Source organism: Podarcis liolepis (assembly GCF_965112155.1).
Source record: "Podarcis liolepis genome assembly, chromosome: 8".
Classification (NCBI taxonomy): domain Eukaryota; kingdom Metazoa; phylum Chordata; class Lepidosauria; order Squamata; family Lacertidae; genus Podarcis; species Podarcis liolepis.
Genome location: NC_139560.1, coordinates 48,190,002 through 49,343,434, shown reverse-complemented (window position 1 = coordinate 49,343,434; position 1,153,433 = coordinate 48,190,002). Strand labels below are relative to the sequence as shown.

General features: G+C 40.7%; 10 protein-coding genes and 10 long non-coding RNA genes across 77 annotated transcripts in view; 10 read left to right on the top strand and 10 right to left on the bottom strand.

The window, feature by feature from the left end:
- Positions 1-46,232: 46,232 nt before the first annotated feature.
- Positions 46,233-107,279, bottom strand: LOC310714030. Its single transcript, XR_014529535.1, has 3 exons — positions 107,166-107,279; positions 52,797-52,876; positions 46,233-47,339 (listed from the first exon to the last, which is right to left on the bottom strand). It is a non-coding gene; the product is annotated as an uncharacterized lncRNA (long non-coding RNA).
- Positions 107,280-133,318: 26,039 nt separating this feature from the next.
- On the top strand, positions 133,319-170,714 carry APCDD1 (APC down-regulated 1). Its single transcript, XM_083518720.1, has 5 exons — positions 133,319-134,199; positions 141,960-142,143; positions 144,546-145,077; positions 160,270-160,591; positions 164,831-170,714. The coding sequence occupies exons 1-5, from the start codon at positions 134,142-134,144 to the stop codon at positions 165,280-165,282; spliced, it is 1,548 nt and encodes a 515-aa protein (XP_083374846.1). The 5' UTR covers positions 133,319-134,141; the 3' UTR covers positions 165,283-170,714.
- A 4,915-nt stretch (positions 170,715-175,629) lies between these two features.
- VAPA (VAMP associated protein A) lies at positions 175,630-206,580 on the bottom strand. Of its 3 annotated transcripts, none has more exons than XM_083518801.1 (7): positions 205,656-206,580; positions 188,044-188,196; positions 186,629-186,732; positions 185,256-185,336; positions 182,488-182,727; positions 180,048-180,224; positions 175,630-177,254 (listed from the first exon to the last, which is right to left on the bottom strand). In XM_083518801.1, exons 1-7 carry the CDS (start codon positions 205,729-205,731, stop codon positions 177,099-177,101), a joined length of 987 nt encoding a protein of 328 aa, XP_083374927.1. In that variant the 5' UTR covers positions 205,732-206,580; the 3' UTR covers positions 175,630-177,098. The 3 variants fall into 3 exon arrangements, with proteins under 3 accessions (XP_083374927.1, XP_083374928.1, XP_083374929.1); XM_083518802.1 differs by lacking the exon at positions 205,656-206,580 and adding an exon at positions 190,021-190,155; XM_083518803.1 differs by lacking the exon at positions 182,488-182,727 and having other exon boundaries at positions 205,656-206,568.
- A 4,497-nt stretch (positions 206,581-211,077) lies between these two features.
- On the bottom strand, positions 211,078-253,690 carry RAB31 (RAB31, member RAS oncogene family). 2 transcript variants are annotated; one of them, XM_083518848.1, is made up of 7 exons: positions 252,522-253,690; positions 239,779-239,858; positions 236,509-236,590; positions 228,971-229,042; positions 224,434-224,540; positions 222,950-223,059; positions 211,078-217,195 (listed from the first exon to the last, which is right to left on the bottom strand). In XM_083518848.1, exons 1-7 carry the CDS (start codon positions 252,558-252,560, stop codon positions 217,098-217,100), a joined length of 588 nt encoding a protein of 195 aa, XP_083374974.1. In that variant the 5' UTR covers positions 252,561-253,690; the 3' UTR covers positions 211,078-217,097. The 2 variants fall into 2 exon arrangements, with proteins under 2 accessions (XP_083374974.1, XP_083374975.1); XM_083518849.1 differs by having other exon boundaries at positions 252,766-253,690.
- An 8,624-nt stretch (positions 253,691-262,314) lies between these two features.
- PPP4R1 (protein phosphatase 4 regulatory subunit 1) lies at positions 262,315-297,461 on the top strand. 9 transcript variants are annotated; one of them, XM_083518630.1, is made up of 21 exons: positions 262,315-262,406; positions 265,304-265,356; positions 267,967-268,011; positions 274,527-274,662; positions 275,480-275,586; positions 276,272-276,414; positions 277,506-277,652; positions 279,005-279,112; positions 280,870-280,935; positions 281,429-281,587; positions 282,713-282,843; positions 283,407-283,918; positions 289,092-289,267; positions 289,431-289,529; positions 290,360-290,545; positions 292,540-292,701; positions 293,019-293,119; positions 294,009-294,129; positions 294,224-294,358; positions 294,822-294,963; positions 296,364-297,461. In XM_083518630.1, exons 2-21 carry the CDS (start codon positions 265,347-265,349, stop codon positions 296,525-296,527), a joined length of 2,850 nt encoding a protein of 949 aa, XP_083374756.1. In that variant the 5' UTR covers positions 262,315-262,406; positions 265,304-265,346; the 3' UTR covers positions 296,528-297,461. The 9 variants fall into 9 exon arrangements, with proteins under 9 accessions (XP_083374756.1, XP_083374759.1, XP_083374764.1 ...); XM_083518633.1 differs by having other exon boundaries at positions 262,323-262,406; positions 274,578-274,662; XM_083518638.1 differs by lacking the exons at positions 262,315-262,406; positions 265,304-265,356 and adding an exon at positions 266,120-266,288 and having other exon boundaries at positions 274,578-274,662.
- Positions 297,462-299,327: 1,866 nt separating this feature from the next.
- Positions 299,328-327,950, bottom strand: RALBP1 (ralA binding protein 1). The gene is made up of 10 exons (XM_083518667.1): positions 327,622-327,950; positions 321,596-321,892; positions 316,297-316,755; positions 313,275-313,624; positions 309,617-309,778; positions 308,897-309,028; positions 307,910-308,017; positions 305,343-305,464; positions 304,415-304,535; positions 299,328-302,138 (listed from the first exon to the last, which is right to left on the bottom strand). Exons 2-10 carry the CDS (start codon positions 321,837-321,839, stop codon positions 301,848-301,850), a joined length of 1,989 nt encoding a protein of 662 aa, XP_083374793.1. The 5' UTR covers positions 321,840-321,892; positions 327,622-327,950; the 3' UTR covers positions 299,328-301,847.
- Positions 327,951-332,878: 4,928 nt separating this feature from the next.
- ANKRD12 (ankyrin repeat domain 12) lies at positions 332,879-381,862 on the bottom strand. Of its 7 annotated transcripts, XM_083518453.1 has the most exons (15): positions 381,016-381,781; positions 363,987-364,081; positions 362,264-362,439; positions 361,257-361,393; positions 356,513-356,660; positions 353,857-353,925; positions 351,324-351,470; positions 350,433-350,633; positions 349,235-349,377; positions 345,470-345,617; positions 339,673-344,273; positions 338,172-338,270; positions 336,927-337,070; positions 335,360-335,455; positions 332,879-334,231 (listed from the first exon to the last, which is right to left on the bottom strand). In XM_083518453.1, the coding sequence occupies exons 4-15, from the start codon at positions 361,341-361,343 to the stop codon at positions 334,046-334,048; spliced, it is 6,069 nt and encodes a 2,022-aa protein (XP_083374579.1). In that variant the 5' UTR covers positions 361,344-361,393; positions 362,264-362,439; positions 363,987-364,081; positions 381,016-381,781; the 3' UTR covers positions 332,879-334,045. The 7 variants fall into 7 exon arrangements, with proteins under 7 accessions (XP_083374579.1, XP_083374581.1, XP_083374578.1 ...); XM_083518455.1 differs by lacking the exon at positions 362,264-362,439 and having other exon boundaries at positions 381,428-381,862; XM_083518452.1 differs by lacking the exon at positions 362,264-362,439 and having other exon boundaries at positions 381,016-381,269.
- Positions 381,863-383,992: 2,130 nt separating this feature from the next.
- LOC310714005 lies at positions 383,993-590,981 on the top strand. The gene is made up of 2 exons (XR_014529503.1): positions 383,993-384,089; positions 589,591-590,981. It is a non-coding gene; the product is annotated as an uncharacterized lncRNA (long non-coding RNA).
- NDUFV2 (NADH:ubiquinone oxidoreductase core subunit V2) lies at positions 384,581-400,598 on the bottom strand. The gene is made up of 8 exons (XM_083518820.1): positions 400,395-400,598; positions 395,396-395,461; positions 391,547-391,609; positions 391,347-391,463; positions 389,028-389,196; positions 387,541-387,650; positions 385,959-386,035; positions 384,581-384,739 (listed from the first exon to the last, which is right to left on the bottom strand). The coding sequence occupies exons 1-8, from the start codon at positions 400,581-400,583 to the stop codon at positions 384,646-384,648; spliced, it is 885 nt and encodes a 294-aa protein (XP_083374946.1). The 5' UTR covers positions 400,584-400,598; the 3' UTR covers positions 384,581-384,645.
- MTCL1 (microtubule crosslinking factor 1) lies at positions 448,318-550,081 on the bottom strand. Of its 11 annotated transcripts, XM_083518468.1 has the most exons (17): positions 548,223-548,920; positions 531,455-531,679; positions 528,879-529,037; positions 495,125-495,184; positions 492,972-493,049; positions 488,173-489,498; positions 487,075-487,230; positions 475,796-475,918; positions 474,130-474,360; positions 468,805-468,987; positions 464,718-464,885; positions 462,905-463,153; positions 460,413-460,703; positions 459,139-459,170; positions 457,037-458,591; positions 453,731-453,788; positions 449,399-449,505 (listed from the first exon to the last, which is right to left on the bottom strand). In XM_083518468.1, exons 2-16 carry the CDS (start codon positions 531,650-531,652, stop codon positions 453,750-453,752), a joined length of 4,848 nt encoding a protein of 1,615 aa, XP_083374594.1. In that variant the 5' UTR covers positions 531,653-531,679; positions 548,223-548,920; the 3' UTR covers positions 449,399-449,505; positions 453,731-453,749. The 11 variants fall into 11 exon arrangements, with proteins under 11 accessions (XP_083374588.1, XP_083374587.1, XP_083374586.1 ...); XM_083518462.1 differs by lacking the exons at positions 453,731-453,788; positions 492,972-493,049 and adding an exon at positions 549,212-550,081 and having other exon boundaries at positions 448,318-449,505; positions 475,796-475,888; positions 548,223-548,933; XM_083518461.1 differs by lacking the exon at positions 492,972-493,049 and having other exon boundaries at positions 448,318-449,505; positions 475,796-475,888; positions 548,223-548,928.
- On the top strand, positions 450,444-456,628 carry LOC310714011. The gene is made up of 2 exons (XR_014529513.1): positions 450,444-453,165; positions 454,220-456,628. It is a non-coding gene; the product is annotated as an uncharacterized lncRNA (long non-coding RNA).
- On the bottom strand, positions 535,573-545,961 carry LOC310713744. The gene is made up of 2 exons (XR_014529447.1): positions 544,423-545,961; positions 535,573-538,399 (listed from the first exon to the last, which is right to left on the bottom strand). It is a non-coding gene; the product is annotated as an uncharacterized lncRNA (long non-coding RNA).
- Positions 569,110-586,925, bottom strand: RAB12 (RAB12, member RAS oncogene family). Its single transcript, XM_083518835.1, has 6 exons — positions 586,444-586,925; positions 582,372-582,432; positions 573,896-574,034; positions 572,866-572,955; positions 572,271-572,375; positions 569,110-571,608 (listed from the first exon to the last, which is right to left on the bottom strand). The coding sequence occupies exons 1-6, from the start codon at positions 586,682-586,684 to the stop codon at positions 571,495-571,497; spliced, it is 750 nt and encodes a 249-aa protein (XP_083374961.1). The 5' UTR covers positions 586,685-586,925; the 3' UTR covers positions 569,110-571,494.
- Positions 590,982-594,812: 3,831 nt separating the features above from the next.
- LOC310714002 lies at positions 594,813-649,550 on the top strand. The gene is made up of 3 exons (XR_014529492.1): positions 594,813-594,963; positions 634,836-635,001; positions 649,179-649,550. It is a non-coding gene; the product is annotated as an uncharacterized lncRNA (long non-coding RNA).
- PTPRM (protein tyrosine phosphatase receptor type M) lies at positions 636,122-1,031,718 on the bottom strand. Of its 28 annotated transcripts, none has more exons than XM_083518477.1 (34): positions 1,030,658-1,031,243; positions 919,296-919,418; positions 891,348-891,616; positions 882,288-882,366; positions 880,144-880,259; positions 865,944-866,118; positions 855,939-856,232; positions 814,192-814,500; positions 813,688-813,797; positions 810,142-810,343; positions 808,765-808,867; positions 787,229-787,502; positions 786,163-786,199; positions 776,778-776,852; positions 759,031-759,163; positions 752,210-752,239; positions 722,656-722,807; positions 720,002-720,076; positions 719,485-719,511; positions 711,065-711,252; positions 689,797-689,884; positions 684,031-684,107; positions 681,589-681,625; positions 668,738-668,835; positions 651,640-651,756; positions 651,160-651,314; positions 650,630-650,765; positions 649,602-649,751; positions 649,206-649,379; positions 647,361-647,492; positions 642,812-642,937; positions 641,581-641,759; positions 638,746-638,881; positions 636,122-636,921 (listed from the first exon to the last, which is right to left on the bottom strand). In XM_083518477.1, the coding sequence occupies exons 1-34, from the start codon at positions 1,030,728-1,030,730 to the stop codon at positions 636,868-636,870; spliced, it is 4,503 nt and encodes a 1,500-aa protein (XP_083374603.1). In that variant the 5' UTR covers positions 1,030,731-1,031,243; the 3' UTR covers positions 636,122-636,867. The 28 variants fall into 28 exon arrangements, with proteins under 28 accessions (XP_083374603.1, XP_083374614.1, XP_083374624.1 ...); XM_083518488.1 differs by having other exon boundaries at positions 641,581-641,744; XM_083518498.1 differs by lacking the exon at positions 719,485-719,511 and having other exon boundaries at positions 719,990-720,076.
- LOC310714015 lies at positions 901,970-914,223 on the top strand. Its single transcript, XR_014529517.1, has 3 exons — positions 901,970-902,354; positions 912,805-912,927; positions 913,867-914,223. It is a non-coding gene; the product is annotated as an uncharacterized lncRNA (long non-coding RNA).
- A 1,408-nt stretch (positions 1,031,719-1,033,126) lies between the features above and the next one.
- LOC310714016 lies at positions 1,033,127-1,033,994 on the top strand. The gene is made up of 2 exons (XR_014529518.1): positions 1,033,127-1,033,250; positions 1,033,588-1,033,994. It is a non-coding gene; the product is annotated as an uncharacterized lncRNA (long non-coding RNA).
- Positions 1,033,995-1,043,359: 9,365 nt separating this feature from the next.
- LOC310713738 lies at positions 1,043,360-1,054,336 on the top strand. Of its 3 annotated transcripts, XR_014529436.1 has the most exons (5): positions 1,043,360-1,045,776; positions 1,047,655-1,047,833; positions 1,049,248-1,049,406; positions 1,051,104-1,051,241; positions 1,052,061-1,054,336. It is a non-coding gene; the product is annotated as an uncharacterized lncRNA (long non-coding RNA). The 3 variants fall into 3 exon arrangements; XR_014529437.1 differs by having other exon boundaries at positions 1,043,360-1,047,833; positions 1,049,248-1,049,410; XR_014529438.1 differs by having other exon boundaries at positions 1,043,361-1,047,833.
- A 55,838-nt stretch (positions 1,054,337-1,110,174) lies between these two features.
- Positions 1,110,175-1,126,887, top strand: LOC310714029. 2 transcript variants are annotated; one of them, XR_014529533.1, is made up of 4 exons: positions 1,110,175-1,110,257; positions 1,114,035-1,114,506; positions 1,116,562-1,116,616; positions 1,125,723-1,126,887. It is a non-coding gene; the product is annotated as an uncharacterized lncRNA (long non-coding RNA). The 2 variants fall into 2 exon arrangements; XR_014529534.1 differs by having other exon boundaries at positions 1,114,035-1,114,621.
- A 26,267-nt stretch (positions 1,126,888-1,153,154) lies between these two features.
- The window catches only part of LOC310714049, a 4,990-nt gene continuing 4,711 nt past the window's right edge, over positions 1,153,155-1,153,433 (top strand). The window contains exon 1 of the long non-coding RNA XR_014529555.1: positions 1,153,155-1,153,433. This exon is cut by the window's right edge and continues 1,428 nt beyond it. This is a non-coding gene — a long non-coding RNA (uncharacterized lncRNA).

Genomic DNA, 1,153,433 nt, shown 5'->3' with positions numbered 1-1,153,433 from the left:
ATCTATCCTAAGCTGACATTAAGATCACACTGATGAATATATATTAGCAAAGTTGATAACAATCCTGCGTTTAAAAGGACAAATAAGTCTCCATAACTGTAATGTCTAAGGTTCATGATCTAATTTTAATATTAGACACACCCCACTGTTGGCAAAGCTCATAGCATTCCCATATTTGAAAAGACATATAAAAGTCTTCAAAGTTGCAATTTTTAAGGTTCTTGGTCTATTTGAATATTTGATGATACACTCTACTGAAACAATTTGAGATTCTCCCTCCCTTTAAGGGATTGCCGTTAAGCGATCACGACAGTGGGTCAAGTTAGTATGGCGCTGCAATGATATACATAGAGCATGACATCGTTCTAGTCTTATAGCAGCTGCTGTACACCAGATCCTTAACATTTACTTAGCTAGTGTAGCAGGTAATAGGATCAGGCCTTTAGAATGTACTAAGAAAACCATAGGGCTTGGGTTTGAATATGCCAGCTATTTTGGCAAGTCAGTTGTTCTCATGATACCCAAGGGATACATAAATTTAGTGGAATCAAACTTGTAAGCTGTGGAGTCTCATTACTTGGCTGCTGTTTCGTACATTGGGGTCTATGAAATGCAAGCTGTTTACCCCACACATCCATGCAAGGTTCTCACATTGAGGAAAGCCCAGATCACGTTCAGTGCTGAAAATCTGGCCCAAGACTCTGCTTTGCATATGCTTGAGCACAGCAGAGCCAAGGCAGGGAGCCTGTTCTGGCATTCTCATCTGGCGGTCGCAGTGACCTCATATATCAATGATGTATTTTCTTTTGAGCACTCATATGCACTTAGTCAGCTTCACCGACCTGACTCAAAATGTTGGCTTGCTTTGCTATGGTTTGGCTCCACCTTCAAACTGTCTGGCTTGCTCAGTTCTAGAATCACTCTGGTTATAAAAGGGCTATGGTTTCTTAACTGGACAACTACAATACATGTTGGGAAAAGCTGTGTTTCCCTTTAAATAAGCCACTGCTTTACAGAGTTTTTCTTCTGACAATCACTCAGTATGTGGATTATTAAAAAAACAAAAACAAAAAACAAATACACTGTAGATGGAGAGCCTGTCTTGAAAAAAAAGAATTGTAGAAATCATAGAGCTGTAGAGTTGGAAGGGACCCTGCGGATTGCCTAGTCCAAACCCCTGCAATGCAGGAATATGCAACTGTCCCATCTGTCCCATCCAGGGATCAAACCTGCAACCTTGGCATTATCAGCACCATGCTCTAACCATCTGAGCTATCCAGGCTTGGATAGTTTAAGGCATCTACTCCAAACTTATTCCCCAAATGCACATATTTACCTACTCTCCAAGGCATATATTAAAACTAACTCTTCCTTAAATAGTGGAAGTTTAATACAGTAATAGGGAGGCAGAAGTCAGTTGACCTTCCACTTTCAGACATGTTGGAATGATGAATGGATAAATGAGTGAATGATGAGTCAATGGTTGTTTCTATTTACAAACATTACTGACATGAGCCATGTTAGAAGCTACATCATAAATGTATCGAAAGAGGGTTGAAGCAAGAATTACCTGCAGTTCAACAAGTGAATGATTTTGTTACACGTTTTTTGCCCCTTCCAATTCTATATTAATGTCAAATATATATGACCCCCCCAAAAAAAAACCCCACCACTGCAGTTCTTAAAAGAAAAAAAGAAATGTAGATTTACAGGCCAATCCTTCCCACACCCCACTCAGCTTCCCAGGTAACAACTGGAAGAAACCCCAATGCAACACTGTATGAACATAATATACTTTGTAGTGTACAATGCCAGCATAATTGTGTTGCTACAGCTGCATGTCACAATGAAAAAAGTGGGTGCAGAAATCAGGAGGGGAGGGGAACACCAACCTGACATCATTAGTTGAAAGGTTAAAACACCATGGGTGGTCTTCAACTAAGTTGTACTCCGAGTAGACCTGCTGAAATTAATGGACCTAACTTAATTATGCTCATTAATTTCAGTGTGTCTATTCTGAGTAAAGATTTAGTTGAGTGCTACTTTTTGCATCAGCTAAGTGCGTATAAAATAAAGCTGTAACTCAAAACCCATCCATTATCCCCAATAAAAAGTCTCAAACATCAACCATTGATAATAATGCAAGAGCAGTTGCTGGATCAGACCGTCTAGTCCTACATCCTGTTCTCACAGGGGCCAACCAGAAACTTATGGGAACCCTGTAGGGAGGACCTGAATACAACAGGAGTGTCCATACCTGTGATTCTCAGAAACTAGTATACAGAAGCATACAGTCTTTGATAGTGGAATTAGAGCACAGTCATCATAGCTAGCAACCATTGGCAGTTGTATCTTCAACTGGTCTAATTAACATTTAAAACCATTGAAATTGGTGGACACCAGTACATCTTGTGAGAACAAATTCAGCAGTTTTAACTATTTATATTATTTCTAGTTTTAACTATGTGCTTTGTGGAAAATAAGTGTGTGTGGGGGGGGGAATAAACCAATTTAATATATTAAAATCAGTTTTAAGTTATCCATGTATATATGTCATAACATGCCCATGCAAACAATGTTGAAATGTGGTTGCTTAAGACTGAAATAGCTGACTGAGGATGGTTAAAAAGAATGGTATTATTCCCTAACCACAAGCTACATTTCTTGCTTTGTATGCAAAATTTCTACTGAGAAAAACAACAACCCAGAATTGGGCGATAGGATATGCTAGGCAAGTGTTGACAACTGGGAAAATAGAACAATCCAGGCTTTAGACCACCAGCATCTCTTTGATCATTGCTAAACTATGGTCGAATGCTGTAGCTAGAGGGGAAAGAGTCTTCTTTTAACTCCATGTTTAAATAAAACAAAGACGATTCTGTACTTTAATGTGCAAAAGATTGAGAATGGGGAAATGGGTTCAGAAACTATTTCTTGCAAACAGATCCAATTGGCCATGTTAATACATAGTCTTCAAAAATACAGGCTTTCAAAAACAGCTAGCAAAGAAACTAGCTAAGTGTTTGTATGAGGAAAACACTGATTTGATATTATTATTATTATTATTATTATTATTATTATTATTATTATTACAGTATTATTATTATTATTATCATCATCATCATCATCATCATCACCACCATTCATCTAATTATGCTCAAAGGACAGGTTCTAAAACAGCTAAATAAAACTGTACACATTTTGCAGCTAGTGAATTTTGTTGAAAATGTTGTTTTATGAAGTAGATGATTTTTTATGGAGTATCAGACAATATCACTCCAGTCTTATGGAACATGGGTACAAGGATGTGTTGAGTGATCCTGCCCCATAGCCTTCAAGCAAGGTGCTACCTGTACCGATAAAGCCTTTTTATGTACAACTAAATACCTAAAGCCATCACACAGACACGAAAAGGTATAGAGATGTGGGTGAAATTGGTTCAGTTCATATTTTAATGCAAAGCTACCTACAGTAATTTGCACTTCTTGAAATGATCCTTGAATTGAAGCTATCTTTGAAATTCACACTTCGCAATGCAGTTCTCCAGCCCAAAATAATGTGTACAAAAAGGCATATATTAGATAAAAGGGTGCATTAAAATACACGTGATAGTGAAAACGGCAACCAAAAATGCCTTCTGTTATTGGAAATTGCTTGCAAAAATGTGCATACTAGGCAAAACTGCATGTAAAAAATGGTACGTATTAAGAGAAATACACACTAAAATACTAGTGAATTTTAACAAAAACTAAAAAAAAATCATGAACTCCTCCAGCACAAGCAATCATGAGACATCAGAAGTAAAGGTGAGAGGTGACTTTTTTTTTGGTTGCTTGACTGGAAACAAGCTCCTTTCATCATTTCATTACCCATGCCCCATGCATGAATATATGGATCTTGTAATCACTTTTAACTCACTTAATATGTTTACCGGCACTTGTAAGTGTAACCTATGACCCCAAAAGCGGATAATGATGATCATTATTATTATCAAACCATCCTGATCCAACATCTCCCCACGCTCAATTTTTTATATTTTTTTTGTGGGGTAGGAAGTAATAGTAATGATTGCTATAGCTAAATAAGAGATATACTAACCTTGAGGCGATTCAGTTTCGTTGGACATTGAGCTAAAAGTGTGGCAGTCGAGAAAGATGGCAGAAGGCTTAATTCTGATCTCCCCTTTTCACACACTCATTGGTCTGGAAAGGATGCTAATTCTAGCATGTTACTATGCTTTGGTAAAAGCTGAAGCTTTGCTTTCTGTCTATGCCATAATTAGAGTCTTTCAAGGGTACTGGACACATGGTTTAGGCCACCAATGTGTTGCATCTGTATACTTGGGGCATCTTGGGCACAATAAACAGTCACACTGTTATTGTGTGTAACCTCTTGCTACTATATTGCTGCTACAAGAAATGTATGACTTCAGGCAGGATGCAGCTAATCACAAATAAAAGATGTTTTATTGCCTCCAGAAGGCCAACGGGCTATGCAGCTTCAAAGCCACCACAGCAATACAGCTGGATCAGATGTTATCTTAATGATTGTGCATACAGCAGCAGCTGTGTGATTATAGCTGGGATTTTCATAAATGTGTACCTGTAGAATCTACATGTTCATACACACACACACACACACACACACACACACACACACACACACACACAGTGGTACCTCGGGTTACAGACGCTTCAGGTTACATACGCTTCCGGTTACAGACTTCGCTAACCCAGAAATAGTACCTCGGGTTAAGAACTTTGCTTCAAGATGAGAACAGAAATTGTGCTCCGGCGGCACATCAGCAGCGGGAGGCCCCATTAGCTAAAGTGGTGCTTCAGGTTAAGAACAGTTTCAGGTTAAGAACAGACCTCTGGAACAAATTAAGTACTTAACCCGAGGTACCACTCTCTCTATATATGTGCTGTAGGTCAACAACCAGCCTGGGGCAGGAATCCAAATGGATGTATATGACACAGGAATATATAAGCTGGTGGTCAGGTTAGGCCAGCAATCAAAGGAAGTAGTAATTGGTAGAAAACTGATGCCCAGTGTATCTAGACAAATGACCATGGGAAGTGACAGAGAGAGTGGCTGTTGGTAAGGAAGGGTTCATCCATACTGTTGTTTAATGTGAACAGTATGCTTCCTATATATCAGTGGTCCATATTACATTCTGGTCCAACAACATTAGGAGGACCACAGGTTTTGGCTGCCCTGCACCAGACCATAGCTTATTCAACTAAAAGACAGTACTGACACAGATTTCAAAAGGAATTCACGCTGTACTCCAAATCCATAATTATTATGGTATGCATACCATCCTTCATCCGAAAATCCCAAAGCGCTTCACAACAGAAAAATATGAGTACAAAATACATAATAAAACAAAAACAAGCCAATAACCCTCCTTCCACAAACACATTTAAAAAGCCATAGAAAGTTAATCAGCTGAACGCCTGGTTGAAGAGAAACGTTTTCACCTGGCACCTAAATATATGTAATGAAGGTGCCAGACAAGCATCCCTGGGGAGAGCATTCTACAAATGGGGAGCCACCACAGAAAAGGCCCATTCTCGTGTTGCCACCCTCCAGACCTCTTGTAGAGGAGGCACACAAAGAAGAGCCTCAGATTATGATTGCAGGTTCCAGGTCAGTTCATATGGGGAGAGGCGGGAATAGGGTGTTTCTCTGTGTCCACAACCAGAGGCAATGTACACAAAAACTATATATGTAGTACTAGCACTGGATGCCCAAATGTGCAATTAGTAAAATAAATAAAATATATTAGCATCTGAAAGTTTTCTATTCCTACTTTAAGGCTTTCTTTTCAGACTTTCTGGCTAAATCTCAGTTTTCTGTCTAGTTGCTTAACTAGTGCCCAGATACACTTCTTTTGGTAAAGTTCCATGTGGCCCAATTTTGAACTATACATTTGCTAAAAGAGATTTTTGACATATTTCAGATGAATATTCTGTATGCCAATTCTTCAAAATAACTTTGTGTAAAACAATCCAACATTAATCTGGGCTCCCATATGGCCCTGATAAGGGAAGAATGCACATTTTGCTGAAGAAAAAGAAAATGTATTTTTGGCTAAGTAATATTAGAAAATAGTGGGTAAGTAATAAAACATGTTGTAAGCAAATAAGAAGGAAACTACTCATGCAACATACCTCAGCATCTTAACCTTCTGAGGGAACTTCTCAGGGCAGACATTAAGGCAGACATCTTATCAAATTTCATTTTACATAGCTATTTTTTACAACCATGTGAAACAGAATCTTAATACACCCACACCCAAAAAATGATGAATAACTGGACTCTGAAAAGAGGCTTCAGATAATCATACCATATTGCTTTGGAGGCTACAAGAGGTTTGTGAGACATTGCCCACCTACATACCTCTGTAAATACAGATTCCAATCTCAGGTGATTGTCACTATTTGGATTACCTAGAATAACTTAATTATCTAAACACTGGTGAAAATCTAAACTTCTTTATGACTCAGTGTCCCTTTTATACTTTATTGCCTCCCACTCCCCATGGCCCAAGTTACTTACTCTTCTTCATACCTACTTACAGAATTTGCTTTTCCAAAACTACCGTATTTTTCGCTCTATAAGATGCACATCTTCCCCTCCAAAAATTAAGGGGAAATGTGTGTGCGTCTTATGGAGTGAATGCAGGCTCCTTGGCTTCAGCGATAGCAACGTGAAGCCTCCGAAGCGCTCCCACCGCACTCCGGAGGCTTCATGTTGCTTTCGCTGAAGCCTGGAGAGCGAGAGGGGTCGGTGCACACCAACCCCTCTCGCTCTCCAGGCTTCAAAGGTAGCCTGGAAACCAAGGGTCTGGAAACCAAACCTTATGAAGAACAGTTGAGGGAGTTGGGTATGTTTAGCCTGGAAAAGAGGAAATAGAGACAAGACATGGTAGGTCATCTCCAAATATCTCAAGGGCTGTCACATGGAAGATGGAGCCAGCTTGTTTTCTCCTGCTCCAGAGACTAGGACTCAAACCAATGGCTTCAAGTTCCAAGAAAAGAGATTCCAACCAAACATCTGGAATAACTTTTGACAGTAAGAGCTGTACAAAAGTGGAACAGTCTCCTTGAGGAGGTGGTAGAATCTCCTTCCTTGGAGGTTTTTAAGCAGAGTTTGGATAGCCATCTGTTATATAAGCTTTAGTTGAGATTCCTGCATGGAAAGAGGTTTGACTAGATGACCCTCAGGGTCCCTTCCAACTCTACAATTCTGTGTTTCTATGATTTAGCACTCATAAGCACTCTGGTACAACTCATCTCAAAGTCCTAGCGCATTGAAGTAAAAATATCATGCTGCCTTAGTATGACCTACCTGCTTAAACGATTAATTCATTTACTTTCAGATTAATATCTCATGAAAAATTAGCAAGGAAAGAGGTTTGAAGAAGGAGGGGAGAGAAAGGGGTTACAGAGAAGAGCTACAAGTTAACAACCAATTTCTTTGCAATGGGAGGATGTAAAATCCAAAGGCAGAGATAATATTACCTCCCCAGGGCATTAGACGCTTGGTGGTTTAGAGCACATGCCTTTGATAATCAGCATCAGTATCTCTTTCATGTCACTGAACAGAAAGTGGGCCTCTTCAAAGAGCCTAATTCAGAAAAGGAATTGTTAAACAGGCCTGACTGGGTTGAGCAGTGCTGGAAATGAAGAACCCTGAAGGGCAGGATTAGATAGGAGGTCAGCACTCTCAGGCCACGCAAAGGAATAAATTAATAGGCGTCTGTGTTGCGTCTGAGGTTTTGGGAGGTTGTCATAAAATATTCACAGAATTTCTCTCTCCCCCACCCCCACCCCCGACCTCTCTCCCTGCCTTCCTCTCTCTTCATGTGTTTTCATAATTATTAAAAATTGTACCTTCTTGTCAGAAAATGGCATGAATTAGTTGGTGGCCAGGAGCTTATTGGCCTTAGCCTTTGAAGTGTCGCTACAGAGCTTCAGTTGTATAACCTTATTGATTTTTCTTTAATCTGGACTTTTTCCTAATGTTAATCCTCCAAAAGATATTTGTCCTTTATGTAAGACACTAGGCTATTTCAAAGAAGGGCAATATTTAGTTTGACATTATCGGACATAAGTGATGGCACTAGATGGAGAATATAATAAGAACCACCCCCCACCTGCTGTTGCTCACACACCCACTGGCAGAGGCGCCAGGTTGCGCCCAAGATTGAGAGGGCTCAGCGCACACTGCACGTGTGACACATTGTCTGGAGGAGCCAGCCGCTGAAGCTGCGATGTGCAACGTGCAATGCCCGTAACTGCACATGCCACGCCCCCTCAACACTGAGGGGGCCAGACCCCTTTCCAACAAATATTGAGAGGCCCAAAGACACCTCGGCCCCCTAGAGTTGGCGCGCCTGCCCACTGACAACTAATATTCTGCAGCGAACTACTTATAGGACATGCAAATTTCACAGGCGTAATAATCCTAAATACCAGCTGGGGAACAGTGGGGCAGAATAGAGCTACAGAACCAGAACTGCCTCCCAAGCCCCAGGGCTTGTGTTGCCAAGGGAGGAAATGAGGGGTGGGGGGAGCTTTTTTTGTTCCAACAGCTCCAGGCTAGCACATTCCCCAGAGCCCAAGGATTGGGTCTCTTAAGAGAATCCACACTTTGGATCCAGCAGGTCCCTAGCCTCAAACACCCCATTTCAGGGCTTTCTTGCAGGCTACTACTAAGCCTTAGAATTGCACTATTAGTCATCATGTTTAATTGCTACTGAAATACGGTACCTGTCTTCTATGAATTTCAGTAATTCCCTTCTAAGCTATCTAAATTAGCAGCTATACTTTCAATGCTGTTATAGAAATAAATAAACCTTTGGTAGGTCCAAAGGCAAGTTAGAAACAAACATTCATTCAGATGAATTTAGAGGTAGAGGGATTAATAGAAATTTGGTGAATGTTATAACCTATTGAGAAGTTTTGAATATTTTATTTATAAATTACTAGGCTAGAATAGATTACTTTTTGCTACAATAGAGAAAGAGACTTGTGCATGGCTAATGATTTCCTTCTGATCATGCCTCTGTGGGAGTGGTTCCTGCATTAGGGAATAAATATAAATCTAGTATCTGGAGAGAGGATCCTATATTGTTGGGAGACAGGCATGTTGTGGCTAAGAGATTATGAAGTTATGTTATTGAGATCTAACATAACTGAGAATGTGAGTCACAATATGCACTGGGAACTGGGAAATACTGCAGACCATAGTGAGCGGGAAATTTATTTCTGTAAAAGCTCATAAGAAAATGCTTAGAGGAGATTATATTTTTCAAAAGGGTATTAATTTATGACAAATGGAGGAAATTAGTGTGTTGTAGGAAACAATAGAGCATGTTGTGCAAGTTATTCCAGCTCTTAATATTGACATTTAATAGTTCATTAAAAATGGAAAAGAATATTGTGATTTGGGATACTGGGGGGAAAGTTCTGGGTAAACAACAAAGGAACTGAGCAGCTGGCCTGCTGTGGGAAATTCAGGGATTTCTATATCCAGAAGAAATCACGTATTTGAACTGTGTATAATTTAAGCATTTTGTGGGTCAGCCTATAAAATAGTTAAATCTTCTCAAACTCTAGCTAGAAAGATGCAAAACGAGAGCAGTTGCTTATCCTCACTTAAAAAAAATATAATCCTCAGGTGCTGCTTAAACATGTTTTTTAAAAATCCCTACAGAGAGGGCACTTGCATATATCCAAAAATGTGCATCACACATGTTCAGAATCTTATAATGATGACTGCATACATAGGCTTTTTCTTCGGGGGATACATCCTCTGAGAAGTGATCACTGGCCACAGCTTTCTCGGCATATGTACAGTGACTGGAAATATTACCACAACCCCAGACATGGGACTGGCAGACATGCTAAACTACACATGGGCTGCATCCTGCATATCAATCAATCATCTTATTTGTGTGCCACCTTTCCAAAGTTAAAACCATGCTCAAGGTGCCATGCAACATGAAAAATACATAATTACAAACATAATAAAAGTAGTCATAAACAATAAATTAAACATCAAAAAGTACACAACCAAACAGAACCACTGCCACATAAATCATAAAATATAAAATAAAGATACAAAAAAATAATATAAATAATAAGCCCCCCCCCACAAAACCCCATAAACAATGCCCCAAGCCCAAAGGTCTGTTCAGCAGCCTCAGCTTTTTGTAGCTAGAGTCACTCAGGGCCCCACCCTCCCAGGCCCACATCCCTCAAGTGTCCTGAAAACCTGGGACATCCCATTATTTTGTGTGTGAGTACAGTGCCCATTTGGCATTGATCTTGAGCTGCAATCTTGCCCTGAAAAAACAACTTTTTTCCCCCAGAGACACAATCTCACATGGGTCATGTGACATGGAAGATGCATCCCCAGGTTTTTCACCTCAGTGGGTTTGAGGATACACAGGCCAGGTGGGGAAAAGCCTGCAAGGCAGGGAGCAGTTCCAGGACTCACAGCCAAGATGGTTTGTGGAAATGCCTTCTTTGCTATATTGCACTGTGCAAAGTGAGCTCAAGAAAATATTTAGAATCTGGGGACTATTCTCAGAACTTTTGCAGCTGAATGGAACAATGGGAGGTGGTGTGCAAGAAAAAGAAAAAGCTTGTAAGATACTGAATGGGCCTAACTACCTCAGAAGACATTGTTGGCTCTCCTATCTATGTGCTTGTTCTCCCTTGCTTATCCTCCAAATATCCTGGATCTGTATTTAGTGTGGGTATTCTGCATAGAAAGAGTGTGATTCTTAAAGGGCCATCTATCCAGATCTGTCCTGACTTTACAGCCTTGTTTAGCAGCCCTGGTGCATTGCAAGCAGTGATGTTTTGCAAGCATAATTTGGTTCCTAAGCCTTATTATTCTTTACATGTCATTGCCTTTACAAGAAGGATGAGCTGCAGCTCAAGGGGTGCTGGCCTTGTAATGCACTGGGAATATTAATATTTTCCAGATTTAAACTGACTCATCTGTTGAACTTTATGTCTGGAAATTAATTTTTCATGTGTATATTGTGAGTTCCTAATTTTGTTTAATTTAAAACTCTTTATTGCCATCTGTTCCAAGTGGGCTGTTTCTTGGCATTTCTCATCAGAGCTGTTGCGTGCAGATTAGTCCTTGAAGTCTGTGGCACCATCCTTACCAAATGAAAGGGAGGAATTTCACCCCCTAGACAGAGGGTTCTTTTTCTACAGCAAGAAAAGCACAACTTTGGCAAGCAGCAACTTAAAAGGAAGAGACTTTTATGTTGTTGTTAGGTTTTTGTTTTGTTTTGGGGGGAGGGGAAAGGATACTCAGATGAATTACAGGGTGTTTTGTGTTATTTTCAGTGCATCTTCTCCCAACTTTATTTAGTTCAGTGACTCATGTTTCCTTACCAAGGTTAACCAGTGTGGGGAGAGGTATGTGTGTTATCTTAGCTTTTCCTCTACACCTTCCCATCCTTACTCAAAGTATCAGATAGCTACTGAGATACATCCACTGGCTTTCCTTGTTATCATCAGTGTCCTGGTTTACAATTCTGCTGTCATGATTTACTATTAATTTTGATTAAACCTTGACACTTTTCAGTTGCCTATACAACTCATATCTTCACAGCTTTGCATCTCTCTCTCTCTCTCTCTCTCTCTCTCTCCCTCTCCCCCTCTCTCCGTCCCCTTTCTCCTCATGTACCTTTTTAGTCCTCATCTTTGCATGTTTCCCATTCCTTAAAACTGGCTATGTCCTTTTGCATTTGTTAATAGCCATTCACGCCTGTTTCTTGGGAGAAAAGCAATGACAAACCTAGACAGCATTTTAAAAAGCAGAGACATCACCTTGCTGACAAAGGTCTGTATAGTTAAAGCTATGGTTTTCCCAGTAGTGATGTATGGAAGTGAGAGCTGGACCATAAAGAAGGCTGATCGCCGAAGAATTGATGCTTTTGAATTATGGTGCTGGAGGAGACTCTTGAGAGTCCCATGGACTGCAAGAAGATCAAACCTATCCATTCTTAAGGAAATCAGCCCTGAGTGCTCACTGGAAGGACAGATCCTGAAGCTGAGACTCCAATACTTTGGCCACCTCATGAGAAGAGAAGACTCCCTGGAAAAGACCCTGATGTTGGGAAAGATTGAGGGCACAAGGAGAAGGGGCCGACAGAGGACAAGATGGTTGGATAGTGTTCTTGAAGCTACCAGCATGAGTTTGACCAAACTGGGGGAGGCAGTGGAAGACAGGAGTGCCTGGCATGCTCTGGTTCATGGGGTCACAAAGAGTCGGACATGACTAAACGACTAAACAACAACAACATAGCAAGAATATTTTCCAGTATCTATCCCTTTGGTTTCCCTATATATATACTGGTTTCTGTTTTAAATTCTTTCTTAATACCTATCTCTAATGTCTAGCTTTGCTTTATCAGTCACTGGCAAATCACACACACTGTCTCTAGAAGCGAAAACACTTTTGTTTACTCTGTATCCAGTGTGGTTCCTACCACTGGTTTGGGAAGCAGTGAACACATGATGTTAGCCATCTATATTTATCCTGTATCTATCCTGGGTTTTTAAAATATGAAATACTGTATTTTGGTGCATCTTTTTCCTAAACCACCTTAGATCTGAGTTGAGAATAAGAACGGCTGCCTCTCTCTCTTGCCTCTAGCCTCTTCCTGAAGGAAGCCCTCCTGGGAAGCCCTTGCTTTGATCTCTTCTCTCTCTCCAGCCTTCCCTCTAGGGAAGACAGGTGATAAAGCAGAATGAGAAATGCTTCAGTTATGACAAATTGACGAGGCAAAAAATAAATTGCTGTGCTCAAAGCAACAGGCAATTGAGACATGGATTGTCACACATGGTGTTTGTGCATAGTATATCGCATGTGCACTTTGGAAAATTTATAGCTGTTGGAGGCTTTCCACTCTCAGTGGCGTCTAGTGACATATAAACACTACCATTCTCTGAGTATTCTTACATGAGATCTTTTTAAATAAATAAATAAAAATTGAATGCTCAAATGTAAAACCAGGTGGGCAATTGAACCAGAAGATACAATTCAAAATTTTAAGACGATACAATTCCACCATGAAGTTATTGGGACTTTGGCTTTTTGCTTAAATCCCACTTATTTCAAGAGATTGTCCAGGTGTGCATATCTCTAGATTGAGCTGATTCATATTTTGTAAGTTGTACAGTGACATTGCTATTTATTCCATTTTATTACAGCTTTTTCGTTTTTAAAGAGCTTTTGCATCTTATTTATGTTGTTGGGTGAAGCTTGCCCTAACAGCATTTTGGTTGATGGAAGTCTCTAAACCAAATACTTGTCAGTTGCTGTTTATGATGGCATTGCCAGAGTTGAGCCGTGCAGGATGCTGCTGCTTCCCTTCTTGCATGCTTAATATGCCACTGTTAGCACATAAGCAGAAGACCTTTATTCTTCTTCTTTTTAGATGAGCCTCTAATATGTTTTACCTAATATGTTTTTACAAAGATGTTGTATTATGATGCTTTTCTGTTGCTTATTTTGTGGTTAGATCTGTTTTTCCATTTTGTTGTGAGATATATATATATATATATATATATATATATATTGAACTGCCTTGAGCTTGATTTCATCATAAGAACAGTGGGATAGTAACATCCAAGTAAATAAACAAGCTCGGCACAACATCTTTCAAGGATAAGTGAGATGTTGAGTGAGAATAATTGAGAAATTCATTAGTTTTATGTCCAGTCACAACATACCCGGCTGATCCAATCAGATCAAAATTCTAGAGCTATTAGAAAAAAGTTACAATATATTAGGAAATTACTATTGTTTAAAGTAAAAAGTACTTTTTTAAAAAAAGGTAATAGTTTTGTCATATATGTATCTGAGCAACTTGATTTTAACATGAATGAACTCTTTAAGGCTAAAAGGCTGTGCCTTTAATGTTTTCCATAAAGATTGCTATTTCTTGTTTTTATCACTTGCTGGCATGCCATAAAGGCATTTTAGCACCTCTTGCTTCAGATTAATGCAGAAGATTACTTTAAACAACAGCTGATTTTAATCACGTTAATATCAACTCACCCTCTTCTTTTATAAATAACATTTTAAAACACATTTGTATTATTTTCAGCTCAGTATTTTCCAAACAGTTAAGCTCATCAGAGGCAGCATAGACAGAAAATACTTTGCTTTGTTTACTTGATGATTTTCACCTATGAGTGGTATCTGGCTAAGTCAAACCCATGCATGTCCAAGCAAGACCACAAAGCTGGATGGGATCCAAAAGGCCATGCAGTCCAACTCCACATGGTGAGGCAGGAGAGCTATCCACCAGGATACAACAGATAAAACAAACTATTATCAGATAATATTAGATAATGTATTTTTATGTTGTAAACTGACCTGAGATCTATGGATGAAAGGCGGTATATTAATTTAATGATCGCTTACCCATTTCTAAGGGACGTGGGTGGCGCTGCAGGTTAAACCACAGAGCCTAGGACTTGCGAATCAGAAGGTCGGCGGTTCGAATCTCTGCGACGGGGTGAGCTCCCGTTGTTCGGTCCCTGCTCCTACCAACCTAGCAGTTCGAAAGCACGTCAAAGTGCAAGTAAATAAATAGGTACCACTCCAGTGGAAGGTAAATGGCATTTCCGAGCGCTGCTCTCGTTTCGCCAGAAGCGGCTTAGTCATGCTGGCCACATGACCCAGAAAAACTGTCTGCAGACAAACGCCGGCTCCCTCGGCCAGTAAAGCAAGATAAGTGCGGAACTCCAGAGTTGTCCGCGACAGGACCTAACGGTCAGGACAGTGGCGTAGCGTGGGTTGTCAGCACCTGGGGCAAGGCAAGTAATTTGCGCCCCCTAACCCGTGGATTTGCGTCCCCTAACCCTAACCCCCAGATGTTGCACCCAGTGCAGCCGGGCCCCCCTGCACCCCCCACGCTACGCCACTGGGTCAGGAGTCCCTTTTCCTTTTACCCATTTCTGGTTGGTAGGCAGTTATGGTCCCTCACTGGTCAGCCACCATCTCTGGCAGACAGGATTTCAACGGGCAGGACTTCCGCCCAGACTGCAAAATTTAAATGGGCCAAACAGAGGCCCACTAGTGTGTGGAAGCATCCCTGGCAGACTGTGAGCCGGATGACTCCACTCCGGTCTGCCAGTGATGCTTAAAAGCCATCTGCACCAGGGTAGTATTTAATAAATAATAATAATAATAAGGATATTTTCAGCCACGTGATAATACAGTTCTACTACTATCCCCCATTTCTTGCAGTTTAGTATCTTAAATAAGAGTCAGACCACTGGTCCATCTAGCTTAGGGGATTTTTTTTCATCTCTAACCCTGGTCTATACAGCCTGGTAGCAGCTGTCCACACATGAATCTTCCTGAGCTCTACCTAAAGATACCAGAGATTGTATGCAAAGCATGTATGCTATCACTAAGCTATGTCTCTTCCCCCACGGATATGATCTAACAATGTTCTCACTATCAAGAGTTGTTTAGGGAAAGTGGTTGATTGATGGCACCACCAACTGTATCCAAGAAGCCTATTTTATTCAACTTCCATTCCCAGAAAACCAGACTATCAGTGATCTAAGGTCAGCTCATTCATCAGATCATAAGTTGCTTGTCATGTTCACATTTATAACCAACTACTAGTAACTCTATTAGGATGGAGGCTTTGCTCAGCACCAGCCAAGACTTTCAGTGCTTTCAGCCAATTTATGGATTATGCCTCTGGTGGAGAAGGACACACTATGTGGCAGGAAACCACAGTTCACGAATGAATTCATAGGGATTTAACTGTTGAAGGATCAGTGAAAGTGATGGATGTCCCCACATACACCGAGCCAATTATTCAAATTGCCAATATAGTCACATCATACATAGTTGCTAACTATGAAAAAAGTAGTTTAGCAGTAGTAGTAGCTGCAGTTCAGGCAAACATTTTTTGAGTGGTGGCAGGAAACAATGTTCATTACAAACCATGCATACAAGCTGTTAAACCTATTTACGAAGTGACTGGCACATTCATGATACACAGTGGAAAGTCTAAAACAAAAGTAAATTGTTGTGGAAATCACTTTAATAGCATGCAGATGAATATGATGGTCTGCTTTCAGACCATTCCAAAACAAAGGTGAAATAACAAATTACAAAATATGCTACAAGAAAAATCATTGAGCTTGTAATGCTTACCTATACTGTATAATCAAGTGCCATTTCCCCAAGAAGCTCTTCTCTAACTCAGAATGCATGAACAGTCAGCATTCTATAGGCTAGGACCCTCAAAGCCACATGCTTTTTGGGTAGTGTGTATTGACATTTGTAACATTAGCTAACACATAACTTTCAATAAAACTCATGACCCAGACCAATTAACCAAGCAGTCTTTTATTTGATGACTATTTTCTCTGCTGTCTTATTATTAACCTTTGTAAGCTCCTCTGGGAACTTTTTTAAAACTGAAGAGCAGGATACAAATGCTTTAAATAAGATTGGGGTCATTTCTTTTGTTTGTTTCTTGCAGTGTGTGTGTGTGTGTGTGTGTTGGTACCCAGCCATCTCTAAAGCACTCTTTATTTTGGAAGTGTATTTGTCTGGAGTTAGGGTGGCTGAGCTTCCAGGTAGCTCCCTGCTATGGCAAATGAGTGGGATGAGTGCAAGGCAAATGAAACCAAGGGAACAATACAATAATGTCCCTGTGTGCAATTCCGCATGTATGAGCCAACGTTACAAACTGAGAAAGAACTACAATCCATTTCTGAATGCTAACCAAAAAAACTTATAAAGACCAAATCAATACCTAATCAAGCGGAGGAGAGTTCACCCATCACTAGGCTGATGCTTAACAGCTTTTAAATCAGCTCTCAAACATCTTTAAACAAGCACCAGGAATGGACAACAAATGAGCCAAATGCAGCCAGAGAGGTACTTTCTCTACAGGCTGCAGGGTCTGTCATTTCAAAATAATACAAGCTTCTGCATGAGCAGAAATGCATTTGAAAACAATATGATTACAAAAATACCTGAAATATTAGAAACAAGTTGAATGAAAATGAAACCAAACTCGTGGTTTTCAATTCTCATGTGCTGTTAAATTTAATTATCTATTGTCTTTAAGGGTAGGCTTAAAGTAAAACATAATAATTACTTGAGATTCTAATCTAGAACATAATAGTAGCAGTAATGTTTTAGCATTACAGAAGCTTAATTGGAATAACGGCCAAAGTATAGCAAATTAATGTTGATTAACACTATGACAAATAAAACACTTCTCTCTCTCTTGTTCACTCTGGGATCCAGATGGATACTAGTTAGTATACTTTATTTGACAAAAGTCATATTTCATAACTGTGTTTTACTTTGGCTTGGTTAAAGTAGCTGTGACTTTTTCTTAGGGAAAATGGGTGTTGGAGCCATAAGGTCTGCTACAGTCGCCAGCAGACAGCATATAAAAGAGTACTAGAGATTATACCGAGTTCAACATTAACAGTATGTTAAAGAAATGACAGTAAATTGTTAATGGTGCCGTAAGAGGTAGAGTGGAATCATTTTGTACTGCAAACATGTCTTCCAGAGAAAATGTCCCAACATTAAGAAAAAAAAGATAGCTTTCAGCTGTTATTAAATAAGAAGCTAATGTTCCATTTCTTCTGGGAAATTGGTACTTTCTCTTTAATGGGAATGAAAAACAAAAAGAAAGCAGAATGTAAGTATATGCATGGGTATATGCATAACAAACCCTACAAGACCATTTCTTAGGTTTAGCATCCTGTTGGCTACCCACAACCACCGTAATTGAGTACTGCCTAAAGTAGCCATCATTAGTACCCAAGGTCACTCAAAGGTCTGCCCCAAAAACATGATTCACATGTGAGACAAACCTGTTTAAAAAAATAATTCCTGCCTCAAACTAACTAATGAAAGGCAAGAGCAAGGAATGTCATTTCCCCACTGGAATTCAGTATTGTGCTGAGGTAAGAGACAGAGGAGCTATTGAAGATATGAGATAGCTCTCCTCCTGCTCATCTTGGATTAACACAGGCATGATCCAAGTATTTCCCCTCTCTCCCCCCAAATCAGGAATAGCTCAGAAGGATGATCCTTCCATAGTGTGCTATTGCTTCTCACCCCTAGTTTTACCTTCAAAATAACCATCTTAACAAAGCAATGGAAAAACATCTGCCGATACCTGTATTTTACTATTAAAATAACTATTGAACTGGGAAAGCTGCCGAGCTATAGAAAATAAATCCTTAAACCTTAAAAATGGCACTGCTGGATCAGGCCAAAGGCCCATCTAATCCAACCAGGACATGGACGCAACAACACTCTCCTCACTTGGAATTTCCAGCAACATTGTGGCTAGTAGCCATTGATAACTTTATCATCCATTCATTCATCCAATCCTCTTTAAAGCCATTGAACTTGGCGGAGATTATATTTGTTGCATTTAGGGACACCCGCTGGGACGCGGGTGGCGCTGTGGGTTAAACCACAGAGCCTAGGACTTGCTGATCAGAAGGTTGGCGGTTCGAATCCCCGCAACGGGGTGAGCTCCTGTTGCTCGGCCCTGCTCCTGCCAACCTAGCAGTTTGAAATCACATCAAAGTGCAAGTAGATAAATAGGTACCGCTCCGGCAGGAAGGTAAACGGCGTTTCCGTGCGCTGCTCTGGTTTGCCAGAAGCGGCTTAGTCATGCTGGCCACATGACCCAAAAGCCATACACTGGCTCCCTTGGCCAATAAAGCGAGATGAGCGCCACAACCCCAGAGTCGGTCATGACTGGACCTAATGGTCAGGGGTCCCTTTACCTTTACTATTTAGGAACAATAGGAAAATCTTACATACAAAAATTGATGCTGGGTAATATGACTAAAGGTAACTAAGCTCAACTGCTATTTTTAAAACAATTCTAGCTCTACTGTAAAATATGGACATCTTCCTGAAGACATATCACAAATACTTCACTATTCAACAGACATTTTATATATACAGTATATAACTCTTCACTTACAGTTCTGAACAGCTGAACCAAGTTTCTTTTTTCAATCTCCAGAATCTGTTTGATGCAAAATCCTGCACAAGGGAAAGGGGGGGGGAGGAGTACAAACAGAATGTTCAAGTCTATTGAAGTATCTTTTAAAAAATAATCAAGTTGAGAAGTTCAGCTTTTTTAAGAGGCCACATTTAACAGTCAGTGTAATCAAACACAATCTTCCTTCTGTGTTTTGTGTTCATAAACCTTCATGTGGAGGCTCTGAAACGAAGCCAAGGGAGAAAATGTTAGTCCTAACTGCACTTTAAAGTTGACCATTTATACTGCTAAATCTGCACTTATGTGGAAGTTTTTATAGGTATCATGGCTTTATGTGACTGAACTGCATTTTCTCTTTAAAAAGGAAGGGGGTGGGGAGAGAGAGCTTTCCCACATGTTAAATGTTTTGGATCAGATATCCTATTATCTTACTTCTCTTTAAAATATCCTCAGGTTGCTCCATATTGAAAAGCTTTTGGAATATGTGGATGTCAGATAATATAAACAGCAAAGTCTACTCAGGATGCAAACTTTCAATAAAGTTTCTGAAAAGTGACTGTACATATGTGTTGGATATCCAAAAAGTTGCATTAAAGTCTTGCCCATATAGTTGCCAGCTGGCAAGGTGCTGCTCCTGTTATTAAATTTATCAGTCAATCCTCATGGAACTCTGGACAATTGAATGTTCAAGATCAAACTCTTCAAGCTTCTAAATATAGTCATTGAAAGGGGTCTGGGTCCAATAATACAGTGTCATTCCTGGATCACTTCTCAGTGCAATCCATTTTTACAGCAGGATCAATATGTTAATTTTTCCTAGACTGTGTCCTCAAGGAAAACATTGTGTGTTTGAATGTTGACTCACAAAGAAGAAGAAGAAGAAGAAGAAGAAGAAGAAGAAGAAGAAGAAGAAGAAGAAGAAGAAGAAGAACTAGTCCTTTGGCACAATTGTTTCCACCTGCAAGGAGTTTGTTATGGGGAAGCAATCCAATCTAGGTAGCACAGTTCAGGACAAAGCTTTAATATTTGGTTGTGCTGGTTCTGTAAACCAACTCAGGGCTTATTCACATTTCCTAGTGTCCTGCTGTTTCTCTCCAGGGAAAAGCACATTTTAGCTCTCAGTTGGAGCAAACAGCAATTTGAGTTTTCTCCAGATTGCCATTTGTTCTGCTCTATCGCTAAAGAACGGATTTTCCCTTGGAAGGGAGTGGCAAGGGGAAAACCACTCTGACCTGTGCAGCACAAGCTAAAGTGTGGAGGAGCCCCTACAATGGATGCTTCCAGACAGGAGGCTTAGAATCACAGAATTGTAGAGTTGGAAGGGACCCCGAGTGTCAACTCTTCAACCGTCTGCAATGCAGTAATCTTAAAATGTGGTTTCTCCATCCAATTTGAAACCATACCAGACGTCCCCTACTTAGCTTTGCAAATGTGCTGCAGGTAAAGCAGTGTCTAGGCCTTGTTCCCTTCCAGGTAAAATCCCCTAGAGTAATTTCTTTGCCCCTCATAGCCCTTCAGCCTGGATTGGATTATGCCCATGGTTCCTCATCTTCCATAAATTCTGCCAAATGTTACATCCTCACACATGTATCAATAGGTCTACTACTACATGACTAAAGGAAGATAAACAAGCAAAAAGGCACCATGATGGGCCCATGGTGGGGCATGCATGGGATTACAGCACAGATCAGGAGTCATAGCTATAATCTAACACAGTGGCAGGCATAATCTCAGGGGCCAAATAGAGAGGCCTAGAAAGTCACATTTGCACTATGAGTCTGAGATTCCCCATCCTTGAGGGTCCCCATCCCTGCTCTAGCATAAGGTTCCTTAAGATAAATCATATGTGTGAATGTATGTGCATTGGATCAAACTATTAGCCTGAAATAGAGCAATAGTTCACCCATAATTTAAATCTTACATGGAGCATTACATTAGTATTTGGTTCCTATTATATCTTAATATCTTGCAGCATTCCATATAAGCCACCTGTCCAGGCTAGAATAGATAGACCATTAGATGTCCTTTGTATATTGTCCCTGGGTTTCCTAGAATTCTTACCATCTCTTGGAACTGCTATTCAAACTGCTTCAAAGGTTATTGCTAATATCATTTGTTTTGTTTTCTGCTGTGTATAGTCGCACCATGCCTAGAAACTCAGCTATCGTGCAGTCCATTTGTTTTTAATGGCTTTTTAAAAAAACAACAACACTATGCCTATGCTTCTTCTGTGTGCAGTCTCTCATGGCAAGTATGACGACAAGCTTCCAGTCTTAATAGGTTATAGAGCAAAAATCCTCCAAATGCTACTTCTCCAAAAATATTGGGTCCCAGTCTGACTGAGAGAAAAAAGAAGATCCATCAGATGGTTTTTCTCAGGGGTTCCCAAACTTATTTGGCCTACTGCCCCTTTTCATAAAAAAGGTACTCAGCACCCCCTGGAAATCTACCTTCTTTAAGCTGTGATCCACTTCCCGATGAAGCTGAAAGGGGTTCACCCAAGCCCAGGAAAACCCCTCGCCTCCAGACCCAAGGGAGGCGTTGTCACCGTCCTGCAATGGCACTCAACCTGGTGATAAGTGTCATCACACAACAGATGAAACATGTATAAATGGTTTTTCAAAATTTTCTTCTCTTCACTTATTTCTTTATGCTTCCACTGTCCCCTTATTTTAATTCAATGCCCCCCAGTTGCACCCGAGGCTACTACCATCTCCATGGATCATTCCAGCACCCCTAGCGGGCCGTATCACCCACTTTGGGAAACAATGGTTTATTTATTTACTCCACTTATCTCTTTCCTTCCATCCATCAAGGAGCTCAAGGAGGCATACAAGGTTTTTACCCGGCTCCTGGTTTAATACTTACAACAACCCTGTGGTGGGGGTTTGTCTGAGACAGAGTCACTGGCCAAAGATCACTGGGTCTCGTCAGCCCTAGTTTGACACCTTAACCACTAACGTATATTGGCAACATTCAGATCCTAGACGGGGGGTTTGTTAGGGGGTTGTACTTGAAAAATATAGCAGAATTCTGAAGGGAAAGATGAGGAAGCTGATCAGTTGGGAAGACCCATTAGTCAGACACAGTCTGATGGCTATAGACATCATCAAGGCAGCCAACTTGCTCTTTCAACAGCCAAAGCCAAACTGAGCTCCTAGGTGCTGGAGTAAGCCCTGCTATCTCTGAACCAAGCGCTTCAATATACCTTAAAGGCACAATTATCTAATCAAGAGCTTAGGACTCCTTTGGAACTCCATGGTTTCCTCGTGGGCCATTTGCCATCTCATTCAAGGAAACCCATGTAAATGTGAAATCCAGGGGAAAGAATTAGGCATGACACTGATTTATTATTTTTTCAGTGCACTCCCCTATGTAAGATGTTGATATACATATGTGAAGATTGGTTTCTACAATTTATTGCTGTGCAGGACCCTCAACAGTTTGCACGACTGATGTTGATGGGCAGATCACATTAGGTCTTTCAATAATGATGTTTATTTATGGGTAAGAATTATATTAATACAAAAGTTAAAGATACTATACTGCAGTCTTGTATATAACTACTATTAAACACCATTATATATATTATTCCCCTATGTTATGTAAGAGAATATTAGACCTTTAAGGCAATATACTCAGAAAACACTCTATAGCACAATCTCCTTTAAAAACAAGCTGAGATATGCATGGCATCCATTGTTATCAGAGTTCTTGGCATACAGATTTAACAAATATTACACATGCCTAAAGTGTAGGCTTAACCAGCTGGTCCTTATCCTAATCTGACCCCAAGAACTGGGTGTGACTATTAAAAACCCTTTTCAAGGCAAAAATTTGTTTCTAGGATATTTATGAAGCATGTTTGCCATATTTGCTAATCCTAGAAAAGAATGAGACATTTCTAAAGTAAGCAGAGAATGCAAGATTTTGACTAACATGAGTAAATTTCCATGGTAGGCTTGTGTAGTAAAATATACTTATGGAAAATTTCTACCTTAAACTTTTAAGTAATTGAAAAGATTACATGAGAGAGAGATGAATATCTTTTAAGAAGACATTCAGTAGCTAATTAAAATCAGGTCCAGTGTATGTTGCATAGGCATAGAAAGTAAAAAGGTGATTGGAATGTCTTGGCTTCATTTTACCTTCTTGCACAGTAAGAAATTATATATTTATCATATTTGAAATATATGGCGGCTAACAGATTGAGGTTGAATCCTGACAAGACAGAAGTACTGTGGGGGGACAGGAGGCGGGCAGGTGTGGAGGACTCCCTGGTCCTGAATGGGGTAACTGTGCCCCTGAAGGACCAGGTGTGCAGCCTGGGAGTCATTTGGGACTCACAGCTGTCCATGGAGGCACAGGTCAATTCTGTGTCCAGGGCAGCTGTTTATCAGCTCCATCTGGTACGCAGGCTGAGACCCTACCTGCCCGTGGATTGTCTTGCCAGAGTGGTGCATGCTCTAATTATCTCTTGCTTGGACTTCTGAAATGCGCTCTATGTGGGACTACCTTTCAAGGTGACCCAGAAACTACAACTAATCAGACAAAACTTTTCCCATGGACCCCTTTAGCGAAGTAAAAAATTGGTTCTAGTTTTGACTAAGGATCCAACTGAATGCATTTCCTGTCAAAAGCTGTGACTGTTAATATGAGATAGGCAAAACCTCCAGACATGCCCCATTTGCCTGCAAGCAAAGTCCTCCCTGGCCTTGAATATGGCGACCAATTAATTCCACAGCAAGGTTGTGCTACAGAACTGTCTGCCTACTTTCAGGCACAGCCAAGAGATACGGGGGGTGGGGGGTGGCATCCATTTCCAACTGTGCCGTTCACTCACAGCGCAGCTGGAATTTATACTATAGAGATGTATCTGAGAGAAGTCTAGCTCCCCCAGTTCTGTCTCCCTAAACCACGTCCACTGAACCAGCCACAATTGGCCAATCTGAAGTTCATTTTTTGGCGATTTGACGCAGAAGACCCCCAAGTGGCCAATGCTGTTAGTGCCACTGGCAGTCATGTAGGTGAGGACCCTTGCCCTCCCCAATTCCCCCACAGCCATGCCAAGCTACAATCGCTGCCACTGGAAAAAACAGTAAGCCGTCTGTATCAAGGAATCTTGTTCAGTAATTAGTGTGGTTCTAGTGCATCTATCTGTAAAAATAAATAAATCTCTAGATGTGGGATTCTGGGGAATATTTAAAGAAATCCAATTACTGCCCCAGTGAAGTTCATAATGGATTCTTCTAAAAAGCAGGAATTGGAAGTCACTGAGCATACCAGAATGAGTTTGCACTATGTTTACCCCCTGTTTCCTGGAAGGTAGAGAGCAATCAGATGAATCAATATTTATAAAAACAAGACAAAAAAATCCTCAGGCTTTTAAAGTTTCTTGGTTGTTGTTTTTTCTGGGTAAAAGAGCATGGAAGGGACTCCTTTATTCTTTCCTTTGTAATGTAATTTAATGTGGCAGATGCTTTTACCCAGTGTTGGAGCCACAGCTGGGAATGGTCATGTATGCTTTCTGGACTATATAATGCAAGCCAGTAATCTGTATCTATCAGTCATCAGTCACCTTCTTCAAAATCAGTTTCATATGACCTATATAAATACATGGGGGAGCTTCGACTGTTCCAGTTCACAAAACTTTCCTGAATTCAAGGGAAGCAAATTCTGTGCCCTGTGAGTTGGTGGTACATTTTATTGGCTTCTAAAGCAATCATCCACAATGTGTGACCCAGCAAACCCAAAATTATCACCAGGATACATATGATGGCCTAGTAAATGTTTCACTTGCCTTCTAGTAATGGTGGAACAGTGAAATTGTCAGCACCAGGCAAGCCCACAAGACTGCTGGGCTCCATATGGCTTAGTGGGTCAGACATTGTGCAGGCATGTTCTAAATGCTACAGAAATGTGATTACCCTTTTTTTGGAAGGAGCTATAAAAGAATATTTGAATCAAAAGGTTTGAGATATAGCCTTGGTTGAAAAATTGACAAATAAAATTGGCTTGGGGGACTAAAAAGAGGGATAGTTTTGGATCAGAATGGTTGGATTTTGTACTGCATGTTAGTAAGAAAATGAATGTTGTAATGCCTCCATCTAATTATACTACTCTGTAGAACTCATAGCTGTTTATTTTTTTGGTGTCGTGACATTTCTGCTGTACTTTGAAGAGAGTAATTATTGTGTGATTCTTGCCATGCCTGTTAGTTTCTGCAACAGAGTTTAATTTACGTTTTAGGTTCAAATTTTATTTATGCCTTAAGGTATGTTTTTTGCCTCTGTTTGGCCCTCAGGACTCTGCCTGGACTACCTCTCCCTACCCTGCTCTGTGTCATCTTCTACTGACCTTACCTTGCTGTAATGTGACAATACCTCTTGCTAGGCTGCATAGAGGATGTAGTCCACAGTATATGGCTCACGGAAGGTTGCTTATGGTGGAATGTGGCTTTCAGGCTGAAATAGGTTCCCTGCTCCAATATAAATCTGTCGCAGGACAAAGACGTAAGCAATTCTTGTCCTCAATTTAACCACAAATATAGTAATACTTAAATGATCCCCTGGTGGAGGAAAATGGCTGATCATCGTGTTTCTAAGCAGATGTCCTTGAAAATAGTGTGCACATTAATACAGGATATTCGTGCAGTTTAAAACTCAGGATCAAAGCGGAAAACACTTCAAAGAAGCCACTAGATATATCCTTGCAGATACTGGGAGAACAACCTTTCCTAGCCTTATGGCTCACTCAAAGTCCAGGATGATCACTTAATGCTTCCTTAATTATAAGTAACCAATGGCAGATTTCTCCTGATAACTAGGCATCTCTGTCTAGCTGCTGGTATATGATTAACATCAGAGTTTGAAGAACATGACATCTCTCTAGCTAAGAAGAAGGCAAAGAAATAATACAGAGCCAGATTTCAGTTTCCATTTGGAGAACAGAGAGCTGTGATTTTCCTGTGAGTTCCTTAAAAAGCAGGATGAGTGGAAGGGCGGTTCTGGGAATATGATTCAAAATCAGCAGATGTGCTACTGCTGTATATTTGTAACTAAAACAATTGTTATGAAGACACTATAGGTACTTCCAGACAGCCACTATTTTCGTGCGAGGTTCAATCACACATTGACAAATTCAGGTTGTGCAACTGTAGTTCATTTGGTGCTCCAGCAAAAGAAATCTGCTTCCCCAAATTATTAGGCATTTTGCAATTAAAAAAAATGTTATGAGGGAAGTGTGGGGTAACACTTGCTTTGACACAACATCATCTAACGTCCCTGCAAACAAATGAGAATGAACACTCATTAAATAGCCAACGACTATTTCCCTGGAAACATATCAGGATGAATCCTCAATAAACAGGTCATCTGGAGGTGCCTTCCAGTGCACTTTCCCACCCCAAGAAAACTATGACTATATACACATAACTAGCTTAAAGCACAGCAAGATCTTGGGGGAGGGGTGCATTTCAAGTCATATTTGCATATTGTTATAAACATTGGTAAGGTCTGATGTGTTTCTACGTCACCCACTGTCTGTTCATGCCAATGGGTGGAGAGCAGGCAGGGATGCCACACTCCCTGGAACTCCTATTCATTAAGTTGTCATTTGTGCATGTGCAAGCACTGTGCCTTCAGCTTTCAGTTCAGATTAAAGCTGGTTTGAGGGATAATGCATCAAACGGCAATATTTCTGCAGAAACAACAGGATAGATATAGATTGTGGCTAACATGATGTTTGTACTTGGCTTCAAAAACCAGTGTTAGGAATGCACTGGGTGCAGAGTAAATGGTAATGACAAAAGCCAGTCATTCCCCGTTAGAAATCCTCACTGTTCTTAAGCAGGGAAACACACATCAATATAGATCATAGGATCATAGAGTTGGAAGGGATCCCATGGATCATCTAGTCCAACCCCCTGCAATGCAGGAATATGCACCCCTAGGGGATCAAACCCATGACCTTGGCATTATCAGCACCACACTCTAATCAACTGAGCTATGCAAATATAAACAGTTATCCAAACTCTTGGTGAGAACTGAGGAAACTAATGCCATTTGTAAACACTGATTACCCCATTATACTACCTCAAAACACCCCCCTAATTTACAGCAACTGTGATACTTATTGATGGCCTACTAAGTTTTGTTGCTTCTGCTTATAAGTCTTCCGGTATGCTTAGGTAATCCCTTTCAAAATAGATAAGAAATTGGTTCAGTTCAAAATGTGTGACACTGACACATACTGAGTGGGTACAGAGGCCAGGCGAACAAATCCAAACACCTTTTATCTTATTCTGTGGTAAGCTGAGGTAAAGTTTTATCTCATTTTAGCCAAGACAAATATTTCTATCCCTAGAGGATCTGAGTTTCATCAGTGGAGCAATGTAACATGACAAGCCATGCCTTTCTGGAAATTTGCTTTTTTGCCTAGGGTGCTTTGTGAGGCACACAGCCAAAAAAGACTTCAGCTACTCCAGGACTGCACTAATGTATCCAAATGTGCCTGGAGAGTTTTCAAACTCTCATGTCATAGATGTTCAAAACAAAAAACACCCCACACCCCCAAAATGAGGTGGGGTTTGGTAGGGGAAGGCTATGTAAAGAGAAGTAATCTGTGTGCCTTGTTTGTACTCAAGAAACACCAGTTGGGCATAATGGGGGCGGAACAGGGCAAAACAGGGGTGGGGCAGAACAAGGTAGGGCGGTCTTATGCACGTTCCGCCAGGAACGCGACCCCCATGCAAATCAGGGGTTGCCTCTCTCTCTCTCTCTCTCTCTCTCTCTCTCTCTCTCTCTGTGTGTGTGTGTGTGTAACATAATGGCCATTGCTAACGCAAAGGTGCAGTAGCAGGGTACCACATACAAAGTAAGGTAAGAAAGAAGCAAAAAATAATAAGAGGAACATGTGGTAACACACAAATATAAATCAAAACACCCATATTTCTCGAGTTGGTGTAGACGGTGAAAGTTGAACAGCTAAGTCTGAAGCATAATAAATAAAATCCCACCAGATAACGTAAAAGTACTCTGGGTTTTCCATCCTCTTGGAGACACAATTTGTCATTTTTTTCTGTAATAGCAAAAATCCGTAAATTTTTATACCACAAAGACAAATGTAGATTTTTCAATCTACCACTGTTGGGTGGTTGAAATCCTGGTTGCAGCTAGCCTTCATGTAAAAAGTTATTTAGAGTGATAGGCAATCATGTTATAAGTCCACATATTCAGTAATGACATCTGTTGGTAAAACAATTTTTATACCATGCGCAGGATGACAGAAACACTGCAGGAGTGGAGAGTCTACTTTAGAACTCCCTGAAAAGTTGTAGCAATGCTCAGTTTGCATGGCAAGTGGGCCATGCTGGAAGCAGCATAAGAGCCCAAACATCTACACATATTTATTCTAGATGAGGGATGTCTCTTTAACTGTCCTGGTTTAACTAGCTGCGTAGTCTTCTGGTATGGTAGAGCCAGCCTAGCTTATAAAGCATATCTCTGGCAAGATTTATGAGATATAGGGTCCATCTTGGGACTCAGCTGCTTACCATGACGAACCAGATATAGAAGTTCTACTTATCACATCATCACTTCAGCTGTAAGGGCAGCTGCTGAAAATGACTTCATTGTAACAACAGAAGAAGAGCCCTGCTGGATCAAACCAAAGGTCCATGCTCTTTCCCATAGTGGCCAGCTAGATGTCTCTGGGAAACTCACAAGCAGCACATGAGGGCAATAGCCTGCTCCCACTGCTGCTCTCCAGCAACTGGGACAGAGGGGCATCCTGACTGGAACATTTCCATACAGCCATCATGACTAGGAGTCAGTGATAGACTTTATCCTGTTATTGATTTATCTAATCCAGTTTTAAAGCCATCTGAGCTACTAGCCATTGTCACATTTTGTGGCAGCAAATTCCTTTAAGCTAACCATCTGTTGTGTAAAGATTTCCTGAATCTATGGCCAGGTACCTTATTTTTTACTCTATAAGACTCACTTTTTCCCTCCTAAAAAGTAAGGGGAAATGTGTGTGTTATAGAGTGAATGCAGGCTGCGCAGCTATCCCAGAAGCCAGAACAGCACGAGGGATCGCTGCTTTCACTGCGCAGCGATCCCTCGTGCTGTTCTGGCTTCTGAGATTCAGAATTTCCCCCCCCCTTATTTTCCTCCTCCAAAAACTAGGTGCGTCTTGTGGTCTGGTGCGTCTTATAGAGCGAAAAATACGGTAATTTCATTGGAAGAATCTGAGTTCTAGTAGGATGACAGATAGAAAAACTTCTCTGTCCACTTTCTTCACTCCGTGCATAATGTTATCACTTCATAAACATCCTTTCTCATGCTATGCTTCTCAGTGCCCAGACCCTAAGGATGAGGTCAAGAAAACCTCTCCTGTCTCCACAAAGTCCTCCCTGCCACCAGTCTCGCCACACCTCACAAGAGTAAAGTCATTTAGGAATCAACAGGAAAGGTTGTCTAGCAGCAGAAAATTCATTTATCAGCCAGATCTGAGGTGTGTGGGTATGTATTGGGGCTCATCTAATAAAGGAGCATCAATTTCTGGACTGAGGGAGACCACATTCTAAATCTCTATAACAAAAATGCAAATAAAAGAAAACATCTCTTTTTGTGTTTTTTACCCTTACTTGTATGTCACATGGAGCTGGGCCCTTAGCTGCTCACATGGCTGCAGATTTTTAGTTAGTTAGTTGTTTGGGTGGAAAGCCTGCCCTTCTGTTGTTACACAATACAAATGGCAGCAGAGATTTTACATAGATTCCTATCTGTTGTTGTTTAAAGCCCTTCTACTATGATTTGCTTTCTTTCCCTCTTTCCAGCAGATATCAATGACATTTTAATGTCAATTTCCAGAAGGGTAATAGTGTCAGGTTCTCTGTCTTTTGGAACTCAGAGATGATGTTGACATAGCTATGAGCAAAACACAGTTTTGAAGGTTCAAAGCAGATTCTGCAAAACGAAATCTGATGTAGCCAAATGCCACAAGAAGGAATTATTTTAGCACCTTTTTCTTTTTGTTGCTGTTGGCTTTGGGGAAACATTATTGTCCTGAGAGACATGGCATGTTACAGTTTGCCTGTAAGCTCTTCTCAAGTAAGGAATAAGAACTGAACATGCAAGTTCCAAACTAAACATGGATTGCTTTCAACATCCATTCTAATGAGTCCTCTTACTTAAAAGCAGACAGTTGATCACAAACAATTTAGACACCACAAGCCTGATTGCTTTTTAGATATAAGGGGGAAGGCAACAGGATTCTCTTCCCTACTGTTATCAAGAAATCAGCATAAGTCAGTCAATAGAGTTTACAGGGTTTACAGTATATAAAGGATGTGCCTTTGATGATGGCTGAGTGTGCATTCTCAGCATGTTAAAAGAGAAGAAAGATCAGTTCCCAGAACTGTAATCAGGAAAAAAATTTCCTGGAAAATAAGATCTGTAAATCATTGGGGTGTTTTTTTTGTGCTCACCTTTTGGTGAACAACAACATGGGGTGGAGTTGTCTCAGTGAATGTAACAATTATTGTGGATTTTTAAAAAATAAAAATAAAAATATTAATTACATTTATTTATTTCCCACCTTTCTCTAAGGAGTTCAGGGTAGCTTATGTAGTCTCCCCATTCATTCTCACAACAACCCTGTGAGCTGGGTTAGGTGCATAGGAAGCTGCCTTATCAGACAATTAGTCCACCTAGCTCAATATTGTCCACAATGACTGGCAGCAATTGTCCATTTTCACAGTTCTTGTGGTTGGAGAGTTCATGGCATCCTTGAAAAGGCCATGTCCAGGAGGAAGAGGGTAGAGACAGAGGGTGACCACAGAACCTGCTAAAACCTGCTTTCTGAGAAACTAAGCCCTCAAGTCTCACTGAAGACTGACCACACAGTCCCCCCCCCCTTTGAGGCCCATGTCTATGTTTAATGTTAATTAGTAATGGAGTAGTGCGCTGTGGGTTAAACCACAGAGCCTAGAGCTTGCCGATCAGAAGGTCGGCAGTTCAAATCCCCGCGACGGGGTGAGCTCCCGTTGCTCAGTCCCTGCTCCTGCCAACCTAGCAGTTCGAAAGCATGTCAAAGTGCAAGTAGATAAATAGGTACCGCTCTGGCGGGAAGGTAAACGTTTCCGTGTGCTGCTCTGGTTCGCCAGAAGCGGCTTAGTCATGCTGGCCACATGACCCAGAAGCTGTCTGCGGACAAACGCCGGCTCCCTCGGCCTATAGAGCGAGATGAGCACGCAACCCCAGAGTCGGTCACGACTGGACCTAATGGTCAGGGGTGCCTTTACCTTTACCTTTAGTACATGCTTGTGTGTGACCAATAGTAATTGTGATCACACATTTTTCACATGTAACGATGTATTAGAACCATATAAATATTTGTTGTGCACAAACCATATAAATATTTGTTGTCAACCTACTCTGTGCCATCTGCTATAGCTGAATAAACTGTTTGAGCTTTCATCCCTGCTGTGTTCATTGGCTACGTTCACCCCACTCAACTGAACACTTGTCCACTACAGTACTCTTGGAGCTGCTCTATGTGGAGAAATAAAGGAAAGCCACACTGTACACTGGAATCAGAGGCACGATAATGTGAAGAACACAAGATAGTCACGTGTGCTGGGCCTCAGAATAATTAAAAGAGGCTGGAACTTCAGACCTTTCCCATGCTCCTTCAAATTCTATGATTCTAAGATTCTAAATTGTGTCCTGAAACAACAATTGACAAACAATACCAATTACAAACACATGTCCTTGGACAGACCAAGCAAAAAGAAATCTGGGGATGACATTTGTTGAGTAATGAACACTGTCACTAATGAAAGGATTGCTGCATCTCCTGTTTTATGGTAATATATTTCCTAAGCAGAAGAAGCCAATTTTCTCATAGAAGTGGCAAATGGAACCTATTAGGCTCAATAACAGCAAGGAACATTGTGGAACCAAAAGACAGGACAGCTAGCGTGAGAACAATTTTTGGACCAAACAGATCAAGGCTTTCAAATGCATGCATAGAAAGTGCCTTACACAACAAGGTTTTCTTTCCAACGCAGCACTGCCTTAGGAGTGTACTAATTAATGCATGTCAGTTCAGAAAACAATGCCCAATAATTTTTCGAGATCTAGAAACGATCTAAGTATGCATTAAGAAATGCTTTGTCTAAGTTGCCAAAAACTGAATTAGGACAAATTAATGTTGATCACAGGCATTTAGACTTACAAGCTGTAGAACTGTCTAGTGAAGATTATGCGGGAGTTCCTGTACCTAACATATAGCAGGGAATAGCTCAAGAGCCAGGGCTAGACCTCTGTGATTTGGATTTTAAACAAAAAATAAAACCCTGTTCTATTTCAGAGAGGTAGCAGTGTTAGTTTGTTACAGTAAACACAGCAAAAGAGACTGGGGTGCCTTAATATTAACAGATTTATTGTGCAATGAGCTTTTGGAGGCTGGAGCCTTGATAAAGTAGACCTGGCAAAGCAATCTCCAGTCTCTTATGGCATAATGAATCTGTTGGCTTTTACGGTACCCCAAGCCTCTTTTGCTCTGTGTTTTCTGTTCTATACAGTTCTTTAGGGTACAAGAGTCATTTCAACCTGACAGCCATTAACAGCTTAGGTACTGCTCCGGCGGGAAGATAAACGGCATTTCCATGCACTGCTCTGATTTCACCAGAAGCAGTTTAGTCATGCTGGCCACATGACCCGGAAAAACTGTCTGCAGACAAACGTCAGCTCCCTCGGCCAGTAAAGCGAGATGAGCGCCACAACCCCAGAGTCATTCGCGACTGGACTTAACTGTCAGGGTCCTTTACCTTTACCTTTGCTGGTTTAGTAGCAATGCCATGAAGGGAGAAGCTTCACTCGTTGGAGTGTTTTCTATCTTGCACCTGTTAAAAGGCAGACGACTCCCTTAAGGAGGGAGGGAGTCTCACAGGGAGAAATGTATTGTGGTCACTGCAGCCTGTACATGCACATCAGTCTTTTGGCATGAATGCTCTTGCTTTGGGCTGATAGTTTGTAATAAAGCTATATAATACACACAAGTAATGCATTAGAGTTCCACAAACCATAAATCTTCAAAGCAAGTAATCCAGGGGGTAAAAGTCTGCCTGCCTCCTCTAAGATGCCTTTTGGCTGCTCAGAGACTGTTTACATTCCATTCACTGTGTCTGTATTTACTTTCCCATATTTTCAGTTCTCTTTTCTGCATCTTAGCTGAGAGCACTGACAATCCCACACTGCACACACACCCCTGATAAAAGGCAAATACTGTTGATTTCTATTCCTCAAAAGAGCAGCCGGTGTATGCTAAATCTGAAGTCTTCATTCTTGTTTGCATTCATGTTTACATTCCTTTTAGTGAGAAAGATCCCCCCCCCCCAAAAAAAAGAAAGACTGTAAAGGTCAACGAGTTCTTTGCATTTCAAGAACAATGTCATCATGCCAGGTGTGGTTGTCTATATTAGACAATGTGTGTGTGTGTGTGTGTGTGTGTGTGTGTGTGTGTGTGTTTCACATACACACTCTGTAATTGAAAAATTGGCCCTCTTGGGACAGTTCCCCATATATATCCGGTCCAGAACAGCTGCTTGTGCTCCTCTCCTAGCCCACCACATTGGACCCATTCACATAGTCATAAAGTCAACACTTTTCAATAGATGAAACCAGGCTCATTTAATGCATGTCTCAGATTACAACTCATCACATTCTTGCAGGGAGGATAAAACTTTGCAAAATATGCTGAATCCAGGATATACATTTATAATCTGAACACATCTTTCTGAACTTACATTACACACAACGTAGGAATGGCTGAGGGTAAGGAGTGCAGTAAAAACTATCACTTTTTCAAAGAGTGTGGTGGACAAAATGTTAAAACTAAGCTCAAGGGAACACAGGTTAAAGTCCTTTAGTAAGCCCATCTTAGCCGTAGTTCTATGTTTTAAAATGTGATCATAATATATATGTGAAGTAGACTCCACACATAAGAAATGGACATGGGCCCATATTGTGGCCCCTGTTGCTGTCCTGGGATGAAATTCAGTGTTGTGTATTTCTGTTAGCCAGACAGAATGATCCTCCCTCTCCTCACCCTCATGCACTATTATAGGGGTCTACCCTACAGAGTAGACTTGGGGGAGGTATTGTTAAAGGAAAATTCCAGGCTCACTTGGATTTGCCAAACAAAGACACCAGCCAAGAGTACTGGAGCAAAACAGCAGCCTGTAGGAACTGTTGCAATAGGACTTCCAACTACCACATGGAAGAAGCAGAAAGAGGCCCTGAACAGAGGATGGCTCCTTTTTTATATGTTTCCCTTTTTACCCACAATACCCTTAGTGAAACATCACACATACATCATATATACATCACAGCTATGTCATAATATAGGAGGGGTCTTCTGGCAGAAACCTGAGTATCAAGTTTGCCCCCATCCCTCCCTTGATCTCCACCTCACACACATTAAGTAGAACAAACGCGAGAATGTACATGTTCCTGTTCTCCCGGTCAAGTTAAGCACACCCCTTTGTCTTGACCAAGATCCTAATACTATTGTTTCTGGAATGGCTACCTGTCTGGCACTCAGGGTCCAGGATGCCAGCAATTATCATCTAGGCGAGAAGGCTGCTGAGTATGTGGTCTCAGGCTTGGGGGATGATGGCTGCCCCTGCCCACATCTCAGGCTCCCCCCTTGGTAGCCATTCCTTTCCTGAACAGAACAAAGTTAGAACGGCACAAATCCGATACTGGAGCGATTTTATATGACTTTCTAAAGTTTTCCCTGATGTTGGGAAAGACTGAGGGCACAAGAAGAAGGGGACGACAGAGGATGAGATGGTTGGACAGTGTTCTTGAAGCTACTAACATGAGTTTGACCAAACTGCGGGAGGCAGTCGAAGACAGGAATGCCTGTCGTGCTCTGGTCCATGGGGTCACAAAGAGTCAGACACGACTAAACAACAACAAAGTTTTCCCATTGAGCCAGCAGATAGATTCATTTATCAGTGAATTGTTACATTTGGTAATGTGCAGCGAAGGCCCTTTGAATAGAGATAGGAAAAAATGGTGTGATGGAAGTGTTTTGTGGGGACATTTTCAGGAATGATTGTGCTGATTTTGATAGTCAGGGGGGTGTATGATGTCTGCTGGAGGGGCAAAAGTCCCCCCTCTTTCCATAAATTCTGGTAACAGTATATGGGGGGGGGGAGCCCTGCTGCACTAGTTGGAGCCCTTGTGCACCAGGTTAGTTGAATCCAGGACCATGTATTGAGTGTGGATGGCTGAAGAAGGAAAGCCTACACATGCACAGCGCTCTACATGCATAGGCTATGATTTGGAATACCTGAGTGACTGGGGTTCCTGAGTACATGAAAGGTTATATGCATGACAGCTTTCCTTCTCAGAATTCCACATTCATCAGGGGGTGGGAACAGGGAGATATGAATGGCTCCCTCTGCAGGAATACAACATGCAGCTCCCTCTATGAATGGAGCCCTCTGCAGGCATACAACAAATGTAGGATGTCTTGATGGCCTTATTTATATTTTGATTATGTCAATCTTTTCTCTAATGTTTGCATTTTATCAATACGTATCAGTATTTTAGATGGTGCTTTGTAAACTGTTTAGAAATTTTCTGTTGAGTAACCAGTATACAAATGCTATTAAATTAAGACAAGTTAATACTGAAATTCCTGTAACGTGGCAGCCCCTCTCTATAGCACTACCAATACTTCTGAGGATGACTATGGATATACAGTAATGAGAAATACTGTGTTACTTTAATACATCAAAAACTTTTTGGGAGATATCTAGGCAAAGCCTGGCTGGAGCTGTGTTGTTGTCAGGAACAATAAGTGGTCCCTATGTATCAGGGGATGCAGTGACATAAATCCCTTTTACTATATCAGAATAGTGCCATAGTCTGGCCACAGCTTGTAATCATAATGGGAAAATCCTTCAGCTTTGGTTAGTTATGCCCCAGTCCTCTGATTCATTAGTTGTTTACGGCAGGTTGTTAACAGCCCTAAGGATTGGCTTTAATCCCCAGCCAGAGTGTTTAAATACAATACATCATCAACAGGTAATCATTCACTTTGAAGTCTTTTGCTCCTTCTCCCTCCTCCTCCCTCCTCGAGGTGAAACCCAGGACTTTAAAGCACTGCAACAGATTATTTCCATCAAAGCATAAAAATTAATAACGCAAATGTCAAGAAGTTAATTTGCTTCCCTTAAACACAAAAGATGGCAAAGCCTTTTTCTTCCTTTTGATTTCCACTGCAGCCTTTTAAAGTTTCTGATGTTGTTTGTAGTGACAGTGTGGGTGTTTCCCCCCCACTTTCTTACTCAAGATGCATGTGTTGAAATTCAGCAATACGTACCTTATGGCACTCATCCCAAGTTTTTTACTTCATGGAACCATCAATTATATTGTCTTTGATCAGTTCCCACCTTTTTATTCCAACGCTCAGACCATGGTGTCCCTTTTTATCTCATGAGCTATTTGTAGTACTGGTTATACCATAATCTTTTTCTTTTCTTTTTTTAAATGATGGTTCAACCATAGAAGAACAATACATATTTGGTTTTTAAAAGTTGGATTTTATTTTAACTCTGTTACAGATATATCAGATTTCATTAAAATTAATTATATTAATCACAAGCAGAAATAGTACAATACAGTACTTTAAATAACTAATGTCATATAACTTAAAGTATATGTTTAATAAAGCAAATCTAAAGTTAAAATTCTATACATTTTTCCCTTTGGAGTAAGCTGTATTGAACTCATTGGACTAATTTCTGAGTAATCATGCATAGGATTGTGTTGTTATGAAACAAGTAACTGAAACTACTATAAATACATAATAAAACTCTCCAAATTACCGTACATTTCTTTTCAGGTTTATGTAAGTAAATGGTGTAGAACTGATTGTTTTTGCAGTGTGGGGAGGGGGGGCAGGAATCTCTTCAGTGCATTAGGATGAACTAGATAATTTCCTCCAAAAGTGAGAATCATTTTTTCTCTCTTTAGCTCAATATAAAATTTATCAAAATGTTAAATATCCTCAACATGATCCATATTTTCAGGGACAAAAACAGTATTCCAAAACATATATGATTTTTTCTCAGAACTGGGTTTCCTTTGAAAACAGCTGATTTGTTACTGTGGCATACCCCATAACTTCTAGACCTGAGTAGTTAACCAGAACAACTCATCAAGCTTCACCACTAAATCTGCCATAAAATGCACTGGCATGAATCCAGTGATCTACTTTAGGCGGGTTCAATGGCCTGGGCATGTACAGTGGGACTTTCCACCCACCCACTTTGAACAATAAGCACAATTCCATTTGCTGCTGTTTCCTGGGGCTTACTTTGAAGTTGTTTTTTAATTAGCTTTTGTTGTATCTATTGTATGTGGTTTTTATGCTGCACGATTTCTCTGCTGCTTTGAAGACTTCAGTAGAGAAATGGCTAATAAATACCAAAAACTGTTTTTGCAAATCCCATCCGTTGCAGAAGTTTGCCATGTGGTATAAGGAGCTGCTTGGGCATGTACACCTAGGGCATGTTCACAGTACAGCTTGCTCCACATCCAGCGTGCTCCCACTGCTAACTGTTGAAGCCTCATCACACAACATTAGTCACAATCCATACGGATCCTGTATTTTCTCGACAAATACTGCTGTCTTTCAAACCAGTTTCAATCTAGTGAGAAAACTGAATGTGGAATAAGTGGTAATGTGAATGTGAGCATACCCTAACATTCATCAGGCATGCACAGATGAGCACAGATGACAACTTAGCGAATAGGAGTTCCTGGGAGGATGGGTTGCAGACGCAGGAAACCGAAAAGGTTACGCACATGGGGTGAAGACATCCCCATCCACACTCTGATGTTAATAACAATGTGGCATGAAACACGGGGGGGGGGGGGGGAATGACCTCATTGCATTTCAAGCCACTAATGTGAACATATCACATTATGATATGTGTGGTTCTTTGGCTCTAGTTCACTATAAACTGCTAACTGCAACAACTAATTGGGCTACTTATTTACCTCAGAGCAACAAGATTCTGAAATCACTAGTCAGAAACAATTACTTCTGACTACAGACCAGTTCACTAAGTATCATAGAATTGGAGGGAGTCTTGGTGACTATCTAGTCTGCTTATTGCTGGAAATCCAGGTGGTTGTCTTGTCTCTGCTTGAAGACCTCCACTGAAGGTCTTCCTGATAGTCTATAGCATCAAAGGGTTGCCATGTATCAACGAGCTATTATGTAATTATGACTACAGATAAAGCTTTTTCTCACATCCAATGTCAACTCAAACAAAATAGCGCCAGTGTGGTATAGTGGTGGCCGTTAGGGAGACCAAGCTTCAAATCCATCCTCAGCCTCAAAGCTCCTTACTCTGTCAGCCTAACTAGCTCACATAATTGTTTGGGGGTGAAAATTGGGAATAAGGGTCATTTACATTGCCCAAGGTCCTTACTATATATCTACATTATATCCCAAGGTGGGATATAAATACAACATTTAAAAAAAATATGAAAATGATTTACTCATTTGGCTGAGAGTCATTTGGCTCTGAATATATAAAATCAATGTACAAACAGTATAAGTGTAAACTAGCTTAAATTATCTTACATGCTTTCATTACTAAATTTTAATCCCTCACATTTTCCAATCTCTTGTCACACTCCTCTTAAGTGGATATAGAGCTGTTTCTCAGGAGCTTGGCCAAATGACAGACCCATTACTGAATTGCCTGAGGTGTGTCTGTGCATTTTCCTGGCAGAGGCCCTGTTCTTTTAACAGCTGTGTGGAAGTTAGACAACATTGCATATGCCACACTTTCCAGGGCATCTTCCAGTCACTTTCCTTATTCCTTATATCCCAGTTGTGGGGTGGGGGGAAGCATCTTGTGCAAGAGCTTCAAATCCACTTCAACTGTGAAACCTGAAGAAGAAGTGTGCATGCACACGAAAGCTCATACCAAGAACTAACTTAGTTGGTCTTTAAGGTGCTATTGGAAGGAATTTTTTTATTGTGAAACCTGAAACTGCTAGAATGTGATTGAATGCCACTCAAAGACAGCACTCCTAGTCCACCGTGGATCACCTTCTACAATCTGCATGGTATGTTTCTATTAAGCTGCTGTGCGAAGTTATGTGGGGTAAGAAGCCATTGCTATAGTGATGATACCCAATTCTAACTGTCCTTTTTATCTACGTAAGTAAATAAGAAGTACAAATTCAGCTGGTGTGCATTGGAAAGAGTATCACCTGCTGTTAAAGAAACAGGAATGTAGCCAGAAGTTAAAAGCTGCAACTCTCAAGCACATCTTCATGCTAATTTGAAAAGATGGAAACTATTTTGGAAGGTGAAAGTTAATTTGATAAGATAGAAACTACTTCAGCTCCTTTTAAAAAATACACAAAAGAAAGTGAAGAAAATAATTTGTATATTCTTAAACTCACACTTGAGTTAGGGCTCATTCTGGGCTTCCTGTTTCCAGTCAGTACTTTCCTTTTGGACCACTCTTGCCCCAATACACTTCCTTTTCCCCTTTGTGCCCTTTGCTATGACCCAGATTATCTGAATGCTTTGAGCTGAAATTCCATCCCTGCTCCATTTTCCCCACAGCTTTACTCTGCTGTTGCTCTTTTAACTTGGCATGTGAACTTAGTTCCAACTATATACCTTGCTTTGTTTATGGGTAATATCCAAGTAAATCACAGAATAGGTCTGTTGAAATCAATGGATGGAGAATGGATTAGCTCAAATTCATTGATTTCATTGGGTCTGAGTGAGTGAGCATGACTTTATTGGATACAATATCATGTCTGAATTTGACTACACTTTACAGCCACCTACACAATTGACACCCCACAGGGAAACCTCTCTCTGACCTCACTGCAGCCCTGCCCTGCCCTTGTGTTGTCCAAATAAGATAAAGGAGCAAAAGTGTCAGGAGGGCAACTCCATTGGGCTAGCCCACCACACTGGCTGCTACTGCATAAGACTATGCTACGAGTGTGCAGTAATTTCACTGCTTTTATTTTATGGAATTTCTTCCATGGTAACACAGAGATTTTAGCAGTCAAAAATCCACACCAGCACAAACTTCTCAGAAGTTCCAGAAGCAAAGAAAATGGCTTCATGAAAAGATTTAGGACAGAGCCTTTTAATAAAGTAATTGCCACGATTTTATTAAGAAGGAAAGAGGTAAAAGGGAAAGACAGGAGTGGAGACCAGAATGAGAACATTGAACATGCCCTCTTGCTGGGAAGATCTACACATCTTTAATAAATGAAAAGCACTTTACTAGAATCTTTATCTTTGGAAGCAATTATTTTTCAAAGTCACGGGCTTCAGACGCTGCAAAGATGCTGTCTTTTGCTCTCCACCTCTGCAAGTGCGTTAAGATTTAAGAAAGAAACCTGTTGGCTTGAGTTCTAATAAATCCAAATAAATGCTTTGATTTTTTTAATTAAATTTTTACTGCTATCTGCATTTGATATCTCAGCCAAATTGTATCCACTGCAAGAGCAACAAAAAAGTCACATCAAAGGGGAGCTGCACCTCATGACCTGTAATTATGGGATTTATTGCTCCATGACATACACTATAAGATGCACCTGCTGTCTGATAGTCTCTACTATATGACCCATGGCTGAAACAAAGGTACTTTTCTGAAGTGGGGTGAGCCGGTACATTTTAAGCAGGCCTTTTCATCCCAAGAAAGTACCGGTAGCTATGTCTGGGAGTCATCTACCAAAAACCATTGCTTGTGCTGAGCTAGAAAAAGCCTGTGAAAATGAAGTTGTGATTTGGTAACAAAAATGAAGTCCTGTATAACAGAATAGTGAATGTCTCAGGTTATGTACAAACTTCTGGCTCAAAACACAGCTAGGGTGTTTTTTCCTCCCATTTGGATCAAAGCTAGTTTGGGGGGGAAATGCATCAAAATGCAATATTTCATAAGAAATTACAGAACAGATACAGGATAGATATGGATTGTGTCTAACAACATGTATACAATATTAACCAAACCAGCAGTGGAAACACATTGGATGCAGAGTAAATGGGAGTATGTACACGGCCTCAATGTTCTGTCTTTTCAGTACATACGCTTCAGCTTACATATGCGTCAGGTTTCAGACTCCGCTAACCCAAAAATAGTGCTTCAGGTTAAGAACTCTACTTCAGGATGAGAACAGAATCGTGCTCCAGCGGCATGACAGCACCAGGAGGCCCCATTAGCTAAAGTGGTGCTTCAGGTTAAGAACAGTTTCAAGTTAAGTATGGACCTCTGGAACGAATTAAGTACTTAACCTGAGGTACCACTGTAGCTTTCTCTTAATTGATATTGTTGAAGTTACAGCACAGCAATTTAACAGCTACTGTTATAGTTATTCATACATTAGCAAGGGCAGCTGCTACCATTTGTGTAGTGCAAAAGTTGAAATACAGTGGTACCTCGGGTTACAGACGCTTCAGGTTACAGACTCCGCTAACCCAGAAATAGTACCTCGGGTTAAGAACTTTGCTTCAGGATGAGAACAGAAATCGTGCTCCAGCAGCGCAGCGGCAGCAAGAGGCCCCATTAGCTAAAGTGGTGCTTCAGGTTAAGAACAGTTTCAGGTTAAGAACAGACCTTCAGAATGAATTAAGTTCTTAACCCGAGGTACCACTGCACTTGTGCACAGCCATTGCAAATACAGGCCCCATTCACATCAAACAATGTGTTCTACACATTGTGGGGAATGCTGAACCAGGTTGGGGGTTGCTTTTGTGCCCTGCCATGAGCAGAATCTAGACACGGGGTCCTTGTGTGAACAGGTCCCATGATGCCAGTATGAGTAAGCAGCTGAGATTCCATTTGCAAGGCCTGTGGACATTTTACTCAAAAATAAACTGTTGCTATTAAAAGAGCCACTTGGCGCATGTACTTTGTTTCTTATCAGTTTGCTCTTTCTCTACAACAAAGACTAGGAAAATATTGGCAGGAGTCATTGCTCTTGTAAGATGATGCTCAAACCCTCCAAGCAGGATAGTCAATAGCCATATTAAGTGTGGCAATAGTGTGGGCAGTGCAATCTGTGACTGATCTATCAACAATAATCTATAATACTCACTCACTGTTTCTCTCTCTGTTTCTCTCCCCCCCCCTTTTTTTAATGGGGTGACTTAAATGTTCTAATAAAATGAAGCAGTGGAATGTTTCCAGATGTCCACAACACTAGCAGGAAGAAAGTGCTCTAAGCCTAATGTTCTACCAACCCAGCATCCTTTCCTTATTAAATCATCCTTCCACTTCAACTTCTGGGGCAGGAGGTTGAAAAGAAGGAAAAAAGAAAAAGCTCACAAAAGTGTTTTGACAAATCCTTCCAAACCACACCAGGAAAACAGTGACAGCAAAAGTCTGCTGACCAAGTTATTTAACTATGTGTTTACATCCCATTTATTTCAATGGGGTTTCTTAGTGCCAAGGCTTCTGAGGATGACAGTTGTTTAACCTAGCAAGGACTGAATTGCTGCACATGCAGCTTGCCCCATTTGTTTTAATAAAGGAGCAGCTATACATGCTCTGGTTCGCTAGAAGCAGCTTAGTCATGCTGGCCACATGTCCTGGAAGCTGTACGCCGGCTCCCTCGGCCAGTAAAGCAAGATGAGCGCCACAACCCCAGAGTCGTCCACGACTGGACGTAATGGTCAGGAGTCCCTTTACCTTTATACATGCAAAGGCGATGTATGCATGGAACTTTTCTCTCAGCTGAAGTGAATAACGGTCTATGTGGGTAGGAGTATATCACAAGCACCTCAAAATTCCCCCACCACCATGACCTAAGGGGATGAGAGCAACTTTCTTCAATTGCCTTGTCTTGGAGAAGGCAGAACCAACGGTCAGGGAGGCAGGAAGGGCTGTGGTTCAGTGGAACAGGATCTGCTTTGGATTTAGATAGTCCCAGGTTCAATCCCCGGCTGGGGAAGACTGGGGGGGGGTACTGCCAGTCAGTGTAGACAATGCTGAGCTACATGGACCTAATGGTCTGACTCAGCATAAGGCAGCTTTCTATGTTCCTATGATGTTCACTTAGCAAGTGATAAGTTAGAATCAGAATTGATGAGGCAGGGAATCCTGGCTGCCGTATGTTCTTGGGAGTTGTCTGTACCTATGCAGGCAATACTAAAGTGCTGGATCACAGAAGCTCTTCACCATCTGCATTTGAGCCCCGGCTGCTGCTTAAGGCTGTGGTTAGGCCATCGTTGTTTTGAAATATTTTTAATGGGCATCTCTACTGCACACGCAGAGCATTTCCCAAAGTTCAAGGTACCCTGGAAGTCATCCTTCCACATGTGCATCTCAGTTACTCACTAACAAGCTATGTTCAGTAGTATATTGGGTCTCTTTTTCTCATATTAAAAGCTATTAGGCCTATGCCTGAACTTTTCCATCAGCATATACAGCACTGTCCACATCTTGGAGTGTATTGAAACAACCTATCACAATTTGATAGGCAAGAGCAAATTTCAAATTGACATCAAAAGATATTTTGCACTAATTACTGCCTAAATAAAAAAGCTGTGTTTCTGGACACCAATGCATCACAACTATAGTGGATGATTGATTTTGTCTTGCTAGCTTAAGATCCGTTCAGTATATAAACATATAATTTGTCATTGCTTTATTCTCTGGAAAAAAGCATTTCAAATAAATCTTAGGTAAAGTCACCTTGATGCTTGACTCCAGCCTGTGCAAACAGCCCCTGCAGCTCTTTTAAAAGAAAATGGGTGGCGGGGGGGGGGGGAGACTCACTTAACTCTCTCAATTCTATAATTAGTTCTGCTGGCATTTGCTTTTCACATAAAGCAAGGACCAGGTTATATAGGGTAAAGATTAACTAGATATTGACCAAGGCGTCTCTGATAGAGGTAAAAGTAAAGCTCTAATGTCCAAGATTAGACATATGTAGGAATGAATGTCTATATTGACCTTTGAAATGCTTCAGTTCAGAAGCAAAAGTGTTCAAAGAAGAGATGGATGAACGGTGGCGGCCTCACGGGTTAAAATAACTTACTGGGAAGGTACATTTCTTTAAGGGTTACTTTGTTGTCACTGAATAATTTGCAAATGCAAATGCAACACTCACATTTATTGCAGAAACAGTAAAAATATGTTTCAGATTGGACTAATTTCAGATTGGACTAATTTCAGATTGGACTAATTTAGGTTATTTTCCATGATGGACTTGAACTACCGTAATAATAATTCTGTCTCATATTTGATTCATTAAAGCTATCTTACAAGTTTAAGTACCAGTTTTATTATTTTTTTCAGAACAATGATATCCTTTTAAGAAATATTTATTCAGAGCAAACATCCCAAGAGGTTCTCTTTGGAGAAAAAGAACATGGTTTTTCCTCAATACACTCTGAGATTCTTATGATTTTACTAAGAATAAACATTCCAATTCAGTATAAGTTGTAGACTCGCCATTTTTGCTGCTGCTTACCCCAGTTTGTAATCATTTGGAATGATTTTCAAAAAGCTGTTAATTGTGGAACCTTAAAGCCTTAACAAATTTATTATGGCATAAATGTTTGTGGGCTACAATCTACTTCATCAGATACACAAAAGCTTGTGCCATAATACGTTTGTTAGTATTTAAGGTGCTGTAAGACTCTTTATTAAAGCTTTCAGAAACTTCACATCTGGGTAATACTCTCACCCAGGGGAAGGATTTAAAATGGTAATTAAAATATGGTGTGCTTTTGAGTTAAATGCATCTTTGTTGCCAAGGTACAATAATAATAAGATAGGGCAAAATGGGGAAATGAACTATATGTTTAGAGCAAAACTTTCATGGTCTCTTCTGTCCAGAGGAAATTGGGTCAAAAAAAACAGAAACAACTGAATGTAGAAAGCTATACTAGAAAGCCAAACATTGATCAGTTTAGTATTTTGCTAAAATAATAATAATAATAATAATAATAATAATAATAATAATAATAATAATAATTCAGAGACCCTGTTTGACCAGTTTCCTCTTTTTCAATATGTGAAATAAATGTTTAAGGGAAGCACAATGAGTCTATTACAGCCTTTCTAATATAACAGTTTATAAAATCCTGTTTATGATTCTGCAGTTGGCTCCTGTATAAAATGCAAATTTGCTATCTATCAAATTACAAGTGCTGCTGTTTGAAGGAGTGAGGAAACTTATATTGGGTCATTGAGATTTCTCCCCCCTCCCCTTATACCAGGGGCAGGATATAAGAATCACAGAATCATAGAACTGTAGAGTTGGAAAGGACCCTGAGAATCAACTTGTGCAACCCCTGGAATGCAGGTACATGCAGCTGTCCCTCAAGGGGATCAAACCTGCAACCTTGGCGTTATCAGCACCATGCTCCAACCAACTGATCGATCCATTGAAGAACTGTGTCAAGCAGAAACTCCAGGATTTGGTTGTGAATATCACTGCATTCTCCTCTTAGTGGAAAGCTGAAATTCTATTTCTCAACATACTGTCATTCAGCTCAGATTTAAGAAAATAGGCTCACGGGTGTTCTATGATATAAGAGAGATCTGTGTGGATGAGAGGCAGGAAGAAACTAAAGAAAGCAGAAGAAAAATTAGGAGTGAGGGCATAGAAACCAAACTTTTAGAATACTTAATGATAATAATTACATTATTTATTTTACTTGTTGGTTAATGTGAAGAGACAAAAAGAGTGCGAAGAAAGAAAGAGCTTCATATGGAAGCAATCTGAATTTTCAGGGAATAAAAACAAGTAACATATTTATGTCAAGCATGATGCAGTGCATCATACTGTATTTAATTATAACTGGGATGGTCTGGTAGATTATTAGGCAAGTTTCAAGTTTCTGGCTTTGGCTGTTTAGGTAGATGCTTGTTTCCAAAGCTGCAGGCACAGTGTAAATCACATCAATGACAGATATCCTCCAATTTAGTATTTATATTTTTTCAGATTATAAAATTTAACACATCCATTATACTTTTCAGCCACTCTTTAGGCTAAAAGATTAATTATATTCTGCATCAATATAGACTGAGCAATGAATACCAAATCATTAAAATGTATATTCTTTCCCACTCAATCCTTATTCTAAATTCTTGTGTGCAGTGCAATAAACCCAGTGTAATAATCCTGGTAGGGAATAGTTTATCAGATGGGCACACAGGAAAGACAAGCACAGAGATTTGCTGGTTTCCTTGCACCGTACTAGCCAAAAACCTGTTACAATTTCTTGTGATGAAGTGTTTCAGGGCTTCATGTCTTTGATAGGTAAGTGTCTGTTTGTTGGTATGCCACTTATTATTCAGCAAAGACTGAAACATCAGGAATACTGAACAGGGACATTTGTGGATATATCACGAGTCAGTCACATTTCTTAGCCTCTTTGTCTTGCACTTCCAGCTACACAGTTTGTGTGGAGCATCTGCAAAAGAGCAGTGTGGATCAGCTTCGGAGCAGGTGGGTCCCCAAAAACTTCTGGCAAAAAAGGGTGGGATCTATTTGATGGGGACAACTGACCTGCACCCAGTTATAGGGATTTTTTTTTTTTTACAGTAAACCTTGAGATGAGTTTAAGAACACTTTCAGAAAAGTCCAAGCTAAACTTAAATATCATTGCATACAAAGAAACGCAGGTGATGAGTTTTCATGGGGCATCTTGAGTCATACCCACTAAGTTTCATGACATGGGGCTAAAGCAAAAGAGCAATGATGTTTCCACCAGTCCAATATTATTTTAATAAGCGGGTCACTTGCAAGGGATGGTTGATGGCCAAATGAGGAAAGGCTGTAGTTCAGTGGTAGAGCATCTACTTTGTATGCAGAAGGTCCCTGACAAATCTCTGGAATTTCCAGGCTCGGAGAGAAACTTGTCTGAAGTCCTGGAGAGCCAATCAGTGCAGACAGTGTAGAGAGTCAATGGTCTGATTCACTATAAGGCAGCTTCCTGTGTTCCTAAGTTATAGGTGTTGCTTGCATTGACTGTGGTGTTGAGTTCCAAGAAATGTAATTAAGCAGATGCAACCAATTGCTGTTCCGTTGTCACATACTGGGATCAAAGTTGGTTGCATCAAAAGGGGCTCCTTCTCTGCTTACCACAATGATGCAACCATTGCTCAGAGCAAATTCACATGTGCAGTCCTGAGACATGTACTGAGTTCCACCTGAAGCAAGCTGATGGGTAACACCTCCTGTGAGTGTAAATATAAGAACCTTAATGGTTTCTGCCATCATTAAGAAACCACTTAATCCAGTAGCATGACATGTGGCTAAATCTTAAGGGCTTAAAAATGTTAGTTTTATCTAATAATGCTCTGCAGCTCACCTATGTAACAAGCTCAGGGCAAAATATATCTTGGTGTGAATGACACTAGAAAAGAATTCACAAGGCAATCACAGATAGTAAAGATGTAGTCATTTTGCCAGGAAGTGATCTCACATTCCAAGAAAAGCAGAGGTTGTAATGCAAATGCAGACTATCTCTGAAATGAATAGAAGCTTTGACTGCCAAGCAAAAATGAAGTTCAAAGCTAGAAAATGGGATTGTCTTATCCTTCATAAGTTACTGCCAGAAAACAAAAAAGATACAGCAATTGCCTTCAACAGAATGAAACACACCTGTTGCTTATGAAAATGCAGCCCATATGTCGGCCACAATTTTTCTTTCTGTCTTGACTTACAAACAGCAATCAACCGAGCTTTCTTTAATCCTTCCAGTAATGTTGCTGTGTTAAAGTTGCTTCTGTATACTTCGCTTGCCAGTTGCTTATTTCAAGCAGAGGCAATAGGAGTGGGTTTAAGTCACAATCCAGGGAACGTTAAGCACAACTAAGGGCTTAACCACACTTAACTTTTGTCCCGCTCTTTGCAGGCGGGGTCTGCACTTTAACACTTCATGCCTGTGTTTTGTTTCATTGGGTTTTTTGCCTCAAGCTTGCTCTGTGAACACTCGCTCTTTAAAGCTGAATCGGAGCAAACATCAGTTTGGGTTTTCTGCATATTGATGTTTGCTCTGCTTGAACTCTAAAGAGTGGGTTTTCAGATAGAAAGCTCTGGAGCAAAAGGGGGGGCGGCACTTGGACATGGAGCTTTAAACTGTGGACCATGCCTGGAAAGAGCAGTGGAAGGATAAGTGTGGATAAGCCCTAAATCCCACTGAAGTCAATGGAACCCAATAATTGCATTGATGACAATGGCATTACTGCCTTCCTAACATTCTCTGGGACACTCTACACATAAATTCAGTGTTGTATTTTCTTCCCAAAACATTTTTTTTAATTACCGTAAAACATGAGAATGTTGATGGCTTAGCTATTTATATCTAGCAGATTTCTAGCTAGATGAAACAATATTTCCCCCCCATAGAATATGACAGAATTCCTTTAAAGCTTGTCAACACACATTGTGCCAGCTATTTTGGTTTAGACCATTTTCCAGCACAATGTTTGGATAGCCTTCAGAGATTAAAGTGAATTGCAGTTGTTTTTAGTTTAAAGAGATGGGTGGGGAAATCCTGAGCAAGACTGGTTTCCTGTGGCATATAGTGAGACACCTGAAAGATAGCACATGAAACTGAATTGTCTATCAAAAGAAAGAAGTGCTGGCAAAGTCAATCCAAATTAAATCCTACAATCCTCTTTTGCTTTTCATTTCTGATGGATTTTAAACATAAACTTTATTTCCTTAAGGAGTGGGGAATATTGGTGGCACGGCTGAACATAAAAATAAAATGATATTTGTTCATTTATTTGCAACATTTATATACTGCTTTTAATCACTGGTTTCAATGAGATATTGCATCTGACAGTGGAGCATGCCTCTCCCTTAAAAAGCAGTGGCAACCAGAGCTAAGCTGCCTTCATATGTCACCCCCAGCATATTCACATCCTCTATTATCTACACATAGGCTATAACTAGACTGGAGCAACTGCCTGGAAAACTTTTGATACATAAGAGATCAAACCCATGGTAGATTAAAAAGGAGACTCAGGAAATAACAGTGTGGTGAAGTCTCATAAAGAACACTGTAGCCCATTCAGTTCAAGAAACATGTTGACAAATAGACAATGATTCAGAAGAAAGTGACAAAGATACTAAAGACAAAGGAGACAAATATTTTTTTCATTTAATATGAAAGAAGAAAATCAAGGGGACAGTATGCTGACAGTACTAACGATGAGCAGCAGCCATTGTGTCACTCAAGCACCAGGTTTGGCTTATGTAATCCCAATCTTAACCTAGACAGCATCCTAAAAAGCAGAGACATCACCTTGCCAACAAAGGTCCATATAGTTAAAGCTATGGTTTTCCCAGTAGTGATGTATGGAAGTGAGAGCTGGACCATAAAGAAGGCTGATCGCCAAATAATTGATGCTTTCGAATTATGGTGCTGGAGGAGACTCCTGAGAGTCCCATGGACTGCAAGAAGATCAAACGCATCCATTCTTAAGGAAATCAGCCCTGAGTGCTCACTGGAAGGACAGATCCTGAAGCTGAGCCTCCAATACTTTGGCCACCTCATGAGAAGAGAAGACTCCCTGGAAAAGACCCTGATGTTGGTAAAGATGGAGGGCACAAGGAGAAGGGGACGACAAAGATCGAGATGGTTGGACAGTGTTCTCGAAGCTACCAGCATGAGTTTGACCAAACTGCGGGAGGCAGTGGAAGACAGAAATGCCTGGTGTGCTCTGGTCCATGGGGTCACGAAGAGTCGGACACGACTAAACAAGAACAACAATTCCAATCTCCCCCTTTGTTGGGAATTTACGTGTGGGCATACAAGCCGAGAGAATACCTCTGTTAGGGAGAAGCTCTGCAGAGGCTAGACTGCAGAAAGTGCTGCATCTCCATCTTCAGGAGTCATGCCCATGGCTGACTGGGTTATCGGCAATGAAAGACTGAAGGGGTGTAAGATCATGACAATGCTTTGTAGCTTTCTTTGGGCTATTTAATAAAACCTTTAGCCTTTAACCTTCACCCCATTTGGGTGTTCATTGTGTTCTGGATGTAAGAAAAACCACTGCACCTTTAACAATACAACTGTCATTATAATTAACTGTAGGTTGGGTTGCCCATTCTCTAGATCAGGTCCCAAGAGACTGCAATCTACTCCCAGTATTAAAAAAAACCTGGCAGTGATCTACCAATTGTTATTGAGGATTGACCAGAGTTGACTGAGCTTCTTTGAAGGGGGAATGACATAATTCGCTCACCTAAAACTCCACTGCTAAAAACTGCACGCAGCGCTAAAGCCAATCATCGTATTCCCAATCACCAACAGAAAATGCCAAACACTGCCCACTTGACGCAACAGAGGGACAGAGACAGGGGAGCGGGAGGACGGAGACATTAATTCCCCAGTTCTTTAAATTCTGTGATCGACCACGATCACCGGGGAGCTACCTGTCGATCGCAGTTGACCGGTTGAACATATCTGCTCTAGATGAATGGACAGACCAATAACCTGCATTAACATTTGTATGCATTTTCATGCATACTTCTCTTATGCATCTTATATGCAGTTTTGCCGCATAATCCATTTCCCCCCAAACAATATTCACTAATATAATGTATTCTGCTCATTAATTTCACATATGTACATATTTTTGCATGCATTTTTCCTGAACGCACAAATTGTTGTATGCATTTTTTGTTGGGGAACGGCAACATAAAACTCAGATTGCATTTTGGTTTGTATATTGGGTGTGAATTAGGTTCGTTTGCATTAAAATGAAAAACACATGAATTTCTCCCAATTCCTATTTAATACTGGCCACAACAATGGTGGTTTTGCTTCTCAGAATGGAATGGAATCAACGTCTCGTTGAAATAAATGGCAGATTTCCCAATACTTTTAATGGTTATGGATCACACCCAAGTTTTATTTGTTTGCTTGTTCATTTAAGCTCAGCATCCTTGTTAAACCCTTGAATTTTTGTTCTCCCTTTCATGGATTAGGGGGCAACCCCATGTAGATTCTTTCTCACGCTGACTGGGGAGCAAAGCACTTTTCTGTATAAAGATTGTATAGTGGCCCCCATTTTTGTTAAGAACCTTGCACATGACATACAAAGTAGCCTCTCTGTGATGAAAATAATTGTTCTTGGATAAACAAGGAGATTCTCAGAAAGTCCCAAGGCTATTGGCAGAAGATGTGTTGGCAGCTGTAAGAGAAAAATTTTATTGTGGTGCAAGGAACTGTAAGAGGAAATGAATCTGGGATTCTCTAAGTCCCAAACGTTATAAGCTTATGCTATATAAAATTGAGGTAAACATTCTTTATTGCCATGGCTATGTTATTACAAATCTCATTTGTTTGCATAGGGAGATATGCTGTATTTATTGTTTATTTATGTCCACTGTTTCTTACCATGCCTTTTCAAACAGGATATTCAAGGGGATTCCCCGCCCCCCAAAAAAGATGGAAGACAGAAATGTTTCACTAATTCTATGTGGGGTACAATAAACAGCTCTTCCCACAAAAGATAATCTAATTCTCAGTCTCAAAGAATACAGTCTTGAACACCTGGTTAAAGATGTGCTGACTTGGTTTTTTTTCAGTTCAATTTTACTCCTATTACTACAGATCGGGGTGGGGTAGGCTCTCATAATTGAGTTCACCAGTGACAAAGGCTGTGCATTGATTGTATACAGAGAAATGGAACTATAGAATATTATTAATATATCCCTAAACACCATACATTATTAAACAGTCGAAAAGAGCACAGAATACCTTTTGTTAGCTTAGCCACCATGCCATTATGCCATTGTGAAAGCCACCACTAAAATCAAATAGGCTGGTGGGGAAGCTTTCCAAACAACACAATATTCTGTGGGATAAAAATACCGTATTTTTCGCTCTATAACACGCACCCGACCATAACACACACGTAGTTTTTAGAGGAGGAAAATCCGTAGGCATGCCACCCGTAGGCATTCCCTCCATAACACGCACAGACATTTCCCCTTACTTTCTAGGAGGAAAAAAGTGAGTGTTATGGTGCAAAAAATACGGTAGTTTGGGGGCTGCTTCCCCTAAAATGCTTCTGTCTTGTAAGGCCATATTGCTATGTAAATGTGACTTTTAAGATTAAATCAAGTGTATTAGGCAGCTGAATCACTGCTTCATTCCATATTTGGGGTTATGTACCCAATTTCTTATGTACAATCTTGGGCTCCTTTCAGTTTTTGAGACCCCTAGCCATAATAAAAATTTAAAATGATGACAGTAACAGAAGGAAAATAGGGCATACACAAATCTTGCGCCACTAGAACCAACAAATTTTAATGAATATTTATTAATTTGCTATTATTTAGGTTAAAACTTCCCAAGGAAGCTTACATCAAAAAAGAAAATTAAATCAATACTACAATATTTCCAAACACACACACTCTCAATCAGAACCTCAAGAATACATCCAGCATTAAAGCATTAAAACAGCAGCAGTGAAAACAATGCAAAGCACCACACACAAAAAATTAAAACAGCCTGAAATAAAAAGGTATTTAAAGTATTGTCTGAAATCCCCCACTTTTGCTTACCCCTGCTGCCACCCCAGACTGTTGAGTGACCATAAAAAATGTGCAATTTGCTAAGCAACCTGTAAAAAATAACACTAACATCTATGTTTTAAGGAAATACTACGTACCTTTAGTTCAAGCTCAGGCTTGTCTGATGAAACAGCTCCAGCATGAAATCATCAGACTATGGAAATATAGTGTCTGCAACCTGAAATAAATGAGATCGAGAGGTAAGCACCTAACTGCTATCAATTATAGCAGCTAATAAAAATTAACCCAGTGAATTCCATTCCAAAGAGAAATAAACACATAAAGCAGTAGTTGACATTTTAAAAAAATGTATATTTATATTCAGGATCACCCATGGAAAAATATGATGCACATATGGTGACTTCGATTTCAACATCTTGCTTTCTTTGGCATTCCTCAGAGTTGTACTAGACTCATAGAAGGAATTGCCTTAATAAGTCCTATTTTCCCCAAACCCAAGCAAAGAATCAATTGGCCAATTTAAACCTTGACCTATTCCATTTCTATTCTCATCACTCCCTGCTTCTCAGTTATAAAGTACCCAATGGCTTTATAATAAATCTAATGTATGTGATGACAATGATATTGATTGATTGAATTTGTAACATATAAACCCATCAGGAATTTGCACAGGGTAGGCATAAATTACCTGTTCTCTTCTCCACTCCCCTGTCAGTAGTGAGCCAATATCATGCCATGTTGAATTAGGAAAAGGGATACCGTACTTATGTTGAAGTCCTCAGATTCAAGCCACAGAACACATTTATTTGTCTTGGGATGCTAAGGAAGAGCAAGAGAAAGAAACCATGTAGGCTGCCTTGAGCTTCTCAGAGAGAGGGTGGGATTAAAATGTATTAAACAGATGAGCAGAATTTCTCCAGATTAGCTACTATTCATCTGTCATGTTTCCTCTTCACACAATCATAATTTATGCATCTTGCGATGGGCAGTAATTTGCTACTAATTCTACCGTTATTGTTCCCTAAGAATAGTGATGAGGCTGAGGAGGAATCATTACTTTGCAATACTCCATGGTTTAGGGGAGTTTATCAGAACAATAAATATTAGAAGCTAGCCATCTTGCAAATTTGGCATCACTCAGAAATGGACATTTTATATTTTAGTTTTAGATTTCAGCAGCTTCATGTATAGAACTAATGCAGAGGGCAGAGATGAGTGCATCACATGCAGTTTGAATCACAGGAGGGGTGGCCAGATGCCAGCCTCTGCCCTCCCAATGTCTGAATTTTCAATCTAAGACAAATAATCCATCTGGACATCTTAAAGGGAAGGAAGGTGTATCCTAAGTGCTCTTCTCCAGCCAGTTGAAATTAACACTGAAATTGGATAGCTTTAAAGTCACCCGAATTATAAGGGAGGATGTTGAAAGGAATCAGCAAAATGCCTTCAAAACTATTTTTTCCTCTCTTGAACGTGGGTCTCAGTTGAGTATGTGAACCTTTCTTTATGCTGAGCTGACATTGGCTCCTCATGACCTCAGATCACAGTAGGTGTTAAGGAGCAGAGGTTTCTCCGGGAAGTTCAGGGGTGGTAGAAATATTTTGATTCTGCAGCTGAAGAAAGGCTGCCAGGATCTTGCAAGCAAGCAGCGGAATATTGTATTTGTTTTTATAGTGTGGTCATTATTTTTCTCACAATGTGGTTCCTGCAATCTTTGAAGTCTTTTGACTCCTTTAGTCTCTGGATAATGGCTGACATGGCTTGTTTGCTTATTCATGATGCTGTCTCTTTCGGGAGAGGGGTTTTTTTCTTTTGCTGCTGCTGGTGCTATATCCTGTTTTATACAATCCTTAGCCACAGCTAGCAAATAACAGCCAGGAAGCCATAAAACACTACTGAAGATCTTCCTTTCAGTTTCTGTAACTCAGTGATGGAAACCATCTGTGATAATTAAATAGAAGTGGACAAGGTTTGGAAGGTTTCTTGTGATTCGTTTCTGAGGGTCAATAGATACTGAATGTTTTTCCTTCACAGAGATGGCACCATAAAGGCAGGGAGGAGGATTGTATGTGTACTGTACTGCCACTTGTGAATTATTATTGTATGAGTCTTTATTTTACTATGAGTTTACAACCTGCATGTTGCTATCACTGGGGAAAGCCTGAGGAGAACTAACTCAACAGTGGGCCTTCTCAGTTATGGGCTGCATTCTCCTCAGAAATCCACTTGGCACCAACTTTTTGCTTACTTTTAGCAAACTGAAAACATGTATATTATCATCAGGCTTTTGATGAATAATATTTCTGGACCTTAAAATGTAGTTAATGGATGGTTTTTAACTGATTTAAATTTATTATTGTTTGTATTTATTCTTGTAACCTTCACCTGAGGTCAATGGAGAAAGGGTGAGATATAAATTATAAAAATAAATAAATACAACTCAGAAAAAAGCCTTTTTGTGGCATTCAGCAGCATCTCTGGTATCTAGTTGTGAAAAACAAACTTTTCAAACTACATTTCTCTAGAGAGCTATTATTTTATTGTTGGCATGCACGGTTGGCTTAAGAAGACTTGGCATCTCAACACAACATCATTGAAACAAAGAAAATGAAAGCTGCCAAGATGGAGCAGATCCTGTGGGGACCTAGAATGGCCCATTGCCTGCCTGGTGTGTCCTCGACTCCTGGATCTATGTCCAATTTCTCTTTACTTGTGGTAACAGTCACAAAATTCAATATACAATTATTCTATTGATTGCCAGCCGCTCAACTAAAGTCCTTAAGCAAAAACATCTTTAACAAATGTCTTAATAAAGCTAAAAGCATCTTTAATGATGTGAACCAACAGTTCCTGAAAAAATCCCTAGCATTACTCAGATGCAAGGATTAAGCATCAAACAAACAGAAACAGTTGCTATGTTGCTATTGTCTTTAATCCTTCTTGAAATGTTGGTGTTTGTTTTTCAGATGTTACATTATGACAATATTGCCTTCTTAGCAATAAATTACAAAGAAAAGCATTAATTCAATATAATGACTAATATAAGACCCCCAACCAGTGGTTTTTTTAAAATAAAAAAGCTTGTAATTCATGTTAAAATTTCATCTCAGCATGTGTAGACCACACAATGTGTCAGTGTTTGTTCTTTACATAAAATAAGGACCACCGGGGGATTTTAAATTGTGCACTAGTTGTAGAAAAATTACTTCTGCAGCAAATGTGAGGCAGACAGACAGACAGAGATTTTTGGCTGATCCAGTAGTCCATGGACAGGGACATCACTTAGGCTGCCAGAAAATGAATCTGCTAACTCAATTTTTATTCTTCAAATCATTCTATGTTTCTCAATATATTGCCCCTGCTGCACTGATTTCCCCACTCATTTTCCTCCATAATAGGCAGGCTGATCACTAATACATATATTCTGCTTCCAGACAAACCTAGAGACTCAAACAATTCTCAGGCAATGAATAAAAACATCTTAAATACAGTGTTCGGTTTAGCTCCAGAAAATGCACACCATGATATAACATAATAAATGGAGTTTTGGGACAATTTTAACATTATTTCCCCACCACCACCAGTTCCCAATATGAAGGCTGCCAAAAGGCACTCACTCATGTCAGCATTTCATGTCATGGGTTAAAACCTAAAAGCTTCTTAAGCCATGTGCCACCCATGTGCATGCATTGTCAGCATGCCAGTGTGGTTGCTGACACCACTGGAAACATACAGCATTGGTGCAAGGACCCTGCATACTATAAGCAATCATACGATATGAGAGCTTTTCAAAGTTTTATGCCCACTACATAGAGCCAACATGGATTGGTGCTTCTTGATCAGCCTCTACAAACCTCCACCCACAAAACTTTTTATTCTTGTCTTAATCATGGTTAAATGAAAAGAGGACATAAGACAACAGTATCCTTTGGGAGCAAAAGCACTTTATAATATGAAGAGGATCATCTGGGCTTCCTATTGTACTGCGTTTTTGCTCCCAATGCATCTTTTTACAAACATTAAAAGAATAATGGAAAGTTTTGTACAATGACTGTAGTAGTGGAACTCTATGTTGAAATCTTGGTAACAGTGGCTTCACATACAGGTTTTGTGCTCATTTAAATGGGCTCAACTTGTGGCTGATTTGGACAGTCATCAAATTATCTTATTGCTAAACTTGCTGGCCCTCTAGTACCCAAGTTCTTCTCTCGCCTCTCAAAAGTACCGTATTTTTCGCACCATAGGACGCACTTTTTCCCTCCTAAAAAGCAAGGGGAAATGTGTGTGCGTCCTATGGAGGAAATGCAGGGGGGAGGCAGGCGGGAAAAGCCCCCAAGAGCCGCACACAAGCTCCGTGCGCTCTTGCGGGCTTTTCCACAGGAGGTAGAAGGGACTGACTGGCCGCATCAGTCCCTTCTACCACCTCGTAGAAAAGCCCACAGGAGCCATGCACCCTTTAAAGAGCACACTGCTTCTGCCAGCTTTTGAGAGAGGTGAGGGAATTCCCCCACCTCCCAGGAAAGCCAGGAAAAGCCGCACACTCTTTAAAGGGGTTGCACGGATTCTGCGGGCTTTTGCGAGAGGTGAGGGAATTCCCCCACCTCCCAGAAAAGCCAGGGGAAGCCGCGCACTCTTTAAAGGGGTTGCGCGGCTTCTGCGGGAGGTGGGGGAATTCCCCCACCTCCCGCAAAAGCAGGACGAAGGTCTGGGAGAATCGCACAGGCTGCCTGCAGCCTGTCCGCTGCTCCCAGAGCTGGGGGGAGGGGAATCATATTTTTCCCCTTGATTTCCCCCTCTGAAAACTAGGTGCGCCCTATGGTCAGGTGCGCCCTATGGTGCAAAAAATACGGTAACTAAAATCTGATTTAAATTGTAATTTCCAGATCTTTCCAACAAGTAGACAGCATCATGAGTTTAACTATAGTAATGATTTATTCAGCACATCTCCAAACTTATCACAACCTTAAGGATGTGCTGAGCAAGGAAATAAAGAATTATGTGTTGGAAATACAATTTTGCTACCAGCTTGCAATTCAAGTTTTACTCCTCCTGATTTACAGAGGGTCAATCCTAGAAAAATATTGTGGAGTGGGCTCCCACAACTACCACTGATAATCACATAGGTCACAAAGGTATAAACACATGTATGACCCTCATTCAACTGGGCACTGACTAATCCAGTTTGTTTTCTCCAAAACCAGCTCTGATCTCATTCATTTAAATGGGAATTGCATATTAGGCAACATTTATAGGCAGTGTTCTTCCCCTGTCACTCAGTAAACAATCTTGTACTTGTATACAAATTAAAGAATGCATCCTCTGCCATGCAATGTGAATGAGCAAGAAAATCCAGTAAGATACCAAAATCATAGAAGAAGAAAAAGAATAAGCACTTATATTTTTGCTCTATTTCCTCTCTACCACCATGGCTCTGATTGAAAGACACATAGCCATTGTCCCCTGAAGTCCTTAGGGTTTCTTTTTCTTATATAAGCCTGACTTTTGATTGGCAGATGTGTTTGCATATATCACACACACACACACACACACACACACACGCTCACTTAATGTGAGGGATGGAGTTCATAGCACTGGCCTAGTAGTCTGTTATTTTTTCCTGTGGAGACTGCACATATCACTCCTCTAACATATGTAATGCCTTGTGGCATAGATATCTCCATACATTTTTGTGGGTGGAAAAAAAGCCACCAACTCATCCTACTTTTACTAACGTGAGCCCAATGGATGTCCTGGGCTGCCTCCCACAATTATCTAGTTCAAGTACCTAGTTCTGCAACAACACAATAGTTCTAGCTGCAGTCTCAGAAAGATTATTTGGAGGAGGGACAGAATCCAACTGAGGGAGACATGCTGAGAAAAAGACAGTGAAAGTCAGATGAGCTTCTAGCAGTACTCAGGGCCAAGGTTATGTCCTAAGATATGTGCCCTAACTCAGTATTTGCTAGTCCCATGCCTTCCAGATGTTGCGGAAGGGCACTGGGTTGGTGAAGGGTACCCTTACCCATTTCATCTTAAGCAGTAGCTATCACATAGGAATTCAGACACAGATGGATAGCTAAGTGCATCCCACACATTTACATGGCTGCTACTGAGTGGGAGATAATTTATGGTGATTAGTACAAACTGCGAATGGGAATTGTTCTGAGAAAAAATACTTGCTCTTCTTGTGGGCTCTTGCCACTTACGTCAGTGTGGAAAAGATAACATTAATCTGCAATGATTTTACTACATACTTTTGCACTTTAAGATTTTGCATTTATTCCCAGAGGGTGCAGAATGTTTGATCTGGGAAAAAACTGCAAATTAAAAGGATCACTTTTGAATGATTCAATTGGACTTCAAAATCAGATGTTCAATTCAAAGCATACATATTTTACTGCCATAACTTTTTAAAATGAAAGGGAAAAGAAACTGCTAGAATTCACTTCAGATTACAGTGGTACCTCGGGTTACATACGCTTCAGGTTACAGACTCTGCTAACCTAGAAATAGTACCTCGGATTAAGAACTTTGCTTCAGGGTGAGAACAGAAATCGTGCTCCAGCGGCGCAGCAGCAGCAGGAGGCCCCATTAGCTAAAGTGGTGCTTCAGGTTAAGAACAGTTTCAGGTTAAGAACGGACCTCCAGAACGAATTATGTACTTAACCCAAGGTACCACTGTACATGGGTATGGTAACTGTGAGCACTTGATAGTAGCAGATGCGGATGAACAGCAGGCCAGAACCAGAATCTATTACACAGGAACATAAATGAGCTCCAGCAACTCCTGTATAACTGGTGAATATGGGACTCTGGTTTGAAATTGTGGCATAACTAGTCAGAACAAAAGAATGCTAATACTGTATGCTGAATGCTGTCGGTCTTTGCCATCTAAGTCACCAGGAACTACATTGTGATAAATACCCTGAAATAAGGATAGAAAATGTAGTGTTCTGAATCTTAGATATGTAGGATGCAGTTTGCTCAAGCCCTGCATGCTTACAATGATGATATTGCCCATCAGTACTGTCAGGGCTGCTTCCAGGTCCCAGCTCACAGAGGACCACGCTAGCCGGCAGTAATGTACAAAAGTCTTTATTGAGTTACAGTTTCCATTTCCAAGCCGCAGCGCGCAGCTCTACGTCTTAGAAGCTAGACCGGCGAAGCTCCGTCTGAGTCTCCGCCTCCTGTACACCAACTTAATACTCTAGCCTTACTCCACCTCTTCCGTCTTTCCTTCCTCCTCTGGGTCCCTCTGCCCCCCGTGGTCTCTTCCTTCCTGGACTCTTCTGACGCTGACCCCCCGGACTCTTCTCCCTCCTTGCGGCGGGCTTTAGGACCTGGCTCCCTATCCGGGCTGCTTACTGTGCCGCCTTCCTGTGCATTTGAACTTGGCGCGCGCGCCCAGCCTTCAACCTTCCTCTTGACCGTTTCCTCGCTCCCCGATGGAGGTGTGGCCAATCCTGACTCATGCCCTCCCGCTTGCGGCGAGCCGCCTGATCCCGATACCTGGGACCCCTCCCCTCTACTGCGCTCTGGTGGGGAAGCTGGTCCCGATTTCCAACTGCTGCTCTCTGAGTCCCCTCTGGTCCCTTCTTCCTGGGGTGTCCCCCTAGGTGCCCCCCTTGCTCTGACCACTGGCGCCCCTTTCTGTGAATCTTCCGATTCACTGGAAAGACTCAGAGATCTCGGGCCGCTGTCATCGCTCATATTTCCTTCGGATTCCTCCCCCTCGCTCTCTGTTTCCTCCCTTTCCTGTGCCTCTGCTCCTGAACCCCTGACAAGTACTAAATACAAATTGCACACCAAGCAAAGCATTTTTCCTCAATTTAAGAAAACAAGGGAAAATGTGGGTGAAAATAGAATTGCTGTTGCAGTGTATGAGTCCCATTAATTACCCAAACCAACTGCTGTCAAAACGCGTTGGGTTCCTCCACACACACACACACACACACACACACACACACATTTGGAGCCTTCTTGGCCTTCATTCAGTCTGTCAACCTACTAGCAATAGAGACACATGAATCTGTCAAAACAGCTCAGAGAACTTCTGTATGGACTTTGCCCCCCTCAGCAGTCAGAAGGTTCCTGTGCCTAAAATAACTTGATCAAGTATGCCAAGTGTAAGCATTAGAATTGACTTTTAAAATGCATTCTATAATTTGTATATGATGGGAGCTTGTCTATCACTTTAGAAACATTCAGCTTTCAATAACAGAGTGGGGGTGGCAAAGGAAGAGCACAGTAATTCTATTAAGCTTTTAACTTGTCACAAACCCCTGCCAACATGCTCTGCAAAGTAATATAATTATATTTCATCCTATGGGCCAAAGTGTACTCCAGCTAACTGCACAATCCAAACCAAATCTACTCAGAAGTCAGATTGAATTCCCAGGTAAGTGTGGTTAGCATTGCAGCCTAAGCCAGACTGAACTAATTTAGAGTATTACGTAGAGTTTATTTCAGATTTCAATTCTTTGTACACAACCACCAACCCTTGAACAGAATCTGTCTTCTCTCATGGCACTCGTCAGTTACTATATTTGATGTTATAGGCCAGGCAGCAACACAATGTGAAGAGGCCAGTATTTTCAGAATAATCATGAGGCAGAATATCAATGCCTAAAATGAAGTTTATTTACCTGCTCACTGTTAACGTTACTTGATTAGATATTTATAGGGTCTGGCCTGGCAGTTCCCCCACCCCCCTTCACAGAGCTACAATTCCCAGCCTCCTTAACAAACAGCAGCTCCCAGGATTCTGCGGGATGTAAAACACAGGAGCAGTCAATTACAACGTTCCTAGAGTGTACATGTGTAGACATGAGGAGGGATGTTTGTCCAGCCAGCAGGTGAACTTCCTGGGACAGACTTCCTCCGCAGAGGATTTTGGATTTTGACCCAAATGCTCTCACTTTGGCTTTGAGGTTCTAAATCTTGGATCTCTTCACAGGTATACACATCCCTGACATATAACGCCACTCCTCCTCCTTTCTTGTCTGGCCTGTTTTTCTGAAATAGATTGTATCCCCCCATTATTACATTCCAATCGTGGGACTTATCCCACTAGGTTTCAGTGATGCCTATTATGTCATATTTAGTTTGCTGTACCAAGAGCTCAAGCTCATCTTGTTTATTTCCCATGCTTTGCGCATTAGTGTACAGACACTGAAGTCCATTAATCATTCCCCCATGTCTCTTATTTAAGGATTTTTTCCTCCCACCACTAGGTCTGCGTGCTGTTTGCTCCATTTGGTCTATGACATTTGGATGCTCATCTTCATCAATTGATAGACTCCTACCTTCAGGAGCACTGTCTCCCTCCCCCACATTAGTCAGTTTAAAGCCCTCCTGATGAGGTTTCTGAGATTTTTGGCAAAAACATTTCTTCCAACCATTGTGAGGTGCAGCCCATCACTTGCCAGAAGTCCATCTTCAAGAAACTGCAGTCCGTGATCTAAGAATCCAGACCGTTCCTGTTTACACCATTTGCGAAGCCAGCTGTTCACTTCCACTATTTTTCCCTCTTTCCCTGGGCCACGTCATTCAACTGGGAGAACAGATGAGATGACAATTTGTGCATTTAATTGCTTCAATTTCCTGCCAGAGCCTCGTAGTCTCTTTTGATCTTCTGGAGGCTATTGCTTGCAGTGCCATTGGTTCCCACATGAACCAAGAGGAAGGGGTATTTGTCAGTGGGTTTTATGATTCCTTGCAGTTGTTCAGTTACATCTTGGATCTTAGCCCCGGGGAGACAGCACACTTCCCGAGACATCTTGTCAGGCCCACAGATCACTGCTTCTGTTCCCCTCAGTAGGGAATCCCCTATCACCACTACATGCTTCCTCTTAGGTTTGGTCGGGGTTCTTCCGTAAGCTGTCCGTTCCAAGGTCGCCTGCACATTCCCCGAGGACTGACTTTGCTGCTCGTCTTCATATACCTGATCGACTGTAATGAGGGAGAGATCCTCAAATGGAGTCTGCTCTTCGTCTTCCATGCTAGGGGAGAGGACCTCAAAGCGATTGTGTATTTCTAAACAATCAGAGCGAACCCTGGACCTCCTACTTCTTTGAGTCACGTTTCTCCATATATCTGGCTCCTGTGTTGGTGAACTAGCCTCCTTCTCAGGGGAGTCCCCTGTCTCCTCCTTGGTGGAGACGGTGTGCTCTGTTGCTTCCAAGAAGAGCTCCAGCTCTCTAATTCTTTGGAGCATAGCTACACGTTCCTCCAGTTGCTGGACTTTGTCTTTTAAGAGGGCAATCAACATGCAATTGCTGCAGGTAAAGCTGCCTGCAACCTTTGGCAAGATGGCAAACATTGCGCAGGAACCGCAGGCGACTGCAGCTGTTCCCTCCCCCTCCATCTTGAGAACGTGTCGTTGGGGGTGGCTACAGCAGTCCTCCATCATAAAAAGCGTGAAGACAGGACAAATAACTCCCCCCACAAAAAAACCTAGGTCTCCCCCAACAAACGTTTGAGACTAGTTCCCCTAAATCTAAAAGATGGATCAAACTACGCGCGCCGCTGCCCTGCAAGCTCTGATAAGCTCCTCCCACAGCTAATCACCTGCCTCAACAGAAACCCTGCCCCCTCTGACCTTTGCACAGGGAGAGCAGCTAATCAGCCACAAAGAAACACACAGACACAAGAAAACTCTTTTTGCTCCTTCTTCAACTGCTGCCCTGCAAGCTCTGATAAGCTCCTCCCACAGCTAATCACCTGCCTCAACAGAAACCCTGCCCCCTCTGAACTTTGCACAGGGAGAGCAGCTAATCAGCCACAAAGAAACACACACACACACACACACACACACACACAAGAAAACCCTTTTTGCTCCTTCTTCAACTGCTGCCCTGCAAGCTCTGATGCAAGATGTGGATTATCCTTTAGGCTATCATCCAGAATGGTAACAGCAAAATCTGCATTGCCATAGCTCTTGGGATCACAGTAACATAACAAGCTGCCCAGCACTGATTCAGACCAGGGATCCATCTCATCCTCTACTGTTGACACAGACTGGCAGTAGTTCTCCAAGGTTTCAGGAAGGAGTCTTTCCTGAGTCAACCTGGAGATGCCATGGACTGAGCATGGAATCTGCCTTTGAAGAGTAAAGCAAGTGCTGTAACTCAGGGCTATAACCCTTCTTCATAAATATTGCAATGCTGCTTGCAGAAAAACTGAAGGGACAGAAAGAGTGATTTGCATATTTTAAATTTGGCCAAGATGGGTTTTTTAAATAGCTAACAGTTATTAATCATTTAGTAAATGGAAGTAGGTCTACACCACACGTATTACAAAGAACTCCTTGCTGCACAAACTGATCTCAGTTGTATATGCTCACTGCCCCTTGCGGCACAGCAAGTTTAAATGAGATGCATCCTGCCGCTGGTTTCAGAGCTTTGCATCAATTTTCAGCTTTTTGTTATACCAATCCCAGAGAGAAATATCACAAACCCACGGTAATTTAGGCCACTCCATGTGCAGTATGAACATAGTGCAAGCAAGTAGGAGCGAGAAACAAAAACGTATAGAAAAATATATCCTCTGCCGCAGGTATTGTGAGAAGCATGAAAATCTTATTACGTTTGGGTGTGAGGAATCAACAGGAAGGAGAATGCACCACCTTGCCATGAGTTTTTCCTTTAAAACAAAAATATGACTGTGTTGAGAGGGTTTTGTTCTTCCTGCTTATTAGAAGTAACCTACACTATGAGCAGAAAATCCACAACACGGGGTGGAGGAAGATCCTGTCTGAGCTGGGAAGAAATGAATAAGAAATATGCATTGCCAAGCCATTTAAAATAAAACTTCTAGAGCCTCTTTAAATTGTAACATCTTGAGTAAAGAAAAGTGCTGAATTATGTAAAAGCAGGCAGGGGGCCAACATCTGGCAACAGTAAAATTGTTTTGGAGGCGAGCAGTTTCCATCCAGCATGGAGACCCGGGTCCACGCAGCACAGGATAACGGATCTATGAAGATGTACAAGAGCTCTGGTTGCCAGAAGGATACCCTGGGCTTTGAGTGAAAATTTTTCTGTCATTTGATCTCCTAACACAGCCAGCTGAGATGAGTTATGCTTCCCCCCACCAGGAACCTCGAAAGAATTGTTCAAACCATACACTCATTCCTGCTGAATTGGAAACAAATGCCACAGCCGCACTGTTGGGCTTTGAAATCAAATTCACCCCAGCTCTTCCTAAACTTCTGTGAAGGAAACAAAGCTCTTTCCTGTGTCTGCCACTTTAGTCTCCATGGACAGGCCTCCTTTCTGCTGTGCCCCTCATCTCCTCCGCCACCACTAGCAGATTGCAATCTTTCATTCCAGAAGGCCACATCACAGACTTGCCCCATGTGTTAACTATACTCTGTTTGCCGCCATTAGGTCATGCCATTGGGAATGGAGTCTCCTAATTAAGCCCAGAGTATGGGGAACAAGTAGACTCCTCAAGACTGCACTGATCATGCTGCTGATTCTTATTCCGCTGCTTCTCTCCCCTGCAGGAAAGTAAACCTGATTTACTAGCTGCAGCGTTCATGCCAGGGGACTCATACACTCATTGAGCTGTACCTAAGCATTGGGTACATGAACCATATATGTAGTAGCTATGGGTAATAGCAATGCACCCTGCTCTGAGAGCCTGACTGCTAGAAACCACTGGCTTTCCCAGTATCCATGCAAATGGCGGCTGCTCCATTAGGATGAATGGGGCATTGCCTCACAAGCCTCAGCCTTCCCCTGCCGGCCTGCCTTCTTACAGCCAGTCTATGGAGTGTGGTGGCTGGGAGTTTCCTCCTTCTTAGTCTCAGTGTTGTCCTTGTAGAACTCAGCAGGGAGAAGGAGAAAATGCTAAAATTGGATTGCTTTCCTTGTCATTGGCTCTGGCTCCACCTGCTTTGGGGCTCCCCGCCTTCTTCCCCAGCAGTCCCTTTGGGCAGTAAGCCACCAACGAACCACACCAGCACTTGGCAATAGGCTGGCTACAATAACCTTTTATGTGGTGGAACCCCAACTTTGGAACACCCTTCCCAAGGAGATAGGGTGCTACTATTACACTCTTTCCGCTGCATGTTCTTATTTGTCCAGCCATTTAGGTGCTTTTTAATCTAGCCTGCTTTTTGTTTACTCCACCCTGGAGTAAGGGATAAAGGATGGCTACGAAATATTTGAAACACATAAAGCAATCTCTGTCCCAACAAGGGCCAGTCTTACATTAAGTAGGGGAAAAACACCTCAGGGAGTGATGGTAAGTTGTTGGGGGGGGGGGCAGAGCTGTACATCCCACACACCCTGTCCTGCAACTCCTATGCTAGCCTGGTGCCCTGAAAGGCAGTGGAGGGGGCTGCCCTGTCAGCAGTACTGAAGTAAGATTCAACTGCCATTACATCTGTGGAGTGGTGAGACAGGCATCATCTTGTCTACCTCGGGTAGAACAATATCTTGCACCAGCCACAGTCTCAGCTATGGGCTATCTCAAGAGTTTGCAAGCTTAATGCAATAGATAGTGTTGCATGCCAGCCCACTATCTGAGAGGTGCAAAATTCCAGGGGTTCCAGGCATTTACCCAGGGTTCAGGTTTCCTTCCGGAAATGAGACACAGCCGAGACTGTGGTGTCTTTATAATAATGGTTTATTTACCCAAATATACAGCCTGAGCCTATGATGGAGGGGTTCACAGCATTAACACCCCAAAGGGGTCTTGTTTCTTCCATAGCCGCAGACTTAGATTAAAGCAGAAATCAAACTTAGATTAAAGCATCTCAAATGTTACTCTGACTCTCTCCTGCTTGTTGCTTTACTTCTAGGTCACATCACTGCAACTCAGCTATAAACTCTGGCTTCGTTCTTCTAACTAATGGTGTGCTGGGGGAGGGGCCATACCCATTTGCCATCTCACAGAGCCCATTTCCTTTGTTTTCCTTAATGACCCATCACCCAGGCCTCAACACCTCGACACCGTAAACTAGCTTGGCTTATAGTCGAGCACTTGCTGGATCCAGGGGTTAGAACAGGGGTCTGCAACCTTTAAGACAAAAAGAGCCACTTGGACCCGTTTCCGAAGAAAAAAACAACCCGGGAGCCGCAAAACCATTGCGACATTTAAAGCATGCGCGCCGCTGCCCTCCGATCTGACAGCGGGCGGGAAGGTGACGTTGGGACGGTGTGTGACTAACGCACGCACCGCCCCCATGCGACGTCACAGCCAGTACAGCGCCCGCCACAGTGGGGAGTGTCGGGGCGCACAATGCGCCTCCTCCCCTCGCTAGTATCCACCCCGGAGCCACGGCAAAGGTGTAAAAGAGCCACATGCGGCTCCGGAGCCGCGGGTTGCAGACCCCTGGGTTAGAAGAATCTCACATTCAGCCAACTTCCTCCCCCATTCTCCCAAACCCCCTCCTAACAATACACACACACACACACAGAGAGAGAGAGAGAGAGAGAGAGAGAGAGAGAGAGAGAGAGAGAGAAATTGTCTGTTGTCTGGTTCCCGATGTAAAGGAACAGGTTTTTGTCTATGTTTGGATACAACTGGATGTGAATCAAGATTTTAACCACCGATTTCAAAACTGCACTGATTTTTTATTTTTTATTTATTAGAATTCTCAAGCAACGCCATGTACAAGGCTGCTTGTGTGTGTGCTGTGCAAAGCAGCAGTTGCATGATCTGTTGGGCATTATGGAACAATGGAAAGAAAGAACAATAAAATTTATGTAAGTGAGAATAGGGACATTGTTCCTAGCATGACCATAATACTCATGGTCTCCCATCAACCTAGAACTGCAGGAGAACAAAGATCTTAGAGGACCTCTTCTCAGAAATCAGCATGATGTCTGGCATTATTTACAATTTATTCCAGAGTTCATTTACAAAAAACACAGTTGGTTCCTGTTAAGTCAATAGTGGGATAGCTTCACAGACATTTAAATGTAGAAGAATCCTTGCTGGCATCTCTACATGAGTCCTTGACTTTCAGTGCTTTTTGGAAATAAGAAATGGCCAGGAAACATTCAAATGTAGAATATCAAAGCTACTCTATTGTAGGTTAAACATCTGCTGAAAAACTGACTTTGTTATTTAACTTTTATTAAGAAAAACACCCTACGTTAGTGAATACATTTGTCAATAGGTCTTCTTTCCCAACTGTGCTCTAAATTGTTAGACAGAATTCCACAGTGAATAGGAAGACACACAAGGCACAGTCTGTGCAACAACATAAGACTAACCACACAGGTTCTTTCAGAGTTAACAAGCACATAGAATTGCAGATGCTTATCTGAACCATATCCAAACTTTCCAAAGCCCTTAAGACTGGTAAATTGGGCATGAAATCTCATGAGGCTTTCAAGCAAGATTTCATGGACTTCCTGCTTGCAGCCAGAAGTACAACAATAATGAGAATGGGATACATCAGCAATTTGTTTTAATGATTCTAGTTAAAAAGCAAACAGGTGAGCAGCTGTATGTTCTTCTTTGCTTCAAAAAGTATTATATTAGCCATATTCCTGTGCATGTATTGCTGAGTCTGGCACAACTGCACTGGCTATCAGTTAGTTCCCAGGCTCAATTCAAAGTGCTGTTTTTGACCTATAAAGCCTTATACAGCTCAGAACCCCAGCAGCTCAGGAACCACCTCTCCCCACATAAATCAACTTGGACCCTGCAGTCATCATCTGAAGCCCTTTTGTGACAACATGAGAACCAGCTTTTTAAATCATGCCCCCCTCCCTCTGTTTGTGGAATGTTCTCCCCAGGGAGATATGGTTGGTGCCCCTCTCATCTATCCTTGGGCAAGACTTTTATCACAATGGGGTCATTCACGTCCGATTGGTCTGTGTGCTTGACACATTAACTTCTGCTCATTCCCAGTCATGGATATTCATTGTGATACCACTGTTTGGAAAATATATCAGTGGATTTTTATAGAAAGTGTCTAGAACATTAAAAAGGACTTTGATAAACTTGCTGCTCCATACCCAGACTTAACCCTAATTTGGTCTCAGCTGTTGGAAAGGCGTTGCTGGTGTGCTTGCCCTGACCTGGTAGCTATTAACAGATAGTGATATGGCACCCTGCCATCACCTTTGACCAGGAGGTCTTGTTCTGTAGCAACAGGGTACACCTTTCCAATGCTGGCATGATATCTGGTTGAATGGTATTACAGAGGGCATCAGGGATTGGTTGCAGGTGTGAGGGTGTTGGTGGTGAGCCGTTTGGGCTCAAGTGGCAGGCATTGGGTAAAGCAATTGGGTGTGGATCCTGTCCAATGCCCAGACGTGGGATTGGGCCATGCCACCACCCCAATGGGGACTCCTCGGGGTGCCCCTATTTGATGTAAGTTATAGGGCTCCCCTAGTGGTGGTTTACCCTTAGTTGGACTCCCTGCAGATGGCGGCAGTTGAGATAATAGCCTGGCTTCACCCAATGCCTAAGCCAAACAGCTCACATCTGTAACCCATAAAGTTGTAGCCTATTTGATCCCATAAACCTAAATACTCGTGTCCGTCTGTTTATTAATCTCTAGGGAACTGCGAGTCAAGGGCCTTGGCACGCAAGCCTGCTCACCTTTGACAGTGGGCAGTGTTGCAGCCAGGCATCCGGGTCCCTGCTGTGATCCGGCTTAGGGGCGGGGGCATGACGCCCACTTGTGCCAACCCCAGCTGTGTCACCGGCACTGGGCAGAGCCATGCCAAGAATGGCTCTGCTGGCCAATCATTGCCATCAAGAGGCGTGGCCATGGAAGATTTAACCGCGGTGCAGCCTGGCAGTCTCCTCTCTCGTACCTTTTCGCCAGATCTCCCAACCCACCTGCAGATATTCTACTAGCACTTGTGCAAGAGTTCACAAAAAAGCAGCACTAATACAGTTCTCCTTTCCCACATGGTTCTTTGGAGCCAAGCCATTATCTTATCACTTGCGAATTGAATAATGATAACATCCAGACAACCATTATCACAAGCTTGACAAATTTGGCATTTATTTGACTGTCATATATAATTTTGATGCCTGTTATTTTTCTAACATTAACCATGATGTCTTCCTTATGTAACTGAATTATTCTGTTTATTCCTATCGTCCTATACCATACATGCCTAAGACAATGTTTGCTTCTTCATGCCTTCTACATTTCCCTTACATTGTTTTTGCTGTTGCTCTCCTTGGTGTTGTTCCTACTTAAACATGTAATTAAAATGTGTTGTTGTTGTTTTTTTAAGAAAGAAAGAAAAAAGATACTATATTAAGGATTATATATTAACCTCAGTGTTTGTAGTACATGAATAACCAGAATTTATAAATTTATAAATTTATACTTAAGTAATCTGTGAAGACCTCTCAGCAAACACACACATAACTGTATTATTTTCTGCAAATAAAACGGCAAAGGAGCCCTTTTAAAAGCATTCATTTGGGATTATGTCCTTTGTTTAGGAAGCTTGTTGGAATAATGCTGCCAATTGCTTATAATTTTATATCAAATCTTCCTCTGAAAAACAGCTATGTGCATCTTTAGATTTGTCTATTCATGGTAAAAATTTGTATATGGCTCTTCCTTCTTAAAAAATCATGAAGCAGAGAATGAAACGGAAGCATACCTACCATATCCATGCATTTTTAGCTTACACAACAAAATTGATTAAATTGCCTATATTAGGGTCTATATTATGTCCCCACACCTAATCCAGGTGTGGCCTGGACAACACCCAACTTGGATATACCGTCAAATGCATCCCTCTCTGAATCTGGTGCACAGCCCTAATATATATGCCATGTCTAATAAATGAAATGTGGGTGTTTACCTTCTGAATTAGTTCAAATACATATAATTCTAATGGTCTAAACTGAACTGTGCCACTGAGATAAATTAATTTACCATATTTTTTGCTCTATAAGACTCACTTTTTCCCTCCTAAAAAGTAAGGGGAAATGTGTGTGCGTCTTATGGAGCGAATGCAGGCTGCGCAGCTATCACAGAAGCCAGAACAGTAAGAGGGATCGCTGCTTTCACTGCGCAGAGATCCCTCTTGCTGTTCTGGCTTCTGAGATTCATAATATTTTTTTTCTTGTTTTCCTCCTCCAAAAACTAGGTGTGTCTTGTGGTCTGGTGCATCTTATAGAGCGAAAAATACGGTAATAGTAAAACATCATCCAGTCTGAAAAACAAAAGGGAAATGCAGGCTCATACAATTCAACTTATTTATTCATTTATTCATTTAGCATTTTTATTTATTTTACTTTTCTGCCAGAAGGAGGCCTTCAAAGTAGCTTACAGACATGAAACCACAATAAAACATCACAAAAAATGTTTTAAAACATATGAAGGGGCAAGTTGTCAATAACTCTAATGCAGCAGTCTTTCTCAACCTGGTGTCCTCCAGACTGCCATGCTGGCTGGGGCACATGGGAGTTGTCGTGTGAGTTCTGAGGGACATCAAGTTGAGGAAGACCGTAATACAGTGGCAAAACCAATAATAAAGAGCTAAGCAGAAGAAATCACTCAGGGTAAGGGCTCAGCAAAATAATGCTGTCTGCACAGTGGAGTGCAAAGTCTGCAATGTGGAAGACATATGAGCCTCTAGGGGAAGGGAGTTCCACAGTCTGAGAGTAGTTGACTTGAGTCACTGCTAATTGCACCTCTGATGACAGCAGGCACCAAAACAGCTGACAGTTTCAACACAGAGGCAGGTTAGTATTGGAAAGCACAGTCCTTAAAATATTCTGGACTCAAACGACACAGGGCTTTAAAGGTCATAACCAGCACTTTGAATTGAGATTGAAAGCAAAATTCTCTCCGCTAAATTAGATCCCTCCCCCCTCAAAGCTTGACCTTTTGAAATAGGCCTACCTCCATAGCATCTGAGCAAAAGCTAAAAGCTGTTTTTAAAAAATAACCAGCAAGGGTGCAACACTTCTCTACATTAGTCATACGGCAAGGATATCAAGCATGCAGCTTGATACAACGGTAGTGTGTTAGAACATTTGGGGGGAATATCTACCAGCAAAAAGCTTAAGACAAGCAGCACTGTGTGCTTTCACGTTTATCTGCTTCATCTACTACTCCAGTTTCTCCCATATTTTCAGTTCAGTTCAATGTGTGTGGGAGCTTCAGTGTCATTCTCTAAGATTTCATTTCCATCCAATATAGTTGAGTGAGAAGTGAATGTTACCGTTGTCCTTTTCAGTAAATTATGCTCACAATATAGGAAGGCATGCTGGTTTCTGTCTTGACAAAACTAAACCAAAATCATTAGAAGCAGATGACTTCATTTCAATACTGGGGCACCAGCTATATTAGATGATGCCAAAGGTCTTAACCTTGTGACCTTCAACATAGTGCTGCAAAGCTAACTCAGTTGAACATCTGTGATACATTTCCAAAACCATTCAGTGTGGTTTTTTAAAAAATTATAACCCCTTGATTAAACAAGTGCCCTTACCAGTACAATGTATTGAAAATAACAGTGTCTTTTGAAAAGGAAATATTTACCTTAATTGTCTCAGAAAGTAATATGTCATGTTTGAATTTTTGCAGTAATTTGACATTTATTATCTTAGATCGATCTCACAAAAAACAATTAATGAAATGATAATCAGTTGGTATATTTACTAGGGGTTAGTGGGCTGTGCTCATGAGAAATAGAGAGTGCATTACCATTAGCTGGACCTATTTCGTACAGAAACTGGGACACTGAAAGATTTAATGTGAGCAGGGTGTTTTTACATGTGTGTCACCCAGTGAAGCTGAAGTAATGAAACCCAAGCATAGGTAAACTCCCACAGCAAAAACAATTAGCAATTTTAAAAATGTTGATACTGTAATGGGATTTACAAACCAGCATCTCTACCATTTCAAAATCTTAGCTACTATGGCCACTATCCAACAAGTTTTTAATGAATATTCTGGAAGAGTTTGCCTGCAAATTAAGCTCTATTTTATACAGTGTTTTAAGGGAAGTAGTATAAGGCAACAAATGGAACCTGTAATTAAACATTGCAGTGGAACATTATCTCCAGATGTGGTCCTGTTCAGAGCTCTGGCCAATTTCGAGCAGGAGCTTTGTAGAACTTCCCAGAACTCTCTGGAGGAGGGAGAGGTCAGAAGAAGGAAAGAAGAAAGACTCCCAAGGCCTTTCCTCCACTGTATTATATTGTGCTGGAGGACTTGTGCATGTCTGATGAGTCCTCCATGTATGTACAAAGTGCTAATTTGTTTTTGGGTGGCCCCATTTTGTTTCTAAACTGATGAGCACTCAATCACTTGAGTTTGCTATTAGAAAGAATTATATAAAAATGAACTCTGTATTAATTTGTAATGTTTTGTTGGGTCTCTGGACCGTAATAAAGATTGATGATGATGATGATATAAAAATGATTTAAATGGAACCAATAATGATTTGAATTTATACTTAATTACTGTATTACTACTGTGAAATGTGGTTCACATATGATTAGTGTACAACAGTGTGAAACAATCACCCAACTGACACAAGAACTATTCAGGTTCTTGCCTCTTTACTTACCCATGTAATATTTCTGCACTACTTAAAATGTGTCAGGGACGTGGCTGAATTGAACACCTGCAAAGAGCCAGACTCTGGAGATGAAGTACAGAGCCAGTACAGAGGCAGGCAGAGTCTGACTCTGGAGACAAGGAGGAGTGGGTTACCCCAGCCCACCTTCAGCAGGAGTTCCCAGACACAGAAAGCTCGCAGACAGAGGGAAGGGAGGATATAGATGGCATTGAGGGTGTTGCTATGTAACCAGGAGAAAGGCAGCATTTAGAGGCTGCTTCTTTTGATAGCGGGGCGGGGGGAGTTCAACCACCTTCTCCCCGAACTAGAAGGGCTGAAAGGGTTAAAATACAACAGAAGTGTAAGAAGGGAAGAATTGGGCTTTGATGCCCTTTGTGCTGTGACAGGGGCGGAGACTCTGAGTGACCAACTTGTAGCTAATGGTGGCAGGCTCGGAGCTTCTCTCTGAATTTAAATTGTAAATAAACATACATAAAACTGCCAGAGACTCATTAATTTCTTATTGGAGCTTGCTTGCCTGCCTGAGATCATTACAAAATGGCAGTTTGCTTTCACCCAAATACTATGGAATTTTCTAGTAAATAAATAGACACACACACACACACCACGTTTAGGATTGTATTCAGTGGTGTCCCTTGCACAGATGGAAGGGCTTTTGATCCAGTGGAAGCTTCTGTCAGCAGAACAGGGAGGAAGGCCATTTTTGCCCATTTCCTCTCTCTTCACGCCACCTCCCAACCCTCTGAAGCAACATTTGCTTCCCCTCATTTCTACTAATAGAAACCTCCTCTGAACTGAAGAGCCTTCTGTCCACATGAAAGACACCACTGGATACAAATCTTTCTATGGAAAGCCAAAAATATTTCTTAATTGTTGAATCATTTAGCAGCCTCCATAATTTCAAGGTGGAGGTGGATGAGCTAGATGCACTTCTAGAAGCATCTACATGGAATTTTTGCCCCAGAAGCTCCTGAAGAATGGTATGGTTTGTTGAAATATTTAATTTATTTAATATTTAGGAGAGCTGGATGCTTTGAAATTAGAAGCAAAACAGCACCAGCTGTAGTAATTTGTGTGGCACAGGGCTGTGTCTCAGCTGAACTGATATGTTAAGTACGGATTCTTTGTGGTAGAAAATTTGGCAAGAGAATGAACAACACTTACTGTGACTCCCTGCTGGTACTCTTAGACTGTAACAGTTTATTCCTGTTCTGGGTCACATTCATGAGGGGCAAAAAACTTTGACACAAACACCCCTCCAGATCACTGTGTTGTACATTGCTTGTCTGTCACTGGCTGAGAAATATTCACAAGATATACTTAGCCTGTCAAAATTCGGACACCATATATATGAAAAGCAAAATGAAATCACATTTAATTATAATTAACTCACAACATGCAAACAGTAAATGCTTCTGATTGCTTGGTGCCTTTTTAGTGAAACTGATACATATTAGATCATATCCAAAGGACTGATTTATATTCTGCTAATGTAGTTTATCCTTCACTTTCCAAGTGGGCAGTCACTTAAACAGTATGCTGGGGATAAACGGATCACTAACCGTACAAACTACCTGCACTTGAAGAGGTGCAATCTAGGTTCATGGTGAAGCTGTTAAATGCCCACTTGATCACAGTGTTGGCAAATTTTAAAATAAACAATAAATAATATACCATTCAACCTAAACCTAGTAAACTGCGTTTGGAGAAACTCAAAGGTTTAAGTGAGTCATTCCCAAATCAAATTTTAAGGTCATCTTCCCAAACTGTAGGCATCATTTTCCATACCCAACTTTCTTTGGTCAATCTTTATAGAGCACATACAGAGGCACACACCTCTGAAACATGTAGACTATGTAAAAAAAAGTTATGAGTAGGAATTTGCATTTGGGTAATCAATCAGCACATTCACTATTCATAACTTGTAATGCAAATAAAATGTTGGTACAAAAATGGTCCCATTGCTTAACTTTAAGAAGCATACAGGTGAGATGAGGCTGGTAAAATGAAAGGCCATATTCTGGGTAACCTGGTTTATATCACTATAAAAAATTACACACTGAGCCAGAGATGAGCCATTTCTTCATGTAAGTCAAAAGACAAACAACAGCCACTGTGTCAAACTTTACAAAACATACTGATATCTTTTTCTTTAAGATGACTATCCCAAGAAATTCTTCTTCTACTTTGGCGATCACTTGCACCGGAGTAAAATTGTCTTCCATGAACATGGTTCTAACAGTGAGTCCATAAGTGACTGTGGAGGCCCATTCTGGATCCACACGTACTGTACTTCCACAGTGGGGACATAGATTTTGGGGACAGGGTTGATCATGGTGAAGGTTTGCCAAACGTGCCATCCCTTTTGTCCTGAGTTTAAGCATCTTCAAAGACCATGACACCTTTGGTAAGGGCTGTTCTCCAGCTGGAGCACTCACAGGTCAATGTTTCTCAGTTGTCAGTGTTTATACTACATTTTATAGATTCGCCTTGAGAAAGTCTTTAAACCTCTTTTGTTGACCATCAGCATTACACTTTCCATTTTTAAGTTTGGAATAGAGTAGTTGCTTTGAAGGTCGATAATCAGGCATCCAGACAACATGACCAGTCCAAGGAAGAATCATTGCTTCGACACTGGTGATTTTTGCTTCTTCTAGTAACTGGCATTAGTTCGCCTGTCTTCCCAAGTGATATGTAACATTTTTGGGAGACTCCATTGATGGAATCTTTTGAGGAATTGGAGATGGCATTTATAAGTGGTCCATGTTTCACAAGCATACAGTAAGGTTGGTAGTACAATAGCTTTGTAAACAAACATTTTGGTTTTGTTTCCTTGCAAATGTCCCAAGAAATAATAAATAGTACAAGACCTGCTTTCAAAATCTGTGATTTTAACATTTGTTGGAGTCACTCCATGTCATAATGGAAGAAAGTGCATCTGTCTTGTTTCATTGAGATCATAGACTGATTTTTGTTGCACCATTAATAATTTTTAGTCCTTTGTAGCTTTTGGATTTCTAATCCCACCATTTGGCCTTTTCCATGACCCAGAAGGTATTGCAAGCCTTCTAAGTATCAGGGTGTTAATGAGTTAAATAGAACCCTTGAAGTCTTCAAACATATCAAGGTGGGATGAAACAGATTTCCCTATATGGATACAACTTTTATTTATATGTTACTTTTCCACACAAGTATTCTCAATGCTGTATGCCGAGGAAACGTTAGGACACAGAAAAATAAAAGGTAAAAACAGATCGTATTCCAGAACAAATAAGGAACAAGACCAACAACAATCAGCAGTCTAATGCCCTAGCTTTCAAAGACATGACTTAATAAAAAGCATTTATCTGTTTGAGAAAGGAAACAAGTGAGGTAGACAAGCAGACTTCCCAGGAGATAGCATTAATTCCCACAGATCCAGGGCCACCACAAAGAAAGCCTTGCTCCTAGAGCTAATCTGGCACATTTAGGGGGGGTATGACCATATCCAAGAAGAAGGTTTACTTTTCCTTCAGCTTGTCATTCCACTGAGTTCCCTGGCATCAGGATATTTTGTCTGCAAAAAAGGTTTGTTTCTCTTCCTCTCCTAGTGTCAATCATCCACCAAAACAACAAAGGCAGTTTCTGTACCCAAACCAAAATCCAATCTATGGACCTTTCGTACACTGTCAAACAGGTGAATATACTTCCAAATATTATCAGCCCTACAAACTCTGTTGTGGAAATGGATATAGGCTCTTTCTATTCATTTTTCCCTAACAAGCAACCAGTACTTTCAGAGAAAAGATAATCATGCATAGCAATGAAAATGCTGCTGCATGCAAGAAGTCCTGGATTGGGGCCAGTATGCGATAAACAACTGCGTTTCCCGGCTAAGGAATGGGTCTTCTCTTTCTCCTGCCGAGTAACAGGGCATAAAATATATTCATGTTGCTATGGGGCTAACAGACCCACCCTGTGCTGTAGGAATTCCAAAACATACTGTTATCTAACCTCAATATTTTTAATGTGATTAAAGTTCTCTACAAATGTCTTGTGAAATCCAAGCATAGAAGCAAGAAATATTGGTTGTTCCAACAAGCTATGGCTTATGAAGAACAAATAAGACAAATATTAACTTGGGGGTGGGGAGAATCCTCCCCATTTTAACAATTTTTATTAGCTTAACTTCAGCCTTTTCCTCCGTTACACAAGAGATACATGGAGATAAAACAAGCACACCTAAAAAGGCATTTTGGTTCCAGCTGGAACATCTTCCCTCCTGGAGGCTTACCAATGGGATATGCATTTGAACTAATGTTATAAGTTGTCATTGGACTGAGGACTTGATTGAGTGGACTAGAATTTTAGCATTTGTTATGTTTTTACTGTTTTAGAGTGTAGAGTGGCCATTTTTTTATCCTTTTAATGTACTGCTACATTACACCAAGCCTAGTCTATATCAAGAGAAGGCTTATAAATTTCACAATACAAATTGGTTCATTTGCACATTCCTCTTCTTCCATTGGAAGAATGCCTTGCAGAAAGCAGTGATTTTGGACAGGCAGGTCTCAGTTTAGTTCAGAGAAAAATCTGAATTGAAACATCATTAAAACATGCATGCCATATCCTCCAAGTGTCCTGATTTTCCTGGGACAATCCCGGAATTACAAAAACCATCCTGGCTTCTTATTTGATCCCGGAATGTCCCTATTTTCCCCATCTCTAAACTTTTCAGCTGCAAGTTTTTGCATGTGTTTAGGCGACCAATTTGTTGACAGAAAAGCCTGGTGCGTGAGAATCTTTTCAAGAGCAAAGCATTCGTGATTCCATATCAAGGCATCTGCAGGCATTTTGCAAAACATCTGGCAATGAGCTAACTCTTTGAAGGCCATGAGTAGGCTTGATTCTACAGTGCATGAAAATCAGATCTCTGGTTTCTGATAGATACCAATAAAGATTTTAAAAAGTTGAAAACTATTTATCTGATCATAATTACAAAGGGAGAAAGTACTGTGATGAGCTCAGGGGTGAGATTAAAAATCAGTCCCAAATACAGTGGTACCTCGGTTTTCGAGCATCTTGGAAGCTTGGGTTTTTGAATGCCAAAGACCCGGAAGTAATTGCTTCCATTTTCAAACGCGCCTCAGAAGTCAAACAGCTTCCGCTGCATGTTTTTCAGTTTTCTCAATGGAAATTGCAGACGGCCCTTTGCACCTTGGTTTTCAAATGTTTCAGAAGCCAAACAGGCTACCGGAATGGATTACGTTAGAAAACTGAGGTACCACTGTACCTGCATATTGTCAGTTGAGAAGTAAATCCCACTGAGTTCAATGGGATTTTATTTTCAAGCAAGAGTTCAAAAAATGGTTTTCTAAATTTGTATGATATACTGATGCATATGAATAGAGTTCAAATTGCAAACATAAGTGTATGAGCTGGGATAGGGATTGTATACCATGCATTTTGAAAGAGTTTTTAAAGCTGTTTTTCTTCTGGTCATCTTTTTTCACTACTTATTTTCTGAAGAACCACTATCATTTATATCAAGAAAGTGGTTTTTATTCCATTTCTGTTCCTTTAGGTCACGCATGGCCAAACTTGGCCCTCCAGATGTTTTGGGACTACAACTCCCATCATCCCTAGCTAACAGGACCAATGGTCAGGGATGATGGGAACTGTAGTTCCAAAACATCTGGAGGGCCGAGTTTGGCCATGTCTGCTTTAGGTAGATTTACCTTCTAGCCCCTTATGCTGCAGAACGGTAGATGATTTCTATGTAAATAAATTTAAAGTGCTGAATAATTTCCTAGTTAAATTGTCATTCAGTGTGTGCTTCCTTTTTTTTAAATTTAAAAAGCAATTCCAGCCAATTTTCTAACCAAGGCAATAGGTTTACTCTTAAAAGAGTCTGCGTTACAGAGATGCAAGATCGGTTTCATTATAGGCAGTTCATTAATTCTGAAGACCTATGTAATCATTGCCATGCATTAAATTCAATGCATGCTTTCACTTTAGCTGAAAGCTATTGACAGCGTCACTTTGTTGATTCATATACCACTGCTGAAGAAGTTTCAATAAATCATAACCAAAACAGAGCCTCTTGTAGGGGGTCACCGTAGTCAACTTAGCCATGGGTTAAAGAGCAAAGAGTTGTTGTTGTTGTTTCCACTAAAAAAGTTTCAGAGAACTGCAATTGTGTAGAAAGTCTTCCCAATTAAGTAGATAGAAAAAACACTGCTAGATATATTTTAAGGTTATACTGACAAGACAAACCCTGACAAATTACATTGGTTTTAATTGTTATTATATTTCTAACCCACCCTATATCAACTATTCTCAGGACAGGTTACAATCAATAAAATTACAACACAATATGAACCATAAAATCACTACAGAACACATATGTCTAAGAATTCTTAGGCTGGAATTAGATTTACAAGATCCAGAGCCGATGTAGCACTCTCATGGCTTGTTTTCATCTTTGCCTTGCAGTACTTGCAATTTCTGCTGTGAATGCACCTTCCAATTTTACTTCTGATATATCACATGATCACAGTTTATCAGACAGTTCATGACAGAGAGGTGGAAGGGAAACAGAGATGGAGGAGCTGCCTTTGACACCAGCCATACAATCCTCATCATGTCTTGTTCCAGACTTCTTACAGTCCTTTCAAAATGACAGAAATTCATGCTGATTCAGCACTTCCAAAGCGTGTGTGAGCTGAAACAAGTGATGCTCACACAAAGACTTGTGCAAGATGAAAGTGACCTTATTTTTTTCAGTAGTAGAGGAAGGTTTTGTGACATGTTATCCATACACACAAATGGAGGTTTTCCTAGGGTAGGGCATGACTGGGGAATCTGTTGTGTCCTTCAGATGTTGTTGGACTACACCTCCCATCTTCCCTCAACTTTGGCCATGCTAGGACTGATGAGAATTGGACTCCAACACCTGGAGGACTACATGTTACCTGTCAATGGTGCTTCCCAGCCAAAGGAATGCACACAGCAGATAGATAACTCTTTATTGTCAAAGATAACAACTCTGGATACCTACCCACACCAATCTAGCATCTAGGCAGCTATTCCCAGGTCCGCACTCTATTGAGCAGTTGTAGCAACAGGGGACAACCACCCTTCCACCAGTTTATGTACCTTCCATCCCCCCAACCGTCTGCAGGCACGCACCCAAAGACTGCACTGGCATGGCAACTTCCTCTGCTCATCCCTTTTCAATCGTGGCTCTTCACTTGTCTGACCTGCTTCTTTGTCCTCTTCTTCTGACCCATCTTGTGCTCCACCTCCAGCTCTGAAGCTTCCCCTGCCTCTGTCTCTTGCCTCCTGGCCAGTGCAGTTTCCCACAAATCAATGGCACACACACCCCAGTCATACTCCATCCTCCCTTTCTCCAGTGCACACTTGTCAGCATCCTGCCAGTCCCTGACATCATCCATCTTTGTTTTAGAATGGCATATTAAGCACTGAGCCTGGAAAAAACGTTATTCAAGCATTTCCCCACAAAATGTGTTATTTTAAAATTCATTTCTCATTACAAACGTCCATGGTACCATACTAGCTTTTATGTAAGTTCTATATATTTAGGCTCATCTCTTGTTTATTTTCTTCCTCATGGTTGGCTAAGTAAAATTCAGGTGTGTATTTACTATGATTATGTCAAGGAAAATATACATATACAAGTGTGACATCTTCTGGATCACTCTCAAAAATTCCTTTGGACCTTTGTCATCTTGGCAGAAGCACTTGAGACTGTCCATTTTACAGATGTATGTACAGAACTGAAATCTTTCCATCTGCTTTTCTGTGTGTTTGGCCATATAACTTCAGCCAGTGTTTGGATTTCATCACAGGGGGTGCCAATTCCCTGCAGAGTCAGGAGGGGAAAAGTGTGTGAATCATCCTGAAGGATTCCAGATGTGATGTTCCCATTACCTGTTTGAGTGTATGCATTCATGCGCATTGCTCACTCCAAAAACAGGGATTGAATCCAACACAGAATTAGGCATATTTAATTCTATGTTGTTGGATTGTAACCAGCATGTATGCTCTCCCCCCGCCCGCCCCCCGTGTGCCTTTTTTAATACATTCTATAGTTTCTTCTCATCCTGCTTGCTACTAGTTCTTTCCACAGAAACAAACTATGGGCTTCTCTAGGCAACCTGTGTACTGATCATTCATCATGATTTGCCTCCATAAATCTGTGTGTGACAGTGATGATCTTAGTAGGTGACCCAATCTATGGGTGTACATGATGAAATCATACCAATGTGTATCAAAATTGTACTGTTTGCCTTTTATGTCCTTTCACCTGTCCATTAGCTTTTCAGGTAAGGCTATTTGCTGCGTGTTTGTGTGCTATCTTGGTTAAACCTAGGCCAGTTTTCTAATGCCTATTGATTAGGTGACAAGCAGCTCCCGTATGGAATATTTTCAAGGTGCAGCAGAATTCTGGTCATCAAACCACAAAACAGATTTCCCCCTTTCTTTGGGGGTGATCTTAGGCTAAATCTCATTACAGAAAATGCCTTGCCTTTCAAGCACTCTTTGCTAAGAAGCCAGAATTGCTAATGAAACCTGTTTTGTTTCATTGTGCTGTTTTCAATTATAAGAAGATTTGTAGCTTGTGAGGTGGTTTTGGAGACATTGTAAGGATTCTTTGCCTGGCTATTGCCTCCCTCCCTCATCTTTTTATTTTCACCCTTTTATCTCTATTCTGTTGTACCCCATCCCATCACGTCATGCTGCAATGGTTAAATAAACCCCTAATTCTGCCTTTTGTGAAGCTCTAATCCTTTTATTTCATAAATCTTGTTTAATCCAAAAGGCTTCCTTTCATCTTCTCAGTCGTCAGTTGGGTCACTACTGTTGTTTCCTATAAACAGACCCTGCAAATCCTGCATTGACTTGGGAGTTTTAGAAAAGCTTTCAAGTGTTTCTATATTTGTCCTTAGATCCTACTCAAACTATCCCAAACCCACTAAATGACATATTGCTGCTCTCTTGGACTGTGTCCACATTACCAGCCAGGTTGTTCTTTTTCTCAATTCAGATTGAAACTAAATCAGTATTTCAGAAGAAATTCCAGGATAGATATGGATTGTGGCTAATGTGTGCACACCACGTCCCCAAACAGCAGTTTGGGAACTGGGTGCAGTTTAGGCACTGGATGCAGAGTAAATAGGAGTTTGTACAGAGCTTCACTCTCATGTTGGCTCTTCAATTACATTCACATTTCATCCCAGCTATACAGGAATCAGATACATACACCCACACAACTCTCTATTCAGACAAGCAAGAGGCAATATAACATTTCAAGGCCGTGCAAAACTACTTGCAGAGCAGGGCTAGTGAGAGGTTTAGCCTGGGAAGAGTCCTGGGAGCCAGAAAGAACACTGGAGGGACACATTCAACCCCAGAACTGTTGTCCCCCCACCCTTTCTCTACCATGTGATGTTAATAATACTATGCAGTGTCAACATTACAACACTTTTTATTCCCAGTCTAAAATATTTTGTTAAAGTTTTTAATGCATGGGAGAGTAAAGGGGGGGAAATTTTATGAAAATTGAGTAACCTATTGTTTCTTATTCTTTTAAATTATTGCTATTATGAAGGAGGAGACTCCTAAAAAAAGATTAGGGAGTCGACTGAACACCCTTAACAAATCAAACAGCCTCTACAGGAGTTTAGAATAATAGATTCCCAGGAGAAAAGCATTATGTTGCTTGTTCTGGATTAACTCTGTAATGCAAGATGATCCTTCAATATGATCCTTATTAATTATATTTTGTACTCCTCTTGTGGGCATCACTAGATAGGACTTCAAGGGTTGTTCTGACCTGCAAAGATAGCAAGGCTGATGGGAACTCAGCGTGACACGAGAAACACTAAAGCTTTCATTTCTGGCTTCCCAGGCCACCTGTTTGCCTGAAGCCTGTGTTGTGTGAAACAGCAAATATTTTTAATGGGTAATTGCCCCCTCCCCCTAAGGTCTGCAAGGGTACCAGTGTACCCCCATACACCATTATCTTTTACATTTTGACTACAGATGTTTCAGTGCTGACAAATAGAATAATAGGAACACAAGTGTCGCTGATGGGAGATCATAGGGCTGTTTACTCCAAATCTCTTTCCACACAAAATATTAAAGACAGTAGGTTTATTAATTAAATAATTAAATAATTAATAACTTTCCCCTTTGTATTATTCAGTGTGTGTGCGTGTGTGTGTGTGTCTGCATCTGGGTGTGGTACCTTCCTCATTAATTTGTGTTCCTTTTAGTATCAGATATATTCCCACCCTGGCTCTATGACAGGAGTGAGGAAGCTGTGGCTCTTCAGATCACATCAGTCTGCTGAAAGTTGGAATCCAACAACATATAGAAGACCACAGGTCCTCAGACTTTCTCTAGGAAATTGGAGGGATGCTGAAAAGTTGAACGAACGTTTTAAAAAATCACAAACGAAACAATGGCTGCAACCAAATATCAAATGACTTTATGATAAAATATTTAAGCTTTTTTCTGTTTTTCTGGAAAATGACACTTCAGGTATTACTTAATTAACATGGGCACTATCCCCTGGAAGTAGCTTTACTGAATGAAGGAGAGCTATGCAAAAGGTTCTGCTCATTGAAATAGGCCTTGTCTTGTATAGGAAGACTGCCTATTCCCATTACATTCTTATTAAAGAGAATCTCAAAAAGTATGAGCTTAGGCAGGCTTCCTCAACCTCGGTCCTCCAGATGTTTTTGGCCTACAACTCCCATGATCCCTAGCTAGCAGGACCAGTGGTCAGGAATGATGGGAACTGTAGTTTCAAAACACCTCGAGGGCCAAGGTTAAGGAAGCCTGAGCTTAGGCAACAGTAACCCGTCTCTTTTCCATAGTGCAAATTACTGGTTATCTTATAAAACATTTATTTTCACACACAGTTTGAGATTCAGCTTAGTACATGCATAGTTTTCCAGCTACTCTGGATGATATACAAAGAAGCACTTGAATATTTAACTTCTAGTCCAAACTAGATCCAAACATATCCCAGTGTTTGCTGTATTGTTACTAATTTACAGATGAAAATTCACTTGGTAAGTCTAAGTACATGCTGGAAGAACATCAAATATATTTGTTATCTTTATCAAAAGTGAGTCTAAGGGAGTAGATCAACAGGACCATGTAAATTTGATAAAGTTCTACATGACCAGCCTTTCAAAGTCCTGAAATCCCCTTTTTTATATCCTGTCTTCCAGTGGCAAAAAGCTTGAGCACCTCAACCTAACTAAACCTCTTACCTAGACAGGTTCAAACAAAACATGGAGTCACACATAGAGCCAAACTTTGTTTAAAAGAACTACATGGCACAGTACACCAGTCTCACAATTCCAGACTGCCCCCCCACCACCACACATACACAAATGCAAAATGTTTGTTATAAGGGAGCTTTCGATCTAGGAATCTCTCACATGTATTCTAAATCCCAAGAGGACTGTACCATTTGATTCTCCTGAACATAGAGTTCTCCCAGAAACATTGATTTAAAATTGAATTGAAAATTTGCAAAATCCATACAGTACTCTGGAGCAGGTCGGGCTTTTGTCTTTGTTCTCCCCCAGACAGCATACCCCACTCTGCATCACAAACTGCATTTTAACTCTCTTTCTCTGTCACTGTCTTTGTCTCTGGATCTTAGTCTCTCTCTCTCTCACACACACACACACACAAACAGAGAGAGAGAGAGAGAGAGAGAGAGAGAGAGTGTTTCATAAGCAGTTTGTGAAGCAAGACTGGGAGAGCATTTAAGGCAAATTAAAGCCAACCCCAGTTTGCTCCCTGAATCTTGCATTTCTTTGTATCCAGTCTTTTAATGTAAAGAGATACATTCACAAAGTAAGTCATCAGCACATTACATGCTTCTTCTACATACATACTGTGTAAGATATTAAAGGATCCTCTCAATCATTAAAAAGTCTGTAAGGCAATAACATAAAATAAAATAAAATAAAATGGGTGAAGAGAGGCAGTGACTGAAACTTAGGTCTACCACAGCAAAAAATAAATTCTTCTCCAGACTACATAAATTGCCAACTAGATGTTTGTCCAGATTTCTTTTGCCCACCACTGCCTGGCACTTGTATATCTGTACTTTTTACTATACTAAATGGTAGAGACAGCCACAGGAGGTTTCTCTGGACATTCTTGGCTGGATTCATCAAAGAAGCCGGATGTAGAGAGAGAACTGCAGGATTTTATTGTGAACAGAGTACCACTTCACAGCTAACTGTGAAAAGGCTCAATCACTGCACTGTCTGCTTTGATTCTCTCTCTCTCCCCGGATGCATCTGGATAGAGCTTCATACAAGAGAAGCTTAGAAGAGAAGTTGGCTGATAGCCCTAATGTGGCGAAAAGAATTTGAAGCAGAGGAGGCAGAGATGGTGTTGCTGGTTACGTCCAATGAAAGGGAAAGATGTGGCTAAATAATGTCCTGAACTTGAAGGGAACTGTGTGAAGGTGTATTAATATTACCATCTTGCAATTAATTTTGTTAAAGTTTTTTTTTAAAAAAAATGTCTGAGTCCAGGTTAGGCTAAGTTTAGAACTACAGTATATGTGTGGGAAGTATGAAGAAAAGATATCTCTGGAAATATGTTATCTCTGCTGCTGATTCACACATTCCTCCCAAATTTCTCTTTGTACTATGTTTTACTAACTATAATGCCTATGTATCTGGTGAATCTATCAGTACATTACAAGCACTAGTTATACATGATATCAGTATGACTTCGTAAATACATTGTAATCCCACAAAGAACTGTATATATTACTGCTGTGTAAACTGAATTCAAAAATGGGAGGGAGTGACTATACCTTCTGCATCCCTTGAGCATTCAGCATGTAACGCTGGCATAGAGCCCATTCAAATACGGTACTTTATGTTGAATATGCAAAATGATGACCTGGACAGTAAACATTATAGATCAGTCATAGGCAACCTCGGCCCTCCAGATGTTTTGGGACTACAACTCCCATGATCCCTAGCTAGGAGGACCAGTGGTCAGGGATGATGGGAATTGTATTCCCAAAACATCTGGAGGGCAGAGATTGCCTATGTCTGTTATAGATCTTCAAGTTTCCCAGGTGTGCAAGTTTGTGTTTATAAATATACGCCTCACTTCATTGATCCTAGTTCTCATTAACTATAAATATACGCCTCACTTCATTGATCCTAGTTCTCATGAACTACAAAACCTTCCATCATTGTAAATCAGTTTTCCCCTTTCTTAATATCTGATTCTAAGTTTAGAAACTGACAGATTTTCCAGAAACTGTTTTTATTTTTCACAAAGCATAGTCAAAGTGTAGAATGGGCATCACTAGGGAAAGGCAGTTTCAAGAATAGGTGTTTCAACACTTATGACGGTGTGGCAGTGTGCAGCGTTTGATCATACCATTGTATGAAACATTTAGCAGGATTATCTTAAAACATTTTACCAAAAATGTATTTTTTGCTTATTTTGGCAACTTCTCTACATGTAGTAACCACAACCACAAATGATTTCCTTAGTCTTCTGGTACTCTTGGGCCCTGATTTTCTGCCTCTGCATTATTGTTTTTAAAATCTTGTCATCATATTTATTGACGCTTACCTAAAGCCATGGCAGCACAGTACCTCTACTGTCTTCAGTGCTGCTGTTGTCATTACCTCTTAACCTCCCGTTGCACTGATTAACCAGTTTGGCCTGAAGCCACCCTTTTTCACATGCACAAACCTTTCACTTATGAAATTTACTTCTATAATAAATCCCAAACCACAGAAGTAATGGCATGTTTAGCTGAGCAAACTGTATTAGAGCCAAACAGGAGAATGGAGTGTCTTAATATTTTGGGATCTGAGTGAATGGTTTAGTCAGTTGCTTTAAAGGCAGGAGCCCTGCTTCTCCAAAGTTAAAGGAGAGAACCAGGTGAAGGGCCACCTGCAAAAAGTTTACACCAGCTAAATTCAGTGGCTTTGCATTTCATTAATGGCCGGTCAACACAATCCAGCTCACATTTACCACATTAATCACCACTCACTTTCTGTACAGTAGCTTTGTGGTGGCCTGACAAATGTGGGTGTGAGGAAAAACCAAATATGGGTATGATGGCAAGTTGTGCTCAACCTACATTTATTCAATCCACATTATCACAATCACAAAATGCTTGTATGACATATGTGTCATCCTGCTGCACTAAAGCAGCTAGCCATCTACCAGAGCCCAATCTTCTTTAAGCCATCAGCAGCTCTGCATAACTATCAATGTGCACGTGATGTCAGTGGCAGAGCCAGCAATGAGACGCTGCTGCCTATGCAATGTGTGACCAGGGCTTACACGTACTATATTGTACCCTATACTTATCAGGTCCTAAGTATTTTCACATTCTATTTCTGGAGGAGGAGGAGGAAGACGAAGACGAAGACGAAGACGAAGACGAAGACGAAGAAGAAGAAGAAGAAGAAGAAGAAGAAGAAGAAGAAAACTAGCTCACATTCAGTATTTACGCAACATCAGGGAATGTGAGATGAGTGCATCAAGTATGAAAGCATTGTGGGGGGAAATGGAAATTTATTTCACGGAGAGAAAACTATCGTTATTAAATGACTCAATTCAAGGCATTCCTTCGTATGTCTTAACTGCCATAATCAGTTACTTGTGACATGTTAGTGCAAGTGAAATAATCAAAAGTAGTTATTTTAGCTGAATCCTGGAAATGAGAGGGCTTTTTAAAATGTGTTTGTAATGATCTTTTGGATTCTGCTCAATTTGTTGATCTCAGACCTGGGAATGATGTATTGCATTTTTCCCCATACTAGAATGGAATGCAGTTTCATTCACAGTATTAAACTAAAAATGTCTTTTGTCTGTAGTTTTATATCATTTCTCTTCCACTTTATGTTTCACAATTTTTGTAAGAGGCTCCAGTGGTAACCCTTCCTAGCCACTGTAGCCTTTTAATACTATCCTTAACTTCAAAAGTCTTCTTTGTTTTGTTAGGGATAATGTCATGTTAAACTTTAGGCTTATGCTATGACCCTAGCTTTTGGAAATCCATAATCATAGGTGAATTCATAAGATCAACACAATAATCCATAATTTGAAGGTAAAAACATTAATGGTTGTATAGCCATCTTGCATAAAGGTAAAGGTAAAGGGACCCCTGACATTAGGTCTAGTCGTGACCGACTCTGGGGTTGCGGCGCTCATCTCGCTTTATTGGCCGAGGGAGCCGGCATACAGCTTCCGAGTCATGTGGCCAGCATGACTAAGCCGCTTCTGGTGAACCAGAGCAGTGCACAGAAACGCCGTTTACCTTCCCACTGGAGTAGTACCTATTTATCTACTTGCACTTTGATGTGCTTTCGAACTGCTAGGTTGGCAGGAGCAGGGACCGAGCAACGGGAGCTAACCCCGTCGCGGGGATTTGAACCACTGACCTTCTGATCCTAGGCTCTGTGGTTTAACCCACAGTGCCACCCACGTCCCCGCCATCTTGCATACTTCATGTCAAATAGTTGGAGAAAATGAAATGATTAGTAAAGTTTTACCATCGGTACAAATCCGAAATATAGTTTCAGATTCAGTGCAATAAAGCAAAAAATCCATCAACTGCTGGAAAAGTGCCAGATGGGCAGGGCATAAATTATAAATTATTAATATGAATCCTAGCTCAACCAAGGACATATTGGCAGCTTTTGATAATGTCAAGCATGGTCATAGCCAGGATTTTTGTTGGCCGGCAGGACTTTTGTTAGGTGGAGGGAAGAACTGATGAGATTGGTCAGTTAGTTAAGTATTTCTAGTATTTCTATTGTTTTACTTGATGGGGGAGCAGGTGCCCCCCATGATGTCAAGTCATTTCTCCATGGGAATTAAGATCTCTTATATTCTTGTGGCAAGGACTGTTACCCATTTTGAGTTACAAATGTTAGTTAATAAATATAGAGATGTTAAGATTTATGATGTGTGGTAATAAATAATAATAATAAATTTATTATTTATACCCCACCCATCTGGCTGGGTTTCCCCAGCCACTATGGGCAGCTTCCAACAAATATTAAAAATACATTAAAACATCAGTCATTAAAAACATCCCTAAACAGGGCTGCCTTCAGATGTCTTCTAAATGTCAGATAATTGTTTATTTCTTTGACATCTGATGGAAGGGCGTTCCACAGGGTGGGCGCCCCTACCGAGAAGGCCCTCTGCCTGGTTCCCTGTAACTTGGCTTCTCGCAGTGAGGGAACCGCCAGAAGGTCCTTGGTGCTGGATCTCAGTGTCCGGGCAGAACGATGGGGGAGGAGACACTCCTTCAGGTCTACTGGACCGAGGCCGTTTAGGGCTTTAAAGTTCAGCACTAACACTTTGAATTGTGCTCAGAAACATACTGGGTGCCAATGTAGGTCTTTCAAGACCGGTGTTATGTGGTCTCAGCAGCCGCTCCCAGTCACCAGTCTGGCTGCCACATTCTGGCTTAATAATTTCCAGGTTACCTTCAAAGGCTCCACATAGAGTGCATTGCAGTAGTCCATGCAGGAGATAACTAGAGCATGCACCACTCTGGCGAGACAGTCTGCAGGCAGGTAGGGCTCAGCCTGCGTACCAAATATAATATAATTATTCAGTAGAGTTAAGGATCTATAGTTGTATCAAGACTGAGTTAGCTCACTTTAGTGCCTTTGAGAAACATCCTTCATTACTAATTTATTTCACATTAGCCATTAATTTCAAATTAGCTACCCTTCTGCCTCTGTGTTGCAACTTGTCTCGTCTCGGCTGTTGTTTTTGGTACTGATAGCAAGGGGCAACAGTAAAGCTGAGAATGAGTGCAAAGAAAGAAATATTCTGATGAAAACTTTCATGCTGTACCCAACTTTTCCATCCAGAAAAAAGACTGAAGTTGAAACCTGCTATGTTATTATTGGTTAGCTCACAACTAAACTCTGCAAGTGTCAAAACTCCTATGAGAATTTTTCATACCATCATAGAATGCAGTTTTGTTCAGGAACCAGGTGAAATATCAGTAAGCAATTGTGTCCTTTTTAGACTGAAAAGTGATGTATTGCAGCCTTACCACCTAACCAAATAGGTGGAAACTATTTGAGGGACTCAAATTTAAGAAAATGGGGGGAGATGGCCCAGAGTATAAGACGCCCCCTAATTTTTGACATTATTTTTAAGGGGGAAAACCTAGTCTTATACATGGAAAAGTACTGTACTTCTTTTTGTTGGTCTGCTGCCAAGTTCTAATTCCCATGTTCTACTCCCAAGTTTTAGCTATATGAGCATGGGGGCAGGGGAGAAAATCTCTTTTCCCAGTTTCTCAACACCTGTAATGATTTCTATCAAGAAAGAGCTGTAGCTGACAAATGAGCCATAGGTGGAAATAGGCACTCTTGGCCTCCTAAGCTACCAGTGACAATGTTGGATCCAATAGTATTCCCAGGCTATAGACCTGCTCCTTTAAGAGGAATACAACCGTGTCCAGAACAGGCTGTTTCCCCAACTCCCGTACTTGAGAACTTGAAACAGGTAACACCTCTGCTCTTTTAGGATTCCATTTCAAATTATTTGCCCACTATCAGCCCCTTGTGCTTCCAAGTATTGGTCCAGCACATCAAGCACCTTTTGTGATTCAGATAGAACTTGGAACTGTGACCATAGGGACAGTAGAGAGATTACACCAACTTGCAAAAATCTTCTCTGTCATAAAGAAGCATAGATTTCTCTTTCTTTTTAAAATTGGCCCAGGTTTCTATGTTTATCTCACCATCCACCCCCAGTAAACAAACTTGCTCTCAGACTTGGGGGAGGTTGAAACACTGCTCCCCACAATGACTGAGCATCCTCTAACACAAATTGTCACTCATCCCTTCCTGTGTGCTGTGTGTGTTACTGTCATCCACATTGTCGCTCTTGTGGTGAGGTAGGGAGAAGAGTCAACACACACTGAGTGACCATTTTGAAGTTGAATGTGTTACATAGTTCTGGTTGGTAAAATTGTTGTTGTAAGAGCACATTGGGCTTTGATGGCTGCCATGGGATTTAGTCTCAGAAATAAAAGGACAAAAGATCTAAAGGATGCCTTTTTAATTTTTTTCATCCTAGAACAATACTTTGTGTCATCTTGGCCTAAGTAGATACATATGTCTGAAAACCCACAGGTTTTTACTGAATGCAAAATGTTACCATTTATAAAAATAATTGCATATTTTAAATAAAAAAATTACCAATATACTTAGACTCCTTCAGAAGCGGAAAGGAACACTGCTATTTCTTCAAGCTCTGATCAAAAAGAATTAAAATCCTTTGTCTTACAGACTTTTCCCCCCAAATGCAAATGATATTTTTTTGTTTTTAAAAGGAAGGAAATCAAAAGGTTGTTTTCTAAGTTTTCCATACTTTGCTTTACAAGAAATACCAAAGTCATAGTAGGCCTCCCCAAGTTTTCTGTATCAGATTACCCTTTCATTTTCAATTTAGTTAATTAAATTAACTAATTCACGTGACACAATAAGAGAAACCAGGCCCTCAGCCCAAATTATTACCAGTACTATGAAAGAAACCTGGCTACTTATCAGACGCTCATCCCATGTATGTAATGTTTAGGTTATTATTAGGGCTTCCCACATGATAGAAATTACATCCCTATCACATGATTCCCTCCCCCCACAATATTCCTGCAAGTCCCTATCTAGTACCAGCAGTGCAATATCCAGTCCCCACTGTGATGTACCCTATTCTGTGCTAGCTTCCATACACACATCTGCAGGGTGCCTCTGGTTCCACCCTCCTACATAAAACTCTGAGAGGGTTTATCTCCAAAACATAACAAGCCTCTTAAAGAGGTACACCCACACCCATCCCTAAGGCATGAATGGGGATACCCTTCTGGCAGGGTAAGGTGATTGCTTTGCTGTTATTTTGAACCATTTTTTAAAATGTTGCATACAAGTGCACAGAGTGACAGTAAAGGAAGAGGGCCATAAGACTTGTCATAAGAAGAGCAGCAGCAGCTTATAGCCTCTCTACAGTTCTGGCGCATATAGACATAGTCTGAATCTGGTAAGAAAACGAGGAACCTAGAAAACTAGAACAAAGAAAATGATAAAAAATAGCCATTTGTGCTGGGTGTTTTTTGGGGTGGTAGGGTCTATTTCTATTATGGTTGCATGATGACTTTGAATACTGTTTTGCTTAGGTTTAGCACAATCCAGGACTGTATTTAGGAGCAGGCAAGTGTCTGGCGTATCAGGCCTGTGGGGTACCAGGCTTGTGGAGGGCTATCTATTCAACTAACCACTTAACAGCTGAAACAAATAGCACAAACAGTTCACATGCCATTAATAAATACCATTAATAAATGCAGATTTACAATTCATAGCATGCAAATGTATCATCTTACACGACAGGGGTAAATCATGCACATGTCATGAAATGGGCTACAAACGCAAGGAAAAATAGGGTATTCAAAAGTGGAACAAATGGAGGATGATGCCAAAAAGCACCTTGTTCGGAGTGCAATTTGGTCTAGGAAGGCTGAGCCTTAAAACACAAATGGATATAGCTCATTTGCCTGAATCAACAAGCCTACATTTCTACAAGTTTAGCATTGCCCAGTGCCCAATATGAAAACAAATTTTGTTTTTAAAGAAAGTTCAGGTGAGAAAATAATAAAGACTGGTGCAGCTTAAGCTGTTTAAGTGTGAATCACATGCAGTCAGGCGCTAAAGACATTAAAGCAACTTTCCTAGCAAGCACTTTCTGGGCTAAATACAGATAATGATGCTCCCGAATACATAATTGGTTACGCCAGATCTGGAAAAAGAAAAACATGTATATCTGGGATTTAATCCTAGATGAGCAGACTGAACATAGACCAGGTTGAACAAAACAACTGGGGTTAACTGTTTCAGCTAGTGCTGTGCTGAAATCTGTCCTCCAATTTATTCACCTGCAAAAAGAGGCTTCCATTTTTTCTGTCTCATTTACAGAACACTTAAGCATTTCTTCATAGTTTTGTTGGATGTGCTTATTTATGTATTTTTTTCCATTAAACCTTTGTTCAACACTCTGCAGCCTAACCATCTGCCTGTGCTTCCTGATCTGAAAGAGCCCCGTGGGGAGTGTTACTTCATGACGCCCCCCATTGGGGTTTTAATTGCCACATGCGAAAGGGGATCATGGCTACCAAGCACCTAAGACTGGTGCACACAGCAATTTTGGGTTTTGCACAAGTCCTTCCTTTTTGAAAAATCATACCTTGTACTGGTTTATTTAAAAGTAAGTTTATTTAAAAGTTCCAAAATATATATTTTTTGCAATGGAACAGTTGTTATGGACACAGCAGACAACTTCCTTAACTTCCAGCACCTACAGAAAAGTCCAGCCTAGGCCATGCTCTCCCTTCTTCAAGGCTGATGTAGTTCTTTGTTTTGGCTTTCTGTCTTTAAAGCAGACTTGGACCAGGCAGTTCTTCAAGATGACACATTTTCTGTTTTAGATTAGAGGTCTGCCTTCCTTAAAGCAGGACACATGACAACTGGTACAGTCTACACAGCAAGTTGCTGCCCACAGATCTGTGGATGCAATCTCAATGGGCCTTTACATGGTGGCTGCTTCATGAGAAGTGGGCCTAAGTGTGCTTAGGATGACAGACAGGAGGCCAGTAAGCATTTTATCCAAATACCACAGGAATGTTTTTCCAGCAGGTATTTTTAGATGCTGCCTTTGGAAGCAGAGCCACTGCATAGAATTCAACTTTGGGCTAATACAATTGTTCTGCCTAGCAACAAACAAAAATGCTTTTGTTGATGGTACAATCTCCCATATCCTCCTCCATATACTGTTCTAGGGGGTTCTCCTGACCCTCCAGAAGATTTGGGGTGTGAGGGGTATGCAAGGAAGCAGAGGGGGGAGTCACCATGTGCTAGTGGGAGTCCTTGCTCTGACTTCCGCTGGTGCCCTGGGTCAGCTGAATCTGGCCCATACCTTTTCTTCTGCTTCAAATTATCCTGTAACTTAAGATTTACTGTACTTTTCAATCTTCAGTCTATTGTTGGGGGGGGTACGATAATTGTTAGCCACTTTGTTATAGAGGGACGCGGGTGGCGCTGTGGGTTAAACCACAGAGCCTAGGACTTGCCGATCAGAAGGTCAGCGGTTCGAATCCCCATGACGGGGTGAGCTCCTGTTGCTCGGTCCCTGCTCCTGCCAACCTAGCAGTTCGAAAGCATTTCAAAGTGCAAGTAGATAAATAGGCAGGAAGGTAAACAGTGTTTCCGTGCGCTGCTCTGGATCACCAGAAGTGGCTTAGTCATGCTGGCCACATGACCCAGAAGCTGTCTGTGGACAAACGCCAGCTCCCTCAGCCAGTAAGGCGAGATGAGCGCTGCAACCCCAGAGTCGGTCACGACTGGACCTAATGGTCAGGGGTCCCTTTACCTTTATCTATAGAGGTGAAGATAGGTTTAAAATACTGTAACTGTTATAAGTAACAAAAAATAAATAAATCTCTAACTCAACCATAAAGCTTAAAAGCATATATCAACATACTCAGAGGCTCTATAGCATGTGTGATACTGTGTGGGACCACTGGTGGAGGCATAGGGACTCTCAGTCTGATGACAATGATCCACATAGGTAGCCCTTTTCAGTGTTACTCATGGTGTCCCGATTATTCTTTATAAGGAGTCTTTTCTTTCAGCATCACGCTCTCAGAGTAATAATGTGCACACATGGCCATATTTATCACTCAGTGACTGCAACTATTAATATGCTTGTTTCTAAGCACTGACAGAGCAGGTTTTAGGAGAAGACTAAAAAAGTTGTTCCCTGCCACCAAAAGAGACGATCACACAACTGCTGCTGCCACTCACCCTTTCTGTCTCCCCAGGGACCGTGGAAATGTAGTGAGAGCAATCTATTACAGAATGTAAAAACAGGATCTGTAAAACTGATTTATCATCAGGGAAACTCTCTCAAAGTAACTAGCTATGCTTATTGAAGACCTATGAGGTTTGGCTGTGCAAGTATGAATCTCAACGAAGCCTAAAACAAAGAAACAAAAAAGCTGGCTTGGAATGCCCACCTGCTATAAGCCATAATACAAATAAAACCTATCGTTCTAAAAGTGATTCCAATATTTAAGCAGACAGAAACTATTCAAAGCCAAGCAGGTCAGGATTCTAATCTCAAAATGAACTACCGGTTCATTGTATGGTTTTAGGCTACATACTTGACGTTCTTGGGCCTTAGTCCACACAGCTGGAAAACTGTGTATGAAGAAGGGCTTCATTGAAAACCAGATGCTTCATCTGAGCTGATATGTACCAAAAAACAAAGCAGAAGGAACACGTGTTCCTTTTAAACATGTAGCCTTAAGTCAATAAAAGTGTACTGAGCTGGGAATGCAAAACTAATCTCTCACAGAACATAAACTGTAATTTATTACTAAAAAGGGAGCATAAAGAAAGCAGGTGAATTAGGGAATAGTTAAGACCAAAGTGAATTTGGTCACCACAAAGATTTGGATTTTGTAGACGTTTGTACATGCGGGTAGAAAACAACAACACCCTATATTATTTTATTTTTGAAGTTTCACTGAATCCCACAAGTTTATTCATCAGCATTTGGTTCTGCAGAATCAAGACAGAGGACTCTGATGATGAAAGTGGGAGGAACAAATAGGAATTAGGGCATGTACTTAAATATTTCACCCACATTCATTACTATTACTGGAATATTATTGTGGGCATTCTGTAAAAGCATGCGAGCTGCTCTCATCACCTCTTATTCAAAGCCTCTTAGATTAACTAATGGCGCTTACTTGATGCCCACAGGGCAAATGGGTCCACAAGTCCACATAGCTGATAGGTGGTCTTTAGGACCAATGAAGACAGGGTGCTGCCTTTGCAGACTACACAACAGGTGCAGGTATGTCTGGCTTATTCAGGACCACTCCCTTATCCAACTTGTTTGCTAAGGTGCCAAGCAGAGGGAAGAGAACTGTTGTGCAAAAACAGAATTGAAGGAGATGCATCTTACATAACATATAAGAGGAGCCAGCTGAGTCAGGCCAATGGCCCATCTAGTCTAGGCTTGCCATATTTCAAAAAGTAAAAACCTCGAAAATTGTTGAGCCTTTTTTAAGGAAATCCCCAAATTCCCATCAATAGCCTTCTAGGCACTCCCTTTCCAAAGCACTGGTAAGACTCATCTGCTTTTAAGATACGAGTCAGGACTAACCAACTCTATGTTGGTTTTACACTCACAAAATAAAACCACTGATTTCTGTCCATCACGACAGAATGCCCATTTCAAAAGGGAAAGCAGCTACTTTTCTTCTCAGCATGGTGATAAAGGGGAGGCAAGGATGAAAAGTAATTTAATCCCATGTGATAATGTAAACTGTATAGAAGCAAACTAGAATCTTTTGAGTAGGTGGGTGCAAAATGCACCAGATGTGCACAGCAGCTGAGGAAGGCCCTTAATTCAGGATTGTTTGGTCCCGTCCCCGTCCCCCCTGCTGCTCCAGAATGGGAAGGCATAACCATATTACTTGGGGCAAGAAAGACATGTCCGAGCAGCTCAAAGTAGAACCAGGATCCAAATGAATAATCAACCAACCAAACTGATTTAATTCAGGACTAAATGGTACAGCAGAGTTAGATCACAGCCAGATCAGTACACTGCTGTGTGAAAGCTCTGATGCTATAAGGTAAAAAAAACACATCGGTTTTCCCAATGCCCTGATTTGAGGAAGCTTCCTATGTCCCCCTCACAGGATTTCCAAGTGTTTCCCACCATTCTGATACAGTTAGAGAATAGGACCCCATGGGATCCTAGTGGCCCAGGGTCCCTCTTTCCCACATGCCACACCCCACTTCTTCTAGAGCCCACCAATTGGGAAGTGTGTGTGGTGGGGAAATAAAACCCTTGCTTCAAGTCAAACCAAGTACACTGAGCTACAGTATCATAGATTAGAACTAGCCCCATTGTTCCTTGCTCCATTCAGGAGCAGGCTACACTCCCTAGTCTATCTTCCCACCAGACCACCATCATGAGGTGTTGTTGGTAGGAGCCTAACACTCTCCACCAACTATTTTCTCTTTTCTGCCCTCCTCTCCTGCTCACCCACCCAAGACAACCTCTGCCTTCTCTCTTCTGCCACCTTACCATGCCTCCCTCTGAGGTTTATGAGCTATCAGGCAGTGCCTGGAGACTTGCATCCACTTGTAAGGCCCACCAGCAGCCCATCCTGGCTAATTACAGTGGTACCTCGGGTTAAGTACTTAATTCATTCTGGAGGTCCGTTCTTAACCTGAAACTGTTCTTAACCTAAAGCACCACTTTAGCTAATGGGGCCTCCTGCTGCTGCACCGCCGGAGCACGATTTCTGTTCTTATCTTGAAGCAAAGTTCTTAACCTGAAGCACTATTTCTGGGTTAGCGGAGTGTGTAACCTGAAGCGTATGAAACCCAAGGTACCACTATACTGGTCAGAGCAAGCAGCCAGTCTACAGTGTTACCTCGGTTTATGAACTTAATCCATTCTGGAAGTCCGTTCTTAAGCCAAACCGTTCTTAAACCAAGGCACACTTTCCCTAATGAGGCCTCTCACCACCGGTACCCTTCCACCATTCGGATTCCATTCTTAGACCGAGGTAAAGTTTGCAAACCGGGACACTACTTCCAGTTTTGCGGAGCTTGTAAACCAAATCGTTCATAAACAGGACTATTCTTAAACCGGGGTACCACTGTACTAGCTTTTTCCTCACACGCAGTAAAAGCTCAAAGGTTTACTTTGCTTGCATAGTTTGAGTCTTCATTGAATAGTTCCATATTAAAATATGTAATAAAATAAATAAATTATTTGATTGAAAACATCTAAATACATCTTCAGCTAGGGAAAAAATAAATTTGAAAAAGTCACTTGGGGATAATTTGGTATGGGGAAAACATGAAGTGAGAAAAGGGTAAAATACCACCTTCCTCCCTTGCCAGTTTCATTTCCCCTCCCTGAAGCTTTTCTGCTTTTAAAAGGGGGCACCAGGGTACTGTGTTCAAGTGTAACATGTCATTAGTCTCTCAGGTTTCTTGAAGTTTGAAGGCTATGTCAGTTGTATTTCCTTCCACTTAATGTTTAAACTTTGGGTTTGGACTTTCCGCTTGAGAACAATGGACTTGAGGGCTGCTTCAAAGCCAAACTGATAATGGCAAAAAACTGAAGTCTTTGATGTCTACACGGAACCACAATTTCTCAACAACTCCTTCTTTCATATGCCAGAGGTTTGCAAGAATGGCAACTGAATGGCAGGCTACCTCCGAGGTCCTTAATGGTATAGATTTGGTTTAAGCAAAGGCTTGCTAGTTCATAAGAAGGAAATCTAGACTAAAGATATCTGAATATGTAAAACAGTTTTTATAGAGGCAGTAATTCTTTTAGGACATGGTGTATATATATGTAAATATATTCCAAATAAGCTAGATAATAAATGACAATATTATTGGGCGACTATTTAAACACCAAAATCCATGTCTGGTCCTCACATTTCCTCTTCACTCAACACCACACTAGGACATTTCAGCTGTTTTGGAATTACATCTTAATAATAAGTTATAGACGCATGAACTCTCCTTAAGGCAATCTGCTGATTCATCCAAGAAAGAATCAGTACTCTTTTTTAAAACCAATCTCCAGTCATTTCCCTAGGCACAAGAATTTAATACAGAATTCAAAAAACAAAACTGCACTGTTACAATATATTCATAACATTGTTTCACATATCCACATCCCAAAAAACTTAGTAGTACTTAGGTCCTATTGGAATCAATGTGAAAAGTTAGCTATTGATCTGAAGGGGATCTAAGTTCAGCTAAATCTTCTTGAATAATTCTTCCTTTTGCACTAAAAATATTGTTGTCTACTCTGATATTATGGTGTACATCAGCCCCCTTCATAAAGTTCAGGAGGGTGCTGTAGCTAAGTAGAACAGTATCGGCTTTGCATACAGGAAGAGTCAGGCTCATTTTCTAGCACCTCTGAGAAGGAGCTAGGAGGGATGCCATTCTGAAACCCTGGAAACTTGCTGCTGCTATTCAGTGCATACACTCTTGCACTAATTGGACCAATGGTCTGAGGCAACTTACTATGTCCTACATTCCACTGAATGTTTATACAGTGGACAGCAGGCTTGTGTTGCCTTGTGGCCACTGGTCCACCGTGCTTGAAGTGTGAAAGAATCTATATGCATACAACCACAGTAACCTTACAACAACCCTTTGATGTGGCTTGAGTAGTATCACCCATAAGGGAAACTGAGGCTGGTGAAGAGTGGCTCCTCTAGGACCAAAAAGTGAATTTGTGTTGGTGAGCAAGCTTTGAACCAACAGCCTCCTAGTTTACAGCTCCATCATTTAGCCACTACAGCTACATTAGATCTAAATCACCACCTTGTGTTAAAAATTGATGTTGGGGAATCTCTGAACAACAACTGGAGGGCTGTTCATTTAATATTCTCCAGGTTCATTTTTGTTGTGCTGTCATAGCTCAGTTATGATACTTGGCTTTACCATGCACCATGAGAACACTATTTCGTGTTGTGGGACCTGCTAGAAGTAAATAATTTCCATGGTCTGTGCACTTCAAGTGCTGGTGCATATCAATCTTATTTCTGTGCTATCGGGCAAATATCAAGTGCCATTATCTGTCCTCTTTCAGAGGTATGTACATCCTTAGTTCTTACTGGAAGGGATACAGGACAGGTGTGATGTTGATTAGTTGTGTGCTGCTAATCGTGTTATAGTCTGCATCCAATGTTTCAGCTGCTCTTTTCTTCATATCCATTGTAATATTTGAACTATACAGATCTGTTGCAGTCACTAGCACTACAAGTCCAGGCTAAGTAAAAAGCTATTGTAGGGTTGCTATGGAATCTCTCCCCCCCCCCCACCTCAGCCTGTTTAAATAAAGTAGCTCAAGGGAGAGGGCTTATTCCTCATTTGTAGTGTGTTCAAGTGGGACAATAGATCTGTGTGGCAAAGGATTAACAGGAAATGGGGTGGGCCCATTGAGCTAGTATTGTGTTCTTTTAATCTGAAAATTAAAACTATGCATCCAGTGATCCCGTTGTACCACTGTTGCAATACACTAAGAATGAGGTTTCTTTTTTGAAGGAAAAAAAGAAGAGATCACATTCAGACTGAACCCCTAATTTTCATTTTAAGCTTCCTCCAGCATCCTTTCAAGCATCATTTTCTCTAAAGGAAATGGCAACATTTTCTCTGAAGTCATACAAAACGTGCAAATCCTATTAGAGAAATTCTATAATGGCTTTTTACAAAATGCACAAACAACCACCCTATATTTTGTTAGTGAAAAGAATGGGGCTTGGAATGCAACATGATATTTTGAGGGCACAATTCTCACACAATAGCTTCCAAAGTAGTTTAATTCAAAGCAAGGTTTGAGAATTGCAGCCAAAGTCAGTAACAAGAATTTAAGAAGCTATATGATGGCCATAGCTTTGTCATGTTAGTAGCTGACTGGATAGAAAATAATTTGTATTACAGTTTCACATTTTTTCAAAAATGGTTTTAATGCCACTTTTTCTTTTAAAAAATTATGATGGTTCAGGAGATCCAACAAAGGACAGGTCTAACTTTAGGACATTAAATGTGATGCAGAAAATTAAAGAGAAGGTTGAATATCTCTCTTAATGGAAAAATCTTAATAAGCATTTTATTTCTCAGTATTGGTAACTGAAAACTCCAAATCTCTATGGACTTCAGATTACAAATAGGTGAACATAAAAACCCCTTTGTACATTTTAATCTAGGCATCTCCTCCTTATCTTGCTTGCAAATGAATGGGAGGTTGCTTGCATAATCTTGGATTTGTATTTTAGCAAAAGTCCTTTCATATTCATTTGCAAAGGTGTTGATGTTTTGCACAGAGCTGTGCTTTGATCTGGCTGCTCACGTTTTTTTTGCCTGCCAAGGAAGAAAAAATGCTGTCTGCCTAGTCTCATGCTTACTATCATTACAGGTTCTGTGATACAGTACTTGTAGAATGTAAGTTGTTTAGCAGAATCACATGCTTAACTAAAAACACCGGGTAGCATTTTATTTAAATTACCGTAGCTAGACCATCTTGCTGAAGGAACATCTCATAAAAAGTAATAATGCCACTCATCCTAACTTCCAACTGTTTCTGTCTTTTGAACCTGATGTATAACTCCAAAATATTATACAATGGACATATAATTTTACTTCAGTTATTCCTTAAATCATGTATTGAATCAACTGAATACTTTTATTTTCTTCACTGCCTTTATGTGATATGATATTTTCCCCCAAGTAAACTTCTTTCCCACAGTTAAATTAAGGAGAGCAAGAGATGAAATCACAAGATGATCTACCAGCATATAAATGAAATTTCAGTCAAGCTGCACCTGTCAAAATTCCTACTTCAGCTTGCATATAAAGGAGCCCTTGACATTTCTGACCTCTGCCATGATATTTTCTAGTCTTAAAGAAAAGTTATTGGCCATCTCTATTGGTCATACATATATAAATGAAACTGTTCTTGATCCTTATTTAGAAGCAAGTTCTGCAAACACTAGTGTCACTGAAAATAAAGCCAGAATCTCAAATACATTTTTTTTAAATATTTTGTACTGTATCTAGAAATGTATGTATTAGCTTTGACATCAGTTGGTGTAAAAACTCATGGCTGATGTACTTTCATGATTTGTGTAGCATTAATATCAAATTCAACTGTTGTGGTATTATAGCTTTGAAATACGTACATTGGAAATTAATGGCTCAGTTTTACCCATGCAACATTTATTACACTGAAAGGGCTTTCCAGATAATTCTAGGAAAAATATTCATCTTTATATATCACTGGAGGATTTAAAGCATATGTGTAGAATAGAGAGGCTATGGAAGGATAATTAATGTGATCTTACACCAAAAGAAAGATACTTTTATATGTCATTGACCTTTGGAGGTCAAAGGGATTACTGGAGTGTTTGAAGTTCAGGAGGAGTGGAGGGAAGAAACAAGAGTGCTTTCATGGTGCGATGAGATGTTGTGGTTGAGATTTCAAGAGCAGCTAACATATTTTTCTCAACCCCTTTCTCAGGTGAAAAATGTCTCTTAAACAATAATCTTTTTTTAAAAAAAAAAAAATCATCTTCTCCAGTCAACTGAATATGGTTCTTGAAATTCACCAGAATAGGCTGCCCGAATTAGGAAGTGACATACAAGGAAGCTGTCACCAGAGGGCTAAATCTGCTCCACCACCAGGCTTGCTCCAAAAGGCTAAATTACAGGATCTTTTAGGTGAGGACTAACACAGAAGGAAGGTGAATGTTACCTACCTGACTGCCTGCTTTCCCCGAAGTAAAGTCAACTTGTTACCACCTTATTACTCTCAGCATCAATTAAAATGTTATTAAGGCATCCTCTTACATAAAAGCTACAAGAGAAGAAGGGGTCAGTAGGATCATGCTTATAAAGATTGTGTATGGCTATTGGCACAGTCTTGCTTCCCTCTTCTCCATGTGTAGCTTCTATATATGAATGCCAGAAGACTTCAGGGTCTGTTACCAAGGCGCTTAGCCTTGCCATCGTTCTGAATATGTCCCTGAGCACTTTGACTCAGAGCTTCACTCTGTGGGACACTGTGCAAAACAAGGCTGTATGCGTACAATAGAGACCTTCTGCTGTCCTCCCCATATCCTAGTTGTTCTTTTTATTGGCATTATGCTTACTGTCATTGGCTGTAACAGAGGTTATCAATGTGGTATCTACTGGCACACACGCACCCCCAAAGGCCTCCCTGGTGTCCCAAAGAACATGAGACATACTGTTTTGTGTGTGTGTGTGTTTTAATGATTTTCTAGCCTTCTTTTGTGCACATGCACTAATTATTGCCTTTTCCAAATCAAGTGTCTCATTTGCTTAAATTGGAGCCCTAAGTTGAGACAGTATGTAAATAGACCTGATTTAACAAAACTAAAGGAAGAAATTGTCTGTATTTGAGGCTTCCTTTGAGCTTGAGGCTTCGGGCGAATTTGCCCTTCTGCCCCATCATTGGCCCTGGGTCTTAGCCAGTACTCTTAAGGCGACACATAGCCTTATGTTTGCCGAACAGTATTTATTTACTTAGGTCACTAACCAGTTGAGTTTGCTATTTCAGCCATGGACCTATTTTTCATCCAACTGGAAGGGTGCAAAGTGAGCCCAAGTTGCTTGCTGTGGAAGTTGCACCACTCAAGGCACAGTTGCGCAAACACACCATATGGGGACTTCCTGCAAGGAAAAATTGTGGGCGCCACGACAGCGAGCAGCTCCTGAAGCCAGCCAGAGCTAACTGTACTACTAGGCTTGCTCCGGGCTGCTGACTGCTGTTGCCGCTGCTACTACCCAAAGGGGAACCGGGGATGCCCGGCAGGACAGATTCACCTGGTCCACACACCCTGCTCTCCTGGAGTAATATGCAGCTGGAGGGGTGGGAAGATAATTTTTGCGCAGGCAGAGGTGTGTCGAAGAGTGCAAAAGAAGGGCTTTGCACCTTGCCCGGCAGAGAAACCACGTGCCTTGCTCCCCTCCTGGGCAACGGCCACTCACCCGCGACTTCTGAGCCTCTACCGATCCCACTGCCTCCCCCCCAGCTGTAGGGCGGCTGAGTGGGAGGGGGTAGGCAGTACTTTTTATGAAACTGGCATCTTGATTTTTCTTAAAACATTCTGTTTTGTTATGTTTTTGTCAGAATGCCTTAACCACTTAACTTGACAAAATGATTTTTCCCCCCAGCATAAATACAAATGAAATAAAGAAAATGTGCTTGGGCCTCACTACTACTGACCCCCTGTTGCTATTCAGCTTTAAAAAAAGTAAAAAAGTGTCCCCGGATTCATTGAAAAAAATTAGGTAACCATAGCTCAAGGGAACCTATTAAACCAGGCATAGGCAAACTTAGCCCTCCGGATGTTTTGGGACTACAACTCCCATCATCCCTGACCACTGGTCCTGTTAGCTAGAGATGATGAGAGTTGTAGTCCCAAAACTACAACTCCGAGTTTGCCTATGCCTGTATTAAACCTTGCCTTACTGCCTTTTCTCTGGTTGTTTGCTGATAACTAGGAATGACTGGCATTGTGGTGCCAGTGTAGTGGACCCTGCAGCCAACCAGCAGGTCTTGGTCACAGCATAGTGAAAAGGTCGATTAAAAAATGGAAGAAAATTTGCATTTCACTCTTTACACTCACACATAAAGAGAACTGAAACCTTGTAACAGATCACTTCACTACTTTCACCCAGATTCAAATGTAATAATAATATGAAGACTTGTAAATGCTTAAGTTCCACAGTTTGTACACATAAAATGGAACACCTTTGAAGGGGGAAAATGTTTTCATAAAGGGCTAACATTTGTTACTGACACTCTCATACTGGTTTTGAGTGCACATTTAACAGGGGTTTGGATTGACTCATTTTATTTAATGACGTATGTTATGTGTGTGCTAGTAAATTAGGGTTGCCACAGCAAAAATCCGATCAGAAAAGTTGTTGAGCTTTGCCACTTTTGTGATATTTTTATGGAACACTGGCAAAAATGACACTGCTGACATGGGCCGTCATATGTTCGGATTTTCCCATTTCCGCCTGGACACTGCTGCTGACTGCAGTATTCTGGATATGTTCGAGAAATTCCGGACGTATGGCAACCCTATCATGCACCTTGTTTGCAACAAAATTAATGTATTTGATTGTTTCATATATAATTGAATGGTTAAAGCTGAAAGGGAAATTGAAAAGCAAACAAGTTCTACACAGAAGTAGAAATACTATTCTTTTAGAGCAGTGTTCCAAGATTGTCTCTCTTCCCTTGATGACTTTCAATAACTGGGGTGCTGGCAAAAGAGGGATGAGGAAAGGAGATGGTTACTGCCTTCTTAACTATTTGCCATGTCTAGCAAATGAGAAAATTGCAGGACAGTATCACTTGGTTACTGTGCTGCTCTTTCCAGCTGGTTCAGTTTTCCTTTATGCTGATTGATTTTGAAGATTAACTCTTGCTTACAGAGCACTTCATTCCTGTCGACAACCAGCAGGTTGCTGCGCAGGAGAGACCAGAAAGCGAGCTAAATTAAGATTGCATGAGCAACTGTAAAGCTATCATTTCCTGACTTTGAAGTACTCAATAATCTCTCCTCCTCCTCTTTTTTAAAAAGCTGGCAAGGCAAGCTCCACTGCAGAATAAAGTGCATGAAAGTGCTGGAAAACTCTTTTCCCATTTCTGAGGCTTTTTGCCAAATGGTTTCTCGGCACAACGTAGTCAAAATAATGTTAACAGCTTCTCCCTGTCACTGCCAAGCCAAGGAAAATAGACAGCTACAAACAAACATTTCTCCTCCTCCTTCTTTCTCAAAGATCACACTTTTTTATCTGCCTCCAAAAACACAAGTAAGGAAATCAGATGGGAACATATCTGTATCATTTGTATAACAAGGAAGAGTGTAAAGATCCACAATGAGCATCTAAGTCAGCAATGTATGAAGGCAGAGGATTACTTTGCAAACGACTCGACTCATGAACAACAGTACAGTATATGGGAAAATAGGCTAGCCTGCTTGATTTTATGCATGTTTACTCAGAAAAAAATCGCATTGTGTTTAATGGGGCTTGCTCTTAAGTAGATGGAAGTACAAATGCTGCATTAGTAGAACAGACAGTAGTTTGTTGCCCAGTCTTAAGATGAGACACCTGAGGGAATGGTGGTTACCGTATTTTTCGCCCTATAGGACGCACCGTCCCATAAGGCACACCTAGTTTTTGGGGGGGAAATAAAGGGGAATAAATTATTTTTCCCCCCCAGGCGTGGGGCTGGGGCGGGGGAAGCTCGAGCTTCCCCCGACCCCAGCCCCCAAACAGGCAGCTCTCCGCAAGCAGTGGGAACGCTCCCGCTGCTTGCAGAGAGGTCCGCGAAGCCTGGACGCGCTGAGCTCAGCGCGCGCAGGCTTCAGCATGCAGGCAACTCTCCGCAAGCAGCGGGAGCCCAGTGCTGGGCTCCCGCTGCTTGCGAAGAGGTGTGTGAAGCCTGGAGAGCGTGAGGGGTCGGTGCGCACCGACCCCTCTCGCTCTCCAGGCTTCAGCGAAAGCCTGCATTCGCCCCATAGGACGCACACACATTTCCCCTTCATTTTTGGAGGGGGAAAAGTGCGTCCTATAGGGCAAAAAATACAGTACTTAAAAACAAAAGCAGACACTTCTGATCACGAAAGAGGAGAGGGAGGGGATGACGATGCAAGCCCAAGGCTCACAGTAGCTCATTCACATAGAGGAAGCCATGGTTTCCAGTTACGTCTGAACTGGGCTAGTTTTACTTTGCCTATGTATGTTAGCCTATGTATGTGTGTTCCACAAATCACTTCTGTGATTCAAAGTGAAGAGCACTGAACTTAATTATGTCAATAAAAGAAATACTTCACAATCAGTAGCTTTCTGTGATACCATTGTTTCCCCAGCTAACATAAACTGGTGTTTTTAACCATTATAAACAAAGGCTCTTTCCATATCCGTTAGAATGAGTGTTATGCTAAGGATATCCTGCTTCGCACTTGCCTTTCCTCATGTTCTGGAAAGAATTTTAAAAGCATTTTTATCAGTGGTGGCAGACATATATTTACAGATTTGCTACTACCTGTCAGAAAAAATATTATCAAATATATTTTATATGAATGAATGAATAAAAATGAAGCATAGTCTAGGGGTCAATTTGTTAAATTATGTTTATAGGAAACAATCAAATGGAAGAGTCACATGGGCATGTCTTACCAAATGCAAGGTGGTTCTTTTGTTAAGGATTCAGAAGCAATATGAAACATGACTGAGAAGGTTTTATTCCTAAATAGCAAGCAATATATATACATACCAGGACATGCACTTGGGAGCCCTGAAGAAGTGGCAAAGTGACTCCCCCAGGTAGCCTAGATTGCACGGCCCTGCAGCCGATCAGTCTGTGCAGGAGCTTCTAAATCACCCTCTCCAAACCATTTGATTTTATAGATAACCACCTCCTTTCAATGCCCCACCCTCCAACAACAATTTCCAACATTAAAGAAGGTTCCCAGCACTAATCTCTCAGACTGATTAAGGCAGCTGTGTGTGGGGCTTCACTTTCTCCCAGCTGATTAGGTAGGAGAGAAGGTTCTCACACCTTCAGAAACTTAACAGCTGCCAGGGAGGGGGAAGGAACAGAGGCAAGAAGGGTAACCATGTTAGAATCACTGCCTCCTTGATATACAATTATTCTTCTGGTTGTTTTTCCCATACAGTGCAAGTGCCACTAAATTTTGAGGAACGCAGCACAAGAGCCTAATTCTGCTGTGCACATCTTCCATTCCTTTCAGGACCATTCAAACTGGCAAGTTGAAAGCAGAGAGCATTTTTTATTTGATATAATATTTCTATTTTGCTTTTCCAACTACAAATATTGAGATGCACAATTTTGTGCATCTGCCAAGTGGCTTTGGAATTCATTGCCTCTTGGACTCTGCCAGAGCACCAGAGCATAACATTGCAGATCTTTTGGAAAGATCTGAAGACTCACCTTTTTTAACATGGTCTTTCCCCTAAAGGGTTTCCCAAAATTATTACTGGTCTGCTTTTGCTGATGGCTTTGATCAAATTTTAGTAATTTTGGAATGCTTTCCTGTTTTGCAAGTTGCTGATCTTTTCGTCTTTTAGCTATGAGTGTGTGTGTGTAATTGTACAGTACTGCTCTATTTTAATTAAAAGCTACCTTGAAAGAGCATACCCTCAAAAGTGGTAAATACATATTTTAAATAAATAAGTAAAATCAGGCAAAAACTTTCTAACCCTTATTATTATGATAACCAGCCTGTCATCAAATTGCGCTCTCTCTCTCTCTCTCTCTCTCTCTCTCTCTCACACACACACACACACACACACACAAACTTTGGCTACTTGTAGCAATCAAGCTGTTCTCTTTCTTGCATTGATTTCAAATGTCCCTCTCAAGACTATGGATGAGGGAGAAATTCAATTTACTTCACGTTTTAATATAAATCTAGCTACTTCGCACTTCCTAAAACAATAGACAAGTGAAATAGTTGTCCTTTGAAATTTGCACAAATTTCCCCAATTTTCTGATGCAATTCTCCAAAAACAACAAAAATGCAAAAATATGTATAGTGGAAAGATGTATGCAAAAAGGAACATATTTGTGAAAATGAGGCACAAAAATGCCTTGTGTTAGGCAAAAACGCATGCAAGAAAATTTAGAGAAATGTGAACTAAAATGTTGAAACAAAATTTTAAAAAAAATCCTTCCAGTAGCACCTTAGAGACCAACTAAGTTTGTTATTGGTATGAGCTCATACCTAAGGTGCTACTGGAAGGAATTTTTTTATTTTGTTTCGATTACGGCAGACCAACACGGCTACCTACCTATAACTAAAATGTTGAGCAATTTTTGTGAGGACTTTTAAAAAAAGTGAACTGAAATGGGAGATCTGATCTTAAGCAGTGGCGTAGCGTGGGTTGTCAGCACCCGGGGCAAGGCAAGTAATTTGCGCCCCCTAAGCCTAACCCCCAGATGTTGCGCCCGGTGCGGCCGGGCCCCCCCTGCACCCCCCACACTACGCCACTGATCTTAAGACTAGAAAAATTAGAAACTGGATAATGACAGATTCATTATTGCTAGGCTCAGTTCTTTCCTGTTTGTTTCATTAGGTAGATGAATAGTTCATGCTTCAAAACATTCCATGTTTTTCATTGCCTGCAGCAAGACGTTTGGACTGTTCTTGGGAAATGGGATTTAGGTGAATATTTCTATAGCCTAACACCTTTATTGCTATGTATCTGTGAAAGCATTACAGTACAATTTTTTAAAATTCATACAGGCGTGGTTGTATGTTACATATTCATTTTTCAAGATGTCACACAATAAGATGAATCATCTTATTTTCACTAGAAAAGAATTATTCATAAATTATGATGAACCAGGGTGTGAGTTCTGGAGGGTGCACCAGCGGGCTGGATGGGGGGCTTTGCAAGGGGGCGAGCTGGCCTCCGCCGTCCTGTGAGCTCACCCTGGAACTTTCTTCAGTACGGGAGGGTGTGGGTGAGCGCCGGAATATAACATTATAAAATGTTGAAGGAAGAGGCCAGGATCATCCATGTGCAGGTGGCACTTAAGTGCCGCCCCCTTATTTCTAAATAACATTTTAAGAGTTGCCAGATGTGTTTGACTTTTGTCCCTGGGGAACAGCAGGTGGTTCTATGTGCTGACAAAGCATTCACATATGATGATGTCTTCGACCCATCTACTGATCAAGAGAACCTGTGTTTCTCCCCTTATAATGGACATCTTGGAAGGGTATAATGCCACAGTTTTTGCTTATGGTGAGACAGGATCTGGGAAAACATACTCCATGGGAGTGGCTTACACAGCTGACAAACAGAACGATCCCACTGTCAGAATCATCTCTCGGGCAATAAAGCTTCTCTTCCAAGAAATGAAAGGGTGGTCAGAGTGGCAGTCTTCCCTGAAAGTCTCTTATTTGGAGATCTACAAAGATGACATCGTAGATCTCTTGGCACCATTGAAAAGGAAGAAACCTTCAATCAGCATCCTTGAAGATCCCAGGGGAGGCATCAAGGCTGAGGGGATAACCGAACACGTGGTAAAGTCTGCTGAAGAGATCAGCCAGTGCCTGGAGCGGGGGAACAACTCCCAAACAGTGGCTGCCACGGCCATGAACACCCAGTCATCACGCTCTCACGCCATCTTCACCATGACCATTGGACAGAAAAGCAAGAGTGAGAAGAACACCATTTTGCATTCCAAGCTGCACTTCATAGACCTTACTGGTTCAGAAAGGCAAAGCAATACAAAAACAGAAGGTGTTAGACTGCGGGAAGGGATCAGCATCAACAGAACACTCCTCTGCCTGGGGAACGTCATCTGCGCTCTTAGGGAGAAGGGCAATTTTGTCCCTTATAGAGACTAGAAGTCAACACGCCTTTTGCAAGATTCCTTGGGAGGCAAATCATGTGTGAGCCCAACAGATTTGAACCTCGAATACATTTTGAATACTCTTCGCTATGCTGATAGGGTCAGAAAAATAAAGAACAAGCTGATAGTGAATATTGACCCTCAGGCAGCAGAGATTGCCAGGCTAAAGCAGCAGGTCCAACAGCTGCAGGTCTCACTGCTGCGGGCCTGCACAGAGACCCTTCCAGTGCCTATTGGTGGTGATCCCTCAGAAAACTTGCAATCTCTGATGGAGAAACCAAGCTGTAACGTCACTGAAACAGCAGGCCAGATGACCCAGATACAAGAAACAATTGTGGAAGAAGATAGGAACACCATAAGAGAGGTTTTGAAGGAGAACCAGGAGCTCTGAGAATAGCTCCAAGTCCTCAAACAGTGATTACCGTACCATCTGTTCAGACTGCCAGCGGCCAGAAGGCCCCTGCACCAGACAGCCTGGAGTCCCCCTATGACTCCAATCAATCTAAGATCACAGATGAGGAAGAATCATCATCTGAGTTGGTGTGGGAGATAATCCTCAGAAAATCTAGTCAAAGGGAAGTTGAGGAAGAACAAGTAGATCTGAAGGACCCTGAAGATCCTACTTCAATAATCAGAGAAGAGACTTCTTCCAGAACACCACCTACAAGAGAGTCCCGGGCGTTGGAGCAAGAGGTCAATACCCACAAGAGCACTTCAATTATACATGGGCTAAAGAAGACTGTTAAGAATCTCCTAAGTAGGCGTTGAAAAGGAAGCCTGGCCTTTTAGTCATCGATTGTTTATTTTATATAAAATTTTATTAAATGTATTTTTATAAATATTTTATTATTTTTATACCTTGTTGAAATAAATATTATTTAAAAAATTATGATGAACCTTAACTTCTTGGGGCGCCCTTGAGTGAGCCAACATCTCATTTTCTCATTTATAAAGTGGAAAGAATGCCAGTTGATGGAAAATATCTACCACTGCACTAAGAAGGTTTGCTCAGTTGCCACATGGGACAACAGCGGTATCAGAAAGTATAGATAACTTCACATATATCTCACACCATGGGTGCTGACTCCCTGGGGCCCTGGGTGCCTGAGCACCCACAAAATTCCCCATGAAGGGGCCAGGCACCCACAAATTTCAACACCAGGGCCATGTTTGCTACATGGCACCCACAGCTCTGGGCACCCATGGTTGCAGGGCCAAGCTGGCACTCCTGTCTCACATCTAATTCTATGCCATTATGATACTGATGGCGGAAACTGATAGTGAAGCATCATGTCACCTCTACTATTAAATCTATGATTCTTGCCATATGCAAATTCCTATCTGTAGATGCAAAGACCTCAGCAATCCACATGAGGACACACTTGAACTTATTTAAGCATTGTGTATTTGATATCTTTCTGTCCTGCCCTTCATCTAATGAGCATTGAGGAGGACTTATCTGCATAAGATGCTATAAGGTTCATTTTATGCAAACTGCTTCGAGATGTATTAATTTATTTTATTAAGTAATATATACATCTTGCTCAATAAATATATCAAAAGAACTTTATTTGACACTAGCCCTCCCACATCCAATCCAAAACTGTAATCACAATAGCACATTTCTCTTCGGGGTTTTTTAGCCTCTATAGGGGTGGACAGCAGCAAATGCATGCAAGCCAACTAGCTGGTCCTGAATACTCACGTGGTGTACAAACTATATCAAACAAACAAACAATGTCTACCCTACCTCCAGTTTTGAAAGTAATGACAATCTGAAGCAGTAGTGGTGCTTCTTTTCCGCCTCCACCCGAATATATAACTGCAAACATTGCTTACACACCAGCATCTTGCCCCCTGCTTCCTCCTGGCACCCCTTTTATGGTGTGATTCCTCCCCCCTTCACTTTCATCTCCCAAGCCCCTTGTTTTATTTGCCAGATGTCAGATGCCACCAAAGGCTGGTAGCAAAACTCAAAATATCTGCTTTCAACAAAGGCTTAAAATGCACACATAAACATGGTCAGCACTACAGTTTATGGTGGGTTTTGTTTTTTTTATTAAATACAAAGATTTAGATCTAGATCTGTCAGATCTAGGCAGCAAAGTAAAATAAAAATAAGGAATTTGACCAGTAAAATAAATGCTTTTGCCAGAATGAGAGAGCCTGCATGGCAAATATTTAATTCATGGGCATGACATTTTTCTTAACCAAAGAAGGAGTGAAGGCCCGAAATATGTATGAACTTCCAGCTATGTGCTTACAAGGAGGGTTTCTTCACATGTTGAGATACTCTCTCTTTAGGCAAAAATGTGTACATCCGCACCCACACTATTGTGTGAGAAATTGCAAATGTTTTAAGATAGGCATAGGCAAACTCGTCCCTCCAGATGTTTTTGGGACTACAACTCCCATCACCCCTAGCTAACAGGACCAGTGGTCAGGGATGATGGGAATGGTAGTCTCAAAACATCTGGAGGGCCGAGTTTGCCTATGCTTGTTTTAAGAGGTCAAACAAAAGAGGACCCCGGAGTTCTGTGACTGGAACTTCCAATTTATTTTTTATTTTGCAAAAGCAGGCCCCAGTTTGAACTGGGGCTGCAGCCAGGGGGGGGACCGTTCATCCCTTGCAATGTGTTTCCAATCTAAATCCCTCCCCTTAAAGCTGCTATTTGTTGCAATGGGTCAGAGAAACATACTTATGGGTATAGGCCCATAGCTTTTGGCTCTCATCTAGCTAATAGCAGCTTGGGGCAGAGGGAATTTAAATAGGGGAATCAGCACATAGGCAAAAGGTTAGAACCCCTTGCTCTGCAATGTAGCCCTGAAAGGGAGCGGGAGGCAGAGGACGAAAACATGGTTGGTATTTTGTGAAAGGAAAAGAACATCAGAACTCCTGCATCATGTGCAGTTTGACCTTGTTGCCTCAGTTACAGGGGTTAGAAAGTCATAGTACACGGTGGCTTCCAAAAAGGGCATCTTCACGTGTTTTCTACATGTACAAAAAGAACAGAGTTATGTATGAAGCAGCTCTAGTGTAATATAATTTGATAGTTGTTGTGAATAACATGAATCTAAAACACAGTCTTTCAGAAACTCAGCAACTTCCCCCACCCCACCCTGCATCTTTTAATGAATGCGCTTCAAAGAGTGCTGGATCAGGAAATACCAACGCTCATAGGTAGAAGAAACTATGTGGGTGGTTTGGGATTGATGCACCCATGCCTCTGGGGGAACAGATGTTGCCACTGATTCACTTTGCAAGCATGCAAGCTGAAGTCTACATCTGTGACAACTTACACAGAGCCAGTAAGAAACTGAGCAACTGCAAAAGAAAAGACACAAAAGAAAAAGTCTGTCAAAATTCAAAAGGCAAGATATAGTTCAAAGCCTGAGAACAAAAACATTTGATGTTCTGGAGTTCAAAAAAGAATAAGAGATTGGCAAGAAGGTGTAAAATCATTGCTAATGAAGTCTATAAATCATAATCTTGGTTATTAGAGTTTAGCAACTTGCCTTTTCACATATAGTGTGCAGTGGGGAAAGTACCTATCCCACAAGCAAGTCTTCCCTAGCTGTAGCCAGTCACTAAATTGCAAAGGGGGGTAAAAGAATGGACTTACCTATATCATATACAATGCATAGAAAATCAAAAGACTATCTTCTGTATATGGCGAATATTATTTCTTTCTTTTTCTTAGCAACATTCCCCCCCCCCCCAAGAAAAAGCCCTACACTCTGGGATAAAACATATCCAAGCACTGAATTGCTCAGAATAGGATGATTTGTTGTGCTGATAGAAGTGAAATTTGTTGTGTTGATAGAAGCAAAATTCAGTCATCAGATTATTCTCTGTATAGCACTGTCATAAGTTTGTGGGGTGCCTGGATTCCCCTTCTAATTCTGATCCCCCCTTCTAATTCTGGGGTACCAGACATTGTTAAAATGTAAGCCATTTTTTTTAAAAAAAAGCTAAGCTAGCCTCCTGATGAAGTAATCGCCTGGAGAGAATAAGAGAATTATAGAGTTGGAAGGGATTCCGTGGTCATGTAGTCCAACCGCCTGCAATGCAGGAATTTCAACTAGATCATCCATGAAAGGCGGCCATCTTACCCCTACTTAAAAACCCACAAGGAAGGAGAGTCCACCACCTCTTGTGGAAGTCTGTTCCACCGTCAAACAGCTCTTACTATCAGAAAAATGGGTCATTAAAAGAGCACAAAGAAATGGGTGTTGACCCATTAAGAAGGCCATTAACAGACACTTTGGGCCAGAAAGAAAATGGGGGAAACTCCTCTCTGAAGTGAGAGAGAGGCAGCAGATGCCAAATGCCATAGTTTCAGGTGGGAGGGGCAGAACTGCAGTGGGCAATAAGGTGGGTAGAAGGAAAAATAGCTGTGTTTTTGCAAGCAGTTTGGCAAGCGGGAAAGGAAGGGACAAACCAGAATGTAATGGCACTTTTGCCTCCAACCTGGAAGCCATGAGAAGAACAGGAAAGGTGTTGCTGTGCCTATGAGAGAAGCAAGAAACAAGAGTGTAATGCTGGACACTCTCTCTCCCATCTAGACTCAGGTTGTATGTGTAAATAGCCATATATCATACACTATTCTCCGCTGTGCCTCATTGTCCACAAGGCAACACAGACCCTGAAAAGTGCCCTGTGTACCCCTGAAATCTCACATTGCTTGGAGATTGGAGTGACGTGCAACAGTACTTAAAACAAGTTTTGATATACAGTGGTACCTCAGGTTAAGAACTTAATTCATTCTGGAGGTCCGTTCTTAACCTGAAACAGTTCTTAACCTGAGGTACCACTTTAGCTAATGGGGCCTCCCACTGCTGCTGCACCGTCGGAGCACGATTTCTGTTCTCATCCTGAAGCAAAGTTCTTAACCCTAGGTACTATTTCTGGGTTAGCAGAGTCTGTAACCTGAAGCGCCTGTAACCTGAAGCGTCTGTTACCCAAGGTACCACTGTATTAAAGATAGAAAGCCATCCACATTCTTCAAGCTATCCTACAACAGGCCTTGAAGCAACCTGGCCAGCAGTTTCCAAACCTGGGAAAAGGAAGTAATTAAGGGGGAGAGTTGTTTTCTGGGGTAATTACTGTATTTTTTGCTCTATAAGACTCACTTTTTCCCTCCTAAAAAGTAAGGGGAAATGTGTGTGCGTCTTATGGAGCGAATGCAGGCTGCACAGCTATCACAGAAGCCAGAACAGCAAGAGGGATTGCTGCTTTCACTGCGCGCGATCCCTCTTGCTGTTCTAGCTTCTGAGATTCAGAATATTTTTTTTCTTGTTTTCCTCCTCCAAAAACTTGTGCGTCTTGTGGTCTGGTGCGTCTTATAGAGCGAAAAATACGGTAATCTTCTCCCAAGTAAATCAGGGATAGACAGTGTAATGTCCTCTAGCTGTTGCTGAACTACAACTCCCATAATCTCTGACCACTGGCCATGCCCTCTGGGGCTGATGGCTCAACAACTTCTGGAGGGCACCATGTTGTCTAGCCTTGAGGTAAAGAGAGCCAATGTGATGTAGTGGTTAGAGTCAACTCAGAAGTAAATCCCACTGAGTTCAATTAGGGTTACTCTCAGGTAAAGGAATATAGAATCTCAGCTTTAAATAAAAGCATGGAGATGCTTACATCTCTAGAGTTAGCAGGACAAATATGTCAAGAACAAAAAAACTTGCAATATGTTACTGATTGAACTGCTAGATCAATAATTTATCAGTAGAGCTGGTGGAAACCAGACTTTTTCACACAACCAATGCAGTGTGCAAGACCATTCATGAATCCTTATAGTTGGTCAGAAAATGGGCTTTCAGAAGGCACTGTAAGGCCCTAGTGATTGTGTTAATAGAATAGCACCATGTTTTATCCACGTGACAGATTTTTAAGGATCATATACCAAAAGCAGCATCCATTAAGCATTACTTAAGGATTTTACTTGTGGGTGTCATAGCTTTTACTTGTGAATCATCTGACATTTGTAGAACATTTGTATTTAAATGTTTTCTTCAAATTTCTGTTTAATATTAATGAAGTAGCAGAGGAGAATCAATTCTAAGGCGTGGTTCAAGTAGGCCAGGAAATATTTAAAGAAGTCAGATTTAAAGAGATAAGCAACATCAGGGGAGGGGTGTTTCCAACCAGCCCACGCTTTGCCCTTGGAAACCTAAGTTGCTGAGGGGAGAGGGACTGCGAACAACATCATGGGCAGGCTGCTGCTAGGACTAAGGTGAAACCATGAACCTTCCTTGATATTTTTGCTATTGGGTGTTACGTACTGATGTTCTCACCCTGGGCCAGCAGGGGGATACTGTAGATAGTTATGCAAATGAAGGATCAAAAAGTGACGTTCTGTGATTGGATAGTTTTAGAAAGTTGCAAAAGTTACAATTGTTCTGGAGCTCTATATAAGCAGGCTGACTGAGCTCCTCAGTTAGTTCTGTTCCAGCTTACAAATAAAGAGCTGCTTTGGAAGAATCGCTGTGTCATCTGATATGTTCGCCCACAACTTAACATTGGATGCTGCATGTTTCTTGTTATATTTATAGTATTGAAATGTGGTTTTTTTGTATAATAGAGAGATAGAGGATAGATTAGACTAGATATAGTTGTATTATGAATTTTTTTTGTAGTGTTTGCTTGAAATGAATCCATTTCTTTGTTGTGAGCTGCTTTGAGCATTGATTTTTGTGTGTGGAAAAGTGGCGTACATATTAAGTGAATGGATGAATAAGATTTGTGGCAAACAGAACAGACAAGAAACATGTGATTGTCAGGAGGAGTTGATGCATAAAAAATCCAGTCACTTCATCCTGATGGATATGTATCAATGCAACAGAACATGCAGTGGCTCCCTTAAGTTACTTCAGGGTGCTATTTTGGATAAGTGTAGCCTGTTATGTTTTTTGCCAGCTGTGATACTATTATTACATTGCATTACAGCAGCTGTCCCCAGCCCTGTTCCAATTCAGTCAATCAATCAGTTTATTATTTGTACCCTGCTCATAGAACACTTACAGTAACTTCACAACAGTGCATATCAAAAAACAAACACAGTGAAAACATTATAAAAATTAAACTAAAAGCAGTCATCTCAAACATTGAACCGGGCAGCAATAAACTTGAACATTAGGTATTATCTGATGACATTGTATCACCATTGTCACCCCAAAGTTTCCAAAATACCAATAAAGGTTGCCAAAAGAATATCATGTACCCAGCCAGTTATACCATTTTAGGTGTTATAATTCCTGCACCAATTTGTTCTTCAGAGTCTGGGCAGGGTGTCTCAATAAATGGCAAACTACACTAGTTTGGGCCCAAGGGACATGAAAGTTTGCTGACCTCCTCCTTTCTTGCCAGGAACACAGGTTCCATTACAGGAGAAGATATGTGTGGAAGAAAAGATCTAGCTGATTTATTGAAGGACATTGTTGATACTACAGTATTGCAACTCACAGTAACACCTCTCTAGCCCTTTGCTCCATGATGGATAATATCTGCACTTCTCTGTCTCTCACTCCATTTCTGACCTTTCTTTCTCTCCTCTCTTATTTTGGAACAGCTACCCATGTCTCTGCAGGCCAATCTATTTACATTTTGGTCTCTATCTGAAGCTCAAGTAGGCCTATCAGTCACCTATCACCTTACCATCTCTTAAGTATCACCAGCCCTCCGCAGTGTCTCCAAAATACTTGCACATTGCTTCGTCTCATTTGGACATTTTGTCCATGCCAAACGCTCTCTATGGATTCAGCCAGGCAATTGCCTATCGCATTTGAACCCTGTTTATATAATCAGCCTTTCTATTTCTGTGATAAACCTTATAATCCAAGTTCCTAGGGTGCCCAAATTACCGCTGCAATGCACTGAAACTCTTGGTTGGACTTGAACACATATTCTTTCCGTACATATGGGTAGTAATTGACACATGTAGACTAGAGCCCCTAGTTCCACACAGTTTAGGTCCAGATGGCATGGTAACTGCTAAAAGAGAAGAAGCTTCAAATCTCCTCTTTACAGCTATACTAAAGGAGCATAGGGGAGGAGGAACATAAGACATGAGGCTCACTGCAGCTTGCTCTCGTAACACTACACCATGCTTCAGCATTACATCTAGACACATCCACTGCTAGGTATACTTAAACCACTGAAATTAGAAGTCTTAAAAAATTACTTTTTTATCACAACCTTCAATCCAAGGAGCTCAAGGTAGTAGACATGGTTTTCACAACCATCCATTTTATCCTCACAACAGCCCCAGGCAATCTAGCTAGGTTTGGACTAAGGTTTGTGTACCCAGTCTTGTCAATTTATTTGCTCTCGCAGCAAGCCATGGCCAGCCAATCTTATGGGCCAGGCTGGATTACATATGGATCTTGCCTAGGATAGGACTGCACAATGATTCCATGGTAAAAACATGCTATTCCTTATAGGCCACATTGGCTTTTAATAATAAAATAATAGAAATGATAGCAACTTTTAGTTCCCACAAAACAAACAGCTTCTTGGACAAATGCAGTCTGAAAATGTTTTTGCCCCTTCTCATTTCAGTTATTCTTTTTTAAATTAATTTCTGTGCAGAGAATTATGCTGGTGTATTTGCAGAATAATTGAGCTTCAGTGCTCCTGATTTCTAACCATTTCTTGCTGTTATTGTTCATATGCAGTCTTCTTACTTCTTTATATTGTTCTCTTTTTAAAAAATAAATATACTGAAGTATCACACTGCAATCTCCAGTATTACATCTGGCTTTTCGGAAAACAATTGCACTTTGTTTTATGGTCTCATTCCTCTCTTTTGTTTATTTTCATACTTTACCACTGTCTTTTAAAATGTCAAAATGCAAATATGAGTGAGGAAAAAAGACAGTTAAATTATATCCACATGGACACTAACAAGCTGCTTCTAAAGTCTTAAACAGTTGTTTAACCACAATACAAAACATATGAAAAATAAGCCTAGCTTGCATTCACTTTGATGATTCAGACTCCAGTCCTCAAAGTTCTCTGCCTGGGCAAGTCTCATTCACTTCAAGAATAATACTGGCAACAATTTTTGACAACTAGGCTTCTCCTTTATGGAGAGGAGATTTTACAGTAGAAAGTTTAGAAAAATATTTGTGCTTTTTATCCATATCCTATTTTAAATCCCCTGAAATCTCCTTCTACCCTATCTTAAAAAAAATTCAGAACAAATCACAGCATGTGTAGAGTTGCCCCTAAAAATAGTGTTATCATTTTGTCCCAAAAGCCAAAGGAACATTTTTTTTAACAGAGGACAGAGTCTGAAGGAGCTGACTGAGCCAGCCTTCCCCAACCGGGAGCCCTCCAGATACTTTGGAATACAACTTCCATAATCTCTGGCCATTGGCCATGCTGTCTGAAGGTGATGAGAGTTGTAGCCCAACAACATCTGGAAGACACCTGGCTAGGGAAGGCGGCAAAGCCTATCAGGAAAAGCTGCCAGAACTCTCCATTCTGCTGAAATAGTAAATGCAAGTCCAAAGCCATTTTTCATGTGGATATAAATGCAGCTCAATTCTGGGCATATGTACATAGAAATCAGTTGCATTCATGCCTACCTGAAGGATTTCCATTGAACTTATTTCTAAATTCTGTTGAGTTCATTGAACTTACTCTAGTAAGAATGCAAAGGGCTGCAACCCTTTCATGTTAAAAACAAAACACCTTTCTATGCTCATAAAAAAACTAGTATGACAAAGAGATGTTTTACATGATCAAGGAAGTTATTTTGCTTTTGGTTTTTTTTTGCAAGGCAGCATACAACATGATTCCCATATCTAGATGTTGAAGTGGTACACAATTCCAAGAGAGCTGAACTATACAATTTGTCTGAATGTGTTGCTATCATCTGAGAGCCAGTGGCGTGTAATGGTTAGAGTGTCAGACTAGGACCTGGGAGACCAGGGGTTACCGTATATCCCTGCTTGGCCATGAGGTTCACTGAGTGATCTTGGGCTAGTCACTCAGCCTAAACTACCTCACAGAGTTGTTGTGGGGATTAGCTGAGGAGAAGGAGAACCATTTACGCCAATTTATGCTCCTCAGAGAAAAAGATATAAATGCAATAAATAAATAAAATCAGGGAGATGGGCAAAATCCTTGAAGCTAGAGAACTAACATTTCATTGGAGTCATGGTAAAGCCATAGTTATCCTGCCTTCCAGATGAAGGCTAAGAAGATTGTGACCTGACATCTGGGTACCACTACGCTCCTTATCCCCTGTCTGCACTATAGCAGAGCAGAAAGCAGGAGTTTCTTGGAAACTAAGGTGCAGAGGTTTAAGTGGAATAAAATGAGCACTGGCACCCCCAGGGCCCAACATATTGCTCAGAAGATAATGAGACAATAAAAACTAATTACCTTTTGGAGGGATGTAGTAGGCTTCCTTGTGTGTCCATATGAGCACGCATACATGTATGTCCCTGGATGCCCATGAGCACGCTTAGAGTCCCTGACACATACGGTACACAAAGGCCCACTGATTTCCCCAGAAGTGTCAAAAACCTGGTGCTAAATCTACAAGTCGGTGAGCTTAGTATTTATTGTGAAATGTGAATACCTCTACTGAGCCATATGAAGTTATTCTGGAGTGTGGAAAACCACTGCTTCACTCCGAAGGATATTTATGTCTCGGAATGCACATTTTCAACCCTGAGCTAACAGTTGTAGGGCTGTTTGCAGAAAAGGGCACAAGGATTTATTTTATGATAAGGTTGTATGGCTTGGGGTTTTTTGCTCAACATTTGCAACTTTGCAAGCTTTACCCCCAGGTTTCATTTACAGGATCAAATACCACAGGTGTTAAGGGAATAGTACTGGTATTATTTCAGGAGGGAGGGAAGGTTGCTCAAGTAAGCACTTTCACATCATTATTGCAGGAATTTAATATCTTAAGCTGGGCAGACAGGAGTTAAATAGCACCAAAAGATTAAAAGTACTAATTGCAACCTATTGGTCAGATAACCAGCAATCTCTTATGCCATGCACATTGTGTTGCTCACAAAAATGGAACATGGATGCGACTTGTAGTTTAACAACATCTGGAGAGCCAAAACTTCCCCATGCCTGCTCTTCTGTTCCAGAATACATAGCTAGAAGAAAGAGTCTTTCCCTTCTTTTCTGCTGAAAAACAGAGGAAAAGCAGAAGGCTTCCCTGCAACTTGGGGAACACTTTACATAAAGGTCCCTACCAGTATGGTATCTACAGGACAGAGGGTTATATTCGACATAACACTCAGTGGTACTTTGCATGAGCAGAACTACTTCTCCTTGCATAACTGGACTTTCCCCCATTCTCCTCCGCCGCCCCCACCATGTGCAGCCTAAATCTGTTCTGGTGGTTTTTTCCACGCCTCTGGAGCAGATTTGGGATAACCAGGGGGCACCCAGTGAGGGTGAGAAGGGTGGAAAGCTCCATTGAGCAACTGGGAGTCATTTGACTTGTGCATGTGTTTAGTTGAATACTACCCAGAAGGTAGGTTGAAGGGAATCCCTCACCACTCAATGCAGGACAAGCCCAAGACATTTTGGTACCTGAGGCAAACCACAAAATGGCATGTGCCCCCCAACAGGGAAGAAGGGAGTCAGTAAACATCTACATCAGGAACAAGGGGGGGGGGGTCAAATCAACCTTACCCGATGGCTGAAGTGAGAATCAAAGGCAGTTGTGGGACCCACTCTGAATCATGCTGGACCAGTGCAGAGCTCAGGAGACCCCAGAGGGCACTCCTCACAATTTCCTCCCCTGAAGTAGGAGGAGACCAGATCCTCCTATTCACTGAGAGACCACCATGGAGGCAACACTGCACAGTGGTCTCTTGGCAAATAGAAGGCACTAAATGTCTCCTCCCACCTCTAGGGCATGGGGGGGGGCAGGCTGCCGAGGAGGTGGCAGATTCAGCCTCTGAGGAGTGTTCCACAGTTGTCGCTCCCACTACAGCAGCAGCAAGCAGTGGGTGATGAATTCCTCGGATCTGCCGACCCTGTGGATCCTGCTGCCCAAAGTGTTTACCTCACTTTGCCTCATGGGTGGCCCAGCTGTGCCCCAATGCATGCTAGAAACCCCAATTTTCTCACATGCACACCATACATTTAAAGCATTCCTTATCAATTTACATGGTCCCTGTCATCCCCCCCCAACAAATCCTGGGAATTGCAGTTTGTTAAAGTTGCTGACCTCACATATCTACAATTCCTAGCCCCCTTAACAAACTACAACTCCCAAGATTCTCCATGGCTGTTAATGTGACATAACCAAGTTTTAACTGCATGGTGTGGGTATAGGCAGGGGTGTTTTTCGCCCCTTTTCTTGCCAGCCCCATAGCTGTTTATGGTTCAAATCCAATTGCTGAATGGCCAAGGGTGTGTTCACATTAACTATGCGCTCTGGTTGATGCATAGGGTACCAACCATCTTGACAATATCTATTATAGCAAATATGTCATCATACATGTGAGGGTTTATATATGGAACAGTCATGGACATTTCAGTTCCAAACACTTCAGAAATAGACTGAAAATGGGTTTACATAGAAAAGTGTTAGGCGACCTTCATTTTGGCAGTTAAGACAAGCACTCATTCACGCCACATGCATTTCTTTAATTCTCCATTTTACTAATTCTTATAAGACCATCTTTGAATTAAAATAATGTCGAGAGACTGCAACTAATGTTCATTAAATCCAGAAAACTTTCTGAACGGGTCTTTCAAAACAGATGGTTTGTTTTAGTTTCATAAAAACCCTGCTGTCTAATCTTGTGACACAATCTATGGTTTATGCATAAAAGGGATTTGGCTCTTACACATATGGGGTGAGGGAGGGAAGGAAACACAGAAACGGTATATAGTTTAACTGTCTCTTCTCCTAAAACATGCAAAGGAAAATATAATTTAGATGGCACTGTAAATTACACCCAGTTTGTTATTTCTCCAGCTGAAACAATTTACCATCTGTCACACATCAGCAGATAAATATTTTTCTGTGCATATATATATATATATATATATATATATATATATATGCATATTAGCATAAATCCCGCGGGGGGACGGGACCCTTTAATTCTTAACATGTTTCGACAACTGTCCCTTTACTGTATCAAGAAGAAACATTTCTTAACACTATTTACTTTAAATTGTCTGTTTATTTCTTTTTCATTTGTCTGTTCTATCTAGCAAGTTCAAAATGCTAAATTTAGGCTGCAGTCTTATATGGATTAATTGGAGAATAAATTCCACTAAATTCAGGGTGATATTCCAACTTAATCCAGAAAATGTTCTGAAAGATGGAGGAACGAGAGACTAGAGTAAAATTTATGTCATACAGCATAGGGATTCTGTATCCATAGATCAGGACATGGAAGCCTATAGGCCTCCAGATGTAACTCGACTACAACTCCCATCATCCCTGAACTTTAGCCATGTTGGCTGGGGCTTATGGGAAATGTGAAGAACTGAAACTAAAAAAAACCAAACTTTGGTTTAAACTGTCCTTTTATATATGGTTGAGTTTGGGAAGCAAGAATCGGACTTTTAAACATCTGGACCAAACAATTAGCATGACAACTAGACTATTATGTATCCCAATCCAAAAGGCTGCATTAAAAACTTGGGTTTGAGCCACTGTGTAGATGGATATGATAGACCAACTTGCTGCACTGAGCTGAGTTCTGGCCTGTTGCAAGCAGTTGATATCTGACAAAACTAGGCAAAGCTTGGGTATTGCCCAACAGTTGTGTTATAGCCAGAATTGCTTAATTGACTGGAGCATTTGCTGTAGCTCTGTATCAAGAAATGCAAGCCCATTGCACCCCCATTTCTCCCATGACCCAGTGCAGCTATGGCCAGGAGATGCTGCTACTGTTCTGATTAATTGCAGCAACATTGAGGGTTATTGCAGGGCCAATTCACATGGCATTGTAAGCCAGACTATAGTTCACTGTGGTCTCACAAATGTGGTGCCTCCTGGAGAGATTAAAGCTACTTTGCTCCTCCCTGGGCCTTTTTACTGTCACGTCATGCTAATACAAAGTTTGTCTTAGCACAGCTGCAAGGTGTTTTCTTGTAGATGGGCAATATCATTTTGTCTCGATCACTGCAGATGGTGACAGCAGTCACAAAATTAAAAGACGCCTGCTCCTTGGGAGAAAGGCAATGGCAAACCTAGACAGCATCTTAAAAAGCAGAGACATCACCTTACCAACAAAGGTCCGTATAGTTAAAGCCATGGTCTTCCCAGTAGTGATGTATGGAAGTGAGAGCTGGACCATAAAGAAGGCTGGTCGCCGAAGAATTGATGCTTTTGAACTATGGTGCTGGAGGAGACTCTTGAGAGTCCCATGGACTGCTAGAAGATCAAACGTACCCATTCTTAAGGAAATCAGCCCTGAGTGCTCACTGGAAGGACAAATCGTGAAGCTGAGGCTCCAATACTTTGGCCATCTCATGAGAAGAGAAGACTCCCTGGAAAAGACCCTGATGCTGGGAAAGATGGAGGGCACAAGGAGAAGGGGACGACAGAGGACGAGATGGTTGGAAGCTACAAACATGAGTCTGACCAAACTGCGGGAGGCAGTGGAACACAGGAGTGCCTGGCGTGCTCTGGTCCATGGGGTCACGAAGAGTCAGACACGACTAAATGACTAAACAACAACAACATTTTGTCTTACCACGTCATACAAACCAGGTCAGAATTTCCTAACTCAGTTGTGCTTGGAGTTTGCTGAGTCTTGGCTCATATATATATATATATATATATATATATATATATATATATATACATACACATACACACACACACACATATATATATACACACACACACATACAATGTCCAGTAGCACCTTAGAGCTTGTATGGTATGATCTTTCGTGTGCATACACACTTCTTCAGATACACTGAAACAGAAGTCACCAGACCTTTATATATAGTGGGGAAGGGTATTACTCAGAAGGGCGATGGGAATGGGTGTGGTAAACCTGCTGACGACTGTTAACGACTGCAGTTGGTCTTACAGGAAAAAGCAAGGGATGAGATGGCCAAAACTACCTTTATCATGTATAATGAGATAAGAATCCAGTGTCTCTATTCAGATCAGGTCTCTCCATGGTTTTACTAAATGAAACAAGGTTGTGTTTCACACTCCAAGACCTTAAACTACTGCAAGCTTGCTGACCTTAAAATATACTCTCCCATTTCCAAATACTTATTGTTTTAGGGTTATAGCTTATTGGAATGTTGTGGGGGGGGGCTGCCTTTGAAAATGAGGTCACTTTGCAGATAACTTAATATTCTGATTCTGATTCATTTGCACTGGTTACCTATTCGCTTCAGACCCAATGTGATGTGCTAAATACCTGAGAGAACACTTTCTTCTACATCTTTATCCTAATGGACTTATGTCTGTTGGGATGGCTCAGCTATGTTTCACAGAACATTAGTGAGAGCATAGAAGATGTTCCTGGCAGGCTGATGTAATCATAAAATGATATATTCCAAGCATATTTAGCAATTTCATTTTGCTGCTGGGCTGTGTTTTGTTGTTATGTCAGATGTTTTAATTATGGCTGTTTTATTTGGACTGGTTTATAGAGATGTTTTATTTTGCATGTCACTTTGAGAGCTGCTTGTAGCAGAGATTTCTGGCTTAGAAATGTCACAGTAACAACAACAACAAAAGCACTTTAAAGAACAAGTAAAAATATGGAGAGACACATTGGTCCACTTTAGTATAAGAGAAACAACGTGTTAATTTTGCTTTTTGTTTCACGTGGAATAGTTCTATGTCTACTGAATTGTGGAAAATGTTCAATAATAGTACAATGGGTTGCAGTGGACACTTTTTGTAACATGATAGCTTTCTGATCACTCATTTATCCGCTAATAGTAAGCCACACACACAGAACGCTATAATTTTCTCTCTTTTTGAAAAAAATTATCTGACAGAGAAAATATGCTAACATTCCTTTGAGAGCCTGTATGTGATGTTTGTTCTTGAACTCTTTTCAACTTCAGAATAAAGTGTCTCACATACAAGAAAACCCACACAATGCAGTGCACTGTACTTGTCCTCTAAGGATTGACTGTGGCCAGTTGATTATTCTGTATTGCCATACATTACAACAACTGAAGCTATTTCTTATACTTTTGACCTCTTGTACAAAGTTAAATGTGTTTTTATCAATATATCCAGGAGAAAATATATCACAAAAAAACATATTTTACATGCATTTAGACAAAGTCACAAAAGATATTTAAATTTATTATGTGTTTGGGTAGATTTGATGCATTAGGGTCGAGATGCCCACAAAACAGTATATCAAGAATAGGCAGGTGAAATAACAAAGTATTCCTAAAAGTATCCATATTAGCCCACATCCCCCCAAACCCAGAAGGGTAATTTTCTTATTAAGACCCACAAAAATATCATGACTTTTTATAATATAATTTTTATCAAGAATAACATGAAACACTAATGGGTATCAGTTACCAGGTACAAAGCAAAATTCAATCAGGACACGTATAGTGAAGGAAATAATAGCAGCAAGTTAAATAACCCAGCCAAGAAGATGTATGAGTCACATGGGGTCTAGGTTCCTCTGTGAGAGATTTAATTAATTTAATTAATAAATGAAATCAGTATAAACTAATTTTTTCCTTTGCATCTCTCTACATAACTGTGTAAGTTTATCAAAGAAAGCCAAGTAATATCACAAAGTTTTGAGATGATTCTATTATGGCCAGATTTGTTCCCTTTCCTCTACTTTTTTGTTTAATACATGAAGCATAGAAATTCTTCCAACATGAAGAAAAGTTATTGGGAACTCAAAAGTTTGCTAACTGCTTTATAAATATTTTATACAGCAGCCCTCAATAAGGAAGTTTTCAATGTTTGATGTTTCATTATATTTTTTATATTCTGTTGAAAGCCACCCAGAGTGGCTGGGGCAACCCAGTCAGATAGACAGGGTATATTATTATTATTATTATTATTATTATTATTATTATTATTATTATTATTATTTACTATAGCTATCATCCTTATTTCCTTATTTGAATTCTTATTAACTAATGACACGCCACAGATACTTTGTACTTTCTATAACTCCTTTTTATAGCTAGGTTTTGATATATTTTGCCCCAGTTTAAACTAGAAATTATAGCTGTGATTTTCTCTTCCCAATCCTTATGACGATTTGTGGAAAAGCTAACAGTTAATATCTAGGGAGGTTTGTTGCATTCCCTGCCTCCCCAATTTCTCATAATAAAGTAATAAGCATATGGGACTATCATGTGAAGATTTCAAATCTACTATATATCAGTCAGCAAAGTTATATATCCTTAAGATAAAAAAACCAAAGAATATAAAAGGCAAGGCATAGTCTGTGTTGGTTTTGGAATGTTATATAAAGTTTAAGCTCATTCATTGGGTTGTGATTGCATTACCACATTTGAAATGGCACTGATAGGAAATCACAAACAGAGCCTCATTTACGCAGCTGGCCACAGCAGTAATGAAGTCATTGTTTTCCTTTCTACACATGACAATACAGTGAGCTATTGATAATTCCAATTTTGCAGGACATAGTCCCCCAAGAATGAGTGACAGGGATCCATGAAGCAGTACTGTAAAGTGAACTACTCAGATTTAAGACAAGAGTCACATTGAAGTTCAGAATATCTGGATTTAAATTAAAGGTAAAGGTAAAGGGACCCCTGACCATTAGGTCCAGTCGCGGACGACTCTGGGGTTGTGGTGCTCATCTCGCTTTATTGGCCGAGGGAGCCGGCGTACAGCTTCTGGGTCATGTGGCCAGCATGACTAAGCCGCTTCTGGCAAACCAAAGCAGCGCACGGAAACGCCATTTACTTTCCCGCCGGAGTGGTACCTATTTATCTACTTGCACTTTGATGTGCTTTCAAACTGCTAGGTTGGCAGGAGCAGGGACCAAGCAAACGGGAGCTCACTCCGTCGCAGGGATTCGAACCGCCGACCTTCTGATCGCCAAGCACCAGTTTCGTTCAAGTAAATCCAAGTAGTCCAACTTGCTTGTGGACCAGGCTGCTTGTGTCTTTGTGGAATGAAACAGATTTAGGCTGTTGATTTATCTGCTCAGTCTTGTTTTGCACAGTTATGTCATTTGGTTTTAATTAAAAAGATTCCTTAGTGAGACTTTTATTAAATTTAATGGTTATTTGTTCCCAAGTCTATACATTAAGTTTCCAGACTGAATGCGCTCTTGAACTCTAAGATACATTTCTATGCTGGGTGAAACAAAGAATGCAATGCTGAACTTCAAAGTGGTCAGCAGTTTGGACTGGTGGTGGCAGAGGCTTTCACTCACGTTGTGTTCCACTGCTTCCTATTTCTGTAGGAATTTTTCTCTAGACTGTGGAACCTGTTTGTTATCTATTATACATGGCTAAGTACTGAGGAGATAGATTCAGGCAAGTAGCTATGTTGATCTGATGCAGTCTAAAGAAATAAAATAATAATAAAAATAGTCCAGTAGCACCTTAGAGACCAACTAAGTTTGTTCTGGTTATAAACTTTCATGTGCATGCACATGAAGGGTAGAAAGAGATGGGTGATTGACTCAATGGGTATGGTAAACCTATTGACAGCTGTTAATGACTGCAATTACTCCTACAGGAAAAAGCAAGGGATAGTATGCAGATGACCAAAGATAGCTTTAGCATATGTAATCTCCCAGTACCCTTTTGAGAAAAAAACCCAACCCTGCCATTATATATAAGGGTCTGGTGACTTCTATTTCAGTGTATCTGAAGAAGTGTGCATGCACACAAAAGCTTATACCCAGAACAAACTTAGTTGGTCTCTAAGGTGCTACTGGACAATTTTTTAAAAAAAAATTCTACTGAGGAGATAGTTATTTTAACACAATTAAGTTCTGCTTCTTGATTATTTAGCAAAAAGGAATCTTGCCAGATGAGAAAAATGGTTCCTCAAGATCAGGGGCTCACAAACTTTGTAACACAGAGTTTCTTAACACACAGTATACCTGACTGGAAAACCATGTCCCACTTTTAGTTCTAAACTTCAGAAGAACATGCCATGCGGTGTAAAACAATTCTGTGCCCAACATTGCAACTTGTATCGTGCACAGTTATTCTGGTCTCATACCAGAACTATGTATTCTCATGTCTTATTATTTATTTATTTATTTAATTTCTATACCACCCTATACTTGAAGGTCTCAGGGCAGTTCACAGGGTAGTGTCTTAGAACACCAATACAATTGGGTGGACTACATTCTTTAGACTTCCTGTTTGTGACACAGGGGTAGTAGAGGAATTCCTCCACATAGGCGTGCAAAGGAAGATTTGTTGACTGCATTCTGAGGTATACTTAGAATCTCCTTTCTTATAACTTGACTCCATTGGTTCAGGTCCTACACTCTAGAGCAGAAGCAAGGAAGCTTGCTCCATCTTCCACGTGACAGCTTTTAAATATTTGAAGATGACTATCAGATCTCCTCTCAGTCTCCTCTTTACAAGGATAAACATACCCAACTCCCTCAACCATTCCTATCAAGACCCTTGATCATTTTGGTTGCCGTCCTCTGCAGATGTTCTACATGGTCAATAACATTCTTAAATTTTGGTTCCCAACCACTGAAACCAAATCACATGGGAAAACAGCCTTACTAGAAAAGCTAACCAATAAAATGAAACTGACATGGGGACAAACATCCCAGTATGGCTCCCCTTTGTCACAAACACAGCCCAAGAAGCCAACAACAAGAACCCGCCAACAGCATACAAATCAATCTGGCTTATGTGACTCAACAAGCCCTCCCCACCTCACACATGCTAACAAACCTCACTGCAGCCAACCACAGACAACCAACCTCAACCTGCGCCCCAATCCCTCTCACTACCAAGGAAATGTAGCAAGTGAATAGAAAGAGAACCTACCCAGCTGAAGTCAACACAAAACCCCACATGTACACTATGAAAAAGAATATAAATTTCACCACCCCACCCCTCCTCTCCCCCACTCTTTTTCTTCAACCTTACACTGTACTCAACACTAACATTTCATAACAAATGTAACTGATCTGTAGAAAAGACTTCACAACCTGAAAAGGAGACAATGCACATACTTTTGCACACCAAGAAAATCTTTAATAAACATTTTTTTTTAAAAAAAAAAACCAGCTGTGGTGCCCAGAACTGGACACAGCACTCTAGGTGCGGTCTGACCAAGGTAGACTAAAGCAGTACTATGACTTCCCTTCATCAGAACACTATACTTCTCTTCATGCAGTCAAGAATAGCTTTAGCTTTTTTCTGCTGCTGCATGACACTGTTGACTCATGTTAAGCTTTTAGTCTACCCTCAATCCTTTTCACATGTACTATTGACAAACCAGATGTCCCCCATCTTATAATTGGTTCTTCTTGCTTAACTTTAGAACCTTACGTTTGCTCCTATTGAAATTCAATTTTGTTTAGTTTGGCCCCAATTCTCCCATCTGTTAACGGCATCTTGAATTCCAATTTTGTCTTCTGCTGATTAGCTACCTCTCCCAGTTTGGTGTCATCTGAAAATTTGATGGACACCCCTTAATTCCTTCATCCAAATCATTTATAAAGACACTGAACAACAATGCGCCCAGCCCCCCACTTGTCACTTTTTTCCAACATGACAAGGAAGCACCCTTTGAGTTCAGTCAGTCAACCAGCTACAAATCCACCTAAGAGTTACCTTGTCCAGCCCAATTTTACCAGCTTCTCTGTAAGAATATAATGGTGGAGTTTGTCAAAAGCCTCACTAAAATCAAGATACATTATGTCTGCAGCATTTACATGTATAAATATTACTTGGGGGGATTTAAAATTGTCAGATGATAATATTATCCTACACCACATACCAACTATATGTGGTTTGATAGTGGGTCAACATAAATGGACAGTTTGCGCGCTTACTCCTGCTAAAAGACTGATATTGATACATCAATACCCTGCCCCCCTTTGAACAATGGATAGAAGACTACTCTTGCAACATACCAATGGATTGCTTTAAATTGTAGGTTGTGTATGGAAAAATATAATGATATTTAGAGTGCATTTATTAAAAGCATAATGACCTGTTGATAATTTTATACTCATTAGAATAATCATGCTGCCTATGTACCCACATATTGTACTGTACCAGTTTCATGCACTTTTGTTTTGTTTTGAATTCTCTCCACCTTTTCCAGTTTATTTTTCTACTGAAAACTTCCATATATATATATAAAATATACAGTGGTACCTCGGGTTACATACGCTTCAGGTTACAGACTCCGCTAACCCAGAAATAATACCTTGAGTTAAGAACTTTGCTTCAGGATGAGAACAGAAATCGTGCGGCAGCGGTGCAGCAGCAGAGGGAGGCCCCATTAGCCAAAGTAGTGCTTCAGGTTAAGAACAGTTTCAGGTTAAGAACGGACCTCCGGAACGAATTAAGTACGTAACCAGAGGTACCACTATATATGAATTCTCTAAGATTATAGTCAGAAGCTCTGAGATTACACCCGCAAGCTCCTTTACTACCCTTGGGTGCAGGCCTTGGAGATTAGAATTAATTTAAAGTAGCTAGGTGTTCCCTTACTATCTCTTTTCCTACCTTGGGTTGCAGCTCCCACCTTGCATCACTTATTCTGCTATCACCAGGTTGGGCACTGCTTCCTTTTGGGAGAAGACAGAGGCAAAGTAGGTGGTGAGCAGTTCCTCCTTCTGTCACTCAATAGCATTTCTGTCTTCTCCACACAGAGGGCTTACTACTTGCTTGTCCTCTTCTTGCTTCAAACATTGCTGAAGAAACCTTTTCATATTGTTACCTCCACACACTGCTGCCTCTGTTCCGCTCAGCAGAGAGTCACCTACCACAAACACATGTCTCTTCCTCCTCTGGGGAGTGGCAGAAATTGTTCTGTACACTGTACAATCCACTGCCAAATCAGAGTGTTCTGAGGTTTAGTTTACAACTACTGTCCTTACTCCTCTTGCTCCACCACCCTTCCCCATCACTGTTCCACCATTCCTCATCTTGTGGAGATGCACTGAGGGGAGCGGGTGGCACTGGGGTCTAAACCACTGACCCTCTTGGGCTTGCTGATCAGAAGGTTGGCGGTTCAAAACCCCTCGACGGGGATTGCTCTGTCCCAGCTTCTGCCAACCTAGCAGTTTGAAAACAACACCAGTGCAAGTAGATAAATAGTTACCACTGTGACTGGAAGGTAAACAGTAATTCCATGCGCTCTGGCTTCCATCATGGTGTTCAGTTGTGCCAGAAGTGGTTTAGTCATGCTGGCCACATGACTCAGAAAGCTGCCTGTGGACAAACACTGACTCCCTCGGCCTGTAGTGAGATGAGTGCAGCAACCCCATAGTCACCTTTGACTGAACTTAACCATCCAGGGGTCCGTCAGTTTTTTTAAAAAAACTCTACTCACCCATGGGCTGCCCTGTCCTTGCCTAATGAGCAGGCCGGCCCTTGCTGCCAGAAAAAGATTTTCAGATATAACCAACAGTTTGTATTCTGAAGTGTATCCAAAGTAGCAGGTGGGGATAGCTGCTGTCTTACAGAGTCAACACTGGAATGAACACTGCTTGTATTATACAAATAAAACCAAATAAATCCTTAATTGGTTGTGGTTACCTGTGGTAGGTACTGCATGCATCATTATGAGGGGAGCACACATGCACACACACACACGAGTTTTCCTTGGGTGAAGAGGCCTTAAGGATGCACCGTCCTTTAAGGAATAGCCCCTTAAACCACAAGTCATCTGTGCAACCCGAGTGGGAAATCTCTAGAACCCAGGGACTGATGTGCGTGGAGCACGGCAGGCTTCTCCACACTTAGGAGCAGCTCCTTCCCTGCCAAAAGAAGCCGACAACAGCGACTGACACAACCGCCGCTCTTTGGGATTTCCCGCTCTTTGATCTGCCCGGGCCGCCTCTGCTGAGGCGCCTGATAAACGAAGCTCTTTGATGAGTCCCGACATTTCCCCCCTCAGCCCGGGCCATCTGACTCGCTTGGTACCCATGACTGAGGGGAAGGGCAGAGGCGGGGACCGCGCCCTGGGCGGGGACGGCGCAATCCTCCCCCTCCGCATATCTCCCAGCCCTTTGTAGTCTCCTTTCAAGTCGAGGGTGTCCGATTTCGGGATCCGGAGGCGAGCAGCGCCCCTCCCCGACCCCTCCTCCTCCTCCTCTGCCCGCTGGAAGGGGAAATATGAAGGGGAGTTTCTGCAGCAGCAGCAGCAGCAGCTCAGTGAGGAGGAGAAAAAGCCGCGGAGGAGAAGCCGGCAGGGAAGCAGCGACGACCAGAGAGGTTGCAGAGGGCAGAGAAGGCGCCTAAGGAGCCCCAGACGCCTCTCTGCGCGCGCCCAGAGTCCTTCGGGGCGCCCGGCATGGGCGCCTTGTATTGAAAGCCCTCAGCGCAGGAGGGGGAGCGCGTGGAGTTCAGCCCCGGGCAGAAGCCGCCGCCGCCGCCGCCGCCGCCGCCGCGCGAGGAGCTGGGACTTGGCTGCCTCCTCCTGCTCGTGCCGCTGGCCCCGAAGAGAGAGCGGGGATTCTGATTCCGCCAGGTGGGTGCCCAGAAGAGGCTCTCCAGCCCGCCCTTCATCTTCTTCCCGCACAAGGATTTTGTGTGCGTGTGTGGCGGGGGTTGGGGGATTATTGGCATTGCAAGGGAGGCACAAAGCTTCCCGGAGAAGAAAGTGTTGAGGGAGAGGAAGAAAGCGCCGGAGGATAAAAGGAAGAAAGAGGCGGAAGGAAAAGTGAGAGGCTTGGACGGGGGAAGCCGCTGGAGAGCTGGAAATGTCCTGCTTCTGCTGCAGCCTGGTGAGATACCTGTTCCTAGCCCTGCTCTTGCATGGTGAGTACTGCAGATAAACGCATTTGCAATGTTTCTGTTATACTGTCGTTATATCTGCGAGAAATGTTTATTGTTTTCCCTCTCTTAGGCAAGTTTAAAAACTTGGGAAGTTTTTGACGTTTTATTTTGTTTTTATATTTTGCTGGAAGCTGCCCAGAGTGGCTGGGGGAAACCCAGTCAGATGGGTTGGATATAAATAATAAATTTATTAGTTATTATTGTTATTTAGGCAGATCTTTCTTCGAAGTGGCAACCTGAACGTTTTATCGTAGTAATGAGCAGCCTCACACGTTGGTAGTGCTGCACTTGTGGATAATAATAATTATTCTTTATGTATGGTTTCCCCTTTCTCGTGTCACTTTAAGCTAAGGGCTATCCGCAGTGAAAAGCTGTATTTTACCTGTTTTAGTTTTAGATATAAACGTTGCCACAAACATCAGTGCTTGGAAGCAAGAGCTCTCGTTTCTCCAGAAAAGCTAACTAGTTTGAATAGGCAAAATTTGTGTGGTGTGTTTTCTAGAGTCAGAAAGTGCCCCTTCCACATGCAGAAATGTATTGTATATTACTTGTGGTCGGCTGGGTAATTTTTGATGGGGGTTCTGAAAGACACAATATAAAAGCCGTCTGTAGTGAAAAAGTAGGTTTTTGCCTATAAAGCTTTGAACAGGATACATTTGATCTTTATTAGCTTGTCCCATTTGGGGGCTATATGGCGTGATTTTTCCTCTGTCTCTGTTTTCTTAATTGTATCCATGGGCAAAATGTTTAGAGCATAACTTGGATTCTGCATGCTTGATCACGTGGAAAGAGTTTCAGGCCACAGGCCCAAACTCTTTATTTCATTGACTTCAGTTACACTACTCGGACACAAGCGGATTCAGACCAAGCATCTAGCATCTTGTTTCCAACAGTAGTCAGCTGGAAAGTCCACAAGAAGGGTAGAGAGCAATAACCTCTGCCCAGCAACCGCTTTTCAAGAGTTATTTCTTAACATGCAAGGTCCCCTTAGTCATTTATAGACATAGCCTGCTTTAAAAGAGAATGAAACAGATTAAGGGAGGGTAAGCCAACTGGTCACCATCACATCTTATGGCAATGAGTTCCTTAAGTTTATTATGAGGAAGTATTTTCCTTGGTGTGTCCTGAATTTGCTGTGAATGAATTTCATCAGCTGACCCTGCGTTCTAGTATTGTGAAAGGAAGAAGAAAAAAACTCTTTCTGATTTCCTCACAGTGTCCATTATCTTAAAACTCTTTTATGCTCATTTTTAGTTGCCTTGTTATCTAAACTGAAAAGCTCCAGCGCCTCATACAGAAGGTGTCTCAACACCCTTGATCATTTGCTTACCCTTTTATGCACCTGGCAAACTTCTGCGTAAATCTGTATATTTTTTATCATATACAAGACTAGAGTTGTATAATAGATTTTAAATGCAACAACATCATACAATTATATAAGGTTATTATGACACTGGCAGTCTTGCTTTCTGTCCTTTCCTAATAATTCTGCCTATCTTCCGCTGATGTGGAATTTGTTGGTGCTTTCATTGAACTATCTACTACAACCACATCATATCTTGCATAATCACAATGTTTCAAATCATATAAAGGTATATATAGTTGGGTTGAAGTTAAGCGTGCACCACTCTACACTTATTCTGTTGAAACCTGTTTGCCATTTTGCTGCCCTAATCCAATATGTAGAGAGCTCTCTGAATAATCCTTAGTAATCTGCCTTTGCATTTCCACAATCTGAATAATTTGACATCATTTGCAAACTTAGAAAACTTGAAGCATATTCCTCCCTGATCATAATGAAATAGCCCCAATATAGATCTTTGGCATAGGGGGACTTCTTAGTTCCCTCCATTTTGAAAATTGCTCATTTATTGCTACCCTCTGCTTTTTGTTCTTCAGCCAGTTACTGATCTGTAAGAGGATAGCCCCCCCCCCCTTAGCCCAGGACTTCTAAGTTTACTCAAGAGATTCTGGTAAAGATTTTGTTGAAAGCTCAACTATATAATATCTTCCAGATTACCCTGATCCATGTTTGTTGACAGCCCCCACATCCAATGAATTATAAAACACTGATGAGGCAACACTTCCTTTTGTAGGAACCATGCTCTTTCCTAGAAAAACATTTTCTTCCATTGACACAATATTCAAGTTTTAATACCTAGTCCAGAGCTACTATAAAGTATGTAGCATTTCCTTCTAAGTGGTCTTTGAACACTTCAAAAATGTTTATTGGGAGACTTACTCTTCACTGCTGGATAACCATCCAGTAGGAGATGAAGTGACACTTAGGCAGATATGACCCCAACACTGAACTCCATTGCTGAATTTTCAAACATGCTGAGCAATCATCAGTGGCAGCTGTGGAGAGTAAGCATATCTGAAAAGCAAACTCTGCATTATTTAGATACCTTACTAAGTTACATGCCTAATTTTATGCACTATTGATGTCTAAAATCCCAAATGGTCATTGCTATAGTTTTGGGAACACAGGAATTACATCTTCCCCTTTATTCAGACAACGCAAAGTACATAAATGCCACATAGTAAATAATAAAGATCATGAGCATTCTGTGTATCTTTTGCTTTTATAGACAGAAGACTTGCTCATCAAAGGGTTTTTTATTCTTCCCCTTCAACTCAAACTACAAAATATATAGACTGTATAAATATGTCTGGTTGAGACAGACCTGCATGGACGCCAAGGTGCACTTTAAAATTCTGTGATCTGGGCGTCTAGAAGTCAAAACGGAAGGTTTGAAGTTAGAGGCTAAGTAAGGAGAGAAGGTATAATTATAGGGTTAGACTCTCAGGCTCATCTGCTTGGAATTACCCAGCTGTTTTAAACTTTGGCTGAAATGTGAAACAAATCAAGGCCAATAGTCAGATCAAACAAGCCGCTGCCAAGAGAAGTTGAAATGGGGAGTCTTGTCTGCATACACACACACACACACACACACACACACACACACACACACACACACTATAGTGTCATCAGATGGGAACATTAAAAAGAAAAAGGAGAGGAGAGAAAATTAACTTGTTCAGGCCATAGTCACTGATTAACAACACAGGGATAGAGAGCTGATGTGGAAAACCATATGAATAGACAGTTGGATTCAATACTTGGACTTGTAGCTTTTTTCAGTGCATCTTAACTCCTAAACATGCTTAATGAAAATGTTCTGTTCCTATCAGGAACTTGTTCATGAATAAGAATCTGTAGGATTCAGCAACAATTATGATTGTGGTGCAGATTTGTATAATACTTTATACTGGGGTTGTGTGTTTGATTTTTGTTTGTTTGTTTGTTTGTTTTTGACATTACGACTACTACAGACTTTGTTGGATAGATGGGCTATAAATTAAACAAGCACAAGCACAACTTTTTAAATTTTCCTGTGTAATTCTAGAACTCGTGGCTACCCAGTAAAATTTATTCAGGATAGTGAAGAGAAAGTACTTCACATGATGTATAAATTAACTTTTGGAATTCACTGCCATGGGGTATAGTGATGGCCACTGGCTTAAATGGCTTTCAAGACGATTAGATGAATTCAAGGAAGGTAGGTCTATCAATGGGCGTTAGATACCTTGCTACATGGAACGTTTGTGCCCAAAGGCAAATCATCTTTGAATAACAGCTGCTTGCCAGCAAAAACACCAGGAAGAGTTATTGCTCTTCTACTCTGCATGTGGGATTTTTGATAGCATTAAACTGGCTGCTATTAAAAATAAGTTAGTGGCCTAGATAGACCTATCTAGATAGTCTTATCTCAGTTCTAAGCATGTACCTCATTGTCCTTTCCTTTTATGACTTCTTTTGCATATTTCTTCCTCTGTTATCTTCTGAATCCTTGATGGCAGGGTAGGGAACCTGAAGCCCTCCAGGTGTTGCTGGATCACATCTCCCACCATACCTGTTTGTTTACCATGCTAGCTGGAGCTTGGGGGATTTGATGTCCAGTAACATCTGGAAGGCCACAGGTTTCCCACCCCTTTACAATTCATCACCATCCATGAAAACCAGTGCTCAAAAACTGAATAGAATGTCCCAGACAGATTTAATATATCACTGATGCATAACGCTAATGTTATTTTCCACTATTTGATATATTGCTTCTGTTAAAACAAGCTGAAATGGAATTGGCCTTTTGGGCCACACTGTTGTGTATTGACTCTTACTCAGTTTAACCACACTAACCCCTTAACCACCCCTTAACATTCATCAGCAGCTAGCCAAACAATAACTGAAAAGAAATGCTGCCAAAATATCACATAGCTGTATCTCAGCCAGCTGGACAGCATCTGGCAATCCAGAGGTATATTAAATGTGTTTACATAAATAGGCAATAAAATTCTAACACACCTTTTTGAAGTCAAGTTTGGTTGCTTATCAAATGGAAATATAAAAGTAAAATGCAATTCAGGATTCAGATCCATGCTAATATTGCTTCATAAATGTATCTCAACAACACAGGAATAGCCTTTTTAAAAATCCTCCTTGTGTTCATTAATCAAAATAAAACCTGTTGAATGTCAAAAGAGGTTTGCAGCTGGAACTTGTCCATTATCGTGGTTTGCTCTGCTTATACAAAAAGCCACAAATGTTTCAGATGTCAGATGCTAAAATCATTCTGCTCCAGCAACTCTGATTAACAAGATGGGCAGTAAAGGTGGATTCAAAACAATTTAGCTAATTCAGTTTTAAAATGTTATTTTTTCACCTCAGATATCACAAATTATTTGAAGAGACATACCTGCCCTGAAGTATTTATATTTTTGTTGTTATGATTTTTTTAAATATTTAGTTTACAGCATTTATAGGTTGCTCTATCACAAAAAGTTCTCTATGTGATTTAATTAGCAACAGGACTCCACTCCTTTCCCCAATAGATGAAAAATGTAGCCAATATTAAGAATTAGGACTTAGACCAATACTGTTCTACATTTATCACATGCATTTATTAAACTAGGGATCCCACTTGAACCGTGGTTTGATATTGTTTCTTTCCATCTGTTAATTTTGAAAATGGAAAGCTGTGGTAGATTAGATTAAAAGGCATAATTACAGGCTCAAAAACTATTCCCTTTGATGAGTTAAAATTCATTTTCTTTTTCACATTTATCTGTTATGAAATATTCTAATTTCTCCTTTGCAATATGTTACTTGGGTTATTATAAACCTGCCTCCTTATTAACTAAACAAATTTAACCCCCTCTTTCAGAATGTATGTTCTCATTAATTAAGTGCTGGGAGTGTAGGTCTTGAAAAAGTTTTGATACATACATTCATTTAAAATATTTCCATACACACTGTTTAAATCTTGGGAGGATATTTTTACTCAAACATTTACACCTAAGAATTTTTACGATCTACTTCTGATTGCAAATTGTTTTAACTGATTTTAATATTATATTTTTATATTATAACTTGCCCTGGGGCCTTTTGGTTAAGGACAGGTAAGAAATCCAATAAATAAAGTTGATTAATCCCCCCCCCCATAAATTCTGTCAATTACTTTTGTAGCCTAGGTAGATCTAAATATAATTCTCACATTAATATTGCATGTGTGTATGCAGTACTGAATGCTGTTGACCAGCTTGGGTCAAATCCAAAGTTGAGCACATCGCGATGCTGCATATCATTGGCAATGGATTCATGGGTAATAAAAATTGCTTGCAGTGCTTCAAATAATGGGTATGTTCTCACCAATATAAAAAGACCCAGTGATTTACAGCACCTTTGGGGAATCACATGCAAAAAACACACATCTGGATGTGCATTTGTATCTGATCTTTGCCAACAATGAAGTACATGCTGTGTGTGTGCCTGGCTGCCAGTCCACCATCAAGAACCAGAAGTGCAGACTTGAATGGGAGCCATCTTTCTTTCATAAAAGTGAATGGTTCCTGCTGAAAGACCCAGAAAAGTCAGAGACACAGTTAAAGGGACAAATCCTGCCATCTGATTCCTGGAGACCCCATTGTTAGGGGAAATGGCAAACTGTGCCCCAAGCTTAATTATCTTCTCTGTCACACTGAGTTTGCAGCAGTGTGCTACAGCACCCCAATGTGATCTATAGACACTGGTTGCACAAGCATATATAATCATTACCTTTTACAGTGCTGCCAGTATTCTGCTGAGGCCTAGACTTCCCTGCTTAATGAATTTGGCGATTTTTCAAGACTTTAATCCTTTTGATGTCCAGAGTGACTAAAGCAGAGCTACTAACAGAAACATCTGCTTGGCAGTGTTAGAAATAATAATCTCCAATGTAATCCTTTTTTTCTTTTCTTTTTTTTTTGCAGTGTATTAGGATCGGTAGTGGTGAGCTTATCTAGCTGTTTCCCACATCAATATATATCTATATATTTGTTTAGGGGAATTGATTAGATAAACAAAGGCTTCTCGTTTAAATAAATTGTGTTTTATTTGCTGGAAATTTTCAAAAGCTGATAAGTTTCACTTGAAACATTTGCTACACAAAATAAATTGTATTTATATTATAATAACAGAGTTAATGTTTACAGGTTTCACAAGAACTCAGTTTATTGAGCCATTGTACCAAATGGAGCAAGTCTTAATTCACCCTGGTGGAAATATTAACTAACAGTCTTACAGAGGCATCCTATGCATGGTTACTCAGAAGTAAGGTCTAGAGCCCAGTGCAGATGTTATAGTTTAGTGTGATGTAAACAAGCCACAGCAATCATTGTGCTCATGTGCTCTCTGCTATCCTTCTCTGACACAGCTGGAAGGAGAAGTAAGGAAGTATTTGCTTCTGGCTTTGAACTGATAAGCTGGTTAACATTAACATTGTTTTGAACAAATCGTAGTTAATGTTTATTAATGCTAATTTGGACAAAACAGCATATGGTTCCCTTGTGGTGCAGGAGAGCAAAGAAGCACGTGAACCCATGGCTCACTGATGTTATGCTAAGCTACGGTTTAGTGCAGTGTCTGAACATGACCAGTGTGTTGAGTGAGGCTTATTCACTAGTGGGTGCATTCAGGATTGCAGCCTCAGTATATTTAATGCAGAAATTCACCTATATGCAAATACCATGTCTTTGTCTGATTCTTTCATGTATTAAAAATAATATGTATACATTAAATCTGGCATATTAAATTAGATTTCCAACGATTTTAGAACATGAAACAAATTCTGAAACTAAAGAAATGGTATAGAAAGATGTAGGACCTGACTGTTTCAGTAAATTGATGGCCAATTGAGGTCAGTTGGGGACTTTGTTTAGTAAAGAAGTTTGAAGAGGAAGGGCGGGGGGAGTTTGACGCCTTCTGAAATGATAAACAGAATGCTGTTATTGGTAATCCTAGGGTGTGTTTGTTGTTGTTGTTTTTAAAAAAAACAACTGTTAAAAAAATTAAGTATCTGTGGCAACAAATAAAGCATTTTCGCTTGCATGAAGTTTTCTCTTAGCTATATGGTTGTATATATTTCACTGTCAGTAGGAAGCTATTCTACATGCTTTCAATTTCCATGTCTTTTTTATATAATAAAATACACTGATCCTCCTACTTGAGTGCTTATGCACAGGAACATAATGTGGGACTCTACCCTAAATACATCAAATGTACAAAACCCATTCATGAAAGGAGTCTTTCACATCTGAAGGTTACTAGCAAGCAAAGATATTTATTATAGTCATTATATGCAAACAGTTTTAGTTCTCCAAATTCACCAGAATTTATTTCATATGCCATCTCTGATTTCTCACAGGGCTGGGAGAAGGTTCTGCACTTCTTCATCCAGACAGCAGGTCACACCCTCGATCCTTGGAGAAGAGCGCGTGGAGAACTTTCAAGGAGTCACAGTGTCCTCACATGCTGAAACATCTTCATAATGGAGCCCGAATTACTGTGCAAATGCCTCCTACTATCGAGGGACACTGGGTCTCCACCGGGTAAGGCTGCCGACAAACACGATGATGATACTATATAGAAAACATGCTAAAATGCTTTGGTAGACATTAATGTCAGGAGGCAAGTACTTTAGCTACATAGAAAAGTAGGACACCATACTGTACAGCTTTGTTAATATTTTGGTAGGCTATAATCCACTTAAACTCACAGCTAGTTTAATGTACACAGTGAGCTTTTGTCTTTTCTTTCTCTTTCAATATAGCAGCCTCCCTAAACTAAAAAATGCTTCTAAAGCAGTTTATATTGTAGCGGGGGGTGGGGTGGGTCTGCTATTGAGAGGAAAGCTGAAAACTTCTCCTATGGACACAAGCTTTTCTGGCCACAAAAGTGAGCCTTCAGAATTTTGTGGCTATTGTCCGTATTTAAAACAGTAAGGCATTTCAGTCTTCCTTACTTTGGAAACCACAGTGTTGTTGAAAATTGCCAGCCTATTCATAGGATATTCATATGTCATCTGCTTATTCAGACCGCGTGCAAGGGCGAGTGAATAAATCCTTGCCTTTATTGCTGTATCATGTGACGTGTATAAAACAAAGTTCATTAACAAAATGAAATTATGAAGCTTTAGCTGACGAGCCCAAGCATGCACAAGTGCTTATCTGAGATCACAAACATTCAGTTAGGCAGAGGTATTTATTTTGTAGTCTCAGCTTGCAAATATACAGCTGTGTACTCGCAATTATTTTCTTAGGAAGGCTCCTTGGGATATAAGATTCCCTTCAAGCCCAGTCCTGCAGTCCTTATTCAGGCAAAGCCATCACTGAAGTTAATAAAAATAGTGTTTGAGTAAGCAGTAATCCTCACTCAAATCCACCACAGATATCACTGGAAAGTCAGGGAGAAGAAGTTGGGCTCTCATCACTTAGGAGGGGTCTGTTGTACTTGCAGAAAGCAAGCAGACTTGGGAAGAGCTCAGCTTAAAAACCTTTTTTTTAAAAAGCAACTATAAGCCTTACACAAATATTTCAGATGTTCTAGTTTGGGTTTATTTTATAAACACATTAAAGCCTGTTTATTACTTTGCTTGCCTGAAGCCAGGCAGGTGTGGTCATTCCTTTTCCTTGTTGATTTTATCACCATGGAAGTAGAAATATATTAAAAGTGTTGCCTATCTCTTAAGAAACATAACTTCATTGTCACACAGAAATAAAACAGGAAGGGGCTCATTGAAAAGCTATTGAGCTTATGAGAATATTTATCTTCAGGTCTAGAGGCTTTGACAGAAGCTTATTCATGTTAGATATACATATTTAAGAAAAACTGAAGAAGAAAAACACACACGTTAAGTTGGATCCAGACATGTTCACGCTTAGGGTAGAGTCACTGAAGTCACCTTAAGTGCCATTGATTTCAGTGGGTCTACTCTAAGCATGATAGGCAAAGCAATTCTAAACCCTGGCCAGGAGCATCAAAACAGCTGTCATATCTGAAGCACTGCCAGCTCATGCCAGCCGGGGGGACTGGTTCCATTATTTTCTGTTGTGCCAGCTGCAGGCTGGTGCATGTGGGGGGCCTGGAACAGCCTGGGTCTCAGCAGCTCCATGGCTAACCCTTCACTGCCTCACACCCATAATGCTCCATTTCAGGGCCTTACTCTGGCCAATGCCAGCAGTAGCATTTGATCCACCACTGCCTGCCTGGTGCCAAAAGTGAACAGATAATAGTATTGTAGGGGGAAATCTATGTCTTCCTTGACAGCACTTGGAATAGAGTTGCCTACAATTCTAAGTAGGGATGCAGGTGGCACTGTGGTCTAAACCACAGAGCCTAGGGCTTGCCAGTCAGAAGGTCGGTGGTTTGAATCCCCATGATGGAGTGAGCTGTTGCTCGGTCCCTGCTCCTGCCAACCTAGCAGTTTGAAAGCACGTCAAAGTGCAAGTAGATAAATAGGTACCGCTCTGGTGGGAAGGTAAACAGCATTTCCGTGCGATGCTCTGGTTCTCCAGAAGTGGCTTAGTCATGCTGGCCACATGACCCGGAAGCTGTATGCTGGCTCCCTCGGCCAGTAAAGCGAGATGAGCGTTGCAACCCCAAAGTCGTCCGCAACTGGACCTAATGGTCAGGGGTCACTTTACCTTTACAATTCTAAGTACTTGGTACACTAAATGTGGAGAAAAGAGGAAGTCAGCAATAAAATGAAAATAAAAATATCAAATGCAGCATAGAACTAATACACCTTTTAAAATGTCTTTTTAAAAATGAAACCAGAAACTTAATGTTAAATAAAGGAAGATGAGAAAAATTACTATTTTGGTTCACTATTGTGAATATTGTGGTGTTAATTAAATGTGTTATTAGTGCTGTCATCTTCTAATTGACTACTTTGATATACTTCATTTCACACCTCATTAAGCTTATGCTTTTATTTGCAATTTGGTTACAGTTGTGAAGTAAGGTCGGGCCCAGAATTCATCACTAGATCCTACAGATTCTACCACAATAATACATTCAAGGCCTATCAGTTTTACTACAGAGGTAACCGATGCACAAACCCAATCTATACCTTAGTTATCCGTGGCAAAATTCGCCTTCGCCAAGCATCCTGGATCATTCGAGGAGGGACTGAAGCAGATTACCAGCTGCACAACATACAGATAATCTGCCATAGTGAGGCAGTGGCTGAGAGACTAAGTCAGTTGGTGAACCGCACATGCCCTGGATTTGTACCAGAAGATAAAGCCTGGGAGCAGAATGTGAGCTACGATTTATGGAGAGAAGAGAATGGTTACGAATGCACCAGAGCACTGAATTTTGCTATGCATGAGCTTCAACTAATCCGTGTAGAGAAACAGTACCTTCACCATAATTTAGATCACCTGGTCGAGGAGCTATTTCTTGGAGACATACACACTGATCCTTCTCAGAGGATGTATTATCGTCCATCCAGTTACCAACCCCCTCTTCAAAACGCTAAGGTATGTGAACATTTCGGTTTTCAGTTCCAAGGCACATGCAAAGAGTATCCCTTTATTGCAGGAAATGCTCCAAATACCTAAGCCAAAAACTCTCATGCAAAGATCTTCATATGCCACAAGCATGAGTCTTATTTCCTTCACAGCTTTTGCCCAATGCCCTCTCACATCCCTTATTACTGCTGCTTCTTTATGACTTGCATCCCAATTTTTTTTGAGAGCCGCAGCTTTACATGACCTGCACCTGACATCATACAATGTCATGTGAGTGACAGGTGGGCATGGCAAAACTACCCAACAGGCTACAGTAGCTTGCCTAGGGCTCAAGGGCCAGAGCTTCCCAACCCCTGTATTACGTCTTTTGTCTTTCTAAGCCGTACTTCCTCCTTTAACCAAACTATAGTATCTTGTTGTTAACACTTCAATATGTTTCTAAGTATTGTTGTGGCAAACAGATTCTTAAGTAATAAAGTTCCCATCTTTTTCCTTAGCCTGTGCCCTTCCAAGCTTCCATGCACTTTGAAATGTTCCTGATAATAATAGAATATGTTCAATTTTTCTTGAATGTCTGGAAACTATTCCAGCCGACCAGCCAACCATCTCAGAGGCTACTTTGCTTTGCTTTTATGTTTTACTAGAAATCTTGTATATCTGCAGGTCAGGTAAAAGTAGCTTAAGGTCACAACACAGTTGTGTGGTCTACAGACGCTCATTAAAATCCTGATAAAAAGAAGCAAATAAAACTTTACCTAATTCATTGCTTTTGAGCACTTGCAGATTCAGTGTACATCCACTAAGATTTTTACTAATTTATTTTCTTCATATTTTAGGCTACCAAATTCATAGTGTATTATTTACCTGTTCATTTAAAATCCAGTCAGAACTCTGGCAGCTTGTGGACCATCTTTAAAGATAGCCCCACCTGGAATGCATTACAACAATCTAATCGAGGTTACCAGCACATGGATTATTGTGGCCAGTTTATTCCAATCTGGGAATGGTTCTACCTTACAAACAAGGGGGAACTGGAAAAAGGCACTCCATGCTACCTGAGCCTCAAATGACAAAATGGTATCCCTATGCTACATACCTTTCCTTCAGAGAGAGTGCAACCCTATCTAGAACACAATTCCTGGACACAATCACCCACCAACAGAATGTCCATCTTGCTGGGATTCATTCACCCCATTACAACCTTCAGGCATCTGTTAAACACCTGCCCAGATTTACCTGATTCAGATGGTAAGGAGAAATAGACCTGGGAATCATCTGCACAGGGATGACACCATGCCCCAAATTCCCCCAATGACCTCACCCATTAGCCTCATATGTTAAAAAGCATGAACGCTGTGAGACCCCACATTGATAAGGGCCTGAGTAGGAATCCCCCAAATGCATATCTCTCAGAATAACCCTGCAGCTAAGCGTGGAACCACCATACCGTTCAACTCCCAACCCATAGAGCTTTTCCACGATCAGTGGTATTCGAAGCTTCCAAGCGATCAAGGAGAAGCAACGGGGTCACATTCCCCTATTTCCCAATAAAGGTCAGCAACCAGGGCAACTAAAGGTGTTTTGGTGCCAAGGTGGGCCCGAAGCCAGAATGCATTGGGTCCAGATAATAAAATGAACTAGTGAGCAGTAGCTCTTTTTTTCATGGTTTTTGAGGTTGCAGCCATTGAGTGCATAATGGTTCACACTGAGATAAGCCTAACACTAGCACCTGGAACTTCCTTTTGTCATAAAGATGAAACTGGGTATAACAGAAGGACATAAGAATTGTCTTTGGAATTGCTGATATGATAGTTGTCCTGGAGTGAGAACCATGCCACTAGGGTCTAGCCTCCAATGTCCTGATCAAGATTGGAGGGAATAAAAATCAAGGAACACAGACACTAGATAATATTTCTATCTGTCCAAGTTTGCAAATGATCGTTTCATACTTCATGGTTTAGATACATCACCTCTCTGCTAGTTGAATTCAAATAAGTCATTCCTTTTTGTCTTCCTGTTGTTGTTTGTTGCCTGAGGTACCTCTGTACCTCTAGAAGTAACGGTTTTGATATGTGCCATGATATTTCTTGAAAATTGAAGCCAGAACAAAAGGTTAATAACAATAATAATAATAATTTATTTATTTATACCCCGCCCATCTGTCTGGGTTTCGCCAGCCACCCTTGGTAGCTTCCAACAGAATATAAAAAACACAATAAAACTTCAAACATTAAAAACTTCCCTAAACAGGGTTGGGGGATGCGGGTGGCGCTATGGGTTAAACCACAGAGCCTAGGACTTGCCAATCAGAAGGTCGGCGGTTCGAATCCCCGCGACGGGGTGAGCTTCCGTTGCTCGGTCCCTGCTCCTGCCAACCTAGCAGTTTGAAAGCACGTCCAAGTGCAAGTAGATAAATAGGTACCGCTCCGGCAGGAAGGTAAACGGTGTTTCCGTGTGCTGCTCTGGTACGCCAGAAGCGGCTTAGTCATGCTGGCCACATGACCCGGAAGCTGTCTGCGGACAAACGCCGGCTCCCTCGGCCAATAAAGCGAGATGAGCGCTGCAACCCCAGAGTCGGTCACGACTGGACCTAATGGTCAGGGGTCCCTTTACCTTTTCCTTTAAACAGGTTTGCCTTCAGATGCCTTCTAAAAGTCAGATACAGTAGTTGTTTATTTCCTTGACATCTGATGGGAGGGAATTCCACAGGGTGGGTACCACTACCGAGAAGGCCCTCTGCTTTGTTCCCTGTAACCTTGCAGTGAGGGAACTGCCAGAAGGTCCTCGGCGCTGAACAATGGGAGTGGAGACTTCTACTGAAGAAAGCAAATGTTGCTGAGAACGTAGGCAAAGAAAGCATTGCTGGGAAATAGAATGGGGGTGATATAGCCACAACAAAAGAGCAGGGGTTATAGTTTAGAGCATTAGGAGAGAAACAAGTCATTAGCAAATCATGTGTAAATCTGAGGAATGGAGAGAGGGAAAGAGGATTGAAGCAGAGTGCTGCAGTTTTGCAGTGGGGCTGTCTGCACATCTCTTCTGATGGCATCTCAAAGGAATGCCTATAGCAATTGGAACCACATTCGAGACTTTAAGTGTCATCAATTAGTTCCAGAAGAAAAGTTTTGGGTCAATTCTAGCTTAAGAATTCTTCTTTATTTTTCAATTATTTTTTGCAGCAGTGACCGTGCTTGTAACCAGTTTCGCATAATTACTTAATAAAGCACCATTGAATGGACATGCAAAATATTTACGTATCTGTGGTGAAATAGATTTCTTCTGTCAGTTAGGAAGGAATGTCAGCAAGAGAAATGCAATCTATTTTTCAACAGAATACTTTTAAATACTGTTTTACATTTTGTATTCTTCTATTCAAAGTCACAATGGCTATGTTTTCATGAAAAACAAGCAGAAGAACCTCCTGGCTGGTCAGACCAGGTCCATCTTGACAAGCATTCTGTTTCCAGTAGGGGCCCTATGCAGATACTGATTTTAATGCAGACATGAATATACATGACTATAATACTTTCTACATGACTGTGGGACTATAATACTTTGGTTTCCCCTGTGGGTTTTTTTTTGTGGGGGGAGCTTTATTTAACCCAAAACCAAGTGGGGAGCATATCACTTCCACAGCAGTCTAATCTTCTTCAGCTTCAGCTGGTCCATTATGTAGCACCCAGATTACTGGCTGGAGTTCTGTTTAGAACCGATATCATGTCTAAACTCATATATGTTTAAAACAGCTGCATTAGTCACCAGTTTGTTTTGGGGCCTAAATACATTGGTATTTAGAATGCTCAATGATGTAGGTTCTAAATATTTGAAAGACTGCTTCATTTCCTACAGAACATTTTGGATGTTCAGATCAGTGGATGTGGGCCACCCTCACTTGGCGATGGGGGTGACCCAGCAGAGGGCATTCTCTGTGGCAGGCCCTAAATTACATAATTTCATCCCTACAGAAGTGTGTCTGACACCTTCAATGTATAGTTTATGTTTTATGCTGAAGACATTGGGCTTTGCTGCCTGTGACATCTTTTTATTACCCACCCTAGTCATGTTACTGGAATTTATTTTTAAATTGTTGTAATAATAATAATTTGCCCCCAAGTGGGGTTTTTTTTGGGGGGGGGGATGCCACGGATGAGAAGATATTTGCATTTGTATATTCCCCTCTTGGGTGTCAAAGAGCTTGCAGAGAACAATTTGGAAAGGAAAAATATCTACTATGGAAAGAGATGTCCTCCAGTGCAAACTTCCACATCAGTTTACAGCTTCTCACAACTGCGTTGGGTAAAGCAACAACAACTCTCAAAGAAACATTTACACACCTGAACATCATGTGCAGTTTGACCCCTTGTGTAACTTAGCTACAGGTCGTAATGGCTTTCCTAAATATATGAAGGATGAAAGCATAGGATACATTTTGAGACCACACAAAATATAGAGCTATGAGGTTATAACCTTTCTCCTTTGAACTTCTTTCCTTTTCTAATTGTCAGTCCATGGGGACTCAGCTGAAAATGAGCTTAAATGCTTAATTGAGTTCAAAACCACTAGTCTCAGACTCTTCTGGAAACTGGACACCGTGCATAAACAGAAACATTAAATCAACTTGTTTTTTTTAAGGCTTTTATGGTCACATAGTGTGCTGGGTGAGGAAATCACCTCTGAAGTGAATCAGGTGTATTGTACAGAATCTGTCTGGCAAGGCTTGTTTCATTTCCTCTTTATTATTATTTTAAAATATAAAAACACAGCTAAAATAATTAAGGCATCTATGAAAAATAAGAGAACCTTGAAGATTTTTAAGCTGATAAAGCTGCAGAATTGGATGTGGAAGCCACATTTATACTACTAATATGGTTGAACTGAGTGGTAATTAAAAGCAAATGATTCCTGGATATGTTAGGAATGCTAAAGCTGAACAGAATTGATCTTATTCCAAATTCTTTACAGCAGTTTAGCAGCAGGATGATAAATCAAAGACCCAAAGTGAAAACCAGACAGATCTAAGCCAAGCTGCTAATTTGAGCACGTTTCCAAAGACTCAAAAGTTTGTTCAAGCACACAGAATATAGTAGACTTTCCCTGCTAAAATGTCTTCTTTGTGGTCCTTAAGTAAATAGCATTTATTCACAGTTAAATATAAATACTATCTTTATTCATAAATTCATATAAACTTCATACCCTTCAACAATATGATCCCAAATGCATGTGTGGCAGGGGAAACCCAGCCAGATGGGTGGGGTATAAATTATTATTATTATTGTTATTAAATAGTGTAGCTGCATTAGTTAAAGCAGCACTTCCTAGTGGGGTAATAGCAGCTGTTCAGTGCAGCATTTTGATTGCTCTCATGCAAAACATTTATTTCCAAGTATCAGGTGGTTTTGTGAAGAAAAGAAATGAGTAAAGGTAAAGGGACCCTGCTCTGACCATTAGGTCCAGTTGTGGCCGACTCTGGGGTTGTGGCGTACAGCTTCCGGGCCATGTGGCCAGCATGACTAAGCCTCTTCTGGCGAACCAGAGCAGCGCACGGAAACGCCGTTTACCTTCCCATCTAGTTATCGACTTGCACTTTGAAGTGCTTTCGAACTGCTAGGTTGGCAGGAGCAGGGACCGAGCAATGGGAGCTCACTCCGTCGCAGGGATTCGAACCGCCGACCTTCTCATTGGCTAGTCCTAGGCTCTGTGGTTTAAACCACAGCGCACCTGCTCTCATGCAAAACATTTACAGTATTTCCAAATATCAGGTGGTTTTGTGAAGAAAAGATATGAGTACGGTAGGGTAAATGAGTATGCCGCATAGGCCACGTGCAGTTGCAGCCTAGGTCATTTATTTACTTTGGGCATGCCAGGGGTGGGTGGAAACGCCCCACAAACAGATCAGTGGGCAGCGCCTTCTGGTTGCTGCACTCAGGCCCCTTCAGAAGTCTCTAGGGAGATCCAGACTAATTCTAGCTGTTAAAGAAACGCAAAAACAAAATGAGCCAAAAAAGAGTGGTATGTTTATATAATCAACTGATTTGAGGACACATTCATTATGTTCTACTCTTGTGTCACCAGAACCAATATACCTTATTAATATTTATGAATGTTAAGCTATTTAATATGACAATCTACAGCAATTAACAAACAAATTATGCCTTTACCAAATCATATATCTTATTTGCTTCTTATTTGTTGGAATCCACACAAATAACGGTAAATTAGATAGATCCTGGAGTGATTCAACAACAGGATACTTTGCTATTTGTGATTCAGTAACAGGACAGTAATTAAGAATATGCACTCTTAATACAATTTAATTGTGAAGAGGTTCTGCCTGTGGTCTTTTTCTAGATTTCCAATAGCCCATGGTTACAATTACAAAGCATTATTTTACACACACTGGGGAATGCTGCACAATATTCAGTGACTCACAGCTGGCACATACTTTTAGGGATCAAGGAGACTAATTTAGACAAATATAATTCAGAGTAGATATTACAAACTTGACCATGTTGACCAGGAAACTCCTAGATATATGAGAAACAGCTATGTCTTACCATTTTTGGGTGTGTGTGTGTGTGTGTGTGTGAGAGAGAGAGAGAGAGAGAGAGAGAGAGAGAGAGAGAACGAACTATGCTTTTGCATACTGAACTAGTGTTTTCAAAATCAATTTATCCAGATAGAAATGACAAAAGAAAGTAGAATTACACATTATGACAGATGGAGCTGCTGTGTTGAATTCTCCCCTTCTGCAACACACACGTTGCAGCTTGTGGCCAGCTACCTCCTGCAGTGACATCAGCTCTCTAATTCTACCCATCAAATGATAGTGAAAGAAATGGATCCTTACTGTTGGCAGTCAGTGAAAAGCCCTGGAATATGATGGCTTCAGGCCCAATCATTCCAGATCCAGGTTGTTGCTGCTGCTGCTGCAGCAGTCTGTCTGCCCCCCACTTTGCACCCTGCAGGTGTGGCAGGAGCTGCAGGAGCAGCAATGACCCAGCACTTTATAAAGTTCTGCAGGGCTGGAGTCTTGATTGCTCCTTCTGTTTCTGATCATTTAGAATAGTTCAAAGCAAGTTAAATGGTTGACTTGGAAAAGTGATCAATTAAATAATCCCTTTCAGAACCATAGGAGTAGGTAAGATGCAGTTGTTATCCTTCTCAGTACGGTAGTTGCTCCCAGACTTTGGAATTGCCTCCCTAGAGAAGTTAGGCTGGCTTCCTCATTGTGGTCCTCCTGCCAGCAGGTGGAGACTTCATTGTTTCAGCAGGCTTTTGGGAACCGGCTGCTTTAAATGAAAGGGCTGGTGCCATGCTGTTTTTATTGTAATTATTTGTATGGTTTTAATATACTTTACGTATATAGTTTTAATTCTATCAATTTTTATTTGTTTTTAATCCCCTCCCTGTTTTTAGCTGGGGGTTTTTGTGTTTTTTAATATCTCTAAGCAGCCTTGAGTCCCTCTCAGGGGAAAAGTTTGGGGTGGATGGGTAATAAATAAATAAATATAAACCTTTCTCAGAAATGTTTGCTGAAACTATGAGAATGTATTCGTTTTACAGGCGAATTAGAATATGTTTCTTAAATACTGGCCTGAACTTTTTTTAAAAAACCAACTCCCTTAAACTTGTAAAATGTACTCATGAATAAAAATGGCAAGTACTATATTGATGCATATATGCAGACACTAAATGGTAATATTTCCCTTTCCTTTTTGGTACCTGGCACTTGTGCGTAACAGAAACTCAGTGCCAGGATCTTGGAAATGTCTGCAGTCTGGGCCAGGAATTTCAAGCAGAGCTGATATGGAAGCTAGCGAAGACCAGGAAGTGTGAAATAGACTGAGGTTGAAACATGAATTCTAGATCATTTCTGGGTTATAACATCAGCTCATTATTTATGTTCAAATAATTTGTGTCCTACACAATTTGACAAATCAGAATGATAATTTGATCCAAGGAAGGAAGGAAAATATGGAAATAGAAGATTAAAAATAAAAGATTAAAGAAGAGAGAACCTGCTTGAACTATTCAAGGCACGATAAATGGCTTAAGAGAGAGGTGAGGGAGAACAGCCTCTTAAGAACTGATTTCAGAGAATGAAAGGGAAGCATTCAGTCTAGATAAATAAGATGCCACAGATAGCACCAGAAACCATTGATGAATCCTCTATCCACAGGAATGTGCGTTATATCCCACACACACATTCAAAGCCACTGCCAGTGGATGTTCTCAGATTGTTTTAGTGTGGTTTTATTTTTATTTTTGAAATAATGCTCCAATTTTGCAACTTGCCACATCCAGGCTCAATCCACATGTCAGTATTTTCTATGGGATGTCAAGTTGCTTTCTTAAAATATGTCAGAACATCCAGAAAATGAATGTCTTGCTCCTGTAACTTTGCAGCTGACTTCAGCCATTGGAAAATAAATTACAATCAAATGATAGCAAATGCACCACATAAAAAAAAAATTCATAGAGTGCAAAAAATTGTAGACTTGAGGTACAGATGAGCAGAAAACAAAGTCAAGTCCAGTTGACACAAGTATTTCAGAGAAGACCTAGAAGGCAATGGCACTTTTATATCATTTAGATCTGCTCCTTAAAAAAAATAAAATTTAAAGACCAAGTACAAGGTTTGGATCATTTATGAAAGTCTTTCAACTGCACAAAGCAGTCATTGAGAACATGAGTAACATACAGGCTTTATCAGAGTGGGAGAGGATTGCAACTATCTTTGATGTTAATGCCATTTCCTGAAACTGGCGTTTTCAGTTTCTATACAGTGACCAGAGAGAAATATAGGAACAGTACACAATTTCACATAACACCTCCCCAGTTTCTCTCACTCTGTCTGTCTTATTATGCCTTCCCCCCCTCTCTCACACACAAAATACTCAGGGATGCAAATGTGTGTTCAGGAGCCTGGGGCTCTTAGAAATAAGAATCTGGACTCAAACAATGCAAATTAGATAGGGCATGTTTATTTTATAGTTCCTTGCTTACAGTTCCTTCCAGAATTCCCTTTGCCCCATTTCCTAAGGTGGACTGTCTCATGCTTAGCTTAGAGCATTCTGAAATCCTGGTCTCGATCAAGGAATGGATTGGTCATAAACATTACATCCCTCCTTTCCCCCATCAAACCACAAATATAATTGAAAACACAGAACACTTGAAAACACTTCTACAACTGTGTTACAAAAACTACAACTATAACAATATTATACAACTAAAGCCATAGAACAAAACCAAATAATTGCTGTATGATTCACAATGGAACACAATGGTTGGCCCTTGCTGAGTACCTTTGACCACACGGAAAGGAGTTGCTGGACTTGGTATAGCAGGAGTACACTTTTTATGAAGTTGCCATCATGCCTATGAGTTCTGAGCAGTGCTGTGAAGTAGGTTAATGATAGAAACATTTCTTGTTAATTTTGGGGGGCCCCTTGTGCCGTGACCATTGTGCCACTTGCTGTGATTTGATATGGCACAGAATAGAAGAGCGCTGAGAGTATATCGCGTGGCTTGAGATTGTATTGAGTGTATATTGTGTGGACACAAAGTGCATCCCACTTTGAATGGTGTTTCTGTAGCTCTCTTACTCTGCTTCATTGCAATATATGCCGTATCTCATTGGTGCAAATTCTTGTTTTATATTGCTTCCATCTGCGGTAGCAATATATAGAACTTCTGAATGTCCCTATAAACCCCTCAACCTGCCCATTTGCTTGTGGCCAATAAGGTGCAACGTTTCAGTGTTTGAATCCAGTATAGTCTGAAAATTAAGCAAAATGATGGTCTATTTTTTACTTTGAGGATATGTTAGCTGCTTCTTGTTGGAATGTTTCTGGAGCACATGCACAGTTTCAGTTTCTTTAATGGGGCTCCCTTTCTCAATTTTCTGGACACATATTTCTGGCATTTCATTTGCCTGAGCAGTGTCTATAGTATTTTAGCAAGAGTCATCTGGGATTCTCATAAAATTTGCCTGAGCATTATGTTGGCAGTGCATATTCTAAAACAGCTGAATAGCAGAATAAATATCAGTTGTTATATTGAATTAATAAATGAATTAATTAAATGAGGTAGCTTTCAAAAATTGGCTCTTACAGTTTTTGAATTTTGTGTTTTGGGGGCAAAATAGACTCGTGCTGTTCAACAGTATGTATGTATGTATGTATGTATGTATGTATGAATGACTTCACATTTGTTAGCTTGGCAAAGATACACTTACTTTGGTATTGTGTTCCACATACCCCTCAACTAATTACAGCCTCTTCAGCAGCTTGGATAAGCATTGTCTGAAGAGAACTTATCAGTCAATCACTTTGATATTAAAATGTGTGTGGGGGGGTTTGATGGCCTTTCCTTCACATTCTATCCCCTGCATCTTCTAAGAATTTGCAAAACTCTTTTCCAAAATATAATTTGTCATTGCAAATTAGTATTGCTTCGGTAGAATAGGTGACAGATGTAGGCATGCATCTGAGAAAGACACTGTTTGCCTCATTTCTCATATTTCACAAAAATGCTAATGTTTAAATTCAAAGGAAAATGAGCTATGTTTTGCCTTCAAAGAGTTCTAAAATTGTATGGAAGCAGACAAGCCAGACGGCTTCGGCATTTTACATTTATTGGTACAGAATGGTTCCAAAGGGTCATAAAGTGAGATGTAGTTGATTTCTTCCTAGTCTAGATACCTGAACTCTTGAGTGCTTAAAAAAAAAAAGACTTTCCAGTATCATTCCCTTGTCATTATTTTGCAGTCTTAATAAACTCTGTGGACCATTTGTAAGCTTGAGTTATAATTGCATTTTTCAGGTCCCCGTCCCCCCCGTGAGTTGCCTTATCCGTGTTAGCCTCATCTATGAGGTCATGGAAAGCCTGCTACTTATCACTTTGTGGGGGAGAGATGCTAGCCATTCAGTAATGTGTTCTCTTGGGACTGAGATAGCAGAGTTGTGGAACACTAGTGGGAAATTGTGCTAAATATCTATGAAAGTATTTTTACATGGCATAAGCTCCACGGCAACAGAGGGCAAAAAATCCCAGACTTTTCCATTTGTTTTAAGTTACTTTCAGATCCATTTTGGAATCAAACACCTCAAGAGTTTTCCCTTGGGCTCATCATGGGAAATCTTACCCAGAAGACCTAGACACCGATTCAAGAGCCTTTAAAATACTGAGTATAATAATCCTGACCTAACATGCCCTTCTCTGCCATTAGTTGGCTGTGCCTGTAACTCAACAATTTTATGGGCTTAATGGCTTGCTGCTAAGTACATCTTTTAAGGCTAACCAAAGTCAGCTGAATGAAACAGTTCTCTTAGTCGACATGTCTAATAGGCTAAAACTGGTTGTTCTTAACTCTTTCCAATACTCTCAACTTTTAAAACAGTTCTTGGTCTACAAACATCATCTGGTATAAATCAACACAGTTCCTTTAAAGTTTTTGGATCGAAGGTTATTTACACCTGATGAGAATCTGGACATTTTAGTTTGAATTGTGCCAGGCTGAAAAGAAAAAGGCACCAGGAAGAGAAATCCTGAAATAATTTTTACTTTAAACTTACAAAGTTCGTATTAAAAAGTTACGATGCATTAACCAGGGAAAAAAGAATGGTCTCAGATAAGTTAAGGAAGAGAACAGAAATGTGTGTGGTGTTTATATAATACATCCAAAGCATGCTAAAATGAAAGCTAGAAGTATTGGTTCCCAGGCGCCAAGTGAGATATCACCCAAAAATGCAATCGTTCTGCATACCATTTGTGGGCTGATTTCTTTTTCTCTGTGGCATCACTAAAAGAGGAAGGAGTAGGATAAGGAAGGCTTCAAGGCCAGGATAAGAACAATCATTTGCTTTCCTTTTACTCCCATTATGAAAAGCTCAATTGTTTCATCTTACTGCTTTTATCATTTGGGAAAGGATACATTTAGCACATTGCAGCTCCAGATAAAGGAGGCATCAAAGGTACATGCAACATATAAGCAAGAGAGAGGAACGTTTTTTCCAAACGGTTCTCTATTTCCACTCATTAAGATTCAGTTTTTTAATGCTTGTTTTCACCTAGGGATTAATATGTCACTTTAAAATCTGTACACCTCATACATTTTTTGTATTTTTTATATTAAGTTATGTTGAATTTGGGCAGGAGATTCTGGGAGTTAACATGGTATTTCATTGAAATGCATACAAGGAAAAAGAATGTTTGAGCTTTGGGGTTGATTAAACACACAGAAAAGAAGATCAGTCACCTGAAGTGAGTGTAGCATGAAGAATTTTATTATTTGCATCTGTGGGATGAGAACATGAAAGTGATTAATAAATATGAGGTTCAGTGACTGGAAAGTAATGTAGAGTATTCCAAGACATTCAAGATAGTTTGTTGGCTTTCATCCAAGGAAATATATTGCATGTCTATTTTGCTTAATAGGACTTTATAGCAAGGCAAATTGTCTCATGCATTCCGGGATTCCATCTCTCCTTGCCTGAAGCAAGCCAATTATATTCACCTTAAAACTCAGGATATGGAACACACTGGCACTGGCTCTTACTGCCACAAGCTATATTGACTGGGCTACAAACTTTAAAGGGCACTATATCTAGGACAAAAACCTCTTGAGGAGTGGTGTCATTTTTCCTTGGTGGAAGGATGCATGTCTCATACAGTAGTCTTATTTCCTGTGTTTATTCTGGAGGTAGGGCTGTTTCACTTTTTTTTATACACAGAAATTACCATAGAAAATCCATATGCAATACAACACGAAACAAATGTGCACAGTGTCCATTCTGAGTATAGGAACCATTATTAATATATGGCTACCATGTATGGTGGCGCTGTGGGTTAAACCACAGAGCCTAGGACTTGCTGATCGGAAGGTCGGCGGTTCGAATCCCCACGACGGGGTGAGCTCCTGTTGCTTGGTCCCAGCTCCTGCCAACCTAGCCGTTTGAAAGCACGTCAAAGTGCAAGTAGATAAATAGGTACCGCTCCGGCGGGAAGGTAAACAGCATTTCCGTGCGCTTCTCTAGTTCGCCAGAAGCAGCTTAGTCATGCTGGCCACATGACCCGGAAGCTGTACGGCGGCTCCCTTGGCCAATAAAGCGAGATGAGTGCCGCAACCCCAGAGTCGGTCACGACTGGACCTAATGGTCAGGGGTCCCTTTACCTTTACCATGTATGGCTTGCCTATGATTTTTTGCTACTCTAAACAACTCCACTTATCTGAAATTCCACTACAGAGAATGCTGAGGTACAACTCTTGGGTCATGTGGTACAGCCAAACTTGCCACTTCAAGCAACTGCTTGGATTGGTTATGCTGTATTTCTAACCCTCTATAAGCCTTCTTAAACCACATATTCTGGAGGCAAGCCCATTCCCATAGAGCGATTGGAACTAGAATGGTCTTAACTCCCTCCAATAAAACGAAGCTTTTCCATCTACCAGCATTTTCCAGGATTAACCTGCAGTCTGGATTACAGTGCTTGATAGAGGATGCAGCATGCATTAACTCAGGAAAGAACAAGAAAACTAAAACTGACCGGAGTTACACAGGGGCTTCTTGTAATCATTTTTTTTTTGTTTTTTTGTTTAGTCTTCAATGTTTTCATTGTTGCAGAGCCACAGTGGAGATCCCCACGAAGGGCTGGAATGTACAAGATTTTAATCAATAGTGTCGTTTAAATGCTTTGTGCTAAGATACAGTTTTAGGCACACTTCAGTACTTCAAATTCTTCTATTCCCTTTTAAGAAAATTATTCTTCTAAAAATATAAATATTATGCAGATACTGTGCATAATGATCCACATTCTCAACTACTCAGTCTTGCATTTCCCTCTTTTGTTCATTTCGCAATTAACATTTGGTATCTGGGAGGTGGAGACAACACATGGCAACTGCTTCCTGTTAAAATACCCAGAGCTCTTCTAAAGACAAATAAAAAAATCAAAGGTATACTGAAATAGGCAGCTGCTTGCCTGGGACTGAACAACAAGGCTTGGGTCACAAAAGAACAAGTGTGTGTTCAAATAGAAATGGCACGACATATTATACTGTTTGTTTTTCCAAGAACGCTGTAGGATACTAAATCATTCACTGGAATAAATGAATATGGTTATACTGAAAAGCATTATTAGTGCAAAAGGTGAAAAGAGGTATGGAAATACATTACATATCTGGCCATGTATCAAGTGTGGTTGCAACTGTGTAGAACCTGCAACGAGAAGAAAAATACTTCCATTTTGCACAGAAGCCCCAGAGTCTGCCTTGGTTGCCTTAGCAAACCTTGGAAGTAAATATTACAGCACAAGTCAGGGATGCAGAACCTGTTGTGGGGGCTGATGAAAGTTGGAGCCCAACAGCCTCTGGAGGATCACAGACTCCTCATCAGTGGCATAAGGTCACACTTGCATCCCAAGGGCTATTACAATGGCTAAGGTTGTTTTCCAAATTTTGGTTCCGTAAAACTTTTATGCAGTGTAAGTGGCACACACAGAAATTCTGCCATTGTTGTTTTCCCGCATGCTATAGAACCAGTAAGAGAACATGCCTCTAGGAGCTTCTAGACTGGGGACTTTTTAGCACTACAGTGGTGCCTCTGGATGCGAACGGAATCCGAATTTTAGAATTCTACAAATGTTAGCATGCATAAAAGCAGAAGCTAAAAAAATGTGTTAATTTATGAAATGGCATGAAAGAGCCCAATATAACAAAAAGGGGGAACTTTAAATTCTGTGGCCATGATCAGTCAAGGGAAGGTGGTAACTCCTGCTGTTGACACATAAGGAAAAAAGTGTTTCACTTTCACCTACTCTGAAGTACTATCTGTAGGGTGGAATGCACCAAATTATTTATTTATTTATTTATTTATTTACAAATTGCTTCCCATAAAACATCCCGAAGTGATGTAAATATGGTCAAGTGTTTGAATATGCCCAGTGCAATTAAGTGTGTGGGGGGGAGCTTCCCCTTCCATTTCATATTACAAAATGATTATTTTTATTTATTTGTACCTTGCCCATTTCCTTGATTTTGAAAGTTTCCAGTTTGAAAAATACGCGTCTGACGGCCCACCCATCTCTTAGGCACTCTAAATGAGTACTGAACCTTTAAGGAAATTTGATTTGCTAGCAACTGACTATGTGTCTTACAAAGTTTCTATCAGTTTTACAAGGTTTCTGTTGGTTTTGTTTCAGAACCATGACCATTCATGTATAGCATGCAGGATCATCTATCGGTCAGATGAACACCACCCACCAATTTTACCTCCGAAGGCTGATTTGACTATTGGATTACATGGGGAATGGGCGAGCCAGCGCTGCGAAGTGCGTCCTGAAGTGCTCTTTCTCACCAGGCACTTCATCTTCCATGACAACAACAATACCTGGGAAGGTCATTACTATCATTATTCTGACCCAATCTGCAAGCACCCCACTTTCACCATCTATGCCAAGGGTCGTTACAGCCGGGGAGTACATTCATCCAGAGTGATGGGCGGAACAGAATTCGTGTTTAAAGGTAAGATCATTTGTTTTGAACCAAAGCTCTTTCCAAAGTACAGCAGAACTTTTATAGCATGTAGCAAAACACATATGTGGAGGGATTAATATCATACCAAATTGCCCCACATGTTCTTGGATATCCATCTCACAGTAGACCAGCTCAGTTTCTTGTATCCATGCAACATTTTATTTAAGCTTCCTGCTGCCTTCAAGTAGGACTGTATTCCTGTAGTTCTCATGATTCCTGCCTTGTGCTGCCACACTAAGTTGAATGGCCCAGACTGGCCAGGGAAGGAGAATCAGCAAGCATTATTGGGTATTTTGACAGACAGCAGCCAGACACTCAGATTTCTGTAATAGACCACCTCTTTCTGTGACGCTTGTATGATGCTTTTGGGTGGTCTTTGGAAGAGGGGTTGGGCAATTTCTAAAGCCTTTAAAAGCTGTTACACGTCTTTGTTCTGGGTCCTCACCTCCTTGCAGGGATGGAAGCTCTGTTGCAACTGAAAATAAAGATCTTCCTTCCTTCTAAAGAAAGAAAGAAACTTGCTGCAATGCAGCAAGGTCAAATACTGTCAAATAAAGGGCAGGTACTTAAAGCTTGGAAGTAGTGCAAGACAGACTTGAACTAATTACCAAAAAATCAAGTTAAGATACCTGTTATGAAACAATGGAATTAAATTCGAAAGTGTTGTAATCACAGCCAACAGTGTTAAATAAATATAAAACGTGTATCAGTCACCTTAAAGAGAGCAAGCAGTTCTCCTTGGCTTTTATATAGAACCCCAGGGATAGCCGAGCTACAAACAGTTCTTAAAAGAATCAAACGAAAAAGACACATGGCAACTATAAAATGAAATGTGGTTGTGCCTAAAGAGTAAAGCTGCAAGTTCTTTTTCCGAAATGGTGAGAGAACACACCAAACTCCTGCAGAGCTGAGGAACAAAAAGCCTTCACTCCTAACATCCATGACAGACTTGGAGACCTTGCCCATCACTTTTATAAAGGCATTCCTGGGTTTGTGATCAATTGGTGGGCATTCCAGTCTTAAGCATAGACCATAAAAGCTAACCTATGAAGTCAAAGGATGAAGTCAAACATAACAAATCTAAATAGGGCTGCTTCTGTGTTGAAATGACATGCAAGGGGGCCTGGATTTCTGTTAGGATTTGTTGAATTGTTCATATAAATTTATTAAAATATGCCACCCAAACTTGAAACTGGACCAACTTAAGTTTGTTTGGAATTCCCTTTTTTGAGGCCCTTTCAGTTCAGCTGGAACTCAAAACAAAATTGTTTAAATTACTTTTAAATTAAATCTAGTCAGTCTTTTCAGGATTAGGAGAACTTGGCTGATATAAATCAAGGTTGTTTTTTTAAAGCTCTGAAGTTTATAGATTATCCATTCCTCAAGATGTTGCACACATGAAGCTTTAAAAGTGTGGATAATATATGATGGTAATGGAGCTGACATTTTCTGAGGTTTTTGGTTTCCATTTGGAACTGGTTACTTCATTAGCTTTCTGAGCAAGTATATGTTAAAAGACATAGCTTTATATCCTGGCTACAGAACAATTTTTAAATGAAATTTGAGTGCAGTTTTATAGCGTCCTCTCTCATGAAAACCAACTTAGTTTTATTTGTAGGCTTGCCTGGGGCAGCAGGGTTGTGAAATAGAAACTGTTTAATCTCTTGCCTTTCCTATCTAGACATCAGTCTTTTTTCTTTTCTTTTTTGGTGGAACTTGCTTTCCCCCCTCCTTGAAGACTTAATTATGTGAACCAATGTTAGTTCATTTGCTTAGCATGCCCACTACACAGAAGCTAAAAATGTTTGTGAAGATTGAACAAGTAACTGACCCAATTTATTGTCCCCAGCTCATTATATAAATACATTTGAGTTTTACACTTTGAAAAATAGGCGTATTAAAATGTTTGATGACATTTAGAGGCTTAAAAAGAAATCAAGAGCATCAAACTGGAAAAATTATTTATAATTAATTTCAAATAAATTTGCACCTTATTTTAAAAAGTGTATTAATTTTTGTGCTTACTTTAATGAAGCTTTATTGAGCAACTGGATATCTGGGGGGGGTATATGTGTATGGAAACAAATTTCTATGAATGTATGTTTAAAGCTTGGATTGAGAGCAAAGTAATGGATCAGCACCCTGTGGCTGTTTTCCCTGTAAAATAAGTATCAGAATTAAGCGTGCTTTTTTTATTTTAAAGAATGTTAAATGTAGTTTTTTGTTATATTTAGATCAGAACCACTCTAAGTAATCACATGATCTAATCTAACGAGTAAATGTATAAAGTAATTGTTATTGTTCCTAAATCAAAGATTGCAGCATGTCCTCACCTTTGATGCTATTTTGTCTAGCATGTGCATAAGGAAGTTAGGGCAATAATAGATAACCCTCCAATCCAGAGGCTGCTTACGGGTGCAGGAACTCCATTTTAGCTCAGAACTCTCTTGCTTATAAACATGTGAATGCATAAGCTTTGATTCAAGTCCTCCATTGAAATGAATGTCAAAGAGATGTAAACACTGCTAATAAAATTAAATGCTTGCATTGGTCATGCTCATTAAAACAAGAAAAGATGAGGATATGTCCGTGCCTTGCTGAAATATTTGTTCATGACCAAGGGTCAGTGAATCAATCAAGATTGGCAGTTTGCAGTCTTCCTTGTAGCTTTTCCACGCACATACATGTTACACAGCAGTTGCATGATTTCATATTTTAAGGAAATTTAAACCTTTTCTTAACATTGTACAATAGATGTAAAGCAGTCATGTGATAGTCCAGTGAGAATGAGAAGTGAAGCGTGCCAAGGAGGAATACATATACCATACAGACCAATGGTTACTATAGAAGAGGAGGTGATGCAACCTGTTTATATCATAAGCTAGAGTAGCATATTAAGTCTAGGTCATGCCCAAGGACTAATTCCTTTGAACACTGTCAAGGCTGAGCTACAAGAAATGACACTTTTTGCAAGTCAACAGAAGTAAACCACCACCACACTGAGACAATTTTGTTACTCAGGGAGTGAGCAAAAAAGTGTTTGCTCATTGTGGGGCAGGGAGCATGGTTCTCTTGGCTGATGTCACCTATCTCAGCAGTTCAGGAAGCCCTGTTCTCACTCTCAGATCAGCTTTGTTTTCCATGATGTTACCACATTCACTACATTATCCCTGATTCAATAGGAAGAGAGGAGAAATGAACGGCAACGTACAGGCAAACAAAGTGACCATAAAGATAAAATGGGTGATTTGCAAAAACAAAATGGCTACCCTGAGAGCTTGTTTTCTGGTACCGCTCAAATTATTGAGCATTGTTACCACACTGAGAATTCAGCAGTGTCATTAAATCTCTGTACAGTCGTACCTCAAAAGTCAAACGCCTTGCGAGTCTAACGTTTTGGCTCCCGAATGTCACAAACCCAGAAGTGAATGTTCAGGTTTGTGGACGTTCTTTGGAACCTGAACGTCCCGACGCGGGTTCTGATTGGCTGCAGGAGCTTCCTGCAGCTGATCAGAAGCCGCACTTTGGTTTCTGAACATTTTGAAAGTCAAACAAACTTCCGGAACGGATTCTGTTCAACTTCTGAGGTACAACTGTATTTGATTTACATTTTGCTCACCCTTAAAATTGACTTCATTATTTTCATTTAGTCAAAACAGAGAGCACTGCTACAAGAAATTCCCACAATAAGCCAACCATTTATTCAACTCACTGACTTGTGGACATTGTTCTAAGAGCCACTAGCTTAGATAAATTTAAAAGGGGATTGAGACACACTCAGCAGAGGATAGATCTGTTAATAGTGATTAGTTATGATAGCTAAATGGTTTACAGGAAGCTTACCTGTGAAAAAGCAGTTGCTGTGGGCAAACAGCGGGAATGGCTGTTGCTTGGACTTTTCTTAACATATCTGGCTGGGCACTGCTGGAACAGGATGCTGAACTAGAAGGGCCCAGGAACTAATGAGCAGGGCTCTTCTTATGACTTCACTTGCAACTCTTACTGGTTTTGGTTTCAACCACTTTTTTCTTTCTTCCCATACACTTGAGTTACTCTTCACATTTATAAAGGCTCAGTGAAGGAGCAAATGCTGTGTCTTTCAAGGTCAACAGGTTTAGAAACTTCTACAGAAGAGAATCAAGCTCTTCCTGAAACAGAAATCTGGCTGTTGACAAAATCCTATTACCTCAAGGCACAATTAACAGTCCCTTCTTTGTTTTTTTGCAGTGAATCATATGAAGGTTACACCCATGGACATAGCTACTGCCTCTCTACTGAATGTCTTCAATGGAGATGAGTGTGGGGCAGAAGGATCCTGGCAAGTTGGGGTGCAGCAAGATGTTACTCACACCAACGGCTGCATTGCTTTGGGAATTCGCCTGCCACATACAGAGTACGAGATCTTCAAAATGGAGCAGGATGCCAGAGGGAGATACTTGTTGTATAATGGCCAGAGACCTAGTGATGGATCCAGTCCAGACAGACCAGAAAAGAGAGCCACCTCATACCAAATGCCCTTAATTCAATGTACTTCATCCGCACCAAGAGTAGATGAAACTTTAGAAGAAAACAAACTAGGATGGTACAGCAGTGGAGCACCAGCAAAAAATCCCTGTGCTTTTGTTTTGGTTATGATGCTGGCTGTTAGTACTGTGCCAACGTTGGGCATTTACAGCTAGAATTGCATTTTCAAATGACTCCTATCAGGGCAAGTGTAGGACTTAGGCTACATGGGGAGACAAAAAACAGACAAAAAAAGGACATTTTCTTGATGCCTGAAGAACTGTTGTTCCTTTTATCCTCCTTGAATCATGAATAGCACCAGTTTGCTTCTGCTTTGAACTTCATCCAATCTGATCCATGGCCTGACAAGACTGCACAACAGTAATTGCACTTTAAAACTGCAGTTCTTCACCCTTCACCCTGTCTTCAGTTTGTTCTTTGGAAGAAAAACTTATTGGGCTGAACTATCTTACACAACTTTTCATCTACCAACTGTGCTGTTGCAGTTGCTCCTACTCCCCAAATCAGTTTCATCTTTGAATTTGATTATCTAGAATTATGCTTTTATCGTATTGTGTCAATACTGATAAACTGCATTGTTCTTATGTTGCAGTGTATATATGTATATATGAAAAATCCAACTAAGGATGTATCTTAAATACACTTTTATAGAGTTTACATAAAATATTAAATGATCTTTAGGATCAAGAATGCTGAATGGAAAATCTCAAATTAAACCTGCACAGATAATTTAAATGATTGTATATATAGGTGGTGAATTTAAGAATAATCAGAGATTTAGAGTGACATATGGCACCAATGTTCTTTAATACGTTGTCCAACTTATCACAGTTCAAAGCAATTTCAGGGGTCCACCAACCACTTTCTACCAACTTTGAAAAGGCAAAGACAAAGGGAAGAAAGCAACAATATCTCTCAAATATAGAAACCAAGGTGAATTACACCATATCTTCATAAGAAATTCAGGATAGTGGACCGTTTGCCAAATGCAATGCACTTGACATTCATTTTATTAGACTGGGCAATTCAATAAAGTAAGCAAGGCTTAATCTTTATCTTTATATATTTATTTCTGCAAGACTTTTTTTTAAAGAATTCATAATAAGTTGCGGCAAAAAAATGGAGTTTAACTAGGAACAGGATGCTAGCCAAGTCTGTTTCCTTTTATTAGTGAAGTAGACAAACTGAATATTAAATGATTCCTTTTTTCACTGAGAATCATAGAATCATAGAGTTGGAATAGACCACAAGGGCCATCGAGTCCAACCCCCTGCCAAGCAGGAAACAAGAATGGGACAGGGGGACAGGTGGTCATGTAAATTCCATTGCTTTAAATCAGGGACAGGGAAACCTATCGCTTTCACATTATTGGACAGAACCCCAGCCAGCATGGTCATTGATGATGGGAGTTTAGTCCAGCTACATCTGGAGGGACAGATTCCCCACCCCTGCTTTAAATTCTCTGTAGCCTCTTTACATAATGCCACAATGACAAGGCCAGGAAACACAGAATCAAAAGATACTCTCCCTAAATATCATATTTAAAACCAGCAGTTTGAAGAACAAATTATCTCTTCTCTTTCATGCATGTGTATTCACATATAATTTATTGACATGTACAAGGGGGACAAGTTTCAAATCCACTGGTGAAAAATAGCAATGGGTAAACCAAGCCACGGTGTTGGGTCCCTTAGTATAATAGGAAGTGTTCTGTGATAAAATCCAAACTTACAAATTGGAACGCATGATAAGAAGTAAAGGAGCGATAAGAAGCTGCAGAGGGAAGGTGGCATAAAGAAACTTTTCTCCCTTCTGTACATAGAAGCCTCCATAAGATCAGTCTTCTATCGACAAAGGGATACAACTATATACAACCTGTGGTAAGGCACAACAAACAGAAAGTGAGGGATGCAACTGAGTCTACAAAATCTCGGAAAAGGGACCATTCTTACCAGCAGAATCACACTTCTAATGTATAAACATTCACTGGAAGCTGCTGCCATGGGCTTGCTTTCTCCGCTTGTTTTTTATCATCTGCAGAAGTGAAAGGGGAACTCATTTATGCTGAAGTAAGCAAAGATACAATTCAGATAGAGATCTTGGACTTTTGACAATGACAGTGAAAAGCACCATGTGCAACACCTGTATTTCCACATCTGTCATAATTAGATGTGAGAAACCTCTGCGTATATTTGGCTCTGGGCTGCAGATTCTTTGACTGTTCTGCTACAGGGTAGATTATGATTCCTGAATTGGGAATCTGCTACAAAGCTTCACCTGTCCATCAGCCCTCCCTGCTACTTAGAATAATAGAATCTCAGAATTGTAAAATTCGAAGGGACCCCAAGGGTCATCTAGTTCAGTAATATCAACTAAATCATACATGGCATATGGCTGCCCAACTTCTACTTTAAAACTTCCAATATCCTCCTTAAATTGTGGCCCTCAGAACTGGGCACAATACTCCAGGTGTGGCCTGACCAAGGCAGAATAGAGCAGGACTTACTTCCCTTGGTTTGCTCCTGCATAGTACTGTTGAGTCATGTTAAGCTTGGGGGATCCTTTCCACATGTACAACTGACAAACCAGATGTCCCCCACCTTATAATTGTGCAGTTATTCATGCCTAAGTGTAGAACCTTACAATTGTCCTTACTGAAATCCATTTTGTCAGTTTTGGCCGTTTTCCAATCTGTTAAGGTCATCTTGAATCCTGATTCTGATGCCCCTGAATACTTTCATCCAAGTCATTTATAAAGATGTTGAACAGGCCCAAGACAGAACCCTGTGGCATCCCATTTGTCACGTCTTTTCCAGGATGACAAGAAACCATTAGTGAGTACTCTTTTGGTTTGGGCAGTCAACCAGCTTGCAAATACACCTAACAGTTATCTCTTCCAGCCCACATTTTGCCAGCTTCTCTGCAAGAATATGAGGGACTTTGTCAAAAGCCTTACTGAAATCAAGATACACTATGTCCACAGCATTCCCCTGATCTACCATGCTTGCAACTATTTTTTTTAAAAAGGACTCTAATGGCATGACTTGCTTTTGAGATACACATGCTGGGTCTTGGTAATCAAAGCATCTTTTAATTATCTGTTCTAGGGCATTTCCTGGTAAAATGTTAAGCTGACTGGTCAATAGTAACCTGGCTCTTCTCCCCACCCTTTTGAAGATGGGGACATTTGCCTACCTGGAGAACAGGTGAAATACTTCTGCCTTCTACAAAGACTTCATCTGTTCTCCAAGAATTCTCAAAGATTATAGACACAGGCTCTGATATAAAATGTGCAAGCTCCTTTACTACTCTTGGGTGCAGCTCATCAGGCCCTGGAGATTTGAATTCCTTACCACCTGGTTTACTATATTGAGCTGCAGCTCCCTCCTTGCATTGTTTGTTATGCTTTCATCAGGTTAGGCACTGCTTTCCTTTTGGGTGAAGGCAGAGGAAAATAGGTGTTGATCAGTTCCGCCTTCTGTCACCCAATAGCATTTCTCCATCTTCTCCACGCAAGAGATCTACTACTTGCTTGTTCTTCCTCTTGCTTCAAACACAACCAAAGAAACTTAATATTATTTTAAACCTCTCTTGCAAGCCTGAGTTCATTCTGAGCTTTGGCCTGCCTGACCTTATCCCTGCAACTGTATACTCTTCCTTCCTGATTTCTCCTTCCTTCCATTTCTTATACATTCCCTTCTTATATCTCAGCTCATCTGCAAGCTCCTTATGCAGCCACACTCGTTTAGGTGCCTCCCACTTTTCTTGTTGCAAATTGTCTGCATTTGTGCCTTCGATATTTCACCTTTAAGAATCACATACTGGGCTCCCTTCTCTTCTGAGTATTTCTGACCACAGTAGTTCCTTAAGATTTTTGAAATCAGACATCTTAAAGTCCAGAATGCATGTTGGATTACACTCAATTTTCTCTTGCCTTTGAGGACATGATCAGTTCCTCCCAAGGTTCCCTGTACTTTCACTTCGTTGATCAGTTCCTCCCTGTTGGTTAGTCCCAGGTCCCCTTGCTGCTGCTTCCACTTTCTGGGAAGTGAAGGAATGTTGGATGTTACATTATTGGCAGAGTTTTAGTTCCAACAGATACTGAAATAGCTGGAAGTCTCCCACTTCTTTTCAATAGTTTGGTGAAGTGCTCTAGGAAGGCGCCGTCCAGGTTTGAAGGCATGTTGGATTGGGAAGTTGGAACAGAGTAGAGCTGGGGGCAGGTTTGAGATTTTAAGGTGGTTGTATATTTGCATAAAACCAAGGGTGCTTTTTTTAAAAAAAAGATATTTTATTTTTGTAACATTAAAAAAACTATTTTTTCTTCCCAGTTTTCTTCTCTAGTTTAAAGTGCCAGGGAAGTTTCAGTACTTGTTGAAAATGTTGATTAAATAAAGAGTAAATTAAACCAAAATTATTGGAAGTCTTCTCAGTAGTTTTTCTGTATTCAATAGTTGTATCCACCAAGCTGAAGAATTTTAACTATAAACTCTTGCTGTGTGCATGTGCACAAAGTTTATATTTTATATTGAGCAACTATTATCTACAGCTGTATATCAGGCCATATAAAGTTAAATATAAATCTTGTTTGATAGCAAGTAGCAATTTAATCTGAGTTAAATGGTTCATACACCATATGATAAACAGGGCACGCTCATATAGCTGGGGGGTAAGCATTCAAGCGCTTTTCTTTTTCTGAGAGATTTCCCCCCAAAAAAATCTCCAAACTGATCTTTAATTTCCCTTGGCATTAAAAACAACAACACAATCCTGCCATATAAGCTTTCATCCCTAACTAAATGGAGCCCAATAATTTTAAAAAGCTTCCCTTCAACATCAGTAATCACAAGTACTCCACTTGGCTTCTGAAAATCTTAGTTATGGGTCACACAGTGCAGCAAGTTGTAGGCACACAGAGAAAAAGTTTTCTTGCATTTACACCATTCAGCAACTACTGCGCAAACCCCTAAACTGTCCAGTGGTTTAATCAAGTAATGAACATACTGACCCATTACTTAATGCTTACACATTCATTTGCATTTATAAGTTAACCTTTCCCAAGTCATCAGGGCAGATAATAGAAGCAAATTTTAGAAATGCAAATATAGTATGCATTTGCCTAAAATAGTTGGGATGTGGGAGACAAGCACAAGTCCCTATTAAGAATCCAAAACCGCTCACAAAAATTAATTCAGATTGGAGGTGCTTAAAGGCCTGCAATAAACATGTATAATAAAACATTGCCATCTAGTGGTAACTTCTTGTCTCAACTCTGAAGAAGACTTCAAAAGTTAAGAGCTCTTCGCCCGCAAACACAAATGGAGAATTGTTATTTTTTGGGGATGGGGTATGAAACCCTGCTCCATGGAAAAAGTCAAACAGGTTTTATGAGACTAGGGAACTACTATTTCAATATTAAGTCTCTCAAACATTGTTATAAGCTAGCTAGTTCTGAGATGTTCTGTTTAAAACTGATTGCAAATAGAAAACTCTGCTGCTGTGGGGGGATCACATTTTGAAGAAATCAAGTGAATTAGGTATTCTCGTGTTCTTTTCAAAACCTCATAATAAAAGTACATCTATTGTTTACCTTTGTACATGTTCTCTTTCTCATAAAAACCTTTAATTCAGGAATGCAACGCAACACAAAGTGAGGTAAGAATGCTATGAACAATTAAATTACATCTGAAAATGTGGAAAATACTTTAACGTTTCATGTAATCTACATCCTAGTCAAGCAGTATTAACTTTTTAAACTAGCCATTCTGGTACAGTGTAAAAGAGAATTAAAGTAACTTCTATCAACTCTTTCAAGCTGGCATACATATATACAAACTTCAGCAATTAGGAAAATTTCCAGGTCTCGGAAAGAATAGCTAATCAACAGCACTTTCTGCTTTCCAACTTTCAATTAAGGGAACCCAAAACAGTTCTTGGCAGTGTAGATGACTAACACAGACATTCTGACGTCTTCTCATCTGCACTGAAACTACTTTCAAAGCCAACACTTTCAGTGATTTAAACCAAAACAGAACACACAATAAAAAGTTAAAGTAATTCAATTGCCTAGCATTAAAATGTAATTCAGCTCTTCAGTGTATCAACAAGTCTTGAAAGCCAGAATACAGTTTCATAATTGCTCCGTTGACTCCCATAAATGCTTTTCATAGCCACTTTGCTACCAACACTTGAAAGGTTTGGAGCTTAATGTCAAGGACAGCATGTTGATGGTGCCCTGAACTTTCAGACAAATGGTCTGCAAACCAGTAGAATGCTTAAATAAAGTACTTTTTTCCATTACAGAGTAGAAACAGTTTGTTATATTCAGAACTTAATTATGGTGATGGAAAGCCAAGTCAAGAAGCAGTTGATAATTTTATTGATAATTTCACTGCTTTGGGTTGGGTAATTCACACAGCCAAATTTATCATATAATCCAATTAATGAAGCTGAACTCTTATATTATGAAAAGAACTATAGTTGATAAGGATCCCTCCAACAGGGCCTCGATACCATGCAGAACTGCCTATATTAGTTCATTTCATTTAATCCAGTGATCCTAAGAGAGTACAGTAGAAAGAAGAGCCAATTTCAGCAGCTGTCAGATCAAATATAAAATATAAAAAGCACTTTTCAGTGGAATGTAGTGTTGGCATATTCGTGGCTCTACCACTCAGCTTCTGCATTATCTTGTACAATTTTCTAAGTCGAAGCCTGAAATGTCAATACCTTTCCTGTCGTTTTCCCTATGTTCAAGGTGCGTTACAACACTTAGAAGAGATAAAGCTCAAAATAATATGAGCCCATACTTTAAGAAAATGCTTAGTCTCAAGATTGTGTGGTCAAGGGAATGCGTGCACACAATTTGCAGTGCTGAAGTACCCAGCAGATAGCATTCCTGGGCAACTAGCAAACAGCAGGCAAAAGGAGCTGAATCTGGGATAACCACATTATGCTGGCTATTGAAGACCACTTTTATTTGAAGTATAACAATTTCCTCCCTCAGCAATTTCATGGGTCAACTTCAAACAACCTACTGAGATACGCTGCAGTAAAAATCAAAACTATTATGAACAAGGGGCCTAAGAATATATAGGGCCATGATGGGATCCAAAGTACAGTGGTACCTCGCAAGACGAATGCCTCGCAAGACGAAAAACGCGCAAGACGAAAGAGTTTTCCGTTTTTTGAGTCGTTCTGCAAGACGAATTTCCCTATGGGCTTGCTTTGCAAGACGAAACGTCTTGCGAGTTCTTGCGAGTTTGTTTCCTTTTTCTTAAACCCGCTAAGCCGCTAATAGCCACTAAGCCGCTAATAGCCGTGCTTCGCAAGACGAAAAAACCGCAAGACGAAGAGACTCGCGGAACGGATTAATTTCGTCTTGCGAGGCACCACTGTATATTTTAGTTTACAAATTGAAAGTTTAAAAATATGCAAATGAATATAAACAGAAAGTAAGCATTCTTCAGTTTACATTATTTGTCCTTATGGCAAGATTTCAATTTCCAGGCCCAACGAACAGCAGGTGGCAGCAAAGCAGACTATTAAGGTGGTAGAAGTGCAAGAGACAAAATCCCAACTCAGGTCTCATCCCAAACTGAAAATCCAAAATATCTATCAAGGCATTTGTGCCTATTAACCTGGTTATCCTAACCTCTCCCCTTCCCCCTCCTTTGTCCCCCCAACTGTAGCAGCTGTGACAAAATATTAAAATTCTCATTAATAACCACCTGGATTCAGTCTACAGAACCAAATCCACCATGAATATTTCATACTACCCAAGACACCTGATATATGTAACAATACTTGATGCATCTGAATTCCACCAAGTACAAAGAAATTATGTCCATTGTTTATGAACAAGTAGACATCCATATCTCAGGTAAGCAAACTGTTCAGTGTCCCAGTTTGATGCTTAAGACAAAAATCAACCACTAACGTCCGTTTTCTCCCAATCGCTAAGATTTCTGAAGTTCAGAATTTATGCTAATATAACCCTAAAGGCGAAATATTTTATGAGAATGTTTACCAGTACAAATACTTTTATGTGAGCATGTTGAATTTGTAATCATTATGTCCCTTCTAGAAAGTTTCACTGATTTGGGGATATTAACTCAATTGTCTGAAAACATTTTGTGATAACCATAAACTAAAATATAGTGATCAGGTTTTTCTCCTTTGGGAGGGGGGCAATCTATACACTATGATGGACGGCAACTTCCATCAAAGCCTTTCTTGTGTAAGAAATAAAACTATTAGAAAACAAACGTTCTTAAAAGACACCACCTATTCATCTTACACACTTACAATATTAGGTACCAGCCCAGAATTTTTGCAGCACGATATCATTTGATAACCACCTGAGAAATTGCTAATACAACCAGGGTCTCTTTATAATAATAATTTATTATTTATAGCCCGCCCATCTGGCTGGGTTTCCTCAGCCACTCTGGGCAGCTTCCAACAGAATAAAACTTCAAACATTAAAAACTTCCCTAAACAGAGCTGCCTTCAGATGTCTTCGAAAAGTCAGATAGTTGTTTATTTCCTTGACATCTGATGGGAGGGCGTCCCACAGGGTGGGTGCTACTACCAAGAAGGCCCTCTGCCTGGTTCCCTGTAACTTGGCTTCTTGCAGCAAGGGAACCGCCAGAAGGCCCTCGGCACTGGACCTCAGTGTCCAGGCTGAGCAATGGGGGTGGAGACGCTCCTTCAGGTATACTGGGCTGAGGCCGTTTAGGGCTTTAAAGGTCAGTAATTCACCCTACAGGCAACGCTGTAGGAACAGTATGCGTGCACATCCTCAACCACCCATTCAAAAATTACTTGAAACTTCTAGCCTTCCCCCAGCATGCTTAGAAACAAAATAAATAACACCAAAAGAAAATGTGCAATGATTTCTCCATGCACAAATATAAAAACATTTCTCCAAACTAGATGTATTTGCTGAACATGCTAACAGATTTTAAAGAGTTGGCCTGATTCTTCAGACCATGTATTAATAGTCCAAAGCAGCAACTACGAAGTTTTATCATAATCCTATTCTGCACAATACCACCAATCTTAAGGCTTAGTTGGAAAGACTTCAACACCTTTACAAATTTTCAAAATAATTCATTTTTTACAATTAAACTAATAGCACCCACTTAAAGTATTGGGCTGCGGTAGTATATCAGTCTACATGTAGACAACAAAGATATGTGCATAGGGATGTACACCTCAGAACTTCATTTAATATTATGTTATCAGAGGCTTCCTTTTTAAACTGATTAAACAGAGCTTCAACAATGCTTCTCTGCCACTTTATACTTACTGAGCAAAAGAAGGAATACATAGTTTATTCTCTGTTCATTCATCTGCTTCTTTTAGGCTGTCTATATAATTTGAAATACACAATGTTTTCTATCATAATTTGTATTCGGCTGTAATGTACACTAAGACATGTTACAAAGGCTTATGACTATCCAGGCTGCAGGATCAAGTAATTCACAACATACATGAAATCTAATGTTAAGGGGACAGAAGGTTCTCACACACACAGTTTTCTGACGCTTATTAGTAACAGGGACAGATTTTCCTCACATTTATGTACACAAGCAAGCAGGCAAAGTTCTAACCATTTCAGAAACAGACAATTTAATCCGTGTTACATAATTTCACTGAATACAGTTGATATCATCCAAAATCACTCCTGAGAGCAAAAAAATAGTTTAGCATTACATTTTATATACAATTATGAAAGGATTATTAGAAACCAGAAGGGCATCCATTTAAGGAGCACCGCACTTTACGTATACTGGACATGACGCCCAAATGCACCTTGACTTGTTCAATAATAGTTCTCTTTAAAACATATAATCCAACTACATGGCCCAACAGGCTCTCACTACTTAATTTATCACTTATTCAATATTTATGATAATCAGATGGCAGTCTCTGGATTGTCATTATTTTCTGACATCAGGATACTTCTCAATATCAAGCTTCTAAGTTCAGTTTGTCTTTGATGAATTATTCTCTAATCTCTAACCCTAAAATGTGTAGCCATTACTACAAACCTTTGTGTACACTCCTTTAACAGCAAATGTAACTTTTAAATTTTCTCCTTCCATATAGAAATATCCAAATGCATCCAGAAGTTACAGCCTGTACATTAGCCCCCCCCCCCCCGTAATCTTCCAATGGTCAAGTTCCTTTAAGGAATAAATGATTTCTTCTGACGTACCATTTATACACCACAGCATGGAGAGTCTTATGGTTTCAGAACTGATGAAATGAGAATTAGACTTGAGCATACTTTTTCCAGTCACCATGGTCAGAGAAGACTTGAATGCAGATACCAGAACACATAAAAAGGAAATGTTTGTATTTGCATGCTTTTAAAGTGAAACATCATGCAATGGATTGTTCATCTTCTTTGCAAATTGCATGTTATAAAAGTTTGCCAGAGACAGCAGTGACAGTACATGATGTATATTTTCCAATAAAAAAAGCACTAGAAATCAAAGGCAACCAATATGTATATTTTTGCTAGAACATTTCTCAGCTACATAAGATCGAACAGTTAGCTGCATCCATATCCAAGAATATACAAAATTCTGCCTACAGGAATAAGCCTTTCAAGAATGTCAGTTCTGAAATAACTCCCTATGGTGGCTAACAGTTAAAAATAGCTAAGTATTGTGCTTTCAAAATTATCTACTTAATGACATAGAGATCAGAAATGAAACAAGCCACGAGGTTAAGTGAGGAGAAGCAGTTCAGACCCAACAAAATAAACTTTCTAGAACATAGAAGGTATGCATAGCTAATGGGCAAGTGTGCCAAGACATATTTGCTGGACAAAACTTTATTTTCCTTTCATAAAACTAAACGATAAAAGATTGCTTAGCTGGAATCAACCTAAGGTACTTAAGGAAAAATTATTTGGAAAGGTCACACAGAATGTATTTCCAGAAAACATCTGGACTAGTCAGCCTGAATGCAAAATTATTGATCATTAAAGGACTACTGGGGACTCCAGATAAGGGAGCATCAATGAATCAACAGAAATATACCTATTTGATACCTGCAAAGTCCACCACTATTTTAAAAGACAAGTTTAAAATACCTGCCTCTTGTAATTAGTCCCATGTCCCAAAACAGAACTAATTCTAACCTTTCATTTTGCTTAAAAAGCCAGAAACCTTTTCAGCTGCTGTTAAATAGTATGGAAACAGCTATGTTTCTTCCAAAGCTTCACTGGCACCAGTTCAAGCCACAGCTAGTGAACTGAACATTCATCTGTGACAAGGTTATGTGTAAAACTTGAAGGAAAACTTTTCTCAAAGTGGAATTCACAGAAACAAGCTACCCAGCATAAAGTATGTTAACAGTTTTATTTTTTTGTATGTTAAATACCATGGGACAGGGCTGTAAGGATGAAAACTTTAACAACTGCCTCACAAGGGGTAAGAAATTCTGCCATGATATTAGCAAAGTAAGGTAAAGGATAAAATTTACACACTAAGAGGAATCATTTCCCCGCAGAATGCCTCATCATATTCCTGAACAAGTGGGATTAACATTCTAATAATCATTTTCCAAGAGGCAAGAGCAACAGATAATTTTTTTAAAGGATTATTAAAATAACATTTACAAGACTCTGAACAATTTTTGAACTCTTATTAAAACCACAGAAAGAAAGAACAATTCTTTATTTATGTATGACTTTTCATAAAGGACTGAATGTGCAACTGACACCTGCTATTGATGAATTAATATACAATTTGTCCAGCAGCCGGCCAGTTTGTCTTTTTATTGTGTTGTCTAACCGTGCAAGATCATTAGAGGCAAAGCCTGTATGATGCTGTACACAATAATGGTCACTTGGGGCCATACTACCAATGAAGTGGTAGGTAAATACATTTTTTTCTGGCCAAGAAAAAAAAGGAAGCTGCATTCTGCATGCTTCTCTCTCTTTTTCCCCTCTCTACAAGATGAATTTCCCTAAAAAGAATCCAATGAAAATGGCTGCAATTACAACAAGAAGTGAGGGAAGAGGATTGGAGACATTATCTCGGAGAGCCAAGCCTGATGTTCCAGGTTTATCCAAGTGTGCCACCTTTCTCAGCCTCAAACCTTCATCCTGAAAACACATGGGGGGAAATAATCAATCAAAAATCATCAAAGAGATTGTTACAGATCTGAATTAAACCATAACATTTTAAAACTTAAGACAGGTTAAGATGAGATACAAATTTATTTGTGTGTGCACAGTATCTGACTTTAAAAGATGTCAAAATGTAGCACAAAATAAAACGTAGCATGTTGTGTATAAATTAGCAACAACAGCAAAATATAGTAATCATTCTACTGTTATTTACCATCAATAATAGCCTGTTTACAAAACTGGGGAAACACAAGACCCAACTATTTAAACTGTTCCACTGATGATGGCAATTTATCCCAGAACACCACTATTAGCTCAGGATTGCAAATTAATCAAACAGCATAACACTGCACCTTCTAGATTTTCAGTGAACACAAGATTTGCATGGCTTTGTGTAATGCTCAGAAATGAAACGTAAAGACAAGCAAAAACAAACAAACAAACAAACAAACAAACAAAAAACACCAAGGGAAAGCTTACACTACCTTGGATGCAAGGAAGTGTAAAAGCTGAAAACTGGGGCAAATCCTATCTCTCCTTTACCCTCAACCCCCTGTTCAACAACTGACTTCATTTAGGACAGTCCCCTGATTCTCGGGAGAGGCCAAACCCCTTCTGTCAGTGGAAGCCACTGACTATGATTATTAGTCAGGCTGTTATAGTATTATTTCAAGGGTGGGTTGGTTTTAAATCAAGGAGATTTTAAAATCACCAAGAAAAAAGGATCAATTTAAGTAACTGAAAACTGATCCCCTTTAGGAATAATAAGAATACACTCAAATACCTTATAACAAATAAAATACATGTTCACAACCAATTATTATTCCTATATACTTGTATTGTGCCATCAGTACATGGTACTTTGCAGAATAGAATAAATCAGATAGGTCCCTGACCCCCAAGGGGCTTCCCATTTAAGATGGGCAGTGGGTGGGGGAAGCTACAGGGACAGGCAGAGAATGCCAAGGGTAGGGAAGAAAGAACGTGGGCAGATATTTTATAGGCCATGTTGGAAGTGATGCATGAGGCGCAACAAGGAACAGAGGAAGGGACCTTCAGTCAACTGTGATAAAAGCCAAGAGAACTGATGTCATGGGCAAGGACATAATGAGAAACAAGGACTAAAAGAGTGAGACAAGGCTGCAGACAAATTTTAAATCATGCATACCACATAGATTTTACACTGTGCATAATTATATATGCCTAAAGATAAGGGACAGATTTCTGTTTGGCTGTTTGGCTCTCTGTACACATGCAAGCATACTAATCAAGATCACTTACTTGAAGGCTAACAGCTGCACTACTACATATGTTTATCTAGAAATTAAGCACTACTGAATTTGGACTTACTTCTGATTAAAACTTCATATATCAGGCTGTAAATAAACTGAAACTTTCTAGGAGCAAAGCTAATAGTTACTAGGCAAAGAAGACTGTTTGGAATCCCAGAGCTTTGTGCATGAGCAGAAAGAACTTCTACTTGCACATGGTATATGAGGTTGGTGATTCCAGCTGCAGAACTGCAACTCTTGGACAGAAATCATACACTTTCAGGTATCATACTTGGACCCTCTACAGTACCTTGGGGTGGGAGTGGCTCTTTTGAGAAGGGGGAGTGAGAAATTTTCTACATGCACATGGAATACTGCAAATTGGATCCAAGTCAGTGTTGGTCCACGAGATGCAGAGTAAGTGTGATGTTGTTTTGTTTGTAGTCATAAATCTTCATGATTTAAAAGTGGGTGATCCTGCACTCCTATTTTATACCCTCCAGCTACCTCATCTCTGCAAAGTGTGTAGTTTTCACAGACACTAGAATACAGGACATACTCTTGATGACAATTACAGGATGACATCTCTTGGATTCAAACCAAGGGAACCTCACAGTAAACTCACATATAAAAGAAAATACTTTCATAGAAAAGAAAGTACTTTTTCACATAGCACAGTTAAACTATGGAACTTGCTCCCACACGATGGAATGCCAGTGATAGTCACAAACTTGGGTGGCTTTAAAAGAAGATTGAACAAATTCATGGGGCTATCAATGGCTGCTAGCTAAGACAGCTATATGCTGCCTCAGCAGTTGGAAGCAGTATGTTTTTGAATAAGAAGCTAGAAACTACAGGAGGGGAGAGTGCTCTTGTCCTTGAGTCCTGCTTGTCGGTTTCCCACAGGCACCTAGGTGACCCAGGCAGGATCTTAAGAGTCTAAATCCTAGTTTAAAATGTGAACTAAGTTTTAAGAATAATTTTATTTTCATCAACAAATCAGATTAGTCAGATTCTGGTTTGATATTCTGGTTTGGAGGTAGTGCTTAACAACAGGCACATGAACCGAACAGGCTTGGTGCTAACAGGACTATCAGTTAAGAAAAGTCGCTTAAGTTGAAGCCAGCGTCAAATTATTTTACTGTGTGTTATTAAAAAATTAAACTTTATCTCTGACATTAAAAATCTGAAGAATTAAACATACTCTGACTGGGAAATTTGCTGTAGGTTTGCTAAATCCTGTGGGTGACATCCCTTCCTCCCCTCCACAGTTCCTTACGCTCCTCCAAAATCTGCTCAGGTGTGAGGTGGGTGAGGAGGAGAGCCCTGTGAAATCCCATCATGTCTGCTACTGTGATGTTGCCTATTGCTTACCAATTCTTTGTTCTTGGAAGAAAATGATATGGGTTGTATAATAAGGGTACTATGATAAATACTTCCGTTTAAACAGGGTGGTTTTTTAAAAACAACTTTCATGAATCTGCTCTTACGAACTTACTCTCAGATGTCTGTTTTCCTCTGATAGTTTCACCACATCCGCCTGAAGTCTTTTGCATTCTTCCACTAGCTTCCTTGTTTCGGTGTCATTAAGCGAAACACTGTGTGGTTTTGGCATTGGACCATCCTGCTTAGCTGTATTCAGTATTGGAGCAGATTTGCTTGCATCTATGTCATTCTGCAAATATTAAAAATGGTTTCAGAACAGGTTTTTCTTTAATCAAAGCTAGCATTAAGCGTTTTTTAGTTTTAGCACCATTGGGGGGGGGGGATACCAAGTTAGTTACAAAGATGACAAAGCTGGAAAAACAACCAGAGAATAACCATTGTTAAAGATGATTGATAAAGATATGTTGCAGGACCATTTCCCCATTTTATTTCATCCCTGAATTCATTTTCCTCACTTAGAGCTTTGCAGTCTGAAATCTGCATATGAGCTTTACTAAATCTTTCCCAAAGAACAAATTGTTTTAAAATAGAAGTATACACAAGCCTGTGTTCTCTTTCAGTTCCTAGCACAACTGAAAGGAACAAAATGTAAACAGATGAGGTATGAACAAAACACTAGATGTATAGTATAGTTATTACACTAAATCCTGGGTCAAGAAGAGACCCAGCATAGATACCTGAAAGCAGACATTGGCAGACATCTAAATACAAAGAGCAATTAATCAGAAGACAATGAAGAAAGATGGTTATTATTTATAAAATTCACATACTGCCCCTTATCCAAAGATCACAGGACAGTTTACAGTATAAAAACAGAAAATAAGTAACATAATAACCAAAAAGTGGGGGGGGGGGGATACACAGGCACACAACCTGTGGCTATGTGTATGCACATGGGAAAGTTGGGGTGGGCTAGTCAGAAAAGCCAAAGGACCTCCAAGTGGTTTAAGAATAATGACAGTGTGCTGTAAGTGTGATTCTGTAACTGCTGTAATTGTCTGAAGTGGTAATTGCCTGTGTAGCTGAACGTGTATAAAAGATAATGCCCGAGAGGATCAAAGTTCAGCCAGCCTGATTTGCTGACTCTACATACATTTGTATTAATAAAGGCCTAATTTTTCACTTAAAGCTGTTGTCCACTGGCATATCTTAGGAAAACCCTAGATAGGGTGAACCCTTTACAAAATTTTCCAACATCAATTTTTTTAAAAAAAATTCAAGTGGATTAAAAATAGAGAAACTCAACAGAAATAAACATCTTAGCCCTGGGTGTAAGACAGAGAGTAATCGGGTCCACACAATGTTCCTGATGACCCAATCATGGTTGGGAGATTAGGAATGTCCCTGGGCTTGCACACTCCTTATGCTCCCCTTTCTTAATGTGTTTGCCAACTGTGATTTTGAGCTAACCAGGATTAGCATTAACATCACTGCAAAAGGTAATGCTGCCTTACGATTAGTTGATATAATGGAGAGGAATAAATTAGAGCATGGCAGAGAAAGAAGTTAGGACATCAAGAACTGAAAAACTATGTATTTCATGTGGCAGTCACTAAGAACAGTGGCCAATCTGCAATATGACTCAAGAAACTTCAAATATTTAGGAAACATTTTTACTGTATTTGATTATAATACAAACAGTATAGGCTTGAATAAATGATATGGCAATAGACACAGACTTGCAAAGTACAGTAAGACGTCATTGTGTATGCTGTATGCATTTGACACATACAAGGCTGAATCAAGCACAAAATTTGGCTTCCTAAAATTATCATTTTTTAAAAGAGTTTTAATAGGAAACATTTATTATGCATAGTACCTAGGCCAGTACAAGGTTTGGAATTAAAATAACTAACTTTTCAGATAAGTATATTTTGTAAACTAATAACCCCCTTAATATCAACTGTTATCTCTGTCAAATATTATTGACACATATTTCTTTCAACTACGGCAAATAATTCTACCCTATGCACATTCCTTTTTTGCAGGAAAAGTGCAAACCATGGTTTCCTGGTTCAGAAATAGTGACAAACTATGATTTGTGAAAACCAGAAAATAACCACATGTACAAGGGGAGGATGGAGTGAATGGGCTCTTTTGAGGCAGTTCTCAGAACCAAACCATGGCTTGGTGTAATATCAGAACAAATCCAAAGATTGCTTTCCAGTTGCCAAGGAGAATTTAGGCTCCTGCCCTAAGACTGTTTCAACTGCCTTACTAACCCTTTTTGGTCCCTTCCATCTGAGGCCTTTCACTTCTTCCCCTTGCCATATATCTCAATCCTAGCAACAAAAATTAATAAAGCAAAATTTGAGAGCAGGATACACTACAAAAGTAATGCTATTTTACCCATTTTCATAGTCGAGGTCTTTCTCAAATAATGCTCTCTTCCAATTTAAGCCTATTGATATTTTCTTAGCTAACTACAATAAATTCAATTAACCACTGAGGCACTAGAAGAGTTTGAGTGCTTTCGGCTCCCTAAAACAAACCTGATTCATCTTGTGTTTGACCTCACTGCCTTGCTCCATCATGTCAATCTTCTGGCTATAACTTGCAGGTATCTGAAGATTCTTGCTGTTGGATGGAGTTATGTGTACGGATCCTGATGAAGATAAAGTCTGAGGTGGAAGCTGAGACATGCCCTCAGCACTCAGCAGATCTCTCATTGCAAGACTTAGGGGAGTGACTAAACCAACGGCTAAAGGATTAGGCTCTGCAACCCCTCTCTGCTACTTAGAAAAACATAAATGTTATGCACAAGCAGTCAAGTAACAGCTTACAAGACAGGAATAGGCAAAAAAGCTAGCTTCTTTTGTTGATTTTATTGACTAAGGGTGCTAATCTAATCACTTAGTAGAGAGTAAGCCTCACTGAAAACAGCAGGACTTACTTCTGGCTAAATATGTATATGATTGTGCTATACACAATACAGTGGTACCTTGGTTCTCGAACTTAATCCATTCTGGGAGCCCATTCGAAAATCAAGGCACAGCTTCCTACAGTCAAGCGGAAGCTGCATCAGACGTTCAGCTTCTGAAAAATGTTCACAAACCAGAACACTTACTTCCAGGTTTGTGGCATTTGGGAGCCGATTTGTTCGGAAACTATGCTGTTCGGGAACCAAGGTTCCACTGTATACTGTAAACTATATACAGAACCACATATAGAAGCTAAGGCTACTTTTGTTGGGGTTTCCACAGCACTTCCAACTGCTGACAAGAAATTTTAAAAGCAGCTTGACAGCAGAACTTCAACGGCAAGACCATAGCAAACAGATTTCTGGCTGGATTATAGTGTATCCTCCAGCTCAGTTAAGTTCACTGTTTCCTCTCTCCCTATTTTCTGTAAAGCAGCACTTTCTATAAAAAATAGCAGCGCTACATAACTAATTGTATCAAGGAAACATGCTTGAAATACTAAAAAAATCTGCAAATAATCTTCTGGTTTAATAAATGGAAAACTAAGCTAGCAAATATCAAACATCAGTGCATGGTGAACAAAGTGAATAATACTTCTGAAAAGCTTAAAATTGTCTTTCTTCTTAAGGTGGATGATATAGTATGTAACTTTCTACCCCAACCCTAGAGATTAAAGCATAGTCTTCCCTGTCTCTATCAATTATGGACTGGTAAATTACCCCAACCTACTAGATTTAAAAGTTCCTACATCCTTGTCTGGATATAGGTTTCACTTTTCCCCACAACCCAACCATGTATAATCATGTGAGAGCTGGCCCTCAACTTTCCCACAGCAACCTCTTCCTTAGGTACACTGTTCAAAATATTGCAAATGGAATTCAAGGCCATACATTTATTTACCTTTGTGACAATGACCGCAGTAACTAAGTGGCAATAGCTTGGGCTATTGGTGCGGGGCAGGGGGAGAAGAGGAAAGCATAAAGGATATTGGAGGGCAACAGATTTGTAGAGGCAAAAGAACAAGGATTTAAGAATCACAGGCAGGAATTCTTAAGTTGTACCAAGGTTATATCATGCCATTACTGTGGCTATCTGAAGTTTTTAAATATTTTGCAAAACAATGGCCCATTTAAGTCTCTCAATAACGAAAATTAGAAGACAGTTTTAAGAACATTACAGATCTCAAGGCCTTAGGATTTAGCAGCTTTTTCATTAAATCTAAGAGTTCTGTGCTTCATAGCATGATCTTGGCCATATCAATTTCTAGATACCCTGACTACAGTTACACCAGTGGCAAGGCTAGCCCTGCTTTAGGAAACACTATGAGATGGCAGGCAGTAAGGGCAGGAATTGCTGTCTGAATGCTGCAAGCAAGCGTTTTGAAAACTGTTGTCCCTGAACGGGAGAGGGCACTGGAGCTCTATTTTAGGCAGCAAATGTCTTGGGTCAACACTGAGCAATGGTGCATCTTCATGCAAGAATCAACAAAAAGCACATCCTTGCAAATAGTATGACAACCATGTTCTGCTGCCCAGGACAATTTCCTACGTACCTATACAGCATGTGCAACTTAACACCAGGTACCAGGTAAGATGGGGCAGCCTAAATTGGCAAAGAAGGAATTGGATGCATACTGTCAGCTTCCTTTTCTCAGATCTCACACTTGTAGCTTTTAGCTACAGCACTGAAATAAAAAATATAGAAGTTCCTATGCTAATAACCCCTTTCACTCATGCTTCCAACTTGTTTCATCCTCCTTAACAGGAGAGTATTGTAGGATTGCCCGTAGCTCATTGTGTCATAAAAACATAGAGCTCTTAGAATATATTACCATACTGCTTTATCTTTTGAACTGCTACCCTTCTTCAAAGTTTTTTATGTGATCATACATGGAAGTCTTGAAGTTTTGTTGCTCAGTTCCCAGTGACAAGGTCATTGCACCTCTTTGAAACACACCCCATCTTCCCAACTGACTAGCTTGCACTCACTGTGTAAGCAACACAGTTTTCAAGAGGTGGAACCAAGGCAGCTTTCACTTTGACAAAATGAGCTAGGGATATGCATGCACAATTTCATATGGCACACACTGATGAAGAATAGACTGATAGGGAGGTTACAGAAAATAGTGCACTTATACTGTATGCTAAAAAGAAATGTAAAAATACAAAGCTTTTTGTGTGCTACTGAATCACTGGTTACACTGCCCCATATTTTAATTTATTTAATACAATTACATAAACTGTTCAGATACAAAACAACTACAAAGCACATTCTTAGCTTAAGATATGTTGTTATAAAATCACTACTTGAAGTTGTTTCATTTTTGTTTATTTACTTACCAGCTTATCATTTTCATTAGGCATTTCAAATACACATCTCAATTTGGAGTCCATTAAGTCATCAGACTTTGCATCCTTCCACTAGGACAATGAAAATAAATTAAATTTTAGCTGCTTTTTAGTAAGTCATAATATGCAAACTTTGCCAAATACACAGTATTTTAAGACTGAATAGGCTTAGAAGTGGGAAATCATGGTTTAAATAATTACTTAGACATGAAGCTCTTAGGCAAACCAAGTCTGGGAAGATATTAAGCAAAAATATGTACAAGTCTTGTGTCTGAGCACACTGGGGTATACCACTATAAGTTTTCCTGGTTTAATTAGCCATACATTCCCACTATATCCCACTACACTCCCACTATATCCCACCATACTCCCCAAATTGGGAGGCTATGGTTACCAGGATCTGAAACCATGGTTTGTTCCATTTCTGGCAAGCATAGGCTTCCAGTTTAGATGTAACAGAAAATATAACATACACAGGGATGGGGCTTGTGCACCTCTCTGCTTAATAAACAAAGAAACGATACTATCTCTCAGCCTAATCTTCAGTGTTTTGGTGGATATCAAATGGGGGGGGGGACTAAAACATGTCATGTTCAAAGATAGTGGGGGGGGGAATATTTTATTTTATTTTTTGTTTGGATCAGGCTATCAGGAAGGAAATTTGATTGGCATATTCCCTGAAAGAAGATTCCCCCTACTTTCTAAAATTAGAAACTCTGAAGTTGTATTTGCCACAAAATTGATAAACACAAGACTCTTCAGATTATAGATCTTATCAGGGGAAGTGAAACAGCAATCCAATAAATTACCAGTAACAAGGAAAGACGTGCACCACTTTGCAACAGCATTTATGAAATTTAAAGGCAGAAAACAAAGATAATCCTTGTAGATACTACTTCCTGCGCTTAGTACTGTACAACCATGTTATATTCTACTGAAATTTTGTCAGAAAAGAAGCAGGCCATTTTTTCTTCAAAATAGAAGTGGTAACATTAAGCACACTTTTTTAAAAAAGTGTGACCAACATTAATGTCTAATGCATTAAAATGGCTAGTTTATGCAACTAGTTCCAAGTACGTATTGGTGTAACAACGACTGATGGCAAATACACTTTTCCCCCTGAAGATGAAGAAAGCAGCTCAAGGCTTAGTTCCTAAGCGGAATGTACATTTTGAGGTCTCTCACAACAGTATTCTTTCTTCCAGCTTGTGCCAGCAAAGCAACAGAGGAGAAGTTGGACACTCAAAATATACCGGTATGTTGAACATAATACAAGAACCCTACTGGATAAAATATGGCAAAAGGCAAAAAGTAAGAATTCATCTTGTTAGTTTACAATACTGAAATTAAATATATTTACTTACCACTGCTTCCATATCTGTAATGTTTGAGGGAGCAAAGATTGTCTGTACCATAAACTTATGTTTACTCTTCTCATTTGGATCATAATCAAAAGGCTGTAACATCACTGTATAATAGACAAAATATGAATTACTAGAGGCATGCTACCTACTTTTCCTGTCAATTTCAAAATTTTAAACTCAGCATGAAAGAACTGTGCAGTCATTTGGAACAGATAATAAACAAGATCTCTTGCAAGAATCAAGTTCTATTATTTATTGCAAATTTGCCTTTTATAGTTATCTGTTATGCCCCAATATTATGAAAACAAGTTCACTTGCAAAATCAGGATTTCTATTTCCACATAACAACCTGAGCTTCCAAATTTGATGTAAGTATGTAATTAAGTTAAAGCAGACAGAAGTTTGAAACATCTGAAAATGGTGGGAAGAATTTATTAAAGGGCCACCCATTACCACTGTGATGTATACAAATATTGGGTAAGAGATGCCCAGGACCTTGAATGTTAGCAAAGTAGGACAGAAGAGATCTGCCACACTCCTTCAAACAGGAATGATATGATCACCAGAGAAAGAGAGTTTGCAGAGAATTCTTCTTGCCCTAATATTTTGCATATATAATTTGGATCCAAAGATACACTCCTTGGATCCAAGCTCTAAAAGAGAAGAGAGTTGAGAGAGTTGACTTCTTCCAGTCTCTCAGAGAGAAGGTAAGGATGGGAGAGAGACTGGAGGAAGTCATGCATGGGAGCTTGGGAAGCCTACCACGGATGGCACTTTGATCATTTATAGATGATCAATAGATGATCTAGCTTAGTGCTCTTTTTCATATGTGTGTCTGCCTCCCAGACAGTATCTCTGTCACTCTCACAGGAGACAGAGGGATGCTGACCAAGAGACAGGGGTGCTTAATGGAAGACAGGCAGGCACACATACAGTCAAGGAGCCCTGCTGCAAAGCTGTTCGTGGAGTAAGAGATTGTTCTCTGCATGGGCATTTTGCTGGGTTTCCATGATGCATGATGAGAAAGGGAGCTCCTTTCTTAGTATGCAAAATGGAAGTCAAGAAAACTTTATGTATTAGTGTGGATGGGTGACTGGAGTCAGTGTATGCATGCTTTGGCCCTGTCCATTTTGGAATTTGCCCTGCTCACTGCTCATATGTGGACCCAGACAACTTACATTAACAACAACAACAACAACAACAACAACTTTTATTTGTATCCTGCCCTCCCTGGCCAAGACCAGGCTCAGGGCAGCTAACATCAAATATAAACATTGATATAAAATCAAACAGTAATTAAATCACCTCTTAAAAAGAAGTCAGGATAAAATTAAAATCTGAAGGAATGTGGCCCTTGGAGAGGAAAAAGGTTCCCACTGCTAATAAAAGAAAGAAAAACAGCCAAACATTTTTACCTGATACAGTTACAGAAGAACCTGGGTCAATAATTCCACTGTTTGGCCTCACACAGTATCGACGAGGTGCTGTAGTCTTCACTTTAAAACATACTTTTCTGTCCGATGGATTTCGTAATTTAAGATTTGTAGTGACTACATCTGTGAAGGGACCTGAAATTGTTAAAGGTTTATGTTTAGTAATTAGTCTATTTGTTAGATGTGATCTCCAAAAACAGGCATCACAAGCAAACCAATGGTCCAAATCAAGACATATCCACAGACCATGTTTAAGAGGTAGTCAATGGTGACCAGCAAGTTATTATTGTCTTCCATCCTTTCTCCCAATATCTTGCAGTTTAGAAAAGCCTGCCAGCAAGTCCCTGCCTCAATTAATACTCTTTTTGTGCTCTGCTCTGCTCAGGCAATGCTTCTCTGTCTGGTTTTTGACAATTCCCTTCTCTTCCTATAGTCCCCACGACACAGCCCATACTATCCAAACCCTCTGGAGATACCCTTTCAGAGGGAAGAGCGGAAAATAAGTTGTAAGAGCAGCCTTCCATTCACGTAGCCATTGGTGCTATAGCAGTGAAAACACCCAAATAAAAATTGGGAATAATTAGAAAAAGGATCCTCTGTGCAATACTGTCCAAAACCTCTCCTGCCTTTGCCTAAACTACTCTACTATCACAGGAATATGATGTCCAAGCTGATAGGGAAGGGAAAATATTGTTTAGGGAATCTGCAACATTTATTCTGGAAAACAACCTGATGGAAGAGAAAGACTGGAAAAGGAACATGCATCACACACACATACCAGAATGGTAGCGGTTTCTGTTCTTCAGAGACCTACTTCTGAACTGCCGAGAATCGTCTCTGAAAAGACAGCATAATTTCCCCCCACTGCAACACTGGGCTGTGAGGTTCATCTACTTCTAGCTCAGAACTCCAATGTGGAGGAAGAAGCCTCGTAAACCAATTTACAGAGATTGGTGGGCCTCATCTGGCCCATGGCTCAGCACCCTGCACTATGCCAACCTATTTTCATGACTGTCAATAAAAACCAGCAAGGATCCATCCATTTGAATGATTTTATTATTATTATATTTTTTTGAGGCTGGCATCTCACTAATAGCCACAAGGATAAGCCACAGCTGAAAAAGAATGAAAAAGAGAAGGCACGTAAACAGCCAGAGGCAAGCATGCCAATGAGGCAGCAGATAGAGGCAGAGGTCTCAAAGGACAAAAAGAAGGGAACAGTGGCCAAGAAAAGAAACAATGGAGAAAAATCAGCTGTAAAAAGATGTGCCCTGCTATGACCATATTGCTACAAAAATTCCCATCATTTGGTGGGTATCCTATTAGCTGAAAACAGAACTATACATTTGTGTTATTATGTCATTACATAGATCTATGGTGCACGTGCATTTGAATACTCCCTGCAGCTGGATGATCACTGAGTAGCTAATTACCAAAATAAGCCAAGCATCTTGCATACAGGGAAAGGTGGAAGAAATTAGAATATTTTAGTTCAGAAAATGGAAGCCAAGATGGAACATAATAAAGCTTGTAAAATCATGATGTGCAAGGAATGAAGAAAAGTATTTCCTCTCTCTGAGCTCTTAGGTTCTTGGGTAGTACGGTGAAATTAACAACTGGTCCAGGACCAATAAAATGAGATATTTATTCAACATATAAATGCACTGGCCAGGAAATTTTAAAAATGAATGACCTGGCAATAGGTTTAACCATAAAAGCAAAAAATGGATCTTTCAACATGGAAGATCATGTTACCCTTGCACAAGCGTGTTGGAATTTCTCCTATGCAGCCCATTTGGAAAGAAATTATCATTTGACTTTAACCATTTTATGCCAAGAGCTCTCTAAATCCTCTTCAACTTAAAACAAATAAAAAAAACTAGATCCTCCATACTCAGAGACAACATCTATCTGATTACCTAATTCTAGGGACAAATAGGCCCTCTCTTCTATCACTACCTGTGTGTTTTCCAGGATCACCTTACTGGCTGCTGTTGGTGACAGAGCGCTGGACTACACTGAACCCAAGTCTGATGTAGCAAAACAATTACGTATGATGGAGAACAACTGTCAGATCAGGTGGCATCTTAGTAGCCCTTATGCTACATGCAACCATTATTCTCCTGTAAACAAAATACGAAAAGTAGAAAACAGCTCATGTTTATAACACATACATGCTAGACTGTCAACATGGTATCAAATTAATAGTATCAGTGAATTCCTGAACATATGTCAACTTATGCAAGAGAAATTCTTAGCACAGAAAGCTTTATAAAAGCTGTTTAGCTCTTAAATGACAGTGAAAGATATTACTTCTATGGAGAAATTAAACAGTGTGAATTTTAAGGGAGCAACTTATATTTCCCCCCCCCCTTGTCTTTTCCCCCCCTTGAATTTTAAAGGTGTGGCTTATATTCGGGTGTGGCTTATATTCGGGCCAATACGGTATATAAATAAAACACAGGTCTTACAGGTGCCACCTGACTAAAAGAAGCCACATCTGACCATACAACCAAAAATGATTGTTAACACCACTAGCCAAGATGGGTTTACATACAATCCCTTTCTAATGTTATTCATCTAGGAACCATTCAAAGCAATTAACAGGATTAGCACTGAACTTCCAGGGGTATCACCCAGAAGTGAATAAAAGCAAATCACATGCTGAAAAGGCTCTGCTCCAAAAAGAGAATTTGACTGTTATTAACTGTAGAACAAAAAAGAACTTAACTAAAACTGACAGATTTTTCCTTGATGCACAGTTATTTTCAAAGTCATTTTCTAAATTTCTATCACAGGGTAAAGTACAAAGAATTATTGTTAGCTGGCCATTGTTAATAATATAAACATTATGAAACTGAAGAAAATTATGCATGCAGCTAAATAATTAGGAGTCTTTTAAAAATAAAAGATTTTAGCTTCAACATAGCCAGAAACTGGTCAACGGACTTATTTCTGAATTACTTCAACAAAATCTCATTACCACCAAGGGCCTTGGTGAATGAATGCTTTTTAGAGCACTACTTGTTGGGCTATGTTTGACTATACTGTAGAGAAACTAGCCTTCACCAGACTGGCTAGAAAATGCATTCAGTGTGCTACACTTTTAAAATTAAAGACGGGTCCTCCTGGTATCGTGCTACATATTGCCAGAGCTAAGGATGAAAGTACAGCACTAAAATTTTCCTCTTAACATTTTCTCATAAAGCAATGAATATGTCACATTGCACTTAGTACTGAGACTGAGACCTGAAATTTTAGCTACCGTATTTTTCGCTCTATAGGACACACCGGACAATAGGACGCACCTTGTTTTAGAGGGGGGGAAACAAGAAAAAAAAATTCTCCCCCTCTCTGCCCAGCACCCCTTCAGCGAAGCGGCAGGAGGCACTGCGCAGAGAGGGGGAGAATTTCCCCCCTCTTGTTTTCCCCCTCTAAAACAAGGTGCCGTTTAAGGTGCGTTCAGTCGCCTTCAGGCGGCTACCTTGGAAGCCTGGAGAGCGCTCTCCAGGCTTCAGGTTCCTTTCGACCTGCTCTTTGGGGCTGGCAGGGGGAAGCCCACCACCAGTCCCAAAGAGCAGGTCGGGGAGCGGGGAAAGGCGCGCAGCAGAGAGGCTCCTGCCATAGCCCCCCGCGCGCTCTCCAGGCTGGAGAGGTGACACGCAGCTATAGAGGCTCCTGCCGTAGTCGCGTGTCACCTCTCCAGCTGGGAGAGGGTTGCGGGGGGCTGCTTTACATTTATGTATTACCATTCATTCATTCATCAGCTTTAAATTGAAGCAATATATGGATTTTGTACATTCTTTTCTTTCTTCTGTGCTTTTAATTGGTTTTTTTAAAAATAATATTTATTAAGTTTCCAACAAATTAAGCACAACACTACAAAAAAGCCAAAAAAGAAAAAAAACATACAATACAATACATAAAAAACAAACAAACATAATAAAAGAAACAAACAAGACAAAACAGAACAAAACAAAAACCATTTAAAATTTCAATTTCAACATCTTAGCTTTCTTTCCCTTATTTCCTCAACCTCCTCACACCTCCCTTTTTGTATTCCACTTCTGTTAATTGTTTCAGCAATTCCTTTCCATCTTCCTCCGTTTTCTATCCTATAATTGTCTTAACACATTCTAACCATATTTTCCCCTTTAAAGCTCAATTAATCTATTTATACTTAATTCCAATTCCTATCCATCTTCCCCTGTTTTCTATCCTATAATTATCTTAACACATTTTAACCTTATTTTCCTTTAATACTCTATTAATCTATTTATACTTAATTCCTTATAACATTTCTACTGAAGCCATATAACTTCATTCCAACGTTCTTCTAACATTCATTAATTTTACAATATTTCTATAAATAATCTTTAAACTTTTTCCAGTCTTCTTCCACCGACTCTTCTCCCTGGTCTCGGATCTTGCCAGTCTTTTCCACCAATTCTATCTAGTCCATCAACTTCATCTGCCATTATCCAACACTTCTGTACTTCCAGGAGACAACCATTCTCTCAGCCAGCAAAGAGCAGATGATTCACAACAAAGTTTAAGGGTCTGGCAGGGCAGGTCCACCTCCTTCTTTAGCATCCATCAATATCTTAAGTTTTACTCGAGGCTTCCTGCCCTGCCAAACAACTCCAAAAACATCCCTCTGCCACCTCCTGATACAATCCATCCCATCCAAAACTTGCACTGTTTGAAACGAAAGCAACATCCCCGGCATCCCAGCAACCCTTATCCCCACCACAACAACTCGGCCCAACAATAGCAACTTCAGATTTGTCCATATTTCCCAATCCCCCTTCTCTTCAATCCAACGTCCTTCACTGTTACCCTTAAATAAATTCACATTTTTGGCGGTCATACTAGCCCCCAAAAACCTCTCTTTCTCAACCGATGTTAGTCCAGTCTCCTCCTGAAGCTCTGTTAGGCTTTCCTTTCCCAATTCAGGTAGGGCTCTGGTCCTCAAATTCTTCTGTTTTCCTTTAAGTTCCATCATAACAGATGTCACATCGAATTGCCTTTGAATGGATGGGGCTCTTTCACACTCCAGTTGTATTATTTTACATTCAGCAGCAAGGGTTTTCTCCCTGACTTCATCCGCAGTTTGCCGTGTCGACGTAAATTCCTGTATCGATCTCTGAATGGTTTCTGTGTTAGTGCTCACCTTTTGTCCCAGATTGTCTATTTTCCTGTGAAGCTGTTCCAACGAATCGTTTATTTTCACTAAAGCGACCACTAAGGCCTCTTCTGTCGACATTTCACCTGTTTTTTTTCCTTTCCATTTACCATAACACTTGAGAAATTCAAGGTCAATCTCAGAGTCTCACAGTTCTTATCTTGCAGCTAGAAGTCCCCCTAGCCCAGCTCTTATAAAGTAACCAATTTCAGAGATTTCCACTAGAGGGAAACAATGTCCCCTTTAAACATAACTCATACAATCCAAAGTTAATTTCAGATTTCAGGTACTTCTTACTCCTTTTTAGAAGCAGCCGGAGACAATAGAAACAATGTATTTCTCTTCCTTTGCTAGCTGTCAAGGAACGTTCTAAATGCTGTCAATGAACATTCCAAAACGTCAATCCTACTGGCAGCCCGTTTCCAGGGTCAGAGCAGCTTTATTTTAACTCCTTTCACTCTCTCCTGCAGGCATACTCAGTCCACAACTCCCCCCCCCCCCTCTTCTCCTGCCTCCAAGCGGGGTTTTGTGCTCTTTACCGATGGAAATTTAGGCTTTTACAAAAGGCTTTCCAAGACTTCAGCCTACAGCCTCCTTGCCTCAGTCTGTTTACAAGTAGGGAAGGCGGACTTCCTGTTTTGAACCTCCCCGTTTCGATGCCAAATTAAACTTTTAAAACCCGATTCTCCCGTCTCAGCTCTACTCACGGGTAATTACTTTGGAGTCAAATTGTCCACAGGAAAAAGTCAATGCTCTCCGGCAACAGCTATGCGGCCTTCGCTCCATGGAAGAAGCAGACGATTCGAAGCACCGCGCCGCTCATCCCACGTCGCTCCGGATCCCCGAAACCGGGTTTCCCCGCGAGTAGGGGAGGCGCAAAAGGTGCCCGCCGAATCCCATGTTCACAGGCTTCTCCCGCCTGTGATTTTTACGGGTCTCCGCCTTCGCTGTGGCGGTACAGACCCAAATTCCCACGGGGCAAGTTCCTCCCGATCAGAGGAACTCCGCCATTACCAGAGGCACCAACCCGGAAGTCCCCTTTAATTGGTTTTAGTGTTGTTTTTAATAGGGTTACTTATTTAATTGTTAGTATTTATACTGATACTGTGTTTCTAGTTGCGTTTGTTGAAATTCAAGCTCTGAGCCGCCTTGGATCCTGTCCCAAAAGAAAGGCAGGATATAACTTAAATCAATAAAAAATGAATGAGGGATTGATGTTTTCTTAAACAAAAACAAAACAAACAAAAAACCACCTCATTGACTTCCCAAACTACATGATTATTTGAGACTAACAGCACAAGACTATGCATGTATATTCAGAAGTAAATACCTCAGGTACGTATGTATAGGATTCCACCCTGAGACTGCAATCAGACTAAGTCTGAGTGAACCTTACTTCTAAGTAAACATGTGCAAATTGGGTTGCAACTCAATTCTCCCGACCCCATATTTAATGGCCACAGTGCTTTACAACATGTAAGATTCTCATACCAAGGGCTTCCTTAAACCACCCCAGTTCACCCACCCATGGCAAAGCAAACTATGTCAGCTGTACAGCCTGTTTCCTGTTCTTGGCACAAATGTCTTCTAGGTAACTGAACTTTTCAATCATACTGTCAATGTTTCCGGTTGTACACTACAGTGCCAAACCAGGAGTGCCAGCAGCTGTTTATGAGGATATAAATGCAACGTGTGCCAATGATGTTCACTATGCTAGTATAAATGTTAAGCATATTTCTCCATTAAATGTAACAAAATAGCACAGAATATATTCCATTACCAACAGGGGCTGCATATTACACCATTTTAAATGGCTTCTAAATTTTATGATATTAGCTTGGATCAAATGTGCCTTTCTGCTACCAGAAATTGGTTGTTTCTGACCTACTGGGAGAGCACTGCATTAGAAAAGTGATTCCCTATCCAAAAAAGTTATTCTACTTGTGCAAGCTCCAGCCCAAGATTTGGCACATGCTCTTTCAAAGACTTTATGACCCATAAAAAGTAGTTCATGCACTACTTATTCAACATGCTTCTCAAACTGCAATGCAAACCCTGATATACCTTAGTACTGGGCTGCAAGTAACCTTCCGCTAGTACTTGCACAAGAGTATAAGGAATAGCATGTAAACATTTTCTTCTTTAGATAAATCCTAATAAAGTGATTTGGCATTCAGAACAACCCAAGCAATTTTTGCCTTACCTATAACTAGAGATATTCTGTGTGGAGCTCCATGTGGGGCTGCCCTTCGGCCTGGTCCAAAAGATCCAGCTAGTGTATAATACAGTGGTTTCTACTGCTTGTGTGAGGAGGGCTGACTGTATGTGACATCTCTGCTAAAGCATCTGCACTGGCTGCCCAAATGCTACTGGGCAGGTTCAAGGTTCATACAAAGCCCTGAACAACTAGGGTCCCGGATACCTTAAAGGCCACCTGAGTCCTTATACCCCAGTGAGAATATCCAGAGGAACACTGTTATTTGTTCCTGACAAGAAAATCTTTTCTCTGGCCTTCCCCTTTGAACACTTCGATCCTCTCACCTCTATCCAGAACTATCCTGTCAAAATCATGCAGCTCTTCCTTCCTTCATGCGATATCATTTCCTCCATAAATACCTCCATTGTCCATGACCTATAGTCATTCAACTACTATTATCCTCAGCCTGTCCAAAGGTCTTATACTCTTAGAGCAGGGGTAACCAACATAGTGCCCTCCAAATGCTGTTTGACTACAGCTTCCAATAGCCTTAACCAGCATTGCCAATGGGCAGGAATGGTTGAGCTGTAATCTTAACCAATGTTAGAAACTAAAATATGAAAGCTAGGAGCTAAATGGCACCTTAAACCTAGGTTATAGGCGCAACAACGGAATGTCTAGGCACACTTTTTAATAACAAGAATACAAAGCTGTAAGTGAATGAACTGCTGCTAGTCCTCATCTGAAGACTGCAAAAAACAAAGCCATGCTTCCCCTGCCCACCTCCCTAATACAGTGGTACCTCGAGATAAGAACTTACAGTGGTACCTCGGGTTACATACGCTTCAGGTTACAGACTCCGCTAACCCAGAAATAGTACCTTGGGTTAAGAACTTTGCTTCAGGATGAGAACAGAAATTGTGCAGTGGTGGCGCAGCAGCAGCAGCAGGCCCCATTAGCTAAAGTGATGCTTCTGGTTAAGAACAGTTTCAGGTTAAGAACGGACCTCCAGAACGAATTAAGTACTTAAACTGAGGTACCACTGTAATTTGTTCTGGAGGTCCGTTCTTAACCTGAAACTGTTCTTAACCTGAGGCACCACTTTAGCTAATGGGTCCTCCTGCTGCCGCCACGGCACAATTTCTGTTCTCATCCTGAAGCAAAGTTCTTAACCCGAGGTACTATTTCTGGGTTAGCGGAATCTGTAACCTGAAGCATCTGTAACCTGAAGCATCTGTAACCCGAGGTACCATTGTATTCTTAAGAGAATCTCTTCTCCAGTCTTCAGAGAATGGTTGGAAGCGGGAAAGCAGAAAAAGGTCCTTCTTTACTTCCACTCTGCAGACAAGCCCTGAATTTTCCCTACACATCCTTTCCTTCAGATAAATATATCTTTTTTGGCACCACAACTGACACATGTTAAAGGCATGTACAACTGATGGCAGAGACACCCACCTTGAGTGTCCAGTTTGCAAATCTAAGACTTGCCATATTTTTCCATAAGATGACCCCTAGATCTATTGGAAGTCTAGTGGGGAGGAATTTCTCTTCCCAGACCCGCAGTGCCAGTTTTAATCTGAAATCTTAGGAGCAGTACTGTACCCAAAGCTCAGAAACTGCTTACTTTTATGAAATTCCCTGTCACTAAATGTGCCTAGAAAGATGGTAGTTTCGAACGCTGATCTTAACATCTGGAAGGACCCTCATCTAAGAACGATCCCACTTGCTCTCCCTTGCTGCCCCATTTAAGCCAAGAACACCCAAGTGGTGGCACCATTTTCCTTCAAGTTCCTCATTAACGATCACCTATTCCATGAAGCATCTGGCTTAACTCTTTTGTTTGTCTCCCATCCCTCGGTAAGTACCCAAATTTAAGGTTCTTCAGGATTTATCTTGATTATATTACTTAGTAAAGAATCACATGCATTATACATAATAATAATCTGCCAATGTATTACCTCATACAAATAGAAATTGGATAACTAAATTTATTTTTGTTGTTACTTTGTATGTTACATAGAACAGTAACTCATATATTTAAAAGTCATACTTTCAAATAATACTACTACTACTTGTCCAGCTTTAAATCACTTTGTAAGCAAAGAAAAGATAAGAAGAGATAATAAACAGGGAAAATAAAATGTTTTCTCCTACATGAAGTTATTTAATCACACTGTTAACAGACTCTTTAAAATTAAAATGATTTTTTCAAAGGAATCTACAACATTCCTTTAAAGTCAACTTACCTTGTCTTCATTTTCAGCACACTAAAAATCACATTAATAATTTAGAGCAGTATACCAACTGAGATAAGCAACTACAGGAAATGCAACATACTGATACTCTTAGGATATGATGAACTAAGCAAATAATATTATGTAAGCCCCAGTTAATACACACCCAGCCAAGATCAAACCCATTATACACCTAATGTTTGCAACAAATATGTCAGGACTTACTTCAACAACCAGCTTATCATTTTAGCAGACCAACAAAAATGAAGGTTCCAAAGCAAACACAGCACAAAAAGCCAGCAAATGGATACTGCAATAAGTTGACTGACAGAAAAAGAACCCCATGCATTTTAAGTCAAAATTATTCCTTCATCAGGAGAAATTACTGATGAACACATTATTCTTTGCTGTTGTATAGTTAAAATATGGTATGCTGCTTCTAGATACACAGAATTCCCCTCATGAAAGGCTACCTTTGGTCTGAGAGAGGTTGGGCTCTTGTCTCTGTCCTATGGAGATTTTTATGCTGCATTCATTAATATTATCAAGGCTTTTGTCCAACAATATAATGGTATGATGTGCTGAGCCGCATTAGACAAATTATTCTGGAATGAAGTACCACATCATACCAGCATCATGAATCCTTTTATTAGCCTAGATTGACTAACATTTCACAATATGATCTAGTTGTTCATTAAAGGTAAAGGTAAAGGGACGCATGACCATTAGGTCCAGTCATCACCGACTCTGGGGTTGCGGTGCTCATCTCGCTTTATTGGCCGAGGGAGCTTCCGGGTACAGCTTCCGGGTCATGTGGCCAGCATGACTAAGCCGCTTCTGGCAAACCAGAGCAGCGCATGGAAACGCTGTTTACCTTCCCGCTGGAGCGGTACCTATTTTTCTGCTTGCACTTTGACATGCTTTCGAACTGCTAGGTTGGCAGGAGCTGGGACCGGGCCACGGCAGCTCACCCTGTTGCAGGGATTCGAACCGCCGACCTTCTGATCGGCAAGTCCTAGGCTCTGTGGTTTAACCCACAGCGTTGTTCCTTAATTATCAATACATGACATACATGACCCTATATAGTTCATCCAAAATAATTTCATCCAGTAGAAATCCTAATGACATTGCATTTATTAAACTGGAGTCTGGTGGACAAATATGAGCAACCATTATACAAAAATTAAGAGCATTAATTCCCACCTACCATTCCTTAACTATTCTAGACATTTACTGCTTTCTGGTTAGAAGTTACACACAATACTGGAGTGATATCATGCTCAACTGACTCAAATCTACTAAAGACATTTCTAACAAACTCCTCTGCTCCCCAGCTTTAAGTAGCCCAAACAATTTGCTTTAACTGGCTTTGTATTCAACCACTGCTGCACAGGTGGCCACGGAGCTATAACACGCACAATTTTTATTCCCAGTTTTATACTTCTGTAACCATACTTCATACTACAACCTCCCTAGAACTTTCTAGCAGTGTTATTAACTATATTGCCTATACTGTTGTGTTCTATATTGATTTGCAAAGATAAAATATAAATAAAGACTTCCAACTGCTATACAGGAAGCCATAAATTTGTTACGAAATTGTTTTAGTGCTATGATCATTCCATGAGCAGAAGGGTTCTTCCATGGGCAATATGATTCTGTCTGATATAATCCAGTGCATTTTATGTGAAATACTGGTAAGATTTAAGCAATAATTTCTGGAAATATTAGACAATCTTAGATTACTAAAACAGTAATTACAGAAATTAGACTCAACAATGAAATGCCACACATCTTTATTGAAAAGTCTCAGCAATTTCAATGGGACTTGTTTCCTATTAAGAGTGCATAGAATTATAGCCTAAATATCAGTAGCTTTGTTATGCAAGAAGGCAACCTGCGGAATTAAAGGTGAAATCAATACCCACCTGCCCAACTGCAACTTTAAGAACTGAGTAGAATTTATGTCAAGGTAAACATGCATTAAGACTGCAGAACTAAAAAGTGTTTTGGACTTAGAATGAATGAAACCAAGTTTGTTTTGGCCAGTGATGTGGGACAGAACATTTTCCAGCGCTTTATTTTTCCACTTCATAACTTAATTAACAACAATGCACAGATATAAATGGAAAATATATTAGGCGAACTTGGCAGTTTCAATGTTTTTAGCATTGCTTACTAAATACAAGTAAAATAAAGATGCTAAATTAGACCATTCTCTAGCACATAAAAAAAACTTCTAGTGCAAATTTCCATATGTAAACTAACTTGCATTGGATTTTTTTTTCTAAAAGACTCTCATCACTGTTTTCAGTCCTATAATTCTATTTCTGACCTAACATATTTTGCAGTATATTTCCACCTTAGAATAAGGTAGGTGCCATTCATCACAGCACCCCCCACAATTTGATGTTGCAAATAATTAAAATGTATCAACACAGAAGTTTTTGCACCCAGGAAACCAATTTACTATCTCACTTAATGGACTTCTGAAACAGCAATGCAAATGTCTAATCAATATGAGGGCTGTTTCATATTACATGTATGCAGATCTATTTTAATACTCCACATTAGACATGCAGAAGCCAAATACCAATTTGCCCCTAACAGGTATCTTAAAAATTAAATGAAAGATGTGTGTATATGAAACTGTGATGCAAGAAACAGCTATTACATTAGCCAGATCATGAAAATTCTCACTTATTTTCCTTCAGTGTCTTAAGTTTGAGAAAAACATAAACTAAGTTAAAAAAGACATACCGACATATGACAGATACATATTTAAAATGTTCCAACCCTGCCTACATGAAAGACATACCAATGACCAATTTTGGCAACTGATCTTAAAGGCAGAGGGATGGGTTTAATGGTGAGCTATTTTTACTCTTAAGTGCAAGCGTCTCAATTTGCAGTAAGTGTATATCCTTTGCAATACCAGCAGCTATGCAATGGTGAACTATACTTCTGTTATCAGACCAGTTTTAACAATTATCCACCAAGTCTCCAACATTCTGCAGTTTATAGTTAAGCCTAAAGTATTCTACAGCCTCTGTGCTCTATTTGCAGAGATTTCCAAAAATGCTTAAACCTTTTGATGCACCAATACAATATTACAAAATATGTCATCATGACTTCACCATGGTGAAATTCCATCAGTAACTAAACTACCTGTACTTGAAATGCAATAACTAAGCATGAAATGTTGTTCTTTAATATGGGCAGTGTTAACAATGGCTAGTGTAAACTTGTAACCAACAGAGAATAGTTATGTGTGGCAACTTAAATCCACTGGGTAAAATACAATTATTTAACCTGCTTGTGTAATGGAACTTCTGGTTTCTCTTTTCCAGTGTGAGAAACTCACAATATATAAGCTAATCGCCAAATGGCACCTTAAGCCAAGGTTGTGGTCACCACAACGGAATGTCTAGACACCATTTTTTAACACTGAAATTTATTTTTATTATGATGATTTTTCATTTCATTTCTATACTGCTTTATATTTTAAAGATATAATGTGTTTACAACACATTAAAACATCAAATAAAACAATCCAGAATAAAACAAATGCAAACTTCAAGGAAAATATTTCAGATTCTTCCGTGACATTTTGCTTTCCCCTGTTTATTTATTTACCTACTTAATTTATGTAGCTGCCCCACAGCTGAAGTAATCTAGGAAGCCAGTGTCGTGTAGTGGTTAAAGTATTAGACTAGGACCTGGGAGGCCAGGGTTCAAATCTCCACTCAGTCATGAAGCTCACTGGGTGACCTTGGGCCTGTCACTGCCTCTTAACCTACCTCACAGGGTCGCTGAGGTAGGGAGGGAGAAGGGAGGGAGGGAATGAACCATGTACTCCTTGGAGAAAAAGGTGGGATATAAATGCAGTAAACAAGCTCTTCTGCTTACCAGCTTAAGAAAGCTGGAGAAGCCAGCCAGATGGAGATCTGCATGTGGTCACAACTGGACTCAGGCCAGTAGCAAAACACAACTGACTAATTTCTAACACTGCTCTTCTCGAACCTCCATCTGCCCCCCAAATTTGTTTCAAGGGGTCCCCCGTAAGGGGAAGCCCCATTACATGAGTGGACACCCATTCAAGCTAGAATGGATCTCACCCTTAAGGATATAGCACATAGTTACAATAAGGTGTCTTCTATTGGGTCAAGCTATTGGCCACCTAGCCAAGTATTTCAGCTGGTAATTCCTTTCCAAGGCAGACATCTCTTTCAGCCCTACTATATGATAAAATTTAAATCAGATATCTGAGGGATTTAACATCGCTATTCATGATTGAGGCCCATCTATTTCAATTTTAACTTAACCACATGCAGTTATGCACTAAACATCATCCATTGTTATTAAGAATGTTTTATCATTACTGGATTTAAGAGACTTTTTATTAAGAAATATATATTTTTTTTTACAAAGGAAACATTTTAAAATAAATTTTATGGCAATACAATAAGCTATTAACTCAAAATCAATGTATCCTGACCAGAGAAAGACAGCCTGGCACTGACTGCTCAACTTAAGAACGTAAAATAATAATTTTGAACTTATATTTGAAATACTTTTGTCTTGTTTACCACTTAAGCACACTTGCATTATCAGCAACATACAAAGGCAATGAAAGTGACCCATTTGTTTGTACTACTCAAAGGGTGAACTGCAGCAAAATCTTTTATTTTGAATTATGATGTAAAGAGTTCTAGCCGGTTTCAGCATAATATTACAATTTTTAAAAAGTGTTAATAGTATAAGCTTTTCTCGGGTTTAAATATGGATACAGTGTAACTACTACCCTTATTCTAAATATGTTAATGCCAATGCATTGTCAGCAATGTCAAAACATCATTGGAACTGTGTCATAAACTTTAAATTATTTTGTATTATCACAATTCTTGCTCTAACTTTAAACAATTTTTTACAAGCTGCAGTATGTCTAAAAGTCAGGTTATCATAACTACTGAAATTATGCTGATTCCTGTAGCACTTACATCCTGATCTGAAACATTTGCACTGAATTGTCTGCCTGCAATATCAGAATAAGGTCATATTTGTGATATTGCACTGGCACAGCACTCCATATATTCTGTCCTAAGCCTTTATTTGCTAGGGAAACCTGTTTTAAGATTGTGGCAGAAATCCAGTTTATCAGAGCTCTGGATGAGAATGTGTCCAGATCCTTCTGTATTCTGAAACAAACTGAAATCCCATTACTTAATTGTTTCAATACATTTGGCAATGACAACCATTTTACTTATAAGGTAAAGGATCCCTGGATGGTTAAATCCAGTCAAAGGCAACTATGGGTTGCGGTGCTCATCTCACTTTCAGGCCAAGTGAGCTGGCGTTTGTAAATATTTGTATATTTACTTATACAAATGTCTATATATGCCAGTGAGACTCAAGGACAAGACTCAATAGGCCTACACTTGGTTTACATGCACTGTACATTACCACATTGTGGTTACTACTCTAAGCAAACTTGCTTAGAAGTTTTATCAGAGTAAACAAGTATACTTACAAGTATATGCATTTCAGATTTAAATTTAACTGAGGCAACAGTACTAAACACACTAACTTGAATTCAGGACAACTTACTTTTGAATAAACAGACTTAGGATAGTCCAACATACCAAGGGTAAGGTGCATCTATGTATTCTACCTAGCTAAGGACTGTACACCTTCAGCTTTGCCATCCAAGTTGTTGTTTTTTAAGCTGAAAATGCCATTGACTGGGCTTTATACAAAGAAAGCAAATGTTCTTCATTTAAGTTACTTTTGAGTTGTGTTCAGGTGCTATAATGAAACCACTATCTGGTTTTATGCTACAGATTATTCTAAAAATGCAAACATGATATCAGGAATTTTTAAAAAAAACTGATTTAAAAAGTAGCATGCCTCCCAACAGGTAGATGCTTCAAAAATTCCTCTGAAGTAAACCTTAACTGATTCAACTAGATGACTTCCCTAGGTAATGCAAGAACCAAAGCTGAAGGCCTGCTGCAGACCCACGTATACTTGCCTGGGAGTAAATCTAATAAAGCTTACTGGGAATTACTTCTGAGTAAACACACATCAGCTCAGGCTGTATGCCACACAAACTTTCAATGGCCAGAGTCTATAAGAATTCCACAGATGTTTCCACAACATTCTATCTTACCCTTCATCCCACCTTCACCACATAAAACCTCATAATGAGTAACTTTTATCAATTAAGTCTAAATTTTCATATCTTCCTCCTGAACACATTATCTGTAAATTTCACAAAAAAATAGTGAGATTCCCAAGCAATGAGTTTAGCTTGAGGTTTTAAACTAAAACTGATTTATGACTGTCAAGTTGCAACGGAGCTTGAGGATTCTGAAATGCTATTTAAAATATAAAAAATAAAATAAAATAATTAAATTATAAAATGCTACCTGAATTCACAACTTCCTTCTTTGAGCAACAAGATTACTTTATCACCCCAAGTGTCCAAAAAGCTAACACTAATATGTCATTTTAACTGCTTGCTCCCCTAAACTCCCATTAATCAACCTTTGAATATTACAAACTTGCTCAAAATGATATATTTTTCAGTTAGAGTTACAATCTAGCTCAAGGTAGGTTATAGTATTACTATAGTCCTCCCTATACCTAACTCAGTAACTTAAGTAATATTAATTCCTCTTATAAGCAGACAACTGAGACCTAGATTGTGATGTTTCTAAAGCCATCCATTCAACCTAGTGCTAATCAGAGACAGAGTATAATTTTATGACTAACAGAGTATGTTTACTGTGTTTTGGCAATTACCCTCCAAGAATCTTGGCTCTTTTCCGAATGGCATTACAATTTCATCACCATCTATATCACTGCTATATTGGGGGATAACTAAAAAAAAATTAACATTCTGTATATATTGCATTAGAAACATTCTGCAAATAAGAACACACCGAATACCGAAGCAACAAATACTCAAAGCACAGAAACTTATCCTGTACTTTGTACACGATTCTTATATTCGATGCACGGTCTCAGGAAACACACCTGCGGGGCGGGGGGAGGGGAAGCTTTTATTTCTGCCAACAACAACAACAAAAACGTGTCGTTCACTAAACCCAAGGTGTCCAATATCAAGAGTGTCGTTGCTATGGAAAACGCCCATTACCGAGCTCCTTACATGACACGTCAGAGGGCGTTGGTGCAAGATACCACCACTCGACTACAGGTATATCAGAATATAAGAATCGAGGTGGCAACGAAATCGGGGGAAGGGAAGGCGCCGCCTGGAAATGTAGGAAACGTGCAGAGTTTCCCCCTCCCCCATCTTATACAAGGGCTGCCCAGCCGCATCTTGAGCCTCTCGTGGAAACACGGGTGGCGCGAAAGCCGTCCCCGCACGCCTCTGACAGCGGCGAGCTGGTGGCCGGCCAAGAGCCGATTTGGCCCAAGCAGGGCCTGGTCCAGGCTGCGCTGCGGAAGAGGAGCCCGGGGAGGGGCGGAGGAGCTGGCAGCGCCTAAGGCCGGCTCCGCAGACTCGCCAGGCCAGCTTCCCTCTCTCGCCCTCCGCCGGCGGATGGAGCCGTAACTGGGGCCGGCCAAGCCCGCTGCTCAGGGTGACGCGAGGAGGTCGGGGAAGCGGGGGAGGTTAGAGAGGCTCCCGCCTCAGCACCGCACACCGACGGCGAACCGGGGCGGGAGAAGACAGGAGGAGAGAGCAAGATGGCGACGGCGACGCCTCGTCCCGTCCCTCCCGATTCAAACCTCCCACCCGAATCTCCCTGGAAGGAGGGCGGCTGGACCAGGCCTTCTTGCCGCCCGCTCCGCTCCCCGCCCCACATCTCTCCGCCCCACCGCTAAACACGGCGCCGGGCGGGGGAGGAAAGAGTTGCCTTTCCCCGTCCACCCTTTTGGGTATCGCCGCCGCCCTCCCCCACCCATTGGGAAGGATTCCTGCTCCTCCGCCCGCTCTCTCGCTCTCTCGTACCTTTGAATTTGAGGTCGGTGGGCGGATCGAGGACCAGGATCTGTTCGTGCTTGGAGAGAGCCCCGGCGGCCGCCATCGCTGCTCCCTCGCTCGCTCAGTCCGGGAGGAGGAGGCGGAGAGGGTGGGTGGGTAGGTAAAGGGAGGACACTCCGGTCGGGGAGGGAGGGAGGAAGGAGAGAAGGGAAGGGACGCCGACCGAGGAGTAGCAGTCGTAGCAGCAGCAGCAGCGCCCGCCGCCTCCTCCTCCTCCTTGCTCCCTCTAGAGGCGCGCGCGCACAGAAAGGCGCGCGCGCCGCCTTCCTTCCTCCTCTCTCTCTCTCACACACAAACTCTCTCTCTCTCTCTCCGCCGCCGCCTCAGCTTTCTTCTTGCCCGCTTTCCTTCCCTCCTTCTTCTCCCGTTAAGGACTTGGCTCGCTCTGTGAGGAACCCCCCGCGCGGCTGCCCAGCGCACTGCGTTCGACGCCGACGACGGCACGGGCGCGAGGGCAGCGGCCGCCTCAAGCTCTGGCACCCGCACGTCAGCCTATGGGGAGAAAGGCAGGCAGGCCCGTGCGTGCGTGCGCGCGCGCGCGCGCACGGCCACGCGCCAAGACACATAACACCAACGCCGCTTCGAGTCTCCGCCTGCTCGTCCCTCTTTCCCCCCACCCCGCCCCCTGGTCGGTTGACAGGTCTGGTCGCTAGACGCGGGCCTCCTCCTCCTCCTCCTCCTCTCACGTGGGCCGGGATGGGGAGGAGAGCTGTCACGCGCGCCCTGAAGGCGCCACAAGTTTGGGTTTTTGGCAGTCAAAAAGGAATTCTCCCCTCCGGAGGAGGTGGGTGGGGGGATACAGTGTGGTACTCGGGACAAACCGAAAGGAGAAAATGACACCAAAGGGTTAAAGCATCGGGAGTCTCCAACAGCGGAAAAGGAGGCGGCCTGGGAACTGTTGGTTCCCAGAATGCATCGCTCTCTAGTTCTCTGGACGTTGCATGCTGGGAGTTGTAGTCGCCAAACAAAGGAGAAACGGAGTTGACTTGGGTTAGAAAGGTAGCCCGTCCGGGTCTCTGTTCCCTCTGTACATTGAGTGCTGGGGATTGGGGACATTTAATTGCCCCCGTGTGGCAGGAGTGGCCGGGTTAAATGCTTAATGTGAAATTCGAAACAGATAACATGTTTTGCGCTGAGGATCAGAAAGAAAGGAAAACTGGATTTATTAATTTTTCACTTGAGTTCTTTGAATAACGCTTGCTTTGTTATTTTTACCACCGTAAATATTGCTGGGCTGGCTATAAATTTGCAAAGATCGCACAATCTGTTTAGCAGAATAAGCCTCCTCACTATCTTTGCCCATTTTCCTTTGGCAAAGTGTTTTTTGCACCATGAGACCTTGACCCTCTAATTGAGGTTGGCACAAGGGTGTGGGTGTGGAAATACTGATAACAGAATTATCTGAAAATATATAAAATTCCAAGCAATTCCACATACTTTTATTGATAAGCAGCTATCACTTGGAATATATGGTGGGGAACACATCAGAATTAAACTGCAGTGGTAATAAAAATATACTGTATGAGGAATAATAAAAGCATTGGCACGCCCACTGCAGACATAGTAGAATTACAATCAATGTATCACATTTAAAATGAATATATGTTGTCACAATGAGAACAAAATATAGATGTTGACGTACCCAATTGTACAGGGAACCCTGGAAAAGAAGAGAGAAAAGAACAGATCTTGGGGCAGCCACTAAAATGTAACTGACTAGAAATTGTTCAGTTACAAGCATCTGAACTCAAAAGACAATTGTGCCAATATTAGTTTAGGTACAGGAATTATGAGTCTTGCTCAGGATGCATGACATGTTAACCACAGTCCTATGCTTGTTTACTTAAAAGAAAGTCTTGCTGTAGTGCTCAGTGGAAAGCTCCACTAGAATGTATACAGCAGAACAGGAAACATATCACCAAATCATAGAGAATGCTGGTGTGGTTAAGTGCAAACACAAGGCAGCTACCAGAGGCAAGGGTGTTTTCTTCAGGGGGGAAAATAGAGCAAAAAGGAACACAAATTTGCCTTTAAAGTGCAAACAGGCAATAAGGGATGCAGAAAAGGCCTTGCAGTGGGATTGAGTGAGATTTGGTTGCCCTGATGGATATTTATCAAGAACGGGAGAGGGCTCTTACTTTATTGATTTGAAGGTAAGGCATTGGCTTGCAGCCCAAATCTCCAACATAGCTCCCCTGAGTTAAAAAATAATAATAACAGGACTTTTGTTAGGGTTATTTTTTCTGAAATGTCAGTATAACTTTCATTGTTTTCATAATCCAAAAATTGGGAGGATACAATTTTTTAAAATAATACTGAATTTTTAATATAATCAACCTACTTCTGTTCTTACTTTTAGTCAGCATTCAGTTTATTGCAAATATCTTATGTAATTACATGCAATTAGTTCCATATCATGAAGTACTATTCTTGCATTTTTATCTGAGGTGATTTATAAAACATTTATTCCTTTTCAGTCAGCTTGTATAGTTTTATAGACGGAATCTTTGACAGCCTCCTGTTGAATTATTCATAGGGCCACGGTATGGGTGATACTAATGAGAACTTGCTAGATTGGAGCTTGCAACCGATACAATGTACGTGTCTCTGCATTTTGTTTGTGAGAGGGAGAAAGAGGGGGAGAACCTTTTCCTACTCCTCCAGATCTTGTGTGACTTGTAATCATAGAATCATGATAAAGTAATATTAAGCTTTAATAGTAGACAAAGCTTACGAGTAGCTGTTTCTGCTGCTTTATGCATCTTGCCATGGTTAAATCCTTTGGGTTGCCATGTCCAGACACTGGTACCTTTAAGAGCTGCATAACATGAAACTTTCTGCCAGTTGCAGCACTTTTCCATTACAGTACTAATATTGTAATGAGGACAACAGTATTAGGCAAAACCTGCCATATTATGGAATTCTTAAAGCTACAGGACCCCTCTCAGAGCCTTGACTCAGTACATCTGTTTTCTCATCTTCTGCAATCTGCACTGGTCTTCTTTCCTGAAAGTGCTCAATGATTTGTGCTGCTTCCCTTCCCCCAGCACACCCCAAAGTCATAATTCATTGATGCATAGTAATAGATGTAGAGCTAACTTGAAAATATAAATGGCAAGTAAGTGGTTTATCTTTGGAACAGTCTAGTTTTTACATGCAGTGGGCACCATGCAACTACCTCAAGCCTACCCATAATTACATAGATAGAGTGACTGAGCGGATATGTGAATAAGGAAGAAAAAGCTCTTGAAGCTGAGCTTGCTGCTTAATTTCAGGGAATCTATTTCACAACTCTGGTAGGTAACCTAAGTGCTTTAACAGACTTGAATGAGCAAGTGGAGGTTTGAAGTACATACAGTATTTTATCAGATATATTACCAGGAGTTGTAACAGGTCTTTGAGAAATCACAGGTGTATTTAAAGTGACACTCCTTGATAAAGCTCCACTTCGCTTTGGTATTTATTTTTTGAAGTATGAAATATCTGTTTACACACACACACACACACACACACACACACACACACACACCTCTAAGACCTTTAGAACTGAGAAAGAAAATTGTACCTTTTAATATAAAGAAACAAAAATAAGTTATTCTGCACTACCTTATCTGGCAGTGATCTTGCATTGATAGCAAAGTGGTTAACTTTTCAATGGGCAGTTCTGTTTCTGTCGCTCCATAGGAGAGAGATCCACACATGATGTGTCGCCATAGTATTTTGCAATCATATTTACGGTAGTCTCTTTTACAAGCTTGTGTCTACTAAGTGATCTGAGATCAAACTACTGTTATTACATATCTGTTTCAAACTATATAATAGCAGAAGCCAACTCATTAAGGAAAAACATATCTGTGTACCAGCCCCAAAAGGGTGGACACTGCTTTTACAGATGAAAGCATTGGTTCAAAATGATATAAAATTATCTGTCCTTATCTTTTACATCTATCAAGCTTCCCTTATACTTCCTACCAGACCAAAAAGCCCTGAGCACTACAACACTCCCATTGTTGGTCATTCAGTTTTAGCATTAATAATTCTGTTGTAAGACGGACTGTTAAACATTTGATATTTAATGCATGTAAATAATTTTGTGTTTTCTTTCTATACGCATCTTTCTTTCTTCTATCTTTCTTGTATTATTTCTACTTATTGAGGCATTTTAATCAGTAATTAAAGTATCTCAGATCCATTCCTGCCTTGCAGCTGGGTTGGGAGTTATTATTCAGATTTGAAGATTCTGCATTCTTCAACTATTATTGGGTACCAAGAACAGTGGAGGGAGCGCTCTTGGTAGTTCCTGCACCTTCAGAAGTTTAGAGGTGGCAACCTGGGAGAGAGGCCCACCTTATTTTTGTGACTTACGTTGTTGTAAACTGGTATTGATATTGTGTTGTGATGTTGTAGCCCATCCAGGGAGTGTATGGTGAAGGGCAGTTAAGTGGTGGTGGTGGTGGTGGTGATGATGCCATAAACAACTTGAGACCCAGGACCCATACAAGAGCCTCATCTTCCCTCCTGCATGATGTGAGCCTTTCATTCATCTGATAAGGACCTCCTGGGGATGCTACAACTACTGGAGATTTGACTGGCAGCCACTGAGGGTAAGCCTTTTCTGTAGTGGCACTCTTTTTTGCAGACCCACATCTTCTAAACTTAGGCAAGCACCATCCATGATGGTATCTCTGCACCTCCTTAAAGTGTAGTTATTCGACCAAGCTTTTGCTGATGCATAATTCTGGTTCTAGCTGGCTTTTAAATTTCTGCCTGATTGCAGCTGCATTTTACGATGTACTTGTTTTTATTTTTTTCGCGTTCAACACCTCAAGACCTTGTTGGCAGGTAGTATAGAAATGTTCTTAAAAATATAATAAACAAACTACAGCAATGTCTTTCCAGGTGTATTTGTGATTTTATAACTCCCACCCAATACCAGAGCTCAATATAAGTTAAAGCCTCCAGAAAAAAATAGTTTCAAGGATGTGTGAATAGCCAGAGGCATCTTAAATATGGCACCTGCTTACATTTATTAGAAAGTAAATCCCACTGAGTACAATGAGACTTATTCCCAAATAAGTCTACATAAGACTGCAGCTTCATATCTCACAAATTGTATTGGATGTGCAGCTGTTTTATTTAAAAGGTGTAGAAGGAATGGTCACAAAAATGATTTGCATAGTTAATTCTTAAAGTTATATTGTCAGATTACTTACAGACTGCTTACAAAAGTTTTCAATTGATTTTATGCAAAATGGTGGAAGAACCAAACTTTTGCATAGGCTTCTAAATGCTTTTCTATAGAGAAAAGAATGTCCATCAGGAAATACAAGTGCTTTCTGTTCTGATCATCGTTCTCTTTTATTTTTGTCATCTAACAAAGGCAAAAAGGTGCAAAAATTAAGAATATTTATTAGTATCATTCATTATTGATTAAATAAAAAATGATTGTTTTAGACACAAATCTTGTTTCTGATCATACAATTACAATATAGACACAACAATATTAAAAGATTATAACATCTCATACATAACCACCAATGGGTCCAGCCCATTGAAAGCCCTTGCATAAACAACACAGAGTGATAGTACTGAGTACAAAGCATTACACTGGAATTGATTGCTTTTCTGGGTTTAAACAAATAAGATGGAATAAGAAAAAGCATGTCTACACAGAAATAGTGCCATGAGCACAGAAGCACAATCACAATTGTGTGGATGGAATCAACTATATAAAATATTATTCACTTGTATTATATTCAAGCACACTAGATAAATCTGTTGCCATTTGAAGATTCGTTTCTTGTTCTGCAGCTTGCTGCCATCGGTCAACAGATACATGTGCACTATTATGCTATTTTAACACTTTAGACTGGCAGATATCAATCAAAGATCCTGGGAGAAAATGGAGACTGGACTCAGGGAAGTGCATCATAAGAGCCCAATTCACCTCCCCTCACATTCCTTTTGCTGGAAATGGGGCAGCTCCTGTCATCTCTAAAATAATCCTAGTGGAGCGAGTTGGGCTTTTGGGATGCATGCCACATCTTCAGTGCCTAATTCGTTCTCCATTCATGATGTCTCTGAGGCAGTGGAATATAGGCCCCTGTGCCATTGAGATGATCTTTTCCAGAACATCATCAACCAGGATCAGCCAAAGTTGTTCCACCAAGCCAAGCAACTGTTTTCACTAAGAGGTAAATAAAATTTGCCAACTTCTTGGTCAGCTAACATAGCTCTCTTGCTCCAGATGGCATGAGGGATGCAGGAATGAAGTAAGTCCTACTGAGTTTAATGGGACCTTTTAAAAAATAAGTATGTTTCTGACTGTATACACTAGAAATGCAAACCAGAATTATCCAGTAGAAATAGCTACCAATATATATAGAATGATACATATGTTAATATACATATTGGCATTTTCTGCACAATGCTCTTGTCATAAGGAGACTTTTAAAAAGCGATCAAATGAGTACCGCTATACACAAATGCTATATGGAATATGTTATCTATACAACTGTTCTTGGCTTATATCTGCTAATAAGGACCAGATATAAATCATAGCTACATTAACAATATGCTGCTGCCCCCATATCTGTCTGGAGGTGTTGATGCAATTGCTTTAAGAAGTCATATGTATGAGTTCAAACCATTAAGTCCTAATCTTAATATCTGAGGGATTATGAAGCAAACAAACACAAAGTCAGCATATAAATAGACAATTCATGGTTTTCTTTTCCTTCAAAAAGCAGTTCATTCGTGTGATTCCAGAAACTTGTATTCATTCCAACTAAAGAATGACTCTCTTGAGCTGGAAACTCATGATATACTGGATTTGCAGATTATGCTAGAGCTATGTTAGCACTTGTTCCAGTTAAAGTATTCCATAGACACATGTCGGGCTAGCTGGTCAAGACGGGCATTTTGTACTGTAATCAGATGATGTTACCTACAGATACAGATATTTTCCAGCGTTGCTCTATGACCCAGCCAAGCACTTAGCCAAAGCTCTGGTCCACATCTGTATAACATTAACAGTGTGGCATGTGCTGGAGATTTTGCCTTGCTGTTGAGCAAGAGTAGGAAGCAATAGCCAGTATCTCTTTTAACCAGCAGTCGTGTAATGTGCCCTACTGCAGCCTGCATTGTGTCAACATTAGCAGTCATATTCCACCACCATCCTACATCCTAGAGGTTCTTACCTGCAGTTCAGCGGCATATTCCTTCCCAACATCAGTGGCAATATCATCATGACACCAAAATCACCATCACATTAGTCATGGGATCAAGTCACTTTTTGTCAGATGTTCTGTGACTCTATGGCCTTGCTGTAGGCCAGATATATTTGGAAATGCCTTCTAATCACCAGTAACCATAGAAACATCAGGACTGCAAAGCCCGAAGTTCAAAATGTGGGGGTGGGGGAAACCATGCCACTCCCAATGTAACACCAGCTCTACTCCTATACCTGCCAACTAATCACCATGCCAACTAAGAGTGGTAGCTCCTGTTAAATTGGGACCTAGCATAATATTGATTACAATGGTCTATTTCAAATCCAAAGGAGGAAGGGGAGAATCTAAATACCAGTCATTGTGCAAGCTGCATGCTATCTTATGAAGGGGAAATGGGAGAGGGAAACCTTTTCAAACAGCAGCTTATCAATAGTTGCAGTGTTGAATATACTTGAATGTAATTGCCACAAAATAAACACTACAGAAAACTGAAAATGTGGCTGAAGTTCTGCATTCTGCTTGGTATATAAGTCCCTTTTATATTAATGGACTTGAGCATAGAACCACTTTTCAGAATAGGAACAGATATTAGTTGTGAAAAGGTAAAAGTCACTCCTGTGCACAGCTAAAGCCACATCCTGTATAGCAGTACAAGTGATGCCCTACTTTTCTCTCATTTGTGATTTTGACCTTTCATTCTGAAACAAATGACATTTTACATTTTGTCCAAATGATCAAACCTAACAAAAGCCTGTTGAGACTGGTATTATGCCTCCATATACCTGCTTAATCTTGGAAGACCTTGTCAGTGTCTCCAGTTCTTCACACTTTCCTACGCCACTGAATTTGTTAAATACATAACCTATTTTCTCTGCTCTACAGACTGTTACTATACTCTGAAGCTCACATTTTATCAAATAGGTCTACAGGAGATAATAAAGCAATTTCATTCCACAGAAATGATATACTTGAGACCAGGTCATGAGACATGAGGGTTTTGTGTATCAGCTTCCAGGGCCTAAGTAGAGAATGCTCATGCAAAACCACCTAATTCCTCTTATTTAAGCTGTGCCTCTGGTTTGAGCTACTATATAGCTATTCTGGAGTATATCGCTTCTGACTATAGCATTTTTGCTGGGCTCTGAAAGTTAGACTACTATGAAACAAATAATGGTGAACTATGCGCTGACAAACACACATTTCTATAGTTCTGTAAAGTAATGGAGTTTCAGTTCAGTTGGCATGAAAAAACAGTTTTGCAATAAAAGTTTATACATAAAACACATAAATGCACCTACTCTATAACTTATGATGGGTTATACTTGCTTCTCCCAATCAACAATATTCTGCTCTCTTATTATAAATATATACACCATGCCATGTATATGCCATATACATTAATAGAAGACACGTAAAGCAACTTAAAGGTAAAGGACCCCTGGACAGTTAAAGTCCAGTCAAAGGCGATTATGGGGTGTGGCACTCTTCTTGCATTCAGGCCTAGGGAGCTGGCGTTTGTCCACAGACAGCTTTCCAGGTCATGTGGCCAGCATGACTAAATGACTTCTGGCTCAATGGAACACTGTGATGAAAGCCAGAGCGCACAAAAATGCCATTTACCTTCCCACCACAGCGGTACCTATTTATCTGCTTGCGCTGGGATGCTTTCAAACTGAACAGCCATATAAATTAATAGAAGACAGGTAAAACAGCTTGTAATAATTTGGAATCATATCTCGAATGCTTTGTAGCATTTTTTCCCCTACTCCATCTTTTATAATATTTCATGCAAAACTGGAAGACATAATTTCATTTAAACTGTCACCATTGTATACCATATTAAATTTTAAAAGTAATTAAATGTGAAGTCATTCACGGTCTGCACTGTATTAGTGATGGGTTTTGCTTTGTCTCCATTTGCAGTATCATGTATGGACCCATTCTATTGCTTGTAGAATTGATTTAACATTTTTACAGTATGAGATCTAAGCAATTTCATGTTCATTTTTGTTTTTGAAATACTATTCCCCTATGGAAAATGCTACTGTTTTCACAACTGATCTCTTCCGTCATCTTGCAAGCAGAAGCAGAACTGAGGTGGCAGAAACTATTCCAACTGCGGGGGTGGGGGTGGGAATGGGGATTATATAGCTAACTTTGCACACACAAAAGGTCATTCTGGTTTATCATAGGAAAAGGCACATTACCCAGAACTTTATGATTTTGTCATTTGACAGTTTTAGCTCCCAAAAGGGGCTTTCTTTAGCCACTGGTAATGTGGTTCACAACCTATTCAGGTAAGAATACCTATGTATGTGAGCAGAGAAGAAAAATATTACTTCTACTTATAAGCTGGGGATTTTCAGTTCCCCCATTTCTGTAAAAGCCCCAAAACATCACCAAAAAGCAAGAAGTACTCTGGAGTAGCATATCATGCAGCTCAATGGGCTTCTCGTGGACTGCAAAATTGACTGGCTCCTCCCATGCCCACATGGAAGCATTTTCTTTGTGACTGCAGTACATAAAATATGAACAAGCAACTTAATAGCAATGTATCAATTCAATAAACTTGCCCAAACATTGAATCAGTATTGTGCGTTATCTCTATATACAGTGTCTGAGGGCATGAAAATAACCTCTCCTGATGCTGTATTTGCAACCAAACTGCATTTATAAGCTGTTGTGGTACAATCTATATCAATTCACTGCACAGAAAGTTATTCTTCAGCCTTCAACAGCTTCAAGGTAAATGCTAGAATAATGCAACTACCCTTTCTCAATCAACCACGAAGGGTGCATGTTGCAAAACCTATAGATATTTAAAGACAATCAACTGCACACTTCTTTTTTCAAACAGCAAAACACTGGCTTTTGAGGCTTAGGTTGTGATGTAGCCATGCCACATTTCCCATGATTGTGATCAACAAGGCCATGCACAGATTTTACTAATGTATTTAGGTTGCTTTCTTCTCACAGATCAACATTATTTACGTCAGTGCTACTTACTCCACCGCTTTCAACAACTTGAAACAAAGACAGTGGCAAGACTGAAATGAATATGGCAACACACACATAAAATATGTGCTACTGTTCTTACTACTGTTTTTATGGACTGGAGTCCAGTGGTTGTTATTGATGCCACATAATTTGGCTACTTCCATCTGTTTATTTCCAGACATATCATTGGCATCAAATGCCAGTTCAGTATTTGTAAGGTGAAGTCCTTTAAAAGCTGATTTATACTTTGTGAAAAAGGGCAGATGTGAACAGAGCTGGGTTTGCTGCTGTCTTGTCTACCTTCAGTCCATTAATTGAAACTGAAGGAGACAGAAGAAGAATTTAGTTCATTGTATCAAACTACGGAGCAGGGAAAGACACAACTACTGACAGATCTTCATAGCACTGCATCGCCACCAGATGGGCTTTAAATGAATTCAAGTATCCGGAGTGGAAGGTATGTTATCCTATTCATTTTTGGCTTCTGGAACAGCTTCTGCTAATCATTTTTACTATGGTAATTGGATGTTAAATGCAAACGTTTTGAGTTTACAGTGCTACACCCGCTCTTGACTCCTTTAAGACTTCCTAATGTACTTAAAAGTGTCGAGTTTGCAATTACTGCTTTTACCTTTCAAGTATAGAAGAAACTACAGCTTTAAGCTAAAAATTACCAGAATTTTATTATTTTTAAAAAATTACTATTATTTTTATCTATTTATTGTTCAAAGATAGCTACCTAATTGGCACCCTTTTAAGTTATTGCTTTAGAAACAAAGTCACAGAAGCCAAATCTGGTTAGAAAAAAAGATTAAGAAGTACATATCCTTCACTTAGTTCAAATACCATAGTATGTTTTTCCATAAAGGTCAAATCAGAATATTGTACTGAAAATGTAACATTTGCTCTTATCAACAAAAGGCTTATTTAAAATACCCATTGGTTTAAACAGATTATTCCAATAATCTGAGTCAATATTTTAAACAGTTTATTGCTAAAATGAATTGTCCACTTTAATTGTGCAGATCCAAGACCTTTCTCCTACAATTCCAATGAAAGCACTGATATTATTGCTTTTAGACAAGATGTTCTGTCATTGAGTTTCTGAAGTCTGTAGCTCAATAAATAAGCAAATGATTTCTTTTCTTTTTTCAAGTAATGCAAACCAGGTTGAGTTGGTTTAACAACACCGCTTAGTTGTTTGTGCAGTCTGCTTTCCAAGTTTTATCGTCCCACTGTTGCCATTTTCATGAGTTTCCAAGGGTGGAATCTGTCGACCTAGACATGTTGAAAAACAAAACACATGCAAGTGTTCAAAGCCTGGTATGTTCTTTTAGGACCAAATTGCATTCAACACAAGGGATCTGTGAACAGGAAATTCCACGGCGCTTTGAAGCTGAGATAATCAGCTAATAGTAAGGGCACAAACAGAATTGCTGCTTTGAAGTCCCTACAATTAGTTGTTCATCGGGGCTTCAAAGCCCTGCACACGGCCCTCTGTAAGCAACAACAAACAGCTGATTATCAGTGCTTGCAAAGAGCCACTCAAGGTGCTATGCAAAGTGTTTTGCAATACTCCCACTCAGATGACTGGTGGTGCATAGCAACCCCTTTTTCGGGACAACTTAGTCTTTACCTGCTGACAGCATACAATATCACATTTAGGGCAGATACTGTAGGTGTGGCTTAGACAAAACAGGGAGGCCTGGTGGGCCTAATTAGGACCAAGGATGAGAGGTTCTCCATCATGGACAGAATGTTTTTACACAAAAATATGATTGAATATTACTTGTGGATTTCTAAAGAACTCAGGATCAATAATCTAAGTAACAATATATTGCCAGATTTTTTGCTTCATGTTCTAGGATTTTTTTAATGGTTTAATAGAAAAACTAAGGCAGTTGCCAATTCACTCATTCTCTGAAACATATGGCAATTTCAAGTTAAGGCACCCTTTGGAACGTCTGTATCATGTAAGATGCCCATCAAATTTGCAGATGACACCAAACTGGGAGGGGTAGCCCATGCTGCAGGAGACAGAATCAGGATTCAACATAACGTTAACAATTGGAGAACTGGGGGTCAAAACTAACAAAATAAACTTCAATATAGACAAATGTAAGATTCTACCCTTGCACAGGAAGGACCAGCTCCATGTGCAGAGGAGGGGGACCAAAATTATCAAGGGTCTAGAAGCCAAGCTTTATAAGGAATGGTTGAGTTTGGTATATTTAGCCTGGAAAAGATGAGACTCTGAGAGGAGCTATGATAGCCATCTTCAAATATCTAAAGGGCTGTCATGTGGAAGATGTAATCTTATTTTCTCCTTCTCTGGAGTCTAGGACCCAAAATAATGGAAGTTACAAGAAAGTAGAATCTGACTAATCAGGAAGAACTTTCTGACAGTAAGAGTGGAACTGTCTCCCTCAGGAGGTGATGGACTCTCCTTCTTTGGAGGCTTTTAAACAGAGGCTGGACAGCCATCTGTCATGTATGCTTTAGTTCAGATTCCTGCACTGCAGGAGGTTGGAATGGATGGTCCTTGGGGTCTCTTCCAACTCTACAATTCTGTGGTTCTATGTAAGCAGAAAAGATCTTAAACAATCTCTAATATTGTGCTTAATAATAATAATAATAATAATAATAATAATAATAATTTATTTATACCCCACCCATCTGAATGGGTTTCCCCAGCCACTCTGGGTGGTTTCCAACAAAGATTTTAATGTATTTTTAAACATCACTCATTAAAAATTTCCCTAAACAGGGCTGCCTTCAGATGTCTCCTTGCACCCCCACTTTTTCTTGGTCTTTCAGTGGGAGGCAATACTGTGGTATGTTATACAGAATGCCATGGTCATAATTAACAATGCAACCCTGGGGCAATTATCTCTGAATGCTCGTATATTTAGACTTGAACCATAATCTTTGACGGCCAGGCAATTTTATTTTACGTACATGCCACACTTCTTCTGAATTGCTCTGAGCAGGTTAGCATATGGTTCATAGGCGTTCTTTCATCCAAGAATCTTACAATACTAGACCTGCTTAGCTCTAGCAGTAGATCTGCATTATAGTCCTTGTTATACACTCTGAGTTCCAATTAAATTAAAGAGAACTGCATGCATTAACTGCATATGCCAGCCAAGGCTTTTAAATCAGCACCTATCCTAGACGCTAATAATTTAAGTGGCCTAAATTAAGAAGGGCCACAGCTCAATATCAATGTGCATGTTTTGCATGTACAGGTTCCCAGCTGCAATTTGGAGCACAGGGTGGGGAGCCTTTTTCAACCAGAGGGCAGCATTCCCTGCTGGGCAGCTTTCCAAAGGTCACATCCCATAAACTGGGATTTTGTCAGTTGCACTGTTCAATGTTCATCAAATTCAATTAGACTTACTTCTGAGTAGGCATGCTTAGGATTGCACTGTAAGTCACTAACAGAGATTTTGATGATAATGGGAGGCTCTTTCCCACTTAGAAATAAGTTCCTTTGGCAGTAGCTGAATTACATAAATTATTCTAATGTACCATTTATTGTACAGAAAGGATTTGTTCAACTTTGGTTCCTATTTTGTGGTACATTTGGTTGGTTTCAAAGAAGCATGCTGTTAACATAGACAATAGTTTTAGGCATACTGTATAATTTAGCAATTATATAATTTATGTAATTTAGCAATCCTATACATATCTACTTAGTAGTAAGATTTATTGAGTTTGATAGGGCTATATACTAGGCAAAAGTATATAGAACTGCAGCATTTATTTATGCTATAAAGTAGATATAAGTATTCTAACTAAATTAGCTAATTTGTATTCACTCCCTTTTTGTTGATGCATCAGCATACTATGAACCCATGAAATGAAATAAATGTAGTTATTGACAAGTATGGGTCTGCATTCTTATGATTTATTAGATTTACGCTGCTTTACTTAAGTATTTAGGCTGCTTAATGATTAAAGATTTGGAGAGGCTTATTTACTACCCAAACACAAGTTACACAGGCTGCTTGCTCCAAACCACTCATCTTCAAAAACCACTCAAATAGGTAATGTTCTGCACTATCAAGGAGATTTGGGGCTGAGTTTATCATAAGTGAAGTTCAGGTCTAATCTTTCCATAATAAAGTACACTTCAAGCTGACAGATCAAATGTACTATATTGCACTGAAATCATAGATGAAATCAGCTGTGGTAGCCTCTTGTTCGGGGAGGGGGGGGCGGAGAGCGGGCTTATATGTTCTTTTCATATATTATTGCCCTTAAAAATCTGAGAGCTTTGATAGTCACATAGTGCTAAATTATGGCATCTTCTCAGTTTTGCTTCTCTTTGTTTAAACTTCTATTGTTTGTGAAGTCCACTTTTTATATGTCACCCTTTGTTTGCTATGGAAGCATGAACATGCAGCATATTGTCACAAACTTCTAAAGGAATTCTTCATAATCTGGGCAGAGGAGGTGGGCACATAATGGAAGGTATGCGAAGCAGCTGCTCTAATCAGTGCCAGAATTACTTTAGGATAAAATCCAAACAAAAACCACCTTCCCCTTAAGGAATTCTATTTGAAACTATATTGAAATGTCTTTTATGGGAAGCTTTCCCAATGGGTAGCTGTTGCAGGGAGGGGAATACTGTACAGCAATGCTGCAGTCTTAAGACTGAAATTCCTATAATCAGGCCAAATTTAATGAATCACAGAGAGTTGTAATAGACAAGCAGATGAAATTATATTTTACTATGCAAGTCAGCAGACACTCTTTAGAGAAGATAAGATGGCTCTGTCAGCTTCTGAATGAGCTATACCCACTGACATATATTGATTGATAGTGTCTTCTTGTCAGACTTGTCCAATTTCAGACATCGGCATCTGCCACTGATTCTAGTGCCCCCTAGGAGACTAGCCATATCCCTTTTCACATTCTTTGCCAGTCAGTATAAGTCTCCTGGATGTCAGAGGTGTTTTCAATAGCAAAGATCAGGCTTCTAACATTTATGTTAGTGGCAGAGTATTCGTGTGACTCAGCCCTCAAAAACCCTACTCAAAGTTTTGAGTAGATTTACCTTTCTAAAACCTGAGTAGAAGGGTAAAAAAAGGCTATCCTTACAACTGCTCTCCTTTGAGAAGGAAACACCCATGTACCAGGAAACAATGTGCCATAGTGAGAGTAGTGGTGCACCACATGAGAGCACAAGGACAGCAAATAGCTACAGGTAAAGAGGTGAAACTATGCGTTATGGAAGTGGAGAGGAAGGCTTCATCCCCTTAATATAACCATCCCGGGTTCCTTTGGTGGAAGGGCACAATATAAATTCAATTAACAATAGCTAGCCCTGAGTTGCTCAGTCACACCACTGCTTGTATCTAACCTGCTAGAGCTTATGTCCTAAACTGGCCGAAGCTTCCAGAAGAATACGCTCCTTTTTGTCCTTCTTCCAAAGTATAAATGAATAGGAAAAAGGAGATAAAGGAGGATGAGAATTAGAAAAATCAATGTCATACCCACTTGTGTGAGGGGTTGCTTATGCCTGGGAAATCATGCTAGCTGGCTATCAAGTTCTACCTGTCAGAGCCTGCTGTGTTAAGACAGGCCAAGCTAGTCTATGCAAAATGGAGCAATCACCACAGCAACTATACAAATGTTTATGATAAATTAAAATAAATATAACTTCCTAAGAAACAGCTAGCATGTTGCAATGGATTAAGAGTAGATGGGGAATCCAGCTTCAAATCCCTGCTCAGCATTAAACTCACTGGGTGGCCTTGGCCAAGCAACTTTTTCTCAGCCTGTCCTATCTCCTAGGATTACTGTGAAGGTCCTTGAAGGAAATAGGAGATATAAATGTATCAAATATAATAATAAATAAGTAGCATATACTTCAGCTGAAGAAAAATGTAGGCAGCTATTTTTGGTTGCTATATCAGTGTCATTAAGGATTACAGCCATAAGGCTCCTCACACATATTGAATTATCTCTTCTCAGCAGCAGACTAAAAATAATGTAATATTGGTGGATTTATTTAGTTAGTGGTGGCACAGTTAGACATAAAACAGCAGCAGCTGCAAATCCTTCACAAGTCCCTTAGGTCTTTATCTGGAACGTCAGTTCTGTAATACTAAGGAAATATAGGGCTATAATATATACTCTCTTGACTATGCAGGTATAGTTTTAATCAGGCAAATACTTTCAAAAATATTTCAGATGTTACTAATGTCAATGGTAAATGTATATGATGCTCCTGTTATGAGTATTGTACATCCACTCATAAGTTCAAAGTTAAAGTTAACTCATAAGTTCTTAACTTAAAAATGGAAGGCATAATGCTGGTGGTCACCAAAAGAGGTTTAAAGACTCTCTCATGGCAAATGTTTTTTTAAAAAAGTAGTATAAACACTGACAACTGGGAAACACTGACCTGCAAGCACTCCAACTGGAGAACAGCCTTTACCAAAGGTGTCATGGGCTTTGAAGAACTCAGGATGAACGGGAGAAACAACTCCCGTCCAGAAACCAATGTCCCCACTGTGGATCCAGAATTGGCATCCACAGTCACTTACGGGCTCACTGTTAAAACCGTGTTTATGGAAGACAATCTTACTCGGCTACAAGTGATTGCCAAAGAAGAAGACATGCATTCATTTTTCCCAAAAGTTATCTAAACCTATATTCTCTGAAATGATTTTTATTTCTAAACAGCTGCTAACACCTTTATTGTTATTCCATAAAAACAGAAAAGAGAAATGCAATGTTTTTCACAAGGCCTCCAGCTACTCATGCTTACTTATGGATAGCCTATGTCATGGATAGCTGAAGTCTTGACAATGCATTGAATGATTCAGTTATTTGACAGTGTCCCCACTCAACTTTTATTTTTATATGTTAATGATATAAGTATGTAACATTATATAGGTTTTGTTGAAAATGATTGGTTATTTTACTACAAATCAATAAAATATTCTATATGTAAAAAAAATTAAAATACTAAGCAACTTGAAGTTTTTTTACACACACAAATATTCTGACTTTACTTACTGATTCCTTGAAAGAGTTCTTCAATGTTAATTGCATGCTTGGCACTCGTTTCAACAACAATTGCTCCTATAGACTCTCCATATTCTTTGGCATCTTTCATAGGTACCTCCCTAAAATTAAAAATTGAAATTAAACTGATGTGAATCCAAAAACATAGGAAGTAGCTGCTCGAGTTAAAGTGTTCCTTATCATAACCTGCATTACTCTAGGAAAGGAAAACAGTTTATACTCAATGGAAAACACTTCTCCCCTCCTTGTGCTGCTCGTTTCAAGCTTCCCCACATTCCTCCTTTAAGCCTCTGACTTCAGGAGTTTAAAGGAGCAGCATGAGGCAAAGAGAGCTCCCTTGCACTTGCCCAAGTCAGCTGCTTAAGGGATTTTGACAGATGGGTGGGGTAACCCACTTGGCAATCATGTGATAACATAATGACAGATGGGCAGTCCCACCTACCTGTCAGATCTGGTCCATGGTTCTAAGAAGGTTCCCCACCCCTAATTTACAGGGACGGGCATAGCTTCCACAGGACACTTGGGGTTCATCCACACTTTTGCTTGCCCTACCTCTCCCCCTGCTCTTGGCAAACCACATCTTTACAGCTGAATTGGAGCAAACATCAATTGGGTTTTCTCTGAATTGATTCATTCCATCCCATTTAGAGCACGTTTTCCAAGGGAATGGTGGGGCAAAGACAAAAGTGCTTAGACCCATGTCTGGAAAGCACAGCCACAGCTGGTTCTGGGGATGGCATCCACCATCTCCCTGTGGGCCAGGGGAAGGGATTGTCACTCAGGCACAGCCTCCTCTGGCATTGCCAGACCCACCATTTGGGGTAGGCCTTGTCCGCAAGGCCAATAGGGGCAGGGGCACTGGGCCCTACCCGTCCCGTCGTACAGTGGTACCTCAGGTTACAGACGCTTCAGGTTACAGACTTCACTAACACAGAAATAGTACCTCGGGTTAAGAACTTTGCTTCAGGATAAGAACAGAAATTGTGCAGCAGCAGCGCAAGGCCCCATTAGCTAAAGTGGTACCTCAGGTTAAGAACGGTTTCAGGTTAAGAACGGACCTCCAGAATTAAGTTCTTAACTCAAGGTGCCACTGTATTTAAGAGGACAACGATGTTTATTGAAAAGCAGAGCTGTTTTAAACCATTCCAATAAACTTTCCAATTAATTTTAAACCAATCCAATAAACTTGCACTATTTATATCAGCCTTAACAAAATGGTATTTTCATCAAGTGAATAAACTGTGAAGAGGAATTTCTCTATGATACTGAGAAAAACCATCTGATATCAAACACTTAGGATCTATGACCAAAAGGCTGATAAAAGGAAAACAGAAATCCAGATATGTTGTTTATTGGCTTGATATGACTTTGTGCCAGTGCAATCAAGCATATATGCCACTCAATATCACAGGGATATTGTAGGGGGGGAAAGAGGCAAGAACAAGCAATTTGAAGACAAAAGGTCAATACTTTACCTAATATCAGAAAGATCACATTTGTTTCCAGCGATGGCCATTACAATGTTTTCAGGACCATGTTCTTTTAGTTCTTTTACCCATTTTTTCAGTGTATGAAATGAATCCTAAATTAAATACAAGAGCCTATTAACAGGAAGTTGCTAAATGCATCAATATACTGAACCCTGTAATGACATAAGGATACCAAAGTACTAGATAAGATATTATCAGTGCCCTTAACAAATACAAACTTTAACTTGCATCTGATGTTAACCTATATCTAACTAAACCAGCTTTTGAGAGAACAGCATGTCCAATTGTGGCTTCTCAAACAATCTGCTCACACCTAATTACAGAAGTACGTATTTGTGGCAGCAGTTATAAAGGACACAAGCATGGTTAATTCAGTAATCTCCCTTTAAAGACACATGGAAACTGAATGCAGAGGGGGAAATCAAGTCTCTGCTTTGGTGAATTTTAAAGGACTGGGATTGCATAATTCAGAACTGTTGTGGCATTGGTATATTTGATACTTAAGTACCAAGTGTTGTCTGAGGGGGAACTATTTATGAAATACATTGGTACTTCGGGTTACAGATGCTTTAGGTTACAGATGCTTCAGGTTACAGACTCCGCTAACCCAGAAATAGTACCTCCGGTTAAGAACTTTGCTTCAGGATGAGAACAGAAATCGTGCGGCGGTAGCGCAGCAGCAGTGGGAGGCCCCATTAGCTAAAGTGGTGCTTCAGGTTAAGAACAGTTTCAGGTTAAGAACGGACCTTGGGAACGAATTAAGTTCTTAACCCGAGGTACCACTGTACAGTCTTTCTACCTCCTAATTCCACGTGCAAAATAAAATATAACCCACATCAGGCCAAATATGAATACATTAACAAGCAAATATAGGACATTTAAAATTAAATATACAATAATTTAAAATTTAATTAAAAAGTAAAAAAAAATATTGGGTGCTCTTATACTTCTGTGCTGCACACAAATACTTGCTTCTTTGGCAATAGCATGGTTTTCATTTTTTTCTCCTGAGAATTCCTTGCTATTAATACCATTTAATCCTTCTTTGTAAAACTATTCATTTTAATTTTCAAACATATTTTGATCATAGTCTACAGCTCTATGACTAATTCTGTTTGCCCAGGAGGCCTTTGGGAGCTTGGGAAGATGCAAAACCAGTCTGCGTCAAAATGACTCAAAACCATGTGAAATTGGGGTTATGTATTTTAGTGGACGCATAAAGTTCTTGGCCTTTTAAACAACCTGATAAAGGATCTGGCTATGCATGACTCTTCCCCCATGGAGAGAAATCAATTATCTACCATACCATTTATTTGAATGCAATATCTCTGGTGTCATGTTCTACCCTTTCCAAGGATGAAAAAGCCAATAGAGTCAATATAGGAAGACACCTAAACATATTCCAAGACAATAATGCCCACTCCTATCACAAAGAACTCGTAGCACATCTACTCTTAGCAACCAGAAACATCATAGCAAGACACTGGAGAGACCTGTCAAGAGTAAGCATGGACCAATGGTACCAAATAGTATGGGAAACAGCCCTACTAGAAAAAATAACAGATAAACTGAAACTGACACGGGGACAAATAGAAGACGATACCCTTCATCACATACACAGCCCAACAAGACAATGACAAGAATCCACCAACAGCATATGAATCAATATGGCTAATCTGATTTAAAAATTCCCACTGACCCCACTCACACACGAAAACAGAGTTCAACACAGCCAATCAAACACAAGCAACCGCACCCTAGGCCAACCACAATTTATCTCACCAAAGAACACAAGAGAATAGCAAAGAGAAGCTGCACAAATGACACTGACAAAAAACCCCACACATACATTAAGCAAAACAGAAATATCACCTCCCGACCCCATCCCCACCCACCATGGCCCCCTCCATCTCTTCCCCCGTTTTTTCTTCCTAATGTAACCCTAATGTCTCAACAAATGAAACTGACCTATGGAAAATGTAACTTGAAAAAAGAGACATTGTGCATACCTTTGTGAACAAAGAAAACTCTCTCTCTCTCTCTCTATATATATATATATGAATGAAGACACTGTTGTTGAAAATCATTGTACCACCTGGATTAGATGTTACTTACTCCTCAGAGTGAGAAAGTAGGAGAACAGCAAGACAAGAAGGCTTGGGATTTGTCGTTTCTGGTAATAAATGTCTGACAAGTCAATTTATGCACCCCTAAGGCACCATACTAGATTATGGGCTTTGTAATCACCGTTGTTTAGTTTAAAGGTAAATATCCATTTAGTATGAAATTAATGGGATTTGTTATTTGCATTGAGTGCATTATCTTTCCTCCATAGCTCCCCAACACTTAATTCAAGTTCACTACCACTACGCAGGAAGGTGTTAGCCCTTGATAAATAATTTTGCTAATATACCAATTAATTGTGCCAACACTTCTGAGCTAAAATCAAATATGTAATTCAATTTGCTAAATATGTAAACTGTAGGCAAGCTATTATATTCACTCATTAATGCCTTTCCTGTTACACAGCACTAGCAGATGGGTTTCTTACTAAAATACAAATACATAATTTGGCCTTGAAAATGTGCAGCTTTCCATTTGGATGTTGTAGCAGAGAACGTCCTGACCACACTGACTTCCCAATTTCAGTAATCTGTCAAAAACCAAAGACTTGTTGTTACGTAATTTTAATTTCAGCTATAAATATGGAGCCAATTTTGTTATTACTTCATTTACTTAGCTGAACTGTTTTGGAACAGTTTAAAAATATCCGAGCAAATACAAATTGCACAAAATAAAATGTATATATTTCTGTATTTTTAGAAAATATACCATATTTTTAGGTACTAATTTTCCTATACCAATGCAGGTATGGGAATGTCATGGTTGCTTAGTGTGAGGAGTAAGCACCACTGAATACACCAGCCTTCTCTAGCCTGATGCCCTCCAGCTGTTTAGAGCTACATGTCTGCTTACCTTACTTATGGATGTGGAGGTGTTGTGGACCGGCCACCACTTCCCCCTACACCAGTGTTCCCCAACCTTGGGCCTCCAGCTGTTTTTGGACTACAACTCCCATCATCCCTCGCTAGCAAGACCAGTGGTCAAGGATGATGGGAATTGTAGTCCAAAAACAGCTGGAGGCCCAAGGTTGGGGAACACTGCCCTACACAATACAATGTGGCAGCCTCTTAATGGAGGTTTTCTGACTGGGGTGGGGTTGGGGAGCCAAAATGGTCTTCCTCACCAGCTGGGAGGCTTGCCAGCCAAACTGGCCAATGGCTAGCAGGCCAAGAGACAGGCTTTCTCCAGAGGACGGGCTCAACTGAGCCAGCAGGCTTCACTTGGGTCTGCCTCTGACTATTTAAAGAGTCCCGCCACCTGATCCATACACAGTTCCTTGTCGGATCTCACGCCCACCCTTCCCTTGTTTTAGTCTACTGTTGTTTATCTACTTTACCTTGCTATGGACATCGTTGGTTGCCATATTCAAGGTTGGGTGGGGATTTTCCTTCAAACAAACTGGCTCAGTCTGAAGGTTATGCCTACCTCATAGCAATTGTCACAACTTTGGTGGTTTGACATTGGGTTGGCTTTAGTCTTGGTTGGAGGGAAGGTTGTAGGCCTTGGCCTGCCCTTCCAAGAAAAGTGGGTATCCTGGTAAAGAGTTCTGGTTCTGTCTAGACGCTCAGGCAGGGGCAATGGCGACAGCACCCCTTAAGATGGCGATCCCATGGAGACAATCCTATTTGATGTAAGTCATAGGTCCTCTCTGCCTCAGGACTGACCCCTTTGGTAATACTGCCAGCACATGGGCTGGTAGTTATACCCAATACCTATGTCAAACCTCTTACATCTGTAATCTATAAAGTTGTGGCCTTATTTCACCCAGAAGTATTGTGTCTTGTTTGGTTCTTAATTATAAATTTGGGATGTTGGAGGGCTATAGAGCCTGGGCACACAAGTACCATTCCCGACCACTGGCAATGCTGGCTGAGGCTGATGGAAACTGTAGTTGAAAACATCTGGAAGTCATATCCAGAATGCAGGAACACATTGACTAACTAAGGCAGTGATGGCCAAACTTGGCCCTCCAGCTGTTTTGGGACTACAATTCCCATCATGCCTGGTTCTGTTAGCTAGGCATGATGGGAGTTGTAGTCCCAAAACAGATGGAGGGCCAGGTTTGGCCATCAATGAATTAAGGAAAATACTACCAACTTGCAAGACTTAGCGAATACAGTATAATATTAGCAGAAGGCACAGGGAACACTCACACTATGACCACTGGAAAGTGAATTGCTGAGTAACCTACATACCAGTGATGGAACCAGAGGTGGGTTTAGGGCACCGCAACCAGTTCCGCCACATTGGGCGCTGAGCCCAGGAGGTGTCACAGGGTATCACAACTATGAGGTAGTGAATTGAGCAGAATGTAATGTGGGCGGGGGGTGCCTCACACCACTGAAATCTGAAGAACCAATGTCCATCCTGATGGAACAACTGAGATTTGAAAGCTTACCTGCTTGGTGATATCATATACTATAACAGCTGCTGCTGACCCACGGTAATACATTGGTGCCAATGAATGGAACTATTAAAAAATGAACACAGAAACAGAAGAAAAAAGTAGTTAAAGTTCTTGCATTTTTGTAAGTCAACAAAAGACACTATGATTGCTCTAGCTTCTTTAATCAGTATGCCTTGTGACTCACTGTTGCATTAATGTGTTGTTATTAAAATCACATAAAAATACAGTGTTTTAAATCTACTAAGCTAGAATAATGAATGCACATACTCTGGTACAGGCCAACCAAAGTTCTGTGAAATAGTTAAAAAAACTACAGGAACATTCTGTACCAGGTCAACTCCAGTTTGCTCAAGTGGCAAGAAACAATAAGCCAGTGACTTGTTCCAGAAGCTAGGGAAGAGCATTCATGTCTGGATCCTGACAAGAACCAGCATAAATCAGTCAAATGAGTGGCTAGGTGGCACACCATCTTCTCCAGTGCATAACTGCTGTCTATTAACCTGCAGCAGAGCCTGCTCCTGGTATCTTCAGGACTATGAGACTGGGATGGGAAGGGGGAAGTGTATCGACTCTCTGGCTTGCAGAGTGAGCTGCTTTATATTGAAGGACTTGTTTTACATCCTGTCTGTGTGGCCTCCTCTTCATAAAACATTTTGTCCCCTCCAGATTGTCTTCCTTCCTCTCCCATTAGCAGATACCTAGAACAGCAGCAGTAGAAGGGGCAACTGGATTCTTGCCCTGAAGCTCTAGCAGACACAGAATTAATTTTCAAGCTGTTTGGAGCAAGCTAAAGAATTCCATTCCAACATCATGGGCTCAGGTAGGCAAGGAACTGGAATGGGGCAGGAAGAATATTTGGAGCTTTGTTTCTTCATTCCTTTTCTTACTATGATGTCTGAGCAAACATTAAAATTAAGTCTTCCAACTTTGGGTGATTAGTTTCAAGTTTGCAAACGAAATGTAGCTAATTTTCTGGAATGCTAGGCATCTGAGATTTAATCCAGCGGGAATGCATATGATTTCATGTGACTTCTCATTAGAAACTCTCCTTTGAAAGAAAAAAAAATACTGTATTTCCTCACAATGGCTGTTTTATTAACACAGTAATATCTGGCACCCTGTGGATAATGAAAAACATGTATTAAGGCATGTGCTTTTCAAAAGCATGGCTGTTTTCACAGCATGCCTTTGAAGAACTATACACCCTATGAAAAAAGAATTCAGATTTTTGCTCTGTTGGCTTTACAATTATAAAAGAATATGGAAGATTGAATAAAAACGTTCCTCTTCTTTTTTAAATCCAAGAAAACTGTGTATTACTTTTCTCCGAAACCCTTAGTCCAGTAGCATATAGGTACTGGAAATCCATAATACTGCCCTGTGCCCAGGACAAGTCTTATTACAGGCCTATTACAAACTCTGAGGATACACTAGTTGAAACCGGGTCAAAAATCCTGTTTCTCTCAAACAAGACTAGAATAGCATTGGCTTCACTCAGGTATATCCCAAAGCAACCAAAAATATTAATTCTTCAGTTGTGCAACAATGATGATGCAGCAGATAATATCAAGTACAGGCCACTGAAATGGCCCATGACATCCAAATAATATCAGTCTCTCAGTTGACAAAGGTCAGCTGCTAGCCTTTCACAAGGTCTACTGGGCAGTGATTAAAGTTCCTTCTGTTGTGCTGATCTATTTCTTCTGCGGTAGTTACAGGGTAAGATTTGCTCAAACCATCTGGTTAGACCATAAGGTCTGGAATAAGTCTTCCAATTCACCCATTTGTTCATGGTCAGCAAAGTTCTTTCTAGTCATCTCCGAAGCAATGGAATGCTGATCCAGTATAGTATAAGGTTTCTCAAAGTTCTTGATCTCCATGATTAGCCATTTGGAATTAAATAAGGCATTTCTGGATGCCAGTGGTGAAGTGTGCATAGGATCTCTTTTTACTAGACCAGTCTTGAAACTTTCCTTCAGTTTCTCCCATGTTGTCAGTAGTACCATTCTGGCTACTACTCCATGACTGAGGCGATAATCCAAGTATAACGTAGCAAGGCATTCACCAGGGTGATTAACCTGTTGCTTTCCAGCTGTTGTTGGACTACAATGTCCATTGTATTGGCAATACTGGCTGGGTCTAATAGGAGCTGAGCATCTGAGGTGAAACAGGTTAGCCAGTCCTGAAAAGCACAGTGAACACAAACTGCTCCTCTTCGTAGCTTGTTTGTGTGGCACAACATTCAATGGAGTGGAGGAAAGCCTCTGGTCTATGTGAAATGGTTTCTGCCTTATGCAGGTTCAGATAGGGGACTGTTACAGGTCTCCTCTGAAAGAAGTGTGACATCGGCTCCTCAAACTACTTTAAAATTAATGTTGTCTCATAAATAGTTAAGTTTATTCTCCAGGGAAGATCATCGTCTTTACAAAATGGGCAGCCTAAGAAAAACTGGTCTGCTTCTTGTTTCATCTGGGTATAAAATATGATAGCAAAAATATACACTTCCAGCACTGTGCTCCTATAGCTGGATGAAATCCTTTAATGTCGTAAACTTTTCCACAGTCTGTAGTCTGAACTGGTAGGGCTTTTTGCTGCAGAATGCTTTTCAAATGACTTGGACTGCTTGTTTCTTTTGTACACTTTTAGAAAGCATTTTTTAAAATGGCTGCAGCTGCTGCTGGCATAGTAAAGGTTACCTTCTCCAAGTCACCCCAAAGTTTTCTTTGTTCCCTATTATGCATTTTGATCATCTTTGATTGCTTTGCCATCCCTTTTTATTTGAGAAGTAGAAAACCAGAGATTACTTGTCCAAATCTCTTACCATTCCATAAGCCTTACATCCCTATAGTCGCTCATGTGAAAAGCAGCTAGCTTTGATTGTTTTATAGTGTTGTTTTTATTAAATTATAATTTTACATGTTGTAAGCTGACTGGTGCTTTTACAGCAGAATAGCGGAATATAAATGTCTGGATAAATATAAAAAGAAATTAAACAAACAATTAGCCAAGGAGACAGGATCAGTAGCTAAAGCCAATCATAAAAACAAGATCTGCCACATACAACAAAGGCCTGCCAAAATAAAACAGTATTTAGTAACTGACAAAAAGATAGCAAGAAAAGAGACCAATCATACTTCATATACTTAGAATCCAGTTGTCTCTATCACACAACTATTCAAACAGGCATGGAAGGCTGGCTTGGCTTGAATGCCAACTTTTCCCTTCATCTTATTGTGCCCTCCCTCCCACAAAGCAGAGAGTATCAGGTAAATGAAGGGTGTAGCAATGTCTTCCAAGCTGGAGGAAGGAGCTGTGCCTACTTTTGTTATTGCAGTTAACTCTCATACTACTCAACTGATATGCTTTTAGTTTATTACTGGTTTTGATTTTTTGAATGTTTTCATTGTTTCTTCTACTGATATTATTGTTTTATCCCTTTTGTAAACAGCTTTGGGGTTTTTTTTACAATCAAGTAGTATATATGAAATAAGCAAACTTGCTCCATAAATAGTCCTGGGGTACCTTAAACACTAGTGAGTTGTGTAGGTTGAGTTGAGTTTGAGAACCTGCAAAGATGCATAAAATGGATAGAAAAGATGTTGGATTTATGTGGGTCCCAGGGAAGTAAGAGAATCTGTTTTACGAAGTGTGATTAAAAAGAAATGGATCCTGAAAGCAGTAATGAATTAATATACCAAAATGAACAAGCTTCAGTTGTTAGGAACCAACAAGCCCATAGCTGTAGATGGGCCCAGGCACAGTGACCATTTCATACATTTCCATCAACCTACATACTGCACAAAGCAGAACTTGCCTATGCAGCAGGGATGTTCATTGGTTGTCTATGATTTTTTTTCTCACAAGGACTCTACTACTGGATTTGTGCATCAGAGGGAAGAACAAATTCAATACAAGTTTTACCATAGCTTTCAAGAGGATGATTGCTCTTAAAGGGACACTGAATTATTTAAAAGCACTTTACTTTCCACTACTTACCAGTCACATTTCAAGAACAGACCTCTATGAATAAGCCTTGAAAGTATTTCTGTCAATGTTTGAAACTCCCATTGTTCCAGGTGAATTTTACGACAGGGAATTTCATTAGTGCGAGCAGTTTCTGAGCTCTGGGTGCAGTACTGTGCCTAAGATTTCAGATTAAAACTGCAGAGTGGAAGGAAAGGTGAACCTTTTTCTGCCTCCCCACTTCCAACTGCTCTCTGGAGAAGAGACCCTCTTAAGAATTAATAAAGGTCTATGGATGTAATCATGTAGATTCAGTGTTTATCAAGCATCAAAGAAAAACAAGAGACATGTAGTAGGAAAAGTGCACAAAGATTTATTCCAAGATAGAAAGGGACAAAATTACAAGTAAACAAAGGGTTACAATAGTCTGGGTATATAATACATTTGTTGTGCTCGAGTTTGTGTGGATGAACTTCAAAATATGAACTACAATTATTCTACTCTAAAGAGACATCAAAGAATTACTTGTGCAACTTTTTGTCTAGAGACCCCTCCTGTGGGCAATACTAGAATTTTTTTATAAGGCATGGACTATGCAGATCCAAAAAGCCATGAGCAAAAGGAAAACAGCTGCAAGCAGTATTTCACAAACCACCTTTTAGCAATTTTTACGCTTTTACTTGTGCAAATTGAAAAACATATTTGGAATCTGCAGCACAATTCCACACATGTCTACTCAGAAGTAAATCCACAGAGATTCAGTGGGAGTTGCACCTAGGACTGAAGACTTCCATTTTATCCACAACGCTCTAGCAGGAGATGTAAAGCATTCCTAGTGTCAGCAACAGACACCTTCCATGTACAGAAAGGCACACTTGAATCCACATCTCTATGTTGGGAAAGCTAGAGGTTAGAAATGTAATAGCAGCATGGAGAAGAATTGGTTTATGAATTTAAAGTCTGTTTTCAAAAAACTAAAAATGTCAAGCACATTATCATGAAAGAAAAGCTGCTTGGTTCATAAGAGAGGTGCAGGGGGGAGGGTAGGAAATAGCTAACATTCCCAGCTGGTGAAAACTGTGTGGAAAATATTAATCCACACTAAAAAAACCAACAGATTAAATACATTCTTTCTATAAAACAGTAACAGATAGGAACTTTAGTTCCAGAGAAACTTAGGAACTACAACTTTGTAGTCCTATAAATTCCACTGAATTCAGTGGGAGTTACTTCTGAGTAAAAAAGCAAATGGTTAAACTTATGAAACACTTACTTGGAAATAGGTTTTATTAAAATAAGTAAGAGAGAGAGAATGAATACTTGACAATATACACCAGTCTCTTCAATACTATTTGATTTATCCATTCAACTTCATTTACATCTCCAAAGGAAAAAAGTTTATAAAACATAAAGACTAAAATAAAGACTAAAGTAATGTCAGCGTGATCCTCAGTGTATTTACTGATTTAGTTCAACTGAGTAGCTTAATCACAATAATAGTAATATATTGGCCTAAGTAAGTTCTGTATTTACTTGTTTCTCCCCACAGGAACATTTAGTTATCGGTATCAAGGAGTACCGTAATACATTTTTTAGGTGAAGCCCTACATCAGGAGTAGCCAACATGTTGCCATCCAGATGTTGTGAACTGCAACAGATTATGTGGCCAGCACCACCTTGGCTACCCCTGCTATACAGCAAAATATACAAAAACTGAATGGTGTTCAGCTCTTATAAAAATCATTTTTCATTCTTTATCTGTGATTTAATTTGGGGAATGACAAAAACACCCCTGAAGAAATCCGTGAAGAAAAGAAAGGAAGACAAATCTCTATAGAGCGCTGGTGAACCCAATCTATACCAACCAGACATGGTCAGTCTGGGAAGAGAAGACTGGCTCCTCCCCCTGGAAAGGAGGTGAAAGACTGGACCCTGCCTATCACCACCAGTAGGAGGTGTCATCCCTGTCAAAGGAATGTCCTCCATCAGGATCCAGTGAATATCAGGTCTCATTTTTTAAAAAAGAAAATGAGCTACGCAGACCCTAACCCTTAGGGTGCAGTGATATTTACAATTGTAAGTCACCACATTTTATAGAGTAAGCAATAAAACTATAAATAATGATGATAATATGAGATCAACGCTTGATGAAGTCAGAGGATGGGGCTAAATAGTGTTTTCCAGTAGCAGCAGCACTCAAGCGGCCGCCATTTTAAGCAACCGCTCTCCGGAGCCCTTTCGCGCGCTGCTCATCATCCCTCCGCTGCCACCACCGCTAGCCCCTGCTGCTCGCAAGACACAGGTAAGTAGCCACCGGGGCTTGTGGTGCTCTTACATCATTTTTTTCCTCCAAATATAGTCCAGCCCCCCACAAGGTCTGAGAGATAGTGGACCGGCCACCTGCTGAAAAAGTTTGCTGACCCCTGGTCTATACGCATGGAAATGTATCTTACATGCATGTTAAAGAAATAATCACTCCAGTAATCTTTACTGGAGACAACCACATGCCACAGAATATTGCAAGGGACACAATTACTTTAGAAATGCAGTAATGTCCTCTTATGGGAATGAGCAAGAACCAACACAATTTACTGCAATTAAAGTCTTATTAACACAAAATGGCAGACAAGAGTGAACGGCTTTGCAACTTTAAGTGTTAGTACACAAATAAAAGTAACAAGACAGTCAGGTGTAACAACATAGAAAAACATATATTGTCTGGACCATAAACCTAAACTATTAGGCAAGCTGATTGCCTTTTATGGATTGAAGGTAGGAAAACCAGGAAAAATGCAGTGAAGGCCTAAACACACCAGGAGGAAAAGCTATTTAGAGAAAGAGAGATTTGGGGAAATGAGGGTGATGGAAGTAGGAAGTAAGAGTGAGGTGCTAATAATTATTAGACCTGGGTAAAGATAAGCTGTCTCCTGAGTTTCACCATGACTTGCAGGGGTACGGTAGCCCCTGGGTCCAGGACGTCTTGCAAAAACTAAGCACAAATTCTTTGATGGCTAGTCTAACCAGATGTCACTGACAGCAACGTGTGAGTTGTCAGTAAACAACCAGAAAAATAATTCAGGTGGCTGAAGGTAGGCTAACCTTTGTAGGCCACCCTTGAGCTAAGTCAATTCACCACTCTGGGTTCCTCATAATCCTTAATTATTTAAAAATAAAATGCTTTCTTTTCAGATAATACTGCCTTGTGCTTCTCATAAGGGTCCTGACTAATTGGATAGAAAAACAACAAGCACAAACAGGTAAATGGCCCATGAAACTGCTGCTTTTTTGGTCTCTTGTTCGTTGCAGTTATTGTGGCCCTGGCTCTTACAGGCCTTTCCTGTTAACAACTGGAAGTTGCAAGGAGGTTACCCCCACTTCCAGTCAGCCAATCACATTAAAAAAAAAATATTGACCCTGCCTCCATAGCACCTTAACTCTTTTGTGTGTGCTCCACTCCTCACTGACATTGTATTTCTCAATTATATCTACTTCCCAATATTTTAGTGAAAATAAAGAGGCACAGCATGTAAATGCCTTCAGTTAAAAGATACTGGAATCATACTCACCCGTTCTTGTCCTGCTGTATCCCAGATCAGAAATTTATGAAGTTCATTCCCACAAGGCACAGTTTTAGTCATGAAAGAAGCACTAAAAGGTTGTAAGAAAAAGCAGTACAATAAGATATAAGCTTCTTATATTAACAACAAATTATTTCTTAATACCTGGCCACTGTTAATACCTGGGCAGGTATGTACATATACTACAGATGAAAAACACTGCCGCTAGATAATAAAAGTACCAGTGATGTTCAATCAAAGATTTACAGAAGTTGCTATATGAATGTTGCTAGTTTGAACTATATCCATGTAGCTTTTTCTCTGAATAAATGAAATTATGAACATATGACTTTCCAGTTCAATGAGAAAAAATTGTATTGTTCCAGTAAAAGTTGGCAAATTATTTACAGTTAAGTATCTCGTATCTCTTTGAATTATGGTGCTGGAGGAGACTCTTGAGAGTCCCATGGACCTATCCATTCTTAAGGAAATCAGCCCTGAGTGCTCACTGGAACACAGATCCTGAAGCTGAGGCTCCAACTTTGGCCACCTCATGAGAAGAGAAGACTCCCTCGAAAAGACCCTGATGATGGGAAAGATTGAGGGCACAAGGAGAAGGGGACGACAGAGGACGAGATGGTTGGACAGTGTTCTCGAAGCTACTAACATGAGTTTGACCAAACTGCGGGAGGCAGTGGAAGACAGGAGTGCCTGGCGTGCTCTGGTCCATGGGGTCACGAAGAGTTGGACATGATGAAACAACAACAACATCTCTTATGCTGCTGCTCATCTGAGTAGTGCAAGGGGTATTACTATACCAATGTGATTTTTTTCTGCCAGCATAGCACTATGCTATGTTGGCACAGAGGGACTTGGGCAATGATAGAATAATTCCTGGCAGGCATGACACAAGGATAAAATCGTTCTTTAAGCCTCCAAAGTTTTCTTTTTAGCACAAGTTGGCAGATTTGTCTCTAGACATAAACATGCATGCATTAAATTCAAATCATATATTGCATAGTTGGTAATCTTTGAAGTTTTGGAAAAATTAATGAAGATGAATTACATGCACTTACACTGTGCTATCCTGTCTTGTTAAAAGCCAAGGCGATGTGATGAATTATAAAATCTTTGGAAGCAGATACACGCCTAGGAACTGTCAGCAAGTAAATTTTAAATATCATAATTTGGGTTCCGATGTTCCTCATGTAGATGCTATTAAAACCAAAGCTTAATATACAAACCTAAATAAAAGAGCTATTTAATAGCATGTTGTGAGAGAGGTCAAAAACAGCAATCACTTATACGGGCCTTAAGCACTAATTTTTTCAAAAAAGTTTTTGGGGAGTTTTTACATCTACCCAAATGGCTCAGAGCCATAGGCTTTCCACAAATCAGTTATATTCCAAGAGCTCTTATTACTTTATTTAATAAAATAGTTGCTGGGCCAAAGCCTGCCTGAAAACCATAGCTATATAAAAGAGAGCCAATGTGTCACAGTTGTTAAGAGTGCCAGACCAGGGTTCAAATCCCCACTCAGCCATGAAACTCACAGGGTCCCTCTGGCAAGTTACTCACTTTCAGCCTAATCTACTGTATCTCACAGGATTGTTGTGAGGATAAAATGGGAAGGAAGAGTACCATATATCCCTCCTGAGGATACAAGGAAATGCAGTCTTTATGCACACAGATGCTCTGGTTATTTCACATGTTCCCAGAACTGTAACTTGACTTATACTAAGTCCTGCCAAAGCATTTACTGACAATGGCTATGTTCCAACACAAATGAGCAGTAAATAACAAAATAAAGAGACAAAAATACACATCTATTCAGTAAAGTAATTGTAATAAAATAGAGGTTTGAGAGAAGCTAGAAACAATATATTAATACTTTGATCTAATTGACTGCTAATTAATGTTTATACATCAAAACTCAATATAAAATAACTAAAAAACCCATAATTCCATCCTCTAGAACAGTGTTTCCCAACCACTGTTCCGCGGCACACTAGTGTGCCGCGAGATGTTGCCTGGTGTGCCGCGGGAAAAATTAAAAAATTCGAAAGATAGCTTCATATCTGGAGAGGCGGCCTTCAGGCGAGTTTTAATTTTAATTTTCCTTCTCCCACTTAATGCCCCACGCTCACCCGAGCAGCTTGCAGTCCTCGGTAACCACGGCGACCCGAGGGAGGGGAGGGAACAGGGAAGTCGAGGGCGGCGGCGAGCCGCGATGACGTCAGTGGGCCGCGCCGCCTCGCCCTGGCACGGTGTGAGAGCCCCGGCTAGTGGCGCAAGCTTCGGAATAAGTGGGATCCGTGTGCGCGAGACCGAGATCGCAGGTAAGGAGCTCAGCCCTGGGCAGGAGGAAGCGGGGCCGCGCGTGCGGGCCACATCCCCACAGAGAGCGAGCCTCCCCCGGCCCACCACTCCGGGCAGGTCCACTCGCATGAGGGGGCGGCGATGGCGACGGCCGGCAGCTTGCCTGCAATGCCATCCCTCGAGCAGGCGAGGAGCCCGGAGGCTACCAGATGCGAGTCCTCTTTCCCACCCTGCTCGGGAGTCCAGAGCACTTGGTCGCATTCAGGATCTAGAGTGGGGAAGCGGGGCTTGTGTCTGGGCTGGACACATTGGGCTGCCTGTGCCGCTCGACCTGCGGGGAGAAATCAGGGTGGGAGTCACGACCGTGAGGCAGGGCTGCCAAGTGTGGCAGAAGAGGACACGGCTGTCGCACCTGTCCTTAGGTAGGAGCTTCTTCCGTGTCGACCTGCTGCCCTAAAGTCTTGGCTTTTTGGCGGTTGGCACAGAAGAAAGGCAAGGGGGAGGGGAAAAATTGAAACTTACACTTTCGTGTGTCCCTCCCGGCGTGACGCTGCGCGCTGACGTCACGGGGCTGTAATGGTGGTGTGCCTCGAGATTTTTTTCATGAAACAAGTGTGCCTTTGCCCAAAAAAGGTTGGGAAACACTGCTCTAGAAGCTAGACTAAAAAAAAACAACCACCTAGTTGCATAACAAATAACCGTTCAAGGTACATAATGGATAATAGTGTGGAACTGGCATTACCTAAAGAGAAAGTTAATAGGCTTACTCAATTAATAGCTCTCTACATTATACAACACTTTGAAAGAATGAACAAAACCACTATTGTGTTGAGTAGTGAGCTTTCCCATAAACTTGAAATATAAATGGATTATATCAATTCTGTTTATTTACTAAACTGAAACTGTAGTAACATATTATATATGTATGAATGAATGAATGAATGTATGTATAGTACTTACCCAATAGTGGGGCTAATATTGTGGTCAAAATGATCCTGAACAAATCGACAAACTATACTAGATTTGCCAACTCCAGTATCCTGAAAATTAAGAAAGGAAGAATCAATTCAACATTACACTGAAATAAGGTGTGGGTTAAAAAGAACAATTGTCTAGTCTGAGGAATGTTTACTTAACCACCTAATGGTCCATAATAAGTTTTTCCTCGGTACATGCCACTTATACTGCAGTGTAGAAATCAATAAAGTCCTGAGGCAGCTGTGATTTAAAACCATTCAGGCAGATTCTAGTCAGTAACTGTGTCAGAATAGCGATATTGCTATTACGAAAAATTTACCTCGCCTACTGATTTCATTTGAGATGTTGCAATTCCAGGATTAAAATAAAAAAATTCCTTCCAGTAGCACCTTAAAGACCAACTAAGTTAGTTCTTGGTATGAGCTTTCGTGTGCAAGCACACTTCTTCAGATACACTGCACACGAAAGCTCATACCAAGAACTAACTTAGTTGGTCTTTAAGGTGCTACTGGAAGGAATTTTTTTGTTTTGACTATGGCAGACCAACACGGCTACCTATCTGTAACTGAATTCCAGGATTGTGAAGTTTTTTTTAAGATTAGAAATTATTTGTAGTCAACTTCAGGCAATACCATTGTTATTCCTGATTTGAAGTGAATGTTTGAAAACATAAACTGCATTTCCCCTTCTGTGGTTAAATGGTTTCCTGTTCAGCTTTTAAAATCTAATTTGTTCCAAACACCCCAAACCACCTCCGGTTCATACACATCTTGGTAAATATCATGGTAGTTTAGCAGCTCACAAATTAAAAGACCCTGGTTTTGCAAATACCTACCATGTATAAGCTGATTTAATGTTCTCATAGTCTATTGTTCATTGATCCTATTGGAATTAATTGCGATAAAGTGTATGGAATGTGCCCTTAATTAATTTGACCCACTGTTTCTGTGATAAGACTTCTGCAGCTATGTTCTAATGCATGTTTTGTTTTTAGTTGGGGAAGCTTAATGATTCATTTTAACTTCCTTTCCCCCAACCACCTCAAGTAAGATAAAAATATTCAAGGAGGGTATGAAGCCTGGGTGGGGGAGGGTGTGGTTGGTGTCCTGACCCTCCTCAGCCAAGGAAGAAACATGCCTGATACAGTGGTACCTCAGGTTAAGTACTTAATTCGTTCCGGAGGTCCGTTCTTAACCTGAAACTGTTCTTAACCTGAAGCACCACTTTAGCTAATGGGGTCTCCTGCTGCTGCCGCGCTGCCGGAGCACAATTTCTGTTCTTATCCTGAAGCAAAGTTCTTAACCTGAAGTACTATTTCTGGGTTAGCGGAGTGTGTAACCTGAAGCGTATGTAACCCAAGGTACCACTGTAGTTAACTCTTTATGAATTCATCTATGTCTCCTGGTCCTCCTGATCCGCTCCAGCCTCTGAAGTTCCCTTGAGAATAGTGTGAGCAAGGGGGGAAAAACCTACCACTAATCATCATATCAGAAGTCAGGAAACAATATTGCCTAAAGCCAAGAAGGCAAGTGGCTTCCCGGCTCCCCCCCCCCCCCACTGCAGCAGCCGTAGCCCCTACTCCATATGCATATGTCCGACTTGCTTGCTCCTGGTGTTTTTATTTATTCAAAATCCTGGCCCCCGTTTCTTAAAAGATGTCCGGCTTTCAGTATGATTTTCCACTCATTTTGTACTCACTGTCTTGGCTACAGTAGCACATTGTGAACTGCACAGACTGATTTGTGGGTCTCAATGGACAGCTGGGGCTGGAGAAGGTGACTTTTGCTCATTCCCTGCTAATTACATGCTTGAATGGGGACACCACTCCTCACTTATGGGGATGGGGGAAGGAGGACAATACATTTTAAACAAGAACTTACGTTACTGAGTGGCCAGATCAATATAATAAAATAAATTTAAAACAGAGAAATTGCTAGAGGGAAAGCACAATTTGGATGTGCTCATTAGAAGTCATAATATAGGTTAATCTTTCCTCTAATAGTCCCCTTATCAAAATAGGTTTGTTTGCACGTGGCTTGGTTTGTGTAAGCATTTTCTTACTGCAAGGAGGTAAAATGTTTAATATCTAATCCTAAAAAACATTACTAAGAAGTAGGTCTAATAAAAACACACACATCCAAGTAAGCAAAGGGTGGAAAATGTAAGAGTAATTTGAGCTGTAAAGCTGTGGAAAACATAATTTGTGTATGCTTTTTTGACATGTTTCCATGCACATGAATGAACCGTGTTGCCTCAGTGCAGTCTCTCATCTTGCCACAAGAGGAAGACCTAGCCAGCATTTGTTACACCATATGTTCAGATAACACACGTGAGTTATTAAACAACACTAATAAGTACCTAAATCCTTTTCATTTAAGAGCAACATCATGTTAATATGCATATAAAGAAGTAGCCTTCAGTACAGTATTGAACTGCCATAATTTCACACATACACCCTACCTAAGGCTGCAGCATAAAGCTTGTAACCCTACTCTTAAAGTGCTCACACCATCCAACATCTATCTCTATTTCAGTACAAAATAAAACATATAATAATGTGTCCCTTTACACGATATAGTTTAAAGTAGGAGTTCTTAAACTGTGGTCTGTGGACTAATGTTGTCCCATGAAATCCACTCAAGTGATCTGTGGTAAAATTGCAAGGTGCCAACAATATCTTTACAGTGGTACCTCAGGTTAAGTACTTAATTCGTTCCGGAGGTCCGTACTTAACCTGAAACTGTTCTTAACCTGAAGCACCATTTTAGCTAATGGAGCCTCCCGCTGCTGCTGCGCCGCCGGAGCACGATTTCTGTTCTCATCCTGAAGCAAAGTTCTTAACCTAAAGCACTATTTCTGGGTTAGTGGAGTCTGTAACCTGAAGCGTATGTAACCTGAAGCATATGTAACCTGAGGTACCACTGTACACTCAGCCCTGCACTTTGCATGTTTTTCTTCTGACAGCAATGGAGACTGAGGCTGTGTCGATCAGGCCAGATTATCAAACAAGCTTAAAAGACCCTACTATGGGATCTATATTTTCATAATATGACACTGGTTTTGATAATGATGGAGAAGTAAAACCAATGCAAGTTTACCAAGATCCCCAGCGGTTTTCAAGTGGTCTGTGGGGGAAATGGTTTGAGAACTGCTGGTCTAAAGGACTATATTCAACCACTGCAACTCTCTGGCTAGCCTGATGGAAAGGAAACTATAAAAATATATCTATTTATAGTAAAGCAAACACAAAAGTCAGTTTTAAACGACTGCATGGAAAAAAATGGCATTTTCTTACTGTTATGCAATATTAAAATTGCTTGTGTGATTTAAAGATTTTGTAAGCATTCTGTTTCTTATTTACATAAAGATTGGCAACATAGACAGACAAAACAGTAGTAAGCAAGCATGGTATTTTAAGTTTCAGGGGTGTTTATTAAATACACTGTCAGATTTCCAATTCCATAACTTCAACCAGATGCTACTAAAGAACAAAGCTGTGTTACAACTTGGCATATTATCTTATATGTTAAATTTCCGTTTGCACAAACTATAACTACTATGATATTATTGTAGTAATTTTTATTGGGGATATCCTTTATTCAGCACTTTGAGATGTAAAATTGCTTCAAGATGCTTTATAGGAAGCAATTTATAAATGAAATACTTAAATCATATTTTTGCCTGTTATTTTTATTATTTGTTTAAATGTGGAAAAAATAATTTTCCATACACAAAGTTGGCTGAACTTAAGATTTTGATTTTAAACATATCCTATGGAGGATTACCTCCCTTTATCCTATCCCGCTTGCTAGGGTTGCCATGTGTCCTATTTTTCCAGGACACACCCTCTTTTTAAGGGGTAAAATCTGAGACAAATTGCATTTATTTGCTTTGAATAGCTGTCATAGCATCCAATTTTTTGCTCTTCAAAATATGGCAACCCTAACACCTCCACCAACCACACAGAATCTTACCAATCAGCCCTAAAAGAGGTCAGAGAAAGAGATGGCTGTGGGATGTGGTGAACATAGTTACTATCTGTGTGCAGATGGGTAAATGTGGATAAATATGATCAATTATTTGTAAATTTAGGGAGCAACTTCTGAGGTAGAGGAAAATGCCTGGGAGAAATTATTTCCTGAAATTCAGTACAAGAGGAAGTTTTCCTCCCTTACTGCTGTTTCCCCAGCTCATCAGACAGTGACAGCTTTGCAACTTTTTCCATGTCTTACTAGTGCAGTCATGTTTCTAAAACCACATTTCAAAGATCTGCTCTGCTGCTTGGAGAGTATTTGAACCTGGCTGTCAATGAATACAAGTTGTATAATACTTTTGGGAGTGTTCTGAAGATTCTGGCTACACTTTTTGGAATCTTTTTTTTTCCATTCAAGGGCTATTCCAAGGTGGCTCATATTGAAAAGAAAATCCAGTCCAGTTCCGTTCCGTTCAAAACAACTTGGTTTTATTTTCTTGTGCTAAATGTTGAATCTTTTTCACGCTTCCCACAGGACTCCACATATGACTTGAGGGTGATGTGGTCAACCCACAGCCTGTGTAGTCCATAATCAACCAAGTGCAGATAATGAAAATACAAACAGTTGGCAAAATATACATAGTGAAAAGCAAGCCTTGGTTTTTAAACTGTTGCCCATAGAGAAAAGTGCAAAACTATAGACTATCCATGTCTTAATGTCTCATCTGGAAAATAAGAACAGCCTATGTCTTTAGGGGCAGCAAGTGTATATCAGGAGTTCCAGCATGATTTCCAGTTCTTTGCTTCCACAACGATGCAAGTGAAAGTGTTTCTAAGTAATCCTCCCCACAACAACGATATTACTTGAATAAAGACACCACCTCTCTCTGGCACCCATAACACTTCCCCCTTCCCCAAATCCCTACATTTGGAGCTGAAAGCAATATATGTACCTCCATAACTGCATCTGGTTGAAGCTATTCATTAACACACTTCATTGAGCTAGATTCAACTAACTAATTCAACCAGATTCAATGAAACAATTGTGCTAGCAGAAGCCAGCACAAATCCCACTATTGCAACTGGGGCTTCCATCCTCCCCCCTGCTCCCCACTAAATCAGCTCTGGGAGTCAGGAGAACCCTAAGAAAAGCACACAGTGAGTGGGGAGGGGGCAGGTTATCGTACTCTGTTGGGCAAGCAGACGTTTGTGCTGACAGAACTATTCTAATAGTGCAATGTTTAATTCCACCCATTAATTTTATTGTCTATTTCGAAACAATAATCAACTCTGAAGAGTCTCTCTGCCACCGATTCTCAGTCCCTCGCTGCAGAAAAGTATGCCTCGCTGGCTGTGGAGAGAAGGAGGAAGAGGAGTGGCCGCCATTGGCCAATGTAATGCGGATGTGCGACGTCACATGCAGATGCTTGCACAGTGTGTGTGACATCACATTCACTACATGCAGGCATGTGTGTGTGACGTCACATGTCTGTGGGCAGAAACTCACAAGCCTGAGGGAAAGATGGCAATCCTGTGACATACAAAGAGTTCAGTGGATTTATCTAATGAATCTGAAGACCCTTTGCAATGGATGACAAAAGACCATGAAGTTGCTCCAAAGTCCCAAACTTTATATCAGAAAATATGCTATAATTTTAAAAATTTGCCATTGTAACATGACTAAAGCATGATTTTTCTTTATTACAAATTCATTACCACCCAGAGGTTATCCTGTACACAGGCATTTTTACAAAGGTGGTACCTACTGAACTGAAAAGAAATCCAAAGTATGTTCATGGACCACGAATTCCCCCTCTTGTAGTGGTTCTTGTTAGTGCTGAGTAACTCACTATTTCACACTCTTTCGGCCTGGCATACAGCCCTCCCCCACCATCACTTGCCAGTGCAGACTGACTAAACCAACCCATTAAAAAAAATTCCAACCTAAATAAGCCTATTATCAGGAAGTTGTAATATGGGTTACACTTGCATATGACAACATTCTCATGAACTTATGAGATGAGACAGTACAGGCTGTTTAATACATATTTTAATTATAACCTAGGTGTTATCAAATTCTTTACATTTTCTCTTGCCTGCTTAATCCCACACAGATAAGAGGCAGGAATTGTCTATTATATGCCTATACAATCTGTTTACATGATATATATTTTAAAGGTTCTACTTGTGTTGCAAATGTTCTTGTAAGAAAGAATGCCCAAGGTTACAAATATATTACACAAGCATAGTTGTATATTTGACTTCTGCAAATGAAAAAAAAATCTAACTTTGGTAGTTAGTACAAATTAAAAACTAAGGTCAGCCACAGACTCCCAATGACACCACAACATCCTGTTCTTTTGCTGAAGAGTTAAAAAAAAAAAAGGCTTGCAACAAATTTTTATTGTACCTACAATTTATGCCTTTAAAAAAACAAAACCAAACCACACATTCTGCTTGTGGCTATGTTCTTTTTGTTCTATGTTCCCTTCTAAGTGATTTCGGTGAAATGAGGCAACCAGGATGCTCCCACCTTTCAGTGATTTTAGCCAATGAGTGAATTGGGAGCTGTGGCTGACAAGTGAGTTGTGCGGACACCAAGCAAAAGGGATTCATGGGATCCCAGAAGAGCTGCTGCTTTCATTTTCCCTTTAGTGTACTTTTCCTGCTTCTTTCTCATTTTCTAGTCCTTGGAATCTCTGCAGTTTGCCTTTATCCCCCCCCCCCCAACAACTGTGGTTAGGTACTTTCTAGAAGTTGTTTTTTGCAAATATGATTACACAGTAAGTACAGTGGTACCTCGGGTTACAGACGCTTCAGGTTACAGACTCCACTAACCCAGAAATAGTACTTCGAGTTAAGAACTTTGCTTCAGGATGAGAACAGAAACTGTGTGGCTGTGGTGCAGCAGCACTGGGAGGCCCCATTAGCTAAAGTGGTGCTTCAGGTTAAGAACAGTTTCAGGTTAAGAACGGACCTCCGGAAAGAATTAAGTTCTTAACCTGAGGTACCACTGTATGTTTAAGCATCCCCCCTGCAACGGCCAAGGCAAATTATGAAAACTTTGCAGAGTCATGTCTGCTGCTGAAGAAGAGTCAAAGGCTAAACACTCATTAAGAATTCACCATTACATTATTATGCAGTACGATGGTACACATGTCTACTTAGAAGTTTGTCACTTTGTGCTTCATAGTGGTTACTCGCAGGAAAGTGGGTACAGGACTACATCCCAGGCCTTGGTATACAGTTGGCCTTAGGAGAAAGCACATTTCTTGTGCCTTTAACAGAGCTGTGGAAGGTAGAACTACAAGTTAAGCTTTTTTCTAATACAGAAATATAATTATGGGGAAAGCTTCACCTGCTCACATACTTTCTGTCAAATACTTTGTGTGTATGGCCATTAAATTATTTTTAGACCCTCTACTACATCTTCAGAAGAGGACACAAATTTGCGTGTTCAGAACCAGAGACCTCCCTCCTAAATAAAGACACATTTGACTCAAATTTTAGTTTTGGTTTTTGGCAGAATTTAGGCCACAACTTTATTCATTACAGAAAAGTGAGTGGTTGCAAAGGCTCTGGTTTGACTAGCTCACTACACCCTTGTAGGTAGCGCTGACCCAGAGCTCTATCATAGGTCAGCCAAGGGTGAACACCTGAGGAAGGTGAAAAGCCTGGGAGCAGACTCTATTCACTCCCCAGATGCTCCCCTGGACTCAGGCACGGGCTCAACCCCTTTTCGGGGGCTGGCCAAACCAAGTTGAGTCCCTGGATTCCTTTAACAGAATACTCTTCACATAGGGATGGCGGACCGTTCTCCCATCCCTATCATATGAACCAGTGCCTATGCACAACCTTACAAGTTGTGACGCATTGCTGCGCGGCAGGCGAAACCCAAATGACAATAGCCAATCAGCCAAGTGGGAAAATTCCTGCCGTACCTGTCCCAAAGACAGACGACACACGACGGCATAGCAAGGTCAATCGCAAAAGGCCCTAAAAATAGGGAGAGGTGGGCAGGAGGTCCCGCCGGGTGCGGGAGGCTTGGGGCGGCAGCGGACTGCTTGCCGGCATGCAGAAGCTTGGGGCGTGCTGAGCTCAGCACGCCCCAAGCTTCTAGGTGCGCGCAAGCAGTCCGCTGCCGCCCCAAGCCTTGCGCACCCGGCGGGACCTCCTGCCGGGTGCGGGAGGCTTGGGGCGGCAGCGGACTGCTTGCCGGCATGCAGAAGCTTGGGGCGTGCTGAGCTCAGCACGCCCCAAGCTTCTAGGTGCGCGCAAGCAGTCCGCTGCCGCCCCAAGCCTTGCGCACCCGGCGGGACCTCCTGCCGGGTGCGGGAGGCTTGGGGCGGCAGCGGACTGCTTGCCGGCATGCAGAAGCTTGGGGCGTGCTGAGCTCAGCACGCCCCAAGCTTCTAGGTGCGCGCAAGCAGTCCGCTGCCGCCCCAAGCCTTGCGCACCCAGCGGGACCTCCTGCCGGGTGCGGGAGGCTTGGGGCGGCAGCGGACTGCTTGCCGGCATGCAGAAGCTTGGGGCGTGCTGAGCTCAGCACGCCCCAAGCTTCTAGGTGCGCGCAAGCAGTCCGCTGCCGCCCCAAGCCTTGCGCACCCGGCGGGACCTCCTGCCGGGTGCGGGAGGCTTGGGGCGGCAGCGGACTGCTTGCCGGCATGCAGAAGCTTGGGGCGTGCTGAGCTCAGCACGCCCCAAGCTTCTAGGTGCGCGCAAGCAGTCCGCTGCCGCCCCAAGCCTTGCGCACCCGGCGGGACCTCCTGCCGGGTGCGGGAGGCTTGGGGCGGCAGCGGACTGCTTGCCGGCATGCAGAAGCTTGGGGCGTGCTGAGCTCAGCACGCCCCAAGCTTCTAGGTGCGCGCAAGCAGTCCGCTGCCGCCCCAAGCCTTGCGCACCCAGCGGGACCTCCTGCCGGGTGCGGGAGGCTTGGGGCGGCAGCGGACTGCTTGCCGGCACGCAGAAGCTTGGGGCGCGCTGACCTCAGCTTGCCCCAAGCTTCTGTATTAGCGCAGCGCACCTGGGGGGGAAATAATTTTTTTTTCCTTTATTTCCCCCCCTAAAATCTAGGTGCGTCTTATGGGCCGGTGCGTCTTATGGGGCGAAAAATACGGTATATCATCACTTGCATTTGCTCCTCTCCTCATCTAAATCCATATGTACTGTACTCCACCCAAAACAGAATACAGTCAGATTGGATTCCTTCAATTCCCTCTCAAGGTCCATGTTTTTTGGTGTACAGTATATGCATTTCCACATAACACATTTAAGTGCATACATAAACTACATCTTTTCAGTAACATGCTACTAAATAAACATGTTAATGGAAACAGGTCTTCTAATAGGGTTCCCATATTTGAAGCAGTGAAAATGTGAGACAGAAGCCTTTTTTGGCCAAAGTTTATGAGCTTTTTTAGGTTTGCCCAAAGCTGTTGAGCGTTTGGGGGCAACCCTCCCCCCAAAAAACCAATTTTTGTGCTATTTTTATGGGAATTCGTAAAAAATGACACTGTCAATATGGGCTGCCATACATCTGGATTTTCCTGGACATTTTGCCTATTTCCGCTGACTACTGACTGCAGCATTTTGGATATGTCCGGATATGTCCGGGAAATTCCATGAACACAGTCCAAGCCACAGACTTCAGCATGGTAAGTATGGTTGCCCAGATTTTATAAAGCCTTATGCATCTTTGATCACATTTTGCAGTCAAAGGGGAAGAAGGTCTGAACAGTGAAGATACTGTTATTTATACAGCAACACTTATAAAAATATAAATGAAATTTTACTGTTATAAGCACTGACCTGCCTTGTTCTAATAATCTGTATCTGACACAGGGCGGCTTGCTCTGCTACAGGAAGGATATTGCACTCTTGGAAAAACTGACCATCAAGCCTTTATGAAAGGTGATGTAAGTAAATCACGATCAAAGCTGATGCTTTTGTAAGATATTGCATTCAAGGTCACAAAGCCTCCTCCCAATGACTAGTAGTCTTGGCTGGTGTAACCGAAACTCTTCATGTCCTCTTTTTTCCTGTGTTTCTCTCTGACATTTGTTTACAAGCTGGAGAGTTGTGCAAGCCTAGTACATGCAGTACATCCACAGAGTCTTATTTAAAAGGCCTCTTGTAAATCTAACTTTAGCATTCACAGATTTCACAAGACAATGAGCTTTTCAAAATACTGACTCTAAAGGTACAATCCCATGCACTCGTGTGAGTTAGGCCCTATTGAATTAAGAGAGGCTAACAGCACAATCCTATACATGTCTACTCTACTGAAAGGTACAACTGAATTCAACGTTACTTATTCCCAAATAGGTGGGTATAGGACTGTAATTTAATTGGCTACGTGTTTTGCTTGCTCAAGAAAAAAACCATGCCACATTTTCTAGAATAAAAGTTCAGTAATCATGCTGGAGAGAGCTAACCTAAAAAAATGAAAGGTCATATACCATAAGATAAACCATGCAAAACTTTATATGAGCTATTAAATGTACAGAAGCATGTACAGATCATAAAGGTATGTTGCACTTTGACTTCCCTAGGAATACACAGCGGAAAATGCTCACAACAAACTTTTAAAAGTTTTTATTACTAAAACTGAGGTATATGCAGTTTTTAATAGTTTTGTTTAACATTTATAAAAAGTCTGTATATTGCAGTTTAATTTATGTTACTTATGACAAAAGGAAATGCAAAGAAGCTGCAAATATAAGTACTTCTCTTTTTCTTTAGATGCTGTAACACAGCTGGTTTGGATAGCAAATGGAAATAAGTTAAGCAGAATGAAACTTCTGCAATTAGTTCATTAGGTCACATACTGTACATCTTTTCCATCATTCCAGCGAAATCAGTGAAATAGGGTGGTACACAGAAAATACTTGTTTAAAGGTTTTAGAAAGAAGGACAAGAACATGTTGATTGAACTACGTAACGTCCTAGTAGAAAAGCACCTCTGCACTATAGCTGCCACCCATTCTGCTGCAGCATGGGTGATTATATCCTGCGTAGGTGGCCATTGTACTCAAGGTTTAAAGCAGGAGAAGGATTCTAGACCAAAACCTAGGCATAATATACAGCACAGCAAAATAAAGACTCCCCCGAGTGATTTGCACAACCTACTGTGGATCCATAGGACAATCATAGGCCAGCTTTCTGTAAAATAAGTTCTGTGGCGCTTACTCTCATGTACGTCTGCAAGAGAACAAGCCTTCGTGCTGGTAATGTCAACAGTTTATCTCCAAGAGTTTTGACCTAAATAATCTATGCAATGGGCTATGTAGCTGGCATTGTTTGGCACGTATTAATTTATTTACATTTATATCCCACTTTTCTTCCATCATGGAACACAATGTGGCATATGTAAGGTGGCTCCCAGGTGTTCTTTCATCCCAGAACTGACCAGACCCAGCCCAGGTTAGCTTCAGCAAAGTAATAGTCCTATGTGCCTTCAGATCATATCTCCACACACTGGAGTAGTTTTTTATTTAATCCATTCTAAGTGGCTCTTTACTTTTTTGGCAAATACTCTATTGCTGATTTTTAAACTTTCTTCTTCCTTATTTGTTGTACACACAATGCCATTCTCTTAAAACTAATACTAGGTTTATTTGTTTTGCCCAAATAAAAGGGAGGCAAGTCTATGTAGTTAGTATAAGCCAAACATGGCTGTGCAAAACAGTGTGTCATTCCAACAAAAGGTTTGTCAAGAACACTGAAAGCAAAAAGAGAAACAACTCCCTGGAAACCGGTCTGTGTTTGCCCGCCAAGTTTCAGCTGAGAGGAACTTAGCACAACTGATGCAAACTCTTCTAAAGACACAGTCAGGCACAGAAAGACAAAATTTTAGCTGAGCTGTGTCTGATGTTTAACTGCTTTGCATGCGGGCAGTTTACTGTCCAACTACTGCCAAAATCAGTTGAAGTATGTAGCAATCCCTTTCCTCTCTCCAGCACGAAACGTTACTTGCTAAAGATAAACCACAAAAGACCATGTTTGGATAAAACATATTTTAGCTTGTGGAAGAAAGTTTAAGAGAGGGAGGAGGGATGGGCAAAATCCTTCTGTAGTTCAGCATATGAGAAGCACCAGTATTTTTTTTAAGCCACCTTTCCCCCACCTCAAAAGAAACAATGGACTAATTCGTATGGAGATGGTGAATCTGGGCCTGGACCACTGCAGGTGGGGGCTGGTATGAGGGGGAGAGTAAAGCTCTCCAGTTAGAAAACTGGACGTCAGGGGAATGGATTCTAGGACGATCATTTTCTATCTGCATATATCTACAAACACAGGCTCGCCATCTCAGTGAGAACTATATCTCCCAGATGATATAAGACTCCATTTCCACCTGGTGGAACGAAGTGAGGTAGAGCAGGAATGGATTAAGCAGGGAAAGATCCCGGGCGCGATGGCGGAGGGTGAGGGGATGTCTGCCTAACATCCCTATCTAGCACAACTGCCAAACTTCCCAGAAAGCAACTCGAGGAAGCGAGAGCCAAACAAGCCTTCGCAGAGCAAATGAACATCTGGCCAAGTGGGGGCCGAAGGGAAGACAAAGGAAGCTCTTCTGCAAAGACCACGAAACTTTCCAAGGTGCCTCGGGGCAGGCATCCTTCTCGCTCTCGTTCCTCAGTTTGCGCGTTGTTGTTTTATCCCCACGACACGGCTTGAGAACCCAGCGCCTCCTCCCCGCCATCTCTCCTTCAGCCCACACCCCAGCCCACTCCGCCTCTTGGTCGCTACTCACTCCAAGCAGACACACTTTCAGCTCTCGTATCGCCATCATCTGCTTGGGGCTAGGCGGCTTCGCATCCTTCGGAGGAGCCAATCTCCCTCGCGCTACCCACTTGCACCGAGCAAGGAAAGCAGCTGCGGCTATTTCTGGGCAGCCCCAGCCCTCAGCCGCCACCGGTCACATGAGCGCAGCCCCGGAGGCTCCAGCTCCTCCTCGCGTCTTTTTGGTGCTTTCCTCACCCAAACCCAACACGTACAAAATATCTGCGCTTCAGCATATTTCAGGAGACGCGGTTTCCATTCTTGGGTCTGTGCTGCTGCTGTTGCTGCTGCTGCATTTCCAGACAGGCAAGTTAAAGAGACAAACTCTTCTGCGGCTCACAATAGCAATCTGGAGTTCCCGCCCATTTTTCTCCTCGCACATTCTTCTGGGGAAATTGTTCGATATCCAAAAGGAACAGCAAGAGGCAATGCTCCAAAGGAAGGGGAGGGGGAGGAGGAGGAGGAGGAGGTGAACATAATCTTTTGGGGGAAACGTTTCAAGTAAAAAAATAAAAAATAAAATCTTAATTCCAAAAAAGTACAACTAAAAGGGCTTGACACATTCAATAAATGCTCATTTATCAGAATTCCACTCAGTCGTGCGTGGGTTAACAAACTTGAAAAGTAATCTGTTTTTAAAAGCTTCGCTCCCCAAAAAAAGTGTAACCAGAAATGTCATTGATATATCACTCATGATATAACAGGATTTATTCACAGAAGAAACTGAAAATAATATCTTAGTTAGTCAGGACACTCTAACTGAGCAAGACCTGTCAAGCCCTACTGATTAACTGACATAATATTATAATCTGCGCCATAGCCAGGAATGATAATAATAATAATCAATTTCTGCACTGGTAAACTAAAAAGGGAAACTGGATTCTTTGATGTGTACAAGTACTTATTTGCATAATATAGTCTACCACCCCTAGAGATGTCATTAGAAACCTAGCCCTGCCTCAAAGGAATGAGCAATGATTATGGGAAAAAATTCTATGCATACCAGATCTTTCCAGAATCACAGAGCGCTTTCAGACTTGCTATTTTGCCTGTGGGATTTAATCACATATAGCAAATCCAGGTTGTGCAATTAAAATGGATTTGGCTCTTACACAACAAACTCACTTAAGAAAACAAAAACAAAATAGACTTTGCAGTAAGAAAAGTGACATAAAAATGCATCGTGACTTGTCATAATATAACTTCTACACAAACAGATTAATAAACAACATGCATCCTATAATCCATACACACACTGTGTGCAAACAAATCAAGATGAATGCGCAATAAAAAGGTTGTCAGGAAGTGTCTACAGACAGAAATTCAGCCTAAATACAGTTGTTGTTTTTCAGTCCATATTCAGGTAGGTATCTATTAGTACTGTATATATCACATAGTAATTTTAGTGTAGTAGCCTGGAGGGCGAGGAAGGCTTTAGATGGGCAAAGAGTCAGCCCTAGTATTTTACCACTGTAAAATTATGGTTATGTTGTCCAGAATTTCATACCAGAAAAAAACTTGCCAGCCCAAGTGAGGACTCCTTGCAATAAAATGCATTGATTGACATAGCCTGTAACTTTCTGTCACAGAAGTGAATTGGCTTAAAGTAAAGCCAAAATGGTAAAGACAGTGCTTTATATCATGGATTTCAATGGGATCCGCTGAGTTCCGTGCGATAAAGCAAACAGGCTGCAAATGGGACGAACAGAAAACACCCCATAATATGCATGCAATGACCTAAAAGGCCACAACAATAAATTTCAGTGGAGACATACATTTCTCCAGTGATGTGGTTCCTTTTCCTGCCAAGGTAAATATAATAATAATAAAATAGTTTAGTTAGTCTAAAGGGTTTCTTGTTGAAAGGGAGAAACTAACATTTATCTGCATGTATTAAGGAAGTGGACAGGAAAGAAAAATATATGGAGATGGCTAAATCTGTAGATCAACGTCTTACACACCCCTTCAATGTCCACAGACTTAAGGCAGATAATCAGTGAAAGTTGTTATAGATTTGTGGGGGAGGACCCAAAGCCTAGAAATTAATAAATGGTAATATTTTAACTAATTGGGATATGAAAGGAGAAATATCCGCTGCAGAGGAATTTCTGGGCTAGCCTATGCAAACCGACCTGGCCAAGCTAGGGCCTTTAAGAAGAAGAGTTTGAATTTGATATCCCACTTTATCACTACCCTAAGGAGCTAACATTCTCCTTTCCCTTCCTCCCCCACAATAAACACTGTGAGGTGAGTGAGGCTGACAGACCTCAAAGAAGTGTGACTAGCCCAAGGTCACCCAGAAGCTGCATGTGGAGGAGTGGGGAAGCGAACCCGGTTCACCAGATTACAACACTACTGCTCTGAACCGCTACACCAAACAATACAGGGCCATTGAGAGCCATTGGCAATGCAAGAGAACTATCCTTTTCCCCTACGCTGACATGTGATTTGGAAAGTTGTCAGGGTAACTGGACGTGATGTCACAGGAAGAGTTTGGGGCCATTGGCATAACTGAGAATAAGCTTTGGGATAGCTGAGGAAAAGGCCAGATCCATCTTGGGCAGGCTGGCTGAAGGCAGGCTGGGAGAAATGCCTCGGGCTCCACTGCTGCGGGGAATAGGCTCCTCTTGAGATGCCTGTTCTGTAAGATCTGTACACCCTCCATCTACATGCAGGTATAAATATATGAATCATAAATCTTAAAACTACAACAGCCTCCAATGTGCCTTCAATTCTCCAAAGGGGCAGAGACCCCAGTTGAGGGCCAAGACTCCTGGAATCCCATGCATGGCTCAGCAGGGATAGGGGTGGCCTCTAACACTACTTACATCTCACTATAGTAGAAATATAAAATGGTTGGCACGTTGTTTTTGTCCAAGGCCATCTCCATGAGCTGTGCCAACCAGGAGTAGAGTTTCTAACTTGAACTTCTAGGGCCTGTGTCAAGAAAGTATTGTCACAAGATGTATTATCGACTCAGCAAAATGTTCACGATTATACTGTATTAGGCAGGGATTCAGGCTCAATTAGTTGCACATCTCATCCTCACAACTCACACACCTCCACTCCTATCAAGCCCCAACAGATACAATACACATAAAAGTAGCCTATAGTAAGCCAGCATGGGTTGCAGTAAGGTATAGAAAAAGCAAAAAATATATGCCAGCACAACACTGCACCAGATCTCATTGTACTTTCTTATAAATACCTGACACAAAACAATAAATCTTCCTATACAGTCATGACCCAGAACTTGTTCCTGAGTACTTTTCAACTTATTTAATTATTACCCTAAAATAGCTAGTTTGTGAACTGTAGTCTCATTCATGTAAAAGTAATTAAGTTTACTAACCAGTTTTAAATAGGCTGAAATGTTTTAAGGACTAAAGCACTCATAAAGCACACTACAAATATTTTGTGCAAGATTCAATCTGTTAAACAAATGTGATTATCACGAAAGTCAAGGTCAAACAAGGTAAGGAGGAAATATAAGGACAATCTTCTCTGTTTATCTAACTCACACAAAGAAAAAGTTACAGACGTGTCCTTCAAGCTGCCTCTGACCCATTCTATTCCAGGAACCACCATAATTGTTTGTCTGCGTTCAAAGAGCTGTGGTCAGGGAAACATTTCTGGGGAATTTGTCATATTTTAGTATGTTTAAAACTGCAGAAAAACAACTCTGATGATACTTGCCTTCTCTCCCTCCCCCTTTTGTAGCAGCTTGGTTGATCAGCAACTTTTGTGTTGTTGTTTTCCTTTTGTGATGTTGTGATTTTTTCCTCTTCTATAAATAAATTAAGAGAAACTAAAAAAGAATAAGAATGGAGAAAGCACTGCTTAGTGGTAGAGTGCATGCCCTGCATGCGTGTAGAAGGTCCCAATTCAATCCATTGCACCTTCAGCCCAAAAGACCTGTGGTAGCAGTGGTCTGAAAGCAGGAGTCTGAGACACTCCAGTTACAGTGCACAATACTGGACTAAACAAACCAAAGTTATGAGTGGTATGAAGAAAGGTAACAAATTAATTTTGTGCGTTCAGGTCCTGCTTCTGGACTTCCCAGAGGCCTCTGGTTGTGATAACAAGATTTTGGACTAGATGGGACATTGGCTTAATCCAGCCGGCCAGTCTTATGTTCTCATTAATTCATTGAACAAAAATCAGTTGTGCAGAATGACCCATGTCTATTCTTGTGCTGACTTCCATTAAAATTACTCTGCTCTTTCATCTGATCTGCTTCTATTAACTACTGTAATCCCATTAGCTGTGCAACTGTTGCTAAGTATAATTACTAAATGACTGTACCACCTCAGAATGCATACAAGGGATGGCATATTTAAAAGCATTACATATAAACAGGGTTGTTGGTTAGGCTGTGGACCATGGGACCTAAGCACTCAGTAATTTGCATTGGGCCCCCAATCTCCTGTCCTGTCTTCTCCCCGTTGTCTTAAAAAACCCCAAAACTATGCTAACAGGGTGGCTGGTTGCAGTGTAAATGAGACCCCAGCCACCCATCATCTTAATCTGCCCAAAGACAAATTTCCTTGATGTTCCTTTCCCTCAAGTCTTTTAAGTACCTAGCAATGCCCCTGCACATAAAAATCTCCATCCATCAGTTGGCTCTACATACAGTTCAAGTGCAAGCATGTTTGAGCTTGGCTTCTGACTTAAGTCTAATCTTACTGTTGTGTTAAACAACACCCCAATTTCCACCAGTTGGAGATTGGCTGCACGAGATCCCAGGGGTTCCAGACGCTCTTCAAGAAATATGGTTCATTGCACACATATTTACACCTGGGTCTACTTTGGAGAGTGTTCAGAGCATTACATCTAAAGAGGGTATTTTTCTCTACAGCAGTGCAGCATTGGAGTTCAAGGCATCCTGCATACCATCTCCATGCCTCTGTCCCAGCCTGCCAGGATGGTTCTGGCCTTCAAGGCACCTTGTCAGAACCTTCTGCCTAGTTGATGGTTTCAACTGATGGGTTAATGACTTGCTTCTAGGAGCTTTTGCCATTCTTAATGACTTCTATTCCAGGTGAGCCCCTGGCCTGGAAAAGAAGCTTCACCTGTATTTTCCCCTAGTCTAACATCTGTCATTCAATAGTCCAAATATTATCTGAAGTCTATCATTTATTAATTTATAATATTCACTAATTCTAGCAGTTATGGCTGCCCTTGTAGCCCCATACTCTGTTACCCCAGATTTGTAACAGTAAGTTGCTGAAGGGTCAGAATAGTATTGTAACGAAATAACTGTGTAAATTGGATGGGATGATTGGTTTGGGCACTGTAGCTTTCCAATACATCTGTAGTTTAATTTGCCTTAATTGCTGATTTTACTCATTAGCCACTTTGTTTTCTTTTGAAGATCAAATCGAGTAGAGATTTGTAAAATAAATAAAAATAATATTTGGGGTATGAAGTAGACTTTCTTTACAGTGAAAGATGACATAGCTGTCAATTTTTCCCTTTTCTTATAAGGAATCCTATTCGGAATAAGGGAATTTCCCTTTAAAAAAGGGAAATGTTGACAGCTACGAAGAGGAATGGAAGAATACCTTTATGTGTTTGTATCAAAATTTAACAGCAAGTGTTATGCTATGTAGATTACTGTATTTTTTGCTCTATAAGACTCACTCTTCCCTCCTAAAAAGTAAGGGGAAATGTGTGTGCGTCTTATGGAGCGAATGCAGGCTGCGCAGCTATCCCAGAAGCCAGAACAGCAAGAGGGATTGCTGCTTTCACTGCGCAGAGATCCCTCTTGCTGTTCTGGCTTCTGAGATTCAGAATTTTTTTTTTCTTGTTTTCCTCCTCCAAAAACTAGGTGCGTCTTGTGGTCTGGTGCATCTTATAGAGCGAAAAATACGGTATACTAATACCAGTGTTTTTTTGGGTGTGTTTTATTGAAATACTGATGATTTAACTCAACAGCACCAGAAATCTCTTAAAATCATTTTGTCAGGAGAGTATTTTAATGTGGCTTCAACAGTTGTGCATCAACAGTCTTATTTCTTGCACAGGAGACAGCTGGGGGAAAAAGCAGCCACAAGTCTTCCTTTCAGTCCCTTTACTTTACATTGCAAAGTATGAAAAGGGAATTAAATTAACTCCAAAGACTTATTGTCATGTAAACAGACTTGTATTGTGCCCAATGCCAAAGAGAGATAACAAGTTTCTTTTATAGACAGCCAGTTCATATACTGCCAAATCGGCATGAGCATGATGAGTACCGCTTGCCAACTAGAAATTCAGATTCAAACTGGCTTTAAAATGCTCAGTTTGTAGAAGTGTTTCATAAGTGCATTCTGCAGAAGCAAATGGATGATAAATATTTCAATAATCATTATCTAAGAGCAATATTTCAAACAATTTTTAATGTACTTAAGTAAACCAAACTTCTTCCTTGGTCAATAAAATCATACTATTAATTACATTTGATCATTGTTGTCTGCCATATGTTGTCCCCCACAACAACAAAAAATACAATAACCAGAGGTTATCCATCAAAGTTCCATATTCACAGTGCAATTCTATGAAATGTAGTTCTGAGTATAAATCAGAAGTATAGCGTATAGATCAGAGTTCAGGAAGAACACCAGAGGTTTAGTACTGCAGACTCACAACATAATCCAGTACTACGCATTATGTTACAGAATTTAACAGACTATGTGCTTCAGTATATGCCTTTTATTGTGTGTCTAATATACAACTTCTATTCTAAAATACATTTTATTTCCAGATTATATTATAGCAGAGTATTATCACAGACTGTAAGCATGCAAGCTGGTATCAGCAGCAGTTTCATGAGCAAAATGAACACTGCAAAATGACCACAGAAATATCCACAAGTAATGATAATATTTCAGTCTCACTGATGCAGAGATAGAGAAATCTCCATGTTTGCAAAATATTGCCCCAGTGCAACATGTGAAATGGACTCTTAGTTTGCTCTTTCAGCCTAAGTATTCTATGCAGTACCTCCTGGCATCACCATCTGCTATCATTAAAATTTCTCAGAGGAATTAAAAGGCTAGTGATTGCTAAATAATTTATCAACCACGGGAACACACTTTTTATGTACTGAATGCCACTAACATTAAATGAAGCAAAATACTTTAGTCTTTCCTGGATCACTGTCTTGCAATTAATTTTGTGCAGTTTAATCAGTCATGGAAATGGAGTGATTTTTTTCCTCTTGTTTCAAACAAGGAGTTTAATTCAAAGAGACACACACATTTCCTTCCTCAAATATACTTTTTAATGAAGTTAGCAAAATATGGGACTATTAAATACCCACTAAAATCTTGGTAAAAATAATTTTGGATGTAATGTCGGAATGTAATGTTAGATCAATTCAAGCTGGATACATTTTGTACAGGTGATAGACGGGCTGAATTACTCAAGTTTCTTGATTTATATATGTTCTTGTGCATGGATTTGTTGCACTGCAACATCAGTTGGGAACCAGACTATTATGGATAAAACTGTCAGAAACTCCCATAGTGGCTGGATAAAGCAGCATTATAAACAATTTCTTTATAGGTTGCCCATGGTAAGAATCTTCTCCAGGCAAGCAGTCAGAAAGCTTTATCTAACTTTTGTGTGATGACAATGACACTTCCCTCATCTAACAGCAGTGGGCCCGTTTATATAGCCCAGTCTTGGAGACTAATAGAAAATGCGTTCCTCAATGCTCTATGTGTTTTCCAGTGGAGAAAACTGGTGATCCTGATGAAGCCCTGATCTCAATATGGAGTTGCAAGATGAAACAGTTGCTCCTGAGCATCCTCTCCAGTGTTTTGGAGCCTGAGCAACTCCTCCTTGATCGTAATGATGATTCTCATTATATAAATATGCAGGGCCCACTAATTATATAACCACATTTGCAGAACAGCCGGGGGTGGCAAATGCTAGGAAAATCAATACATATATATATATAATTAGAGAATTCACAACCTGCAGTGTATGTAGATTGTCTGTGAACCTTTTTGTTGTTGTTGCAGCATTTCACCAATTCCAACTTTGTATGGGACATTTTGACCGACCTGAAACTTGGCAAATCTTTATCATCTGTCCTCACAAGACACCTGTTGTAAGGAAAAAGAGACTCCATTTTGAGGTAATCATGCACGGAACTCAAGCTTATGACAAGAAGAAGGAGCAATTGGCACATGCTCTGCCTATCAGACCAATGGGAAGTATATGAGCTCAAGAAGGCAGTATAACAGCTTTTATTTAGATGAGTGGTCTTTTATCTATTTCCCCTTGAAAAAAGAGCATTTGGCATTGGGGATTGATGAGGAATTCCACACATCTGCCTCCCTGCTTGCAAGGCTAATTGCCCCATTGCACTATAAAGATCTCCCCTGATTAACATTAGGGTCCAGCCTTTTTAGTTTTAATAGCTTTCCAGGTTGCTAGATGCTGCACCTTTATGTACTTGAATGGGAAATAAAATTATGCTTTGATTGATCAATCCTGGTGTCTGTTTGGCCTCCCTTGTTGGTGCTATTGAGTAAAATGGGACTCTACTGACAGCGGACACTGGGTGGGTATTTTCCTCACAACATAGCCAACCCACAAAAGCTTCCTACCACTTGGTAAAGTGGTGAAGAAGGTAAAACAAAACTGTCAAACTAGTTTTTTCTCTCTACATAGAACTTGTGCAAACAACAATTCAACTGCATGAACGCATACATTTAGCAACTATACACTGCATGTTTACTGATTAGTCATTGTACATGTTTTGTATCAAAAGCCTCCCATAAATAGGGGCACATTCTTTTCTTGCTTGCTGAGACACACAGTATTAGAGATATCTAAAACAGCTGGCTACATGGTGAATTAAAAAATTGAGAATATTTTGGAAAATAAGATCATCTTAGTGTAATTTGCAGCTAGAGTTTGGAAAGAGTTGAAATTAAGCTTTTCACCTGATTAAGGAAACTAATCATAAGAGTTATGATTGCGATCAATCAAGTAAATCTGCACACATTTACATTTTGTTCACTAATTTTAAAAAGCAGTATAAAAATTAAAAAATAAGCAATACGGTATAATAAAATCATTAAAAACTGTTCTTAGTGCTTGCTATGACATGCATGCATAATCTATCTTTAAAAAAGGCATTCCATTCCATTTCCTATCCAAATTTTTAGTACCGGTAAATGTATTTTAAAAGGCTACATTTAAGAAACACTGCTGCTACATATGCAGGAGGACCTTTTTAAATCAATCAACCACTTTAAAAATCAATTAATATAGCTGAATAATTAGTTGGTCTAGAAAAAGAGAATGAAGACAAATGGACAGCAATAGCCATTTAGGATTTGGTGCAGTAGCTCAACCTGAAATTCTGCTGAAGGTAGCTGGTAATCCCTGTAAAATAATTCAGCAATTGATGGCTAGCATGAGCTGTTACATTTATGTTGCTTGGACATACCACTAAAGCCCATTTAGCCAGGGTCGGGGCCATCCCAAACAATTAGTGCTTTAGGTTCAGGTGTACAGTGTACCTAATGTTTTAACAGTACCTCTTACAGGTACACTCATCAGGGGGCATTACTGCAACTATTAGTGTGTGGGAAATCAATATTTGCCTCAGGGTAATATATAATGTGTGTTAAGTGAGAGAGGGAACCTAGGTATATCTATTGTGAGTGACTAGAGCCTTTGTTTTTAGTAATTCATTCTGCTTTTCTTATTGGTACCCAAGGAACAGCTCATTGTCATGGTGAGATTGTGACATTTCCTTGTACAGAGGCATATATAGCAGCCAATCATTTATCTTTGTCCTCCTACTCTACTCCAGCTACTTTCCTTAACCTTCAAGTAAACAGAGCTATGAAAGGTAGGACTTCTTTTTATTTTCAACAGTCATTCTTTACTCTCCTTTCCCCTTTTTTCCATTCCAAGTGTATAGAGCCCTCAAATGGCCGACATGCCTTAACATGCTTGAAATAAATATCCTAAAATGCAAGTCTTTCATCTGAGTTCTGATCATGCTTATGCCTTCAAAAATAATGGTTCAAGTTCAAGACAAAGTTAAGCTGAATAAAATATATTGCAATAAATGGGCTTAAGCATGCTTAACTGTGTTGGGTTGTGAGCAGCATATTTTCAAACTCACTCATTTCAGATGTTTCATTTTTAAAAATTGCTTGATACACACACATACTGTCCAACCAATTGCATAGTACGTCGTGAAAATTGTACAATAAAAATCTATTTCCCCTTTTGGGGGGAAAATCGGATTCCACAATGCAATTCCCAAAATTATTTCTGTCCCATTGAAGATGTTATAATTTATGAAAAGGCATTAAAAAAATTATAAATAGTAGTATCTATGAAAAAAGAGATAGGCGTTGCCAATAGACATATAGTTGAAAGTTTTAAAAAATTAATCTCAAAACATTGATGTAGGATTGATACTTTTCAATTAAATTTTCATCTCCTGTCTCATAGAAATGCATTACTATTATTAACACAATAAAACTTTCAGGTTACTTTCCCTAGGAAGCACATATCTCTTTATTTGCAGAGTTCTTCAATCATGCTAAAATCAAGCTGCAATCCATACCCCCAACAATGGGTGCAGGGTTGGGGGGACAGATTGAGCAGAGGTGTCTCTCCATCCAGCCCTGCTGGCTTTCTGCCCATGGAGTGACACTAGTATTACTTGGCTAAAATACAAAGGTCCCTGTTCTGTAACAGCAGTGGCAGACCTTGGGGTCTCAAGATGTCCGTGGTGCCCTGTGCAACATCAAAATTAAGCACTCTCTTGCCTTCCATTCTACGTAATAGTTGTGATGCTCCTAATGGTCTGCACCCCACCTGCCTCTGGCAACAGCACACACACACACCCAGTCTGAAAACCAGGTGTTCTGGATCTGCTGAGCCAGCCCACATGATGGCACTGGGGCCGATTGTTATTTCCCTGCCCTCTGTCTTCCACCCTGTGTGGGCAATAAGGCTAGAGATGCAACTGTTGCTCTATTGTTCTCTCACATTGCACTGCTGCCCAGCTAGTGTTTGGATTGTCCTGCAACCATGTTTTCAATACCTCAGTCCCTCCCCTGAAAATGTAACGTAAGGGAAATGTATGCTGCCAAGTAGTTATTTGTTTAGAACCTTTATAAACATTCCAATCAAAGTAACTTTGATTTTGTATGAACATAAAATAAAACCACACAGTTACTGCAACGCTGCATGTGTCTACTCAGAAGTCAACTCTACTGAATTTGATGGGACTTTCTCCCAGGTAAGCATGCACAGAACCGTGCGGCCTGAGTGCATTTATTTATTTTTCTAACATATGTCAGTTCAATTACATTTGGAAAAAGAGATACAGCATTTATACAACATGTGAAGAAGCTAATATGAGGTACATTTAGTAAAGAAAACTAAAAAAATAAGTCATATATGTGTGCTAAATCATATCTCCATTGATTTAGGACAGCAGAAATTTGTCCAGTAAAATGTTTATAGAAAACACTGTCATTGGTCACAAGAGAATGATTTGAATGTCATAAAGTTGGTGCTATCTTTGAAATCTTTATTAACAGCCTCTGCTACTGCACTGTATGCTTGACTATACATGTAATGGTTAAAGTTAATCCATACAGCTGCTAATCACATTTGACAAAAAATTTAATATACCACAGTGCTTCATTCCTTAACACATCAAGCTTGTACACTGTTTTGTATATGAACAGAAACATGAACTCTTCTAAACTAATAACTACTGAATCTTTGGCAGCTACGTAATCATCCATTTTTCTCCAGCATTCTCCATCAACAACAATATAGCATCCAGATAGAAAAATGCTGCTTATTATCAGTATTTTATATGGGCTCAACCTATACATGACATTCCTTCTAGTTCAACCACAAATGCCTGAGATCAGAAATTACTGCAGCTACAAAGGCCAACAAGTCACAATATTATGTGCCAGGCCTATGCAGGCCATTCAGATAACATATTTCCATAATAGCTAGTTGATTGTCTCTAATATTGAAATTTTAAATGTTTTTTCCTTATTTATTATTAAAAACTTATTTGACTTTTTATGATATAACAGTATATAAATATTTTTCATAAATTATGCTACATCGCACTACTGCTTGCATGGTACTGAGGTAGTGCAAGGGCTATGTCATCATTATGTCTCAATGTTTGACTCTTAATCGCTCACAATTGTAAGCAGATCTTAGGTTTACTTATTTAATAGTAAGGAAAACGGTGTGAAGTTTACCAAGAAATTTCATATAGAAGTTATCAAGCAGAAACAAAAAACACAACCCATAGGAGGCACAAAATTAAATTTTGGTTTTTGCAAGATTCTTACCTTTTATGCCAAGTAAAAAGCCGAATGGCCAAAGCTACTGCAACGGAAAAACAAAGAGTAATATAGGAGGCATCCCATGCTGTCTACTCTGACAGAAAGCAGTTCCCTGAAGCTTCAGGAAGATATATTTTGCCATCCTTGCCATCAAGAGATCCTTTAACTGGAAATGATGGGAACTGATCTTGGGGCCTTCTCTTAACAGCAGGCAGAAAGAAGATGAGGTTTGTCGGTGTACATGTTTGTCTGTTACAGAGATCTCTTGGGAGTTCTGTTGATTACCATATGGTTTTGTAAAGTTGGTGTTTACACTGTTCAGACTACAAAATGGTGCAGTAAGGATAGTGCAAGTACACTATTTAGTGATGCTTAATCTAATTTCTGGCTTCTCCCTTTTCTCCAGGAAAGGAATTGCAGATCACCAGTCACCCCAATCAACACTGCAAATGGCCCATGGTAAGCTTATAATGTAGAAAACCCAATGGTATAAGTATAGGTATCAGCTACTGAAATCACTGTGACAGTTGTATTCCTATTTCTTTGTACTAGAGAACCTTAACTAGTACAGCTGATATTGTAGAATTATGATCTTCATAATGACTGCAGGAAAGACTGAGCGCCTATCGAACCTTGTGGTTCTGCAATTAAACATATTTTTTAGTTTGTGTTTTATTGACAAATGAAAGGGAGTCTAGTGGCAAGGGGACACTATTACTAGCCTCAAGGGAAATATTATACTATATTTAGTATATTAAACAAGCAGAAATTTTAACTGATTTGGATATAAACATGGTTTATACCCTTTCAAGGCAATCCTGTGCATACCTACCCAGAAGTCCTATAGAATTAAATGAGACATTAAGTGTGTCTAGAACAGCAGCCTTATCTACTGTGCTATGCCAACTACCTTTCTGTCAAAATATTAGATTTTCATTAAACCTCAGTACAGTTATATAAGCAGCTAAATGCTGATTTCTTATTAGGGTTGCCTGGCTCTTATTAAATCAGTCCAAGACTTATTTTAATGAAAGTAGGCAATGACCCAAAAGCCCAGTTTCGGATAGCTGTCCCAAATGCTTTTGCAGAGAACATTTTAATTTTTGAATCCATATACTGTATACAAATGGCCACAAAACAAAGCATGTGTGCCTACAAATACGGTATAGGTTACATTGTGACACCAACCCTGGAATTATCACCTGAGGAAGGTGGTTCTTTATAGAATGACATCACAATGATTCAATCTACTTATTGCAGTGTGTCATATCTCAGAGCTCCATTTGGCATCCTCTAAACCAGTGTTCGGCCTCCATTAAAATAGTGTGTTCCGCTTCATTCTCTATAGGAAGGCAATAAAAAGGGATGAAAAGCAGCAGCAGTATTCCTAAGTAAGTTTAAGAGGAGCAAGGTTAAATAACAGAAAAATACAGCCAGGGATGGGTGGCAGTGATATCAAGCAAAGGAAAGAGAATGAGAGGCAGAGCTAGGCCGCTGTTTCAGGTAGCAGGTGAAGTGCAGCCAGGTGCTAGAGGACAGAGCTGTTAATCCCACACTGGCTGCCCCTGTGCTCCCTAAACCAGCCTAACTGCCCTCAGGTGTGGGTATTGCCCCCTTGTCCCATCACTGCTGTTGAAAGAGGAGTCAGCAGCTGGTCTAGGTGGCTTGTGTACACAGAATAGGAAGGGAGATGGAGCGTAATCTTCTTCGCCTCGGGCAGCGAAGTGTCCTGGGGCAGCAGCGCTGAAGGAGGGGCGGGAAGAATGCAATGGCCGAGCCCAGAGAGGGGAAACGAAAACCGGAGCCAAGTGGCACCGAAACAAGTGCAGTAGTAGAAAACCAGAGCCAAACCTAGATGTGGGGGGAGATAACAGCGTCACAGCCAAGTTACGTAGGTCTGAGTTGTCCCGAGTAGTCGCCGTGCCCTGCAGGCGTGCCAGTGCCTAGCAGGGCGCGGAGAACGGAAACTGCCGTACCCTCTTAAACCAACTTTGGGAACGGCCATGCCATGCGGGGAAGGCAGTGCAGGGTCAGGGTCAAGGGAAAGCACTGCTAGGCGAGTGGAGAGAGAGAGGGCGCTCACAGACACCGGGGCGTTTTTCCGAAGTGTCCCAAGTAGTTCACTCTGCCTCACCGGTTCCGGCTGGGCCAGACCTGCCGAGCGGCCCCACCTGGCTGCGCCCGACGGAGGCGGCTTTTGAGGCTGGAGTGAGTCAGCCGGTGGAAAAAGAGGGCAAAAGCGCGGCAGGTCTTGCCTCGCATGTCAGGCAGCTCTCTCTCTTTTTCCCTCCCTGGCGGAGGCGGGGGCAGCCGTTTCTCTCTCTGTGTGTGTGTCCGGCTCAGACCCCTCCCTCTCCGGACTGATCGCTCTGTGTGAGACTCTCCCGGGGACGCCCGGAAACGCCGCCTGGGCCCAAAGGCCGCAACCGCCATCCCAACCGAGCCCCCTTCCCTCAACCCTCGCCTCCTGCGGCTGCCACGGCGGGCTAAATGTAGCCCCTGCAAATCGGGCGGGGAGGTTTGCAGAAACATGGCGGGTAGGTAGCACCTCCCTCCCCAACCCCCCCTCCCACTCCCAGAAACTCCGTCCGGGCGCGAAAGAAACACCTCAGTCCGGACCCCCCCCCCCTTCAAGGAGAAAGCAAAGGGAAAGCGCCCTTTAGCGAGTCCTCCTCCACCTCACCTCATCGATTTGGGGGGTGGGGGGGTTGCCTCCTGCCTGCCTACCTACTTCTCTGTGTGTGTTGGGGAAACTATGGCAGGAGCTTGCGAGGGGATTTATCTGAGAAATTAACGACCTTGTGTGGCAAGAAGGGCTTGTGGGATTTGTTGCCAGATGTAGGCGTCCCCCTTCTTTCTCTCGGCCCCGTGAGTGTGAGGAGGGGGCGCTTAGGGCAGGGGTGTGTGTGTGTGTTTTAATAGCGTGGTAAAGAACCGCGAGGCGCTCTCGTGGGGTGTGTATTACGGGTGCTTTACAAAGGGGAGTCGGTCTGGGGTGGGGAGGAACCCCCTCGGCTGGAGTTCACTTTGTCTTGTCTCTCTCCGCCTCCCCCCCCCTCCCCCGTCTAGATCTGTCGCTGCTCCAGGAGGACCTGCAGGAGGAGATAGACGGATGTGAGTAGCCCCAGCTGCAACAGCTTCTTCTCCTCTTTCCCTCTTCCCCAGCGCGCTCGGCGGCGCTGCCCGGGCCGCCCCTTCTTCCCAAGTCCGTCTTGGGTGTGGGGGCTGGGTCGGGGCGGTCCCACTTCACTCGCACCCGGAAACTCAGGGGATCCTGGGTCTGGAATGAAATGGGGAGAGGGAGCCTGTTCCCGTCTAACGAGGGTTTGTTCCTTATCTCTCTCTATATATGTATATATTCATAAAATACAACCGGGAACGGGGAGGGAGAGGGATGGATTGCGCGTGTGTGTCAAGCTCTAGTTTGCTTTTGCTTCCGCGAATAAATGGTTTTGAAAGCGTGGAGGAGGCCCAAGTTGCATTGTGGGAGGAAGCAGCCATGCTCAGCTGTCCTTGCCCGTTTTCCCCCATACAGGCATTTATGTGTATGGCTTGCAAACTTGCTCGTGTTTGTGCCTGTCTTGATTTTGTTGTTGTTGTTGTTAGTTTGTTTTACTTTTCTGGAGACCACGAAGGGAAAATGGGGAAAGTTGTGAGTTGGATGGGTTGGTTGTGATTATAGCATTACTGCTGCTATTCTGATGAATGAGATTTAGGTCACGTTGTACTTGAAGCTTAACAGTGTCTTAATATTGAGATACAGTACTAATAGAATTCGTCTTCCCTTAATAACACCTTATTAATTGCCATCAGAACTCATTGAATGTTCTCATATAGGAATTATGCTTGTGTGCTTTTGTGTTCAGGTTTGATATATCCATTGAATATTTAAATTGTAAAAATTAAATTTACATTTTAAATGTCAAAATTTTTATAATACTAAAATTTAATACATTGATATTTAAAAGTTAGCATTTATGTTGAATTTTGGACAGCTAATGAGATTTTAAAATGCATTGTGATCCATAAAGGGTCAAGAAAGCAAAACCCAAGATTGGTAAAGTTTGATACGACAGTGACCTTGACTTTGTATGTTAGATAAATAGAATGATGCATATTCTTCTGAATTAATTTGTGGCTGGTTTGCAGGTCTGTTGTATGAGGTTCAGGTCTTCTAATTAGATTTTGACCTGCTTTCTTTAGTTTTTAATCTTTTAAAATGTATTGCGTACATATCAGACTTTAGAGAACTGATGCTACCACCTTTTTGAATCAATAGCATACACACGCACAGAGTAATGTGCATTTATGTTCTGAACAGAAGATAAACCTGGGTAACTCAAAATATTTTAGTAACACTTAATTTTTTTACAGCAGTAAATCGTGATAGGTGACCAGTGCAGGTATCAGTGATTGTGTAGAACAGCCTTCTCCACCTTGGTGCTTTCCAGATATTTTGGACTACAACTCCCATGGATGTTGTAGCCAAAATATGTGGAGGGCACCAGGCTGGTAAAGGCTGGTATAGAATATTGTGTGAACTAAATAATGGAGAAGGTACTGTGGAAAATAATAATGAAGTACCTGAATTAAATAAAATATAAGTATAGAAGAGAGTTTAGAAGATGTGTCCATATTAAAAATACATGCTCCAGAATAAGAATGTAAGAAGATTGAATAATAAAGTGTCCTTTCTAATATCTGCTACTTTTACTTACCATCTCTTTCTTGGAGGCAGATTCTTTGGTATACATTTTGATGGTTAACTCTTGGATAGGAGCACTTAGTAAAACATAATTTCTCTTCCAAGGCGATATTAGAGGGTGGCATTAGATGAAAGTGAAGTCAATTGCTGCTGTAAGTAGTGTTGTAGTATTCACCACAGTGCAGCTGTATACAAATTAATATTCATTACGTTGTCTCCTTTTTATTGTCCATAGTAAGTGATGCTTGCCATATGAGTTGTCATGCTTTTGAGTTCTTGATTATTAGGGTCTTAGTGTGAAGGTTTTATCTCAGTGGAGCACCTATCAATGAGTTCAGTGTTTGAATTCTGCATTAGCCTCCTTTTCTGTATTAGCATCATTTCCTGTAGAGGTCTGCTTGGTGCCAAAGTTCTTCAACTGAGAACACTTAATTTCTTCTTCTCACATGCTTCATCCTCAACTTTGTACGCTGTATGTTCTTGTAGCATTGCAGCTGTCTTGGCTCTTCATAGAGGGAAATGGGTCATCAAAAGACCTGATTTGTACTCATGCCTTTTCGGATTGAGATGGGACCTTAAGCAGCCCAGAACTGATGCCAGCAAATCTGATTCCTTTTAATAAGCTGATTTCTAAGGCGAGACTGGTGACTGCATATTTTATTTTTGTTCTCTGTTATTTTAGTGACAAACTACATATACAGTCAGTTATGGTAATCCACAAATCCTTGACAAAAAAAGGCCACAAGCTGCTGAAATGCCCCCAGTAGCATTTGTGTCTAACTAATGGTAGTGTTTCAGGGTTGCCTCTGGTGTACCTTCTTAGCTTGAAGACATCTTTCTTTTTTAAAAACTGTGTCTGTGCTTCTAGGTGGACAACTTGCTAATTTTAAGCTTTTGTGTGTAGAGCATAAACCAGGAACAGACAGAAGCAAATGAAAAATTGTGACTTCATTGTGTGATGAGAGGTAGAAAGGCATACATACACAGTAAAATCTGTTGGTGCAAGGACTTCCACTTGTGCAGAGAAACTTCCCCTCCCCCTGTGTACCTCTAAATCTATTCTGAGAGTTCTCCATACCCTCTGGAACAGATTTGGGGGGGGGGGCTCTGGAGAAGCAAGGGAGGGAAGTTCTATTTAGCAGAAGCCCTTGCACTAACAGGGTGACTTAGATGAATACAACACATTGCTGTTTAGCATGGTCACTTTGACCAGTAGTAACTAGGAGAATAGTAGAAAGATTTCTTGTTCTTTTGAAACCATCTGAGTATAGATGGAAAAACAGTATTTTTGTCTTGGATAGGTTTGTGAATTTCATTTACATAGGAGAATAAAATTGATGGTTGTCCACATTCCACAGTGAACATGAGTTTTGTTTGTATAATAAATGTCATTTCTGAATATAGACATGTAACTGAATTGCCTATAAACTACAGGCAGACAGGTGCCAAAGATCAGAAAAGGAGGTACTTTCAATAGACATTAGGAAAGCAATGTTGTGTGGTTAGTAGCATAGGAGATTCCATAAGGGATGACTACACTGTTGAAATATGTTTAAATGGAAGAGTTCAAAATTATGCTTACAAAATGGAATGGTATTTGGTAACAGTATGCAAATTTTCCTACCTTTTGTGGGCAAACATTGATTGCTGTATCCTTTAAAAAAATCCCAAAACTGTTGTACATTGTTAGGCAGTAGGTTTTTGAGTTTTAAGATTGATTTGAATTCAGTGCATTTATCTAGCCTTTTTGCTTCCTATTTAAGTTAATTCTTTTTTGGGGTTATTTTTTATGTTTACAATATTGTACAATTTTAAACAGTTTCCTATGTTTCCTTCATGTTAGAGCAGAGGGGATAGGAACCTGTAGCTCTCCAGATGATTCTGGACTACACCTCCATTCGTCCTTAATAGTTGGCCATGCTGGCTGAAGCTGATGAACACTGAAGTCAAACAACATCTGGAGGGTCACATGCTTCCCATCTCCATGATACAACCAGATCTTGTGTTTACACTGAGATCATGGTGGTGTTCCATAAACATTCCACCCCCCCCCCCGAATATTGGCATCTATTAAAAGTTATATGAGGTAGTAGAACTGTTCGTCTCCTGCAGGTATTGCTTATAAAGGGAAATATTTATGCATCGTCTTAGTACATTTTATTAAACTAATAAACAGTGATGTTTTGGATGAATGGACATACAGTGATACCTCTGGTTAAGTACTTAATTCGTTCCGGAGGTTTGTTCTTAACCTGAAACTGTTCTTAACCTGAAGCACCACTTTAACTAATGGGGCCTCCTGCTGCCGCTGCGCTGCCGGAGCACAATTTCTGTTCTTATCCTAAAGCAAAGTTCTTAACCCGAAGCACTATTTCTGGGTTAGCAGAGTCTGTAACCTGAAGTGTATGTAATCTGAAGTGTATGTAACCTGAGGTACCACTGTATGGTAATTTTTCTTACCATAATGGAAAATTACAATAATTCAGGTTCCTAAACTTAATTGATTCAGATATGAGAACATGGGTAGATTTGTACAGATAACGAGAACTTCATTGAAATGAAAATTGATGGTTAGGCTAACATAATCTGTATATTACCTGGGAAACCTGTTAGAAAAAACTAATGTAACAGGAATGAAAATCAAATTCTATGTCTTTCTAATCCCAGACGTTAGCGATTCACAGCCTGGAAACTAGCAATTAATTAAGCATTAAAGGCCACATTTGGGGGGGGGGAATGCTGAACTACTGCAGCTGCTTTGTATGCTTGAGTTGCACATGGTTTGACACCTTCCACATTCAAACTGTGAATTCTGTTAACTACTGTATGTTGTTTCACTTATTTGACAATATTCAGATGTGAAAAACTCAAGGTAGCCCATGCAGAACTTAAATTTGGAAATAGTAATAATAATGTAGAGAGGTGTGTCCATTAACATTAAGAAGCTGACTTAAAAACACATGCCAAAGTACTGATTGCTTGCTTTAGCATTATATTTTCAGCTACCTCTGCAACAATGAAACTTTCATTGCTGAAAACCTTTGTCAAATGAGATGGTTTCAATTCAGTTTTAGGTGAATAGTAATGGTACAGTATACAGCTGTGCTACATCATGTCTCTTAATACCAGTTGATGAGAAGTGAGAGTGGGGAAGAGCACAGTTGGTCCTACTCTGGTCCTACTTGCAGACTTCCCCATGGCATCTGGTTGACCACTATGATAATAGAATGCTAGACTAGATAGATCTTTGGCCTGATCCAGTATGTTATATATGGAGGTACAGCTCAGACACCTTTTGATTTCATAATTTTGTTTTATATAAATAAATACATTGGATTTTTTTCTTTTAGCCAAAGCCATTTATCTGAAATATTCCTACATGAAAAAATAAATAAATGAATCAGACTTTCTAGTTTAAATGTGATAGTCAAACAATTTCACAACTTTACTTGAAAAATATTTTTATTGGGATACAGTAAATGTAAATATTTTAAAACCTGACAACTCAATAGCAAACAATCCCTACATTGCTTAAATGTTTAGAAAATCATGTAAAGACACTTGGGACTTGGGAGACTGTTAGCAATTTGTGTTAGTGCCAGAGAGCCCTAATCATGCATCAAGGGTCCTATTGTTATGTGTATACCGTAGGTAACAAGAGACCGTTATCCTCTATGCTGTAGAATAAGTGTAAAATAAGAAAGCATGAGACAACTGGAATATTCATCTGTATGAAAATAGATGGGGAATGGCCAGTTCCTCTTCCCACTGTATTCCAAAAGGGTAGAACAATGGAAAGTGCTCCATCTGACTTATTAAAAGCATTACTCTTATAAAAAGACTGTTAATAAGCCAGCCAGCCAGTGAAAGCAAAATGGTAAATTGAGAGAGTAGTTAGAATGACAGCAGTGGATTCCATAGATGACCGATCCTTGAACAAGTGGGGATCATCCATGTTTTTTTGGAGATAACTAGTACTCACAAGATTTTTATGTCTGTTGCTTTGACAATATGTAAGTGTTGGTAATTAAACTTGATCAGATTGCTGCTGACATGAATAGTGTTGCAATAGGTTGGAAGACAACATCATGGATATAGGCTGACTTCTTCTCCCACCCCATCCTGAACTTAAAACTAACTAACAAATTTGAAGAAATACAAAGTACAGCCCAGCAGCGTCTAGATAATTGCACTAGATGCCACAATCACAGGTACTTCGCTCTGCTGCTTCCAGGAGCGAAGCCTTGGATTTGCTTCAGCATTATGCCTGAACCTAGACTTGTGGTTTGCTTCCCTCCAAGCAAATTAATTATAACCTAAGTTTGTTCTTGGCTTTACTGCCCATGGTTTCTATGTAATGCTAAGCAAAACTAGGGCAGCACAGTAGGAGCAGAGGAGAAGCAAAATTTTTAGCTCTGTGCACCAGCATGCTGAATGCTTATATTTAAACTATACTTAACCTTAACAGTGGTTTTAAGTCCTGATTTTGGTTTTAATGAAATTGCACTTCCTAACTAGTTTCTTGAGTCTTCATCAATTTTGAGGTTCATATTCATTTATGTATACAAATTTGGCTACTAGAGATCTTCATCTGGTATGACAGGAGAGGTTTTAGAAAACAGTTACTTTACTGAAGGACTAGTAGAAAAAGCAGTCAGCTGCAGATGGTGTGTGGTTTACAAAATATTTGAGACTGAAGGAAATTGGAGAACAATTTTGTACAAAAAGTGGATACAGTTCAAGAAGAATGGCTGAATTGTACAAAAAGCATGCTTTGAAAGGGAAGAATGGTAAAGGCACACAAAGTTTTAAGACTAATCTGTGTTGAAAGCAGACTGCTGCATAGCCTAGCTTCTCAGCATTAGGCATCTGTTTTAAAATATAGATTTGTGATTATAAGGAATGTTTCTGATGTCTCTGATAGTTGGTGTGGATGACTACAGCTCAGAGTCTGATGTGATTATTATACCTTCAGCCCTGGACTTTGTCTCACAAGATGAAATGTTGACTCCTCTGGGAAGATTGGACAAGTACGCTGCAAGCGAGAATATTTTTAACAGGTATGGTATTTTAGCCTAAATAATCTGTTTTATAAGGAGCTATCTTAAAATGTTTTGTGTGCAGGACAAAACTTAATCTCTTTTTACAAGGAAATTCTATGAATTAAATTCACACACCTGTCCACCTTTTTCATTTAATGGATTATCTGTCCTTATCAAGAGCTGTTTGATACATTACTTTGTAAGAAGATATGTATTTAAGATTTGTATTGTATTCACACTATAACACAGCTATAACACAGTAATGTTTGAAGAGACTACAGTTCATTTCCAAATGTAAGAATAACATTTGTACACATGATTAAAGATGGTGGCCTCCTCATATTTACATTTAATGTAACATGTCTTTGTTTACAAGGATCTGTCTGCCATCTGATATCGGAATATACAATGTTGTAAAATTCACCTTAGTTTTTGTTGAGTTCTAAGGAAATATTTTCCTCTTTTTGTACTCGGTATTCTTATACAGTGGTTTAATTTTAGTATTCTTTTCTGGGTAATAGTTCAAAATGGTTTGTTTTGATTTTTTAATGTTAAGTATTCTGTTCTGAACAGTTTTTTATCCTGTGGGCAGCGGGCCGTATTTGGTGTAGAAGACAGAAACTTGGACCAGGAAAGCTGGGTTCCTGTTGCCACACAGCCATGAAACTTTGGGCAAGACACACACACTAAGGGTTGTTGTGGGCAAAATAGGGTAGAAAGAAGGCTTGGATGCAAATGTGTTATATTAAAGTGGGATAGATAAATTATTTCTTGACATGTAAAAGCTATAAACTTATATTCCACAATATTGCAATTTTATTGTCTCATGTTCTAGGCAAATGGTGGCTCGAAGTTTGTTGGACACTTTGAAAGAAGTGAGTGATGATGAGAGAGATTGTATTGCTGTACTGGAAAGAGTCAGCAGGCTAGCTGATGATTCAGGTGTGTAGTATGAGCTATCTTAATGAGGTAATGAAGTAGATTAAATGCTGGGGTGGTTAATGTGAACAGTGGATAAACTAGATTATATTTCTTTCTTTATTCCATGCAATTAGTATCCTCAGTAGTTCATTCAAAAAAGCAATTGTTGCTTTGCAGCTGCTGAAGAATCATGATTATAAAACCAAATTCATGTTATTGCTGGCAGCACTGTAAAGAATATTTAGAAAAGGATCAAAATAATACCTATTTCAAAATGGCTCCTAATAGCAAGGAGGCTTTTCAGGAAAACGAAACCATAAAATGAGAGAAAAATGGAGACTGGCATAAGGTATTAAAGGCAGATTAAAGGCAGAAAGTGGTAGGGAAGTGCAGTGGGATGGGGAAATTGGCAAAAATTGCCACCCTTCCTATTCCACTTAGCAGATGCATCCTCTGGATTAAAAGGACTTTGGTGAGCACAGGGACATCAGTTGAATTCCACAATTAATACTACTTGCAAAACAAGAAGGATTAGTGACTCTCTTGAACTTTTAATTCATGAAGCAATAAATTTGAATCCAAAACGATTCCTTTATGACCAATTAGAGATAGTTTATTAGTACTGCATTATAGTAGGTATTTGACTTTCGATCAGGAGATCGATAACATATGATTTACTGGTTCATCTTGACATTTTTATCAATAGAGCCAACAGTACGAGCTGAATTGATGGAACAGGTGCCTCATATAGCTATGTTTTGTCAAGAAAACAGGCCTTCAATCCCTTACGCTTTTTCAAAATATTTATTGCCTATTGTGGTAAGATATCTTGCAGACCAGAACAACCAGGTGAGAATTCTTTGAAGTTATTGTATAATTACACAGTTGTGTACAGATTTTACCTGTTTGAAATAAACTACACGCAGATCCTGTGATCCTCCCACTTGTTATCCAAAAATTCACTTACCTGAACATGAACAATTATACGCAAACCTTACTACACGCACAGCTGATTCAGATATCTGAATAGCCACAATTTGCCCACATCCGTACTTGTTTATGTTTTGCTGGTTGGCGGCAGCCATTTTAGGGTGGGGGGAGATAATGGATTAGAAATGTTCCCGTAGGAAATAATGGAAATTGTCAGCTTGTTATGCAAATGCTCTTCTAATGAACAGTTTCCTGAGAATGCATTGTGTTCGGTAAGCTGGACCTGCGTTTAATAGTACCATGTTAATGCTCATCCAAATAAATTGTTTACCTAACAGCATCAGTATGTATGGGACTTTGAAGTAGCAACATGACAGGTCCCTTCCCATAGGGTCTGACACCTGAACATTCACTACAAGGGAGGGAAAAACAAGGCAGTTTCGTGGTTTTGAAATTTCACAATTATTTGGATCAGTGAATGTCCCAACAACTAAAATTAGATTAAAGAGTTTTGAAATAAATTTGTGTTACAGACTCAGTAATTAAATTAAACAATTTATATTAGTCTTCCACAAACCGATGTCCTTATAGTTCAAAACATCTGGAGGGCATCGTGTTAGGAAAGGCTAGTCTGTATGAATAACCTGTTTACTTCTGTGTTCTCTTTAGTGCCTTTTGCAGTGGTACTTGACCGGTGTTACATAGTAGCAGTAGTATAAATATTATCAAATTAAAGATTTACAATGGTATCATTCCATATGTTTAAGAATTCATGGAAATAAATACTAACAGTGTATGGCAATATCCCAGACAACATAATCCTGTGTAGATCCTATTCAGAAATAAGGCCCATTGAGTTCAGTGGGACATTCCTAGGTAAATATAGAGTGGAGCCTGAAAGCGATTCACAGGAGTTAGTTCTTGCTGTCTTATAAAATGTTTGTTCTAAAGCTTTGTGGCACAGCTGGAAACATAATTCAAGTCCCTTCCTCTCTTCTTTTTAAACATAGGTGAGAAAAACAAGCCAGGCAGCATTACTTGTTCTTTTAGAGCAAGAACTTATTGAACGATATGATGTGGAGGCCAAAGTATGCCCAGTTCTTGTAGAGCTGACGGCTCCAGACAGCAATGATGATGTGAAGACAGAGGCTGTGGCAGTAAGTTGGAGGATGACTTTGCATTGTCTATATTAATTAATTATCTGGATTTACTAAGCAGCAAACATGCTTGCTTTCCCATAGAGTATCCTTTGTCATGAATGAGATGTAAAATGGTGCTTTGCAGACTAAGATAATGGTGTAGTTATAGCGATAAGCATGTTTCAGAGTTCATAAAACATTTTTTTTGGACCAAGAACAGAGGAAATGGAAGAATGGTGATGCTTCAATCCTGCTCACAAGTTGTTAAACTCCTGGTTAACTTCCATGGAATAAAGCATCCAAACTATACAGGATTGCATCCACTGAACTTAATGTGGACCAAGAACTCAAATTAGAAAATAATTAGGAAAAAAATTTAATTGCCTTTGTTCTGTCTTACTGGGCCTTGCAAACAAGGAAAATTATTTCACCCATGATTTCTTTCTTTGTCAATGTCTGGTGGAGGGAGAAAAGGAGTGAAAGGGTTCACCTCATTCATTCAGCTGGCTGTAGCTCAACAACCATTGAACGCTAGCAGCAGGCACTTTCTTTGACACATACTTGGTCAGTGAAAGAGATGTGGTCTGTGTCTGAGAAAGAGTGGGGGGAGGTATGTGTGATCTGTGTGAGAGAAAGAGTGTTGCATTTATTAAAATTCTATCACATCCTTCCTCCCAAAGGAGTCTCAGGTACCAGTGTATGTATGGTTGGTGTGTGTGAGTAGGGAGGGGAGTTGCAGGTAGGTCTGAGAGAGAGAGAGAGAGAGAGAGAGAGAGAGAGAGAGAGAGAGAGAGAGATGCACTTGGGCAGGCAGATGCATATGTGTCTGTGGTCTGTATGTGTGTGGTGAACATGTGCATGTGTTATGCAAGACATAGTGAGTGTGGTGTGACCATTTTCTAGATTTTTCCCTGGTAGGAATTTGGGGGGGGGTCAACATTGTATGATCTCCACAATCAGGATTAAAAGGTCATAGCTGACTTCTCACATTACTCATAAGGGGTGGAGCATGAAGCAGCAATGAGTGTGCTCTTATGTTGTGTCATGCCACCACCAGCCCCACCAGCCATTTTTTGACTGGTGCCCATGGTGCTTTCCTAAAATTCAAAATACTACTACTAGTCCAAAAAGGTAGGCAACCCCTAGCTGAGACCAAGAGAAACATTTTTTCAATGTATCTGCCTTCTGTTAATTTTAATTAGCAAGAGCATTTTGTTTCAATGTACAGAGAGGATGCAAGAGAAAATACTAATTAAGCATTTTGTAATACACATTTTCATAAAAATGATATTGGATTACAAGTAGGAATTTTTGCATATCTAGGAATGCAGTGATACCAGATGCATAATCAATGTTTTTCTTGTAATTAGATAATGTGCAAAATGGCCTCTATGGTAGGAAAGGACATTACAGAGAGGCTCATTCTTCCCAGGTTTTGTGAGATGTGCTGTGACTGCAGAATGTTTCATGTTCGTAAGGTATGACCTTTTTCCTTTGTAAATCTCTTATTTCTTTACCTTGCCAGAATTTTAGCCATGCATTTTTTTGGAAATGGAAAGCATTTATTCTACGTAGGAATCAAAACCTCCTTTGTGAATGCACTGATCTCTTGGCAGCTTTGTACATGCAGGTCTTTCCTGTTTATTGGAATGAATGAGGAAACTATAGGCAACGAGTATGGTCATAAACAACCATTGTCTTAAGTTGTCAGTGTGGCATCTAAAAAATATGACTTGGGACTCTGGAGACATGACTTTTAAGTCCCTCCTCTGCCAGATAGCTCAGTGGGTAATTTTGAGTGAATCATTATCTCAGTAGCTAACCATCACTGATGGTAGCTAAGAGGCTAAAAATGTGATAACTCCTTGTATGCCATCTTGCATTTCTTGGAGGAAGGGCGGGATTCACTGGCTCCATTCACAGCAAGGCAGGGCAGAAATGAAGGATTTTCAGGACATCACTGCAAATGAAGAAGCAAGTAAACGTCAGCTGTTGCTGATACTCTCTAGGGTTTGGCATTTGACTCGCCAGAGCACATACTTTGAATATTGTCCAGTCAAACAGTTGTAAAAATTTAAAGCATTAGAATGATAACATTTGACTCCTATCCTATCCTCACTTTATTCTGCAAAAATTATGGAATCCCGAAATTAAAATGCTAGTATCATAAAGCTGGGAAGGATCGGGAAGAACATAAAGATCAGCCCAGCTACTTTAAGGCAAGATCTTGCATACATCAATATTTCCTCTTCAAGTCATAAAATTGTAGAGTTGGAAGGGAGCCCAAGGGTCATCTAGTCCAAACTCCCTGCTATGCAGGAATCTCAACTAAAGCATCCATGACAGATGACCAATACAACACAGTTTGTTGGCCAAAGCAGAACAAAGTCCATGGTACTGAGGTACATCAGTGCAAGACAAGAGCAGTTAACAAACAAATGAGCCATTGCTGCACTAGGGGAAGGGCAAATGTCTCCAAATGTGTTATTGGCATCATACCCACACCAAACATTTAAAGCACTCTTCCACCACTTTAAGAGTCATGGCTTTTCCCAGAGAGTAATGGAAACCATATTTTGTGAAAGGTGCAGAGACCCTTAGCAAACTACATTTCCCAGGATACTTTAGGAGAAGCCATTACTCCTAAGGTGGAAGAAGGGTCCTTTAAATGTACGGTGTGGATGCAAGTAAAGTCTGAACTTTAGGGGGAAATTCTTTCTTGACTCAAAATCTGGTGATTGGTTAACAGCTAAATGTGAAATGAGATCCACCTTCATTCTCCCCAAAGGAAAACATAATTGCATTGAATGTTCACCTCATTCAGCATCAGCTCTGTAGTAAGGGGATGAACCAGAGGGAGTTGGGTAAACTCAACAACTTAGGAAAGAAGACTCTTCTGATCGCCCACATTGGCTCATAAGTTTCCAGAACCTTTAAAAAAAATGTATATTTTATCCTACTTAATACTTAAACCAATTCTGCTCTTTACCAGTTTGTTCCTGCAACTTTTAGGGAAACAAGACTTCTTGTACATATCAAGTTGTATCTCCTATTTTAAAATTAGCTAACTTTCAAGATTAGAACTGCAGTGAGTAGTAAACCTGTGGCCCAGTGCAATAGATTTACAGTTGATTGCAAAGCATTACATGGAGTAGTTTGAGAACCGCAGTCTTGCTTTTTTGAATAGTTTTTGTCTGCTTGGTGCCATATTATAATAAATGTATTGTTTTTTCAGGTTTGTGCAGCCAACTTTGGTGACATCTGTAGTGTAGTTGGACAGCAAGCCACTGAAGAAATGCTGGTAAATTCTGGAATAGGTTTCGATAAGCTGCAGTTAGTTATAATTCTTCCTATTAAAATCACTGGAACCAAAGAACACTGATTTATGCTAGATTTCATTAATGCCTTTCATCAACTTTAGTGCATCAGCTACGGCCATTCCTGGACCTAGATATCCTGGCCACAGTTACACATGAATTCTGTGTAGGGCTGTTCCAAAAGCTACAAGTTGTGTAGAATGCTGCTGAGTGAAGTAGCTTACTGGAGTAGCTTAAGCTCTTTGTGAGACGATGGGATGGTTTTTTAATGCCAAAAGGAAGCAATATAGTAAAGCAATTCCAAACATAGGAAGCAAAAAAATGAATGCACCCTTGTCTTAATCTTGTCCATAGCACACTTAATAATTTTCCACTATAACATTTTACAAGTTTATGAGAAATTATTTCAAGATAAAAAGTCAAAACTGCATTTAAATTATTCATACAAAATTTGTGTTATGCTTTGTATTTTTTCAGCTTCCTAGATTTTTTCAGCTTTGTTCTGATAATGTTTGGGGTGTGCGGAAGGCTTGTGCTGAATGTTTTATGGCTGTTTCATGTGCCACATCACAGGAGGTCCGGCGAACAAAATTATCAACACTTTTTATTAACCTTATCAGTGACCCTTCACGATGGGTAAGTTTTCAGTTGTTAAGTTCCCCTTCTCCTCTTGCAAGATACTTGATAATTATTTTGAGAGAGTTTAATTAATGTTTAAAGTATTGATAATACCGTTGACGTGGAAGAGGGGTAATGTATTATGCAAGATATAGAAGCTCCATCCTCTGTAGTGTTTTGTAGACGTTGATTATGTTTTCAATAACTATTAGGGCTAGCATTTTAAGGCAACTCTATGTCCAGATACTTTTGTCGTTTTACTTATTTGTTAGATGCCACAACATATTTTACTATTTTGAAAAAGCATAAGGAACAGTGCTGTTATTTGCCAGAACCAAAAGTAAAAGTATATGCCCCAAAATGAAACCTTTTATTATAAAAGTAAATATAACCATGAACAGTGAAAGTGTACAGAGGTTCTTAAGATGGTTTGACAAAGGGATTGGGCAGGAAACAGGATGTGAAAATGTATATATATCTATTACAATCTGGTTTGTATTTGTTACTTGGTTCCTTCTCCAGCTTTTAAAATATGTATTTGAAAATATTTTTGGATTTCCTGCTCACCCATTCTAATATCTGCTTTGACAAATTGTGATTTCTTCTGTTAAAGAGATGTGTACTTCTGTAAGTTCTGAATATGGATGGAAGTGTAATGTAGGAACTTATAGTAAAATTGTGGTGAAATATATGTGACTAATGCAAGATTTCTCTGGATTAGAATAAGGGGTAGCTAACCTGTGGTCCTCCAGACAGGAGCTGTAGTCCAAGAACATCATCCCTGACCATTGGTCATATTGACTGAGGTTTTTTGGAAGCTGGAGTCTGACAACATCTGCAGGGTTTGCAGGTTCCCCACCCTTGCTCTAGAGTTTTTAAATATTCTCCTGCAGACAGATATGTACTTTAATATGCATATTCAGACACTGGTGTGACACTCAAGTATGTACCCGGTTGTAATGTAATATTCTTGAGGCAGCTAGCATAATGCATTCCCATGTCCCACTTGTTGGCCTTGTTTCAAGATGCAAGATTTCCTTGCAGCATACCTTGGGGAACTTATGATGTTTCCACTACTGACAGCTGGAGCACTCATTACAAGCAGCTATATTTAAAGGAACTCTCTGGAATCCATTACTCTAGGTCCGCCAAGCTGCCTTTCAATCCCTGGGGCCTTTTATATCAACGTTCGCTAATCCATCCAGCAGTGGTCAATTTTTTAAAGAAGAAGAATGTAAAAACACTGAGGATCGGAACCTTGCAGAGGAACATAGGTATGGACTGGTTATTAATTTCATTTAAATTCATTGGCTCTTAGCATTTTTTTTACTGATGCTTTGATTGTATGTTCTACCATTATGAAGGAAATTTCATGTCTCATGTTCTGAGGTAGGATGGGTTTTAAAAAATCTTTCTTTTAAACAACCCAACCATTCTGATTATTAGACATACACATTTTCTGGGTCTAGCAATGAAAAAATTGTGGATACAGAATATATGTGCCAAATGTTCATTTTTTTTGAAGTACCTTAATTTTGATGCTGCCTGTTTGTGAGCAATTAAGAAAGGCACAAGTGTCCTTATGTAGACCAGCGGTGACTAACTATGCCAGAAGTTGAGGCCAGTTTATTTTGCACTACAGTGCACATACAGCTCCTTGTGCTTTGGTGTAACACGTGTCTTTAATTTCGTGTTTGCTTGTTTGTCCCAGCATCCTACCACCCTCCATTTTTCCCTTTGTGACCTCCATATTGCAGATTGACCACCCATGTTGTAGCCAATTATGTCTTTATAACCACTATGGTAGATAACACACACATTTATTTTCTTTGTCCAGCAATGAAAGAATTGTAGATACAGAAGATATCCCAACACATGATGTACAAAGCCAGACAGAGTTGCCTTTAGATGCTGATGAGAGTGATTTTGCAGAGACCCTTGAAAATGACAAGGAAGAGAGTAACTCCATGTTGGTTCATTCCCTGCCTGAGACAATGTTTCATTGCACTTCGTCTTCAGAATCATGTCAAGAAGCAGCAAATAAGAACGAGCAAAGTTTTGATTGCTGTAGTATAGCAGTATTGCCAGCACCTGCACCGAGTTCCCAGGAAAAACCCCTTTCTGATCAGGAGCTATATAACTCATTCAATTTCTGGAGGACTCCACTTCCCAAGATAGATATTGATTTAGAACTTCAAGAAACTGCAGAAACACTTGATTCAGAAACTCAGGAAGGAGAGCAGGAAGTTGTTGCATCAGCTTCTTCAAACGTTACCATGGCTACAAGGAAGGAGTTGGAAGAAATGATAGAAAATTTGGAGCCTCATATAGATGATCCAGATGTTAAAGGTATTAATACATGTTAATACATTCCTAGTTCCAGGTGAGGTGTGAATTAGATGCCTAGAAAAGAAAGATTAAGGCCAATTGATTGAAACTGAAATGAATCTTAGAATCCTGTAGGTAAATAGCCTTGATTTATGCAAATACGCTATGCTTACTTATCAAGAAAATCAGGTCTCTGTTTTGCACAACTACTCCCCCCCCCCTTCTGTCCTTCCATTTCCTTTTCTTAATTTCAAACAAAGATCTAAATTACAGAGTGGATAAATTGTTACAAGTTAGTTGGGCTAGTTTTCCCTGGCCATTTTACTCCCTGGTTTAAATGTTAAGCTGCCCGTTAAAAAGTGATTTGGGTTATCAAATCCCAACTATATCAACATATTGCAGTACATTAGAAGTGAAGCTGCAAGCCCAAAGTCTCTACCATCCCTATGTAGATTAATTTCCAGGAACCTTCAGGGGCTGCAAACATTTTGCATTTCATTTAATATTTTGCTATCAGAAATGTCATGGAACATGCCTCTTGATCCCTGTTCCACTTCACTTTTAAATATGGTGTGGCATGTGAAGCTCTTTATGTGGTTGTAATTCATAATAATTTGCATAAATCTGTGTCTCCACCTGAATACAATTGCCCTTAGGACTGGTTTACAAACCCTCTTCTTGGCAATTTTTTCTGTAAAGTTACTGAATGTTCCTAGGTGCTGCTGAATCTACTATGTATTTTGGAAGATGGTCTCTTTAGCTCATCTCTCTGAATTTGGACACCTCTTAAGAAAGCTTGCATGATGGTTCCTGAGATCAAGGAGCAGGTTTTTGTCTATTGATATAATTGGACACCATTTTGAATCAAGATGGCGTACTGAACCTTTCAAAACTGTGCAAATTTTAATCACCAATTTCAAAATGGTACTCACTTTTTTGTTTCTTAGAATTCCCAAGCAGTGCTGGGTCTGAGACAGCTAGTGTAATGTAATTCAGCATCAGCTCTGGAAACCTCTATACTAGTTGCTGAGAATCATGAGTGGAAGGGTGCTCATGTGTCCAGTTTGTTGACTTTTCATAGGCATCTGGTTGGCCACTGTGAGAACAGAATGCAGGATTAGCTAGGCCTTTTCCAGCAGGGCTCTTCTTATGTTCATATGAAAGATAAAAGTTCTGGTAGCAGGATCCATTACCATATTAGGGGTGTTGGTTGCAGTACACCTCTTTATGAACTATGGAAGAAACAGGTCAGCTGCCTCTTACATCAAAAACAAAAACCAGTTTGTCCATTTCATTATTACTACTTAGCCCTTCCAAGTGTGTCTCTTGAATCTTGAATTACTCCCATTGGTCATTGTGCTAATTTACTAATTTAATCCATAAATGGTTAATTGCAGAAAATGGGCTAGAAAATGAACTACTTGATCCATTAATGATGTCAGATACCAAATAGTGACTCTGGACAGCTTATTATAGTCTCCACTCAGTTGGCTTGGGTTTGAATACAGAATCTCAAAATACACTTTATTAGGAAGCTTCCCACCCTTGTATTTTACAGCAGATTTGCTTAAATGAATTTTCACTTGCAGGCAGCTTGCCAACATGAGTACTACTGAGTAGCTTCTTAAGTATTGTATCTATTAGAGGACTTTCTGAAAGATGGGATTCAGTACTAGAAATGTTCCCTATGCGAATGCACCACAGGAAGCATTTTAAAATTATGCTCCTCCGTGAAGTAATCACATAGCAACTTACTGTGTTGTGAAGTAGAAAGGAAGTAAGAAAGAGCACTTCAGGAAACAGAAGCTGCAGATGATAAAAAAACAGGAGGATGTTGTATTGCTGTGCAAGCATTGTATGTTAGCAACTACACACACAACTAAAATAATAAATAGAATTTACTAAATGAAGGAAATGAGAGGTAGTATAAATTAAATCAGGGCTTCCCAAACTTGAGTCTCCAACTGCTTTGGTCTACAACTCCCATCATCCCTAGCTGGTAGGGTAGGACCAGTTGTCAGGGATGATGGGAATTGTCGTCCAGAAACAGCTGGAGACCTATGTTTAGGAAACCCTGAATTCGTCTAAACAGATCATTGCCCTGAAATTTCCCCAGATAACCTAATGTGATCTGACCAAAGCAAAATAGAGCGGTACTATGGCTTCCCTTGATCAGGACACTAGACTTCTGTTGATGCATAAGCTTTTTTTGCTGTTTACTCATGTTAAGTTAGGGTCTACTAAGACCCCTAAATCCTTTTCACAAGGTACTACTGGTAAGCCAGGTTTCCCCCATTTATGCAGCTGGCTCTTCCTGCCTAAGTATAAAACCTTACATTTGTCCCTATTAAAATTCATTTTGTTCATTTGGACCCAGTTCTCCAATCTATTAAGGCCAGTTTGAACTAGGTCTGAGCTCTAACTACCTACCTCATTTTATGCTTGTTTTAATAAGTAGATGAAAGTGCTTTCCATCGCATTCCCAGTTACTTGTACACATTTATATTGCTTTAAAGCCATAAATGTCTCTGCTGCTTTTCTTCCTTTGCCCTTACAGTCATCTGTCGTGTTCCCCGTGCTTCTAATCTTTAATCTTATTCCCTGTAGTGGCTAACATGTTGGTTTTTTAATGCCACAGTACTACATTGGATGTGATTACATAATAAATGTTCATAAAAATCACATGGGTTGTCACAGCCAATGTCATATAATGCACATGTTGCATTAGAGAGAACAGCATGACATGTCTCGTGTAATGGTTTGGTAGGCACCAGGTTTTAGGTAGTGTGAGAGAGATACATTTTGATTTGAACCGGGGGAGTTGGGGAAGTTTCAACTGAATGGGAAAGGAGCCAAAAGCAATGTGTTTTGGTATTGATGCTAACCAAGGTATGATTCACATGAAGTTGCAGAGTCAGACAAGGATAAAAGACAGTACCAATTAGTGGTGGTGCCCCCAAATTATTCTATACCTGAATGACATTTATTTCCTTAAAGTTTCACAATAAATTCTTCCACTTTCAGGACCTAAAAAAATGGTCCTGAAATTGCAGTATCTAGTTCCTTTGAATAATTGAACCCTACCTCACAACTCTCTCATCTACGCATCACACAGTATTACCAGTCATCTTTTAAAATCCTTTGCAAAAGCATTAGTCCCTTAATCAGAATCATACCTGAGAGGCTGCTTTCCAAACTGTCTTAAAATCAAATATCACCTCAACTGTGAGTTCACTACACCAGGGTAGACAGACTTAAGGCTTGCAAAATATACTGTATTTTTTACTAAACCCCAAGATCTACTCAAAGCTGCCTAGTGCAAGAGGCAGGCAAATAAAATAATTTGGGGCCTAGGAATCCTGAATGGAGCTCACAATCTTTCACACAAAACTCTAATTTGGGTTACCCCAAGCTTTCTACATTTCAGCAGTATAATTTAGGGTGGCAGGGAGAGGTATCAATTTGTTGCTATTATTCACACGCAATTGGGAATCAGAAGCCCATGCCAATCTACTGCTAGGCATGTACAAGTAGATCTAGATCTAACTTCTGCCCACTGTGACACTAGACAGCCTTTGGCAAGTTTCTCTATCTCTCCTTTCCTTCCCCATTCCCCTCAAATTGGAGATAATAAAATTGGCATCACTTTAAGGATGTCACAAGAATGAATAAAGTAGTGAATAGAAAAATAGTTAAGCATTCAGTGTATGTTATCATTACTATTATTATATGGATGTTTTATTATTCATTATATGGCTACATGCATTTCATGTCACCAAGCCTTGCTTAGTTGTGCCTAGCAAATCCTAATTCAATCACCAGTTAGTTCCCAGTGTCTCAGTTCTTATAGTTGCATATTTAACACTGAAGCTTTGTTTGGTTTCTTCAAAAGAAGATTCTGCCCCCCCCCCCCGAGTCTTTTGAAAAGCCTAAAAACCTAGGCAGAACATAACTAACACAGTGACCCCTGTCTCAAATGGCAAATGGCCAGAAACAATGGCTTCCCCAGGATGAATTGCTTCTTTCAGCTCTTTGCTGAATATAACAACCACTAATACAGCTGACTGTGTAGCAGGAGGAGAACCATACAGTCAACTTTGTCTGTTGGCCACTGCTGAGGCCTATAGTCTGTGGTGGTCAACTTGTGCAGTTACAAGAACAGAAGAAAATATATAATGAGATAAATCTCCATAACTACTTTAAATACTCTGGATGTATAAATTTGCAGAATTTGCATATCATGAACATTCAGGTCTTTGAATTAGCTGTGAGTAGATAATACTATATATAACCCTACATTGTTACTATCAAAATATGCAAGACTTTAGAAAGCAAATGAAAAATGCTGATGCAAGGGGTCAGAGTGAGCCTATTTAAAGGACCTAACTAAGTCAGGTTCATTAATTTCATTGGCTCTGCAGAAAGAAGTAAAGGGCTTCCTTGGTAGCCTCCAAATGTGTACTGCCTGTTCACCTATTTACTATTATCTTTGAGTATGCATGCTTGGAAATCCTAGTGGAACTGCATCTTGCACTGTCGTACAGCTTTCATTTAGAACAGGGGTCAGCAACCTAAGGCCCATGGGCCAGAAGCGGCCCGTGAAGGTCATTTGACCAGCCCACGAGCTGCCCCCAAACCGAGCTGCCCACTCGCATTTTGTGCTAAACCGGCGCAGCTCGGGGACTCACTTCTGCAGCTCCGGAAATTGCGCATGCGCAGACGCCAGAAATTACGGGCCCTCTGGCCCACGGAGGGCTGTCCATGGGACCATAAACGTTGCTGACCCCTGATTTAGAGCATTGATAGGATGTTTTTTCATAAGCTCGGAGCAGCTTACAAAGCAGATTACATGCCATCATCAGGGTAAAATACTAAAAGCAATAAAAATGCAGCATAAAACCAGAGCCTGCATATTCCCAAAGTTTACCTAACAGATTTATTCCATGCTTAACCAGAAGTGTGTTGTAATTCCTTCTGAAACCCTTTAAAGACTTTACACCTTAGCAGCAAGATCATTCCATAGCCACAGGGCATTTCTGTAAAGGCTCTGCTTCCATCAGTGGAGGTTCTCAACTGCTGTGTTAATGGAATATGAAGCAGGGTGTGGGGGAAGTACTACTACACCACTGAAATGTTTGTGTAATGGTTGTAGAACAAGTTTTTGACCTGCTTGCCCCCTTCCTTACATGCACAGCACAAGTGGAGGTGCTCTCTGCTGCCCTTCGAGCCTCAAGCCTGGACCCTCAGGAGGAAACGACAGCAGGCATTGGCAAGTCAGTGGATTCTCAGAATGAGCTGAGCATCAAAGATCACCTGAGCTTTACATCCATTCAGGATGACCCAGTGCCTTTAATCAATGATACTGCTGAGGTAAATATTTGGCTGCTATGAATTTTATCACTTGAGCTTAATGTCAGAAAACAAGTAACTTCATTTTCATATGCTTTGGATTTACTTTTGAGTAAATATGCATTGGATAGTGCTGCAGAGTATGCCTGCATTGTAAGTTGTTGTTTTTAACTTTCCACCACAGGACATTGTAGAATCTGCTCTGCGTTATATTCATAATGATTCCGACTTTAGCACTAATAGTAGTTTCAGCCCTGAAGAAGAAAAAAAATCTAAAATTCAGGTATTTTTAAAGAGTTTTATTCTTGTACATGAGAGAAACTGCAACTTAAAAGTAATTTTACATGTAATATATGATCCGACACCCGTAAGTATAATTTTTACTTTGCTTAAATTGTGCACTGTAACTTTCTCCGTCTTTTTTAAAGAATTCTGAACTTCGATATTTAAAATTGAAACCCGAGCCTCCTCACTCAGACTACTGTTGTCCCCTTGAGAGCATCATCAGTTGCAAATCTGACCTGTACATGCAGTCGGCAAGAATTTCTATTACAGTAACTGCACACCGGTCTAGTGAGTGTGTGAGAGAGATGGCTTGTACTATGCACAAGCTTTTCTGTTTCCCTTTTGCCTTAATGGCTTCAGGCACCTGTAGGCAAAACAGAAACATCATAGCCCATATAGTCAGCTAATCCTGTTGCCCTGAGTTACTGCTTCCCTTGTACTCTGTACTCTCAGGACCTAGGGCGCATGTGGCAACCTTCCACCCATGGGGGCTGCACATGACTCCCATCCTCATTTTGTGGCTTCTCCCTCAACTGTCATCAGCAGCTGTCCTATTGGACTGCAGGAGAGGGAGGGAGATGGGACTGCAAGGCCCCTCCATCAGCTCTATTGAAAGGTGAGCAACTTCGCTCCTGCTCTCCTTAAAAAGTTCCCATTTATACTCGTAACAAGTTGGTTATTAGACGAATAATGTAACCTAAGAAATAGTACTTGAATTTTCTTTTTCATTCTCTTTCCCTGCAGTCTTAACATTTTTAATTAATTATTTTTTATGGTGATGTAGTTTTCTCAGAACATATACTTAAATTCATATGCTTTGCGTTTTAGGACATTGTACCTCAGGCCTTGCTGGACCAGTATTTATCCATGACTGATCCCTCTCGAGCTCAGACTGTTGATACAGAGATTGCAAAGCACTGTGCCTACAGCCTTCCAGGTGTGGCACTTACCTTAGGGAGACAGAACTGGCACTGTCTGAAAGATACTTATGAGACGTTAGCCTCTGACATGCAGGTAATGTTATAGCTCTTTATAAGACCTGAAAGTACTTAGATACTATGTGCAATTTGAAATTGTATGCTTTGGCTTCTCTAGTCTTCCAGAAATGAGTCTAAGGTTCTTGATGTAATGGGAAAGCAGAAATGTTGGGCCGCTTCTCATTACTATAGCATTCTTGATGTTTTTCCTGAGAATAGGGATATCTGAGGGGAAGGGGTGGTAACTACTTGTGTCCTGGAAGGAGAATTTGCAAATGTCCTTATCATATTTTTCTTTCTAGGGGAGGAATCCTATACATAGTAGGCTAGTGTAAAGCAAACCAGTGTAAATTAAGATGGCATAAAATTACTCCAGATCCAGACTCCATTCAGCAGCAAGGCTGTTGCTGGCTGAGCCAGATTAAGGCTGACAAAAGGAAAGTAAGCCTTTAAAATAGTATTTGAATTACACCATCCTGTTTACTGGCTTAATTTACTGCCAGATTACATGACCAAGATGAACAGGCTTAGGATCCTGCCCCTGTCACACCCCTTTTCCAGGGCTTATGCTGGTTTAAGATCTACTAGGCTTGGCTCAGCCAATTGGGCTCCATCTGGGCTAGAATGGGGAATATAATCTGGTAGATCTCTGGCTGAGGTGAAGATGAAGGAGTTAAGCAGTGTAGCCTGGCTGTACTGGGAACCTCCCAGTTCAGCCAGAGATCTACTGAATCCTAACCTACTCATTCCGACAGATCTTGCTGTAAGATTGCTCTGTAAACCATAAATAACCTGTTGGATTTCTTTTTTCCATTTACACTGATCAACTAATAGATTTGCTGTAGGAACTGCTTGCTCTAATATAATTTCTGAACCCCCCCAGCATTCTTCCTTTTTGAATTCAGTGCAATGAATCTGCTAAACTCATAAAATAATTCAAAGGAAGGATTAGAAAAGAACTTTGCTCTGTGCCAACATTTATCCCAAGAGTTTGCGATAGCATTCATACAAGGCCAGAGTTTACCAGCTGTATGGGATTAATCTTATTATGTCTAAAATTCCGGACAAATCAGTAAAATAGAATTATGAGCACAATCGTGTGTTGTTTCACAGTGGTGAAGAGAGCCTAGGATTGTACTTCAGACACCTATGCAAGGGATGCCTGATCCTTTGGCTGTGGTGTTAGAATTTTGAAAAGGTTCCTCCTCTGCTGGGTTTGCAGGAACACAAAAGGTCCTCTGGGGAACAGGTGGAGGAAGTTAGGACATCTTTTGTTTTCTCCTGTTGCCCCCAAAAAGTTATAATAAGGGATTGAATGGAATGAGAACATGCTTAACATCTTTTTTGTTTAGGAAAGCTGATCCAAACAATTTCTATTTTGTATAAACTGCTTAGAGCTGTGGTTTTTTGATTAGGTGGTATATAAATCTCTATATATTATCACTCAAATAAAAAGTTCCCCTCCAGCCCCTTTCTCAGCAGTAAATAGTAACTGCATTAATATGTTAACTGATTGTAAGTTAACTGATTAATTGCAACATGGTAGAGGAACCAGATTTGAGAGATGCTTGGCTTTTTGCTGAAAACAGGCCCACATCTCGTTTGTTTCCAGTAATATCCAATAAATAAAAATGCATAATGTAATTTAATTGCACTGAAAATTTTGTTAGGCCGGGGTAGACTTGCCAGTGCACCATGATGTCCAACATGGGTTTTATGTTACTAGACTTCACCGGAGGAAAGAAGAGATGCATGGAAGCAACCACATTTCCTTTTTGTCTAGTTCCAGCCTTCAAACCAAGCTGTGAATGTGTAGATTGTTTTAATTACTTCTGTTCAGTTTCAAGGCAGGGTGGAGTGAGTGAAAAATAATATTTTTATTTTATCAGCTTTTTCTGGTTGCTGTTGTAAAATAATCTGCTGAACTAACTTACTTTCGGTTGCTGTACTCTTGGCTGTGCAACAAATCTAACCCTAACATTGAATAAGTTGTATGATTTGCTAACAAGTTGGCCTTGTGCATTGTTTTAGTGGAAAGTTCGAAGAACGTTGGCATTCTCTATACATGAACTTGCAGTCATTCTTGGAGACCAGCTTACTGCTGGTGATCTGGTTCCAGTCTTCAATGGCTTCTTAAAGGACCTTGATGAAGTCAGAATTGGTGTGCTTAAGCATCTGCATGATTTTCTGAAGGTACACCCTCCTTTTATGCATACAAAATAATCATCCTTTTTCCTCCTCCCTGTATGCATACTTCTGTGGTGACAGATAATTAAATTTATAAACTTTTAGTATTTAGTAAAACTTGGATATCATGTGATGAAACCGAAGATGTGTTTAATTTCTGTCATCATTCACATTGTATATTGCATCACTGTCTTGTTCCAGGATATTTCATAGAAATTCTGGAATAGCCTCATTTTTTGATAGACTATATTCAACTATAATTTGATAAACTACAATCAACTATAATTTGTATGGTTCTGAAAACATTCATCTTTATTTTCCAGCTTCTTCACCCTGATAAAAGGCGGGAATATCTTTACCAGCTTCAGGAATTCTTAGTCACCGATAACAGCAGGAACTGGCGTTTCCGGGCAGAACTTGCTGAGTAAGTTTTAGTAGTAAACTATGCTGTCTAAATGCTAGACCTGATTATTATTAATATAGAATTACAATACCACTTCTGTTTGGGCACAGTTAGGTTCTAAGAAGGTGGAAAGACCCACTAGCTGCTTGTTTTTTATTCCACTTGCCAGATTAGAGGCTGAAACTTAGGGTCTATGTATGCTTAAGTAAAAAGTAAGGTTTTTTGTGTTCAGTGGGACTTAGTCCCAAGAAAATTTAACTCATTGGAATTTATTGCTGAGTAAGCATGCTTGGAATTGTAGTGTGTGGATCTTTTAGATCTAAGAAAGAGCAGAACCAAACCTTTCCACACCATCAGCAGCACAAGGGCATGCTCCATTTCATCCCCATGAGGTGCCTTATAATGAATGAACACTCCAGCAGCAATTGGTGGCCATTAGAGCAGGTGGCAAGATACAGGGAGTTCCTCCTGCACTGTAGCTTTTTTTCAGAGAGACTACTCGATCCGGCTGGAACCCACGTCTCTGCTCTTCTATGCCAGTGTGGTGTGTAGAGCCAGTGTGGTGTAGTGGTTAAGAGCAGGGGACTAGTAATCCGGTGAACTGCGTTCGATTCCCCGCTCCTCCACATGCAGCTGCTGGGTGACCTTGGGCTAGTCACACTTCTCTCTGAAGTGTCTCAGCCTCACTCAGCTCACAGAGTGTGTGTTGTAGGGGAGGAGGGGAAGGGAGATTGTTAGCCACTTTAAGACCCTTCTTCTTCTTCTTCTTCTTCTTCTTCTTCTTCTTCTTCTTCTTCTTCTTCTTCTTCTTCTTCTTCTTCCTGGAATACTCACCTTTGCTTGCAGCACATAGCTTCATTTTCATGATTGGTTAGCAGTTTTAAGTCCTTTGTTTATTTTATTTTTGTAGGCAGCTGATCTTGCTTCTAGATCTGTATAGTGCCAGAGACATATACGATTACCTACGACCTATTGCTCTCAGTCTTTGTGCAGACAAGGTTTCCTCTGTTCGTTGGATTTCCTTCAAACTGGTATGAACTATAATGTAAACGTTAAAAATGGAATTTGACTTAGTAACCATTTTAGCAGGTAATCCATGTACTGAGTTCTTTGTATATTTTCTAGGTTAGTGAAATGGTAAAGAAGCTGTATAGTGCTCCACCGCCAACATTTGTGGTCGATCTCATGAATGAACTGGTTGAAACGTTCTGCAGGTGCCAAAAGTGGTCTGGCAGGCAAACGTTCGCCTTTATTTGCCAGGTAAGAGATTCATGAATTATTCTTATTTTCTTGACATGTAAGCCACTGCTACAAAGTTACAAGTTTTTCCATTTTCAACACTGAATTATTTCTGGATTCCAGAGTTTGATCATGGGTACAATAGGAAGTTAGTAAGAGTAGCTAACTGGATAGTATTTGTGAACTCCGCTCCTTACAAAAAGATAAAGAGCTTTTGGAGGTTGAGCCTAATGATGGTTATCATTCTCTTGTCCTAATTTAATGTGTGTTATCCAAAAATATGTCTCCTTGAAGCTTTCCATGTGGATGGCTAGCTGTATGTATCAGTGGAGAAGGGGGATGGGTGGGGAGCAATCCCAAATCCAAGAAAGCAAAAAGAAGAGATCTTCAAAATGACCCTATAGAATATATTTTATTGCTATTTTAGAGGCTTTGCTCCTGCTTTTCGGGGAAGTCTAAAACAGTAACTTTATCTTCTTTTCAGACTATCATAGAAGATGATTGCCTGCCAATGGATCAGTTTGCTGAGCATCTATTACCCCATTTACTGCTCTTGGCCTCAGATAGAGTTCCAAACGTTCGAGTCCTACTTGCAAAAACATTAAGGCAAACGCTTCTAGAGAAAGGTTTGTGGACTCAAGTACTCTTGCTGCATTTCCTGCTCTGTAGAAATCATACATTTCCTGTGTGCATCCTTACAGTGTAGTATTAGCTAGTAAATGTACTCTCATGCCATTGTGTTTTCCTCAAGCACATCTTTTGTTCTGGACTGGTTCCTGATGTTTGAAATACTTGCAACAAGGGATGAAAAAAAGTTAACATCTGGGAGGCTGTGGGAATTTCCTAGGTACCAGACTGGAAGCAGAAATGAAAATTCTAACACAGGAAGCCTCCAAGAAAGGTTCCTCCTCACATGGAAAAACTCTGTGATTCTGTGTATCTTCTAGAGCAGGAGTAGCTAACTTTTTTGGCCTAAGAGTTGCATTCAGCCTTGGCCAGTACTTCAGGGTCTACAACAGCTGAGAACGGGGTTATGGCCGCCTCTTTGCATGATTTGCATTCCTATCAGGGTGCTGGGCTTTGTTCACTTCAGCATAGTCTCTATTCCCCCCTTCCTTTTTGCCACTGACACCAAAACTGATGCAATCCTAGAGGACCAGAAAAGTTGCTGGGGCAGGCCAGGCCAGCTACCCATAAAGGAATCAGGAATCCAATTGGCAGGAGTTTTCACTTGAGACATGGCTGAAAAACGTAAAGAGGTGGTGGTGGTATTATTTATTCTGCTTGTATTCTACACCTTTGCAGCCATTTATGCACCATAGTTAAAACGTATAAAAACTGCAAAACCAAAACAACAGCACGAGACAACAAATGCATTAGTAACACTGCTAGGTCCAGGGTATTTAAGCTTGGGTGAAGAAGTATGTCGTTAGCAGCACAGGGGACAACTGCCATTCCCCAGGGAAAGAATTCCACCACTGGGGCATTGCCCTGTGTTGTGCCACATTATCACGGACCATGCCCATTGGTGGGATCAAGAGCAGGGTCTCCCCTCCTGATCTCAAAACATAGGTCAGTAGGTAAAGGAGAGGCATTCCTTTAAGTACTTAGGTCCTAAGCTGTACCCAGTAGGTCACAGGCATCCAGTACAGTGCTTTAAGGATCAGTGACTTTTCCCTGCTCAACCTTACGCAGCACAGATGACTTCTCAGTGAATGTTGATTATAACTAGCACCTTAAAATTGAGCCAGAAGAATGTGGGAGCCTGTGCTGTATACTTTCTGTAACCCAGTCATGATAAGCATGGTCCTTTGTTTGTTTGTTTGTTTGTTTATGCTAAATTATAATATATATAAATGATTTAAAATGTTAGTCTTTGTATGCATTTTGTATAAATGTTCTGTACTGGCAGCAAAAAAATTAGCATTGACTTTGCATCCTAATTTGGGGTTTTATAAGAAGCATATATTTTGTGATGCTACCTTTTCCTTTATAAAAAAGATTCTCTTGCTTTTTCTCCATACAGAATATTTTTTAACATGTGTCAGTGCTCACCAAGAAGCAGTGGAGCAGACAATTGTGGCCCTCCAAATGGATAATGATAATGACGTAAAATACTTTGCAAGCATCCACCCTGCCAGTACCAAAATTGCAGATGATGCCATGAGCACAGCCTCTTCAACTTACTAAAAGTAGTCCCTGAATGTTGCTATAATTTTAATTAAAAAACAAACAAACCAAAAACATTACAAAATCGCAGGGCAATCCTCAAGTGCTCCTAAAATGGATGACTGAAACCTCTTTTTTTCCCATGGAGGAAGGAATTTCTTGCCAGACTTTTAACTTCAGTTGGATGTTATCTAAACCTGAGACCAAGGATTTTAAGAGTCAAGGAAAAATAAAAATAAACATTACCTGTTGAATCTTGACTTTAGAACAACTTTGCTCAGAGGATTGTATTTGCCACCAGAGCCTTAAATCTTCTGTCTTCCTGAATATGTGAAACTTGAATTGGCTGAGCATTTTCAGTGTAGAAGGGATGTGATTTCCAGAGACCGGCATTTGTTTTCTCCTGAGGAGTTAATGTAACAAGCTTTCCCCCTCTTAGGAACTGAAAGCTGAAATTCTCATACCCTATAAAGGCAGATTTGTACCAAGAAGCAAGAGACACCTCCAGTATTAGCTATTAAAAGTTTTTATCCTTGAAAAGACTTAATTTGTATGCAGCTGGGCACTTCCTTAAGTGTGAATAGTTTTGATGTGTGTAAAAGAGGGAAAAGTAGAGATTTGGTGTTTGTTTTCTCCCCTTAAGGGCTCAGTGCTAACACTAACAAAAATTTGATTGTAAACCTTTAAACACAGCATATTGCTGTACTCATTAGCAGAAAACTCCACTGAGTACCTGTGTCCTAATGTGTTTTTCATGCTGGTCATGACCTGAAGGAAACCTGTTAGCACATATACTTCACATCAGGTATTTTTAACTAGATCATGATCGGCTCTTCATATACTGTACATATCTGTGACCACTCTTGGGAGGGCTGCAGTCTTTAATCATGCTATTTCAAACTGTTGTGATAAAATGTTCTCTCCTTGTCCAAATAAAAAGAAAATTTATTAATAAGAGTGAATGAAATCTCCTTCTCTTAATACTGTATAAAAGCTTGCAAACAGGGAATGCTTTTATCAAGTCTCTCCTTTTCCTGTTCTGATGGTGGCATGTGGGTCTAAAATTGTGTTTAACTTCTCATGGCGAGTGTGTGTGTGTGTGTGGTTACCCAAGGACAGGTGGATGTCCTACTCTGAAGAAATGTGTGTAACTGGTATTGTGTATGTATGTCCCCAGGCTGAAAGCTTGGTTCAAGAGTCATAATGGGGGGGGATGGGGGACTGACAAATGCTGCACATGTTCATGGTGGCTAGTTATCGATGTGCAAAGTGGCTGTTAAAATCATGAGGTTAGAAATGCATAACGAATGCTGGTTCTGCCTTATTTCTTTTCATATAGTAGTAGTAGCAGCTCCCTACTACGATTTACTATGTTTAGTGATATCGGTTATTTCACTTATGTATGTGTCTGTCTATGTATACATGAATTTATATGCATACGCTCCTACCTCAATTTGCGATGTTCAGATAAAACCATGGTGTTAGTTATTTGGAAGCTCTGAGAAGCTGAGCTTTCAAAGAAATGTGTTGAACTTGTTTGAACTAAAACATACTTCATAAATCTGTAGAGACCAAGTATTCATGGCCAGATCTTGGCCTGATAATCAGTATTAGAAAACTAGGCTGCCTGAAAGTACTATGGCACACTAATGCTCTGATGGAGTAGGAAGGCTGGGTTGTAACCATGTGGCATGGGGTGTTCCAGGTCAGACAGCGTCCTAAATCTCATTCAGTCTCCTTGAGAATGTCCACAGTGAGCCATGATGCTGGTTTGTTATTTGGATCCCACAAGTCTGTTGCAAAACAATACACAACAGAGTGCCATTGCCCCTACCACCTTCCGTTGACTTGTTTTTGTATTGTTTTTTCAGTGTATCTAATGGCTGGTATGTTTCTGTATTGAAGTGCTCTTTTTATCCTTTTTAGAACTATAGGCTCCTTTATTCCTTGAGCTACATATTGGGCTTTTTTTTTAAATGGTTGTATTCATGCCTTGCTTTTTACTTGAAGTTTCAGTGGTTTCTCATCCAAGGGTCTATAGCTGCTTAACAATGTTGCAGCATCTGACCACTTGGTGCACCCCATATTTTCTATTAGAAAGCACCACAATCTGGAAAAAAGCATACCCAATTCTAAGTTCATGCAGCCTTTTAAAAAAATGTTTAAACCTGCATTTGCTTTCATAAGTGTTAGAATAAATGTACAGTGATTAATTCAACCAGTTCTTCATATTCATGTGGTTGACTAATCTTTTTCTTTCAGCTTGTTCTTTCCCATCACCTGCCGTCTAGTGGAAAAACATACTCGTTTTGATCATAACATGTCAAACTTGCCAGATTTTTTTTGTACTGTGTTACCACACAGACAGCTGCTTAATATTTACTTTAGCTATCATGAAGCAGCAACAATGCAGACTGCAAATTAACGGTGCAAATGTATGCACATCTATTCAAAAGCAAGCCTTATTGAATATGTTCCTATCTCAAGAGACTGCAAATGCTGTCTGTGGGTGTTCCCAGTTGCAGAGTCTCTATTACACAACACTTCCCCATTTCCCCAGAAGCCTTACATGTGCCTGTACAAGTCACATTTGGACAGCAACAAGTGCTTGAGATAGTTACAGCTTGCAGTGGATATCGACCCAGAAGCTGCCTTGCACGGAATCAGATCACTGAACTGTTGAGCTCAGTACTGTCTACGCTACTTGGTAACACCACTCCAGGCTTTCAGATGGGACATTCCCAGCTCTTTCTGGAGATGGTAGGTATTGAACCTGTCCAAGTTATTTGTTGTTTCCTGTAGTTAAATAAAACCACATGCAGATGGCTGTAGAATTTATTTACTTGATTAACATGGTATTGACAAAATAGAAGTTAACCAGCAGCAAGATATTTGCTTGATGAACATTGATTATATAAAGGTTTGACAATTTAATAGAAATTAGTGAGAATTTAAACCAAAAAAAAGTTTAAATACTGCCAGAAAATATAAAATGTATGTAACAGGCAAAGGAAAATGCTTTATGCACACTGTCTACGCTAGAACCGTCATCTGACCAGTCCCCATAAATTCTTTTCTTCAAGGTTTAAAAAAATCTGTTCTCTGTAACATATATCAAAGCGTTATTTGTACAAAATAAAATCACGGCCAATGATTCATAAGCAGTGCAATAGGCAAAGAAAACCACACCAAACAAAATAAATAATGCAGACTAGAAACTATGGTAAATAAGCTATAAAGCACCCTGTGGAATCTGTTCTACATTACTGAGATGACCAATTCAATTAAACTGGGCTTTTAAAAATGGGTGCTGCTGAAATACAAACGTTACCAAAACAATTTGTTGCTGGCAACAGAAAATGATCAAGCAAAAGGAAGCAGCTCTCCATCAGGAATTGTTGGAGGACATCTGAATAGCTTGAACTTGTCTACAAAGAGAGGTGTATATTACCTGATTAAGTAAGCCACATTGTCCAACAGCTTTAATTACTCAGAAGTTCACAAATATGCTCACCATGGCTAGTGTCCCATTGTCCTTTGGAAAGAATGATGAGCCACAGTCCGCCTCCTGAGCTTGGAGTTAAGGATTTGTCTCAGTAGTCACACTATACTTCAGAGTAGCTTAGGGTGCCCCAAAATCACTGCATGACTCTCAAGGATGATCAACCATTCCCTTCCTAGCCTCAATCCTTAGAAGGGGGCAGTTGCTTCTCTGTGTCATACTGTCTCCTAGGCATTCCACATGCACCAGAAGCACAGTGCAACTTCTGTGACAATCCTGGAGACATTCCCATGCTTCTCAGGGGCACAGTACAATGGCACAGGTGATTTCCCACCACCTTTCTAGCTCCAGGAGGAGGTCAGAGTTTTGTGTTGCACTGTACTTAAAAGTATTCTGCATCTCAGAAGAACAGTACATCAAAAATAAACTCCAGCCCCTTTCCAAGTTTAGCAACCACCAATTGGGGGTTGGCTATTAAGTGAAAATGTGTGGGTCCCTGTTAAATTATCAAAGCATTATCCACAAACATATGAATAAACTTTAAAAAGATATGAACAGAGTCTGCATTACGAGGTGTTTACTATTTACTTATACGGTGCTTGTATTCTCACCTGTAAGAAACATACATTTCCTAGTTAATTAGTCCTATACTTAAGTGCATTGCCAAGGTTTAACAGATCTTTATGGGTAACTTTCATTTATGGGGCTGTGCTCATCAATCTTTGCATCGCAGCTTTACGTATAGTTCCATACAGCTTTAAAAATGTCAAATGAGAATGAGAACATGCTGAATAACACTATTGTTTTGCCCTTGGAGACCTTCCATCCACTCAGGACAAATCTACTTTGTAAAGCTCCACTGCTCATAATCTGTACCAAAAGCACAAGCAAGAGTGAATAAAAAGATAGAAATTACAATGGAGAGCAAAGAAATTCACAAAGCAAGTAAATGTATGGTTATGGGTTGGAACTGATTCTGACCCAAGAGCCACTTCACACATTTATCTTTCACCAGCACAGTGGAAAAAATGTGAACACTATTATGAATGATAGTTGCACTTATCTATTTTGTTGCTGTCAACTGTGGCTTCCCAACGTGTGTGTGTGTGTGTGTGTGTGTGTGTGTGTACAGCAAAATAGAAACGAGCATGATCTGCACATGACACATACATAGACATGTGCAGCCTTTTAAATAAGCCCATACAACTTATTAACAGGCTAGTTTTTTTAAAAAATCCAGGCTACGAGGCTAGTTGCTTACATTTTCAAGTTGGCTGCAGAGGAAAGGAAGATCCCTTCTCTAGAGTCAATACTAAGAAAAAGGCCTTCTGTCAAGTGGTATGGTGAAAAAGGAACAGAGCAATCCAACCCTCTCCCACCAGCCTATACAACTGGCAGGAAATTCTACTGCCTATGGCTACCAGGAAGAGTGGCCAATTACAAGGCTGGGTATGTAGGCTTTCCCCCTACACTAAGTGTAGTGAAATGAAACGCATGAAGTAGCCCTTAGGAAGAAAACACATGAGAGAATTTCCAAGACTGCTCCAGACCCAACTGTTTGAAAATAAAACTTCCCAGCAAGTCATTTATTGTCACCTGATGCCAGTATCTGACATCGCAAAGTAACAGCTGTGCTGCACCCTCTTCCCCATCTCAAATTGCTTTGTCCTTCCAAATAACCTGAGCCTGATAGGCAGAAGCCACAGGTAGGGAGGAGACAAAATGTCTCCAGGGTGTAAAAGACAACCTATTTACATAATATACATGCCTCAGATTTACAGTAAGTTGCACAGTCCTGGCTTTGCCCCAGGTGGTCTCCTGAATACCTTAGGAATCCAATTAAATTGGTGTTTCCTTTCGCTCCTTGCTTGGCGATGGCTTCACTGGCTCCTTGATTGCCTTTGGCTGCTCTTTCGCTGCTTTTGTCTCAGGGACAGTCTCTCTTGGCGGCTGGGGCTGCGGCTGGGGCTGCTGCTGGGATGCGCCTGCCCGTTTCTCAAGCTCCTCTTCTTCCTGCACCTGCTGCTCCGATTTTGCTCGCTGCATCTGCAAGAGCCGGAGCTGCACTCGCAATTCAATGATGGCCTCTCGCTCTTCATGAATCGCTTGGTTCAGATGGTTGTTCTTAATCTTTATCCAGCACAAGAGGGAGGGAGGGAGGGGGAAGGGTCACTTCAGCTACAAACAGCTACTTATGCGGCTAATGAATCGTTAATAGAGCATCACACAATGTAACTTTTCCTTGGAAGGGGCACAAGTATGTTCATGGGAGAAGGGTTAGAAATGAGGCGCGTGGAAAATCCAGCCCAGGAGGAACTGAGTTTTTATAACCACAGGAGATTAAACAGCGACACAAGATGCTGCTAACTCCCTCTCTACTAGAGAAGCTTCTTGCAGTAATCACAAGTTTAAAATTGTGGGTCTTTCCTCCCTAGCATTCACTGGGAAATTACATTTGTTTATACAGTTTGCATTTTCACTTTACTCTGAACTTCTGTGTGCCCACAAGTATTACAAAAATGAAGGTAACATGGTGGCTTTGAATGTGAGGTGCAAATCCCTAGTTCAGATAGTACTAGAAGTGAAATCCCAGGTTCAGTGGGACTTACTCTCAGGATAGTTAGTGCAGGGTTGACTTAGTTGAGTCACTGTCTCTTAGCCTCACTCTTCCACCTGCAATATGGAGGCAACAGTGACCTACCTTAGAGGTTGCTGAATGGATTACAGAGATAATACGGTGGAAACTTGGTTCTCGAACTTAATCCGTTCCAGGAGTCCATTCGACTCCTGAAACTGTTCGAAAACCAAGCAGAAGCTGTGTCAGATGTTTGGCTTCTGAAAAACGTTCACAAACCGGAACACTCACAATTTGGGAGCCGATTTGTTTAGAAGCCAAGCCATTTGAAAACCAAGGTATGACTGTATGTAGCAAGTAGTAGATAGGTAGCCGTGTTGGTCTGCCATAGTCAAAATAATAAAAAAAATAAATTCCTTCCAGTAGCACCTTAAAGACCAACTAAGTTAGTTCTTGGTATGAGCTTTCGTGTGCATGCACACTTGTATCTGAAGAAGTGTGCATGCACACGAAAGCTCATACCAAGAACTAACTTAGTTGGTCTTAAAGGTGCTACTGGAAGGAATTTTGTATGTAGCAAGGTATGAAGCACTCGGAGTACTCTAAATCATTTTTATTTTAAAACGTCAGTAGTTAATAACATTAAGACCTTTTATATTGTAACATGTAGGGAGCAAAAACCCTATTTAGGAAATTCTGCAGGTTAAGTTATTTTGGATGCTTTACATCAGGTAGTTGATTCATATTTGTAATTTTGTATTGTTCAACTAAGTTAATTGTTTAATTTGTTAGCATTCAAATTTTCCACAAGGAAGCATGCTTTGGAAGAAATGCATAGGAAGCCAGAGGATTATTTGCAGCTCCCAAGTTTGAAAAATTCCTAATTTCTGCATTGGTTTTGAGGTAGTAACAAAGCAAGATATAATCCAGAGACCTCATCAACAACTCGAAAAAATTCCCATCTAAGATTTAGCTTCAGAGAAGAATTTTGTATTTCCAGTTCATTCAGTGATTCTTTGGCAACAGTCTCTCTCATGTGTTTTTATGTAGTTTTTGTGATTTCACATATCTATGTATTATTGTTACTATATAAAGTAACTAAAATAAATGCATATAATACAATCGTTTCCATTAGTAATGGAGATTATGTAACTTGTGCAATTTCCTTGCCAGTGCTGGGAAGACCAGCAGGGAAGGTGTATTAAAGATTACAAAAGCAACACTAGGAAGGGCAAGAGTCATAATTTGCAATATAAATGTGGCAATAGTACAATATAATTTAATCTTTTAAGTGTCCACCCTTCCACATTTTTAATTATAATTTTAATATTTATTAAGTTACATAAGATAGTCAACTTATTGTAAAATATTATAAAGCAATTAAGAATGTTTTTAGATCTGAAGACACACCCAGTATTTGAAAATGTCTATTCTATACTTGTCAAACCAGTGAGGCAGCAATTCAGTTGAAATGTATCACTAGTCCTAAGAACATACTGTATATGTAGCTCCAATACTGTTTTTCTATTTCCCAAGCTAAAGCAATGGAAACTAGTAAAAAGGAGTTAACCACTATATCTGCCCACCCCCCTGAAAATTGCCACCACTGTAGCAGAACTACATATATTCAAGACATTTTCAATGAAAACAACCTCATGCCTGCCAAAAACAGGTTGTGATTCATTAGGTGACAGAATGAGGCGTATCAGAGGCTGTGTTTCCAGATGACATACACAGACCTGCCATAAATATTCTGATCCTTCTCCTGATTAAACCTCTCAGCTCTACAAAAAGTTCAATGAATAAATATTTTGCAGTAGTGCAGTCTCACCTCCAGTTCTTCATTCTGCCTCTGCAAGTCTTCCAAGATTATTTGTAGCTCTTCCTCATCTTCGCTCTCACTCTCACTTTCAGAAGAATATTCTTCGGTTTCGCTTCGACCATGCTGGCGACTAAAATAGATGAGCACGTTTGGGGTTTTTTAAGCATACTTCTCGGTTTGCCTAGATTGCTATACAGCATTAATCAATTGCCACATAATGGACATGAACTGGAGCACAAATACATGTTTACTGTATGGTATACTGAGGGACACGGGTGGCGCTGTAGGTAAAACCATAATGCCTAGGACTTGCCGATCGTATGGTCGGCGGTTCGAATCCCCACGGCGGGGTGAGCTCCCGTTGTTTGGTCCCAGCTCCTGCCCACATAGCAGTTTGAAAGCACCCTTAAAGTGCAAGAAGATAAATAGGTACCGCTTTATAGCGGGAAGGTAAACGGCGTTCCGTGTGCTGCGCTGGTGCTGGCTTGCCAGAGCAGCTTCGTCACGCTGGCCACGTGACCCGGAAGTGTCTGTGGACAGCGCTGGCTCCCGGCCTCTAGAGTGAGATGAGCGCACAACCCTAGAGTCTGTCAAGACTGGCCCGTACGGGCAGGGGTACCTTTACTTTTATACTGTATATGGAGAAGTGTAACTAAACATATACTTGCAAATATTACACTTAGAACACTTTTCAAGAAGCTACCTACAGAACCACTAAAACATAGAACCACTTCTGCTAATATGGTAAAATTCAACAGCCTGTTAAGTTTACTGGATTTTACTAAGATTCAAGCCAAAGTGTAGTGTTAGGATGATGTAGTCAAAAATAGCCAAAGGGTGCAATATAATTATCCTTCCATCACACTCCAGTACGAGCATATTGATTTAAAAATATTATTTTAGAATTCAGAAAGCTTGATTCCAGAGAGGTTGTTACCTTTGAATTTCTGCTATTTCTGCTTGGAGGCGATCTATTTCCTCTTTTTCGGTGGCAATTTGCCTGCGCAAAAACTGCTCCATTGCCAGCAGCTCTTCTTGTTCTGTCAAAATCTCGTTCTCCTGCAAAAGATTAGATTACTTAAGCCTTTGGTTTATGGATCAGGGATATTACACTGCAATAGCTACCCTTCCTTTCTTGACTAAACACATGAACTATAGCTTCTAAAGCTGCTGGGCAGGGGGTGGAAAAGGGAAGAGATGGTTAGGATGCTGACTGGGAAAGAAAGCATAAAACTCGCCGTGCCAAGACATCTCCCCATATAATTTTCCAGACCAAGGCATTTATCTCACCAACTGCACAACTTTATGGGAGGAAGTTCAATATACTGTTTGTTCTTTAGTGTACAAAACCACCATTTAGGAAGCTCTACTTCCTCTCCTGATTCCTAACCACTTGAATGCTCTCAGCTCCAGTGGAAAACTGAAGCACTACATCCCACAGAAATCCTGAATAAGCAAATGTGGGACGGCCTGGTGGAGTTTGGGCTGTACCGCATGATTTAAGCTTGACTTACCATAGTTACAGTATTTTGATAACCTTGCCCTGGACCACAATTTTCTCTTTTAATGAAGATAGGATTGGGACATAGGAAGAATAAATGGGGAGGTGGGTGTTACTTGGGCACCTAAGGGACTGTTTTGGGGTGCATGACCAGAAATTAAAAAAAACACCAAGGATGGTAAAGAATGGACATGGGATTCCTACAGGTAGCTGAGGAACAAGCAGCATTAGTAGGGATGGCCAGTGTAGTGCCAGAAATCGCAGGGGCTGCTGGAAGGCAGCAATTCATTAAATTAACCCATACAGCAACTACTGAAAGGGCATCCTGTTATCTTGAATTAACAACATTTCTGTAACAACTTCGTTAACTCAGAAGCCAGTGGTTGAAATCACTGTCTTCCCCCTCTACTCCCAAATAGTGAGGATCCCAGGGGTCTGAGCTAAGAAGGGTCCATTTTGGGATGAGCAAGCAGTTACACCAGCCTCATCAGGTGCTCATCAAGGTCACCACAAACAAAGTGAGCATCTGGGACTAAGCATGACATCTTTCTAGCCATCCCTGCCCCACCTTTCAGATGCTCAATAAGATTAATTAGAATGCACCTACAGTGAGGGGGGGGAAGAAGACAAAAGTCAGAGATTGATGTGCATTATAATGAGTGAAATAAGTATTTGATCTCCTATCAACCAGCCAGATGTCAGGCTACCTGGTATCTCACTGTATGTAACGAGCTGAGATTAGAAGCACCTGCTGTAAGGGAGAGGTTTTACCTGTAATCCCAGCTCGTTACAGTACCTGTACAAAAGACACCTGTCGACAGAAGCAATCAATCCAGCAGATTCCAAAGTAGCTACCATTACCAAGAGAGCTGTCCAAGGATGTCAGGGACAAGATTGTAGACTTACACAGGCTGGACTGGGATACAAGACCATTGCCAAGCAGCTTGGTGAGAAGGTGATAATTCACAAATGGAAGAAACACAAAATAACTGTCAACCTCCCTTGGTCTGGGGCTCCATGCAAGATTTCATCTCGTGAAGTTGCAATCATCATGAGAACGGGGATGAAGCAGCCCAGAACTACACGGGGGGAATTTGTCAATGATCTCAGGGGAGCTGGCACCATAGTCACCATGAAAACAGTGGGTAACACACTATGCCATGAAGGACTGAGGTTTTGCAGAGACCGCAAGGTCCCCTTGCTTAAGACAGCACATGTACAGGCCCGTCTGCAGTTTGTCAATGCACATCTGAATGACCCGGAGGAGAACTGGGTGAAAGTGTTGTGGTCAGATGAGACCAAAATCGAGCTCTTTGGCATCAACTCAACTCGCCGTGTTTGGAGGAGGAGGAATGCTGCCTACGACTCCAAGAACACCACCCCCACCATGCTTTGGGGGTGTTTTTCTGCCAAGGGGACAGGACACCTTCACCGCATTGAAGGGATGATGGACAGGACCATGTATTGTCAAATCTTGGGTGAGCACTTCCTTCCCTCAGCCAGGGCATTGAAAATGGGTCAAGGGTGGGTATTCCAGCATGACAATGACCCAAAACACACAGCCAAGGCAACAAAGGAGTGGCTCAAGAAGAAGCACATGAAGGTCCTGGAGTGGCCTAGCCAGTCTCCAGACCTTAATCCCATTGAAAATCTGTGGAGGGAGCTGAAGGTTCGAGTAGCTGACTTTTGTCTTCAGGGTTTCTGGGGGTTTTCCTGTTGTTATTCTGTCTCTCACAGCTACAATAAGCCTACCATTAAAATTATGGACTGGTCATTTCTTCATCAGAGGGCAAACGGGCAAATTTAGCAGAGGATCAAATACTTTCCCCCCTCACTGTATAAATTAAAGTTTCGTTAAAGTATCAAAGAATTCTTTAAATATGAATGTCCGTTTCTCTCCAAGTCAGTTTGGCAACAGTTAAATGTTACCTTAATGAATAGTGAAAAGGGGAAGAAGAAGAGGAAGAAAAATAAAAAATAGTGCATTCAACATCAGAAACTACCTGAGCGAGCAGAATATTAATAACTTCTTCATTCTCATTCATTTCCTCTTTGGAAACATCCTCCTTTGAAAGGCTGGCAATCTCTCGTGCAATCTTTGTTTCACACTCCTGCATTGAAAAAATCTTGATTAATGGCCACTGCCAAACATAGCCATATGGTTAAATGAAATTGTATCTAAACAGGAGCTCACAGAGGGTTTTGTGCTGTTATTATACTGAGAAAATATCTGAAGTTTTCAAACTTCCTAAAGTAGCATTAGTGGGTCAGGTTAATCACTTGCTTTCCCTTCTAGGACAGATGGCGGTTAAATCTGTGCAGCTGCTTTTGATTCTCTGTGAACAAGCAGACTGTGGGTTCCCCCAGCAGACAGATCAGTTGATTTATGCACTGTGGCAAGCAGACATTTTCACATACCTGAAGATATCGTGATTAACCACACAAAAGGCATTGGCCAATAAAGCCCAAGGCAATTACAACAAAAGACTGAAAGGTAACCTTGTCAGAAGCTCGAACACCAAACTGTGAAACTGAGAGCCAGAAACTGTAAGCGTCCCAAGAGAAGAGCAGTCATCTAGTGCAACATTTCTATTCCATGCCTTTGCAACAGAAACTCAGCACGCTTTAGAAGTGACATATCAGGAATACACACAATTTTATCATTATCAGATACCAGGCCATTCATTATTACAGGATAGGCTACCAAGGATCCCAATAATGAGATCCTGGAATTCAACCACTGTTGATGTGCAGCAGTGCCCAGTGTTTTAAGGAACTATAAACAATCCCGCACTAGACTAGTTAAAAGCCTCCATAGCAGAAAGGAAGAACAGCTCTGTCTCCCCTGTCAGGGATAGCATGGTATTTTGATTAAGACAATGTTAGCTACTATTTCTATCACCAAAGCAAAAAACCAAATGAGGCAGCTTAGAAATTATGAGAGTCCTCTTCCTGTCCAATTCGCGTGGGTTACATACAAAGAAACTCACTTGTCTTTTAGCTTCTCTTAGCTTCCTTTTGAGAGCAGTCAAAATTCTTTGCACCTCCCATAATCTCTCCTCTTTGGATAAATCTTTGATCCCCGCCTGTAGGTCTCGGTGTAAACAATTCAACAGGAATTCCTAGTAAAACACACACCATATTCAGCAATATTATTCACTTTCTAAGCTGAATTTTTTTTTAAGCACATAAGAAGAGCCTGTTGGATCAGGCCAGCAGCCCATCCAGCATCCTGATATCACAATGTCAAGCCAGATGTCTATGGGAAGCCCAAAACCAAGATCTGAATGCAATAGTAGTCTACTCACTTGTGAGTCCCAGAATAGCATTCAGAAGCATAGTGGAGGCAGAACATAGCCATTGTGAGTAGTAGCTGCTGATAGCTGGTGTAAACCTGCCCTGTTATTCCCCTGCCCCCCAACACACAATTGTCTACAACGGGAGGGGAAGCTTGAGGCTCCTTCATTTTTAGTTCTTACTTTCCAGTCAAAAAATTCTGGAGCCTTCTTCACCACCTCTTTTATTAAAGAAGTAGGAGAAGCAACTCTGTAGTTGAGATGTATCACATCCTATGTTAAAACCCAAACTTATTTCTTATAAAATGAAGATAATTTCTCCTGTATGATTATTTGTCGGGTCAGTATGAAATTTGCCCTGTTTCAATATAACAATTCAACTGAAAGAGCCAAGAAAAGTACAAGTGCACCAACCTGTCTTCTAATTTCTTCTTTGATGCTTTCCTGTGTTTCAGGCAATGCTGGCATTGTTGCCATGTTAGACCAGCGTAGAGGCTTTGTCACCCGTTTCAGAATCACATTTCCAAAGAACTCTTGAACATGTGTGAAAAACACATACAAGACACGGTTGCTGATCTGAAAAGACGTAACAGTCAAATTACTACTTTTGACCTTCCTCTCTAATCATTCGGTCTGCAAACATCCACAGCATAGATGCTAAATAATTCTTAACAGACCTAAGATATTCCTTCCTGTAACTTCTTGAACAGGCTAAAGACGCAGAGATCATGTTTAAAAACAATTAGCTGTTGAAATGTAATCATGTTAAAATCTAATGTAATCATGTTAAAACTGCGTTGTTTCCCCTAAAAAAAAAAAAATCACACAACTATCTGGGCGGAAATGTAATGGTCGACTCTTTGATCCTAAACAAGTTACTCATTTATGTCAATTGTAACCATCAGCAAATAAGAATTAAGTTCCAAATTGGCTTTAATAACAACTCCAGGCTGTTGCTACTGTTTGTTAACTTCATAACTTTAAAGGCTCCAAAGGAATCTAGTAAATGTGTTTTTTGTTTAAACGTTGGGGTCTGACCATTTGCCACCTTCACGCAAAGAGAAATTTTCATCCAGGAAAGGCTGAGTAAATGATCTTACAATTTTATTTTGTTTTACTTTTTACTTTAAACTTTTGGCTTGACCTGCCTTTAAGAGTAATGTGGAGTGTTCTGCTCTGCAATAGCAGTACATTTTCTTCCAGTGCAACATGATTGAAATCAATATTTGAGTTCATCTCCACTAGCCTGATATGGGAGGGGTTCTGAGAAGAGGCCAAGGATGGACTAAATGACAGGTAGTTGTAGAACAGTAGAAGAATCCACAAAGGGAAGTTGCAAAAACCTTTCTGACAATCTTTCCTTTGTTCTTTTCACCATGATTTGGCTTTACGATAAAACGGCACCATTGGACTTCTCTTATTTAGGCAATACCAACTGCATTGTAACACCAGTTGCTCTAGTACTACAAAACAAAAGGGAAGAAGACTCTGGACTCTACCAACGGGAGGCTGCACCCCCTGCCTCCCAGGAAGAACACCATGGCAAACAGAAGATTAATTCCTTGATCAGAGAAGGAACAGCTGCTCCAATGCTTGCTTACTTCTCCCTTTCCCATTCCTTTTATGAGATGTATATGAGATGTTGTGTCTGCCTTATCTTTAATACACATATAGGCTTAGAAAATCTTAGGAGCTTTGGAAGTGTAAAATAACAGCAATACTATTATTCAACACGTTAACATAAATGGATTATGAAGGTGACGTGTCAAACGTGCACTTCTGACCGCCTAATCCTAATGCCCCAGTTTGATGCTCTTACATAACAGAAAACCAGAGACATCCATCCAGTCTGTTCCTGCAAACTTCCTAAAATTGACTAGGCAAGAGCAGGGTTTTTTTAAATAAAGACCCTGTGCTGTTAGCCTTCTTTGTTACGTCTAAGCACTAGGAAATGGATCCCAGAGAAAGTGTTAACTTTATGTCTTGCAATCCCAAAAATGTCAGAACTCTTAGTAAGCAAAATATTTGCTAACATTTTATACTGTCAATTTCAGAATCTCCAGCTGGGTTAAAACATTGATTTATATCCTCTCTATGAAGTCTTAGTACTTTGTAGTACTTTGTATACCTGCAACATTTTAAAAAGTGCCTTTTTAACTCCCTACCTATAATAAGAATATTCAAAGCATAAAGTATTTTTTATCACTTGTCAGTCATTTTAAAAAACACAAGGAAGTATACACTGAGAAGAGATACTACTGTTCATGGCCTTGAAAACTGATTTGTTTTGGAATCTAGCTGTCACATTAGTTTCCATAAAAAATCTGGAGTCTAGAAATATATGACTTTAACTGAACTTAATCCTACATATATAACAAGATATGACAGGGTAATACCATGTTGCATTCATTTTATGTTGGCTGCTAAGAAGGGAGATGGAGCAAAGCAAAGACACCAAAGAACATTGCCTAATCCACATGCTCAAAAGGCTTCACTCTCTCATTGGATTACATAAAAATGGCAGTGATAAGAAAAAAACAAATATTACCTAGACTTCAATTCTCAACTGGGAATAATTGAAATTCAAAGATATAATGGAATAAATTTAAACAACAAAAAGTATAACACTATCAAATGATTTGATTTTTGTCTTGACTTTAGTTGATACATTGCACAAAAGGAGTTTCAACCGGAATATCTTGTTTAGCACTTGAACAACTGGTTTGACAGCATCATTATTCAGTAATAAAATTAAAATGAGATTACTGTAATTACTCATTCTGGAAGGAGATCAACATATGTGATCTAAATTTGGAGATGCGAAGGTAGCAGGTGGTTAAGCCCTCAGTACCTAGCAAAAGTCCAGGTTCTAGTGCTTTTATACTGATATATGTAAATTATCATATGACTAACAGTGTAGCCCTTGTGTACTCAAAAGTTAGTTCACTTTATTCAATGGGACTTAATACCTAGAAAGTATATTTTCTGCAACCCTTTCTCATGCCTGCATGGCCAAAGGTTAAAAATGCCAACCATTTGGGATGCCAAAGACAGTGGTCTCTGATTTCAAAAATATCCAAGATTGTAAAGACATTACTAAATATATCAAAGAAAGGATGGCTGTTTTAAGCTTCAAAATCTCAAAAGTTGCTGCTGCTTGGTAAAGCTGGGTTTCGTTTGCATAATTTTCTTTCCCTGCAATGCTAATTGAGAGAACAGAAGTAATGAATAGAGAGCCATTAAAACATTGCAGGAAGAATGGTAAATTATGTATAACTTTAGGGTATGTCAAATAAACCCTCAACCAAAACAAAGATCCATTCTGTTCTAGACCTTGGGAGGCTGGGGAGGAGGACACAAAGAGAACTAACACAGTCCCAGTTTAGGAGTGTCTAACGTGGCTCCCTTGCCTGAACACAATCTGGAACGATGGGCTCTGCAGTTACCATTTTACTGTACACCTGCTCTCTGATAGTTGCAGACTGGTCTGGATTATGTAAGAGGGTGACTGGGTACTACCAGAAGGTCATTAAGTTTGAATTGTTGGTCCCAACCAACTATAAATGATAGCTTGGTGCACAATTAATTACATTTACATCCCCTCTTCCTCTGAAGAGTCAAAATAGCTTCTACATTCGTCCTATGCAGATTCCAACTCTGCTTACCTTCAGCAACATATGGATGTAGGCAGGGATATAGAGAGCACAGTGGTTCTCAAAGAGTGTGGCATGCTACGTTGGTGCGTTGGTGTGGCAGGAAAGGATAGCAAGTGTGGCAGGAAGATTCAAGGACAATCAAATAAACACCTAAACATTCCAGTGTAGTATAGTATAGCACCAGAATATATATATTTATTTGCAGAATATGGATAGATCTTTTCAAAATGAAGCACAGCTAGTTGTTGCTTCTTTTTGTGTCCCAATGTATTTCTTATCAATTAAAAATTCAGTGTGGCAAGAGCAAATTATTATTCTGAAATTGGCCCAGAGAAATAAGTCTGAAAACCACTGATATATATATTTAGAGAGAGAGAGAGAGAGAAGTAGGGAAAGAGAGAGCCTATTATGCATACCTGAACAGTTGGGCTGAGTACTATGGAAATGTTCTGTATATTCATTTTTGTTTCTAGTTCCTTTGCAATTACATGGTCCATGTGCACAATCAGCCAAGAAATTAGGAGATAGTTACACTCGGGTAGTTCTTTCAGGAGACGCTGGCACTCCTGCAATTTCTCAACCTCCAGGCTCTTCCCACAAGCATCTTCAAAGCGAGGCATGAGCTCTTTGGTAAGCAAGTTCTCAGGGAGTTCACGCAGATACTGCTTCAACAAGCTGGCTACAGTGTTAGGCTCATACTCCTCCAGGTTGGGGGATTCTTCTCGGTCGTATGCGGCTTTTAGCTCATCCACCTTTGATTTAATTCCTTAAAAAAATATTAAAAAATTTGAATGATTTCACAAAATAATTCCAAAAACAAACAAAAATAGAGCAATCACACATGTAAAGCACTATGTTCATTTTGCAAAGTCACAAAACACTGGGGAAAGTTCTCAAGTAAGTTTTATTCAGAGCAGACCCATTGAAATGAATGGGCCTACATTAGTTGCGTTCATTAATTTCAATAGGTCTGCTCTCAGGAAAACTTTGTTGAATACCACCCTGGGCTCTTAACTCAAGAAATAACACTACAGCATGCTGACTGCAGATAAGGGTGTGTGCAATGGAGGAGGGAAGGAAGGAGCACTAGGCTGCAGCTGCATGGCTTAGCACTGCATGGATGAGCCAGAACAAGCCCAAGCAGAACAAGCCCACAGTCTGACACCAGCTTGTTATGAAACTTGCCAGTTTGTTTTAAATTAGAATCCATGTTTCAAATGTAGTAATGACCCAGGATTCTGTGAAACTAAACTCTGTCAAAATGCACCTCAAGACCATGACGGAAAAGTCACTCAGGCTCATCCTTGGGTGTTAAACCATAGTTTTGTGTATTTTGTGGGTGCATCCAGGGTCTCCAATTTACAGCAAAAGCAGGTAGAGGAGAAACAGCAGAGATAGTGGTTGGATGGTGACTTTTTGATTTTGGAATTCCGACCATCCCTTTAATTTGTTTAATAATAAAATACCACACCCATGTTCTGATGTGTCTGATGTGTTGTGCACTATCCACTTATAATCCTTATTTCTAAGAACACACCTGGTCAACACAGGCCACCAAAATTCCATGCAGGCAAATGCATGGAATTCTATGCTGGTGAATGAGCAAACTGGTGGAGGAGAGACAAACTGCTCTGCTGTCCTCTGCCTGCGTGTTCGGTTTCCATGCTAGTCATAGAGGAAGGAAAGGCACAGAAATGCAGAAGGCTTAAACACCCATTCACACCACCAGTTTGCTAAGAGGAGGGGCTTTCCCTCCTCCATGGCCAGCTTAGAAACTAGCAGGTTAGTAAAAAATAAAATAAATAATCAGAGTACTTTACTTCTCTGCATTGTTCAGACTTGCCCAAACACTTTCCAATGCTTGCACAAATTCCCTTTCAAGCTTAAATTCCAAGCAGTATCCATATCTACTACCCAGAGAAGGACACTTTACACTGTCATGATCATACTGTAGCATGGCCTGGCATAGTAAAAGATATAAACCTATGAACTACAAAGATCAGAAAATTATATTTCTGCAAGAAATAGTGACATAGTGTCAATAAAAGTGTGGCTATGCTTTCATATTTATGTATCACCAATGTGCAATGTTTGCACTAAACATCTCTTCAAAATATTTACTTCCTGTGCAGTTTTGTCTTTAAATTCTGCCTTGGAATTTGCATTTCAGTTCCTGTCAAAACAGCTCGTGCATTGCATTTCGATCACGGGCATGATGCCTCTCACAGGTGGCATTCACAATTCAAAATACAGCTGTATAATTAAATAAATGACTCGAACCATTGTTACTTTTATGTGGATCAAGGGTTACACAACTACTGTGGCTGCTAATTATCTTGGCATTACCACCGGGGTGTTTTCTTCAAATCCAAGCTAAACCCTCAACTGCTATTGCAACATTTCCCCTGTTTTTTCAAGATACCAGCTAATGAGGACTTTGTGTATAAATTCCATTTGGAAGAAAGTCAAAATGAAAGTCTAGGAGGGAAAAACAGCTGAAGAATATGTTCTCTCCCTACCATATGCCACTTGACAAATCACTATTTTATTTGCTAGCACTGAATCTTTTATACAAAATAATTAAAAATATATAGCAAACAACTGCAAGGTTCTTAGCATCTCTGATTAGGTTATATTCTCACACTCCTCAAGCTACTTACACCACTATATACCATTATACATACTGAAGTCACTACTCCAGAGCAAGCATTGTGAGGAATGCAGTTGGGAAGTGCCATGTGCCAATTTTCTCTTTCTATCACAAAGACTGAACCATGTTGTTGTTGTTTTTCAATTGCTCTACTCAGCAAGCAGGTTGTGGCAGATGGCTGAGGAAACCGCTTGGAAATCAGTGCCACTCTAGGGATGAATGATTTTAATGGATCTGATAAGACACTGTGCCCTCAAATGCAAAAGACTAGATTTGCTAACTTACGGAATAATCTTATATGTTCATTGAAAAGAAAATCCAGTCAAATTCAAAGGGCTTACTTCTAGGAAACTGGGCATAAAATTTGCAGTCTTAATTGCAGTGGTAATATATGTAACTTGTTAAAAAAAACCACCCACAATCAAGCAATTTATAAATTTTATGAACTAGATAAAAAAAAATGAACATTTACCCAGCAGCAAGCAACACTGAACACAAATGGCAGGTGTATATAGAATTGTGTCTTTAACCTCTTGAACTTTAATATGTATAAGCAGGATAAATCATTTTTCAATTATACCTGCTTATCAGCAATCCTTCCAGCCTTAAATTTAGAGCTAGCCTAAATTCAACAGCAGCTAAGCACATTTGGTTTTAGGAAGCTGCAGGCATTTACAAAGTCACATGAGGTTTTGGGCAATGTGAAGGTGGAGAGCCCCACCATGCCCTTTGGGTCAAAAGACAGGAGGCAAAGCAGAGGAAAGCTACCTTCATTTGGGCCACTATACCTGAAACTCTGTAGATGCCTTCGCATTTCATGCCATATTTCTCTACGTAATCTATACATTCCCGGAAAACTGCTGGCAGGCGGATGCCATCATACAGCATGGTCCTTTCTGCTGCATCTGCCAAAGGGATACCAAACACAGGGCGAGGCCTGGGAATATCCACCTGCGGTATCTCTGCCTCTTGAGCTGGTTTCTTCTTCTTCTTCTTCTCTTTCCATTGTTTCACAACATCCGCTGCTGTCAAGTCTTTAGATTTTTTCTCTTTATGTTTTTCCTCCTTGTGCTTGTCCTCTTTATGTTTTTCATCTTTGGGTTTTTCTTTTATCTTAAAATCTTTTTCCTTCTTTTTGGAGAAACTTGGCTTCTTGAAAACGTGGATCCCTTTGGAGCGCTTTAACTTGGAGGGGCTTTCAGCTTCATCCCCAGAGCTGTCTTCCTGGAAGGCTGCATAGCCTTCCGCTGTTAAAGAGAAAAAGGAAGACATGAAGGAGGGAAAATATCAAATGCATAATCTACCTAGAAAAGCCAAAAGGCAGAAAAATGCTCAGCAATAATGTGCTACGTACGCAGATTTGCAGAATTATGCAGGACTTGGATACAATTCTGATGTATTTTCTTCCCCTGAAGAATGTATATGAATTTTAAAAAAATATTACTCTGGTATGAAAGCTTCATACACATTTTTCAGGAGAGATACACAAGCAGAATCACATGATTACCTGCTGACAAAAATATGCAAAAATGTACAGTTTGAAGTTTAACTCCAACTTGCAATGCAAGCCTAAGCCAAGACTTGAATATCCCATTGTGTTCAGTGGAGTTATTCCCTGGTAAGTAAACTTAGCACTGGCACCTTAATGTTTTTCATCGTTTCCTCCTAAAGTAAAATGTAACATCAAAATCAATACAGAACTGATGCTGTAAAGTGATATGAAAGGCACATATCTGCTTATCTTAAACCTTTAGCAATATTCCAGGATCTGCTGTAGACTTGTAAAAAAACAGAATGTGCAGAGAATCTTGAAGTTTGTATATGATTCAGGCCTATGTGATTTTTCTTGGATAGACACTTGCATCCTGTTGCATGAATTTTCCAGTTTGGTTACCATTTTCTTAGATGGCCAACAGGCAAACAGGGATATGTGATAATTTATGAATGAGTGCATATATAAAGCTCATTATTGTGGCAAAAGAGTTTGTAGAAGATGAGTAGAAGAGCTATTGCTAGTCTCTATTACCACCAGGAGGGTCTCACGGATAAGAAGCAGAATATGAGCAGGAAGACTCAGATTCAAATCCATGCTAAGCTTTGGAAATTTAATGGATGCCATTTGGCTGGTAACCATATCTTAGCCTAACATACCTCAACAAAGTTATTATAAGGATTAGTGTGTGTCTGTGTGTAGGTGGGGCATGTACACTGTCCTGCCCTGGGTTCTTGGAAGAAGAGTTGTATGAAAGTGAAGTTAATAAAATTATTTAATAACCATTGCAATCAGAAACAATATTCAAACAGCACACATTTTCCATTAATAAATGGAAATAATTTTTGAACTTTCATTTGTTATTTAAGAAGCATTATAACACAGTTGTTCATACTTGCAAAAAGTATAGAAAATTAGTTAGAACTTCTTGAACTTGCACATTTGTTATTTTCATCATAAATATTAATTATAAGAATCATTATTAAAATTAGAATGTCAAAATATATGTATTTTTGCAGTGAATATAACACACTGTCATGGCATCAGTTCAACATCTTTACAAGCACATCTGAAAATCAACCTGCAAAAAATACAAATAATACAATCCTGCTGCATTAAAATGAGTGAGAGCTTTGCTACTGACTTCAATGAGAAGTGGATTGCATTGCAAAAACCACTAAGTGCTTGGAATAAAAAGGCTAGACCAGATATTCTAGGCAAACCAGATATTCTACAACGTAAAAAATTAATGTACAACCTCTAAAAAGAAATAACTTACTTTTCAGTTCCATGGGCAAAGTCGTCCCAATCATCCTGCCAAATCTCTAACTACATGTGCCCATTTGGATTATATAAACTGCACAAGAGAGTTCAATTCCACAGCCATAAGACAAACAAAGCTTTTGCTGCAAATTATCAGGTGCTTTACTTTGCTGCCTCTGAAATAAATGCACAGGAGTCCAATAAGCTACACCTCTTCTGCAACTAGCCCTGCCTACCCTGTAGGGAAGAACAAGAAAATAAATATCTAAAACACACCCATCACTTATTGCAGCACATATGCTAAGACAGAGGAGGAAATGGCTAAAAAAAACCCCTGAACTAAATTTGATGGAGAACCTGCTAGAGCATTGGTTCCCAATTAGCTAAGTACTGTGGACCCACTGTTTTTTCAAAAGCCAAGCCGTGAACCCTACTTTTGAAAATTTTGATATATTTATGGTAGTTTTTATGTGGATGGTGCCCTGGGTGAGTTACGCAGACCCACTGTGCTAGAGCGCTGAAGTGATATTCCAGCATGAATGTCAGGCCACCAAAGTGGGGGTAAGAGCTCTGTATCCACAGATGTAGACCAACTTGGAACCAAAATATATGGTCCATAAATAGACCACCAAGGTACAGCCTTTTAAAAACATGCTCAATGAAGAAGAAAATCATGTTTTTCCGGCCTTTGGTTTTTTAAAAAAAAATGTTTTAACAAACCCCAAATTCTGACTTTTAACTTCTGTTATGAGAAGACCCTACCATTGTCTCACTAAAGATGGGATTTGGGAAATGCCTCAGTACAGTAAAGACCGGACCCAACATCCCCAGATTAAAAGATCCCTGATTGGACCAATGGCCCTTGTTTCCAGCAAGTATTCCACTATATCACATCTCTATTTAACCCATTCCTTTAGCTCAACTGTATGTCCCAAATCCTTTATGCAAATTGGTTTTCTTTATCTCTTGCCTTCTGCTACGCCCTAGGACCGAGAGTAACCAAGCCTTGACCCAACAGTTTCAGTCCTGCACTAAAAATCAAATCCAAAATGACCTAGGTATGCACACTTACTTTGGATTAAGCGCCACTGAACATGGTGGGATTTATTTCCAAGCAAACATTCATAGCCTTCTGCTCTAAGAAACTCTAATTCTTCACATTACTTCAAAAACCAGCAGGCAAACAATGCTGCCACTTTTAAAAGAAGGAAAAACACACACTTGAAGTCTGAAATTCTGGGCTCTCATATTTGTTTAAAATATTTAATAAATAAACAGCTATTGAAATATTAGACCCATAATTTGAAGCTAAGCATCTTGAGTTTTTCTGAATGCCTACTAATACCTCTGTATACACAAAAATATAACAGCATCACAGTACAGAACAGAATGTTCACCACAGATCAAGGCACCAAGATAAAATGTAACTTGCAATCAAAGATACTCCAAAATACAAAAAATGGAGAACTAGCAATCCCTAAAAAAATGTATTATCAAGCAGCCATTTTGACAGCTATGGTACTTGTAGAAGGAGAACAGATGTAGTAGAATTAGCACTGAAACAGTGGATGTGGATAAAAATGCCAAAAGCCATAACTCCCAATACAATTAGAGAAGCAATTTCAGAACTTTTTGACAAGGCTTAGTTGTCTTGGGAAATTTTACAGCTAATGCCATTTTTTGCAATAAATTTATTTTCAGATAGCTCGACAATAAATGAATCTGTCACAACGGAAACCAAAGGGAGCAATTAATGTCAACAATTTTAAATGAACAGAAGATTGATTCATTAGCCTTTAGTTATCTACACATTAAACACAGGTTGGATGGTAGTAGTGGCCATAGTATGCACAGGGCTGGGAAAAGGCATTGCTGCTATCTCCCCCTTGAAATATTTAATTGTTTGCACCTGCAAATGCCAAGGAAAAATGTCCATTTGAAAGTAAGGTTTCATACCAAACTGCACCTGTAAATGAACAATTTCAAGGGGGCTTTTAGAACCAATAAGCTGATCTACCCCAACCACCTTAAAAAGAGGCCCATGGAGTGGTGGCCCAATTTCTGATCCAGCCCTTGGGCTGAAAATGGTTCCCCACCTGTTTTAAAGTGATGGCATTAGCTTTAGACTGTAATTTCTTTAGCTTAAGAAGCCAAGATATGAATGAGTATCGTACACTTGCAGAGAGCTGTTTCGCTCCTCCCTTTGCATGAGCAGGCAAGTAAGTCAACAAGTTTCAATTAACAAGGGTTTCCCATTGTTTCCAAACCAGGAAACTACACTTAATGCTTACAAACAAGCAAGGAATACTAAGGCATTGTTTAAAGTTGGTTTAATATCCTGGTTTGTTTGGAATTTGTTAACCATAGTTTCCCAGTACAAACCTATCAGGAAACTATACGTTAACTGAGAATTCCAGTCTTATTTCCTGAATCATAAGGAAGGACTGAGGTGGCTCCATGAGGCTTGTTCATACCTCAGTTAATTATGAGGTATGATAGTTGATCCATAGCCATGATGTCACTGCTGCAATTTGGAAATATTTTTATAGTCCTCATTTAGACATCATGAAAGCCTTAGCAGATTTACAAATAATCTTAAGACTCTGATGGATACGAAAGCATCACATACCAAAACATTTTATTAGAATTAGCACAGATTTTATAGCACCTTATTCCTTAGAAAACATTTACATACAAAAAACTGTAACACTTATGAAATACATTTACACTTGTGGTGCCACACACATTGATAACTAAATGAATAAATTATATAAAGGGCTACAGTATAATCACATCTTGCACAAGGTTACGCTCTGGAGATGGCGCATATACTCAGCCCACCCCCTTGAAACTGTCACTGTGTGACCATACTTACCTTCTTGAGCCATTGTGCCAAATGGACCTTATACCCAAGGAAGGCAGAGAGCTTTTGAGCTCTTTGCCTTGCTTAGCGAGCAAGTCATGCTCAGCTTGTGGTCTCTGGGATGCTTTTGCGAGATCTCGTGGGGGCATCCACATTCCCACAAGATCTTGCAAGAGCATCCCAGAGCAGGACTTGCCTGGTAAGCAAGATGGAGAGCTTAAAAGCTCTTTCCGCACTGGGAAACCCCAGCGCAAAAGGAGCTTTTAAGTGTGCAATTAATTTGCGCAATTTCAACTGGCCTGCTTTCAACTGCGCAAGACTGAAATCACACTCGTTAACTGTGCACAAGATGGGATCGTGTTGTACATTAAAACACATGCACACAAGTATTGAGTCATGAAAAGCAAACTGTAAATACTAAAAAGCACACTAGTAGCACACAGATTGGAAGAGGAGGAGGACTACCTACTTCTTTTCTCCTTCTTTTTAAATTTTCCTTTCTTCTTCCCATGTTCTTTCTCATCATCAGACACAATATCTGGAGGCTCATGCAGGCTGTCGTGAGGTGGTGATGGCTCGCCAGTTCGATATAAGCCAGGGAATTTTGTTGGGCTGATTTCTTCAGAGCTCGGGGTCCGAGCAAGACTCCCGCCATGCTCTACTCTGCGGTGCTCACTGGGGCTGCTGGTGGGAGGCAGGAAGCACTCCGTCATTCTTACTCTCTGGCACCACAGCAGAACAATATCCTGTTACCTATCCATTATGCCTGCAATAAAAAGAACACATAGTATTTTTGTCGCTGCAAAATACTATTATAGTGAAAGAAACTGCTTTCAATACAGCTTTATATGTATTACACTCAATATGTATTACACTCAATTTCACTCAAGAATTCATCACATGATATAAACAGGACTACTCATGATACCACATACATTGTGGTTCAAGTTTAAAAATCTGAAATTCAACTACAACCATGAAGTACAATTTCAATTTTCAGAATTTGTTAAGAATAGCTTCCTTTACACTCCACATTCTGGCTCATCACAAATCATATATTGATACATCCAGGACTGTGTCTTCTACGAGATTGTATCAAGTCAAGTTCAGTCCAGTATTTTGTTTATTTTGGATATGATTGGTATGTGGCACTATGTTGGTTACAACTTGTCCCCAAACAGATACAGAGAGAAATGCAATGCAATGCTACCTCAGTGGGAACTTTCTACTAGAAGAGTAGCCATATAATCTGTGGTGGCCCAAAGCTTATTTTGAAGTGTACATGCCAAAGTTTCTGATTCTCTTCTACATATTTTGGTTATTACTGGCATTGTATATGTTAAATAACAGAGCAGAAGCTATTGTGGAAACATTTTAAAGCTTACAGTTTGGCATAATTTTATGGATGTAGATGCCATGGTTCATGAGATAGGAGGAGGAGAATGACAATGGCTATTTTGGAAAATGACGTCTGCAACCTAGGGTTTTTCCATTCCAAATTATATCTTCTATGTCATCCAAGTAGAAACTTCAGTCAGTAATGGACTTTCCTGTAGAAGTCTATTACAGCAAAGGGACTATGGATCAGATGGAGAAATCTGACATCCACTTTCGACCTGAAGCAAACTGGGCTATTTTTAAGTTTGACTACTCTATCCTGTTAGCCCTGTTATGTATTTATTTTTTTAAATTATGTGCTGCCTTCCACAAGCCTGGAAGGGCAGAGTACAAGTACTTTAAATAAAGCAATACAAACAATGCAATACAATGTTATCCCAGCACAGAATGGTTAATGTGATATTGGAATGATGTACATCAGACAGAAAATTCATCAGTCATCTCAGCCTTGCAAGTGCACTTTTTTTTGCAAGCAGTGAAGTATTATAGGATTTCTAAAGTCAGAACTTTAAACAAAGGGACCTGAAGTTCCAAATTCAATGCAAAAGAGGGAACCCTTCAATATCCAGAGGTACCTTTCAATCTCAATAAATCTTAGCAATTTGAAGATCCCCCACCCCACCTACTCTTCATACATCCTTTTCTGGCTGGACCCTAGTTCTTGCCCTGCACTCCTCTTAGCTCATAATCTCTCCCCTTTTGTGTCAATTCTGAGAGAAGAATTCTCTATCTTGGAACAGGAGGTAAACCTAAAACAAGAAGTATAAGAGTACACTAGTTTAAAGTATGTCTATGCCAATTTCCTGCATGCACATTGTTTATTTCCATCACAGAACCTGGGGATTGTCTTAGGGCAAAACTATAAGCCTTGTTTGAATCTCTTGCCTTAGCTATCCTTGCTGTCAGACTGACTTGCATTTATGTAAAGAACACTCTGTTCTCTCTCAACGCTAAAGTTTATCACGTGTAGACTATACACTGGTAGAACATGTTGTTATTTCAAAACCAGAATCATAGAATAAAAATTATCAGGACAACTCGTAACTCCCATGTGAATCACTCTCTTGCCTACTATTGCTTATGAAAGTCTTACGAAGGTCCTCCAATTAAGTTGCACAGCCAAGAGCAAGTGCCAAACCACCAGTGAAACAACACCTTGGAGATTTAGATAAGGAGTATGAAGCCATGGAGTTTATCTCTCTCTCCTTCCACACAACTGTTCCAACAAAAATTGAATCCCCTTAAAATTACTTCAAAATAAAAAATAAAAATGGGAGCTCCCACCATAGATGCCATGTCTCTCATGCAGTTTTGGCCCTGAATCAAACAGCTACTGCTACCTAATCAGAAGATAACTCATTCTGAAAACATAGCCTTGCATTTCAGAATTGAAGTTTTCTCAGCTGAGCCTGCAATCCTAGCATAACTGAACAGACTTAGCCCTCACTAAATATGCACTGAATTGAGCTTCATGAGTCAAAACTTAAACCACTTTGCCCTGAGTAGCCCCACTGACCTTGAATGACTAAAAGCTAGAAAAGTGTCCATAAGGTGCCTTTAACTGTAAGTGGGTCAAAGGGAAGGAATACAAAGAATCTATGTATCATAAACAAACCTGATTTGACCCATGTCAGGTTCCTATTTTGTTAACAGCACAGCTGCAACTCTTCAAGTCCATACACAATTTGCTTTTTAAGCAGTTTATTAGCAAACATTCAGACACAGTATAACCTTTATCATAAGTTCATTTCAAAGTCATGGTACAACAAATAACAAACACTGAACAGTTCCGCTCTCTCTGGTGTTGAAATGTTCTGGGAAACATTTTCTTATTCCAGATTCCTCATTTGCTGAGCCACAGCTAATATCATGTGTCCACACATTCTCAAATCTGGCAGAATGTTTGCCTCAATAAAAAAAGAAAAAAATCTTATCTAGATGAACAATTCAATTAAATTCAGAGAGAGAACTAAGCACATACGTATCTCCCACTGAAGTCAGTGGGATCTAAAACTGAATTGTGGCTAAAATGGGCTGGGTTATACCAAAAAATATGAATGGGGAGAACACTGCTTTCCACAGCTTTGAGGAAGCATTTTACTTTGTGACATCTGTGCAGAGGTCCATATTTTTTGGCTGGCCTTGCCTGCAAAGCCAAAAATTATGGTCACAAAAGCTCATCAGATGAGCCCTATTATGGAGAAGCAGCCAGAGAAGCTTCCTGCCAACCTTTCCTAAAGGAAAGAGAGGAGGTGGGAAGAATGGTAGTTTTTGCCTGATGCTTAGCAAAAGTTCTCTGATCACAAGAAAAGATTAAAAATGATACTTCCCCATCTCTTTTCCTTGAAAGTCAGGGCATGAAATCTGTTTTGATCTCAGTGGTCGGTATACTAGCACAGCGCAAGCAATGTAGATATGGGATACAAAACAGAACATGGGGCTTCCAAATCAGTCACCGATTGGAGGAAGAAAAGCTTTCACTGTGAACCAGGAAGGCAAACTTGAAATTGCTTTAGTGTGCTTTAACAATCTTCAGGATGGGGTTACTTGCACTATGCAAGCTGCATTTACATATACACAGCTTGATTTAAACACTCCTGCTGCTGCACTGATCTTCCTCTGTTACTCAAATATTACCAGAGCTGTGGAAGATCCAGCCATGGAGCAGCTGCAACCATGTAGCTCGGGTAAATATATAACCAGCTACAGTTTGAAGCACTTCCAAAACCTTTAGGGAAACTGTAGCCACCTATACAGAAATCATTCTGTGTGGCTAAAACAATTCCTTGTGTTAACAAATGCACCCAACAGGACACATACAAAAAGAAACCTTTCTTAGAGAGAGTTATTTGTGGTGCTGAAGGATATAAGCAGCTGCCTTTTCCAAAGCCAGACCAACTGTGCCTGAATGAGGACAGTCCTGTCTGACAGTAGCTCTCCAGGATTTCAGAGAGAGGTATTTTTAAACTTTTTTTCTTTTACAAGGTGCACTGGTATCTTTAGTATTTGCTCTGTTGCTAATAACAAGCATTCTGTGTGACCAATACAATTACGAGCATAGACACAAATCTATAAATCTTTTAAAATATATCACAGTATTTGTTTCTTCAACTAATCCTGGTATGTTATGGTTTTCATTAAATACAGAAACTAAAGTATGTTATAAATGTACACAAAGGAGGCAGTAGTGCTCCTAAAGAAGCCTTCCTTGGATCTTGAGGTGTTTGACAACTACCACCCTATCACAAATATCCCCTTTTGGGGGTAAGGTGATTGAGAGGGGGCTGGCAGACACTCTTAGAGGAAGCTGATGATATTGATCCATTTCAGTCTGGGTTTGAGCCTTGTTTGGGAACAAAATCATCTTTGGATGTCCTGATACATGATGTCCTTCAGAAGCAGGACAGACCTTGTTGCTCTTGCTTGGTCCCTCAGCAGCTTTTGATACCTTTGACTATGGCCACTTCTGTGTTGTGAGTTGGTGGCACTGTGCTGAAGCGATTCCGCTCATACCTAAGGGGCTGGATTTAGTAAATAGCATTAGGGGATTAGGTTTTCCTCTTTGGCAGTTGCACCGTGGGGTGCCACGGGATGCTTTTTATCCCCAATTCTGTTTGATTTCTGTTTGGCTGCTGACACATACTGTATTTTTCGTCCCATAGGACGCTCCATCCCATAGGACGCACCTAGTTTTTTTTTGGGGGGGGGAATAAAGGAAAAAATGTTTTCCTTTATTTCTCCCCCAAAAACAAGTCGGGGAACAGCGGGATGGCGGCGTTGCGCCTCCCTGCTGTCCCCCGGGCTTGGGGGGCTGGCCGATGTCTGCCCGGCGTGAGTGGCGCTCTGCTTCAGGGCGCGCCGGGCGGCAGGCTGCTCCCCACGCTGCGGATGTCTGCCTGGCGAGAGGGGCGCTCTGCTTCAGGGCGGCCCACGCACCGGGCGACAGGCTGCTATCCACAGCCTGGGGAGCCCTGCGGGAACTCCCGCAGGGCTGCCTAGGCTGCAGGTGTGTTCCCGAAGCGCCAGACGCTCTGCTTTCAGCGCGCCCAGCGCTCCGGGAAGCAGGCTGCTATACGGTGCGCACCAACCCTCTCGCTCTCCAAGCTTCAGCGAAAGCCTGCAGTCGCTCCATAGGACGCACCCAGATTTCCCCTTCATTTTTGGAGGGGAAAAGGTGCGTCCTATGGGGCGAAAAATACGGTATATGAGCTTCTGTAATCCTTTTTTAAAAAAAATTAAATCCCTGTTTATTTTTGCACATCTAAGTAACTAAGAAAGGGTACATGGAAGACTGCAACAGTTACTCCCCCAAAAAGAAAAACCATTACATAAATGCATCCTGAATCACAATAGTTACCACTGTGTTCCCATTTCATAAGTTTATTTGATCCTACAAACAGGATGCTTGTGAATGGGGGCTGGCTGGTTGCAGTTTAACATCATTAATTAGTTATCTTTTAACCATCCTGCCATAGTCTCAAAGGGGCATGTTTATGCATTAAGAGAGTCCACATAAGTAGTCACCGGGAGCATTAAGCAGGCAAAAGTGGGTGGGGGGAATGATGGTGAGTGGAAGATACTCGGACAACACACATTTACTCAGAGGTTAACCCCACTACATGCAAAGGGCCTTTTAAACATGTTAAGCGTGCATAGGATTGCAACCTGAACCACTTGTTGCAGAGTATTTATTTATTTCATAAAATTTATACACCCTTGAGTGCAACCCCCCCCCCAAAAAAAAAAACACCTCAAAGCGGTTGATAATGTCGACGTTGCTTGCATCGTTTTCATCCCACCCGCAGGGTGTGCCAATATGCCAACACCCCATTCAGCAATCCTGAGGAGAAAAAGGGAGTGGCAGCCTGCGAACCAACCGGGCCTCAGTCACAAGGCGCCCCCAGGCGCTAGGGGGCGCTGCACAAGGATACTAGCGCATGCGCGCCGCAGAGAGCGCTTCAGTTAATGCCCTTCTCCCACAGGCTCGGCCACATTTCCCTCCCTCACCCCCTTCTCGGAGGCAACGGAGCTGATGTGAGGGAGAACCCGGGTCGGGTGGGGAGCCCTCACGCGCATGAGCATGGCCCCAGCACTGACCTGAGCGGGTGGGTGGGGAGCCCGTCGCTGGCAGGACGGCTGTGCTGAGCTTGGCTCCTCTTCGGCCTCATCCGGACCCCGCTCCGTGCCCCATCCCCTCGCCGCCCGCTTACAAGGTCGGGTATAGGGAACAGAAGGAGGCAGTTTGGAGGCGCATGCGCGAGCGCCCTTCTCTCCTCCTCCCCCCCCGCTTCTCCGGCCTGTTTCTTGCAGCCCTTTGGCTATCGAGGGCAGAGGCCGGAATTAGGCAGCGCACGCGCATGACGCACAGGGAGGGGCTGTCGTAGTAGCTGAGGGAGCGAGCTACCCAAGAGGAGCGGAGAAGGGAGCCTGCGCCTGCGCACTTGTTCTCCCTATTTTTACATAACGGGTAGAAAGTCCCGCCTGCCCCTTTTTTTTGTTTGATGCATTTTGGGAGATGTAGTCTTATGAGGGGGGGTGGAAGCGAAGGGATGGTTTGAGCCAGGAGCACGCATGCGCATTGCATAGGCGTCCGAATTAACGTTAAATTTACGCCCAAGCGGTGTCCGTTCCTCTGTGGTATAATTCGCTTTAACAAAATTAGAATTTGCTCTGCCTGTCACTGGATTTGGCTCTACCTATTGTTGGTCTCCCTTCCACCCTTCAAATTTCAATGGGCACCAGTAACTAGAGATTCCAAATGTAAAGTATTCCAGAATTCACCTTAAACAAAAGAACAAGGACAAGCAGGGTAGAGATGGACAAAGTAAGTGAAAAAATGTAATATGTCTAAGAAAGACTATAGCTCACAACTCATTTGGGCATTTACTAGCATTTCAAGGAGAAATAACTTCTCAGGATCCATCTGGGCATGAATGTAAATAATAGGCTGGTCCACAATAAGAAGTTTATGTGCAGTGCAGTCCTATTCATGCTTGCTCAAAAGTAATTTCCAGTTCTGTCAATGTGCCTTATTCCTAAGTAATTGTGCACAGAAAAGACAGTAGTCTCTTTGGCCAACAGGTACACAATAACGCACCTCTCATTTCCGATCTTAGCAAATGGACAAGAACATGTTAAGCTACATAGGTTTCTTATGTAATTCAGTATGGTGAGATCTCTGTCCCTTTCAGCTACACTGTAATCTGGATCTAGTTATTTCAGGAACAGCCTCCCTCCCTGTTTCTTATAATTAGTAAGCTCATACAACATTCAACCAGTCTCCTGTTGTACAGTACAGCTCCCAGCCAGTTTTATAAATTAATGAAGAGAATAAAGGTTGAAAGAAAGGGTATGAAAGTTGAAGAGACCTGCCATTTAATGGATTTGGTCATGATTCATTCATAGTCATAAGTATTTCAATCCTTTCTGTATAGGATTGTGGTTCCAAAATTACCATTGAGATGCAATCCTTATTCAGGACTCACCTTTGTTAATCCGATTATATGAAAGTCATTTAATTTCTGCCTCAATATTTACAATTAATTAATTAATTACAAATTAAATTTACAAATTACAGGTAGAAATTGTTTACCACCATAACTTTTATCTAACATAAAAGCTATTAATGGGGATTATCCATCAGTGTTAGCATGGACTAAAATTCCCACTTCACTCATAAGCCTATAATGGATGAGTGGAACAGAAATTTGCCGCCTTCTCATGGGTTTTCTACAAGAGAGTGGTTAAAACATGGTCAGTAAGTAGCCTGTAACATTAAGCGACATCAAGTGTGTGGATTTTTAGAAATAATACGGCACAGCATGAAGTGCCAACTGCAAGAGTAAGACCCAGGTGATTAGCCCCTGCAACACCATTAAACTCCAAGAAGTCCCATTTTATCCATAACCATACTTTTAAAGAGGGAGCAAAACCAGTGCTTTCTCACACATTATCTTACTTCATTTGTGGCTGGTTAAAGCATGTTAAGAGGCAATCAACCTTTGTAGTATTTCCTCATTTTCAGTGGGGCTTACTCCCAAATGTTCACAGGATTGAAGTCCTAGTGGGTCAAACAGATTCACTGGGAAAAAACATTTTGGCTTTCTATTTAAGAAAGACTACAAAAGGAAAATAAGAGGGGGGAAATTCTTCCCTCTGCAAATGAGAGGAAGAGCATTCCATGAGTCATACTGAGGGTGCATGAAAATAAATGTGCCCTGGGAGGTGGGTAGATTATTTAATCCCATCTGGGACAGGTAAGAAAGTGTCAGAAGTATGAAGGAAAAGGAACCCTAGAACACAACTTGAAATGAAGATGAGGTTACCACCATTTCCCCCCACCACAGTATATTTCCTATGTATATAGCAGCTGTAAAATTCTGTAGATGTTTCTTCCAACATGAAAATAAGTGAAAGCTTCATTTGTTGAATCATGACAAGAAATTGTGATAATCCAATTCACATTCCTATTAATATTTACACATACACAATGCAGCGTATGTACAGAGAAGTTTCATATATGTAAATGGGAACAGACCAACCCCCTCCCATCCAATGCTCAGGTTGCATATATGTGTAAATAAAACCATATCCTAAAGACAAAATAAAAATAAATGGGAACAGGCCGACAATATTTGCTCCCTAGATGTAAAATAATTGTCTCTTTTAGAGCTCAGTGCATCTAAAACCAGTGAGTAATTTGTACAATGATAAATAAGTGGGCGCTAGGCCTTTCTTTTAACATGGGAGGCAAAAATTCAGCAAGTGAAGCTGCTGAATTCTGCCTGCCATAAAGGTATTACACAGGTGTCTATGGGGAGAGATAAAAAGAAAAAGAATACCTGGTTTGCTAGCTTTGAACAAGTTTGCCACACAGTCCTTTGTAGCAGTATCCTTATCGTCTGCTGGCTAGGTTTTCTCCATTATTGAGACTGGGCAGCTTCTACTATAAGCTTTCACCAGCTGCTACTAAAGCCTTGTCCACCCAACCTCTTCTTATCAAATGCTGCTTTACTTGCTTGTGTGACTGAAGAGGAGAGGCGGGGCAGTGTCTATTATTTTCTTGTGGATTCCAAGCTCCACATGTGCATTTTAAGCATGGTGGCACAACTGCACTAAACTCCTTCCCTCCCAAGCTATGAGGGAAAGGGAGGGAAAAGGCATCCATTTCCTGCATACAGGGGCATATATATATATATATATATATATATATATATATATACACAAGAATGTGCATGATGGTGCCTCTTGAAATTTGATGTTGGATGCCCCAGGGAACTGTTTACATTCCTTACTTTAGAGCGATGTCCCAAGGAACTATATAGAATATTAAATGGTGCTTAACCAGAGAGCTAGCAGTGTGCAATTATTGGCCCATCATACTCTCTAAACAGCAACAACATCCTTTTCAAACCTGAACGTCAAGAACATCTGCATGGTGAATAAACATGTAGAGTTGTGTCCAATGTAGTAGTACTATGTGAACATCCTTTAAGTGCGAGGATTTCAGCTTGTGCCACAGAATGTTTTCTCCCTCTCCTACCTTCATTTCACTCCCAATTTGTTCTAGGAGTCCCCCAAACTCTATGGAGCAGATATAGGGAAGGTTCAGGGAAAGTGTGGGGAGAAGGTGGAAAGTCCTGTTGTGGAAGCAGGAATTCTTGTGCTGATAGGACATGATAGTTGAATACTGTCCATGGGAAACAGAAGTTCCTAGCGAAATTCCAGCTTAGTGTTCTGCCTGTGGCGTGTACACTCCAAACACCATTTCTCTGGGAGCAATGTGCCAAAACACAAAAACCCGCTGGGAAACTTTGTGCCACTTTGCTGCTTCTGTGCTTATCCATTTTAATCAGCAATAGGAAAATGAAGAATCTGTGTGCCTATTCTGCTGGGTTAGCTTCTGAATTAATACAAGCATCCTGTGTCTGAATTAATACAAGCATCACACACTTCCTGTGTGAATATTCCACATGCATGAATTTTGACATGTTTATACACTTGGATGCTACAACCAGATCCCCTCTACATGCAGCAAAAATGCACAATGACGCAAAAATGCACAATGACCACATTAATTTAGGTATGCTCCATCTACAATTTCTACACTGCTTAGAAAGTACTTTGATTAAATAGTTTAAAACAAAAATAGCAAGAAATAGTAGTTCATCACATAGCTATCAACAGCAATCAGCATAGCAGCCAAATTGAAGTCCTTGTTTGGAGTTATTCTATCCTTGGAATAGACAGTGCCAGAGACAAAGAATAAGGAAGGCTTCATAGAGGGATCTGGTTGGCCATACTTGAAAACAGGACGCTGTGTGAGATGGATCTCAATCTAGTTCAACAAGGCTCTTTTTATGTTCTTAATCCATCTATCTAACGATTTCCAACATTCTCTGTGTCACACTCTTGAAACATTAGTCACACTTTTGGCATGACTAAGGGACACATTTCTGTAGATGAAAGAGTCTATGCAGACAGGGATGGACTCAGTTTTCATGAGCTTCCCTTGAGTAGATGGCAAAGAGCCTCCAATTTGGGAGACATATCAGAGACAGCAAAAATTGACCCTCTTCACCTCCTCCCACCCAAAGGCACTAGGGTTTCTCAGTGTTCTTGTTAACCTTACAAAGGAAGGTTAATTTTGTGTTTGTTATTCATTCACACTAGGGAAAATAAAACACTAAACTTTTTGATAAATTTAGCATGAGCAAACTCCCTTATAGTGGAGTGGTCTGACCATCACCAACAGGGATAGGACACAGAGGGCAATGTATTTTAATACTCTTCTGGGTTAAAGCGTTAAAATCGAGATGTGGAAAATATGGAAACTAGGAGAAGCAGGATTGAGATTTGGAGATATGCTTCAAGGTCCAGGCTATGGGAAGTCCCGAAAAATTAATAATTATAATTTGGATGATAATTTGGTCTTTTTTAAAGTTTTTTTTAATTGGATTATAATTTGATATAATTGGATGTTTTTTTATTGGAAAATTAATTAAAATGATTTAACAAAAAATAATAATACTCTTCTGGGACAACTTAACAGAGTTCCCCCCAGGAGCTCAGATAGGCTTAAACTGAGACATAGTGACTGAGGATTTGGATCCACGTCTCCCTAGGCACATCCAGAATCCCTCCCTCCACATAACGTATACCCAATCATAATGGCAGTCATTCTAATAGTACAATAAGAACATTATATTATTAGTCAGTTCTTCACAAAAAATGGAGAATTGGTCAGAATATAAAACTACAAATCTTATCATGGAACTTTCAAAGATTTATTTTTGTCAAAGTGTATAAAACTTCAAGAATGAAAATTTCACCATCACAAGGATTCAACCATCTGTTAGCATGACCAATAGAATTTATTAAACATTGTATTTACAACTATTTACATATGCTTTAATAGGTAAATATTAAAATAGACAATGTACAATTTTTCATTGAGAGGCATTTGTAAGGGAGAAGCAGGACACTAAAAGACTTGTTTTGAGACCACAATGTAAGAGCAGATTTATAATCTTTTAAGATTTTAAACATAATACTCTTCATAGTAAGTCATAGGCATGGCATTACAGCAGCATAGCAAAAGACAAATGGCTCTAGGAAGTCAAAGTGTTAATCCATTAAGCACTGCTGCAACCACACTGAAAGGGACACTCATGCAAATTCCTCTGAATGAATGGATGCTGTACAGAAGCAGTGCTTGGTGGATTGGCACCGTATGTTGCAACCATTTAGGTACCACACAGTAGGAAAAAACCTGAACTGAGCTAGCATGCAATACCACTCAGTCTCAAATCTTAACAGTTATGGTGATGGAACAAGTAGCTAAATCAAATACATGCCTTTTAAAAGAAAATTGCCTATACACTACACATAAGAAACAACAACTTTGGTCCAATAAAACATTAGACAAAACAGTTTTACAATTAAAATATCTATTTTTATACAGGGTTGAACGTTAAATACAAGATTATTTACAATTGCGCAATATGTATAAAATAAGTTATTTTAAAAAATGAAAACAATATTACATCTTTTCCAAAAAGAAAACTGTACAGTTAACCTATAAATTATATAAGATGAATAGACCCTCACTCCCCACATTCCCACAAGCGTGTAATATTTCCCACAGCTTGATGTTTTGTTTTTTGTAGGAGTTTAAGTTTAATAAAAATCATTAAAGTGAACATAAAATAGCAAGTGCTTTTCAGCAGATTTTTTTGTAACAGCTGCCAGCGCTGTTAAAACTTCAGTGAAAGATTTTTGTGTGTGTACATAAATAGCTCTGTTGGGAAGATGCTTTTTGGACCTAGGATTTAAAATAAATACCATTTGTAATAAATGGTATGCACATTTACAACATTGAATGAGATTTTGTGAAGCATTTTGATGTTATATATGGAAGATTGAAAAAGGCTGTATTCCACATTAGTGCTATATTTTTAAACGAATTACATATATATTTCACAACGTTAAGCTGTAACAGACAGCAAAGAGATGCTAGCAGTCATATAGGCGTCAATTCAAAGTCATCATTAACATCCACAAGAGGAACATAGAATTCCTGAATTTCATAAATGCTGATGGATTTATAAGTTGCAGGATCAAGTTCTTGTAGTTTAAGCTGCCATTCCAGTCTCTGAACAGCGTTTAAAGCTGCTGCTTCATGTTGTTGCCTCATCAAGAGACATGTCTATTTCAAAATAAACAGATGAATAGTCAATTATTCCAAGTACACCTTAATGTGAACCACATACTGAATTCTCCAAGACAGGGATGGCCAATTTGACAGTCCACAGGCCAATCAAACCCCTGAGACGATTTGATCTTATACTTGTGAGCCTATTCATGTTTTGAATAGGGTTTTTATTTTTTGTAATTCTAGAGGCAATTAAATATTCCATAAAACAATGCTAGCACTTTTAATAAATCAACCCTAGAGCAATTAGATGCTAAAGCGTCAGCTCCTTTTACCTAAAGCTTTAAAATGCTGGCTATTCCTGCTTTAAGGGGGGTCTTTAGAAAAAGATATTCATTCTGCACCATTTTCTTTTCTCAACTCTGTACATATGCCGTTCACTCTGAATTAGATCCAGTACTAAGCATGTGTAATTAAAAAGGCAACTTCCATGAGCAGGACATCTGCTCATGAAAAGTATCCCCACCTAATTTTCAGGTATCCTCCCTTTACCCTCATCTCTCTGTGTCACAGCCCATCCCATTTAGCAGAGTCCCCTGAAAGATTTCTAGGTATTTTTGGAGAACTGCTGTGGAGAGGAGGTCGGGTGGGGAAGTCAGCTACTGCCAACCTTGTTACATGCACTTAATTCTGGGTCCAAGCCCTCTAGACATACACCATATATTCCATAGATGCCAATGGCATGATTTCAAAAGAATTCTTAAGGTGAATGGAAATGCTTCCATGTGCACTTCAGGGCTTCTCCATATTTTGTTCCCCACCCTTTTGGATGGATACACGGGATACACTAAGAATATCCTCCTGACGCCTTGATATACATGACGTCTACTCACTGAGTACTGGCTTCCTCATTCAGTGCAATATTAAGGCAGTTCCACAAATAAAATTGACACGTTTGTGATCCCTGCAAATTCCCTGAACTGAGAAACCCATGGAGGTAGGAACTCAGGTGTTGTTCTATTCCATACATGTGAGCAACTTAATGAATTAAGACATGTATTATCTATTTTCTCCTGAATTTGCTATGACACAAAGAATGTGAAGGAGACCACGTGCTAGATGGTTTATTGCAGCTTTCTACTGAAAGATCTTTTTTGGAAAAGGTCCAATAAAAGCACATACCTTTAATTTGTCGAATTTATCATCCACGTCCTGTAACCATGACATAAACTGTCGTGCATTAAATCGATCTCTAACTGATGCTTTGCTGTCATCGGTCTGGAAATCAAATGTATTAGAGATTATAGACAATGTTAATTATATAGTAATTTATTCCAATGCTAAAAATAGTAGACCCATATTTTTAAAATGTTAAGAGTGATGAAAAATAGTAGTTTGGATCCAAATGTGACCTTGTCTCCATTAGGTGCAGAGATGGGGAACCTGTGGCCCACCAGATGTTGGAACTACAACTCCCACCATCTCTGACCATTGGACATACTGGCTGAGGTTGATGGAAGTTAGCTACACCTGGAGGTCCACAGGTTTGCCGTTTCTGCACTAGCAGAAGGCCTCTTCCAGTCAGGCTGTTTCTGACCTGGTGTGGAGAGTGAAAAAAGTGATTCTCCCATGAGCCAGATTAAATCTGTTTACACAAGACTTTACACAAACTCTTTCAATATTTTTAAAAAGTTAAAAGTGAAAAACTTTCTTCTCTGCAGACCATGCAAATTTGTCTTCAGCATCCAGTTCTTCTATATAAGAATTCTAGCCTAATGTTTCCCACTAATTTAACTAGGACTGAGATTAGCCAAATAGAGTAATTTCTCCTCAACAGATTCCTTTTTAACAAATTGGTTTTACAATGGGTACCTTCCAAATGTCCAGGAAGGAAGATAATTTTAGGAACAAGTTGCTAGAAGTTTAGACAATTCAATGAACAATTTCATATGTGAATTCTTAAAGAACTCTAGCAGTATGCTGTCTGAATCAGCAACTTTTAAACTTAGAATTAAATTTAAATACCATATTGGCCCGAATATATGCTGCACCCACATATAAACCACACCCTTAAAATTCAAGGCTTATTTGCAGGTGTGGCCACCAAGCCGGTGCTGACACTCGGCGCCCCGCTCCCCAAGCCGGTGCTGGCCGCCCCCGTTCAGGGCGGTAATGCCAGGAGGCGGGCACACAGCGCACTCAAAAGCCAAGCGCCGGCACCGGCTTGGAGAGCTGGGTGCCCACCTACCAGCTGGTTGGTGGTGCGTGCACTTCCTAGCTGGGGGGGGGGTGCGCCTGCCTCCCAGCTTTTGGGCGGTACATGTGCTCCCTAGCTGGATGACCTGCGCATGCTCCCCCCCGCCAACCAGCTGGGAGGCAGGCGTGCCACTCCCCCCCCAAGCAGCTGGGAGGCGGTTGCGCTGCTTCCCCCCACCGCCAAGCAGCTAGGGAGCGAACACTGCCAACCAGCTGGGAGGCGGATGCTGCTCCCCCCACTCCCGCAATCAAGCAGCTAGGGAATGCGTGTGCTTCCCAGCCACTTTCAGCAGCATATGGTAAAAAGTCACGAATATAAGCCGCACTTTAACCTTTCAGGGTCTGAAATTGGGGAAACGTGCAGCTTATATTCGGGCCAATATGGTAAAACTTGTTTTCATGTTAACTTTATTAGACTTAGTTTGAAAAAGTAACTTCAGCTATGGGTTTATTTCCAAACCAAACCTTAAAAGCAGTCTTTTTAAAAATTTACCTGGCTGTCCATAGGCACATTATACACTTCAGCATCCAGCAGTACTGTGCATGCACTGAATGGTAAAGTCTGATTAGCTAAAGTTCTTGCTGCTCGATAATGGACACGCAATACTTCTTGCTCATTGGAAACAATAAGCTTTTCCTAGTTAAACAAAAAAATAATAATCAGAGTTTTAAAACACAAAATTTCATTAAAATACTATTTGATCATTGTTTTTCCTTTTCTGAAGTACACTTTCAAGATTTTTGAAATGTAATATTTCTATTAATTCTCTCTATTAATTCATACCAATAAACATGCACATTTACAGAGATTTCATACAGAAAATACTATGAGACTTGGCTTAGAAATCTAAGTAGAACTTTCAAAACTTCCTGGTAAGAATGGCTTCTTATATGAATTTCTTAGCACAGTGTAAACTCTCCTTTTCTTTAAAGGAATTCCCAGGTATATATAGGTTCTGATTGGAGATGCAAGTTTTTAACAACTTCTTAACAATCTACCGTATTTTTCGCACCATAGGGCGCACCGGACCATAGGGCGCACCTAGTTTTTAGATGGGGAAATCAATAAAAAAAATCTTCCCCCCCCAGCCCCAAAGAGCAGCGTACAGGCTGCGCACAACCTCTCCCTGCCGGAGGGGTTGTGCGCGGCTATGGCACAAGCCAAGGCAGCGAGCGGGATGGATCCGCGCTGGCTGTTTTGGCTTCCTCTTTAGCCCCGCGCAGTCCCTCCCTGCCGGGAGAGGCTGTGTGGAGCTAAAGAAGCCATAGCCCCGTGCAGCCTCTCCTTGCCGGAGGGGTTGCACGCAGATATGGAGCAAGCCAAGGCAGCGAGCGAGATCCATCCCACTCGCTGCCTTGGCTTCCTCTTTAGCCCCGCGCAATATCTCCCTGCCAGGAGAGGCTGCGCAAGGCTAAAGAAGCCATAGCCCCATGCAGCCTCTCCCTGCCGGAGGGGTTGCGCGCAGCTATGGCACAAGCCTGCATTCGCTCCATAGGACGCACACACATTTCCACTCAGTTTTTGGATGGGAAAAACTGCGTCCAATGGAGCGAAAAGTACGGTACATATTGTGCTTAAATCTTAACATGTAACAGTTTTTCTTCATTCTAATCCTTTCTCTTTAAAAGGATAAAACTTTTAAAAGACTTGCCCATCTTTATACAGTCATCAGTCTACTGGGTGAAAATAAATAAATGAATAAATAAACACTATCAGCCAAGATTTTATGGCACTTACCCTCTCAATACTGTGCTGCAAACGAAGTTTCATCCTTACAACTTCTTGTTGTCTAAACAGTTCTTTAAGTGGATCTGACAGTGAAGGAGGTGGTGTGATCTGTGAAAAAATTGTTCATGCAATATCATTTATATACAATACTGTATACATAAGCAAGAGCCATAACATAGTCAACTAGAGGAAAAAATTATGGTGCTTAAAATGTCACTGAATGCACATATTTGTATCACAAATAGGGAATTAAATATATGAAGTTTACTGTGTTAACATCAACATTGTTTGAAGAATCTTTATATATATATGAAAGCAGCACATCAAGCAGATGCAAGTCAATGGACTGCATTCATATGTAACGCTAAACCATGGCATAGGACAAGTCTGTGTGAGCCTTGTCTATTTTTCCCTGGCACAGCTTGCAAGGAATTTGAAAGCTTGTTTCTGTTTCAGATTGACTTCTGAACCAGACAAACTGCAGTTAGTTTTAACAACTGTTTACAAAAACAAAGCCAATTTCAAATTGTAGTTTAAGAAGATGGCTTACTTGAGTAAACCGTAGTTCATAATAACAGTTAATCTGCAGTTTAAGGTTCAGATGTAATGTTTAAACAGACGTGGAAGCTTCCAAACTCCTTCACCTTTTGACAGCATTATCTGTCTTCTCCAAAAATCTGGCTAACAAGTCCTCCTAGCAACTTTCCAGTTGCATAATCACTGGAGACAAAAGGGCAATGTAAAGTTATCTTGTAAAAAATGTGGAAAGCAAACTATGCTACTCATGATTATTTTCTTGGCCCTTTTGGCATCAGCTGGTTGCATCAAAAATACATTATTTGTTTTACATTTAATAAGAAAGTAGAAAACAGCAGCATAGCTATTCTCCTTACGCAAAAACACCCCCTTTCTCATTTAGTTTATGCAGAAAGTAAAATATATTATTGTTATTGTCAGGGAGAGGCAAACGGGAAAAGATGAAAGGACAGAAACCAGCAGTTATAGAGAGCCTAAAGAGATTATCAGCAGCTTGTCATCTGACAGTCAGTCTGACATAGAGGGGGTGGAGGATGAGCCTGGGACAAGTCATGCTGTACACAGAGGAAGTAAGGGGAGGAGTTTTCGCAGACTTGCATGCTGGGTGCGGAAAAGGAGGAAGTAAGATTAGAGGGAGCAACTGCGCACAAGGGGAAGGAGGCTAATGGAAACGCTGGAGATGTACGTTTGAACTTTGTCAAATAAATCAATTGTCTGGAACTGGCTGGAAGCCCGGAGTCTTATCTATGGCCAGCTGGACAGCACTAAGCCTCTGACAGTTATGGGATGGGGACAGGGGTGGCAAGGAGCATGCAGAACTATCAAGCAAAAAGTAACATGGTTGCAGCATGCTCCTACTATGCAGAATAGGAATCTGGTTCCATTAGCTTACACTGGAATGAACTGAACAGTTTAAGAGATTGCTGAGAGTATATAATTCACTCTATTAAAACTTAAATACCCAGTTACTTACAGTTGGAATGCATATCTTGCTCAAAGGGTTGCCATCTAAGAGGTATGATCCATTGAAGGTCACATATTCATCGTAATACTGAGGCGCTTGAGGAATAACACTACACAGTAATTTACGCTTTTCTTCTATTTTCTTTCTTATGTGCAAATATTCAAAGTATGGATTTGCTCTCTCCGAACTGTATGGCTGGATCTCTTCTAGTTTGAGAGCGTCTACAATAGCTGCCAGAGACTGGTGAATTTTTTCTTTAGCTTGCATTAATGAGGGATTCACTTGCACAGGCTGAGGAACACGTGACAGCTTTCTTTTACGAGGATGATGCGCCTGAGCATCATCTTCCTCAGTCAGTCTTATCCTTCCTTTTATAGAGGAAGATGATTCAGAATCTCTTTCTGATATCTGAGGACAACCAGTAAGATTTTGCTTACTTTGATTAGCAAGCATATTTGCTCTGTTCCTTGTGATTCTTTGAGGAACTTCATACTGTTCTCCTTTATGGTCTTCTATTGCTTCTTCCAATTCTGACTTAACACTCGCACTGTACTTATGCACTTCATGTCCAGTTAATTGTGAATGGCTTTCCAAACAAGGTGAAAGGCACTGTTGCAAGTTTTCTTCCATTGAACTGTTTTCCATGCTGTCTATATTAAAAAGTTTTCTGTTATATTCATTAGCAATTCCTTTCAGCGCTCTGCCATTTAGATCCTGTAGATCTATTTCATTTTTATTACTTGTCATATGGGATGAATACAGGTAATCAGAATGGTCTTTTTCACCTGCAATCTGAATATCAATCATGCTGCTATCTAGCTCATCCACTTGTGATGTCTTATAAATGAGCTTACTGACTACAGAACTTGCATTAGGGTGTAAACGAGGATCATTTGCAATAAAATCCTTTTCAAAATGTTGTGAAATATCTTTAGTGAAGCTTTCAGGATACACAGTGATTAGCACATCTGACTTTTTATTGTTTGATGGAAAGAAAGTTTTTTCTATCTTCTTTTTACTGTTTGTATCTACATCTAAGATTGAATTGGTAGCTTGAATGGCACTTTGTTGGTGTTTAACAACCAGAGACTCTTGGCTGCTAATATCTGGTATAGAACGCTTTGACATATAGACTGCATCTGTGATTGGCTGAATCCGAGACGAACAAGAAGACTGGAGAGAGAAAACAGCTGCAGATTCCGGCGATGTAAAATTTGCTGTGTTTTCAGCATGATGAAGAAAAGGTTCAGAATTTTTCTGTTCTTTCAAGATTTTATTTTCAGAATTGTGTATGGCTGGGACAGTTGCTGCATCTTGCTCAAAGCCAGGAAAATTTGAACAGATGCACTCACTGCTCAATGAGTTAAATCTATCCAAAGGTACATCCCATGGTTTACTTGATGGAGTCGTATTCTGGCTGCACTGCTCCAAAGGTGTATGACTTTCTCCTGATGGGTTTGTCAGAGTAGCATTTTTAACTGCATCTGATGTAATATGCTTGTTGCTAGCAGATCTAGTTGGAGATGATGCAGAACTGGAATGCATGCTTGACATACCATTTTGGGAATCCTTCTCCAGCAAATTACAGCATAGTGATTCATGTTTAGGAGAAGGGCAACTATGACTCTGAACTGAAAGCAACGCACTGTGATTATTTTCTTCTGACACTCGGGGCTGCTTTGCATTTTCACAAACAACAGATGGCATACTACACCTTCGAACTTCTACAACCGGCCTGCACTCGTTTATAATAAGTTTAACATCCTCAACAGATGCTGATCTCACATAAGCTGGTGGAAACCTGTTTGGAAAAGGTGCTTTATTGCGCTCCGGCAACTCTGATAAACTATCAGTCTCATGATGAGCAGGTGATTTGGCACTAGGTAAAAATGGTGAATGTGAAAAAGACATTTGAGAATCAGATCCTTCAAGCATGAAGTCTGAATCATATTCAGTTATTGGTCTTGGAGGAGTCACTGTTGTATGGCAAGAATCCTCCGAACTAGCCACTGAAAGCATGGACACTGATCTGGATGTTAGCCCTGTCTTTTCACTTTCTGATCTGGGAGATCTACTTAAGCTGTTGTCCTGTAGCAGTGACAGTTTCCCACCAGCTGCTAAATTCTTTATGTCAACAGACTGCGATCTACTACTTGTAGCATCTTTCAGCTGCTTATCCTTCACACAAGTATCTGACAACTCAGAGCTTTTTGAACGAATCAGCTCTTTAGTTTTTGATTCAGTAAGCGGATGTTTTGTTTTGTCCTTATCTTTTATTTTGTTAAGTTCTGAACAGGATCGATTCTTCAATCTTTCTTTTTCTTTCTGTTTTATTTTTTCTTTGTGTTTTCTATGCCATTGTTCAATTTCCAGATCTTTAAGACTAAGCATTCTTTCAAAGCTTGTCTGCATCAAATCATCATTCAATAATCTCTTTTCTTTAGGCCGACTGTCTTTAGGTGCTGATGCTGGTTTTGACTTAAGCTTTTCAGTTTCAGGTTTTAGCTTAAGTACGCTGTTTGGCTGTATTTTATCTTTATGTTTGTCACGCTCTTTATATCTATCTATATCTTTATCTTTTTTATCTTTCTCTCTTCCATCTGGAGTTTTCAGTAATTCATCTTTTGGTTTCTCTTTCAAGGACAAGGTTTTTTCAATGCTACATTTCTTCTCTTCTGGAACATGCTTTATAGTTGCAACTGTTGAACTATCCCGATCTCTCGGTTTTTCTTTTTTCTCAGCTTCCTTTTCTTTTTTACCCTTTTCAATTTTTGAATAGTCAGCTTCCTTTTCAGAAACCTTGGATTTTCTCTCAATTCCAGGCTTTTCTTTGCATTCTGACAAGTATCTATCACTTTTTTCTTTGTCATGCTTTTTATCAAGTTTTTCTTTAATTTTTTCTCTGTCATCAAGCTTTTTAATAGTATTTATGCTTTTTAATTTGTCATTTTCTTTATGAGATTTTTCTGTTTGCTGAAAATATGATTTTTCTTTTTCTTTTGTCTTTTCTACATTTTCAATGGGGTCTGATCTTTCTTTTTCTGACTTATGTTCACATTTTATTTTTTTCTCTCTGTCTAAATGTTTTCTTTCTACTTTTTCAGTAGCAGAATTCCGCTTCTCAAGCTTTTCTCTATGTTCCTTTGTGGGTTTTTCCTGTTTCTCAAAGTCTGTTTCTTTCTCTACCAAAGATACATTAGTAGCTAAATCCCTACCACCTAAACAAAACAATTCTGTTTCTTTATCAATGAACATGTCTTTTTCTTCCTTTGTATCTTTTGCTTTTTCCTCCTTGTCATTTTCTTTTTTATTTTTCTCTCTCTCCTTTTCCTCTCTAAAATTTCTATCTTTTTGAAAGTTTTTCTCTTTCACATATTTGTCTTCTTTCATCAGAACTTTTTCCAGCTTAGATTTTCTCTCAGAGGTTTGAGATTCATGGTCCAAACTTGATATATCCTCTGCTTCATCACTTTTAAAAAAGTTCTCTTTCCAAAACTCTCTATCAAACTCAATATTCCTTTGGGCCTCCTTAGAACTCTCTCGATGCTTGTTCTTTTCCTTTTCTCCATCCTGCTCCTTTTTGTGCTTATCCTTTTCTTTATGTTTCAGTTTATGCTTCTTAAGTGCTTTCCCCTCCTTATCTACTTTTTTCAAGGTACATTCAGAAATTTCAAAGGATGAGCTATTGTGTTGTTCCTCCTTAAGTTTAGGACTGGATTTTTCACCAAATTCAGAAATAAATTCTTTCTGATGTTTACTTTTGTCTTTGTGCTTGTAGGATTTGCCACTGGAGCTTTCCAGTACAAACTCAGAGTCTGTATTATGATCATACTGCACTAATTCAGATTGTGATGTTACTTCAGACCCTCCTGGAGATAAACATGTTTTAACATTTTCTTGTTTAAGTGGAGTTGACTGCTTTTCAATTAATCCACATGGGTGCTTAGGGGATCTGCCTGCAGTAATATGGAGTAAGGGCAAAGAAGAATCCTCTTTTGAGTTAAAAGATTTTCGAAAATTCTCTTCTTCTCTGCTTTTGTCTAAAGATTCTAATACAGAAGCACCCAGGTTTAGTACTCTGGAATTCTCTTTTTCAAGTTTTAATTGTTGGTTCTCTTTATTTTTGCTTTGATTTTTTAGTTTTCTTTTAACTTTTCCTTTCTGTTTATATTCACTAAAAGCATATTCTTTTTTAATCTTTGCATCAGAATTTGAAGTTTCTGTGACAGAACACGGAGAAGAGATTATCTTTTTGTCCTGAAGAATGTCTTCATCTGAACTTTCAGAACTTGAATATAAGACTCTGGAAGGCTTCTGTTTCTTATTTTTAAATGGTTTTGGAAATGTTACCTTTTCCTGTTTAAGAAATAGGTTACTCTGTTCTATTTCAGATTCATCCTCTTTTCTCAGATCTTTCCTAGGTATATGTCTGTCATCAATCATTTTCTTAACTTCATCTTCATCATCATCTTTAAACTCATATTCATCAAGAGCAGATGAAAATGATGCCTTATTGGGAATGTGCTTGCTGTCTAGAGATTCTTTCTCTGTCTCAGAATCCATAGTCCCATCTATACTGGAAGGATTTACAGACGGTGTCTCTTCAAGATCTAGAAAAGAAAATGAAAAGAGTCAACAAATATATTTATTTATTTACTATTCATGACAGTGAATATTACTTTTAAAATGATGTGTATGTTACATGTGTTTTATCTCTTTTTAACCATCTTTTAAATGTTTTCTGGCACTGGATCCCACAGTTTAACTACATACTGTGTGAAGAAGTGCAAAAAAGTTCATTACAAGTAAAGGCTTTGGGGTGGGTGTTTAGGTGTTGCTGTTGTCTCTTGGGGTTTCTTGTCAAGCTGTGTAGATAGCAGTTGAAATATATATAGGAAATCACACACTTTTACAGAGTGGACAGATCACCTCTACAATAGCTCATTTTATTTGATATGTAAAATAACTTTTCCAAAGAGCAGCGATTGAAACATGCTTATTAAATATATATATATAATTAGGCTTGTTAAATATATATATATATATATATATATATTTGTTTTCGTAGATTTTCACGGGTACAGGAATGCAGGTTTTGGTGTCTTCGGGTGTCTTCCCGTGTAAGAGTTGGGGTGTCTAGGCGACGTTTCGACGAGGTCTCATGAAGATGACGAGTGAGACCTCGTCGAAACGTCGCCTAGACACCCCAACTCTTACACGGGAAGACACCCGAAGACACCAAAACCTGCATATATATATATATATATATATATATATATATATATATAATTAGTCTTCTATGAAACTCTATTTTTAAAACCTGGAAAACTACAAAAAACTTGCTGGTTAAATCCCAAAGGGCTTGGCAAGTTTTTAGTTTGTGTCTACCTGGCCCATGTGAAGGACATCCAAATGTTAATTGGAAGTGTGCAGGGAAGGAATAAATATGCTTTATTCGAAAACATGCCCAGCTATTGTTATGGGGGGCCCATAAGAGATGAACAGTGTAATCCTGTGCATATCTAATCAGATGTAAGCCCCATTTAGTCCAATGTGAGGATCAATCAGCAAAATGATTCATCAAAACTAAGCTGAGGACAAAGTTGTAGGAGATAATTTCACAGAACCATGTCTCTGCAAATTACTTTGTTCCGTAAAACTCAGTGGGAGGTCACTGAGAGGTATAACTGTACTTATCTGCAAGGATCCTGTTTTCTGTATATGCACACCAATATGAAAGTCTGTGTATTATCTATACACACGTATGTATAACTGTAAAAGTACAATGAAAAGGGTTTTTTCTGACCTGAACAACCATCGTCATCATCAGAAATAGGAACTTCTCTTTTCAGTAACCGCCCTAGTTCTTCTGTATCTGCTACATCAACAGGCCTTTCTCCTTGTTTATTAGCCTGAAATGGATTTCCGCCATGTCGGAGCAGCAATTTCACAATCTGAAACATTAGGTATTTAAGTTTATTAGACATTAATTAACATTAAAAACAGGCCTTGGGAGGTGATTAGATTGTAAACAGACACCTTTTTTTTTAAAGTATCTCACTCTGTAAAATGCTATATACATGGATGACATTATATACCAGTAAGTAAATCAGGGTAGGACAGCAGTGCTGAAATCCATACATAACACACTCCAGAACAGTACACTGATTTATTTTGACTGCTCTGCTTTGGATTGGTGCCAAAGATAAAAAAATTAAGCAACACAGGAGATTAAACTCTTGTAACATATTTTACAAAGCAATCTTTTCCTTAAGTTCTGTTGACTGAGAGGCTATAGTATTTGGCAGAAATCAAGATATGACACTGGCATGCCAGTGCTGCTGGCAGAATACCCAAATATGCTGAATGAACAGCTCTGCCAACAAAGATATGCTGATGGAATGGCCAGAACAGGATGGAGTCATGAACAGGACAGAGGTGGATCAAGGGTAGAGGACATTTACACCATGTTCCTTACCATCCCTGTACCTATCTGCTTGGTAGCCATAGATCACCAGGAATTCTATGGAGAAAAGTTAATGGGCTGGTGGAGAAGGGATGGATTTCAACATTCTTCCTCTGCCAGTCTGCTTTGTTTCTGATTTTCAGTGCAGGGAAACCCATCCCTCAGCAATATCTCTTCTTTGTTAGATACTTAAAAAATAAAAACTGGCCTGCTGAGAAGCTGGTATCCTGAATTTTCATTATGGCCATAGAGATGGGAATTTCCCCATCTCTTGTGACCAGCATGGAAATGCAGACTACAACTGTCGTCACAGGCTGGTAAAAAATGGCAGGCTAAATAACTTGGGCATATTTACACATTGTTCTGTAGTCCTCCAGACTGCTGCCATGTTCATGTTGATACTGGAACTTTATACCAGCCCTAGACCTGGTGCAAAAAATTGCTGTCTCACTGAGGAGTTGTGTGTGTTGTTTAAGCCACCCTTTTATCAATGACTGCCTCTGCCAATCTCACCATGGCAGAACATTGTACTTCAGAACCCAATAACTGTACACCACTGCCAATATATAACACCCACAGAGAGTGGCTACAACTGAAACAGAGTGCATGATATGGGGCAGTATCTCAGAGCTCACACATAAGTCTTCTTTAAGTCTCTCTATAAGTAAGTAAGTAAGTAGTATGTAAGTATAAGTATGTAAGTAGATAAGTATGTAAGTAGATCCTGCTGGATTAGGCCAATGGCTCATCTAGTCTAGCATCCTGTTCTCACAGTGGCTGGCCAGCTGCCTGTGGGAAACCCTCATGCAGGATCTGAGCACAAGAGAACTCTCCCCTTCTGTGGTTCCCAGCAACTGGTACTCAGAAGTATTACTGGCTCCAGATATGAAAGCAGAGCATCATAGCATAGACAGGAGACTGGCTGGTCAAGAGGAGGAGGAGAGTAACTGTCAACAGCCTATGTTTCTCGGTTTGGGGCACAAGAGGGCAGCATAACCCACTATGCCATAGATCACCACTACTGGAAGAAAGAGAGAACATCATACCAAACTGCTTGTCTCCAGAACACCAATATGAACTTTAGAGGTGTGTTACCACTATGCAAACTATGCACACTGCACATTACAAGTGCTTCAGATTCCAGATACAAAACACCCAATACTCTACTCCAACAACTGGGTCTGCCAGGACAAAGCAGTCCATCCAGAAATGCAAGAGAAGGTGGCAGCCATGCTATGAAGTGTAACTGTTATAACTGTCACCCATGTCTTCCTCCCACTTTGTTATATGTGAATAGCATTTCTTGTCTGAATTGTTTTGCTTTAGTACCTCTTACACCTCCCTCCTCAACAGCAGGAAGCAGTGTCTTCCACACACAGAGAAAGCACTCATCCCTCCCACATGCAGATGATGATGAAGAAGAAGAGTTTGGATTTGATATCCTGCTTCATCACTACCCTAAGGAGTCTCAAAGCAGCTAACAATCTCCTTTCCCTTCCTCCCCCACAACAAACACTCTGTGAGGTGAGTGAGGCAGAGAGACTTCAAAGAAGTGTGACTAGCCCAAGGTCACCCAGCAGCTGCATGTGGAGGAGCAGGGAATCGAACCTGGTTCACCAGATTATGAGTCCACTGCTCTTAACCACCACACTACAGATGAGCTCTCTGTTGATGAAGGCCAGGCACTCTGCCCCAAACATTGCCATTACTGGCCAAACATTCATAAGCGTAACATCCCTTGCAAACAGAGTTCTAGTGAAACCCCCCAAAGGGCAAGTATATGCAGTCTCCCCCACTCCTGCTGAGGCATTTATGCTGGCAGAACACTCAAGTGGCATCATTTACTCTTCTCTGTCACTTACAAACACATATTATGCAACCAGGTTCAGGGTCTATGCTTTCCAGCAGCTACCCACTGCCTCTATGTCCCCACTCCCCAATTTTCTGCTGCTTGCTCCTCTACAGGTACAGGATCCACCCCACACTCTGTTCTATGGAAACCATGAAGGAGGCCCACCACCTAAGAATGCTCCCTGCTATTCCTCTACAGGGGTTGATAATCTACCAGTTCCAGGCAGGCTTCTGCACCTGGGCAAGCTTCATGATAGACAGTGATGCTACAGGTGCTCCTAACAAAAAGTTAATGCCACAGGAAACACTTCAACTGCTACCATGTTGTCAAGCAGTTGCTGTCAAGCAGAGGCCCCCTTTCTCTCTGCTCACTCAGGTTCCCTTGTTTGTCAGGCACAGGGATAACTGCTGACACCAGGATGAATGAAGCACTCAGTTGGAGAAATGGAGAGCGCGGTAATGAGGGCTGCTGGGATGCTAAATGAGGAAGAGAGTAGATTGATCATATGAGTTGCAGGGGGTGTGGTGAGCTGGTTGGCTCACCCATGCAGGAGCCAGGCTCTGGGTCCATGCAGCACTCTTCCCAATTGGCTTGGGTGTTCCCTACCTCTCTTATGGTCAGGATGAGTATTATCTACACTAGCCTGGCAGTGACTATCAAAGGCTTCAGACAGGGAGCATTCCCAGTTCCATCTGGAGACGCTGGACACTGAACCTGGGACATTCTGCATGCAAAACAGATGCTCTACTCTCCTTCCCTTGAACATAACTCATTTCAGCCAGTTAGGACTCCCCCTGTAGCACTGGTGCTACTGGAATCTATAAACTGGTGCTAAATTTGGGGGCAGCGAAGAGACAAATGCACCATGATGTGTCTGATTTCTGTCTGGTGCTGTACACATTGTGCTGTGATGCAAAGATATGTGCTCAGGGTGTGCCCACATTATTGTGAGTTCACTGGCTCCCTCAGCACATTTCTGGCATACTGGTGTTGTTGCCAGCATAACTTGTTTGAGGGTCTTTCTAGGGTCACTGGGGCACTACGTGTTTTTCCTGCTGTTTTTGAATGTTTTGAGGTCTCCCTTTTTCCTTTTGCTCCTAGGCTGAACCAGTATAGGATGCAGTGGCAGTTCCACTGGTGTGCTGGAAGTCCCCCAAGTTAGTGTCTAGAAATCCTCTGTAGATTTTGTTTAGTTAGTTTGGACCACTGTATCTATATGGGGATTGCTTATTTACTGCATGAATGGTACATACTTTTCTATGTCCGCTACTTGCAGAATCATGAAGTGGAGTATCATCATCTAGTCCTTGAGTATTCACATCTGCCCCTGCTGCTATTAAGACCTTAGCAACATCATAATAGCCAGCATTGCAAGCTTCATGGAGAGGTGTCCAACCTATTACAAAAGAAGTCCAAATATGAAGGATGTATGTGTGTATAATTCAAAGATAATGCAGTTTGATTTGTTTTGCAAAGACTGATACACACTTTTAAAATTTTAATAGGAAATCATTCTTTTATTCCTGCAGGTACAACCATTTAAAATGTAGTGTTTTGCTATGTGGTTTGTTAGGTTAATTAAAATTCAAACAGCAATGTTTTCAGTTTTGTGAAATATTGGAGTTGACATGTACTAGCTCCAGTCACTGCCCAGTCACTGGCTTTTTTCTTCTCCTCAAGTGAGCAGAATAAACTAGGAAAGTCTTGGTTTCCCTTGAAATCCCAATCAGGGATTTGGCTTTGTCACCTTCTAAGAAGCCAATCTTCAGTTGTGCCTTGTTATTCGTTTGCTGATCTTTTTTGTGAAGGTGCAACAAACCACAATTCCTTGTTTGGACATAAGGGGAAGCCAAGGATTCCAGGTTCAGTTATCCTGCTTGCACCAGGGTAAAAACAAAGCTGAGCGATCAGGAATTGTCTGCTAACACACTGCTCATTTACAGTAAACCATAATAAGCCAGAAAGTCTGTCTTATTACATGTTAACTTAGCCACTTCCTTTTAAAGTAGAAGTGCCATTTTTAGCTATTGTGGCAAACTGACATTGACAAACCTATCTTCTGAAGTACCAGCACACTAAAAAAAATAATATAGTTTACCATCATGAATCAGGAAAACTCACAAGCAAATTTGTAAAGAAGGTGTCCAGAAGCTATAGAAAAAAATCCTCAAATCTCACACTAGAGTAAACATTTCACACTTTGAAATTATACATGCTGCTCTTCAAAGGGAATATTAAAATTTGCATGCCACACTGATTACCATGTAAAGAAGCATGTGCCTGTCACTGAACATAAAACAGTAATGCCAAAACCTTCAACTCCTCAGTACAGGCTGTTTGTTCTATAGACCAATAACAAACAGCAAGTTATTCAAGAGTCATTATTTCATATATCCTAATTGTAAGAGAGACCAGAGAGTCTTATATAAACTGATTACTCGTCAAACTTACCTGCAAAATCTTTTACATTCACATTTGCACCTTGACTGATTAACTCTTTAACTTGTTTAATGTCGCCTCTAATGGCTGCAGTATGTAAGGGGGTTTCCCCTCGTTCATTTCTTTTGTTAACTTTGTCTTTTTGTCGTGATGAAGAGCTTGGTGTTTTCTTTTGTGTTGGTGTTGTCTGCAGAGGATGGTTTAGACTGGGATCTACAAATTAAAATTCAAGACAAAAAAACTTTAAAAATTTCTGCCATAGTGAATAAAATTTGCTTGACTGAAGTCCTCTTACAATCTCATTTTTTTTTCTTGTGGGTGGCAGGCTGTGTGTGTCATGTCATCTGTTAATAATCTATTCAAATGGTGAGGGAAAATCCATTGAAGAAAGGACTAACTGGATCCCAGCATTAGCTCCAAAAGACAGCTAGCAAACTGATTAATTTCCCAGTTAACAAAAACTCTGGACTAGGTGGTTCCCTAGGCCATGATATGTTGCAATAGCTTCATGAAACCTGGAGGTTTTGGTCTTTGATACAACACTTGCATCACAAAAGGGTCGTTCCCACCATCTCCTTATTATCTTGCAGCCGTAATAGGACCTGAAGCCATGTCAATCGGGCTATACATGTATACTGTATCCAGGGAATTATGTAATGTATGTCTACTTTCCCCTATGCCACTGAGCCAATAAACTCCTCCTCCCACACCAAGCTGCTATTAAGTCCTGGGAGAAAAGCTCTTATTGGTTTCCCCCCTGGGGCCAATGGCAACTTGGGGGTGGAGTTTTCACAGAGCCTGTGGCAGAGGAGGAAAATGTTAGACCCCCTTTCCCCATGGTCCTGATACAGGGCCCCTGCATCTGTATCTATACACACAGAGGAAGTGACTGCTTGGTAGTACCTGGACTGTTGTCTCTGGCAGTCATCTGCATAAGAAGGGCCATCTGCTTGCGTTCTGATAGTGGGTAACCAAACAGAATACTAACAGGTGCTGCTTTCTTATTTCCAGTTTCCTTTTTCATTTTCTTCTTCTCTGGGACTTCTTTCTCTGGAAATATCAGTAGATCTCAGTAAGAACAAAATACTGCCAATTACAGCACATTCAAGAGAAAGCACAGATATACAGACTGGAGAAGTATATCATTTTACACACTCCCTCTGAAGTTACTAAATTGCTTTCCTCTGCAAATGGAAAGAATATATTAGCAAATCTTCTCTTGAAAATATTTAGGTTACCTAAGTTGAGTCAGTGTGAGGTAGTGGCTAAGGTTGGCTTTGTGGAGGAGTTGGGTTGAGCAATTAAGTTCTCTGTGTGGCACTGGACAAGCCAATGACCCAATATGCATGTTAATGCTAAGCCAAACTGGCTAAATGTGATCATGTAGGTGTATAGGTACTCACGGTAGGGGGAAAAATATCACAGCTAACAGCACACATTGAACAAATCTTGGCTACAATTTGTGATTTGTCTAGAGTAGGATAAACCACAACCCTAAGTTTGGACATGATACTAAGCCAAGCCTTTGTTTAGCTTCAGATAGCATGTCAGCAGTAGGACTGGGAGAGGAGGGAGTCATGACTTTTACTATGAGTATCTACACACTGTGTTTGGCTTAGTGTTACATGAAAACTGAGCCAATACTTCACAGAACTGTTGTGAGGCCACTCTAACAAACAAACTAGATATGATTTTGGCATGACCTCTATGTCAGACTTAAGTCAACACTCAACTCGTACAAGTTGGGATAGGTAAAATAAAAGGGGGAAGATCCCTTGAATGGTAAAGTCCAGTTTAAAGGAGACCATGGGGATGCCGCGCCCATCTTGCTTTTAGGCGGCGTTTGTCCACAGGTAAGGCAATCTTATCTTAAGGAAACCATACTTGGGATAAGGCAATCTAAAGTGCACATGGTGCATGGAAGTTGCAGAACTGCTTTCAAGTATGTGCTTCTTTCTTAAAATCATTCCCCCCTAGCTTTTTCTTCAGGTAAGCCTCCAAAACTAGAAGTAACTTGATCAGGAAAGAAACAGCTGGGGAGAATTGTTTTCAGAAAAGACAGCAGTAAAGGGCTATCTCCTCCATTCCCCATGCAATAAAATAACACATTACTTGTGTCGAGTCAGCCATTGTTACATATAGTTTAACCCTAAGCTCCTTAAAGGAAGTGATATAAACCTAAAATCAAACAGAATACTTTAGAAAACACATGCAGTCTAAAACTCACCTTTATGTTCCTAATACTGAATAAGCATATACTTACAGTAACCTCAATTCACAACCACAGTAAACCATATCTTCTCTCTGCTAACACATAGGGAAAACAAACCACAATCCTTGGCTTGGTGTCATATGTGAACCAGGGACCATGGTTTGTTTCACTTCCAAACTATAATCTGTAGCAAAGTTTTCTTACTGGATTAACGATTGGGGTTTAAGAAAGGGATCATGGGTTTGTTTCCTCTGAGTACTAGCAAAGACACGTGGATTGGGCCATAGGATATTCAGATAAAAAAATCTCATATTAGCAGACATCCCTGTACTCTTACTGTGGGGGTGTCTTGATATATGAATAGAATTTAGAATTCAATGATCAAAAAATGGAACCCCTACTTTATTTTTACTTCTGAGGTAAGATTTGTTAGAATGACATAAGTATAAATGCTGCATATTAACATACTCTCCCATTTCAGAATGTCTACATATTTCAGACAAAGTATTTGATTATACTTGCTCATACTTGTTTGGCATGATTTGTTGATTTTTTTATAGGAAACAAAAATGTTTTTCCTATAAAACAACATTGTTTTATAGGAAAAACATTTGCCACACAGATTTAATTCTCAGTTTACAATGGATTCTAAATACCTATATCATCTGTTATAACAACTAAAAATATATCTATAAATAATTGCAAATATTTTGAAAATTATCTTAGGGTGACAATCAACTAAGTCATACTTAGAGTAGGCATAATAAAATCAATTTACTTAAGGGTTTACTCTGGATATGACTTGGCTGGATATCATTCATTCACATTCACACACACACACATTCACACACACACACACACACACACACACACACACACACTTGTTGTGCATTACTTTTTCCATTTGTCATTTAATATAATAATTATTCAGCATGAAACATTTTCTTCCTAAAGAAGTTACTGTGGTTACCACATGGTAGCTGCCATCTTCCAACACAGATGTGAAGGGATTTTATTAACAGGAAAAAATATTCCTGTACATGCTTAAGTTTGATGGTCATTTTAGATTCTCCACTGAAAAGTAACACAAGCTAAGCCTATATTAACACATACAAGTATTTGCAAGGAGATTTATAGGCACAAAAAACAACTAATGAAAACTACTGTAAATATGTGAATAGGGAAAAGTGCAGCTATTTTAAGTATACCTGATAATGCATTTACCTGAATATGTTCTGTAAGTAGATATTAATCTCTCCCCCCAGTTTTCATTTGTATGTCCTGGATCTGAATCTACAGAGTGAAGAAGACATGGGAGAAAAGGGGTGGAGGAGAGCAAGGAAGTGTGGCATACAATATAGATATATGGACATGCCACTTTTTTGTTATTCCTACAGAATCCTTATGCTAGCTTTACAGTGCTGTTAAATAAATGCCTAGAAAATTAAGAATTCACACCATTGCTAAACAGTCTAAAGCAGTAACAAATTGTGATTTTACAGGGAAATATTGCAGAACATCTGTAGAGAACATACTGTACTTCACCATAGAAGTTCTTCAGTACATGATGGACAAACATCAGAATGAAACAACTATGTAAGAGGAGTCTGAGATTCACAACATTTTAAGAATTCCAGAGCATATGCTTTACAGCATGTTTCAACAGAATATTTTTTGTTATTGTGGAATATAATCCAGAGATGGATGGAACTATTAAAGTTTGCCCGTCTCAGAGGAGGTAGACCTCAGGCTGTGTATGCACAACATTTTATTCTATAAAAGCAATGGAGACTATTTGTTTTTTTCTGTGTAGTCCATACAGAATCTAGATCTATTGCATATTTTTGGCCCCTGAAAAGTGCTTCTTGAGAAACTGGTTTCATTCAGAAAATAAAAGCTCATTGTGAATTGATTCTGCATTACCCTGTCGCTAGTGTATAAATAATAAAACAGATGAAAACAAATGCAGACAGTTCTGGCAACTGGAAGTGTTTCTACATCTGCACATTGTGGCTGGGCACATACAAATATCACAATAACCACTTCCTTTTTTTCATTTATATGGGGCATGTTTAGGGAGGAAAAGGTGTGGATAAGGTAATCAAGGAGAGGGTTTTCCAAAATTTTATCAAGAAATCAATCTAGATTGAAAGCAGCATGCTGAGGAAGAGCAACTCTTCTCCAAAATATTCCAGGGCATAAATTATGAGGTAGAAAACTTTAATTGGCTGTGGTATAAAGCTCTGTTGGCATTGCAATGCAAACAAGAGGGCATTATCCTGTCAGTTCAAAGGTTTCCATTTCTGTAATGAGACCTCCCCCTCTCTCCTCCCTCACTCTTCCCAAATCTGCTCCAGATATTGAGAAAACCCTTAGAACAGGTTTAGAGGGCACACAGGGGAAGGGTGGGAGTTCTGTTGCACATGCAGAAATCCTTGCATTGACAGAGCATTCATGCGGTCCTACACTGGACACAATCCAAAGCTTCCAACAATTCATAAGGCACTTCAAAAGCATGTGTTTAACAAATAGCAAATCATGCCAAACCTAACACTTAATTACTACTTTTGGAAGTATAAAAGAACCAAATCTAATAAACACCAGGTTTAAACATTAGGAAGAACTTTCTGACAGTAAGAGCTGTTCGACAGTGGAACGGACTCCCTCAAAATGTGGTGGACTCTCCATTGGAGGTTTTTAAGCAGAGGTTGGATGGCCATCTGTCATGGATGCTGTATCTGAGATTCCTGCATTGTAGGGGGTTGGACTAGATGACCCTTGGGGTCTCATCCAACTCTACCATTCTATGATAAAGTTGATACCAGCTAACAGAGCATTAAGTTATCTGTATTAATGTCTAAAATCATTAGTGAAATACATTGCTATAACTAAAACGGGGAAGTCCCAAACATTTTGCAGATCTCATTCCAAGAGCAAGCTGATATCAGTTTCTTTGGGAAGTTTTAGTTTAGACTCAGGTTTCGTTAAGATGGTTAAGGAGACAGTTCTGGTCACCTCACATCAAAATGGATATTGTAGAGGTGCAAAAGGTTTACAAAAGGGCAAGCCAAAAGGGGAGTAAGGGGGGCATAATAGAGATGAATAATATTATGCATGGTGTGGAGAAAGTTGATAGGAAACTGTTTTCCACCCTCTCTCATAATACTAGAATTTGGGGCCATCCAGTGAGGCTGAATGTCAAAAGATTCACAACACACACACACAAAACACTCTTCTTCACACAATGTATGATTAAATTATGGAATTCATTCCCATAAGATGCAGTGATGGCCACCAACGTTGGATGACTTAAAAAAAGGATTACTGTAGTTAAATTAATAGAAGAAAGAAGCTATAATTGGCTATGTGCCATGATAGCCACATTCTATTTCCACAGTATGCCTTTGAGTATGTTTCTGGGAAGCACAAATGGGGAAGAGTGCTGTTGCACTCTGGCCCTGCTTGTGCGATTTTCACAGACATCTGATTGGCCACTGTGAGAACAAAATGCTGGACTAGATGGGCCTTTCGTCTGATTCAGCAGGACTCATTTTATGTTCTTATCTATTCTGAATGAACTGAAGCTTCTAAACTGTCTTATGCACCATCCCAAGTAGAACACATTATGGTAAGGGAAGCTGAAAGCAGTAAAATTTGAATAATCAGGCCGGGCCTGGTTTTTCCAGGAACATCAACATATATTAACGGGCAGACTGCTCATTTAATAGGTGCACTAGGAAAAAAGGTAAGAAAAACTGTGCAGCTAGATTAATGATTGACAAGTGGGATATAAGCAAGCACTTTACTATTACTTTTTAATCTTTTGTGAAGGTTTATTATAGCAATTTTTTTCAAGAGGAAAAAATAAAACTGGCACTACCTGTGTCTGAATTTCGATCTTCATTTCTGGATGGACTAACATTAAACTGAAGTTTACGTTTCATGGAAGACTTTTCTTTCATCTCCTTTCCCACATCACTCCTATCCACTTTGGCAGTTTTGGTGTAGGAGGCAATCTTGTCCTTGCTCTGATATAAACAGAGTTACAAGTACAATGTTTACATAAAACTATTAACAGCGTATTTTAAAAAAAATAAAAATAAACACATTCTATGAAAAACCAGATAACCAATAGAAGAATTACACCTCTAATCTGTTCCTCAGATTACAACAATCTAGGATTATTAGACTTTACTACAGATTTACTACAGCAAATACAGAACAGAATAGTAACGGAATGCTAAAGAATCTTGCATCATCTTATGCTTTCTGTCATAAGTAATAAAGAAAATAAAGCATGTTAAAAATAAATAAAAAGTATAAACAAAAAACAAAATAAAGTTTAAAAAGGAGAGTAAAACTGTTATTGTGAAAAACTGAGACAGAATAAAGACTAGTGAAGCTGAAAGCTAAATGCCTTGTTATGTCACAGAAAAACACTAGGAACAAAACTGCTAATGCAGTCAACACATGTGTAAAAATATTTCACTGAACTCAGAAGTACAATTTGATAGACGTTTGTGATTCAGTTCCTACAACTATAATTGTAGCCAGTTGACTGTATAAAGTTTGCTTTCTTAACAATATAAATTACATAAATCGATGTACATAAATAATAATATAAATTACAAGTGTATCAACCTAAGAAGACAACATTAGTTTTCTAAATATACACTGAAAAAAATACAACAGCAGGTTGGATAAATGCTTAGCTCTTATTCTTTTCTCAGACTCAGTCCTTTTCTCAATAAAGGGTGGATTGGGCAAACAGTAGACAAACATACTTGACACAATAATCTATTTCAGGGATGGTTTAAGTTATGTAATCTGGCTGCTACTTGCTTTTCTGACTCCACCCCTGCCTCTTTTTCTGTATTTCCCACTGCACTCTGTTTTAGGGTGGAAATAACTGACCTAAAAGTTGGCACCTGGCATGGTGCTTAACAGTGCTAGTGGCATCACTTCCAACTGAGGGAGCTCCTGTGAAAAGTGAGACAGTTTGAGAAGTCTCTGCATTATCACAGAACTCTGGGGCACCCAGGCCTCACTTTTTGCTGGAGTTAAGTTCTGTTTAACAGCATGCCAGGTGTTGCTGCCCACCTGGCAGGCTTCACATGTCACTTCATGTGCAGCACCTGTCAGACACAGAAGTGCTTCCAATTTGGCAGGTGTTCCCTTTAGTAATAGAATATAATCTTCTTTACCCTGGGGATGCACATCCATTATGGATGGACTGGATCTACTAGGGATAGTCAAATCTGTTGCCATTGGTTTCCCATATTTTCCATTATTATGTTCCATTTGCCACATTTCCACATCAGTTTGATTTTTTTTTTTAAGTGAAAATCCAACATTTTAGTATGCAGTTCTCATAATATAAACAAGCAATTTCTGTACTCCTTTTTTGGTTGAAGAACTGTATCATAAAATTTGGAGCTATGTGAATATCAAAGCATAGCTATTGTTTTGGTTCACAGATTGTTTCCAGAAATGCAAATTAGGTAGATTAGCATTAAAATGTGAATGACATCCAATTTCTTCCCCATCCACGGAGTCCAGCTCTAGGGGATAATCTGGTTTCTCCATGTTGAAAAAAGTTGGCCAGCCCCCATCTATTAAAATGTTTACTATGCTGAATATTGAGGAACTAGTAGGTAGAAAACAGAGCAGATGTGAAACAGCATTTACTGTAAGCTTTTTTTTAAAAAAAAAAACCTTAGCTTTCTTATGTCATGAAAATTACTGCTATGAAGCAGACAATATTAATTAATGAAATCAAAATCCTTTAAAATGCTCACATAAAATATATGTAGTAAGTACAATTCTAAATTTCAATCCGACTTAGCATCTTAAACAGAGCAGTTAATATTTTTAATGGATTTTCAAAAGAGCAAACAAACCAATCATTTCCCATGGCTTGTTCATTCAGAATTTAAGTTATATTTTTCAAACTAAAGTTGTTTGCTCATCTAATAATACTGAACAAATGTAGGCAAGCAGATTACACTAAGTTCCGCTCAATGTAGCTATGATTATGTCTGTTAGACAAACTGCTTTTTCATGAATCGTCACTAATAGCCAGGCAGCAATACATGGAATATATTTTACTTGCCACAATCTTTCTATCTTAAATTTCCACCATATTTTCAGAGCAATACAACAATCCACTGTAATAATTCATAACTTATTTTCTTTTAAATATCTTGAATACCACCAATTATGAAACTATCCATTTCATTCAGTTAAAGGCAAATTACAAAGATGATACTTAAACTGTTAATTATCAATATTTCTCTGCAGCTCATTGGAGACATAGGCCTGGAGGTCACAGCAGGAGTTGCAACATCATTAGGCAATGCTATGTGACTGCTGTTGATCTCATTCCACAAGACAGCTAAGATTATAGCTGTAAAGGATGCTACAATCAAAGACCAGAGCCCCAAGGATATACGGACTGTAGTAGCTCTGGATATATAAAACTAACTTTAAAAGTACATGAATGATGGAGGAACCATTTTGTGCCCTAGCTCTTAGGATTGTGAACTGGAAATTAAAGGGCCGTTATACCATCCTGGCTAGTTACTGCCCACATTTTGGCTTAGCAAGGCAACAAGTTGCCTGTGTCAAATAAAAAAATTCCCCCAAGAAGCTTGATGTAACTAATATTGCCATCATTCTGGGCTGGCACTGCTAAAAGAACTCAAATATGCAGTTGATATAGTGCTGCTCTATATTTTTACAAGTTGATTTGATGACCTCTCAAGGTCATTTCCATCCTATTCTCAAGAATATCTATCAAAGGAGTGGAATGTACAAGGTGGCACCACTGTTTTCGCAAAAAAGGGATCAAAACCAGCTTACTCAAACACAAGTCAAAGACACAAAAAGACAGCTACACAGATTCACAGCACTCCTGACATGTTTCCAACAGCTTTGGTGTGTTAAAGCATAAATATTTTTCTCAGCAGTTGTTACTAGAAAGTATAAACACATTTTTTCTCCTTGCTAGAGAAACATTTTTCAATAATGGGCGCTGCCATCTTTTTGATTTTTAAGGATATGGAAAATCCCTAAGTGTATGGCCTTGATCATTGTATCCTCCTGAACTAGCTCTGTGGGATGGAAACTGGGGACACTGTTTTTGGTTGGTTTCAGAGAGCAGCATTTTGTGCTGCCTGGTGCTGCAGGGTACCATTACTTAACATCTATATGAATCTGTTGGGAGCAGTCATTAGGGGTACTTGGATGAGGTGCCATCAGGACACTGATTATACCCATCTCTGTTTTTCTGTAACATTTGAATTGGGAGAGGCCTTGCAAGCCCAGGACCAGAGCCTGGACTCAGTGCTGTGCCAATTAAGGACCAATAAATTGACTCCTGGCAAGACAAAGCTCTGCACTATGGGTGGGCTGTGCTTGAATTCCCATTATTTTTTATTGTGAATGTGCTTTGCAATAAGAGGAGGAACAAATAATTGAAGGAAGCAATTAATTTCATTCTCCCTGGAGAGAGAACAGGAAACAGATGCGAGACAATAATCTGTTCCCCAACCCCATCCCCACTGCTAATCTAAGCCGGAAGCAACAAAATAGGCTAAATTTGTGAACGGGAAGCTTTCAAGTAATTGCACAATAGCCCTAAAAACCTAAATGGCACATGTTCACAATGTCCAATTATTATCAAATGTTTACCAGAAATCAGGTTTGAAATAACATGGGATGACAACATAGAATACATTAATTTGGTACTGAAGTTGTATGGACTCTAAAAAATTGAGAGAGAAAACACCAGCAATTCCCTCTTCTCACCAGTGCGGAAGCAACCTTAATGACAACTATAATTAGCTGAGCCATAGATTCTAAAATTCTAAGTTACCGCACTTCCTTCAGCTTTTTTAACACTTCTCATATTGGTATTTTGGTAATATACATATTTATTTAAACTTAAAATAAAATTTATTGATTAAATGTAATGATTAAACCAGGCTTTCCAAACTTGGTGCCCTCCAGATAGTGACTGACTACAACTCTCATCATACCTGACCATTCACCATGCTAGATGAAATGGAGCACAGCTGGAGTTCTCCAATACCTGGATGTCACCAGGTTGGAAAAGGTTGGATTAAGTCAGATAAAATGATTAGCTAACAGGCCTACTTTAAGCCCTATTGAAAGAAGGAATTAATTTTGGAATACTATTAGGTAGGCAACAGTCTTTTCATAGTAATCTTAATATGATACATACTGAATTCTACTCAAAAGAAAATATCAAAAGTTCACAACATAACACCTCACAAATACTTTAAAATGAATGTTGTGAGTGTTTCTTTAAAAATCAGAGGGATACTTCAAGTTTGTGTTTTATCAACTTTAAAACACCTTAAATGTAAGTAATGTCATCAACTATGAAAGAATGCATGAAAAAGTTTCAGGGCACACAGTGAAAGAGGAGATTATGGTGGGTTTTAGCTCATTACACCACAGGCAGAGTTATTTTAGCAAGTACCTCCTACAACTTTGTTTAGTTGCACATAATGCTATCTCTTCTGACTCATACATGTTCTTTGCTTTCATGGATTTGCCTAGCTGCAATGTAATCTTCTTAATCAAGTTTCTTTTTATACCTTTCTTCCAGTTGGTTTCTCCACCATGGTGCTATCGCTGTCAGAATTTTGAATCTGAACTGCCTTTGCTGACCCAAATCTGGGCATTTTATAGTTGTTCACTGACTTTATCTTGCATCAGAGTGCTCATTATGCATCTGCCAGGGAAAAGACAAGAAAGACGGGGAAAGAAAGAAAAAATAAGTATCAGCATACTTGAAGTAATCTACAAGTATTGGGTAACATTTCAGTGTATCTAGAGTCATCAGTTTCAGGGTTTCACAAATATATTTATTTATTAAATTTGTATACCGCCGTTCATCTACAGATCTCAGGGCGATTTACAGCATAAAAATACAAGGTAAAAACAAAAACAAAACAAACAAACCAGCAACCACCCCCTCCCACAAACACATTAAAAAGAATATATGATGATACTCAGCCAAAGGCCTGGTTGACCTGGCGCCTAAAGGTGTATAATGAAGGTGCCGGGCAAACCTCCCTGTGGAGAGCATTTCACAAACGGGGAGACAATGCAAAAAAGGCCCGTTCTCATATTGCCACCCTCCAGACCTCTTGTGGAGGAGGCACACAAAGAAAGGCCTCACATGATGATCACAGAGTCTGGGTTGGTTTATATGGGGAGAGGCAGTCCTTGAGGTATTGAGCTGTTAAGGCTTTGCAGGTCAAAACCAGTACTTTGAATTGGGCCCGGAAACTAATTGGCAGCCAGGACAGAATCAATGTAATATTTTCAAATCATCTTGCGCTGGTGAGCAACTTGCTGCCGAATTCTGCACCAGCTGATGTTTCTGAACTGTCTTCAGGGGCAGTCCTATGTATAATGTGTTGCAGTAATCTAACCTAGAGGTTACCAGAGCATAGACAAAAGTAGTTAGGCTATCCCTATCCAGATAAAGGTGCAGCTGGGCCACCAGCCAAAGCTGATGGAAGGCACTCCATGCCACTGAGGACACCTGAGCCTCAAGCGACAGCAAAAGATCCAGAAGTACCCCCAAGCTACGTACCTGCTCCTTCAGAGGGAGTGTAACCCCATCAAGAGCAGGCAACCTCCCATCCATCTGGTCTAGAGAACTGCCCACTAACAGTGCCTCAGTCTTATCTGGATTGAGCTTCAGTTTGTTGGCTCTCATCCAGTCCATTACCGAGACAAGACAAGGGTCCAGCACATCCACTGCCACACCTGCAGATGTAAAGGAGAAGTAGAGCTGTGTGTCATCAGCATATTGCTGACAACGTACTCCAAAACTCCAGATTACCCCAGTCAGCAATTTCATGTAGATGTTAAACAGCATAGGGGATAAAATCAAAGCCTGAGGAAACCCACACTGAGGGCTCCACAGGGCTGAAGAACTCTGGAAGCATCAGCCTTTGGAAACATCCATCCAAGCAGGACCGGAACCACCGCAAAGCGGTGCCACCCAACCCTAACTCAGACAGCCACTCCAGAAGGATACCACAGCACACTTAGAATTGTGATGTGTCAGTTCATTTGATTAGATACTGTCATGAAGAAGAAGTATTCACTGATAGGAAGAAAATCAGTGACTGACAACAAATTTAGAAAACTCATATATACTTTCATCAAGATAAGTATTTCTATTCACATTGGCTTGAATCTAAAGTGGCTCCTCCATTCAAATTGGGAGGGGGCATTTTGACCACCTCTCCATTCTACAGCTTCCACACCATATCCCAATCCATTCTGTATGGTCCCAGAAAACCCAGAAGTAGATTTTCATGGAGCTGCAGAACAGAGGAGGAGGCAGGAAAGGCCTGCTCCACGAACTCTGCCCAGTTCAAAGGAGGTAAGTTAGGATCTTAGCCATTATCCCCAGATTACTACAGCTTCTGGAGAACCAAATGCATAGATAACTACAACCACATAGAAAGGCCTATGTATGCAGTAAGCCTAGCATTTCTGCAATTTACTGGATGAAGCAATTGATAATATTGGGCTTGCTACAGCCACTAGACAGTGCATGGTTAACAATTCTGTATATAGGCCAAGAAAAGTTGTCTTGTCCTCATGGTTGTAAACTCATCTTCCCCAAACCCTATCTTCTATAGCATATTTACTTTTGTCATTACTATTATTGTTGACAAAATATTACATAATTGTGAAAAACTAAATGTTTTGTTAGAAAAATACAACAATATGAAGGGGGGATGAAACGGTAATGAAATCCACTTTGGGGTTTTCCCTTTGTTTACAAACCTCCAGTAACAGACTGTGCATTATATACATCAGTTTAACCAAAGTTTAGGACCATACATCCAAGCAACAGTTTTATAGAGTATTCTGTCATATACACTGAAATTGATCTAAAAGGGTTCCCTGCCAAGTTGCATTCCAGCAGTGATCTTCCATTTCTCCTTTTAAGGTTTGCTCCCACAATTTTTGAGCCCCAAATTAGCACCTGTAGAACTTTCAATTAAAATGTAAATTTTGGAGACTAAGCTTCTGTAGACATCCTTAGCTTTTACCACTAGTTTTTTAAATGGCACCAAATTCTAAGAGGCTTTTACTTAATTGTGGGATTAGAAATAAAATATTGTATCTGATCTGATGGATTGTACCTCCAAATCCTGAAATGTTGCTTCAATCTGCACAAACATTCCTTTTTTAATTTCAGAAAGTAAAAGGTTCACAATAAGAAGTCATGGATTTCCATTTTCAACAAAAAAATCAAGCTGTGACAAGTGAGGTAACAAACAAAAGGAGATTACCTAAAGTGGAATCACAGTTGTTAGTTCCAGACTGCCAGTACTATTCAAACTTGAGGTCAGCTTATTGTAGCTAGTATGAAATATCCAAAGCAGATCTAAACAGAAATTATTACAATTACTAAAGTAAATAAGATAATTAAGAATTGTAGCCAACCATTTTCTCAAAATACAAATATGGTAAACAAATGCTTTAATAAATCTTAACTTTATTTCCTAAATACTTCTAGCTATATTACTGTGTAATTGAAAATAAAATATTGCTTAACACACACTCTCAGTGTGGTTCTACTCAGAAAGCAGCAATGATAATGTTAGTGCCATGTTATTTTTCAATTAACATTTTTCATATGTTACATATTCAATGACTGATGACTTGCATATGAATGTATAAAATACAGCATTGAAAAAAACTGTGGAGCAATGATGTGAGATAATATGAAACTTCTATTCATACTCTTTGATTTGTGATGGCTCATTCATACATATAGTCACCACTGCTTGCTGCAGTAATTAGATAAGGAATATGCATTTGTGAACCAGCCAATAAACCACGCAGAATCTCTGAGTATGCATATCATGCAGCCTGGTTCCATTATGCTACGGTCCTTGATATCAGTTACAGTAGGATTACATCAGCATAACTTGGCTGGAATCCTATGAACTCACAACAGAAGAGAAAAAAGCAAAGTAACAGCAGTACAAACAAGAAATAACAGCAATACCAACATTCTCACTGCATTCTTGCACCCACCCGCCTCATCAACGGTACATAGAGAATGAGCCCAAATTATTAACGCACAGGATGCCAACATACTCAACACATGGCAATGAAAGAACAAACCCATTATTTTATCTGCAGCAAGACACAAACAGGAAAAAGCTTAAAATAATGTGCTTTATAATTCAATTTTAACTTTAAAGGAAACATGTATTGAAAATGAACTTATGATTGCTTTATGAAAAGCAGCTTGTTTAGGGAAATAATTATGCAAATAACATATTCAGTGGTCATCATATAGCACAATGTGTATTGTCTTATTTTATGGCTTGATACCGAGCTCAGGGACTAGCAAGTAACCACAGGTATCATCTACTAATCCAGTCAACTCCAGCTTGGTATCCTCCAAGTTTTTGGACAACTCCTACCATCTCTGACTTTTGGCTATATTAGATGGGGTTTATGGAGGTTGTATTCTAAATATTTAGAAAGGACTGGATTGGCAAAACCCCAGAACAGATTTAGCGGGTGGGGAGAGGGAGGGGAATGTCCGCTGCACACATGAAAGTCCTTGTGTGGACAAAGCAACATCACTGGATATAACCCTGAGTTCTTATATTCATTCTCTACAGATGCACACCACTGCAACTTCAGCAGAAGAGTCAATAATAATTTCAAGCTGCCTACAGTGAAGGCTGGAGATAATTGCAATGATTCTGTGAACCCAATTACAATTTTGCAATAACTGAAAACTTTATGTCTGTGATGTGGTTCTAGTCAGAATTCTATTGAGACAGGGAAATTTGGCTTGGGATAAAGCTATTTTTTTTTTAAGTAGGCATGCTAGAGAACTATGTTCAAGTTAAATATCTACAAACACTTTCTCAGGTTCAAATTTTCTAAAAGCACTTGTATTATCTTACACTTAACATTCTAGCATATACCTATAATTCACATAGCATTCTTTATTGCAATGTAGTAATTAATAACCCCATCATTCTAGCACATCAAACACTCAGGTATGATTTGCTTAAGTGCAATGACAATACACCTTTTCCAACACCTGCCCATATATGCTGAATGTTCTGTAATTGAACACATTAACTCATACTTCACAACAAGGAGCCAGTACAGGGCGTACAGCATTGCTACTCAAAGTGGTAGTCAACAGACCGGGACCAGTCCCTGAGTCATCAGCCTAGGTTGGATGGCATGCTTCAGGGAATATGGTACCAGTTCCTAACACATTGCGGAGGAAATGCTAGCCCACCACTTTATATGAGAAACACTAGTCTGGAGTGCTTGTATGAACTGCAGCACCAGCCAGAACATAAAAAATAACTCTAGATAATCAAAGGCATCTAGGCACCCAAAAACACAATTGTTATGGGTTTCTTACTAATTTTGCAATGGCGTATATCTTTCTGCTATTTATTGAATTATACGAGGTCGTCTGGTGCTGCTGATTTGCAGCTAGTAAATAACTAAGTGTCTACTCAGAAGAAAGCAGCACTGAGTTCAGTGGGCCTTACTCCCAGGCAAGGGTGTGTGGGGCTATAGTGTTTTATCTAGGCAGCCAGGGCTCCTGCACATGACAAGATCTTTTTGCCCCAGGTCAGTGAGGACCAATTGCTTTTTTAAATTCTTCCATATATACAGAACATCCTGTGTGCCTTTTGGACTGTATCTGTAGTTCCCCCTTGTGTCCAATAACTGGGTCAAATAAGTATTGTTTACGTTTTCAAATACATGGAAGAAGGTTCTCGACTCTCCTTTCTTGGAGGTTTCTAAGCAGAGGTTGGATGGCCAACTGTCATGGATGCTTCAGCGGAGTTTCCTACATTGCAGGGGGTTGCACTAGAAAGATAACCCTTGGGGTTCCTTCCAGCTCCATGATTCTACGTTTATCTGCTTCAACAATATTTCATTATGTTCCTATCACTTTATGTAATGGTATTCTTTTATACATTATAAAACTATAAATAAAACGTGTTCTTACAAACAAAACATTTCTTTCTACAGGTAGGACGGGGAGGGCATGGGCGTAGCCAGAATTTTTGCTGGCTTTTGTTAGGGGGGCAGAACATCAGATATGTATTTATTTGTATTGATTTTTACTTATGAGGAGCAGCTACCCCCTGCCCCATGCCCATGGGGGGGGGGCACAGGGAGGAAACAAGGTCGAAAGGGGGCCACTGTTGGAAAACATTTGGGAAACCCTGGTCTATATGATTCCACCAAATTTGCTTTCCTTGCTTCAGAAGATATGTCACCATCGCAGTGGACAAATAACTTGAATATTTTATTGTAAATGCAGTGTACATGGGTTTTTAGGTTTTCATACACAGGTCCTGCAGGAAAATCACTTCTGTGTTATTAAATTTCTTTCCTTTTCTGTTCTATACTTATTGTTTCAAAGCATAACTTGTAAAGCATATTATCACATCATATCACGTCAGTGTTTGGTGCACTGTGTCAATGTCTGACTCTTTCAGCTGTGTGTGAAGCAAGTGTATTCTATCAGGTGACTAAACTTTAGTCATTTTATTCTCTTCCATGCCCTCCTTCAAGTCTTCAGGGTCCTGAAACTTGAAGTACAGTATATATCTCTTTCTGCTTTTTCATGTCTTTTATTTTCTCTTTCTTCTTAAAGCTCAAATTCAGTTCTTTGACTGTCTTTCCTGTCACTGACTCCACTTGTGCTGAAATAAATTCTACCTTTTCTCCCCAGGGTTGAATCACTGCTTTCCGACCCTCTATCAATGCACTCTTCATTCACCATGTATACTTATCTAATATTTGCTGTAGCTTGGCTTCAAATCTATCGCCTTCATGAGCTGTCACTTTCCTTCCTTCTGCCATGTCAGTTTCACTTACATGCAGATTTGCTGAGCATCCTGAAGCCCCACCGAGAGGTATCGCTTTGAAGCATTTTAAACCATATTTTTCTTTAGCAGTCAGAACCTTGAGACATCTTTCAAAGCTTCCTTCTATTTTTAGCTGTGTTTTATCACTTTTTATGCTTCATATTGGGTAATTTGAGCTACTAGAATAAGGAACTCTCAAATTAAGCAGCTACCTTGGTCCAGCAAGCCCTAGACTTTCCATGCTAATAACTTTCATGAGCTAAAATGTATTCACTGGTGGTCTGCTGATGCATTTAAAATAAGTATTTCCAAACAAATTTTAGCTTCTTGGGTCCTGAGATTCTTAATTTGCCCCAGTGGGTATCACCCATGGCTCTGCCTCATCTGGACAAGACTGTGAAGATTTGAAGCACCTTTGGGTACTATTTCTCATTTAATTAATGGCCCATTCTGCTGCTTACAATTGCAGAAGAATTACAGCTGAATGCAAGCACCACATAGGGGAACCCAGCACAACAAAAGTGGAAAACTGATGAGATATAGGTAACTAAAATGGCTCCACCAAAACAGAGGAAGATGAACGGTCACTACATGATTGGACAGCTGGGCCAACCAGACCCAGGGATTGGGGGAGGGAGATAGTAGAGGAAAGAAACTGACATTCTGAAGGGGTCACAGTTGGAAAGGTTTAGTTACTGCTATCAAAAGAAACTGATTCCTTGCTGCCATCTACAGGAGGAAGGGGAGACAGTGATTAAACTGCAGTTGCAGTTATGCCAAGTTTTCTATATAGTCCATGAACCAGGACTGAAATTCTTACCATACATGATGCAGCAGAGAAATTAGGCTTTATTTTACCCAGTTTGGCACCCCCTGCACACACATTTGCATACACATACACACAGCCCGGGAGCCTCAATGGCGCCCCTCTGGAGGCTTCACCTGGGGCAAAAAACCCAGCCAATCCCCCCGCACAGCTATGCCACCCAAGAGATGGAATATACGTGGTAGAGCTGCAGCAATCATGTACTTTTGTGTGCAACAATGACTTATATATATCTAACCCAGGGCCCCCTTAGCGGTTATACCCAATGTATGCACATATGAAAAAGAAATTGTGTGTTTATGTACCCAAACTAAGCTTCCGACAACCTCAAAACATACACCCTTACCTCAAGGAAGAGCATCCTGTATGAAACACTATAGCATCACATCTGATCCAATGCTTCATTTGGGTGCCACACTTGGCTAGTAATATTCAATGTACATGGAAATGAACAAGGAACTGGGAGTGTGCACCCAAAAATAAGCTTTGGGCCACCTGAAATAATATACCCATATACCTTATACTGGATGGTCTGCCAACACCCAAAGCCATGCTTTCCCTACAAGTGTACAATTGCACCAAGTCATCTGAACTGCCCAGACATGCTTGCTTGGCAAATAGGCTCACATGCACAAACATGTTCAAACTCCAACAGTGTTGAAACTGGGTATTAAGTCTAGAGAATGGTGAACGTATAGCTGAGGAAGAATTGGATGGTTATTCTAATGATTAATTTTCAGATGAGCACATCAGATCAGATAGCACAGGACAGGAAAAGTGAAACAAAATAAAGCCTGAAACGTAGGCTTCTGAAATTGCTATAATTGCCTTTAATATGTGCTGATAAGAGATACTGATTGGGATGCTAAGAACAAGTAGATTAAAGCATTCATAGATCATTTTATTGGTGTCTAATTCATATTTGATGAGCAGGACAATGTTGAACAGCATACACCCACATTTTGAAGAGATCAAGAGTTCAGGCAGTAACTGGGAATTCCTTAGTTCTTATTACACTTAGTAAGGATTAAAGGCATGTTTTATCCTGTCTATAAATAAGTGGGGTTTTTTTTAATGTAGTCAACACTGCACACCTGGTCACCTTTTGAAAAAAATTCACAATTACCAGGGTGGCCTAGCTATTCCAGCAATTGAATACCATCATTTTCCTTATATAAAAAAGTCCAATATTTTGGGGAAGTGAGTTTGCTGCACAAGAGCTCCAAATTAATTTAAAGTAGGTGATCTGAATTTGCTAGCATGCGATTGTTAATTATGTTGCTTTGAATGCATACGTGACTTTCTTCAGTAATGTTCTATTCTGGATTGTTTTATTTGACGTTTTAATATAGGTTGTAAACCGCTGCAATATTTTTAAATTAAAAATATAAAGCAGTATAAAAATGAAATTAATAATAAAGTATTTTTTAGGATTTCTCATACGGAAATTATGACAAAAATGAAGGGTGCTATTGTTAAAATTGTGATTACACACAAAGCAGTATCATTGCTGTAAGTCTGCCACCCATTTTCCAACTTTTGATTTACAGACTTTTCCAAAAACCATGTTCAGAATCATTTAGCACATATAGTAAGAATTCACCATCTGTGGCAGTATGGTTCTAAGAACCAGAAGAAAAAAAGCAAAACACACTAATTTGCCTAAAAGTGTGAGGTTTCTGTCTATAGCACCTTGCCTATGCTACTGCAATCATTCTTGCCACTTTGGGTTTAGTGCTCCAATGCTATTCTGGTGCTTGGGGGGAAACAACAGCATGGGTGCTTCAATATACTCCTCCTGCTGCCCTGTGTAAGACAGGGATGACCAACTTCTGAATCCTTGCAGGCCACTCTTTTCCAGACACTGCTCTGGGGCTCAGAACTAGACAACCCATGATGACTACATGATGATACAAAATTTTGCATCACTTAGCAACAAGGGCTTTCATACAGATATAGGCACAAATATTATCTTAGTACAAGATCATTTTATCAGGCCAGGGTAGGGGGAAGAGAATGACTGAACAATGAATGCATTCCTTAAAATATCTAAAGAGGCACATTAAGAACATAAGAAGAGCCTGCTGGATCAGGCCAATGGCCCTTCTAGTCTAACATCCTGTTCTTACAGTGCCTAACCAGATGTCTCTAGGAAGTCTGCAAGCAGAATCCAAGTACAAGAACACTATTCTCCTCTGGTTACCAGAAACTGGTAATAAATACCCATGGCATCTAGTCTGGTTTACAGAAATTGGGAAAGAATTGCCTTTCAAAGTATCTAGTTTATTATATTATACACATCTTTAAGTTTCCTAGGTGGGGAATCATGGTTTTTTCCAGCACTGAAGGTACCTTGCACATGAACTCAGTGTGTTTGATCTAGCCCTCACCACAAACTTGAGGCAGGGGAACATGAGACAGAACCATGCTGTAGCAAACTGATAGCAAATTGATAATGAATTTAAGATCACTCAGTTCAATTTTCTTCTTAAAATCCACATAAAATGGCAAGATACTAAGCACTATTGAAAATCCCTTCCACTTGTGAAAATGGGACTTCCTCTCCCCTCCTTCCCCAAAAATCTTTTATACTGGAGTGGGGAACACTCAGGAGCAGATTGGAGGCAGCAGGGGGAAGGGTTAAAGAGGAATCCCACTGCATACCCCCAAGACAAGTGGTAGTATAACCACTTTAAGGAATTTATGGGAGATCAGAGATCCTCATCAATTTGATACATTTGTCATGTACAGTTGAGATCTGTACCCTGTCAGTCCTACAAGTTATACACCATAGCTACATCCATGAAGTATTTTAAACACCAGCTGATAGAAAGTTTTCCAAATGTACAGTGAAACTTTTAATCAGTTAAAGATATTTATAATCAACTAAATGATACGCCTGATTAACTATGCAACACATTTTGATCAATGTTAAATATGTATAAAAACTGCAGATGGCAGACACCATTTTAGCAGAGATATATTCCCTTTACTCTCAAAAATCTTTTCTTATAAACTGGTGCATTTAACAATATATAGGCACGCTATCTAAAAGAAACAAATTATACTATTCCCTTGAAAATGAACTTTTACATGTAAGTTTATGTGTATTAATTAATTACCACATCAGATGATTAGCTAATATTTCTTAAGCAAGGTGAAAGATCTAATTTAAATAATTTAGGATGCAGCAGTTTGTAGCTCCATCTCTAATACTAGTTATACTTTTAAATTTTAATATACTAAAGAGTACAATGTGAAAAGTTAAGAATTTTATCTCTCACCTTTCTCCACTTAGTTTCTAAGGCAACTTACAAACAAAATTAAACATTACAAACAGAATAAAACAATTAACAGTTTTTAAAAATTACATCTAAAATTAAATTGAAAACCAACAGCAACAGAAGACTGAAATTAAATACTGCTAAAAGTTTAGTAATAGAAACATTTTCAACTGGTGTCCAGAAGATAACAGAATAGACACTAGATCTATGTCTAATCTGGGCTCCATAACAAACATAAGAGGAGCTTGCTGGGTCAGGCCCATGGCCCATCTCTAGTCCGGCATCATGTTCTCACAGTGGTCAATCAGATGCCTGTGGGAAACCTGAAAGCAGGTACCAAGCACAAGAGAACCCTCCCCTTCTGGGCAGTGGTGTGCAGTCAGTGGACTAGGGGGTCTAGGCTAATCCCCTAAATGTTCTCCTGGTGCCTCCTTCCCAAAGCCCAGGAAGCTTCTGTCTGGCTTAGGGGAGGAGGAACAATGCTCCAATGGGTCCAAGAGCCCTCCCACAATTTTGGGCTTTGGGAAGGAGGCAGGAGGGCTCCATCATCCTGTCGGAGGCCTGGCCTCCATCCCAAAGTGCAAGAGACTTCTGCCCAGCTTAGAGAGAGAAGTGCAATACTCACATGTGAAATGTTTGGATGTCTTGATGTCATGTGCACTTTATCAACCTTGCAAACTGGCACCTCTGGCCCCAACTGTTCCCCTATGAAAAAATTTACCATACTCCACTGTCCCTGGGATTGCCAGCAACCGATGAACAGAGAAGCAGCCTAACTTCAAAGGACATCCATAGCAGGACATCAGATGATCATATTCATGCATGAGCAGATTTATACAACAGAGAGCAACTTTTATTCCTTCAGATACCCTTGCATATGTTGGTAAGGACTTTATGGGTCAAAAATAACATAATGATTTGCATCCAGAAACATGAAACAAATTTTAAAGTGAAGGTTTATCAATATTGTTATGACGTTCCACATGACAAGTCCTGATTAATAATTCAGTCCCCATATTCTGTACCAGTTCTATTTTCTGAACATTTTTCACTCATAGCTCATAACTAACATGGACTAATGGGCAACCATGGCAAGCTTCTGGTTGTCCATTAAAGGCCACAAATAGTGTAATCAAACAAAGTGGTTATCAATCATACCACAGACTGCATTTGAGCAACAATAGCATTTGCAAGCTTCATTCTTCTCTCTGTGTGATTGGCACATAAGTACCTGCACATCCTCATTTTTAAGTCATTATATTCATTACTATTCTGCTGCTTGCTGTCCACACCAGTGGACAGAGCTTGATGAAGTACATCCAGTTAGTAGTGCTTCTTTGCTCCTTCCCCTAATCATTCCTCCCAAGCCCTCCTGTTACGGTACCTTTTCCTATGCATACTTGTCATATTTCACATTGGAGAAAAAGGAGCCATGGGAAACAACCAATAAAACAATACAAAAATGTTAAAAACAACTCTAACACCCTCATACTTAATAATTTCAAAGTTGCCAGAAACAATCTGTCAACAACCAAATGCCCGAGTAAACAGAAATGGCCTTAAATTCCACCTAAACATTCATAATAAGGGGAAAGATACACCTAATCAGGAAGAACAGTCTGTAAATGGGAGCCCACTAACCAAAAGGCCATGTCATAGATCAACACCAGTCAGGGAGCATCCAGCAGCTATACTATCAACAAATCCTCCCCTTCCAACTTTATGACCCAAGACAGTTGATGTCCTTATGGTAAACTGAGTCAGAAAACAGTAACGTGAATTTTGACTTGCAATCTTACACATACTTCCTTGGGAGTAGTCCCTATTGAACAAAGTGCTCCTTTTTTAAAGTTAACATGCTTAAAGATTGAACTGTACAACATACAGCAGCTAACTGGTCAGCTAACAGCCTGAGAGTTCACATTAGTATGAACCACTGATGAGGAAAGGTGCAGATTTTTTAAAATTGTAAGTCAGCATTCATATTTATATTCATTCTCGCCTTCCTTAATGGGAACTATTCAGTTGGGAGCCACCCAGAGTGGCTAGCGAAACCCAGCCAGATGGGTGGGGTATAAATAATAAATTATATTATTATTAAACATTATTTGACTGATATTTTTATTTTACCCTAAACATGGTCACAAAATTATATAGTTGTGCTTATGCTTCTTGGGTTTAAAACAAATGCTTTAAAATTTGTTCATGCATTTTAGATTATAAAATGTTTTTAAACATGATTTTAAATTATTTGGAAATAAAAAAAGCTTGATTTTATTATAACACTTGTTTCTATATACTATTAATTTAGGATTTTAGTTATATTTAATAATATTTTTGGCAGATGCATATCAATACTGCCACACTGAAAAATGCCAGAATGTTTTACAACAGATTGTTCATGCAGCAAATATGGGTGGTAACATAAGTGTTGTCTCTCTGAATACTAAACAAGGGAAAACAGTTTAGTGCAAAATTACCTGATTTTGGTCGCTGTTTATTAAACACTTGCAAAAGCTTAGTTACATAGTTCCCACCACCATTCCCAAAATCAGGCCAAATACTTCATACATCTGATTCTCAGTAAGTTTTTCATTCCAGTGCATTAAATTGTTTTGCGCCACTTCTTCCCTCACCCCACCAAAGTTAGGGCAATCTTTATAGCGTTATAAAGCTTAGTCTGGAACTGAGTACCAAATTTTTATACTACCTTCACAATCTGCATCTGTCACCGTTATCCAGACTGTAAAAGCATTCACACTGTAGTGCCTTTACATTTTAACCTGTGCTGGAACAGTTTTAATTGCTGCTCTTTATGCTGCTCTTTATTTACTATTGGGTTTTTTTAATTGAAATATTTTCCATTCATTGTCTCTGTTTTTAAGTCTTAGCAACATGTTAATTTAAACCAAAATAGAAAGTACATATAATTTAAATTATTTTTCTCATTTTAGAGGATGAAATGGTATTTTGCTTATTTAATAACTGCCTTTGCTCATTATACATGTAGAGCTGAAGTACAGTATATTATGAACAAAGAAAGGGGACTTTTACTGTACTGACACAGTGACTGTCATTCTGTATGCTACTTGTGGATAAGTCTCTACCTCCAGAAGCTGAATTCTAGTGCCTATGTCAACTTGTCAGACCCTGGCAAGTTGACATAATTTTTGACTTAGAAAAAGATATGCTTCTTTACTTATATTTGAATGCAACCTTCAACCTGACAGATTACCATCAGGTCACCCTGATGAATGTCATTAGGATTTGGGGGGGATGGTATCATTAGTACACCGATAACACTTGCCTCTCTTTCTCCATACAATCTGAATCAGGAGAGGCCATTTGTTTTAGTGCCTGGACACAGTAGTGGGATGAAAAAAAATGAGCTGAACATGAATCCTAGTAAGATGAAAGCACCATGGATGAGTTGTTCCTGTGTCTAAGAATTTGGTAAATTGCCTGTGCTAGATGGAGTTCTGCTCCTCCTGAAAGAGCGGGAATGCAGTCTGTGGATGCTACTGGATCCAGTTTTGTAAACAAAGGATCAGGTAGCCTTAGTGGCAAGAAATGCCTTTTACCACTTGATTGATTGGTTTCTATGCCGCTTAATATATTAAAAATATCTCTAAACAGTGTACAAAAAAAATAATGAAGCAACTACAGATAACTTTAACAAAATATTACAGAAATACAGTTACATATAAAAAGTTACATTAATACAAAAATATTCATTTTCCTTCTGGTACATCCTCCCTCCCAGCCTCTGGGTTCTCACCCAAGGTCCAACAAACTCTCAGCTCACCTACAAAAGTCTCACAGTGAGACAAGATCCTGGAAACAGTGGACATCACTCTAGACATCATCTCTAGACTTGCATTTTAAGGGCAGGCCCAAGGTGGATTGTACTTCCTCAAGCTGCCCACAGCTGTGTCCCATTCAACTGCACTCTCCACACCCAGGTGCAGCAGGTTTGCTGAGTTTCCCAAATAGGAAAAGGGCCCTCCTCCACTCGCAGCTCTTTCTTCACCCACTGTCCTCTCCTACTCCAGCTGCTTGTGGCTAGTAACATCCATTTCTGAGCAGGGAGAGCTTGACCATGGTAGTTCAGGCACTAGTGACTTCAAGACTGGATTACTGTACTGTAACACACTCTACATAAAGTTCCCCTTGTGCATGATTTGGAAACTGCAATTAGTGTTCAGAATGCTGTAGCAAGGTTGTTGACGGGAATGAGGCCTTGACAACTTACAACAGCTCTGAAGTCTGAAGTCTGCTGATTTGTCAGCTGGTCAAGTTCAAAGTGTTACTATTAGTAATTAAAGCTGTTAACAGCTTGAGACCAGTTTACTTGTGAAAGCGCCTTACCCCATATACAGTGGTACCTCGGGTTACATACGCTTCAGGTTACATACGCTTCAGGTTACAGACTCCGCTAACCCAGAAATAGTGTTTCAGATTAAGAACTTTGCTTCAGGATGAGAACAGAAATTGTGCTCCGGCGGCGTGGCAGCAGCGGGAGGCCCCATTAGCTAAAGTGGTGCTTCAGGTTAAGAACAGTTTCAGGTTAAGAACGGACCTCTGGAACGAATTAAGTACTTAACCTGAGGTACCACTGTATAGCCACTCAACCACTTTGATCTGTGGAACTGACAGTTACATAACACTCATTCTACACTTGTAAGAAATCAATATTTTAGGGTGGCGGAATATACATTCTGAAACTCCCTGTTTACTTGTACTTCTTTTTGGCGCCTGCTTAGTTTAGACAAACCTATCCAGACATATAGAAAGCTGATATGTGTTTTAATAGTTTTGTTCAATTATTTTTCTTCTGCCTGGCCTTTGGCTTGGAATCAATTTGATTCCCTTCCCCTCGTTCTTTTTTCCTTTCTCCTCCTGTGATGGAACTCCTATTTAGGGACTTCCCTGGCTTTTTTCTGGCCCATGTAGGACCAGTCTGGATAGTTAGCCTTGGTGAAGACTTGACGTTTTCATCCCCCCCCCAAAAAACATTTTTGATTTTTGTTTCCATTGAAATGAGGCTGCATTTTAATGTTTTAATGCTGTATTTTAATCTTGTTTTTTAAGTTGTATTTCAATCAATTTGTTTTTATATCGGTTGTTAACCACCCTGAGCCCGGTCTTGGCTGGGTATAAATTATTTATTATTATTATTATTATTATTATTATTATTATTGTTGTTGTTGTTGTTGTTTCTAAATAACCGTTTTAAAACTGTCATTTGTTGATAGTTTTGTTTATTTCTGTAAACCACTTAAAGGTTTAGCAATATAAAAAGTCTGTGAAATAAAACAAATAAAATTAACTCCATTTCTTAAAAGAGTCATATATTCAGGTTAAAGAAAATTATAAGAAGCACAGTGGGTGGGTGGTTTCAGTGTCTGGGAGAATGGTCATTTGCCTGCCCTGGATGGAGTAATTCTGTCTGGAAAAATGGGTGCACAGTCTGGGAGTTCTCCTAGATCCATCTTTGTCACTCAGGGCTCAGGCAGCACTGGCTGTTATGAGTGCCTTTCACCAGCTGCAGCTGGTACACCAACTATGGCCATTATTGGACAAGGATAGCCTGGCTGTAGTGATTCATGCATTGGCAAGCTTAAGACTAGACTACTGCAACGTGTTCAATGTGGGGCTAGACTTGCGCCTGGTATGGAAGCTTTTATTTGTGAGGCAATAAAAGAAAATTTGATAAAGATGTTTTACAGATGGTATCTAACACCAACCAAAATATGTTAAATGTATACATAATTTATTTTTATGTACACCACTTAGAAATATTAATGATTAAGCAGTATATAAATAACTTAAATAAATAAATAAATTTAGCAGTATCATTTTTAACAATAAGTTTTTTGTCCATCCTGAAAAAGTGAACAATCTTGCTTAATATCCTTGTAGGCATAAAGAGAGAACCACACAGGGATCTAAATATTTTCTTTACACAGTGCACATGAATTGCTTCGTCAGAAGTTCCAGATTATACCCCTAGAATGTCAGAGATCTGATTATCACAGCAGCGAGTTACAAGCATGGAGAAAATATCTAAATTTACAAAGGTTTTTTTTTATTTAAATGAAAGATTGAATAAGACTTTTTTCTTGATGATTTATATCACACTGGGGATGAGGTAATCACTAGGAAGCTGGTGTAGCTATACAGAATTCCAAGATAATGGAATTTCTAGATCCAGATATAGAAGTTCATTCCAAAAACTGGTCCAGTCTTTTGACTGATCCAGAAAATCATTAGGCACCAAAACAATGGAACTGGAAAAAGTGGGTGTGCAATCATTTCCATCTCTCTCTCTCTCTCTCTCTCTCTCTCTCTCTCTCTCACACACACACACACATGCCTTTAACTGAATATAAAATTACACAAATAATATTTAAATGTTACGACTATTCAAGATGATTTTTTTAAATGGCCAAGTTATTTTTTAAAAATACAAAAAAGTTTGTGTCACAGTATAATTCTCCTCAGACTTATTTTTTTATTTGCTTACTTTAAGAATTTATAAACCACTTCCCAACAAATGTTTCTTAAGCACTCTACAATAAAGGTATAAAAAGAACATATAGTACACACAGCAATGTAAAAACAAATCTTAAAAACATCAAATTGCACAAATTCAGTAAACATTATAAAATGGCTGAGTCACACTTTGGGGGGAATGCCCTATTAAATAGACATTTTCAGTAGCTGGCTAAAAGCAAGAAAATGAAACACTTGTCTAATTTTAATTGGAAGCCAATTCTAGAACTTAAATTTCTACTTTTCACATGCTAGCCTCTAAAGGTTTCTTCAATCATCCAGAATATGAAAATCTCAAAAGGTTCAAAGAAAAAAGTCAATAAGTGAACAAGGCTTCAGATGAGCAACAGATACAGTGCATCCATAAACAAAGGACATTAAATGACTGGACATATTACACGTGTAGGTCTTTGTTTTTAGGAAGAACTGCAGAGTATTAATGCCACATTATATGGTGTCAGGGAGCCATAATTTTGAACTATATTCAACTTTGGTCAGTCATTCAGGGGAAGGCTTATTTGAACAGGTTCAAATGAGAGCAAGAGCACAGCACATCACAGGACAGGCAAACATGTTAGAAAGGTTAAGAAAGCTGGGTCAGATAGAAACAAGGTGTCTTGAGAAGGAATTTGAATATTTTCTATAGCTAGATTCAATAAGGCTAGTAAAACACGCGGGGAAATTTAAGTAAATTCTAACTATGGACGCAACTAACATTTATAATGTTTTCAATGATGAGTTCAGAATGGTGACCAGAAGGTGAAGAAAGTAATGGTCTGTATATTTTTAAATAGACTTTGAGCCAAGACTTTATATCTGGGCAGCTCTGCCTCCTTTATGATCACCAGAGGTTACCATAATTGGTGGTTCTAAGTGACATAGATCTACATACAAGGAACCCCCCTTCTCTGTCCCCCAGAGAAGTGAGTGTATTTTGCTTCATGCTCAGGAACTACCTGCTTGCTGCATTTGACTACAGGAAAAAATATTGTCCAAGCTTGGAAAGCTAGGAAACATGGGAGGCTACCGAGGGTAGCTCTCCCCTTGTAGCATTTATCCTGGTTCACTTGCATGAGGCCTATGCTTTTTTAAAAAATACTAAATTGCCGTTTAAATTATGAAACATTTGCTGCACACACCTACACCTATTTTCTGCATGTGGCATCCAGTAATAATTGTATGTGCGGTATAAAGTAGCATGTGGACAGGAAGAAGCTGGACCAGACACTCATCCCTAGTACTGTACTGTACCTACCAGGGTAAGAGATTGTCCAAGGCCACACAGCACCCAAGTCAAACTCTTCAAGCTCTCAATACAATACTGTATACGCTTACTAATACTACTGTGGCTTTTATGCTCTTCACTTTCAAACACTGAAGCAGGAATAACAGTGTCAAAAGTTAACAAAGACACAGCACTAAAAATCTTCAGCACAGGAGGCTGTATCCTAAACTTAAAGCATAAAGTTCAATGATCCCAGCGAATTACACACGTGTTGCACTAGCCTAACCTTTTTTAAAAAAAGATCTGTCATCTGCTCTACTAATTTTAAACATGAGCCACCAGAATGATACTGGAAATAGCATTTCCTTTACGCTCCAGAAGCACCATTTTTTTGAAAAAGAAATTACTTACTGCACGTTCGTTGTTGCTTTCTCTCCCCCTAGCAGCCTGTCGAAACACACGCAAAGGCTGGCGCGCGCTAACACACACGCACACACACACACACACACGCTCACCACTGCCTCTTCCCTTTAGAAAGGGCTGACAATGCTGCAGACCAAAAGAACTCAGTCCTTTCAGCATTATTATTATTACTGAACGCGATTATCCTGCCTTCACTCACAAAAATATAAGCCTCAGCGCGGGGCGGGGAATACGAGAGAAACCACGTATCAGAGAAACAGCCCCACAAGGAGGGAGAAGCAGTGACAGCAGCGGCAGCCATGGCTCCAGCTGCAGCAACAACAGTGACAGGCTGGGATCGAGGGAGCCAAAGGGCTGCCGGATGGAAAGAGCCCCTTCTTCGGGCTGACAGTCCTCGTGCACAGTATTAGAAGCGGGTCGGGGGGGGGGAAGCGGCGAGGGAGGTAGGAAGGCACGACGACGCACCGAAGGAAGGTGTGTCAGGAGATCTCCTCAGAAAGGGCTCGTGCGTGTTCCATGTAGGCAAAGAGGTTGCAGTACCTCCATTACGAGGAAAGGCAGCGCAAGAAAGGGGGAGTGTTCTCGCTCTCTCTCTGCTTTTTAAATGTACACCCAAAGCAAGCAGGGCAGGAACAGGCAGCAGCAAAAAGAAGCCCACCTCACTTCTATACGAACCGCGGCTCCCTCCCGCCTCACAGGGGAGGTTCAGGGGGTGCTACAGACTAGGGTGGGCTGCCTCGCGCTCGTGCGCGCGCCTGCGCGCACACCCACCCACCCACACCCACTGAAAGGGGCACATATATATTCTATACACTCACCTCCGCCACAGAATAGGCTGCATAAAGAGAGCCCCATTTGCAGAAAGGAGGGAGTTTTGACAGACACGCACGTACATATGACACCAGGAAAGGAAGAGGGGGGATTTCAGAGCGGCGCCAAGCCGTTTCTAGAGCAGTTGTTTTCTTCTTTAGTGTCTCCTTGCCACCCTCACCTGTAAAGGGGGTGACCTACAAGGTGGGGGTGTCCTACAAAGGGGGTGTCACTCGCGTAACTGCCGTTGCTCCTTCCCTCCCCGCCTCCCCCCTCCCCGCGGAGTCTGCGGTGGAGATACTGGTGGTTTCCTCTCCTTACCTTCTCTCAGCGGAAGGGAGGCGGCTCTTTACAAGAAGCGCCGTCCTTTAAAGAAGATCCGAATTCCGCAGCCACCCCCTGCCGGTCAGCGGCGCCTGGAGTCTCAACCCCGCTCCGAAAGCCACGGCAAGAGTCAGGTTTTGACGACACCCCTTCTCTCCTCTCGCCCCCTCCCCTCAGCTCAGTCGCTCCCCTTTCCCTTGCCCCTCTCGCTCGCTCTCCCCCCACCCCCTCCGCTTTTCAAGCCCGTCAGAATGTCGGTTTGTGACTTTCCACGCGGATTGGCTGGAGCGCCGATCACGTGACCTGCAGGGCACCAGAAACGGGTAGGCACGCGCCGCCGCCGTGAGCGTTAAAGAGAAAGGGGGGGGGATTTAGAGGGCACGAGAGTAAGAGCCAACGTCATAATCACCCTCTTGTCAGAATTCCTCGGCATTCCACATAAGAAATGCTACTTCCTCCCTAGTGTACCACGCAGATGTAAGGGAGAAAATAAAAGGAATAACGGGCCCTGGCACGGTTAGAGGGCGGAGACAGAAAGCGAGTGCCTGGTGCGCATGCGCACCCGTCGTCTAGTTTTCCCTTCTCGGGTGGCGCTGCTGGAAATTTCTGGAAATACCAGCGGCGGTTGTCCGAAGAGGCAGGCTACGGGTAAGAGAAAGAACGCGCGGGCTAGGCTTCCTCGCTTGGGCCGAATGCGAATGGAGGCATCTTCGCCCCGGAGCCACTCCTACAGGTCACTCCCTTCCCCAGGGAAGGGCTTTCCGGCGGCGGTGGCGCAGTGAGTTTTCATAAACATCGAACGCGCATGCGCGGCTGGTGTGTGTGGCTCAACCGCATCCTAATAAAAGCGCGGAGGTTGGGGGGGGGGACAGCAGGACGCAGGGCTTTGCTCCCCTGTGAGGACTACAGTCTCACGGGGCTAACGCGTGGGGAACAAGGGCTTCTGCAAAGAGCACCGGTTCACGTTGCACGAGAACTGAATTAGCCTCCCCACCACTGCAGAGCGTGCAGCCGCTGTGACCGTTTTTTGTGGTGTGTGGTCTCAGTAAGCGATATGACGAGGGAGCTCCGCGTTGGAAACGAAAACCGGTTGAGAGTGGATAGTTGGCATTAGCTTAGTATAGCAGGGTAGCGCGTAGTACTTGTAGTACTATTCACATCACTGGTTCTGACTAGGAAAAATAGCTGGAAACGTGAACTAGTGGTACAATTATACCCATTTGAGGCACAAACTTGATAAAATACTAGATTAACTTTAAATATGATATATAGCGTTCTGGAGTAGTCCCTTTCACGTCCTATACGCAGACAAGACACCTAGAAACTCGTGTGACAAGAGCCTGATCTCGTCAAGATGTCTTCTCCTCAGAACTACTGCCAAGCAGCTGGACGAATGAGTTTTATTTCTTTAGGAAGTGGCTTTTCATAAGTTTGTAGCTCAAGGCTTGTTATAATGATGTAAGGTTATATGATTAACCATCAAAAGCTGTCACGCATAGTACTAGACTTTGTGTTCTATGTAGTAGACTCACACTGGGGTTTGTTAGCTTTAGCTCGGCACCCTGATGGGAGTTAACAGATCTGGATAAATTCATGGGTGATGAAGCTATCAAGGACTAGGTTCAATAGCTATGTACTACCTCCACTGTCAAAAGGCTGCATGCCTTTTAATAGGCATTTGCTGGGACTTGCAGGTGAGGAGAAAGCTGTAGCACTCAGGTTATGCTTGTGGGCTTCGTGAACATCTGGTCAACAATATGTGAACACAGAGCTGGACTACATGAGGCTTTAGTCTGATGCAAGTCTTATATCCTTATTTTTAAAAATAAATTTTGCAATATTTACAAAGCAGAGTGGGTGTGGTTAATTGACCATAAGAATTGGATTTCGTTTTTTGAGTCTCTATGCTTTGGTTTAACATTCATATATTCAAGTTCATTTTGAACCAGGCTAAGATATTTGCCATAAGAAGTTTTATAAAACAAACTGGATACTGTGTATTGTCATCAGGATACTAGAAGACTACTGTTCCCAAACATACAGATGTTGTCATAAGCACAGGCCCGGTTTCACAGACCTTTAATACTGCATAAACCCATAAAAGGCATCAACAATAAGGCACATGTCCAGATGCGTAAAATTCTGGGATTGACATTCTGCAGTTCATAGTAGGTGCAATTTACAATTTCCATTTGATTTGTGAAAATCAGAAATTAAAACATATTAAAGTTCTAAATTAAAAGTTTATTAAAGGTGATACTTTGTTGGAAAGGCAATTAACTGGTTATAGCTTTTCCATCCACGCATGCCAAATACGTATCAGAGTTTTAAGTCCTGGACTTTCCCCCCATCAAGTTAGTGACAGCCACTGCTAAAACATGATTAAATACAGTTGCTGTAAGGAATAGAAACATCTGTCTAACCTCACAAGACCAGCTTTTAGATGCTTTAAAAATAAATTTTGGGAGGATTGTGCAGAAGCAATCATGAATCTAAAGATAATCTCCTAACTTCTCTCCGTAGATTGCAATTCTAGTTCAAGAGTACACTGTGTATCTAGTAATTTAAGTAGGTTTAGCTGCATAACATACACATTTAAAGTTAAAACTTACTTTTTTTTGTTTTTTTCACTACATGTAAGTGAACTTCATGAATGAAGTTTGGAGAGGAAAGGCGGAATGGTAATGTAGTCATTTCAAAATATTTTACTTTGAGGAGTGTACATTAAAATCTGCTTCAGATTACACAGTATATTACCCTATCTGAGTTCTGGTTTCTTACATTAAGCATCCCCAGTTGACAGCCTGATAACTCACAGCTCACTGTTCTGAAGTATAGGTAAACGTACCCCTGACTGTAAGGTCCAGTTGCAGACGACTCGGGTTGCGCGCTCACCTCGCTCTGTAGGCCGACGGAGCCGGCATTTGTCCGTAGACAGCTTCCGGGTCATGTGGCTAGTATGACTAAGCCGCTTCTCGTGAACCAGAGCAGCACACAGAAACGCCGTTTACCTTCCCGCCGGAGCAGTACCTATTTATCTACTTGCACTTGACGTCCTTTCGAACTGCTAGGTTGTGTGGATGCTGCTGGGTTACAACTCGTATTATCCCTGAAACTGGCTTTTGCTGGCTATGGCTGATGAGGGTAGAAGTTCAACAATACCTGGAGGGCCACAGGTTAGCTATGTATATATTCCACTTGCACAGCAGTTTGGTCTCTGTTAATATCATATTTTTCCCACCCCCCTTTCTACTCAATTTTTTTTTGACTGCTTGTTAGATTTATATAATTTATGTACCTAAAAATATGTATATTAAATAAAAGCTTTTTAAAGAGACTTTATTTTGTTCTTATTTTAATTTCAAATTTATGTAAAATTGATATAAAGTGTTGTGTTATTTGGGTTAGAATAGCCCTGGTTTGGGGATGATTCTTGCATTTTCCATTCGCCTATAACAAAATTAATAAATATTAACAATAATAAAACTTGAATTTTAATCTCAGGTGAGTAACTATACTAAAGTAAAATTATTATACCAGACTGTAAGCAACTGAACTCATGTTTTCATCTGTATGCAGTTCAGATTTTATTTTCTGAAGTAGTTCCTTACAGCTAGAACAATAGTCTTAAAGGTCTGGCTGAACTCCAAAACCAGGTCCCTTGGGTGGTTCTGTCAGAGAAGTGAGACCACCAGCTGGCTCACAAGAGAAGCGCCCACTCCTGCAAAAAGAGAGAGCAATTAACTTATGCATTACTTCCATTGCACTACTCATCTTCAAGGGTAAACAGAAGTAGACTCATTTTCTTCAAACCTCTTTAGTTCTGGATATTTGTGAAAACATGAACCTAGTCGCAAGTTTAAAAACAAGTTCAAAAGCCAATGTATGCATGCTACTTTCTAAGCACAATTGTAGTTTTTGCATGCTCAACTTTATAGCTCCACTGAAGTAACGGGCTTACATCTGAGTATAGGATCAGGCTGTGTCTTGTAAACCAAAGACATAGGTTGAATTTTACAAGCTGAATGTTAGGAAAAAACCGTCAGTTGTTAAATTACTGTGTGTTTATTACATTTTTATATTGCCGTTTTTATAATAATAATAATAATAATAATAATAATAATAATAATAATAATAAAAAATTAATTTATACCCCACCCATCTGGCTGGGTTTCCCCAGCCACTCTGGGCGGCTTCCAAAAGAATATTAAAATACTGTGATACATCTGAGGACCCCCATATTATTCTCACAGCAACCCACTGAAATAGGTTAAGCATATATGGGACCAGCCCAGTCTTCCTGTGAGCGACATGGCTGAGCAGAGATTTGAATCTGGTTCTCTCTGGTCTTAGTCTAGCACTGTACCTCACTGGCATAACATTATTCCTCTGTAGCAAGCATACAATCAAATAACAAAAGAAAGTGATGTGGCAAATACTGTTTCTCAAAAATAAAAATAATTTCGTGTCTGAGAGCATCACAATTTGACCATAACTTGCAAAATGATTGCCACAAATCAGTGAATCTGATTTATTTAGAGTGCTGTATAGCCACTGAAGGCACTTGATCTGAAATCTATGCAGTGTAAAACTAGCTTGAGCCTCCTGACTGTAAAGAAGTGAAGATGTAAGCCTGTCAAATAAACACTTGAATAAACACACAATTAAATTTAGAAGCAATCCCATCTCTGAAGTTTGGTCAAGACTCAATACTGCTGTGAATTCAGCTATTTCAATTAAATGTTTTGGCAATTAGGACACAGACCCTTAAAGTGTATAAACTTGAAGCATCATTGGAATAAAGGTTTATATTTGGTTTCCCATATCTATAGATATGTTTGCAACTTGCTGTGGAAAGAATATGTAATGCTAATTACATACAATGTTACTGTTCCCAATTTTCCTTAGTATTTATTATATGGTACAAATGAATAAAATACCTTGGTCCAGGTTTTGGAACTTTTCCAGCTTTTAGTTCATCAATTATGTCTTCTATGTCTTTTGTTGTCAGATCTTCCTGAAATGTGAAATAAGGAAAATGTAAACATTTCCAGACATTTAAAAAAGTATGATAGCATTTTTTGGGGACTAAAAGTATCACTCTGTGGTAATTCTATTAACTCTTGAAAAAATGTAGGCATAATTACAGCTTTTAAGTGGGGCAGGTTTCCTGCTGTCTAGTAGATCCTACAATTTGTCAATATGGTTATGGGAACAAATGCTCACAGCAATACGCTACTGTCACACAGCAAACACGGAATACAAACTGGTTCAAATCTAGCTCATTTCCAATTAAAAAAGTTAACAATAAACTTAATTATTTATAGTTACAGATGGGTAGCCGTGTTGGTCTGCCATAGTCAAAATAAAAAAATTCCTTCCTGTAGCACCTTAAAGACCAACTAAGTTAGTTCTTGGTATAAGCTTTCGTGTGCATGCACACTTCTTCAGATACACTTCTTCAGATAATTATTTATGTGAGGAAACAACTTTTAGTACTATTAAAATAAAGAAAAAACAGGATAAGTTAAACTGGATAAACATAGTTTGATTACATTGGGTTATACTTGGTTACTCTGAATAGTAAACTCAGATGGTAAGCACCAAGAGGTATTGCAGAAGTACACTTTAAAGGGGTGGTACAGGACAACCCCTCTTCTAACAGCTCATTGAGGACTGAGCACACTCAGTATCTGGTGGGGAAACAAAAGTGTGTGTTTGGGGGAGGAAGGGGGAGTGAAATGAGTTAACCTGCTAGCACTGTCCTCTTCCAGGATATCAGAACAGGAGCTCCCTAGTTATTTTAATGCAAATATTTTGTTACAATTTTGGGGGCTATTTTGCCATGCAAATTCCAAAGCAAACCTACTTAAGTGTCCCAGTAGTACAGGACAGAATAAGTTGCGGCTAAGAGAGAGGGGCTTATGACAACCTTGCAATAAAGTCATACTGTATGCCGCAAATCAAGCTCAAGTGGTTATTACACTTCAGCGTTGTTCAGATGTATTACACTCTAGTGCAGGTTTGAGGATTGGGATGAAGCAAATAGCGTGTGCAAATCTGCAGTGATACCCATTTCTCTCATTGCAGATTGAGCTGATAAAAGATTTTACAACAACCCTGCAGGGTTGTTGCAGGCTGGGGGCTGTGCTGAGAGAGAGAGATAGAGAAGCTTATGACAGCTCTGCCATATGCAACTATTAATATTGCAGGTCAGAGGTGGAGCTAAAGTCGATTCATATTACCAGTCAAAAATTCTCCATACTTCTCAGGAGGAAGAAAAGGCCACTCTGCATGAACTGCTACTTCAGACCACCTTGCAGAGAGGAAGGTTTGTGTTCTATTAACTTGCATGTAGACCAGCTGCACTTTATATTAAGGTTGGAGTCAAGTCAAGGAAGAGACTACTTTTTTGATGCTAGTGTTTGTGTATTCATCTCCCCTAAAGCCACAGGATCAGACAACAAATGCACCCCATGGATACACTGCAACATTTTGATGGAGGGACTCACTTGTACTTACATAATAGTTATCATTTATTTGTACCATTGGTGCATTTACGCAAGCCCCCAAACATTCCACTTCAATCAGAGTGAAGAGTTTATCAGGTGTTGTTTCTCCAACTTTTATACCTAGGGACATAAGCAAAAACAAAGCATTAGAACCTTGCAGGCCTTTTCCCACTTGCCCTGGGAGACCGGGGCCCTGACTGACTCCAGCTACAAAAGCTGAGGCTGCTGAACACTCTTGGGCTGGGGTATTGTTTCGGGGGAGGTTATTGCTGTTATTTATATTTTTTAAAAAATATCTTTGTTTTAGATCTTATTAGGATTTATGTGGAAATTGTTTAATTTTGTTGTATGTTTATTGTTTATGACCACTTTTGTTGTTTGTAATTATGTATTTTTTCATGTTGTAAGCCACCTTGAGCATGGTTTGAACTATGGAAAGGAGGAATACAAATAAAATGATGTATGTATGTCTGTAATCTCAAACAGTAAATTTTCATAGTGATTTCCTTAAATATAAACAAGGACAAAATGCATAGATTGTGCCTGTTTAGTTGAGTTGGGAATCATGTGCAAACAGGTGCTCTCTGTGTGATTCCCAGCCTGATCTAGCAGCAGGGGTTGCATTCAAACTTGCAAGACTATAAAGATCTGGCTGTTAGAGCAGGCTGGAGAATCTAGTTTTATAGTGCATGCACTGTTGAATAAGGACTAATATTTAAAATTATAGCTGTTTTAGACCTTATAAAACTGAAAGCAGTTGGCTGCATTATATGAACGCCTGTGTGGCAGTGGCATCCTGCCAGGATGACAGCTACACCCCCACCACTGTAATATATTTAGCGAAGTGTCAGGATGTGAAAACTTAATGTTTCTCTCCATTGTTGAACAGATCCATAAAGGTTGTACTTGTCTCATAACATTCAAAAGGTTACTGACCAAGGTGTGGTAGAGTGAGAGATGATGTCTGGTTAGACCTGGACAAAGATCCAAGCTATAGAAACTATAGCATTAAAACAGCCACAGCCATTTTTAAGCAAATTAGGAGAGGGGATGTTGAAAACATTAGGCTCCCTTAATTTTTATGTTTACCTCCTTTTTCAGCATTTCCTGAAACTTCAAGTTGTATATACTGTATAACCTGTTATTCAGAACAGAATGAAGTCCCCAGAAGAGAAGGGCATACAATTTCTAGTTGTAATGTGGGCTTACGGTTATGCAGATAATTATCACTGCTGTTAAGCAGGCCTGCTCCTATGCTCTCATTTAAAGTGTTTTCAGTATCAGTTTAAAACACTATTATTTGAAGTGATGAGGTTTTCACATTTTAGATTGATTCCAAACACTTTCTTTACTTTCATTTCCAGGAAGAAAAAGGTGTAGTAGCAGAGAAAATGACTATACATTTAAAATGTTCTGGAGCCTTACCAAATCCTCTGTAAAAGGTAGTACAATGTAAATGAAGAACCCCACATAAGAGAAGTAAGCTATATATCTTACCAAGCTTCTTCTGAATGGCTTCTAATATGCTATCCGAGTCACACAGCATGCAAGGCGTAGTGGTGCAGATCTGAATATGGTATTTCCCAACGGGTTTACGATTATACATTGTATAAAAGGTTGCTACTTCATAAACTCTCATGGGAGGTATGTCTAGAATCTCAGCAACCTGTAACAACAAAAGACTGTTTTATTTTTTCAGGACATAAAATGAGCAGTTTCAACTAACACCAACATTTTGAAAAGCAATTATAATGCCAGCGATGATATGAATCCTTGTATTTCTTAACCAACATTTCCCCCCCACAAAATGTGGTAGTAAATGTGCATTTTTTTCAAGCGTTTGTTCTTCCAAGATTGATTATTAACAAGGTGTTATTGTTAATAATTATTAACAAGGTGTTATTGTTAATATAGTCCATGACCCGGACTACAGTTACCATCAGCCCCAGCTAGGAGAGCCTTTGGGATACGAATGATGGAATTTGAATCCAACAACAATAGTAGATCCACAGGCCATGATTTAATCCCATGAACTCACTGGTAGAAATTATCAATAAATATTTTAAAGTGCTAGATTTGAGACTATTCAAAACCATTTTACAGACTATCAAAACTATTTACAGACTAGAAAATGTTCTACCACATAATTCAAAGCAGCACCAAAAAAACCACATCCCTGTTGTCCTATTCTGTCTTTTAGTATACCTATGAGTGCACTACCCTTGACCTGCATATTGTACATCAGCAACGTAGTAGGATAGGAACAGTCAGTGCACTTTTATTCAGATACAGAAGTATTTTAGAAGATTTCTTCATGACACAACTTTATTAAAAATCCATAGTATAGACAGTAAAGCTTTTAATAACTACTACTACTTACACTGGTATAGCTTCTTTCACATAATGTGCTTTACATTTTGTACAAGACTAACCAACTATTATAAACAGCATTATCCATGATTCATATGCAAAAATATGCAATAATGATTACATACAAACAAATAAACATACATACAACTGATCAAATAAACAACAGGAACATTCCAAAGGGCCTTAAGAAATCATGTACAATATTCCTTAACTCAAGACCAATAATCACATAAGCAAATGATTAAACAGATCAATTCTCATGCTCAAACAACTGTAAACTCAAACTCAGGTCTCACACTCAAAACATTTTTAAACCCTTAACTAATATCCACAAAAAACCTGCCTTAGTGAAATATTGAATATAGGCAAGCTATATAAGCCAAAAGTTGGCCTGTCTGATATTCTGTTCTCTTAATCTACACATCAATCTCTGACTTTTGTCTTCTGGGTTTCTGGGGTTTTCCTGTTGTTATTCTGTCTTTCACAGCTACAATAAACCTACCACTAAAATTATGGACTGGTCCTTTCTTCGTCAGAGGGCAAACGGGCAAATTTAGCAGGGGATCAAATACTTTCCCCCCCCTCACTGTAAATACGATAGCTTAGCTACCAGGATATATTCCCCAACATCTGTTATACCACTCTGTGATGGACTGGATGTTGATGGAGCTCCAGTTCCCTTCGTATAGGATTCTGGATGCAGCTAATAAGCACCCATTTCCAAATGTCATGTTTTACTGACACATCCAAGTAATTCAACAACAACAACAACAACAACGTGTAGCAGAACTCTGTATACCAGAAACCTATTCTTTTGGTCTTTAATCATTCTCAAACATTTTTTGCCCAGTTGCATTTCCACCTAAGATGATAAAACCACCCTCCTCTTTTTGGTATTTGCAGAAGGTGTCTGGGTAATTACTATTTTATGTCGTTTCGCAAGAGTAATATACCACTGGGGCCATGCATATACAGTGGTACCTCGGGATGCGAACGGGATCCGTTCCAGAGCCCCGTTCGCGTCCCAAACTGAACGTAAGACATGACCGTCTGCGCATGCGTGAGCAGTGAAACCTGGAAGTAACACGCTCCTGTTAGTTCCAGGTTGCCGTGGAGCGCAACCCGAAGGCGCTCAACCTGAAGTGTATTTATCCCGAGGTATGACTGTAAAACGGTTCTTGCTTGTTCCCATATTTAACAGAAACTTACAAACCAATAGCCGAAGTTTTTCCTACACTTTCATCAGAACATTTTCACCAATATTCTGAGCCCACTTGAGAATGTATTCCTTGACTTGTTCTTCTGCATCATAATGTAACAATAATTGATGAACTTCAATATAAGCTTCTCAAACTCTGCCATATCTTTTTGTTGATCATTATATCTAAGAATGTGTTTGAAAATATCTTAACCATGGAGGGTTTGCCTCCTGAAATAATGAAGTACCTTATTCATCGCTGATATAGGTAGCCATCCATGCTGTCTTTGGGCTAGATCCAGGACTGACATCACTGCTCCAGATTTGTGTCCCTCTGGATAGTTGCTTACTATTGCCTCTATTCGCTGTTAAAGAAAATAAGCATTACAATAGCAAAAAAAAAATCAGTTTTCTGTAAAGATACAGCCTATCAAGTATCATGACATACCTTATAGTTTTCAGGTGTGAAATCAAATTGAGTATTTGGGTTGTTTTCAGGAGTATCTCTGTGCTGTACAAACAAAATAATGAAACAATTACACATATTTAGAACACATATGTCAGATGCAGCAAAAACAAGACTATTCTACCTTAATAGTTATGTAGAAGATGGTATTTTGTACAAACACAGCTTCTCGTGCAAGTATGAAAAGATGCATCTGCAAAAAAAATTCTTCTATTCAACAGATACAGGAGCTGCTTTCTCCTATACATCTGGTCAGCCTATTTCAAACAGACTGAAATAAAATATTGTTCCCTGCAGTTTAATCATAGACTCAACACAATATGAAAAAAGCTTTTTTAAAAGACTAACACTTTAGGGAATTAGAGCTTCAACCCTGTATAAGTATTATAGGTAAATTCCACTAGTATCAACATTGGTGTATTTGCTTTAAGGATTGCAAAAATAAAAACGCAATGCAAACTGTAGGGATTGTACAACAGTCAGCTGATTAGTCAAAATTTAACTATCACTTTACTATTTCATAGTCCCCAAGCCAAGTTAATACCAAACGGGACAGCCAGAATATCTCCTAGCATGAAACATAGTATGAAGTACAGGCAGGTTGAAACTGCTACAGTGCACCTTTTCTTGAAAAAACATCCCTTGATCCACTCTCCAACTACCTACTACCTTCCATCTTTGAACTCCTAGAGCATGCCGCTTATTCCTGTAATGTTGCCTTTTTCTTTCCTACTCAACTCCCTCCACAGCCCTTCTTCTTTGTCCCCTTGGCAAAGACTCTGGTTCATACCCTAATCATCTCTCATATAGAATAGCGCAATCTTCTCCTTGCTGGTCTTCTCAATTTTGCCTTCTCATTTCTTTTCCAGCACTCTCCTGCCAAAATTGTTCACTTCTGTTGCTGCTCTGATTGTGAGACACTCCTCCCTAAATCCCCTCACTGGTTTTTACTTAGTTCCCACATTCAGAACATACACCTTGCTCTTACCTTCAAATGTCTTTCCCCTTCTCATCTCTCCACTATATCCAATATATCCCTGCCCATGACGTTTGCCCCTCCAGCTTCACCATTCTGTGTGTTTACTGCTGCCTTCTTTTCCCTCCCCATCGTCTTTGTTTTCCCTGTACAGAAGTTTAGTTAAGCTCCTCAGAGACAGGGACCAGTACTTTTGTGCTCTGTAAAGTGTTATGCATATTGATGGCATTATATACATAAATAATAATTACATCTCAAGTAAAGAAAAAAAGCACTAAATACGTTCAAGTAGCTAAGTGCCTGATAAAAATTAAAAGCAATAATTTCTGCTTGAGAATACAAAAGAGCTACAGAGGGTATAATTATGTATTGCAATATAGGTAAACATAGAGGAGTCATGTATCATAAAGAATGGTTTATGTTATTTTTCTGAGCATATATATATATATAGGCACATTTAGACCCATGGCCTCATATTGTGTAGTTTTCCCCACTGCACATTTTGTCTTTATATCAGCAGGTCATCTATATTAGGGGAAGATGCCTTTTATTCAGTCAAACTGTCTCAGTATTGTATATGCTGAGTGGCAGTAGCTCTCAAAAGTTTCAGCAAGGAGTCTTTCCTGATCCTACCTGTAAATGTCAAGGGGGTTGAACCTGGGACATTTTTGCATACAAGGCATGTGCTCCACCATTAAGCTAGACAGCAGGACTTAACATCAGAAGTGTTGTAAAGTCATACAACATGGGCAAAATTTATCAAGCCTTACTGACATTTCATCATACCCTACCGAGTGGGGTTAATGTTGTGATAACTCTTTTGCTGCCTTCATGCCAAATTTCTCTTGCCTGTCTATTTACAGGTTCCAGTTACAGTGGTACCCCGCAAGACGAACGCCTCGCGAGACGAAAAACTCGCAAAACGAAAGGTTTTTTCGTTTTCGAGTTGCCTCGCAAGACGAATTTCCCTATGGGCTTGCTTCGCAAAACGAAGCTTGCCCCGGGGACAGCGGATCTTCTCTTTGAAGCAAGGGGCCGCGGGGAGATAGCGATCTCCCTGCAGCCCCTTGCTGCAAAAGACCGGGAGAAGCGGGGAAGCGAAGCGCTTCGCTTCCCGCTTCCCCCGCACCTCTTCTAAAGCAAGGGGCTGGGGGGAGATAGCGATCTCCCCGCAGCCCCTTGCAGCAAAAGATGTCGGGGGAAGCGGGAAGCGAAGCGCTTCGCTTCCCGCTTCCCCCGCACCTCTTCTAAAGCAAGGGGCTGGGGGGAGATAGCGATCTCCCCCCAGCCCCTTGCAGCAAAAGATGTCGGGGGAAGCGGGAAGCGAAGCGCTTCGCTTCCCGCTTCCCCCGCACCTCTTCTAAAGCAAGGGGCTGGGGGGAGATAGCGATCTCCCCCCAGCCCCTTGCAGCGAAAGATGTCGGGGGAAGCGGGAAGCGAAGCGCTTCGCTTCCCCGCTTCCCCCGACGTCTTTTGCTGCAAGGGGCTGCGGGGAGATCGCTATCTCCCCCCAGCCCCTTGCTTTAGAAGAGGTGCGGGGGAAGCGGGAAGCGAAGCGCTTCGCTTCCCGCTTCCCCCGACATCTTTTGCTGCAAGCGGCTGAAGGGAGATCGCTTCTCCCGGTGCTCCGAAGCCGGGCGGGGGGCATGGGACACCTCCCGCCGCAGCGGGGACACCTTTTGAAGGCAGGCGGGGGGGGGGGCAAAGACTTTGGCCCCCCGCCCGCCTTCAGAAGAGGTCCAGGACCTCTTCTGAAGGCTGGCGGGGGGCAAAAGTCTTTGTCCCCCCTGCCTGCCTTCCCAGGGGCTTTTAAATCGCCCCGGACAGCGGAGAAGTCCTCCGCTGTCCGGGGCGATTTTAAAATGCCGCCCGCCAGCATTTTAAGATCGCCCCGCACAGCGGAGAAGTCCTCCGCTGTCCCAGGGTTTTTTAAAATGCTGGGGGTGGGAAGAAAAGCCCTTGTCCCCCCCCCCCAGCCTTCAGACGAGGTCCGGGGACAGACTGTCCCCGGACCTGGTCTGAAGTCGGTTTCCCTAGGAACGCATTAATTGATTTTCAATGCATTCCTATGGGAAACCGTGCATCGCAAGACGAAAAAACCGCAAGACGAAGAGAATTGCGGAACGAATTAATTTCGTCTTGCGAGGCACCACTGTACAGTAGAACTTCTACTCACGACCACAATCCATTCCGGAGGCCCATCCTTATGGTGAAACGGGTCATTGGGAGAGGTGCCGTTGTGCGCAGGCAGCGATCACCCGCTTCTGCGCATGTGCAAATGGCGATTGCCGCTCCTTTGCGTCTGCGAATGGCAATAGCCCCTGCGCATGCGGAAACGGCAGCAAACCCACTGGTTATTTCCAGGTTTCCCGCCGTCGCAACTCGGAATGTCTGCGAGTGGAGGCGGTTTTAAGTAGAGGTTCTACTGTACAGTTAAGTGAAAATGTAGATACAAGTCTTTGAAATAAAGCCAAATAGAAGCACCAGTTTGTACAAAGCAACAACAGTATCAAAGTTACAATTATGACCCACGAAAACTTCCTGCTGAAACAGGTTAACTTCCAGGTTAACAGTACCACCATTACTGCAGAACAGATGCATTATTCCAACACCCAAATAAACAGAAATAATTAAAGCTTTTGAACTCATATGGAGTTACTCAAATACATTCTCTCTCCATAAAATCTCATCTTCATTAATATAAAAAGGAGAGATATTATCAATGTAGTCTTACATTTGCTGAGAAAAATGGATTGTGATATTACTGTGGAGGACAAGTGATAAAAAAGACAATAAAAACCACATTTCTCAATTTTCAGTTACATCTGCTTTAGTTGTACATACAAATTGCTTACCACAAACAAAGCTCCACCACCACCATTGCGTACAGCTGTTGCATGAAGAGAGCGAATCTGTGCCACCTACAAAGCACATTTTATAGAAGGTAAGCATCTGTTTTAAAGTTACATCTTACATATAGAGTACTGCATTTAAAAAAAAAGGAGGGAATACCAGAGAAACCAATATTTAACCCACCTGAAAAAAGTTTTGTGTCTGCCCATCCCTTCTGCTCCTAAACAACTTATATAATTCATGATGGCGCTACCAACTGGAAGCTCAGAGCAAAAGATGATGATGGGCATGATTTTAGCCTGCCTGTGACCCTCCTATGAGAACCGCCTCAAATACTTCTTTTCCACAGGAACTACTAAACCACAGTAAAGTTTGCTTGTGCATCAGTTTTCAAAGCTTTATCACCCTCAGCCATTATATCAATCCACTGTCTCACACCAATATGCTTGATTGGAACCCTCCAGTAATTTTGATCTAACAGCATGCTTATCTAACAACTAAGTGGTCTGCATCATAGAAGACTACCAAAGTGTGCTGCAGCACTAAAGAAGGCACATTACTTGAATCACTGAAATTGCTATGCAGTGGTGCCTCGCAAGACGAAATTAATTCGTTCCGCAATTCTCTTCGTCTTGCGGTTTTTTCGTCTTGCGATGCACGGTTTCCCATAGGAATGCATTGAAAATCAATTAATGCGTTCCTAGGGAAACCGACTTCAGACCAGGTCCGGGGACAGTCTGTCCCCGGACCTCGTCTGAAGGCTGGGGGGGGGGACACAAGGGCTTTTCTTCCCACCCCCAGCATTTTAAAAAACCCTGGGACAGCGGAGGACTTCTCCGCTGTGCGGGGCGATCTTAAAATGCTGGCGGGCGGCATTTTAAAATCGCCCCGGACAGCGGAGGACTTCTCCGCTGTCCGGGGCGATTTAAAAGCCCCTGGGAAGGCAGGCAGGGGGGACAAAGACTTTTGCCCCCCGCCAGCCTTCAGAAGAGGTCCTGGACCTCTTCTGAAGGCGGGCGGGGGGCCAAAGTCTTTGCCCCCCCCCCCCGCCTGCCTTCAAAAGGTGTCCCCGCTGCGGCGGGAGGTGTCCCATGCCCCCCGCCCGGCTTCGGAGCACCGGGAGAAGCGATCTCCCTTCAGCCGCTTGCAGCAAAAGATGTCGGGGGAAGCGGGAAGCGAAGCGCTTCGCTTCCCGCTTCCCCCGCACCTCTTCTAAAGCAAGGGGCTGGGGGGAGATAGCGATCTCCCCGCAGCCCCTTGCAGCAAAAGATGTCGGGGGAAGCGGGAAGCGAAGCGCTTCGCTTCCCGCTTCCCCCGCACCTCTTCTAAAGCAAGGGGCTGGGGGGAGATAGCGATCTCCCCCCAGCCCCTTGCAGCAAAAGATGTCGGGGGAAGCGGGAAGCGAAGCGCTTCGCTTCCCGCTTCCCCCGCACCTCTTCTACAGCAAGGGGCTGGGGGGAGATAGCGATCTCCCCCCAGCCCCTTGCAGCGAAAGATGTCGGGGGAAGCGGGAAGCGAAGCGCTTTTGCTGCAAGCGGCTGAAGGGAGATCGCTTCTCCCGGTGCTCCGAAGCCGGGCGGGGGGCTTCGCTTCCCGCTTCCCCCGACATCTTTCGCTGCAAGGGGCTGGGGGGAGATCGCTATCTCCCCCCAGCCCCTTGCTTTAGAAGAGGTGCGGGGGAAGCGGGAAGCGAAGCGCTTCGCTTCCCGCTTCCCCCGACATCTTTCGCTGCAAGGGGCTGGGGGGAGATCGCTATCTCCCCCCAGCCCCTTGCTTTAGAAGAGGTGCGGGGGAAGCGGGAAGCGAAGCGCTTCGCTTCCCGCTTCCCCCGACATCTTTCGCTGCAAGGGGCTGGGGGGAGATCGCTATCTCCCCCCAGCCCCTTGCTTTAGAAGAGGTGCGGGGGAAGCGGGAAGCGAAGCGCTTCGCTTCCCGCTTCCCCTGACATCTTTCGCTGCAAGGGGCTGGGGGGAGATCGCTATCTCCCCCCAGCCCCTTGCTTTAGAAGAGGTGCGGGGGAAGCGGGAAGCGAAGCGCTTCGCTTCCCGCTTCCCCCGACATCTTTTGCTGCAAGGGGCTGGGGGGGAGATCGCTATCTCCCCCCAGCCCCTTGCTTTAGAAGAGGTGCGGGGGAAGCGGGAAGCGAAGCGCTTCGCTTCCCGCTTCCCCCGACATCTTTCGCTGCAAGGGGCTGGGGGGAGATCGCTATCTCCCCTCAGCCCCTTGCTTTAGAAGAGGTGCGGGGGAAGCGGGAAGCGAAGCGCTTCGCTTCCCCGCTTCCCCCGGTCTTTTGCAGCAAGGGGCTGCAGGGAGATCGCTATCTCCCCGAGGCCCCTTGCTTCAAAGAGAAGATCCGCTGTCCCCGGGGCAAGCTTCGTTTTGCGAAGCAAGCCCATAGGGAAATTCGTCTTGTGAGGCAACTCGAAAACGAAAAAACCTTTCGTTTTGCGAGTTTTTCGTCTCGCGAGGCGTTCGTCTTGCGGGGTACCACTGTAAATAGTACCCAAATAAAGTGCAGTAGTAGGAAAACATTGCAAATCAATGTGCTAAGAGGTCATAGAGAAGGAAACGGGAAAAGAAGTACAGTATATGCTTGGGCAGGTCTTGGGCAAGAGGCAATTTTACCATGAAGCAAGTGTACAATAACTAATATGACCAAACAGATTATCAATGCCCATTACTGTATAGCTATTGCCAAAACATAGAACTTAATGAGAAGCTATCTACAGGCTTCTGGCTAAGCAACAAAAATGAACCTGAATTTATCTTGGAATACCTATTTGCCACTATATACTCTCTCCTAGTGGTTGTCTTGAGAAATAGTCTGGTAGCACACTGCTGCAAGAATTCAGGTGTGTGTTGATATACCTTTTCAAGTTTACAAAAGAGAAGGAACAGCAGTTGTATGCATTTGAACAGCATGGTGCATCACTGTGAGAGAACATCAGAACACTTTCCTAAACTGCTGCCTAACTTTAGAGAAGGGATGATAAACATGGACTAAAAATAGCCACATCCATATTCCAACCCTGCCTCCCACAAACTTTAGTTGTAGGAGGTAAAAAACCACAAGTGTTTAGAAACAAATAGTTAGGCAATCATTTTTTTTCCCCTGCAGGGGCACCAGAATCTGTTGCTCATCTAAAAGCTACTGTTTTTAGAAATTAATTATTCAAACAGCACATAGTTCAAACTATGGTATTCACTACCACATGATGTAGTGACATGTTAACTCCAATTTAATTACTTTAAAAGGGAATTAGACAAATGATTGAGATAAGACTATCAATGGCTACTAGTTATGATGGCTATATGCCATGTTCAGAGACAATATGCCTCTGAATACCACTTGTTAGCGAGGGCTATTGCCTTGGTGTCCTGCTTTCCATTGCTCTTTGGCTGTCCATTGTGGGGAAAAGGATGCTGAACTAGACAAGCCTTTGATCTGATACATCAGGATTCTTATGTGACCGGTGCCAAAAACAAATTTTAATTTTAAATTAAATGGAATGTTTTCTTATTAAAGTAGAATCCTAGAATTGTAGTGTTGGAAGGGGCCATAGGGATCATCTAGTGTCCAACCTGTAATGCAGGAATCTTTCGCCGAATGTGGGGCTCAAACTCACAACCCTGGGATTAAGAGTTTCCTGCTCTACTGACTGACCTATATTATTCATTTATATACAGAAATTTGTACGCACATACAACTATTAATATGCTTCATGAAAACAGCTCAATAAAGTATGCAAACTCTACTATTTAAAGTAACTCCTTAAAAAGGAATGAGACTGTTCCTTTAATAAAAAATATATTCAAAATGCACTAGAAATTCATCAATCTTGCAACTGTCTTAATGCTCTTGTGGTAATTTCTATAACTGTTTCCGATCCCTTTTTGCCTGCAATTAGGGAACTCCTTTTCCATGCTAAGAAATACACATTGTCCTCTTCTTTCACCACCCACCTGTCAAAAACATGTATTTACGGTACTTAAAAACCAAAGTGACACACAAAGTCCAAGTTATCTTAGATTTTATGCTGTTCATCTCAGCAGTAGCCCCTGCTATGGAATACCAATTCCAGTCACTGTGATTCCTATTCACTAGCTATCTCTTAGGTATAACACAGGACTCCTGCCATCATTGGGCTCACCCAGGGCTTGTGTCGCTGGTCTGTTGGGCAGCCTTTGTCTGTGGTCAGAGGGAAAAAGCAGCAACGATAAAGAAGCGCAGCACAAGGTCTGGGCAAGTAAACAGACAACAAGGAGGGTAGTGCCGGTGATGAAACAGGCATGACAGATACAGACCTACATGTTTAAATGGGGCCTGCCACGGAATCTATCTAAAGCCGGAATCGATTTAAAGTGATTCCTAGGACCCCACAGATAAAAGAGCTCATATGCTCACCCAACCTGCGCTTCCAATTCTCTATCCACAACTTTATCAAGATTTGACAGGATTAGGAGTTTGGTCTAACGCTGTCACTTGCAGTAGTTTGAACGTTCCCAAGACCTAACTTCACGTTACACGCGAAAAATGTGTAACGCAACCCTTACGGTCGCTCCTGCTGAAGAACAGCCATTCCAAAAAAAAAAAAGAGGGTGGCATTCAGGAGGTGAAGAAGACGACGGCGGCATTTGTCCTTTCCCATCTACCTGCCTCCCCCCGGTCCGCAGCCCATTCCCTCTCCTCGTATGGTTTATTTTTCTTTTATAAGGCTTATTCCCAGCAAAGCATGGACCGTAAAGCAACCCCGCTCCCGACCAAACCCTTCGCCCAGCCCTTGTCCACCCCTCCCGCCATCTCCGCCGCAGAGGCTGCTAGGCTCTTCGGGAGCGGGTCAGGAACCGAATCAAGCTCCTCCCTTTCCCCTTCCCCCCGAGGAAGGCGAGGGCCGCCTCCATGCCCTTGGCCGCTACTGCCCTCCGCCGACACTGCCGGGGACGCCCGACCAGCGCGCTGGACGAAGCAGCGTTTCCCTCAACCCCACCGGCCCTCCTTACCGAACGCGCGAAGGCGGCCCGAAAAGGAGCGGACAGCAACATGGCGGCGCTCAGCCGCGGCTCCTCGCCGCCGCCGCCGCTGCCGGCAGACAAATGGAAAACTTCTCCTTCTCGAGGAGACGCTGCTGCTGCTACGCGCTCGGCGCCGCGCACGCAGTCGCAGTGCGAGCCGCAGGCTGATCTGCGCATGCGCGCGCGACCTCGCCGCCTGCCGGAGATTGTGGACGCGCGCCCAGAAGAGGAGGAGGAGGAAAATAGTTAGGCGATGGGTTTCGAAAGGCAGCCCGATCGCGTTATGGAATGCTAATGGAAAAACGTGTTTTTTAAGCCAGAATGTGCCAAACTTCAAAACTAGCTATATTTAGACCACAGGTGTAAATGTATTTATTTGTCCAGGTCTTTCGAACCCGATGGTTCTTAGTTTTCATGATAGATGTCATCATGTCAGATTTTTTTCTGTTTTATTTTATTTTACTGTATATATTGTATGCTGTGCCTCCAAGGAGCGCATCACAGCTGTTGGTGTCACTGTGGCAGCAGCAGAAAGCAGGTGATGCATTCCTTGGAGGACAGATCTGCTGCTCCTGTGGATCTGATCCTGCCACCTGAGGCGGTCGTCTCACCTTGCTTCATGGGTGGGCCAGTCCTAAAATTAATAATGGCTTGCCTTCAAAGTAGTGCCCATTAAAAAGAGGGTGTACTGTACTATATTGCTGAAAAAGTCATTGTATCTCTGCCCTCTCCAGGTTAAGGTTGACTCAGTTCTAGGTCTCACCTAGAGCTGTTGGGAGTTTGGTTACATACTTAGGGTGTGGTAATGAACAGGTGTTCTGTCTTTCTTTTCATCTGGTCATCCAACATGCAGTTTATCTCCTGTCCCTATTCCATAATTCCCACACCATGCTCTGGCACCACCATTTTTTAATGGGTGCTACTATGCAGCATCTGGCTGTGGGTGGCTGTTACTTGTAGCAAAGAACCATCTCATCATATGCCATGTACAAAATGTGGTGCTTACCACCATTATCAGTTGTTACTGTTAAAAGCTGCTTGTATACATATCCCGTCTCTGGAATTTAAATCCGTTGCTATTCATCCTGTTTTTTCTCTGTCTCCTCTGAAAACCACATGAATTCCAAAAAACTTTACAGCAGTTACAGGGGCCTTGTCACTCAGCTGGCACCAGCAGGGTGTACTTTGACAGTTACTGGCATGGGTATATGCTTCTACTTTTTAATTTAGAAAAAGTTTAGCCTACTGAGACCAGAATTTAGATAACAACAACAACAACTTATTATTTATACCCCACCCATCTGGCTGGGTTTCCCCAGCCACTCTGAGCGGCTTCCAACAGAATATTAAAATACAATAACCTATTAAACATTAAAAGCTTCCCTAAACAAGGCTGCCTTCAGACATCTTCTAAAAGTCTGGTAGTTGTTTTTCTCTTTGACATCTGGTGGGAGGGCGTTCCACAGGGTGGGTGCCACTGCCAAAAAGGCCCTCTGCCTGGTTCCCTGTAACTTGGCTTCTTGCAGCAAGGGAGCCGCCAGAAGGCCCTCAGCACTGAACCTCAGGATCCAGGCAGAACGATGGGGGTGGAGACGCTCCTTCAGGTATACTGGACTGAGGCCATTTAGGGCTTTAAAGGTCAGCACCAACACTTTGAATTGTGCTCGGAAACGTACTGGGAGCCAGTGTAGGTCTTTCAAGACCGGTGTTATATGGTCTCGGCGGCCGCTCCCAGTCACCAGTCTAGCTGCCGCATTCTGGATTAGTTGTAGTTTCCGGATCACCTTCAAAGGTAGCCTCACATAGAGCTCATTGCAGTACTCCAAGCGAGAGATAACTAGAGCATGCACCACTCTGGCGAGACAGTCCGCGGGCAGGTAGGGTCTCACCCTGCGTACCAGATGGAGCTGATAAGCAGCTTTCCTGGACACAGAATGACCTGCACCTCCATGGACAGCTGTGAGTCCAGAATGACTCCCAGGCTGCGTACCTGGTCCTTCAGTTACCCCATTCAGGACCAGGGAATCCTCCACATCTGTCCGCCTCCTGTCCCCCCAAAACAGTACAGTGGTACCTCCGGTTTTTGACAGAGGCAAAGGCATAAAGAGGTGTGAAACACAGGTTGTCGATCTACTTACAAGAATAACAAGCAAAGCTCCTCTGTGACCCAAGTAACTGATCAACTAGATCAGCTTTTTTGTGGGAATTAACTAAAACTGAGTTTCCCACTGTCCCTTCATGAATAGATAAGAAAAATTCCAGCAGCATCATGTATCCTCTAATAGAAGATTAAAATGGTTTTCTATTTTCTGATGGAGGAGGAGTGCTTTGTTCTAGGTCCGGAAAACATCCAAAATAGTGCTGTTACTTGCTGCCACCTCCTGGATATATAAAATATTTCTCTTACTCTCTTACAGCATACATGAAGCTCAATTAATTCTCCATACAGTCCTGTGCATAGAATTCTGACAATAAACCCTTGAGCATCAAAGATTCAAATACTCAATCATATATTTGTATAGATATTAATCACATATTCAGATGTTTGTTTAAATTTGTTTGTTTAAATCAGTCCATGGAGGGTAGTATCCTAAAAACTAGATGGCAATCACAAATTAGGGAGAGATAAAATGCACAAATGTTTAATAAAAATCGTCCCCTAATAGTGTAACACCTAGCTGCCAAGTGATGTCCCATTACAGAAGAGACTCTCTGCAAATATTTTGGTACTGTCTAAGGGGGAAAGGATTATATTTTAGGGGCAGGCACAGGGAACGCCTTTCTACATTCAAAAAGACTATAGAGTCGCCGTTATTAAGAACTTTGAGAAGGTGCTCTTTAAGAGGCTTTAATCTATTTTTTAACATGCTAAATGCAAAGCATTCTTTTCCCTACTAATATGCCAATGAACTCATTGACATCCATAGGGAAGATCCAATACCTGGCAAGATAGTGGAGGACATTTTGAGTGACTTCTTAAAGACACGCGAAATATCTTTTCACTATCTTGCCAGGTATGAGCAAAATGGATCCGCAGTTGCTTTTACCTATGCCTGTGACCAACAGTATTAAACACTGCTCAAATGTCTAATAATAGTATCAAATGGGTGCAATTTTCTTTTCCATCTCCCTGCACAAGTCATCACCAGGGCTACAAGAAAAGCCTGTATATCACAAAGGAGTGTCGAGTTCTTTAAGATGTACTGGAAGAAAACACAGGTTGCACTTATAAAGGCCAACATTGTTCATCTGGAATAGCTATAGGAAGCAGAGTGAAGACATTTCAAATGATTGTATGGATCTTCCCAATGTTCATTGACCTTTAAATGCTTACAAGGCGGACATGACAGCCTAGCAGGAGGGATTTAGCAAGCTTATTTTTGATGTGTGCACGCTTTCATTATCAGTTAAAGTTCATTCTAGCTGTGTATTGTTAAGCCCTTTACCTACTGGTATATGTTGTATGTTGCAAAAAATCTGTTTTAAACCATTTTAGAATTTGGCTTAAGTTGGGAAGAAGAATCCTGTTAAGCTGAACATTAACACCCAACTACTGTATGTCTATTTTATATTTGTTATTATTAAGAAGCAATCATATTCCGTTTTTAAACATTTTGTTCCAACATCTCTCCCAAGTTAAAATAGCCATGCAACTAAATATTTTTGAAAGTAGATGACCAGTATGCTTCATCCCAAGTGAACAGGTTTTATCATCAGGTTTAAAACCCATGTGATACTAGGTTATTTCTTTTGAATCTTCCACTAAGGCATAACACTGGCATCTCTGAGTACAAAAAGGAGGTATACACTTTATTTCTGTTAACTTCATATATTGCTTGAAAATAATATGAACCAACCAGGACAAGGTGATCATGATGAGACCCTACTTTGTGTGCCTTCCCCTGGAGGAGGGTAGCACAAGAATGGGCCTTTTTTGCAGTGACTCCCCAGTTGTGGAATGCTCTCCCCTGGGAAGTTTGCCTGGTGCCTTCATTACGTATCTTTAAGTGCTAGGCAAAAACGTTTTTCTATAATCAGGCCTTTGATTGATTAACATTCTATGGCTTTCTAAATGTGTTTGTGAAGGGTGGGTATTGGTTTGTGGGGTTTTTTGTTTTGTTTGTTTATTGTGTATTTTGTATTCTTATTTTGTATTTTTGTGTTGTGAACTGCCCTGAGACCTTTATAGGTCAAAACCAGCACTTTGAATTGGGTCCAGAAGCATGCAGACAGCCAGTGTAGTTGTAACAGAATTGGTGTCCTAATCTGTTCACCTGAAACTTGCCAGTTTCACCTGAAACTGAAGCTTCTGAACCATTTTCAAGATGGGAGTAAGAAAATGGAAAGGAAAATTCTAGACATGACAATTCTAAATTAAATGTTTGAACTGCAAGATGGTTTATTGTCTATGATTGAGGAATATGCCACTAAAGGCTCAATAAATACTAAATGATGCTCAATAAACTAATAGAGCCCTGTAAATTTCTCTATGAAAAAAGTGGAGGAAAGCAAAACAGTCAGTGAGCCATGATTTCCCCCAGCACTTCTGAACTGGAACCCTTGCCTTCCCATCTGGTTATGTTCTTCCTAGAAAGGCAGTTGCTGTTGGGAAAGAGACTGCAATCATCATGGATAATGTTGAAGAAATGAAAACTGAACCTGCAGACTCTGCTGATTCACCGTCTTCTTTTGACTTGAGTTCATCTTGCCCTTCACTGCTTATTGCCTTCACCACAAAATTTACTTCCAAATCCCCCTCCTACTACTTCATCAATTCTTTGTCCTGCACAACCTGGCTTGACTTGTTTCTCATGCATCTTTGGTTGGTTTATTATGTAGTGTAATGATGTCAATCATTTTATTATTTCAAGCTAATGCAGTGGAATTTTCCCAGTAGAGATGGAAATTGTGTTACAAATACACACACACACACACACACACAGAGAGAGAGAGAGAGAGAGAGAGAGAGAGTCTTTCACACAACACAACATAATTTTTATGTTATTTGTCATCTTTTCTATATATATATTTAACTTCGGGAAATGTTTTTTTCGTGGTAAATATATTGCAAAGTAGCATTAGGATAATGTTTAGGGTTTTTTGAAAAAACAACAACAGTTGGGGTGACCATGTTCTGAGTCAGGAATACACTGGAAGTTTTCCCCACAATAATTGTTCAGATTGTTATATGAACACTTGCCTTACAAACTGTTTTTCAGTAAAGGATTAGGCTCATATAGCAGCACCTGGGTGCATAGGATTGTGCTATATATCATCTATACCAGGGGCACACATGGCTGTGTGCAGTGTATACACACAGTAAAAAAGGCAGGCATCTCACACCTTACATCACCATTCTTCAGAACTCTGTTCATGTTCCACTGCATCCTAGTCAGTACCAGTAGGTGGCAGTGTTGCAGCCACTTGCTAAATAAACCTACGTACTGTATAATCTTTACCCTTCAACCTTCCCTGGAGTCAGAAGAGGGTTTATGAAAGTTGCCTAATATGAAAGCAATATTTTCTTGAAACATGTACTAGGCAAACACATCCCTTGGTGATGGGGAATCACAACTGCTGTTAAGTGCATCAATAAATATGAATGTGCAGGCTTGTGGGCTGTGCCCTAAATCTGTGCTTGTAAATTTGCATTGGTTTACTTCAAAACTTTTTAAAGTGACTGGCGGAGCAGTCCTATATACATGTTCTCAGGAATACATCCTACTGAGTTCAGTCAGAACTTACTCCTAAGTGTGTATGAGGATAGCAGCCTGGGTCTCCTTTTATAGGACTTGTTTAGTCGTTTAGTCATATCCGACTCTTCGTGACCCCATGGACCAGAGCACGCCAGGCACTCCTATCTTCCACTGCCTCCTGCAGTTTGGTCAAACTCATGCTGGTAGCTTCAAGAACACTGTCGTCCCCTTCTCCTTGTGCCCTCCATCTTTCCCAACATCAGGGTCTTTTCCAGGGAGTCTTCTCTTCTCATGAGGTGGCCAAAGTATTGGAGCCTCAGCTTCAGGATCTGTCCTTCCAGTGAGCACTCAGGGCTGATTTCCTTCAGAATGGAGAGGTTTGATCTTCTTGCAGTCCATGGGACAGTAATGCACTAAACTACTTACTTCCATTTGCTAAGTGTAGTTAGCGGTTCTTTTTTCTACACAGATGCTACATACATGTGCGGCATCCATCTAGGGTGTGCATTCCTCAAGTCTTCCAGAGCAACTCCAGATGCACCACACGGATTTGCACAATTTTCATTTTTTCAAGGTAGTTCATAGGTTCATTCATTTGCCTCATTCCAAGGCATCACATGGAAATAACTGTCTCAGCAGTGGCTAGCTATGTGCAGCCATGCCTCAAGATCCATCTTTTGCCCCCTTCCTCACCCTTTAGCTCTGGGTAAAGACCAGTGCTACTGCTTCTCCATCTTTAGAGCAGTGCCTTCTTTTTGCAACAAAGGAACAAACAATTCTCTGCTCAGGGTTGAATGTGTGGTATTAATTCGGTGTTAAACTATCATGGAGAGCAGTAGAATGGTGAGCCTTTATTCATAATGTTCCAAATCTGGATTGGTGACCTACAGAAAGCCTGCGTTTCATATAGCTGCTTTTTTATGTGGCACGAGGCAGGGAAACAATAGAAACAGGGATGATTAGCAACGCCAAGGGATTGCAGACGGATTCCAGGTGCACAATCTGCTGAAACACCGGTCCACTAGCAAAATTAATTAGATCAGGGGTTAACCATTCAGCTGAGACATGATAATTTTTAATTTAATTGGTAAGTTCACTTGCACACGTGGCTAGGGAGATTCATTAGGCACTGGAGCATATGCAAAGCTGAGCAGTACAAATGAAGAGCCTGTCTGCTACATTTGCATAAATACACATCTTATTTTTTCCTGAATGGTTCAAAGGCGTTCGTACTCTTTGTAATTGTCAAGAAATCCTCCTCCGTACCCATTTGATTTTGTTGAGGTTTTATGTGCGTGACTTACAGATTGCTGGGTAGAGATGCTGGCTCAGGGGGAGAGCCCATGACACAGACATCACAGGATGAGCCCCCCTGGCATTTCCAGTTAAAAGGTTCAAGTAGCAGGTGATGTGGAAAACCTCTGCCTGTGACCCCAGAGAGAGGCTGCCACTGTCAAATTAGAGAGTACTGATCTAGATGGAGAAATTCAACCTGGTATAAGTCAGCATCATACGTTCCCTAATTGTTTAGTGTACCCATATCCAGTGTTTTTTTCTGGTGGTACTCACTGGATCACAGTACTGGCACTCACCCCCCAAATCCTGGCTTCTAAAGTGAGCATGTGGGGGTGGGGTGCGCCTTTTCTCCCACGTCCATGGCGGTGTGTCCCTTGGCACTGCCAGTCCCAGTGGCAGCGCTTCCTCCTTGTCCTGTGGCGACACAGCTGCAGGAAGCTGCCGGGCTGCTGCTGCAACTCCCGCCATTCGGTCAGCTCAGAGGCTGGCGGAAGATGCTTGGTGGGCAGCACCAAGAAAACTCTGGATTCCTCAAAGACCTCATGGTTGGCACACAGGTGGAAGGCCACATTTCCCGGCAGCAGTTAGCGCAGCTCCAGGCACTCAATGGGCATCCACCCCACACTGAACCCAGCCCACAGTGTGCCAGTCAGCCAAGAATTGTACTTCATGGTGAGTTCTGGCACCTTTTTTTCTAGACAAAAGGTGCTGCCCATATACAATGGTATAAGACAGTTTCCAATGTTCTCTAGGTTTTTTTTTAGTGTTGATTTTTCTCCCGCTTTTTGCCAAGTCTTTGAGATGGAGGTTAAATTCAAATGCCGGTGTTTGCCAAATGCCAACTCAGAATTAATAAAACCCCAAATCCTAAGCATGCTGCCGTTCTAGAAGAGAAAGAGGAGGAGGGGAAAGAACGTGAGGTGGACCAAAGTGAAATGAAATGTGACAAGACTGCATCTGAACTTCATCTGCTGACTCCAGTGGAGTAAAGAGAAGTGAAGGAAGAACTCCTGCTAATGAACTTCACATCTAAAAAATCAGGGACAGTGTGATAGAGGGACCTACTTCGCTATTCATGCAGATTCCAAGATACAGTACATGCTTAGATTAGATTGGGACTTGGTCACACTGCACAACCAACGTGGAGACTAAACTCTTGTACTACCTACACAATTGTTGTTGTTGTTGTTTGTATACCACCCTTTATCTGAGGATCCCAGAGAAGTTCACAACAGAAAAATACAAATGAGAATACAGTACATACATGCTAAACAACAACAACAACAACTCCTTAATAACCCCCTATCCTACAAACACATGTAAAAAGACATAGAAAGTTAATCAGCTGAATGCCTGGCGCAAGAGAAATGTTTTTGCCTGGTATGTAACGAAGTTTGTCAGCATTAAATAGTTCTCCAACTTCGCACCGATCAAAAACTACTTGTAAGGAATAAATTGGCAGTTTGCAGGTTAAAAACAATATGCTTACCAATCTGAACTGTATAAACATAAAGGAAAAAGTAGGTTGCAGCAAGGTCAGTTTTTAAATCACACTGCTATGAATAGTGCTGTAGCGAGAGAGAGAGCATTCATAGAAAAATCTCAGCTGCACTCACATTTCAGAAATACTCTGTTTAGGCTCTTAAATTAACAGTGCAATTGTTTTCTTCCTCAACCGTGTTTTGTTTTGTTTTTGTTTTACTGCAGTGGCTTTTCAAATTCAAACAATCCAAATCTTGTTGCTTTGGCAACATTAGAAATCCATAGTTAAAGTCCACTTAAAAGGGGTAAATGTTCTATTTATTTTGCTTCTGTTTCCCAAGCTAATATGTGACCAAAGTATATCTTGCAAGGTTATAGGTAATCACTTTTTAAAGAAAGAACACACACAGTCAAAAGGATTAGACTAAGGAAAAGGCCCATGATTCACAACATTCTAAGTATACAGAGTTGGTCTTCATCTTCAGGATGTCTCAGACAGGACCCCATCTCCTTGTCCTCTTCCCTCCATTCTCACTAAAAATGCTTTCCAATCCTGGAGTTTTCACACTGCCTCATGTTACCCAAGTTGTGGCTTCTATTACTTTCCCCAAGCACCAGGACAAGAAGGAGGGAAAATGTATGCTTAGAACATATATCATGTGAGCTGCAATTGTCTCCAGGTTAAATAAACAAAACAAAAAACCTGCACAGAAATGCAATTTCACACATACCTGTGAAAGTGCTTGTGAGCCTTTGAAAGGGTTTCTGCATAAGAGGTTCACTCAGGCTTCAAGTATATTTGCACCAACCAGCTAACACCTTTCTGTAAGAAAAAACAGGCCTTTCAGTTCTGCAAGTTGGGGGAAAGGGCCATGGGGGAAACAGCTTGTCCAATCCACTCCTAGGAGAGAGAGAGAGAGAGAGAGAGAGAGAGAGAGAGAGAACACACACACACACACACACACACACACACACACACACACACACACACAGGTTCTACCAGGCAAGAGAGAACCAAAGGGTAGTAATGATGTGGAGGAAAAGAGTAGATGATTGCCTAATGTTGGGAAGAAACTTCAGCCACTAGTTTCAGGCAATACAGGCATATGTTGTGCATGAAGTTATCATTCCTTCTGTCTGTGTGAGATCAGGACAGATCCTTATGAGCCCATTCTGTTAGCATTTGCTGCCTGAGGCTGCTGCCCAATGGCAGGTCAGCCTGGCATGTAAAATATGTTAATGTTGTCCTCCAATTAGAAGATTTCAAGTTGAAATTTAGATTTTAATTTGAGTTCGGTGTTATTTTGTATGCATTATTAAATTATGTTGTGAGCCACTTTGGGGGCTATGCAAAGCCCTATTAGATGGAACAGAAATTTTAAAAATAAACAAATAAATAAATAAAGGAGCAAAACATATTTAAATCAAATACCATGGTATTGCTCATGTTGTATTGGGATGTGCTCTGTGGAAAGCTATTGTGTTTGAAATTATGTCAGGTGATAGGAAGGCTCTGGCAGGGGCTTATCTGTGACTGTGCTTCACACATGCAAGTGACAACTTGATGTTGCACTCATCGGTGGCAAACATTCAAATGAACATCTCAAATGAAGGACAGCATTCAGTACACCAGCATAATAAGATAAGGGAAAGCTTATTCTGCCAAAAAAAAAAAAAAAAAGGAAAAGGAAAAGGAAAAGGAAAAAGGAAGAATATAACAAGCTGCCTTGTTATTCTTTCCTGGCTCACGGAACCTTTTTGCAGTTCCAAAAATCAACTCTGTTCCTTTACAGCAGTGGTGGCCAAACTCGGCCCTCCAGATGTTTTGGGACTACAACTCCCATCATCCCTAGCTACTAGAACCAGTGGTCAGGGATGATGGGAATTGTAGTTCCAAAACATCTGGAGGGCCGAGTTTGGCCACCACTGCTATACAGTATTGAATTTCTCACCTGGTATAAGACGAACTTGTATAGGTACGTATCTAATATATTCATAATATGGCAAACAGATAATTCTTATGTTATTGCAAGGATCCCCTGTGTACCATTATGCTATTCTCTATCCATGAAGTGCATCTATTTTAAATAAGCCATTTCTGCCTAGAAGGTGCATTAGTGGCACCAACTTCATTGATCTCAAGTGAGGAAATTCTTACTTTCCATTTCCTTTGTTTTGACCATGGGAAGATTGATAGAAACCCTGTTTATAGCCTGAATGAATTCTGAATTCATTCCTTATTAATAAGCACTAGATGAGCTTGGAAATGTTCCAACATCATCTGTGTCTGGCTTGCTGATATGTTGGAATCTGAAAACCCCCCTAAATGAGTGCTTTTGAAGTGGAACAGAGGCACTTTAAACTCACTATTGTTCATTATTAACATGCTGCCAACAGTGTTAAGGATGCACAACAGGCAGCTCTGAGAACAATATTCACAGAGAGAGGCTTGGAAATACAGCTTCTTAGAGTAATGGTGTTGCTCCGAGTAATCTCCACCCCCCTTCTCTCCTCATTTGTCAACAGCACCATCTACCTTACGGTGGCTGTTTAGAGCTATTTGTTTCTGAGCCCTTTGCTCTCCTACTTTCAATGCTCGCTGGGTTCTGGGAGAAGGGGGGCGGGTTCCGGAATGCTTTCTAGTGATAACATGTCAGCCAGCTGCTCTGGATCTGCCTCCTGCTCCTCCTCCTCCTCTCCCAATATTTCCCAACTTTGCCCCTCATCTGCCTCTGAGCTATGACCTCCCGCAAACCACTGCTGTAAATCTATACTATCTTCCTCTTCCCTGGAAGTAGGTGGTCTCCACCATTCCTTCTATGTCCAGTCCCTGACATTATCCTTTCAAGAAATGTTGTTTTCATTTAATCTGAGGTTTTGCTTAAGACAAAGTCCTGTTTACAGTGGTGCCTCGCAAGATGAAAAGAATCCGTTCTGTGATTCTCTTCGTCTAGCGGTTTTTTCGTCTTGCGAAGCAAGCCCATTGACGGATTAGCAGATTAGCGTTATTAGTGGCTTTTAGCGGCTTATCGGCTGATCGGATCAGCTGATAAGCGGCTTAGCGGCTTAGAAAAAGGGGGGGGAAGGAAAAAAACCCCGCAGGAACTTGCAAGACATTTTCGTCTTGCGAAGCAAGCCCATAGGAGATTCGTTTTGCAAAGCACCTCCAAAACGGAAAACTCTTTCGTCTAGCGAGTTTTCCGTCTTGCGAGGCATTCGTCTTGCGGGGCACCACTGTATTTGAGATTGCCAAAGAGAGAAAACAGGTTGCTGGTGGCTATCTTGTACTGCTTACCTTTCCAAATATTTACTCATTCTTCTTATTCATACTGTTTATAATTGATTGTATTAAAAATAGTAGTAAAGCTTCCCAAAGAAACATGATGACATCAGCATATTAAAAAACAACAACAGAGACTAGCACTGACCAGACATGCACCTGCGTAGTTTCAGCCAAGTAGCTGCGTCATGTGCTATCATCTGCCCACAACATAGGTGTATTGCCACTGCAGTGCTGGTGCAATTGCATGGTTTGGGGATGTTGCACAGGTGAGGTAGGAGATACTTTTTATCTGAAGCAAAGTCGTCACATGGTGGCAATTGAGGAGCAAGTTATTGGTATAGCACCTCTGAAATGACTTAACTGCAACAATAATGCAGAAAGTTTTCCTTTTGTCTATAAGGCTTGATGAAAAATAATGCTGACTAAACACCCAAATGAAGCCTCCTCTTTCACTTCATAGATCTGCTTTCAAGATCAAAGAGAAATCACTTGGAGGAGGCATATTTCCCTTTCTTCCCTGTAGACATTTAATGTGATGAGTGGTTTCAATCTACAGTTGCACTTTAATCTGTTTCACTAGGAATGTTGAAAAAACAACAACCAAATTATTTCTCTTTGTCAGATCCATCATTCATAGATGATGACATATTTTGTTGCATTAGCCAATGCCTTTGAGCCAGATTCTGTCCCTGTTTACATCTATTGCATTCTGGGAGAATAGAATGTGTATAATTGGAGGAAGACTTTTAAATATTTACATAGAGATGTCTGCACGATGCTAGAAATCTTCCAATAGCAAGTTATACAATCTTTTGAAATCATATCAGAAAATGATACTGCTTAAACATTCTATGAAAGCTAGGCCGAATACCACAAATTATCATTGAATTAGTTACTAAAGAGCTGATTCATCCTTCACAGAAGGATGATTTTCTATAGTATTATCAGCTACAAGCACCAGCTGTCTATGGGAAACCCACAAGCAATAGCCCTCTCCTGCTGTTGTCCCTCTCTAGAGAGCCACTGCTTGCTAGGCCACTTGCCTGTTTTATTTTCCTCTAAATATTTATATGTGTAGTCTTTCTGTTTATAATAGATAATAATAATATAATAATAATAATAATAATAATAATAATAATAATAATAATAATTTATTATTTATACCCTGCCGATCTGGCTGGGCTTTCCCAGCCACTCTGGGTGGCTTCCAACAAAATATTTGTTTGTTTGTTCCTTTATTGTCGGAAATGAAAATAATTAAAATGAACTTTAAAAAGAAACATCAATATTCAAAGCAGCTACATTTTTCATCAATGTTCTCATATTTCTTATATGACCCAAATACTTGGCAGTTCATTTATTTGCTGAAATAGCACAATGTAACCAGACTTACTCTCAGGTAACCTCACTGAGCTGCAATTAAGCCACGCTGAATTCAGTAGGCCTTACTTCTGAGTAGACACGATTAGGCTTGTACTGCAAGACTTACCTGGCAGAAGACTCATTTGCATGGTATTCAGCTACGTTTTACTCAGAGTAGATCCATAGAAATAAATGGCCATAACTAAGTGAGGCCAGTTATTTTAATTGGGTCTGCTCTGGGCAAAACATAACTGAATACTACTCACTGAACATACATCTGAATAGATATGCATAAGATTGCCCATTAGATGTTCTAAAACATTTTCAAGAACCCACCTACTTGCTTATCATATGCATTCTCTTTTCAGGGAGTGTATTAATCTTTTGAATTTTGCCAGCAATTTTGCATTCATATTTACAGTATTTTCTACATGTAGCCCAGGAGATGGGAAACACACCTGCTGCAGTTTGACGCAGGAGTGAAAAAGCATGTTGCCTGCTGAATAGCCAATTAAATCAAGCACTGCCTTAATATGCTGCAGTGAAGAGTTTATGGTACTGCAGTCTGAAACCCGCCCCCGATAATAAGACGTAAGTTAATATTGAGAAAAGCAAATGTGATGGTGAAAAATCTTTTCTTTTCCCTTCCTTTTATGAAACAGCAATAGAAGCATTCCCTTTTCCTCTAGAAGTGTGTGAAAAGTGAATATGCCTGAAATATAAGGACCAGCAAACAGAAAAGCTGTCCTATTAACATCCTGCCTTATACCTTATAAGCATAACTATGAAACTTATGGGGTTCAAAAGACGGTATATAAATGTTTCCATACATATTAAATGAATACATTTCTTCCCAAGTTGCCAAATAGTCCTATTTCCATCCAAGTGTTTGCTAGTTTTTTCGTGGAAATAACCAAACCTGCAAGTTCTTGATTTTATTTAAATGGTTCCACTGTGATGAGGTCAGAGACATACCTAGGGCCCCTTGTGTCCTTGGCAAGGAGCTGTATCGGCACCCACCCAGGAAAAAATCACTTTATGCCTTTGTGCCATGGTGCAAGAAGGATAGGAAGTTTCTCATGTGTTTGATCTCACCGCGACAGCAGTGGTGCATTGCCACACACATACATGTCATACACTCCATATTCTGACGGGTGATTTTTGTGTCCCTGGCAGGGGCTGGTTTCAACAACCCCAGATACATCTCTGGATGAAGCCATTTCATCCTCTTGAAATGTATGTATGAAATACATTTCCAGAAATAGGGCCCACTACTTAAAATGCAATAGTTCCTACTAGGCATTCATAAGGGGATAATTCCAGCTCCTGAAAATGAATTTAGCTACTTGAGAACACTGGAAATACTGCCTCATCTAAAAATGTCAAATATATAATTGCACACATTTTAAAAATTCCTTTTTTAATGACCGGTTTTAAAATCAGAAGCTGTGGCATGAGCAAGTTCCAAGTATAAAATACCAAATGGTGTAGTAAAAGTCAAGAGAAAAGGCTTTGAATGAAGGTCTGATATAGAACATCTACAGTTTCCAGTTTACAGATATGGACCTTGACTCTTTTGAGACCTAGTGCTGCTAGCTGCTCCCATATTAGCTCTTTTGTCTGGAATAGCTATCCTGTGCTGTCATCTCATGTTTTTCATGTGGCAATTTTAAAAACGGTTTAAAGCACATTGTGTCCGGTGGACTGCAATGTATTGTGGACCAATAGCAGAGATCTGTTGAGGATCTTCAAGAGACCTGCACCATTAATCAAAGCTTCTGGACTGCAAGTTCAACTCTTTTTTTTTTTTTTTTGGCTGTGTGTTCCACAACTTGTCCTCTCAACCCCTGCTCATTCTGGCTTGTTCATGTGACTCACACAGGGAATGGGCTGACTGGGTAACTAATGCATCCTTGCATGAGGGAGTGGTCTGCACCAACTTGAAGCAGACAGTGTACCTGCTCCTGGGGAAAAAAGACTCCCTGGGATCTCAGGAATTTGACAACTATTGCCCTGTTGCTGATACCTCTTTTTAAGCAAGGTTCTCAAGCAGGTGGTGATGATTCAGCTACAGGCACTTTTGGAGGAAACAGATTATCTTGACCTATTTCAGTCTGGGGTCAGGCTTGGTTTGGCACAGAATCAGCTCTGGTTGCCCTGATTGGTGACTTCAGCGGAAAGACAAGAGGAGTGCAACACTCTTGCTCCTGTTGCAGCTCTCAATGTTTTTGGTGCCATTCACCATGGACTATTTCCATATGTTGGGAATTTGAAGTACTATTTCATGGCGCTTCCGTTCTTACCTGCATGGCCAGTCTCAGAGAACACCATTGTGGGACTATGTGTCTACAATCTGGCAACTTAGTTGAAGTGTGTTACAAGGCACTATTTTGTTTCCAGTGCTGTTTAGCACCCACATGAAGACGTTGGCTCAGTCATCAGGAGGGCTGGGGCACCCAGTTCTATTTCTCCATTAAATTTGAGTCAGGTAAAGCTGTGCACAAGCTGAATCAATATCTGGATAGAGTGGTGGGCTGAATCCTGCTAAGACAAAGAGAATATGGGTGAGTGGCTCCGAAATCTTAGAATTGTGGACTTTGCCTGTTGTAGACATAGTTCCACTGAAAAAACAGGTACACAGTTTAGGGGTGTTAAAGGAATCATCTTTGTCCAAAATGGCCTCCATGGTGAAGAGCACCTATTACCAGATGTGGCTGGGGCATCATCTGCCCCCTTTTCTGGGCAGGAACCACTTGGCCACTTTAATTCATGAACTGGTAACCTCATGTCTGGAAAATTGTAATGTGCTCTATGTGAGGCTTCCCTCAAGGCTAGTTTGGAGGGGAAGCTGCAACAGATGCAGATTGCTGCAGCCCCAATGGTGAGTGGTGCTTCTCATTGGGCACATATTATGCCAGTGTGAAGGGATCTGCACTGGCTGCCTCCTAACCACTGAATCAGTTTTAAGGTCCTGCTACTTACATCCAAACCATAAACTCTGAACCAGCTGATCTGAAAGACTTCCCTCCACTATGCAATAAGGACATGAATGGAATCTGGATAGTTTTGCCATGGCCTGGTGATTTCCAACTTGTGGTGTATAGAGGCAGCTTTTTCCACTAGTGGAGCCCGTGTTGTGGAATGCCCTCCTTGCTGAAATAGGAGAGGCTCCATCAGCATAGGCATTCCACTGGCTCTTGAAGCACAGCTGTTCAGACAAGCATTCCTCTGATCTCCTGACCTGGACCTTCTGTTTTAATCATGTTTTTTAAACTGTCTTAATTGCTGTGCTGTTTTAATGGGCCTATTTTATTGCACATTTCAATTGTGGGTGCTTATTGCAATGTTTTGATGAAACTGTTTTATTGTGTATTTTAATTAAGTGTGTTTAAATTTGTTGTAATTGGTTCTTACTTGTAAACGTGTAAGAAGCCATTTTGTCAATGAAGCGGTATATAATTAATTAATTAATACATAATGCATGCTTTTCTAATTATTTCCCAGGTTCTCTTGCACTTGCCTACTTCCTTTGGCTCTCTAGATTGCTAGGAGATAGCCATGTCCAACAGATTCTATAGGAAGCATCACTTTCTCCCCAGGTTTTAAATGAATAAACTGACACAGTATACCAAGGAGATCTGTGAGTTTAAAAGACACTGTTTAAAACAAGTACTTATGGGTCTTTCCTCTGCTCCGCTGAAAGGTTATCTCCAAGATTAGGATGACTGCCAATTATCTTGTCTAAACTGCTGGCACAGCAGTTCAGATCCCTTCAAAGCTGGCTATTATGGCAGGTAGCGACATTTCCAATTCGATTGTCAGCACTTGGATGGTTTTCTCTGGACCATTAGACATGAAGCCTCTTAATGCTCAAGGACTCGGCAGGCTTGAGTTTTCATCAGTACTGACTTAGAAAAGGAGGGAGGCAAGAAGTAAATATGGTGAATGGTAACAATAACTTCAGATCTGCCTATCATATAGAGAGGGTGAACCCATGGGCTGGAGCAGGTCCCCCCAGCCCCCCATCTTCCTCTTTAATGTGGCGCTGGGCTTTGGGGAGGACAAACATTGCCTCTGCTTTCCAGAGACCAGAGTTTGAAGAATAAAGAGAGCTATTTTTCTCCCCATATTTTTCTCTCCTACAGAAAGTCTAATCTCCTGTATTCAGATGCACAGTTCATACTGCTGTGCTCATATGTGATTCTATCTTGCTTGTATATATCTTCATCCTTTTAATTCCTTTTCACTCTCTGCACAAGACTAATCCAGGGCACTAAGGTGCACAAGGATATCATAACAAGAAGACAAGAACACAGCATAGTGGTACATATTTTCAATCAGTCCTCCCGTTTTTCACAGCTTGTCAGATTTGGGGCACTGCTCTGATATTTTGCTTTGCCGTGAGCCTTTAAATCATAACTACATCTTTTCCGTCAGTTTAAAGTGATAGCCTGCGAAAGAGATATAATTTCTCCCTCTGTTCTGTGGCAGCTGTAAAGCTAAAAAGAGGCACATTTAAACAAATGCATATTTTGATTTTTTTTTTTTTTGCTTTGCCTGCTTGGCATGATGTAGCGCCTGTCACTGACGTTCCTGATATGCCTAACAGCACACACCACAATACGCTGCTCTCTTCAAGAAAACACCTCCTTGTTGATTCTGTGCCTGACTTAAAGGAGTACACTAGCAGGGTGACTCTTCCGCTGATGTGACATGTTTTTGGAAAATGATGCATGGAAATTCTACCATAAAAGATTCCTTCCTCTTATCCTTCAGAAGATGGAAAAGCTCTATTAAAGATACAGACTGTGTACACACCATACCTTTCAAGTACATCACCCACCCTGCCCTGTGTTTTACAAGTTACCAAATTCACCATTCCACAATCCAGTTTCAGACTGTGGACCAAGCAATGATCTACAAGAGTCAAGTGCAAGTGAATCCCAATATATAGCAGTGGTGGAAGAGAGTGAGCTTCAGATGAAATATCTCTCCTGCTTATTTCTAGACCTCTTCTGGCACTATTCCAATCCACCACAATTAGCACCATATCCTCTTCCCATGTAACCAATTGGCAGGCTGTCTTGCTAAAAGTGGGGAGATAGGGGAAGGGCACCCTCTTGAGGAGTGAATTGCAAAAAGAAACAAAAATATTTACAAAATGCTGGGGGATTTCTGCAAAGGATGATAAAGCCTAGGCAGTGCATGTCTGCCTATCATATGTCTATCTGAGAGTATGTGAGCACTTGTGCACTGGAATGTTACAGTATGAAGTGCACAGCCAATAAATCAAAAGATTAAAAATGTGTTTTTTTAAAGGAAAAAACAAAAACAAAATGTCACAAATAATGGGTGACATGGGCACTAGCCAACATGTTTCAATGACACAACATTCCAATAACAACACACATATTAACTGGGAGAAGGAGGTTATCACAGGAGCTAGTAAAATATAAATTCCTGCAACATTTGGCTATTCCACAGCAACAATGCCACACCTGTACACTCATTTATAATAAGAGAAAATCCCATTTTTCACTGATTGAAACATTGGGACGACTGCACACAAACAGCTCCTCACATAAAGAGGAGTTGGTCAGGCATTCTGCTCCATGCAGACTTTACCACTGCTGGTAAGAAAAGGTGTGAATCTCCTGACCTCGTAACAGCACTAACCTATAATCAGGGAGATCAAATGCTGACCTTCTGTGCCAAGGCAGCAGCTATTAACATCCTGTATTAATTCAGATGGATTAACTCCTACAAAGGTGATTTATTGCCAGCTGGCAAAGAGCTGATTTGAACTTCATTGGGCTAAAATAGTTCCTTTGTGTGTCTGTCTGGTGAAAAGCTTTCATCGGGGTCACAGTGTCATTGGAAAATACTTACCATTTTTTGGTTTTGCTCAGTGATTGGTCTGTGAAGACAGTTGTCATAGGAGCCTCTGGACCATAATGTTGGTTTGTCTCTGTAGTAGTGAGGTAAAAGACAGGAAGTAGATAAAAGCAGCTACAACTCTAAGACAGGTGCAAAAACTAGTGCATAAACTTGCAGATATGTTCTCAGTGATGCCATTTACTTTTTAACATAATACCAGTTTGGTTCCGTTGTCACCTTCATACAGTACCTTGGTTCACTCACATATGTCTGTCATACATATAATTTGGATATATATATATATCAATAACAATGAAGCCTATTTTTTTTGGGGGGGGGAGCAGTTGCAGGTGCCAGGAAAAGTCTCTTTGGGTACATATGTGCCTGTGAGCACCATATTGGCAATGCCTGCTCTACAGTATTCCACTTGAAGGAAGGAAAGGCAGAAAACAAAATATCTGGCTTATTTAGAATTACAAAAACCCTCATCTACTAGTAGTTATTAGTAATGTTAGTTACCTGCAACGACAAGCAAGTTGTGCAAAGGACTCTCGCCTTTAGAATGAAGAAGTTCGGGGTTAGAAAATATGAAGTTGAAGGTTTGAGAGACAGAGAAAGAGCTCATCTGTTCACCATTAAGAGCAATTTTTCTTCTGCCAAATGCTCCAATTAATGTCCCATCCCCCAATGGGCCAGGACTGGAGCTCTTTCTCCTGACAGACATTTAAAGTTATAATTAAGTAAGAGAAAACAGATGTTGGAATACACACCAGTAACAGATTTTTGTGTGCGTGTTTTTTAAATACTACTTAAATATTGCTTTGATGTGGATGTTGATGACAAAGAGCTTCAAGACTGTGGCATGGTAAAGGACAATTGATGAATGCATGGCTTGAGCTATAGCAGCCTAGTAAATAGCTGCTCTGGGAACTGAACACAGAAGACCCACCTCTTGTTTTCCTTGCCTGCTATGCCTCTCTCTCCCAGTCATCATGCTTCTTCTTTTTGTTCTCCTGCTGTGGAGCCATTGCTGCCTGGACCAGAAGCAGGTAGGTACAAATCCACAGATGCAGCCTTGACTAACCAAAGTTTTCCTTTTCTAGCTTGTTATTTCTGGGTGCTTCCAGATGAGAGTTTATTGTGGAATTGTGGACTGCTCATGCAAGCAATTTTTTTGTAGCATCCACGTAACATAGTTTTCGTCAAAATGTCGGACCATACTTCTTCTCTTTTTACATTTAATCTGGCTTTCCCCTTACAGCAGAATACTAAATAAGTAAAAACAACACATTATACACCCATAGTCTCCACTAGGGTGGGGCCTCTTTAGTGCATTTATTTAATTTTTTGTGGGTGGTTTGTCATTTCTGAGGTGACATTTTGGTGGATGACCTCTATTATCACAACCTATCTCAGTTTGCTCCACATCTGAGCGCAACCTATCCATTTTATTTCTGGCAGTGCCACAATACTAAACTAAAACCACCTATTTCCGCAAATTGCTGTATGCTGAAGGCACATCCAGATTTCAACAACCTGGTTCAGAGGACCTGTTCTCTCAAGATCTCCACATGATAATTGTGGGAAATTACCTCACAAATTGTTGCAGTTCAAACAAAAGTCTTATTATTATTCTTACTTTTGTCATGATTTCAGTATGGAAATCATGTGGTGTTGCTGTTTTGTAGGGGATGCTATTAACAATGATGCTCATTCCGGCCAAATGAAACAACAGGTTGATACAGTGGTACCTCGGGTTAAGTACTTAATTCGTTCCGGAGGTCTGTTCTTAACCTGAAACTGTTCTTAACCTGAAGCACCACTTTAGCTAATGGGGCCTCCTGCTGCTGCCGCGCCACCGGAGCACGATTTCTGTTCTCATCCTGAAGCAAAGTTCTTAACTTGAAGCACTATTTCTGGGTTAGCAGAGTGTGTAACCTGAAGCGTATGTAACCTGAAGCGTATGTAACCTGAAGCGTATGTAACCCGAGGTACCACTGTATAGCTAAATGTCAGTGTTGTGTCAGACCTCAATATTAAATGTTTTCTTTCAAACCAAATGCAAGGTGGTGATTGGGTCACCTTCCTGGTAAATCACACACTGAACTATAATTCTTTGAAAAGTCAGAAATGTGGTACTACAGTTGTCTACACTTGTGGAGATTTTTTCTTTTTTTTAAGTCAGACTTTCTGGAGTCTACAAAAGACACAGAATAAATGTAGGGAAAACATAGTGAGTCAATGATTTGATAACAACACCATGTGTTTACCCTTGAAAATGTGTGTGAACAAGGAATGGTAATCCCGGATCTCCCCTGGTAACACTGTTAATTTGCTTCTGCATTCTATAATATTGCAAGTTTCATTACCACCAGATGGCACTATTTCTTCCTAATGAGAAACTACCATGTTAGTTTGGTTTTACGAAAACCTATTAAAAGGATTCACATAAGAATGTGGGAACAACAGCAAGAGGTATTGGCTGATCTTATACCTGAAGACACATCTTGCAACTAAGTCTGCTGAAACTACACATCATGGAAATGATATATTTTCCTATTTGAACTTGTTTCTACATTTCTGCTTGCCCAGAAACTTACAGACCGTCTTTCAAAATGCTTGGAAACTATCTGTGTCATCTCCATAGAGGCAATGATGACAGGAAGCAATCAACTGAATTCTGGATGAACAGAGGCAGACAGCTCAGAATGATCTTTCAAACTCACTGGAGGTATTAATCATGGATATGTAATTCAGGCTGATGAGAGATGCCCCTTGCCTGAAGGAAATGCTTCAGTACAAAACCTTTGCCAGAGCAGACTTCTCTTCCTTCACCAGCCTTTAAAGACAGGGTAGTGCCAATGCATTTTTGTATGTTATTTTCACTAATATGTGCATTTTGAAGCATTTATATGCAAACTTTACCTCAGCACATACATTTTTGCGCACATTACTAGACTGTAAAACTGCACTGCAAAATTCAGAGAAGTATGAATTTCAAAGGATAGGTGTGTTTTGCTTAACATACTGTTTAGAAAAGTGAGAATTAGGTGAATTTGTCTTTAAACGCAATTCAAATAGAATTTCTCCCCTATCCCTGGCTTAGGAAAAAGGAAACAGTAGTCAGCCAGAAAGCCCCTTATGGTTTGGGAAGGGAGGTCATGTGTTTTGTTATGTGTGGGGACATGATGGAACAGAAGCACTGGAGATGGGGATGGAGCTTGTGATATTGACAGAACATAAATGTAGGCCTCATCCACACACTCCACATCTCAGAACTGTTCCCGTGTTTTTAGAGTAGTCTAAGGGAGGGCACTGTGTCTACTATGATAGAAAAAATAAAAAAATCCTTCCAGTAGCACCTTAAAGACCAACTAAGTTAGTTCTTGGTATGAGCTTTCGTGTGCATGCACACTTCTTCAGATACGATATGATAGAAAAGTTTGTTTTTGCTGGGGCAGGTTGGGTCCCCAAATATTTTCTTTTTCTTTTCCCCATGCCAGAAAAGGGTTAATGTACAGCAGCCTCTGATTGGCTCAGGTTCCAGGAGGGGGAGTTGAAAAGGAGAGGATTTGGAGAGACAGTGAGTTTTGGAGGATAGGTAGGAAGAGAGGGACTGGGAGTTGGCTCTGGGTAGAAGCATCCACTCTGAGGAAAGTACCTCAAGCTAGAGAAAGGAGTCTCTGAGCTTAGTGTGAAGGGTGGTGTATGGTGTCCTGTAAGAGTAATTAGGCCAGAATTAACTGGGAGGCTGAGACAGGAGAAGTAAAAGCTGTAAAGAGACAGTCTACTTAGGTCTCGTTCCAGTCAGGAGGTGAGAGATTCTTCTAGTAAGAGAAGACTCCCAAACCAGTGAAATCTTGGGCCTATTACTTGGAGCAGGGTTGTCTAAGGGGTGTGTAACTGACAGTACCACCTTGTTAAGAACCCAGGTATTAAGTGTGAAATAACTGAGAAAACCTTGAAGTGAAATAACATTGTAAACTGAAGTATCCTAAATTTTATCCACTCGTGTCATAAACTTCCTTGTTAAATAAAATTGTTATTGTTTATTTGAAGAAATCCTGCCTGAGACTCCTAATTATTAAGTTTTACCTCATGTCTGTTTGGTTTTCTTTTGTTTGCCCTAATTTGCATCTCTTGAACCAATACATGATTTAAAATGCAGCCATCATTCAAAAGATGTACTTATCTGAATTTTGCAATGCATTTCTCCAGTTTAAAAATGCATATAAAAATATGTATATTACAGGAAAATGCACACACAAATGCATATATTCATGAAAACAATGTGCAAAATGCCTTATATTAGGGACATTATTTGCGAAAATGCATATCTTTGGGAATGTTGTTTTAAAATGCATTTATTAGGGGAAATGTGTGCAAAAATGCACATGACTTTCCTTGTGGACTTTCAGTGTTTCCCCCTACAGACTAATGTGGAAAGTGGGCAAAGTGCACTTTAGACTAGAAATATGAAAAGCGAAGGTAAATCAAAATTGACAGATTTATCCATCACTACTTCTGAGTAAGCACTTATGTATATACAAATACCCCAAGTGGGAATAAAAAGGAAATAGGATGGATTCATTTCAAATTAAACCAGACTTTTATGACATCTGTTGAAAAGAAGTGAGATTGTATTTCACCCCATTTTGAACACGGGTGTACATGCAGGTGTGCATGCACACATGCGCGCATGCGCACACACACTCTTACCAGTCACAGCAGTTACATTGCCATAGTCACCACACAGCCAGAATGAGAGATGGCCACAAGAAAACAAGTGCTGCTTTCTTAGAAAGAGCGAGTAAATAACGTTGTTGCTAGAATATGAATTATTTGGCTCACTCAGTAGTTGTTAGATAACCAGCATGGTTCACTGCAGATCTGGGATGACGGCAACCACAACATATCTTTTCAATAAAAAACATGGATATTTCATGAAATGAGAAAAAAGGAAAGATTTTTAAATCATTGAAGCACATCAAATTAAACAGCATTTTCAGGTTGAAAATGACACAGTTCCCAACTCCCCATCTCCAACCTGTGCTTCACAAAAGAGACCTGCAAAAATATATCCGTGATGAATTAGGCAAGGCACAGACCAGTTATAATAGGATAAAATATGGGTAAACAGTGGTAACTGGCTAATAGGAAGCCAATGACTCAGACAGCTGAATATCTCCCTGGGATCACTAGGTTTGACTCACTGGAAATATTCCAGGGCTGTACTTTGCCAAATGTGTTTACGTGAATGCAGAGATTAATGTGAAGAAAATGCTACAGGAACTAAAGAAAACCCTCCCAGGATACTGGATTAATGATGCTGACTCAGTCTCAAAATAGAATGAAATTAAGCAGTAGGCAGTGAAATATATTGGCTCAGTTCATAAGTCCCCTAGATGCATTCAGAAGTGAAATGCCTCAAACAATAGTTCTAGAAATTTATTTGAGAAAATGATAGATCAGTTGGGAGGGAGTATCTTACTTTCTCAAGACCTTAACTTACCAGCATAAACAGGCATATACCTAATTACTTACTTGAAAGAAGCCGGCCTCTGGCAGGAGAAAACTTTTGAACTGAATATGAGGCTCATTTCTTCCACCATGCTGCTATTGATATTGAGTTTCCCATCTTCCCTTCTATTTATGACACTCAGGCCAAATAAAAAAAGAATTAAATCTGCTGCTTCCCAGAGTCCTACTTCATTGGGTCGTATTCAGGGCCAGATTTAGGTTTAATGAAGCCCTAAGCTATTGAAGGTAATGGGGCCCTTTATATGTCCAGCTGTCCTTTGTCAACAACAAATTGTTGCTGTTTTTTGTGTTGAATACATGCTATATGGTAATTTATGGACCTAATAGGTATCTAAAGCTATTTGCACATGCAGAATGTAGGCACACTATATATAGAAATGAGCAAACCAGTGATATTTTAGGGAGCAGGCTAGCAGGCCCGTTACTTACATCACAGGAGCCTACACAACACAAAACACTGTTGCTGTATGTAGGTTTTATTTCATTTGTTTTTTATCTTATATTTTGGAGGCCCTCAAGAGAGTGGGGCCCTAAGCTATAGCTTGTTTAGCTTATACGTAAACCTGGCACTGGTCGTATTGGTGCTGGAACAGGTTCTAAGGTGGTTCTTTTAATCCTACAGCTCTGTGCATGTTTTCTTGTAAGAAAGTCCCACTGTGTTCAGTGGAGCTTACTCTAAAATAAGTGTACATAGGGTTGTAGCCATAGTCAATTAGATCACTAATGCAAGTTCAATGTTTATCCAACTGCTTCTAAAGTACTTGCTTGAGCACAAAGGTTTCCAGGGAGGGTCTAACCATGTTCATCTAAACATAGTTAAAATCCCTCCTTAGATCAGGAATCTTAACTATGCAGAGTTACATATTGTGGGAAAGATTCTCCCCATTTCAAGAATCTCCCTGAGGATCTTCATATTCAACACATGAAAGTTTGGGAGAAGAGGGATATACGGTATGTGGTTTGGTATAACCTGTGCTCTATGTAAGCAAACAATGTGAAAATTACAGACTGAAACAAAATACAGCAGAACAATCACAGCAGAACGATATATATTATATAGTTTTGTCATGTATTATATTGTACTAAAATGAAGCAGGAAATGGTGTACCAAATACACAGACATCTAAGTTCTGAACAAGGATAGGTACATTGTTTCTTTTAAAGTACAAAGCAGATAACGTAGAATGAAACAATTCTAAAATGGATTCAATTGTATGAAAGAGAAACTAGCAGGGGGTCAGCAAACTTTTTCAGCAGGGGGCCGGTCCACTGTCCCTCAGACCTTGTGGGGACCTTGTGGGGGGCCAGACTATATTTTTTGGGGGAAATGAACGAATTCCTATGCCCCACAAATAACCCAGAGATGCATTTTAAATAAAAGCACACCTTCTACTCATGTAAAAACACCAGGAAGGCCCCACAAATAACCCAGAGATGCATTTTAAATGAAAGGACACATTCTATTCATGTAAAAGCACACTAATTCCTGGACCATCCTTGGGCCAGATTTATAAGGCGATTGGGCTGAATCCAGCCCCCAGGCCTTTGTTTGCCTACCCATGAACTAGAGCATACAGGAAAATTAAGTTGCAGATTGCAGGCCAGACTGCACCCGCTGATCTGTTAACTGTTAATAAACAAAACCCTCAAGCACTAACTGCCATTCTGTTAATTACATTCAAGAGATGGGAGTTACAAAGCTCTTTCAAAGTGATGGAGTTTAGTTGGAAAGGATGGACTTTCCAACTTTTTAAAAAACCAATAACTGCTGTGGTTTTTGTGGGATATGGGGTAGCAATATCTCCAGGATGGAAACTTTCTCAAAGAGGACAGAATGAACTTTAGTGAGATTATATTAGTTTTAAAGCACTGAACATCCAGGTCCTGAGAGAGAAAGACAGCAAACGCAGAAACACATACCGTAAATTTATTTCATATAGATCTGTAATAAGATTCTGTATATTGAGGGATAGTTAATATTATTGTATTATTGTGATCGGCAGTTTCTACATGCCATTTCTCCTTATTGTGGTGCCCATGTGAATCTTCTGGATTACACTGGTACCTTGGGTTCAGTGGCGTAGCGTGGGGGGTGCAAGGGGTGCCAGCCGCACCGGGCGCAACATTTTTGGGGGCGCACTCGGAGCTCTCTGCCCCTACCTGGTCCTGGTGGCTCACTCTCTCTCTCACAGTGCTGGCTGCAAAGGAAAGGACGAGGCTGCGCGCTCCCCAGCCCAGGCGCCGCCTTCTGCGCGCACACTCGCTTGCAGCTAGAAGCCCTGCAGAAAAGGCCGTCGGGTGCAGGAGCGGCGCCTACGTCGCGCTTCCCGGAGGGGGCGCGTCGCCCGGCATTGGCGCGCGTTTGGGCGGGCTGCGGAGGGCGCGAGCGCTGCGTGCGCCCCAGGAGGCCGGCGAGGGCGGGAAAGCGGGCGGCTCGCTCCTCCCGTGCGCCCGAAGGGGCTTTTTTGGCGGTTCCCCCGCTGCTACGAAGTCCTAAGCAACGAGAAGGAAAGCGCCTCATGAGCATAGCACTGGAGGGTGAGTCTCAACTTTTCTGGACGAGCACTCAATGTGTTGCAGATATTAAGCATAAGAAACGCTCCTCATTGTCCACACCCATTAAAATATTCATTTATTTTTTTATAAATATTTTATTAAATTTTCAAATACATAATACAAGATCCCTACACCAAAAAGCCAGAACCAAAATACCAAAGAGCCATATAGAAAGAAAGAAAGAAAAAAGAAAAAAGAAAAAAGAGAAAAGAGAAAAATATAACCAACCATTCAGTACAACTTTTCTTATATAACTGATTGGACTTCCTCACATCTCCTTACCCTGCATTATTTATAATAAGAATGTCAGCAAATTATTACCTTGTTTCATACCTTATTTTGTACTTTCCAAATATTATACTTTTAAATTTAAAACAATTTTTATCAATTGCTCATACCTTAAAATTAAACGTAGTGTTGCCTTAAATTTCGACCTTTTCTTACTTATAACTTAATTTTCTATTTTACAAAGTCTATTTGCTGGAACCAGTGGCGTAGCATGGGGGGTGCAGGGGGGGCCGGCCGCACTGGGCGCAACATCTGGGGTTAGGGCAAATCCATGGGTTAGGGGGCGCAAATCCACAGGTTAGGGGGCGCAAATCCATGGGTTAGGGGGCGCAAATCCATGGGTTAGGGGGCGCAAATTACTTGCCTTGCCCCGGGTGCTGACAACCCACGCTACGCCACTGCTTGGGTTACATACGCTTCAGGTTATATATGCTTCAGGTTACAGACTCCGCTAACCCAGAGATATTCCCTCGGGTTAAGAACTTTGCTTCAGGATGAGAACAGAAATCGTGCTCCGGCGGCGCGGCAGCAGCAGGAGGCCCCATTAGCTAAAGTGGTGCTTCAGGTTAAGAACAGTTTCAGGTTAAGTACGGACCTCCGGAACGAATTAAGTACTTAACCTGAGGTACCACTGTACACAGAAAATGTCTATGCCAACAACATAGATATTTTTGGAAGAGATCTAATACTAGATTAAGAAAAGCTCCATGTGATCAGCTGGAGTGATAAGAGCCACCACAGGGGCCTCTCCCACCAAGGGGACAACAGGTAGACTGGCTCTGATTAATCCCAAGAGGACAGTGGCATGGCTTAACACTGTTTACTGTACCATTCCCTCTGTTTCTAGTGTTTGGGCTGTGGGTACTGTTGCTTATGTCATCAAAAGTGCACACATACCCCACACGGAAGCAGTGGCGGAGCTACATGCTCTGGCACTGGGAGGCGGAGAGCAAGTGGGGGCAGGGCTGGCACGTATCCTGGGGGCGTGGCATGCCACCCATGTCCTGGGGGCATGGCGTGCTTCCTAAGCGTGTGGTGTGCCACCCTCAGGGGTGTGGCACCCAGCGTGGGTGGGAGGCAGCTGCGATGGCCCCCTACCGGGATCACGCTGCCAGGGGCAGTGCACTCCTCTTCCTCCGCCAGTGCACGCAAGAGGGAGGTATTATCATGCTTGGGGAGCCCACAATGTTTACAGAAGGACACCTAAAAAATAATTAAATTTCTATACAGCCATTCATCCGAGGATCACAGGGCTACTTACCATATAAAAGCACTAAGATGCATAACATAGTAATAAACTAAAACAATACCTTCCCAAATTAAAAAGTCATAGATTGTTTAAGTAGCCAAAGCCCAGGGAGAAGGCATGGCTGGCTACAGGGGTGCCAACTTGAATAAAATATGGGGGGAGGCAGGTTGATCACATGACACAGCACACATACACCATTTGAATGGCAATGCCCATCAACTTCGGGGGGACTCGGACCCCTCAAATATTTTGTTGGGGGGGGGTCGAAGGGACCTCGGCCCCAAGCATTTGGCTCTTATGGCTGGCTGGAGCAATGAAAAGCAGCACATCACAATGCAGCATATTGCTTCAGATGCCACTTGTTCTTTCTACTGTTTTGTTAAAAACGGAGAAGCAGAGTAACTATCCCACTTACTCCTTTTATCAACCTTATGCAACAAAGCTGAAAGTATACATATGGCTTTAAAGGGCTTACTGCCAATCCACTGGTGTTATCATTGACACCAGCAAATATTACTCACTTTAGTAAGGCAGCATGGTTTGTAATGTTAATCTTTTGATGGCTGTTTAATTAACAAGGGCCAACTGGATGAGTATGTTGGAGGAAACACCATGCCCCCATCAAATGTTGAAGGAGACAAGACCAACATACATCCAAATTGTGTATAATTCAGCAGAAGCACTTCATTTTAATGTAAACAAAATTAGCTCAAGTTGCAGGGCATATTTTAATAGCCCACAAAAGCATATATAAACATATGCTCTAATCAAGATTTACTCTACAAACAAAAGAGAGCAGTGAGCCCTTTTTGAAACTGGAACATGAATCAACTGACAAAGGATGGAGCAGCAAAGTAGAAACAGAGTTTGCTGAGCTCGTTTCCACATTAAACAAATCCCTGATTTGTTGTGGTCAGTTGTTCTCAGTTACCCCTAGGTCTTCAGTGCATATTTAGAGGTGGAACAGAAAACCTCAGTGGTCCCAAAGTAGACAAACATGTTTTCTAAATAAATCCTAGTTTAATTTAAAATCACCCCTGCATTTTGTTTTCACCAGACCTTTAACAGGCTTCTTTAGCACAATTATCTTAATGTAGCAAAAGTTGGCCACAAACAAACAGAATAAATGATAAAACTAAGATGCAAACAGCAACAATAGGTCCATTTGTTACATTGGTTGATGCTCCTTTTAATATATAATATAAGTTATTAATCCTATCATCTACTGCCCTTTTAGAAAGGAACAATAAGGTAGCATCTGCTAGACTGTCCATTGTCCTGGATATGCGCGTGGAAAATGCAAAAGGTACCATAATCATTTGTGCCACAATGGAACTAAATTGGAATGGGACTTGCTGTTGTTATGGTGATTCTTCCTGCAAACACTCCCTTCTTTTATACCAAAGATCCTGATTCTTTCGAGGATGTCCATCTGGCTATTATACTCCTATGTCTTTGAAATTAGCTTGACTGCTCATTTGTCACTTTGAGGTGCAGTAGCTCAAAACATGTGTGGGACGGACAGGGCAGTGCAGGCAGATGGTACTTAAGAATAAACATGGACAGATGCATTAAATAGGCATCAGATTGCTGGGATAAAATAGTGTCTGGGAGATGATGAATTAGATTTGCCAATTATATTGTGCAAAAAGGCCCGTATCTTGAAGAGCTGCATAGCTTTTTAATACCCTCTTTGCAAAACTCAAAAAAAGTTAATTACAAAAAGAGCAATCAATTATTTCAGAAAAGAATGTATATATTCCTGAAAACTATATATTTTCCCTTCAGGGATAGGCGTACTTTACAGAATACACTGCATGTGTATTGCACAGTCTTTCTTATCAGCTCTTGCAGTTTATTTGCTTTGAATACAATTTTAGATTTTGGCAATACATTAAAATGGAAGGAGCCCAACTTTGAGTTGTGAGAGAGAATACAAATACCATTAAAGGGCATTATTTCACTTACAGAGTTGTATATTTGCATTGCTATGATATTATTGACACATCCTGCTGTATCTAGATTTTCTAAAGATGCTCAGTGCCAGTTCTACTAAAAGCCAATTGACATTCTGAGAAGCACAGATTTAATGGGATGAGAATCTGATTTCCAGGATCTCCCTAATAAAGAGACACCTTTTAAAGAGAATTGAAATTTATGGCATATGATCTGCTTGCTGGAGAACACACAGAATCAATTATAAACAGCAATATAAGCAAGAGGCAAGTTGGATGAACTAGTGTGTACATTATGTTCTCAAGATCCTTTCTACAGATTAGTTTAAACCAGACATTCCCTCCCTTTTTTTAAAGAGTAAAGCGTTGTAAAAAAAAAGTGTTACAGAACAGATGCAGGGTGGATTTTATTTTCCATGTTTAGCAACTGCATTATTTGCAATTACTTATGTAATATAACATTATCCTGAGACTGATTAATGTTCAGCTGAATGCTAAGGTCACAGCAGCTGATCCCAAAAAGAACATTTCCTTGATGAAAGGTCCAGGGTTCTAAGTTTAAAAAACAAGAAGCAAAGTAGATTTTCCAGGATTTCATGGGGGGGGGGGAATCTAATGAGAAAGGATTCAAATATTAAGGACAATTCAAATAGATTACAGATATGCATAAGACCAGTTTAGCAAGTTGACAATGATCAATCATCATTAAGAGGGAAAGTCCTAGTTGGCTAGCTTCATAAAGATTTTGCTGGGATTGCCTTATGCCTGCCAATTTTTAGATCATTCTTTATGCCATTGGTCTCATGGCTTGGTTTATAAGAAAACCTCATGTTGCTCTTCTGAGTGCTATTGACCAAACTAGGTGACAGCACCCTTCACCATACTAAAAAGACTATTCTAGAGAACAGGTAGGATATGTGATTGTTTTACTGGTGGTGACACAACCATCATTCTTTATGATTATCTGAGATGATCAATAAATGAACAGTAAAACTATTCTGCAAGAGACTATTACGTTTCTTTTCTTTTTTTAAAAAAATGTTTCTGCCAGCAGAAAGTGGAGAATATTTCCAATTCTCCAGCTTATAGCTAAGATGGATTTATCAAGTAACCAAAATCATAATAATAATATGTGAGATCCATTGTGCACCCTTTATTCATATTGGGTTAGCTACTTATCGGGAGGAGTCTCATATAATTCAGTAGGATTTACATCTGGGCTGGGAGGCTGTACAACAATGCTGCCTGCACCTAGTCTGGAGTAAACCTCATGCAATTGGACTGCAAGGCTGTATTCCAGTGCTGGCCTTATCTACCTCAGAGTAAGCCCCATGCAACTTATTGGGAGCTACTTCCAAGCAAAAGTGACAAGGATCAGCTATTAAAGTTACGGTCTGATGCTGCCCTCTTTCCAGGGACCTCATCACAGATTAAAGGATCTCTGCTGCTTTGCTCACCCACTTCCATTTCTGTGAAAACAACAGAACATAAAATGGGCAAATGGGGGGGGGTAATTTTATTGTGAAGGATCCAGTTTTTGCAGAACAGCTGTATTAAAAATAAGAATAAAACAAACTGTCTGTTTCCTGGCCAAGGCAGCATGAGGCGAGATAGCAAATACCATTTCTATCTACACTCCTGCCTTTCCTTCCCAGCCTCTGCCACTTCCTGTTTATATCCTGATGGGGCAAATTCATTATTTATTTTTAATGTAGCAGATTTGTGCAAAGGAAACTGTTAAGTTGTGGGTGAACATATCAGACGACACAGCGATTCTTCAAACAGCTCTTGTTTATTCACAGGCCAGAACAGAATTGAACTGAAGGGTTCAGCCAGCCAGCTTATATAGAGCTCCACTAGAATGCAACAGTAACCATTTTCTGTAACTATCCAATCACTGAATGTCACTTTCAATCCCTTATTTGCATATGTGGGCCTGAGTGAAAACTATCTACAGTATCACCCTGCTGGCCCATGGTGAGAACTTCAGTACATAACAGAAATGTTGCAAACAACGCATGTATGTGTACCACGAATGCTCTTTCTGGGACAACTGGTGGAAAGAGGCATGCTGCATCCTTTGGACTGATGGGAACAAAATGAGGAGGTTGTGCTCAGGCAAGGGGCAAAGGGAAATGGTGGGTGGTGACATAATGCAACCCTCCCTAAGCTCACCACATGCATAAAGAGCTGGGCATAGAAATGTGAAGGCATAATGTGCTTCAGTGCATCCATAGTCAAGCAACATGCAATTTTCTATTGGATTTCCCCACTTTTCTCAGATTATATGTGATCCACATTAAACTGTCATGTGGATGTTCATGAAGTACTCAGCGACTAAACACCTCCCCTCAAAGTGTCCCCCAACAGCAGGGCTGGCCCACCTATGAGGCAAGGTAAGGCGACGGCCTCAGGCAGCAAGATCCACATAGGCAGCAGATCTGGCCTACAAGAAATGCATCACCCAATGCTGCCTCTACAGTTCATAGGAGCAAACACAGCAAACACTGCTGGTTTCTTTCCACCCTTAGGGAGGAAATGGCAGGGGCTGCCCTCTGGAGTCTCCTGGTCTCTGCACCCACCTGGCGTGATTCGGAGCAGGGCCCTTCCCCACCCCCCATGATGGCCTTTGATTTCCAGTTCAACCATTGGGAAAGGTTGATTTGACACTCCCCCTTGTTCCCAATGTCAATCCTTTTCTCCCCTTGATATCAGTGTATATCTTTATTTCTCCCCCCCCCTTGTTCCTGATAGAGATCTTCACTCACCCCTTCTTCGCTGATGGGAGAGGCACAATTTTGTGGTTTGCCTCAGGTGCCAAAATGTCTTGGGCTGGCCCTGCCCAACAGACATTGCAAACATTACTTGTATTTAAAAGCATAGCTACTCTCTTCTCTTCCAAGTAGGGATATCCCGCTGAGGGGATATCAGTTCAGTTGTATTGTATCAAGGCACAATTCATGACTGGCCATGCAGAAAACCCCTTTAAAAAAACCCCTTTCAACATTTGCCATTGTTAATATAATAATGGGATGAAATATCAGGCTGGAGTTGAATTTTCATGTTTCAAATCCAAGTGCAGCTCCTTTCTCTGGAACACACATGCTTACTTCTGCATTTTAAAACAACGCATTCATATATGAGGATGTTTCATGCACGACATATACATTTTCATTTCTCAATATGGGATTTTGATAAAGTGCTGCATACCAAAGGGATTTGAATAAATCAGAATGCCTAAAGTAGGTTTAACTGGATAAGACATGGCAAATAAGATCTGGGAGCACTCATACAATGAAAAGGAGTGCAATGAAACAGCAGTAATATAATCATGGTAATGCACTTTATCTTTAGCAGGGGAAATGTGGTCTGGTAGGTTCAAGGTCATCTTTAGCAACTAAGGAGCTGCCAAGGCCTATGCCTTACAGATCCTCCTACAGCTTAAGTGTCCTTCTCTTCCTGCTCACATATTCCTTGTCCTACAGCAGCACAGAGTTGCTCAGCTTTACACAAACACTTATTTGTACACAACTTTCTTATCAGCAATGCAACCTACAGTCTCTTGTGGACACACCAGCTTCTATGCTTCCACATCAGGAATTTCATTTTCCATAGTGATGATGATCCCAATTGGTCCAGTCTGGGGATGATCTCCACTTTGTCCACTTGGCCGTGTCAGCTGGGGCTGATGAGAATTGTGATCCAAAACATCTGGAGTGTATCAAGCTGGGGAAGGCTAGCTTAAAGTAATTGCTCAGGGCCATCAAAGGGGAGAGATGCTGGGGGTGCAGCTATAATGGGCCTCAGAGTCAGCTGGAAGCTCAGGCTATGAGCTTTTGCTTTAAAAAAGAGAGATCAGGACTCTTCTATCCCTTGTAAAACTACCCTCATGCTGCCTCCCAACTCCTCAGTTCTATGACTCGGTGATTCTAAGTTATGAAGCAGAATGTACAGGCATCATTTGAAGCAATTGCTTTGTGAACTGTGACCTTTCAGTTTTTTGAGCTGATGAGTGAGGCCAGTGTTGTGATGAATGAACACTGAACAGAAATATAGAGTCATAAGACAAGGGGAAGACCCCCAAATGTCTTCAAAATCAATCAATCAATGATGCTTATGTTGAAACACATTTACCAACAAACCATAACGTTAAATAACTCATGCTTATCTAACCCAATGGTGAAAATGGTAAGTGTCCACAAATTCCATGGATTCCGAGGCAATTCTGAGGTAATTTCTGAGGGGAAAGTGGCAGGATGCAAGTTGCTCTGGAAGAAAGCTTCATTTTCTTATCTTGCTCATAAATCCAAGGGTGGTGACTGACAGCAGCCACTCTCCTATAATATTCTACAGTGTCCCATTTGTTTTCCCCAGATTTTAATCAAAATGTATTAAGGTCTAATATAACATGGACTAAATTTTTGCTCATGGTCTGTGCCATCCCTTTGCAGGCATCGCTGTCCAAACATTTTCTACATGGGCTAGTAAAATAGATTCATTTGACATTATGCAGGCCCAGGCATTGAAAGATACTGAAGCATCACTGTGGCTTAAAACTAAACACTGCACACTGATAATAATGGCTACCAATCAGTTCAGTCTTCTGTGCCAGGTACAGAATGTCACATTGGCTGTGACAGAACAAGCAAACATACCAGTCTGGGCTACTTGTAAAAGTGATATACACTTATACATCATTTCTCTACCACCACTTTGTGCTATAAGCCTTTTCTTTCAGTGAGAACCTCATGCCAAGTTTAATTTCCTTTGTCTGTCTGAAACCTAAGATGAGATGATAGCCAAGTGATGTGGAGCACATCTCTGGGGTGGCTTCTACTTTAACATTAGCCTAATCATAACTGTCATACCAGAGGATTGCAGTCAGATCTTTTTTTTAATCGTACCAAGATGTACTGGCCATCTTTTTAAAAAAATGTAAGAGGATCTTACTGCCTGAGAGCTGGTGGATGTCACCCAAGTACATAGTTCTGCAAATCCATGCCCAGCCATACAAGGCAACCAAGCCTGGGAGACATTTCTTTGTTTTTCAAGCTCCATCTTCAACATTCATTCATTCATTCATTCATTCATTCATTCATTCATTCATTGATTTAAATGGCCCTCTGGCCCTTCACCATTGAACCCTATTGCAGGTTTCTGCAATAAAGCACATGAAACAATAAGCATTAAAAGACAACAATAGTTTTAACAGTTAAATTCAATACCTTAGACTAAACATCCACTGTCTGTTAGTATTGCTGCACAAGCTAGTCTCTTAAAATTCAAAAGCCAGAAGGAAAAGGCAGGTTTACAGCTGATGCCAGGTGGACCCTGGGTCTGGGTGGCTGTTCCATAACTAAGGTGGTCTTGGTAAGAAGGCTCTCTGTCAAGTCACAGACCTAAAGTGTAGTAATTGTTCAATGTATTAGTGTTAAAATTGTTTTGGAATATGAAGCCAGAAGCTTTAATGTCATGCACCAAATGCCAGCACTTCCCATATTGCTGAGGGGCATTGCAACCCAACCCCCTACCCTATGTGCTGGACTGGCAGGGGGTTAAAGTGGGTGGAGGTGTCTCTCTGCTTAGCACTGCCAGCTGCTGCCTGTAGACTGCTGAGAGAGTTACTCCACTGACATGAGAATCCCTGTTCTGCCTGCTGAATGGTTGGGAAAGCAGGGTTTGGATTTTACTGCAAGCCTTTGAACCTGTGTAGCAGTCACCTAGAGGAAGTGACAGCCATCACACAGCTACTGATAAAAGAAGTACTGGGTTGAGAAGCTTTCAATGCTGATTCAAAACATTTAGCACAGGTTCATGTCTTATTCCTTCATTGCCAACAAATTGTCAGTTGACAGTCTGGAGGAGACTGAGAATCTAATTCATTCAATGCATTAGTTTCAGGCACCACACCTCTTCCATGACTTGAGCTGCTAGAAATAAGAGAAATGCAGAGAAATGGATTAAACAGGACTAACAATTTGAAATTGATAATTCTTTATCTACATGCCTAGGTTAGTTGATGTGGTTTTCGCATGAAATTGGCATTCCAATGTAGTGCTTACTGTGATAACCATTTATCAAGATATTATCGTGCACTCCAGTGCTATCGGTTTCTATACATGTCCCAAACATTACCCCACCCAAGAAAAAAGTTATGAGCATGGTGTATGACTGTCTAGAAAATGTACATTAAATAAGCATACAGTGGTACATCAGGTTAAGTACTTAATTCGTTCCGGAGGTCTGTTCTTAACCTGAAACTGTTCTTAACCTGAAGCACCACTTTAGCTAATGGGGCCTCCTGCTGCTGCTGCGCCACCGGAGCACGATTTCTGTTCTCATCCTGAAGCAAAGTTCTTAACCCAAGGTACTGGGTTAGCGGAGTCTGTAACCTGATGCGTATGTAACCTGAAGCATATGTAACCTGAGGTACCACTGTACAAAAATGGAATGGATTCAGCAAAGGCTATACACTAAATGTGACTGATTTTGACATGGGCTCCAAATTCTACTGTGGAAAGAAGAGTTATCTAAAATTATGATAAGGGAAATGGAAGGCTTGTCTGAAATTGTAAACCAGTGTTTTGGGCACATTTCAGCTGAGAAATAGCACAGATTTTCACAGAAGGATATACATGCTTGTCCGTTTGAAGAAGATTAGTTCAGTTATTATAGTACCTCTACCTGGTCCTTTCTTTGTCAGAAGTAAAGAAATATAAAATATAGCAGTTAGATCCTGTGCGAGTTTTAAAGCAGAAGCAGCTGTCATTTCAGGATATACTGTGTAAATCAGTTCAGATTATATTGCCCAAACCATAGTAACCTTGAGCACAGCATAGGAGAAATATTGGCAGGAATATCTTGTGCCAATAAATAATAAATGGAATAGGAGGCTTCTGGGTGATTGAAAAACAGAGCAAAGAAAATCCTTTTATAGCATATTTTTAAAAGCTCTAACAAATGGATTCTTCCCTCACAACTTTGGCATCTCTGTGTATGTGAACCAAAAGATTTAAACTCACCACCCAGCTTGACTCTGTGCTTGAGGTGGGAAGAGAACAAGGAACTGAAATGGATGGCTTTGATAAATAAATGATACATGAGCAAGTTGGAATTGTAAGCAAGTAGGCTTCATTCCTGAATTGGCAGTGCAAATAAGAGAGGAATATCCTTTAGTTTTCTTCACTGATAACTATGCCACATACCCTGTGATTTTTCCATTACTTTACACTCTCTATGGAGAGCAATGATCACATCAGCAAATTCTCTTTCTCAGTAAGTGAGCAACGTGACTCATCGCATCCATGTTACTACCTGAGCAGGGGGAGAAGAATCAATACAGTGCTTTCTGTTGCCACAGAAGTGTGCATATGAGAGCTCAAACTTAATGGATGTGCTTACCCTGCCAGCAAAATGCATTCTGCATTATTTATTACTGATAGATAATTTGCTAGAACACTTCCTAATGTGCCAGAGATGCATTTATAGCGATGCCTTTGGAGTACAGTTTAAAATGGATTATTAATACATACATCATACACACTTGCTAACCTCTTCATGTAAGTTTGAAAAGAGAAAGAAAGGAAATCTAAATTTAAATTACATCAAACAATATTTGCTACCAGGGAACAACAGTGGGTTTTTTGTGTGTGTGATGGTAAATCTTCCATTCTTGCTGGCTATGGGAATGCACAGTGCTGTCTCCTAAGATAATTAAATTACATTATTTGCCGAAAGCAAATCTTGACATCCGAGCATATGAGGTAAGACTCCCTACGGAAGCGTGAGCTCAGGGAACCAGCCTTTCTTCAAGATTTTGTATCTCTCTTGACTGATCAGAAATCAGAATAGAGACCTTTTCTTCCCCATCACTAGTTATGTACTTCCCTACTTTGACTGAATAGTAGACCTGGGTGATAGCAGAACCATTCCTACTTTTGAAGAGGTATTAACTGGGAAGGGGCCATGTGTCTGAGGGAGATATGGTGTGGACAGGTGGATGAGCCAGACTCTAGTTCTAATATTATATGTATTTATTTCTTTATTTTAAAATTTTACATTTCGTCCTTCTTGTTAGATGGTGTTCAGAGCACTGTTTGGTCATGGAATCAGTTTAAATGTTTGCAGATGAAAGGCAGTGGAAGATTGGCAGGTTGGATCCTAGAGGTAGTTAATGAGTCATTGTGTCACCATCTTGAAAGAGATTAATTGGTAGCCCCTCTTTAAAAAGCCTTCTCTGGACCCACTGCTACATGATAACTATGGGCCAGCTGCAAAACTTCCCATTTGGGGCAAGGTGCTCAAGGGAGTGATGCCTGGTCAGCTTCAGGCATTCATGGCGGAGGCCCATTTCAGGCTCCAGGTTGGTACCAAAACAGACTTAGTCACATTGCTTTATGCACTCCTCTGGGCGACAGCAACTTTTGATACCACCAGCATGTTATTTTACCAGTTCTGTCAGTTGAGAATGGGTTGGGGGAGGGGGAAGGTACAATATTGCAGTGATTCTGCTCCTACCTACAAGGCCGGTTCAGAAGGATGGCATTAGAGGACTTCTGCTTGACTCCATGATCCATAGCATATTTCAGGATTCCATTCCTCTCCCCATGCTAGTCAACATCTATAAGGATCTACAGAGTGAGGTCCATCAGGCGATTTAGAGTTGACCACTGAATATAAAAATAACAATCTCTAAGTGGTTTAGAAAGTAAAGAAACACATATTATGAATAAAAATCCAGAATCAAAATACTGAACAGTGCAATCTTTAAAAAGGCCGGCTTTGACAGGCCATCATAATATGTTTTTTTTTTCAAACCACCAAATATTTACTGATGACTTACTGATGTTTTTAATTATGTTTTTATACATATTTATAGATTGATTATATTGTATTTAATATGTTGTAAGCCACCTTGTTATATTTTATGAAAGAGCAGATTATAAATGTTTAAATAAATAAATAAACACATACATAAATACATAAATAAATAAATGATATCTAAAACGCATCATAGTTGACACTTCTAGGATTGAATGGGGAGGGTGCTCCAGATGTTGGGTGCCACTGCAAAAAAGGTCCCTGTCTGCTTTGCTCATTATGTAGGTAGAGTTTCTGAAATAGGACCAGTTGTGTTAAAACCTGGTTTAGAAAGTGACAGAAATTCTGCTGGGTTTGTCTCCACACAGTTTACTGACTAGGGTAAATGCACTGAGCAAAAATTCAGTAGTCCTTTTTCACATTATCTTTGAAACATGTCAATGCCTCTAAAATGTTCTTCCTAAGGCAGCTTCAGAGCACTTATGTGTCTCCTCTCTGCCTGATGGGTTTATTTCCTTTACAATTCAACAAAGGCAAGGGCCTCAAGCTTTCTTACAATTCTTCGTTCACCAGAAAGAAAAGCATTGGCTTATAGCAACCACACAGTAATATCACTCAAATGGTAAGTGGTGATGGTTATTCTGTTTTGAAGTAATCCTAAAAACCATCTTTTCTTACTTATTTATTATCTCTTTAACCTTGACTATGATATGATAGCAGGAAAAGGAGAATGTTTGGAGTCTGGCCAGTGCAACAGATGCAGGATCCTATTAACCTACCTCCTCTAAAGATGGACAATCTGTCAATTCCATATTGGGTTCCTAAAAGAAAGTCTGGCCAAGAGGTGTTTTTTTACATGTTGATAATGGTTCATTCCTCTTCTTCCTCTTTCAGGGTGTGTGTGTGTGTGTGTGTGTGTGTGTGTGTGATCTGATACAAAAAATAGCATGATCCTATGCATTCCTATGTATATCCTACTTTGTTCAATGAGGCTTACTCCCAAGTATGTATTCATAGACTTTACACCCAAAATTCATAACAAAGAAAAAAAATATTACAATAGATATTGTCTAAATTATATCTTATATTCATGGGAAAGCCAATAACTAGCAACTATCATTTTTGAAACATTTCTGTTAATTGTGTAGCATCTTTTGAATGCATATTTTCAATCAGTTTGGCAATGCCAACCAACTCCCACTAAAGTTCAATTGAACTCCTTCAATGCAGGAGGTTTAAGATCACCACATTTGTTATTAGTATTCTGGTACCTACCAAAAGGTTTCAAATCAATTTGTAATGTTCAAGCTGTACTGCACCTTCCAGGTATTCAAGCAGAATGTTCAATGGGTTGAAAGATAAACTGTAATTAATTATCAATACAGTTCTCTCTCTCTCTCTCTCTCTCTCTCTCTCTCTCTCTGTGTGTGTGTGTGTGTGCGTAGTTTCAAAAATATTTTTATTTGAGACAATGCTAGTGGTGATGAGAGAGCAACCAATCATTATTTTATTTCTTAGAATATATTTAATTGATAAGGTCTTAAATGTCATTTAAAAATCTTATTTCTCATATGCTCAATAGGGAAATAGTGCTTTTTGTTAGCATCTTTTGCGAACTTCACAATGTGCTCCTACATAAGTCTACTCAGCATTCAGCCCCACTGAGTTCAATGAGACTTGATTCTTATGGCTTGCATGTTACACATGATATAAGCAAGGTCATGCATTCACATCCTTCAAACTCCCTCTTCTCAAATCAGTGTTATGTTGGACCTGGTCAGGATGCTGTCAGCAGCTCCTGGCTGGTTGCCCAGGAAAGTATAAAGACAAGGAAAGGTTTCTTACCGTCCTTTTTTATTCAATATTTACAGAGAGAGGCTATAGAACCCAGCCTCTTGGATAATGGTGTTGTCTTGAGTGGAATCTCCACCCTCCCTCTCTCCCACATCCTCATTCATCACTTCTACGGGTGCTGCTACGTGCCCTCTGTTTTTGAGCTCTTTGCTCTCCTACTTTCAAGGCTCACCGGGTTCTGGGAGATGGAGGGACTGGAATGCATTCCAATGGCACCATTTCAGTCAGCTGTCACTCCGCTGCCTCCTCCTGTCCCATTATTTCCCAGCTTTCCCCCTCATCTGCCTCTGAGCTGTGACGTCCCACAAACTCCTGTTGTAAATCTATACTGTCTTCCTCTTCCTCCTCCCTGGAAGGGTCAGGATGGGGAGGAGGTCTCCACCATTCCTTCTCTGCCCAGTCCCCGACAGACCTCTACATATAACAGGAGCACAGGAGGAAGTTACTCAAGGGGGAAAAGGAAAGTTTATGATTTTTTTTTGCCAGTCTTCAATATCTTTTTTTGCTGGTCTCTGGATGAAACTGCCATATAGGCACAATTACTTTGAGCTATCCTCAGAATGTCAGCTCTCTGTAACAACTGAACAAGACTGCATATTAAGCCAATTCTTGTAGTAAGTTTTGCAATGTAAAGAAACCTGTCCTAAGTCCTGGGTATCTGAACTGGTATAGGAGGAATAGGAGAGCATCTGCTTCTAACATAACAAGACGAACCCATTTATTGAACAAATGGGACAAAGTCCACTTCATCAGTCACCCCATTGTGATAGATAATTAAAATGAAACATTCAAAGCCATGACACAGTTTCCATGAACACCTCCATCTTCCACTATTCACCCAAACCCAGCTGAGTTCTGTAATGTTACCAATATATAGTAGTAGACTCCGTCTCACTAATCCATTCTAGCCCGAATGGCTTACTAATTCCCCAAATTATATTACTGCATCCCTGTATTATTATTGTTTAAGAATTTTTTGTCAGCAGAAGAAACACTGCATAAAGAGTGACTGCAATCACAGGGCATAGCTTGTTAAAAGGCATCAAAGCTTAGATTCTATCTATGGTTCTGCTGCTATATTAACATATTTTCCTAAGGCATCAGAGATACTGAAGGAACGAATTTCCAGGAATTGCTTTGAAGACCTCCTTGTTGCAACACCAGACATGAAAGACGAATAGCAGCCCCCACCCCCGGCTCCACTTTCTTTCACACTGTGATCACCATATGTCAGCATACAAAGGACGGTGTGGAAGACGTTCAATTCTGATTTTTACACAAAAAATGGAATAATAATCATGATGAATTATGATTGGCAATGACTCTTTCAAACCAGAGGCATAAGGAAACAGAAATCTATGATGCTTCTCTGGTGAAGTGGGGAGGGGAAAGCTGTTCACGAGTAGTATAGCTCCTGGTAGAATTGTTGAAAGTAACGAATAATATCCTTTGAACTTGTGGCTATTTTAACTTTAACTGCTTTATTATCAGTATCATTGTTGTTGTTGTTGTCATCGTCGTCGTCATCATCATCATCAGATTTCATTGGTCAACCAAATACAGGTTATAGCCAAAAACAAACAAACAAAAAACAGACAGCTCTCAAAAACCTATTATGGGAACATTATAATGCACATCACAGATATATCAAAATGGCAGGAAAGTGTGGAAGACTCAGGGCACAAGACAGGACTCTTGGGCTTTCCTGAGCTGAGAAGCTTTTATTGCAAATACCTTTTACCAGTTTCAAAGTTCTCACTTGTTTATCCTTCAAAAAAGCAAGTAGAAATCTAGAAGGTTTATTTATTGTCATATCCATACCATTTTGTTTCATACTATTTGTATATTTCTCTAGTTCCTCTTTGTATTTGTTGATGTAATGATCTTAGAGATTCAGAATTTCTGGATTATGGGTTAGTTTATGTCCTTTCCTTATGATATCCAATATACAGTAAGAGCTTTATTTTTCTGTTTAGATTTTCTTTGTTGTTTGATTGTATTCAGTAGGAGGACCCCTCTCATATATGCTTTAGCTGCATCCTGTATAGTTGGCCACTCTTCTTCTGAAGTAATGTTATGTTGAAAGTATATTTCCAGATGTTGTTTTCCAGTTTCTCTTATTTCTCCATCTCACAAAATTAGGTTATGCAATCTTTATAATTTATTAGTTTGATTCTCTTGTAATTGTAAAGTGATAGCTTTATTTGGTTGTATGGCCTCTTTTAATGTTAAGGTGTTCAAAGGATCTATTACATCTCAAGGTTTATTTAATATTTTAGCTGTTTTTTTGCCCCATTTCAATACCTTCTGTTGTAGGTATTCAAGGGTATACAGTACTGGTACCTTTTTTCTAAAAGCACAGAGTCTAGTATATGATTATAGTGTTGTACTGGGGTCTGGAAGACCACAGAACAAATCCCCATTCACTCATGAAACTTACCAGGTGACCTTGATCTACGTACTGCCTTTCATCTCATTCCAGAACAATTATTTTGTTTACCTCAGAAACTACACATGGGAATCATAAACAGTAAAGACAGGCCGAACAGTAAAGTTGAAGTCCCAATTTTAAGTGACACACATACCTCTTCCCCTTTTTGCTGCATATATTTCAGCTTCTGCTGTCTTCCAAGGATGGGAAACCTGAGATCTTGCTGTGGTGCCACCATCCCTGACCATTGGTCTTGCTGGCAACATTCGGAAGACCACAGGTTTCCCCATCCCTGTTTTAGTAGTTAGAATTTATATCATGTTGGAAAATCTTCTTAAAGATCCATTGTAATATTGGAATGGAAGAATATGAGACTAGGTTGGCCGCCTCATAGCTGCCTAAGGGGTACTTCTCACTCAGCCGTTGCCAAAGAAATTTCTGTGCATAATGCATTACTCTCCATTAAAATACCTGCTTCTAGGTTGTAATCACACCACCAGCATTTCTATATGCACTAAGTCTAATAACCTTCTCTGCTAGAATTCTCTGTCACTTCTATGAGGTAATAAACTCATTGGAAGTCTGAGGTAATGAATATCAATGTTAAAAAAATGTCACAGGACATTGTCAGATGTGTGCGCAGTTGACATTTTGTAAGCTTTTACAAAAGGATCTCACTGTGATGACAGCAGATGTTTAACAACTTAATTTACTATCACGGCTAGGTCAAAATGAATTTAGGCAACATTTAAAATAGCTCCCATAAGGTTTGGAGTTAAAGGAGTTTCCTTGGTATTACCTACTTTTATATCAGGATCTCTTCTCTCTTTTGTGGGAAATGAAAAGTGTTAAAAATCAGAGCTATGTAACACGTATCTTCCTACCACACTACTATAGTGAACAGTCTTTTTAATTCCTTAGGCTGCTGCTTAGGGAACCTGCTCATCATTTTCCTTGCTGCCCCTTTCTCAAGACTTTTCTGATTAGAAGAAATGATTCTACTAAATTATTTAGTTCAGCCTATGAAAGAAGCTCTAATTATTTGCTGCTTAAAAGATAAGCTACATAAGTGCCTGGGTGATTAATGCTGACATGCCATAGTGGAAAGCTGCAGTCTATGTGAATAAATAATGTGCGTTTTTGCTTCTTTGGCCTTAAGCTTAATAATTCAGGAATAATGTCACATTATTTTTTTCTATTACAAGCTAATAACTTTGACCTTTGAGATGGCAACAGCTGGTGGGTCAGTTGTTCACACCAAGAATTCAGAAAATCAGGCTGTACATGTGGCAAGTTGGCAATGATATCTGAGGTCACAACTGCATTTTCTTCAGCAGCTGTGATCAAAGAAAGGCCTGCCAGCTCTTGGCATTTTGAATCACACTGCACTATACATTTAAAGCAGTATCATACCACTTTTTTAATAATAATAATAATAATAATAATAATAATAATAATAATAATAATAATAGTAATAGTAATATAATATATTATAACAACATGAAACAAAAACCATTATATCCAGGCAACCTTGCTTCTCATGCAGAAAAAGTAAACATATGAAACAAAAACAAAAAAGACAAGAAGCTGACATATGAAGAGGGTGGAGTGACAACATAACAGAAACTCTATAGTACCATGAATAAATTAAAATGAAAAATAACATTATTTACACATTCATTCCAGAACTGTAAAAGCAAGGCCCACCTCTCAATGAATTTGTTTTCTTATTATGTATTCCATTGCTTTCATAGGTAAGCTTTCTCATTAAGATAGTTTGGCAAGTTTTCCATAACCAGCCAGTTATGGTAGGATCTTTATTTCTCCATTTTTGTGCAATACACTTGTCTCACTGTTGTTAGCAGTGTAGTAACCAGGCATAAATCAGTATTAATGACTTCTGAATGAACGATCAAAAGGAGAGTTATTTAGGGTTTGTTGGGAGATCATAGCCTGTACAAGAGATTTCCAGTTGGAGCAGCAGCCCAAAATGATTATCTGCAAAACTTCAGTTGTATGTGAAAATGCTCAATCTTCATACACATCACACACAGCCACAACAACCCAACAACATCTAACTATTATCTACATCAGGTTTGTAAAGAGAAAATAAAAATAAAACTTATTGGAGGTGAGAAATGATATAACAAAAAAGCAAAGGGAAGTATCATACTGAAAACCTACACCAGTCTATTTATTTGTTTCTATCTAAGCTTCTGCTCAGTCCTTCAGTTTGTAATTCGCCAGCACAATTGCACCCAGTGGACATCAAGCTTTCATAAAGCTGAGACAGAAGTTACCTTAAATCTTTTGCAGAACATATCAATGTTGCAGAACATATCAATCATATTAACAAAGAAAATATATTTGTTGAAACAGAAAAATAACGCTGTCATAATTAAAACGTGAAAGCCCACATGCTTTTAAAGATCTTGGGCGACATATTTGATACTGTTGTGCTCAAGGATTTGACCGCAGGGAACATAACGTTACATTAATGTGGGTTTCAGATCTTTTGAAGCACTTTCCTTATGCATTTGGCTCCTTCTCTTCTTTTCTTTTCTGGCTCCTTGGGTTCAGCCGGCCTCTTGTATCAGTCATTCCTGCAGTTATGTAAGCAGTTTACTTGACAACCCATGGCAAGCTGCTTATCCTGACACACCTTACTATTTCAGGATGGCTAAGGACTAATCCGATGGCTTGGCTGTGTGCACTGATTTCAGAGAGCAAACATCGCTTCTGGGAGTCATTAACTAGTTATGTGTGCCTAGTTATGTGTGACTCTTTCTCTCATTTTCTCTCTTTCTCTCTCTTAAGGAAGATTGATTATGAATATTCAAAGAAGCCCTAGGCTGCACTCCTTATAATCTGTTTTCCCATTTGTATCTTTCTATATAGGAAAAAGAGAGCTTATGTTTCTGGGATATCAGCTTCATCTTTTTTTAACCTGAGGAAATAAAGAAATGAAATTACATCTCCTGGCCCAATGCATTGGAGTTAATTGCAGAGGAGTGATTTCACCACTGCAACTAGTTCTTTCTCTTTATCTGATTGACTATTTATGTAACAAAATGTATACACCTCAATTGTATCAAAACCTCCAGCAGATAACAATATCTATCAAAAAGACTGCACTATCCAAGGTGCTTATTTCATAATTCTCATCTGAGTTAGAATTATCAAATTACTACTGAAATTCATCAGCTGAATCAACCCGTTTCTTTTGAGATTTGGGTTTGAAAAGACTGGAAATATCTAATGGAATCGATCCTTTCTCACTTATCAAACCATCTGAGACATCTCTGGCTGTAAGATTAACAAAGTTTTCCAGTACACATTGAGATACTACTGTATTGCTGATTGGGAACATAGTGTACAGCATCATCCCTTGAGCTCAAAAAATCAAAAGAAACGTTGGTATCACAATTAAAGAATTATATGTGTGCCTATTCACAAAAAAGACACAGAAACTGTAAGTTAGGGCACCTCTCTTAGCGTCTGCACCAACTTAGCGCTAAAGATGATCTACAGTCTTCTTGTGTTTCCTTGCAATGTAGCCTCTATACACCACATTTCCCCTTTCTCTTTCAGCCCTTATTGTCTTCCTCTTTATGTTGTCCCTAACAATTAAAAAATGTGGAATACTTGACTAGGGTGCCAAGAGGCACTGAAGGGCAAATACTCAGGAGCCCCCTTTTAAGTGTTCAGAAGTTCTGATGTGGCCTCTGGGAATGCAATAGGAGGCACAGTTGAAAAATGGCTCAAGATCACACAGCACTAGTCATCCTTGCGTTGTCCTAACTGCCCATAAATGCTTTCAGAGCAAAGATACTTGTAAGAAAAGCAAACGTCTGCCAATTCTTACCTGGTACGATACAAGAATGTGTTAAATCTGGCTTTTAAGTCTGGCTTTTAAATTTTGTCTGTTTTGATAGATGGTATCAGCATATGCTCATGATCAAACACTAAATATCAAAGGAAACATAAAAAAAGAAACTGCCACCCTAGTGAACTAGATTTTTTCTTTCTTTTGCAAACAGCAAAGAACACTCCCAACATAGTTCTTCATACTCTACAAGTTCAGCTTTTTTGGGGGAGGGGGATGTACATGTCCATTTGTTCATATTCAAATTTTTCTATCTTGTTAAGGATGTTTGCTAGCATTCATGTAATAGATGGGAAACAGGTTTAGGAATATCAAGCTTCAAACAAACACCAGCATTTTGTAAATACTGAGGAATTTATTTCCACACCACATGGTCTCAAACAGACTCTTAAAACAAGGCCAGTTACAATTTAGTATGCCCAGAGTTCTCAGTGCTTTCCCTCAAACAAGGGAAGTTTTCAATAAACACTGTACATAGTCAGTTGAACTGTTTGAACAATTATTTAAAAATCTTTTTTTGTACAATCAATGCAAGAATACCAACATTAAAAGTACAGTACAGATAAATTCACAACAATATAACAGGGAAAGAAATTGAGACACGGATGTGACAGTGAGAGTACAGTAGCAGTGTGTACATGCACTAAAGTGCTAGGAACCTAATGACATGCAAATCTTTTGTGTGTGTGTGTATCGTACAGCTCACTTCATTAAGACTGTCTGAGGTCCCCCCCGCCCTTTTCTAAACATTTCATTCCATATTCCCTGCATTCCCCTCTAGTTTATTTAAGACAACTCTAGTCAACTAGTTCAATGGCTTTTTCACTACTTAAAAGTTACGGCTTCAGACATGCTAAAGCACCTCTATGAATTTTCTTTTTCAAACTGATAACCAACATAATTAACTTAAAATTCTAATTTTAAAAACAAAAAAAGAGAACCAGAACAAAACCCAAACCTTAACGGTGCTAATATAACAGAAGGCAGTCAGTAGTCAGAGAGCGGGAAAGAGAGAACACATTCAGTTTCCCTTGAAACATAATTCATGTTTTATTTAAAACCTTATCTTTATCTGCATATCTTTTAGATCCTAATATACTGTGTGTAGAAAAGATGGAGGCAAAAATAGTTTTCTGAGCTATGAAAAAAATAAGTTATTACAGGCACATTAACTGTTTCATTCTAGAAACATCTGTTTCTCAGGTACACAAAGCAGCTGCATTCTAGAACATTCTTTAACCTCTGCAACTTGAGCTCTCCTCACTGACAGAGACTGGCCATGGTAATGGTGCTACTATGCAAAAGACAGTGAATTATTCTGTGATAATTCATGCAGGCTTGCATCACTGGTTTGGGTTCTCCAACGGCAGTTCCATGCTTCCATATTCCTCCCCAGTTAACTGAGATAGTGAGGCAGTAGGGGAATGTGAGGCCCATCGGGAAGGTGGGCGTCGATTCGCTGGTCTCTCTGGTCGGGAGAAGCAGGATTCTAAGGATGGAGCAAGTGCGGAACAAGGTAGTTCCTTTTTTGTGAAAAAATGGAGAGGAACAAAATTACCAATTTATATATCACACAATGAAAGAAAGCTAAATCCAAAATCTAAGCATATGTAATTTGGCAAGGAAACCAAAGCAGCAAAAAAACACATTTTTTGTACACAGCTCTTAAATTCTTGACTTTTGCCTGTAACCAATGAAGCAAAATATGAAAGGATGAGGCAAGCATTTAAGTGAACTGATGTCTCTGACCAACATTCACTGACTAGAATTTTGGAAGAAAATAACTGAGATGGCAACTAGAGGAGGCCCAAACAGAGTCCTGCCAGTCTCCTATAATACAAGGCTGGGGGGGGGGGACGAATTTCCAACCCACCCCATTTTTAATACCAGTTTTATCCCAGTGAGGTTTACTTCTGATATTGGAGTCACCTCAAAGGTTACTTAACAACAACAAAGTGCTCCCAGGAAGAAGGCTGGTTGAATAGGGGAGATTTTTAACACCTCATCTTGTCTACTCATGCTGCTATTCAAATTGTACCTTCCCAATGAGCTAGAGAGATTTGGACCTGATTCTACACAAAATTCTCTTGCTGTCACATGCAGTCTGGCTCAAAATGTTCACATTCAGAAGAAGTCTACTGTTTAAATATGTTCATAATTATAAACACTGGCTGTAGGCATAACTAAAATACTTGATGTGAGGCAGTTCCATCGTGTGACGTGCCCCCAAGTATCTTTAATACGTTTTCAGTGACGCTGGATGTTACATTTGCTAGTGAGAGGACAATTGGTCAGGTTTGTTCAAGTAATATTCTCTATAAAATTATGATATAATCATCAACTGAAGAACTCTCAGAATAGAAAGCATGATTTCCTCTCAGTGTACTTGGATTTAAAAATAATTTGGACCAAAAAGCAATGGTAGGCAATTGCTAAACAATATTACTGACTTAAAACTGACCTTTATAACTGAACTGAAAGTAGTAAAACAGACAAGCAGCTCCAGCTAACACCGGTCACTGATATCTATTTACTTGAAGTAAAAAAATGAAAATCACCCCCCAACCTCTGGCTCCACAGTTCTTAATTGGAGCACCCCTCCCCCTTTTGTAATTGCACAAAGAGATCGATCAATCCAAGTAGAAGGAAAGAGTGCCACTTTTAGAAATCAGTCACATGAGGTACTACTTCAGGATGCTTCAAGGCCTTGTCAGCCTTGTCCACAGCCCAAATCAATCTGCAACCCAGGACTACTGAAGGAGAAAAGTTAAAGACCGGAAAAGTAAACTTAATGCAAGGCCTGGTTGCATTTGGAGTACACAGCCTTTAACTGTGATGTTTCACACTGACAGTTTATTTATATTTTAGGACTGATGATGGCAGCTAGTAATTACAGACTTTCCTACAGAATGGAGAATTTTGCGTACAATTTGTACAGAGGTGTAAACTTGCCAAAGCACATAATCAGGTTTCCACTGTGTACCTTTAAGAATCTAAAAACAAAAAGTGCTAAGATTATCAACACATAGAAGAAAAAGGTCCACAATGAGGGTGTAAATCACTAAACAGGTGAGAGAGTGATATGTAAGCTATACAAAAATCCAAATCAAAATGTACCCTGGCAATATACAAAGCTGGAAGTTATATACCACATAGTAAGAGTTATGGAATAAGTTACTGAATAAGAGCCAAAGACACATGTTAAATGGAGTGAGAGATTTACCACACCATGCTATAAAAATGGAACAAAGGCAGTAAAAGACAGGAGGATGCTGAGCCTGGTAACATGATATAAAGCAGACATTGACAGTTAAGTATTTTGCTCCACAATCCCTAGTCATGTAACTCAGAAGTAAGTCCCACAGAATTCAGGGGGGACTTACTCTCAGGTAATTGTGTACAGGATGGTTGCTTCAGAAAAGCAAGGGCAGAAGAGACAGAAACAGACTGAAACAGGATGCACAAAACACAATGTCATGGAATGAAGAGAGGTTGCACTCGTGTTACTGTCTTCAAGCTACCCTTGAAAAAGCCCTTTCCCTATGGAAGGAAAGGACCACAACACTTTATGGGGGAGGGTGCCTTGAAACTGAATAAAGAGGTGGTATTCATTGGATACATATTCTGTATGTATCGGGCCTCTAGCAAGTGCCGAATCTCTTTAGCTCCAGCGCTAGAGACAAAATGTTACCCTTCAAGATCCCATTAAATTGAGAATTCCTAGCATTTTAAATCAGCAATAGAGCCTTTGTACTGGAAAGCTATCAAGAAACATCCAGTAATAAGGTGAAGAATACATTCATGCCAATTGGAAAGAAATTATAAGTCTCCATCTTGTTAAAATATGGTACAATACTAAAACCATGCCCAGCGTCTACCATAAGAAAAGATGGACTGAGACTATGTTTTTCTAGATGTAATTATATGCGCAGCTCAGTTGAATTTTGGTTACTCTGACTTATTCTTGCTAAATACATGGCCACATTTATTAATTTATTTCAATGATGTTACTCCTATTTCAGACAACTTTCTATTGCAGCTTTAAGAGAAAGGCAGAATTAGGCCCACATTTATTTCTGAACTCCAATATGTAGAACACGCCATTTATAGCTGCTTTCAGTGAATAAAGGACTGGCAGGTTTTGTTTTGCCATACATGGTTATGTTTAAGTCTACTGCTTAGAGTGTCTATAATATGAGATGGGATAAGTAAGATGCTTCAGTGCAACCACTTACTAGTAATGGACAGCACTGGCCTGGTTCACACATAATCCTAAATGCAAATATGCCTCAGTGTGAACAAGCAAATGGGCAGACCCTCAGAGTGGAGATCACAACTGCTTGGCTCCTCTCTAGCTGTTTTGTTGCTGTGCAAAGCTAATCTGTGGTTTGAATAAAACCAGACTTTCTGTTGTTGCTTGGTCAAAGCAATGCAATTTACGCAAGCAACAACATTTCAACATTTGTCCCGTTTCCATTTGCTTCTTTCACAACACATTTCATCCCACAGGGGAAGCCCACCTTTCTCCCACAGTTGCTATGCCTTTGGCAGGCATAATAGCAAGTGGCTTGAACTGACCCAGTAATCTATCTCGCTCTTCCTATATGCTTTGTTATTTTGAAGTGTTGCATGCTTATTTAGGTCGCAATGCTAAACGTCTTTACTAGGGTAAAACTCCCACTGAAGTTAATGAGATGATGAACTCAGTGAGATATAAAAATGCATAGGATTGTGCCGATACTCAATTTGTGTCTCTTTTTTCTTTTTCTTAAAGCAGGACACATTTTAAAACAGATGAAAAGCTGTGAGGGGGAAAACTCATGCCATCATCACTTCCAGCCAATCAGTGCTGTGCACAGCCAACTTTTGCTGCAAACACAGAGAATGGTTTTTCATGTGTTTGTGCCTGCAGAGAAGTTTGCATGTCTTGAACATGTAATGAATGTGCACTCCCAGGAGCCCTGCCTCTCAAACTATGTATGTTCAAATACATCTGTAGGACAGACTCGTTCAGTGAGGCAACCATCTCACCTTGCGAAGCTTTCTTCCCATTTCCTTTCCATCTGAGAGAAAAGGAATGACTCACCATGCAATGAAAACTTTTGCAATGACAACGCTATCATGCTGCAATGGCAAATTCTGTATTTATGAAAGTCTGAACGCAACATTAGTCTCGAAACTAGGTATGTAGAGATTCTTTCCATTTTACTCCCAGCCTTCTGTGGGGCTTTTACTGACCTTATCCTGTGGATTGGTCTTCAGCTGCCACAGTACAAGCAATGGAGCATGTTGCTGCATCTAAAGCATGACCCTAACAAGGCAGCTGCCTCTGCCCTATTTATCTGGAAACTGAAGAATTATATTAACAGGTGCAATAAATGGTGGAGAACGAAAGAACAACAAGTAAAAATACCTTCAAAACTGCACTGTGGGCAGAATCCTATATAGCTAGCAAAGCTGCGTTAAAACTAATTTGGTTCAACTTAGTTCCATGGAATGGACCTGGTTGAAGAGGAAACATGCTGGTTTGAGAGTGTTCATGACAGTGACTAATGAATAATATTTGGTGGGAAATGTTTTAGAGGACAGAGCTATATGACTCAAAAGCTTCATTCTCTATTTGGAATCCACTGTCAGCTCATGCCAGTGACAGGGAATGCTGCTGTTTCTTCGGTTTATACTTCTACACCAAGTAAAAGTTGTTGTTTTAAGTAAAGAATTTTGGAAACAAAGGTAGAAAGGACTTACAGCAGTGAGGCAGGCAGGGTTAGGGTCCCCAGGGGGCAGTTAGTAAGACAGTTTGGTTCTGGACATAGACAGACAGAGGGGAAAAAAGAGGAAGTAGGTTGGAAAGAATATTTAAACCAGAGAAATGTAGTCAGCATTGAAGAGCTCTCCATATTTCACTGCTAACATTTATTATGCCATAACTGGAGAGGCTATGTGAAAGATGCAAGTAAACTGCTAACATCACACTGAGAAAGCAAATGGGAGACACCCCCAATATTTGCATTGTCTTTACATGAGGGTATGGCATTAAAGACTATATCTGATTGGTAAGCATGTATTCCACTTGTTCCAAATGTATTCCAAAGTCCGAATAAGTTTTGAAATTAGAAAGTTTCTGTCTATTTTTTTTAAAGGCAAGGAATGGGTTCATATAGCAAGAATCGGAAAGACTGGGTGACAAATCACATCTAGTGGATATGAATTTGCTGTTTTGTCTTTGCCTTTAAGGAAGGGGAGAAAAAGCAGAAGCAAAAAAAGAGAAAGCATTCTGATACCATCTGTTCTAGCGCTGGAAACGGTTGTCAGCAGAGAGGGCAGTATGCAGCGAGGGCCACGCAATTAGGAACAGAATATGAAGCATGACACAGCACAGCAGCTACAGTAGCTCTCTTGCCAAACAATGTGGTCTGCCGGACTTTCTTCAGGAGCTCTTCTCTTTCCCAGCTTCTTGAATAACAGAACTATGGCGAATGTATGCAAAGTTCTTGGCAGCTCAAGGAAAAACCAGACATTTTGTTTTTATTGTGACCTGAAGAAGTTTCTTGTATATAGATGCCATGACTTCCTAATCAGATAGACGTTTGGCAGAGGTAGGGTCAGGGCAGATGTAGAGGGCATTTCGAAAACAACATTTTGAGGATACAAAACTTATCATATTGCCCTGGGACAGAGCAATATATATATATATATACATATATGAAAAACACCACCAGTGTGTATTTAACATGTGTATACATAATACACATATGCATGTGAATGCACACAAATATTCTATATTTTAGCAAGTATCACAGAAGGCATCCTAAATGGAAAATTTGAAGAAAACAATTGTAAGAAGCACAAATGAAATAGCAACAAGCTTCTAACTGGCATTCCATGCAGGTATTCAAAAATCAGTGTTGCATTATTCCTGCACAGCAGAAATAAATTATTCTTTCAGTATGAGCAGATTGGCTAATTTGGAACAGATATGTAAGGCACCCCCACTGCCAGAATCAAGAAAGGAGCAATACTGACAGGATGCTTTACTTCACATGGCATGCCATTTTAAGTTCAGCCCAGCCACCAAACGAGCAAAAATGCATTTGGTAATCTGAATAGAAGCCATTAGGAAGTAACTTCCTAAACTGACTTGCTCTAAGTGATTATTCCATAAACTTTTCATCGGGCTATCACATTTTAAACGCCCATCCTTTGGACTTGAGCCTTTCAAAGTTCACCATCCCACATATTTGTGGAGCATTACTCAGGGTGCTTCTAGAAAAGCATTTGCTGTGGGAGTGGTTCTCTTCCTGCATACATTTTTGCAGCGTCCCCACAATGTCACCGCCTTAAAAATGCCAGCCAGTATCCTCACTCCCCAAATTAATTTGGATTTACCGTTTTTGAGGAAAATTCAGTAAGTTTAAAAAATAATAATTGTTTACAACACATTTACAATATTAAGACCTGTCTGGAAGCACCCTCAACGAGACTTGTATCTTTTTGTGGAACTATGGAAGTGAGTTCAAAAAATATCAAAGCAACGGAAGTCCGTTCCTGTGAAGTAACTGCCATTGTGAAAAGATGATATAACAAGAGTAGTAACACACCACACAATGGCAATATTTCTTTTCCCCTGTATGTGACATTTGGTTATAAAAGTTGCCCACACAACATGTTTGCCTTTATGTAACACTTCTTAATTATTACTTTATGTTAAGAGATTATAAAATGTGTATATTTAAGGTTAACTTCAGTTACTAGTTTTGGAAATTGTAGTGCAATTCTATACATGTCTACTTAGAGTTCAGTGGAGCTTACTCCCAAGTAGGTACGTACAGGATTGCAAATGCAAATACTGCACTTATTCAAGAATAACAAGAGTTACCATAACATGCCCCTAAGTGAATTCATTGCTGAACTGGAATTTAAACCTTGACCCAAGACAACTTGTATCCATAAGACCATACTTGATCATCAATAAACCTTTCATAATCCTCTTTATACATAATTTTCACATAGGAGAAAAACCATACAACCTTGGGTGAAAATCACATCTATTGTGCTGCTCTGCTTTCAAATACATGTAATCCAAGGTGCAACCCTCACATAGTTTTCAAACATGATGGCACAGGTGAACTATCCAGAAAAATATTAACATCTGGAGCAGCTCAAGGAGCAATACAGCAATGTTGCAGGATACTTATGAAGATTATAGAATACCTAGGGGTTCAAAGATGTAGTAGGAAGATATTTGCTGGGATGCATTATGGACAGTGTATCCTTCCGTAAATCTTCTAAGACCAAAGAAAGAGGCCCTGCTGAAAGTTTCCTCCATCCCAAAAGTAAATTTGTGGGCAAATTTGTTGTAGTCAGTAGCTTCCAAAGCTGTGTCTGGAATTCATCACTAGCTGACCTCCAGAGTGCTACCACCTTCCAGACTTTCAGAAAGGCTCTGAAAACCTATTTGTCTCAGGAGGCTTTGGATCACAAAATTGGCTAGTTTCAAAGCAATTGTGCATGGATACTCGAGTGTGGCAAATAGTGCCTTTTGTGTATATGAAATCTCCAGTTCCTAAAACAAACTTTCTATGTTCTACTGCATTCAGCAGAACTTACTTTTGATAAATAAACTTGCTTAAAATTGTACTGACATCCATTAAAAATTGTCATGGTGTTACTGTATGAAATACAAGTTAATTAATATTTTAAATTATACCGCATATGAAAACTGCTGTGTTATCTTTCAGATATATTACAATGAAACACTCCTCGATATGATCATCTTATGGCTTGATCCATCATCATGGTGCATTCATTTAAAGACCCATTGCTACTTATATCTCTATTATATACAAATGCCATGTTCCCCCCCACAAATGTGTGTGAAGCATAGAAAAGTGTTGCATTAAAGTTCTTCCAAAATGCAGTCTCAAAGAAGCATACATTATACAGTCAATTCCCTTTTGCTTAAAAATGTTTACACATTTATATTTTAACCAACATTCACAAATAACATTCATCATCTAAAAAGGTTTACTATACAAGGATAAAACTCATTACCTCAATGGACCCTGGTTCAACTTTGTTTATTTCTCCTGTGCTGTTCTCATTGCTAAGACTGGGAGGGCTGTATGAAGCTAGCCTTTTCTCCTCCTTTAAGGCATGCTCCATAAGTTTCTTGTTGAGAATTCTGGCAGCATTTTCTGTAAGAGTATATCCCGGAGGAGCTGATAAGTCCTGCCTGATACTTGTCGTTTCAGCTCCTTCATCCTTTTGTAGCTCTGTGCCAAAACGGAGGGGACTGGGTGACCTACCACGGATACTTGTGCACATGTCTTGCATAGGACCCAGTTCTGACCTGGGTTCTGCTGACCTTGATCGGCTGCTGGACCTGGAGCATTTTTGGAGGGTGTCATGAACCACAGGGGTATGGTCAATGATATTGAATAAACTGGAGAGGCCATCATTGATAGTAGTATGAACTGGACTCTCCCTTGTGGTGGTTGATCTGGCCCAAGCAGATTCACTGAACCCTTTCTGAGGTGTGCTTGGTAATGTCCTGTTATTTGGCTGATCTGATTTGGAAAAGGCTTTCTTCTGTAATTTGGGGGAGCCATATTTGGGAGAACAACATGTGCGTTCAAATTTGGCCTGGACCTTTTCAATAGCAGGTGCCACCTGCCTGCTCCTTAAACTTCTTGATGGTGATGAGACAGGTGTAGTACCCCCTTTTGGTGTCAGACACCTGTGTGGACTGCTTGTGATGCTACGCAAAGTTTCTGTCTGTAAGCCCACACTGATAGTTTGAGTGGTCTGTGTGCCCGTAGTTCTCAACCCATTAGTCTGACAAGCTGTGTCTTTGAACTGAAGCTCTGTCGAATTTGAACGTATTGCATTTCTGACAGAATAAGCGACCTCTTTCATGTCATCACTCATGTTTTTGGACATCTCCAGGCTGTGCAAGGACGACGCAAAACCCAAAGTAGTGCAAATAGGACGCTCAATAGGATGAATACCACTCTCCAGGAAATCGTTGTGGTGTTTGGAGAGGTCAGAAGACCATCGCCCAAACACTTCTGAAGAAGCACCTTTTGTCTCACCCACATTTCCCTTAACTTTGGTCATAGGGAACAAAAAGTCTGGTTCTGACTGGCTTTTCCCTTCATTGCTAGCTACCACTGAGGTTTCAAACCTGCGAACAACTGGTGGACTATGAAAGACCTTAACTCCCATTTTTTCTGCAACAACATGACTCCTCAGTGGTTGTTTCTGGCAGTGCTCAGGGCTGGTCATGGTATTAGTTGTCATAGTAACACTGGTGGTGAGGTACCATGAAGGTGGTTGGAATGGATCTGGAACTGAATTATTGATTGCCTTCCCAATCTCTGTCCTCTCTGCCCAAGTATCTCCAGGTCTTTCGACAGCTCCACCATTTTTTCTGGTAGTGTTGTAATCCCAAGTTTTGTTGAATTCCTCAATGTATTTCAGATCATCAGGAGACAGAGGAGGTGTTATCTCCTCCTTGCTGCTGGAAGAAGGCAGAGTCTTTTCAGGAAGAAAAGGAGAAATGTCCATCAAACGCTTGAACTCTGACATAGAGGAGACAGACATTGCCCTGAAGAAGGAAGCACATAGCGTCAAATTAACAAAATTGACAGGAAGTCTGTATTGAATTTGTTGTATCATTTAGGGTAGTAGTAACCATATAGTGTAAACGTTCTTATTTAAAGCAACTTTAACAAAGTGAAGTTAACCGTCTAGTTTAAGTAACCATACACATAAGCGTCACCACCTGCCAATATCACTATTTTAAAGAAAATGCAATCTGCTTTGTTTTCACTTTATATTTGAATCTCTGTGCTGTTTTGTCCTACACTTAACCACGGCTATTGATGGGTAAACTGAGGAAGAAACTAAATGGCATGCAATATATTAACAAAGGGATTCAAAAAATAAGAAGTCATCATTAAGGGAGGAAATCACATGTGTGACAGCTCTCCATAATATTATGTTACAGAATAGTGGGGAGTTTTATTCACAGTAAAATTCTAGAACTGAACCTCTGGTATCTAGTTTTAAGATCTTGAAGCCAATTTAGGGTAAGTGTGTTAATATAATTCATGTAATTCATTTTGTGCTATGTTTCACCCCACTTTACTCACCTTTGAAGATTTCCCTTGTGCATTTCTTCTTCCTGAAAGCAAAAAAACTGTTAATTTTGAGCCTGCATATATGCCTATATTGGGCGCCTGTGGGCTGTATTTGCATTAACTTTATTCAATATATCAAATTCTTGAAAACTCTTTGAAGGCATATCTGACCCCCTCCATGCTTCCAATATTTGGATAATTAAGAAGGATTTTTTTCTTTATATGCATCTGTGTAAAGTATTCCCAGTTGAACTGACTAGTATAAACAAATAACCCTCACACTGCTAAGACCAGACACACAGATTAATTATCTCTCAATAGAGCACAACTTTTTTTTAGTTCTAATAATTATAAAGACAACTAGTACATATCTCGTATTATATTTGCATGTCTGAAGCTGCTTTTCTGTGCTGCTCTCTTTGATCTTAGTGACCTTGCAGTGCTGAGATCAGATAAAATCTACTTTTTGACATTATTTCATTATAAATTTACTAGATATCGATAATTAGCATCAACTGAAACTCATTATACCATTGCTGTTAAATGTGTAGGCAGACCATTACGTTAATCATACGGGGAATACCACAACAATTCCTCACAACATGCAGTGTAGGAACAACCTCCCCCTAGTCATAATTTTTATAACTAGGGGGAGGTTTTAAAAAGCCCAGCTTTTAAAAACTTCTATTTTATGGAAAGAGCTTGTTCTTTAAAAAGATAACTGTTTAGAGCCCTATTAAGAAGACGCAATCGATAAACAATGGCAAAAATGGAAGTTCTCCATAACCAATTCTAATTTTAATAGCCTAGATCAGGGAACACAGTCCCCCACCAAACCTCTCCTTATCCATGGTAGGGATGTGAGATTGTGGCATCTATATCACAATATATGTAGGGCTGGCCTAAGACATTCTGGCACCTGAGGTGGACCTCAAAATGGTGCCAGGGAAGAAGCAGGTGAGGGAAGAGATACATCAGAAACAAGGCGGGTGGGGGGGGGAAGATCAACATCAGCATCAGCTGCCCCAGTAGATCCTGCTTCCTGAGGTAGTCGCCTCAACTTGCCTCATGGGTGTGTTGGCCCTGGCTATATGCAGCATAATGTTTGAATAGAGTCACTGCAAGAAAGATCCAATATGCATCTGGCTAAATCGTACGGTCAACTCCCAGAATGAACTGATTCACCAGAAGGCCCTATATAAACAGCAGTGGAAAGCACCCTTTGACAAAATAGCAGGGATGTGGGATTACAATTGAGCTGACAATACAAAGAGCAATGGACGCACCTCATTTGCACAAGTTAAGAACCTTTCTCGTTCCAGTTTCTGAGGCTGCCGTTCATCAGAATCATCCGGAGAATCAAGGGACAGTGTTTCCAGAAAGAGGTTTTCTGTGGCAGTGCACCTGTCACTTTCCTTCAGTTTCGACAGTGATCGATCTTCAAATTGCATGGTGTCTGAATCAGAGTAGGATCTTGACCCCATTGGGTGAGGCACTTGATTTGAAAATGAATGAAGGCTAGTTTCTTTTGAGTCACAAAGAATGTTGTCTCCTCTTTGTGGATTTGCTTTCTGAAGCTGAGAAAGAAATTAATCATACATCAGCTGAATACAGAGTAGCTTTCACAGTAGTTGTCTGCTTATTTCATCTTATCCCACTTTAGATATAGATATATATGAAACTTAAATATCATATTGATGTTTTCAAATAAAAAGGTAGAAAGATTGATTATTTCCATAAAATCATTTCAACTCAGATGTTTCAGGAAAAGGTAGTTCCTAGTTTGTGTTTCTGATGGCAAGAGCACGCTTACATGGAAACTTCTTGTTCAATGCCTTAGGTTTCAATCCTAAATACATTTAATAGGACAAAACGGGATTTACTTTCATGTAAACATGCACAGGATTGCCCTGTTAGGCTGCATTCAAAGGCAGTATCCTCCAGCTGCTTTAGTGCTATACTTAGGAGGGGAAGGAAATATCAGAGAAGGTTCCAACTTGTCTGTACCATCTGTTCTCAACCCTAATATTTTTATTTGGACTAACACAGATCAGTGCAACGACTAGTGCAGTGCCTGTTTGGATTATAAGTGTCAGGCATAATTATTTTGTTCATGCTGGGAAGAGTAGAAAGCTGTTGGGGACACAGGCACCACATTAAGTGGGATTTTAGCATCTTTCCACCTGGTAGACCCTGCTATCAGCACTTAAAATTGTGAACTTCCCCTGTCTGCTGTGCATGGGGTGAATCTGTGGTCAACACAGACACAGGAAGACTTGCAGGGGTGGCATATGCTGAATCACATTTGAAGTCTATCACTAGTCTTCAATATATGCACATGTTCAAGGATTTGGCAATGAACTGTCTGTGTGTATATAAATATACTAGAACAGCAAAAGGTTCCTCTTCATAATTAAACAGCAAAAAAAAAAAGGAGCTGTGAAATAATTAATCTGAAAACCTAAAAGCGTGCAGTCACCATCAGTACAAAATTAGGCTTGATGTTGTGTCTCAAGAGATAACACTGTAGCAGTGAGCTTGAAAGAGAATATTTGGAAGCCTTGAGAAATGTAGGTCAGCATGCTTCTATTTCCACAATTATCCCAAATGATCTATTTCATGCTTCATAAATCTGGGGATGTTTTGCTTTCCTACATTATGGTTAAAGTAAACAGAAAGAAAAATGGTCAGTGATTATGGTGAATACATATTGATTATGCCACAATCCTCTATTTCTGTTTTTAAATGCTTCAGATTATTTGCCTTCTTGTTTTATGTATATATCGTTGTGATGTCTCCAAACATACAGAGTGCCATGCAAAATACCAGAGATAAGTTAATTGCTTCCACAGAAAGTACCATCTAGCTAACTGCTAAGAAGCTATATTGATCCAAAGATGTACAAATTTCTGAAAGTTTCCTAGGTTAAAGAGGAGTGCTGCTGCCTAGGAATTAACATTATGAAAATGAATTTAAACGCAAAAACGTTGTTCTGTTTATAAATTATTTGGTTTGTGAATAGTCATTTCCCCTTCCTCAGTGAACTGAAAGTTTGCTTTATTGAAGCTGGGAGATACAATGTACAGGGTTTCCCCCAAGTTGGTAGCCTGTCATGAAACAGCTACGCTGATATGGTTACTAAAGAGGTGACTCTCTGTCTTGTGAGGTTTTCTGTTATAACAGCTGACGATAGAATTCAGCTTTTATATGATTCAGTAGTATCCAAAATATCAACCTGAGGTAGGATATTTCATTTGGACTATAAGTAAGGTTCAATGAGACGTAGAGTTTTCAGAGACAGCCTTGCGATTGGTTAGAGGGTTATGGCTCACACATCACAACTACTCACACTAGGAAATCATTCTTGTGAGAGGAAACCACAGAATTAAAAATGATAAGTGGACTACAATGTGCAGATCTTGATTTTTTTAAGAAGGAAAAGGAATATAATTTTGTGTTCTGAGAACAAGAAAGCTTTGCATTGTAAAGGTCAGAGTGACTCTGCCTTTGTGGGAGAAGTGAAATGACAGGAAATAGCCTTTAACCTTTAACTAATTTCCTATACGCTAGTGAGGCTTCTAAAATTAGTTTTGGAAGCATTCTTCCTTAGGTCCCTTGGGCTTCTGTAATTATCTGTTATGAGAAACAATGAAACAGAGTGTTCACCCTGTTTGTACAGTTTTTTGTTTTTTATATAAAGAAAGCCGCATAGTTCCTTTTTAATTTTTGCAATATAGTTGTGCACACACATTCCATCATGACCTGACATCTGAATTACCTGCTCTAGCCTTCTCAGCAGTTCCTTCTTTTGCCTCTCCCACTCCTGCCGGTCCTTGCTGAGCTGCTCCAGAAGCTCTACCTTCTCTTTATTCCAGTTCTTCTCACTGTGCTGGATTTGCCACTGCAAGTCCATAACTAATCGGTGACTGTCAGCCAGGAGCTTCTTGTGCTCCTCCCTCTCTCTCTTGAAAGCTGCTTTTGCTTCAAGACCAGTCTCACTCTGTGCTTTTTCGCTCTTCCCTTCCAGCTATAAATGAAACAAAGGTTGTTAGTGTCAACATATCTTTTGATGGCAGATGTAAAGGCTGGGCTTTGCTACCCAGTTGACAAGGGGATTCTTACAAACATGCCTTAACATTCTGAAGCACAGCTTTGCTCTAAAAGAGGCAGCTATAGTATAATAGTCATACAAGGACTCCATACTTGCCTAATTGCTAGATTAAGGCTGCAAATCCAATTAGACATGTCACCAAAATTTGTAATTCTTTGGCTCTGAATACAACCTCAGCAACTCATTATATTTGTCTTCAGTCTAAGGCAAGTATTACAATCCACAGCTTTTCTTGCAGTTCAAGCTATTATCTGAGCTGGAGGATAGCTGTATTATGAATCAGAGTAAGCCTGTGAAGGGGGTGTGGGTGTTCTCCTATTTCTGTATCCAATGCCCTGTTCCTTGCAAAGATGTCATATTGAAATCACAGAATGTTATGCAGCTCTTCCCAGCCCTATAAACACATCCTGGGAGCTTCCTTGTTCATTATCAATAATTAGGATTACATTCAGCTAAAATATCTTCCAATTGAACCAATACCATGACTCTGGAGCAGTTTCAAAGAAGTGATCTGTCTGTATCTATGCAACAAAGCTGTGAAGCAGTCATCTCTGTCTGCTGTTCTAGGCATGTGTCATGAATAGCTTGATGGAGATCTTACATAGTCTCCCTATTCTTGGTGTCTATGGTGAAGAACTTGTGCAGGGAAAGAATGAAGAATCCCCATTCACTGGCAATCACCAGTTGCAGACACAACTGCATTTCTACCTAAGCTGCAAGATTGCTATTCATGCCCCCCCCAGCTACTTAATTTATCATTCATTACATCCAGTAGCTTTCTGACTTTTATCCTCACTGAAATTAGGTAATGCTACCAAACGAATTTTTTTTAGGGCTCTTGTCATTTTTGCTCTCACCACCTGTGCCTGATGTAAAATAATAGCATCAAATAATACATTTGTTATGGCTTAGAACATGCCTGCCACAAACCATCTGCTCTAATTTGCAATACTTTACTGAATAAATGCAATAAAGCACAATTAATAAATTACTCAAACATAATTTTTTTACATTAAATTAAAAATCAAAACCACTTACAACAGGGAGACACAAAACCACAATTTCTAGGACTTAATAAGATTCTACAATTTAATAAGATTAAATAAAAGCAAAATGTTAATACTGTCTACTCCCATTAAATAGCTATTCCAAACAGCATCACATCAGGGAAACCATCTAGAGAATGAGGCACTAGTTATTTGAGTAAGTGCACCTGAATCCATCCTACAATTTGATTAAACAATAATAAGAGCTGGTGGTTCATTCAAAGTTGTTGTTTCAGACATATTTGCAGCTACCTTATTTGTGTTGGACAGCTGGTCCATCTAGCTCAGTGGTCTACACCCACCGGCAGCAGGATTTGAAAACAGGGCCTTTCCCTGCCCTACCTGGAAATGCCAAATATTGGACCTAAGGCCTTCTGCATGCAGAGCAGATCCTGTGCTGCTGAGCTACTGCCCTTCCCCAATGGGGACTGTACCTGCTCCAGCTGACACTTCAGTTTAGTCCATTCCACTTCCCAAGCAGCTTTGTCAGTGGCATACTGCTGCTGGAGGCCATGACGTTCTCGTTCATCATCCCGGAGCTCAGATCGGAAGTCATCCAACAGTATTTTTAGGGCATGTAGAAGCCTGCGGTTTTCTCGTGCCTGCAGAAGCAAAAGCTATTTGTAATTTTAATACATTAAACTGTATTTTCAAACATCTCGGGATAAATAAGGGGTGGTTGGGTTTTTGTTGTTCTTGTTTTCTACGTTCTTGTCAAGGTGATTAGCTGCATGAAAAACACCCCGAATGCTAGCTTCCTACCAAAGAAATAGGAGGAAAAAAGCCTCAGAAGCCTGGCTTGTCTATAGTGCGATTTCCTGGTTTATAAAATAAACAAAACGATTCAGCCCACAACTTTAAGATACCAAGTCAAAGATGTCCATAATATCAAACTTGGCTGCATCCAAAGTGTATTGGTGCCTGGCACATCCAGAGTGGGAACCCACACCCTTATTACTATGTTTTCAAAACCTTTTCATCTCATCTTCTCTGGAATGCCTAACCCAGTGATTGCAAATCCAGCTGTACTTCTCTGGAATGCCTAACCCAGTGATTGCAAATCCAGCTGTACTGTTTAAGTGTTTTCGTTTGCCCCTCACTGACCACCCCCCAAATCCTGTAGATGCCCATGTCAGTGTGAGAAGGAGAGGCATACTTGGATAGAGAGAGTGTGTTCATGGGGAGAAATGTTTATATGAAGTGTGTGTGTGTGTAAAATCAATACTGTGATCTCCACCATCAGGACCTGCAAGATGTAGCTGACTTGAGGTTATCTGGGGCCGGGGGAGCAGCAATGACTCTAAAGCCTCTAATTTTGTATTATGTCGCCACCACTGCCCGCCATGGCAGTCATGCTGTGTTATGGCAAGTCTCCACGACATTTTGTGACTGAGGCCCACGGCACTCTCTCAAAATTCAAAATATGCCTGCTGGTTCAAACAGGTTGCTGACCCCTGGATTAAAGGAAGCCTGCACCATAGCTCAGAAGAGAGATGAAAAGAAAGCATAAAAGGATGCTGCTTAACTCCTATGCCTGTGAAAAAATGTTACGGAAGAAAGTACATTTCTATGAAAAGCCATGAAATAGAGTCTATCATTGTGTGTAACAGTACTATGATGACTGAGAGGCAATTCTCAGTGTGCTCAAAAATCTAGGTTCCTTGTTCAAAAGTCAAATAGGACCTTTGTTTCACTTCTCTCATGAAGCAGGGCTGTTGCTAGATCTTGCCTCTACAGAGTCACAGAATGATAGAATTGTAGAGTTAGAAGGGATCCTGAGGATTATTTGGCCCAACCCCCTACAATGCAGGAATATGCAGCTGTCCCATGTGGGGATTGAAGCTTGTATTTATCAACACCATGCTCTAAACAACTGAGCTATCCAGTAGTCACTGCAAGAATACATTCCTCTGAAGGTAAGGACAACTCTGAGGAAAAACAAGGATATGTGCCCTGGTGCTTTGCACTGCGGTGACGCCCTACAAGATAGGCAGAGTGAAAATACACCAAGGCTAGCACCCATGGACATGGGTGGCACTGTGGGTTAAACCACAGAGCCTAGGACTTGCTGATCAGAAGGTCGGCGGTTCGAATCCCCGTGACGGGGTGAGCTCCCGTTGCTCAGTCCCTGCTCCTGCCAACCTAGCAGTTCAAAAGCACGTCAAATTGCAAGTAGATAAATAGGTACCGCTTACCAGCAGGAAGGTAAACGGCGTTCCGTGCGCTGCGCTGGCTCGCCAGAAGCAGCTTAGTCATGCTGGTCACATGACCCGGAAGCTGTACGCTGGCTCCCTTGGCGAGTAAAGCGAGATGAGCGCCACAACTGGACCTAATGGACAGGGGTCCCTTTACCTTTACCTAGCATCCATGTTTACGTTTTTCTACTTTTGTTGTTTATCCTTTCCATTCACAATGAAACATTCAGCACTGTAGCGGTATGTGAATGAATAAAAAGCAAAAGTTCACATGGAAGCCAGGACTACCCTGCACTGTGCAGGACTATATAGCTTGATGTTTCTTCTGCTTATTAATTTGGACCAATAGGGGTGGTGGTAGGTTCTTCCTGAGGTCAAATGATATGGCTTATGTCAAGTCCTGATGAGTCAAAACTTAATGTGTCTGGGCAACCACTGTTGCTCCCCCATCCCTCCCTTCTCTCAAATTGATTCTAAAGAAAATGCCCTTTGTGGGCCAGAAGAAGAGAAGCTTCTGCAGATGTTGAAAGTGTCAGACAGCCTATAAAAAACAACACTAGAGTGGCAGTTACATCCTTTCTTGTTTTTGACCTACTTTCACAGAAATATCATATACTGTAGTCCATTTGTTCAGGAATGCTATTCTGTGTCTTAATAGTCGCTGGATTACTACTGTCAGGACATCCTTTCTATAGGCAGAGGTTCTAGAGACAATGAGTCAGGGAAGTATTGCCCAATTTTATTTCCATAATTAAAAATTGCATTAAAGGACCCCTGACCATTAGGTCCAGTTGTGACCGACTCTGAGGTTCCTGAGCTCATCTCGCTTTATTGGCCGAGGGAGCTGGTGTACAGCTTCCGCTCATGTGGCCAGCATGACTAAGCCGCTTCTGGCGAACCAGAGCAGCACACGGAAACGCTGTTTACCTTCCCACCGGAGCAGTACCTATTTATCTACTTGCACTTTGACGTGCTTTTGAACTGCTAGGTTGGCAAGAGCAGGGACCGAGCAACAGGAGCTCACTCCATCGCGGGGATTCAAACCGCCGACCTTCTGATTGGCAAGTCCTAGGCTCTGTGGTATAATGCAGTGCATTCTGAGTAAATATAGCAACAGCTGCCAATTTTACTAAAAATGATGTTAAACCTAAAGCAGTCCGAGAATGGGGAATGGTGACTACTCATTAGGATGCCTGAGAAGGCCTTTTTCATTACAGCCACAAAATTGCAGACCATCTCCCACAAGAAATCCACTAGTTCTGAAAGTATGATCTTTTTATTTTTAACTTTTTTCCAAATTAGCATTTGGTTGCTAAATATATCAGTGCTGTAATTGCTGATTGTCACTGCTGTTTAAAATAGTTATTTGATTGTCATTATTGTTTGTTTTTATTTGAGTGCTTTATTGAATTGTATTAGTGTCATTGTATTGATAGTAATTTTTTTTTACTGCCTTTGGAATATCTTATTAAACAGTGAGTTACTTCCCCTCTAAATACATAATTCTGACTCGTATATTCATCCTGAAATAGAGCCTTTTCAAAGACTTTATATCAAAGAGCACTGGATAAACAGCCAATGATTTTTAAAGGCTCTGCATTGCACCCCAAGTCACTGCTGCTATTTTGGAAACCACACTGCTGATTTAATGTATCTATTGGTATTTCCTGAGGCCCAAATGCTGCATATGAATCTAGGTCAAGCTCAAAATAGGTAAACCTCTCAATCCACTTGGGGTGCGGGAGAAGATATTAACATTAAGTAGCTTGTTTTAAAAGCACCCATTGCAGTAAAAGGGTTTTCTTGCACCATATCTATCTTTCATTAAATAAATTAAAGCATATGTCTCCTTCTTTAATTATTTATATGAAATAAAAAGCCCCCCACACAAATGGTTAGATGGTACATTGCTATGATGCTTAGGTGGTGAGCCTGTAGATATTGCAAACCATCAGACAAATATATATGTTTCTGAGCAATAAGCCATGATAGGAAATGGAATATTTCATTTAAAGTATCAGTCAGAAAGGCACCAGCAATCATATCATTCCTTTTTATCCTGATTCATATAAACATAATAAGTGAAACACATTAACATCACTAAGGAATTAGGATCACTGGCATGCTGTGATTAAATGAGTTTTACATATTGCAAAACATGAGGGATTATAACCAACCAAGTTCTACTCAGAGCAAACCCATTGAAATTAATGAACCTAAGTGAGCAGTGTCCATTAACCTGAGTGGGTCTACACTGAGTACGGTTAATGTTGAATACAATCCAAGGAAAGTAAGTATCAGACACAGTAAGCACCTGCCTTGGTACCTGCTTTTGATGCTGCAACAATTCTGCAGTCTGCAGTGGTGGTCCATGGTCCATTATCTCCACGGTGGAATGTTGGGAGTAGTCTGCCAGTCCAAACACTTCCTCCTCTTCCTCTTCGTCCCGTTCATCATGCTTTTGTTCAGGCTGAAAACTGAATTCTGGCAGGGACTCAAGGTGTTCCAACTAAAATAGCAAGTGAATAAGATCAAAGATAACATTGCTGTCTGAATGTTTGGATCCAGAAGTTCCGAACAAGCATGCGTTACACTGCATGTGCAGGGTTTCCTCATTCCCTTCCATGACTTTATTCCATAAGGAATTATTCATTCTTTAGAAGATAAAGTTGGGATGGGAAGAAGGCTTTGTGCACACATAGCTTTGGTTCAAGCTGTAAATGTGCAATGGCAAATGTATATTTCAGATTCAAGGAAGAAGATCATTACCTATTTTAAACATGCCATTTGTTTAATTTTAATAATATTAAACAGTGTCTAAAACCTTGAAGAGATTTTGCTTTGGCATGGTAATATTAAGTGCAGACTAACTCCATTATGGCCAATATGCATACAATAGGCATTATAAATCATCATTATTAGTGATATGGCCACTACAATAGTGATGGAAATTTTATAGCATATATGGAAGCTTAAAAAATGTAAAATTCCACAGCTCAAACCCTTGTCTCATTCAAAAGGTAACATATTCTTCTCACTTTTGGTAATGTAGATATCTAGTTTAGTACAAAGCCAACAAATGTGAACAAACATAGCAGACATGATAAACATGTTAGCTACGTGCGAGACTGAATGATTTGGATTCAAATGTAATTTCCCCCTCCTGAGGTGGTTTAGTAGAGTAGTCTCAAAGAGCAATATGCTTTTCTCTTCCTTCCTATTTTCTATAATGCATTATTTAGGAGCTGCATAAGAAAACAGTTCACTCATGATAGAGCCAAATATTTTGAGGGTGGAAAACAGAATGAATGACAACCACTTCTACTTCCTCACAAAATGCTGTTTTAGGGCTCTTCTGTTAGTTTTCAAACAAAGCGTATTTTCATTATTCAGAGCACGTTTTACCTAAAATGCACAATATTGCTATGACATCCAAACTGATCTGAAACTATTAATAGACTGATTATTGTAAATCTTTTCAGTTCAGTGCCAGGTTCTTGGGACCCTGGGTGTTGGGTGAGGAAGAACGGCCTATAAGGCTATTGATTTGCTTCACAGATTTGTGTCAGACAGGATTGATGTGGAGATAAGTAACAGGTAATTGAGAATAGCTGTACAGCTAGGCCCACACTGCAAATCTCTTTCAAAAAAAAAAAAAACAAACCAGAGACAGGTAGCTTCAGATTCCACTTCAGCATTTTTCTGCTCTATAATCAATGTGACACTGATTCCAATACTACAAAATAAAAAAAAATTCCTTCCAGTAGCACCTTAAAGACCAACTAAGTTAGTTCTTGGTATGAGCTTTCGTGTGCATGCACACTTCTTCAGATACACTGAAACAGAAGTTGCCAGATCCTTCTATATAGTGAGAAGGTGGGGAGGGGTGTTACTCAGAAGGGTGGTGGGAATGGGAGATAGGCAGATAGCTGGGAGAGCCTGTTGACGACTCTTAACGACTGTAATAGGTCTTACAGGAAAAGGCAAGGGGTGAGGAGGTGAGAAATGGTTTAGTCATGTATAGTGAGATAAGAATCCAATGTCTTTGTTAAGCCCAGGTTTTTCCATGGTTTTAAGTTTGGTAATGAGTTGTAATTCAGCAGCTTCTCTTTCCAGTCTGTTTCTGAAATTCCTTTGTAGTAAAACAGCTACTTTGAGATCTTGTATAGAATGTCCTGGGAGATTGAAGTGTTCTCCTACTGGTTTCTCTGTTTTGTGATTCTTGATGTCAGATTTATGTCCGTTTATTCTTTGGCGTAAGGTTTGGCCTGTTTGTCCAATATAGAGAGCTGAAGGACACTGTTGGCATTTGATGGCATACACAATGTTAGACGATGAGCAATTAAATAGTCCCGAGATGGTATGTGTGATGTTGTTGGGGCCAGTAATGGTGTTGTCCGGGTGTATGTGGCAGCAAAGTTGGCATCTGGGTTTATTGCAGGCTCTGGTGCCAGTGTCTGTGTTAAGTCTGGTTGTAGTATTATTGTGGGTTAGGAGTTGTTTAAGATTGGGTGGCTGTCTGTAGGCAATGAAAGGTCTTCCTCCCAGAGCTTGAGAAAGAGAACTGTCATTGTCCAGGAGAGGTTGTAGATCTCTGATGATGCGTTGTACTGTTTTAACTTGGGAGCTGTATGTGATGACTAGAGGTGTTCTGTTATTTTCTTTTTTGGGTCTGTCTTGCAGCAAGTTCTCTCTGGGTATCAGTCTGGCTCTGTTGATCTGTTGTCTAACTTCATCTGCTGGGTATTTTAGTTCTGAGAAGGTTTGCTGTAGATCTCTTAGGTGAGAGTCTCTGTCTGTAGAATTGGAACAGATGCGGCTGTAACGTAGTGCCTGGCTATATACAATGGACTGTTTGGTATGTTTGGGATGGTAGCTAGAGGCATGTAGATATGTTTGTCGGTCAGTTGGTTTGCGGTATAAGGTGGTGTCTATGCGCCCATCCTGTATTTTTATAGTAGTGTCCAAAAAATGTATTTCTTGCATAGATTGATTCATTGTAAGGTTGATTGTGGGGTGAAAATCATTAAATTTCTGGTGAAAGGTGTCCAGGGTCTGTTGACCATGTGTCCAGATGATAAAAATATCGTCAATGTATCGCAGGTACAAGAGAGGTTTGAGTGGGTAGGAGTCCAGGAAACGTTGTTCTAAATCTGCCATGAAGATGTTAGCATACTGTGGGGCCATGCGGGTGCCCATTGCTGTGCCACTGATCTGAAGGAACAGGTCATCACCGAATTTGAAGTTGTTGTGGGTAAGGACAAATTGGCAGAGTTTGGTGGCAAGGTCCGCTGTGGTTTTATCTGAAATGGTGTTCCTTATAGCTTGTAAACCATCGTTGTGTGGGATGTTGGTATACAGAGATTCCACATCCATAGTAGCTAGTATATCTCTGTATACCAACATCCCACACAACGATGGTTTACAAGCTATAAGGAACACCATTTCAGATAAAACCACAGCGGACCTTGCCACCAAACTCTGCCAATTTGTCCTTACCCACAACAACTTCAAATTCGGTGATGACCTGTTCCTTCAGATCAGTGGCACAGCAATGGGCACCCGCATGGCCCCACAGTATGCCAACATCTTCATGGCAGATTTAGAACAACGTTTCCTGGACTCCTACCCACTCAAACCTCTCTTGTACCTGCGATACATTGACGATATTTTTATCATCTGGACACATGGTCAACAGACCCTGGACACCTTTCACCAGAAATTTAATGATTTTCACCCCACAATCAACCTTACAATGAATCAATCTATGCAAGAAATACATTTTTTGGACACTACTATAAAAATACAGGATGGGCGCATAGACACCACCTTATACCGCAAACCAACTGACCGACAAACATATCTACATGCCTCTAGCTACCATCCCAAACATACCAAACAGTCCATTGTATATAGCCAGGCACTACGTTACAGCCGCATCTGTTCCAATTCTACAGACAGAGACTCTCACCTAAGAGATCTACAGCAAACCTTCTCAGAACTAAAATACCCAGCAGATGAAGTTAGACAACAGATCAACAGAGCCAGACTGATACCCAGAGAGAACTTGCTGCAAGACAGACCCAAAAAAGAAAATAACAGAACACCTCTAGTCATCACATACAGCTCCCAAGTTAAAGCAGTACAACGCATCATCAGAGATCTACAACCTCTCCTGGACAATGACAGTTCTCTTTCTCAAGCTCTGGGAGGAAGACCTTTCATTGCCTACAGACAGCCACCCAATCTTAAACAACTCCTAACCCACAATAATACTACAACCAGACTTAACACAGACACTGGCACCAGAGCCTGCAATAAACCCAGATGCCAACTTTGCTGCCACATACACCCGGACAACACCATTACTGGCCCCAACAACATCACACATACCATCTCGGGACTATTTAATTGCTCATCGTCTAACATTGTGTATGCCATCAAATGCCAACAGTGTCCTTCAGCTCTCTATATTGGACAAACAGGCCAAACCTTACGCCAAAGAATAAACGGACATAAATCTGACATCAAGAATCACAAAACAGAGAAACCAGTAGGAGAACACTTCAATCTCCCAGGACATTCTATACAAGATCTCAAAGTAGCTGTTTTACTACAAAGGAATTTCAGAAACAGACTGGAAAGAGAAGCTGCTGAATTACAACTCATTACCAAACTTAAAACCATGGAAAAACCTGGGCTTAACAAAGACATTGGATTCTTATCTCACTATACATGACTAAACCATTTCTCACCTCCTCACCCCTTGCCTTTTCCTGTAAGACCTATTACAGTCGTTAAGAGTCGTCAACAGGCTCTCCCAGCTATCTGCCTATCTCCCATTCCCACCACCCTTCTGAGTAACACCCCTCCCCACCTTCTCACTATATAGAAGGATCTGGCAACTTCTGTTTCAGTGTATCTGAAGAAGTGTGCATGCACACGAAAGCTCATACCAAGAACTAACTTAGTTGGTCTTTAAGGTGCTACTGGAAGGAATTTTTTTTTATTTTGTAGTATTGGAATCAGTGTCACATTGATTATAGAGCAGAAAAATGCTGAAGTGGAATCTGAAGCTACCTGTCTCTGGTTTGTTTGTTTTTTTGAAAGAGATTTGCAGTGTGGGCCTAGCTGTACAGCTATTCTCAATTACCTGTTACTTATCTCCACATCAATCCTGTCTGACACAAATCTGTGAAGCAAATCAATAGCCTTATAGGCCGTTCTTCCTCACCCAACACCCAGGGTCCCAAGAACCTGGCACTGAACTGAAAAGATTTACAATAATCAGTCTATTAATAGTTTCAGATCAGTTTGGATGTCATAGCAATATTGTGCATTTTAGGTAAAACGTGCTCTGAATAATGAAAATACGCTTTGTTTGAAAACTAACAGAAGAGCCCTAAAACAGCATTTTGTGAGGAAGTAGAAGTGGTTGTCATTCATTCTGTTTTCCACCCTCAAAATATTTTGACTATGGCAGACCAACACGGCTACCTATCTACTACTGGATCCAATACTACAGTTCAGGATGCTCTGACACCTGAACTTGAAGCAAGGTTATCTCTTAAAATCTATTTTGTTCCTAGCAGAACTATCCACATCACTTTTCCTTGTAGTTTCACTCCATTAAATGACACGGGACACTTACCTTAAGAACATCCTCTCCTTGCTCCTCCAATTTCTTGCCTTGTCGCCACTGTTTCAGCAACCCTTTCAGTTTGGCATAGAGGAGAAAGGTGTTCTGCTTGAAATGCCTGAGTTCTTGGTGCATCAGGTTTTTCTCCTGACTCCAGGTCTTCTCTTCCAATTTGTTCTGCAAAGTTAAGCTTTGCACCTCCAAGTCTTTCCTCCGTAGGCTCTGCAGATGGTCCTCTTCCAGCTTTGAACAGAACAACCATGCACAACATCAACAGGATATCGCCCTTGAGGGTTCATTCTTGTGTGTGTTTTTAAAATCTGGGCAAGATAAACCAAGGTTGCTCATTCTAATTATCATCAGCTAACTGTGTTTGGCAGCGGATCTGATTTTTGAGGAACCTGAAGAACACAGGCTGTAGCCTTAATTTAATTAAGCGTATGTGAATAATCTACTGAGGAAATACACAGCTCATTTACTTTAACAAGCTGCATCAGACTTGTGCAGCATAAACATTTTTATGCTCTATGTTCTCTTCATTGCATCCTTTCAATATGCTCACCATATGACGCTGACCCTGCTATTGCTGTATGTGAATTGCCTTTGCTAAATTTATTTTTGACTAGTCATTATAAGACACCCAGAACTTCAATAATTATAGCTCCTTCCTCTCCCTTTCTCCTTTCTGAAATATTACTTTCTCTGACTTAAGGAGAGAGAGCTACTTGCCTTTCAGGACCAATGATGCTAAAACAATAATGGAATCATCATAGGAAGCAGAAGATATCCTATTGAGGGAGAATATGGCTACTATTGTATGCTATCTGCATATATCCAAATAAATAGCCTGGGAAGACCCAGGCTATTTAACCAACAAATAAAGAAATAAAACAGTCCACAATCTCAGAGTTGCCATAGTTTTAGATTATTTATGCTTCAGTAGGAAAGCATACTTGCCACGCAGTCACGTCTACCACTTTCACATCTGTTTTATCTCTGCTAAATATTACCAATGAAACAATGAAAAGAACAAAAGAAAACTACTTTGTGGTAAGTTTCTGTTGGAAAAAAAAGTTATTTAAGTCCTATCCTGACTTCTGATCCTGAAAGATTTACTTTTAACATATATTGATTGAAATAATCATGTACATTTTAGTTGGCTGTAAGCAAGGGGGGGGGGGGATGTAACAGAGGCCAAATCTCCATGTCAATTGATTTAGACCCAATAACGAACCAGATAAATTTAATGCACAAAAATAGTTCTAGAACATACCCTACAAAAAACAATAATACTGTTTTCAGAGGCCATTCCTTTCATTAGATTCCTGGGCTATGTGAGTTTTACAACATTTTCAAGAGGTAGAATTGGGCTATAGAGAGTAGGAAAACTGCAGAACCTTACAGCATACGATATCTATGGATCTAGAAATATCCTTGTAACTTTGAGATTTATCATCTTGGCAATATGACTGAAAGCCAGAATTAGAGTTCCTGTTAACACCAATTAATTTTCTCTTAATTGTATTTCCACAAGTCTGCCAATCCACAACAAAACTATCTATGAAACAGTACTGAAACACATTTAAGCAACTTCTAAATTCTTACCACAAACTAAGGAGTTTCTGATAGTCAGAAAAACAGACAAAGGTCTCTTCCAACAACCGCATTATGCATTTACCTGAATTATCTTTTCTGTAAATGTTTCTTGCTCCTCTTGGCGAAGTTTCACCTCTTGCTCAAGTTGAGCCTGAAGCTCCTGAATCGATATATTCTGTACAGGTAAAACATGGCAGTTCCTGAGCTGATCAGCAGGACAAAGGAGTAAGGTTCTAACAGGTGTGACAGAACTACAGGACAGACATCACTGAGACACACAACTACACAGTGAAAAGACACTTCAAATATGCATTGTGTTCATATTCAGTGAGATCTAATTCCAAATGAATGAAAAATCTGCACACAGATTCCATTGCTGGATCAGGAACTGCACATGTAGACCTGTGCCCTGGGTCCATATTAGGATACACATTAAGACAGAGGGCTTTCAGGCCTTTTCTCATTTGCACTGTTGAGAATAACATGCACATCTCAGACTGTGTACATGTTGTGAAAAACTGTATCTGGATCAGAGACTAGGTATCTACTAGTCTGTGTGTCACTTGAAGGTTATGGAGGTCAACAAAAAGTTACTTACGTTCTTAGGGGCTCTATTTTATTTGATAGTAAAATGTCCAATTGATAAAAAAACAAGATTATCCCTACATCTAGATTTTAATTTGCAGAATTTCAAATACCAAATTTCTATGTGTCATCAATCACAGCCCAACATCACGTTTGAGCAACAAAGGTAAAAGTATAATTAAATTTAAAATGTTAAATCAAGTATATATTTAAAGGATCCTGGCAGCCTTGGGCAAAATCTGTTCTCAGCCTGGATCCTTGGCTGCTTCAGATGTGTCAATAATTGGGCAGGAGGAGATACAGAAAATGCAACCTCCTCCACATTTCTTGTTTTCCTGCATTTCTGTGTTGCTTGGGCAGACTGATTGTTGTATTCTGATTTTGGAAAATGCCAAAGGGGAAAAAGCTACATACAGCCAACTTGTAAAAATAATAATAATCAGATGATACTAGTGGGCCATATCCAGGGATGCTCTACTGGTGCAAAGGACTTCTGTGCATGCAACAGAACTTCTGCCTCCTCTCCTCTCCTCTCCATTGCATGCCCTCAAAATTGGCTTTGGATGGCGGGGGACCCTCTGCAGCAGATTTTGAGGGGGGAAGGAAAGGAAAAAGAAGTTTCACTGTGCCAGTGGAATCCTGTGGGGCACAATGACTTAAGATTGGAGAAATATTAAAAAAAAACAAATATCAGAGTTCTATTAAACTCATGTTAAAACTAGATTATTGTATTTTTTAGATAGCTGAATATGGTTTGAAAGTAGGATGTCTGCTAGTGGTGTGTACGCTCATTCTACATTGGCTTTGGTCTACAGGTTTTATATCCCCCCACCAAAAAAAAACCCCCAGGTGATGAGGACAAACATGTATGCACAACTGTGAGAAGTGAAACTACTTTTAAATCTCTTTAAAAGTATTGCCTATCTCCAGCTGAAGATCTGTCTTAAGCATGCTTACATGGAGGCAAGCTCCACTGAAAACAATGTCTTGCTTCCAAAGGATGTATCAAAAATATAGAAAGCACAAGTTAATCTACATGAATAAAGGAGCATGCTATACTCACAACACATGAACACTGCTCACCAAAAGTAACTGAAGTACATAAAGCTATGTTAGGGCAACATGTTATGACTATGATGGATATAACATAAGGTGTACTGTGCTTCCCTATGCAAATGACTCCTATCATGAGAGTTCCATGTCAGCAAAATGTAAAAGTTTCAAGTAATGAGGCTAATCTGTGAACTGCTTATGCATAAGTTTATTGAATTTTAAATGAAGTGTTGTTAGCTTCCTTGAATACAGCTTTAATAGACACAAAGTACATGACTAAAATCTTTTAATTAGTAATTCCCGTCTCTAAAGATTTCTAGAGAGCCTGATCCTCAAGCGCCCTTTAAGCAGAAGGGGAAACATGCATACCAGTCTCCCAGTCTAATAAATAAACAATGAAGAGCTAGTTAATTAGTTAATTAATTAATTAAAGTATTTTGCTGAATTTATATTGTTCTGCTCATTTGGAATGGTTTTTGCGTATTTTATAATTGTAATGATTTTATTTGTTTTATAATTGCATTTTCTGTTGTAGTAACCTGCCCTATAACTTTGTAGTGAAAGGCAGTTTCACTATAAAAAATTTAGAAGATTTTAAAATCTTCTAAATAAAGATATAACACATTATTATTTATTAGCAACAATAACTGGAGGAAACAATATTTCTACTGGCAAGTCTCGGCATCAGTGAGTCTAATATTTGTGGTGTTTACAGTGTATTGTATACACAACATGAACAGAATCTATACTTCCATGGGTGGAGTTTCATTTAGAGAAAGTTGGACTGGAAGAGAGTGTGAGTCACAGTAGGTGTGAGGTGGGAAATGATGGCTGAGTATGACAGATGAAGAGTTGGGATAGTTCTGTAGGGACAGAGAGGAGAGGGAATGAGATGGCAATAAAAATGAAAGTATAATTCTTTTAAAAAAGAAAAATACTATAGGAAGAATGGCGACATACCAGCAGCTCCTAAAGGAAGAACAGGGCCAATTAAAACTGAGACCATATGAAGATGTGACCCAATACTGTACTACATGGTTACAATATCACCAAATTGCACAAATCAGGATAAAGTAATAGGATTTGAAAAAGAAGAATCAAAATTACAAAAAGTATTATTACAAAACTCAAAAAAGAATATATCCAAAATGTATAATTTATTATTAGAATGGGAATTAAAGGATGAAGAAGTTATGATCAAATGGGCATGTGATATAGGATATGTAATTCTGCTGGACCAATGGGAGAAATTATGGAAATATGATATTAAATTCACGGCATGTTATACAATAAGAGAAAATTTTATGAAAATGGTGTACCAATGGTACTTAACTCCGGTAAAACTGGCTAAAATTTACAAATTAAAATCGAATACATGTTGGTGATGTAAAAAAGAAATAGGAACAATGTTTCACATGTGGTGGGAATGCCGACCTATCGAACAATTCTAGAACGAAATTTATGAAGAACTCAAAAAGATGTTTAAAATATCTTTCAGTAAAAAACCGGAGGCATTCCTGTTAGGTTTAATTACAAATGATATCCCCAACAATCAAAGGAAAGTATTCCTTTATGCAACAACAGCTGCCAGGATGCTTATAGCAAAAAACTGGAAAGGGAGAAAAATTCCATCAGTGAAAGATTGGCAAATTAAATTTTGTGAATACATAAATCTGGCAAGACTCACAGCATTCATAAGGGGACAATTGGACCAGAACTTATTAAAAGAATGGGGTTGTGCTAAAGAGTATATGAAAAAACATTGTTCTGGAGTAAGTATGTTGGTATGTAATGAATGATGCTTTACAGGGTTAAAGAAAAAAAATGGTGTAAAGAAAAAAAAGTACAAAGATGGATGTAATCTAACCAGACACAACAATATAGTAAGAGTAAATTTTTTGAGGTCTTAGAACAAAGGAAGGAAGTCAATATGTGTATATGTACGTAATGATATGGTTTTTTTCTGTAGATGTGTGCTTTTTCGTTTTTGTTTAGTTTAGTTTTGTTTCATTTGCTTTTTTTTGCTTTTTTCTGCTTTTTTGTATATTCTGTTCTTTTTTGTTTGTATAGTATTATTTTGGATTCAATGTTTGTAATTTTTGTTATGATTCTGCATTAAAAAAAGAAAAGAAAAAAAAGAAAAATGAAAGTATAGAGACCTAGGATAACTGTAACGGTATGTTAGTTTAGGCTATTAGCACTATTAATATTACTTGTTCCAGATATTATGTTTCCCAGTTAAATATATGTTTACATTTTAATTATCTGTGTTCTGGCCTGGGTGGATACTAAGGTTAGTATATCTCACCCCATATTGTATTGTGTGGATGTATTCACATAAATGGGAGAGGGCCTTCTGAGTGGCTGCTCTCAGACTTTGGAGCTCCCTTCCTGGATAATTTAGACTTGCTCCCTCTCCTTGTTGTCCTTTCACTGGCAGGTGAAGACTTTCTAAGCCACTTGACTCCAGACTTAACATAACAGCTGAGTGATTGACCCTCTAACCATCAGAGGACAGAGTCTTCTAAGGGATCCGAGGAATTTCACACAAATATAAGGTATGTTTCCTGGTTTGTCATGAAAGCTGAATTGCTGAAGCAACGATACATTCTTATAACTCTATTATTCCCTTTCTTTCTTTTGACTAATTATATATTTGATGCAGGTGAGGCGACATTCATCATTATGACCTGGTTACATCAGAGGGAAAAGGGGGGGTGGGGAGAGTCACAGCCCCAGAAAAATAAACTCATACAATGCAGACTATTGGATAGCAGAGTTTACCACAGCACTGTTGAACATAATGCAAATGCAGAACAACACAACTCACAGGCATCCCAATCCAGGGAAATGGCTGTTACTTTTACTGGAATCAATATTTTTACATCTCCTACCACATCCACAGCACCAATCCATTATTGGGAAGATATGGGCAGGGAGTAGGGGGATAAGAAAATAGGAAAAACCTGACCTGAGTCTGGCCACACTACACTACTCCCTGCTCTCAATCCAGTGGCGTAGCGTGGGGGGTGCAAGGGGGGCCGGCCGCACCGGGTGCAATATCTGGGGGTTAGGATTAGGGGGCGCAAATCCATGGGTTAGGGGGCGCAAATCCATGGGTTAGGGGGCGCAAATTACCTGCCTTGCCCCGGGTGCTGACAACCCACGCTACGCCACTGTCTCAATCCACCTAACAACATATCAGCACAGCAAGAGGTTTCTACTCTCGTCCCAATCAGCCAAATGGGAATGCTGTTGCATTTGTAGTTCCTAGATTAGGTTCTAATGCACTGAACTCTATAGATTCATTTTAGAAAACTCAACATTAATTTACAAATATTTATTTTTACATTTGTTGTTCAATTTCAAAGCTTGCTTACTAAAAAAAAAAGTCCTCCCACTCCTAAATCCATAACAATCTTAAGACAGTCCTTTAACTAGGGCAGTTAACTAGGAAGAGGGATTGGTTTCCATGTTTTCACTGCTGAAAAGTCTTTTCCCAATGCTTTCTGATTACAGAATAACAAGAAAACTTTGGTATGTTTCTTACTCTCCAAAAGCTATAGAATTTTGTAAGTTTGATGCACAGTGAAAATCAAAAGAGATATACATAAAATCAAGAGAGAGACACACAAGAAACTGGTGGAAGGTCACTTGGATTCACAAATTAATGTACATTCAAATAATGATGAAGAGTGTTGCCATTTTGGGTTTGGGGGGGATGGCATCCGTTTTTAGCCCATGTGCAACTATTTTGAAAATTGTATTTCATTGATTCAATTTCAAACATGCACCAAATAATTAAAAAGAAAAGCTAAGAAAGTATTGGGCAAAAGAAAAAGAGATGAGCAGTTCCAATCCCTGTTTGCAAATATAAACAAGCAATCATTTCCCCACAAATAAGTAAACATATTATGCTTTCACTGATATTGTACTGCATACCATGCTCTTATTTTATATTAACGTGATATAGTTTTAGCCTTAAAAAAAGTATCAAAATGAATTAAAATGCGCATTTTAAGATAAAGTATCTTCAGAAATGCACAAAATACATATCTGAGTTTAAATTTTCACACATCCTTTTAAAATAAAAAAACACAATATGAAAACAGGGCCGAACATACTTAAGAGTAATTACATCTAAAATTGATACGAATTTATCTTACCATTCAATATTACTTCATAAATCCAAGTATTATACATAAACTATATTTCATTTAGTTAAAAATAAAGTCCAGATTCTAACTCTAATTTAGAACATTCCACTTTATGAAATATAATAATATGATAAAAGGTAATTTGGTGCCAAGCAAGTCTATACCTGAAGCTTTTGCCAAAATGATGGCCGGGGATGTTGAACAATATTATGCACCATTTTCTGAATGTGTTTAGAGTTTGAGTATCAAAAATGGTTTTATAATGGGCATTCCAAGACTATTATTTTGTCAGCTTCATGCACACTCTGGCACATATGTAAAGTATTTGTTCTTGCTGTTAGGGTTTTTACTAATGATTGCATAAATGTTTCAAGCTTATCTTGAAAGTGAATTTACAAGATCCACATGCAACCATTTAATTGGTGAAAACATGCAAATACATACACACAATCTAACACAAGAAGGGAATGTCTACACAGATTAGCTGATGGTTGTGCAACAATGAAAAGGCTATGGAATGTCTAATGAAATATGCTATTGGAAATAAAACATATATTCATATAATACATTCTATGAAAGTTGAAACCATAAAAGAGGGAAATTCAAAATTTTTAGGTTTCAACTCAGTCCAATGTGATCTTTTATACAGAGAATTCCCTGCAGATACAAAATGAAAGTTAACAAAACAACAACTCTGATTTACAGATACTTGTGTTCTAGACTGTTACTTACAATACAAGCATATTAAATAACAAAACAATATATTCATCCATTTTGACTAAATGTCTTTACTGTTTCTTATTTAGATAAAAGGCATTTGTGCTTTTCTTTGCTACCACTAAGGTAGGGCAAGGGAAAGGAGTTTCTCATTTCACTATACTTTTCTTATGCTTGGTTCACAACATGCTACATGCTGTTTCAGCCCACCGGGCTGAATTGAATCTAATGTGTGAAGGCCAACCATTAAGCTTCAACAAAATTTATCCTTGCCCTGTCTAAGCTGCACTTGAGAGACAGAAATTGAAAGCACTTGTATAATGATGAAAGGTGGAACCATGAAAAGCAAGATATCCCCCTTGGTCACAATTCCATCAGATATTTATTGGCAAGACCATAAGAAGAAACAGGATACTAAATTAAAGTATTATAGTTTTGAACAGGAGGATTTCTGTTCAAAATCTGTAGGTACTCACTCAACAGTAGAGCAAAACTTTTACTCCATTTCTTATTTTAGAAAACTAAGGCTCAAACTGCATGCCATGAGGAGATTTGTGATATTCTTCTCTGCAGTTTTATTTTTTATTTTTAGAATCCCAAAGCCACCTGAGACAGGCTCTATCTAAGCAAAAGATGGACATGAGTAAAAAGGCTGCTTAACTCTGGCTTCTCTGGTCCCTTTTTCTAAAGCTAAAAACCACAACCTGCCCAATTTGCTTCCTGTGCAGTGTGAGGAAATTTCTGTTTGAGAAAATACCATCCCAAGCCACACAAACAGAACCAAGTAGCCCTGTTCTTTTCTTCTGTGCTATTTTTCTTCTTGTTGCCATTTCACAAAACTGTTTATGTGACACTCCCTTCAGTTTCAAAAGTAATTTGTCATGCAGAATGGCAGAGGGCTTGTTTAGGAATGCCAAACATCTTAGGGCTTGTGGAACAAGCAACATGCTTGCTCCACATTAATGAACAATGTTATAATAATACTTAGTTCTGTCCCACAAATTAAAGTATTTTCTGAGACAGCAGGTTCACAATTCAAAAGACACAAAGAGAGAGGAAAAAGCAAGGCAGTGAAAGGACAATTAATGAAGTGGGATGACTGGCTATGGATCCAAAAGTGGTTCCTGTGTTCATATTTGGTATCTGGAACCTTAAAGTACACTCCCAATTGTTGTCTGGGAGCAAGGATTGCTATTAGTGCCAATCAGCTGGCATAAAGCCCTGGTGGAATTGACAGGACTACGGAGTTCCCTGGCCAAAGTGGGGATTGCTGTGATTGGCAACTAGCTTATCAGCACTTGCTAGAAATGCCTCCTTTGCCCATATAGCTTGAAATCAAGCCACATGGGCAAGAAACATGTTTCCTAGGGAAACACTTGACCTTTGACATCAGGTAACTGACAGGTGGGTAGACTCACTGACCTGTGAAAGTGGCCTCTGGGGGTGGGGAGTTGGGACCTGGCCTGCCAGCTGAGTAGTTACCCTACTCCTGCACTAGAGTGTTGTAAATGAAACCCAAATGTAATCTTCTGCAAGGAGAAACATGAGAACTATTACAGAATCCACATCATACAGCACAGTGTATATAAATTCAATAAAGAAGAAGAACTCCTACTCCAGCACTTGCCCAAGGTTTTGTATTCAGTGCTACTAGCTATTTCCCTTCTGCTTACAGTTCCTCGGAGCCAATAGTTTGTTCATATTAAAGATTTAGAAATGTAGTTCTCTCTCGCACAATAGCAGGGCTCTATTCTATCTGTGAATAATGTTGAAATGTTTCAGTAGGCGTCTGTCTCCTCCCCTGTGCTGAACTAGTTGAATGACTAGCTTTAATGAAGAAAATAAGAAGTCTGCTCTTAAGACTTTTTTTTTAAAAGACAAGTTTCTTTCAAAGCATATACTTAACCCAAGAGTTTACCTACTAATAATACTGTATGCTAATAACTACTGGTGCAGCACAAATAATGGCAGCAATTTAAAGTAACTTAAGACTAGAGGGTGGTTCCAAATTAAAGACAACAGGCTTACATTGTCTGTCATCTAACAATTAATCTACCACAACACTATGTATAAAATAATCTGCAGTGGGAAAACAGACCTAGAAATTTTTTTGGGGGGGGGGGGCTTCTTTTTAATTTTTTTATCTTCCATCTATTTTTATTTTATTTGCAAAAAGAAATATGTATCATCAATAGCAAGAAAAAATAGCATCAAATCAATAATTTAATTATACTCAAAAAGCAAGTTTAAACCAAACTGAAGTTCACGTTCCCCTATCCGTTATTTATATGCCCTATCCAACAAGATGAAAAATCTACAGATTTCCTAAGTGGTCAATGCAAAGACATTTATTCAGAGCAAAGCAGCTAAAAAGTTCCCTTTTGCCATTTTGATCTGGGAGAGCATCAATGGCACATCTACTTGGGGAAGATAACAAAATAGTGCTATCTTCAACATCATTCTTTAACAGTTTACTTCCCATTTTCTATCTTCAATGTATATAATTTTGCTCAGTTAAAATATATTTTGTATCAACAGATTGGCAAATTACTGTGAACTGGGATATCTTCTATATCCCTGCCAATGAAGGAGAAGAGGCAGGATTAATGAATTTAGAATAAAGAAATTCATGGGTCTGTTCTCATAGTCACAAATGCAGACTGGAATAACTGATCCACCGTTCAGGGAAAGTTCTGAAGGAGCACTTAATGCAGATTAGTTAAACTTTAACATCTTGAAGCCACTCTTTTTCAGAGTCTTCTGTTAATCCACGTCTTTTATTCTTGTCAAATGCAAGTGGGCTATTTTTCCCACAGTCACAAATGATAATCACCATTCCATGCTTTAAAAACACTTTATATGGCTAGTAAAACTCCAGTGCTTTCCCTTCTGACTGAATAAACAATGGGCTTCGTCAAGTGTTAATGCCCTCATAGCTTATTGCCCATAGTTATGAACCAAACTATGTTAACACAAAATCTAAAATCAACACTCAAAAATAATTTCACCACATGCAAATAACCGTGGTTTCCCTGTTTTATAATGGCAAAAAATGGCAAATTAATGCTCTTCCTGGGATCTCTAAACTTTGTGCCATTGTATATAAATTTAATGTCAGCTTATTATAGTACAGTATAAAGTTTGATCAGTTGTTGACGTGGCCTTAGTTTGACAAAACATAGAACTGATTGCAAAACCCCCCAAAACTCTTATCTCAGGCAAACAGGTGTGTTTTGTACACTTTTGATCCCTGGATCAAAGTACAGGTTTTATTACCTGTAAAGGACTACCCTGTAACAAAAAATCTTATGTCATCTTGCAATATTGTGTCATATAAATGTCTGAAATAAATGGCTAACATTTACTTCATATTCGTATTCTCTGGGATAATATTTTTTTAATACACTGACCAAATTTATTTATAATATCTAATGTCTCTATGCCCATCTGCATGTTTGCTCATCCATTAAAGAAGGAATCTGGTACAGAGCTGGCAAGTCTGGGCCCTAAACAGACTGTAAAATAATATGTCTGTTCAACACAGGCCATTAGAACAAACTATTTAGCGTAATACCAACATGCTTCCAAACTCTGCTTATTTCTCATTGCCCTCTTTCATTTCCCTAATTCTGATTATGCCTATTCATTCTGTGCCTGGCTGAACCACAACAAAAGTTAATACATGTTGTGCACAAACATACATGCAAATTGAGGCTTGCTGCACTGTTCTCTCCTCTGCATTTCAAATCTTCCTCCCCACCTGCCAATCTAGGCAATGCATCTGACAGACTTGCTGGACTGTGAATCAAACGCTGATTTAATTGTCTTATCTTGCTACTTCCTCCATGCAATCAGCCTTTTGTAATTTTAAAATGCTGCATGTAAATTTAAGGAATCAAATATACATTCATACCCTCTTTAAAAGGTTTAAAACACTTTAAAACTGCTTTTGGAAGAAGGTGAAGAGAATTGGGTTAGTGGCATCACTGCTTTTCAGCCAGTAAGGACTGGGAACAGTTTCCTGTCAACTCAATCCAGGATGAAAGTCATACATCTAAACAAAATGTAGTGACTGCTATTCTACAGAGATCACCACTCAACATCTGTACATACCCATGATTAAGAATTCAAATTTGGCTGGTTCCAGAACACAGCCAGATGGACAGCTTTTGCAACCATTAGCAGTGACAGCTCACAATGTATCATCTATGGATAAATATACAAGTCATCATACTTATGATGCTTATGTATGCAAGCTGATTGTTGTTCTAGAGAATGAAAGTGGTTGATGTATACAACAAGAAATAGTTCTATACGTTTAGAGAGATGTTCTTCACAGAAGAAAAAAAAAAGGAAGCCCTTCTGTGTGGGGGATTTTGGAGCATGTCCATAAAATCACAACTATTTATATGCTATCAAGCATGGAAAAAATTACATGGGCTTTCTGAAAGTTTTGTTGGTGAGAAATACAAGGAACATACTACATTGCAACCTTGTAGTGACTATTGCTTGATATAGTGTTGAGGTATATAATTTAAATTCCAATGATTTTTCAAAGCCATCAAGGTGAGCAACACAACAACCACCCACATTTCACACATGGCATTCTGGCTATCTGTTTCTTTCCAGGTCAGTTACAGGTCTATCAGGGGTGGCCATTAGGCTCACAGAAGTCTAAGAGTGCAGAGGTTTTAAGCGAACATTGTGGGTTGTTGTGGTTGGTTTTAGCTCAAGTTCAAGTCATAACAGCCCATATGAATTATTTCCCACCACTTTGCCTTAGCTTCTGTGACAAATACTTATTGGTCCCTTTGAGGGCAGCAAGAGCTTTTTAATAGGCTGTGCTAACCTCTAGACTGAAACAACCCTTGTTTCCTGGCCTGTAGAGTTTAAATTCTCCATCAGCTCTGCAGTGTGGTTCGGTGGTGCCTCGTTGATGATGACTCTCTCTCTCGTCTCCATGGTCTTGGCTGCGCTGCCACTCCATCTGATCCCTCAGTTTGGACTGTTAGGTGCATGGGTGGGGTTGATAACACAAAAAAACAAAGGACAGGAGGAAATAAAAGAAACAAAAATGGGTAAGGTAGACGACTGAAAAAACTACAAGACAAAGAAAAGCATGAACAGAAAAACCAACTTAAATGCAGTGGCATAAGAAAGTGAAGAGAACAGAACTAAAATGAGGATGAGCAAAATAATGGGCTGAAATATCTGAAAAGCAAAAAAGAGAAAGAGAGGGGAAAGAATGCACACTGGTTATGAGGCGCATGCAATGAGGATGCATGAGTCAAACCAACAGCAAGCATACAAGTTATGGAGGATATGGGGATACAAGGCTCTTCCATCCTTACTTGTGCTGTGCAGAAAAGCCATATCCAGTGTGGCAGCTGTGGCAGTATAGACATGAGCCCAGGGGAAACGGGTTACGAAAGGCAGTCCTTCGCTGGCTACAGTGCTTCTTTGCTCACCCCTCGGTTATGTGAGAGAGCTGCAAGCAGGCTTTGCAAGAATATCTTATTTTATTTTGGATTTTTATGTTTAGCAAGACCTTTTGAGAACACATTTCATTTAAGGAATCAGAATAATAGGAGGGGAAAAGGTAATTTACACATTCATTAGCAAAGCTGCTAATGGCGTATGAAAAGAAAATGTTTTGTGATGGTGCCTCTCAGTAACTTTTTTAAAAAGTTTGACATCAGAACAAAACGGCCATGAATATAGCAGATCAAGGACGGAGAAAATGAAAAGATTCAGATGCCTTTAGCTTCTGTTAGCTTTTTTTGCCATGAGGAACAGCCTCTGTAGCAAAGTAGAAGATAAAAACCTAAAAAAAAGTTTTATCATTTATACTTCAAAATCATAACAAAGCAGCCATGTGTAAAAATAGCACCAGTGCAGCAGAAAAGAATTAAAACAAAGTGAGGTGACAAACAAGAAGTCCACCTACCTGAAAATCTGAAATTAGCTCCTTTCCCTGGTTACCAATGGGTGAGTCTCGGGATAAAGATGTCATTGTGGAGAGAAAACTTGAGGATTCTGTAAGGTGAGGGAGAGGGGAAAGGTCTTCCATTTGGTCTTTGAGGCCTTCCCCAATACTGTCAACCTTCTCTAGGAAAGTTTGCAGTTCTTTCTGGAAATTTTTCATTCTTGAATTAATATTATCCAAAAGTTCCGGCTCATTCTTACTCTCCGGTTTTCCTTCATCTTTTTCCAGACCTTGCTCAGAGGAAGTACTGCTGGTTATGTGCACTTTTGATTCATATATTAAACTATCCGTGTCAATGATGAGACGGTCAACAGCTCTTTCAAGCCTTTCAGCCTCGCGCCTGATGCTGATCAAAGACTCTGTATCCTCTTTGGCCCTTGTTAGTTCAGTGGAACAAAGATCACTAACTTCTGATGGCTTCCCACTCCCAAAACCTGATGTCTTTTCATATACATCTTCTGAGTCACTTTCACCCCCAATGGGTCCCTCTCTCTTTGGTTGAGGTAGATGGCCCTCTTCGTTGTCACACTCTTTCTTCCCTGCATCACTCTCAGCATCACTGTCCCTAGGGCTTGAAGTCCTCAGGCCTAGATGTGAGGCAAGATCATAGCGCTGTACATTGGATATCAATACACGATTCTCATACTGGAGTTTCATCACTTTCCCACTCAGTTCATTGATTTGAATTCGAGCAGATTTTAACTCTTCTTGTAAGGATCCACTGCACTTGGAAGCATTTTCATCAAGCCAGCCAGACTCTTGTCCAGGCTCAAATTTGAATTTATTTAATTCATTTGTTAACTGCTTATTATGATCTTCAATTTCAGAGATCGATCTCCTCAGCAGTTCTGCCTCTTCTTCTACAAACTGCAAATGACGGCGAAGCTCTGCTGCTGACTCCAGAGAGTCACCATAAGGTGAGGTAGGAATGCTTGAAACATGGTCCTGGCTTAAACATGCTCTCTCATACTGGCATCTCATATCCTCCATCTCAGCCTTAATACCTCTGTTTTCTACCTCCAGCTCCACTAATTTTCTCCCCAGAATGTTAGCTTCCTCTTCTACTAGTTTCAGACGAAGCTTCAGTTCAGCTTCTCTTGTGCTGGGTGGTCCTCCAGCTTCCCCAATAGGGAGTGGACTTTCCACATCTCCGTAGATAGACTTGTACTTTTGAAGTTCTTGTTCCAGTTCATCTTTCTCCCTGCCTAGTTTGGCCATCTTCTTACGCATCAATGCTGTTTCTTCTTTGGCAAACTGAAGCTGGCACTTTAAATCAGCGCTGTCTTCCTGCCAATAAAAATATCCCCAAAATGAAGAGAGAAAGAGGAAATTGTTTAAAATACAAACACAATGGCTGTAACTCCATAAAGCAGGTGTAGGGAAGATGAGTTGTAGCTCAACATCTCTCTCTCTCTCTCTCTCTCTCTCTCTCTCTCTCTCTCTCACACACACACACACACACACACACACATTCAATGAATACATAGCTGGTTAAGTGTGGAAAAATTGCCACCTTATAGATTCTCAGAAAAATAACAGCTACAAATACAAATGTTTCAGAGACTGCACGTTTTCAGCTACTGAAAAATGAATAAATTATTAGTTTCTAAGTTTAGAAGCTCTTCCATGAAAAATTATGCATGCCACCCAAAAGAAGGCCCAAAGTTTGCAAGCAACAGTGTAATTCTGCACACACTTTTTCTGTGAGCTGCATAACCCTCACTATGTGAGGCTTTAATCCGTCACACACACTGAAGTGTACATGGCTGTTTTCCAGTGTAGGAAATGGTACAATAAATCATTGTAGCACTGTGTGATACTTAATAAGTATAGAAGTTTTGTTGATTTTATAGGAGTCCAGTATTATTGCCACTTATAACTGAAAATCAGCTGCTACAAAATCCAGTATAAAGTATCTTATAGCAAATCCCAGTATGTCCCACATGCCAGAGGTTCCCCACACCTGCTTTAGAAGGTCTGCAGTGACATGTAAGATTGCAGCTTCTGTTTGATCAAAACTAATAAAATAAAATGAGAGATGTCACATCCCATGCATCTCCTAGTGATGTCTGCTCCATTAAAGAGTGTATTGGCAGAGGGAGTTCCAGATTTCTACAAGGATATAGTAATTTAAGGCAGACATATGAAAGGTACTTAGACCAGTGTTTCCCAAACGTTTTTGGGCAACGGCACACCTGCTTACCGGAAAAAAATCTCGCGGCACACCACCATTAAAGCCCCGCCCCGTGACGTCAGCGCGCAGCGTCACGCGGGGGGGGGGGACGCACAAAAGTGAACGTTTTTTCCCTTCCCCTTGCCGGGGTGGGAGGAGGCAGCAGAGCGAGGGCAGCTGAGGCGGCGGCGGCGATAGCGGGCGGAGGAGGAGCCGTCGCCGGGAGTTGCTGCTGCTGCTGTTGCTGCTGCTGCCCGGACATGCCGGCCTCCTCCTCCTCCGCTGTCTCGCGCTCCTCCCTTTTGCGCGAGCTGCCCCGCCGCTCGGCACCACCACCGCGGAGCCGCCCCCGGCTCGACGCGGATCCTCGCCGCCGCCGCCTCTCGCCGCCCGACTCGCCCGCCTCCCTCCCACGGCACACCAGCCGGTGTCTCACGGCACAGTAGTGTGCCGCGGCACACCGGTTGGGAAACACTGACTTAGACTCATAGTGATCAACTCCTGCCCAGAAACCTATGTCCCAACAGTGGAAGGACATGAGGATCCAGAATTGGCCTCCATAGTCACTTACAGACACACTGCTGAGACCGTATTCATGGAAGACAATCTTACTCAGCCACAAGTGATCTCCAAAGAACTTAGACTTAGACTCCCTATCCATGTTAAAAATTATTGTACCTTAATAGTATAAACCTACACATACATGTCTATTAAAAGGTAAGCCTCATTAAGTTCAGTGAGACTGACTTCTGGGTAAGTGTGTACAGAATTGAAGTCTGAGGTTAACTTCCTTAACTAAAACTTCTCAAATGGTATATCCCAATTAGTGCAAAAGTAACCAATTATGATAGATGTAAGTAAGTGTGTGTGTGTTATGTAATCATGTGTGCAGAGAAAAACATATGGCGACATCAGTTAACAAAATCAAAATGTTCGACAACATATATCTTATTTCAATTAGAATGATTAGGAATGTTTGTTGACATCTTATGTTAAATCTGGGTAAGGTTAATTTAGCATTTTCCACTTTCTTTTTTTTCATGCACAGAGCCTTAAATATTGTTAGAAATATATAAAGAAATATTAAGTAAGCATATGCTCATTACCAAACGGCATGCTAATTAAGGACCATCTCTGGTAGCAAGGCAGAACTCTTAAATGCTAAGCAGCAGGAAAATAACAGGATTATAGCACAGAATATGCAAATAAAAGTTCCATGCATTGGCTACATTAGAAATTGAAGTTAGCTCATTTGTTACCAGATAAATCTGTAATGTGAACCAATCTTAAAGTGACAGATTAGCTGCTCTGATCTATTAGACAGTCTCGTTTATCAGATATGAACTTCCACTGGTTGTGGGACTCAGTTTCTCTTAGAAATCATCTACAGCAGCCTTCTCCAACTTGATGACCTACAGATGTTTTGAACTACAACTCCCATCACCCCCCATCTAGCTATAAGTGCCATAAACTAGGAAAAGCTGTTCTATTGTCTTATCTGTGATCAACACCATCCCTTCCTTGCCATCAGAATGCCCTGCTTTGGAGTTTCATTGGCCCCTGCTGGTGGGAATACCACCAGAAGGAATACTGCTCACCCAGCTCCATTTGGTCTGCAGAAGGATGAACAGTGGCAGGCTGGTTGAGCTGGTGGGGGGGGCATCTACCTAATCCAACCCCATCCCCCAGGCATAAGGTGTGTTTGCATTGTTTTGCCCCTTATATTGGCCCCAACTCTAGAACTGTTCATGCAAAATTCAGTCAGTGCATCCACGAGAAGGTCATAACATGCCCATTACCACCTCCTCATCCAACCTCTGTATGTTGATGAGGTCTTCTTCACAGAATCTGGGCACATACAGGGTATAGGCATGTCAGCTAATTTTACACAATGTGTACTCTGCATTTTGAAGAGAGTTCTACATACAGATACATTAGCTGCCGAAGAGCTTGCAATAAACACCAGATGCAAAAATGAAGGGGGGGGCAGAAAGAGGAACATGAACAAATTAGGATTGCAGCGCAGAAGCTGTGATGAAATTGAGGGCTTGCTCATACTGCAAAATGTATATAAGTATATATATATGCAGGTTTTGGTGTCTTCGGGTGTCTTCCCGTGTAAGAGTTGGGGTGTCTAGGCGACGTTTCGACGAGGTCTCACTCGTCATCTTCAGGCTGGTGCTTTCGGCTTCTTGTTACTGGAACAGAGCAGGATCTCTGAGATCCTGCTCTGTTCCAGTAACAAGAAGCCGAAAGCACCAGCCTGAAGATGACGAGTGAGACCTCGTCGAAACGTCGCCTAGACACCCCAACTCTTACACGGGAAGACACCCGAAGACACCAAAACCTGCATTCCTGTACCCGTGAAAATCTACGAAAGCAAGTATATATATATATATATATCTGTATCTTTGACCAGTAGGTAGACCTGAAGAGAAAGGGATGAAAATCAAATCTTCCAACTCCTGTCACCTCCTCAATGGTCTTTGCCAGGCAGAATATGGCTATGCACTTACTGGGCTGTAAGCTGGATGAGATGGCAGCATAGCTGGTGCCCAGGAAATTGGGCAGGTGCCAACAATCCTACCTTGCGCTGAAGAAACAGTTTTCTTTGTGTCCTGACTGCTGCCTGGCACTTTCCAAGAAGCTCCATTCTGCAGCTCTGCTGAACAGAAACTTTTTTTTTCAATAAAACTAAATGCAGAGAAGTATAGCTAACACTCTCTTTGTTTTCACATCATTGGATTTTTTAAACCTAATATTTGATTCAAAAAATTTGAGTACCTTAATGTAAGTGACAACAAATACTTAGGAACTAAGATCCAGACAAGTATATGTATTTATAGAAGGAACAGAAATGCCACTTTCCCTCAGCTGATCATATAATGGGGAACACGTTGTCAATCTTTCAAGGAGGAAAGAAAACTTCATTGACACCACAAGCTTTGAGGCTCCAAGTTGAGACATCTTTATTCATCTAGGAATATTAAATTGGTTTTCTGGCCTCTGTTTGCTTAACAGCTCTGTTGTATGGCTGGCTCTCAGTTGTTTGAAAGTAACTTTATTGTATTTGGAAAAGGGCAAATGTAGGTGGAAAATATAGTCCAGATACAGTCTGCAGTGAGCGGTAACATGGAGACTCACAGCATCTTTATCTGCCTGTCATTGTCTTCAGCTTCCATTGGCAACAGTCAGATTAATCATACAGGTGCATGAAACTTGTGCATACAGAGGAGTATTAATTTGAGATTTGATAGCTGAAACACAACCACTGATTGGAAATCTAATGCATGTGCCCAATCTATATAACAACTAATTGTATAAAAACTGGGGGGTGGGGTTTCTTTACAGGATAGGAGTAGAATTCTAAACCAAGAGTACTGAGGAAATCCACACTTTAGGAATTTAATAAAAATTGAATGCAAGCGAGGCAAGTGGATGGCTTTAACTTTTCTATTTTAATCCGGTGGAAAGAAACGGGTATCTTGCTATCACATGCTGCTCAGCTCTCATGAAAAAACAATGCCTCAAACTCTGAGAGAATAACACACTATGTGTTGTTTCAATGTGTGAAGTGCCAAGATGCTCATTAGCACAAAAACCTTGGCACCAAGGATAAATTTAGTGAATGTCCCTGAGCTCTCTTTGCTCCAAATACTTTGAGACAAGGTGCTTTATTTTCCATAAGAAAAGTTTCAGCTTTTGTCTATAGAGATGATAGAAGTGGGGGTGGGAATCAAAGGTGTGTATTATATAAAAACTACAAGCAATTCTGAATTGTAAGTTGATTTTAAGGAGGTTCTGACAACTTTAGCATTTCAAAAAATTGTAAATCCTGCTTACCTTTCCCCTGTGAGGTGTCAGTTGTAGCATGGCATGACACCTCTTCTCTGGCTCCTTAACAACTGGCAGGAGAACTCTCATCCTTTCCCACTAATCGTGGGATTTAAATTTAGCCTACCTGTGAATCTGGCCATGTCCTTGGGAGGGGGGCAGACCCAACTGGGGTCTCCCTGGCGGGGGGGGGGGGGGTCTTCACTCAGGTCCATTCCTTGGACATAAAATAGGTTTGTCTCTTTTTCTGCGCGCAGCTCAATTGAATAATGATCTCCCACCCTCTCTCCCTTTTTCGGCAGAGTTTCAGGTGGGTCCGCGGGAACACTTTGCTATGCAAGGTGAGGGATTTTTCCTCCAGGCAAACTGGACCTGTCTGGGTTTTTTGATTACCTCATAGCAACCGTCACACCTTTTGGCAGATAAAGCATTGTGGGGGATCCTTAATCAAGCGGGGGGAGGGGGGAGTCAGAAGTCTTAGCCTCTCCCTACTCTAAGCTAACAGGGTGTCACACTGAATGGATCCTAGGGAGGTCTTTCTGTCCAAATGCCCGGATGGGGGCTGAGGGCCATAGCACTTCCTAGGGTGGCAATCCTGAGGGATTGTTCCTATTTGATGTATGACATAAGTCAATCCTAACTCAGTATCAACCCCAAATTGTAACCAGCCAGCAGATGTATTGGATGATTCAGTGTACTCAGTGCCAAAGCCTAAGCCTACGTACACCTGTAATCAATAAAAGTTGTGGCTTGTTTGATGCCAGATCGTTGTATTCTGCTTCTCATCCTCCACGCTTTAGGGGTAGCAGGCTCACTGCGCCTGGGCACACAGAGGAACAGCATCAATTTGCTCGGTCAATCTTCATGTGGACTTTATAAAACATATACTTGGTTGGAAACAGGTACCTGAGCAAATGCCTTCTTTTCTTTGTGAATATCCCTGCTGCCTCTTCTCTTCAGGGAGCTCTAAGAAACACACAATTGAGACCTAATTAATAACACAAAGTTTTAGGGAGAGGTCATCAAAGTGAATCAATGCAGTGGATCAGCATTAAGTTCTCTAGTACAGTCATGACATTTTATTTCAACCCCTGAAACCTGAAAAGCTTTTTCTCTCTCTTTCTCCCTCACAAGCCTTTGACATTAACAAGGAGTTTAAACATTGTACCAGGGATTGCCAACCCAGCACATGCGGGCACCATGGCACCTGTGAAGCCTTCTGTGCTGCCCCTGGAGTAAACCCCAACCCCCAGATACTCAGCTTTCATTTTTTGAAAAAAGTTGGTGTCGGATTCAGCTAAACAGTTGCACTAGCAGGAGCTTTCCCTGCTAGTCTGCTACAACCTTTCAACATTTCTCTCTCTCTCTCTCTCTCTCTCTCTCTCACACACACACACACACAATTTTTTTTATTGCAGACACCCATATATATGAGAGGGAGAGATGGACATGTGTTGTGTTTAAGGGGGGAATGTATGAATGTGTGGTCTATGAAAGAGAGGGAGAGATGCATGTGTGTCTGTGCTCTGTATCTTGTATGCAAAAAAGTGAGTGTGGTGTAGCCATTTTGAATATTTTTCCTGTTACTGGATAATGCTCCCTGTTGTTATAGGTGTGCATGTAGGAGAAATCAATTGTTTGAGCTCCCCAGTCAGGACCAGATTGAGGTAGCTAATGTCGCATGGCAAGCATTGTCCCACGGGATAGGGAAACAAGAATGACTATGACTCTAATTTTATGTTATGCTTTCAATTCAAACTCATAATGAGCAGAATACAACAGCTCTGCCTCCAATGGTAGCTATTTTGTTCACTTGTGCCCACAGCACTTTCTCAAAATTCAAAATTTTGCCCTCTGGTCCAAAACGATTGGTGACCTCTGTTGTAATTTAAGACCCGTAGCCAACGCTTCTCAGAGTAGCATCAAATTAAATTAATAAATATGATTAAATAAGTTCCATTAATTTCAATGGATCATCTATGTGTAGGAATTAATTGGATATAACACTGTGTTTTTGCTTAAATAAGTATTGTGAATGTGGTAATAATAAGCATGATTTGAGTTGAGAGGGGAGGTGACGGACAGAAGCCCACATGCTTCTGAATAAGTCTAACTGATATGTTGCACGGATTTTGCAATAACCCTAAACATAGTGTGTGCTTGTTTGTGTATGTAAATAAAAGCATCATACAGGTCCACTAAAGAATTCAGGAATTGTGACATTTGCTTGGTTCACACAACACGAGAAGCCAAACTCATGGTTAGTGAGAAGACAGCTTAACAAGGAGTCCACATATGGATGGTAAGCTAAACTAAACCTTTGCTCAGTGGAGCATGGCAACAAAAAGGACCAGGGAGGAACGAAGTGTTTGTGAGATCGTCTCCAGGAGCCTGCACATTTTTGCAGTGCCAGAAAGCCATAAATTGGCTTACCATGTTGTTCACACCAGGTCAATATATTGAACTATGGCTGCATTCCCAATTACCTGGGAATAAATTTCATTGAACTTAATGGGAATTACTTTTGAGTAGGTGGGCATAAGATTGCACTGCAAATAGGCCTGTTTTTGTAAATATATTCTTACTCAAATATGTAAAGATTAGTAGAAACATCTGTAATGTCTGGCCATTAGCTGTAAATAAGATTGTTGCAGTTTTCTTCCTGTCTGTCTGCTTTTTCTAAAGCAAAAATATATTCGAATTAGTTTTAAAATGATCAATTGACATCCCCCCCCCCAGCTATTGGATGATTTTAGCTGCTCAAATGCTGTGGGATTACAATTAATCCCATTTCCCCTGTGTTCTGACCATCATAGCTATTTACAGTTCACTCATATACAGCAGCATATGCTCAAAATACTCTACAATTTATTTTTATTCTTTGCATGTTCAAAATGTTAATCTGCTTTTAAGATTACTGTGATTTGTTATTGCTGTATGTTGCAAACCCTGTCCAAGAGAAGAAGTGTTTTTTGAACACCATACTGTTTAGAAACATAATACGTTTTGCAATATTGTGCTAGAAAATTCAGAGTAGGTCGCAAATGGGATTTATACTAGGATGACCATTACTTATTTCTCAGCTTCCATACATAAAAGACTCACAAATATATTTTACCCAGAAAATAAACTGCTTAATGCAATATGAAGCACAATCCAGAATCACATCCAAGACCTTTAAGCACACTGGTAAGGGAAGAGTAGCTGCTATAGGCCTTATTTTAACAGCAATTTTTTTTTGTAGTCCTTCATCTATTTTATTTTACTACTCTGCAGCTAGGCTCTTAAATGATTACATTGCTCTACACATTGTTAGACTTTAATACAGTACACCGTAATTAATAACTTTGCTAAATATATAATCAATACCTTAGGCTACATTTATAGTCAACAGTTTTGGCTAATGCTAAATACAATCTTCATACATGCTAGCGTTCTCATTTAGGCCTTAGGAAAATATTATTAGCAGCCAATTTAGTAACATGACTTCTCTGAAATCTAGTTCCCAATACCCAGTAATAACAGGAAGTATGGGGCTACATCTGCATTATATATTTTAAACACTATTATGCCACTTTAACAGTGGTATAATCCCCCAAAGAATCCTGGGAACTGTAGTTTTTTAGACAAATCCTATTGCCCTTGGAGAGCTATAATTTCCAAGAATCCCCGGGAAGATGGATTGATTGTTAAGCCACACTGAAAAAGTAGCCTCATAACCTCGTTTGTTCTAATTGCATCGTAAGTCCAGAGGGTGGCCAAAATCTCCATGGGCTAAGTAAAAGTGGTGGGAATTTCGTGGGAGTTTCCAGATCAAGCACCTGGTACCTAATTTAAAAACCTCCTACAGTTAAATCCTCATATATAAGAATCTTTTCCCTTATCTAACAATAAAATGTTAAACTTCAACCGTATGCATATCAAAAAGATGGACTGCCACATCATATTTTTCATTTATCACAGAGCCCATTGTCATGTGCTAGCAGCAAGGCCAACACAATGTGATGGTAACAAAGGGACCAAGTGCATCCCAATTTAGGGATTGTGGTTTTTTATAAGATATTTATTAAGATTTTCAAAGTATTACAAAATAAAAAAGTAAGAAAATACAAAATAAAAATGGTTAAAAACAACTCATTCTTTCCATTACTTATTTTTCATTAGCTTATTTCCCGGACCTCCTCACGCCTCCCTTTTTTGTATTCCAGTTCAGTTTGTTGGTTCAGCAAATCCTTACCCTCTTTGTTTATCCTAGTCTTTAATCTTAAGCTATTGTAACGTTAAATTTTTACCTATTAATAATCCATTTTTCATATTCCCTTATAGTATTACAGCTGAAAACCACTTAATTTCTATCCAACATCATTCTAACATTCATTAATTTTACAATATTTCTGTAGATAGTCTTTAAATTTCTTCCAATCTTCTTCCACCGACTCTTCTCCCTGGTCTCGGATTCTGCCAGTCATTTTCCCCAATTTAGGGATTGTTAACACTTGGTAGAGTAGTGCAGCCATAAGCACATTCACAGCTGCACCACTGGTACCAGCTAAGGAAAAGTGTGAGGGGTGCTCCTTCCCTATGTTAGCTCCCAGGCTGGTGAAGCAGAGAGGCCTGGGCCATTTAGGTAACAAAGAAGTGGCTCTATGCCAGCCAGCAAATGGGTAGGCCTCCTTCCCTCAACTCACTGGTAGTTAGAAAGACAAAGGAGTCTTCCTCTGATGGAAAACAACCACCCACTGAAGACTGAGTCTTCAATGGAGATTCAGTCCACTGTGCACAGTCAGTCTGTGAACATCTCCAGTCTGGATACCTCTCTATTTCATTCAGTGAAATTTCTGTAACATCTGACTCTCTTCAAATCATCACAGAAAACGTTAATTTGGCAAATGGTATGAGGTATATTCCGTTTTATTACATATCCTGTATTACATTGCAAACCACATTTTATACCCCTTTAATGTGTGAAGGAAACAAAATTACGGACATGGTATTTTCCTTCCTCCTCCATCCAGTTCGGTTAAAATCATGATCTCATATTGATGTGCAATGGGAAGTGTGTCATACTGAGTGCTGCTCCTCTCTTAAATGAAGCAGATGCAAAAAATGTGAATTCTCTATAGAGCGTCTGTTCTTTCAGTTCCAACTTTACAGGCATACTTGCTGTAGTTCTTCCTGTTCAGTGGCTTTGCTTCAAGTTCACACATCAAAAGAGGAAATCAAAACCCATGGGCTATTATGGAACTTTAAGTGGCTTTCAAAGAATTGCCTGATTCCAAGATGAGGTGTATGTTGCACTATCAAGTTAATGCAAATGCCATTGCTGTTGCCTACTTCCTTTCCTCCCCCACCACTCTGATATCTCCCTCAGCAGAGCTACCATTACATAAAGGACAATCGTTGGAGCCGGTGACCTTCAACAGATCCTTTATAGTCTGTCCACAGAAAGCTCATTGCAGGGGAAAACAAAGCAGCCTGAAATCCAGATCCTGTATACTCATGCTTACAATAGACAAGTGCCAGGCAAAAACTGATAATGGTTAAGGCTTTCTACATGTAGAATCCTTACATATGAAAAGTAAGTTCACATCAACCAGTCTGACCGCAGGATGTATTAATGCGAAAGGAGCAATGGCTAGCATTGTGATTTACCGTATATACTGCACAGGACCTTGCAAATCCAACTTTTCATCCCTCTTCTTAATAATCTTGTAAAATAGGCTGTAATTATTAGTATTCCCAATTGCTCTGATCTATTTATTTGCACTTACCCACTGTTTATTTTGATCTCCTCATTCTGTAATGTGGACTATAAACAATTATGCAAATTTGTTATAAAAATAAAATTCAGAAAAAACCAGGCAGTATTGTTTATTTAATATTTCTCCAAGAAATTCAGAGTGGCAGCTGTTTTTATTTCAGAACTGAGCATATTGTACCATCACTTTCATAAATCCTTTTAGGTGTAGTACCCTCTAAAAGTTTCTTGTAATAGGATATTCTAGATGCTAATGTGCTATGCCAAAAATCTTTGCCTATTCCTCTAATGATGTAATTTGCAGTCTCTTCCAAGTTCAGAGTTAGTAGATTCGAAAAACATTTCTTTAAAAAATGATACTCTTGATGTAATTTTCAAATTGTTCATATGATATTCAATATGACTTTCTGAGTTCAAGCTCCAGGATCAAAAGGACCTCTACTTTCTATGAAGTATTAGGTAAAATTTTAAGGAGCTGAGAGATTAAACAGGCAGCAACACAATCCCCTCTGCACTGGACATGCCCCAGATAACCTTTATAATCTACTCTTGCCCATCTATCTGCTTACAGTTGTAAAGCACTGTTTACTGCAATAGTGCTTCTGCTGTCTTTCCCATTCTCTCTCTCTCCTATTCCTCATTCTGCCCAAATCTCACAATACAAATGATCAGAATATAAACAGTCACAACTTTCTTACAATGGCATTATTAATAAATCTCAGAAAAGGGGTTTTGAATACTGGTGGGCAGTCTTCAATTATGTTTTACTCAGAGTAGACTTATTGAAATTAATGAACTTAACTTAGTAATGTTCATTCATATCAGTGGGTTTACTCTGAGTAAATCTTACTGAAACAAAAAAGAATATTGATCAACCTAATAATGTAAGATCTATTGGGTGTTATCTGAGGTGCATCCCATAGTCCATTTTCTTTTACTAAAATGGAACAACAATGTAAAGAAATGTGTTGAGTTATAGAAATATTCTGTAAAGCAGATATAAAACTGTTCCTATGTATTAATTTAATTGAAAGCGTAATAGAAAATAAAATAATAATACCAACAAATCACACAATAACATGTACCAGCAATTTGATACCTTTGGCCACAAGTAAACAGCACTGAAATGTGTGATCACTTCTTTAATTGTCAATAAGAGAAGCTATAACGTTACTCAGTTGCAGTCAGAAGTGGCAAAATAACAAGCAGTTAAAGAATTCAACAGTGCAAGCTTTGTCCCCTAAGGAGAGCTGCTGGATAGGATTATGATTAGCCAGGGGCGTCTCTCCACCAGGCTCTGATGCGTTCTCCCGGTGGGAGAGAGGAGCTCTGCTACTGGAGGGCCCTGCTGCACCCTCTGAAGGCATGGGAATTTGAGAAGTTACCACCTGCAGTCTTCTCACCAACAGTAAACAGAATAGTGTTCCAAAAGGGGCCATGACTGGAGCAGGCCATTCGATCCATTCTTGCTATGCTCCCCTTTGAGGGAGCTAGTACTGGACAAAAGAAGGCAAAGGAAACCTGCCCACAGGTTTCAGCTCTACGAATGCAAGCAGCCTGGTTTCAGATGTTTCCCAGCTCCATATAGGAATGCTCAGTAAATTTCCTACAATGGTGAAAAAGAAAGGTCTAGGCATCAGAAGCAGGTCTCAATGTGCCACAATGGCTTATACTTAGGTAAGTGCATCTAAGATTGCAGGCTTTATTTATTTATGTGACTTATTACCTGTTTTACATTAAAATCAATTCCAGGGTGGGGTTCAAGGTAAAAATATGTAAGACAATAAAGTAAAGCAACATGCAAAACAAAAAACAACAACAGTCTAGTTATGTTAAAAATAATGACGCAAATTTTCAGTCTTCCAGAGGCAAAGCATGAACTGGAATTTTTTTACCTAGGAATGCCCGGTCAGGCCAAAAAGACACCAGACGTAGAGTGCACTTTAAGTATGTCTACATATGAATTAGATTAGAGGTGGAAAAGACATGTAGTCATCTTTCCTTGGCACCATTATATTTTAATATTTTATTATATTCTTGAGTGCTTTGCCAGTCCATCTTTTAACTGCTTCAGGCAATCCAACTTTCATTACTTCCTTCCAAACTTGCTTCTAAAAAACGAGCCCATGGTTTTAAGTGTACAAATCTGTGCAGGTCTAACAATTGCATTTTCCCATCTCTCTTTTCCCAGCATACTCCAACACAGATAGATTACAGCCAAGTTTATAAATCCATATGTTAACATGATCACTGCTATGAAAGCAACAGAAATAGTCAAGGGTCCGATAGCAGACATACCACTAGAGTCAGCCTGTACTTTAAGAAATACTGTATTTTTTGCTCCATAAGACACACTTTTCTCCTCCTAAAAAGTAAGGGGAAATGTCTGTGCGTCTTATGGAGTGAATGTGTGGTCGATCGCTGGCTCCCTTTCTGGCCTCGCCCCCTTGCCCAGGCCTCCTTGTTGAATGTTCTGCAGACGGAGGCTGTTTGTTTCCCCAACGACATGTGACTGGCTGATTAGATTATCTGTCTGGAAACTGTAGAAAGGCTCCCTTTCCTTTCCTAAAGAAGCTGCAGAACTGCGAGTTGAACCCCATAAAAACAGGATTTTTTTCCCTTTGCAAAGTAAGCTCAACAACTTTAAGCTGATCCTCAAAAAAATGGGCTTTTCCCCTTTGCAAAAGGAGCTATACAACTGTGAGCTGACCCCCCCCCCAATGGGGCTTTCCCCCTTTCCTCCTCTAAAAACTAGGTGCGTCTTATGGTCAGGTGCGTCTTATGGAGCGAAAAAATACAGTAACCCCAACAAGTCAACCCCAGAGGACAGTGTACATTTGTCAATATCATAATGCTGTTATCCAAATATTTGGTGCAACCACATTTGGAATATTGTGCACAGTGCTGGTTACCTCACCTGAAAAGGGATATTGGATAGTTAGGAAAAGTTCAGAAAAGGGCAACGAAAATGAACAAGTGGGTGGAGTGAAGAAAGGTTGCAGCATTTGGGACTTTTCAGTTTAGAGAAGAGGTGACTAAGAAGCGACATGATAAAATAGTACAAACTTATGCATGGGGATAGACACAAAAGGCTTTCTCCCTCTCTCAGAGCACTAGAACACACGGACATCTAAATAAGCTGAAAGTTGGAAGGTTCAGGACAGATAAAAGAAAACACTTCTTCACACAGTGCAGAGTTAAACTATAGAACTCGCTATCACAGGAGGCAGTGATGACATCCAATGTGGATGGCTTGAAAATAGGGTTAACAGCTACTAGCCATCATGCCGATGCTTTACTTGCACTTGTCACAGAAATTGACAGAAGGTGGACGGTGATCCACTGACAGACGTTTGATCAATTTCCAGCAGACGAAGTGTGCAAGTGATACTTGCAAAGAACCCTAGACTTGGTGGCCCTTGGTCTTGACCTAGAAAGGCTCTTATGTTCTTAAACACTTTAAAACACATAGATTGTCCATGGAAATTCTAGCAAAAGAAAGACAGGCTCAGGGGTGGGAAAAGCTTAGTGCCAGAGAGTGCATTCTTTGCATGCAAAAAGGCCCTGGTTCACTCCCCAGCACTCCAGGCAAGGCTGGAAAAGACTGTCTGAAACTCAAGATGACAAAACATTTTGTGTGTGTGTGTGTGTGTGTGTGTGTGTGTGTGTGTACGTGTGTACCCACCCACCCACCCACCCACCCACCCACACCCCTTCCACTTAAACTCACAGCCTCCCCAAGCTGCTTTTGGTTAAAAAGAACAACAACCAGAAGTGATCACATGCTATGTCTAGTCTGCACTAAGTGATGAGGGAGGAAACCCCAGTTACAGATCTTGCTGTTGCTTCCTCCACTCTGGAGCTTGTGTCCAGAGAAAGTGCAGAGAGACAAGCGGCTCTTGCTTCAGTTTGCTTTGTGATGCAAATGCAAAACTTGTGTTGACAAGAATGGTCATTTGCATCACAAATGCCTCTGCTCCACATTCTCTTATGCTTTAACCTTCCATGAGCCATTAACATAAATAGTGGAAGAGATGCACAAAAACTATTCTACCCTCAAGTATGAAAGCACTCTAGGAGTTGCCCTGAGAACCAAATTAGGCAAGGCATGAGATATTTGTGACAGGATCTCCTGACATTTTTTTTCTAAAAACAGTGGGTCAAAGGAAAGCAGAGGAGCACATAAATAGCCCTCCAATATGCTAGCCATCTTAAGAAAAAGATATGAAGCAAAACACGCAGGTACCCAAGCAATTTCTGTGAAATGAGTCAGCCTGGCTGCCAATGTTTTTAGCCAATGGGTGAACTAAATGGGTGACTGAGACATAAGTTGTTGGACCCTGGCTACAAGAATCCCTAGCATCCTAAAGAGCTATTTCTACCTTCCTTTTAGTGCACCTTTCCTGCTTCTATCTTATTTTCTAATTCTTGGATAAATCTATTTGTTGCTCTGTTTGTTTTGTTTTGCTGCCTGCCAGCCACATGGAGCAGTCGGCAGCCAGCTACTTGAGAAGCTTTTTAAATATATGTGTCTTGCAGAAGGAGAATATTTTTGCTTGGTACCTAACGGTATGTCCCTTAGCATTCCACAAGCAGGGAGCCACCACAGAAAAGGTCTCTTCTCTTGTTGCCACCCTCTGTACCTCTGGTGGAGGAAGCTACATAACAAACATCTTAAAAGGGCTCTAAGCAACCCCAGAGCATAAATAATACCACTAAAATTTCTGTACTTTTCTTTTGTAAGCAATGGGGAGGAGTTAATGCTGAATATAAATCACTATTCATGACACACTACTTATCAGGAAACAATACACTTCCCAGCAAGGCAACAAATCACCATGCAGCATTTTCTTTAAACTGTACTGAAACAATAAACTGGAATGCATTTGTCATTATATTTCTTTTGTGCTGTGCTAGGTAATTCTTTCTATTGAAAGCCAATTGTTTTGTGAACTGTTGATTATTTCTACATTTAAAAAGAGGGGTACAGGGATCAGCCAACCTCTTTTCTGGAAATATATTTTGCCTGCACACGTGCAGTTTTGTGTACTCAGTTTTACTGCAGTACGTTTATCTGCAGTAAATTTATTTATATTTTTGTACTGTTATGAAATTAATGAAAAGTTGCTGCAGGTTAAAAATGTGAGTACATTCTGCTAGCTGGGTTCTTATGCTTATAGCACATGCTGATATTGCTAGGATTTCTGGCAACTTTCAGGCTTGAAGCATTATTTCTTTATGGTCTGTACTTGCGGTGTATGGGGTGTTAGGGGATGGGTAGTACCTCTGGTGGGGGACATGTCATGCTCCTTCTGGTTTAGTTTGTTCACTTTTGGTCCCTGCCCTGCACTTGACTCTCCCCTGTGGTTCCTAGAAGTTGTCAGTATGCAACTGCAGCCACACCCAGGAACAGCTTCAACTGGCCGGCTAAACCAGGTGAGGGTAGCCAATGGGTCTCAAGCTCTCAGTGAGTTAGGGACATCCCCTGCAGACTCTGGTGGATTGAGCCCAATGAGGCCAATAGTGGGTCCTACAGACAAGAAGGTGGTTTCTGTACGTGCTGTAGAGGGAAGTGAGGGGCAGATGGGGCTTGTCAGGCTGGGAAGGTAGTCTATCTGGGAGAAGGAAAACTCTGATCCTAAATCACTGCTGCCTTGAGAGATATCTTCAGAAAAAAAGGCTAAGGAGTAAACCCTACAGAAATCCAGAGTGGAGTTCCTGAGACAGTTGGATGATGCCTTGTATGCCTCCTTCCAGCAACTCCTGCAGCCAAATGTATTGCTCTGCTTTCCTTTGGACCACATCAGCAAGACTGAGAGGGGGGTATTGCCATCTGGGCAGCCCAGGACCTACACACACACACACACACACACACACACACACACACTGCTCAGGCTTGTTCCCCAAGGAGGTCACTCTGGTGATGCTAATGAAGGGGTTTGACTTCACCCCCAGAGGTGCACCCCATTGTTTCTCAAGACAGATGGGTGCCCCCTCCAAAAAAGTGTATTTGGTTCTCTTTGTCATTTTTTTTTTAAAACCCAAACAACTGACATTTCCTAGTCCTATTGATATGATACAAAGAGCCTACACATTGCATCTATCCCAGTTAGGACAACCTCTGTTTCCCAAAATGTTCATGGCACCAGAAAATTGATGGAAGCCCAATATGATCTAATGCAGCAGCCACTAACTCATAAAGAAAAGAGATATGCCATGCTGGGTTTGCTCTACAGTTCCTTACTCCTGTATATTTATGATGAAAAGAGTTCTAAAACTGCTGAGCAGCCTCAAACACATTGCATGTTCAGCAAAGTTACTGTACACAAGCCAGAAAATGCAGTTCCAGGTGCCTTGCAGCCAAATCCCTAATAAACAAAATAAAAACTGCAAACCAAAGTATTCATACATTAGGACAGGGGTCGCCAGTGTGGCACTAATAGCCACATAGGAGGTTTACCCTCAGGCTTGGAAGCATTTACATACTGAATTAGGTCAATAGGCACAAGGTCTCCAGACAAACTGGAATAAGGTCATTATGTTTCATACCCTGGAACCTGTTGTTGTTGTTGTTTAGTCGTTTAGTCGTGTCCTACTCTTCATGACCCCATGGACCAGAGCACGCCAGCCACTCCTGTCTTCCACTGCCTCCCGCAGTTTGGTCAAACTCATGCTGGTAGCTTCAAGAACACTGTCCAACCATCTCGTCCTCTGTCGTCCCCTTCTCCTTGTGCCCTCCATCTTTCCCAACATCAGGGTCTTTTCCAGGGAATCTTCTCTTCTCATGAGGTGGCCAAAGCATTGGAGCCTCAGCTTAAGAACCTGTCCTTCCAGTGAACACTCAGGGCTGATTTCCTTAAGAATGGATGCGTTTGATCTTCTTGCAGTCCATGGGACTCTCAAGAGTCTCCTCCAGCACCATAATTCAAAAGCATCAATTATTCGGCGATCAGCCTTCTTTATGGTCCAGCTCTCACTTCCATACATCACTACTGGGAAAACCATAGCTTTAACTATATGGACCTTTGTCGGCAAGGTGATGTCTCTGCTTTTTAAGATACTGTCTAGGTTTCTCATTGCTTTGCTCCCAAGAAGCAGGCGTCTTTTAATTTCGTGACTGCTGTCACCATCTGCAATGATCATGGAGCCCAAGAAAGTAAAATCTCACACTGCCTCCATTTCTTCCCCTTCTATTTGCCAGGAGGTGATGGGACCAGTGGCCATGATCTTAGTTTTTTTGATGTTGAGCTTCAGACCATATTTTGCGCTCTCCTCTTTCACCCTCATTAAAAGGTTCTTTAATTCCTCCTCACTTTCTGCCATCAAGATTGTGTCATCTGCATATCTGAGGTTGTTGATATTTCTTCCAGCAATCTTAATTCCGGCTTGGGATTCATCCAGTCCAGCCTTTCGCATGATGAATTCTGCATATAAGTTAAATAAGCAGGGAGACAATATACAGCCTTATCGTACTCCTTTCCCAATTTTGAACCAATCAGTTATTCCATATCCAGTTCTAACTGTAGCTTCTTGTCCCACATAGAGATTTCTCAGGAGACAGATGAGGTGATCAGGCACTCCCATTTTTTTAAGAACTTGCCATAGTTTGCTGTGGTCTACACAGTCAAAGGCTTTTGCATAGTCAATGAAGAAGAAGTAGATGTCTTTCTGGAACTCTCTAGCTTTCTCCATAATCCAGCGCATGTTTGCAATTTGGTCTCTGGTTCCTCTGCCCTTTCGAAATCCAGCTTGCACTTCTGGGAGTTCTCGATCAACATACCGCTTAAGCCTGCCTTGTAGAATTTTAAGTATAACCTTGATAGCATGTGAAATTAGCGTAATTGTATGGTAGTTGGAGCATTCTTTGGCACTGTCCTTCTTTGGGATTGGGATGTAGACTGATCTTCTCCGATCCTCTGGCCACTGCTGAGTTTTCCAAACTTGCTGGCATATTGAATATAGCACCTTAACAGCATCATCTTTTAAAATTTTAAATAGTTCAGCTGGAATATCATCACTTCCACTAGCCTTGTTATTAGCAGTGCTTTCTAAGGCCCATTTGACTTCACTCTCCAGGATGTCTGGCTCAAGGACAGCAACCACACTATCTGGGGTGTACGAGACCTCCATATCTTTCTGGTATAATTCCTCTGTGTATTCTTGCCACCTCTTCTTGATGTCTTCTGCTTCTGTTAGGTCCTTTCCACTTTTGTCCTTTATTATGGTAATCTTTGTACAAAATGTTCCTTTCTTATCTCCAATTTTCTTGAACAGATCTCTGGTTTTTCCCATTCTGTTGTTTTCCTCTATTTCTTTGCATTACTCCAGGTAAAATGGTGAATAATATACAAACTAAAATATGAAGTTTTTGAGCATCCGTTTTGTGAAGAGCTTTCATTAACCCCTAGTGTACCATAACAGTAAACAGAAACGATATATTTTTCAGGGACAATAACAATTTTTTCCACACAGAGCAAATACCAATCACTACAATTATAATTAGTTGTTATAATCAGATGGGAGTCTCAGTACCCAAACTTCAAATTAGGAAAGGCAGATAATCTCATCCCCAGATAATATGGGGAAAGCGTTCTCTTATTCCAGTTTTTTTTCCCAAGGCACCTTCATTTTTCTTGTTCTTTGTCTTTTTATTTCTTATTTTCCTAACCTTCCTGGCCTCTTGTTTCCCTCTTTATCTATTATTTTTCCCCTCCCCTCCTTTCCTTTCTCTTTCTTTGGCTTACTAAACGTTTGGGGGCTTGAGCAGTTGGGGGGGGGGGACTTAGAATAAACTCTGCACCTGCTACTGCTGATGTTTGGTCCCTGTCAATTACCCTGCATCCCCAGCTGTCATGTTAACATTATTCAGCCTCTGGTCACATTCATAGCAACAAATTTATCAGCCAGAGAGCTGGCAACTAACATATTAAGACTCCAGCACCTACAAATGATCAGCAGTGGCGTAGCGTGGGGGGTGCCAGGGGTGCCAGCCGCACCGGGCGCAACATTTTGGGGGGCGCGTTTGGCCGGCCCCCCTCAAGGAAGCGGGAACCTCTCCAAGGCACAGCGTGCCGTCGGTAGAGGAAAAAAGCCGAGCAGCAGCAGCAGCAAAGTCGGGAGGAGGAGGAGGTGGAGCGAGCCTGCTAATTCCTTGCAAAGTCGGGAGGAGGAGGAGGTGGAGCGAGCCTGCTAAGAATTCCTCGCAGCTGGCCATCCAACCTCCAGCGAAGGAGGGCCCCGCTCCACCTTCCGAGGGAGCCTGCTAGGACCCCCGGCTCCCTGCAGGTGGCTCACAACCCCCGCTAGCCCGGCCGGGGCTCGGGGAGGATGGGAGCCGCCTGCTGGGCTGGCACAGCTGCGTGTGAAGGCGCGGAGGGAGGCGCTCCCAGGGCTGCCGGCGGCCTTTCCCCGCACGCGAAGGAGCAAGGGCGGCGGCGGCGGCGAGGCTGCGCAACAGCCGCTGCGTGAGAACGAACCCTTGCCCAGCCCGGGGGACGATCCGGAGGCCCTCTCCGAGTGCGTCGCGTGTAGCCAGCCTGCCAGCCTGCCTGCCAGGGTGGAGCAAAGCGGCGGAGTGGGGAGAGGTTGCCCTTCTTCGCACGCAACCCCCCCCGTCACGCCTTAAATCCACCCTCCCACAAACTAGGAGCGAGCAGCTGAGAGGGAACAGCTGAGAGCCAGGAGCAGCTTTTTCTGAAAATGCCCTTTTAAAAAAAAAAATCCTAAAATTTATAAACCGCTTGACAGCTACAAAAGCGGTTTGCCAAGAGAATAAAACTGCCAGGAAACAGTGGTGTAGCGTGGGGGGTGCAGGGGGGCCCGGCCGCACCGGGAGCAACATCTGGGGGTTAGGGTTAGGGGGCGCAAATCCACGGGTTAGGGGGCGCAAATCCACGGGTTAGGGGGCGCAAATTACTTGCCTTGCCCCGGGTGCTGACAAGCCACTCTACGCCACTGATGATCAGTATAATAGTGGTAACAGAGAGTTCAAATCTTCTTCCTTGGTTGCCATTTTTGTTATACTGTACACACATGTGTATTCATTCCCCTTATTGAGCCTCCAATATTATTCACAAACGCCCTACCTGAAAACAACTACAGTATCTGAAATAAGCTAATGATCTCCTGTACGGCACTGATGAAAGCACATAATCTTGGCCTGACCTATAAAATGGACATCACAACAGACTTTCTATCTAATACTTAAAGGACATGGGTGAATAGCAAATGAATGCAAAGTGACCTGAAGATTAAATGTTCTATGTAATATATTGTAGATAGCACAGCTATAACTGCAGCTGCCTGAAAATTATTCAGTTAGCATTGAGGCTGCTACTTTATTTCTTGTAATTACATAAATCCATATTTGACAACATAAGATGTGGTTTTTAAAATTGAATCTAATAGTTAATAGCTCAGAATGACTTTGGTCCCCCGCCCTTTGACTATACAGAACTACTATGTAAAAAGCCACAATATATTAATATATTATCTCAAGATGTTGGAAAGAAGTAAATGGAACAAGTTCCTTAAGGAACAACCTTGGATCCTATTTAATGCCATATTTTCATTAGTGATACTGGAGAGAGAAATAAAAATGTACTGATGGGATTGTAAAAATAGAAATGGATTAAGAAATGATGAAGGTATAGCAGATGACCTCACCAACTGGAATTCAATATTTATATTCTTAAAAGCTGGGGGGGGTATTAAATGGAACCTTAGTCAACCACAATTACTATGAACCAATAAGTACTGTGACTGCAAATAATGCCTGTGCATTTCTTGGACTATTAAGAATGACATTTCTATGAAAGATAGGAAATAAAAAACCACTGTGAAAGACACCAGTAAGATTTCAGTTAGTACACTCAGTTCAGTTAGGTCTCTCAGGTTCAAAATGATGCTTGTGGATACAAGGATGCTTGTACACTCATATATTGGCTACTAAGCAAACTAGACAATTCCTTGCACCCAAGAGAATGCCACTCTGAAGGTTCACCATAACATCATGAGCAGAGGGTGGAAGAAAGTGGACTTCTTGTTTTCAAAAAGGATCTATTGCTAGAACATCTGGAAACCTTACTAATCTTATTTACTACTACATTTAATACCTGCAATTTACACCTACAATGAGGTGAGTGTGGGACAGGCAACAGATAATAGTCAATATAGCATTTCAAAATTTTCTGAGGACACCACGAGACCCTTAAAAGTAGAATCACACAATTGGAGTCCCACCCCCTGCAACGCAGGGCACTCAACTAAATAATACATGACAGATGGTCATCCATCGTCTGATTAAAAACCTCCAAGGAAGGAGACTCTACAACCTCTCGTGGGAGTCTGTTCCACTGTTGAACAGCTCTGTTAGAAAGTTCTTTCTGATGTTTGTCAGAATCCTCTTTCTTGTAACTTGAATCCATTGGTTCAGGTCTAACCTCCAGAACAGGAGAAAACAAGCTTTCTCCATCTTCCATGTCACAGCCCTTTAGAGAGTTGAAAATGGCAATAATATCTCCTCTCAGTCTCCTCTTACCCAGGATAAACATACCCAATTCCCCCAACCATTTATCATACTTGGTTTCCAAACCCTTTATCATCTTGGTCACCCTAATCTGCATACATTCCAACTTGTCAATATCTCTCCTAAATTGTGGTGCCCAGAACTGGACACAGTACTCCAGGTGTGGTCTGACTATGGCAGAATAGAGCAGGACTTTGACTTCCCTTGATTGGGACACTATACTTCTGTTGCTGCAGTCTAGAATAGCATTGGGGTTTTTTGCTGCTGCATCACACTGTTGACTCATATTAAGCTTGCAGTCTACTAATACCCCTGGATCTTTTTCACATGCACTTCTGGCAAATCAGTGTCCTCCACCTTATATTGATGCTGGACTGCCCAGTAACAGAGAGAATAGTTCACCATGACCAAAATTGTTACTCTAATTGTTTGATCAGAGAAATCAACATTTGTTTATATCTGTGAAAGTAACAATTTGAGGGCCGAGCCTTCCCCATTCCTAGAATGTGTTGCCAGCATCGAATACTAGAAGAGGTTTGGCTCCCGCTCTTTGTTTTTTTCCACATGAGTGAATGACTGATATTTTCTTGAATGGAAGGTCCATCTAGTTCAGCATTCTGTGAATGTGAGATTTCCTGTGCATGCCCATAACGCATTGCTGCAGGTGTTACTTTCTGCAGGAGTGATTGGGTTGTATCCAATTAGTGTGCCTTCACTGACAGAAGACTCTGATTCACCAGAGCCCTCTATCAATCCAATGGAACAGGTCTCCATGGTGATTTTTCCTTCCAGAATTTCCCACACATTCCCTCCTTAGTGGGATATACTTTAAGAACAAAGTAGGAAGAGTGGAGCTGCAGGGGGAACACTAAAAGACATCTCAGTGCCTGTTCTGCTTATGGATGGCTGCAGCAGTGGAAGAATATCAGATGGATTCAACTCAATATGGAACTAGAGATAGTAGTTATTTCAGATGAAAAAATTTGGGGCAGATTAGACTTTGTGCTAAATGGGCATTTCATGAAGATGATCTGAGGAAAGTGACTACTTTTAAAAAATAAGAAATTAAAAGCAACACTTACCACCTAAGGAAGCGCAAGCTTGAGTTAAAGAACATAAAATAATCTATATGCAAATTATCTAACGTTAAAGACTTTGTTGGAGGATTATATTGATTCATTGATAATTATAATGAAACAAAAAATTGGACAAATGGTGCAAATTAGAGATATCATGGATGGGTAAAAGTTGCTGCAGTAAAAGTAAGCCACTTGCCTAAATGTATATTTCTTTTCTTTTTTTAATAACTAGCAATGAAACTACTGAAGAAGCTTAATGCAATTCACTCCCTGATAAATAGTTTCAAATGGAATAAACCTCCAAGCTAAAAATAAGTATAACACAACAAAATGATAAGAAAGGGGAACTATCTTTTCCAAACATGACAAAATATTATCATGCAGCAACTCTAACTGCACTAGGTCATTGCTCTAGAGATAATAATCTCTGTTGGGACTTGGCAGTTCAATCCTATTAAGAGAATGGATTCTAGAAGATAAGATAGAATCTAGTGATAAAACCTATTTTGTTTGTGGCACTGTAGCGCAGGTCTAGGATTTTTCTAGACATTGCACCCATCACAGTTATATAGCCTCTGTTCCTTGGTCCATTTCACACAATAATACAAAATAAAATGAGATTGTCTATGGAATGTTCAGGATTGTGACTTCTGGTTCTACCTAAAAGCTTCTGATTGCTGAGCTCCAGAGCTGTAGCCAGGCCCCCAAACTCTTATCTACATGCTAAGATTAGGGTTGATGCTGAGACTAGGGCTACAGGCACCAAGCAGTGTATTCCATTTTCATGTTTCCCTGTTAATTTTAGCATTGTATTGATGTGAAAGCCATTCCCTGAATGACAGTGCAATACCGTACAGTGAAACTATAGTGGAACAGAGTACAATGGTACCTCAGGTTACGAACTTAATTCGTTCTGGAGGTCTGTTCTTAACCTGAAACCATTCTTAACCTGAGGCGTGCTTTCGCTAATGGGGCCTCCCGCTGCTGCTGGCTCGCGATTTCTGTTCTCATCCTGGGGCAAAGTCTGTAACCCGAGGTACTACTTCTGGGTTAGTGGTGTTTCTAACCCGAAGCATTTGTAATCCGAGGTGTTTGTAACCTGGGGTATCACTGTACAGGTTTAGCATTCATTTCCACATTTGCAAATGGATTGGGGGGGGGATTTGCTCATGGAAATGTGCACTAAAGTTGCACGACATTCCACTCTAGTTCCATAAGTGGCTTTTAAGCCATGTGAAAGCACAAATATAACATGGAACTTAGTTGTGGGTAAGTTGTGACCTGGGGGGGGGGAGTAGTATAGGGGAAATTCTAGGCCCTGATGCTTTTATTCCTGATGCTTTTATTTAATTTACGCCATGTGTTCACAGATTACGTCATACCATGCCTCTCCAACAGTACATTTTCTTGACACTTTTGCTTTCAGTGAAATAGGATTCTTTTTCAAAGTTCTCTAGCATACTTATATTCAGCTTGGCAGGACATAATTACTGCAGGCTTGATCTAATCACCATCTCTCTGTCTTCTATTCAGTAACATTTTCTACTTCAAGCCTACATCCTGTTGTTTAACTGGCTGCATTCTCGCACAACATCAAAATACAAGTGGTGCAGTGTGTGGATTTATAAAAGCAATGTCTAAAAATTGTCACAGTTTTTCACAGATATCTTATTTAGAAGAGCGAAAATGGGGAAATTAAAAAATGAAACTATTACAGGAAAAATATGTGCCAGTTAATAAACAGGGTGCCATGATTGTTCTAAGACTAAAAAAAACCCTGAATATTTGAGCGTAGAGTCAGTGCAGATAATATGTTGGCTCCATCCTTACTGTCCACACAGCTAGCTGGATGTGTGATTGGAGGGTTGTTGGTTTTTAGGAGGACTTGTGGGGAGTGTTGCTCACCTCATCAGTTTTTATTTATATGAAGCTAAAAAGAAAAAGAAGAAGCAAACATGCCATAAGGTATACCTCCCTCCCCACCTTATAACATGTTAATAAATATTAATATAGTTCTACAGTGGTACCTCGGGTTACATACACTTCAGGTTACAGACTCCCCTAACCCAGAAATAGTGCTTCAGGTTAAGAACTTTGCTTCAGGATGAGAACAGAAATCATGCTCCGGCGGCGCGGCAGCAGCAGGAGGCCCCATTAGCTAAAGTGGTCCTTCAGGTTAAGAACAGTTTCAGGTTAAGTACGGACCTCCGGAACGAATTAAGTACTTAACCCAAGGTACCACTGTACTTGCCTTTAACGTATTGCCATCTAAACAAGACCATAATGCATTATATTAATTACTGAATTGCTGTATAGACTATACAATATATAATGAAAACAGCAACTAGTAAAAAAAAAAAGGCTTCTGTGTGTGTCAGGGAGAATTCGGAGGAGCAAGTGATAGAAGAGGCGGAGCAGGGATGCTGTGGAGCCCTTCAACCGCCCAGAGACAGAGGAAGCGGAAGAGAGGACAGAGATTAGCCAGGAGGAGGAAGGGCTCAGGGATGCGCGGGAATCGAAGGAAGCCACTCCCCAAATCTGACTCAACGGGTTCGGACACGTAATCCTGAACTGTACCTGTTTCTTGTACATATGTAATAAAGACTGTAAATACTGAGCTGACTGTGCTGGGGTGTCAATGCGAAGGGGAGACACCACCTTTACAGTGTGGCATCACGATACCAATATTTGCTGATTCACCAGTGAACGCTTGTCTTTCAGTCTTCTTTCATTTGTGTATATGATAAAAGGCCGCCAAATGGCATAGAAAGTGGTTGGTTTCACAGATGCTTTTCAATACTTTAGCATCATGAGTTTTGAGCCAAGGAATTGTGAAGCTTGGCGACACTTATAGAAAAGAGAGAGCCAATTTTCTCAACTATCATTACATCTGCAATATATTGTTAAGTGATGTCTTCATATTGTAAAGTTCTAGGATTTTGTGTCTGATTGTGTGACACAAGTCAACATTTTTACACAGAGGCACTTGACAGAATAACCCAGAAGAAGATAAGCTCACATTTTGAGGAACTCATCTGTAATCTTAATCGAATTTTATGTATATATATTAAAAAAAGAATACTGCAGTTCTGTAAATGTCTTATTCTGTGAAGCTCAAACTGAGGTAACTGAGTACCGGATTGTAGCCTAAATCATTGAAAGAATGTGTCAATTTCCCCTTTTTATAATTACAGTATGCTAAAAAAAGGAAATTGTGTGTGACAGGGAACTGCAACATTGTGTGTTAATTGAATTCATGGATTTTGTATCTCAAACTCAATTTCATTTGCCTAAAGCAGAAAACAGTGTCTTAAGAATATGCTTCCTGAGGAGAAAGCAATTATTGAGGAATAGGTTCCCTTATCACATTCTTAATGTGCGTGCTAAAAGCAGAGAGAGAAATAACAGTTTCGACATACAATTTCATGTATGTACTGTCATACATAGAAAACAGGGATCACACTATATTTATTATGTGTATACATAATGACCACTGAAATAGTGCTTCTATTGACCCATCAGTTTTATCATGTCTGCAATAAGACGTCTCCTGTATGAAATCAGTAACAGAAAATGGATCGTGCTCATTTTTAAAAAATGTCAAAAGAATGGCACATTGCCCACATACACAAATCTGCAAATGTAGAATTAGGCCTGCTTGTGGGCTGACAATAAGCTACAGTTGTTCTCTGTAGGAGAGACCATTTCCTTTCCACCCCCCATAGAATGCCATGGTAGTTTGGAGTAAGGAACAAGTGGTTCAAGCAGTGCTTCCTTTCTGCAAGAACCAAAAGTACAGCATCCCAATCCCCACAGTAGTCAACTGGATGCCTCCATGACACCCACAAACAGGACACGGAAACAGGCCTTTCCTGCTGTTGTTCCCCCAGCATTTGGCACTTGGAGGTATACAGTCTGTGAATCTGGAGGCTACACACAGCCATCATGGCTAGCGGCCACTGAATATTAATTCAATTTTTAATTCAAAAAATTTAGACACGTCGGCAGTAAGATTGAACGCATTATCAACAAGAAAATGAAGGCCTTTCAGATCTGGCAAAGAGATAGAAACTGCACCACTAAGAAAAAAATTTACGTCAATGCTAAGGCTGAGGTTCAAGGAAGAACCAGAGAACTAAAGAACACCTGGTGGATAAAAAAAAGCTCAAGAGATCCAGCACTCTTTAAATCCAGCTTCTTTAAAGCCACAAAGACCTTCTATGGGTCTATGGGCCAGTAAACTATGATATAGTTTCTTCTAAAAAATAAGGAAACTACTGTATTGCATTGCGCTGGAAAGAACATTACCAGCATCTCCTTAACCACAGCTTCCCCATAGCTGCTGTCACAAATCCCACAAAAACAAATTAGAGATAAGTTTGCAGGATCTCCAAATCTAGGAGAGTTGTGTACAGCTATTAACCAAACCAAAGACAACACAGCCAGCAGACCTGATGGGTTACCTGCCGAAGTCTTCAAAGAGGGCGGAATTGAACTTACATGCTCATTAAAAAAAAATTGAGAGAGAGAGGAGATCCCAGCAGACTTCAAGGATGCTAAAATCCCCAGCAGACTTCAAGGATGCTAAAATCATCATTTATTTTTTTTAAAGGTGACAGAATGGACTGCGGAAATTATTAAGAGGTCTCTTTATTAGCTGCGGCTGGCAAAATCCTTGCAAGGATCTTAGCAACCCGTCTCCTAACTATATCCGAGGATATCCTTCCTGAATCCCAAAACGGTTTTTGACCTTCTAGGGGGATTTTCCCCTTCTAGGGGGATTTTCACTGCTTGACAGCTCCCTAGCCAGACACTTCAGCTCACCAGTGATTGGCTGGTGAGCCCTGCAAGTGAGTCTTCTGGCTGTTGGTGTGGTAAGAGGAGACAGATGTGCACCCTCCCACTGCACCAAAGGCTGAAGAAGAGAGGCCAGTCCAGGCATGGCCATGCTAGGGCCACAAATGCAGCTCCCAACGAATCTGATGAGAATGAGCATTAACACAAGGACATTTTAATGGCAGTTCTGAGCAGGCCCCACTCAAAGGAATGGAGTCTGTAGATGTCTTTTTTAGGTTATTTCCCACGATTTTGTAAAGTGAAAAATAAGCCATAAGGTTACAAACTTTCCCATGATGACACTTTTCAAGTCATTAACTTTGGAATACTGCCAAGGAAGCCATGGGACTCTTATTTTAGTGAGCCTATTGCAGGTTAAGTGCTTTAAGGGGTGACATGGGACAGGCAGGATGAGCCTACAAACAATGATGAATGTGTGAGGCTCTGCATGAGTACAGTTTTATGCACACTAATTTGTAAATAAAAATCACATTTCTCCTACGCAACACCAAGATTAGAAAAAAATATTTTCTCTCAAAGCCACATATGGTTGGTAACCCAGCTGCCTTATTATACTTCCTCCTTTTTGTATTATGTCTTTCTTCATAATTTTTTAATACTCCAAATACATTTACCTATTTACCTGGGCTGGTTTTTGATAGATACTTTTACCAGAAAAGCTAACCACAATATTTTTAAATTAATAATTTTTTCAGTATTTTCATATTTTAATTTGACTTCCTCAGAAAAGCACTTCAAAGCCACTCTTGTCAACCAATGTCATTATGATGTCAGGTGACTGACAGGTGGGTGACCTTATCCACCTGTCAAACGCGGCTCATGGAAGCTTGTGAAGATGAAGATATTTGTTTGCCAGTCTGAAAAGGGTCCTCAACCTTTATGGTAAAGCTGTAAAAGCATCATAACTGACAGTGTTCAAAGCATTGTCTCTGGGAAAGCTACATGAAACCAATCCTGGAATTGCTTTTTGACATGTGCATATAACATATAGAAAAATTACCATGTGACCTGCATGGAATTACCCTCAAAGGGAATGAACAACTCCATGAATCCTTTGTATACAAAAAAAATAAAAATAAAAATGGTTCTAACTTCATTAAAGACACTTTCCCCACCTGGTCTACCTCCAGATGTTTTGGACCACAACTGCCATCATCCCTGACCACTGGCAATGCTGACTGAGGCCGATGGAATTTTCAGTCCAAAGCATCTCCAAGGTTCTTGTTGAAGAAAACTGAATTAAAGTGATATTGAGGAGTCTATCTTTAAAACACATCCCTACTTTTTCAGGAAGAGGAGGACAACTTTTTAATTTGATTTTTCTTTTTGGCTGAGCAAAACAAACAGTGGTATATCTGAATATAAGAAGCTGCCTTCTAATAAGTCAGACCATTGTTCTATCAATCTCAGTATCAAGCACAGACTGGCAGTATCTCGCTAGCGTTTCATACAGGAATCTTCCCCAGCCCTACCTGGAGATCCCAGGGATTAGACAGGGCCTTTTGCACACAAAGTGAAGCATGTGCTCTACCTCAGATCTAAAGCCTTAACCTGCTCTCCCTTCCAATGGCCTCAAAGCTGTAGTTTAGCAACAAAACACCCCTGAAATGCAGCTGGTGAAGTTCATGACTGAGTGGAGATTTAAATCTGGATCATGTCCAAATCTAACACACTAGTCTAGGCTCCCTCAAACTCAGCCCTCCAGATGTTTTGAGACTACAATTCCCATCATCCCTGACCACTGGTCCTGCTAGCTAGGAATCATGGGAAGTGTAGGCCAAAAACATCAGGAGGGCCGAGATTGAGGAAGCCTGAGCTAGCCAACAGAAGGCATGCTGATCCACAATATAAACCAGGGAAACACTGGTTATCGTACTTTGTTTGGAACTGGTATGCCAGCCCCCCCCCCCCATTTATAAATGCCCACATGTCTCAGCTGTTCTACTGAGGCTTTCCTGACCTCCGCTTCATCTGTGTTGCAAGTTATTATCTACCTCTCTTCACCTTTGTCTTGTCTGTCTTCTATTGCAAAGGCTTTTCAACAGCAGTGACTGTCTCACTTCTGTGCTATGTAAAACGCCCAACACTAAACAATAAGTAGCAGGGAGAGCTTCATGAAGTTTAGGAATATAAAAAACACCATATTGGATAACCAGTCCACACCTCATATTTTTCAGATGAGGATGTCAGTATATTACAATATGCACAATGAGATAATGTTTGTCTGTAGGCAAACTCCCTCCTAAACTTGAGCGCTTAGATACTGACTTTAAAGTCTGAGTCATAAGGGCTTAGATCACTTCCAAAACATTTGCAATGTGGAAATTACAATCCAATGGAAGCAGAGAGGAAAAGTAGAGCTGCTATTTTTTTGAGAAATTGCCTTACTTTTTCAATTCTGGGTTGCTTTTTGAACAGCATGTGCTTAGTTTAGGGTTGCCATATGTGGAATTTCCAGGACATACCCAGAATACTGTGGTCGAAAGCAGTGTCTGGGTGGAAATAAGCGGAATCCGGACCTATGGCAAGCCACGTTGGCAGTGCTGTTTTTACTGATTTTCGTAAATTTGCAGTTTCCAGGGATACTTCCTGGAACCTCCAGTAAGTCCACAAATTGCTAAGAGGTCTTTGCTCTTATCAGCCATGACATACAGACCCAAGTGTATTTCCTATGTAAGGGTTTACAGATAAGTTATGGCAGTCATGCACAAGCGACTATTTTCTCAGAAGATTGGAAGTAAACAAAAAGCATCCTTCTTCATTTCCTGAATAAGGACAAGATAATGTTATTAGAACTGTTATTAGCAATGTGACAAGGAGTCACAAGAAAACTCTTCACATCTTTGAGACATAAGACATGGACAGGAAATGGAGAACACGGTCAAGCCACATTCAGAACTACAGGCTTCTCACTGCAGAAGTACTCCTGAGACTGCAGACATGGAGTTACAGCTAAAATAGAAAAATGTTTGAGGAAAGGAGGAGAGAGAAAATAATAGCCTTGCTAGATTTTTCTGCTTTCAAGCAGTTGCCTGCGATGTTCTCACCCCCCTCTGCAGAGTAGAACTTTTGTGGGTTCCTTTATGCTTGGCTGACATCTATTAATGTCCTCTCAGCCACCCCTCTCAATCGTGTCCCTTGCTTGCTCATCCACCATGCAAATCCTTTGTACTAAAGGCTACCTTACAGACATGCACCAAAGTTACAACCAGTAGAAAAAGCATCTGGTTCCTTCATTTAAAAGGGAAATGAAAATGAATGGAAGTGACAATAACAAATGGTACAAATGCAGTTCTAACAAGTGAACAATGAAGCAATTAATGAAAATGAATGGAGTAACAAAATGACTTTTTTATGCACACAACTAATTGAATTAAGCTTCGTGTTTATCATTCATTATGTAATATTGACACATAATTTCCATTTCATTAAAATAAAAGGAAATCTATCGGGCGTATACTGTTTAGAACCACAGACATTATGCCTTTAAACTCTTAGCATTTCTAGCAAGATACACGAATGGTTTTCCAAGACTGACTTACAAGTTTCACATGTGATACAAAAAGGAGAATGTCTGAAAGCAAATCCAAGTAGTTATTGCCTGTAAGTGACAACTGAATCAAATTTCTCCCCCGTCCCTACTCTTTCCATTGGTGGAAAGGACGGATATGCAGGGCAGGCTCTTACTGGAAAAGGGGGGCGGGGACAGCCAATGTCCACTGATTCACTGTAGCCCCCAATACCACCTCCCACAACGTTCTAGAGAGTCCCATAATGGAACATCTTTTCAAGAGGCTGCAGGATGACAGAGGGTTTAGTGAAGATTGGCTCCAACCTTTCCTCATATGGAAGCATTCCATGAGTGGAGCTCCACTCATGGGAACTCTAGATTTGTACCAGAACAAATATCAATATAGGTGCTAAAAGAATGACTTTGCATTTGCTTTCAACCATCTGGTATGGAAAACCCCCTAAGAAGTTTGATATGAGCACCTTTATCCATTCCATTATAAAGTATTCATTTCTTTATAAATCTGGCATCCAAACATATAATGTGGGAGTAGAAAATGCTTGAGAGACTCCAGCAGCTAAGAATGCCAAGTATTTGTTGCCAACTGTGCCTACCCCCCCCCCAAATAAAGGGCTCCAGCAGACACACTTTTATGTTTATAAAAACATACACTCTCCCCCTCATGTTATTATTTCAGTAACAGAAAAGCAGGTAATAGCTGGTACATACTTTTAAGGCTTTGTGCTGACCTACTGCTTTTCATTCAAGTAACAAGAAGAGGGAAACAATATTCTGCTGCATTTGAAAAACGTGCAAGAAAGCAGAATCAGGCATATACAGTTGATAATAATAATTTTTTTTAAATTATTGGAGAGGTAGCAGTTCCCACCACCTTTGACTCAAATCAAAATCATTTTCCCATGAAAAATCTTTTCCAGATGCTTCAGGGATGCAACTGTATAGAAATGTGAAATAAAAGCAATCGCCCCCTCACTTGCTAAAGTTCACTAACTATGAGAACAAGCCTTTAACAAAAAATGCTCTGCTAAAAACATTGTAAAGCAGATTCCTGAACTGTTGCCTCTGGGTCCTCCGTCCCGTCCCCGTCCCCCCTTTGGATCTTCAGTTTGAAATGTCCGTGTGGTCTTCAGGTTCCCAGGGCTGGTTTCAGCTAATTAGTCCTAATAACAGAAGCCCATGTAAGGGCTTCTGCTAGTGCAATGAGACTTCCTTATTCTCCCCCCACTGCCCCTCAAATTGGGAGGTTCAGGAGAACCCTAGAGCAACATACATAGAGGGAAAAGGGGAGCGTTTAATCTGGCAAGCTGAAGCAAAGCAACATAAAAATGTGATATATATACTTCAACACTCAGAAATAATTTTCAAAGACATATTATTAAAAATATTAAAACTAAGTTTGTGTTGCAAGATAAAAGTCATGTCGTATAGAAGACAGGGCAGCTGTATTTGTTTAGAATGACAGCTTACAAAAGCAACAAGTGGTGGTACCATGTTGCACACAGGCAACATCCATCTTCATTAAACTGATTAGTAAAGAGGTTTGTTCTATGGGAACAACACTCCTTCTGTCTGAAGCACTGCTGTTCTAAAAGGAAAAACCTCACACAGGGCTTAGTGCTGCAGCTGGAAAGAGGTGAAAACAAGAGTTTCTACTGTAGCCTCCGATTCCTCAAGACTCTTCACACCCCTTTCTTTTGGTTAATATGACCCGGAGAAAAGTCAACAATGTTCCATGATGGAAAGTTATTTACTGTGTGTGTGCATTAATGGTGAGATGAAGTGGAGTGGTGAGCTGCTCAATTTAGATTAAACTTCACTGCTTGTGTTCATATTTCACTTCTAAATTGATAATACATAAAAGCATTTACAACAGTTTCTAACCACATAGATTTTTATGCCGCTCTCCTGCTGACCCTTACACTTTCATATCCCCTCCCCCATAAAAGTGGGATCATCAGCTGCTCAATACGGCTGTTGCACATAAAATAAATCCTCCTTTCTTACTAGTTACACAATCTCATTCATTTCTTGCTAAACTGTTTTATAACATTCATGTCAAATCATTCTGCAGCTGCTACCCAATTCCTAATCCTCCCCATGCTTTGTCTCTTTCAACAGGGCTACCCTTTCCAAAGCAGCTTGAACTCTGCCATTGCACTGTTTGCCTTTTTCTCTTTGCTGGCTCAAAGTTTCCAGGCCAGACAAAGAATACACCAACACACACCCTAGGCAGCTGCAAAAAAATATAGCAGCTTTACTGAGGAAACAGAAACAAGCTCCAGATATTTTCAATACTTTTGTGGAATGCCGAGTAGGAATAGCCCACTTCCACTTTTCATTGGCTAGCAGTATTTGAAGAATGGATTATTGTCAACAATATTCTGTCTCCAACATTATCAGGTTTAACTTGCAACTGTTAGATCCAAATCCAGAATCCCTGAGCATAGATGAGGAGCTAAACTATACAATGGATATATCGTTCTGCCCGGACACTGAGGTCCAGCGCCGAGGGCCTTCTGGCGGTTCCCTCGCTGCGAGAAGCCAAGTTACAGGGAACCAGGCAGAGGGCCTTCTCGGTAGTGGCACCCGCCCTGTGGAATGCCCTCCCACCAGATGTCAAAGAGAAAAATAACTACCAAACTTTTAGAAGACATCTGAAGGCAGCCCTGTTTAGGGAAGCTTTTAATGTTTAATAGATTACTGTATTTTAATATTCTGTGGTAAGCCACCCAGAGTGGCTGGGGAAACCCAGCCAGATGGGCAGGGTATAAATAAATTGTTGTTGTTGTTGTTGTTATCCCATTCCTGACCACTGGCCATGCTGGTTGATGGACCCTCTGGAGCAGGCTTTGGGAGCACACAGGGAGAGGAGAGGAGAGTCCTGTTATAAGAGCACAATGCGGCTCATGTAGTATATACTGCACAATATTTTTTTTAGAAAAATGAACGAATTGCAAAATGTCGAGTAATTCTGATCACCAAATTCTCATCAGCAAACAGTTACTTGACATCTTGCTTGCCAATTTGTGTTCTCATAAACCTTCTGGTCACAGAATAGAATGCGTTCATCTGTTGGTGAGCTCTGGTATGCCAACAATATTCAACCATGCAGGCAGCAACTGAGAAATAGCCAGAAACAATATTCCAGAATTGAGATTATCTGCATGGGTAAAAATGCACCAAGAGGAGAGCTGTTTGAAACAAAGTTCAGAGATGGAATTCAGAGCAGCTTGTGTACAGAGCACACCCAAAAAGAGCTAGAGAGCCTGGAAATAGAGAAGACCTCAGATCACCTTGTAGTGTTAGTGGAATAAACCTTGGAAGGACCCCTTCTTCTTCCTTCCCTTACTACACAGTCAACTAATTCCACTGCATACTGAAAAGGAATTGTTGAATCCTGTGCAAGGTTTCTTGATATCCCATAGCAGGATGCACATTGAAGGGTCCAAATCTACACTGGCACAAATGAAAGAAGGGGTAGTTCAGAACAAAACAAATAAAACAAAAACCAACAAGTGTAAGTATCTCCAACTGACTTGGTAAAACTGCAGGAGAGGGAGCGGGGATAACTGTGGTGTGCTATTTGTTGTTACAATGTATTTTCTTTTCCTTCCTTTGTAAAATTATGTAAATCAAATAAAAATATTTTTTGGGGGGGAGGAAACAACTCACCCCCTTTTCAGAAGGCAGAAGAACAACCCTTCTTGTTGACACAACCCTACCTATCACAGGATTGCTGTAGGTATGCATTTTTTCTTTACTTAACAAACTTTGTATACTGTTTAATCATAAAAACTTCTAAACTGTTTTCATCAAAAATGTACATTATTGATTTTTATTACAATACTGATGTGTATCAGTGACTAAACACATAGTAACTTTAAGAGGAATGAATCACCTTTTTATTATAAAAGAAGTATTGGGGCAAATCTATCAAGAGCACCTCTGCATATACTATATACAGCAAAAGTTGAAGGGTTTATTAATTATTATTATAAAAACATTACTGAATAGTCCTTGAAAGGAATCTTTCTCTGATCCCTCTAAGGCTACAAAATATTAGCTTTCATCCCTGCATGCCTAACATGGTTATTTCACAGCTCTGCATCTCTGAAATAATCCTGGAGGGAAATAGCATCTTTCAATTACAGTGAGTTCCCGATTATCCGGAAACAGTTTATCTGATTTTCAGATTATCTGTGCCCGAAGGTCAGGAACTGGCTGCAAAAATGAGGGTGAAAAGCCCAGCCTCTCTAAAACCTGAGAGAAGTAGGTTGGCTAATGCCAAGTGATGGTTCAGGACTATTGTCATTTGCTGCTCTCCCCTTACAATTGTGGATGTGTTGGGCACTGGGTTAACTAGGCCATTCTTGTATGTAATCACACATTCTACATTATATGTTCTGCAGAACACGTGACTTTGAAAGAAAGAACAAATTTAGTCAAAGTTTTACAATCCCTCTCTCAATAATTCCAACAACAACCCAATGGTGGGAAGAAGTACAGTGGTACCTTGGGTTACATACGCTTCAGGTTACAGACTCCGCTAACCCAGAAATATTACCTCGGGTTAAGAACTTTGCTTCAGGATGAGAAGAGAAATCGTGCTCCGGCGGCGTGGGAGGCCCCATTAGCTAAAGTGGTGCTTCAGGTTAAGAACAGCTTCAGGTTAAGAACGGACCTCCAGAACGAATTAAATACTTAACCCGAGGTACCACTGTACAGTCATTTTTCTTATCCACAAGTTTACAGTACCATGCACAGGAACAGGTTCATGTGGCTACTTTCTGCTCCAGCACGTGGCAATGAATTGCTAATTACTATAGAACAAGAATGAGGGCTGGAAATGCCACGTAAATAGACTCTGCACAATAGGTTCACAACGTTAATTCTGTTCCTGATACCATATGTCAGGCACGTCCAACTCCCAAGAGACTGTGATCTACCCCCAGTATAAAAAAACTGGCAGTGATATACCCATTGTCATTGGAGGGAGGAGGAGCGTGCGTGGAGTGGGTGGGTGGGTGGATTGGCCAGAGTTGTTTAGCTTTTTGGGGGGCAGGATGGCCCAGAGGTCTTCAGTTTTTATTTGTTAAACTTTATTTAATCCCACAATCGGCAAGGGTCCCGCGCTCGACTAGGATCAGCTGGTCATCTACCAGTAGATCACGATCTACTGGCTGGACATGCCTGCCATATGTAATTAAAAGTGATTTTTATTATGAAAATATTTTGTAAGCCAATTGGAGAACCTCTCAGGACCATAAAGTGGTATATAAGAATTCTCAAGAAACATAAGATACAAATTCCTTGTTTACTGTATCTAAACCTAGCGGCTCTACAGCTCACTGCACATCACTCCCCACAGAGATTTCTCCATGTCAATAAGTCATTGTGCTGTCGGAAACCGACAGATTGTGCTTGAACAGTTTTCTGGATCCAACTCCAAGACTACCATCTGGAAACTAAGTAGAAGTACAGCCAGTCATGTCACAATGAACATATTGAATTAAGAAAGCTTCACTGTTTTCCAGTTTAACCATGGACATAATTCAACTCACTATTTTTTTTAAACATTTAAAGCCCCAAACAGTCCAGAGTAAATGTATTTGGAATACTGATTTCTTCCCATACAAACCAGCCTAGCAGCTGAGCTAATTATGGGAAGCCTGTCCTTACGTTTCACCACCTTCAGAGGATAAGTAGTGATCTATCAGGGCTACCTCAGCAGTTGGACTCCAACTGTGAAACTCCTTCCCTTGGTAGATGTGCCCAACACGTACTTTATTATTTTATGAGTTGCCAGATGAAGGCTCTCATCTTCACCTGAGCTTTCTCTTCATTGTATTAGTTACTAGGTAATAATGTAAATGTGATTGCTTATTCTGTTATTGTTCTGCTCAGTCAAGCTTTTATAGTTTCATCCATCTATATGTCTAGTTTTCATTTGCTCCTTATTGTTTTTATTGTTGCATTTTTTGCGCTAGATATTTTTACCTTTTGTGAGCAACCTTCAGTGTCACAGCAGGCACAAATGTGCCATGCCAATATAACAACTAAAATAAAGACTGAATAACACTGGTTTCTGTACTGTGTCACTCACCTTCTTTGAGAAATGCCTTTGGAAATCAAACATGTAAGTACTATATTTCAGTTCCTCCATTCGCTGGTTTTATATAAGTGCTTCATTTTACAGACTCACATATCTTGCTTTTTACTTTTTTTAAAACATTTTATTACTAAGTGAATACAACAATTCTTCTTGTTTTTTCTGTCATACAAGCTGCACAAAGTGTGGTTAATAATAAATATCTTGCTATGGTACAGTAGGCAAACAGTTGACAAAGACATAGAATCATAGAATTTTGGAGTTGGAAGAGACCACAAGGTTCATCTAGTCCAAACCCCTGCAATGCAGGAATCTTTTGCCCAATGTGGGGCTTGAACCCATGAACCAGAGATCAAGAGTCTCATGCTCTGCCAGCTGAGCTATCAATATGGATTTCATCTGAACCTGCCCTTTATCAAGATCTTCATCAGATGCCTTGTTAAGAATATCCCCACCTTTGAATGTGACATAGGAGGTGACATGATGCAGGGCCTTTTCAGTTGTGGTGCCTGAATTATTAAGGGGCTCCCTCTGTCCATAATCATTTTTAATGAATGTCAGCTGAGTTCAGTGCTGTTTATAGAAAATTTTAAGTGTATTTTTACTGGTGTTATAAATATTTGTTCTGCTGTTCTTATGTCTTTTTAAAAGCTTTATTGTGTTGACTGTTTTTAACTGCTGACTCTCCTGTTTTTGGTTTGTTTATTTGGCTTATTATATAGGTTTTAATTATGTTGTACATTCCCTGGAAGTTAAAGTTTAGAGGCAGGATTTTTTTTCAAACAAACTAAGTAAGCATATTCAGCTCTATTGATCAAGAGCTTCAGCAAAACCCAGCTTTTCTTTAACCATAATGCACAAAGAAATTAAGTATGTTTTGCCCAATTTATAGAATAGAAGACCTGAACATGCTACTTCTCTTAAGTATTGTTTGAAAGATTAAAATAAATAAGTCACGGCTAGTTTTTGAGTGTGTCTAAATGTCCCATGACAATCTGGTTTTAAAACAACCCAAGACTGTATTTGCCGAAACGATCTGTGCTGGCCCAAGAGGAAGGATGCTACACCATACAAGACCATGTAATGACAAGAAACTGTGCTTGGATTTCATTTTCTTTCATCCAGTCATGCAATCATCCCTTTGTACAATTTAATTTAATTTAATTATAATAGTTATTTAGATACCAAATAAAAGAACAAGTACTCTATGGCTGGATGTACAATGTAAATAATTTTCTAATACAAACTCTTACTTGTACATAAAGCCAGTTCTCTACTGCTTGGCAGCATCCCCCACCCCACCCCAGATTTCAATGAGGTATTAAACAGAAGCTTAGCCATACATGTCTCAATTAACATCTCTGATTTAAATCCTCCAGATGTATTCAGTCCTCCCACAGGAACATTAAATATGACAAATAACTTTCAAATGTGAGAAAAGCAAGCATTACAGAAACAAATTCCTACATAGTAAGGACAACCCATTCACACAACGCACTAACGGCACCAATAATCTGCTTGGTGGTTGGGAGAAATAAGATCTCACATGAAGCCAAGAAGCATGTAGCCCTCTGATACACCAGAGGATCTCTGAGTCAGAAACAATGGATTTCTAGAATATAGAGGCTATTGGACAAAGCAAAAAACCAAGTTGGGGGATGCTGTCACTCACAGGTATAAAGTGACAGGTATTTTGTTGGCTGGAATTATATTATCAGTGAGTTTTGTTTCAAATGCATTTCAGATTTCTTTTACTAGCAAGCCTCTCATTAGTTATCTCTCATCAGTTGCTACTTACCTCTTTCAATCTATCCAGCTCATTTTGCAGTGCCTGTTTCGATATTTCCATCTCAATGATTTGTTGACGAAGGATTTCATTCTCATCCTCTGCTTTAACTCGTTTCTCTTCCACATTCTCCAGTTCATGGTGCAGCCTAACGGATACGTCTTTGGCTACCTATTCAAAAAAGAGTACAGTATACAAACATATCTTGTAGTAGCAACAGCAGTAGCAGTCTTAAAAACATTTTCCATTAACAAAATTGAAAATATAAATGCATAATAACTTAAGGTGTAAAAGCTTTCCTGACACCAGCTCCCTCGGCTAGTAAAGCGAAATGAGCACCGCAACCCCAGAGTTGTCCACAACTGGACTTAACTGTCAGGGGTCCTTTACCTTTTTTATCATTAACTAAGTCTATGTTATAATACTAGCATACAATTTTAGGGTATTATAGCATTAAATAACAAATCATTTCATTAATTAGATTAAGCATACCTAAAACTCTATCTCCCCCCTTTTTATATGTATATAAATCTCTTTTTTACAGATCAAGTGTACATACTGAAGACAGAAAGTCTTCTGAAAACCAAGTTGCACACATGATTAGCACAATTTGGAGAATTAGGGAATTTTCAGTTTAGGCAGTGGGAAACATGGCTCAGTTTGGATGCATCTATTGTGTATACATCTTAAATCAGTCCCCTACTTCAGAATGTGAGTGAAGCCTGTTTGATTGCTCCTGAACAGCCAAGGCTCCTTTCAGGTGAAAAGTTAGTATTTCATCGGGAGGGTTTCATAGCCTACACCTCCTCATAAAATGCTAGGTTTCCAAATGCAGGGAATATTCAAAGCATATAATTTAGAGTTGGGAGGAATATAGAGTTGAATGTCATCTAGTCCAATTTCCTGCTTAACATAGAAATTTTGTAACTGACAGGTGGCCTCTACTTAAATACCTCTTGTGAAGAAGAACCCAACACCTCCCAAGGCAGTCTCTGTTCCACTGTCATACAACTATTACCATCAGGAAGTTTATCCTGACATTTTAGCCAAAATCTGCTTTCTAACAATTTCCACCTGTTAGTTATAGTCCTGCCCTTTGGATCAGAGGACATGTCTGTTCCATCTTCTGAGAGGCTTCCCTTCAAATATTTTACAGCTCTTTCTCCCCCTTAATGTTCTCTTCTCCAGCTGAACATACCCAGCGCTTTCAACCATTCAACATGGGGCTTGATTTCCAAAATCCCTCACCATCCCAGTCACCCTCCTATGGATGCGCCCTAGCTGGTTCCTGTATGTCTTCTTATAGCAAGTGTGATTCTCCTATGTGCACTCTGAAATGCCTTGGTCATTACTGCCTGACAGTGGGGTTTCTGAGAAGTGAGACAGATAGCTCTTCAGGACAAGGTCTGATATGCTTCACATAGGAGGTTGGAGGATGGATGGCGGCTAACAGATTGAGGTTGAATCCTGACAACACAGAAGTACTGTTTTGGGGGGACAGGGGGTGGGCGGGTGTGGAGGATTCCCTGGTCCTGAATGGGGTAACTGTGCCCCTGAAGGACCAGGTGCGCAGCCTGGGAGTCATTTTGGACCCACAGCTGTCCATGGAGGCACAGGTTAATTCTGTGACCAAGGCAGCTGTCTACCAGCTCCACCTGGTACGCAGGCTAAGATCCTACCTGCCAGCGGACTGTCTCGCCAGAGTGGTGCATGCTCTAGTTATCTCCCGCTTGGACTACTGCAACGGGCTCTATGTGGGGCTACCTTTGAAGGTGACCCGGAAACTGCAATTAATCCAGAATGCGGCAGCTAGACTGGTGACTGAAAGCAGCCGCCGAGACCACATAACACCGGTTCAGAGAGATCTGCATTGGCTCCCGGTACGTTTCTGAGCACAATTCAAAGTGTTGGTGCTGACCTTTAAAGCCCTAAACGGCCTCGGTCCTGTATACCTGAAGGAGCGTCTCCATCCCCATCATTCAGCCCGGACACAGAGATCCAGCACCGAGGGCCTTCTGGCAGTACCCTCATTGCGAGAAGTGAGGTTACAGGGAACCAGACAGAGGGCCTTCTCGGTAGTGGCGCCCACCCTGTGGAACACCCTCCCTTCAGATGTGAAGGAAATAAGCAGCAATCCTATCTTTAAAAGACATCTTAAGGCAGCCCTGTTTAGGGAAGTTTTTAATATTTAACGCTGTACTGTTTTTAACACTTGATTGGGAGCTGCCCAGAGTGGCTGGGGAAACTCAGTCAGATGGGCGAGGTATAAATAATAAATAATAATAATAATAATAATTATTATTATTATTATTATTATTATTATTATTATTATTATTATACCAGCAAAAACTTCCATTAGTCTTTAGATCTGCCTGTGCCAGATTGCTTTCACAGAAACCATTCCCCCCACCAAATACTCAGACACAGCTGTGAAAAGTGACAGGCTTTTACCAATTACTTATCAAGGATTTTATTGAAGGCAATGTAGCAGCCAATTGCACATGGGACTCTGACTTGCCTATAGCAGATAGCATGTGCAGAGCTCCATGACTAACTTGGATGTCTTTATGCATAAAGCCTTCACTCACCTTTAGATCTTGCTCTAAGCTTCTAATTAACTCCCCATCCACTTGACCCGTCTGTGCAACTTTCAAGCTTTTCTGTTCTGCTTTCCTGAGACGATACTGCAAAATGCGACAGTTCTTGTTTGCACGGTCCAGCTCTCGCCGAAGTTCCTGAAGTTGGTAAACATCTTCTTCAAGGTAGCTGTCACGCATCTCTTCCATTTCAGCCCGCAGTTCATCGAGCTCATCCTGCCATGACCCAAAACACTATCAGATATCAAAAAAGTGATTCTGCTCCCTCCCCATCAAAACACACATCAAGATATGATAGGAGTAATCCAGTACTCACAACTGCTGCACAGTGCCTATTTGCTGTGCAACAGACAAGGAGAATCCTGTTGAAATGATCTTACAAGCAACATCAAGCTCATGTTGATCTTGCAAACTAATACCAGTTGTAACTTACCTCTTCAGAAATAATAGGAACAGCAAAAGTTATATATCAAAGCTGTAAAATCAGTTCATATGAAGTTGAAACTCCTTGTTTATTGTGTTGCTATGTTTCCTTACGGGATGCGGGTGGCGCTGTGGGTTAAACCACAGAGCCTAGGACTTGCCGATCAGAAGGTCGGCGGTTCGAATCCCCGCGACGGGGTGAGCTCCTGTCACTCAGTCCCTGCTCCTGCCAACCTAGCAGTTCAAAAGCACATCAAAGTGCAAGTAGATAAATAGGTACCGCTCCAGCGGGAAAGTAAACGGCGTTTCCGTGTGCTGCTCTGGTTCGCCAGAAGCGGCTTAGTCATGCTGGCCACATGACCCGGAAGCTGTACGCCGGCTCCCTCGGCCAATAAAGCGAGATGAGCACTGCAACCCCAGAGTCGGCCACGACTGGACCTAATGGTCAGAGGTTCCTTTCCCTTTTTATGTTTCCTTACACCAGTGATGGCCAAACTTGGCCCTCCAGCTGTTTTGGGACTACAACTCCCACCATCCCTGACCACTGGTCCTGTTAGCTAGGGATTCTGGGAGTTGTAGTCCCAAAACAACTGGAGGGCCAGGTTTGGCCATCACTGCCTTACACAAACACACATACAAGCTTCCAAATTTGAAACTAAAATACTATGCTTTCTAAGAATTTTTTTTTTGCTAAAGTTTGCAATACAGTACATTTCTTCTAGAAAAGAATATCCTTTTTTAAAAAAAACTCATTCCTATTAATCTAATCTGTATATACCTGAATCTCTCAAGCTAAAACCTTTATAAGCAGGTCTTAAGGCTCAGTGGATAGGCCATAAACTTGCTGGAGGATGACTCCTGGGACACCAACTATTCTATTATTAACCTAGCTCTGTGTTTAAAAAGAAAACGGATGATGGAAAGCAGCAATAAGATTAGTTCTCACATAAAGGCTTCCAACAAAGATTTAGATACCTTCAATTTGCAGTTTATTGGCCTCTTTAAAGAGGAGCAAAACCAAGCAGTTCTGCCTACTGGATATTTTTCAAGTACACGTCTACACCTATAATTCTTTAAGGATAGCATAGGTGCCAACTATAGGGGGCCCTGGAGGCCTGGGCACCCCACAGCACAGGTTCTTACATGACTTCTGGTTTGTACCGGAAGTCACATCAGAAGCCAGACGCGACCCCCGAGGAAACATCAGGACGCAACTTCTGGTACAAACCGGAAGTTATGTCGGAGGTCTCGCGAGACCTCATACGTGATCTCCAAGGTGCCGCAAGACCTCAGAAATGCCGCTGCAGTGCGTTGATGTAATGTTATGTCATGATGTCATGACACTGTTACATCACGGGTGCAATTAGGGACCCATAATCTGTGGCCTAAATTGGCGCCCCTGCAGGATAGCATTGTGTGTGTGTGTGTGTGTGTGTGTGTGTGTGTGCATGCTATACACATACATAGGTTTTCACAGTGCTTTTTCCTGGGGGTGCTCAGGGGTACGCATACCGCTAAACATTTTGTGAATCTTTGTACTTTTGTCCATTTACTGTATTTATTTTTCTCAATTTGAACTATAAAACAGTAATTTTCTTGAATCAAAATGAGAGTACCCCTAAACATATTTTTTTTTGGGGGGGAAGCACTGGGTTTGCACAAGTGGGCTAAAGAACTCTGGCACAACAAATCCACTTTTTAAAAAACCACTGAGACAGAAGGGGGCAGGGAACTGTCCTTTCCATTAGCACAGTACTTTTAATGCGATAATCAAGAAAGTTATGCTTGGTGAATGCTGAAACACTCTCAGTAATATTTAAACACCTATCCTTCGAGTGGCTGCAAATTTATAGACTCCCATAGTAACTCAAATAAGGTCTGGTGTAAACCCTTAAATACAGGAGGAATAATTAGCTTTGGCACTGGGTTCATATGGTTGCTCAGCATCAGTGCAAATAAACAGAAAGTGAAATTAGGTCACTTTTATTTATGTTATTACAGTAGGTGTCAAACTTTGGGATCTATGTTTGGAAATGTCGTTAACAGTCATTTTCCACTCACAAGCATTCTTCACAGAGCGTGGTGTCTATGACATCAAGATCATCAAAAGATCCCCCTTCAGGATAGTAAATAAGATCCACATTATGTCTGAGATCCTGAACCCACTTGGCAAACACAGAGTGCAACACAACCCTATGCCTGTTACTCAATAATAAAGCCCAACAAGCTTAGTGAGGCTTAGTCCCTGGTGCTTAGGGATGGCAGCCCCAGTCCCTCTGAAGCCTAACTGAGCATAGGACTGCCATCTAAATGCTTAGTACTTTGCGACAATCAACCTGACCATAATGTGAGTGCACAGCTGCCATTCTATTTAATCAGGCTGGGGCTGGGCTGCCCTTCAAGCCCTATTGAACTGAATGGAAACTGCTGAGCAGCAATGCTTGGCAAATTCTTTGCTGTGTTTCCTTGATAAACCCACTGAACCAAGATCTGCTCAAAGATATTGTGGGAAGGGCAGAAAGAGTGAGGCAAAGTATCCTTACTATTTAATAACATTCAAACCAGATGGAAGCTTAAAATCGAAAAAACTAGAAGATCTGTCATGCCTAACACACACACTACTGTTGCAGTACCGCACACACAGTTATTTATGCTCTTTTGTTTTGCAGTGACCTTATTATTAACAAGATTCACCACACTTATGTCAACGTAAACAGAAAAAACAACATGTAAATCTACACTATGGTGAAAATAAACATGCGGTGGGGAAAGTGTGTTGAGATTGTGTCTGCTTTTGAAAAATGCAAAGCTTATAAAAATTCATGAGAGTGACTGTTGTAAAAAAAGAAAGAAGGGCACTGCTGTGATGCAGAAGATGCTATTCATCTCTGCTACTTAAGTGGCTTCAAAGGGTTTGAACCAGTGGCAGCTTCAGCCAGAGCTTATATATTTCTTTTCTTCTCTTTTTAAAGAAGACTTAGTACTATACATTTGCCCTAGGAAACTTTTGAATACTAATCTCTCCATTCTTTAAATTACTCTAATGTTTTTAATCTCGGGGGGGGGGGGGAATCCAAAATAACTATACACATCAATATTCTCATGCTCATGTCACCATTTGTACCAGTTACAACGTTTATGGTTAGAAGCATATTTATTTATTATGGATCTTCAGGCTTTTTGGTAATATTGTTTTTGTACAATGAAACCCTCTGAAAGGTCATGCATGTAAAGCCAATTAAAAAAAAAAACCAGAGCTCTTAAGAGTGTCAATGTGTTTTCAAATTGCTCCCAGTTTTAAACAGTTGGGGGTGTGTGTGTATGTATGTATATATATATATATATATATATATATATATATATATATATATATATATATATTCACTCTGCTTCCTCTGGACAATGCCATGTTTCAGCAGAGCCACAGCTGTGGCTAAGAAGATAGACCCACAGCCATTGTTTACCAGGCTGAATTCTCACTCTAGCAGCTGACTGCCCCAGCATTTGCAGATTGTCGATGTTATTCTGATGCCTAAGGTTAGATTTATCTCCTTTTCCTCATGACTAATACATTTAAGATGCAAGAGAATGGCAAACCCTTCCCAAAGAAGTAAGGCATAGCCTTAGATATATATGTTTTTAAATAATCACCATCAATTCTAGATATTCTTACTGTGGAAAAAACAAAAAAAGACTCTACAATACAGTATACACCAGGTAATATCCACCGTTAGCCACATTCATCAATAAATCCATTGAAATGAATGCATCTACTCTAACTTAGTTGGCTATCACTCAGGATCTTATCTACACTTTGGCAAAAAGGTATATAAATTCAACAAATAAATGTAATAAAATGTATTTGACATTTTATATGATATTTGGTGATTTCATGGGAAATTTCATATTCTTTATAGCAGAGGTGAGAAACCTCCCCTACTCAATCTGTCAGGGACCATGTGCAAGCAGTGTTATGCAGCCAAAACCAAAAGTGTGTGGGGCCAGAGCCACCCCACTCTCTCTCCCCTTCTCACCCACACATACCCACCCATTCAAATGCATGTCCATTCATGCAATTCTTCCTCCCCAGCTGCCTCTCTTCCTTGCCAACATGCAGAGCAGCTAGTCATAGTGGGTGGAAGAGGGAGTGGCACAAGAGGGAGCACAGTCTGAACAGTGAGGCCCCAGAGACTGTGTCACATCCATGGGCCAGAGGTTTCCCACCCTGCTTTACAGGATGTTAGGAAGCCTTGGATACCATTCATATGATATGCCTAAAACTTCTGCTGCATAAATAAAGTCTTGGGGAAAGTGACATAAGAGTTGAAGGAGACAGCTACTGTGTCATTTTGGACCAGATGAATAATGGTCCAACTAGATATGTCAGGTGCAGCCAATGCTGTTCTTCACAAGCATGAACTGGACTTTTTCCATGTCTTAACTGTTCTTGATTGGAGGGGCAGTGTCTAATTTCAATACAGAATATGAGGCTGAGGGGAGCTGAACTCTTTGCCCTCCCACCACCTTATTTCACTTGGCAGAAAAGTTTCTCAAAGTGATGGAATGCACTGATGCAAAATGAAGGACCACAGCTTAGGGAAAGGACTGTAGCTCAGTGGTACAGCATCTGCCTTGCATGCAGCAGGTCCTTGGCATGCCCAGGTAGGTCTGGGAATGTTCCTTGGCTGAAACCCTGGAAAGCCATTGCCAGCCAGAGTAGACAATATTGAGCCCCATGAACCAATGGTCTTCATAGCAGCTTCCTATTCTCCTATGAAGAAACGTTCATCTCTCATCCATTTGTATGTGTTACATTACAAATCAAACCCCTTACTTTAAATGCAAATGGGGCTGAGAAGGCTACCCTACCCTGTCTAGGCCTGCAGTAAACTAATCCAACCTTATAAAACAACCGCCAGACTGATGCCCAGCACTACTATACCATGTTGCTTCTATAAATAACAACTCCCTTTTTCAGCTTAATCTTTACCTACATTTAATCCACACTTTTAGGTCCAGTTCTAACATATTCCCTCTCCAGGCAAAATTCACATAGTCTCTGTAAATAAAAGGCTACAAACTGAAGCATTTGTTAATCTAAACCCCAAATACTATATTCACAAGAAGGGAAGACAAATGGTACAGTATTTGTGGTTACTCAATCATCTCAGTTTCTTTTATTTATAGATCTTTCTGAATGTAGCTTCAGTAGTGTGCCAAAAGATCATATTGTAAATACAAACCCTTGTAGAAGTTCCAGCACATAAAAATTCATGCAGCAGCATTTTGAACAGTGACTTCTATTTATGGATGGGAAGACTTAACATAAGAGAAATAATTTTAAGCAGCATCTTTATAAAAACATTTTTTAGGATGGCTGTTCTTTATCCTAGGGGCCTGCTTAATGTGTTAAGGGAACAATCCTAAATATGGGAAGCTGGCATAAAGTACACCAGATCCAAACTCTGTTCAGGAGTGTGGCCGCTGTCAGCCTAAGCCTGGAAAATAAGCCTTTAAAATTGAGTTTGACTTATTCCACCCTTTTTTGCCACCATGTTTTCTGCTGGGTTGCCAGGTCATGTGACCAAGCTAAATGGAGTTAGGATCCCCCTGCCCAGTCCTGCCACTCTTCCCTACTTGTTAAGATTCATGCCAGGGTAAGCTCCACTGGTCTCATTATAGTCCTTGCTGAGCCAGAATGAGGAAGTTATGCCCATGGATCTCTGGCTGAGTGAGGGTTGAGGACCTAGAGAGCCTGGCTGAGCTGGGAACTTGATGGCTGACCTGGAGATCTGCCACATCTTCACTCATTCTGGCAGATCTCAGCTTAGTCACTTACTAACAGGATTTGTTATGGAACAAATACATGAATAAGATAACAAATTCTCTGAACCCCAAATTAGGGAAGGGAGAGATCTCATTTTAACTGATAAAGGAAGTGGGGTGCTTTGTTTTTTTTCAGTTCAAACTTGGTGATGAAAAGAAGCTTGCTCTCCCCTGCAATATTTCCACCCTTACAAAGGCTAAATTAAACAAAAACTTACATACCATAGCATAGACCATACAGCTGGCTAAAATAGATGGGTCTGGCTATACTTTTCCCCAAAAGAAAAGTGAGGATGGGTGAAATGTCACCCACTTCCTTTTAGACAAATAGAGCCTGGCCTAACCATCCTACTTCCCTTTCCTACTTTGAAACCATCCAACCCCCTACAAAACCATTCCATTTTGTGCACTGCACCAAGTCACTAAAGTGGTACTCAAACTCAGAATACTGGGAGGGGGCATGGCTGCTTACTGTGGTATGGTATCACTTTAAATGCATAGTGTGGATGGGGTCTGTATTATAGCCCACAGCAGGCATAGACAACATGGTGCCCTGCAGATGTTAATGCACTACAATTCCCAACAACTCCTGCAGGCAGCCATGTTGGCTACCCCTGGTCTCTTGAACATTCCAGGTTTCTTTGAAAAATACAAGTTGTAGTCAGGTAACGATGGGAGCAAAAGTGCCTGATCTCTTCTGAGGACTTCCGGTCGGTGCCAGCGCTTAATGGCGGTCCTAGCTCCGAGCTCCGGAGAAGGACTGCTTCGCAAGTTCGGGTCTTACCCGCTACGGCAAGCGGGGGACCCCTAAAATCCCAGGCGCTGAAGCCTGAGAACAAGGAGACTCGGTGGGCACCTTTGCGCCCCCCGGTACCGTGAAAGAGCCTTTTTAAAGGCTACGGATCGACATCGGGAGTGAGCGCGGTGCTGAGAGTCGCTACCCAGCCTGCGAAGTGAAGCCGCGTCGCCATAAGCGGAGAGCGCCGATTCCTTCCTGAAAAGAAAATCTGGACTGAATCCCCGTGAGTAAGAGCTGAAATATAATCGGGACCTTTAAAATTTTAAAAATTGGGCTAAAAACGGGGGAGATCTAAACGAAGGAAGTCTGCCTCCCCCCGACTGCATGAAAGTGAAAGCAACGGAGCTCTAAACCTGCATCCGTTTAAACTTGCTCTTTGATCAGCTTAACCGGACATTCAGACCCTTTGATCTCCCCTCTAGCTAGCAGGGCAGAGGGGAGGTGAATTTGAGCAATAACTGCAAGATTTATTGGAAGTAAAAAACCTCTGCTGTCTCACTTATTTGAAAGCATGAAACGGTCTGCCTTCTTAGTGCACTGAACTGACTTTTCCCTGTGAAGTGATACTTTGATACAAAGTTTCCACAGTGCCTGGCTACTGTACAATACAACAAGAAGTAGCATAAATAGGGCAACTGTGGCAATTTGAAGTAACAAGCTTCTAGACTTCTGACTGTGTTAATCTCCCTTTCATATTTTGGACATTTGGGACAGTCTCCTTTGTCTTTATACCTGGAATCTTTGCTCTATGGCCATTTTGATTTGCTCCCTCTAGAGGACAAAGTGAAGTCCGGCACGGCCTAAGACAGTGGAATTTTCCAAGGGAGAATAAATCCCGTGGGAACTGACCTTGACATGAGTGGCGCACAAGAAGAGATAGTCACAAGGGCCAAGACCAAGCAACAATTACAACAACAGCTGCAACAGTCACAGGTAAAGAAAAGAGGCTCAATCTCAGGCGCAACAGTTGGATCAACAGGAACAACAGCATCAACAGGACAAGACAAAGGAGCAGCCGTCTCTATGGAAGCTGTGACAGATGCCTTGCTCAAGATAAATCAAACTCTGGAGTCTCTGACAAAACAGACTTCAGAGAATACACTAAAATTAACAGAAATTTCAGCAAGACTAAACCAGAATACAGAATCTATAAATAAATTGGTGGAGGAAAACGCCACTACGCGCCAAATTGCGGAAGACGCCAAAGCTACTGCGGGAGAGACACAGGAGAAATTAGAGCCGATCGCCAAGAAGGTCTATGAGCATGATGCAACTTTGGCCTTGTGGGAGTTACAGAGGAAAGAGAGAAATTTAAAAATAAGACTGATCCCGGAGAATGAAGGAGACAACCTTGTGGAATACTTGACACGGGAGTTTGTGGATTGTTGGGAACTCCAGGAAGACGAATTCAAAATTACGACTGCCTTTAGATTGGGTAAGAAGCATAACAGAAAGACTCCGAGAGACTGCTTGATTACACTTAGATCCAAGGAGGAAAGAGACAAAATATTGGGACTACACTTTGAAAAGGCCTTGCAGATTGGAAACTCAGCTGCACAGATCTTTAAAGACATCCCAAAATATTTTCTGGACTTAAGAAACTACTACAAGGACTTAGCTCTTTTATTAAAGAAAAACGCTATTCGTTTCAGGTGGGAATTCCCACAAGGGCTGTCATTTGACTATAAGGGAAACAAAGTGAAAATAAAGACAATTCAAGATAAAGACAAATTTTTGGCAAGACACCAGGAGGACTTACAGAAGGGGACTGTTGATGTACTTGCAGAACAGAGGAGAGCATTGGATATCCTGAATCTCCCGTTTGGACAAAAACCACTACCATCAGAAGAAGAGCAACAACTTGGAGCTGTTGGAGGAGCCTTAGAAAAATAACAAGATGGCTCTGCAATTCCTCAGTTGGAATTGTAATGGGCTCAATGGGCCTTTGAAGAGAAGACAAGTATTTCATATATTGAATAGAGAACAATTGGACTTGATATGCTTACAAGAAACTCACATAACCAGAGCCCACAGGAGATTACTTTCAAATAAAAGGCTAGGACAAGAATTTATTTCATCAGACAAAGTTAAGAAGAGAGGAGTTGTAATATATGTGAAGGAGAAATGGGCTCCAAAAATGATATTCAAAGATGAACAAGGGAGATATTTGGCTGTGGAGATACAAGTACAAGGAGAAAAATTCCTAGTTGTTGGAATTTATGCACCAAATGAAGGCAAATCAGACTTCTTTAAGAGACTTCATGAAACTCTGATGGACTATCTGGACTACAATATGATAATTATGGGAGACATGAATGGCGTGGTCTCCACTAATATGGACAAGGCACAAAGACTTACAGTCACCAAAGAAGGGAGACTCCCTAAGACTTTTTTCGAAATGACTGAAAATATGGACTTGATAGATATTTGGAGAACAAGGAACCCTCTGGAGAGAGAGGGAACCTTTTTCTCCCAAGCAATGATGACCTGGACCAGAATCGATCAAATCTGGGTTACTAGTGGAATGGCTCCGAAGATCAAGAAAGTGGAAATCTGCCCAAAAACTTGCTCCGACCATAACGCCGTGAAGATGGAGATGAAACTCACAATAACTGGCCAAATTAGATGGAGAATGAATGACACCCTCTTTCGAGATAAGGAGATTCTCACGAAGGCCCAAAAGACCCTAAAAGACTATTTTGAAATAAATTTGAGGACCGACGTGGAGAAAAGAGTGATCTGGGACGCAAGTAAAGCGGTGATGAGAGGATTTTTGATTCAACAAAACTCAATAAAGAGGAAAAAGCAAAATGAGAAAAAAGAGAAGATTCTGGAAATGATAAAGGAAGGAGAGAGGAAATTAAGAACAAAACCAAAGTCTCAGGACATTTTAAGAGAGATAAAATTATACCAAACACAATATATGGAATTGATGAACCAAGAGATTGAATGGAAGATAAGGCAAATGAAGCAAAAGACTTTTGAATCAGCAAATAAATGTGGCAAACTTTTGGCATGGCAATTGAAGAAAAGGCAGAAACTAAATACAGTTACAAGCCTGGAGGTGGATGGAAGGAACATATCCAAACCCAATGAAATTAGAAATTGCTTTCTAAGCTATTTTAAAAAACTCTACACCCAAGGCCCGCAAAATGAAGAAGATATAGACAAATTCCTCGGAAAATATGGACTACAAAACATCTCTCATCAAAGTAAGATGGACTTGAACCAGAGAATCTCAGAACAAGAGATAGAGGCTGCCATTCAGAATATGCAACTGGGCAAATCTCCAGGACCAGATGGACTGACTTCCAGATACTACAAATCGCTGAAGGAATGGTTGACTCAACCACTAAGAGAAGTTTGTAACGAGATCCTTGAGGGAAAAAAGGCACCTGAATCGTGGAAAGAGGCATATATTTCACTCATACCAAAGTCAGAGACTGAAAAGACCCAACTCAAGAACTACCGCCCAATATCCCTGCTTAATGTGGATTACAAAATCTTTGCAGACATTTTGGCAAAAAGATTTAAAAGAGTTTTGATGGAGAAGATTCATAAAGACCAAGCAGGCTTTCTCCCTAAAAGACATCTAGCAGACAATGTAAGGAATGTAATAGATATTTTGGAGAAGTTAGAGGTGAATATAAACACCAAGGCAGTATTGATCTTTGTGGATGCGGAGAAGGCCTTTGATAATATCTCTTGGAGTTTTATGAGGAAGAATCTTCATGGGATGGGGGTAGGTCAGGGCTTTGAGAATGGTATGGCTGCAATATACTCTGAACAAAAAGCTAAACTGATTGTAAACAATGTTGTGACTGAGGAGCTTAAGATAGAAAAAGGAACACGACAGGGGTGCCCGATTTCCCCATTACTTTTTATTTCAGTTCTGGAGGTGTTGCTGAATATGATAAGAAATGACCAGCAGGTCAAAGGTGTGCAGGTCGGAGCTAAACATTATAAGTTAAGAGCGTTCGCAGATGACCTAGTATTGACTTTGCAAGAGCCAAACACTAGTACGAAAAGGGTTTTAGAAATAATACAACAGTTTGGCCAGGTAGCTGGATTTAAGTTGAACAAGCAAAAAACCAAAGTTTTAGGGAAAAACCTAACAGATATGGAAAAGGAGAAATTTCAAGAGGAAACAGGTTTGACTGTGGTCAAGAAGGTTAAATACCTAGGGGTTTATTTAACATCTAAGAATCAGAATTTGTATAAGGACAACTATGAAAAATGCTGGTCAGAAATTAAAAAAGATTTAGAAATATGGTCAAATTTGAAACTGTCAATGTTAGGCCGAATTGCAGTAATTAAAATGAATGTATTGCCTAGAATGTTATTTTTGTTTCAGACCTTGCAGATTATTGATAAGATGGAATGTTTTAAGAGGTGGCACAAAGATATCTCGAAATTTGTCTGGCAGGGCAAAAAGCCCCGAATTAAATTTAAAATATTGACAGATGTTAAGGAAAGAGGGGGTTTTGCCCTGCCGGACCTAAAATTGTACTATGAGGCAGCAGCTTTTTGCTGGCTCAAAGAATGGATGCTCCTCGAGAACACGGACATCTTGGATCTGGAAGGTTTCAATAACGCTTTTGGTTGGCATGCATATCTTTGGTATGGTAAAGTTAACAGTGCCTTTAAAAATCACATTGTCAGAAAAGCATTGTTTAATGTTTGGATAAGATATAAAGATCTACTAGAAAACAAAACCCCTAGATGGGTGTCGCCAGTGGAGGCTAAAGCAGTGAAGAAACTCAATATGGAGGTCGGATGGCCGAAGTATTGGGAAATCTTAGAACAGGATGGAGATAAGTTCAAACTACAAAGTCAGGAGAAATTGAAGCATAAAGTAGAAAATTGGTTCCAATACCGCCAAATAATGGAATTTTTTAAACAGGACAGGAAAGTCGGTTTCCAGGTGGAAAAATCAAAATTAGAAACTGAACTGTTAGAACCCAATACTAAGAATTTATCTAGAATGTACAACTTGTTGTTGAAATGGAATACACAGGATGAAACAGTTAAATCGGCAATGATTAAGTGGGCTCAGGATGTTGGACATAATATTATGTCAGCTGACTGGGATTGGTTGTGGAACACCGGTATAAAATTTACGGCATGTAATGCCTTAAAGGAAAACATTATGAAAATGGTATACAGGTGGTACATGACCCCAGTCAAGCTGGCAAAAATTTATCATTTGCCTGATAACAAATGTTGGAAGTGTAAAGAGACTGAAGGTACCTTTTATCACCTTTGGTGGACATGCCCGAAGATTAAGGCCTTCTGGGAGATGATCTATAATGAAATGAAAAAGGTACTTAAATGTACCTTCCCTAAAAAACCAGAGGCCTTTCTCTTGGGCATTGTCGGCCAATTGGTGACAAAGAAAGATAGAGCTTTTTTCATGTATGCCACAACAGCAGCAAGAATACTCATCGCAAAATATTGGAAGACACAAGATTTACCCACTTTGGAAGAATGGCAGATGAAAGTGATGGACTATATGACACTGGCCGAGATGACAGGCAGAATCCGTGACCAACGAAAAGAGACGGTGGAAGAAGAATGGAGAAAATTTAAAAGTTATCTTAAGGACTACTATAAACTTAATGAATGCTAAAATGCCGTGGTTACCAGAAACAAAGGGGTACAGGGATATAAGGTTAGATTATAAAAGAGGACTAAGAGGATAGAGATTGGAAAGTAACAATTGGGAGTTGCTAGTTGAGCTACGGACATTGGGATGCAGAGAGGGGGGGTATGGGGAAGTCCAAGAAAAGAGGTTTATGAAAATATGTTTGAAACTATACGTGTATGTTTGTCTTTTTAATGTTTGTTTGTTTTTCTTAAAAATGCTGTAAAACCAATAAAAATTTTATAAAAAAAAAAAAAAAAAAAGTGCCTGATCTCTTCTTTAAGGCCATGCTAAAGAACAGAGCAAGGGGGGAGGAAGTGTGGTCAAGGCTCACACAAGCCTTTTGATTTAAAACCCCACACTTCATGTTCTCTCATCCCCTCCCCTGACAAAGTTATTCCCACATGTCTCCAAGGGACTCTCCCCACAATCAGTTTTGTGCCTTAAATACACTTTTGTTTCCTATACAGTGCACACAGCAAGGCTGACTATTGAACTTCCCTTACAGGGATATCACATTTCCCCTAACAAAGAAATCATTATATTTTGGAGCTGGGGAAATGCTATCTCTCCCCCGCCCCTGCCAGGTGGTATATTTGGTTCTTGTACAACTCTGGCACCTGTGGGATGATCTTTGTGTTCTGGTGGATATGCTTCTGATACAAACTGCCGTTCCACGTACCCACACTATTTTGTGATCTGTTTTAAAACACACAGTACTTCTGATTTTTATTTTTATTTTTTAAAGATCTCTGTAGGCTCCCCCACAATCCAATTTAACTCATCTAGCTTCTTCTTCTTCTAGCTGGCAAATCTGCTATGAAGTTGCATATATACATATACCTGTATAAGTACACATATACCTGTACAAGTTTTTCAAAATTCTTGGGAACATTTGCCTTTCCATGCTCCTGTTCTAGAGCACACATGTAATCTTTTTTTAAAAATGTAAATGTGAGAGAATGTCAATAAACTGCTGCATTTTCCCCACCCTATTTTGTGTGCATGTGATATCATACTGCTGTCATTGAGAAGACTTGCAGCTAAGTTGTAGTGTTGAAGCAATGGTTCTTCAACATCAACTTCGTTGGACTGGTCATGTTGTGCGGATGCCTGGTGATTGTCTTCCAAAGCAACTACCGTACTCTATTCTGAACTTAAAAATGAAAAGCGTAATGCTAGTGGTCAACAAAAGAGGTTTAAAGACTGTCTCAAGGCAAATCTATAAAAATGTAGTATAAACACTGACAACTGGGAAACACTGGCCTGCGAGCGCTCCAGTTGGAGAACAGCCTTTACCAAAGGTGTCATGGGCTTTGAAGACACTCGAACTCAGGACGCAAGGGAGAAACGTGCTAAGAAGAAGGCATGCTTGGCAAATCCACACCGTGATCAACTCCTGCCCGGAAACCAATGTCTCCCCTGTGGAAGGACATGTGGATCCAGAATTGGCCTCCACAGTCACTTACAGACTCATGTTAAAACTGTGTTTATGGAAGACAATCTTACTCGGCTACGAGTGAGTGATCACCAAAGAAGAAGAAGAAGACAGTTGAGGCACACTGCAACTGATTATGCAGACAGGATGGGCAGTTCCTTTCTACTAAAACCCCCTGTGTCTTTATCAGCTGCCCAGCAGACAGAAATCTAGCACAGAAAGACTGCCTATCAATTTCCATGGCAGGAAAAGCCTCTGGTAATTTCGCCCCCTGCCACAGCTGTTAAACACCTACCATAAAAAATGTTGACAACCCTGCATTCAGAGAGCTCTCCATGTGCTCTCTCACCTGTCATTTCTCTCACAAACAAACTGAATATCAAAAGAACTATTTAACTTCTATCTTCTTTCTATTTTTTACCATTTCATTTTGTTATGGGGGGGGGGGAATGTTATTGAAAGCAGGTATTTTATATATCAGTTATCAGAGAGATTAGAATACTGTAAGCCAGGGGTCAGCAAACTTTTTCAGACCTTGTGGGGGGCCGGACTATATTTTGGAAAAAAAATATGAACGAATTCCTACACCCCACAAATAACCCAGAAATGCATTTTAAATAAAAGGACACATTCTACTCATGTAAAAACTGCATTTAAAAAGCGATTGGGCCGGATCTGGCCCCAGGCCTTTGTTTGCCTACCCCTGCTCTAAGCCATAACCAGCTTTTAGAACACTAGCATTTTAACCAACCAGCTTGCCAGTCAGACTTCCACAGAGAAAAAATTACATATGTTACTGTGTTAGATCATCAAACTACTAGTGGAAGGTCAAATATCCACATGCTTCTACTATGCTGTCTTATGTCTTTAAGAATATTTTAACAATAAAATCAAAAACTATGAAGCTCAAAGGCAACTCAGTCCTCATTTTAAATTGGAAGCAAGTTCCACTTACATCAACTTTCCAAGTTGCATTACAGTTTTTGTAAAACCACCATGCCAAATGTAAGTTGAAAAAACAATTGTATGATTTGCAACTTATTTACATAACTGAAATCTAACAGAATGCAACATATAGTGGCTTGTAAACAAAGTAAAATATAAAAGTGGGAAACAATTGTTCACAGATTCCAAGAATAAAACATCTATTCTTCCTTATGGATTGTGATTGTGCTTCAGCAGGCTGAATGAGGCTACAGTCATAGACAAACTTCCTTGGAAGTAAATGCCACTGAACCTATTTGGATTTCCTTCCAGACAAACATGCATAGGAACAAACTGCATAAGATTCTTCTCAGAAACTTTCCTACTAAAATGATTTTTTCCCTACCGAATATTACATACTACACACAAACCTGCTTCATGAGTACCATACTTTCCCAAAGATTTAAATCCAAAGTCCTACACTACTTTAAAGTGGGCAGCATCCAACTACTATAAAGAAGAGCTGAAAGGAATTTGGAAAGGAAATTGATGTCAGTACTGTGGTACCTCGGGTTACATACGCTTCAGGTTACAGACTCTGCTAACCCAGAAATAGTGCTTCAGGTTAAGAACTTTGCTTCAGGACAAGAACAGAAATCGTGCTCCGGCGGCACGGCAGCAGCAGGAGGCCCCATTAGCTAAAGTGGTGCTTCAGGTTAAGAACAGTATCAGGTTGGGAACGGATCTCCGGAACGAATTAAGTACTTAACCCGAGGTACCACTGTAGTATCTAATTCACAAACATCTTGCACAATATCCAAGCATAAATAACTAACTGCTTCTCTCATACACATCCTGGAGGTGAAAAGACTGGCATCCTCCTTCTCCAAGAGCCACACTCCCTTCCAGCCACACAAACATTTTTGGAAACGTCTCTACAGAACTGGTGTCTCTCTTGTGGAATTAAAGTGCCCTGATAGAAGAAGGAATGTCCAGCCCCCTTCGAGGGAGCTGCAAGGTTCTAATCTGGAACCCAGCACAGCAGCACCATTCTGAAGAGCCCACATGCCTAAATGGAAAGAAGAACCAACATAGAGTCTCGCTTAAAAGGCTAACTTTAAGGGGTCACAAGACTCTTTGGGTTGTTTTTGCTGCAGGGGACTTATACACCGCCACCCCTCTGAACGTAAAGAAGTTTGACATTACTGTGCTTCAACTGCAGGACACAAAACGAGCGCATATTTCTGCAGCCATGAGACATGGCGTTTGTATGTCTTTTATAAGAACACCCGTTAGCAGAAAAACTTCAGGAACCACCAAGTTGAACCCCGTTTGCTCTGGAGAAGATGGGGTGAAAGAGGGCATCCATATCTCTCCTCCTTGCTAGAAACTACTGCCTCTAGACCAGCACACCACTATCATTACAGCCTATAATAGCTCAAACTGGGAAGGAAACTTCCCAGCCGTCCAGTCCGGCTTGTCAATGCTCCTTGGCCCAAGGAATCCCCTCCCTCATTGCCAAGAAACTGCCCTTGTTCCAGATGGACGACCCCACCCCCCACCCCAGTCGGTGTCTGGAGTATCTGCTACTTTTGCGAAGTTGCCCCCAGGTCAGCCAAGCGCTGCCTTTCCTCGGCGCCTCCCCGCCTCCCTGACCCTCCGGCTGCCCCCTCAGGCCCTCCTCCTCCCTCTTCCTGCCCTTTACCTTGAGGTAATCGTTCTCGGAGCGCAGCTCTTCGATCTCCCTCAGCAGCTCCTCCTCATCGACCACCAGCTGCCTCTCGCAGGAGGGAAGCACCACCAGCGGGGCTTTGCCGCCCAGCCTCAGGCTCCCCGCAGGCGGCGCGCTTTTGGCGGGCGGCGCTTTCTCCGGGGCTCTCCCCCAGTTCGCCTCGTCGCCCGGCGGCTGCTCCACGTTGGCGGCTCCCGAGGGAGCCGGGGAGGCAGGTGGCGCTGCTGACGGCCCTTTGCTGGCGGCGTCCGAAGAAGGCAAGGCAGGCTGAGGGGCGACGCCTGGCCCCGGGAGCAGAGCAGAGGGCGCTGGCTGCGGCTGCTCGCGTTCCCGGTCGCTGGAGCCGGTGCCGGACTCCGCGTCGCTGCTGGCGGCCTGAGCCAGCCTCTGCTCGTCGGAGAGCGGCTCGGACGGGCAGTCGGACAGGTCGGAGCTGCTGTCCGTGTGGCTGATCCTGGCGCCGGGTCCGCTGCCCAGCCCGGCGGCCGGGACCAGGGAGCCCGGCGGGGCCAAGGAGGCGCATCGCTTGCCCTTCCTGCCTTTGCTGGGGTCGCCCCCGGGCTGCCTCCCGCCGGCCTTGGCGCCCGCCTGATCCTGGGCCCGGGCTGCCTTCTTGCTCGAGAGGGCAGATTTGGCGCTGCCCGCCTTGCCAGGCGCGCCGGCAGCGAGGCAAGCCGCCGCCGCCTTGGCGCCCTGGGCGCAGCTCCTCCGGGAGAGGCGGCTCTGCGTGGCCAGCAGCCCCGGCGAGTGCGGGCGGGCTCCCACCTGCGGGGACTGCGGCTTGCCGGAGAGGCTGGGGGATTTGGGGGGCACCGGCGGGGGCTTGGCGGAAGCTGCCCGGGCGTGGAGGTCCTTGAGGAAAGGTCTGGCCGGGGAAGGCGCTCGGTGGAGCCTCTTCTTCTCGGCGAAGGAGTGGTGCGGGCTCTGCGGCGACGGCGGCGGCTTCAGAGCCTCGCCGAGGCTGGTGCCGTTCAAAGTCTCCATGGTCCCGGCCGCCCGAGAAGACGCCGGGGAGGGGCGGACACTTGCGGCTCCTCGAGCCCTTGCCGAGCGCAGGAGTGTGAGTGGCGGAGGCGACAGTCCTCCCGGCAGAGCCCCGCAGCAACAGCGCCTTCCTCTAGTTTTCGCCTTTGCTCTCTCATCACTCCTGCTTCCACCTCGCCCACCACAAAGCTCACACTTTTTCCTCGGTCTGATTCAGCGAGACGGGCTACTCTCCTCCACCCCTCGGTCAGAAAACACAAACACACACAAAGCACAATCGGTGGCAATCTTCCTCTCCCCCCCCCCCCAGCTCTTTCCAATCCGCTCGATGCAGCTCACGGTAACGTTGCAGCCTGCAACATCGACTCCTTTTTCATTATGTCCGACGCAGACAAGTGTTTTCCGGATTCCTTCTCCGCTTCGCCAGCTTCGCAAACCGAGACCGTCATTCATTCATCATTCCCGAGCCACCCTCTCCTCGCCGTCCCTCGCTTTCGTCGCCACTGCACCTCCCGGTCTCCCCAAGCCAGCTCTTTGCTCCTCGCCTTAGCTCCTGAAATAGAGAAAACTGCAAACGCTGCTGTCTCCCGTACTGACGCTGCCCCTCTGTGCGCATGATCCTCCCCTTCTGTCACCCAGCCAAGCTGCTCTCAGCGCGAGCCACTTTTTCCTAGAGCTCTCTCTTTCTGCATGCGTATTTATTGAGGCTCCTCGGCCAGTTTCAGCCTATGATAAACCTGGATTGCGCGGAGGAGGGGGGCAAGAGATGATGGAAACTTAATTCTGTAGCCATTGGGGTGTATTGTTGCAACCTATACACTTTCCTAATGTTTATTCCTTGGCAAAAACAAGCCCTTTGGTGCTGGGGCTGCAGCCGCAGCAGCAATAGCAATAAATCTGTTCTGCTACCTCTGCTTGCCTGTAGCACAGGCTGGCATCAGAACAGGTTTTATTGCCCGGAAGATAAGCAACTCTTGTCCAGAGGATGAGCACTAAGAAAATCTCCAGTAGACTGATGTTGACTGCAATCCCCAAACTGATATCCTTTGCACTTAAACTTGATAAAGCTGTTTCGGTGAGCCAGAATGCCTAGAATTGCAAGTCAAATAGGTTTGGGCCTATTCATCATCATTTTTAGAACCATTAAAATATGAGAAACAGAATGGTTAAAAGCAGAACACAATACAAGATAATCAAATAATTTTTTTAAAAAGCCACCCTGCTCCAAAAATATGTCTAACCCCAAAAGGAAGGGGGGAAAGAACATTTTGGAATCCTATCGCTGTGATCTGAGCTAGGTAAGTAGACAACTTCCCCATTCATTTCCGTGGGACCTTCTCAACATACAGAGTTCCATGATGCACCAGAGTGTTCATAAACTGTGGTTCAGGATAACTATATGAAAATGAAAGAAACAAAGGATTACAACTAAGCTTTACTCAAAGTAGACCCATTTATATTAATGGGCCAATTTTAGATACGTTGGTTAACTTCAATGGGTCTACTCTGAATAGGATTCGCATTGGATGCAAACCATGGGGTGGTATTCAACTACATTTTACCCAGTGTAAACCCATTGAAATGAATGAGCATATCTATGGTCCATTAATTTCAAAAGACCTATTATCAGTGAAACTTAACTGAATACCACCCACCATTTTAATTTTTTTAAAAAAGGTTACATTAAGTGAGCATTGAAAATATTCCGTTAGTCATTGAGAGTATTCTTCTACCACTCTTATCAGGAATTCAGAAGGGTAGTTCATGCAAAGGGCTTCAAGCAAGAGATCTTTTAATTAAAACTAGGCCAGCCAATGAAAAATTCAAAAAGTTCGGGGAGGAGGGCAGAATCTTGCTGAATGTTGTTTATTATGGTAGAAAAGCTTCTTGCAAGTAAATAGTGAAAGCATAGGAAATAAGGTAAAAATGAAGGACAATACACTTCAAGCAATATAGTTCAGTTGTGGGCCTTTAGACAAGTGCCATAGTGGTCACAGTTCTTAAATGACAATGATTCTCATCTCTAATCCTTCACCCCCAGAGGCACACTCCATTGTCCCTTGAGGCAGGCGGATGCCAACAGCAACAACAACTATTCAATGGCACTTAATCATGATCAATATTTCTAGAACTGCCGCAGTAATTTATGCAATGTGTAGAAATAGGAAAAACAGAAGATGAGAGTCTTAATAGCACCTGATTAAGCTGGGAGATAAAAAAACCTCTATTATTACAAAGTCAAGGTGGTCTCATGAAAGATGATCCCCATCACCATCGTTGAAATGTGGGAGAATCTGATAATCTCACACAATACAGAGTGGGCTTATCATTGGATAACACCTTACTGAGGTCAATAGCTAATATGCTAGTGTCACTCAAATGTCATAAGACATGTTTGCACTGGGTCTTATATTGATACACAAATAATTTCACCAGCCTTGTTCCTACCTTTGGAAGGAGTCTTGTGGCTTGGCAGTTTGCAAATACAGTGGTACCTCGGGTTAAGAACTTAATTCGTTCTGGATGTCCATTCTTAACCCGAGGTACCACTTTAGCTAATGGGGCCTCCCGCTGCTGCTGCCGCGCCACCGCACAATTTCTGTTCTCATCCTGAAGTAAAGTTCTTAACCTGAGGTACTATTTCTGGGTTAGCGGAGTCTGTAACCTGAAGCGTCTATAACCTGAAGTGTCTGTAACCCGAGGTACCACTGTAGTGAAGTAAGTGTGTGGTATGGTTATTTGAAAAGAAAGAAAGAAAGAAAGAAAGAAAGAAAGAAAGAAAGAAAGAAAGAAAATAAATAAATAAATAAATAAATGTAAGATGCTTTGCCTGCTAGAATAAGTAGTACAAATGTGTTTCTGTTTGATTTTGTAGCACACTAGCAGGATATTATAGCCTAGGTAAATTGGCAGGACCGTACTATAGGCAGGGTGTGGTAGAATGTCTCCAGCAGCAGATTTTGGGGTACAGATTGCAAACATTCAAAATATCTATTCCCCTGTCTATCCCAGGAATGAGATCTCTAGGACAGCTAATAATCACAATAAAGTGAATCACAATAGCACTGGGACTCTATTCCAGTATAGCTGTGGTCAGCGGCGACATATCAGGCTTTGGAGGAGACTTTAAAGACTCATTTGTTTCATTCCCCTTTCCTGTGTATTTTTTTTCTTTTTTGGACCCGCTTTTTTGAACCTGTAGGAGCCTGTTGTGTCAGGATTGAACTATTGTTATGTACTGTATGTGGGAAGATTGTTATGTGCTGAAGATGGTTCAGAAGCTGCAATGGTGCAAAATGCTGGTGGACACTACTGTCTGGGCCACGTATTGCATTAGTTCTTAAAAACCTACACAGGGATACCTGTTTGCTTCTGAGTCCAACTGAAGATGCCCAGATTGACATAAAGTGCCCTAAACAATTTGGGCCCCGAACTTCCTCCCATATCCAGGGCAGGCCTATTGGCAGGTCCAGTTTCCTGCAAAGTTTGTGGGGTGGCAGTGCATGAGAGGGCATTCACAGATGATGAAACCCTCTCCCACCCTCATCGCACCTGGCTTCCTCATTATATACATTTTGATTCCAGGTCAGACCATTTTGCACAAGACTTTGGTGGTGGAAGATGAGATCAGAATATCCCTCCCATTTAATATATTTGTATTATATGCTTTACTTGTGATGAAATGTATGCCACCCACACTGGGGCCAGAGGCATTTGCCTACCCTTCACCAAGCAAGTCTTAGGGTGCAAAAATGGATTTAGGGCAGCACAAACAGTGCAGGGGCACTGGGCGTGCAGCTGAGGAGGGTGCCTTCTCCAAGCCCAGTAAGTGCTTGCCCAGCTTCAGGAAGGAGGCATGAGAGCTCTAGGACTCTGCCAGAGCCTCACACCTCCTTCACCAAGCCCAGCACCTGGTTTGCCCAGCTTAAGCTGGCACCACAAGGGCTGGGGGGAGGGTGTTAAATGTTGGCCTCACACAGGGTGGCATATTACCAAGGTCTGCCCCTGCTAGGGAGGGATACAACAATTTAATTCAGAATTAGAAATGGTTAAAATAAAGTGCAGTCAGATAAATAGGGTGGGCTCTGAATAAGCAGTACAGACAGCAACACAATTATGTAATTAAAACTGTTGAAACAGTTTTTTACCGTCCTATCAAAGAAAAAGAGGGTCAGATTTCCCGGGACAAGATGTTTCAACACCCAGTTGCCCGTGCCACCACTAAGAAGGCCCCCTCTTGAGTGCTCACCTACCACTGCCACCTGCTGGGAACAGGACAGAAAACAAAGCTCTCTCTAATGACTACAGTGCACCAGCCAGTTCATACAGAAGTAGATGATCCTTCAGGTACCCTGGTCCCAAACCATTTAGGGCTTTAAAATATAGTGCCAATACTTTGAATTGGGCCTGGAAATATATCAGGAACCAGCAACGGTGATTCAGTAGTGTGCAGCCAAGGTCAGGCTTTTGCTCTAAGCCTGCCTGTTGCATTCTGAACTAAGAGAAATTCCAATATACTTTTCAGAGTCAGCCCCATACGAAGCAGGTTTCAGTACTCCGTTGCATGTTAGCAAGGTCTTTCTTCTTTAGGAAATGATGCAGCTGGTACACCAGCCTTAGCTTTCCAAAAGCATGCCTTGCCCCAGCCACCACCTGTTTGTCTACGAACTTCAGCGTGTTAGCCAACACCCAATCATTCATGGATACTCAGGACCTCAACAGCTTCCCTGTAGTGAAATGAAAGCGAGAAAGAGAGTTGAGTATCATCTGCATATTGGTAACACAAAACCCCGATTCTCCAACTGACCTCTCCACGGGCCAGTGTTAAACAACATGGGGAACAAGGTGGATTCATGTGAGGATCTCATTGTGAAGAGGAGCTGCCCCTCACAACCATCTTCTGAAATCTACCTTCAGGAACTAAAGTCAGTCATATTTTTTATTACTATAGTTTTGCCACCATCAATTCTATTTGTACTTTCTGCTTCAGGCACCAAAATGTCCTGAACATCTCTAGTATGCACTTACTACACCTTTTCCTCCAAGGTGCTCTGGGTGAATGCATGGTTCTTTCACCCATAGTTCTTTCACCCTCACAACAACCCTGTGGGGGTAGGTTGGGCTAAGATGCACCTCTCTCTCTCTCACTTTCTCAGATAAGTAAGTTAGGGTTTGTTTTCAGCAAGGATTGTGCTTTTTTAATGCACCAGGGGTAATTAGTAGCTTTCTCCTGCTCCTGCCCTCTCCCAAAGCTTTAGGATGTGGTACATCATATCTAACAAACAAAGAGTATAACCAGAGTTAGGCTGAGAAAGAATGACTCATTCAAGACGAGCCATTGGGCCTCGTGGCTGAGCAAGGGTTTCGACCAGAGGGACAAGGCTTGTGAAGGGGATGCTAATGAATTCATTATGATTGTTAGACTTGGTAGCATCTGCATTGTTCTGCTGGTGTATGATTATGTGCATGTGTTATTCTTTAAAGCCTGTAAGTGCTAAACCATTCTGCAAAACAAAGGTTGGTGTTATTTTGTATGCAATAAAATGGGTCTCTGCAGTGCTTTGCAGGAACCGCTTAATCAAATCCCCAAAACAACACTTTGCATTTATTTGTTTGTGGAACATCTAAGGCAGGGGGGAGGTTGCTTAGTGACAGTCTCAGCTGTTACAATACCATTCAGAAGGCTTCCTAAGCCCCCCCCCCCCATCCCAGCTCAGTTCCATTTTTGCTTTCTGTTCACCACTGAGGAAAATATCTTATGAGACTATTACATTTTAAAGGAACTTGAATGTCCAGTAGATACCTAAAAGAGCATGCATTACTTTCTGTCCTGCACTCTTAGTATACTGGTCCACAGTCTGTAGCTATTAATGGTTACCATGGCTCCCGCCAAACCATGGCTCTCAAAGGAAGCATTTCACAATTTTACCATCTTCCCAGTGAGATGAAAAAAAGGAAGAAGCTTGCAGCAGTTAGAAAATATCATTTTTTCAGTAGGGAACCAACCAACACACCATAAAAGTCTTCTGGATATGATCCCAGACTGATGACAGTGGATGCTGGACTAAACACAGGAGAAATAGTGAGGGAATGTTACTTCCAGGTCAGTCATTAAAACTGAAAGGATGTTGTAATTCTATCTTTATAAGCAAGCAGGGAAGGAATTGGCACAAACAGGGATCTTATATTGCCCAAAAGACTCTTGCAATGAGGTCAAAGTTGGAACCAGGGAAAGAACAGGGGGAGTAACTACATCATTTTTTCCTTCAGTGGTACATACTGTATATATATATTATTTATTAAATTTCTATACCATCCTTTATTCCGTAGATCTCAGGGCAGTTCACAACATTAAAACACAAGATAAAAAACCCAACTAGTAATGTGGCATCCCTAATTATGAAAAATTGTGACTACTGCGAGCATAGTGGGAATTAGGTCCGTTTCTGGTTTCTGTGTGCATTGAACATTAACATTGTTTTTTACTGCAGGATTCTTCTGTGGATGCTTTAGAGAAAATATGGGTTGGTTTGCCATTTTGGAGGTTTACTGATCTTGCAGTCAGCTGATGGGCAGGTGAGAAAGAAGTGCTTTGCCAGCCCTGTGTTTGGCACTTCCCAAAGCACTGAGCATAAGGTTGGCAAAACCCTTTGTGCTGAGGAAAGGAAGTTTTCTTGCACGGACAAAAGTGTTTGCAGAACTGTTTAGTTGGCTACCACCTACACTGTCCAGAAGTAACAACATCTAAAGCAATTCACCTATAACTCCAGTTGTTTTATCCTGGTCTACTTCTGCCTTGACTTAGGTAAAAAAGAGAAGAGTCAAATGTATAAATCAGCCTATAAGAAAATTGTAATTAGAGAATTAAATCTGATATATGGAAACATTACAGTTTTTTAATAGAAATCTTCCTGGTTAGTTCATGACATGTCTGCTACTTGGTTATATTTGGAGTTTGTTATGGCTTCCAGACATAGAACCTGACAGTAACAGTGATACTCAAGACATGTCTTATCCTGCTCACTATCTCAGTTTCTACCAATCTTATACAAACATGACATCAGTATGAAATATAACAATAGATATTTGAAGAAGCAATTGTACTGATGATGATATATCAGAAATAGATTTTACATGATTTTTACATCTTATGTACAATATTATTTACATCAGTTTACATAAAAGCTCCCAAGTCCAGCTTTGATATATGTCTAATTTAAATGTCATACATAGGGATGATTTTAGCTACTCTTCTCTCAGAAGAATTGGCTGGGTATACTCTCAGGGTCACAGGCTGTGTTATTATGCATTCATATAAATTTTAATGCAATTGAAGCTCTGTTTAATGGTCCTTGACTAAAGCCCCTAGGAATGGCTAAAATGTAAACAACCATAACTGTAATTTAATCAGAGGGCAAACCCACTACCACCGCCATACGATTTCTGTGACCTACAAAGCAGCTAGTACCTACTTTTTTTCACTTTTTTCACTTTGAAGAAAGCAAGCTAACTATATTCCTTTGTTAAGTTGCTACTATACGTGACTTCAGGTTGCTGCCAGTTGACTGAAGGTTTTGTACTTCTTGATTAGCTTGCTTTAAGAAATTAAAGCGTAGTAATTTGCTATCAAAGAGGATACAATACTTTGCATGAATAAAAGACAAACATGCATTACACAGAATAATTTTACATATATTGATTAAAATTTAAAACGAGGCATACATTCCAGAGAATGAATTTAGACAACCTAGTCATCTATGGGTGCTGGCACATTTGGCAGCCTGTGTACACATAACCCTAATTTTTAAAACATTTGGCTGCTGCTGATTACTTTATGAATCACCTTATGCCCAGAGATCTCAAAGTAAATTGATAGATATAGAACTAACAACAATATTAAATAAGGCCCCCCTGAACCATGCTTTTAAAGCAGTATATTAACATTTGAAACAGTCATGGGCCATGGCTTTCCCTAAAGAATCCTGGGGAACTGTACTTGGCTACAGGTGCTGAGTGATGTCTGGCAACCCCTGTTTCCCTATTCTCCTCACAGAGCTACTGGGAAGATACTTTCAGCCTTTATACATATACAATTCTTATTCAGCATGTTTTGCCTGAGAGCAATGGCTTCATATATTTATTTGCAAATAACATATCTGAAATAAAACACTTCCATTTATAACAGATTGTCGTTGACAAACCAACGGAGACATATTGTGATCAACCGATAGCTTTGGAAGCAAGAAGAGAGTGTGTTAAGTAATTAATAGAGATGTTAAAAACATTCCCACCCCCCCATGGCACTGTATTCATGCTAGCATCATATTGTACCAGATGTGTAACATCTCATCTGTCACTGGGTGCCTGTTCAAGAGAGGGACTCTGGCCAATGTTCTGTTTTCCTAGGAAAAAGCTCTTGAGTTTTAATGAAATTGGTTTTGCTGCTTTAAAGGAAAAAACAGTCCCCCAGTATCCAAATATTCTCTATCACGTACAGAGGTCTGCTCACCACTGCAGATTCTTCAGATTAAGCAGTTCTGGCCAAATGCTGTTGGGTCACTTCAGTAGCAGTGAAGGTTTATTGTCCTGGGCTGGAAACTAAATTGCCCTAAATTCCCCTTTTCTTTTAACAACAGATCCCTTCCCATGGCTTGTATTCAATTTAGTGTTATGGTAACTAACTATCCTTTAAATACAAGGATTTATGCTTGCGCAATGACACTTTCTCCTACATAGGACATATAAGCCCATATAACAAGCTACTTTTGAAACTTCCCATGATTTTGAAATCAGTTCACACTGCATGTACATGAGGCTCCTTTGTCAGGAAGACAAGCCTAAAGCCCCCACCCTGTGGTGCTTAGAGAGCTAGTTTCAGAGTTTTTTTTTGATTCAGGCTTTGCTTCAGGCATCTACTCTTTTCCTACCTCCTTTCAGGAGGATATGGTTTCTGCTAGTAACCTTGCATTTGACTGTTTGATGCAATGCGGTGATTGCTGTGGTCTCCACGTGGGGTGAAAGTTTCACATGTGGCACAGCCTTGTACCTGTAAATAAGGATATAATACAACACTGGTTACCCATGTAACACCATAACTGTTGACATGGCCTTGGTATGCTAAGCTAACCCAATATGTCACAATTACACAGCACTGTGGATCAGCAATGTCATAACTGTGTAGCCATCATCGCCAGATGTGGCACACTGTTGATGTGTAAAGGTGTTGTGAAACACAGACTTGCGTGGAAGGGTTGGTAGTTGTGATGAGACAGGACTGGAGACAATTTAGAAATTTATAGAGAGAGACCATTATATCAGCACATACTTAGAAGCTAGTTTTCATGTTAAGATTACAACTGATATGTAGTATTAGTAGGATAAACTTTGGCCACTTGCCAAGAACAGCAAGCGGCCATTGTCACATCAGCACTAGTCACTTGGTGGGTTGTTGTAGTTTTGTGTCTCTCTAGCATTAAACTAGGATTGCTATTGTTACATTGAGGTACATTAAAGAGATGGTGCTTTTGTGTTTTTGCATGTTAAAAAGTTTAATACATGCATTAAAAGGTGCTTTTATAAATGACTTTTTAAAAGAAAGACATAAAGATGCTTATTGCTTAACAGAAGACAGAAGCTGTGATGTTTCTGGCAGCTAAAGATTCACAAGAAGGTGCCAAGATATGCAGAGTGAACATGCCGTGTGGTGAGGTATACATTATGGGTTGACATAATTCCAGCCTTTAATTCCACATCTAGCACTTCTGTAGGATGTTTTCAAAGCTGGCCTGAAGCAATTTTCTGTCTGAGGCAAAGGACTAGTTTGGTGGCCCCTTCCAATTCCACAAACAAAAGCCAGCTGGACTGGCAGCTGAATCAGACTTTAATACTGGTGACAGGATAGACATCTGAGGGCAGCAAGCTATCTTAAGGGCACAGAAGGCAAGCTATGCATGGCACACACCTTGTCACCATTCTCCACTACCAGCACCTGACACCTGAAGCATCTGTGTCACTTTGTCTAATGGCAGGGTCAGCCTGAAGCTGAGAGGATTTTAATTGTGCTTTGTTGTTCCATTCTGCTTTTAGAAACTGACTTGCCTTTTGTTTCTTCATGTGCAAATCTCCTTTGACATTTGTGTAGTTCAAAGAGCAGCCCCCCCATCACAAACTATATAGTAAATTTGCTTTCTAGAAAGTTCAACTTCAATGCTCCTTTTTACCTCAGGCACCACCTGTGCCATCAACAAACTGTAGTTCTCATGTCTTCAATATTTGTATAATGGTGACCAGCTTAGCTGGTTTCATTGCTCTTGTCAGTGAAGCTTTGGGGTGGAAGCAGCCGCTCCTGTAGTACCCTTTTCTAATGATATAGTTATTAATGTGGCCAAATCTCCTTTAATTTAGCAGTTTGTATTTCCAGGTGATCTGTAGCATTTCTTCAGCAGCTGAAGTGTATTCTTCAGTAGCTAAGATTCATTTGTGAGGTAAACATATGTCTGAAATGCCACAGGAGAGGAAAAATCTTGAGGAGATTCCAGATTCTTCTCTCCCTCCTGACCTCATTGCAGTGGGTAGAAAATAAACCAGAGGCTGGCATTTTGTTGCAGACAAACCAGTGTTCATAGCTGGTTCCCCCCCAACAAACTACAAGTGTTAAGTCAAGAACAAAAGTATCCCTATTCATTTATTGCAGATCTTTAGGAAAATGTTTAGGAGCAGAACCTTTAGGAGCTTGTATAAAATGTGTTTCTTCTACTCTTCCGGTAAAAACTAAATGCATGCAGTCTTAAATTAGTCTCTCAGGAGCGTTAAATGGGTCTCTCAGGCAGTGGATGACTGGATTGAAACCCATAAGAAATTGTAGTTACTAGATGGTGGTAAACTTTAAATGAACATATAATTATGGGAAAGCGAATAACAGCCTATAGTCTGGCCACTGATCAACTGATAACACCTACCTATTTATTCAAACTTATTTCAAGGTTAAGTTGGAAAATTTTCTCCAGCTTACACATGCAAATTATGAGGTAGGTGGGATGTTATTCCCAATGATGTGAAAAAAGAAAAAAAGATGAAAGGGTGTTAGCCGCTTCTCTCTTTAATTATTCATTTTTAGCACAGTTACTAATTGGTAGCAACACCTTTCCTTGCCACCTGCCACTTGCTCACAGAAAACATTTCTTCCTGGTTTTGCTGAGATGTGAAGTGTATCCCATTTCAGTTCTTTCTTGAGAGAACAATATTTCTCAGATATCTATTTTAAAAATTACTATTATGAAATTTAACACAATTTACAGACGTGTGCAGACACCACAACTATATGTGTAATATACAAGCCCTGCAAGAAAATATTCTAAAAAATAATCAGAAATGTATATGGTCTTTTCTCACACACAGCTTCTGTGAATCTTGGCTCCTTTAGAATTGGCCATAAGATAAATATTATTGTTTTAAAAAAAGAATTGGCCATAAGTGACTCACTCCAGCATAGTAGCCCTAAGGGAACAAATTTGGACTCCTTTGTTTGCCCCCTGAAAATAATTTATTGCAGTGGGTTTGCTTGCTATGTGTTGGTACTGTATCTTTAGTTGAGGCAGCCTAACTTCTGTTCAGTTCAGTTTTGGAGCAGCCAGAACTCCAGTCTTGTATAAACTTGACTAATAATCCTTTTGGGGAGATAAACTTACCTGACTGTTCCTTGTTTTGTTCACAGATGGAACAACATTGTTCTTTGCATAACATGCATATACACATGGTAATGGCTCAGTTAAATAATAATAATCAGTGCTTTTTTCTAAAAAGAATGTTTAGGAGTACTCTCATTTTGACTCAAGAAAATCACCATTTTATAGTTCAAATTGGGAAAAATAAATAGATGGACAAAAGTAAAAAGATTCACAAAATGTTTAGTGGTATGCATACCCCTGCGTCCCCCCAGAAAAAAAAGCACTGATAATAATAATTTTATTATTTGTACCCCGCCCGTCTGACTGGTTTGCCCCAGCCACTCTGGGTGGCTTCCAGCATATACAAAAAACATTAAACATTAAAAATTTCCCTACACAGTCTTTTAAATTAAGATTGTTCACACGTTTTATTCAAATTATAATGTGTCCTGTGTTTTTTAAAAAAATCAAATATATATATATATATACAGTCAAATCCATTATTCCATATGATGCAAATGGATTTATTTAAAATTCATAAAGAAAACACCAGCTAATGTGTTTGAGAAACATACTTTGAAAGTTATTTGGAGACATGATGTTCAACTGTGTTTGTGTAAAACTGTAGCACTATTATATACTGATGGTAACATAATATGTTGATATATAAAATTATGTCAAAGCATTGCTTAGTGGAAACAAGCAAGTTAGGAAAGTTTTTTTAAAATAAATCAACAGATTTCTCAGGCATCCCCCCCTTCCTTATTTAATGAAACCATTGTGGTTAACTACAGCTGTGTCTTCCAGCTCTGCTCTTAATATGGGCATGCAGTAATAAATAGGGAAGGGGAGTGGAGGAGCACATCAAATATTTACTTACATATGCTATGCAGCATGCTAGGCATAGACAGTTGGTGACATAGAAATGCACAGGCTCAAATCACTTGCCACATTAGGCCCCAGCTGTCAGACCTGGGACACACAGTTAAAGGCATAAGATTGTGGTCAGGTTCTCAGCCTGGATCTGAACGTTGGCAATATGAAATAATTGTTGGAAGGATGCCCCCACCCCTGCCCTGATGTCTGGTTAAATCTAGTAAGAGAAGTGGGCAGCAGGGAGAATGTTATCTTGAGAAATGATGCAAATATCATTACAAATTTGCATTTGGTACTTGCAGAAAATGTACATGATAGAGGGGCTCAAATTGTGCCTGAAACAGCTAAAGGAATAACCATCTAAATGTGCCTCTGCTGGCTGAATTTTTTGTTATTCGTTTTCCACCTTCTGCTTGTGAGCAGTGATTTTGTGAGAGACCATTCAAAAGTGAACATTAAGCTTGAGTTTCTCCTTTCAGAAACCCCCCTCCTCCTCTTCGTCTTTAAACAGCTTTAGATTCTATAATGTGGAGCTTCCCCTACTTTCCTGTATAGCACACAATAGACAAAGTGTCCTACATAATCAGTTCCACCAGATAATTCAGTGCTCTGTCTTTGTGAGTCACACTGCATGAAGAAACTAGAGCTGTTGACTGGAACTTATGCCTTTCTGTTACACAAGAGCTGAGTGAGGCTCTTCTCACTCGCAAAGAGCTAAATTCATGCTATCAGGGAACTAATACATGTATATCCATACAACATGCCTGTAGGACTACATTTGTAAGTGCATCCTGCTGTAGAATGTGGCATGCAATGACTGAAGGTGTGGTATGTAATGATTGCTTATTTTGTCACAAATCTGTTTAAATTGCTACATTTCCAAAACAGAGATGTTTTCATTTTAATATTTTGCCAAATATAGTACAGAGGATGTCCAGAGCAATGCTATTATGAGTGGTCAAGCACATAGGAAATCCTGCAGAGTTGCTGACAATACTGAGGTAAAGGGACCAAACAATAGCAAGAAGAGGCTGGTGTCTCTCTGTTTCATTATTCTACATAACAAATGTGAAGTTCTACACAGTCAATTTGCCACAAAGCTTATCAGAGCCCAGAACCTTATCAGAGACCCTCTTGGCTGTGAGTCCTGGAAAACCTGCTCCCAGCCTTGCAGGACATTTCCCACCTGGTTTGGGAGACTGGGAGACTGACTCCAGCTACAAAAACTGAGGCTGCTGAACAGATTATTGGGCTAGGATATTTTCTAGGGGTTTTAGTTGAGAGTGGAGGTTATTGTTGGTTTTTTTATCTTAATTTTGGACTTAGTTATTTATGTGGAAATTGTTCAGTTTGGTTGTGTACTTTTTGACATTTTGTTTAGTATTTATGAGTACATTTGTTATGCTTGTAGTCATGTAATTTTTTATATGTTGGAAGCAACATTGAGCATGGTTTTAACTTTGGAAAGGTGGCATACAAATAAAATGATGGTTGGATAATGGACTGAGAACCTATTTTCATTGATAGGGTTCAGATCTGGAATATAAGAAAAAAATATCCTTGACCATGTGTAGAGTGCCTTAACCAGATATCAAACATCTGGGATTAAATGGAATGAATTCTAAAACATCCAGTGTACAGTGTTGGCTCTTCTGGCTCTGGAAGAGGAGGAACAGTAAGAAGGGTTTGGAGAACAGAGCTTAGTGTGTCGTGCAACTTGCTCTTTGTCCTTTGAACTAACCTGCTGCCATCGGGTGTGATGGAGGACACATTCCTCTCACCAGTGTTAAAGTAAGATTTGACTGTCTCTCTGGTTGACTTCTGTATATGGAAAGGGAGCGGTTGCTGTCTTGTCCTTCACCACAAGCCGCAAACTATTATGGGCCTGCCCTGAGAACGTAACTTCAAAGCAAATGTGAAACCCATCATCTCTCGCTTTAAAATGTTTGCACTGTTTAATAGATGTGAGGACAGAAAGGATGTACAAGCAGCAGCCAAGAAACAGGAAGCCTAAGAAAGGAGGGTGGCATGAAGCAAGTGCCCAAGAAGGAAGGATTTTTTAAAATGGAGTAGTGACAAAAGATAAAGAGACAGCAAAAGCAAGAGGTTCTGGTGTATCCACCAGATTTCAAAAGCAATCAATGCTCATTGTGTGATGCGGTGACACCCACTGCCTTTAAAGAGGCTGTGGTGTGTATGTTCCTTCAAAAGTCTACCCTTGACCCAAACACCAATAGTCCTTTTGGGTGGAAGGTGGTGGAGAGGATTGCGGTGGACCAACTTCATGAGTTCTGGGTGACAGATTGTCTGGATCAACTTCAATCTGTGTTCAAGACTGAATTTGCTTTGGTTACACTTATGGATAGCCTTTATCAAGAGGAATATGACCCTGTTACTCTTACGTGATCTCTCAACAGCCTTTGATACTATTGACCGTGGTATCCTCCTGGATTGACTGTATGGGATGAGTATTGGAAGCACTGTGTTGCAGTGGTTCAATTCCTACCTGTGCAGTCAAGCCCAGGGAGTAGCATTGGGGGAGTGTTCTTTGGCTGTCAATTGTGCCAAAGGGCGCCATTTTATCCTCAATGTAACTGAACAGTCATTATAAGTTTAAAGAATACAGCCATCACTACATTGATGCCACACAGCTCTATTTGTCCATAACATCTGAATCAGGATGCTGTGCAAGTCATCCAAGACATTTTGGCACCTGAGGCAGACCCAAAAAAATGGTGCCCTCCCCTCATTGCCAAAAAAAGGGGGAGTGAATATCAACATCAGGAACAAGGGGAGGGAGAATAAAGATTGGCATTGGGGTCTGCTGCCCTGTGGATCCTGCTGGCTGAAGTGGCTGAAGTGGTCATTTCACCTTGCCTCATGGACCAGTACATGAATGCAGTGGTGGAGTAGATGAGGCCTAATAAACAGCATTTGAACCCTGAGAAGACAGAGGCTTTGTGAGTAGATAGTTCCTTGGTTTGGAAGATAAGACTGGTGCCTGTTTTGGATGGAGTTGTACTCTCTCTGAAGGAAGCAAGTATTGTAGCTGTATCTGGATCAGAATAACCTAGCCACTGTAATCAATGCATTGGTAACCTTGAGACTGGATTACTGCAGTTCAGCGTCTGCAGCAGCTAGACTGCTGATTGGGGCCCATAACTGACAGTATGTAATACCTCTGTTAAAACACCTTCACTGGCTGCCCATATGCTTCCAGAATAGGATCAAGGTTCTCTTATTAATATACAAGGCCCAGAGAAAATTGGGCCCAGGACACCTTAACTGCCTGGGTCCTTATATCCTAGCTCAATCATTGACATCATGAAGAGGACACGTTAGTTGTACCTGTGTTGCAGAGGTCTAAGTGGCTTCAGCTAAAATATTCTTCCAGCAGAGATTCTGCAAGCATTTTATCTATTTTTATCTATTGAAGACTTTTTTATGCTGAGAGGCCTATGTAGCTATTTAAACTTCCTTGACTAGACAGTCCTTTTAATTATTATTTTGCATTCTTTCTATGGTGTTTCATGTTTTAATCTATAGATTCACAGAAGAGTTGGAAGGGACCTCAAGGGTCATCTAGTGCAACTCCCTGCAATGCAGGAATCTTTTGCCCAAAATAGGGCTCAAAGCCGAACCCTGGGATTGAGTCTTATGCTCTATCCCATTATATTATATTATATTATATTATATTATATTATATTATATTATATTATATTATATTATATTATATTATATTATATTATATTATATTATATTATATTATATTTATAATTATATTATTATTATAAGCTATCCCAGGTGCTGTTGTACACTGCCTTAATATTTTATATGAGTTGGTATATAAATATATTTATAAGTAAATAAATCAGGCTTCAATCCTAGGCACATTTACTTAGTAGCCCCATTGAACAGGGCTTACTTTTAAATAAGCATGCATGGAACTCAACTGCAAAGCGTTTTTTTAAGCAATTAATGCCCATTAAACCCTAACTGATAACAATAGGAACTAGTGAATCGTCTCTTCCCTTGAAGGTCACAAGTATATATGCCTATAGTTGCACACCGACAAATGCAATAGTAGGAATTTCCCCCCTTTAGCTTGTTAAATTTGGTGATAGATTGTTTTTACAAAGAATTGTTTAGTCTTGCAATGCTGACACAAACTTAGGTAATTTCTCTGCTGCTTTACAAGTTTCTTACTTTTATTAGACTTTTCTTTCTTGTTCTCTGTGTGTCATGGATCAGGATGTCTTTATATTTCACCAAGAATAGGTTTTTTTAACTTAGGAAAGAATTTGCCACAACCTGCTAAACTGTGCATATGTACAAAGCCACAGCATTAATATTTTTATGACAACCATGAAGCTGAAGCAGAGGACATGCTGCTCTTAGAGGATTTTCCTAATCAAATATGCTTGAAATGTTATCTACTTTTATCTTCCAAAAATAGCAGTCCATTTCAGAGATGGTTGACCACGCTAAAATATAGCAAACCAGCTCAAATGGTGTGGGTTCATCGTTAGTGAGCTTTCCAGTCAGAGTTATCGATCGCAATTTCTAAAGTGCTTCCTGTTCTGCTATTTCAGGACTTCTCTGAGGGTTTTTTCCTTTCTTTTACTTGAAGCTGGGCCTTTGCCAGTTCCTGTCTCTGGTTTATATTAGTAGGATGCTGCCACAGTAAGCACCAAATAGACAAGTCCCTTCCTCCCACTTTTTTTTTTTTTTAAATGAAGGACCATGTTGTAGTAGTATCAGGGGCAGACATTGGTAATCTTTCATCATACGGCGCCTTGTGCAAGGCCAAAATTTGGCGTGCCCCCGAATGGATCTTCTAAATTTTGCACCCCCTCAGCTCAGTGCTCTGTGAGGGGGAACTAAATCCAGTGCTGCTGAAGCCATCATGTCTGCAATGTGGTGTCTTCTGGAGCTTCTTCCAGGCACGGAATGGTTGGCAAATATTGTCCTCTACTGATAATGGCTTTTCACCAAGAACACATTAATCAAGTACTCCAGTGTCTGCATCATATCCTCCAGTGCCTTTGAGGCAAAATCCACAACACCAATTTCAACCTATAACACCCTAAACAGTTTTGAGTCCTACATATCTTCAAGTTCACCCTTCTGTTCACAACCTCTTAAGGCCAATCAGCTCCCTGTATGTAAATAACTTCTCTTCCCCCACGCCCTTGTAGAAATTTGCTTTTTGGAAACTCCATCAATGAAGAAGCCTGAACATATTTGAAAATCATTGCACCTATGGAGGCATAGCTTAGGGGAGGCATGTCTGGTCTGTTCCAGGCAGGCTCCAAGGACAGGTTTCCTGACATAGTGAGCAACTGTCCCAGTATCCTGCTATACTTTGCTTACTTACCTCCCAGTCCAGTGACATTCCATCTTCAAAGAGGTACAGCTTTCACCATGGGTGACGGAAGACAGGCAAGCTGAAGACAACACTTCACTTTGACCTTGACTTCATACACTTAACTTTGCTATTTTGCCCTGGTTTAGGGTTTGAAAAAGGTATTCTATATTGTTATGTATTGTTTTCTTATTGAAGATACTATATATTGCATATTTCCACAAAGTTTAATGTATGTGTTTGTGTGCCTCTGTTCTGAACCAACATCTCTCCCTTGTGGAGAAGCCAAAATGTGTTTAAGAAAGCTTGTATTTCACTTCTGATGAATATATATTTATATGAAGTACACCAGTGACACCTAATGGCACTTGCCTGTTACTGCACATTATATCCAAGGCTTTTCCTAAAACCTTATCATGATATATAGCAACTGAATCTAATAACCTACTACCAACTTTTCAGCACTTTTACGTATTTCACGATTACAGCTTTGATTTAAGAAATATCAGGTTTCAAAGTGACAAAAAATCCAGCAGAGAATAGCCATTCTTTTGTCAGATGTCCAGACACCGTTAGTTTTTTTGCAAGTGACTCACATCTGACTACCCACTATGCCGAACATAGCCATGTAGAGGTATGATAAGCCTCTTTTGTTTCCTGGAACTGCAAAAACAAGAATGTTTGCATACATCCAGCAGGCCACAATACATGGTTAATTTTTAGCATCCTCAAAAAGTATTGGAAATGAAATAGCAAACTTAGTATACAAATTAAGCTACCTCCCTCCATGTGTGTTCAATATTGTGAGAAGCAGCCAAAACTAAGCTGTAGCAGCATTGGGAGATCTAACACAAACTTTGAAGCATTTCACAGCAATGTATTTTGCGAAAAGATAGGTAATAATTTAGAAAAGAAATTGAAGTGCTGGAACTATTTTTATGTTTGTTATTGATAATAACTGTCCCACATGACCAGTTACTAGCAATCACACAAATCTCTTGAAATGGCAGGCTCCACCTCCTTTCTGTAGGTGGCACACCTAAATTCCCTCAGACATAACATTAGGTAATAATTATGTGTGCCCTACCAAACCCAGTGGCCAATCCCTTCCACATTGAAGTTCTCCTGCCAAATTAGGTTATTCCAAGGTACAATTAACACCTAGTTAAGGAAGGGAAAGCACTCAGCTACCACAAATGAAATTTGCTAGACAAGGAACACTTAAGATTGGGCTGCTTTTACAAAAACTGCAATACAAACAATTATATTAGTAGGATGCAACTTGGATAAAAGAAAGTTCTATTTGGAGTTGTATTGCCCACTACTTAGTAAGTATCTTGTGTTCCTAGTATTTCTGGAATGTGGAATAGATGCATTTTGGTATACAGTAATCTAGTGTAACACTATTTCTAATTCTGGGCAAGAATGACTGTGAAAGAAAGCATTGCTCTTCATACTGGAATCACCATGGTTGGTTTTTGAAGATTTTGTTTCAGCTATTGTAAATATAGGTCCTATAAGTTGCAATCTTATATGTACTTATCTAGGAGAAAATCCAATCAAACTCAGTTAGGCTTATTCCTAAGCAGACATGCATTATTAGTATTATTATGAGGATTGTGCTGTCACTTGGGAGGTGATATCCTTTTCCTCTTTAGGACAGGAAATTAACATAAACTGGAGAAAATGGCAATATTCATTGAGTATCTATAGCTATAGGGAAATTTCTATGTATAAACAAAGGGCTGTGTGATCAGGCTTGCACATAAGTCACTTTTTATAATGACTATGTCAGAAGACACAAACTGACATAAGTAGGAGAAAATGTAACTTCAGTGGAAATCAGGTCATTCCCCCCCTCAAGTTCTTTCAAAGTCATTTCAAGTAACCTAAAACCAATAATAATAGATCAACAAACTCCTTGCTTGGATGTACAAGTTCCTGATAAGATATAAGCATTTATCTACACTTGTTTTCTTACATTTTTATTCAAGAACTGAAAGCAAAAAACAGACTTTTAAATACAGGAAAATCACCTAAATATTTGTCAAGTTTAAACTTACTGTCCCATAGGTTCCTTTCCACTGTTATTGCCCACAGCATTATTACAAGCCCTACCAGTGCTACAAAAATGGCAAACTTCGCCTAGTCAGTACTCTATGATATTTTGTGTGAGAAGAATGACATTTGTATAGGCACGTTGTGGTAGCAGAAATAAGTATACATTTCAATTGTGCATCTTTTATTAGTTGGAACTAAAATGATCCAAAGAGGTATACCAAGATCAGTAGAAATATCATATATTTAACTGCAACCAATTATTTAACATTCTTAGTTCCTCCCTGAAACCTGAGGTCAAAATGCCAGGAAAGCCAGTGGAACACACTGCTGGTCAGACTAATTGCTTAGTATATACAGTGGTGCCTCGCAAGACGAAAATAATCCGTTCCGCGAGTCTCTTCGTCTAGCGGTTTTTTCGTCTTGCGAAGCAACCCTATTAGCGGCTTAGCGGTTTGGCGGCTATTAAAGGCTTAGCGGCTTAGAAAAAGGGGGGGGAGCGAAAAAAATCGCAAGACTCGCAAGTCGTATTCGTCTTGCGAAGCGCACCGAAAAACGGAAAACCCTTTCGTCTTGCGAGGCATTCGTCTTGCGGGGCACCACTGTAGAACAGAGGCTTAGGCACTGAAAAATAAAGAGGAGGCAATTTGGAGTTTGAGAGCCAGTAACTCTTATTTTATGTTCCATGAGTCATCACTAGTTTTGCTACAGCCTGCTGAGACACTTTCAATAAGCAAGTCTTACTGGCAATGTAGGATGCCCGTTTGACTGGGGCTACAGTCCTAATCATTTACTGGAAGCAACTTTTGCTTTCTAATAAACATGCTTAGGATTAAGCTAAAAGTCAACACATCCAGTCCTGTTTTTATAAACTAGAAAGTCACTTAAAAAATTTTTCTCCTAAAATGGTCCTTTTTGGCCAACATTTGATTTTTGGCATTCTAATAAGAGATGCAGTTCCATTGTCATTCATAAATACAAAATTTTATTGGCACATCATTAGTTTAGAACGACAATGCTTTTCAATACCACAACAACATTTAGGACACATCAAGTTATTCCAATATGTAGCTACTGGTTTACCACAGCTAATCTATACAGTGCAGTTTTAATAAAAGATATACCAGAAAGATATGGTTCACAAACTGATTCAGACTAAAAAAAATCCTTTAGTACAGCATATTTGATGGGAATAAGCTCACCTATTAGAAAAGAGTATATTGTAACAAAGATGTCTCCCCAATTTGTTCAGACAAATACATATATATGAGACAGGAAATGTCTTGTCCTAAAAATGATTTTAAAAAAGAATGTGTCTAGGACAGCAGCAATGCCTTATATATATATCTATTTTAGGTTTCAAATATATCTCTGTTTTTTGTATCTTACAGAATCCGATTGCTAGCTAATTTATATTTGAGGAAACTAACTGTGCAAGTTGGCAATTCATTCTTTATAAACTGCACAGAATATAGTGCCTCCGTGCGCACACACATACACACACACACACAAATGACCTAGCATTAAAAATAATAAATAATAAAGAATTGCCAGAAATGTCAATTGTGTGTTCGGGGCTCAATGCACTGAATCCTGCTGCTATACGATCCATTCATTTCAACGATGCTTGCATAGAACCACATATACAAGCCCCATTGAAATGAATGGTTTGTGTATAGCACCAATATTTGGCAAATTTCATTCTCTGGCTACAATCCTAGGCATACTTACCTGGGAGTGAGCCCTCTTAAACACAGTGGGTCTCACTTCTGAGCAATCATATACAGGATTGTGCTGTCAGTCATTTTAAGATGCTACAGTAAACACTTTTATTTTGAATTTGTAAGTGGGAAACAATGCCTTTTAAGAAAGCCTTAGAAAGTCAAAAATTTAAAAATTATCTTAGAAAAAGCTAGCAAAGCACCATATACTAGGAGAGATTCTGTTTATATCAAGGGACCATTACAACATTTATGTTCAGAATAAGTGAAGTATGGATTTAATTTCTTACATCCTAGGTTTGGGAGTGCTGCGTTTCCCAGCCAAATGTACAATATTTATAGCACTGGGAAAGAGGAGTGAAAAACCACTTGTGGGAAGGGCAATACTTAACCAGCTACAGCTGAATCCTACCCAGGCTTGCATATTTACAAATTAGTGTATAGCTCTGACTCTGAATCAAAGTGCAACAAGGAACTGCCACATGATTGTAAGTGCAGAGGCAGACAGGTGCTTCCTGCCCCCCCCACCTTTCCCTCCTCCCACTTATCATTTGAACACTGGATGAAGCAGCCGGTCAGCAACAACGGACATGAGGTCTTGGAGGCGGCAGTTCTGGTGGAATTTCTGGCTCTGGTTGTAGGGACAGGATACTGTTGGACAATTCGTTTCTTATAATATCCAAAGGCATCTTAAAATGGGGAAAAAATCCTGTTGTAAGCAATGTCCTGCACAGAATGTTATAGAGTCTAACACAGTCCAATGGTATAGCCTAGAAATATAAGCATTGCCACCTAATCTGAATTACGTGACCTAAATTCAGATCCTGGCATAATATTCATCGTTAATTACTTTAATAGGGTAAATAATACCCATAAAGCTCCATCATTCATTTTTAACACATATAGCTCTGCTAAATCAAGTATCAACTTTTCCTATTAACAAACTATCATTACTGATGGAACTTAAAGGCATCAGATTTTATCTGGTTTGTGCCTGCTACATTTTGGTGACCTTATTGGTCAGTAGCATGAAATTCTGTCCTTTACTCCTGGCCTCACAGCAACGAAACAAAACAGCCCATCAAGCTAAAATCAAACTATACAACCTCATTCCCTCATTGAAGCAAGAAGAATTACTGGAGCTGTTACACTGATACCAATTCCCATTTAAAGGAGTATTAAGTACCATACGTATGAAAGAAATGCAAAGTATTCTGCTGAAAAACTGGTTGTGGCAAATAGCCCAAAAGGTGCACTCTAGAAACATAATTTATTCAAAGAAACATTAACACAGTACTTTAAACAGTCAACATTTTAAGTCCCATTAACTTATAGTATGGAAGCATTTTACCTTTTTTAGAATGTCATCAACCAGTTTCAGAAATATTTCATCCACATTAAAATTATCCTTGGCACTAGCTTCACAAAACCGCATCCCAGTTATCTGCTGTGCAAACTGATGGGAAAAATTAAGAAATCATGACATTTTTAGTCTGGCTCAAGGAAATTTCATTTGATCAAAAGTATATTTAGTTCCATAATAATTTAAATGATCCAGTTTATTTACTAGTACATTAGGATGAAATTAAACAACAATGAACAAATGCAAAATAAGTTTGAGAATTTATTTAAATATTCTGACTTGGATCTTATGATAAATAGGAAGATAAGCCAGTTTAAAGATAAAGAAGTTAACAGAAGGCATTTTTCCCATGCTTTCCTCCTCACTGCAATCCCCAAAAAGTCAGGAGAGGTGGTGGTGCTTCTGAACTTTTAAAGAAAATGAATTAAGATTATAGTAAAACAGTTCCAAGGCATGAAGTTACCCAACACTAAAATTAAGATCAAAATGTATGTAATGTTAAGGTTCTGCACCGTTCACACTTCCACAGAAGCAATTTTCTATTTTCATCAATGTGTGTTAATTTTGTTTCACCTTCACCTACTTTTTCTCCCTGTTGCCGACTGATCTCTCTGTCCACTTCACAGTCTAACTTATTTCCAACCAGTAGTAGCTCAGCATCTTCTGAGGCATACTGGGGGGTGGGGGTGGAAAGAAGAAACACCAAAGCATAAAATGGCATGTTTCCACTAGCTTAGGCCTTTTGATTTTAAATTTCACATTGGTCAAATGAAGTTCTTCAGTCAATACATTCATAACAGTTCTAGGCTGTTAAGCTACTTGTTAAGGCAGTCTTGATCATTTCCCCCTTAGCTTAGGCTTCACTGTACCAGTACAATTTAGTAACTTCTTGATTATTTGAGAACTGTTGGACTGTGCAACCTCCTGTAACAAACACTGCATTACTGCTGAATAATGATAGAAATGAATATAATCCTTATGTTTCACTGTGACCATAATGGTTTACATTGTTTCTAGTATCTGAATACAGCAATTTCAACTCAAAAATTTGGCAGGATTCACCATAAAGTCTCAGGGTCAGTCACAGCAATTTAAAATAAAACAAAACAAAACACAGTTGACAACAATTTAGTCACAACAATAGGGTTGGTGCTAAAAATATAAACCTCAAGTGTCAAAAGGCCAGGTCATAAAGGTGTATATAGTATCCTATACGGCAAATGCACAGCTGAGGCAAACATTTTTGTTTCAATTCTCATATATTCTTAGGCAGAAAAAACAGCTGCTGATTTAGTGGTAACCCTTGTTCAAGAAGCCACCCCCTCTCTCACACCCACTGCTAACATTTTCAGTTTTGTGCTACCCATTGGTGTTTAGGTCTAGAGCTCTAAAGCACACAGAAACACAGAGGTGGTTTGATGAGCTATGTGGTGATGTAATGAATAAGAGACCACAAAGCTGCCTCTACACTGCAATTAACCAACACTCATGAGTTTAGAAAAGTGGCCATAGATCTACTATAATGAATTCTTTGGAGTGTACTGCCATCATGCAATTTGACTTTATTACTGTAAGTTTCAAAACCACTACTGCTTATTTTGAGAGAAGCTTACCTTGTCAATCATTTTCATCCATTTTGGCAAATCATCAAATGTCTCCTTCTTCGTGATATCATACACCAATATAATACCCTTGGCACTTCTGTAATAAGCTGAGGTAATGCTGTTGAATCTTTCCTGACCTGCTGTGTCCCTGAGAAGCAGTAGGAGCAAATATTGGTATAACAATTTTATAACTTCACAAACTGCAATTACAAACTCCGACATTGCAAATAAGGAAGTCCATATACTGAATCTATATCTTACTCCACCAAACAAATAAGAACCACCACCAGTTTTATGAGGTTTTGTCTAAGAAAAGTAGATGAACTCACAAGGAAGAAAAATAGCTCTTGGTAGGATTAAAGAACTCCAAATGAAACATGCAAAGAGTTATCAGCACTTCCACTTTTACCACATACAGTTTTAGGAAGTATATTCAACTGTAAGGGTGAAATAATTCATGCATGCAATGGCTCTGTTCACATGTCAAAGTAAACCATACTTAATGATTCCCCAAACAGGGGATCATGGCTTGCTTTGCTCAAACAAACTGTGATTGATAAGACAAGAACAAACCTTGGCTAAACATCATGGCTTGTATGGCGTGCAACAAACCACGATCCATATGTTGGACAGAAAGCTAAGCCATAGATTCTGGTTTGTTGTTCCTACTTGTGTTAGAGAAGGAGCAAAGTGGGAGCTACCTGTGTGTTCATGGTAAGCCATTAACTATGGTTTACTATGATGCATGAATGTGGACAATGTAATGATCACTGGGATGGGATCAAGTCATTTACTGCCATTTACTGTTTGTCTTAAAAACTAAACCCAATGCACATGGATATATCCATGATGTCTGTCAAGACTGCTCATAAATATACAGTGGTACCTTGGGTTACATACGCTTCAGGTTACATATGTTTCAGGTTACAGACTCCACTAACTCATAAATAGTACCTCGGGTTAAGAACTTTGCTTCAGGATGAGAACAGAAATCGTGCTCTGGTGGCGTGGCGGCAGCAGGAGGCCCCATTAGTTAAAGTGGTGCTTCAGGTTAAGAACAGTTTCAGGTTAAGAACGGACCTCCGAAACGAATTAAGTACTTAACCCGAGGTACCACTGTATGGCAAAACTAAGTTTCCAAGACAAGACCCCAACATCCTGCAGCCACACTTACTGTGAGCCTGCCAGACAAGTCACATACAACATAGTAATTTCAACAGTATGTGATCCTAAATCATTATTTATAAAACACATTGCTGTGTTAAAAGATATTAAACATTACAGGAACATAAGATGAGTAAAACTCTCTTAAGTTCTGATGGTGGGGGCAAGTTGTCTCATCTGAGAGGGGAGAAAGAAAGGGTGCTCCCAGCTGGGCAAATTAGCCAGTGTGACATCACTTCCACATCCCTTCATTTGGCAGTGTAAGGTAGTGAAGCAACCATACCAGCTGCATTTGCTCATAAGACCAATGATTAAGAAGAAAGATGCATTGAATTTAAGAAGGTTGTTGACAAGCTAGAACATCTGCAGAGGAAGGCAGCAAAGAGTCTGGAAACTAAGATCACTTGAAGGAGCTGGGTATGTTTAGCCTGGAGAAGAGGAGATTGAGAGGAGATATTATAGCCATCTTCAAATATCTTAAGAGCTGCCACATGGAAGAGGGAGCATGCTTGTTTTCTCCTGCTCTTGAAAGTAGGACTTGAGTCAATGGCTTCAAGTTACAAGAAAGAAGATGCTGACTAAACATTTGGAAAAAACTTTCTAACAGTAAGAGATGTTCAACAGTGGAACGGACTCCCACATGAGGTGGTGGACTCTCCTTCCTTGGAAGTATTTAAGCAGAGGTTGGATGGCCACCTCTTTAGCTGAGATTTCTGCATTGCAGGGGGTTGGACCAGATGACCCTTGTCTCCCTTCCAACTCTAAGATTCTATGATTCTAATAAATGTTTCTGTTCCACTGTACCTCAACCCCAAACATTTTTTCACAATTAAGTCTCACTGGGTTCATGGGTTTATAATTCAAACACTGCTCAAAATTTTTGAAATGTTTTCATTATTATTATTAGGGATGAGCTTCTAAAAGTTTATTTATATAAAAGTAGTACAACAGACTGCCTAGGGAGCAGAAAAATTTGATTATCAACAACATGCAGAGAAAGAAATAATAACTGCCTTTCTGTTCACCACACAATTTTAAGTTTGTCAGAAGCAGCTAGCTGAAAAAGACTCCATAGCCCTTCTGTCTGCAATGCTACAATGTACAAATTAATGATAAGTCTACCGCAGCGGCATTGGTCTGGTTTGTATGTCACACGAAGACAAACCATGGTTTAACATAAATGAACAGGTTCCTAGAGAAGAGATCCCCAGTTGTTCTGCTGCATAGATTAGCTTAGCATGTTGTCCGAATCCAGACTCATTGCTAAGATCTCTCCAGACTAACCCCAGGCTATAACCAAGATTTGACCTATGGTTTATGGCTGGGAGCTTGTCTGAGAGAGCCAAACCATGAGCCTGGATTTGGATCACACGCTAAGCCAAACTGGCTCAGTACAAAAGCAAAACAATCAGGAAGGAGCAAAGCAGCTGGGATCTCCTCTCTGGCAGATGGCACACATCCACACTAAGCATGGTTTGGTTTAACATGACGTGCAATCCTAGTCACTGACACTAAGAGGAAAGAATTAAAGTTGCTCCTAAAGTTCTTTATTTAAACAAATGCAGTTATGCCAGATCTTCATTTAAAAGAAAGAAACCTTGCATCTTCTTTCAAGTTTGTCAGTATTAACAGAACAATGTTGTATTTGCTCTCTATGCATTAAATTAAAAACACTAATAGACACCATAGCATTGTCTCTCTCACTGTCTGAGCAACTTTAAAATCAGTGCTTGCAATGTTACAGGTAAACACACAACTGTATGGAGCACATGGTTTCTCATATGTAAAGTATAATCTAAATGATTTACAGACCCAATCTTGCTAACCTCAGAAAAAATGCACTGTAAGGCACTTTTCAAAATGCACTTGGGATAACTGCATATTCAATCTTCAGCCCTACATGTGACAAGTTTCCTTTCTGCATTCTTAAATATGTTTTCTGGTTCTTTGAAGTTCTAAGAGTACCTGATGGTCACAAACTGAAAAAAACTGCACTAGGCAAAAAGCAAATACTATTCTTTCTTAGCAAAAGCTTATATTTAACAGACAGTTCTTCATTTTTTTCATGCAACAACATTTCCATTTCTGTCACACTCAGAACCAGAGAATGACTGGAATGAACTGACATGGAGAGGGTCAATGTGATGTAGCTTTGAGTACAAAGGGCTCAGAGGTACAGTGAGAAGAAATTAACATAGTGTGGAGAATTTTAAATATAAGAATGTTCTGTTAAAAAACTGTTCAGTTTGTAAGCAAACAGAATGAGGAGAAAAAGCTGGCAACTTCTAACTGGAGCTCAGGAGATGGGGAGGTGTATCTCAGATGGCAGCTTGCCAAGAAATAGCTAGGCTGGTATTCAAGAGGTGATGATGTGTCTTGTGAGGTTTTCTGTTATGACAACTAGCAGAACTCAGCTTTTATAAGGGTCATTAAAATTTAGAAAGTCAAGCTGTGGTAGGTCATTTAGAAGATATTCCAATTGAACACACTGGTTCAACGAGATGCAGAGACTTGTAACTGATTAGCAGTTTCTGACAGGACAGAACAGAATGGAAGGGCAAGCACAGCACCGTTTTGAGAGGGACTGAGGAAGAGTCTCAGAAGAGGTTGAAAGCAAGTATGAAGAGAGGATGGTGCTGAGCAATATCTGCCCTGCCAGAGGAAGCAGCCAGAGCTGTGCTGAAACTTGGGAGATCCTTATGGCATCACATGGCCATTTAAGAAGAAACCAAGACACAGAGCTGAAGGCTAAAGCTGAGAAGGTCTTAGGGAAAAGAAAGAGACATACTCCAGCATCACTCCTCCAGAGTAGCTGAAGCCACATTGTCCATTAGTAGGAGGCTGTCTAAAAGTAGCAAGGCCCTGGCCCTGGGTAAAGTCCTCAGTTAAGCCTGTAAGGTATCGGGGGGTAAAGAGACTCTTGACCAGAGGGAAGACTTTAGGTGAACATTAAAGGCAACTGCATATTTATTTAGATTAAGTAAGATAATTAAGGCAAGTTGATAAGCACTTCAAAGCACATAAAAGCTCTATTTTATATTAAACTGGCAAATAATCCTATTATATTAAAAAGTAAATTAGTATATATATGTTTGCTCTTTAAATATGTCTGTTGGTCTGTTCATCCCATGCCTAAACCCAGCTCTCTGTGTGTGTGTGTGCGTGCGTGCGCGTGCGTATAGAGGTATGTAAAATATGACTAAAGGAATTATTTGGTTCTAAAAGGGATAAGGAAAGCAGGCTATTTTTTATGAATTTGTTTTAATAGTTTATACACCACTTAATATCACAGTTTCTGTATCTTAGATTTCTGTGGCAGGGATCCTACAGGTGATAGATAATATATAGGTGGGCTCTTATACCTGGACGTAACATAAAAAATAAAATAGAAAGGTCAAGTGGGGCCAGAGTGATGGAATGAGATAAGCCAGGGTTGGTACAGCTTCCACACTTAACACTGCCTTTCCTTGGTTCCTTCTTCTCAGCATATCTGGGAAATAATTTTGCTACTGCAGCTTCAGAAAACTTTCAAGATGGGCATGACATGCCTATAACAATTGATTTATTCTCCACATCCTAAGAGGGGTTCAAAGTGCTGAAGGCTTCCCCCCTTGTGCCAAATATATCTCCTTAGAGTCAAAGCTCAGCAACACTGTGGGCAGGATTCACCTAACGAACCCTGTCAGCAGAATAATAGATTCCTGGCAATAGATTCCTGGCAATGCAGGAATCTTTGCCCAACATGGTGCTTGAACCCACGACCCCAAGTTTAAAAATAGACTTCTTAAATGCATTCACATGTTTATTGTTTTATCTAGTGTGGTCATTGGGCTACCAGTAAAGTTTCATGGACACTTTGCTTGTATTGTATGCCAAGTATCACTTCGGCTTGCAAACACAGCGAGTCTAAAAATTGCACGGTAACACTTTTCTAGCCCGCATCACAATAAGGAACATGGAAAGAAGGAGGCTGTTATATGCAACTAAGTCTTCTCCTCCTCAAGACCCAACCTTCTAACAAGGTGACAAAGCAAACCAACCCTTAAGTTCAGTTCCTAAGTATGGAGATTATTCATTCTTTGTATACACTGAGCCCTGTTCTGGAGGATTGTGCAACTTCAAGAGCACCTTTTCAGAGGGCAACCACTCTTATTTTAGACTTATCTTTGGAAATATTTTTTCACTTAAAACTTTCATATATATTTCACAATTTGCATGTACAAAAAGGAATAATCACTGAACTCCACTTGAGCACTTCAAATTGAAGGAAAAACATGAATGTAGGATGTCAACATGGGAAACATGCATGCCAACACTACCATTCCCAATGTAAATGACACATTGTCTTGATGTACACTTAGCAAAGAACATCTCACTCCTAGATATACCCTGAAGGAATGACATGGGAAATGAATATCTCACAAAAAGCTTTAAAAATATGTGGGCATGCTTAAAATGTAAATGAAAACACTTGAACACACACTTTAACTCTAGACTTTGTGGCATCAGTATTTTGTGACAAAGGGAAACAGGAAAGGAAACACCAAACTTTAGACATCCAGCTACAGACACAGGGCCACTTCAAATGGATTATTTTCCTACATGGATAATGCATGCACAAAAGCAAACTTGCACACAATAATTCATACTACATATACATTCCACAACATTTCCTATATAAGTTCCAATGGCATGGGGAAAGGTCATCTTTGAAGTGGACCTTATATTCAACATTTGTGAATTTCCCAAATGCTGAAGAGAAAAATACAAGTTCATTTTTTCAAGTAGTGTTCAATTAGTTAATCAAAACTGAAACAATTTGAGAAATATTCAAGATGTAGAAGTGCCACGTTTGTTTTTATAGCAACGAGAACATAAGCATGGCAGCATGGATTCTTTTAAAGCTTCTGCGTGATCCCAACAGCTGATTTAAGTTCGTAGAAAAGCTAGGCAATGCTAACAACTAATTTAAAATAGGTCAATGACTCCCTGGGGTTTTGGGGGGGGGGGCGATGAAGACAATGAGATTATTATAGTGGCAAATGTTTGTTGATGAAAGATGCTGAGATCAAACAAAAATTAAAATTAGAGTAAAATGAATAAACGTTATGCTACATTTGTATAGTAGCCAATAAAGCAACATTTTAATTGTCAATAATGTAATTTATAGGCATTTTACATCTGAAAGGGATTTCAAAAGTCATTCCCCTACTGAGGCGGGAAATTCATTACCATAGCACCCCAGAAATGTGGGTATTTAGCCTCTGTTGAAAAAGTCTAAGAAAGCAGAGTTTGCTATCTTCCAAGGCAGCCTGTTTCACTGTCAAACTGTTTGTATTGTCAGCAAGTACTTCCTAATATTTGAAAAAAAATCCATTTCTCCTAATCTGAACTAACTGGTTCAAGTCCTAGGGTCCTCCCCCCGGAGCAACAGAAAATAATTCTTCTCCATCATCTATGTAACAGCTCTTCAAATATTTGAAGAAGGCTAACATGTCACTTCTCAGCAATCTCTTCTTTGGGCTAAACATGCCCAACTCCTTTAACCTTTCATCAGGAACTGAACTCTAGATTTATCTTGACTCAAAAAATCTTACAAATAACCAATTCAATATATTTATATAGGTGTGAAACACTCTGACTCTAAGAGTTTCCCCATTCATTCCACTGGATGCAGCAGACCATTGCACAGACGTTCAACCTGTGTTCATTTGCTTTCTTCAACAAATATAGTGTGCAAAAGCTCTGGGTGCATAAGAGTGCACAAAGTACTCCTTGGTAGGAATAACATCTTTAATAAATATTTTTGCTTACTTAAAATGTAGGAAATCTTTGATGCAACACAATCTCCATGGAGTGATAATCTGTTAAGTAACATCCTTTTGACAGGTTTTTTTTAAAATTAATCTCAATTTATGGAGAATAATCAATGTCAGAACAACTGGCTCCTGTTAGGCATCTAAGTATATAGTTACATGTGACGAACACTCATTGAAATAAATAGGATGATCTTATTTTACTTAGGGCAGAATTTCAGATGTCTTTTCAGGATTTTAATTTTTTTAAAAAAACACTGAATCTAAGAAGGTTGCAGTAATGATTATTTTCACACCCAAAGATATTGGCACATTGAAATACTACATTACCTCGTATCGGCTTCAGTAGGCCCTGGCTAAACATCATGCTGGCTCAAATACCATTCTGTGGCCATAGGATTCCAGATGGGGACACAGATGAGGAATGAAGTCATGCCAGTAACTTTCAAATATTAGGTAACAGATGATACGAAAGATGCAACAGCAAATAACTCAGATGGAAGCAAGACAAACACATGGTGCGACAAACAGAGCTGATGGTGACCTGCCAAGAGGAGTTAGTAAACTGAATTTACTGCATCTATGCAAGAGTTAAATACTATCAGATTAGATCAGTGTTGCCATCTGAACAGCCACAGTCTAATTTTTCTACTACAAGTTATTAGCAAATCTAGTAAGTTATCTTTAATGCATGAAGTATTATTAATACACTAGGATAAAGCCATTAGCTATCTTACAGGATTAGGACTGTTAAGCATAGGTGGTTTATTTTATCACAACAGCAATTTGCAGCACACTACTATGTATACTTTTATAGCATGGATGAACAGCACAGAAACTACATCTGAACAATTATCCCTCATTCATTGGATCTTAAAGCAATATATAACCCTGTTTTCATACATATATTTTTCATTAGTATCACTAATGGTCTTTAGAGAAAGCCCAATTTTCCTCATTTCAATTTTGGTGATGTCTGGATCAAGTATTTAAGCACCACGATCTCCAAATGCCACGGACTTCCCCAGCCCTAAGCACTTTTAAAGTAACATGCCAGTTTTAAGATTGTATAATGATTTGACATGCCGAAAGACAAAAATTGGTGTATGTGAAGCTAATAAAAAGTATAGGAAATTATTTAATGAAACAGCCAAAAACGCACTGGTGATTCTTGTTGGAAATGCATACTGAAAATATTAAAATAGACTGTCTTCTTCTCATTGACCTTATATAAGCTGCTCTGGGAGCCTTATCAACTGAACAACAACATAAAGATGCTTAAATAAAAGTTGTAGGGTACATCACTTGATTCCACCCCAAAAAGATTACCTTATGAATTTGATACCTATTGCTATAGCTGTGTGAGGGAAAGGGAAAGGAGCAGTAGGTATATTAAAGCTAAGTCGTCTTATAACAGTTAATCATATTAGACAAGCATATTAAAACCATGCTAGAACACAAAACTTTAAAACATTCTGCTGGTTTTGGTTGTTATTTTTACTTACCAGATTTGTAATCTAATTTTCTTTCCTCTTAGCTCTACTGTTTTGATTTTAAAATCAACACCTATAAATAAAATACAGTAAACAAAAAAGGAGGAATAAGCAGTAAAAGCAACACAGGTATGATTTAGTTTAATTTAGTACCTGTTCATATTTAAGTAACATAAGAAGGTGGACTTGTACCACTTAAAGAGGTAAGGGGGAGACAAAGAACAGATATTTCTTATAAGCACTCCACATGAACTTATCTAGTATGCTACCACCAAAAATATTTTCAACAAGGGGAAAGGTTGGGTTGTTTTTTTTTGATTATTCAATTATTTTCTAGGAACCACCAGAAGTTCTATTTTTTTAAAAAAAGGATCCCCATCAGTTATTGCATCTTAATAGTTCTGTTTGCTTCAGCCTTGTTATCGAGTGTGGGGATATAGCTAGAGAAGTTAAACTTGTCCAACCTCTACTTAAAGGAATATTTAAAAAAGTTCCGCCCCGGTTGTCGGGAGGGGGTTGCTACGCCACTGACATTGGTGAAGTATGTATATAGGTATATCAGCTTCCATTATACACATTTCATTGCACGTAGCACAATGACTTTCCGTTTTTATACTGTAAACCACCATGTGACCCTCAGATAAAGGGTGGTATAGAAATTAAATAAATAAACAATAAATTTACTTCTGCATAACATTTTTATTTTAGAAACTACATTTGAAAATTAGGTTATTTAAAACTGATATCATTTGGGGGGGGATTCATTAAATTTTATGTCCCAAGCTAGTCAATTGGGAAGTGGTAAGGAAAGGAGAGAGAAAAGAGAAATATTTCAAATCCTCTAACTTTTTAACTTTCTCTCTTATATTTTTCACAACTCAAACACACTCACAATCTCAAATATAACACAGAGCAAAAGCTTATAGTCCAGAGTCAGAAGTAAAGTTCCAATCTTAAAATGACATCAAAAACGCCTACTTGTTTTGACTCTTCCGATCCTATTTCAGCTGTTTACAGCTTGACAGCTGATCTCTCTCATTACCAAACGAACACTCATCTACTAAACTTAGCTCTACCCATTAGTTCATTTTTCATTTTATTAAATCTCACAGATTGCTCCATTTTGAATAAAGGCTGTTCAGTCCTTTCCATGGTGCAATATGTATATAATACACTTAAAGCAAGGTGCCTTAAAGAATTGGTTGCCTGCTTATTCAGAAACAATTGTATGTTTCTTTTCTATCCAACCTAGATTTTGAACATGAACCCTTATCAGAAATAATTGTCAAGAGTCAGTGTGGCCCTGGGTTCTGACTTGGTAAACAGCTAATTTCTTAGTTATTAAAATTGCTGCATAGTCTTTGACCTCACCCAGAACTTCAAGGAAGAGGGAATGCTTCACCTGAAGATGTTAGGAGGCGCTCTTCTTTATAAGATCTTTTTGTTTCAGATAAATGTTTGGCTAGCTTTTTTGTGAGCCACTTGCTATTTTTAGTTGATTGAAATGGGAATGGAAAAAAGCCAGCAGAACAAGTGTATTTCTTGTCTATAAGCCATTTTGAGTGTTGTGGTAAGGTGACTCAGAAATGTCGTAAAATTAAGATATAGTGGTAGTTATCCCTGTTTTTAAGTATATGTTGTACTTTCAGAGTTTCTGTAAAATCATTATAAATGTTTTCTAAATTCTCTACATGGTATGGCTGCTTTGGAGAACACCTACACTGGTTTATCCTACAATACACACCCATGTACGTGTATCCGATAAGAAATTTACAGAAACATGGTTTATACCAGCAAGGAGCACAGGGGAAATGAGTGATTGCTGTACTCCAGATTCTGGGGGATATCTTACACATTTCTGCTTTAAGAAACAATTGGGTTAACAGCCCAAACCAGAAGTCCCATGTCCTGTTCTGTGATTATCAGTCACCATGCAGTGACTTCTGCAATCCTTGCTTCCAGTTTCTAAAATTAGCACACATGTTGTGGCTAGTAAGTTACTATTATATGTAACCAAGACTACAATCCTGTATTCACCTAGAAATTACTCCCATTGAACCTAATAGGGCTTACTAAGGAGTAAACATACATAGAACTGAATAGTAAGTAAACAGTAATTACAACATCTTATTGCAATTAAATGTTGTTTAAATTACAAACAAATCCTATATTAAACAGAGATATTCCTTTGGTTGACAACATGAACAGAGAAAACTCCCATAAAGGAATTTTAGAACCAGAGTGCCATACGTTAACTTTAATGTAATATGCACAGAACATGCAGGAGCTGGAAAATGAACTTAAAGCTCTGCTTATCCCTATTAAAACATTACACCACAATGATAAGGAGAATACCAATTAATGTCATAAGTTTAGTAGAATACCAGGGGTTCTTTAGAACTCAAGGCACTGGACAACCCTATAAACCAGGGATAGGGAACTTGTGGCCCTGAAGCTCTTGCTGGCTATGCTGGCTGGGACTGATAGGAGCTGGAGTCCAGCAAAAGTTAGGGACATAGGTTCCCTTCCCTGCTATTAGCATTCACACAATGAATAGCCTCACTAATCAAGGAGATTTAACTGCTGTAAGATTGTAGCACTGTAGGTCAATAAATCTTAATAAAGGATGCAGGTGGATTTAAGTAGCCTTGCAGATGATTTAATAAAGATTGTACCAGCCATCTTAACAGCCAAGAAACTACTTTTAAGTTGTTCCTTTGTAACTCTTAGATGTCCAGCTATAGCATATTAGACATTTTATGTTCCACAAGGAGAACAGCTCAAGTTCAATAGTAAAACATTTGCTTTTCACACAGGAGGTCCCAAGTTTAATCCCCGATATATCCAGATAGTGCTAGGAATGTCTGTTGTCTGAAACCCTGGAGAGTCACTGCTTGTTAGTGTAGACCAGGAAGCTGCCTTATACAAGGTTAGACCATTTCTCTATCTAGCTCAGTACTGTGTACAGCAGCCTCTGTCAGCCTTGGGTTCCTAGATGTTGTTGGGACTACCATTCCTATCATCCCTGACTGCTGCCCCCGGGGATACTACACTTTGGGAAACACTGCACTAGTTTATAGGTGTGTTCACACTGGGGCCAATTCTGTGAAATAATAACTATCAAGAGTTTCCATAAAAAGTAGCTGAACTAACTAACTGAAGGATTGTTTGTGGACTAATAGCAATGCAGTTACCACTGAAGGAGACCATCTTGCTATTACTGTCATATATTTAGCTTTTGTTTACCACACTAAGAAGGTGTTGGAGAGATGAGGTAACACTGTATAATCAGAGTTACTTTCATCTCAAATGAAAGGGAAGAGTCTCCCCTATCACCCTGGGTCAGGGGCAGATCCTGGGTAATAAACAAAGACTCTCACATCAGATCAACAAAACAGCAATGTCATGAGTGAAAACAGATAAACATTTTCTAATAATTAAGCACTCCCCAAACTGAGAAGCCACTAGCAATAAATTAATCCGATGATGGGATACTTCTTCCTCCCTCATCACTTTAGCATTCTAGCAAGATAACGGGCTCTTTACACCAGCAACGCAAGTAGAATGTGCCCAGTGCCTGAGTCTCTACACACAAGTACACTAAATTAATGTACCCCTTCTCAGGCAAATATAACTGGAGGTAGTTTTAATACAAGTTTATCTTTGTCATCCCAGTAATGGGCAGGAAAAGACTATTCACTCCCCGCCCCGAGAGGAAAGGAGAGAGCACTTCATCCCTAAAGGATAAGAGAAATAGAGAGAGCTTCACCTGAACAAACAATAGCAGCATTATATTTCCTAGCCCAACCTTACTACAGCGCTGCTTGCAGTTTCGAAGGAAACAGGTTTTTCAAACGGACCGCAAAGTTATGGATGCGGCCCGGGTGTTTTAAGAGGCGTCTTCACAACCAACGGGTGAGGAAATGGGGTGGGTCAAGGAACCCAAGCCCCAAGCTTAAAGAGCAACCCTAATTTTTAAAATAAGATTTGTAACGCCCCACTCCACCCTCCCCACGACGCCCCCCTGGAAGTCCCCTTCTCCTCGCCCTCCCCCCCCCGGCCCCGCCGACGGGCCTCACCGTACCTACGGTGGACTTGCAGGCCTCGCAGAAGGTGTCGTCCGTGAAGCGCTCCATCAGGCTGGTCTTGCCGACGCCCCGCGAGCCGATGATGATCACCTGCAGCTTGAAGTCGGCCGGGCGCGGCGGCTGCTTCCTGCGGCGGCCCTGAGGCCCCGAGAGCGCAGGGGAGCCGCCGGCCGAGCCCAGCCCGCCTCCGCCGCCGAGCCCCGGCCCCCGCCGCTGCAGCCCAGAGCCCGGCTCCATCCACTCATGCGGCTCGCGAGCCCCGCTGCCCACCGCCCGCTGCTTCAGTCAGGGCCCGGCCCAAGGCCCGGCTGCCCTCGCCCGCTACGTCTTGTCCCGGCCGGAGGAGGAGGAGAAGCGGGGCTCCAGTCGGTCTGTGCCGCGGCCACCCGGATGACGAGCAAGAAGCTGCGAGCCAGAGACGCCCCGAGTCACACGGAGGGAGGCAGCGCCCTCTGCGGCGCGGGAGGACTCGGCGCGGTCACCTTGAGGGGGAAAGCGGCCCGGCCACCGGCGTCGGAGGAGGAAGACCTTTGCCGCCGCCGCTGCCGCCGGGCCCTGAGGCTGGCGCGCTCTCCGCGACCGAGCGCCTCCCTCATCGCGCGAGGCCGCAGCAAGGAGGAGCTGCACCCGCAGCGGCGTCACGGGATGAAATTTAATGGGCGCAGCAGCAGCTATCGCAGGGATACAGCGAGGACACAGTTTTCGCCTGTTGAATTCCTGACCTTTCGGACATCTTTTCTGAGCCCTGTCAAAAACAAGAAGAACGACAACTAAGGCGGTCACTCCCCTTTTTAGATAAAGCATCCCCGGCCTCTCTCACACCAGGCGTTTCGCATTGTGTGGGAAAGAAGGGAGATTGCTATCATGGCACCTGCTCTCATGCTGCGCGTATGCAAGAGATCAGGTTAATTGAGTATATATATTAATCGGTGATGTCTTTTTCACTCATGAAAAGTTTTTTTTAGTCTTAAGAAAGAAGAGTGGCAACCCTAATAAATAACCTTCCCTTCTTTTCAAGCATCCCCTTACCTGTACTTCTAATAGCAACTTGAGCTTGGGCTGCATTAAGAGGCACAGCCAGGGCCAACCCACCCATTAGGCACACACACAGAGAGGCAGCAGCCTCAAGTGGCAGAGCCCACTGGAGTGGCCCCCCACGGGCACCCCACCTGATACCACCCACATCACAGGGGCAGCAGCGTGGCATTTTGCCTCAGGAGCCAAAATGCCTTGGGTGACCCGTGATCACACCTAAGATCCACTATAACCTATGCAGTGTGGGCCCATATATTGTTATGAAGTGAGGGGAGGGAGAGAGAGACCCCACCAAACCCAATAAATCAATGAATGTCAAACTCTAGCTAATAACACTGAAGGGGAAAATGCAGGCTGTAGCAGTTCTCCCGAAATGTGCCATAGGAAATCCCTAAGTTTAACCTGTGCAAACTAGCTTGGCTGGGCTGGGTGAATGTAGGCCATTACGAAACAAGGTGCTCAGGTCTGCAAAACAAAAGTTGCTCAGGTGACTTCGTGTGAGGTGACAGGAACAAAGTATTGTTTTACAGGAGGCTTGTGGTGTGGTGTGAAGAAGGAAGGAGAGAAAAAAGGGCAGACCTCCATGAGCTGCTGGGCAGTGGGGCAGGACCATCTTGGCTGCTGGCTGGAGGGGGCTGCACTAAGAGACCCAGAGCCATGGCTGCCTGCTGTTGTGGACCCAAGCTTGTTGAAGCCATGAGAGGGACATAATGTTCTGCACCCTTCCATTGCAGACCTCCAGGTATTAATATACAGTGGTACCTCTGGATGAGAACGGATCCGTTCTGGAACCCCATTCACATCCTGAAGCGAATGTAATACGCAACTGTGCGTGCACGGGTTGCGTTTCGCCACTTCCGCACATGCATGTGATGTCATTTTGCACGTGACGTCATTTTGAGTGCGCTTGCGCGAGCGGTGAAACCCGGAAGTAACACGCTCTGTTACTTCCAGGTCGCTGCGGAGCACAACTCGAAAATGCTTAACCTGAAGCGTATTCATCCCAAGGAATGACTGTGTAATATTACACTAGCTTCCACGGTGCCTCGGTCTTCTCAATGAAAATACAACGCTAGGTAAGCACCTGGAACCCCTGGAATTTTGCACTGCTTGTGGCGTGTAACAATATGTTTACTCAGAAGCAAGTCATATTCCCAGGAACTGCATGGAATTGCAGCCTTAAGCTAATATTGGAATAAGTGGGACCTGCAACCAAACCTTGCTATGTATCCTTACTGCCTACCAGATGTGCTCCTCTTAAGTGCTCCTGCCAGCTAGTCATGCCCCTTCCAGGACACAATCAGGATTTCAGGCTGGAAGTTCCCCATCTATGCTATAAGTTGTTAGAGCAGAGGTTCTTAACCCTTATGGGTCCATGGATAGGCTTCAAGGGGTCTGTAACCAGGCAGAAAATAGATAAATTTCAATGCAACTAAATGAGTTGTCTGCAAAATCTTGTATGTGTTTATGTGCAGTTGTCTGGGGAGGGGCTCCGTGGTTTTCATCAAATTCTCAACAGGGTCTGTGACCCAAAACAAAGTTAGGAACCATTGTGTTAAGTAGCAAGTGCCTTCCCCACTTCCAGGGCTGCTAAACATGCTCATACCTCAGTGGACTGTTATGCAATTATTATCATTTCCTCCTCCCAGAATTTTTTTTTAAAAAACATTTTCTAAATCTCAGCATTCTGTCAATATTTCCATCTTATTTCTTAGTGGCCATGTTTTGTATATAATCATGCAGGCACTCACCTTCTGATCTTGTTGGAAGCCACCCAGAGTGGCTGGGGCAACCGAGTCAAATGGGTGGGGGAAGAAGAAGAAGAAGATACATTAAGGTATCTTACGGTATATATTTCTCCATTGCTCAATTTAGGTAAAGGTAAAGGGACCCCTGACCATTAGGTCCAGTCATGACCGACTCTGGGGTTGCGGCGCTCATCTCGCTTTATTGGCCGAGGGAGCCGGTGTACAGCTTCCGGGTCATGTGGCCAGCATGACTAAGCCACTTCAGGCGAACCAGAGCAGCGCACGGAAACGCTGTTTACCTTCCCGCCGGAGTGGTACCTATTTATCTACTTGCACTTTGATGTGCTTTCGAACTACTAGGTTGGCAGGAGCAGGGACCGAGCAACGGGCGCTCACCCCATCGCGGGGATTCGAACTGCCAACCTTCTCATCGGCAAGCCCTAGGCTCTGTGGTTTTAGGTTGATTTATCTGCCTTTTCATAAATATTGCTTAGATGGGAGAAATTAAAAGGTAGAAGATGCAACAACTAAAGTAAGGGCTGGTTGTAATCTATGCCTCCCCTTCCTCATTGGCTTAATGCCACTGTAACATTCCCTTTAAGGGCAGTTTGCTATGCAGACATTAGTTGATGGTGAAAATGTAATTCCAGTTGGGTAATTTATTCACCTCATTGTTTTCTCCCATTGAAGCTGCTGTGAAATGTACAAGAGCAGGCTGGACAATTTTTGTGTGTCAGTTTTCACCTGTGCTTCCAGCCTTTACCCCCACCCGCCACCCCCCAGCTTCTCCTTTGCTCTTCCATGGAATTTCACATGGAAGGCCACAGAATTAACCTGCAAGACAGATAGTTCAGATTATATTTGTAATTATTTTTCTGGAGAAACAATCAATATGTCAACAGGTTATAAAATATGAATGCTGCTGTTTTCATGACAAATTAAGTCAGTATTTGACAGCAGTTGAGGACCTGGGGACAAAAGCTGACAGCATGTCTGCAGCTATAAGCGAAAAGAACAAAAACATTTGAACTTTTCAAATGCCAAGCCAATAAACAGGATTCAAAAATGACAGCGGAGTAGAGCTCCTCTATTTTTCTGCAATAGAAGCCATCTCTTTTAAATTCTCTCAGACAGTTATAAATCAAGCATCTGAGGGAACAATATAAATAGTGTGATAATATTAACTATACCCGTCATAAATTTGAGTTTATATCCTCTGAAAAAAGTACATTATGTTTCATCAATGTAGTGTAGTCAAAGAGCATATGGATCTCACTCTTCATTTGCTTGCTTCCATATCCATCTGTCCTTAGAAAATTACCTTCTTGTTGCTGAGTTAACATCCCAAAAATAAATTATTTCGGAGCCTCTGTGGAACTTCTATGGAAATAGCTTTTATATCAACAAAACTGCTTGCTGCAGCATTCCTAGCTTACTTATCAGATGGCCTGCATCCAGTACAACAACAGGAGGGGATATTGCAGTTAAAATACTTTACCTCTCTGTCACTCAAAAGGATTTATATTCAGAATCTTTCCTGGGTAATTAGCAAGATGACTGAAGGAGAGCAAGGTAGTGGAAGGCAAATGTCATTTTCAATAACTTTGTTTTTCTCTTCTCTACTCAGAGCCTGCCCTGTAAAACAAGAGGAGGCAGAAAGTTGATTGCTGTGGATCTCCAACCCATTTCTGTTAGAGTGTCCAGTGCCTACTGCTCGCTGGGATTCTTGCAAAAATAAAAATGCCAGACTAGCTGAGTCTTGATTGGATCTATTCTAGCTAGACCTTGCTTATGTTATTAAGCATGCATGTCCAGGATGTATGCGTGTGTGAGAGAATTACAAACGTTCACAATTCTATGTGCAACATGACTGGGGTTTTTTGCCCTGTGGAAAACATCAAGAAATAGTTGGCCACTAGAGGGAGTATAGCTGCTGTCCAATGTAAAATCTGTGAGGTGAAAACTGTGGCAAGGATAAAGTTGTTCAAATTATAATATCAGTAGTCTTAACAACTTTATCCTTCACACAGTTTTACAGGAAGTTGAGAAATCTGAGGATTATTGGAAACAATGTATTCTGGGCCCTTCTACACTTAATTGCCCCAGCTCAGATCACATATAAGGTACACACATGGCATCTTTTGCAAAAATGCACATACCTGAACTACCCCCTTGAAACTGCCCCTGCACAACCATCCTTACCTTCCAAGCAAGGCGCAGAGTTGTTAAGGTTGAAATCACACAATTTTATTGTGCACAAGATGCAATCATACTGTACAAAACATAAAATATATTCAAATTATAAATAAAATGTAAAAACACCCAAAATTGTACAATGTGCTGATATTAATGGCTTATACATCTAGTTTTTCAAGACTGATTTAAAACCAGTTTTCCTCAAAGAGCCTTGAATCAGGCTTTACATTTGCCATTCATTTGTGCTGTGCAGTGCAATTATATTCAAGTTTACTCAGATATAAACCCCACTGTGGTCACTGGGGCTTCATCACCAGGTAACTGCATTGCAGCCTTAAGGCTATCAATGTCTAACAAGGTTTTCAAATGTAATGTACCATATTTTCTTTTCTAAAGAATTATGTACATAATTGATACACATGTACATCAGTAATACACTTTTCCAGATTTAGTTGTACCAGTTAACTGGAACTTTTGACAATCTAGAAGTAAAAACAAAACTTTTCCTGCCCCTTAAGACCTATCCAGCTCCTGAAAATGCCAAAAGAGTATTTGACTGTGAGGAACATGGAAGCAATGCTTTACTTTCTTGGAAAATGACAATAATACAGGAGGAAGGAATGACCTTTATTATGAGTTGTATTGTCAACTTCACTTTTGTAAAGCAAAGTTTTCTGTTTTCGTCTCTTGCTGGGCTTATTGCGTTTCAGTTTGATGCAACTCTGTTTTATTGTTATTGTTGTTATTAGTAATCACCTTTAACATCAGCTCTTACCTGTGCCTCCTAGAAGCTGTCAGCATGCTACAGTGGGCAAACCATGGGAAATGGCTTTGACTGGCTGACTAAACCAGGTGAGGGTAGCCAATGGGTCTCAAACTCTCGGTGAGTTAGGGACTTCCCTTGCATGTGAAGACAGGCTTTGGCGGACTGAGTGGGTGGGTCTAACGGTCAAGATTTATTATTAATGCTGGAGATGGAAGAGTATCACCATAGTAGGCTAATGCATTAAGATATTAAGATGTAGCACAACATTCTGCAGATTGCTCTTCCCAGTATCACTGGCACAGCTGCCATTTCTCCTTGGAAGGAGAACGTAACACATGAAACCATGATTGTCCCTCCTGCCAACTCTGAAATAATCACATTTCCAAGTTATGTGTTGAGGTGCATCATACATATTTTCCACATTCAGAGAAATCTGGAATGACATTCTTATCTGTACCTCAACACTACCTGTTGACTGAAATTTCATCTACTCATGGCAGGCAGTTTAATAGCAGGATAGGGAGCCCAAATGTCAGACACCTGTTACAGAAAACAGCATAAATGTTGTGCTTGTTGCTACTGATTTCAGCTGGGCAGAACCCACTTTGTACTGTACTCTGATGAAATTTACTAGTCTATAAAGCTTGCAGTGCAATTACTATGCTGAATTCAAACTGCGTAAAATTGTTCTTAGGGTGAGTTACTATTGTATTTTTTTAAAATAAACAGTTTTAGCTATTGGTTTATGTTGAGTGTAGTTCCTTCTAATCCTTCTTATTTTTGTTTATTGGTTTCCAAGAAACTAGAAATAATATGGTTGGTTAATGGTGCTTAAAGCTAATTTAGATGAAAGAGAAAATTGTTATACATGCAGCTAGCAACCCTCACTGTAGTGTGTTAAAAGGCAACCAATCCTATTCAATGTATCAAATTTCTCTATGGACTAGTTAATTGGCTCTGCTAAACATGGTCGCTTCTATTTTATACTTCTATTCAAATTTTAGTTTTCCACCAAGTTGCCCAAGCTTCATTAATTCATGAACATTGGCCTTGTGTGCCATAATTGTATGCCTCTCATGCAGAAATTCACTGCTCGTACTACATTACTTCAAGGATGCCTAGTCCTTGTTCAACTGAAAGCTGTTTTAGCAATTTTTAGTACATTTATTAGCAACACTTAATCTACATCAAGTAAAACAAATTGCAGGTTCTCTCCTCTTTAATATAGGGCACAGGCACATATTGTACTTTGCGGATGGATTCATTTGGTAGATGCAGACTGATTTGATATCATTACAGTGCTCAAATGTTACAGACACCAGCAGTTGTTTTTTTTCCTTCAGGATGATCTAAACTGGGTAACCATTAATGCAAAATGTGAATATCCCACAAAATTAAATTTTGGGATTATTATAGTCCTTAGTAGCAATAAGCAGTAGTAGCAATTCTGCAGCAATGTTAAAACGATCCAGTCTTTTGGGTGGGCAGACTAATTGTATGGGACTTTCCTATTCTCACAGCCACCAAGTTGGGTCATTTATATTTTAACCAGCTGCACAGAGCCACTCGCAGACAAGCAGTTCCCACACAATGGGAGCAATGTTCACAGGGCCTTGTGTTGACTGGAAATATTACAGAGCTATGCATAATTCTGAGGTATTAATATTGTTGCAAAAGTTGAGTGCCTCCCTCTCTCAGCCAAGTGGTGGCAAGAGTCCATAAGGTTCCAGGCACCCACCCAGCGTCTGTGTTCCTTTGGAGAATTGAGACACAGCAGATACTGTTGTAGCTTTAAGAAATATGGTTTATTCACCTATTTATACCTTCAGTCTGCATGGAGTCCAGATGTTACAGCATGGTCACTTCAAGAGGGGCTTGTACCTCACAGTTGTGCAGCCAGCCTTCAGCCAGCCTGCCTAAGATGGAGTCCCAGCCCTCTTCCTGCTTCTTTTTCCCAGACCCCTTGCTCAAAACCTCTCTTTTCCTGTCACCTCACACCCAGCAACCCTGGCAACCTTCCCATTCCCCACCATGCACAGCCAAAGGGGAAGAAGAGTGAAAATCTATGTTTCTCCTCACATCACTCAATATTCGAGGCACTGTGGCTGAGACTGGGAAAGCAATGGGGGGGGTACTCAGGATTGAGGTGTGGAGCAGCAGGTTTGCTAGGCTCATAAAGCCTTGGACAAAAAGCTGGGATATGAAGATCTGCAAGAGTTTTAGAGACTAATGCACAGGTGCTTTTCTCTATCAGTCTTACCAGCATTAGCTTCCACCAACACCCAACCATGCCAGAGAAATGGAAGAAGAAAAGCCTTAATTAACTGTGGTAAAAGTACAATATTTTCAACTAATGTACCGGCTATCTTAAAGAAGTATGTGAAGAAATAAGTTGTAATAGGTATTGTGTAATGTATTTTGACACTTGTATTATATTGTACATTCCACTATATTCGGCGTGGGAAGTTTTCTGTTGGAAACTTATTTCAAATATCACTTGGGGCCTTAACTGACAGTTATGAGGAGGGGTTGGTGTTAGAATTCTCAGTATAGATCAAAAGGTAGGCATATTTTGATTGGTGGGTGCAGGTTTAGAATTTTCAGTTAGACAGTGTGATTGGCTGGGGCTGAACTAGAGGGGCCAAAAGAAAGGTATATAAAGCTCTGCAGAGGATTTGTTGGAATAGTTGGTGCTTGAGGTTCAGGGAGCCAGCCCAAAGATGACAGTAGAGGAAGAGGTTGGGGGAAGAGGAAGGAAGAAGACCTGACAGGTAAGGTGGAGGGGCTTGGAGGCCAAATACTTGCTGGGTAGAGCTGAATCACTTGTATTAGGCTGAAAGGACAAAGGGAGAAACTGTCTGCAGTGCTGAGGGAAGAAATGAGAAGAAGCTTGGTCTTTGGTGTAGTACAGCAAGACAAATCTGCACTTCAACAGGGTTGGACAAAGAGGTTTCCAGCAGAGTCCTCTGTTGGAGAGGCTTAACTGGGGTGGAGAGAATAAGGGGGCAATTTGGCTAAAGAATTTTAATAGCTTCCTTAAAGCTGTCCTACTCTATCATTAATAGATTAATATAAGCTGTTGGTATTTAAAGTGACAGCAACAAGTTGAAAAAGGTTATGCTCATTTAAAGATACTGTACTATTTTAAGTTGCCAGATAAGTTTGTGCATTTAATAATTTTATAATAAATTAGCATAAAATCGTTTGTTAAATGTAATATATGGCTTGCTTTGTACCACCAGGTTACTGGTAAGTTTCTGAGGGGAAAAGTGAGAAGCATTTCTGATCAATATAATATTATAGCTATTTAATTATCAACAAGAAAAGAAAATATAAAATACAGTGATACCTCGGGTTACATACACTTCAGGTTACAGACTCCGCTAACCCAGAAATAGTACCTTGGGTTAAGAACTTTGCTTCAGGATGAGAACAGAAATTGGGCTCTGGCGGTGTGGTGGCAGCGGGAGGCCCCTTTAGCTAAAGTGGTGCTTCAGGTTAAGAAAAGTTTCAGGTTAAGAACGAACCTCCAGAATGAATTAAGTTCTCAACCCGAGGTACCACTGTAGGGGGAAAGAAAAGAAAGTGGGAAAAAGAAAGGAAGGATTTATTAGTTGGAAATCATACAACATTTCTTAGATACATTCAGTAACATTATTTGAGTGAAAGTTTTCTAATTATAAAAAAACCTTAGATTCCCATGAGTCTGGATCAGGAATGATTATTAATAGATTAAATGTTTCCTTATTAAGATAAGAAACTCAGATATATTTCTATAAATGTGACTATAAATATAGGTATGACTACAATTATGAATGTGGTGGGAAAGGGAGAACCTGGATGCCCAAGCCCTTTTCATTTTGTAGGTTTATTTTGGCCATATTGAGTTATATGATGTTGGGGGATTGCCATCATATTCAACTCCAGCAATTATTTCAGCATGTGTAAGTCCAGTTGGGAGTTGAATAACACTGGAACTTGCCATATATATATATATATATATATATAGGATGGCTGTGGCATGTGTACTTTCCCCTCAACCCCCAGTAGTTTTATACTTAATGTCAACTTTCTTCATCAGTATGATTACACCACAAGATGGCTCTCTAACCACAAATATACTAACAAATACAAATTCTACAGTTGTTTGGGAACAAGCCAAAGGAGGTTTGTTGTGAGATCTGATGATACAAAAATGTAATCATTACCAATGGCAGCTTTAATATTTCTCTCAAACACTTCATGGAAACATACTGTATGGTAGTGAAATGAGGATTTACTAAATATTTCAGAGAGAAATGACTGGTAGCTCCAATTTATTTTTGCATAGCTTGTTTGCTGGTATTAATTTTCTGTATGCAGTTTTTCCAAGCCCACATATGCACACACAAACTCATTTATATATCATGTTTCCATGCACAAGAGATTTGTGGATAGCTGCAAACCTAGGCCCTGAGGCAAATAAAATTATTAACAGGCACTACAATCGTATACATCAGGGGTGGAGAACCTTTGTTGGCCAGCGGGACAGATTCTTATTTCTCCACCTCTGGTGGGCCAAATTTGACTGGTGGGTGGTGCTGCCCATTTGTCAATCACTTGGTGTCAATATGCCACCAGAGGGTCAGCATGTTGGAATGTCAAACCACAGTGCTGAGCTGTTTGAAAGCCCTTTTGCAAACAGCCCTGCATTGCTCTTGAAACCTCTAAAAACCAAAGTTTTATAGAGTAGTGCGGGGCTGTTTGCAAAAGAGCTTTCAAACAGCTCAGCACTGTGGTACCTCGGGTTAAGTACTTAATTCTTTCCAGAGGTCCGTACTTAACCTGAAACTGTTCTTAACCTGAAGCACCACTTTAGCTAATGGGGCCTCCCGCTGCTGCCATGCTGCCGAAGCACGATTTCTGTTCTCATCCTGAAGCAAAGTTCTTAACCTGAAACACTATTTCTGGTTAACCTGAAGCGTATGTAACCCAAGGTACCACTGTACTGCGCTTTGAAGTAGCATCCAGCGACATTGAAGTCCCTGCTTATCAGCTGATGAATAGACTTTAATCCTGCTCTCTACGGGATTCAGTCTCTGCTCTCTATCAGGCCTTCAGAGTGAGACCAGAAGATTGGCAGGTAGGAAAAACAGTATTGTGGCTCAAATGGGACCTCCTTTTCAGCCAAGACTGGCCTGTGGACCAGAGGCTTCCCATTCCTGCTATACATGTTGTTGTTTAGTCGTTTAGTCGTGCCCAACTCTTCGTGACCCCATGGACCAGAGCACGCCAGGCACTTCTGTCTTCCACTGCCTCCCACAGTTTTATCAAACTCATGCTGGTAGCTTCGTGAACACTATCCAACCATCTCATCCTCTGTCGTCCCCTTCTCCTTGTGCCCTCAATCTTTCCCAACATCAGGGTCTTTTCCAGGGAGTCTTCTCTTCTTATGAGGTGGCCAAAGTATTGGAGCCTCAGCTTCATGATCTGTCCTTCCAGTGAGCACTCAGGGCTGATTTCCTTCAGAATGGAGAGGTTGGATCTTCTTGCAGTCCATGGGACTCTCAAGAGTCTCCTCCAGCACCATAATTCAAAGGCATCAATTCTTCGGCGATCAGCCTTCTTTATGGTCCAGCTTTCACTTCCATACATCACTACTGGGAAAACCATAGCTTTTACTATACGGACCTTTGTTGGCAAGGTGATGTCTCTACTTTTTAAGATGCTGTCTAGGTTTGTCATTGCTTTTCTCCCAAGAAGCAGGCGTCTTTTAATTTCGTGGCTGCTGTCACCATCTGCAGTGATCATGGAGCCCAAGAAAGTAAAATCTCTCACTGCCTCCATTTCTTCCCCTTCTATTTGCCAGGAGGTGATGGGCGCAGTGGCCATGATCTTCGTTTTTTTGATGTTGAGCTTCAGACCATATTTTGCACTCTCCTCTTTCACCCTCATTAAAAGGTTCTTTAATTCCTCCTCACTTTCTGCCATCAATGTTGTGTCATCTGCATATCTGAGGTTGTTGATATTTCTTCTGGCAATCTTAATTCCGGCTAGGGACTCATCCAGCCCAGCCTTTTGCATGATCCTGCTATACATATCTGCTCATAAATAAGTTCCAATGAAATCAATTTAGGTTGTTCCTGACTAAGGGCACAATGCTAAACCTAGATCTGTTGGGATGAGCAAACTAGGTTATGACAGACCTCCAACTCAACTGGCAGGTTCCTGGATCAGCTGGGCTATACTGGAATATATTCCCAACCCTCCTTAGCCAAAGATATGCCTGTGTAAAACCCTCATCCCAGCTCAGCTGGGGCTATGCAGGCTGCTCTGATACTGGAGGAACGTACACTGGTGTAAACCTTGAAAAAAGTATGTTCTGGGGGAGTGATGGAGGCAGGACTGGGCAAGAGTGTAATTCCGTTCCGCTTGTGGCCTGGCGACCCAGCAGAAATTATGCCAGGGAGAAGGGTGGTGTAAGTCAAATTCTATTTTAAATGCTTGCTTTCCCTCTGCCAAGCTTAAGCCAGCTCAGCTGGCAGGAGCCTGCTCCTGAATGGAGTTTGGAACTACTTTATCATGCATAATTTTTCTTTAGCTTATCATCAACATATACAAGCTATTGTAGAAAGCAAAATGAAGTAAGTATCATTGCCAACATTTAGATTTTTATAATAAAATCCTACTAATTGTGTTTCCCCAACTCAGTATGAAAAATGTGTATTTTTTTGAAAGCACAGGTGTACTCTCTTCCTTCTTACCATGCAATATGTTCCTGGCATTAACTATAAGTTCCAGAGCTGATCCCTAGTTCAAATTAAGTCCATTCTGGTTATAACAACTGACTTTCCTTATCACCAGTAGACTGCAGGGCTGAAGGGAGTTAATACCTCCATTCTGAGAGCCAGTGAAGGGAGTTTACATGCTTTTTGCACAGGGTTGAACAGACTGTCTGAAATCAGGATAGCACCCACACAATTCCAACTCTGTGACCTTATTGTCAAACCTTGTTAGCACAGCTTTCTTTCTATTTTTCCCCTCTCTCTCTTTCTCTTTTGAGAGAGATTAATTGTAATTTGTAACATCTGCAGGTATCAGATCAGCCACTGTTACTATTTCTCTTTGAAAATGGCAGCTAGACAATGACCCTGAAAAGAAGTTATTTGCACAGATAATATTTCACATTCTGTCAAGGCTTCTATTAACACGTTCCTTCTGTTTCAATAAAAGCATATTTTAAGACATCACGGTTCTTTGGAATTGTTAAGCATTGCAGCAAGGACAAATACGTTCCTTGAGAATGAATAAAAGTGCTAAACCTCTTATGGCAGGATCTGTCACTCATCAACAATGAAATTTTATCCCCTTTTAAAAGAGGCTTCAGATTTTGCTTCTCAAATAAATATAAATCAGCACCCTATTCTAACTGCTCTGAGAGATTCTTTGTTTCTCTGAAATGAAATCACATGGCACCCATCTGAAGAGGCTGCAGTAAATGCTTTAGCTAGTAGTACTAATGGCAGCTGGATAATTTCCAGCCCTTTCCAAATTTGGAGATGGGGAATGAAGATTCCACATTGGAGCAATTTTTTCCAGGCCAGTAACAGTCACTTTTAAGACTGGGCTGAATCCTTTGTTCAGGGATAGAGAGCTTGTGGCTCTCCAGATATTGCTGAACTACACTTCCCATCATCCCTGACGTTTTGCCATGGTAGATGGAGCTCAGAGGCGCTAGCTTCCGAAAGAGAAGGGGGCTCAACATTGTACATGTGATGTCACAACACTGGAGGAGCTGGGGGTGGAGCTGAATGTGATGGCAGCGCGGCTTCAATGGCCACGGCTTCTGCTGCTGCCTCTGCCACCACTGGCTGGGGGACTGCTTCCCTGCTCATTCCCGTCTGTGGCAGGAGGAGGAGGAGCTGGTTACTGAAGCCACGCTGCGTTTGGCTTCCTCAGGAGAAGCTGGGGGGGTGGGGTGGAGCCGAGCATGGTGGCAGCATGGATTCAATTACTGTGGCTCCTCCTCCTGTTGCTGTGGAAGGGAAGGAGCAGGGAAGCAACCCCTGGCTGGTGGCCATGGCAGGAGGAGGAAGAGGAGCTGGCCATTAAAGCCACGCTGTGCTTGGCTCTGGGCTTGGCCTCTTCTGCCACTTTTGAACATTGGGGCTTCTGGTGGCATCCCGCAAAAATGGGGAGACGCTGCCCCTGATGGGGTTGGTGGAAATTGTCAAAAAGCATCTGGAGGGCCCCACTGCTCACCCCTACATTAGCCAGTGAACAGTCCTGTTGAGGATACAGCATGGTTTCCAACTAAGTTTTACTCAGAGTTGACATACTGGAATTAATTAACCTAAGTTAGCCATGTCCTTTAATTTCAATGGCTCTACTCTGAGCAGGACTAACATTGGATACAACCCATACTTGTATCAGGGGTTGGGGGAGGAAGTTCAGTAACAGCAAAGTACAGGTGACTGTAAAACCCAATAACTTGAGCTATAGGTGAATAGTCTATAGAATCTTAAAGTTGGAAGGGACCCAAGGGTCATCTCGTCCAACCCCCTGCAATGCAGGAATCTCAGCTAAAGCATCCATGGCAGATGGCCATCCAACCTCTGTTTAAAAACCTCCAGGGAAGGAGAGTCCACCACCTCTGGTGGGAGTCTGTTCCACTGCCGAACAGCTCTTCCTGTCAGAAAGTTTTTCTGAATGTTTAGTCAGAATCTCCTTTCTTGTAACCTGAAGCCATTGGTTCGAGTCCTACCCTCCAGAGCAGGAGAAAACAAGCATATTCCCTCTTCTATATTGCCTATTGTTGAACCCCAGCCAGCAAGGTCAGTTATCAGGCATGGTGTGACCTATAATCTAGCCACAGTTCTCGACTCCCACCCTGTGGTAGTGTAGCACCCTGCTTGTGGTTAACGCTTAGCTGGAATGAAATATTCAACGCAGCAATAGAGAATTTAAAATAATTATTTATTTGTCAGACAAATAAATGAGAGGCACAGTGGTATATGGTTACCAAGCTCTGGCCTGGCCTCCTGCCATTATGGCCAGCACTTATATTCCCTTAATCCAGCCCCCTTTGCTCCTCCTTGGGCTGCCTCTGTCCAATCAGCCTGGTTGGATTTCCTATTGGCTGATTGCTATAACCAATCACAAAAAGATACACCCATATCCTTCTGTCCTTATAAGGAACACAAACAGCTATATATTGTTACATCTATAAATGACAAATAAGTAGTAATATATCTTACATGTGTCTCAACAAGGAATCTTAATTACCAGCTCACCTCTTGCCCTCCTTGCCCTATTGCCTTCTAAAACAAATGGTTAATCTTAAATTTTTATCTTAAACATATGTCAAGGATCTTGAGTTTCACATCAACATTGAAAGATATCCTTCATTTGAAGGTTTCTAAACAAATGTCTGACAGCTAATATATCAGGACAGCATTTGATGGCGTCTTCTTGTCTGGCAAGAGGCTGGACTGGTGGCTGACTTAATTTCAAGATAAATACAACTCTTCTAGCATTTGTTAAATCCTTTGCATAATTACATTTAAGCCAACATATTTAATACACAACACAGATAGCCTCTTAAAAGGAATAAGGCCTTTTTAAAGTAGAGAGAGAAAGAAAGAAAAGGACTCAGTTTAAAACAGTTTCAGAAGAAGCCTCCTCCCCTTCAGCAAGCTGCTTTTCCCATTATCTGTTTAAGGAAGAAACAGCTTTAAAAAGACTTCCCAGCTAGATGCTTTAAAAAGACTTCCCAGCTAGCCTCTCTTTCTCTGTCAGCTAGATGTTTTTTCTCCCATTTACCTCTGGCCTTAGAAAATACAGCTCAAGGTTTAAGAGAGGCCCATGGTATCATTTTACTATTTGCCCATTCCTAATTATATTTATCTCTGCCTTTGTTATCTTCTGTAACATGTAGGGTCAATGTCCTGCTTTTAGTCTGTAATTTCAGCTTTTATGACTTTGAGAATTGTTTTCTGCTATCAATCAAAAAGGGGCCCCTTGTCTTAGGAGAATGGCCAAGGTTTTCTCTGCCTGGCATTGAAACATTTGAAAATCTTTTAGGCTCTCTCTAATATACAAGTCCTGATCAAACATTAATAAAATGCAGGCTTATGCCTGATGCCTCATTCCCCCCTTTCAAGCTCAAGGACCTTCGTCCCAAGTGTCCTTGATAGCTTGACCTTCATCGTATTCCTGAGGTAAAGCTCTGTATAGGGCCATGATATGAGGTAGAGTTTCATTTGAAACCATCTTGCTAATTGTACTTCTAAAACATGAAATGATACATGGCATCATACATAAAACCATTACCACTACTGTCAAGAAAAACAAGCAAGACAATAGTATCCCTTTGAGTCCTGTGACATTAGGTAACCAATTGGTGAGCCATCCCATATCCCATCCTTCCCATGTTTGTACTGGGACATGTGCTATATTCTCCATCTTTGTGGCCAACACACGGATTGCCTCACCATTATCTGAAATGTTAAAGCAACAGGCATTCCCTGTCAAGTTCAAGACTCCACATAGGCCTCCCTGCTTGGCAAGTACATAATCCATTCCCATTTTCAGCTGCAAAATGGCGGCTCTACTTTCATCCAATTGTTGTGCAATAAGTCTCAAACTCCGGGCCGTTGCATTGGTTACAAGTTCCACTACTGCTTGCAATCGAATTATTCTGTTTAGATTATAAATAGGATCCCGTGCCCCTTGTATGAGCTCACCAGGATTCCAGGAGGCAGGATCATAATAGGCTATAATGCGCTCTGGTGGCCAATCATCAGTACCGCTCCAACTTTGGGTACTTCCTCCTGCTATATGAGAAATATCAGCGTTTCTTCGTGTTCGCTTGGGCAAATTAGTAGGCATAATCCACATTGGTGGTAATACCCATCCCAGGAAACAAGTCCCACTCCATTTGGAGGGGAGTTTCTTGTATGCCCATTCTCCACATATCCACCACAACCATCGTGTCTGAGGTCTTTGGTACGTGGAGTACAGAAGGCGAAATAGCAAAAGAGGTAGAGAGTTCACAGTGCAGTATGTTAGATTGCCTTTTTCTGTCACAGTTATGTTCCATACCACTTTCCATGCATGAATAAAAGGAGGTGCACAGGGCAAGGCATCCCGAGTTCGATAGGTAGTATCGTGTGCCCAGGTATTCTTAATATTATCCCAAGTATAGTGACAATGAGAAGAGCCTATCATGGTAGAATCAGCTGCATCTGATGATTTATGTACACAGAATTCCCCTTGTACAGGTATAACTCGTAATGGTTTAGTTGAGTTCCATCCGGGAAAATTCTGTACTTCTGTCTGGTTTGGTATTTCGCTTACCATACCAATGGCATCTAATGGTATCGGTAATAAGGGCATACCTCCCTCTGAATCATCTGGCCCAAGAGAGCAAACAAGGCAATTGGTCCTATTTGCAACATTGGCTACCATTTCAGCTAAACCTACCCACATATTGTGGTCATGGTGGAATCCATATTTAGTCAATTTGGCCAGATTCAAGGACCCTTCCCCTTCCCAAGGGATCAGGATTAATAATAGAATCATGTTGATGTCTAGCATATGCATTCCTTCCACAAAAGATTACCTTATAGTGATAGCAAATAAATATTAGTCCCAATATAATTCCCCCAGTGACAGAAATGGGGAACCACCAAGACCAAAACATATATCCCGAGGATCCCCAATGAGTAATATCTCTGATAATTGTTCCACAAGGGGGTGGGCAGTCAATTAATTGTATAAGAGAATCTTTCCTTTCACAATCGCTGGTTCAGATGCTCCTCAAGCTTCAGGCGTGCGCAGGTCAGCCAGCTTCCAGGTTGTGGCTGCAGCAGGCCGGTCGTCTAATGTTGCCCGTGACCTAGCCCGTTCCCGGTAGGGCTAGATACAGGGGTTTTTGGAGAGAGTCAGTTTAAGAGGATTAGAGGGGTCACCTTTGCACGTCCAACTGCCTTCGGACTTCTTCAAACGGGAGTGATGAATCCAGGGGGTCACCTCAGCTACCTTCACCGCTGTTGGAGTAGAGAGCAAGACGGTGTAAGGTCCACGCCACTTAGGTGCAAGTGGATCACGTTTCCACTCTTTCACCCATACGCTATCGCCAGCCTGGAACTGATGAATCGGCTCGGCAATGCTGCACGGCGTGCGCTCGAGGACCCACCTGTTAAGAGAAACAAAAACACGGGAGAGAGATTGCACTTGTCCCTGTGTCACATGGTCTCCTATTTGTTTAAGATCAGCTGGAATATCCTGAACAAAGGAGGGCGGTCTCCCATACAGGAGCTCAAAAGGTGACAACTTAAGTCTTTTTGTGGGTGCACACCGAACACGAAACAGTGTTATGGGTAACACATCTACCCATCCCAATCCCGTTTCCTGGGTTAATTTTGCCAATTGGGTTTTCAGAGTCCGATTCATTCTTTCAGTTTTCCCTGAACTCTGAGGCCTATAGGCTGCATGCAGTCTCCATTTCACTTGTAGGACTCGACATACTTCTTGTACTACTTGATCAATGAATGCTGGCCCATTGTCACTTCCAATGCATCTAGGTAATCCAAACCTCGGGATCAATTCAGTGAGGAGTCTCTTAGTTACCTCTCGTGCCTTTTCAGTTCGGGTGGGAAAAGCTTCAACCCATCCGGTAAGAGTATCTACAAACACAAGGAGATACTTGAATCCCTTAGAAGGGACCAGCTCTGTGAAGTCCACAATTAGGCTTTCCATGGGGACATATCCCACATGTTGGATTCCAGGAGGTTGTACCGGTCCCTGCCTGGGATTGTTTTTAGCACAAAGAACACATTTCTGTGAAATGCAAGTTGCTAATTGTGATAGGTTAATAATATACAACTTCCGACTGAGACTCTCTCTGGTTGCAGTACCGCCAAGGTGAGTAGATTCATGATAATTTCTTACAATTGTGCCTGCTAGATGATGAGGTACATAAATCCTATTGTCTGGCAGGATCATCCAACCGTCCTTCACAACTGCTCCTTCCTGTTCAGCCCACTTCCTCTCTTCTGGGGTATAGTGAGGTTTAACTTCTTCTGGAGCTACCTCTGGTATGAGGGCTGCTATAAATCCTCCCACAGGCTTTTGGGCTGCCTCTCGGGCTGCTTTGTCAGCAGCATGATTTCCTCTGGTTATTGGATCCCTTCCTCGTCCATGACCTTTGCAGTGCATTACAGCAATCTGTTCTGGAGCCCATACTGCTTCTAACAGGATTTCTACTTCAGGTCCATATTTCAAGGCCTTCCCGTGGGCTCCTATTAGACCTCTTTCTTTCCATAGAGCACCATGTGCATGCAGGGTTAAGAAGGCATATTTAGAATCAGTATAGATGTTTGCCTTACATCCGGCTGCCAATTGCAGAGCTCTAGTTAAACCTATAAGTTCAGCTTTTTGTGCTGAGGTGCCAGCAGGCAAAGCTTCAGCTTCCACTACTTCCTCATTGGTGACCACAGCATATCCTGCTCGTCTGGCACCTTCATGCAGGTAACTGCTACCATCAGTATAATATACAACATCTGGATTTTTCAATGGTTCATCTTTCAGATCGGGTCTACTGGAATAAACTTCATCCATTATTTGGAGACAATCATGTGATTCTTCATCATCTACCTCTGGTAGGGGCAGCAAAGTCGCTGGATTGAGCATATTCACTACTCGTAGATGAATCCTGGGATTTTCACACAATAGGCCTTGGTACCTAGCCATCCTTGGGTTCGTTAGCCAATAACTACCCTTATATTCCATGAGTGTCAGAACAGCATGAGGTACATTCACATACATTGTCTGGCCGAAGGTAAATTTATCAGCTTCTTTGACAAGGCTTGCAGTGGCCGCTACTGCCCTTAGGCATGGAGGCCATCCTTTTGCTACTGAGTCCAATTGTTTTGACAAATAAGCTACTGGACGGTTCCAACTTCCTAATCTCTGGGTCAGGACTGCCGCTGCAATCCCATTCTGTTCATGTACATACAGCTGAAAGGGTTTTTCCGAATTAGGCAGTCCAAGGGCTGGGGCCTCCATAAGTCGTTGTTTGATAACTAAAAAGGCTTGTTGCTGCTCAGGTCCCCATACAAATGGGTCCTTTTCTGCACCTCGAGTGCTTTCATGTAAGGGTTTGGCCAGACTGCTGAAATCAGGTATCCATAGTCTACAAAACCCTGCTGTTCCCAGGAATCCTCTGAGTTGTTTCCTTGTGGTAGGTTCCTTGATAAGGCAAATAGCTTCTTTCCTCTCTGGCCTCAATGCTCGTTGTTGGTGTGAGATGTCAAAGCCCAAATATTTGACCTTTTCTAAACATAACTGTGCCTTTTTCTGGGAAACTCGGTAGCCAGCTTGCCAGAGCAAGTGGAGCAGTTCCTCTGTACCTTCTTTACAGGTATCAAAATCCTTTGCTGCTAGTATAAGGTCATCTACATATTGCAGAACCACCTTTTCTCCAGGTATTGAGGGGTAACTTGTTAGATCCTTCGCCAAGGCAGTGCCAAATAAAGTTGGGGAATTTTTGAATCCCTGGGGCAATCTCGTCCAAGTTAGCTGGCCTTTTGTTCCTGTCAAAGGGTCTTCCCACTGGAAGGCAAATATAGGTTGGCTCTGTGGTGCCAGCCGGCAACAGAAGAATGCATCTTTCAAGTCCAATACAGTAAAAAATGTTGCTTCTGGTGGGATCAAACTCAGCAGGGTGTATGGGTTTGGTACATTTGGGTGCAAGGTCTCGATAGCCTGGTTTACGAGCCTCAAGTCCTGCACTGGCCTGTATTCATCTGTCCCAGGTTTTCGAACAGGCAAAAGGGGTGTGTTCCATTCTGATTGGCAGGGCTTAAGCAGACCATATTTTAATAGGCGGTCCAAATGTTTCTGGATGCCCTCTGCTGCTCGCCGGGGTAAAGGATATTGCTTTACAGATACAGGGGTAGCCATAGGTTTTAAGGTTACTACAATTGGAGCTATATTCTTGGCCATTCCTGGTGGGCTATTTTCGGCCCATACTCCTGGTGGCACCTGTAGAGTTCGGAGGAGCTTGTTTAACTCTGTATCCAATGTAGGTTGGACTTGCAGGGCTGACATTAGGCGCCATGATTGTTCCTTAGGTACTGAGAGGGAAATTATTCCTGCTGCCTTTGATGGCAATTTCATTTCTGGACCTCGAGGAGTGAAGGTGATTTGGGCCTGCAATTTGGACAGCATATCTCTACCTAAGAGAGGTATTGGACACTCAGGTATATACAAAAACTGATGGGTTAAACGATGTCCCCCAATCTGGCATTCCAAAGGTTGGAGGAAAGACCTCTTAGCTGACTGACCAGTGGCACTTTTAATGACTACACTTTTGGATGCCTTTTTCTGCAATAGTTCTGGGAGTACTGAGTATTCAGCCCCAGTATCAATCATAAAGTCTATTAAATGGCTTCCTAATTGGATCGTGACCGTGGGCTCCTGGAAGCCTAACTTTATGGAGTCCGGTCTTTCCTAGTCTTGGGTAAAATCCTCCTCTGCCAGTCCAATGACATTGTCCCTACTCCGTCCTTGTCCAGGTCTCTGATATCTTCCATCTCGAATCATTCCCCGTCCCCGTCCCTGGTTTCTTGGGCCGGAGCCTGGGCCTGGGCCTGGGCCTGGGCGTACTTCTTCCAACCTCAGGGGTTCAGGACACTCCCGCTTCCAATGACCCTCCTTCTTGCAATTTGCACATTGATTCCTTCCCAGTGGTGGATTCCTTCCCCGCCCTCTTCCTCCATTTAAGGGGCGGTAGTCTTGCTTCACTGCTGTGGCTAGCATTACCATCTTTTCCTTCTGCCACTTCTTCTTCTCTTGTTTCTCAGCCTCATCCCTATTCCGATAAACTCGGCGTGCAATGGCCATAATTTGGCTCATCAGCATCCCTTCCCATCCTTCTGATTTCTGAATTTTCTTACGAATGTCAGAAGCGCACTGGGCCACAAATGTAGCAGTAATCATTCTGCTGTTTTCAGGGGCTTCAGGGTCAAAAGGAGTCCATATACGATAGGCTTCTTGCAGCCTCTCTAAAAAGTCTCCTGGACTCTCATTTGGTTTCTGTTCTACTTCTGAGACTTTAGACATATTAGTGGGCTTCTGGCATGCCCTGCGGATACCTTGCACAAGCGTCTGGCGGTAGGTGGTAAGTCTGGCCAGGTGAATTACATTGTTTGGATCCCAATTAGGATCTTCCAAGGGAAAGTTGTCTTGGAGATGACGGTCAATATTAAAAATATTTCCCACTCTGGCCTGCTCACGCAAATATATCTGTGCCTTTTCAATTATGTCTCTCCTTTCCTCAGTGGTGAACAGAGTATTCAGGAGCTGGCGGCAATCTGTCCAAGTAGGACTATGAGTATTTATTATTGAAGTCACCAAGTCCATCATAGCCTGAGGTTTTTCTGCGAAAGATGGGGTGTGTGTTTTCCAATTCATCAGATCTGTAGTCGTGAATGGAATATATTGCAGGGTCGAAGTTCGAGGTGGCCTTGGTCCAGGTAGCCCGTTAACCAGCACAGGCTCCTCAAGTGCATCAAATACTCTTCTGAGAGGGGCTACTACGTGATCTTTCTCTTCGCTTTGCTCTAGGGGCCTTAAATCATAGGGGATGGTATTTGTCCCAAGGCGTTCTTTTAGCAGCTTTATACGCCTGGCTGTATTGCTTGCTGACCGATTAAGGTCTCCCTGTAACTTCTGTAATAATTCTCTAGGACTTGGATGTACAGGGGTTTGGGGTAGGCAATCAGTTGTTTCACTAAAAGAGACTGTAGATGGAGTTCTACTGGGACTCACAGATGGAATAACCACTTCTGCTTGGGCTTTATTATAGGCCTCCAATGCCTCCTGAAGATATTTATCATAATCTATCAAGGAATCAAGTTCTGTGACTCCAGCCCCATTATTCATTCCACTTTCTTGCCTTGGGGTTACAACTGGTGGAGTGTTTGGATTAGGCTCCCTTCGATGTGGAGCATAGGGTGGAGGTGGAAGCAGCTCTTCCTCTGGTCCCTCAAAAATGGGTTTGAGTTTATTTGGCAAGATTCCTTTCCTAGCTTCGGCTTTTACAGCCAATAATTTGCATCGTTGGACTTTGCATTCCCTTATCCATGGAGGATTTTTATTTAATGTGCTCAGCCAGGAATCTATATATGAAAATTGTTCTGGGCACCCTCCAATTTCTTTGGCAATGTTAGACCAAAGTTTGCTTACTAAATTTATATCAAAAGTTCCCTGAGATGGCCATCCAGTATTTTGCTTCGGCCACTCTAATTCACATAACGTTCTCAGGCGCTCTGGCGTCATTTTGACTCCATATGCCCCTGAGAAGGCTTTATTAAAATTATTTAACATACATTCAAGAGGTGTATTTTCCCCTTTTGAACCCCCAACTCCCATTGTATGGCCCTGTGAAGTATCCACTCAGTCACTCACACACACGCTTTGTGGGGTTTCTTGCCCAGATGGAGTCGCCTCACTGGGAACCGAAGTACTACCCACTCCACACTCAGGTCAGCTACAGATTGCTCTGTACTTTCTCACACATACAATGCGCTGGATACTTCACCACACACTACCTCCCAACTTCCCCTTTTCCCCCACCAGACCACCATCTGATATACCCAACCACCTAGCGTACTCAGTTCCCACTTACTGAGACGCAGAAGTTTGATCAAGACTTCTCTTCCTCCCAATTAATTGGAGGGCCAAAACCCCTTAGTGCACTTACCCCTGGTTGGTTCCGTTTCCCCCCGGTCCGTCGCCGCCAGTGAGCAGGGTATCAGACAGACGAGACTTCTGCGTTCCCCCTGGAAAAATTTACCAGTGCGCGCTTGGGTAAGCAGTTTAGAGATCCTCTCTCTTGTACCCTGCTCAGTAGAGCGAAGGGGCTGCGTTCCAGCAGACCACTTATCCGAGTCACAGGGCACCATAAAATGTAGCACCCTGCTTGTGGTTAACGCTTAGCTGGAATGAAATATTCAACGCAGCAATAGAGAATTTAAAATAATTATTTATTTGTCAGACAAATAAATGAGAGGCACAGTGGTATATGGTTACCAAGCTCTGGCCTGGCCTCCTGCCATTATGGCCAGCACTTATATTCCCTTAATCCAGCCCCCTTTGCTCCTCCTTGGGCTGCCTCTGTCCAATCAGCCTGGTTGGATTTCCTATTGGCTGATTGCTATAACCAATCACAAAAAGATACACCCATATCCTTCTGTCCTTATAAGGAACACAAACAGCTATATATTGTTACATCTATAAATGACAAATAAGTAGTAATATATCTTACATGTGTCTCAACAAGGAATCTTAATTACCAGCTCACCTCTTGCCCTCCTTGCCCTATTGCCTTCTAAAACAAATGGTTAATCTTAAATTTTTATCTTAAACATATGTCAAGGATCTTGAGTTTCACATCAACATTGAAAGATATCCTTCATTTGAAGGTTTCTAAACAAATGTCTGACAGCTAATATATCAGGACAGCATTTGATGGCGTCTTCTTGTCTGGCAAGAGGCTGGACTGGTGGCTGACTTAATTTCAAGATAAATACAACTCTTCTAGCATTTGTTAAATCCTTTGCATAATTACATTTAAGCCAACATATTTAATACACAACACAGATAGCCTCTTAAAAGGAATAAGGCCTTTTTAAAGTAGAGAGAGAAAGAAAGAAAAGGACTCAGTTTAAAACAGTTTCAGAAGAAGCCTCCTCCCCTTCAGCAAGCTGCTTTTCCCATTATCTGTTTAAGGAAGAAACAGCTTTAAAAAGACTTCCCAGCTAGATGCTTTAAAAAGACTTCCCAGCTAGCCTCTCTTTCTCTGTCAGCTAGATGTTTTTTCTCCCATTTACCTCTGGCCTTAGAAAATACAGCTCAAGGTTTAAGAGAGGCCCATGGTATCATTTTACTATTTGCCCATTCCTAATTATATTTATCTCTGCCTTTGTTATCTTCTGTAACATGTAGGGTCAATGTCCTGCTTTTAGTCTGTAATTTCAGCTTTTATGACTTTGAGAATTGTTTTCTGCTATCAATCAAAAAGGGGCCCCTTGTCTTAGGAGAATGGCCAAGGTTTTCTCTGCCTGGCATTGAAACATTTGAAAATCTTTTAGGCTCTCTCTAATATACAAGTCCTGATCAAACATTAATAAAATGCAGGCTTATGCCTGATGCCTCAGTAGATGGATCAATAGTTTTAGATGTTCAGAAGTATACTTTATTCAGTTAATTCTGTACTGCTGTTAGAGAAGCTACTGAAGTGTTAAATCCCTTCCCCCCTTTTGGTCAACAGTTAACAAAAAGTGTAAAAGTGCAGTCTTCCAGGGAATTCACTTTACTAACATATGTTTTCCTGAAAAAACATATTTTTGCTTCTTCAATCTAAACACACTGGTCATTCTGACTTTAATTTCTGCTCAGCAAATGGAAGAGATGTGAAGCAAAAAATGTTTAGAGCATAATATAACCATGAAGAATTAGCCTCTCCGGTTGATTAAAATGCACACACACAACAAATTATAGAACACAAACCAGATTGTTAAATTAGTGGATAAAGAGAACAGAGTCGATGAAATTGATCTTTGTTTTCAATATATCTAGCCACAAAATTTAATCTTGAAGATTAATATCAATTTGTCTTGGACAGAGAACCATTTTGTAGACTATCAACACAGAAAGGTTGTTAATTGGAATAAATGTGTTAAATGTGTTATGTGTTAAGAGGGCACAATAAGAGGAGGAGGCAAAGGGGAAACATCCATTGCACAACTTCGGTGAGGAGACTTCCAGCTGCCACTGGAATAAATCTTGATTTTGCATTACAACACATCTGTGGTCATCAGCAGGTTAACTGTTAAAGTATCTTACAATGTGCTGCTTAACTTGAAAAGGAACAAAGGTATTGTATGTTGTATCTTCACACAATTTATTTGAATGATCGGGAATGATCGGGAGAATGAGACTACCTAGTGAGCTTCACAGCTGTGTGGGAATCAGAGGTTACAGTCTTATACAATGTATACAAACTTTATACCTCTAGGGCCCAGAAAAGACAACTGAAAATTACTGAGGCTCACCAGTCACAAAATGGTAGTGCAGGGTAAAGTCAGTCACAAAATGGTGGCAGATAGAGGCAGAGTTTGTTGCTATTTTAATCAATATAACAATTACCTATTCATTTTGGTGTGTTTTCTTGCATTGCTACTGTATAATTTGGTTTCTTTGGCCTGAAGCCCCAGAAGCAGAGAGTGGCACTTTAGTTCTTGCTTCTTGGAAGTAGGAGATTAAATGGGTGCAGAAGTCATTCTGCCTCACATTTCTATTCATTTACCAAGTAAGCCTAGGCCCAGTTCCCCTAAGACAAATCTGCATGCAGCAGTGAAGAGGTGAGCTTGTGTAGCCCACTGCATAGCCCTCACCTGACAGCTTTGAGCTTCAGATAGATTGTAGATGAAAGCACACCTGTTAGACTATATACAGCACACCTGTTAGTGAATAAGACTGTGCATGAGATTCACCATGCAGCTAGGAATCTTTCAGTTGAGGCTTCCTGATTCTGGAATGTTCTCATTGGTGAGGGCCACTTGATGCTATCATTAACATACTTTTGGTGCCAGGTAAGACTTACTTCTTTTCCCAGGCATTTGATGGATTAGTATGGTTTTGGTGTCTATTAATTGTTTGCTGCTGAAATTTTTGCTGTTGTTTTATTGGAATTTGTCTGTAATTCATTGGGGTTGGGTTTTTTTTTGCTATATGCCATGCTTTATGCTTTTAAATGTAACTTGCTTGGATGTTTTTATGTATCAAATAACTACAAAATTGAATACCAACACACACTCACTCACACTCACACACACAGTTTCTGCTTTTGCCCCAGTCAGCTTGGGGTGAGAATATGAAAAAATGCCCTCAAAGTACTCAACCATTATGTTACTTATCTGGTAAAGGAATTAAATTCTATAATCTGTATTATGCAAGGGTTTATGAAACGTCTTTCTCTGGCTTTAAATGTTAGGAATTTTCTGTCTTGGTGCAGGATGGTGAAGCAGTTTGAACAAATTCATTGGACAAGCTGGTGAATAGGGAGAGAGAGAATTTCCTTGTATCAAACTTTAAAGTTAGTCAAGCCTTTTCTTGTATAGTTTTTTAAAACATCGTTCTAAGAAACCTGATTTTCTCTGGTGGGTTACAACCATTTGCAGATTTGAAAAGTGCCATTTATATTCTTGTGGCTGCTGAAGCAATTTCATATTTGGTAGGCCTTGGACCTTTTGATACTCATTTTTGAGGTGTTTATAGATCATTGTGTAAGATGAGGCTGCTGCACGTGACAAGCAGAACCTTGGCACAGGATGAGGCTAATTTCCTCTGACTGCAGAGATTAATGATACTCTTTTTTTTCCTTTTTCTTTTTAGTAATACAAAGAAAATCTCTTCAGCAGATGAACTTTCCTATGACACTGAGGGGGAGGGAAGAGCTCTAGTCCATTCATTCATTCATTCTCTCTGTGCGTGTGTGCCCTTTCCTTAGCTATTTGTGGGAGATGGAATGAGCCCAAAGAACTCTGCCAGTTCCTTTTGGGAGCTACTTATGGTGGCTGGGGGAGGTGAATGCAGTCCAAATCTCTTGGAGGAAAAGTTAGCTTATTATTATTACTATACTAGGAATGCCAAAGCCAACAGTTTTTTCAGCTCCATCCATGCATCCACCCACCCATCCAAAGTGGTTATATACTACTTACATCTCAAACCCCTCCCAAAACAGCTTCCAAATGATCATTAGCAAAGGTAACCCTAATAAGAAAAATCCCAAAGTCCATATTAGGGCCAAAATAGCACGGATTCAAAAGCTTGCACACTATTATATTATACTATTGCACAATTTGGTTGGCAAAGAAAGGTGTTTGGACTTTAAAGAGAGAACCATTTTCATAAGCACAACAGGATAATTTAAGCTTCATCTACATAAGAGAATCTTTCCTAGAGCTCTATCCAGGTACTATGGAGGCCTGCCTGAGTGCTGCTTCTTCTCCCTCTGATAGCCTCACCAGTGGCAGGTGGTTTTCATTCACTAAGGCTGTGTACACATTACTGTCTTAAAATGCAGCTTGGGCATTCTTAGTGGCCAAGCCCACAAATAGGACATGATTGCAAGAGCACTCTCCACAGCATACTGCCTCCCACTGGGCTGAGCATGACTCTGTGCCATGGCCACCTAGGTTGCATTCAGGTCAAATTATTCAAGCCATTGTAAACTGACTTTTAGAGTGGCTCTTGCCAGATGCAGTTAGTGCCCAATGGGGATTTTGCCCCTCAGATTTCAGTAATGGTCCCATATTTATGTTCAGGTACATAATACCTAAAAGAACAAGAATGCTAAATGAAGTTCTTACCATTTTCAGGAAAACGTACAGTTCTTAAAACTTTGCCCAGCAACTGTGGAGACTGAACATGCCCTCCACTGGCTGACTGGATTATAGCATCACAATAAGGTTGTTTGATCTATGCCTATTCAGTTGGGGGTTTCATTCTCACTTCTGTCTTCTTTGATAGCTTTTGTTGTCACCTGTCAAGCCTCTAATTATTGTCAGGAGCTTAAAGTGGGCAGGTAGACGAGGAGGAGATGAGGTCTTTGTTCTTCCACTCACTGTTACTGAGCGGAGTCAGTCTTGACTTTCTTGATCAATCTGCCAACATTTTTTTTCTTTCTGAGGACGAGGAGCTTGCAAAACTTATTTGGGTGGAAAATGGGGCACCAAGGATCTGTCTTTCCTCACTCCCATTTCTAGGGAACTGGAAGGGGTGTGTGAGACCAGAAGGCAAAGGACAGCATTTGGGGAGAGGGGTTTACTAGACTTGACTGAAAGGAGGGAGATGGCATGATAGAAGTGCAGTCTAACATATTGCTTGTCCCCCAAATTTCAGAGTGAATCCCCCTTGCCTGGTGGGAGGGGGGATAAAGGCGATGGCAACGGAGTAGGACAGTTGTCTATAGACAGAGAGGAGAAGGTGTTGGGCGGGTGGAAGATCCTTTCATTTGCTGGCTTATGGGACAGTCTTCTGTTATGGCACTTAAGTTGGGGCTCAAAGTAGATACCAGGAATGCTTGGGGTGGTGCTTGAAATTATGTAATAATTCTACCAGGGGTGCCAGGTATAGGGATGCAGGGGCTCCAGCCTCCCATATTTTGGGGGAGGGGCTGTACCCACCCAATATTGAGGGGGTTGTTATTACCTGCTGCTGCCAGGCACCCTCCACATGCCCCAGCCTCTGCCTGGCAGGCCAGGAGCCAGGTGGGGGATGAGTAAGCGTGAAGATTGCCATCTGCATGTCCTGCCCCCACCTGGCGCATGCTGGGCGGCATCATATGATGCGTCATGTGGCCATGACGCATGTGGCAAGTCAGCACCCGAATTTCACCATCCCCCAAGGATAGTGTCATATGTCTTTCAGCTCCTGCTCTTTAATCCTAAACCTGTGGGGCAGGCTGCAGTTGTGGTTCGAGGACCCGATCCCCGCGTAGTGGAATGAAAACACAAGGACACGTAATATAAGGTTAATGGGCAAGAAAAGGCCACAACTTTATTGATTACAGCAAGTGAAAAGGTATTGGCTTAGGCATTGGATTACGTCAGCTGACTCGACCCCCTCAGAGAGGGATGAGTCTAAAACAGGGGGGGTTATTCACCAGTAGGTGGAGCCTGTTGATGCTAATCCAACTATAAGCTCTCCCCTGATGTCACCGAGGGTCGTGCCATGGCCTCCCACCACGCAGGCATCGGACAGAATACACGACCGCCGGATTCCTTTAACGGAATACCCAAAATTGAAGGCGCAGGCGATGGCCACACCTAGCCCTTCGACACACCACAACACATATTCCAATGCCTAACTGCCACCCGAGCCCAAAAGGCTCACCGCCAATACCCTCACAGCTGTAACCAATCCCTGATGCTGCTGCTGATGCTATTTAACCAAATGTCATTCCCTTGTTCTGAAAGATGAACCCCATCATTCCGGTACAAGGCCTGATCGCCAATCCGGATATGGTCGTGAGAAATGACTCGGCCATTCATAAAGCGCACCCAACGGGCTATTGCATGATTTAAGAGTTTCCTGGATTTTTCAATGGCCATACAGTTCTGTGCACCGCGCCAAACAATTCTCTTCAGGAAGGAGGACCAGAACACCGTTGTTCCGGGACACAAGGCAGCAATCTCATCCAAATCTCTTTTTATGTTCCATGACAAGTCTGCACTTCTTCTGTTAACAAGGTCATTTTCCCCTAATTGAAGGATAAGGATGTCGGGAGGGCCAAACATGGCGACTTTCTCCCTCAGCAATGGCACAAGCTCTTCCCAACGCATGCCTCGTCTCGAAAACCAGGAAACTCGCACTCCAGGTGGCAACCCAAGATTAGGGGTGAGGCCGCAGCTAGCCCAATGGACTATACTGTGGCCGCAAATCCAAACACTTTTTCTGAGAACGGCTGAGAATAAAGGAAAGAGAAAGACGGGTAAGTAGAGGTAATGCAGCGGAGCGCATACTAATGAATGTAACCTTTATAAGCATCGGATTTCCACCGGCCCATTTCTTTAATCCTATCCGCTGGCAGACCCAAGCTCGTTGCTGTTGTGGTGGCGCCAATCCTGAATGAGTGTGCAGCATAATCCTGGGAAGATAAACCACAGGCATCAATAGCTTTGCGGAGTACCCTTGTGAATTGGTGTCTCAACAAAGGTGACCCATCCTCGTGAACCAGGAGCGGGCCAGGACCGGGCAGTCTGAGGTAAAGGTACCATCTAGTGTCCTTGACCGGGCATGGGCCCCGCTGCGCTGAAGCTGTAAGTTTTACGAGGGAACCCCTACCTGCTTGATCCATTTTGGATTGACGTATCCGCACCGTCATGCTAGCTTGGGACAACTGCACGTCCTCCGTGAGGAGGCTGCGCGTTGACCCAGTTGCGTTAACCTCGGCTACTACTTCACCGACCCTCAAGGCGCCAAAAAAGGCGATCGCATATGCAGCGGAAAAAAGGCGGGCCTCAAACTTGGTCCAGCAGATTGACCTAAGCTTTGTGCATATCTGAGAGAGCAGCCCGTCAGAAATTGGCTTAGCATATGCTGTAGAAAAGAGGCGGGCCTCAAACTCGGTCCAACAGATCGACTTAAGCTTTATGCGTATTTGAGAGAGCAGCCTGTAAGAAATTGGCTTATGGCCCTTGGCTCTAGCGGGTTGCAGCTTACCCCAACCTTCAATAGCTATGCGGATCAGGAAGTCACTGCACGGGTCGGAGGAAAACATGGCTTTACAAAAGAAGCTGATGGCGGCTACGTGTATCTTTAAAGTTTGGGGGGCCCGGCCTAAAGGAGGCTATAACGTATGCCGCAGAGAACACCCGGGCCTCAAACTTGGACCAGCAAATTGACCTAAGTTTCATACCGATTTGGGACAGCAGCTCATAAGAAATAGGCTTGCGGCCTTTGTTACTTGGAGGCTGCAGTCAACTCCAACCTTCAATTGCCCTGCGGACCATGAAGTCACAGCACGAATCGGTGGAAAAACATGGGTCTACTAAAGAATGTGATAGTGGCTATGTGTATCCTCAAAGTTTTCGAGGCTCAACCTAGGCCATGAAGGTGTGTTAAGTATTGCAGAACGTTTTCTGTGGAGGGTGTAACATTAGTGGAAAGGGAGGATACTTTGGACCTGAACCCCATGAATTCACACCAGACCTTCTTATATGATCTAAGCGTAGAGGGTGCGACAGATGCTAATACTCCCTTAATCCCTTCACATCTACAAGGTTCCACAGGTGCTCCGGAACGGGTTCTGGCAGTGGCTGAGCCCTGGGAGCTATGCTCGGAAGCAAGACACCGGAGGACGAATGATCGGAGTAGGCGCGACACCCTCTCAGAACGCAATGACTGCTTAGCCAGTATGTTGACCACCGCCTGGTTATCAGTTCAGAAGCACACCCGGCGATTCTGGAACTCCTCAGTCCAAATGTGAACAGCCACAACTAAGGGGAAAAAACTCCAGAAAAGTGAGATCCCGCGTGATAGCCTCGCCTTGCTACTCTGCTGGCCATTGTTGAGCACACCAGCGTCCCCTAAAGAGTAAACTGAAGCCCAAGGACCCCGCGGCATCAGTGAACCTGGAAATCTGAGGACAGGTTGAGGATTTCCTGCCGTAAGGAGACTCTACTGTAGCGTTCCAGAAACGTGATCCAGATATCAAGGTCTGTCTTAACCGATTTTGGGAGTCTTACCCTGTGGTGCGGTTTGTTTGTTTGTTATTTTATTTTATTTTATTTTATTTTATTTTATTTTTTAAGGTTAGGTATGCACACAGGCCCCAAGACTCAATTTGTATCATGACTTTTAAACTTCTGATTTGTTTCTGAGTCACTTGGTGCTCTCTGTGCTGAATCTGAAGGGGGCTGGCACACAGACTAGCTGAATGTGGATGTTCATTATGAACTGTATCATAGTATAGTACAGTGATTATAAAAATATCTGCTTGAGTATACGTTTTCATCATGTGTAAAACTCATAAGGAATAAACAAATAGTTCTATATTGTGATCAAGTAACTCCTAGAACAAAATTGTAAGTTTTAGCTTCAGAAAACCAGTTGCTTCTAGCCAACATCCTGTTGCCAATGTAGCTAAAATTTTAGCACTTTTGATTGTTAGTTGATAACAAGATTGTTAGTATGACAAGAGATTGGTGGGATGCTCTCCTACAGATTTCCAAAACTGTTGTACTACAGACACAGCCAGGACATTCCAGACACAGCCAGGACATTCCAGAACAATTCTATCTGATACTGTAAATGTCAGGTTTCAGTTTCACTCTAGCTAGAAAGAACTGCTACATATGCAACATGTACCAGAAGATTGCCAAAGGTGAGCTCTTGGCCAAAGCGTTATCCACTTCAGTGAAGTGTTATTTCTCACAAAACTAGCAATTTGTTTACTAACTATACATGTTCCCTAATATGGTTAAAGCATTGAAATTATGCGATTCCAACTGTTGGGCTTAAAGGCTTACTAGATTCTAGGACTAAGGACTAAATCATTATTGTACTTCTTTGCAATTTTGCCCACAGCTGCCCTGCTCATTGGAAGAACAGGAAATGGATCTGGAACACTTCAAAGCAGTACCATTGCTCCCATGTGTCTTCCTGTTTGGGCTGTCATTTGGTTAAAGCTGTGGTCTTGCTCTTGTAGTTGATCTGGGAGAAAAAGGCAGGTTCCCCAGGAAAAAATAATTCCTGTCTGAGGTGTTATGGAATGATACATTTGGTTGCCTAATAATCTCAAAAGGGGGGTGGGTCTGGGAAGGAGTGCGTCTGTCCTGGAGACCAAGCAGGGGCTAAGTGGTGGCCCTGTTGGGTTCATCCCAATTAGCTGTATGCCATAGTGTGACTCCAGAGGCGGAGCTAGCTGCTCTGGCACCTGGAGTGGCACACATAGTGTGTACCCAGGGGCGGGGCTAGCTACCCATGGGGCGAGGCGAGCGTCCTTTCCCTTACTGACTTCTGATTAAGAGAGTCCTTCGCGGTTAAGGAGCCAACTACTGGGATTCTGAAACCCTCTGAGAAACCCTTCCAAAGATAGGATGCTGCACTTCCGTCCGGATGGATAGACAAGAGGTTGAGGAGAGGAGAAAGCTGAATTGGAGAAAATGCTAGACCCAGAAGGACTTTATCGATGGTTCCCTGCTGCGGGGGATCGTCTGGAACTAGAGTGGTGGAAGCCCTGACTTCCCCGAAAGGGCCGCTTCCCTTTGTAACACGCTGTGGCTGGGTGAGCCCCTGCACATCTCTCACACTCGTGCGGGTACTTACAAGACTGCCTTTGGCATTGCCCTTTATTGAATTACCAGCACACCTTGCGTTTTAAATCCTTTCTAACGCCCCCTGCTTGAGGCGGAGTCCGGATCCCGACCACAACCACTCCCCTCTCTTGCAGGACGAGAGTCTTTATTGGCAATACAAAAAAGGCACTTTACACATGTTTTGGTGCTATTCTAATTATTGCTGCACATGTTCCAGGACTCAGCCTAACAGCAGATTTGGGGGCTGATCCCTTCTACAATATAAACTCTGCACTCCAACCAACCCATTCTCTCCCAGGGCACTGATCTGTGGAGGAGATTTGCTAGAGGGCTGTAGAGATTATATCTGAGATATTCCTTTTCTCCAATTTTACTTTTAGCTTCATATTTATGCTAACAGGAACCATAATTGTGGGTGTATGTTGTGTGTTTTAACGAAAGCTGGTTCAGATTATGAATGTAAGGTGTTTGTGAATCTAACATGTCACAGAAGGTACATAGGAAGCCTTATCCAGGAAAACTTTTATATGTGAATATATTCATGGAAATGGCATTCTTTACTTGCAGCAAAGATGATTATACCACAGCTGAACTGAAGGGCATGAAAAGCCATGAGGAAATACAGTGCAAAACTTTGCACTCCTAGCCATGCTTCCCCACTTGTCATTAGAATAAGATGTATTTCAGGTTCTTTCCTGTAGTTGTCCCCCTGTGTTTAGGGCCTGTCTATACTGTGGTTTACCACAGCTGAAGTATGTGCTGTTTTTGAGTCAGGAAGTCTGTACATCATTGTATTTGGGTCTCTAAAATCTTTTTTTAATTCATGACAGTTGCAAACACATTCTATATTCATACATGAGTGAATTAACCTTTGCCCTAAACACTATTCCCAGCTGGCGCCTACTAGACCAGATTGTCCACTAGGGCTACTAGGGGGTCATGGGGTTGCAGCAAATTAGCCATCACAGGGGTGTGGCTGTGTTGTTCTAGTTTTCTCACCAACTTCCTCCAGTGCTGGATTAAACCCTGTGGAGGCCCATCAAATTATCTCCTAATACGTTTTTGATTTTACCAACCAACAATTTTAATAAACCTAATCAATATTATTCTGATCCTTTGTCACAGGCCCCCTAAAAGGTGTGGGGCCTATTTGGTAATCCAGCACTGTCTTCCTCCCCTGCAAAGCTATTTTGGAAACTTAAGCATTGCAATTTTATAAATTGTTAGCACTTAAGTAAACTGAAAAGTGTATTTCTTTAGTTCAGAAGATGACCCTGCTGAAGTTACAGTTGCTTCTTTGCTCAGAGAAAAGTTGTGTTCTGGTTCTCTCCTCCTTCTTTATAGATAAATACAGTGGTACCTTGGTTTTCAAACATAATCCGTTCTGGAATACCGTTCGAGTTTCAAAATGTTCGAAAACTGACAACTCAGTACGGAAGCCTTAAAACAGAAAACTCAATACAGAAAACTCATTACAGTGGTACCTCTGGTTATGTACTTACCGTATTTTGCGCCCCATAGGACGCTCCGGCCCATAGGACGCACCTAGTGTTTTGGGGGGGAAATAAAGAAAAAAAAATTTATTTCCCCCCCAGATGCGGGGCTGGAAGAACCAGGTCGGGGAACAGTGGGAAGGCACGCTCTGCCTCCCCGCTGTCCCCCGAGCTTGTGGGGCTGGCGATGGGGAGAAGTGCGCTGATCCCGGGACTGCAGGCAGCTCTGCGCCACCATCCGGAGCGGGGCGGGACTTAGCGCCCCGCTCCCGATGGCTGTGCAGAGCTGCGCTGATCCCAGGACTGCAGGCAGCTCTGCGCGGCCATCGGGAGCGGGGCGGGGCTTCCCCCCGGCTCCCAGTGGCCGCGCAGAGCTGCGCTGATCCCGGGACGGCAGGCAGCTCTGCGCCGCCATCCGGAGCGGGGCGGGACTTAGCGCCCCGCTCCCGATGGCCGTGCAGAGCTGCACTGATCCCAGGACTGCAGGCAGCTCTGCGCGGCCATCAGGAGCGGGGCGGGGCTTCGACCCCGGCTCCCGGTGGCCACGCAGAGCTGCGCTGATCCCGGGACGGCAGGCAGCTCTGCACCGCCATCTGGAGCAGGGTGGGACTTAGCGCCCCGCTCCGGATGGCGGCGCAGATCTGCCTGCAGTCCCGGGACTGCAGGCAGCTCTGCGCGGCCATCGGGAGCAGGGTGGGGCTTCGCCCCCGGCTCCCGGTGGCTGCGCAGAGCTGCGCTGATCCCGGGACTGCAGGCAGCTCTGCGCCGCCATCCGGAGCGGGGCGGGACTTAGCGCCCCGCTCCCGATGGCCGCGCAGAGCTGTGCTGAGCCGGGGACTGCAGGCAGCTCTGCGCAGCCCTCGGAGCCGGTCTCCCGAGGGTTGCGCAGAGCTTCCTGAAGCCTGGAGAGCGAGAGGGTCGGTGCGCACTGACCCCTCTCGCTCTCCAGGCTTCAGCGAAAGCCTGCATTCGCCCCATAGGACGCACACACATTTCCCCTTAATTTTTGGAGGGGGAAAAGTGCGTCCTATAGGGCGAAAAATACGGTAATTCATTCTGGAGGTCCATTCTTAACCTGAAATTGTTCTTAACCTGAAGCACCACTTTAGCTAATGGGGCCTCCCACTGCTGCTGCGCCGCCGGAGCATGATTTCGGTTCTCATCCTGAAGCAAATTTCTTAACCCGAGGTACTATTTCTGGGTTAGCGGAGTCTGTAACCTGAAGTGTATGTAACCCGAGGTATCACTGTACAGAAGTCGCGTGGCATATAGGACTTCCAAGGCAAGTTCGAAAACTGAAGCATTTACTTCTGGGTTTACGGCGTTTGAAAACCGAAATGTTCGTCAACGGAGATGTTCTAAACCGAGGTACCATTGTAGTAGATACTTAAACATTGCATTCTAATACTTAGAACTTAAGTGTCTTTTCTTGGTTCAGAAGGAGTCCCTGCTGTCAAAATTTCTAGTATGGGTTCATACCAAAGGAACTATATTATTCAGTGGTAAACCCCACTGATTTCCATGGGGATTGCTCCCTCATAAATATGTGCAAGATTGCAACCTGAATTGGTTAGTCTTAAAGGTGCAACACAGGACCAAGAACATGGGCCCCCATAAATTTCCAGACCTGTGGGGGGGGAGAATTATCCCCCTTCTACAGACTATTCACTTCTATGTCTTTTTTCCAGAATGTGGAAAAACATAGAGCAATATTGGGCTAGGACCTAGAGACCAAGGAAATTCACTGTGGGATCTTGGACCAGTCACTGTCTCTCAGCCTAACCTACCTCATATGGTTGCTATGAGGATCACAGGCCCTTGAGTGGCACCTTGGAGGAAAGGTGGAATGGATATAAACGTAATAAATAAGGAATAAATAAAATAAACAGCCTCTCTCCAGCCTACCTACTGCCAGGAGGGGGGGCAGGTTTGGAATAATGAAAAAGCGTAACCCCAAACTGCAAAGAAATAAGAATATGGGGCACAGCTGGGATATCCACACCTACACACATTGGGCTTGGCATGTAAGCCCATGGCACATCCCATGTTTGGCTGTCCGTTGCAGCATGCTTGCTGGGTGGGGAGTGCAGGAAGCTCACAATCCACGATCCTGTGCTACATTTAGCTTCTGCACATTGAATTCTCATCCAAACCATCCTCTGCACCACCCTACTTTTTATAACATCATTTTAAGTTTGCTGAAGCATTTTATAGGTTTGTTTTTTTAATCCTCACAAGAACCATGTAAAGTAGATTGTACTGCAATTTTAGAAAAACAACAGAAGGAACAGTACTATCACCTTTAACAAATTTATTATGGCATAAGCCTTTTGGGCGCCAAAGCAAACCTCATCAGATGCATCATTCTTGGTATTCCATGAAAGCTTATGGAATAATATGTTTGCTAGCTTATAAAGTGCTACTTCATAATTGTTTCATTTCTGGTGTAAGTTATGGCTAGTTGGCTGCGTCTTTGAGTAATGTACCCAACACCACACAACTAGCAAGTGATAGAGGAGGATTTTAAAGTTAAGTCTCCAGATCCCCTGGTATGTTTGTCTTTTCAATGTATAAAGACAAGGAGACTGTTGGCAGTTTTGCTGAGAAGGAAAATAGTCTACCCAATTGAAGTGTGATGTAGCTGAAGGGGTTTAAGTATTAGAACCATCAACTCCACCTCACAAATCACAGCATCCTCTCACAGACCTGATTACAAAGGATAATCCTCAGAAATAAATGGCATGAGCATGCACAGAGTGCACCTGTCTCATCACCAAGGAACCTCTATTTGTATTTAATAAGGGGATTCTACATCAAGTGTTATTTGTATAAATAATCCATTTAATAACAACAGTAGTAGTAGTAGTAGTAGTAGTAGTAGTAGCAGTAGGGCCGGCTGGATCAGGCCAAAGGCCTGTTTAGTGCAGCATCCTGTTCTCACAGTAGCCAGTCAGCCAACCAACCAGCCAATCAAACACCCATACCATTTAAAAAACCCTTTCAAATACTGTATTTTTCGCTCCATAGGGCGCACCAGACCATAGGGCGCACCTAGTTTTTAGGGGGGGGGATAAAGAAAAAAAATTATTCCCCCCCCCCAGCCCCAAAGAGCAAAGAAGCCAAGACAGCGAGTGGGATCCATCCCGCTGGCTGTCTTGGCTTCGTTTTTAGCCGCGGGGCTGGGGTGGGAGAAGCCCGAGCTTCCCCGACCCCACCCCCCAGAACGGGTCTGGGAGCGGCGGCGAGATTGCGCGCAACCTCACCTTCAATCCCGGAGCTTGCTGCTATCAAGCTGCCTGAAGCCCGGGGTGCGCAACGAGAGCAGGAACTCCCACTGGGTTCCGAAGGCTTGCGGATAGCTGCCTGAAGCCTGGAGAGCGAGAGGGGTCAGTGCACACTGACCCCTCTCGCTCTCCAGGCTTCAGCGAAAGCCTGCATTCGCTCCATAGGATGCACACACATTTCCCCTTCATTTTTGGAGGGGAAAAAGTGCATCCTATAGAGTGAAAAATATGGTAAAAATCAGGAATGCACAGCTTTCATACTTTTCTCAAATCTACACACACCCACACACCCTACAGTTCCAATAACAAACAAGTGTTGAAAATTGCAACACACACAGAATCCACCTACTATTTGCCTTGTTGATTGTGGTGGATCTAAACACAGGAGAAAAGCACTATAAATAAGTTGGAAATTAAATCGTTTTAACAAAAGAAAAAAAATCCCAATGAGAAATCCTGTTTTAAACAATTCTAGCTCTCTGGCACCATCTGGCGCAGTTTCTTTACTAATGTAGGTGTGTTGCTGCTGCTTACCAGAGGGTAGAGGGGAGGGGTGCAAACATACTGACAGAGCCAAACTGGCATGCCTGCTGGTACATTTGCACAACACCCGTCTCCCTGCCACCTTGCGGTAAGCAGCAGTTTTGTGGCAAGTATTGTTGTCCCACACTCACTAGTGATCTAGTTCCACTCTAAATATGTAGGAAGAAGCTCTGACACACATGTAGAAACTTGTGGACAGGCATAGTCTCTAAGGAAACATGAAGTGTCTGCAGTCAAGATGTTTGCTCTTTTAGCTGATGAGATTCCATTTACAAATGTCTTCACAACTAATGCAATGGGAAAGGAGGAAATTTGAAAATCTGGATATAAGTTTAGCTTCTCCCTCCCCTATGGGCATTCCCACTTTGCCAAAATCTGTTCAGACAGAGGGATAAGATGAGAATAAAGTCCTAACTGCTATTAAAATTACAAAATCTGAACTTTTAGCTTGATAGATCTCTAAATCTCTTTAATGCAGCTAGCATGTGTGGAACAGATGTTGCCAGTTCTGTTCTGTATGCACAGGCACCTCTGAGATCCAGCAAGGGGAAACCTTAAAATATATCAAGGTCTTCTTTAAAGCTGCAGTAGCTAAGCAAGCCTTCCCCAACTGGGTGCCTTCCAGAAGGTTTGGACTACAATTTCCATTAAAGCCATCTGGAGTGCACCAAGTTAAGGAAGGCTGAGCTAGGTCAATGATATCAGAGGGCACATGTGTAAAGACAAAGGCGGCTTTCGGGATTGCTAGTTTCTCCTAGTGACACAAAGCATGAGGTAAGAAGGCTAGTTTAATTCAAATGGGTATAGCGGAATATCAGGATAGAGGATTTTTTATAAAGGAAAAGCTAAGGGAAGCCCATGCAGAGAGCAACTGAACTGGGGCTATTTCCCTTTAAGAAGACAATGGAATTAAAAATGAGGCACAAACTGTATGAATGGCCAAGGCCAGCTTAAGGCAGTACTGGTGCATTTCCCAGAGGAGGACGCCTTCCCCTCAAAAGGAATGTATGAAATAAGGTACCCAAAAATATATGTTATGGTATCTTAAAGACTAGCGCAGTTATTGCAGCATACGCTATTGTACTCTGAACACCCAGAGTTTCACCACTCTCAGCAAAACACAAACAAAAGCAATTTTGCAACCTTAATCAACAGAAAGAAAATACTTTGAACACGTTCAGTTTCATATTTTAAACTCACTACTTACTGTTTTTGCTCACTTTCTAACTTGGGTCAGTCACCAGCTCTCAGCCTGACCTATAAAGGGCCATATTTCTCTGGGTTCCCTACCTCCACAAATTAGAACAGCTTCAACTCTTCAAACGATATAGCATGATTACTGTACGTATTATTAATGCATTAAACCTATTTCTGTTTAATTGCAACAAAAATTGATTCCCAAGAACAGTTACCTTAGTCCTGCACCCACTCAAGGTGAGACACTGTGGAAAGCAGAGAGTTGTATTTTATTTTTATTTTTACTATTTTAGTTTTACAGGCTGAATAGTAAAGAGTTGGCATCTGTCCTGATTGCCTATCAAATAAAAAATAACCTCAGACTTTCCAATGTTCTGCTTCAGCAGCAAAACCATTGAGATAAGTAGATCACACACAAGTGGGGAGCTGCCTGTAGGTGCCTTCCTTTCATGGTTTTTTGAGGGATGAGTAGGTGGAGATCCTGTTACACAAGAGGAGTAGGAGGCATTGGTGGTAAAACACTACCAATTTTGCCTCAGGGCTCAGAAGGTCCTATGAACCAGTCTGAGTTCTCAAACTCTGGTAACCTCAGGAAAGGAAATCTTATGACTGACTGGATTTTTTAAACCCAAAATGTGACTGTGAGTGCAGAGTTCGGCTATTCCTGTTCCACCAGTAAGCTAGCCTTCACTTCTCTTCTGGAACCAGAGCATGATTTTATGCCCATTTGTCATCATTGAGTAGAATCTCTTAATCTCCATACATCTGCAGAGTATAGTTTAACATATACTTAGGCATACCACCTTAGGACAGCGTGATTTGTAATTTGAGTGTCCTTCTTGTCAGTATATTGACACTGCATACCGCATAGTAATTACAAAATCAGAACAGCTACAAACAGCCCTTCCTCAGTTACTAAATTGCATTCCGCAAGTGTATATAAATTTGTCTATATGGGTAGGATATCAGCCCTGAAAACAGGGTCATAAACATGTTTTCTGCCTGTTGAGCACAGATTTTATAGTTGCAATTCTACTTCCAGTTATATTGCAAAGCAATTTTAGCTTCTTTTCTCATTCAGTGCCAAAACTGGTCTTTGTCACAGAACTACCCCTGGGAACCGACTTTTAAAGCTCTATTAGAAGAAGACTGAATAAGCACAAAATGGTTGCTTGTCGTTTGAGTTATTCTCCTCGTCCCCTCAACCTCTTGATAGCAAGTAAAATAAAATGACGGGAGTTGCATTTCATAACAAGCAGGGATGCTGTTAATAAATCCCCCAAATGTCATAGCAAGCAGGGGAGCTTTTCAGCCCTTCTCTTACACGTTTGCTGGGTGAGCTTATGCAGCACCAGCTCCTTGCCCACAATTCCACCCTTACCTTGCTGAACAGGAAGTCCAGCTGTGCAAGTCTAGGACCATTTTAGTTTGGTCTACAACGAGGCTGGAAATAAGAACTCACTACTTTGGTTCAAAAGCATTGCCGCAAATGTGGGCATCTTTCAATGATGTTTATACTTGCAAAGCCATTCAATGCCCCTTATAAAGTCTTTGTTTACCCAAGCTTCCCCAGTCGCTGACTGTTAACATTTTTTTTTTTAATTTTGTACACTGTATTGGTGATATACAGATGCACTTTATTTTTATCTCATTTTTACATTTTTTAATTGAACGTTGTATTTTTAGGTTTTATGTAACTCACTTAAGATTATTTTATTTATTCTGTTAAGCAATATAGTTTTTTGAATAAGTGTGTCGATTTGTGTGGAAATGCTAGATTCCCATTTACAATGGGGGAAGCCTTGGCAAATGGCTTGCACTGAACATAGAGAAATAAGGGAAGCCTTTTGCCGTATTTTTAAATTCTATTTAAACAATTTATAAGCCACTTAAATACTCATAGAATCATAGAATCATAGAGTTGGAAGAAACCACAAGGGCCATCGAGTCCAACCCCCTGCCAAGCAGGAAACACCATCAGAGCACTCCTGACATATGGTTGTCAAGCCTCTGCTTAAAGACCTCCAAAGTAGGAGACTCCACTACACTCCTTGGCAGCAAATTCCACTGTCGAACAGCTCTTACTGTCAGGAAGTTCTTCCTAATGTTTAGGTGGAATCTTCTTTCTTGTAGTTTGGCTCCATTGCTCCGTGTCCGCTTCTCTGGAGCAGCAGACACGGAGCAATGGAATACTATCATTTCTAAGTGGTGTACAAGAAATACAATGCAAAAAAGAGAGAAAAAGATAAAGATCAGTTAAAACTATAAAACCAGACTTCAGTTCCTGCTGGAATAAAAAAGTCTTCCTTAGGCACTGGAGATAGGCTCCATTGGTGCTGCCACAATAGTGCATACACGCACAACCAGTTTACACCAGTTAGAAATGTTCCACAGAGCCTTAAAGACTAACAAATGTACAATGACACAAGCTTTTGTGGACTTGAGTTGAGTTCATCACATGCATTTAGTGTTATCCTTTGTTTGGAGGCAGACACAAGTGAATATGTATGTGGGAACTGTAAACGGCAAAGAAGTACAAGAACTTTGTGGCAGTTCAACTGAAGCTTAACGTATGTGAAGTAATTACAAGTGTCTGCTTACAGCAGCATTAGCTGATCACACAATCATCTCAGCATTTCTTTTTTTTAAAATTCTTTTTATTAGTTTCAGTTCACTATACAACACCAAACACTAATAAAACAAAAAAGACAAAATGAAAAAAACAAAAAAGAAAAGAAAAACATTGCATAACAAAAAACACCAACAAATTAAACATACAATAACTAAATAACACGACAATAGTTGACTTCCCTTCAACTCAGTTTTGGACTATGTTACAAAAGATTTTCTTTCTGCAGTTTCACTTTCTTAAATCTCTTTACGTCGCAGCCACTATATCGAGCCTACTGTGATTTTTAAATTTCTTACATCTCAGCATTTCTAATGAACACCTGTTAAGGGGACAGGAAGCTACTGCCTCTTAAAAAAAAAAATTAGTTCAAACTCAGCTATTTCATGCCCTTTCCAATTCTGCTGTTGGAGTTATTGCAGATTAGTTAGCACCCTTAAATCGTTTTCTCATATGAGCAGTGTTAAGTTCCACATTTCTTTTTGATCCATGTTTATGGGTGAATTCTGATCCTAATAATTGATTCTGAATTAAATTAATGAATGACAAGCAGAATTGCATGACCTTGTATATGTGGAGTCAATAAAAGAATTTACCAATGAAATATGCAGTAGAAGAAACAGAGGGGAAATTGGCCCAATAGAGAAGTCATTGCATATATTTTGCTTCATGGAAATCATAGAATTGTAGAGTTTGAAGGGACCCTGAGGAGGTCCAACCCCCTGCAGTACAGGAATATGCAGCTGTCCGATAAGGGGATTGAATCTGCAACCTTGGAGCTATCACCAACTGAGCAAAAGCGAAGACCCAATGTAAATGGCCAACTTTTCAGAGCTTTAGTCCAAACAAGCAAAATCAGTTTTCCCTATACTGTTTCTGACTGTTTTGAGTAAGCAGTTGACTTGACACAGTCCTGCAAGAATGAGCAGCTGAGTTTAATTTGTCTCTTTAGTAATTCTACTGATAATGTCAAAACTTGCAATTTACAACAAGAAGATCCTGGCTGTTTCTGAGAGGTAACCACAGAGGTAACCTTAATAGGTTTTACGGTGATGAACATGAGAATTTCATTGCAAAATTATTCAGGCTGGTTGGTTATGAAGAGCATTTAATAGCATAGCTTGGTCTACGGCTAAGTGAAAGGTTTGATAAAATTACAACATAGGGCTTTAGATGAAGTGTTAGCAGATTAATTTGGAATGTGGAGTACTGTCGTTGTACCAGTGTTGACACACTGTCCAGTTCATCACAAGATATTAAGCAGTCATATAGGTTGGTTAATGTTAACGGAAGGGCAGTGTGGGAAGTCAGGCTTGCAATGAAGATAGACAAATGCTATTTTAAAATGGAAAATAGGTGTTCTGTATTTTAAAGTCAAGCAATGGAAGCATTGCCTAGCCTGGAATAAGAATAAATTCTAAATAGAAAAGTGGGGAAATAACTGATAATATCCCATTTCTGAATAAGGTAGTGGCTGGTCAACTTTGAGGGTGTTTGGAGGTAATGAGTTTTAAAGATGCATTTAACCTGTCTTCAAGCCTGGATCTGACAGTGAAACTGCCTTGGTCATCCTGGTTAACCAAGTGTCAGGAGCAGAGCTGGACTTACCATTAGACAAATCAAGGCACTTGCCCCAGGTGGTGGGATCCTGCCAGGATCCAGAGTTGGCAGATCTCACTGTGATGCCTGCCTGTCACCATGCCACCCTACTGGCATCACCACAGGCCTGGTGGCGTTGGGGTTTCAGGGAGATCTCAAGAGCTTTCACCACTGCTGCTGACCCTCCTCTGGTGGTGTGGGGTGGGTGGGAGGCACCCATTGTGGTGCCAGAGTTCCAAAGGTGCCTCCTGGCCCCCCTTCACCAGAGAAGTGAGAAGCAGGTTCCAGAGGTGGAGGCCCCTCACCACAGAAGTGATAGTGGCTTCTGGGTTCTTGCAAGAAGCTGTTTCTCTGGTGCCACTGCAAATGCCTCCTGCCCTACCCTGGTCCCAGGGAAGTAAGTAGGAGCAGCTGCCATGTTGCCTTCTGAGTTCTGGTAAGATTGCGCTAGAATGCAAAAGCTGCTACTGCTTCTCCCATGGGGGGGGGGGGGGCTGCCACAAGAACCTGGAAGTTGATGCTGCAGCCATGAGACCTGGTAAACTGTGTGACCCTGGCTTTGGCAGGTATGGGTGGCAATGGCCATGGGAGACAGCAACTTCCCATTTCGCCTCAGGTGGCAAAACGAGACAGACAACCTCTGAGAGAGAGAGAGAGAGAGAGAGAGAGAGAGAGAGGGAGAGGGAGAGAGGGGCAAGGGAAGTGCAACTCTGCTGGTTCTGTTTGCTATCAAACATGACATCCTTCTGTGGAAGGTGGAAACATGCTGTTATGTACAGGATCACTTCCAAAAAGCAACATTGGGGGATTTCTGCTTAGTGGGGTAGGAGAGCTGAAAATAATGCCAATATATTTCACATCTGGCAAGCTCTTAGAGCAAAATATACACCAGGAGGCTTTGTTTGGTCAGAATTGAATATACACTTCCAGAGTTAATGCTAAATACATTACTTCTGGTAAAATAACATCGCCCGTCCCTTCAGAACAGCACTCACCTATCTCTTAGGACTGACTGACCCATGTTTGACTGCTGTTTCATCACTGTTGTGCCAGAAGCGGTTTAGTCATGCTGGCCACATGACCTAGAAAGCTGTCTGTGGACAAACACCGGCTCCCTCGGCCTGAAGCAAGATGAGCGCCGCACTCCATAGTCGCCTCTGACTGACTGGACCTAACTGTCCAGGGGTCCTTTACCTTTACCTTACTTCTGGTAAATGAGGCACCCTAGCCCCAAGAGGGCTGTGGGAAACTGTGTCCCTGGCCTTTTAGAAGTGCATTGGTTGTCAGATGTGGTTTTTTCAGCTCTCCTACCCTACTTGCTTGGCCTGTGGCTATTATACTGCAGGGGTTCATTCCATGTACTCTTTCAACAGCTATATGAAGCTTCAAGGTAAGGTCATCAGATTTGAGTAAGGTACCATGTATGCTGATGACACACAGTTCTTTCTGTCTCCATTGCATCTGAATCAGCTGCAGCAGTGCAGATGGTAGACCAGTGTCTGGAAGCAGTAATGACCTTTATGAGGGGAGGGCTAACAAAATGAGAATGATTCCTAAAAAGACAGAGGCACTCTTGGTTGGTGGTTCATGTATTTGGGAAATGGAGGAAGAACCTGTTCTGGACAGATTTGCACTCCCCTTGAAGGAGCAGACACATAGTTTTGGATCCAGGTTTGTCATGGGAAACCCAAATGGCTGCAGTGGTTAAGAGTACCTGTCTCCAGCTAGGGTTGTTTTGCCAGCTATAGCCATTCCTGGATTGGGATAGCCCTGCCACAGTGATCCATTGTAACTTCATGGCTAAATTACTGTAATGTGCTCTACATTAGCTTTCCTTGAAGATGGTTTGGAGGCTGTAGCGGTTGTTGAATGCTGCTGCAAGTATTGACTGGCCTATTATTATATATGGGACTCATAGAAAGGTGGGGGTCATGTGACTTTGTCATTTTGCCCATTGTGTAACAAACTGGTAGCATTTGCTCTTGAGCTCTTATGCATGCATAGGTACAAACATACCTGTGTGCATGCCCGATATGGAAAAAAGGTAGTAGAGGGCAAGGGATGGAGTGATGGAGTGGAAGGATACAAACAGAGCAAAACAAGCACAATATGGATACATTCCATCTTCCTCCACCCATTCGGATGGGTGGCAAACTGCAGAATAGCCACCATTTCCATGATGGAACATGCGAAAGCTAACCTGCCTGTTGCATGCACAGAAAATTCCAATCAGAAAAATCAGTTTGTGGAATAGCATTTCTTGGCTGGAAGCACACCATTTCTTCCTTAGTTCCCAAGTACAGGAGGAACAATACAAATAGCACTGGCTTCAAGTGTGTGCTTCTGATACAAATTAAGACAAGTTAAGCTGTTTTGCCAGCAAAGGTCAGCTCTTTTTAAGTCTAATTTGGCAGGTACCTTGCAGGCATTTGATACAAAACCTGCAAGGACTAAAGGACACAGAGTCAGAAATCTGATAATTAAGCCTTCAAGGGCCTGTATCAGATTCACTTCTTTTTCTCAGGTGGGAAGCTTCTACCTGCCTTGCATCGTGAAGTATTTCACACCCAGTTAGAATCTATATATATTGACCGCCATACTTTTACAAATCAGAACTGCTAAGAGATGTAATAAAATAACCAGTTTAATTTGTGTTACATTTTGAAGAAAGTGTGAGCAGAAGCCATACAGATAATGAACAGTATATTCCAGCAATGTACATTTTAAGTGGAGCAGACTAGATCCCTGCCCTACTGCCATGCCCAACCATGCTTGCCAGTTGTATGTCCAAATATAGCTGTGGCCTATTTTCAACCCACAAATGTGTATAATCTGTCCTCATTCCCACCACACACGAGCTGGAACCTGTGACTGCTTCTGTAAAATCTGAAGTACAAGTTCAAATGTGCAGGTACTGTTCAGCTTATTTGTTTTGTGAGAGTCTGCTCCCAGCTTTCAGTGTTTTTAGCCAATGAATGAAAACATAGCAATGACTGGCATTTTGAAAAGCAGATCTAGCGAAATAGAAAATCAGTTACACACCAGTGTCTAGTGAAGCAACTTTTTGGTTACTTTTTCAGTCTTCTCTGCCCTGTTGGTTGCCACTCTTGACTGATGTTAACACTTCTTCTTTAAAGTCGGTGTTAGAACTTTAATGAAAAATTGCTATCTGTATGAGGCCTCAGCTTCAGGATGCTTTTATCCAGATATGTTACCTAGGATTATTTCCATTTCCAGGTACATTTTCTTCTGTTAGAGAAGAACTACAAGAAGCTATTGTTAGCTTCCTGAAGCAAGATGTCGAGCCTGGGGCCCTTCCTTGTAAAATAATTTTTTAATAACCAGGAAAATGTGTGCATTAGAACAAGGGTTGCTCCAATATGAGTGCAATTAGAAGAAGAGTTTGGATTTGATATCCCGCCTTTCACTCCCTTTAAGGAGTCTCAAAGCGGCTAACATTCTCCTTTCCCTTCCTCCCCCACAACAAACACTCTGTGAGGTGAGTGGGGCTGAGAGACTTCAAAGAAGTGTGACTGGCCCAAGGTCACCCAGCAGCTGCATGTGGAGGAGCGGAGACGCGAACCCGGTTCCCCAGATTAGGAGACTACCGCTCTTAACCACTACACCACACTGGCTCTCAGTGTCAAGAAAGTGTCCTGCAGGGATAGAACTTGGAAAAAGTTATTAATGGGAAAAGTTAAGGTACTTATCTGTACCTTTTCTGTGTTTGAAAACTTAACTTTTTGGCTGCAATATTTTTGAAAGCTGGTTCTTATTATGGTAGAGGGTTTATCCTTCTCATTTATCACCAACAGCTACACTGCAATTACCTTCCCAGTTAGTCATGAGAGTGTAATGTCAAAATGACTCAAAGCATTTAGTAGAAAATTTCACTATGCTCCATAAAAGATTTTTAACATTAGATATAGTGCAGGATAACATATTTTAACAATAATGGTTACATGATTTTGTAAGAACAAACAAGGATTCACTTTGACTTTAATATACGTCTTTTCTCTCCCTTAGTGTAACCTGATTGACCAGAATTCAAATTGGGAGCTGGCGGGGACTCCTGTCGTACCATGTGGCCTGCCCAGGGATTTCCCAACTACCAGCCGCCTAGTCATGTGTTGCTTCCGGGGGCTTGGGGCCCGATGCAACAGGCTGCAACTGCCGCTCACATTGGGACCAGGTAAAAGAGGTCATTTTCTTTCTCTCCAATTAGGACCACAAAGACATATAGTGAGGTGAGAAACACTCTGCACAGATTCAAGCTTTGTACACATCATACATTTGAAGCAGATGGCTTCACCTAAAGAATCCCAGATTCTTTACCTTTACCACAGCTACAGTTCCCAGCACCCTTTTTGCAGCTCCAGCTGATTTGCCAGCTCTGGCTGCTCCTGGACAGATATAATATTGCCACAAGGACCAAAGCCCTTGTGGTTTCTGACTGAACCACTGTAAATGCACTCAGTGTTGGGGGTGGTCTTGAAGATGGTCTGGAAACTTCTGTTCAGAGGGGCAGCCCATCAGGAGCATGTTTAATACCTAACATCACATACTAGGGGTTTGTATCAGTATTGGATTTTGGGCTTGTCAGGGGTGAAGTGGGGTTTATACAAGGTGATACAAGTCAAAGCAGTGGCTCTTGAAGCGATTCGGTTCATGGTGTTTGGTGATCCAGATATGTATGACAAAAGCAAAACTAAATGTCTTTAAGGAAACCACCAGGGAAGGGTGACAGGGGAAGGGAAAGCAAATGCCATAGGGAAAGCTTGTAATTAGAAGGAATGATTTTACCAAGAAAGTTAATCGCTTTTAGTTCTTCTCTTCTACCACCCTCAAATTAAATGAAGATTATAATATCGTAATATATTTATTTATATCCCCACCTCATTCCTTGACAGGCGGCTTAGTTACAGATAACTAGCGCAAAAGTCATTGGACCTATTTGTCTGTAATTTGGCAGGTTTCTTACCCAGGGAAAATATTATTTGACTGAAGATAGTAAGGATTGGTTTTTGGAATGTTATGTACAAAGGAAATGTATACATGTTCAAATGCTGAGCTATGACCTCTCAGGAATCAGAATGTCCAACTCTGCCACAGTAATGTAATCATTTGAAAGCCTTGTACTAAGTTAAGCTGAAGGCAGTTCCATGCCATAGCAGTCTATTTATTAAATGAGATTTGTATTGTATATGTATTTATTTATTAAGCTGAGAAGCCAGACGGGGTAAACAAATGTTTACAGTATAATACATTAAGCATTTTCAGGGTTTAATAAAAATGATTGTCACTCACTGTGCTTCACAAAAGATTTCTTTTTAATGAATAAATAATTTGATGAAATCAAAAAAATATTTACAATATAAACAAATGGGGAAAAGCTTTGGATATATTAATCTGATCATCCTGTATTTTTTCCATTTTCTTAATGGAAAGTCTGTCAAGTCTCTCCTTTCTGAAACAATACAAGTTGGACAGAAAATACAATTCAGCAAAGTTAATGTGGTTTGTTTGTGTAGCTATTAGTTAGGTTGAAGCTACAAATGCTTTGTTTTATTAGGAGCAAATAGGATACAAATGTAACTAAAATACATTATCAAAATGCTAGACGGCATTCTCCACAGAACAAAAATGTACACTATAGTCTCTGACAACAACAGAGGATCACTGCCAACAAAAAAGTACAACAGAAAAGTACAAATTTCTTCATTAGAATAGAATTGTGCTCTTTAATTTACCAGGTGACTAGACTGGTATATCAAGTTGATGGATTTATATGATAGTGGTTTCCAATCACTGAAGTGCATTTTTTGTGTTACTGTGGGATTTGTAGGTGTCTCAAACAACGGCCATACTGTGGAAAATGGGCAGTGCAAGCATTATTTTTTTTTGGAAAGACGCTCTTGGGCTCTTAAAAAGAGCCAGTACAAAGCAATATAAGCATAACACTGAGAAGTCCTCATCTCATACACACAGATATCATGAAGCAACTTGCTTTGATTGTGGTGGTGAAAGGTTTTGATTCCTCCCAGCACTATTTGCACCATCAGCCAGAATTCAAGTACTCCAAAGCCACTTCATAGCAGAATTTATATTGATCCTGGAAAATCAAAACATGAAAACAATGTCAATTGCAGCAAGGACTAAATGAAGGGATACAGGTTTTCTTTTTCAATTACTGTATTTTTCGCTCTATAGGATGCACCTGACCATAGACACACCTTGTTTTAGAGGGGGAACAAGAAAAAAATAATTCTCCCCCTCTCTGCCCAGTGCCCCTTCAGCGAAGCGGCAGGAAGCGCTGCGCAGAGAGGGAGAATTTCCCCCCCTTGTTCTCCCCCTCTAAAACAAGGTGCCGTTCAAGGTGCATTCAGTCACCTTCAGGCGGCTACCTTGGAAGCCTGGAGAGTGAGAGGGGTCGGTGAAGGCAACCCGAAGCCTCCGGAGCGCTGCGGGAGTTCCCGTTGCGCTCCGGAGGCTTCGGGTTCCTTTCGACCTGCTCTTTGGGGCTGGCGGGGGGAAGCCCACTGCCAGCCCCAAAGAGCAGGTCAGGGAGCAGCAGAAAGGCACACAGCCTTCCCGCTGCTCCGCAAGCTTCTCGGGGCTTCCGGGGAAGCCCGGGCCCCCCCCCAGCCCCAAAGAGCAAAGAAGCCAAGACAGTGAGCGGGATGCATCCCACTCGCTGTCTTGGCTTCTGCTGGGAGAGGCTGCCTGCGCGCGGCTATGGCAATACCCCCACCTCCCGCAAAAGCCCACAGGAGCCGCGCACCCTTTAAGGAGCACGCAGCTCCTGTGGGCTTTTCTACGAGGAGGGAGAAGGGACTGACTGGCCATGTCAGTCCCTTCTCCCTCCTGAGGAAAAGCCCGCAAGAGCCGCATGGAGCTTGTGTGTGCGGAGCTTTTGGGGGCTTTTCCTGCCTGCCTCCCCCCTGCATTCGCTCCATAGGACGCACACACATTTCCCCTTCATTTTTGGAGGGGGAAAAGTGCGTCCTATAGAGCGAAAAAGACGGTAGTTATAATTACATAATAATACAAATTTCTGTGCAGATTTATACATGGTTAGTGTTCATCAGTTTTAAAATGCTATTGCATTGGCAATAAGATAAGGCAAATAAATAAGTAGAACACTTGGAAATTTCTGTTACAGAAAAGTGATAGAACAGAGGGGAAGGAAACAGCCATATATGTTTCTCTGAGCTCTTTGGTTCATATTTATTTTACCCTTCTTCCAAACACTGAAATCACAATGACCAAGTACTTCTTTAGCTATCCAAATGCCCTTTTAGCAGGATGCAACCTTCCTTACACTACTGATGAACAAACTAGACCATAATATCCTGATGCTTTGCGATGTCCTATATAGTTTTTATAGAACAACAGCTGGCATTTCAGCAATTCTACATATAAGAAGTTCCATAAAACACTCTACAAGGAAATAATTGCTCTTGGCCCTTTGTTTCTGAACTCTTTTAATCCTTCTGCAAGATAGAAGAGCCATAATTATATGCAATACTCTGAATGTCAAACTGAAATTCACAGTCTTGATAAATATTAGGAGATTAAGCTATTTATAAAATATATAATTTGAAAATCTGGCATTTCATTTTACATGACTATTATTTCTGCCACACAAAGGCTGTTCTCCATGTGGATTGCACTGCCAGAAAGGGAAATTAATAAGGATGTTCTGTTGAAAGTTGAAAGTTTTCACAAAAAAACCCCAGCATACACTGAACAAGTCTCCTTGGGAGGAAAGCAGTGTAAAATACTTTTACAAGCCAAGTGATTTCATTATCCCCTTTAGAAAACAACAGGCTTGCTTTTATGAACTGCTCTCAGTTTAAATCTCAAAAATGTCACTGTGCCTTATGATAATAGGAATTTCCCCCCCTACTTAGTAGAGCAGTTTAAAAGCTCATACCAGAAGGTCCACCATGTTAGGCTTATTATTCCTCAAGGTCTTCACAGCATGGAAAACATCAACAGCCCTCTGGTGTCGCAGCATTTCACAAACAATACTGATTGCACAAAACGTCCCACTGCGGCCACCTCCATTTCTGCAAGAAAAGCAATGACTTGATTATTTTGTAGCTTTGTGTTATTTTCCCTTAATAGTACACGTGGGTCTCCCCTCCCCCCAAAAAACCCAGTATGACATATGTTGATGTGCCAATCCACCTGGATTGTGATAATATTTGAGGGTTCATAGAGCATCTACTGCATTTAAGTCCCATAGCCTGATTTCAGGTAGGGGCTTTTTTAGTGTAGCGCTGAAACTATATGTTTCTTACTTTCTTGACTGTTCCTTCTAAACAACACCAGCCTATTTCACAAGGTGGGTGTTGGGGATTTGTGACAGTCTTGTTATTGAAGCAATCTCTGGCCATACCATATCTACATGTGGACACGCAAAGTTCACACATGTCTTGGAAGGTAACTAAATGGTTATATGTCCGCCAGTTTTTTAACAACTGAAGAAGAAACTTACAATTATTTATAAAAATGAAATTCAAATAGATTTTTTTTTTTAAAATCCTTAACTCTTCCAGTACAATAAAATACATAAAAGTGAAGTCCACCTGTTGGTCTTATTTCTTGTAGATATAAAACCTCTTTAATTCCACTTTATCTGATTACGTTTTAACTCATTGCCTCCAGAGAGCCTCTGGCAGTCAAGAGAAAAAGCAATGGGCTAAATGGACAAATATTTTGACCTGGGATAAAGCAGTTTCCTATGTTCTAATGTTTTGTACTAACACAACTGATCAGTATCAGATTATGTCTAGATTCATTTAGCTGAACTATGCTCATTTTGATGCAATTTCTAATTGCTCGATGTTCTAAAAACCCACAAACAAACCTACACACTACTGAAGGTATGAGAGATTCCCAAACTTCTTATTTTTGTCTTGTGGAAATAAGCAGGAAGAGTGGCTGCAGAGAAAACAACTTTACTTTTGGAACTGAATTTAAATCATGATCCAATTCAGGGGCCAATTCACATTCAATACTCTCAACCATGGTTGGGGGATCAGAAGCGGTCTGCAGAACTACATGCTTCCTCTTCTGGACCCTTAATTCTTTAACTTCCAAAATTCCCTCTACTGGCCTGAACCACAATTAAGGCTTTCCATTAGAATATCCACTACCCATGGCCCATACTAACCAGGAATCTATGCTTGGGGTAGTGGAAACAAACTCATGGTCTGGATCCTAGTTCTTAAGACATGTTTTAACAGATTAAGAGTATTGTATCTGTCTAATAAGATGAGAAAACAAAAATGTGAGGCTTCTGTGTTCAGATGCATGATTAGATATAGCATTTAATAAAACTTTCTTCTGAAAATTAAAAATAACCATAGATAATCTCTCTCCTTCTGGAAACTCTATTATTTCCACAACTATTCTAATCAGCATCTTTAGATTCCACTTCATTGAAAATAATAAACCTTAATAATTACCAGAGTGCAGACTAGTTAGCTTGCAGCTTTTTAAAGCTAGAACTCACAAATGGTTGATTTTCAAAGGAAGTGACAATATGGCACATCTGTCACATCCAGGCAGGATGAAAAGAATGTTCCCTGCTGCCAAATACTGGATGATATTGTGCCATTCTTTGAGCATTTTAATTAAAATTAAGTCATTTAAAAGGATTATGTTCGATGGTTTCCCCCACTTTCTGTGCTGCCTGGAAGTGATGTATATGCGTGTGTGCAGGAGATGTGGTTCAGCCATTTAATATCACGAATAATTGAGATGATATCAATTTGCATTTTAAAAGGACCTCCCAGATATGGATCTCAAACCATTAATAAGCGAAACCTCACAAGATTAGGAATTATAATTTCTATTCAACAGGTGGGAAAACTAGACACCATGATCAGGGGGCAAGTGATAATTTTGGGGGGAACCATAGCAAGCAGTTTTAACCCCCCCCCAACAATGACACCTTACAGTTCTTAGGAAGGGGAGTGGGGCAGAGATGAAAGTGAATATTGGTAGAATAAGTAAGGGATGAGGAGATTTTTCTTAAAGCTGTAGTAGAGCAAGAGGATATCTTGAGGTGTGGTGGATAAGCTTGATGAATAAAGGCAAAATAAGAGAATAAATACAGCATCATATCATGATACAAATCATGGTATGAACACCCTTGGAATAATGTATACTGTTGTTATTATAATAATAATTCAATTTCTATACTGCCCTTCATTCAAAGATCACAGGGTGTACAATATAAAAGCATCAAAATATAAAGCATAAAAACTATTGCTATTTTTCTAGAAAAAGAAGTACTGGAACTCTCTTATCTAGTCCATTACATCCACTACCACACCTGCAAATGGAAAGGAGGAGTCATCAACATATTGCTGGCAATGTACTCCAAGACGTTTCATGTAGGTGTTCAACATCATGGGGGATAAGATCAACCCTGAGGAACCCACACTGAAGGCTCCACAGGGCTGATGAACATTCTCCAAACATCACCCTCTGGAAATGACCATCCAAGTAGGACTGGAACCACCACAAAGTGGTGAAACCCACTCTGAGCTTGGACAAGCCACTCCAGAAGGATACCATGGTCGCTGGTATTGAAAGTCACTGAAGAAGTCAAGGAGAATTAACATTTCCTCTGTTTCTTTCCCAACAGAGGTCATCATACAGCATAACCCAAGCAGTTTCTGTGCCAAAACCAAGCCTAATGTTTTCCTTTTTTTCCTCTTAAAGTCATCTAAGCTAGTGGCTAATATTCACTTACAAGCAATGGACGACTGTACGGCCTTCACCTCCATTGTATTCTTCCTGCCATTTGTCTACCTGACGTATGAGTTTCAGAAAAGAACGTTTGGATACAGGAGTGTCTCTATACATGGGCCATCCTAGGAACTGAAATTGCTGCACCATTCGATAGCCGTCCTGGGGCTGTGGGGACCCAACCAGTAGAAGAATAAAAAGACAGCATTATTTATTCTACATCCAAATAATATATATGTTACATGCTCTCATCAACAGTGATTATTAAAGCAGATTACTACTTGTTATTTGCTACAGGAATTCTCATTTGGGAGTTATGACTCTGAATCTCAGAGATATATTAAGATGATTTTCTAAACTGCTGAATATACAAATATACTAGAGTGGAACAATGGTACAGCTGCAAGAGCCAATATTATAGCAATCACCAGCTAGGCAAAGTGAAATTTGCAATATAGCTCCAATTATGGCTGCCCTTTTTATATGCTCATCATTTTCAAATTTTCAGAATGAACTTTCGTTGTGTGATGACTGATTGTTAATAAGCCAAATAAAGACCCACATATTCAGAATAACATCACTTCATTAGCATCTCTCTCCAAAGACACATTTTATTTTATATGTGAATGAAATCTTTCTACTAATTTATAAGAGAGGGAAGGAAATGTTTTCTCATTCTTGACAATCCTACATATTCAATAATCTTGATTTACATTTCTGAATGCTGTGAGATAAAAGAAAGTTTCAATTGGCACTTTGGATTTGAAAAATATCCAAAAGAGGTTTCAAGACACTTGCCTTTTAAGCTGTATCTTGCAACCCTAGGGTGTGGAAATATTCAAAACCTCAAGTTCTAATATGCCCCCTTAATTTTTGGAAACTTATATACATATATCACCATATAAAAAGGCTTGTCAATTTTGTCCCTCTCATTACTAAGCACAATAATTTTAAAAGAAAACTCTGAAAAAAAAGCTGAGTAGACTTCTACAATATTTTCTTAAGTAGGAGGTAGTAGATGATTATTGTTTAGCTAAGTAGGCCTTTTCTGAGCATTGCATTCTGAGCATACAGTTTTACATGTAAAAAGTTTGTTTCAATTTAACATCAGGCACAATACAAAGGAACTCAATAAAGCTAGGAACCATAATTATTATTATTTGTTATAAATCCACATGTGAATTAGATTTTTTTGACCATCTTCCAAGAAACATATAACTGAATAAGGTCCTTACTCTTGCTGCATTATAAATTCGGAATATCCGGCTGATAATGTCTTCTTCTAAATCAGCAGAAACAAACTCCACCTGAATAGGACCATGTCGATGAACTCCATTTTCAGGCCAATATTGTGGACACAACTGTAGAACAAAAAGATCAATAAACACATAGACATATTAACTACAAAATATGTTTCGGCATGTCGCCCTATAGCTTAATCCATTGGCTTTCCCATGTGAACAGGTGGGCCAATGTGCCCAAAGCGCTCCATAGAAGAACGGGTGTCCTGTCCCTCTCTGTGCTGGGGAATGCTCCAAATGCTAAATCACTTCCAAGCATTAAAGAGTAGAGATGAGGGAGAAGCTTGATTTAGTTCAAATCTGAAGGTGAACATACCTAATCTGCCCTTTCTGAAATAATACACAAACCAAAGGACAGCCTTCCTTCACACTTCTCCAAAATTTGCCACACAGTTTTCTGGCCAGGTAACATGTACTAAAATGTAAAAACTAGTGTAGTGTTCAAATACAGTAAATGCATATAAATATAAATATAAATGCATGTATTATTTGGGGAAGGGGTCAGGCAAGTTTCTTTGAAGATGAAGACCAGATGGCCACTTCAGTGCCATTTCAAAGGGATGAACTGGGTTGCAATAGCTGCATCTAAGTGACAAGCATCCAAAGGGGCAGTGGGGGCGGGGTGTAGGCTAGAGAGTTGCAGTCTGAGTGAGCTGTAAGGAGATGCTGGCGACAGGGGAGCCAAAGCTTTGACTAATGAAGAGGTGTCAATGTTGTGAGCCCTTCCATCCTAAATAAAACCATGTATCTTAAAAGACACTAGGATCTCTGCTGACCTTTCTTCCAAGAAGACTGAGCCCTGGGTAAGTGCACAACTCTCACTGCTTGTCAGATGGCGTGGCATGCAACAGTATGCCACTACCTATGCTTGTATAGAGCTTCAGATGTGTCCTGGACCCCCACTGGAGCTATGGATCGCAACTTATTTTGCAGGCTTCCAACAAAAAGTCAGCATTTTAAGCCTTAATATATTTTTTGTTCATTAACAATGTTAACAAAGCTTTTGCCGAACCATACAGGAACGATTCTAATTCTCACATAGTACTGTCTTGTTCAGAGTTACATATATATAGGTTCCATGGAAATCAGTGGGTATATAATTGATGTACAACCCTTTTACTAGACTTTTATTTCTGTTTATTTATTTACAGCATTTCTGGACCCCTTTCAATGAAACGATAAAATAAATCTAATTATAACTGTATAAAATCAATAATTTAAAAATGAACACCAGCTGCAATAAGCTCTCGGGCTAATTCCTAAATGTCTGGCAGAACAAAAAACTTCCACCTGTTTCTGAGAAGCATCCAGGGAAGTACACAGATGGATTTCTCTGAGGAGAGCATTCTATCTAGGATAGTCATATTGGAGATGCTGTCCCTGGAGATATTTGAGCACAATGTAGAACCTTAGGTCAGAACCAGATTTTGAAATGGGTTTGGTTTACTCCAGCTATACTCATCTTCTTTTATACAATTTTGCCCTAGTATTGCTGGCTGCTAAATTCTTAAACCTTTTCGGCATTTGGAGTGACAGATTTCTGACATTAAACATCAGTTTAGCAATAGCCTGTGACAGCATGCAAGGGTGCTGTCAAACACCTCAACGTGTTGGGCATTATTTGAGGTGCACACACCACCAGAATCCCAGTCTCTATCCCCAGGGTATGATAAACAGTTCATAGCTGGAAACCGAACCCTATCCGTTTACTAAATTCCCAGAGGCAACATTTTGCTTTCAGTTCACCACTACTGGATAATACCAGAGCTGCCTGGAAGTTTTGCTGATTTTTATATTTGTGAATGTCTTGTTTCTCCTTTGAAAATTTGTCCCAGAAAGTTTAAGTATGGGAAATAATAGCCAGAGGGGCTCACAGACATTACAGAGCTGTATTCTGGTTGATTTACGTGTTAGATAACGTTGTGTAGGTTGAACAGTCTTACAGGGCTGTTTAATCCTTCACCTTCCAATATTCCCAGAAATCAATTTATAAGTGAGCTATGGATTTTTTAATAGAAACAGACACACCTGACACAGTGGGAAAAGAAAAAAAATATGGAGGGTTTCCAAGGGATGTACTTACCCAGGAATTCTCCTGGGCAAGACTTGGGAACAATAGTGAAGTGAGCACAAAAGGAAATTTTTCCTGCTAGCATGAGGACTGTGTTCCTATTAGGACTTTCCGAACATAATACAAATGAATGATTTGGCTTTAAGTGTATGAACAAAATGTTTTCACTATGTTTTGGTAGCCAATCTAATGAATAGTCTGTGTGACTGATGCAATATAGGGATAAAGGAGTTATTTAAAATTAAAAGTGTACATGAACTTTATGATTGCTCATTCCCTTTCCACATCCCTTTTACCCTTTGAATACTGAGTTGAATCTGTTAATTAAAATCTTGTAACTGACACTGGTGAAAGTACCAGAGCAGATGTAGTACCTGAGACCAAGCATGCCCCAGTGGTTTTAAAAGGCAGCTAAGACCAATGGGAAGCTAAAACAGCTTAGTGCTCTTGTATATTCAAATCAGGGAGCAGATATTCAAATGTGCATTTTAGTGGCAGCTAAAAGTCTAGGTCCCTGGAGCCTTTCCTCTTTCACTCTGAAAAACAACCTACCCACGCACACAAACAAGGATTTTGCATTTCATATATTTCCCTTGAGATAGGTGAGTGTGGCTGGGGTTTAAGTTTGTAAAAACTGACTTGCATTAGTGATGATTTTCATAAAAATGATAACAAAATTATTCTAATGCTAATACAAATACTTTCCTGTAACTATTAAAACTGTTCATGATGAATCCACTCCAAACACTGCTTAGTTAAAACATTTAATTAATAAGTACATACTATGGGCATGAAATTGTGTAGGAACAGTGGTCAGGAATTTTGCATTTTGCATCCGCTGTTTGAGTCTAATGCCAAGATAGGCAGCTACCATTTTGCTACCAAAGGAAGGCTGCGGTGGATGCTGTTTTGCAAGCATCCAGAGCTCAGCATGGTATGCATTCAGAGAAATGATCATCCAGACACTCTTGTGCTAGATGACAGTGAGGAGTGGAGAGCTGGTGTCCAAAAGATTACTAATTTGAGGGGTAAAAATGATGGGACACTGGGATATCTTTCTGACACCTTCTATCAACCCCAGTGTTTCATCCCTGTTTGAGATGATAGACTAGTCTGATGGGGTATATGAACATCTTTTGGCATGTTTACTTCCGCTGTAGTAAGTTTACAAGGTAATTGACAAGCCCATACAAGTTCTACAGTGGCCCTGTCATACTCCGCCTAGAGAGAGGTGTGTGAAACAAGTCATAGAGGCAGCAGGCAGGGTGTATACACATGAGAAACATGATTAAGAACTGTTTAACTGATGTCATTACTTTCTAATGTTGTTTTATGATTACAAGGTATTGTTGTATACTTAGGATATATTTTATGCAGAGAAACCTTTTTATAGTATTATCTGACATTTTAAGTAAGTAAAATTTATGTGCTTTTGAATCAAATGTAGACTTAGCAAGCTAAATGTTGTCCAACCACAAAAATAATAGATTTAAATTCCTCACACCTCAAAACATATTTTTAAGACCCCTCGTTGAAGACCCCCTAAAATGGCATGCCCTACAATATAGTGCATTATTCTCAGATTGATGCATTATATTCCACGGGGGGCGGGGGGCGGGGCGGGCGGGGGGATGTTCCAATGGAGATACACATATAAAGCCTTATCCAATTAAAAAAGAAAAGGTTTGACTCTGATCAATGCTCATTTTCTTCAGAAAGATAATATCAGTTGCAGTAAGTTGCACTTCAACCCCCAAGGAATAGAAGTTGAGCTCATATGCGTAGTACGATGGATAATGTCTGACTCAGGCCAAACTTCAAATTTCCCTCTCAACAATAAAAGCTCAGACCTTATGTCAGTCACTATTTTTCTTTCTAATCTACTTCACAGGGTTGTTGATAGAATAGCGTGGACTAATTTCTATGCAGAACACACACAAGGTTCCTTGGACAAAAAGCAGGATACAAATGTAATAAATAAAACATGATTAAACATGTAAAATAAGTTAACTAAAAGTTACAACTTTGGGGCTTATGTATAACTGGTCTATTGACAATTACTCCACTAAACAAATGAATTGTTTCCAGTGTTCCTCCCCAGCACTGCAAATGGAACAGCTGCATAAAAGGAACTGCAACTAAAACCAGTCGACTGGCATTTTGTTAATGGTCAGAATGGGAATGAGTAATGAGTAACAGTCCGAGCTACAGTTCCAACAACAATTTTCTACAACACATTGCCTGAAGGAGTCTTGGGTTGAAAAAGATGCAATATCAGTTAAAATTATGGGGACTAGAGGAGCTAGGTTTGAGCATCAAGTTTTTCACAGAAAGGATCTTTACAAACGATAGAATACAGTGAGAAGGTGCTAGTTATGATGATGTTTCATTCAGCGCATTTCTGTGACTTACTTGTGCTGGATCTACATCATTGAGCATAACTATTGATGTGCAGTGGTAGTCTAGAACCAGTCTCCAGAAATCTTTGACGGTGTTTGGTAAAGGATGCTGGGTAACGATAAAAGCTGAAGGCTGCTTATAGCTCTGTAAAACAAGAGAAAAGATAATTCCACCGAGCAAAACTGTCAGGATTAAAGCTTTAATAAGAAAGTATCAGCTGCAACAAAGGGCACTCAAGTCTAAGGGCATTAATAGATGACAGCGGTATTGAACAGCTTCAGAACAGCATGGGAGAGAGAAACAGAGGACATGTACAGACGTGTTTATTAGCCGAACTTTACTGGTGAAATCTGATGACTTGCTAGACTTCATGGAAGGGGCAGCAGTTGTTGAATGGATCTGGAATATTCAATGGAGCAATTTTATTACCACTGGACAGGGACATGGCTTGTTTCGAGGTCCCACCTACACAAATGGAGCCTCAATATACACTGGTGCTATAGTAATATTATCATTGAACCAGCAGTACCTATCACTCTTGAAATCTGCACATTAAATGAATACTACCAATAGAAGGGGGAAAAGGTGGGTAGAGCAGTGGTGTAGTGTGGGAGGAATGGAACCTAGCCAGAACCTCTGGTCTGCTCATACTATATGTTAGAAACAATGAACAGATTAACTATATATTATGTGGCAATCCTATGGTCCAGTTAAGATGGCCACTATTATGTTAGGGCTAATACAGGAACAAGATAGTTGTAAGCCCATGCTCAACTAGCTGCAAAGCCAGAAGTACAACACCTGCAGAAACGAGAGCAAATCTACTAACGCCACCAGCCACTCCCATAGCATCTCTGACATCTTTATTGCCTCCCACCAATCATGCGGCTGCATTAGTTATGTGATGATGGCAACCATCAATGGATGTCAATGAAACAACCCTACCTATGCACAATCTTTCTGCACACCTTTATTACAATCAGGTTAATCCTCAGAGAAATTATATAAATGCATACTACTTTTATTACTCTTTAAAGGATTGCTTTTATGGAAGGTTATTTTAAATGTCTTCATTCTTCTCCAAAGTCTGCTTTCTTGGCATGTGTGACAGCCTTAATTACTGTTGCTCTAAAATGTCAGCGATACTCTACAAATCTCTAGAGAGTGTAAAACATGTTTAAGTATCCTTGTACTGATACCCTATTAGTGCTATTAAAACTTCCATGGCTGCATTTAACTGGAATGGGGGGAGCGGAGGAGGGAGAAAGAATCATGTTTAGGAAATGTTCACTCATTCAGAAACGAACAGAGTGACTGACGTAATGGCTTGCATTCTACCTATACCAACTGGCAACTATTATTTTCCTTCGTTAATTGCTATGAAATTTAGAAGGAAAGAAAACTAAAACACTGCTGCAAACTTTTCATTATGCTGTTTGGTTGACTTAGGCCGCATTGTTTACACAATTACCTGGGAGTAAATCCTATTGTGGTATGTTAATGACAAACATCTGAGTAGACATGCACAGGATTGTACTGTTTTTGACATTCTGAATAGCTCTTTTTCCTCTTCGGTGTTATTATAATTAATATTCAAGTACTAGATAAGACATCTAGGCCATTTCCTTTGTCAATATTCCCCCTCCCCATTTTCTAGTTCTCTTAATAAAGCTTTCAGACTTTAAACAATATTGATACATATAGATTTGATAAAACAAATCTAGAATATCAAATATATCCAAAAGTTTAAAGACTTTTGGAGGGGAGTCATTTTTCAGGAGCAAAAAATTGAGCCCCCTTTTGCTGAATTTGCTTTTCTGTATTTTCCAGACTATTAAGATCAGGACAGGCGCTTACATCCATCAGTGCAGCATTGATGTAGTTACTGCTTTCCCCATCTATCGTGATGAGGAAAGGTAGGCATCTGTCTGGAGGAAGCACATCCATGCACCGATTCTTCTCGTGATTCCGTGGTAAAAGTGCTATGCTGCAGTCCTCCACGCGCAGAGTTGGAGTCACCATGTTAAGGGTCTACAAACAACAACAAAACAATTATGAGAGGAAGAGCTGATTGGCAATGAATGTGCCTTCAGAACAGGATTGTGGGTATCTTTAATTTTAAAAGAGAGTCTGTGCTTCAGAGAATAATGAAAGATTCTGGTCTCACACTTTAAAACAAACAAATAAACCTTACAATACAAAGGCCATTGTCCTGTTGTGCTTTTAAAAATGTATCCATGGCCCATGGCTTACCCTAAATTCTTCTTTGATCTGGCTTGAATTGGTTTGAGGGTCCAGTTTGTTCATTTCATAATATACAGATCTAACTTGAGAGGCTGGAACAGAGGTATCCCCACACAGACAAGCTTCCAATATCGCATCATGTATGAATACATACTGTTCCTGTAGAAGTAAAGAGATAAATGATAGTTTTTCCCCCAATGAAAAAATGAAGAACTAAATGTGGTTTTCAGCTTTTGCACATGCTGTTGGAAAACCAACTATAGTATCCGTTATTATAGTACAATACTACTGTGTTACATATTTACTGTAATTCACTAAATATGAAGGGCAGGTGGTATTCTACCTTACGACTCTGGACTGCATTCAGTTTCCCCTTAGTCCCATTTTTGTTCCCTCCTTCTTGCAGAAGTGTATATGCTTTCAACCCACCACCATCAGTGAGCTGACAGCTGCAGCAGGAAATGCACTTCTTCATATAGGGCAGAGCTATACTATGGAACTCATGATGGTGTTGATGGCCACCAACTGGGATGGCTTTTAAAAGGGATTAGAGAATCTCATAGAAGAATGCTGTCAGTGAGTACTAGCCTTGATTGTGGCACATTACTTTCCAATATCAGAGGCAGCATGTCTCTTGAGCCACAGTTACTTAATAAAAAACTCCCTACAGTACTGAGTAAATGAGTTTCCTCTGCTTGCTGAAGTCTCTCCTTGGGTGTCACATGTACTGCAAAATATTTCCTGATCCACCCCAGCCTCACCTTGCCAACAACCCCCTATTGCCACCCATTGTGGTCTCATCCTCCCTACTTCATTTCTCACTCTGTGACTTCTCTTTCCACTTTTACTGTGTCACTCTAAGCCTTTTGCATGGCTCCATCTTTATCGGACACAAGAAGCTGATGCTAAATAATGCCAGGAAGCAGCAACAGGGCACATCACCTAAATGGATTTGAATTCTAACTTCTGGTAAAATGAAATGCATTTTTCTTATGCACAAGGAGAGAGACTGGGGCAGGAAAGGCTGATGGAAATACCTCAGTTTGCACCATGTTAACTCTTCGAGACCGAAGCTCTCTGACGCAGTTGTATATATCTACAACACCTTCCCTTTCTGCCATATCTAGCATAATGTCAATCACAATGAAACACCCAGTTCTGCCAGCACCGGCGCTGTAAATACAAAAGCACAATTAGTACAAGTTAAAAGTTCAGAAAGTGCTTGCCGTTGAATTTGAAAACAGATTCTTGAGTGGCATACGTAATGAACATCATTTGAATGTGCCTTAAATATATCATTAGGGTTTTCAGCAATGTAGCTGACATCTTTCACATTTGAGGGTAACAATTTCTTATTAAGGGTGCTATAGATCATTGTAACCTGTCTACAGACTGCTGTCTGTCGATCAACAGTGGTTGAAAAAAAAATGGCATTCAAATTAACATTGACTACAAATTAACATTGACTACAAACAGCTCAGCCCAGTGCGTGTTTAATTTAAAGGGATAAAATTAGACAGTGACCTTCTCAACTAGGCATGCCAGAAGGCCTTTTCATTGCACTAACCTGCAGTGTACAACCAGCGGGCCTGCATTTGGTGGGCTTTTGGACTTGACTTGCCGGACAAATCCTAGAAGTCCTGTAGCATGGTAAGGTACACCGTGATCTGGCCAACCTGTGAAGTGGAACTGCCTGATTTCTCGGATTTCATGGGCACCTCTCTGGCCATCCATCATTGAATAAAAAGAAAAGAAACGGGAATGTTGCAGAAAGCATTTTAAAAGAAAACAAAAGCAGAAATTCCTTAATGTGGCACTTCTTAAAACACAATAGCTATTTAAAGTCCTGCCCGCACTTCTATTTCATAAGCCACTGGAGAGGAACATGTTGCTGTTTAAATGGGGGGGGGGACCTGACCTCACCATTAGGGGGCAGTAGAGTATTACCCACAAAGTAGTTTGGAAAAAGGGTTGACTTTAAAGATGTTGCAACTTTAACACAGACATGATTAGAAACATATGAGAAACTATATCTTTAAACACTAACCTTTTCCACGGCAAATGTTCGAATAACATATTCTGCCAGGAGCTCTGTTTCTATTAGAGTAACTTTAATGTCTTTATATATCTCTGTGTCATCCGGCCAGTATTTACAGCACTTGACCTTTTAGAAATAAAAAAATAAAATTAAAAATCAAGGTTTATATATATTTCAATTTGAAGCATTCCTTAACACTTTTGCAGTGATGTACAATTGAACTGCCCATAAAACAGCCATGCTGCCTACACAAAAGAAATGGATCATTAGTTTTAAAGAACACAATCTTCTTTTTCAAAGAATAGTTCTGTGAGTTAAAGGTGGAAATAGCATTCAGCGCAAGTTGGGGAAATTGTATGAATCACGTTAGTATTTATGCCATGAACAGCTCAGTTAAAATAACCACTCATTTCCTGTTTTTCTCCCTGTTGAGGGAGTATCCAGAGGGAAAAGCAACAAAGCTGCATTTAAACATTCACAGCCTCCTGAAGTTGGTTATTTGTCTCTAAAGTGTCTCATTCCTTTATGAAAAAGCACACTGTGACATGATTCCTTTTTAGTGGAAGAAAGGTTTATTTTATTTTTTGAGATATTAACTGCTCTGAAAACCTAACAGAAAAGCAGGGGGGGGGGTGGTAACCATGTATGTGTAAAACATAACACAGAATGTGTAAAATCTGACATATGCAGTAATGAGATTTGAATGAGAAAAAGATTCTATTTGTGGACCTGAACCTGATGCCCAGTGAGACTGAATAACTCATTAGGCCCCTAGCAGAAAACTTGGCAGGTTACTTCACACAGCCTATCCCTAGCCAAGGAACACATATGCAAAACCGGGGCAAGATACACTTAACATTTCCTTCTTGTGCACACTTAACATTTTGTACAGGATTTCCCAGAGTTGTATGATTGGACCCTGTTTTCCATGTCTGAATCTTCCGAATTTCTGTTTTATTTGCTGTTATTTGTTTTTATATTGCTTTTTAAAAACTAGTTTTAGGTTATGTTTTTGTTTTAGTGACATTTGTGTTTAGACTGTGCACTGCTTAAAAGATTTCTGTAATATTGGGTGGTACACAAATGCTTTTAAATAAAAATTAAGAAATTAAGCATGTGTGTACACACTTATATACACAATACACTCATAGAAATGTATCTTTATTTGTAAATGCTTTTTTTAAACTAAAAACCATACAGATATAAATTTAAAAGTTCTGTGTTTCCTTCTAAAATATTATAGCCCCCCCCATTGTGAATGGGACCACTGGTGCCTGGAAGAGCCTCACTGAGCTCCAGCCCTTCCTTTTTCCTGCGCATGAGGCAGCACTGAAGAGAATTCCGTGCTCCCTCCATGTGCTATGCACACGCCTTGTGTTGTGGCGATGAAGGGTTTGGGGATATGGAAATTGTATATAGTTCCTTTGCTCCGCACAACTGTCTCTGTGCTCTCATGTTTGTTGTTGTGGGAACATGGCTCTCTTGAGACAAGTGGAATCCCAACCATAGGCCCTGTGGCAGGACACACAGGACAGAACCTGTAAAGTAGAACTCTGTAGAAGCATCCAAAGCAATGTGCAAAGTTTTGTGTATATATGGCAGGATTCTTTATATCGCTTCCAACTGAGGAAAAAAATACATCTGAGCACCAGATGCAAAGTACTGATGCAAAATAAGCATACCATGCAGTTCATTTTATCTCTGTCTGGCATTTTGCTGCCAGTTCTGTAACAATTCCTAAAACTCTCTCTGGAAAATACACACACACAAAGCCCTGCAGTCAGGGAAATAGAAACCACAAGAAACACATTTGAAAGCTCATTGTTTATCTGTCTGTCTGTTCTGCTTGATAATACAGACCAATAGCATTGTTTAAATCCCTGACTTAAAAGGTTCACAGTGCTTGTCTCCATTGTCAGGCAGCTATTTGTAACAGCAATTTCCCCCCCATGGAAAATGTGTTTTTCTCCGCATTGTTCAGAAGAAACAGAACTTCCCAAGATCCCCAGTCTGGCGCAAACTATCAAAGCCCACTCTCTGACCCTCATTTCCTTTCTCTGCCTGCTGTTTTTGTTTCTTCCATAGGTAGAATCTGATCCACACCAACGTGTCCAAGGCACATGCGAAGAAGGAAACAGCTGCAGCATGGGACCTAAATCAGGTTTCTAACTTTAGCACAATTCCTTTTGAGATGGGCACTTGCCGATGTTCCACAGTGCTCAGTTTGGCCGGATAAACAATTTAAAAAATAGATTGGACTGAATTGCTTGGCTTAGAAAAGAAACATACAACAGCATAGTCTAGACACTCTGGCTTACTAATATGTTCCTTCTTAAAAAGCAATTTCTCCAACCCATCTGCAGACTTAGGATGTGTACAGACACCATGTGCTTCTGGCTGCATATTGTTGGATTTGCAAGTTTGTATCCCCAGGATATCTAGTGTCTGTCCAGCAGAAGACAGGTAGGAGAAAGGCAGGAGGGAACAACCTCTCCTTTCTTAAAGGGTACGGCACTTGGTTTTAAGAGAAAACTTACTGGCTACTTTTGTTACATCAAGCTAATGTACTTCTGAAATGCAAAACGTATTTCAAGGAGCACAGAGTATTTTTCTGTGCAGTCTGCGTGCATTGGAGCCCACTCTCAGATCCCTGTCAGCAAAGGCTGGGCCATCCTGTATCAGGGATGAAGGGCAGTTTTGTACTCATGACAACAGTGTCTCCATGTGCACCTATGCTTTCCTTTTCTCCATAGAAGGGATACCATTGAGATAAGGCAGAAGCAGTTTTAAGGTAGCACGACCAGTTCGGCAGCACTGGGCAGAGTCCTGCAGGAGGCGCCACAATAATGCTGAAGATGAAGCTGGAGGTGGGGGAAACGCCAAATTTTAGTGTTGCACAGGGTGCTGTTGAAATTTGAGAGCCCAGACTTTGCCACTGGATAAGGACAGAGTCTGCTTCTTGGCCCAGTGACCTACTGATACATCACATGCTTGACAATGGGAAATTGGGACATTGCCCCATCACCCTTGTAAGCTGGCACTTCTGCTTTGAAGACATGGAGCCTAATTTCTGAAAGCCACTCCAGCCTATAATTCTAAATGTACTTAGGAGCTAGCCCCATGGAACACAGAGGTAATTAGGATTGCAGTGCATAACTCAGTTTGCAAGGTTTACCTAACAGCTGAAGTCAATTGTTAAATAAGTCAGTTACAAATGTCAATGGGAAATTCATTTGAGAGATAGCAGACTTTAAATTTGTCAATGAAACACATTATTCTAAGGGTTATTAACATTCTTAATAAGCATTCTTAGGTAACTATAATGAATTAAATATGGCAGAGACACAAAACTTGTCAAATTGGTAGCCAGCAGATTTGAAAGGAAACTTTTGCTTATATGATACAAAAGTTTGAGAAGACTGGACCCTGGGGAGGAGACACTTCCAAGAGAGTTTTCACTATAAAATGACCAGATCCTGGGTTTCATTAGCTACTGTTTTTGTAAAACACATGTCATCAGTAAACAAACCTAGGTTCTGCAGAGAAACCAAGACATGCTCGATTCAGCAAACTTCATAGCGATTGAAGTTGGGACTCTTGCATCCAAACCTACCAAGTTTATCAAAATGCTCCTCTTGTTTGGGAAACATTATAAAGATACACCATGCCTTGTATTCATTTTATACCCATAACTTAGTTTGGTTTACAATGCAAATTTTATGCACACTCTTCACAAATCTAGATTTTGATAAGTAAATGTCAGTAAACATTCTTTTCACTGTACTCACCCAAAGTGATGGAAAACAACTTGATGTCAGTACCAATTTACATTTACAGGTAGTCTAAGCTATGTAGAGTTTCACATTAATATGTATAGAACATTTTGTTATTAATGCTGCCTAACGCACATATTTTTGAAGGGACGTGGGTGGCGCTGTGGTGTAAACCACTGAGCCTTTGGGCTTGCCGATTGGAAGGTCAGTGGTTCGAATCCCCGCAACGGGGTGAGCTCCCGTTGTTTGGTCCCAGCTCCTGCCAACCTAGCAGTTTGAAAGCACGTCAAAGTGCAAGTAGATAAATAGGTACTGCTCCAGCGGGAAGGTAAATGGCGTTTCGGTGCGCTGCTCTGGTTTCACCAGAAGCAGCTTAGTCATGCTGGCCATATGACCTGGAAAAACTGTCTGCAGACCAACGCCGGCTCCCTCGGCTAGTAAAGCGAGATGAGCACCGCAATCCCAGAGTTGTTTGCGACTGGACTTAACTGTCAGGGGTCCTTTACCTTAACCTTTACGCACACTAAAAGATTCAGATCTGGAGCTAGTTTAGAAATAAGTTCCCCACTTGCTGGCCCCACACTCTGATGGCTGTGCATTGAGCATGGTTGGCTGAAAAGGAACCCCTAAAGGTGAGCAGTTGCTTTATAAAGCAGAGGAGTTTCCTTTTCAGAGAAAGTGTTATACTGACACTGCAGGTAGATGAACCAGATAGTTTTGATCAGGTTTAGAGACAAAATCTATGAGGATGGATTAAGAGATTAAGCCTGATTATTATTTGGCATTCCGGCAGTTTTAGCACTGCTTCCATGTTACTCCTACAGGATTCATTAAGAGGCCTGTAATAGAAGTTAGGAAAAAGAAAAGGCTCATCTGCTTTATAAAGAACAATGGATAAACTTTAGCATCACTTCTGGAAGGCTTCCCTGCCCTGCACGCACATCTTCTTTCTGTCTGAATCAGATGTATAAACTACTTTTCATTCACTGCATTTCATGCACCTTTAAGAAATGATGAGTATTTCCAAGCACACACCCATATGTTGTAAAAGTCAATTCAGCGGTACCTTGAAGTAGTTAGCAGTCATGAGTAAGTACAGCAATTCACAGTTCTTTATAGCTGAAAGTGATACTAATATGTGAACTGGCAGCCAAATTATTCTTCTAGCTGCACAGGGAATTTTAAATTACTTACTGGTTATCTCTAGTAGAGTTGATATTGATAGCTCATATGAGGTCACTGGATGGACACTTCTACACATGCTAATTTTACTTTAGAATTCAACTTGTACCGTGGATGATGAAACAGGCATGCAGTCTTATATGGCATTTCTTGGAGGCAGTATTAAATATCTAACAGGCACTTCAGTCACACGCACACAGCTACTGGCTGGTCTGATATGGCTACAATAGCTGGTTGTACAAAGGAAGTTGGGCACGTCCATCTTGCCATCATGCCTTTCATTTATATTATCAGATTAGCTGTGTATATCATGTTTCTAGAACTGCATCCAATGCATGATGGCTGAAGTGTCTTTACATGGTATGTGACATGATGCTATAATGTACTCAGCAGATGGTGACTGCTGACGGCTTGGTGCTGCCACATGAAATTGTTGCACTGCCTCAATATCCGGGATTGTCTGACTGACAGCATAATCCACAACTTGTGATGCTCAAGCAGCAATCCCTGCATCCCAAACGTGATAGTTTCCCCAGCCTAACACAACAACATATTGTGACAGCTGATCTTAAACAGAACAAGGCCCCATCTGCACTTTGCATTTAAAACAGCACCATACCACTTTAAATAACCATAGCTTCCTCCAAAGAATCATGGGAACTATAGTTTAAGCGTAGACCCTAATCCCACTCACAGAGCTACAATTCTTAAGAGGTTCACAGTGAGACCTATTTCCCAAGGAACTGGGAATTGTAGCTGGGGGGGGGGCATGGATAGGGACCTGTAAGTTCCAAACATATTTGTTGCACAAGGGGACACTCTTCTTCACTGAAAAGTCATAGCAATTTTTAAAAAACGTACACTTAAAAAAAAAGTTTCAATACTGAAGGGATTTCATAAATTCTCAGGTACTACAGGCCATCAGTCTTGTCCTTTCATCTTCATCATTTTTAATTAACAGTTTTTTGCCTTTCTGCAACTCTTTCCCTCCCTTCGTGGAACCACCTCTGCTTACTATGTCCTCTGTATCTTGTCTAAATTTGACTTCTAACATGCAGTTTCCCTTAATGATACATTTTACACATAATTTCCCCTAATGTGGTTCATTTTTAAAAATCATCTGCACCAATAAATACATTTCATAAGCATTTTTGCTTATAATATAATTATGGATGCATTTTTGGTTGCCGAACTATATTACAAAGTTCTGAGAATTTTGTCAGTCCAAACTTAACCAAACAATGGTCTAACCATGACAAGGCAGTGCACTGCACTCCCCATGTCTTCAGTTCATCTGTCATAACACTTGGAGCAAAGATCACATCAAGGGTGTGCCCTCCCTGGTGTGTTGGACTGATGACCACCTGAGAGAGACCCATGGTTGTCATGGAGGTCATGGTCTTGAGCTGGCCCAGCATCAGCCTTCATGTGGCTACTTCAAGTCAGCCAGGATTATCAGGTTAGGGTCCTCCAACTAAGCCCCAGAGACTACCTTGGCTAGCCTGATAGCCTAGTCAGCTGTGGCTTTACCTGCCCCAGACCTGACATCAGATGACGTGACGTATGGGCAGGTGCACATGACATGAGGAAAAGTGTATGTTGTATGACACCCTGATATTGATACTGTTGAAAGCTGAGCTATTAATATTTTAAATAAATAATTATTTTTAAAAGCATATTCAGGCAAAAAATAATCATCTTTCTGGCTTCTTTTGTTGTTTTCCTGCACAGATTCTTCTGCCATCTCATAAGGAGATAAGAGTAATACACTAGAAAATAATATAAATGCTATAAAATTGTTTGGCCTTACCCAAATACAATTATCTTGACTGACATAGAAAATGTGCAGGATCCTTATCCATTTTTCAAAGAATTGCATAGCTTGCTACAATGAGGAGATAACATCACAAATTATTTCTTTACCACTGGCACTTCACTTCTCTACTTAAAGTGTGTTGAAACCAACATGTGACAGAATTTAAACTAATTAGCAGATGTTTGAACTTTCATTTCTCACTGAGTATAGGACTGCCAAATTCCATCATGTTGTTGTTGTTTTCTTGTATTGAGTTAAGCATTGCTGAATACTGAAGCATTTTGTGCAAGTAAAGGGGAATGCCATTTGATCTGCAGCAGAAGTGATTTACAGCCACAGTACTATATGCTAGATAGTTAATCTTAGTTCTCTGAACTGTCTGGTATGCTGGTATATAGTGAAAAGCAGCTGAGTCGTGCAAAATAGTGTACTGCACACTATACAGCTGACAACCCTGAGCTCAGTATTACCTGAATATGTATCAGGACGTCTTTTCATCCTCTGCTAGGATCTCAGCAGGGATCCTAATTTGGCACATGCTGCCCTCCTCCAACACTTGATGTCACACTTGCAAAGGAACAACCAGAAGCATTAAAGGCTGTTCCCAGTTGTTTCTCTGCAAGTGAAGTTTGCATTTGGTGTCCTTAAATTTGGCACCAGATGAAAGCTCTGCTGGGGGCTCCTGGGTCAAGTTAATCCCTCCTGGAAGTGAGACTTGCATTTGATGCCAAATCCCCAATTCTTCCTCCTCTTTCTTTGCAGAGTGGCTTGAATCCAAGCATCACTTGCCAAGGAATAAAGGAAAGAATTGGGAGAGCACTCCAATTGCATAGTTGATAGCTTAATATTAAAGTTTTTGCTTTATATTGTTTGGGTTGATTATATGTATGTGTTAATGTTGCTCGCTGCTTTTGGGGGCCTATGGTCCAAAAAGCGGTATCCAAACAAACCACACCATATGAAGTTACATCACCTGATGTTGTGGTGACATCACGTGATTGACAAATGGGTGGTCCAAGTGGCCCGTGTGTGAGCTCAGGATGCAGCCTGTCAGCTGGACCCTGTTCTTCAGCCCTGCACTAGGGCATAGTAGCTAGACTATGTACAAACTGGTTAAAGAGAAAAAATTCACAGTACTGATGCACAGGACAAGCCATGCTACCCAGAAAATTTCCAAGTCATGTTGACATTGACACTATTCTGCTGCCAGACACATGTGACACAGCGGTTCAATGTCTCTCTGCATTACTTCCAGTGTTAAGCACAACTGACGGTTTCTTCTTCAGCTGTGACATTAAGCTTCCCAAGTGTAGGGCTGTAATTATGGTAGGAGACTAGGATACCAAAGACAATAGTAATTAGCAAGCACAGTCACAAAGACCTGTTTGGGTGCCTTTTCTCAGGAACACTGATTCTTCTGCTAACAAATAAGAGGTGTCAATGGGTGTCTCAAAGCAGAGACCAGTTTCAGGATTCTCTCTCTCTCTCTCTCTCTCTCTGTGTGTGTGTGTGTGTGTGAGAGAGAGAGAGAAATTTCCTCTTCATGCTTGCTCTGATCCTGTTAATTACCAATCTGTTTTAGCTGATGCATTTTGCATTCATAAAAAAATCCTGCAGGTCGGCTGCAAAGAGCTTGGCCCTAACACTTTCAGGACTTTTCTTTAGTTAAAACTTAAGTAAATTAGACTACCAAAATGTATAATCTACATACTGTGGCAGCAGTGTACAAGACAGCCTGACATCACCTTGTCGAAGGACACTAGCTTGTGAATTCTGCTCTTTTCTTAATATCTAAACCTCCTCACACATTTGTGTATTTTCGTCAAGAACAGTTATTTGCACTTTTCTAACTGGATACCCTTAATTGGTTTAGAAAGGCTTAAGATATGAATCGCTATTGATTTTATACATTCTAGGATCTAGAGCATCATTCTCTAGTAGAAAACAGCATGCAAGATAAATGGAAAACCAATCAGACCTTCTCTTGGTGTTACAAAGGGCAATGTTCTGCACATGTTTTATGCTGCCCTGCTCAGCGAGGCAAGCACTGTTGATTTGGGGACATCTTTATTAAACGATTATAGAAGAGTCTGCCTAGCTTCCTGGAGAATAACAGCCAATTGTTCCCCCTAAGGATTTTGCTCCTGCTATGCATGATGGAATAAAGCCAACTTGTAATTTCTGGTTGTACATTTAGAAAGCAGAAATCTGGTTTGATTGGTAAGACACATGATCTTATTTACTGATGTCAGATTAAAGATTTTAAGCTGCTGAATTTTATGAAGCAACTTTTTTTTATAAAAAAAGTTATCTATCAGATCTGCCTTCATCTTTACTGGAAAACTACAATTGTTTACATTTGATTTAAAGTAAGATAAATGACTTTAACTGTAACATGGATGGTTATTTCTCCCTGTTTTTTGTGCAGAAATAAATGACTGCTTAAGTGTTTTATTGTTCATCGATGGCAGTGGCTTCAGTTAGCATATAAGGAAGTGATGTATGCATGGGGGAAAACTGTGAACACAGCCTAAACTTTGTTTATTACAACAGCAGTTCTAGCTGCTGAGAAGCAAAGCCATCACTCACCTTAAACAGCACATTCTCATGCATGTTTACTTAGACCTAAGTCTCATTATAGTTAATGGAGCTCACATCCAGGTAAGTGTGCACAGGACTGCTGCTTAATAGTGGCTTGCCACTTTGGCAGTGGGACTGCTGCAGAAGCACAACAACCCAGAGATGCAAAACTCCCCCGCTGTGCACTTGATCCACAACATGCACATTCATCTTATTTCTTTGGACTCTTGGCAATTTATATTCACTGCGTATGTTGCTGCAACCCAGGACAAGGATAAAATTGCTAGCTTTTATCATTAAATGCACTGACCCTGATCCAGAGATAGTGGTGCTCAATAATTATTGAACTCGACTGATAATGTGCAGCTAATAACTATGTCCGGTGGGCCAAGATAGTACAAATCAATAAATGCATGACCATCACGCTCCAGGACAGTTAAATAATATTTCTGGCATCATTCCTACACAAGCATGTGGAAACAGTATGGACTGCACCTATTGTCATCCAGGAGTCCTGGAAGACAGGAGTGCCTGGCGTGCTCTGGTCCATGAGGTCACGAAGAGTTGGACATGACTAAACATCAACAACAACGGTCATCCACATAGATGTAAGCTAGGGTCAGTGGAAATATTTTTAAAGCCATTGTCAAACTGGGGTCTGTTTAGTTTAGGGTGCAATGAGGCAAGCCAAAGACAGTGGGGCAGCATGAGCAATGATCAAGCCTGATCCAGAAGCCATGGTTATGAAAAAGGGGGTGATGGTCTACTGGTGCAATGGACGTGGGGCTGATCTGGCACCAGTTTCCTCCATTGACTTGGCACTGAATCTTTGCCTTCTGTCCCTCAGCTTGCCAGACCTTTTGATGCCTGCTGATAGGTCTTTTCTGAAAGACTTAGATAAAGCCACTTCTGATCCAACATGATTCTCTAATCATGGGAGAGGTTCCATAACGTTGTTCTGTATATGTAGGGTGGTGCACTGCTGGTGTGGAAGGTCTGTGGAAACCAGCCCTTGCACCACATCATTTTTCAAAGAATATTTTTTATGGCAACTCCATAATGGCTTGCTCTAAATTCTAATGAGGCATTATTTGCATTTTTGGGGAGAATTCAGTCACATTCTAATGAGGTCTTCATAAAGCTGGCTAAATATGTTCGGAAATCATTAGTGTAGATTACCAGAGCAAAACACTCCTGGGGGACCTCTGCAGATTTTGTTACAGAACCTATGGCAGATGGATCAGTATAATAGCACAAGAATGCAAGGGGTTTTGGGGGGAGAGAGAGGAGGGCATTGTTTGTTTGTTTGCTTGTTTTTGGTCTCTCCACAGAAACAGTGTAAATGTGAGCTACTCAGTTACATGCTACCAGATAAAGAGCTAAATGTCCCTCAGGTAGATTCATTAAAGGAGGAAAACAATCAAAACACATTTTGCTGCCATTTAAATACCAGGTGCACTGCGGTCTACAAGTGCCAGGAAAACCGACGAGGTCCCTTGCTGGAATTCAGGAGAGCTTAAAGGATGCAGGGTTTTGACAAGCCTGCCTCAGATAATGACAGGTATTGGCAGATGTATGCAGGCCCTGCTAGAGGCGAATGGAAGGGCTGAATCATCTGCAGCAGGTGCCTGTGTGAGAGAAAGCCTCCCAGTGGCTCCTCTGCCTGCAATTAAAACCATCCTGATGCATAGAGCTCCAGGGCAAAAGCTATATCCGAGCACAAATTTAATGACTATCCAGTCCGGGTAAACAAACACACATACGCCCCCTCCATGATTAATTCATGAAGGACAAACACAAGTTATGTGGCAAACATGTTAAATAGGTATTCTTCTCTCCTGGAAAGAAAAAAAAAGTTGAGCTATTTCCCCCCACCCCACCCCCCTTGCTTTTGGATGTAAAAAATGGGCAGGTGGTCTCCCAAGAAATCTGTAAGTCAAATAACAAAAGCAGCGGTGAGCAGTTACAACAGCAAGGGTAAATAAATAAAAAACTTGAAAGCCACAAAAAGTCACAGTGCTGGCTCTACAGGAATCTAACCTATTGTCAAAACATGATAGTGGAGTGAAAACAACGCTGCCGCCCCCTTGCCACTGCCAGAAAAACCCTCAAGGACAGTGAACCAGCTAAAGTTATTACTAATGGAAGCATAACACAGCCCTAAGTGACTCAGCAGTGATGGACAGGAAACAGAGTTTGTACCCCCTTGGAGGCCATGGTCCTAGTGAAGATTAATTGCCAGACTTCTGTGTTCTAACTATTAATGAGTATTTTTGAAGGACGCTCTTTAAAGGAGGCCTCCTTTTGTGCCGCTTTTCTAGGTTCAGGTTTTAAAGCTCCATGTCTGAGTGCTGTTGTTGTTGTTTGTCCTGGCGCTTTCCCCCAGGAAAACACACATTTTGCCACTGAATCAAGGCAAATGGCAATCAGGTTTTCTGGACGAGCCCTTACTTGGTGTTAAGATCCACTCTGTACAGTGAAACTTACTGTTGTATAAACACAACAGTTTATACAACAGCTTCAATAATATTTTCACACAATGCACTGGAAAACACATTATTCCCCCAAATTTGCTGAAAGATACTGCTATCCTAAGCTGGATCTTACCGGAAGCTTACATAAAAGGCGCATGTGTGAACTGAGGTGCCACTGGCATTGTGTGTTCCCTGGGAATCGGGAATGTTTTCTAGGGAAGAAAGAGGGTTCAGGCTATCCCTGCCCACATGATGGATGCCTCTTCTAAGAGCTATGGGTGAGTAAGGTCTATAGGTTTGGGAACAGGCTGGCCATTATTCACACTCGCTGAGCAAGATGGTTATGTTTAATGCAAAATATGAGAGATTGCATTGGTTTACGTTATATTGCATTGGATCTACAAACAGTTTATCCTGGTTGCAGGATCTATCTACAAGTTTCTTTTGTTCACTGCTTTGGAAAGTTTAGACCGAGTCAGAAAATGTGAATGTTTTGCAGTTATTAAGGAGTACTCTGGTGTAGCTCAATTATACCAGAAAGATATGGATGGCTCGTACACCCCAGATAGTGTGGTTGCTGACCTTGAACCAGACATCCTGGAGAGTGAAGTCAAACCGGCCTTAGAAAGCACTGCAAATAACAAGGCCAGTGGAAGTGATGGTATTACAGCTGAACTATTTAAAATTTTAAAAGATGATGCTGTTAAGGTGCTACACTCAATATGCCAGCAAGTTTGGAAAACTCAGCAGTGGTCAGAGGATTGGAGAAGATCAGTCTACATCCCAATCCCAAAGAAGGGCAGTGCCAAAGAATGCTCCAACTACCGCACAATTGCACTCATTTCACACGCTAGCAAGGTTATGCTTAAAATTCTACAAGACAGGCTTAAGCAGTATGTGGACCGAGAACTCCCAGAAGTGCAAGCTGGATTTCGAAAGGGCAGAGGAACCAGAGACCAAATTGCAAACATGCGCTGGATTATGGAGAAAGCTAGAGAGTTCCAGAAAGACATCTACTTCTGCTTCATTGACTATGCAAAAGCCTTTGACTGTGTCGACCACAGCAAACTATGGCAAGTTATTAAAGAAATGGGAGTGCCTGGTCACCTCATCTGTCTCCTGAGAAATCTCTATGTGGGACAAAAAGCTAGAGTTAGAACTGGATATGGAACAACTGATTGGTTCAACATTGGGAAAGGAGTACGACAAGGCTGTATAATGTCTCCCTGCTTATTTAACTTATATGCAGAATTCATCATGCGAGAGGCTGGGCTGGATGAATCCCAAGTCGGAATTAAGATTGCTGGAAGAAATATCAACAACCTCAGATATGCAGATGACACAACCTTGATGGCAGAAAGTGAGGAGGAATTAAAGAACCTTTTAATGAGGGCGAAAGAGGAGAGCGCAAAATATGGTCTGAAGCTCAACATCAAAAAAACGAAGATCATGGCCACTGGTCCCATCACCTCCTGGCAAATATAAGGGGAAGAAATGGAGGCAGTGAGAGATTTTACTTTCTTGGGCTCCATGATCACTGCAGATGGTGACAGCAGCCACGAAATTAAAAGACGCCTGCTTCTTGGGAGGAAGGCGATGGCAAACCTAGACAGTGTCTTAAAAAGTAGAGACATCACCTTGCCAACAAAGGTCCGTATAGTAAAAGCTATGGTTTTCCCAGTAGTGATGTATGGAAGTGAAAGCTGGACCATAAAGAAGGCTGATCACCAAAGAATTGATGCTTTTGAATTATGGTGCTGGAGGAGACTCTTGAGAGTCCCATGGACTGCAAGAAGATCAAACCTCTCCATTCTGAAGGAAATCAGCGCTGAGTGCTCACTGGAAGGACAGATACTGAAGCTGAGACTCCAATACTTTGGCCACCTCATGAGAAGAGAAGACTCCTTGGAAAAGACCCTGATGTTGGGAAAGATGGAGGGCACAAGGAGAAGGGGACGACAGAGGACGAGATGGTTGGATAGTGTTCTCGAAGCTACCAGCATGAGTTTGACTAAACTGTGGGAGGCGGTGGAAGACAGAAGTGCCTGGCGTGCTCTGGTCCATGGGGTCACGAAGAGTCGGACACGACTAAACGACTAAACAACAACAACAACAACAACTGGTGCAGCTCTAGATTTTGGAGGAACCTGAGCAAGCTGCCCTCTGTGGGCGCCTTCAGCACCTGCTGCGCCCTGATGGCAATGTTCCTGCAGCTACCAGCCTCCTCATTACAGGCTTACCCATTGGCAGTGCTGTAATGGTCTAGTTGCTGTATAAGCTCCCAGGTGAGTGAGCCCTTCAGTGCAAGGTGGAGTGGGGTGCTAGTGGCTGCAGCAGAGCTACTGATGTGCAGCCCAAGTGTCGGCTCTGGTGGGCCCTGCCGATGATGGGCCTGGGTTGAGCAGATCCTATGGCAAACCATCTGGCAAGCACAGATCTCTCTTAGAAGCTCTGCAATGATTCTGGAGATTGCAAGGGAATACAGATACCCCATGAGTCAGTGATATTAAGAGATTTGGGGAAGTTGTGGTTAAGATGATTTTTCAACTTATGCTACCTGCAAGAACATTCCTTGGTCAAAGATAGGAAAAACTGGAACCCTTTGGAAATTAAATATAGAACAGGGCTAATGCTAATTTATATCATGAGATACAGGGAAGGAAGAGTTAAGTATTTAAGCTGTCAGGCGATTGATAAATCCATTTTGTTCAGGACTAGGAAAAATACAGTAGTCCTCATTTAAAGAAATAGACTGATGTCATGTGGTTAACTTGAATGGTAGGGAGTAATGAGGATATATAAATAATAAAATGAGTTCTGCAGTGATATGGTGAACCATGAATTAGGTACTTAGAGAAGAAACCAGAAAACTACTTTGCAATAGGTGTCCTCTCTCTACAGAGGTGGTGTGGTGGAAATAAGGATAATTTCACCCATCACCCTATGTCTTCTTAGGCCAACTTAAATTTTAATAATACTTTTTAAAAATTCAGACGTTGCAGCAATGATATACCAAGAACATTAGAAAATATAACCCACCCCCATGGAACTGTATACCAGCACCATGAAGCTTGCCATCCTCTTGTCCAGATTCCAGTTTTACAGTCAGAGAATCATGAACTTAGAAGGAATATTGCAGGCCATCAAGTCAAACTCTCTGCTCACAACAATATACTGGAAAGTTTCATATCAATAAATTAGTTGTAACTTTTTGCTTCAGCTTGAATGCAAGTGACAGAGGTGATTTATTGATCCACCAAGTCTCAAACTCCTTTGGGTCCTAAATGGCCTCAATCTGACCTTTTAAGCCAGTCCAACTGGTTGCATCTTTGTGCTCTCATAACAGCACCTAATTATACTCACAAATCGTGCTGCTTTCTCATCCAAAAGTGGTCCTGTTCCCTGATTTGTGATCAGGCTCAGGCACTTTAGATGTCTAGGCACTAGGATTTAAACTCACAATAAACCATGAACAAAAATCCCCTTTCTAAACACAGAATGAAAATTGAATTTACAATAAAGGAAGCTGGAAATGACACATTTACTCATATTACTGAAAAATTAATTGATCATTTATAGTCCACATGTCTATTTTTCAGGGGGGAAATTATAAACTACTGTTTTGGCAGGAAATTAAAAACATGCATCATAACTGCTTTAGCTACACTGAAGTATATCTACAATTTCCCATTTTTTTCCAGCAGCTAATAAATGCACTGTTCCTGGAGGTGTTGACAACATAGTTGATGAAGTTTGATATTTTCACTAGGAAATTGAACAGTGTACTCCCTAGGCTGTTTTAAACACCCTGACCTGCATCAATGCTAATGATACAGTAAAATAAATAAGAAACCCAACAACTCTTGTTGACCATTTAAAATGAAAAGCAAACTGCTGTTACTATCATTTGAAAATAACAGTGTACATGACCTAAGATACTTATTCCTTGGGAACTTAGAAATTTGGATTGCTTCTCCTTATTATTTCTATGGAAACGAAAAGCACAGCTTGACTGAGGAAAGGCCAGGCAATCTGGTCACTGCAGAAAGTAGTTATACCCTGCAAAAATTAATTACTAGGCAGAAAGTCCCAAAATGGCCTATCCTCATTCAGTGAAACACACTGAAGTACTTTTGGAATCATAGGAGTAGAAATAAATTCTCTTATATCTGAAGTGTATTAGGGAGGTTTCCCTTGTATTTTGTCTCTGTGTTTTAGAAGTTGAAGGAAACCTGGGTGCAATTTTCTGCAGCCATCCAAATTTCTGAGGAAATCTGTGGTTGGCTAATATAAGTAAGAAAATTTCCTGGAGAAATAGATTGTTGAGGTTTTGTTTTGTTTATTATGTTTCTATCCCATCCTTCCCGAGGAGCTGTGTGTGTGTGCGTGCATTCACGCGCATGCACACACTTCTGTTTTTACGACAAGTATGTGAAGTTCGCCAAATGGCTACTATTTTGTCCTAAAAGACAGTACAGTATATAATTTTTGAAAGTATAATTTTTCTGAATCTCTCTCTCTCAGGTGTCAAAGACCATGGGTAAAGAGGTGCATCTGCAGCATGTGATGGAAAGTGTCAGAAGCAGGGGGACAGGGGTGAATTATCCCCCGATTCAAAACCAGCTCCAGATCTTTTTATGGGGGGGGGGGAGGTATCTGGAGATCCAGCCACAGATCTCCCATCACATGTAGTTTGGCCCTGGGTGAGGATCTGAATAGAGGAATCTGAACCTCGCAACCTGAGCCACTTCACTGTGCTTGCTCTAAAACAGGGGTTGGCAAGGTTTACCGGCCATGGGCTGGATCACTCCCACAGAGATTGTCCGTGGGCTGGACTGGCACAGCACGATGCCAGAAATTGCATCTGTGCCTGTCCGCGTCACCGGAAATTGCTTCTGCACATGCCCAGATGCCGAAAACTGTGCATGCGCAGAAGCGATTTCCGGCGTCTGGACATGCGCAGACGTGATTTCCAGTATCTGCGCATGCACAGAAACAATTTCCGGCGTTGCTCAGCAAATCCCTACGCTGCGCCGGTTTAGCGCAGCTCACGGGGGACTTGCCGAGCAGGCGGCTTGGTTCATGGGTGGCTTATGGGCTGGTAAAACGGTCTTTGTGGGCCGCATTTGGCCCTGCTCTAAAACACAAAAGTCCATTGTGTTTGAGACTGGAGTGGCCAACTCACAACTTAAGTAGAAAAGTTAACAGCAAGGTTGTTAAATTCAAAACAGAGAAATCCCCACACCATGCATAAATATAGACAATTTCCCAAACTTTCTTACCCTTCCCACTTCCACGAGATTTGTCACCATGACTATGCTTGCTGTATTTTCATGCCAGACCATTCTCCAGAAGTCATATATTGTCTCTTGCATTGGTCCTGAAAGGACAAATCAATCCACAGGTTATTCTCAGCACATAACAGGATTGGAGGAATACACACTGATAATGTTATAGGCAATATTAAAAACTTGACAGCTCTCAAGTGCGTTAAGAGGTGAGGCAGAGATCTTCTGTAGGCTCATTAATTTAGCTTGTTAAAGGCTCAATGGAGGTTTCAGTTTCTTTCAAACTAATTTGCAATTAAGTGTTTCCCCCCCTCTTGAAAGAAAGTTGGTGTTGTTGTTTTTTAACAGGAGGTTGCAATCCTATACACAAACATATCTGAGGGGAAGTGTCACTGTAATAAATATGTTTATTTCTAATAGGAATGCTTAAGAATGCACTGTTAACTACAGTGGTGCCCCGCAAGACGAATGCCTCGCAAGACGGAAAACCCGCTAGACGAAAGGGTTTTCCGTTTTTCAATGCGCTTCGCAGGACGAATTTCCCTATGGGCTTGCTTCGCAAGACGAAAATGTCTTGCGAGTCTTGAGATTTTTTTTCGCTCCCCCCCTTTTGCTAAGCCTTTAATAGCCTTTTAGCAGCTAAGCCGCTAAGCCTGTAATAGCCGCTAAACCGCTAATAGCGCTAATCTGCAAGACGAAAAAACCGCTAGACGAAGATACTCGCGGAACGGATTCATTTCGTCTTGCGAGGCACCACTGTAACTACTAGGGCTGAGAGTTTGAAAAAAAATAAATAGAGAAGGCAGGGCAGCATCAGCCGTAGTGGGCGCTTCTGCTGCTTGCCAGGAGGGGCTGTGGCCAACCCAGGCCTGCCCCACCCCACCCCTGTCCTGGCAAGCACTCCTTAGAGACTTAGGAAGTACAGTATGTATAAACTGTTGAAATAAATAAATAGTAGCACACCACCAGGAGAGCTCTGCTGCTGCTTTTTATGCTTTTGACATGAGTAATGTTTCAGTGGACGATATTGGCCTTTCTCAGTTTAAACATTTTTCTTAGTTTGCACTATTGCTCTAATTAGTCTAATTCTCAAATCGCTCCTTCTGAAATGAGGCAGGTTTTTTGAGACAGTTTTTTTCCCCTTTGACAGCAGGAGAGAACATTGTTTAAATGCCAGGCCTGACAACTATCTTAATTTTAGAACATAACGAAAGAAATGAGCCCGAGGGAGGGGGAAGACCACCCCCACCCCTAAAGTATCTGCCTAGGCTCTAGAATAGCCTATGTCTGTTGTTTCTGGAGTGCTCTATGGGAATCCAGGCTAAAAGCTGGATCCACAATGAATCCCAAGCATTGACTGGGCCTTTGGGGAGGGTGTGGTCCTACCCAGGTATTCCTTCTTCTAACACTTTTGCTCCTGTCATATTTTTTTTTTTACCCTGCTATGTCGCTTTGTCTGAGCGTCTATTGGAGACAGAGATAATAAGCAGATATAAAACACCATCATTTACTAAAATCTTGCATCTACAAACAACCAATTACTAATCCTCTTCACAACACTTTTTAGTTACTTATTTAGAATTTTACTAGTCTATTCATTTGAGGACTTGCTTGAAACATTGCAATACCTTTAAAATTTTAACATCAGAGTTGCCGACAGCTGATAAAAAAAGGGCAACAGTAATCACCCTTGAAATAAGAATGTTTTTTCTAAAACAATAGCTGCAAACGACATACCACATCACTAATTGCACCTGAAAGCTCGTGTGCCCACTTATCTCAGGAGAAACCCATTAAAGGATACTATTAAAGTGAAGAAACCCACACCCACATATCCAACAGTAATCTGTTAAAATGTATTTTTCATTGACATTTGAAAACATTTAGCTTTAATGTTTTCATCTTGCATCTCCAGCCTTGTTTTGTGTGAGTGTCCTACGCAAAAATGACAAAGGCAATTAAAATTAGGCAATCATTCTTGCAAGATCAATATCATTGGCCTGCAGGGCTCAGAGCAGGTGCATTGTATGGAGTTATTATTTATAAGGGGAAGCTGTCCAATCTCAAATATCTGCTTTAACTGTGGCTGCAGAGTATTTGCTTACAGCCCTCTGCAGTCAAAACAGAATCTTATGTTTGGCACTTGAGCAGAACCATCTATCTGTATTTTTTACTACTACCACTACCAGTCCCTCACCAGAAGCGCCCAGGTTGTGTTGCAGAAATATAAATACAGCACTAAAAATTTAAAAGAAATTACAATCACAACTAGATTGGGCCTAAAACATACATCTCAATTGTCAGGGTAAAGAGGTGTATGTTCAGCATACAATGAAAGCTGTTCCATGAAGCTGCCAAATGTACCTCTGTGGGGAGGGAATTCCTCAACTTTTGGGCTGGCACAAGGAATACACTTTCCCAGCTCACCAACCCCTGAACCTAGGAGGAATGTGGAACTACCAAGAGAGCCCCCTCCACTGATTGTAACACCCAGGAGGGTCTGCAGGGAAGGAAGTAGTCTTTCAGATATTTGGGGCCCAAGTTGCTTAGGATTTTCAACACTAGTATGAGCAGCTTGAACTGGGCCTAGACATGATGTCGCAAGCGGACAAACTGTTTTGAAACAGGGGTTATACGAGTTCTGAAGTGAACTCCAGCCAGTAATCTGGCTGCTGCATTTTGGACCAGCTGATGTTTACAAATCATATTCAAGGGCAGCCCCACGTAGAGCGCATTGCAATACTCCAACCTGGAGCATTGAGTACTGTGGCCAAGTTGTTTCTGTTCAAAAGAGGCTGTAGCTGGTGAACCAGCCAGAGCTGGAAAAAGACACTACTAGCCTCCAGTGATAAGGCTGAACTCAGGAGGACCTGCTTCTTCCAGAGGGATGCAACACCATCTATGACAGGCTGTCTCCCCACCTCCCAGACTCAAGAACTTGGGACACCAAACATGCCTGTGTTTTTAGGATTCAGCTTCAATTTATTGGTCCATTTCAGTCCATCATCACCTCTAGGTACTGGTCTAACACCTTAACCCAGTGGTTTTCAACCAGTGTTCCATGGCACCCTGGGGTGCCTTGAATGAGAGTCAAGGGTAGCGTGGGCAACACTGGCCTCTGTCCCTCTTTCCTTCCCTCCCTCTCCTTATGCCCTCTCATGCCTCTGCCTTCCAAAGACTTGCACAGTTGTTTATTGCAGCAGAGGCTGCCCGAAGGACTCACAATGAGAGGGGAGAGGAGTGGAGGCTGAGGGAACACTACACAAGGGTATGTGTTCGAAAAAGGGCAAGAGGCTGCCAGCTCTGCAGGCAAGGGGTGGCATAACTGGGCTCCTGAGCCACATGGGGTGCCGCAGAAATAATGTAATTGGTCAAGGGAGCTTGAAAACCTCTGGCTTAACCGATTGTCCTGATTCAGATGGAACAGAGAGGTAGAGCTCACATATTTATGACACCTCAGAGCCTGAAAACAGCTCCTGACAGCTTCTTTAAAATGTAAGAAGAACCTACTGAATGAGGCCAATGGCTTATCTAGTCCAGCATCCTGTTCTCACAGTGGCCAATCAGATGTATATTCCAGGTATGATAGTGGCCTGGAGGCCTGAGGAGTTGTGGGTTATGGGAGAGACTCACAAGAGGCTTGGAAAGGGTCCAGAACGACTTGAAACCACTTTGATTATCTGATTACTGGGGTGGGGGAGTTCTTTGACACATTCTGAGCCACCCCAAGGAGAACTGGGAGAAGAGGGATCCACCCACCATCACTACCCAGGCTGATTATGCTTCTTAAAAGCAGGAGAATTTGTCCTGCAGTGTGTGAGCATGACTTCATGTGGATGCAGTCAGGGGCTCTAAGCCCAAAGAGCAGGAAGGGACTCAGGGAAGGTTAAAGGGGATGGCAGGTCCTTATGAATCTCCAATCCTGCTTAATGGGCAATGTGTGCATGGCTGAGGGCTATCCAGAGAGGAGAAAGGCCTTCATGGAACCCAATGCCACTTCCCCATCCCAAACAGCTGAGCCCATATTACCATATTATATCTAATGAAGTAGTAAACACAGAGCAGATATCCCCAACCTGCGGCCCTCCAGATGTTTTGGCCTACAACTCCCATGATCCCTAGCTAACAGGACCGGTGGTCAGGGATGATGGGAATTGTAGTCCAAAACATCTGGAGGGCCGAAGGTTGGGGATGCCTGCACTAGAGTAGTAGAAATGGGGTAAAATAATTCTGTAGTGATGTAGACAATGGCAAAATGACATGCACCACCACCTAAACAGCTCATTTGCAGATACGTTTCCAGTGCATTTTATAGTATTCTGTAATCTTGGGTTGTTATATATAAGTTATGCATGCTATGTCCCTTTTAAAATCAGTAGGAACTAAACCTGCATGACTGGGTGCTGGATAGTAGTATTAATCTTTAGTGAATAGTACCTTCTGTGTAAATGTATTTGTTTGGGGTATGCAAATCATAGATCATGCCAGGAAATAGATCCTACCATTAGCATGGTGGTAGAAGAAAGTAAAAGATGAAAAATAATTTTATAAGACTAGGAATCCCAATTGTTCTGGAAGGAACTGGATCAAACCTTTCCTCCAAGATAATCCATCATCTTCCCCACACCCCCAAAATCACTTTTTTAGCCTTGCAGATGTTAGGTTTGTACCACAATCCTCTAGGAATGAGTGATGAGAGAAATGCTCTCCTTTGGAATGTCAGCTGTGTCCCTGCTTCTGTTCTACCTGCTATAGCAAGACAATGGTAATTAAAATAACCCCAGGGAGTGAGAATTTAATAGAGAATTTGTTATCTATCCATTTTACCTGCTTTCTTATATGCCAGAGAGCCACCAAAATTATTCTGGACTCAGGACATTCATGGGAGGGAAAGAGGCTAGCTGCATGTCTTTGAAAGTAATTCTCTTCTATCCTATTTTTCTTTTCTACTTGACACTTTTCAAATTATTTTCTGACATCTGAATAAATTATTACTCTGTCATGTCTCCACACAGAATTGAAAAGCATTAAAGGGCAGGTAGGGGCACAGGATTTATTGTCATCAGGAGCTGAACAATTCGATTTCAGAGATTTGGGGTAGGAAGCGACACTGTAATCACTATAGGAGCCAAGTTTACAGAGGTTGACACAGAGCACAGTCCACTAAGAACTGCTGCTGTGCAGCCCTGATTAATTTCAAGGCGCATGTACCAGGAGTCTGTGCAAGTAACCACCTCAAAAATAAACAGAACCTGCTTTGCAGAAGGACTTGGTGTGGTTCAGCTTATTCTCATTCCCCTTACAGGAACGTTCAGCATTTTCTTGCTATGAATCCAATGACATAATCTACTAGCAATATAATATAATGGCTGCTATAAATACTCTCTACCATGAGGAAATGATATAAAATAGTCTCTCTTTTGCTACTGTGACACTACTAAAAACAAGGAGAAGCTACTAAGAAATGGGTAAGTATTTATTCAATCTGCACAATCCCCAGTAATTATTAAGTGAATTTAATGCCCCACATATGCCATGCTTTGTAATAATTAGAGCTGTCGACTTAATACATTTTCAGCAAATTTACCTTGTTACATTTAACCGATTAATTGCTGTAGTAGCTGATTAAAATAAACATTACAATATCTCAAAAGAAGTCAAGCTTTAGTATTTTACAAAGATAATAATTTCCCTAAACCAATCAGCACAATTACCTCCCTAATTTTGATTTCCCTTGCAAATAGTCATTCTTTTTCTACCAGGTTTTACTAGAGTGTTAAGAGTATGGGGAGTTGGGCTTTGGCTTAAATTGCCCCATAATGTAACCCTTGTTAGTTGCAATTCAAGAGGTAATTTTTCTGGAGAAAAGGTTTCCTTTGACTTTTCTCTTCTAAAGTTCATCTAGATAAGCATCTTTACATGTTTCCAGTTGGTCTCTGGAAAGCTCAAAGAGAACATTGGCAACATCTCGGGGAAATAAATTCTCTCTCTCTCTCTCTCTCGTTTCTCTCTCTCTCTCTCGTTTGCAGCTCTCAATCTTTCTGTCCATACAAAAGAGATGGGAGATAGAAATGTATTGGAGAAATGGACCAGGAGAAAAATGTATCCTGTAGGTATGAGAAAGAACTGAAAAATCTGAAGGAAAAAAATGATAGTAGAGAGCTTAAGATATGGAAGAACAATCCAGAGTTAGATGGCAGGAAGTCCTTGAGAGGTTTCTGTGGATTGACATTTGTTCTGATTAAGCAGTAGACTGGGTTTTCCCAGGGAAAGTGGCAGGACAAAAAACAAACAAAACCGCTCTCAGATTCATGACTTGAGATCACGGGACAAACAGATGTGTAGATGGCCCCTACAAGCGGAAACTGAAACAGTCACATCCACACCATCCATTCAAAGCACATAGCTTCCCTCAAAGAATCATGGAAACTGTAGTTTGTTAAGGGTGCTCGGAATTTTAGCTCCCTGGGAGGGGTAAACTCTAGTTCCCAGGCACTGAAATTAATGAACATTACTAAATTGTTGGCACCCATCTTTTCCGGGAGACAATGGAGGAGTGTGCTTTTGGGAGTGAAGTCAAGCTGTTGGATGCTTGCAGAACCTGCTGCGGCTGTAGAGACCAAAGCGGGAGAGACAAGTTGTGTTGCTGATGGGCCAGATAAAGGCACCCGGTTGTACTACTGCAGTTGCACCATGCCGTTTCTAAATTAGGTCTAATAATTTAAAGGATCCACTGTGAGAAAAACTTAGTTGAAAACCACCTAATATGATTTTAATATATGATGTGGATGTGACCACTGACTTTGGTAGGGAATAATAATCATTAGTACAATACTTCGTTCTGAGATGATAACAGCACTGTCAAAAGTTAGGAAAGCTTATGATACCAACATAAAGCTTTGCATCAATCCAATGCAAAGAAAACAAAGGAGCAGCCAAATTTCAAATGTCATTTGACTTTGTTAGAACACAAACATAGTTGAGACAGTAACCAAAATAACAGAATCTGAGTAATTTAATTAAAAGTTTAGGAATGCTGTTCTCCTTAATGTAACCTTATGGAGCACCACAACTGTTAATAGACTAATCTCTAAGGAGAGTTCCCACAGCATGTGGCTCAATTTAAATGCAAAATTACAGGATTACTAATTTTCTGCCAGCCCAGTGATCTGATTGGCTAATTACCCATAAGAACTGTGTATACATTATTTTTCTTTCAGAGTATTTGGGATTTTAAATTCTCAATATAGTAACTGAGATACATAAAATAAAAATAGCTGCTTCATAAAATAAAGTTCTAAAGTGATTTCTTAATGAAACTAAATGGCAAAAAAATCTTTTTCAAAAAAGCCCATATATTCTGTTGAATAACATCCACCAAATCTGTGGAACCATTTGAGTTTGTAACAACAGTTCCTTGCTCTTAGTTCCACCTCCTCTTGTCATGTTCCATCCACATCTGAACTGGTCACTTTGTACTTTTCTTACATATTTTTACATATTCTGTCCTGCAAAATGAAGTGACTCTGGAATGCTTGGTGTAAAGAGGCGTCTAAGTGCTCCTACTGCTTGATCTGTATTACAGCTTTGCCTTGTACTAATCTTGAATGAGTTTCAGCTGCCAAACAAGATAACCTATAAGATAATTTTGTGCGCACTAGAGCAGTAATAAATGAAAAAAAACACCATACTATTAAGTTAACCAAAATAATCATAATTCTTCAGGTTTGAGATGTGCCACATATCATAAAAGAAAAATGAAATTGTACATGAACAACAACCTTTCATTTAATTCTTAAGGGCTTTGACCCACTTGATACTTCACATCAGCCTGACTTCTACTGTTTATTGATGACGTCCCAAAGTCATGGAACGGCAAATATTCTGTCATATTTAAGGGCATAAACTAGGTAGTGCACAATAAAATCACGCATCCTTATTGGCTTAGCAAGAATTATTTCCAACCAATATCAGGAAAATTCCAACCAAACAATATTTAAATGACACTGCATTCTTCTCGTATAGCAAGGAGCTCTGATTCCAGTCTTCACCTGATCCAAGCAGAAATCAAGTCACAAAAAGAATTGTACACTTCTATAATTTTTTAAATCAATTGTGCTTTACAATACAGCTGCAGTGCCAAGTAAATGAAGTGAACCATTTTAATTGTGTTGCTTAGATAAATGTATCTGCACCAAAAGCACTAAATGAAAACACTTGGGCTCAAATGAGATTTAGGAACTGCAGAGGTAATCTCTACAAAGCCTTGATCTAAATAGCAATTGAACATGGAAGGAAAGGCAAATACTTTTTTATAAAAGAGTCAGTAAGCTTCTACCACTGTGACGAAGGAAAGATCTGGGCACCACTTACAACACTAGGTACAGCAGTGATTTTCATAGCATAAGTAGAATCTAATTAACAAGGAAGAAAGGATTGTACAGAAAACAGGATTTTCTTTTCCATAGATATTTTGTTCCAGGAGAATAAGGAGAACATTTACTAAAAAGACTGGAGGTGAAATGAATGAATGTCTTCACTTAACGCAGAAGGTGCCAGGCAAGCTTCCCTGGGGAATGTATCCCACCGACAGGTGCCACCACCAAAAGGCCCCTTCTATTGCTTCCACCCTCCACACTTCCTATGGAAAGGGCACTCTGAGGAGGGCATTTGGAGATGATACTGAGGCCAGGATAGGCTTGTTTGGAAACAGTGAATGTATTCTGTATAAGGTTGTAAATGTTAGAGCTGGGAATCTGAACTGGGCCAGGAAATGCACTATGTGCCATTTGTATTCTGATTGCTTGGTATTTTGCAATTTTGCTATTTATGCTACCACAGTCAAAGCTGTGTAAACACTTGCGTTATAAATGCTTATCTTTAGGGGCTTATAAGGCTGACACGAAAGGATTTTCCCATGGTTGAAGCATGATAAGTTTGTTGCATTGAGGAAGAAAATTATATTCACAATATAAGTGAGAAAGTAAATGGTTTGTTTTACAGCTAGAGGCAAACTGAAGGTATAAGAATGCCTGTTTGCAGTTGCTGATTTAGAATTAGTAATTAAAATATTTTATTAGGCCTAATATATTTAAACCATACCTTAATAACTTGAGCCTTAAGCACATCAAATATAATTACTGCTCCTGTGTTTAATTGTATGTCTAATTGTAATATTACTTTTACTGGTTACACTGTTTATGTCAGGTAAGTATGATATGCAGGCAAATTTGTTATATGATAAGCACCGCAGGAATCAACTTATGAGTATGCACAAACAAATTGAGTTTTTCTGTGGAATGTACACATTTCTGCTGGACATTTCAACGATTTCACTCTTCTGTGAACATACTGGGGTTTGCCATATGGCTCTTTGTTCTCCAGTTACTTTTTACTCTGCAGATATTTTCTATCTAATTAGCACTTGAATTTTTAATTTTTGTTTAAAAAATGTAGCCACTTTAAAGGTTTTAGTTTTTCTTAGTAGTAAGCAAGTGACCAGTTCAGAGAACATGCATTTACGCATGTTGTTTAATTTTTCAACAATTATCTGATAAAAGCATGGAAACATTCATAGAATCGTAGAATTGTAGAGTTGGAAGATACCATGAGGATCATCTATGCAGGAATATTTCACCCACTGTGGGGTTTGAACCCACAACCCTGAGTCTCATGCTTTACCGACTGAGCTGTCTACTTCCGCTGTCTACATCAATTCCCCCCAGCCTGCTGCTCTACCGATGTTTTGGACTGTAACTCTCCTTCAGGTCCATTCAGCATGGCCATACTGGCTGGGGCTGATGGCAGTGTAGACCTAAATATTGGGTGGGTGGGGGATCAGTTTGAGGAAGATGACCTACACTGTGGAATCAAACATGGCTACCAGCCCACCTTTTAGCTGAAATGGGATTTTAAATAAATATTCTCAATTGGAAAATGTCAAATAGTCCTTTTAAAATTGTGCCTGCCTGTTCTTTATGCATGGTCCATTACATCAAGACAATAGTTTTCTTATTACAAGTATGACCCAGGTGCTTATTGTGACTGTCTCTGTCAATTACTGTAGATCACCTGAAGTCTTCATTAGTGGCAATTTCAGCCTATTATAGCTACTGTAAAGAAGAAAAGTACCGTAGATGCTCATTTTCTAACCCAAATTGCAGGTTTAGAATATGTTGCACTTAAAACATAGCTTAATGGTCCCTTGATACAACAATAGGTAAAACAGTTTTTGTCCACCTTACACCAGTTTCCTAATCAACCTGATTTGAAAGACACAAAAGGTAAGCTCATTGCTAAGCAAAACTCTGTAAAGCTAAATCTTGTTCATTTGGAAGATTCCAAAACAGTAAAAAAAAACCTAAAACACAAGTGATTAGGCAACCGTCCAGCTTTGTTGAAAAGCCAGATTGGTAGCCGATTGCAAACTGATTATGTTTGCCACTATTTAGTGGCATCCAATTATATTTGCTCATTAACACTTGATATGTTGAATGGAGCTTAAGAAGAGCACTAGGACAATTAAATAGCAATCTCAACTCTGTAGGGATTTGAACTAATTTCTCAAATGATTTCCTTTTCCTGAAGAGCATAGTACAAAGGAATAACATGCATGAAAATGGGAATGGGTTGGATCAGAAAGGTTACTGAAAGAATGATGGTGAAATATTTTAATGGACATATCCAAAATGTCTGTTCAGATGTTTTAGTCAAATGTTCTCGCTTTCAGTAAAGGTATGGGTTGCAGCCATTGCTAGTCCAACTCAAAGTAGACTCCTTGAAATTGATGGGCATGACTAACTGGGGTGAATTTATTTCAGTGGGTCTACTCTGAGTAAAATTTAGTTGGATGGAACCCTTTGGTTTCCTCCCAAAATAGGAGTAAGAGTCAGCTAATTTCCTCAGTCACCAGTTTATGTCTGGAGATAATGGAGGAAAAGGCAAGACGGTGACATTCATGTTCTTATCTTTCTCCAATTCAGGCATCTCTAATGGGCCTCTATCAGGCCAGTTATACCTCATCCCTAAGCCACACAGGTGGAGTGCATAATGCATTGCAAATATGGCTCAAAATGGGAGACTACAATTCATTCATTCATCTCTGCATTAAAGTGCAGAACCTTGTTTAAACATGAACCATCTCTCTCTCTCTCTCTCTCTCTCTCTCTCTCTCTCTCTCTCTCTCTCACACACACACACACACACACACACAGAGTTGGCTATCACTTTAAATACCCTGTAGTGGAATAAATTGTCACTAGGTGGCAGTATAGAGCTGTTTTGTAAGGGGCAACATGAGCATCTAAATTTTAGAAACCAAAACAAAGCCATAGTCCTTCCTTCATTTTTCTGTGGTAGGTAGAAGAAAGTTGTTCTATGGAGCCAAGCTGTTGGTTTTGCACATTGAACGAAGTATAAGGAAACATTAAAATAGCAACCATATCCAAAATATCAGTAAAAAAGGTGAGAATTTCCCAACATGTTAGGAACCAGTTTTCTCAAGGTAGAGGAAAAAATTACACCAAGGTTCCCCCCCCCCCCACACTTCATGGCAAAAGACATAGGTGCGCAAGCTGGTGCTGGGATTTGGCAAAAGTGGGTGAGAACAGAAGCAAAAGTTGGTGGAGTAATAGCTGCAACTCCTACTTTTGTACAGTGGGCAGGGCCAGCTCATCCCATTTCGCCACCTGAGGCAGAACAGGAATTGCTGCCTCCTGCTGTGCCCCACTTCCAAAGCTGGCACACCCAGCTGCTGTCAAACTCAGTGGGAGCCGAGGCACTCCTCAAAGCAGTGACGCTTGCTCAGCTTCTCTGTCTGGGGGTGGAGAAGATGAGCGCCAACGCTGCACACTGGAACACCTCCCTTCCCAGCAGCAGAAGTGGGGGTGGCGGAGCGCCGCCTCTTGCACTTCTGCTGCCTGAGGCAGATGCTTCCCCGTCTCATGGGCTGGCTGCCTCTGACAGTGGACTACCTGCCAGCCAGAATTTCCTATAGTCCTCGCATCTCTTTATCCTCAATTCAGGCAAGAAAGAGCCATTACTACAAATCAAGGAGATATTCCAGCCAAGCAAAATCACTCGAGGAGAGTGCACAGCAGGGCTGGTGAGGGATATGGTCTAGGGAGAACCCCAGTGGTTGATAAGAGAGGCCTGCAGAACTTCATTCATGCCCCAGACCTGAAGTTCCCCAATCTACACCAAATATTACTTCCATGAGGGGGGAAACATGCAAGCGATGTTTTCTAGGTTACTTTAATTAGTTAGTTCATTTTAGTGTTTAGATCCTGAAAATTCAACAATAGTCCTAGGGCACCAGTACATCTAGTTCATGTTCCGAGTAGAATTATCATTTTGTTTAGTATAGTATAACAGTAGCCACAAATAATATATTGTATATGCTCATCAGAGTACACAAATAAAAAAAAAAGGCTAATTCCCAATCATAGATACAAGGATAAAAGTTCTTCTCTTTGAAGAATAAAATTTAAAACATCTGTTGTCTTAGCATACGAAGCCGAGTAAAGCTGCTCTGTATACTGTGCCAGATTTGGGTACAGGAGTATTAGAACCAGGAAGTTGTACAGCCATTTTTAATGAGCCTAAAAGCCTAATTAAATATATACAGTACTGTTCATCACAGATTCTTTCAAGATTCTTCACTTCTGTCATAAATTGGGGGGTGTTTTGGAATCAGAGAGCTAATCTGAAGAAATCAGGTGCACTGACTATAGTATTAGTTGTTTATTACAACATAAGCGAAAGTGAAAACCTTCAGAAGTGCATTTCCCACATAAAAGAGCAATACACATGTATACAGGAAACTTATAAATGTGAGATCAACTTACCTTGCGTAGCAATATAGTGGTTTGGCCTGTGATAACCCTGAAATAAATTTTTAAAAAGCGTTTTGTGTGAATCTTGCGCAATCTGTCACAGGAACAAGGCAAAAAACATAAACATAAATACGCAGAAAGAAACCTACTAAGGGCAAAGGTTTCACCTTATGAATATGAGAAAAGCTGACAGGTGTAGCAGCTATAGCTGACAGGAGGCTTTTAAAGCTGTGTGTGATTAGGTAAGGAGTTACAGCTGCTGTATTCTAGGGGCTCCTGTTCTTTTCCAAGGAAATGGTCTAACCTAGTGACACCTGCAGGTAGCAGCAACATTTATTTAAAACCCTTTCACTTCTCAAAATTCCTGCAGCATTGCAAGGCACAGCAGCTAAGGTCAAATGTTTCAGTTATCAGGGCAGCATATTATCCACTGAAAAACTGCTTTCCTGTAATCTGATTCTACATCACCCAGATACTGTTTGGCACATCCAATCATCACATGGTTACTTGCCAGCCCAGTTCTGCTAACTGAGCAGCAGTAAAGGGAGAAATAATGTTGAAATCAGTGCTTCTCATCTGGTTATTACTACGGAACCACAAAGAACTATGGAACTTCTTCTGTGGCTACTGTTGGGCCTGGGTAATGCAAGAATTAGGCCTAAGCTCTAAACGATTGGCCATTCCTTAAAGTACGAATATAGGAAGCTGTTTTTTATCAAGTCAGACCACTGGCCTAACTGCTCCTTATTATCAATAATATGCTTTACCACTGAGCTGCGGCTCATCCATGAAATTTAAATGGCAAGAGCAGGAAAAGTAACTGTTACGTACAATTCTATAAGGATTGTATTACACTTGCCCATCAATGATTATTATGTTTACATTGCCTTTACATACACACTTCTAATGAAGCACAAAATTTATGTACAATTGCCACTGAAACTAATAGGATTTGCAGTTCTGGTGTACTTAAAAATTAAAAATGAATCCAAAAGAGAAACATTACAGGCAAAACTGCATACCAAGCTGTTAACAGTAGAAACTTCTTATCAGTATTAATAAAGTTAATGCTAAATCTTTTCCATCTTTAGACATCTATACCTTTAAAGCACATTCCCACCTCCTCAAAGAATTATGGGCACTGTAGTTTGTTAAGGGTTGCTGGGAATTGAACTCTATGAGGAGTAAACTACAGTGTCCAGAATTCTTTGAGGGGAAAAGTGTTTTGAATGTGCTTTAATAGTTGTTTGTGACTGGGGGGAAATTCCATTTTGTTGGACTAAGAATGGTTTGCTCAGCTCTAACTTGAAAACAACAAGAGGAATTCAGCCCTGTGCATTAGGATTCTTCCATCAGTTGAAGCATTTCCCCTCTGCTCCCCATGTGTGCTATTCTGGGGGATCTTAAGTTTCGATTTAAAGCTAAATTAACCACTATTTAGAAGCATTTAGTTTACAGCATGGCAAAACACACACTCCTTAACGCTGAGACTGCCAAATAAGATGTGCAATTTGCTTGTTGAAACTCTTGCAGGGTAAAAAAATGCAATAAACAAACAAACAAACAAATAAACTAGTTTTAATTAACTGAGAAAGAAATGATCTAAATTCACTTGTGTCATAGTAATTGGGAAATTGTGCATATAAGGTATTGGCAGCTTTGTCACAAGGTGTCACTAATGAAGATAAAAGCAATGTTGATATCAATTAAGATGACTAGGTTGTTCTGAGTTACTAAACATTAATGTTATGTGTGAACATGAAAATTACTGATTTTCTTTGCAGACTTAGTGCTTAAAATGGCATTGACTCTTCCTTGATTTCCAGCTCTACTTTTGATTTCATTCTTTCTATGCCCCCCAAATGCTGTCTCTTAAAGAATTTATTCTAATGTAAAACATTAAGTTAACATGATGCAGAATGAACAAAGAAGCAGTCTTCAATAATTAAACAGCATACATATTTAATGAACTGTCTTGCTTGCATTAGAAGTCCTGGTTAACAGATGCAGTCTATACTTTGAAGGCTGCTTAAAAGTGCCGAGATGACAAGAGATTGCAAGCCACTGCATTAGGAATTATAGAGTTTTGTCACATTAATATGCAAACAGCCCCCCTTTAAAAATTGAATCATGCCAAGTTGTTGACAGAAAATGAAAATAACATGTCTTTGGTCCCCCATAAATTTCAGGAGGAAAAGTAGCCAGATAAAATTACTGGCAAGTCTCCACTCCAATACATGGCAATTTTAGGAAATGTCTGGTTTTATTTTCTTATTAGCAATCTTTGGTCGTTTTAATCTCAACTCTAGCATACAAGAGGGGGTCTCCAGATTGGTTTCTCACAGAATTTAACAGCTGGCATCCTGATTGCATGCAACATCATTTGAAATATCAAATGAAAGTCTTTCCTTAAAATAATACTGTTAAATTTCTTGTCTAGATGAGTATACGTACATCGATATAATTTCCATTGATGTAGTCAGAGTTTAAGTCCCCTTCAATGGGCTGCAGCCTAACTCGAGAATGATCATCTGAAATAGAACACATAACACATGCATTAAGGAATTTGTATTCTACTCAATACTCATCAAATAACAGTCAACATCAAATAGTCACATGGATAATAGAAGGAACACAAGATGACAAGATACATTGTCCCCTCACAATGCTATGATTACTTTAAAAAAACATAAAAAGAAAACAAGTCAGTTGGCCCTGTCCTCAGGGGTAGAATAAAATCTGAAATAAACTTCCATCCAAAAATCTTTATGGTTTTCAGTGTTCCTCCCCTAACAGTGTTTTCGTAAACAAAGTTCAGACTGAAATGCAATATTAGTGATGATTTTGAGTTGGCACGACTTTCATGCACTCCTTATTACAAACCATTTCTTCCCAATTCTTAGTCTTTGTGTGATGCAAATCAGTCATAGGCTTGCTGTTTGTGGACCACAACATTTTCTTTCTGGATCGGTTGCCAAGTGCAAAGACATTTGAAAGCCTTCTGAATTAGAACTCAACTCCTTATGTTATCTCCGTGGAGGCTGTCCTCTGCGTTCCAAGCAGAAGAATGAATAGTTAGGATACAAAAGGAAACAGGTAACACCATGGAATGATGTGTATTGCTCGGTTTGTGGTTGTTCGTGTTACTGAGATGTTTCAGTCAAGATGTTAATACACAGTCACAATGTTACATTCCAGTTTCCATGTGGAAGGCTGCTTGAAGGCTTCAGCATAAAATAGCATTCATGGGGGCTGAGCTCTTTGGGCCACACCCCCAATATTTTTGGGGAGGGGGTGGGCTCCCCAATGTCCTAAAAATTAGGGAGTCGAGGAGGCCATCAGCGGCCAGCTCCTTCTCCGCCTCCAACCTGCCATGGAGAGAAAAGAGGCTCAAAGCAGTCCGCCGCTAGTGGCAGTGTGGCAGTGGTAAGAGGAGGAGGGGGAAGCTGTGCTGCCGCCATGTTTAGGTCCTCCGTCAGCTCCTCCCAATGTCCTGACATCACATGTGTGATACACCACCACCCCGCACCAAACTGCTCTCAACAAACTGGCGCCTCTGATCACCTGTACTATGTGGAGACTTTCCATGAAACTACCCATGATACAGAAACCTTTCAATTGACTTCCGGCATGATGGCAATCAGGTCAGAATCTACTCTGAATGCTGGTGGAGAATGACAGAGCACATGCACAGCGACACTTACATGCACCTAGCAACATTTCTACCTTCCATTAATTCAGTGCAGCTCACTTTAATTTGGTATCCACCACAGTAAATTTTCCACTATTATACGTATCATGGTATTGGAGTTGACCTGAAAATGTACTTCAGATCACTGTAGGTTTATGGGCCATGGAATAAAATCGCTCTCTGTAGGAATATGAAAGGGGTTTCTGTATTATCACAGAAATAAATTACCTGGAAGTGTCAATGTGATTAGGTGTGCAGTTGTAATTTAGATAGGGAAACTTACTGATCACCCACCAGCTGAATATACTATACTTTCACATTACAATTATAATTTAGATTCAAAATACAATTCAAATTTAAATAATAAAAAATAGAAATCAATTACTCACAGGTTTACCAGGCCAGAAAGATTATACAAAGGAGGTAAGTATTAAGAAACTCTGGGGGGAAAGTGAGCTACCTGTACTCTGAAAATCAGCAGTTTTACTCTGCAGTTAGGGAGGCTACTTAGAGTAACTAGATTCATTCTCTCTGGAGTTGGAGAATAAATAAACAAGCAACCTTTACTCTACTTTTTCCTCTTCACTTGTCACCACTTTCTGAACAAATAGTAACTTGTTAAAGTAAGAAGAAATATAGTGTTTTAAAACAGGAATACCCAACATGTTGCACTTCCAATTTTCTGGACAACAACTCCATCATGCCTGAAAATTGGACATACTGGCTGGAACTGATGGGAATTGTAGTGTGAAACATCAAGACAGCACCACCCTGGCTACCCCTGTTCTGAATCATTGCATTGTTGTTGTTGTTTTGCTTCCCCACCCCTCTTAGCTTCAACCTCTGTTGAAAATGCAAGACATAAACTACCTAAACAAACCAACAAATCAACATCAGGGCAGCATCTCTGGAATATATTCTGTATGTCTGTTTCCACGGGTGTCTCTCTGGATGCATTACAAATACTCATGATACTACTTTTAAATGACTGATTAACTGTGGAAATTGGAAGAGTACGTCTTACAGGAAAGATTATTTCCCTTAATGCATTCTGCAAAACCCCCAAGCACATCAGTAATATGATACCTTGGAAAGCAGAAAGATAAAATTATGGAATTCCACCTGGTTCTGGTTGTGTTTTTAAAAAAGTCCATGTCGCTCTCAGATTGTGATTAAATGCTATTCCTTAAAATGGTGTTTGTGCTCTCATGGCCAAATTCACAAGGCATGTTTAACTTATGTTCAATTGGAATGAAAGGAGGTTTGTGTCATGGGAAGTTTATTTCAAGACTAAACAGTTTGCCCTCTTGTATGCCCCTCTGTAAGTAGGGTCTTCTGGAAAAACTCATGACATGTGCACAACTCTTTGGAATACAGTCATAACTCGGGTTGAATGTGCTTCAGGTTGAGTGCTTTTGGGTTGCGCTCCGCGGCAACCCGCAAGTAACAGAGCGTGTTACTTCCAGGCTTTGCCGCTCGCGCATGCGCTCAAAATTATGCCGTGCGCATGCGCGGAAGCGGCAAAATGCGACCTGCGCATGCGCAGACGAGTCGTTGTATCTTACGTTCCATTCAGAATGCGAATGGGGCTCCGGAAAGCATCCTGTTCGCATCCCGAGGTACCACTGTACTGCCTTAGTTGTCTACTAAACAGTCCTGCAGAAAAATGTTGACTCTGTGTTAGCTGTGCTAGCTCTGTCAGACAAACAGGAATATGTAAATGCCTTTTTGCTAGAGCAAGCACATACGACTTTGAATGCATTACAGTAGTGGTTACTTTCTAGAGGAAACTAGATTGCAACAGGCATCTTGTGGAAATTCATATTTTCTTTACTATGCGAGTCTGTATTTTTGAATAACTATAGCAGAGGACTCAAAGAGCCCGAACCTGATGTTACAAAAGCTTCTTATTTTTCAATGCTTATGGGGAAATGGATGGTGCATATTTACTGCACCCTTTAGGAGGGCAGGAAGTAAAGAGCTGTTTTATGGTGCTTTACAGTGGATTTAGATTCCATTACTGAATATGCGTAGTGATAAAAAGGATGTGATGCTGCTGATATTAAAATATTTTACCTCTGTATCGCTATACCAAAGCCATTTTGACAGTAACAAGTTGCAGCATATAGTTATTAGAATGCTGGATATTGTTACAAGTTTGTGAAAGCGCCCATCGCTTTGGTTTTATGTAAGAGGATGGTCGATAAAACAAGCTTAATGCCCCTAAATTGTTCCAAATCTTTCTCCAGCCTTTACACTGGTGGGAAGCTGGTGGGAAGCGAGGAAATATTTTGCTGAGAGACAAACTTCTGCAGCTTCAGGAGTCCATGCTGAAGGTCTCTGGGGATATGATGCAGTTAGCAATTGTAGTGTCTGCTTTAGGCATTTGGCCACTTCCAATATTGCTTTTATTTTTTAAAAATAGATATTCGAATGATAATATGAGCCACTTTAATTAATAGGAAACAAATCCAACTGCTCTGGAACGTTGGCTGAGCTGCTTCTTTGCATTCAATTTGTTCAGCTATTCTTTAAACTAAGGCACAGACATGGTAAGAGGGATGGATGTCACATGCCTGCTCTTTGCACTACAATAGTGGTGCCAAGAAAAAGGGCAGATTTGAAAGCTTCCTTGGTAAGAATTCTTTCTTGACACCTTCTCAGAAGTGTCTCTTCCTTGCAAGCAAGCGCCTCATTCAACCTACCCTTATTCTATTCACTACATAATATGCTCTCCTGTAAATGTACCCAGTGTCAGCTAATGCGTATTTGTCAAAACCCATTACCCTATTTTAGCAAACGTTCCACACTTGTATAACCCTCATTCTTTAATGGTTCTACTTTTAAGTCAAGAGACCTTCAGATAAGAGGATAGCAAAGCCATTAAATGCTTTCCTCATAGTGAACATGAACCTTAGTGAAGTCTATTCGCTAGAGGCCGTCTTCAAAAGGGCAAATGCTTATTATTTAGTGTCATCATTTACCTATCTGTGTGATTAATTAAAACTCTGATCCAGTAGGAAATGAAGACTGCAATCCTACACACACTTACCTAGAAGAAAGTTCTGTAATACTTGTGGGGAAAGTGTCATGGATGGCTGTAAGCCACATGAGGAAATGGGGTCACAGACTATTTTAATTACATAAAATGTGATGCTCAACTCTCTTTGGACGTCTTTAGTTTTACTGACTAAAGGGGCATATTTTAAGCAACATGTGTCTGAAGCTAGTGTAACTGGCATTGGGCTGTAGATGTAGCAGTTTGTAGACAATATATTTTAAATAAAAACAATACCATCATTGCTTACTTGATATTTACACAAACCTTCAGCCACAGTGGACACAATCCAGCAAAGGTTAGGCATTTCTGAGAGCCAAACTAAATGTGCAGGCAGTTTCACATACAAATGGGAATGAGATGGTCTGCTTATGAGTTCAAGGGTGGGAACTAAAACCCAACCTCCTCTCCTGCCTTGTGTTGCTGCACTCTATTTAAGTAGTTTCTCCTTAGCTGCCTCCAGTATGAGACATGAGCTGGGCACTGAGAAGTTTGCTTCAAACCTACAGAGCACAGTGTAATAGATAAGGTAGGGGTTGATTTCCCCCTCCTCCCCATATGCTTTTTTAAAAGAAGACATGTGTAGACCCTCCCCTCCTTCATTTCATGTGCTTAATAGACACACAACTGCCACACATGTCTACTTTGGTTCTCAAAGTCCCGCTGAAATAAATGGAAATCAAGTGTACCACTAACACTTAAATGGGAGCTAGGTGTGTTTCGCTTTCACAGCATTCCACTCCCCACTTCTGTATGGAAACATTATGGTTGAAGCATTACGTATAAAAACATTACAGCTGAAATATGAGACAAGTTATTATATGTGTACTTATCAACAGTACTGATTCCATATCAATAATCAGTAATGTAGTACTGTAACAACCTGTCTCATATTTCAACTGTAACGTTTTCGGGACAGGGGACCATATTTCAATTTCCTTTTTTTCCATTGTGCTACTGTAGGAGGATCCAAGACTCTAGAGAATAAAATATATCATTATTAAATATAGTTTGGTTCTATCCTTCCTCTGAGGAGCTCAAGGTCACCAGCCTGAGTGCCATGGCTAAGATACAAGGTGAAATCCTTTCCTGCAGTCCAACACTAATCACTATTCCACACTGGATCTCTCACCAATTCTGTTCTGAAGTCTTTATGCTATTAAAGTACTTACTTCTCCCATATTCTTTAATTATGGTGGCTGGAGCTCAGTTTTTTACTCCACACAAATAGATGGTAATTGTTTTATTGATTTGTTAATTACTTTGTATAGTTTATGCTGCATTTGTGATGTTCTATTATGTTCTGGTTATTTATTATTTGTAAGCCGCTTTGGGATTCATTTGAATGAAAAGCGGCAAAGAAATACAATAAACGAAGTCAACACAAATCAAACATATAGACGTGGGCAGCGTTGTCAAGTTGCTAAAAGGAAATTTACACAGAAGTACAACTACACTTGTCAACACTTACATGCAATGATATTCCCATATCTATTCTTCATTCGGTTCTCATCTTTTTTAGCTGAGTCCCAAGGTGCAGACTGTCCTTCAAAGAAACTCTGTTAAAAAGAAACAGGGGAAGCAAAAACAACACTAAGCGAAAGAATATGTAGTAGAACAAACACTGAAGATAACACAGAAAGACACAAGGAGAAAATACCACAGCAACGTGCGAAACACGTAAAGACTGAACTGTAGTTATTGTTTGTTCCTTTGCTTGTTACTTATAAGTAATTTCATGAGCGGTTATGAAAACATTGTTCTTTTTAAAATAAACGAAGCATCAACAGATTTAGAAGATAAGGCTGAAGCATAGTACAGTTGAGTATTAGCAGAGATAGGATGAACCGGACATTCAGAATAATGACAGCAAAAAAGAAGTGAAAGGTTTTTAAGAATCATCCTGAAACTTTTAGAGGTCATTTCCATTACAACAAAAGTCAAAAGTTTATCCTCTTCTGATTATCATGGATCAGTGAGGCTCAATATGGTGTTTAAACTTTCAGAATACACAGTCAACTGAAGGTATGAAATACTCTTTCAATACCCCGGACACACGTGTGGCTTCTTCAGATTTAAAGGTCTGTATACACACATTTAAAGTGCATGGCTTCCCCCCAAGAATCCTTGAAATGTAGTTTGTTATGGGTGTTAGGAATTGTAGCTTTGTGGGGGGTAAGTTTTTTAATATTTGATGAATTACTGTATTTTAATCTTTTGTTGGAAGCCGCCCAGAGTGGCTGGGGAAACCCAGCCAGATGGGAAGGAAGGAAGGAATGAGGGAAAGAACAAACAAACAAACAAACAAACTATAGTTGCTAAGATGGGGTGGGGAGTCATGTGCTTTAAATGTGTTTTTATGTATGGTGTGTATGCAGTCCATGAGAAAGGAGTATCATTCATTTATTCCATATTGTTCACTGGATCATTAAGGTTGGGACAACTTGTCATGACTGGATTTCTCTTTAAAAGGACAGAACTCCATTATGCAGCCTAAATAAGGGGGACCCAATAAGACGCAATTCAGTTATAAAGGCTTTCCACTGAAGAAAAGACTTCTATAGCTAATGGCACTTGGCTAAATGGCTTTTCCTTAGGCAATACCTCTTTGCATGCAATTCATGTCCACGTTTGTTTTGTTAAAATCATTATTTACAATACCTCATAAGATTATTGAATTTCCAGGAAGGGGAAAATGTTTTCATCATGCAGATAACCTGGTTCAATATTTGCTTAACCATAGCACTATATTATTTAATCAGGTTTATTTAAGAATTAATTCATTTGGGTTAGGAGTGCACATTCACTGGTCAACTAGGGATGAAAGTAGGCAGATAGATTTGCATCCCAGGCTGTATTTGTCCCAAGCAGAGCTGTTTCTCTTCCGCTACAGCTTGGCTTTCACTACAACCCACATTGCTTGTCTCCTATCTGCTATATGACCAGATCTAATGTAAATAATGATGTAACTGATTTCAGTGCATCTCAATGGAAAAGGGACAACTAAAACAATCCAGAAAACACTGTAAATATTTACATGATGTTTGTGGGCTAAAAAAACAAACAACAAAGGCAGTGGATACTACTTGTCTTTGCTTGCATGATTTCCATTCCTGACCTCCGACGAAAATGAGAATGGCAGCAATTCCCACTCTCGTTTCCCTTTCTGATGGAATTATCTGACATCCCTGGTTAGAGTTCCGTTGCCATAGGGATTTGTTTGAGGCAGAAATGGTTTGTGCCTGCTTGGCCCCATTACCTGCCCCACCTGTGCTCAGCATAACTTATGAAAGAGCCTGTATGTCTGGGTGTAGGCTCTGTACATAGAACCGGGGGCATACAGTGTTCCCATGTGTACAATTTGTAGGTATGAAGGCTGTTTCAGAATGGATGCCAAAAGCACCGAGGACAGCGCTCATGAACCTGCACCTTCCTATGTATGCTCACTCTCCTCAGAAATAATAATCCTTCATTGTGAATAATATTTTCTCTAGTAAATGCAACAGCAATTGTCTGATTCTGAATCCATAAGTGGTATCTTTAGGCCTGTGAGTGCTGTAGGAAAAAGCTTCCATTTCTCTGCCCCTCTCTCTCCCTGACCTGCCATCCACCAATATAAATGCTCAGTCTCCCCTAATAAAACTTCTTAACAGGACTTAAATGCCTTATAAGATAAAGTTAAACATTTGAATAGAAAGAACATCCTTCTCTATTTAACTATAAGTACTTTAAGAATAATTTTCACAAAAACCAATTTAAATTTTAGAGACTTCTAGCAGCCTCTTCTCCTTTTAAATTCTAATGCCGGATCTTCCAAAAGGGAAGATTTCTATATGAGGCTTATTTTGTATTAATCTGAAGAACGTATGAAGAACAACAATTCAAATTCAACTGTGGCAACACACTCCTTAGCACCATAGTTAACTGTAACAAAGTAAATTGTCTTTCAAATTTATCTCTAAAACAATGAACAGAGTGAGCAGATAAGTTTTTATAATTCTCCTCTTATACAAAGAATTCCCTAGGTTCAATATACACATTTATGATATAATTAATGTACAAGGTAGGGGTGTGTGTGTGTGTGTGTGTGTGTGTAGTTTGTGTATCTAAAATTTACATTTGTTCTCAAGCTGCAGCCCCCCCTTCCTGCAATAAAAATGGTTTCAGGAGGGTTGAACAAATGCTTTCACTGAAATGTATGTGGCATTTTCACAAATAAACCCCAATTTCATTCTTTATAGTATGTAATTAAAGTGTTGTTTCTGACTATATCTCATATATTCTGCTGCAAGTCAGTGAACCATGGAAACACTCATAATAGTAGAACGCCTATAATACAATAAAATGAAACCACTCCATGAATATCAACTACTTTGCATTTTCAGAACTATTTCTGAATACTGTGTATAAGGAAATTGAACATTTCACAAACAAGCATATATTTTCCCTAAGCAAAGCACATGCCTTGTGATTCTAAAACCTTCTCCAGATCAAACTTCCCTCATCAATTTCTGAAAGATATAACTACACGTCCCAATTGCACAACTCAGGAGACTGCATGTACAAAATGGCAACAAGATATTTAAAATGAGAACTCCCTATTCCCATAAATAGATATATTATTACCCAGAAGGGTACCGATGTCAGAGTTATACATCATGTGCTGTAGGTTTGCCATGCAGTATGGATACAAGTTTTAGAGTTTTGCTTGTCTTTTACAATTCTACTCCATAATACACAACGAAAGTGAGTCCACAATAATAAAATGGCATACCAGAACTTGTCGCATCATAATTCATGGCTGGCTTATACATTTGGCAGAATCAAGGGGTAAAGCTATTCTCAGATTGTACCATGTGAAACTGCAGGTGGGGGATTCCAGGATAAATCCTACTCCATAAAATTATTCACTGAAAATAGAAAACTAGTATACCTGAGAGCTGATTTCAGTTTTATCCATGAGAAAGTATTATTCAAACATGTTTTCCTGCAGCTTAAAATGGTATAACCTGAGAACTGGACTCTGCTGAATGTAAAAAAATGGGCCCTTAGAAATGTTTCGGCTTTTGACACTCTCTCTCTCTCTCTCTCTCTCTCTCTTTTTCAGACAGTTTCACTACTAACATCTTAAATTAAGAAACTACAGATAAAGCCTTAAACTACCATTATAGAATCTGAAGCTGTACAGATCCTAACTTCTCTATATTAAAACTGTCAGGCACCCTAAGCATAGTTTCCCATGCAAACCATCATTTTAAGGATGCTTTGGCAAGTTCCAGCTGAAAAAAAGCCCTGAAGACATGCCCATTGTGCACAACAGTTGCACAAGTATCGAACAAAAATGGTATCTGTGCAGGCAAGGTTTTAGACCAGGCATAGGCAAACTCGGCCCTCCAGATGTTTTGGGACTACAACTCCCATCATCCCTGACCACTGGTCCTGTTAGCTAGGGATGATGGGAGTTGTTGTCCCAAAACATCTGGAGGGCCGCGTTTGCCTATGCCTGTTTTAGACAAAGCCACTGCCATCTTCATGAAAGCAAAGTTATACAAAATAATGAAGAAGCCAATTCTTTATGCCACCCAGTTATGCACTGTAGTTTGAACACCGCTGAAAGCATTAAACTACAAGTTTTTTTTATTCCAAGACATATAACAAACAGCATGTTGACAATTAAGAACTATGATCGATATTGTTAATGCTTTTTAAAATATGTATATATTAGAAAAAAACCTGGATTGTTATGTTTTTTAGCCAAAAGTATTATTGTTCTTTTTGTGAGCATACCCTCCTTTTTGGCAATTTTTCAGAGACGTGAAAGTGTTTGCTATTCAGGAAACATTGTCCTCACTCTGAACTGGCTTTGCTTGTTCTCAGTGGTACCATAGCCAAAACTTGGCTTTGCGGCATTGTTACATGCCATTTATCACACAATTCTCAAATGGATGGAATTTTCCAGGTTATTACTCCAGGAATTAGAGCAATTAGAAAGAAAAAAAATGGCACCGAAACAGCAAAAGATAGGAAAAATTGTGGCCATAAAAAGAATGGAAGAATAGTGAACATTTTCACAACTAAGTCCCCATCCCCCACCCCCGAAATAGTTCTCCTCCTGCTCTCCCAAAAGTGCTAATTTTCACCCGGCTATCAAAATGCAGTTCTAATCGTATGAAAAGGATGTAATCCTGAACAATAAAATGGCTTTTATTTTACAAAGCCAATTCAATTTTTCTCAAATAAAACTGACTAGTTCCATCCATCTTTCATAGCCACCGGGGGGGGGGGGCTTGGTCTCAAGAGTATTCTCTATGACATGGTTCATGACAAGTCACCCCTTTCCTGATAATCAAGTGGTGAGTGCCTTTGCTTATGCAGCTGAAAAACTGCGAAAGAAGGAGGGATCAGCAGGCTTAGGAGAACTCAAAGGTGTTTAGAAGGAGAGAGGCAGAGTGTCTGATCTTTATTTGACCTCCTGATCTGATACTCAACTAAATTTCTTTCTGGTGCAACTTTACTGTAGATCTAACCTATTATATCATATTTGGCGGAAACACTTCATTTGTACTAAGTCTGGCCCGAGCTGAAAGATTGTACATGATGAAGAATCCAACACCAGTTCCCTTGATACTTTGTCGTAACAGTAAATCAACACTATCACTACTTTATGCTTTATTTCTAATTTGAGATTTTCAAGGTTTAGCCATTTGTCCTCTTAATGTTTCACTCTGTTAAGATTTAGAAGTGCTCCTATACTTTCTCCCCAATAAGTTACTTACACTTCCTAAGATGTAACAACATTTTCTGTTTGATGTGCTAATTTGCGTAATCTACTTTTTCCAGGCCTTTTCCCATATCCCGGCAGTTTTTCCAAATCTTTTATAATGGGTCAAAACTGGAAAAAAATCTATATCTACCGTATTTTTCGCCCTATCGGACGCACTTTCCCCCTCCAAAAATGAAGGGGAAATCTGGGTGCGTCCTATGGGGCGAATGCAGGCTTTTGCTGAAGCCTGGAGAGCGAGAGGGGTTGGTGCGCACCGACCCCTCTCGCTCTCCAGGCTTCAGGAAGACATCAGCAGCCTAGGCAGCCCTGCGGGAGTTCCCGCAGGGCTGTCTAGGCTACGGATAGCAGCCTGCTTCCCGGAGCACCGGGCGCGCTGAAAGCTGAATTGCTTCCTTGCATTTTGTTCCAATATTGGATGAACAACCTCCATTTCTATAAAGGCAGGCCATTTTGCTGTCTGTCCTACCTGGTTCATATAATATTGGTAAGCTTAACAATATAAGTGTATGATCATGCCTTTGAGTATGTAAAATACGTTATTCTTATTTGTGTATGAATAAGAAAGAATAACGTATTTTACATACTCAAGGATAAAGTTTAGGAAAAAATTGCCGTATTTTTCGCTCTATAACACGCACCTGACCATAACACGCACGTAGTTTTTAGAGGAGGAAAACAAGAAAAAAATATTCTAAACAAAACAGTGGATGTATGATTTTTGTGGTTCATGCTGTGGCCACAGACATGTGATCTGACGGTGAGTTTGGGGTAGCCCAATGCAAAAATCCTGAGGATCCATGTGGGTCCGTGCTTTGTAACCACGTTTTTGCGCCATTGCGGCCCCATGAAACAGTGGGTGCGTGTGTGTTTTTTGTGCAGGCTGTAGCCATGGACATGCTATGTGATCTGATGGTGAATTTGGGGTGACCCAGTGCAAAAATCCTGAGGATCCATGTAGATCCATGCTTTGTAACCACGTTTTAAGTGGGGAGGGAAGGAAAAGCACTCAAGGGACAAGGAGCACGCGTGGGGGGTGTGGAGAAGGATGCTGCTAATAATGCAGGAGAGGCTCCTCTCCGGCTTTGCTCCTTTAGAACAAGCAGGCTCTGCATCTCTCCCTCCTCCCCAGCAAGGAAACCACGATAGTAACCACTCTGAGACAAATCAAGAAAAATTGCGACCAACACTCTCCCCCAACAAGCGCAGTGAGGTCAAAACACACACACACACACACACACACACAGACAGAGAGAGAGAACTGGCCCTAAAGTCGCAGGGCGATGGAAGTCGCAGGGGCGCTAGGGGAGTGAATGGGAAGCAAGAGAAGGAGAACAATCCCTCACACACACACAGACTGTCAATTCTAAAGTCGCAGGGGCGCAGGGAGAGCGCAGGGGTGCAGGGAGAGTGAACGGGAAGCAAGAGAAGGAGAAGGAGCCCTTACACACACAGAGAGACACACAGAGTGTCAATTCTAAAGTCGCAGGGGCGCAGGGAGAGTGAACGGGAAGCAAGAGAAGGAGCCCTCACACACACAGAGACACATAGAGTGTCAATTCTAAAGTCGCAGGGGCACAGGAAGAGTGATGGGAAGCAGGAGGAGGAGAACGATAGCTCAAGCACACACACACAGCCCCTACAGTGGCTAATCCAAAATCTGACAGCAAAAAACTGCAGGCAGGGACAGAGAGCAGGGGTTGTTTTAAAGCAGCCAACTCCCGCTCTGCTTCTCTCCCTCCTCCCCGGCTCCGCTAGCTGACAGGAGCCGCTTACACCCGCTTTGCTGTTTCAAAGCGAGCCATGGACTGCTCACGACTGCAGCAGATTCCCCCGCCATCTGTAGGCATTCGCTCCATAACACGCATTTCCCCTTACTTTCTAGGAGGAAAAATCTGCGTGTTATGGAGCGAAATTTACGGTACTTCTTCTTCTCTCTCCCCTGCAGGTTAAAACACATGCAATCAGATGTGCTGAGATTAATCTTGTATCCTGATATAGTAATTAAGTAATTTGGTTATTATGCCAAAAAATGTTTCCCAAGTTGTGTAAATTCTCTGCCTGGAGCGGAGGTAGGGAAACTGAGGGATAAGCACCCTCCCTGAGTGTTTTTATTGGCTGGAATGTGTCCTTAAACTCTGATAATGCTGTATAGTGATCAGTGGGTGAGGGTGTGTAGAAACTAGCCTATTATGCAAACATCAATTTATATCCATGCCTCTGCCCACTGTCAGACAGTGGGGAACAGTAGGGAGTGCTCAGGTGAGTCAACGGCTTCAGATAGCGGCAGTAAGGCATCCCTGGACAGGTAATGGTTGCCAGAGTGGCGCCAGGGTGCCCAAGCACATAAAGCAAAAAAGGGGTAGAAGGACTCTCCGGAATCAAATTACAGTACTGTACATGGATTCTGAGGATCCTTCTGGCATTCACCTATTGAAGTAAGTCAGGGAACATATTTTGAATGAAGACTATGTTCCCCATGTTGCCCCCCAGAGACAGAAAAGGGTAAATGGGATAACAGAAAATCAGATGGCTCAAGGAAAGGTAAAAAAGGTTCAGGTGCAATGCACCTTTGCAAATTGGTTGTCTGCCTTCTCCATTTATGTGGGGGTGGGCTTATGCAGGCAATGAAAGAGGATCTGAGGGTCAGATTAACCTTTTTGCAGGCATACAATGGGGTCTCTCTCTGGCAGGCCCTGCTGGTCACATGCCAAGACTACCAGGTTCATTCAGGTGCCTCAGGCAGCCTGGGCTTTGGGGTTTACTTCAGGGGTTATTGGTGCTCCAATCCATGGAGGGAGGGGATCACTCTGATTTCACCTTTCTAGAATTATTCCCCATCCTGTAGACAATACTGAGTTAAGTGGACCAATCACCTGACAAGGTATTGTCCATATGGTGAAGGGGATTGGAAGGATTTCCGTGAAGAACTGTCAAATGACAGTTCTGTAAGTAGTATATTTATGAATTCAAGGTAAGAGTAAATAATTCGTTTTAATTCTTTGTCTGAATATACCTTTGGATATATTGAGGAATGAATCATATTTAGCTGACACACAAACACAGCTGCTGACTCTAGAGAGCCAGAGCCAGTTTGAAGCATTAAGAAGGAAAACATATTGGCTTAATCCAACATTCTATCCATCCAAGTGTCACTTCCATAATACTGATTTGGCATTAGATTGTTGTCATCATTACTTTATGATTAGGTCAACAGCAGAGTGGAGAACACAAATGACAGCTTTAACAACAACAACAAAAAAAGTCTAACTAGAAAACAAAATCAGTACTCATATAAACAATATGGTTAATTTCAAATGATTTTAAAGCACATTTATACAGTGGTACCTCAGGTTACATACGCTTCAGGTTACATACACTTCAGGTTACAGACTCCGCTAACCCAGAAATAGTGCTTCAGGTTAAGAACTTTGCTTCAGGATGAGAACAGAAATTGGGCTCCGGCGGAGCGGCAGCAGCAGGAGGCCCCATTAGCTAAAGTGGTGCTTCAGGTTAAGAACAGTTTCAGGTTAAGTACAGACCTCTGGAACAAATTAAGTACTTAACCCAAGGTACCACTGTATATGTTTTCTTTTCTATCAAAGGCCTATTCTGATATTTTCCTTATTTTGTTTTCCACCAATGAATGATCCAGAATTGTGAAATAATTTTGGCTAGTCCTATTGGTACCTTCCCTGCCTATTACAACCTTTGTATGAATGTGGCTACTCAGGGACTACTACTCTCCCCCCTGCCCCCCCCCCCAGTTCTGCTAATGACATCAGTGAAATCTGCAAAGGTGGAGGGGGTTTACGTGTGTGAAAGAACCTTGGAATATTTATACTTATTAATTTTTTGAATGTGTTAATAACAAATTTGTTAATTTGGATTTCAACATGTTTAACTTTGTTCCTAATTAACAAAACAAAACAAAAAGAAAAAAAGAGAGGATTAAGTGCTCCCATGAGGAGTATTGCTTTCAGCTGCATGTGGAAGGAATCGCTCCCATCACTTGACCAAAATAATAAACAGGTTGCGGGGGTGGGGAGGGGAGACAGCATACTAGACTGCCAGAACTATTTCAGGAATATTCACTACTTCAGCATAATAAGGCATACCAAGCTAAAACAGACTCTCTTCAAGTACAGTATGAATTATAAATTGCTGCCTGTTTAATCAATTATACTTTAATGCTTTCAAAGTTGTTTGAATATCCAAGGCTAACAAATGCTAATCTTATACTGGTCTAATAAAATTGGGGTTTCATCTCTCTCTCACACCCACACACAATTTTACACACTCTATACTGATAAAAATAACCACAAAGAGCAAATATCTAATGCAATAATAATAAAAAACTGCCTTAATTCAATTAAAAGGTAAAGGTAAAGGACCCCTGACAGTTAGGTCCAGCTGCGGACAACTCTGGGGTTGCAGTGCTTATCTCACTTTACAGGCCGAGGGAGCCGGTGTTTGTCCGCAGACAGTTTTTCCGGGTCATGTGGCCAGCATGACTAAGCCGCTTCTGGTGAAACCAGAACAGTGCACGGAAATGCCGTTTACCTTCCCGCCAGAGCAGTACCTATTTATCTACTTTCAATTTGACGTGCTTTCAAACTGCTAGGTTGGCAGGAGCAGGGACCGAGCAAGGGGAGCTCACTCCATCACGGGGATTCGAACCGCCGACCTTCTGATTGGCAAGCCCAAGGCTCAGTGGTTTAGACCACAGCGTCACTTGCATCCCTTTTAATTCGGTTAGCATACATTTTTTTCCCAGCAGGAGGCAAAGGTCCAAGTAGCTAAGAGGTTTACATACATTTAGCATTTCGACCTGCTTTTTTTCAGAATACAATTCCCCAACAACTGAGCTGCCAACACATGAGAGCTCAGTGGTGCATCTGCAGAAAGCTCACTTACAGGATGCCTGCAGAGGGAATAGCAAGACATGTGCAAGCATCATAGCCAAGACACCAAGTAACTCCCTCATGAGATCTGCAGGAGTCATCCAAAAGTGTCTCCTGCCCTCATTCACTTAGAATGAGAATGCAATTCTTCAGTATTTCTAATATGCTCCGTTTTAAATGTTGCGTATACTTAAAAAATATGAACATACTGTTTCTCTGGAGAATATTATGATTTCTCCACATTGTAGATTTATGTAACATACCCTTTTAAAGAACCAGGGACTTAAATTCAAGTCACAGAATATTTTCTTTTTTTTAAAAAAAAGAACAAAACTTTAGCTGAAGTCTTTATTTTCTGCAAGCGCCCATAAAACGAACATTTTAAAATTGAGTTCCTAGAAATATTTCCTTTGTAAGGCATTGAAATGAAATGCCTGACATCTGTTTCTCATTAAATCCATTAGAGATTGCTTGAAATAATGTACACAGCAATTATCTGCTAACAATGCTGCATAGTTATTAGCATACTAAGATGCTGCCCTGTGACCCATGAAAGTGAGGGGTACTTGCATGTACTCATATTTAAGTTGCATTCATAAGACCATGTGGGCATGTAATAAATGCTGTAGAATCCTGTGGCTGTTGCTTCCCAGCAAGCTACTAGCCAGACACATGTAGCTGCTGCCAGGTTCACGATTCAACTTTTGTCAAGGCACTGCACAAAACTCCTTTTTTTGCAGCCATGCACCAAAGGAAGAATTTTGTGTCTGGTGGTAGAAACATCTGCTCATTTGCCATAGGCTAGGAACCAATACACAGAGTTGCCATTTTTCTTTTTGACAGGGCTACTGTGCATGTCAACATCCTGCTTGTCTTGCCGCCTTAAGGGAATAGGTGCTCCTCCCACCCTAAAAGCTGGCAAACCTAACTACATATGTAAATGCTGATGTGAATAGGCCCTTTAAGTCTTTTTCTTCCAATAAGCCAATAAATGTAGCTTAGGTCAGTGAGAGCTGCTGAGTAACGTACTGCTGTGTTAGGCTGTGTTACTTCCCAAATATCTTTGGTCCTGCCATAGGCGCCGACTCCATGGGGCTTGAGGGGGCCCGAGCCCCCTCAAAAATTCGTTTGGGGGGGCTCAGCCCCCCCAATAATCTCGGGCGGCGGTGGGCGCGTCCGCGGCTTTTATAGGGCGCCCGGCGCGCACCAGCTCAATAACAGGCACCGGTGCGGTGGGGGGCGCCGGGCCGGGGGGCGGCCGGCCTGTCTCCTTGGCAACCCCATTGAGCAGCGCCGGCTCCCCCGGGAGGGCCATCCCCCCGCGCCGCCGATCCCCAACACCGCCGACGCTGTGGCTGCCCGAGCCCGAGCCCTACCCGAAGCCCGAGCCCGAGCCCGAGCCCGTCAGTCAGTCAGTCAGTCAGTCAGGAAGGAAGGAAGGAGAAATGGGGAGGGAGACGAGGGAGGAAAATTGCGCGCAGGGTGAAGAAAGGAGAAGGGCGAACGAGACGAGCTTCCAACCCAAAAAAGGGCTGGAAGACTGGGAGGATGCAGGATCGGGAAAGAAAGCGACGTCTCCCCCGCCCGCGACGTCGCCCGCTTGTCATTGGCACCGCAGCGGCCCCCAGAGGAGCTGGGCACCGGCGCAGGGCCGCTCCACAGCCGCAGAGGACAGCTGCGCGGCTAGCAAGGTGCACCGCGTAGAGCGCGGCCCTTGTGTGGCCCGGTGGCCAGGCAAGCTCGGGCGGGGACCCCCATGCGAATCTAAGACGGGAGAAGAGGGCAGAGCAAAGGGGGTCCCTTCCCCAACCTCCGGCTCTGAGACTTCCCTGCGCCCCAGAAAAGCGAAAGGATTTTCTCTTCTTTTTTTTAAATAAATATTTTATTAAGTTTTCAAATACAAAGTTAGAAACATACACTGAAGAAAAAAGTAAAAGAACAAGAAAAAGAAAAAAAGAAAAAGAAGAAAAGAAAACCAACCATTCAACACATTTTTTATATAACTAACTGGACTTCCTCGCATCTCCCTTACCCTGCATTCTTTATAATAAAGATATCAGCAAATTATTACCTTGTTTCGTACCTTATTTTGTACTTTTCAAATACTATACCTCTAAATTTAACATACTTTTCATCAGTTACTTATATCTTAAATTAAACATAGTATTACCTTAGATTTTGACCTTTTCTTACTTAAAATATAATTTCCTGTTTCCCAAATCTAATTGCTGAAGCTATAGTTTCCGAATCGTGTAAATTTTTAACATTCATACAACTTATATTGTTTTTGTAAATAGTCCTTAAATTTTTTCCAGTCCTCTTCCGTTGTTTCTTCTCCCAAATCTCGGATTCTGCCAGTCATTTCAGCCAGTTCCATGTAGTCCATCAATTGCGTCTGCCACTCTTCCAGTGTGGGCAAATCTTGTGTCTTCCAATATTTTGCGATAAGTATTCTTGCTGCTGTAGTTGCATACATAAAGAAAGTTCTATCCTTCTTTAACACTTTCTGGCCAACAATGCCCAAGAGGAAGGCCTCTGGTTTCTTGGGAAAGGTATACTTAAATACCTTTTTTAACTCATTATAGATCATTTCCCAGAAGGCCTTCACTTTTGGACAAGTCCACCAGAGGTGAAAGAATGTCCCTTCAGCCTCCTTACATTTCCAACATTTATTATCAGACAGGTGATATATTTTTGCAAGCTTGACTGGGGTCATGTACCACCTATAAATCATTTTCATAATATTTTCCTTCAAGGCATTACATGCCGTGAATTTCATTCCGGTGGTCCATAACCTTTCCCAGTCCTCAAACATGATGTTATACCCAATATCCTGAGCCCATTTTATCATGGCTGATTTGACTGTCTCATCCTGAGTGATTTTCTCTTCAACCTGCCCTCCATCCTCTTGCAGAAAACTCTTTGCCTGCCCTGCCCGTATCTCGTTTTTGCTTTTTAATTCCACACACGCACCCTTCGGACTTCGTGGCAATCGGGCGCACGGGTGCGTTTCCTAAGAGAGTGAGGACCCCCGCCTCCTCCCCACCTGCTCCCTCGCCAGCCAGCCAGCCGCGCGCCCTAGCCGGAGAGCCCCGGCCATCCCCGTCGCGCAATCGGCTGGATCTCCCTTCAGCAGGCCGTGCTCACAACTCGGCCCAGGGACCCCCAGCAGCGGATCTCCGGCTCAGCTGAAGAATCCGGCAACAAGCCCCCTCCTCCCCAATCGCTCCGCCGAAATACGCTCCAAAATCCCCCAGATAGGCCGCCGGCCGCCAAGTCTAGTGGCGCCCTGAGCGAGGGTCTCTCCCCAACACCGCCACCTCTAACTGCGTTCTCCCGGCTACCCGAGCGAACCAGCGGCAGGACCCCGGTATGGGCCCCCCCAATATTTTTTATAAGTCGGCGCCCCTGGGTCCTGCCTGTGTCAGCTGACAAAATATGTCCCACTTCCATCAGCTATGGGGTTCCATAAAGTAAATTGATCAGGGTGCTTTCTCCAACCCCAATTTCCTGTGCTCCTCAATGTATTTTCACACATATCCAGTATGTTAATAGATTTGTGAATCATACCGTGCTATAATCTTGACTTTCTAAACAGCAACAGCTTTAATCAAACTAAGATGTCTTTCTAGTTGGGATTTAAATTCATCCATAAATAAGCCAGTCTTTTTTAATGGGAAAACAGAGTCTACAAAAAAAGTGTGTGTGTGAAGTCAGATGAATACTAAATTTTAAAATTGCTTAAGAAGAAGACATGCTTACAAAACCTGTTCTTTGTCACTGATAAATGTTTCACCAAGACTTCTGATCTCCTAAGACAAATGCATCATAAATTTATATGGGCATGCTTTAAAAATACAACAGATAAACTAAAGTTGAATTAGACGGATTTCATGGCTAAAATAGCTTAATGTGATTCAAAATGTATTATTTAGCCAAGAATAATATTTTAGTTATAAAAAAGCAATAGACTGAAATATCTAATTATCTAAAGATAAACAAATACAATTCATGCAATATGTAAAGGGTGCATTTATAATTAATAGTGAACATTGTAATTGCAAGTAAAATCATTTGCATAATTTACGAGTAAATAAATGGATGTTTAATGGTCTTATAATAAAATATAAAAGAAGTTATATTGCTTTTGCATCCAATAAAATTAATGCACACTATCCATATGAATGAAATATGTTGATTTCTGTGTGCATTAATAGAATCCGCTTATTTTTAAAATAGAGCTAAAAAGACAGCCATTTAAAAGAAATGTAACATATGAAGAAACTATTATTATATACGATCAAAAATTCAGTGCCATATCTCAGTAACACATATATCAAGCCAGCAGCCATTGCTTTGCAGGTTGCCTGTTACTTCATCATATCAATTCTGTATTGAATTTATCTCTCATATATAATTGAAAGCACACTGTCTTCAAACAAAGCTCTTTGTTTCCATACAAGAAGACAAATTGTCCAAAGACCCATGCAGCATACAGACGTACCTCAGAATCTTGATGAACATAATAAAATAGTATCCACCTATATTACTATGAATTAAAAAAGGTAAAAGACCCCTGGATGGTTAAGTCCAGTCAAAGGTGACTATGGGGTTGCTTTCAGGCTGAGGGAGCCGGCGTTTATCCACAGGCGGCTTTCTGGGTCATGTGGTCAGCATTACTAAACCACTTCTGGTGCAACAGGACATCGTGATGGAAACCAGAGCACTGTGGTCTAAACCACTGAGCCTCTTGGGTTTGCCAATCAGAAGGTCAGTGGTTTGAATCCCTGTGACGGAGTGATCTCTCGGTCACCTTTGACTGGACTTAACTGTCCAGGGTGTCCTTTGCCTTTTTATTATTTATTTTTTACTATGAATAACATGCTAGATAGAGTTAGTTACAGATAGGTAGCCGTGTTGGTCTGCCATAGTCAAAATAAAAAAATTCCTTCCAGTAGCACCTTAAAGACCAACTAAGTTAGTTCTTGGTATGAGCTTTCGTGTGCATGCACACTTCTTCTGTTTCAGTGTATCTGAAGAAGCAAAATATAGAATATCTGTTCTAATCTGTATTAGCACTGTTACATATGAGGTTATGTTTCTGAGGGGGATTTGCCTATTAACAAATAGCAGAACAACAAGTACATGGTTCAAGACTTAGTGGTAAGACAAGGGTATGAAAATAAGACTCAGACTCAAGGCAGGATATGTGGATGAGGGGCAAGGAAGGATTATCTCATCTTTTGCTAAAGGGAGCTGTGCTTAAAAATGACTATTCATTTATTACGTGACTATTATTTTAGCCTTTAAACTCTGCAGTGGAATTTTAATTATTTTTTTTTTAAAGTTCTGTTCCTGACTTGGTGAGCTCTACTGACCAGATGTTTGTGAGTTTGCTCCTGAACTGAGAAGTAGTTTCCATTCTGGAAGAACCATCTTCAAGTTCAGTGGAACAAACATAAATACATGGGTCCCGCTGCAGCACCAGCCACAGTGAAGTATCTTTCTTTCCATTGTTTTCCTGATGAGGCAGGTCACTGTGTGGTCTTGGGTAAGCCTTTTCAACAAAAGGGATAAAGTCCTTTGAGGAGATGTTCCATTAATGTCCAGGTATTAGAAGCAACTCCTGAAGCAATTTATTGTTTTGTGATTGGTTCTTTTTGTGCATTAATCACTGCATCTTGTATTATAAGGTTGCATGATTGCCATGATTAGAGCCTGAGGGAAGCCTTCTAACTTTTGACAAAGTTACCTACTAAGGTGTGCTGCTGTCTGCTTTCTTTCACTATCTACATTTATAATTTCAGCTGCCATTTCTTTTTTTAAAAAAAGAGTAACATGACTTCCTTCCACTGCTAATGTTCTTTAAGAAGTTACCTCCCATTTCAGCTACAGTGGGGAAAGAAATTGTAGAGGACAAGGAAGACATTGGCAAGGAAAAAAGAGGGGACAGACGTACAAACGAAGATACAGCCACAGAAGTACAAACGAAGATACAGCCAACAAAATATCAACAGCAACTCAAGTAATGCTCAACATGAGAGCCAACAACATCACTGACTGTGGTGGCATCCAAGGAAAGGCACACAGGTTCAGTCTTGTCTGTTCCCCACTGCCTACTTCATGCCACTGTGTAGCACATTGGGGAAGTGAACCAGGTTTCAGTGCTGTCAATTTTCTTCCATGCATAAAAGCGGATCTCCAACTGGTGTGGCCATCAAACCCAGGTCAAATCCCTAATCCACAGTCTCAAAGTTTCCCAGACCCTACCACAAACTGATTCAGAAACAAGGGGTGAAACTGAAAAATAAATCACATGTAGTTCCATTCCCGATGTGGTTTCCCTTGTTATTACTAAAATAACATACACATGGTTTAGGCAACTGACAGACAAAGGTGCAAGGATGAGACGCAAGGAAGCTTTCTTTTTCAATAGTAAACAGAAAATTCAAAGTTCCAGTGAGAATCCCTAGGTTTGCAAATACACCTTACTCATTTCTTCTTTAATCTCACTACTAACACTCTCTTCACGGAACCCACTATTTTCTGTCCACATGTTTACCTGAATTATTTATCTTCTCACATACAGTGGTACCTCGGGTTACATACGCTTCAGGATACACACTCCACTAAGCCAGAAATAATGCTTCAGGTTAAGAACTTTGCTTCAGGATAAGAACAGAAATCTGGCTCCGGCGGCACGGCAGCAGCAGGAAGCCCCATTAGCTAAAGTGGTGTTTCAGGTTAAGAACAGTTTCAGGTTAAGTACGGACCTCCGGAACGATTTAAGTACTTAACCAGAGGTACCACTGTATTTATTTGTGCAGGAAGAACATGAAATAGGTACTGCTGCAATGTGATTTCTTACATACTTAACTGTAAGAGTAATGAACAAAATCTAATTGTAAATGTAATGAACAATGCAAAAAAAAGCAACAACCCCAGCATACTGTGCAAGGAGAAAAAAGAGGCCACTGAATTCCAACTTCTTCATGTGACATGAAACAAAGGACAACATTTTTTGGTCAACAAACAGGGTGGGATATTGGTGATTTGCACATTCTGCTTGGGGAAGCATAACTGATGTCACCAAAATTACAAAGTGAAGCAGCAAACCATATTACGGTATAGACAAGACATGCTTCCAAACTTCACCCACTACATAAAATGATAATAGAAGTTCCCAAACACTTCAGGGACATATTGACAAACTTCATCCTAATCAACCTAGCTTGAAGATGTAAAGATAATAACCAAAGTTAAAATGCATGTCTGGACTCAGCAGAATACAGCCCCATGCCCACCCAAACTTCAGTCACAAAGTAGACCAACATGATGCCATTTGTTCAATACCAAAATGCTGGAGGCATTTTCTGATGTCTCCAAATCATAATTTTATGGCAGTTAACATTCCCCTCCCACAACACTAGTGAATGGGGATAGTCATTAAGAATGCTAGAGTTTAAGGCAATGAAAGAGAATGGGAGATATGGGAATATTGTTTATTTAGGAACAGCCGTCTTGTTCATTGTAGAAGAGAACCAGTGAACAGATGGCTGTAGATCTGAGTGCTATGATGGATCTCAAAAGATACTGAATTGAGTTTGTTGCAGAATTCTTTAATGTGCAAAACTGCACAAATGTACTCTTATTAATAGAGGATATAACTGTTCAGTAATTATCCGTTTACATGCAAATTGGAAACCATAAAAGTGGAATTTCTACAAGAAATTCATCCCACTGAAAGGATTGTTCCCTGCTTTAGAGTAAATAGCTAATGAGTGTGTGTGTGTGTGTGTGTGTGTGTGTGTGTGTGTGTGCGCATGTTTTGACTCATTAACTGATTCTTGAAAACTATCCCTGTTTGTTTTCTTAAACATGCCTTTTATTAAACTTCAACCACAAATATTAATACATTAAATATATGAAAGCATGATATGCAATAAATAACTATAATAATAGGAGAAAGGAAAAACTAACTACATTGTTTTATATAATAATGATTGGCTGCACCGAAAAAAATACCTTCCTTTTTTTTCAAACCCTATGAACCCAAAAAAAGGACAAGAATGCTAAGGAGCGTTGAATTGGTGATCCAAATGAGAAATCATGTATAGGACCAGAAAAGGGGCATGCCTTAACTCATGACTGCCTCTGGCAGGAGTGCATTTATATTCTGGGAGAGACTCCACAAATGAGATACAGTATAGGGAAACTAGGATGCCATGGGTTTCTGTTTAGGTACTGGATTTGTTGCAAGGGACATATTTTGAGTGAGTTTGTACATGATCATGGTCACCCAAATTTTATTTAGCCATTATTAAGGTGTTATTAAGCCATGGGTAGGCTGATAGGAATTTCCAGTTCCTGTCTGCAAAAAGTTTGTTGCAAACCAAATTGTTGGAAGATATCTTTATGAATGTAGCAAGAGTCACCTTGCACACACTTGAGGGTTAACATATGCTTACAATAAATTTATTCTCATGCGTAATAAATATTTATTGTCCTTCATGGAATTTACCTATGAGCACAGGAGTTAATGTTATTATTACTTAATTTATTTACTTAATTTGTAAACTACTTTTCAACTAAAAAAAAAAAAGATTTCTCAATAAAGTTTACAAGCCGCATGTCAAACCCACAGAGTAAATATTGCTATAAACAATTAGATGGGCATGTGGGTAAGAAACAAGGTTGTTATCATCGCCACATTAAAAAATTATTATAAGTAAATAGGAACCTAACAAGACAAAATAGGATTTATCTCATTTTGTTAATTTTGTAAGCTGCTTGGAATATTTCTTTTATATAAAAAAGCAACCTTGAATTGCAGTGATTGGTGCAGATTCCCTTTAGATCCCAATTTGCATATGGGTAGTGCCACATCCATATGGATTTGTCTAATGCAATTTTACAAAATCATCATCACATGAAATGAGAGAGAGTTCATTTTTAATGGGTGCTCAGGAGAGACAATGCACACTATAAAAAGTCTATTTATACTATTATCATTTATTTAAGAACTTGAGGATTCTTTCTCTTGGCCAGGTTTTTTACTCGCTTACCTGCCTTATTTTCCCCATTTCCAACTCAGTATCTAATGAAGTTTGTGTCTATGAAAGTGTCTGGCTGTGTTTAAAAAGTCCCTGGATGCCATCAAATAGTTTTCTTTCTAAACCTTACCATAATCATTATCTCAATCATTATTGTAAACAGAGAAGCAAGAAAATAAGTAGTACATGCATTTCCAGATGTATCAATACGGCTTGCTAACATCCCCTATTTTCATTCAATATTCTATACTTATTTTGGTTTTGGTCATTATTTATACTCTATACAACAGAAATAACCTGTAGCGATGACTGCAATTGAGTGACGCAGCTGGTGCTGCAGAATATGAAATAAGAACACTTGAAGAGAGTGCAGGTTGGTGGTGCAATTTGGATGTGTCATGTCACAGCAGACTTGTGTAGAACAACAATGCCAGCTAGGCCATGTAAATGGCTGCATCAACCACTACAAAACAAAAACAAACAAACCACCCCAGCTTTTCTGCATGGATCACACTGTTTTCAGAAAATAAAGTTGCTTTTAAGTATTTTCTTATGAAGAAAAAAATAATGTGCTGCCCAAATGAAGACAAACTATCAAAAAGTTTTGTGCAATGGGAGGGCAAATGTAGTGTAATATTTCTCCTAGAAACCTCCCTGCTTATAAGCTTCAACTGGATGAAAGGATGTTGATAAACTGGCATCTCCTCCTAGTCTGACCAAAAACATAAGCCCAGCAGCTAGGATAGACAGAGGAGGGGTTGGCACACGGCATATGCACTAACTATAACACAGAGGCAAAATTTTCCAGATATTCTGAATTAGTGTGCCCTAGAACAGTAGATCATGGAATCAGCCATGTATAATCCTAAGTGATTCCAAAGACCTGATGGAAGACGTTTTATGACAAGAAACATGCACTGCAGCACTATCAAATTCAAAAGGGGAGATAACATTAAACTGAATTCTAAATGGTAGTCAGAACCTAGAACAAGGTGTAAATTTTGTTGAATTCATTGGAAACAGTGACCACAATGTTATCAAATTTAATGCATACGAACAATTCCCAAGGAAGGACAACATTATTTGACTTCAAAGGATGAACTTCTAAAAAAAAATTAGGGGCTTGGTAAAAAGGAAGTTGAAAGAACAGTCAACTTCCTAGAACATTTGGGAGTTATTGAAAATTGAAACAGATCTAACTCAGCTAGAATGTATACTCCAGATCAGAACAGTTACCACCAAATCCAAGAGGACTGCAACATGGCTAAAGTGATTAAAGAAGGTAATGGAGAGAGAAGGAATAAAGAGTTTTCAAAACTGATGAATTAGCCTTAGGAATAAGCAGTGAGGTGATCAGCTTTGCTGATGACAACTAATTGTTCAAGGTGGTTAGAACAAAGGATTGCAATGAGCTTCAAAACGAATGTCAAAGACTGCCAGACTAGGTGAATGGGCAATAAAATGTTAAATGTGGTTAATGTAAGTAATTGTAACACATTGGGGCAAAAGCATGTACCCTAACTTCACATATACACTGATGCAGAAGTTTACCAAGAAAGAAATATTTGGTTCGTGGTAGATAGATTCAGAACAGACAAAAGGAAGTACTTATTCAGACTGCACATAATAAAACTATGGATTTCACTACCATAAGATGTGATGGCAAGCCAGCAACTTACTCAAAGGCTTTAAAAGGGGATTATACAAATTCATGGAGGATAAGATTATCAGTGGCTACTATTTGCTGGGAAACAGAAGCAGGAGAGAATTATCACCCTACAATCAGGTTGGTCACTGTGGGAAACGAGATGCTAAACTACACTGGCCTTTGATTTCATCTAGCACAACTCTTATATTTTTAAACAGCGTCTCCCCCCCCCCCCCCGTTTCTGCATCATTGCTGCTTTGCAAGGAAACTGTTCTTCTCGCAGTACACACACACACGTGGTTGTGATAGGGGAAACACCACAGAGCACCATGTGTAGCTTGAAGCTTACTCACTTCATATTCCTCCTTGAATCCATAGCCTTCTGCACATTTCATCTGCGTAATGTGCTGCAGCAAATCGGCGACACGGATGGCTGGATGGAGTTGTCCTGTTTGGTACGGCACATCCACAGGGTCTCGCTTCTTGTAGGTGTGTGACTGGACCAAGCTGCTTGTGTCACTGCCCATTGTGTGAGTTTCATCTAGGAAAAGAACACTGAATAATATACCAGCTATTTCCAGTTTTCCACAGAAGTATATGATACATTGCCTTTATGAGATGGCGTCTGACACCAACAGAATTTTCTATCATCACTATTTGGTGGGCTAAACCATAATGAAAATAAACTCAGTTGAGTAATTTACTTGGGGAGTTATCAAGATATATTGGAAAGAGGGGGCTCTATTGGTTTACAATGAAAAGCACTGTATAGTCCATACTGTATGTTTGTTTATTTCGCTGTACTAATAAATTCTTTAGGTGTTTAGTTGTAAATGGCGCAGAAGTTTCAGGCTGAAACTTCATCAAGTCCCAGTAATATAAAAAAGGACTTGAGTGTTTTCTGGATTAGTAAACTTTTTATTTTCTCTTTCACAGTGATTCAGGACATGTTAGTGAAAGCAAAAAATTTAATGCATAAAATGATATGGGTTATTAAGCCAGGAGAAAAATGGAAATGTAGATTGGATACAACACTAGGAAAGAAAATACACAAGGATAAATGCAAGGAGTAAGTTTGATTTGGGTTAATGCTTTGACTGGATTTAGCATGCTGCAGTTTCAAATAAGCAATATATCATGGGCCATCACATAAGGCATGAAATGTTATATGTCAACTGACATGCAAGCCAACACACAACATAACCCCAACTAGGTTGGTCAATACTGGTATGAAGCAAACAATCACCCACCCCCTCCACACCTCTTCAATGGGGCAAATGGGCAACTTACCATTTATTGGCACTTATCAGGAGAAAAAGAGGAGGAGGAGAAGAAAAAGGAAACAGGCCATAAGCAACAGTACTGCAGTAATAATTACAGGTATTTTAATGTTTGTAATTAAGTGTCTTCAGCTTGGTTTCCTAGCAAAGCAACTAAATATAAAGGGTAGTGTAGAATAGCCAATATAATTATCTCTCCCTCACCCCACTTTACTAGGTTGGGGTGGCACTTTTAAGTTCCTATATAACAAAAAGAAGAGGGTGGGGAAAACCTAAAACTGAAAAACATGTCTCATCATAGCTCCCCCCCCCCAAGCAACAATTTTCAAAATATGTTTGTATCTGCCACAAAGCTGTTATTTAAACAAGCCTATCATCTTACTAAGCTAGAGAGTTTCTCACAAAAAAGCAGGCATATTTCAGCTGGCATGTCCCTATTCAAGTATTAAAATGACAGCCCATTACATCATGTGGCTCCAATGGGGCTAATTGACACCACAGTTTTTATAGGGCAAATCTCAATATATTGCCTATAAATGTTGTGTGTGCTTAGGCTGCAATCCTGTATCTACTTAACTGGGAGTAAGGCCCACTGAACTCTATGGGACTTACTTCTAAGTAAGACATAAACAGATTAGCTCTGTAAGTGTCCTTATAAATACACCTTCATGTGACATCCTACTGCTGGAATTTAACAGCATCTTTCTGTGGTTCACTATAAGATGACAAGGATTTCCCTGCTTGTGGTTAAACATGTACTCATCCTAATCTTCATTTTTAAATATTTGTACAGATTATAAGGCTGCAGTGCCAGAATTACATCACTATAATCTTAACATTATATGCATGGTTTGAGATATGGCCTATGAAACAATGATATTGGATTCTACCCTAAGCATTAATTTACTCATATAGCAAGTTTCTGACCAGACTGCAAAAGCCTCTCTCCAGTTATATTGATGACAAGAACAGAACCAAGCTGGCCCACAGGCTCTGATCTCCAGTTAACTCACTGAATTAATCTTGCCTAGCAGTTGAGGAGCAAGAGGGGATTAGCTTAGTGAGAATAGCTATTGATGTTAGCAGCATCTTTGGCTCTTCTAGTGTGAATGGACATATGCTAGTGTTCAAGCTTCTTGTCTTCATACACAAAACCCTGAACAACATGGGTCCAGGATACCTTAAGGACTGCCTGCCCCTATAAATCCCAGCTTGATCAGGGAGATCTTCTGGAGGAGCCCTGCTAGTTGTTGCCTACGTTTAATAAGTTGGGCATGTAGAGTTGCCGTCTCATGCTGCAGAACGCTCTTCCAGCAGAGATCCGACAGGCACCCTCACTTTTTACTTTCAGGCATCTCTTCAAGGCTTTATGCCAAGAGGCCTATGTAGCCACTTACAATTTTTTTGGCTCAACAGTAATCTTAATGATACATTTATTCTGTTTTTATATTTTACTGTATACATATTGTGGAAAACCGCTATCCTATGAGAGGGTGGTCTATAAATACTTTTATAAATAGATAAGCACCTTCAGCTTTTCCTTCTCATTCAGAATTCGCAACTGTCACAGCTTGATGGCTTTTCATGGTGCGAATATAACAATGTAGCTAGTTCTTAGTGTCATTATTTAGACAGAACACTCTGCAATGATGGTAGACTATCAATCTTGATAAAAAGCTTTGTGGGGGATGTGATATGTACCTACAGCTCTGCGCATGGGTAGATATTTCTTCCCCTTCCTTCTCTGAGGGCTTCCAGGTGCATGCTTGCTGCAGCATGTGTACAAAAGTGGATTGGGGTGGTGTTGCAGAGGGAAAGCAATGGGCAAAGGAAACATTAAGCATCTTTCCAATCCAATGCTCAGCTGCTGAAAACCACTCTCCTTTCCTACTGTTTTATAGTGTTTGACACTGCCCTTGAAGTTTCACTGCAGGTCTTCTAGTTTTTGCCTATGATAGGAAATGCTCACACTTACTGCCTTGCCACACTCTTCCCTTGTGTAAAAGAGCCCCTCAGTGTGCAAACTTTTGTACACTCACCAGACCCCATGTAGGAGTTACATTAAAAATAATTAATGTTAATTTTACTAGGGGAAACAGCATATACAAGGATTAGTTGGGATGGTATGATTATCATTGTTCTTGTTTTATATGTGGCAACAGATAGCTTCACTAATCATATTCTCTAGAAATTGACTTGGAGCCTAACTTTCCTTCCATGAACAGAAAAGAGTTCATGTTCATCGAAAATCTCATTCAGACATACTACAGCACCTCATGAAAGCTGTAGTTCCCAAACTTCTCAATCAGCTCCAGCCCTTTATAACACAGTGGGCTTTGTACCTGAAGCAGATAAGACTCTAACACCTCATAATCCATATAAAGGAAGCAACACAAAAATTACTGAATTGAAATTACTTTGGCCCAGTTATTTGAATCTTATAGTGAGGCACATAAAAGTAGTCTAATCTTACTCTGAAAACTTAGCAAAGGTCTCAAAGCCTAACAGAAAATAATATATGCAACAATTTATTTACATGAACGTAACCATTTTCCCCTTACTCTGGGCCTGCCTTAATATTTTTATACCAATACAGAAAAGCATTGTTCCTCTTAGCTAACCATTAGCAAAACTGTAATGCAAAGCACCTTGGAATGCATGGCATGAAAGGTGATATATACAAGTGTTGTTACAGTATGTTGTTGTTGAAATGGCACCTGATTACTACAAGGTGGCTAAGACACAAAACGACAAAGTAAGTAAATAAATAAAAAGAAAGAGTTGGAAGTTGATTTATGATATTTTAAAATAAATTTATGCAGAAAAGTCATGGGTTTTTTTTTGTAACTTTAGCTTTTATTTTTATTGTTAGATAAAGGTCAGGATCAAGTCCTTTGATGCAAAACCAGGTTAAGTGCAACATTGCAGACATGCTACGTGTTCATATGTTTTTGTGTCAAATGGAACCAGAGTATAGTGAAGTTATTTCTGCTAGCTGCCTATCCATTTTTTTAGCATTAGTATTATTATTTTCATAAGTAAATAATTTTACAAGGGTCTTTGAAATGATGACTTTTTTTATCCAGTCTGCTTTTACTAAGTGTACTAGACTTTCAGGTTATTGTTTTTCGTTAGAAACAGGATTTGCTGTGGTACACCTTAAAACTGGGTTGCCAAAATATGCAACATAGCTGAAGGCTTTCTGGTCTAAAAATGTTTTGTAACATTTCAACAAGTAATCGTGGTTTATGAATTGCTCCCCAAGCCCTTAAATACTGAGAGTTTCAGAATAAAGTAGTTATACATAGGAGATATTATAAGCCCTAGTTATTGTTTTCCATTTCCAAGGCATAGCATTTTTTTAATGGGTAGTTATTCTAATGTTATTTTACATTTCATTTCCATTTGAATTACATCTCGTGTTATATCTCGTGTTACATTAACTGTAAGGAAATGTGGCTTCTCTGATCTGGTCTGTGTCAAATATATTTGCCAAAACTCACTGCTGTATAAAAATACATGGAACATGATGCAACCAAGTCCTTTAGAATTAACTGGACTTATCAGTGATTTACTTTGGTTAGACTATGCCCGCTGTAGGATCACAAAGAGCTTTTTAATATGAAAAGTTACTCCGCATGTCATAATTTAATGAACATGAAAAATCCAGCTCCCTGGTAGGTTATGAATAAACATTTTGATTTGTTCAGATGGACCCAACTTGGCTGTCACTTTCTGTTTCAGACAAAAATATATGTAGTGTGGAAGGACTGCTACTACAGGCAGAAGTGTAAATGTATCCAGGAAGTGGAGAAAAGATAAAACAGAATTTGTAATGCTAGTTCAGATTTTCAGACAGTAAATCAGGGAGAAAGGGCACAATCCTAATCCTACATACACCACAATCAATAATTTGGGATGTGGCGAACCTTCAGCTCATCGAGCAGGTTCCTGGCTCAGTTGAGCTCAGCTGGCTTAAGCATCTAACCAGAGTTATGCTCTGCAGGAGATACGCTGGTGTAACTCCCTCAGACTGATAGAACTTTCACTGGCATAAGCCTTGAAAAATGGGTATTCTGAGGGAATGGGGCGAGTGGAAGGGATAGGATGAGACTCACGTTGGATCCTAACTCTGTTCAGCTCCATCACGTAACCTGACAACCTGGTGGGACTTACACTGGCAAAGAGGGTGGTGTAAGTCAAACTATCTTGGAGGCTTATTTCCCCTCTGCCAGGTTTAGGCCAGCTCAGCCAGCAATAACTCCTGAATGGAGTTAGGATCTGTGTATTTTACTTGGGTTTCACTTAAGTCAGCATAAATTATGCTGGCTTCCCATTCTTAGGCTTGCTCCTTAAGTGATATTTACTCTTTGATCAGGAGTGGAGAACAGTGTGGGGGTTGTGGTTCCTAAATGTTTGGCAAGCAGTGCTCTGCTGATATACAGAACTCTATTCACTTTGCAGTATAAAAGCTATAATTAAGCAAGCTATTTCTGCACATGCATGTGGGGCTTTTCTGTTTCTTGCTAATGTAACTGGAAGGAATTCACAGGGCTCTGTCTGAGAGTTGCTTCACACAAATCTTTCAATGAAAGAGAGCTGCTGGACACATCCAACTTGTTCTTAAATCCATTTCCTTTCGTTTGTGACAAGCTGGTTGTACGCATACATCACCATGAACTCAATTTGGTTTTCAAGATAACACTGCTAAACTATATCTACAGTGGCTTCCAAATTCACCACAATGTGGCAAATTCTCAGAATGAACTGTAATGTCCTAATGTTGGAGGAATTTCAGTAGGCTTCACCCACCTTGTGTCAAATTGGCTATGCGGATGGGCAATGGGTTTGTTGTAATCCACAGTCCTGCATGCACATAAAGTTCACATTAGGGCTGCTCAGTCATGATGCTAAACCATGTCAGCTTTTCCCTTTTCTTGCGAGGAATCCTATTCAGAATAAGGGAATTTCCCTTTTAAAAAGGGAAACATTGACAGCTATGTGCTAAACCATGTTTCTCTCATGGTTCTGCTAACAATTATTGTGTATTATATGCATTATTATATGTGTAAGATTGTACACATAAACCCTATACACAAAAATAGATGCTCCACCAATGAGAGAACAAACTCATGGAGCAAGTTCTGAAAGCTGCTGCTACAGTAGCAGTCAGCAGAGGACTGAAGGGGAAGGTGTATGCTTCTCTTAACTGTAGCACCTCCTCTTTGGTTAAAGAGCACTAAAAGGTTCTATGCAAATCCATTCATCCAATTGTGGGACTTTCCAGAGATCACAAAGAAGAGCCAGTTCTGAATTTGCGATATGCAAACCATATGTGGCCTGTTTGGAGAAAACAACAAGCTGCTTTGTTGAGAAGATAAGCAAGGATTCAAAGTTGCTAATTGAGCAGAGGGGAGAAGGCTACATGAACCCCAAACTTGTGCCTCCGCATTCTCGTAACACCAAACCATGGTTAGGTCTGAAAATATCCAGTATGAGCCCCATGTGCAAGAGAGCCATGGATTACAATCAATGCCCATATCAAAGAGCTGCTTCAGATGTTGTTTTTAAATCATAGTCATTATTTTAAGACATTAAAGTGTGTGTTAGACAGCAAATTGACATAAGTGTTAAAAAATGGCAAGGGTATGGGTCACTGGCAACAAAAAGAACTTTTTTGGTATACAATGTACCAATTAAAAATGAAACAATTTTTCTACAGGGAAGTTCATAAATAGCGATTTTTAAGGTTACTAGAAAATTTCACGGTTCCTGATTCAATGAGGAAAAATGCCTCTAAATTTGCATCTTTGTTAAAAAGAAAAACAACCCTTAATTGCTAAGGTTATATTCTTAATTGTTTTTCTTACATTAAGCAAATAACATTTCAAAACTTTACTGTACAGGAATGTACTTAAATATATCAAACAGTAAAGCATATTAGAAATCTACAAAATTTAATAGCAATGATTTCCTTTTTGTCCACTGAGAATGTCATACGTCAGAGCTAAGAGATGTGCAATGCTCTCAGGCTGTTAAAAATCACTGCAAATTTCATTTGCATGGATGTTATTACATTATTATGGTGGCTGCAGTGTCATTTCCTCTGATTTATCAGATATTGTTTTCTTTGGATGTCAGATAAAATGAACTTTGCTAATTATATTTCTGTGGTAATTATTCTCTTGCATTATTTTTTTTCCTGAGGGATAGGGCACAAATTAACTCTTGAGAATTTAACACCACGGCCATAAAACAGGTAACTGGTCTAAAAGGGCTTTTTTTACTTTGTTTTTCTGAGAGCAACTCTCCTTTCTCCCATCACACCATAAATCACTTTTGAATCTTAGTATTTTCAAAAACAGCTTATGATGCAACATGGCATGTTCCCCTTGAAAACTATTTTTTAAAGTCCGCTAGAATTATTTTAGGTGCACACATGTTCTAGTGATGATCTGAAGGTGCTTTCTGCATTGCAGCCCATGTGCAGTTCAGTTCAGAAAATTCAGTTTTGAGGAATTCACATCAGACTTCACATGGCAATGCTGCACACTAGTAAGAACTTACGAGAGAAAGAAGGTGCATGGGTGTGGATGTAGAAAAAGTTAAAAAATCATTGCAAAGTCAGTGTGAAAACAAGAACTGAAATATTGGTATGAAACTCTTGCCACAGCGCATTATAGCACAATCCTATACATGTCTACTCAAAAGCAAGCCCCACTGAGTTCAGTAGGACTTACTTGAAGGTAAGTGGGTACAGGATTGCAGCCTTATTAAATTTGCATTTTTGTTTGATTGTTTTTAAGAAAGCTGTGTGTAAATTGGGTTAGGTTAAGGTTAGTACAGTGGTAGTAGTTAAAAGCATAGCTCAGCTTTGTTGTTATATATTCCAGATACGATGATTTTTCATCTATATTTGTTATCTCAGCATGGTAAATCCATTTCCCTTCACTTTTTAATGGTTGTTTTTAGCTTCCTGGCAGAAAGGTCTAAGTGCCTTTCCTTCTATAGTGCTGGTATCTTATTTTATGCCTTGTAGGATGTGGCACTTCATAAACATTATTTTAATGTTCTGCCATTTTGATGGTCACAATAACATTTCAAGTCTTTCGGAGGCATGTTGAAAAGAAAATGAAAGTCCTGTCTGTGCTATAGGCAGCAGAGAGATGACCATCTTTTTCTTAAACCATACTTTATTTTTCAGATGATACTAAAATAATGACAAACCTTTAATTGCCATGATATTTACACTCTTTGGTGATTTGCTAATTCATTGCTTAAAAACGCACTTCCCCCCCATCCCCTTTAATTCCCCCCTCCCTTTTACTGAATTTTCTGATGACAATAAGAATCCAGTATGTTAACTGGCACTTGAATTAAAAATGCAGAACAGCTTGCATATTCTTCAGCAGCATAAAACAATGTTTTGTAGCCTAGTTTGGAACTTTTTTTTTTAATCTGCAACAGATGTTGATAAAGGGAAATGTTCTCACCTAAAATTGCAGTTGGCACAAATGGATCTGTCATACATCATAAGCAGGTCAATGCAGAAAAGGCAAAAAGAGAAAGAGAAGTAAATGACCTATAAATGTTCCCAAATTTTCTGCTAGAAAGCCACAAATAAGCAAGTTGTTATACATGCAAAGCTATTTAGCGCTTTTTGCGTTTGTTTTGTTTTAATTAACAGCACAACCTCAAGAATAATTTCACTGTTAAGTCTGGGGCATGATCCATTCTTGAGTGGGTGGGTCTTTTGAGCAGGCTAAAATCAGTAACCAACCAGGTTCCTGAAGGAGAGTAATGGCTGGATGATGTAAGAGAGGCATGTCCCAGCTTTTTATTCTGTGTAGGGGTCAGAGGTGGCCTTGGGGTGCGGTGAGAAAAGAGGGATCTATTGAGCCCTCTATTGATCCCTTTCAAGATGTGTGCAAGTGTGCTTGCATAGGGAAAGACCCTCTGTTTCCTAGGAGATTATGATTATTGAAATAAAACAAGCACAGAAATGGTTACCTGGGTAGTAAGAATTAGGAACTGTTGTACTCAGTGTGTTTGTTTTCATTGTAAATGAAGATGGTGAGGATACAGCTGGAAAGAGAAGCACAGTATTCAGGAAAACAAAAGCATTAGTAAGCCACACCGCATTTACAAAATCACCCTTATATGATGAACATAGCAGTAACTGATTAGGTCATTCAAATCTGGTAAAACTGATTTGGTGGAGAAAAATATCCATGAAAAATGGCACTAGACTCCATTAATTTCTTTTATGTTTTATTGGGGCCCTTTGTGCTGTTACCTTTAACATCATCATCTTTTCTCAAGAAGACTGAAAATCTTAAGTTATTGAGGGGGGCGGGGAGCCTAAACTACAGCCCCTTCTCACACCAGATTTGCTTGAATTTTCTGAAGAGCAAAGCTGTTGGGATATGAAGATGTACTATGTATTCCTTCCATTGGATTCCTGAGATGATCAGGAAATGTAGGCAGGAACCATACTATAGCAGCTTCAGAGCTTCTATAGGCAATTTTGGAAGATGCTTTAGCTTAAAAGCATTTCTAATTTAGGACGGAATTCTACATCCATTTACTTGGAAGTAAGCCTCATTCAACTCAATGCGACTTCTGAGTGGAGATGGGAGAAAAATTTAATTCAGTTCATATTTAAAGGTGCATCTACCTAATTTGTACTTTCTGAAACAATATGTAAATTGAAACACAGCCATCCTTTGAAAGTGACACTTCTATGAATTTTGCAATGCAGTTTTCTAGTCAAGTAATGTGAATAAAAATGCATATAATGGAACAAAGTGTGCACAAAAATGTATATATTAGCAAATATTGCATATAAAAATGCATTTTATTTGGAAATATAACTATATAGGGAAAAGCTTTTCAAAACTGTGTATATTAGGCAAAATGGCATACAAGAAAATGTATATTAGGATAAATTCACACCACAATACTGATGTACGTTCTGAATTTTTATTTTTTTTTAAACCACAAACTAATGTGGAAATGTGGGGATGGGGACCTGCATTTAAGATTGAAAAACTGAGAAACTAAGAGAAACTGAAATCAACAGACTTGCCCATCCTGATATAAATTAGGGCTGCCAGAATTTCCTGGACATATCCGGGATTCATTCTTCGGAAATAGCATTTGGATGGAATTTCTGACCAACAGCATTTTAATGCTGGACACAAGCCTAATGCTTTCATGGAAACATGAAGCTAGACCACAATAATGTATTCTTTATTGATGCTCCATGTTAATTCATGGAGCATCTTTCTTTCTTGTGGTAGAATATGAATATTTGTCCATTTCCTGGATAGCCATGTTGGGATTTTTCCACCTTAAATTGCAGACATGTGAGATTGTTACATGTCACATGACTGTTTACATTCCAGCAGAATTTGCTGGGAACTTCCATTGTGTATAGCTTTTGCTTTTGATTCTCTCTCTCTCTGAGGAGATGGCAATGAGAGACAACATTTTTTTTTGTCCTGATTTATGCTTAATAAATTCATAGCTTGTTAGTATGTTTCCACAAGCCTCACGCCTCTTCTGTTTGCGCAGTTTGCTCTGCTGATATAGTGTGCTCAGGCTTTGAAGTCTGAGTCGCTGATTTATGTCAAGCTGGATGTCAAGGGATTGTCACAGCTGGAAGGGCATGATCCAGCTGGGGACTAGCCAGCTGGATTCTCGACCCCCGAAGGATGCCGACACATAGTGCCCTCCAGATGTTGTAGACTGCAGCTCTCACCATCTCTGATCATTGTTGAGGCTGATGGGAAATGTAGCCAAAAACAGCTGGAAAGTGCCATACCAGCTACCCTTGGTTTACGGCCTGTGCACTGTTCTGACAGTGGTCAGCATATACTTTGTATGCAGGAAATCCCATGTTCAATCTCTGGCATCTCCTGTTAAAAGGAAGTCAACTAGCAAGGTTGAGAAGAACCTCTGCTTGAGGCCTTGGAGGACTGCAATCTATCAGTGTAGACAATCCCAGGCTAGATGGACAAAAAGCCTGACCTGCTATAGGCAGTTTCCTATATTCACTGTTCTATCCTGAGGAGAAAAGTGGAACTATTTTATTGGGCAATAATGGCAATATATGAGATTTGAGCTTCTTCTTCTTTTTACTGTCTTTAAGAATTACTCTAGGTATGAGTCCAAAACAATTATTAATTTCATTAATTCTCTTACCCCAGGAAGCCTGAAATATGTCAATTGTAACATTAATTGATGTTTATGACTGACTAAATGGCTGCCCTCCAAACGCATTATGACATTTTTAGAAAGTGGCTAAACTGACATGGGGACATGCAGCTGGTATGAAAGCAATAAAGCCTTCAGCATTGTAAAAATAAAAAAGGAAATAGAATCCAACACCTGCTACATTGATGTGTGCATTTTTTGTCAAAGACAAAAATGCAAACTTATCTTTATTTTATAACAACTATTCTTTCTCACCAGAATGCTTGCTGTGATGTAATGAACAGTGAGACATTCTGGGGCCTATGGATTTTCTATGAGTCAATAATCTGCCCATGGAACTGACTAACAAGTATATTAAGAACCATTTACACCTCCCTCCCTTCCTCCCTCCCCTGCCCGACAAAAATAAAAAGTGATTGCTGCATCCCAGTGCATTTTAAACTTACATCTCCCATTTAGGTTGTGTGTGTCCATGAAAGAGAAAGCCTCATCACAGTTGGTGCCTTGTTCAGTGTAGCTTTTATCCATTGAGTTCACCATCACTGTCATTTCCTGCCGTGTGCTGCTCAATGTCTCTTTCCGCTTTTTAGCCAATTTCCTTAAGGAATGAACATTAGGGAAGAAAGATGATGCCACAGTATGCAAGCACAGAATTTATCTTTTTATACCAGCTGTCCATTTGGAAATACAACTTTTACTGACAAAAACCCACACACATTTAAGTCAACGGTAAAAAACACAATCTTCAATTATGTTAAAATAAATACTCGCTAAAGAGAAAAGCAGTAAAACGTAAATATAACCAGATTCATCAAAACACTATAAAATAGTTGCACTTGTTGTATGGATGGGGTGGGGTGGGGTAAGTGAAATAGAGGTTTTTAGGCTTAATCCAATTCATCATGGGCACAGAGCCTGAACAGAGAGCAGGGATTGGGAACCTGCACCCTTCAGACGCTGTTGGACTATGTCTCCCATCAACCCCAGCCAGCACAGCAAATGGTCAGGGAAGATTTCAGTTGTAGTTTAGCAACATATGGGTGCCCACAACTTTTTCACAGCTAACACAGTGGATTCCCCTGAAGGCTTCTGTCACCTCCACTCACAAATGCCTATACATGGGCACACATTGTTAGGCTTATTATCAATGACTTTTTATCACCACATTTTTAAGCCATTCAACATGGTAACTATCACTGGATCTTGTGAGTATGCATGGACCTTCTCTTCCCTGCGGTGGTCTCTGATGCTACCTGCATTTGCACCTGAGGAAGTGGGGCAGAGAGGGCTCTACTCAGCCTATGACAAGTGTGCATCTAGTTGCCTCCCCTGCTCTAAAAGTCTACTGTAACTTATCCATGTCCTTACTGTACAATGTTATACATTGCCCTAGCCCTGCTCTACTCCAGTGGCTGCTGTAGGCAGAGACAGGAAATACAATGTTTTGTTTTATCATGAGACTGGCAAATTATAGAGGAGGGAGTGAGAGCTATATGTGTGTCTGCTATTACTGCCACCCTTCACACAAAATTTCCAGAGTTAGTGCAGGTTTATATTTTCTGTGAAATAATGAACATTCCGATCAGTTTATAGATAGTGACAGACAGAACTATTAAGCCGGTTAAACTATAAGTATTATAGGGAAAATAGGATATTGGTGAGAGTGAGATCATGCAACAAGCTTATAATGTTCAATTTCACATGAAATTGAAAAAATATCACTGCACAGTGACATTAAACTATATATCAACACTCTTATCAGGCAACATATTTAAACAAGAATTTGCAGCAGCATTTTGTTAAAACAAGATTTTTAAGCAATGGAATGGTCTGAACTTTGGTGATAAAATTGGTTAAAAGAAAAACACTACTTGCTTACTTCTACAAGGTAAGCAAAAAAAATATATCCCCCCCCCCTTGTTGTTCAGGATTCATATGAAGCGGCTGAATAAAGTCATCATAGAATAAGGAGTTGGGTGTCACCTAGATCTGTCTGCTTTTGAAATTAAGGTGATACAGAACTCCTGATCTGGGGTATGTAAGCAATAACGGACTGGAAGAGGGTCAAAATATTGAAACTCAGTCCCGAATAAACAGAGATAGAGTTCAGCAGCTCTGGAGGGGAATTGTATGTACCACAAGGAAATGGTACTCCCCCCTAAGTATGGCAGGCAGTGACTGGAGAGATAGCAGTTTCTTTGGTGACTCCTCATCTTTGGAATGCCTTACTATCATTTCGGGACCAGATAAAAACATTTTGTTTTCCCACATTTTTAACTCCTAAGCAATCTTTAACTAAGAGCAGTATGAGCAGTATGATTTTTAGCATGCATTTAAATTGGCTGTTGTTATTTTATTGTTTTATCTATATTAGCATTACTACTTTCAGTTGCACTTCTTTATTTCTTACTACTCTTGTCAGTCACTCTGGCAACATAAATCTATGTTGAGGTGCAAGATATTAATTATCTTGGGAATCTCAGGTGAGATATCCACGCAGTGGAAGTTGTTCCCAGTACCAGTCACCACATGGAAGCAGCTTAATAATTTACTGTTGCAAAAGATAAGGCTCAGTAAAACATAGTTCTAGACATAGATATATACAGCTCATAGGCTTTGGCAGATATAGATATATATATATACAGATACATTCAAGTACAAGGTATTTCCATTGCTCCAAATAAACTCCAGCAATTCAAAACATAACACTGGACAAGTAACACCAACAGACTGACCACTCACAGATTAACAGATTGACACTACTGTGCTGATATGCATTAATCACAGATACAATCAGGGCTCTGGGCTGTTACCATTGCAAATGGCTTGGCTAACCTTGTACCTGCAATTAGCTCACCCATGGGGAGATTTAAACTCCTGAGGGAAATTAACCCCTTCTCATTTCTAGTTACTCCAACAAATTATGGGTGGGATGCACCTAACCAGCCATATTAGTAAAAGTCCATGTCCAATGACTCCTGCTTGCACAACGGGGCATTCTTCCCTCTCTTCCCCTATGCCCCCTGAAATTGGGGGGGAGCCCCTAAAACAGCATGTGGAAGAAGGGGTATTGTTCTGTCAGGCAAGCTGGGGTGTTTGCACAGATGGAACAACTGGTACCTTTGCAGGGTTCCTGATTACATGGAGAGATCCCATGGGTGCACAGTGGTACACATGTAGGCTCTATTCAGAACTTCCAATGAACATCTAGAGATCAAAAGCAGGGACAGGACGAATGATCCCAATTCCTATCTCCACACATTCAATGAAGGTCTGAAAACCACTTTAGTCCTCCTACATATGATTAGCAAACTGAAAAACCAATCTAACGAAACATGTTTCCAGTTCACCAATATCTCCAGGTTCTTTTCAAAGCTCCATATAGCGTGCTTTGAACTGCCAACTACAATTCTCAAAAGATGTCAGTCATTTCTAGATGGATGATTGACAGAGATCAAGAAAACTTTGTTATATTGCTAGAATCAAGAGTATCTAAAAATGAGAAAGATTTTAGGGTCACTATATGATTTGCAAGGAATATGGTATCCAATTATTATATGATTAAAAAGGAACGTTTTTTTAAAATGATGCTTAAATTTGTCATAAAAACACACAATCCAAAATAATGAGTACTTATTTTGTTTCTCTTTGTTCAGGTATTTGTCATATTCTCTTTCAAAATGTTCCTGTATTGAATTCAATTTCTGTTCAAGTACAAAAAGTACAAAATGGCTGAAGTCACCTATCCACCACCTAGAAGCTATTTTAGCTATTCTACAAAATATTGAAATAGAAATTTTAAAAAGAATAAAATCAGAAAACCATATATAACAAGGATGTCAACTCTTGGCTCAGGTCACAGGTAAAAATGAATTTAACAGCTATATGCTAGTCAAGGCTGGCCATTTTAAAAGACCACCCCTGAAGTTACAATGACTGACATTCTGTTCAAAAACAACCCTGAGCCAGGAAAAAGAATTTGAGGGGAAAAGCATTGAAAACTCTTAGCAGAACTATAGGACAAATATATGAACAGCTCCTATCGGCTATTATTTCTGACTATATTTGATTCTATCATTCCACCTCACCCCCACATTTCCACTCACTCCGTTGGAATATGAACACCACTGAAAACATGCAAGTTGAGCAACTAGTATTAATTTTGACAGGTGTAATTTTTCACAATTGGTCAAAAGCCATTGTTTGCTTTTGACTCTTGGGGAAAATTAGGGTATTTATTTTTGCCTGACTTAACGTGCTATAAAAGTCTCTATAAGTTCGAGGGATGCCATGACTGTTTTTAAGTTTGCTGTCACCAGTTTTACCTGAAATTATTTAGGGTAGGCAATATAGCCTTGCAATACTTCATTGAATAACACTCAGATCTACTTTTATATGAATACATTATCTGTTATGTCATAATGAGCATACCAACCTTAGTGGGCATAGCCAAATATTCAAAAGAAAAGGACACAGCAGGATAAAATTCAAGCAATTTATTAGTGATGTATACTATGAACAGCAGAAAGTACAGAAAATACAGACATACCGTATTTTTCGCTCTATAAGATGCACCAGACCACAAGACGCAACTAGTTTTTTGAGGAGGAAAACAAGAAAAAAAAATCTCAGAAGCCAGAGCAGCAAGAGGGATTGCTGTGCAGTGAAAGCAGCAATCCCTCTTGCTGTTCTGGCTTCTGGGATAGCTACGCAGCCTGCATTCGCTCCATAAGACGCACACACATTTTCCCTTATTTTTTAGGAGGGAAAAAGTGAGTCTTATAGAGCAAAAAATACGGTAGTTCAAGTATGCCAGTCTCGGTTGCTTTAATTGTTAACATATACTTTTGTTTTTGATTAGTTGTATACTGCTTTGAAAAGATGGGCGCAGAAAATCAGTCTTTATAAATGACAAGAAATACAGAAGAAATAAATCCCTGCAAATGCAAAGGCCCACACTTGATCTACCAGTTCAAGTGTTAGTATTGTTTATGTGTTTATGTTGTTTATGTGACTCAGTCACATTTATTTGTTCCATATATAACGTAACATTCCAATGTGAAATAAATGTCTGTGTCATGAGGTGTTCTGCTTGAGTTGTCTTTCATATATCAAGGCAGTAGAAAAATATAACATTTCAATTGCATATAAAGTAGAATTACATTTTCCCATTAGTAAAAAAAAGTTCATATTTGTCCTATTGCTTTAAAAATGAAGTCTGATATTTGGAAAGTTTGCCTTCTTCACCCTCATTTTTTCTTACAATATCAAAGAAGCACAGTAAAGAGGAAATAAACAGATACCACTGAGGCCTGTTCAGGGGGTAGCTGTGTGATATATAGCAGCAGACAACGTAGGCATGAAAGGTTTTCACTGGCTCTCCTTTATGACAGATTCTGAAATTCTCATCTTGAGACTAATTACCATTTTAGGGGGGAAAGAGACTAATGATTAAAGAGTCCACCTTCTTATTCAGTCATGCTGTCAATTGTATGCAGAGCTTGAAACATATTAAGAGAGGTATGCGCTGTAGGCATCCATCTTCTGTTGCTTTTATGAAGCTAAGTAGGAGGCCTTTTTAAAACTAATGCAAATATATTCGGAGATGTCCTGTGATACACCAAAGCTACATCTGTGAAAAGGCCACCTTTGATCCATATAGTAGGTAACTCAAGGACCCATATGATATGACTCTGTGATAGCACTTCGGAGCTAGAGGTTATATCGATACCTCTAGATGCCACCATGCTTTGTAACCACAATTCAACCCTTTGATTTTATGCTAATATACATATCCTGAATAATTTCAAACACATGTCGCCTTTCTTCTTGTCTCTATGAAAATTGGTTGGTTTCTATGAAAATTCTAACTACAAATGTTTCCCTTTTCCAGACAAAGGACAGTCAATGCTGTGTCATTCACACAATGCCTCAATAAGAGATAAAGTTTGTGCTTAGACTTATGCTGGGTATCTGAATGTACTTTCCACATAGTAAAACTCTGCTGTAGAAGCAGTAATTAAACCTTTCTATAACTGCAAAAGGAAAACTTCTAGCTTTCTGGTCTCTGAAATGACAAATGCCATCATGTTAAAAACTGCCGTGTTATTATATGTAAAGAAAAGGATTTGGTGGCTGCTTCTCCTTTTAGAATTACTTTATAGTTTTCTCAACCGATTAAGAATGGGAAGTCACATCCTTGGGCTTACAAGCGTAATCATAGGTGACTATATATTTTAAACCATCCAGCATAAATCGCTATCCCGAAATCGTGCAGTAAATTGTCCGTAATGCAATAGTTCTAAACAAGTGCACCAAAACTCATAGGGAAGTCTTGAAGGGAAAATTCTATGCTGCCCAGACTTTGTGGTTGGGCTAGTACACAAAGCACTTAGACCAAGTCAAAATACTTTATATGTTGCCAATTTAGGGTGCACACCATGTGCATACATGCATGCATACTGACACTTTTATTTCATTATGACCTATTAAATAACAAGTTCAACCTGATTCCATATGGCAACATTTGGTATAATAAGAGCAAGTTTCTATTTTATTGGGGGGGGGAGGGGATCAGTTACATAAATTAGAGCCTTAGCAGTCAGGTAAGATAAAACATGCAGAAAATAAACATGGAAATGTGTATCCCATTTATTTATCTAAATGAAATCTTTCCAGTCATATTATTTCTGTATTTGCAGAAAAAGATGGTCTCTGACACAGCCATCAACAGACCCTGCCTGTCTTGGAAGAGTAGGATGTCCCTCCCTCTCTCCCTTAATGAGCTGAAGAACACCATCAACACTCAGGCATGTGGCAAAGACAGAATCCCGACAGAAGTGTTGGAAGCCAGATCCATTTCCCCCTCACGACACACCTCCGTGGCCTCCTCTTGTGGTGTTTGGAACAGGGATTCGTGCCACAAGACTCCAGCATTGTGACCTTCTCCAAGAACAAAGGTGACTGCCATGACTGTAACAATGATTGTGGGATCTCCCTGCTGAGTACAGTGGGGAAAACCTTCTCCTGTGTAGTTCTCTACAGAGTAGTGTCACTTGCTGACTGGGTCTATCTAGAGTCATAATGTGGCTTTTGAGCTCAGAGATCAACAGTCAACATGATTTTCTCACTGCACCAGCTGCAGTAGAAATGCCAAGAGAAGAGATGTCCCTTGAACCTCACCTACATAAACCTGACAAAGGCTTTTGATCTTGTCAGTTAAAAGGACTCTTCACACTGCTCCACAAGATAGAATGCCCACCTAACCTTCACAAGATGATTGTGTCCTTCCATGAGAATATGTGCAGCACCGTCCAATATGACGGCTCATACTGAAATGCCTTCCCTATAAACAGCAGTGTAATATAGGGCTGTGTTGTTGCCGCGATTCTCTTTGACATATTAATAGTTCTTGCTCTCTTATGGCTTCAACTTGGCTGAAGCAGGTGCGTACATCCATTCAAGGAGCGACAGGGGTCTATTCAACTTGGTATGACTTCAAGCCAAAAGTGCAGGGAGCCCTTTTCTGAGAGATGTTGAGGGGGGCAGGTAAGCCCCACCCTGCATAATCGATCACAATGCACACCACACCATTTGAATTACAGTGCCCATCAACTTGGGGGGGGGGGGTTTCATCCTCCTCAAATATTTTATGGGGGAGCTGAAAAGACCTTGGCTCCTAGGAGTTGGCTCCTATGCCTGGTAGATACAGTTGGGACAACTTAATCTAACACAACACTATGTGCTGGTAATGATATTTATTTGTTTAGCGGAGGAGTTGAGCAGAAGCATCTATGAAGCCTCTGAGTCAGTGGAAATGTATTAATAATGATTGTGGATGACAGGAGAAAGACTGGGCTATTTTTTTGGGGGGGGGAGGGCCTTAGAAACTTCGGAGGGCTGTGCCGCACTTCGTCCAACAGAGAAGCCTTCACTGCTATCAAGCACTGGCCTGGCATTAAGGAATAACACAAACCACAGTGACAGAGGGCTCACACTCACCAAGGACTAGCATGCAGGACATTTGCCTAATTCCTCCTTCCGTTCACTGACTGACTCAGTCAGTCAGGTGTTCCTCCCCCTATATAACAGCCACACAATGCTCAAAACATACGATGCCAGCAAGAAAACAGTGATAAAACTGAAAGTAGCCACAGGCTTAATATATGATCACGTAGAATAGCCAAGACAGAGATAATTTTAAACAGCACCTATGCAGCAGCCGTATTTTGAAGAATCCTGAGGAATCCCTCATGTGCATATAGTTTCATGTACACCAACCTTGCCTTCCAATTGGCATTACAAACCCAAAATGTGTAACTGTTAATCTATTGTTTATTCAATGCCACCGACAGAAGTTAATAGATGGTTATAAACTAATTGAGTGTGTCTGTACTGTTATCTGCTCATTCATCTCACTTTTTCAATTTAGCTTCGTTAGTGTTCCATATGGTACAGTGGCCCTGCTGCTTGGAGCAGCCATTCTCCACAAAAAAAGCCCTTCTAACAACAGGAAGCTAATAGTTTAACTGTTCCTCTAAATTTGTTTGACAAAACTGACATTTAGCGCATCATGTCACGTTGTCAGTAATCTGCAATTTACCCCTAGGCAGTCAGTGGATGCTCGTTTTATTTACTTCTCATAGTTAAGAGCGTAATTAATATTCCACTCTGAAACAAAGATTAGAGATTTGACAAACATTGTAATTTAAATTCTCCATTATAGCAAACATTAAAATCAAGCATCTTCTATATGCGCCATTACGTAAATGACACGTGTAGCTGTAATTTAACTTTTTAGATTTTAATACCACAAACTAATTTCTGCTGTCAGTTTAATGAGTTGGAAAACACAAATCTTAGCACTCTTGCACAGACTAATAGTTAAATTAGAGGGAGAGCATGGTTTGGTTATTTTAACTCTTTAACTATCCTATGCAAGACTATAAATTATGGAGGGATATTACATTAAAATGTTTTAGCTGATAAATGGGTACAATTTACAAAGAGCTCAGGAGTAACTGCTAAGGCAACATTTCTATATTTTGTTCTATATTACTGTGACTTACTGTCACCTCACAGAGTGTTTGTTGTGGGGGAGGAAGGGAAAGGAGAATGTTAGCCGCTTTGAGACTCCTGAAGGGGAGTGAAAGGCGGGATATCAAATCCAAACTCTTCTTTGATAAGAAAATAAAGAATAGACTGAGGGTATTTTACAATAGAGAATTCACTTAGAATTCCAGCAAGCACACACATACATTTAAGTCAAGGGCATTAGGAACATAGAAAGCTACTTTCTATAAAGCCAGTCCACTGGTCCACCTAGTCTTTTGAAACTGTATCTGGAGATGCTAGTGATTGTGCCTGGAGCATCTGCATGGAATGCATGTGCTAATACCACATTGTGTAGTAATGAGTCTATAGTGTGTGAGTGCTGTTCATTGAATAAATCTACTAAATACCACAACAATTATATAGTGTCAGTAATGACTTTGTCATAGCAACATATTACCAAAATTCACTATGAAAACTCATGGGGGGGGGAGATTATTATACAAAGTCCAAATTAACACATAACATTTTAAAACAATTTAAAACACCCCCCCCATAAAAATAAAACAACACCCAATAGAAATAATAAGCTTTCCCATACCCAACCTCAAGGGCCTGCTAGGCAAATTGCATATTCTCTCCATTATCCTATGGTTTGGTGTTAGCTTGATTCACATCCAGGACTGACTTTTCCATTCCAAGGCCACCCAGGCATTGGGCTAACGTATGTTATGAGTTTGGAGGAGGTGGCGGAACTGGTTAAGTACCATATATACTCGTGTATAAGCCGAGTTTTTCAGCACATTTTTAATGCTGAAAAAGCCCCCCTCGGCTTATACTCGAGTGAGGGTCCCACTTACTGTTTGCTGCCACCACTCTGCCAAGCGTGGCTCCTGTGCCTGCCCTTGCAGCGGCAGAGGCTGTTGTCAATGGCACCTTTGCCACTGTCGGCATTTCCCACCCTAGGCTTATACTCGAGTCAATATGTTTTCCCAGTTTTTTTGTGGTAAAATTAGGTGCCTTGGCTTATATTTGGGTTGGCCTATACTCAAGTATATATGGTGTCCCTTTGTGGATAAAGACCAGATGAACAATTTAAGAGCTGGGTTGCAAGAAGCTGCATCTAAGATGGCAAAGAAGCAACAAGGGGGACTAGGGAGAATGGCTGTGTGAGTGAGCAAAAGAGCTGGGGAGAGCTGCTGCGAAGCTCAGGACATAGAGACATGTTTAGTTATGTGCTGCTCTGTGCTGGTCTCTGAGGCTGCCCTGATAACCGCATGGGGGGGGGGGATATATGTTGGGGTGTTATTTATTATTAAGTTGTTGTTGGCATCCATCTGTCTTGAGAGATGGAAGTGAGTGCCACTGGGGGTAAAGCCAAATTGTCGGAGTGCCTCCTGTGGCTGTAGAGACCAATATGGGAGAAACATGTTTTATTGCTGCTGGGCCAGATGAAGGCGTCTGGTTTTGCTGTTAAAGATGCACCACGGCATTTATTCTCTTTGCACTATTATTATTATTATTATTATTATTATTATTATTATTAATTTCTACACCACCCTTAACCAAGGATTACAAGACGATTTACAACATAAAAATGCAAAAATAATACAACAACAACAAAAATCACCAAGCAATACCCCTCGACAGTTTATAAGGTCATAGTTTGTTTAATGAGCCAAAGGCCTGGGAAAAGAGGCATGTTTTGCTTAGCACCTAAAGATATGGAACAGAGGCGCCAGGTGAGCTTCCCTGGGGAGAGCATTCCACAAATGGGGAGCCACTGTAGAGAACACCTCTTCTTGTGTTGCCACCCTCCAGACCTCTCGCTGAGGAAGCAGATGAAAAAGGGCCTCAGATGATGATCACAGGGTCCAGTTTGGTTCATATGGGGAGGGGCGGTCCTTGAGGTATTGTGGTCTTAACCCAATTTTTAAGGCTTTATAGGTCAAATCTAACACCTTTTTCTGTACAATGTAGCATATCAAATGTAAAAAAGGACTATATGACTTGTGAAAAGACAATTCACATTTTTTGGTGAACCATGAAAATCTTTTTAAAAAATTATTTAAAAACCCAATCAACCCAGCACTTAGAATTGTACCTGGAGTGCAGTTAGAGAGTAATCCTGAGAGCCCCTCCATTGTACAGTGGTACCTCGGGTTAAGAACTTAATTTGTTCTAGAGGTCCGTTCTTAACCTGAAACTGTTCTTAACATGAGGTACCACTTTAGTTAATGGGGCCTCCTGCTGCCGCCGCTAGACGATTTCTATTCTCATCCTGAAGCAAAGTTCTTAACCCGAGGCACTGTTTCTGGGTTAGTGGAGTCTGTAACCTGAAGCGTATGTAACCTGAAGCGTCTGTAACCCGAAATACCACTGTAGTCTCAGGTTGTAGATATGTGCAAATAAACCATATATCATAAAGCCACCACAGTCTCCGCTGTGCCTCTTTGTCCAGACACCTGTGTAAAGCTTGCCTGGAATCTAGCACTGCTGTAGAGATTGTGGGTGGCATGTATCAATCCTGAACCCAAGCTCCAGCCACACGACAGATAAAACAATATAGTCCCTCAGTGCAAAGTGACAACAAAAATCCATATCCAAAATGCTTGCCTCCAATTGAAAAATGATTCCAGCTTCCAAGTTGGTCCATATTATTTATACCAATGATGGTTTTTCTTGCAAGGTTAAGTGACAATGAGGCCATATAGACAGATTGGGGAAGTCTAGGCGCCTCTCAGGAAAACAAATGGACTACAGCTCTAATTTATGGTAATTTGGGCTGGAATTCCAGCTTCATAAATTTTGTGCGACTGATTAAAATTATTATTATGTAGAACACCTCTAGGCAACTGTACTGGCTCATTAAACACGGAAGCCTGAAATTATCTGCTCTGTAAGAAGTGTGTGTGTGTGTGTGTGTGTGTGTGTGTGTGTGTGTGAGAGAGAGAGAGAGAGAGAGAGAGAGAGAGAGAGAGAATATTAAGCAGCAGGAGGGAAAGAGTTGGAAATATTTTCAAACCTTTTCCTCAGTCAATCTTGAGACACACCCACAAAGAACACAGACTTGACAAAGAGGCTGCTGTGTCTCTCTCTCCTCAATCTATGCTAGTGAGAAGCTACTGACTCTCCTGACTCCTGCACAAGACTTCATTAGTCACTGCCAACTTCAATCTGTTTCAGTTGTTTTACATTCAATTCCCAAAGGAAGAACACTCTCCCCAGTGATCACAGCGGGCTAAACTTATGAAAGATGAACTGGCTCATTTTGTAATAGATCTCGACTCATTCTACCAGCTCCAAATTGGGGGACACACGACACACCCTATAAATATTATTAAAAGGAAGGGGTGTGTGCTCAAATATATGCAGTGGACAGTTTCATTAACTATGAACCCCGAAATTTGTTATTCCCTCCAAGCCAGTTCCAAAGCTTTTCAGGCATTTTGCAGCATGAACCCCATGTTTTGCAGCACTCTCACACTGAGTAACTGATACAGCAAACCAGAGTTTGCAGTTCATACACAGAAATCCAACAGTGTCCTATTCACTCAAAACTGGTGCCAAAGTTTTGCAATTGTTTTGCATAGGTTTTCAGTGAAAACCCCACATTCTGTGGAGCCCCCAAACTGAGTAGCGGTTTTTTGTCTTGCGAAGCATTGACGGATTATCGGCTTAGCGGCTTTTAGCGGCTTATCGGCTTAGCGGATAAGAGGATAAGCGGCTTAGAAAAGGGGGGGGGAAACCCCGCAGGAACTCGCAAGACATTTTCATCTTGCGAAGCAAGCCCATAGGAGATTCGTTTTGCGAAGCACCTCAAAAACGGAAAACTCTTTCGTCTAGCGAGTTTTCCATCTTGCGAGGCATTCGTCTTGCGGGGCACCACTGTATCTCATTGTAAGTCCGTCATCACATCTAGATACAAGGTTTTAGTCCACTTCTGTAAATGATATAAAATATTTCTCTTTAAAAGTAATCCTGAACCATGTTCATTACTTCCCCCTTTTATTCACCTACTTGGAATGTACAATGGTATCTCTGGTTACGAACTTAATTCATTGCAGAGGTCCATTCTTCACCTGAAACCGTTCTTAAGCTGAGGTACCACTTTAGCTAATGGGGCCTCCTGCTGCTGCGCCACTGCCAGGTGATTTCTTTTCTCATTCTGGGGCAAAGTTCTTAACCCGAGGTACTACTTCCAGGTTAGCGGACTCTGTAACCCGAAGTGTTTGTAACCCGAGGTGTTTGTAACCCAAGGTACCACTGTAATTAGGTAGCTAATGACTCATGAAAGCATAAAGAGGAGAAAATATTGAGTAGCAACAATGCCATAGAAATAACATAAAACAAGTTCATTAAGTGGACTTTCACCTGGACAAAGCAGGTACGTAAGGGAGGTTTTTCTTAATATCTCCCTTCTTAAAAATAATTCTTTCATCATAATTTTGTTGATTTCTTCTTTACATACCTGCTTTTTTAACCACACAGAATGCAATGTTTCAGCATAGTCTTAAAGCAATCTAGTATTTGATTTCTTAAGACTTCCAAATATATCACTAATAGAACCTTACTTGCACATTCTATTGTGAATTAAATGCCATCAGATAAAGGTTGCTTCCTTACCATGATATACTGCAATTATTTTGTGAAAACTTCCAAAACTTATTTTGATTTTTCATAAACCTTATTCTCCAAGTAAAACAGTTTCCTGAACATGGAAAAACCCCAACAAAGAGATGCTGCACTCTGAAACCATTATGCACCTAAAATGAAATTCATTTACACGTGCAGACATTACAGGCAGAGATGAAAAGATAGGCAATAATGTAGGAACGTTAACTATGGGTAAACATTTCAGCAGAATGGTTCTGAACTGAAAGCTGCAACATTTATTTTGGATGTGTCAATTTGTTCTGAAATACCTGCATAATAAGTGCTGCTGTGTGTTGACATTTTGCATCGTATGGCTAATGGAGGAAGCGTAATGGAAGCATGATAGGCAGGAATGTGACAGTCAATATATCTAGCATTTGACTTTTAACTATACCTCTCCTAGTGAAAACCTTTTGAATTGTAATTTTATGACACTGCAGATAACTAGGGAAACTCCACCAGGCACTGCAGAATACTGCACCATTTCCGTTCAAGTAAATGGAGCTTGCACAGAGCACCCCGACAAGGCCTATTAAATTGCACAGAGGCTGAATACAAATCGGCTGCTCTTGCTGTCCTGCAGTTGAACTTTTAGATGGGGACATTTTCAATGCACGTTTGCCTGTTCAAGCCTCTCAAAATCAAACTGTATTTATTTATTTTAATTGTACTTTGGATCTTTTTGTTACCTGAGATGACTCATCCCTAAGCTGGAAACTTAGCCCCTTGGCACTCATTTAACACTGCTACACGGAAGTGTCGAGTGGAAAACAGATCATTAACAAATAGAAGTTAAGGCTTGCAAATTGTACAGAGACGCATGGGCGCAGGTCACAAACGGGAGAATCTTTCTAAAAACTATAAACTCTAATTGAAACGACTCAACGAATTATTTTGCTCGTGCTGCACTATTTGTTGTGATTTACTTACATATCAATGCATTTGGGCCTATCGCAATGAGGGAAAGTGATGCTCTGCCACTGTCACATTCAAACAAGGTAACATACTTGTTCATTATAGTACTTTGAACCTGCTGTATCAGCAGGTACAAATCCATGTAATGCAGACTCAGCTTTCTACTCATGAAGAAAGGAAACCATGAAGTTTTCGATACTTGAAAGTAAGAACTGTATGAACAGAAGCCTGCTTTGATGTTTTAAGCTCGTTTCATTTCCCCACCCCTGCTGCACTACACCTAAGAAAAGGATGTATAATCTCTGTGCTAAATTTAACTTACTATGTTATAGTATAAACATGTCCTGCAATGGCAGATGAGTCCATAGGGCTGTTATTGTAAGTATCAGCCGCATTTTAATTCTGTCAGTTTTTCATGTCCGTTTCAAATCTCCTGAAACAAAACCCAAGTAGGCTCTTTTCTGCCATATTCTGACCAAATACTGCAGCCACATGATCTGCTGCCATTGTTCCCATTGCAATGAGGTTAAAGATTAATTATAATACTATCTGAAGTTTTGTTAGCATACATTTTTGGAGGCATGCCATTTTGAATAGTGGTGAAATGTGAAGCCCCAACTCACTGGTGCCACCTGACACACTTTTTATCAGGCATTTTTTTAAAAAAAACAACCACACTATTTTTTGAAGAGTTTTTGATTACAAAAGAAATGTGCTGAGAACATGCCTGCAGTAGAAGAGTCGGAGTTGAACTTTTAAATACATTGAAATAGTATAATTTAAGTTAGGTAACTACAGCATTTTGAGTTTCCAAGTCTTTCATACTTCAGAGACTACTCCTAAAAGTTGGGGTGTGTGCACCATAGAGGAAGGGATTGGGCTCAGAGCTCCTTATATCTATGCCATAGACAAGTGTTGGGAGGTAGATTTTTTGCAACTGCAGCAACAGCTACCAGAACCAACGTTTTAATAAAACAGAGAAGCCCTTATGTTGTCATAAACTGCCTGGCGAGATCAAGAAAGATGGAACACCAGTGTTTCACAAACATATAAATATCCAATGAAATGCATATGAATATAGAAAGCTGCCTTAGACTGAGTCAGAGCTTGCAATGTATGGATTGTGTGTGTTGCTCTAGAACGAAGCATCTTATGCAAATTGCAATAAGTAACTGTCCTGATTTGCTAGGTATTGCCAAGCTCAAGGAAAGACAGGTATTGGGAAGAACTGGTGCTTCTTGTTGCCCTGCCTGGACACTATTTTTCCATGGGGGGAAGTTGTTTTTTCTCTCTCCCATTCTGGAAACTTATGAATGCAGGAATAGGTCATGTAGGATCCACTCAGGAAGACAGGCAGAGTGATTATAAAATGGGAGAATAGGAATGGGAAAGTGGTCAAGCTCTGGGATTACAGGGGGAGGAACTGGCTGCTTTTGGTGGCTTGCTGTCCATTTGTCTTATGGGCCAACTATCCCCAAGTGCTTCTCTAATGATCTACATGTAGGCTCCTATAATGTTTTCATTCTTTTATAGTTCTGCTGTACGGAATCCATGGTACATTCACGATGTATTCCTTATCATTCTTTTTCCATCCCACAGTTCTTAATGTAGTGTTTTGGTTTTGCTGCAATTATAAATCAAGATATAGGCCAAGTATGTCTCCTAGACACATACTTCTCAGTCTCATCACCACCTTCAATCAAGTTCAAATGGAGTTTTTATCAAGATTTAAGTGAAATGAATTATAGAAAAATGACCTTCCTTATCACAATACCTTTCATTTCTTTCTCATTATAGCACCTTTCAGTGATACAGCTAGTAGGCTGCAGACCATTTCCTTTCATTTCTAGATTTTTCACTCCTTCAAAGCTATTACAGACATCAAGGTATAGTCTACTTAAAAAAAAGAACTTTCTAAGAATCCATTGTGCTTTCAAAACTAATCTTCCTTCTATTTATATATCAACAGGAGGGGAAAAAACCCCTATCCACTGCAGTATTTCACTAAATAACTACAGGGATTTCAAAAAGAAAACATGACAATTTCACTCCAAAATGTCAAGATTCAATTCTCCCCACTATGCTTCTCGGCGCACACAAAGAAAAGGATGAAATACATCCCAAAGTGTCATGAACAAGCAGCAATAAAAAAATGTCACATTTGGGTAGATGGCTATTGATGGAGCTCTGAGAAGAACAGTAAGAGGTAGTCACTAATAATAGTAATTCCTCTGTCTGTCTGTCTGTCTGTCTGTCTGTCTGTCTGTCTCTCTCTCTCTCTCTCTCTCTCTCACACACACACACACACACACTGTACTAAGCAGAGAAAAGTGTTACAACAGAAGAGGTAAGCAACAAAACAGCCTAGGATAAATAATAGACAGGAATGACACAAAATATAAACTCACTATCTACAAGCACCCACCACAGATTGACTGGATTTGTGCAGTTTTTCAGTCTTTCAAGAAAACTAGCAGTGGCAGCTGAAATGATCAGTTTTCCCACCTCCATTTACTTAGTAAATGCTTGTGTTCCAGGGAGGAGGATTATAAAAGAACTGAAGATACTTTTAACTTCAGCAGTCAGTGAGTGAAAAACCTCTTGCTACAAATTTTCACGACAGCCTTTTATCACTGGGAATAAAATACATAAACAGTTACGCTGGAAAAGAATGAATCATGCCCAGGTATAATGAATGTTATTTCTAATGCATTGCATTTAACAATACTGAAGGGTACTGTGTAGGTCGAAGCATCCAGGTCTGTGAAAAGCATCCAGGTCTGTGATCTGTGAAAGCCATTGTTGCACGATAGTGTAACAGTCACTAGCATAAAATAATTTAAAAGGGTTAGAAAAATTATGGAGGTATATTTCACAGAAACATCGGAAGGGATGGGGGGCGTCATCTAGTTCAACCCCCTGCAATGCAAGGAATCACAGCTATAGAATCCCTGACAGGTGGCCATCCAAACTGCTTAAACATATCCAATGCAGGAAAGTCCAGAACCTTCCAAGGTAGTTCCTTCCATTGTTGAACAGCTCTTACTGTCAGAAAGTTCTTTGTGATGTGTAGTTGGAATCTCCTTTCTTGTAATTTGAATCCATTGGTTCATGTCTTACCCTCTAGAGCAAACAATAGGGGATTGTTGCAACATATTGACTTGTATGATAATGTCAAGACACCTTTTTGGCATTTTGAGACAGAGAATACTGACCTATGGAGAAAACTATATGTGACACCTAGCCACATGAAGACCATTCCTGTCTTCTTCTTTTTTGCAAAGTAAATGTACATTTGTTGTATGTAGAAGTCCGACTCCAGGGGCACAATGGGGAAAAGTAACTGGGGAAGGGTGATTTTGATTTTAGCCCCCCCCCAAAAACACACACACACACACACACACACAAACTACCAGAGAGGAGTGAGTAGCCTCTACCTTTCCTGTGCCCCCACACAATGACTTGCATTGCATTCTGCAAATCCCAAATGTACATTTAGGGTTGTTGCTTTGAAGGTGTTGTGGGAGTCAAGTGAAGTTTGATGCTTGGACCAGCTTTCTGTTATTCAAGAGGACAAATATATATATACTCTGGATAATTTACAAACAAGTCAACATGATCCTGTAAATCCTCTACTGACCATGGTGAGAAGTGATGGGAGTTGTAGTCCAGCAACATCTGGCATGCCAAAGGTTCTCACATCTGCTCTATAGTTGCAATGGACCTAAACATTGCCATCTACAACTTCTGTGGGGGCATTTTGTAAAAATAAATAATAATTGGGGAAAGTGAACCATGCATGGTGAAACTTAAAGTTGTGTCATGTGACTGACAATAGCTATTCTTACAGACCACATGCTCAACTACTGCAATATGTTGTTGTTTGACCTTCAAATGAGAGTCTGCTAGAGCAATGTACTTTGTTCTATGCATTTGTATTGCAAACCACTTTTGTGCTTACAAGGAGCAGAGGGAGCCTTCTGTTGAAGCTTCTTAGGGAAAAATAGGCTTGTTTATGGAGTCCTTAACCCTGAATTATCCTCTATTACATTCTTAGGACCTGATTCACCAAGTCTGTTCCAGCTGCTTTGTGCAGCTATGACAAAACAAAGGTATCATAAACCAGACTAAGTGGCCAGTAAAGAATTTTTAATAGCTTATTTGTATCCTCAGAATATCCCAAAGCAGTTGGAACATATTGGTAAATTTTTCTCTTAGGATTTCAGCTTGTATTGTCCTCAACCATAACCTTTAAATTGGGCGCTGTGTGTGTGTGTGTGTATGTGCGCGCGTGCCAGCTTACTGGTATCTTAATATTTATTTGACTTTGGAAATCCTCTGACAGATAACAAAATCTGCACTGTGTTTCTAAGAAACAAGCTTTTGTTAAAGTTAAAAAATATTGTTCTTTTAAAAAGAAAATAAATGCAGGCTACATTTTTAAACAGACCACCTTCTGTGAGAGCAAATACTGCTTATGGATACCACTCTGATGATGGCGGCAGTTGTGGTCTGGCACAATTGATGGAGGGGGGCCAGGAGGAGGCAACCCTGCATGGTCAGGTTAGGCCAGCACTGTCCTCGACCAGTCAAAGGGACTAGCGGGATTGCCCGTCAGTGATTTTAAATACAAATGGGTCACTCAGAGGCCCTGAAGAGTGGTAACAGCCTGTCTTCGGAAATGGCTGGGCTAGTCTTCAGTCTGCTCTGACTGCAGGGCATAAAAGCCCTTAATCAAAATTTTTCAGAGGGAGTGTCCCACCCACAAAATTCCAGGATAAATTCTGCGTAACCCACTAAAGGGGTCCAAGGGTAGGGTTCTCTCTGGAAGTCCAGACAGGGGCTGTTGGGCCACAGAACATCCTTGAATGGCATCCTGATGGGATTTCCCCAATAGATCTGCATCAATGGAGGATATCCTCTCACTAGGACCGACCCTGATGGAAATATCAGTCAGCAATGTCTAAGTCAAATCTGATCTACATCTGCAATCAATAAAGTTATGGCTGATTTTGATCCCAGGCTGGTGTCATGTCTTTCCTTACTGTATTCACACTGCTAATTAACACACACACAGTCGGCCATCACCAGCCTGCTGTGCTGTGGCCCACAAGATAATATGCTACCTTTTGCCTTACACACTGTTCTTTAGGAGAAAGGATATAAAAGTGCCCAATTCCTAACAGCATCACAATGTTGTTACTATTGCACCTTTTACTACTTCAATGGCAGTATACTGTCCAAGAGGGAGGGATGATTCCAACTGTATCTTTGTGCTTGTTGAAGAGCTTTTGATCCATTGGAAGCCTCTGCAAATGGGAGAGAAGAGGGCAGGTGATTTTGCCGGCTGCTTCTTCCTATGTTAAGTCCCCTGCATAACCTTATACACTGATCTGGAGGGTCTTCCAAAACCCCGTAACCAACCTTTTGGGACACAGGGGGTTGCAGGGAGGAGGGGGAATTGGCAAATATCACCTTCCTTTCTCTTCCATTGGAGCAAAAGGAAATTGGATTCCACCCACTGTCCATTTTGCTGAGTTAGGAACTCTAAATTTCTGTTCAGTCCTTTCACCATTAGGCATTTTTATGGTATTTACCTAAAGAAATAGCCTGCATTTGATCAAAATATCAGCTTCTATGATATTTTCTACAGTGTATTGGCATGAACAATTGGTGAGAAGAGTCGTGGGAACAGTGTTAGCTCTTGACAGCTATACAGTGGTACCTCGGGTTACATACACTTCAGGTTACATACGCTTCAGGTTACAGACTCCGCTAACCCAGAAATATTACCTCGGGTTAAGAACTTTGCTTCAGGATGAGAACAGAAATCGTGCTCCAGCGGCGCGGCGGCAGCAGGAGGCCCCATTAACTAATGTGATGCTTCAGGTTAAGAACAAACCTCCAGAACGAATTAAGTTCTTAACCCAAGGTACCACTGTAGTCAGCTCTCACCTTCCAAGCGGGAGCCAAACATTTCCCACACCCAATTTTTTTGGGGGGGAGGCAGGCCCCCCAGTGTCCAAAAGCATCAGAGGAGGGGCTAAGCACAGAACCAAGTGTAGTGGGGCTTCAGTTACCAGCTCCTTCTCTTCCTCCTCCTGCCGTGGAGAGGAAGAAGTGGCAAAACAGCCCCTGGTTGGTGGCAGTGGCAGGAGGAGGAGCTGTGGCCATTGAAGCCATGCTGCTGCTGTGCTAGGCTCCATCCCCAGCTCCTCTGATGTCCTGACGTCATGCACCACATGATGTTGTACCCCCCTTCTCCTTCAGAAGCTGGCACCTCTTCTTCTAAGCATGTTCCAGCAGTCTAGGTTGGACCAATAGTGTTGATAATGCATGGACTATCAGAAATAGGACCTGGCTTGCTTTTTTGAAGTTGTATCCCATACAAATTTTGGTCTGTTTACTTCTTTTGGTATCTAGCATGTTCTCTTCTTGAACACCACTACACTCTCCCCTGTGCGGCACAACCCAACTGCTTTCTCCAGACATGTGCAGTGGATTAAAACAGGTATTTGCTAGGCTATTCATATCTGCCACAGTGATGGGCTTTCACAAAACTGCTGCATGCCTTCTGCAAATCCTTAACATACACTTGTGAAAGAAGAAAAGCTCTCTCTGTAATACCTATGTGCAACGCTATCACACAGTTTGCACCAGCAATGAACACCTTTACAGAGTTCAAAATCCAAGTTCAATTTTTCCAACACAGCAAACCTTTCTTAGTGTACTATTATGATCATCATAGCTGGTGTTGTTTAACATAAGTTCAAACAAGAATGTGGTTACAAACAGATTTTCAAACATGTAAAAATAATATAACTTCCTTTCCGATATTAAGCATAAAATGTTGAGTGAAGGGAATCTGGTGACTGCATCAATGTAATGAGCTCACCATAAATATGTTTTGTTGTGACAGAAGGAAAACTGTACATTTCCTTTTAATTACCTTGAAGGAGTTGGGTAGGGGCTCAGTGGATAGTGTGGGAACACCATTTCATGTTTCAGCATTAGTGAAATTAACAGTACATGGATCTGGTTGAAAATCTGGATGGAGATGATTGTCCCTCCCCCATATAAATCAGTATTTTAAACAAATTCTTTAAAGTTAAAGGGATATTCTGATTGCTCAAAATGCTGCTAGTGAGTAAAGAACAATTCAAGCCAGCCTGATACCATTTAAAACAACAACAACAATCAGCAGAACATAACTGCGGTTATTCTAAACAGATTTCCCCCTTCACATTATCACAAAAATGTCATCCAAACAGTGCTGCATTTTAACTAAGTGGACAGAATGTGTTGGACCTTTTAGCCAGTAGTTATGTTTCTTCCTGTGTGTGATATTTAGAGCCTAAGTAGGCTATAAATCATTCTCTTGCTACAGTCACAACAAATAAATAATTGCTACCACAGACAAGCCAAGAATTTCCTATTCATAAAGTAGTTAGTTTATTTCTAGGCTTTTGTCCAGCAGTTTTTGCCATGATCAGTTATTACTCAACAGATTGAAAGCATCCTAGTCCGTGCTGTGCCTCTTATTTAATAGACAGAGTGCTAAGTGAGGCGTTACACTGGGGTGTGAAAATGGCATCTAATTTATTCCATTTTGTTTGTTTTTCTTGCTTTCCTGTTGACAGTTTCTTATTCCCCGGACAAACAGGAGTTTAAAATCACTATATCTCAGTCTCTTCCATAAATGGAAGGAGTCTTTACTCACATGGAAGCGTAACTCTAGATTTAATTCAGTGAACCTAATGATGATTGGCAGCTGAATGTCTAAACTGAAGAGTAATATGAAATTCTGTAATGGTCCATTCCCACATGCATATATTCACATTATATTTCAGCCATCAAATGATGAACAGACTGTATAAACCAGTTCGGTTTCACAGGAACATGGCTGCTACAATGAAGTTTTGTAAATACTTTAGCTTTAACGGTGTTCATTCTCTCTCTCTCTCTCCCCGTCCCACAAGTTAATCAAAATGTTAGTTACATCCTATGTCTATCATCTAGTAAGAAAATATCTCAGCTTTGTTCAATCAGATGCCTTCATATATGCATAAAAAACTGAAGTACTCAGCAGTTTGTTCTTGCATGCAAAAGTACCCATGCAATAATTAATGAAAATGTACATAATTACTTTTTTTTTAACATTTATGAATCAACCCTTAATTTCAATCTGATCCTGGCAAATCATTTATTTTTAGTTTACAAGATGAAAAGCTGCCATGCTTAAAAAAACACACACACACACAAAACCCCCCAACACTCAAAGGGAAATAAAGAATTGAAAATTCTTGTAGTTGCCACCTGCACGGTGGTCCCAGAATGGAAAGTGGAGGGGTGGGGAGAGAGAGAGAGAGAGAGAGAGAGAGAGAGAGAGAGAGAGAGAAGACCGTGCTGCTAAAATTATACAGGCATTTCTAGTTAATTAGATACAACAAGAAGCTGACAGGCCGTCATGCTGTAAAAATGTTACTTCAACCACCATGACAAGTAATGTGCTTTACTTTTATAGTTATATCATGCTGTGCCCTGGAACACAAAACACAGCACCTGCTATGTGTGGATACTGGCTTCTGAGGTCACAGTAGTTGCACTCTTAAAATGGAAAAGTAGGAGCATACATTGCAATGAATGATAGTATAAGAAACAGACATTGGATTCTAACCTTCAAGTATGCTAGAAACGTGGCAACTCACAGAAAGTACAAAATACACCAAATAACATATAAACTTCTTAACAAAGCTATGGATTGAGGAGTTCTATGGCCAAATGCCCACCCAAGGTTATTATAAAGATAAAATTGGTTACTTTTGTGCATAGAACCCTGAACTCCTTGGAGAAAGGGTGAGAATAAATAAATATAAATAGGAAGCTAATTTGATGCTGATAAGCCAATTAGATAACTACTTTTCTTTAATAAGCAAAAATAAGAAGCATTACTTTTAGTCTACATTAATATAATGGCATCATGCATTAATAATCTGAATAGCATTTTAAAGAGGATCTATAGCCTAAAGTGAAATATACAATTAATCAAGATTAGCTAGTTTGGGAGTGCTTGCAGTGGATACTAACCTTTTATTTATTGTTGAGGTTAATTTATTTTCCTAAGGTTCACTAGTTTGATCTCATTTGCTTGATTGCCTGATGGCATGACCCTAACAATAACAAAACCTTCCGTAAATAATGCTTCCACTAATGTAACCAATTACATTAAATGACATTTCCAATTTTACATTAATCCCACACTAAAATGAATATCCAGTAAAGCTAGATAGGCAACTACTATGTTATTATTATGGCAGATAACTAAAATGTATTTCAATGAGTCACAAACAGTGCGATACTATTCATGTTTATTTAAGGCTTACTGTCTTCTGGCCGGGGGTGGATTACTGCCTAGTAAGCTTATTTATCACTGCAGCCCACATATTCAAACCTAGAAAATAGGCATACTGTAGTATTTCAGGGTGGCCACCACAAAACTGGATACTTAATAGCTTCCCTTCATTTCCCTTTTACTGTGTTGTTTGCTATGCATTCTTTAAAATATATTGGCTACAGATAATAAGCAAAACAGGTATTTTATTTATTTGATGTATGTTCATTCAAGGAGCTCAAGGTGGTATACGTGCTCCCCCCCTTATTTCATCCTCACAACCACTTTGTGAGGTGGGTCAATCTAAGAGATAGTGACTGGCCCAAAGCCTAGAAAAGAGTTTAATGATTGAGTGGCGGTTTGAACCCTGGTGTCCCAAGTTCTGGTCTAACACTCTAACCACTATGATACACCAGCTCTGGTAAATGTGAAAATTCTGCCCCTTCAGTTGAAGGAAATCAAAGTTATGGTTCAATCTAATTGAATTTGTTTATTATTTCAGATGAAGAAAATCTATTGCAACCTGGCATGAAGTATATCCAAACAGAAGGACACATTATAACAAATAAGCAATAAATAACCAGTGAAAAATAGTAAAATACAAATATTTGGGACCCTAAGGACTAAATACCAGATGCCCTTAACTGCATTGTTCTACCCTTGAGTGGAGGGCTCACTCCCTTCCTCCCCCGACCCTCAACAAAACAAAACCCTGCCTATGTTGACCTTTGATATGGATTGGGACTATGGGATGTAGGTTTTTTTAAACCCATTGCTCCTGTGCAATCAAAATAGAGCCTACATTTCACATGGTAAAAATGGTCCTGTTCGTTAAAGTCCTCAATCCTCCAGGCCAGGGGCCTGATCAGACTCTCTGTGGTGGCAATTTGTGGGAGAAGAGAAAGCAATTTTATATTTACCTGTGCAGGATAGGACCTCCTATCCTTAGGGCATGCCTCCAAACTTGGAGCAGACTTTAACATGCACATTGTTATTAAATAAATGAGTTTCCCTGCAGTCTAGGCACCTTATCAAATTTAAAATGGCCTTTCCCTTGAAAGTGTGATTTCAGAATGTGCATCTTGATTTATGTTACGCAGAGGAACAGATAGAGAAGCAGCAGATAAATAGCACCTGACACTGATTTAAACAATTGCTGAATACTTGCATGATAATGTCTACAGGTGCTTTCATTTTTAAAAGACCTGTGGAAGCAGGCCTGGTTCAATACTTGCTTTCTTTTGACTATATTTTTAAGCCTACAATCTAATCTTACATTATATAGATTTTTGCCTTTAGGTCATTGAAAAGTCAATAATAATGATGCTTATAAATTAATTTATCTCTAGCCCAGCATAATAACCCTAATCTGCTATAAATCCAGTTGCCATATTTGCATATCCTGCATTTGCCTTAATTATGCTGTCGCCTAATTAGGAAGCTCAGTCTGGAGAAGAACTCACAAAAACCAATGGTGCAGAAAGCTGAAAAAGAGTTTATTCCACTTCATGGGTTTACAGCTATGGAATCCTATGGCAAAGTGGTTGGAACAGACTCTATTTGTGAGGCAAACAGTGTTAGACAGAAGACACACGGCAATGACCTACCATGCTAATGAAAAGTGATATTGAAATTACTAATTCAGATAAGGGTACACAGATTGCACTTTCTCCAAAGCGCAAAGGCCTGTCACTGAAACAAATGCACAGCCCTGGTTACAATTAATTTGATTCTTGTTCTTTTTAAGGCTCAGCTTGTAGATTTAATTAAAGCTTTCATGCAGTAGGCACATTCAGCAAGTATCTGTGTTTAATGGCTTTTAGTGAGAGAGAAACAGAGAAGGCAAAGCTCCAAGTTAACATGCAATAATAAAATAAAAAAAGAAATCCATAGGCACATTACCAGTCTTCCATATACACCTAGATTCAAACACTGTGAAAACATTATTTCAGTAGACTGTTAAGGTGTAACATCAATTGCCAAACACAAGCTGTATAAATGCCTATGAAATACAGGACTCAAAAGGGGAGAGCATGGTGGTTCTTTAAATCCCTGCAAAAGCAATTTCAGAAGCAGATGCAAACATAGGCAAAAGTGTTTGCCCACCGAGCAGAGGTGAAGGGGAGGAATATCGCCCCCCTAATTTTGAGGTAATCAGGACATACAGCAGCAAAAAAGGTAAATGAAACATCCCCCTACCCCAAAAAATCCTGGCACAACCTAATTAACTAATATAAGTTGTGGGCACTTCTCAGTAGCCACATGTTCCCTAAGTCCTATCTAGTCTTGTCTTCTTAGCCTGTCCACTTACATCCCTAGCTTCCAGACTTCCTGGGTTAGACTCATAAGCCGAGGGAAGAGACTCATAGGATAAAACGTGTTTGCAATGTCGCCTAATTTTGGGCAGCAAATTTTAATTTCAATAGACTGACAATCCTCACTATTTCATTATGCAATGTTAATCATTGCCTAGTAATGATATAATGTGTGGAATTCAACGTAGTGCTAAGTGGGATATGTGCTTGGGGAGTTCTGCTCACACAAGGGGAGTTATCCCCCTTCTCATGTACCCCCTAAACTTGTACTGGGTGTCCCCTCAACTCTCCAGAGCATATTTAGTGGGTGGAGGCCACACGGAACGACTTTGTTCTAGTCAGCCCTATCATTAAAAATCATGCCCTGCCCTCCCTTTTCATCTCCTTCTTAAGTGCTGTCATGTCATAGATACAATGCACATTTTTTCAGAGACGAAATCTTCCTCCAAAGAATGAAACAGCAGCTCCACACTGTATAGTTCAGCACTATTACCTGTGGAACAATTTGGGACACCATCTATATAACACAGATCTGGTCCAGCTTGTTTGTTTTTAAATGGGTCAATGCTGTTACCTTCAAACCCAGGAATATGTATGTATGTGTTAGTGAATTTTAAAATAATAAAGTAGTTGAGATTTCATCCCTCCCATGTCTCTTTGACTCCTTAGTAGCTAACAGTTGTTCATCCCACCTTGACAATATATTATTGCAATCATGATGTTGAAAAACAAAACAATAAACCAAAGTGAAGAAATGGCCATGTCTACTCCTTAACCTACATTTCCCCTCACTACTCAGTGGCAATCACCCAGGGAAAGTTTGGTATCTTTTGTACACAAGCTACCCCAACCAGATGTTGCTTAATCATGAGATAGGGCTGTCTTCTCTCCTGTGGCATTACAGCAGGAAAGAAATTCTTTGAAGAGTTGGAGAGGGGGAAAGAATGGGCAGGCTGAGACAATTTACCTAGTGGAAATACAAAAGAGGGCTGACAGATGGTACCTTGGGGCAGATTATCATTAATCTAGTCATAACACCCACCAATAGGGTCAATGAAGGCATTTCAGCCAGAGCATATTCTGTAGGGTTTAAAAGGTATTCAAAGGATAAGAGTTTCAGAGTTCAAATAAAAATATAATTACACAGGAATGCTAATGCTAGCAGGCTAAATGAACACATTTCACTCCAGAGACAGAAGCATTTTGTTTTAACTTTTCTGAGCTAGCAAAAACTAAAACACAGGAATAAAAATACATTTGAGTTACTTTTCTCCACCTTTCGCCTTTTTAAAACAAAACAAAACTGTGCACTGATTTGTGTACGTTCACCTCATTCCTCATGGTTCTGCCCTTGGCACTTGGTTCAATATTTCATTAAATAACCCTGAAAACTAACAGCTTAATTTGTTATGAAACTACAGTCCCTAAGCAACATAAATTACCTACCAAGTTGTGGCTTCGCCATGCAGTGTAACTTAGCCTTAAGCAACATTTCTGTACACGAAGAGTGTGCAAACAGTCATGAGCTGGGCACAGTCACAATGATACTTCAGATGTTCAGGAATCATGGAATAAAATAGAATGACACCCGCCACCGAAGGCTCCACGAGACGTTTTCTGTCTTTCCCCCACATGCTGTCAGTGCCCAAGGTAATCCAATACTTCCTTTCATGCCCCACATTCAAGGAGCAGTCTGCTAGCTCTTTTTTATAGCCATTTAAAAGCTTAGCAGAATATAAAATCCTTCCCCACAAGCTTTTCTACTGCACCCTTTATTTTTCTCTGGGAATGTGCTATATACAAATAATTTCTTAACATCCCAACTGTTTCTGCGCCACAGGAGTGCAACTATCTTTGTTCTATTATTCAAAGAGATTTGGGCCAAGAGCGTAAAAGCCTGCAATTGAGGCTGATTTTCATTTCATAGAATCGTAGAGTTGGAAGGGATCCCAAGGGTCATCTAGTCCAACCCCCTACATTCCAGAAATTAACTTTACTGGGTCATTTATTTCACATACTGGAATTGTCCCCAGGGGTGCCAACAGCAATTTCAGTGGACTGGGCCCTCTGTTGCGTTCACAAAAGAGGACTCAAATTGGCATAAAATCTGCACACACTATTTGTATTTTCATATTTGAAAAGGTTCAACCTGTTTAATTTCTGCTTCCTAGACAGCTGTTAAAGATCCCAGTTCTCCCCAATGCCCACACTAAACCATGCACAGAACTCAAATGTCATTAGTTATTACCAGGGCTTTTTTTCACCTGGTACTCCCTGGAACTCAGTTCAGGCACCTCTCAAGTGGGCACCATTGCCGTTCTAACAAAGGAGGTGTTCGAGTTCTGGCACCTCTTTTTCTAGAAAAATAACACTGGTTATTACTATAGGTCTTTCACCAATTAATCTTTTAGTATGTGAACTGCCCTGAGCAATAATCATCATCATCATCATCATCATCATCATCATCAACTCTTAGGCTGGGAATGCTTCATCCAGGCATGGATTTCAGATAAGATGGGGGTCGAAAGGTGTACAACCACACAGATGTTCACGCTTTCATAAATTCAAGATTTTAAAAATGTTTTAAAAGGAAGTTGTGTATTTTAAGGTAAATTGTTGCAATTATTTATTAATATCTCATGCCTCCTCCATGCTTGATTCATACATTTCACTCTTGTTGTACAGGAGCAGGAGTAGGAAACCTTGTGCAGGGCTATGCCATTGTGAGAATGCCAGGAGAGCTCTGCTAAAGGTCCATCGAGATCATCACTCCATTTCCAAAAGTGGTTTGTCAGATTTCACTGGTATTCTTCTATGTGCTCCATAAAGGCAACAACCCTCCTCCCAAGGAGGATTATCTACAAATTAACTACCATAAATGCTTACTATACAGTTATGGTTCATGCACTATGTACTTGCCTATAGATTTTCTTCAGAAAGAAATGAACAGGCAGGTCATCCCGACAGACAATGCCGTACAAACACTCCTGCACTATTTAAAATTTGGTCCTCTTGAAAAATAACAGCGAACAAGTAATCATAACCTTGTGAACACGCCCTTTTGATTTCAAATAGAAAATACCCTCTTACCTACTATGTACGTCTCATTCTCTGGGATCAACACAGCACAACTATGTGTTACAGAATATGCAACATTTAAGCAGCATTTTATTTATGAATGGGATTAAAATGTATACAGCAATGGATGTATGGTAAATGGCTGCACATGTACATACATCACTAGATTTTCAACAAGGACAAAAAATTAAAAACAACAACTCTATGCCCACTTACTTGGGAATAAGCCCTTTGAACTCAGTTGGGCTTATTTCTAAGTAAACATGCATAAGATCTGGATCCAAGTATTTTATTTAAAGGTACCCTAAACTTGGTTTTGTTTTCTGAAATCCTAATAATGGTGCTTGTATTTTCCTAATATTTTTGATGAGGAAAAAAAATTACAACACTTTTAACACACAGTACGTGGCAAAGGAAACCTAAAGGAAACGTGGATTTGAATACAATGACATGAAGATGTTTGGTTTCAAGCGAGGCAGAAAAGTGTTTCAAGTTTCACAAAGGAGGTTTGAATCATTAGTATTCACTATTCATGCACAGAGGAACAACATGGCAGAAAGCATGTCTCTGATGATGCACAAGTAAGTTACTTACAGGTAATAAGTGTAGGAGTGATAGCTTCTTCTGCCATGATGGTGGAAGGATTTAGGCAGTGGAGGAAAAGATGAAATGGAAGGAAAGAAAAGCCAAATATTAATGTATGAAAAAATCAAGATGAGACTAGAATTGGAGAAACAAATGAAAAGGTAGCAAGAATGCATCTCAGAAATATCATGCAGCACATTTGGAACAGACAGGTGACATATCCAATCTTTACAAGAGCTTCAGCAATTCCTCACTGAGATTTTTTTAAACACACTTTACCACACATCTAATAGCCATGACTAACAAGGAAATGTCTCCTACACATATATAATACATAACACAGACACACACATGTTAATTCATTAACCATGCTTTCGTTTCACATCATAATATTTCCTTTAGGAAGGACAGCATGCCACCTCTAAAACATCACTAAGGAAATTAGAAACAGTAAAATTTCAAAAGTTTTTTTGTTTTGCCAGCGTACTGTGGGTTATTTGATACTGAGTACCCTTCTTAAATTTTCTTTCTTTGTAAGTCAACTATGCTGCAACACTATGCACAGCTCCACTTGCTCAGATATGCCAATAAACCTTAGGAGCATGGCACCGTGGCTGTTTACCCCCACAATCTAGTTGGGAATGCAATATAAAAATATAAGTTTTGCATGCAAATGTATGTTTAATGAAAAACAAACAAAGTCTTTCAACTCCCCCCCCCCAATGTTTTTCCAAAACATTCTTGCCTTATATGAATATGCTTACTTTACAATTACAGTTTTATTCTTGCTTTAGGAAAATCAAATTAGTCCCATACAATGACTAAAAAACAGAGCTTGGCTGCCTGGCCAAGTGTCCATGGGTGCGACCTCTCTGACAATGTTGCCCTTATTGGTAGGGTTACTAATGGTGGTGACAACAGCTCCGTGGCCTCTGGCAATAACGACAAGCTGCCCACCATTTTAGTTGCTTACAGTGCTATGACAAAGGTTGGCTCCATGGCACTGTGGGGGAAAATACTGACAAAAGGCTTGCAACCCTCCACTACTGCTCTAGGCAAGGCTAAGAGGTGAGCAGGCCAAGGCCTAAGAGCATTCACGGAGCCCTGGAGTTTTCCAAGGATGTTGGGCCTGCTAAAAACCTAGTGCAGTTCTGTCTGAAGTAGGGGTAACCTACATGGTAGCCTCCAGGTGGTGTTGGATTATACCTACCATCATATATTATTATTGGCTGTGTTGGCTGAGGCTGATGGGAATTGAAGTCCAATAATATCTGGAGGGCACCGGGTTGGCTATCCTTGGTCTAGAGCAGCCTTTATCAACCTTGCGTTCCTAGATGTTGTTAGAGACCACAACTCCCATCACCCCTGACCACTGACTAGGAGAGTAAAGGGGAAGCGAAGTACCGTACATATATATACAAATTGGTGCTTCTGCACCCATTAATTTGCCACAGTTCTGTCCTCCCCACCCCCCGAACAAAGTGAAGAGATTCTTTACATTATGGACCAAACAGCCTATCCAACTAATGTCTATATTCTGAGCCAAGAAAACATAGTCATATGCTATAAAGCAGTACAACCGTCTCTGTATTTCTGCTCTACTGATGACCTCTTTTATACAGTAGTGCAAAAAAAGGAGAAACAGCATTTTATAAAGCAGCAAAATAATTAGGAAAACTTGCTAAATTAAGGGTCAAATAGCGGCAAGGTACAAAAATACAAATAAGTACTGTAAGTATGGTAATTTCTGCAGCATAGTTTTTGTTTGCTTGCTTGTTATGGTAAAAACAAAAACAAAAGAGCCCTACATCCCTTTCCATAAATAGGTCTTACAAAGGACTACAGCTAATGTTAACTTGCCTCTAGCTACATGCTTCAGGCATCCCTTTGAAAATGAGGCTTTCATCAAGTTTTCTCTCTCATCTTCTTTGCCTGTAGAAATGTTTGCTAGTTTTCTATTCTTATTTTTCTGATGCTAACCGTATTGTTTAAAGAAGTGAAGTGCTTAATATTTAATCACCTGTGGTATATTTGCTCAATGTACACCTGTTCTAATTCTGTTTAAAAGGAGAATGCAATGTGCTGTTTTGGTAGGAAAGCTGCTGTTATAGGTGTTCTTGCAGCAAAACCCAGCAAAACCTGAACAAGGAGTAAGTCCTATGGAAATAATTCTGCCTACCTACAAGGATAGAACAAGAGGGTATGGTTGTTCTGGTGAATAAATATTGTAACATTTCCTCATTTTGAGTCCCATGACAAAACAATCCCTATTTTTTAACATAAGTTGTAATGATAGCATTATAACATAATTGGTATAAATGCAACCGTGCTTCTAAATTTTGTACAGCAATTTCAGAAACAACAATAAATATAATTAATCAGGGCAATATTGTCTGGATGCAAAATTCTGCTAAGAATTTATTGAGATAAATGATTGCATATTTAAAAAAAAATAGTTGAAATCAGGTGCTTTAATTTCAACAAATGGATCCCATCACTCTTTGATGTTACGGAAGAAAAATGAAGAGGAAACGGCTCCAGATATTTTTATACAGTAGTTACACTGATGTCACATTCCAGGGATGGGGCATAAAGCCAAAATCACATATAGACAAAACACATTGGGTGCAATGGCAGATGGCATAGCTTGGGGAGCGGGGCTGGGGGACCATGGCCCGGTGTTTTTGTTTTGAGGGGGCACAACCAGGCGCCTCTACAACAGGAATCCCTCACTGGAGACTGACTCATGAGTGCGAGGGAGCTACAGAGACAAAACGGCAGCCGGGCGCCACCAGCCACAGCTCCACTCCTGGGTCAAGCCTGACCCAGGAGTGGAGAGAGGCTGCAGCACCTGAAGCACTCGATCGCGACAGGCCCTGCCCCCCTCAGGGGTGTGTCCCAGTTGCCATTAGCTTATGCTCTGCCAGTGGGTGAGACTGCCGAAATCTTTTTCTCTGCGCGCTTGTCCCTTTTCTGCCTCCTTTTATTTATTTATTATTATTTTGTCCAGCACGTAAAGCTAAATGCGCACAAGTTAACCGTGCATAAGCTGTGGGTCTACTGTACTGAATCTTTATAATAAAATCATGAGGTTTTATATCTGATAATCCTTTACAATTACTGCTGAACAATTCTACAGTATAACAGACTGAAAAATACTGTTTTGCATGTGGTTAATGAAAGATTCACAACAGCAAGGCTGACAAAAATACCAAATTACAGTGGTACCTCCGGTTACGGACAGGATCCGTTCCGGAGGCCTGGCCGTATCCTGAAAAATCCGTAACTGGAGGCGCCCTTCTGCGTATGCGTGCTACGCACAGATCGCTTCTGCACATGTGCATGGCGAAACCCGGAAGTATACACTTCTGAGTTTGCCACATTCACAACCCGAAGATTACATATCCAGAGGGTTACGTAACCCGAAGTACCACTGTACTTAGCGAAGATGCTGGTATCATATAGGTGTTGACCCTTATTTGTATTTAATCTGGTCATATTTAGGTCACAATTCACATTGCTCTTTGGGGGCCTAGGATATTCTGTAGTCCCAAGAGGAATTATGAACTATCACAAACTGGTTTTGAAACGTCCAACTTTCAAAACCTTATTGCGTTGCAGCATGAGATTTATTTTTTTAAAAAAAGAAATAAATGAGCCGAAATCTCTACTTGGCACGCTCAGTTACACTGCTTAACTATTTTAAGCGCATGCTCTAGAAAGCAAAATGGCAAGGAAAGAGTTGTACTTTTGTGGTTCTCATTTGAAATTTTGAAAAGAAAAAAAAAATTAAATGTCCAATGTTGTAAATGATCTGCTAAGCATGGCTTCTTTACAGAAGGGCTAATAAAAACAAAGCAGTTCATGGTGGCCTGCTCCAGATGTTCTAATAAGAAGTATACAGTGGTACCTCGGGTTACAAACACCTTGGGTTACGAACACTTTTGGTTACAGACTCCGCTAACCTGGAAGTGGTACCTCGGGTTAAGAACAGAAATTGCGCATCGGTGGTGTGGTGGCAGCGGGAGGCCCAATTAGCTAAAGTGGTACCTCAGGTTAAGAATGGACATCCGGAACAAATTAAGTTCATAACCAGAGGTACCACTGTACATGATTAAATATACAAAAGATGTTATTCCAGTGCTTCAAATATGAAAGAAAATTATATCTCGTTTTAAGCTTCATATTCAAAAGTGCCAGCCTAATGAGCACAGCAACTCTCCATGGTAGGCCTTGCCCCTATGAGGCAATTATGGAGGTTGGAGGTCCCCACCTTCCCACAGTGCCTAAATCTATTCCTCCCCTGGTTCCTTCCTACATCACTATACCCTCTACTCCTCCCTGTTCAAACCTCCTCAGGTCCTGGGAGACCAGGGGGGAGGGGAGCTTGACACAGCAGGAGGGGGAAACCCCCTAGCTTCTTCAACAGCCTGACTCATCTCTGCCTCTTGACCTCCCTTTGTCTCCTGCTTCTGTTTCTGGACTTCTTTCTGCTACAGACTCTCCCTGCTCACTAAACACTGTTACCTCTTCAACATCCAATACCTTCTTCTCCCTCTTACCACTCATTATCATCCCACCAGCAATCCCTGAGCTCTGAGTCTTCATCCCCTGGGGAATCCCCAGCTGGTACCTCTCACCATTTGTTGGTGTCCAGTCAGTCAGTGACAGCTAATAGTGCATAAAAAGGCCCCATGTGCTGCCTGTGGAAAATGAAGAATCTTAAACACAACTTTCCTTTAGAATAATAAAATTTGGCCCAGTTCAATCCATAATGCTAGTTCATCGTTGATACATTTATTTCTTTATATAGATTTTAAGGCTACAACATGCCAAAAATAATTTCTACATCTTTTTATGAATGCAGTACTGTATATTTCTTTCCGACACTAAACGAGGGAGGGTTGCCTGGTGCCTTCATTACATATCTTTAGGTGCTGGGTGGAAATGTTGTCTATCACCAGACCTTTGGTTGATTAACATTCTATGGCCTCTTAAATGTGTTTGTGGGTTTGTTTTTGTTTTATTATGTATTTTGTGTTCTCGTTTTGTATTTTTATGTTGCGAACCACCCTGTAATCTTCAGAAAGATAATAATAATAATAATAATAATAATAATAATAATAATAATAATAATAATAAACAAACTCAGATTTTGCATCTGCTTTTCACAGAGGTTCTTTTGCTCTTCTAGCTGCTTTCTTCACAAGTTTCCTCTGTTACCTTATGACACTGAATTCCATCTGGTTCACAGTCATGCCATAGGAACCATTTTAATATGCAGGTGACTTAAATGTACTTGTGTTTTTCAAACCTAGCTCTATTGATAGATCGTTTCATACCTGGAACTCTGTAAGGTCTTTCGCAAGTATATCTGAGCTCATTTAAGGAACTTGAGGCCTGGAGAAATTGCAGTGGTGTGCACTGCACACAAGAAGCCTACAACTGCAAAGGATCAAGCATTCTAAGTACAAACATTCAGATATTTTTCATACCAATCATATTCTATCAACTCAGAGCTTCATTGACAAATGAACCTAAGCAAATTCAAAGTAAAGAATGAATAATATTGGCCTAATCTTCTACTGTAGTTTGCAATGTGCTCTTTCTAGTCCCACGGCGAAAACTATTCCCTCGCTTCCACTCCCAAATGTATTACCTTGATGTCAGGTAGATTTTGCAGGACATTGTAATTTTTGAGTACAATCAAAACTTCCACAAGCTTGTAATGTTTGCTCAGAACAGGGCCATCTGCCTTTCACTCACTTAAATGCAGCGGCTGAACCTACCCTAGGTTAACTTCAGCATTATAACAATATACAGTGGTACCTCGGGTTACATATGCTTCAGGTTACATATGCTTCAGGTTACAGACTCCGCTAACCCAGAAATAGTACCTCGGGTTAAGAACTTTGCTTCAGGATGAGAACAGAAATCATGCTCCAGCGGTGCAGCGGCAGCGGGAGGCCCCATTAGCTAAAGTGGTGCTTCAGGTTATGAACAGTTTCAGGTTAAGAACGGACCTCCAGAACGAATTAAGTACTTAACCTGAGGTACCACTGTAATCATTTCACTTGTTTTCACTGAGGAAAATATACACAGCAAATTGTGGGCAAATACTTCAAACTGCACTCTTCAAAATTCCACTCTTACAATTCTGTCCGGCTTGGATCCAGAAGTGTCATTTTGATCATGGGCGGAGTTGTCTTTTGGTGCAGGGCTATTCTTTTCACTAAAACACTGTGTCAGAAAAGCCAAACTAACTCCAAAAATATTGTTCGGCTTGTGTAACTGTTTACACAGCACCTTGCAAAAGCAGAAGCATGACAACTACTATTATGGTCTGGCACAAACCCTTCAGCCCTTTTCCAATTTACCTTCTTTTCACAGTTCTTTGGATACAATGCTATATATTGGTTCCAAACAGTGTCTGTTGGACATATATATTCTCTCTCTCTCTCTCTCTCTCTCTCTCTCTCTCTCTCTCTCTAATTTTCGCCTTAGCTCTTAGATTGAGTGGGGCTACACATAAACATTATCCTTATGCCATTTGGGCTGATTGTACAGTATACAGTGCAAGAATCCCCAACTGCAGGGTGCTTTAATAAAAAGGCGCTAACATTAATTTACTAAGAATGCTGCTGCAGGAGGAAAGAGTCAGATATCACAATTCATTCAACACTAGCAAGGCTTTAGGGAGAATAAGCAGCATATCTTTTCAAACTGTCCATAAAAGTAGCCAGAAACTTTGCATCTGTTTTACTGAGAACTGCTGCAGGAGATGCTTCAACACAAATATGCAGACATAGAAAGATTTATTAACTACTCACCTTTTCTTCATAACCAACACAACCCCAAGAAATATAATAACGAACAGCAAGATTCCTGCGATTACTCCAGCAATTTTAACGGTGTGGTCTGTTTGATTCTCTGGTTCAGGGTCTGGTTTCCTAGTTGCTGCACCTACAAAAACACATTTTTAAAAGAGAGGAGAAAATAATTAAGACATCGCATGGTTTTTTCTCGTAATATTTGACATCATCTTAATCGTCATCAAAGCTGGCAGACACCAAATCATTGATTTCTTATAATATATTCATATGCGCTGAGACAAATCCAATTGTTCATAACCCTAAACCAAATTCTGATGCTATACCCACACTGTATCCTGTTCTCACACACCAATTTTCTATATTTTTATTATCTGTGTTACCCTCCCTGTTGGCCTTGCTATTTAAAAACTTGCTAACAAACACAATAACTATCATAATCCCCTATCCAAATTTGATTTGCGGAAACATTTTCTGCAATTATTTTTCATAAATGAAGCAGTAATTCTTTAACATATTAGCTTAAACACCTGGAAATGTGAGATAAGCTCATTTACCATGCATTTTACCAGCAACTGTTTTGTTTTTACACAATAGACCTTTTTTGCCTTTGGAAATCTAAATCTAGGTCACATCTGGTAGGCAAAAGACTCCTTCTAAGCAATTTATTCACAAAATGGAAGCAGCTGATGATCACACCACTGGCACCCACATTAAATATCTGTTTAAATGAGATAACCAGTGCCTTACAGCAGCCACGGTCTTCAGCTTTTATAGCCGCTTCTTTACAAAAAAAAAGAAAAAAAAAGAGTAATGTTTGTTCTGTTTACTGTATAATGTGACGGAACATCAGAATCCATGTCTCATGAAACATCCATTTTCTACGGTAAATAATTTTAGCATGAAAACTGTTAAGGATGCATTATTCAATTCACCATGCTGACCCCCTTAAAGGACTTCTGACTTTTTAATCAAAATATGACAGTATTCATCATTCGAAGCACCATGTCACCTTCACAAGGTAGACAGACAATCCTGGAAACAAGTCTGATTTATAAGCTCCCTCATTAAAGTTCCTTTGGACTGACATGGGTATGGGCGGGGAACAAGTAAAATGTAATTAAACTTTTAACGTTTGGGGACCAGCACACTCCTGTTTTCATCAAGGTCTTTGAAAGCTCTGATTAAGTTCTAACTTTTTTTTTTATTTGCCTAGAAACCATGGTAATGAATAATCAACTCAGGGAGGGTTTTTCATTGCTCAGTATCAAATGATGCCAAATTTTCAAGGGCACTCAAATTCTCACTCAGACAAACAAGGGTCAGATTTCCAAAACCCCTACTGTCAAAGTTGATAGCTGAATTTTTACAAAGTGGTTGCCACATTAGGTGAACATATCTTTCTATATCTATTTTAGTGGCTATTAACGAGCCGGTCACTACTTGATCATCCCTCTAATAAAATAATAATAATAATAAATAAATTTAATAATAATAATAATAATAATAATAATAATAATAATAATAATAATTTTTATTTATATCCCGCCCTCCCCAGCCGAAGCCGGGCTCAGGGCGGCTAACAACACTAAAATAGTGCAACATTATAAAAACATTATAAAAATTAATTAAAATCAAAATTGATGGCAACCATAAACGAAAGTTCTGTAAAGACTGCCAAAGGAGGGAGTCAGGCTGCGCCCTGACCAAAGGCCTAGTGGAACAGCTCTGTCTTGCAAGCCCTGCGGAAAGATGCCAAGTCCTGCAGGGCCCTCGTCTCTTGTGACAAAGCGTTCCACCAGGTTGGAGCCGCAGCCGAAAAAGCCCTGGCTCTAGTTGAGGCCAGCCTAACCTCTCTGTGGCCTGGGACCTTCAAGATGTTTTTATTTGAAGACCGTAAGTTCCTCTGTGGGGCATACCAGGAGAGGCGGTCCCGTAGGTACGAGGGTCCTAGGTCGTATAGGGCTTTGAAGGTTAAAACCAGCACCTTAAACCTGATCCTGCATTCCACTGGGAGCCAGTGCAGCTGGTATAGCACTGCGTGAATGTGATCCCACAGCGAGAACCCGTAAGGAGTCTCGCCGCGGCATTCTGCACCCGCTGGAGTTTCTGGGTCAGTCTCAAGGGCAGCCCCACGTAGAGCGAGTTACAATAATTCAGTCTGGAGGTGACCGTCGCGTGGATCACAGTGGCTAGGTCAGGGCGAGAGAGGTAAGGAGCCAACTGCTTAGCTTGGCAGAGATGAAAAAATGCCGCCTTTGTTATAGCTGCAATCTGTGCCTCCATGGAGAGGGAGGTATCGAAAATTACACCCAAACTCTTAACGGACGGTGCTGGCACTAATTGCACCCCTGCAAGAGATGGGAGTTCCCACCTCAATCCCATATCGTCCCGTCCCAGCCAGAGGACCTCTGTCTTCGAAGGATTTAACTTCAACCGGCTCCCACGTAACCATCCAGCGTAACCATCCAGCCACAGCTTCCAAGCATCTGATCAGTGTGTCTGGGGCCAAGTCAGGATGGCCACCCATCAACAGATAGAGTTGGGTGTCATCAGCATACTGATGGCAGCCCAGCCCAAAACTCCAGACAAGTTGGGTGAGGGGGCGCATAAAGATGTTAAAAAGCACCGGGGAGAGTATCACACCTTGGGGTACTCCACACACCAAGGAGTGGCGCGATGACAATTCCCCCCCAAGCGCCACCCTCTGTCCCCAACCAGAGAGAAACGAGCACAGCCATTGAAGGACTGTGCCCTGGATCCCCACGTCGGCAAGGCGGTGGTCCAGGAGTTTGTGATTGACCACGTCGAAGGCTGCTGCCAGGTCTAGAAGAACCAGCAGCCCCGACTCGCCTCGGTCCAGCTGCCTGCGGAGATCATCTGTTAGGGCGACCAGAGCTGTCTCTAGACACGGTATATATGATCTCTCTACATTGGTGCAAATCCCTGCATCATATATCATCCCCAAAGATGACCCATAATATCCAAACTGGAGAAAGCACTTCTTTGGTCTCTCACTAGCACTAATTAGGAGTAAGTGTCACTAATGGGTGACATTTGTCATACCATTTATGCTTTGCCTGATATGACACACCTCACAATTCTTCCTAACCTTGCTTGCCATGTCAATGCTTGAGAAGAGCAAGGAAGGTGCTGATATAGCACTTTTTTTAAAATATACGTTGAGCATGAAGAAGTGATGATCTGCAGGTTAGATTTTATTACTGGACTCAAGTGACTAACTTTGTGATTCACATACACAAAATGTTTTCAAATGGGTATTGCTACTTTCAACACATACAAGCACTTTTTGCCTTCATGTTTAAAATTACTGTGGAAGGGACACATCCCTCCTATTTTATATCACAAAAGCCAACTTGATAATGTACTTTCCCCAGTTAGCTATGGCCATACTTTGGGACTTTGCTACGGCCCAACAGAAAACATCACAATGGTAGAGGGAATGTGTGGCCAAAATGAGCAAGACAGGGCAAGTGTCGTGGTTCTTCCCCTTATAATAACATCTATGTCACAAACCATTTAAAGGTGGAAGAAGGGGTCAACCTGGCATGCATAACTAAAACCTGGGAGGGTGAACTGGGAGGAGTTGATCTAGCCCAACTTAGCCCACCTGCAATTGTTTTCCCACAGCAACCTACATAACTTTCCACGTTTTGGCAGCTGCATCCTTCTATCTTACTTCATATTAATTTTATTCCATCTAATATCAAGTGAGGAAGTATTCACAATGGATTGTATCCAACTCCCACACCCTCCCAAAATCTGCTCTGGAGAATTGGAGAACTCCCAGGACATATTTAGGGGGCAGGTGTGAGAAAGGAGAGCAAGGGAAATCTAGTTATGCAATCAGAAATCCTTGAACTGGTACAAGCCTATCACTCGCAAGCATCATCTCCCACATTGTAGAGTTTGGCTGGCTTTCTGGATTACCAGGGAGTTAGGGGCCATGAAACAAGCAAAGAGACAACTAAAACATAGATAGTGCAAGTGTTGAAGTGGATATCTCTGAACCCAAGCAAAAGCACATTAATACCACACTGAAGGCAGTAACACATGTTTACTCCTCCAGCATCACTACATCAAATTACTCTCAACAGACCTTTTCTGCATGTTTATTACTTTATTTATTTGTTTTACACATTTATAAACCGATTTACAGGCTGAGGCCATCAAAGTGATGCACAACAAGATAAAATGATATTTGCAAACTCTTAAAAAAAAACACAACTCACTATTTCTACAGATGTACAATTAATATTCCATACAATGGCTGGAACACACTTGAGGGAATGCCTATTTAAACTAAAAATGTCTTCAGTGGATATTAAAACAACATCCTACACAGGGACTCGGCTGAGACTAATTTGCCAGGCATTTTGGAATAAAGTCACTTCTATTCACCCTGACCTTGATGCCAGTTTTGGTACAGTTCCTCTATATCAGGAGTGAGGGATCTTTTTCAACCCGAAGGCCACATTCAATTCTGCACAACTTTCCAGGGGCCACCACAAGCCAGCGGCAGGTGGAGCAAGATATAAAACTGAACAGAGCAATGAGTGCCAATTCTGACTTTGCGCAATGGGCTAGTTTTGGCAGGCGCTCACACCCTTCTCTGTCCTCCATGCAGGTAAGCAAAGAGGATAAAGGACACATTCCAGTCAGGTAAAAGCACACATGTATCCACTCCTTAGGAAACCCTCTCTGGATCTTATTTTATTTATTTAACAAGGTTTATATACCACTTAATAAAAAGAATAAAAATGAAAACTTCTAAGGGGTGTACATTCAATAGAATGAAATATGAGTAAGAAAATACTGATGAAACCAATGGACTTAAAAGTAGACATAATAAAATTACCAAAATATAAGGGGGGAGGGGACCAAACAGAGTTGAAGAGCACTTCCACCTATTAAATTTACATGTCTGGGGAGGCTTATCTAAACAAAAATGGTTTTTGCAGGCATCAAAAATAGTAAAACAAAGAGACCTTTTTGATATTGATAGACAGGCAGCTCCAAAGCACAGGCAATGCCATACTAAAATATCGATTCCTCGCAAGTGCAGAATGAACAGCATATGGCACTTATAAAAGGGCCTTTTCTACAGACTGAAGTAATTGAGTGGGCATAGAGGGGGTGTCCGTATAGGGTAAGGTGATCCTTCAAAACAGTGGCCCTAAGTGGATAATAGCAACATATTGAATAGAATGTGGGCTGGTGACAAATTGGCAGCCATTGTAGATCTTTTGGAAGTGTATAATACATTGACAAGGTTTCACTCCTGTCAGCGATCATGCTGCATCATTCTGCACTAGCTGCAGTTTCTAGACCAAGCACAAGAGAATCCCTACCTGGGGAGCAGTAATAGTATTGAAGTTGCCAGTACCTGGACTACTGTGGTCAAGCTATCCTTGTCCAGGAACACTGGCAGCTATAATATCAGCCAAAGCTGACAGAAGGCACTCCTTCTATCAGGCCATCTAGGCCTCCAATGACCAAGTTGAATACAGAAGGCCATCAGCATTGTGGGGATTTGCACATCCCCCATGTTCCTTTATATTTATGCCTCAGCAAGGTCGGCAAGCATCTACAATTTAAGTGCCACCAATGAAGCTAATCCTGGTAAAATAATTAGCAATCAACTGTGGCTTCAAGCCTACCTGATCTCATGAGCTGCTGCACCTACAATATAATCAGCTGTATCTACAAAGCAGTTCATAGGATCATGCAGTTTTGTTTACAATCTAGTAATCAGTAAACCCACTGAAACAAATACAGCTTTAGTGTATATAGCTATGGGCTGAATTGTAGCGCAAATGATAACTTGTATGAGCTAGGAAAAATTACTTCATATTACTTCTTTTGAAAGTAAATAACTAAGGCTCCAATCCTAACCCCACTTATCTGGGAATAAGCTACATTAAATTTAAGGGGATTGCAGTTTAGTTAATTAGATTTAATTATACATTTTTCATTGTAACCTTCGCATAAGTGTGAAAAAACATGTATAAAAGTAAAATCAGGTCTGTTGTGTAGAGACATAGAAGCTGCTAATTCCCCCCGCCTCCATGGTGCCACTTAGTTCAATAATCCTTTCCTTTATCAGAACATGCTGGTTTCACTTCAATTTCTCTTTTAAGTCTGACCAGAAGCTGGGGCAATTTCTTCACTGTTGTTGGCTTTATATGCATTTGCTCAATGCGTCATTTGGATGCTTTTTAAACAGATGTTCTTCTGATCAAATAATATAATGGCAAAGTTTTAAAACACCCAAGAAAAAAGTCACAGCAGAGCTGAGTTACTGATGGAATCTACTTTTCCTGTTACGAACTGGCCCATGATGGTTTTTCTTTTCTCCATTTCTTTTTTTAGCGCTAACTCTTGACCTTTGTAATATAGAAACTGGTAAATATCCATCTGTTCCTCCTGAGAGCAAAGTAAATGATCACAGGCTCAAAAAACTCATACTCTTAAGAGGCCGGCAATCAAATTATTATGCAGGCAGCAGGATCCAAGTAATATCACTTTTCAGCACCCACCCTTAACTCATATTGCAGATAAGGTCAGGGAAATGAAATGTTATACCCCCTATTTGACAGCTGCATTGTGATTAGGAACATGGAATCATGCAAAATAGGACAGGACTAAAATTGTCAAATAGTGGTGTGCTTCTGCCTTTGATTATCTAATTCAAGGAATTTGCCACAATGCGAGAGGATGGGAAAAGAGACAGGGAAGACATTCAGTTCTGCCTTAAAGACTTGGCATGATTCCATTTCTCAGCAGAGTATGATCCTCTGCCCTTGCAGCTGAGGTGTGTTTGATGCAGAAACTGGGTCAAATGCTGAAGAGTTCAATCAAGGCATCAGTTCAAGGGGCTAATCTGTATTCACAGTCAGCGGGTGCTGAGAGGTCCTAAATCCTAAAGAGGTTGCATTCATTAATGGCACCAGGCAGGGGAGTATTTCACAACTTGGAACACAAGGAAAGAGTGGGAGCTTTCAAGGTTACTCAGCAGAGAGAACAGAACGGACCCTACAGAGGACATGTTGGCAACTCAAGGCTTGTGGGCCACATGAGCCTGCAGCTGCTCTCAGTGTGGCCAACAAAACCGTGTCCACATTCCCCCACTGTCCAGCTAATCAGCCATCAGATGGGCATTGGGGAAAATACAAGCTTTTCCTGCACTGCTAATCAGTGTGTGACCAGCAAGTTTAGCTGCTTCAGGATTTCTGATAAGTGCAGGTTTAACCTGCCCTCCTACGCACCTGATATAACAAATATTGCAATCTCTGTGCTAACAGCAGTGCAGGAATAACAATTTTAGCTTTCAGGAGTAAGAATGTTAGAGAATTGTAAAAGAAAAGGAAAAAGAAAAAAAGTGGCAACGGAAGCAGAAAATGTCAATGTTCACTTCTTCATCCCATGTCTGGAATGAAAATCAACCCAGCAAATACAATCAGTATTTGCTGTTGTTCCTTTCAGTTTGCAAAGATACGTTAGTCAATACTTCTCCCCCATTTGTGTTGAGTTTCCTTTGCACTGAAATGAAGTGGGATTATGTAAAAACAATGTAATTAATTACATAAATTCCCTAAGTAATCACGTAAGTTATGTAATTTTGCCATTGTGCGCAATGAGATGAATAACATTTTTGGTGGAAGACAAACTGCAGTGGAACAGAAATAGCGATGCATACAACAAACATAGGGCAAAATGGAAAGCAAAGACTTTTCACGTCCCTAATTAGGAATGCAGAAAAGCATGTGGCAAAGTGATCCTCATGCAGCTGGGAAGCGGGGATAGGTCACAGTATGTGCCTGGGGTAGAGAGAGGGAGAAGTTTGTGTCTGTGTTTGAGAACGAAAGAAACTGGAAGACTGTGTGTCTATGCATATACCTATGAGTGGGTGTACATCTGTGGGTGTGAGAGAAAGGATGTGTGATTGTGTGAGGGAGGGAGTATTCTATCCCTGCCCCACCCCATCAGCATGCACACACCACCCACTGGCACATCTAGTCATTGGAAGCAAAAACAGTCTCTAAACCTACTATAGAGATTGTGAGAGCCAAATGCATCTGAGTTCACCTCAAGCCCTTGAAAGGGCAAGATGCAAGAGCACCCACTGAACTGGATCAGCACGCATTACTCACAGCCAGATGGCCCAGGAGAGCAGTAGCCAGAATGAGCCCTATGCCAACACCACCTTAAAATCTTGGAGAGAAAAAACCCCTGGCAAAAGCAGCGTAGTATTATGGAAACTGTTACAAACTGTAAATCAGATTAAGGATTCTGACAGTTCTGATTTTTTAGTTTGGTTGATCTGGATGCCAACAAAATAAACAACTTACAGAAGCATAAAGATGATGAAACAGCACATCTGCATACCACCAAAAAGTAACTACCATTCATTCTTGGTCTGCTTAATATAATGCTTTGTGCTGGTTTTATTATTCCTTTTTTTTAAAAAAAGGATATGGCTTGAATTTCAGTCATTGTTGCTTTAAAAGTGTGTTGGCTTTCCACCTATGTGGTTACAATTACGATTAGTGATGCCACCAAATCTAGCTGGTTTAGAGTATGAACTTGGCTAGGTCATAATGAATACTCACAATATCAAACAGTAACATGTCTCCTGAGTGTTCTTCTCTTGTTCATATTGAAATATGAAGAAGTATACCTCTAGAAAATGTAGTTTTCCCAAGATGCCTGGATACTTATTTTATTTATGTCTTTGTTGTATTTTTATCCCACCCTTTCTCCAAGGAGTTCAGAGTTGTGTACTTTCCTCCCATTTTATCCTCACATCAACCTGTGAGGTGGATTAGACTGAGAGCAAGCAACCCAGTGAATTGGCTGAATTGGGATTTCAACTCTATTCTCCCTGGTCCTAAGCCTGATACTGGAACCTCTATGCCACACTGGTTTTCAGTCTGAATCCTCAGCTTGTTTTCCACATTTTGAACAGAAGGAGCTTTGGGACATGCTGTTTCCAGGGCACCTCATGTCCATGCTAAGGATTCAGGTGCCCTGGGAAAATTACTTCGTCAAGTTCCCTTGTGCCTTGTGGGAATAGGTGGGAATCTGGGAAGCTCACATAACAGTGTTCCAGAAGCCAGGGAGGGAGCTGCTCTTTCTCTGGCTCTCTTCGCCTTCTCCAGCACCTAATTGTACTGGAGCTACAACCAACATCACTGCATTCCCTCCCCACTGCATTTCCCTAGTCCAAATGCTGGACTACATTGCAAGGTTGTCATTCACTTCCTTCTCCCTCCCTTCAACAAAATGGTTACAGCAACACTGTGGTGCTTTGCAGGGCTGGTGTAACCCACACTCACGTCATAGTCTGGAATATTGGATGAATGGACTATGTGCACTGGCATTAACAGAGTAATCTTCAAAGTGTTTACAAACTCAGATGATTTTTTTTTAATGCATGAAATAAGACCAGAGTTAGAAATATGACGAGATGCTATCTTTACTGCTACCTTTTGGTTCTGAGCTGACACACTAATCACACACAGTCTTCCTGTTCTATTTTTTTATCATAGCAAAATTGATGTATGAGGGCTGAATAACTGACCCAAAGTCACTCAGTGAGTTTCAGGGGTAAACAGCAATTTGAAACTGGGTGTTTTCAATCCAAGACCAATACCCTATTACATTATAGTGACTTCTGCTAAATATTTAAAAAGAATGTAAAAATGCGCCCTATTGCTGAAAATGTCAAAGTGTCTGTTGTCAAACCAAAACAGGCATATAATAAAACCAATCTATAATTGTATATGGACTATGTATACTGTCATCAGACTCTGCATTTTACAGAATTTTGTATAACTTTTATTTGGAAAATTAATAAAAATCATTTAAAAAGAACAGGAAATGTCTCTTAAAAATCTGTTTCCCTGAGCAAAAGAATAATGCCCCATGTTTGCTGCAGTTTTATTTGAAAAATACTGTTGCGTCTTAGTTAATGCTTTTCTGTGTGTCTCCTTGCTAATGCTGGGTAGCTATGCCCCCCACCGCCTTCCCCCAAGCAGTAAGTTCAGAAAGAATTCCAGTTTATCCCAGAGAGGCATGGGTTACTAAAGATACTGAAGCTTTGTTTTAGAATGTCTTTCTTGATTCCATCCCCCCCTGCTAGATACAGCCAGGATCTTGTGGCAGAGGCCAAAGGCCTGTCAGTCACCAGATAAATACTGCTGTCAAAGGGCATTCCTAGGAGAGGGTGGCTGGGATTAGATGAAGTTGGAAACAAAGTAATGAAGTCTGAGCAGAGGGCTCAGATGAGTCAAAAGGCAGGACAGTATACTTGGAAAAGATATGAATCAGGCCAAGGCCAACATCAAGTCAATAGTGCTGCACCAAATGTTCACGAGGTCTGATTTTTGCTGTCAGTGGATTTTCAAGGGGTATAAAAAAGCCTCTTGAAAATCCTCTGCTGTCCTGACCCTGACTTGACTCATGAACTCAGTACTTGGACTCTCAACTTGTTATTATTATTGAAGGCTTTATTCCAGAATTCACTACAGCACCCAAACACAGATCAAGTTACAGTCTACGTGGTTGAGAAGCAGAGCTCTATGTTACATGGCTAGTCATAAGTTAAGGCCTTTTCACAACACCTGACTTGCCCCCGGGCTCTTCTTCTGAAGAGCAGGGCAGGAATAGTCATTTGCACTGTCGTTTTCCTGAGCCTGAGGACTGAACAAGCAAGGAGGCACTCCTACGAGTAGGACGAGTCTGCTCGTGCTGACATAGTTGGTGCCATGTCCTTGGCAATGGAGGCAGAGTTGACATGGCCAGCTCACTGTCTGTTCTAGCCTCACTTCATTGGCAGGAGGCAGCACCTTAGGCAAGTCAGATGGTTCTATTGTGGCGGTTGGGGTATCCAATGTCAATGCTTCTACTCTGACAACCCACTTGGCTGCTCCCCAGCATCTAATCAGTGCTTCCCAAGGAGCTGGACCCCTCCTTAGGATCCAATTCTGCACTTCTGTCCCATTTCTCCTCCCTCTCTAATCAGTGCTGCCAAGATGTCTCCATTGGGCCCAGGACACTGATGCCTAGCTGAGGGTACCGGCCCTAACCGAGGAGGCAGTGGGTCAAGTTTCATATCCTTTAGTAGCAAAGTAGTATGGGGAAAATGAAAAGGAGGAGCCACACCTCTCTCCGGATGCATTTTGTCTTGGCAATACAAGACAACAGTAATACACATTCACAGAAAAAGTATAGCTTTTTCAGTCCAGCTTTAAATTGTGTATGTTGCACACACACACACACACACACACACACACACACACACACAGTGCTTAACACACATCAGTTGTCAAGTTACTGTGGAAGGCAATACCCTCTGTTATTAAAGGGCTATGCATCTGTTGTTGTTAAAGCTGTATCTCTCTTGTTTAAAAGGACAAACCCTCATTGCATTCCTCCATTTCAAAACAGTCTTGCTCCATAGAGTACAATAGGACCTCTCATTTATATCTACCTAAGCATTTTGAAATTTTGACTTGACAAGCTCCTTGTCCAGCACCACAAAGACCAGAAATTCAAATTTTGTTTCGTGTCTTGTTTATATGTGTATGTTCTCTATGAAGGGAGAGATGTAAAGTAATGGTTTTATTTTCTATATATAAAAACATATTTTTCTCATTTTATTTTAGTAACTTAAATACCATTGGCTTTTGAAATTAGTATCAGATATATCATTTGTTTCTAAAATTAATTTCAGGCCATGCATTTTTTGAGACATTAGCTCATATTTTTATTCTTGTGTTTGCAATTGCTAATGAAGCTGACATTTTTAAAATGAGACTGAGTGCCAGCCTATACCACACAGATGGCACAAACTTTTCAAATTTGATAGAAACTGCACTGCTGTGCCCATGGAAACTCACATTTCCTCAATTAACTTTTAAAAAACTTATCCATAATAATGAGCTAAAATGGCATTTGTGGCACAGTTTTATTTCAATTTTGAATCATTGTCTGAGGTGGAACAAAGTAATGCTACAAACCCAGACCCTAACTCTTTTCCCATATCTACTCAGACAATATATTATATGACACAATAGCCTCCTCTGACATGATATATGCCATTACCTGCCAACTATGTCTAGCTTCTGTCTACATAGAACAGACAATGTCAGTCTCTACTCTCTACAGAATGGAATAACTGGACATTCAGAAACTAAAGGGAGAACATTTCAGTCTCTTATGACATACTGCTGCTGACCAAAGGGTCATCATTCTTCAGCCAAAGAATTTCAAATGAGGAGAGAAATTCCAGCATCAAAGTGCCAAACTAGAGTTTAGCTATGTGTAATTGTATTTATTTAAAACTTAATTGGAACCAAGGTTTTTCATGTCCCCACTACAGGTGTTAAATTAGCATAAAAAGCTAGGATGATTGTATTATCACTAATTATGGTTGCTGTGAATGCTCACTGTTCTTATCTTGTATACATTTTAACTTTGCACAGAAATGTCATGGCCTTTTGGTTCTACTGATTACAATCCTCCCTCCCACACTGGGATGTTTGTGTTTGTATGTGTGCATATTAAAACTAGTAACTCAGGACAACATTTCATGCATCTAATGAAGTGTGCTCTAGATATTCATTGGCTTAAGCTATCACTGAATTACTTTCCTGAATTAAAATGGTTCAACTTTTTAAAAGCATACATCTTATGGGCAATTATACCGAAATGGTTTGATCAGATTTTCATATGTAATTTGAAATCAGTTTTGAGCTGGAAATACTTGAATGAATAGTCATAAAAATGCATTTCCTGTGTCTCAAAGCAAAGGAACACAACCAGCTTTCATAAGCCCATGGAAACTGGCTGTGCACTGGAATTTGTTGCATTAGATTACCATTTGCATAGAACAGTTCCCAATCATTAGGCAGGAAGGAAAACAGACAGCCAAGAAACTTATGCTAGTATGCTTTTGACTGCCACACAGACATCATAGCTAACATCGAACTAGCAAAAATGTAGGGTGCATTCAGAAAAGCAGTTTTCTTGCAGCAAAAGTTAGTTCACAGAGCATGACAGTGGTGAGAATCAAATGGAGTAAAACTGTCTGTTTTAGTACTGTGAATGATGGATGAACCACTGTTCAAAAACCAGTTTTTGGAATCTTGTCTTAATGAGTGACATTCATAGTTAAACAGCCCACAGTATACATATATTTCATTTTATTTCTTGAAGAAAACTCAGATTCACTTTGTTTTGCAATGATTGTGAGGTGATACCTGAAGGTCTGAACCATAAATAGAATTTCTACACTTATAATAATAATAATCTCTTCTGAAGCTTCTAAAACAGTGTTGAGGTGCACACAGAGACAATTAGCACAGTTGTATAATTTTTTCCTCAGGTTACAAAGTGGGTTTGATTTTTTTTTGCTTACAATGTGGCCTTTACTTGAGCGCCAGTAATCTTCCAAAGATAGAATCAACTTTAGGTTTTCATCCTCTCTATTAATTCAAAATAGATCAACTACCAACAGTTATTTAAAAGACACACTTCAGTAAAACGGCAATGTACAGTCTAAAAATATGATAACAACAAAGCAACACGTAGAAATAATTAACAGTGACATGGAACAAAGCAGCAGCCATCTTGGCAACAGCTCTGTAATTGCAGCTCGTGCTGCATCAGTAATCAGAACAACAATCAGAAAGGACGGAATTCAGTTTTGGAACTCTTGACCACTGGTTCTTATTGTAATTGTGATTAAGTATCTAGCTCCTTTTTCAAAATACTGATAGAGCAGTCTAAATATACCACTGAAAAGATTCTTTATCACTTCACTATTTGCATACAATTGGAACAGGTTTGTTCCTTTTGCTGTCTTTTAGTATTTATGGAGTCTGTCACCATCAGGAGAAGATGCTCTGTTCCTATTATCCTAAATTATTCACTTAATGTAGCTATTTATTTCTGCTGCACATTGACAGACATGCTTAAAGTGTATGTACTCCCATTCAGAGAGAATACTGCCTATGTGACCCCATGTTTTTGCTGCAAAAATAAAGCAGGTGGGAGAAGCTCCTGCAGATGGGGTCAGAGGGGAAGGGGGGTGCTTAAAAGGAGCAGCTCCTGTGGCAATTCTACGTATATCCTCTTAACATTTTCTTGTAACAATACTGTTTTATAGATGAAACTGCCACAGAAAAAATGACAAATATAACACATAAAAGAACAAAAAGGGGCCATAAATCACAAGTGACACTGGAGCCTATTAAAATGCATTCAGCTGGTGTTGCAGAAAGGAGAGCATTTTCCATTCACTTTACATTCTGCTCCGCAGAATGGGGAGAAACAGAATCTTTGAACTATCAGTGTAACAAATGCTGGAGCTCTAATCGAAGCCGATATACTGGCAATAAGGTTGGTGACAAAGAGAAGCCTTGCAACTGATGAGGGCTGTCAGTCAGAAGTCTTTGTCTAACTTGGCTGAGATACTACAATTGAGAAGAGCTCTGCACTTTACATAGCGGTTGTGTTTTCTAAGAGTAGCTGCTAAGTGTGAACAACACATGATTAAACACCAGTGTGTATGCTCTTAAGAATTCTGATTAGGCTGTGGCTCCCCAACATATGAACATATAAAAGAGTAGACAATTGTCATTCTGACTTTATGTGTTTACTGTTGTCAGAAGTATTAGTATACAGAAGGCCAACATGATCAAATGTGAGATATGGAGGTGCTCTGAGAGACAAGTGCCCAGAAGAATTTAAATTGTTGGATCCATATATAAATAAGAAAAACAGGAACGTGATGAAAAAATAGCCACAACTGGAACATAGGCTCTGGTTATTATACATCAGTGATGGCCAAACTTGGCCCTCCAGCTGTTTTGGGACTACAATTCCCATCATCCCTGACCACTGGTCCTGTTAGCTAGGGATGATGGGAGTTGTAGTCCCAAAACAGCTGGAGGGCCAAGTTTGGTCATCACTGTTCTACATGGAATGAATATACAAGAAATAAAAGCAGGCAGGAAATATAATCATTTATCACCATGTAGGGTAGATCATCCCCAAACTATCTTGAGTAGCAATGACAAAAGTGATTCTCATGATACAACAGATGAGTAGATTCTACAGATGTCAACAGTACTTTATACTTCAGCTCTTTGGTTTAGCTGGATAATGGGTGATGTTGCCTAACTAAAGCATACATTATTAACACAAGGAAAGTCCAGGCAAATATTACACATCACTTGTGAGTTAGTGGTTTCAAGTCTGCTGTCACTTACAAGAAAAATGTAAAGCTGTTACTGCAAAAGCATGTGGATTTTGGATTCATTCTCAGAGATATTATATATGCATTTATTAATCAATTCTGCTAGTTTCAGCTAACCATTCATCTGTTTAGCTGACAGAGCTGGAGAGCTGCCTCAGCAACAAACCGTGTGGTACTAATTTAGATCATGTTTCACTAAAGGTGCTTAGCAACTACTGTCTGCCTCTTCAAGCAGAAAATTCACTATTTTAAAATACAAGAGGGGAAAAGATTTGCTGAAAGGAAGAGTAGCCTCGCATGCTACTTGCAGTCAGAGCATTTTATGGGGAATGCGCATGGTTTGCAGAAGCACTGTGGTAGGGCAGGTTGGAGTTTCCACCTGGCAATGGAACACCCCAAGGATAGTACCATTTTATTTTTTGCTTTGAATCAGGGGGATACCATGTTTTATTTGATCCAAAATATGTGATGCATAAAGGGTGTAAGAATCAACGGGCGTCTTATCCAACCCAGCATTTTATTACTTCTTTAGCACATAAATACCACAACGAAAACCACGTTTTACAAGCCAACAAGTGAATATCTCCACATACCAAGCAAATGAATACATTTCTCTGCTGTTCTTAATATAAATATTGAGATTCACTTTATGTAATACTGACAATTTTGGAGGTGTTAAGTATAATGAAGGGACAGGTCTAGCTCCTGTCTTGCAGTGCAGCATATTTTATATTCCAAAGAACTGGAGATATTGTGGTTCAACTAGAAATGTTGTTGTAATCTACCATGTTTTATTTCTGTTGTGAATAATGTAGTTCTGCAGGTGAGGATATGTATCCCATTGGCCTTACATATCTTCAATCACCCCCATGTTCAATTCCATCAAGGAGGGAAATATTGACAACTGGATACATAAACTCTTGTTAAAGCTTCTCAGAGTGGGGGGGGGGGGGATTTAGATGTAGTTGGACATGCATAACCTAGCAAACATTTTGTACAAAGGCTGCAACAAGTTGTGCTGAAAACGACAAGCTTCTTCCCATGCCTGGCAACAAGTCTAGAGAAACATTTTAACCATAGATGAAATACTGACATGGGGTTTTAAACCCATTATCTGTTTCACTGCTGTAGTGAAGAGGCTTTGCAGCTTTTGCACAACTTTTCAAATCTAAGCAAAGATATGCCCTATCTAGCCCCTGCTGCAAATGGGCTTGTTAAACTGGAAAAGCCTGTTCACAGTAGATATAAACTGATAAGGGGCCCCAAATTCCTTACGAACTTCACTTCTTCAATGAATGGACTCACTGGGACTTGTTGTAGAGATGGGGAGAAAATGTTGTCAGTTCGACAATTCTTTGCAACATTTCTGTAGGAACTAGATGATGTTTAATTATCATCAAACTTTCCAAGACTGGCAGTTGGATGTGCAATTTGTTACCCAAGAAAGCACTAAGAAGCACCACCAGCTTTTTCAGAAAGAAGAATGTATGGATGCTCATGCACAAGTTATTTGGAAACTGTGGATACATGGATTCCATGAATATCGGTCACCATGGGGTAGAACACTCCACATAAATAAGGGAATAGGAACATTACATCCCTATTGAACAAACTTTTTATCCCTGAGAATGCAGCACCTTGCAATTCTCACAAACATCTGTGAATGCTTGTTGAATACAATAGGGGTAGGAATATGTGGCGCAATGGATGTTGAAATCAAACTCCCATCAACCCTTGCCAGTGTGATGTTAACTATAGTCAAACAAAACTTGGAAAGCCACAGGTTATCCATCTCTAGTCCCTTAGAGACAAGTTTTAAATTTATTTTATTTATTTTTTTGTTAAATTCTCAACAAGAGAAACTTCCAGTAAAATTAATTTATATAAGTTTAAAATATGTAGATTGAACAGTACCATTTTCTTTTTAGAATCCGGATGTAAATAAATATTTAATTAATTCTATGTATGTTTAATAGTACATTAACTACATTCAGGCTGTTAGTGGAATTAAAAAAAAAACTTTTCATGTGAGAAAATGTTGCCTGATCCTAGAATTCATAAAGTAGATGTTTGTTTACTACTCATGTGTCTTGTTACAAAAATTCAGAAAAAAAATTATACATCTGAATACTTTGTGTATATAATTGAATCCTGAACAATATGTTAGCTGCTGGAATGTTACGACAGACAAAGTATTTGTGACATTAGGCTCAAAAGGGATGACCCCAGTGCTCAAACACACAAATGAAACATGCAGCGAATTTGTTTGGCGCTCTTGGATATAGGTGCCAAACATTTGGTATCCAGCAAATTGCTAAACAAATGTAGAGCTGAACCTCAAAAAGGTCTACATTGTGGTAAACCAGCTACAAGCAAAGAATGATGAGAATGTGGAGGAAAACAAGCCCGAAAAGCAAGATGGAAATGGGTAAGATGACTTGTCTATACTTGAGTGTCTGACCTGTTAGTTGGTCGTCGCCTGCAGCAGGGGCGATGCGAATGTATGGTGTTGTAAGCTGAGTCACGATTATCGCAGCTAAGGCAAAGGAAGATTTCCAGGTCAGCATGCATGAGGGAAAAAAAAGCCAGACTGAAGCTAAGCTAGCAAGAAACAACTTGTTCAGATGTAATTGTTTCAATTCCTTAGAAATTTAAAGAAAGAAAGGGAGGGAAAAAAATGGTTAGGAGTGACTTACATTGATAAATTCCTTCATGTGATTGTTTACACATCTGAATAAAAGTTAATGTGAACTTAACTGTGTGCAGGTGAGCTGGCAGCCATTTATATTATGATGGCTGCTGGAAAAAGCAGAACCACCAGGGATGGCTACAGGCTAACCACCAGCAATGTTTGGTCTTGACTAAAATTTCTCCATTCAGTTCTACATTCACCAGAGTATGTCAGACTTCAGGATCAGACTCTACTTTGTGCTTTACTTGAACCCCAAGATCTATCAACTGGAAGGAGGTGAAAAAAGACAGAATTACAGAACTCGGAGCACCTGCTGAACACAGGAATTTGTTTTAAGCACCAGAACTGACTTTGAGTTCACAGTTCTTCCACATGAAATTCGATTTTTGTTACCCCAACCTTTCTTTAGGTTAGCAGCCTTATATATAGGGAGGGGGCACTTTATTGTTATTGTTGAACAATCAGAAACCAAATGCTTGCTAATATATTACAAATCACAAAGAGACTTATGAGGGGATCACAGTCCACCCCGATATTCACAACTACATGGAGGAATTTAGCAATGTGAACCAGTACTTAAATATTCTGTGATGCTTCCTGAGTTTTACACAACATTTGGTTCAAATAAACAAATGAACAAACAAACAAAAAACCACTAGTGACTGCACCAGCTTCGACTTATCTTGTCTTCAACCCATGTTCAATGTTACTTATCCCACAAATAAATTTCTGAAAAATCTGTTGATTTGGGGTGATATCCAGCATTAGTCACTCAACACAGAGCTAAGTTCATTCATTACAATGGACCTGCTCTAAGTATAACCTAGCTGGATATCACAACACTGGGATGTGTAGCCAACATATACACCAGCCTCTGGGGTGGGGCTAGCTGACTAGTGCATTAGGGGCCCCTTCACACATTCGTACTGAAAGCCTGATGGGGGAAATAACATACCTTTACTGCCTGGATGGATGGAGATAGATAAACAGTGGAAATCCCTGCTCTTTCTAGGGTGTCATCTTGGTTAGAAGAAATTAACCTTTCCAATTAGATTACAAAAGAGTTAACAAACCCTGATGTGCAAACTTGGGTCCATTTACTGAACATATTAAAATAAAATGGGTGTTTTACAGTCAGCAATGAAATACTTGAATTTCCCCGCCATTTCCTTAAATTTGCATTGTATCTTGTGAGCATTTTAGCTTTTAATCTCTTCATATTTTAATTGTGTTTTTTTCTGTTTAAATCACAATGTGTATGATTTTTACTGAAGTTTCATTTATGGCTGTTTGTAATTTCTATACATGAAAAAAACAATAAAAATAAAAGTTTAAAAAGACGCTAAATGTTTTGATTTAAGGGTCATCTGCACATTATTCATGCTAATAAGATACTTCTTATTAGCATCTTCAGATACAGGAGTGACTCACAAGAGTCACTGTTAGAACCAACCCAAAATATGAAGCTCCAACTGAATCTTGTTACGACTTCTCCCACAGATTACATGTGCTCCTTAAATTTGACTATATATTGATTACCATAATGTTAATTGCATGAGATCATAGTAAGCATGTCTCCTTTCATGAACACAAGAATAGAGAAAATATTTTAAAATTATTATGAACACGGTCTTATTTGTTTAACATTTCTCCCCTCCCCATTCTACAAATAATTGCCACTAAATTATTAACCTTGTTATATACGTTACGGTAAGGTGGGGAAATAAAACAACTTTTAAAAGGTCAGTTCCAGCATATAACATCTGGGAAGTGGAGAAAAGAAAAAACCCACTGAAAATTGTGTGAAAGACTCATATGAAAGCTTGTAAATTACACAGAACAGCCTGGGTGCAGTTAGATATGTGGCAATGAGTGTGGAAAGGAGATTATCCACCATCTGCAGACAATTAAGCTCAAAACTGCTGCTGCATAATATTTTGAAATATCTCCATGCAACTCTGAAGCACTATGTTGTTAGTAACTGTTACAGTACTGTTGCTACAAGATATAAATAGAATAATAACCCTTTTCTTCTACAACTGATACTTTCCAAGATTAAAACAATAGTCACCTGTGAGCTAAAAAAGAGAATTGTAGAAAATGTAGACATAGGCTGAAGTAGTATAATTTGTGGGAGCTGGATAGAAAAATATCTCATAACTTTAGAAATTGAACATTTGGACATTTCCGACAGGTTTCTCCACCACTACCCCCAAAAAGAAACCTGACTACTATTTCCATGAATATTTTATTTGGTATTTAAATAGCATTATATTGGTTCAGAATGATGGTGTCTATGATGGAGATACAGACCAAAGAGTCAAGATCAGTAGTAGTTTGCAAAGTTTGGTTGTTGCTGTTGGCATCCATCTGCCTCCTGCTTGACCACAATCCTATGATGTCTGAGAGGGCAGTAACCGGACATCCACATGGACGAGGGAAATAGGATCTGGTAGAACTCTGGCTTAGTTATCGAGTTCCCAGCACAGCCAGACTACACCAGCATAAGCCCAACATCCGGGCTCAGAAAGAGACACACTGTTCAGCTGACAGAACCATGATCTTATGGTGGAGTAAGCTTCCAAAAGTGGGCATACAGCAGGAGTGGCAGGGATGGGGCCAGGAAGGGAGACTTATGCTAGATCCAAACTCGGCTCAGCTTGGTCATGTGATATGACAACCCAGTGGTGCTTACAGTAGTAAAAAGGATGGTGTACACCCAACTCTTATTTTAAATGTTTGCTTTCCCTCTGCCAAGATCAGGCTAGCTTAGCCAGGAGAAGCCCTTGCTCCCAGACAGAATTTGGAATGAGGCAATTTACGCCAGTTAAAGTTAAAGCACTTTAAGGGCTGCCAGCTTCTTATACTTAGGATTGTTCTGTCTATTATACAGTATGGATGTTTATGTACACCAAAAGGAAAAAGGAAACAAAATGCTGACCTAAGGCCACACATGGCTCCAATCTGTCAGTTATATGTCTAATCAGGGGCGTAGCTAGCTGCTCCAGCACCCGGAGTGGTGGGGGCAGGGTGATCTGCCCATGGAGGTGGGGCAATCCGTGCACGGGGGCGCTGCAGCGATCCGCCCAGGGGAGGGTGCTGTGGCGATCCACCCAAGGGGGCGGCGCGGCGAGCTGCCCACCGAGTCCACCTGGCGGACACAAGCCCCACGCTGCCCGAAACGGCAGAGATGTGTGGTTGGGGCGCGCTGCAGGCCAGGCCCCGCGGTAAGTGCCACCACCCTCAGGGATGACACCCGGGGAGGACCGCACCCCCCTTCCTACGCCCCTGGGTCTAGTTATATTGTGATACAGCATGTTCTCAGAAAGTACAACTTCTATACAAAATAGGACAGCGCTGAAGAATATGTTAGCTTCATACTCAACAGCATACTGCCATTTCTTTTTATTTTTTGTGCATGCCTCACAGTATATGAAATGTGGGTCTGCTGTAGGAAACCATTGCACACCCACAGGGAGGGGAGAGAGAGAGAGAGAGAGATAACTGAGTAGTTTTTTTATGAAAGGGGTATAAAATCTGCAGTGGGGAAGAAAAGTAATATTCCAAGCAATTCTAGTCAGGAAGTCTTTCCTGTCAAAATGCATTTCACCATTCACTTTCTGCAGGGAGGACCCAATGACATGGATGGAAAACTAATCCCCTTCCTCTTCCCTATAACAGTTTATTCTTTCTAAGTGTGTGTGTGTGTGTGTGTGTGTGTGTGTGTGTGTGTGTGTGTTTCTTGTCAAATGCACCTTCACCTTCACCTTCCCTATCCACAAACACTCCCATGGATGCATGCTTTCCTGGCACAATAGCTTAGACATCACCTTTCTGTTTGAACATTGATAAGTAAGTATGAAAACTACTGACTGGAAAACACAAATGCCCCTCAGCTGTGCTCAGCAAATGAAGCTAATTTCCAATAAAATAAAATAAAATTGGAAAACAGGTTGGTTTCTTTGGAGCCCAATTCCACACACCTTTGACACTATTGCATTCCTGGCAATATCACTTTGTAACACGCCTTTCCAAACTCTCAAACCTGCTTGCTGCCTCACTGCATTTCTCTCACAGCAAGGCTGGAAAGGTCTCATTGGATGCCTTTCATTAAGTGCCCTTTCTTCTTTGGTGATTACTCATAGTCGAGTAAGATTGTCTTCCATGAACACAGTCTTAACAGTGAGTCTGTAAGTGACTGTGGAGGCCAGTTCTAGATCCATACACCCTTCCACAGTGGGAACATAAGGTTTCCAGGCGGGAGTTGATCACGGTGAGGGTTTGCAGCATGTTTCTCCTTTACGCCCATGACACCTTTGGTAAAGGCTGGTCTCCAGTTGGAGCGCTTGCAGGCCAGTGTTTCCCAGTTATCAGTGCTTATGTTACTTTTTTAAAAAATTGTCTTGAGAGAGTCTGGGAATAGAGTAGTTACTTTGGAAGACGATAATCAAGACATCCGAACAACATGACCAGTCCAACAAAGTTGATGTTGAAGAATCATTGCTTCAACACTGGTGATCTTTGCTTCTTCCAGTACACTGGCATTAGTTCACCTGCCTTCCCAAGTGACGTGTACACTTTTTCGGAGACACAACTGATAGAATCTTTCAAGGAGTTGGAGATGGCATTTATAAGTAGTTCATGTTTCACAAGCGTATAGTAAAGTTGGTAGTACAATAGCTTTGTAAACAAGCATTTTGGTTTTCCTGCGAATGTCCCTATTCTCAAACACTCTGAGCTTCAATCGAGAGAAAGCTGCACTTGCAGAGCTCAGTAGATGCTTGGATTTCATCACTGATGTTGGCTCTTGTGGAAATATAAATGCCCAGGTAGGAAAGGTGATCAACACTTTCCAAGTGCCCTTTAGACCTTCCTGATCAACAAGGGAAGATGAGAGGGCAGAGGGCATGTCTGACGTTTCCACCTGCTCATCTCCAGTTTAAGCCTACACACTTCCTTTTGATGCTTGGAAAAATCTTGTATGTCTCGAGTGCTGCTTGTGCCTGAGATGCTGCTCAGCATACCCATAACAATTTAGGGGTCAGGTTGTTCAGACTATGCAAGTTACAAAGTAGAGGTTTACAGAGGTGTACGTCTTCAGATACACTCTAGCTCACACAGCAACTGTATTTCTGGTGGTTGCAAAGGTATCCATCCCTCATAATATATTTAATGAGTGGGATTTTTTCCTGTCCATTTGTCTACCCTTTTGTTGCATGATTGACTGCCTCAGTAGGAAACTATGAAGAGATACAGAAATGGGCACTGGCACTGAAATTAGTGGTTATAAACATTAAATTATTTGCACATTCAAATAAACACTTTCCAATTGTTGACTCACTTTAATTGTCATCATTGTCCTTGTGCTGCTCTACATAATAAACACCTCTCTCAACTTGGGAGTCAGCTGCTAACCAGAAAGCAAAGAAAGCTAATACCAGAGTTTGTGTGTAGAAAGCTCAACTGGTGAATTGTCTCTTGATTCCAATACTTTTATTTCTGACTTTCTCAAATTCAACCTGTGATATAACAATACAGCTCACTAATTAAGATTGACAAATGCTCACTTTCAACAAGAGATGGAGATGCTTTCATTAGACAAAATGAGATTCAAACCTGGGCTGCTTAGTAGGCACAACCATCAATTACAACACTGCAACTGGGAGGTGTGGAGAATGCAGTACCACTTATAACTGCCTCCTTAGGAACACCTGAAAGGTGGGTTCTGCTATATTCCATCTGTCTGTCAGAGCAGCTTCCAGACAAGCTGCTGTTTTCACATTTGGCATCAATTGCTACCTGCCTTACTACACACTGAATCCCTATTTACTAATCTAGAAACCTCCACTTGTCTCTTTGTTGATATGAGAGCCACTAGACTTGGTGGGGGGTTTTTTTTGTTCTGTTTTTACAAATATGCAAATATTTGATAATCTGAGATACAACTTGTATTTCAATGCTTCTTACCATTGGGGCACCCAAAGCAGGTCTCTGACACCATTTTAAGTCTGTGCGTCTCCCTGGGATATTTAGTTGCTGCCCACATATTGCTCTTCCACTGTAAGCTATGTAACGTTCCATGCTTTAACGTGTACATTCCACTACTTGTCATGACTTGTCATGTCAATGTTTCTGCCTCTTTTTTTGACAGGCAGAAATACTGTGAAAGTTTAGCTTAACCTAATACGCCAATCTAAGCTAATGGCTGCTTACCCCTCTTCCATGGTAAGTGGTGTTGTGGCCTGCTGTGGCACCTCCATTGCCCCTAGAGCCTCGCCACATGGCCCCAACCATTGGGATTTCATCCCCGGCCACCGTGGAGCATTGTGGGCACTGTCAACCCCATTTGAATTAAGCCTATCCATGGTGGCCTGGGCTTTGCAGGCTCCACTCAGCCCAGTCTGCCTCTGAGTGCCACCCACCCTGCCCACCCTTTAGCACTGCTGTTGTCTTTCTGTTTATCTTCTAACCCTTTCCTTTCCAGCTTAGAGGGCTTTGCTATGTTTTTTTTTTAAAAAAAAACAAACCCGTTGCAGTTCTTTGCTAGGAAGGAATTTTCCAATTGCAAGGTTTCACCTTCCCCGTAGCACTAGTCATGACTTTGGTGGTTTAGGCCTTGGGCAGTCTATCTGCTTGGGGATTGGAGTGGTGACCCCCCCCACACACACACCAGTAGCGGTGTCTACAGGGTACCCTGCTAAAGGAGTCTTGAGGGGAAGTCTCTGTCCATACAGTCAGAAGCAGCTGGTCAGTGGGCCACAGAGCTTCCCCTAGCATTTGGGTTGGCCCATTTGTGTAAACATGTGTTTTGGGGTGGACCCTTCCACCCAGCCAGGCCCTGTCATCCCTCAGTTTACCGTCAGGGGGCTGAGAGGGATACATGCCCAATGCCTATGCCAAGGTTTGCCTACATCTGAAAATCAATAAAGTTGTGGCCTTTTTAATCCAATTAACCAGTGGTCAGGGGTGATGGGAATTGTAGTGTCAAAACATCTGGAGGGCCGAGTTTGCCTATGCCTGATCTAGATATTTAGCAGTTAGTTAAATTGATATATCTACTGGATATCTTCATAAAGGTATCAGTGTTAGTAATGATCATTTGTAGAAGATTCCCTAGAAAGTTTTGCAGCTTTTTAATCCTGACATGCAGCTTAGAGCACTTATTTCCAGTAACTCACAGGGTGGGTGTCTCTGATAATACTATGGTTTTCCCAGAGATTTTATGAAGTGTGGGCAAATATGCTTTCACAACATAAAATGAACTTGCATATTTAAATAAAAAGCTGAATTTCCTTCTTTCCTTTCTCCTAAGAGGCTAGTTTGATGTCATCTGTTGCTATGGTAGCTACCTCATTGCAGAAAATATGATCTTTTTTTCCAAATGTAATAAGTAAAAAAATTAATCCAATCAAATAGTGAAATAAATGGCAGAATAATCTTTAAATATTTAAACCACAGATTGCCATGTGATGTTATTAAACCAGTGTAGCCTTATATAATAAATTGGACCAGATTCTTCCTCTTTATTTTATTTTAATTTTTAAAGTGCCAGAACAATAGTTAGACAAAATTCTGCTTGGCCAGGAATGATATACTGATTGAAGAAACATAACTGGTAAGATGTAGAGGTGATGTAACGCTTTATAGTAAACAACTAGCAGTATGTACACTATTGGATGTTTATTCATCATGCAGAACATCCAATAATAAATAGTTACCTATATTATTCTTTTAAAAATGAGGTGAAGCAATACAATCATGCAGATAAGAGAATACTCTTTGCATGAAGAGGTTGATAAGACTATAGTATCTTTGAACATAAGACTTCATTTACAAAGTTTGCTTAAAATAATTGGTTGCAACAATTTGCACAGAATGGAACTCTCATGGACACTCCTATGCGCAGAACACAAGGAGACAATTTTTGCCTGTTTGTTCTCTGTAGGCCCCTATGTTTGGAGCTTGCTGGGTGCTGTAGGTGGTGGTGGGGATTGTCTCCTTCCACCAGTGGGAACATCCAGCTGGTAAAGCAGGAATCTCTGTGGATGCAACTCCCTTCTGCAAATGGAAGGAAAGCTTCCATTTAAGGAATGGTAGGTCTAGATCCAACTTTATGTTTCTTATTGATGTGGTAATCAAGCTTTGTGTCAAATATTTCCAGCTTCTTTTAAGAAACTAATCCACACTAGTGGTGGGTAGTTCTTCTTCACTTAAGAAATTATTTTTTAAAAACAGTATTTCATTTCACAATTCAGCCCCACAAAATCAGGGGATGAAGACTTGGATTTGTTTCCTGAATCATGAAACTCCTGAATGTGATCAGGTTTGACCTCTGTTGAAACTCAAGATTACTGGAATTTCAAAATAGGGTGCAATGACAAATAATGTCTCTGTGCCTGTACACTTCTTAGTCATACTGGGAATGCAGATGAAAGAAACTGAGCTTGGAAACTCCATTGGAGGACATGAAAGGAAGTCATTTCTTAGGTACCTAAAGCTCAAGCCATGAAAGGCTTCAAAAGTAGAACTTCCTCTTTTAAACAATTCACCTTGAATCATACTTGGAAAAATACAGGAAGTCACTGCAGGGGAGCACAAGTGTAATGTGTTCCCAACACCCCACCCATGTAAGCAGATGGACTATCACATTTCGCATATGAAACTTTCGAACAATCCTAATATACAATTCATTACAACAGCCCAACAGTTATATCACAGTCACAAATGGAGGTCATCAGACCACCATAAATTTTGTGCTTCAACCACTGACTGCCTTATTGAGAGAGGATGCTGAAGCAAACCTCTTGCAATCCTAGAGTGAGCAACAGGAATGACAAATAATTATTGTTTTCTCAACCTACTATATCAATGTTTAGGAACACCAATAGGCATAGCTACTCTGCACCAAAAAATGTGAAAACTCCCAATTATTTTTAAACTTTTGCTGGACAATTGAAATATGAGTGGAAATTAGGCTTTCACCACCTTTTTAAATTAAACAAACTCAGCCATTCATTGTCTTACTCTTATGCTTAAATAAATAATACTTAAAAATATTGTTAAAATGGCAGAATTGGATATGTGTATTTAGCCATGTATATTATGATACACAATTTGACAGATTTAAGGCTAAGAAGACACAGTGGAAGCATACCTTTTGTGGCCACTCTGACGCAGTCAATTTTTGTTTCCTATGCCAGATAAAGAAAGAAAAGGTCATTTGCTAGTTTACATCCACAGCAAGAATATAATACATTGCTTCTGCTTAAAATACTGCCAAGATCTAAAATCAGTACCAACTTTTACATGTTTGGTTTCAAGCTTAATAGCCTCCTACACTAGTCAATGTATTTCCCTGCTATGGACAACCAAAGGAAAATGCACTTGGGCATGTAACATCAATACTTCACTTAATATTAACCTAGAAGATGAATGAGATGTTATTAGACATGATATGTGTACTTTCCACCCCCCTCCTTTTACAACACATTGACCTTGGGATATTTTCTTTTCTTTACAGTCAGCTACACAGTTCCAAGCAACATGCTAGACAATGTAAGAAAGCAAACAAAAATCAATGGTGTTTCACATTTCTGCACTGTCAGTGCACTGTAAAAGAGGGGCCATTATGTTATTTGGCAGAAAACATTTCCCTGCTGTCAGGGGAGACAGCCAAAGCTTATCAAGAGTTGAAGGGCTCGGGGTAGGTCTGTCCTGAAATGGAAAACAATTCTAGAATGTAGAAGCTGGATTAAAAGCGACCTGCAAAGGCTGGACCTTTTATGCACTTTTCACTCTGGCTCCATCAACTTATTTCTTTTAAACTCTTTAAGAGAGAGAGAGAAAAGGCTTGTGTCTTAAGTCAGGGCAATCAAGACTGAAAATGGCAGCACAAGCCAATGCAAGCTAATATAATGCAGCAGAATAAGCCAAGTATAAAAGCGAAAATCATTTAATAGGAGCAGCATGATCGAAAAGAGGACAGAATGACAGTAATTTTGTAAGGAATGATTGCCTAGGCTCTTAACCATTGACAGAAATATGTGCTTCCTCCCACTGGCTCCATTTCCCTCCCAAGAATGACTGGCCTGGCCAATACAGAACTATGCAAAGAAAAACATTCAATTTCTTTTTTCCATTGTCTATTTGGCACCAAAATTAGACAACCTGTGGTCTATTCACACATGAATATCGCTTCAAACCAACGTCCTAAAACTTACCCCATTGGCTCTGCTGGCAGCTTGAAAATAAATACTATAGCTTTTATGAGGGAGAAGAGGAGTGTTCCAGAAGCCACTGTAGGTTTTGTTGTCACCAATTGTAAAAGTCTGAGAAGACTGAATACTGTTGGCCGGGAACTCGGCTGCGAAATAATACTGAGAGTTCAAAAGTGAAGCATTCTGGAAGTGGATTGGTACTGGATAGCATTTCAGGATTTCAGTTGTTTTCTTGGTTCTGCGAGGACGCTCTTCCTCAACCACTATTTGGTAGACACTAAAAAAATGAAAAATGAAAAGGAGGAGAGGGTGGAAGAGGAGAAAGAAAAGACAAAAAAATAATGCTGGGTTAATTTAGAGTATGCAAAATGTAATTTTGAATCACATGACCCAGTATTTACGATAAAATATGTTATGTTTGAAAGCAAGGAACAGAGTGAAATAAAGTTATCATTCAAGAACTGCATCTATAAAGCACATGTCTCTTCCTTTTTAAATACACAGAAGGAAATGGTATACACCATAAAGTTGTTAAAGCATTTCATAGATAAACTGGTTAGAAATATGTCCTTTGAGTACTCCCAGGTAAGAAATATACGTTTCATTGGTAATAAAAGGTGCTACACATATTTTTGTGAACAGAGAGTAGGTACGAGGCTATAAATACTCTACTTTACGCCATTTGCCTTGTTTGAATGAAATGGTATGACGGTCAAATTCACAGGAAAATAATAAATAAGAGGAATACTGCAGTAGTGAGCTGGTCTAAGAGACTTACTTGTTAGTAACTGTTTCAAAATGTGCATGTTGTGAACTGCCAGGGAATTGTGTTCCCGTTCTTTATGGGGTCAAGTTTGCCCTACCCTCTCCTAGGGGAAAGAGACTTGGGATGACCATTGAGACCACTGGTATTTAAGGCTGTTCCGCCTCCTCTATTCCCTCCCATTTGCCTTTGCAGCACCCCCCTCCCTCCCTTTTTAGTATGGGCTTTAGCTAGCTGCCTTTTATGGCACTGAATAATAATTTGGGTGGATCCATGACTGACACTTGGGACTCCCTATTTTCCCCTACTTCACAGTTTAACACAGTTTTTGTTGATTTGTCTTATGAAGGTAAGTAAGGAAAAGATAATAATTTAATTCTCAGTCATCCTGAGGAATTATGGGAGTAAGGGTACTCGAGTCATCACCCATAGCATGAGGTCTGGTGGCATTGTGGGTGTCCTTAGGACAGTGGGTCTATGTTGCAGGGTGACATTTTCCTCAGTTCTTGGGCTGGGAACAAATATATAATCATTTATTCACCCTGTCCACACATAATTATTTGTCTAATTCTTTCTTGGTGTTGCAGCAAAGTGGGATTTTTATGTTTAAGCTGTATATCTGGGTTTCAGTTATTTTTTTCTAAATTGATATTATGTTAAACTTTGGTTTTGTGATGGTTTGATGACTAGATAAAAATAAGCGGACCTGATCTGATCAATTAATAACTAAGCTTATGATTGTTTATGGACCCTTTAATATTTTAATCAACATGGTCTTTTTTAAAAAGTTTGACTGCAACTTGTTAGTTATCTAGAAACACAGCATACTTTCTGGAAGCCAAAATAAATAGCTCAAGGTTATCAATTGGTAACCTGAAAAGGAACTCCTGCACTGTAGCTTGTAAGCACTTTGTTCAACTGTTAACAATATACCAGATGTTAAAACTGGAATGAGAAAAAAACAACTCTCGCATGTTCTGCTCACAATGCATTTGAAGAACTGAAATCATGAACATTTCAGCAATAAATGAAAACCAATCTGCTTTCCTGCTGCAAATCGATTTCTGCAATCACGGGAGAGCACTGAAGATCTGAAATAGTGCTCACATTTGCTAAATGTTCACATATTTGTGCAGAGGTCTATTTTTATGCAGCCTAAAACTAAATACTTTGTTTCTAGATCCTTGATCATCTCAGTCAACCTCCTTTTCACACATTCCAGCTTGTCAATACTCTTCTTAAATTGTGGTGTCCAGAGTAATCCAGGTGTGGTATGACCAAGGCAGAATAGAACGGGACTATGACTTCCCTTTATTGGGACACTATACTTCTGTCGATCCACCTTAGAATAGCATTAGCTTTTTTTTTTTGCTGCTGCTTGTGGTCTACCAAGCCCCCCTAGTTGTCCAGTTGTCCCCCATCTTATATTTTTGGAGCTGGTTCTTCCTGGCCAAGGGTAGAACCTTATATTTGTCCCTATTGAAATTCATTTTGTTAGTTTGGGCCCAAACTAACAAAGGTTAGTTAAGGCCATACTGAATTCCGATTCTGTCTTCTGCAGCATTTGCTACCCATTCCAGTTTGGCGTTATCTGCAAATTTGATGATCACTCCTCAATTCAAGCCGTTTATAAAGATGTTAAACAACATAACTTCTTTGTTAGAAGTTAGGGTTATATGTTATGCTGTATATGTATATGTTATACGTATGTTATACTGTTAAGTACCTCTGGATACAAATGGGATCCGTTCCGGAACCCCGTTCGCATCCTGAAGCGAACGCAACCTGCGTCTGCGCGCGCCGCGATTCACCGCTTCTGCGCATGACGTCATTTTGAGCGTCTGCGCATGCGGCGAAACCCAGAAGTAACGTGTTCTGTTACTTCTGGGTCACCGCGGAGTGCAACCCGAAAACGCTCCACCCGAAGCAACTTCAACCCGAGGTATGACTGTATCAGCATCGTGACAACGTAAGAGTTCACCAGTGTAAATGGGAGTATAGAATTGTCCTGTTAATCTCTGCCTATTACACATTTCCACATTTAGCCCAGGGTAAAATAGCTTTGCTCCGATATAGTTGCTATTTGTCTCCATTGCAAAATATAGGCAACTGTACTGACCTCCAACAAATTACTTGCTACTAACTGCTTTTGGATAAAATCCACAGTTGCCAATCTAGCAACCAAGAGAATAAAATCAAATGCACAATTCTTACTCCCACAAGCTCTAATAACAAGTCCAGTTATTTTATTAACCTGACTGAAAGCTGATCTTAATTACACAGGTAGAATCCATTCATAATGCGTCTTTCAAATTATTGAAATAGAATTGGCTTTCAGGGCGTTTTATCCTGAACAGCTCATACTAGTTATTCTACACACAATACCCCATATACACCTCATTCTAAATGCTTGAATTCTTCCTTTGACACATTAAAGAAAGAACCTAGTTGACTAGAGCAATTTCAAGCCCCAAATATCTTTTAATCTTTACTCTAAAAGACAAATTAGATTTGTGAGCAACCAGACCTCAAACCTATTTTCTCTTTAATAATTTAAGCACCAAAAGGTCACAAAGCTCTTTTCTGTTCCCCTTTATCAAAGTCCAAGTGGTAATGAAAAATGGCTAAATCCTGTCTACTGCCCCATTTCCACACAGGACTCTCTTCTTGATGTAAATTAACACGTTGTAAGTACCTGGGTCAACTATAACCTGACAGCATTTTATGAGTTATATGTTTTAAATGTGTATAAATGAGATCATCTTGCTAATGACATTTATAAGATCCTTTGAATTACAGTCATAATCTAAAACCCTTCTGTAAATCTCACTGCTGGAAATGCTTCCTGGTAATATATAATAATATAGCACCAGCCAGAAAGAAATCTTTAGGTTTAAGCTTGATAAAACCCATCACCGATCCAGATCTCAATATTCCTGCAGTGTGTTAACCATATCTTCCCATTGTCTAAAGTTACATTGTGCCTATTAGTCTAACCTTTTGCATTTTAACTAAAATGTGAAATAAAGCCCACACTAAGGTAGAATGTGCCCAAATAACAGATCAACGAAACAAATGCTTTTGCAAAATCACATTTGGTTTGCAACAAACACAGATCACCTGCCATGTCTCATGCAACATAAATAACGAAGTCTCGTTTGCATTTGTGCTGTCCTTAGGTCTCATTGCGTTCCTTTGCTTTAAAAAAAATCTTCCTTCTAGCTCACAATTCTAATGAAGTAGGCTTTTATTTATAAAAGCTCTTGCCACAATAGACTGATCAGACATTTAAGGTACTATAGGATTCTTTGGGCACAATCCAGTGGGGCATTCGCCTGTGAAAGTCCATGTGACCTTAATGGGAAGACTGCAACGTAAGGTCTTGAACTGCTATGACTTCAGTGAGGCTTGAGAAGGACAATTTCCTGATGGATTGTGCTGTTTATCTTTTTAGTGTCAACTTTTTTCTAGTTAAGTCCGGTAATGCAGCTTTCATCCCAGCAGTCTCTTGATTCCCCCCGCCCCCCGGTAAGTATGGCAACCTTAAAAGCCAGAGAAAGGCTGCCTATGGCAAGTTTCTCTCTGTCTTCCCTTGTGAGACTTCTGCTTATTCAAGCCTGGCCTTGTTAATCCATTTTATCAACTCACTTGGACTAGAAGTAGCAATTTGTCGGTTTGGAAAAGATGGGGCAGAGTGTGTGCTTTTCTCCACCTGTCTGCCTGTCTCACTTTTCTCCCTCTCCAGGTTTCTCTGGGAGTCATTATATGGGACCAGGAGCAGGCATAGCATCACAGCAGAACCACCTTCCAGGCAGCAATGGACAGTAATGGTGTGAATACCTGTTGCAACCAGGAACATTGACAGGTAATAGGGTTGGGGGAGAGAAAACACTCCATTGCAGGATTCCAAGCACTGCTTTCCAACACATGTGAGGTTGGGAGTGGGAATTGGAACGGGACAAGGTGAAAAGTCCCCACAAACTCTAAATAATACCTCTTTTTACCAGAGAGGGAAGTGTGTGATTCTGTGCTCCTTTTGAATGTTCTGCAAATTGCGGCTCAATCTTGCTGAATACCAGGCAGGGCGGTATGGCACCATGACTCAATCTAAAGACCACAAGTGGTGGTATGCCATCATAGCACAACTAACTTCCCCTGATGAAAAAATAAAATCAGAGGAAGAGGAAGGCAAACAAAGGATAGGGCGGAGTCAAAGGAGGACAGTGCATAGTCAATAATGTGGCAGAATAGAACATTTTTGAAGCAGGAAGAGGAGCAGAACATAACTGTTAAAAACATACATTGAAAGTGTATGTGGTTGTTGCTGAATACACACACTGTCAAAAACCTGTGTGGAGGGGGCCTGAGTTGTTTCGACTGCTGTTGTGACTTGAAGACATTTTGTCTTTGTGCATCCTGAAGCCATTTATTGGAATACTTACATTCCAAAAACTAGGTATTACATTTTAGTTGTAGAGAATTGGGAAGACTCCATAATAATCATTACCTGAGGGCTTCAAAACACAGATTTTTTTTTTACTACAAGTTGCCAGCAATAAGTATATCTGCAAACTAGGATTTGCACTCTTCAAAAGCTTATATGCTGCAAGTACTATCCGTTGCAGCTCTTTTTCTTAGCTGCATTGTAATATATTCAGCAGCAACTGGAATTAAGCTGATGCTCTTTATTCAAACTCTGGGCACTATAAATCTCTGAAACAGGGCAAGCAGAGACGAGGAGGCCAAAATATTTCCCCCTCTAGTTGACTACAGAAAGACCGACTCCACAAATAAAGCTAAGGAGAAATGCCCATGTAGCCTTTCAGGAGGAGGAAATAAAAGATGGCTTAATTTCAGCCTCTAGAGATAAATGCCCAATACAAACTCTCAAGTAGCTAGGATAAGATTTATTTTCAGAGTCCTAGTCCAGAGGGAGGGAGAGTGCAGGGATGGCATCTACTTTTTACATGCAACCCTTAAGCTTCTTTGTGACTGCCCAACTGTTTCACATGAATATTTTCAAAGATTTAAAAGTCACTATTTACAAAGGGGATTTTCTGCCAAAAAGAGATCCAAGCAAAGCCTTTCCTTAGCATTCCTATGCATACAGACAGGAAATCCCTATGGTTCTCCTATAAAGGAGAGTGGATCATCACTGGAAGGTGGAGGTATTTCCCCCCACACGCTGCCAGAAGGGCGTTTCTATGAGAATGAGATCAATTATTCACTTCTCCAGGGAGGGAAAATGCTTGTTTATATGATATCTTGATTGCAGAAGAGCCTGGGGAGCTTCAAAAGCTGCATATATTTGCCACTGCACATCTCTTCTGAATGCTAGGTTTTAGCAAAATACAAGAAAAAATGATTTTCAGTGGCACAATCCAGTACCTACATTATAATGTCAAATAATGTGGCAATAATTCATTTGCCCAGCCTAGGAAAATATAACAGTTCTGCCTTTCAAAGCGTGCTGCAGCACCCTTCTGAACATATTATGGGCCAATGTCCTAGCATAGAAACCCTTGGCTTCCGTTAACTAGTCAAAATCTGCCAAGGCATGCTGCAATAGACCTGACAGTTGCGATTTGTGTCATGCTACTCAGGATTGCTGTGGAAATTATAAATATTAGTACTTTAAAACTTTTTGTCTATTTAAAGGGAAACAGAAACGGTAACATTTTCATTTCTGTATCAATCACTTATTCAGTGCAGGGTGAAGAAAATGAATTAGTTCCTCTTCTCTGTCTTTTGAACCTGTCAGTTATGTCTGAACTGAGTTACAATGGGTTGATTATTAAGGAAATCAATTGTCACTAAATTTAGGCCAGTGGGTGAGATCCAATATATTGCAAGTGGGCATCTGCTCATACACTGGTGCTTCTCTTATCTCTCCTTTCTCCTGCAGCCCTCTAGGCATGTTCACATCCCAAATCTGCTTTGGAAGATTTGGGGGACCCCCTGGAGCAGATTTGGGGGACACATAGGGAGGGCTGGGAGGGGGCAGAAGAGAAACTGCATGTATGTTAAACAAGCAGATTTCCAGTGCACATGCAAGCAGACACCACTGGATGTTGCCCAATGAAATCAGTACTTTCCGCCTGTGTCAATATTCTTTAAAATTTATATTCTAGATTATTTTACGTCATGAAAACTAGACTATAGACAAACAGAACCAACAAGCATTTTAGTGAAACAAATGCATTAAGTTCAAACCTGAATGTATGCGAAGCAGTAATTGTTTGCATTAAAATTTGTCATACTAGATAGGTGTTCACGGTTCATGTCACTTTGAAAAGCTTGGATACCCTATTACAGAAAAGTCACCTGACCTAACCAGACTTTGTTCATAAAAAGCAATAATGAGAAAACAGCATTTATTTATTTTTGTAATGTGCCACATATGCTAGATTTCAGTGATGAATATTCAGTTTCTGTAACATTATTTTTTCTTGCTCTGGCTGTGATCTAGATAAGATCAGTCATAAATTGCTTTGGAATATTAGCTGGGTACCATAAATGTGCTTTGTGTTCTCTCAACCATAAGTCATTACAAAAAGTGGCTTGGCATCAGCAAGTCACTAGTGCCTTAAAAAAACTCCTCCGTGTGGCACAATATCTTGCTGCTAGCCTATTTAGTGATAAAATCTGATATAATAAAATATTAATTACAGCTGAAAGGTTGGGTGAAAAATATGAACTCAATTACAGCCCCATATTGCGCACAAAGGGCAGGGTGGGAAAAATCTGTTCATTATGGACGTAACAACTGGAACATTAGAATCAATCTGAAAGTTTCCTAAAAGGCCACCTGCTATTAATCTTTACATCAGCCACAGAATTCAAAGTTCTTTTCTGCACACCCCACCTTTTAACCAAAATAAATATATTCAGCATGGATAAAAATCAATAAATTTAAAACACAGGGATTTAATTAAGTTTCTCTTGAATAATAACTATGTTAATACTAAACAACATGGGTACAGTGGTACGCCGCAAGACGAACACCTCGCAAGACGAAAAACCCGCTAGACGAAAGGGTTTTCCGTTTTGGAGGCGCTTCGCAAAACGAATTTCCCTATGGGCTTGCTTCGCAAGACGACAGCCCATAGGGAAATCTCCGGGACAGCGGGGAAGCGCAGCGCGTCTTCCCCACTGTCCTCGGACCTCCTCCCGCCGCCTTCCCCTCTGTTCCCGTACCTGTCCTGAAGGCTTGCGGTGCGGAGAAAAGCCCTTCTCCGCACCGCCAGCCTGGCAAGCAGTTTCCCTAGGAACGCATTAATTGATTTTCAATGCATTCCTATGGGAAACCGTGCTTCGCAAGACAAAAAACTCGCAAGAAGAAAAAACTTGCGGAACGAATTAATTTCGTCTTGCGAGGCACCACTGTATTAGTATGTCAGCCCTACAGTTAAGCCTCTGAACTGAATCAGTGCCTCTACTAGATAGTTTGAGTTAAAGGCAGATTTTTCATATAAATGAAGAACCAATCTGATCATTTCTCCAATATGAATAAGTATAGCTACCAAACACTGGAATTTCATTGTCCCCTGATAAAATAATCTGTCCAATAACTATTAGTTCTTATTTCTGCCTTTCAGACATGGGCATTTAATTTCTGTTTGCTACTTTGTTTTTGTGAGAGTAGTGCTGGGTGAGGGCAGAGGAAAACAGCAAAGCAAGAAAGAAGAAGAAAGGACAAAATTGTCCACTGCAGAGTCCCCATGTTTCTGTATTTAACCTCAGATAGGTGTTGGCTGCAAGATGTGCCTATAAGAGAATATTTTTAAAGATCCCTATAGGCGAAAAATGGAAATGTGCAAAATGAATTCAGTGCAACAAGGAGCTGCAAGACCTGGCTGCAGAAATAAACTGTAAAACAGTATTTTATTTAATTGCAGATCAACATGCTTTAGTGGTCAGATAACACTGTTTAGGAAGTATCTGAAAAAAAAATATGTGGTAACCAAAGTATAAACCTTTATTAAAACCAGTTGTTCAAATCAGCCTTTTCTTCTTGCTGCTTTAAATCATAATTCAAATTGCCTTGATTTAAATCAAAGTAGGAAATTGACCCCTGTAGGTCAACTTTGACATGTGGGTATGGCTACACATGATGTGTATTTTCCTTTGCCCATGATGGTTTGCAAGCACCAACACTCAGGTGATTGCCAGTGCCTGCAAACTCCTTTCAAGAGAGAGTTACTTATTTTTCTGATGTCAGGTGTGGGGTTGGTGGGCATGGCTTGGTCCAAACAGTCTTGTGAGCCTAATTAGTCCCACAGATCAGAGGTTCCTGGCCCATGATTAAAATCAACCCACATTTAATACACTATATGTGAACTCCATTTTTCATTCAGTGCAATTATTAAAACCACAGCACAAGCATGTACCAAATTTATGAGGTCAGCTGACAATGCACTTTCCCAAATATCAGATATGTTTTGTTTAGGAGATGTGAAACTAGCAATGACTGGGTTCTTCAGTCATTCACAAAAATTATTGACCTCAGAAACTGTTGACCAGCAGTTCTTAAATACTTTCACTTCCAATTTCCCCTTCTTTCTACATTATATGGTATCTGAAGTTATTATTGCACTTTTAGTGCTTCCAATGCAACCTGAGAAGTGCAAACTTGCACATCAGCTCCATGGTGTGATGCATGTGTACAGGGGCAAATCTATGGCTATCTCAAGTGGTTTGGCAGTCCATAACTTCCTCCCCATGACAGCACTGGGCTGGGAGGAAAACTTATTATGCCAAAGTTTACTATGTCTTACTGTTTTATTGGTTGTTGGCATTGTGAATTATCTACTTCTGTGTTGTATTTTCTTTGTAACAATGAAGTGTGAGTAAGAATTAATTTAGAAATAAATAAATGTAAGCGTAAGCTAAGTGCATTCATGTGTGTCTGTCAGTGTGGGTTTTTGTGTGCTATACTTGTGGTGTGTATCTTTGTGTACCAGTGGGCGTGCATGAATGCGCACAACCAGTTTGGTCACAACCAGTTGCACAGGCACACTGGCATATGGTCTTGGAATGGTTGGCCAACCTAAATGTGGCCCCTGAGCAGGAAAAGGGTTAGCCACCCCTGCTATAGTGAGTACCCCAGAAGCTCATTAGATACGTCAAACTGAAATTTGTATGTTAGAAACTTGAAGAGTCAACACTTACTTCTGCTACTGAACAGCAAGACTCTTATTGCCAACTTGCAATCTATGCTCACTCAACTCCCCATACGGTTAGCACATGCTTTCACAGCCTGGCTAAGAACACAAGGTACCCTTCAAATTGAAGAAAGGCCTTAACACAAATATTTTTTCCACGTTTGTTGCCTTCCCTGACAACCCCTTGATAATTTACTCCAGAGGTTTAGGGTGGAATAGCATGTGAAATGCACAGTGTTTTGGATAGGAAGTTGCAAAAATACATAGGAGCTTCTGCTAAATCAAAAGCTTTTGTGTACATAGAATTCCTGTGAACAGCATTAACATGGGGTGAAATAAAGAATTGTCAAAAAACAATCTCTGCAGATCAGCACACACCAAATTAATAAACCAAAAAGCTAAGATTATTAACTGATTTTTGATCAGAACAAGCAGACAGTGCAGAAGCGTAGTCAACTGAATAAACGTAACATAAAAATAATGGTTCTAACGTTGAATTATGAAGCTTAAGAGGATCCAGAGCAAAAGGCAATAGCTGAGCCCCAAATGACAAGGTTATCTCTACTCTCCTAGCAGAAGACGTAGCGTGGAATCAAGGGGATCCTATCTTTTTAATCAAAACTGCAGATCCTAGTCACAATACTTGGTTGTATATGGTTTAGTACTTTCTGAGAAATTCAGTTAACTTGCTTTAGGATGTTGAGTACAGTATTGGTGAAACAAGGCCAAGAAATCATAGTCATATGTACTTTTGCCCCTTAGCCAAGTAAATAGGCTGGGTGTCTTGCTGAAACAAAGATCAGATACAAGCTTACAAATTACATAGGATTTCTACAATGTATTCTTGCTTCACCCTATATTTTACTTTTTAAAGGTGCGCATGCATCTCCTGTAGGACAGAAGTGCAAGTTCCTAACTTGAATGTTACACAGCAAGCAGGCACAGCTATTACAGCGGTTATTTGAAAAGGTCACATGTTCAATTTCACACACTGAATACAGATGTGTAACTGTTTCCCAACATTTGAAAAGTCTTGCTCAATGTCATATCTGTCTGAATCAAAACTTAATGGACTTCGATGGAATTACTGTGGCTTGCGAGCTATTTTGCTCTGAACAAACCACTGATTTCAAACAAAACAGTTGTCTCATACACTCTCTGTTAAAGTTAAAGAGCTATTATCTTGTCCATGGCTGCGATCTGTAATGTGTAACTATGTTGAAAAAGATTGGTGTTGTTGTTTTTTTAGTTCCAGGAAATTTGAATTCTTGAAGCTTAAGAGTTCTTTCAAATAATGATGCAGGTTTCAGTAAAAAGTTATAACACACCAGCAATTTACTTGGAACATATAAATAAAACATATTTTGCACAAATTTACATTTCTGACACTTGCAACAATGCAATGATAATTTCAAAGATTTTAAATCTACTTTATGTCTTGGGTTAATTCTCCCTTTTAAAAGAACACAGAAAATTGCTTAAGGTATAAATAGAAACAGAACAAAGAACTATGCTTATTGTTGAAATCTCAAATGTTCTGGTTGCCAAGACCATTTGTTTGTGGGGTAACCCTGAACTGTGGAGAAACAACACTCTTCTAACCAAAAAAGAAAAAAGAAAAAAAGAAAAAAAAGAAGAAAGAAAGAAAATGGGGGGGGGGGGGAATGAAGAAATAACCCAACAATATAGTGGCGATGCTGAGACAGAATAATTTTCACAAGTGACATGAAATCTGGTTTTGCATTTCTGCATCTATATGTCTCTCCCAAATACATTCAATGGGTTTGATGGGAGGAATTCAGACCTTGAAATGGCAAGCTGGCATCCTGCTTGGCAAGTACATCCACAGGCACGGATGACTCTCTGAAATGGTAGTGTAGGTGTATGGGCAGAGCAACTCTTTTAACCAAATTCCCTAACCCACCCCCCCCAACCACTTGGATATTGTGGGGTCTTGGTGGACCATGAATGATTTTTCTGCCTGTTGCAGATGACTTTTAAATGTATTTTTATAACTTCTTTTATTTCTTATATTGTTACAATCTGAATTCCATAGTCAAGGACAATCTGTGGGCCACCTGAATGAAGCTAGTGGACCGCTGGTGGACCAGACTCTGGGAATCCTTGTAGTACTTTATTGTTTCAGGTATCTAGGTTTCTGGGGGCAGTGAGTGGTATCTAACCAAGCTGACCAGTTTGCGCAATGACTTCCCTCTCCCCTCACTGGTGAATGGGAGAGAAGAGGGTAACATTCTGTTGTACAAATGAGACAACTTTGTTGGACACAACCCATTATTTCTAGTATGATATCTGTCTAGACCACCCTTCCCCAGTCTGGTGCCATTCAATTGCTTTGGTCTACAGCTCCCATTGTCCCTGAATAGGGTCAATCTATCAATTTTGATTTTCTTCGGTTTCTCATATTTCCAAACTTAAGTTAATATTGCCACATTTCCACATCAGTTTGTGGTTCATTTTTGTTTTTAAAAAGTTCTCACCAAAAAATCTGCATTTTAGTACAATTTTGTCCTAATGTATACATTTCTGTATCCAGTATAGCAAAACAGTTCTATTATAATGCACATTTGTTTGTGTGTTCCTTTCACAAATATATGCATGTTTATGCACACTTTACTGTAACATGCAATTTTGTACACATTTCTTGTCTGAAGAACTGTTTCAGTTTGCTTATTGAATCGGAAGGTATGAATTTGTAGGCTTTAAATGTGAACTTAATCAAATTTGTTCTTCATCCCTATTCCTGACTGTTAGCCATGTTGGTTGTGAGTGATGTGAGTTTTAGTCCAAAACAGCTGGCTGTTCCAGAAATTGCAAATGACATTGCAGGACTGGAAAGTTTCTTTATAGCAAGGAAGCTACTTCCCAGCAACAAAACCCAGAAGTGGAGTCCTAACTGTAAAACCTTTTCTGGGATGGACTGTGGACTATATCAAATCTTAAGAGGATGCAATCCAAAAGAAACAGCTGATATCTCATCACTGGCTGAAGTAACAGATAATATTGTATGGAGATGCTTAGTTAGCCATGAGAATCTATACTTCCTTCTGTTTCTAAGATCTTTGCTTTACAGATGTTTTCTGCTACAGATTTGCCACTTACAGCATAGGAAATGACTGAAATATTTCCTCATACATAATCTTGTTGAGAAGATTAGCTTTCGCTTAGCAATATTTTACAATTACAAACCTCATTGGAAATATCAGTGATTTCTTTTCCAGATGAAGTGAAGGGCATTACAGAGAGGATGGTTTTAATGGCAAATATTCCAGAGGATTACTTGTTTGAGGCTGCTGACATAAAAAAAAAAAGAGTCTTGAGGCAGCCTTAAGAAGTAAGCTTCTGCAAGCAGAAACTCATTAAATTAGTCTTTAGAATGCCATAAGACACCATGTCTTTTTTCATGGTAAATGTCATTAAATTGAAGACTTTCCTAGTGTTCTATGTGGGAAAACACTGTTCCGTCTTTTTTCAGTGATTCAATGACATGTATAGTGAGCCTAAGAAAATCTAATCTTGAGGACAAAAGCTTGTATCCATTTTGTGTCCCTCCATTAAGGCTTCTTGATGTAGCAGAGGCTTCGGTCAGTGCAACATGGATCAAGGTGACTTTCAGCAATTCCCCCTCACCTTGTTCTGAAGAGTCTACCAACCCATGTAGCACAGCGGCGCAGAGTAAGCAGAAGGTTCCAGTGGCCTCTGCAGGCAGAACTGGGAGAGACTCCCTGTCTAAGGCCATGGAGAGCTGCTGCTGGTCAGTCCAAGCACTACTGAGCTAGATAAACCCAATGGCTTGATTCAGTGTAAGGCAAATTATTATAATTATTACCTCGGTCCCTCTTCCACAGGCAGGACGTAGGTGGCACTGTGGTCTAAACCACTGAGCCTAGGGCTTGCCGATCGGAAGGTCGGCAGTTCGAATCCCCGAAAAAGGGGTGAGCTCCCGTTGCTCAGTTCCACCTCCTGCCAACCTAGCAGTTCGAAAGCACATCAAAGTGCAAGTAGATAAATAGGTACCACTGTGGTGGGAAGGTAAACAGCGTTTCTGTGCGCTGCTCTGGTTTCGCCAGAAGCGGCTTAGTCATGCTGGCCACATGACCCGGAAAAACTGTCTGCAGACAAACGCCGGCTCCCTTGGCCAGTAAAGCAAGATGAGCACCGCAACCCCAGAGTCATTTGTGACTGGACTTAAACTGTCAGGGGTCCTTTACCTTTACCTCTTCCACAGGAAGAGCTTTCTGCCAGTGCTGGGACACTAAACTGAATACAATACATTGGAAGCTTCCACGTGCTGAATCATACCACTGCTCCATCCAGTTGTCTAACTCAGAATGAATAATCATTCTTTCTAAGCCCCCACTCATGCCAGAGATTCAACTTAGGACTTTCTAACATTCTATACCACTGATATAAGATTCATCTCCACTTTTATGGGTGTATTCGTTTCATGGATATCAGTGTTATACAATGTATAGCTGTGCTCTGAAACACAATTCCTTCATGTTTCCTGTGCATGAGTAGTGAAGCTTGATATCAGTGAAATTTTCAAGGTTTAGATTCGCAAAATCTACCTACAGAATCACCAGTACAATCATTGTACATACTCATTTACTGAATTAAATTATATTCAGATGAGCAAATAACCCTGTGAACTTCTAACTTCTTCATGCAAGTAAGCAAAGGGTTGGGAGTGCAGGTGGGTATGGAATCATACCTAGGTTATGCATTTTTATGAGCAGGAGTAAAAGGCATATGCATTTGTGGTGACAAATCTTATTAAAATTATAAGCTAATCACAAAAAGGATATTTGCCAGATTTTTGTTCTTTAATCTAGCATGTCCACAGCACAAATGGACAAATGTGCCACAAATGAACAAAAGATGATGGCACCCACTGGCGGCGGCGGCGGGGGGGTTATCATATTTTTATCCAATTGCCAATCCTTTTGAAGCCAAGACAGTATCATTAGGGAAGGAAAACTGGTCTTACGCTAAGCTTTGCTGACTTACAGAAACAAAGAAATGCTGCTTAGAAAAACATTCCTGCTCAAACAAGTGGGAATCTTCGTCTAACCTTAAGTGCTTTATGATCAACATTGACCTCTGCAGCAGCCTGCATGAAAATTGCCCCCTGGGAGGCAATGTGGGTCCAGGAGGGAAGCTTCTGTTTGAACAAATTATTTGTGCTACTACCTCATGAGTTGGCTTTTTTGTTGAGGTGAGCTGAGGAAAGGAGACCAGGAGCTGCATCCAGCCATTGGTCAACAGTTCCCCAACCCTGCTCTAAAGTCTGTTTGGGGACGTTTTTCTCCTAGTACCAATTTGGATACAGTGGTACCTCGGGTTAGAAACGATGCAGGTTGCAAACACTTTGGGTTACAAACACTTTGGGTTACAAACTCTGCTAACCCAGAAGTACTACCTCAGGTTAAGAACTTTACCTCAGGATGAGAACAGAAATTGCACGCCAGCGGCGCGGCAGCAGCAGGAGACCCCATTAGCTAAAGTGGCACCTCAGGTTAAGAACAGTTTCAGGTTAAGAACGAACCTCCGGAATGAATTAAGTACGTAACCAGAGATACCGCTGTATTCTAATTGCCACTTATTTTAATAAGTCTCTTGCTATAGGATTTGAGAGCAAGCTACCAAAAACTTTTCATGTTGTTTTCCATGAATAGTGTGAGAAAATGTGCACAGGAATAGTCATGTAACTTTCCCAACAAGTCATTGTGATACACATATCATACTTAATCTGCATCCCCCCCTAAAAAAAAGTTAATTCCAGTTACTTTGAAATTCAAGGACAAGTTCTATTACATAACAAAAATGAATTATAATATTTTACAATAGAGGCAATTACTGCATTGTTCCTTCAGTGTAACTGGAATTGACTGTTTGGCCATAAATAAGAATTCTTGTTTGCCATAAAAGCGGGAAAATTATGGGCATCAATAAAGCTCCATCACTTCTATATCACATACTTGCTGAACCATGGTTTGGGTTATTGTATACGTTGTAAAGCTATAATTCAGAAACAGTTTGCTGACAATAATAGCAGATGACCCTGTAGTTTACCTTGCAAGGCGATAACTTTACAGAACCCTGAATAATGTCTGTCAAAAATAATGACAAACATGCAAATGTATAATATATTATATATAGAGAGAGAGAGAGAGAGATAGATAGATAGATAGATAGATAGATAGATAGATAGCCAGAACTCCGGCCTTGTGGTGTTATGATTTTTAAAAAAATATAACATTATTTCCAAATAAGGTAACAATTATTACCATGCATAGGCACAAACAGGTCATGGGTTTAATTCAGAAGTATATGGATAACTTTAGTGCCATTCTGTGACCATAACTACAAAAGTATTAAGAAAACTCTACACATTTTTAAAAAACATATATTGTTATGTTTACTGCAGTCTCATATAAGAATATTCCAAGTTAATGTTTAAAGATTTAGGCATAGCCCGCTTGCTACTCTCCAGATGTTGTGGACTACAGTTCCCACCATCCTTGACCATTGGTCATGCTGGCTGGGGCTGACAGGAATTTTAGTTCAAAACATCTGGAAGGCACCACATTGACTACCCCTGCTTTAGAACACACTATCAATGTGTGGGATTCAACACTGTGCTATTACAATTGTTCTGTCTGCACAAGCATTTCTGCTGGCTAGATGGAAGCATCACTCTTCTCCTACCCAACATGCTGTTCTGATGGTTCTCCCAACCTCCCAGAGCTTATGAGAGGGGCACATGGGGAAAAGAGTGAGCGAAGCCCCATTATGCTAGCAGAACTCATACTAGTCGAACTATGTACTTGAATCCAGCCCAGTGCTTCCACTTTGGAATGAAATGCTGATGAACATCCAGAGGCTCACCATGTTATGTTAATAATAATTATTATTACTATTCAAACAGCTCAACACATAGTATCACTGTTTAACAGGACTGCGTCACTTCTCACTGTAGTTGGTGGGAATCTCACAGCTAAATGCTCCTCACTATTAAAAGACTCATTGTATATAATAAATATGATGTCAGGAAGAAAGGTCCTACATGCCTTCCCTCACTTTCTATGTATATGGATTTGGTGATTTGGGCAAGAGGCATTCAGTAATATACAGCCTACAGTATTACTACCCAGGAACAGTTTTACCACTTGGATAGGCACTGCCTGAAACTGTTTAGCAGGGGAAGTAGTAGATATGTGTTAGAAACTGGAAGTTGCCCACCTCCTTCAGTACACAGTGCCTGCTATAATCTAGATCTCACTACTATTATTTACATCTACGTGTGACAGTTATCACTCAGTAAGTCTTTCCCCTCACGCCTGAGCAGTGAGCCTGCACAAACTGGCAATTACTCAGTATTGAGCAATAGCACTGAAGTTGACAGATATGCCTGCACTGTCTAAAAGTGCAATCCTGGCATGGAAAGAGATAGGAACACTAAACTACAACTTTTGTCTCTTAAATCAAGAAGGCTATGGAACAGGATAATTTGATACGGACGTGACACAGTTTCCAAAATCATGCAAATGCCTACAGAACTGCCATATCAATCTGAGGAGGATATCCTGCTGTTCAGTTAAGCTTCATATTAAAGTCTACAGAAGAGAGCCGACTGTACAAGTCCACTGTGTATTAGTTACAGCTGAGTAAAGCTGCAGTGGGTGCAGATCATATGAGTCATGTGCACTGCCAATGTAAGGATATCTTACAAAACAACAGGCACCCTGTAATGCTCAGTTGCTGTGATGAATCTGGTGAAGGCAGACACATACCCTTGAACCCAGATTTATGGAACAATACAGGAGGCACTTTCTTAAGGAAAAGAAAAGGTAAGGAGTAAACCCCACACAAATCTGGAGTCCCTATAAAGGTTGAATGGCATCTTGTATGCCTCTTTCCAGCAACTCCTGCAGCCCAGCTAGTGCCAAATGCACTGTTCCATTTTCCCTTGGACCACATCAGTGAGGCTGAGATGGGGGGGGGGGCTTGTCCTCTGGGCAGCCCAGGAGCTCCATACACACTGCCCAGACTTGTGCCCTAGAAAGGTCACTTCAGTGCTGCGAGTGCAGCAACAAGAGGAGGCACTGCAAGTGCAGAGCACAACCTGGTTCTTGGTTGCTCTAAAAAATTTCAATTATGCTACAGTTTTATGGAATTGTTGATCTGAAGGGCTACCTAAAAACTAGATATCTGACCGAAATTCAAGTACCAGTATCCAACAACAGAGTACGGGTCAAATATTATGGTTCTAGAATTATACTACTAAAAAAACTTTCCTTTCTGGAATAATTATTTCCAAAGAAACCTTTCAACCTTTGTTTTAAGATGCATTTGCATTCTGTATGAGTTGTGTAAGTATTGTCAATGACCATAACAATGAATTGGCAGTAATAATTTAGGATAAAATATATACTCCTGAAAAGGAGAACAAAGGGTCCAGATAAGTTTAGATGTTTCAAAAAGGGAGGAAAGCCTATATTTTGAAATTATTCTAAAAACAAAAGCCGAACTGTAATTTAGTAATATGTATGAATGCATTATCAAATTAAAGGAGTCTAATTTCATTCACTTTCTAAAACTAATTACCCAAAATTATAGATTTTACAGTCTCATAACTTCATGCTATTTGGCTAAATTGTATCTCTGTTAATAAATATTGCAATAATCAATGAAGCTATGCTTCCAAAATCTAATGGACAGTTTGGTTTTCTGGATTTATGTTCACTTTTCATTAACTGATAACAAATGATTCCATAAGATTTATATAAATTTGACTTCATTTAAACAAGTCATGCTTCCTAGCAATAATTTCTTGAATAAGTTGCAAGTCTAATTGTAATGGACTGGATCCAAACAAGGTTAAAATAGAAAGCCAGATTCTTATTCTATATTTGCCCCAAGTGTAAAGAGGAAAGGTGGCAAAGCTGTAAAACAAGCAATCCTTGGCAGTAATGTGCTAGAATTTGTGCTTACTCTCTCTCTCCCTTTCTCCCTCTATCCATCAGAAGAATTAAAGATTTTTATGTGACAGAGCCGATGTGTTGATCAATAAAACGACAACAATCATTTACACTGAAAAGTTTAGCGCAGTTCCAAGAATCTGCATTAACCATGCTGGGTGGTTACAGCAGAATCAATAGACAGCCATTGCACTTAGTGAAGTGCATAAATAAAGTACAGCTACATTTTTCTACCCTGAATACAGATTAAGGAAAACATCTATTGGGTACTCCTCTTACTTTGAACAAACACAAATATGGTGTTCTTGTCTCCTTTCTGTTCATTTCAATGAGACTTGTGCTGAGAATGAAGTGTGTTGCAAACATTTCACAACAATATACAGTATAACAAAAAAATGTTTTTACTTTTGATCCTGAGGATAAGAAATCATGTCTTGGAATCATAAAATTGTAGAGTTGGAAGGAACCCTGATAGTCATCCAGTCCAACCCCCTGCAATGTAGGAATCTCAACTAAAGCATCCACGACAGATTGCCTCTGGTTAAAAACCTCCAATAAAGGAGAGTCCACAACCTCCTGAAGGAGTCCATTCCACCATCAAACAGTTCTTACTGTGGGAAAGTTCTTCCTAATGTTTAGTCAGAATCTCCTTTCTTGTAACTTGTATCCATTGGTCTTGCCTATGTGCCAGTCTTTCACCTAATTTCCATGTAACCGCGTGTCACAAAAAAGCTGGGCAGCTATTTCTTTATAGAAAAAAAAATATCATTTTGAGGAGAACCTGTGCAGGCCTTCCGCTTTAATTTGCAGCCCTGGGAAATATTTAACATAGTGCTAAGGAGACTGCTCCATCAGCACAAGCTGTTTTGCTTGCCTGATGGAACCACCTCCACTCTCCTCCCCCAGGCACTTTTCTGGGGTTCTTCCAACCCAGCCATAGGCAAACTCGGCCCACCAGATGCTTTGGGACTACAACTCCCAGGTCCTGTTAGCTAGGGATGATGTGAGCTGTAGTCCCAAAACATCTGGAGGGCTGAGTTTGCCTATGCCTGTTCCAACATCTCTCACCAAATTTAGGCAAGGGCAAGTGGGGAGAGGACAAGGTGGAAAGGCCCTGTTGTGCAGGACCAGTTAAATGACTCTGGACCTCTGCAGCTGCATTTTGTCAAGGAAAATAAATGCAGGACAAACCAGATGCAAATAAACACCATATTTCACAAGTCCATGATGAGTATGAGAATTAAAATCACATACTTACATAGCACCTAATTGGGAACAAAATGTTTCTCAGAACTAGTTAGTCTCCATGACTCTTCACCTGCAACTGAACCCACAGCTTCTTATTTCATTTTCAACACCCTGAACGTGGGAAGGAGGTCAGCTGAAGCAAGTTAGCCCACAGCTCCAAACATAAATTGCTAATTAGCAAAGAAGAAACACAATACAGCTGGGCAGTGATTCTGGATTGATGTTTCCTTCTCCTTACTATGGCAATGTGAACTTTAGCTGTGTGGCGTCCTGAATACCATCTGGTAATTTTACTTGACGTCAAAAAGACAAATGAGCATATCTAGAGCTTGAGTACACATAATTGGCACATGTATTGACTCTGGCAAATGACAACTATTTTATTTCCTTTTCTGTAAGTATTTACATGGATCTTCTACTTGATAATGAAAAGCAAGTTGGAAACTGCTTAATTACTACTTAAATAAATAAATAAATAAATAAATAAATAAATAACCAACCAACCAACCAACCAACCAACCTCCCCTACAACCTCCCCTTTGGATTGAGGGCACACTGGGAGTATGTGAGTGGAAGGACGAGAGGAACACTTGTTGTGCAAATGGAAGTCTGTTCTGCTCGTATATAGACACTGTTATAGAGAAACTTAATCATTATTTTGACTTTGCAAAATGCTTGATGTATTTATTTTGCTGTAACCCTTACACAAAGCCTATAATACAAGTTGATATTATTATCCCCATTTTGACGAGAGGCTGGCTTACCCAAGAACATAGTGAATTTGTCACAAAGGTGAGAACAAGAATATACTGATTCATAGCTCAGCCTCTTAGTCACCATGCTACATTAGTTCCCAAGCGAAGTAGCTGTAAATTCTGGACTAGCAAGATTTTTGTTTTGTTTTGTTACAAGTATATATATTTTTCCTTTCTGTCTTGATGATGACAGATTTTAGTTTTTAAATCTCCTAAATTGTCTCAGCTGATTACCTGAAATAATGACGATTAAGCCCACAGGAGTTCTTATTGAAAACATAGTAGTAGAGGATAAAAATAATGATGTACCCTTGAACTCATAACACTGCAGTAAGCAATTACCTTATAGAAGAAGCCACCCACACAACAACATTGCAGCTTTGTTCCTTATTTTCAAAGACTAAGCTTTGAAATCCTCTACACAATTCCTAAACACTCCATATCAAAGGACTTTCTTTCTTGTTCCTTATTTAATTGAATTAGAGATAACACAAATATGGATTTAAACACAGATTGCTGACTTAGAAAAAAAAGTCACCAGAAAACACTGTCAATAAATTAGTAGATTTAATTTTAATTTTGTAAAGATTCCCCAATACCATCATACCTGACTGGAGCGCCTCTGCTCTGTGCAGGTTTCAGTGTAACAGTTACAGTACTGTCTGTCTGATTTAAAGGAGTTTCCAGTTCATAAGGTGGCATAGACGGTGCTAGAAAAACAAGAACAGAGGAAGCAGACTTCTTTAATGTGTAGCTTTTCTATGATCTTTAAAATCTTGTTTCAAAAAACCTTCTCAAGGGCAGATACTATTTTAGAGCAGTCCTTCTGTGCACAAACTATGATAAAATAATTGCTATGCTTTTAGTTAATAGGGTAGCCCATCAATAATAAGTTAAGCTATAAACTGGTACATATTGTACCTTTATTAGGGCATTTTTCTGCTGACTGAACACTCAAAGCGTAAGTTCGTGTGTAATATTAGTCTCGTGAACTGCAGCAAGTTTTATATCATGGATTACTGCGTTGGTCTGCTATGCAACAAAATAAACTAAATATGGTATTCAATTATTACCATTGTCTTATTAACAGCCTTTCCCACCAGATTTTTATCATCCTTACTGTATCACCATAACTAGATAATGAATGAAGACATAAGTAACCAAGATCACCCAGTTAGCTTGTGGCTAAGTTGCAATTTGAACCTGGATCTGACATGCCATAACCAACTAGTGCAGGGTCTCCCAAACTTGGGTCTCCAACTGCTCTTGGACTACAACTCCCATCATCCCTAGCTAGCAGGAGGACCAGCGGTCAGCTAGCTGGAGACCCATGTTTGGGAAACCTTGAACTAGTATATCTGCTGCACTACACTAGGCCATCATGTAAAAGCAACCACATTTGAACTTACTAATCAGTATAGCATGAGACTTCTAGATGCTAATGAGTGTTTGGTTTGGCCTGTAAGGAGGTCTAAGAAGAAAGACAAAGAAGACGTGACTATTGTTTGGTAAATCTGAAAGATATGAAAGATGGGAATCTGAACTGACCCATCTCTGACTTGCAGCTACTAGCCCTTTCAGCAACAGGGGTAGAAGAGTGAACTACACCAAACAGTGGTGCATACTACTCTCAGGCCAACTTGCAATTGGGTGAAAAGCAATGGATTACATTGCAGGGTTGCTTTACAAATGTCCCAAGTTTAACCTTCTTAAGGTGCATAAAAGCAATATATCCCCAAATAGGTTTGTGGATTGAGGGATATATATATATATAGGCTTTTTAACAGAAAATGTTTAAATGCCATTTTTTTAACAGAGGTTTTTATGAATCTTCAAGAAATTATAAACACAACATTTAAATTGTTCAGAAAAGACAGGTATTTTACACTGCACCCATACTATATAACTGCTGCAAAATTATATGTAAATTAATGTGATGGTTATCTAGTTCAAATCATAAATGTTGTTTGTCTTTAACTAATACCTGAGATCTTTGTGGTGAACTGACTTGTAACAGGAAGCCCAAAGCCTTTGGCTGTACTGGCTCTTATTGTGAACGAGTAAGTAGTCCCAGGATACAACCCAAAAAATAAGTAGTGTGTTTCATTCCCATGCTTTAAAACACGTCCACTTTGGTTGGATAAATCTATTTCTGGGTCAAAGGAGCTGACAGCCTTGTAGGTGATCTACAAAAGAAAAACAAAGTTATAAAATATCTTCAGCAGTTGTACAAAGATTGCATTTTTATCCAATAAACCCTTCTGATGTGTGCACTGTCAGACATTTTATGATAAGTTATCTTACTCCCTTATATGCTTCAAATCCGGAATCCAATGAAGGAACACAGGCTCAGACAAAACTGTTATGAGTTATCACTTTTATAGATACAGGGACTTAGAGGCACCTAGATGACAACTATAACGGCTATGATTCAGACTTAAGCTAATACCTTTAATTCATTGGTTTTCATGTTGTAATTCTTTTAGGAGGAAGTGCATTAATGTTGGTCTTGCACAAAAAATACAAATAAACATTGACTTAAACCGACAAGAGTTATAGGCACGTTTTTTAGTAGCCTGCCCCAAATTTCTGCTTCTACTAAAAAGTGTTCTCTGCTTGTAATAAGGTGAAATTCAAGCAAATTCTCTATAAAGGACACAATGTTGCTATTATGATAACGATGACAATAATTATTATAACAGAAACAACATGGAAAGAGCTTTACTTGGAACTCTGAAGAGTAGGACAATTCTAGGACGTTCTTCTAAAACCGTAGAGTACTAATGACCACATTTTCTCCCCATTTGAAGAAATCTCATGTCTTATTCAACATTTATTTTAAAAAAATGATTACAATGCAATATCTGGATGGTGTTCTTAGTTGTATGTGGCTTGCTTTTGCTCTCTTCTGTGACACTTTTAGGCTGCAATTCAAACCACACTTTACCTATGACTAAGTCCCATTAAATTGGAACTAAGTATCCCAGAGTATTTAATATCCCAAGTGCTTTGAAGTAAATATCATCCTCACAACACAGCATGGTAGGTCTTTAATACTGCAGTTTTAAAGATCAGAACACATGGTATTGCAACTTGAATCACACAAGCACTACTGAAACCAATTCTGCATAGGTCAATTACAGGTTAAATTAACTTCAACTCAGCACTGACCCTGTGTAAGCTCTTAATTTACAGAAGCTCTCAGTTTTGACCTCTGAGATTATAAAAGGTTACTAGCAAAGTGGAAATTTAATTCAGAATAGAGTATAGGTTTTAAAAGACAATACACAATGTTTTTGGATGCCACACAAATGAGTTTCATGCTTGAAACAATGTGGATTCCTGTGGACTGAGCAATAGTGGCACTCATCAATAGGATTTTTAACCCACAGTTGCTGTGTTACAGTTAGCTTCCTGAATTGTTGCCACCACTTCAGAGCCACTAAATCAATAAATGTGGCCCTAGTTCACCTATGTTTCTGTTTCTCTCCTCCTTATTTCCCTTCTATGGTGGAAACCTCCACATGTTTATGGGGCTGGTTCACTGATGCCTTGGTGGGACAACTACATGCCAGGAACATGCAACGTAGGTCAATGTGCTTCTCTGTGCCATCATGCACAAGGGCTTTTATATGGGAAGGGTCAACATAGTCTTATGGTGAAATATTTCACTTCAGAACATATACCTGTTGTGTTAAGTACAGTAATCAACATGTTTTTAGTACCAACACTCAGGTATTCAGATGGATGTGATTACAGTGGTACCTCGGGTTAAGAACTTAATTAGTTCTGGAGGTCCGTTCTTAACCTGAAACTGTTCTTAACCTGAAGCACCACGTTAGCTAATGGGGCCTCCTGCTGCTGCTTCCTCCTGCACTCCATTGTCTCACAGAATCACAGACTTGCAGAGTTAGAAGGGACCACAAGGATAATCTAGCCTGACCCCTTGCAATGCATAAGTCTTTCACCCAGTGTGGGGCTCGAATCCACAACTCTGAGATTAAGAGTCTCATGCTTACTGAAAATTCTTACCAAATGCAAGCACGAGTGGCTTTAACGCCACCTTTTTTTGTCTTTTCCCACTGTTTACAATCTACCTTGATAAAGAGTTCCGGAGAACATAAAAGCTACAACCCTATAGAAAGAATATAAACCAAGCCTCTGAAAAAGAAAATACAGAGCAGTTTTGAGACTATGATGAGACGTGCGGGGAAAAGATGGCACAGATAATCATTGTCTGAAGCATGGGCTGGTTTGTAGCCCAGGTCCAAACACATTCATCATTTTGTATCAGACTACACATAAACACCAAAAACACCACAAAGAAGGGGATGATGGGAGAGGAAGACACCTCCTTTCAGTTCTTTGAAAGGCCTTACGTGGCCAAATATAAAAAACAAATGACAAGACCAATCATCTTCTGATTACTTATGAAACTGCAATTAGTTAAACTAGTTAGTTTCCATAATACATATCTTTTCATAATAAATTATCCTTTCACAACTATTTCAACAGCAAGACAGCACTAAAAGCTTAATAATACCAAATTAGATATTTTACTTTTCTTTTATGTCTTGGGGCCAAGCATTTCAACAATGCTTTCTGAAAATGAAAGGAAAGAATAAATATAAGGGTAGTTTAGTCAGGTGAGATGTTTGACAGTGATTATGGTCCAACAGCATAATAAATGAATTCCTTTGTTAATATTTTTGAAAGATATTTAGGGCCAGGTTCCCTATAGCACGGAATGCTGGGATTTGTATGTAAAACTAACAACATATAATTTTGTTGAAATTGCGTTTTTAAAAGCTAGTGTGTTTCATTTAATGGGACCTGCTTGTTCTTATTACAAAAGGTTTGCAGAAATTCAGCAGTATTCAGTATTACATTCTCACTCCTGTTTTTACTCCTGAGTTATAGCCTAGTGGATACTTTTAGTAGCATTCAAATACTAATCTACATAACTAGACTGGATATTACAGGCTTTAAAAATGCAGTGATTTACTAATAACAGAGTGTTGTCTTATACTAGCCAAAATTTATTACATGAGGGAATTGTGGGGCGTGGGGACACTGGGGGTGGGAAGGAAGGAAAGACATGTGATACATAAGCAGTATAACACTGCAAATTTATTTCGACCTTCAGTTATGAAAGGTACTGACCCCCTCTTTCTCTTACAAGATGGAAGATTTAGGACAGTACTTCACGCAACACTTGGAGAACCACTATGGAAGATGTTCCCACAGGAGGCAGCAATGGCTACCAAATTGGATAGCTTTGAAACAGAATTAGACAAATTCATGAGGTGTAGACTATCACTGGCTATTGGGCGCAATGGCTATGCTCCGCCCCGACAGCTGGAGGCAGCAATGCTTCTGTATACCAGTTGCTGGAAATCATGGGGTGGGGAGAGTGCTCTTGTGCTCAAATCCTGCTTGCTGGTTTGCCACAGGCAACTGTTCAGCCACTGTGAGAAGAGCATGCTGAACTAGATTACACCAAGAATGCAGGGCAAGTGGTTTTACATACCTCATATAGGGTGATCACACCATATGTTTGCACTGGCTCCCTCCACTGAAGGAAGATTTTCTCCTCAAACATACTTCCCTGGATAGATTCAAGTGGTACAGGACTTGGAACTAATGCATTAAAAAAAAAGGATGTTTAGGAATATGTACTGTGAATTAGAATGTTGCATTTAGATTCTATCGCTTATAAGAACATGAGTTCCACACTGTAAATACTGCATTCAGGTTTTTAAACAGTAATGGCTTATGCACTGGCCATGCTAGATCCAACCCATAAAATATGTGTTTGTGTGTAACCCTGCAAACTACATTTCACTCATTTGTCCCTGACAATCATGTCAGTCCTCAGTATCCTTCATCTTTATGCTTCCTTTATCCAACAAATCCTCAACACACTTTTATGCAGTTATGCATATGTCTTATATGGTTTTTGCTGGACTGCATAAGCACCCCGAAAATCATGTCTATGCATATTAATGCATTCAGCAAACCATTAAAAACTCACCGTCTTCATCCGTTTGTACCACAATTTCTTGGCTTTCTTTTCGTCCTTCAGGATTCATAAGAACCAGTTTGACACTGACATTAGTATATGGGGACAGATTAGTAATGGTATGCTGAGGGTGCGAATTGTCTGTGTCCCAGCTCACTTCTTCTCTGACTTGTTCTTGTCCACTAGCTTGGTAGCGGTAATGGACGGTGATATTGTACCTATGGCAACGAGTGACATTGTAGCCAAACGGCTCCCAGGTGATGGTGATTTGCCGGGATTTGATATCGACAACTTCTAGTTTTCTTGGACCACGCATAGGATCTGTAAAAATTAAGACATGCATTTTCATACAAGTGCTTGTATCTGATGTATGGTAGTGAAAATAAATACTGTTAAGATATTTTTAAGAAGTATAGGGAAGGAGAAAAGAACATAGGTTCTGATCTACAGAGTCTGTGCTTGGATGCTGGCTTGCACCTGTATATGAATAGTGGCTGGACAGATGACTGACACTGTCAGTGTTAATGATACTGGCAGTTTGTTGGAAGAAGGAGTTTAGTCCCAGTCCTCCGTCAACATGTGTTACAAAATGTCTTAACAGGCTTGAAACAGCTCCTTTTATGAATGCAAAGCAAACAGTGTACCAATAATAGAATTGTAGAGTTGGAAAGGAGCCCATGGCCAACCTCATGCAATGCAGGAATCTCAGCTAAAGAAGCTATGACAAGTGGCCATCCAGCCTCTGCTTTAAAAACATCCCAAGGAAGGAGACTCAGGCACCTTCCGGAGCCCCTTCCACTGTTAAGCAGCCCTTACTGTCAGAAAGTTCTTCCTGGTGTTTAGTCAGAATCTCCTTTCTTGTAACATGAAGCAACTGGTTCAGTAACTACCCTCAGTGGCAGGAGAAAACTAGTTTGCTGCATCTTCCATGTGATAGGCCTTTAGATATTTGAAAATGGCTATCATATATCTCCTCTTTTCCAGGCTAAACATCCCCAACTCCCTCAACCATATCTCATGAGGCTTGGTTTCTAGACCCTTGATAATTTTGGTTGCCCTACTCTGCACACCCTCCAGCTTGTCAGTATCCTTACATTGCAGTGCCCAGAACTAGACACAGTACTCCAGGTGTGGTCTGACCAAGGTAGAACAGAGCAGGACGATGATTTCCCTTGATTGGGACACTATACTTCTGTTGATCCACCTTAAAATAGAATTAGCTTTTTTTGGTGCTGCATCCCACTGTTGACTTATATAAAGCTTGTGGTCTACCAAGCCCCCTAGATCCTTTTCATATGTACTACTGGCAAGCCAGATGTCCTTAACAAGACACCTTAACATTTTTCTGCAGGCTCAAATCCAACAGCAGACAGACAGCAACAAAAGCTGTTTAGCTTTACTATAACAAAGTCATAGTTTGTGGTGAGAACAGTTGTATAACTAGGGATGCAATTTTTAAAAAATACAGTTCACATTTAAAGGTGAATAATTCATATTTCAACATGTCTTTCCTAAACAATATGAGAACCAAATCAACATCCTTTGAAAATCACACTCATCTGAATTTTCTGATGCAGCTCTGCAACCAATGTTAACAAAAATGCATACATAACAGGGAAGTGTACATTAAAAAAAATATATATCAATATATTTGTGAAAATAACATGAAAAAATAATAACATGTATATTAGGGTCAACTGCTTGCAAAAGCATGCACATTAGTCAAAGCTGCACACAAAGATGTAGTTATTGGGAGAAATTCACAGTAAAATACTGATGAATTTTCAGGGAGATTTTTTTTGAAAAAACTTATTTTGCAAATTGCTGCAGAAATGTTATGAGCGGAATTTGAGTTTGGAAAAATGAGAACCAGAACAAAACAAAACTGATGGGTCCTTCCATTCCCGGTTATGTGCCTAGAGACCTGACCCCAAACTACTGCCATGAAATGCAAAAGATTGTTTCTATCTATACTGTCCAAAGCAATAAGGGATCACAATTGGAAACTCGAGAAAAAACTTCCATCATATTATATTACGGGTTCCTTACATATCTGTTAAAAGAAGTCTGTCATCAGTTTAGCTATTATACAAATTTAGCTGTAATCTGATTTTTATTTCATATGAGAGTCCTCAACAAGATAAAAGACAATGAGTAGTTTTATCTACTGCTTCGCTTGTTGAAATGCCAAGAAGAGTTTTAATGAGCTAGAAATCTCTTATGCATAAACAGATTAATATGCATCTGCCGGCTCATGTTTATTAATCAACATGTCTTAACCAAGAATGTTCTAAACACTTGCCACAAGATTCCATCACTTCTGGCTTCTAATAATTCCCTGCAAGCTTGCAACATTGTTCAAAGATATTTTGCATTTTATCTTAAGTTTGCAGGAAAAGGCACTAAAATCACAAACTATATAGCCTTCAAACCCATGGTTCATGCTTTTATTAAGAGTCTCACTGTTCTAATTACATCAAACTTTTTGACCACAGGCCCTTTTAAACTTCTGCTGTCCATTCTGGCTCTCACTTATCCATTGCAAGCAAGCCATCGGTTTTGCAGATGTTTACAGAAATCCTAGCACCTAGTACTTGATGGCAGAAAATCTATGGAAGAGCAGACTCATACATGAGAGTACCTCCATCTTCATCTTATCCCTATCACCTCTATTCTTCTGCCTGACTCTGATGCCCTTTACTCACCTACCAAGCCTAAAAACAAGATTTCATGAAAATACTGGTTCTGATCACTAGTTCTGATTCATTCAAAGTGCAGAAGAATTTCTACAGCAGCTCATGCCCTATGAGAGAATGGTAGTGTCCCTGTGGTGTTTGAAGCGTGCCTGAAGACAGTCATGTTGTGTAGGCCGTGGGCAAAGAGATGGGCAAGGGACATGGGTCAGACACACAGTGAAATGTGGAGAAGGGGCTCTTTCTTGGATGCTCGTTCTCTGTGGTTACCAGTAGACCGAGGAAGAGAATGATGCTGCATGGGCTGGCATTAGATGCTAGAGATATGAGATTAGCACTGCCAACCTGCCTGTGGTGTCTAATGGAGATGTATGTGAAGGAGTTGTTTATTGAAGTAGGTGCAGGCTCTTTGTTCTGGGAGGCTGGAAAAGGGTGAGGAGTTGTAAGGACTTGCCTTGCTACTCTAAGCACTAAGCCAAAGGAACTGAACTGCTTTCCCCTCTTATTGTTACCTGAACATCCCCATAGTCCCAGCACTTCTTATGGATGTCTCATAACCTCCCCCAGGATAACCTAACATATAAATTTGCACCAATCCAGATATCCATGCACACTCAGAGATACACTCGCAAATCTTTTGTACATGGCTTACCCCATTACTTTCAATAGATTTATGTGTTCAAAACAATTCTGTTTCTTCCATTGAAATGAATAAAATCCATACAGGTAAGAATAATCTGCATGCATATTAAACATCTTGAGCTCACATGAGCTTGCAGTACCAAGCCAAACACCTCCCACTTTCATTCGTGCTTCATATTTTTATTTGCTGCCATAGAATTGCTTAGTTTTGTTCGGCTAAAAAAGAAGAAGTTTCCATTGGTTAACTAATGAACCCTAGCAATATCCTTAATCCACAGAAGGTGACTTTTTTTTTAAAAAAAGATGGAATTCACTAAAGGCGTATTCTTCCATTTTGTAACTGAAATATGTGGTTCAAATCCTTAGTTTGTCACTGATTTATATGGGGTTGCATAAATAGTCTTTACTCCAGATGAATGATTCCTGCCCCGCACAGTCTACTATTCAAGTACTTTCCAGACTCAGACTTGCTTAGTTTTAGCAAGGTTTCTGTATCGTGAGCCTTCCAACCATATCATTGGAATCAAAGTAATATGGATAACACTTAACATCTGTGATGTGCTTTCACGTGCTCAAAGCACTTTCACATGCATTATTTAATTTTAATTCTTACAACAACTTTGTTATCCCATATTGCAGGAATGTATTGACTGGGATAAAGTACTTTGCCAAAGACAGACTAGTGAATTGCCTAAAATCACCTAGCGAGACAGAGGTGATGTCAGAACTAGGGATTACCTGATTTGAAGATAAGTCTCTGAACCACAATACTACACCCAGCTCTTAATAAAAAAATGTCCCAATGAGACAATGAAATTTTCAAGAAACACCAAAAAGTCATTTATGAGCAATTTCTAATTTTAAAAGAAGTGTGTGTCTGTGTGGCAGGGAATAAGCTAGAGATCTCCTGAGAAATAAGCTGTTTCCACAGTATAGCGTCATAGTTAAGCCCAATTGTTCGATGTTTCTGATAGAACCACAAAGACTACAGCAAAACTTTGCAAAGCAGAAACCCTAATGCAATATTTGTTTGCATCAGGTAATGCTAATTATTCTCTGCATGCAGTGGGCCAATGCCTCAAAATAATCAAGCTTTAATGATTTATCAGCTTAGTAACAAGGAAAGTGCAATTTAGCAGTGCTAATCACAATGCAGACCACATTCATTAGGCTTGGGGGGGGGGGGGAACAGTCCTGCCAAAAGCAGTTTACATGCCACAGCAACCATTTTGTATGCTACACATAAATCTCACAGGCTTTGGTAATAGGGTAATTAATTATGTTTTCAGAAACACCACATTTATTTTCTCCTCACTTGGTATAATTCGGGGGGGGGGGTGGGATTATAAAGATAAGACCCTTACCATTTTGCAACTGCGTGACAGTCACTGGACTGCAGCACGCCGACTTACTATAATTGGCCCTGAACGGTATGAATCATATGGCCAATCTGCGCCCAGTGGTTCATGGTAAGAGGGCAGGATTACTTCTCTAAAGAGAGCAACGTCTCTCATGCCTCAAGCTTAGTGCGATACTTCTTTGCGATTCCCCTGATAGTACCTGCAGCATTTTTCACACTGCTCTCTTTCTGCCAGTTCACGCTAGGTATCAAGCAGTGAAGTGAAGTCTGACAGTTGCGGCTCACGACCTTAGGGGCACCCAGTTCCAGCCCCTGGCACTCAAGCATCCCATTTAATCAGTAATCCCGGTGTCTTCGACATTCACCAGTGTTTTTCAGAGAATATAGAGCTAAAACTGACTGATAGGATCAATTTCCATTGCAGGTTCAATTCACAGCTAATTTCTCTGGAACTTCATACTTTACCTCCTATTACAGCTGCCTTGCTTTTTCAGAAACTCAATTTCAGAACCTGTGAGAGACGTTTAGGTGTAATTTTAGGATCCTGTCACTGATAATAAAAAACTTGAGATGGGAGCAATGAACATGCTGCAAGGGATTCTCCCCCACTTCCAGATGCCTTGTTCATCAAAGGTCGCAGATGCATTTTGAAACAGAATAATAATAATAATAATAATAATAATAATAATAATAATAATAATAATAATAATTTTATACCCCGCCCATCTGGCTGTGTTTCCCCAGCCACTCTGGGCGGCTCACAGCATATATTGAAACATAATAAAACATCAAACATTAAAAACTTCCCAATACAGGGCTGCCTTCAGATGTCTTCTAAAAGTTATGTAGTTCTTTATCTCCTTGACATCTGAAGGGTTGTTTTTTTATTTTATTATACAGTTCTTATGCAGTTGGATACAGAGCATTGCAAGGGAAGGTTGCCTTGGGCAATATGTGCTCAGGGGACCTCACCTTCATGTTAGTCCCTACTCTTCATCAGCACAGTTGCTGCTGGAGGTACACAACCGTGGCTGTTTGATTCAGAAAGCAGCCATCCTTATGAACAGCAGGGTTATATACACATAGAACAAAAATCAGTTCCACTTAAAGTTTGCTTTCTCAGTTAATCCTCCACATTTTTTCCAATAGTCAGAAAGTTAAGAATTGCTTTGGTAAAGTTAGGGTAAAAATAAAAAATCAGGAGTTACACACAAATTATAAGGTATCTGATAAACAGACTACATGCTCCATAATTGCATCTCCATACCAGAAAAGGTTTACCATGTTTAATTTCTGCCTGCCATGCAGCTATTAAAGGGGCAAGGCATCATTCACTCTATTCCTATACCTGTACTTTATTCCTATACCTTGCTACAAGCTGTTTCTCTTGGAAGAGAGGAAATCTGTTCAGCAGGGAAGATAAAAGGAATACCTTCCTTCTTATTCTTTAGCAATAGTTATTAAGTAAGAACACATCCTTAGCAACAGAGCATCTATGCATCTGACTTAGAAGGTTGCTGCCACTTTTTGCTTTCTAACTTTCTTTACAAATGCATGATTGACTATTTTTTTAAAATAAAGCTAAGAGTCTGAGCCTTCTGCTGTGGTGGTAGGGAAGGAAAGTGAAGATGAACTAGAAATCATTTTAAGTTCTACAGCAAAATTAACTTAATCCATCTTTAGATCACCTGGCAATTAGTTCAGAGATTTTTCAACTAGTTCAGTGAACTTTTCCCAACCAAACTAGTTAATTTCAGCCCTGAACAACATAAAGAACTAAAGATCTAAAGCTCAGCTAGTAGCAAAATTTCTACCAAATGGTGAGAATGTACATGGAATGGCCTTTCTAAATGGGGAGTCATTATTGATTATTTGCTTCCAGGTTTCTTCAGAATGGCAGTCTTTATGCTTTTGCTTGGTGTTGGCTGCTAGACACACAAACAGAACTAAAATGAGGGTCTATATTGGTGAGTTGACAGCCGCTGTCACAAAGGCACTAATCACTAAAGGAAGACAAAGTAATGATCTTCCCAATGCAGTGCTATTGGAAAAGGGCTTTTGTAGGGCTTTGCAGATTCTTCAACTATATTAAATTACTTTCTTTTTCCTCTTAGGTAATAGTGCCGGTCCTGCAAACTGAGGAATAGTAGGCTGAAACTTTGGATATGGACATTATGATTTATCCTAAAGAAGTGTCAATCAAAAGCTGAAACAGAACTGTAGAGTTGGAAGAGATCCCAAGGATCATCTAGTCCAACCTCCTGTAATGCAGGAATCTCAGCTCAAGCATCCATGAAAGATGACCATCCAACCTCTGCTTAAAAACCTCCAAGGAAGGAGAGTCCACTACCTTCCGAGGGAGTTTGTCCCATTGTCAAACAACTCTTACTATCAGAAAGTTCTTCCTGATACTTAGTCAGAATCTCCTTTATTGTAGCTTGAAGCCATTGGTTCCAGTCCTACCCTCCGGAGCAGAAGAAGGCAGGATAATTCATTCACTCCAATTTCTATTCTCCCATTTCCAGGATTATTATTGAGTAGAGAGATAACACCCCTATTCTAATATATGGATAGCAATTAAAGCTTTGAACCTACATTTTTGATCTGGATCTTTATCCTGGTATCCCTGGATTGTCCTTTTGCAAATAAAAGATCGCTGAATTGTGCGTCTCAAGTTTGATCAACTTGGCATACAAAACAAGGCTTTAAAGCTCACAATCCATTTCCACCCCAAACTGGGTCTTTAATGGTGGGGGAGTTGTAGATAGTGGATAACTAGTAGATGTAATTCATATCATGCAGAGATGTTAAAGATTAACATAGTGGACATTCTGCAGCCATTGCTCAATTAAATGGACTTGTATTTTTAACTGTTACCTGTTCAGAATTCATATGAATTCATACTGCTTTACATTAAAACAGTAAAACATTATTTAAACATGTATTTGGAACTTTTTTGTTGTTAAAGGGTGTTATATAAAAATTGGAGGGAATTAAACAAACAAGAGAGGGTCATTCAGTTGGATAACCTAACACAACCTACATTTCATCCCATTTTAAAACAAATCGACCCTTGTGTGGCACCTAATACTCATTAGTAGGTTGATAAAAGTTTAGACTATGCTTTACATCTGCAGCATGACAACTCCTTTGAGATTCTGATATAAGATACGGGATGCAATGCAAAATATTCTAACAAGACTGAGCCTCTATGGTGCATTAAACAAAAATGTTTTTGCAGTACAAGTAGCAATTGTTATTTGTGTTCTTTCACTGTACATTACAAAGGAACCTTTAGCTTCACCGTTCAAGTAAAAGTCAGATGTCAGCAGGACACATCTGCCCGACATAACATATCACTACACTTCACTAAGCAGCTAGGAGGTGGGCTGTTGCATATTCTTGTCATGCCAACATGCTTCCCTAACAGCACAAATGTAAGCAGAACTTAGTCTAAAGAGACAAGATTTCCATTTTCTTTCTTTTACATTCCTGTAAAGGGCTGCTCCAGTATTCTCGGCCACACCGTTTTTCCTTTCTTCAGAGCACCTTCCCAATGCTCCCAGGAACAGGTTAGTTGCCTGGCTTTTGAAAAATGTTTGGTTTCAACATTCTGACAGCTTTCAGAAGCAAAGTAGGTGCATGCAAGACATACGAAACAGCAAAACTGAAGAGGCTATTTGTGGAGATGTGCACTCAGATTGACATAAAATCTGATCATGTCTGAGAAAGCATTATTTGGAGTTCAGATCCAGACGTTGAATATTGCCATTTTCTCAGAGCAAGAGATTTAAATCTTAGCATGCTTCCACACAGAGGTAACAATCTAACACAACCATTAAGCATGTGTAAGCCCTTTGAAATCGATATGCTGAAGCACGCTTAACATTGCATTGGATTGTAGCCAGAGGGTTTTTCGGAGCTTGAGTATATTCATTCAGTGCACTCGAAAGCACCAGCTGCATTCATACAGCTTGCGCAATAACCCATTTGGCCAAATGGCAGAACTAGCACTTTTGCTAGACTACCTGGTCTCCCTTTAAACAAACAAATGGAAGCCGTGCTCTCCAAAACTGGAATGTATGGGAGCAAATAAGCTTGAAAGCAAAGAGGTAGGACTGTCATCTGAGCAAAAAAATAATAGTAAAAATAAAAAGTTAATCATGTTACAAGATCCTGGAGAGCCCCTTGTTACTGGGTTTTTAAACAAACAAACAAACAAACAAACAAACAAACAAACAAACAAACAAACAAACACCTAATCAGTGCTTCAGAAGGCCAGTACAGTGGTACCTCGGCTTAAGTACTTAATTCGTTCTGGAGGTCCATTCTTAACCTGAAACTGTTCTTAACCTGAAGCACCATTTTAGCTAATGGGACTTCCTGCTACTGCTGCGCCACCGGAGCACGATTTCTGTTCTCATCCTGAAGCAAAGTTCTTAACCCGAAGTACTATTTCTGGGTTAGCGGAGTCTGTAACCTGAAGCGTCTGTAACCTGAAGCGTATGTAACCCGAGGTACCACTGTACTGATGTGATAACTTGCACATTCACAATACACCAAAGTTCAACATTACTGTACTTCACCAGTAAACTTCTATAGTAGTAGAAATGTTGCGAAATGGTTCCTTCAATTAATTGCCACAATCACAGGGGGCAAACAAGAGGCTGGAATTCATCAATTTTGGGGGGGAGGGTGGGTTCGGGCACAAATTGGTAGAATAGAGGGTAGGCTCCGCTTCTCAACCTTTCTCATGTATTGTGAGCAACAACTTCCATTTCATTTGCCCCTTCCTAGTCTGCAGTGATGGGGAGAGGCGGAGGAAGCAATGTTATTTAGCTGGCCACATCTGCACAAAGTAATAAAGTTTCATGAATATTGATTCCTGCATGGGAAAATAGGTCAGAGCATTACAATATGATGTTTGTTCCACGACAGTAGCCCTCTTCAGGCATTTTGTACTGCATGCAAAGTAAACACATAAAAGAGGGTAGTTGGGCTACTGTTTCATAATGCCTGAGTTGAAGGGGAATTATCTGCATCAAGGAGGCTCCTGTACCCATGGAGACTCCCTGCACATTTGAGAGCCACAAAAACTAATGCCATAATAAACTTGTTTGTTATTAGAGTGCCACAACTCTTTGTTGTTTTTCCTGGAAATCTATAACCAAGTTTGAAACGTCAGCTTGATGAACATCTCTATTACTCTTGAGCAAACATAAAGCTTTTGAGTGAGCATTCAAGACTAACACCAAAAAGCATAGCCTCATAAATTGCATACTTAAGCCACATTTTTTAAAAAATACAATGTGGAACCATCTTCTTATATTTTTCTGTGCACAAGCCTGTTGCATGTCTTCACATCCTATGTTAGGATGGTTACGAGACATGGTTAGGATTGTGCTGTTGATACTGCTTACTGAATCTGCCAATAATTCCCTTCCTAAACCTAAACACTTTTCCTTCTTTTGTTTTCCATCAATCAAAATTATCCGGACAACAATATAGCTTAAATCTGAACCATATACACTGACATTTTATAGCTGTATTTTAGAGGGTGACACGCAGTATTTAAATTTTAAAATATTTCTAATAGGAACGAATTTATTATTCAGTGTTGCTCTCAAACTACTTAGATTGCTTGCCTATTTCTCCATAATGGAAAATATGTATTTTTTAAAAAAAAATAAACTTATGAATATAAACAAAATTATATTCCAAATTTGTGAGGCATTTTTGTTGCTTGTTTAACATGACATACCTAGCTATTCAGTACTCACTTTATAATAACCCCTTTTCATTCCCAAATCTACTTAGCCATCAGCCAGTAGCAAGGAAAATGCTGGTGATAGTTTTTACAACCACACATTAGTTATACATTACTTGACAGGCTAATTCTAGAGAGTTCCAAAGACAGACAAGCATGTGTTCTTACTATTTTCTTCCTTGGGCTTGAAAGGAGCATGAATCGAACTGGTAAATGGGGGGAAAATATGGGAGTGCAGGCATGTATTTTTCATTTCACACTTATGTCAGTGTCAGTTCACCCCAAGTGCATTCCAGGTGCAGTGATGAAAATGCAAATCTATAAGAAACACAAGCTTCTAGTAATTATCCTTCTGCACAGATTAGGAATAGCACAATTAGAGAGTTTACCCAGCTAGATATTCTCTTATGTCTTCACAGTGTAGTTAAGTTCCCTGCAGAACATAGCTAGACGTGTGCTGGTCTAAGGCATGCAACTACAGCAGAGGCATCATTCTAACCAAGGAGATTACAAAGGTGGAGAGCAGACAAAAGGAAAAGAGGCACAGCAGCATTAGGATTGCAGCAATACTTGCCCCCCCTCCCGAAAACTAGAAGGGATTGTCACTCCACTGATTTGTTTGAATTCGAGAGAGAAGACTGCATGGTAGCATGAATCTATGTTGGAAGAAATGTCACCAATTAATGCTACTCAACAACGAAGAATATGGTACTTAAAATTCCTCTTAATCCAACATGTGCAATCAACCTTAAAGAGCTGTAGCGTGGAATTAATTTAGAGAACATAACTCCAAAATGACAAAAAATGATAATAAATGGACAGGATTCCCTGGATTAGCTTGATAAAAGAAACCTTGAATGTTAAGATGTTTGGGTATTACAAGGTAGTAGGATATGCTGATTTCCTTTCTGAGCAGTTATTTTATTGCCTTTAAATATCTATTTTTTAAAAAAATTGAATGAGGAAGAACAAATCTGAAAATCTCTTCTAGGCCAATGATTTCCCATTTTGCCAGCATGCATGCAGTTCCCAGGACCCCTTAATATACTACAGTTCCGTGTATTCTTGCGGAGGGTGTATGTGTTGTGTTGTGTTGTGCTGTGCTATGCCGTGTGTATGCAGCTTTTATCTCCAAAGCCCTAATTTCAGTACCAGTTATGGACTTGGTCTCAGCCTCTGTTTCCTTTTAAAGATGAAAGCAGAAGAGCTGGTGAACCAATACCAGTGCCTGGTAATACTGCGGAACCACTGTCATTACCTAATTAAAGATACAGCTTAGCCAATGAGTACTGATATATAATGCTAAACTCTTTCAACTGGTTGAGGTACCAAAAGATTACACAGTTTAATTGTTCTGAAAGGTTAGCTCACTACAGCAGTCTAAGAAGGTAAACAGAAACTAGAGTGGATTTTCCCTTCTTATCTGCTGAGCTGTATGGTAGGCCATCACACCAATATCTCACAAATGTGAATATGAAAAGTCTGAATCGTGTTTGCTAATTCATTTTACCCTGGCCCACATGCCTACAGATCCCCCCATACTATCACGAAAGTCCTTTCAGAACACAGCTGGGGAAGGTCATACCTCTTCATATAACCTTCCCACACTATAACGTTAGGAGACGATTGAGCACCTATATTCTCCCTGACATGCTTCCTTTCTACAAGCAATGATTTTTTGTGACACGGGAGAACATTCAACTTGTGGTATCCCATGTATCATGTACTTTCCCCTCAACATGTCCATCAAGAGTGAATGTGATTGGATGCATGTACTCAAGAGGGAGACACAGTACCACAGATTCAGAGGACTAGAAGGGACAAACAAGTTACTGTCAACCTCCTACCCTAATTCAGATGCCTCTGAAAATAAATTGACTAATTAAGCTGCAGTAAAGATCCTGTATGTTCTTTGGGTGCCTCATCAATCTGGACTACATGTGATCTGTAAGTCCAGTAATTTCACATTTATATCTCACTTTTAAAAACCCACTATAGTTTAGAAGTTCATTCCAGCCTGATGTTATGCACCCCCTGGTTTGAACATATATAAAGAAAACTAAAATTACTTCTATAAAGTATATAATCATTTCATTGTGATACAATTTATTTAGTTTCAAGGACAGTATTTTAGTAGAAAACTAGAGAAGGTACTCCTTTTGCATTTCTAACATTATTTTATAGGAAGCTTTTATGGTCTTATATTAAGAAGAGTGCTTATTTTTCTCCTAGGCGATTAAGATGAATATAGTAATAGTACACTGAATGTGTACTAAACCCAGTGCAATATTACTATATGATTCTAAATTCTGCTCATTAGTATAATATTTATACAACCAAGACTCAATGTTTATGGACAACCAAATCCTGCTTTATGATCATATAGGTTTTAAAACTTGGCTGCTAGCGAAACATAATTTTTAAACAAATTATGCTTACCAGGGGCAAAAACCATTTCATTCAGCTGCACTTAATCAGAAATGTGCTTATGATATTCATGTTTCATTAATAGCAGGCTATGAAACTTAAACAAAATATTTATAGGATATTTTTATCAACATTAATTGCTCTTGTCATAATTCTTAACATTTTTGGAACCAACATTATAAGGTGTTTAAACCAAGTAAATTTGTTTACGTGAATCAATTAGAAATTTCTTTGTTGTACATCTACGTACAGTGGTGCCCCGCAAGACGAACGCCTCGGAAGACGAAAAACTCGCTAGACGAAGGAGTTTTTCGTTTTCTTAGCCGCTTTGCAAGACGCATTTCCCTATGGGCTTGCTTCGCAAAACGAAGCTTGCCCCGCAAGCTCCGGGGATAGCGGGGAAGCGCAGCGCGTCTTCCCTGCTGTCCCCGGACCTCTTTTGAAGTAAGGGGCGGGGGGAGAAGATCGCTTCTCCCCGTTGCCAGCCCCGCAATCTCCGGGGACACAGGGGAAGACGCGCGCCTTCCCCTCTCTCCCCGGACCCCTTTTGAACCAAGGGGCAGCAACGGGGAGAAGCAATTCTCCCCGCTGCCCCTTCCCTTGCTTTAAAACAGGTCCGGGGACAGAGGGGAAGGCGCGCGCGGAGATTGCAGGGCAGGCAACGGGGAGAAGCAATCTTCTCCCCGCCGCCCCTTGCTTTAAACAGGTCCGGGGACAGAGGGGAAGGCGTGCGGCGCTTCCCCTCTGTCCCCGGACGGTCTCCATAGGAACCGGTCTCCATTGGTTGATTTTCAATGCATTCCTATGGGAAACCATGCTTCGCAAGACGAAAAACTCGCAAGAAGAAAAAACTTGCGGAACGAATTAATTCCGTCTTGCGAGGCACCACTGTACTTGGATCTGTCATACAACATGTACAGTATTTGGGTGTTCCCATCTAATCCACAAATCTGCCACACAACACTACGCAGCATTCATTTATTTACTACATATGCATCCTGCTTTTCTTCCATCATGGAACTAAAGGTGCATTCAGACAAAGAGATTATTGTGGTAGCTTTCTTGGTTATAATGCTAGCCTTTCTCTCCCAGTTTCTAATATTCCTTTTACACTGCATTGCGGAACTGAGGCTTTTTGATTGATATACTGTCTTGTCATGCCAGATTTCATTCATACCATTGGGTGTGGTATGACACAACAGCAGATGTCATTGGACACATTACCACATTTTATGCACATGTAAAGAACCTTTCCTGTAGATCTGTGGGAAAGAGCGTTCCCTGGGTATAAGGGTTTGATTACAATGCACAATTATCTCCCCACACAAGATGTTATTGTCAGGAGCTCATCCTACACTCGAGTAGGACCCTGGTAGAGGCACACGCCCGACTGGCATCCTCTCTCCCTCCTGGTCATTCGATCAGGAGCTTCAAAGGCTTTCTTCAGTCTGAACATCACAGCAACCGATGCCAACAGACATTGGCACACAGGGATCCGCAGAGTGTTCACAGTTTGCGTAACAAACCGCAGCAACTCAGGATTTTGGCTAATCTACTTTATTTACATATAAATACACACGGAGCACTGCAACATGGCTCCCTCTCTCTCTAGCATCAGACAGCAAAGAGAAAGAACAAAGGACAATAGTCCCACTTCACGGAACACAGCAACACAAACATCCTGCCTCTGTCCCTTCCCGCTCTGTGGAGTCAAAACATACACCATCATGTGATAGACAACAATCCTATGACTGCAATCATGGAACAGGAAATCTAACAGTTATTACTCTCAAAGGGGACATGGGAGCCACCGTGGTTCGAGCATAGCAGTTCGAAAGCATGCCACTGCAAGTAGATAAATAGGTACCGCTATGGTGGGAAGGTAAAGGGCGTTTCCGTGTGCTCTGGCTTCCATCATGGTGTTCTGTTGCACCAGAAGCGGTTTAGTCATGCTGGCCACATGACCTGGAAAGCTGTCTGTGGACAAATGCCAGCTCCCTTGGTCTGAAAATGAGATGAGCGCCGCACCCCATAGTCGCCTTTGACTGGACCTAACTGTCCAGGGGTCATTTACCTTTACCTTACTCTCACAGTAAAATGTAGTAGAGATTAGAAGTGGGGTGGACACGCATACAGGTACACTAGGCTGTTTTTCATCCAAATAAGAAAAAGCACCTCCCAAAAAAGAAACCCTCCCCAGATGGGATCAGGAGCCTGGTTTCTGACACAGTGACAAACTATGGTTTACTGCATCCATAAATTCTTTGAGAAATCATGGCATGAAAGGGAAAGAAGAAGAAAAGACGGGAATGGGGAACAAGTGCACAAGCTTGAGTCTTGCTGTAGCTGATGCATGTAGTCTTCTTCTTTGGTGATCACTCGTAGCCGAGTAAGGTTGTCTTCCATAAACACAGTTTTAAAAGTGAGTCCATAAGTTACTGTGGAGGCCAATTCTGGATCCACACATCCTTCGACAGTGGGGATATAGGTTTCCGGGTGGGAGTTGATCATGGTGAGGCTTTGCCAAGCGTGCCTTTCTCTTAGCGTGTTTCTCCCTTTCGTCCTGAGTTTGAGCATCTTCAAAGTCCATGACACCTTTGGTAAAGGCTGTTCTCCAATTGGAGCACTTGCAGGCCAGTGTTTCCCAGTTGTCAATGTTTATAATACATTTTTTTAGATTTACCCTGAGAGAGTCTTTGAACCTCTTTTGTTGACCACCAACATTACGCTTACCATTTTTAAGTTCGGAATAGAGTAGTTGCTTTGGAAGACGATAATGCATCTGAATGGGCTAATGAGATGAACTGCACTTGTGCTGTTTATTATTGTCCAAGAGCTATCTCTTGTAGAATTCAACTCCTAGAAGAAAATCTACCAGGAAACAAATGACCCTGCACATTCCTTGATAAAATGTGTAGGACTTGGCTTTTAATCCATTTGCTCTGAAATGCAGTTCTTTATAATATTTTCAGGCAAGCTACATTACCTGTGTTAACTGTGATGGTCAGAAGCCTCAGGCAGCTAACTTACCAGTCTCCTTGATTTGTGGTGTGATATGGGCACGGGAAATGTAACAGGGGCCTTTGTCACTTTCAGCCAGGCATCCTTACTGCCATGGTACTTTGCCAGCCATGCATAAGAAGGGGGCAAATCTGCCTCCAAGGAAGCCAATGGAAAGTTTTGGCTGGCTCTCTGGGAGGTGGGTCCTAGCAGCAGAGCTGACCAGACACGTCAAACTCTTTGATCTGCTTTACTCCTAGGGCTAAGAAGGAATTTTACACATAGGCTAAATGACTAAAGGATCTGTGGGGTCTTCTGCCTTTCTCACAGCAATACTTTTACATCTCAGTTTTGCATTACATGTTTGTCATAACTATTGTTAAGCATCCAGCAGAACTCACAGTGGGATCAAGTTGAGTTTGGGGCATTTTGCATACCCTTGGGGAATCCCTTTATGGGATCTTGGTGGGCTGCTATCTGCCAAAGCCTAGCTCAGCAGCTGTCAGGCATCAACAGCTCTCATTCCTTCATTAGTTCACAACATGGTGGGACCATCAAACTTCAGGCCAAACCTCACTTTCAGGTGGGCCCAGAAACTCTGGTGGGCCCAGGACATCAGCCAGCATGTGGGTTGCTCAGTGGAAGCATCCTGCCCTATGCCTTGTGAAACATATTGCTCTGTAAGCAAATAAAGTTGTGGTCTCGGTCAAAACCCATATCAGTCTCTCATTCATTACTCCAGGGCCTAATAATAATAATAATAATAATAATAAATTTTATTTATATCCCGCCCTCCCCAGCCGAAGCCGGGCTCAGGGCGGCTAACAACACTAAAATAGTGCACTAATGCCTTCTCTGTGGGTAGGCTGACAAGAAAAGTTCCCTAGCAGACTATGAACTTGAAGTAGTGAATTACACTGACATAGTTTACACCTGATATTCAATGCAAAAGTGGCTAATTGGCTCTGTATATGCATTTAGAAGGTGTGAACGGTAAGAAGTGTTAAAATTTCACACAGGCTTCAACAAAGAGTGTACTAGTAGACATACATAAAATATTTTATTCTAGCCTAGGGCAGCCTACCACAACCCCCATTCTGGAAAGGTATTCCTAACATCTCATTTGAGCTTTCTCTAGTCACCCAGTTAACAAAGAATCAAGAAAGAACATCTGAAAATACTCTCAAGGCTCTCTATCAATAGAAGCAGCATGCAGACTGAAAATATTCTGTATTTTTCTCTTAGATACACAGCCAGGAGGGAGGGGAACAAAACGCACTGCTCAGCCACAGTAATTGGTTAGTTACTATACCACTCCATGCAATACTGAATCACTCGTGTGTGTTTGTGCGCTGTTTCTTCTAGTTATACATCTGTAATTTTGGTATACTAGGATTCATTTCTCCAAAAGAATCCACATTTTCCTACACATTAGGTTAACAAATACCCTTTATTCCATGCTTCTTCAGCCTTTCACAACTGACCTTCCACACCCATAACATCCCTCACCTCAGACCACTACCATAATTCCCTCCATTTCACCTTTCTTTCCACTTCTTTTTTACTGCCTGTTTGAGCCCCCTAAGTTTCCCTACAAACTCCTCTCATCCCTCTCTTCTTTTATTTTAAAGGTGGCTTTTGCCTGAAGTTTGTAGTCCCCCCCCCCATGTTGTTTGTTTTATCTATATTTTTATTGTTGCTGTTGTAAATTAGTTTGGGCAGCCAGATAGGATGTGTGTTGAATATATGAAGCAGCACACACCTAATTAAGTCACATTATTACTTAGCATGCAGGGCTACAACCTAAGGATATAAAAGAGGAATTATATTAACAAATATAGGATCAACCCTTTAGAAAACAGAATGGATGTCAGAAGATGTATGGGCAAAAGCATTGTGTTATGCCTCATAGTGCCTGCTTATAGTGTGTGAAAGAATTAATGTGTCACTTCTTAAGGTACAAAAGAAGCTGCTGAATAAACAATGGGAAGCTTACTAACTTCACCAAACCAAAGCAGAAACACTAATTAATCCATTGTTCCTGATGTTAAAAGATGAGTAGTTGGACCACTTGTATTGCAACCAATTCACCAGGTTATAACCTAAAGACAGCTATACTCTTAATAGGAATGCTATTCTTAAGATCTGGATGCAGCATTTCAAACTAATTGTTATGATGAGAAGAGTTCTAACTGGAAGTGTTGCTCCCAGCCTCTAGAGGAGAAGTGTTAGGTATTTTTTGTTAAATAGATGTATTTGGGGGTATGGAAAAATAAGCACACCCGAGTTCAAAAATTTACAATACTCAAGAGACAGAAAAAATTGTCATCTATTAAAATGCTTTTAAATCAACAAATACTTGTCATCTTCGTTCAAGCTGCTTTCAAGACATCGCAAGACTTCTGCTACAAATTCAATCTGAAATGAATCTATTTCAAATGAAATAAACTCACAGAAACAAACAAGGAAATTGTAAGTGATGTGATATTAAATCTGTGGCACAAACCTTGCAATTTTAGAATCTGAGACACCCTCCTGTCACATCCATAAATCTAAGTACAGAAATTAGCTATAGAAATGCAAAATCATAGAACTGAACAATTGCAGAGCTGGAAAGTAACCCAAGGGTCATCTAGCCCAACCCCCTGCAATGCAGGAATCTCAACTGAAGCATCCATGAGATGGCCACCCAGCCTCTGTTTAAAAACCTGCAAGGAAGGAGAGTCCACCATATTTCAAGGGAGTTCTTTCTTTCTTTTTTACTTTACAAAGTTATTATTGTACTTCACCACATCTTAATCTATTGCACCATTTGTCTCTTAAGACAGAATATGTATACAATTCATCCTCGTTTATCAGCTGGTCTAAAGTTTATACACCCAAATTTACCCACCTCTTCCATACGACCATTTCTTTTCAGATTTTTAAAGATCAGTTTCCCCACAAAGTCATTTTGTAGTGGGAGAAAAGGTCAAATTTATAATTTTGGGGACATGTGGTGCCATATTGTTCAAACTGATGTTATTGTTTCAATAGCATCTTGAGTATTAATGTATTTAGATCCAAGTGCCGCCCATATTTCTAAATGTGCTATATAGGAATATTCCAAAGTAGCCCAATTTGGACAGTTGTTTTCAGTTGAGTCTCCCCAGAATTGTATACCTGACAGTAAATATGCTTGGTGATACAATTCTGGGATCCCAAATCCTCCTTCATTGGTATAATAATAATAATAATAATAATAATAATAATAATAATTTATTTATATCCCACCCATCTGGCTGGGCTTCCCCAGCCACTCTGGGCAGTTTCCAACAAAATATTAAAATACAGTAATGCATCAAACACCTGGTCCTTCAGGTGCACAGTTACCCCATTCAGGACCAGGGAGTCCTCCACACCTGCCCGCCTCCTGTCCCCCCAAAACAGTACTTCTGTCTTGTCAGGATTCAACCTCAATCTGTTAGCTGCCATCTATCCTCCAATCGCCTCTAGACACTCACACAAGACCTTCACCGCCTTCACTGGTTCTGATTTGAAAAAGAGGTAGAGCTGGGTATCATCTGCATATTGATGGACACCCACCCCAAACCCCCTGATGATCTCTCCCAGCAGCTGCATGTAGATGTTGAAAAGCATGGGGGAGAGGACAGAACCCTGTGGACCTTATCAAAAGCTTTTTCCACATCTAGAGATAGTATAGCTAAATCTTCACTGTTCCTGTTTAATCTCAGCTAAAGCATCCATGACACATGGCCATCCAGCCTCTGCTTAAAAACCTGCAATGAAGGAGTTCGTGTCATTTTACTGCATTTTCTAAAGCACCTTTGGCAGCATTTTAATTACATTATGTTGATATTAAGAAAAGGAGGTGGGAATTGAAATGGCCAAATAGCACAAGCACTAATTGAATTTGTATCCCACTTGCAACATCCTCCACTCCAAATTTAAGGAACAATTGTGCCTCAATGGTTCAGATTTGCATGCAGAAGGTCCCAGGGCTCCACCCCTGGAATTTCCAGGTAGGGTCAGGAATATCCCCTAACTGAAACCCTAGAGACAATACTGAGCTAGGTGGACCAACAGACCAACTCAGTATAAAGGAGCTTCCTGTTTTCCTAAGTGACTTCACACATTTATAATATACAACTCCATTCAAAACCTTACAAAGGAAACAATAAAAACCACAAAGGAAAAAGAGCCATTGGGGAGATGTCAGGGAGTGTGGAAGACGACAAGAATGAACAGGTTGAAAACACAGAGACTGAACTCAGAAAATTCACAACACAAAGCTTTTCTCTCTCACACAAAGAATGATTCAATCCTCTCAACGTGTTGAAAGGAGAAAGCACATTTCTACATTTTCCCTACATGCATTCTTTAAATAAAATAACCAAATTAAAAAGCTACACCAACAACTGCATTTTAAAGTACTTTACACTTTTTGCACACTGTTCATCTTGTACTGATAGAAGAAGAAGAAAAAGATGAGTGGCTTTAAAAATTCAAATACTGTATAAGAATGCTTTCATTATATTTTATACATTAATTTTATATTTTTACACATATTTTCACTTGCTGGCTTGCACTTAATGTACATTAAGCCTGCTTAATTTTTCATACTGATGATTTCTACTGTGATACAAGATTATAACGCCCCATTCTTTTTTAAACATATGATTACTTAGCTCTCACAAGGAGAAAAATTCTGTAAATTTGCCCAGCAGAATCCAAATATTCTTCAAAAAGCACTGTGTGCATTAGTAAAGACCCATGCTTTTTAAAATTATCTTTCAGCTAACAAGATATGAGTGGAACATCCTACAGTGACATTAATTCAGTCAAAAGCATAATTTCATGTGAAAAAATAGCACAGCTATTTTTACTTATAGGGCAGAAGTCACCTAACCAGCTCTTCCAATAGAAGTACTGTGCAAGGACTTCCACAGCTTGGCTCTCCTCCACTCACCCCTCCGCACCTGGCAAAACTGACAGGAGAATCCCTAGAGCAGCTTATTGATTGTGGGTATGTTTGCCACTCCATTTGAAAGAGGGTAACAAAAAACTTATAGCAGGGAAGTGTTGGTGGCGGGTGATGATTATTTCTTCCCCAGAATTCCTCACTAAATGATACTACCTAGTAACATAATGTTGTTCTAAGGCTATTTTGGAGGAAATCTCTCCCTCTCCCCCTCACTGGCAACTTTCCCTAGGAAGCCCCATCACTATGCTAGGTAAAATGAGGGACATCAAGTGTCCAATGTCCATGAGGCCAGTGACTTCAGAATGTAAAGAGTAAAATGCACAGCAAATTAATGGGAGAATAGATAAATATTTTAGAAAGATTCAGTCTTCAAATGAGTTTATTTCAAAGTTCTTCGTTTCTCTACTGTTTTTAATACTATAGTCCTCAATATAGAAAAGAATGCTGTATTTTCCATTTTCTTCTCTTTGAAACAGATTGTGAGATCTCATTTGGTTTGAATATAGGTGGTAGGGTAAACATAACCTGTTGTAATGTTCCTAACAAAAGGTCCAGCTCAAAAGGCCACTGAGATTGCATTATCATGCAAAATAATTGGAGACATAGAAGAAACTTGAAGATAGGTAAAGTAGGTGAAATATACTCAGAGTCGCAAAGTGATTACATGCTCTTTATTCAGCTCATAGTGGTGAGGAGGAATGAATGAAAGTCCCCTCAAAGTATCTGCTTTATATACATTATTTACACAATGGGCTGCACATGATTGGCTAATTCTGGAATTCTACTGTAAGCCAATCAGGTTGTGGATTCACTTATATCTGGAGCATGATTGGGTGGTTCCTGCCAACCAATCATACTGCTGCATTGTTCTAGAACCAATCAGACTGCTGCATTCTGAATCCTATTGTTCTAGGACCAATCAGACTGCTGCAATTTGGATCCTATTGTTCTAGGACCAATCAGACTGCTGCAATTTGGATCCTATTGTTCTAGGACCAATCAGACTGCTGCAGTTTGGATCCTATTCAACTCAGTACATAACAGTACTGTCATTGTCAGCATAAACTAAAGCAAAAGACACACTTTGTAAATTATAGGAATTCAATGATGTGAAAATTTTCCTTCCACAAACTGGACACTTTAAAAATTGGATTAAAAATCCAAATTTAGTAAACAAAATTAAGAGATTATGGGTTTGATGATGGGTTGCTTTTTCTATTGAAAATTGATACCAAACACTACTGCCATAGCTATATTAAGTGTATAGTAATCTGCTCCACAGTTGCTAGTATGAACATCTTGAACAATTCACTAGAATTGTTGTTGTTTTTGTCATTGTTGTTCTTACTTAAAAACACTTTCCTTCAAAGAACTTGGCCAATGGGGGCACTGATCTCCCCGCCCTCAGAATCTCCATGGAAACAGCATTACATCATAATGTAGCATTGTGTACATGGCGGGGGCTGCTTTCCCAGGAATGTCTCTGGACAACAGAGCTGGGACATCTCAGTTGGCACAGCATGGGACTCTTAATCTCAGGATTGTGGGTTTGAGCCCCATGTTGGGCAAAAGATTCCTGCATTGTAGGGGGGGTGGACTAGATGCCCCTCGTAAACCCTTTAAATTACAGTGGTACCTCGGGTTAAGTACTTAATTCATTCCAGAGGTCCATACTTAACCTGAAACTGTTCTTAACCTGAAGCACCACTTTAGCTAATGGGGCCTCCTGCTACTGCCACGCCGCTGGAGCCTGATTTCTGATCTTATCTTGAAGCAAAGTTCTTAACCTGAAGCACTATTTCTGGCTTAGTGGAGTGTGTAACCTGAAGCGTATGTAACCCGAGGTACCACTGTATATGATTATACTGAAGCAGACAAATCACTGCTTGATGTTGTGGCAAAGGGCGTGTCTGTGTGTGATTTAAAAAAACAACAATAAAACCCTGGGCCATATTGTCTTTTCATGTAAGATCGCATCCCTCAGAATTGCTGGAATTTGCCTAACCTAAAAATCTCCCCTACTTTCATAGGAGACAAAAGAGCCTACGGAAGCAGAGAGGGGAATATTCAACTTAGCTTTAACTTAAGTTTTCAGGACATTTACCCAGCAATAAGTTTCATTAAATTCAATATGCCTTACCAGTGCTTTTTGTGTGAATGTGAATTTAGACGTCAGTGTTTGTAAACCTTAGTTTGTTTGTAATCTCAAATGGAAGCAAATGGGTAACACCAGTTAAGAGTTTGAGATCTTAGTAGTAGAATCACTCTGAATCCCATGTTAATTGTACTGAGTTTTCTGAAGAAAAAGTGCAGAAAGAAAAAGTAAAATTGTTGTGCTTTTTTCAGGAAAACTCCTCCCCAAAATAGTGATTTTAATCTTTTTGAACTGTTTCCGCTGCTTTTTCCATCATGTTGCCATACACCCGGGTTTCCCCTGACATTTTGCTGATTCGGCAAAATCCCCCCCCCCGATGCCATTTTTATACCTGAAACCAGGACGTGTCAGGAATCCTCCTGACGTATGACAAGCCTATGCATACTGTATGTTGTATAATAGATTACAGCATGCCAGTAATGATGGTAAATTAATTTCCCCACACACCTTTTGGCCAGATCCCAGACTGCCTCACAGATCAGTAAAAAAAACAAGTTTCCTTAGGCTTGCAGTCTAAAAGACACAACACAAAAGGGATTGGAAGGGAGGAGGAAACTGAGATATTCTAATTCTATTAATTATAATTTGGGGGGACCTCACTTTAGAAGCATGACTGGAATAATCAACACTTATGTCATTTGGGTACCAGGTGAAAACTCACCTGGGTTCTTTTGGTTTATTAGGAATTTTGTTGCTCTATCAGTGTTTTAAGATGCAGTATTTTCAACGGCAAATTCTGTTGAACTGATTTTATTGCAGCATTGTTTTACTGTTTTATTGTATTACAACCTGCCCTGTGATCATATAATAAAGGGCAGGCTAGAAATCAATCAATCAATCAATCAATCAATCAATCAATGCTAACTATGTGAAGATAAAACATCCCAAGAGAATGTGAGACACTAATAACTCACATGTCAAAATGACAAGGACATTCATTGGTTTAAGGCCAAAAAGGCATTTCATTCCTTAACTGAGGATTCATTATCACTTTCTTTTCCTACTACACTACAATGACATATATATAATTGGTATAAGGGTAAGAAAGGAATGTCATTCTTGTTTTCAGAATGCCAGATTCTGACATAAACTTATTAGAATTTAATTAGCTTTGATAAAAATTAAAGCGGAACAAATTCACATTGTTTCCAGTGCATGACTGACAGTTATAAATAAAGCACATTTCATGAGCTGCAGCATTTTTCAGTAGCTGAATACTGCATAGAAATACAAACGAGGTGTTTAAACAGCTTACTCCAGAGTGCTACAAGAGAAAACACTCAAGAAATGAGTGGCTTATGGGCTAATGCTTCATGTTTCTCCAGATTTTTTTAAAATGTAACTTACTTTTGCAATTAACCGTATTAATATGTAAAATGAGGATGTTCAGGGCCTAATTCTGCCTGGACACAAATTTGCCAGGGGAAAAAATGGTCCCCACTATCAGACTTGTTAGTCTAGGCAGCAGTATGTCCCAGGGTTCCAAACTGCATGGATGCCTTAGCTGCATGGCCAAAGGTTTCCTTACTACAGACATGTGCACTGAATGCAAGGATATCAGGGGCAGGGCAAGCCAGCATGTGCAACCTGGGGACCTGCCCTAGTTAGGGCAGTCCTGCAATTCAACAAGTGAATGTTAATTACAAATAAGGCAAAGGAAACCACATGTAATGTCTGCTTTACAGAGCCTCAAACGGACATCCTGTGTACATACTGATTCTGCCTGCAGTGCTGCAAGACTAAAACCTGTTGAAACATGTTGTATATCACGACTATACACAATGTTAGGTATATTGCTAATATTTGAGTGGATTTTTATTATATGAATCTGCTTCATACGTGTGATTCTTACTTTTCTTTCTTAAGCCAGTTATGGAGAATGGAGAATGTCTCTGACTGTACATGCAATGGCTTTCTATTTAATGGAGAAGTTAACTTGATTTGCTGGCAAATGTGGCATCCTCCTTCTACCTACAGAAGACCCTATCTACCACAACAAGCAAGACCAAGTATTTCTTATTTTTAAACAAGCACACAATTTTCTGAAATTTAAACAGCTATTTCTATTCCTGAAAATGAACAGGAAAGAGGGCCCCCCCTTCCTTCAAATTCTTTAAGAACGTCTTGGTATTTTACATCTGTAATCCACATTTGCTTGACAATGGTGAGTGCAACAATGGAAACATGCCTTGTGACAGTTTCCTCTGGGAAGTGATTATAACACTTGAGATTTTCAATGTGTCTAAAATTCTTGTTGTGGACATTCGTCTGTCTCAAGAGAGTGTGCCTTTGGGGGGTAAAGTCAAACTTCTGGAGAATCACAGCGCCTGCTGTGGCTACAGAGCCTGGTAACTTGTAACTGCTGCCTCCCATATTGTTTTTGCTATGTGAACTACACTAACGTCATGTCCCCAGAAGCAAGCCCGGGCAGCATGTATGGAGGTCCTGGACCGACCAAATGACAAGACATCTCATCCTCACTGATGTGGTCCAAAGGAAAGCAGAACAATGTGTTTAGCACCAGCTTGGTTGCAGGAGCTGCTGGAAGGAGGCATACAAGATGCCATCTAAGCGTCTACAGATTTCTGTACGGTATACTCCTAAGCCTTTTCTTCTCCTGAAGATGTCCCACAAGGCAGTGGGTACTGATTTTTCCTAGGGATTTACTCCTGAAACCTTTCTCACAAATGAGTATAGCTGCAAGACAGTGGAAGTTTTGGACCAGAGTTTTCCTTCTTCCACATGTGCTACCTTCCGGGGTTGATGGACCCCATCTGCCCCTAAAAATCCTACCCTGCTACCATTTGTAAACATTATAAAATTGTATATTTTCATCCAGATGGAGGAAAATGTGACTATTTGCACCACTTATGTATTATATTTCCCCCCACCAGTATTATTTACATATTGGGATGGCTCCTGACATTTTTTAGGGCATACTCAGATTTTACATCCCCCCCCCCCCGGATTCTCCCCAGTAAAGACTAAGAGAAGGCCTTGAGTTTGCACATTCTTCCTCTATCATTCTCCTTACTGCATGAAAAGCTACACACCCAAACTTGGAAGTATATATGAATGTATTATTTTAATCTTCCAGACATTGTGATATTAGACCCTCTTTAGACCTGTTCCTGAACTGGGTATGAGTATATAAAGTAACAGCCCTTAATCAATGTCCTATTATGGAGCAAATTTTATATTGGTTTTCAGGCAGCGGCCTACCTCCCCCTGGGACATGGTGAAACTTTATTTTCCACTTCAGAGATTCAGTGTAGAGCAGGAGAAAAAGCATTTTCCTTACTTTTTTTTTTAAGTTCCCAACAGTAGTTTGCCACTACTACTGAGAGGGATTTCATTTGAAAACCCAGCAATCCATTGTGGGGTTATTTTCTGAACCACCTTTAAAAATAAGGATGTGATGTCAATAAAAGTTTCATTTCTTCTTCATAAGTAGGCCAGAAGAACAGATGCTGCTTTTGCCTGAAGGGAGAGAGGTTTAGTGCTTTGTGACAAAGCAGAGAAAAACAGAACAACATAACATTTCCTAACTGCTACCTGCTAAAATCTCCTGATGCTATCATACTGGAAAGGCAATTGTGATTCTTCATTCATGCATTGGAAACCAAACAACATCAATAGAAACTTTAGTATTCTCGGCAATTACCAGCACCTGCAATTAAATACTAGTTATTTTTTGAATGGCAATTGAGAATATATCAAATCTATCACAGGTTAAGAGGGGATAAATGCAAGGAATCTCTTCAAACCTTCCACACACGTACACTGGTAAATCCAGTCGACTCACTTGGCTGGTTTAAAATGCAACACTGGTTCCTCAGAGAGGCTTATAAACAGAACTGAAAGCAACATAGCTACACAAACAACACATACCTTTCAGAGGAACTATCTCTGACAAATGGTTTTAAAAAGAAAAAGGCTATAAATTCCATTACAAATCTGGTAACAGAAATCAGGTCACTGTTTAAACAAAACAAATGCTAATAGCACATAATTAGTTATCATTTGAAGTGTGCAATAACTCCCCCCCCCCCAAAAAAAAATATCTTGTGGATATGAAAAGGCTACTCAAAATCCATAGGATAAACTAGGAAGAAGCTTAGTATGGTACTTTTAGTGCTTCTACTTTGCAATCACGAGTTCCCTCACACTGCTGAAATTACGTCTGAACGATAAAGTGGGTTGTAATGCAATGTCTGTGGGTAGTTTCAGTTTCTGCGAAATATGCCCATGTGTCATGGAGTAATATTCCCTTTCTTCAGGGAATGAGGGAGAGGACTCTGAAATAAAAGGGGAAGGGCAGGCAGAGCCTGCTCCAGAAGCACTTCCATCAGATAAGTCAGTGGTGCCTCTGCCCCTTCATTCTGAGGATGCTTTTAACACATCCTTTTTAAAAATCACATGAAATCATTGAGTGAAGTTACCCGGAGTTTTGGAGTTGAGTGCAGGAAGTGACATGTTGTTGTTGTTTAGTTGTTTAGTTGTGTCCGACTCTTCGTGACCCCATGGACCAGAGCACGCCAGGCACTCCTGTCTTCCACCGCCTCCCGCAGTTTGGTCAGGCTCATGTTTGTAGTTTCAAGAACACTGTCCAACCATCTTGTCCTCTGTCGTCCCCTTCTCCTTGTGCCCTCCATCTTTCCCAACATCAGGGTCTTTTCCAGGGAGTCTTCTCTTCTCATGAGGTGGCCAAAGTATTGTAGCCTCAACTTCACGATCTGTCCTTCCACTCAGGGCCGATTTCCTTCAGAATGGATAGGTTTGATCTTCTTGCAAGGAAGTGACATAAGTGGATCCAAATGGAGGCTTGATCTGATTGCTCTGACCTCACGGCATTGTTTACCCTATTAGCCTTCGCAGACCTTATCGGATCACCAAAAATTTTGTAAGTCTCTCCTGCACCATGAGCAACCATTTACCACACATTTCAATGCCCCTTTTCTGGTCAGGAAGTTATCTACACTCTCCCTAACAAGAACTCAAAAATGGGGAAGCCAGATGGCGAAGTCCTGGCAACCATAACTCAGTTTTTTACAGAAGTGGAAGGATGTGGCAGACGAATGGGCTCAAAGCTTGAAATCCCCAGAAAATTGTTTTGCAGCCTTTTGAGTCCAGTATGCAAGAGGTTCCAGCAACCACATCAGAGGCACTGGAGATTGGCACTGCACACTCAGATTGCTTACAGCAGCTGAGAAAACCAAATGCTGATCTGCAACTAAATCTGCAACAAACTCTGATCCCGAGGCTAGGGCATAGAAACGAACCTCCACTTTAGAAGTTCTCTGAGGTATGTAAAATCTTTTGCAACAAAAATAAACTAAAAGTATAAATAAAAGTTTCTTCTCTATTAGGAAATATCTCAGGGCAGTTTTCTTTTGACAAGAACATGAATGGAAAAATACTTCACATTTACTGCATTTACTGAATGTAATATTTTTGTTATCAAACTGAGCTCTTCTCATACAATGAAAAGGCATGTCAACTGCTATTTTACTTGGTATGGGGGGGAGCTGCAAGCAAATAATTAATACAAAATGTCTTCAACTCAATTCAGATGGGTGTATTAGGAAGGGCTGTGCCATAAGTAACTAAAAGTTCTCTAATTTGTATTTGTCAGCTGAAATGATGCTCTTTGAAGCTTGCACACTTTTTAGAGGTTTAAATAAAATCCAAGGTTACAAGAAACCTTCAGGGAGGGCAGCCAAGTAGAAAAATTAGATGTATTAACAACAGACACACATTTTTGCCAGGCAGTATCTGAATTTTTTGGTTAATCAAGCTCATATGTGCTGGTATCCTGAACTAATCATTCTTGCTGGGTGCCAAGTAGAATAAAACTAGGACAATGCTGGATGCCAAGAATATTGCCTTCTCCTTTTCCAACAAGGAGATAAAATTTTCTTGAACGATACCTACTTTGGTAGCCAAGATTAAAAGAAACACTTTATAAGTTCTAGCCTGGAGAAAAGAATGTTAAGCTTTATCTTTGTTACTGCACCTAGATGGATTTCAAGGGAAACAAACATGTTTTTGTTTTCCTGGAAGCAGCTGAACCAGTCTCAACCAAGAGTATTTCCCCAAGTGTAGAGGGTGGTATCCAGGGTTTCCTACTGCTGTTATTAGTATGTTCAGAGTGGAAGTTCACTTAGGGGATTAAGTGAGAAGGAAGTTTTGCCCATTTCCTTCTCCCACTGCAATCTTCATGCCATTTCCCAGGCTATTTCGGAGGGTTCCCCAACTATTGAGAGCAGAAGTTTCGAGAACATAGGAAGTAGGGGGAAATCAACAACAAAAATTCTCTTCTACCATCCCACCACCAGAATTCCTCAGCTGAATCAGATGCTTTACATAGGCTAAAAGAGCCCTTTCTTTCAGGGGAGGCAAAGTCTTGATTCAACCTAGTGTCTCAGCCTCACAACACACTTGCACTTATTGGTAGATCTGCATCTTATCCAGATAACTCACCCATGCATCATGGAGAACAAGAGTTCCTCCAGCCTGCCATCCCACTTGGGACGACTGTCCCAGCTCTGATGTCAGTGCACATTCAAATGTGTATTTCATCTGGGATATTAACTGCATACATGCACTGGATTTTTACACATGTTGCCTGGTGGCACGGAAGGCAGAACTTTGCTCCCAAAGGCACACTTTGCTCCCAAATACCCCCAGGGCCAACGATCCAGGGGAGAATAACACCCAATTCAATCCAGTGTTAAAAAGAGGCAAAACACAAACCCCTTTCAACATCTGCTCAACATGCAGATATCAGGAGCAGATCCAAGCTGTCAGCAATGTACCAAAGGCATGGTTAGCAGCATAGCCCTATCCCCAGCCATAGCATGGACTCTCTTCACATATGAACAGGGCTACAGATACCACAAGTGGTTCTTGGGCATAAACACAGAGTCCATCACAAGTTAAGAAAGCTATCCAGGTTTCTCAAACAAGTAATGCAAGCAGATGTTAGATATACAGATTGACATTAGTTTTGTTTATTGATTTGTTTCATATTAAATAATGTGATGTTAACATGAATTTAATAGAAATAAATAGTGTATGGATTGCAGCAGAGCTATGTGGATCATTTATGTATACAAAGGGTCAAATATTATAATCTGTCCATTTTTAAAATGGAAATACTAATTACCTCTGGGATCAAAGAAGGTGACATTTTTATCGGCAAATTTCAAAAAGTAACCCTATACATGGGAGACCTTTATTTTTTTGTTATATTTCCATGTTTACAAACCCTGAGAGTAATGCAAGCAACAAAACAACTTCATTTAACACACCCTATCCAATGGTTTGAGAAATGTATTTAATCTCCTTCCCCCAAGGCACACAATGAAATGGGGGAGGCGGTGAGGAAATAGCTAGAAAGCCTCTGAGCAACAATTTTTCATTATGACTACAACATCCCTATCTATCAGGGGTAGGCCATTTTGCTAAGGCAGTGATTGGGGTCAGGAACTATACACACTCTGTAGGCTGTCGTGTACAAATTTTATGCCCTTTTCATACTATGATTTAGTCAGTGGTGGATGCACTAAACAACATGTGTAAATGCGGATTTACTGAGAGGAGACAATTTCTGCAGTTCAGTGAGCTTATCAGAATGAGTTCTACAGATGAAACTCCACTCTTGGAAATGAAATGCGAAGGACATAGATGAGCAAAGCTTTTTTCTCTCAGTCACTGGTTGGCTACCAGAGCATGGGAGTGAATATCTGTAATTGACAATTTTTCTTTGGATTCATGGTATTACATTACTGCAATGCCACATAAAGGGTGAATAATATCAGAGAAAACTTTATGTTTACCTAGGGCAAAAATATACTTAAGCAATATATACAGACTAGTATCAGTATAAAAACATTTCCCAATTTAGTCTAGATGGAAAAGCTGAAAACAAGGAATCTGTCTGCAAATAGCTGTTCTTCAACTTTAATGCAGAGTTCTACACTGCATTTAGCAGTGAATAGCTATAGCCGTATGTATCCATATGCAGGGATAGGGGAAAAATTGTTCTGTTTGTATTTTAATGCAAACCTACTTAATTTGCACTTTCTGAACCAATAGGCAAACCAAAATGAAACTAGTCTTTGAAATTCACACCTCTCTAAACTTTGCAATGCAATTCTGCAACCCAAATTATATAAAAGAACATGGATGTTAGACAAAACTGTCCACATAAATGGGATGATTAGTGAAAATAATGTATAAAAATTCATATGGGGAAATTGCTTGCAAAAATGTGTACACTAGGCAAAATTACATACAAAATTCATGTATTAGGAGAAATACACAAAAATGGGTTAAAAAAAATGTCCTGAAGGGCTGCTTTGAAGTTTGCTCATTCCTTTGTGATTTTTAGTGGGTCCTAAAATGAAGGCCAATACAGTTATTTGGATTCTCTACCACCACCTAAAGGACCAACATGGCTGCTTGAAATGTTTGACTGTTCTGAAGTCCATAAAGTGTTAACTATACTGTCACGACTAAGGCAGCAGCAAATGTAGCCACTGTAAATGCTAACTAGAGCAATTCTGCAAAACAAAGTAACAGAGAAAAATAATTATCAGGTCGAGGGAATAAAAGAAAAATCTGAGACACAAGGTACTTAACTAGTTATTTGTTTGTAAGTAGAAAATCCAGGACTAAAATTTAATGCTGTTACAATACAAACACCAAACACTCATATCTTCCACTTGAGTTCTAGGGATAATGATGTCACAACAAGAACTACCTGAAAACAGTATGTATATTAACCGAATCCAAATGCTCCAAGACAGCTCTAATACAGCTTGAAGTCTTGGCATGAATCATTCTATCATAATGTACTTCTGAAACTGAAAATGCAGCAAGATGCAACATACCACTGGGATCGTTCAGTCAGTGGAGCACGAGACTCTTAATATCAGGGTCGTGGGTTTGAGCCCCACATTGGGCAAAAATATTACTGCATTGCAGGGGGTTGAACTAAATGACCCTTGTCCCTTCCAACTCTACAATTCTATAAAAAATTACGTAATGAATAATTCTGGAAATAATCCAACTAAGTATTACCAAGAGTAGCCCTATTGAAATTAATTAATCTAAGTTATCCTGTTCATTAATTTCAATGGATCTCATCTGACTAAAATGGAAGAATATATCAAGACCTGAAATCTGCAAAAATGTTGAAAAAATATTGTGTGGCAAGTGACTAAAATCCAGAGAGAAACACAGACAGAGAAAGAGAGAGGGATTTTGTTTTTTGCTCTGTCTTCCATAAACAGCCTCTACTCACTAAAGGTTCAGTCTTTTCAGCCGTTTAAATTTAACAATCTGACACATCCTCACCTTACTTTGTCAGGTCTTAATTTCCTTACAGTGTGTCAGCAACTGTTTACTGATTTCTTACACATCTATTTTATATTGAATGAGGCTGAACTACAGACTTCCTATTGTAAATACCAAATACTCTGCAATTTCCATTGTATGTAGGAGGACGATCTGATACTGGCTGTTAAAAGAGCAGCAAAACTAGAATCTCATTATGCAGTCAAAAACTTTTTGCATCCTGTCACTCTCACTGGATATTCAAATAATAGATGACTGCAAGCAGTGCTTGTGTATTTTACAGATCTGTTCCACTTGCAGCAAAACAACCCAATCATATGCATGCTTACCCTTTAAGAAGATCCAGAGTGTTCAGATAGCCTACTCCCTAGGAAGTGGGATTACGGGGATAAAGCCACAGTCTTTATCCCTGGTTCCCATTACCAAGGGTAGAGTAAAGCGACATTCTCATTCATGCAGATGCCATGACTACTGTTATGGAAAGCAGAGCAGAGGCCATGCTGCCACCAGCAGTGGGCCCTAAAACAGGGCACCTAAGGATCCGCTGAATCTGATATCGGGCCAACTCCTGGAGATAGCAACACTCCTGGCTTCTCTGCTATGCCTGTGAAAAATACTGATTGAACCATCTTTCCGCCTTTCACTCTGGCCAGTGTGAGCAGCAGGGTTTTGGCTGCAGTGGTGGCTCTGGAACAGTCACCACCTTCCCTGGTCTTCTCAATAATATCAGGGCCACACTGGGGTACAAAGTTACAAAAGCTCCACCGCTTTGCTCTGTCCCATTGCTCCCCAGCCAGAGTTAGGATTGCTCTGTAAGTAATTCTTCAAAGGGGCCATAAAGGACACATTTCCTTTAGAAAACCTTGAAGTCAGCTCAGAGTACTAGATGTTGCTGCAAAAATATTCCAGCAGAGTACCAAAATACTGCATTTTCCTGCAAGGTTATAAAGGTGCTCTTGGCAGCATTAGTAACCGCAATGCATTATCATCTCACAGAGCTTGTATTATACTTGCATTGAAATTTTAGAGTTCATCTAAAGTGACTTTCCCCCCTCTTGTTTATATGCATTTAGTGTTAACACACAGCGTTCTCTGTTAACAGGCTCTAAAAGTTAAGAGACTCCTGGGACTCATGCCCTTTAAGTTAGTTGCTATAGATGGTTTTATAAAAAGAGTGGTTTGAAAATGTAGGCTCAATGTGAAACTGGACTATTTATTTTATTATTATGTTTTAAATGTGTGTGTGCATGCACATACATGTAATTGCATGGGTGTGCATGCACACACAGAGAATGTGACTATATTTGCACTGCTGTAAGGAAAACTGCTAGTCATTTAAAGTTATACGGGATATATATGTCAGTACAGTTTGGTTACAGTTCCTTTATAAGCCTGCACAGCGGAGGCAATGAAATCCTAATACACCACATTCAAGCAGCCATTTTGTGTTTGTTGCTCAAAAGGGAGTGAATCCCTTGGGCTATTTTTAAAGCTTCATTTTCAACCAAAAAGCAAGTTTTAAGCAAAGGCAGATCATCAATGTGGTTCCGTCAAAGAAAAGCAAACTTTTAAAGCTTAACAAACTATTGACTTGGGCTTCATGGCACCTGAGGGAGAAATGCAATGTCCTGAATTTTGTCTGATGGGTTTGTGACAAGCATTATTCCACAGCAGACTAGTTTCTATCATGTCATTCCAAACCATGGATGTGGTGTCTTTATATCCTGCTTGTGAACTGCTTTAAACCAAGTATTGCCAGTTATATAATGATGTATTGTACACTCTGGAGGTACATCAATATCCTCTCATGTAACAATAACATCAGTGAAATTCTGTTTGGGGTTCTACAGAGAATACAATTAAACTATCCAGAATTTTTCAATCTTAAAAAACAGTTAAGCCTCAGTCTTTCACATGAGTTTGAAAACAGTGTGTTATTATCAAAATAGACAGCTATTTTTTAATCCCCAAGATGTCCTGCCACAAGATATTGAGTTGCTGTACCAAAGAAAAAGAACAGAAACTTGAATCTTCAGATACTGTTTTTTATGTATGTCACTGCGTTATTATTTTACTTGCTGGTGTTTCATTGTGAAATTGTTTCAAGATACTTTATGGGAAATGATTCATAAATTGAAATAAACAAATATCTTATATTCAAAACTATTTTTAAATGATATACAAATATATGCAAGTAGATGGGGGTGAAAGTCTTGTTATGCAATGCAGGTGGATAATGGAACTGCCAGTGAAACAAGTAAAGAAATAACAGCCTAGATGCCTGTGCAATAGAAATATGTTTTCTCCCTCCTCAGAATGAGAATGGAAGTGCTTCATTCGCTATCAATGATCTTATGATGTAACCAGACTAGACTCACTATGTTACCCTGTTTTGTCACCCTGTTCACTACATGATCTTTGAGTAGCTAGTATAATTCTGTGAACAAGTACTTTCAGGTTTAAAAAAATGGCACAAAAAGCCAGCAAACTCAGGGAACAATGGCTGCGGAAACCCCCGAACACAGATACCCAAAGACCCCTCAATAATTCTAGTGATACTATTGAAATCCCCCACCCCCCATCGGAATCCCCCACCCTCATATTTAAAACTCTTAATTACCTCTTTTGTGGAGCAGCACCGATGAGTTAGCATTCTACCATTTATCCATTTTTTGTTCCAGACTTCATTCAGATTGCTGTGTATATAAACACTATGCCAGTTTTCACTTTGTGTTTATTTGTTTGTTTGTTTGTTTTTTGTCCCTTACAGGTCACTGATGTCCACGAGCACAAATTTTAATTAAACTGCTGTGCAAAATTCATTAATTAAATTACCGTATTTTTCCATCTATAAGATGCCCCCATGTATAAGACACCCCCTATTTTGGGGGGCTCAGACTTAAGAAAATGGGGGGGAGATGGCCCAGAGTATAAGACTAATTTTTGACATTTTTAAGGGGAAAACCCTTGTCTTGTACACGGAAAAATATGGTGTCTGCCTGTAGCTTAAACCAGATGACAGGTGGAGAAGAATGTGGGGGGAGAGATTACCCACAAAACAGCATGATGAAATTCAGAACATAAGCATGTATTTCCCCTCCATTTATATACCGCCTATCTGCCAAGGTACCAAAGGTACCTATCACTGGTTTTTATGGAACCTCCTCTCCCCACCCCCAAAATAACAACTTTCAAATAAAAAAACTGACTCAAAACGAAAGTTCAGAGCAGCACTAGACATAGTTCTAAACTATATCAATGTATAGAATCAGTGGTTATTCTCAAATAGCCTAAACTGTGGTAACATTCTTTTTCCCCTGAATTTATCTTCCCAAATACATCTTCGTCTGTTTTGATATTTTTATGAAACCCTAAATGAGTCAGTGCCCTTCTTTAAATGAGATTGCTTTTGCCTGGATTTATGGCAAATTAATGTACGCTGAGTCAATATATCACATTAACTGGATATAGAATCATTTCTTCCCTGGATAAGTCCTTGATGAGAATGTCAACTCTGCAGTGGATTCCCTGTTTTCTCAATTCTGTCACAACTGTCAACCCGCTTGGGAATGTAAGAAGGGGGGGGGGATATCTGTATGATCTTGAATACCTAGCATTTGTATTAATGTATTTTCAATGAAGCTAGATGGATACCTGTTAAAAATCTCTTGCCAAATTTGTTCAAGTTAAGGAGACCGAAAAAGAGACTAAAGCTTAGTTTTTTAAAAAACCATCCTGAAACACCTCATCAGTGCCTTCACATTATTATTTATGCTGTTATTTTTTTGCCTGGTAACAGCATTTGTGAAGAATACGCATAATATGAAAAATCAAGACCATGGATAAATTGTGGGTGTCGGTCTCTCACTTTGCAGTCTGATTCTACCTGTCCTCCAATGCTTAGTGAACAGTCAGAGAATAACCCCTGAGTCTTCTACAAGTCAGTGAAAGTACAGAGTTCTTTATTCACCCTGCACTAGGCCAGTGATCACCAATGTGGTGCTCACAGGTGCACATGTATCCTCAGAGGCCTTCCGTGGAACCCAGAGGGCCTCTCCCCAAGGGAAATTAGGCTTGAAAGAAACATTATATTGTAACTAACAGTATAGACTATGGTGTGTGCTTGGCTGTGCTGTATATGTGCGGTGTCCAGCTTCTCCAGATTGCAAACGTGTCCCCAAATGTTGGCAAACCCTGTTCTGTGTCTCCCCCAAAGCCATGCAAAGTGAGAAACTGACACCTCGCTCAAGTCTTTCACATGTAACAGAGGCTCAATGGCCAGCACAAATAATGGCTGACTACAAAGGTACCGCAAGCACCACTATCTTTTACCAGAAGTGACAGAGACACATCCCCATTTAGATTATCTAGAATTTGTCTAAAATAAAGAGATTTATGCAGAATAATAATAATTTCGCACACACTGGTTTCTATTAGAAATGCTATTATCCCTGATACAAGGGTCTACTTTGTCTCCCAAGATGATTAGGATCTATTTAGCTTTTATTGGCATGCTAATGGAACTCTACTGTACTTCTCTCTTTTATATCCAAACCAGGTGGAACTGTGATTAATCTGAACAAGTGCTCGCAGACATACACAGAGAACCAACACTTTAGAAAGTAGAGTTTAATGCTATTGAGCATTTGGTGATTATGGGATAATCCTCTTTCTTGCAGTTAAGATTCTGCTATTACTGCTTGTCATTACTCTAAAGGGGTTGTATCAGAAGGCTCTTCAATCCAGTGGGGGCTTCTATGAACAAGGAGATTTTCACTGAATCACCCTTGCCTCTGCATCCTCTTGCACCCCCTAATCTAAATCAAAGAATTGGGGAACCCATTGGGAGCTCTAAAAAGGCCTGCAGGAGAAGGGCAGTTTATTAGAATTGTTGCTATGAACAGAGAGATCGGATAGAACCCAATATTTTACTACCCAATAAGTTCAACATATTTATGTCTAGGATTTGCAGGTTACAGCTATTTATTGTTATTTGTGTCTAGAGGTATACTTTGGATTCTGCCAAAACATCATGCAGAGAGAGAGTTATTTCCTGTTTAGGAATCCTATCAGTAAGTTACATTTGCTTCTAAGTTCTCCTAATAGAATTAGTTATAACACCAGTAGTGACACTAATGCAATTATGCACTATAATTCAATTAATTTATTTTGCATCAAAAATGTATTTTCTGCTTCATATAAACATTATTTTGGATGAGAAGCTTATGTTTGCAGGAGCATTTATCCATATACACCACCCCTCTTGTGGTGGCCCATTATCTGGTCACAAACAGCAATTATGTAAAAATGGCAGAAGCAATTCTAAGTATGTTACATTCTTCAAGCGCATCTACAAATTCAATTATTTATAACTGCTCACATAAGTAGGGAAGTCGAAGCAAAAGAATATAAACATTACTACCTGCAAATAAGTGCTAAAAGAGGGGAAGGCTGATTAGCACAGAATATTTCAAATAAGGCTGATAAGTCAACATGAAATTAATATACTTCCTACTTTAGAGACATTTTTCTGCAAATTAAATGGCTACAGGATAAGACATCAGTAAATTACATTAAATTATTCTAGGTCAGCGAGCTTCAGGCGTGCAGAATTTTCACAGTTTCCAATTCTGTGTTAAGAATGGAAGTGTCTTCCTAATACCCCAATTAGCTGTCCTTTTTATTAGTGCATTTTAGCTACACATTTTCCATTCTTAAATTATCCTGATTGTAAGAAAGTTTTATTCTTTTAATGTACATATAATTTTGAGCAAATCATTTTGAAGCACATCAGAACTTTTATAAAGGTTGATTTAAAAAACACTGCAGCACTTATAAATGTCAAAATAAAGAACAATGGAACTAATCTGTTTTATCACTCTGCAGAAATTAGTATAAAAACATTAACAAGCCTCACTTACTTTCAATATATTATTCTATTCTAAAGTTAAGAAAAGGCTAGCATACTAATATTACAATATATTTAAAATAGTAATTAATAAATGAATTTATAACTTCCTCTCTCTCTCTCTCTCTCTCTCTCTCGGGGTGGGGTGGGGTTGTAGGGGGGACTGGTACTTTTGGGTTGGTATTTAAGAAATGGAACAATCTACTGGGAGTTTTCTTATGAAAGTTTCATGGAAATGAACAGGAGTAGCACAAGACACAGGTGGCGCTGTGGGTTAAACCACAGAGCCTAGGGCTTGCCGATCAGAAAGTTGGTGGTTCAAATCCCCATGACAGGGTGAGCTCCCATTGCTCGGTCCCTGCTCCTGCCAAGCTAGCAGTTCGAAAAGACGTCAAAGTGCAAGTAGATAAATAGGTACCGCTCTGGCGGGAAGGTAAACGGCATTTCCGCGCGCTGCTCTGGTTCACCAGAAGTGGCTTAGTCATGCTGGCCACATGACCCGGAAGCTGTACGTTGGCTCCCTCGACCAGTAAAGTGAGATGAGCGCTGCAACCCCAGAGTCGTCCGCGGCCGGACCTAACGGTCAAGGGTCCTTTTACCTTTTTTAGCACAAGAGTATGGAATGCCACTCCCAAATTATTCCCAGTTCTGTTTCCTCCATGGCTGGGTTTCTCAAACTTAGGTCTCCAGCTCTTATCGGATTACAACTCCCATCATCCCTAGCTACCAGGATTCGTGCTCAAGGGTGATGGGAACTGTAGTCCAAAAACAGTTGGAGACCCAAGTTTGGGAAACCTTGCTCAATGGGAAATGCTGAAAAGCATCTGCCAGTCACCATCGACAATACTGGTCTGACAAGATACAAGCAGAAAACACTAAACAATGCCTGAAAACCATATTCTCTTCCACCTCAAACAGCTAATACAGTCAGTTTCAGGGATAGGCCATACTAGGATCTTCCTCAAAGGTAAAACTGTAGCTGCGATCCAGCATACCTGCTATGTAGGTATGTGCATACAGTAAAGCTTCTACAATTTCTGAAGTATAATTCTGAATACCTGGATGAGTTTATAAAGCAACGTCCGGTGCACCAGTGCTTGCCTGCTACTCAGATAAAAGAGGAAAAGGTTTGGCCATATGCACCTACTCGTCAGTCAACTTTTCTAGACAGCCTCAGCTCCTTTCTAAGCCAATCTGTGTTTGGACCCAACTTCACACAAAGTCTGTGACAGGCAGGGATCAGGGAGAATGCAAACAACGCTTGGCTGGCGATAGATTTGCATGGGCAAGGGAGATTGCCTAAGACCTGCAGTTGCTACAACAAGACCTGTACACGTCTTCTAGAAACTCAGCATATTTCACAATCAGAGATGGAAGTCCTTGGCTACTTTTGTGGGAATAAGTCCCACTGAACACAGCGGGACTTACTTTTGAGCAAATATGCATAGCATAGATCTGAAAATGTTCATAGCTGTATATATCTGAATTTGAATATTTCAGCAAGAACATGCAAGTTATGGAAGTATAATTTGAAATGGAAACTTATTCATTTAGCCTGCAACATGCTTCCCTTCCCAATACACAGGGCTCTACTTTTTCATACCACAGCATAAAGCATTTTCATGAACAATATGTAAACAGCTCTCTGAGAATTTTACAGCTACTTTTGGAGAACATTCTCTTTATTTTCTTTGCATTGTAATTATAGGTACATTTATTTATCAGTGCTAGAATGTTCTAACTTACTTGAATCTCATTGTGCCTGGCCAAAAAAGAAAGAAAGAAAAAAGCATTTCAGGGAACTATTAAAATTAAAAAAACGCAACTTCTTTCAGTGCTTTGAGTCTCAAAGTGGTCTGCTCTTCCCCAAGGGAACAAGCTTGTAGCATGCAATTATCACCACAATTTAAAAGGCACAATGATTCATCTCTTAAAGGACTACCCATTCTGTCAATTCTACGGTGCATATTTGAGAAAGCATAGCTTCACCGCTAAGTAGTTTCACTGATTTATTATTAGCAGCCTATGCAACTTTTTAACCATTTGAAAAGTATATTCTTATACATGTTTACTCAGGAACAAGTCCTATTGTGTTGAATGAGGTTTAAACCCATACAACACATAGGGCTGCACCCTAAGGCTACACTCCTATACCCACTTACCAATGGGGAATAAGCCCCACTGAATTCAATTGTACTTCTGAGTCAGCATGCTTACTCTGTAAAACACTCTTAAGCATAGGTGGAGTTATGTGAGACAACAGAGCGAAGACTAGGGTATCTCCTGAGCATTGCTCACTTCTCCCTCTGCTCTTTGACAATAGAGAAGAAATTTTGGAGCAGGAATCTAAGTTTTTGTGGTCATATGCATCTAAGCATACTCAAGTTTTTTTAACAAAAAGTAAACAATAGCTCAGTCGGTAGAGCATGAGACTCATAATTTCAGGGTTATGGGGTTGAGCCCCCGGATATGAAATAATAACTTACTATCTTTCATTCTCAAAAAGGAATTGAAACTAAGAGGGAAGAACAGTAAGTTTTACAATCTTTAGTGTGCTGCTTATCTACTAGGTGTGCTATAATACCAAGTTTTATGTAATGCTAACAATTCTACTTCTCTCACCCAGGATGATTTTACTAGAGCTCTCATTTGTATCTTTTTATAGGTAGAAAGGCTAACACCAATGACTTACAATGGAAGAGTCTATGGGTTAGACCTATGCTGTTAGCTGAACATAGGTTCAGTTAAAATCAATGGAACAGATTAGACATGACTTAATTCATCCCAATGATTTTAGTGTGACCTAAATCTAACTAAGTTTGGATCCAGCCCAAGGCCTTTCCATACTTACCACTTATAGCTGATGTTTGATTCAGTCTTTTTAAGAATTTGTACCTAAGTGTCTGCACCTTTGGTAACATGTCATGTCACTGTAATTAGAGGGTGAGTGTAGTTTTCCCTTTCTTCATGCTAATGGTGAGTTCTGATTAAATTCAGACAACTTCCATGGCTGTAGTCACACCCCTTGTGTACCCTCATGCTCCTCCAGTTAGTAGATGTTGGAATTATGATTATGTACAAGGAGAGAGCCCTTTCACAGCTTTACAAAAAACAATTAATGCCTATTATTTGCTGTTATTTCATTCCATGGAGAGACACTTAACAAATCCATCTGCACGATATTGAGGCCCAAAGTTGTAAGGAATGAACAAATAGAAAATAAAACACAACCTAGCAGTTTAGCTCTTTAACTTGTAATTGATTTAAGTATTAAACACATACTTAACTCTAACTGAAATCAATGGGAATTACAAGTGCTTATCTTTAGTGTGATCATGCTTTCAGGATTACTAACTGCTAGTACTAATTTGGCTTCAAAGCAAAAGTCATCCAGGATCTTAAAAAACATGATAGAAATGCACTGCGAACTAGAATTGCAGCTATATAAAGGTTTACTCACCAGCACATTTTGTTCTTGTTTTAAGAGCTGGTCCAGGAGATCCAGTCCCTCCTTCACCTGGTCTAGTGAGTAACACACTAATTTCATATTCTGTGTCAGGATCCAGGTGTCCAATTTTATAGCTTGTGGAATCCACTGGTTGTATATCATACCAGCTTCCACTTGAAGTGCGATATTCTACTTCTCTCACAATAATAGGTCCATCTCCATTGATAGAATTAGCATTCAACTGTATCCATAAATATGTCGCTCCAACTGATGACAGTTGAGGTGGTGCAATGGGAACAGGTGGCTCTGAAATAACATAAATCACAACTGTGTATTAAAAAACAACAACCCCTCATCAAGTAAATAAAATTAACAACACATATAAATGTTCTCATTGCCATTATTTATTGATTCAGTTTATATCCTATCCTTCCCCACAAATTAGCCCAGGATGGCAAACTTTTATACAGTTATAGCTTTTGAATTATGGTGCTGGAGGAGACTCTTGAGAGTCCCATGGACTGCAAGAAGATCAAACCTATCCATTCTTAAGGAAATCAGCCCTGAGTGCTCACTGGAAGGACAGATCATGAAGCTGAGGCTCCAATACTTTGGCCACCTCATGAGAAGAGAAGACTCCCTGGAAAAGACCCTGATGTTGGGAAAGATGGAGGGCACAAGGAGAAGGGGACGACAGAGGACGAGATGGTTGGATAGTGTTCTCGAAGCTACCAGCATGAGTTTGACCAAGCTGCGGGAGGCAGTGGAAGACAGGAGTGCCTGGCGTGCTCTGGTCCATGGGGTCACGAAAAGTCGGACACAACTAAACAACAAAACTTCCCTCTAAAAACAAATATCCATATTTATTTAATTTTCAGGATGCATGATAAGGTTTTACTCAGGAAACAACTGCAGTTGGCTCCATACTGTATCTAGAGGTGTTTATTACTACATTTCTATCAGACATTTTCTCTAAGGAGCTCAAGGTAGCAAACACCACCTCTTCCTCTCCAGGAGGTAGATTAGTCTGGCATCAAGTGGAGCCCAGGGTGGAATACGAACCCTAGTCGCCTAGGTCCCGGTCAAACACGCTGACTACTACACCACATTGACTATACAAGCAGATGCATGGCATTTTCCTGAAAGTTACGTCACTGGGCTTTGACTTTATGCAATCCTATTTGTTTTAATGTGATTTGGGAGTGAGAGGCTGTTTCTCATCATCATTTCCCCTTTTGTTTGGGGTGTAATAATCTAGGGGAGTGGTCTCCTGAATCTCTAGTCATTTCTTGACCTGGAGCCCAGTGAATTTGGCCAGTATCTCTACATACTCATGTGCTAATAGCTCACTTAATATATTGGCCAAACTATTAGTATAAAAATTTAAAACAATAGGAGATATTACATGATATCATGTTAAAGTTGGCTTGGTCAGATGTGTTATACCCTAAAAATATTTGAAAACAGAGGCCCTAGTCGACTAGTCAGAAGCTATAACCAGTACTATTTCCCATACGTGCCTCAGCCTAGAAATATTGTTAAATGATGGCACTTAGACATTAAATGTCATGGTGAAAATGACACAGAAAATGTACAGCTAAAAGAGGAGACATTACATATCCCTGCATTAATGAGCTATTGTCACTGACTCCGATGAGATAAAAATGACAAGTCTGGCAGCAATTCAAAATGCCTACAAAAGTTCTTATTAATTATTCTTGCTCAATATAGATTGCTGCATTAAGAAAACATCTTTGAATCACTAAATAATGTTTTATTATACTACCAGTGACAATAAATGCCGCTATAAGTAGCTCAACCATTCCAAAACTTAACAATTCACATAACTGCAAAGACACAGTTACACCATTGTTCATAAGCTACATCTTTATGCAGAATCTGTGAAATTTAGAAAGCTGTGGCTTAACTAAAAATGATTTAACTTCATTTTAAATCATTAGTCTGTTTCTTCAACCAAAACATGAAATGGAACTTTGATAGAACATCCTGAGGCATTTATGTAGCCATGCTGAAACAACAGTTAATTACGTTCAAATTTCAAGTGCTGGTAAGGACTGTTGAACTGCCATTTGAAATTCAAGCTCAGGATTGAGGCTACAGAGGTTACACTAATTCATTTTTGGTGTTACAAGTATTAGAAACAGACTTTATTTTAATGGTTTTTCAGCCCTAAGGGTATTTTCTGATCCCCTGCGCTCAAAAGAGATATATTGTTCCAACAACCTACATTCAATTTCTTGTTCTGTTCTAGAACTGGTCTAGTTTAAAGCTGGACTTCAATAATATGAAACTAAGGATAAGTGAATCATCAGTGACTTACAACTGGTTTGGACTAGAAGGCATGAAAGTGTTACCACTGAAATGTACTGTGTTTGAAGTGATGGCTTTGGTTGTGAGCCTGTGGTTGACGTTTCCCATAGAAGCTACCACTTAATGTTGCAGATCAAGCAATGAATATGCATGCCTGAACTTAATTCTTAGGTTGTATAACAGCAGCTACTCAGAAATAGCTATAATGTGAAGACTACTTGAAATCATAAGGTGAGCTATTCACACGTGCTAGTTCACCAAACAGTTCTATCTCTGACAAGTGGTTTGTCTCCATTTCACAACAATATGCTGGCAAGACTGCTTCAGGAATGATTCCATGAATAGAGAATGTGCCAAAAGGTCTCCACATAACAGATAGAGATCACAAGAAGCAGCCCTAACCTTACTTTCAAATGGGGGGGGGGGCAAAAAACAAAGAAAACTAAGAGTAGGACAACCTGCAACAGGAACAGCAGCAATTGGGAGCTTTTTCATTTCTTCCATTACAACTTTGTGTTCCCATGTATACAGATTAGTATAGAAGCAAGAGGACAGTCTGACCAGCGGCGGAGCAAGCTGATTGGGCACCTGGGGTGGTGCGCGTGCCCTACGCCCAGGGGCGGCGCCAGCTGCCTGTGGGGTGGGGCAAGCCCGGGCAGGACGCTATGTGGGGCCTCCGAGGAGTCTGCCTGCCTCCTCCCACTCAGCTGCCCTTCAGCTGAGGGAGAGGCGGTGGGTGGACCGTTTGGGGCAGCGCAGAGCCTGCAGGTGTCCAAACCACCGCATCACTCCCAGGAGAGATGTGTGGCTCAGGCATTCTGCAGGCCCCATGGTGAGTGCCACCTGCCATTTTGTCATCCCTCCTCAGTGGTGACACTCGGGGTGGACCACCCCCTCCGCACCCCCTTCCTCCGCCCCTGAGTCTGACACTATCCAGAGCTGCTAGCTCGACACCTAATAGCAAGGACATCACATATGTGCATTACCCTAGGCTATAAGAACAGGAACAGAGACTGGGCCCAGTCACCAGTTAGATTAAAGTCTTAAGTAGTCTGCTTCCCCCCACCTTTTCCCTAGAATCCCTGTCATCCACTGATGTTTTGAATTTACAAAGGTTGCTTTGTAATGATTTTTTAAAAGCAGGCATATTCCTCATTAGTACACAGGGAACATTTTCATCAAGGACTATGGGAAGTCAGACATAACAAGTGTTTAGAACATGCTCACTGAAACACATCTGTATGTCAATGCAGTTTTTGAGGTGCCCAAAACTACTGAAAAGAGAATGCATAATAGTTTATCCTCATTGTGTATTTTGAAGAAAGTCAAGATATCAGCAACTGCCACGGATGAAAGTGTTGTGACCATAATAAAAGCAACAAATAGATTTGTACAATTCAAAAGGTCTATAAAGAATTGCTGGCAGGTTGGGAGAGAGACAAGAGTGGAAGAGTAATACTTAGCTCCCCACCCAGCCTACACTTCCAGAGAAAGGCTGTCTAAACACACAGACAACGGCACTGATGAACAGTAAATGTGCAGAAATCCAAGAGTTGGGTCAGAACGCACAAGTTCATTTCCCATCCAAAAATGCATTTCTTCTCCATTCCACATTATAACAATTATGGCTAAGAAGCCTATCATATTATGTGCCTGTTATTATGAGAGAGGATATGCCATAGTCTTCCACTCACAATAAATTGTTTGTTGAACTGCATAAAACTGTAAATCAAGAAATGTGCATGCTTGAAGCTTTGTACGCATAAACACAGTCACTAAAAAGGACAAAGACAATACAAAGACTACAGTTTTAAGCATTCAACTTCAAAACGGTTTATACTGCAATGATACTGTGTGTGTGTGTGTGTGTGTGTGTGTGTGTGTTTAAAAGAATGTTTTTATTAGAGATTTTATTTGGTTACGAAAGTACATACACTGTCTCTATTTTGAGATCATAAAGACCTTTCTACGGATCAGTTATATTCGATGTGAGACATTGATATTGTCTACAGTATATTTCTTAAATCTTGCCACAGTTTTCCAAATGATTTTGCCCTCACATTTAAGACCAATCGCCGTTACACTCGCCCTTGGCACATTCAGTGCTATTCAAGGTGCTAAACCTTCCATTTGACAACCTGAAAAAATATAAGCTATGGACAGCACAGATGGCTGCCCTTCCGTGCCCTGCCTTAAAAACCAAACAAAACTCTTCCTAGCCAGTCTGACACCTAGGTTTACCTTGTATGAACTCAGTAAGTACTTTGAACTCTGTAATAATCTGATATCTTCTCAGACAGGCTCATTCTGTTCTTCTAAATCTAATCTATGCTGCAGCTGACCACTATTAGAAAAGTTCGTTAAAAGATGGGTGTGCACATAAAATACTAATTTACGTTCCCAAATACCATTCTGTTCAGCTCTTTTTAGTTTATCTTATTTGCAATATCTGATTTATTTTATGTAACACAAGAAAAAATTAGTTTGGTTTTTTTAAAGTGTGTGTTGTTGTTTTTTAAGAAGCGCAAATTGTTTTAAGAAACTACCCGAATTGTAGTTTTCCATTCCCAATGAAAGGTCAGCAGATGGGGTCTTGGCTCTACCCACAGGTTGAAGGCAGGCAGCAATGTTTTTGGGACAATGGGGTCCCAGGATTCAATTTGCGAATTCCCTAAGCTCAGCAAAGAGCAGGAGTTGCAGGAATGGAAAACTACGATACAGGCAGGTACCGTTGTACTCTTCCCCATTCCTGCAATGAAAGGTCAGCAGATTAGGACATACCAGAGCTATCCCAATCTTGGGCGGCAGAGATGCTGCAGTGTTATGGAAAGAGGACCTTTGTAGGGGCCTCCGATCAAAGGTGGGTTCCACTGAAGCGAAGGCATCTATGTGATAGTGGTGGCCACCCTTCATTTTTCTAGTAGAGGAGCATAAGTGGAGAATGCGGCAGAGGTGGCTGCAGAATGAGTGAAGTGAGCAGTGATGTGAGAAAGCACAGGGAGCCTTTGAGTTTCATAGGAAAAGAGCAATGAAAGCTTTTATCCAACTGGCTAAAATGGCGGAAGTTACCTTCTTCCCCAAGAGAAAGGGGTGGAAGGACACAAAGAAGGATTCTGTCCTTCTGAGCTCTTTGGTTTGAGCAATGCAGACTTTTAGGGCTCTGAAAACATACAGGGAATGACAAACCTTTTTTTGTGGGTGCACTGAATTTGGAAAAAAGGAGGGAAGAACAAGTTCTTGCTCCAAATAGAAGCTAGAAGTAACTTTAGGAAGCAGGAAGGCTAGGTCAGTACAGAAGACAGCCTATCTTTGTGAAAGGTGCAGAGGCAGAGGTGCTTGGCTGCGGACAGAGTGCTGAGTTCCAAAATTCTGCAAGATGAAATGATGGCCACTAAAGGTAACTTTGAAGGACAGTAGTTTGAGGAAGATCTCTTTCAGCGGTTCAAAGGGAGGCTTCTGTGGAGGTCTCAGGATGGGAATCTGTGGCTGGTCGAGGAGCATGTTAAAGGTAGCCCTTTAAGCAATCATTTCAAAAGTGGTTGGGAGGTAAGTGCCAGGTGGCTTATTTGAAGGAACCAAGGGCTGCAAGGCCAGAATGGTGTGATAAGGACTCTCACTTTCTCTTCCCTGATCTTCTGGAGGACCACCCTTGGAATGATAGAAAGTGAAGGGAGGGTGTAGAGAAAATCTGGTGGCCAAGGGAGAACAAGGGGAGAACATATAAGGTCTCCACTGATGCTGACTGGAATCTGGTAAAGAACCATAGGATCTGAACTTTGACAGGAGCTGTTGGAAAACTGCAGGATGCAGTTGCCATTCCTCTTGGTAGCTTTTCCTGTGGCTCAGCCTGTCTGCTTGTGTGTTCAGGAGACTAGAGATGAGCTCAGCAATAAGTGACTAGAAGTTTTATTATGCTCAGCTGAGGAAAAGAGATACTACTGCACAAAACTCCAAAGATCAGGTGCCTCCTTGTCTGTGAATGTTGGATTTCACTGTGGTGGAATATGTACATATTTGGACACTGATGAGTTGGAGACGAGGAGCAAAGTGTTGTAGGGCAAAGCAAGCTGCTTGAAGCTCTAACCAACTGATGCTCATTGATGCTTCTGTTGGAGACCATAGGCCTTGGATGCTTAGATCTCTGCAGTGAACTTCTCACCCCGTGAGACTGGCATCCAGGGTGATCGTTGTCGGCAGAACATGAAAAGGAGAGCCCCTATGTAGATGGTGGATCACAATGTCCATCATCTCAAGGCTCAGTAAAAGTGGTGGGGGACTTTAACGTGCAGTTGTCTGCTCGATGTGATGTCTTTCTGGAGGGGTAGTAGAGCGTTGGAGAGGATAGGTGTGGTGCTTTGCTCACAGAGTTATATGTGCCACTGAGATTCATACATCTAGTACCTGTGCCATAAACATGAGATCCACTTTCTTGGATTTGATGAGGGTCTGAACCTCTCAGCTGATCTTTTCCTTCCTGGAGATCTATTGTCATGAGTAGGTTTTGAGAATGGAGATTTTCTGTGATAAATGAAAGAATTTCCATATGTTCCCCATTTCCTTGCCTCCCCAGTGAAGCTACAGATAGAAAATTAGTGAGTGCTTCTGGTTTTAACCTAACCAGAGCTTCCCATTATACCCAAGGTCCAGAGACTCTGGTTAGCTTAAAGTTTAAATGGTTTGAGAACAAGCCAGGATCATAAACCACTATTTGATATTGTCTTATTTCAATAAATAGTAATTCAAAACTAACCTGAGTTTCCCTGGAGTTCAGGCAGAGGAAAGCATGTCGCAACCATGCAAGAAAAGGTAGTTGGAGCCTATGAGACCATATGGAGCATATGTGCTGTCTGTTGCACATAACACAAAACCATATTTCAAAAGGCCCACAGTGTACATAGTTTTGCTTATGCAGTAATTCCATGTAGGAAATTTTTTGTTATGTGAAGATGTCCAAAATATGTGAAGTTCAAAATACATGAAACAATGTTTCAAAATAAGCACTAAGCCATTTTATCAAGCCTAAAAAAAGAAAGCTGCAAATGTCCACGTACTTTTAACTCCCTGATAAATATATATTTAAAACACATATGTTATTGGAAGGTGGGATGCAATTTTCTGTAAAACACACTTTAAAAAAAGGAATGTGTAATTGCCTATCAGTAACAATGCAAATGAGCTTAAGTATATCATAATGTTGTTATTTAAATATAATCTGTTCCAAGGTCAGTACACTGTTTAAAATGGGCTTTTTAGGTCACAAGGAATGGCCCGCATGAGGTCTCATAAAAGCTATGGCACAAGCAAAAGGAATTACCATAATTACTTCATCACACTACAAGTAGCTAATGGGATTACACCCTAAGGGTAAGCAATTATTCACTGTACACAGTGTAAATGTGCTGAGAGGTGGATAAGACCAAATATTATAAGGATATGATAAATAAATTCACACATGGAAGGTTCAAGGTCAATGGTAGTATATTGATACAAGTTTTTAAGAAAACTGAATCTGAGGACTCTTTATTTGTCCTCATTTTTCATCAATATATAGCATGCCTGTAGATCACTTCCTTTCCCCCCTCATTATTGCCCCCACCCCTGTGTACTATATATCTGCTTCTGAATGAGATGTTCTTAAGAATTTTAATAAAAAAACTTCCATTTTAGCAATACAGTTACACCTCAGTTGTTGAATGTAATCCATTCCGGAAGACTGTTCGACTCCGGAAATGTTCGACAACCAAGGCGCAATGAGCAGCTGGGAAATTCCATTGAGAAAATGGAGAAGTGCGCCTCAGAAGCTGTTCAGCTTCCAAAGTGCGTTAAAAAACGGAAGCATTCACTTCCGCGTTTTCGGCGTTCAGGTTCTGAATCATTCTGTTTCCGAGACACTCGAAAACCGGGTTCCACTATATATAAAATCCAAGTTTTAGTCATTTTCACAAGAAAATCACTGAGAGTGAGATTCACTACCAAAGAACATATAGAAAATTGAATTCATATCAGCAGAGTAACCTTTCCATTGTTTGTTTATTTTAAGGATGATCACCTTCACAGCTCCATTTCAGAACTTTCTGCACACTTGAGGGGCAGGCTGAAAAATTTCTTAATGGGACAAGGCATCAGTCCTAAATGTCTCAGATGCACTATGGGATGGGATGGTACTGGACAGAAGACCATTACCACCATGGGAAAGTGGCAGGAGAACTATGCAAGGAAGAAGGAAGGCAATGGACTCAATGAGAGGAAATAAACTGAAGCTGAATCCAGTTAAGACTCAGGTACTGTTAGTGAGTGGTTCCCCAGACTGGAAGGATGGGAAGTTGCTTGCGCTTGAGGTTATGCTGCGTCTGAAGGAGTGGGTATGCACCTTTGTTCACATGGCCTGAATGGCATAGAGTGCTTTACACCAGTTTTTGCTTGAGACCCAACTGTGCCCCTATCTGGACAGGGATAGCCTAACTTCTGTTGTCTATGCTCTGGTAATATGGTTAGAATAATGTAACACATTATACACGGGGCTATCTCTGAAGATAGTTTGGAAACTTCAGCTGGTGCAGAATTCAGTGGACTGGTCGCTCACTGGAGCAAGAAGGTTGGAGAATATTACACTAATCTTGGCCTGACTACACCGGCTGCCGATTACTTTCCAGGGCCAATTCGAAGTGCTGGTTTTGGCCTATAAATCCTTTTAAAAGCTCTTGACCAAAATACCTCAAGGACTGCCTCCTTTAAATAAAAAAAAAGTTGAGGTGGGGATTTAAGAAAGAGAAGCTTCTGACTGGTATCGTGCATCAGAACAACAAAAAATAGTTGTGTAGATGCACCATCCATAAAAGTGTCACAAAAGGCATCACAACTTTCTCCATACCACCTTTCCCCCCCTTCATCCTGTCCCCCCCCGCCCCTACAAATGTGCCAGAAATGTTCATTGAAGAACTTTTTGCATAGCACTATTCCCTTTCTGCTTGTATCTTATTTTTTTTAAAGCCTAATTATGTGTGGAATTATACTAACTATACCCCCCCAATATGTGTAAAAAAGAAAGGTCAGACCTCATTTTGCAGCATAATTTTATAAGTATATCAAGTATATTTTATATAGTCATGTGCACAGTTATATGTATTTGTTTATGTACTGCTCACTTTAGGAAACCTAGACTATATATGCATCTAATAGGCATACAGTATTATGTATATAATAATGCATATAATGATTAATATAATATGTAAGACTTGTTCTGTATTTTTAGTGGAACAGAGGGGCTCGCTTCTTGTTGAGATTAAGGAACAAAATCATTGTTAGTTGAATATAATTTTATGGTCCATTGGCCACAAATAAAAAGTTGCAAAATGTAAAATACATAAGATTGTTAAAAGAGGAGGTTAAAAAGAAAAAGCAATCATAAAGTGTCTAAGGGAAGTTGCAATGTTTAGACATTTTGCAACTTGCTTAGTAATTTAAAAAATTAGAGCCTTCCAATAAAATGATCAACAGACTCTGGAGATTGTCCTAGGAAAGACTGTGTAAGGGGGTATATCTGAGTTTCTCTAGCCTCCATTTAAAAGAAGAATGTGACACTGACTACACCTCTTCATTATTATAGGAGCAGTACGTGTTATTTACAGGAGCTCTGTTATAACCTAAGATAGTACTCTTCTCATGCACGCATCCATTCTGAAATACCTTTAACGATCAGTTCTGCATAATTTGATACTCCAACTCCTCCTTCTGTGCGAATCATGCAGCGGTAATTGCCTGCATCTCGTTTGGTAGCATTTACCACACTGAACGAAGCTACGAATCGCCGATCATTAAAAACTTTCATATCCTTCAGAGGTGCATCCCGTACAAGCAATCCCTAGTGAAAAACAAATTAAAAGTTTACTTTTGATGAAGGGGGGGGACTATTGTAAAGAGATTTAATTTCTCCAATACTTTTCTACCCCAGTGAAACTCATATGGCAGTAGGGATGGAGGAGGAATTCATTTGGTCCACACCTTGAGAAACAGACCAACCCAAACTTGTTTGCAGATCAGAATGCAACTCTTGATGTGAACATTTCATGCATTCTTTCAAAACACACAAACCATATAATGGAACCAGGGCTTTTCCCCCCAGCCAGAACTCGACAGAACACAGTTTCGGCATGTCTCAGGTGGGCACCATTGCCGTTATAAGAGAGCATAGGAGGCGTTCATTCTGAGTTCCAGAACCTCTTTTTCTAGAAAAAATAGCACCGAATGGACCTATTTGGTGGTAGCAGCATGAACCATGCACAGTTTCAAAATCTTGGTGTGGCTTGCCAGGTGTACCCCAATCAAATATGAATGTCTATAAATCCTTCCCATAGCGTAAGTATCCCCTTGGCTTCAATATATTTGGAATTAAGTGACTTTAAATACTTTTCAGTATTTCTACTTTTGTCCTCAAACACAAATGAAATTACAAAAACTTTGCATGAAATCTAACCTGCCTGCCTTTATGAAGTGGAAAGAGCAAGCCCTGATTCCTATGCCAGAAAGCAAAACATAGAACCTATTAAGGAAATGACTGAACTCAGTTTGTTAATTACGGTGTTCAGATGTCAACTTGTTGAAAGTAACCTTAAAATGCTATTTATAGGTTTTTTGAAAGCTCCAAATAATGTCAACATTAAACTGACTCTTGTACATAATTCATGAGGCAAAAGTCAAGGTTAAACAGAGCATTATGCCAAAGTATCTGGATATTAAACAGTAAATAACAGATTTTAATTTCTTTAATAAGTACAGCAATAATGAAGTCATTTAACTTTTACAAGCGGTTTTATGGCATGCCCTTATTTAAGAAACGGTTGGAATAAACAGGAGTAAAATAACTTTAAAAGACATAGTTTGCAAAGTTCAAGACTAAAAAGGTTGCAATCATGCCAATGATTACCTGGGAGCTATCAGAGCTGAATATTTTGTTATATGTTTATTTGTGTTTTTACTTTTTTCTCACCAGTATTAGCACAATGGCACTCGCTGCCTATACATTTCTAGTTGCAATTTCTGCTTTTAACCTATGCAACCTTACAAAGCTAGGAGAGGTTCGGAGGGTGGCAACACTGGAGAGGATATTTTCAGTTATAGCCCCCACCCCACCCTACCCCCCACCCCACAACACCTGTGGGATGCTCTCCTGGTTGAGGCCAGAAGCTATAAACCCTACAGTCAGAGGAAGAAAAAACATTTTTGTACAACCAAGTTACATAGATGAATCCTGACAACTGCAGCATATGGCCACGATCCAAAGAGCACAATGTCGCAACATTTATGTGAACTCATATATTTATATTTCTACACGACAGCACCAGCAGCGCTATCCGACAGAACTGACCACCAACAAATGAGTGTTTCTGATGTTTGCTCCAGTCAGACCAGCATTTCTAAAATCCAGAGAACCTACTTTACTTGAGTTGTCAACAGTAAAACATAAAGAATATTTAGAAAAAGGAGGAAGAAAAACAGAACAATGATCACATATTCACAGTCCACTCATATTTAGAACACAATGGACTTCATATTTCATAGCAGAAGATCATGGATGACAGAGACTTTGAAGACTCATCTTCATTAGCTATGTTAAAGACACATATGCAGCCGTTGAATGGAACTCAGGTTCCATTTTGCCCAGGCAAAATTGATGCAGTGGAATTGGCATGACTTCAATGTAGATTTTTAAAAATAACATTTTGTGCGTTTTATATATAGCAAATTATCGTTCAGCTTGTTGATCAGTGAATGGAAGTGATTTTGAAAGGGTCACTGTGAATACTTTAATATGTACCTTTAGAAGTGGAAATGCCTGCGGATCTGATTATAACAAAAAGCCACACCATAGGAAGTCCAAGGTCTGCAACACACACACACACACACACACACACACACACACACACACACACACCATTAAAGCAACATGCACTGCATAGCATATAAATTCAGCTTATGTGTCCCTTTTCACAATAAATGGGGGTAGCACTGGATAGTTATCACTGGCAACCAGAAAAGGAATAAGTTCTTTAAAAAATGGGATGCATGCCTAAAATGTGCTTGCACAAGACAATTTTCAACAACAACATCAATCAATCAATCAATCAATCAAAAAGATCTTGTACTGTGATGTGTGGTGGGCAAACCGCAAAGCCAACTTTTGAAATTTTCATCCATTTCTTTTTGTAAAGCACGAACCTACAGTCATGAAAAAAACGATTCGGAGACCACAATTCTATTGTGTGGAATTCAATGTGTGTGTGCGTTTGGAACACACACAACTATAGTACTACACTTTAAATTCTACTGTAAGAAATGGCATTATACATGTACTTTCAATGCCTTTACTTTTCCAGAGCTTAACATTACTTCAAATTCCTGTTATTTTAGGATGTTGTACATCTTGTTTGTATATTTGAGAACGCACACATATATGTTATAGAAATATATAGTTGCTTCTATACTCATAACATACAAGATGCATTCTCATATATACATTTCCACAGACACCTGAGAATGCACAGCTGATATCTACAGTCTTGCAAAGAGGATATTCTTAACATGATTTTCAGTTTACTTCTCAGTAATTGCAGCTAGCACCTCAACCATATGCACCCTGGCCTTGAATGCAATTGTGACAGCTGCTGGAGTGTGAAGAGAACAGGGGTAGCGAGAACTCTTTACACCACAGTTTTAACTGATATGCTCCTGTAATATGCTAACTTAAATGGAGAAACACTAGTAATAATTTTAGTGCTCACAGAAGCATGAAAGAAGAAAAGTCAGTCCATGTGATTTACTGTGCCTGATAAATCATGTTGGTACCATAGAGGTACATTAGGAAAGGTGGCCACCAAAAAAGTAATCACCCACAGCTGAAGGTTATCTCAAACTCACTGAAGGGAAAATAATATTTCCTTTTTATCAATATATATTAAACAGTATCCTTGGAGCATTCGTTTTATTCCCTGGTGTGATTTAAACAGCTCCAGTACGTTTAGATTAGTGATGAGTGAACTCTACTTAGCTTTCCTCTTGATCTGCTCATTATCTTCTGAGCTTTTTACTGAGAGTTCTTTGAGAAAATCTGGAATGCTGGTACACCTGGATGAGCTCCCCACTAGCCCTCCGTGGTTCTCCTTCCTGAACAAGGGTGTGTGTAGATAAGAATCAACAGCTGTGAGGACTATCTGGCAAGCAATGGTATAAGTCTTGTGGACCATTTCCATATTACCTGGATGCATCTAAGCCTACTAAGGAATATATTTTCCAGCTAAGAATGGAACACTACTGTAATTTCAAAGCATCTTGGTTCAATTAATTGGGCTGCAAGGAAGTACAGTTTGCATGTATCTTCAGCTCTTGCCACTTATTCAGGAGCAACCTGGCCTTGAAAATGAAGCGTCACCAGGCAGCCCTTCCTGCTGGTTTTCCCTTTCTAAATTTGTTTGGCAAATGAGTAGCTAGCAATGACAGGCTGGTGGTGAACTCAGAACAACCTGCACCAGATTGTTGTAGTGTTGCGGGTTTGGCCTCTAAAGAGCTTGAGTTGGTCATCTGAGCAAACATTTATAATATTACTAGTAAGGGTATTGCATCCATACCATAGAGATCACTAATTATTCAAGAACTGCAAGCAGTAACTTTGTTTGAAATTCACGCACAATCTAAATCAACAATAGTATATCCAGTGGTGTTAATATCCTCACCTAATTGCTTTACAGAATTCATGATTCGATTTTTATGATTACTTCCCAGAGTTACTTTTTATAACCAAGACAATTCTCTCCCTTAGATTTGAGAATAATATAGTGTGTGTGTGTGTGTGTGTGTGTGCGCGCGCGCTTATTATATACACATATATTAGCATTTCCACTAACCAAAAAGGCTACCTTTGTAAAAAATTATTTCTAAAGTTACTTTGTCCCAACTGGAATAATCTTAGTTCAATGGTGCAATATCAAAACAATACTAGTTTGTTATGAATGGACATACTCAGAAGCATTTGTAGAATGTTGTTATTCAGGCTTCTTTCCAGTTCTCTGTGTTTGGTGAAAATAGGCAGAGTGACTCTCTTAAACCTATTTTGCATTTCTGCCCTTAATCTGCATAACTGCAGCTTGCAGCTGTCGTCATTGTGGATTATTAGATCATAAATTACACCAAATTAAGTACCTTTGGAAATACCCCTATTGTAGTGAATCCTAGTTACTGATTTATTACATATTTTTTCTAGCTGCTTATCCAATTAGCGTAAGAGTGCAATTCAAAGCTATTAAATCCAATGGGAGTTTTCCCACTGATTTAAATGGGATGTTGATTGCATTCCGCATTAGCTGCAGTTCTCAATTTCTTCTATTTTAAGCCTAATTTGTGACAAGGGATTCTTCTCCAGTTCTAAGATAAGTTGTTGCATAACTGTTTTATTAATTCTTTGACCGCCTTTGAAAATAAAAGGTTGGACTAATGATTTTATTATACTTAAACACTTTCTTACCATTTTCTTTATTTCATTAGTCACTGTGCTGCTTCATGGAATATCTGAAAACTAACTGCACATGTAGGCAACACAGTCTGCAGATTACATCCTGCCCACCAAGAACAACTTCACCAAGTTACTAGCTGTGCAGCGCAGTGCAGGTTTATGTAGGTTATTTGGGATACAGGATATAAAACTGCACAGCATGTCATATCTACACTGCTTATTTCTTAGATCAGACATGTGTTTAATCCAATGCAATTTCAATACCCATTTAAGAAACAGATCACACGGCATGTGGGCGCTTTAATTTGCAGTCAATAAATACAACTTGAGCTCTCCTCTCTTTGGCAATCACTCACAGCCAAGTAAGATTTCTTCCATAAACACGGTTTTAAAAATGAGTCCGTAAGTGTGACTGCGGAGGCCAATTCTGGATCCACACGTCCTTCCACAGTGGGGACATTGGTTTCCGGGTGGGAGTTGATCACGGTGTGGATTTGCCAAGCGTGCCTTCCTCTTAGCACATTTTCCCCTTGCATCCTGAGTATGAGTGTCTTCAAAGCCTAGGACACCTTTGGTAAAGGCTGTTCTCCAACTGGAGTGCTCACAGGCCAGTGTTTCCCAGTTGTCAAGATTTGCCTTGAGACAGTCTTTAAACCTCTTTTGTTGACCACCAGCATTACGCTTTCCATTTTTAAGTTCAGAATAGAGTAGTTGCTTTGGAAGACGGCCATCAGGCATCCGCACAACATGACCAGTCCAACAAAGTTGATGTTGAAGAATCATAGCTTCAACACTGGTGATCTTTGCTTCTTCCAGTACACTGATATTAGTTCGCCTGTCTTCCCAAGTGATGTGTAAAATTTTTCAGAGACACCGTTGATGGAATCTTTTGAGGAGTTAGAGATGGCGTTTATAAGCGGTTCATGTTTCACAAGCATATAGTATAGTTGGTAGTACAATAGATTTGTAAACAAGCATTTTGGTTTCCCTGTGAATGTCTGCACTTCAGTTGGGAGAAAGCGGAACTCGCAGAGCTTAGGCGATGCTGGATTTCGGCATCAATGTTGGCCCTTGTGGAAAAATAACTGCCTAGGCAGTAGAGGTGATAGACATTTTCCAACGTTACACCAATGAGTTGGATTTGTGGTGCTGTAGAGGGGTTATTTTGTAGTTGTTTTGGTTTTTTGGATGTTGAGTGATAGGCCAAGCTTCTCGTAAGCTTCTGCAAAGATATTTAGGATGGTTTGGAGGTCATGCTATGAGCGTGTGCACACTACGTTGTCATCAGCAACGTAGTGCTATATGGTGGAACGTGGAACGTAGGCTCTATGGTGGAAGTTACAGTAACCTTACTCTTTGCTTTCAGCCTGCTCAGATTGAAGAGCTTTCCATCTGTTCGCTATATGATTTCTACTCCAGTGGGGAGTTTCCCTTCAACAAAGTGTAGGATCATGGCAATGAAAATAATGAATAGAGTTGGGGCAATAACACAACCCTGTTTAACGCCTGATCCCACTGTGAATGGTTCACTTTGAGAGCCATTGTTATCTGCGATTGTTGCTGTCATATTATCATGGAGGAACCGAATGATGTTATCTGGGTAGCCAATTTTCAGAAGAACAGTCCACAGGGCATTACGATTTACAGTGTTGAAAGCCTTAGTCAGGTCAATAAACGCATATACAGGGGTTGGTTTTGCTCTCTGCATTTTTCTTGAAGCTGTCGAGTGGTGAAAATCATGTCCACTGTCCCCCTAGAAGGCTGAAAACCGTTTTGGGATTCAGGAACGGTCACCTCGGATATTGCTACGAGACTGTTTGCTAAGACTGATCCTTGCAAGAATTTTGCCGGTCGCAGCTAATAGAGGCATGCCTCGATAGTTTCCACAATAAGTTCTGTCACCTTTTTAAAAGAGATTGATAATTTTGGCATCCCTAAAGTCTGCTGGGATTTCTTCTCTTTCCCAGATATTTTCAATGAGCTTGTGAAGTTGTTGTGTAAGTTCAATTCCACCCACTTTGAAGATTTCGGCAGGTATACAACTTGGGCACAGTTGCATCCAACCCTTTGAACAAAACTTACACAAAAGTGTGATATTACCACATTAATGATATAGTACTTATGCAGTTCTCTGTGTTCTTCCCATGTAATGTACATTCTGTATGTTTGGGAAATCGGAGACTCAGAAGGGACCGAAAGAGTAATCTAGTTTGACCCCCTGCAATTCAGAAATCACAGCTAAAGCTCTCTCCCATCGAATTCAAAACATATGTGTACATATTGGGCTTAAAAAATCAGAATAGCTACAGAGCTGATAGTTCATGTACCCATTTTTTAAAACTATGGCGCAATATAACTTCATCTCTCTTTATCAGTTCTGGATTGCCCTCCAACCCTCCAGAGCAGATTTGAGGTGAACAGTAGCATTCATGAAGAGGAAGGGGAAATTATGTTGTGCAAATGAAAATCCCTGCACTAGCAGAAGTACTTTGTTGGACACTGCCCTTAATCAGGAAAAAATGGTGTAGGAATACCCAAAATGACTACTCATTATGGAGCATCATCTTTTGAACTATGATGCACCTGATTTTCTGAATGATTTGCTAACAACAACCTGTTCCTTTTATCACAAAACACAGCTTGTTTTGTTAAATGTTTTGGATGCTGACAAAATATTCTGCTTTTAAATCTGTTTATCCACAAAAGAGGTTTGGTTTAGCCAATGAACCTTTAACAGCAGATAAACAACAGATGTATTGGAAGATTTTCTCAATTTTGATTCCAAAAACTATTTTATTTTGCCTGTCCATTAAAGTGGCAAGAAAAGGATAAGCACCTTTTCAGAAAATGCTGTAATACAGCTCCAAAGGGGGGGGGGGTGTCACTTGGAAAGTTAAGAGAGAAATGCCTTTTCCATGAAATACTTTGTTCATTAGAGAATAATTTGAAGTATTCTACAGAACAATTGAAACACGGTCCCCTTGAGTCTCCAACAATTCCTACTGACAAAAAGTAAAATAATATTCCTGGCAAAAGAAGAATAAAAAGAACAGATGGCATTGGAAAGCTTTTACCATCTATGTAGTTCTTCCTTGATGTGGTAGTTCTGCTTCACTTTGGTAAAGTTTTATTTTTAAAAGCAACTCAAAACTTCATTTCAACAGAACTAGAAATTGCATCACTGTCTTTTAGTGATATCTGTAATATCTTATATGGCATTTTATAACTTGTGAAGCACTAATTACATTTCTAAATTGTATCTCATTATAGAGATCAGATATGCCCTTGACCAACACTGTCTGTTGACTCCAACAGCACCTATATACTCAAAGTCAAAACCATGAATGAGGTTTGAATAAGTCTGCATGAAATTACCAACATGGTAAAAATTACTGAAAAGGAGATAAAGAGAGCTTGGGAAATGATTGATGCATTAAAGGACAAGTAGCTAGTTTCAAAGGAGGCTAAATAAGAGAAATATGGATAAGAAATAAGGAAGGTGGCACAATTTTCAGCAATTCCCTCTGCATCCCCCCCAAATCTGCTCTGTAGGATTAGGTTATGCTCTAGGGAGATTTTGTGGGAGTGAAAGGGGAGTGAATTTCCAAAAATTGCCTCTCTCTTCTGCTCTGTTGATGGATGCCTTCCATCAGCAGAAAGGAAACATAGGATATCACCCACTGACTGATATGTAGTTCTTTGGGGGTCTATCTAAAGTGTAGATTCACTAATTTACAGCACAATTCTATACTGTACATAACTACTCAAAAGTAAGCCCCATTAAGTTCAGTTGGAGCTTGATCCCAGGAAACTGGGTATAAGGCTGCAGTTGAATATCATATTATTGTTAAGCCATTAACTTCTAAAAGGGGGTAGTGCAGACTTTCATTTTATCAATCAATTAAATAATTGATAGGGTGCTTTTCCAAGTTTTAAGGATATTTGTGTGAAATTTGGTTGCTTGTATTTCAATTTCTCTGAGGGTTGGCTTAATCAGGCTGAGGTGTGAAGTTTCTTCTGATAACTGGGCTGTATTAGGTTTTGGAAGTGCTTTCCAGCTAATCTTCTGCTTGTAATATTTTATACATTCTCAGTAAAACAGCCTCTGCTCACTTTGGGCTCCAACATATTGGGAGTGTTGGAAAACCTACATTCAGGATTTACACATTGATAGAAACTTAAAGCTAGGAAGTCCAATTCTCCAAATAACATTCACAGTTGTCCACATGGTAGACGAAGTTTGCTATTGGTCTGGATATCTCATTTACATGTTAATATAATGCAAGATAAATGAATTACTTCAGTGCAAGATTAAAACACAGAAGTAAAATGTGCTATAATGATATAAACCCTTTAAATACTTGGGAAAATTGCCATAGAGTTTTTATTATGAATGTGAAATGCATGAAAATGCAAAACTATTAAAACACTTATTTCTTATTCACTTCCCTCAGATATGGAGTCCATGCAGTTCTTTTAATCATTAATCTTGCTTTATGTTATGCAACCTCTGCAGTAACAAAACACTTTTGTGGTTTTGACAGCCTTCTTTTTTCTGTGTAAATTTTTAAGCATGAATATGATGCCAGATTAATGGTGTTCACTAATCGTCACATTCTTTTATAACTGATTTTGCTCTTCATTTCTTTACTAAGTGGAGCCTTTTCACTTCTCATGGTCACGTACACTAAATAAACAGCAGTGTATTAAAGCAAGTGGAGGCTGCAATATGAAATAAATAGTAAAGCCACCAGGCCACTAGAGAGTTTCAAAGTAGTAGCAAGAAAGAAAAGCTCAGACAGGCTGACAAGCCATGGAAAGATGGTTCAGTAACTTTTATCAGCAGACGTAGTAAAAGTGGCAACACTAACTTTAAATAGTATTGCAATAATAATAATAAAAATTCACCTACCTAGCAATATTGGAGTGATGAACTCTTTAGTACGTAAATCCATGAAGTAAAAGCGCACACAGTACCAATTAATTGTTCCCTTCATTATCAGATCTAATGAACAAAAAGTCCTCCTTGTACAAGGATTGCTTGGCTAAGAAAGCAATCCTATACACAAAATGCTAGTGGTAAAGGAAGTCTGTGTAAGTAAACCAGCATAAAGTTACTCCAGATCCAAAACCCATTCAGCAATTGCTGATCATACTCTGCCTAAGCCTGGCATTGGGAAAACAAGCCTTTTAAATAGTGTTGATGCTTGGTTGCCAGGTCACATGACTGAGCTGAATTGACTCAGTATCCAGCCAAAGTCTCCCCTCTCTGGTTCCACTCCTGGAATGCTCCATTTTGAAGTACTTATGCTGGACTTGGCTCAGTCAGTTTCTGCTCAGCTAAGTGAGCCCCAGTTGAGCCATGATGAGCATGTTGGCTGAGTCAGTGTTGGGGACTAAACATTGACTGAGTCTGGGTGAGCTGGGAATCTTCCAGTTGGTCAGACCGAGATCTGCTGTATCTTAAGATGCCCAGAGGATCTTCAATCACTTCAATCAGGCATAGGCAAACGGCCCTCCAGATGTTTTGAGACTACAATTCCCACCATCCCTGACCACTAGTGCTGTTAGCTAGGGATGATGGGAGCTATAGTCCCAAAACATCTGGAGGGCCGAGTTTGCCTATGCCTGACTTCAGTCATCCATTTTATTTGTATGCCAGGCTTTCAAAGTTCAAACCATGCTCAAGATGACTTACAACATATTTTAAAAATCACACACACACAAAAAAAAAATGACAGCAACAAGAGTAACAGCAATCCCTTCCCAACAAAACCCTCTGAACAATACCCCAGCCCAAAATTCTGTATACAGCAGCCTCGGCTTTTGTAGCTGGAGTCAGTAATGGCCCCACCCTCCCAGGCCAGGTAGGAAAAGGCCTGCAAGGCAGGGATCAGGTCTTCCAGGCCTCACAGCCAATAGGATTGCCCACTGAAAAAGGAGCAAAGCCAGGTTTGTTTGTTTTTGAATTTCCCTCATCCTACATGCATTTGACTTTCATGATTTCAACCATAGGCAGTTGAAGGTGGGCTGGTTGAAATTATGCAGGTCAAGTCGTAAGCAAGGCAGAGAGCTTAGAAACTCATTTTGTGCTGGGTACACTTGGGGTTAACCAGTGTGAAAAGAGCTTTGAAGCTCTCCACCTTCCTTGCTGGGCAATACTCTGCTCATCGCGACTGTTCTGGGAGGCTTTAGGGTGCTCTCATGAGATCTCACACAAACATCCCTTGCTTTCCAGAGGTGGTATGGTAAGCTGGCCTTATCTAGGAAGCAAGGCCCAGAGCTTAAAAATTCTCTCTGCACCACTAAACTTAAGTGGACAAAAGGCAAAAAGAGCTTTTAAACTCCTGGCCTGACTTTATGGACAAGGCCTCCTCAACACACACCAACTCTGGAAGTGCTGGGGATGCTCTCTGTCTCCCCCTCACTCACCAGCTATGGGACAGCTCCAAGCGTCTCCCCCTCACTCACCAGCTATGGGACAGCTCCAAGCGTTTCACTATACACAATTTTTGCATAAACATGTAACCCTTGGAACCAAATCCCGAGATAACACAAGGGATTACTATAAAACCGGACTGACCATTTTCTAAATTCTAAATATAAGAAATAAGAAACCAAGGGAGAAAGAATAAATGCTGTAGTTGAAGCTTTTGCCCAGTTATGCTCCTCAATCTTGGGACTGAGCAGTCTATGGTCATACAGCATAAATAATTTGACACATTCTCTGAGGCAATCTTCTTTAGTATCATTTCACATGATCCATAATACTATCATAACTGAACTCTAGCATATATGAAGCACTGGAAATCAGCAAACACAGTGTACGGTGATTGAAAACCAGCAGAAAAATAAATATGAGAGGGAAAGTGTTATGGGTCTACATCTTTGGGGGCAGTACAACTGAATTGTTTCAGCACTCTATTATAAGGTTCCCCATGAAACATCCAGTAAAGCCCAGCATGTTGTATCCAGTGAAAAACTCCTACTAGTGCAAAGTCTTCTGCCTGAACAACGGGACTTTCTCTTCCTGCACAAATCATTTCTGGGTTTTCTCCCAACATTTTGGAATAGTTTGCACAGAGAGCAGGCAGAAATCCTTGCATAATGTGATGGTTTTGTTAGATGCCACTGTAGTGGCAGTTCTTACATTTAAAAAAAAAGATGGTGATTGTACTTGGGTGATTTGCTAAATGCTCTCTCTCTCATTAATGTGTGTGAACTATATTACAGGATATATAAATTCTAAGGCAGCCTGCATTAGAATCATATCTGTTTAGTTTTCCAATTTAAACTTAATACTGAAATGGATACAACCTATGCTGCCCACAAATGCAATAAACAAAAACAGATGGGCAGCATCTGTTATTTGTAAACATCACTTCTGGGGTATCACTGAATTTATTTTTGTATTATACCTACACTGAAGCTTCTGCTAATGAGAATGTTTCATTCCTGGTGCATACTATCTAGCCAATGACCTTTTAAACTTAAACGATGGTGACAATAAGAGAAAAAGAACAGATATTGCATTCAGCTGCATTATGCTCATGATTTCCTTCATTTGACTTTAACCTAAGGTTAAATGGATGCAGTTAGTGACAATTTGTCTTCACATTACCTGATGTGCTATAATCAAATCTCATGATTCATTGTTCATCTGAAAAGGTACAGGAGCAGATTAAAGTCATTACCTAGGATGACTTACCATGTAGCTATTCTTGGTTTGGGTCCCCCCCCCCCTTTCCTTTCCCAACCACTGGGTGATCTAAGCACTATGAATTTCTAAAATTAAATAAGCTGGTCTCCTCTTTAGGCATTTCCGTATGAGTTAATGTTATGTTTCTGGATGGAGGCAAAGTCAGATTGTTATCCATTATGGCAGACCTCTATCATGGGAAATTACTTTAAAATCTGAAAAAGGAGTAGGAGAGATGGCAAACCCTCCACATGTTGTTGGTTTCCATGGCTGATGGTCAGGGATGATGGGATTTGTACAGGCACAGATACTACAGGTTCCCCATCTATTCTTTAGAGGGTCAGGGAATAAATACGTAGCACCATTGCTATGCTTTATTGTGGATGAACTGCACTACATCCTTAAGGATCAGGTGCATTTTTCCAAATGCAAGTGAAAAGAGGAAGGGACAAATTTGTCCAAACTCCAAAAACAACATATGTTTCACAACAAAGTGAGGAAAGTAATTTGCTATGAGAACTTTCCTCCACTAACAGTGAATTTCCACATTGCTTTTTAAGCATTTCACTGAGATACTGACTTCTCCAGTAATTTCGGGAAGGGGAGTACAATATAGTATTAATACCAATGGACAAGAGTATACATTACAATGTGATATTCTCTTTACAACTTCCTTATAGCTTTGTACTTCCACTTTTTGTTCCTCAGTCACACACACACACCACAATACAATGGGGCTGCACCATCCAAGCCCACCATGCATTTACACTGCGACAAATGAGACAAATGACAGCCATCTAAGCTCAACACCATCAGTATTCTCCAACCTCCAGATGAGCAATGTGTCTGCAACCTGGTAAGGGCATTGGGTGGGAGTGTTAGCTGCTCACATCTCTTACTCACACAGTAAGCCCCAAAGTAATAAAAACGATATGGTTAAAAATAATAGTTGAAATACACCAAAACACATTTAGAACTAGCAATTAAATTACCGTTTTCATTTATAGCATCCCGTGCTCTGCATTGCCTGTACCTTTGTTTCCAAAGGCCTGTTTGCCGCAGAAAAGGCTCTCTCTGTGGACACCATCAACTGTGTTTCTGATATTGATGGGGCAGAGGGAAGGTGCTCACCTGAGGATCATTGTACCTGGGCATGTTCATATAGGAAGGTATTACGTTGCAAGCAGCCTGGGCTCAAGCCATATAGGGCTTTATAGGTCACTGTCCGCACCTTGAATTGTGCCTGGAAAGGGACTGGTAACCAGCGCAGTTGCTGGATCAATGGAGGAACATGATCCCTGTGACCGGCCCCAGTCAGCATTCCAGACCAGCTGAAACTTCCAAACACTTTTCAAAGGCAGCCCCAAACATAACATGTTGAAAAGATCAATTAGCAATGCTGCAAGCGAACATTCAAGGTTCGTTATTAACAATAATAGTTTTTTTCTGTTCTTTTTATTCATAGGCATGCACATGAGCAAGAGAACCACATTTGGAGCTTAGGTTTCACTTCTTAACACTGCAGCCGTTCTCACTACCCATGAAGCTTTCTTCCAAGTGTATATGGTCTTTCTTTCGATGCCAGCATCAGTGTATTTTAAACGTGTTGTTTTGAACGTATCTTAAATATGATGTATGTTACACATGCCATTGTACTGCAGAAAACAAAAGAGGAAAATGCTCACCTGTAGCCAAAGCCTATTTCCTGGAATGGTCTTGCCATTGGCAGTGCATTGGAAAGTAGCAAACTGGCCAGCATTGACTTCTACACTCTGGACACGCAGGAAATGGGGTGTGCTGGCTGTTGAGAATAAAGAGAGGAGGGAAACATGCTATTAGCATTGTATTTTTCTAATTAATTCATCTGTCTGACAGCCATTTTAAATATTTCCTTAAGCGTCCCAAAATGTGTACTAAAATATCTGACTCTAATTGTGCCTAATATAATAAGGCTGTTTTACATTTCTAATATTACTTTCTTACAAGAATCCAGGATATGACAAAATATAAAGGTGCTAGCTTATTGTTCCTACTGAAGAAATTATATTAGGTTACTAAGCCTTCGATAAAACGTTTCGATGTTTATAAAGGTTAGACTGAAATTTAATTGATATTTTGAACAAAACCACAGCAGATATTTATACTAGCTACTAGACAAGAACTGTACAAAGTTGTCAAGAAAACTATTTTTAAGCCAGGTGTTTTATAGGTATATAGGAAATGTGTTTTAGAGCAATTGCATGATATACTGTTTTAGGGAGCAATCCTATATGCAAGAAGCTGATGTAAAGCAAGTCATCAGAAATTAAGGTTGCATAAAGGCACACCAGGTCCAGACTTGTTCTGGACTTCCTCATAGCTCTAGCTTCTGTTATACATGGCACAATCTACCAAAGACTAAGGTGTACATTGGCTTAAATTCATTTAGCTCTACATTAGACTGTGGACATCAACCGTTTGCCTAACACCTATGTGCATGGTCACAATCACGTGTGATAATCTATCAGTAACTAACTTTTCCATTTACTTTTACTTGTATTTTTGCTTTGCATGTAATTAAATGGCAGTGGGCTGCACCTAACACTGGCGTAAGTGTGGTTCCACTTATGCAACGCAACTTCCCCTTCCTCCTTGCCACCCCACTTCCACATCTCACAACCCTCTGGAGCAAATGTTGAGGATGTGAAATGGGGGAGAAGCAGAACTTCCATTGTACCAGCAGAAGTCTGTTGCACAAGTGGAACAGCAGAGTTTGATACAATCCAGTCGTTGCACAAAATGTCATTCAGTAGCATATTAAAATGCTACAAATCTTGAAACAATGGCAACAAGAGTAAAGGCACCAAAGAAAAGGATATGCTAAAGATTAGCATCAACCATGCTGTGACAAAAGAAAAAAAGACCTGTTTTAATTTTAATTAGGAAAACTGTATCAGGTAGCTAATACCGGTAATTTCATACAAATGTTTTTCAATGGGATTGCAACTGACACACAAGGCTATACATTGCATGCTTCCTGTGTAGCAAGGACAGGGTGCTGCTCCAGCTACAGACCATTGAAGAATTTGGGGATCCACATTCAAGAATGAGCTCTCCTGTGGTGTAGTGGTTAAGAGCGGTAGTCTCGTAATCTGGTGAACGGGGTTCGCGTCTCCGCTCCTCCACATGCAGCTGCTGGCTGACCTTGGGCTAGTCACACTTCTTTGAAGTCTCTCAGCCCCACTCACCTCACAGAGTGTTTGTTGTGGGGGAGGAAGGGAAAGGAGAATGTTAGCCGCTTTGAGACTCCTTCGGATAGTGATAAAGTGGGATAGCAAATCCAAACTCCTACTCTTCTTCTTCTTCTTCTTCTTCTCCCCCCCCTCCTCCTCCTGATTTACAGCTGCCAAACTAAGCTGGTGATCAGAATGTGGTCCCACTATGAAATCTACACTCTTCCAAATTTTATGAAACGTTTTGAGGGCTGTATTTAATTTTTCTTTTTTTATACTCAATAACTGCTTCGAGTCTCTAGAGCAGGCATCCCCAAACTCGGCCCTCCAGCTGTTTTGGGACTACAATTCCCATCATCCCTGACCACTGGTCCTGTTAGCTAGGGATGATGGGAGTTGTAGTCCCAAAACAGCTGGAGGGCTGAGTTTGGGGGTGCCTGCTTTAGAGAGTGTGGGGCTTCTTCCAGTGGCCGATCAGGGCTTCGGTCTCAAGATTTCTGAGCTTCCCCAGAGCTGGAAAGGACCTTTATCAAGGAGCACACTTTGGGAACAGCAGTGATGCATACCTTTCAACAGTATCTCATAATAATTTCAAATTATAATGCTCAGTCACTTACTGCATGGATGTCCTAAAACCTTCACATCATCTATGGCTAGATATCCTTGGTGCCCTGAAGTTACGACTTCAAAAAATACCTGTAATATGAAAAGGTTGTGTTATCAGTTTTGTCAGTGGAAGTAACATTGCAGGAACATGAATATTTTCTATTAAAGCAACACAACTATTTTATTTTTAAAAACCAGCGCTAAGAATTTGCAAAAGGCTTAAAATACTGGATTCAATGGTGAATCAAGTGAACCATTTCATTCACGACTAACTCAATGGCTATTTGCAGCTGATTTACTCATACATTAACTCTATCAATATACAATTCAGTACAAGAGCTCACTATTTCAGCTTTAAGAAAATAGGTCAATAAAATGCAAATAGCAAATGTACCAACTCGACCAAAATAAGAACGGTGCTTTTTAAAAGTTATGCATAGGCAATGCTTCAGGGTTAAATATAATGCACTAAATGCCAGAAAAATTCTATGTTTTTCTAGCATTTTTTTTATTTTCTGCATTCATATTTGGGCCCAGCCAGATCTGGAGGGCTTACAGTTGTATGATTTAATTATTTCTTCCTAGATAAATACAGTGGCCTGGCTTGCCTCTCATGCAAAGCCAAACTATGGCTTAGCAGGACTGCATGAGCATGTGAGGCCTCAGAAAAGAGCTTGCAGCAGTTTTGCTCCCCTGCCCCGGTTGTTTTTGCATGCTGCTGCGTGGTTTGACCTAGCATGACGTCCAAACCCAGGTTTGTGATTATGCTCTCTGCAGATAAACCACAAACTGCAAACCCATATTTTCAGGGGCTAGGGAGAAAAGTTTCTATTATTGTTGTTAAGTAAAAGTTCAGTACACAACTAATTGCATGATAGCTTGTGCAACATAATAAGCAACGAAGTTTTCCAAAAAATTTCAATAATGCAAATGTGCTATATAGCTGCATATTGTCATTATAGCTTTCTTTTTTTTAAAAAAAATGTTTTTTATTCATTTTCAATTAAAAACCTTCCAATTAATGACAAATCAATTCCAACCGTACCAAATCATAATACAAACAATACAGCCAATGAAACACTCCATTTTTAAAAAAAAATTCAGAAGGCGGCTTCCCATGTTCTGGATATCGAGAGATAATGTCCTTCATTTGTTTTCTGCTTTCATTCCAAAACATGATTGATACAGAGGCGGATCTTATGAAACTAATGAAGCTCATGTTCAGGGCCCCTAATCCTGGAGGGCCCCCAGAAGCAACTTTAGTCCACAATGCTTACAATTTTGGGGGTGTAGTAGACCCAATCTGAATCATACAACTCAAAGTGATTTGTTGTTGTTGTATATATTTCTACAATTCCAAAGTTTGAGAGTCAGTAGCACAGGTGTTGTAAAGGTTTGGTGATATGTCATGGAACAACCCCATTGATGAATATAACAGTGGTTACCCAGAGAATGTTGCTGGTTGTGAAGGGGCCCGCGTAACAGTTCAAGCTTCAGGGCTCCAAAAATGTATGTCCGCCACTGGATGGATAATGATAATCATTCCAGGTGGTACATTGAAGCTGTTCGTAAACTGACTAGTATTTCCACATCTGTATCTAACACGTAGTTCTTAAGCTAACCTAGAGGCAAGTTTTAGGGTCAAAGGCAGAGCTTTCCAAACTTTTCATGTTGGTGACATATTTTTTAGACATGCATCATTTCGCAACACAGTAATTCAGTTTTACTAGCAAACTGGAGGTTAAACTAACCCCTTTCCAGCACCAGGAGGAGTGCGGCGAGCGTTCGTATGACAGATCTACACACTGCAGCCGGCACAATAACATGTCACAACACAGTTTGGAAAGCTCTGGTCTAAGGGTAAAATAAACATAGTACTAGGTTGTAGCTAAGTCCTACTTGGAGTAGACCCATCAAAAGCAGTGGAAGTAAAATATTCCTAGTTTTAATTGTTGAGATTCTTCTTATCCAGGATAGTAGCAGGGAACTCCCCAACCCAAGGCCCTGATCTGTGTCATTGAACATTTCCTCATGATTTGTTTTTAAACCATGTTGTATCTTCTATGAGAAAGATTCCTTTGTATTTTATTGATTTTGCCAACTATGGTAAAATTGCTACATTGTTTTATGGGTTTGTTTTATTGCATTTTAAAAAAAATATCTGGATGCTTATATTTTAATGTTTATGCAACTTTGTAAAAACTTTGTAATCTACTTAGAGAAGCCCATTTTGGAATTAAGCGGTAAATAAATAAATAATTTGTTGCTGTTTAAACAGGTAACATAATTTTTAAAAAAGGAACTTAATAGCAATCTTGCATTTAAGACAAGATGGAGGTATTAAGCTGTTTTGTCCCAGCCAATCTTCTTCGATATCCATTGCTCCTAGTTCTTTCGATGCTTATAAATAGGCCACAAAAATAAATGGACTATTCTTGTCAGCTGAATTAAGAACTAAGGATCAAAGTAAACCATTCCAAATTTTGGCAGGCCTAGCTTTAAATAATCCAAAATTGGTTAGGCAGAAAAGTATGCTTCAGCGACATAAATATGAAAGCTTTCATAAGCATAGACGATGCATGTTGAAGTCTGATAAGTTAAATCTGCTTTCTTCTCTGAAACTGAAACACAATTATTGCTTTTGATTATGGACTCACTATGGGGTTTTATATTTGGGTGGTCAGTGTGTCTGGAAAGAGAGGGAAATTTTATTATGCACGCATGCATTTGGGTATCCTATTATCGCTGCTGAAGTATATAAGCTATTAATAACAAACAAGTTTCCTTTTTTAAAAAGAAAGAAAACACTCAAGTTTCAAACGAAGTAAATAAAGACTATAAATGCCTTCACATCTATTATTTCATTTAACTCTGGAATAACTGTGAGATAAAAATACTGTACCATTGTATATTGTACTACTTTACTATTGTACTAAATATCCAGATTGAGGACACTAGTTCATTTGCTTTTCTGCAGGAAATAACATAGCTCATGAAACTTGTTTTTATCATGTGTGGAGACGGAGCAGCAGCAACAGCAACACAGAAACCATTGATCAGCCCAGGAAGGAAGAGAGACTGCTGGGAAGCCAAGTGTTAAAGCAGAGCTTTCCAAACCATGTGTTGCGACGTATTAGTGTGTCAGCTGCAGTGTGTAAGTGGTGTCATGCGAACGCTCCCCGCACTCCTCCCGGGGCTGGAAGCGGTTAGTTTAACCTCTGGTTTGCTTGTAAAACTGAATTACTGTGTTGTGAAATGATGAATGTCTAAAAAGTGTGTCACCAACATGAAAAGTTTGCAAAAGTCCATGTTAAAGGGACAACATTAAGTAAGGTGACCCACATAAGTATAAAAGAACCACATTCAGGGTAGCAGAAGTGGGTCCTAAGGCTCACCAACAGGCAGAGAGCAAAAGAAAGGAGAGGCAGCAGGTGTGGTGGATTGGAAGTCTTCAGTGCCTGGAAGAAGCATGTGCAAAGAGATGTGCAGCTGCTGGCATGGGCAGGGCTAGTAAAGTTGGGCGGCAGAGATGCAGACCTACCGGCCAAACTCTGTAAAGGGAATGAGAATCTGGGCAGAGATCTGAAATCAGGAGAATTAGAAGCTGGACCAGGAAGGCAGCAGAAGGGGCAGACCTTTACACAACATAGGTTTACTGGCCTGTACTTCACCAGCTAGGCGAAACAATGATAGGCAGGAGTTTAAGGATCTCTGGTATTAATTAGACCAGTGGCAGGCCATGGGCCAGTGGTGTGGGCCTGCCACAATGGTGTGATAAGAGAGGCTGGCAAGGAATGATCACTTCTGGCATACCAGCTGAAGCTAGTAGAAGACACTCCTAGCCAAAGAGGTCACTTGGCCCTCTAGTGACAAAGATAGATAAAGGAACGTCCCAACGTGAGAACCACCACATTGTACAGCTGACTCATTTTTTAGCTTGTGATCTGCTAAGCGTATGAACTGCCGTCAAGTCAGGTTTCACCTGCTACTACATTTATGCATCTTATATTTCCTACCCAAATGCAGAACTTTACATTCACCTCTGTTAAGATCATCTTTAATCCTGTTTCTGTCTTACATAAGCTACATGAACCAATTTTGTGTCATTTAAAAAACAACAGCCCTTAAATATAACTGCAGAAACTGTCATGTTCTGCAGATTATTATTAGTATTTATTATTATTTGTTAAATTTGTATACTGCTCTTAACTCACAAGATTCACAAGATAAAAACACAAAATATATAATAAAATTAAGAACAAAACCCCTCTCAAATAATTTTCCATTTTGTGAAATTCAGCGTATTTCTCCTCCCTCCGCACAGTTCTCCCAGGGGAAGACTGCTGCAATAAAGGGAGTCCTTGTACCGGCTTCTGCTGGTGGAATGGGTTACTTGAATCCAGACCATTATTAATAAAAGGGCCAAGAGTGATTTAAGTATAACTGATCCTATACATGGTTTGCAACACTCCGCTTAGAAAAGAAAAAGGAACATGCTTAATAGTGATGGAAACATAACTTCATGTGGGCACACAGCAAGAAACAGTATCTTTTTCAGACAGCTGAAGTCATTGTAATAGATGAGTAAAGGTCTATGTTGTGTACACACTTCTCACAGTCATCAGGTTTTTGTAGTCCTTCAAAGATCGATGAAACCCTTTTCACCAGAAGCAGCAGTGGGCCAAAAGAAATAGTTATGCATGCTAGAGGACATATCATATCTTTAGCCTGGTTGGCAGAAGTTTGAATCTATATCTGCTAAGTCTAAGTGTTTATGCTCCATACTACACAGGCTCTGATATAAATGGATATGCAGGCAACAAACATTTTGCGTTTGGGGGGTGTTCCCCCACACTCAAAGGTCCACCCTACCCCCTCTTCTGGCCACTTCCAGTTTGTGGCGATGGACGCACGGCAATTTGTTGTTGCTGGATTGAGTGACTGAACATTTCTTCCATATTTTTAATGGTGCTACACTAAAATCAGGTCCTTTATATACAAGATTTTGTGTGTGTGTGTGTGTGTGTGTGTGGATACTTTATTTGAGAGAAAAGAAAGGTAACAAATCCTATAAATGTGTGATGTTTAGTGAAAAAATACTGTCTAGCATTTTCTTCGTGTCTAGCTGCCAGGTTAAAAAAAAAAAGTTAACTCCAAGCTGTCAACTTTGCATTTCATCACAGTTGACACAACATCTTGAATGCAACATATGAAGCGAATTAGTCAAAATAAAATAAAGCTGTAGCAAACACGATAGTTGTTTGATTTCTTGGAAATTGTTTTGCTGCCTTATCAGTCAGAAAACAACTGGTTAAAAACACAAATTTCATTTGCTCATGGAAAGCTGTGTTGGATGTCTGCCTGAGAGATGTTTTACATCAGACTATCCCTCAGATGCCTGCCAAACAGGAAATAGGGAAGCAGTTTAACATTGCACTGTCCCTGATCCTCCCTGCTTCAGTGAAGAGCAAAATTAGCTTTTCATTCCTGCCACTTCCCCCTTCTCTATGAGAACAAAGAAGGGGGGCTGGCTTGCCACCCTAAATGCTTACCGCTGAAAATGTGCTGGCAGAGATAACTTGTCAGCTCCATAGAACAAAGGGAATAAATAGATTTACTTTCAATACATGACCTCACTTAGTAAACTCCTGCCTTTGTTTTTGCTAAGCAATTACAATTCCTGCAGTCCAAAGGTGAATTATACCTAATCATAAACTCTAATTCACAAAACTTATTTTAAAAAAAGAAAAGAATTTACTGATACCAGTGTGGTTATTTAATGCAATTATGTGAACAGAAAAAGGAAATAATCCCATCAAACAAACAAAAAAGTTCACTGCCGCTCTGGATCGTTTCTCTTGCGTCCCCTTGTCTCCATGTAGCACTTCCATGTGACTACATTTTTGCATGCATGCCACTTTCAAATTCGCACTTAGGCTCATAAAGAAGAATTTATGAGGTTAATGTCAACTAGAGCACCTACATGAAAATGATTTAAAGTGAGCAAGATTGAAAATTGGGCTCATACAGTAATGAAGTTGTTTGTACGGGGTTATTTTTCAAGGCCCACGATCCTGAGCCCATTTATTTCACAAGGGCTTCTCCTGCCTCACAGTAAATCAGTTCCCAGTTGGAACCAATATTGTGCTCTATTTTCGTTCTCAGAATCTGTTAGTATTTTTAGCAGCGGTGACTGAATCTCATTGATATGGCTTGAGTAAAGGGTCTGTTTACTGTTGGCCGTGTACACATATATAAGGGGCTGCTGCTATTCTGAAGTCATGAACCAGTTATAGCTCCCTCTCAGCCTTTTCTCCATTCCAGGCAGTATACATTATGCCCAGGGAACATAAAAAATGAAAGCACTGTAATCCAGAGGTTACAAAAATAAATGTTTGGTGTGTTAGTTGTGGCATTTTAGTTGTGTTTAATGCCCTGCTACAGCATGTAAAGGAACATGGTAGATAGGCTAAGGTTTGCACAACATTTGCTAATATGAAACTAGGCGAATACATGGTACATTTATGCAGCTAATGAAGAGATGAGCTTAGATATGAAAACCTGTGGAGGATCTAGGTCCCAAAGTACCTCATTTACAGAAAAAGCTGTCGGGCTTGGAAAGGTTAAAACTGTCTAGCACTAAATGAGACTCAGACTGCAATTCTAAGCACACTTCCATGGGAGTAAGTCACACTAAGCTCAATGGGACTTATTTGCAAGTCCTGTACACATGCTTGGGATTGCACTACATGGAATCTACTAAACTAAAATGAATCTAGGTAACAGCGGATCTGCTATAGTCCCCTTTTCATTCAACTGCACTGAAATACAAAATGGATTTGTGACCACCATTCATTAGCATTTAAACACTGTAAAACAGCAATCTGAAACAAACAGGCGCAAGCACATGAATAGCCCCCTTTTATTTCATTTTGGGCTTGGATTTTCAGATTATAAAGGAGAGGATTTATTTATGTGTTTGCTTTTCAGCAACCTGTTTTTGCTCCATGTAAACATGGAAGCAATGATTTAAGAAGAGAAGGCATGCAGTTTACTGCTTGCATGTGGGTATATGGAGCTAAGAATACAAGATATTGAGCAGACTGAACACAGTAGGGGTACTAACAACCTGTGGAGCTGCATAAGTCATCCTACCGGAAGGTTATTTTTTAACTGCAAACTTGTTCTACACCATAAAATAATTCTTTGACATGGTAACAACTATTCTGCAGTGAGGGTGGCAGCAAGTGACAAGTATCTTATTCTGCAGAAGCAACCCTCCCAGATACTTTAAAAAAAACAACCATGGAGAGGATAGAAATTATATAGAACAAGATATAATTATAGACAAGGTGAGTCTAGCAATAAAAAACCTTAAAAATGTGCATGCTACAGACCCAGATGAGTCTAAAATAGCCCCCCTACCATTATACACACACCAGCTACTTATGGACAACTTAGTTTAGTTTAGTGATGGAGCTCTAACTAATAAGCATTCTTCAGGATGGAGCAATTAGAACAAGTATTACTGCTAAGAAATAAAATAAAAAGAGCAAGTATCAGTTATGGAATTAAATCCAAAAGGCTAGATGAATTTGAAATTTTACATTTAAATGAACTGTGTTAAGGTAAAGGTACCCCTGCCCGTACGGGCCAGTCTTGACAGACTCTAGGGTTGTGCGCTCATCTCACTCTAGAGGCCGGGAGCCAGCGCTGTCCGCAGACACTTCTGGGTCATGTGGCCAGCGTGACAAAGCTGCTCTGGCGAGCCAGCACCAGCGCAGCACATGGAAACGTTGTTTACCTTCCTGCTATAAAGCGGTACCTATTTATCTACTTGCACTTAAGGGTGCTTTCGAACTGCTAGGTGGGCAGGAGCTGGGACCGAAAGACGGGAGCTCACCCTGCTGCAGGGATTCGAACCACCGACCATGCAATCGGCAAGTCCTAGGCACTGAGGTTTTACCCACAGCGCCACCCGCGTCCCATATGAACTGTATTAGCTACAACAAATATCCTGAAATCAAACAATAATTATGCTCAAAAGGCCATGCACACTAAGAATTAGCAGATATTCTAAGTATAGAAGCAGAATGTCTTCAGAAGTGTGACTTTATACTGAACAGTATCACTTCTATTAAATAAATACTAGTGGGAGTTATTTGCCTATATGTTCCAGGGTGAAGCAAACACCCGGACACTAAAATTATTTCTTTAGAATTCATGATAATGGGATAATTTTAGTATACCAATCAACAGCTCATATATTTATTTATTTTTATTTGTATATCACATTTTGTTTAAATTATTTTCATTTGTTTATTAAATCTTACCCTTCCTCCCAAAGGACCAGAAGTTTCACAAGGGAATCTTACTATATGCATAAAAATGTAATGCTGTCATCACTCAGCCTCAAAATGCTACTAAAATATATACTTATCAATAATGATAATCCTATAGAAAAAGTAAAATGAACAACACATTTCAGATGAAGACAACCTTCCTGGGGCACCAAGTTCTCCTGTCACACACCAAGCTTGACAGGATGGAATTCCCACCTGGTGAGTCTTGTCTTCTTGGAAAGATGAGGAAATGTCTCTTCATCACTTTGTTTTACCTACCTGGGTTGTTGGAAAGTATTAACGACTCATTATACAAGAGTTTAAAATGTAAATGCTCTTGTCTACATCCTGAAATAACTTGTTTCCAAGGCTGCTATAAATACATAATCGATTAGCCTGCCAGGGATTGTTTTCAAAGGGAAAACACGAAAAGATGCTGCTTTTACATGTTTTACCATTGGTCTGTTTTATTATATGCATTTGTGATTTATTTTTATTCTTACTGTAAGCCATCCCAAGAACTTGATCATATGACAGTGCATGAATGCCTATCAAACTAAGAAACGAACAAACAAACAAAGAAACAAACAAACAAACACATTGACTGATGTCAAAATTGAACCAAGTGCACACCTGTTAAATAAGGTTAGAATGCCTTATTCAGCAGTGATTCACATGAAATATTTTAGTCTGTTTCATATATGTAAGAAAAGAACAAACAAGCAGTACCTGATAGAAATTTGGCCAAAAGGTGCTAATTGCCAATTCTACCCTGTTCCAGGTTCCTGTAGGACCTCCGGACATATTCCACACTGGGCTACCAAGCTGACCGTTGTTGACTTTCACATAAACATTTAATATGCCAGGATTGGATCCACTCTTGCTGGAAACATAAAAATTGAAATCGATGCAATGAGTGTCGTTTTCTTTCAGGTGTGGTAGCAAAAGATGGGCTCTTTGTCCAAACTTCTCGGTGGTGTTCACCAACATGAAAGATCCTGAAGGAAACAAAAAATAAAAATAAAACCAGTCACTTGTTGAACAATTTCCTTTCCTCCAAGAAATGCATTTTTGTGCAACTAAAAAGAAGACATTACTAACAATGTTTTGCAATTGTTTAATAGCTTTTTTACAATGGTCTCAAAATCTAGAAATACGCCAGGTTCAAATTAGATCGGATTAGTTTGAAAAGAGGCAGTTAACAATTAAAAAATGGATAGGTTCATTCCTGTACCGATCCAAATTCATGTGGAGGTTTCAAAAGCTTAGTCTGCCCAGAAGAGAGCCAAAGTCAAGCACAGCTGCCTTTTGCAACTGGCATTTAGTGTGCTCAATACAAGGGCAAAAGTGGGTGAAATCATCCATCACACAGCACCTTTAGGGCCCCCTCTATTCTTGTCTTTGCAGTCATTTTAAATCTCCTCTATCAAATCTACTGGAGCAACATCTTGCCAAGATTTAAACTGAAAAAATATATTATTATTTTCCAATAGTAAGAATTATTTTTAAAAAATCATGTGAAGTAACTATGCGCTGAAGAAAAGGTCATAATGTGAATACATGTGCAGCCATCAGCTTTCAAAAGCTTGACTTAATGAGTAAATATTGTATGACCTGGAATGTATGGATAATAATCAGAGGAATAAGGCAAGACATTAACTGTCAAATCCAGCTTGCAAAAGACCTTTGAGATTTCTCGTTTAAAGAGAAAAAGCAAGTATTAAGGAACTTCAGAGTAAACAGAAGAAATCCTTTGGGCTCCATTTAGAGAAGTGATGTGATTTGCGTTTTATAAGAAAAGTGAATCTTTAATGGGAACTAAATTAAGTTACAGTATGTCATTTAGATGAATTGTTTTAGCTGCTGAGTTAGAAAATAGACAATGAGTCTAAGTCATGAGAAAACAACTTACTGAATTTTAAGGAAATCTGTCTTTTAACAATTTATGAATCTAAATTATTTTGGTGATATCATGCACTTTGACCAAAGTACAACCATATCTAATGTCTTTTTAACAAGGTTTCAAAATCAAAATATCAATGCTTCTCCACACATAAAAATTAATTCTGAAACAGCAATAACCACATGCAAGATCCACTGCAGACAACAGAGCACAAACAACATAACTGCTGGAGAACAAACACTTCCCCGTGTGCTTGTTCCAATATACAACACATACACAATACACAAGGCAGTCAGCCTTGAAATGGCTCTGCTTCAGAAACCAAGCTAATAAATCACCAACTTGGAAAATGACCACTGGATCAACATCAACCCACTAAAGCCCTACACCATGAGATATGCCTACATTATCTCATTTTTACTACATATGTAGTCTACTGTAACAGACATGGTACAACACAATATTTTGACTTTTCTCTCTCTCTCTATTATCATTTGTGCAGATCTATTGGCAAGTTGCTATGATTAGGAAGCTGCCTTAAACCATCATTCAGACCACTGGCCCATCTAGCTCAGAACTGTCTGCACTGGCAGGCAGTGGCTCCCAGGGTTTCAGGGTGGAGTCTCTCTCAGCCCTACCTGGAGAAGCTGGAGAGGGACCAGGTCCCTTCTGCTTGCAATGCATGTGTTCTACCACAACTATGATAAATGATAAACCACTAGTGTGCTACAGTGGAGAGAAATGAAAGCCTACATAGATCCTTCCCAGACACCTTAAGATCTAAAAACACAAATAAGTTAGGAATAGGTCCTGGTGTGTGTAGTGGAAACAGGTGTGCTTGTCAAGCAGCAATGTTCTACAGGTAAATGCAAATTAGAAAGCTTCAGTGAAAGCTTTATCAAACAAGTACTGTACTGAGAAAGAGTCTGAAGGAGAAAGAAACTGATGAAACTAATAATACAAGTAAAGCTGGATGTTGAAGATGTTGAACGAGAAAAACGCTGCAGAGCAGAAAGACTAAAGGGATTTGAGAACCAAGAATACAGGGTCAAAGTAATTTCATGTCCCAGAAACTCAGAAGATAGTATCCCTGACTGCCAACAGGAGAAGGGTTGGCTTAAAAAACTAAGAACTCTAGAAGTTATCGAACAATATGGGAGCAGATTTCCCCTTTCCCTCCTTCCCCCTAGCCCCCTCCCCAAAAATCTGCTCCAGAGAGTCCCCCAACCCTTCAACTCAGATTTAGTGTACATGCAAAGCATTGCAGGGGAGAAAAGAGAAAGGAAATATCATGTTACTCAATAAGTCTGTTCCACTAGTAGACAGGCACAATTGGATACCCTCTTCTGTCTTTTTACCATGTTCAGATGTCAATAAGACATTTTTAAAAAATCATTATTATTTAGCCCTTACATCTTGAATTCCACCAATGAGAGAATTCTCATTGATGGCTGGGATATGTGGATCAGACTACCTAACCAAGCATCATTTTCTCTGGTTAGTACCTTCTCTGTCTAGGCAATTATCCTGATTGTTTCTTGCAATTAAAATATCCATCTAGTTGTGGAGCATGTTAGTTTTAATGGTTTGGGGGAGACAATTTCCAACCACGTCTTTGTCACGGCTGTGCTGTGGAGTGGGTGCAGAAGGATGTAACCAAACTACAATGGGGTTTGGGGGGCGGAGAGACACAATAATGCACATGTGCATAACACCATCTGTGCACATGCACCAAGATTACATGTCTGGACAGCACTCTTGGGAAACCATCTAGGTTTTTCAGAACACTCAGTGAGAAAGCTTGTAAATACCAAACTGTTTCCGAACTGAACAGAGGGAAGTTACACAATTTCTATTAAAAATGTTCCCAAGGGACTACACATTATCAAGTGTTATAATCTTTTTATTTCTTCAGTGTAGTTTTCTAAGCTGAGATAATATGTGTTCTGTAAGTGCTCCTCTGCATGATTTCAGGTGCTCTGGAAGCTAATTAAGATAAGTGAAAATCACATTACAGTACTGCACACGTCAAATTTTCAATCTGAATGTATGGCAGTATGAAAGACTCCCTATGCTTTTAACATACATTCATAACTAACCTAGTTTTACTAGTCTTCCTTCAACATAGACAGGAGAAATGTGATAAGGGATGAGGACATTTTAAAATGAGATGTAAGTTTTTGAGATGTTCAGCTTTGTTTAATAAATACAAGTAAAATAAAAATGGTAAATTAGACCACTCTCTAGAAAATTTTCAAACCCAAACTGAAAGTTTTCTAGTGCAAATCATCCCAATGTGCAAAGAAAAAAAATCCACAAAACCCGCATCATACAGATGCACCCATTTTTGAGAGTTCACATTGTGAAATCCACATGGTTGGTGCTGGATCCATGCGCTGAGAAGCTGCACACACTGTTGATTCATCTATGATCCAGTCTCCATGTGGACACTGTGAACCGATAGTAGTGTGAATTGGGCCCCTTTTGCACAGATGAAATATTAAACTTGATCAAATTAACTTTGACATTTAGCAGTATGTAACAATACTAGTTAACACATCTTTTTGAAAATATAAATTATGCAACTTACTATTCTAATCTCAACTTTTAAATTGGTTATTGACTTAGGTGCTATATTCATTATTTGTCTTGTAACTTTAGGAGCTTTCTGAAGAAACAGTTTAAACAAGGGCTTTAATTACATCCAAATAACCCCTGTTTATACAAATGGCTGTTTTCTCGGAAAGGCCATGAAATCCCCAATGAGGGCATCAGTAGCAACTCACTGTGATGATCAAATATTTGCATTATCTAAATGTGTACTCAGTAACTTGTGGTGTTTACAGTTTATAAAGTTTACACAAGTTTATGGAAGTGAAAACAGGGTACTGTTTGTTCTTGGATATGTGGTACCAATTAACTTTAAAAAAGTAGGGACTTTAAAATCAAAAATCGAAACAGAGCTTGTACAAAATAAATATTGAAATCATATGCATACATCTTTGGAACTAAATGCCACTCAACTTATTGGAACTCACATCTGACTAAATATACTGTTAAAGATTGGGGGGGACCTAAATCCTAGAAATAATAAATGGTAGGATTTTGATTATTTGGGATGTGGTGAGAGAAATACAAGCTGTAGAGGAATTTCCTGAGTTATCAGATAAAAAACAACCTGGCCAAGCTATGGCCATTAGGAAACAATACAGGGCCACTGGCAATACAGAAGAACTGTCTTCTTCCCTTGCCCTGAGGTGTGAACAGAGACAGGGTGGTGTGGGGTTGGTAGGTTGCCAGTGTAACTGGGTGTGAGGTGACAGGAGAAGAGTCTAGATCAAGGGTTGTTGGGAAGAAGAAGAAAGAAGAAAAGATTGGTATCTGTCTTCAGTAGGCTGGCTGAAGACTGGCTGCACTGCTGTGGGGGCAAGCTCCTCTTGAAATGACCACGTTATAAGATCTGGACTCCCTCCATACAGGCTGAAGGTGTAAATAGGTGAATAGACCACATTTCTTAAAGCTGCTACGGTCTCTGCCATGTCTAAGTTCTCCAAAGGACTAACAGCCCCTGAGTGAGTGTCTGGAACTCCATGGACTCTTGCCACCGCTTGGCAGAAAGAGGGGGAGGCACCCAACTTCTGTAACAATACACAGGATTGGGCTGCCAGAACAACAACAACAATCAAAACCAGCATGTCCAGTAATGTCACATCTCTAAATATATCCTTGTTGGCTCTGGCTTCAGATCCATCTACTGTTGGTTATACTACTTTCTGGCCTAATAGTCCCAATGAACACCAGCCACCACAAACTAACTGCTCACAACAGTACACAAACTGGTCTTAAAGTTGCACTGTAGACAGAAAGAATACTGTGCCAGCAGCCTTTTTAAAAAGTCTTAGGAAGATTGCTTTTACAAGACAGGACATAAATATTTTAAATACATACATACCTACACAAACACACACAATGAATATCATTAAGCTGTGTGAGATTTAGAGGAAGAACTCATCTGCCAAAGCAAATTTCAGCTGCTTCTCATGTCATACCATTTCATTCAAAAGGATTTTTAATGAAAAGTGCATGAATGCACTGCAGTGTGTTTTTGTAAACTTACATTTCTCTCTCTCTCTCTCTCTCTCTCTCTCTCTCTCTCTCTGTATACACACACACACACACACACACACACACACACACTTGGAACATGCACTGCTTGTATGTCATGTAAACAGGAAAGACCGTGTGGTAGAAACATGAAAATGCCAGGGGAAATTGGTGTGGTAGAGCCAAACTTTGATACTGACATTACTGCAGCTTACCTGGATGGGGATGGGGCAAGGCAGGAGCAAGACAGGGCTTCGTGGATGCACCAGCAGGAGTGAGGCACTGGCTCTGCTGGTCCATCTGTGAATCCCCAACCTCACTGCCTTGTGTGCGTGTTTTAAATTAAAGCACAAAACATACAGATTTCCAGACTAATTCTCCCACCCCAGGAAATAAAAATATGATAATATGCAGGTAACGTACATTAACTGTATTTCCTGGTGCCATGCATATATGCTGTCACATGTGAATTGAGTGGAAGAATGCGTAAGTTAAAAATATTTCCACTAGAACAGACATTAAACTGCAAGACGGTAAAACAGAAGGAAAAAAAATGAGAAAAAGCCAGCTAATTCTGAAAACATCTTCACATTCTCTTATTCAGCAGCCTCCTAGTTCCTGAAGAGAGACCGGGATCCAGCCAGTCATTATAGTTGACAACTGGTAGTCCAATACATCATTAAATATATACAACACCCTGGAATTGAATATTAAATAGTAGTTTAAACTGTCAATTTCTCTACGTAATGGCTGATGAAAAGCTGATGGATAGCATTAGACCTCCCCTGTGGCACACTGCCAAAGGCATCTGTCCCTGTTTCAATGAATTTCAGTCAGGAGTTCAAGGTACTTGTTAATAAGTTTTCACTATAGACCAGCCTTTCTCAACCTTGGTCCCCATGTGTTGATGGACTACAACTCCGAACCTCCCTAACCACAAGGACCAGTGGTCAGGGATGATGGAAGTTGCAGTCCAACAACATCGGGAGAACCAAGCTTGAGAAAGGCTGCTATAATTATAGATGAAAATACGTCCTTTGTACTCATTATTAACACCTGCTTCACGTCAGAAACTTTGGCCCTCTGACCACATCTGTAAAAAATGCAAATTGCTACACCCTAGTAGGCCCAGTTTCAAGTTCAGCTTTGTCAGTGGATAATATTAAAAATGCAAGCATTTGCAGTGGAAAGTTTTGCAACGGGCAAATCTGTTAGATCCATTAATAAGTCCTAGGGGAGCAGGGCACATTATAAAGTGTAGTTTTGTAACAGATCCATATTGGCTGGAAAACTATTATTATATATGTAGAAAATGTGGCAGTTGAAACAATATCCTGACTTTTGCCTTCATGTTTGGCGAATTTAAATTACTGTAGTACAACTTGGAGAACACTGCTTTGCACTAAGCAAAGGTGAGGTTGTATTGTTCTTTGTTTTTCCTAACTAACATAAATTACAGTATATACAAGTGCTGGTGAAGAAGTTTTTTTTTTTAAAAAAAGTCTTGTGCTACTATTTCCAGAACACATGTGACTACATCCATCTACTAATGGGAAAGCCAGAATAACACAAAAATTCTGAGTGAAGAGAGGTCAAGCTCACATCTTTCATGTTATGGTACATGCCCCATTTGGCTTCATTTAATTGTTTTGCAGAAATTTGATTGCACGCACTCATGCAAAAAATCCTCCAACAATGCAAATACTATCAAACTTGCACTGACGGAACTGTTCTAAACGGCAGGCTGTTTGCTTTGGAAGCAGAAACTTGGAACAGCAAAACACAATCTGTAAAGTCCATTATACATTTATATAATGTAAAATGACTCGCCATATCTCTTCTCTTTTCCCTGAGATTTGGTGCCTAGAAGCACAGTTAAACTCTAGACAAACATTTCACAGGAACATCTGCAAGCCATAGAACCGATTCTGTATGATGCAGCTCTCTGAGATCCAGCCAATGAGAGGGTAGAGCCTGAGTTGCAGCCTAGCTGTATTCCAATAGGGAAAAGGGTCCCACACCCAACATATACATCACACACTTATTGACCATTTAGCTGGGAAGAGAGCAAAGCAGATAGAGAAAATGTAAGAGGCTATCATCCAAACCAGGGGTTTGCAACCTAAGGCCCGGGGGCCGGATGCGGCCCAATCGCCTTCTCAATCCGGCCAGTGGAGGGTCTGGGAATCAGTGTGTTTTTGCATGAGTAGAATGTGTTATTTACAATGCATCTCTGGGTTATTTGTGGGGCCTGCCTGCTGTTTTTACACACGCAGGATGTGTGCTTTTATTTAAAATGCACCTCTGGGTTATTTGTGGGGCATAGGAATTTGTTCATTCCCACCCCCAAAAAAATAGTCTGGCCCCCCACAAAGTCTGAGGGACAGTGGACAGTGGACCAGCCCCCTGCTAAAAAAGGTTGCTGACCCCTGATAAACCCTATATCCCAACCTCTCTCTAGCACAATAGCAGAGAAGGTGTTGGACTGAGAAGACAGCCTTTTGAATCCCCACCTTGATTTCAATGTTCTGGAGGAGGGTGCGTAAACTGGGCCACAGAGGACTGGCAAGCAATCAACAAAATGGTATGGCAAATCAGATCCACCATGAGTTTGCCACCTCTGCTCTAGCCTATCAAACCTCAGGTAACATAAAAATATATGTAACTGCTAATGTGCCACAAGACCCCTTTAAAAAAGTCATTATTCCTTAATTTGTTAGACATAAAATAAGCATTTTACTGGCCAGGATCCACACTATCCCCACATCTAGAGGCTGTGCAAGAAGATGGTAATGTATATGTTGTTTTATTTGTACAAAACATGTAATTTTGGCTGGTGGGAAAACAACTGTCTTAAATATTTGAAAGGGGAAAAGACTGTGTCAAAACCTACAGAATTAATCCAAGGTTAAAAGTTATTTGTAAAAACAAACAAAGAAACACAAACAGGCTATACTGAAGCTTCAGCTCCATAATGTCATCAGATAATGTGTGTTGATAAATACATGTAATATTGTTGCACTATCTTAGCGTGATGGGAAGGGTCATAGCACAGTAGCAGAGTACATACTTCACATGCAGAATATTCCAAGTTCTATTCTTGGCATCTCTAGGCATGAGTAGGAAAGATTCCTTTCTGGAAGAAACCACTGACAGCCACTGACAGTCAATGTGGGCAAGACAGAGCTAGATAGGCTAATAGTCCTGTTTTTGACTCCACCAGCCCCTTTTCAGAGGGCAGGCTTACGTTCCCACATAATAAATAAATAATGCAGTACTATTTATTACCAGATGGAGTTTCTTTTGCTATTATAACAAAAAATCAAATGACTTGATATATTACTACTAGTTATAAGCAACACAATCCCGTGTAGGTCAAATTAAATAGGGCTGCCATACGTCTAGAAATCAGCAACATCTGGACGTATGACAACCCATGTTGTCAGTGTTGTTTTCACCGACTTTCCCTAAAAGTAGCTCAAAAATGTCAATTTTTTGCTCAACAACTTCGCCCCCCCCCCCATTAAAAAATCACTGTTTGAAATGTGGTAACCCTAAATTAAATTAATGCTCCTAGGAAATTTCATTTAGGATTGCTGCCTTAAGAACAATATGCATGAAACTACACATCTTTTCTAAACGTGTGGTTTCTTGCAGTGGGAAAAATCTGTTTAAAGTAGTCTGAAATGTTGATCACAGGCACAGTGCATAAATCTGAATGAGGGAAATCAGATTTTAACATTAAGAGAAAGGAATTCTATAAAGCTAACTACCTCATCCTTGACGCAGCAACTTTTGACCTGCTCTGTGGGAATTCTCTTGTATAACAAATGTATATACTCATACTGTTAAGTTGCTTCTGGAAACTGCTCGATGCAGGTAAATGACTGCCAGAGAAGATCTCATTTTCACTGCAGAGCTTACAACGTGTGTGTGTGTGTGTGTGTGTGTTAAAGAACATGCTGAATAACAAATATACAGGAAGACAGGTCTCATACTGAATATGCTGGTGCTTAATAAAATACTTTACAGGACAAGCATACTTAATGATTAGCATACTCTACAGATGAGGAAATAAACAAAATACACCCCACCCAATCCACAAATCCTTGTACTCAGCAAGTAGCACTCTTGCTGAGTAGGGTGCAATATCTCTGCTAGCAGGAATGTAGTATACAAGGGCAGCATAGATGCATCCGCTGCATCCCACACAAAATGCGGGGTTAATGCCACTGGAGCTGATCCCTACAACCACTTTCACATGGATAAAATTTAGAATGAGATGTTCTGCTATCTTTGAACATTTGGCAATACTTTGTAGGCAACATGTCAAAAATGGCATATCGTGAGCACAAACTGTTTATGAAGCATTTTATCCTCCACCCCTGATCCCAAAAGGAATAAAGCTAACAAAATCAATTACAGCACTGAAAAGCAATGAAGAACATAAAAAATGTTCACTCTGTAACTAGTCCACCACCTTTAATAATCTCTTGTTTGATTTTCCTCCTGTAGTTAACTGCAAATAAGTCCCATATTTCTAAAAGCACCATTATACAAGGCTATATGTATAGCAAGTTCTTCACACCCCAACCCCCGCATTCCTACTCTGAAATGTGCCAATTGATTTAATTGTTTTGTTTTACAGAGATTCCTCTCTGTAGCTATTCCAGGAAATGTTTTAAAATATTAAAGTACAGTGGTACCTCGGGTTAAGAATTTAATTCATTCTGGAGGTCTGTTCTTAACCTGAAACTGTTCTTAACCTGAAGCACCACTTTAGCCACAGCACGATTTCTGTTCTTATCCTGAAGCAAAGTTCTTAACCCAAGGTAATATTTCTGGGTTAGCGGAGTCTGTAACCTGAAGCGTGTGTAACCTGAAGCGTATGTAACCCAAGGTACCACTGTACAAGTTCAAATTAAAAAATTAAAATCATTTCCCCATGTAACAGGGTTATGTGGAAATGCTATGTAAAACACATTAAAATAGGAATGTGCTCATTTAAAAAAATCAATTTATCATTATATACCTTGAGGCGACAGGTGAAAACGTTCCTCTTTGATCAGGCCTTTGGCTGATTAACATCGCATACCCCTTTCAAATGTGTTTGTGGGAGGGAGTAGGGTAAGGGACTTATTGGTTTGGGTCCCCCGCCCCTTCTTGTTTTTATTACACATTTTGTGGTTTTTATATGGCATCTCTATGTTGTCACGTGCCCTAACATGTGTGGATGAAGGGTGGTATACATATTTAAGAATAAATTGAAAATAAAATAAAATAAGGTCTTCCACCAGGCACCTGAAATTAACCCTTTTAAACAACTGATTCGTTCCATTCTGGTGAGATATCTAGGCCTCCCTGGGAGTGATGGCACCTAGAGGCCTGCTTATGGCAAATGCCACCCTTCCTAACTTACCAAAGTGGAGAGGCAGCAAGGAGGACATTCAGTAGGGTTTCCTTTTTCCTCTGAATGTTGCCACATCTGCACAGCAGGACACACAGATGCCTGAAACCATGGAAAAGGAGTTCATAGTGTCTCCAGATACTGCTGGGCATGTGTCTTTAACGTACTATAATATCTAGAGACAATGGGGAACATTTCCCACGATTCCCAGCATTAGTAGCATTAGTACACTGTGAGCATGAACAACATCGTTAAAGGCATGAGGCCCTACTGAGCTGTTTCCTGGAAACTATCTAAGCTACCTTCTCCCACAAACACTTTGGTAAGTTTGGGAAATGTGGGATTCCTCTCTTCCATTTTCACTCTGCCACTAATAAATGCCCTTATTCAGAAATATGCATGGAGAGTTGGGCTGCCTACACTGTGCGCATCTCATTGATTAGTCAGCATAATCAGATCTGAAAGTATATCTAAGTCTCACTGTGCAGGGGAGGAGGTAATTATCACTTAATCTTGTCAGTATGACCATCTGCTCAGCGCTATACTGTGGTTTCAGCCCAATCACTCAAACAGCACAGTCTCACATCATAGATGCCAGATCCAGCCATAAGAATCACCCACACAACCCCTATTGGCTCATGTTGTTCCTCAGCCTGACAAAGGTTTGCGCCTGGGAGCAGGGGTTCTTGTTGTGCCCCACCAACTTCCTGTGACAAAACCAGAGGAGGAGGATCACACGAGGCTCAAGTAGAGTCAGTGAAAACTAACAAACTCCCTGTTATTACAATCTGAGATCATGTCCCAGTTGGAGAGGCTACAGATCAAGGATCACCAATCCTTTTAGGCCACTGGGACCATTTGGATTTTTGAGTGAATTGCTCTGGCCTCTGGTCATTTCTTTCCTCCTTTCCCTAGATAGAACTGCTGAAGAAAAAAGGCAATTTTTTTGCAAACAGATGCAGGAAAGTATCATTAGGACCTCAGGGTAGAAGTTAAATAGTTTATACTAAAGTGTTCTGTATATAAAAGAAAGTCAGTCAAGCAAGCAGGACTCCTGAAGGGTGGCAACACCAGTAAAAAAAGTGGGGAAAGAGAGCAATGGTGGGTGAGGGGAGGGGAGGTGCGTCAGAAGGAGAAGGGATTCATATTGCTTTACATATATGCATTAGAAATTTTGTGTTAATGTAACAGCTGTATATGTAATAGCATTTTTGTTTTAAAAAATGCCGTTTAAGTTGTCTGTTGTTGCTTTAGTTTCTGTATACCACTTAGACATATATTTTATATTAAGTAGTCTAGAAATAGTCTAAATAAAACAAGATTAAACTGCAATAGTAGTTCAGATATCTGTGAAAATCAGAAAAAACATAGTAATCTCCATCCACCCCTCTCCCCAATGCTCTTCATCTGAGTTTTATCAGAACGCTAAATGTAAACTTCAATAAGCTCAAAAAGTAAGGTAATTTAATAAAAGAAAAACAGTTTTATTAAGTCCTTATTACTTTCACTTCATTATCTGTTCAATTGGTGGATTATCTAATATCATTAATTTTAACACAGATCAGAGACAATGAATACTGGATTAGTCTTTTAAATGTACTGCATCACCTCATCTTTTGCTAATTCTCTGTCACTTTGCAATATATTTTAGTAATAAAATTCTCAGAGATCATACCCAGAAACAGAAAAAGCAATGGCTGGAAAATGTCAATGATAGGCAACCTTATATTAATATTGTTTAATACTTCTATGGAATTATTTTGCTCATACATAGTAATTAAATTTCAGATGAGAAGAAAGCTGTTAACAATTCCTCCTTCTTACGTACTTTCTTTTTGGATGGGAAAAATAGGAAGCAAAACAAGTTGCTGACACAATTCAATTTTATAGCAGAGTCTCCTTTTCATTCTGCCAGTCAACTCTTCATCTGGATTTACTCCTGTATGCATTAGCAATGAGCAAATATAAAAGTCGGTTTCTCAGGTGTCACTCCAAACTGGAAGGCAATTCTGTCTGACCAGTAGGAGGCAGGTAATAGCAAAGAACTTCCTTGAAGGCACTCCTTAGGATGTCACATAGCCTACCTCTTCAGAAACTTTCTTGTCTAAGCAGGAGATGGAAGTGCTTTTATGAGATATCTGTGGTTTTTAAAAGAGCTGCTTTGAAGAAAAGGAACTGGAATTTTTTTTCTAACTAAAGAAGGACCATCTTCTCAGAGTCAAAGACCTCACTGTCTCACACAACCCTCATTAATTTGGTAAATTCAGAGTTGGTTAGGTAGGAAAATTTCCCTATGCTAAGACTGTAGAAAGGAGACAGCCATCCAAAGCTCCTCCATTCATTTGTTTAACCCCTTTAAAATCCCTCTAAAGTGGTTTTAGTGGTTCTAAAACCACTAAAAGAAAAGTCCTATTATCATGATTAGATACTTGGGGTGGTATTCCATTACATATTTGCGCTAGCACAATGAGACCACCTCCCCCCAAAAAAAATCTGTCTTGGAGAGTGGAGGGAAATGCCAGAACAGATTTAGAGGACATGGGAAAGGGAAGGAGCAGAACGTTCTGCTGCTCAAGGAGAAATCCTTGCAACAATAGAACATTATTCTTAAAGCTATGTTGAGTACAACCCTTTGTTTTCTGCAGAGTAATACTACCATCACCTGTTATGTGTCTGGGAGTTACAACAACCTTATGAGACGACTGGACATTTGGACATCCTAGCCTGCTGCTTAGAATGGAATCTGTGTCTTGGAATAGGGAAAGGATCATTCTTGTTATTGAGGTGTCAGTGTTTTATATGTTTGTTAATTATTGATTAAATTCAAATACAGTGGTGCCCCGCAAGACGAATGCCTCGCAAGACAGAAAACCCGCTAGACGAAAGGGTTTTCCGTTTTTGAGCTGCTTCGCAAGATGAATTTCCCTATGGGCTTGCTTCGCAAGACGAAAACGTCTTGCGAGTGTTCCGATTTTTTTTCGCTCCCCCCCTTTTTCTAAGCCTCTAATAGCCTTTTAGCCGCTAAGCCGCTAAGCCTTTAATAGCCGCTAATCTGCTAATAGCGCTAATCCGCTAATAGGGTTGCTTCGCAAGACGAAAAAACCGCTAGACGAAGAGATTATTTTCGTCTTGCGAGGCACCACTGTAGTCTGTTTTCAACTGGTTACTTTGGAACCAGAAGGAAGGGTTATCCAAAGGAGAACCTTAAGGAAACTTCTTCTTGATGCCAGAGAACATTATGGTGGTGATTTGTATCCAGAAGAATTTGATGTCCCTCTTGCCAGGGACCAATCACTACCTTGTAGAGTTTGGGCTCACTGCAAGGTTCCATAACCTCTGCAGAACTCTCTTTCTTGTCCCCATAATTTTATTATTTTAAAATTTTGTAAATCATGCCTTCACACAAATATGGATTCCACAGTGGTATACATAAAAATTCCAAACGTTAACACAATATTAAAACAGACACTATCAAAACACAATAAAACATCAGAGGCAAGAAACTGACTGCCCACAATAATCTACAGTACAAATTCAAGCTTTCAATTGAGGGGACAAAATGCATTGTCAAGACGCACTGCTGTTTACTCTGCAGTCATCTTTGACAGCACACTTGCATTCTGACTATGATACAAAATGGTCTAGATTGTGCGGCATGGCTGTGGTGTGTATGGCTTCAATTTGAAGGCCTTTTGGCCTCTTCCAGATCCATGATTCTATAATTGCCATGACTGACTCACAGCTGCTAGGCAGAAATTTATACCTGTGGTGATGTTTCATGTCATCTCTAACTATTGTTTTTCAGATCTTTTACAAAAAGAAGTTTTGAAGAAACCCTTAGTTCATTTACACACTCTGCCCTGCTTAAAAAGGTTATTTTAAAGTTATTCATCTTCAAAAAGTTATTTAATACAGAGATGCATACAGTTGCCACTAAGGAAAGAAACTTTCCTTTGAATTCAAACACTCTTTTCATGCATCACTCACATGTAGGGTAATCATAAGATACTACGGGGAGCATACATGGCTGTGCTGCTGGCACTGAAAATGGTGCCCTCAACTGGTCCTATCCCACTGCTGTTTATGTACCCCACATGGGCATCTGCAAATAAACATCTGCTTAAGCTGCTTACAAAGAGACACCCATTTGCAGACTTGGTGCTTAACGTGTGAATAGCAATGGGGCAAGGCCAGTGGGAAATGGAACACTGTAGGTGCAGTCTTGCTTCCTGTTGTATCCATGATTGCTGAGAATATGAGTAGCATGTTAAAAGGGCTAGAGAAAAAGGGAAATTGATGTCACTCAGATGACAGGTTCCTTCTCCCCATAATGAACTAGACAACACTGAACTCCTTGTAGAATGAACAATGACAATACAAGATGTATGTGAGCTAAAGAATGATACATAACAGTCATTATCACTGAAACCTAGTTGATGCCCAATAACAGAAGTCCATAATTAAGGTCAGTATGTTATTAAAGACACAACCTATGTGATGGTGATAGACTTGTATTGTAAATGCACAACTGTCCTACTTACATCTAAAGCTAGGTGTGAGAGTGGTCACGTGGGTGAAAACTGCCGAACACCAATACTAAGAAAGCTCTCACCCCTGCAGTCCATCCCCTTAATCCCTTCTTCCTTAACCAGGCTCTGATACAGGAAGGAGGGCTAATACATTCTGAGAGATGTCAGTGTGGGAACAGTTTTGTATGACAGAGAGATATTATGACAATATTTTTCCAATAAAGAATAGCATACATATTACAGTTGCCAATAAAATTGTAAAAATAACTAATATAGCCGCATTATAACGATACAGCACTACACAATTCCGCTCTTCAAATACTGAGTCGTCTCATACCCTTTACATTTAAAAGATACAGTGGTACCTTGGTAGTTGAATGGCTTAGTTGTCGAACAAATTGGCTACTGAATGTCGCAAACCCAGAAGTGAGTGTTCCGGTTTGCAAACGTTCTTTGGAGGCTGAACGTCCGACGCAGCTTCCGCGGCTTCTGATTGCCGCTTCCGGAAGCCACACCTTGGTTTTCGAACCGTTCCTGGAGTCAAACAGACTCCTGGAACTGATTAAATTCGAGAACCAAGGTACCACTGTATTGTGAAAGTGTCAAGGTAAAAGGACAGGACTACCATACGTTCTAAGTGCCCCAATTTAAGTGGGACAAGCATGTTTTCTTTGAAGGTGCCCCAGACTCTGCCTTCATCCTGGGCTGCCCCAATTTCACGCCGCCTGTGGATGGGGTCTGTAGAAGCAGCTCCTGTAGCGGCAGAAGCATTGTAAAGGAACATTTTCTAGCCTTTGGGAAGAAGGTATGAGGCTCTGACAGGATCCTGGAGCCCTTCTGCCTCCTTCCCAAAGCCAGCAAGCACTTACAGGGCTTTGGGAAGGAGGCAGAAGGGCTTTCACACCCTGTTAGAGCATCACGCCTCCTTACCTAAGCCAGGCAGAAGCTTACTGGGCTTTGGGAAGGAAGTGCAAAGCTTGGGTCCTGATTTTTATTGGGAGCATGTTGGAACTTAGGAACTGCTAGCTTTTAAAATAATATCAGACCTCCTGGCACATCTTCCTTTATTTAGAAGCAAATATTCTGATTTATACACCTGCTAAGCCACAGTGCTTAGCTTTTAAGATAGCCTATTATTCTCATTAATTTCCAAGGGAATCAGCTTGCTTGAATCTCAGCATTGTATCTTAACTGATTTGTGGACTATGTGGTCAGCTTCTCAAAATTAGAAGGAATGCTGAGTAGAGGAGCTCATAGAGGGAAGAGAGAAAATTAAAAGATTAATCTTTTCACTACTCATTATCATTGTTTACAGCTTTCCATTTATCTCTGTTCAAGTGATAAATAGACTGATCTGTTGCACTTTTGTTATACTCAATTTCTCTGGATAAATAAGCCTTAGTACTTCTTGTATTTGATTGTTTCCTTCAGAGACAAGGCTAGCCAACTTTGCTTGGAATACTTAAATTCTAGAGGAGGAGCTGTTTTTCTGACTTTGCGCAATCATGCATATTTCAAATTCTGATAGGTTTATGTTGTGTGTTTTAAACATTGCTTCAAAGTTAATACTGTTTAAGTATTCATTGTTTGTGCAGCTGCTAGCAAGCAAACTCAAACTTTAATCATCATCATCATCATCATCATCATCATAATCACAATTCTCAGCAAGAGTAATCTAGTAAATGGAGTGAGATACTTTATATTTCTCAAGAAAGGATTAAGTATACCTTTACTGGAGATTCTTTATGGGGTGACTCTTCCACTGGTATCTGTCACATTTTATTTAGCCTTACTTTTAGTTTGTCTAGGCTAATATTTGTGAGTTTTCCGTACAGTGGTACCTCAGGTTACATATGCTTCAGGTTACAGACTCCGCTAACCCAGAAATAGTGCTTCAGGTTAAGAACTTTGCTTCAGGATGAGAACAGAAATCGTGCTCCAGCAGCGTGGCAGCAGCAGGGGGCCGCATTAGCTAAAGTGGTGCTTTAGGTTAAGAACAGTTTCAGGTTAAGTACAGACCTCCGGAATGAATTAAGTACTTAATCCGAGGTACAACTGTATTTACTACCATGTTGACCTTAGCAGAAATTGTAAACATGGGATTGTAGTCAACTTTTATCCATAGTAGACCCATTAAAATTAATGGCCATGACTAACTTAGGTCTATTAACTTTACTGGGTCTACTCTGAGTAAAAGTTATTTGACTACAAATACAAAAGTTATTTGACTACTTCTGGATAGGATGGTCATTTATTTATTTAAAACATCAATAGATAATTTGAGATTGAGAACAAAGGTTAGTTCTTATTTTTACAGTGCTTATTTTTGCCTACACATTTGAAATGGGCCTCAACAATCAGAAAAATAATTGTTTTATCGGTTTGGAACAGCAAACAGCCAGAAGTCAGCAGTAAAGCACTTGAGAGCACTGTACCTTTTGTCCCACCCTCTGTGCCTCACATACAAACACACACACAGTGCTAGAGACGCTTATAGCACACTAATGAGAGCACTGGTATAAAGGAAGTGAAACTCTTTTACAAGCCCAGTGAAATCCACAGTTCTATGAAGTCTGTTGGCAACAATCACAAAGGATCTTGGAAGTCATATAAAAGTTACCAATGCCAACATACTTAAAAGCACTAAACCAGTCAGTTGCTCCATCTTTTCAAAGAGTCAAATCCTTATTGGTGATCCATATACTCATATGGAAACGGAAGCGGGAGGAGGAAAACTTGCATCTTGCTTTATTCAGACGCTACAGCCAACAAATGTTTTTCTAACCAGAAATTACCTCCATTTATTTTATCTAGACATATTTATGAAAGATGAAGCTATTTTTTATATATAAAAAAGAAAACAAGCAGTAAGTGTTTCATATTAATGTACAATACTGTAATACATTAGCAATTTTCCATTAGTGCAAGTACATCTATAACAACTCAGCAAGAAAGATATACACCCTCATGGCTCTTTCATTTAAAGACAGAATTACAGGAAAATAAATAATAACTATTTGTTCTGCAATGCAAGAACATCAAGGCACCACTGGGTATCAAACAACCTCAGGGTTGGAATTTATAAAACTTATTTGAATAACATGCCCAATAATAAGAACTCCAGAGAATTATTACATGCCTGTGTAATTTAAATATATATTGTGGGTCGCACAGAACCTTTAAATATTATTAATATGTGTATTATTTAATATTTATATTATATTTAATATAATTCACTTTGATATGAAGATTCCATGAAATACTGCCAGAACAATGCAAGATCTCAAAATGAAGCTAGAAAGATCCTGATACTTCGTCAAAAACTCAATGCTGAAGACTCTAAACAGCCAATGTTTGCCTGTACTTTTGCAACTTCATCTTCTATTGTCTTCTGGTTTGCTTGCTTTGTTCCTTACCAGCTTGTTCATAATTTCATTTCATTCATAATTTTATTTGTATGCCACTTTTCCATACACAAAAAATATGCTTAAAGCAGCTTACAATAAAGAAAACAGGAATCTATTTCAAAATCAAACACTACAAAAACAATTTCATAATAACATAATAAAACAACAGCACAACAGCAAATATAAAAGCATACAAAAACAAAATTTCAGTACTGTAAACAAGATTACGTGAATGACATCCAACAACAAAAATAACAGCTTGACAGCTTCACCTTGGTTCTAGAAACACTTCTACCCTGGTGTTCCTCACCTACAGAAGCTTCTTATAAATAAGACTTCCAAAAGCAAAGAGTGGGGTGGTTGGAAGTGCCATCTGTGTGTGTGTGTGTGTGTGTGTGTGTGTGTGTGCGCGCGTGCGTGCATGCGTTTGGGCACACACTGTGGGTGCTCAGCTGGGCGACCCAATGAGTCATGTGTGTGACGTCGCACAGAGCAACATGGGCACAATCTCCACAAGGGTTCAGCCCAGTTGCTGCCGCAGTGCCAGAGAGCCAACAGAGGCAAGGCAGCCGGCAGTGGTGGGCGGAAGCCGAGCAGCTTGCAAGCAACATGACATCACCCACAATCTGGGGTTCAACCGATGTTTGCTCCAATTCAGCGGTAAAGATTGGGTTTCCCAGGGTAAAGTGGCGGGACAAGAGGAAATCTGGATGAGCCCCAAGTTCAAAAAACAAGGAGCAGAGAGACATATATAATCATTATCATAAATGTCAATCTGCCTACTTGTAGAAGTGGTACATAAAAAGTGTACGACTATCGGAAAGCTGTTTCTTACGTACACTATTATTAACCAGCACATAAAATGTGCAGAAAACAACTATGGGTAGTGTTCAGCTAAGTTTTGCTGTAAATGAACCCCTTTAAGTTAATGAACATGACTAAGTTTGAGGGCCTTATCGGTAGTGGCACCTGCCCTGTGGAATGCCCTCCCAGCAGATATCAAGGCAATAAACAACTATTTTACTTTTAAAAGACAACTGAAGGTGGCCCTGTTTAGGGAAGTTTTTAATGTCTGACGCTGTATATATTAATATTTGGTTGGAAGCCGCCCAGAGTGGCTGGGGAAACCCAGCCAGGTGGGCAGGGTATAAATAATTATTATTATTATTATTATTATTATTATTATTATTATTATTATTATTATTATTATTATTTTCCTTTCAATAGGTGTACTTTGAGTATAGTCTAATGCTACCCTATGGCAATAAAAAAATAAACTATTTTTAATTCAAATGTGCACTTTGAAAGTTAGAGTCTCCCTGCAGAAAGATAAATAATTCATACCTAAAAATGTGCCATGTTGATCACACCATATGTGACTACACATTTGAAAAAATACCTTCAATTTTTTTTAAAAAAAATGTAATTAATATTAGACATATGCTGCATTTTAGTTTCAATAATACTTAGACCACCACTCGCCCACTCCCAGCAAATGTACAGACTAAAAAATTTGGTAGTTTGTTTTTTAGTTCTCTCTATAAATAATATAAAATAAAATAACTCCTTCCATTGGCACAGCTTAGGACATACAGATGTAAATATGGACAGCATTCTTTTAAAAATAAAATAACCTCTTGGAAGCAACAGCTTACTCTCCTCCCCCTCAATTTAGCATGTGCACACACGCACGCACACACACACAAAATACTGCTAAGATTTTGAGAAGAAGCAACAATACACCAAATAACTCTATTGATAATGATTTATTATTTATTCACCAGCAATAGTGTAAACATGCTGAAGTCAAGTCAGCATCCCAATGGCAAGTTCTTCCCCGCTCTCCAGACAGGCTGCAAGGCTTGGGATGTCTTGGTATCTAAATCCCCACTATCACTCACAGCCACCACATATTCTATTGCATTTTCATGCAAACTACAGGCAATAATCATGTGTTCAATCCACATTATGATGGCCATATTACATTTTGTTGCATTCACTTGGAGACTATGTTAGTAATGCATGCAGAAATGGGTTTTCAAGGTCTACCAGTAAAAGCAGTGGGGTGGGGTAGCAAAACCTAATAATAGTTTTCTAGCATTTTAATCAACAGCTTGATTTAAGGGCTCAGATTATGAAACAGCTTTCCCCATGAAGTGTGGCTGACCCCTTCCCTCACTATTTTTCACACATTACTGAAAAACTTTTAATACCAGACAGCTTTTATTTTTTGAAGGCGACAATGTTTTTATGCATCTTCAACTGCTGACCCAGGGTTTTTTTGTTTTTGTTTTGCAGTTAATGTTATATGTGTTAAAGACTCCCCTGAGTTTTACACTAGAAGGGTGAGATATGAATATTTTAACTAATAAGAGCCAACTGAAAAATTAGAAGCCCCATGAGGAAACTGCCCCAAATCTCCTTTGCATGGTAGAGCTCCTTATGGCGGATTTAACATATGAAAGCTGCTTTAAATATGTTTTAACATAAACACATGGAAGTGTTCCCCATGTTAGAAACTGTGCAGAAAGTCTCTTCATGCCAACCCAGTGATGGCAGCTTCCATGTGGTCACCACACTGCGGGCAGTGATCACCATTTTCCCAGCATCTACAGCAGTCCAGGTGAATCAGTGGTGGTTGGATAATGCCTTTGCAATTTATATTAAATGTGAATTGTGGCCAAGGACATATTAAAATAAGCTTGCAGTTAAATTTCAACTATGCTAGCCCCAACTTTACACCCATTATGCAACATTCAAAGACTTCTGATCAAAGCTGCTAAATGTAGTATAATACTTCACACTAATGAATTGCTTTGTGTACGTCTCCAATAAGATTACATCAAGATGCTTTCACTTAGATATCTTACAAGCAACAATGAGATTTTTTAGTGCCTTTGAGAACATCTACACTTTTGTAATGCCACACAAAGGAATGCATCGAACAAAAGAAAAAATGGTAATTATACTTTAAATTATTATGCTACAACTAAAATGCCTTGCATAACATCCTCGTTATAGACAAGGGTTAACAGCAGAAGAGGGGCAAAACTCTCTCTACAGCGGTACTGGTTGCATTTAGTTAAGACCACTGCAAAACATTTGTAGGCACAGTCCTATCATTGAATTACATTCACTGGATGAGGACAGGACTCCAAATAAACTTGTTACACCAGAAGGATGCCGATACACTATTGTAACTGATTTATGCAAAGGAATATGATTAAAATCCTATATTCAATGAAAGATCAGTCCCACTCCAAACACTGGTGTAATGCTCCACATATAAAAGTTGTGTTTCACCACTGAAGTCAGTAGGAGTCCAAGATTACTGCCCCGGTCATAATGGGAGGTGGCATTCAGACCAGCTTTACAGCCAGTCATAGCAAGCTAGTAGCAATACATAAGATCCAGAAGAATCAGTGCTCAGAATGAAGTAGTCAACTGGACATCTAGAAAGTAAGCTAGACTGTAAACATGAAGGCAGTGGTCTAAGGCTTATTAGGCAGATGGCCCTTAAAACTATGGCTAAGCGATCAGAAGGAATAAACATGAAACTTTTTAAAATCTTTGCTTCTGAAAAGATTTGCTCTTCTAACAGGAGCAACTTGCAGCAAGAAGTAAAGGAACAGAAACAAAACAAATGATGCTTTGTGCCTTTAACAGCTATGTGTCTGGCACAAATTAATCAAGCCAAGCCTTTTCTAGCAGGAAAATACAATTATGGCAAAGTTTTACCAGTTGACATTCTGTCAAACATCTGATAACTTGTGTGCAACGTATAACTTATTTTGGGACTCCCCACATTCTGAATGCTAGGGGGAAATGCCAAAGTTGATTTTTTTAATAAACTAAAAAGTTCATTTTTATAAACTTGAATCAAATCCTTTTTAAACAGAAATGCCCAAGCACTGTAAAGAACACACATCTGATATATCCAGTGCTGTACACACACTACCCGCTAAAGCATCCGAAAGCATAAGCAACAGCTCCAATCTCCTGGGATACTGCTGGTGTGATAAGCCAGCCAACAGCATGAACTGAGGAGGGGCGGGAGAGCAGAACAAGGTCAGAGATGAAAATAACAAGCAACTACTGAGAACTTGGGGCAGTGCGGCAGAATGGGATGATGGAGAAGAGCAAAACTAAGTTTGTGGGTGAGATGAGGTGAAACTGGGGACTACATGGCTCTCAGCTCATTCTCTTAACCATCACTATGTACACTAGCTTTTGAGTAAACTTTTAAATAATTGAATCATTTCATTTATTCATTGGGGGGAGTCCAAACAGCTTGCTTAAAAAATGCTGTGGCTCAGCAGAAGTTTTTAAAACCTCTTGCAGTTACACCCAATTATTAGTCTGCATTTTCTTGGATGAGCATTCATACAGCCATAAATATTAATAACTGAACTTTCTTAAAGCTTGTCTTCAGCTGTTCCATCATATTATCAGCAAACAAGATGGTATGTTTTAATATTACTTAGCCATCTGAATAAAAGACTAAACACCTTTTGGGGATTTGACAGATCATTTACTAAAATACAATGAGCCCTCAACTTACGCAACCCAGTTGTCACAAAATTGTGAGCAAGCTTTAAAGTAATAATGGCTGTTTCTTGCATGACGAATCTAATACTGTCAAAATCATATTTGCCTATTTTTTTCTTGAATTATCAAGGAAGCTAAAGTTAGGAAAACAATTATCTCTACATAGATGAGCTGTCAGAAACAAACTGAAGGAATTCTATAATTTTACTTGTACCATCAGGTTCGATAGTTCAGTGCAGTAACCCCAGGTGCTCTGCAAATAGAGCAAACCAGATACCACTACAATCTTCTAGCAAAACCCTTTGATACTTGAGAATTCACAACCCCCACGTATGCAGAGATATAATTTGATGAGTGTTTCTGCAAGTACCTGAGACCAGTCAATTTCAAAGGATGCACACATTTCATCAACTGGAGCCTCTCTGGAGGCTGCTAGTGAATCTTAGTTTGCATATATTATTAGCATAATACATTTGTTTTTCTGCAATATATTGACAGGGCGTGTTGATGAGCAACATGAAACTTCAGGGGTTTTTTCCCCATTCAAGAATGGTGCTTGCATTCCAGTCTTCTCTTCCCTGCTATGCTTTCTGGTGCCTTTAAGGGGCAAAAAGGCAGCTCTTCTGTCATTCCACTGTCCTGGGATACTTCATTAATTTTGGATTGCTGTACCTACACAGCTTCTTGCCTTGTTATCCTTCAGTCATGCAGCTTGCCGAGGGGTGGGGCACAGATCCTTGAGGGCTAGGATGGAAGCATTATTATTCTCACAAGGCCACGACCTTCTTCTGCAGATTGGAACATTAGCTACCTTCTCTGACATAAATGTGATGCTTGGCACAGGGGGGAAATTAAATTCTATCTGTCCCTTCAGTGACAGCAATTTCTAATTTATTCTGCCTTCACAAAATAGAGAACATATACAGAATTATAATCAACCTTTTTTTAAACCAAAGAGTAAAAACACATTTTGATTTTTGAAATTCGGAGCTCTTCCATATTTTGCTTCTCATGGTGACTTTAGCTTCAAGTTGGAAGCAAAAGAAAGCAGCAGCTGAGGGAACTGGACCTGGAAAATCTAAGAAACTTTCAACCTAATTGCTATAACACAAAGTGAGGAAGTTTGGGGAAGTCCATTCACACAAAAGGGTTCACCAGGAAAATAATCATTACGCACTATTTTCAATACTTAGTCCTGTTTCATGACAAGTAATGCAGACTTATCCCAACCCCACTTCCTGATCATTAGTAATTCTTATCAAGTCCTGTCCACTGTTCCAATGCAACCTATCCTGCATTCAGAGTACCCAGTATGCTGATCATAAGATTATAAAAAAATTGTAAAGTATTTTACGAAATAAGTACACGTCCCGTAACTGATGCCTCATATCCTACAGAAGGAAAATATGGTTTCAGTGTGCTTCAGAAAGGCCACAGCTGATAACATCATTGTAAGAACTGTGAATAACTAATAGTGTTGGAAAGTAGAGAGGCAGTTAAATACACGTGGGAGGGGGAACTAAGAGTTGATACTGAACTGCAAGGAAACTAACTTGTAACTAAATTGTAAATAAAATAAAAAAGTGCTGCAGAATTCAGAATGGTGCAACATACGTTAAATACCGTATTTTTTGCACCATAACACTCACTTTTTTCCTCCTTAAAAGTAAGGGGAAACGTCTGTGCGTGTTATGGAGGGAATGCCTACGGGTGGAATGCCTACAGATTTTCCTCCTCTAAAAACTACGTGCGTGTTATGTTCAGGTGCGTGTTATAGAGCGAAAAATACGGTAGCTAAGCTTTGATTTGCACATGATTCCAAAAGTACAGATCAATACAGTTCATACGGGAATTGGCAAAGAATGCATTCCTCAAGCATCTCTATATGACAATATAGATTCTTCACACAGAATGCTGCGAATTAAATCATTTATCCATTTGCTAAATTAATTTACCTGGTTTTCAATTGATACCTTTGTCACTTAGTATGTGCCACACTGTCCATTACAAAGGTTCATGTGTATGGAATTAATTTTGCTGAGACAAACCATCTTTTTAATTTACTTTTTGCTTTTGTTATTGCTGTGTGGGGTCTTTGTTTTTGGAGGGGAGGTACATTTAGCTGGAATGAGGACATTAGATATAAATGTTAGTTGCATAATTTTTAACACGGTTTCAGGAGTATATCCATCAGTTTTAATTGTGTTAGCTAAATAGAAACTGAAGATTGAGAGACAGGATTCATCTGAATATCAGTTGTTGAGGTTGAGGGCAAAACAGCACAGATCTGGTTGACCAGTTGCCAACTCTGGTAATATAGTTTAAAATAAAATATTATCTGATCCAGGAGGGATCTACTTCTATGCTTCTTCAAACTTGGCCAGACAGGTCCAGATATTGCAAAGCTTGTTTGTTGCTACGGGTCAGGAGTTTCTCTAAGTTGTGTCCTGTAGCCTAGTTTGGGGACTGCACAGCTGCCTGAAGCCTTATCATCATTGTTTTGGAGCTCTTCTCCAAAGTAGATTCTCCAAAAGGTGAAATGTTAATGATACAACTTGGTTAAATTTGCCATCTCTTAGCCACTATAATACAGTCACTTCTATTTCTGGAAAAGAGATGTCAATCAAAGCAAGTATGTTGTGTTTGAGCTAGGAGTATGCAAAACATTTGGATTGATCCAGAACCAAAGCAGGACAGCTTAAGACAGATTATGGGCTTGTTTGAATCAAGGGAGGATGCCCAAAGCACCATGAACCAAAGCAGGGACCATCAAAGGACCTCAAACCATAAAAGAGTTGGATTTTTTTAATTGAAAAGATGCTGCGATTTGTCTGCAAAAACTGAAACATCTCCTTCTAAGATTGCTATATAACCACAGTGAGGAGAGGTGTGGAGGAAATCTCTTTTGTATAGGACAGGTCTAGCTTCTAATGAGAAATATTTATTTTATCAGGGGTCTCCAATCACACACTTTTGGAGAAGTGATGCTAAAGTAATCACCTTCTTCTTGTCTGTTCTATTCTCTCCTCTCTACTTGCTCTATACAAGTGGTGTTTGCTTGGGAAAAGCTGGATATTCAAGTTCTTTTATCTTTGTCAAAATAAAAAAAATCCTTCCAGTAGCACCTTTAAGACCAACTAAGTTAGTTCTTGGTATGAGCTTTCGTGTGCAAGCACACTTCTTCAGATACACAGTGTATCTGAAGAAGTGTGCTTGCACACGAAAGCTCATACCAAGAACTAACTTAGTTGGTCTTAAAGGTGCTACTGGAAGGATTTTTTTTATTTTGACTATGGCAGACGAACACGGCTACCTATCTGTAACTTTTATCTTTGTGTCACTGCTCCTATCCACTCAGCATTTACTTCCTGTGAATTCTGATGCCAACTGAGTAGAACACAAGGCTGAAGTTTCTGCCTAAGAAATAATAAAGTTATAGATGGCTCTTTTGGGGGAAGGGAGGATAAAATTTTAAATGTGTCCAAAACAAAAACCCTGAACAAGTTTGTCTCTGATTTGGAAAACTTTGTCAACTCAGAAGGAAATTTCATTCATCTCTGTTGAAAAGAAAAAAGCTAGCATTTTTTAGTTTTCATTTTTCTGAATCAAAATTTGGACCCCAAGCTGAACCAGACAGGCTTTGAACTGCTTCAGTTCAAATAATTATTTTTTCAAAGTATCTCACACCTAATTTGAACTGTGGTACTTCTTTATATATTTTTGTGAGCAGCAAGGAATAAGATGATAGTTCTGAACAACTGAAAGATATAATGTGCTCTTCTTTCAACCACTTCTAAATGCTATTTGATGTTCTTACTCATTGTCTTGTTTTACGAAGTATTTGTCAGATATGTGCAATTAAGACCACCTACTCACTCCAACAAACCTTATGTGATTTTGAAAGAGAATTGTGTCTGCATTCTTATCTATTCCACTCTGCTTTGCCTACCCATAAATAAGTATCTAGACATCAACCTGTTGTAATTATATCTTTTCAACTTTTACAAATCTTAAAGAGTTAAGGGAAAGAAAACATTTCTATTTTGGACTGAAGTGAAAGCTATTTGTTTTGCAGTGTGCCTGAAAACATCCCATTAGTAGCAAAATGGATATCCTTTTGTAACCTGAACAAGAGACTTCAAGGGCTCACAAGCTAAGGTTTGGTTGCAACATCAAAACCAGAAGGTGACACTAGTAGGTAGCTGCCATAAAATATCAGACAATATTTAGAATTCACAACCACATTAAGATATGAAAAGGTAAGCAAACAGGGAAGTAGCTGGGATAGCCAACCCTGCCCTATATCATGGTTAACCCATGGGCCAGAGCAACCTGCATGCTGACAGAAGTGGCCTTCACACCCTAGCAGTTTTATCTGCCAATGTGAATGTAAAGTACTCTGCCCGATCTTTAGAAAGTTATCTTTAAAAAGAAGACTTGGGGTAGAATTCAATGTAGCACTAAGTGAACCTTCCATCAGCTCAATACTTTAGGCTTGCACAATGGAATGTTCTTCCTTGTACACCATCTAAGGGTTCAAGGGTTCTCCTAACCTTCTGGATTTGGAGAGGGTACAAAAGACACAGGCAGGGAAAGGAGCACAAGTGGAAATTCTTTTGCTGACAGGATGTGGTAACGAAATAACACCACCAGTGCTTTATCTCCCTATCTTTGTCATATTTGATGTGCCCCACATGTTTCATAAGCAATAGTATAAAGAGATACTGCAAGTAATAAAACATACAATATATAAAAGAAATAATTTTAACTGAAAACTACCTGTTGGCAACCATGGATCTGATGAGGGCTTTACCAGTGTGTTCACTTGATCCCAGTTAAGGTCATCATCATCAGACTGACTATATCCACATGACGCAAAAGGTTCATCAAATGAACAGCCACCTGTTAAAAAGGAAAGAAATAAAATAACTTGAATGCATTCTTTGACTCCTGCATTTTCATTTAAATTCCCTGCTTGTAAATCTCTTACTACCTTGAACATCACAATAGAACAAGTTCCCCCCAATGAACCCAGCATAAACTTGTTTCCAAAATATCATTAATTTTAATTACAAATAAGTCAGTGGTTGCTAGCATCAGATATGAATGATATCAGCATATCATATGCCTTTGCTTTTATAAGGCAGCTTATTATCCTGGAATTGTTGAAACTCATTTATACCATATGGACAGGCCCATTCCAGTAACCAGAGTAGGAATTTATGAGTGTTAAATCCCTGCAATCTCCAGAATGCAGATAGTCACTGTATGAGCCACACATCCACATTGAGGGAATGGGGGCAGGAGGGAACTTGGGATATGGCAGAAAAGGATTATTTTCTTATTATGATGGAGATGTGCTTGACACAAATGTGTCAATGTCTGCCGTCTATGCACTACAATCATGTCCTTTGTCAGAAGGACCTATAATCAACAACAGAAACTAAGTTCTCACTCAATGTTGAGTTTAATTGCTGCTTTTAGTATGGTACCAATGCACTATAATACTCCACTTATAACCATGAGTTGAAATACAGTTCACATGCTAGTTCAAATACTCAAGCAAGTTCAACAATTGGTTTGTGTAACCCTGAGGCAATATTAGTTTACACATTTTCTACAATGAATCACACTTTCTTTTTCTATTTAAATGTAGATGGAACATCCAATGACTTGCTAGCATATAAAGTCACCCTACCCTTACGCAACTCCCAATAACTGGTTCTGTCTTCAGTTTCTATCTTGTTATTCTATAAATTTAATCTAGAACTTGGGTTCAAAAATTCTTTGGTTCACAATAACTGGTTCATAATACCAGCAAGTGTTAATTAATAAATTATAAGAATAACATTTTCACAAATTATGTTGATGTGATCAGAAAAGGTTTCCCAACCATGCTAGTGTTTGGTTTAACTGGTATACTGCACTCTTCAGGAAGGCTATCCCCACTTGTCATGCTTAAAAAAACAAAACACTTTCCCTAAGCCTAAGTCCTGGTGGAGGTAGATAGTGTGTGCATACATGTCAAGGGGTGTGTGTGGTGTATGCATGTTTGTGATGCACAACAGTTTCCCCAGTTTGCAAGTATGCCAACTGGCCAAAAAAGGTTGGTGGTTTCACTGCTATATGCTGCTTTATGCTAAAAAATAATGAAATGGGAATAAAATACTACTAAGAGCTATGGCTAAGAAAAGGAACAGGAATGGCTAGTTGAACTATACTCGCACATTAATACTCTTAATGTGAGATATGAGAAACGACTCATCTGGGAAGCAAACATTAATCATTAATTTTTTCAACATTCATCCAAACACTTTCTTCTTCACTTAAATACCACCATCTGTTTTCCTTTATAATAAACCTCACAAACATATTGCATATGCCCCGGTGGAAGACAGATAGGTCATTTTCACACAGTTATAAATTGTGTTGTAAGGAAGAGTCTTGTTTATTTTCAAGGGAAATTAGCAGTCCTGGACACTGCATCTTTCTTGAACACTCTTGCCTGTACCCACCTCAATTAAAAATCACACTGTAATAGTAAGCTCATTAAAGAACTCATGGTTCTTACTCAATATTTCACCTCGCCAACAAAATATAATTTGTCTCAGATAGGAAGAATGAGATAAATGTTGAAATCAAGGAAATCTCCTCAACAGCTTATAGTTTGCTATTATTTTGTGTCTGGGAATTTTAGAATATGAAAGAAAAGCTATTTCCATAAAACTAAAAATATGTATTTTTTAATGGATGGATCAGTGAAATTATATCCCTTGTGCTAAACCACAGAAAATATATCAAGAATGAACTCTGGAAAAATCCTATGGTTGGCATATCTAGGAAATATAGGTACCACTTATTTCATTGACTATCTGTAACAACCTGGTGCTAACTATGCAGGCTTTGATGTGCACACACTGTGTGCAGAAGGGCAAGAGCACAGTTCTGTTACGTCCTGTGGAAGCCTCCATTACAAGGGGGTTATAGCTACAAGCGGAAACATTATACCCCAACATAATACAACAATATATGACTACCTAATTCAGATAGGGTAACAGTAAATTAAGCAAAGGATAGTGCATTGGAGAACAGCAGCAACCAGTCTATTCACGCTTCCTTTTGTTCTCCCACTTCCTTATGCCACTCCTATATGCTACATTTAATTAAGGGTTGTGATAAAACTGAACACTGGTGAACAAGGAAATCAACTGAAATCAGGTGCAAAATTGCTCGGGTTGAGAGAGAGAGAGCAGGTGTGTCATGCCATTTTTAAAGATGGAAACATAACCTTTTTAAAAAGATGTTATGCCTTTAACCACCCTCCTGTGTCCAGTGAGACACTCAGACACTGCTGTATCCCAGATGTTCAGGGGCATTTTAGACTGGTTCTTCCATTGTTGAGCTTTCATCAATCGTACTGCAGTCAGTAAGAAGTCTATTAGTTCTCTGTGGTGCAAGGTGGAGCCCAAGCCTATATCTAAAGATAGTAGGACTAAGGAAGGATTTTGAGAAATAGGTTGGATTGTAAATGTGGATATAATGGAAAATACTCTATTACAACTGTTTCTCACATGGGGGCATTCAAGTTGTTCTATTTTAATAAATGTAACCACCATTCCATTTCTCATGAGTTTTCTTTGTGGGTATGTAAGGTCAACCGAACAGGTGCTTCTTACACATCCATCAACCCTGATCGTCACCAGGTGCTGAAAATACGGGAAGGAGCAATACTACTGGCCACACCTATGTTAGTCAGGTATGTAAGCAGTATAGCAGCACATTGAAGTATGCCAGTGCAATATCTTAAGCACATGTCTGATATAATGGATTCATGCTCCTTATTGATTGAATGATGGCTCAAGTGGTTTGAAAGAGCTGGGATATAAGAAAGTTTCTTATACTGTATTAAGTTTACAGTGAGGCATAAAAGTCCTTAACTTTTCACATAACTTTTCACAATTATGATTGGAGGAAGAGGCGCAGCATTCAAACTAGTACCATTGAAGGATTTTAAGTGTCACATCCATGTCAAACAAACTAATCTCCAAACAACATACCATTATATATAAAACACAGAAAACAAAAACAAAATAAAGGCATAATTGAGCATAATAAAATCAGAACATAACAGAGCGCATCAAGAATACATGCAGACAAAGAACATACTCATATTGAATGGTTCCAGTTTGTAAAAGAAAGGAACTGTGATCAAAGCCTCACACTTCTGCCAGATTTGACACCCAAAGTAGAAATAGAGAGGAAACTGCATTACTATAAAGGAAATGAATATCAAAGCAGTCTATGTGGAGCCAATTTTTTTCCCGTCCAAAAGAATGAAAGCTATGTAAAATATTAATAAGCTCAGGTACATGCTTCAATTAAGAAGTTGAGCTACACCTCTAAAACACCAGCTGGAAAACTTTAAAGTAAACTCTATCATTTGCAAGATTCGGATCTAATACATAGATGACAGAATGATCTAACATATGCTTTGGAATTGCCCCAAATTACCAAAAATCTGGACTGCTGCCAAAACAGTGCACCTTATTACATCAAAGCCAAGGCATTGGAATAGTCTCTCCACACACACACACACACACACACACACACCAACAGACAACACCACACTAAACATACATAATAAAACACACACAAACAGTTCTTTATACTTCTACTAAAGCTATTATCAGGTGCTGTAACACAGATCCATCTGAGACCCTTATGTAAGGTTTATTTAGATAAATAAAACGAATACCATTCCATTGACATAGGGTGGATGAGCATGTGAGCCAAGGCACACACAACTCTTTTCTCATGCTAAACTATTATAGCCAAACTTAGCCAAACTGAGCAATGTGCATGTGAATTATTATACATTCATACTGCCTGATTGTCTTAATCTTTCCCCTAGCTTTATTGAAAAAGCATGATTTCACATCCTTGAACAGGACTTAGATGAGATACATACATTTGCAATAAGCAATGTATTATTCCCAATCCCTATGTTTGCTAGGGAATATAAAGCTATTAAAATAGTTTCCATCTGAGCATTGTAGGTTAAAATGTCCATGTTTAACTATTCATTACAAAACTGAGTAAAATTACCAGTTAATGCAAGCAGCTCCCAAAAGATGATATAAAGAAAATTTTAAAAGAGTCATCTATTAAAAGAGTTCATTATCTCATATTCCCTAGCTATTCTATAAATTGGGATTTAATATCATTATCTGTCTTAGATATTTAAAGTGAAAATTAAAAATTTACTTATTTTGCAGGTCCAAAAAACTAAGTCTACAAAATTCTCCTATATTTTTGGGTTGCATGAACATCTGTGGACCAACTTATAAGAATGATTTTGCCTCATTCATATATTCCCTCTGAATTCTAACACTTAAAAGCAGCAAGTACTTTTCAAGCTATCAATATGAAGCTATATTTCATATTCAGTATAAAATTCATAGAGAATCACACAATGATAGATATGTAGAGTTGGAAGGGACCATGAGGTTCATCTAGGCCAACTCCCTGCAATACAGTGGTACCTCTGGTTACGAACTTAATTCATTCCGGAGGTCCATTCTTAAGCTGAAACCGTTCTTATCCTGAGGTATGCTTTTGCTAATGGGGCCTCCGGCTGCGCGCGTACCTCCGGCACGCAATTTCCGTTGGCATCCTGGGACAAAGTTCGCAACCAGGAGCAGCTACTTCCGGGTTAGCAGAGCTTGTAACCTGAAGCGTTCATAACCAGAGAGTATAGGAATAGGAATAGGAATAGGTATAGGAATCTCAACTATCCATAATAGATACTCATCCAACCTCTGCTTAAAAACCTCCAAGGAAGACGAGTCCACCACCTCCCAAGGAAGTTCATTCCATTGTCGAAAAGCTCTTAACATCAGGAAGTTTCTTGTAACTTGAAGGCATTGGTTCAGGCTCCACCCTCCATAGCATGAGGGTAGTGTAAAGCTTGCCCCATCTTCCATGAGGCAGACCTTTAGGTATTTAAAATGGCTATCATATCTCTACCCTACTACCTCAATTGTTCCTCATAAGGCTTGACTTCTAGACCCTCAATACCTTCATCTAAGTCATTTACACAGGCCCGACAGAACCCTGTGGCATCTCACTTGTCCCATTTCCCCAGTATGTTAAGGAACTATTAGTCTTTGGGTTCTGTTGGTCAACCAGCTACAAATCCATCTGTCTAGCCCTCATTTTACCAGCTTGTCGGCAAGAATATCATGGAAGACTTTGTCTTTTTGAGTATTTCTGACCATGACTCTCACCCAGTAGTTCCTCCAGCTTTTTGAAATCAGCATTCAAGTAGAGTGTGTGTACGATTGCATGCTTTCCCTTGTCTGTGTATAATGAAACCCAAGAGAACATGATCGTTTCCTCTCAAGGTTCCCAGTATTTCCACTTTGTCAATCAGTTCCTCCCTGTTGGTGAGGACCCCCTTGTTTCTTCACCCATCTTCTGGGAGATGAAAATGTCTGTGAAAAAAATGATGAATTTGTTGGCCCTTACATTCATGGCAGAGTTTTAGTTCCAACAGATATCAAGGTAGCTGAAGTCTCCTGTGATTACTAGATCTTTCCTTTTGGAATGTTTGGTAATCTGTTCTAAGAAGATATCATCCAAGTCTTGAGTCCAGCCTGGAAGACTATAACAGACCACCCACAGTAAGGTCACTGTTGTTTCCCTTGCCTACAATTTTTACCCATATACACTCAATCTGTCTTTCATTTTCCAGCTCATGGATCTCTTCACAAGTGTGCACATCCTTTACAGATAATGCTACTCCTCCTCCCTTCCGATCTGGTCTATTCCTTTTGAACAGGTTACACCCTCAATTGCTACATTCCAGTCATGAGTCTCATTCCACCATGTTTCAGTAATGCCTATTAGGCCATATTTGCCATCCTGTATTAAGAGCTCATATTCTTCTTGCTTGTTCCTCCTACTCTGTATATAGTATAGAGACAACTGAAACCACAAGTCATTCCCTCCAGCTGCTTCCTTTTTGTAGTTTCCCCACCCTTTAGCAGGTTTCTGGAGCACCACCTCAGTTTCCTGTGCATCAATGAAGCTAGTATCCAGAATACCAGGTGCTCCCTGTCATCTGTAATATTGTCTATTTCCACCTCAATGTATAGTTTAAAGCTCTCCTGATCAGATTCATGATCTTAGCAAACTCATTCCTGCCATCTCTTGCCAAAAGCCCTTCCTCAAGGAAGCGGAGACTAGTCCAAGAAGCCAAATATTTCCTGACAACATCACCTACACAGCGAAAGATTTATTCCCCCCCCCCCTTTCTTATTGGGACACAACCTTCAACATGAAGGAGTGATTAAAAACCACCTGTGCAGCTTCATAGTCCCTTGCTATATGTTGAAAGCTGTGTTCAGCGGTATCATTTCTATCTATAAGGAAGGGATTGTGGTCAGCGAGCTTTATAAGACTTCACAAATTCTTTGTCACATCTTGAATCATTGCACCTGGAAGTCAGCACACTTCCCAGGACATCTTGTTACTTTCACACCTTGCTGTCTCTGTCCCTGCCATCACCACACATCTCTTCTCCCTCTGGAGCAGCAGGAATCGTTCTATACACCATCCCTTCCAGAGTCACCTTGTTGTATTGTGAAATCTGCAACTGCTGTCCTTGCTCTTCTGGCCCAGAATTGGTACCCAATATGAGGGCATGGAATCCAGTAACACAGCATGGTTCCTGACATGGTTCCTGTGCATCACATTCCTCCAGCAGTTCGCCTCCTGCAATGGGCAATCCTCCTCTCTAGGAACACACTACCTTCATCCCTGTTCCAGGACAGTCCACTCTGCTCTGTTGAAAAAATCCTCATCTTGCCCAGCAGCTCAAAGTGTGGATTGGTGGAACTCAAGTTGCTGTACTTTCACTGCCAGAAAGGCAACCAACTTGCACTTGCTGTAGTTGTAGTTTTGCATGTTCTCAGGCAGTAAGACAAACATGGCACAGGTACTGCAGGTCTGCAACAGCTCCCTTGCCGCCCATATCTCTTGGTCCTACATACACCATGAAAAAGCACTCTGGGATGCCCCCTCAAAATGCCCTCGCTAACGCCCCTGTTTACAAGTCCTGGTCGTGAGCTCCCAGAGGCTGCAATCAGAAGGCAGAAAGAATTGAGCATTCCTCACTCCACACCCCATATAAACAAAACAAAGCAAGGTACTGCATTCTGTAATCTATACCTTTCCATAAGGAATCCAGCTGTATTTCTCTTCATCTGCACTTCAGCTTTTAAAAGAGGTATCGTCTCCCTTTATACTCCTCAAGCAAAAAACTATTAAGTGTACTTGAAGCTCAGTCGAGCTCCCTGGTGCAGCTCATTTTTAATGAGCATCTTGTCTTCATGTTCCCCAGAAGACAAGATCCGCAAAGCAATCTCAGACAATTTGAAAATGAGGTCTGCTGCTTCCCCAAACCGTTGTCTTTTTGAGCCTGAAAACTTCCTGTTAAAGCCATATGGGAATGGTGGACGATTTTAGTCAAACCTGATTTCACTCTTTTTTTTTATCACAAGCTCCTGCTTAGAAGCCCCACTGTGGCTTGGAAGTGCATGCAGTCTGCTTTATGCTTTGAACTTTAGAAAGGATTTAAACAGTCAATCTCAATATCATTATAATTCCAAGTGCATTACCTTCATATTGGTTGTGAGAAAATAAAAATAAAAAGTTTGAAGCTGATTTCATGGGTAATCCTTTCAATTTACTTGATGAGTTTTGCAGCTGCAAGTGCATGCTCTTAAATAATAGCATTTAAGGCAGCAGTAGAAATCCTGTGTATTTAAAACACTTTCCTTGTATTAAGTAAAGAACAAAAGCAGTATTAAGTTTTCTTGGCCTGAAAGGATTGCAGTTAGACAAAAAGAAACATTTCTGCAGTAATTACCAACCATTTCTTTAAAATATACACCAGCACCAGTACTTTTAGTAACGCACCTTTAACCAGTGGTTACTTTGGCCTCCATGATCAAGTTCTGTGTTCTACTATCATAGGCTTTAAAAGGTTGTCAAAGTGATTCAGTTAGAATTCACACAGATTAACCAAAAACAGGATTGCAGTCATAGGGAGCAATTCACCAAGCTAATACAGAAAACACATTGCAATGGTGATGGTTGAATCTACTGTACAGGGATACCGCAAGTATTCCTAATTTGCAGAATGTTATCTTAATCCTTGTGTATTTTTACTGGTAGCTACTGTGTCTATTTTGTGAAGTGCTATACGCACTCCAGTGCCTTGGGTAATAAGACACATATTACATATCTTTTCTGTCATGATCTCTTCTAACCTCTGCCCAAAAAACAAAACCCCTCAATTTGGGGCAGAAATTCATATACTGAATGAAATAAAATCAATGGTGTGTTGACTACATATATTTACTCCTATACTTTCTTTACCCATTTTGCTGAAAGCAGTTTTAAGCGTTTGTTTTCTCATTTTTTTTTTGCTTGAAAAGTTTCTGTTTCTAAGCATAAAAGTCAACTTCCTTCCACTGCTCAAGGCTACCATAGTTTGATTCCAATCTGCTCATGTATGACCCAGTGCTAACAATAGAATTTATTATTCAACTTAGACCCTTTTAGTAACAGCTGTTGGTAGAGTATTTTGTCTGTAGCAGAAAAACCTTCAGAAATCTGTGCTTCTGCTGCACACCAGACTGATCAACATAACTGAAATCACCCAAAACTCCCAGTAGCCACTTTATCACATGATTTCTTTGCATCCAAAAGTGTCATCTCATCTAGTTGGTAGCCATGTCAAACTCAAATGTCCAAATCTCTGTTTTAAAATGTACAGTTGTACCTCTACTTACATATACATCTCTGGATACAGAATCTTCGGGTTACAGCCACAGCAAACAGAAGGGTATACTTACGGGTTTCATCGCTTGCGCATGGGCAAAACCACGCCTCTATTTACTATCAGCCCTGAGTGCTCACTGGAAGGACAGATCATGAAGCTGAGGCTCCAATACTTTGGCCACCTCATGAGAAGAGAAGACTCCCTGGAAAAGACCCTGATGTTGGGAAAGATGGAGGGCACAAGGAGAAGGGGACGACAGAGGACGAGATGGTTAGATAGCTTTCTCAAAGCTACCAGCATGAGTTTGACGAAACTGCGGGAGGCAGTGGAAGACAGGAGTGCCTGGCGTGCTCTGGTCCATGGGGTCATGAAGAGTCGGACACGGCTAGACGACTAAACAACAACATTTACGTTATTTTCAGGGTGTGAACGGACCCCCGGAACGAATTAAGTTCGTATCCGAAGGGTCCCCTGTAGTTTGTTTTCTGTAGTTCATTTCTAAGCATCATCTCTGATAATCAAAAACAATTTTACTTTGTGCTTTACATCTTTTTTTTCCTTCCTGAGAAAAACTAAAGAGCTGATTTATGTAAAGGTGAATTATTTCAGCACCCTTAACATATGGAGCTTTAAGAAATGAAATGCTGAAGACAAAATATGTGTGTGAGCATTTAATATGCACGTTTTAAAATATCATCAATAGGGCAACAAGCAGGATCAAGACTGCTGAGCATGGCAAGAGTGCTAACCCTTTATTTCTGTGCTGTGATCCTGCAAAAACTACATTCCAAAAGCTAGTCGCTCTAGCAGGGAATCTCCCCACACACAACGGTCTGATCCGTGTTTTAAATAATTTAAAACATGCACATTAAATGTTTGTACACCTCTGACATAGTGTATATCAAGTACCCCTGCCCATGAGGCAGACTGAAACAGCCACCGCTGGTGGCAGAATCCTGCAGGGTGGTGCCCCTGTGAGAACCCTTCCCTGCTGCCACCACTGCCCCCCTACCCCAAAGCCTTGCTTGCCAGAGCTGCATGGCGGTGGCTTCTGGCAAGATCTCGTGAGATCTTGCAAAACTCTCACAAGGTATCACTGGAATCCTCTGCTGCACGACCCCAGCAAGCAACGCTTCACCGTAGGGAGCGGGAACAGCACCTTCTTGTTTAGCCTCAGGCAACAAAATGTGATGGCCTACCCCTGATGCCAGTTAACAGAACAAAGTGCAACCGCTGTGTCCACTTGGACAAGACCAGCAGCGAACTTCTTTCCCACTTTGTAGATAAGAAGCCAGATGAAAATGAGCCTTAAAACAATTCCCATTAGCTCTTTGTTTGATACCACCTGCCTAAATAGACTGGGCTCAAAATTCCAAAATGGAAAGTAAGAGTCATATGACTGAAGCTTTTTTTAAAACAAATATTAAAGCTGCCTTTCTTGAAGTTAAAGGGGAGAGGGCTAAACATAAAATAAATGTTTTTCCTAGTCCAAGGCAAAACTTTTTTTGTATACATAAAGTTTCATTAAACTGAGCAAACACTCCCTCTCCACCAAAAAAAAAAAGACACCCTCAACTTTTATATACTCTGTTCTGACCCAAAAAAATGATTACTAAGCAGAAATCAGGAAGCAGATTAACAAAACATGGTGTGCTTTGTACTAGTCTTTATTGCTATTCTGATAAAAGTTCTTAAATACAATTTAATTCACTCTAGAGTGTAGTTAAATAGTCTTGATTGATGGTACCTTCTCTTAGTCTTTTTCATTTGTTAAATTATGACAGATGACTTATGTACATTACAGAATTTCAATGAAGTTCCCCCCTTACTTTAATTAAAAGTATCCCATCCACAGTTGTTCATAATCTATCTCTCCCAGAACAATGTGACAGTCAGCAATGATGATAAATAAGGGGAAGGCCAAAACATTACAGAGTCAGTCCCTTGATGATGTGGGGAGCAACTGGCATGTGAATACAGAGCAACTATCTCAGCAAATTTGCAGCAGTGCTGGCTCAAAATACTTCAACATGCAGTTGGTCTATAGATTTCATCATCACTGATTCTGCTGAATTAAAAAGAAGTCTCCCTATAAACATGTGTCATCATCATCCCCTGTCATAGCAATCTTGAATGCTGCCCAGTTTGAAAGAGAAATGGAGTTGTCTAAAAGAAAGTAGTGGCTCCTACATACTCAGGAATGTCCTAGGTATGAAAAAGTATGTAGGAGAACCATGAGCTTCCAGATCCTATGGAATGTTGTTCACAGCTGAGCCTACAGATATAAGAAACAAGAGTAGCTCACACACTACAGAAGAAATCCTGGATTTATCTATTGTTTTCTATGGGCATCTCTGTCTTTTGTTTCATCACCGATGGTACCTCTGTTAACCAATGACAGGAAAGAGAGAATCCTGGATTTCTTTATTCTCTATTGTTTTCTCTTCAGCTTCAGAGGATGAGGGGAAATGAACTAAAGAACCAGAAGTCAGGCAGACTGTGTGAGTCTGTCAATTAGGTCTGTGGTTGACACGGTGAAAGAGGTAGGCAACCCAGGAAAGCCTGAAGTCTTGACAGCCAAATGCTTAAGGCCAGCAAGCTCAGCCACAAGCAAGGTGGTGTAGCAATGCACGCAATGGCTCCACCCTCCATACATGCCAGCATCTGCAGGCATGACACTGACTGAATGCATTTGAAGGAGTCCTCTAAAAATACCCAGGTGAACATGCTTCAAAACCTATGTGTGGTGAGGAATTTTGATAAGGGAGGGTTCCGCACATCAATTTGGATGTTTCACTCCAGAATTTGGACTCAATGGATTCCGCAGGCATCCTTACTAGCAAGATAAATGGGACCCTTTTACAGACCAGTATCACAGAATGCAGAAGACTGACAGTAAATCAAATAAAACAAGAAGCATTCACCCTTGAACCACTCTGAGTGTCAACTACTTTTAGCTATTGCCCTTCTTCACTGCCCAAATTTCACCACCCACAGCTCTTCTAGGGCAAAATAGGTCCATGCATGGAAGCACCCTCGGCGGATGAGTCTGGACATAGCATCTGTTTTCCATTATGGCACAAGGCCAGGGGGCCCTTGTATGCAAGCAAGCAGATTAGCGAGCTGCAGGCTATAAACCAAAGGAGGAACATTCAGTAATGAACTGAGTGGTGGAATGAGGAAAGTGATCTTTGAAATTACTCTTTCCCCTTCCTTCTTGCTATTCATACCTGCTTTGGTATGAAGAATTGAGACTTTTTAAAGGTCATTCTTAATTGCATTTCTAAAATGAATTTTAGATGTAGTTGCTGGTATTAAACATGGAATGAGTATATGACCAATTAATTTTCTTTTCTTTACTGGAGAGAATATGGGTTATCTGCTGCACTTTTATTTTGTGAAGTGTATAGAGAGGTCTAGAACTTGAATATGTATTTTTTCTTGAAGGGGTATCAGGGAGACTTGTCCATATTTACAGGCCACTGCAACTGTACAAACCACATTATTTATTTTTATTTAAAGGTATTTTGAAGCTGCTTAATTTAATAATAATAATAATAATAATAATAATAATAATAATAATAATAATAATAATAATAAATGTGTCTCTTTTTCAGTTCGCAAGAACCCTGCACTATAATTCTCAGGATAGCCCATGCAATTCCATGAGTGACATTTAGCATTCTAAGTGTTGATCAGGCAGTTCAAAAAGGCACAGTCAAACATTTTTTAAAAAAGGTTTTCAGAAAGCAAGGTATAAAACCTCACAAACATCTACTGAAATGCAATGATTAACATAGCACAAACGTAGATTTTTTAAAACCAAAATATGTAGCATTTTTGTGCTTCAGTTCAGGATTTCTGAATTGTTTTTTTTAAATGTAACATGTATGCCCTGCTATTTATAACATTTTCTTTCAAATATATATAGCCCAATACTTTGTTACAAAGTATCATATGCTTATAGGCCTAATTGTAAAATATTTTGCTTCTGCTCACAAAGTAGACTCTTCTGGGCACAATTTAAAAAAAATTGATCTAAAGTAACAACATCTGATATGCACAGTTGGCTCTGAATCGGTCCCTTTAAAACACCATTCAAAATAAATTCCTCTTGTTTCACATACTTCCTTTCCAAAAGGAGCATTTACATTCAGAAAATGAGAGCACACTGTGTACCATTATAAATACCTGTGAATTAAAATTATGTGCCTCAAAATTATGTCTGTCAGATTCTACAGCATCAAAACGGGCAAGTTATTCTAAGATGACATAGTAATTATACTGTGTGGAACTAGCATTACTATAGCTGAAGTTGAAAAGCACTATTCCAAACTGCTTATGGCATGCTCAAATATTTCAGTGCAGGGTTCCAGGGACATAACAAGGGATATAGCTGTGATATACTTGGGACTGCGTTAGCTTACTCATTCTCACCCAGCTTCCCACTAAATCACTAAAAATATATCAATTAGTAATTCAACAAGTAAATTGTAGAGATGCCATCCAAAATAAAGTATGAGAAGATAATGTTAGGAAGTAACACGGAGTGCACTGAATAATTCTGTGCCACTGAAATCCCTACAATGGCCGCTTACCGTCTTGCCGGTGAGCGGCGCTTGCAGCACGATGTGGTGCCTCCTCACGCCTGAAAACGCAGAGCCATTTTAGAATGTTTTCCCGTCCCCTTCGGCCGCCGCAGAGGCTCACAGGTTCCCGCCAAACCTGTCCTTCAAATGAGCCAATCCACGGTGGCCCTGGAGAGGGGGCAGGCGACAGCCATCAACTTAGCAGAGCCAAGCACTCAGCACAGCGTTCAGTCAGCCGTGAGCATCACCCCCCCATCAATAGTTGATTACTGCTCTAACCATTTCTTTTCAGCTAGCTGGGCTTTGCTGTGGTCTTTTGACAGTTGCCATATTCAGGGCCAGGAAGGAAATTTCCCTGCTCTGCAGGTTTCATCTTCCCCATAGCACTAGTCACAACTTTGGCGGTTCAGGCCTTGAGCGGAATCCTATAGTCTTTCATTCAATTGGGGTGTTTTGAATTGGTGACCGACCCACCCACCCCATTCCCTGCAGTGGCATTAACAGGGTACCCCATAAAAGGGGTCTGGAGGGAAGTCTCTATACAAAGAACCAACTGTGTATGGCTAGCGGGCCATAGAGCTTCCCTCAGCGTTTGGGGGTCATCCACGTAAACCTGCGATTTGCAATAGATCTACACCTGGATAGACCCTGTCATGCCTCAGTTTCCCCCAACAGGGAGGCTGAGAGGGATACACACGCAATGCTTATGCCAAAGCTTTCTACATCTGAAATCAATAAAGCTGTGGCCATTTAAATCCCAGACAGTTGTTGTGTCCATTCATTTTATCACTCAGCAGTTAGGCTGCTGGTTCCTGCCCAGTCAATACACAGCACTGTCAGTAACAAGCATTAAAATGCTCACTGCCGGCTTTTTCATAGCATCCATCTCCCTAAAATTATTTCCATTAATTTTAATAACAATTCAAGTGAGGTTGCAAACTACAGTACTAAAATTGATGGTATGCTGCTACTTAAAAGCCTTAGCTTGCTTCATTTTTTTATTATTTAAAAAAAAGAAAGCTACAGAAAAAAGAGAAGCTACTTCCTTTCATTGTTATTGTACTTCAGTATCATAAACATTTCCCTTGGGCCATTTTTATAACATCAAAATTTCAGCATTCATATACTACAATATCAAGAACACTTGCTACAGTTGCTCTGAGAAAATTCACGGTAAATTAAGCAATCACCGGCTTCTCCGGTAACCTTTCTGCCCCATGATTACAAAACTTATGTATTACACCCAATAAACCCCTTCAGTTTATCAAACCTCAGCTTCATGATATGTGAAAGCAAATGTTGTCATGTAATAAAAATAAAATACTTGGTGGCAGTTTATTATTTTTGTTGGTTATTATGTTGTACATTTTTATATTGTAAACTGCTCTTTGATCTTCAGATGGAGGGTGCTATTGAAATTTAATAGATAATAAATAATGTCCCAGCAGTAGCCAATAAACAAACAGGTATAGTTTGCACAGTGTATGTATACCGTATACTGGTTGCTGATATACATTGACAAAATATGCATATCTCACATCATTTACAATTGTGCAAGTGAATAAGCATGTTATAAATCTCATCACTATCATTTTGGGTGAAGACAGAGGCAAAGCAGGTGTTGAGCCTTCTCTCTATCACACAATATCATTTCACCATTTTTTCCATGCAAGCAACCTTACAACTTGCTTGTTCTTCCTCCTGGTTTGACCACAGCCAAAGAAACTTAATTATTATTATTATTTTTCACATTTAGAGGTCATATATTTATACATTTTTAATTTTGCAAAAATATTAGCATGATCCATCCAGCAAAATGTTCTCTCACTTTACACTTTTCTTTTTATTGTACATTTATTGTTACTAGTGCTTATGACATTGTCAGGTTCATCTATATTATTTGTACCTGAAAAGATTTTCTGGGGGTCTTACAGCTTTATTTCCTCTCAGGCCATATCCTGTAACTTCCTGCTGAAATCCTGCAACTCTTCATACCACATATGTTCGGGGAGGGGGTATTGTGTCAAGAACATGATGCAGAATACAATTGCAATGGGGGGGGGGCCTGAAGTAAAAGCTTGCAATCTCCTCCTTGAGGAAATGTTGGAAAAGAAGAAGGGGGAAGGCACATGGGCCTGCGGCTCCTCTACATTAATGCTAAACCACAGTAAGATCACAAAATCAAATTATACACGAACATTGCTTTATTTTTGGAATATTAATGTGGAGGCAGGACAACAACAAAATAATTCAAGAACAGAGTTCTGAGATTTTTTTTAAAAAAATACCTAATTATATGATGGCCTCAGGGTGTATCATAATTAAAGTTAAATGAATTTTCTCATTTTTCCATGAAAAAAGTATATGTAATACTTAGCATGCAACACGTGTCACCTTCTTCATGGCATTAACTTTCAACCTCTGCTAGTGGGAGGAAGATGTAGTTGAGAACTTTCCTTATTATGTATTCCATTCTCCTATCTCTGAAGATATAGGCACATGTTTCTTTCTTGGTTACTATTGAATTGTTCTCATTAGTCTTAATTTTTAAAAATCACATCACCGTATTTTTCCGTTTATAACGCAAGGTTTCTTGCTTTAAAAAAATTGTTTAAAAATGGGGGGGGGATCGTTTTATACATGGAACATGGGCATCTGGGGCAGGGTTAATATTTAAACAAATGTCTGGGATTTGGGGGTTGGACAGGCTGAGGCTGTCCCTCCAGCCGCCGTCCCCTCCTTCTCCTCTCTCTGCCGGCTGTGCGCTGGCAAATGGCTTGCCTCCTGCAGCCGCCATCACCTTGGCTACCTCTCCTCACCCTTCTTTCTTCCCCCCCCCTACCCCTCAACCCCCCACCCTGCCCCTGGCCCGCTCCCCACCTTCCTCAGCTTGCTTTGTTTGATGACATGGCCCAGCAGAGTGGGTGCTCCCTTCCCCATCCTCTGCCCCAGTGTCCTGCTCGGGAGCCTCCTGCCCCTCACTTCCCCACAGCCGCCAAGGTGGGGGGGGCATGTGGTGCCCCAACCACTGAGCCTGCTTTGGCACCACCGGCACTGCATGTACCTCATGCTGGAAACTTTCCGTCACCACTGCCAATCAGCCAGATTTTCACTTCTATTTTAGGGTTTTGCTTTTAAAATTTTGGGTTGAAAAAAATAAGGGTGGTCTTATACTTGGGATCGTCTTATACACGGGAAAAATACAGTACTTGCTAATAACAAGGAGAAGATTATAATGTTTATTTTTTTTTAGTCCGCAAACAATATTTTTGATATCTTCTGATCACAATTTTGTCATTTCTGTTATATTCTGAACTTTTATTATAATTTATGGCTAATCAAATAAAAGCAAATTTATTAAAATATTAATCAAAGGCAAAAGCCACAAATACTTAGTGCATAGATATATTTGTCAAATGTATTTTGTAGCTATCTTAAAATGCCTGCTTTCAAATATTAATGGGGTTTTCTTTTTAGCCAAATAACAACTTCCAGAATGAAGCCTGGCAATCTGTTGTTGTTTCCTGCTCACATCAATCCTTAACCACAAATCTGTTTTGAAAGACAGTGCCTCATTTTAGCTAAATATCTGCAGTAAGTAGGATCTTCTGTTCACTCAGCATTCCACTAAGCAGGGGGAATGTGTTCCAAAGTTATCTACATATTCGGGCTGAATGGAAGGAAATAAATATATCTTGTTAAACAGTAACTCTTCTGGGTGTATCTTTTGGATTTCACAATTCCACACTCAAATCAAGAGCATGAAATGGGGACAACAGCAAGGATAAATTTCTATTACTTTGGAAAGGGCTGTGAAAGCAACCATTTTGGCCTTTCTGACCATTTTTCAGTTGTGCTTTCTGAAGTGCCAAAGTTGTTTGCTGCCTTAATTACTGAGGGAACAAAGGAGACTAGCAGCAGTCTACTGAGATGCTCATCTTATTGTTTCCTCATAAGCATGGATTAGTGATGAATAAGTCTTTTAATTGACCTGTAGAGATAGACTTTCAATTCTGTCCCTGCAAGAGTTTTAATTACTGATTCCCTCTCTTTTTTTACAGCAAAATATTCCCAAATAAGAAAAAGTTTGCTACTAAAAATGTTTTTAAGCAGATTGAAGAAGTATTAATTCTCATTAGTATTCTAGTACATTTTTATCATCTGAGTGTAATCACGCCAAGTTAAGTGATTTTAAGTCCTATGTTTCAATGAGAGTGTTGAGTATATGTTTAAAGCTTTCACTGAAATGAATGTGTTTTAATTATTTCACTCTTGGGTGTATGGTTATGGGTACATTTGCTTACACAAATAGAGAGAAATAAAATATATTTCAAGTTGAATTAATTCCCTTTTGCACTATAATGCAAATGAATAAAAACAAACAAGAAAAAAGGATAGATATTTCTCATACTAAGTATCAAGCAGTTGCTCAAATATCCATAAACTTTTCAGTGGTCCATGTCTTACAATACATTATGAGAGCAACATAACATCCCTGTAACTTCTTTCCATACTGCAGGTAGATGAGAATAATACTTATATAGATCCACTACAATCTGGGTTCAGACCTAGTTTCAGAGCTGAGTCTGCTCTGATGGATGACTATTATTGCGAGAGGGACAGTGGGAGTATGAAGCCTTTGATACAACTGACTGTGGTACCCTCCTGGACTGACTAAGCAGGACGGGTATCAGAAGCACTGTATGACAGTGGCTCCATTGATAACTTCAAGGTAATGTCCAAAAAGTAGCTCTGGGTGAGTGTTCCTCAGCACCCTGACACTTCAGCTATGCAGTTCTATGCCCTCCCCAGTGTGATTTAATATCTATATGAAGCCATCAGAGGCAGTCATTAGAAGTTCTGGAGCAAGATGTCACCAGTACATTGATGATAAAGTGTTCTACTTCTCCATAGCAACTGATTCAGGAGAGGATGTGACAGCTCCAGATCAGTGTCTGAAGGCAGTAATAAACTGAGTGAGGGCCAGTAAACTGTGTTTGAATCCTGGGACGGAGGAAGTTCTTTAGGTGGCTTGGTTCCCATGTTTGGGGAAGTAGCATGCTACCTCTTCTGGACGGAACTGCACTCCCTCTGAAGCAGCAAGTGCATAGCTTGGGGGTACTCCTGGATACATCTGTGGCTGGAATGCCTTTGACCAGCTTCGTCTACATTGCCAGCTACAACCATTCAAAGACAAGGACAGTCTGACTATTGCAGTCCATGCATAGCTTACCTTACCACAAGGCTGCCCTTGGGTCTGGTTTGGAAGCTCCATCTGGTTTAGAATGTGCAGCCAAACTGCTGATAGACTCATCTGGTCATTAACATCTTAGTCAAGAACCACCTTGTCAGTACAAGGATTTCCACTTGGGCAGCAGGACTTTCCCCTCTTTCTTACCCTGTATCCTATTGCACAAGCAGAAATCTTTGCACCAATGGACACGTTAGTTGAGACTGAAAGAAATCAATCCATTGGCGAAGGAAAAATTAAAATTTTGCATAGGTGGGAGACTGGGGCTTATCTCTCAGCTAATGTGGGCCATCATCTCCTCCAACAATGTCCCTCAAATGAAGCTGTGTCAGAATGTTGAAACTTCTGAAGTTAGAGATTATGGAAATATAACCTGTTAGCCTGCCGAAGCTGCTGCTTGCAGCAATGGAAAGGGAGGAAAGGGGGGGGCACCATAGTTGCTTGTCATGGTAAGGCTCCCACTGCTGGAAACTTGTGGAATCCCCCTCCCAGAAATAAGTGAAAATGTCACATTTGTGGCCTGCAAACCATACTGCAGAAGATGAATTTTCAGCTCAGCTCTAAATTCAGCACTCACATTAATAAGCAAGTCATGTAGGAAGTTAGCATGCTGATACCCAGCCTAAATCCTATGATGCTGGCATTGTTGACATGGTTACATTCCACACAATTAGCCTGTTCTACATGTGCAACAGATTTAGAGCAAAATGAGGGGAAGACACATGAGGGCAGCAACCATGCTGCTCTGGTATAAATCAGCACTAAGGTTACTTTTGCATGGCTGTAATTGCTCCTGTATGGAAGTAGTAAGGGCTGGCTTTCTGCAAAATCTGACTGAATGCCACATAAATCTACTACCCACTCACCATATTGGTACAAGTATTGCATATGATTAAGGAATACTTAAATTTAAGTATTAAATTAAATTTAACATGGCCTTATATTGCATGGCTTCACTGCCGACTGTATATGAATTAAAAAGATAAGACTTTCAACTATTGTGTTTAGGGTTGAGATACTAACATACCTACAATAAAGTAAAGACTATTTTTTAAAAGCAATTAAGTTAGTCAGACAACCAGCATTTTTTACTAAATTGATGTTTTTCTCTTTCTTTATGGTAACATCATTAATTTAATCCCATTTTGAATATTATACACTTGTTTCAATACTCAATGTACTTCCCATGCATTAACTTACAGGTTAAACGGTTTTAATAGCTAAGAGCAGGGCAAGAGTTTCATTTCAAATTACGGAAGCACATCTTAAGCCATAAATATAAAAGCCTTTTACCGATGTACGTTATTTCCTTAGATCAGTAATCACCAGTGAATTACACAGAGGGAACTTGATTATAGCTTTCAGTCTTTCAGAAAAAGGTCGTTTAATAGAAAGAATTGGGGAAGCTGAAGGCTTTTAACAAGTGTTTTACTACCTGTCAATCATGCTAAACATGTGTAGCAGGTACTAAGATATTTCACAACCTAGCCTAGGAAGCTAGCATGCTGTGGGAGTGAAGGTACAACTTATTCCACAGCAATCTCCACTTTACAAGAGAGACAGGTCACAACTTGCAGAATCAATCAGTTTTTTTTCTTTCTAACCCCATATATCTCCAACAACCTTGCATTCCCTTTCTGCTAATGGATTAAGACTCAGAAGGTAAAAATATGGGCATTAACAGGTGATCAAAGAGCAATTCCCTAGTCCAGGTGACAAACTTTCCCAGACCATCTATTCTCTAAAATGCTGAAAAACAAACTTTTAGTTAGGTTTACATGTTCATTGATTCCAGACCAAAGTTACCACAATGTAGCCATAAGTTCTCCCTGCCATGTAATTTAACAGGTTATTATAGTATTTTGCGGACTGAATACCTAAAAATAAAAATAATATCTAAATGAAACAAACTGAAAAGTTTGTGGATACCTCGAGTGTACAGTGGGTAACTTGATTGTAGTACCTTAAATGGTGGCAGGATACTATAAAAAATAGCAATATACTGTATTAACACAAGATAAAAGGGTATACTAATGAATCATGTAGATACACAGTGAGCTGCCTTTTCCGAGATGGGTCCATAGATTCATAGCAGTATTCAGTTATTTGATAAATTTGTGAATGGTGGCACACTCTTGCAACTACGATGCCTTAAGAATTCGTGATACGTTGTGGAATGAGGATTACATTACACAAACTTTTGTCTTTTGTCTGGACCATCAGATATAAAGCATTTCTGGGTTTCCATATCATTCATTAGTAAAACCATTTCAGGAATGAGCAACGAATATATATATACTCAAACAATGAAGGGTGATGTTTCTATGGAGTGTTCACTGCTTCAGGAGTTCCAGGAATATTTTAAAAGCTTATCCTCCTCCCAAAAAATAATGATCACAAATGAAATGCTTTAATCAATTAATCCCTTTAAATGTTAAAGTCCTTTTTAAAAACAAACCTTTCACAGTCGCACATTCACTCATTGCTAAGTTCAAATAACGACTACTCATAAAGAAAGTGATGTGTAAAAAAAAAAGTGCCAAAAAAGCCTTTACATCCATCCATCTACATAGGCATAAAGGATATAGGAAACATACACAAGAGAAGGAAAATACAAGAAGGAAAATTGGCAGGGAGTAGCTAGGCAGTAAGAAGCAGGTCCAATTTGACTGAGAAAAGCAGTCTAAAAATGGCTACCAGATGGTTTTAAACTTTCCTAATTTATCTCTCTTTTTATGTGGCATTCTTTCATTTGCTGCCAGGGCAAGCAACTCTAATATCCAGATTTCATGGGCAAGGCTACATTTTTGCCTTCCAGCCTCACAAAAATACAGTGTTTGGCAACTAGTACAAATCTTTGTGCTCATGCTTTTTGAGCCTTACTGAAGGCCTAAGCTCCTGGGTAGCAGCCCAGAAGTACGTGTGCATATTTGGAAAAGAGCAGCAAGCATTGAACACTAAATTTATTTGCCTGGCTACTTCCACCCACATAGAAACAGCAAGAGATTAGTTCCAATGTGCCCTAAGAGATCTCACAACACCAACAAACATCTGAGGCACACACCCTTGTTTTGTCAGCGATAGCAGCTAAGAACAAAAAATAGTTAAATAAACTTTTTGCTAGAAGGCAAATGGATCAAACATCTGACTACAACAAACAGTAGGAGCCCTTCATACATTATTGCAGTGGAATCCTACAATCATGTTGCATGAATCCAATTGGGCTGCCAACTTGAGTAGCATATTGGGGGACAGGTAAGCCCCGCCCTGTATAAGCAATCACAAGATGTAGCACATGCACACCATTTGAATGGCAATGTCCATCAACTTTGGGGCGGATGACCCCCAAAGGGGGGGCAAAGGGACCTCAGCCCCTAGGAGCTAGGTCCTATGGGTCTAGTTCTGAGGACAGGAAGGACTGTGACAATAAAAAGGTAAGGAGCTCTACAGTTGGTCCCAACTACAGTACATGCTTTCAAGCTTCGAAATGTTACGTGGTGGGACAGAAGAAATGCCTCAGTTAAGTGGCCCTGCAGTAACATATGGAGGGCCTAAAAGACACAGCCCTGCGCCAACTTCAGTAAAGATGTTATAAAAACCCAAAAAGAAAGTAAAAGTTCAGAGATGAGGGAAGGCTAATCCACTTTAAGATCATGAGCCTCCAGTACAAATGAGAGTGCACAAGTCTAAGAGTCATCCCAACGCACACAGTACTCTCATAGTAAATGCTAACAAGCCACAAATATATTGTGGCACATCTAAGTCCTTCTCCTTATGCTGCCCAAAGTGTCTTGGCATTCTCCAACCACACAAGATCTTGAACTTTTAATGTGGTGTCACACCTAGATTGTTTCTTCGTAATGATACTCCCTCTTCACAATTTTCCGCATACTCCATGATACTTTTCAAAAATGTTATTTACTGGTTACAAGATTCCAAGCCAAGTGAAATAGATAAATTAAGGTCCTTAAAGCCCCATGTGTACTCTTAGACATCAAAATCCCATTCTTTGATGACTGTAATCAAAGCAAGTCTGGTAATATACACAAACCCTAGATAAAGGCTTACAGGATTAAAGGATTACAAGAGGGTTATTAAAGGGTTTGGGTTTTTGTTTTAATTCTGTTTGAAACTTTAAGAAATAAGGAGTGCCCTTTTATTCTAGGTTGGATTACATTTTTTTTTATAAGTCTCTCCTTTCAAAGCAATGGGTGGTATCTTTTTGCATTCTTAAAACTAATGTGCATTTGTTGTTCCTGCAAACGTTACAACATAAGCATCAACAACCTGAACTACTGGATGGTTTTGCTAGGCAATTATATAAAATTAAACTGTACCATAAAGCCCAATTAACTATGTGTTTGATATTCTACAAAAGCTTCATAAGCCCACTCATGCCTTAAAATCTGTATAAAATTCAGAGATAAATTTGGTGTGAGACAGATGATTATGCTCCCACTCATTTACAAACAGTTAATTCCCACGGTTCTGAGGTTTTCTTATTTTACTAAGGTTTCTTTTCTTTAGCTTGTAGAACAACAGGAGCATTGATTGATTCACCATTTAGAATGTTTTTATCTTGCTTTAGTGTTCTGCTAAAGATTCCCCCTTTTTCCTACAACTTTGTAAAAAAAAAAAACCCTGATCAAATAGTTTGATCAAAACTATTCATAGTATTTTTTAAAAAATCTGAAAGTTGTCCATATCTCAAAAATCCAGATAACTAAAAAATCCATATCCATCATCACACATCACTGTATATAAAGTCTGGAGTTCAGGATAACATTGGTAGTTCAATATTTCTAGGTTTCAAATTGTCACCTTAACAAACTGCTTTAAAACATTGGCTTGAAGTTTAATTTCTATTTTTACTGAAAGCAGCCGTTCATAAATCAGGAGTCAAATCCCAATTTGTGTTGCTTTCTATATGAGTGTAATTAAATTGCATATGGTTGAATTGCTTTATGACAGGATGTATTTTGCAATGGATTTACTGAATAAATATAAAGGTTTACTTTTGGTCTTAAACCAAAATAAATAAATACAAATGCAATGGCCATAATTTAAATAACTGTCGGACGGATGTGAAATGACATTCTGGACATATACAGCACCACCCATGGTCTCAATCAGTGCAAAAGGCAAAACTGGAAGCAAAAACCAGCAAAGTCCAAGGGTATAGGACCGTTTTCTGCCCAAGTACCACATTCCTTTATGGGAAACCTTCCAGGTGCTTCTAGTTATGGGGAAAAAGTAAAAAAGTAAAAAAGTTTTTAAAAAACCTCTGCACAGAATGCTACATTCTCTCCCTGCAAAAGTCAGAGTTTTTTACATCTACACCTCTTCATCCACCATCCAGGAAAACAAGACATAGTGCAGTTGAGGGACACATTCTAGCTACACAAAAGCATTCCAGGTAGGTACAAAGCAGGGCATGAGGATTGAGGTGGGGCCTGGGACTCTTCCCAAGAGCCAGACAGAAAGGAATGAAGGGCCGCTTTTGGCCCCATGCCTGACGTTCCTCACTCCTGCTTTAGGCCTAGGTACACGCCTTTGCTTCTTTGGAACCCAACCATTATGCACATTTTAAAGATCCTAGAAATAGATGGTGAAATGTTTGGTTTATGTCAGAACTGAATCAGTATCTTTAAGGACTTGTTCTTCAGAGCTACAGAATCCGGTCTGGTACACCAGTCGCAAGCACTTACACTGGCATTGCAGCCTAGAAACCCGGGAACACTAATAACAACATCTTGAGAGCAATACCAGATTTCACCATGTGAATGTAGATGTTTTTCTACACCTTTCTTAAGAACTTGTGTGCGGGAACAGCAAATCTTAGGCTCAAACTAAAGCATTTCTATTTTACTGAAATAATTGTTTGCGCAACACTTCTGTTCATGTTAATCAGACATGCATCTTAACCCCTTCTAACTAAAGTTCTCTGAATGCAAAATTATAATTATAAAAGATATCACAAACTTTTTGCATTTCAGCTCTCAACGCACTGGTGACATTCATCAGTCCTGCACTGCACACCAATGTCTGTTGAATAGCCACATTTACATCAGTATGGTTATCACTGCATTCTAATAAATTAATAATAATATCTAGGCATCATCATAAACCTGCTGCTGCACAGCAGAAAATTCCAGAATAAATCTGCATGATTGGCTTAAACTATCCAGTAGTACAGTGGTACCTCTGGTTGCGCACGGGATCTGGAGCTCCGGTCAAATCCCTAGGAATTCGCAACCAGAGGTGGCTGTTCTGCGCATGCACGCACGGCAAAACCCGAAAAAATACTTCTGGGTTTGCCGTGTGCGTAACCCGGAGCATACATGACCAGAGGTGTGCGTATCCAGGGGTAGCACTGTATTCCAATCAGTTAATCAACCTTCTTATGGCTCAGAGCTCCAAACACCTTCCTTCTCCTCTGCCCACCCTACCCCATAGCCTCTAGAGCAGGCACAGGCAAAGTCGGCCCTCCAGATGTTTTGGGACTACAACACCCATCATCCCTGACCACTGGTCCCGTTATTTAGGGATGATGGGAGTTGTAGTCCCAAAACATCTGGAGGGCCGACTTTGCCTATGCTTGCTCTAGAGGGCAGAGAAGCCTCCCAAGCAACCACCTTGTTGATATACTTTCCTAGAAGGGTAGCTTTAGAGCTTCCACTATTCTTTTTGCCTGAGATTGCCCTGCTCCTCTCATCCCATCCACCTTAAGTACTTGCAACTTAGCAAGGGCTGCCTCCACTATCATGCCAGACCCATGATTAGCAAGAGGCTTTCCAAGCCCAACCGCAGCAGGGTGATTCAGAATAGGACATAGCACCTTTAACCTCAAACAGGTAGATGGATCAGATATCCATCTGGCTGCAAGGCCAGCTGAAGCACTCTGCTTGCTGCTAGGTCTTGCCTTCTTTCCAGCTTGCTTGATAGTGTGAACAAGAATTCACAGTGAGCTGTCTGTGGTCCTGACCACCTGAAACTCATTCTGGACTCCTGCCATGCTTAGCCTTGACACCCCTATGGGCTGCAGTCTGGAACAGAACACCAACTGCACCTCCTGTCATGTTTGCAGAATTCCAGCCCTTTCCCCAATCTCATTCCCCACTTGCATTAGCCAAGCCTACTCTCCACACTCCCAAAAGAATGTCAATTACCAGCAAGGATTGCAGGGTGGGGGTGGGGTTCAAAAAAAAAAGGAAAATATGGTTGTCCTGCCCTGACATTTTCCTTTCAGGGAAATTTCTATGTTATTGATTTTGTGCATGTATGCTTTGTGATACTGCACAATGATGGGAACAGAACACAACAAAGAGAAATAAATATTATTTTCCTAGGCATTCATGTATACAGTTCCTTGCCCAGCCCCCAAGAAGAAAAGTGAGTGCTTTGCCTCTCCATAACAGCAAGAGGCAACTCCCATTAACACACTCATGTGATTATGGATGTTAAGTTCTCCACACCACTAATGTGTGTACTTAGCAGCATTTATTTTAAGCAGATAGATTAGGATAATAGGTTAAAAGCGAGAGCTTTGGGAGGATAAACAGGATGTTTTAAATTATACAGCTATTTTTTCTCAACATTAGTTACAAGGTAGGTTTTTTTATTTATCCAGACTTACTATGCACACTGGTACTATCTCAGTGCAACTTTGCTTTCATTTTAATCTATATCCTTGAGATACAGAATGACTCAATGATTGACAGGCGAGTATCAAGACCTTGCTGAGGTTAAACACTGCTTAACTGTCATTGGAAAGAACACAGGTAATTCTCCTCTCAAGAGTGCCACTTCATTTACCTACTGAAGTCCTTTATAAATTTTGTACTGTGGCTTTTAATCAGAAGCCTGCAGTGGACAAGGAGTTCGCCTTCATTATTTCTTGCCTTAGCTAATACACTGTTGGGGGGGGGGGGAGAGAGAAATAACCTGAAGAAATATTTTGCCATTGGAAAGTAATTAACTTTATTCCTTTTTCCAACTGGAGTCAGATCGATTATTCATATTCATGAAATGATTTAACGTGTACACAAATAAATTAAGCACAAATTGAATGTTTAGACACATTCCTGTATCTCTTTCTAACTGGTAGTGTTTGTAAATTGCTCCACAATCTGACCTAAAATTCTTTGTGTTTGGAATCCATGTCCCCAACATTCTTCAGTGTAAGGGCTACCAGAAGACTCTGGTGCATCTATTCCCAAGTTCCATTCTGAGAAACAGTATATTTAAAATACCAGTGAAGCATTACTTCCTCTTTTGGAGAAGATACAGAAACAAGCATTTGGCTCTTAAAGCAAATAGTGGCACCTGCCATATGGAACACGCTACCCATGGAAATAAGGAATGTTACTGGGAAGGGTAACTACTTTTTACCCTGCCATTAGCATTGTTTATGCTACCATTCTATGGTTTCTGCAATCACGATCTGGGCTGCAAAAACATGTTCATTAATTTTTTTCTCTGCAATCCAAAGGAAAAGTGAGTCCCATTTAGTTTCTAATGAGAGACCATAGGACTGCAACCAAAATTTTTTAGCAGGAGCACCTCGTTTGCCATTTTAGGTCAAATTCTTGTTTTTGTTGCTTTGGACCAACAACAAAACATCTGGTCACTGATTTCCAATGACATTGATTATTGTATTATCTTCTTCCATGACAAGTGAGGAACTACTGAAATGTTGGTTACATGGCTGTCTAAAAGACTGGGAATATTTTGTAAACAATGCCAATTATTTGTTGGCAACTGAAAACTCATTAGCAAGAATCATTCTTACTCAAGGACACTAGCACAGAAAAGATGGGCAGATGTCGATAAGAAAGGGAAAATTCATGTTAAGCTTTTCATTAGGCTTTACTTATAGAGAGCATCAGGTGCTAATACAGGAACAGAAAGTACAAAAACGTCACCTTTGATATACTAAGGTTCACCAAAGGTAAAAGTAACAGATCTTCAGGGAGGTTGTGAAAATGCAAACTCAAATGCACCTGTATCCTTTTCACCATAGACCTCTACAGATGAATGATGTTCATTGCTTCAGAATTCTCTGAAACTATTGCATGGAGTTCTGCTATATAGACATAAAGATCATTGTAGGAGGTATACTCATAAACCGACTCTGTTGGATTTTATGCTTTCTGCTTATACTACTCACCTAACTTGGCAGCAGTTATAAAGCCTCACTCATATGAATAATGTTGCTTTGTGTATGCTAACAATCCTGGCAGTTTCCTCTTCAATAAAGCGCTCCAGATGTTAGTCTCAGTAATTACGTTTGACATCTCTCAGCTTTAGTAATGAAATACTGCTGCTACAAATGTCTTGTTTATATTTCTGTGGATCATCTGCAAACATGAGCGTTGCAGCATTGAGACAGATACATCGATGGGCACTGAATAGAAATATGCTAAAATGAAAATACAGCAATGGCATAATTTGCATAAATAAGATAAATATGGAAATGAAATATTCTTTGAGGAAAAATATTACAGTGATATTGTGTATTTGTTCTCTTGCATCTGATGAGCCCAAAACCCCCCACACACTACTGCCTATTGGTTTCTTAAAAGGGAAAAAATATTTAAAGGTGGCCAGGTCTCTAATGCATAAATGATATTTACTAATGATTTTAAGTCTACATGAACAAGAAACAAACATTTGCTTTGAATATAAAATATCCAATTATATTTGTTTCATTTTACACCATCAAGGCAAGAATAGCAATAACACTCTCTCTCTTTATCTCTCTTTAAAAAAAGAAGCTGTGTCTGTTATGGCTAATGTCATAACCTCAGTGATTAGTTTACCATTAATTCTTAACTTTTTGAATACTAACAATTAATATCATAAATTCTGACATTTACTAGAAAATGTCAGTGGCCAACCAACCGCCTTTGGCTAATGGTCATATTTCATCCCCATTTCTATCATTTAACAGTCAAGCACAACGTTTGTCATGGCAGGAAGATAAATATCAAAAATGAAAAAGAAGCATTGTAAATGCATCAGTTATGATATCTGTGGTGACTCTTAAAGCTAGGTGTCTAATTAATTATCCAAGTTCATTCTCAATTCCATAAATTATCAGTAAAGGATAATATTTTATAAAGCACACTGGTAGATTTCCAAAACAAGAATTTTGATATGCTTATTTCTGTCATTTACTGGTACATCTCAAGAACCGTAAATCCTTAAAAACAGAACCCAATTTTGTTTTCACTTTCTTTCTAATATCTGAAAAAAGCTTCTAATTGTTAGCAAATTAATTTATTTTTGCAAGATAAGACAAATTTCATACATAATTGTTTTATTTAAAATGTCTACGCTGCCAGATTTTTTTAAAACTCCGAACAGTTCACAATAAAAACCTGACTATAATAATGTGCAATATAACAAAACATACTAAAGAATCACAAGTTTCTTAAGTTTCTAGAGCAATATCAGAATTTAGCACCTGTCAACTGAATGCTTGCCTAGGTAACATTTATGGAACACCAGCAAGGTTAGGGTGTGACAAGTGTTAGACGTACCATGAATTACAGGCTACTGCTAAAAACCGCTGTACTCCATGATCTTACCTTGCCAATGGATCACAAATAAGGTCTCTCCCTCAGATATAAACAAGGTCAGATCACAAGCAAGGTATACAAAACAATTCTCCTGTTGTGGTGCTCCTAAAATTACTGCAGAAATATAACTGAATTTATATTCTTGCAATCCAAGAACACAGTTTTTTCCGCCCCTGGATAAATGTTGGCTGGAAGAAAATATTTTCTCTCCTTCTGGAAAGATGCAGGAATGAGTGCATGTCAGGAGCAGCTGTGTCTTGAACTGATTATCTCCAAGTCTCTGCATTGGTACAATTTGTGGTGGGCCAAATAAAGTTAAGGGAGGGAAGAAAAGGCAGTAATGTCCTCCCACTTCCTTACATGCATCTACTCACTAGACAGCCCATTGGTTCTCTTCACCTGACCTGACCAAAAGTCATTCCAGATGAGCATTTTCCTTAGCCAGCAGCATTCCCAAACCTGGGATCCACAGATGGTGTGGGACACTAACCCCCAATACGCTCACAGCCATCAGGGTCCATGATAAGGAATGGTGGAAGTTGTAGTCCAACATCTGGTGACCCAGATTGGAGAAGACTAGTCTAGGTATAGTTGACCTTCTGACTTGCTTATGTGGGTTCCTTGTCATGTTCCAGTGATGCTTGCTAGGCAACTTGGTATCTCCCTGCCTATCTGCACCTTTCTCAGTATGATACCTTTCCTTCCAGGCAGCCACCCATCAACCTGGTCACTCACTGTAGCCACCCCCATGTCACTTTGGGTAGATTTTTTAGTATATCCCTTTACCTGCATTTGACTTTGCTTTGGGATTAACTATATTACGACTGTGTCCCAGTGTTTCACTCAACTCTGGTGCTAATCCTGCCAGAACCCATACTTCTTTGAATTCTCAATGTCTGTAGCTACTTTAGCATGTCCCTCCGTAGAAACATAAAAGACAAGCCGGAGGGGGGGTCAAGAACGTTTTGAAAAGGGGTTATCAGGTTTAATTTAAAGTACTTCATAATTTTAGAATTTCATTTAGCTTGGAACGCAAGCTTTCTACACATAATCCATAACAGGAAGTATCACACATTCAGTTGTTTGTGATTAAAAAAAATAAATTGTCCTTTTTCATTTTTAAGATAGAACAGGTAACTTTGGTATGAGTAATGTTGCTATACATAACAGTAAGTCCATAAACACATAATAAAACAACGCTGAGGTTGGTACATGGTTCCAGAGAACTCATTTTGAGGTGCATCTAGTGGTTTCGTCTCTGTGGACTGTGAAGAGGAAACGATCACCGGCATAATCTAAATCAGTCTAAGCGTCTGCATCCAAACTATGTCAGCTGCACTGGTCTCAAAGAGACCTTTGTGCTTGGGCTTAGGATAAAGGCACATCATTGTGCTGTTCACACTGACATGCCCTACTCCTAATGCGACATCTCATGGAAAGAGTAAGAAAAAAATAGCTCATCTAGTTTCTGTGATAAGAGAATCCTTGGAACAATCTTTTTCTGCTCTTTTAAAGCCAGAATTTCCCCTTGATTTGCTGTACTTCAGCAACAAAAAACCAGGCCTGGATTCCAAAAGTCACTAGCTGAAGTAAAGAACATTTTTACTTACCACAGCAGAGAGGTATTTGATTTCTGCCAGTTGCATGCCCTCCTCGCAATTTTAAACCTCTGTGCTGAACTGCATGCTATTTAGGAGTACCCCTCCATTTCAAGGATGGCTTTTCAGCAAGTGCAATGAGATACCATGGGAAGGAGAAGGGGACCCCCCCCACACACACACACCCAGAATGAACAGAACCCAGATCTTTATACCTATTTATCCCAATCAGTTATGAATGTTCATGCAGACCAGACTATTTACATACATCTATTCAGGCCTAGATACTGGGTCTGTCATCGTTCTTTCCACATTTGCAACACACACCTACAGAATAAACTTCTGAAAACATGACAGATTGGCCCAATCAACAAATTTTGCTAACTTTATTATGCTCTGATTCTGTGCTGTTCCTCTGGATTCCCATCCCACACAATACTGTAAGTAATGCTGAGTAATAGTCATGCTTTTTTCTGCAGGGGAGGAAGTTGATTTAGAAGGAGGCGTTAGGTAAAAATTTCATAAATTACCACCATCTGCATGCATGTTCATAATGCCTTTCAGTCTAAAGCTCAGAGCTATAAAATTGAATTTAACCTAGATTAATGCATTAATGCCTCTCTGCTTTTGTTGGGTAAAGGGGAGGGACACGCTGCTGCTCAGCTACGCCCAAATCCTTAATTTCCCCATTATATTTATTGGCAGCTCTTACGTCCATTCTGGGGTGACCAATATTGCATTCTATGTGAAGTCAGAAGTTCTGCTCTGAAGACAATTAGGCAAGTTACTGTAGGATTCTCTTATTTCTTTGGCCTCAATATTTCTACAGGGTCCTGGAAGTTCTAAAACCCAGATTGTAGGGTTGGGGTGGTGAATGTAGTCTTCTTTCATCTTACAAATTTATATACAGGAAACTTCCCATTTGCCAGAATTGCGGTTTTGGGTCATTGAACACAACAGTGGAGTGCGTGTAAGCCCCAGAAAACTTCTGTTTTCTGGGACAGAAAACAGGAGTTGTGTCAGCAGTTACGCACCAATCAAATGCATGCAAACGGTCACCAGCTGTACTTCTGCATACCCGGGGGGGGGGTGTCTAGAGAATATATAAAACTTCATGATATTATTGTGTGAGAGATTATATTTTTCTCTGAGACCATTTATATTTTTCTGCTGAAATCCAAAATATAGCCAAAGACTAATTTCCTGCTTGTATGTGGGCAGCATTGAATAATTAGCTGATTACAAAATAACATCCTTGTATATAGCTCATACAAATAAATTAGGGCCTCATACAAGTTTAAAGAGAACTTCACATGACTATGCCTTATTCCTGTCAGGGGTTTTGCCGTATAAATATTTGATTATGCTTGACCATATACTAACTGCTATATCTTTAGTATAGAAAAAAGGTCTTAAAGGTTTTAAAAGGTGGGGGCGGGGGGGGATTGTTTTTGTACAAGTTGTATTCTCTAGCATCCTTCACATTTTATAGCAAAATTACACATAAAGAAGGAGATTCTACTTGGGATGCTTAATTACAAAGCTAAGCTAGAAGTATCCAGACAATAATAACTATTTTTTACTGCTTAGTTCCTGAGATAAGAGGATTTTGCCATTAAACTGTTCCCTGGTGTAATGCTTACTCCAGCTCTTGTATATTGACTGAGATTGAAAATGTATGCTATAAATCACTTATTCTGTAGTTCTAATAAACTGTTCCACTTATCCACCTCCATTATAGTGGATCAATCATTAGAAGAGATCAAGATGTGTTGATTAAAGTATGCAATTTTGTGGCTTTAGAAATAAATTCCTAATAAGGCCATTTTAAGTGTGCACTGATACGAGAAGCATTTTTCATCAGAGCGAACTGAATATATTTTACATTACTGATATTACAATACTATTAACTTTATTAATTCCACTGAGAAGACAGGCAGGAGCTATTATGTAGACATTTTTGCTAGGTTAAACATGACATTTACATTAAGGGTCAAGTTCTTGTACTGCTAGATACGATTGATTGAATGTACATACAAATTACTATTACTGTGTCATTATAAAGGGATCAGAATGGATGATCCAAGTGCCTTTTCTTGCTTTGTGTCTAGGCTATTATATTGGCAACTGTATTGCTTTAATATTTTAGAGTATTTACATAAGCGTTTTATTGTACTTCAGAGCTTCATGCACATATTCAGAATTAAAATTTGATTTTACAGAGTGCTTTTAAAACTTATTGCATTCCCAAATGCTTTGCTAGCTAACTATTTATAACAATAATACTACTATGCTAACACAAATAAGCAGCTTTAGCAAGACTAGTGCTCACATACTACCTGGATTAACTAACACCAAGAGACAAGAAGCAAAGTATTTCTAGGAAGAATTTTAGTCTCCGGTTATTTTCAAAAATAATCTTTAGTCTCCAATGCAATAAGTGCACCAAAGACACTGCAGTGGAATTTCACAAGAATCATGTAAAGAAGAGGGTAGTATATGGTCTTTTGCTCTGAAAAAAAAACTATGTGCCTATTTGCATATTAATGTTAGTGAGTAATATCATACAGTGTGATTTGGGTTCTGCTAGCAGTGTTCATACAAACCATTATTTTGAGCCATTTCCAACAGTGGTGCGAAAATTCGCCAATCTATGAAGTGAGCTGCTGCATATCACCAGCTGACCACACAGTAATAGCTCTCTTCAGTGTCAACTGAAGGAGACAGACAGATTTGGAATCATCAAATCTGGAGAGGGGAGAGGACAACAAACCTATGCCAGCCAATAGTGACCAAAAGTTTAGGGCAGTGTTTTCAATGCTAAGGTACGAGGATTACCAGCATAACATATCCTCCTCACTGTATTTCTTTCCCTCCACCTCTTCCTGTTGCCTGCACAAATGGGCCATAACAATTCTTGGGCCACAGCTGTTGGCTTTGTTTAAACCAGGGCTAGGAAAGCTCACTTTTTGTCTGAGGGCCACATTTACCATTAGCCAACCATCCGAGGGCTGCATACCAATGGTCAGTGCAGTCATAATTGTGTATCAAACCACTCCTCACTTCATCTGCACATACATACATGTATGCACACCACACACACTGGGGCAATGCTGATTGCTCTCTAACCTGCCCTGCCCCATGATACTGTCCCCACTTAACTCTTAATGCTTTTCTCACCCAGTGGCAACAGCCTTAAAACAGGGGTTGGCAGGTCACTAGAGCAGGTTTAACAGGCCAGATATAGTCTAGCATTCTACCCACAAGATCTTACTGGTGCCTAGTAATATATTGCCACCAAAGTGAGTTTTCTAAATGTTCACGGTCAATAGCAGACAGTGTGATGAGTTGGCTCACTTGTGCTCCTGACAGCTATCTCTGCTGCTTATCAGAAAGGGGAGAGAAAACCAGCCCAGTGCAAATGCACCAGTAGGAGCACCAGATTGGCTCCACTGATGTGTTTGCACAGTGCTGACCTCCCTGCCACCTTGCACTTCTCTATCACAGTAAGCAGCAACAACTCGGCTGTCAACTTTTTTACAGGGTCTGTAGAAACTCCTAGAGTTAAAAGCAGCTTCATAAATTCCTAGATACATAACTGAAACAATGTGAAAGGATTCTGTAATTTAGTATCCAGCAGCTAATAAACAAATTTAGTCAGGGCAAATGAACAATAGTGCAGTGTGTGTGTGTGCGCGCACACACGTTCTTCCAAGCAACTCATGAACATCTTTATTGCTAACAGATGCAAATGCCATTCTACATTACCACTTCAATCAAGCTGAAATAAAATTATTCTAGGCAGAACCTCATCACTGCTTTTAAAAGCAATTAAGATAGCATCAAATTCTTCCATGATTTATAATTTCTATTTTCTGGCACATTTACAGCCACCAAATCCATTATTAGAAGCAAAGGCAAGTTTAATAGTAAATTAAGTAAGTATCCGAACTAATGTTCTTAGAAATTTAGCAATGTGTTTTTAATAGCTGGGCACAAAAGACTATAAAACTGGTATCATATTTTGATTATATTATCTCTGTAATATCTGCAGCAACGTTTTGCTTCTTTTCTGTGAAACAGACATTGAAAACAAATGTCTTACAATTATCCTATATTTATTTTAAACTGCATTATGCCTTTCAGAGAGGGAAACTTTATATTACTCCCAATGAAACCGTTAACAGATTGATTTCAGAATTTGTCATGGTAGCCTCAGTTCTGGTCATATTTGCCAAAACTATGGTCCTGTCTAGGTGCAAACAATACAAAGGATTCTTCATTATCTGTTTTGTGAATACTGTATTTTTCTTCATCAGGATCCTATTGCAATTGTATTGAATCTCCCAGTGGCTTTTCAAGAAGTCATTAACTTCAGACCCTTCTTTATCTTCAATCTGAAGTTAATTCCCTGGGCAGCATGCTGCTTGCTGGGTCGAGGGATTAAATATAAGGGTTTATGAAGAAAAGCAGCTTTGGATACAATGCTATTACACCATGATAACTTACCAATACACCAGCAGTTCTAAAAATATGTGTTAGAAGCATGCTGTTCATTTAAAAATAAATACTATCATGTTTCATGATAATAAAAAAATGATTATTTTATATATACTCAGAAATGGTCATGCTGTTTTTCAAGACACTCATATCAGGCCTCTCTTAGTCCAGACACCAAGGTCAAGCAAGCTTTAAATGTTAGTATTTTTTTTTAAAGTCCCTGATTGTACAAAAACTAAGGCTTCCTTATTACTGAAATTGTTTATTTCAGTCCAGCTGAGAAGCAGAAAAAAGAGTTATGAAGTCATCCCATTAGCTCAAGGACTTCTGCTTGTGTAACAGGGGTTCCTCTCTGTCTTCTACCAACAGATTTAGGGGCACTGGGAGAGGAGTTGAAATCCCATTGCACATGCAGAAATCATTGCATTAACAGACTGGCTTTGTTGGGTACAACAAAGCACAGATTAGCAATATGAAAAACCTGTCTATTTATTTCTGCTTTTGCTTTCTCACAATCCTCAGACATTCACAGAAAGTGAAGCTCAGATATTCCTGCACAGGAACAAAGAAAGCTTACGTTATACCAAGTCAGACTACTGGTTCATCTAGTATGGTCCATGATTACTAGTCACAGCTCTAACTTTTCAGACTTTGCTAGTGTTCTTTGTCCTCCGCACACATATACAGCAGTTTTGCAGAATGAGGAATACTGTATCAGTCAGCTTTTTTACACATATGTAAATGCAATACATATTGCCTGTTGCATTCCAACTTCCTTTCCATTTTTGTGCTTTGCTTTGATGCACAAGCAAATGTGCATAGGCGTAGACCAGTCTAGAAAAGTTCTCCTCCAGAGAACCCGTTTTGCTTATTGCATATCAGGTTTTACCAACATATACTCAATCCAGCTTCAGCTGCACTGGTTGAGGACTGGAATGCAATCCCATCATTCCAACACACTACTTATCTGCATTCAGTTTCCATTTCCACCCCCCCCCCCTTGCCATCTAGCTTATGTAAGGCTTCATAAACGTAGCTGCTTCTCTACCCCCCTCCCCATTAGAAAGTAAATTGGGAAGAGTTAAACATAAGCAAGTTTTACTATAATTTTATACACCGAGGGGAAATATTTTCCTTTGAAATTAAACCTGGTGGGTTACTGTACTGCAATGGATTACTGTACTGCTCAGAAGAGATCCTCACCAGCCCAACCCAGCTCTGCTGCCACTCCTCCACCCTCCCTGCTACAGCCCCAGGTGGCATTTTAGCAGTCAGAGGTGTGCTCCCAATAAGAGCGGACACCCATCATCTTAATTTACCCAAAAGAGAATGATAAAATGTGCAAGTTAAAGTGAGGAACATGTCCTAGTCACAGTAGATGTCTTTTGTTTTACAAAACATGCATCTATTCCTTTTGTAGGTTAGCATTCTGCCCTAAGCATAGGACTAAAGAAAACGTATCTGTGGGTATTTTGAAAGGGACCGTGAATCTGGACAGTTCAGATCCTGCCATTGTGATCCAATGAATCATACAATTGTTGGAATCACAGAAGAGTTGGAAGGGAGCCAGAGAGTCATCTAGTCCAGCCCCCTGCAATGCAGGAATCCCAACTAGATCATCCATGACAGATGGCCATCCAACCTCTGCTTAAAAACCTCCAAAGAAGGAGAGTACCTCACTACTCATGGGCGTCTGTCGAATAGCTCTTATTGCCAGAAAGTTTTTCCTGATGTTTAGTTGGAATCTCCTTTTTTTGTAAATAGAACTCATTGGCCAAATAAGGAGTCAGAAACAGTAAGTTAAGTAAGGGCCACTTTATGAAACTTAAACACAGTCATACCTTGGGATGAATACGCTTCGGGTTAGGCAAATTCGGGTTGCGCTCCGCGGTGACCCAGAAGTAACGGAGCACGTTACTTCCGGGTTTCACTGCACGTGCATGTGCAGACCATCAAAATGTCATCACGCGCATGCGCAGAAGCACCGAAATGTGACCCGCGGACATGGGTTACGCTCGCTTCGGGATGCCAACGGGGCTCCGGAACGGACCCCGTTCGCATCCCGAGGTACCACTGCACAACAAACCATATGATTACCTGCAGAGGAAAATTCCTGTAGGTGTAGGAGAAAACTGAAGCTCAGGTCAATCCAGCAGCTAATAGGGAAAACCACCCTGCCTGCAGAAATTGGGGGGGGGGGGAGATATGGCAGAAGTACCTACCCCTTATCCCAGGCCTCCCCCTGAAGGAGAGTAGGCAGGTTTTCCCAGCATCACCACTCCCCAGGGCCCTAAAGTCCCAGCAGGTGAGGCTAGTCAGCTTCAGAGGTGGTCCTTATCCGGCTCCTGGGCCTGTAGGCCCAAAAGCCAACCTTTGGTCCCACCCCTTAGCATGAAAGGTATCTAAGCGTGTTCCCATCCCACAACTAACTGCCACAGAAGGTGACAAATCTCTATTTAGCCAACCATTCCCCCCCCCTTAGATAGGGAGCCGTCTCCTCCCCCAACTCATCACATGCAAGGGGCAGTGTGGTGACATAAGGCATACACTTGAAGCAAGGGCTGACTGCCCATTGGCTACACAGATGGCAAAGGCATCCCACTGCCGACATCTGACTATTAAATGGTATTAAGGCAGCATCTCCATACTACCACATACTGAATCATCCTACTATGAAGAAAACAATAATGGTGCTGCCCTGGCACATTACGGGCCATGTCACACAAGAAAAATGTTGTCATCAACTGCATTCTAATTTCTGCAAGTGAACTCTTGCTTCTGCATCCTTTTACTCACTGTTTCCTGAATCAGAAAAGAAACCATAGTGTGATTCTAATATTGCTGTTGTTATTACTGGATTATACTTAGGTGGCTTAATAAAAACATTTTAAGTGCATCTGTCAAAGGGATAAGGAATAATCCTTTCATTGTTTTATGGAAGACACTTCCCAATCCACTAGAAAGTGTGCAAATCCACACATCATGAGTGCTGGATTTTGAAGTAGATATCAGATTTCAAGAGAAAATGTATTAAAATCTCAAATGTACAGTCATATCCTGACTTCACATGTGAAGAGCTTTTATGTACATGGTTTGAGTTTATGCAGGTTGTGGAGAAAGTGGGCAGGGATAAGGTTTTTCCCCATCCAACACTAGAACCCAGCACATTCCGATTAAGATGAATGTTGGAAGATTCAGAGCAGACAAAAGGAAGAACTTCCCACAGTGTAGAGTTGGAATTCACTTCAACTAGATACAGTGATGGTTACTAACTTGGATAGCTTTAAATTAGGATCAGAAAAAAACTAACAGAGTCTACTGCTTTCTCTGGCTACTAGCCATGATTGCTATTGCCTTACCTCAACTGTTGGAGACAAGAAGTCTCCAAATATCAAGTACTAAGTATCACAACTGGTGAGAGTACCGTTACACATGGGCATGTACATAGCTGGGGGGGCAGATGCCCCCCTAAATCAATCAAAATCAATACAAATCTGAAGTTTTGTATGAACAAAAATCCTGGCTACACCCATGCACAAGGACCTTGCTTGGGAGCATCTCACAGGCATCTGTAGACCACAGGCTGCTCAACTAGATGGGCTTGGCCAAGCAGGGCTTTTCTTATGTTCTTGTATGTTTTGTTTCAACTGTTAAGAACAAGAACTTTACACAGATTTATAATTTCCAAGGTGATTGTGTTTCAAGCTGAACAGACTGGTGTGCAAGAGAGAGCATAAAAAGGTTGACAGACAAAAGATAGTGTAATCTTTGGAATCACTCTATAAATATACAGTATTGACTAAAACATGTAATATACCAATTCTAGTATGATGTTAGTTTCCTACAAAAGACCTGTAGTTTGCTCACTATAAGTTCATTTTAATGTTTAACTAACTTTCCCCCAAACTTGCACAGCAGCACCGAGAGGACACACTGACTACATATATTTAAAGTCTGAATTGAGATAAATTTTAACTGTCTTGGTCAGCTGATTAGTGAAAAAATGCTATTCATCAATCAGGAGTTGTATGCATAGTTTCTCCGACAGTCTCTTGAATTATCACTAGCTTCTGCAAAGCCAATATCAACAGGGACAGCTAATCGTACATCTGGGACTTATAAATGTCCTTTAGTAATCTGAAATAGTAATTCACAGTATAATTGAATAGCCCCGAGAGTCCAGAAAAAAGTACACATATGCATCTTTTCAGCTTTTCTAATTTGAAGTTTCCAACCCATTGGGTAGTTTTATTTTACTTTAAGTTGATAGACACCAGCACAGCCTCCCTTACAATTTCATGGATGAATCGTTGAATTGGTTAAAGTTTAAATGCCACTCTCCTATTGAACTTTTGAATGAATAAATTTGCTGTTATATGCAAGTCTGAGGAACAGTTTCACTATAACAATCAATTATGCCACACTGTTTAATTAGGAAAAGGATATAATTACATTCTCCTTTCAGGGCATTCCAACCTGCATGATTCTCTACAAGATTCATTCACTGTGCCTTCCCCCACCCCAATTAACATGTGTACTCTGCCTGTTTTAGTAATGAAGTTAGCATGAGGTCACTGGGGGGGGGGGGGAGAAATGATCTTATACATGCATATTTATCCCTGTGCCAGGATGCCAGCCGTAGTATGGGAAGTGTAATTTTTCACTGAACATGACAAAAAAAGAGTTTTGCTCTGGGGTTTTGTTTTTGTTTACTGTTGATCTCATATAACAAGCCACCATCAGATTCACTCAGTCTTCATGCTGTGTCCTGTAAAATTTAGAAATAAAAAACCCCATTCCTAGTTCAAAAATTGCAAAGAAATTGCTGCAACAGGATATTATTGCACATTAATTCCACTTTTTTCTAGGTAAAAACTGTTTTGGGAAGGGGCAGTGAAATATGATATAGCAGTGAGGAAAGGGGTAGTTAACCTTATTAATAATCTGCTTCCCACCCACATCTAAGTGCAGAAAGAAAACATTTGGGGGAAAGAAGCAAGGTCATGCCAATCTTGAAACTTATGAAGATGGAAGAACAGTCTGTATCTGGGCATTTAACTTATACAACTTGTGAAAAACACCAGTATTTGTATATGCTCCATGTAACCTTTTGTCTGAACTACACCTAAAAGCACATGGATACCTCTGCCGAAGAACACACTTTTATTGGTGTAAGTAAAAAAGTTATTTTGCTCTCTTGGACAGACTCTTCTTTGCCTGTGCTACTGTCAGCTCCAAATGACATTGCCGTGACGTATTCTGCACAACGCAGTATCTACCTTATTAAGCAATGTTTCATGCCCCAAACTTGTCATGGTAATATATTTCAATAGATTTCAATAGGAAGGTTGGCTATATATATGTTTGAAGTCCCAATTCATCTTCCAGATACTTCAGAAAAAAAGTTTGATAAACTGACTGGTTTTTAAAGAACAAAAGCATAGCACTTCATCTATCAGCAAAAATGCCACTTATTGTGCTTAAAGAAAACTACTGCCATTATTTTGTTTGAATCCCAGCTCTGCCTTTCCTTTCTTTTCTAAATTCCCAAACAGAATGAGGTTTGGAAGGAGGAGATACAATATATATAGTTACAAGTGAAGATCCCCACCCCCCACTTCTGTCCTACCTGCTGATGATATTCCTGTCTAGGGAGAGATGCCACCTACAAAGAGTATGGCTATTTGTGCTTGGTTATTATTGTTATTAGGAATTTATAAGGAGAACCTCTGAAAGGCTCACATAAAATGGAAATTATAAACCACAAAGACATGTCAGATTGAACTCTAATTGTTCCAAAACTATTTCTAGTTACACATATGCATTTTCCATTGCAAGTACATTCTAAATTATTTAGAAGTGAAAGGGAATCAATGTTTTTTTCTTATAAAGACAAAAAAGTGAGTCAATATGCATTTCAATCGTCAAGAACGCTCAGAAGGTGCAGTTCTAAGTGCCACAACTGGAAATGGTTTTAAGCTTTCCAACAAAGATGAGACTGACAAGGAATTGGAAGGAAAAGTCTCTTCCCTCCCTGCCCCTCCCAGGGGAAAAAATGTAAGAAAATTAGCAGATATGCTCTTTGACTAACCTCTCAGACCTAAAGCAGCCTACTTTTGTGGAGGAAATGAGCAGTTCTACAGGGATGCAATTTAGAAAGCCATATAAAACTGCACAGATCACTGACACTAAAATGTTCTGCTATTCTCTGACCCGAGTTGTGAAACCTAAAAGCACAGGGGAAAATATCATTGAAAAAGGCAGTGAAGGTGCACTGATGTATTTTAAATGGCTTAAACTGTAGTGTAGTGTCCTAGGTATGGGCAGAAAGCCACATGCTAGAGCATTTGTCTGTTGTCAGAACAGCACTCAGGGTCAAACACAAAGTACTACAGCTCCACTCTGGTCTAAAAAAATACTGGTCTATGGTTGCTGTTCTTGCAGCAGAGCCATTTTTCCAGTTCTAACACATCAGTGTATGGTCTGCTGCAACACCAGATCAAGAAGACTTGCAAGAAAGCAAGTGTGATTCTGTACAGTGGCATTATTTATTTGTCTAGGATAAGAATAGACCTTCCTCAATAACCCTAATAGCCAGAGATAGTCAAATTGAAAACAACAAAAGGGGAAAGATTACAGCCCACTGGGAGTACACATGCTTTGCATTCAGAAGGTCCCTAACATCTCCAGACAGAGCTTGGACAGACCCATCTGAGAAACACTGGAAAGTCTCTGCTAGTCAGTGAAGACAATGCCAGCTAGAAGAACCAATGGCCAGACTCAGTATAAAGCATATTTAAAGAAGTCACTCTGAGGGAATCAGTCTACTTCTCTTAAATATCCTTCATTCTGAACATTTTTTTACTGTTTGTGAGGAGTGATTTCCTTGCTTTCCATTAGACCACAGTCAATTCAGAAGTGGCACCAAGTTCAAGAGAAACATATGGCATCTAAACAAACAACCTCCTTCCTGACACTATATTTTGTTTTATGGGAAGTTCACAAAAGGGGAAACATCCAAAGACAAAAAACCAATACACCCCAGGAAAAAAGTTATGAGCTAAAATGCACTCTATTTCAGATAATCTTCCATCCTCTCACCCCGTGCCAAGGCTGAATGAAGCTTTTTAAACACTTAACCATCTGTGTGTACAGACAATCAGGGCTTCATGCCAGGAAAAAACACATTTTGCCTCAGCTCTGTAATTCTGCTTACCAAACATTTATTTTTCAAGGATACTTAAGGATGGGTAACCATATTGTAGAGGACATACATTTTCCAAAATTTCTACTAAAACCAGCACAATGTTTATGGCATAAAACAGAGCCAGGACTTCTGTGAAAAGTCACAGCCAATAAAAAATATATCACACATTCAAAAGATTATTAATTCAGTCGTCATGTTGCTTCACTATTTCAGAAAACCAAAACTACAACATGTTATTATGCGCCCAAGTTAGAAAAAGAAATGAAGGTTTTTATGTCTGTTGTTACACACACACACACACACACACACACACACACACACTTCAAACATACATTACATTTTCCACTAAATTAATTTTTCACTTTCCATTGATAAAAGTTCTCTTTTCTTTAATGGAGAAAGGTGCATATACTTGATGGTGACACTCATGAGGCACAGCGCTTTAAGAGAGGGCAGGCAGAGAAACTATGGAGATGAGTTTTGCTAGACATTGAGAGCTCTGCACAGCTGCCTGGGAAGCCCTGGTCAATTCCATATTTTAAGGGAACTGGCCTGACACAGTCTTCATGCATTTTTCACATTATTCAAATTTTGCATATAAAAATGTACATTTAGGTTTAAAACAAGCAAAAGTAATGCAAAATTTCAAATACTTTTAAAATTGCAGATTGATACAGAAATGGGATGATTGCAGTTTGATTTTAAAATGCCAGTTTTATCAACACATGCAAACCTAACTGTCATGGTCTGGTTGGATACAGATGAGTGGTGGAAGACACCAGCTGGGGAACCCAGCAAGAGAAGAAGGCTCAGATCCAGGGGGCTGGTGGTGGGAAGAGGAGGTTTCGGAAACTGAAGAGGCCACCGAGTTTAGTGAGGAGGAAGAGGCTGTGGTAGAGGGCAGTTCAGACTCCAATGCAGAAGCGGAGGCTGGAGGGGAGTGGGGCCAGGGGGAAGAGGAGGGCTACTGAAGAAGCCAGGGAGTCTCCCCCTTCTGCTGTGACCAGCTGCCCTCCCCTCTGGTCTCCTAGAACATGCAGAGAATTGGAGAGGGCAGAGCAGGTGCGTGGGTGTTTGCAGGCAGTTTGCCACAGCTTGAGAAAGACCCTGGAAATGAGGAACCTTAGGAAGTTGTGGGAAGGACCTTCAGTCCTTGCAACTTCCTTGTTGGAGCAAGACCTTCTGGGAAGGGCTGCTGGGATCACTAGGCTTGCACTGTTTTGGTTTCTTAAATAAAGAGTTTACTTCACTGACACCGTGTTTTGCTTTGATTGCTGAGCTACGTTTGACTCCAGCTCTGACACTAACACAGACTGAAAATAGTTTGATCTGTTTACTTTTAATAAATAAAATTATGTAAGGAACTCGCAAGTCCTTATTAGGGATACTTGAAAAATATGATGTTTGCAGCTTTCTGTACTTACTAATGTATGAACTGGAACTTTCCAATCGATTTAATTTTCCACTTCTCTGAATGCTGCAGAGCAGTTTGGGTAATTGAAATATATCAAAATGCACACCTATGATTTAAAATATTTGTTTTCAAATAAACTACACAAGTAAAGTACAAATTTAAATCTATCATTTAAAATACTCATTCAAATGTGTGCTTTGATGGGGTTAAAAAACCACTTGCAGGTTAATCCAGAAATGGAACAGAACAAAATTAAAATAAAATAAAACCATAACTAAAATAGATAGTTCTGGTTACCACTTTTAACCATTTGTTATTCTTAACAGATTAAAGAATATTCTCTACTTCTATTTTATCTTTTATTCAGGAAGATTTCCATTCCTCTTAGTGAACATGTATACAAAGCAGAAACATCCACACACAAAGTTGCTATGGTGTATGAATCAAACAACATTATGCTGGACTAAGAGTGTCAAAAGTGAATAATTGATCAACGGTGACATAACAATAGTGAGGACTCTATAACCAAAGACACAGAAGGATCCCTATGGACCAAAGTGCACATCTCTGTAATCAGAGCCGCTGTAATAAATCTAATCTGACATGTATTCAGAGACTGAAGCAATGTTCCATCAAATATTTTTAAAGTCAGTTCCACACAAGTCAACCTAGCTTTGCCTGGAGATTTATTAGACATTTAGCTGGTGCTCATGTGACCACTAGTAATCTGAAAGGAAAAGGAAAAGAAGTTGACAACTGAGAAAAACCTGGGATGGTATAAATGTTAAGATTTCTGGATGAACTTTATAACACATTACACTTCAACAGTGTTTTGGTATTGATCTGGTTGCTTTTTAAAAATTGTGTGTTTTTCATCTTTCTCAATTACCCACTTTGTGGTCAAATCAGTTCCATTTTATTTTTTAAGGTTTCTCCTTAATGTGATGCAATGACTGAATGATGATGGCACAAAAAATATGCAAAGCACACTTCCTCACTGCTGAGGATGCAGAGTCATGGATTTTTCCATACATGTCTGCTGGATTTTGTATGACATGTAAACTTTCATAGAGTGAGAGGATATGGAACAGAACATGGCTGCCTCTTGCCTGCTTACAATGCCCACTTCCAAGCCTTATTGAGGTCTTGCTGTTCTTTTTATCAGCCATTCCTTTTTCCTGCGTCTGAATCCACCAATCAAGACCATTACCTTGTCCAATGCTTATGGCGAGATGAATTCTCCAGCCTTTGGACTAGTAGAATTCATGCCAAACTCCTGAGTTATGGAATCTCTCCCTTAGATTCCCTAAAACTAGATCAAATCACTGCTCAAAGACTGATCCGCCAAAGACTGGATGACATCGATTTACAGCGAAATTATACGCTGGGGGGAGGTGTTTGTTCGCCCCAGAACATTGGTATCACTTTAACTTACTGCGTTCCATCATACCTCTCCTCCCTTTCGACTGTTGCCCATAGGCTGGCCTTCACCAAAGCGAGGTTTAACGTTTTTCCCTCCAATGTCCTGAGACATAGATTCTCAAAGGGCCAAGCCTCCGCCATGTGCGAATGTGATAAGGAGACGCCGGAGACGCTTCAGTACATTATGTTCACTTGCCCCTTATTCAATGTGCCACGGGCAAATTTGTTGGGATCAATCATACAGAAACTAGAGGGTACCCCACCAAAATTCCACCTTGCCCAAATCTTGCAGGATAAGGATACCCATACGACCCTGAAAGTGGCTAGGTTTCTGGTCGCTGTCCTTACCCAAAAGCGTTGCCAAGGAGCACCACAAGCTAATTAAGGCGTAGTATGCCATTCCATCTTATAGTATTTTATTGTTATAGTAGTGTTTTAGCGGCTGTTTTTTCCCACGTGCACAAGCTGTTATTTATGTCTTGTTTTTATCTGTATGGGCCTACGGCCGTAATAAAATTATGGTAAATTATGGTAATCCACCAATCAAGGCACTGAAGTTTGAAGCTAAATTTAGAATTCAAACATTAAAATACAAGCAAACAAGCAATAGGTAAATAAGGGCCTAGGGTCACAAGTAAAAGACCAGTGCCATATGGAGGCCATGTGCAACCGAACTAACTTCTTTATGCAACCAAAATACCTTACGCAGAATTCACTACGTCAGGAGCTGGCAAGTACCAATAACTAAGATAGCTTTTTGAAAGCTAAAAACTAAACAAAACAAACATAATCATCGCACATCAATTTTCCCTGTGATAATGTGGATAATTCTTGCCACAGCCTCCCCAACCTCCTCACCCGCTTATTGCTCTTCCCCATCCCCTCTCCACCTCGTTCTGCGCCCATTTAGAGGGTGGGAGTAAATTACAGAATTCACGTACATCCATTTTGCATATGAAACATCAGAGACTAATCTGAATGCAACATCCTTGGCTTGCTAGATCACTGCCTGGTGTTGAGCATAGGCGCCGACTCCATGGGGCTTGAGGGGGCCCGAGCCCCCTCAAAAATTCGTTTGGGGGGCTCAGCCCCCCCAATAATCTCGGGCGGCGGTGGGCGCGTCCGCGGCTTTTATAGGGCGCCAACACCGCCGACGCTGTGGCTGCCCGAGCCCGAGCCTGAGCCCGAGCCCTACCCGAAGCCCGAGCCCGAGCCCGAGCCTGAGCCCGACCCGGAGCCCGAGCCTGAGCCTGAGCCCGACCCGGAGCCCGAGCCCGACCCCGACCCGGAGCCCGAGCCTGAGCCCGACCCGGAGCCCGAGCCTGAGCCCGAGCCCGTCAGTCAGTCAGGAAGGAAGGAAGGAGAAATGGGGAGGGAGACGAGGGAGGAAAATTGCGCGCAGGGTGAAGAAAGGAGAAGGGCGAACGAGACGAGCTTCCAACCCAAAAAAGGGCTGGAAGACTGGGAGGATGAAGGATCGGGAAAGAAAGCGACGCCTTCCCCGCCCGCGACGTCGCCCGCTTGTCATTGGCAGCGCAGTGGGCGCCCAGAGGCACCTGCGCAGGGCCGCTCCGCAGCCGCGGAGGACAGCTGCGCGGCTAGCAAGGCGCGCCGCGTAGAGCGCGGCCCTTGTGTGGCCCGGTGGCCAGGCAAGCTCGGGCAGGGACCCCCATGCAAATCTAAGACGGGAGAAGAGGGCAGAGCAAAGGGGGTCCCTTCCCCAACCTCCGGCTCTGAGACTTCCCTGAGCCCCAGAAAAGCGAAAGGATTTTCTCTTCTTCTTTTTTTATAAATATTTTATTAAGTTTTCAAATACAAAGTTAGAAACATACACTGAAGAAAAAAGTAAAAGAACAAGAAAAAGAAAAAAAGAAAAAGAAGAAAAGAAAACCAACCATTCAACACATTTTTTATATAACTAACTGGACTTCCTCGCATCTCCCTTACCCTGCATTCTTTATAATAAAGATATCAGCAAATTATTACCTTGTTTCGTACCTTATTTTGTACTTTTCAAATACTATACCTCTAAATTTAACATACTTTTCATCAGTTACTTATATCTTAAATTAAACATAGTATTACCTTAGATTTTGACCTTTTCTTACTTAAAATATAATTTCCTGTTTCCCAAATCTAATTGCTGAAGCTATAGTTTCCGAATCGTGTAAATTTTTAACATTCATACAACTTATATTGTTTTTGTAAATAGTCCTTAAATTTTTTCCAGTCCTCTTCCGTTGTTTCTTCTCCCAAATCTCGGATTCTGCCAGTCATTTCAGCCAGTTCCATGTAGTCCATCAATTGCGTCTGCCACTCTTCCAGTGTGGGCAAATCTTGTGTCTTCCAATATTTTGCGATAAGTATTCTTGCTGCTGTAGTTGCATACATAAAGAAAGTTCTATCCTTCTTTAACACTTTCTGGCCAACAATGCCCAAGAGGAAGGCCTCTGGTTTCTTGGGAAAGGTATACTTAAATACCTTTTTTAACTCATTATAGATCATTTCCCAGAAGGCCTTCACTTTTGGACAAGTCCACCAGAGGTGAAAGAATGTCCCTTCAGCCTCCTTACATTTCCAACATTTATTATCAGACAGGTGATATATTTTTGCAAGCTTGACTGGGGTCATGTACCACCTATAAATCATTTTCATAATATTTTCCTTCAAGGCATTACATGCCGTGAATTTCATTCCGGTGGTCCATAACCTTTCCCAGTCCTCAAACATGATGTTATACCCAATATCCTGAGCCCATTTTATCATGGCTGATTTGACTGTCTCATCCTGAGTGATTTTCTCTTCAACCTGCCCTCCATCCTCTTGCAGAAAACTCTTTGCCTGCCCTGCCCGTATCTCGTTTTTGCTTTTTAATTCCACACACACACCCTTCGGACTTCGTGGCAATCGGGCGCGCGGGTGCGTTTCCTAAGAGAGTGAGGACCCCCGCCTCCTCCCCACCTGCTCCCTCGCCAGCCAGCCAGCCGCGCGCCCTAGCCGGAGAGCCCCGGCCGTCCCCGTCGCGCAATCGGCTGGATCTCCCTTCAGCAGGCTGTGCTCACAACTCGGCCCAGGGACCCCCCAGCAGCGGATCTCCGGCCCAGCTGAAGAATCCGGCAACAAGCCCCCTCCTCCCCAATCGCTCCGCCGAAATACGCTCCAAAACCCCCCCAGATAGGCCGCCGGCCGCCAAGTCTAGTGGCGCCCTGAGCGAGGGTCTCTCCCCAACACCACCACCTCGAACTGCGTTCTCCCGGCTACCCGAGCGAACCAGCGGCAGGACCCCGGTATGGGCCCCCCCAATATTTTTTATAAGTCGGCGCCCCTGGTGTTGAGTCCACTGGTACTAAGGCAAATCTCTCCTAGTCTTTCACGTTTTGGAAGGGCTTAGTCCATGAAAACAGAAACGTAGGTTTTAAAGGTGTATAAAGACATGTCCTTGAGCAAGCATGGTAACAAGTATCTTAGCATTCTGAGCACAATTAGTGCCCGGCAATTAGCACGAAGTCCCAGAACAGCTCTGCTGGGGGTCGTTACAGACTTTGCAACAGGTATTTTACATAAAGAAATAATTCTACAAGTGTTTTCTGTTGCGAAGATGAAGGTGGCTGCATGCTAGAAGGGGTCGGCTCTGCCCTCAATGGCATTTATAAAAAAAAAGAAAATATGGGAATGTCTAACGATGCAAAATTGACTCACTTTCAGAAAGTGGCAGAGAAACAGGTTAAACATGAAGCATTTTTCAAACACCAACCATTTTGACCTTATGAAGAAAATATCCCTCAGTATGTTCAATTATGATTTATTGAGTTGGCCTAATGTTATAACACTATATAACCGCCAGAACAATGGAAGCTGCCTCATACTGAGTCAGGCTGCTGATCGACCTACCTCCTTATCATCTATACAGTGGTACCTCAGGTTACATACACTTCAGGTTACAGACTCCGCTAACCCAGAAAAAGTACCTCGGGTTAAGAACTTTGCTTCAGGATGAGAACAGAAATGACGCAGCGGCGGCGCAGCAGGAGGCCCCATTAGCTAAAGTGGTGCTTCAGGTTAAGAACAGTTTCAGGTTAAGAACGGACCTCCAGAACTAATTACAGTAAGTGCTTAACCCAAGGTACCACTGACTGGTAGTGGTTCTTCAGGGGTTCAGACAGGGGCCTCTCCCAGCCATTCCTGGAGAGCCAGGGATTGAACCAGGGACCTCCTGCCTGAAGGGCAATGGCCCTTACCTAACAAACTTTACATATTCCAATTTCTGGGAGCAACTTGCTTTGTTTGTGCCCTCTTACCCCCGCTACAAGTTTTCTTCCTTTTCCCAAATTCTGAATTTCTTTGGTATCTAATTCTTCTTCCAGGTCAGGTATATTTCTTGCATTTTATGGATACCACTTGTTAACATGAATATAACTGCTAACATTAAGTTCAAACATCTTTAAAAGACCCATACACAAACACACACATACACATGCATAAACTGTAAAAAAAAGCTTTTGTATACATATAAACCATTAGCATTTATATACATACGATGACAGTTTTAAAATACCTGATTTTAAATACGAAACCATTTAATTTTAATAATAAAGCAAGAAAGAAACACATGTAAATTATAGATGTGTTGTGCACAAACTGGCTCTAGAGATTTTAAAATAAAAATATTTTACTAAAATAAATAAAATGAACTACTCATACAGACATTAATAAGGAACTAATTTCTTAGGTTCTCACTTCACTGAATAATTATACCTTTGGGCTAAAATGAATAATGTATTAAGTGGCATGCAGTTTATGTAACCCTGAACAATCCATGCATTTATTACTCTCATTCCAAACCATTTTGGGGCATATTACAGCTGATTAGTGACTTTTGCATAAAATGACTTTTTTGCTTCTGGCCTAAAGTAGCTTTACAGAAAGATGAGGATTCAAGCAGCCACAGTCACAAGTGTAGGCTCACTGGTTTTAACTGGATAACACCAGTGTAAGTGGTTACTAACACCCCCCCCCCAAGTGTCTCATTCCATTAATGGAAGCTTGAAAAGAAAGGCCAAATATTTTTAGTATATTTTAAGTGCCCTCTCTCTCCCAAGTAGCATTCAATAATTCATTAAAGTACTATAGCTCAAAACTTCCCTTAAGCTCTGGGAGTTATTGGCTAACTACTGTCTGTATTGATCTTTTCAGTGATTAAATTTTTAAGACATTTAAAGTTGAATTCTGGTAAATGCAATACCCTTTTTCAGCAGCAGCTAGAATATAATGCACGGCAAGAAACTGAAAAGGCTTTGAGCAAGCTAACAAAAAAGTGCTTTGGAAAGGATTTTATGTTAGCTCAAATAGATAATAGAAAGCATCAGTTCATGTAAAAAAAAAACCCCCTGACAATTTCAATTTTCTGCCATTTGATACCATATGTCTATATAAAACCCTATGTGCAAAGAAATGGTTTATTACATGCTCTTACTAAAGAGACAGCCTGAATTCCCTATTCCTCTTCCCCCGCCGTAAATAGAATCTATATTTTAATTTCCTTCCAAAGAAAAGGGTTACTTTATAAGCATACAGGGATACTCCAGCTGAGGTAATTTGGTACCCAATGAAAGATTCTTCCGTCATGTTAGACTAGCCCTGTATGTCTTCTCCTCCTCCTCTATATGCCTACCTGGAGCTCAGGCATGCAAGATGGGGTGCTGCCAGAAACTGATCACTTTAAGAAGCTGTTCCACATCTTCCAACATGTGCCCAGCAGGACACAAATCCCACCTTCATCTGAACCATGAGCACCAGTGGCGTGTACAGGCTGAGGAAGGATGGGGCAGCTGTCCCTGCAAGGATGGGAGTGTATTTTAGTTGGCATGCAGGGAAACTACTGCGCACCACCTTATGTGAAGAGTGATATGTTGGGGAGAAGAGCTGCTTTTGTAGCACACACGAATGGGGGTTCCCTGCATTGTTACATCACCTCAAGCAACAGCATGAGTTCCTTCAAGCAGAGGCCCCACAGAGTTAAGGTCATGTTTGGCACTTAAGGGCATGTCCCAGGCTGTTCTGCTTGAGCATTCCCAGCACAAAAAGGAGTTTTTTAACTCTCTGCCTTGCTTGCTGGGCAATGCCCACTCAGTGTGCCGGCTCCAGAAGGCTAGGGACCCTTATGCAACATCTCAGAGCAACTCAGCCAGCTCCAAAAGATCTCACATGGAGGGCCTGTGGACAAGAGTACTCTGCTACTGATTTGTCCCCAGCTACTGCTATTTAGAACGACTTGGCTTTTAAACATGGGAGGTGCCATTTAGCTAATGGGAAGAGTTAAGTTGAGCAGGCAACAGGATCTTTAAGGGAAAGCCTGGTGGGAGTTGTTTGCCAGGATTGTTGCAACTTGCATGCAGTACTCTATGTTTTGAAGGAAACTTATGAGTAGAAGCGTAGGCTGTGTACCTAGGATACTAGGGATATCTTGAAAGGGAATGGTGTGGTTTTGTGCTTTGCTAGAGAAGCAGTAGCAGCAGAAACGTGTGGGGCCAGGTGACAGGCAGCACAGATGCTAATGAATTATACCTACTTTTTCTAGAAAAGGAGATGCTGGAACTCTCTTAGAACAGCAATAGTGCCCACCTGAGAGGTGCCAGGACTCAGTTTCAGAGAGATCTGGCTGGAAAAAAGCCCTGCCTACTATACACTGGCGTGCTCTGGTCCATGGGGCCACAAAGAGTCAGTCACGACTAAACGACAACAACACTATACACTAGGTATCAGCAACTAGAGAATTACTTTGTTAGGACTATACGGTCTCTACCACCACCAGTGCTACCCAGAGATACTCACTGATGCCTACACAAACTCCCTTCTCTTCACAGGTACCATATGATGGCAGTCAAGCCAGTCAAAAGCAAAATGGTATGCTATTCAGAAACATATACACACACTTCTTACAAAACTGTATGAAAAAAACAATGTATAACTGCTTCCCGGTTGTTGAAATAAATTCCAATCTATAAAGACCCCACAGAAAATGTTTTGGTTTTTTTATGTATAACAGAGCACTGCAATTTAGTAGTCATTAAAATCATAGTTTGGGTTGCAAAGCAGTATGTTTTATGTTGCAGTTTTTGATCTAGCCATTAAGGTCCCATTTTCTAATTTGTGCTGGATAAAAATCCAGTAATTACAGATAGCAAATGAGAGAATGAGAACTGAAATATTATGCTGTGAGCAGACTGGCCAAATTGTCACTGGTGTGAAGAGCAAAAACAGAAAACCTAGGCAGGTTAAAAGTGGAACACCCATACATACATTTGGTTTCCTACCACCCCCCAAAATTAGCCTTTTCATCCTGATTGATGACAGCAGGAGGCCGATAATTAATTGTAATTGGCTCTTTCACAGGTGCAGTGTAATTCAGCTAGCCCGTACAGAATCAAAAGTGAGTAATACAGCTCATATATGTATTCTGTCATTTTATATTAGTTCTGTGTAGTGGACGTTAGACAGAAACAGCTAGTGATGAGCGAGGTGAAAAAGGGAAAGGGAAATGTCAAAAGCAAAAGGAAACTGTTAAATGGCACCAAGTGCCTGGGTGAGGTGTTTGCCTACCCATGTGCTGCTTGTCTTTCTCAATCTATCACCAGAAAGGACATGAGACCTCAAGAGGGACAAATGTCCTAAGTCAGAAGGATGGAGCGGGCTACATCCTCAATTGCCTGAGGCCAATAGCGTGCTTGCCCTAAACTGTCAGTTTATGGTCTTCATTGCAATCTGCCTCCTGTCAATGTGAGCTTCACAAACTGAAATCCGATGCGACTTATAGCCCTCAAAACACGAACTATAAATGATTAAGAAGAAGCAGGAAGGATGGCAGAGGGAGAAATCAAAGAAAAGGGTGCAAGGAAGGCAAGTTGCAAAGTTTGCCCTGCTTTTTGTCATCCAATTAATGGTGAGAAGTCAACGACTGAACTGAAATGGCTCAACCAAATAGCTAACAGCCCATGGGTTAGAAAGAGGGTGAAGAGAATCGGAAAACCTAAGTACATGGCAGTACCAATGCCTCTGGCATTTTGCAGTCATTCTGGGAAAAGTCGATTAACACTCAAGACAAAAAACAACCACCCCTGACTGACATAATTAAAGGAAGGAAAAGAGACAATGAAACATGATAACCAGTTTTTTTCTATCATTTCCATTCTTTTTAGCAATGTATTGAAGTCAAAGCCAGGACAGTGCTAACCAGGTGTGTATTTTATATAGCCCAAGAATATCTGTTTATAAGAAGCCAAAATATTGCTGCTGGAAATAGAGCTAAGTGCACTGGAAAAGATGTATGCCCAAACATTAGGAACTCAGTATCAATCAACTCATCTTGCTATAGGTGCATTTTTGTGCATTTCTACATGTTTTTGTGATGGAATTTATGACAGATAAAAAACTAGTACATTGAGATACAGACATGAATTATTTCAAATTCCATGACAGAGTCATCACATGCTTTACTACTTTAGCTCTCAGATTGTAAACCGATTGGGCCAGGAGCTGCATAAATTATTTTTGTCATAGTATGCTTTTTACAAACATAATAATCAGCACATTTTAAAAAAAATCAAAGGCCTAAGCTTAGCTCATTTGATTTTTTTTACAAAATGTAAAAGCCAACACATTGTCAAATAATGTTTCTTTCTGGTAGACCAGAAAGCTACAAATCCGATGCTCTTTTAAAATGTGGTTCTTTTGAGGGGGGAAGTTATTGGGTTGTTGTTTTTATTTTGATTATATATATTGTGGTTTTATATTTTGATTTTGTTCTGTGAACCACCCTGAGACCTCTGGGTATATAAATTCAATAAATAAATAACTAAAATAAATAATAAAACTTTACTGTGCTGTGTCCTTCTACATGCTCTGGAATGCCCACCAAGGACAAATTGCTTCACTTTTTCATATCAGTGATTTTTGAATGTAAGAAGGCCAGTTCTCTCTGATGCTGCTGCAGAATGGTATCTCTGCTGTGAATGCAGTCTTCAAAGTTTGATACTCACTGTTCTACTCCCTTCACCCTGTAAGTCATATGTTCTGCTGATGCTTTCACCAGCTCAAGCCTTAAAACTTCCTGCTCTTCTCTTAGTGACTGTGTCTTTAACAAGTTCTTCCTGCTTTCTTCTTTTGGAGTCTGAAGTGTCTTTGGCTATCTCCTCAATAAGTTATGTGTATCTCAAGAGTCTGCAAGGTAGGGTTTAGTTACCATAATGGGTGCTCCTGCTTATTTCAGCTCTTTAACATGTCTGCTGCAAGGATCTCTGAGAAGGTTTGGGCATTATGTTCTTTCTACCTTCTGTAGGGGGAGAAGACCTATTTTGGTGGTCAGTTCTATAAACATATGAATCCAGAGGGGGTCCTGATGTTCCTAGAATATTCTCCTGCAGACTTGGCCAGCAGTTCATACAAGGCCTTGGTCGATGCCTGGAACTACGAGTACTAGGGCTATTGATATGGTTATTCCTGAATGTCCTCACCCAAGCTGAAGAGTACAAATGCAATTAAGTCCAATATATTAATACACTGTTTTTAATTTGAACGCTATTGGCACAATAGTACTACAAAACATGTTGCACATTGGGTTCAAAATCAGTGGCTTTCCTATTTTGCTTTAAAAGTACATACTGACAGTACATACTGACAGATAAACAAGATCTGCAACAGGTTACATAAATTCTGTAAAATACAAGCCCAAATACTTTGGACATAGGAACTCATACCTAATAACCAGATGCTTAGAAGAAGAAGAAAGCAGCCAGGAAGCAACAGCCCTCCAGTTTGTTATTACAGCTCATGAACTTGCGCTATGGGACTGAGTCCAGAATATTAAATGTCCTGTTGGCACAAGTGGATTTTGGCACCATCTATCACATTAAATATTATATAGTCACTAAGCAAGTCAATTTACTTCCATAAGGTCATCACACGAAACAAACCATCTTTTTGCATGCTGTCTAGGAAAATGAACCTTCCCTCTTAATTACATGGGAGATAAAGGAGGCTGGAGATTACAATTATGTTTGAGTCAGATGTCTTCTGAGGAAACTTCCGATGCCACTATTTAAATATTTGTGCATGGACAGAGAAAATGAGCCTGAAAAAAGTCAAGGAAAAAATTTGTTCACTTATTTTTCTTACATTAATGCAATCATTTAATCGTATCAATCTGTATTATAGTGTCAAACCAATTTGCATCCCACAACATAAAGGTCTACTTTTAGTAATCTCATTAACACTTCTTTCAGGCATGCTGCAGGTGAAAATGACATTTTCACAATGTCTCTAAATGAAAGATGGATGTAGAAGAAAACAGAAATGAAAATTCTTCTTTGCCTCATTCTGTTATGATATTAGGGATGGCTATATAAACGATCAGTTTTGCTTTCAAGGACCTTTGAGATTAGGTAAAGTGACAGTGAGTGTTCGTAAGAGAAAAAATATGGTACTGCTTATGGGACAATAAAAATTATGAGGAAAAATGTGGCATCCAGAATTTCTCCAGCAGTATACATATGAAAATAAAGCACTACATCCCAACAACACAAAGATTAATGCATATGGTATAACCCTATTCATTTGAGAATAAGCTTGCCTAAGCAACCTATTTTATCTTTACGAACAACTATATGTATAAAATCTCCAAGTTACAAAGGAATCCTAGATACTCACTCCAATCAAATATAGGTGCTGTCTACTTTAAATCATTGGAACAAATCATTGGTTTCTGTTGAGTTACTGTGAACAGAGAAATCCAATGCAAAAATTAAATGCAATCTTCATGTACATCTAATTATGAAGAAATTAATAACATATTACCATACCTAGTCCTATTGATTTAATTTTAAAGAAACCAAAACGAGGGAGGAGGGACATGAAGAAACACTAACTATACTTACTCTGCCACTGCATCTTCCAGCTGAACAACAAATAGAAAACATATTTTGAATAAATAATTTATTATACCTGTGATTCAGATCCACAGTGAATAATCTGTGGGAAACTGTTTCAACTTTTCCTGGGGAAAATGTTTAGCTCATGAAGAAACCTACTTGTTATGGGAGAGTAAGTAAGATCTAGCAATGAGCATTGAACTTGCTTATACTCTCTTTCTCCATCTCTCTCTCACACAAATATTTACACCGGCTGCCTCATAAAACTTAAATTGACCCAAGGAAATCTCAGCTAAAAGAAAGCAATCAAGTTTGGTATATCCCCATGTTCTATTTATACATTCACATGTACAATTTATCCCTAAAATGTCTATTGTTTGAAACAATTAACAATTAACACTGACAATGAGGGAAAGGGTGTAGGAGACAGAAGAATTGTGTAACGCACATATTTAATCCTCAACCTGTTAATAGCTCTAATTCAACCATTTTCATAATGTTCTCCACTCACTAGAAAAAGGTTTTATTTCATATTATTACTAAATATGTTTTGTCCAAAGTTAGGTTAGACTGGAATCAATGCAATTTAATGTGCTTAATGCGGGCTGAAACATTCCTGTCATCATGGTTTTTTTAATATATCTGATTTGGTTTTTTGTTTCTGGTTTTTTAAAAAACCTCTCTCTCTCTATATATATATAAACCCACATCCACAACTTCCAGCCAAAATGCCACATCCACAACTTCCAGCCAAAATGTCACAAAAGTGGGGCAATCTTTTAAGTTCCCCAGAACTTTTCACTGGGTGAGATGTTACACAAAGGAAGGGGTGACAGGGATGAGGAAAAATAAAAAGCACAAAAAAATAGGTTGATGTGGCCATCAAGTCAGCTCATAGACTCAGTTCCATCATGGAGAATACATACACTCTTTGGTCTTTCCACATATAATAATGTTTTATTTCCCAAGGCATAAATTTGCAGAATAAAGCCAGTTCTTGATTGAGCTTCTAGTTTGTGGTCAATAAAACTAAAGATGCAACAAAACAAAAAAAGCAAAAACATCCTCTGCAGCATGAACTCTTCCTATTAAAGGAAGGAAAGAGCCATGTGCGAAAGCAACAAGATCCACAATGTATAATATCTTTCTGACCTTTTATTACCCTGCCTTATTATGAAAGACCTGAACATGAAAATTTATCACTGGCCATTATTCTTTCTCTGCTGATTCCAGATGCTACCATCTGAAACAAAACGTGGGGGGGGGGGGGGTGCGGGGAGTTGTTGAGCCCTGGAGACATATCACACATTTTTATCATAGGAGAGATAATCACAATTTACCCTACTGAGATGGAACTCCTTTATGGACCACTTTGTATATGACAGGAGATTATTGATTCACCATCCATCAGAGATACAGAGATTTTTTTTAGGCTGATAGCTTTATAGATAGTTCTTTTTTCTCTGTGCACATCATAAAATTGTTCCCTCATATAATGGGTTATTACTGCATGCAGAAATGGCATCCCGAATGTAAAAGTAATTTTGATTCACCCTCACTCCTCCATAACAGTATATCTCTTGCAATGCTAAGAGCATGATTTACCACATCCCGCCTGCTAAAGATAACATGGACGCTTAGATCCTACAAGACTGCAATAATTTCATTTACAAAAGGTGAACAAAAAAGATGGAACATTTTTCAATAGCACCTTCTAAATGGAATACTTTTAAGATGTTCACTTATTTATTTCTACATTGCATGCTTACAGCATTTAATGTGAAAGATTTCAGATTTAACAAAGAGGAATACTTCACTTCAACGAAAACACTACTCTCAGATTCTTAAGTAGCTTTCCCCAAATGAAAAACAGTTATTTTCATTAGCTGGGACAAAGAAGCACGTCACACCTGAACTGTAATGCAATTCTAAACTACTTATTTTCAAATTAAATTGTCATCTAAAAGCTGATGGCAGCAATCTGAGAGTTCTCTTTAGAAGGACCCAGGCGATAAATACTGAGCAGTTCTAGTTTATCTATGAACATATCGAAGTCAAATTAACCCTCAGAAAAATGATGGTCTATGATAAGTTCAGAATAAGCCATCACTTAGGTAGACTTTTTACATCATAAAGTTACTGCTTCTTAGCCAATCATTTGGGATTTTTTATTGGTACTTCTATACTTCTAACAAGTTAAAAACGTTGGTTTCAGAAGGCTCTTAATTAGTTCCGATCTTGTTATGCAATACATTGTTCATGGCTAGTTATTTTCATCTTGAAATGCTACTTGCATGCCCAGCAGTAGACAGCCTAGTAAAACTGTGTCTGGAAAATGCTATTTCTGGCTGCAGGTGGATACTCACATTATCAAGAATTCTTCCATGCAAACAGAAAAGGGAAAGAAAGTTGCTCCACATAGAAAAACTGTATATCGGGGAAAGGGTTCCTCCGTGGTCCTCTCTATATGCTCCAATACAACCTTTCTCACAGTACCACCACTACAGATGGACCAGCAGAGTGTGAATGCGACAGAAGGCTTGCTCCATCACAGCACTTCATCTCTGAACACCCTCCTGGGTGAAATCAAGCAGTCCCCTTTTGTGGCCATGTGCAGGTAGAACCTGAAAACATTTTTATTTGTCAAAGCCTTTGGAAGATGATAGTTTAAAAAACTATAGTGCCTAAATATACCTATCATTTCAATTATTGGATACCGTATATGATTTTACGTTGTTTGCCTACCCAATCACCCTTTAGGGGATAGATAGAAAGCAAGAAAGATGATAGATGATAGAGATAGATAGATAGATAGATAGATAGATAGATAGATAGATAGATAGATAGATAGATGATAGATAGATGATAGATAGATAGATAGATAGATAGATAGATAGATAGATGATAGATAGATAGACTCTTTGCTCTCTTACTCTTTGAGTCTATCTATCTATCATCTATCTATCTATCATCTTTCTTGCTTTCTACCCCCTAAAGGGTGATTGGGTAGGCAAACAACATAAAATCCAGTAAAATCATATACAGTATCCAATAATTGAAATGATAGTTTAAAAAGTTTTAAAGTTTGCAAAGAGCAAAGAGTAAGATTACCGTAACTTCCATCACAGAGCTTCAGTATGCTGATGACAACGTAGTGTGCACACTCTCAGAGCATGACCTCCAAACCATCCTAAATATCTTTGCAGAAGCTTAAGAAAAGCTTGACCTATCACTCAACATCCAAAAAACCAAAGTGTTGCACCAACAAGCACAAAATAACCCCTCTGCAGCACCACAAATCCAACTCAATAGTGTAAGTTTGGAAAATGTTGATCACTTCTCCTACCTAGGCAGTTATCTTTCCACAAGGGCCAACATTGATGCCGAAATCCAGTATCGCCTGAGCTCTGCAAGTGCTGCTTTCTCCCGATTGAAGTGCAGACTGTTTCCATTTGCAAGGAAACCAAAATGCTTGTTTACAATGCTATTGTATACCAACCTTACTATATGCTTGTGAAACATGGACCGCTTATAAATGCCATCTCTAACTCCATCAACGGTGTCTCTGAAAAATTTTACACATCACTTGGGAAGACAGGCGAACTAATATTAGTGTACTGGAAGAAGCAAAGATCACCAATGTTGAAGCAATGATTCTTCATCATCAACTTTGTTGGGCTGGTCATGTTGTGCGGATGCCGGATGATCATTTTCCAAAGCAACTACTCTATTCCGAACTTAAAAATGGAAAGTGTAATGCTGGTGGTCAACAAAAGAGGTTTAAAGACTGTCTCAAGGCAAATCTTAAAAAAATGTAGTATAAACACTGACAACTGGGAAACACTGGCCTGCGAGCGCTCCAGTTGGAGAACAGCCTTTACCAAAGGTGTCATGGGCTTTGAAGACACTCGAATTCAGGACACAAGGGAGAAACTGTGGAAGGATGTGTGGATCCAGAATTGGCCTCCACAGTCACTTACGGACTCATTGTTAAAACCGCGTTTATGGAAGCCAATCTTACTCGGCTACGAGTGATTGCCAAAGAAGAAGAAGACGACAGATAGACAGATAGACATATAGATAGATAGATGATAGATAGATAGATAGATAGATAGATAGTTTCCTGTGAACTGAAATCTACCAAAATTTCTAACCCAGGGCTTGCTAGTCTTTTACTGAACAACTACTGTAAGTAAAAGTTGTGTGAGATTTTGCTGACAAAATTGGTCAGGATAAGTAGAGAAAAGAGTGACGTATGTAGGAGAGGAAATAGAGACACAGACCAGAAAGACTGAAAGAGAGATGGGAACGCAGAGAAGCCTTTAGCATTGGAAGCATGGACATTCATGATGTGCGAAGGAAATTTGGACTCTATTAAAGCAGGTGTCATTATTGAGCTTGCAAAGGGAAAGCTACGTATGAATTAATCTTCTAAATGAATGATGTCTCAGATGTAGGAGTTACCAAAAAGAAAATGGGAAAATGAGTCTCTCCCCCCCATGTGTATGTATGTTTCTGAACATAATAAATAAACCACACAAACAAGACTTAAAACCATTCAACTTCATGTACTATTTTTTAATTAAGTAGTATTACCTCAACACAGTCTGGTCAATTTGGTTTTTTAAAGTGCATTTCAGATAAAGTCATATCTGTTTCTTACAGCTTCCTAATTTAGGATTTTATCTTAAGTTGGGAGTTTGCCTATGTTAAGGAACTAATTGCAGCAAACTTAGACATTAAAAGTTAGACTTCTGTGTAGGCCCACCAGAATCACTCCTGCAACAGATTGCGATCTTCTCTGATAAAATAGCCAATTAAAGTGGGCTATATCCAACAAAGTTATCCTGTTCTCTTTCATTGTAACTACTTAAGCAATTGAGTGCATAGGCGCATATACAGGAAGTTTAAGAGAACACTGCAAGGAATGGCATGTCCTTGCATGCCTCCCATATCCCTGTCCAGTTCTCCAACCACAGCTCTACTCTCCATGTGGAGGGGAAATGATGGGGGCACTGTGCTCAAGTATGTTCTTCTCCGACAATGGCATTTAAGCACAAGTGTCAAGTATTTGGGATAATCACATTTTGTGTAGAAGCATCCTCCTATAAAGCTATCTGCGTATACAGTTGCCCATGCAAACAGTTAGGTAATCCATGTTTCCTAGCAACTATGTGTGTACCCCAGTTCTTAAGAACTACTGTATAGACTTTGTACAGCAGACTTGTAAACTCCATTACATAGCACTAGTCTTCTCTTCTCTATCTTAGCATTTGCCCAGCCACTATTCAGGGAATTCCAGAATACTTTTAATATAGTAATGAGCATTCTTGTATTAAATGTTCTAAAGGCAGGCATTTGATCTACATTACTTAGGTGCAAGAGTTTATGGAAACACCGCATAGTCTGTTGGCGTTCTAGACATTAGGAGCAGAAAATTGTGGACAGGTCCTAAATATTTCCAAATCACATAACAACAGGTATGTGATTATATTAACTCCAAATAGAAGTACTAAATTGAGACACAGATTTGGCAGATTTAGAGTTGCTTTCTAAACTGCAATAGTGCAGAAATGGTGCAGAGGGAATTGTATCCCATTATTCTTAATAACAAAAGCTTCATAAATAACTTCGTTATCTACAGATAATATAACCTAATCTTGTAATCACCATGTTTTAAAAATTAGAGCTAAGTGAGATTTTTTAAAGCAGATGGGGACTGCAGAAGACAAAGACAAAGACAAAGCAGAACATATGAGGGTGGGGTGGGAATTACATCTAAACAGCTGCACATTTAGGATAGGTGCTCTCAATAAAGAGTATGACAACAAAGGATTCAGCATATCAGAAAAAAACAACATATGGGGCTCTGTTTCTGCATACATTTCCTCACTTTTTTGAATCTAAGGATGAGCTAACTTGGCAGATATTTCTTTCTTTATTGTAATGCATCTGCTTTACTTTGACAAACTTTCAAATCACAAAGTAACTTTAATAAAATGCTAGCTCATTTTTATTGCTCTTGGAACAGGTAACACATCCTTATAGTATTATTTTCATTATAATTTGGTGAGCTCTAGTAGTAAATAAATTGCCTATGTACACCATTCAATAAACATGAAGAGTATGCATTTGGCTATTAGAATTCCAACACAGAGCATTTAAATAAAGGATTGGACACACACAGAGAAACACTACCAGTGAGGTCAGCGGAAGCAGAAGCCTAGTACAGACACAAATAGTAATTATGAATGGAATTATGCGTGGAACATTGCTTCCACTTTTCCAAATCACTCCAGCTTGCTGGACGGAAAAGGACTCTCTCCTGTGAGCAGTTCTGGGGGTTCTACAGACCCTCCCCACCCAGTTTGGTGGCATGGGAGGAGGAAGGGAGAAACCACATTGAATAAGTTACTGTTTTGTTTGTTATGATGTATTTTTGTGTTCTTACACTGCAAACCGCCCTGTGATCCGTGGATGAAGGGTGGTATGTTTCTAATGAAGGTTGTTAATACTGTATATAAAATAAAAAATGGAAGTAGAGATAAAATGTGCCACTAGTAACAGATAATGAATACTCTTCTGTTGTGACCCTTCACCTCAGTAGAGACAACCCCATGCAGTACTCGGGCTGAAGAATTCATTAGAGCCAGGCACAAATGTTGCTTCAGCAGCAGTCATCCTCAGGCTAAGTGTAATGTAAGAACTGCAGCTCTGCTTCAGTAGCTAGCTCCAGATTTCCTTAGAGCAGGGTGGTCCAACACGTGGCCTGTGGGCAGCATGAAGTCCATGAGGCCTTTTTTTGGTGACCCTTGAATTGAAGCCTAAGATAGGGAGAGACACGAGAGGGTAGGACTGGGCTATAGGACTGGGCCGGAGTTCTCCAAGTAAGAAGAAAGCAACACAACATCATTAAGCCAGAGATGTACTGGTACCAAGCATCTTTTTGCAGTATTTCGAACTGGTTAATCTCTTCTAGGGCTCGCCATCTCCTCTCCTACTCTATGGCTTCATTGCCCGAAGAAGGGGAGTCTGACCCTGGAGTTATGACAGATACTAACAAGCTATTTACGGCTAGAGAATAAACAATACTGAGTCATTGTAGAGCAGGGGCAAGGCATGCAGACAGTGTTTCTCATAAAGCAAATGTTCTCCCTACCTTCAGACCAGCAGCTTACAAAGAGTCATCCATAGTTTAAGGCGAACTAATTCCATTTAGACAAGGGAAAGTGGACTAGACATAGGATGCCTGCTGCTTTTCTCTCTGAGCAATATTTGTGGTATCATAAAACCCGTTTTTCTTAGGAAGGCTGCATGGCAAAGAATAAAACTACTTATGAGATACATCAACTTTAATTCCTGCCATGATTGGATTAGTAATCCAATTCCAAATACATCCTGTGGTGCAGACTTCAAAAGGTTTGTCAAATTAAGCAGCTTCACCTGAAAATAGATGAAGGAATAAGTGTAGCTGTGGCTGCTCCATAAAGCATCAGCATTGTACTGCTTTCCCTCCATTTATGTTGCTGCTGTTGTTATTCATTAAGTGTCACTGCAATAACATTTTAAGTTTAAATCATCTGAATACACTTTTGACACCAAAATGCTAGTAAACTTTTAAACATATTACACTCCTTGTTTCTTGCATTTAAATAGTTTGCATCTGTGTAAGCAGGGGGGGGGGGATCACTGGTAAAGTCAGTTGTGTTCACAGTACAAGTAAAGGTAAAAAGGTAAAGGACCCCCGGACAGTTAAGTCCAGTCAAAGGTGACTATGGGGTGTGGCACTCATCTTGCTGTTCAGGCCAAGGGAGCTAGCGTTTGTCCACAGACAGCTTTCTGGGTCATGTGGCCAGCATGACTAAACCGCTTCTGGCGCACGGACTGTGACAAGTGCCAGAGCACATGGAAACGGCGTTTACCTTCCCGCCGCAGCGGTACCTATTTATCTACTTCCACTGGCATGCTTTCAAACTGCTAGGATGGCAGAATCTGGGACAGAGAAACAGGAGCTCACCCCGTTGAGGGGATTCGATCTGCCAACCTTCCGATCGGCAAGCCCAAGAGGCTCAGACCACAGCACCACCTGCGTCCCTACAGTACAAGTACAGGACTCTGGAGGTAGCTTTGGGATATTCCTCAAGAATAAAGATGCACTCATATTGTTTTCTCCTTTAAAAATAATTTATTTATTTTCTAAGTCAAGGTCTAATTACCAACAATTTGATGAAAGAATTTTAATTTAATCTAACTTTAAAACTAACCATTCCTTTTCATACAAAAAAGAAATCACAAACTATTCCCAATCACTAATTCTTGTTTATAATAATATGATAACTATCTGGGATGAGCATGTATCCCTTTGGGAAGAAGGGGACTGCTGCTGCTGCTGCTGCTGCTGCTGCTGCTGCTTCTTCTTCTTCTTCTTCTTCTTCTTCTTCTTCTTCTTCTTCTTCTTCTTCTTCTTCTTCTAGTTCTGTATTGGTGTGTACTGAAGCCTACTGTTTTCCTTTTTTGCCTTGTTCCCTTCTTATCCTTGTTCAAAGGTTCCAGACTCCTCTCCCTGGCACTTCAGTCTTAGTCTACTCCGTCCCTCATTTTCCGTAGGGGAAGGAAAGATGAGAATGTGCCACTGACTACCAGACCGCAGGTTCTTAGTAATATTTTCAAGTCTCCTCTCTTTGAACCTGTTAACTGTTTAGCAACAAAGGAAGACAAGAATCACACACCTCAGGCCTGAGGCTGCCTACTGACCACTCCTGCTACTCTCTTACTTTTCTCAACTAGAACTGTTGTATGACTGAATTGAATGAGAAGTGATTGCATTCCCCCTCAATCATTCTTTTTTCTTCTTCTTGTTTCTGCAGCACCTGTCCTGCATACATGTTTCCCTTCAGAAAGTAGAGGCCTGTCCATTAGGGTGAATGGCAATGCCCCACCTGCCTGCCTTCTTAGAACTAGTTCCGAGGGTTGGTGGGTTCTGCCTAGCTAGAGAATCCAGCTATTAGCCCTTTAAAAATCAGTCTGTACAATCCAGATCACCTTTAGTATTCTCTCACTATGTGTTCCATTATATTTGTGCTCCTACTATATTAATTTTATATCCGAATAAAAAAGTTAAGCATTTAACACACTTTAAGCATCAGTGACTAAATTCCTTAATACGTCTATTAACATGAAAACAAACAGTTAAAGGTGTGAAAAGCCGACTTCATTTGGCACCAAGCAATAAAAACAATTTAAAAGATTCTTTACAGCAGACATGCACTGTTTATTCTCAGAATTACCATGACTGATTAACAGAGTGCGCTGGAAAGCTATGAAAACATCTCCTTTTTTGCATTCCTGTGATTGCTTCAATGGCTTAAATATTTCTGTGTCAGCAATTAGCAGTAGCTATGTTACATTAATCCAGCAGATTTCTGATGTAGCACATTCGAAGAACAGAGATAATAGAGAATCATTTGTTTAAACCTCGGGATTAGCCCAAGCTCTATCACACTATAGCATGTCATTATCAGCAATGGTATTAGGGCTGCAGGAAAAGGCAGTCTGGGGATAAAATGTCATAATAAATCAGTTAAGGATCTAAGAGGCCTTCATACTTTTTATCTGCTTGGCAATACTCTACAATCAGTGTTAAATCTAATACAAGAATTTAGATAGATGGGTGGACAAACAGACATACAGTGGCCACAATCAGTTCTAACAACAACTCCTAAACAAATTATCATTCTTCTAGCTATAGGGAAAGGATGGTGGCATCTGTGCGCCTTCTGGGGCGAGGTCAAACCATGGGAGTATTACAGTGCCTGCTGTGGTTGTAGAGACTGATAAGGGAGAGACATGTTTTGTTGCAGCTGAGGCAGATTAAGTCATCCAGTTCTGCTGATGCGGGTGTACCATAGCGTTGCTTCTTTCTGCGGGTCATTCTTCCTTTGGTCACTGCTGTAGATACAGGACCTACCTGATTGTTTCCAGGTGCTATGGCTGTACAGAAAGGATTCCCACACAGCAGGGTTGATGTTGCCAGCCTTTATTTGCAGGTATTGGTTTGCCAATGGACCTGGTGCCTGAAGCCAGCTCCCTGTACAGCATGTCACTGGGGATCCTGCCACTCTGTAGACATGACCAAGCCAGTGTAGACATCTCTGAGAAAGGACTGCAAACATGCTGGAAATGTGGGCGTAGGAGAGCATATTTTTGTTTTAGACTCTGTCCAGCCATGTAATGCCCAAAATCTTCTTGCCGCAGTGCATGTTCAGGTATGGAGGCATCGCTCCTGATGGGTGTAAGTTGTCCATGTCCCACCACCATAAAGTAACATGCTGAACACCAGCCTGGTACACCTTAACCTTGGTATTGGTCATTAGTATCACATTATCTCATACCTTTTGAAGAGGCAAATTATTGCCATAGCTGCCTTGCTTGTCCACCTCAGCATCAATGGAAAGGTTGCTGGTTATGGGGACCCCAGTGAAAAGATATGCCTTTGGATTTCATTATTATTTTTTGGCATTGTGGGACATATATTATTTTTGCAAATTCATTTCTATAAATCTGGTACATTCATGAACAAGGAACATTACATGCAATTACACTAAATTTAAGCCTGGTTGATTTCATATCAAATACAGCTCTATCAGAGAAAAAATGTTTTACATACTTGATTACAGATAATTTATTTTTAACTAGGTATGCAAATTTCATTTCCATAAAACCAAAACCAAATTACTAATATACAGGGAGATTTATAAGCTCTATATATGTTGTTCCAAAATGCTGAATTTTAAGTTACCACAAAAATAGCACCTCAACGTTTCCAAAAAGTATTGATATTAAAAATAGTTTCACTACCACCCCAGACAATAACAGATGTCTTCTCTTCACACAGAACCCGTTCCAATCTACAGCTACCCTACCACAACAGCCCACAGAACAGAGATTTAATTACCTTTTACTAAAAATAGACCTCTTGAAATTAATGGAACTTAGTCATGTTCATTAATTTCAACTGGTCCATTATGAGTTATGGGTTATGGGGTATTAGGGGAGGAGTAATACCTATGGTGGGGGATATGTCATGCTTCTTCTGGGGTAATTTGGCCACCTTTGGTCCTAACCCTGCACTCAGCTCTCACCTGTGGCTCCTAGAAACTGTCAGCATGCCACAGCAGTCACACCCCAGGAACAGCTTCAACCTGCTGGCTAAACCAGGTGAGGGTAGCCGATGGGTCTCACACCCTCAAGAAGTTAGGGACTTCCCTTGTATGTGAAGACAGGCTCCAGTAGATTGAGCAGACAAAACCAATAGGGTGTCCAACAGTTAAGAAGGCTATTGCTGCATGTGCTGTAGAGGGAAGTGAGGGGCTGATGGGGCTCGTTAACCTGGAAAGGTGGCCCATCTAGGAGAAAGAAAACTCTGATCCTAAACCTCCGCTGCTTTGTGGGATGTCTTCAGGGAGTAAAGCCTGCACAAATCCGAAGTGGAGGCCCTAAGATGGTTGGGTGGTGCCTTGTATGCCTCCTTCCAGCAACTCCTACAGCCAAGCTGGTGCCAAATGTATTGCTTGCCTTTACTTTGGAACACATCAGCAAGGCTTGTCAGCTAGGCAGCCCAGGATCTCAATACACAGTGCCCAGGGTTGCACCCCAGGAAGGTCACTTCAGAACTGCTAATGCCATGGCTTGGCTTCACTCACAGAGGTGCACTCCACTGTGTCTCAAGACAGACGGATGCCAACAACACTAGTTGAATACACCATCAGGCTTTCAGCCTCCATCCCTGCCCACACAGCTTATCCTATTCCAAGGTATATGTGAGATGTATTTTTACAAAACAGACTTTATACTTTCACCACAAAACTCAACTGTTTTTGAACATTCTATTGTTGATAAAACTCCACTGCTGATAAATTCCTCAACAACTTAATATTGGTTACCGTTTCATGGAGTAAGTCAGCTGCTGGCAAACATATCAACACAACAACTTCCGTAGAACAATGATAAATATATACCTTCGTAAATATTTAACTTTTGAAAAGATAGAAGTATTTGCCTATGATTACTAAATTTTACAGCACGTTTTCACAAAAATCATGATGTGACATTGCATAGGTGTTCTTTTTTCAATACTGCAGAGAACTAAGGGACATGTTACTGCAAAGCAAGCTTCGTATTTAATATCTGGCTTGAATTAAAACCTTATCTATAAAAAAAAAGCCAGTTGGGAATCTGTTCTATCTTCTTCAAGATTATAACAAAAATAATATCCAAGATAATCCAACCTTAATTATGTGTGATATTTGCTGACCTTTGAAATTCAATTAAAAAAGGAAAATGGGCTCCAACTTGTCCATTATGCCTCACATCACACTCTGATTCCTCTTGCTGGTCCAACTGTGTCAGTGCAAATTCAGAACAACATCATTAATTTCACATTAACAGAATCTGATCCACTCTACAACAATATGAATGATATAATCTCATTAGCTTCAAGCACAGTCCTCAGCTGTCATATAGTTACTTCATTATTTATGAGCTGAAACTTCTTGTGTAACAATGAAATTGTACAAAGTATTAGAGCTATGAACTGAAGCAAACCACCATGACCACCAGCATAATTATTTAAAATTACAGTCATACCTCGGGTTACAGCCGCTTCAGGTTGCATTTTCTTGGGTTGTGGACCGCCGAAACCCAGAAGTACCAGAACGGGTTACTTCCGGGTCTCGGCGGTCACACATGCGCAAAAGCACTAAATCGCGCTTTGCGCATGCGCAGAAGCGCCGAATCGCAACCCGCGCATGCGCAGACGCGGGCTGTGAACGTGCATCCCACACGGATCACGTTTGCAACCCAAGCATCCACTGTATAGATAAATTTGAACTCCTGGAAGCTTTCAAGAGTATGGTACAGTGGTGCCTCGCAAGACGAAATTAATTCGTTCCGCAAGTTTTTTCTTCTTGCGGGTTTTTCGTCTTGCGAAGCACGGTTTCCCATAGGAATGCATTGAAAATCAATTAATGCGTTCCTAGGGAAACCGCTTGCCAGGCTGGCGGTGCGGAGAAGGGCTTTTCTCTGCACCGCAAGCCTTCAGGACAGGTACGGGAACAGAGGGGAAGGGGCGCAGCGCTTTCCCTCTGTTCCCGGGGCTTGCGTGGGAGGAGGGTTTTTCCTCCCCACCGCCAACATTCAGAACAGCATTCTGAATGTTGGCGGTGGGAAGGAAAACCCTCCTCCCACCCCAAGTCTTCAGGAAAGCCATCCGATGCCGGGCGGCGGGAGAAGGCTTTCCCCCTCCCCCTCCCGGCATCGGAGCTTCGTCCCGATGCCGCGCGGCGGGGGAGACGTTCCCCCTCCGCCGCCCGGCATCGGGGCTTCGTCCCGATGCCGCGCGGCGGCGGGAGGCTTTCCCCCTCCGCCGCCCGGCATCGGGGCTTTGTCCCGATGCCGCGCGGCGGCGGGAGGCTTTCCCCCTCCGCCGCCCGGCATCGGGGCTTCCTCCCGATGCCGCGCGGCGGCGGGAGGCTTTCCCCCTCCGCCGCCCGGCATCGGGGCTTCCTCCCGATGCCGCGCGGCGGCGGGAGACGTTCCCCCTCCGCCGCCCGGCATCGGGGCTTCGTCCCGATGCCGCGCGGCGGCGGGAGGCTTTCCCCCTCCGCCGCCCGGCATCGGGGCTTCCTCCCGATGCCGCGCGGCGGCGGGAGGCTTTCCCCCTCCGCCGCCCGGCATCGGGGCTTCCTCCCGATGCCGCGCGGCGGCGGGAGGCTTTCCCCCTCCGCCGCCCGGCATCGGGGCTTCCTCCCGATGCCGCGCGGCGGCGGGAGACGTTCCCCCTCCGCCGCCCGGCATCGGGGCTTCGTCCCGATGCCGCGCGGCGGGGGGAGACGTTCCCCCTCCGCCGCCCGGCATCGGGGCTTCGTCCCGATGCCGCGCGGCGGCGGGAGACGTTCCCCCTCCGCCGCCCGGCATCGGGGCTTCGTCCCGATGCCGCGCGGCGGCGGGAGGCTTTCCCCCTCCGCCGCCCGGCATCGGGGCTTCGTCCCGATGCCGCGCGGCGGCGGGAGGCTTTCCCCCTCCGCCGCCCGGCATCGGGGCTTCGTCCCGATGCCGCGCGGCGGCGGGAGGCTTTCCCCCTCCGCCGCCCGGCATCGGGGCTTCCTCCCGATGCCGCGCGGCGGCGGGAGACGTTCCCCCTCCGCCGCCCGGCATCGGGGCTTCGTCCCGATGCCGCGCGGCGGGGGGAGACGTTCCCCCTCCGCCGCCCGGCATCGGGGCTTCGTCCCGATGCCGCGCGGCGGCGGGAGGCTTTCCCCCTCCGCCGCCCGGCATCGGGGCTTCGTTCCGAAGCCGGCGGGGGAAGGAGGTCCGAGGACAGTGGGGAAGACGCGCTGCGCTTCCCCGCTGTCCCTGAGATTTCCCTATGGGCTGTCGTCTTGCGAAGCAAGCCCATAGGGAAATTCGTTTTGCGAAGCGCCTCCAAAACGGAAAACCCTTTCGTCTAGCGGGTTTTCCGTCTTGCGAGGCGTTCGTCTTGCGGGGTACCACTGTATGTATTTTTCCAGAAAAAATGAAATTAAACCTATGCAATTCTAATTTTCTTACCAAAAATGAACTTTATTGGGAAACCTAGTATGAATACCTTACGTAACACACAAAATTATAGTATCTGGTACATCTTGAACATTCTCAAATTTAAAAATATAAATGTATTTGTTTTAGTAAAACAATAATTAGAAATATACTTGGTGTTGGAGATTAAATTGTAAATATGCTGCATTCTCGATCCAGCAGTGCTACATATTGCCCTCAACACATTGTGGGGGGTGAAGTAAAATGGCAGGTGCCAGCCACAGCTCCTGAGCTCCAACACTGAGAGGGCTACTAGGTCCAGGTAGCTGAAGCAGGTTGGCAGCAAGGCCAGCAGTCACTGCCTCTGTGAGGGCTCAGCCCACTGAAAACTATTCAGCGATGCCAATTCCTGAATAGAACACTGTGCACAGAAAGCCAGATAGAATTTCATTATTAGCTTTATATGCTTGGTTTTAAAAAGGCTTTTCTCAATTTGCCAGGTATTTTGCCTTTTTACTGAAAATCTTAGAGTTGGAAAGGACCCAAAGGGTGCCAACTGAAAACTCATTATGCAATTAAACAAGTGTGCCCTTACCTTTATATATTAAAATATATAATCATTTTGCCAATATTTTCCAAAATTTTAACAACACGCTTTTTAAAATTTAAGTTGGTCACCCTCCATATGTCATTTAAAGTGTGTGTGTGTGTGTGTGTGTGTGTGTGTGTGTGTGTGTTTTAAGGATACATACAAATAACAATTACCAACTCTCAGTGGTGGAGCCAACTTCTTATGTTTCTTCCTTCTGATTGAAAGGAAGCAAGTTCAGAGCAATGTCTCATGCAGAGAAACAAGGAGAAGCCACCCCAGAGGGCAAGTAATTCTATTGCATCTCTGTTTTGGGAAGGACTGAATTATCTAATCACACACAATGCAGGCAAAGAGGCTGGTTTGAAGGATGCAATGCTGGACCAGTAAATCATGCAGAGTAGTAGTTCGTAGCCGCCTCTGTGAGTGAGTACTTTGAACTCAAAGGAGCCTTTAACTATTTAAATAACTCATTCCTTAGAACACACCAAACAATTCTACAGTAGCGTATTAGTGTGGCATAGCCACAGACCATCAATTGCTGCTATACCGCAATCCTTGCACTATTGTAACATCATAGAATAAAATTGATTTAACTTGTTTTTAACATCAGATTTTATTGGTAATTCTAATGTATATTTTATGTATACTGCTTAGAGGTTTTGATGATATATAAATTATGTTAAATAAATACCGTAAATTCTGATTGCAGAACAGGGCAATTCCACATCATGTAAGAGCACCACTTAATTTCTTTCCATTTCCACCAAGATTCTCAAATTTCTACCCCTTCACAACCAGTCAAGTGTGCTGCAGATTGCAAAGGTGAATTCTGAATATCTACAAAACTGATAAACTATGTTCAATTACTGTTTCTAGCCTGAGACAACGCAGTATATGGAATGTTATTGGAGTCACTGGGCCAAGAGTCACACAACTAGGAGCAATCATGGTTTAACTATAAGGATATGTGGTTCCTGCTCGGGGCTCCCACATAGCTATTGACTGTGCAGCTGAAATGTGCATACCAAGTTTGCAAGTAATTATGGCCGTGCCTCATTTGCATAACACTGGCTCTAATTTAAGCCCCTAAATTATCTAGGCCACAAATATCTGAAAGAACACCTTTTCTCCATAACAAGCTTGCATTTTGTACTTGTTTTAGGAATATAATTTATTGGTCTTATTTACTGATTTCATTAAAAAAACCATTGTCAAAAAAACCCACATTTTTCATGTTAACACTAGATTCCCCCACCCCCACCCCCCCAAACAAACTTGTCTGGATTTTAAGACCTTTGGAAAAAGTTCTTCTGTTTCGGCCCCATGTTTAATGAGATTTATGGGCAGGGGTCCCAAGGCAGACTTTCTCTGTGGTGGCACCGCACCTCTGCAATGACTTATCCTATGAAGTAGGTTTCACCATGACACTGTTGGCATTTGGGCAGCAGCTAAGGACACACATCTTTGCCCAGGCTTCTGGGAAGGGATGGGGTCTATGAGGTATTTATAGTTCTGTTTGATGGTAACTGATGCTTACATTTTGCTTCATGTTTTTTTCAGTTTTATTGTTTAATTTTGGTTTAGATTGTGTATTCATGCCATGGGATCTTTGTGCGTTTACATCATGGGATCTTTGGGGGCTGGGGTGGATTATAAATATTTCTAAAAATAAAAATAAAGCTGTAACGTCCTGTAGGAGTGCAGAAGTTACCCAAATTTGTACAGTAGGTGCTGCTTCACAAAACATGGTGCCCACAGGTGTGTAACATCCTGGAGATGGGCAGCAAATATCATATTCTGTGGATAAGAAAAAGAGAGGAATCTTTAAATGCTATACTACGTTATGAAGTTTGGCAAGGGGAATCCCAGAGGAGAAATTATAGTAGCTTGTCTTTTAAAATCGTGCAACTGGATCTGCTGACCTAAATAAACGTGCTTATCTTACCATAGTGAGATGCCACTAAAAGGGTCACTAAAAAAAGGAAACCAAGCACAGGAATAGAGCTAAAAGCTAATAAAAGGGTCAAAGCTTTTTAGACACTTTAAAAGTTAAGCTTTATTTTTTTCCACTCTACTTTTTCAGAAACCAAACCCAGAACCTGCAAGCTTCTTACTATGCATTTTTAGGACATCCTTTCTTCATGAAGGCAGAGTAACACTTCTCCACACATACAGAGTGCCTTTCCCTGATCAGAACCACAGCCAGCTTCTATGCTCCAGTGTCAGAGCTTCTAGATCAATGGAACCAAATTGTTCCCCACTACACCTGATCATAACCTTACCTTTTATAAATTAAAGACAGAGTAAAAGTTCCAAAAACTTGCATACTTGTTATGGTATTTTTAAAACCTTAAGGGGAGGTTTTAGCTAACATTGTTACCTATACAGCATTTCAAAAGCCAGATGATCTTGTTTGTAGGAATTCTCCATTATTTATATATATTTATAAATCTTATTATACAAAGTTGCACAACAGGCCACTGAGGAACCACAGATCACAATTTAAAAATCAATGGCACACGGCATTTTGAAAGTTACACAACATAGGCCTAAACATTACAAATAAACATAGAGGGGTTTATTTATTTATTTAAAAGAAGCACAGATGGCAATGAGATTTCAGTTTCACAGCCAAGGTTCTACAGGGCAAAGAGGATTTATTTTATTAAATCTTGATACTGTAGTGAAGAAAGTCTCAAATTCATAGCTCTGGCAATTTAATTTGAAAGGAATGCGCTAACCTTTTAGCACCATGGTGCTTCTTGCTCAATACTGTTAGTACAGTGAAATGGCATCTTGCATGGGGGATTGAGGTTAAGTTCTGAAGTCAGTATGTAAGGCGAAAATCACATATTCCTAATTGTTCCTCTATGGTTTTCTTAGTCTACTTCCTGCATGCAGACTCATGCAATCTCCATGGCAGACTGCTAAGCAACAAGCTGCAGGAAAAGAAGTGCTGTGTGAAGTTTCCAATGTCAGTTCAAATTCTGGGAACTCCCTTTCTTTCCTCCCTTTCTTTCTTTCAAGCGGGGGGTGGGGGAAGAAGAGAGAACCAATAAGTTCTGCTGGGATGCAACCTGGCATAGCTAGCCAATCAGGTAAAATAGCAAAGGGAGTGGTTGTGTCACATGGGATGCCAAACATGGAGGAAAACCAAAAGGGCTGGTTGGCCCACAAAGGGGCCAGGCTGTTAGTCCATGCAGCAATCCTACTTATTTTTTCAGGTGTTTTTATGTATAGCATCCCTCTCCATCTTTCCAAGTGTTGGCTGTATCCTTGATATCAAACCTGGGACACCCTGCATTTAAAGCATGGGCTGTTCAATACAGCTATGGCTATTGCAGCAGTGGCAGACTTTGGGCTCTCAAATTTCACCGGTACCCTGTGAGATGCTAAAATTTGGCACTCTCATCCTCTCACACTCCATCATTGTGGCCAAACAAGTCTCATTGCAGTCCCTGTGGCTCCTGATGCTATGACTAGGTAATGAGCCTGGGAGCAGGGAGAAGGCAAACTCCCTGTGGCCATGTGTTGTAGCTGCTGTTGTATCTGCACAGTTAGAGAACTGCTGTGTGGAGTTAGCAATGTCAGTTCAAGTTCTGAGAATTGTAGAATTGTCTGCCATTTTTACACAATTTATGACATTTTATGGTTTTATATTTCCCCCCTTCCTTCTCAGGCACACATTGGATGCAGTGGCTGTTCCACCAGCATAATGGCACCTTATCTCCTGTATCAGTGTGTTGTGAATATAGGATTGTTTTATAATAGAAGTAAAAGTAGCAGTGACACGGAGGAAAGTCAAGTCTCAACGACCTTTATAACAGAATGCCAAGGGGTAAATGTCTGAAGAATTAATAATTCCAATGATCAGATATATCCTATACAGTAAACAGGCAATGAAAGTTCTGAAAACAAGAAATGCAACCTTTAAAGCATCTAAAAATTTATTCTTGGCAACAAAACCAAGTATACTTCACACAGAACAGCATCAATTTTTTAAATTTAAGAATGATTGGTTTACTAAAACACATATGTGAAAAATATTTGTTAATATGTGCTGTACATTGACTATTTCTCCTTTTGTATAGCAACAAATGCAGCAACTTCATGTTATCTGTATCAATAAACGAGAACTCCCTCAGGATGTTAGAACTGTCAATTATACGGTGTTTGTTGTTGTTGTTGTTTACAAAGACCCATCAGTAAGTACAGAGTGAGTTTCCCTACCCCTAACCCAAGTCACAAGTAAATGCTCCCAGGGGTACAACAAGCAAAAACTGCAGAATGTCTCCTGGTATTAAATCTTCTGTGAAATCAAGCTTTTAGATACATGCAACACTCTGGCATGCAGACATTCTTACAACTCTAAATTATTTATTCACCAATCTCTCTGCAACTTCCCGCACACCATTGGAGACTGGGACGATTTCAGCTATTTGATGTTACATCTTCTCAAGTGGCTAAAGAGGCTATAAAGCACCCCATTGCTTAAGCCTGCCATCTCAGTTCCATTAGCAGTAAAGACCTCTCCATTCAAACTGCTAAGTAAATCCTCTGAGAGCCAGGGGACTGTTTCATGCTTGAAAGCAACTGTTAAGAATGTGACAACGACCAAACTGTTCCTATTTAATTCTTCTCCCAAGGTAAAAAGAATTATAGGTAAACATATGCCTTCATTATTTGCTTTGCTGCATTTCAATACTCAATCCCACACTAAATTGCCAACAAAGGATTTAATGCAATCACTTCTGTATTTCAGAGTGACTGCCACTGCGGATGAAAAAAGCTTAACAAGGACCACGGGGTTGCATGGTAAAGCTACTATATTTTGTACAAACATATTAGAAATTTCACAAGAGATTGGAAATTATTCTGGATCGTATTTTATTGTCGTCATTTCTGTAATAGAGGAAGCTAAAGGAATTAAGATTTTTCTCACTCTTGTAGCAATCTATAACAGAGTAGCATTAACTTTTGTATTGAAGAATACTTCTGCAGTGATACTGCATAGGTAACCTTTCTAATACAGCAGCTAGCAAAATATCCCTTTTACCTGTCCAGATTATGCTAATCCTGACTCTTGGAGAGAGAGAAAAATCTATCTGCTGAAGGTAATAAAAGTCACAGGCTTAGAGGTAACCTTGAGAGGGATCTAGCTTCTGGCTTCCCCACACTGCTGCAAGTTGCACTATTATCTGGTATCCGGCTTTATCTCACTGTGATCGCCCAATGAAAGGGCAATGAAGAATCAGTCTGGTCCAACAAATGAGGCCACCATTCAGAAAACCAGACTGCTAACTCTGCATACCAAGACTGCCTTTGCATTTTAACTTCATGCAACAAATAGCCATCTAAGGCACGATAAGCCACTTCAGCATTGGGAGCTGTTGATAAACAACAACAACAACTTCTGCAACTGGGACTCACAGTTAAGGTCCTTCATCATTAACCATGGGCTGCAGCTTGAACCAGAGGGGAGCAAAGAAGCTGTGAGCACCTGTCCAAGAGCTCACATGGTCACTTGGTCTCAGCAAGCCATAGTTTGGTTTACCATGTCACACAAACCAGATTACCCTAAGAAGAGCCTGCTGGATCAGGTCAAGATCCCACCTAGTCTCCAGCATCCTGTTCTCACTGTGGCCAACCAGATGCCCCCATTGGTAAACCACAAGTAGGACTCAAACACAAGAGAACTTTCCTCCCCTGTCGTTTCCAGAAACTGCTATTTAGAAGCTTTCTGCCTCTGACCATGAGGCTAGTAGCCAGTGATGGCCTTATCCTTCATGAATTTGCCTAATCCTCTTTCACAGCCATGTAAGTTGGTGGCCATCACTGCCTTACCTGGGAGGGATTTCCCATAACTTTGCACTGTATGAAGAAGTACTTTCTTTTAATGGGCATGAAACTTCTAACATTCGGCTTCAGTGGATGTCCACATGTTCTAGTGTCATGAGAGATGGTGAAAACGTTTCCCTGTCCACTTTTCCCAAGTTAGCTGTCTGCTACCACCCTAGTTCAACTGGAGCCCATCACCTATATTTTGCTTCCAGGAACTGAAGACTATATATTGTACAACACCCAACTATTCCTATTCCAAATAATCAAATCACTCACTGCCAGGATCCCCCCCAACCCCCAGAGAGGTCCCTCAGCATGGGAGGGTAATGATAAATAATACTAATACTACTACTACTAATAATTTATTATTTATACCCTGCCCATCTGGCTGGGTTTCCCAAGCACTCTGAGCTGCTCCCAACAGAATTAAAAGCACAATAAAACCTCAGACATTAAAAACTTCCCTAAACAGGGCTGCCTTCAGCTGTCTTCTAAAAATCAGATAGTTGTTTATTTCCTTGACTTCTGATGGGAGGGCGTTCCATAGAGTGGGCACCACTACTGAGAAAGCCCTCTGCCTGGTTCCCTGTAACCTCATTTATTTCAGGGAGGAAACTGCCAGAAGGCCCTCGAAGCTGGAACTCAGTGTCCCGGCTGAATGATGGGGGTGGAGACGCTCCTTCAGGTATACTGGGCCGAGGCCATTTAGGGCTTTAAAGGTCAGCACCAACACTTTGAATTGTGCTTGGAAACGTACTGGGAGCCAATGCAGATCTCTCAGGACCGGTGTTATGTGGTCCCAGCGGCCACTCCCAGTCACCAGTCTAGCTGCCACATTCTGGATTAATTGCAGTTTCTGGGTCACCTTCAAAGGTAGCCCCACATAGAGCGCACTGTGGTAGTCCAAGCGGGAGATAACCAGAGCATGCACCACTCTGGCGAGACAGTCTGCGTACCAGGTGGAGCTGGTAGACAGCCGCCCTGGACACAGAATTAACCTGCGCCTCCATGGACAGCTGTGAGTCCAAAATGACTCCCAGGCTGTGCACCTGGTCCTTCAGGAGCACAGTTATCCCATTCAGGACCAGGGAGTCCTCTACCCCCGCCCACCCCCTGTCCCCCAAAAACAGTACTTCTGTCTTGTCAGAATTCAACCTCAGTATGTTAGCCACCATCCATCCTCCAACCGCCTCCAGACACTCACACAGGACCTTCACCGCCTTCACTGGTTCTGATTTGAAAGAGAGGTAGAGCTGGGTGTCATCTGCATACTGATGAACACCCAGCCCAAACCCCCTGATGATCTCTCCCAGCGGCTTCATATAGATATTAAAAAGCATGGGGGAGAGGACAGAACCCTGAGGCACCCCACAAGTGAAAGCCCAGGGGTCTGAACACTCATCCCCCAACACCACTTTCTGGACACAGCCCAGAAGAAAGGAGCGGAACCACTGTATAACAGTGCCCCCAGCTCCCAGCCCCTCTAGATGGTCCAGAAGGATATTATGGTCAATGTTGTCAAAGGCCGCTGAGAGATCCAGCAGAACTAGGAAACAGCTCTCACCTTTGTCCCTAGCCCGCCGGAGATCATCAACCAGTGCGACCAAGGCAGTTTCAGTCCCATGGTGAGGTCTGAATCCCGATTGGAAAGGATCCAAATGGTCCGCATCCTCCAGGCATGCTTGGAGTTGTTCAGCAACCACCCGCTCAATCACCTTGCCCAAGAATGGAAGACTTGAGACTGGGCGATAGTTGGCCATATTGGCTGGGTCTAAAGATGTTTTTTTAAGAAGCGGTTTAATGACCGCCTCTTTCAGCGGGTCTGAAAAGGCTCCCTCACAGAGGGAAGCATTCACCACCCCCACAGACCTCATCGCTCAGCCCTTCCTGGCTTGCTTTTATCAGCCAGGATAGACTGATAGATTTAAGTACATCTAAACATTCTCAACATGGGTTTTTGCTAATGAACTACACCTTCAAATCTTTGAGGGTCAAAAGGAGGAGGCTCTAAATCATCTTCTAATGGCTGCATCTTTTCCCATTTGTTTTATTGCTGGTTTTAAAATATTGTGTAAAAATGGGAGTTGTTTTTAAAGGTTGTGCAGATCATTAACAAGGACTTGGTATCATACGTGACTATATATCTAAAAACTGAGCCCTGACGGGATGAACTCTACATATCCCCATCCCACTTTTAAAAAGCTTTCACTCCATTAGGTCTTGTCATCCCAACTAGCCCTAAGCATGGCTTTTTAGGTTCTGGCTTGGCTGTGAAAAATGACTCAACAGAAGAGAGGTTTTAAGGTTCATCTGTTGTAATGATCGAGAGATGCAAGCTAAGTGATGTGAAGGCAAATAGGAAATGGGTTACAGAATGAAGCTGCGTACTCACAGCATCTCACAGCTCTTTCATTTGAGAGAGGTCATGGCTTAACATCCAGAAGGCGTGAGATGGCTTCCAATATGTCAATCCAGAGTTGATCGTAGTGAATTCACAACAACCTTTACCCCATGCTGTCCGCCATAACGGCACACATTATTTTTTCCTTTTATTTATCTGAATTTCTAGACTACCCTTCATCACACATGTGATTTCATTAGATTTTCTGGCTTCACTGGACAGTTTCTGTTTATATTACATTTAAGTGTGACTGCATACAAAGCAGTGTATATGTACCATATGCAATGGAAAACCTTGTTCCCCCTTGCAATTTTGCATCTCAAGGATTCTCTACAATATAGACTTTAATGTCTGCAGCGTGTTATATAGCCCTGCTCTCTCTCTCTCTCTCTTCTTATGAGTGTGCAATGCTGTGGAAAGATGAGAGGTGAGCCATGTGTTTTCACTTCTTCATACTTCGGCTCACCCTGTTTATTTTCATCCCCCACACCCATATGCCTTGTCATTTCAAACTTCTGTTTCGTGACTGGCTGCCCACAGGTATTCAAGTTTGCTTTGTCAGAGTGCCTCTCTCTGCCTACTCTCCATGAACAATAAACAGGGTTGGATGGGTTGTTCTGTTCACTTCAAGGGCAAAGGGCACGTATGGCCCCCATCTTCTATCAAGTCCATCTGTCTGCTTTTCTGCCCAGAGAACTCTATGACTTTGGGCAGCCTAGCACAGCAAGGAAACTACCTATTATAGTACAAAAGCAAATCACATGGTAAATGCATTTGTGATTCATATGCTCTTCCCCTCAAAAAAGTCTCCCTGCATATAAATAACTGGGTGTCTAGGAAAAAGGTTGTAATTTGTTTCCTCCAACTGACTGTACAGGAAGATTGTTGCTGCTGGGTTTTTGCTTTTTAACATGAAATAACATTTCATATACGAAACCACCCATCTGCAGCCAAAAGCTGTAACCATTTTGCTACATTAACTGCTGCTTGCATTGTGTGGGCCTAAAAGATAGGCAGCTTCAGAAAATAGATATGCACAATAACACAACCCTAATCTGTTAAAATAAACAGTAGAAGTAGTGCAAGGATTTGGTTCCCGTCACTCCTTCTAATGTCAATATACAATGGAACCTCTACTTAATCCATTCAGGAGGTCCGTCCGCTGGTCAAAACAGGACACTAGAAGAGGCGTCTTGTGCGAATGCGCAGATGGCAGCAACCACTTCTGCGCATGCACAGATGGCAGAAGCTGCTTCCACACATGCGCAAATCGTGGCAAACCCAGTGTTTACTTCCGGGTTTTCCGCGGACACAACCTGGAACCTCTGCAAGACAAGGTGTATGTAAGTCGAGGTTCCACTGTACTTCAGTTTTCCCCAGTGACCATGTTTATGAGTACCGAAGAGTTCCATAATATGCTATGCCACACTCTTATCCAACTAGTGATAAAAGGTGGAGACAGCCATGTGTTATCTTCCTAGGACTGGACACCAGAGGAAAGTTTTGAGAAACTAGTGTTTCATACTTAGAGCCACAAAGGCTTTTCTGTTTGGACAAATGTATTTGCTCCTGCCATTCCCCCCCCCCCATAATGTTCTTCAAAATGCAGAATTGTATCTAAATAACTCATATGTCATAACAAATGCAAGAATACGAGGTACAACTCACTTAATATGGAAGATCTGAATATAGACAATTTAGCCCCATTCTTATTAGTCAATAGTTTTCTCATATGCATGCGAGCTTAAATGCAGACATATGTACTTAAATTATATAGCATTTTAATTACATGCAACTGAAACAGCAAAGTTATTTACAGACTCTGCCTCATGATACGATTTCAGATATGACTGTTGGCACCAAAAATGATCCCATCCTTGTACTAAACAGACCCGTAATGCTATAAATAGCTGCAGTCTAAAAAGAACAAAGGTTCCATTCAAAAACTGTAGTGTGGAATGGTCTATTGCAAAACTGTTTCTAGGCATAAATTTTCAGAGAGCAAGAAAGCACACTTCAGCAGGCTTCTTAAAAAAGAAAAAGAAAAAATCCAGGGCACACAAACACACAAAACCCACCTGAAAAAAGACACATTTTTGCACAGCCTAGTCTAAAGTTGTTAAAAGCAAGCTTGGCTCTGAGAAAGCTTTGTTTAAAAAAAACAAAAAGCAACTATTTGACTTACATACACAGCTAAATGTGCTAACATAACAAAGGAATGCCAGAGTACTGTCTTTTTCCTGAAACGAAGCCTCAGATCCCTCTTGCCACCAAGTTCTTCAAAAATAATTGTTTACAGACGACCTAGAAAAACAAAACCAAGTGGGCTCAGACTAACAAACAATATCCCCAGAGCTGGGTTGTCTTTACTGATAACGTGAATAAAACTTTCTAGGCTAATAAACAAATCCATGTTAATTTCATGCTCAATTAGAACCTCAGCAGTCATGTTGAAAAAAGGAGAGAAAATCCATATTTGCCTAATTTGGAAGCATTTTAAAGACATAAGACAAAGGTTGAAACTTCCACAAAGGTACTGCACACCACTTAACACAATACAAACATAAATGAACATGCCCAAATTATTTCAAGTGTTATGACTTCAAACATTCTGATCCTGTAAATATATTCAGCTGTAACAAAGCATTCAATATAACTCTCCCTGTGTGTAGCAAGTGGAGCAGAGCTACTTCCACACTGGGCATTTACTGTGGAATAGTCACATTTTGCTCACTCGCATTTTCAATGTCATGAACAACCCGCCCCCCCCTCCACATACACTTTCATGTTTCCCCTGTTCAGTTTCTTCCTTTTTTCTGAAGCTCAGAAATCAAACTATCAAAACACAGTGGAATAACTGCACAATTTCCCCAAGTGTAGATGAGCTACTGTGTTGCTAGTCTACATAGATTTTCCAGCCATTTCCTTTTCTATTTTCTATTACCTGTTTCTGCTGTCTAGGAATCCTTTCCTTTCCTTTCCAAACAGCACTGTCTTTATATCAGTTCTTGTCCCCACACCCATTGCAGCAAGGAGGATAATGGTCAGGAATGCAACAAGTGGGGATGCAGTATTTATTTCCCCACCCACCCATGATCCCAATGAAAAACCAATAATCCCCCACAAATATTTTTTTGGGGGGTGAAGAGGCAGTCCACTTTGTTACATACCATTACAATGGTGCTTTGGGTTACATACGCTTCAGGTTACAGACGCTTCAGGTTACAGACTCCGCTAACCCAGAAATAGTACCTCAGGTTAAGAACTTTGCTTCAGGATGAGAACAGAAATTTTGCTCCGGCGGCACAACAGCAGCAGGAGGCCCCTTTAGCTAAAGTGGTGCTTCAGGTTAAGAACAGTTTCATCTTAAGAACGGACTTCCGGAACGAATTACCGGTAAGTACTTAACCCGAGGTACCACTGTATATAATTTGCCCATATAATCTGAAACTATGACAGACAAATCAAGGTAAAGCTGTCTTACCTGCCTGCCATAAGACAAAATCAGAAGGCAGAAAGACAGGGTAGGTCACTTTAGTCTCTTAACTGTTCTTAAGGGCGAGTGGAATGTGTATGCCAAAAGTTTTGTTTATGTGGAAAAGCCAAACAACAGTCCTAGGGCTATTAGAGGCCAACAACAGTATAGTTATGCCTTTCCAAACAAAGCTGGTGGTTCTAAAGTGGACACTGCATTTTATTTTTATTACACTTTATTTAAGGCATTTATATTCTGCATTTCTAATGCAGTATAACATAATATTTGCATAAGTATTTGTATTAGCAATATATGGCTAGCACACATATACTGATCATGTGGATAAGCCTCTATAAACATGTTTTCAACATACTAGCCTGCTCAGTCTTTCAATACCTTCGATGCATCAAGAGTCAATCTTTGGAAGCAGAAAGCTGGTTTCCTACACAGAGCACCTTCGCACAAAACTTCTACACCCAATGCTTCAAGAGAAGAGATGGGTGGAGTACCATCCTCTATTTCCCACAGGCAGATCTAAAGCAGTATCATTTCTTCATCAATGACCATGATTGAAGCTGGCCTACTTTAAAACAGCAACGCTTACTACAATGTAATTGGCAACAACAGTAGCAACTGATATACATGCAGTAACAACATGATGCGTAGGGTTGACTCAAGGCACCCATGCCATGCAGCAAGTCACGTGGGTTCAGATGAGACAATCTGTACCATTTTCAAAATTCTTCAAATAAAGATAATCGGGCACATGCTGTCCTGAGTCACACAGTGCCTTTGGGTACAAACCTGGCATGCCAAACTCTGCAGGAAGATGAAGAGGCAAGTGGGGAAGAATGGGGAGGGGAACCTTAGGCAGCAGGGCAAAGCCTGTCCGCCGAAAACCCTTCTCTGTCAGACAGGTATGCTGAAACAGGAGCCCTGGCTGCTGCTTCCCTCCGTGTGGGGGAAGGGAGCACTTTTGGGAAACTGGGGAAAGCTCAGAGCCTGGAGTATCTGAACAGGATGCAGAGAAGGAGGCATGCTCCGTATTATCTCCCAGGGCCAGGAGACGCCTCCACTGGCTGGAACAAACACAACTGCACCTGGCTCAACAGAGTGCTCGCCTGCAGGTTAGACATTCTTGTGAGACTAATTCTCTTGAGTAAGGTATACCGGAAGGAGCATCTCCACCTCCATTGTTCTGCCTAGACGCTGAGGTCCAGCGCAGAGGGCCTTCTGGCAGTTCCCTCACTGCAAGAAGCTAAGCTACAGGGAACTAGGCAGAGGGCCTTCTCGATAGTGGCACCTGCCCTGTGGAACGCCCTCCCATCAGATGTCAAAGAGATACCTGACATTTAGAAGTATCTGAAGGCAGCCCTGCTCAGGGAAGTTTTTAATGTGTGACATTTTAATGTATTTTTGATCTTTGTTGGAAGCCACCCAGAGTGTCTGGGGAAGCCCAGCCAGAAGGGCGGAGTAAAAATAAAAAAGTATTATTATTATTATTATTATTATTATTATTATTATTATTATTATTAGTGCTCACCTTGGCTATAAAGCTTGCTGGGTGGGCATGAGAACTGGTTGGGGGAAATTTGCTGTTCTCGTGCAGCACTGAGTTTTGTGTCATGATCTTGGACTTTGGAATCCTGGCCTTGCTCCTTCCAGGAGTCCTGGGACTGAGTTAGCTTTTGTCTGCTGCTGCACCTGCATTGCAATCTGCTTTAGTGAAGGTCTTTTTCTGAACTCTCCTGTTAAGAGCCTCTGCTGCCGTGCCTGGAGAAGGAGCTAGAACACTTGCCAATTAAATGATCTGATATTATCTAATACATAGTTACAAGTTAGAAACGCAGGGTCAGTAGAAGTCAGTTACAATTATTGTCTAGCTAATTGGATTCTTTGTTCTTCAGAAGGTTATAGGACCTTCACTCAACTCTGAAGTAAGAGACCGAATGTGTGAATTCTGCCTCCCTTTCCGTGCCCAAAGTTCACATTCCATCTTGTTCCAAACACTGTGAGCAAGCAATATATCATAGATTGGTTTGTGATACAGGAGTTGCACAATAACCATATCACAAAACAGAAATATGTGTGCACATTCGGCATAACAGTCAGTGCTATATTCCTGACCTTGAATGAATCACAACGCCAACACACAGGGAGTTCAATAAAGCCAAAGTCATACTTTTCCAGTCCACCACCAAATTCTGCACTATTAAATGTATTTGTTGACTCTAACAACTGAATAAATAGGTTCTAAGCACAACTCCATGTTTTTTTAAAAGATGATAACAATATTCTAAAGAAATCTGAAATAATGGTAAAGTTTTTTCAGTCACTAAAACACAGAATCATAAAATCACAGAATTGTAGAGTTGGAATGGATCCCGATAGTCATCTAGTCCAACCTCCAGCAATGCGGGAATCTCAACTAGATCATGTATGACAGATGGGCAGCCAAACTCTGCTTAAAAACTTCCAAGAAAGGAGAGTCCACTGTCAAACAGCTCTAACTGTCAGAAATTTCTTCCTAACGTTCAGTCAGAATCCCCTTTCTTGTAACTTGAATCCACTGGTTTGAATCTTGCCTCTGGAGCAGGAAAACCAAGCCTGCTCCTTCCTCCATGCTCTTAAGATAGTTGAAGATGGCTATCATATCTCTTCTCAGTCTCCTCTTTACCAGGCTAAACATACCCAACTCCCTCAACCGAAAACAACTCATATGGCTTGTTTTCCAGACCCTTGGAAAGTGCACTCCTCTGCACACATTCCAGCTTGTCAATATCCTACTTAAATTGAGGTGCCCAGAACTGGGCACAGTACTCCAAGTGTGGTCTGACCAAGCCTGAACAGAGTAGTACTATTTCTGACCATAGGACTTCATCCTTAATCTTTTTTAAAATCAGCCTTCTTGAAGTCCAGAGTGCATGTCGAACTACACTCAGTTTCCTTTGCTGGTGTTTAATAGTTATCAGTACTTTCACTTCATTGATCACTTCCTCCTTGTTGGTGAGGACCAGGTCCAAGAGAGATGAACACCCCCCCGCCCCGTTGCTTCTTCTACCTTCTGGAAAATGAAACTGTCGGTGAGGCAATTTGGGAATTTGTTGGGCTTTATATTCTTGGCAGAGTTTGAGTTCCAACAGATCATGGGGTAGTTGCAGTCTCCCATGACTACTATAGCTCTCCTTTCTGAATGTTTGATAATGTGCTCTAGGAAGGCATTATCCAAGTTCTCAATTTGGCTTGAATGTCTATAGCAGACACCCACTGTAAGGTCACTCGTTTCCCTCACCTACAATTTTTACACATATATTTTCAACTTGCCTTCCATACTGCAAGTTGTAGATCTCTTCACAAGTGTATATATCCCTTACATATAATGCTACTCCTCCTCCCTTCTTGTTTGATCTATTTCTTTGAAAAGGTTTTCCTCTCAGCTTCTATATTCCATTCACAAGTCTCATCCCACCATGTTTCAGTATTGCCTATTAGGTCATATTTGCCATCCTGTATTAAGAGCTCAAGTTATTCTTGCTTGTTTACCATGCTTTGTGCATTTGTGTACAGACAGCTTATATCATGAGTCTTTCCTCCGCAAACTACTGCCCCTGACCCCCTCTGTAGGAGTCACCTGCCACCACCACACATCTCTTCCTTTTCTGGAGAGTGGCAGGAATCACTCTGTGCACTGTACCTTCCACTGCCACCTTGGTGTGTTCTGTGGTCTGCAACCATTGTACTTGCACCTCTGGCTGAGTATCAGTGTTTGAGATGTATGGAATTGTTTTGTAGACACAGCATGGCTCCTGACAGTCCTGCTTTTTTGTGTCACATTCCTCCAGGGGTTCGTCTCCATGCTGCCCCAGTAAGTCTCCACCACCGCCTCCTTGCAGATTCTCCCCACACTCAGCTCATAAATCCTTCTCGCATGATACAAGAAGCACAGAATGCTTGCAGGGAGTCTCTGGTCTTGCTCATAATCCCACTCGCCAGCTCACTGGTGTTTTTATCCAGACTAATTCTGAACGTTGTCAGAATGTTAACTGTGATTACACAATCCATACCATTACTTCCATGGGGGGGGGGGGAGCAAAAGTTTGAAACTACAGAACCTACTGAGAGGACTAATAATGTGTGAAGAACCAAAAAAAGGGAAAACATTCAGGAAACGCAAACACTGAAATAGAAGAAATTGGTATCCCTGGTTTCTCATCAAGTCTACTCAGGCCTATCCCAGTGGGACTCCAAAAACAATATGGTCTGGTGAGACAGGCAGGTTTGGCTTTTCTACCTATCCATGTGAGAAAAACCCAGCTGCAGTAAAAAGTAAAGTAATTAATGAAATTACCAAAAGAAACGCTGAGAATGCTGCGATTCAAATTGCATCCAATGTCTTGCAAGAGCCTCAAAAGGAAAAAGGGGAAATAGAGTATTTGTTTTTCTGCCCAAATCTCTCTAGGCCTACACGTTCTTTTATTATCTCCCCTACAGAGCAAAACTCTTGAAACAATGAATAAGTATACTTTGCCTTCTGTTGCTATACAATGAAAAATAAATCAGAAAGAGTGCATTGCTTCCATGCCCAGCCACTAGTTGCCTCCAGCAATATGCACTTTTTGGTCTTTTTGCTTTTATGCTTGTTTTTCTTCCCTCTGCAGATTTATTCTTCAATAAAGATACAACTAGAGCATTGAAGGTGGGAAGATATCCCAATTTTATTTTACGATAAGTGGTTGACTTTATCGTATGGGTAGAATGAGGCTTATACTTCCTAACAAATATATTGTTATGAGGTGTGGGTGCCAGGTTTCCCTAAATTGCTGGCTCTGATAGAATTTAAGTAATGCTTGGAGTGTTAAAACTGACTGCCAGACACTGGATTTAGCCAAAGCAGCTTCCCGTGTTCAGGAGATCACCTGAGAGATGAGCCATTAACAGAGAACAAAGACAAGGAAATGGGCCATCAGCAAAACAAAGACTGTGTGCCAAATGGCATATAGAGCCCTTCCCTGAGCTCAGAGTTAGTCTGGGAACACAATGGAGATTGCAGTTTAGGATTGAAGTGGGCTGGAATGTGACCTAGAAGAGAAAAGTTGCAGTCTGTAAAACGCTGCAAGCTGCAGCACAGGATTAGAGAGACGTAGCAGATTTATGTTTGGATCCAGGGCTGCAGCTATGGGAGAGGCAAGAGCTTCCTGGAGTGTTACATGGAAATGTGGTTGGTTATATTCCTGCAAGCCTACTGTCCACTTAATTATGCCACAGCAGCTGAGACTGATCCCATAAAACCAGGCAAGTCACCGTACCAACATTACCAGCATTTTACCTGTTCATTTTGATTTTGTTCATACTGGTATTCAGTCTAGATTGCACCTTCACTGCATTACTGTTTATTCTAGGTTTATAGAATTGTGTCCGATTTTAATTTAACAGTATGTTTTGTAACAAATTGGGTTTTTTCAACGGCTATGTATTTTGATACGTTATTGTGAGCCGCTTTTGGCATAGATCTCTGTGGGAAAGCACCATCATCCAACTAAATCAAGCAGCAAAGTATATGACTGAGCACTCAGAAAAGTAAGCAGAGTGAGCACTTCAAGAAGAGGTGGCGGTCAAAGAGCACTAGTAGCTAGATATATAAAAAAGGCTCCACCTAGAGCTACCTCTTGCTGATACAACATCTTTGCAATCCAGAACTCTGCAAAAACACAACTCCTGAACCTGGTGTGAAGCTCACTCGAGAAGTTTCCTTTCTTGAAAATTAACACTTCTAATCCCTCATTTTATTCAGGAGAAAGCATCTCTTATTTTACGGAAAAGGGTCAAGGTGAAATGCTTGTGATGTATAACTGCGGCTTGCTTGCACTCCCCTCTCTACTGAGCCCTCTGGACAGGAAAACCAATGCATATGAATTGAATACAAGTAACACTAATGCATTAATGACTGACATGTGGCAACAACACCAAGACACACAGATGCAGTTTGACATTAATGGAGAGATTTGCCTGTGGTCATACACACGGAGGGGAAAAAATAGACCCACCTGCCTCTTGCCTTTAACCTGGGTATGAAATCAAATGTCAGACAAGATTAATTAGATGCCTGGAGTTTTATTCTTTTCTGTTGATAGAAAAAGCACATTTCCATAATGCGAGGAAGCATTTATGTGCGTTGCAAATCAGGTTGACATTGAAGGAAGGTTTACTTTATTGTGAATGCTGGCTGTGTGGTGCTTGTCAGTGCAATTACTTTCTACTCAAGTGGCTTGCTTTTTAACATTTTATTATCTTAAGAACAAAACCCCTGGAAGCAATAATTGTTTATTATGTAAATTCTTTAGATATTTTTATTATGCTTGTCTATGAAATGATTAAACTTTGCTGCACCCCAGAAATGAATAGAATTTATTAATATGCAGCCAATTAGGGGGTAAAAAAAAAGACAGCAACAAAATCACTGTACTGGTAATTAGTCACTAAGTAGTCAATTTTATACACTTGTCAGCTGCACCAAAAGTTCTCCTTTCACTTACTCAGTACCATACATCTCTAGAATTATTGTAATTATTTTACAAAACAATCACCACCCTATGACTGCAATATGGAAAGAAAGGCAATATGGACAATTAGCAAGATAGCAAATTTATTAAAGTACCAGGGATACCATGCTTGCCCTATTTAAGGTATTCATGTTTTATTAACTGCAAGTGAAAGCCCTAAACAGAGCTTTTGGTTTTGTGTTTCTTTTCTTGCAATTTACCAGATCCAAACAGGACAGAGCTTTTATAGCTACCCATAAGTATTCGCATCACTAAGTGCTTTCTCTTAGAAGCTAGGAGTGTTTGAATGAGAACCATGCACTGAAGCAATTTTTAAGTTTGACAGAAGCTTCATCTTATTGGAATAAACTGCAGAGCTATGCTCCCCATCCTTAGAACGCCTCATTGTAGCCATGAAAGTTGACCAAAATGCTGTTACCTGGAAAAGCTTATTGGTTTTACAGTGTTTCAGATGTACACATTTTCTGGAACATTTTTTTCCGTTCCACAGTGTAATAATCTGCAATAGTTTCACTTCCAATACGGATAGGAAGTGAGAAATATTTACAGCACTAGCTCAGCTAGAATGCAGGTGTTTATTATGCTACCTTTATCGTTTTTTTCCTTAGATAATTGGGAAGGGAGTACTTAGTGAACAAAGTAACAGAGCATAGGGTAACTGTAAGGATAACTCAAATGTTCTATCTCTGGGCCCAGTGATTGTACTAGTTTTATATTTTGTTATGGAAAGATGTGCAAGAATAACAACCTAAGTGCCTGCTCTCCAGAACAGTAATGTTTAAATTGCACTCATTGCTTTTGTGCAGAAAACACATCTTTACAGGCCATTGGGGAAAATCAATCTTGACTTCAACCCTGACTTTCTCTTCTTCCACCTTATTATAAAAAAGATCAAAATATTCAACATGGAACAGAAAAATACTTCCTTATGAAAGTGAAGTAGGAAAGTGTCAGGGGCTCAGGGACAGAGGCACAGGGGAGAGAGGAAATGGAGAGCGAAGGGGAAGAATCTGAGGGCAGCGTAGGGGAGTATGACAGTGAACCGAGAGATTCCATGAGCTTCTCCAGCGAATCAGAAGATTCCCAGAAGGAGGCGCCGATGGTCAGGGCAAAGGGGGTCCCAGGGGGGACACACCAGAAACAAGGGGCCAGCGGGGACTTCCAAAGCAGCAGCGGGAGATCAGGACCAGCTTCCCCACCAGAGCGTAGTGGGGGGGAAGAGTCCCATGTGTCAGGGCCAGCGTCTCCTCCAGCAGGGGGAGAAGATGAGTCAGGACTGACCACGCCTCTATCGGAGGGGAGGTCGGGTCCAGCTAGCCCCCCCAAAGGGGGAAGCAGTGACAGGAGCAGTGTAACGGTCAGGAGGAAGGTTGCCGGTTGGGCGCGCGCGCCAAGTTCGAATGTACAGGCGCGTGGGACAGTAGAAAACCCGGATTGGGAACCAGGTCCTAAAGCCCGCCGGAGGCAGGGGGAAGACTCAGGGGACTCAGCGTCAGAAGAGTCTAGGAAGGGCGAGACCCCAGCTGACAGGCGGAACCAGAGGAGGAAGGAACAAAGGAAGAGGTGGAGCAAGGCTAGAGTCTTAAACTGGTGTCTGGGGGGAGGAGATTCAGACGGAGCTTCGGCGGTCTAGAGTTTCAGACGTAGAGCTGCACGCTACGGCTGTGGAAATGAAACTGAACTTCAATAAAGACTTTTGTATATAACGACGAACTGGCGTTGGTCCTTTGTGAGCTGGGACCTCGGGCAGCTCTGACAGAAAGAGAAAACAAAGCCAATTCTAAGCAGAGTCATTTCATCATTGGTCCCTCTGCCCACACTTTACCTTAGTTGCTAACTGTGGATGACATAAAGTAACTTTATAGTTTAAAAGTTATTTTGGGAAGATCTGCATATAGAACTAAACTGGCAGTCTTTAAAGAGTCTTCCAATAAGAAATAGAACACTTTTCCTCCTCTCCCTTCTGCAATCAGGAACTCAATTGTACAGACAACTGATACACCAGTGCTAACTGGCCAATTTCTATCAATGACATGAGGTATAAAATTGCTACTATTTTTACTGTCCCTGTTCCGTAACGGTTAGAGTCTGACGCACACAATGTTAGGCAATTAGGTAAAGCTTTTCCAAATACTTACAACCATGCCAGGTATAGCTCAGCTCACCTGGTAAATTTATATACAGAAACAGAAACATTTTTTTTAAAAAATAATGGAAACATATTGCACTACCAGAATGTAAGGAGGGGTATGTAGCCTTGGCACCAGGGCATGTGTGTACAAACATGTGTATACGTGCACACGCATATAATGCACTCTTGCAAATGACCACTTACAAAATGAAATGGCATTTCGTATACTCCACAAAGAGGTTAGACTGTTCCCTCCAAATGAGAAAGTTGTCCAGTGTCTCTACAGACAGCAGGAACTGTAACTACCCAACTCTCCCATTGTCTCCCGAAACAGATGGATGCCAACAATAATTAAACTACAGTGGTACCTCGGGTTAAGTACTTAATTTGTTCTGGAGGTCCCTTCTTAACCTGAAACAGTTCTTAACCTGAAGCACCACTTTAGCTAATGGGGCCTCCTGCTGCCACTGCGTCGCCGCTGCACAATTTCTGTTCTCATCCTGAAGCAAACTTCTTAACCCGAAGTAATATTTCTGGGTTAGTGGAGTCTGTAACCTGAAGCATATGTAACCTGAAGCATATGTAATCCGAGGTACCACTGTATCACTACGTTGGATTGTAGGGGTGCAATCCCACTCCTCTATCCAGGGCCTGATTTAGGTTTGATGAGGCCCTAAGCTACTGAAGGTAATGGGGCCCTTTATATGTCCAGCTGTCCTTTGTCAACAACAAATTGTTGCTGTTTTTTGTGTTGAATATATGCTATATGGTAATTTGTGGACCTAACAGGTATCTAAAGCCATTTGCACATAACAAAATATGTATTTTATCAAAGTAATTGTTGAACTGAAATACAGTTAAGAAGAAGTATATTAATAGTGAAATAACACTGGGCAACAATTGTTTACTTTTTGAATGTTGTCAAGATTTCTACAACTGATTTAGGGTATTTTTGCACTGCTGAATCAGGAAATAGCATCCGTTTCTCTCCATCAGGTCAGGTTTTTGTGCTATGTTGATTCGAAAAAAATCAGATCTTCTGACAAAATCGATTACATTTTTGTGGCATTATCAGCTGATTTTTGTCAACACATATCATCCTAAATATGTTTTTAAGAGGAAAAAAAATGTTTTTTCCAACAGCATATATTGATTACCTGATAGAAACATTGATTACTGTAAACTGAATGGTGGGCATTGATAAAGGTAAGTACAAGTAAATTGCATGTTGCTTCACCATTTTTCAAACTTCAGGGCTTGAACTTCTGTTTCTTGGAACTCCTGGAACGCTCAGCAGCAGGGAGGTCTCTCTTCAGAGTCCAACAGTAGTCAGCCATCATGACTGCGTCCCAGTGACCCTGATACCTGGTCTCCATCTCTTTCATGTCCTGATGGAATCTCTCCCCCTGCTCATCACTCATTGAACCCAGGTTCTCAGGAAACCGGTCCATATGTGAAAATAGGTAGTGCATCTTGACGCTCATGTTGCAGCCCAGGTTTCCGAAGGCAGTTAGCATGTTGTTGACAACTTCTGCGTAGTTTCTGGCCTTATTGTTGCCAAGAAAGTTCTTCACTACCAGAACAAATGCCTTCCACACTTCCAGTTCCACTTTGTTCATTGAGTTTCCGAACTCTGGATCTCTGATGAGCTGATGGATCTGAGGACCGTCAAAGATGCCAGCTTTCAACTTCTCCATGGTCAATCCTGGAAAAGCCTGGCACAAGTAAGTGAAGCAGTCACCATCCTTGTCCAGAGCCTTGGTGAACTGCTTGATTAAGCTGAGCTTGATGTGCAGCGGTGGGAAGAGTATTCTGTCTCTGTCCACCGGAGGGTCGTTGATGACGTTCCTTTCTCTGCAAGGCACCAATTCCTCCCACACAGGCCAGTCCTTCTTCGTGTAATGCTGAGCACGGTCCTTACTATCCCACATGCACAGAAAACATGGGTACTTGGTGAAGCCAGACTGTTGTCCCAACAAAAAGTTCACCATCTTCAGGTCAACACAAATAAACCACTTATGCTGATCATAACCAATTTTCTCCAGCACATACTTCACCGCTTCATAGTTCTCCTTCAGTGTACTCGAGTGAGCCAGGGGTATAGAGGCAAACTGGTTGCCGTTGTGTAGCAGAACACATTTCAGTGATTGCTTGCTGCTGTCAATGAACAGTCTCCAATCTTTGGGTTCGTACTGTGGCACTCCAAGCTTGAGCAGAAGCTGCGCAATATCTGCACAGTACACCAAGTTTTTCTCTTCCGAGAAAAAACGGAGGTACTCTTTCATGCCTGTTGCGGAAGAAGCTGATGCGAGCACTGTCAGAGAGGAGGTTTTTTTCCTTCAATCTGGATGCCAACAGTTCGGCATGGAGTTTCCTATACACTTCATGGGGCGGCTGCCCCATTAACTTAATTTTGATCCCCCAACTTTATGCTTTGCTGCACCAATTTATGGAAGATTTCGAGGTTTTATGACTTCAAACTGATCCCTTTTCGACATAATCACCCAGAACTATCGGACCTGAATACTTCTTGTCATTAAAATAATCATTTCCCATCAAAACAATTATTCGACATGGCATTTTACCCCCACCGTCTTCTAAAATGTTCCACACAAGCATACATGTGAACAAAAACGTAAAAAAAGACATGTGGCCATAGCTCAAAAACTTGACCTGATTGAGCAAAACCAATGTGATTTTTGGATTCAGCGCATCATCAGAAAAAACACAAACAACAAATTTGTTGTTGACCAGTGATTAAGCTCTAACTTAAAATTTTGGAAATGTACAGCGTTTCTTTTCCTTTAAATTTTTTTGGGGGCCCCAAGAGAGTGGGACTCTAAGCTATAGCTTGTTTAGCTTATACGTAAATCCGGCACTGCCTCTACCATAGGAGTTGGAATGATGGCTCAGAAAGTTTATGAACTAGCTCCATGTCCTGTGAAGGGATTCACCATGAACTCATCTTTTTGGCCACATATGCCTACATCAAACTGGAGATCACTGATGGACCAGTGCTGATGGAGCAAGCTCTAAGTATTTAAGCCATTTCAAAATTCGGTTCATCAGAAAAACATCTGCAAAAAGCAACCATTCTCTCTGTTGCGAGGTACGGCTGTTAGGTGAATAGATCTGTGACTAGTGCTCAAGTTAAGAAAATAATTCAGATTGCTGCTTAGGGCTGTGGCAGCTCTGCAGGAAAGACAACAGTTAAAACTCGATTTTTACTTTGAAGGTGGCAGCCGCAAATTGCTATGAATACACAAAGATCAGGAACTGCTGAGTAAAAAGGTGCCACTGTAACTCTTCATTATGGAGAAGTACTTTTAAGATGTTAGATTCACTTAAATACCCTTTCCCCCTATTCCATATAGTTTAAAATTACCTCTCCCCACAAAGGATTTACAGCAAGTTAGCAAGATGTACAGAATGTACTCACTTTGGTAAGAGCAGAACACTGTGCTTCTAAAGTTAAAAACTAGCCCCTTGCTGAAGTGTCCTTTTAGCAGTCTCCCTTTTAGCTGCTGCATTAGAGCACAAAAACACTCCCCCATCATCGTTTCTCCAGTCCCCATGCAGTTTTCCAAAGCCCTGAAGTTTAATTCACCACAAAGACTTAATAAGGTTTAGACTCTTAATACAATTAGTAATGTAGCTCACAAATTAACCAACCCATTAGCACTCCAAAGAAACAATTCCAGAGAAACTCTAGCTAACATGGGGATTAAGAATGACTTCTTATGAAGTGAAAGATTGAAAGCTATTACATATTGCTGCATGTAATGTATATGAATATCATTTATTATACAGAAGAGCCTGACACACCATTCTGGCGTTACTTGATTTTCCATAAAATGATGAGAAAACCTAATGCTTACTGTATAGAAACTGGCAGCTCTCATGGCCATCTAATAAAAAGCAATGTCCAACATACATATTGTGCTAACATAACTTTCAAATAAAATTGTAATATGCCTTATTTATTTTTTTAATGCTAAGGTAAAATACCAACACGTAGTCTAATGGCACTGAATTAAATCAAATGTTGTTAAATATGATAAACTGTGGTGTGTGTGTGTGTGTGTGTGTGTGAAATCACTACTTTAACAATTACTAATGACAGGCATTCAGTTTCCAGCAGAGTTTTAGATTTTTCACTAGCTGCAATCTGAAGGTGTTGTTCAGGGCTGTCTTATCCATTAGGCTTACTGGTGCCCCCACCAGGGCGCCTGCCCATCAGTGGGAGTCTGGGACCAAGATCTGGCATCCGGGAACAGCTGTGCACTGCTCGTGTTCGGGGTGGGTGAGTGAGGCGCTGCCGCTGAGACAGCCAGCTCCAGGCCTTGCTCTGCCACCACCCATCTTCTGCCCGGCCTGGCCTTGCTCTGCCACCACCCATCTTCTGTCACGCTTGCAGGGGGCGTGTTATTGCCCCCTGCATCAAGGGAGTCCTGGGCCCGTGTCATGCCACCCCGCCAGACAATCTGGTGGGCAGGCGGCGTGGTTTGCCGTGTTTAAACAGCAGCAGGCCCACCAGTTCCTCTCTCCTCTTTGCCAGCTGCTTCCTCTGCACTTGGATCCTGATCCTTCTGTGACCTTTTCATGGTGCATCCAGCCCACTGCTTCCTGGAGCCGGATGCACGGCTTGCATTCTCCTCTCTGCTGCTCTCTCTGGTGTGTTGCGACGCAGCTGCTTTGAGCGACAAGGAGGCTGAGCCGGTGAGGAGCCTGTCTGTGTCAGAAAATCGCCCGGTGCTTCACCTTCTGACACGCTGCTGCTGGATTCTTGATTCCAAGCAGCAAGGGCACAGCACCTACACACACACTCTTCAGCGCTCCTCCACCGACCATCCCTCAGAACGTCTTCAAATGCGCACTCCACAGCCTGCCAGCCAGAGCGTGGTGTTATTAAAATGTTATAAATCGCATTAAGACCCAGAATATGTATCTGCAACAAACTGTCCTGGGAGCTTACTGGGATGTAGAGCATCATTTAGTTCAATCTCTTGAGACCGAGTATAGCCTCTTCAAGTATTCTTGCCAGTGCCACATCCACATTTGGGCAAGGTACTGAGTGTGGGTCACCTCCCTGAGTGCATCTAACTCCTCCAACTCCTCCTCGCTGTTGTCACCACAGCCCATTCTCTCACCCTCCACCTTTGAATCCTGTCTGCACTTAGGTTTCAGGAAGGGATCCCAGCCGACCACTTCTGTGAGGAGATCCAGGCAGCGTCCTGAGGGGCAGGAAGGTTGCGCTCTGCACTGACATGCCTCAGCTACATCACATTTGGAATACTGCAGCAAGCTCTAAGTTTGGCTGCCTTTGAAAAGTGCTATTATAGAATAGTGGGTTAAACCACAGAGCCTAGGGCTTGCAGAACAGAAGATCGGCGGTTCAAATCCCCGCGATAGGGTGAGCTCCTGTTGCTTGGTCCCTGCTCCTGCCAACCTAGCAGTTCGAAAGCACATCAAAGTGCAAGTAGATAAATAGGTATCACTCCAGCGGGAAGGTAAACGGCGTTTCCGTGCGCTGCTCTGGTTCGCCAGAAGCGTCTTAGTCATGCTGGCCACATGACCCGGAAGCTGTACGCCCTTGGCCAATAAAGCAAGATGAGCGCTGCAACCCCAGAGTCAGCCACAACTGGACCTAATGGTCAGCGGTCCCTTTACCTTTACCTAAGAAGGCGGCAATCTGAGCTGTAGCTATTTCTCTGTCTCCTTGCTCAGATTCAGAGGGGACAGCAGCTACTGACAGCAAGGAGCAGCATGGGGGAACAGAGCAGCAGGGTGGAAGGACTGGGAATGGGGGCCCTGCTGGGTTGCAGGCCCTAGCAGATGTCTAACCATGCCAGCCCCAGTATCAACCCCAAGGCCCCTCCAAAAACATTATTTTTAGAAATTTCTATTTTGCTCCCTAGTTTTGTACTGCGTTCAACTTTCATTCATTCATTCACTTTCAAATTGTTGAACCTATAAACAGGAGGGTGAACACAAGCAGCTGCAGTTTAACCCTGTGGTGATGCACCACATGATACACCCCCTTTCCTACTTGAGTTCTCCACTTCTTATGTTACAGACCAATGTGGGCTGTGATTCAGGTACTGTATGAATCAGGCCTCAGAGTTGACACTGATCCAATAGTTACCACCAGCTATCGTGCAAAGGTTTTCAAGCCATTATCTACTCATGCTGTGGTACTTTCTTCTTGCCTTCAAACTCTCCTGGGAAGATGTCACGACTAGATCAAAAGTCTTACTAGAATCCACCTCGTCAACTGCATTTCTCTTCCTAAAAACAAATTAAAGAAACCCTGTTTGTCTGGCATAATTGTCATGACATGACAGCTGACTGCTTTTTTTAAAAAATCACTCAATTTCCCTCAGTGTGGCTTAGTCATTGTTTTAATATTGGTTCTATACTTACTTTCCATGTACAGAAGGCAAGCAAATATTCTTTAAAAAAAGAGAAGAGGCTTGCTGCTTTCTTGAAGCAAGCTATGATTAAATATAATTTCTTCAGACTCAGAAACTACAAGTACATAACCCTTTCTCCTTTCATAACCATCTGGTTTTCAATGTTATTTTTGTAGTGCTTAGGCAACACAAATACCGTATTCTGAACGTTCTACAGCTTCAACTCCAATGCCACACAGCAATACTAAAATGCAAAATACTGCCATGAGAATTGAATGGCATTCTTGTAGACTTCTAGTTCCGTTTAAAGCTGAAAGCAGTGTTCTAGGCGCATTTTGCGACAAGGAATTTCATTAGCGCGAGCAGTTTCTGAGCTCTGGACTCAGTACTGCGCCTAAGATTTCAGATTAAAACTGCAGAGTGGAAGGAAAGGAGGAACTTTTTCTGGCTCCCCACTTTCAGCTACCCTCTGAAGACTGGAGAAGAGACCCTCTTAAGAATATTAGGGGGTTGGGCAGGGGAAGAACTAGACCATATGAAAAATGAACATAATATTTTAATTGCAGTTCATTCATTTTCGGCTTTGTATTCTTGTTATTTAAAAAGTGTACCTAGACATTCCGTTGTTGTGCCCATAACCTAGGTTTAAGGTGCCATTTAGCTCCTAGCTTTCATATCTCAGTTTCTAACACTGGTTGAACGGGTTTCTAATGCTTAAAACTCTGCTCTTAAATTATTTCCATCTGCATCTTGGGCTCATCTTAATATAAACACACTGTTGTTTATCACTGAGCAAAGCAAAACGTAATCTAGGTAAATTTATTTCCCTTACAGATACAATATCAAGATAATATTATGGGTAGCAATCTTTCAGCTGAAAAATATATATTGTGGTCTTGCATAACAGCTATTCGTATCCTCCCATGTCTGCTGCCTGCTGTTGCTGTCAAATTCACACTGTGACCACATCCATTTTAGGCCAATCAAAAATAATCTGAAAAGTGCTAGGTGATACCTGTTCATAAGTTACAGGATTGTAGCCAGAATGGGGCCAGTGAGTGCACTGCCCACATGGAGTTCCATGCCTTTTATTTTTTTAAAAAAGCAGTCCTTTGTGACACCAAAACATTTTTCATTTTAGGAGGGAAAGCTTGCTTTAAGCAAAGAAACATGTTTAGCTAAACAAAGAAACCTATGCTGCTTTAAAGCTCCAAATTCTACCCATTTGATGCACCTAAGATTTTCCGGGCTCAGGTTAGCACTTTAAACATTACTACTGCATGGACCTTGTTTAAGTAATCCTGGAATATATTGCCTTCTAGGACATTCTGCAGGACATGGAAATTAAATGGAGTAAGGATGTCGCCACTTCAAGATTATTCTGCTTTAACCCCTGGTTAAACACTGGGGTCAAATATACCCCAAATTAATAAAACTTCTACAACACCATGTTTTCTATAACTCTGTAGGTTAAGTATTCTACAACTATGATAAAGTTATAATTTTCATATGGCGCTTCATGGCATATCAGTTAGAAGAAGAAGAAGAAGAAGAAGAGTTTGGATTTGATATCCCGCCTTTCACTCCCCTTCAGGAGTCTCAAAGTGGCTAACATTCTCCTTTCCCTTCCTCCCCCACAACAAACACTCTGTGAGGTGAGTGGGGCTGAGAGACTTCAAAGAAGTGTGACTAGCCCAAGGTCACCCAGCAGCTGCATGTGGAGGAGCAGAGACGTGAACCCGGTTTCCCAGATTACGTGACTACCGCTCTTAACCACTACACCACACTGGTTACCATATTTTTCCGTGTATAAGACGCCCCCGTGTATAAGACGCCCCCTATTTTGGGGGATTCAAAAATAAGAAAATGGGTGGATATTGCCCAGAGTTCTTGAGCTTTTTTTGAGGGGGGGGGGGTTTGCCAAAAACCACTCACCCACCTGAACAACACTTCCTATCGCACACAACGCAAAAGCCACCAAACGTCTGACCGTGCGCCGCCAGCAGCCACCTATCACTCGCCCAATTGCCGATGCAACAGCCAATAAAAAAAGCCCTTGCCGCAGCCAACAATCACCCGCTCCCAGCAGTAACCAATCCCCCGTCCCCACAATGTGTAATCCATGTATAAGACGAGCCCAATTTTCCAACACTACTTTAACGTAGAAAATCCTCGTCTTATGCACGAAAAGTATGGTATATCCTTACAACTTTTGGGATCAATTTCTGCCCTATCTGATCATACAAAAAAATTGAAAATCTGTGCACATCAGGACCCAAGGATCAAAGTGACCCTGCAAAAAGCTGCTTTAAAACAAACAAACGTACCCTTGATGCCCATTAATGCTTAGACCAGAACTTGTTATTTCAATTTCTTGTTCATTTCTTAACCACCTTTCACCATAAGGTCCCAGGGTGCGTTATACAATATCATATATTATTATTTTTTAAAAAATTTTGTATTTTATTACAGTGGTACCTCTGGTTACGAACTTAATTCGTTCTGTAGGTCCATTCTTAAGCTGAAACTGTTCTTATCCCGAGACGTGCTTTTGCTAATGGGGCCTCCCTCTGCACACAATTTCCGTTCGCATCTCAGGGCAGAGTTTGCAACCAGGAGCAGCTACTTCCGGGTTAGCAGAGTTCGTAACCCGAAGCGTTTGTAACCAGAGGTACCACTGTACATTTATAGACCATCTTTATCTTCCATGGAGCTCAAGGTGGTTTATGTGGTTCTCCTCTTCCACAATTAATCCACACAGCAACCCTGTGAGTTAGGTTAGGCCAAGAGATGGTGATTGCCCAAGGTCACCCAGTAAGCTTTATGACTGTGTGGGGATCTAAACCATGGTCTCCCAGGTCAGACTCCAACACTCTAACCATTACACCACACAGTTATAAAACAAGGAAAACCTTTCCAAGCAGACAGAACATATTCTTGAGAAAAAGACTCTCCCCCACTAGTTTCATAATAGACAAATTCTCTCACTTTTCTTAAAATCACTGCAAACAGGTTCAATGGTCAATAATATCGCACAGGCTTCCAAAATCCCTTCGCAAATATCAGTTTTTAATCCAGTTAGAATCTTCTTCGTGACCCAACAAAGCTTCTTTTTCCTATCATTGCTATTTGCAGAGATCATGTTGAACAATACATAACTAATTCGGTTTTTGGAGTCATTTTGACCCCAGCTGCATCAGAAGGATGTAACAGGGGGAGAAAGAACCAAGAGCAATTGTCACCATTTGAAGTTAGCTCCAAAAATAGCCAGCTGATTGCCACCATACTGGAGCAGGTTTAGAAAAGGGGGACTGATGGTTTTTTGTTTAAATTTCACCTCAATTTAGCAGTTGTCAGTGATCTGATTTGCACGTAACACCAAGGCTACAAACGCACAAAGCAAGAGCAGCTGGAAAACAAGTCAAGCTTTGTAGAAACAGGCCATGGTTTGTTTGCTCATCTACACAGTGACTCATGATTTGTTGAGCAAACCACTGTTAAAACAAATCATGACACAGTGTTATGTGCAAACACAACCAATCAATTCTTGCCCACCTGTAAACCAGCATTCTCAGTAAGATTTCTAACAGTCTATTTCTTAAAAATTCAGATTGTAGTGTCAGTTTTGGAAACAAGGTAGAAGTTAGCTGTTATTAATACATGCTCTTTCCCTCTATATATGCACAGAGCATACTCTAAAAGCAGCTCATCCTATTAAATCTACCTCAGCACTGCTTCTACATTGTCCAGGATATGACAGGTATGATGGGAGACAGACTAAGGCTGCAAGGGCCACTAGAAAAGCCTTTTAAGAGTTGTTAATAAATTATTATCATCACAATGCTTTTATTTTTCTTTTAACAGTATCTACTAAAATGGCAGATGCCATCAGATGCAGAGCAGGTTTCTCTTGTCTCCTACCTGTTCCTTCTGCACAGTGGTGCAAAACTGAAGAAAACAGGGGCCCTGACCATATAACAACTCATTAACAAGGAAGCAAATGGTAAAAATATGACAATACATGCAGACTGGGGATACAGTAGAGCAGCACTCATAAGTTAAACCATTAAGGAAATAAAAGCCTCCTGTGGAGCTATACAGAACTTGACAACAAGCAGGGAATGAGTATTTAACAGCTTTATTAGAAGTGCGCATGCATTGTCATAGTAAATTACATTTAATCCCAGTCACATTACAGCAGTGCACAACAGTTTGGGCTGAGCATTTTAACTCAATGTATATACAAGAATCTACAATGTGTTATAGATTTCTGCCAAATCAGACTTTCTGTAAACAGCTTAGAGGTTCTATTTACAATCAAGTGGTATATAAATTTAGTTTAAAATAAAAATAAAAAACCATGCAAGATTACCAGACTATAAGCATGGAGTGGAGTGGCCAGAGTTCTGTAAGGCCTGGAAAGGCAGAGCCCAGACTGACTCCAGCTACAAAAGATTAGACTGCTGAACAGACTCTTTCTTTGTGGAGTTTTTTGTTGGGACTGTTGCTATTGTTCTTTGTATCTTTATTTTAGAACTTGTGATTTATGTGCAAATTGTTTGGTTTGGTTGTGTATTTTTAAACGTTTATGCTTTATGACTATTTTGTTATGTTGTAGTTATGTATTTTTTTCATGTTGTAAGCAGCCTTGAGCATGGTTTCAACTGTGGGAAGGGGGCATACAAATAAAATTATGTTTGTTATTTATGTAGTAAGTTTGTTAAACCATAGTTTACAGTTGCAAGTGAACTCAATACCAACCTATGGCTGCTTTCACCAGCTCCAGTATTTTCTTCCAGTCGTTACCACAGTTAACTACAGTGTCTAGTGTTGGGATCACCATTTTTTTCCAGCTCATGGGCACATCTGGAATTTTCAAAAAGAATTATGACACTACCCCAAAAATGCTGCAAATGGGGGATTTCCTTACATCTTGGAGGAAGTGTAACACAACTCTCAGCAAAGAGCAATGGGAATAGTGGGACGGGGGAATTCTACAGCCTTTATGGGCACTGAAGAGAGTTTATATGGATGTCATTGGAGGGATAGGCTATTGGAAATACCAGATCTAGGATGTATATCCACTTTTAAATGATTTCATTAGCAGAGCAAGCTCCTCCCACCTCAGACATCCAGCTGTGTGACCCTTTGTTTCTGAGTAGTGGAAGAAGAAACCAGGCAGGTGAGAAGGGTGGATATGGCATATTGGTGTTACGATTTGCTGATATGCTAGGCATAGTTGTTCATGTAAAAACAGAACACCACATTCTCGATTATATGAGCTCTTTTTATATTATTTCTGTATTCAGCCATATATCTGAATCTTAGCAGAGTGCACACAAGGCTACAGCCGCAAGCCTCAAAAAGTCACAGTACCACCTCAGCAGTGCTAAGGCCCACCTTAACTACTTTGTTCAACTAGGACCACATAAAGATGTTCAGAGGGAAAAACATAGAAACTCTGTGCCAGGTCAATTGCTATCTAGATAACTATTCTGGGTAGCTAGCTAAATACAGTTGTGAAAACTTTTACATCCATCCCCTGCTTTACTTAGCATCTAGTATGGAAGGGTATGTTGTCAGACAACAGGTTGCATTTCCATCATGGCTAGCAGCTCATTCGGCCTATCCTCCATAACTGTATTTAATCCTTTTTCAGATTAAAGACACACCATGATCATCTATGAATATATTGCATTAAGAAGCATTTCTTGCTCCCTTTCTAATTTATTGAAAACAAATAAGACGTTGTTTCTATTCTACCCACAACACATAGGTTACTAAGATCATCTCAATTCCATCCCTATAAAATGGCAATTCCTACAAACCCTTAAAATCCCACTCACCATCACTCTTTGGAATTCCTTGTTAACACCACTGGACAGGACTCAGTCTACAACATCGCTTAATTGGCAAAATGTTATTGTGGTTGTAATGACTTTGGCTAGTTTTTTGTTCAATCCCCTTTGGCTAGCTACTCTTTCCTTTCACCACATTCCGAATACTCCCTTAGTCCCAAATTGCTGCTACATTCTCCGACACATACAAAATCTACAAGTTTCAGAACACAGTGCAACAACCAAAAAATTCAATTCCTAGCAAATTTAAAAGTAAACACTATTGCAGCTAAGTTCTAAAAATGTATTTTAGGTATACCAAAGAACTGTTTGTACCCAGAGGAATTCTTTAATTCTTTTTTTCCTTTGAAAATGAAACTTCTCATTGTGCTGAAGAAATGTGAGTCAAAGCACATCTAGTTCATGAGAGTACTAGACTTAATATTTCACCCACAGGTGATCCCAAGACAATTGTAATCCAAATTTCAGTAGCTTTACCCTCGTAGAGAGTGATTTTAAGCAAAGTACATTTTGCCAAAGTTATATTCAATATTATAGTTTCATGTTTGTTTGAACAAACATACTAAAACATGCACACAGTGTAATTTTACAGTACTTCTTCAGCAAATGTGTACAATTGTTTCTGTAAGTTCATTTCCCTGTTAAAGCCACTAGCAAAGTAAAGGACTAAAAATATAAACAGCAAGCAAATGTATTATTACACAGACTTGGATGGATCCTGATCTTTCAGGAGTTTACTTTCCTTCAAAAAGGTACCTAACTTACGTTAGATCAAACTTTCAAATCACTCCAAATGCCTTAAATACCGTACTTCTTTGTGCCTCAAGCCCAGAATGTGCCAAGTTCAGCATACAATCATGGCTTATGAACGTGGATTTAGAGATGCAGCTACACCTAGTGATCAGCAGTAGATCACAGCAAACAAAACTCGGTAGCTGAATGACTTCATGCCTTTAAAATAAAAACCAGAACACTAACAAAAGCCCAAGTGAGAGAGCTGAAAACAAAATGTATAGGTAACACACACCACCAAGAATTAAAATGTGGTGGTGTTTATATGTTTATTTGCTTGTTTACCTAGTAAACTTTGCCTGAACAGGTTCTCCAAACTAACAATGAATAAAATTGAACACACTGGGAAAACTGAATTGCTAGAAGAATTTATTTTGCACACTCATTTGTTCACCAAAAGAAATAATGTCATCATTAAGTGCTATTAACTTAAAATAAAATAGAGTCAGAATTCAGAGGACAACTTTATGCTTGCCCAAGAACTTGTGCATACCACATCTTATGTGGGATTGTAACTTTTTAAATATTTTGAACAGGAAACTCCATTACCACTTTAGAACGCATCCCTCAGCTACTACATAAAGTAGTTTGCAGCACAGCATTGGGCTGTTATTTGAGAAATTGAAGTTCAAAGTTACCATAGGTGTGGGGGAACTATCTGTAAGGTACTTTGAATCCTGGGGCATGGGTGTTTTTTAAAATGGCTGCAATGTATCCTAATTACCAAACAACTACAAAACCTACAGAACAGTATTTGTAGAAAATTCTTAGTATGAAACTAATGAATTGTCCTGCTGCATCGGTTAAATCCAAAACACACTGGATCTGTGTCAAGGCTGCCACTGAACGCAACAGCTTTTGAAAAGAATTGCAGAGATGGCTTTTCTAGAAGGTCAGCCTAGTTTGGCTAGTTTGTTAATTTACCTCACTTCACTCCCAATGGGAAAGTCAGCTGCACACACATCACAAATGACTGGAACATTTTCTCAGCTGAAGAACACAGAGAAATCAGACACTAAATGTTCCTCCCCTCAGCCATTGCTACATAACTCTGGTGGGGTGGAGGGTTTGCGATTTTTAGGTTTTTTGTTTTTAAAGGAAAAGAAAAGCATTTTATGACTATACTGCAAATCCAGCCTCTACAATTGTCACTCCAACAGATTACATCTGCATTAAACACTTCTTTTCTTTTTTTAAAAAAATACATATACACTGTAATTTTTCTGGAAGAGTCTGATAACTAAACGTGAGACCAAAGATGCATTATACGAGTTTCTTCAGCGTAATTACATCCTTGTAATATGCTGTAGGGTATACTTTTCTCCTCTATATTATCATAATAACAGTGCCATTTTAATCAGTGACTGAACAGAAAACTTTAATTTTTTAATAAGTAACACAAGACAAGTCAGAGATGGTTTCAGCACGAAAATCATCATATAAGAAAAGAGACAGACAAGAAACAGTATAAAGAAAACATAAAGAGTGCTGCGTGTGCAGTTCCCAGCACTGGGTCCCCGGTATCTACTGCCTGGGGCAGTGCGAGCAGTTCCTGTAGCTGGATTAAAACCAGGGTGATCCGATGTCTGGTGTGATCAGTTCTGACATCCTCCACCGTCCATTAGGGATGGGAGTAGGCGGAATCTAAATGTAGACTCATCTCGCCTGTCTAATACGTGGCTGGCTCAGTCAAACTATCCATTGGAAGGGCATGCATATACACATGTGCCTTTATGTGCAGAGTGATCTTTGGGATTGGGACCTACCGACATAAATTCAAGGAATTTCACCAGATACACAAAACAAACAGAGGTAAGCACACACACAGTGATGCTCATCCCCCTACAACCACTAACCAGAACTTTCATGTGTTGAAGTTTACACATCCAGCTGTGAGACATCAAACGTACATTATTAGCCAAATGCACAGAAATCAAGTGGCATATGTGAATGAATAGCTCTTATGCAGGCAGTTATTCTCTGTGCGGAATGGGGATTGGAGACACATTAGTTGGCCCAATTCTCTCAGCATACCAGTCCCACCCACCCTTGCAGCGCCTGATGTCCATGCAGCATGTGGACATACATTTGTATAGAGATCTACATGCCTGAAGTCTAATGTGCAAAGTCACAATCCGTATGCTCCATGTTTGGGCTGTGCACGTGCTGTTTGTGTGGTCATCTATCAAAACGTTCAACACCCCAGTGCACTGTAGTGAGAATGACACACTAAAGTTCGGGTTTATATGGCAAAATTCCAGTTATATTCCCATGCCTAGAAAGTAACCATAAGACTTGCAAACCAGCCTTTATTTCTCTCGTCTGCAATTTTGCACCCACAATAAGGTCTTTGTCTCACACTATTGTGTTTAAAAACACAGGACTGCAACATAGACTTCAGAATGTTTGTACACAACACTGCACTGAATTAACCAATTATGAACCAGTTAAGAATGTATGTACTTTAATGAAAAACTGATTAATAGACACAGTTTTGATTTGACCATCTATGTAAGGACGCTCCCAATATATTTAATACTGGCACTAGAACTAACTTTTGAATTCTAATATAGCATTTAAATTTTGGTATTTTATAAAGGAGCGATTTCTTTGCAGTCTTGGTAACTTTCTTGTCCCCCGTCCCCCCCATCACTCTCAAATGAATACACATTGTAAGAAAATGAAGTTGTACAGGTGGGGTGTAAAAGTTAATAGTTCTCCCAATACTTTTTATATTACATCCTTTCCTTTACATAATGCTATATGTTACAAGAAGCCCATAAATACATTACTGACAGCAGATATAGGCATTCAAAGTTCAGGTGCTGTGCCAGCAAACACAACAAAGCTTCATGAAAATCCAAAGTTAAAATATTAGGTTGAAATCCTAACCATTGTGAATACTTGGTTTTAGGCTTGAGGTATTAGCTGGTATACAAGTTTTCTGCCACCACTTTATACAAGAAATAGCTGTAAAGGTTAACAATATTATGTTATACTGTAAACAAAAAGCACCAACTTTCTGCAGGCTTTTTGAATATGTAACTCATTCAAAAAAATAAGGCGGTTATAAAAATGCATATTTTTCAAATTCCATTACACCTCTATTGATCTTCCATTGCAGTTGATATGAACTCATATGAACAGACTTTTCACTGTATACAGAACATAAAATTTAAGATTATGCTGTTACTCTTGTATCCTATTTCTATTGTATCCTATTTCTATGTGAACAAAAGCATTTTCAAAAGTCGTTTGTTTTGCCTGGCACTGACAAAATAAATAAATTTAAAATCAATGCTGATAAAAAAGTAGCATTCTGTATATTTAAACGTTGTCTACAACCATATTTCAATTGAAAGGATTAAATGTGCTGAAATTAAATATACAGGCAAAACCTATTAACTATGTAGAGATCCCAGGCACACTTACAGTCCGTTCCTATGCAAGTTTATTCAGAAGTAAGCTGAACTGTGTTCAATAGAGCTTGCTGCCAATCAAGTGTGTAGGGACTAGTGTTGAAGTCCTACTGCAGTAAAGGGATTTACTTTTACAGTATATGCTTAGGATGAGGACACAAGCCTCAGAACAATCATTAGTTTTTACAAAATAGCATGATCTTAGACAAGAATCACAACATTTTTGATACAATCCAAGAAACAATTGCTTTTTCAACTATAAACTATCATTACTGTTTATTATCTTTGGGGAATTTGTACACCTAAGGTGTATATTTACAATTTCAAACTTGTAAGAATATCACAGAAAAACTCAATGCTTTTTGTTAACAGTTAACTTCTCATCCCAACAATGTCTTGAAAACAACAGCAAACCCAACAGCAATATAAATATTTACTGTAACTTTTGCTCTTGCTGATTTCCTAATGATTACTTCCTAAGAAAGACTCTCCAGTGGGGACTGGCCGAACGTAACACTGAAAAACTTTTGATACATGCAGATTCAGTATATAGCAAGGATAGGGAGACCTGTGGCCCACCAGGTGTTATAGGGAATCCTATTAGCATGGACAATGGTTAGGATGGTAGCCCAGGAGTGTCTAGAAGGCTATAGGTTCTCCATCTCTGGTGTACTGCATTAAAAAATAAGAAGAAAAGCTCATCTGTTCTCTTGACATCTTTCAATAATTTCTGCAGTTGCCCATACTCTATGCTCCAAATAATAGTGCTGTCTGTAGTACCTACCGTTACACATATATTTACCCACACAGGCACAACAGGCTTTTTGGCATACAACTTTCCAATACTTATACATGAAAACTGGTCTGAAGCTTATTGACTGGAACAGGAAACTGGTTTTTCTTTTTTGCAATCCAGTGATAACTTTGGTAGGCTAATAGAAGAATCAAGTATTACAGAATTGGTGTTGAGATAGTATTGTTTCTAAGCAAGGCAAGCACACACTTCTGCGAATGCAGCCCCACATAAAATGCTCATTTCTTCCAATATTTTGACAAGTTGTGCTGCAAATTATGCAGTTAAGCTGAGATATGGCTTTATCCCAATAAAGTGAGAGCTAACTGCGAGTAAAGTTTCATGATTCACAGCTCAGCTACAAATAGCCTCATTGAAACCAGAGAAGGGACGGGGGGGGGGGGAGTTTTTCTTCAGAATTATATTTCATACCAGGGGAAACCTCTGGAACGCCTCTCTCGCAATGAACCTTCTGACTTATCTAGAAATGTAGAAGGGAACTTTTGAGAAGACACAGGCTGCTTTTATACACACAGCGTCCCTGGAACATTCCTTTAAACCAGAATGTGTTTACAGAAGCCATGAAGAGCGGATTTCTTAAAATCCAAAACTTAAGTTACACAAGGGTGCTGTACACAAGCACTACTTAACGCACGAAACACCCAGTACCCTGCAGCCAAGGCAACAACCAGAGTCCTATTTCTCCTCCTGATCAAAGCACGTAGAAGAACATGGAACCCAGATGTCTTCAATTTCTGTCATAGGTTTCTAGAGTTCATATGAAAAACAAACAAAATGAGCCCAAGTTACTCATCCCATCCAACTATGTGGAACTAACTGTTTCGTAATCCAACTACAGACCAAAATTAGAGGGTTGTATGCCTCACACGTACCATTAAAGCATGTTACGCACACTGGAGGGTATCCAGAGGAGGAGAGCCCAAGCAGGAAGGATGCTGAGGCAGTAAATGCCTGCCAGGTAGAATTAAAAAGTTACGCCTTGATTATCACTTCACTGCTACAAAGTGGGGAGAAATGAAGGAATCACAGCACAGGGCACTGCTTCGGCCAAAGCTTGACACAACTTGACCAGCACTGGAAAAGACTTCTTCACAACAACTACTCTTAAAAGCTCGGGACCCCTGCGTCCCCCTGCCACACCTGGACGCCAGACCAAAGGGGCTGTCAGTCACCCAGCACTCAGGGCACAAAGCTCGCCTCCGCCCCACAGTAGTCCAGCGAGGACTTGCACTACACAAACTGGGCGGCTAGTCGGACTGGAGAGAGGGGTCCGCGCAAGGTATTCTGGGCAGCTTTCTCTTGCCCAACTTCTCTCGCCACCCAGCACGAGAGACCGTGGGCTCCAGCGCCCCCGCCACGAGCTCGGCTCAGAAAGCGGCCAGCAGCCCGCCCGCCCGCCCGCCTCGCCTAGACGGAGCGTCCCTGCCTGGGAAGGGAGAGAAGCCCGGACATTTGCAACTGCTGGCCGGGAGCAGCCAACTTGCAGAAAGTTGTTTGGGGGTTGGATTTAAAGCAACGGCCCTCCACACATATATATATATTTAAAATGTAATGGTGGTTGGTGTTTTTTTTAAGAATTCCGAATTCCCGCCTCCCTTTCGAGGGAGGGAGCTCGTCGAGTTGTGCCAGACTCCGCAGCCGCCTCGCTCCGCGTCTTGCACTTTTGCACCCGGCAGCCAAACTAACGGGATCCCTCCCTCGGCGCCTGGAACTTCCCCTTCTCCCTTCCAAGCGTCTCTCTCTCTCTCCTTCCTCCTCAAATCCACTCAGCAGCTCCAAGGCTCACACCCGACAAGGGGGGAAAAAATACCTCCCCATTCCCCAAGGCAGCCCGTCCCGCTTCACCTTTCCTCACACAAAGCTCCTGAAGGAGCCCAGCAGTCGCCCAGAGTTCATTATTATGATTCTGAAAGGGACTCCGCGGGGTTTGCGTTACCTGTGAACGTCTCGGCTGCCGCTGCCAGCAAAAGTCCAGCCAAAGTCAGGAGGCAAGTTTCAACTTTCCCCATATTTCCTTCGTCTCGAGAAAGACCCCCCTCCGGCCCTCCCCGGTCCTGGGGGGTTGGGGAGGCTGGCGCGGGCGCCCTCCGTGGCCCTTTCCTCGCGGGGTCCGCCGGCCTGAGAGGGGGCTCCGAAAAGCAGCAGCAGCCGCGTCGCGTCCCCGTCAGCAGCGCCCTCCCGGCCCCCGGGAAACTCCCGCCAGCCCGCGCGCTCCCTGTTGCGCCGCCGCTCCAGCCCCGCAGCCGCCCAGCCGCGAGCGCCGCGCCGTCTTCGCGAGGAACTCTCTCCTCGCTCCAGTCCCCGCACTGACTCGCGCTCCCCCCGGCAGCCAGGCAGGCAGGCAGGCGCTGAGCAGGCAGCCGAGAGCCAGCCAGCAGCCAAGTCACGCCCAGCCGCCGACGAGGCCGCCTTTCTCCCGCTAGAGGGCGAGTGGCGCCAAAAGCGGCACCCCCGCCAGGCAGGCTGGCTGGCTGCTCGCTCGCTCGCTTGCTCCGAGGATCTCGCCGCCGCCGCCGCGTTTGCTCTTGTGGGAGGGAGAAGCTAACGGGACAGGCGCGCTAAGTGGCTGTTGCTGCTGCTGCGGACCCGAAAGTCTTCTTTTTGAAATACCCGCACGAAGGAAGGCTCCATGAGAAGAGCGGAATAGCGCCGGACGGAAACGGAGGAACCAAAACTGTGAGGGAAATGCAAATAAACAAAGCAGCAGCTCGGGGGAGAAGCAGTCCTACGTGCCGCGCACGAAAGAAACGCGGGGGAAGTTTGTTGCTGGAACCCGGGCAGGGCGCTCTTCTCCGCACAGAAATTATGAGCTTGCACTAGTTTATCCCGCCATTCAATTTATTATTTATTTCGCTGCCCGAATGCTAAGCAGTAAGTCGTTTTGAGGCTTCCCCCCAGGTGAGTGTTGCAGCTGCGCGCCACGTTAATTCTTTGGAGCCAATCCGGGCCGCTCTGGCTTCTCTTGCAGGGCGCCACTTAGCGCTGCAACTTCGGCCGGGCGCGCGGCTGGCCCGGGACGTGTGCAGAGCGTGCTTTTCCCTGGCTCGGATGACCGCAGCCAACCTCCGCACGCGTCGGAGATCGCTGGGAAAGAAATCCAGGCGAAGGCTATTTGCAGGCCCTTTTTTGTTTATTGTTACGCCTTTCAGACGCTTAAAATCTGAAAAGGAATAAGGCAGATCATCTGCAGCTGCATTCGCATAGCAGTTTATCCCATTTTCAGGACTGTTGATTTCCACATTACTGCACACTTGAGCTTTCACACAATTTAAAGCCGTTTCTGGAATTGTCTGCAAGCGGATTTACCAAAATGGCAGAGAAAAGTAGAGAACGACAAGGCAACAAGTGCAATTGGACATTTGTGTACAACTAGTTAAAATCTCTGGAAGAACTAAAGTCAAAAAGTTATTAGCAGTAAGGGCTTATATTTTGTCTATTCAAGTTCAGGGGCATTCTTGAGAGTAACGCCTTGCTCTTAAGATTGGCTTTCTGATTACAATTATGAGGGGAGACAAGTTACGTCGAGGGAGGTGAACTCCGCACATGTTTTCAAGCATCCTCTTCCAGATCTCTCTCCATGAAGCCCTAGTTTAAAAATGGAAAGAAATGTCATCCCTGTATAGTATGGAGCATTATCCCCAGTTTAAAAAAAATATGTTTCCCACACCCCTTTTGCCTCTGCTCCTTCCATTTTCCTACATCTTTTGGCATCGCTTCCCAAGGAAATGATGCAGTCAGCCTGCTGTGCCTGCTCTGCCTCTGCAGAAAAATAATTGGAGGTGGGAAAGAAGAGGGAGGTGTTCTTTCTGATCCCTGCAAATTGCTACTTTTTGCCTTCCCACCAGATATTTCTTATTCTGCTTAAGAACATGTTCCTGTAACTATTTTAGGGTTATTCACCCTCCACCTTGTCACACACAGGCTTTCAGCAAATACGCAGAAGGAACCACCTGGGAAGATTGTCCTCTCCCTCACCTAAGGAGAAGGTTGCAAATAGGCTTCTAAAAGTGGCCTTTTCTTTCACAATTCCAGTGACAGAGACCATATAACATTTGAACTAACCTTGCCCTGTGGACCACAGCAAACAAAGATCAGCTTAGTCAACACCAGGTCCAGACTTTTTAACTTCTTCAGACTTTTTTATCAGTATGAATAACCCATTGCTTATCTGTTCTGATCAAACTACACATTACATTAAGCACAAGTCTGCTTAACTTGGTTATTTTATTTTGAATGGGGGGAAAACAGCAGACAAGCATCAATACAATAACAAACAGCCCACAAGGATTAGCAGAGGGATGCTAATGGCTGCACACGCACCCAGAGAAGCCTTCCTTTTCCAGAAAAAAAGATGGTATATGTACAGGTACAGCTTTCCAGAAGGAAAAATGGGGGAGCATTCAGAGACATTTCACCCTTTTTATCCTCCCAACAATTCAGGTAGGTATGTTAGGCTGAGGGATAGTGATTGGCTCAAGGTCACCCAGTGAGCTTCATGGCTGACTGAAGATCTGAACCTCAGGTCTTAGGCCAGGGGTCTGCAACCTTTAAGACAAAAAGAGCCACTTGGACCCGTTTCCGAAGAAAAAAAACCTGGGAGCCGCAAAACCATCGCGACATTTAAAGCATGCGTGCCGCTGCCCTCCGATCTGACAGCGGGTGGGAAGGTGACGTTGGGACGGTGCGTGACTAACGCACGCACCGCCCCATGCAACGTCACAGCCAGTACAGCGCCTGCCACAGTGGGGAGTGTCAGGGCGCACAATGCGCCTCCTCCCCTCGCTAGTATCCGCCCCGGAGCCGCGGCAAAGGTGTAAAAGAGCCACATGCGGCTCCGGAGCCACGGGTTGCAGACCCCTGTCTTAGGCTATGTACCCATTAGCAAGAAGGTTGTTGCACCCTGCTGCATTTCAAGTTACATTTGCACATTGCTTTACACTGCTGTACACCATTTAGGGCTGCCATAAGTCAGACATAGCTGGGATTTGTCTGGGCAGATTTTTTGTTTTTGTTTTTTTGTTGTTAATTTTTAATAACTTTTTATTCAAAATTAAAACAAAACATATTATCCAGAAACATATCATCCTTATCCCCTCCATTTTCCCTCCCTCCCCCCACAGAACCCACCCACCCCCACCCCCCGACTTCCCTCAGTTCCAGTCTTTGATTTCTCTAAAAATGCTGTTTTCTGCATGTTACACCGTTGTATAGATCCTCAAACTATTTAGCTGATTATTATCAATAAAAAGTTTGTGAATGTTTATTCAAAACCAGCCAAGGAGTCCAGTTCGCTTTGTTGTGTCTTCAAATACTTTGTAAAGGGTTCCCATTCATCTCTAAAGTCACAGTTATCCTTGTCCCGTATAGGTGGAATTTTTGAAAAGCGGCTTAAATATCTGTTTTGGAGATTTTTTTAAAAAAAACAACAACTCACTTTTTGAAATTTTCACATTTTGAAATATGACACCCTTAATACGGGCAGAGACGTCTGTATCCAATGCGCATTGTCTGTTTGGTTTCCCCGCACCTGTAATGCCCTTGAACTCCAGTTCATTAAGCTTTCATCTGCATATGCACTATCATCCACACATGTGCAATAGCTGTCTCAAATGTAATGCAGCTTAAATTTTCCTTTCTGGCTGAAGCTAGTTGAGGAGAAAACACATTGAACAGCAGTATTTCCCAAGGTAGTACAGATTAGCTCTGCATCGTGGGTAACATCATGTGTACACAGATTCAAAATCCTGTGGTGGGAACACATTGAAGCCAGAGTCCAACACTAACCACTATCCCTTCAGAATAAAAGCATCACTTTATTTGAGTAGCTTCACCCTTATTCTGAACCCATAGGTTTGAAGACATGGGACTGTTGGGCCTGAACTTTTAAAACACTTACATAATGTTAGTGCAAACAATTTATGTTGCCTGTTCTTTTTCCATCTGTTTTCAGAGGGGACCCCAAACCAATTAGAAACAGCTCAGTTTGCAAGTAGGAAAATGACTTTATCACGACAGTTAGCTATGTATGCATACATTGGGGGAGATGATTCCCCCCACAAAGTTTGGAGGCGGACAGTGTTTGTGGTTTCTGGTGCCCATTTCTCACTCCTCATTTCGTCTCTCTCTGTCTCATTTTTTGTCATTCTTTTAGGTGCCCCGAGAGGAAAGCATGAGTGCATTTCCTCTTCCCCACAGCTGCTTTGTTTGCTGAGGAGTCTGCTCAGGATTTGTGTTCCTGGCAGGAAGCTGTTTTAGCTAGAGGAGAAAAAGGGTGTGTTTGTGAAACTCAAATCTCACACGGGACACAAAAGCCTCTCATTAACTTTCTCATTTAGTGCAACACGCCAGAGCCTCAGCTGCGGCGTCCACGAGAGAAGTTAGAGAACTTGCTCTCTTGGCGAAACCCCCCATCGGAAAATGAATGGTGCAGCTCGATCATAAATAAAAATGAACAAGCTTAAAGGCAATAGACAGGTTCCGTGTGTGGTAATAAATCCAGCCTTTCGTGCTGTGCAGTTCACTCGCACTGGAAAATCATTCCCTCCACCTCCCCCACCCACTCTCTCTGACAGCTGAGCTCCCCCATAGTGCTTTGGCCCTCTGCAACTCCGAGGCACTAAAAAAAGGCAGCAAAAGAGGAAATGGAAAAATAACAGGCAGAAAATACAATAGCACAGGAGAATCAAGCTGTTAGCAACAAGAGGAATTGTTTCTAGAACATTAATTTACTTTGTGTTCCAAAATGGCGTGCTCAGGGCAGGGCTTTGGGGCAAAGCCCACTCAGCAGATTAGCAGTATGAGAGTTGGCTTACAACACTGGGAAATAAGTGAAACCATATACATTTCCATCTAAAGAGAGAGACCCTTGTAAGACCATCAAGTTTCAAATTTTAAATTACTTCAGACTACCCCAATGGGGAACCTGGGACCTTCCAGATCTTTAACTACAACACCCATCCCTGAGCATGGACTATGCTGGCTAGGGCTGATGGGAATCCAGCAACTGATTCCTGAGCCCTTCGCTATACATATACGCCAATCTTCAAGCCTAGTGGGTTGTATCCAGACTTAGTCATGCTTGAGTAGGTGGTTGAAATCAATGGAACCCAAGTTAGTCATCATGACTGAACCTGGAGCCAATCCAATGTTAAATATAAACCAGTGTAAACTATTCTACATATTTCTATGCAGTAACCAGTGAAATGCAGTTAGGTTGCCAAATTTTTCACTCAGTCAAACCTCCAAATGTTGAAAATACAGGGAAGTGAATGGAGTTAGGACAAAAGAGGAAACATCAAGTATTGAGACAGTATACCTGAATTATTTCTGAGAAAGAATTTGAGATCTATTTTACCTATGAGGAATCAATCACATGAACCTTACACCATTGCCATAGATTGCATTTGTGCACACCATTGCAAACATTAAGGCTATAACTATTTACCTAGGAGTAAACCACTGAGTTTGATGGCAGACCAATTCCATGTCACAGAGATGCATATGATCACAGTGCCTGGAGACAGACAATCAGGCCATGCATCCATAGCAGTGACCAGAGGAATGATCGCTGGGAAGGAGCACAAAGAGAGGAAATGCTGTGGTGCATCAGAGGGTTTATAAAGTAAGGCCCTAAAGCCAAGCAGTTCAAAAGATTACTATGCCAAACACAACATCCAATCAAAAGAGCATATATGCAAGCAAGATTGCTTCCAGTCAACATGTTTATTGAACATGAACCCTTATTTGTTTGCAAAAAGTTTGCGAGGAGGTTATACAAAGTATTGTTTGTTGAACATTCATTCCAATTCATTTGCAGGCAGGTTATATGATATCAAATCAATAAATTGTTATCACACACTTTCCTGTGCATTTCCCTATCACTTCCCTCACACCCAAAAGTCCATGAAGGGAGGAGCAGGTTTGATGTGCAAGAGTGCTAAATCCAGTTTAATTTCACAATCTGCGTTTGTCAATATGAAATGAAACCTCACCCACAAAGTAGCCACGGTCTGAAAGAGGATAGGTACACAACTGTCATGTTGTGATGGTGTAAAAGGAATACTGTGGGGACTTTTACTAATTCACATCTCCTAAAGCAACCTACGCCATGGTGTCTCTGTGCTTGGAATGGAAAGATCTTTACACAATCATCTGCAGCATTAGAAATATCAAAGAGAGGACTGCCTTCAGGCTTTCCTATTGGTATTCTGGTATAATTTTGTTATGTCTCTGATTCACTGCAGGGAGAAAGGCTTTAGCAGTAGAGAGGAAGCTTTTCCCCTGTCCTGTCACTGGATATATCGGACTTAAGGAAACTGGTCCTGGGTCAAAACCCCTCCTTAAGGTAGTAGAAGTACTGCATCTCTTTGTGGCTCATCCCCTGAACCAGCTGTGTGGAATGGGAATTGGGACACTGTTTTACGGTGGTTCTGGTCCTACCTACAGGACTGAGTCAAGAGCGTAGTAGTGGAAGAGTGCTTTTTGACCCCCTGGAGATTATGCTATGGGTTGCTGCAGGGCACTATTCTGTCGCCTACTATGCTATTTAATATCTCCTTGAAGCCACTGGATGTGGACATTAGGAGTTTGGAGACAAGGTGCCATCAGTATGCTGTATTTCTCCATAACATCTGAGTTAGGACAGGTCGTGTGGATCCTGGACTGGTGTCTGGATGCAGTGGTGCAATAAATGCATGAGGGAGGGTGAAAGTTGAGTTGTTCCCATGTCAAAGAAATTACCGTAATCAGTTGCCTAGCCTGGATTGGGTTGCACTCCTCTTGAAGGAAGGAGGTATGTGGTTTGAAGATGCTTCTGGATGCAGCTCTTTCACTGGAGGTATCCAGGTATCCACAGTGTTTTCTAGAAGCACCATTTACCAGCTGCAGCTGGTGCAACAACTATGGCTGTTGCTGAACCAGGAGAGTTTGACTACCATAGTCCAGGCATTGGTGACTTCAATAATGGACTACTGCAATGTCCTTTTTGCTTGATCTGAACATTGTTCAGAATGCAGCAGCACAGTTGATGACACAAGTGAGACCCTATCATCAGATAACATCTGCTCTAAATTTGCTCTGTTTGTCCACTTGCTATCAGGCCAAGTTTGGATCTCCAGCTTACCATGTTGTTCTTTCAGGGAAACGGGGAGAGCAGCCTCCCAGTGGTCCTTGGCCACTGGCAAATGCCAGAGGGTGCTGTCCTTCAGCTTGGCTGTCCAAGTGCAATGCTGTATGTAGTCATATTGTGTGTTCTTATATTGTAGTGTACTTGTGCTCAAATCTCCAAAAGTTGCTGTTTTTAAGGAAATAATGGTACTTTCCTCTACAGCTATAGTTACTGTATCTCTTGTGCGAGAACAAACCTTATAAAACTCTGTTGTTATCCCACATTTGATGTCTCTCTTCCTGTAAAGATAGTAATCTAGGCTGAGAGTTGAGATGGGATTTATATTATGGTGAAAATAAAAATCATAAGCTTTTTCAAGTATTGGAAGACTAACCCGTGTGTTATTTCATAGTCTTTTATTTTAGATTAACGTTGCTCTGTGAATCTAGATCATAGTCCCACTGGAACTAATATAAGGTGGAAACTCATTTCCTGAAGATTTTGGGCCATCTCCTGACTTCTTACAGGGAGAAGAGTAGAGCTGTGGCACAATCATTAAAGAATGAACAACTGTGCCAGATTTGGGAGAAGGGACACAGTTCAGTAACTGAGCCACATGCTTTACATGCTATCTTCTGCAGCATTTGTGTACTTAAGGTAGTATTTGGCTTAATAAATACAGCCACTTTAGGTCAAACTTTTGAATACCAGTAAAGACAGAAGTCTCTTGATCCTGATTAAACCCATGTTTATTATTGAGATGAGTGAGGATGGGTTTGATTACCAAAATAATTCCAATACTTATTTTGAGCAAGTGAAACAGAAATCACTGTTGGAACCCTTCCTCTTTATTTATTTATTCTACAGGCTGTTCTGAATTTTTCTAGAAATGGGAGGAAACCTAGCGGTCCACACAATCAGGTTATATACTGGCAAGATTGCATCTCAACTATATAGTGCAGAATTGTAAGGTTTGGGTGATGCAGTTTAGAGATGATAACGCAAAATCAGGGTCCTAGGTAGGGATGGACAAATTGGCCAACTTTAGCTTGTCTCGGTTTCTCATTTTTTCAAGTCCTACATAAGTTCCGTTATCCACATTTCTGTGTTTTGGAAAGTACAAACTAGGTATGTTCACCTTTAAATGCAAAACCCATTTCTTTCTCCCCTTCACACCTTCCTCTGGGTTACCTTAAAGGCACACATGCTACAGTTGTGGCCAGTCTCTTTGGTATCTCCTGCCAAAGAAGAATGTGCTGGGAAGGAAACTGGGCAAAGCAAAAAACAGACGATGGGGTCAGGGGTGAATCCAAAGTTAAAATTATGTTTCCCAGTGCAAAGTTTCCAAAGCACCAGTTGAGTCCTGAAATGTCAAGTATGAGAGGGATAGGACCACTTAAGCAGCCATGATTGTTCGATTTTGCCTTCCAAAAAAGACTGCCTCATGATCTGGCAAGCAAGGTAAAGAATCTAAAATGTGCCCTATTACTGAAAATATATTAACCAACCAAAGTGCATGAAATCACTTTTACAGTGTTCACTTTAAGGCTTTTACATGGCTGTTCCAGACAGCACCATCCTGGTGCCTTCCAGATGTTTTGAGCTACAGTTCCAAAGTCGTAGTCCAAGACTTCTGCAGGTCACCAGCCTGACAAAAGCTGGGTTATGCTAACAGAAGCTGGTGATGCCTTCTTATATTTGAGACCTGTTTTCTCCCAAAGCACACCCCCCCCCTTTCTGCTTTTCATTCATTCCAAACTTCTGAAAAATAAGGTGTGTGTTTATTTTATTTCTCTTGACCCTCACAATTCCTGAGATGTTGCATTTGTACTGTCAGCGCAACACAATAGTTGGCATTCCAAGTGACAATACTGGGCTTTTCAGGAATTTGAAGCAATCCTCTGGGTTTTTAAAAAGTAGTGTTGGAATAGCAGAGGGAAGGAACATTTTTTGTCTGCTTATTCAGTACCATCCAGTCAAAAGAAAATGGAGCAATCGCTAACCCAAACCTCCACAAGAGTTAGCAGGCTAGTTCCACTGTAGTCTCTGACCTTTGTGTCCTATTGATTATCCATTCCACCCTAGTCATAACATTAGAAGTGGACAACTGTTTGCAGTTATTAGGCTAAAGCAATCTTATTTTGTACAAGTTATTTTGCTTCCCATATTGTTTTATAATAGCAGATTTTTTTTCATATGTGGTAAATAAAATGGTCATAGTGAGTGGGAGTTTTCTGGAATGGAATGAGCCATCATCTCATATTTGTCAGATTGCTTATCTTCTTTTACGTATTTACTGCTTTTTATAGCTATGAGGTGGAGGTGGTATGGATTCATCCACAGTACTTTTGATTGAAGGTCTGCCTAGTCTACACTTTATAAAGATAAGGGGGAGGCATGAAAGTTTCCTACTTTGGGCTGTCATTTTCCTCTTGATTGCTTTTTGTACCAACAGCAAATGTCCATTGAAGGGACACAATATTGCCCAACAGCAAGTCACTCCACTGAAAATAATGGGAGCTTATTTAAAAGGAGCTTATAGCCTTGATCAGGCAAAAAGCATATTTACACATGAGAGGATAAGGAATGAAGTGTATTCTCAGTTGAAAACTACTGTATTTGGATGCGGTAAAATACTTTGCAAGATACAGATAAAGGGACATAAAATCTGACATTGGTTTGTCAAAGCTGTTTTGACAACACAGGAGACGAGTTGACACTCATAGTTGTATTGCATTTTTGCCACATTGATGGAGCAAATCCCATGCACTGGAGGGAGACATCGGTAGATTTGGGGGAACCTCAACTTTTGCAGAGATACAAAGGAAACCTGTGGGGTTTCCCAACAAATAGACAAATGAGGATAGAATGCTCATAAGTCATGAAATGGTGACCATTGAGAGGGTGGAAAGAGACAACCAGGTGGAGGGGAATCCTGGTTGGCTGGCTGAAACCTGAACAGGTATATTTGCAACATTTTATTGCAAATCACAGTTGCAGCAAAATTCTTATATGCCTATAGCCCCATTCTGGGATTAGCAGAACTATAAATGTTCTGTTGGTGTAAATGTACCCTAGAGAACAAAGGAAGCTATTCATGTATGCTACTGCAGCTGCACAAATGATACAGTATATACCCAGAGATGGAAAGAATAAACAGTTCCAACCAAGGAAGACTGGCAACAAAAACTGTTGGAGTATGCAGAAATGGCAAAACTTACCGGAAGATTAAGAAATCAAGAAGAGAGATGTTTTAATACAGAATGGGGAAATTTTATTGACTATTTGAAGAATTATTATAAACAATTTAAATAATTAGCAGGATTGACATAAAAATGTGCAGAGGGAGTAACCTAAACAGAATATAAAGGTTAAATAGTAAATAGATACAAAATGGATATGCAGAGGTGAAAGATATAACATAAGTAACTGCAGAAAGTGGGGAAGGGAGCCGATGATTTGATGCTTCAAATTGACTGTGTGAATTTATTTTTGTGATACTTTTTGTAAAATGAGAAAAATAAAAATAAAATTATATAAAAAAGAGTGACCTTTGAGAGAGGATTCCGTTTTTCCCCGTTTTTTAAAAGATTAGTTTCTTTTATGTTATTGTATCATCAAAAAACTTTAAAAATAGCTTATGAAAAAAGAAATTGCACTCTTAAACACAATTCCCTGAGAGTAAGCCGCACTGAAGACAATGAAGCCTATGTAATGCTGCTCTAAAGCCACTGTTAATGTATTGTCATCTTTTTTTAATGAAAGGTGAAGCTCGATATACAGAAAGCCTCAAGTAATGTCCAAATCAACTTCTAAAAATCCCATGTAAACAAATGTATGCAGCATTTATTATTGCTTATATCCCACCCTTCCTCTCAAGGGAGCCCAGGGCAACTAGCAATAAGATAATGCATTGAAAACACAGTTAAAAGTACAATACAAGGCACAGCAAGCAAGTTCCTATCAAATATTACTCTTGTACATGAATATTCCTTTAACTCTTTTCCTAGTAGATATTGCAGGGTTTTAAAATTTCAGCTTCCTTGAAAACTCAGTTCATAATAGGACAACTGTGGTTTAACATGAATCTCTGAGAAAAACAAGAATTGAAAACACCTCTCCGTTCTATCTCCTGTGCCCTCTTTGAACAGTGTGCACTTAGGAATTCTCCATCTTCCTATTTGTTTTTTAGAAATATTTTTCCCCCTGATTGCAGTTAATTATGTCAGGGCCGAGATAAAGGGATCTAGTTTATCAAAGACAAGTGAACAGGTGAAAGACAGAAGGAAAACAAAGTAGGTGTACAGACTGAAGCCAAAACAAAGGGGAGAATAGCAAGTGATAGAAACAGTGGTGGACAGAAGCAATTGTGGCTAGATGAATGAACTGAGGATAGAGAAGCACAGAATAAACATGAAAGGGAAAAAGAGCAACAGATGTGGGCAACAGGGAGAAGTACAATTTGGCAGCTACTGTGATTGAGAGTATCTTCCAAATATTCCCTTGCAGCATCGCACACACTTTTGTCCTATCCAATTTTGAAATTCATACTCAAAAACCTCTTGCTAGAGATGGCTGAACAGTAGGATCTGAGTCTGATTTATTGTTTTTGAGCTTTGCAGGTGGCATTTGCTTTTGTGAATTCTTTATGTTCCTTGGCAAGACAGCATCACAGCAGCATTATCAGGAATAAAGATATAGAGAGATGTGATCAGGGCCACTGGTCTTGTGGCATATATGCAGATTATAATTTTATTTGCAGCCATCACTGAATATGTTTTGCCTCCCAACTGTTTTAAGATGCCAGTACTAGAATGATGTGCTACCTGTTTATTGCTATAAATATATATTTATACTGTGAAAGACAGAGCAAAGGCAAATAAAAATAAATCCATAGCCAGCAAGTTTAAAATGTACCAAAAGCATTTAGAAATATGAGTATGCCTTAAAAATCATCACAGGGTGTCAGGTTTAGCACTTCTCTCACACAAGACACGGCACGCTGGCAGTTTGACTAATTGGGGTTTATTTATCCACAACAGGCTTTCAGCAATCCGAGCTTCCCACAACTCATTCCTCATTGCCAGAGTCAGTTGACTCGACTGGCTTCCAAGGCCAGATATACTCCAAGCCCGCCCCCACTTCCTGCTGGTCCTCCTTTGTTCTAATCACTTGCTCCACCTCCTACTTCTTGGAGACTCAGGTGCAGCTAATTCCTCCTCCTCTGCAGTTGAATCCAACCCTCTACTATCACCTGAATCCTGCTCCTTCATCTCTCTGCTACTGCGAAAACTTACAGGCAGCCATCCAGAGCGAGAAGGGCTTATCTCACTTTTGTTGTGAGAACGACTCAGTGCAGTTTTGAAAGGTTCAGTCAGCCATCTTGATTCAAAATGGAATCCAATTGTATCCAAACAGGTGAAGTTGATCTCAAGAACGCTCACCAAAAAAATTGGTTATAATATTTTATTATTTGTCTTACTCTTTTTGATGAAGAGACATCTAAGGTGGCCAAGGAGGAGACCTCCAAGGCAATAAAGTTTGTGTGACCAATATATGATATTAAATCTTTCACAGCCATAAGCCATTACCAATGAAATTAATTTACAGTATCCCGCCATTAGTAGTTTAACAAGTTAATCACACCCTCTTACAAAACTGACAAGTGTGAGGGGTTTGATGAGAAGCCATTTTCTTTTCAGTCCCCCAGAATGTATGTGACTTTATAAGTATCTTGGCCATTCCCATAAACAGTGTGTTCTGCTAAAACTATTCCCTATTCTACAAGTCGTCAGGGCATCACAGTACAACCTGGTCTCTCTTGCTCTCATCATAGTATTCAATTTGGAGGTCTCAAACCTGAAATTTGGTTGTATTTGGCCAAGATTTTATGACATCATGGTTGATGAATTAATTGTTTCAGGCTATTGTGGTTTCACCCACTCTTATCCATGCTAGGGAACTACACTAATGGGCAGAACACATAAGCTCTCCTTATAAATGTAACAGTCACTCAAGAACATTTTGTCTACTGAAACAGAGCATTGTGCATGCGGTCATGTATTCCAGATACTTTCTGCATATTCTACCTCTAAACTCTCTCTGATCTAACTTCTAAATACGTCAGCAGCACAAATAGCATTGCACCTTCTGCCTAACTCCAAATCACATGTCTTCTACAGATGGACTCTCTACCTATAACCTGACTCTGGAAGTGAAAAATTTATTCAATTTAGCTTGGTGTGTATTGTGTCTGATCTTGCCCTGAACTGCCATTAAGCTAGCCCTGTTGTTAATACGACTACCTGTATTCTGGTCCCCAAACAATATAATTTGTAAGACAGACTCCTTGTAACCACCAATGTTTTACCAAGTGCTTATGACCCATATATTCTGGCCACAAGTTGATGGATATGTACACATAGCCCTCTGAGCTATCTAAGGTCTTGTTCTAGAACAATGTGAACAGAACATATGGGGATTCCATGCATTTTAAATGACATACAGTACAGTATATATAAAGTGAAAAGTAAATGTGTAGCTAACCACGTGCTCACCTGTTGGCATTGCATTTGCAGACCTCTGCTAGTTTTGCTGGCTCAGAATATTGTGCACTCTGCATCTCTGAGCAGCCTTGAAAGTTAGTTTATTCATAGTTGGTCTCTAGCTCACAATAAAGGCCAAGTGTAAACTAGCTCAGAGCTTCTTGCACATAGTCTTCTCTTTCCTGAGCTAAATAGAAGACTCATAATATAAAATATATTTTATTCAACATGTCTCTAAATAGCAGTAGTTGGGGAACATGAGTGAGAGAGTGCTTGCACTCATGTTTTGCTTGTGGTCTTCCCATAGGCATCTGGTTGGCCATCGTGGGGGGAAAGATGCTAGACTTGATAGGCCTTTGACTTCATCCAGAAGTGCTCTTCTTATGTTAAACCACCTAGTGGTATCACATAGGCATAGTCACCATCACATTGTCTTACTGAAGTCTGCCTGATACTAGGTACAGTGATTCCTCGGGTTACATACGCTTCAGGTTACATACGCTTCAGGTTACAGACTCCGCTAACCCAGAAATAGTGCTTCAGGTTAAGAACTTTGCTTCAGGATGAAAACAGAAATCGTGCTCTTGCGGTGCGGCGGCAGCAGGAGACCCCATTAGCTAAAGTGGTGCTTCAGGTTAAGAACAGTTTCAGGTTAAGTACAGACCTCTGGAACGAATTAAGTACTTAACCCAAGGTACCACTATACTTGCAAGCTGTGCTGAGTATCTGACTGGGACTGAAACTGGTTCGCTAATGGGTGGATTAAGTTCTATGATTTGGGAGCCCGAGAAACAAAAGTTGGCGGGGGGTTTTGTGTCCGAGAAGTAGGAATCTGATTCTGTCACCTGCTTTCCAATTTCTATACAGAATCAGGTATTGCTAGTGAAGCAAAGAAAATAATATTGTATCCCAAGTTCAGTTACCTAACGCATTTCTTTAAAAGTTCAGAGAAAACAATGATTAAAATGTTTTCCCTATCTATCTCAAGGGTGAGTACTAGATATAAAAATAAAACAATCTAAGATATTCCATTACAATTGCAGATATTAAAACACAGTTATTAGACAATTTAAATGGTTTATCTTTTGTCTCCAGAATCCAGCACAAACAGAAAGATTTTACAAAGCTTCCTAAATATATTATATATGAAGGATACAATTCTATGTTAAAATGTACGTCTTAATGAAAAACACTGTTCTGCTCTTACTCCTGTGTTCATTTAACTCTATGTTTGGTTCAGTGTGATTTGATTGTATTAAGAGACTGCTAAGAGAATTCAACAATTCTGTCCCATGTTGTTGAAGTGAACGCATGGGGATCTGAAATGCTTGGAGATCTGAAATGGAGAAGACTATGAATAGGTGATACATAAAGATCAATGACTGGAAAGAAATAGCATCAAAGGTAAAATGGAATGGGGGTGGAAGTAAAATGCTACAGAAACAAACAAGGATGAGAGAGAAAGGAAAAGGATCAAGAGGAAGGGATGAAAAGGAGCTTGGCAAGCAGAAAGAGATGATGAAAGCAGGTAAAAAGCCTCAGGTAAGGTATGCACATTTTTCCCTAAACGGTCAACAAGTCTGAAGCTCTGTAGCCTGAGTTGCATGTTGCAGTTCCGTTTGTAGAAGGGAGATCACATAATTTATCTTTTTTGAAACAACTGTGGTACGTTGAAAGTTATACAAGAATCAAAGAAAAAATGCATGAAACACAGAAGGTGCTATGAGACCGAAGGAAAGGGAAACTTTAACAGAGTGGTACAGTAGGTCTTAATTTCATTTCGAAACTGTTCAAATTGGGGTTGTTAAGGGATTTGTACCTGCCATCTCAGCAGACATGTGATCAGTTCCTGATCTACTGCTGAACAGTCGCAGTATCCAGAGGTTTGATCTCCTGTTAACATGTTCCCATTTCTAATCCATTTTTAATGCAAATCATATATTCAGACAAGAAAATTGGGGGAAAGACTTACTGTCTGGCTTGGATTAAATTATGTGCTGACAGTGCTATTTTTCTAGAAAAAGAGGTGCCGGAACTCACCATGAACACCTTCCTAGTTCTCTTAGAATGGCAATGGCAATGGCGCCCACCCGAGAGGTGCCAGAACTGAGGTCCAGCAAGTTCTGGCTGGAAGAAAGCCCTTTGTGCTGAGAATAAGTCTGAAGGCTATGATGTCTACCTCATCTTGAAGGAGAGCATTGTGTGCTTCTGAGCTTTGTATTACAAAGTAAGGAATGAAGAACTAACAACATGTATGTAAACCAGCTCTGAGGGCTGCCATTAGACCTGGCCATCTCAGTACTCGTTGCATTTGAAAAAGGGCAAAGCCATTTTAATCCTGGTAGTGGGGATCTCTAGCTGAGAACAGTTTCACCCCATCTCCCTTACTCTCACTCACTCACTCACACAATCACTAACCTAGGAATTGCTGTAGTGGCAGCAGGGAGACTGTAGCAGTGGCTGCTGATGCCTTGGCAGCAGTTGTTCTCTTTCCTCCACTTACCTACGTGATGATCGAGACCAGGACTTTTTTTCAGCAAGAACTTGCTAGGACTGAGTTCTGGAACGTCTCAGGTGGGCACCATTGTTATTATAAGAGTACAAAGGGATGTTCGTGGTGAGTTGCAGCACCACTTTTTCTAGAAAAATAGCACTGATTGAGACTCACAATATGCCTTGGAGAGAAGTTGTAATTTAATGAACAGTGACACGCCTACTCTCCATTCTGAGCATATACATATGGTGATCATTATATCAATATTCCTTAATTCTTTCAGATTTGAATTCCTTCAGTGTACAATTCTGGCTCATTAATTTACTGGTCCCTACCCCCCCAAAAAAAACCATTCACAAGGCTACCCCTATTTCCCTCTTCCATCTGGTGTACAACAAAAGAGAAAATCAATTAAACTTGTCTAAGATGGGAATCTAAATCTCTTAAATAGCAATTGTATTTCCCGTAATACAGATATATTTATCATTAAATAGATGGGTCATATAGTCACGGACAAATAAGCTTTTATTCTGCTTCTGCATTGATTTTTTTTAAAAACCCTACCTCTAACCCACTGGCTTCCATTTATGTAAGAAAACAGCATTTGCCATCAAAGCCTTTCCTTGATATGAAACCACAGAGAAACAACCCATTAAGCTGAGTGACTCTCAGTCAAATACCACTCTGTCATGTGTAGTTTGTGCACAAAACATGGTTTCGTATAGTCGTGATTTGATAATAGGTTTGTACATTGTGTGATATTTTATAACCATTATCCTCTCTAATAGGTCAGATGCACTTTGCTGAAAATGTCTTGGTAGTGAGTGGAATTTAAAAAGCTGAAACCGATTCCAGATCTTGTTCATTTTGGAGAGACCCCTGGGAAGAGGCCCTCCTGCTGTAAAACTCCCAGATGCAAAGGGATAAGGCACAGTATGAAAAGCAGCATACCATCAAGCAGCTATAGGTTAATAGAGAGCTCATGCTATCTTCAATCCATGGTTCCTTTGGTTAAAAGGATCTCCGCTAGCAAGGCAGTAGGAAGCTTCTTTGCAAGTCAAAACCAAGACAGATCTATTGATCTGTTTAATTGGAGGGGGGGTGGCGGAATTATTATTTTTTTGAAATCATAAACTAATGTGGAAATGTGGCTAAAGATTTGAGAGAAACTTAAACCAACGGATTCATGCATTCCCTATTGCATGCCAACTTGTGACCAAGTTGTCTCTGCCCTGGAAGAGCCACAGTTGGTTCATCCTCCTCAGCTGCCAAAAAGATCCTTCATGCCCTTGGGCATCAAGATATGGAGCCAGATCTAACGCCTCCTTCAACTGTAAAGCTGTTCAGTGAAAAACCCTCTCCAGAATGCTGCCTCCCACATCAGACAAACCAACAGCACCTCCATTTTATGTAGATTATTCTTCGGTTTATTAGACCTCCTACAGCCCTGGTTTAGAGGGAGCAATGGTCTGATTCAAAGTTGGGGCATAATTATATGTTAGGTGCAAATACATGTTGAGCATTACCATTACTTTAAAAATGAAAAATCTGTTTTGAGATGAGAGATGTGGCATGTAACTCTTTCCCTACTCAGTGTTTCTTCTTTCAAAATTGTACCATTTCAACCAACTTTTTCCTCCCAGGGTTCCAAAAACCCCCACATATTTTCAGGTATTTAGACAGATTTGCCCAAACTGACACAGAAAAGTCATTTATTATTTGGTAAAAATTATCTTAAACCTCTTCTGCATCAATAACTGTCTGTCATGCCATCACTCAACACTGAGTGGGTTCCATAGTGTCAGTCATCCAATTACTAAATTAATTGTCTGTATGAATAAATTGATGCCTTCCATTATGATACATAAACTTGTTCATCTATATTCAAATGTAAGAACAATGCGATTTCTCTGTATGTATCTCAGTTACCAAATCAAGAAAAAGCCGAATGCGCTTCTGCTTAACTGGCTCAGATAGAACCTTTGCTGAAGTGGCAATAGCAGCATTTGGCTTTGGCTTTGGAACCATTTGCACTTAGCTGCATCTGCTCTGGAATACCATGAGAGCTTGTCAGTCCTATTTAAAGCCTGCTTTTTAGCAAACAGTGGTCTATAATGAGCTGTGTGCCCAGGGCATCCCAATTTATTTCCGTGGAGTTTTGCCAGTGCATCAGAGAGCAAGAACTTGTTCCAGATTTATTAAATATAAGCTGAATAAAAATAAATGAGCCATCAATATACACAAAGTATGCTCTGGTGCTCTTAGATCGCTTCAGGGAAACTTCAACTGTGCATTCTGGCCCCAGGTGACCTTTTGCTGTTGGGGTGGTACAGGCAGAGACTTGCCTTGCATCAACTAAAGCAGTATGTTACTTTGGACAGGTGGGGGAAAGAACCACAGAACACACCGATTTGACGGTCCAGTATTGCACCAGTGCTAGACAAAGGGACTGTTCCAGTTGTCCTAAGGATGAGATGCAAAGGACCAGAAGTGGCTCCACCTTCTCAACCCTGTTCCCATCTTTCCTCCCAGATCCTTGTGTAGGTGTGGTTGTTTAGGTAACACAAGAGCTTCCCTAGAGTGTTGTGGCAATGGCAGCAAGAGCTGTGCAGAACCAGTCCAGGAGATTTTGCTGCTTGTGGCAAACAATATCCCCAGTGCTGTACCCTCTGCTGAGGGCACACCCCACCCTCACCTCTGAAATGGAGACGGAGGTGGGGGCATGGCTAGGGTGCACTCATCACAGCAGAGGTAGTGGCAGGTGGTGGCAAGAAGGCACTCCTCAGGCCCTTTTCATGGGTGGGTCCACATCATGGGTGGTAGCCAGGGGCGCTGACCTGGGCCCCAGATTATGGGTACCCAGCGGCGCTTACAACATAACATGACGTTATGACATCATGTGCATGGATGGCAGTACCTAGGAGCCCCAGAAATAATGTCCAAAGGCCTCCAATGCGACTTTTGGGCCTCACAGAGCACTGGAAGTCGCACCAGAGGCCTCATGGTGTGGGTGCTGAGCACCCACCCAAAAAATTGTAGGTACCCTGGCACCCAGGGTCCCTTATAGTTGGTGCCAATGGTGGCAGCTCACAGACCAAGGAAGTCAAGATGACCTGTATGTAGATGTAGAATGCTTGGTCAGGCTATGAGTAACATAGATGCAGCAAAGCTGAATTGGTAGAATAGAACTTGAGAAAAGGATAGAACTTGGAAAAGGGAGTTTTGGTTTTTATGGAAGGAAAGGGTTTTAAGAGGGATTCAGATCACAAGTAGCTTGATTGGCCTGAGAGATGGGAAAGGAGACAGGCCAGATACTGACAAAAAGAAGAAAACAGAAGCAAGGCATTTAAAATCAAGCTTGATTATATATGGAGAGCGCAACAAGATCTTCCCATCCAAATTGGTAGCAACTATTGTTTACTGATTCTAAATTGAGCAAGATGGTACTTCCTTTGTGCCAAGAATTATATAGAGATTTCTCTGCCAAAAGGTCCTCAAGTAACAGCTCTTGCATTTTCACAAACAAGGAACAAACCCTGATTACTAGATGAAAAGAGACTAATGAAAAAGGAATATAGGGAGAGGAAGGCATAAACTTAACTTCTGCTATGCAAGCAACAAATAGTAGTGAGAGTAATTAAGAACTGAGTCCACTGGCTACATGTGATAAATTATAGAGCAGTGGCGATTTGCTTTAAATGCGTTCCCTTAAGGGCTGTGTGAATCTATTAGTCAAGAGAGCTCATGCTAAATTGAGGTGAAATTCACCCAAGAATGTGAGATACAAAACTGGAATGGTTTGTGGAATGCTTATTTGGGGTTTTTCAATTGCTTTGCTATTTTTAGATTAATTTTCTTGGAGTAATTGCTCCATCTATTTCCGTTGTTTATGTTAGCTATCTGGTGATAGTCTAAAACCCCTCAATTTTACTTTGCCATCATTTGGCCTTTAGAAATAAATTGTTACCATCTAAACAAAGTTGTTCTGGTGCCCTCTGCATCTCCACTCTGCTGGCATTGTATGAAATGAGATTGAAAATCAGATGGGCTATTTGACCGATGGTTCCTTCCACCTGTAATTGAAACTTGACATCCTCTGAAACTGAGTCAGCAATGATGCACAAGATAGTCCAATTAAAGTCGTGTCCAGTTGCCAGAATTGTCTGTTTATTGAGCAGTTAGAAAGCACTCATAACTCACTAGAACCATTTCTCTGTCTTTTATCTTTGAATGACAGCTTGCTAAATAAGAGCATCACAGGCTGCTTTTATCATTTGCGCTGCAAATGAAGTTTTCAGCTCTGCAGCATCTTTTCACAGCTCTTTGCTTGCAGTTCAAAAGCAATGGCAATGATTGTTTTCTAGCTGGAATTAAAGTATTACCTCTTATTTCTAACTCAAATAAATGCCTTCATCATGAAAATATCTGATACTCAACAAAATAATAAAGGAATCCTAAGCAAAGTTTCTATAGCATGAATTAATTTTAAAGTTAAAACCCTTTGCACAGTGTTAATTTAAAAAATCATATCTATATCTTGGACTAGATCCAATGTTCATCATAGGGCCTACTCTGAGTATATGACTTTATATTATATATTTTATTTTAGATAATATATGATAAAATATATACAGTGGTACCTCGGGTTACATACCCTTCAGGCTACATACGCTTCAGGTTAAAGACTCCGCTAACCCAGAAATATTACCTCAGGTTAAGAACTTTGCTTCAGGATGAGAACAGGAATTGTGCTCCTGCGGCGCGGCAGCAGCAGGAGGCCCCATTAGCTAAAGTGGTGCTTCAGTTTAAAAACATTTTCAGGTTAAGAACGGACCTCTGGAACGAATTAAGTACTTAACCTGAGGTACCACTGTATTATTTTATATAATATATAATATATAATCTAAAGCAGGGGTGTTTACATTGTTTTCTTACCATGCTTTTGCTTTGTTAGTGTTTCTTAAACATTATGCCCATGTTCTTCCAGGATTTATTAAATCCCAAGAATCCAGTTTCCCGATGCCTAGAGATTTAATGTTGTTGGCTGGCAATTTTAAATATTTTTCCAGTCTGCAATTTATGTACTCAGACTCTAGGTTTTTAAATATTAACGTCTTGTTGTTGTTTTAATTTCACTGTGTTATTCTCTAATTAATATTTATTAATTTACTTATTACTTTTCACACTGCAATAGGAGGCACGTGTAAGAGCATTCAGGGATCCTCCGAAATCTAAAGCGGTGGCTCTGCTAGCTGAAATATACAAAGAGGGGGTTACAGCTAGAACAAATGAAGCATTGCAATCATTTGAAGGTGCAACTCTAAGGGACATTGTCCCAGGGACCATAGGATACAATTGGCTTCCTCTCTCCATTGGTGGAAAGGGAGGTCTACCCTCATATGCTGCCTCAGGATGACATCAGAAATTTCCACTGCCATAGATACTGCAATGGCAATAAGACCCCAAAGGAGCTCTTCCAATGTTGTGTAATGGTTCGATTGGTTGATGCTTCGTATCTACTTGGACGCAAGGGCCTCTTGTTTCCTGGACATGCCCCAGGAATGGGAGGAGAGTATTACCATTACCCTGAAACTGGAGCTCTCGTTTTCCATCCTATTGGAACCAGTGTGTGTGTGTGTGTGTGTGTGTGTGTGTATGTATGTGTGTGTGTGTGAGCAATTGGCAAAGAAAACAAATAACGTAGGAAAATGCCACTTTTTGACTGTTTATCCACTATGGACAACCCAATTTGGATGACTTTGTTAACTATATAATCAGCATCATCTATCATCACCAATGAATAGGGAGACAAACCTCAGGAGTGCCCCCAAAGCCCTGATTCTCACTGTTGGGATCAAGCAGATAATTTGGTAATACAGCCTGCCCCCCTCCTTCTCTCCCTCCCCCCCCTCTCAAATTCAGTTTAGTAGAGTCACAAGATCAGTGGTGGCTGGTGCATTAGAGTGAAAGGGACACTGCCCAACCTCAGTCTACCCTGAGCCAGACCCCAGCTACTTTCTTTCTTTCATACAGCCTTTCTAGTGGGTGACCCTGTCTGTCAGTTTCCTCCTCCCAGGGGTGCTGACTTGAATAAAATATTGGCGGGGGGAGGGGGCAGGTAAGCCCTGCCCTGCATAACCAGTCACATGACAAGGCATGCACACACCATTTGAATGGTAATGCCCATCAACCTGAGGGTGCCCGGCCCCCTCAAATATTATATCGGGGGCCCCAATGAGTTGGCTCCTATGCCTCTTCCTCGGTCTTAGTGGTGCTCCTTGTGGAACTCAGCAGGGAAGAGGATTGGGGCAAAAAAAAAATTGGTAGGCTCTGTTTGTCACTGACTCTGGCTCTTACTTGCCCTTGCTCCATACCTTCCACCCTACCACTCCCAAAGGACGCCAGTCACTACTGGACCAGATACAAAAAGGGACAATTTGGGCAGATGTAGCTTGTCACACAGAGGTTCAAAAGGGTGAATACACCAGTAGACCCTGGTTCTTGTCCTCCATTGGATCTAGTTGCCTCAGGTTTGGTAACTCCCTTTCAAAGATGCCATTCTACCTATCACTAGCACCCAGTACTAGGGCCAGAGCTAGTCAGAGAAGCTCAGCAGAAATTGCTCATCCCATAATTTAGACCATGAGGCTGAATCATCTTTGACTTACTTCTCCTCCTGAGTAGCCCCTTCATCCTGAGGAAACCCCATGCCATAATGCCCCCCCAAACAGTTCTATGCCAATTTTGGACCTCCTAGTGTTGTTATTCACATTTAGTGCTCATAGAGTTTACTGAGTGCTTTAGGGCACAATCCACCTGGGAATGGTACTGGAACAAGCTTTGAAGCAATAAGCAGGACTAAGGCTGTTTGCGAATTAATTTCATACGTTTTAACCAGGAGAAGCTCCATGTATGTATTTTTCCCATAGGTAGTATATTCTATCATAAATATTGGAATTATTTAGTTATAAAGGGTTATAATGTGGTCAGGTTTTTGAATTGTGTTAGTGGGTTTCCTGAAATGCTACAAATTCAGCTAATTTTAAAGTGGCATTTGTAATACATAAAACATAATTACTTAAAACCTATAAATAATTTCTTGCACATTCTTTTTAACTTTGGTTTGTTTTTATCCACACTTCATTGAGTTTTAAATAAACAAACAGGAGTGCTAAATAAACAGGCATTTATTTTTAAGCTTTATGAGTTTTTGTCATAATTTAATGAAGTGCTTATAAGGTGGTTGTGCCTGCTAACCTTTGGGTGGATGTTTGCTCGGATCAGTAGTTAGCACACGGATTATATTTTCATGTGACTGCTTTAGAGTTTTGGTTGTTTGATTTCTCTTCATGGACCTAAGAGTTACATTGCCATTGGAAGTGGTAATTTGACAGCTGAAAACAAAGGACCCAACATCCATGGGGTGCATTTCTTAATTGTCTAGTGAAATCATATATATATGTATACATATACATATACATATACATATACATATACATATACATATACGAATGAAATAAGAGTGCAGTCCTAAACCTCTGTGTGGCATTTGCCCATTCTTTGGGGATATGTTTGTATTGGGGGAGAGAAAGGGTTAATAGGTTGACCTAAAAGAAAGCCCGGAGGCAGAGCCTACCTGATTTTGAGGCTCAGCCCAGAGGTTTTGACAGTTAGTTTGGTTGGTTCTTTTGGGGGGGAGGCGGGGAAGATAGAGGAGTCAGAGTGAGTCAGAGACAGGGACAAGACTGAGAGGGAATAGACTGACAACGTTTCAAATATATTTTAAAACTTGTTTGTGTTTGAAATAAACTTTAATCTTCATTAAACCCTGGGTTCCCCCCCACAAAATTGGTGGCAGCGGAAGAATAAAGTAGTGGTGTACAGGTCAATAGTTCGTGAAACGACCGGGGGCTCTGTACGAAGCCACACTCTGTCCCCAATGGTTTGGGCTGCCAAGACAAGGGTTGGGTGTAGGATGGCACACAATGTTTTCTCTGTGGGGTCTCTGTTCCATAGAAAGGAGAATTGCTTGAGGAAAAGGGCTGCAGCAAGCCCTGAAATGGAATTTCAGGAGCATTAAATCCCAAAGATTCCCCCAAGAGGCTCCTCAGCCAAGTGATCTTAGAGCTGGCATGGCAAAATCAGAGCACCATCGCCTCACCTTGTACCCCGACTGGCACAAACAGACATGGTTTTGGATGTGGCAGAGGATCCACTGCTCTTAACCTCCCGAACCCCTTTTAGGATTGCTCCATAAGTCTCACTTGAGTTTAGTGTGACTTATGCCCAAGTATCAGTATGCATAGACTTGTACCCCAAGCCTCAGGACCTAATATCTGACTTGATATGACTGCAGCAGACCTGTGAGTTAGAATGTAGGGGATGAGGATGGTTTGGACCAGTAGGTTGGAAATTAGCTCTGAACTCTCAGTTTCCACTTTTCTCCCCCTAGCAAAATAAACTGTGTCAGAAGAAAAACAACTCTCTCTCTCTCTCTCTCTCTCTCTCTCTCTCTCTCTCTGGACGGACAGACAGACATTAAGGCAAGTAAAGAATACAGAATGGAACCTTCTTCTTAGCTGCAACATTTTCACTTTAAAACATCTCCTACTTCATACCTGTTCACCGTGACCTGTGTGTAAGCCCTGAACACACTGACTAACAAGTGTTACTGATTTTAGTGAGGCCAGCTTTTCCAGAAGGGTATGCAGACTTCCTCTCTCCTTTTGTGGATCAGTCACCACATTTACATTTTCACTTTGATATACGAAAGATGGTCCATGTGCTGAACTGGCTTCTGCATATGAATCATCTTCACAGCTTTCAAAACACCATGGATAAGGATGGACAAATCCGTCAGCTTTTGTTTCTCTCCGTTGCTCATTATTCCAGCCTTCAGCTGTTCACATTTCATGTTCCAGTTCACGTGTTGTTTTGAAAAGTGTGAATTAGTTGGGTTTGCCTTTCAGTGAGAACTGAATTGAATTTCTCTTTCAACCCTAGTTACAATATATTTTAATATACAGGGTAAACAGAGTCAGGGACCGATTATAAAAAACAACAACAACTTGGTTTTATTTTAATATGTTCAATTTTTTATGTGCCATCTATTTGCTTAGAAAAAAAGTATCCAACTATTTTGTATGTGTCAGTTAAGAATCATATTACATGGTTAAACACCACAGTTAACCATAGAGTATGAATAGATGAAACCGTTCTCCAGCAAGGTGTGGTCTTTGAAGATGTGGCATATAATATGTATCAGGGATGGGGAGCCATGGCACTCCTGGTGTTCTCCAACTCCCATCAGCCCCAGCCAGCATGGCCAATGGTCAGGGATGATGAAAGAATCCTTTGTCATCTTGAGTCACCCATTATCTACATGGTCAAACACAACAACGTGATGAGGGCAAGAGAGAGAAGAGAACAAAATGATGTTATTATACAGAAATGGGGCTTGTTCGTTCATTACTGAACTGATAATGCACAGGATGCAGCTTGACCATATGTTTTTCTAGGAACAATTTGATCAGTGGTCACTTAAATTCTCTTCGCTTGACGACTCAGTTTCTCCGTCATTCTATTTACCTTGGAGAGTTAAAAGGACAGGGTTATAGCAAGCCAACTAAGTTCTACTCAAAGTAGTCCCATTAAAATCAATGGGCCTGACATGTCCAATACTTTATTATTATTGTTGTTGTTGTTGTTATAATTTTTTTATTGGTTTTACAAGATTTTATACATTTTAACTTTAACCATTTCAAACATTAAAATAAAAGGTTCTATTGAACCTTCGGACCTTCTTCCCTCCCTCCATGGTTTCCATATTCAAGATAACGTTTTCTGCATCTTTTTCCTTTATCCATCTGTTAAATATCTATAGTTACCATACTTAATCCCACATTACAAGTGGCATAACACCCCTGTCAATTATTTTAACTGTTTACAGTGGTCTTTTAAGTAAATTAATAATTTATTCCAGTCTTTTAAAAATACTTGATCTTCCTGGAAGACATGTCCAATAAATTCAATAGGTGCAATCTGATGCTGGATGCAATCCATAATTTAAATGTATATTATCTTAGTCATGCTTTTAATACTATTTTGACTTTCCTTTTTACATTTTGTTATGATAGGTTATGGTTATTATGACTAATGCATTTATGACTAATGATTAATTATGATTAATACTTTACTCATGGTATCAAGAAACTGACCTTCTTTTCTTATGTGTGTACGGAAATCCCTTGTAGCAAAACAAAAGAGAAGAAAGAATAACATTACATGGGTGAAAGAAAACGTAATCTTTTCCGTAATGTTTCTGGACCGGCTCATGAGCAATATGTGAAGAAACAATAGCTAAGAATACATTGTAAAAATGTACTGACCCCAAAAAAGACTTCTGATAGTTCTTTCTATGAGAATTTCCTTAGCAGTCTTAGGTCCAAGCAACATCTAATTGCCATAACAGCAGAAGCCTATTTTATTTTATTACTTGATTCATATTTTTAAAGGTGGTTACATAGTAATCCATTTATGTGCAGATTTGCCTAAAACGTATGGAAAATCTAGGTGCGCAAAGTCTTTTGGCTGTTGTCTTTTTAAACCAAGTATTAAAGTAAGGCGATATGATTTGTCTGAGACTGATAAATCCCGAGTGACTCAGCCATTACTATTGCTAGCATGTATATCAAAACTAGTTTCGGCATGGCTGAAATCAAGCAGGTGGGACCTGATTGGTCCCCTTAGTAAGAGACTGTGGGCAGCAAGTAAGAGTGAGAAACAATTATTTTAAATAGGCATATTATATAATTATAGAAACCTTTATTTAAAATAGTTTCTAATTTACCTTTTTAGTGCAAGTTATTGGAGATGGTGGTCACCTCTCAAGTCACGTCAGTCTTGATTATTTGGGTCCTTAAACCATGGTAGATGGGTGAGGCCTCCCACCTACCAGTCACCGAATATCACAATGTTATCAGGTGGGGAAAAAACTTTTATGGGCACTATGCCAACTGAGAAACCTTATTTGCTTCTCTAGCTTCAGTGCAAGCCAGCAACCAAAATGAGCAAAGCTGGTCAACCTGGCTGGTGTCACAATATACAGAAGCTACTTTGTACTGAGTCAGACCATTGGTCCATCTAGCTAAATGTTGTCTACACTTTCACAGCTCTTCCTGGAGGCTTCAGGGATGGAACTTGGGACCATTTGCATGCAAAGCAGATGCTCTCACACTGAGCTTTCCTTCCAGGTAGGTCGACCTCATGTCAGCTGCAGCTCCTGGTTTTACAACCGGGTTTGTAACAAGATCATTAAAATAAAATAAAATAAAATAATAAACCTCTTTGCTTTTTCTTGTACTTGTCCGCAGGCAGCATTTCATATCTCTCCCATGTGTGTTTTGCTTGTTTTAGGCAGAAAGAATTTGCACTGCAATGCACATAATCTGCTGTTATTACTTACGTATTGTCTATCCTATGCTCGACCCTTTGCTTATTATGCTTTCAATCCTCCCTGTCTTTGTAATGCTGCACCAGTGCAAACTCCCCTCATGTGAATGGCACTCATGCTAGCACAAGTGTCTGATGATCAAACAGCAATTTATCTCCCTAAGGAGACCTATAATTACAACTAGGTCACTGTAAGGCCATACACAAGGCTACAGAACCAAGCTATTGCCTGAGAAATATACCTCTCCGCTTTCTACTTCTACATAATTGGATTTCTAGTTGCCCTAAGGGCTTTTGCTTTCCTTTTGCCCCTTCTTTAGCAGCCACTTATTCTTCACCTTTCCCTCCTTTCCCTATAATTGTGTTCTGACTGTATTTCCCTCCTCATCAACGCTTTTATTTTCCTGCCTCTCGTACATCTTATAGTTCAATGTTTTATCCAGCTCACAACTGGAAGAGAAGGGTTGAGTTTTATAGAGATAACTTCAACTATCAGACATAACCCACCTGAAAAAGGAGTACTTCAAAACATTTATTCTTCACATTAAATATTATTTGGCCAACTACAGGGAAAATCTCTGTTTTTTTATCTTCAAGAACAATAGAATCATGGAGTTGAATATAATTGTGGCTGTCTCTTTACTGAAGAGATTTTGGCTAAGAAGATGAATTTACTAGTGGAAAAGGAGAGCTGGGGCTTGTTGTCAACCCCACTTCCTGCTATAGGCCTCTGCTGCATTGGACCTGCTGTTCTGGATATCCGCCAATCCTTTCTAGAGCAGATTTCAGGGAGTACATTCCCCCCCCCCCCCGCCAGCAGAGAGAAGCAAGATTTGCCAGAAATGTTCTCTCTTCCTCTTCCGTTACAGAGAGGCACCTGTTGGATTCCATTCACAGAAAGATGGAACTGGAGCCATCCCATAGAGTTGGACAAGTACAAGAATTAGCTATTCCATCTCGTCACATAGACAAGATTCTGTAAACCTGAACTATTCTTCTTCTCAGGTCTTTTCCCAGTTTTCTAAAAACAAAACAACAAAACTTCCTATAAAGGAGATTTATAGCTTCTTTAGGCAACTAGCATTGCTGCCCCAAAATAATTCTTAAAGATAGTTTTAAAAATACGAATCCTAAATCTGTTTGTTTCCAGTATGAGCACTTTACTTTTTGCTGTTGCCTCTGGGATGTTTCCTACATTGTGTCTGATGACACAAAAACACTTTAGCAAAACAGCCAGTGTCTTAAACTGCCGTGTGTGAAGGCAGGCAGGCTCCTTAGTAGGACTATTCCCTACTGCTGCTCCCTGGAGACAGTAATCTTAATCAACTATCCCTACTGGACATTGAAAACACAGAAATAACTTGTGAAGGCATGTCCACACCATCCATATGTAATGTGAGAAGTAGCCCTCAGCAGTTCTGGTAAAATCTCAGCTTTTTAGATATTTGAATGCTTGTATTATTTGCCCTATCTGCTATCATGTTGCACATACCCAGTTCTCTGAGGCTATTCTTTGATGTAGCGAATTCCAGACCCGTTATCAGCTTTGTTGTTTTCTTCTCAGTGCAGCTAAAATAAATCACGTGTAGCTCTATGAGAAAGGCAAATATTGTTCAACATTTAGCTGCATACAGTTTAGCTGAGCCCTGGAAAGGATCCCCATACTTCTCTTGGCAGATATGCCTTCAACGTGGACACTCTCAAAATGTGCCTGCTATACAGTTTGGAAAGTGGCCATTTGTTGTTCTAAAAGGTTTGAATATTTTGTGTGTGTGTGTGTGTGTGTGTGTGTGTGTGTGTGTGTGTGTGTGTTTGTTTAAATGAGAAAGTAAGAGACAGCCAAATACAATGACTAGAGAAGGAAAATCACATTGCTGTGTTCACATTACTCTCCCCCTCCCTTGCTCTATATAAATGTGTGTGTGTGTGTGTGTGTGTGTGTATGCATACTGTGAGGGGATAATAGTGCCCCCAACTGGATATTCATCATTAGAACTGGAAATAAATTTAAAGGATCCTAGAACACTAAATTTTAAATTATTCTAAAGCTTCACAATGGGCAGTGACAATATATAAATGCCCTGAGCATGAATGGAATTCCTTGTTTTCTCCCAGAAGGAGAAGCATAAAGTCTTGCCTGGGACATTACAAGACCTTTCCAACAAAGTTCTGAGATAGTTCTGTCACCCTCCTCTCTCACCATGATGGGAAATTTGTTGATTCATTTCCGTTTCCTTCCCAATCTTTCCTCAGATTTCTGATATGTGGTTGGCTGCTCATACAATGCTGTCCTGGGGCTGAACTGTGCCATATCCCTCCTCTTCCTTCTGTGAAGTTTCTGTGAACATTTTCCAAGCTCAACTCCATAAGCCTAGCTATCCCTTCCCCACTCCCCCTATTAAAGTCACAGCAAGGCCAAAGTTCTTTAGTCTTTCTTATGCTGAAAGCTTGAGGAGACTCTGTTGCACATCATGAGAATGTACTGACAAGTGATATAGCATTTTATCCTTTAATGCAATAAACCCCTTTGATCATCTCTAGGGAGAGGTCTCAATTTCTAGACTGTGCCTGAGATTCACTATGAATAAATTGAACATCAAATAAAACCCTTTCACCTGTATGCAGAAAATTGACACATCAGGGAGAAAAGCCCAATGTGCTAGGTTTCTACGTGCCAAGAGTTTTTATGAAGGCCACCCATAAGAAACAGCAAGCAGCCTTCTCCTTTCAAGGACCACTGATCTTGTGATGAAACAGATCTTATCCAGTGCTCTCAAGATTCTTTTAAACTAACTTCAGTCTCTGATGGACCAGTGCAGTATGCAAGCAAAGTTCAGATTATTACTCAGGACAAGTGATAAGTAAAACAGACGCTTGTGGGCACTAAGGAAATTGTTTAGGGTTGAAAACATTATTTTAAGGAGGAGAAGCTGAGAAAATGTGCTGTTGCTTTTCTGGTCTGGTGGTCTTTGTTTTCCACTTTTAAGTTTAGCAATATAAATCCACACAATACGTTTATATATATCTACACAATACGTTTATTGTATATATCTACACAATACGTTTAAAAGCAGAGATATTTTCCTGTGAAGGCAACAGAAGCTCAGGTGGCCTTTGTGGCTTTGAGTGCCTTTTATCAGCTTAGTCTGACACACCAATTGCAACCCTACCTGGTCAGAGACGCCCAGGCAGCAGCTAGCCATCCTCTGGGAATAATACGTTGTGCATGAAACTGCCTTTGAAAATGGTCAGGAAATGTCTGTTGATTCAGGAAGGGTTGTTAAATTGTTCACTGGGGGCTGACTACAGGTGATTAGCAGCCGCATTGTATGTTTTTTAAATAAAATACCTGGTGTGTGACAGTACCCAGGGCGAGTAGGTTTGAACCTTCTTTCCCCAGCTGCAATCTCCAGTGCTAACTCCCCACCCGCCTTACAGGGTAATTAGCATTAGCAAAAAGGCTGCCATTGGCATTTACTTTTTAAAAACACAGCATGTGGTCATTAATTAAATTAAGTAGTTGAGTCCTAGTACTGAACAATTTGAAAATATTATGCCACTGTTTCGTTCTCTGTACTAGCTTCCACTCCATTTCTGTGCCCAATTCAAAATGCTGGTTTCAGCCTTTAACAGCCCAGGACCATAGTACCTGAAAGATAGCCTTCTCCTCTATGTGCCTATTTAGACTTTGACAATATTAACTTCTGAGGCCCCTCACTGGGTCCCCCCCATCAAATGAGGTGGGGCAGGTGGCTGGGCCTTTTCAGTGGTGACACCCTGGTTGTGGAATGCCAGCGAAAGGTGCTTTTATTTTCTTAGGTCTTTTAAAAACACCTTAAAACTTTTAATCAATAATAATAATAATAATAATAATAATAATAATTTATTATTTATATCCTGCCCATCTAGCTGGGTATTTACTGTTTAAATCTCCTGTTTTATTGGTTGGTTGCTCAGAGATCTACTCAGAGTAGACACATAGCAGTGGCGTAGCGTGGGGGGTGCAGGGGGGGCCGGCCTCACCGGGCGCAACATCTGGGGGTTAGGGTTAGGGGGCGCAAATCCACGGGTTAGGGGGCACAAATCCACGGGTTATGGGGCGCAAATTACTTGTCTTGCCCCGGGTGCTGACAACCCACGCTACGCCACTGCACATAGAAATTAATGGACCTAAGTTAGTCATATTCATTAATTCCAATGGGTCTCTTCCCAGTGGCACTAGCAATGGGTGAAACTTTTAGCATTTGATTAATACTGTAAGTTGCCCAGAGACCATTGTTATTGAGTAGAGCTTAAATATGGCAATAAAATAAATAGAATAAAATAAAACAGCCACACATATTTTGATTTCCCAGTCCCTGCTGCACCTGTTTACATCTGATTTTTATGATGTAGATCACCCCTGAGTGGAATACAGTTTTCCAATCCATAGTGTTTTGTTCGAGTGGGGCTTTGAGCTTTTGATGTTCAGAAGCAAGAACTGTATCTGTGCCATTTGCAAGAGGCAGTCCTCTTCTGGGCCTGCAGATCTTTGTAGTCGGATGCAGCAGCCTTCTGCAGGTGTGTGAGAACTCTGAACAGCCCCTTATGCCCACGTAGGGAGCGCTAACATGTTTACAAGTGAATGCTGCATGGAGTGTCTTTTATTGAAGTATGAGCAGCTGCCATTATGCTCTGTTCCCAGAACAAAACCAAAACATAAAAGGGCTGAAAGAGGCTGCTGCAGAAGATGCAAAATAAAGCTGCCTTTTATCCTTCAGCAGATTATATGTATATTTAATGAAAGGAAATCAAGCAGGTAATAAAAGGCTGGAAAATTCAAGAATTGTGCATTTTGCAAAATCACCCCCCACAAAAGCTGAGGATACCCCTATGTCTTTCCTGTTCTCCCAGTTTGTTCAGTTTTCAGCGAGTCTTGTAATTGGACGGGTAGCCTTGAAAGAAAATACTTCCTTTCTCTAAAAATAAAAATAATAAAAATATGTTGTAAGATGATGTTCTGTCGGCTTGCTTGAGAAGAAACAGCTCTTTTCCCATTGTTAAAAACTTTCCTAGCTTAGGTTAGGGACAGAGGTAAATGCTATCCCGCTGGCTAAAGGCCAGATTGGTACATTTTACAAAAAGCATTTGGAATGAGTACAGCTGGAAACTAAAGGGAACCATTTTCAGATGGTGGACAAAAGAACGGCTGGAGCCAAAAGAAGGAAGAGCGGCTCAGGAGGCATCACGGTGACACAGACAGCAATGCTGGTTGAAAGGTGGGAAAGAAAAATAAAAAAGCTGCCTTGAAGTTACAGTTTCAGTCCTGGGGTTTGTTCATTTCAGTCTTGGGGTTGGTGGTTTTTTTGTTTGTTTTTTGGACCACAGACAAATGTTGGAGGGGGAGTCAAATTCCAGGAATGGAACTGCATAATTTCGATACAATAAATTGCTCTTTTATACCTCTACCTAGACTGCAATTGGTGGCCCTGGCAATCTTGCCACCCAGGACAACGCTGTGTTTTGAAAGAAGTGGCACCCCCCCCCAGCTCTAAGGATGTTATTGAGGAATTGCTTGAAACATTTTCAGAAGACGTGAGAGCTTGTACCACAAAGAGGAGAAGGATGACCACCAGATCACTGAATTAGTGCACTTGCCAAAGATCTGCTTCCAGTGTCAGAGGTCAGCCCTGTGAAAATGCAGCAGAATACAAAAACATTGCATTAATGGCAAAGTGCAGGCATTTTTCCCCTCGCCCCTGGTGATGATTGTGGCTTGTTCAGCTTGTCTAGGATCCCCTTGTGATTTAGAACCATGGAGGTTCAGAGTTGTAAGTGAAATGGGAAGCCAGCCAAGCTGAAGAGGCTCCCTGCTGCAGATATTCAGTCCCCAACACATGAGGGGTGGCGAAGTGCATGTTGATGTTGTCTTTAGGGCTCATGTGAACATCTTAAGCTGTGTAAGTGTGGAACAAGAAGCAGAGCAGTCCTCACAGTGGCGTAGCGTGGGTTGTCAGCACGCGGGGCAAGGCAAGTAATTTGCGCCCCCTTACCCGTGGATTTGCGCCCCCTAACCCGTGGATTTGCGCCCCCTAACCCTAACCCCCAGATGTTGCGCCCGGTGAGGCCGGCCCCCCCTGCACCCCCCACGCTACGCCACTGGGTCCTCATTCCCAATTTGCCGTGCTGGTGATAGGTAGGATACAGCAGAAGTTTAAGTCCACTCTGCTCTGCTAGGCTGTGCCACTGGGAGCTGCCATTGCATAGGCTTGACCATGAAAAGCATGGGCTGTAGCCAGCAGAACATCCCAGAAAGGAGGTGTTTTGGGGTGGACCCAGGCCACTGGAACCTAAGCTCCCAGCAAAGAGTGATATTTGAGCCTCTCTGATCAATCAATAGCTTTATTCCTCCCCTTCTGTCCTGGAAGACCCAATGGCAGAGCTTTGGAGCAGCAGCAGTTACTACTGATCCATACAGCCTTCCTGATCCTGGCCAGGAGTTAGGATGGCAGCCATAGTTGCTGTATTACAAATTGTAATGCCATGAACCTGTTGGGTATAGCAGACCTGTAGGCAAGGTCAGGCCAGTGAGTGCAGCACCCTATGTAGAACCAATGCTCTGGCCCACCTAATAGTTTTTCAGGAAGCAGGCTTTTGAATATGTGGAAATTTCCCTTTGAAGAGCTGCTTTTTAGAATAAGGCAATTCCCGTTCAATGGCAGCTGTTTTCCCCCAAAGTAGTAGTGCTCGACCCATCTGACTCACCCTGACATCACAAGATTCACTCAGGTGGATTTTTCAAGGTTGCTTTCAGCTTTTTGACTGAGTGATATGGCTGAAAAATAAAGCAAAATAACCCTTTAGTTCCCACGACTGTGAACACTTCAGGGCAAAGCAATTCTTATTCTAGTTATCTATCTATAACAACTAACAGACAATGACATACACATAGTCGCTTTGAGGTTGGTCAGAGAGAGTATAGAAATGTACAGTATCTTGGTTTTGAACAAATCCATTCAATATTTGAAGCCACGCCTGGAAATATGGTCACCCCACACAGTAAGGACAACTGGCTATGGTTTTGCTTTACAGTTTTATGTTTCCAGATTCCCAACTACCCCCTACCCCAACTCACTATTTATCCAAACCCAGGTTTCTGAAGGAAAAGGCTAACCATGTTTTATCCAACTCATTGAAATATGGTGCCCCATAGCTGTAGCAATTGGAACTATTTTTCTCTGAAACCAAAAAGGATAATGACCAACTTCAGAATGCTTCCATAACCACAGCTGTCCGGATTCGGAAGATCTCTTTTTACAAGTTGAACATGGATTGAAACCTGCTAGTTGGATCATCAAAGTCTCAGAGGTTTGTAGCTCTCATTGTGGGAAAAGCCTTGAGGTCAGAAATTGAATGGGGAAAGTTTCACCTTTGCTGTACACATCTTTAAGAGGATCAGGGAAAAAACATCATATCTGAACAAGAACAAGACACCAAAGTTGTATACGGACACAAAACTGAGTACACCGTTAACAGCCTTTTCTCACTTTGTAAAAGAGAATGGCCTTGAATGTATTGTCTAGTGTTAGCTGAATGAGGAGTACCTCTAAAGAGCCTTATTATAATTGTTTTTTTCATAACTAAAATGTTTTATTCTGAAAATGCAATGAATGCCTTGAAAAATGGTTAGAAGTATCATCTGGGAAAATATAATAAAATAGATTTCAACAGGTTGAGTGGCCCCATATATTCAGTCTGATGAAATATAGAAAATCATAATTGGAGGTTGTATAAGTGAGATTGCTATCATCTTCATGTGGTTGAATTCCTCTGTGGCTACTTGAATTAAGTTGTTTCGGATATCGGATAAGCATTTCGATGACAGGAGTCCTCCAGCGATGTCCTGATGGCTCTTATTTGGATATTTGCATGCAATTATTTAGTGATTAAAACACCCACAGAATACTGCCTGTGCTAGTCTCTTACCAGTCCACATCAGTGGGAGAGATCAATGCTGGCTCTCCAGTGTGCATGACTTGCTTCCCACACTGATAAAAAACATTCTCAGCTGTGCATTTTAGTGCTGCACCGGGAGTGCAAAAAGCTATATTTATTATTCTAAGAAAATAGAAGACTATTTTATACGGAGTCAGACCATTGGTACATCAAGCTCAGATTTGACTACAGTAACTGGCAGGAACTTTTACTAGTCTTTTCAGACTTTCAGACTTTTCCTAGCTCTGTCTGGAGATGCTAGGTATTGTACCTAGGGCCTTCTGCCCACAAAGGATGTGGTCCATCACTGGGCCTTGGTCCTTCTCTAAAGCCGCACTTTAAAATTATCTGGTCATAGTGTAGGTCTGGGTTCAACTACCGTATCCCACTAGCAGAAGCCCTTAAATGGACTTCTACTACTGCAAGGGGGCTTTCCCCCCTTTTTCCCCCAGAGAGGAGAAAGGGGGTTGCTCTGCTTGGCAAGCTGAAATACTTGTACAGTTGTACCTTGGAAGCAAAAAAGAATCCATTCCGGAAGTCCATTCGACTTCCAAAACGTTCGATGCAGGAATTTCTTTTTTTTTTTTTATAAAATTTTTATTGGTTTTACAAATTTTTTAAGAACAAAACAAACACTTAAAAAGACATACAAACACGTATAGTTTCATAACCTTTTTTCATAAACCTCTTTTCCAGGACTCCCCCATACCCCCCCTTTCTGCATCCCCATGTCCATAATTTTTTAACAACTTCTAAATATTCTTTTCCAACCTCTGTCATCTTAGTCTTTTCTATAATCTGATCTTATATCACTGTATCCCTTTTTTCCTGAAAACCTCAACATACTAGCATTCATCAAGTTTATAGTAGTCCTTCAGATAGCTTTTAAATTTTCTCCATTCTTCTTCCGCCGTCTCTTCTCCCTGATCACGGATTCTGCCGGTCATCTTAGCCAGTGTCATATAGTCCATCACTTTCATCTGCCATTCTTCCAGAGTGGGTACAAGGTGCAGGAATTTCCTGCAGCCAACTGGAAGCTGCAGAAGTCCCGCAGACTGTTTGGCTTCCAAAAGAACGTTTGCAAAACTGGAACACTCACTTTCGGGTTTGTGGTGTTCGGGAGCCGAAATGTTTTACTGCTAAGGCATCTGTCCACCAAGGTACGACTGTACAGATGGAACAATTACCACAGAGCTACATTGAATTTCTTCCACAGACACTGGGAGAGAGGTACAAATGAAATACTCCTATGGCATTAAGTTGTTCTAGACAAATCCCCTTCAAAGGAGACAGTGGAAAAGGCACCAGAAGGCCCATCAAATCACTGTCAGCTAATATAGCAACACAATCAGGAAAAAATTATGAACATAAAATTCTGGTGACTTTCATTACCTGAGAAGTTCTTAGGCAGGTGAATTGATACCTAAATCTAATCTCATAAACCCAAAGGAATACTTGGCATCAATGTTTAATCCTGATTTTATTCTGATAGCAATTTAATAGTTTCAGTTTTATGTCCACCAACACAACATATTGCTAACCGTGGTACAAAAACACTGCAAAAACATGTAAGTAAAAATCTACATTCTTCTATGTCTTACTTATACCAAAGCCAGTCTTCATTAAAAAATATCCACAAGCAAAGATTCACAGCATTTGATCTTCCTACATAGTCACCTTTTTGCTGTCCTGGTTAACCCAGTGTAGACTTATACCACCATGTTGAATGTTCACTTAAAAACAGCCCTGTAGTGGTGACATGGAGGTAGCTGCATTTGTTCTGGCTGAGACTGATGTGAGTTGCGCTCCGTAACATCTGGAAGGCACCAGGTTGGCAAAGGCTGTTCTAGGCCACACGACAAACCAACTTTGATATAGTAAGAAGGCTGTATACTGAAATGGGTGCTGCTTTGTCAAATGTAATTGCACATCACAATGTAATTGGTACATAATTTCTTCACACATCCATATAATTCCTCTCCACTTAAAAAAAAGAACTTACCAAGAGTGCTACAGTTATTGCCATAGTTTTAAAAACTATTTTCCTTGTATGCCATGGACTAATAAAGCCTCCTTGCTGACTCACAAACAGAAACTATGATCCTATTGTAGAGCAACTGTTCAACTCAGAGGGGGCTGAACAAGAGAATTTCCTGGTGGGTTGCGCTGTCATGGATGCCAGTTTTATTTTGGCTCATTCTAACAAGCACCTGCCTAAAGCCCTAGATAGTTTTGACATCACATAATGAGAAGAAACATCCTAATGAAGAGTAAAACCTAGAGTAGACAACAGATTTGTCTTCTGTTGAGATACCTCCATAGGTTTTGATGCGGTTTCAATGTATCTTAAAATGTTCCCTGCTCAAAAGCACTGGGAAATGCAGCAGGTTAATAATATTATGAAGAGTGTGTAACATGCCTGTCATCTTGTGATGGTATCAGAATGGTTGCAATTGTATGATTCCCTTGTGAAACCAGAAAGCTACTGTGTAAGCTCCAAAGATCCTAAAATTGTCAAATGTGCTGCATTGTGCAGATTTGTCATTGTTAGAATGCATCTGCTTTTTCTAATGGCCCTCTAATAACGTCAGCTTCCTTCCAACTTGTTCCGTTGGATAATTCATCTGCTTTCCATTACCCTGACACTGAGAGTATCCAGCCATGATTGAGCTACTTCATTTTGGCTGCTCCCATGGAGTTGGAAACCCCTCTGGTGGAGGGCTCAGTTCATGGTCTGGATCTACCTGATCAGCCTAATTCAATAGCTTTTTTAAAACACTATCCCAGCCATCTAGGAAACACTCATAGAAAAGCAGCTCACACATGACTATGGTAACATTTATAGGGCCTTTGAGAAGAAACGTAAAATGGTGAAATTTGCTGATCGTGGTTTGATTTTCATTCTTTTCTCAGTGGTAACAACACAATTCTTCTCCCAAGTCTGAAGGACGATTCATAACAGGCTTTCGTGGAGTTTTGCTTAGGCTGTTATGCCAAGCACATCGAGCTACAAATGGAACAGTTGTTTACAGCTGAATATATATTCCAACCTTTCATAGAATGGCTTAACATTTTCTCGCCGGTATCTGCCATTGTTAGATTAAAACATCACACATAGGAAGTCTTTTTGTATAGCTTTATTCACTGGGCATCTGGAAAGGAAATGAAGTAAGGCAGTCCCTGTTGCTTTGTTTCTTTTTGTTTCCACCACTATGTGATTGTTACACTTTTGTTATTTTTAGGGATATTGGCTAAAGGCAAGCACTTATCATTCTGGCAACCATAGTAGTGGTGTTTCCCCCCCCCCCTTGCTTTTTTAGAATAACAGATGTTTTCAATTGAAATGGGCATGTTATTGATGCGCAACACAGCCTGATAGCACCCTGCATCATCCTTTATAGGGCATCTAGTTAATTAGAAGGTTACCTTTACAAGGAGAAAACATAATTGAGGCCTCTCCAGAGGCATTTTATCTTTAAGTGGTAGTTACACCAAGAAAATAACACCTTTTTGCATGGCTGCTTATATTTGGGGTGTCTGCCTAAACTAAGCAAATATTTATTTGCAGAAACAATCCCCTGGTGAAATAAACCACTAGGCACTTCTGTTGAATGCACACTTGCAGATGCTCCTAGGGGAACAATCTTTTTGGGGAACAATAGTAAGTAAATATTGGCAGTGAACTTGCTATTAAGCCTTTCTAGTGGAAGATAACCTGTACTGTAGTGCTAAGGGATCTCTGGAGGTGTTTATAGGTCTCACATATGCTAATATATTTGTGAAGCATTTCAATTGAGAACACCTCTTGTATTTCCCCCCCTTTTTCCTTTGTCCTTACACACACACACACACACACACACACACACACACACACACACACACGGTCTATTGGAATAGTTATCAAATAATCCTATTACATAGAAGGGTGAATTAACCCTCAAACTAGGCATGTTTCTGCCAGAGAAAAATGAATAAAAACAAACTGAAATTACTGTATAACTGTTGTGCACAACAAGATTATTGCATGTGATAATTTAAAAAAAGATTGATGGGTTTGGTGGGGCTCTTGGAGCCTGAGGACTCTTGTGCCCTATATACCCTAATGTCTCCTTTGATGGCAGTAAATCTGTCTGTAATGCTAAAGACAGACTACAGCAGGCAACCTAAGGCCTCGGGGCTGGATGCAGCCCAATCGCCTTCTAAATCTGGCTCGTGGATGGTCCGGGAATTTGCACATTTTTACACGAGTAGAATGTGTGCTTTTATTTAAAATGCATCTCTGGGTTATTTGTGGGACATAGGAATTCGTTCGTCCCCCCCACAAAAAAATATAGTCCGGCCCACCACATGGTCTGAGCAGTGCCGGATTTATATATAGGCTAAGTAGGCTGAAGCCTAGAGTCTCTAAATTTAGGGGGCCTCACCAGCCCACCCGCTCCCCAGTGGGCAGTCTTCCCTCTCCCAAAATTGCAAACCCAAGACTTCATGCAAGGGCAGGGCAACTCAGGCCTCTAAATCTAGGGGGACTAACCAGCCTGCCCTCCTCCCAGTGCCGCAGTCTCCCCTCTCCCAAAAATTGTAAACCCAAGACTTAATGCAAGGGTGGGGCTTCTCAGGCCCAGCAACTATGAGACTCAGAGCTGGCCAGTGGGGCCCAGTTTGAAGCAGTGGGGCGCAACTTGGATTTTTTTTTTTACTGGCTCCAGTTCACAGCCAAAGTTTGCAAAATCTTATAGATATAAATAAAATCCATCTAGATTGCCCTTGTACGGGGAGACCCTTAGGAGCAGCCCGCGGGACCCAATTTGGCCCAATTGCTCCAATTGCCCTAAGGTCAGCCCTGATGAGACTGTACAGGGGTTGGACTGACAAGCCCTGCACCTTCTAGGTCCCTGGTGTCCCTATTCAGAGTACAGACTCAAAGACTTGTTATGGAAAGAAGGGGGGGCACTTATTGGAAATCAGTTTTATCACCTCCCCCCCCCCCCCCCGACAAACCCCGAGACAATGAGTCCAGCCACCTTTTATTCACAGTCGCATAAGCACTACACTACAGCATGGCTGTAAACCTATACGTTCAACTGCTGATATATACACCCAATATGTAGCAATGGAGATTTATGTTACTGCTTTATGAATGAACACTGTGTTTTATGAATTGATTCTGTGTTTTGTGAATTACCTAAGAGCCACCAATAGGGAGCTCTAGAATCTGACAGCTAACCAATTGGGTACTACCAAACAGCAACCCCTATTGCTGAAAGCAGGTAACCAGCAGGGAATGCTTCAGCTCAGCCTTTGCACTGTTAACTGAACACCCCCTGCTGTGCAGATAATAGAGAAAGCTCATAAATTGTATCCTTCTGGCATCCTGGCCAACTCTATAACACTGGTGTAAACCTGGTGCACCAGAAGCCCAGAACAGCAGCAAATAAAATCTGCTCATACGTCAGCGACTGATAAGACTTGTCAACCATTTCTTCCAAAGTCTTCCTAAATTATAAAACTCCAAAATACAGGCCAAAAGAGAGCAGGTCTGGGAAGAGTGAGGCATACAATGGGCACCACCAGTGAAAAGGCCTTGCCCCCCGTAGCTCCTGTAATAATAATAATAATAATAATAATTTATTATTTGTACCCCGCCCATCTGGCTGGGTTTCCCCAGCCACTCTGGGCGGCTTCCATAGAAACCAAAAAAACACTAAAATATCATACATTAAAAACTTCCCTGAACAGGGCTGCCCTGTCATTTGATAGGGTGCCCACTTGCCCTCCTTCTTGACATGGAATGCTCTCTATTGGAGTCTCCAGGTCCAGTACAAAGACCGTAAGAAGGGAGAGCAGGGACCTTGAAGTTCCCAACAGCTGTAAATCAAGCAAGCAAGCACATAGGTCACCTTTGTCACAGTCAGGATGCCTATGTCCTGGCCAGGCCTGCACCCAATCTTGTTTTGTACAATCTTGTTTTTCCTCAGTAACCAAAATTATATTATCAACATATACAAGCAGTAATGTTGTTTGCCTTCATTTGCAAGGAATCGTACAAAACAAAGTGGCACTAATAAAGAAAAGTTTCAGGGTGGCAACAGAAAGCAAACTAAAAATGCTTTTGCAGTTCATCAGAACTATCCAGCAATATCAAGTTATAGTAGAACTGGTACTATTAACAGTAATCCTTCTGGTTGGTTAATTGGTTCGGCAACTTCCATGCACATGACATGTGATGCTAATTATTTTCCCCAAGAGTTCAATGATAACTAATCAGAGGCAGCTACAGTTATAAATGCCAACAAAATATCTGTGAAAGGAAGAGGAGCACATTTGCTCAAGTGTGTTGTAGGGAGAAATACTGTTTGTAATGAAGAGAGAGCAATAGTTTACTTGCTCAAATTAACAAATAAGAAAGTTTTCAGAACTTAAATTCTAGATTAAAATTGATTACTTAATTGAGAAGGGGATTGTAACAAAAACACTGGGGTCTAATTTGAATAGTAGAGTGTCTGGTATCTGGTGGGCAGACCAAAGCACTCATCAGGACAGCTATGAGATTCAGGTGAGGGTCAGATGCCTTGTCAATCCCGGCCCAGGCCTGCAAAGGTTTACAGAGTTCAGTTATTGCAAAAGTTTTTCAGTGTTAATTTTATGCATTTTTAAAAATCACAACAGTATTTAACAATAATAATAGAGGAGAATTTGTGAATTGCAGACTTTTAAATACCCGTCATCATCCTTGGCTTCACTCAATTTCATTTATAACACTCTTTCATTTTCTTCTAGTTGTGAGGGTGGGGGGTGGGGAGGGGCCTCACAAGTGGAGTAGCCTAGGGCTTCTCTTCATCTAAATCCGGCCCTGGGTCTGAGGGACGGTGGACCAGCCCATGGCTGAAAAAGGTTGCTGACCCCTGGACTACAATTCCTGAATGGCAAAGAGGAACAAAAGGAAACTCAGCCCCTTCAGGTTCTGTTTGAAAAAAAGAGGCTAGCTGAGAACATTAACCAAATAAAAGGCCTTTTCTTTTTTGCTTATTTATAGTAAACCTTTTAAGCCTTCACACCCTTTTAAGTGCAGATATTTTGAAGGTCTTTTCAGTTAAATAATTGGTTAGGATCCTGGTCATTAGAGATTACAGTGACTCTGGCTTGCATACACACCATACATTCGAACTGCACGGCTTCTGCCAAAGAATCTTGGAAACTGTAGTTTAGCCTCATGGAACTACAATTCCCTGCACCCTCAACAAACTACAGTCTCCAGAGTTTTTTTGGGGTGGTGGTAAGAGAGGCTATTAAAGCATGGCAGGTATGCAGCCTCTGTCGGCATCTTTTCTTTTTAGAAGTCATTTTCAATTTGAAGCCTGATTAATTGAATGTTTACATCTCTGTGTAACCTGAACTATGTGACCCCCCCACCCTGCTTCTAAAATAATATTTTTCTTACCTATCTTTAAAATCCCAATATAGTTATGTGATAGATCCAAACATGGTGGCTTTGGAGTATGGGACAGACAGTCAGTGCATAAAAGTATCTCAAACAGATGAAAGTGAAATATATATGTGGAATGAACAATATAGGGGTGGGGTTTTTGGTTTTTTTTGCTATAGATTTGTTGCTTTTAAAACCAGAAAAATTAGTTTTAAAGAGAAGTATGCTTTTTTAAAAGCAGAAAGTGCTTAGATTTCAGGCAGTGAAGAAACAGTTAAATGTTATCTGTTGTTCATCTGCATTAGATGATAGACAAATAGGTTAGAATGAGAAGAGCACTGAAGTCTCCTTGCTTTGCACCAAACCCTACCATTATCTTTAGCTCATGCATGGCTTCTCTGTGCAGCTGTAGAGATCTGACTCTTCCAAGCTGCACCACCCGTGTAGTAATGAGGTTGTTTTAAAGAGAATAAATGGCATGCATGCTACTCTGTGGCACCATGATTCCATTACATCTGAAGAATGTGTGCTTCTCTGTTGTACCCCGAAACAGTATTTACTTAAAAAGAACCCACTTTAACGTCATATTAAAAATCCTGCAGGGTAGATGAATTCACTCTAAAAACCGAGTGATTGAATTTCATGTCATTCAAAGGCCCTACATCAGGGTGGGCAAACCTGTAACTTCAGGGCTACAACTCCCATCACCCTTGATCATTGGTCATGGTGTTTGGGGCTGATGGAGGTCCACAGATCCCCCAACCCTGCTCTATATGGATGCTTAAGGGAAGGAGCATGCACAAATATTGATGTGGCCCACTTAGGCTATTAAATGTTGACGTTGTGTCCCAGTGTGTTCACTATGTGGCAAATGTATTCACAGAACTGTTGGGTTGCTGGAGGACTAATGTGGGAGAATAATAATATGCCTTCCACTATTGTTTGAGAAATAGAAATGTGTTTCCTCTAAAACCTCTGGGCCTTGCTGCATATTGTAAGAATGCAAACACAGATTCCTGTTCTTCCTTTCCCAGTTGAATCCTTCCCCTAGAAATGCATTGCAAAACACCAGAAGCATATAATTCTTCCTGCCTTGATCCTCAGTTTTGACTGATTTCAGAAGGTGTCTTTCAAGACCTGAAAATCATGTTTTTAATTCAATGCATCTCTTCTATATGATATATCACTTGGAGTAATGGCAGCTCAGGCCCTGTATAGTTACCTCAGTCATCTCCAATGATAAGCCACAATTTCCAGCCAGAACCATTCTATTTTGCTGTGTAAGGCTTATGCTAACAGCACTGATATTTACAGTGGAAGCATTAGGTGGTTATTTGGTGGACAGAGCATGACTGAAATCTAGGGTCCTGCTCTTACATTCAGTTTCATCTGGGAGAAACGGAAGTTCCCACCTAATATTTCGATCTGCACAGGAATCATAGAATTGTAGAGTTGGAAGGGAGGGTCTATTGTTTTGTCTTGTTCTTGTTCTTATTATGCATTTTGTGTTTTTGACTTTTATATTTATGCTGTAAACTGCCCTTAGATCTGCAGATGAAGTGCAATTTACAATTTTAATTAACCAGTCATAATCATAATCATAATGTGCTGTTTAACCGGTATATCAGAGTAAGACATATGAAGATCCTTGTGAGCGATGTGAGTATTTTCTCTTTTTATTTCTTGTTCTCAAATGGTGGTTCCTTTTTCCATATATTATATTTACATTTACATTTCCTTATATGCAGTGAAATTTGAGAACTGATTTGCTAACTGCCCTGTTACATGGTTTTTCTTCCCCCCCTTTTTATTAGCTTGGGGGTATCTACTTGTTGCATTTTATAGAGCAGGTTTCATTTATGTGCTTTGTGCCTTTGGTGACAGGCATTCTGCTTCTATTGCCCAGAGTTCATCCATCTCTACTTTTTCTTCCGTTCTCTTTCAGTTATGATTTTTGTAAAGAACAAACAGGATAATTGTTTTACATTTTCTTATGAATTCTTTATGCACCTGATATTATTGGGGACTTTCTGTCCCATATCTTATTCAACTTTCAGAGATCCTCTAGAGACCTGATTGCCAAGTATTTTAATCTACTTACATTAAGTTGTTTTTTTTAAAAATAATGGTTTTAACTTTATTCCATTTGTCATGTGTCTTGTTAATATTGCCTTGTTATTCTTCTGCGTTTCTGAAATATGGATGTGACAGGGACCTAGGCTGATGCCTTATACTGAATCTGACTGTCTAGTTCAGCATTGTCTATGCTGGCATTTGCCCCCCCCCCAATGGCTGGTGATGTGCGAATGTATTCCTTAGGCTGAAAAAGCTTCCCTGCCTCTGGCAAACACTTCGTTTGATCCAGCAGGGTTCTTCTTACTTGGAGGAAGGTTTGTCCTGGAAGGCCACGATATTGCAGTGTTTCTTCTTGCAGAAAGGGCAGAGATCCAAGCCATCCACTCTAACTGAGCTGCTTGGTGCTGACCCCTTTCTTCCCTCCAAGGCGATAGGCAGATGTCTAGTTAAGCATATTTATTGAACTTTTGTGTTTGGTTGAGAACAGTTGGCCAGCCTCGCCGAGCTTGTAATAGTTTTATCACAGGTACAGTGTTGTTTATTGACAGGCATAGTTTATAAATGAGGACACAAAGTCAACTTATTCTTGGTTCCAGCAGGAACAATAAATTGTATGCCTTCAGGTTTTGGATGCGTTTCAAGGCCATTTCTTTGTGACTGCTTACTGTGCAAAGCAGGACCGGTGGTTCCTTTCTGACTAAGTTGGTTTTTAAAAGAAAAAGAAAAAGAAAGCAACACAACATAGTTCTGAGCATCTTAGAGTGAAATGAGAATACTACTGTTCTGTTGAAGGGGAATATTAAATAATGTTATTAATATAATTCAAGATTTCAGCTCTCACTTCCATGAGAGCTGGACCATAAAGAAGGCTGATCGCCGAAGTATTGATGCTTTTGAATTGTGGTGCTGGAGGAGACTCCTGAGAGTCCCATGGACTGCAAGAAGATCAAACCTATCCATTCTTAAGGAAATGAGCCACCAGTGCTCACTGGAAGGACAGATCCTGAAGCTGAGACTCCAATACTTTGGCCACCTCATGAGAGGAGAAGACTCCCTGGAAAACACCCTGATGTTGGGAAAGATGGAGGGCACAAGGAGAAGGGGACGATAGAGGGCGAGATGGCTGGACAGTGTTCTCGAAGCTACCAGCATGAGTGTGACCAAACTGTGGGAGGCAGTGGAAGACAGTGGAAGTGCCTGGCGTGCTCTGGTCCATAGGGTCACGAAGAGTTGGACATGACTAAACGACTAAACAACAACAACAAAAGATTTCAGCTCTGATTAAGATTCCTATTCTGTATGATTTATTCACATGTGAGCTAATGAGCAAACTAAAGTGCCAACAGTAGCAGCTTCCTTCCCAGGGCAAAGAGCAGGTTGCAGGCAGGGACTGGGAAAGAGTTAAACCTCCCTGTCTGTATGTCATGGATAATATCCAACTAGCTCCAAATATGTCCACTTCCACATTGGAACTCCTCCCTCTCCTCTTGCTGTGCTCACTTCACACCCTCCCCAAATCTGCTCCAGAGGTTTAGGGGACCATTCCATTGCACAAGCCAAAATCCTTGTAGGGTACTTATAACTGGGTCCAAGCATTGGTCTAGAAGCTGTAATTTGTACTGGACCAATGGCAGCCCAACATATAACACATTCCAGTAATATCAACCAGAGTAATAAGTGATTCATAGCCAATGATTTTGTTGAAGCCTCACTGTCCCCTTTGCACACATAACTAGTTTCATGGGTTAACAATAAAAGAGCAAATCTTGGCAGAAGGAGTGACTTCATTTATGTGGTTCCTCACCTATCATATAAAAGTAATGCTAATTCACTGCTTTCAGGGGATTTAGCCAATCTAAATTTCCTTGATAGGACTGGAAAATCTGATCTTGAGGCAGAATAGGTACATTGGTGATTTAAACTATTATTGGTTCTAAACTGTAAGGCAATGGAGAGATGGGGGAAATGTAATGAGCTCATTACAGTTTATATCTTATATTTTCTCCAAGTAGATTGCAGTTCCCACGCTGGTTTCACTGATATGCATGAAATTTTGTTTATCTTCTTTTTGTTAACATTTATTTTACTTCCAGCTCCTGAAGTATTTCAGTGGAAACCTTCTGTCTGTCCCTCTAAAAAGCTGTACACATTAAGGCAGTTTTTGTAGATAAGCACAAGAATCTCTTGTTTTAATAGTAATAAGGAAAAAAATATACCTTAATCAAAACAACAAAGAAAAATGTATGCATGTATCCTCCGCCTCTGTTTTGGAATGTGTGTGTCTGCAGGGTGTCAATTAGTTAATCCAATGTTATATTCACTGGATAACTTTTTCAGCTGTGATAGTTTTTTCTTCTTCTACTTTGTCAGAGAGACCATAGGAGTATGTGGGTATGTGGAGAGGGAATATCAGACTGCTACTGAAGAACTTACTCTCCTATTTTGAACTCAGGTCCCAAATTGTCTGAGACCAGAATACTATTTCCATACAAATCTGCTTGGACATCTCTTTCAACAATTGACATCCTGCTGATTGTTCCCCTGTTGTCCGAACTGCAGAGAGTGGGGGAAAGAGACGGACTCTTTTCATTTGTAGTGCCTTGGCTGTGGACGCTCCAACCTCCCCAAAGAGACCCACATGTTTATCTTGCTGCTAATGTTTGGAGGTGGCTAAAGCCGACCTTTTAAAGAAAGTTTTAGGACTAAATTAGGTCCGCTGATAAAAACTTTTGGCTGTTGTGATTTTGTCCTTCTATTGGTTGTTTTTAAAACTATTTTGTTTTTATTAATTGCAGGCCCAGCAACAGCATACAACATCCTCTGCTAGCACATTGGAGGCTGCCTGGTCCTGGATGAATACTGTTCTGACCAGCACCAGGCACCACCATTTAAATTTCCCATCATCATCATCATCATCATCATCATCATCATCAATGTGATTGTGGGAGAGGGATTATTGGGTTGTTGTTTTTTTTCTTATTTATTTTGTGAATGAATGAATTCATTTTGAAATATCACTGCAAATATATTTCAGTCTACCTTGTATTCTATTCCTAATTAGCCCTCTACATCAGGACTACTGTAAAAATGTTTTAACTCTGTGGACATACCTTGAAGCTCTAAGTGGTCTTTTTTCCTCCTAATTTTCAGATTTAGAGTATGCTATTAGTTAGTCCCACCATGTTCACACTTTTTTCTCAGCAATGTCAGTGCTGGCTTCGTCATGCACACAGAATGGGAAGATGGCAAGATCCCCAAGGATGCGCTCTACAGGGAGCTGGCTTCAGGCACTAGGCCTGTTGGCAGACCAACTCTGCATTACCAAGATGTCTGCAAATATGGCACGAAGACTGGCCCCATTAACCCCGTTGTATGATCACAGTGCCTGAAGATAGTATCCACAGCAGTGACCAGAGAATGAAGGATCGCTGGGAGGAACGCAGAGAGAAGAAACACCATGGTATACTTGTAGCAGCTAAACCGGATGCCTTCGTCTGCCCCACCTGCAATAAAACATGTCTCTCCCACCCCGGTCTCCACAGCCACAGCAGGCACTGTAACTCTCCACTGGTTTAACTTTACCCCCAAAGGGGCACTCTTCCATTGTTTCCAGAGACAGAGAGATACCAACATATTTAGTAGATTATACTAGATGACCAATTGTGTACACTCCAACTACATGGCCCTGTAGTGATTATGTTGTTGAAACAGCATACAAATTTGAATGTTATCATACAGCTGGGTTAGGTCTCCACTCAGAAGATACCCTTGGGCATGCATTTAAACTATGCTGCACTTATAAGTTGTCCTTTTGCCAGGTTTGGGATCTGTCGCCTGGGCAGTGGATAAGAAGCACTGTTTAAATGTGCATTGATTTTTCTAATTGAGAAAGACAGAGGAGTGTAACTTTGAGGAGTGTGGTCTAATGATCACTTACAAACAACACCCCGTGAAGTCTCAGTTCTGTTGTTTCATCCCTGATTACTTCATGAGCCATCTGGTACAGTTCCTGTTGCAACGAGAGAGTCTCTTGCCTCTTTGGCCTTTTCTTTAATGCTGAGATGTGTCTTACAAGTGCGCATCCACCTGATGCGGCCAGACAGGTCAGATGCAGGCACAGGTGCAAACACGGCCAAGCATGAGTCCAGATGGCTCTTGTTCATTAAGTCAAGCAAAGTAATAGCTGCACAGACGAAGGCCTCCAAGAAACTAATAAGCTGCCTTCCAAGGGAAGCATCAAGTTCAGAGCCGAAGCTTGCGATGATTCTAAAGAGGTAATCAGCTTTGAATGGAGGGTGAAAGCTGAGCTGATCAAGTCTGCTGGATATTTGGGCAAAGCGACAAATGGAGAAGCCAAAGAGATAGCTAAAATCAAATCGTCCATCCCAAGGCTTGATTGCATCAGGTGTCCACAACAGGACGCTGAGTTAAAAAGCCAGGACTTCCCTTTCTTATACTAAGTGAAGTTTTTCTCTTTCTTTTTTGGAACCCTAGCTACAAAACAAGGGCGGGGGGCATACTCCATGTCGTTGACACACAAACACAATTTAGTTAATGAAATAAGATGAGACAGGAAAAAAAGACAGTTCATATTCTTTGTATACACTTGGATAATAATTTGCAAATTACAAAAACAAATGTTCGTAAGATACCAGGATGAATGATACCAGGAAGTATAAAAGATATTTATGAAATCTGATACTGTATTTTTTTTAAAAGAAAATGTGTAATTGAAAAAAGAAAGAAAATAAAGCAAAGGATAGTTATAGAAAGAACTTCACAAATAAAAAATTATGTTTCCAAGAAGACCACCAGTGCTGCCCATGGGGCATCTTGTCCCGTCCCCCCCACGAAATGTCACATGTTTCGCAAGCAGGCAGTCTGCCACCACCACTCAGCACATTCCTTTGGCTGCTCAGTTCATCAAGTGGTGATGTTTTTGTCCTCATAGTAGTAGCAGTGGGGAGAGGGCCACTTTTGTGGGATAGCATTTCCAGATATGAGGGAAGGGGTTTGTGAGATCTCCATATACCTCCAACCTTACCACAATGTATCCAAGATTTTGTTTTAGAGAAATGACACAGCAGCCGGCATCTCAAACGTTGCCCAGTGTGCTGCGTTAGGAAAACAAACTTTTCTCAAGGACAGGAATCCTCTTTCACTCTCCGTTTATTTTGCTGACCAAGAGGGGCTCTGAGGGGGAAGGGGGGGAAAGCAAAGCCAGCACTGTTCCTCTTGGAAACAGGAAGCCCTTCTGTTAAAGCAGAGCTTTTAGTGTGTTTTGTTGCCTATTTTGGTGCCCTTTGCTTAATAGCCACTCCTAGTTTGCAGCATGGCAAACGAACAAATGCCTCTGATGAAATTCGGACCATGCATTCCTTTGGAGGGCGAGAGTTTGTTTGGAGCTCTGCTTTTCAAACACCCTGCTGCTTTAGCAGCCTCACCAGGCTGCAGCTATGTCAAAGGAGTAGATTTGATTCCCTGAAACAGAGTCTTTTCATGAGTATATTAATTTGTATGCAAGAGTCATAACAAAATGCCCACGTTTTCCAAGGAGGGAACATCTTTTTCAGATGAGGCAAGTGCTGAATGGGTGGCACTTGCTGATAATTTGTGACTGTGTCATGTGGCAAGGTTTGCCTCTTGGATCCATGATATATGGTACATTTTTGTTTCTATAGCATTGTATCCCCTTTGGAGCTTACCATGATCTGCGGTGCATGGATATCAGTTCACAGCTTCTCCATCCTGCATTTCAAGCAGCTTGCACTGGCAGCAGCACAAAGTACATACTTATTAGTGATATAAATCAAGATTCTCGGCTCCTGAATAATAATTAATCTGAGGTCTATCACCAGGCATAAACAAAACAAGGTCCTGCTCGGGGTGCGTGTGGCAACAACCTCCCTAGCGATTGCTTCTTCAGATGCTCTTTCTTCAATCGTGTTTGATTTGGAGCAGCTTAGTGGAGGAATGGAAGCCAAGCCGCTGAAGGCCAGCAAAAGATGTGCCTTGTGGTGCAATTGAATGTTGGAAAGCTGGAATGTTAGAAATGGTGAAAACCATTCTGCAGCACTGGCTAGCCAACACGTTTGTTGTGTGGCTCACATGGTTTCAACAATTCCACAGGATCCTGATGGAATGGTTAATATGGGAGAAAACCAAGAAAGAGTACTACTGACTTGAGACACCTGTGCATCAAACTCTGGCTCTGGGCAGGATTACATGATGATTAGTGGAGTTATATCAGCTCAAATGCATCCCTTGTTGTAGCTCACATTTTATGCTTACATTTCAAAATAGCTGTGAGGAAGTCTCACTTTGATGCACTGGAGGTTATGGAGTGAACTGAGGGTTTCAGTGGTCTGAATTAAGTCTATAGATTCCAGGACAGCTTTCCTTGTGCAAGACAGAAAATGGGACTGGCAGTTTGTTGACAGGTGGCGAACAAGTTACCTTTATTTATAACACGATGCAGTGCAGTAAGATGTGACACTGTGATTGACTTGCAACAACTGCAAGGTCAGAAGTCTGATATGCTCAGGAAATGGCAGGCCAGCGACATATTTCCTTACATTGTGATGAATCAGGAATACGTAAAAGGTTAAGCAGGGCAAACACAGTAGCTTGGTTTATTTGAGGTTGGCACAAAGCTATAATCAGCTATTTAGCAATTCCCTTGGAGAGGAATAAAAACCATAAGGCTAGTCACCTTTTAAAACCAACCACCTTCCCTTTAAATCTTTCATGAACATAAAAATAAGTTGCTGCTGGACAGCTGCATGAAATGAGAGGGTCAAAGCTTGCAACCCTAAGCAAAATGTAGTATTTGGAAGATGAGGATTAGGTCTGTGCCTGAGGGTTAGGACTGGTCCATGATCCAGAAAGCACATGCTACAGCTTGCCTTGGAAGGACTGTATGACTTTGAGATGCAAATATGTGTGTGCATTGACTGACTGACTGAATCTCCTGTCCAAAGAAAACTTTGAAACCCAAAAAGTATTTGCTGGAAAATGTAAATGCGCCATCAAATCTAATGCACGCCCTAATTTTCGTGACCTAATTTGACCCAAAAATAGTCTATTCCAGGTATCCTTAACCTTTTAAGATGCAGTGCCCACTTTTAACCCCAGCATGCATTTGGGGACCCATATCTGTCTGTTGCCATATACTTGCATAGTGGTAGTGCTCATGTTGCAACCCACCTTGGATCAGGCTATAACTCATTAGTGGGTCCCAACCCACCAGTTGCAGACCAGTGCTCTATTGGAACTAAACTAGTAACTTTTAATGTTGTATTATTTTGGGTTTTTTATGTTTTATCTTATTTTTTATTAATATGCATTGTTTTATTTAATGGGTTCTGATGTTTTTTAAAAAAGCTTAGCAATGATTTATTTGATGAAAAGTGGGGTTTAAATGTGAAATAAATACATTACAAATTTACTTTGCATTTAAGGTGTAGGCTTTAAAAAATGCAAATGCCATCTATATTTGTGTGTGTGTGTGTGTGTGTGTGAGTGAGAGAGAGAGAGAGAGAATTATTGTACTCACACAGGTGTGCAGTGTGAAGAAAATTCTTTACTTCTCTTTTGCTAGAATCCTAAAGAAAACTCATCTGAAGCCGATATTTTATTTGGGGAGAAATTCACCACTTTCATCTATAGGAGATTAACCCAAGTTTACTCTTCTTACCTCTCTTTCTTCGGAGATATTTTTGAGTCTCTTATTAGTTATTATTATATTTCTTTTATTCTGCCTTTCTAGGAAATGTTTACATTGGCAAAAAAAAAATGCACAACAGTTTAAACAAGAAGTAAAACATGTTCAGATCAAAAATTAAGCACCACATACTATGTGAAAAACTGACATGCTATTTCTGTTAAGCATTTTTTTACTTTGCTTCTCAGTAGGAGATAGAAAAATCTCTGATTTGGGGAATGATTATAGTGGTACCTGTGATTTAGAAATTATTGTGCATTTCCCAAATGCTGTGCAATTGAGGCTGAATCTCTGTAAACAGGAGCACACTCTGCCTCTATTTCTTCTAGTAAATTTAGGAGGAGTAGAACTGGAAATGAAACTTCCAAAATGGAAGTCAGATAACTACAAAAGGACTTCCAATTAGAAGGGAAGGCGGTGATTAGCTGATCTGTCAATGGAGAAAAAGAAAGGAAACATTTTAGGTCAACCAGAAGTACTTCAAGATAAGTTAATAGCATGTTTGTCAAATTGCAGGAACACAGCACCTGTATGCATGCATGAATGCGCGTGTGTGTCTATAGATACCTATACCTATATCTATATCTATTTATAATATCTCTGCCTCTCTCTCTCTCTCTCTCTCTCTCTCTCTCTCTCTCTCTCTCTCTCTCATTCATCTCCTACAAATACATTTAAAACAACAACCAGCATCAACAACCAGAATGTGCATTTGAAAAGAGGTGTTCATTTTACGCAGCTGGTTAGTTGCATGAAATGTATCAGCTCATTTGCAAAATTGGATTCCATAAGCAGAAACAAATTGGGGGTGGGGGAGGATAATAGCAGCAGATGATGACAAATGGAAATTTAATTTAAGGAAACCAGAGCAAGGCTTTGGGCAGAGTGTGAATGCAGTGCCATTGACAGGACTTGTGGGGATCTCGGGAATTGTTACCAAGCAACAGGAATATTATTACGGGGGGACAATGAAGCCTAGTTAAACACATTTTTCTTTGGTGCTGTGAAGGGCATACAAGGAACACTCTCAGATCCATTGAGGCAGGTTTACAAGAACAGACTCAAGAAGGAAACCAAACTTTTAAACACATACTGCTGCTCCATCTGTTGTGGCTTAGAACCCTTGCTGAGCACTACACTGCACTTTTCAGAGTTCAAGTAAGACCAAAACAAAACTATAACATAGATCCTTGCCCAAATCTACACTTCAATGATAGAGACGACAACATAGGGAGGCTGCAACCATCCAAGTCATTTTAAATCCAAATGGCTGGGGCTGATGGGAGTTGTAGTCCAAAAGTTCTGCAGGACACCATGTTGACAATGGCTGCCTTGACTGATGTGTTATTGCTTGTGATCAGCAATAATCCTTGGGATAAGAGGAGACTGAGAGGAGATATGATAACCATCTCAACGGCTGGTCACACAGAGGACGGAGCTAGCTTGTTTTCTCCTACTCTGGAGGGTAGGGCCTGAACCAATGGTTTTAAGTTACAAGAAAGAAGATTCTGACTAAACATCAGGAGGAACCTTCTAACAGTGAGAACTGTTTGACAGTGGAATGGTTTCCCTCAGATGATGGTGGACTCTCCTTCCTTGGAGTAGTTTTTAGCAGAGGTTGGATGGCCATCTGTCATGGATGCTGTATCTGAGATTCCTGCATTGCAGGGGATTGGACTAGATGGCCCTTGGGGTTTCATCCAACTCTATGGTTCTTCGATTCTAGGTGGTGAACAAAATCAAACAAAATAAAATACAAGTTCTCAAAACAAGAAAACTATTTATACAGATACTGTATACAAATCGTATAACATAAATGACTGGGATCTACTTCAGAGAAAGGCTTCTTAAACAAATACGTATTAAGTAGGCAGCTCAACATCATGCCATTAACACCAGTCTAATTTTGGCTGCTAATTGATTCCAGAGAGCTGGAGCTACGACACTAAAAGCTTGGTTTCTAATATAAGCTATGTGCACCTAAGTACAATGTCAGAAATTGTGCTTGCCTACAATTTACATTCCATGCACTCACACTCCTCCTTGGTCATAGAATCATAGAATCATAGAGTTGGAATAGACCTCAAGGGCCATCGAGTCCAACCCCCTGCCAAGCAGGAAACACCATCAGAGCACTCCTGACATATGGTTGTCAAGCCTCTGCTTAAAGACCTCCAAAGAAGGAGACTCCATCACACTCCTTGGCAGCAAATTCTACTGTCGAACAGCTCTTACTGTCAGGAAGTTCTTCCTAATGTTTAGGTGGAATCTTCTTTCTTGTAGTTTGGATCCATTGCTCCGTGTCCGCTTCTCTGGAGCAGCAGAAAACAACCTTTCTCCCTCCTCTATATGACATCCTTTTATATATTTGAACATGGCTATCATATCACCCCTTAACCTCCTCTTCTCCAGGCTAAACATGCCCAGGTCCCTTAGCCGTTCCTCATAAGGCATCGTTTCCAGGCCTTTGACCATTTTGGTTGCCCTCCTCTATAATATTAATAATAATAATTTATTATTTATACCCCGCCCATCTGGCTGGGCCTCCCCAGCCACTTTGGGCGGCTTCCATAGAACCCAAAAATACAGTAAAATATCACACGTTAAAAACTTCCCTGAACAGGGCTGCCTTAAGATGTCTTCTGAATGTCAGGTAGTTGTTTATCGCTTTGACATCTGCTGGAAGGACGTTCCACAGGGTGGGCGCCACTACCGAGAAGGCCCTCTGCCTGGTTCCCTGTAGCTTTGCTTCTCGCAATGAGGGAACCGCCAGAAGGCCCTCGGCGCTGGACCTCAGCGTCCGGGCAGAACGATGGGGGTGGAGACGCTCCTTCAGGTATACTGGACCGAGGCCGTTTAGGGCTTTAAAGGTCAGCACCAACACTTTGAATTGTGCTCGGAAACATACTGGGAGCCAATGTAGGTCTTTCAAGACCGGTGTTATATGGTCTCGGCGGCCGTTCCAGTTTGTCAGTGTCCTTCTTGAACTGTGGTGCCCAGAACTGGACACAGTACGTACTCCAAGTGAGGTCTGACCAGAGCAGAATACAGTGGCACTATTACTTCCCTTGATCTAGATGCTATACTCCTATTGATGCAGCCCAGAATTGCATTGGCTTTTTTAGCTGCTGCGTCACACTGTTGGCTCATGTCAAGTTTGTGGTCAACCAAGACTCCTAGATCCTTTTCACATGTACTGCTCTCAAGCCAGGTGTCACCCATCTTGTATTTGTGCCTCTCATTTTTTTTGCCCAAGTGCAATACTTTACATTTCTCCCTGTTAAAATTCATCTTGTTTGTTTTTGCCCAGTTCTTTAATCTGTCAAGGTCGTTTTGAAGTGTGATCCTGTCCTCTGGGGTGTTAGCCACCCCTCCCAGTTTGGTGTCATCTGCAAATTTGATCAGGTTGCCCTTGTGTCCATCATCCAAGTTGTTGATAAAGATGTTGAATAAGACCGGGCCCAAAATTTTTTTAAGATACATTGTACAATACTGCACTTACTCATCTCAACACATGTACAAGTGACAACTCTCAGACTTGTACTGTATGGTCATTCAAGCCAAGATGGTTACCAGCAATTCCCATGTCGTCCTGGCTCTGAATTTCCTTATGAAGCATTCTGGCCTCACTGTATTGCTAGATGAATCCCCCATGACAGTCAAACCTTGAACCTCTCAAAAACATATTGGTATTTTTTGTAATCGAATATCAACAGAGCTAACTCCTGGCAAAACTTTAATGCAGTTGAATATAATTATTTTTCACTTAGCTATGAAATTAGTTTAATTGCTTCTAAGTAAACAACTATGTTTCTCTTTGGGGGGCAATATTTCTTCCAATAATGTTAAATCTAGACTAATACACTGCTTTCTCCTTTGACATTTTATTATAGGGATGTCAGCATGCATCCATAAAGTGTAACCATGGAAGTAATAAAGAATAATTTGCAACTAGAGTTGTTTTTTTAAAAGTGTGCATGGCAAAGGCATTACAGTATATGATAAACAAGTGACAAGGCTGCTTGGCAAAAGTAGCTAATCAGTTGCTATGCCACCGTTTATATTTAAGCTATTGCATCCAAAACAGTGCAGAACACTAAGTTGCAATTTAGGAGTATATTTGTTATAGCTGTGAACCCCCTTTGATACCAAGTTCTCCCTCGGTGATCTCCCCAAGGCCTGATGCTGGGAAATTAGCAAACTCTTAATTCTCTTACAGAACTGTTGTTCCCTGGAAGCCATCGTAATTAAGTAGTTTTGAAACTAGTTTGTCATGTAGATATACTGTAACTTACAGTACTGATCTCTTACAAGGATAAACATTTCTTTGCTGAATGTTTTTTTTAATGCATAAATAACACTGTAGGGGTTTAAGAAGTTTCCCTGTTATTAAATCAAACAAATATAAATTGGAAACCTTCCTGAGAATTCCATACGATTCTTGAGCGTCTTTGCAAGGACACTGTAGATGTCATGACTATATCCACTATTTAATGCTGTTGCTCAGTCAACTTTATTGATCCAGCCAAAATTATGCACTTTTAAGTTCTACTGATATCAGTTCAATTTCAACTTTTAAGCACATACTGAACTCTCATGTTGAAATCAGGGACACTTAAAAGTTATTGGCTTTGGCTGAATTGGGCCTGCGATAACTGTAAAACATTTTCTAATATAAAAGCACAGTAAGTCTCATACATCTCTTTTCCCCGGCCCTTCATGTGGCTGTAGTATCCATGCATTCTTACACCTTGGCCACATCCAATACAAACATAGAAGCCAGTTCTGAGAGGCCAAGGTCGCTTTAGCCTCCCCCTAAAATATTTGACGCGGGTGGCGCTGTGGGGGACGCGGGTGGTGCTGTGGGTAAAACCTTAGCGCCTAGGGCTTGCCGATCGTATGGTCGGCGGTTCGAATGCCCGCGGTGGGGTGCGCTCCCGTCGTTCGGTCCCAGCGCCTGCCAACCTAGCAGTTCGAAAACACCCCCGGGTGCAAGTAGATAAATAGGGACTGCTTACCAGCGGGAAGGTAAACGGCATTCCATGTGCTGCGCTGGCTCGCCAGAGCAGCTTCGTCACGCTGGCCATGTGACCCGGAAGTGTCTGCAGACAGCACTGGCTCCCGGCCTATAGAGTGAGATGAGCGCACAACCCTAGAGTCTGGCAAGACTGGCCCGTATGGGCAGGGGTACCTTTACCTTTACCTTTAAAATATTTGAGGGGGACGCTGCCCAAATTTATGGGCATTGCCATTCAACTGATGTGTATGTGATCGATTATGTGGGGTGGGGCTTACCTGGCCCTGCCATATTCTATTCAAGTTAGCACCCCTGAATACAAACATGGAGCAGTGGCTCCTACATGACATGGTGACTGTATGAAAGGGACCTTCAATGCTATGAAAACTTTGCTCAACTCAGCATGGAAACTAATTCTGCCCCGAGAAACTTTGCTAGATGGTAATGCAAATGAAATTACAATGGTATTTTGCAGGCAGAACTAGTGTGTGCATTTTTAACATGAAGTGAAATAACCTTGTTCTTTATAACACTCGGGGATACTGAAATTTGCTTATCTGATTGATCTCAGGATTTCCATAATGTGTAGAATTTCAGTCACTTTCTGAACTAAGCTGATCAAATAAAACCTTAGACCATCCATCTTAATTACAGGAAAACTAGCAGTTCTCTCAGAGTGTAGTTCTCCACATGTAAATAGAAAGCAAAAGTGAGCATAAAACTATGTCGTTATAATAAAGAAGGATACTAGGGTTGGTTCATTAATAAGTCTCAACTGGGGGACCTAACAGTTCCAGATTAAGGCTCTTACTTGGGAAATATTTTCAGGAAGGGAGAAAATTCAAATGGATTCCCCTCCCCCAATACTTGTACTGAGTAGAAATGCAAGTCAAACGTTAAGTAAACTTCAGTATAATTTGTAATTAACCCTGAACTTAATTGCTGCCTTTATATAAGGAGTGAGTTGCAACATTTCAGCTGTGCCAGAACCTGTTATTGAAAATGGCAGGCATAAATGGCATTCTCTCTTCTGAATGTGGTCCTGCTCCTTTGGCACTTATGCCCCTCTTTTAGACTGGGGGTAATGAACCTAGTGGGTGGTGGGAAGGGGGAATTGTAGCCCTGCAAACCTTTTCCCACACCACATTCCTCCCCAAACACCCTCTCCCCGCTGGTCATGGCCCTCTGCAGCCCTGCTTTGCACCCACCTTGAATGTTTGTGCCTGCCTTAAATATCTACCTGACCCTTGATCCCTTTTGCTTGCCTGGATGGAAGGTAGAGAGGTGTGCGTATAGAAATGACCCTAATGTGCAAAAATAAAAATTACATTTGTTATTCCATCCAGCACTGCAGTCATGTGACCCCTGCAAGGCTGCCCCAAACGAAATGTCGTCCTCAGGCTAAAAAGGGCCCCCCAACTTTTGGACCAGTGGGCACATTTTAAATTTTTCAGAGTGTAACACAAGATTGCTGATAATGGAGTGTGTGCAGATTAATGCAAAATTTGAAAGACAGCCACCCCAGACAACTTTATGCTTACCATGGGATCAGACAATATTGATTACACACACACACACACACACACACACACACACACACACACACACACACCTACTGTTGCTGCCTACTAGCAACTCACTCTCATTTCACAGAAATAGATGAGAAGGTTCCTATAGATTTGGGCCCATAACATTCTTTCTAGGAAGGCTGGAGACTTTCAAAAATAAAAATAAAGGTTCAGTGTCTGTGGCACCTTGTTAAGTAGAATTGTTTAATTGTACATTGAAATGGAAAATGGCTCTGTGTGTGTATTGCTAAAATGAACATTGAAAAATTCCACTGAAGCTAAGTGAGGCTCTCTGAGTACCTACGGTAATAGGTTGATAATTAACTGTGAATGCATCTCTGCTCTGCTCTCTGATGTGGTGTTTAACTTAGATCACATGGGAGGGTTATTCAGTTGCAAATCTCCGTTTTGAGAGAGGTGCCTTTGCTCTTAAGCCACTGAAGACAAGTGGTGTGCTGATGAAGTCTCTCCTGGAGAGAACACAACCTCAGGCTGTAATGGAGTCTGTATGAAGGGAGAATTTTGATTTCAGTTCTGTTTGAAGTAATTTCATATTTTAAAAATGCTGAACCTGTGGTTGGACAAACACATGATTTTATGCAACTATTGGATGTATCATTATCGTTGTAAGTCTGTTTTGGAACAAGTTATGTTAGCAAAGCTTTGAAACCGTATTTTGGGACTGGGGCACTAGTGAAAGCCTTCATGGCATCATAGTGTCCAGAGGCACCAAGTTGGCAACCCTTGCTTTATTATTTCAGAGTGTCCTGGAAAGTGTGGGTTGCCATGGTGACAATGTTACCTATTCCCTGATGCAACTTTCTACCTGAAATACTCTCTGGGTTTGGCAGTGCAGTTTGTGGGAGATGCCTCTTTGCACCATTAATTATTTCTTGGAAAGCTCTGCTGATTTTGCTAAAGGTCTTGAAATGAACTTATACATACTGATTGCTGCTAGCATTGGCTATAAGAGTTCAAACTGTATAGCCAGTATACTCAGTGCTACCCGAAGTAAAATGCTAGATCTACTAATAGACCTGTTCAGCCCTTCTCCAAATGGTAAAACATAAAATGTACCCTCTTTTCCTATTCTGGAGTGGATATTAGAAGGTCATTTGGAGCTTTTCTGTTAGGTAGGCGGGGGATTTATGGGGGCGTACGGTAATTGCATTATATGCCATATGTCACAGGCTTTTTAAAAAGTTCGTTCAGGTTTAAAGAAGGTGTTCCCCCTCCCATAACCTTCTGTTAAATCTTATTGACGGACAGGCCTAGTACTCAAGTTCAGATGCATGCCTGCATAAAAATAAATCAGGGATCCTGATTTTTGAAAACAAAGTTCTTCTTTATCATTTATTTATTTGCCAATTCTCCAATAATGTTCAGAGCTATAAACTGTAGCCAAGTCATCTTGAGTTTGTTGTGATTGATTATAGTGCAAAATGCATTGCACACATTTATTTGTTTTTGTAAATGATGGACAGAAATGAGCCTAAGTTAATCACATGCTTAACTCTCCCCCTGAGCTTAATGGGTCTTCAAGGTGCCTAACCTTGGCCAGAATGCTTCACTTAGTGTGCGAAGTCTGTCTGTAGTCTCTTGTTATGTTCTGGATCTTGTATTGTTCCATGGCTTAGCCCAAAACTGCATGTGATGCTGGAAGTCTGGTCTCACCTCTTGTTCCCTGTGATACTCTGTTCTAATTGCCTATCTCACCACCCTGGCTTGCCTTTAGGCTTTGGAAAACAGACAATGGAAGATCCAGTCACAGATTTCCTGGGTTATGTGTTCAAAACATGTTGTTCTCCTTTCATTTTCTGAGTACTGTACATTTTAAACGAAACAGGTCAGAAGGTTTAGGCTATCAGTGAATTATGTGCCTGCTTTTGTTCTTTTTGAAGATGTTCCTGCAACCACAAAACACTTAGAACTAGCTTCCTGAAGCAGGGATGTTTTATGATTGCATGCCATTCATTTTCTCTATAAAGACCATTTTATTTTTGGGATTTTCAACATCTCATTCATTTTCTCTAAAAATACAATGTATATTTTTATTTTGGGGGGTTTTTCAGCAGTTTTTAGATTTGGTTTAAGCTTATGGTAATATTATTGCTACTACACCTCTGATTTAAATATGCAAGCTCTGAAGTTGCCTACCACTGGGATGGAGACATGTGCTTTTAATCTATGATGTGGATGTTGCATTTGGATGCATCCTATGAGAACCCATCAGAAATCTCAAGATAGGGATACTAGATTTTCTAGACCCATATCAACTTGGATTCAGTTCAGGCTTTGTAATGGATATTTCTCTTGTGGCTGTTGAGGACAATACGTATCTGAAAGCTGAAAGGAGGAATATGATGATACCGTTGGAGAGCTTTTGATGCCATGTAGGTGGTGACAAAAACAATTTGAGAAAGGTGTCCACAGAGAACTGATTAAGAAGCTCAAAATATGTAGATTCAGAGCAGAATCATACATGTAAATGTAGAGTGTCAACAAATATTAATCCTTGTTTGTATGCTTTGGGTACATGTGAAAAACAAATACAAAAAGGAACTTTCCAAGTGTTTCTATATCTGTAAAACTCCTTAATAAGTAGGAGAGAGTTCCTAAAAGCAAAATAAGGGACATTCTTGTTCTGTATGTGTAAGGGAAATGAAACAGTACTTGATAAGCAATATGATACTGGCTTTTAATCTGTCAAAGGGTTATAAATTTCCAATAACTCCCCCCCCCCGTCAGTCACTTAAAATTCTGGTCATCGTGGCAAACATCATGCCAGGATAAAAGAACAGAACTGGATGCCACGGAGCAAACACATAAAAAAGCATTTTTTTTGCTGTGAGTATTTATTTGAAGTGGAATTTGATTTGCATTTCTTTTGTTTTTCCATCCCAGAATATTTTAACCAGCAATCTATGGGTGAAAGTGCTAGCCAAATTTTCATTTTTAAATTATATTAGAATGATAATAGAATGCAATTTTCAGATTAATAACCATGAATACTAAAACTGAAAACTCAAGAAGTAGTAGAATATATTTTAAATTGATCAGGAGATATAAGAAAACACATCAGAATATGCATAAATGTAGGAACTATATGCATAGGCTAAAGCAGCCTTTCCAGTCTGCTCCAGATGTTTTGAACTACAGCTCCCATCTGGTCTAGTCAACATGATAGGAGTTGTAACTTAAAACATCTGGAGGGTATCTAGTTCAGGAAGGCTGGGCTAAAAGAGGCAGAACTGCTGTGTCTGAGACTGCATTTATGCAATGATTGCCCTGGAGAGGGACAACAGGATTAAGTTTGGAAAAACTTAACTACTAAAAGTCAGACCACTCCTAGACACATGGATGCCTAAAATAGGAACCAAACAGTGCCCCCACCTTGGTCCCATACTGCTTTCAAGGAATATGTGGTATTAGGACCCCACTCTACCCAGACACCAGGGAGATCTCCTCTGAGGAAAAGGCATGGAAGCATGTGGAGAACACCAGTGCAACTGAGGACCTGAAAGAATCTGCAATAGTCTTAAGGCAGCCTGAAGTACCTCATGTCATGAGTGTCTCACCTGGGACCCCTGCCTTAGCTTCCAGTGACCCCTCTTTGCCACGGGCCTAAAGAGTAAAGGCAGCAGCGGACGCAGCAGGAAGTCAAGTGAGCATTCATTTGGCTGCCAGAAGACCTATCTGGGAGGAGGGGGAAAGCTCCTGATATAAACAATAACCAAGCAGATCATTGGGAAGGGCTGTAGCACCATGATGGAGCATCTGCCTTTAATGCAGAAGGTCCCAGGTTCAATCCCTGGCATCTCCAGGTAAGGCTGGAAGAGACCCTGGAGATGTGCTGCCAACCAGTGTAGACAATATTAAGCTATATAGACCAGCTATATAGACTTGGTATTAGGCAGCTCAAGAAGAGGGACAAGAACAGAAAACCAAGAGATTCAATAATTGATAGGATTAATAAAAAAATTCCTTCCAGTAGCACCTTAAAGACCAACTAAGTTAGTTCTTGGTATGAGCTTTCGTGTGCATGCACACTTCTTCAGATACACAGTGTGTATATCTGAAGAAGTGTGCATGCACACGAAAGCTCATACCAAGAACTAACTTAGTTGGTCTTTAAGGTGCTACTGGAAGGAATTTTTTTATTTTGACTATGGCAGACCAACACAGCTACCTATCTGTAACTGATAGGATTAAGTATCTCAAGTCCACTCTATGCCAGTGCTTGCTTAATACCTCCCTATTGAGCTCCTTAGTGTCAATCTTAGTTGTTCAGTTCCACTAGGTGCTGCTTGCAAACAGGTGGTTAGGAAATGCAGCTGGAAGTGGATTTACCTTCCTTGTCCTTCTAATGCCCCAAATGGTTCTATCAGTGGTCAAGGATAACAGAAGCAGGAATATCTGGTCACTAGCTACTCTGCACATTCTACCTGGTTGCTACTGATGTTCTTTCCATGGATGGTCTTGTTCTGCTCTTCTAGATCACTGGTACAAACTCAAGCAGATAAATGACAAAGGAAGAAAGGAAAGAATTGAGAGTTCACTTGGAGGGTGCTGCTGATCCTTTCATTTGAAGTTGGGTCACCTGACATTGTGGTACATCAGGTATTGATAGGTTCGTGGCTCTACCCAGCTGTCAATGCAGTTTGTGGGTGGTGTGGGAGCTCAGGATCTGGCCCATCTGCCAGAGTGTAGTCTTATAGTCCATCTGAAAGATATAATCTACCCCAAACAAGGATCTGTTGACTTCAATAGGGCTTTACTTTTAGAAAGCATGTTTATGAACACAGACTTAAATACACTGTTGATTTGCATCAATTCTGCATTGGAAGGTCATGGCTGAAATTAGCTTTTCCATATTGCCTTGTTTTCAGTCCAAAATTTGTAAATCAAGAACTTTCTTACAATAATATTACAAAACTCCTGAAGACACGTCTTCATCTTCTGACTGCTTAGGTAAGAGATAACAGCAGCTGTATAGCTCTGGTTATTTAAGGACTTGCTGTTTTGCAGACGTTTACATTTTAAGGCTGTTGAATTCTTCTTTGTGTTTTCTACATCCACTAATTCTGTATGCTGGCATTTTGCCCTGGGTATACACACAAAACCAAACCAAAGCCATGACTTCTCGTCAAAGTACAAAGCCCGTAGCAATTGATCCTGGCTCAGCGAAGTGTTGGAGCAGGCTAGAGCAACATGGTCTTTCCTTTTGCATACTCTCCCTCGAAAATGGTGTCAGCTCAAACACAAGAGCAAACAGATCAAAGCCTTTCACGGTCCCTCGCTTATTCTTGCAAGCGCTGTGATAAAACCCCACAGGCCACTGGTCAAAGAGGCACAATATAGGGAAATAATTTGCTCGAGGGCATGGCAATTCCTATTTTGCTCATTCGCCAAAATCGAGTTCATTTCTCAGGGTGATGCTTTTTGATGATATTTCTGCTCCAGTAGTCACCACACTTCCACCATTGAAAAGGGTCTCTATGAAAACACTGTATGCAAACAGACATTACACCCTACATTGAACAGAAGGCACAGCTGTCTCCCTATTTTGCAAAAATTTATCTGCTCTGCAGATCTTTATGGCAGGATCTAAAACAACTTAATTTAGATGTCACTTTTCACTTCATCCCTCTTTCTGATTTGGGATAAAATGAATTAGAAGAAATGTCTTTAAATGCTTCCTAATTTAGGAGACTGGTGTTGCTTCTCCATCTTCTGGTATGGGCCTGGACACACAATCCTCCATGACTTGCTAGTTTAGATTCCAAGCAGTTTGTGGTTCACATTTCTCAGTTCCCTCATACATGGGATAATTTTGCAAACTGCCTCAGTGCATTCATACGACTAAGCAACAGGTACTTTATGAATCCAGCCTAATTCTAGGATCAACCTGAATTTTCTAGCATGTGATTGAATCCCAAACAAAAATAGCAACAGTCTGGAAGCACCTTTAGTCCTTTAGACTGCCCTCAAACTATATTATTTTTGCTGCAACAGACTAACATTGGTGTATTGTTGTTTATCTAAGCTGGGTGGTCTTTCAAAATGGACAAATGAAGGAAAAAATGCAGGCCAATGATCCAGTGGCATTTGTTTTTAAACTATTGCATTACAGGTTCTTAGAAAATGTTATTTCTTGGCAGCAGGAGCACTTCCTTACTGGAAGATGTCTGAATTTTCCATAACAACTGAGTACCAACTACAAATTTATCATGCTTACATGTACAAAAGTTCATCTGGAAAGCCCCCGGATTCCTTTTCTTATCAAGTAGACTCCTGATTTCTTCATATTCAGGAAAGAGTACAACACGCCTATTTCAAAACACTGGCTGATGCTACTGTGTAGAGGGTGGGTTTAATTTTGTGTCAGCGCTTTAATCTATTTTATTCTTTTGCATGTGGTCATTGGTGGAGCTTAATGTCTTATTGTTTTTGCTGGTTTACAAAACTTTTAAAGATTCTGGGCAGGATTCACCTAATGAACCCTGTCAGCGGAAGCCCCGCACAATGGGGCTTTCCCCTTTCTCCCCCTTTCTTCTTCATTTCCACCTTTGTCTCTGCATGGGCTGAAAAAAAAACCCCAGAACATCAGATGAGGGAGGGGAGGGATTGTCCTTTCTGGCAAGTTGATATGCTTGCGTAGATGGAATTCCATCTAATACCTGTAAAAACAACACTCCAGACTGAGAAAGTATGTAAGAATTATGTAGCTAAATACTGAACAGCACATAAAAACACACACCAAAGCAAGTTTACGCATTACTGTAGACTAGGGAAGAATATATTCATGTATGTATGACGCAGCCTGCAACTGTTAGGTTTATTGTTTAATACAATACACTATCTTGGAAAAACATCTTTCCTGCCTTTGCCTTTTCTTTCTGGGGAAATGTGTGCAGACAGGATGACCATCCTTTTCCTTTTCCCTTTCCTTCCCTCTGGGATGTGTGCCAGCTTTTGTCTAAATAAGAATTTCCTGTCTGCTAAGTTCAAGCTACTATTGCACCTGGTAAGTTATTAAGCAAATCCTCCTTTGTGGTGGGGGAAGGTCTTACGTCCAATGGAGATGTAGCAAGTGAGCTGCATGTCTGCTTTTTATGCTTCTGAAAACATCTAGAGGGGAAGCTAACACCCGTTTCATAGTAAGATGCTTGACTCATGCTGATGCATCTCACAGTGAGGAATGTGTCCCTCCTTCTAATAGTTTTACTGGAAATGTGCAAATGAGTAGGTATAATTCACATACCTGTGTAAAACCTGTGGTTGACAATAAATACATAAAAACCAGTCTTTGACCACGACTGGATTAATTACAGTCAATAAATAAACAAATGGGTTCAGCACCAAATTTGTGTGTATTGGAGAGCATCTCTCTGTTTTTTTATATGCCAACTTTATTCCATCATAGAACCCAAGATAACGTACATATGGGTTCCAGGCAGTCACCCACCCAGATGCTGATCAGATCCAGACCTGCTTAACTTCAGCAAGGTGGTGGCCTCATGTGCCTTCAGACCATACGCAACTGAGCAGGTCTGCCTATCCTGCTGCAAATGTCCCTTGGAGGCCATACTGTTCAGCTAAGAACAGGTCCCAACCCCAGCAACCTTGTCCTTGTGTCAGGGCTGTGTGTGCAGCTGGGTGGAAGGTCCCCCTGAGAACTGTTACAATACAACAGTAGGAGGTTTCTGTGCAGAGCTTTAGCAGCTACTGCAAGCGAATTTGGGATTATGATGCTATTTGTAAAAGTTCCTAAAGTGCAGTGGCTCTGTAAATAAATGAACACATGCCAGTCTCTGCCCATATGACTGCAATCCTAATATTTCCAATTATTCTTAAAGAAACTGCAAGAATCAATTCTTCCTGTTCTTCTTTTGTAACCATGAAAACGGTCCAATTTTGGTCTGCTTCAAGGCAAGCTATTTTCACTGTTTCTACAACTATGTCCCCCCCCCCCACCGCCCAGATCTATTTTCTGATTTCAGATCTGGACCTACAATCACAACCCAAAATATAGAAGGCGTATAACAGTTGTGTTTGGTGATTGTGGAAGTAAATGTAAATACTGAACAAACAGCAAGACAAAAATACAGAAGTGTTATAGTGGTGAATATTTTGAAGTTAAATAGCCACCAATTTCTGATTGATTTGAAAATGCTGAGGAGCAAGTTCTTTCCTGCAGTTTCATTACTAGGAAAAATAAATGGCCTTTTTCTCCTTTAACCCATTCGGTCTACATTCTATAACCTAGTAAGCCCCATCAAAACACAGCGAGCCTTCCATCTGAGTAAACCTATTTAAGATTGCATTATTAATTCTCTGTAGGTGTTTAAATGAAGACAACACATTGTAAAGATGACTTATTAAAGTTGACCTGCCATAGGTTTCAATACAACAAATTGTATGAATCTTCTGAAAATATTAACCTATGTTGTGTTTTTTGGTACCTAGTTAACCTTTTAGGTGAAATATTCATAATCAACAATGAAAACAATGAAGCAGTTTCTGCTGCTATTTTTAAAGGGCGCTTGCCTTTTTAAGTCTAGAAATTGAAGTCAAGATTTAATCTAATACTTTCAGATGGATTTCCCTCATACAAATGGCAAAGGAAATCCATTACTACAGTATTGTTTGGGATAATGAAGCATTCATGGAGCCAAACAGAGGGATTTTGCAAGAAAGAATGCATGCTAATGAAAGCAGGAACCCTTCCTTAAGGCAGTGTTTCCCAACCTTTTTTGGGCAAAGGCACACTTGTTTGATGAAAAAAATCTCGAGGCACACCACCATTACAGCCCCGTGACGTCAGCGCGCAGCGTCATGCCGGGAGGGACGCACGAAAGTGTAACTTTCAATTTTTTCCCTCCCCCTTGCCGGGGAACCTCCAAGCTTTGGGGGTGGGGGGGGAGGAGGCAGCAAAGCGAGGGACTGAGGGACTCCTCCAACGACAAGGGTTGGGGAAGAAGAGAAAGGGCTATTCCGCTCCAGTCACGGGAGGGGAATATGTACTGGCCCAACTGGTGTGCGGTCTTCAGAAAGCGGGGTGCGGGAAGGAAGCCTAGGCTCGGGGTCCACCGACCTCGGCGGAGAAAGGCAACAACCGGAGCCGATGACGAGCCGGCGCGTGCGTGCAGCGGCTGGCCTCGAGCTCGGGAAGCTGCGCGCGGCGATGTTGACGCGGGGCGCGCGAGAGCTTGGGGGCGGGGCGGGAGAGAGAGAGAGAAAGAGTTGGCAGCACCAGGCGCTGTTACTTATTGCGCTGCGGACGCTGCCAGCAACTGCGGTGGTTGTGCGGCGGCTGCCGCCGCAGAACGTCCTCGTCAGTCAGCTGAGCTGCCTGGCGGCGTAGGGAGCCGAGGGGCGGGGCTTCCTTTCTGAAGGAGCTGAGGGTGGGGGTCCTTCGGCGAAACGGCGCCGGCCCAGAGCGCTTCTAGGAGGCTGCCTTTGTGCGCGACGTAAAGCCCTCTTTCCCTCCCTCCAGCCCCGTGTCACATGTGGAAAAGGGGGCTGGATCCAGTGACGCAACTCGGAAAACTGTTAGGGAAGCCAGAGCAGGAAAGTAAGTGGGAGGCGGCGCCGCCGCTTTAACCCACGTTTCCTTTTTGAAAGAGAAACCAGTGTTTCCCAACCTTTTTTGGACTCGACCGCCTCCCTCCAGGCAACATCTCGCGGCACACCAGGCAACATCTCGCGGCACACTAGTGTGCCGCGGAACACCGGTTGGGAAACACTGCCTTAAGGTATCCCTATTGTCTCTGAGTTTAAGAAATATCCTACTACAAAAGGAGAGAGGAGAAACACGACTCCCAAGTGGAACACTTAGATATGAAATTAATATGCACAGATGAAAGGTTTGGACAACTGAAAAGACATCATTTGGAAAGTCAGACTGAATGTGGAAAGGCATATTGTTTCTTTGTTTTAAAGGGAATATTGTGTGCTGTGGTCATCCTATGCACATGTATTATGCACACTTAGTGCCACTGAATGCAATGTGACCTATGTTCCGAGTAAATGTTCGTGGGAGGAATTGACTGTGATGGGAATAGGAGTGGGAAAAACAGAGATGGGTCTGGTCTAGAAGAAGACCACTATGGAAATGGAGAGGTGTACACTTTCTTCAGACTCAAGTCCATTAATGTGTGCTGGATTAGGCCAAAGCCTCATCTAATCCAACTTCCTCTTCTCACAGTGGCTGACCAGATGCTTACTGGAAACCCCCAAGTATAAGACTTGAGTGCAACAGCATTCCCCTAACTTGTGATGCCTAGCGACTGGTATTCAGAGGAATACAGTGGTACCTCGGCTTAAGATCTTAATTTGTTCCGGAGGTCCATTCTTAACCTGAGGCACGCTTTCGCTAATGGGGCCTCCTGCTGCCGCTGCACGATTTCCGTTCTCATCCTGGGGCAAAGTTTGCAACCTGAGGTACTACATCTGGGTTAGCGGAGTTTGTAACCCGAAGTGTTTGTAACCCGAGGTACCACTGACAGTGGAGGTTGAGCATAACCAACATGGGTAATATCCATCAATAGCCGGTTATTATTTCAACGTATTAGAGCATTATTAGGACTTCTTTTAGCAGACATCTCTGGTCCTCAGCAGTACCCCTGGCTGCGTTTTCAACACTGGGCTATCTCACAGTAAACAGCATCATTCCAGTAACAGTCAATTGAAGACAAAGTGAGAACTTGAGGAACAGATTCCGTCAGTACTCTTTGCTGCCTTGTATCAAATGCTGCCATTGGTAGCTGCCTGTGAGCCAACTTGACTTTCTGCTATCGCCTGGTAATCTGTGTGGTACATGAGCAAAGCTGTCTATTTTGGTTTCTCTCAGTTTCTAATTTTTCCACTCTTAAGGTCAGCTTACATTTCCATATCATTTTGCATTTTAAAAAAAAGTTTAAATTTTTAAAAAATTAATCAGCATTTTAGTATGAATTTCCCCTAATGTACACATTTTTCTATGTCACTTTGCCTCACAGAATATATTATTGTATACTATTTTCATTAATATATATTTTTTCTACACATTTTGTGGCTGAAGAACTGCATTGTAAAATTAGGAGAAGAGTAAATGTCAAAGGATGGCTGTGTTTTGGTTTGTGTATTGTTTCAGAAAATGTAAAGCAGGTTGATTTGCCTTTAACTGTGAACTGACTCAATTTCTCCCCCACACCTAGTGGTACCAGTGATGGTTTCCAGAAGTATATTGAGCATTTCTTCTGTCACATGTTATAACAGAGGTAAAAGAAAATGAGCAATGAAACTTGGCTGTGGGTGCCACCAATTTGCCGATGCAGATGGAACTGAAATGATTCAGTATTAGTCACTGTAGTCTAGATTCATGCATCTGGCATTTATATACAAAGCATACATTTAGACTGCAAAGCATTTTTCACCAAACTGGCACAGCATGTGCACTTATAGCCTCCTTGGTAAACATGGGGAGGGACGGAGGAGAGAAAAATAACTGTCTGGCTTCAACTGTTTCGTGCTTGTCAAGGAGGAAACATTCCAGATGTCTTGAAATCTGCTCAGAGCGGCTCAGTGTTTAAGGAGAGCACTAAAAAGGCCAATTTTGTGACATGTCAAAGTACCTCATATCACCAGAGGCAATGCTTTCATAGGAAATTTCTCTTTCAGTAAGCTTTAAGCATGTTCCATTGTGAAGGGCGGATGCAAGCGGTGCCAGTAGGGAACTGCGGGTGCCTGCATGAACAGTTTGGGAGGGATGTACATTCCCTCTTCTTATTGCAAATAACAGCTTTCCTCGCAATAATCACCACAAACCACTTGGAACAGTTATTCTGACTTCCTGATAAGTGTGTGCTTGACTCCTGTGTGAGCAGCTATGGTTACAGAATCCAGTGAAACATAATGCAATGCCTCAGCGTGAATATTCATGTGCTTTCAGGGGGACACTGCTAAGAGCATTACAATTGCTAATTGTAAATGGGGTAGCCAAACCCCCAGCTTCCTTCTATTGTTCCTACCTACTGCAGATGTCCTAACATAGCTAATCAACAGATTCACTTGAGAATTGTCAGGATGATTGGATTAAGAAGGGGGCTAGTAGAGGCTTATCACGTGCGCTCCCTATTGTTCTCATATGTATGCATATGGGGATGGGGGAGCAAGCCGTCAAATATATCATATTTTCACTTCTCTGAATTAAAATACTTTATATATCCCTTTATATAGCCTGTGAAAAAAGACACAACACTGCACTTTTCCCCATGATGCTGACAGCAGACTGTCCACTGTTAGCATACTATACTGCTGCTTATTCCACGTTCTGCAGTTTCCATATGGAATTGCTGCAGACATGTCTTTACAGAAAGGGAAATGTACAAAGACTGGGATCCATCTTTGGCAAGTTGGCTGAAGGCTGGCTGGGAGAGATGTCTTCTACTCCAGTGCTGTGAGGGACAAGCCCCTCTAGAAATGACCATGCTGTAAGAACTCCATCCATGCAGACTGAAGATGCAAAAAGGTGAATAAACCATATTTCTTAAAGCTACCCCATGGTGGAATCTTACTACCACTTGGCAGAGAGTGAGGGTGGCATCCAACTTTTGTAACAATATCCTATGCACTACTGCTTTTTGGGAAGAGTATGGATGCATGTGTATATATGAATGAGTAGCTAGCTACCCATATTTTTGGACCCTCCATGTGGGACCTGGCTTTGTGAGCCTTCATGAAACGTTCCTGTGCTTCTCAGTCTGCCACAACTGTACTGAGCCTCTCACATAACACTGAGCCAAACAACGGATTAGCACAAATGCATGAAATGAAGGTCCCTGCTGAGAAGTTACAACTACTGCATTCTTCCTATAGTCATCCTTCTGCTGTGCTGCTGCTGTGAGTGAAGTTATGGTTTGGCTTAGCATATTGCCTGAATTAGGGCTCATGGTTTGTCCTGGTTCAGACAAATCAGAACTGTAACCAGGTTTCACGACTGGGTTTGGATGACACACCATGGTTTAGCTTACAGCAGTAGGACTGGGGGAGGAGAAAAGTAAAGTAATTGTGATCTCCTCTCCTGGAGCTTGTAGAGATGTGCCTTCATGCTAAGTCATAGTCTGACTTAGTGCTATGTGTGAAACATCTTTCTGAATAGATAGATACTAGTCTCTTACAAAAAGCTTAGAATTAGCTGGGACCAACCTGCCAGAACACAAAGGCTAGGTGTTGCATGTATTTTTGCCCGGAAACAGACTCCTTTAAAAAAACTTATTCTGCTCATGCTTTTTATTATGACACATAATAGCTTATGGTCTGTGGGGAGTGTAGTGAAGGAAAGGGACATTCTACCCATCTGAAATCTTTTGTCCCTCATTTTATAGAACTGGCTGTGTGTGTGTGATGCATTTTGTATTGCATCACATTGTACAGCACTGATGGCTCAGTGATTACTGATTTCCATAGACAATGCACAACCTCAGATTCTAGCCCCTGGAATCACCAGAAAAGAAAAGAGATAGTAATTACAAGAGCTGGTGCAGATAAAGCACGAGATCACAATGGGATATTTGAGCACAGAATGGATTAGTTGCTTTCTGTGACTGGATTTTCTTATGCTGCATCCTCTTTTACAAGTAAAGTCATGCCACATGCTTTTCAAGATATATGTGTTAGTTCTTTTTATGAGTGCATTTTTAAAAATGCAAATATAGGTATACCTTTTAGGAAAACAGGATTGGCTACAATTTCCTGCTGGGTGGCAAAGGCAGATTTGCCAGGTAATGTGTGGCATGGCCTTAAGAGAGTTTGTGAATCATACCTTAACCAATCTGGTGCCCCTCCAGATATTTTAGACTTCAGCAAAGCTGGCTGGGGCTGATGGAAGCTGAATGCTAAAACATCTGAAGGGAATCAGGTTGGTAGAGACTGCCTTAAACTGTCTCTGTCATTTCTATATCTACACACACACACACACACACACACACACACACACACACCCCTATCCGCTCTCACCCGGTCTCATTTTACACTCTGAATAAAAGATACAGTTTAATGAGCTATTAAATTTCTTTATCTGCTTGAGGACAGCTCCCTTCGTAAACACTTCAACGCTGTATTATTGCCGAGACCCTTGGGGTGGGGCCAGATAAATAAGTGAATCAGCTCTGTTCTGATTTTGTTGAAGTTTCCCAGTAAGCCATTGCAAGTGAAGTGAGGTCACCTTCCTGAAGTACTGGGTCTTTTCTGTGCAAAGCCTGACCCAAGGGACCGGATGAAGCCAGCTTTTTCAAAAGTGACAGCTAGAGTGACAAAAGGGGATGTACGAAATGGAAGAGCATTCTGAAAGGTGGCAGCGGGAAAGGATGCAGTGATAAAAGGAATGGAACAAGGGAAATTTAAGATGAGAGGACAAAGATGAACTGACAGAGTGGGGAATGGAGGGACAAGAATTCTACCCAACCTCAAAAGGAGCGCATGCAAGGAGCGTGTTGAAAAATGTGAGGATATAAAGACCACAATTAGCTCTGAGGCTTTTAATGTGCCACTGAGGTACTTCTCAGCCTTATAGGGTTTTTCTGTGGAATTCACTGCTATGTTATTGGAACAATTTGGAAAACATTATTGTCTCTTTCCCCAATAAGCAGTGAAATAGGACTCAGTCTAGTAACTGTTTCCCCTGTTGAATAGCTGGGAAATGTTCAGGGGAAGGGCTGCTTTGTGCTCACTCACATTTTCTGTTTCTGATGAGGACTGAAGGAGATAATATTTAAGCAAATCTCTTCAGGCTAGGCAGTTGTCTTAACTTTGATTGTAAAGCTAAAAATTAATTAAGCAAGTAACGGGAATGTCACACAAGTGGTAAGTTTCAAAATCACCACACAGCCTTGCTGATTCAGCTCATCGTGATGACTGGAGGTCACACGGAAGTTTGGCCACTCGCTGCTAGTTCACACATGGTACTAGAACCACGGCATTAGTACAGACGAGGGAGAGTGATGGAAATCCCTCTACAATATGGCTCCTCCTTTAGAGGTGGGAGGGGGCAGAACGTCCTAAATTTCTAGTGTAGGGCTAAGAGTCTGAACTGGCCATGTCAATATTTGCCAAGTGGTAAAACCTGGTCTGGAGCAAATGGCCATCATAGGTACAATCTTCAACCACTAAAATGAGGGTGTTTTGTCTTCAATATTGGTGTGATGCAGATTACCGTACTTCCAAGATGTTTAGCTAGGCATATACATGATGGGTCTTCTGTATGCTATATAGCCTTTCAGCTTGAAATGTCTAATACAAAGGCTCACTTAACTGATCCCAACAGTTTGCCATTTCCATGCATTTTGTATGCGCTTACATCAGCTGAGCACATTGGTCAAACTGACTCGAATACAGTGTGTTTTGTTCCTTAATCTGGGAATGTATAACTCTTACATGGTCAGAAGAAAGGCACTTTATCTTTCTCATGCTGTTGGTATGGAAACCCTCTTCCTTGCTGCTCGTTCATTCCAGGAACCAAACCACTGGGTGACATCCATGATCTGTGCTGATTTCTCTCCTCCCCTCATCAGGGTCTACAGGATATGAGCATCAAGTAAATACAAAACTAAATTCATTAAGTGTAGGGTCTACTCATGAGAATCTTGCTGTGGTGTTTCACATCTGCTATATATTTTGAAAAGGAGTTTGTCTGCTATGCTTATGAACACCTCATAAGATATCAAAACCAAATTTTACATGAGGTTTCCTAAGGCCAAGGAGCAGGTTTTTGTCTATGTTTGGATACAATTGGATGCCACTTCAATAATCTTTCTATTTAATCAATGAACTTATCAAAGCTGCACTGATTTTTACCTAATTTTGCTTGAGATCAAGGAACAGGTTTTCATCAATGTTTGGAAACTAATCTGAATCACGATTGTGGACTGGATCTTTCAAAGTTGTACTACTGATTTCAAAATGGTGCAGATTTTTTTGGTTCTTAGAATTCCTGAGCAATGCCGGGCATGAGGCTGTTAGTATGTAATAAAAGTGAAAGCTTTGCTACTTCACAAGACAGACAAATCTCAAGCAATGTTCTTTTTTTAATCTAAAAATTGGCACATCAGCAGTAATAAAATGAGAACACCAGCAATATATTAAGGTGATAATGCACCACTCATTTGCTCTAAAGTCAATAGATGCACCCTGTAGTACATAAGTTGTGTTTTGAATTGCAAATAAACATCTAGAGTAGTAATTTGTTCTCCTGAAGATCTTTGTGATGTTGGGCGACGTTTCATCTAATCAAATTCTCAGTTAACACAGTGTGTGTGTGTGTGTGTGTGTGTGTGTGTGTGTGTGCAGTGACTACATTGTAAAGTAAGTAAAATGAATGAGAGAACACTGGGAACCTGCTAGACTGCTGCAGATTTTCCTGACTGGTGCACTCATAACAAAACAGAAACTAATGCTGTATGGGCACATTTTTCAAGTAGAGAAATTATATGCATGTAGCAAAAACATCATGTCTGAAACAGCCTTTTTGGGGTACCATCTTTATAAACAGTGAAATCTATGTGATTAATCTGGAGTAAAGTTTTTTACATTATATATAAACGTTCGTGACAAATCTCTGCCCCAGTTACAGTAAGTATCTTTAGTTAGTCCTGATTTCAGGGAAAGAGAATTTAACAGATGCTTATTTCAGTAGGACTGCAGGGTAACACTGCAATCTGATACCCATTTATCTGAGAGTAACTCCTATTGAACTCAGTCCCTGACTAGACACGCACTATACTCAATCACCCGAGGGTAAGCTCCACCAAACTCAGTGGGGCTTAGGTAAACATGTAGAGGATTGCATTCTAAACTGATATGGATCATACTTTTCAGAGGGGGGTGGGCAGCACACTTTCTCTGCAGTTTGTGACGGATTTCATTTTGTAAGGCACTTCCGAAAGCACTCTTGTGCATATTGCTCTCTTTCAGCATTAGAAAAGACATTTTAAGATTTACTGGGTGATGCTAGTGTCATAGAGAAAGGTATCCAACTGGCACGAACCATACAAGACAAAGTAATTTGAAAATAGCACAGCATAACTGATACTCTCTTTGAATGGATTCATAGAGAGGAAAAGCAGGAATTAATTGTGCAAAATAATATTATTGCACATCAAACTGCCATCTCTAAATGTTATAGTACATTACAATATACTGCAGCAAATTAATAGTCCTTTAAAAAGAGTAATAACAAGCATGGATGGAAGAAAGTAACAATTATTCCAGCTGCTGGCAGTCAAATATAATGGTATCAGGGAAACAAATAGATATTGCCCTGGTTTGCAGATAGCATTAGGTTTTGTTGTTTGCTAGCCAAAGGCATACTACACTAAACCAAACCAAACCAAACCATGGCTTACTGTGTCCTTGCAAACCTGCTAGCTACCAAGAAAGAAATCACCAGGGCTAAGTGTGGTTTGTTTGAATATCCAAACCCAGCTCAGCAGACTAACCATGGCTTGCTTTATGGCAACTAACTGCAATGTGAAGTCATAGCTTGATTAGCCATTAACACTGTGAAGGATGAGCCACGGTGCCCAGAATACTTTGAGGAAAAGAATGTCCTTCAAATGTACTTTAAAGGCCTAGTGTATATGTAAGAAAAACACTGGGGCCTGATTTGATTAGTAGAATGTCTGGCATCAGGTGGGTGGAGCTTGTGTGTTGTGCTCTGGAATCGGCCCCTCCCTTCGCGTGTTCAGTTAAGTTCAGTTACAGAGACCAACTGCCATTCTTGCCTCTTTCTCGTCTCATGATGTTGTTTTAGTTTCTCTCAGACAGTATGCTATTGTGTTACCATTTTCTTTATTATTAAAGCTTTTTTTGACATATACGTGAACCACTTACTTTGCTGAAAGAAAAGAAGCTCTGCTGAAGAATAATGGAATATCCTAAACTGGATGAGTGAGGGTATATTCCCAGTCTGACAGAAGGACTGATTTTTTTTTTAAATCAAACCCATCCTCCACAACAGTATACACAGCCTATATCCCACATTTGTCTGTAATATAATTCTTAACATTGTAATGTTCCTGGCAACATTTCACCCACAATCCTCAAAATCCTAGACAGGTTTTTGAAAAAGTGTGTGTGTGTGAATTTGATATTTCCACTTATTTCCTCCTTATTTGATATTTCCACTTATTTCCACTTATTTCCTCCTTATTCATTTCCACAACTAAATACTGCACACGGCAGACCAGACTTCTCATTACCTTAACTTGTACCATCCACACCACAAATACAATGGCCATCATTATTGACAATGCTGTGATTATTATCAACTGCCATTAAGTATTTCTTCGGGCAAATTACCAGCTGCAAATTATGTAAGGATGAACAGTATCACAGTGGTAGTGTACAATGGTAGTATAAGATTTGTTTAACCTTTTTTTTGGTCTGATAATTGCTGTGTGAAAAAAAAATGGTGCGTTTGTGTTACTAACCTTTAGGGTATACCGTACTAAAGGCAAATATTAAACTATGGCCTCGGGGATTTCTTTTTTGGAGAGTGTCCATGTATTTGACCCTATGGAAAGGGGAAGCAGGTGATGTAGTAGTGTGGCGTATATTTGCTCTGCCTACTGATTTGAAATAAAGTATTCCTTTAAAACTAACTCAAGGGTACCACACACAATTTCCAGGGGTGGAGAATGGAGAGATCCCATTTTCTTCTGTGTCTCAGGCCCCAAGTGAAGGTCTTGGACCATCACTGCAACACATCATCCATAGTAAGCCCTCCCTTACAACACAAGCCAGGCCAAGCAAGGAGAGGGGGAAAGTTAAAGGGACCGTTCTGCTATGTTACCAACATCTTCGCAGGGCTGTATGGGGAAGCATCATGATGATTTTATGGAACCACCCAAATTCAGAGACAGCATGGCTCTGAATTCCAATTGCTGTGGGGTCATAGCAGGAGAGGGCTATTTATTGCCTTCCATATCTGAGGGCTTCCCAGAAGTTTCTGACAGGCTACTGCAGGAAACAGCACACTGGACCTCTGGCCTGACCCAGGCGTGGCTTTTGGGTTTGTTTATTTTTTATAACATCTCCTTCCAGTTATAGATTTCTATCTGCATTACTATATGGGTAAATGATTGATCTATATGGCTCAAAGATACTGGAATGGGACCAGAGCAGGCTGTGGATTTTCACTGGAGGAGTGCCAGGATAAAAAAGTATACTTTCAATCTTCTGGTTCTCTGTTTGAATGGTGTCTTTTTGCTTTGCTTGTTCTTTTGAGGCTTTTCTGAAGGAACACAGAATAAAAGGTCCATTCCTTAGTAAGCACATTGCTCAGGCATCGGAGAGAGAGAAAACTGCACACACAGTAAAATGCTGGGCTGAGCCCTGGGTTAGTCCCCATCAGCCCTGCTTCTTACTTTTCCTCCACATTTGAGCCTGCTTGGCAGCACACCATAATGTGAGGAGGCACAGCTCCAACTATTACATGGAGAGAAATCAAGTGAGAAGCAGCATCCGGGGGGCACGGGGGGATCCCTGTATTGTATGGTGAATGTTTTCAGCCCTAGAAGACATGAATTGAGAAGTCAGTACATGCAGCTGCTCCTGCACTGGTATCCCTAAGGCAAAAATGATACTTGTACTCCTGTTCACAAATTGTGCAGAACACATCCCCCAACCCCAGACATGGTAATAAATCTGTTTCAGAAGTAGTAGTGTTCACTTTGTCACAGTTGTCCTCAGTATCTTTTGCATTATCCCCTGGAGGTAAGGCCCACAGGCTTTAGTGGAGACTACTCTCAATTATGGTGCTGGAGGAGACTCTTGAGAGTCCCATGGACTGCAAGAAGATCAAACCTATCCATTCTGAAGGAAATCAGCCCTGAGTGCTCACTGGAAGGACAGATCCTGAAGCTGAGGCTCCAATACTTTGGCTACCTCATGAGAAGAGAAGACTCCCTGGAAAAGACCCTGATGTTGGGAAAGATGGAGGGCACAAGGAGACGGGGATGACAGAGGATGAGATGGTTGGACAGTGTTCTCGAAGCTACTAACATAAGTTTGACCAAACTGCGGGAGGCAGTGGAAGACAGAAGTGCCTGGTGTGCTCTGGTCCATGGGGTCACAAAAAGTCGGACATGACTAAATGACTAAACAACAACAACTCTCAAGTAAGTGTGCATGGAATCAAGGTCAGAATGTCTCTTTTCTTCTCCACTGCCACAAGAACAACTTAGCTAACTTCCTTTAGGAATCTTCAGGTATCTGAAGAAGTGTGCATGCACACGAAAGCTCATACCAAGAACTAACTTAGTTGGTCTTTAAGGTGCTACTGGAAGGAATTTTTTTATTTTGACTATGGCAGACCAACACGGCTACCTATCTGTTCCTTCAGGAATGTCAACAATGTGCAACTCCAGCTCAGCTACCTAAGAAATAATGAGACAGTCTAGCTGCAGCTTGCTTAGGGCTAGCCAAGATGCTGTTGCTGCTAACGAAAGGGCACATGACAAAGTAAACAACGGCATTATGATGCAATGCACATTCAGGGATGCTGTAATTGCGGGCATAATTGTAAAAGCAGATTCATGTTGTCCAGCTAAATGGAAAATCTGTAATTCAGGCCATGAAGCTAGTAGGGCAGATTGCTTTGCAGTTCTCTGTGTCATAAATCTAAGGTCACTTTTGTACCCTGAATGCATTACATTGCAAGTTACCCTTTTTATATGGCTTCACTGCTGACAGTAAAGATAAGCTTATATGTCAGGTTGTTGCTGATAGGATTCACTAGCTAACATCACCCGAGTGCTGCTAATCAATTAAAGTTTTAAACTTCAGTCACTTCAACATAAATACACTTTAATGCCAATTAATGCAGGCCATCCATCATTATGATGGTGTTATTGTAATGCCAAGTTTTGCTTCTCTGGCAATTATATACAGCAGAGAGGGCTGAGATTGTAGCTGAAATGAAACTTTTACTGCTTCTTGATAATTTTACAAGCACTGTGATATCCTGTGGATGTAATAATGTTTCCGGATAGATCTTAAATTAAGGTCTTGTTTCCCATTACAGGAAAACGCCGCCACAAATTTTAAATTGTTTATGTACACTATATATCAGAGGATATTATGAGTACTTGAAGTAAGAAACCAATTCGCTTTAAAAATGACACTAGGTTTTCCTGACCCCCTCTGTGAATTAGAGTGGGGGGGAGAGAGACTTCCAACCAAAGGGATGAAACACATTTTCAGTTTGACAATAATGGAGTCAATAATCCTGACAAGGAGAAGAAATGGCCCAGTTAAAAGCAGTTATGATTTCTCTTTATTCCAGACTCTGTCATTTCCCCCGTTTTAGCTTTGGGAGGATACAAATGGCTGGAGCTCTTGTCTCCAGAGTTTGCCAATCTCATCTTTCACTTACATTTCACCAGCCTCCATTTACAGGACACTTTCATCCTCCTCTAACTGCTGTGTACAATGCATCCTAGGCTGCAGGACACAAAGCTCTGTTCATTTTAACTGATTCCTTTGACGTTAAAAAAAAAGTTTATTTTTATTTGGTTGGTGGTATTCCATTTGTCCCCTAAAGGCTGACAACTGTTTAGTAGTTGTAATAAAGTTTCTCCCCCAAGGAGAGCAGTGTGGTCTAATAAACAAGATAGCAGTCAGGGCACTTTGTTCCCGGGTACTAACACTGGGTCCTGACCTACTCTATGCAGCCTTGGTCAAATCAATTCACTGCTGTGTATCATGGCTTTCATTGTATCTTCTCCCACACTTTGTCTGGTGTGCTGAGCTGCACTTCTAAGCACACTTTGGAGGGAGTGAGGCTATATACACATTGCCAGATCAAAACTCGGCTAAGTTGTTCTTTTTATGAATTCAAACTGAAGCTGGTTTGGGGAGAAGCATATCTAAACTTGCAATTTCATAAGGAATGGCAGGATAGATGTAGATGTAGATGTTTGTGGCTAATGATAATTTGCACTCAGGATGGTGTTATGGAAAAATTCTGGGTGAAGGTTTACTCTGCTGCCCAGCTTGTCGGGGTGCCACTCCCCGCAGGTCTCTCCTGGTCAACAAGAAGGAATCTCCAGCCAAGTTAAAGAAGCAAACAGCGGTCAGTAGACCTGATCTTTATATGTTGCAACAAGGTTCAAACACACGAAGAATAGGAACCCCAAGCATGGGGTTACATGGACTTTTAAGACCTTCCCCCCTTCCCATAATGCATTTCCAGATACATCATTGATACATCACCAACGTGTCACTAAGAAGGAGGGAATCTTGCACAGTAACATCAGTCCATCATTCATCCCTGTTATCAGATTCTATTCCCTGACACCTTCTAAGTACCCACCACCAAGAGAACAACAAAACTATTTACACCTATCCTTGCCCTCTGGGCTTTGTGAATACCTGGCTTCAGCAAACTCTATCAAGGGATATCTGTCTGGTCCATTCTTAACTTTTCCCCTCTCTCTGGGGAGCAGTGAGGTGTTCCTGACTCTATGCATCAGGGATTATGGAGGCAGAGGAAGCCCTGGATCCCCCCCTTCCAGAGGAGACATTAGCCATTGGAACCAAGGAAATGGGTCAAACCATTGAATTTTGGTGATTATTTGATTCTATATTGGATAGTCAGGGGAAACAGTGCAATACATGGTATCCACTTATTGCTACGGTTTTCTTTTCTGAGCTTCTTTGCTGTTGTGTGCGTATGGTGCCTGTGTCAATGGTCATTGTCCCGGCCTTAGAGGCTGTGGTGGGGTGGTGGGATTTTGGAGGAATCGTTTAACCGCCCCCTGTTCCTGGTTTTAACAATGGTATTGGGGCAGCCACATGACTTCCTACTTTTGTTATTTTTTGTGCTTGCAAATGTTTAGGTGTAGTCACACTGCTTCATTCCAATCAGTTTAAATTCCATAATTCCCTGCTGAAATCCTGTAAACTGTTATACAGGCAGTCATCATTTTGGGCAGGGGTTCTGTCCCAGATCACGCTTAAGCCCGCTCCACCCCTGCTCTGCTCTGCCCTGCCCAGACCCATTCCGCCCCTTTTCATGACATGGCTATTGGGGGCCACTTCTGCATTCAGCTTGCATGTCATTCAGCTGCACCTAAATCGGTTGTTGCATGTGCTACAGACATTATGACTTATTTTTGTCCCAGGTTTGCTGCCTATAGCCCTTCTGGGCACCAGTAATGTGATAGCATTGGGGAAGCACCACAGAAGAAATCCTAAAGCAGAATAAAGCTGCCACTAATTGTGCCAAGGACATCTTGCAGAACATACCCAGAATAAAATGGTAGTCTGGAGGGGATCACAGTATCTTCTAGCGGCTGCTATGCCCAAGTCCAGGCCCTTCAGTCTGCACCACAGCTGAGGTTGATTCTGCTTTGGGCAAGACCCACTTACTAAGAACTGAGCAGCTCCTCAGTTCTAACCATTTCAAAGCATATGACAGTAGCACTGGCAGTAACATCTACTATGATAGCAGTGTGGGGAGTACAAGCAATCAACTGGAGGCAAATGAAGCTTGAATTTCTTTACAATCTGTGTGGGCTGTGGATAGGAGCTGCCAGATGCTCCTATCCTTACCTTCATACACCTGCAAGATTATATCCATAGATGGAAAAGGAGCAATGGAAATACACACTTCCGCTTTTGTAGGAAGCACCCAAAGACTCAAGCTGCAGATCCCAAATAGATTAAGCGGCTTAGTTTAAATTGATGTGTCTACTCAATTTTCTTCCCTTGTATATTAATATATTGCTAATAAATGTGGTGACTTAGAGTTTCGTAAGTATATCTGTTTGAATAATTCATCACGACCATTATTACTATTATCATTTTGGAAAGGAAGCTAAGAGGTCAATTTCATATCTGTGTGGTTTTAAAAGTATTAAAAATACATAAGAAGCCTTTATTTGTCTTGTCAGATGGAGGGATGAACTACATGACTTTTCCTCGTACTCATATATCCTGAGATTATGCTTGCAAACTCTGCCGAGAGAGGTGCTTCTGTGCTAAATAAAACTCGTCATGTCCTGTCTCTGAAACCCAGAAAAAGGCTGCTGACTGGAACCTGTAGATGAGTCTTCAGCAAGAGAGACTCCTCACAAGAAGATTACAGAATGCCCTGAAGACCAGGCCACAAGTAAAGGAGGGAGGAAAATGTCATAGAAACAGAAATGATAAATTGTTTCACCAAAATGGAACTGTGTGCAGAAAAGGAAAATGGATGACAGCAACAACCAGTGCTACAAACACGCATAAGCAAGACAACGAAACAGCTTTCTGTGCAAGTCAAGGTCCAGAGCTCCACTCTATAATCACTACAGAGCCCCATCAGTCAAAAGCACTTCTCTAGCCATCTTGACACCTGGTCAGTGAAAGCAGTCTGGGTGGCAGGTAGGGAGCAAGAACGAAAGCAGGAAAGAATGGAGATATGCCAAAAGAGGGGTGCCTGGGTGATTAGGAATGAAGAAGAATGTAGCTGCTGACTGGAAAAGAAAAGGGCATGGAGGTGAGAAAAGAATGAATCCACAAATACTAGACAGCTGTTTATAAAAAAAAGAGGTGAAGCCATAAGAAAGTGTGTGTGTATGTGTGGTATAATCCTATATAGGAAGAAGGTGAATAAACATAAGAAGTACCTAAGTAGAAAAGTGGCATGGAATCTCAATTTTAGGAAAGGGACGGGGAATTTTAAGAGTTAAAATGGACAGTTATTAATCTGATAAAAATGGTCATAATGGACCTCAGGCTAAGCAAGAAACAAATAAGGGAGCAATCTGTAAAACTCTCATTCTGACTCTCTTGTCTCCTCACACTAACTATTGATGGTAAAAATACCTAATCACCTCTGTGTGGAAAAGGGAATGGAAAGTCTTATTTATGAGCAAATCCTCAGGCATTCAGGCAATCCAAGCAGAGACCAGGATCCATGCCATTTCCTTCTGGAGCCTGAACCAATTCCCTGCTCCCCAGAACTAGCACTAGGTGATTAACCCAGATACATGACAACTATATACTGTAATTCCTAGAGAACGACAATGTCTACATCGGGGGGCCAAAACAGTTTCAAAAGAAAAGATGCAAAGAATGGCATCACCAGCTGCATAAAACATGGCTGGCTTGGTGTGCTTGGCAAAACTGGGCAATTGGACAAATACCCCCTCTGTTAAGCTACTGACAGTGAGATCTACTGACAAATTATGCCCATGTCTGGAGATAATATGCAGCCAATGTTCAGGCAGTAGTTTGTTTCCCTGTCAAGCACTCTTAAATATTAACTGAATATGTTGACTAGTTTGACAGCATAATCTTTTTAGCAATTCCTATAGCACAAAGCCATGGTTATGAGGGAGTTATTAATAGCAAATGATGTTCAGCTAAAAGGCTTTATTTTGCAAAGGTGAGTGGAATGCTGACTCTTTTCATTGTGAAATGCCCTAGCTGAATCTAATGCTAATGCTTAATGTGAGAAGCTGATCATGTTCTAAGTCTTTAGTGAATTAGTGCCACTTCTACCCTTTAGGATTGTAAAATATCTGTGGTGATGCTTCAATTTCCCCATATTGAGCTTCCTCAAACAAACGGTGCCTGACTCTGGACAGTGTTCATTATCTGAGGTTCAGTGCCATTTTGAGGGTTCATTCTTTATACTTGAGCTGCTTCAGGGTTACTGATAATGTCCCTCAACAATCATTTGGGACAGGATGCAACTAACTCACTCCATCAGCCGAAGCCCTATGTAAGGACTTCTGCTTGTGTGGTGGAGCTTTCCCCCTTTCTCTCCCCCCCCCCCCGTGCCCTCTGCATCCACAAAATTGATTTGGTTTGTGTGTCAAGAGAATAATAATAATATTCTGGGCAGCTTCTAACAGAATATTAAAATACAATAATCTATTAAACATATGTAGAACCCCTAGAATAGCACAGGGCAGGAGGAATTATTCCATCTGGCAAGCTGCAACAGAACACTGAATTTCACCTTTGGTATTTTTCGGTTTGTTTTTTCTTCCATTGGGACCAGGACTTTTAAAACGTTCCAAGATTGTGCTTCTAATCATTCCCTACAATGAGGCTACTGGAATGCTCATGTTACAATTTGCTTTGGGTTCCTGCATTTGCTTTATAGAAAAATGTGGACGGTTCTAGCTATAAAGACCATGACTTTAAGCTTATCAGGCACATATTTATCTGCCTGGATGAGGATTCTTGAAGAAATATTTGGAATGCTTATCTCAAAGCTCTGCCAATCCAAGACCTAACCAGCTGAAAGGCAGCATATGCTCTAGCAGTGGTGAATATGCCACCTTCAAATTCAGCTTTCAGGAAAATGTGTCAGTTCAGTGGAGGCAGAGTGTAGGTAGGATGAAAAGGGCCAGTGCTGTGTGTTAATAGTATTTTTAAAGGCACAGATTTATTTGCATATAATTGGTCTTTCACGATCGTTTTCAGGAAGATGTGACACTCCAGTGGAGACAGCATGCACGTAGGATGCAAAAGGCCAGTGGTGAGTGATAATAACTTCTCTTTTTTTAATATAAAGAGCTCAGCTGGATCAAAATCTTAAAAATAACACACTTTGGAGCTGTAGTAGGGAACTCTGTGCAGTTCTGTGAACTAGCCTTGTAGCAAAAGAAGACACCCTCATTATGTTCTATGTTCTATAAAGCTGGCACCATCTGAAAAAAGGATGATAATCCTCCAGCAGGAATTGCAGGTGGCTGTGCTAGTTTACACAGACAGGGGACCCAATATATCTTCTGAAAGATGGTTTCCCCAAGTTTATTTTGTGAAGGGCAGGCAGTCTAATTCAGGAAAGGCTTATATGCACTACAAACTTATATCCATTTTATTGCATCCAGTCATCCTGGCTTCCCTATAATAGTTATGGGGAACTGCAGTGTGGTGAAAACTCTGTCATAGATCCTCAGCTGCAATCCTTACAGTTCTCTGAGAAAAGGCAATTAGTGGTAATTCCATTCCAGCAATGACTTAGATACAACCAGTGCTATTTTTCTAGAAAAAGAGGTGCTGGAACTCACCCTTGTTCTCTTATACTGGCAATGGTGCCCACCTGAGAGGTGCTGAAACTGACTTCTGGTGACTTCCAGCTGGGGAAAAGCCCTAGATCCAACCCTCTCTGGCCCTGTATATACAGCAGCTTCCTGTGTTCCACAATGTCTACCCTTGTTCCTCTTGTGACCCTCTGTGGACTCAGCTATACAGCTAAAAATATAACATTTTAAGTGCATTTTAAAATCATTATACAAATGGGACACTAGATGGCGAGGATGAGCTTATGGCAGATTCAATATATTTTTCAAAATGTTTTTTAAGGAGCACTTTCACATGTGTCTAGTTTCCACCACAATAATCTTCTCATCATTCTGATGACTATAGGGACCAGCCTGAAAAAACTGAACAAGACTCCACTGACGTCTAGATTAAGGCATACCATAAGAAGTCTCTATGGAATCCAGCTATGACTAACAGCAGTTTGGAGGGCTCCTAAGGTTCCTTGCACTGACATTTCTAGTCATTGTGAATCAAATCCTTAATACATATGGTTGCATATTTGTTAAGCTTTTGCAAGGGTGCAAATCCCTGTGACAGGAATGGGAAAACCAGTGATCCTGCAGATTTTGTTGAACTTCAGCTCCCATCATTCCTGGACATTAGCTGGAGCTAGTGGAAGTTGGAGTCCAGCAACATCTGGAGGTCGGCAGGTTCTCCGCTGTTGCCAAGCGGTTATCTGCTTTTGTTTGGGAAGAAAAGTGGGGCACCTCCAAACATTGTATTAAAGCATTCAAAGAGCTGCTCTTGCCACCCCCTCAGCTCTCGCTCAACAAAAAATCTGATGCGAGCATAGGAGTATTCACATAGAGTTCTATCAAGTGTGGGCTGTGCAATGGATTCAAATAGACAGGTGAATTCCATGAATGCAAAAGAGCGCACAAGTGGAAATGCGCTCTTTTTCTGCTTTGTATTAAATGCTGCACTATACATAGCTGTGTTTGTTTTGTAACAATTGGGGAGAATTCATTGTTTATTGTTCCAGCAGGGATAGAATTTCAAGTTTCCTTGGGTGGGGAGGAAGCAGGGGAAGATTTGCAGTGCCGTTCAAGGCCTGCTCTTGGAGATTTTCAAGAGCAAATATTAAAGAGCAGTACATTGAAAGAGCGTTTGACATGTTTACACTGTATACTGCCTTAGAACTACAGTGGTACCTCGAGTTAAGTACTTAATTCGTTCCGGAGGTCCGTACTTAACCTGAAACTGATATTAACCTGAAGCACCACTTTAGCTAATGGGGCCTCCTGCTGCTGCCGCGCTGCCGGAGCACGATTTCTGTTCTCATCCTGAAGCAAAGTTCTTAACCTGAAGCACTATTTCTGGGTTAGTGGAGTCTGTAACCTGAAGCGTATGTAACCTGGAGCGTATGTAACCCGAGGTACCACTGTACACATGTAGGCTGCAGTCCTATGTACACTTATCTGAGACTCAGTTCCACTGAAAACAGCAGGACATAGGATTTGGCTTACAGGTGTGTGTGTGTGAGAGAGAAAAAACCACATGGTCTAAAACACGGGTGGGGAATCTTTTTCGCTCCATGAGCCAGATCCTTGTAGCCATGACATCATTATCAGACAATCTTGGAGATTTAAAAGTGAAGCACAGGGAGACTTGCAAATGCTTTCGAACTGCAAAAGTACTGTTTGAAGCAACTGCTCCCTTGTATTTAAATGTGAAGGGAGGAGGCTGTATCAAAGAGTGCTTTTGCAAAAGGCTTTGAGGCAGCCCCTGTTCACCCATTTTAGTTGTTTAAAGCAGTTCATGCTTCTTTTTTAAGCAGGTGGGCATGGTGAGGGAAATGGCCTCATGGACCAAATTGGACAACTGATGGGACAAAACTGGACCTTAGACCATCAGTTCTCCATCCCTGGTCCAAAACATGGGGCTTTCTCTAAATGATACCCCCTGTGGTGCATCATTTAGCTCACTCTTCCTCCATCACTACTCTTGAAGTCCAGGTCTCCAGAACCTCCATACCCTTTTCTCCTGTTAGTTTTTGCCAATATGCACTAAACTCTTTTAAAAATGAACTTTGAAAGCAGTATAAATTATGCAAAATAAGCAAGTAATTGCCATTTTGCATAATTTATTCTGATTGTAGAATTTGGACTTCGTTCAGGGACAGGTTTTTTCTTTCTTTCTGTAGAGGTGTATGCCTGGCACTACTAATGTGCTTCCCAGCGCTCATTGCTTGCTGAATAAATAATATTGTCAGACAAGTGAAATACCTTCCCTACTAAGAATTTCTAATGTGTCTATCACTATAGTGCACAGACACCAGCGGAACTATCAGCAGTGCAGACATTACAGTTGCAGCTGTTGTTTTGTTCTATCATCTCACCTTTTAATAGCTTGCCTAAGGAAGGAGCGGATGGTGCCACAGTTTGACTTTCATGCAAGCAAGCTATTTTGTTCAGCTGCTTATATGCACATAATAAGGCTGAAATATTCCTGTGTTTTTCTCTCACACACACTTTTCTTTTTTTAAAAAAAATGCAGCATAATCGGAAACATCACACACTGTCCATCATCCTGTTAAAGTAATCACTGCAGTGCTTGTGTTGATAAGACACAGCGATTTTGTTGTTGTGTAGAAGCTTCATTGCAACCAGAAAGACTGAAACTACAAAGGAGAGCAAGAACAAAAGACTCATATGATGTTTTCTTTAAAAATTTCAATAACATTGTTATTAAGGAAAGACAGGAATGAATTGCCTTGTGGATCAGACCAAGCTCCAGCTAGTCAATCGTTCTCTTTTCAGCAGTTGTTGTAGCAAACTTTCAAACAGGCCATTAGGATAATAGAATTTTAGAGTTGGAAGGGCAGCCCTCTGCATTGCATAAAGATTTTGATTTTCCTCTGCTTTTTGTTACCTGCATCTGATAAACTCTGGTATACTGCCACTGGAAAAGCAAGTTCCAATAATTTGAGATCAAAATACTGGCAAGGGGCCAATTTGGAAATTATAATAAAATACATTTACACTTTCTAAGAAGTGGTGTGGGTGGGTCATTTTAGATCCTGGTGTCACTGGGAGGCTCTTCAGATGTCTTGCTTCACTTTGTTCAAACTGTGGCAAACCAGGTCTGTTGCATCTGGGTGAGCCCTTGCTTATTCTGTCCCAAAGTCCTGCTCTAACCACTGGAATGCACCAATCCTGTCCCCAGCTCATCCTTTTATGTTGACCATGTGTGTCTGTGTGTCTTGTGTGTGACCAATGCCCAAATATATTTCGAAGGCCTCTTGGGGGCATGTTAAATGGGGGAGCCAAAGGTAGTTCCTTATAAGTGCAGCTACAGCAGGATTTCCTGCTTGGCTCAATGTGGTTCCTGAGAGACTCGATTGCCCTTTGCATTTGTAAAGAGAAAACATTGTAGCTGAGGTAGGAAGGGAAGGGAGGGGGAAGGAGCTGCTTCTGTGCCATTCTCCAGCGCAGGTTGCCAGCTTCATGACACAGAAGAATGATTCTCTTCATAATTTTTCCAAGGACTATGCTTACTTGGGGAGCAGGCAGCCCGAGAAGCGGTATTTCTGGAAAAGGGATTAGCACAATCAGTGGGGCATCTTTAAATGCACCAGGGGGGCTTAAACAGCAAACGCTCTGAAACAGAAGGTTTTTCTTCCTTCCTAGCAGAATTGTGTTGAGCATCACAACACTATTTTTTCTCCCAGAGAACCAGACTCCATCTGTTTCTGGAACAGCTTAATGTTCATAAAGTAACAAATTATGTTTCACAGCGTAGCTCTTTCACAAGTTAATGGGGCTAAGGAAAGATTTTATAAGATTCTCATGACTCCAGCGCAGACCCAGAGCACACAAAAGGAAGCAGACTGGAGATGCTATAAAGATGTAATTGTTTGGTTACAAGCTAACCTTCCCCAACCAGAAAACAACACAAAGAAATATACTCTACTCACAAAGTGCTAAAGTAATAGAACCTCAAACATCGACAGAGTCCCTACATTCCTGCTCATGATTATTGCATTTGGATGCTGCAAAGGTCAAGGTAGTTCCATGTTGATGGGGGACTCATTTCTTCCAGGGTTGTCAGCTCATTCCTACATCCTTATACTGTGTGTTGCTTTGGGACATATAAGGAAGTAGATAATCTCTTCAGGCTCTGTTCTGGCAACCTTGCATATTCCCCAAGAGGCACATTGGAAATCAAACAATAATAATCATGGGATAATGGAACATTCTTGGCTAGGCTCCATTCACGTAAGTCTGTGCCAGCTTTTGTTAACCTTGTACCATTTATGTGTTCTGGACTATAGCTCCCATCAGCTCTACCCAACTTAGTTGTTTTAGCTGGGGCTGACGGAAGTTTTTGTTCAGATTATCTGGAGGGTGCCAGGCTGTTGAAGGTTGAGCTACACAGAGGAAATTTGTTACAGGGAGCCGAAAGGGATTCAGGGCATTCTCCTGAGCTCTGAAGTTAGGAGACTAAAGGAGACTAAGCATATTCTGTATCTTGTTATGATTCCCACAGTTTAAGTTCCATAGGCTATGTACACATTAATGGCTCAAAATGCAGAGATGTTTTCAATGCATTTCAAGCTGCATTTACATATTACTGAATACACTGGGAAGATCCCTTCACCTGACACACATTACCAGTTTGGCTTCCCCGTGCCTGTAATCCTTGCCCCAAACTCTTATTCATGAAGCTGTCATCTGCACACGTGCAATAGCTGTCTCAAATGTACATACCTCAACTTCACTGCAGAGTGAACATGGCTTATATTTTCAGATTGGATGGAAGCTTATTTGAGGGAAAACACGTGAAACAGCAGTGTTTCTCAAGGAACTACAGGATAGATATGGATTGTGGCTAATGTCCTGTGTAAACAGCTTCAAACACCAGCTGCAGGAGCATTCTGGAACTGAGTTAACAGCCTTAGTCTGAGCAAAATTTCACTGAGGGGAAATCATTGGACTGCTCCATTGTATTTTGCTGGCTTTTTGTTCTGCTGCAGGTGATAATTCTAGTATACAAAGAGTTGGCATAGAACAGAGAGCTTCAAGAGGAACAAATTCAACAACAAATAACACCAGACTGAACCTTAAACAGGGCTGTAGCTCAAGCCAAGTGGTTAGCTCTGCTTCCCTGCCCCAGGAGAAGCTGCTCTGGTCAAAGGGACTATGCTTATTTCAGTAGCTCTAGACCAGGCATGGCCAAACTTGGCCCTCTAGCAGTTTTGGGACTACAACTCCCATCATCCCTAGCTAACAGGACTAGTAGTCAGGGATGGTGGGAATTGTAGTCCCAAAATAGCTGGAAGGCCAAGTTTGGCCCTGCTCTGGACTCTTCCAGTGGCCACACAACTTCCTCAGGTCAGAGAGATGCTGGGAGAAAGGCCTCCATGTGTGCTGAAGCTTCCAGAGCAGGGGAGAACATTGTGTGCAGCATTGTGCTATAGCAAAGCAGGGCATATCAGGATGGGGTCAAAAGGAGGAAGAGATGTAATCAGAAGTGGCTTACCAGGTGTGGCAGAATCACTATCCTAGCTAGCTGCTGCTTATTGGGAGGGAGAGGGGTGCGGCAAGAGGAAGGGTGGTGCAAGCACTCTGGTAAGAGCTCCATATTGGTTAGTATAGTGTTTCCATGTGCTCTGCCCCAGCAAGCTCCTTCTTACCTTGCAGCCTGTTAATTCATCTTTGGATATTTTGCCTACTCTATAGAATTCACAGTAACCTTCTTTTTCTGCCAAAGGTTCTAGGAATTCTGCACTATGCCAGAACTTCATCCCAGAAGGGCCTCATCTCACCACTTGCCCTGAAAGGATTCTGCCTTTCTGAGCATCTCAATCAAATGTTCACAAAGGTTGAGGCTTTTTTGTGAATGTTCAGTTTGAGACCTCCATCACCATTCCATCTCCCTTCTCCCAGAATCCCTGGTGGGAAATTTCCTGGTGGAAATGGGATGTGTGTAGTCAATATTTTTTTGGTAGCCCCAATTGACAGTGGGAAAAAGCAACTGCAAGGCCTAAAAGATCCTTTGCTGCCTCTTCCCACACCTCAGGACCTTGGGGAAGGGGAATCAGTAGCTACTCATCTTGAGCCTGTTCATGAGCATTCAAGCAGAAGCTATGTGAATGCTCATGAGGCCCCTAATACCAAGAACTTGACGGTAGATTTTGCAGTCTAATATCCTATCATCAGAAGTGGCTTTACCAAGAAGTGAAGTGATGTGAAGCCTTGGGAGGCAGATCATAGTGATACCATTTTGCAACCTCCAGCTCAGTTTGCTCTTTAAAAGGGGGGGGGAGGGAGGGAGGGAGGGAGGGAGGGAGAGGGAGAGAGAGAGAGAGAGAGAGAGAGAGAGAGAGAGAGAGAGGGAGGGAGGAAGGAAAGAAGGAAGGAAGGAAGGATTTCTGAGGTTTGTTTCAGAGGTGAAAATATCTAAGGATAGCACTGGCCACATCTAGGGCATGCCTGATGGATGCTAGTTTTCTTGAAACCATGTAAGAAAGGATGAAACTCCCAAGGCAGTTTGTTCCACTGATGGGTTGCTTTTCTGATTAGCAGCATTTTCTGACTGTCTAATGGCTTTTGCTGATTTTTCTGTCTTAAGTTGTTAAGATGAGGACAGTTGCTGAACTCACATCACCGCCACCCAAATGGAGGCATCTGTAATGGCATGCAAATAGCATCCCATTTGTAGAAAAATTCTGATTTTCCTATATGCTTTTGATATGGAGTTTGACTATTCTGAAAAAGTAGTACTTTTGCAAGGACCAGGAATGTAAATGCCCATCCTTTGCTGATAGCATATGTAGGATATCAGTGTACTTGTTCTACAACAGATTGAGCAGGCAGTGCAAGGCTTCCTGTGTTATTTGTAAGTAGGAACCAAGGAGAAAAAGGAAACTGCGCATTTAAGGAGGCATAATAAATCTGGCCGCTTGACTTGGCTTACCCTGATCTGATTTTCCTTTCAATTTACCACAGCTCCACATTTAAGCTAAAGAGAACGGTGACACCTGCTCTCGGCAGCTGCAACAACAGATTCTCCTCTGGACATTTTTCTTTTACTGTGCTGTGCTTATTTTCTGTGTGGCTTGTAAACACGTGTCAAACTTTCATTATTTCTACTATGAGAGAGATATTCTCTCAAACTGATGCACATTCTTCTTAAAATCACCGGGGTGGGGGTGGGGGTGGGGCATAGTCATGTTTTGCTCTTGCAACAAAAACATCAATAATCTTGTGGCACCTTAAAGACTAACAGATGTATCGTTAAACGCCATCAAAATCTCCACAACATGAGATTTCAGGAGTTCCAGCTGTGCTTATCCAGGGTTTGTGTTTCCTTTGGAAATGAGGCACAGTGGATTGGTTCCAATATTTTCAAATTAATGAATGTTTGGGTAAGGGTAGACAAAAAGGATTTTCTAAAGAAGTATCAAAACTGGAAGAGAAATTAATAATTGCAAAAGGGAAATTTATATCCAACATGTACGACCTCCTTCTTGATTGGGAAGTGAAAGAAGAGGAGGTCAAAGCAGTTATGATTCGCTGGGCACAGGGCACTGGGCATAACATACTTATGAGTGATTGGGAACGATTATGGAAAAAAGATATTAGATTAACTCTATGTTATAATTTAAGAGAAAACGTACTAAAAATGCAATATAGTTGGTATTTAACCCTGGTCAAATTGGCAAAGATATATAAGAAGAACACGAAAACTTGTTGGAGGTGTAAAGAAGGAATAGGCATGTTTATCCACATGTGGTGGGAGTGCAAGAAAATTAAAGAATTCTGGGAGGTTATTTATAATGAAATTATAAAAATGTTTAAATTTTCATTCAACAAAAAAACCTGAGGTTTTTTTACTTGGTATTATGCCACGAGAAATTACAAAAACTGCCCGACCTATATTTATGTTTGCAACCACTGCAGCAAAGTTGCTAATAGCCAAAAATTGGAAAAGTAACTATATTCCCACGAAAACTGACTGGTTAAAAAAGACGATTGAATACTCGCAGCTCGCAAAATTATCTGGGAGATTAAGAGGAAACACCACACAAAGAGTTGACAAGGATTGGTCAATATTTAATGATCTCAAAACCTGTATAGAAAACACAAATCTTCTGACAGAAGTATAAATAAATCTAATAAATAGAGAAGTTAGACGAGAGAAAGAGAAAAGTTAGACGTGAAAAAGGAAGTAATTATCATAAAGCATAAGCATAATAAGGAATATGAAATGCGCATAGATTAAAGATTGACAAAATTACACAATGAGACTGGTTGGAACTCAATAAACACAGCATGTCAGTGTCTTTGTTGGTAGGTAGGTGGAAGTGGTGATGAAGGTGATGTATGTTTTGTATGTGATGTATGTAATGTAATGTCAAGTGTATATAGTTTTTGTAATGTATTGATATTTATAATAAAGGGGGGGGATGAGGCACAGTGGAGCCTGTGGAGCCTTCATGATATAGGGTTTATTTACACACATATATGACCTGAGTGTACTGTGGAGGAGTTCAAAGCATTACACTCCAAGAGGATCTCTTGCTTCTCCCATAGGTGTGGCGGCATTGGATCAAAAACAAAAACCAGTAATTCTCTTGACTCCTTTCTGCTGTCTCCAAGCAGTCAGTCCGTTTTGTAATGTGAACCTGCCTCCTGCCAGTGACTGCTAACAGACTTAAAGGATTTCCCTCAAGTCGACATCCTGAAAAACCCCACCCTTCTGGCCTTTTGGCTTACTAACTAGAAACCAAGGCTCAAGGAAGGGCTTCACCCATTTGGCTGCCTGGCATTGAATCTCCTGAGGGCCCATCTGCCTATCCTTTGTTAAATGAATGACTATTCTCAGGCTTTGTTCCCCTAATAACCTACACTCCACGAGCTTTACTAGACTGGCCTGGCTTGTATTTTTAACATAAGCTGAATCCAGAGATTGGGTGTTTGGCACAGTCTAACTTCTCAAACCTTGATTAATTCTAACTTTTATTGGACCCAGGAATTTAGGGTGTCTTGCACCCCACAAATTCAAAGCTGTATTATTGCAAAAACGCTCATGGACTACGGTCCACTGAATCAGATGCGTGAAGTCTTATCCTGAGCTACAGGTACAACTATGCATGTTTTGGCAGGGAATGTAAGCATCACCTTTGGCCACTTCGCACTATACTTTGTAGATATTGTCATGCTCATCCATTCTGGTTTGGGCTGTATGGCTATGAATACACTCATGACTTCTTCCTTTCTTGTTATGGATACTGAACATGGATCTGAACATGTTGACTGGATTTTTGGATAAATGGAATTGAAGGTTTATGCTCCTCCTTGTTGACTAAAGAGGCCAGAGAGAAAATGGCATATTGGGTGCTGGAGATCGCAGGTACATGCTCAGAACTCATCCTTAGTTAAAATGATTGATTGGGAGCTTTAAGAATACAAAAGTGGTTTTCACTAAACTGATGAAGGGCAAGTAAACTGTGATATCCATGAATTCTGGAATAGAAACTAAACCTACAAAAAGCATTTCTGCGTGAGGAGGGTCAGCAATTCTGGCTGAGCAGTTTACTTTGGGGTGGTGTTATCAAAGTGATTATTTATATCAGCTTGACTATATTGCTGCACTTTGAAAAAGAAGAGCCCTTTTCCATTTTGCTGACCACATTTTTTTTTATAAAATAGATCCCCCCCCCCCCGAATGTAGTTCATACTGACTAGTCTTCCAGTTGTCTACTGGTATATCAGAAGTCTGGCTCTGGGTATTGAGCCCTTTAGAACCTGCATAGCTTTTCCTCTGAGTGTTCAACAAAGAAATGTGTATAGTGTTGCTAATGATAGACCCTTCAATTCTTTCCCTGAAAAATTGGACAAAACCCTCCAGAGATATCATGAAGAGCCTCTGTGAAGAGTGGAGGATAGAGATGCTGCAAGCAGCGAATGTAAAATGTTTGGAAGAAAGAAAGCTACTGAAAACAAAATGCCAACTAAAAGGCATCAGCCAAGGATACTGTCTGCCTTTCAAATCCTTATCCTTTGTGAGAGAAAAGACAAAAGTTAAAGGCAATGGGAGGAAATTATGCAAAATCACAGAGCTTTTTTTTCTCTTATAAAAAGCAAGTCCATTTCTGAGTATGATTATACACATAAAAGCTGGAAATAATAACATGGAAGAATATTAAAAATAGAGAGAATGTGGAATCTTTCCCTAGCCAGAAATTCAGAGGCTTGAGGTATAATACGAAAGCAAATTGAGTTGAAAATGGTTTAATGTAAAAATGGAGCGAATTATGCTGCTTACAGTGCAACATACACTGGGAAGACCCGCTGGTAAATTAAGAGGGGCAGGGGGAAGAGACAAAACTGGAAAATATCATGAAAAGAATCAGTTTACATTTGACCCTGAAGTTTTCTTCTGCTATATTGTGGGATTTGTAGATGCCGGCCAGATTTGTTGTGAAGGAGCAAGAAAGCCATATACTTATTTCACAATCTGTGTTTTTAAGAAACTTATTAAGCTACACTAAAGTTCTCCCTTCAGAATTAATGAAGGGGAATGTTTACACCCAAAGGTTCTCCAAATGTAGATATTGTTATAAATTAAGTCCTACAAAGACCAGTAGTGGGTAAAATTATCATGAGTTATCTTGTTCATAATTTCACTTTTCACATCTTGTTCTCAAGTTACCTCTTGTAGGATTATGTCCAACATTGGATAAGCAGAAGGCAGTTTGTGTTCCAGATTTCTTCCTCCCCTCCCCTCCTGCTTGCTGCTCCTTCTACCCCATCCTCTCAAAGCCTTTCTAGAGAGCTGGAGAGATCTGTCAAAAACATTTTGAGGCTGCAGTGAGGGGATATTAGGTGGAAGGATCTTGTACTAGTGGATCACACATTGGAAACAACCTAAAGTAAGGATTTTTTTTCAAGGTATGGTTTTATTGATAGCACTGGCGCCCTTCACATTGGGTGAGCGAAGCATCATTTTTTATGTGCTGTTTATCAATATTACGTTCAGATGTGAGAAAGGGAAATAGCATATTGATTCCATTTCCAAAAAACCCCTGAGATTCCGCTGTGTTCTTAAATTGATGGGAGTTTATTATAATATTTGAAAGTTGGATTGTAGCCTGATCTCAGAAATATACAGTATGGATTCAACTTGAATCAAGAATTTTATTGGGGTTTTGAAGATTGACAATAGTTGCTAAATTGTTGATAGCCTATTTGATCTCTGAAAAAGGGGTCTCACTGTTGATATGGGATAGCTATATATCTCCTTTTGTTTCATTTTGCATTTGTCTCTCTCCATGGAATATTGGGAGGTTAGATACAGGGCTGTGTACACATGTCATTTTATTCTGGAATCAATGGAACTGGGTTATTTGTTTTTTCTACATAATCCACACACAATCTAGATCGGTGGCATATTTTCTGCCCTTGAAGAGAGCTTTCATTCTGAAAATAACAGCTCATTGCAGATTGATTCTGCCTTTCCCCACAGTGTGTGCACGATAAAACAGATTCAGAGGTAGGAAGTCACAGTGATGAGAGAGAGAGGGAGAGAGAGTATCCACACCTGCCCAGTTACATTGTGGGTAGGTGAAAACCAGGGTTTCCCAAACTTAGGTTTCAAGCTGTTTTTGGACTACAGTTCCCATCATCCCTGGCCACTGGTCCTGCTAGCTAGGGAAGATGGGAGTTGTAGTCCAATAACAGCTGGGAACCCAAGTTTGGGAAACCCTGGTGTAAACTATGGTTGAAATCACCACTTGCTTCTTCATTCATCTGGGACATGTGCAGGGAGGAAATGGCGTGCATAACCTAGTCAAGGGGAGGTTTTTCAAATGCCTATCAAGCAATCATACTCACCCTTGTGGGCAGCAGGATCTAGAATCAACCTAGATTGAAAGCAGCATGTTGAAGATGAGCATGAATGATTCCGGATTGAGAGAAACTACATTTTTGTGCTCCAAATAGGTTAATGTGTATAAGGTGATCCAATCATATAGAACCCATTTGTCACAGTGATGCTTCTAAAAGTCACATCTTTGTAGTGAGATACATCATTTAGGTGCAGTGCAGTGGTCCTATACCAAAATATACCAGCACCCAGCAGCCATCAGGAATTGTCAGTTTCTTTACCGATAAGGAAGCCTTTTTCGGCTATGCAATCACCCAAATCTATGCTTCAGCACACATCCTCATAATTGATCAATTTCACTTGCGGTCAAAATCAGAGAGGGAAAGCTCACAAGGCTTATCTTTTTCATTTACTTGATTCTGACTGCAAATATATTTGGCAGAAACACACAAAAACACCCTCAAGCCACAGCACCAGGGCATCACATCCAGCAATATTGTACTGTGGCATTTCAAGGGAAGGATTGCGTAACGGAAACAAAACTGTTTACACACTATAAACAATTATGTGGGTTTATGGAGATTGCCTCTAGATAAAATCATCTAGATGGTGGTGATCACAGAATCATAGAATTGTAGAGTTGGAAGGGACCCCAAGGGTCATCCGATGAAGATTAAATAATTCTGTTAGTTCACAATTATCCAATGTGCAGATTTATTGATTTTATTTAGAATCAGCATTTCTATTAGCACGCTCAAGGCAGCTAACAATAAAAGGGAACTGCCACAAACAGTGCTCCTGTTCAGGGTTCCAACCAGCAAGTGAAGGTCTGTTTCAGCTGGCCTGCCTTTCATGAGCAAAGCCTTTGATCTGAATCTGTATGGAACTTTATGCTTATGCGATCTGGATTTCCTGTTCCTAATCAGCAGAACTATGGTAAAGTCTTTATGCTGACGTGTGTCAGAACTTACACCAGCCATGCCTTTTTTCAGGAAAAGCCATTCCATCCCCCCCAACTTGTCTCCATCCCCTACTCCTCAGCATTCTGTGGCTTACATCCCCCTACTTCTTCAAGTCTCTGGGTTCCCCCATTCCTGCTGTCTCTGCCCTTCTGTATGTGAATTGAGCTGTTTGGGCAACATTAAGATATGTGCTTGTATAATGAGTTCACTATTCATATATAGGATTTGCCTATATTGATGAGTATTTTACTCTGAACTGCAAAATCTCTGTTAATAAGGCAACATGGAATAAATATGCACTGATAACTCTTTCGTCCATTCCTCCCACCCCAAGCCTTTATAAAACTTATTCAATGCATGTGACAGAGAACTAAATTTAGCAATACTTTGTGTACAGATACTTAAAAGAAAGGCATAATTACTGTAATACACAATTAGCATAGCTTGTGTAGGTTAAACCATATGCCTTGCATTGTAGAAAATGTGCTTCCAGATTCTAATTAGAACTAGAAATTAACACTGTGCTTTCACCTTAACTCAGATGGATTGTCTTATATATTATAATGTTAATGCAGCTGTTTCTTTGTAATTAAAAAAACATCTAGATAGGTTGATTTTTTGTTAACAAAACAAAAAAGGGGAGAAGAAACCGCCACTGTTATCTATTGGTAGTTTCCACAATGAGCCTGTGTCCTTGTTCTATACAATGCAAGTCCAGCCTCTTTGAATAGAATGAGCCCTCCGTTTCTAAGCAGTGATGCACTAGTCACATTGCTTATTGAAAAATATAAGTGGTTCTTCTAGGATTCAAGAGGCAAGGGCACACTTTCATAAATATTTACAATTCATGGTTGGTTGAATGCACTGAGTCTCATTATGGGGTCGTTATATAGCTTAAGAGGGAATCTTATACTTCCTTATCTGGGTGCAAGCCCTGCTGAGTTTAGCATGGGTGTAGCCAGGAATTATATTAGCGGGGGCAGGCTTCATGTTGGAGAGGGGAGGAGAACCTCATTTAGTTAAGTATTTTTATTTATTTACTTGATTTAGGGGTGGCAGCTGCCACCCTGCCCCCTCCCCTTGGTAGTGGAGCTTAGTGAGGTTTACTTTTGAGTAGGCACATACAGCAATGCACTGTAAGTCAGCACACACACACCCCCTCCTGAATTCTAATGATCCAGTTGAAAATGTAACTGTGCTCTTTGAGCGACAGCATAATTTGCACATGCTCTGATTAAACATATTTGTAAAGACTACTTACTGGCTGCTGGAGGGAGGTGGAGGTTGTGCCCCAGCGTGGCTGTGAAGGAGCAGGCCGGAGGATAACATTTTCTCCTCCACCAGCTGCACTAGGCTGTTAGGGTAAGATTGCCAGACATCCCCATTTCCCGGGGACAGTCCCCGGATTTACAAATCAGTCCCCTGACAAAATCCATCTATTTAGTAGGAAGTTGAAAAGTGCCCCCAGATTCACTGAAAAAAATCTGGTAACCTTATGTTAGGGTTTGCCCACGTTTGTAGCCAATTGCAAGTGAGCTGGGGGGAGTGGCTCTGGTCTGTTTCCTGGCTATATAAGCCAACTGTGCTCCATTATGACCTCAGTGGAGGATAGATTTGGTCAGGAGAAGGAGTCATGGAAGAGCAGCCAAAGCAGCCAAAGGCAGAAAATGGCATCCTCCTCCTTCAGTGCCTGAAGAATGTGGTGGCGGTGGTGACAGAGACATGTGTGGGTCTCTGAAGCAGCTAAAGATTAGCACATGGGTAGGCAAACTAAGGCTCGGGGTCGGATCCAGCCCAATCGCCTTCTGAATCTGGCCTGTGGGTGGCCTGGCAATCAGAGTAGAATGTGTCCTTTTATTTAAAATGCCTCTCTGGGTTATTTGTGGGGCATAGGAATTCGTTCATTCCCTCCCCAATATAGTCCAGTCCCCCACAAGGTCTGAGGGACAGTGGACCAACCCCCTGCTGAAAAAGTTTGCTGACCCTTGAATTAGCAGCTGGCACTTTTCAAGTGGTCAACATACTTGGTAGTGGCAGAAGTGAAGGTCAAAGGCTGTGAGTCTGGGAGCTCTCTCCCCTCTTTTGCCATGGCACTGAACCAAAGGAACTTTGAAGTACTGTGATATATAGACACTTATTAGTGCTGTGAGCCTCTCAGGGGAGATGATGCAGGCAAAGGGGGGCCATGGTGGCTACAGTGGGGGCCAGGAAGTGCCTGAAACCATTGAGGGATACACTCCCTACCCCCTCCCCACAGGGGAACACTATGCTGTGGGAGGGGGGTGCCTGGGGGCATTGGGCATGAGTGAGGGTGAGGAGGGAAAATGAACAGGGCAGTGCAGCGCATGCTGTAGCAACTTGGAGGCCAGGTGATTTGGCACCCTGGCATCGTATTTGAGAAGAGCCCTGTTTAGACCTGATAGGGTACACTTGTCTCAAACTAGTTGAAAATGTAACTGCGCCCGTTGAGTGACAGGATAATTTGCACATCCTCTGACTAAGCACATTTGTAACAGGAAGCATCAATTGGCTTCTCAAACACCAGTCACAGCTTTTCCAAGACCACTGGATGTTAATAGTTGGATGTTAATAATTTTTATTTCTTTTCTATAAGCAGATACAGGAAGGAGGATTTCACATAAGCACAGAAGTCATGATTTATGTGAAGCGAGCACTTTAGATTTTAAATAAGCACCTATTAAAATGAAACAGAACTGCTTCTCTGTTGTCTCTGTCAAGGTGCAATCCTATGAACACTTACTTATTTTATTAATTTATTGAATTCATCTCATGCCCTGGGAGACCTGGGTAGCAAACAACAAGTGATAAAACAAAACCAGCTATTTGCGGGTGTGTGTCATAGAACTCAGTGGGACTCCATCTGCGTAAACATGCTTATGATTGTGCTGTTACAAAGTACTAAGCGAGTTGTCCCATATGCTTAGCTAATTGCTCAAATTGTTATGTATTGAAATGGCTTATTTGCAGTTTGTGTTGTTTCCCACAAACTTTATAAAATCTCCTGGCTTTACTTGGCCTTTAGCAAAGAAGCAAGTGCAAATTATAGATTCTATATGTTTGCAGCATATCATTATTATGTACTTACACTCTCACGCTACCTGTATCTAGGCTACAATGCGCTATATTTATTCACAAAGTGTGGGCTTTCTGTGTACTCAAGAATTCATGCCGGGCAAATAAACAGCACAAAATAGTCTTGATAAAGCTTCAAATATGAGTGGATTGTAGTAAACATGTAATAATGACATACTGTGAATTTGTGAGGCTGATTAGTATGTGCTATGTGGGAAAAAGTAGTAAGGAAATATTTAACATATAAAGGCTGTGTTGGGAAGGGAGGATACTCAGTTGTTTCTAGCTGTGCACAGCTATAGATGTTTAATTGGAAATAACTCCTATTATGCTCAATGAGGCTTACTCCCCTGTCAATTTGTTTAGGATTATAGTCTTTGATTGATGAATGGGGAATCAGGCAGAATTGTGGTCTTAAAGACATCAACTCTTTTCAGCGTCGCCAACCAGAGATGCTGGTGGGAAACCCGCAAACATGACTTGAGCACAACAATACTTTCCCATTCTTTGGTTTCCAGCAAATGAGGAAAGCTTGTCAAAGTCTATACTTGAACATCAACCATTGGGGTTTGGTTCTCATTGGGCAATGTTAGTCTACTCTTGGCATTTAGCTGCAGGTGTGCATGGTGTAATTTGGCTGCATGATTAGGCAAGAAGCATGTATGGCAATGTGGTTAGGAAAGGACTTCAGTTTGTTTTTATACAGGAAATCCTTTGAGCCCTTCCATTTGTTTAAATTAATATGGAAGGAGCAAGTTGTTACTGTGTGTCTCTTAGGCTGATAAAAAGCACCCCACAAACTGAAGAGTTTGTATTTTCCTTTAAAATAATTTGTGCTCACATGCATTCTGCACATGCAGTGATTTAGTTGGATACAATCTATAGAATAAGCATGCATCAATCCTTCTGGAAAGCATTAAATTAACTAAGATAATCATAAGTAGCTTGAGCTGGGCTTATAAGTAAATTCCTGACTAAACAATAGTCATGGAAAAAAATATTTATTTGTCTTCCAAGCCTGCATTATGTGCTATTTTTTTCTCCCCATCAATGGCTTTTTGAACATGGAGAGAACAAGCCATTGTAATTTTGTTTCTTTAAAAATCCTCACTGAAAGGGAGCGCTAGCATTTCTATCTAGTCAGATTGTGAAACCAAACTTTTTGCAAAATGTGTGGCAGATTTAACACGGAACGCAGGTGTCAGGGGTTTAGGAGCAGAGGCACGGGCAAGGGAGGAAACAGAGAGCGAAGGGGAGGAGGCAGAAGAAAAGATGAGTGATGACGACGACCCGAGATCTCCTAGTCTTTCCAGTGAATCAGAGGATTCACAGAAAGGCGCACCAGTGGCCAGGGCAAGGGGGGAGTCTAGGGGGGCACCCCAGGAAGATAGAGCCAGAGGGGACTCAGGGGGGAGCAGCTGGAAATCGGGACCAGCGTCACCGCCAGGAAGCAGGGAAGAGGAAAGGAGCCAGGGGGGAAGCGCTGGCAGCTCACCACAGGAGGGAGGGCATGAGTCAGGAGTGGCCACACCTCCATCGGGGAGCGAAGAAACGGTTAAGAGGAAAGTGGAAGGTTGGGCGCGCGCGCCAAGTTCAAATGCAGAGGAAGGCGGCGCAGTAAGCAGCCCCGAAAGGGAACCAGGTCCTAAAGCCCGGCGCAAGGAGGCAGGAGGGTCCGGGTCAGCGTCAGAAGAATCCCGGAAGGAAGAAGCCCCGGGGGGTAGAGGGACCCAGAGGAGGACAGTCAGGCGGAAAAGGTGGAGCAAGGCTAGGATATTAAGTTGGTGCACACGGGGCGGAGACTCAGACGGAGCTTCGCCGATCTAGCTACTAGACGTAGAGTTGCGCGCAGCAGCGTGAGAATGGAAACTGTAATTCAATAAAGACTTTTACTTAATGATCGCTGGCTAGCGTGATCCTCTGTGAGCTAGGATCTTCAAGCAGCTCTGACAGTAAGCTCCGTCTCACGATTGTGGGCATCTACAGCCTCGAGGAGGGGAGAGAAACAGGTGCCTACTAGCGAGCTCACGAACGGCAGACGACATGACGGCTGAGCAGCAGATAGAGGAACTCAGAAAAGCAGTGGCACAACTGAACGCCGAGGCGCTCGCATCCAGGAAGAGAGAGGAGGAGGCAGCTGCCGCCTGCAGGGATCTCCAGGTCAGGTTAGACGTGCTGACAAAGCAGACACCCCGGCAGGAGGGAATTGGGTTGGCGAGACGGACATGCGGGCTGGTCTCTCACTTCGATGGGAACCTGCAACAGTATCCCAACTTTAGAGCCGACGTACTGTGCGCACTGCAACTGCTGCATAAAGACTTTAGAGATGAACAAGAGAGAGTGGGGTTCATCATGTCCCATTTGCATGGGGATGCGAAAGCATGGCTACGCAATTTATGGAGAGATAAGGATCCGGCGCTCCAGAATGCAGATGCCTTTATTAAAGCGATGGATGGGTGTTTTTTATCAAGTATTGACGTGGATCTTGCACGGAAGGAGGTGCATGGGCTGAGACAAGGGGGGGCCAGCGTCAGGCAGTATCATGCCCGCTTTTTCGCCTTGGTCAGTGCCCTGGACTGGGACAGAGATTCGGCTCCTGTAAGAGACCTCTTTTGGGAGGGGCTGCACAACTCGATTAAAGATGAGATCGCGAGGGGGGAGAGACCCCGAACCACCCAGGAGGTCGTTCAGAGGGCACTGGCAGTGGGGGTGAGGCTGGAAGAACGTCCGTGGAGCAGGGACGAAGGGCGTGGAGGGCGCGAACCAGCCAGGGGCCCCTCCTTCCTTCCCAGAGAAGCAGCGCGGGCGCAATCCACGCCTCCGCCAGGAGGAGGAGCCGAACCTATGGAGGTTGGAGGTGCAAGGGCTCAGTCAGCAACCAGAGCCCTAGCACCGGCAGCAGTGAAAGCGAAGCCTCCTAGAGGGAACAGGAAGTGTTACGTCTGTGAGGAGCCAGGGCATATGGCAAAAGAGTGTCCCCAGAGGCTCCACAAGCTTACTGCAGCCTCGGCAATGGTGACTGCAGCACCGCAGCAAGGGGGACCACAGCAGGGAAACGACGCAGTCTGGCTGGAGGAAGAGGCCCTGGGGCCCAGCCAGACGTGTTAGTGACGCAGTCCCCAGAGGTTTTACAGCCCGTGAACCCCCTCCCGCCCAAACCAATGGTGAGGCTCACCGCATCTCTCCAGCTGCCCAATGGAATCACCACTGACGTGCCCATCACAGTTGACTCGGGCAGCAACGCGGACTTTATAGGGCAGGACTTTGTCGACAAGCACGCTATACAGTTGCTGCCGGCCACACTGCCCCTGCAGGTTGTCACGGTGGATGGCAGGGAGTTGCTAGGGGGGCAAGTGGTGAAGCAGACGCCGCCCATGGCGATGCGACTTGGAAATCACAAAGAAATCATCAGCTTCAATGTCACTCAACTATCGGATACGCCCATTGTATTGGGAATGAGTTGGCTGGACAAGCACAGCCCAACGCTGGCTTGGTACCAGAGGCAGCTGATCTTCGGCTCTTCCTTTTGTGCTGAACACTGCATCGTGCCCCGGCAGGAAGGAGAGGAAGAGGAGTCACAGCTGCTGCTAGGCACGCTGCAAGCGATTCCCCACAAGTACGCAGAATTTTTGGAAGTTTTCTGCGAGAAGGAGGCGGACAGGCTGCCCCCTCACAGACCATATGACTGCAAGATTGACCTGCTGCCGGGGGGTGGCGCTGCCTAAGGGGAAACTGTATTCCATGTCAGAGGACGAGCTGCAGGAACTCAAACAGTTCATAGATCATAATTTGGAGCGCGGTTTCATCCGAGAGTCCAAGGCAGCGGGGGGCAGTCCAGTATTCTTTGTTAAAAAGCGAGACACGCCCCAAAAAAGACTGGTCGTGGACTATCGCATTTTAAACAATGGGACCAAGCCGTCGGACTTCCCCATGCCCCGAATCGACGACCTCCTGGCGAAGGTGCGGAAGGGGAAAGTGTTCACCAAGTTAGACCTGCGAGGGGCGTACAACCTCATTCGTATGCGGGAGGGAGATGAGTGGAAGACGGCCATGTTCACGCCACTGGGTACCTACGAATACAGAGTTATGCCCTTTGGATTGCAAAATGGCTCCCACGTTTTTCAAGCTTTCATGCATCACGTGTTGGCGGGACTTCTCTACAAGACGTGCGTCTGTTTCTTAGATGACATCCTGATCTTTTCGGAATCGCAGCAGGAGCATGACAGACACGTCAAGGAAGTGCTGACCAGACTAAAGCAACATAGGCTCTACGCCAAGCTGGAGAAGTGCCAATTTGACGTGACGGAGGTGGATTTTCTGGGCTACAAGTTGTCTGACAAGGGGCTCGCCATGGACAGCGCCAAGGTTCGCGCGGTATTGGATTGGAAGAGTCCACGCAACCGGAAGGAGGTCCAGAGGTTTGTCGGCTTTGCGAACTTCTATCGCAAGTTTATCAAGGGCTTCGCGATGCAGACAGCGGCCATCACAGACACGCTTAGCTCCAAGAAAAAGAAGTTCGTTTGGACAGAGGAGGCGGAGCAGTCCTTTCAGGCACTCAAGCGTCTCTTCGCGTCGGAAGAGCAGCTGCTTCACGTCAACCCCAGCAGGCCGATGAGGGTGGAGACAGACGCCTCGGACAGAGCCGTGGGGGCGGTCCTGCTGCAAAAGGACCAGCAGGGGGTGTGGCGACCGGCAGCGTTCTACTCCAGGAAGCTCAGCAAGTCCGAGCAGAACTACACCATCTGGGACAGGGAGTTGCTGGCCATTCATGCAGCGTTCAAAGCGTGGAGGCACTTCCTGATCGGCGCCAAGCACACGGTGCAGGTTTGCACGGACCACAAGAATCTGGAGCACTGGCGCACGGCACAGTTCCTAAACCAGAGGCAGATACGTTGGGCTGAGTTTTTTGCGAACTTCGACTTCCGCATAGAGTATGTCCCGGGGGACACTAACATCATGGCGGACGCCCTCTCCCGTAAGCCACAGTATCTGGAGGACGCAACGCCAGCGGCCGCCATGCACATCTTCGCACCAACAGTATGGGCGTGCGCCGCGGCCACCGTGGACCTGGAGGCGGTGCGACGAGCGTTGCAGGATGACTCCTTCGCGCAAGCAAAGATGGCAGAGGTGCAAAGGGGCACGGCTGCGGCCGACGGTTTCCAGCTACGAGATGGATTGCTCATCCGTAAAGGGGCCATCTACGTGCCGGGAGACGACCTTCGCGCCAAGGTGCTGCAGCAGCTGCACGACGCGCCCACGGCCGGGCACTTTGGCAAGGAGAAGACGGTGGAATTAGTAGCCAGGGATTTCTGGTGGCCTGGGATGAGAGGGGAGGTCGCAGACTACGTGGCGAGGTGTGACACCTGCCAGAGGGCCAAACCAGTGCACAAACCGCCGGCCGGACTGTTGGAACCGCTGCAAACTCCGGTCGAACCTTGGGAAAGGGTGGCCCTGGACTTTGTCACGGATCTGCCCAGCTTGAGGGGCAAGACGGCAGTGCTGGTGGTGGTAGACCTGTTTTCCAAGATGGCGCATTTCATTCCGTGTGCTAAGGTGGCCACGGCGGAGCAAACCGCCAAACTGTTCATAGACCACGTGTTCAAGGTTCACGGTCTGCCACGGTCTATTCTGTCCGACCGGGGGCGGCAGTTCATCTCGAATTTCTGGCAGAAGCTGATGGGCTTCCTGAACGTCAAGATCAACCTGGCGTCGGCGAGACACCCGCAGACCAACGGGCAAGCGGAGCGGGTCAATGCCATCATGCAGCAGTACCTGAGATGTTATGCAAATCAACAGCCTGCGACGTGGGTGGATTACCTGCCGCTTGCCGAGTTCGCCTACAACAACACGAAGCACGTGTCCACGGGGGTCACGCCGTTCTTCGCCAACAACGGGAGGCACCCCAGAACCTTCCCGGGACTGGAAAGAATGGGAGAGGGGGAGCCGCAGACAGCAGATGCGTTCGCGTCGGAGCTGCAGGAAGTCCACGATCAGCTGAGGCGCCACCTGGAGCTGGCCAAGCACGCATACAAGGTACAAGCGGACAAGCACAGAAGGGTTGGCGAAGAGCTCCACGTGGGAGACTGGGTTTGGTTAGCAGCCCACGCAGTGCCGGCCAGGTCGTTGGCCAAGAAGAAACTAGGGCATAAACAACTGGGGCCCTACCAAGTCGAAGAGCAGGTCAACCCGGTAGCGTTCAGACTGGCACTTCCGGAGGGTTCCAGAATGCATCCGGTATTCCACAGATCGGTGCTCACTCCCTACAGGGCACCGCACAGGTTCCAGGAACCCGGAACGGCGCCGAGTCCGGTCAGAGACAGAACAGGGCACGCGGGAGTGGCACAGAAGGAGCGCATCAACGAAGTCACGGAGATTTTGGACTCCAGATGGGGGGAAGAGGGGGTAGAATACTTTCTCGCCAAGGAGGGCACCCCGGCCAGTGCGAACAGCTGGGTGCCGGGCTACGCCTTGGACGAACCTCTCCTCAAAGACGAGTTTCATGCCCTCTTCCCCCATAGACCTATGCCAGCAGACTTTTTCGACGACTGGCTTTTCACGCCCACGCTTTCGGCCAGCACTTTCCGGGGGTTCGACTCGGACGAGGACCCGACACAAGACGTCCGTTCCCCGGAGGGGTCACCCTCGGGATCTGCATCAGAACCCTCGTATTGGTGGGACGATAGACCAGAGGAGCAGTTCCGCAGACGGTGGCTGGAAGGCCCAGGACGAGCAACACCGCCAGGAGGAAGTGAGGGAGAGACGGACATGGACGTTTTCGGGGACGACCCTGGTTTCGAGCACGGCGGCACAGAGATGGAAGCGGAGGTGACCGTTGTCGACGAGAGCAGGGAGGAAGACCCGCGAGACTTCAGATGGAGACCCGCCACGGGAAGCGACCGATATCCGACGTTCGTCCCTTTGCAACAGCAGCCCCCAGCTCCAGCACCGGAAGGAGGGGAGGGGGGAATGGGGGGCTTCGAGGGGGGGATGGATGTCAGGGGTTTAGGAGCAGAGGCACGGGCAAGGGAGGAAACAGAGAGCGAAGGGGAGGAGGCAGAAGAAAAGATGAGTGATGACGATGACCCGAGATCTCCTAGTCTTTCCAGTGAATCAGAGGATTCACAGAAAGGAGCACCAGTGGCCAGGGCAAGGGGGGAGTCTAGGGGGGCACCCCAGGAAGATAGAGCCAGAGGGGACTCAGGGGGGAGCAGCTGGAAATCGGGACCAGCGTCACCGCCAGGAAGCAGGGAAGAGGAAAGGAGCCAGGGGGGAAGCGCTGGCAGCTCACCACAGGAGGGAGGGCATGAGTCAGGAGTGGCCACACCTCCATCGGGGAGCGAAGAAACGGTTAAGAGGAAAGTGGAAGGTTGGGCGCGCGCGCCAAGTTCAAATGCAGAGGAAGGCGGCGCAGTAAGCAGCCCCGAAAGGGAACCAGGTCCTAAAGCCCGGCGCAAGGAGGCAGGAGGGTCCGGGTCAGCGTCAGAAGAATCCCGGAAGGAAGAAGCCCCGGGGGGTAGAGGGACCCAGAGGAGGACAGTCAGGCGGAAAAGGTGGAGCAAGGCTAGGATATTAAGTTGGTGCACACGGGGCGGAGACTCAGACGGAGCTTCGCCGATCTAGCTACTAGACGTAGAGTTGCGCGCAGCAGCGTGAGAATGGAAACTGTAATTCAATAAAGACTTTTACTTAATGATCGCTGGCTAGCGTGATCCTCTGTGAGCTAGGATCTTCAAGCAGCTCTGACAGCAGGTGTTTGTATTTATATTGCAGAAAGAACAACAGGTTCTGATATTTTTAAACAATATTTTGATCACACATTTTCTCAGTGGATGAATCAGATAACGGAGGTGAAACTTAGCCGCCTTAAAAACAAAAAAAGAAAGATGAATGTTTTGCTTTGTTTTATTGTATCCACTCCTCTTATTGCCCTCCACTGTGGCGTGTCAGGAGCATTTGAGTTCTAATCATTCAAGAGATCAACATGCAAACAAAAACCCCAGAAAAATAAATAAATAAACAAATAAGCAAGCAAGCAAGCAAGCAAGCAAGCATCAGGAATCAAAGGAAACGCGACATGCCTGGTAAGTCTGCTGCAGTTTAGGTAAGGTGGGTGGGGAGGGGCAATGTTGAAGGCTGTGAGCTGCTTCACACTGGACCTGGCAAGTTTTTAATATGTTCCTACCACATCTTTGGGATGCGGGTGGCGCTGTGGGTTAAATCAGAGCCTAGGACTTGCCGATCAGAAGGTCAGTGGTTCGAATCCCCGTGACGGGGTGAGCTCCCGTTGCTCGGTCCCTGCTCCTGCCAACCTAGCAGTTCAAAAGCATGTCAAAGTGCAAGTAGATCAATAGGTACCGCTCCAGTGGGAAGGTAAACGGCGTTTCCGTGCACTGCTCTGGTTCGCCAGAAGCGGCTTAGTCATGCTGGTCACATGACCCGGAAGCTGTACACTGGCTCCCTTGGCCAATAAAGCGAGATGAGCACCGCAACCCCAGAGTCAGCCACGACTGGACCTAATGGTCAGGGGTCCCTTTACCTTTACCTTTACCACATCTTTACACCCTCTTTCTTGCATTATTTATTGAACACATTATTTTGGGTCCTATCATCTGGTGCATCCGTTATGCCCTTCAGATATTCGAAGATTGCTAGCATATTGCCTCTTAATCCCCGATACAGCTATAAGCAACCCCAGTCTCTGCTGAGCTGTTGTTGGCATTCATCTGTCTTGGGAGACAATGGAGGAGTACGCCTTGGGGTGTGGGTGTGGGTGAAGTCAAACTCTTGGAAGGTTGCAGCACTACTTTACCTGTAGAGACTAATATGGGAAAGACATGTTTTGTTGCAATTGAGGCAGATGAAGGTGTCTGGTTGTGCTGTTGCAGATACATCATGGCATTTCTTCTCTCTGCGCTCCTCCCAGCCATTGTTCTTCCTTTGGTCACTGCTATGGATGTGTGACCTGTCTGTCTCCAGGCACTTCAGTTGTCTGCAAGGGATTCCCAGGTTGACGTTGCCAGCCCTGTCTTGAAGACACAGAAAATGGGAGTGCAAAGGGGATTGCAAGGAAAGAGGGAGTACAAGGCATGGGACTGGATGTGAAAATGAAAGCAGGGCCATGAAAGGCATGAAAGTAGTTGCAGTGTATGAGATGAGGGAGATGCAGGAAGTTACCATGGGGGTGTGTGCAAGGGGGAATTGCACAAAAGGAGCGGGAAGCATAGACATGGTTGTGAAGGTGAAAATGGAGTGCAAAGCAGGGATTCAGAATAGATGAGAGAAGTGGCTTCAGAAATGGGGTTGGGAAAGTGAAAACCAAGCTTGGTAGCTGAAGGGAGTAGAAAGGGGGAGCTCTAGAGGATTGATATGGGGAGAATGGCTGGTGGGTTGGTGAGTAGAGTGAAGGTGCAGCCCTAGAATCCTAAAACCATAGAATCCTAGATTCAGAAGGTACTTGTCAGGGGTTCAGGAGCAGAGGCGAGGGCAAGGGAGGAAACAGAGAACGAGGGGGAGGAGTCCGAAGAAAAGATGAGTGACGACGATGACCCGAGATCTCCGAGTCTGTCCAGTGAATCAGAAGATTCACAGAAAGGAGCGCCAGTGGCCAGAGCAAGGGGGGAGCTTAGGGGGACACCCCAGGAAGAAGGGTCCAGAGAGGGTTCAGAGGGCAGCAGTTGGAAATCGGGGCCAGCGTCACCAACAGAGCGCAGTGGGGAGGAAAGGCGCCAGGTATCGAGCTCTGGCAGCTCGCAGCAGGGGGGAGGGCATGAGTCAGGAGTGGCCACACCTCCATCGGAGAGCGAAGAAACGGTCAAGCAGAAAGTGGAAGGTTGGGCGCGCGCGCCAAGTTCAAATGCACAGGAAGGCGGCGCAGTAAGCAGCCCGGAAAGGGAGCCAGGTCCTAAAGCCCGACGCAAGGAGACAGGAGGGTCCGGGGGGTCAGCGTCAGAAGAGTCCAGGAAGGAAGAGACCACGGGGGGCAGAGGGACCCAGAGAAGAACAGTCAGGCGGAAAAGGTGGAGTAAGGCTAGGATATTAAGTTGGTGTACAAGGGGCGGAGACTCAGACGGAGCTTCGTCGGTCTAACCCTTAAGACGTAGAGCTGCGCGCAGCAGCTTGAGAATGGAAACTGTAACTCAATAAAAGACTTTTACAAGTGACCGCTGGCTAGCGTGATCCTCTGTGAGCTAGGATCTGGAAGCAGCTCTGACAGTACTCAATGAAAGAATCTCAACTAAAGCATCTATACAGGTAGCCATTCAGCCTCTGCTTAAAAGTCTCCAAGGAAGGAGAGTCCACAACCTCTGGAGGGAGACTGTACCACTGTTGAATAGCTCTTACTGCCAGAAGGTTTTTCTATATGTTTAGTCAGAATCTCCTTTCTTGAAGCCATTGGTTCGAGTCCTACCTTCCAGGGCAAGAGCAAACAAGCTTGCTCTATCTTTCATGTGGCAGCCCTTTAGATATTTGAAGATGGCCATCATATTGCCTCTCAATCCCCTCTTTCCCAGGCTAAACATACCCAGCTCCTTCAACCGTTTCTCATAAGGCTTGGCTTCTAGACCCTTTGGTCATCCTCATTGCCCTCCTCTACACATGTTCCAGCTTGTCAACATCCTTCTTAAATTGTGGTGCCCAGATCTGGACACAATATTCCAAGTGTGGTCTGGCCAAGGCAGAACAGAGTGGTACAATTACTTCCCTTGATCTGGACACTATACTTCTGTGGATGTGGCCTAGAATAGCATGCACTTTTTTTTTGCTGCTGCATCACACTGTTTACTCATGTTAAACTTGTGGTCCACCAAGACCTCTAGATCATGTTCACATGTACTGCTAGTAAGCCACGTGTCCCCCATCCTATATTTGTGCATCTGGCTCTTCCTGCCTAGGTGCAGACCCTTAAATTTTTTCCTACTGAAAATCATTTTGTTAGCTTCTGCCCAGTTCTCCAATCTGTTAAGGTCATTTTGAATTTTGATTCTGTCTTCTGCAGCCTTAGCTACCCCTCAGTTTTGTGTCATCTGCAAATTACAATATTTTCATAACATTTTAATCAATAGTGTTGATTGCTGGTAACTGAGAATAAAAACCATAGCTTATTAAAGGAAAAGAAATTGTGTTTACTTGATATGCAGGGACAGGAGTGATGATTTACTGCACAGAATCATTCTACCTCCTCTGAATAAGTGTTGACTGGTTCTGGGCATTCTGATTTTGACAAACACACTTCATCTGACAGCAAAGGCACACAATTTCTGAGTTCCAAAATCACCCCCCAAAATTTCACTGGGGTACCAAAAGCACTCCCCAAAACAGTTGGTGTGATTTTTGTTGTATCTGAGATTGGATGACAGCTCAAACCATCCACGTTGAATGCAGTGCAATTTACCTTTGAGTAAATGTATTGGATGGCACTGTGAGATGGGCTGAGTACCACACTAGGACACTGAACTGAAAGCTCATTATCTCCCAACTCAATGCAAATTCTCCAGAACTAACATATTTTATTTTTGCAGCCATTCAGGTCGCTGGTGATGGAGAATGGGCAACCTAATCCAGCCAAATGCTAAGGGTTTATCAAAACAACAACTTGCGAGTTGTGGAAATTGCCACATTTCCTGCCAAAAGAGATAGCCAAGCTGTCTTTAAAAAATAATCTGGAACACATCCCTGTAATCAAAAGCTGCCAATCTCTTTTTAAGAGTTTGGAAGCAATTCAGCTGTTGGCTACTATCCAGTGACCATTCTTGGAAAAAAATGAGAGTCAGAGATGAACTGGTCAGATCATGTTGTGTCACATTTAATTGCTTAATATAAGCTGATGGCCATTTTATTAACATGTATCCACAGTTTCCTTTTTTAAAAACCAAAATCTATTTTTATTCATATTTATTGGCTCAGAGAGAAGCTTTGTTCCTAAAGCTAATCAGAATCCAGTGCTTTAAAAAAGGAGAAAAGATGAACAAATTGTCACTCAATTGCCCTGAGCATCCATCAATCACACACTTTAATAGAAATAGTGTCATTGTAATGAAATGTTGTCAACGAATATGTGCCTCTTGCTTTGAAAAAACATGCCTTTGACTTGATAGTTTTTGATAAATGCCTGTGATTTGTCATTTTTTTAATCTTGCAAATGGAGCTCATTGTCTTATGATGAAGCTCTATCCAAATGACATTATCTCTTAATTATTTTTGCAATATATTTTTGCAGGATTTTTTTTTGTGGGGGGAGAGTAAGACTTTATTGTCTAATTTTCATGATTGATGTGCTAATTTTGTGAGTATTAGATTAGCAGACAATATATATTTTCCATTAGCATATTTTTTCCAGCTGCCTTGATGCAGGGAACATGGTAAAAGAATGCTTGATTTTAATGTTCAGATTTATTGCTCGCTCTAGCAGTAGCAACGTATCCCCTATGGGGTGTTTTATGCTGTATCATTCCTTCTCCTGCCTATTCCCACTGTGTCTCCAGGCTGGAGAAAGCTCCAGTGTATCCCTACAGCAAGAGGGAAAGCACTGTGGGGCAGCAAAAGGGTCCATATGGTCAAGCAAGAGCAGGGGATGTAGGCAGGTTGGGGTTGGCTGGGGAGGGGGAAAGTGAAGGGGGGACAAATAACTGAGCAGGTTCTTATTTGGAAGGCTGCCCTCTTCTTTCCTCTATAGCTAATGCAGCATCAGTGACAGACCTACATTTTGGGGGACCTGAAGCTTGAACTGTCATGGGGGCCCTTCGCAACCAGCAACAAGGTCTGAATACCCACAGTTATCTTTTTCACTGGGGTTGTTCCACAACACACCTTTACAATGCCTGTGACTTTCAAACGTTGGGATTGCTGAATTATATTGAACAAAAAGACAGTGGTACCTTGGTTCCTGAAAGGCTTGGCTCCCAAAAAAATCGGCTCCCAAACACCAAAAACCCAGAAGTAAGTGTTCCGGTTTGCGAACGCTTTTCGTGGCTTCCGACTGATTGCAGGAAGCTCCTGCAGCCAATTGGAAGACGTGCCTTGGTTTTCGAACAGTTTTGGGAGTCGAACAGATTAAGTTCCAGAACCAAGGTTCCACTGTAAGTCAATTTGAGTTGAATGACTAAAAATTGGGTTTACTCAGTGCTTTTTTTTCTAAAAAAATGTTTAGGGGTACCGTCATTTTGACTCAAGAAAACCTCCATTTTATAGTTCAAATCAGGAAAAATAAATGCAGTGAATGGACAAAAGTACAAAGATTCACAAAATGATTAGGGGTATGCGTACCCCTGTGTCGCCCCAGGAAAAACGCACTGAGTCTACTAGACCCAATTTTTTTAAAGCAATGTGCACTAAAGTCACTTCTGGGGACCCTCTGGGATTGGGGGTTATGAAGCTTTAGTTTCATAGTACATTCACCTCTGTGCCGCATTGCCCATTGACTGATTGATTGTATTGTATTCGAGAAGCTGTGCATGGTACTTGTTATGTAGTGTAGTTTCACCCTGGGCCAACAGGGGGATACTGTATATAGTTTTCACTCAGGTCTGTAGATAGTTTTCACTCAGGTCCGCGCCAGTTATTTTAGGCGGGAACTCTGGGCTGTTGTGGTTACAATGTTGACAGCCGGCTGCCTATAAATACAGGCCGGCTGAGCTGTTCGCAGTCAGTTCTACTCCAGCTTACTAAAATAAAGAGCTACTTGAAGAAATCGCTGTGCCGGCTGCTATGTTAACCCACGACTTAACAGTACTCCCCCTTTTCATTTCATCCCTACGACAACTCTGTGAGGTAGAATAGGCTGAGAGGCAGTGATTGGCTCAACGAGAACCCTGGTCTCACAGGTCCTAGTCCCTTTCTCCACTAAACCCTTGGGTGCATGTGGGGTCAGGAAGGGAAGTTTTCTCCATCTCTAACACTGCCAGAACAATGCAGGGCCCTCTTAAGCAGAGAAAACATAAATGGATAGACTCCTCCACCTGCTCTTACACTCTGCTTCCAGTGAGCCAAGCTGCCCGTGTTCACTGCATCCACAAACTAAACAGCAAACTTTTAGTGAATATGATACAGTCACATTTCCTTAGCCCATTCATTTTCATTTCTCCCTGGAGGTGGGCAAGGATTATTCACATGTTATGAGCAAGAAATATTGTGACTTCCGCAAGGCCATCCACCAAGGCTGGGCCAAGCTGCTTGTAAGGTTTTTATTCAAATGAATCACCTCGGTGGAATAATTGTATCTAATTTATGCATATCTAGAATCCAGTACAAATGTCAGCTTAATTTAACTGATAATTATCAGCCCGTCATTATTCTTCTAGAATGTTTCACAAAACGTGCACATTTCTGAGCCCAACATGATCATTTTGTTGGGCTCCACCCTAACCACACATTGTTTTCTTAACTAGGAAACTGGAGCCATGAGTGGCCAGAAATCAGTTTTTGTTGTCGTTACTGTTTTTATGTATATGTAAAAAAGCCCCTTCCTCTGCAATAGCTTAGGTGTCTGGAAGCTAACACTCAAAACCAAAGCTGAGCTGAAATTTCTCAGAAGACTGTTTTCTTCCCTCCAGAAAAAGGCCACTTTGTGAAGATTCTCCACAAGGTTTTGTGGTGGCTGGCCATTCCCAATGCCCGATAATGATGCAAGATCCAGTCATTGTGGAGGATTCAAAACGGTGACCAAGTATTTTGTTCTGCTGGGGGCTAGTGGCGCTTACCAGAGCTTCTTCTGGGCAGGGCGAGGAGAAATGAAGGCGAGACAGGTCAGACCCTTGGGTAGCTCTTGTGGCTGAGCAGTGGAATATGTTGTCTTAGCAAAGGACCAAGGTCATTTAAAAGCTTCAGAAGACTGGAAGGACCTGCCCTTCCAGTGTCTACACCTGCTCAGGGAGCTGCCTGAAATCCTTGAAGGACCCATAGTTGATTCTACAGTCACATATTTCTGTGTAGCTGTGGAGCAGGAGAAGCAGATAGATCCATCTTCATACTAGGGCAGTGTCAAAGGGGATTCTCAGGCCTGTCTTTTCAAGTGCAGTGACCATAGGTGCTGGCTCCTGGGGACTCTTTGGCCCCCCTCAATCTTTTTTTGAGGGGGCTTCCCCTCATTGTTGAGGATGAACGTGGAGCCGGGTGCAAAGGGACGTCAGGACTTCATGTGCGTGACACCAGGGCATCATGTTGGGCCCCTTCAAGGTTCTTCAGAAGATGGCACTTCTGGCAGTGACCTCCAAATGTAAGTCCTTCTTGGGGTGACACTGAGACCCAGAAGGTGGGGTTCCAGTAGACGCTGCATACTAGGACTTTCAAAAAGCTTTTAATGAAGTCCATCTCCAAAGACTCCTGAGTAAACTTAGGAGTTATGGGATAATACAACAAGTTTCTTATGGATTAGTAACTGGATTAGTAATTGAGACTCTTAATCTCAGGGTTGTGGGTTCAAGCCCCAGGTGGGACAAAAGATTTCTGCATTGCAGGGGGCTGGACTAGATGACTCTGAGGGTCCCTTCCAACTCTACGAATCTGTGAAAACTCAACACATCTCAGAAGAACAGCTCTGTGTTTTCTGCTGCAAAACCAACTCAATAAATATCAAGACACCATGGGCAAAGATACAAATAGAAAAATATTGACGGAATATGTTTACGAAAACAGATAAATGTCAAATAGAATTTGGTGATGGCAGTAAGCATTCCCAACTTCCCCAGACTGTTAGGAAAATCCAGAGAAAATGTTCCTCAGATGTTACAAGCTCGTTAAACTGGGCATGCGTGTGAACCAAAGGGACTACCTTATTATGCAAATACACTTGGCTTTTCCTTCAGCCCAACATAAAGCAAGTACTTTGAGTTGATACTCTGATGTCTGTCACCACCCACCAGTTCTGCAGTGTTCCTTATACAGATGCACAAACATAAACAGCACACACAATCCCAGATTAGAGCAGAACAGCAAAAAAAGAAAAACAAACCTGATTGGAGAATTTTGCCATGGGAGAAAAAAATGACAGCTCCTCAGAAGTGGAGACAAGAAGCCTGGTGCTTGTCTCCTGAACAACACCGCCATCTGCTGCCCATTTCAATTGGTTGGGTTTTTTTTGGCCAGATCTTAGCAAAATGTTCACATACAGAAACACAGTCTTAAGACTTTATGGAACACACACCTCTACAAACAAAACTACAGTGGTACCTCAGGTTAAGTACTTAATTCGTTCCGGAGGTCCATTCTTAACCTGAAACTGTTTTTAACCTGAAGACCACTTTAGCTAATGGGGCCTCCTGCTGCTGTCGTGCCACTGGAGCACGATTTCTGTTCTCATCCTGAAGCAAAGTTCTTAACCTGAAGCACTATTTCTGGGTTAGCGGAGTGTGTAACCTGAAACATATGTAACCTGAAGGGTATGTAACCCGAGGTACCACTGTATAACTTATAATGCCTCCACCATCACACTGAACTGGTTGCGATACCTTTTTTTGTAGTGCACGAGCAATCAGAAGATTCAGACCAACTCTTGCAAATCTGGATCTGATTACTTAGAATCATAGAGTTGGAAGAAAGTCTGAGGATCATTGAGTCCAAACTCCTGCAATGCAGGAATAGGCAGCTGTCCCATATGGGGATCAAACCTGCAACCTTGGCATGACTACCAACATGCTTTAACCAACTGAGCTATCCAAGAAGAGAAGGCTAATGGGACAATTGCACTTTTGTTATTGTGTTTTTATTTTTAAGCTATTTTAGTTAGGCATTTAAGCTGTAATCCTAGCCATGATTTCAGCTGGGCTTACTCACAGATAATTGGGGTCAGTTTTTACAAAAGAAGTATATAAATATTATAGATAGATATGTTATTGGTGAATGCCCAAGAACTATGTTTTATTTATTGCATTTTTATCTCACCCGTCCTCCAAAGTGGCCAGAGGAGAATGAATGGTTCTCCCACACATTACTTTCACAACAACCCTGTGAGATAGGCTAAAGTTGAGAAACAGTGCCTGCTCCAAGATCATTCAATGAGCTTCGTGTTTCATGGCTTTATTCCTTGGGAATAGGATTGAAAGATGGCATAAAATTACTTAAATGAATAATGGGTGTGGATTTGATCCCAGTTTTCCCCAGTCCTAGTCTAACATGTTAACTACTACACTGTGCTAATTCTCCTGGCAGGGGAAATGATGTGGTTTCTTACTGTGGAAGATGCTCTGACTTAGGATTTTGCCATGCATCAAAAGATGTGGGGAAGTTGGACTGGATGCCCCCAAGGGTCAGGATTCACTTAACCTGTCAGTGGAAGCCCTGTGCAAGGACTTGTTGCGGGTGGTGCTGCAGTCTAAACCACTGAGCCTCCTGGGCTTGCCAATCAGAAGGTATGCAGTTCAAATCTCTGTGACGGGGTGAGCTCCTATTGCTCTGTCCCAGCTCCTGCCAGCCTAGCAGTTTGAAAGCATGCCAGTGCAAGTAGAAATAAATAGGTACCGCTGTGATAGGAAGGTAAATGGCGTTTCTGTGCACTTTGGTTTCCATCATGGTGTTCAGTTGTGCCAGAAGCAGTTTAGTCATGCTGGCCACATGACCCAGAAATATGTCTGTGGACAAACGCCGGCTCCCTCGGCCTGAAAGCGAGATGAGCGCCGCAACCCCATAGTCGCCTTTGACTGGACTTAACCACCCAGGGGTACTTTACCTTATCTTATGCAATGGGGCTTTCTCCTCCCATGCCCCCTGAAATTGGGTCTGGGGGGATGTTTGGAGATCTCCCAGAACAGGGGACAAGTTGAAACACTTGCACAGATGGAACAATTTCAAGAGTGTAATGTTGACTTCCACCTGGTGATTCCATGAAAACAGGAAACTAGAAGTGTTACTGAAAAGGTGAAAGAGAAATTCTTAATGCTATGTTATCATACTGAGACAACATTAAGAATTTCGCTTTCAACGTTTCAACAACACTTCTAATGGCGTGAAGCTGAGGATAAACAAGACTGTGTTTGTGTTACACTTGTGTATGTGTGAATCTGCCAGTTTTGGTTTCTCTCACTTTCCCAATATTGAATTCAATTCTCCACACCAGTTTGTTATTTATTTTTAATTTTTAAAAGATGAATAATAAAAACATGAAAATTCATTACATTTTTGTGTGAATTTCTGCTAATGTACACATTTTTGCAAACCAATTGCCTCAAGTATAGTGCATTAGGTAGGTTATTTTTCAGCAATCTGTGCATTTATCTGCACACTTTGACCTAGGATATGCATTTTACTTGGCTGGAGAATGGGTGGAATCTACACACATATAAAAACTGTTCTGAATTTTTTTAAAAAAGCATTTAAAAAAATACATTGAATTTTCCATAAGGCTCACCATCACCACCTAGTTGCACATTGTATATTGCACTTAAAACACACTTAAAACATTTGATTTGCAGCTGTATAGCTGAGTCCCTGCACCACAACATGCACAGAATTTGATGAATTTCGAGGGATGCTTTGTGTTTCATCTTTTTTCTTCTTCAGAAAATGAGAATTAGTTTTAAGTTTGTTTTTAAATGTGAACTAAATCACATTCCCCTCCCCCCCCAGGTTTTATGGCATGCTTTGCACCCTGTAGAGAATCCATACCTTTCTCCTCCCCCCTCTTCACTCCGTCCTACAATGGCCTCATGAAGCCACTGGTGAATGTGAGTAACGTAGATCTGTTCTCACTCCCCTGCCTTTCCCATTGTGACTTGGCATAATTCATAAAGCATGTCATGTCATGTTTTGAAAGGCCTTTTTAACCACAATCCCCTATATAGTGAACACGCAGTGCCTTTGAAACTCTAATATGTGTATCTAATAGACAACAAAAATAAATACGGAATTCCTTTGACTTCTGTTCTCTTGCTCAGGTTGCAATTCCCTCTCTGTTTTTTGGGCTCACTGGTACTTTGCAAGATTACTTTAGATTGAAGGAGCTGTAAGATCTGGATGCATCATTAATTATTTAACATGCATGGGAGATTATTATGTTTCAAGCCTTCCAAATCAGCAACGGGAAGCTTTGTTCATATATCTTGTATCTTGGGACCTTTGTGATATTTTTGTGGAGGGGAAAAAAATCAAACAAACCTCTGCTGTCTTTTCAGAAGGCTGCATCCTACCACCATGTAAGCTTTCTTCTGAACAAATGCTACTGAGGTTATTGGTTAAGAAGGAGAAGAAAGATAAGAAGGATGTTTGCAAGGATACAAGGAAAATCTTTTTTTTAAAAACTCCCCTCCCATTTGCTTTGCAATGTGTAAATTCGGTGGAGGAAACATATCTCAGCCTATGTTTTGTCCTTATTCAAAATCCTTTTGAGAAAATTTCAGTGCTGGCTGTGGAATCTTGGTACCACTATCAGGACAAATATTTCTTATTGAAAGTCAGGAGGACAACCATATAATGTATTGCTCGTATGGGGAAATAGTGGGCCAAGTATTCACTGTGGGGAGACAGAGAGTGCATAATTTCAGCCCTTGAATTCACACACATTTTTGATGACAACAGTGGTGGTGTGTATCCAATGAAGGACAACAATGATTATTATAAATAGTTACAGCAACTGTGATAGCAGCACAATAAGCCCTAAACGGCCTTGGTCCAGTATACCTGAAGGAGCGTCTCTACCCCCATTATCCAGCCCAGACACTGAGGTCCAGCGCTGAGGGCCTTCTGGTGGTTCCCTCACTGCGAGAAGCCAAGTTACAGGGAACCAAGCAGAGGGCCTTCTCGGTAGTGGCACCCGCCCTCGGTAGTGGCACCCTCCCACCACATGTCAAAGAGAAGAACAACTACCAGACTTTTAGAAGACATCTGAAGGCAGCCCTCTTAAGGGAAGCTTTGAATGTTTAACAGACCACTGTATTTTAATACACTGTTGGAAGCCGCCCAGAGTGGCTGGGGAAACCCAGCCAGATGGGCGGGGTATAAATAATAAATTCTATTCTATTCTATTCTAAGTGAAAACTTACCTGCTGCAAGGAGGGCTCACTGCATGTTGGCTTCTGGTGAATCCTTGCACCTGAGACATCATGCACATGAAAAGCAACATTCAAGGCAAAAAGAACAAAAGGAAATGTACCGGTAGTTTCCATAGATACTGATGACCCTACTATGAGGTCAAGGTCCACCTTCCATTGATTTTTTTTCCATTCAGGGCATTGCTGTGGAAGCTCAAATGGTTCAGTGGAGATCAGACAATGTTGTTGGCTTCTCTCTGTAGTAGCTTCTAGGTTAGTTTGGATGGAAGAGGGGAAGAGTGCATCTGGAAGGTCAGGAGAACGGCAGAAACCTTTACAAGATGGGCTTAAACTTTGGAAGGCCTTGACGGGAAGAGACCTGAGATCTTCAAACTGTGCAAGTTTA

Bases quoted from the DNA above. Each gene is read 5' to 3' on its own strand.
- RALBP1 (XM_083518667.1), bottom strand. From the start codon at position 321,839: ATGACGGAGTGCTTCCTGCCTCCCACCAGCAGCCCCAGTGAGCACCGC. The intron at 309,029-309,616 runs GTTGGTGCACTT...GTGTTTTACTAG, and splicing joins AAGAAGAAATTAGAAGACAG to GAATTCCTGTTGAATTGTTT. The intron at 304,536-305,342 runs GTAACAACCTCT...CATCTATTTTAG, and splicing joins GAAATAGCAGAAATTCAAAG to TCGCCAGCATGGTCGAAGCG.
- MTCL1 (XM_083518460.1), bottom strand. From the start codon at position 531,652: ATGGAAGAGATGCGTGACAGCTACCTTGAAGAAGATGTTTACCAACTT. The intron at 529,038-531,454 runs GTGAGTGAAGGC...TTTTTTGAATAG, and splicing joins GCTTAGAGCAAGATCTAAAG to GTAGCCAAAGACGTATCCGT. The intron at 489,499-492,971 runs GTAGGATTGTTG...TTTTATTGGCAG, and splicing joins AACTGTTTCTTCAGCGCAAG to GAAGACAGCGCTGATTTAAA.
- RAB31 (XM_083518848.1), bottom strand. From the start codon at position 252,560: ATGATGGCGATACGAGAGCTGAAAGTGTGTCTGCTTGGA. The intron at 239,859-252,521 runs GTGAGTAGCGAC...CTTAATTTTCAG, and splicing joins TGAAAGTGTGTCTGCTTGGA to GATACTGGAGTTGGCAAATC. The intron at 224,541-228,970 runs GTAAGCTTTCAA...TATTTAATTTAG, and splicing joins TATATGATATCACCAAGCAG to GATTCATTTCATACACTGAA.
- RAB12 (XM_083518835.1), bottom strand. From the start codon at position 586,684: ATGGAGCCGGGCTCTGGGCTGCAGCGGCGGGGGCCGGGGCTCGGCGGC. The intron at 572,956-573,895 runs GTAAGCTTCTCT...CCCACCCCCCAG, and splicing joins GGATGAAAATGATTGACAAG to TATGCCTCAGAAGATGCTGA. The intron at 572,376-572,865 runs GTAGGTGAAGGT...TTTTCCCATCAG, and splicing joins GTCGGCAACAGGGAGAAAAA to TTTGCACAGCAGATAACTGG.
- VAPA (XM_083518801.1), bottom strand. From the start codon at position 205,731: ATGGCGGCCGCCGGGGCTCTCTCCAAGCACGAACAGATCCTGGTCCTC. The intron at 180,225-182,487 runs GTTTGTTTTAGG...TAATATTTGCAG, and splicing joins TCAAACACAAGATGAATCAG to AATGACATAGATGCAAGCAA. The intron at 177,255-180,047 runs GTAAGTTCGTAA...ATGTGTTTTCAG, and splicing joins AGGAAAACAGACATCTGAGA to GATGAAGGTTTGAGGCTGAG.
- NDUFV2 (XM_083518820.1), bottom strand. From the start codon at position 400,583: ATGCGCAGATCAGCCTGCGGCTCGCACTGCGACTGCGTGCGCGGCGCC. The intron at 389,197-391,346 runs GTACTTCATTAT...TTGTTGTTACAG, and splicing joins CTATATCAGCGATGAATAAG to GTTGCTGAGATTCTAGACAT. The intron at 387,651-389,027 runs GTAAGATATATA...TTATGTCCCTAG, and splicing joins AGCCATTCAGAAGAAGCTTG to GTATAAAAGTTGGAGAAACA.
- APCDD1 (XM_083518720.1), top strand. From the start codon at position 134,142: ATGTCCTGCTTCTGCTGCAGCCTGGTGAGATACCTGTTCCTAGCCCTG. The intron at 142,144-144,545 runs GTAAGGCTGCCG...ATTTGGTTACAG, and splicing joins GGACACTGGGTCTCCACCGG to TTGTGAAGTAAGGTCGGGCC. The intron at 145,078-160,269 runs GTATGTGAACAT...GTTTTGTTTCAG, and splicing joins CCCCTCTTCAAAACGCTAAG to AACCATGACCATTCATGTAT.
- PTPRM (XM_083518477.1), bottom strand. From the start codon at position 1,030,730: ATGGGGAAAGTTGAAACTTGCCTCCTGACTTTGGCTGGACTTTTGCTG. The intron at 752,240-759,030 runs GTGAGTAGTTAA...CCATCATGGCAG, and splicing joins GTGTTGGTTATGAAGAAAAG to AAGAAGCTATCACTCCTACA. The intron at 636,922-638,745 runs GTATGAGCTTTT...TTGATTTTCCAG, and splicing joins CTAACATGGTGGACCTTCTG to GATCAATATAAATTCTGCTA.
- PPP4R1 (XM_083518630.1), top strand. The intron at 281,588-282,712 runs GTAAGTTTTCAG...CCATTACTCTAG, and splicing joins TCAGTGACCCTTCACGATGG to GTCCGCCAAGCTGCCTTTCA. The intron at 294,359-294,821 runs GTAAGAGATTCA...TCTTCTTTTCAG, and splicing joins CGTTCGCCTTTATTTGCCAG to ACTATCATAGAAGATGATTG.
- ANKRD12 (XM_083518455.1), bottom strand. From the start codon at position 361,343: ATGCCCAGATTTGGGTCAGCAAAGGCAGTTCAGATTCAAAATTCTGAC. The intron at 356,661-361,256 runs GTATAAAAAGAA...TGTTTATATCAG, and splicing joins AGAAACCAACTGGAAGAAAG to AGCAAGGACAAGATTGCCTC. The intron at 351,471-353,856 runs GTAAATGCATTA...TGATATTTCCAG, and splicing joins TACTTACAGAACATATTCAG to AGAAAGAAGTCCCAGAGAAG.